The 1153433-nt window shown below is 41.3% G+C and overlaps 4 protein-coding genes and 4 long non-coding RNA genes across 18 annotated transcripts; 5 read left to right on the top strand and 3 right to left on the bottom strand.

Moving 5' to 3' along the window:
- Nucleotides 1-115241: 115241 nt before the first annotated feature.
- Nucleotides 115242-128618, bottom strand: LOC122464528. The gene is made up of 2 exons (XR_006288648.1): nt 128581-128618; nt 115242-115736 (listed from the first exon to the last, which is right to left on the bottom strand). It is a non-coding gene; the product is annotated as an uncharacterized LOC122464528 (long non-coding RNA).
- Nucleotides 128619-128675: 57 nt separating this feature from the next.
- On the top strand, nt 128676-131886 carry ID4 (inhibitor of DNA binding 4, HLH protein). Its single transcript, XM_027817236.3, has 3 exons — nt 128676-129352; nt 130464-130522; nt 131083-131886. The coding sequence occupies exons 1-2, from the start codon at nt 128924-128926 to the stop codon at nt 130506-130508; spliced, it is 474 nt and encodes a 157-aa protein (XP_027673037.2). The 5' UTR covers nt 128676-128923; the 3' UTR covers nt 130509-130522; nt 131083-131886.
- A 100155-nt stretch (nt 131887-232041) lies between these two features.
- LOC122464270 lies at nt 232042-247019 on the top strand. 2 transcript variants are annotated; one of them, XR_006288216.1, is made up of 4 exons: nt 232042-232118; nt 240029-240137; nt 241134-241250; nt 245940-247019. It is a non-coding gene; the product is annotated as an uncharacterized LOC122464270 (long non-coding RNA). The 2 variants fall into 2 exon arrangements; XR_006288217.1 differs by having other exon boundaries at nt 241111-241250.
- Nucleotides 247020-297786: 50767 nt separating this feature from the next.
- MBOAT1 (membrane bound O-acyltransferase domain containing 1) lies at nt 297787-378225 on the bottom strand. Of its 4 annotated transcripts, XM_043540058.1 has the most exons (14): nt 377853-378204; nt 345335-345480; nt 344529-344606; nt 340322-340417; nt 338403-338414; nt 325781-325836; nt 322056-322110; nt 320623-320806; nt 318761-318953; nt 310714-310817; nt 305461-305525; nt 303829-303961; nt 302177-302328; nt 297787-299946 (listed from the first exon to the last, which is right to left on the bottom strand). In XM_043540058.1, exons 1-14 carry the CDS (start codon nt 377940-377942, stop codon nt 299811-299813), a joined length of 1500 nt encoding a protein of 499 aa, XP_043395993.1. In that variant the 5' UTR covers nt 377943-378204; the 3' UTR covers nt 297787-299810. The 4 variants fall into 4 exon arrangements, with proteins under 4 accessions (XP_043395993.1, XP_007054956.1, XP_027673068.1 ...); XM_007054894.4 differs by lacking the exon at nt 338403-338414 and having other exon boundaries at nt 377853-378225; XM_027817267.3 differs by lacking the exon at nt 338403-338414 and having other exon boundaries at nt 310714-310835; nt 377853-378202.
- A 43934-nt stretch (nt 378226-422159) lies between these two features.
- E2F3 (E2F transcription factor 3) lies at nt 422160-485408 on the top strand. Of its 3 annotated transcripts, none has more exons than XM_037893060.2 (7): nt 422160-422751; nt 469955-470066; nt 476731-476950; nt 477354-477512; nt 480375-480489; nt 482141-482276; nt 483104-485408. In XM_037893060.2, the coding sequence occupies exons 1-7, from the start codon at nt 422452-422454 to the stop codon at nt 483367-483369; spliced, it is 1308 nt and encodes a 435-aa protein (XP_037748988.1). In that variant the 5' UTR covers nt 422160-422451; the 3' UTR covers nt 483370-485408. The 3 variants fall into 3 exon arrangements, with proteins under 3 accessions (XP_037748988.1, XP_037748986.1, XP_037748989.1); XM_037893058.2 differs by having other exon boundaries at nt 482138-482276; XM_037893061.2 differs by lacking the exon at nt 422160-422751 and adding an exon at nt 423308-423501 and having other exon boundaries at nt 482138-482276.
- A 9239-nt stretch (nt 485409-494647) lies between these two features.
- CDKAL1 (CDK5 regulatory subunit associated protein 1 like 1) lies at nt 494648-1147925 on the top strand. Of its 5 annotated transcripts, XM_043540054.1 has the most exons (19): nt 494685-494841; nt 496842-496884; nt 506500-506572; nt 507523-510198; nt 510603-510681; nt 511279-511445; nt 515143-515255; nt 625198-625282; nt 722292-722388; nt 732703-732751; nt 758916-759036; nt 790890-790993; nt 896533-896699; nt 951584-951729; nt 991599-991779; nt 1015333-1015395; nt 1109801-1109884; nt 1114337-1114501; nt 1147671-1147925. In XM_043540054.1, exons 5-19 carry the CDS (start codon nt 510679-510681, stop codon nt 1147863-1147865), a joined length of 1740 nt encoding a protein of 579 aa, XP_043395989.1. In that variant the 5' UTR covers nt 494685-494841; nt 496842-496884; nt 506500-506572; nt 507523-510198; nt 510603-510678; the 3' UTR covers nt 1147866-1147925. The 5 variants fall into 5 exon arrangements, with proteins under 5 accessions (XP_007054958.3, XP_043395990.1, XP_043395989.1 ...); XM_043540053.1 differs by lacking the exons at nt 506500-506572; nt 507523-510198; XM_007054896.4 differs by lacking the exons at nt 506500-506572; nt 507523-510198; nt 510603-510681 and having other exon boundaries at nt 494648-494841.
- Nucleotides 527061-531535, top strand: LOC122464527. The gene is made up of 2 exons (XR_006288647.1): nt 527061-530324; nt 531418-531535. It is a non-coding gene; the product is annotated as an uncharacterized LOC122464527 (long non-coding RNA).
- LOC119565618 lies at nt 1134854-1152789 on the bottom strand. Its single transcript, XR_005224386.2, has 4 exons — nt 1152507-1152789; nt 1138193-1138350; nt 1137389-1137432; nt 1134854-1137288 (listed from the first exon to the last, which is right to left on the bottom strand). It is a non-coding gene; the product is annotated as an uncharacterized LOC119565618 (long non-coding RNA).
- Nucleotides 1152790-1153433: the final 644 nt, after the last annotated feature.

Genomic DNA, 1153433 nt, shown 5'->3' with positions numbered 1-1153433 from the left:
AAAACCTGTTTGCACACACCCAGATAGGCATCCAAATGGTTGTGCATGCACAGACTCCTAATTTGTATGAATACATCACATTTTTATAAAAAAAGAAGATAGGAACATAGTATATGAACGTGTTTGTGTGCAGATTGAGTATATTGTAGTATACCATGGATTATGCTTAGAAAGTAATGTCAAACTGCAAATGGATGGGGCATTATTTCTGCTGCATTTTATATATATATATACTATTATGGGCTTGTTTTTAATTTTAGTCATCTTTATCAGCTGCTTCATGTCAAAATGGCAGGACAAGATTAGAAATGAAAATATTCTGAGCCAAACCAAGCAACAACTTCCATCAGCACTGTTTCAGTTTCCACTGGCTTTTTGGTATGGACACATTAGAATGGAAAACCCAAAAATTCTGAGGATTGTGCACCAAGGAATGCTGCTCCATGCCCGGCAATCACATGGCACCAAAAACTTTGGTGGCGCAGTAAGATTGACAGTGGGGACAAACTGAACAGACAGCTAAGCCACTTTAGGGGCTAGCCAGCGATCGATCCAGTTGGCGCTCACAAGGAGGCCACATCCCTTTGGGATTTGCCATGATGACTGTTATGGGCCAGTATGAATGAAATATTGTTATGTGCACTGATCAGACTGTTAAAAAATTCCAAACTCATGTTCTAGTACTCCACATGCAATCAAAAGTATTGATTTTCCATTGATTCTGAGGAGGGAAAATAAAATGATCCTTTCCATGGTTAAGTCAACTTGAAAAATTATAAATACATCAAAATATGCCTGATAAACATTATACAGCTCGCACATGCTCAGGCAGCAAGCTGGTTAATATTTTATCATTTATCTGATAAAGTTAACAAAAGAATTTAGTCAGAGTGGAGCCATATACTGAATATTTCATCACCTTCTTAATTGCAGAATACAGACAAGACAACTTTTTCCTTTGGGAAAAATAAATGTTAAAACTTATTAAGGATGGGAATCAGTTTGGCAATTAGGTTAAATCCAACTGAAACCAACCAGAATTTAAGCACAGAAAACATCACAGAGCTGAAACATTCAGCCAACCCTATTAATTTACATGATGAAGCAGAAATGTTGATAGCAAAGCTTGTGTAACTCAGCAAGCAAAGGTTACATTAACACAGAAGAAAACACTGCTTTGTGCTTTTTTCTATAGTTAATTTGCAGTCTTCAGAAGCTGTCACTCTTTTCCCCAGCACACAATATGATATACCTAAGGCTTTTCATTCTGACTTCTGATTTAAAGGTCTTCAGCTTGTGCTACAGACCTTAGCGTTGAAGCCAAGTGCAAATTAGCTTTAAATCAATGAAGCTGATTAAAGCTTCATTGTCGCTGAGCCCTTAACAGAAGAACGAGGGGAGTGGGGGAAAAAGACCCACTTGAACGCAGCAAAGGACTTGCCTCTCTTAACTTGGAACATATTAATGCTTTTCAGCTCTGCTTTACCCTGACAAAACCATGAAGGGTTTAAAACTCTCTATCTACTGACAGGATGGAGCCAAAATTCCAATTCAGTGAAAGAGACCAATAATCAAAGATATTGCTGTGCAAGCACAGAAAGTAAAAAGTTGCTTAAAAAATAAAAAAAAAGGAGAGGGGGAGGGAAATGGACATCAAAACATCTTGCCAGGATAGAATCAGGGAACAAAGTTCCCACTCTGCTAAATCAGAGGGTTTTTTTTTTCTTTTTAATATAGAAGTGCCTATTTGGAGAGAAAGGCTGTAGGCAAGTTGCAGTCCTATGAAGTAAACTACTTTTTTTCATAGTGACTCGTTATCCAGACAAGCTACTTGTCTCCAGGGTCTGTTCCCTTGGAATACAGATGACCTGCCAACGTTACCTTAAAAAAGATCTTTACACTGAGGGCTTGTCTACACTACCGCACGGGGTCGATCTAAGATATGCAACTTCAGCTATGTGAATAGCATAGCTGAAGTTGACATACTTAGTTCTACTTCACTGTGATAAGTCAACAGCTGATGTTCTCCCGTCGAATCTGCTTGTGCTTCTCATTCTGGTGGAGTACCGGAGTTGACAGGAGAGCGCTCAGAAGCTAGACGCGATAAATCGACCTCCACTGGATCGATTGCTGCCCACCCTGTCTTTACAACAGATAGCAGGTCTCCATTATAGGGATTATTCATATTGCATGAATGCTAGAATAGCTCTCTTTTAACCGCTAGTGATATTTAATACTACTTGTTTGATATGCAAAAAAACTCTAGCAAAGTGGGTTCTTTTTGATTGAGCATATGTCCTATAGGATCTTCAAAAAGGTTAAAATATTAAAATAAGAATGTAATGCAGGGGTGCCAGAACAGGGGAAGCCAGATAGCCATGGCCCCATCACTTTTTACCAGATGTAAGGGTGAGTGACAGGGGAGGGGGGCTGGAAAGAGGCAGCACGGGGGGGGGGGGGGGGGGACACTGGGGAAAGGGTAGCATGGGGGGAGGGAAGGGCCATGGTTCGGGCACCGGTGGTCTCCCCACTTTTAGGGAGCTTCCACCACAGGTGCCAACTTTCCTTGGTGCCAGAGGGCGCTTCCGCCCCCCGCCCCAGCCCCGGCCCCGCCCCTCACCAAATCCCCACCCCAGCCCCGCCTCTTCCCCGAGCGCACCGCATTCCTCCTCCTCCCCCCTCCCTCCCAGTGCTTGCTGCACAAAACAGCTGTTTCGTGGTGCAAGCACTGGGAGGGAGGGGGGAGAAGCCGGACTCAGCAGCATGCTCAGGGGAGGAGGTGGAGGTGAGCTGGGGGCGGGGTGGGGAGCTGCCGGTGGGTGCAGATTACCCACCAATTTTCCCTCGTGGGTGCTCCAGCCTCGGAGTCGGCGCCTATGGCTTCCACCACTTCTTATGTTGCATCTAGAGCTGGCAGAAATACAGAATTTCTAGTTTATAGGGATTTTTTTTTTTGATGTTTCAAAATTTGGTTTCAGTCCGATTTGGAACAAAACCAAATTTTTGGCAATTTCCTACAAACTAGAAATTGCCAAAAAAAAATTATTTCAGAAACACCAACAGGGTATTTCCACAAGGGAAAGTGCTCTCTAAGACACCTGTGAGGGGCTGACTGAAATTGACACAAGTCTTGTCAATTTCAGACAGCTACTATCTGGACTCCTAGAGTCCACTGGTCCCAGGCTGCCCTGCCATGTGGGCTGTCCTGAGACCAGGGATCCCAGCGCTTCCAAGCAGTTGGCAGTGAGCCTAGGAGCCCAAGAAGTCCCCAGTGTATCATGATCAAGTGAAATTGGAGTCAGATGACTAGGGTGATCAGATGTCCCATTTTTAAAGAGACAGTCCCATTTTTGGGGACTTTTTCTTATAAAGACGCCTATAACCCCCCAACCCAATCCCGTTTTTCCACAGTTGCTATCTGGTAATCCTACAAATGACCCTTGTTCCCTGGAGGGACTGTTATTGAGGGGACACCAGTGGAACTAAGAACACGGGGAGTCAGGCTGAAAGTAACTCAGCCATATGGACAGAGCAGTGCTGAGGTTTTAATAAAAGTTCCCCTTGTTCAACTTAACCTGTGCTCAGCTTCACGTTTTGTGAGTGAAACATAGTGGCAGCATCTGAGCTGTGATTTCTGTGCAGCAGCTGGTAGCATGAGCCGTGGAACTTGGTCTGAAGACCCCTGGAGCCTTGGATTTTGCAGACACAAACCTAGCCCAGCAAGGGACCCAGTGGAAGGAGGAGTTTGAGTTGTACACAGACCTGGCCATGCAGGAGGAAGACAGCAGAAAAGTGAAAAAAAACTGTTACTTTATCTTATTGGGGAACAAGGTAGAGAGGTCTGCAGCACTCTGAAGCTGATCCTTAACTCAAGCCTCACAACAGTGCTAGGAGCCCTGGGAACTATTGCTCCACAAAGCAGAACAAAAATGAGGAGCAACACAGGTTTTTCACTAGAGACCAACCCATAGGGGAAGGGATAGACCCCTCTGTGTTACTGCCTTACGAACAGGAAAGTCTGTGGCACTTGGGATCGACACCTGCAGAAGTGGCTACTTTGGGAACATGACTTCACGTTAGACAGGTGCTTAGACATGGCACATGTAGTGGAAGCCTCAAGAGGAAGGATGAAAGCCCTAAGAGGCAGAAAATGCCCCAAAGTACATGCAGTGAGTCAACAAGAATGGAAAGCAGGAGTTTAGGGTTCCATACCCATAGCATGACAGCACGAATGGATGAGAGAGAAGAGCCTGGCACTAGCAGAGCATAGCAAGGAATGTGGCAAGTTGAACTATTTTAGCAATGTGCAAGAGTCAAGGAAGGTCTCAGAAAGATTCAGTCACACTTGTACAGGAAGGGGATGGCACATCAGACAGCAGTGATGAGATGATGCCTCTCTTCTGGAGTCAGAGAGCACTTCAGGTTCAGGTTATCAGGACAGGAAAGCAACAAGGGACCATACCAACCTCCAGGCATCCAACAATGTTAATAGGGAAACACCCTGTGTGATTTCAGCTAGAGAGTGGGACCTTCTGCAGTGTGATTCCTCAGGATGAATGAGACTTGAACACATCCACTACAAAAAGCAGGTGCAATCTAATAAGGTATGAGAATGTAATGCAGCCCATAAGAACATGTGATGTCATAGTAACTAACCCAAAAAATAACAGATGGTGCCAACTGGAGTTTGTGGTGGTGGAACATGTGCACCACAGATCCCTCTTGGGGAATACAGCCATAAAAAGCCATTCACTGGATCACGGTACGGAGTCAGAATTTTATAGCTGCAGTACAAGATACAAAAGAGGGAGTCCCAAGGACAACAGAGACAATTTTAAAAGCATATGGGGATGTTTTCAAAAGCAACAGATGGCTGCCTTGAATGAAAGCTGTGACTGGAAGTAGACCCCACAGTGGAACCTGTGTAGTTATCATGAAGGAAAATTCCAGTGGCATTACGTAAGGAGCTTGAAAGTCTGCAGAGCTGTGGTATCATAGCCACTGCAGAGGCCACACAGCTGGATAAGCAGAATGGTGGAGGTAAAGGCAGCATCAGGCAAATCACACATCTGGATAGACCCAATGAACTGGGCATTGAAAAGATGTCACTATCTACTGCCCACAATTGATGACATCTTGCCAGAACTTTCCAAAGCCAAAATCTTTATGATCAGTGGAATGGGCTTGGTACATATGCCTGGATAAAGAGTCCAGCATGATGTCAACCTTTTCAACACTATTTGGTCACCACAGATGACTTTGCATGCCTATGGGCATAAACCCAACACCAGAGGTGTTCCAGAGAAGACTCACCTGAGTGCTGGAAGAGTTGCCTAGGGTGCAAATAATTGCAGGTGATATCTTCATCATAGGTGAAGGGAGCAATGATACAAAAGCTGAATGAGACGGACAGAAAACTACAAGCTTTTCTACAGTGATGCAGAGAGACAGACGTGATGCATGGGGGGGGGGAGACGACCATGCTGGGTCACATGCCCCCCCAAATTTGCTGCTTGGCTTAGACTGAGCATGCTCACATGGACTGAGCAGTCTCAGTAACACAGCTGAAGCCAGCTACCTTCACTCTGCCCTCCCCCCACACTACTGGCAGACATGGGTCATCTCTGCAGGGAGAAGAACATGCAACTGAACCCGGGGGGTGGGGGGAAGGGAAGGGACTCAAACAGCATGAGGTGGCATACATTAGACATCTACTCACAGCAGAGAGACTGAAAGTAGATCCCAACAAGATCAAAGCAGTCAGAGAAATGCCAGCTCCAGCGGATGTGAAAGTGGTATAGCACTTCATAGGAATGATACTTTTTCTGTCCAAATTCTGTCCACACCTGGCTGCAGTAGTCAAATCCATAGATTAGGTGACAAAACAAGATGTTGAATGGGAACAGGCGGGTCCCAACAGCAAGCATTTGACATGCTAAAACAAAGGATAACTGAAGCCCTTGAAATACCACCAGCCAGGAGAGCCACTGACACTCCAGTGCGATGCACCAAAGAAAGGATTGGGCACAGCTCTTTTGAAGGAGCAGCTGGTCGCTTATGCCAGCACAACCTTGTCAGAGACTGATAAGGGATATCCCAAATAGAAAAAGAGCTTCTGATTGTGGTACTTGGAGTGGAGTAATTCTATCAGTACACTTATGTCTACCCAGTAATAGAGCAATCAGACCACAGATCTTTAGAGACAATTGTGGCAAAGCCCCTTCTTAGTGTTCCAAAGAGATTGCAGCACATGTTGATGCGCCTCCAGTGCTACCAGGAAGAGATCAGATATTGACCAGGATGATTAATAATGTTAGCAGATGCCCTCAACAAGGCGTATATACCCAGCATCAGCGAGTACGGTGAGAAGGAGGTCCCTTTACCACCATGATAGTTCACCATGTGAATGGATTCAGTGTCCCAGCTTCAGCAGCAAAGCTGATGGAAATCAAAGCTTTCCACCCAGAAAGCTAAAGGCAATGGAAAAGGACATCCAACTCCTGGTAGTCAAGAGAGCCATGCTAGTGGGGTGGCCAAAAGACAAAAGCCAAGTAGAGATACAAAAAGAACCATATTTTCAAATTAAAGATAGGCAGGATGTAATCATTTTGAGGCTGGAGAGATGTTGTCCCGTCCTCCCACCTTCATTATGTAAGGATGTCATGGGGGGAAAAAAATAAATGCCTCACACATGGGCACTGACAGCTCAGTCGGGCTCAGAAGCATGTTTACTGTTTGGAAATGAATACACGGTTCTGCCAGTCATATGATAACCATCAGCCACATGAGCTGCCATGGGAAAAGGTGAAAGCAGACTTATTTACTTTTAAGGAAAAGCAGTACTAGGCCATTACTCAAGTTTTTGGGAAGGTAATGGCTGGCCTGATACAAGAAGCAAGTCAGTGATTGGCAAACTGAGGGCCCACTTTATGATATGGTATTCCAGACACTGTATTCATGGACAACAGACTTCAACACGCCTCAGATTTCAATGGATTTGCACATAAATGGGAGTTTGACCACCACATCTCCTTCCCAGCACACCCAGAGTAATGGCAAGGTAGAATCATCTGTGAAAACAGCCAAGAGACTGTTATAGCAGGCTGTCTCTTCTGGTTCAGACCCCTTGTAAAGCATTCTTGGCACACAGGAATACCCATCACAGGAGTGTCAAAACAGGCCATCACAGTCACTGATGAGACAAAGGACAAAAACTCTGCTACCAATGAGGGGAGACCTGTTTCAGCCAGAAGGATGGAGAGAAAGGAGGCACTAGAGTATCACAGGTCAGCCAAGGATGTACCAGCCAAGGAGATGGGCACTCCTGTGAGGATCCAGTCATTGTAGAGACCCCAGAAGGAATGGACTAAAGGAGTTGGGGATGGGGGCAGTGACATCCAGGTCATATGAGGTGACTGCAAGAGGGACAAGTCTGAAGTCAGGAGGCACCTACAAGCCAGCAGACAACACCAAGAAAGTCCACAGAGATAAAGATGTCACAACAGAACCATCTGTAGGCCAACTCCACAGGGAGAGAGAAGACTTCATAGAGAGATAATTTGCTAGACTCTGAGACAGAGGCCAGAGACAGGAGATAGACCACTCGGTATGGTCGCCTATTGAGGAGGCCAAACTGCCTCAGAGACTATGTAACCAACTGAGCCTCTGATAAAGACAAAACGGCAACTGGGCTATGTGCTAGCAACCTCTGGCCATCAATTATTTGTTTTTAATGTTACTATTAAAAATGTTTGTAAAAATAGGGAGGATGTAACATGATCAGTGGAACTGGAGTCAGAGAGCCCATGTTCTCTGGAGGGACCGTTATTGAGGGGACACCAGAAAAACAGAGAACACAGCAGTTAGGATGAAAGCAACTCAGCCACATGGACAAAGCAGATCATAGCGTTTAATAAAGTTTCACTTGTTCAACTTAAACTGCATTAAGCTTTACACATTTTGTGATTGAAACACCCAGGGCTTTCAGGTTCCCAGCTGCATGGGAAGGAACCTGGAACCCCTGATATGACACTTCTGCTCCAGAGTTGTGGAATCTGGAAGACCTTGGGTCCCCAGCCCTTAGGCAGTCTGCAAGTTTGGGATGCCCTTGTGACACAGAACCTGGAAACCTGAACCACCTAGCAGCCCTCAAGGTGAGCTGACAGGAAACCAGGCAGGTTTTTGTTAGAAATCTGTCTGTGATTCCACAAAAAAAGTTCATGGAACCCAAAACATATCTGCAATATATTTTTAGTTCAACAAATTGTTCTTCCTAATGGTTCACTGATTAACCAGCCAGACTAATTCCATTTAGTCTGGTGGGTGTTCCCCAGGTGCAAAGACTTTTGTAATTAATACATAGTTAATATTCCTAACTTCGGGTACAGAAATGATACATGCATCCAAATAGAATAATCACATTCAGTAAATCATAACCTTTCCAATGATATCTCACATGGCCCATTTTGCATAAAATACATCTTTGTTATGCCATATTCATATCATAAGCATATCTCTACGAAGAATATGGGGCATAGTGCCACAGCAATGCTTTTTAAAAATATGGGGTGGGGGGTGGAGCAGAGAATGATCTAAAGACTCAGGGATGCAGAGAAATGAGCACAAGGCTGGGAGCCTGAAATTCTTGAAAGGACTAGATTTTCAAAAGTGACTAATAATTTTAGGTTCCATACATGAGATACCTTAAAGGGACCTGATTTTCAAACGGTGCTGAGCATCTGCCCTCTGAAAATCAGGCCCAATTAAGATGCCCCAAATTGGGCATTAAAAAGTCAAAGACACTCAAAATCATTAGTCACTTTTGAAAATCTCAGCCTTGAATACTAATTCCAGCTCCGATGCTGACTTCTTCGGTGACCTGGGGCAAGTCCATCAACCTCTGTACCGCAGTTTCCCCATATATAAAATGGGAGGAGATAACTCGTACCCTACAGTATTATCTCCTCCTATTTAGAAGGGGCTGGAAGAATGGATTAGTTTGTAAAATGCTTTGAAGATTAAAAATCAATATGTACAGTATAAGTGCTTCTAGTTATTAATAAAATGTTAGGGCAGGCATGAAATTAGCTATACATTTCCATGTTTGAAATCCAGGTTTTGGAGTGGATGATATCAGAGAAGGAGGCCTGGAGAGATTTTGAGTAGCTGATTGGTTGTGGAAACATTATACTCCTATCCAGCACCATTTCACTTATATTTTCCTGACCTATTTATCGTAAAATGATTCTGCACTAAATATCAACTTATCATCTGATTGCAAAGTAGTAACTTAAAACCATAATAGATAGTGATATGCTCTTGCAGGTCATTTAGATCCTTACATGAGGATTCTCTTTGTGAGTCTCTCTCACTTGTTAGAAGACCAGGCTCACCCAGAAATAGACCTGGACATCCAAAGAGTAGAACTGGGAATTCAGCTCTCTCAGAATACATAGCCCAAGCATGGACAGTCTGCCAAATGCAGGATGCAAATTTCTGAACTTCTCACATGTACCTTGCAGGTAAAAGACTTCCTAGATGTTATGTCATTTCACATTGTCATGGGATACCAAAAAATCATGAATCTTTTGTTTCATTAACATCATTAAAACCCACCCCAAGTGATTCATAATACAAGGGCCCTCATGGGTTTGGAATGTAGGAATTCAATGACTTTAATGGAAACAACATTTTCTTGGTGGTTTTGAGCTAGAGACCTTTTCTTGTGGAATGTGAGCAGAGTCTCCATGCAGCAATGAGACAGGAAATAAGTGATACTGCCAAACTGCAGAGCAAGGAGCTAGTTGTGTATGAAGCTCATGAACATGATTAATTTAATAGCAATAATTGCAGGATCTACTTCCTTCATGATTTTTCGTACTGAAAGTTCTACACTCTGGGGAGTAAAAAAAGATTTGTTCTTCACTCCTATTCAGTGTTCTACTCAGCCTTTCTTCACATCCCTGAGAATGTGAAGAAAAAAGTCTCTTTCTCTAAACTGGCCAAAATTTAACACTTGGTAAAAAACAAAAATGGAAAAATTCTCATTGACTTGTTTTGTCTTGATCAAGCCCTTCGTATTCAAGCCACAAAAAACTGGAGGAATTGGGAAAAATAAATATTCCCAGACACTACAATGACTAAGCTTCATATGCATTTGAGGATAGAAAGAGCTATTACCTAGCTGAGGCTGGTATCAATTCTGCCTCATCCTTTTACCCATTCCAGGTGGAATTCATCTCTGTGCCAAGGGTCTGCATAAGGTCTATGTATCACTTAAATCACATTTACAAACTCTCTAAACAGAGCATAAGTGAAACTTATGTGGTGCATAATCCTTTTGTCAGTGCTGGACCCTCTCTGCAGCAAGGAATAAAATTCTGCTAAAATCCCCTGTGAAATGATCTTTTTATGTAGTACCAAAATGTGCCCTAAATAGTCTGATCAATGACTGCTGCCTCTCATGAGACAGAAAATACCCTGAGAATTCCCTTTTATTCCTTCTGGTTCCCATTTTATGGCCCAGATTCTCCCTCACGTTAGGGCCACTTTACACTGAACAGAGCAGCCCTAAAGCCAACGTAGCCAGCCATGCCCTTGACAATCAGGCCTTATGTTTAGGTGCTCATTGGTGAAGGGGTGATTTGATTGGAATTTATATTTGATTTGTAATTTAATGTAAGTGGCAAGGTGCTCAGAGGTTGTATACAGACTTCTTTTCTGGTTCTCAGCTGAAATAAAGAGAGAGAGGATGTTGTAATGTTTCTTATACCATCCACATCCATGCAGCTGGCATAGCAGGTATAGCCAAGGAAAGAGGCTGGGGCTTCCCTGTGCACTACCAATCCCTAGCTGCCATAACAGCTCCTTGGGACCCCTGGCAGCTAGTGTAAGCTGCCAGGATGTGGGAGAAGTGCAAAGATGGCTGCGTAACAGGACGGTCTGCTCCTTAAAGGGTTAGGGAGCCTGAGGCCAGCCAGCCCTGTTCAATTCTCTGACCCCACTGGGAAGGGAGCAAATGATTATAAAAGCCAGCAAGAGGCTCAGCTGAGAAATATTGCAGGTGGAAGATGGCTTCCTGCAGTAGGCCCAGGACCAGAGAAATTGAAGGCAAGGGTATGTCCTCCTTTCCAAGCTGAGAAGCACAAGGGGAAAACCCAAGGTGGACAGGGGGCTGCTTTTGATTTGATATTTTGTCTGTTTTATATTTGAAAAATAAACTTGTGTCCTGAAAAAGATTTGGTTGTGCGAGTGAGTCCTTCCTGGGCTGGGGAGATAGGCCAGCAGCTTACAGGCTCACAACTACTTTTGCACATACATTCCGTTGAGAATTGTGCAGTGTGCTCCTTGGCTGCAGCCAAGATCTGGGCCTATATCTGAGTTTGTTCATTCAAATATTTTGTTTGTTTGGTGGCAAGAGAGTGGGAAGACCAGAGGGCAGGGAGACAAGAGGGCATGCATAATCCGAAATATTTTCTTATAAAGAAGTAGTAAATACAATAATTTGGCACACATCCCTTAAGCAATACTTGCAGTATATGGGATGACCCTATTAAAATTGGGAAAATCCTAAAAAATGCAGAATGGGTAATATACCCTCATTAAAATTTCATTGTCAACTACCCATAGCCTGAGTTTTTAAAAACTTTATGTAAAAAGCCTAAGGCGAACTGAAACGTTTTCCAATTTTTTTAAAATTTCTCTGAAGACACTTCACACTTTGCCCTACAGCGTTGTAAACCCAAACACAACTATGTGCTAGCGCATCAGAACCAGAAAGTATAACTGACTAGAGAGAAAAGGGTTCGAGTGAGATGAGTGAAATGTAAAATGTAATCGGCAAATACAGCAAAAAGAAAACGAGTTTTAAAATTCTTTCCGTTTTTATGATCTGTAGTATTATTAACAACAGAGGAAAAATACATATATGTGTTTTTATTGCTTTAAAATGGTTCAAATCACTGATATCTAAAGATATGTTTCATAATGAATCTAATACATAAAGTTTTCTCTTTGCTTGTTTTATTTTGACCATCCCTTTAAGTAAGAAGGTTGAGTGCACTTTCTATGAGAGGTTTCCAAAAGATGAGATACCCTAATTTCAGCACCAACCTGGCTGGAATTTGGGCTTTCTGAATATAAGGTACCAGTACTTCAATCCACAAATATGATTCATTTGATTTTTGAATGCCTTATATTTGGGCAACTTCATCTTTTCCTCCTCTTCTCCTATCCAGACTTACAGACGAGGGATGCTGACGGTGATGCTGTGTGTGTGGATGAAGTCTGGATAGTGAGACAGAAATCACCCCCATGGAGAAGGCCAGCAGTGGATCTATGCATGACTCAAGTCCCACTTAAACCCTAAAAATAGGGTTTAAATCAGATTTAAGCAGAACATGGGCCTAGTGCTAGCCTGCTGCACATGGGTGAATTTCATTCATAGTACACAAAGCTGTAATAAAAACAAATCAGACTTGTGAAGTTTCAGCTCAAAAAGCGATTTAAGGATTAGTTTATTATGCAGTATAGGATGGTCTAAACTGTTGCCTACATACATTTATTTAAAAAGGAATAAAATAGAATAGATCAGGTGTGGCCAAACTTACTGACCCTCTGAGCCTCATAAGACAGTCTTCAGAAGTTCATGTGCTGGGACACACCTACCAGAGCTCAGGGCTTCTGTCCCCGGAGGCACTTACTGGGGCTCAGGGCACTTATTAAACACGGAAAAAGCTTCCATTTGCTTTGCAAAGTACAAATTATCAATCCTAAAACAAAACCATCAAGAAATGTCATGTTCTGTGATGGCACAGGGAATGAGAAGAAGTTGACCTTGCTGTTGGTAGCAAAATCCACCCACATACAAGAAAAGCAAAGGAATAATGGCACTTATTAAACTCATCAGGGCTTTTACTGCTGAAAACCTAAAGGGGTGATAAATATGAATTGCAAGAAAAGTGCAATAAGCCATCTATTTGAAATTTGTTTTTCACACATTTAGTGCAAAAACAACAGCTCTTGCAAGAAAGGTCAATCCACCCACCCACACATTAATCTCCAATCAAGCAGCACTCTAAGAATCAAAATGTGATTGCAAATCTATCACATGCCAAGATGACGGGTTTTTTTAAATTTCAATCTATTACTACCAGCATTTTACATTCATTATGGTCAGGAGGTGAACTGAGCTGGTACTAGCTGATACTGAATGCCAGCACTCTCTTGATTTTACTGTTATAGAATTAACACAAAAAACCTGTGTTAAAGTAATATGAAGGGGTTCACTTAAACCCACATTCATCTTTCACACCAGCCTTGCACCACACCCTAGAATGCACCACCAGGGTAATAAAAACCACACTGTACTTTCTGTGGTCTGCTGCAATCAAAGGCACAACGGGGTAGGTTAGGGCAAAAAAACATTAAATAATTTTGTCCTTGGTTTGGCCAATTTAAAGTCAGACACTAAGCATTACTTTAAAGATACGTTTTGTGTGCACTAGCTTCCTTTGTTTTTCTAAAAGTAATTTGACAGAATAAAAAGATCATAATGAAATGTATACCCTTATAACCTATGAGTCATTTACATGATAGGCTATAATGTCTCTGTCTAGTGAGTCAATGCATACAGTTACAGACTCTTAACTTAGAGATCATTGATGTGACAAACCATCATTGCTCCTAAGGAGCCATTACAATCTACAAATGCTGGAGAAAGTCCAGAAAAGAAATGCTAAATTGATCCCAGGTATAGGGGGTCTTATAACAGGATTAAGAACTTGCCTTGAGAGAAGATGAGACTAGAGGGGTTGGGATCTCATTGCAGTCACTGTAAGTACCTAAAGGAGGATCACAGACACTTAGGTATTATTATTAGTTATTTGCATTGCAGTAGCACTCAGGGACCCCAGTCAGGGACAAGGTCCCATTGTCTTTGGCACTGTACAAACAAATAACGACGATGGGTCTTGCATGAAGAGCTTAGGCGGAAGTATTTGAACTAAGCAGCAACAAGAAAACAGTGGGCTTTCATAAAAAATGAAAAAGCATTATATATATTATCACCTGCAAATATGCTTATGTTTGATTAGCCAGTTAATACTTCGGTGGAATCAATTATGTAAATATTATATTATATCACATAGAAGATAAGAACATGAACAGCAGATACATAGTTTATGTAAAATTTTGAAAAACACCTAAATGACTTGACTTAGGAGCCCAAGTCCCCTCTTCAAAAGTGATTTAGGGCCCAGATCCTTAAAGTATTTACACTGATTTCAGTGAAGTTAGGAGCCTAAATACCTTTGAATACCTGGACCTAGGAGCCTAAGTTCCATTGTCTTTCAGTGAGATTCAGGCCATGACTACACATAAAATGCTACACCAGCAAAGCTGCAGTGCTTCAGTGTCAACACTCTCTCCAGCGATGGGAGGGGCTCTCCTGTCGCTGTAGTGAATCCCCACCTCCTTGAGAGGCAGTAGCTAGATCAACAGAAGAATTCTTCCATTGACATAGCACTGTCTACACTGGGCGTTAGGTCGGCATAGCTGTGTGTCTTGGGGGATGTGGATTTTTCACACCCCTGAGAAAAGCAGCTATGCCAATGTAACTTTTCAGTGTAGACCAGCCTTTAGGCTCTTAAGCACCTAAGGGCTGATCTACATTGGGAACTTACATCAGCCTAGCTACATCTCTCAGGAGTGTGAAAAATCAACACCCCTGAGAGACATAGCTAACTCCCATTGTAGACCATGCTCTTTCCATCAACCTAGCTACTGCCTCTCGAGGAGGTAGTATCTACACGGGTAGATAGTATCTATTATCTACACGGGTAGGAGAACCCCTCCCCATGGCACAGGTAGCATCTCCACTGAAGCACTGCCGCTGTGCCACAATAGCGGTTTAAGTGCAAACACACATTTAGACTTTTTAATTAGAACTTAGGTACTTTTGACAATTTTACTCTATATCTTTTATATCATTGAAATGTAGGGCTGGAATGGACCTTGAGAGGCCACAGAGATGCAAGATTAAATAGGATTTTTTTTACCTATATATCATAATACAGTTGTAGGGCCAGATCGTGATACTCTTGCACAAGTTGTACCTTACTCCTTGAGTAGTCCAACTGAAATCAATGGTACTTGATAAATATTTGGTATTTGCAGAGTAACATATTACTGACTGTGAATAAGGTTGGCAGAATCTGGCCCTTAGTGATCTTAAAAAATTGTTTAAAGCTTCCACACACTCACCTTCCCTTTTGTTTTACCACATACAACAAAAAAAACACATTTTACTCCAACTCAGCACTTTTTTTGTACCCACTTCCCTTAGACTACAAATGAGGTTTTTTTATTGGATTGCTGCTGATCATTATACCAAATTCTTATTTGTCACACTTTTAATAAAAGAAACAAAATCTAATAAAAACACTTTGCCGTGCCACAAATAAAAGTGTACAACAATTTTCAGTGTTAGAGATTAACACTTAGCCCGTTTTATCAACTAGTTATTTTTTTCCTTGCTATAAATGGGCATATTTCTTCTATGCAAATATCAAGCTCCCACTTTGCTATATTTGCATATGAATAATGCCACACTAGCAAATGGTACAGGGAACAACAAGTGAATTACGTAAAAGAGAAACATGACTTTTTGACTGATTGCCTGTAAGTTATCCAAAGCCAAGTTAAATGGCAGATGCTACACTGGCATCTGAATACATGGATGTCATTGGTAACACATTATTAAGGGGCAATATGTTTTTCTAAAATAGTGTGTTGCTTCTTTATTTCCTGACTGGAGGAATTTTCTGATTTGCAGACAGAGCACTGCAGGGTCCAAAGTATGCTCAGAATAAAGCCCTGTGGTGAAAACTGGGAGCCAGATTGCCCCCTCCACAGAGGAACCCACAGAAGTGGGACCAAGGAAACACCATCTGGTTCTCCTTGCAGAGTCTCCTCCCAAGAATCCTTAAGCAGTTGGGAGTTTGAGGCCCCTGTCCTACCTTGAGGAAATCCCCATTTCCCCAATACCATATCCACTGAGGCAGCAGTCATCTTTGTGGACAACTCCTCCCTCCACTGACTCCACTCCCCGTAATAACATAGCTCCTCCTGGAATCATACTGCCATTGGCTGGGTCCCCCCGCCATGGCTGCTCAGTAGTAGTAGTGCCAGAGACCCTTTAGTAACATTAAATCCTGTTTAGCAATCTATGGAATTAAACAAGATGTGGTGCAATAGGCTATTTGCTCCCGAGGGCATTCTGTGCCAAAACAAACAAATAAACAAACAAACAGAAATTCTGGGCCCCCCCCCAAAAAAATTCTGCCCACTATATTTTAAAATTCTGAAAAATTTTGCAAATTATGTTGGTCAAATAAATGTGGAAGCTCCTGCATATCATTGGGGAGCACAGAGGTAAGAAATCACTGTGCAGCTCCCCCCCCCCCACAGCCCCCGTGACACATACTCGGCGGTGAGGCTGCACCCAACCCTGACACAGCACAAGGACCAGCCCTGCCCCAGAAACACCCCAGGGCCCGGCCCCTCTGTGCCAGGTGCACCAGGTGTGGGCAGGCAAGCTCAGCAAGGTGGGATCCAAGTATGGAGGGGCTTGGGGGGAGGGTCCAGGTGTGGGTTGAGAGAATTCTGTGTAGAGCAATCTGGGTGCGGGCAGCTCAGTGGGGGATCCAGATGCACAGGGGCTTGTTGTGGGGTTCTGGGTGCAATGGTAATGGGACTCTGCAGGGAGGTCCAGGTGAAGGTGGTTGGGCTCACCGGGAGGGGGGAGAATAGAGCTTGACAGGGGGGTCTAGGTGTGGGGGGCCCAGATGCTGGGGGAGTGAGGCATAGTGGGGTGGGGATCCAGGTGCAGCTGGTTGGGGTTTGATGCAATAGGGATCCGGGTGGCTCGTCAGGGTGGTCCAGGTGCAGGGGGAGTGGGGCTCATCAGCAGGAGTTCTGAGTGTGGGGAGTGTGATGGGGTATCCCTACCCCACACCAGCCTCAAAAGGATTAACTGTGCTTTGCAGGCTGAGTGTGACAAATGAAAGCTCCGGGTGTGTGGGCAGCATGGTCGCCATGCTCCCGGGCCCAGGGCTCCAGGCGGCCCCCAGCCCCGGGGGGTCAGGTGGCCATGTAGCAAGGCAGCATGGTCGCCGCGCCCCCCTAGCCCTAGGGCTCCGGCAGCCCCCAGTCCTGGTGCTCAGGCGGCCAGTCCTGGAGCGCAGGGCAGGCAGTGCGCTCAGCACCAGCCGCCCTGGAGGCCCCAGGTCCCTGCAGGAGGCACACTGGCCTGGGGGGGGGCAACAGTAGGCTGTTGGGGAGGCACAGCCTCCCCTTGTCTACGATATCCGCCGTCCATGAGTACAAGCGCTGTGTATAGACCAGGCTTTATTCAATGAGTGACCTTAGGCAACAGGGCCAAATTAAGGTTATGAGGGGTCTAAGGCTAATGGGGGGGGGGGAATTATGAAGTCAAACATTTATATACATACATATTTATTTATATAAAATTAACAAGTTTATTCTACTCTCACTACACTCAATTCTTCAAACAAAGTTTTTTTCCTAGTTTTAGCTGTGGCAAAGTCATGACTGATGTCATGGTAATTCAAAGACCTGACAATTTCATTCTCAATGCTCAAGAGGGACAAAGCACTGAGATGCTCTTGAGTCATGGTGGATCAGAGGACATTTTTGACCCTTGTTAGAAGAGAGCAGGAATGTTCTCCACTACAGCTAGTGATCAATAGTGACAAATACAGCTCTAATGCAGTTTCAATATTTGGGAAACATTCTATCACATTGGATTCAGTGATAACACAGTACATCCAAATAGATTTGCTTTCATCATCTTTTCTCTCTGTATCAGATTGATATGAATTCAACAAATGGAAGAAATTCTTTAGTAAAATCTACTGTGAGATCATCTGGGTACTTTTGACACAGACGTTTGATACCTTCACTGACTTCGGAACTTGAAATGTTGTACTGACAATTTTTTTGCCTACTAAAGGTTTTGTCAATGTTTTCGTAAGCCTCAATCCGATGTGCTAATGAACTCTTGAGTTTGTTGATGATTATGATGAAAGTATTAGCTTTGAAAGGTTCCTTGTCACCGAATGAGTGGGCAGTTGCATCATCGCATGTATTCTGTCTTTTGTGGCGTTTGGTTGACTTATACTCATAGTTATCAGTCCTTGAAGTCCCCTGAATTTCATACTCATCAAAACTATCCCGCATTTGTTGAAGAACAGTTCCAAAACTCATTCGGTTTACAGAAGTGGAAAGGTCAATTTGAGCACTTTGCAAGCTTAGACTGCACTACATCTTGTCTTTGCCATCTTTCTTTGGCCTCCTTCAATTTCTGCCATCCTCCTTTCTTCAGAATGGTTTCTATTGTCCAGTGTGGGCCTACTGTGTACAAAGTTCAATATTGCTTGGGCCTACAAACACTTACTTAGCCCACAAAGACAAAAATCACAACCACCATAAATTGAATTAACAGTCTTGATGGATTAATTTGTACAAAGCAATATCCAATATGGAATGGACGGCCTAAAGTAGGGCCTAAAAATAGGAATGCCTAAAAATAAGGGCCTAAAGTAGAGCCTAAAAGTAGGAGGGCCTAAGGCTATAGCCTTATTAGCCTATGGGTTAAACCGGCCCTGTTAGGCAAGCGAATAATGTGATGCTGGCATACCAGGTGCCAGCTCATGCCATGGCCTTCAACTGAACACTGACAAATGCATAGCTGGAAACCAGATTGGCTCACTTGTGTGTTAGTATTGTTAAAATAGGTAGTAGGTTTATGAAAATGTTTTGACTATGAAATGCTTGTAAGTTGCTGAATGCATTAATCTCACTTATAATATCTGTATCCCATGTTACAAGGTAATATTTAAGTGTTTGCTCTGTAACTGTAAGCCACCAGTCAGGAGAGATGCATTACCAAGTGTGAAATATTAGTTTGCCACAGGACGGGGCATCTCCTGCCATCAAAAGAAGGTCCATAGACACCAGACAAACTACTGTGGAACATCAGAGGACAAAAGACTTTGATTGCTCCCCCACACCCACAAAGAGGCAACATGCATTGGGACTCATCCTGTCAGCTTGAACGCTGGGGGAAGGGAATAAAAATTCCTGACCGGAAGAAACTTAGTGTTGCTTGGACTCTGAGGGCAAAGATTACTAAGCACAAGGTCCCCAGTGCTTGGCCTGAGTTACCCTTAAAAGATATATAGAGCTTGCTTATTATAGAAGCTTCTACCACCTTTTGGAACCCAAGACTAACTCATTTGAATGTGTATGTTTACCTGGTTTAACCTTGTAAATAACTCATTTTCTTTTCTCAATTAATACATCTTTAGATAGTTTATTATGGGATTGGCTACAAGTGTCTTTGGTGTAAGATCTGAAGTGCAATTTACCTGAGGCAAGTGACTGGTCCTTTGGGCCTGGGAGTAACCTGAATATTATTGTGATTTTTTTTTTTAAGCGTAAGAGACCATCTATCATAAAGGCAAGCTTGCATAGGTGGAAAGAGAGATCAGAGAACCCAAAGGGACTGTCTGTGACTCCAGGGTTAGGTTGTTATAGCACACAGATTTCACCAACTAAGTATCAGGTGTAAACTTAAGTATAGAATTCACAATCAGTTTGGGGTTTGGTGCCCTGCTGCTTAACCATCTGCCTTGAGGTTGGTACCCACACTTGAGCAACTCCAGCTTGACAAATGCCTCATTGATCCCACTCATTGTATTTACATCCCACAGAGGCATATCGTGAGGCTCAATTAATTATTATATGTAAAGCCCAATAAAAGTGCAAAATGTTATTTTCTTAAATCAAGAAATGATGGAAAGGGAGCTGTGCCACAAAATACTCATCCCGGACAGAAAAGAACAAAACATGGTGCCTTGACTGACTCTAGTGATCTCAGTTGTCAAGATGACTAGGACTTTAGTTCTTCACTGCATGGAGTAGGGCACTGATACCAGACGGCAGAAAGGACACAGAACATTATTATGAGGAGCTAGATGAAACCTCATTATGGGCTGAGTTAAAACCTTGTTCAAACTGATGTGTGAATAAGCCTCCCCCCACCCCACCCCCATTTAAGAAAGTTGTAAGACAGACTTAAGAGCCCACACATGAGAAAAGCAGAAAGCATACAGGGTGTGGAAGAAGGGAGGGATCAGCAAGGAAAGCTACCTTATTGAGGTCAGAACATGTAGGGATAAAGTGAGACAGGCTAAAAGTCAAGTAGAGTTGGACCTTGCAAAGAGAATTAAAACCAATAGTAAAAGGTTCTATAGCCATATAAATAAGAAGAAAACAAAGAAAGAAGAAGTGGGACTGCTAAACACTGAGGATGGAGTGGAGGTCAAGGATAATCTAGGCATGGCCCAATATCTAAACAAATACTTTGCCTCAGTCTTTAATAAGACTAAAGAGGATCTTAGGGATAACGGTAGCATGACAAATGGGAATGAGGATATGGAGGTAGACATTACCATATTTGAGGTAGAAGCAAAACTCAATCAGCTTAATGGGACTAAATCGGGGGGCCCAGATAATCTTCATCCAAGAATATTAAAAGAATTGGCACATGAAATTGCAAGCCCATTAGCAAGAATTTTTAATGAATCTGTAAACTCAGGGGTTGTACCGTATGATTGGAGAATTGCTAACATAGTTCCTATTTTTAAGAAAGGGAAAAAAAGTGATCCGGGTAATTATAGGCCTGTTGGTTTGACATCTGTAGTATGCAAGGTCTTGGAAAAAATCTTGAAGGAGAAGGTAGTTAAGGACATTGAAGTCAATGGTAAATGGGACAAAATACAACATGGTTTTACAAAAGGTAGACCGTGCCAAACCAACCTGATCTCCTTCTTTGAGAAAGTAACAGATTTTTTAGACAAAGGAAACGCAGTGGATCTAATTTACCTAGATTTTAGTAAGGCGTTTGATACCGTGCCACATGGGGAATTATTAGTTAAATTGGATATGATGGGGATCAATAGGAAAATTGAAAGGTGGATAAGGAATTGGTTAAAGGGGAGACTACAATGGGTCCTACTGAAAGGTGAACTGTCAGGCTGGAGGGAGGTTACCAGTGGAGTTCCTCAAGGATTGGTTTTGGGACCAATCGTATTTAATCTTTTTATTACTAACCTCGGCACAAAAAGTGGGAGTGTGCTAATAAAGTTTGCGGATGATACAAAGCTGGGAGGTATTGCCAATTTAGAGAAGGACAGGGATATCCTACAGGAGGCTCTGGATGACCTCGTAAACTGGAGTAATAGTAATAGGATGAAATTGAATAGTGAGAAGTGTAAGGTCATGCATTAGGGATTAATAACAAGAATTTTAGTTATAAGCTAGGGACACATCAATTAGAAGTAACGGAGGAGGAAAAGGACCTTGGAGTATTGGTTGATCATAGGATGACTATGAGCCGCCAATGTGATATGGCCGTGAAAAAAGCTAATGCGGTCTTGGGATGCATCAGGAGAGGTATTTCCAGTAAGGATAAGGAGGTGTTAGTACCGTTATACAAGGCACTGGTGAGACCTCACCTGGAATACTGTGTGCAGGTCTGGTCTCCCATGTTTAAGAAGGATGAATTCAAACTGGAACAGGTACAGAGAAGGGCTACTAGGATGATCCGAGGAATGGAAAACTTGTCTTCTGAAAGGAGACTCAAGGAGCTTGGCTTGTTTAGCCTAACTAAAAGAAGGTTGAGGGGAGATATGATTGCTCTCTATAAATATATCAGAGGGATAAATACCGGAGAGGGAGAGGAATTATTTAACGTCAGTACCAATGTGGACACAAAAACAAATGGATATAAACTGGCCACCAGGAAATTTAGACTAGAAATTAGACGAAGGTTTCTAACCATCAGAGGAGTGAACTTTTGGAATAGCCTTCCAAGAAAAGCAGTGGGAGCAAAAGATCTATCTGGCTTTAAGATTAAACTCGATAAGTTTATGGAGGAGATGGTATGATGGGATAACATGGTTTTGGTAATTAAACATTCATGGTAAATAGGCCCAATGGCCTGTGATGGGATATTAGATGGGGTGGGATCTGAGTTACCCAGGAAAGAATTTTCTGTAGTATCTGGCTGATGAATCTTGCCCATATGCTCAGGGTTTAGCTGATCACCATATTTCGGGTCGGGAAGGAATTTTTCTCCAGGGCAGATTGGAAGAGGCCCTGGAGGTTTTTCGCCTTCCTCTGTAGCATGGGGCACAGGTCACTTGCTGGAGGATTCTCTGCTCCTTGAAGTCTTTAAACTACGATTTGAGGACTCCAATAGCACAGACATAGGTGTGAGGTTTTTTGCAGGAGTGGTGGGTGAAATTCTGTGGCCTGCGTTGTGCAGGAGGTCGGACTAGATGATCATAATGGTCCCTTCTGACCTAAATATCTATGAATCTATGAATCTAAAAGCCTAACAGAGCTGTCTGGAAACTAGCATCCAGGGGATGGAGGGTTCGAGTGGGTACTTTGACCAAGAGCTGGGGAGATGTGGGGAGGGGAGGAAGAAAAGGGCAGGAAAGGCTAGCAATAGCTTATGAGCACAATGTGACCTTGCAAAAACCTAGAATGAGCTCTTAGAGCTGGTATTCACTGGGGAGGCTTGGAGGCTGTAAACTATAACTGCTCCTTTTGTTCTTCGGCCTTCCTTCTGTGTTCAGAGACACAGGACTTTGTACATCCTTTGTAAATAAACAAAAGTGCATCAAAGAAAATACCAGACTCCATCAACTTCTGGTTCCAGCTGGAACATCCCCATGGCCCTGTATTTTGACTAGCCACTCAGATCAAAAAGGGATATACATAGATATAGATACACACACACACACACACACACACGTCTGAGAAGAAGAGAGAGAAAAAACAAAGGGGGAAAGGTTTTTTTTAACAAGAAAAAAAAATGTAAGGTGTGTTAAAATAATTCCTTGCAATTTTCTCCAGGTCTTTAAAAAAAAAACAAAAAAACGAGGAACATGTTAGAATGTTTCTGAAGGACTTCTGGACATGCTCATCACAACAAATTCAACAACAAGCTATTCAAGACACATCTGGAAGTAGCTCCTTTATAACCCAAGTCAAAAACAAAGAGGAAAGCTACAGTTAACCTCTTCAAGCCAATGCACCACACACATTCTGTACTCAGGATTCAGCCCAATTACACATCCTAATCTAACTTCGCATCCCAACCTGCCTCAACCCTGCACCAGATAGGCACCCAGTGATCCAGCCATCATACTCTACCCCTCCACTGTCTCAGTCCTCCCATTATTCGCTGGCATACATCATCTCCCAGCTGCTTCTATTTGCATACTACTGCCTGCTCCATTACCTGACAAGGGGATGTACCTCTCCAACCTCCCAGTCAACTTAATGCTCCATGAAACTGCAATCACTACTCAGACATGAGAACGCTTCATCCAATCACCTCCCCAAAAAATTCATGTGTGAAGAAGAAAATGAGATTATAACTGCTTTAGGACGTCAATGACTGAATATATTAATTTAATCTTACCTCAGGAGTGAAGCCTGTTTACTGTACACAAAGAATTATCCCAAAGTAACTAACTCTGGGGGTAGATGGAGTAACAACAGACCAGACTTTTTAAAAATATGATCTTAAAGTTATTCTCCTAAACCTTTGTTTAGGCATCTAAATAAGTGGCTTGATTTTCAGAAGTGCTGAGTGATTTTGAAAAAAAAATCAAGCCATTTATTTACATGCCTAAATATAGGCACTTGTTCATCCTTTTAAAAATTGGCCTATACCTTTATTTATAATCATAGTAATCAGAATTGCAGTGTGACTTTACTAATCATTACACTACAACAAACTGGAGAATTTAACATTTATTTGTACCAAAGCAGTCAGTTGCAGCTTTGGAGAAATCTATCAGCATAGAAAATTCCATGAAATCCATTGATTTAGGATCTTCCTGCAGATTTTACTGTTGAGTTTTCAATGTTTTGATTTACTGTGCAGGCTTGGGACTTGCATTTAAGAGAAATTATGTCCATTCCTTCTTATTCTCAAGTACTGAAACAAAAGCACTAAGAATGGAATGAATTTCCCACAATCATTTTAATGGGTTGTTAACAGCAAAGCCTAATCATAACAACTTAAATGCTAATACTGTTGTCCCTTTCATTCCCAATTGACAAACACCCAGCAAATGCATTTATACAATTACGTGCCAGGTACCTATCACATCCAGTTGCTGAATTCATTCAAATTAAAGTGCCATAGGAATACAGCTGCAGGTTTCATATGTGCGGATACTGTATAGAAAAATCCAAATAGCCACTCCCCTGATAAATGACACATCTACTTAATTGGGATGACTGACAGATTCATTACAATGACTACAGACAGTGGATAAATGAATAAACATCAAAAAATTCAGCCCTGGGCTCATCCAAGGACAACTCACACTAAAATCAATGGGAATTGCACCTGTTTATACCAAGGCAAAATCTGGCCCCTAGTAATTTCTCTAAGCTTGTCAGTAGTTAACAGGTGTAAACTGGAACAGGTTTGCTAACAATTTTCCCATTTTGTTATTTCACTGTTCATTACATGCTGTTTCCCTGGTCTTCTATGGCTACTAAATGAATCCATCTTTTATTAATGTACTGTAGCTTCTAAGTGTTGCATTACTTTGTATATTGTTTATTTTAAAAGCAACTTATGCAAAAAAATGCCACCAAAGCTAAAGAGCAGAGTAAAAGAGGCCATTAGAGGCAAAGAGGCATCCTTAAAAATCTGAAGTCAAATCCTACTGAGGAAAATGGAAAGGACCATGAACTCTGACAAGCAAATTTGCGGATGATACTAAACTGGGAGGAGTGGTAGATACGCTGGAGGGCAGGGATAGGATACAGAGGGACCTAGACAAATTGGAGGATTGGGCCAAAAGAAACCTGATGAGGTTCAATAAGGATAAGTGCAGGGTCCTGCACTTAGGACGGAAGAACCCAATGCACAGCTACAGACTAGGGACCGAATGGCTAGGCAGCAGTTCTGCGGAAAAGGACCTAGGGGTGACAGTGGACGAGAAGCTGGATATGAGTCAGCAGTGTGCCCTTGTTGCCAAGAAGGCCAATGGCATTTTGGGATGTATAAGTAGGGGTATAGCGAGCAGATCGAGGGACGTGATCGTTCCCCTCAAATTCGACATTGGTGAGGCCTCATCTGGAGTACTGTGTCCAGTTTTGGGCCCCACACTACAAGAAGGATGTGGATAAATTGGAGAGAGTCCAGCGAAGGACAACAAAAATGATTAGGGGTCTGGAACACATGACTTATGAGGAGAGGCTGAGGGAACTGGGATTGTTTAGTCTGCGGAAGAGAAGAATGAGGGGGGATTTGATAGCTGCTTTCAACTACCTGAGAGGTGGTTCCAGAGAGGATGGTTCTAGACTATTCTCAGTGGTAGAAGAGGACAGGACAAGGAGTAATGGTCTCAAGTTGCAGTGGGGGAGGTTTAGGTTGGATATTAGGAAAAACTTTTTCACTAGGAGGGTGGTGAAACACTGGAATGCGTTACCTAGGGAGGTGGTAGAATCTCCTTCCTTGGAAGTTTTTAAGGTCAGGCTTGACAAAGCCTTGGCTGGGATGATTTGATTGGGGATTGGTCCTGCTTTGAGCAGGGGGTTGGACTAGATGACCTCCTGATTTCCCTTCCAACCCTGATATTCTATGATTCTATGATTCTAAGTCAAGTGTAAAAGTATAATTAGGCACGCCAAAAAAAGAATCTGAAAAGCAACTAGCAGAAGATACAAAACAGCAATATATTAAATATATATGGACATCAGAAGCAGGAAGCCTGCCAAACAATCAGTGGAGCCACAGGACAACTAAAGGAGCACTTAAGGAAGACAAGGTTGTTGCACAGGAGCTAAATGAATTCTTTGCATCTGTCTTCACTGTAGAGGATGTGAGAAAGTGTCCCACCCTTGAGCCATTCTTTTTAGGAGACAAATGTGAGGAATTGTCCCAGATTGAGGTGTCAATAGAGGAGGTTTGGGAACAAATAGATTAATTAAACAGTAATAAATCACTAGATGTTCACCCAAGACTTCTGAAGGAACTCAAATGTGAAATTGCAGAACTTCTAACTGTAGTATGTAACTTATCACTTAAATCAGCCTCTGTACCAGATAACTGGAGGAGAGCTATTGTAATGCAGATTTCTAAAAAAGGTTCCAGAGGTGATCCTGGCAGTTACAAGCTGGTAAGCCTAACTTCATTACAAGGTAAATTTGTTGAAACTCTAGTAAAGAATAGAATTATCAGACATACAGATGAACACAATATGTTGGGGAAGAGTCAACATGGCTTTTGTAAAGGGAAATCGTGCCTCACTATTATATTAGAATTCTTTGAGGGTGTCAACAAGCACATGAAAAAGGGTGATCCAGTTAATATAGTGTACTTGGACTTTCAGAAAGCCTTTGACAACGTCCCCCAACAAAGATTCTTACTTTGCTTAAACAGTCATGGGATAATAGATTTTGTCATGGATCATGAACTGGTTAAAAAGATAGAAAACAAAAAGTAGGAATAAAATGGTCAGTTTTTACAATGGAGAGAGGAAATAGTGGAGTCTCCCAAAGATCTGTACTGGGACCAGAGCTGCTCAATCATAAATTATCTAGAAAAGCGGGCAAACAGTGAAATGGCAAAATTTTCAGAAAATACTAAATTGCTCAAAATAGTTAAGTCCAAAGCAGACTGCAAAGAGTTACAGAGGAATCTCACAAAACTGGGTGACAAAATGGCAGATGAAATTCAATGTTGATAAATGCACAGTAATGCACATTGGAAAACTTAATCCCAACTGTATATATAAAATGGTGGGGGTCTAAAATAGGTGTTACCACTCAAGAAAGATCTTGGAATCCCATAGTGTTCTCTGAAAACACTGCTCCATATGCCGTGGAAGTCAAAAAACTAACAATGTTAGGAACCATTAGGAAAGTGATAGATAATAAGACAGAAAAATATCATAATGCCACTATATAAATCAATAGTACACCCACACCTTGAATACTGTGCGCAGTTCTGGTCATCCGATCTCAATAAGGATATATTAGAATTGGAAAAGGTACAGAGAAAGGCAACACAAATTATTAGAGATATGGCTTCCATACAAGGAGAAAGTAAGAAGACTGGTTCTTTTCATCTTAGAAAAAGAGATGACGGGGGTGGGGGGGCGCTATGCTAGAGCAGTGGCTCTCAACAAGAGGTATGCGTAACCCTAGGGGTACACAGAAGTCTTCCTGGGGGTACATCAACTCATCTAGATATTTGCTTAGTTTTACAACAGGCTACATAAAAAGCACTAGCAAAGTCAGTACAAACTAACATTTCATACAGACAATGACTTGTTTATACTGCTCTATATACTGAAATGTAAGTAAAATGTTTATATTCCAATTAATTTATTTTATAATTATATGGTAAAAATGAGAAAGTAAGCAATTTTTCACTAATAGTATGCTGTGACACTTTTGTATTTTTACATCTGATTTTGTAAACAAGTAGTTTAAGTGAGGTGTAACCTGGGGGTACACAAGACAATTCAGACTCCTGAAAGGAGTACAGTCTGGAAAGGTTGAGAGCCACTGTAATAGAGGTCTAGAAAATTATGAATGATGTGGAGAAAGTGAATAAGGAAGTGTTACCCCTTTGCATAACACAATAACCAGAAGTCACCCTATGAAATTAATAGGAAGCAGGTTTAAAACAAACATAAGGAAGTACTCCTTCACACAATACACTGTCAACCCATGGAACTGGTTGTCTGAGGATGTTGTGAAGGCCAGAAGTATAACGGTTCAAAAAAAATTAGATTCGCTCATGGAGGTTAGGCCATCAATGGCTGTTATCCAAGACTGTCAGGAATGCAACCCCATGCTCTGGATGTCCCATAATCTGTGACTGCCAGAAACCGGAACTGGGCGACAGAATGGATTACTCAATAATTGCCCTGTTCTGTTTATTCTCTCTGATGCATCTGGCACCGGCCACTGTCAGAAGAGAGGATACTGGGCTCGATGAATCATAAGAATGGCCATTCTGGGTCAAACCTATGTTCTTAATAAAAAAGTGAATCAAAGAATCATAGAATATCAGGGATGGAAGGGACCTCAGGAGGTCATCTAGTCCAAACCCCTGCTCAAAGCAGGACCAATCCCCAACTAAATCATCCCATCCAGGGCTTTGTCAAGCCTGACTTTAAAAACTTCTAAGGAAGGAGATTCCACCACCTCCCTAGGTAACCTATTCCAGTGCTTCACCACCCTCCTAGTGAAAAAGTTTTTCCTAATATCCAACCTAAACCTCCCCCACTGCAACTTGAGACCATTACTCCTTGTTCTGTCATCTGCTACCACTGAGAACAGTCTAGATCCATCCTCTTTGGACCCCCCCCCTTTCAGGTAGTTGAATACAGTTTAGGAACACATTGTATTAATAACTTCTGGTAGTCAGGGGTTGACTTATTCAACATGTGTCTACTTCCATCAGAGTGGGCAAGTCAAATCATCATTCAGGATGAGGACTGCACAGTAGTCAAATATCATTTCAGTTATTATCTGGATATCTGAGATATTTGCTACTCTCCTGATAATTTAGGAACTGTAAGCTAATAAGTGTGGGACTCCCATCCTCTGGTTTGTGGCATGAAGAACAGCATGCAGAATTTCCTACAAAATTTCATATGAGCATAAGCAGTCTCTAATTAGTAAATAAACATTTTAAAGAAAGCTTCTTGTATCTTATTACAGTGATAGTTTAAGGGGATGTCCTAGTGTCCTGAGCATAAGTTTGGAATACCTAGATTCCCTGAAACTAGTGATTCAAACCACTGCCTTTTTTCATTCTGATAAATTAATACTAAGCAAGACAAGATCTTTAAAAAAAAAACAAAACAAAAAAACACAGAGGCCCTGTCTGGTTTCTGTTGTTGAAATCCCATGGCACTTTTCATAAGAACAGCTTTTGCCTGGTTATCCTTGGCCAAAATTACACCACTCATATTACAATGCACACTGAATGGTAGTTACTGTTTTCTATCCCAGAAGTGGCTGCATTTCATTGTTGCTATATGTATGACAAAGGGCAAGATTTTCAAATTTGCCTAAGTGATTTAAGTCAATGGGAATTGTGTGTCTAAATCCCTTATCACTTTGCAGGGGAGATTTTCAAAAGCACTTAGGTGCTGAATGGTACTATGTAATGTACAATGTTAATTTGGCTTCAAGGTTGAGACGCATTGGCAGAACAGTACTGGAGAAACATGCACAGCTGCTGTCCATGGTGGACCAGTTCTAAGACTGAAATGAAATATTTCTATCTCCAGGCCTATCACTCTAACATGTTTCACCAGCACAAAATGCACTTAAATGAATTTATTTTCTCGGAGAGAGAGAGAGAGAGACATGGACAGAGAAGCAAGTAAACCAGAAAAAACAAGACAGAAAAAAAATACTTCTTTTGGGAATTCTGCTGATTTTGGGGGGTTCCCTTCTGACACACTCATACCGAGTTTGGAGGAAAATCCACACATGCCATACTAGAGCTACATTGTCTTTGTCTGTCCCTAGTTATAAAGGCCTTGCTGAATGATCAGGAAAATCAAAGAGTTCAGGAGTCTCATTAAACATCAAGATGCAATGGGGGAAAAAAAAATCACTAGTTTATTTCAGTAACACTTAAAAAACCCCACATCATTTATAGTGTACAACTCCCTCCAAAATTAGCTTACACGGTGATATAAATTGGTTTTCTTTGTGTTCTAAAATTGACTTGCAGTTCACTACTTAGAAAATAGCTCCTGAAAAGCCCTGGCCTCAGAGCTTTTGGACTGTGGACTCCTTTCATCATGTAAACAAATGCTTCAGATTTAAAGCTTTCCCATAATTGTTATGCTAACCTTGGAGCGAAACCTCTCCATTTGCATTTGAAGGAGCTAAATATTAGGCAGGAAAGAAAGTGCTCTTTTTAAAAGCATGAGAAAATGTTCCTTCCTTTTGGTCCTTAACCATCTGGGCAGGCTCTGCTTCTCTCTCTCTCTCTCTGGCAAAGGCAGAAAAAGAGGAAAAGGGGCATGGATGGCGGTAATCTTGCTGAAAGAGAATTAAGAAATTCCTTCAAAACATGAATGAATGGGACTTCCTATAGGGGAGGGAAGACTGTGTTCCAAGATGTAAGAGAACAGGGGATGAGAGAGAGGGAGTGGAGACGTAAATAAAACTGTAGGCCAGTTGAGCAATGCAAGATGCATCTATGTTTTGTTGTATTTTTCTCTCAGGATATTCTAGAGTTCAAAGCCTGATTTCTTCAGAGACTGCACACTTGAAATGGCAAGTTAAGATTTCTTCCTTGGCTGTTCTGAAGCTGAAGAGGTGTGTGGTACACACATATGCGTGTGTGTATGTGTGTACGTACACACACAAGAAGGAGCATTCATGCCCATCCACATGCTCCTGGGAAACGGGATGTTTATCTCTGAGTTATGGAAACATGAGGTTGAATCAAGTTGATCATTTCCAAAATTCTCTCTCTCCCTCTCTCTTTTTTTTAAGACACAAAATGAGGGAGAAAATTTTCATTCACATTTGCACAAAAGTTTTCAACAGCAAAAACAGGGACAAATATCCCCCCTTCCAAAATTCCCATTTTTCAACCAACTCTGCATGAGGATCAGTTCATTTATGACTGGGGTCTACTAATTTCTCAAGTACACTCATCTAAAGACAAAGCTGAGTTCAGGGAAAAAATATTTCAAATTATTATGCTAAGAATGTAACTGGAGAAAACACAAAATTGACAACCTTCCTCATAATATGGGCCAAATTTCTCTGCTGGCTGAAGTCATTGGAGTTATGCCAGTGGAGAATTTGGTGCTATGTTTTTGAGTTACTAAAGAAAGGCATCACAACACATTTCCTCACAGCCAAAATTAATAGAAGTAACTAAGTTACCAGGAAGTAATTCCAGTGAGGGTTTCTAGCTCATCATAAACCAGATGAGCAGTTTATGATGTTACCAGAATCTCAGGGTACTCATTTTCTTTAATCAATTTCCCTTTTTATTTTCAATTAAATATAAAGGTTCGAGAATAATTTTAATAAAATTACTATCACCTTCTGTAGGAGAGGATTTTTATTTTCCTATTTTACTCCAGTTTTAAATTTTCCTCATACTCCACTGCTTGGCAGTATAAATATAAAGCAAGAGAGATATTGGCCAGAAGGCCTCTGAGAAAATTCCCTGAGGCTGCTGGAAACCCCAATAGCCACAAATACTCCATTAACACACCAGGAAATCCAGAGCATCAAACAGGCTGATTTGTATTAATCATCATCATCTCTGGGTCTGGACATACAGAGTGAAAGTCATCCCTGTGCAAGGATCTACAGACCACTTAAATCCCACTTGAACTCTAATGGGAAGTTTTAAGTGGGACTTAAGTGATGCACAGAAATGGGCTGGCACTCTACATAGGGGAGAACGTTACCTACAGTGACAAGAAGGTACCTGGATCCTGCTTACCTGTGTTTATTTGGGGGGGGGAAGAGATTTTTTGACGGGGGGGACACAATTATGGCTGGGGTAGCAGCCCAAGTACAAAATTTAGCTATTTGCATTGGGACCTGAGTCAAATTCATTACGTTTCATAAAACTCTGTTCCCCCCGCCACACACACACACAAGGTAACAAAGCAAAAATGAAGGTTTCTGACCTAATCTAATTGACATACAGATTCTCCTTATTTATATGCAGAATATAGGGAATTACATGATCTGAGCCCTTTTTTGCTGGGAAATAATCCTTTCCAACAATCTCTACTGAACACACTATACTCCAGTATCAAGGTCTTTGCTTCACTGAAAATTGCATTTAACCTTTGATTCTCATGTGCATGATAAATGATATTACCCTCAAAGTATGTATATCATATTATGTCTCAGATTATGCACACTTTAAGATTATACAAATACAGAATACCAGATAGTGTCAAAATTTCCACATTACTGGTGCTTTTATCATTTGCTCATTGCCTATGGGATACTCAAAGAATTCTGGATATGACAGGATTGTAAAATGATCTCTCTTGGTCTCACTCAAGCTTTGTGAAACTATCACCAAAGGAGAGGGGAGCGGGGGGAATCCAATCATAATAGGTGGGAACTGTCATGTGCTTTACTTGCAGCTGCCAGGATCCAACTTAGACACGGCTGGATTTTAGAGTTCAAAGGATTTGAGAACCCAAAGTCTTACTGTAGCTGGCTTGTTGGTCTTAGGGAATGAGTCTCACCCAGAGTATGAGAGCTTACCTTCTCTAGAGTTGATTCAAATTCCTATGAAGACCTCCAAGAGAGTAAGTTTTCCAAAGAGATGGACTGCATGACCTAATAGACATTTTCCATTTGTAACTTTTGACTGAATAATGCATTTATAAGTCTACTCATGCTTTCACTAGAGAAGATTTTATTTGGTTAATACAGGGTTAAACCATGAGCTATTGTTAACCCCTTCTTCCTAAGAACTCACTTCTTGTCATTTGTTCTCTAGTTCTGACCCTAACTGTATAATATTGTTTCTGCCAGCTGTAGGGTGAGATGCTGCCGGTTAGCTGTCCATTTAGTTACTAATAAAGCCTTTTATTTTACTTGGTGCCTGTGTCTATTTTTTGACAAAAGGGAAATGATTTAACTTCTGAACCAAATACAGCTCAGTGTTACTTCACTGGACATAGTGTAATGGATCCATGGCTATGTCCATTGAGAAAACGTGATCGCAAGCCAAACTGCAAGGACCATCAGTCCCAGAAACACAAGCCTCTACAGTAGCTCATGCAATAAAGGAGTGTCTCTGTCACGTACAGTCCTCTTTGTGACCACCAGCTTCCCACCAGCTCCGCAGGGTACTTGCTTTAGATGAAGACCCAGTCTCCTCAATGCCATTGATGTTGTTACTTTGGGAGTCGCCTACTCCATCCTCTGTTTCCTTTAAGGCCTGAGATCAGTTTTCCCCTGATGCACTAGCCAGCTGCTTACAAACCTAACAAGTGCCCAGTTTGGTTTATCTTAACCTAAAGACATCATTATGGTAGCTTTACAGAAACACCATGAAATAAGAGATAATTAAGCACAAACATGCTTTGATGAACACGACATCATAGACTGGCACCAAACACACAGAATATTGCAAAAAGTTGGAATTACAGCATGACTCAAGCTTGTCTAATCTCTCACACAACTCAAAGTGCTCTATTTTTCTATCAACACTATAAGGAAAGTCATATCCATCAGGAGAAATGTCCTTCTCTGGGAGAGACAGAGAGAAACACTTTCGGTATAGTTCCACTCTTTAGAGAACAGGCCTTTCTCCTTTCATGAGGAGATGCTTGCCTTTATGCTACATGGTTACTTCCTTGATATGTCTGCTTGTTAACAGTGAATTAAAGAATATATCCAGTTTCTGATACCAACTTATTGCAGTGTGTCTTGCTGCTTCCAACACATGGGACTAAGGCCATCTAAATAGGCTTTATCTGGCATCACTCACTCACCCATATAGTCATTTGTATCATTAATAGTTGTAACTCAATATCTTGTACAGTATCTCATTAGCGTGCAGAGATAAGCACTTTTGTGAAGACCAGCTTAAAAACAGGCAAATTGTAGCCAAAAGTTTCAAATATGGGTGTCTAAAATTAGGCTCCTAAATCCATATTTATGTATCTAAATAAAAATCTACTGATTTTCAGAGATGCTGAGCAACCCCAGCTCCCACTGGAGTTAGTGGCATGTACAAAGGCATGTACTCACTGCCTTTGAGTGTGGATTTAGGGTCCTAACTTTAGACACCTAGCATAAAACTTTCAAAAGTGCCTGACGTAGGGCCAGGTTTTTAAAAAGTATTAATGCACCTAAAAATGTACATAGAGAAGCCACAAATTGTGTTTGTATGATTGAGGGCTCAGGCTCATGTCATGTGGTATTATATAACCTGGTCTGATTTGCCACATACATAATGTGGGTCCAAAAGGAAAATATCCGTTTCTTTACTTTGAAGAGGGAAGCACAGTATGTGCATAAGCAATATAATAGCTTTCATTATGGTGTATTTACCACAAAATCCTTCAGAGAAAAGGCAGCATGGTCCAGGGGACAGGATGCTGTACTGGATGTCACGAAACCTAGGATTCTATTCTTGACTCTGCTGCTGCCCTGTTTGTCCTTGGGCAAGTCACTTTGCCTCTGTTTCCCCTTCTACTCCTTGTATTTGTGGGCTGTAAGCTCTTTGGGACTGTTTCTCATTAGGTATATGTACACACTCCGCATAACAGGATTCTGAGGAAGGATGGTGCAGTGATTAGGGAGCTAGTCTGGGATTTGAGAGACCTGGCTTCATTCCCTGTCTGTCACAGACTTCATGTGTGACTGTAAGCATCTTTCCTAGGGCACTGAGGCACAGAGAGGCTATTTGCAAAATGGGGTAATAGCGCTTCTCTACCTCACAAGGGTGTGAGAATAAATGCACTAAAAGATTGCAAGGAGATCAGATACTATGGAAATGGAGATAAAGTACCTAAGGTTGATTGATCTTGCTGAGGTCTCTAGATGAAAATTTAATACGAGTAAAAACCTGGCCCCATTTGTTTCATATTTCACCCATTATCTCAAACACTAGCCATTTGGTAGCCCTCAAATCAGATTGTTATGGTCAGTTTCATTAGCTGGGCAGTAGATATGATAAAAATGCACAAGCAGATATCGCCGCATAAAGTAGCCATCTCTTCGGAGCAGTCAACAAACCTGGTAAGCAGGAAAATGCAATTAACTTTAATTCTAGGCCCAGAAGTTTTCCAGTTTATAATCTGTTAAGTAGAAATATTTTAGGGAGACATTCATCATCCCACCCAATGCGTGTTCTAGCCTTCCAGAGAAGGGCATCCTCTCCAGAAATCTCACTCTTTGCCAAGTTCTGAGTTGTAGGAATGATCTCTCTCACACACACACACATTCAGTATCTGTCCTATCATTTACAAAAGGAACTCTAGTTGCGGTTTCCTCCAGATTTTCCGTATGAACCATTGGTAAAATCTGGGGACAATATAGGTTTTACAGGACAGTTGCTGTTTCCTATGTTTCCCTCCTCTCTCTATCCACACTACATTCACAAATGTAGATGTATGCTGCACAAAGCAAAACCTTGCTGCGGTGATATGATGTGTATATCATTGCATTAGCCATATTTATGAGGCTATAAGCAAATTACAGTTTGCATCATAGCTGTGAAGACAAGTAGTAATGCAATCACGTACCTTTCCAACCAGATGGAAATTTGCTAATGCAATAGGAAGTTGGTTATTAAATACAATGAACTTCTGGTGTCAGGAAATGCAAACAGCCAGCACCACCAGATGAAGGGAAAATGGTAAATTCAAACACCAACCTCCTCTAAAGAAATATTTCTTCTTACTTTTGGAAAAAATGTCTGTGTTTCAGACCAGCTCCACCTGTTTTTTCGATTTGCATTTCTTAATTAAAAACAAACACTATTGTTTGTTTTTTCTTTTTACATTGTAGAACTTCATGCCAAACAGGAATACTCCACCCGGAGAGGCACAGAAAAAAGTATTGGCTTTAAACTTCCATGTATAATATGTTTAAAGTATTGAGAATTTCCTCAACAAAACCTGCACGTAAACCAACCACCCCTAAAGCAGTGACTGCTCTAGGCTTTCATACACACATACCAGGAAGCCAAAGGAAGATCATGGAGCAGCAAAATACCTACTGTCATGCTGCCCGTATTTTAAAAAGGGACTCCCAGAACAACAAGAAGAAAAATGTGCCATTGGCCTAGCACTAACCCTTATGTATTAGGGATGTATGAGCTGCAGAAAGGAGAAGGGCTGAGAGAGTGATCAATGTATTCATTTGTATTCCCACTCTCTCATACTCAAACCAAGGAGAGAAGCAGCACCTCTGAGGAAGCAAACATTTCAACTGCTCTGTTGGTTACTTTAGCCTTGAACAGAGACAATACAGCGATCATTGATTGTGAAGCAGTGTTCAAACCTGTGCCATTCAAAGTGCTTGGAGGAGTGAGAGGTAAAAATCTTAGGCCTATTTATGGCTTTTCTCCCTAGGGAAATTGCACCAAATGGCAGTTAATTTTCAAACAATCTGTTGCACTCCATCGGAAGAAAAGTTTGCTCTTTAGAAATATTTTATGAGCCCCAGGTGAGTCATCTCTGGCAGGGATGATTAAGCAGTTTAAAGAGAGGAGATGAACATAGTTGGAGGCAGGGAAATCATTTCAGTGTGTTATTCAATTTGGAGGTAAAGTTTTGACAAGGCTTTCCCCAAGTGCCCCCTCTAGTACATCAATGAAAACAACAAGCCATTACTGCATGAATATTATTTTTTAAAATAGTGAAATGAATCAGCCAAATCCTATTCAGTACAACTACTGCTGTTTCCATTCCGTTTTTCTCTTCTATTTATGTCCTTGATACCATGTTCATAGTAGCTAAAAACCTAGTACTGTACAATGTGTATTACATGCTTTATTGAATGTTACATAGTGGATAAGCATTTAGGGTGAAACCCTATCTCCATTGAAATCAATAGCCAAATATTCACTGAAGTCAATGGAACAGGATTTTAACCTTGAAAACTGGCCTCTTTAATATAGTGTATAATTTCAAGCCACTACATTTCAAAATATATTTCCATAGGCAATGTGACAGAAGTTATGGGCATTGTGTGTTCACTATCTCAGAAAAATCAGAGTATTGGGTTTTAATTTCTTTGTGCACCAATTAACTATCTGTAAAATTGTCCCAACACGTACCATATAGCGGCACTGAGAGGGTTAACTAATTCCTGTTTGGAAAGTCCCAGAGATGCCTGTATGAAAGCTACTATATATATATATATATGCACAATGTCACATGGAGGTGCCAAGAGTGGCTCCATAATTAAGGGTGCACCAGCATTTTCCCCTTAATGGAAGCTTTGCAATTTTCTAGAATGTTTTTGTCCAAACAATAATCAAGACAAGTACTGGAAATGGTAAATCTTCACATATTTGAATTTTCTGAAGGGTACATTTGGGTGGAAATGTTATGTACTTGTTAAGCTACTTCCTTTTTAACAAACAAACAAAAATCACTTTCCCCAGATTTTCAAACTGAGAGTCTTAACTCTTTTTTTGAACCCTCTCATTTATAAACTAGGGCACACAGAAACCTCAGAATTTATGTTATTCATAAATAGACAAAAGTTACCAGCAAGAGCACAGAAACATTTTTTAAAAATGACAAGACCTCTTAGCCTCATTGATTGACAGTAGAGCTGGTGGGAGTATACATGTTACAACAGAGAGCTCTCAGCTTGAAAGTTGACAGGCCAGAAGGTTTCAGGCAGACAGAAGATTTTCCAGGCTCCTTTCCTCACAGTTCATTGAAGATCATACAACAACATGTGGTTGGCATATTAGTAACTAGGGCTGTCGATTAATCGCACTTAACTCATGCGATTAACTCAAAAAAACTAAATCACAATTAGAAAAATTTATTGTGATTAATCAGTTTTAATCACACTGTTAATAGAATACCGATTTAAATTTATTAAATATTTTTGAATGTTTTTCTACATTTTCAAAAATACTGATTTCAATTACAGCACCAAATACAAAATGTACACTACTCACTATTTTTTTATTACCAACATTTACACTGTAAAAATGATAAAAGAAACAGCATTTTGCAATTCACCTCATACAAGTGCTGTAGTGCAATCTCTTTATCATGAAAGTGCAACTTACAATGTAGATTTTTTTGTTACATAACTGCACTTAAAAACAAAACTTTAGCGCCTACAAGTCCCCTCAGTCCTACTTCTTGTTCAGCCAATTGCTCAGACAAACAAGTTTGTTTACATGTGCAGGAGATAATGCTGCCCGATTCTTGTTTACAGTGTCACCGGAAAGTGAGAACAGGTGTTCCCATTGCACTGTTGTAGCCGGCATTGCAAGATATTTACATGTCAGATGCGCTAAAGATTCATATGTCCCTTCATGCTTCAATCACCATTCCAGAGGACATGCTGGTGTCGGGTTCTTCGTAATAACAATCCAAAGCAGTACGGACTAACGCATGTTCATTGTCATCATCTGAGTCAGATGCCACCTGCAGAAGGTTGATTTTCTTTTTTGGTGGTTCAGGCTTTGTAGTTTCCGCATCAGAGTGTTGTTCTTTTAAGATTTCTGAAAGCATGCTTCACACCTCGTCCCTCTCAGATTTTGGAAGGCACTTCAGATTCTTAAACCTTGGGTCAAGTGCTGTAGCTATTTTTAGAAATCTCACATTGGCACCTTCTTTGTGTTTTGTCAAATCTGCTGTGAAAGTGTTCTTAAAATGAACAACATCATCCGAGACTGCTATAACATGAAATATATGGCAGAATGCAGGTAAAACAGAGCAGAAGATATACAATTCTCCCCCAAGGAATTTACACACAAATTTAATTAACACATTTTTTTTAATGAGGGTCATCAGCATGGACGCATGTCCTCTGGATTGATGTCCGAAGCATGAAGGGACATACGAATGTTTAGCATATCTGGCACAAATGCCTTGCAGTGCCGGCTACAAAAGTGCCATGAGAATGCCTGCTCTCACTTTCAGGTGACATTGTAAACAAGAAGTAGGCAGCATTATCTCCTGCAAATGTAAACAAACTTGTTTGTCTGAGCGACTGGCTGAACAAGAAGTAGGACTGAGTGGACTTGTAGGCTCTAAAGTTTTACATTGTTTTATTTTCAAGTGCAGTTATTTTTTGTACATAATTCTACATTTGTAAATTCAACTTTCATGACAAAGACTGCACTACAGTACTTTTATTAGGTGAATTGAAAAATACTATTTCTTTTGTTTTTTTACAGTGTAAATATTTGTAATAAAAATAATAAAAAGTGAGCACTGTACACTTTGTATTCTGTATTGTAATTGAAATCAATTTATTTGAAAATGTAGAAAACATCCACAAATATTTAAATAAATGATACTCTATTATTGTTTAACAGCGCGATTAATAGCTATTAATTTTTTTAATTGCACAATTAATCATGATTACTTTTTTAATCGCTTGACAGCCCTATTAGTAACACAAGAGATTCTATAAATACAATGTGTTTAGAGACAAGAACCTATAAACAGAGCCTGTTAAGGCATAAGCACCATGTTTAGGGCTCCAGCTCATGGAGTCAGGCAATTACATCAGAATCTCAGCTTTCATTAAAGAGAGTGTCTGCTATCATGGCTGCAAAGAAAACCTAGAAAATGTGACCTAAATGTAACCAAAGCAGAGATGTCAGCCTGGGTCCACAGACAGCCTGAAACTACAGCATTGAAAGGTGGGAACTGTCCATGCATCTATGTATGTGTTTACTCCAAGGTTTGCTGCAATCTGGGGTCTTCAGCAGAGGACCAGATATGCTAGCATACTTGACCCAACTATTCAGATACACCATAGCTGCTAAGTTAAGTACTGGATGGGGCTCTAATGATGATGCTGCCCCATGTTGCTCCTGAGAAAGGGTCCTAAACTGCTGCTTCCCAACTATGGTGCACCTAGGGCCCCACATGGCCTAATTCAGCCCTGCTTGGAAGGAAGACAGGTTAGGACTGGAGCATGAGAAGGATCACAAAGATCTTCAACAGAGAGAAGCAGGCTCAGCTTGCTCCAGCCCTTACAGGTACAGCTCTTACCCTATGTATCAAAGAACAGCACATTCTCCATGAAGGCAGAGTTGTTACTCTGGATGACAATGAAAGTTATGCAATTGCAAATGGGAAAGGAGGAGGTCCATATGATTTTGAAGGAAACAGGGAATTCTCCATAGGATTGTAACTGGGGAGGGGACACACAAGAGAGTCTCTTTACTAACACTATGAAAAATAAATAAATCCATGTTTTATTTAGCAATATTTTTATTAAGCTATAGCAAAAAGAACAACACTAGTGTAGCGACAGAAAAGTACCATTTGTTTTGTTTTAAAGCTACAGTACAGTATGGCTATGACGTAATAGTGGCACTTGCAAAAAAACACATTGCGCAAAGAGCCTCTCCCTTCTGCAGAAAAATGCAGGAGGCAGCCATAAGTGGGCTTCAGGCTGTTGCACTGCCTGTCTCTCTAACAGCCCCAGAGGAGATGTGTCTGGGAGAAGAGCCATGTCACACACAGCATAGCTGAGCTACCTCGTACTGTGAAGAGCACACCTTTTCCAGGGGGACGACAAAATTCTGCTTCCCACCAAGCTGTCCCCAGCACCCGTGGGAGTCATTGTGCCTTTTAAAAGGCACAGATCCAAACTTTCAAAAAATTGCACAAAAAAGGTGCATGCATTAATTTCCTACACCTGAATCAGGTACATAATTGCCCCAATGCCCACAAATCAGGCAAAGTTGCTCACAAAACGTGTGTGTATGCATCTTTATACAACCTCCACCCAGGCAGGAGCAGTAGTCAAACGGGTGGGTGCATTGCCCCTTTAGGCCATAATGCTTCCAAAGGAACCACTGTATTGTACTTCCTTCCCCTCCTTAACATATCCATATCTGACAGGAGGCATAATTTTGCCGTTTTTTTAAACATTATTTCATTTGACTGTATGATTGTTATATTTTACTGTAACAGATGTGCTTTAACTATAATTTAAGAAATACATTTTACATGTATTCTTGAATATGCCCATAAAAAAGTCTAAAGACTATATTTTTTAAGTACAATAAAATGATTCAGTGGAGGGACTCCTCTGTTTATGCCATTTAAAGACATACCTGTATTGATTTGAGAGACGGCTGGTGAAAACACATTTTCACTAATGAAGGTCTCTTTGCTTACAGTTACAAAAGCAGCAATAGATGGAACGATAAACGAACCAGGAGCCAGTCTCTCATAGGTTAAGTTTTTCCCCGTTTTTGATTATTAACAGATGTAATTATCTAATAATAAAAAGAGTTGCTGCTAATTACTACAATACTGAAGAGATTTATTTTATCTTGTACCGCTTGAAAATTTGACATCATTCTTGGCTCCAGCATCATCCCCCCAATTATAGTCCCCTGGAAGAGTGAAAACAACGAGAGCCATTAAATATGTCACAACACAGAGTGAAGGGAAGAAGTGCTGGAAGTGGAGGGTTTTCAAAGAAAGCAGAGGAAATCGTGCAGCACAATGAGTTCAGAATATGTTTTTTCTTCTCTCCCTCCTCCCCCTCCCCATTTTATGACCTAAGAACTGGCGCAAAAGGGGTGTGTTCTTTCAGGTTTATAGCCTTGACTAATGGAATTGCTCTAAATAACATTTTGATCTTGTAAGGTCACACAGAGTGCTATACCTTTCCTTTAATGATTCAGGTCTGGACCAAGCATTTCCCAGAATTGAGATGGTAATGAAGTCATTAGTTTCTTCCTACTTGAAGCTCTAGTAAGAAAGGGGAATTCTATGGGTAAAGTCTGAGTGGGCTTTTTTCATAAAGCTCATACCCAGCTGAGCTGTAACACCTGTTACATTTTCCCAGGAGCTTGAGACACAGGGCATTTCCAATCTATTTGCTCTTCTTCTTCTACACCACATTGACAAAAGCTGGAGAACGGTTTCTAAGGCAGTGCTAATTGAAAATCTGACTGGTGCAAATGTTAACTCGAGTCCCAAATAAGACACTGATTATTATTTCCTCATTGTCTTTCATAATGCAAGAAATGCAAAACTAAATTTAATTGATACACATTTGAGCCTCTCCCCCCATCCCAATAAATTGCATTTTTATCTGTAGTCTAAAAGAGGAAGGCCCAAGAAAATCAGTTCAAAAATTATTCTTACAGAACACTTTTTGATAGTAGAAATATAGGTCACTGTTCAGTTCAGAGGCACAGAACCAAGACACAATAATTAACCAGTATAGAGTTAACAAGAATATATTATTCGAACAGGAATATATTAATCTGCAAAGGGGAAATTGTAAGAAAATAAAGTTTCCTAAGAAAACCTAATAAAGAGAAATGTTCATTGCTCAAATGAGGGTCTCTGGAAACCGGTTATAGAACAAAAGCAAATTTGGAAGATATAGTTCTAAATCTGCCACTGATTTTCTTTAATAGATATAAATGAAGCATAAACAAACATACACGCATTTTAAGAAGACTCCTCTTGTCACAAAATTACCCTAGGCCATCACACTCACAAGCGCATGTAAACAGTGCAGTAACCATAAATTCATATAAATACCACAGTAACCCATAGGCAAAAAATGGCACATATCCTGCTGTATCACCTCAGGACTGCCTCTTGCCAGATCTCCCAAAGTGAGTTGATGTGAAAACTATGTTTTATATAGAACCATCCCCAATATGCTTTGCTCTATACTTGTAATATACTACTGCAGCTGAGGTCAGAGAAAGAACCCAAGCTGGAGTACCATCAGTTCAAGCAAAAGGAAGCTGCTGGCAGGGCTCTCTCAATAGGGTCTCCTTGACTTTGGAACTTGCTCCCTCCATTAAGCCAACACTGGCCAGTCTTATTGACCTTCAAGGCATGCAGCAAAACTTAGCTTTTCACTGGGGCTTTGGGAGTGAGGGGGTGTTTATTTACCTTTTTGCTAAAGGGTTAGTTGGCTAATGTTGTAGCTGTATACAGCTTTATATCTGAATCAAAAGGCTTTTTTTTTTTTAATTACTGACTAAGTCATACCCCCATTGCCTTAAAAACAACACGTAATTCACAGAGCACCTAGAGTCAAAGCCAGAATCTCTACCACCTTGCACATTGGGGCCATCGTTTACATTGGTGCAAAGCAGTTATAAAACGCTGCTAAATCAGAATTTGGCACAGGTGAGAATGCCTAATCAAAGTACAAAACAGCTGAGAATCAGGCATTTGGAATAGAATTGAAGTTCTTGCACAACTCAGGAACCTGTAGCGAGCCTATAGATAAGAGGGAGTCTGGATAATGCAAAGAACAATCCTGCATTTGCAGGAAGATGGACTGGACAAAGTAATTTTCCATGTCTAATTTCTATAGTTCTATTTGTGTATGTATATAGAACAAAAATTCAGGGCTACACTGTCTGTTCTAGAGATATACAAAATGTTCATTGCTACAGTCTAAATTAAGGAAAACCCACACACAAATATCAAGCTAGCTTGTTATTTATACTTATCTGAGCCTGTAAGCCTTTTACTGGAACATTTTGCTCTACTAGACAGATGTAAATCATTAGAGACTGAGTACAAATCGCACAGTAATTATTCTTGATCCCTGATTGGCCAAGTCTACCCCAGGTGATTGGGAGGAGCCATCATAACAGTTGCAGGCAAGTATTCACAGAAATCAGCTAAATGCAGCCTCTCTGTGAAATTTCAGTTTCCAAAACAAAACTACATAGTGTACATTTGTAATAAATCTTCATACACAAAATCATTGGACCAAATTCTTCCATCAGTTACATCCATGTGCAACCCATGGTAGACGTTGGCCCACTGCCCTATGTAGTTAGGAAGGAAAACAATGTAGGAATTGAGACAGGATAATTTTGCTTTTGTGTTCCCAGAGTTCCCTCTGCTTCACCACTTCTGCAAGCCTTGTTCCCTCCGACCCACAACATCCTGTTTGTCTTCTCCTCCAATAACTGTCTTCATGCTTTCTTCCACACTGCCCCTCCTGCATGGAATACCCTCTATAAACTAGGACACAAAGCAGGTCACTTGTTCTAAATCCTCCCAAACAACCAAACTCTACTAGGAAGACTACACGATCTAACCAACTAACAGTGGTTCAGGAGGGGGCCAGTTGGGGATGGTTATGTATCTGTTTAAATTGTGATTGCATGTTCTATTCCTCTCCTCCACCCTTCATCCATCACTTTTCCTCTCCATCTCTAAGCTTTTGGGGCAGGGACTGTGTCTAATCACGAGCTCAACTGTGGCTTTGGCATCAGCCCCAAGTAAGGCAGAGTACATAGCTCCCAAGAGAAGACCAGGAACCAGATTTTGAATCAGGAATTCAGATCCCTTGTTTCCCAGCCTTGCTCTGGAATGGGGCAGAGATGTAATCAGTTCCAGACCTATGACTGGCACAGATTGCTTCCTTCTCTGTGCTAGCTCAGCTATGCTGGTTGGCACATTGTGAAAGATGGAAACAAATCTCCACACATTCCTTGCCCATCTGTACCAGAAGGTAAGGAGCAGTCCCACACAGGCTACTCTCCCTCCCACTCTCCTACTCCCAACATATGTTGCCAGCCCCTGCATAGGCATGTACAGCAGGTCACAAGCTGGCCCTATGTTTGAACAACATCTAGCACAATCATAATACAGAATAAGAAGAATCTTCAAATTGAAATTAGCATCATCACTGTATTTTGCCAGTCTCCTCACTGATACAGCCCAAAAATAAACAGAGGCCTAAGAATCTTTCATAGTTCATTCTGTCTGGAATGAATATGATTTCTTTGCACTTGTCCCAAAAAATAAGAAGAATGGGGTAAATAGCAATAGCATCAGTGGCCCCTCATCCCAGCCCCAACATACTATAGAAAAGTGTAAAGAGCACAAATGTCAGTGGCGTCTCCTAGTTAAGGTTTATAAAAATGTTTACAGTCTAACCTCATGTTTTCATTTTCAAAAAGTTATAAGCAACTTTTATCACTCAAGTGGATTAATTATTATTTATTATTATTTTTGTAGATTTCATGTCTGACCCAGGTTGATTTTTTCCAGAAGTATGGGCAAAAAATGGTTTAACAGATTGAGTAAGAAGAAAATAGTTTTCCCCATTATAAAAAATTATTTCAACTATTTTTTTAAACAGATTGCAGCTTTCTCAACCTGCTCTTAAAAACACAGTACATACAGTTATTAAACTCCAAACACATCCCCTCCCTAGGGTCTGGCTTTATTATAAGAAACAAAAATAGTCTTCTGCCCAAGTTTAGCTGTTCTTAGAGTCTTCCTGCGGAACTGCAGAGCCCACACCCTAAAGAACCACTTCCTCTCCTTATCTTTAATAGAGTTAATGAGTTACCTGGGGAGTTGCCATAACCTACCAAACCCTCTCCCAGCAGGATCAACATCTGCTAACTGGGTGGTGTATTTCAGGCAAGGCAAATACTACTAGCATGTTACACAGCCAGAACACCCTATTGACAAATCAAAGCATTAACATAAAATAAAAATATCATAAATCAGGCCCCCCCCCCAAATCAGATTGGATTAAAAAAAAATCAGGAGATTTTTGTTTAATAAGTTGGATGTTACTATAAACCTTCTGGTAAAGGACTTTAGGATTTGCATTTGCAAGCATTTCTCCATAACCTTGAAAGGTTAGAAATTAAAAAATGAAAGCTGAGATTCTCAAATAATCATGTGACTCCAAGCGTTGGGGATTTAAGAAAACCACCAAATCGCTATGAGACTTGTGATAAGAATCATGAGAGCTGACAAATGGCTTGAGATTGAAAACTGAAATGTTATGTGGGAATATCTCTGCGTGTACCAGACAAAATTGGTTTTGATTTGACCAAGTTATGACCCTTTGAAAATCATGTACCAAGAATATGCAACACATTTTCACAGCTCATGAAGCGTGCAGCTACGGAAGAATAAAGGGATGTGAAAGAGTTAGGTAGTGCTGCTGCCTACACTGTAAGCTGTGAAGTGCCTTAGGAGGTGCATGGATGAGGAAGACACAAAGGCGCAAATTTTCACATAGGCTGCTAATTTTAGGTGCTTCAGCTTCAGACAACCTAGACTTAAATTTCAGAGATAAGTACTTGCCATTCCCATTCACATCAGTTGGAGTTGTGGATACTCAGCACCTTAAAAAATCAGCCACAAGACTCTAAAACCGGGCACTCAGAAGTTGAGCCATCCAAAACCAACAGCCTCCTTTGAAAGTTTTGGCCAAGAGCCCGCCTTTCAGACAACTGAAGTCAGTGGGACCTGTGAGCAATCAGCACCTCTGAATATTAAGCCTTACATGGCTCAACTGGGTACATGAAAATGGAAGCACTCAAGATTAGTGGACACTTTTAAAAATATGGTGCAAAGGGAATTAGGCACCTAATGCTTAGATGTTTTTGAAAGTCCCACTAGCTGCCTAGTCTACATCTTTAAACATTTAAATCTGGTTCATAGTTACTTGCACAGCTGCTGAAGATCACAGGAGATGGGTCCTCTGCTGAGGACTTCCCGAGATATATACAGGACAGAGCCTCCCTCCTGCAGACATCAAAAGGCCAACTGAATAGGGTGGTCTGGTAGTATCTGACCATAGAGTTCCACTCTGTGATATTTACACAGACCAGAAAATTTCTGGAGTCCGAGAGGGTGAAACTCCTTTTTATGTTTTCTTCTTTCTCTCTCCTGCCTCCCCTTTATCCTTTTCTTTTAAGGAGACTTAACATAATTCTTTTGTATGAAATTTCCTAAGAGAATGTTATGGTGACATTCAAAATTCCGGAAATTCTAAAATTAATGTTGTGCACATGATATTAATTCCACTATCAACATGTAAATATATAAGGGGCAGATTTAACTGAATTTCACAATATTTTTCAAATAAAATCTCACTGTATTCAAATTCCTCTGAGGAACTCACTTCTGCTGAGTTGGCTAAGAAAAACAAGTTAAAACAAATCAAACCTCAGTTAACTGAAAGGGAACAAATTGAAGAGAGTCTACAGGACAGCAACAAAAATAGGTTTAGGGAAAAATCACTTATGAGGAAAGATTGAAAGAATTGAGGATGTTTAATCTGGAGAACAGAAGGCTGAGGAGGGCCCAGGATGAAATCCTCAAATATTAAAAAGGAAAAGGATGGTGATCAATTGTTCTCCATGTCCACTGAGAGTAGGACCAGAAGTAATCAGCTTTGTTTGTAGCAAGAGAAATTCAAGTTAGATACGAGGAAAAACTTTCTAATAGCAAAGAATAGTTAAGCACTGGAACAGGTTACCAAGGAAGGTTGTAGAATTCTTGTCATTGGAGGTTTTTAAGAACAGATTATAAAAACACCTGTCATGGATGATCTAGGTTTATTGGTCCTGTCTCAGTACAAGGGAGACAGACTAAATGACTTGAGGTCCCTTCCAGCCCTACATTTCTGTGTGATTTCTTCACTGAGATTTCCAATACTACCCAATTGGACTAGTATGATGAGGAGTGATAGCCCACTCCTCTTATGATATCTGTGGGGTGATTGTGGTGAGTGAACAAGTTGACCTTCCCAGACCTCCTCCCAATTCAAACACCTCAAGAAGGAAGAGCAGGGTCAGCCACCCTCCTCCCCAATGATGTCAGGAAGAGGAAGGAGATCAATCAACATCCCACAAAGAACAGGGGGAGAGGAGGCAAACAACCACCTGCTGTCAGAAACATCAGAAGAGGGAGGGAGTCTGCAGGCTACTACCCCTCCTAGCACATAAAACAGCAAGAGAGAGAGACGGACACACACACACAGACCAGTATAGAGAGTAGTGGGGAAATTTAGAAATTGTACATGGTCTTGACCTTAACAAGGGCAAAATGTTTTCTGTGGAGTTCATTTAAACCTGGAATCCAATGTGAATCTCATATACAAGACTGAAAAAACCTGAAGGACCCTATAAAGCAAAGTCACCGAGGGTATGTCTACACTACAAAATTAGGTCGAATTTATAGAAGTCGATTTTTTTTAAAAGCGATTTTATACAGTCGATTGTGTGTGTCCCCCACTAAGCGCATTAAGTCAGCAGAGTGCATCCACAGTACCAACGTGTGATACAGGAGGGCCAGGGAGCAGTGGGAGATTGCTAGAGGGGAAATATATAAGCTCAAGGCTAATTAAGGCATGGTCCCCTGTAGACTAGGGAAGGTGGCTGCAGGTTAATTGGAGCACCTGCAGTCAATCAAGGCCCTGTTAGGAACCTAATAAAACCCTCTGCTTCAGGCAGATAGGGGAGGAGGAGGAAGGAGAGAGGACTGGAGCTTGGAGGTGTGTTGAGAGATTCGGAAGACCTGAGTACTGAAGTAAGGGAGACCCTGCCCCAGCAGGACAGGGAGACTCCCTTCCCCACAGCTTCTAAGGACCGATGGTAACCCCACCTAAGGGGGACAAGGGTAAGAAACTCTCAGGTGTTGAGAGGGGCTGGGACTCAGAGTGAGGAGCAAACCCAGACCCCTCCTCTGCTTCCCTCCTATACCACCTTCCCGGGCTACTAGCAGGGCCCTCAGCACCCAAGAGCAGGGGCAAACGGTGGCATTTTAGCTCCCAGCCAAGAAAAGCGCAGGACCCACCAGACTAACATCGGCCATCTTGTCACACAAGACTAGTGTTGACTTTCAGAGCGTTGCACTGTGGGTAGCTATCCCACAGTTCCCGCAGTCTCCACCACCCATTGGAATTCTGGGTTAAGCTCCCAATGCCTGATGGGGCAAAAACATTGTCACGGGTGGTTTTGGTTACATGTTGTCAGTCGCCCCCCCTCTGTCTGCTGTTGCTTTCACAATCATGTCGCTCCTTTTTTCCGTGTGGGCGCCATACTGCTTTCAGCAGACGGTGCAGTAGGGCTGCAAACCATCGTCATCGAACTACCACTTCCACTCTGCTCTCCTGCTGCTATGAATCCACCTCGCAGGTCCTCTATATGACAGTCCTCATCCACCGCTTCTGCTGCCACTCTGCTCTCCTACTGGTCTCGGAGGGCTACTTCTGCTGCAACTCTGCCTGGCTGCTCTTGTCTTGCAGCGTGCAGCCCGTTCAGCTGTTGTGTCCTTGCAGCAGACGGTGCAGTAGGTCTGCAAAACTGGTCATCCAACCACCGCTTCCCCTGCAACTCTGCTCTCCTGCAGATGCCATACCATGGCAAGCATGGAGTCCGCTCAGATCACTTATGATCACAACAGTTATGAGCATTATAAATACCTTGTGCATTATCATGCAGTATATGCAGAATCAGAAACTGCAAAAGCAGGCGAGGAGGCGATGGCAGCACGGTGACGAGAGTGATGAGGACATGGACATAGACTTCTCTCAAAGCACGGGCCCCGTCAATTTGGACATCCTGATGGCAATGGGGCAGACTCATGCCATGGAACGCCAATTCTGGGCCCGGGAAACAAGCACAGACTGGTTGGACCGCATAGTGTTGCGGGTCTGGGACGTTTCCCAGTGGCTGCAAAACTTTTGCATGCGTAAGGGCACTTTCACGGAACTTTGTGACTTGCTTTCCCCTGCCCTGAAGCACAACAATACCAAGATGAGAGCAGCCCTCACAGTTCATAAGCGAGTGGTGATAGCCCTGTGGAAGCTTGCAACACCAGACAGCTACCGGTCAGTTGGGAATCGATTTGGAGTGGGCAAATCTACTGTGGGGGCTGCTGTGATCCAAGTAGCCAATGCAATCACTGAGCTGCTGCTATCAAGGGTAGTGACTCTGGGAAATGTGCAGGTCATAGTGGATGACTTTGCTGCAATGGGATTCCCTAACTGTGGTGGGGCGATAGATGGAACGCATATCCCTATCTTGGCACCGGATCACCAAGGCAGCGGGTACATAAACCGAAAGGGGTACTTTTCAATGGTGCTGCAAGCACTGGTGGATCACAAGGGACGTTTCACCAACATCAACGTGGGATGGCCGGGAAAGGTACATGACGCTCGCATCTTCAGGAACTCTGGTCTGTATGAACAGCTGCAGCAAGGGGCTTATTTTCCAGACCAGAAAATAACCACTGCGGATGTTGAAATGCCTATCCTTGGGGTCCCAACCTACCCCTTAATGCCATGGCTCATGAAGCCATACACAGGCACCCTGGACAGTAGTCAGGAGCTGCTCAACTATAGGCTGAGCAAGTGCAGAATGGTGGTAGAATGTGCATTTGGACATTTAAAAGCACGCTGGCGCAGTTTACTGTCTCGGTTAGACCTCAGCGAAACCAATATTCCCATTGTTATTACTGCTTTCTGTGTGCTCCACAATATTTGTGAGAGTAAGGGGGAGACGTTTATGGTGGGGTGGGAAGTTGAGGGAAATCGCCTGGCCACTGATTATGCACAGCCAGACACCTGGGCGGTTAGAAGAGGACTGCAGGGCATGTTGCGCATCAGAGAAGCTTTGAAAACCAGTTTCATGGCTGACCAGGCTACAGAGTGACAGTTCTGTTTGTTCCTCCTTGATGAAAAGCCGCCCCCTTGGTTCACTCTACTTCCCTGTAAGCCAACTGCCCTCCCCTCCCCCCTTCGATCACCGCTTGCTGAGGCAATAAAGTCATTGTTTCAAATTCATGCATTCTTTATTTATTTGTCACACAAATAGCAGGATAGCTGCCAAGGTAGCCTGGAAGGGGTGGGGGAGGAGGCAAGGACAAGCCTACATTGCACTTCAAAACTTATTGAATTCCAGCCTTCTGTTGCTTGGGCAGTCCTGTGGGGTGGAGTGGTTGGGTGCCCGGAGCCCTCTCCCTCCACCCCACGTTCTTGGGTGTCTGGGTAAGGAGGCTATGGAACTTGGGGAGGAGGGCGGTTGATTACACAGGGGCTGCAGTGGCGGTCTGTGCTTTTCTTGCACCTCAACCATACGCTGGAGCATATCAGTTTGATCCTCCAGTAGCCTCAGCATTGCATCCTCCCTCCTCTCATCACACTGCTGCCACCTCTCCTGTTGCTCCAGCCATCTGTCCTCACGTTCATTTTGTGCTTTCCTGGACTCTGCCATTGTCTGCCTCCACGCATTCTGCTGGGCTCTTTCAGTTTGGGTGGGCTGCATGAGCTCAGAGAACATTTCATCGCACATGCATTTTTTTCACCTTCTTATCTGCGCTAGCCTCTGGCCCGGAGATGCTAATGGCAGCGTTGAAACAGGAAAAAAAGGGAGAGTAAAATTGAAAAAGACACATTGCCATTTAAAAGGAGGGACTGATGTTTTTGCTTTAACGTGCAGCACAAACCCAACTAACCCCTGCCCCCCCACACCCAATTCTCTGGGATGATTGGTTCACCCCTCCCCCCACCGCGTGGCTAAAAGTGGGGATGATTTCTTTTCAGCCACAGGCAAACAGCCCAGCAGGAACGGCCACCTCTAAATGGCCCCTTAATAAAATTCCCCTATTTCAACCAGGTGACCATGAATGATATCACTCTCCTGAGAATAACACAGAGAGATAAAGAATGGATGTTGCTTGAATGCCAGCAAACACCGGGACCACACGCTGCCATGCTTTCTTATGCAGTGATTCCAGACTCCGTGCTACTGGCCTGCCGTGGTAAAGTGTCCTACCATGGAGGACGCAATAAGGCTGCCCTCCCCAGAAACCTTTTGCAAAGGCTTTGGGAGTACCTCCAGGAAAGCTTCATGGAGATGCCCCTGGAGGCTTTCCGCTCCATCCCCAGACACGTTAACACACTTTTCCAGTAGCTGTACTGGCCACAAATGCATCCCAAGTCTTCGGGGCAAATTAATCCTTAAACACGCTTGCATATAAACCGTGTATTATATTTACGAAAGTACACTCACCAGAGGTGCCTTCTCCACCTTCAAGGTCCGGGAGCCCGGGTTGGGAGAGTATTGGCTCCAGGGTGATGAACAGTTCCTGGCTGTCGGGGAGAATGGTTTCTCTGCTTGCCTGGTGTGCGCTATCATCTTCCTCGTCCCCAAAATCCTCATCCCTGTTGAGTGAGACTCCCTTGCAGGAGTCCACATACAGGTGTGGGGTAGTTGTAGGGGCACCCCTAGAACTGCATGCAGCTCATCATAGAAGTGGCATGTCTGGGGCTCTGAGCCCGAGTGGGCATTTGCCTCTTGGGTTTTTTGGTTGGCTTGCCTGAGCTCCTTAACTTTCATGCAGCACTGCTGCAGGTCCCTGTTATAGCCTCTGTCCTTCAAGCCCTTGGAGATTTTTTCAAATATTTTGGCATTTCGCCTTTTGGAACGGAGTTTTGATAGCACAGATTCGTCTCCCCATACAGCGATCAGATCCCATACCTCCCGTTCAGTCCATGCTGGAGCTCTTTTGCGACTCTGGGACTGCATGGTCACCTCTGCTGATGAGATCTGCACGGTCATCTGTGATGATCAGCTCGCCACGCTGGCCAAACAGGAAATTAAATTCAAAAGTTCGCGGAGCTTTTCCTGTCTACCTGGCCAGTGCATCCAAGTTGAGAGTGCTGTCCAGAGCGGTCACAATGGAGCACTCTGGGATAGCTACCGGAGTCCAATACCGTCGAATTGCATCCACACTACCTCAAATTCGACCCAGTGATGTCTATTTCAGCGCTAATCCCCTCGTCGGGGAGGAGTACAGAAATCGATTTTAAAAGCCCATTAAGTCAACAAAATGGTTTAATTGTGTGGACAAGTGCAGGTTTAAATCCATGTAATGCTGCTAAATTCGACCTAAACTCATAGTGTAGACCAGGGCTGAGTTTCTCGCATTTTTCCTCTGTATCCTCCAGTCTGTGGACCCCACTGTCTTTGAGAGTCATCCATTTTAACATTAAGGCTAATGTAAAACTAGCATTCCAGCACTGGCACTAGCAAATTTCAAGTGAGATACTGTGAGAGCATCTCCAACTCTTCAGATATTTCTACTTATTATTACCATAGAGTCTATGAACCATACTGATGGACCAGGACCCTGTTGTGCTAGATTCTTTACCAAAAAAATGGTCCCTGCCCTAAAGAACTTACAATCTAGTTAAGTGCCTATATGATTGCCATTACTATAGTATCTGAGCACCTCCCAATCTTTAATGGATTAATTTTCATGATACTCCTGTAAGGTCCAAGAGTTCTGAGGGAACTCAAATGTGAAATTGCAGAACTACTAACTGTAGTCTGTAACCTATCATTTAAAATGAGCTTCTGTACCAAATGACTGGAGGACAGCTAATGTGATGCCAATTTTTTAAAAGGGCTCCAGAGATGACCCCGGCAATTGCAGGCAGGGAAGTCTGATTTCAGTATTGGGCAAACTGGTTGAAACTATAGTGAAGAACAAAATTGTCAGACACATAGATGAACGTAATTTGTTGGGGAAGAGTCAACATGGTTTTTGGAAAGGGAAATCATACCTCACCAATCTAGTAAAATTCTTTGAGGGGGTCAACAAGCATGTGGACAAAGGGGATCCAGTGGATATAGTGTACTTAGATTTTCAGAAAGCCTTTGACAAGGTCCCTCACCAAAGGCTCTTAAGCTGTCATCGGATAAGGAAGGTAGGTCCTCACATGGATTGGTAACTGGTTAAAAGATAGGAAACAAAGGGTAGAAATAAATGGCCAATTTTCAGAATGCAGAGAGGTAAATAGTGGTGACCCCCAGGGGTCTGTACTGGGCCCAGTCCTATTCAATATATTCATAAATGATCTGGGAAAAGGGGTAAACAGTAAGGTGGCAAAATTTGCAGATGATACAAATTTGCTCAAGATAGTTAAGTCCCAGGCAGACTGCAAAGAGCTACAAACAGATCTCTCAGAACTGGGTGACTGGGCAACAAAATGGCAGATGAAATTCAATTCTGATAAATGCAAAGTAATGCACATTGGAAAACATAATCCCAACTATACGTACAAAATGATGGGGCCTAAACTAGCTGTTACTACTCAAGAAAGAGATCTTGGAGTCATTATGAATAGTTCTCTGAAAACATCCACGCAGTGTGCAGCGGCAGTCAAAAAAGCAAACAATGTTAGGAATCATTCAGAAAGGGATAGCTAAGACGACAGAAAAATATATTGCCCCTATAAATCTATGGTATGCCCACATCTTGAATATTGCATGCAGATGTGGTCACCCCATCTCAAAAAAGATATATTGGAATTGAAAAAGGTTCAGAAAAGGGCAACAAAAATGATTAGGGGTATGGAACAGCTGCCATATGAGAAGAGATTAATAAGACTGGGACTTTTCATTTTGGAAACGTGACAACTCACGGGGGATATGATGGACGTCTATAAACTCATTCCTGGTGTGGAGAAAGTAAATAAGGAAGTGTTATTTACTCCTTCTCATAACACAAGAACTAGGGGTCACCAAATGAAATTAACAGGCAGCAGGTTTAAAGCAAACAAAAGTATTTTTTCACACAACGCACAGTCAATCTGTGGAACTCCTTCCCAGATGACATTTTGAAGGCCAAGTCTATAACAGGGTTCAAATTAGAACTAGATAAGTTCATGGAGGATAGGTCCATCAATAGTTACTAGCCAGGATGGGCAGGATGTTTGCCAGAAGCTGGGAATTGGTGACAGGAGATGGATCACTTGATGATTACCTGTTCTGTTCATTCCCTCCAGGTTACATGGCATTGGCCACTGTCGGCAGACGGGATACTGGACTAGACGGACCTTTGGTCTGACCCAGTATGGCCATTTTTATGTTCTTATGAGATATGGAAGTGCTATTGTCCCTATTTTACAGATAGGAACTGAGGCTTACAACAATTAAAATTGTCCAAGGTCACACAGACAGGCTGTGGTAGGGCAGGGAATTGAAACCAGGTGCCCCAGGTTTCAAGCTTGTACCCTTATCCCAGGATAGCTTAATTATTTGTGCTTCAGGTTATTAGGAACTCTTTAATCAAGGTGAGAGGTACTGTTAGTTTGTTAAGTTAGCCATTAGCTTGTGTTTTATCTTATATTTCTTTTGTAACCAATCCTGACTTTTATGCATCATTACTTGTAACCACTTAAAATCTATCTTTCTGTAGCTAATAAACTTACATTTTTTATTTTAACCAGCATATTTGGATTAAGGTGTGTGGGAAACTCCATTTGGGATAATAAGGCTGGTGCATATGATTTTCCTTGAAATTATGAACTTTCTATGAGCTTGACTGTTCAGAATCATACTGATCAGTACAAGATGCACATTTCTGGGGGACAAGGCTGGGACTAGGAATTTGCAGATGTGGCCCTGTATGTAATTCATAAGTGATTGGTCAAAGCATTAATGTAACATACCTGGGAGTAGTTTTGCATACTGAAGGCTATGGAAACAGGCCAGGAGTGGAGGTTCTGACAACAAAACCGTGTAAAAGGCACCCCAGGCTAGAGAATTAAGGGGACACAGCTGTTCAACAGTCCAGATTGTACCCTGGGTGCAAGACCATAGTGAAAGGGTAGTTATCAGTGGTTCACAGTCAAACTGGGGGAAACTTGTCTAGTGGAGTCCCTTAGGGGTCAGTCTTGGGTTCAGTACTATTCAGTATTTTCATTAATGACTTGGGTAATACAGTGGAGAGTATGCCTATATAATTTATGGATAACACCAAGATGGTAGGTGTTGCAAGCACTTTAGAGGACAGGATTAGAATTCAAATTTACCTTAATAAATTGGAGACCTGGTCTGAAATCAACAAGATAAAATTCAATAAAGCAAAGTCCTACACTTAGGAAGGAAAAGTCAATTGTACAACTACAAAATGGGAATAACTGGCTAAGTGGTAGTACTGCTGAAAAGGATCTGGGGGTTATAGTGGATCACAAACTGAACATAAGTGAACAATGTGATGCAGTAGTGAAAACTACTACTATCATTCTGGGGTGTACTAACAGGAGTGTTGTATGTAAGACAAACAGAGGTAACTGTCCTACTCTACTCATCACTAGTGAAGCCTCAGCTAGAGTACTGTGTCCAATTCTTGGTACCACACCTTAGGAAAGATGTGGACAAATTGGAGAGAGTCTAGAGGAGAGCAACAAAAAAGATAAAAGATTTCAAAAACTTGATCTAAGAGGAAAAGTTAAAAACACTGCACATGTTTAGTCTTTAGACAAGAAGACTGAGGGGGAACCTGATAACAGTCTTCAAATATGTTAAGGGCTGTTACAAAGTGGACAGTAATCCATTGAAAGCAGGACAAGCAGTAACAGGCTTAATCTGCAGCAAGGTAGATTTTAGTTAGATATTAGGAAAAACTTTCTATCTATAAAGGTAGTTAGACTCTAGAATAGGCTTCTAAGGAGGTTGTGGAATCCCCATCATTGGATCTGTGAGATACAGTCTAAGTTTACTTGATCCTGCCTCAGAACAGGGGCTTGATGACCTCTTGTAGGTCTGGAAGGGAACTCAGTTCTATGATTCTATTCAGGAGTCAGATGAGATGAGCACAATGGTCCCTTCTGGCCTTTGACCCCATTATTCTATGGGAGTCAGTCTCTACTTTGGCTGTTTCAAAGTCCTAGGCAAGAATTATGACAGACTAAAGGGAGCAACCATATTCCACTTGAAATTTTCTAAGGCCCTGTGTGAAGATGTTCAGATTTTGGAAATGCATGTAGTGTATTTGGGCATTGGGGAAGGATCTGGAAATGCTTGGCAATATGGATGTTTTATTAGCTGGGAGGGGAATCAAAGAGCTTCTCACTGGTATCTGTGATAGGCCAGGCACCAAAGATTACAAAATGTGGAGGAGGGGAAAGTTTTGACGGCAGGCCGAAAGAATATGCCACCTTCACCTCCTCCCCCACCGCCCCCCCAAAAAGCACAGTGCCCTATAGGGACACATATTGATGTTTCATGTGTCCATGGTCAAGTCAGCGTTATAGGCAACCAAAACAAATTATAGGGAAAAAGGGAGGAGGAGAGAGAATGAATTAGTTTTGGATGTCAAAGAAAGTAAGAACAGACTTTGTTCATATACTGTTCCTATCCTCATTCAAACAGGTAAGAGGGAGGAAAAAACTCCCTAGAGAAAAAAAGTCCCTTTTTATTTTGCTATAGTGCCCCAGGGAAGGGCCTCTAGTACACAGGCCCTGCTTTTACAAATGCTTCCCTTTCCTTACATGGTTCTTTTACTAAGAGTAAAAAATCCACATTCCTCATTTGTTTAGCCTGAAATCCCCTGCACATTCCCACAAACTACTTCCTTTTCTCTCTTTTTAGCAAAACTCCCTCTCTTTTTAATGAAGAGAAGTTCAGAGAGTTTTTTCCCATGAATAGATGGCAGGCACCTGGGAGTTATGAATTTTAAAGTGATCATTTTCTTTCAGCCATTCTGGACAATGGGGATCTCCTTTTGACTCACTTTCACAGCTTTGAGAGGCTCTCAGATCAGCCACATTCCAATCAGATTGGAGTCAGATCAGAGCTGTGCTGGACTGCATCAAGGTCTCTCACAGAAAGACAAGGAGCAGATGGCCAACACTGAGCTCTCCTCCCCTTTTCAAAGTGCAATGGAAGGCAATGTGGGAAAGCGTTCCCCCAGCATTGCCTATTGATTTCTGAATAGGACCACCACATGCCACCAGCCTGTAGGTATGAACCTCTGTTAACAGATGGTGAGATCATTATAAGCAATTAATTCCTTTAATGTATCAGTGGGAACATGTTGGAAAGGATGATGCAAGCACAGAATGAATAGTGAACTTCTCATTCCTGGGGGAGAGCAGCAGCTACATCACTGAAGGATGGGAATATTTTTTCAGGAGCTTCTGTACATACTGAGAACCAGAATTAGCTGTTTGGTCCACAGAAATGAGGCATGTTTTTTATTAACTAATCATCCCTCCCTTGTTGATGCTGATTAATAACAGATTTCTAGATCATTTTTAGACACACAAAAATTCAAAACAATGGGGGGGAAAATTTAAGACTGTCTACATGTGATAGGAACGTAGGGAATTTGGTCTAAAAATTGAGGGAATAATGCTATAAATGTTTTGTTACATAAATTTCATTTATGATGGTTATAAATGAATATAGAAAAAACTAATTTTGAATACTATATAACACCACTGTTTATATATAAAAGAAATTCATACTCTCTCTTAGCACTAAAAATATATGCATGCAAAATAAACCTTGAACAGTCTTGTCTGAAAGTTTAAAAGGACTAAAGTATTTTATATAGAAATTATATTTTCTTTAAATTATGCAATCTGTATAGTAGCAATGCAGAAAAAACTACACAAACTAGTTAAAAACAAAAATACTCTATATATACACACACACAAATTGTGGTCTGGCTACATTAAAATTCACGTTGTTAAACACTGTAAAGACTGGGACATTTCTAATTTTTTCTCCTTTTTTAAATGTATACAAGAATTATTTTTCCTTTAGAGACAGAAGATGCAACATAGATGGCTAGTTAATTTTTGTCTTTAAGATGACAGGAAAATGTAAACAGGAAATACAGGCAACTATTCACTTATTCATATTTAAATTACACTTTTTGCTTGTAATTAAGACACTCGAGTAGTGGCTCTGTTCATGAAATTTACATAACTGTACAATAGCTTGCCTAAGTGAACATCAAATGGTAGTTAACCTTGAAGTGTATTATCTTAATTGAATAAATCTGGCTATCGTTCAATAAATTAAAACAGAAAGATAATATACCTTTACACTACTAAAATTATTTTTTAAAAAAATCTGGTTTTGAATGTTAATATGGTTCACGGTTGCTTTTCCTCTAGGTTTTTATTTATGCTGTAACAGTAGTCCTTTCAAAAAAGTCATAGTACCATAGAGACACATACATGTTTGCTGCCTTTTCCACATTGTTTGCAGTTTGCGTCAATGTCACATTCTGGAAAGCATTGATAAGAATATCAGAATATTGAATCAAAATGTATAATTTGCTTGTTTGAGATATTCCCTCCCCTACTTCCTCCATCCTTATTGGACTTCTGTCGCTCCCTTCCCCCACTGTGCACCAGCTGAGTATCCCATTGCACAGCAAGAAGTCTAGGTGGGAGAATATAGATTTTTGCATAGGTTAAATAGGAAAGCCACATTCCACCACATTCCCATTTAAATCAGATTTACATGGGGTGTAAATCCCCTCAGAATAGAGCCATTCACAAAGGGCTCAGAATATTTCCCTTACAATGTTGATTACATTAAATCAGTAACAATCATGTTTCGGTAATTATATAGTTAAGGCAAGAGAATTGTGCAGTGTATTTATATTTTCATGAAATAAGTTAACGAGGAGCCACCTGTGCCTTGTATCAGTTTACAAAAGAAAATAGGAGAATACAGGTGTTCCAACAGTATATCTGTAGATTTTGTATATTAATTTGCAAACACTGAAACCTAACATATTGTAACTGAATGCAGCAACACACTGTTTAAAGGACAATATTTTGGGTTTTGTTTGGGTTTTTTTAACCACAAAAGACTATAGTTCCTTGGCTATCAAAAACAGCTGTAATTTGAGCTTCTCTCATTCTCACAATGTTCACCATTGTACCTTATGCATACATTGTACATGCTCAGCCCTAACCCATATGGGTAGACAAGAAGCATTCACACTGTGAATTACCATTTTTCCCAGCATCTAGTGCTAGTCAGACAGCACAATAATAAACTAGAAGCGCCTTTGTCTGTTAAAACATTGTTCTTCATTACTACATGAAAAGCAAACGGTCTTTGTACAGAGGAAGAGTGGCACACAACTGCTCTGGAAGTAGGGGAAGGAATTTGTATCATGAGCTGACCACCTCATAGATACAGATGCCAGTCATCAATCTTTTTCTCAGTAGCCCACCCATCTATGCCTTGGAAAAGATTTTGAGCAAGCATGTGTTCATTATTAGATTTAATGGAATAAGGGATTAGAAGGACTGCTTGCTTTCAGACCCAGGGAGAACACCCCAAGCTTTCATCCACAGATGTTTTAGAAATCACTTCATCTGATTCCTTATTGATGCCTGGGTAAAGTGAAGTAAATCAGAAAGATCATTGTTTTTCTGGGACCATTTTAATAAGTATAATTATTCTAGCAATTTATCATGCAAATTTATAATAGATTACAATTGCTTAGCTGTTTTTATGGCAAAATAAATACAATTCCTAACCGGTTCTGTTTAGGTTCTTATATCATGCAATCACTGTGGTACTGAAGCATTCAAGTTATGGGACATATCACACCATGCACAAGCAACCCCTGGTTCCTCTCAGTTTTTTACATGAATTGTTCTCTATGAGAACAGAGTTTGCTCCCCTGCAGAACAGCCAGCAACACTGAAAACACATATCTTGGGGATCTGTGGAATCAGAAAGCCGCTACTTAGGGCCTTCTGCCTCTGCCCTGACTCTTTTCTGCCCCTTCTGGCTCCTTGACAGCCTGACACTTGCAGGATTTGTGCTACCAGGGGCCCCCTACAAGCTGTTGGCCTTGGAATGCTCCCATAAAGTGGGGTGTTAGGGCAGACACCTACCCTGGAGTGCCCCCTCGTGTCAAGGCTAATATGCCTCCTCACAGCCTGGTGCAGACCTGTGTGCATATCCCTGCCTCAGTTTCTCCTAGTGGGCTTTCAGTGAGATCAAGGAAGCTTTTATGTAGTGAACAATGCCCCCTGCTACCCAAAGCCTTCTACCCAATATCCTAGCTTGGGGGCAGGGAAGGAAGAAGTTAACTTTAATCCATCCTCTCCACCGGAGTCCATCCATCTCCTTCTCCTCCATCCAGGCTCCTTACCAGCAAGGTGTTCTTGATCTGGGACTGCCCTCTGACCATCACCTGGAGGAAGGGTTCCCTCTCTGGAGTTCAGGATCCCTGCAGAGGTCAAACCACTGCAGCTTTTCTCCAGATAGTATAATTCATCTGGGATCAGACATGCCTGCTGCTGTCTGGTAAGGTCCTTCCACATCTCCCTAGGCCTACGGTTTGAAACTCTTAGCCCTTCCCTTTCAGAACCTGCTCCTTCTCGGAGCAGCCTCTGTGTGTCTTCTTTCCTGGTGAGCTGCCTAATCAGCTCTCCTGAGAAGTCCCTCCCCTCAGGAGCATCCTGTTTTCTAGAACCTCCCAATTGAGATCTCATAACCCTCTATAAGGCCCAGGTGTTCCTTGGCTAATTAACTGGTGCCCAGCCACCTAGGCAATTAACTACTCACAGGTGGATCTGGATTGGCTTCTTCTTCTTAGCTAAGTCTGTCACAGACAGGTTGGGGGCCTGACCCCACCTCAGAGGGCCAGCTACCCTGAGGCATGGGGTTTCCACAGCATAAACAGAAAAGAGTAATTCACTGGAGTGACAGTGCTGCCTCTGCATCCATTCCCCAAGCCGTTCTGTCCTACTCCTGTCCACAGACAGATCCCATACCTCACAGGTTCTCTGCAGAGTCAAGGAACATTGAAAACAACGCAGCAATGGGCGCAGTGTCCCTTTTGGCATCTGGATCTGATGGACTCTTCTATCCTTTACTCACAGAAGCAGAAGGTAACATATGGCCCTGTGCCTCCAAATACAAAGATTACAATAGTCTGTTGTTACCAAGACAATTCAGCACTGGTAGATGGAAGTGGAGCTGCCTGCCAATGAACAGTTATAAATACATTCAGTGTAAATAAGTCATATTTTAGAATCTAATGAATTCTATTTACACTGTAGATTTACTAGAAAGTTATTCATTAGCTATAATAAATTAATATATGATATGTTTGCCTGTATAAATAATACTGTATCTCATAATATTAAGGTCATCGGTCAGATACGAGACCTCACTGCAGATATGGGAATTACCTTTTGAATTACATATGCCACAATCTTCAATTTTTAATAATCTAGAACAAGTTAATTTCTGATCTTTTATTGATTCAGGATGCCCATATTATAAGGAATAAGAACCAAGATTTTTCATTGATGGGTACCTAAAATTAGTCTCCTAAATCCCTGTTTAAGCACCAAAATAAATAGCCTGATTTTAAAAAATGTCTGAACACAACAACTCCCATTAAAGTCACACTGAAATCAATGGTATTTAACATACAAAATTCAGGCCACTTTTTTAGGCAGCCATATTTGAAAATCATGGACAATTTCTTACTACAAAAAGCAATTAAACCACGTGAGTCTTTCCAAGTTACATATGTTTCTCCCTTTAAAAGTTGTTTACTAAAAAAGATAAGAGCCATTTCCAAATAGTTTTATTTACCTTGTTTAATTGACAGTTATGTTTCCCATTAATATTAGGCTTAGTATTTATTATTATTAAAAATCTGCCTTGTCTATATGCACTTTTTCTGTCTTTGCCCGTTTTTCTCTTCGTACGTCACAAATGAGCTATATCTGATTGAAAAAGAAAATCAGTTCCAATCTGGAAGCAGAGAACATTTTGGCAATTACACGTTGCTAACAATACTTCAACAAGTTCAAAATCTGTTTCAGTGTTCAATCCAACGGGTGGGAGCTCTCAGGCACTAAAAGCTTGCCTGGGATCACAGGTTGATCAGGTTCCTCATTTTACCAATACTCCATAACAAAAGGGGTTTTAGGATGGAACACAATTCTCTGACATGCAGCCACCCATTTATACTCTTATATACAACTCGCTGATCTCAGAAGTGGCTGCACAACCTACACATATGGGCCATCACTGAGAAAGTGTCAAAGAAAGGGGAGCCATGCATTGAGCAATTCAGTCCAGGTCTGTTGCTTGAGTGAAATGGCAAGCTTCAGATCACATGATCTGGTTTCAAGAAAAGAATATTATGTTACTTATACTGCATCCACCATCCATTAAAAAATGCTGGGGAATGAAGTCACTCTTCACATTCACATTATTTGCTTTTAAAGAAGTTTGCAGGATCAGCTACTCTAACTTATAAGCAAAATCCATTAAAATATATATTCAGCTTGACTGGTCATACAATTCAAACCATGACAGCATTCAACCCCAAAATTCCTGGCAAATAGAATGATCCACCGCTTGTATACCATACATACATAAATACTCCAGCATTCATCACCTCCTTGCTATCTCTTTAGTTTTTGTTATTCTTTTAGAAACGTGTAAGTACTGTGCCTAACCTCTAGTCCTACCAGCAATATCCAGCTCTCAGATCAATGTTCTAAAGAATTCTGCTTTACTGAAACTTTACCAGGTTGCAGAAGACACTAGATATTTACCCAAAGAAAGTCCTCAGATCCAAATTTAAGATCTGAGTTTGCAACTCAAATTGCTAAATGGACCAAATCCAAACTCAAATTCTAGGAAAGTTGAGAGTCAAACCTGACTGATGCTCAGGTTCAAGAAAGTTTGAACACAGGGTTTTGAATCTGTGCATTACAAAGCTACAAAGTTCAGATATGGTGTTTGAATACAGAGTTTTGGTTTGATTTCACTCCTAAGAAATACACAAGGTAAATGTGGAATAGAAATCTCTCTTTCAGACTGCACACAAACAAAGGGTCAATGGAAAAAGAACTGGAAGTAAACTCTTCCTCTGTTGCTTACATGGTTTACTTGTACTCATTGGTCCACCATTGCTGTCTACAAAAAGGCCTACACAGTAGCTTTAACAGACAAATTCAAGCTCCGAATGGCTGTTACATCCAGCGCCTATCAAACCCAGGGAGAGTGAAGTAGTTATAACAGGAGTGTGTTGTATGAGAGCAAGAGTCTACAGTTAGTGAGATTCTCTTTGTAAAAACCAAACAGAAAATCCAAATCATGAATAGGATGCTTTCTATTCTGAGAGTTTGCTTAAAAGGATACAATCGACTTGAATATTTTTAGACTATTTTTGCTTTAAGAGGTCAGAACCAACTATTTAAAAAATAGTATTCTATCATTTCATCTACATACCAGGACGATGGAGGATGCACCTACTTGCACATGATTTTGAACAGGTGCATCTGAACAGAGCAGTAAATGAAACAACAGCACATCAAGAAGGAAAAAGGAAGCATTTGTCTGGAAGGCCAGCAGCTGTTGACTTACTATTATACTCTTAGAGTTGCCACCTTTCCAGGCAGGACAACAGGAAGGGCCACTGAACACGGGGTTTGGTCTCGACCTTTGAGTAGCTACCTTTTGGCAAACGTAGGACATTTTGCATAAAGAAGGAAAGAATGGAAAGAGAAAGCCAAATTACAGCCTGCCACGAATATTTCATCCCTCAGCAAATTAACAGCAGCAGTAACAATTCCAAAATAAATCACTTTCTATCCCATATCCTGCCCAGCATGGATCAGGTGCAAATGGCAACCAAACTTCCTCTCACCTTTATGCAGCCTGCATGCAGCATACATGAATATGCTTTTCTTTCAAGTTACTTCCTTTCAGAATCCCTGAAGATATTAATTTCATTTTCATCATAATCAGCTATGACTATCCACTGGTGTGCTCTGCTCACCCTCTATCTATGCTATTGTCTATCTTTCCATGCATAAGTCTGTGCTTCTCTCATGAATGTACTAGTCCTTTTAAATTTTTTAATTAGAAAGCTGCTCTGTTTACTAAAAGCCAAAATGTATGAGTACATTTCTCAATTAGACTAATTAAGGTAAAAGTGATAGTCTTGTTGACATTGTTAAATCCAATGACGCAGTCTATTAGTAATTAAAGCACGTTGGAAGTTACTTAATTTCAAGGCCCTCCACAAAAAAAAAAAAAAAAAAAAAAAAAAAAAGGGAGAATACATATCTGTATGCCTTATTGCTCTAGAATTGCGATTGCTGATATAGTGTCAGAGCCAGTGGTTGCTGCAGAAAGCAATACCTATGTAATACAGATAGCCCTGTGAGCTTAATCTTACCCATATTTCAAAATAGAATTGTCTTGTATCCCCTGACAGACACTGAAAGTTTGAATTTGGCAAGTGGCATCTTCCTCTCACTTTCATGGAAGGATGTCAAAGCGAGAACTGATGTTAAATAACATCTTTTTCTGAAATCAAAATGTACTGAAAGATTACAAAAGAGGCCCTCTTCTTCCCGAGCTGTGGCAACTTCAGACTTTTTGCCTATTAAGACTTGGGTTGAAATCCTGTCCCCACTAAAGTCGGTGGGAGTTTTGTTACTGACTTCAATTGGGCAAGGATTTCATCCTTGAAGTTTAGCTTCAGGCAGATAGATTTCTGAAGAAAGCTAAAGATTTCAGCTTCTTAACAGCCTGCAATGCATTTAAATTCCACTGCAATTAAACTGATGGGAGACAAAACTGTAAAACCACCGATGTGAGAATGGCTAATGACTGTTGGTGCATTTGTACCCAAGCATTGCTCTTATTTTTGTACAATACCAACAACATGACCAGACATGTGGGTATTTGAAATATAAACGAGCTTACTATGTAGGGACTAAGCAGGTAGCTTTGTGATAATACTATGCAATGTCAGTAAAGAATCCCCAATTTGATTTTCAGTCATTCACTCCCTGAGCAACTGGATGCTCAGAACGCTGGAGGACAATGGATTCAGCTCCTAAAAGGCGGAGATTTGCACACTTCTCATCAAGAACCATTCAGAATATCTGACAATAGCGTTGATAGTCTAAGGGAGTCCCATCCAACTCCTTAGTTGACAAGACAGTAGCTGTGATGCATGGCTTCAGAGGTAGAGGATGGTTAAAACAAAGGAGAGTAATTCACCTTCTCTCTCTACCTATCCTCTTCCAGCTGCCAATGGCCATCCATTCTTGTGTCTGGTTCTAATGAATGAAAACACTACATGGAAAAATCCACCTCTCTCACAGTGCTTGTTCCACATTGATTGTCAGCACTTCACCACAACTTACATGTGCCTCAGGGTGAGACCAGTCCATGAAGAGCTAAGACAGTCTGTCTTTGTATCACCTGGTCTGCAGCAATTATACACATTCAGAGCAAAGAAGCCAGATGCACAAACCATGCAATGAGCTGCTAGCAGGAATCTTATTTGCAAGAGTTGAACCAATGGAAAACATCTCTCCCACAACTCTGCAGGTTCACTATTACCTAACTGCCTATGATGTTCTTAGAATTAGACATTAGTCAGGGTCAGTGTAGACTGGGATATGTAGTTCTGGCTATTTTGGAATGTGTGTGGCGTATACAGTTATGAACTTAGGATGCCCTTTATTTTCTGAGTACTGCAGTTTTAAATTTCTAAGCTGTTTCCCTATGTGAAGATTTCAGCAGCCATTTTGTTTTCTGGGTTCAATGCAGACTGTCAGAAAAGACGCATTCTGTGCTCTCATGAAGACATTGCTTTTATTCTCTCTAGTTCTGGTGTTCTCCTAATCCAAAATAAAGGTTTTTCTTACTGCTGGAAAGCATACAATTAGAAACGGTTATTTAATTAAGAAGACTAAGCCTGGAAGCTGAAACACATGCAGACTTAGAATAATGTGTACATTTTATCAGTGAGGGTAGTTAACTGTTGGAACAGCTTACCTAGGGATGTGGGCCCAGATCAAAGGTATTTAGACTCCTAATTATCACTGAAGTCAATTGGAGGTAAGTGCCTAAACACCTTTGAAGATCTGGGCCACGGAGGATTCTCAGTCACTTGAATTCTTTAAAATCAAGATTGGATGCCCTTCTAAACATATGATCTAGTGAGTGAACTAGAAGTTTTAGGCTTGATGCAGTAATTAAATTATACTGTCTGTGTTATATAAAAAGGCCAGAGCTTAAAATCTGTTTGCTCTTTACATGTAAAGACATAATATCTGAATGGAGTTCTCGCTATTCTCCTGGATTCTGGTATATTAGCAATTTACTAAATCCCTACTTAACAATTCACTGACCCTTCCTAAGGAAGAAGTTACACCCCGAATGCATGTTCTGAGCCCACGTTAAGTTCCTTGGGAGACAGGCATGAGCCCATTTGAGGACTGAATTTGGCCCTCAGAGTTTACTGCAGTGATCCTGCCCTTCCTGATTCGTTGAAAAAAATAATTGATTATTTGCAATTTTTAACATTGTTTAGCGTTCCCCCAGTTCTTACAACAAACTCACTGAAACTACAAATTCAGGTTTCTGACTGTGGAACATTAGGTGTTCTTGTCTTCAGTAAGTCAAAGGCTCCATGAATGTTTGATGCATTAGGACTGTTTGTCTATTGATATATAATGCACACAAGTGCACCTGGCCCAAAGGTGAAACAGGTGCATGAGCTGCTTCACTGCTACAAAATACTATAGTAGCTCCTGTCAAAAAAAAAAAAAAAGAAAAAAATGCTCAAGTGTATTTGAAAATCAAAATCTTTTCATACAGAAAATAGTGAATTCATATTGAATGGCATCTTATTAAAATCCTGTAACATACTATTGGGAAAGGCAGATTAAAATGGTATGTTTTATTGACAACCATCTTCTATGGGGAAAAATATGAACAGATACTTTACAAATCTCCAGAGTCTCCTGCTGGTGCAGTATTTAGTGCTCTTATGTGCGTACTATGCTAGCGTGCCTGCCATTATTATGGGCACTATTATACACTCTACTAGTTAAGTTTGCCACTAAGTTTCCATAGTATATCTGAGTTTGTCCACCTCACCCCATCCCACCCTGGCATCCCTTCTAAAAAAAAAAAAAAAAAAGAAAATCTATGCACAAAAAGTCACAGTATTTCAACATTGGTAGGTTAGATTTGGGGCTAAAGTAGAATTTTTCGATAAGATTTAAAGTGCTGTTCCTGAATTATAACATCCTAAAACTAGTGTTGTTCACCAGCAAAGATGTTGCACATGGCATCAAAATTTTGTTGATTAAAATCTAGTTTCTGAAGCTATTGACTTGAATGTTAAACACTGCTGGGGATCATCTTCTCTGGCAATCTTGGTATAGCATGTCACACAACTGTTGGAAATTTTCTGTTCTATGCTACATACATTTTTATACCACGTTGATCACCGTATCTTCCAGTAGTGCAACACAAACAAGAGGCTTTTGCGGGAGATATCAGGGGATTCTTCTGGACCTATTGAAGTCTGTAGTATGGGACAACCAATAAACCGGATGAGGCTCATCACCTCCCTCATAACACACAAGTCTTAGGAGGCTCACCATGCCTCCTCCAACTCCCCACAACCTTATCAAGCTTCAGAGGGGTAGCCTTGTTAGTCTGGATTGGTAAAAGCAGCAAAGAGTCCTCTTTGCCGCTCTTATCAAGCTTGTTAGTCCTAGAGAGCCTGCTCTGGCTTGTAAGTGGACAATATGGGTTGGAGGATGGTTTAGAGGCTTTTGGTTCATTTGGAGATCTGGATTCATGCAAGGCCTTGGGTGCCCCAAGGAGTCTAACAAGGTTAGTGAGGGGGCTGGATGCCCTGATGAGCATTCTTAGACTCTTAGAAAGTTATAAGGCTCTTAAGCCTCTCAGTTGCGGGAATCAGAGGAGCAGGGAATGGAGTCTTCATTCCCTGGGACCCCATACATGGGGCCTGAAGAGCAGCAGAAATCACAAAGAGGTTCTTACCCTTGGTTCTGCTGACCCCCAATGTTTCTGCCAGACAAGTTTCTCTCTCAGACTCACACACCTCACTGCAGCTCTTAGGATCACACCCCCAATCTTTGGGACATTCGGAAGTTGACAGGACCAGAGCAGTACTTTTATTCACCTCACAAACTTTACAGAAGAGCCCTGCTTCTGAGACCTTATAGTATTTTGCAAGAGTGGGACTCCTTTTACAGACCATGGAAGTCTACAGCATCCAGGACTCCTCTTCACAGATGGGAGGTGGGAACTGTGATAAGCAGAATTTCATCATCAACAGGCCCTGGGGTATTCTCTCCCCCTTAGACCACCTTAGGTCTTCTGGATCATGGTCTCCCTCTTGTTGACCTAATGTTTGCAGAAACTGGATTCTCCAACAGAATTAACAGTTAAAAAAAAAACAACCAAGAAATCCCTCCACAAAAAACTTTTTGGCTTGAAGTTAATTATTACAGGCTCATACCAGTGGCTTAAATGCATATCACTAAATTACCCCCCTCCAAGCCACAAATCAGAAACCTGGAAAACAAAGTTAGAGCTGAACTTTGCAAACAAATCATCCAAACTATCTTAGCTATGACTCCATACCAATGCCTGGTGGAGTCAGAAGACATATTAACTTATCCATCCATAAGAAACAGTTTCATTTTTATTTGTGAGCACCAAAACAAGAATGCCTTAATCATACGGTGGTGGTATCTTTCTTAATAGACATGCCAGTGCTTAATTTGTAATAAAAGAGGTGCTGGGGCTCAAGCAATTTTTTTACATTCATAACTGATGCAGTGAGCCCAGAGGTGCCGGGGCTAAGAACTGCCAAGTGTAGAGGTGCCAGGGCTCAGCCCTGGCACAAATTAAGCCCTGGGACATTCACAATACACCTACAAGAATTTTACAAATTCCTGATTCGAAAAATAGAGTACTGAAAGTAATCATGCCTTTATTAAGGGTTCAATCCTGCAAGGTGTTGAGAGCACTAAGCTCCTATTGGAGGTGTTCAACATATCATAGGATTAGGCCCTACAATCCTATGTGGGAGTCATAGAATCTTAGAATATGAGGGTTGAAGGGACCTCAGGAAGTCATCTAGTCCAACCCCCTGCTCAAAGCAGGACCAATCCCCAACTAAATCATCCAAGCCAGGGCTTTGTCAAGCCTGACCTTAAAAACTTCTAAGGAAGGAGATTCCACCACCTCCCTAGGTAACGCATTTCAGTGTTTCACCACCCTCCTAGTGAAAAAGTTTTGCCTAATATCCAACCTAAACCTCTCCCACTGCAACTTAAGACCATTACTCCTTGTTCTGCCATCTGCTACCACTGAGAACAGTCTAGATCCATCCTCTTTGGAACCCCCTTGCAGGTAGTTGAAAGCAGCTATCAAATCCCCCCTCATTCTTCTCTTCCGCAGACTAAACAATCCCAGTTCCCTCAGCCTCTCCTCATAAGTCATGTGTTCCAATCCCCTAATCATTTTTGTTGCCCCCCGCTGGACTCTTTCCAATTTTTCCACATCCTCTTGTAGCGTGGGGCCCAAAACTGGACACAGTACTCCAGATGAGGCCTCACCACTGTCGAATAGAGGGGATCTATCCCTCGATCTGCTGGCAATGCCCCTACATATACATCCCAAAATGCCATTGGCCTTCTTGGCAACAACAGCACACTGTTGACTCATATCCAGCTTCTCGTCCACTGTAACCCCTAGGTCCTTTTCTGCAGAACTGCTGCCTAGCCATTCAGTCTCTAGTCTGTAGCGGTGCATGGGATTCTTCTGTCCTAAGTGCAGGACTCTGCACTTGTCCTTGTTAAACCTCATCAGATTTCTTTTGGCCAATCCTCTAATTTGTCTTGGTCCCTCAGTTTCCTATCCCTACCCTCCAGTGTATCTACCTCTCCTCCCAGTTTAGTGTCATCTGCAAACTTGCTGAGGGTGCAATCCACACCATCCTCCAGATCATTGATGAAGATATTGAACAAAACCGGCCCCAGGACAGACCCTTGGGGCACTCCACTTGATACCGGCTGCCAACTAGACATGGAGCCATTGATCACTACCCATTGAGCCCGACAATCTAGCCAACTTTCTATCCACCTTATAGTCCATTCATCCAGCACATACTTCTTTAACTTGCTGGCAAGAACACTGTGGGAGACCGTGTCAAAAGCTTTGCTGAAGTCAAGGAACAACATGTCCACTGCTTTCCCCTCATCCACAGAGCCAGTTATCTCGTCATAGAAGGCAATTAGATTAGTCAGGCATGACTTGCCCTTGGTGAATCCATGCTGACTGTTCCTGATCACTTTCCTCTCCTTTAAGTGCTTCAGCATTGATTCCTTGAGGACTTGCTCCATGATTTTTCCAGGGACTGAGGTGAGGCTGACTGGCCTGTAGTTCCCAGGATCCTCCTCCTTCCCTTTTTTAAAGATGGGCACTACATTAGCCTTTTTCCAGTCGTCCAGGACTTCCCCCAATTGCCATGAGTTTTCAAAGATAATGGCCAATGGCTCTGCATTCACATCCGCCAACTCCTTTAGCACTCTCGGATGCAGCGCATCCAGCCCCATGGACTTGTGCTCGTCCAGCTTTTCTAAATAGTCCCGAACCACTTCTTTCTCCACAGAGGGCTGGTCACCTCCTCCCCATGCTGTGCTGCCTAGTGCAGTAGTCTGGGAGCTGACCTTGTTTGTGAAGACAGAGGCAAAAAAAGCATTGAGTACATTAGCTTTTTCCACATCCTCTGTCACTAGGTTGCCTCCCTCGTTCAGTAAGGGGCCCACACTTTCCTTGACTTTCTTCTTGTTGCTAACATACCTGAAGAAACCCTTCTTGTTACTCTTAACATCTCTTGCTAGCTGCAACTCCAGTGTGATTTGGCCTTCCTGATTTCACTCCTGCATGCCCGAGCAATATTTTTATACTCTTCCCTGGTCATTTGTCCAATCTTCCACTTCTTGTAAGCTTCTTTTTTGTGTTTAAGATCAGCAAGGATTTCACTGTTAAGCTAAGCTGGTCGCCTGCCATATTTACTATTCTTTCTACACATCGGGATGGTTCATCCCTGTAACCTCAATAAGGATTCTTTAAAATACAGACAGCTCTCCTGGGCTCCTTTCCCCCTCATGTTATTCTCCCAGGGAATCCTGCCCATCAGTTCTCTGAGGGAGTCAAAGTCTGCTTTTCTGAAGTCCAGGGTCCGTATTCTGCTGCTCTCCTTTCTTCCCTGTGTCAGGATCCTGAACTCGACCATCTCATGGTCACTGCCTCCCAGGTTCCCATCCACTTTTGCTTCCCCTACTAGTTCTTCCCGGTTTGTGAGCAGCCGGTCAAGAAGAGCTGTGCCCCTAGTTTGTTCCTCCAGCACCTGCACCAGGAAATTGTCCCCTACACTTTCCAAAAACTTCCTGGATTGTCTGTGCACCGCCGTATTGCTCTCCCAGCAGATATCAGGGTGACTGAAGTTTCCCATGAGAAACAGGGCCTGCGATCTAGTAACTTCCATGAGTTGCCGGAAGAAAGCCTCGTCCACCTCATCTCCCTGGTCCAGTGGTCTATAGCAGACTCCCACCACAGCATCGCCCTTGTTGCTCACACTTCTAAACTTAATCCAGAGACTCTCAGGTTTTTCTGCAGTTTCATACTTGAGCTCTGAGCAGTCACACTGCTCCCTTACATACAGTGCAACTCCCCCACCTTTTCTGCCCTGCCTGTCCTTCCTGAACAGTTTATATCCATCCATGACAGTACTCCAGTCATGTGAGTTATCCCACCAAGTCTCTGTTATTCCAATCACATCGTAATTCCTTGACTGTGCCAGGACTTCCAGTTCTCCCTGCTTGTTTCCCAGGCTTCTTGCATTTGTGTCAATTAACCAAACATCACCAAACACAGAGCAAGCATGTCCCCATATACAACCCTAACAGGCCCAAATCGTTCTATTAGAGTAAAAATGTCAAGTGGCTCCATGGTTTCAGATCATGATTCTTAGTACTAGTGATATGTATGTATCAAACAAATTATAAATCCAGGTTTTGTGGTGTACATTTTCTATAATTTGTGTGCAAAGAAGGGAAAATAGTAGGTGGGCATTTCTATGGGACAGAGATAAAGTAGCTTGGATGTCTTGTTTGAAAAGTACAACCTTAACACTTCATTTTCTGTTTGTTTTTGTTTTTTTACCAGGTGTTGATGGGGGTGGGAGTGGGAAGAGATGTATTTTTTTAAATTCTAACATTTTAAAGAGTAATTTGCTTGCAAATGACTGATATGTACCAGCAGCTTAACTTTGCTCTAAGATTTTTTGTAGGGAATCAGTGCAGACCTTTGTCTGTTGCTTCTTTGTAGTTTTTGGTTAATCAGAGGGCAAATAGGACAGTTTATGAAAGATCAAGTGACCCTCAAGCTGGGTTGTCTGAGACTATCACAGGACTTGTTTTTCCAAAGTGTCTCAGCAAGGAGGTCAAATGGAGAGCTCAAGTCAGCCAGGGCATATGTTTATTCTGCCAGTGTAAATTACATAAGCTCTATACACTTGATTGCAGGCTCCAGGATTTACATACATTATGCTTATCTGTAAATTACAATATTGCCCTGTTCATGCAGAACAGGTATCTCCGGAGTATATTTCTGAAATTTTCAGGTGCACTGGTCTTCTTCTGAGCCTTAACAGCTTGCATAACCTAAAAGAATTGTAATAATAATCTGAAGGTTCCATCTCCCCCCACTAACTTGATGAAATACAGAGACTTTGAAACGTCTGAATGTGTATTTTGTAGAAGAGGCTCCTCCACTTATAGGTACTCCCTCACCTGACCCAATCCCAGATATATGATCTCTCTCCAACTCCAAAGTACAGATTTAGACATATAGACCCAAGCAAACTGGATGAAGAAAGGTTAAAGAGTATTCATAAGACTTTTACTTTCATTTAGGGTAACTGCTTTGTTCCACAATAATTTATCAGTCCTTCCTCTCCCACACATCATGAACCTGCAGCTGCCAGGAGATACTCTATGGAATGCAAAGTATACTTTCCTCCCTGGACATACAGATTAAAATCTTCAAGCTGCTACCAGCTTTGGGAAGAGCAAATGTCCTGACTCCTGAAATAGCTTAGACACTTGACTTTTCTTCATAATAATGTGTTCAATGTCTTGATCTCAGTAAGACTTTCACACAGCACCACGTGGCATTCTCATAAGCAAACTAGGGAAATGTGGTCTAGATGAAATTACTGTAAAATGGGTGCATCACTGGTTGAAAGACTGTACTCAAGGAGCAGTTATCAATGGTTCACTGTCAAACTGGGTGGGGATGTACCTAGTGGGATCCCACAGTGGTCAGTCCAGGGTCCGGTACTCTTCATTATCTAAGTCATTAATGAAAATATTGGAGTGGAGAGTGACCTTATAAAATTTTCAGCTAATTCCAGTCTGAGAGGGGGTTGCAAGCGCTATGGAGGCCAGGATTAAAATTCAAAATGAACTTGACAAATTGGAGAACTGGTCTGAATTCAACAAGATGAAATTCCATAAAGACAAGTGCAAAGTCCTACACTTAGGAAGGAAAAAAAAAAATCAAATGCACAGCTACAAAATAGGGAGTAACTGGCTGGGTAGGAGTACTGCGGAAAAGGATCTGGGGATAATAATGGATCACTCATTGAATATGAATCAACAGAGTGATTGCAGCTGAAAAAAATGCTAATATCATTCTGGGCTGTATTAACAGGAGTGTGATATTTAATACACAGAAGGTAATTGTCCCACTCCACTTAGCACTGATTAGGCCTCAGCTGGAGTATTGTGTCCAAATCTGGGCACCACATTTTAGGAAAGATGTGGACAAACTGGAGAGAGTCCAGAGGAGAGAAACAAAAATGATAAAAGGTTTAGAGAACCTGACTTCTGAAGAAAGGTTAAACCGGGCATAGTTAGCCTTGGGAAAAGGAGACTGAGTGGGGACCTGATAACAGCCTTCAAATACATTAAGGGCTACTATAAAGAAGACTGATCCATTGTTCTCCACGTCCACTGAAATAGGTAAGACAAGAAGTAATGTGCTTAATCTGAAGCCAGGGAGATGTAGGTTAGAAATTAGGAAAAAAATTCTAACTGTAAAAATAGTTAAGTTCTGGAATATGCTTCCAAGGGAGAATGTGAAAAGCCCACCACTGGAGGCTTTTGTCCAACCTGTATTTAAAAACACCTGTCAGGGATGATCTAGGTCAGTGGTGCGCAACCTGCGGCCCATCAGGGTAATCTGCTGATGGGCTGTGAGACAGTTTGTTTACATTGACCATCCGCAGGCATGGCCACCCGCAGCTCCGGTTCACTGTTCCCAGCCAATGGGAGCTGTGGGAAGCAGTGGCCAGCACATCCCTGTGGCCCACACCGCTTCCCACAGCTCCCATTGGCCGTGCCTGTGGACGGTCAATGTAAAGAAACTGTCTCACGGCCCACCAGCGGATTACCCTGATCGGCCGCATGCGGCCACAGGTTGCCCACCACTGATCTAGCTTGACTTGCTCCTGCCACAGTGCAATGGGACTGGCCGTGATGACTTTGGGTATGTCTACACACAAAGAAAAGCCCACTGGGGCTCAGGCTGCAGGGCTGTTTCAGTGCTGTGTCGGCTTCTGGGCTCGGGTTGGAGCCTGGGCTCTAGGACTCTGCAGGGTGGGAGGGTCCCAGAGCCTGGACTCCATCCGAAGCCTAGAAGTCTATACCTCAACGACATAGCCCTGCAGCCCAAGTCCTCCAAGCCTGAGCCAGCTGGCACAGGCCGGCTGTACATTTTTCTTTGCTGTGTAGACATACCCCTTGAGGTCCCTTCCAGCCCTATATTGCTATGATTCCATAAGGTGAACCTAGCTGAGCTCCTAATTTGCAATTTGTGGCCTGATTTTCAGAGGTGCTGAACAACTGAAATACCCATTGCAGTCTACTGACTTCTATCAGGTAGTCACCAACATTCAGAAAGAAATGCAATTTTTCTCCACACATTTAGTTAACATTTCCTACTGAAATTTGAATTAGTGATTTTTCTTCAGTGAACTTATTTCATATAATGGCTGAAATTTTATTTCAGATCACAGTCAGCAATTATAGAAGCATTTTTGTCTCATACGAACAAGCATTTGATATGTTTACCATTTACCAAAAGGGAGATTATCTCCAGACCTCACCTTTCAAACCAGAAATGCAATTACCAAAACTGCAGCTGATATTTGTAATTAATAAATCCCCATATCTGCTGGGAACTGTTACACAAACTGTCATAAATCCGGATGACAGATGGAAGAAGTGTTCTTGAGAATGTTTAAATAAATCCTTAAACATCAGGGGAATTGGATCTCTCAGAGGATTAGTAATGGAATATGGAGCTTTTCACCTTTAGGTCATTCAAATTCAGCCCAGCTCAATAGTTACTGAAAGTCTTTGGACAAAATGATGCTTCCATTTACACCTGTACAACTGCAGTGACATAGGAATGCAGCATTTGGGCTGTTACTACAATATCTGATGGCTATTTGGTAGCATAAGTGAAATGAACAATCCCTAGTGGACAAGGCACACGTTATAAGAACATGGACTATTGGAACCTGTGGCAGTCTCAGGAGGACTGAACAGAGATTTAAGTGTTCTCTCAACAGGGGGTACCTCAAAGAAGGGGGTTGAGACTCATGGGTGGGGAAGTCAAAGATGCTTGTGCTGCCTCCTACCATTTTGTAACTCTGTACAAACTGAAAACTTCATCGTCCAGTACTGTAGAGCAGACATGATTAATGAGCATGACATTCAGATTTCTGAAATGTAGAAGAGCGGGGAGGGAAGAAATCTTTATATATGCAGGCTGTGTTTCTGAGGAAACCTTGAAAATCCCAGTCAGAATTCAACTGGACCAGCTGGGTAAAGGCACCAAAGATCAGAAAGCCAGAAGCTGCACAACTGGAAGCTAAACTAGATTTATTACACAGCACGGGACCAGGGAGGGGCACAGCACCTTTTCTGTGTTTCACAATAGGTCTCCTCTTTTTCATCTTGCCTAATTACATGGCAACACTAGGAAACTATGAGGACAGTAACTTCTCTAAATTAATTGTCACTCAAAGCAATTCTGCAAGTATTTAGTGGTGATTTCCAAAGTAGGCTATTTGAAGAATGGGGAACGTAGTTCATGTCAGCATAATTGGCACATATACAATAGTCTGAGGAATTTTGTCTAATTCAGCTTTGCTTTTATTAAAAAAAGCTGCAACACCTGTTGGCTAAAACAACGTATGTGTGTTTTATTCATCTTCTGGATCAGCCCCTGGAAACCTGGCACTGACACTAAAACTAAGACTTTAAAAATTGCCTGAAGTTAACTCCAAGCAAGTTAACAGACTGTTTTCTTTGGGTAGGAAACAAGTTGAAAGCTGTGTTTCAGGTCTGAAACATAGGAGCCCTATGCTAAAGGATTCTAGCAGAATTAACTTAGAAGGTTGCTGGAAGTCTTTGAGACAGGGTTTAGAGAGCTAGCACAGAGTGCTGGGAGCCTATTAGTGGGGGGAATAATGGAGGAAGAGCTAGCTGTTGAGTGGGTGTGGATACTGGCAGCTGATAAAGTGTGGGTGGAAGAAGTTGCAAGATGGATCACTGAGTGGCTAGAGCTTTTGAGCAGAAAGTAGGTGAATGAAAGAACCAAAAATGTTTCAGGTTTTAGATAATCATCTGAATTTTAGGGTGACTCTGATCTGATCCAAATCTTCGGAGATTCATCCATCACTAGACATCATGTTCTTTAGCCTCTCTCCCCCCACCATCGGAAAACATTTGAGTGTTATTTAATTTTCCTTAAGATTTGTCCTTCATATTGAAGCGTTTCAGAGAAAATTTATGAGCACTATGAATATTGGCCACTCACAGTCTACCAGTTTAGTAAAAACATTATAGGACTCCCAAGTCTGATAGGACTTGTGGGCCTGATTGCCTTTACACACGCACACAAAGATTTATATGGTGCCACATATTGGATTGTATAGGCATGTACCAGTATATATACTGACTGACTCCATAATTAAGATTACACAGAGGTTTGCGCTTAACCCAGGATAAAAAACTGATTCCGTTTAAACACACTATTCACTCCAAGTTAGGCAGTATAGCTATTCAGAAGATTTAAAAAAATATGGAAAAATAAGCAAAATATTTGTAAACATTAGGCAGGAAAAACCAAAAATCCTCACTTTTCATATTTGCCCTGGTTGTCTCACACTTTGTTAGCTTCCCTTCTGCACCAATTAAAACTTCACTCTCATATTGTGGTAACATCTCAAACATAAGCCACTTTGAAATTCAACACATTCAAAGTTTATGCCCCTTTTTACAACACAACTGAATTGATCTTTGCCAAGAGACGCCGTTGGAAGAACGCATGCTGTGAGTAGTGGAAGGGAGTTAGTCAGTACAAGGAGAGGTGGCATGCATATTGTGAAGTGTAGAGGAAGGGGACCTAAACTGGCGAGTTCCTAGATTTTCAGAGATTTCCATTGATGGGATTTGTACTTTAACAATTAAAGTAACAATGTTTTTTGTTTGTAGGACTATATATACACCCATATAGTATAAATACCCATACTTATGGCCGGTTTATCTTACATCTTCCAGGTCCTATTAAGAGGATTCCTACAGTTTGCTAGTATATTGGTCCTTCCAGGCTCAGGTTTAAACATTAAAATAAAGCCTCTGTGGAAGTGTCTTGTTCCAAAATTCTCTCCTTGAAGTCTGACCTAGCTCCCCTGTGACCAGCAGGCTGATATTAACTAGCAAAACAGTGTTTAAACCTTTACATCTCAGAGCTTTGCAACATATAAATGTACAGATTTGCCTACAGCATGTGTCCATGCTCCAACACGGTTCTGGAGATGATGCAACAACATACTGGTACATCTCAGAAGGAGAGAAAATGATTCTTTTGTGGACAGGAGGACATCACAGATCCTAAAAGGGGGGGGGGCATATTTTAAGTTTACTATGTTCTGAATTTTGTTCTGATCTGAAGAAGAGCTCTGCGTAAACTCAAAAGCTTGTCTTTCTCAACAACAGAAGTTGATCCAATAAAAGATATCACCTGGGATTGACATGGCTACAGCAACACTGCAAACACTCTTACCCCTGGTTATTTGGAATATTCCAGATATAATTCTAACCTCACTGCTGTTCTTTTGCTTCCATGCCAGTCATCTGCAAATGCTTCCCTGAAAACAAAAGGGTGAAAATTCAAAATAGACAATATATTGGCAAATAAAACCAATAAGCTCCCATCGGCGCTGCTATAGCCAATAAACAATTGATAAATGAAGTTCTCAAGCTTATTGTAGCATGATCCTGCAGGTCTCACACAGGTAAAATTCTGACTGGCTTCAACAGAAGTCTAGCCTGTACGTATGGCCTGTAAGACTGGGCCCACTATACCTCACGCATAAATGTGTTGTGTAGGACAAAAAATACTGTACAGCAAATGACATAAAACTGCTGCTTTCCCTTTCCAAATAAAAGGCACATTCCCTCACTGTCTTGCTTACATGCAAAAGGAATGTGAAAATATTACCATTCTGACCTGAGAGCATTTCATGCCCACTTTGCACAGGTACAAATGACAACAGAAGGTGCAAGGTAATAAAAAAAAATTAAAAAAAAAAAAAGACCAAAAGAATATAATCTTTAGTCCTACTTTTTTTATATAACACCTTAATAGTAGAATCTCTTAGGAGATGGACTGCTAATTGCCACTCACTTCAGCCATTGTTTTCACTTATTCCGTGTTTAGGTTTTAATATTAAAAAAGCTTTCAAGTGCTGTACTGGGGCAATCACACCAACATGCAGCTGTTTTGCAGTCAGTCTTCCAGTTTGTCTTCGTAGTGGGTACCATGCTAGTGATTGCAAGTTACACAATTAATTCTCCAGTGGGAGAAAGTGCCAGAAATTCTGGTACATGCATTGCCTGGCAAAAATCCCCCTTGAAAAATAAGCAGGGGGGAGGAGGAAAGAAAAGCAGACACCTGAATCTCTTACACTTTTTCCTTGCACGGAATGAATCCTCTCCAGTGTGGAGAGGTGAAAACAAGCATCATGCAGGCGTAATGCCTCATGGCACAACAATAGAAGGGTTTAACTGTGGACACATCCTATGTTTTGATGTGATTACATCAAGATGAAACACGACATTTTTGGCTAATATTAACTTTTTAACCTTTTAAAACAAATGAGCACTAAAATTAAAATAGCTGCAAAAAAAATCAAATGCAAGGTGTTTCTCTACCAGGCATAATGGTATTTGAAAAATATTAAGTTTCACTTTAAGTTTTTTTTGTCTGGGAATTTATAAATGCAAAAACTTGCTCAGACACCACAATGTCAAGCATGGTAGAACAATCTAGGATAGATTGATTAGATCAAACAAGTTATTGTAGTGTGGCAGTAGCACTGCTGTAATTAATAAAGCCACGTTTAGTTTTATATATAACTTTCTGTAAACATTTCCTGAAATTTTGCATGCTTTCTCTAAACCCAAAATGATTTATAGGGGAGGTGTTATGGGAGGGAGCGTTTTCAGAGAATCTGTTCTGTCATTTGTGAGTTTATTTTTTTCGTGCTTTACGAAATATGTTAATATTCCCTGTGATTTAAGCATTCATTAATGAGCATGGCATATAAACTTAGATGGACAGACTTGATTCTTGTTTTGCTGCACACAACAAAAAACTTTTAATGAAATCAACAAAAGTTGCTTGTATGTACTGGAGGAGGAATTTAGTCCTCTAGTGGTCATTGATTTTGATATTTTATCACTCTTCTAATTAACAGCAATTCTAGATGACATTACAGTGAAGAAGAAAAGTAATTCTCTCTGATCTGGTTTTCTGCTTTTACACTTCATTTTGAACATGTGACCTTAGTGGTAGAGGTTCTTATGGGCTATACTCTCCTAATAACCTGATTCATCTTCACTGGATGTTCAAGGGCTCAGAACAGGTATACTAAGATGGTGTTTTTAGAGTCAATGGATGTGATTCCTCAGTGTCCCAGAACCCCTTTATGCTGGTGCTAAGGGCACAGAGCCAGCAAATCAAGTCACCTGAGAATTCCCCCAATATTGAAGGGATCCTTAGACCACAGGTTCTCACCCGTTTTCTTTCTGAGGCCTCCCCTACCGGCTATAAAAACTCCATGGCCCACCTGTGTCACAATAATGGTTTTCTGCATATAAAAGCCAGGGCCAGCATTAGGGAGTAGCAAGAAGGGCAATTGCCTGAGCCCCATGCCACAGAGGCTCCCACAAAGCTACCATGCTCAGGCTTTGGCTTCAGCTCTGAGTGGCAGAGCTCAGGGCCCCTGGCTTAAGATCCATGCGGTGGAACTTCAGTTTTCTGCCCTAGGCCTTCATGAGTCTTATGCTTGCCCTATTTGGCGGACCCCCTGAAACCTGCTTATGGACCCCTGGTTGAGAACCACTGCCTTAGAGCATAAAGGCTGTATACCACCCTTCTTGCAGCACTTGGCACAGGGGCATGTCTGGGCTGTGGCCAGAGCCAGAGGTAATCAGGTAAAAATTAGAGCAGCCCTGAGACCACTCTGATCTGCGCTTGGATCCAAAGCAGCATCCCCACAAGTCCACAAATTGGGGAGATGTACTGATGGTATGAAGTCACCTTTGCCTTTCCTCCTCCCTCAGGCAGATCTTAGACAGACTTTGGGGATTTTTAAGTCTTTGTTTTTAATTATGTTTACCTTTACACAATCATAATTACCTTTCTATGGTATCCTCTAGGACAGGGGTAGTCAATTTTATGTCATGGTCCAAATTTCTTGCTCAAGGTATAGTCAAGGTCTAGACTCCAGAGAAAAGTAAAGTAAATAAATAAAGATTTCAGGGCCTGCTCAAAAGTGTCTGGTGGTCCGGATTTGGCCCATGGACTGCCTGTTGACTACCCCTACTCTAGGGATACTGCATGGAATTTATCTTTCTTTAGGGAAGATACATTTTGATGTCTAGCAAGATTGACAGCATCCTTTAGGTTGTGTTCTCAGAGATTATACTGATCATTGGTAGAAGTGAGTAGGATCTTGGGAGTTAATAAGTGCTTGACCAGATGGTGCCTGTCCAAAGGTGCTGGCTTTTTAGACAACTGGAACTGCTCCTTGGGAATAAATCAGTGGTACAGAAGAGTCAGGCACCATTTCAGTCAAGCACAAGCAGACTATTAATAGAGATAATTACCTTGCTATTTTTTAAAATAATAGATGGAGAGAGAGGGGGAGGTTCACCAGGGCTAAAGACAACATTCTTACTAGTAAGTTTTTACAGGAAAAATTAGAATGAACAAATGAGGGAGACGGTGAAAAGCAAGTGGCGAGTAAAAAGTTCAATTCTAGCAACATATATGAAAGAGCTGCTAAATTAGATGCCTATGTTATAATTAAAATATCTGAAATTTAAGGTAGGGGTTTGTCTTCACTACAGACTTTTACCATATCTGAACGCAGTTGTGAAGAATCACATCAGCTGAGACGTTGCAAACCACTTGGCAGTGAGTGTAGCCCAGGACAACTTGCGTCCAGCAGTGTGTCAGGAGCGGGTTAACTCGCAAATGCAAAATTGTGGTCAACATTGTGTCAGCTAACTCAGTTCTTCACCATAGTGTTCAAAGATGGTCAAATGTGTTCCTATAGAGCCAGCCTAGATGATTGAACTACCCGGATACAGTGTTTACAAATGAGACCAACCTAATAAAGCAGCAGGAGAAAGTGTGGCAACATAATTGCAAAAATATCAGAGGGGTAGCTGTGTTAGTCTGGATCTGTAAAAGCGGCAAAGGGTCCTTTGGCACCTTATAGACTAACAGACGTATTGGAGCATAAGCTTTCGTGGGTGAATACCCACTTTGTCGGATGCATGTCATGTATTCACCCACAAAAGCTTATTCTCCAATACATCTGTTAGTCTATAAGGTGCCACAGGACCCTTTGCCAGAATTGCAAAAAAGACTATTATGTCCACAGAAATAATGACTCCTTTAGTTTACAGTAGAGAGAAAGGGAGGGAGAGAGATTGTGGTGCCTCAGGACATAGGCCTTGTTGCCTATTGTGGCTTTGTTATTGGGGGGGCTGGGGGGGTGGAAATCAGTGAAACCACCAACCACCCGTAGCATTTTCCTTCCTCTCAGGTAGCAAGAAGTGGCCAGGAGACTCATTACTACTTGGAAAGCCTCTGGAAGGGCAGGTTTCTGTGTAAACCATAAGAGTAGACTATCTGGGAATAGCAACTTCTGGAGACAGAAATTTCCTCCAAGTTATTCAGTACAATATTAGATTATAAAAACTCTGGCTCCAGAGTCCAGTGCATTCCATATTCACATTGCTTCCTATTGCATCATGTATTTAGATTCCCACTTGTGGAGTCTAACTGCAGTATACACATGCTTCCAGGAGAAAGCTCTCACACACTCTCTCCCCACCCTACCCTGATAACTTGACAAATATTCTAACTGCACAGACATTTGGGGGTGGGGGGGTGAAGTTCCATTTTTTTCAATGAGTATTGAAATTATATGAAATATTTTGGGCCTTTTAAGTATCAGCACTAAAAAATTCATCAATCTGAAAGCTTCATTGTACTCAGTGGGAGAAATAATGCTTCTCATATTTCTATTTTCAGGAAAGGATCTCTATCCTTATTCAGGAAACTAGAATTCAGTTCAATCTGCCTTCTGAGTTTCTCGTGCAGGATTTATATTAGGAAAACATTGAGAATATCTCATTACTTTGTACCCTCAACTGTGATCATCTATTGAAGTTATAACGGAAACATTCCTTATGTTATATGTAGGAAACACTGGTTTTGTAAAGTAAATGCTCTGTGCAGGTGATGACCTATGAGCAATGCTATTTATAAAAAACACTGACATACTTTCCATACATTCATCTCTTGACATGCCTCTCATCATACTATCCCCTTATCTTGTCTAACGGCAATCACACCAGCATAACAATTCAAATATCTAGAGATCCTCAGAGTCTGCATATCAGAAATAATGTACGACTGCATTCATACATTACAAATCTGTGGCCCTCCCAACCCTGACAAACTGGATACGTCATATGTTCATTAATGATATCTATACCATTTAAAAAGCTGCTAGCAAACTCATCTGTTCTCTCAGCTCACAGTTACTTATGAACCTTTCACATAATGTATGTCATGACCATTAAAAACCAAAATACAAGTGTCAGAAAAAGATTACCATGAGTTACCTACAGACACAAACACAAGAGGATCAAAAGAAAGGCCTTGCAACAAGGCCTATGTCCTGAGGCACCACAATCTTTCATACCCTGGGGTCCTATTCTCCCAACAAAGAATACAAGTAACTCCCTTGTCTTAATAAAATGATTTGGAAGATAATTAGCCTTGTGTCCTAGCATCTCTGAATTAGATGATGTGTTTTCTGATTCCACTTTCTCTGGAAAACCCTGCGGGTCTAAAATATCAGTGTAATAGGATGAGTTTGTGATGGGTTCAGTCATAGATACCCCCTTGGGACTGTCACCTGATGTTCTGAGACTACCTCTGAGCCCATTTTCTCTGCTAGTTTGGGCCTCCAGAACCCTGCCTTGTCAAGCCAGACATGCCAGTCTGCTCCAACACAGACCCAGGGTCTGAACCACACTCCCCAAAGCTGCAGGCTTTAACTGAAAACCACTTAGCAGGTATTCCTGTCTCCAGCACCCAGATACAAAGACATAAAGCTTATACAGGGTAAACTCATAAATTGTCTGCCCTCTATAACACTGACAGAGAGATATGGACAGCTGTTTGCTCCCCCAGGTATTAGTCACTAATTCTGGGTTCAATAATAAGCAAAAGTGATTTTATTAAATATAAAAAGTAGGATTTAAGTGGTTCCAAGTAATAACAGACAGAAAAAAGTAAGTTACCAAGCAAAATGAAACAAAACACACAAGTCTAATCCTAATACATTAAGACACTGATTGCAGATAAATCTCACCCTCAGAGATGTTCCAATAAGCTTCTTTCACAGACTAGACGCCTTTCTATTCTGGGCCCAATCCTTTCCCCAGTACAGTCCTTGTTCCAGCTCAGGTGGTAGCTAGGGGATTTCTCATGACTCCAGTCCCCTTTGTTCTGCTCCACCCCCATATATAACTTTGGCACAAGGCGGTAATCTTTTGTCTCTCTGGGTCCCCACTCCACCTTCTAAATGGAAAAGCCCCAGGTTTAAGATGGATTCCAGTACCAGGTGGCATGGTCACATGTCTTGGGAGACCCCAAGCCTTCATTCAGTTAGCCCTGTTGCTAGTACATAAAATGAAATTTAAAATAAATAAATAAATCACAGCTCAGGTCACGTGTTGTGTTGGGCACTGCGGGTGCTAACAAGAGTAAAAAGAAGTGAAATCTTATTTTTGTCACTAATATCAGCGACTGTAATTTTGAGTAAACACTGAGTAACAAGGTGCCATTTTACACACTTTTCAGAGTAGAACCACACTTTATTAATCTAGAAACCAATCCTACCTCAGAACTATAACTTCTACTGTCTTTGATTTAATTCAAAAGCATAATATTCAGGAACTTAACTCCCAGCTGCTTCAAGTGCTCCTTAGTCTTGCTGACCAGCTTTAGCAGCAATTTGTAAAGACTGGTTTTCATTATAAGCTCACCATCAGATTGGGGAACTGTTAACAACATTTTTAGATAAGTAGCGTGATTTTAGTACACTTCTGGTGGAATGTTGCTCAAGCCACAAGTGATACTTTTAGAACAAAATTAAAGTTCCTGTGGTAAGCCCACATTACTAAATCATACTGTTAAAACAGGAAGAGTTGTTCTTGTTGCCTACACTATAGTCACATGGTTCAAAAGCCACTAAAAAAGCTGTGCTGAATTTATACTCAACACAGCTTTATGGAGAGAGACAATTGTGGTTTTAAGCCAGCTTTCTGCTGCCCTGATCACGAGACTGGTTGGGGGCTGAATGCGATGTTGGCATAAGTTAGAGCAGCCCGTAGGCTGCTCTAACTTATGCCAACTGGAATATGTAACGACCTTGGGGTTCATTAAATAACAAACCAGTAAATGAGAAAGGAATAAAAACTTTAACAAAACAAACTAGAGAGCATCTCTGGTGACCTGCTTCACACAGCAATGTGGTGTTCCCAACCCCTGCCTTCAGGGCACCATCTCTAAATTCCTATGTTCATAATACTGTCCCTTATAAGGGAATGTCTCTCAATTATAGATTTATACAGAATATATAGAATAGTGCCATTCCACTGGTCCAGGATCACATTGCACTCTAGCCCCAGTTCCTTCTTGCCCTGGCACAACTCTTTCCCATACCTTCCTGCCCCGATACCTGGTGATGTAAAACTGGCAATGCTGGAGACGAAGATGTAGCCCAAAGTTGGAGCTGATACAAGAGCCCCAAATGGAAGCATTCTCCTTATATATCTATTTCAACCTGTACAAGAATATCAGTTGCTTTTCATGGTTATCTTTTACTTTGAGGTTTCAAAAGTGAGGAGCATATATTGATTTCTTATATTTCTCACAAGAAACAGTAGCATTGCCTCACAATTTAAAACAAACACCTAACTTGCATCTTGCTGAGAAAAGTTCGTGTATTGACTAAAATGTTTTGAAGATGCAAGTTCCAGTTAATAAATGGTATATGAATACATGACTTGACACCGGTCACCTAATTACATATATTTTCTAATATATATGTCTGTTGAATCTTTGATACACTGTATGGTGATTACCAAATTAGATGTCCCATGATACGCTTTATAAATGAGGTGGGTTCATCATCATCAGTGACTGGAATTTTAATTAACAAAATATATTGGTATCTTATAATATTTACAGCATTTGGGATCCAACTTTGATCTCATCTCAGTTTTACACAAGAGTAACTACTGGATTTATACTGGAGTAGGTGAGAGCTGAATCAGAAGTGAGGGCAGGCTCTGTCATCTCAGAACTATATATGGGCTCAAGTGTGCTTTTAATGCATTAACTAGTACCGGATTAGGTGAAAGCCATACCATCACCAGTAATTCTAGGAGACATTCTGCCAGAGCAAACAGACATGCAAGGAGCGCGCTCTCATTGCTACACTTTCTGGGTTGACTAGCATCATTATCCAAGAACAATCTTTCCACTTACAGGAGCTACAAAGGCTGCAATTGTCTTTAACTCCTGCTCAGGAGGTAATGCAAGAAGGCTACCTTCTTTTCTTATCTGAAAGCTATCTGCTACAATGCATACAGCAACCCTAGTTGCTCCCTTCACTCAACTGGATAAAAAAAATCAATTTAATTTCCCACAGTGCTTCACTAAGAGTTCTTCCATACTATAGGTGGATGCAGCTCATTCACATAGTTTGACCTCTATCTCCTATGCCTGAAACATTTGCAACTATACAGGTGTTGGCGCACTATTTGTTTGTATCTGATGCAAATGACACAAATTTACATCTGGACTCCTTGCAGCATTTCTGGAAGACTGGTATTTTTCACAGTTCTTATCCTGACAGACTGAGGAACCACCAGCCAACTTCACTTCCAACACAAACCAAATTCAGTTGTTCAGTGAGTTATGTCTGCTTATTCCTGCAGTGAATTTTAGCCCATCATGTTCAGTAGTCTCTTGTCTCTTAATATGTGGTGGTTTTTTAATTAGTTTTTTACTCTGGATGGGGCAAACAGGAAATATGCCTTTTCTGAGATGGGAAGAGGGCTTGCCTATGAAATGTGAGCCACACCCACACTCTATTCTCAACTCCATTCCAGTCAAACCTAACAAATATGAGGGTGGGAATCATGCACAGCTGGAAGTCCAGAAGTAACAACAACAACATTCAGATGTTATTCTGGTCTATAATAAAACAGTTGTACGTCGCTCATTGAGCTAACAATCAATCAATCATATTCTGGGAAGGACAGCCAAATAGAACACACCACTGAGGGCAAAAAAAAGTGTTCTAAACTCTGAGAAGCTCTTTGACTGGATGGAATGAAGAGTGACCTCAGAAGTACTGGAAGAGAAGTAGTAGTAGAAACATATGTACTGCAAGGATCCTGAAATACACTTATATTAATATTTAAGCTTGTCTGGAAAATGAAATATCATGCTGAAGTATTTAATCAGACAAAGACACATTGCAGGCTCCGGCCAGGAGGCGCTTACTACAGGCGGCTCCCGGCCAGTGGCGCAGCAGGGCTCAGGCAGGCTGCCTGCCTGCCATAGCCCCACGCTGCTCCCAGAAGCAGCTGGCTCCTAGCAAGTCTGTGGCCCCTGCGTGGGAGGGGGACAGTGTGTCTCCGTGCCCTGCTAGCGCTACCCTGGTAGCTCCCATTGGCCTGTTTCTCGCCAATGGGAGCTGTGAGGATGGTGCTGGGTGTGGGGCAGAGCACGGAGCCATCGTTCTGCCCACATCCCCCACCAGGGGCTGCAGAGACATGCTAGCACCCAGCTGCTTCTGGGAGCAGCATGGGGCCAAGGCATACAGGCAGCCTGCCTGAGTGCCCCCCTGCACCACAGGACTTTTAGTGGCCCGGAGTTGTAGATCGCTGCCTGTGATTTATTTTTGTGGGGCCTTCCTTGAGCCGGGGCCCTGGGCTGCAGCCCCTAAAGCCCCTGCCTTGATCCAAACCTGCCTCAGGGTAATAAATAAATTTCTGAAACATCAAACCAAGGTGAAGACTTTCTTGAATGATATAAAAAAAAAGCTGGAGCAATGGACTGGTCATGTCAAAAGATGAAGTGAAGAAAATGAACTATGCAGAATATGGGTCAATGAATGATAACTGAAGCAAAAGCTACAGCGAGATTAACTTATCTTTTTTTATGGCTTACACATATAGGGATGCTGGAGGACATCATATCTTCTGTGGAAAGAAAAAGGATGTGTTCCTCTGCTGAGCAGTATCCATGGATTTCTCACTGTCCACCTTCTCCTTCAACCCCATTGACTCCATATTATCCACTTTTAACTAGTGCATCAGAACATGTCGGCTAGATTCTGTGCAACACCTCACAGGAGACAAGTGTAGGTGGGAGGGAGCCACCTTTGCACCACTGAGCTGCTCTAATTTGCAGTGACCTCTGCGACAATCAAGATACTGCAGGGTGAGAACATGGGGTCTGAACCCCAAAAAGTAAGCAATTGAATCAAGTGGCTGTATACAGTGTTACTGTGTATAAAAAATGTTGAATAAGGTCTTTTATGAAAGAATTAGGAGATATGTAGATAGACTGGTTATGAGTTTAATATATTTGGGTATGTGTAGAGCTGTGCTCATGATTTGTGCTGCAACATTCATCTTTACCTCACAGCTGGGCAGTGAAGCAGTCAGGCGGGGAGGGGCTGCCTCGCCAACCAAATCAGACTAGCTCCAAGCACCTAGCATTATACAACCCGAGAAGAAACAAAAAAGTGAACCATTAAAGTTAATAGAAACATTAAAAGTGAGGAAAAAACCCAGTCTTAGAAAATTAAGAAAGGAGGGAGACAGTGTTCCCCATTCTGAATAACCATGAATCATCATGCCAGGAGAAAGAAAACATTTTTTTTTTTAAAGCAGACTTGTGTTTGTTATCCAAAAAACTAAGGACCAGCATCTAGGCAGGGTGCTGTCTGCAAAATGCTTAATCCCCATTATGATAGAAGGCACATTGGGAAACTGTTCAAAGGCAGTAGGTAACTTGTATTAAAAAGGGGAATTTATTATAGAATCATAGGACTGGAAGGGACCTCGAGAGGTCATCTAGTCCAGTCCCCTGTACTCAATATATGCAAGTGTAAAACCTGAAGTTGCGTCTCATGTTTGTTTTCTATGTAACTTTTGCTTGTAACAAAAGTATACATTTGCTTCCTTTGCTGTTTCATCTGAGTCTGATTTTTCTATTAAATAAATCTTTTGTTTATTTTTGCCTCCACATAGATCTCTGTTGTGCAAACTGTGTTGAGTACGTGTGGAAAGTCAACTGATAACTGGGGACAGGTTTCATTCTGTCTAGGGTGATGAACCAGAAGAGTAAGTCTGGGTGTCTGGTAGCTAAAAATGCAGAGTAGACAGTTTTGGGGAGACTCAGGACTGGAATGACTGTTGAGATCATCCTGAAGAAGAGTAACTAGTATAGCCAATTATTTTAGTTCATTGTTCATTTATTGTGTGATTTTTATAATTAACTAACATGTTATGTTTTATATACATACATACACACACACACACACATTAAGGCTGTCATGCGATTAAAAACAATCGCACGACTAAAAACATTAAATCGCATGATTAATTGCACTGTTAAACAATAACAGAATACCATTTAAATATTTTTCAATGTTTTCTACATTTTCAATTATATTGATTTCAATTACAACTCAGAATACAAAGTGTACAGTGCTCACTTTATACTTTGTGTACAAATATTTGCACTGTAAAAATGATAAACAAAAGAAACAGTATTTTTAATTCACCTCATACAAGAACTGTAGTGCAGTCTCTTTATCATGAAAGTACAACTTACAAATGTAGAGTTTTGTTTTGTTACATAACTACACTCCTGTCAAGGTTCCTTCCCCACTCTGAACTCTAGGGTACAGATGTGGGGACCTGCATGAAAACCTCCTAAGCTTACTTTCACCAGCTTAGGTTAAAACTTCCCCAAGGTACAAATTAATTTTATCCTTTGCCCCTGGATTTCCACTGCCACCACCAAACTTTAACTGGGTTTACTGGGAAACGTAGTTTGGACACGTCTTTCCCCCCAAAATCCTCCCAACCCTTGCACCCCACTTCCTGGGGAAGGTTTGGTAAATATCCTCACCAATTTGCATAGGTGACCACAGACCCAAACCCTTGGATCTTAGAACAATGAAAAAGCATTCAGTTTTCTTACAAGAAGACTTTTAATAGAAGTAAAGGAATCACCTCTCTAAAATCAGGATGGTAGATACCTTACAGGGTAATTAGATTCAAAAACATAGAGAATCCCTCTAGGCAAAACCTTAAGTCACAAAAAAGACACACAGACAGGAATTGTCATTCTATTCAGCACAGTTCTTTTCTCAGCCATTTAAAGAAATCATAATCTAACACATACCTAGCTAGATTACTTACTAAAGTTCTAAGACTCCATTCCTGTTCTATCCCCGGCAAAAGCAGCATACAGACAGACACAGACCCTTTGTTTCTCTCCCTCCTCCCAGCTTTTGAAAGTATCTTGTCTCCTCATTGGTCATTTTGGTCAGGTGCCAGCGAGGTTACCTTTAGCTTCTTAACCCTTTACAGGTGAGAGGATTTTTCCTCTGGCCAGGAGGGATTTTAAAGGAGTTTACCCTTCCCTTTATATTTATGGCATCCAAACAAAACAATGCAAAACTTTAGAGCCTACAAGTCCACCCAGTCCTACTTCTTGTTCAGCCAATCACTAAGACGAACGAGTTTGTTTACATTTACGGGAGACAATGCTGCACACTTCTTATTTACAATGTCACCAGAAAGTGAGAACAGGCGTTCTCACGGGACTTTTGCAAGGTATTTACGTGCCAGATATGCTAAACATTCATATGACCTTGAATGGTGGATGAAACATGAAGAAACATATGAATCTTTAGCACATCTGGCATGTAAATATCTTGTGATGCCAGCTGTAACAATACCATGCAAACACCTGTTCTCACTTTCAGGTGACACTGTGAACAAGAAGCAGGCAGCATTATCTCCTGCAAATGTAAACAAACTTGTTTGTCTGAGCAATTGGCTGAACAAGAAATAGGACTGAGTGGACTTTGTTTTGTTTTTTTTAATGCAGTTATTTTTTGTACATAATTCTACATTTGTAAGTTCAACTTTCATGACAAAGAGACTGCACTACAGTACTTGTATGAGGTGAATTAAAAATACTGTTTCTTTTATTTATCATTTTTACAGTGCAAATATTTGTAATCAAAGTATAAAGTGAGCACTATACACTTTGTATTCGGAGTTGTAATTGAAATCAATATATTTGAAAATGTAGAAACATTGAAAATATTTAATACATTTCAATATTTAATAATTCAATAAATTCTATTGTTTAACAATGCAATTAAAACTGATTAATCACAATTAATTTTTGAGTTAATCGCGTGAGTTAACTGCAATTAATTGACAACCCATATTTATATATAGTTGTATGCTAAATAGAGTGGAGTTGTAGGATTATAGAAGCATAAGATTGATCAGTGGGTAGAGGGAATAATCATGTTTTAGGTATCTAAGTAAGCAGAACTGAAACGCAAGGCCTACAGGTTGAGGCCTGTAAGATTTTCGCTTAGCCATACTAGGCCTTGGAGCTAAGAAATGCTAACATAAGTATGTGACCAAAGAATAACCAGATGCCCTAAGATTATGGGAGAAGAGGTTCCAAAAAATTAGCTGGAAGATTAATTTTAAATCATAAAAAAATTCTGTAAAGGTAATCTGTTCCAGCATGTGTCTTAACCAAAGGATACAGGATTCGTGTCAGTGCTAATAAGGGTAAAGAGAGCCTATGCAACCTTTACGCAAGCCGAGAAATCAGGGCCCCATAAGTTTCTAGGGAACATCAGACCAATAAGGAAAAAGAAGGTTGACATTTTTATGCATATGCGCAGAATGTAGGTATAGACGGAATCACATTATAAACGAGAGTGCCCCCAGAGCAGGAAAACTGAGCTCCCTATGGGAAACTCCAGCAGGAACCATCCTTCCATTGATGATCAATCCATGAGACGCATCAGACCCTAACACTATCGTTAAGGATGTAAGTATAATTATATTTGTAACTTGCTTGGGTAATCATAACTTCAATGGTAACTTTTATTAAAGTTATAAAACAGACTAGACCTTGTACTTGTGAATGTATGGGTGGTCACTACCCTTGGTCTTTATGTGTTCCTAGAGATTCTAAATCTAAAGCAAGTAGCAGAGGTGACTTTCACTGTTAAGCTTGAAACTGTAGCCGCCAGAGCCGAACCCAAAGTGGTGTAATACCACATTACAAAATTCACTTTAAATAAAATAAAAGGCTCCACTAGTTTGGTGGAAGCCAGGATGAGACCTTTATGTTGGTAGGCTGGCTACTGGTGTCAAGGCTGTGTGACATAACAGCATAGCATTAAGGCACCCAAAGATATAAGGTAGATGGTAAGAACCCCTTGCTGATCTGTGTAATTCCCAAAATGTCACAACTTCCCCACAGCCTTTGGTAGGCATGATCTCCAAAACCAAAAGAGAATTCTCCATATATACAAAGCTAAGGGCTGTAGGATTATTGTGGGTGTAATAGTTTTCTAGTGAAATTTTGCATGTGAACTGATATTTCAGAAACTTCACTTTTTTGCCATAAAACAGTTTATATGGCCAGAAGAACACTTATGAAAGGTTAATCCCAAGAATTACAAAAACTGCAATAAATACAAACCAGAAACAAGAAAGGTTATAGGAAATGAAGGGAAAGGCAGAGATTTTGCCTACAAATAAACCTATATACTGTAATTCTAACATGTCTCATACAAGATACCTTATACTCCAAAAACATGCTTAAAAGACTCTTTGAACTGGGTCTCACTAAGTACCCGACCATATAAAATGGGACTAGTACTGCTGACAGCTAGCGCTGAAAATGTAATGAAAGACATTGCTCCAAAGCCACTATAGCCACAATAATAAGAATGAAAAGAGAGGATGCCTGCATTCCTGCAGAAAAATAGCATCCCCAAGATGCCAGGCAACCACAAAACATTCAATAAAGTATGCTGAACTGTTCCTAAAGTAAAAATAACATTTAGCAGCTTCACAGCAGTCCAAACTGCCAACAGTGAAATACTTCTGTGTACACAAAAAGCTACTAGACTTTTTAACACTCTTGTGCGCCTTATCACACTCCTCAATCCCCCACCCGCAGTAAAGTTACCATTCCCATAGAGTTAATATGGGAGTATATTTCTTCAGCTCTAACAATAATATATTGAGGCCTAATTAAGTAATAGTTTTAAGATGCTTGGATGGTCTTAGGTGAAATGTAAACTACAGTTATTTCAATGTACTGATCCTGCAAACACATGCCTAACTTTACTCATATGAGTTGTTCTCTGAAGTCATGTAAGTATTTTCAGGACAGCGTGTGACCCAAGAACTCCTTAATTCCAACTAGCAAGGAGGTTACAAGAATATCCTGATTCCGGTATATACATTCTGGTTCACCGCAGAATGTCATGTGAGGTCTTAAATGAAATCCAGGGTCACAATGGTATTGTTATGAATGTATGTACAGATACTATATAAGGAATGATGTATGAATACTGAAAATACCTTCTTGGTTTCTGTATCTCAACAGAGATGGAGAAACTGGTTTCCTGTCAGACAAAAGATGTATATTCACCTGTCTCCCTGTCAGCATGTAAATTAAACATTGCAATCTAACACAATGGATGCACATTTACAACAGAGAGCTATAAAGTTAATAGGGAAGAGCAAAGAGTAAAAACAAGCAATGGGAGTTACACTCTCTGAGCGCAGACAATGAACTTTGAGGATATAAGTAGAAGGGTAAGAAGACACCCTCTTATCCCGTATCGAGGAAGTAAACAGGCAGAGTGTTTACATTCATGAAAACAGAATCACAACCAGCCTTAGTTGAAGACAACATTGCAAAAAGCTTTGGGTGAGACAAACTTCATTAGACAGGAAGCTTAACAGTTAAGTTTAGTCTCTAGAAAGCATATTATTATTTTGATTTACATATAACGTTTTGTTTCCATTATTCTTACTTGCTATCTCTTGAATCTTCAATCTTTGATAGTAAACTTATTGTTTTCACTATAAATATATTTAAGTGCTGTGATATTAAGCTAGGTGCTGATCCTGAGTTGACTCTCACAGGCTCATGTGTGCACTGTTCCCCTGAAGACAACAAACCTGGTATTTCTGTGAGTGTTCAGTATATAGAGGGTAGAGCACTACAGGGGAATGCGTCAAAGCAGTGTGGGGCAACCTGCGGCCCATGGGCCGCATCCGGCCAGTCAGGATAATCTGCTGGCGGGCCGTCAGACAGTTTGTTTACATTGACCGTCCACAGGCACGGCCACCCACAGCTCCCAGTGAGCGCGGTTCGCCATTCCCAGCCAACGGGAGCTGTGGGCGGCCGTGCCTGTGGACAGTCAATATAAACAAACTGTCTGACGGCCCGCCAGCAGATTACCCTGACAGGCCGGATGTGGCCCATGGGCCGCAGTTGCCCCCCATTGCTTCAAGGACTCAGGGACTGGGTGCACAGATTGTTAACTTGCAAGGAAAAGTAGGGGCTGGCATAGCCCATAAGAGAGTGCCTGGGTGGCTAACAGGTTGTTATGTCATGGAGCTCACACCCCGTTAAGCACCAGCAAGCCTTCCTCTTGCTGGAGACAGCGGAGAGAGGGCAACAAAAGGACTCTCAGTCCTGGGTAAACTGAAACCATCACACTGGAGTCTCAAGTTTGTTCATTAACCTCTTCCTCAGAGTGTATAAGAGATAGGAATTATAAATTAATATTTTTATTTTCATTTACAATATTCAGGTCAAATCTTTGGTAAAACAGGCAAATTGTATTTAGGTTTCCATGCTAAAACAGCTATGACTCTAATGGAAGTCTAGCTATCTTAGGTACACATATGTACCTCATTTCCACAACACCTGAGCACCACAGTCTTTAATGTATCTAACCTCAGGACACCCCTGTGAGGTACAGAAGTGCCTCTTATCCTCATTTTTACAGATGGGGAACTGAGGCCCAGCAGCCCAGATCCTCAAGTACTTGGGTGCTACATCAACAGGAGTTAGATGCCTAAAAACCTTTGAGGATCTGGGCCAGAGAGGTTGTGATTTTCCCCAAGTAACAGAAGAAGCTAGTGGAGGAGCTGGGGATTGAACTCAGGGCTGCTGAGTTCAAAGGTAGCATCCTCAGCACTGACCAGGCTTCATGAGAGAATCACGCCCATGTAAGGGCAGGTAGATCTGGGGCTCTCCATTTTTATTTTGTAGCAGCATCTGATGAGTCTCTGGGATTCGGGATAAATCAGCTGGAGAAAGGCTTTCAGTGACACTCACCTCCTAAGGTGACCTGTGCCCTGCAACTGCCCAAGGGAGCTCCCCAGCTAGACTAGGCGTCTTCTTGTTATTCCTGTGCTGTGGCTTGCATTGGTGCAGTCCCCACACCAGAAGGGCCAGGCAGAAGTCACACAGGGCGGGAAGCCGGGACTGCCAGAGGTACCTGGTACCCAGGGCTCAAGCCCCGCCGGAGTGCAGCAAGGTGCCCAGCACCTCACACCATCGAGCCGGTACGTGCAAGGAGGGAGCGGTGTATCTCATCAGCAGGGGGCAAGCAGGTGGGCGCGGGGAGCGGGGCTTTTCACAGCTTCCCAGTGCCTTCCAGAGACACCACGGAGCCCACGCACCTCTCCCGCGCAGCCAGCGCCCCGCCCAGGGAGCAGCACGCGCCGGGCGGGCACGCGACAGCGGCCCCTCCTAGGTTCCCCCAGGGCTGCAGCCTCTCGCTCTGGCCGGGACTAGGTAGCGGAGGCTCAAACTTCCCCCTGATCAGCGGGAGCAGCAGCCTGCCCGCCCCCTCGCCGTGCTTTTTGTAGTAGGGGCGTGACCGATCCCAGGCCGCTTTCTGGGGTTCGCTTATTCTAAATGTAACGGGGATGAGGGGATTTTTTTTTCCCCTTGCACAATTAGCCTAAGAATTTAAGGCAGGTTTCTTTGTTTAAGGCCAGCTCATCAGATTGCAAAATAATTTGCATGTGTGTGCAGCGAAACAGAGCAGACTGAAATGGGCTCTCAGCATGGTGCGACTTTAAAAGCAACGGCTTAGAGGGTCGGTTTGTTTTACTTGAGCTTTTTTTTTTTTTTTTTTAAGCAGCAGGTATTGTTTGCTTGATTTATGGGGACGGAATAAAGGTAGGGGTTAAAAAAGTTTATTAACGAAGAGTGGGGAGGAAGAGACCAGGTCAGGCATCCAAATGTGAGAGTCCCTCCCCAGAAACAGAAAACGTATTAAATTGTAATGTCCATAGTGAGAAGCAGGCTTTAAAAGGCAGTAACAGTGATTAACAGTCCCAGCCAGGTGAGAGCAGAGCGCCTGACCCTGTGATCCTTATTTACGTATTATACAAGGCTATCTGTGTAAGCATGTATGAGTGTAGATGGCAGGACTGAGTCCTAACTCCCCAGTGAACTTGTCATTCAACCCCAGTCATGTAGGAAGAGCAGTACTCCCTAGTTAAGAGGGATAGGCCCTTCCCATTTCCAACACCCTTCTTAAAATATTTGTAGTCCACCTATGCATAGTTGAGTGTCCATTTTGATGAGGTAAAGTGCTAAAATTTATTACCCTCTGTCACTGATATCATACCGACTAAATGGGTTTTCATCCTCATTATCCGGGTGGGAGGTGAGATTGTTGGTTTTGTTTTGTAAAGAGGACTATGGAAGCCAAATCCTCACATTAAAGGGCAAAACCTCAATTGACTTGACTGGACCTTCAATTATACTCAAGTCAAACCCCCAAGACTGGATTCTCCACTGCCATGTATCTTGTGTAATTATTTAAATATGTGCAAAGTGGGTAGAAAAAAAATACTATTCTGATTGGTACCGTCAGACTACACAAGGTATAAGGCAGTCGAGAATCAGATTCTCAGTGCTTTTCATTTGACCTGACCAAGGACTAAAGACTACCTTCTCTCCACAGTTTCACTATGCAAGCCCATGGGTTAATGGGGCATTGTATTGATGTAACAGGACAGAATTTGAGCCTGAGTGAAGGACTTTAGAAATTTTTTTTTTTTTTACAAAAAGTAATATTGTTAGTAGGTTCAAAGTTTTACTAAAGTAAGAGTATGCAAAAGCACAGAATCTGCAGTCTCTTTAAAAAAATTATACAAGATGTCATACCTACACAATCTGCCCAATGAGTTTACCATTAATTTGATATGTCTAGTGCAATACAGTGATGTGCATTTCTTGCATGCATCAAATCATAAACTTTTAAAACTCTTGTTCCCAACATTTACCTATATAATTGTAAAAATGACTGCAACACTTGGAATTTTGTTATATTGAAAGGACTTTGGAATTATAGATACTTTATATACCAGTTACCACAAGCCATACAGGAGTGGCTTTTGGAACTGTCTAATGAGAGAAAATACTTTATAATCTCAGAATAAAAGAGGCAGGAGAGACCTTTAAAATACATTCAGTACTGAAATACAGACAAAATTTGAGTGATACTAGTTTAAGGCCAGAAGGGGCCAAAGATGATCTAGTCCAACCTCCTATATATCACAGGCCACCACCACTAGCATCTACACACCCACACACAGTAAACCCAACAACTGAAATTAAACTGAACAATTACAGCCCACAGGAGACTAGATTAAATTTTAGCATGTTATTTGGAAGTAAATTTATTTTTGTGAACTTGAAGTAATTTAGTTTTTTTAACTCACCCCCTCTTCATTTAATTCAGTAATGGAACATCCTAAATGCTCAGTTTCTCTAGATGCTTCTTATCAGTGCCTATACAACTGCTCCTTTAATTTCTGCTTCCATTTACACATTAAGAACCAAGTCCTACAGTTCTCACTCAATTGTAATTTAGACAAATCTACCATGAATTGGAGTTCTGCCTCAGTGAGAACTATAGCACCTAATCCAAAAATTACAGTACAGGTTCCAACAGATCTAAGGAGAATAGGCAGCAGCAAAAAGGATAATTAGAGGATTGGTTTGTCCTTTGCTGTATTTGGTGAGCTGAGTTTCTGTGCTTTATAATGAGGATTAATGACCAGCTGGGGTTAATGGCCCTCAGCCACACCTCAGACCATTAACTCCTCCCTACCAGTTATTAATCCCCAGGAAATGCCATGCACCTCTATCTTTATGATTAAGCAATAAACAGTGAGGGATGATCAACCAGTTAAGTCCCTTGCATAGCTGAATATTCCTAGTTCTATATTTTTACATACAGCATTTCATGCGATAGAATAAACTGTTTAGATTTCATCACTTTAAGGTTATAGAAGGAAAAGTAAATGTATTTAAATTGAGTAGAAAAAAACAGTTTGTTCACTTTATTTATAACCCTTCTTTATAATAAAAGCATGCTCTTTATTCCCTGTGGTATCTAAACACCTTATGGTATTACAAAAATCCATCATGTAATCCAAATGCCATTGAACTTTGGATTCTTCTCTCCCTTCAACCCCTGGATGCAGGGCAAGGATGTGTAATATTTTTGTTTAATTCTTAATATTGCTCTTAATGCAGGAAAGTTTCAGACAGGAAGGAAGGCTTACGTGGTCCCCTGACGATGGTAAGATCCATGGTCATTCTACTATACTGTGGAAGGGAGATCTAAAGCCCTGGGTCAGATGTTGTTTTGCTATGTGACACCCTGATGGCAACTGTGGTCTTAATTTTTCCCTCATGAAAATCAGGATAAAACTCCCATTGAAGTCAATGGGAGAAGGATTGGGTCCAATGCTATTCTATATATAGGGCCCTACCAAATTCACAGCCATGAAAAATGTGTCACAGACTGAAATCTGGTCTCTCCCTCCCCGGTGAAATCTGGTCTTGTGTGCTTTTACCCTATACTATACATATTTCACAGGAGGAGACCAGCGTTTCTCAAACTGGGCGTCCTGACTCAAAAAGGAGTTGCAGGGAGGTCACATTTATTTGGGGGGGGGGTGGGGTGTCACGGTATTGCCACCCTTGCTTCTACGCTGCCTTCAGAGCTGGGTGGCTGGAGAATGGTGATTGCTGGCCAGCCACCCAGCTCTGAAGGCAGCGCCCCACCAGCAGCAGCACAGAAGTAAGGGTGGCAACACCATACAATACACGCCACTCTTACTTCTGTGCTGCTGCCTTCAGAGCTGGGCGAGCAGAGAGTCGTGGCTGCTGACTGAGGGCCCAGCACAGAAATAAGGGTGGCAATACCATACCGTGCCATCCTTACTTCTGTGCTGCTGCTGGTGGCAGCTCTGCCTTCAGAGCTGGGCTCCCGGCCAGCAGCTGCCACTCTCCAGCTGCTCAGCTCTGAAGGCAGCACCGCAGCCATCAGCAGCAGCACAGCAGTAAGGGTAGCATACCGCGCAGACACGCCCAATAACCTTGTGAGCCCCCCCCACCACACACACCTCCTTTTTGGGTCAGGACCCCTACAATTACAACACTGAAATTTCAGATTTAAATAGCTGAAATCATGAACTTTACGATTTTTAAAATCCTCTGACCATGAAATTGACCAAAATGACTGTGAATTTGGTAGGGCCCTATCTATATAGGTTCTTATACAGTGCTAATCAGTGTCCTCTATTCGTGTTTACAGGGTATCTGCTTTACCAGTACCCCAGCATAGAGACAGACACTTTTATCTTCACTTAGTATTTCTGTTAGTCTGGAAACAGAACTCAAGGTTCTCTCAGAATACTACATTAATTTAGAAGATGCTCTAGCTACAGAGAAACTTTCTTTGGTTAACATCTGTTATGAGTTCACCTGCTTTGTAATGTGAACTAAAAGCACTTTGAAAAGCGGACAGAAGACTGGCTAGTTTTACTGTAGCTTTCTCTCCTCTTATGCAATGCCATTTTGTAATGTTTTTACAGCAATGCTCCTCAGTACACAGTATATTAGAGGATAACTGAAGACTGCCTGTGTCACAAAAGCTGTAAGGGCCTGACTCTCTCTAAACATATTAATAAGTTATACACTTAGGTTATGATCCTGAGCAAACCCTTACCCATGTGAGAAATCCTTACTCACAAACTATAAGTAATCCCATTTACCTCAGTGGGAATAAATGTGTGAATAAGGACTACCTACATGAATAAATGTTTGTAGGACTGCAGCCTTTAGGACATGATCCTTCACCACAGACACCTATGTGAGTTTTACTATTCACTTCAATGGAAGCAAAAAATCACATTAACATGCAGACATAAAAGAAGAGGCACTTACAGGTCACTTTCCCTAGTGATGCATGACATACATAAATAAAAGCAGTAAAAGTGGCTATTTTTACTGTCCGGCTTAAACATAATTATTTCTGTGTGTACAGTATCTACCCTCTCCATACTCTCGCCTTTCTGACAGGGTTATATTTTTCTTAGCTATTGATTGAATGCTACGTAGACATAGTCAACTTTCAAAATACTGTAAAGAACATGGTTTGAAGACTCAGTGTATCACAAGTACTATTTAGCCAATGTGAAAGTTTGGTGCATCACAACTGAAAACTACAAACAATTTTTAAATCAAGATTGGATGTTTTTCTAAACAATCTGCTCTAGGAATTATTTTAGGGAGGTTCTGTGGCCTGTGTTATGCAGGTCACAATGGCACCTTCTGACCTTGGACTCTATGAATCTATGACTTAACTCAAATGTCTGCTCATTAACTTTATTCCCCAGACAGGGTCTGATTCAAAGCCCACTGAAGTTAATGGTAATATTCTGATTGACATGAGTAGGCTTTGGATCAGACCCTTAGAATATGTCTCCACTGAAATTAGAAACCTGTGGCTGTCCCATGCCAGCTGACTTGGGCTAAGAGGCTCACCCGGGCTAAGAGGCTCACCCAGGCTAAGAGGCTGTTTAATTGCAGTGTAGATGTTTGGAGTGGAGCTTGGGCTCTAGAACCCTGTGATGTGGCAGGGTCCCAGAGCTCAGGCTGCAGCCCAAGCCTGAACATCTACACTGCAATTAAACAGCCACTTGCAGGGGTATTGGAACTATTTGCATAGTGGAGGTACGGAAAACTGTTGAACCAAACTGTAAACCCTGTACATGATAGAAGCCACTTCAAGTTGGGGTGCTGCCACACCCCCAGCACCTCTAGTTCCAGCTCCACTGGCCACCTGAGCTCCTTGAACCTGAGAGCTGCAGGTGTCTAACTGCAGTGTATAATATCCTTACTGTACACATGATTTACATAGCATTAATAAGCAACAGAGAATCACCAAGCTGAAATTCGATTGAGTGGTTCTGTCACAACCATATCTATGAAAAAGTGAAAGCTGGGGTGGTTTGTTAAGTCACCAGAATGCTGACAGGGATAAGGTGTGTGTATCTGTGATAGGGTGCAACCCACCACTGCGGCACCTCCTGCTGGCTGTCCCAGGGATTAGCTCTGCTAGCCAGTGCAGCCTCTTCTGGTGGTGTTTCGCTGCCATCACTTCTGCTCCAGGACCCACATCACTCCCAGGACCACAACATCCTCTTCATGACACAGCTCTCCGGCCATGTCACACTCTGTTCTCCCCCATTCCAGGGGAACTGCAGTCCACTGTCCAGTCACTTCCTTCAGTGGCAACTGCAGCCAATTGCATAGCCACTTCCTCAATGGCAAGAAAGGTGTGGGAGGAAGAGATCCAGGCCTGCCTACTACTCCAGGACCCAGCCCAAGGACCCTGTAGATGGCAGCTATGTACTGCAACCCCTCCAACCTCTCAGTAACTATCCCTGGACCACTTCCCCACAGCCCCCTCTTTGCCCTTGCCTCAGGATCTCAGCTTGGAAATTCGTGCAGCCAACCTAGAGCCATCTTTAGCACCCCCTCTGGTCGCTGCTAGCAGCACTGCTCTGTCCAGGGTGCTAGCACTCCTTCCTCCTTCTAGGAGCCTGAGCTTCCCTCCTTAAGCTCTAGGCAGCTACTGAAGGTGCTTTACCCTGAAACTCTTCTTATATGGGCCTGCTGACCCTGATTGGCTGCTCCTCTTAGCCCTTCTCTAATTGGCTGCCTCCTGCACAGCCTCCCGGGGGCTCTATTAACCCCTTAGAGCACAGTGTGGGGCAGGTGCCCCATCACAGTATCCTTTATAGTTTTACTGTTTGTACAAGCACCTGAAGCCTTTGTAAGCATTTTTTCCAAACAAATTTGGTAAGTAAATAAATTCTAGCCCTAAACTTCAAAATCTTCATACAGAGAGATGAACATGGGACCCTGTCTCAGTCATCTGCTTCGGACTCTTCCAAAATGTCACCCACATGAATCCTGGTGAGGAACTCTCATATTAGCTATCCTAAAACAATTTAACCTTTTTCAGACTAGCTGAATCTTGTACTTTAGGGCTATATCACACATTCATTACACTGTATTTAATTCTTATTTGTAATCTTGCACAACAGACAACACTGTGATTTTAAAGATGTTTTTCACATACAAAGCAGTTTTTAATGTCACAATCTATAAATTGTTCAGAACGAACTCATCAACCAATTGTACTGTGAAGTATTTCTTCACACAATGCACAGTCAACCTGTGCAACTCCTTGCCAGAGGATGTTCTGAAGTCCAAGACTATAACAGGGCTAAAAAAGAACTAGATACATTCATGGAGGATAGGTCCATCAACAGCTATTAGCCAGGATGGGAAGGGATGGTGTCCCTAGCCTCTGTTTGCCAGAAGCTGGGAATGGGCAACCTGGGATGGATCACTTGACAATTACCTGTTCTTTTCATTCCCTCTGAAGCACCTGGCATTGGCCACTGTCAGAAGACAGGATATTGGGCTAGATGGATCACTGGTCTGACCTAGTGTGGTCGTTCTTAACCTTAATTGAGGTAACAGGCTTAATTCTCCTCCCTGCCAATAAGAGATGGAGACTTGACCCTTCAGTGTATAAAAGTTTAAATTCATTTTGACATTGAAAATATGTATTCTTATTCCTATTTAAAAATAAGTAGCTGTTTGACTCAAAGTATAAAGTGATAGATAACACTAGCTACTAAAATGTTTCCACAAAATATACACAATACAGGCAGTGGCAAGCTTCTTTATGCCACCCAATTATTGTGCCTCCATTGCGACATGGAGAGGATACATAATTTAAGAGCAAGCAAGCCCTTTAGTGTTCATGTCCCATATAGCTTTTGGTCATTATACTAAACTTGTCTTCTAAAAATTAAGCTCTTGCTCAACCATGAGATATGGGCTATGGGGTGTTGGAACAATTTGTATAGTGGGGGTGCTGCGAGCCATTGAACCAAACTGTAAACTCTGTATCTGATAGAAACCACTTCAAGCTAAGGGGTGTGGCAGCCCTAGTTCCAGGACCTCTGTATGGGCTTGATGCAGAAAGTACTGAGTGAAATTTCTTGTCTTGTGTGGTACACAGGGACAGACTAGATTATCACAATGGTCCCATCTCGCCTTAAAGCCTATAAATCGGTGAAAACACTACCCAGAATAGTGGGGAGACAATAATACAAACAACTTTGCTTTTATATAGCCTATTTATTGTTTTTTTACATTGAGTGAATTTTGTGATGCACTTATCTGTGTGTTCGACTACAGACTGAGACCATCAATTCATTGAATATAGGCTACCAAAAAGCCATCTAATATAGCATCAATATTTGGTCTCTACTGTCCATAATTCACCAAACCAAATAACTAAATTCAAATCGGTGACCTAGATGAATCATGTTCTAGAACAGTGGCTCTCAATCTTTCTAGACTACAGTACCCCTTTCAGGAGTCTAATTTGTCTTGTATACCCCCAAGTTTCACCTCATTTAAAAACTACTTGCTTACAAAATCAAACATAAAAATACAAAAGTGTCACAGCATACTGTTACTGAAAAATTGCTTACTTTCTCATTTTTATAATTATAAAATAAATCAATTGGAATATAAAGATTGTATTTACATTTCAGTGCATAGTATATGAAGCAGTATAAACAAGTCATTGTCTGTATGAAACTTTAGTTTGTACTGACTTTTTATGTAGCCTATTGTAAAACTAGACAAATCTCTAGATGAGTTGATGTAACTCGTGGAAGACTTCTATTACCCACATGGGTACACGTATCCCTGGTTGAGAACCACTGTTCTAGAAGCTATAGGAGGGAAATTTGAGGATCAGGAGCTCAAGTTTCTATTCCCGTTCATATCACTGATTTGCTATTTCACCTTGTGCAGATCACTTAACCTCTCCATATCTCAGCTTCCCCATATGTAAAATATTAATAATCTTACCTACCTCACAGGGATCTTATGCGACTTCATTCATTAATGTTTGTAAAGAATTTCAGATCCTTGGATTGAAGGCACTATAGAACTAGCGAAGGAAAGACTCCATTGCCCATTACCAATTCCCTGAACTTCACAGCCCAACATCTTAGCTTTTGTCTAGCTTTGTGTTTTTCAAGCATTTCTGTAGATGATGTTGATAAAAATGAAAAATACAGCACTAATAGAAAGCAGTATTAGAAATAAGATATAATTCCAAAAATGTGTGTACATTTTTATCACCACAGATATGGATATCTGCAGTTCTTCAGAATCTAACTTCCATTTTCAATATAAATTTGTCTTCCTTATAAACAGAGAGAAAGAAGAAAACTAATCAAATTCTTCTGAGTGTTTTCTCTGCTATAATTTAGTGGTAAAACTGGCAGGTTGCCTAACCATGTCAAAATGGGATACATTTGAAAAGCTGTAACTATAAAATAACAAGGAAGCTTTTAGCCATATTCATGTAGAGGAGACTATGAAAATGTTTACTTGAAAAGTGGTTAGCATATGAAAAGATTAATCTAACCGGAAAATACATTTTAAAGTTGTGAAATTGTCTTGCTTCATGTGTAAATATTTTATGTAAATAAAGCGGGATCCGAGACTCATATAACATTTAGATATTTTTAACACTAAAGGCATAGCAACAGAATGCACATAACATTTTTCAGTAACACTCATCTTACCCTGCTATCTACACCAATGCCTTTATGTGTTTCCAGTAGCTTTTACTCTAATGAAGATGGCACCGGTGGTTCTGGCGGGGTAAGCTGCAGACAGAATGTCGTCAACCTCAATGGAAGACACTGAGTGAGAGCAGGTGATTGTTCTTCTCAGCAGCTCTGAGTGAAGACAATGGTGAAAGGGAGCTGATGCCAATGGTTGGTATAAGCCAAGATGGCTTTGGTTGAGGGTATCGCTGGTGGTTGTTTGAGAATCTTGGGGTGACTTTTGTGTGTGGACACTTTTAATTACTTTGTAGTTTTGAGCTCAGTACCCTTGAGATTTTTTTTCTTTTTTGCCCTTTTGCTCACTAACCACCAGTTCATTAGAATGTAAAACCCTATGTTGTTGAAGATCTGGGGCCTGATTCTTATTAGAAGGACCCTTACATTGCCAGACCTGTGTAAATTGACCTTAATCTAAATGAAAATCAGGCCTTCTCTGTTTTAGTTTAGTTTTTGTAACCTAGTTACAATTTGTTTTTGTTATTTTGGGGTATTTGATATGCTGGCTCCTTAAAGAAGAAAAGCAGATGATTCCTGGGAAGGCTAATGGCCAACTGAAAGGTACCGATCTGTTTTTATGGTCAGCTGAGAGGCAAGCTGCTACTACAAGCCACGCATCTTCTGTATGGGTGGCCTGCTCGTCTTATTGGTCCTCTGTTACTTTTGTGGAAGAGTTGACCCCTACCAAATTTGAGAGGAATCTTTAAAAATTACGTTGCAAGCAATGAACATTGAGTCGAGACATGAGGCAAACACTGAGGCATTTACTACTTCAGTGGCTCAAACTGTGACTGCATAGTGTGCTGCTTTGAACTCTGATCCTGAAGTCATTCAAACAATCTTTGGGAATATTGCTAAGGAAGATGCTTATCTTCTTTTTGAAATCAGATATCCATGTGGCTTAGTGAATAAAGCCCAGGACAACTGGGCTCTATTCCCACCTCTACTACTGGGTAACCTTGGGGAAGTTACTTTGCCTTTCTGTGCCTAAGTTTCCCCATCTCTCAAATAGAGATTGGACATTAGGAAAAACTCCCATCAGTGTAGTTAAGCACTGGAACAAATTGCCTAGGGGGGTTGTAGAATGTCAGTCATTGGAGGATTTTAAGAACAGGTTAGACAGACACCTGTCAAGAATGCTCTAGTTATTACTTAGTCCTGCATTGAGTACAGAAGACTGGACCAGATGACCTATTGAGGTCCCTTCAAGTCCTACACTTCCATGATTCTATATGGTGTGATATAAAGGGTTTATGAGCAGGCTATTACCAGAGGCACCCTTCCCCTTATATAAGTATAAATATATAAATTCCCACGTGCACATTTGCATCAGTTAAACTAAAGATCATTTTATTATAAACCAGATATTGAAAGAATCTAAAATGTGGTAGTTTTTTTAAGATATCCAGTGCACTAAAACAGTTTATTGTTATGAAGGTTTTTTTGATGCTATACAGAATACCTATGATTCCACCTATGTTTCTAAAAACATAACCATTAAGAGAGTTGTTGCATATTTAATTTCATGCTCCACTCAGCATAAAGCAGTTGTGGGGCTGCCAGCCAGAGCAAATTAAGTAACCGGTTAGATAATTTCCTACTTAATTGAAAGCAGGTAGTTTTTAAAAGTAATAATTGATTTTGCTTCTAATGAACGTGTAGCTATTTCTTCCTTTTTTTTATTCCTGTTTTTAAACAAGATTGCACTCAGTCTCTGCACAAAGCTGATGACAGGCACCTGAAGAACAGAACTGGGAAAATGATGTATAGTTGGTTGCTGTTCATTATGGATTTAGAGTTGCAGTAGAACTATCACATTCGTCATGCAGAAGGAGAGCGGGGTGCTTTCACTGACAGGTCATTGCTTCAGTTCTAACCAACATCAGTAGCGATCTGAAGTTCTTGCCATCTGACCACCATTCAATGGCCGATATGAAATAAGCTAGGAGTCTCACTCCAATTGTTAGAAAACAGGTAATATCCATCACCACAACAGACAACGATTGACCTGTCTTAGGATTCTCGGCAGAAAGAATGAATTGGTTTGTAGCCTATAATACCCTCTCACCCTTACAGTATGTCTATATTGCAGTCCAAGGTGTGACTGCAGCTCAGGTACACGTACCCAACGCTAGCTTTAATCTAGCTAGTGCACCTAAAAATAGCAGTGATTGAAGATGCAGAAGCAGGGGCAATCAACACAAGTACACGTTCTGGGTTCCAGGCAGGCTTGTACAGCCCACTCTGAAGTCTGTGCCACTGTGTCTTCACTGCTATTCTTAGAAGTGCTAGATTAAAGACAGCGTGGGTATGGCTACCCAAACTGAAATCACACCTCCAATTGTAGTTTAAACTTTGAAATTGTGACTTGAGGACAGGGTTGTGATACATTAGATTGGTGCGGTGGTGTGGAGAAGCTTTGATTGCCATTTGTATCTATTTGGTGGATAAAAAGAGGGCTTCATTCTCCAAGCCTGTCAAAACAGCATCTTTCACAAGCCCTTAATTCATTTGGGGGGGAAATTAAAGAATAATTGTTCTGACAGATTTTTTTAAACAAAACATGTTCTGATTTAAAGAAACCAAAATGAGTCTGTCCATCTTTTTTAAACTTCTTTGAAAACTGACAAAAGGGAAAGCACATTCTGCACATTTAGAAAGTATTCATGCAAGCTTTGTATTAATCCCATGTTTTGACAAATGAACAGAAAACCTGTGACTACTCAAATTCCAGACTTACTCATTTTAGACTGGATCCTGCCTATTGCTGAGCACCCAGCAAGCCTGATTCACATTCATAGATGTAAATAAGGAATAACTCCAAGGTAAATGGTGTAAAACTGGTGTGAGACCAGAAGCAGGCTTATTATTTCTTAGGAACAAGCCCTTTATAAAAATCAGGAACTATAATCTCTACAGCTTTCTTAGGTAAAACGCGCATTGATTTCAATGTGAGTTTTGTCAGATTACAGACTAGCAACTTTTCTCATACTACTGCTGACAGCTGCTATAAACCACGGCTCCATGGCAAACTCCTCTAACCACCACAACTAAGTGTCTATTTTTACAATACTCTCCCCTCTTACAGGTTCTCAAAAGTCTGCTACAAAATTTAGGCTGAGAGTTTGTTGGTAGTCCATCGTTGACAATATTGTCGCAGTTCTCATCTCTGACTACACATATGACTCTGAAGGCCAAACCCTGATGGATAGTCGGCCACACTGAGGGCCTGGGAAGTCTGTATCTATGTTTGATGATGTAGCTCTGTGGCGCCTTTCACATTCAACCTGGAGATGATTTTGTCGAACCCATTCAAATATGTTACATGTTACCAGAGACTGCCAGTGAGTCCTGTTCTGAGCCATTTGCTCGAGTTCTTGGAGACTGATGCCAGCCCATTGGAGACCGCTCTTCAGGTTATCTCTGAAACCCTTATATGGATGACCATTCTTTCTTTTGCCCTGACTCAGCTTCCCATACAAGATCTGTTTTGGGGGGCAGTGGTCTTCCATTCTGATGACATGTCCAGTTCACCTAAGATGTGCTCTCAGTAGCATTTCCTCAATGCTGGTTGTTTGCTCTTTCAAGGACCTTAGTATTGGTCACTCTGCCCTGCCAGCGAATGCTCATTATTGAGCAGAGGGAGCGCATGTGAAATTGCTCAACCTGTTTAATGTGACGTCTATAAAGAGTCCACATCTCAGATCCATACAGGAGAGATGTTAGAACCACTGCACAGTAGATCTTCAATTTGGCGGAGAGATGGATGTTGCGTTGGTTAAGGACTTTTGTTCAGAGTCAGCCAAGGACCTGAATGGCTTTACTAATTCTGGAGGAAATTTTCTTATCAAGGGAACCATCACTCAAGATGGTGCTGCTCAAATACTTGAACTGATCCACATTTTTCAGCTGTGCACCTTTGATGAAGATGGCTGGCACTGGGGCATTGGAATGAGGTGCTGGTTAGAACAAGACCTCTGTCTTCCCGAGATTGATGGTGAGGCCAAAGAGCTGGGATGCTTAAGAAAATCTGTCAACGCTGACCTGAAGGTCGTTGTGTCTACGGACCATCAAGACGCAGTCAGCTACAAAAAGTGCCTCGACAAGAAACCTCTCCAGCAACTTGGTCATACATTGAGTCTTCAAAGAGCAGGAAGGGAGCCATTGGATCGGTAGCAGATGTATATCCCCTGGTCCAAGTCCCTTATGGTCTGGCTCAGGACACAAGCAAAGAACAAGTTTACTTAATCTGTAAATATCCTCTTGTGAGTAAATTTGAATTTAGAATGACTCTTTGCAAGTCCTTAACTGCAGCTATTTCCCCCACAAGCCTTAGATAGAAAAGTAGTAGTTAAAGATGACAAAAGTGTAACTATAGATTAAGATCTAATAAATCAATCACAGAGAGTAGGAACGGATATTCAACACATGTTCATAATTCCTTAGAAAAGGTTAGCTGATAAAAGTTACATGTATGAGCAAAATGAGATCTGAGGTTTAAAAGTTTTGGGGGGAAATTGGATACAAAAATTCTAATCTACGATCTTCCAAAAAAAACAAATGTGCATCACTTGTCAATTATACCAGGCTTCCAATTTCAAGACCAAACTGAAATTTAGGTGATATGACACTTTGATTAATGGGGTAACAAGAGGGCTTCTTGAAGAAAGAGAAACAACAGCACAGCCTTGATGCCGGATTCTTCACCACTCAACTCAATAGGCGTTTTGCCATTGACTCCAATGAGTGCTGGATCGAGCCTGGGTGAATATAAAGACTATCTACAGAAAATGGGATACAACCCTCTGATTTCAAAAAAGAAGAAGAAGAAGAAGAAGAAGAAGTTGTTTCAGACGACTAGCCTGATCAGATGGGGAAAAAATGTTCAGCAGAAAGAAATTCCTTAAGAATCTTGGCAAAAAGGGACACCCAATCCAATGTTATGAATAAGCTGGCCTGGATAGGAATATGTGAAACCCGGAGGAGCATAGGTTAAGAAACAACTCAAGAAAATACAAGACCTAGTAAAACTCCCACCAAGCGCAAATTCGTCAGCAAAAGATGAACATGCTTACAGCCACTATAGATGAGCCTAAGACCAGATCTACACAACAGACCTACATCAGTATAACTGTGTCACTCAGGAGAGAGAAAAATCCACACCCCTAAGCGACGTAGTTATACTGACCTAGTCCCCCCCATGTAGACAACGCTATGTCGATAGGAAAGCTTCTGCCATCAACATAACCACCACCTCTCGTGGAGGTGGATTAACTATACGGATGGGAGAAGCTGTCCCATGGGTGTAGGAGTGTCTTCACTAAAGCACTACACTGCACCAGTGCAGATGCGCCGCTGTAGCGCTGTACATGAATCATAGAACATTAGGGTTAGAAGGGATCTCAGGAGGTCATCTAGTCCAACCCCCTGCTCAAGGCAGGACTAATCCCCAACTCCCCAGATCTCTAAATGGTCCCCTCAAGGATTGAACTCACAACCCTGGGTTTAGCAGGCCAATGCTCAAACCACTGAGCTATCCCTCCCCCACAAAGACAAGCCCTAAGTGTTATCTAGGCTTTCATACCTCTCAATCTACTGATGTCGAACCAGAGCCGCTAATATGTGAAAGAATAACCAACATGTGAAAAACAGAGGGATATTACTGCTGATTTAATATAGAAATCATAGGCAGACCACCCTCAATCAAATCATTTTAAAGGGTCCAATACAATTTTTAATGGAGTGGCCACAAAATTTAAATAAAACACTACTTGTTCTGGAAGAACATGCTCCCCATGAAGGCTTTGATCCTACAAGTCCTTGAACGGTGCACGAGGCCCCACATTTAAGGACAAGTGTGAGTTAATGCTACTAAGGCAAATATAAAATTTAGCACTATGTGCAATCCTCATTGCTGGGTGGTTCTAAGTCTCACACCACCTGCACCCAACTCCTTTATGAATAAGTTCACAGGGTAAAAGAGGAGTGGGGTATGGGTGGAGAATGGGTAGATCTGCAGAGAAAGGACTTAAAACATAATATTCATCAACCAAAAAAGGGGCTTGGTTACACAATCATTGCTTATCCTTGTTTACCTTGTGCTTATTTGTGCAACTATTTGTACCTGTACTGGAAAGGATTATGCCCAAAGTGTCTTGTGCCACAAGGCTCTGCTGAAGAAAAAAGTACTGAAAGACTCTAGCTGAGCTTATACTGTCAGCTGATCCCTGATCATTTAAATAGAGGTGCAGTATGAATGTTATTTCCTTCCCTGAATGGGTGGGCCAGATCTGGTGGATGGCAGAAATGCAAGGAAAATAACCAGTGAATACATTATCCTGTGGAAGCTTTATGTTTAAAAGTCATCTGGCCCCACAAACTGCAACCTTGTTGGCAGTCTCAGCAGAGGCCAAGGATGGAATGGACACGGAAACTGAATTACCCCTTTCAGTCTTAGTCCCTTTTGAACAGGACTGAGACACACAGGCGTGTGGGTATGGGAAAGCTTATGCTGTTGCTATATCTTTTCTATGTATAACCAGAGGACTTCAGTTTTCAGGGCATCCAAGCCATTACATTTCATGGACACAAAATTCACCCACACACAAATAGAGGTAAACAAAATGACACTGTGCAACTATCTGAACAAATTCAGCTATGATTCTCCTATCAAGTATGTGAAATTTTTGTGTATGCCTGCTTGTGTTTAACTTTGATGATATAATAGGAAACAGAAAAGGTTAGAGAGGCCTTTGAAAGATCTGTATTCCTAGTTGCATACTCTTTTTGGGTCAACACTAAACATTCAAATTTTAACTATCACTGAGCCAAGGGACTAGCGTTCAGATATGGACTCAGATCTGATTAGGTTTAAGGTTAGTTTCAGGGTTTGAGGTACAGTCAGATCTAGGCTTTAGGCCAGAAAGCACTGAGATTCAGGAGCTGTTATTATGAGATTTTGGCCTCAAATTGTCCTCACAATGATCTCCCAAAAATACAGTCACATTTGAACCAGAATCCCAAAACTGACCCAAAACCAAAGCTATAGTGAAAAGTTCAGATCTTGGGACTTGCATTCAACTCCCCATGAGCCTCCAAAGTTCAAAGTCATTTGGATTTAAGGTTCTAAATTTGGCCTCTACAGTTTTCACAAGTCTATCTTGTAAGTTTATATTACTAGACATTGAGTAACTTTGAGGCCGACTCATCTTTAACTCACGATGGCACTGTATTTTCACAATGGTGCAACTATCACACTATCGTGGCTGTGAAAACTTTGTTCATGGTACCACAAGACAAAATTTAAAAGATGACAACCTAAGTGAAGAGGAATCACTCTTTAGAGCAAGGGGTAGCGGAACCCAAGGTACCTTGAGACAAAAAGAATTGCAGTTGAATTAATCACAACTAATAGCCAGACACCTTGAAATCATGAAGCTCACATGCTAGTCACTGGGGAACTCCATAAGGAAAAGATCCCCCCCATCCCTGATTGTGGATCAAACCTGAAGCTGTTGCACAACCACTACCCCAAACTAAAGTCTAGTGAAGACTTCTCAGCCATGAGCTACTCCCCGCCAACAGTGAGAAAGAACCAGAAGATCAGCATAGTGGCAGATCCTCCAGCCCTTGCCCTGTCTACCTCAATCTGCTGCACAATAGCACCCCACGAGACCATGGGGTGCCAAACTCTATTCGTCACAGTGATTGCACATCCCATGTACAGCAGACCCATATCTTTCCCTACAACCCAATAAGCAAACTCCTTGTGGATCCTACAAAATTTGGGGCAAACATATTTTGGGTGGCACTTACTAGTAAAGGGCTAGATGGCACTTTATGATCTGCCCTGAACAAGGGCAGCACCTAGCTCCACTGCCCCAGAGGCAAACTGTGGCTCAGAGTAACAATCACCTCATTACTCCTGAGAGGATATAAATTGTGATGAGTCTTTACCTGGCACGTGTAAGTTACTTGGTGTGCCAGAACAGCTATGTTGGCCAGCACACTGGGGGGGGAGGGGGGGCAAAGCCAAGGCCACGCCCCATTCTGCCCCCTCTCACCCAGCTGCATGGGGGAAAAGAGGATTTGGAGGCTTTGCAGAGCCTGCCCTGCAACCCATCATATGAAAATAAGGGAGTGCCTTACTCCCTTATATGTGGCATGTAGAGCTAGTGACAATCTAGCCCAAAATAAAAGAATAATAATTAATAATTTTTGATTTACTGGCACTCAAGACCTCGATACCTTGACAAAAATTAACTACAAACGTATATCAGGATAAGGCAACCTGCTTAATACATTCCAGTTATCAGAAGCATGAGACATGAAACCCAATGATACAAACAAATCAAAAATAAAGAGAGAAAATCTTGAGCCCAGCTCAGACATCTGCCACTAACATATAATGGTGACTGTTTGATGTTACTGATGCCTGGGATGAGTACAGAGCAGTTTACAAATCAGTAAACAAATCATTTTAAAGTCTAAGCATTCTTAAATGTAGCTATATTTTTATATTTACATTAATGACAATATCTTGCTCTTTGAAGACAACATATCCTATAGGCCATGCTGTATTATGTTAAGGAATGTGCTCACTGAATATGACACTTTCCACATTTTCTTATCTTCGTGTTGCCATAATTATAATATGGATAAGTCTGCTGTAGCAAATGTGAACTGTTTCTTAAGTGGATGTGAAGAAAAAGCATAAGAAAACCATGAACATTCCTAATAGGCATGTTTATGCACCAGACCCTTCCAGTGGAAGTGCTGAGTTCAAATGTGACTCCTGACACTGTATACGGGATATTCATCATTTCAATTCCTGGAGAATGGTCCAGATTACACTGACTCACAATTGCTGCTGCCTGGCTATAGATCACCACAGGCTGCTGTAGGCCTTAATCTTGAAAGTACTGACATAGGCACTGATCCAGCAAAGCACTTAAGCATTTAGCAGATTTCCATATGAAGCTCTCCCCTGAAGCATAAGCAACAGTAAAGGCTTGATCATGCACAGTGCAGGTGTCAAGTGTTGCGCATAAAAAAAGCGCAAGCTAAAAAGTGATGAATGGCACAGGGAGCAAGAGTGTCCCATATGGAAATCTGCTAAATGAAAACTAAGTTGTTTAGTAGGAAGGGAGGAGTAAACAATAGCACCTGCAGGCAGACCTCACCCTGAAACAGGTAAGCATGAGTTTGCTTTTGAATAAATGTTGAATCCTTGTGCTTAACAAACTCAAAATAATGTGGAGAAGATAATCAGTGATCATTATACACAGACTATTTATATCAAGATGCCAACTATGACAGACAGGCTCTTTCCAATCTAAACAATTTGGTTTCAATGTTATAAATTAAAGACACAAAAGAGCAATTATAATCCAATTTAAATAGCCCATAATTTTTTTAAAGTAACATTTTGCTGCATTCCCAATTTTATTAAAAATCAGAATGGCAGTATTTTTAAATTGTGCAAAATACTATTGTTATTAATTTTTTGAGTCCCATGGAATGCAATTATTTCTTCTTAAATAAGGTTCTCATAGCTTTGTTTAGTATTGCTGCCCATAATAAAGAATACTATTTGTAGTTGTTTTCAGTTATAAAGTGTGAATCAATAAATTGCAAGGCAACAGGTAAGTACTATTCATTAGATGAAGAGAGTAGTTTGAGCTGGCTGTCTGAGTACAGTATTAAGAGCAAGGAAACACCCTGATTTGACACAGGCTCCTAGTGGTTTGGGAAAGTCACAGTACTGCTGACTTGAACCTTTAAAAAAAGAAAAGAGTCAGGCACCAAAAATTACGGGATTATTCTTGCTAAAAGTCTCATGATTTTTAGCAACAATCAAGTAGGGATTCTTTTTATTTGGCCTCTTGATTTTTGAATCTTAGGTTACGGTCACATCAGGTTTTCAAGCTTTTCTCCACAACCACAGGGGTTAGAAAACTACCTATTTTCAAATGAAAGCTGTGGTTCTCAATCACTTGAGTTCAAGAGCTAGGGCTTCAACAGAAACACTAAGTATCACAAAAGACAATAAAACTGTGAAAGTTGGAAACACTGAGATTTTCAAAAGGGGATTTTTTCCAGTAAAGCAGAAGTAGCTACATTTGTTTCTATTTAGGTTTTACAGTTTGGACCCAAAAGTTGTAAAGATCCTGCAGTCACCTGATGCCAGCTCCAGGGGTTTTGTGCTCCTCATTCACCTGGGTGCAACAAGGTCCAAAATTTTTGGTGCAGCAGGAACAGCTACATCTGTTCTCTACTCGTGCCATGGAAATTTTGGGAGGAGAGGGCCAACAATTGGTTGGATCCAAGTGGCACAGCTGGCTTTTTTGCAGCATTCATGTTCCAGGGTCTGGATTGTCTGCGTTGCGCTTCGTCCACAAGAGCAGCTAGACTCAGTCTCTGTTTTCTTCGTACTCTTCAGTGGCTTGGGGCCAAAAGCTGGCGAGAACCCTCAGGCTCCAAGGAGATTCAAGCGTTGGCCTTTTCCCTCTGCAGCACACTTCCACAGGAACGCACTCGGCATTTCCAAAAGGCTGTGCAAAGATCAGTTAATTTGCGTTAGCATTATTATTTATTATTGCTGCAAACGCCTTTGGCCCCACTCACTCCTTTTAGCCTGACTAGGGCCACCACATTCGACGCCGCTGGGTGAGCGCGGTTCCCCCGTGCGGGGCTCATTTTGCACCGTCCCTCTGGCACGTTGCACCACCAGCTGCGGCGCAGGGCAGGCACGACCCTAGGGGATGGGCCCCAAAGCGAGCGCGCGCAGCCCCAAGCTTCCGCACGGGCAAAGCGCGCGCCAGCGGCGGCCGTGGAAGGCCGCGTCGGCGCCTGCGCTGTGGGCCCAGCGCCGCTCGCTGTGTGCAGCTGGAAGTCATTGTGCTGAGATTGGCGTCCGCGTCGCCACGGCGACCGCCCTGGCGGCGCCAGCTGGGCCGCAGTGTGAATGGATGATGTCACGCGCCCGGCGCCGGCCAGTCTGGGCAGTCACAGCCAATGAATCAGCTGGGGAGCTGGGGGGGGGACGGAGGGGTGAGCAGCGCGCGGGGAAGCCGCAGGCGCTGTGGGTCCCGCAGCGTTCTCTGGCTGTCGCTAGCCGTCCAGCATTCCCACGCGCTACCACGGCCCCTGCTTCGCCCTCGCGCAGTGTCGCTCCCTATAAGGTCCCGTCCCCTGCCTTGTAGGAGCGCGCAGCGTCCGTCAGGACATGCAATTGCAAGCTCATCGAGGTGCACCTCGAAGGACGAATCGTTCATTTGCACATCGCAAACGCGTGTCTTGGTGTTTTCTGTTGTTCTGTTAATAGTCCAGCATCGGGGGGACTTGCAAGCTAAGGGCCCGATGTTGCAAACTTTTATTTCCTTGAGTAGCCCTGACAGATGAATTCCTACTGAAGTCAATGAACTACTTTCAGAGTAGCAGCCCTGTTAGTCTGTATTCACAAAAAGAAAAGGAGTACTTGTGGCACCTTAGAGATTAACAAATTTATTTGAGTGTAAGCTTTCGTGAGCTACAGCTCACTTCATCGGATGCTGTAGCTCACAAAAGTTTATGCTCAAATAAATTTGTTAGTCTCTAAGGTGCCACAAGTCCTCCTTTTCTTTTAATGAACTACTTGACTCTGTAAAGAAATGCAGGATTGGGCACTAAGCTTTTAGCTGCACATGTAAAAGCATTACTGAGCCAAATTTTGTTTTCAGTTACAGTCACACAGCCTCAGGCTGGAACTGCACATACATAACTGCAGAATTTGGCCCCTTCACAGTTCCCCAATTGCACATATCAGACCATATCACATAGGTGTAGAATGCAAATATATGTAGTTACAACTGATTATGCACAAGTGTACACTCAGTCTTAATGTGTTTGCACATCACCTAGTCCATTTTAAACAATACAGAATAATAAATAATAATTTGCCCTTACACTCACATTGACCTCTGTTTATGAGTTGAGGAAGGAATCCCTCCCCATCCAGTAGCTAAATTGTACCCAGGTTCATTGTCTTGGCTTCTTTCCCACTGCATATTTCCCCCATGTTATTTTTTCCCCATTATAGGTTTTATTTTATTTGTGGTGAATGAAGATGAATTTGTTCCTCATGGTTTATTATATGCTTCTTAAAGTGATCACTACCATTTATCCCCCTTTAAATCTGTCGGTTGCTGGATGTTTTTGTTCCAAACCTACCAATTCTCAATCATTTGAATGTAGACTTCTTCATTTTTTATTAATTTAAAAACAATTTTCAAAGTATTTCACTCATGGGATGAAGGGTTTTTTTCACTTTTTCAATTAGATTTAAAATCTCAATATTTTTAAACTTTACTCCTTCAGATTGCCACGGTGTCAGAGCCCTGTTAGCAACAAGATGCACCCTTCACTGCAAAAGTGGGAGAAACACAAAGAAATGCTAATTGTGAAGTGATAAATCTGGTTTTCAAAATGATACTGATTATATTTATTTAGGCTGATTCTGCAAACATGCACAATAGCTTGCAATGTTCTGTTTATTTTGTTTTAGTATAACTTTCATCATGAATTCTTATTGTAATTCTTACTCTTTATCATGGGATAAATTCCTAAAGGAACAACTTGCTATCTGGTCACCTCATTAATATCAGGGGGCTTAGGCCGAGGACCATAATGCAAAATGTGTGCTAGGTGCTTCATAACCAATAAGGAGATAAAGGCCTGCCCTACACACAAAACTTCATTAGTGTTAGGCTTTGTCTACACTTTTGTTGTTCAGGGGTGTGAAAAAAATACCCCCTGAACAACAAAAATTTTAACAACAAAAAGCACTGGTGTGGACAGCACTTCGTCGGCAGGAGCCACGCTCCTGGCAACGAAGCTACTGCCCCTAGTTGGAGACGGTTTATTTTGATGCCAGGAGAACTCTTTCCTGGCAATAAAGAGCAGCTAAACTGTGCACCTTACGACGACACAACTGCAGCCATTGTAAGGTGTGCAGTGTAGACATAGCCTAAAGTAAAGAGGGATCCTAAACTGACTTAGTTAAACCAGTACAACTGTGTGTGTGGACACTCTTACATCAATTTAAATGTAGCTTATAGCAGTTAAAGTATAAGCCACTTTTAAACCAATATAAGAATGTCCACACAAAAGGAAGTATTTTTTCACACAATGCACAGTCAACCTGTGGAACTCCTTGCCAGAAGATATTGTGAAGGCCAAGACTACAACAGGATAAAGAAAAGAACTAGATAAGTTCATAGAGGATAATTCCATCAATGGCTATTAGCCAGATGGGCAGGGATGGTGTTCCTAGCCTCTGTTTGCCAGAAGCTGGGAATGGATGACAGGGGATGGATCACTTGATGATTACCTGTTCTGTTCATTCCCTCTGAGGCACCTTGCATTGGCCGCTGTTGGGACAGGATACTGGGCTGGGCTAGATGGACCTTTGGGCTGACCCAGTATGGCCGTTCTTATGTTCACACTTATGTGGACACTGATTTAACTAACTTTGTTTTTAAACTAATTTAAGTTAAACTGGTGCAACTTCTGTTTGTATATAAGGCCAAAGTTACAGACTTGAAGAGTTTGCAATCAAGGCTCAGATCCTGCAAACATTTATACATGTCCTTAATCATGAGTAGTACCAGTGGTACTACTCACATACGTAAAGCTAATCATGTGAGTATTTGTAGAATCAGGTCCTGAGGAACTAATCCTGCAAACCCTTGCTTACCTGAAACCATTCACGTGAGCAAGGCTTTGCAGGACTGAGTCTTTACATCTTTCCAGTTTGCTGCTCATTTTTGGAATTTGAGAATGGCAATTAAACAACTATGTACATATGATTTCTTTTAATGTGAGAATCAAGTTAGAATATACCAGAAGGAACTTTTTCATTAGTGATCAATTTGAAACTTAAATCTAAATGATTTGTTCATTCAATTTGTATGGTTTAAAAGTGTTTTGATATTTTAATAATGCACTTTTTAATGACTATACTTAAGAAAATTAATCAGAGCACAATCATTGACAGTCAGCTATCTCCACCAGGTAACCACAATAAATGAAATAAAGTCCTTCTAATGAAGGAGGGTGGAAATGTCCTGAAAAACTCATTTCTCAGCTCCCATTGACCATCACCTGCACTGGACTTCATACAGCAGTTTAATCCTATTCTCTCCCTCAAAAGTTTCTAGCCTCTGCAAGATCCTAACTGCTAGGGAACAAAGAGTGGTATGTGGTTCCCTCAAAGGTCAATCATTAACCTGCCCCAACAACAGTTTTAGGAAGATCAAGGCAATGAAGAAAAACTAAGAAAAAGCACTTTCATTTAGGAATGAATTGTTCAAAATGCCTTTATACATTGGATTTTATTCCTTTTCAGCACTTTTTAGTTCCTGCACGTATTTATTTCTCATCAAGAATAATGGCAAGATTTGTTCTCCCAGACCTTAAGTTAAGGTTTGACCTTAAGTTTGACCTTAAGTTTATTCTAGCCACAACACTATAGACCATTTCATCAATTATAAATGTGCTCATGTATAGAGGCACTACTAGGCCAGCACGGTAATGCTACCTTGTTCTGAAGACTTACCCTTATAAATAAATTAGTGAGATATCTTTGTGAAATGCCATTCGGGGGGGGGGGAAAACAACCACCACCACCTTGCTACTTAAAAGTCACCGTTTTTAAAAGATAAAAGGAATAACATCACAAGTCTTTTCCCTATGGTTTGCAGAGTATGTGTGTATGTGTAACAAAATATTGGCTATGCACTGTGTTGAGTATCAATAAGACATTTATTTTCATGAGTTATTGATGACCTCATAGCTCACAAGTGACAGAGCAAAGTAGAGCTACGAGCAAGTTATGAAAGGTCATCAATAATAATTGGAAATAAATGATGTAACCAGAGTCTACACCACTGTGTGTACTGTTTATGCAACCTCAGTTTAAGTTTCAAGTGGCATAAGTGAGCTTTTAAAAAATGTGTTATAGCAACATGGGTCTCTAGCTGAAGCAATCGGCTCTTTTAGCAGTGGAGGGAGAAAGAAACAGACACCCACTTTATGGGGTATATTTTGTCACAATGCAAGGAGATAAGCGTGCATCTCTCTCCACATCAAAATGAAACTGTACAGTAAAAGAGGGAAAGGAGAGACAATGTACCTTACTAAAACATCAAACACCACAGGGACTGCTAACACCACATGTGCAAGACCGTTCATGAAAAAGAAGACACTAGAGGACAAGAAGGAGGAGTAGGTGAGGTGCAAGTTTTAAATAAAACATTCTGTACTTTAAATTGAGACTGTGTATATATAATAGTCTATTAATGAACTATACTAATTTACATTATAATCTGAGGGAGATTAATATATAATATGTTTTCTTATCAGTTGGAGGCAGAAGAAAGCTCTTTGCAGCAATGTGGACTCTGTTACTGCCAATGGAAATACACTATGTGGGCACTGGGGTACAGTTAAGAGAGGACCTATAACTTGGTATTTCCTTGCTTTCTAGGGTGCTTTCTAGAGTTTGGCTTGGAGGGCTGTCAAACCTAACCAACCTTAATCCCTTTTAAATTAAGGTTTTTTGTTTTGGGAATATATATAAGAAAATTTTTAAAAACTGTTCTCAAGTGCTCTTAAGATAATTACAATTACTTGAAGTGTTTAGCTTGAAACAGGCTAATGACTTAGTACATAATTCTGCAAACCATTACTCAGATGAGCAGTCCTTACTCATAGACCCATAGTCAGATAAGAAGTAGCATTAATTTAAAGAACAACTACCCAACTAAGCGTTTGTGCTGCTTCCTCAAGACAACCTCTCCCTAGAAGCCAAACCCTCCATTGAGAGCAGGATCAGTACTTTAAAGTCTCAAAGTATCAAGTTAATAGAGTGTAGGCATTGCTGAAACAACAGTGCATTTAACACTTTAGGGTGATTTTTAGAAAATACTTATGAAGTGGAAATATTCACTGGTATTGCAAATAACTTGAAATATTTAGTTATCTAACATAGGCAGGCTGATTATTGAAATTTGCTAACTGCATACATATCATTTATAAGAAAATAAAGTCAAAGTTGTAAAATGGAGTCAGTTTGCATATGGGAGGGTTTTTTATGGGACAAGGAAATTTCAAATGTGCCCTTGAAACACATTGCAAAATCCTTCATTACAAAAGGGAAAACATTGAGACCTGCCTTACACTTAAATTAAAATAACTGAATGTTCCTTCTAATAAGTGAAATTTGGTAAATCTGGTACATACATTTAATTTATGAAGAATCTCAGTTTACTGATCCTTATATCATCCTATGTTCTCTCCACTTTCTCCTTTCTTTATTATTCCCATTCTACCACTCCTAATTTGTAATGCATCACTTGATTTTAATCCACTCACGTTTCTACCTCTGCTGCACTGCACAGAGATTTTCATTTGACAGTCCTGTTGTCACTGATTAATTAAACAGACCATTTGAATGAAACAGGATTGGCAGACATTGCAACCAATGAGGTTGACCGTACCTACATGAAAGAGTCTCTCTCTCTCTCTCTCTCTCTCTCTGTACAACCATGACCTCCACAACAGCTAACTTAAACAAATGGGGGAAGCTCATGAGCTCAGGAGGCAGCACTTTCACGTGACCTGAATCTAGACTCTGGACAATGACCAGAGAACTAACCACTATTACAATTAAATGCAACACTCATTTCTTTATTGTAGCTTTCCTTCAGTCATTTCTTCACAAGCTGTCTCTTCTACAGGAGAAACAGAACTGTAAACCCAGACCTTTGGCAGGTAGATAAAAGAGGAAATAATTGTATACTATTTTGTTTTACTTTTTGTTGTTTTAAATCTACTAATATATTTTGGTTTAGATTTACTATGGTTATCTTGTCACCAACTGTTGTAGGAGAAACAGAAGAGGCTGGTAATGTGTGAAAGTGAGTTGGTAAAACACACACATAAAGGGGCACTGAGAGCCAATTCATAACAACAGCTCAAGAACATTGTGCACTTGATTCAAATCATGGTGTGTAATATACACCCGGTATGCCTCGAGGACCCTACCTGCAGAGTCAAGTAAAGGTAGAAGCTTCCTTTCGGGGGGGGGGGGGGGGAAGCTGAGATTCTGGAGAAAACAGTAAAATACTCAAGGAGAACAGATTAATTAAAAAGTTAATGCTAACAGAGAGCTTAAAAAATGCTATATAAGTGCTAAGTATTATTTTTATTTCTGCAGATTTTTTTGCAGCTTGAACTTAGTTGCCTTTACTGACAAAGCTGTACCTTTCCCAGGAAAATAGATTCTGATACCCTTGATGTAGCTATAACATATACAGGTGAATATGTACACATCCAGATACTTATTTAATTTAGGGCTATTTGCTGATTCTCCCTGCAGGATGAATTAAGTGTGTGATAAAATGAATCTTAATACAAACCCATAACAAACATATGAAAATAAAATGAGGTCATACCATGTTATCAGTTTACAAGCAGATCTTCCTATAGGTTTGCTGTGGAGTTCTGTTTTAAAACCAGTAGCATGATATAGCACATTGGACTGGTCTAAAACTACAAGAATTAAAATCAAAGTTAAGTTTGGATCTTCAACTTCAATCTGCTACTTTGTATTAGAATTTGGCATATTATTCTTACAGAAGTTGCTAGGAATACTCAGCTATTCTCTTAAATTCCTTTCCTCTCCTCTTCAATTAATTTGAATCCCCAAAACATGCACCTTGGAATTTTATATCTGACATTTAGAAGGATTTATTTTCAGTACATTTCCTCAAAAAAGGATGTTGATGCCTCATGTTCTACAATATTTTAAGGCAATGTGTACAAAATAGTATTGTTTAAAGAAATGGACATTCTTGTGCAATTATTAGACTAGTGCTCATTCTGTCACATGGAAGGACAAAAAATGATGGGAGAAGAAAAGGAAAGGAGAAAAGAAACGAGAAGGAGGAGGAAAATATTCTACTCCCACTACAAATTTTTTCTCCTCTCCATCCCATCAACTCATAAGGAATCAACCTTTTTAGTTATTTCAATGTATATCCAAAATTTTGCTCCAAAATTCAACCCGAGGCAGACAGCCAGGATTGTAAATTTCAGCCCAAATAGTAGTAGTTTGGGTGAAGTTATAAGCAACTGAAAACAGCATCTTATACTGGGAAGTATCAGGTAACCTTAATAATAGGTGTTACTGCCAGCCCCACCTATTTAAAATAAAAAAGCAACTGTCCAAATATCATGTAGTGGAGGAAACTTCCCCTACCTCTTCTGCTCACTGAAATGGTCACCCTTATTGTACTTATTCTGTACCTATTTGCAGAAGACAGAAACTGAAGGAAAAACACATGACAAGGTATATGACTGTATATAAGTATACTGCCACCTCTGATTTGTGATGAGGAAGGATGCTTTAAATTGAACAAATACCTCATCATCCAAAAAAAATCTGTTGACTCTGAAATGTTGTAGTACTTTCAAAATGGAAATATAATGCAATATATGAAAGCAGTTATAAAGCAAGGTTATATTGTCCTTTTATTATATCTTGGGCAAGTGGAACAAGCATATTATTTTAAGTCTGTATCCATGCCACCAGTGGAATGGGTGGTTGGAAACAGTAGGTATGTGTTGCCAGTATTCTAACAACGGGTTCTCACAATTTTTTCCCTCTTTATTCTGTGATAAACTTCATGCATATGGTGGGAGATAGGGGAGGATGCTATAAAGAACAGAGGTGAAGGATTTGGAAATCTGTTTTTTGTTTAAAGGAAAAACAGCTTTTTTATTACCATAAACAGGGAAGGAGAAAACAAACTTATGTTAATTGAGTTTGTTGGCTATGTTTATATTTTGTTCCTGAAACATATATAGAATAGCAGACTTTAATTAGTGTAATTTAAAGTGGTATCTGGAGGTGAGAAACTTGCTGGAGACAGGGTGTTCCAGGGTTTTCCTCTCCTAGAACAAGTTTTTAAAACACCTGCCAGTTAATGTAACCTGGCAGATTCCAGAAGCAGAAAACTTGCTCAAAGAAGTAGTTTGAGGAGCCCACAGGATGAGTCATCTCTCTGGCAAGGATGGCAGAGCAGTATCCAGAAAAGGGATGAATTCCACCTGACTCTTAGGAATTGCAGAAGTGGTGAACAATTGTACTGTACCATGATACTTTGCCCTCCTCCTGATTCTAAGGATCTTCACTGATCCCACCTTGTGAGTCCGGGAGGCAGCATGTCATTCTTACCACCTGACATGGGGATCCAAGTGGATATATGCATATAGGAGTAATCATCCAATAATCACTTTTTTCATTTCCCCCCTTTCCCCTTTTTTTCATTTTACCTCACCTCTGCTGCCAGCAGGAGATTAGCTGTGGGGTTGGGTGGGAGAGCACAGTACACATTATTGTGTTATTATAAATGACATCACAACTAGCTAGATATTTTAATTGAAGTTAAATAACCAACATTATTGCCATTTAAGTGATAGCAATAATATACAGTAATAGCACCACTGAGGGATCAATTGCTATTATCCTGATAAACCATAAACCATTCCGAGATTTATAATGCTTTTTTAATGTTCAGTCCTGTGAGATGCTGAGTATCCTCGTCCCCCGTTGAAGTCAGTGGGCACTGGAGGTTCTCGGTACCTTGTGCAGGAGGTGCTCAGCTCCTTGCAGGACTGGGCACACATCAGGATAAAACTCATTATACCAGTTATCAGCCTTATGCAAAATAATTCTAAATAATGTTCTGGATTTCACTGAGCTGTTTAGAGACTGTGTCCAAAAAAAAATGGAGCAGTTAACTAAGCCACTTCTTAATATTCTTGTTAAGTAAGAATTGCACAATTTTCAAAAGCTATATCCCACAGCATCTTGTGTGCAGACAATACTCGCTGTGTGTCTATGCAATTCTTTTTCTGTTTAAAAAAATGTAAATGGCTTAAATTATTTAACGGTTACTGCACACTACATGCATAAATGTGGGGTTTTTAATATTTTATATATAGGGTTGCCAATTTTGGTTGGACATTGGAGGTTTCATCACATGACATAATCTTTAATTAAAGATTAATCTTTAATTCCTGGAGACTCCAGGACAATCCTGGAGGTTGGCAACCCTATTTATATATGCTGCAAATATTTTAAATAACATGTTACAATCCAATTCAGCAGTTGGTTCAACGGCATAGTATTGTATACAAAAGACCTGTGAATCAAGTATGATTTCAGTGGAAATGTCTCATTCATTCGGCTCTTGGAAGAATTGTAACTGTTCCTTGAAACTGTATGAGGTCCTGAAGAGCCATGTGACCCTGATACACTGTCAATGGAAGGATTTATTTTTCTATTGGAGTGAATCATATGTTCACATATTCAGAAATGTGTGACCAAATTCAACTTGCTTTGTTCACGAGAGAAGTCTCACTGATTTAAATGGCTCCATTCACGCAAGGAAGGTTAGCCAGTAATGATGTTTACATTTTTAACTTGTTTTGTTTTTATATTTAAAGCAAAAGAAACTGTTATATTTAATATTAATAATCTGACTTGAATTTAGATATTCTCAAATAAGATGATCACTTCAAGCACAAAATATACAGCCAGAGTTGGTAACACTGGGAATTGGGACTCTAATCCACGGAGTAACTCAGCCAACAGAGGAGAACTCCTCCAGCTAACTTGGAAGGGACCACTCATTTTAAGATATCCAGAGGAGTTTTTATAAATCCATAATTGGTATGGTTCAAAACAGGAGCAGTTAACGCCTATATATTCGAACGTTGAAAAATATTGCTATTAATAGGACTAAGGAGTGAAAAGCAGTTACTGCCCCCTCTCTTCTTGTATGGATAAAGAGTTTCACTATGCTCAACTCAATGCATGATTCCTAACAGATTAAGGTTCCCAATACACTACTAAAGCAATTTAATTAACTTCTGGGGCACATCCAATCTAAACAGAAAAAACATTGGACCCAGCCCTGTTCCCATTGAAGTCAATGGCAAAACTGCCAATGACTTCAATGAGAGCAGAAGCAGGACAATTGTTGACAGGGAACTGATGTCTGCTTGCTCATCAATGCACGGCAGACTATCATGTATCATTAGTATTATAGGGAGTTACCAGAGGGAGTTACCAGAGGAAGTCCCTGAATATTTATAGGACAAGTTTTTTTCATTTATATTGATAGGTCAGCAATGGGAACACATAACATTTTCCCATAAATTTTAGATGAGTCTGCAACAATGCACAAAAATCCATACAGTACCATTTTGCTCCTGTGTTATGGAAGTAGACTGATGAAAAAATAGATCTGTAACATATCAAGATATCGCAAATTTCCAAAAATATTGACTAATCTTTAGGACCCAAATCAGTCTCAATGGAATTTCCATGATGCCAATGGGGTTTATTTTATATATATATACACATCTGTTCACATCAGATCAGCTCCAGGAGAAATGATTACATACTAGGATTTCCCACAAATTTTCAGTGAGGTCAAATCAGCTCTGATTCTATACAAATAGACCAATTAAATTATATAGTGTACCTAGTTTCACAGAGATTTTAATTAAGATCAGATCAGCATGATTTTAGTCTACATACTTAACACTATCTACAGATTATTTTTTTTGAAAATGAAAAACCTTACGTCTGTCCATCTCATCAAGAGTCTGGGGAATAGGCAAGGCATAACTATAATTTAGGGCCTGATGTATCACACTGATGAAAATCAGGAGTAACTTCACTGAAGTTCCTGGAGTTTCACGGTGTAAAACCAGTGTAAGGTATAGTAGAGTATATAGCTGATGACAATATGCCTGTCATGACATGGTCACTGTTTAGCTCACTAATTTAGATCCCAGTGCTACAAAGATTTACACAGGTGCTTAATTTTATGCCCTGTAAGTAGCCCCATTGTACACACTACTCATAGTGTGTACAGTTAAGAATGTGCATAAGTCTTTGCAGGATTGGGGACTGATATTGCAACTTTTAGGGGGTGGAAAATATGCACTCTTTATACTGTTATGAAAAGATGACCCAACCTCTCCTCCCATTCAAGGTTCTAGGCTTAACTGTTTCCCTCTGTATCCTTTGTACATCACTCTGTGACTAGGTGTGGTGGGGGAATGCAATCATCAGTCACCATTAACTATGAATTTCTTTCCTTCTATTACATTTTACTCACCAGTCTTGCAGCCCTTGCTCATTCAAACAGCACTGTACTCAAGTAAATAGTTCTTTTGAAATAATTGAGACAGTTTACATAGATAAGGAGTAAGGACTGTTTGTATGAGTTGCAAGATTGTGCCTTTTATTTCTTACTCTAATGTTCAGTTCACCTGCATCTGTTCTGAATCCTCATGAGGAGTTAATAGAAAGTTTAAGCAAGGCATGATTAAATTAAAAGGCTGCAATCCACCACACAACGACCTAGGCAGGACTCTGGAGTATGTGCCTGTTAATTTTAATGTGCTGTCTCAAAGTACAGAACTCTGGACATTTCTAGCATCATATTTAAAACATGATACATTTACTAATACGTGATCTGATGCATTAATGGACCAAATTAATTTACAGGTATGAATTTTACATAAAATGGATTAATATTATATGTCATAGAGGAATTTTAAATACTCCATCTCCATGAATTTTTAATAATTATGTGCTCTAATTTAATATTCCACAGCAAATCGCTTTTCTTGATCTTCTACACCTCCCCCCGCACTCAAATTTGGATTATTTTTTTCTTTAAATCAACGTCCCTCAAAAGACTCTGTGTGTCTACGTGTAGGGGGAGGAAAGCAGTGAAAGGTTAAAAAAATACACTGAATGAGGCTAGAAATTGCAAACAGCATCCCCACCTCTGTTACTGGTAGAAATATTTGCTGGTGATGATTAAGCAGTCTGAAGAATAAATAGACAGCAGAAAAAAAAAAAGTGTGTACGGTAAAATGACATTAGCAATCTCCAATTGCTCCTTGCACGCTTCAAGGATAGATCAGAGGAGGGGATGCCTACTGCTGGCACAGCCAGTTGTGAGTGCCGATGGGAATGGCAGGATTCAGCAGCCTCATTCAGCAGCAGAGTGAATTCCATTCGCATTCCCGCAGTTCTTCCTTCCTAGGAACTTCTCTCTCCTCCTCCTCCTCCCTCCGCTCCCTTGGGTTCAGCACTCTCCCCAGCCCGAGACCCCACAGCATTGACGGCATGGAGCGTCCTCGCCATTGGCCAGAGCGGCGTTCCATGGAGGGAGGAGGCGGCGGTGATTGGCCAAAGCGCGGCGCTCCGCACCCCCTCCTCCCCTCTCCTTTGCACACATTTCCCCTCCCCCGCGCGCCTCTTACCTCCTCCTTTCCCCGGGCCAGGGCAGCGCGAGCCCCGCCTGTCTGTACCCCGTGCTATATATATAGGGCGGCGCTGCAAGCCGGGCTGAGCAGAGGCGGCTGGGCTGTAGTGGGAGCGAAGGGGAAGGGTAGTGAATGACTAGCCTGGGTGGGTGGCTTTTCTTCGCACGGTCTGGCATCCCCTCTGGCAAAGCCCGGAGATTGTATCCAGAGACGGGCTGCCCCTGCGTGGTTGCGTTAGGAAGGGATCGCTGCGTCGGCTGAGCGCTGCCTCTTGCTCTTGTTGCATTGCGGGCGGTGCGCGGTGTGCATCGGTGCCCGAGGGGACCTCTCCCTGTGCACCATGAAAGCGGTCAGCCCCGTCCGCCACCCCAGCAGGAAGGCACAGGCGGGCTGCTGCGGCGGCGCTGGAGGAGGCGGCGGCGGAGGAGGAGGCGGCGGAGGCGGGCAGTTGGCTCTGCGCTGCCTGGCCGAACACGGCTGCAAGGGGGCCCCGTCGGGCGAGGAGCCGGCGTCGCTGTGCCTGCAGTGCGATATGAATGACTGTTACAGCCGGCTCCGGAAGCTAGTGCCCACCATCCCGCCCAATAAGCGGGTCAGCAAAGTGGAGATCCTGCAGCATGTCATCGACTACATCCTCGACCTGCAGCTGGCTCTGGAGACGCACCCGGCTCTGCTCAGGCAGCAGCAACAGCAGCCATCCCCGCTGCACCCAGGGAGCTGTCCCGCAGCCACCCCCCGGACCCCGCTTACAGCCCTCAACACCGACCCGGTAAGCGCCGTGGCAGGGAAAACGCGAGGCGCTGCCCTGGCCGTGTTGCCCACGCTGGGCAGGGATGTGTACGTGTAGCGTTGGCCAGCCAGCTAGGGACTGCAGGGCTCATACTGGGCGCTCCGTGAAGGGTGTGTGGCCAGGGTACCCCGGACTCCGGCGTCGACAGAGGTTCCCTTTAGGCGTGTGAGTGCTACACGGACGGTATCCGTGTGTTCGTGCTACGGGCGCCCGAGACCCGATCGGGAGTCAGCGGGAGGCTTGCCATTGACTTTAGTGCGAGCAGGATCTGTCCGCAAGCATGCACCGATAGCCGCTGTTCAGCGTACTTCCGTTGTGTGATCCATTCAGTGTGTGCATCTCACACACACCTGTCTGTAGATGCACACACTTTGTGCCGGGGCATACGCTTCCCCTTAGAATGATGAGCTGTACGCTGGTGTGTCTACAGACATTCGCACACACATCTACCCTTCCTGTATAGTTATAGCCAGTCAGGGAAGTATGTCTGATGTGTGTACACACAGGAATCCGTACAATGATTCTGGACACACTTACGGGTACTATAGCTGATCTAAACACTTAAGGGGAGTGTGCACATTTAACTGTTTCAGGGTATATGTATATATGTATACACACACCCTGAAACCCTTTATAAACCCTTCTGTATATAAAAAAGTCTGTGGCTGGGAGCGGGAAGGATCTTTCTTCTCCGGGATCCACCCTTAGCAGCAGAAGGCGTTTGCTTCTGAGGGACAGAAAGGAACCTGTGACTCTCCAGCCGGCGGTGCCAGGGCGACGGGTCCGGCTGTGTGCTCGGAATGTGACACTCGGCAGCCCCTGGTGTCCCTGCCTGTGTCGGAGCCAGGAGGTGTCACGCTGAGAATCTAGCAACCTGCTGTGGGGTGCACTGATCTGTGGGCGGTAGGACTTGGCTGGCCCAGGCTGGCAGTCCTTGTGGCTTGCGCTCTCCATTGTGGAGCTTGTCATCTCTCTAGGCTGGTCTCTGCCCGTGTGCGTGATCCAGACACAAGCACAGGTATCATGGCCAAGCTAATTATTTGCACTCATTTTTATTTTTATTTTTTTTTACTGGTGTTTTGTTGTGCAGGCTGGCGCTGTTAACAAGCAGGGGGACAGTATTCTGTGCCGCTGAACTGCACTCTCAAGGTGAGTCTCAGTTAATTATTGGGCATCTAGAGAAAAGGCTGCATCTCTGCCATCTGTAGGATTGTTACACCAGTGCCCTTTGCACTGTAAATGTTTCAGCTAGCTCTTTTTTTCAAAGGGGTTGGAGTCTTGCGCATTCCTTAGGAGTTAATTTCTTCTCCATTAAATGCATGAATCATGTATTATTCTAGAAGCACTAGTGCCTCTCTGACCTGAGTGTACCTACATTCTTTTCTAAAGAAAGTCTCTTTTCCTAGCATTGAGACTGTCTTTCCTTTTTCTCTCATCTGGAGTGCAGAAATGGGGTCTGGACTGAGCAAACAAGGTTTGCTGGAAGCCTATTTTATTATTATTATTTAAACCCCCTGTGTCAAGCGCTTATCACTGGGGCTTGCAGCTGTGTATTCCTCTGTTTTGGCCTAGCATGGGAGCTGAGGTTGTTGTTTGACCTGGTTTGTTTTGGGTTGTTGATCAAGCATGTCTTGTGTTTTGTTGGTGGCGCCACTCAGTCTGGAGCAAAAACGGTTCACACACCCCCTCTATTCATTCCTCTTCCACAGGTGTGCAGCAGGCAGACCCAGAGCCAGAGGAGCAGAGAAAAACACATTAGAGAGGGAGGGGGAAAAAGAAATATCAGCCATCAGATGAGAGGAAAAAATAATTCAACCCCAGAATCGTTTCCATGCTTCCTTCTGAGAGAGAACCTTTCACCGTTTTGCACGTTCATAGCATTTTAAACATGTCTTTTTTTTCTGTGCATTTTATAGCAGATGTGAATTGTTTGTTTATTTTGGTGGGATGAGACTTAAAACTTAAGCAGAAAAGTGTGACTCTTCTGTTGGATAGAAGATGGAGAGTAAATCAAACTTTAGAACTATAACTGTAAGGGACCGAGCAGCTGAATTTTGAAGCTTTACTAATCTACCAGAGCATTGTAGATATATTTGACATCTATTGTTTAAAATAGATGATTTTATTGGGGCCCAGGGAACTTTCTTCTCCCTGCAGGAATGTTACATATTGTATAGATAAATGAGTGACATTTCATACTGTGTATATATAGAGATGTTCTATAAGTGTAAGTGAGAAAAGTATATGCTTTAATAGACTACTGTAATTATAAAATATTTTTAATTAAATATTTTTTGTAAATATTATAAAGGTGTGTATGTTTTTTTTAATGTGTGGGAATATTTCTTTAGAACATTATTTACAGCTCAGGTACAGAGCTGCTAATATGAAAATATCTTGACAGTTAAGGTTTTTGCCCAGTGTCTTTTTAGACTTGGAAGTTACAGCTATAGCTAGTGGTCCTGCATGATTGCATGAGATGTCTAATTGCAAATAAACTTGTGTTGAGTCCATACAAACGTGTTTTTCTTCAATCTAGATTAAAATGTTGATAATTGTATTATACATTTTGAAACTACACTTTTGTCAATTAGGCACACGGGTTTTTAGTGCATTATATACAAGTAATGTTAAGACAGTGTTTTTTTTTTTACTGAGATTAGAAAAACAAATTCTATCTACTTTTTTCATATTGAAGGCAATGCTTTAGGTCTTTAATCAGCTTTTATAAAATCTGCTGTTGCATCAAAATCAAGAAACTTACTGTGGAACTTCATTTAACAACAAAAGGTTTATTGTCACAAACTTTCATTCTTATTGCATATTACTTTTAAGAAGTGAAAACAGTTCTCTGCTTGCAACCAAAGGGCAAACCATTAACAAATGAACAGTTACTGTTTCGTCCAAAGAATATTGATATGGGATTGTGGAAAAGCACACAAACAAAATCATTATGATCAGTGATGTAAATCCATCTTAAAATGAACTTAAGTAGACCAAAAATCAGATAACTGCATCAAGATTATTTTTCTAATACAAAATGACTTTCATTTCATTGCAGCTATGTTACAGTTAAAATCCTGTTTAATCTCTGTGATGTGTAAATTCTACATGTGAACATTAAACTAGATTTACGTGTCTTTGTACTGTGATTCTTCTGCTTATTTCTTCAGTCCTCTAAATTTATACAATTGCTTCACTTTCTTATACGTGTTGCTTAATGGATGAGTTCATTTTATAGCAGTCTTATGTACAATAAAGTTTTACAGTCTGTAAAGTAATGTCCAAGCTATGAGAAAGTTATGCATTTTGTGTGATCAGTAGTCCACGGATCAGTGAGGTGGGATTTTCAGACAGTGGGAGAATTAAGCAGAATTTAATTGGGTGCTTTGTAAATAGTTAGCCAACTGTGTGTGTAACATGGTCTGTTTGATTTAAAAAGTGGGAGGATTTGTTTTAGATTATACAAGTGTCAAAAGTGTTAGGGCCCAAGGGACTTTTTTTATTATGTTAAATATTTATGAGGAAATCAACTGCTGTGGTGGCTAGCTAACAACTAAAGTGGTAATATGTTAACAAGATGAATATTTTCTTAAAATAATTGCATTAAGATCAAACAAGCCAAAAAAACAGCAAACACTTATCTGCAAACATGCCACTGCATATCCATTAAAATCAATGGAGTTTCATACATGTAAAACTGGTTTAAGAGACAAGAAACAGGTTCTGAAACTTCCTATAGTCCCACCTTTGAAGTTGTAATAATGTTAGTTTAATAAACAAAATATAAGTGCTTGTAATATCAAGTAATGCTTCTCTGAAGTAAAAACATTTCATGCTGTTTTCTTCAAATAATGCAATGAGAGTAAGTAATAAAAACACTAATACTAGAATTTTGTACTGAAGTCTGTTTTTCTCATGTTACAGAAATAGGAAAATTCAAAAAACCCTTTACCTGCCCCATGGAGTTGTTTAATCTATTCATTTTGTGGGACAGGCTTGTTTTGTTTGTTGGATTTTTTGTTGTTAAAATTTGGCATTTGTAGTGCCCACCTATTTTATCTTACATAGACGGACATACTATGTATGATTTTTTTTTTCCCCAGAAGTCAACAAGACTTAATTTTCAGTCATATTTTTTGTTCCCAGTTAAACACTGTTCTGCTACTTCGGGGTAGTAGGAAGGAAAAAGCAAAACGAGCTGCCTCAAAAATATGAAACCACTTTGTAATGTTTGCACAAATAAAGAGTTTACTGGGAGAGCTCCTGCTGGAACCTGTACCCCTACGTCTCTTTAACAATATAGAATGCACTCTTAAGTATCAAATTCTGGTGCCACGTTAAGGCAGATTCCCATGGAATTAAATGGGACAAGGCTTTGGCCGTAGCTTTTTAAAAAAATGGTGCTATGCAACAATTTAGATCAGTTAGAAAAATTAATTTTTTTAAATGCCATGAGAAATCTTTTGTTGTTCTATAAATGTCCTTAACGCTCCAGATTTAAAGGCTTCAATGCAACATTAAAAGGGAAAAATATTCCACACATAGGAGATGCTGTTCTTGGTTTATTTCTTATGCAATGTGTGAAACTGTAAACAAGGATAACTTAACAGTTGTTTATGGATTATTAACATCAGTACACACCTAACTACTGGGGTTTTTTTTACTTACAAAGTTTATTTGTCACCACTTTTAGCTTCTTACAAAATAACTTTTATTTAACCCTATACATAGTTTCACTTGCTCCACACCCCAATGAATATTCATAGAATTAAAAAAAATCTTTCCCAAAATGTCTGATTTATTGTTAGACAGTACCTAAATCGTTCCTTAAAGGGAGCCATTTCATTGACAAAAGTTATGGTTGATCAGTGGAGTGGCTGTCAGATTAGGAATCGGGAGAACTGTGTTCTATTCCCTGCTCTGGAGCAAGCTGCTGTCTAACTTATTTTCTGTGTTTCAGTTTTCCACTTATATGTCTTTACAAAGATAAGTACACATCATTAAAGTACATTGGGATGGATGGACAAACTCTTAGATATTATTATTTAATTAATCTTGCTGTGAGACAAAAGTTTCAGATATGGAAGGAAATTAACTTTAGGAAAATTTAGGCTGATTATCAGGATCAGTTAATTGATTCCAGAATGGATTCTTAAGGGAAGTCACGAGACACTGCTTCTCCGTTGCTTGAGACCATTTAAAACTACATTAGAAAAGGGGCTGGAAAATGCATTGGAAGGAGGGACAGATGAGGTGACTGCATAGGTCTTTTCTATCCTTAACTTATATAATATCCATTGAATGTCAATGTTTATTAGATATGTCACACTGTGTGTATTTTAGATTAGGTGCAATATTAAAGTTCTGATCACTTGCAGTCATTAAGGAGCCCTTTCCAATTTCATAAGCATGGAAGTGTTTACTGCAGTGTTCTAGTCAAATTCATCCTGTTTATTAATTATTATCTGCCATTTCAGATGGCTATGGCATTTGTTTTCACTTCCTAAATTGTCGTGTAGTGTTGTTAAACAGTTGAGGCATTTCAGTCATAGGAGAAGTGCTTGTAATATATTCCTTAGCTACCTTACAGGTGTGTTCTAATGCTAGATTAATTAAACATTTGAAAATTACTTTGATACCATAGAGTGGAAAGCATTATGTAAACATGAGATATTAGTTTACTATTTCTTTTTGAATGAATGAATAGTTGTGTGTGTTTAAATTTTACCTAAATCTTTATGGTATCAAAAAAAGTAATGGTATAAAAACAGTGATTTTAGTTGCAATACCATCTCATGGTTTGTTCTGTAGGAATGCAGACACCGTTACCTACATTATTCTCAAAGCAATATTAAAATCCTGTTTAAGACACACTGAGCTAAATTTATGCCTGATGCATATACATATAAATTAATGGAGATATTCTAGATTTACACCAGTGAACCAACACTGTTTGTCCATTTAATTGAAAAAGATTCACAAATGTATTTGTCTATATAAAATGCCTTCCTAATTTATTCTTTCATCTTACACTGAGCAGATCCACATTGTAATAAAACCACAAGACACATTAATGTTATAGATCTCTCCTAAATGCATAAAAGCAAGAAGAGTTAAGACTGTCACTTGTGGCAAACACTGCTCTTACTTAACTCTTACTGTTGCCCTTATGTTGTGCAGTACATACAGAAGTCTGTTCTTCCAACACCACAAATAGGAGTTACATACAGTTTATAATCCATGGTACTGTTCTTAGACCCTGCAGTTTCTAGGCACAAGAGGGTGATTTAAGGACAAAAGCCCCTACGCTCCAACCAACATCACCCACCCAATCTAGTGCAGAGTAGAGCAAAACCAGATAACAAGCAGTTTGGGGGAAAAAGCTGCGTTGTATGATGCTGTCCCCCACTCCCCTGTGTAACTAGCTAAATCCCTTCCACAACAGTCATGCAGTGAACAGAACATACAGAAAGGGGCATTGTCCTGGGAATGAACTCCACTAAGTGGTATGCTCCTATACGCAAAAATTATGGGCCTGATCCAAAGCGTATTGAAGTCAATGCTAGGAGTCCTATTTATCTTAATGGGCTTTGGATAGGGTCCTATGTGTTGTAAGTTAATACTTTCCCCATCAGAGATGTCAAAGAGTGCAACAGTGTGCCATTCAGCCAATGGCAGCAAAGTTAGCATGCCAGCTGTGCTGCTATGGCTAGTGGTCAATGTAGAAGATGGCATCCAGAGGGGGCCCCCTTTTTACAGCTGGCCACGATTGGCACAGTTAGGGTATTGTTGCATGGATCCTTAACCCTCAGTGGTTTTTGTAGCCCTACTCTCTGCTTATAATAAACACAGAGAGAGGATAAACACATCAGCGGGAAGAAAAACAAGTGTACGGTAACTTTTACGAAGTCCGGGGGTGGCTGGTATGAGGGTGTTCCCATTTGCACTTTTGGCTTGAAAGGGGAAAATATGGCCCATAGGGCTTGTGTACACTGAGAAATACTAGCAATTCTTCCACTGGTGGTCTAGCACCAGTCCTAACAATGGTGGAAGAACCATTGTGTAGGATAGTGTAGGCCAGGAGCAGAGCCTAGACTCTTGCCTCTGTGGCTGTGTTTACACTGTAATTAAAAACCCACGGCTGGCCTGTGCCAGCTGACTTCGGCTCACAGGGCTGTTTAGTTGCAGTGTAGATGTTCAGGCTTGGGCTGCAGCCTGAGCTGGGGGACCCTCTCACCTCAGGGTCCAACAGCCCAGGTTCCAGCCCAAGCCTGAATGTCTACACCACAGTTAAACAGCCCCTTAGGCCGAGCCACAAGAGCTGGAGTCAGCTACCACGGGCAAGCCACGGGTGCGTAATTGCACTGTAGACATACCCTAATTTTCCTTCCTTCGATGGGCTGGAAACACCCTTTGACATGTTTTTCTGATTTCACCTCCTTTTAGCCTCGGGTTTGTTTTTTTAAAAAAAGTATGTGTTTATCAGCTGACATGATACACTAATGACTGATAAAAGAAATGATTTGCTTAGACAATTTTTACACTGCATACCATTTACTTAAAGGCCATAATGGCTCCTTGTGAGCAGCATGTCATGTAAATAAGTATTTCAATGACTTCTAACATGCATATTATGTACTCCATAGATCAATGGCTCCTTTGAAGCCGTTACACTTTATCTTGTAAATTCATATTTAGACTTTTTGAAAGTGTATTATTTATTCAACAGGCTACCACTTCATTCAGAGAGTCTGCAGTCTATCATCTAAATATGTATTTACATCATTTAAAAATAAATATCACTCTATGTATTCAACAGATTGGAAGAGCTCCTCTGCAAACGTTAAAGAGGAGAAAACTTTCAAATGCAGCAGACTAACATAAACCTATTTAACTTTTCATGTCCTTTTCTTCAGAATTTTTTTTCCTTCTTGACAGTGTGTCCTGTTCTTCACTTACTGGCAGTAGAGTCATTGAGCTGCATTTGTGACATCTTGTGTAAACATGCTGACGTCAGAAATGCAGGATTACAGGCTAGAATGAATCCTATGCTTCCACAAGCAGAGGATATGGCAGATCCTGGCCTCAAGGGAGCAGAAGGGCAGAGTGCTATATTCACATCATCATCTTTCCCTTTGACCCTGCTGAAGCCCCTATGGGCTAATTGGAGGATGGGCTTCACATGTAGAAAGCTTGCTGAGGAAATGGCCATGAGGGCAGCATCACACTTCCCAGCCCTGTGTAACTTTAGTAGTTAAGGTAAATGATGACGGTATCAGTGTCAACTCACTTCCTTTCCCCAATTTATGATGGGGATGGGAAGTCAATGGGGACTGTGGGGCTAGTGGGGAAACCCACTGGACTGGATCTTTCAGGAACCATGGTGGGATGGGACTAGTTTGGGCAGAGAGGGGCCAGGAATCAGTGCACAGACACAGGGCCTCCATGTTGATGACTCTGTGCAACTTCAGATATTAAAGAATAACATTAGGGGCCACACACCCTTCTTTTTCAATTGGGTGGTTAACAGTTCCACCTAAATGGAAGAATGTGTAAGAAACTGTGAGGGAAACGTAACAGTTTCCAGTTCCTTAAACATGAGTGGCCCACATAGATAAGAGGATCCTATAACCTCAATGCAAGATCATGAAGGAGGCAAAGCTGGGCTGAGGGAGATAAAGTCCACTCAAACACAAATGGCTACAACAATAGGGATGGGAATGCTAAACATTACTGGCAGAGTAATTTTCTTGTATGAATGTTCTGCCTCGCTTACCCAGTTTAAACAGTCTGACTTCTAGGTGTACCTTGTTTGTGTTAACCTCTTCGGGACTTCGTCATTTGCTACAGATGAGCAGAATAAAAACAATGAAAAGTTGCTGTACATGCATATATCTATTTTCAAATTGGTTAAAATTCAGCTGATCCATTCAAGAGGTCCTAGACCCTCACCATCAATAAGCTGTTAGCATTCCATTTTGAAAGACAAAGTTGTTTTTGACTACAACAAAACATCTGATCATGATAAACTTTTAAATTTTGTTTTGCACTTTCACAATTTAGTATGAAATTTATTGAACATACGCAAAAAATAAAAAATTCATAAAATATACTTCCTGCCTGGATAAGAGTTTTATTATATAAGTTGCAGCCCAGAGGAAATGTTTATAGTCAATATATAAATCTCTGCCAAACTGGCAAGCATCAGTATAGTACACACTTTCCCAGAAATACAGGAACATCTTTTCATAGTCAAATATAAAGAAAATGATTCTAATTACAGTTGACCCTGGTTATAATGGACTCTGATATAGTAAGCTTCTTTTTATAGTGAAATAGAATATTTACGTCCTGCATAGTTTTCATTATTGAAATGGACAAATTGCTTATAATAATGTTTTCTGGGAAACAATTAGTTTCTAAAAAGAAAAGGAGTACTTGTGGCACCTTAGAGACTAACAAATTTATTTGAGCATAAGCTTTCGTGAGCTACAGCTCACTTCATCGGATGCATTCAGTTTTACTATTATTATTAGTTTCCAATATACCTGATTCTGCAGTTCCTTCAAGCTTTCGAATGCCTACAGACTTAGGCCCAAATCCCCAAAGGTATTTAGGTGCCTAATTCCCATTGAAATCAGTGGTACTTAAGTACCTAAATACCTTACAGAATCTGAGCTTAAAGACTATTTCAAAGCCCATTGAAGTAAGTAGGAGTCTTACCGTTGATTTCAAGGGGATTTGAAATCCTGGGGATTGGCCCTGCTTTGAGCAGGGAGTTGGACTAGATGACCTCCTGAGGTCCCTTCCAACCCTGATATTCTATGATTCTATGATTCTATGAATCCAGCCATTAAATGGGAAATCCAAACATGGAGTGATTGAATGATAGCTTCTAAAGATATGGGCAAAATCCTTCCTTCCTTCCTTGCTCAGGCCCAGATTCTGATCTCTGTTTCATCATTTAAAATGGTGTCACCCCATTAAAATTATTTGGATTTACACTGATAAATGGAGATCAGACTCTAAGTCACATTCCTTCCTCAGGCATAACTCTCAGTTGAGTCACAAACTTTTGTCTGAGTAATGATATCAGGATTTGGACTTCTATTTATTTTTATCCATTAATCTAAAACGACTATAATTCATTCTGGGTCAGATATTACATGCAGCTGTGGTGTCTCCTCTGATAGTTCTACAGCAAGAAGAAATGTAAAACAAATAGAATGGTATAATCTGAATCCTATAGACTACTTTTCTGTGCAGTTAGGCTCCCGATGACTTCAATAGGCATTTTGATTAGACCCTTTAAAAAGCCTTGCTTTTCAGATAGGCATTCACAGATATGCACCCACATTTATATGCGCCTGACTTAGATGTTCAAACACCCCAATGCACATGTGTAAGCTGGGAGTTGTGTCTGCATGCTGCTATGGATGCATGCAAACCTCAACTGAAGTGTTTGCACTTAGTATTTGTGCACCTAACTTAGATGTGTGGGAAAATATGTGTGCATTTCAACAGCACTCATTTGGAAATTTGGCCCATAACACAGATAAACATTTTTAAAGTTGTAAGATTCTGTTTCCCTTCAGAAGAGCCATTTAGGGCTTGATTTTGCTCCTATTTAAGTCAATGGGAGTTTGGCCACTAACTCAGTGATAGCAGGATCAGATGCTTGTTAAATTAGATTGTTTGGAATTGTTTTACTGTGTTAAGCTTGAATGCTAAATATAAACAGGGGTATCATTCTGTTTGTTTGGATTCACTGAAATATTACAACAAATGCTAGTGTCTATATTGCAGGGTGTAGCCAGACAGACAGCCTCCCCCCCCCCCCCCCTCAGACCAGCATTGCTGGGAACACAAGGGAGCCAAAACAACAGGGCACTTAACATAAATTCCAGCACAGCCTTTGAAGCTGTGAGAAGCACAGGTGTGCTGCTACAATGTGCCTCTGGGAACATATATGACGATTAGGCTCACAGCAGACAGAGAAGCTGTGACAGACATGGCTCTTAGCCCCTACTAAATAGCGTGATGCACACACCCCAACATCCTAGGTGGGAAAATATTTACCCTAATAAAAGGAATGTCCAGTAGTCGAAACTTATTGTTTCTCTCCCTTGCAAGTGTAAACTACTCTTGCGAGAGCTGGCGTCGCCCAGACAGACCAGCCCCAATTTGGCATAAGAAAGGAGAAAGAGAATAAAGGAGTACAGAGGTATAAGTATGGGACCTACAGCACCATGATTTTTGCGTGCTTTTCACTATCTATCTGCTGGTCAGATAAGTGACAGCCTCCCAAGGCTTCTGCAGCTAAGAGGGTCCCTAAGCCTTGTCCCTTATTCGTCTTTCCGCGGAATTGAGTGACCGATCCTGGCTTGGCACCACTGGAATCGAGAGATGCAAGGAGGGTAAGAAGCACCCACACCTGATCTCCTATCTTTAGTGTACACATATTTTGAAATAGAGCTCTATACTTTGTTTTCTTTCTTTGGGATTGTGGCTTCAGTTTTGTAACTTGTTTGTGTGTGTAACTTCTCTACATTTAAATAAGTAGGCACTAGCAATTTTGTTACCACATGATTAGAATCTAGTTTAATAAATTTTGGTAACCATTTGTGCATAAGCCTGATTTGTTTCTCTGGTTTACTGTAAAGCAGCCAACACAATTAAAGAACCTCAGCCATTTTGGCTATAAAGCCTGGCCATTAGGTGAGAGTACTAAGAGCCTAGCGTTGAGTTGTGCCGCCTCCACGGGGCAAACTCTTGGGGCGCCTGTCAGTCAATCCTGACTGCCCACTGCGAAGGAGCTCTGAGCTCTAGCAGTTAAAGTCACGGGTGTTTAGGACCTTGGGGCATCCGTCAGCCTAGCCCGGGCTGCCCGCTGCGAAGGGACAGTGCGTCCTAGCGGTTAAAGTTGCGGATGGTATAAAACGGGCCTAGCTGGCACCTCACCAAACATCCTTGGCCATCGGCTAACACAGGGTGAGGTTGTCTTTTATCCTGCTAGGGGAATATCCATATTGAGACAAACTGTATTTTGTTTTCTTTCAGACAGGTGTGATGGAACACCTGCACAATTCAAAGTTGAATAGCAACTGGTTAACTTTGGTGGGTGGGGTGGGGGACAAATCCTGCTTAACAAGGATGTCAAACTGATCTTTGTTCAACTCGTGCTAGAAGTATCTGTGTCAACAAACTAGAGACAGGTAAACAATCATCTTCTGCTACCACTAGCTTTCAATTTACAGTTCCCCACGAGCTCTTATTATATGAAAGGAAAGGGTGGACTTGGTGTCAACACAACGCAATAGTAATATTATTTGAACAGGTGTGTAGGGTGTTGCTAACATGAGAGAATGGGAAAGTGGTGGAGAGCAGTTAGTACAGAGCTGTGCATGTAACAATCAGAGCTCAACAATGTTTATTATCATAACAGTCATAGACAACTAAAGGTTTCACAATGAATGGGTCTGATTTAGCACATTTGTTAAACCAGTTTTGTTGTTTTCGTGCTTTCTACCTAGATCTCCTACAGAAAAGATCCCAAGAAAATGTGTACAATAAAAATGACATAAGCAGACTCACTGAACATGCAATTACAAAAAGCTAAGCGATCAGGGCACAATTCTCCTTCAGCTTACACCAATATCTCTCCACTGACTTTTTTTAAGTCACTCCTGATTTACCTCAGTTTAGGAAGAGCAAAATAAAAGTTGCCTGTGATAGGAGGGGACTGGGACTTGGTGACTCCTAGGTCCCTTCCAGTCATATGTCCTCAGTTCTTATAATGGCCTCAATATCTAACCTGACAGAGTCAGACAAACACCTTGGTATTAAAATCAAGGGGCCAATGGGATAAATGTGATTTTGTGCAAATCTCTGTGTGTGTGTGTGAGATTATGGGAGGGACATGTAAACCCATGTCTTTGTTTTTCGTTTTCAACAGTGATGATAGCACGTGTTAAAGCTTATACTTCATGGACATTTTGGTGGTGCTTTCCATATCTTATTATATCTGTCTCATCTGAGGGCATAGTCTACACTGACAAAACCAAATGCTGCATTCTTTGCTCTTTACAAACTCCCATTGGTATAACAACAGGACTGGAGATGTTATCATTGTTATTATTGTATTATTAATTGCTTATTCAATATGCATATAAAGTTAATATTGAATATTTTACATTTGACAGCAAGATACAGTGTAACTTTTAAACACCCCTTTGTTGTCCATAGAAAGAGTCAATATTAGTATTGTTCACTGGAATCCATTCCCAGTGTGTAGCATCTCTTAGTGTTGAAATAAATGCATCTATGATTTAAAAAAACATTATAATGGGATATATCCTTTTAGCAAGAAAATTATATGCCACCACAGGGAATGGAAGCAGTAGAAATAATCTTTTGGAGTCTGCATTTTAAGGACCTATTGGTATCATTTTAGAAAGGATTAGTATGGCACATCCTTTAGTGAAGTATGTGTGCCTCCATCATGGGAGACAAAGGGAAAATATTTCTCTAGCAGGCTTTTGCAGTAGGGTTATCTGTTATGATTCACTGAGGAGAACAGCTATAAGAGGTTACAAAATAGTATTCAGCAGAGAATATAAATTACTTGAAGATTTTACAGACAATTAGACAACCCTTCAGTGCATTTATAAAAGTGCTTGAGCTCTTATTTCAAGGAAACTCAAAGAGTAGCAAATTCTAAGCCCAGAAAGTTAGGACTCTGCCCTGTTCCCAACTGAATTCAGTAGCAAAATACTATTTAACTTCAATGAGTATCCTGAGTATTTTCATAAAAAGCATTGCAGACCTATTGGCCTTTGCAAACACTAGTTTTATTATAATTAGGAATGAATTAATCTTTCAGGCTTCCATCTGTGTGGGCTACTCGAAACTGAGGTTTATTTGCAGGGATTGACCCCAGATCCCTGCAGGTTTGTCTGGAGATGCTGTGCTAGATTCACCCCTGGCATTCAAACTGCACCTCCCTAGAGCCAGAGAGGCACTACACTGTGGATAATTTCATGCAAGGGAAGAGCAGGAATATCTATCAATGGGACCCACCAGTGAATTGCACAGATTACTTCAGAGATACTCTAGCAAGTATATACTAAAGATTATGAAGTTTCAGTTCTTTAGGCTTCAAAACCATCTGTCCAGGTTCTCTATTCTTTGGCGAATGTGGACGCACATCTGAGGTGACACAAGAATCCTATCCCACCTGATTCCAAGCACCATTGTGCACATCCCTAACTGTTATACTCATGAACAGAACTGCCAGAACACTAGTATCCCCCATGTACTGATTTGGTTCTATTCCATAGTAAATGTTTAGTGTTAAAGCTGTTATTGGTTTAGGGTGTATATTTTAGAAATCCCTTCTCAGATGCATCAGATGTGCATCTTCAGTAGCGCAACATCTGTTATTTGCTAGATGTAAACAGAACAGAAAAATGGGTATTTGCATCGTCCAAGGTTCTTTAACGTTCCAAGCAAGCTGGCTGGTTGAGTGAAGCAAATGCAATGCTTAACAAAACACTTTTTTTCTGGAGAGCAACATTTTATTAAAAATTAAATGGGGAAACTGGGTGAAATGCATTTGCCTTATGTAAACCCTAATTTTTCTATGATCCAGTGCATCCTTTAAATGTACCTGTTCCCTAATTTACTATTTCTTTGTAAACAGTATGCAATTTTTAAAAAGGCACAGTAAATATTAATCTAAACCCTACACAAATAGAAGGCAAGTGATGGCTGGTCACAAAGAACTTACTCTGCATCAAAACATTCCAGGTTTTTATTTTAATTTAGTATTTGTACTTTGTTCCCTTTTTGCACATATGATTTCTTCCCATTGAAAGTGGTACATTTCGTAGGACCATAAAGGAGAGAAGGAAAAATGAAACCAATAAATATCAAAAATAGACTCTGGCCCTGATTCAGCAAGTGTCTTAAGTTTACGCTTAACTAAGTCAATGGGACTAACTGCATGCTTTATTTAGGCATGTATTCAAGAACCTTGTTGAACTGGAGCCTTGATTTGGGAGAAGTGGATTCGATCATTTTTCTATAGAACAGTTTAACATTTCTTTCAAATATCATGTCTACTTTGTGTACCTCAGTCAGTCCCTTCTTCATGTGACTATTCCAAGGCAATGCTTGACTTGGATGCATAGTCAGTTTTATATGTGTGCAGGATAATGAGAGTTATGGTTGCACAACAAGAAGAAATTATACAGATATTCCCTTGAAAAATGAAGTGTTAAAGTTGCTAATATCAATGATCAATTAATAGCATTTGTATGTAAATCTACACTTCTAGGAACAAATTCTTTGTAGATTAAATTTAATCTTTCAGAACATGATATGTGTTTTTCATAACTGGTGATTTTTCAGTCATGACATTCTTCTACACGCTTGGATTCTTCTTTATTTCAATCAGCATAAGTAAAATGCTGCCCTCTTTTGAATTTAGGGATGCACTGCACCCATATATGGGAGAATTGTCTAAGGAGTTGACTTGTAAGAGGGTTATAGAGTCTTTTTTTGGATTTGATCAGTGACAGCAAGGGCAAAGCTATTGTTTTGAATTGCTAACTAGAACTAACATAGTTCTTACTTGGACATTAAATCTTCCAAAATATTGTTTTTTTCCATTTATTTTTTAAATTAGTTTATCTTAAAAAAATGGACCTGTTCCTCCATTCTGTAACACTGTTTTTTGTACCAATGTGCCATCTGTGATGCTGTAATGGAGTGGAGAATCAGGCCCATTTTATGTTTTTGCCAGGTCTTGATTCAATTACATATTACCCATTTATTCTGGTGAAAGAATAACTATCTCTGGCAGTTGGGGGAAACCAAATTTTTGCCTGAAAACCTTCCCTGCTGGATCCCTTTGGTGGAGTGATGAGGATCAGGCTGAGACTGGTCCTATCCTGATTCTGTTCTCCAGTGAGGAAAGAATTATGGTCCTTATTTATTCTGTATTTATATTATGGTAACTGCCAGAGAGCCCCTATTGGTATTGGGACTCCATTGTGTTAGGTGCTGTCCAAACCTATATGAAAATACAGCCCTGCCTTGAGCAGTTCAGGATGGAAAGTTTCTCCTGTCCTGAGTAGGATTCAACATATCCTTTCCCACCTCGTGTCAGTGAGAGAGTGCAGGAGAGCTGGAGGGGAAATTCCACTGGAGGTTTCCCCGGCTCACTTCTTTTCTTCAGCAATGGTGTTGAGGAAATCACACGATTCTACACCTAACCACACATACTGCTTCACTTTAAAAGAATAGATTCTAGGAGGCATCCAGCAATCTCTCTGATGGAGGCAATGGGTAAAAATGGCTACCACTTCATGTGTCACTGGGGAGTGCATGTAAAGAGGTACACAAAAGGCTAGCATTCATGGTGGTGGCATACAGAAGAGGAGAACCAACATGTGAGAACTAGCTCTCGTCTACAGAAAAATCCATGAGCAATTGGGCGTCTGGTAAGAGGAGTGTGAAAGGGGATATGTATTATGGAGGAATGTTGGGGGAGAGGAGCATACATTGGGGCAGGTGTCTCACAAGGGAGAGCAGCCTATCAGTGTTTTCCCAGTCATGACCATGCTGCCTCAGAGGGTTTCCTTTATGCATTATTATTTGTATTACAGTGGCACCCAGAATCCCCAGTCAGGACTGGGACCCCATTTTGCAGGGTATTGTACAAACACACATTCGCTGCTTCACAAACCCTACAATCTAAAAAGAGAAAGGTAGGGGTAAGGAATACAATATATACCCAAAGTGATTAGACTGATGAGGCATGCATCTTATTGTGTATACACATGTACACATATATCGAGGGAGGGGATATTTCATAGTATTTATTTATATTGCTTTACAAAGTATGAAGCAGAAAAGCAGCTCAACAGCAGCTTTCCTTCAAACATCTTCTAGAATAAGATAGTTAGATAGATTAGATAATGTACTGAACCACTATGAACTGTATATGCACACACACATATAAATACATTATATATATAATCTGACATACATGATGATTTAATAAAACAAAACTATATAATATGGTTTCAACTGCAGTTTATATAGAAATAAAAATACTATCATAATTTTCCCTTTCCTTGTTGTATGGTGACTAGAAAGACCTGTAATGCATGTAAAACTCGTCTCTTCATTCATTCCCTAAAAAATAATAGATCAGTGAGTTCTCTGATGCTGTTTTAATAATGTAATTTACAATTCCTTGGTTACCAAGCACTCCCAGTATAATTAATTTCACAGACCCTTTCTACAAATTTACATGGTCTAATACAATAAGGAAGGAAGGTAGGAAAACAATCTTTTTTCCCACCATCCCTTCAAAGTACCTGGGTCCTGAGCCAGCTGGGTGGTTTGGCAGGCAGTTGTTGTGTGTCGCTTTATGGGAGATGAGGTTTAATTTCCCAATCTTTCTCTCTCTCTCTCTCTCCCTACATAGATATATGTTACTCCGAGCCAGCCCAGACTGCAGCACTGTAGACACTGCCCTCAGTGTCCTGGGAAGAGACCTGATCACACCACATTCGTCTGGTGGCCAAATCACAGAGCTACATTAGCATCATTCTTTCAAGACACAGCTGTTCCACTCCTCCCGGATGCAAGATGTGTGTGGCCCACCCTGCTGGTCCCAAGATGTGTGTGGCAAATACTGGAGGACAAGCTGGGCTGAGGGAAGTGGAATTCTAAAGGATAAAAGGCAGGTTACAACCATTCAGTTTCCCTGACCAATTCCCTCCTTTCAGAATCTCCGCCTGGGATAGCAGAGATTCCCAGGGATACATGCCTTGCTTTGGTCAGAATCAGCTGGCCAGTGGAGAGGTGCCTAGGCCCCCATCAGAAAATCAGATCATTAAAAGGGAAGGAAAAGAATCTGGGAGCTAACAGAATAAATGCTCTTTATTTCTCAGTACAGTTAGCTTGTATATCACTTTGCAGTTATCTTTTTGCTGTGGAGGATCATTTAAATAATGTACTCTCTCTCCAGTTAGTGAAACTTCAGTCACTGTGACATCCTGTCCATAGATGAGATTTTGTAAAATCTATTTTTATATATTCAGCATGTAAAAAAAGGCTGTCAAGAATCCAGCCATTATAGAGTTCCTGGGGGCCTGCATATGCATCTGATACTCGCTTTGATTTGAGGTATATACTCCCATTCAAGTGATTGCTGTGTGTCAAGAGAGGTCACATACTCCATTTATATTGTCAACCAAGCAGATTTTTCTTTGTATGGAATGTGTAATGCTTGCCACTTTCTTTTTAAACAAAAGTGTTTCTTTATGATTAATCATTATTATTATTATTATTTAAAATTAACAATTTTATGTGAGAAAAAAGAAGAGGTTACTACTGAGGAGGAGGAAGAGAAGACCAAGGGACAGTCAGGTGCCTGAAGGATTTAGGCTCCAATTCAGGAAGGTTCAGAAGCACATGAGTTATCTCACTGAAGTCACGTGCTTAAAGTTACACACATGCTGTAGAGCCTTGGGCAATCAGGGCCTTAGTTCCTTTCATTGCCACCATTTTGTAACATCTTGCAAAAAGTAACTATTTCGCCAGTGATTGAAGATCACTGTAAATTACAGCCATGAATGTTTGGTTAGCACTGCCATAAGCTTGTGTGATTTTTTACAAGGCATTCACTGTTAGATATATCTCTTTCTCCAGTGTGCCATCGAACATTCTGCCACCTAGAGAATCAATAGGTTTCCTGGGCTGTCTCCTGATCAGTAACCTGGGGGGGCGTAGGAGGTCATGGAGCACAACACATGCCCCTTGAGCTAGAGTCACAGAAAGACTTTGGTGCCTAACTGCCTCTGTAGGCCAGAATCAGGCCCTAGTGGGAGTCTCAAAACCTCCCCTCAGCTGCCCCCGAACCTTGTAGGCACCTAAACTTGCTTGGTGCCTACATTTTTGCAGTAAAAGTTCCCTGTGTGCTTATAATTCTGCCTCTGTGCATATGCACTGCAGCCTCAGGCCTGGCATCCAGTTGCCTAAGGCCCAGAGCGATGCACAAACCAGGGGAAGAGAGGCATTCCTTCATCTATTTTGCCTGTGGGGTCCAATCCGGTAAGCAAGCTCAGACCTCGCCTACCAGATCAGGCCCCTATAGGTGAGCTTAAACAAAATGTCTGGGGGGAAGAAGGAGGACAACCTCCATTGTAACTTTTAGTCCAGTGGTTAGGGGACTTAACCGGGTTGTGGGAGACCCACAGTACAAGTCTGCCCACCCGCCGAGGGTCAGAAGGGATTTGAACACAGAGCTGCCACATCTCAGGTGCCTGGCCTAACCACTGGCTGTGCAATATTCTGATGGGAGGCTTCCTCAGTCTCTCCTGTTGAAGCTGTTTCATTGCGGATAAATAATGAAAGAATCATTGGGCCAGAGGCAAAGTGAGGGGAAAAAGCATAAGAAAGATTCTGTTGCCAGTGGCTAGAGCACTCATCTGGGAAGTGGGAGACCAGGCTCCAGTCCTGCTACTGAGTACCATAACCCCGGGCTAAAAAGTTGAAGGAAGGTCCTTCTCCTCTGCCCCACCCACTTCCAGCTCCTTGCTAAAACAGCATCGGCTCCTAATGCCAAGAGAGGGTTTGTAGCCATAGGTGCTGGAACTAGAGGTGCTGGGGGTGCTGCCTCACCCACTGGCTTGAAGTGGTTTCCATCATATACAGGGTTTACAGTTTAGTTCAATGGCTCTCAGCACCCCCACCATACAAATTGTTCCAGCACCCCTGTTTGTAGCTGAAAATCCCAAACAGAGGGAGGCACCTCCTTGCAGCCTGGACTTAGGTGCCTATCTCCAAGAGAAGGAGTGAGGTTTAGCGCACACCCATTGGCTTGCCATCTCCCATTGACTATCTTAGGCTAGGAGCCATGTAGCTGGTTTCTGTGAACCCCATTCTGAGTCACCTCTCTCTCCCCATTCATTGCATAGGGAGCCTAGACGTTGAACTCAGGCTTTGTGAATCCCAGTGGTTTTCTACGCATCTAAAAGTTAGGTGTGGCAACACGCTGTGTCACTGTGCCTCTGGTTTTTTGCAAAGCTAGCCTCCTATGACTTAATTGCCTGATTTTCAGAGGCACTGAGTACCTTCAGCTCCCATGGATTTCAGTGGAAGTTGAGGATGCTCACCACCTCTGAAAGCCGGGCCACAAGTCTATAGATAAATTGCACCCAGATACTATGGTGATGGGCACCTCCTAACTTCTTGTAATAATAAAACAAACAAATGCTATAAATATTAATTATTAATAACAATAATGATTAATACTAGAGCAGTGCACATCCTGCCAGGCTAACTTCATGATGGGGCTTGTAAACACCACTCTGCAGTTCAGTTTACAGGGGATTAAAGTGAATCAGCCCTTCCATTTCACCTTGAGGTTCATGGAATTCCAGCCTTTAAAGACAGTATCCATCTTCTCCCTAACTCCCCAGTGACTTGCGCCATCCAAAAAGACTTGAGGGCAGCCTACACTACTGTTTATGTTGATCTAACTTATGTCGCTCAAGGATGTGAAAAAGCCCACCCCTCTGAGCGATGCAAGTTACAGAGACTTAAGCACTGTCCACACCAGTGCTATGTTAGTGGGAGATGCTCTCCTGCCAATATAGCTGCCACCTTTCGTGGAGGTGGAGTCATTATGCCTATGGGAGAGCTCGCTCTTGTCGGCATAGAGCGTCGTCACCAGACGTGCTACAGCAGCTGCGCCAATGTAGTGCTTCTAGTGTAGACTAGCCCCCAGGCATTCCTGAAGAGTTCCCAGGGCTTATTGTGTGGAAGGGAGCAGGAGGGAGGTCAGGTTGGAAGTGTAGGCAGATTTCATAGCTCAGAGACTTTAAGGCCAGAAGGGATCATCATGATCTCCTGCACATTGCAGGCACAGCTGAAATATAATGACCCTTGATAAAACTGAGTAGGTTCACGGATCAAAGTAAATGTTTTGCATAACTCTAATTATCTGCTATCTTTCCTTCCCTGCCCCGGCCCTGCCCACATATGCATGTGTCTTTGCATCCTTTCTCCTTCCAGTTAAACTACATACAAGTATTTTGCTTTGAATTAACTGGTGCTCATTCAAGATACATTCTATTAACATGCTTTTATCCTCTTCATAAACTCTCTTTTACTCCCACGGATCTGATTGCAAGATCAAGGCCCTTATGTAGAATCTACATTGAATTTCCAAGATCGAATCTATCTAATTAATATGAAGGGTATTTTTAGTATAGTTATTTTTGTTTTCAGCGTGACTGGCAATGTTGAAAACAAAGCTAAATCATATTTTAGAAGAGAAGTTTCAGAGTAGCAGCCATGTTAGTCTGTATTTGCAAAAAGAAAAGGAGTACTCGTGGCACCTTAGAGACTAACAAATTTCACTGTTTCCACTGAATGCATCCGATGAAGTGAGCCGTAGCTCACGAAAGCTTATGCTCAAATAAATGTGTTAGTCTCTAAGGTGCCACAAGTCCTCCTTTTCTTTTTAGAAGAGAAGTTACAGGTGAAAATTATCAAAAACATCTTGGTTTAATAAAATTTTGGAAGTACTAGTAATGGAAATCTCATCTATCAGAAAAACACTGATCACAGTCTACTTCTTTTGGAGGACAAAATAGCTTTCCAGCAATCAAGTCTGCTGTTCTTTTGCAATAGTCTGCCAATTGTAGTGCTCTGTTAGGGCTTGTCTACATTACCCGCTGGATTGACAGGCTAGTCTAGATGTGATAAATCGACCTCCGAGCGCTCTCCTGTCGACTCTGGTACTCCACCAGGGCGAGAGGCGCAGGCGGAGTCAACAGGAGAGCATCAGCCATCGACTTACCGCGGTGAAGACACTGCGGTAAGTAGATCTAAGTATGTCGACTTCAGCTACATTATTCACGTAGCTGAAGTTGCATAACTTAGATTGATCCCAACCCCTAATGTAGACCAGGCCTTAGAGAGCTATATCCTGCACTTCCAAAGAGATGGTACCTTGAAAGCACAGGTTGGGTGATCAACAAAAATGCTTCAAAGACACCCTTAAGCAGAGAATTTCACCTCATGCAGCGTAAATACTGATAACTTCAAAGATACAGTCAAGGACAGACCTGAACGGAGAGCAACTATCAATAACGATTGTAACCACTTTGAAGACGATGCAAAAAACTGACCAAAAAAGGGCTAAAGGTCATGTCAAGTATTCAGTGGGAGCCTGCATATTCTTCTGTGACATCTGTTGCTTCTCATGAATTGGACTATAGAGTCACATGAAGAACACACACGATTCTGTGACATCATCATCATGTACAATGGGCAGCTATAATATGTACGTTTCTAATTATTAAGGCCAAGATTGTCTCCCCTAGATCTACCTGACAGGTACCTTCCACACAGGGATCTCTCCCTTTCGTGCAGAAGGGAAGGTTCAGCCAACTGTGCCCACTGCTCTTCCCCCTCCAAAAGATACAAAGGAATCTCCACAGGTTTTGGGTCCATCTTGGGCTAGGGGGAGAAACAGAGTAGGCTGTGGGGAGGAGAGTGTGGGTCAGAAACAGTCTGGGTAGCTGCATCATCCCCATCTAGCTCTGTGAGATTTCCTCCCCTGTGAAACCCATCCCAAGGGTCTAGCATATGGCTCTGTACTGTGCACAATGATCCCACTGAATGCTAATATTCCTACTCACTACAGTATTACAGTAGTATTTATATACATTATATCAGCCACTGGATCCATGCCAGCTAAAATGGTATCTTGACGTTTCAAGAACCAAATGGAGGCCTGTAGACAAAGTTTAAAGTTGAGCCAAGTAAAGCTTACCACAAGTAAGCCTGGGGGTTCTTAACTGGTTTATTTATAGTCTCCACTTGCTTTTGCACACTGAACACATCCACACACCTAGCACAAGACTCCACAGAAGGAATTCAAAGCAGCCAAACAGAGCAGGCAGCAATGGTCCTTAGGGTCAAGGAAATAGTTATCATATCATTCCAAGATATGGTAGGCGAGCTTATCTAGTTTTGATTTTTCCAATGTAACTAACTGGCACTTTCAGTGATCAAGATAACCACAGCTGTAATCTAATGTGATCTGGAGCTTATTCACTGATCACAGCTGTGTAATTTCAGGTAACGTGCTTCTCTTGTTTAGTTTTGTTTAACGTTGTTAAATATATAGTCAGACCATCTGCACAGTATTTTTTTAAATTGGAAATTACTACCATAACTTCCTTTTTATATATCAATAAACTAAACAGCAAAATTTCAAAGGGATCCTTCTCTACCAAACACTGAAGCAGAATGTTTGTCCCACGCCACACCATTGCCTAATTGCACACTAATTGGACAAAAGTGATTAAATATTTCAAGATCTTTACTAATTGCCTCTATTTTAGCTTTAAAATTTGCTTGCCACCAACAAATTTAATGACACTGGTGTCTAGTCATCAGCAAAAAGCCCAAGAGTTGCTCTTTAAAATGTACCTAGTCAGAATATTTACTGATTGTGCATTGTTGTTTCCAATGTAGCTTAATTAGAAATCCAATCAGTTCTCTAAGTCTAATTATACTTGATTTGTAGATTCAGACTATGATACGTAATGACGCTAAGCAGCCAGCGATAAACGTGCTTGAAATGTAACAATTAGAGAAATATTTTAATGCATGTCTTATCATTTTAGAAACCCTAAGAAATATATGAGATCAAACACAAAAGGAAATGCAGAGATTTATGACAATAGATTTTTTTAAAAACATGTTTTCAATATTTCATCGTGGAGCAATACAACTAATATCGGTTTGGTACTGCAAAATATTTCCCATGTTTGTTAGTTAGGGAAAGACAGAAACAGTGTGTATTTTGTGTATATTTAGAAATATAAAAAATGCTTGTCTATAATTTGAGGGCCACATATTACAGGAATGGTTCCCCATCAGTTTTAAATGGCATTATGCATTAGATAATACAGCCTGATTTAGAGAGAGTTGCAAAGATTAAAGGCAACTCCATCAGTTAGTTAAATTCCAAATTTTTACCCACTCTTAACTTGTTAAAATGTTATGAGAAATGTCCTTTAGAGTCCAAGGACCAATTGCTTCCCTCTATTCTGAGCCATGTAGGGAAGCAAACATGCATTAATGTTATTTTAGACCCCAATCCTTTGCTCACATCCATACACTCAGCAGATCAAGTTGCAGGATTAAGGCCTTCAACTATCGGTTTTTGGGGGCTGGGATAACTTTTGGTTTGTACTTTGCACAGCACTAAGCACATTGATGATGCTTAACAAATAATAACTGTAACAATCGTTTAAAATATATAATAGTAATAATCATGCTACATTGATCCAAAAAGTATAGAAGCTGGAGGAGCTGAACAGCATGCCACAGTATCGCAAAGCCCACAATATCCCATCCGCATTTGAGACTGCTAGAGTTTTCACAACTTGTCTCCCCTTCTGTCTCTCTGGAGGTAAGATAGTGGGCAGCTACGGACTTGGCACCTAAAGTATTATGATCCCAGACCTGAGGCAGAGAACAAAGCAGGAGGGCAACCGCCTCACATTGTTGCCCTGATTCCCTGCAGGATCTGAGTGAGTAGGAAGTCATGTCCACTGATTCCTCCACACAGGGCTGCTAATCCTTCCCCTCTGAAAGGAAAATGCCTTGAGTTTTCTACTGCTACTTTACCACCTCCCAACGTTTGGTTTGCTTTGGTTTTTCACTGGGGAAGAACATTTCTTGCCTAAATAAAAATCTACTACTTTGCGACAGAGAAAAAGTTCAAATAGCCAATCTCTGTTTGTGTGGGGTCTGCACAAGATAAATGTTGAACTCACCCTGCTAATTACAGCAGCTCTAGAAGCAACTCATTAATAAATCAGTACATGAATAAAAGCTATTCCCAGAGCTCTGGTGACACTGCTGAAAATAGGGGCAGGACAAACAAGGAAGTAAACAAAAAGATTCATGTTAATTTCAGTTCAGTTAGAAACACAGAGGGTAAAATTAATGGTCATCAAGAAGGAAAGAATGAAGTTGGTAGTGACATAAATACCATTTTGAGAATACTTTAAGGCAGTGTGGCACAGTGGATAAAGCACTGTGCTGAGACTGGGTTCTATTCCTAGCTCCCCCAGTGACTGACCCTGGACAAATCACTTCAATGCTCTTTGCCTCAGTTTCCACATCTGCACAATGATACTTACTGCCTTTGTAAAGCACTATCAAATCTGTGGTTGAAAAGCCCTAAATAAGAGCTGCATATTATTATTTTCAAGCTTCCAAGATGGTATTGTTCCCTAAAGAGATTAAAAGAAAATTAAAAAGCACTTTAAAAAGTAATCAATCAGTGATGAAGTGTCCTTTAAAGAATAAATGGCATGACATGGAACTGTAAAAAACAAACAGAATTTTCTTTGCTTTAACGGTTCTAATTTAAATAGAGGATTTTTTTTCCGAACTCCACCTAATCCATCTGGGTCTATTTTTTTTTCTTTCTTTCTTCCCTGCCCATAATATAGATAACTAGATAGGACAAATTATTAAAAACACAATGAAATAAAATATTTCAGATATAGCTCCCCAAACCAGCCAATATTCAATATTTGATCTTTCTTTACTTTTTCAGCTGTGTGTAATATCCTTGAACATTTATTTTGCCTTCACTTTTTTGTTCTTTGATATTATTCAAAGCATCTGCCTTGGCCCTTATTGCCACACAGTGTTCTATTTATTTGATCAAAATGCAGCATTGCTTTTCATTTTACTCTGTTCACAGGGTGTTGCTTTTATTGATTAATGTCTCAGACTCAAATAAAATGCTAATCACATTGAATAAAAAAATGTATAAACTCAATACGCTCATCTGTGGTGCTAGCATCAGAAGTAGCTTATTAACTGAGTTCTGATTTAGGTTTAAAATCCAAAGCATTCCCCCCCCACCCCCCTTTATGTATAAACTCAATACGCTCGTCTGTGTTGCTAGCATCAGAAGTAGCTTATTAACTGAGTTCTGATTTAGGTTTAAAATCCAAAGCATTCCCGCGCCCCCCCCCCCCAATGGGGGAGAATCTCTCTATTTGTAATCGGTCAAAGTAGGGCAGTGGTTTTCAACCTTTTTTCATTTGCGGACCCCTTTGGAAATCTTAGACATAGTCTGCAGACCTCCATGGGTCCACGGACCATAGGCTGAAAACCACTGGTGTAGGCTACATGTGCCCGCTATGCCTGAGCCATATAGGACGTAAAGCTGTTACACCCACCTGCTTCTTTCGCTCAAGCTGTAGAGACTCACGCTTTCAGCTCAGAAGGTTCCCCAGTTCAATGTCAGCCAAGCTAGTGCTGATCCCATACTCATTTCTGAGGACTAGCCTGGCATCTACGAGTAAGTACTGGAGGTTGAAAAGATAAAGGGTGGGTTAATTCTAAAAAGAAATTTTCTGTTTAGACAAAATCAGCTGATGAGCCAGTTCTCCCATTTTATTCAAAGACCCAGCTAGTCTGGGTTGAGGGTGGAGGTTGTCAAAGTGGGGAGGATTAAAGCCTCCGTCTTCCCAGGATTTACCTACATGCTTAACTTTATTCACTGTGAGAGGTCACACTGAAGTTAACAAGGCTTCACAGTGAGTAAAGTTAAGTACACATGTAAGTATCTGCAGGATCAGGGCCTTAATGATTAAGGCCTCAGTTAAGGAAAGCACTGAGCAGGTTCTTAAATCCATCAGGACAGCATGTCAGCATAAATTCAAATTAAAGCATGTGCTTAAATTCCATTGATTTCAGTGGAATGTAAGCATGTGCCTAAAATCAACTTCTATTTAAATACTATGCTAAACAGGAATGCTTTCCTGAACCAGGGCCTGAAAAAGAAACCACATAAACAGTGTAATAAATTTCATAGTGGAAAATGCCCTATTGGTACAGCATGATTACCAGATTTTTTAACTTGAATTCTTTTTATAAAAATCTATAAATGCAGCAAGAACTGAGCTAAGATGACTTTAGAAATAGTCAAGAGCCTGGAACAATGCATGGACCAGTTTTCTCTAAAAGGAAGCTTTAATCATTTTAAAAAGATTTTATATATGTGTATATAAGCCATTACTTCCCAGTTTTATCTTTTTCTCTTATTAATAAGGTCTGGCCCTCTTTAACATGCAACAAGAGCCTAATGAGCCATGCAGCCTTCTGTAATTTCTTCGCTGTTGAAAATGCCTGACACTAATCTATGTCATTTATACTAATAAGAGATGGATCAGCTGATATTTGGTGCAGTGAAAATATGCTAAATATACTTTATTGAATTGCATGTAGCAATTTCTCACCACGTTTACTGTATTATGGCAACAGATGCGCTATAATGTCACAGAGCTGTGTGTATTGCACAATACATTGAGAAAAATGAAAAAGAAGTCTGACATTCAATGATATATTTGCTTTATATTTTATGCAAACAGTGTGTCAAACAGATACTGCAGGAAAATCATATCCTTGGAGAGGTTTCAGTGTTCAAGTGCAGGATTTACAGTTTATATTAACAATGAAGTACTGACCTAAAATATGTCATCACATTTTATACTAAGTGGACATTAATTAACACTAAATGACAAAAGAATCAATCAGGAGTTTGTGCGTTATGTACGTCTGCATTCCAAAACAACCGAGCATTATTGATGCTAATAGCAAGGCTTTAATTATGGAATAACATATCTGGGTGGCAGTTGGAGAGGAAGCATTCCTCAGTAGTTTATTTTTACACTTGTAATGCTTTATCTGAGTTATATCACTATCTGACATAATATTTAGTTCTCATGTAGCTCCGCTTATTCAAGTGTTTTAAAAAGAAAAGGTCAGTATTCTGTCTATGTTACAGACGGGAGAACATAGGAACAGACAGGTGGAGTGACTTTCCCACGGTCTCATAAGTCAGAGGCAGAGAGGGTAAGAGAATGACGGTCTGCTGACTCCCAGGCCAGGGCCCTGTCCGTGGGACCATTGTGTTCCCTACACATGAAGACACGTAACACAAGACAGAGAACTGCGACAACTGTTTGTGTTTCTAAGCTTACACACACAAACACACACAAAGATAATTTTTGGTATTGGATATGGAAGTTCACACTCCCACTTGCACCTAATGGGAATTACATGAGTGCACTGTGGGGCGGGCTCTGGTTTTGGTGGATGTGGGCATCATTTAGGTTACCGCTGGTGGCCATGTGTAATAAGTAGAGGTAGGAGTTCTTTGCGGGCCTCAAACTCAGTCCTTGCAAAGGGGGGGAACACAAAAATCCTAAGACTATAACTTGCTCTGGAACATGGGCGTTGCAGGGGGCATGGCTAGCAGCTCTGTGCAACGTGTCAATCGAGTGGGGGGGTATAATGTGGGTGTCTCAGTGTAGATTTGCAAATGAGGTGGCAGGCTTTTGTCATTTGGCCAGGGTTTGACCCATTGTTAATAATACTAGGAGCATAGGAATTGGCACACTAGATCAGATCAGTGATCCATCTAGTCCATATCCTGTCACTGCCAATGGCCGTTACGAACTGTTTCAGAGGGAGATGCATGAAGCCATAATGGACAACTGTGGAATAATCTACCTATCTTCTGAAAACCTATCAGCTAATGCTTGGTATATGTCCTGAACCATGAGCATATATGTCCCTTTTAAATATATTTTTAGCCTAGTTAACATAACTGTGGATGTTCTCTGTCTTCATATGGGTATCCCGATTCTTTTATGAATCCTGCTAAATTCTTGGCCTCAGTGATGACCTGTGGCAGTGATTTACAAGAGCTTATGTATTGTATAAAAAGGTATTTCCTTGTATTCTTTTTTAACGTGTTGCCTTTCAATTAGATTGAATGGCCTCTTGTTCTTGATTTATGAAAGCACCCAATCTACCTTATTATTGTATGGATTTATCATATCTTCTTGCATTCATTTCCTTTCTAGACAGTCCGAATCTTTGCAATCAGTCTCACTATTTTCTTTATGTACTCAAAGAATTCTAGAAGATTAGGGAGGCACAAGCAAAAGCCATGCTCCTTCGTTTTTATACCATATTCATAGAGACGTTAAGGAATTCTACTTTTAATTATCACTTCATTCATTTATTTGGTACTGAGGTAAGTCTTACTGATCTGCAATTCCCAGGATCACGCCAGCACCATTTTTAAAGACAGCTACATCATTTGCCTCCAGTATAATAGCTGGTTTTAATGAAAGAGTGCATATTTTTGTTACCGATTCATTCTTAAATCCTCTCAGAGATCTTGGACAGGTACCATCCAGTCCTGAAGACTTGTTCTGTAATATATCAGCTTGTTCCAAAACCAGACCAATCTGCCCTGGCTCTGGTTTACCTTTACTATCTGCAAAGAGGATGTCTGGATATATATTTCCCCAATATCATGTCCCTATCCTCCTTAATATTTTATTTATTATTATTATTATTATTATTACTACTATTATTTATTCACACTCCAAAGCCATCACTCAGTTCTATTCACTTATGTGCCTTTGTATAAAAGGCTGATTACTGGAAGGGCAGATGTTGTAGGTCACCGCTGGCAGTTCCGTGAAGAAACCCTACATAACATGTGCCTCCCTGATCGTTCATTACCCAGTGCTCTTCGTGTCTCTTTACTATATTTATTATTTATTTATTTGTTTGGATTGTGGTAATGTCTAGGACCTCAGTGTGCAAGGTGCTGTACAAACACCCAACAAAAAGGTAGTCCCTTCCCTAAAGAGATTAGAGTCTAAGTATAAGACAAGAGACAAAAGGAGGATACAGAGAGAGGGGGAAACACAAGGAAACAATCAAAAATATTGGTCAGCATCACTGGCAGCAGTTTCATGATATTACATACTATGCCCCAACTTACTGAAAACCTATACCTGCAAATCTACATCTCTTAAAATAATACTAATCTCTAATGTTATGGTGCTTTCCCCTTCATTCATGTCTCTTTAACAATGCAGATATCACATTGACTCTGTATATACAGTTTTGTAACCTATTTTGAATTCTTCTTTTTGGTTGATTTGAATAGTATTTCCCAAATTCCAAGAAATGTCCCTTGATTTATCATCTCAGAGCTAGAAGCCCTAAGGGCAGATTGAATCGTGGGCTATCTCGATCTGTAATTCATCCCCTGGACAATTACTGGACATATATGTTCCAGCATCATTCTCCTCTTAACCTTCACCAGCATAAGCATGTTAACTCCCCAAGGAATTAACAATCTGTCTGAAGGCGTGATTGAAATGAGCTCGGCTTTTCCTTAGAATTCGGTGACCTATCCTACTACAGTATGACTTATAATTTTGTTGTGCAAAAACAAAATGATCTGCCAGGAAACACTAATAGTGCAATGTCATCACTGATGTCATGTGTGTTAATTGAACTATTACTTATTATTATTATTACTTAGCTTCATAAATTGAAGGAAGCTGCAGTTCTACCACTGCTGGAGACCAACATTAATCGGAAAGGATGGGTATAGATATGTGTATAAATATATATACACACACAGAGACATTATGTAGCTGTAATTTAGTTCTATATGTACACACAGCCATGTGCTTGATTACGGACTAGCTTGATTTGCAAGTGTTACTCCATATTCCTGACCTGTCAATCAAAGACATGCAGGCATATGCCCTGTAAGTGTATGTTTTATGCCCTGCATCTCGACATTTTCTGACAGATGTTAGCTAATGTGGTTGTAGAAGGTTCACTGTGGATGCAGTGAGCCCAATAAATCTTCCTCTTAAATGCAGGCACTCCACCATCCCAGCATCTTATACCTATAATACATTTTAATTACTTGGCTATTTAAATTACACTAAATTAGATTTGCACAGAGCAGCAACATGGATTTCTCAATTTACATTTAATCCACAGCAAACAAAATAAAAACGGCAAACACACTTTTATTGGAACGTGCAGCAGCTACCGAAGTCTGATACCTTTAAAATTATTAAGTGACAAAGATTACTAGCACTAAGGTTCTACTTTGCTTCCCCATTAGCCATTTAGGTGACAGCTGCTGTATTACACATAAAGATGAACCATTCCTTGAGGGATGATAGTGGTTCCGCTGTGACACTAGTGGCATAAAGCATTATCAGACCATAGCTGTGCGTAGAGCCATCACAGTCTCCTAGGCACCTATCAGTACCCTCATTATCTGCATCACAGAGTGTCTAGAAAGAACACTGCCAGGCTTCACAGCTTTGCAGCTCATTTGAGAAGCGGAAATTAAATGTCCCAGGAGAAAAAACAGGCACATTGTAACAGCACCAGTGCTATACACGAATAACATGTTGACTGCTGTTGCACTGACTTCTGTCTCATTAATTTAATAGGCTCCTGGAATGGGGATGGGAAGGTAGAGAGGCAGCCTGTACAAGCAGATTACTGAACAGTGCTCTCATTGTATTCTGCGTGAGCTCATACCAGAGCGAGAACTTGCACTATGTATTGCAGCACTTCAGATAGTCATCTGGGCTTTTGGAGCTGCTGCATGGTGAAATAAAACAGAAAGCGACCATAGAACAGACACAAAATTAGCTGATCATAAACATAATCTATGTTCATATTATGCAGAATCCCTACGTGAAGTGAAGAAAGCCGTACAAGGCTACAGACAAAATAAAAGCGTTATGTACAGCAAATGTAGCCCTATGCCTGTGATAGCATTAATTAGAAGCTTATTAAAGAGGGACTTGCTTCACTGATACCGTGTCCTTTTTGCAGGACTATCCTTTAAGAGTTTAATTTGACTCTGCTGCTTAACGGATGGTATTTTGGTTTGGTTCTCTACCAAAGGGTGAAACTCACACCTGTGCTGAGGTGAAGCAAAAGGCTTCAATAGAGCATAGCCCTTTCACAGGCCTCAGTGCAGGGGAGAATTTCTCCACAAATTAGTGCCTTTAACAGATCTCAGTCCCGCTGAAATCAATGGGAGTTTTGCCATTGATTTCAATTGGAGCCAGGCCTCTGTTCTCTGTCATTTTACATTTAGATGCGACTGAAGGACCTTTGTTTTTCTTATTTTAACACATTTAGTCCATTTCAGCTCTTTACTTACAAGGACTTCCATGGAGTCCTCTCTGTGTTGCAGTTGGTATGAAATTCCTGTGGACTTTATTGGGAGCAGGATTGATCCCAAAATGTACATGTTTTGATAGATATTCATGTAAGCGTCTTCTGCGATAATAGTCTGTGTGTGTGCGTGCATGTGTGCACATGCACAAACCTATGTGCATCTTTCTCTACACAGTATATCTAGATACAGGGTGACATCATTCCCACTGCCCCACATCCAGGAATCAAGGGGGCTCTGGCCACACAACGGCAAGTCACCCACCTTTTCAGTGTTGTCCTTCCCCCTCCAGACTCCACAGAAGCTGTTCAATAGGTCCAGAGACCATGCTGAAATATGGGGCATAAATGGGTAGGTGGAGAGGAGCTAACAGGGATGTATATCCGGCCCCATTTTGGCCCTCTAGCCCAGGGAGATTCTCTGGAGGAGAAGATATTACAGCCTGGGACCAGCTGTACTATCTTTTATCTGAAAACATACACACACAGAGACCCCTAGCAGCACTGGGAGCAGCTGGGTTCAGCAAAGTGCTGGAAGAATATTTCCCTATGGAGCACACTGCCGGGGGCTGATGGGAGCTAGAGTGCTAAGGCACAGGGCATCCACGCAGAGAGTCCTGGCTTGCTACAGATCCAAATTCCTGGGGATCTTGCAGGTTTGTGGGCAGGTCCCATGGCTTATTGTGTATGGAGGGAAAGCCTGCCCCCTTTCCCACATGATGGAATGATCAGGAAGAAACTCTGCAAGGCAGTCCTCCTGTGGGTCTTTTCTCCAGAAGAGGGTGAGAGGGATAATATATATAATTTGTACTATGATCATGGTTGAGAAGGCATTTCTATGTAAGCTTTTAAGTGCTTTTAGGAGAAGTGCCTCTAAGATTTGCATATTTATTTTCTACTACATTTACCTTTGTCGCTGAAATTTCTCAGACTTCTTCTCAGCCCAAGAGTGAATATTTTTTTTTTAACATTTTGTAAAATGATGTTTGGCTGATTTTGAGTTAACCAAGCATGGAAAAAGCACATTTCATAAATTAAGATATTTTTCAGATGCTGTTCTTGCGCTCAGACGTCTCCCTCCTGCTTGCCTGTGACTTAACCCAGGGAACGGGGACAAGGTGCATAGGACACATCAGAAGAAATGGTTTAGAAATAATTAAATTATAGAAAGTGTTTACAACTTTTGCTCTGCACAAGTGTAGTACATGACTTTCCTTTAATCATTCCCCAGTGCTTTGAAGAGATGCACTCCAGACATGCACACACAGGGCTTCTGTTTGAATGTGCAATGATGCAGTCAGTCAGATAAATACACTCAGGGCGTGATCCTGTACCACAAAAATAGATGAAAATCATATTGATTCCAATGGGACCAGAGTCAGGCCCTTAATGGGCCAAATCCACCCTGGTGTAATTATACTGAAGTTAATGGTGGTACACGCGGGATGAATATAGTTCCACTGTTTATTTGACTCTCACATCATACAAAATTAAGAGAGGAAGTATTACATGTATTTGAATTTGGGATCATTTCAATCTCCAATCCTAAGCCTGATTCCACTCTAAGAGCAGTTTCAGCTCTGTGTAACTCCACCAACTTCAGTGGAGTACTCCTAACATACACAGGTGTGAATGAGATACAAATATGTCCCCATACCTTAAATGAATACTTGTTCATGAGTGCACTCATGAATTCCTTTATTTCAATGTGAAATCAAAAGTTCTCTTCTTTTTTCCACAGTTTTCTATGGCATTTTAAATGAGGAAGTTCAACACAAAAAGCTGTGTTAATGATGCAAGGTGATGATCAAAATCTTCAAAGTACAAAAGTCAGGAAATAAATAGGAGCTATAAGTCTCCCATGTTACACATATCCACCCCAAGACATGTAAGCTTCTGCAGGGTCCTGTTTTCATACTTCTCCTATTCATTGTGTACATGGGGCAACTGTGAGCTGGAGGGAGCTGCAATTTCACTGGTATGTGGATGATTTGCAGCTCTATTACTGTTTTCGTAACAAATCTGTACAGTCTAGTGTCATTACTTTGTATTTGCCTAGCTGGGATAGAGACTGATAAAAAAAAAAAAAAGGTAACTTTCAATACAGATAAGACAGAAGTGATTCTGTTTGGTTGAGGACAGGATCTAGAAACAGTCTAGCAGGGATAGTGCCTGCCCTCATCAATGAGGAGGTATTTCTGTATCTTTGATTGCGCCTTGAGTCTCCAATGGGTTTGCTTGGCAGGAGTGTCTCTTTTCATCTACCTTGGTACAACAAGCCAAATTCATCCCTGATATAACTCCATTGACTTCCATTGAACAGGCATAAATGACTACACAAAGTGCCAGGCAGTGAAGAATCCAGCCCAGAGTCGATACATCAAAGAGATATTAAAGTCTGCCATCTCCGTAGCCAGTTTCTTCATAGCCACAATGCATCATACCAGAAAAGTTGCCCATCCTTTCTAAGACAAAGATGGGAGAATTTCCATTTGTTCACAATAGCATCTTGACAATTCTCTGGATTTTGTTATAAATTAAGGACCTGATGTATCTGTCTGGTTCTGCTGATTGAGCAAGTGCTGGATGGGGGTACAGGCTGGAGGAAGCAGTGGATCCACAGAATACTGCCCCCTTTCCTCGTCATTGGGGATTGGTCCTGCTTTGAGCAGGGGGTTGGACTAGATGATCTCCTGCTGTCCCTTCCAACCCTGACATTCTATGATTCTATGATCATGGGGAAGCCATGATGCTCCGAGACCATACAATCAGGTTTCTACAGGCATGCCAGGTACATGCTGGGGAAGGGAAGGGAAAAAGGCAAGGAATCATCCTCTCCAATCCCATGTGGATATAGTGCATAAAAATGTACATTGACCCTTTCATCATCATCTTACATTGCTTCTCCTCCACATTATAACCATTACAACCAACCCTCCAGATTATAACCTCCAATTTATCCCTTCATTCTCTCCTCTCCCCAAAAAATTTGGGGCAATGGCTGGGAGGGAACCCATGAGAATATAGCTCCTGAGGGATCTGTACTCATATGATTTTGGAGGAGCATCATGAAGAGTATGAAGTCTATGGGCCTCCGTCCAAAACCTTCAGCCTTGTCTAGCTGTCCCTAAGGCTACCAGGACTTCCCTAGGCTTGGACGGCCAACTCCCCTGCCTACTCTGTGGCAGTATGGATTCAAGTTATAGGGAATCTTTGATGATTTCAGCAAGCCCTTCATATAGGAAAGAGAACAACCACCTCTCCTTTGTATAGTTGATTTAACTAAATCAAATGCGCTGCCATTAATTTGTTCTCCCAATATTTCAAACCTTCTGGGCAGAAGGTTTGGGGATTTGAGAGATATGGAAACAAAGGTTTATTTATGTCTAGCCTTTTCCTGTTCACCCTCCAAATATGTGAGGTGGCTGGCAGTAAAGGCCAGTTTCTGATCTCAGTTACATAGTTGTAAATCTGGAACAGCTCCATTGACTTACATTGAGTTAATGCAGATTTACACCAATAACTGAGAGCAGCATTTGTGATTCTTTTTATTTTAAGATGTCTGGAGGTCAGACCACGGAATAAGACCTGAGGGCATTAATATGCACTAGTCTCACCTCCATTAGTTTCCATTGACAGTTATCTTTACCACTGTTCCAGCATGCTATTATTAATAATGCAGTAAGTTTGGAAAGCCAAGTCCACCCATCTCAGAGATAATTAAGTAACATTTTCTTAACTCTTGGTCATTTAAAGCCCCTAAAGAACTGGTTCATTGTTTTGTCCACCTTATCAAAGAATTCTTTAGGAATTTTGATAGGGAGGATATTGAAAACACTCTAGGCAACCAGGTTCTATGAAATGCACTTTGCCTGCCTAACCAACCAATATACAACCTGCTCCAAATAGGAGCTTCACTTTGCAATTTTCACAATAAAGGAAGAAAATTTGCCTCATCTAATCCCTCCATTGAATTTGTCACCTGAATCCCCAGATACTTTCTATTCTTTTCTACCCATATAAAACGACTCCGTCTTTGAAGAATTTCTTTTATATGAATTTAATCTCTACTGGGAGAAGTTCTGGGTTTTATAAATTTACTTTTTGCCAAAGCCCTCATTGAAACTATCTAATTCACTTATTTGGGTAATGATATTAGTGGGTTATAAATACACAGTAACATGCTTTTCTCATAATAGGACCAAAACCTGGACCCATCAAAGTCAACAGCAGATCCCACTGTCTTTGCTGGGACTAGATTAGGCCTGTAATGCAATAGTGTTTTTCCTTAATTGTTATGTTAATTTCTGAGATATTTTTAAAATTATTATTCCTGATTTTTTTCCCAGCTATATATTTCATTCCCCAATTAAAAGAGCCAGCCTTATCTGGACCCCTGTTTTAAATGTGCTTTCTGTAATATTTCAGTGTATTAGCACATTAGCCCCGGAAAGCCAGATTCTCCACTGTATTGCATAGTTATGTATACTTGTGCAAGAGGAGTGCTAGATACATGTAAATACTATCAGTGTTCTTCACTCTCATTGCTGGCAGCATTTTACACACATTTTACACAGGTGGAGAATCAGGCCTTGAGTCTTAATAATAATGCCTAGCTCTCATCATCCACTGGTTTCAAACTGCTTACAGAGACTATCAGTATCGATATACCCATGTTTCAGATGAGGAAACTGAGGCAGAGGGGTGTAGTGACTTGCCCAGGGTCACCCACCAGGCTAGTGACAGAGCCAGGACTAAAACTCAGGTTTCTTCAGTCACAGTTCAGTGCTTTATCCACTCGGCCATACTATCTCCTTATAGATATTATCTCCAGTCTAAATTTGGATTTGAATCCATACTTTTTTATTCATTCAAATTTGTTCTGGTTTTAATGTATTAAATCAAATGTAATAGTTCAATGTAGGTCTTTTTAAAAAAAAGTTAAAAATTCTTAAACTTTCAGAAAAGACAAAAAATGTATGAAAGTATGACAAACTTTGCAGGCTCTTTATGGATGCAGGACTCTCCCAGACTCACAGCTACTAAAATGCCTTCTGCCACTTAGCAAAGAAGTTGTGCCCTATCCTGTGTGGTGACCAGAGCACCTGCCCAGAAAAATACACTTGTTCATAACAGATCAGCCGATCTCCTCAGCACCATTGCACACCAAAAGCACATCACTCCTCTGCTGTGCTCATTCTTCTGGATCCTGAGTCAAGTTTAAGATCTTGATCCTTCCCTTCAAGGTTCTCAGTGGATTGGGACCAGACAACATCCTTTCTCTCTGGGACATTGATTCTCCTTGACAGTGCCACTGCTCAGGAACAATGGAGCCCTCTAAATCAAAATGAACCTTTTCACAGCAACTGGCCAACAGCTATGGAACTGACTTCTGCACTAACCTCTCCACATACAGGCCCAAATATAAAATTTATTCCCTCAATCTTACTTTCCCGCTTTTCATTTCACTTAGCATTTATGGGGGGGAGGGGAAGGCATCATAATTTACACCCCCTCAGGGGAGGAAAGGAGAGAGCAATATCAAAGATAAATCATTCTGCTTAGATTATTTTTACTTTGTAAAACACTCCAACTAATTCAGTGATGGCAGTAGTATATAAAGTAAGATTGAATTGACTTTTTTTTTTAAGATCTCAAAAATGACTAGCCATATTTACAAAAATTTTGAACAGCACATTTCGCCTGCCGACGGAACCTTGCATACCAAGTTTCAGCGCAGCATATGTGGAAATAGCCAAGACATTAAATTGCGAAACTCTGGGTCCTCTCCAATCCTCAGTGAACATCACTATTTCAGAACCCATGTTTGTTCCATTAAACTCCCATCAATGAGAGTTTAGCATGCAGAATGAGTGCAGAATACGCAGAAACGATTCACACTGAGGATAAGAGAGCTACTGAGTAGATTGTAAAGGAAAATTATGTCCTAATAACAGATATACTGACAGACTCTTAACTCAGTTCACAAGCCAGGATAGTCTAATATTATTAACCTGCTTCATTTCAAGGAATGGTCACTTTATGCAGAGACTATGTATAAAGTTTATATAGCTAAAAAGGCCATTAGCAAAATACAAGCTTTGGAGGAACCAGCAGAATTCAGTCTACATACACACAGTAAGCACATTTTCTACTTTTCAGTCAAGAAGTCATTGGCAGTGTCAGTGCTTGAAAACTGCATGGCTCAGACATTTCTAAACCCTTTTAATGCATTACAAAGGGCACCCTTTATTGTTGCTTTGTTTTTCTTCTGCAGCCCCTCAGTATGGCTGACAGTGTGTACTCCTGATAAGCAGTGAGCTATGCAGATGCTGTTAGGTTTCACTGCATACAGTACCACACGTTGCCAATACCCATATGTGGGACACAATGTGTCACAAACAACCAAAAAGGGTGATACTCCCTCCTCCCCTTGCAGCCCAGGAAACTTAAAAGCATACGAGATTAATTTTCTTGGGCCATATTGTACCATCTGTAGAACCCGCTATTGAAATACATGGAGAGTTCTGCTTTAAAATTGATGGTATCGTGTGGCCTCACACTATTAATCACATTTTTTATCTCCTTGGGTTCAGGATTCAGCACTGTTAATGCAAATCAATAAAAGTTAGAAAGTACCAGATCTGTACATTTGAACACATACGGAAGAGCAGGGTTCAATTCATGGTGAAGAATATGGAGAGCTATGGCACAAGTGTTTTGCAGGACTGAAAGCCCAAAATGTTCCCTCCCAGTCCAGAAAGCCACACAAAAACTTGCAAAGGGCAGATTCAAAACAGTCACTGGATTGGAGAAAAAGAAGAGAGAAGATGTCAGGTCCTTAGCACAGCAGAAAAGTACCAGCTACAGTAAAATGGCATGTGAAGTTCCATTGCTATACCACACTTGATATGAGTATATGTGCCCCAGGATTTAAAAAGCAGGGAAGCAAAGAAACAGAGCTTGTGTTGCTTATTTTATGGCCTTCCTTTAGGTTCAGGACCTTTCTCTCAAAAGCAGAATTTTGACCAACCCTCCCCCACCTTTTTTCCCCCATTGTGGTCAGTTTCTGTGTTAGAACTACAGAGCCAAATGTTGTGTTTCTGTATAATATCTCTACACCTGACCAGGTTGATACCACCTGCCTTTCAGACACAGGTGAGGAGGAATCATTTTCAGCTTTTGTCCTACATAAGGCTGGTGTTCTGTCAATATAACTTTTAGTGTTTGCTGGGCCCCCATAATGTACGTAGACCCAAAAGGTTCAGCTCGTTCAGTGAACCATCTAAATGTTGGCCTTACTCAAAGCAAATCTCTAAACCTTTCAGTCGCTTTGAAAAGAGAATGTCTCTGTACCATTCAAGAACACCTAGAATTACTCGGATACAGGGGGCAATGGAAGGGGGGAACTCAGAAAAGTATCATCAGCAGTTGAATTGGACTTGCTTGTGTTAGTATGACATATCAGCACATTTCTTGACCTAATCTGTCTTTTTCCCTTGCTCGCATATGTTTCTGCACTCCGCAGATTAGTAGAGCAAATATACAAAACTAAAGTACAGAAGAAAAATAATGGTGGCATTTCAGGAGATCTAGTTAACTTCACTTTCTTCTCCTCCACTTTCTATTCCATGCTGCTGATTGGTTTGGTACACTGTGCTTCAAAGACTTAGTTTCACAGAACATTATGTGGGATCAGGAAAGAGGCATGCGAAGGGAATACACCAGGAGTTGGGGGGATTTAGGCACATGTAAAGGGGGCATTGAATTAGACAGAAATAAATGGAAACAGAAAAGAAAAAAAATAACAAGGAGAGATAAAATATGAGATGCTGAATAATGAATGTCTTGGCCAGAAGGGAATAGGTAATGAGCACGGGTGCAGTTGTGTATGTGGGGGAGAGGGGGCGGGGGGACAGACTGAATAGCATTGTAAATAAGTATAGAGAATGAGAAACAAATGAGTATGGATTAAATTTAAATAAATTAAAGACATTTTAATTTCACTGTTTTTACACTAGATTTTATATGTCTGACATTAGGAAGGAGAAACGGCCTCTGTATCAATTTTTAATAAATACTAATGATCTCTTAAATTAAATTTTGAAATTAAAAATATTACTAACATTAAATATTAAAGAACCGCATGAAGTCTTTTAAAAATATTTATTAAGCTCTTCAGTTCAGTACTTGTGATATTGAATTTTACGTATATTACCTGTTTACTTTACTCCTTGTGCACACCGCTTTACATTGGCCTACTTCTCACCTCCCATCCCTCCCCAGAGTGCACAGCCAATTCAGCCCCAGCCTATACTTTGTTTCTCAACACATCTCGAGGACCCTGGGCTCTGCACAACGCTGCCCCGGCCTACATTTCTGTAATGACATCATGAAGCAGGGGGGAGTATTTTAAATATCTGTGTTTTTAAAAATCAGTTTTGTCTAATCCAGGATCACAAGTACTAAAATGCTTTAATCATGGCTGTGCATGACTACAGGACAGCGCTAAGTTTTTTTGTGCACCTTAATTGTACATCTCCACAACTTCACATGTGTAATTTCTTTTAAGTGTAACCTTAACTCTGAATTTCCCTGGTTTGTAATGCTTAGGATAATTAGTTTTTTACCCTTAAATTTCTGATGTGTGCTCTCAACCTTAATGCTATTTTAATGTCTTTTTTTTTTTGTCTTAGAATATCATACTGTGACTGACACTGGGTCTGATTCTTCACTGCCTTGTAATTTACATAGTCTTTTACACCTGAATCTAGTAGGTGCAAAATGCTAGCAGCATCACTATATGAGGCACAATGCTGTGGAGAATCAGGCCAGCTCTCCATTTGTTTTAACCCTTGTCCTTTCCTATCCCTATTCCTCTGTCTGTTATTTCCTGTGTTTGCTTGATTTAGCTTGCAAGCTCTCTGAGACAGGAATGATGTGGTTTTTATTTCTGCAAAACACCATGGAAATGTAGGCTGCATTATAAAGAATAAGTAATGATAATGTGAAACACAGCACGCTATATATAAATATGCAAAGTATAAGAGGACCTGACAAAGCAGAAGTGATGAAAGGAAGATGCTAGCACTTTAAGGGGGGCTTGTTGAGAAGAGGACTATACCACAATGTTTTCCACCGGCCTGACCAATGAGTATGTGCCAGAATAATTTAGTGTACTATTTCCCCTTCTCAATAATCAGACCAGTCTATGATCTTAAGAACCCTCTGGGCATATTTCTAGGCTCAAAATGAGAGTATTAAAGGAGTCATGTTGCTTTTTTATAACCTTCTAGCCATCTCTTGAGGAAAAGCTACTAATCCACTTAAACAATTACCTTTTAGAGAAGAAGAGACTAAAATCTAAGCCTGTGAAATATATGAAAACCTCCTGTAGCAAGGAAGTGGAATGCAGCCATTACCAGACATGTAATGCCAATGAATAAAATCGTCACCAGACTGAATCTGCTCTGTATTTTTATTCATGTCACTGTTGTACAGGGGATGAAGCCTAAACCTAATGAAGGGAATAATATGCAATTGATCATGGTTTAGAAAAAGAAAGAGAGAACTCTTGACTCGTGTCATATTGGTGCATTTCAAACTTCCCTGTGCCATCTCTTTCAGTGAATTGCTACACTCACTGTGCCACTTACCAGCCTTCTTTCAGCCATCTACAAAGAACAATATGCCAAAGTCCTGTTCTGATTGTGAACAGGTCAACCCCGCTTTTTATGACTCAGAGCACAAAAACAAAATTTGCCCTTTAGAAAAAGATTATCTGCAGTCATGCCCGATTTTAAATTAATGTTATTTTAAAATAGTTCTAGTAGCCAAGAGATATACATTTGTACCATGGAAGCTTTTGATGCAGGCTTCCGTCATGCCTTTTAAGAGGTAACAGCACAATGGAATGATGTTTGGACTACTGAACTGCTGTTAGCCTGTCCTGTCTGTTTCTCCTCCAGCAGTGATACTCAGACTGCAGCTCAAGAGCCGGAAGTGGCTCTTTAATGTGTCTCCTGCAGCTCTTTGCATCACATGATATTAAAACACCATGTGATTTAATTATTAACCAAACAGGGTGCTTTAATTATGCTATCAACCAATTGTAAAGGATCAGATAACAATACTCGGTCAGTCATTTTGCTGTGAGAATGAGAGAGAGAGAGAGTAAATGAAACAACAAATTCACACTATTGTGGCTCATTTCTGTAATGTTGATCACTAATTTGACTCCTGAGGTCTGAGTATCCCTGTCCTAGAGAAATGCTTTCCTCCGAGGAGCCCAGCTGTTCAATAGCCATCACAGATTTTTCATCCCTGCTAGTGAGCCCTGGCAAAATCCTTTCCTCTGATCTTCCTTGCCCAGTGTGCCACATATCAGGCACTGTATGTTATAGGAGTTATTGTTCTGGCCTAGTGGGAAAAATAAGCCCTCTATCAGGTGTCCCCCTGTGACCTGATCTTTGCTGTTCTGGACTGAGAACCCTAATTTAACCTGCCTTGTACCATCTGCTAGTGCCTGCTATGTTTCTGAAAATGATTGTGCCATCACCACCTGTATAAACAAGCAACTGCTCAGTCTTCAGCACTCCCGCTTTTATTCAGGCAGGTGCTATTCCTTATTTTCAGATCTTTTTGCATTTTGTTAATTATTGGGGGCCACAATACACCCAGCTATTTTGACCACAGTGCACTTGTCTGAAGGTACACATTTGCTCTTTGGATTTTTTCAGTTGTGATTTCATCCAAGGTTCATATTTCCGAAATGGAGCAAAAACTCATAAAGCACAGATCTAATGCATATAATACCAATTTGCTGAATGTCAGTGTACACTGACCTTCTATTACAAACACTGGCAGATGGCCATTGCTTGAGTACTCAAGAGTTGCTTGAATAGAAAATCAAGCAATGGCTTAGCCTGTATTTTTGCCTCTGCATCAGTGCCCATAGCAACACTCAGTGGTAGCTGTATGAATCTGATGCCTCTGCTGCTACCAGTTACTTTCCAGCACAGTAAAGCCATTGGTGATCCCAAGGCTACCATATTCTGTTCTGTCAAAACTACAAAATATCAAGGCTGGCCTGCTGGTGAGAAGACAGGAGCACATTGGCTGCTTGGCGGGAAGCCTAGGTTCAGCAGCAGCTGACAGCTCACAGGAGCTGGGGAGATCTTCAGAGAACAGCAGTAGTAGTAGTTATTCTCATAGATCAACCACAGCTTTGTGAGCCATGAAGAGGGAAAGAAAGTCAGCCAGCTTCATATAAATTCCATGCAAAAATGGCCATAAATGCATCATTATAACAAAGGAATCAAATGTTCAGAAGTCAGGAAAATGCAGGATCAGATGCTGATCCTGCAGTCAAATCTGTGCAGCCACCCATGGCAGCCCTGTTGACTTCACTGAGGCATTGTGAAGGCACAAAAATTAATTATTATTGTGCATACAGACTACCATTTTTGTTTTGCAGGGGTTTGCACTGAGCTGTCTTCTATGAACTGGTCTTTTTCCTGAATGTTTACAGTTATTTTTGATCCCAGTAATGTGAATGAATAGTTCAAATTATTCCCTCCAGTGTGCATTACCTGGGATAGCCACTCTTCTGTCATCTCTCTCACTTTGTGTAACAGATAATTTGGGAATTTCGGAAACTACAACTGCACATTCCGAGCACATTGTGGGTGCTACTGGAAAGCAGCAACAGTGTGGGGATGCTTCAGAGTCCAGTATTGACCTCACCTTTTCTCCTGGTCCAAGTTTCTTCTCCCATATAGCACTCATACATATAGTGCTAAATTCTGCCCAGTCCGTGCACAGGTCAGAGTATATAATGTGTATATTTTCAGTTGGGCTGAACACCCACCTCCCTGCTTGTGGGTGCAGCTTGCATTTTTGTGCCTGCAAAATAAATTGTTGGCAGAAGGGAACAAAGCTGTGTAGTTGCCCTTCTACGTAGCTGATTTGAACCTGCAACTGAACTGTGACTGCCATGATATGAGTTCAACTTTTTAAACATTCTTTTCGTAATGGTTGGTTTTTAAAAGTGGCATTTGTTTTTATATATTTTTTTTACAATTTGTGAATTTTTGGACTGCACTCCTTAGAGGTTCCTATGATGTAACACACCTGCAAGTGCCTACCTCCACAACAAACATCATTTTGGAATGGGCATCTCCCTATATAATACAAATTAATTTTAACCCTAACAACAGCCTAATGGAAAGAGCGCGCTGCGCGCTAAATGCCAAACACTCGCTGAAAGCTTTCCTTTGTTAGAGTTCCATCGTTTAGTCAGCACCAGCTTCTAAAAAGATTCCACAGAGTTAATGTTTCCATTTCTTTTAATTCGTTAGTAATGATGACACAGCCATAACACAGCTGTGTTGCAGCTCCAAGGAGTGAGTGCAAATGTTGCCCAGTGTTCCTCTAGCTCTGTTCATTCTTCGGCTCGGAAGTGGGGCTGAACAGCATGTTGCTGTTCAAAGGATATGGTGACATTTTCCTTTCTTTGGTGGAAAAGTTCTTTTAAAGGAAGTCTTTTTTTTTGAATGTGACATTTTCTCTGCAAAACGCTGACCTAATTTCCTCAGAATAATGTAAATGGTGACACACTTGAAACATTCTGCTGGCGAACGTATAGATAAAGCGGAACTATTTTATGGTTCAATTATCCCAAGGTAGTGATGGGTCCCTGTTGTGTTGCTCCTCCATGCACACAGTAGGGCTAGTTCTCCTTCGTTACCCTTTGTCGGTAGAACCTTCACTGCAGTTTTGTTACTAAGAAAGCATTTAGCATGGTTAGTTATAAGAGATACATTTAAGATATTATCCACGACTACTGTGTCTGGCCTAACTGTTCATAACAGCTACCCCCCACCCATGACTGTCTCAAGAGACCATGTTCCCTAGGAGGCAATAAACCTTTTACTCTGATGCAAGAGGATGGGATGGATCAAGGAACTGGTAGTGGGTCACCAAATTTGTCCTTTTCTTATCACTATTTCAAATCGAGCCTAGAAAAGTAGTGACCAAAACTTGTACCACCAAATGTCTGCCCCGTGGCTTGTGTGAAGTGGCTCTGTCTAGATTGGACATCTGTCCACATTACAAAATCACAAGCACAGTAGGCACCATTACTGGCAGTCTTAGAGAGGCCAAGGATTTAACAGGCAGGAAGAGTGAGCTCCATTCCCACCCTTACATGGGATCCCCTCAGACTAGGACTGAGACATGTTGCCAGGACTCTGCAAGGGAGGTTACACTGCAGCTACCTGTGCTAGGCCTATTCTGTAGATAAAGGACTTCGGGATCCAGGTTTGTCAATCCAGAACCTTCCAGTGTAATTATATTTCTTTCATTATTTACACAGGTAGCATAGCATCATTCCACCAATCTCCTTGAATACAAGCAAAGAGTAACACAATGCTTAACTTTGCATTTTATGTACCATGCAGAGGCACTAAGCCCCATGCTGGTATCCTAATCAGATTCAAGAGCCACACAGACTAAATGTGATGTGACTCATATGAATCTCACGTGGGTCTTTGACCTTCTCTAGTGATTGGACTATGTAATAGGCTTATGGGTCTGCCACTGCCTATCAACTAACAGAACTGGCCTGTTAGTTTGAGCAGTAGTAGCTTGCAATTTTAGCCCCAGAGCCTCAGGTTCATTCCCCACAAATAGCCTCAACCAGTCATGGTAGTTACAAAGTTTGTTAAAGTAGATTACACTGGGTTGAATCTGACTTCAGAATCTAAGAACCAAAGAAACCGATTGCCAGGTCTACTCTAATTATCAAGATGATGTTTGGGTGCATTTATGTGGTTATACAAACAAGCACACAATTCAGCCACTTACTATTCAGGGGAAATGAACATAAGTCAGACACAGCAACCTTTTTGATCTATGAATTCTGTTTTTCTTTTAGAGGGCCTCCTGTTACATTTTGTTATTCTGTATATTTCATGGAACAAAAAGTTCACCATTTAAAAATGACCCATTCTGAGTCTATGTTCTTTGAGGAAGGAAGAGTTTGTTGTTGTCCTGAAGATGGTGTATTTGTATGAGAATCTCCTGAGATTTCATATTTAACAGTGACAATGAGGATAACAACCTCACTGTGAAATCACATTCAGGAAAAGAACTGCAGCAAAGTCAACACAAAATGAAAAGCAGAACCCAAGCAAAAACACAGTTTTATGCAGCAAGAAAAAAAACCTGCAATGCAAATACCTTTACCTACCTAACAGGGATTGTTGTAAGGAATCATTAGTTAATTGCAGTAAAATGCTTTGAAAGTGAAAATATATAGAAGAGGTAATTATTATTATTCCCAGGGATCTGGTAGATGAAACCATCTACTTTGCTGTCTGTTTCCACAAAGCTACATAGAAGAAAAGAAAAGTTTCTAAAATAAAAGGAGAAAAACATTCCTGATGGAAAGGAAAAAGGTGTGCACCATTTCTGGAACAAAATAATAAAAAGCTACACATCAGAATAAAAAAATTAACCAACAGGAGTAGTGTGCGATTGAACAGATCCTAATGGGCCAGGGGGTTATTAGCAGTGAGTGGATGCTGCTGAGTTAACACTGAAGATATTAATTTAAATAAAAATCTCGAAATTACATTGTATAATTGCCCCTCTGGGCCATTTTGATGGGAATATGGATATGTCAACTTTCTGCACTGAATGTTTCAACTATTTTGTGGCTCCAAATACAATACAGGAAGTCTGAAATGTATCTATACTTCTGAACATGATGGGAGGTAAAATGTTCACCTTATTACAGAGTTTGATACAACCACACAATTCCAAAGTGCTCAGGCATTTCAGTAATGAGGGTCCTGAGTTATGCCTGTAAACAGAACTACTCATGTGCTTTAAAGCTAAGTGTTTGCAGGATGACGCCGGGCCCTATTTTGTTGCACCATAAAGCATACTTCCTGCTTCCTCCTGAACTTCATCAAGATTCTTGATGAGTCTTCAGGGCTGCAACATTTCACATCTGGGGCTTAACCCCTTTAGCAAACTTAATTTTTCCTTAGTTCCCCCCCCCCCAATACAACAGGTAAATTATTACTTGCCTTAACTATGAATCATTTCATAGCTCATTCTGTAAAGGAACCAAAAGTTCCCTCCAGTGTTTTGGCATAATTCCATTACATATTATTTCTGTTTAATATTAAAATCTTTTCCGGATGTTTAAATAAACTGGAAATCTCTTTGGAACTACATACTGGGGAAATAAGTACGTGCACACAAATTGTCACTGTCCTATATACATTTCATTATGAATTGTCCTTCATGCAGAACTTGACACATTATACAAAGTGACTGTAGAACTGCATGTTTCTCTCTTGGACTACAGTTTATTTCTTTACTTGTGCATTATGTTCTCTTTTTATTTGTATCATTATTATTTACAATAAAAATGATAAATGAACACCACAGCCCCTTCCCAGGAAGCAAGCAAAAAGGGATTTCTGAAGATTCTAATTAAAAGCAGCTTTTCACAGGTTAATCCAATAAACTACAGTATAAAAGAACTTGCATTTGGTTAGGCAAGTGGACGCACCAAGGTGATGGAGCTGGAGAATGTAATGGCACTCTGCTCCTACTTATTGTAATGTATGTTCCTTCATTGTTTAAAATGGGAACTTTCCTTTCTTGTTGTGGCTGCTGTTGGCTAGTCCCTCTTTGGGACTGGGCAATTCCCTGGGCTTGTTCATAGAATCATAGAATCATAGAAATATCAGGGTTGGAAGGGACCTCAGGAGGTCATCTAGTCCAACCCCCTGCTCAAAGCAGGACCAATCCCCAATTAAATCATCCCAGCCAGGGCTTTGTCAAGCCTGACCTTAAAAACTTCTAAGGAAGAAGATTCTACCACCTCCCTAGGTAACGCATTCCAGTGTTTCACCACCCTTCTAGTGAAAAAGTTTTTCCTAATATCCAACCTAAACCTCACCCACTGCAACTTGAGACCATTACTCCTTGTCCTGTCCTCTTCTACCACTGAGAATAGTCTAGAACCATCCTCTCTGGAACCACCTCTCAGGTAGTTGAAAGCAGCTAACAAATCCCCCCTCATTCTTCTCTTCTGCAGACTAAACAATCCCAGTTCCCTCAGCCTCTCCTCATAAGTCATGTGTTCCAGACCCCTAATCATTTTTGTTGCCCTTCGCTGGACTCTCTCCAATTTATCCACATCCTTCTTGTAGTGTGGGGCCCAAAACTGGACACAGTACTCCAGATGAGGCCTCACCAATGTCGAATAGAGGGGAACGTTCACGTCCCTCGATCTGCTCGCTATGCCCCTACTTATACATCCCAAAATGCCACTGGCCTTCTTGGCAACAAGGGCACACTGCTGACTCATATCCAGCTTCTCGTCCACTGTCACCCCTAGGTCCTTTTCCTCAGAACTGCTGCCTAGCCATTCGGTCCCTAGTCTGTAGCTGTGCATTGGGTTCTTCCGTCCTAAGTGCAGGACCCTGCACTTATCCTTATTGAACCTCATCAGATTTCTTTTGGCCCAATCCTCCAATTTGTCTAGGTCCCTCTGTATCCTGTCCCTGCCCTCCAGTGTATCTACCACTCCTCCCAGTTTAGTATCATCCACAAATTTGCCTAGAGTGCAATCCACACCATCCTCCAGATCATTTATGAAGATATTGAACAAAACCGGCCCCAGGACTGACCCCTGGGACACTCCACTTGACACCGGCTGCCAACTAGACATGGAGCCATTGATCACTACCCGTTGAGCCTGACAATCTAGCCAACTTTCTACCCACCTTATAGTGCATTCATCCAGCCCATACTTCTTTAACTTGCTGACAAGAATACTGTGGGAGACCATGTCAAAAGCTTTGCTAAAGTCAAGAAACAATACTTCCACTGCTTTCCCTTCATCCACAGAACCAGTAATCTCATCATAGAAGGCGATTAGATTAGTCAGGCATGACCTACCCTTGGTAAATCCATGCTGACTGTTCCTGATCACTTTCCTCTCATGTAAGTGCTTCAGGATTGATTCTTTGAGGACCTGCTCCATGATTTTTCCGGGGACTGAGGTGAGGCTGACTGGCCTGTAGTTCCCAGGATCCTCCTTCTTCCCTTTTTTAAAGATTGGCACTACATTAGCCTTTTTCCAGTCATCTGGGACTTCCAGTCATCTGGGACTTGTTCATGGGATGATGGTTCTAATTCAGACCGTGTTGGCAGTAATACAAAATCATTACCATCTGACAGCTTGTTTATTTGCCTGTGGGAAATGAGTTGATGAGCTTAGTTCAGGTCCAAGGAGACAGGCACCCGTATCACGACTGGTACGCTCAGAAAATCTCAGCAATGAATCTGCCAGGAACTGTATGTGCATGGAGACTTTAGGCCTGACTGAAAGCTCCTTACAGTTAATGGAAAACTTCGCTGGCTTCAGTGGGAGCTGGACAGGCCCTATGGGCACTATTGTCCTCAGAGGTGGTCTCCGTGGATTATGAGTGGGAGAGGTAGGGGGAAGCTTTGACCACTGCTTTGCAAATTCTGTGCCTGTATTGGGGACTACAGTACTATCAATGGCCTCACTTTCTGAGAATTATATTTCACTTTAAAAAGAAAAGAAGGACTTGTGGCACCTTAGAGACTAACACATTTATTTGAGCATAAGCTTTCATGAGCTACAGCTCACTTCATCGGACGCATGCAGTGGAAAATACAGTGGAGAGATTTTATATACACAGAGACCATGAAACAATGGGTGTTACCAAACACACTGTAAGAAGAGTGATCAGGTAAGGTGAGCTATTACCAGCGGGGGGCGGGAGGGGAACCTTTTGTAGTGATAATCAAGGTGGGCCATTTCTAGCAATTGACAAGAATGTGTGAGGAACAGTGGGGAGGAGGAGGGGAAATAAACATGCGGAAATAGTTTTACTTTGTGTAATGACCCATCCACTCCCAGTCTTTATTCAAGCTTAAGTTAATTATATCCAGTTTGCAAATTAATTCTAATTCAGCAGTCTCTCGTTGGAGTCTGTTTCTGAAGTTTTTTTGTTGAAGAATTGCCACTTTTAGGTCTGTAATCGAGTGGCCAAAGAGATTGAAGTGTTCTCCGACTGGTTTTTGAATGTTATAATTCTTGACATCTGATTTGTGTCCATTTATTCTTTTACGTAGAGACTGTCCAGTCTGGTCAATGTACATGGCAGAAGGGCATTGCTGGCACATGATGGCATATATCACATTGGTAGATGTGCAGGTGAACGAGCCTCTGATAGTGTGGCTGATGTGATTAGGCCCTATGATGGTGTCCCCTGAATAGGTATGTGGGCACAGTTGGCAACGGGCTTTGTTGCAAGGATAGGTTCCTGGGTTAGTGGTTCTATTGTGTGGTGTGTGGTTGCTGGTGAGTATTTGCTTCAGGTTGGTGGGCTGTCTGTAAGCAAGGACTGGACTGTTTCCCAAGATCTGTGAGAGTGATGGGTCGTCCTTCAGGATAGGTTGTAGAGCCTTGATGATGCATTGGAGAGGTTTTAGTTGGGGGCTGAAGGTGACGGCTAGTGGCGTTCTGTTATTTTCTTTGTTGGGCCTGTCCTGTGGTAGGTAACTTCTGGGTACTCTTCTGGCTCTGTCAAACTGTTTCTTCACTTCAGCAGGTGGGTATTGTAGTTGTAAGAATGCTTGATAGAGATCTTGTAGGTGTTTGTCTGAGGGGTTGGAGCAAATGCAGTTGTATCATAGAGCTTGGCTGTAGACAATGGATCGTGTGGTGTGGTCTGGATGAAAGCTGGAGGCATGTAGGTAAGCATAGTGGTCAGTAGGTTTCCGGTATAGAGTGGTGTTTATGTGACCATCACTTATTAGCACCGTAGTGTCCAGGAAATGGATCTCTTGTGTGGACTGGTCCAGGTTGAGGATGATGGTGGGATGATGCACATCTACAATGTGATATATGCCATCATGTGCCAGCAATGCCTCTCTTCCATGTACATTGGCCAAATTGGACAGTCTCTATATAAAAGAATAAATGGACACAAATCAGACGTCAAGAAGTATAACATTCAAAAACCAGTCGGAGAACACATCAATCTCTTTGGTCACTCAATTACAGACCTAGGAGTGGCAATTCTTCAACAAAAAAACTTCAAAAACAGACTCCAACAAGAGACTGCTGAATTGGAATTAATTTGCAAACTGGATACAATTAACTTAGGCTTGAATAAAGACTGGGAGTGGATGGGTCATTACACAAAGTAAAATTATTTCCCCATGTTTATTCCCCCACCACCACTGTTCCTCAGACGTTCTTGTCAACTGCTGGAAATGGCCCACCTTGATTATCACTACAAAAGGTTTTTTTTCTCTCCTGCTGGTAATAGCTCACCTTACCTAATCACTCCTGTTACAGTGTGTATGGTAACACCCATTGTTTCATGTTCTCTGTGTATATAAAATCTCCCCACTGTATTTTCCATTGCATGTGTCCGATGAAGTGAGCTGTAGCTCATGAAAGCTCATGCTCAAATAAATGTGTTAGTCTCTAAGGTGCCACAAGTCCTCCTTTTCTTTTTGTGGATACAGACTAACACGGCTGCTCCTCTGAAACCGGTCATTTCACTTTAAATATAATGGCTCTTACCTCTAGGCACAGCCATACTGTCGCATGCTCCCTTTGTAAGGCACATCAGGAATGCATTCTCAGGCTTATGCCAGACAGGAGGTTTGATGTCTATATTTATTATTCATTATTATTATTATTATGGTAGCTCCGAATTTTTTTTAAAGAAAGTGTTATTTTTTGAGGGTGCAGGGACAGAGGAGGAGCAGCAGCGGAGTGAGCTGATGCCATTTCAACCTTAACTCTTTTTTAATTATGTTTTTGTTTAGGATTTTCCCTCATTTTTTTGAATGGGTACAAAAATGTTTTATTGGGTTGGTGTATAAAGTCCACTGCTGACAACAATGGAGAACTGGACACAATTTAAGACAAACTGGCTACATGGACCGGACATAGGAAGGTTTGTAGGAAATGTAGGGGATGTAGGAAAAATCCTCATACAGAATCTATAAGTACTAAGTATTATCTAAAGTACTTGTAGGGCTCCCATCACTACAGTATCTAAGCACCTCACAGACTTCAGTGTATTGAACCTCACAACAGCACTGTGAGATAAAGAGGTACTTCTATCCCCATTTTACAGCTCAGAAGCGGAGGCACAGAGAAGCTAAGTGACTTGCCCAAGGTCACACAGAAAGCCTGTGACAGAACAGGGACTTGATCCCAGTTCTTCAGAGCTCTAGACTAGAGCTAGGACCATCCTTCCTCTCCTTTTCGAAAGTCAAATATCCATGTCTCGGAGAGCAAGTTCCGATGAAAGAACATCAGTTTGGCAGAGGAGCCAGAAGGCAACAAAGTAGAAGAAATGTAAAGATTCTTGGATTAAAACAACCTTCTTGTAAAAGCTTATCAGACAGTGCCTGGTGCCTTGTGCAGTCTTGTTGCATTACATAGCTGTTGGCATAAAGGAAAACTGGCATATAAATCTGAGCGCACTTCTCAGACCTCAGAAATATTATTCTAACAAGGCAGCAACCACAATCTCATTCAGAGTCCAAAGGCATCTGTCAAAGCAAGACTAAAATGGATGGCTCAGGAGTTTACATTGCTATGCACTCTTTTGGAGAAAATACAGTTGTTTATCTCTCTCCCAGGGATGCAATGCTGTATTTGGACAAGAGGGCCGCTGACAGTTTCCCAGCACTGGAAGAGATGCACTCAGAAGTTTCTCATGTTTGTATTTTCCATACCATCTTTGACTATGATATATGAACTGTCTGCTTTCAGGATTTAGTCTGTGTTGACAATATTGGACTATAAAAAAGGACTCATGTATTGACATGAAGCTTTGCAATTGTCTTCCATGAGGAGCCACCTGCCTGGAAAAATACAGTTTACATGTTGTAACTAGCAAATGAGGCTGCTCTCTCCAATTAGCTAACGCCAACGAGAGATGCTACAGAAGGAAATAATATAAACAACATGGTCAAAATAGCTTTGTAAGGCAGTTAGGGGTTAGTCTGAAATATTTTGGTGACTGGGGTCAGTCTGTACAACTTCCTTACCAGATGCAAAAATCCCTTCCAACCAAATTATTGTTTATCAGCAGTATAACACAGACCTGGTAGTCTGAACAAATGGGTTCTATTTCCATCTTCAGAACTCCCTTGCTGTGAGGCAAGAAATTAACTTCTTTTTGCCCCAGTTTATCCACCTGTAAAATGGGTATATTGTCTAAGAAGGCTATTGGGAGGCTAAATTAATGACAACCATAAAGCTCTATGAGATTCTTGGAGTTAAAGGTGTTGTGTAAGCAATATTGCTCTTTATTATCATTAGGAGCAGTACTTGACTCACAAGAGACCGTGAAGGTAGTTGCTTCCACTGGTGGTGATGACCCATATGGCAGGATTGCTGAAGAGGGGAACAATTTTAGTGACCTGTTAAAACTTAAGGGATGAAATCCTAGCTGCATTGAATTGCATGGCAAAACTCCCACTAAGTTCAATAGAGTCAGGATTTCACCCAAGGTGTGGACAAACCAAAGCCCCAACACACACACACACACACACACACACATCCCCAGGGACAAGAAGTTAGTTAACATTACCCATTCAGAAGTATTTTTATCAGAATAAACAGAAGAAGAAAAGAAACTGCTCATGGCAGTACACGGTGCAGCTGCGGGAGAAGTGGACGCAAAAATGGTTTTGGGACCTTTCCATGAGCTGAGGTTCGGCACAGTGCTCTATCCCTTCCAGTCCATGTCACACCCTGCCATAGCCAACCTCAACACACCTCCTGTGCAGGGGAGGGAAGAACACTGTATCGGCAGCTATGCCAGTTTTATGCCAGCCCAGGATTCCCTCTGCTGCTCCTTAAAGGTTGCCTTATGGTGCTAAGTGACCTTAGTGTGGCCTGGTTATCTGGTCTTTTCAACTCTTTCCCAGATGTTTCAAGATATTTTGTCAAGCCTTGTCATACCACTGAATGACAGAAAACACTACGACTGGTAAGCACAGATCTGTTCACTTTAGGCAGAAAGCAATGTCCAGCGTGCCGACAATTCCCCCCAAGTTTCCTCCATTGGATGTAACAGAGAGGGCTCTGGGGCATAAATATTTATTCTGAACATAGTCAGGAATTAGAGTTCATTATCTACAATTACACAAATATTTTAGACTCTAGGCACCATAATTCACCATAATTAAGCTGACACTTCATCTCCAAGTGCAACAAAAAAAAATATAAACCTCCTTGGTTTACCAGCAGTGTCAGTTCCCCAAGTAAACAACAAGGAGTCCGGTGGCACCTTAAAGTCTAACCGATTTATTTGGGCATAAGCTTTCGTGGGTAAAAAACCTCTAAGGCAGAGGACAAGCAGAAAGAGCCTGAGTCCATAATATTTCTGGGGAGGAAAAAGCTTGCTTACTGACTCCCCTTTGCACAAATGACCTATGTGGGTCAGTTAGCGAGAGAACTGCCTTCATGTCAGCTTTAGAATGGCCCACATATGCACCTTGCTGTCATTGGTGCAGGTGGTGACAATGACAGGTTGCCTTCGCCAAGGGGATAGAAGGAAGACTGCACAAAAATGGATGAACAAATAGCAAGATTGAAAGAGAAAAACAAAAACACTCCTGAGTGCAAAAACCCAGAGAAAAATGCATGCAGAAAGTCTGAGCCCAATGAAGCAAGGTGCTGGAGTCTTTCAGCTTCCACTGATTCCAGTAGCAGTTTTGTGTGCCCAGCACTTAGCAAGATCAAGACCTAAATCTGGAAAATACAGTCATAGGATAAAGGCAGATTATTGACCAGACAAACCAAATTCAATGATCATCTCTATGCTGCTTCTCTATTTCTGTAACTGAAAGGCTATTATTAGGCTCCCTCTCTCTCTCTCTCTCTGTTTTTAATAGCTCTTCAAGCAATGCCTCTGTAAAACATTCAAAAAAAGTAAACACTAGCTTTAGGCCATTTGATTATCCATTTCCCAGAACCCTGTGTTCTACCCTATTTTTCTCAGTATTCCTTTAATACTAAAAACAGGAGATGACTGAAACTGGTTTAATGAATCTGCACTGTGGAGATTCCCCCTTTCTGTCTCCAGTAATGACCCTGTTACTCACCCTAAGCTGCACTGTGGTGGCAGAAAAACAAGTGGCTCCAGAAAAAAAACAGGTGTGTGGAAAAGTTTCCTTGAAACACAAACACTTCCCCCACCCCATCCTAATTGTTAAAAAATTGCTTAGCAAGCCTCCCATCTGCAGCCACGTTAACAATTATTTTATTTTCCATGTGAGATTAGCATCTGAAATGGGAGGAGAACTGGCGATGAAAGTATCTTTGAACAGGTGAGGTAAACACTCTGCAGGATAAGAAGAAAGCTAGCAGACTGCATAGAGTACAGTGACAGGCAGCACCCAGGAAGTTTCTTTTGTGCTTGTGTCTTTTCTGATATAGCTTGTTTACTTCAAGGTGTGTATTCATTCCCATGGATTTTCCCTGAAGTTCCAAGAAGGTGACAGGAGTGTGACGTGTGGGTGTGTACACTAAGATGTATCAGGCCATACCTTTTGTGTGCGTGTGTGTATGCGCACGCGCGCGCTAAAGAGTATCAGGCCATACCCATGAGATCCAGGAGTTTGACAACTTATTATGATGAGCAGTGTCTATATTGTGTGGGAAGCTGCTATCTTTTTTTTTAATGTTAAACAAACACAGTGAGAAGCTTTTGCACAGGTGCTTGTCTTTACATCCTTCAAAGCAAGTGAGGAACAAAATTTGTTAGTGCTTTTTCAAATGCATTGCTGTGCTGTGCTGAAGGAAGAGGTGAATGAAAGCATTAGCAATGGATAGCTATGCTCTTCAGAGCAGGGACTGTGTCTTCCTATGTGTGTTTACAGCACCCAGCACAAGAGTGGCCCACTCCTAATTGGGGTCTTTGGGATCTACTACAAGGTAAATAAATAAGGATAATAATGCTCAATAGATTTTTTCTTGTTCTATTGCAATGGTCTTAACATTGAACTTTCCATTCCAACTTCTTCTGACTGACTCAGACTCCTCTACTTCCATACCTGACAATAAAAGAGGAAGTTCAGCAGTAATAAATAGTATGACCCATAAATAAAGATTTATGGGGTAGAATCTCATCTTGATACATGGAGCTTTAGCTAGGAAAATGGGACCAAATTCTTCTCTCAGTTACACAAGTTCAGTCCTTCTGAAGTCTACCCATCTGGGTATTTATATGGTCCCCTTTGCTGTGGAATCCGAGTTCTTGTCACAAGGTAGCTGGTCCCTGTGAATAAACTAAGCCCAGCGCCCTTGGACAAGAGCAGATGAGTCCAATGCAGCCAATTAAAGGGGGCTGGACTATGAAGTGCTGCCAGTGGGCAGGAGGGGATTGATTGAGACAGGAAGCCAGAGTAGAGTAGAATGCTAACTTCTGTGGTGTGTCCCCTGGAGCAATGGGCCAGGTGCTCAGGGAGGCAGCAGAGGTGGTCAGAACTGGCAAGCTGCCCGAGGCCCCTGAGATGGATGGTGCTGAAACCTCAAAGCAAGGACTGAGTTTTTCTGTTTGGTTACTTGCTTCTACTAAGAAAATAAACTTCCTTGCAAGAGACTGGGCGTGGCAGAGTATATTTTGGAGTGGTGGAGAAGCCCTGCCCAGGGACAGCACCTCATAGACATGAATGAATTTATCCACATTACCCCACCTACGAGGTAGGGAAGAATTATTCCTGTTTTATGGACGGGAAACTGAGGTCCAGAGACAGTAAATGACATGCCCATCGTCACACAGGAAGTGTGTGGCTTAAGCTGGATGTCCTGAGGCTCAGTCCAGTGCCTTAACCTCAAGAATGTCCCTCCTCTTCTGCTTGCACACATGTAAATTTAAAAGAATTTGGCTCATCAAATTTGCTATGATGAATCAAACCATTGATCCAACAACCATAGTAACCTGCTTCCTGCAGTGTTCATTAGCTGACGCTTCAGATAAAGGCAAATTCCACTCGCCTGCTAACAGTGTCTATCACACACACCCACACACGGGCATCGCATGCCCACATGCACCCATCTCCTGGCCATTTGTGAAGTGATACACAAGGGTAGATATTCCTTCCTGCCCCACCTGGCTACAACCTTACACCCTGAAGAATAAAAATTGTCTGCCCCTGCCTCAATATGTGTAACTACAAGTGTTTAGTCATAATACCCAGCCTCTATTAAAATCCAAAACCAGTCTTTGGGCCAGATTCTCATTTACACCAAGGTCCCTTTACACCACTCTGGCAATATAAAGTCTTTAACTAATACCTTTAACTAATACCTGCTGTGGCAGTGAATTCCAGAGGCTGACTACATGGTGTATGAAGACCTATTCCTTTTTATTTGTTTTATGGCAGTATACATATAACTCTCATATTATCTACAGCTCAATGACCTGACCCCCACATATTATATTGAAATCAGTTCTCCCTAATGTTAAATTGTTTCCACAGAAATTTTTGGTTCTCAAGTCCAAAACATATTGTATATTTTCCAGGCATATGTTAATTTATTAAAATCATGAGATTTTATTACTTTATTTCACCACCTCTGATTAAAAATTTAGTAGAAATACACAGTTTGTACCATACATCCCCTTTGAAAGCAACCTTAGCAGCAAGAGTCCTAGGAATATAGGTAGACAGTATCAGGGCTGAGACATAGGCGGACAGGCCTAATGGTTAACATGGGACCGGAGGGCAGGTCCCTATGCCAGCCAGAGTTCAGAACCAGGAGCTGAAATTAGAAACAGAGACCAGATTCCAGAATCAGTCCAAGTCAGGAAACCAGGAAATCAGGATCAGGAGACAAGAGCTGGTAGCATTGAGTGAGCAGACCAACTCCAAAACAAGGTGGAATCCAATTATACAGACAACTTCCTGTTCATCCTTCTGATTTAAGGAGGAGAAGTGGACCAATCAGGAGCTCTTGTGTTTCACCAATTGGAGCCTTCTATCCGAGCTGGGCTTCAAGGAGTTCTGGTTCTAATGTTTCAGTAAAGCATTGGGTGGAGGATTGGAGCGTGATGACCTCCCAGAAACCCTGTGGAGCCTGATTCGAGACCTACAAGTCATCACATAGTCCTTTGGAGCATATAGAGAGGTCCAGTAACCTGTAGGACAAGGCCCAGGGAAGAAACTCATGAATATCTACCATCTATAAGTGAGAGGTAGAAGGCTCTGGGAAAAGAAAGAGGGCTACATAGAAATAAAGCATTGTGAGCCAAAAAGAGGAGCAAGGAAACAACAAAGGGAGGGTCCAGAATAGGAAGATGTTTCTAAGCAAGCGACTTGTCTGGGTGAGCTTGTATATTTGTATCTCAGCTCACATGCCCTAGGTAACTGAATAGAATGAATAATGTATGCAGTGTTGTTGTAGCCATGTGGGTCCCAGGATATTAGAGAGACAAGGTGGGTGTCATAATATCTTTTATTGGACCAACTTCTGTTGAGAAGAGACACAGAGCTCTTCTTCAGAGCCTGAAGAAGAGCTCTGTGTAAGCTCAAACGGTTGTCTCTCTCTCACCAACAGAATTTGGTCCCATAAAAGATATTACCTCACCCACCTTGTCTCTAGAATTAATAATGTCCTACTTGTATTACACTTACTGAGTTTTCCCACTTACTGCACTGGCACGTATTCTTTCAAAGAACTTGGCTGTGCATTATACACGCAGCCCTGTGCTGCAGGGGGTATAGACGGCATGGAAGGGAGGAGAAGTAACTTACTGCTGCCCAGTTGAGGGGTGTAACATGCTCTTGTTGGCATGGCAAGGAAGTTGATTAATAGCTCCACCTACTCCTTGTCCTTTTCTGCTCCTCTATACCCCCTTGCTGCCAGTGTGCTCCAGGGAGTAATATTGCATCAATAACCCCCATGCTGCCTCATGCTCTGGGGAAGGGATTTGGGGCACATGTTATACAAGCAATACAAAGAGGAGGAGGGAGTGGGGAGTCCTTATTCCCCCTCCCGCCCCACCACTTCATGGCTGTGTAAGGACACAAACTAACCCAAAGTGATTTTCAGTGAAAAAGCTAAAAAAATCTCGTTCGTAAACAAACAAAATAGGCTGGATCCTCAGCTGATGTAAATCAGTTTAGCTCCGTTAAAGTCAATTGAGCTTTCCTGACTTACACTCATTAAGAATCTGGCCCCATATGTTGTATTCTGAGTAAATCCCCAATATTGTTTTCCTTTGTATCTTTGCACTATTTTCATTACACAAAACATTTGAACAACAGAAGAGCTGTAGGACCTCTGACGGTTTTCCTGTCTCAAAGTAGAGGAGATTATCCACAGCAGGAAATATGAACAAGCAAAGTCGCTTTACACAGTGACCATGATGTCACTTACACCAGTTTTACACTAGTGTAAGATCAGAATCAGACCCAACAAGCACAGGGATAAGCAATAGCTTAGATTTCAGAGTAGCAGCCATGTTAGTCTGTATTTGCGAAAAGAAAAGGAGGACTTGTGGCACCTTAGAGGCTAACAAATTTATTTGAGCATAAGCTCATCCGATAAAGTGAGCTGTAGCTCACGAAAGCTTATGCTCAAATAAATTTGTTAGTTTTGAAGGTGCCACAAGTACTCCAATAGCTTAGAGTTATTTAAAAACATGCACTAAGGTCAGAAATACTTAGCACTCTATAGACAGCGGAGCTTACTGTCTGATAAACATATGTAGCGCTTGTTACTTTGGAGAGTACAAGCTACCTGCAAATCCAAAAAGAAAAAAATATGGATTTGGTACTGTTGTTTTGCCACTGAGTTTATCATAGTCCAGCTTCCCTCCTGGGAGCGACAAGTGATCATGAAATCAACAGTTTTCAGTGGTATTTTCACAACATTTTCTGCAGAATGTAAAAGGCTCTTTTCTTGTAGGCAGATGGACAGAGCCTGCAGGACCATGTTTGCTGGAGAGAAACCAGCTTTGAAAAGTTTCGACAGCCGGCATGGTATCTGGTCCATTTCTATTGAAATGAGTTCATTATCATTAATTTTTTGCCAACTGCCAATCAATTCTTCAACTGCTCTTCAAATTAGGATGTTACAAACAATCAAAATGTCTCTGCAGAGGGTTTGCAACATTTACAGGAATATTTTAGAAGCAATGAAAAGAGCTGACACCACATAATTAATGTATATAATAAAGATGAGACGTAGTGGACTTTTGAGAAACATCCTTTTCCATGCGTTAGATGCACAAAGAATGCAGAATAAGAGCTCTATTCTTTCACCAAGTCATTTTCTAATACATTGTACTTTGTAGTACATGGCAGTTTATTCTCTTTAAAGGTTGTTTCATTATTGGCCATCTATTTACTTCAAAGAGCTACATAGTTTTTCCGCATGGGTTCCGGTTTTGTACACGGAAATTTATCCCTTTAATAGCTCTGTTTCTCTTAAACAAGCATTTGTCAATGTATGATTAAGAGACTGCTCGAGATTGTCATACCCTCTTCCCAGAATAAGGTATTTGCTTGATTTCCTGCAAATAAATCCATTGTTACAAGGGATTAATAGGAAATAAGGAAATCATTACTGAGCTCCAGAAAAATGCTTTTGTGGTTTTCAGTGCAGATTTTAGCAGGTGAGCTTGTGACCTTCACCTAATATATAATTTGTCTGCATTTGCTGATTAGTGAGTTTGTTAGTGTTAAAACAAGAACTTTTCTCACTTCCTTTCTCACTTCCATAGCAGCAGAAACACTACTAAAATACAGGTATGTTTGTCACTTTTTAGTCCTTGCCATGAAAATAACAGTGATATATAATTATACCTACTCATCTTTCTAAAGTGCACTGAGGTCCATGGAAGAAAGATACCAAAGAAGCCAAGCATAATGTTATTATCATATTGTATGATCTCACTATCTGAGCAGAAGGAAGGGATGAGAAAAAGCACAAAAAATATTTATAATCATTTGGTGCCTAATTGATGCATTACAAGTGCAGCAAAACAGCACCCCTATGGATGTATAATCTATTGCCTCATGCAATGTAGGTATTAATCATGGGCATAGTTTGGGAGTAGTAGAGCGGTATTGCCCACTGCAACTGCGAGCCTCAGGCAGGCATGTATTTTGCCCCCCACCCCCATGCACAGTCCCATTGGCCTGACTAGAGCTGCCTCCCCAGATATAGAAATCAGACTACACCTATGATATTAGTGGCCTAAACTTTAAGTGCATGTTTAGGGCTTGTTCTCTGTTTGCAAAAACGAGTAACTGAAAAATAGGTATATCACTGCATTGTCTACAGGCAGCATAACTATTTCTTTGTAGACATTTGTCATCAGTGTAGTATCGGCATGCCTTACACCGGATACTGCTCTGTTTGCTTTGGCAGATCCGTGTTTGTGTATCTGGCACTGGGCTGGGTTTGTACAACAGGTGCAGAGAGGGAGTATGCTGCCCTCGCTTCAAGGGTGGTGCAGCTCCCATGTTGATTTGCACTGCCTGGGAATCCTCTTCGGGGATTCTGGCTGTGCCAGACAGATTTCTTGTTGGGGAATTTGGATGGCTCAACATTCTAAAGTGTGGGTTGGGCACAATCTAGGATGCAGTCAGTATCTGCTTATTTCTATGTGATAGGTGGGTCAGTATCTAGTACATTGTGGAACATTGTTTCAACAAGTGAAGGTCTGAGGTTTACACGCACCCACACTTCCATATACTTCTGAGCGTCCAAGTGTCCATTCACATATGCAGATTCATTCCATAACTATGTGCATGTGCATGTGGAGGGTGATTGGTTGGTTTTTGCAGCTTCAACCTGCTGAAAATTGGACTTCTCAGGATCCCATCATCCCATTCTGGCTATCTGTTCAACATGGGATTCCTGCTCATGTTTGTGTGACAGATGGGCAGTAGTACAAGACCCTATGACAGATGGATAAGATTGAAATATGATTTTCCAACCAAGTATATTACTGAGTTTATTTTGAGAAATTAGCTATCTTTTACTGAAACTTCCAATAGCTGGCTGATGAAGTGATGATGCAGAGTTGAAATCAATTTTCTACATCTGTAGATAATAGTTACTGGTTGAAATTTTTCATTCAGTCATTTTCTTTTCTTTCTTCCTTTCTAATTAAAAAAAGCCTTTTTTAAAAAAGTGAGCATTTTTATGGAAAATTTTCATTTTGTTTGAATTTTTCCATCAACCCCCTCCTCCCATCCTTAACAACGTTTCAGGATTTTTTCATTCCCCCTTGACCCATTTCTCTCTTTTTTTTTTCCTTCCCCTCTCTTCCACCTCCTGATTCCCCTGCCCTTTTTTCCATCTTGTCTCGGGAAAAAGGGGAGGGAGAAGGAAAAGGGAAAAAAGGAAAAAGACAAAGGAAAACAGGGGAGGGGGGACTTTTTTTGGTTTTAGTTTTTTGTTTTTCTTTTTAATAAAAAAAACAACAAATTTTGTGAGAACATTTTTAAAGGTTTTTTTTAATTTCTGCAAAAAAATGTCAATCAGCTCTAACATTACACTGATTAGCAAGAACAGTTGCAGTAGTTTTAAACACATATTACAAGTTAACACTATCTCCATAGTATTATTTCCAAAGTTTAAAGTAGGGCCACAGCCTCTTTTTCCCATGTCATTTATGTAGCAATGCAAAATGGTTTCCCCTGCTTTTGTTTTTTTTCCAATTGTCACATCAGTTTCGTTTTAATACCATGTTACCTGTGTTTGCCTTGTAAAGTGTAACCTTGGTGCCATCTATAGCATTCTCTTTATTTCCTCAGTTGTGCTAAGAACAAACATTTAGAAGCTGCTCCTTCCTATACATGGCATTAGCAACATTTGTTATCAAAGATTTCACGGTTTTGAAAAGTGACTTGGTGATCACAAATGTGAGGCTGGGTTGGAGGGAACCAGTGTGCTTGAAATGTGGGAGGTGAATTATCCCTGCATTTAAAAAAAAAAAAAAAGAGCCAAGTTTGAGGAGTTCAAATTCACAGCAGAGCTTTTTAATATTTCCTGAGGTCCTAATCAAAGCAGCATCTTAACTGGTCTCCAAAGGAAATGTAAGATGAAAGAAGCTGACATTGATGCCCACTCTACCTTGCCTGGTTGCTACTTCCCCCCCGCCCGCTTTCCTTTTGCCTGTTACTAAAAACATCTCAGTGGATAAGAATTAGCGCTAGGATATTAAAGAAAAACCACAAACAAAAACCCATTGCAGAATGTACAACACCTTTAAAATTTTAACATCTATTAAATTAAAATCAAGGAAATTGACATAGATTGGATGAAAGAAGATACAGCACCTCTAGCTTATGCCAACTAAAAACAAGAATTATTAATGAAGCTAGGCTTTCTTCTGCTGTGCATATTAATTATTTATGATAATAATACTCTGCACTGCCATATTAAAGAATTTTCTGCACCCAGCTTCCCAGAAAATTCCATCTTCTGAAATTCTCAACATGTTAAAAACCACAAAAGAATGCTTTCCCTTCAGTGTATTTATTATACTGGAAGATGAATATAGTCTTGGGTTATTAAACTGGAATGAAAAACACATCTTATTAGAACTTACATGGTGATTTTTATTCTCACTAGTTTCATATAAACTTAATGATGCAGACTGCATTTTTATGCTCATCTATTTTAAAATGGTGCCTGGAGCAAAAAAAAAGCTTCCATTAATGCCAGTTTGGTATTTCAAATACAATTTGATGTAATTTACTTCAAATATATGTGAACAGAGAAGGATAATGTCGAGAGCATTTTCTGGATTCAGATGTGGATTAGCTCATGGCAGTGATTTGTTAAAACACACGTTTTCTGTCAAAAAAAAAATCTAAATTGCTTTTCATAGAACAAGGCAAAAACTGAATATCTTCATCCAAAGTTTATATATATATCTAAAACTTTGTATAACTTTGGATGAAGATATTCATTATATATTAAAATATTTAAAATATTCATTACAATATATTGTAGATTCAGCACAACATATAATAAATTAAAGTAACTGTCATTTTACCTGATATGTCAATTCTAAATTTGGCCCAATAGGAGTATTAAATGCATTTCAGAGCATTCTTGTCTTATAAATATTTTGCTTCGATTAAAACACTTTCAGGATTAAATTTGAAATTTTTTAAAAAATACTAAACTTTATATGAAGATATTAAGATTTTGCCTTGTTCTATGAAGTCATGTGTATATAAATTACAATATAAATTTCACATATAGAAATCTTGTGCTATCATAGTAATCTTTTCACAGCCTCATTTTGGCCCTGATCCTGCAAACACTGACTTTTGTGTTTCATTTTATTCACATGACCATTCCCACTGAAGTTTACTTTACTTATGCAAACAGTTTCATTGAACTGTGTGATTAATATTAAACATGTGCATAAACATTCAGAACTGGGGCCTGACATAGGACAAAGAGGTTTAGGTCAGCAAGAAGATAGTAAACGGCAGAGGAACTTGTAAGCAAAAAAGAACTTTTTATCATGAAAATATATGTATGTTGATGTGTGTGTGTAATATTAAGTGGGTACATAAACACATTCTTTGTGCATACACACAGCTTTGTTTGAAATATATGTAGATACTTCTCAAGGAATCACACTTCGAAAAATAAAATAAGTGTGTGTACAATATATCAGCTTAGCTTTTTTAGTTACACAGCTCTTGCTATTTTGAGGAATATGAGCTACTTTGTTGCTGTTATTGAATCTATATTTAGCTTCTTGTTTTGAGATCAATAAGTGATTGAGGGTGCCTGAGAGAATTATATGCCTGACTTTTATCAAACGTATATGGGAATTGAGTGCCTAAATCCCCTAAGCATATTTGAAAATCCCACCATCAATAATTCCCAGAAGTATTTTCACACATCTTTTTTCTCCAGTATGAAAGATTACTTCTACCAGAACTGGATATATTAACATGTACCAACTCAACTATCACGGCTCCTGCCTTCTTTCCATAACGTACTGTGGCCACGTACGGAAAGTTCCCTGTTACCTGAAAGCACATCACTGTAATCAGCATTACAACTGGGTGATGAAGTTTAGAAAGGTGGTCCTGCTGAAAAGTTAAATTCTGAAACAGGGATATGGTTGAGAATCGCAAATGAGCTGGGATCAAGAACATACTGAGACATCATGGAAGAACTATTTAGTTACAATTCTTCTTAGATATTTTCTGTATTTGTTGAGAGGCAGATATGGATGGTTTAACTGTTTATAACATTTGTAATTGCAGATATATAGGTTAAGTTTCATGCTGCGCCTCCAGAGGGAGCTACCAAAGCTGACCAGCATGGCTCTAGTGCACTACAGCCTCACTCCTTCTGCCTCTAACATGCTCCTATGCAGAAACTTGTAATGGGGCCTGTACTGGGCAAACTGTCCCCTGGCTGACTAAGCAACTTATCCTCTGTATGCTGCCATAGCCCTGACATGCTAGGTTTCAGGATGCAACAGTTGGACAAAACAAACCCAATAAGATAGTGATAGTTTGGGTGAATGAGCCAATGATAACAAAGTTCAGCAGACAAGAAGTAGTCAACACTCATGTTGGTGCCAAAACACAGCCTTGCTGAACTCCCGTGGAGACAGGAACCCATGCAATGTGTCTTTCATCAGACATTACCATCAAGCATCCTCCATCTTCAGATTACAACAAGTTCAATATTAACCTGTTTGGAGGGCCATCAAGATGACAAATATTTGGGCAGCGTCATAGACAGTGCTGCAAGATGCTTGAAAGAGGTGAACACTTGTATAGCAGCAGCTGCTGCCATGGTTCGAGCCCTTCAGCAGCTTCTGTGGGAACCTGGCAACATCAAACTTGCCATAAAGCTGTAGATCTGTAGAACCATAATTATCCCAACTCTACTGTACAGAAATGAAATATGGGTACAGAGGAAGGCTGAAGAACACCAGGTTGACATTTTTGATCCTCGTTGTCTTTGTCAGCTGCTCCATATGAGGTGGCAAGACTGTCATAAAAATAAAGGGAAGGGTAAACACCTTTAAATCCCTCCTGGCCAGAGGAAAAACCCTTTCACCTGTAAAGGGTTAAGAAGCTAAGACAACCTCACTGGCACCTGACCAAAATGACCAATGAGGAGACAAGATACTTTCAAAGCTGGAGGGGGGGAAAACAAAGGGTTCTCTCTCTCTCTCTCTCTGTGTTGTCTTTTGCCAGGACCAGAGCAGGAATGCAGTTCAGAACTCCTGTAAAGGGTTAATAAGCAATCTAGTTAGATATGCGTTAGAGTCTGTTTTGTTTAAATGGCTGATAAAATAAGTTGTGCTGAATGGAATGTATATTCCTGTTTTTATGTCTTTTTGTAACTTAAGGTTTTGCCTAGAGGGATTCTCTATGTTTTGAATCTGATTACCCTGTAAGGTATTTACCATCCTGATTTTACAGAGGTGATTCTTTTACTTTTTCTTCAATTAACATTCTTCTTTTAAGAACCTGATTGCTTTTTCCTTGTTCTTAAGATCCAAGGGTTTGGGTCTGTGTTCACCTATGCAAATTGGTGAGGATTTTTATCAAGCCTTCCCCCGGAAAGGGGGTGTAGGACGTGGGAGGATTTTGGGGGGAAAAGACGTTTCCAAGTGGGCTCTTTCCCTGTTATTTTGTTAGACGCTTGGTGGTGGCAGCAATAAGGTCCAGGGACAAAAGGTAAAATAGTTTGTACCTTGGGGAAGTTTTAACCTAAGCTGGTAAAAATAAGCTTAGGGAGTTTTTCATGCAGGTCCCCACATCTGTACCCTAGAGTTCAGAGTGGGGAAGGAACCTTGACAAAGACAAGATCAGAAATGAGGATATTTGAAGCCAAACCCAGAAACTGCCTCCATCAGCACTTATTTGGTTTAGGCAGCTTTCTTGGTATGGATATATTGTTAGAATGGAAGACAACAAAATTCCGAACCATGTGTATCAAAGAAAGCCACTAGCTGGCGGGCGATCACATGAGCACCAAAAGTTTCTGTGGTGCAATAAGATTGCCAGTGATGGGCATAGACTGAATATCTAGCCAGAATATTTTAAGGACCTAGCCAGAGATCAATCTGAGTAGCCCTCGATCTGCAAGGAGCCCATGTCTCTGTGAGATTTGCCATAATGATGAAGTTATAGCCTTACTAAGATTAAGCACCACTTGCCTAACCTGCTGGGGCCCTCTGGTCAGTACAGTAATATAAATATTAATGATAGTTGCTGAGGAAATGGCTGCACTCCCACAAAAGGATCATGACTGCAAGTGAGAATTAAGGAGATAGGTCCTAGAACGTGAACTGTCTGGGGCAGGGACCATCTTCTATACACTTGCTTGTACAATGCTAAGGAAGACAGGGCTTGACCCTTGATAGGGTTGCTAGTCACTATTGTATTAGAAATAAATCAATAATAATGGACCTCTACACAATATGACATCATGAAAACATCCTTAGTAATTTTAAAAATTACAGTTAAACAGGAAATACTAAGAACTCTTTCTAAAAGGAAAGTATTAGAAAATTTTCCATGAGACATCTCTGACTCACTAAGATTTGGTTCACAAATGCTGCCTACAAAACCAAACTGTTGTAACAAAGAAAGTGAACAAACATATTCATGAGCCTATTGGCTTTCTCCTAAGGGACTTGTCTTCCTCTGTGCATCGTAGAATGATGATGAAAACTCAGTGTGTGATGTTAGGTATTCTGTCTTGGTTATACAACAGATAAAAATCACCAGCCTTTCTAGTTTTCCCATTAAAAATTGTTTTAATTCTCATTTCCCCCACCTCCTCAAGCCAACCAATTCAGATACAATCCAGTTGTTTCTTTATAGATTTCTGTGAGTATCCTGTACAGCTTAGTAGATACAAAAGGCAGAGGAATCGTGAATATAGGAGAGATGTATGATGGGCCTTGCAGAGGTGAGGAGAGTCCAAAGGGAAAAAATGAAGGTTGTTGAAGCACCGGGGAATGCAGGGAGTTGAGTAAGAAGTTCAAGAGGAGAAAAAAGGGCCTTCAAGTCTTTAGAGCAGAGAAAGGAACCTTGACAATGGGGTTGGGGGTGAGTGTGGCGTAGAGACTATTTCTGTGGAAAAATTGGGCCTTGTAACTAAGGCGAAAAAAAATTACTAAGAGGCACGCTGGTTTGTTTATATATTGTAATTATAAAAACTCTTTCCCAATCTATCCAAGTCTCCCCTTAATGTGTCTCATTGTGAAAAAACACGTTGCCAAAGAGAGGGGAGACCATACTGTGTTGCATGCACACAAAAATAGCATGTACAGAAAAATGAAGTTTTATTCCCAAGTCAACAGGCAACCTAGGAACTCTGTGGACATTTCCAGCATAAGAAACTAGACTGTTTCAATAACTGCAGAGCCTTTGGAGAGTCAGGTGTAGAAAAATGTGTGGATGAAGTTGTTGGAGTCCGTCTGGCTCATGAAAGATCTTGTTTTACTGCCTCACAGCTGTTGTTGAAAATAGGTAATAAGTATGAGGGGATATTGGGCTTTTCCAATCTCGTGCTCTCTGTTTCTAATAAAAACAACCATTATGAGGCTGCAGCAGAAGCCTCCCACTTTGATATTAAATTGACATAGTTATCGCTAGAGGGGCATGTCTCCTTTGATCTTCTCCACAACAACCAATTATGATTGGCCCTTGACAACACACTCTAACATGTATCAGGTGTGTCCATCACCTCAGACTTTGATACCCTGGAAAGAGTCAATAATAAGGAGCAGATTTGCTGATCCTACAAACTGCTGAGCCCTTCAGCTCCATCTCACATTGTTGAGGTCCCAAAATTGGTACAATGTCTGTAATATGTAAATGGAGCTACTTTTTGATCAATAGGATGGGAAACTCCCAAGGTATGTAACATCACAAATAAAATCTATCATTACAAATACAGGCAACTCTGTTCCATACAAGATCAGCCATTGCTAAATTATATTGTAAACATACAGGGTCCGATTCTCAGCTGGTGTAACTCAACCTTGCTACACTGGCTTACACCAGCTGAGGAGCTGGCTCAATATCTATATTAACCCCATGAATACTGCTAGTTGCTCCAGATACATGTATGTTAAAATGCCTGCCATGCTGCAGAAGAAAAGAACCATTACCTGATACTCAACTGATTTCAGTAGAATAAATTATGACAGCGCAGGAGTGACCCAAAAGGCCAGCAGCAAAATAAATAAATGGAAATCAAGTTTGCTAACAAGAAAAAGTGTTCATAGTTGCAGGACAACTGAGTCTATAGGAATGGATGCATTTATGGGCCTGATATTCTTCCTGCACTAAATTTACACTGGTGTAACTCGTTCTTCAGGCCTTTCATGAATTATTCTGGTATAAGTAGAAAAAAAAATCTGATTCCCCTCACCATATTGCTTCCTCTTAATGTCCAGATCATTTTCCAGTCAAGCAACCTCCCAGCCTAGCAGTTTGTATTGGTTTTAACTTGTGTTGGGCCAGACCCTAAACCCTGGATCTGAACATCCCTGAGCTTTGGGAGATTCTAAATCCATACTTATATCTAAATGCGCACTTCGCAGCTTAGGATCATGTTTAGTGTCAATGCTAAGTTTTCTCTCTCAGCTTTGATGTTTGTAGAAGAACTGGAGAGCGGAAGGGAGGCATAGATCAGCTATCTCTGGCCTCTCACAAATCCCCCAATATCTACATAGATCTCAGTTGAATCCATGTGACAAGGGATGGAAACCCTGTTTTTTCCCCCAAGGGAAGAATTCCGAGGAAACTCCATGAGTTTCCTTTTCCCTTTGAGCGTTAATCCTGAGTAGTGGCCAATGGGACCCTGTGGCTGGGGGAAAAATAGAACTCTGAACTTACATCCTAGGAGATAAATTAAGAAGGAAATTTCAAATATTTTGCTCTACAGATTCATGTGTAATTTAAGGCTGCTATGTGTTGTTAATGATTTCTGGTCTAAAACAATGCTTTATTAATTTGAAAAGAAATTTCATTTCATCTTTCACCTCCAGTATTTCCTGGTAGTGCTCTTTACTGAGCGTGATCTGGTGAGAGTGAAACTCTTGCTGACATAGCCTGACAGGTTAAAAATATGGATGCTCCGTCCACTCCATTTTCCTGCTGCGGTGATTTAGTAAAAGACTAGTTGCTGTCAGATCCAGTAATTTGAGACTCATCTTACAACCAAGTATATATGCTGATGAAAAGCTGCTTTAGCAGCAGAGAGACTGCTAATTGTTTGATTATACAAGTCTTCACATTAATGAAGCACTATTCCATGGATTTGGAGCATGGCGTGCAACCAAATTACCACCCCAGCACTCAAGCTGTGAAATCTGATTATTCATTAGCCAGTCAGTGAGTGGTACAAACATCTTTTCTTTTTTCAAACCGTCAAATGAGAGTGACTGCTTTTTTCCCCCCTTCTCTTCCCTTTAAAGATATGAGGGTTTAGATTTTATCAACAATCACAGCCTACTCAAGAGTTTAAGGATTAGCATGTTATAGGAAATAGGGTTCCACAAGGACACGCATTTTTCTCCAAACTGTGCCCTTCTCATATCATTTATCCTCTGTTTGCTTAGTCTTGGCCTCCCCTGAGCCTGTCACTGACTGACAATTGTGGTGCACTCAATGAACTGAGAGTGGACTATGTCCTCCCTAATTGACAAGAGTTACTAAAAGATAAGGAATCAGTGAGGAAAGGTGATACTGCATCTGCCTTGACAAAACGGAGCAGATTTCAGATGGATAGTCCTGAAAAATTGTTTCAAGCCATTTTTAGAATTAATGTATAAATCTTGATCTTTTATAGCTGGGAAAATATCAAAAATTCCCGCTCTGCCTAAAGTAAGTGATGAGTAATTTTACTCAGTTTAATTGGCCTTCCCCCCCACCCCCCCCCCCGAGACATTTCTGTAGAGCACAGACAGTTCCAACCTAAGGGAGAATCCAGCTACAGCTGGTCTATTTATTCAGTAAATGTATCTGGGATCCGTTACAAAATGAGATGAGTGGAAATCCTTCCTCACATAGAGGAGAAATACTGACATCTCCAGCAAATGGGATTATCTGTAATGAGATTACACACAAAAAGATTAAGATGTGAACTGACACTCCTAGGAGATACAAAAGAGGCTCCTGAGACAACAGAGAAATGAGGTGTCAGAAGCAGAAGGTGGAATTGCTTCCTTGAGAAGGTTTTTCATGATAATGATAATGATCTTACAGTTATAATAGTATCTTTCATGCAGGAGGATCCCCAAAGAACCTAACAAACACTACACTGGAATCTCTTAGCCCATCACTGAAAGGCATCCACCTCTGGGTGAAATGCAGCAGCTTTTTAACAGTGCGCAACATCACCATTTAACAGTAAATTAAGACAAATACCATATTAAACTGAAACTGCAGGGAGAGTTTAGGTCATCAGAATGAAATTACCCAAATATGAATTTTGGACACACAAAAGATGCCTCTGTCATATGCCTCTGGTTGTTTGCCACATACACTGCTATATTAGAATTAGTTAAATAAAAGTTCAGGGCCAAATGCACAAATTTCCCTAAAAAGGGGTACAAAATGAGTGATGAAAAAGCAAATAAGAGAGAAGCTGTTGAATGTTCTGCTATTATGAAGCTTTAATAGTACACCTCAGCCTGGTCTACACTGGGGGGGGTGGGGGGGGTGGATGGAAATCGATCTAAGTTACGCAACTTCAGCTATGTGAATAACATAGCTGAAGTCAACGTACTTAGATCTACCACGGTGTCTTCACTGCAGTAAGTCGACAGCTGATTCTCTTCTGTTGACTCCGCCTGTGGCTCTCGCCCTGGTGGAGTACCAGAGTCAATAGGAGAGTGCTCGGCGGTCGATTTATAGCATCTAGATTAGATGTGATAAATCAACCCCCCTGGATCGATCACTGCCCGTCGATCCAGCAGGTAATGTAGACAAGCCCTCAATCACAACACAGGCTTTTCTTGAAAGCAGTGTGCATTCACTTCCATTGCAAAGCACACACACTGATACATAAGATGACATACATATACTGAGATATATAATTTTGCGTGTCTGACCTCTTATATTAATTAAGAGTCCCATGGCACTTTTCACAAGAGTAGTGGTGTGACTTGTGTAGCCACACACAATTGCCATTCCATAGTGTACACTCACTGTATGAATGTAAACCATGACTTGTACTGCAGTGGCAAACTTCTCAGTCATTTAAAAGAAAGAGGGTCATTCTAGCCATAGACTGCCAAGAATTGCCAAGCAAAGAATACACACACACACACCACAATTCTCTGAAGGAGAATGAGTAGAGCAGCAGATGACTATTCTTTGTTCATCTTCAACTTAGAGAGCAATAGTTACAGTAGGAGAGATCTTTTGTACCTTCAATCATTCAAGCTATAAAGCGAAAATGGTGTTTGAATAGCATTACAGATTGTGCAAAAAAAGGGATAAAGGAAATCTTCCTTCCGAAGATGTTGTGTGCCAAGACTGAAATAACTGTCCAGATGAAGCTTAAGGTGTAGCTGGAAGAGGTTACTGATATGGATAAAATCCTCAGATACAAATTCTGTCTCAGCACGCTAAATTACCACCGTTGTTCTCAGTAGATTTTATTAGTCGTCTTCTCAAAGTTATAAATGGAGCTGTGACGGGGTGTATCAGCCCCGCACTGGTACAGCAGGGGTTAACCCTTCTCTCTTAGCCAAGGAGGCCATGCACCCCCAGCTCTGCTGGGCATGCTCCAGCTGGAAGCAGGATATAAAAGCCAGCAGAGCAGCTCAGTCTCGACTGAGGACTGCCTGCACTCCAAAAAGGAGAGGCCAGCCATTCGGAGATGGACCCGGACACACGGGCATAGGATGTCGGAGAGGGGAGAGACTGGAGAATCCCAGAGATGGAGGACTCCAGAGACTCAGGTAGGAAGTAACCCAGGGAGGCTTTGCAGGGAAACGGTGACAGAACCGGACCAAAGCTCAGCGTGTTGTGGTCTGACCCCCACCGAGCTGGTGGTGGGCAAACCCACCACTGACAAGGCCCTGGGTCAGGACCCAGTGGAGAGGGTGGGCCCAGGTCCCCCTATCCTGGCCATCAGCCACCCCAGGGTGGTGACCCAGCTTGCCAGTTGTACTGACTCTGGCCATTGGGCCGCACTGCCCTGACAGCAGGGGCTAGAGTATTGATTCTATCCATTGGGCCGCGCTGCCCTGACAGCAAGGGCCGCATTAAAGACTGAGGCCCCTGAGCCACGCAGCCCCAAGCCCCGGGGCACCCCTTCAAACTCGATCTTGAGGTCTATGGGGTGTATCAGCCCTGTGAAAACTGGTGGAGAACACGGGGAGTGATCAGGACCTGCTAAAAAGGACCCAAAGCAGATAGATGGAGCCCAAAAAGCTTCTGAAATGGCTGCTAGACAGCCAGCAGCAACAGGCTGCAGAGCAGCAACAACAGCAGGTGCAGCTGCTCCGGCAGCTTGCCTCCCAGCAACAGCTCCAGATGGCACAGCAGCAAGAGTAGAAGCATCAGCTGATGCAGGAGTTGGCCACCCAGCAACAGGCATAGCAGGAACGACTAGTCCAACAGACGGCATCATTGTTGCGACCCCCTACAAGCCCTTCCCCTACCCTGGCAGGGTTGGAATCTGGGAGTGGCCTGAGGGGTATCTCAGTACGTCTGACAAAGATGGGACCCAGTGATGGCCCAAAGGTGTTCCTTGTGACCTTCAAGCAGGTCGCCACAGCTGCCCAGTGGCCACCTGAACACTGGGTCACACTCCTAGCCCCTTACTTAACTGGCCCAGAGCAGATGGCATACCAGAACCTCGACCCCCAGGAGGCACTAGAATAGTCTAAGGTGAAGGCAGCCATCTTGGACCAAACTGGCATCAACCCAGAAACATACCGACAGCAACTCCACCATGAGTGGTATCCGCTGGGGGCCAGACCCAGGGCCGTGGCCCAGCGAATCTGGGATTACTGTTGGCAGTGGCTGGAACTGGAACACCGGACCAGGGTTCAAGTGGCTGAAGCCATGGCCCTGGAACAATTTACCCAGATCCTGCCCACCAGGGGAAGGAATAGGTGCAACGGCATTGCCTGGCAACCCTTCGCAAAGTCGTCTCCCTGACAGAGGACTACATGGCTGCTGAGGGAGTGGAGTGAGTGAGCCATAAATTGGGGGGCCTTGGAGACCGAGAGCAACCACCTGGTCGGGGGGCCTTGCAAAACTGAAGCATACCCACCGCTATGCCAGGCCGCCAGCACCCACAGCAGTGTCCAGTGCAAGGGACCCAATCGGGGCAACCCCTATCTGGGGCAGAGACGACCCACTGGGTGGATGGAGCACACCCCAGGCCACCCCACCCACAGGGGGAAATTGTGACCGGTGTTATGAGTGTGGACAGGAATGGCACTTCTGGAGAGAGTGCCCTTACATGGACTGCACTTACGGGCAGGTCTGGGTGGCCGATCACTGCACCCGAAAGAGGGAGCTGGGTAAGATCTTGGTTCCTGTCCGGGTGGATGGGACGCCAGCAACGGCCCTGGTGGACTCAGGATGCAGCCAAACAATCATCCATGCCAGCCTGGTCAAGGCCACCAACCTGGCTGGAGGACCCATATGGCTGCAATGCATTCATGGGGACATGAAACCATACCCAACCATCTGGGTGCAACTCGGGGCCGCACACCAGGAAGGACAGTGCCTAGTTGGGGCGTCCCCGAAGCTAGCCTACCCGGTGGTCTTGGGGCACGACTGGCAGGGTTTCGTTGGTCTCCTTCAAGAGTGTAGCGCACACCTCTCGGGAGCTAGGGGGGCACACCCCATGAGGAGGGGGTTGCTGGGCCTTCCAAGGCCATACAACCCCACAGAAGGACCCTTGGGAAACCCTGGAACACTGGAGATAGGCTGCCCCCTGACTGAAGCCCCAATGAGGGAAAGGCAAGGATGGCTGGACATTGATGGAACTTCCTAGAAGAGCAAAGGGCAGACCCCACCCTCAGCCAGGCTTGAGAGCAGGTGGCAGGCTCCACCCAGAAGGAGGATCAACCTCAGCGCCTTCCCCAAGGACCCCGGTTTGAGATCCGCAATGACCTTCTCTACTGATTAGTCCAGGACCCACAGACCAAGGAAGACCTGTGTCAACTGCTAGTCCCACGGCAGTTCCGACGAGGCTTGCTCCACCTGATCCACTCATTATTCTGGGCCAGGCACCTGGGGAGGGAGAAAACACTGCAGCAGGTGGCCCAAAGATTTTTTTGGCCTAGTATACGCCAAGAAGTGCGGGACCACTGCGCCTCTTGCCTGAGTGTCAGAAGGCTGGCCCAAAGGGGGTACCAAGGGTCCCCCCGTGCCCTTACCCATGTGCATGATTCCCTTCAAGAGTATTGGCCTAGACTTGGTGGGGCCCCTGGAGAAGAGCAGCATGGGCAACAAGTATATTCTCATCGTGGTTGACTATGCAACGCAGTACCCGGAGGCTGTCCCGCTGAGGGCTGCCACTGCCCCCACTATCGCTAATGAACTCCTGCAGATCTTCTCCAGAGTGAGACTACCCTGCTAGATACTAACAGACCAAGGGACTAATGTACATTCAGGTTGATGGTGGAGCTGAGAGCAAGGATATTTAGCAGGCTGCACAAGACCTTGGTCTACCATCCCCAGATGGATGGGTTAGTGGAGTGATTTAACGGGACCCTGAAGTCAATGCTAAGAAAGTTCATGGAAGAAGATCCCCAGCACTGGGACTAGTTGCTCCCCGTGCTCCTCTTCGCCATGCAAGTGGTTCCACAGGCCTCCAGTGGATTTTCCCCATTCAAACTCCTCTATGGGAGGCAGCCCAGGGGAATCCTAGACCTCCTGAGAGAGATGTGGGAAGAACAGGAAAGCTGGATCAGGGGATCTGTCCAGTACATACTACGGTTGCAGGAACATCTCCTAGAGCTGGGTACCATGGCGTGGGAGAACCTGTTACGGGCCCAACATGCTCAAGAGAACCAGTACGACAGGGGAAAGAAGATGAGGGTCTTTGAGCCCCGAGACCGGGTCCTGTTGTTGTTACCCTACTCAGAGTCTAAGCTGCTGCCAAGTGGCAGGGCCTCTTTGAGGTGACCAGATGGGTAGGGTCCATTGACTGAGATTTGGATGCCAGGGCATTGGAGAGATGCACAGGTCTACCACATGAACCTCTTCAAGGCCTGGAAGAAACATGAGGGCCTTATGATTGCCCCGTACCCCCCAGAGCCCGAGTTGGGGCCATTGGCCAATGAACCTGTGGAGCCAGGGCCAGTGGCAATCGGCTGGGAGCTCGATCCCAATCAACAGGAACAGGTATGGCAGTTAGTATCTGCCTTTCCCACCATCTTGTCAGCCTGACCAGGGAAAAAAAATGTGATCAGCCATCACATTGCTACCATCCCCAGCCAGAAGGTGAGAGATAACCACCGCCCACACCCCAAGAAGATGTGTGGGGGTCATGCAGAAGGAACTAGAGATGATGCTAGCCCTAGGAGTGGTTGAGGAGTCCAGGACTGAGTGGTGGAGCCCCATAGTACTGGTCCCCAAGCCTGACAGATCGGTCAAGTTCTGCATTGACTTCAGAAAGGTGAATGCCATCTCCCGGTTTGACACATACCCCATGCAGCACTGCTCCCATCCCTACCTTCGAAGCATCCATCTGGAGGGTGAAGGGTTTTGTGAAGTCAGGCTGGGCCAGTACTGGCTCCCGGGTCAGCCGCTCTCAAAGGGCCTGGAAGGCGGCCTCACAGTCCTTTGACCACTGGACTTTCCATGGCTGGGAGCTCTTCGTCAAGTCCGTCAGTGGGATGGTGAGCATGGCAAAGTTGGCCACAAACCGTCCGAAATACCCTGCCAGACCTAAGAATTGTGGTACTTTCCTCTTCATCGTGGGGGTAGGGTAGTCCCATAAGGCCTGCACCTTGTCCACTAAGAGGCATAGTTTTTCCCTGCCCATGGTGTAGCCTAGGTAAGTCACCTCTCGCTGGCCCAAGTGACACTTGGCCAGGTTTGCGGTGAGGCCTGTGTTTCCCAGGGCTTGCAGCATGCTGGCAAGGTGTTGAAGATGTTCCTTCCAGCTGGCGCTATAGATGACAAAATTGTTGACGTACGCAGTGGCGTATGAATTATGGGGACTCAATATTTGGTTCCTGAGCCGCTGGAAGGTGGCTGCAGCCCCATGCAAGCCAAAAGGTATCATGGTAAATTGGTAGAGGCCAAAGGGTATAGGAAAGGCCGTCTTCTCCTGGGAGGCTGGTGTCAAAGGGATCTGCCAATATAGATTCATAGATATTTAGGTCAGAAGGGACCATTATGATCATTAAGTCCGACCTCCTGCACAACGCAGGCCACAGAATTTCACCCACCACTCCTGCAAAAAACCTCACACCTATATCTGTGCTATTGAAGTCCTCAAATCGTAGTTGAAAGACTTCAAGGAGCAGAGAATCCTCCAGCAAGTGACCCGTGCCCCATGCTACAGAGGAAGGCAAAAAACCTCCAGGGCCTCTTCCAATCTGCCCTGGAGGAAAATTCCTTCCTGACCCCAAATATGGCGATCAGCTAAACCCTGAGCATATGGGCAAGATTCATCAGCCAGATACTACAGAAAATTCTTTCCTGGGTAACTCGGATCCCACCCCATCTAATATCCCATCACAGGCCATTGCGCCTATTTACCATGAATATTTAATTACCAAAACCATGTTATCCCATCATACCATCTCCTCCATAAACTTATCGAGTTTAATCTTAAAGCCAGATAGATCTTTTGCCCCCACTGCTTCCCTTGGAAGGCTATTCCAAAACGTCACTCCTCTGATAGTTAGAAACCTTAGTCTAATTTCTAGTCTAAATTTCCTGGTGCCCAGTTTATATCCGTTTGTTCTTGTGTCCACATTGGTACTGAGCTTAAATAATTCCTCTCCCTCTCCAGTATTTATCCCTCTGATATATTTATAGAGAGCAATCATATCTCCCCTCAACCTTCTTTTAGTTAGGCTAAACAAGCCAAGCTCCTTGAGTCTCCTTTCAGAAGACAAGTTTTCCATTCCTCGGATCATCCTAGTAGCCCTTCTCTGTACCTGTTCCAGTTTGAATTCATCCTTCTTAAACATGGGAGACCAGAACTGCACACAGTATTCCAGGTGAGGTCTCACCAGCGCCTTGTATAACGGTACTAAAACCTCCTTATCCCTACTGGAAAAACCTCTCCTGATGCATCCCAAGACCGCATTAGCTTTTTTCACGGCCATATCACATTGGCGGCTCATAGTCATCCTATGATCAACCAATACTTCAAGGTCCTTTTCCTCCTCCGTTACTTCTAATTGATGTGTCCCTAGCTTATAACTAAAATTCTTGTTATTAATCCCTAAATGCATGACCTTACACTTCTCACTATTCAATTTCATCCTATTACTATTACTCCAGTTTACAAGGTCATCCAGATCCTCCTGTAGGATATCCCTGTCCTTCTCTAAATTGGCAATACCTCCCAGCTTTGTATCATCCGCAAACTTTATTAGCACACTCCCACTTTTTGTGCCGAGGTTAGTAATAAAAAGATTAAATAAGATTGGTCCCAAAACCAATCCTTGAGGAACTCCACTGGTAACTTCCCTCCAGCCTGACAGTTCACCTTTCAGTAGGACCCGTTGTAGTCTCCCCTTTAACCAATTCCTTATCCACCTTTCAATTTTCCTATTGATCCCCATCATATCCAATTTAACTAATAATTCCCTATGTGGCACGGTATCAAACGCCTTACTAAAATCTAGGTAAATTAGATCCACTGTGTTTCCTTTGTCTAAAAAAATCTGTTACTTTCTCAAAGAAGGAGATCAGGTTGGTTTGGCACGATCTACCTTTTGTAAAACCATGTTGTATTTTGTCCCATTTACCATTGACTTCAATGTCCTTAACTACCTTCTCCTTCAAAATTTTTTCCAAGACCTTGCATACTACAGATGTCAAACCAACAGGCCTATAATTACCCGGATCACTTTTTTTCCCCTTTCTTAAAAATAGGAACTATGTTAGCAATTCTCCAATCATACGGTACAACCCCTGAGTTTACAGATTCATTAAAAATTCTTGCTAATGGGCTTGCAATTTCATATGCCAATTTCTTTAATATTCTTGGGTGAAGATTATCTGGGCCCCCTGATTTAGTCCCATTAAGCTGTTTGAGTTTCGCTTCTACCTCAAATATGGTAATGTCTACCTCCATATCCTTATTCCCATTTGTCATGCTACCATTATCCCTAAGATCCTCTTTACTCTTATTAAAGACTGAGGCAAAGTATTTGTTTAGATATTGGGCCATGCCTAGATTATCCTTGGCATACTCCATCCTCAGTGTTTAGCGGTCGCACTTCTTTCTTTGTTTTCTTCTTATTTATATGGCTATAGAACCTTTTACTATTGGTTTTAATTCCCTTTGCAAGGTCCAACTCTACTTGACTTTTAGCCTGTCTCACTTTATCCCTACATGTTCTGACCTCAATAAGGTAGCTTTCCTTGTTGATCCCTCCCTTCTTCCACTCCCTGTATGCTTTCTGCTTTTTCTTAATCACCTCTCTGAGATGCTTGCTCATCCAGCTTGGTCTACAACTCCTGCCTATGAATTTTTTCCCCTTTCTTGGGATGCAGGCTTCTGATAGCTTCTGCAGCTTTGATTTAAAATAATCCCAGGCCTCCTCTACCTTTAGATCTATAAATTCTTCAGTCCAATCCATTTCCCTAACTAATTTCCTTAATTTTTGAAAGTCAGCCCTTTTGAAATCAAAAACTCTAGTTGCAGATTTATTTTTGTTAATCCTTCCGTTCAGTTTGAACTGAATTAGCTCATAATCACTTGAGCCAAGACTATCCCCTACAACCATTTCTTCTATGAGGTCCTCACTACTCACCAAAACCAAATCTAAAATGGCATCCCTTGGTTAGGTCTAAGGTGGAGATAAATTCTGTGTCGCTCAGCCGCTTGAGCGGTTCATCCACTGAAGAGGAGTTTGTCCACCGAGAGCAGCTGACCCAGGAGTCAGTACTGGCCCAGCCTGACTTCACAAAACCCTTCACCCTCCAGATGGATGTTTTGGAAGTAGGGATGGGAGCAGTGCTGTCACAAGATTTAGAGGGGGAGGAGCACCCCATCCTTTACCTCAGCTGCAAGCTGTTCCCCCAGGAGACCCGCTACTCCAGAACAGAACAGGAGGCCCTTGCTGTGAAGTGGCGGTTGACGCCTTAAGATATTACCTCTTGCGGAATCCCTTTTCTTTGGTAACTGACCACGCACCCTTCCAATGGAATAATACTATGAAGGAAACTAATGCACGAATCATGCGTTGGTACCCATCACTCCAGCCCTACTCCTTCCATGTGCTACACTGGCCAGGGAAGGCCCATGAGAATATGGACTTCTTCTCCCGGGTGGGAGGAGGAGAAGGAGAAGGGGCACCGCGCCAGGATGCCATCTTAAGGGGGAGGGTGTGTGACGGGGTGTATCAGCCCTGCACTGGTACAGCAGGGATTAACCCTTCTCTCTTAGCCAAGGAGGCCACACACCCCCAGCTCTGTTGGGCATACTCCAGCTGGAAGCAGGATATAAAAGCCAGCAAATCAGCTCAGTCTCGACTGACTGCCAGTGGGGAAGGAGGCATTGCCAGCTCCTGAGGGAGGACTGCCTGCACTCCAAGACGGAGAGGCCAGCCAGTCAGACATGGACCTGGACACGCTGGCACGGGACATCACGGAGAAGGGAGAGACCAGAGAATCCCAGAGATGGAGGACTCCAGAGCCTTGGCTAGGAAGTGACCGAGGGAGGTTTTGCAGGGAAACGGTGACAGAACCGGACCAAGGCTTGCCGTGTTTCGGTTGGACCCCTCCCGAGCTGGTGGTGGGCAAACCTGCCACCGACAGGGCCCTGCGTCGGGACTCACTGGAGAGGGCGGGCCTGGGTCCCCCTATCCTGACCACCACCCACCCCGGGCTGGTGGCCCAGCTTGCCAGTAGTACTGACTCTGGCTATTGGGCTGCACTGCCCAGACAGCAGGGGCTATATTATTGACTCTGGCCATTAGGCCACGCTGCCCTGACAGCAAGGACTGTGGTATTGATTCTGGCTAATAGGCCACACTGCCCTGCTATCAAGGGCCACATTAAAAACTAAGGCCCCTGAGCTGCACAGCCCCAAGCCCCTGGGCACCCCTTCAAACTCGATTGCGGGGCTGTGACGCACCTCTTCCCCTGCCCCGCGGGATGGCGGGGTGTATCAGACCCATGACAGGAGCTTAACAGAAAAACAAAATATATTTAGTCAATATGTCATTGCAACTAATGTCTGCAAGTCACATCCTTTGAACTTTCTGGCAATGAGGATAGTTAAACATTTTGCTCACTCCTCCACTCATCTGTTCCCTCTACCAAGCCAACTACAAGCATCAATGCCTACAGGGCAACCTGATCTCAGACTTATGTTCCTGTGGACCTGAGATTAGCATCAGATACTATTTATTTTGTTATACTGCCTTGGCCTAGAAGGCTAAGTCAAGTTCACTATATTACAGCTATTGCAATGGACTATAAAGTAGCTAACTGCCCACTGTAGACCCAAATATAATGTTCTCCAGCATCACTTTTGGATAGCTGGGTTCTAGCCATGTCTCTGTCAGTGATTCACTGTGTGACTCTGAGCAAGTTGTAAACTCTCGGTGGTTCAGTATCCCCATCTGGGGAATGGATAATGTTACATTACTTATCCTGGTAGGGGTGGATTTTATTTTTCGGGCACTCCACGGGGTGAAAAGGGAAAATACAGATCTTCCTAGCATCTCTCAGGCACTACAGGTTGTTGAAACCTCTACAAAATTAGAGCCATTTTATGTGCTGCTGCTGTTCAGCAACCCTCCTCCCAGCAATCTTTTGAGTGGCACATACCCACACTACTAGAAATTCTCTTCCTCATTTCTCTGCCATGTTTAAAACATCTGATGTCATGTAGATGCCATGTCAGCATGCTTGCTTGTTAACAGTGAAAGAAGCCCCTTTTTTCTCTTATTGAACTTATCAGCCAGTAGGACCAGCGCTACAAAATAACTTTTGCCAGCATAGGTGTGTTGATTAGGGGTGTAATTTTTTTTTTTGCGCCTCTGAGACCCGACATAACCGCAAAAGCACTTTTTTGTGTGTATAAGCTGCACCTACAGTAAGAGGGTTTTACCAGTGCAGTTATGAGGATATGGCTAGCCCTGCAAAACTTTGAAGGGGAGACTAGACTTAAGAGTGATGATTTCTGGTTCCAAACATTACCCAGTTAAATCCTGGACTGTCACTCCTGCAAGGAGCCCAACGCAGATGCCTACTTCCTCCCTTTAATATTTTTGTGGTTGTCAATGGAGGAAGTTCAATGAACTTAGATCCATATCGGATTCAGAGTTTAAGTCAGCAGAGGCAAAACAACAGCTTTAAAATGCTGATAACAGCACTTGCTATGCCATTTTCATGGATTTTCTTCACAAATTATCCTGCTGTGTTTTAACAATTCAACTTCATTGACACATGGACCTCTTTCCTTACTAAAACCAATGTTAGAAGTTCACTAAGCACCACCAACCAAATGATGACTTTAAAGCCAAAACAGGGTGTTCACCTCAGGATAAACTTTGCTGCCATCAATAATCAGCTGTCCTGAGCAAGTCCCACTGTGTCCCATTGTGGGCAAGTATCCATTTCCTATTTAAAAGAATCCTACCTATTGCCACTGCTCTGTAGCATTCAACAATTTTGATCTCTGGCTAGGCTACCAACCAGTGCTTGTAATCCAAACAGAAAGAATCCAGCAGCTTTCAATCACCCAAACAGAGGCTTTCATTTAAAAAAGTAATGCCTTTCAATGTCACCTTGGCCACCAGCTGCTTCTAGAAGATTAGAGCTTTTCTCTGCCTTCACTAGCAACTGGCATGGATTTGTTTGCCTAGTTTACATTGTAGTGCATTATTCAGCTATCTGTAAGCATGATCAGTGCTGGCTTCCAATATTTCAAAGTCTGTGGCATCATCATCTAACACTGATTATGGAAAAAAGCTTCTTCCAAGAAGCAGCAGTTGAATTTCTAAGAGGTGCATTTTGTACGTAGGCACTTCATCAGTGAGGTTCAATGTGTTAAAGCTCCTGGGACACAGTGCTTCTAAATTAAAACAGAGGCATTACTTCTGTCTTATCAATATTAGGTATTTTTCCCTTGTAAAATGGTATCTAAAATGACACCTATGTATCATGGTTATAGAGGCTCCTTAGAAATACCTAAGTTAGAGAGAAATAACATCTCATGGTTGACCTCATTCCTTGGTAGACCCATCTATTATTTCCGATATATCTAGCCATCTTCTGCTCCACAGTGGCTGCAGAAAGTAAATTATTGCAATTGGACTGCTCAAGTGGCATTTAAGAATGGAAAAATCATGCAAACAATATTAGCAACCTTAACATGCTTTAGCTTCACACTCAGATATTGCTACCACATGATCACCAGCACTTGGACCACTCCTGTCACATTCTCAGGGAGGAGAAGGCAGAACAGACTGAGGCACACAGAGTCCTAAACATTTGTGCCTAAGGTTAGGCATCTAAATCTGTATTTAGGGTCTAAGTTATCTGAACTTTGGAGCTGCTGAGTACCCATAACTCCTGTTCACTTCACACACAGCTTTCCCTGCCTGGCTTCTTTCACTAGAGCTTTTACAGTCCCATATTGCCTGGCCTACTTTCCTTAGCTTGTGTGTTAGCCTGTGAGTGTTGACATATGTACTTATATAAGGATCACTTCATCTCAAGGGTGGACCGCCAAGTCTAGGTCACCCTGGCAGAAACATGGAATATCACAAATCGCTGTCACTTTACAGTTAGACAAGATACCCACAACAATACAAGCTTCCCTTAAGTCCAGCCTGTGTCACAACAAAGCTTAACAGCAAACCATCTGGCTTACACACAGCTCATTCAAGAAAACATTCCTCAACTTGCAGAAAATGAACAAACCTGCTGAATGTGCTTCTTTTGCAGAGAATTAATGTCAGAATATCAGCTTCGTTGTGATTCTTACGGTTCATCCTCATTTTGGACAGCCATTAAAAGTGGCTAATTTGCAACTACAAGAGGAACATGTTGCACGGTAGGTATACCCCGTCATGGGGTGTCAGGTCACATGTGGTCAAAAGAAAGGGCAGAGGCGGTACCGCAGCCGGTTGGGTCCTATGCTGATGACTTTTACTATAAAATGTGGTGATATTATCTAGTGACTGGAGTCAATAAAGTCACCCTTCCCCACAGGGCAGCGTGGCCTAATGGCTGGAGTCAATAAAGGCAGATCTTCCACTCAGGGCAGCGTGGCCTAAAGGCCAGAGTCAATGCTTCTGGGGTGCCATGTGGCCTATTGGCTCATTGGGGAAGTGGGGCACCACCTAGGAGTGTCTGGCACCAAGGGTAGGGGGACTGAGGCCCTCCATGCTCCTCCGAGTCTCAGCCCAAGGCCCTGGGGGTGGTCGGGGGGCTCACCACCAAGTCAGTGGGGAGCCTCCCAAAACACTCTGACTGGTTCACCGGTTCACTCACCAAAGAAAAGTCTAAGTCCTCTGGGCTGCTTCCTACCCATTCTCTCTCAGAAATGCTCCATGGTGCCTTTGGATCTCTGGGGTCCTCAAGTAGCATAGCTCCTGCCAGTGAGGTCTCTTCTCTGGGCTCATCAGAAAGCCTGGAGCCCATCTGGAGCTCTGCATGCCATGGCTCTGTAGTTGGGGCCTGTAGCAGCTGCCGGGAGACAGCCTGCATCATCCCCCCACTTCCCTTCAGCAGCCTGCCCAGACTGAGTTGGGCTGCTTCCTTTTATACTCTACCTCCAGGCTGAGCATGCCCAGCAGAGTCGGAGGGGCGGGGCTTCCTCAGCCTGAAAAGCACAGTTAACCTTTTTGGGGCTGGTGCAAGGTAGATACATCCTGTCACGGAACATTTACATATATGTGCATACAAGGTACTATCTATTCTGCACATGCAAAGGCAAGAAGGAAGAAAACACTTCCATGCCCACATTTGAAAAATAGGCCCTATATAATGCCTGGTCCTCCAAAACAGGAATTTTCTTTTTTGGACAGAAATCAAATGACATGTTGGGGTGACATTTGTACTACCAGAAGTCATAAGGCTCGTCATTCCATTTTCCTTATGCTGTGTGGTACTATATCTGGCTCATGAAGACACCCTGTAAACTATCAGATTCGGACACAGGTGTTGGAATATTGCAAATCAGCCAAGGTCAGCATTAACCAGCTTTAAAGTTAGAATTCTAAAGCCTGTCTCCATAGCCCAAAAGGTAAGCAAGTCCCTTTTCGTATCTCCGTAATCATTTCTATGGCCAGTTGTTACCATGGTGACAGATGCCTTATCAAAAGCTGAGGTAGATGGACAGACAAAATGGAGCTCATTCAGGTAGATCTGTGCATCACTGACACTTCAGAGATCTTTCTACAGCATACAACCTCCGTTCAAAGCAGTGGGAAGAATTAGGGTCTTTTAAACACTTCCTCTAGGAGTCCTCTCCAGGAGAGTTTATTTGCATGCTGAGGCCTGTCACATGTTTTCATAACAGATAATTTTTAGGCTTTTTTTAGGTTGGTTGTTGAAAATTATCAACAGCTGACATATCAGGAAGAGGGCTGTGATGAGCCAGAATAAAATCAGTGTGAATTATCTGATCTCCACCATAACTAAGTGGAGAAACATTATTATTTCCCTAATAAAAAAAAATGATATTCCAAAACCAATCCTATTAGTTTAACAAAAGGTAGAAAAATTACCAAATAATAGCATGCAGACCGTGTCTATTTATCATCTATTTCCATGTGTTTGCAAGGCAGCTGAGATTTTTCTTGTCCTTGCAGTTACTGCATTTGGAGATGTGTCAAGAGTTTATTTAAAATCTAAAATAAGCACTGAAAAGCACAGAAGCAAATGGTGCACGGCCCTCTGTTTTGTCATGTGCTGAAGTAACTGCCAGCAATGGGAAAGAAAGGAGTAGGAATAGACTCAGGGATGGGAGAACCTGTGGCCCACACTGTTTGGTTCTATTCTATTCTGTAGGGTACATCAATTTGGTATCTAAGATTAAGTGTGCTAATCATGCAGAACCAACCAGGGCTTCTCTACGAGTAAACTGACTTGCAGATGTCCTAAATATTCAGCCAAAAGTTTATCTGACAAAGTGTGATACGCTGGCACAAAGGAAGGATACCTCCTTATAAGGATATGTTAGGATATGTTTTGCACAAAGTATGCCTTGTGAGGTATCATTCTAAAAGTTTTAATCTGCTAGACATTAATATCTCATTGGAGTATATGTGCTAATCATCGTCTGTGAAGTTATGAAGTTCAGCTATGTATATATTATGTTGTGAGGTTGAAAACACCCACAAGCAGCCTTTCAGGTACAACAGTAAAATGGCCAAACAATGTTAATGGCTTATTGAGGAAATGCACACAAGCACAAGGATTGCCCCAGAAACTGTGTACAGTAGAAACCTCTCAGAGATAGCACTACACAATGGGAGCTGTTTGACCCAGGGCACAGCAAGTGGGAAGAAGATATAAAAGGGGGAAATGACATCATGATGGTACCTCACTCTTACTACAACAACACACCTGGAAACACCTGAGAAACAACGACTGAACTGGGGGAAGTGATGGTCCCAGACTAAAGGGATTTCTAGCCTGTGTATGAAAACCTGGGAAACCCAAGCTGCAAAGCAAAGACAGCTTGTGCCTTAAGAAGAAGCCTGCCTGTTTATCACTCAGGGTAAGAATTTGTTAATCCATATCCTACCTATCTAGTATGTTAAGCTCAGTTTGCGTTTTTGTTTATTTACTAGGTAATCTGCTTTGATCTGTTTGCTATCACTTAAAATCTATCTTTTTGTAGTTAATAAACTTATTTTATGTTTTAATCCAAACCAGTGAGCTTTGACTGGAGTGCTTGTGGTAACCAAGCAGAGATTTTCCCCAAGTGTGCATTGTTCTGTTCACATTGAAGGAGAGGCAGACCGGGTATTAAACCCATATATTGGCCAGATTTGACCAGGGCAGGATGGTACCGCTCTGGGGTCCTAGGCTGGGAAGCTGGTGATTAGAGAGCCTGCATGTAATTGCAGCTACATGTGTCCCACCTGTGTGAATGCTTGTGAAAGTGCAGGCTGGAGGTTTTTGCAGCTTGTCACAGCAGCACAGTATGAGAGGGAGCCCAGGCTGGTGGGTCAGAGGGCTCAGTGGTACCCCAGTTCCAGTTAGCACCCTGGGGGGAACCCGTCACACAAGGATTTCACAAATTTGATATTCCAAAGTAAAAATGTCAACATGGCTGAGATAACACCAAGTCAAGCAACTGTCTCAGTCCTGTAGAAGCAAAGTGGTTAACCACCACTTGTTGTTCACAGAGTTACTATGAATTACTGCATGGTACTGCTGCCTCCATGTAACTAGGCTGTAAGTTTAAGGCCAACAGTGAAAAACAGTGGCAACTAACTACACAGTGCTGTATAGAAATGCTATTCAGTTGTCTCTAAATTGCTGCAAATAATAGTTTGCTAGGAGGCTTCTTCCAGGGCAGCGCACAGTAATTGCTGCCAGACTCAGTGCAGCATCAGAGAGCTCCAAAGATAAAAACAGTCAAGTGAGAGGGAGCTCATTGAAGGAGAGCCCCCAGCAATAGAATTTTAGGTGTGCTTTACGTCAGTCTTCTGCAAGTATACCCACAGTATGAAGAGAGTAAGCATGTTTGATATGCAAGACAAGGGAAAAATTACATTCTGTCCATCACAACTCCTTCTACAGCTGGGAAACAGCAGAATGTACAGTTGCAGACCTCACTTTAAGAGAGAAGGAAACTTTGAAAGACGAGTTAGTTCTTATAGCAAAAAGAGGGAAAGGTTATACTGACGATTGGGGGAAAAGTACCTTGGTAAAAATAACTCACCCTTTGCATTTATAAGTGTCAGTAGAGTTTGGATAAAGGAATGCTTGCTAAAAACAACAACTCTTAAAAGATTATAGGCCAGATTCTGAGCTGTAGCCAGCCTCAACAGCAGCCAGCTGAGGGGGTGCTCAAGGGAACTGGTTGCATCTCCCTGAACTTAATTCTATGCAGGCCCTAGAATAGATCAGACAGCCTGGAGACTGCTTTAATCTGTGCCATCTGGCGATGGCCTCCAAGGGGCCATTCGCCAACTAGTAGTGCTCTGACAACATATCCATCACAGTTAGTCATACCCCCTATGCTGTGAGCTGAAAGGAGAAGGTGTAGGAGCCATCTAGGTGTGTCCTACACCCACCCACTGGGGATCCTGCCACACACCAGTGGCAGCTTTTTACTTCCTCTGTGCCATTGAGGGAGTAGAGGTGGCTAGAAGAACTGGCTTTCAGATTCCTATGCACCTAACCAAATGCTCTGTAGCCTAGTAATGCAGGAGCATCCTCTTTGCTGAACACTAGTTGTTTAAGGAATAAACCTGCATTTCAAAATAAAACATTTTGAATTATACAGTCTTCAAAATGATAGAAGGAGCCATTGTTTCCTGCTCTCCTAAAGGGATAAGGTCCCCTTTGAAGGGATTCGGTTTTGCTGATGAGCAAATAGGCATCCCCCCCACGGTGAAATATCTTAGTATTGTAGACAAAAATCCAGTCTGGAATATATCCAAGGATTTTAAACTGTGCCTGTGAGAATACAAGGAAAAGGTTACTTGAAAAATCTTGAATATCACATGTAAAGAGTGAAAGTTGTTCTGTAGATCTAGACGTAAGAACATAGTGTTAGTCATACCATATCAGACCAATGATCCATCTAGTCCTCTGACAGTGACCAGTATCAGCTGCTTTAGAGAAAGGTGCAAGAAATCCTACAGTAGCTAGCAATGGACATAACATCTCTCCTCATTCCCCCCACCCCCCTTTCATAAGGCTAAATATTACGACTAGCCAAAAAGAAAGAAGGACTGGGGGAAGGGTATGAATCAACACAGAGTAAAAATGTAAACTTCTTTAACTTATTTAGCTTAAGTACTCTAGGAATATCTGAATAGCTGGTAACTTTACATACATTACTGTATGTGCTGCAGTACTGAGGCCAAAGGACCTACATCAACAATGGGGTTTCAACCTTCACTCAGAATTGTCCTGGCTTTTAGTGGTTTAAGACTAAAAGTGGTTATAACTTTATTGTAACAGGATTTCTGTATTTAATTTTTACTGTTTTGCAACACTTTTTTGTTAAAAAGGAAAATAAATGGTCTTATAGAAACAAATGCAATGCCTCTAGCTGAAGTTTCATGTGTTGGTTTTGTTCTCATTTGAAAGTCTTACAAAGAGTTGGACAGTTTGAATTCTGTGAGGCTGCCCAGGAACCTCTCTCCAGCTCATGTAGTTAAGTTAAGCTCTTATTAAACTCAGTTGTTATTTTTCTAACGAATTCTTAATTACTACTTTTTGAAACAACAATCATCCTACACTTCACATTCACTTTGTCTTTCCCCCCCTCTTCAGGCAGTGCATTCCTGCCACATATGGGTAAAGCGTGGGAGGCTCTGAGATCTCAAGCAACTGAAAATTTATGTCACACTTTCAAATAAAGGAATGATCCTTATTATAAAGGGGAAAACAAAGTAACACACTGAGATAAACAAAGAATCACAAAAATGCAAGGAACCTAGTATTAGCAGATGTTGAGCTAGCCATTAATTCTGTTTTTACATTTAAACCTATTGCTGTAAAGCAAGTGTTGGAGCACCAAGGAACAAGAAGGAAGCCAGGCAGCTTCTAAGCATTTTGCATCATCTCACTGTATTATAACTTTTGAAAAGGGAACATAGTGCTGGCGGAAATGCTCATTTGATGCCCCAAGAAAGCAAAAGGCTCTGTTTCCAGAACAGGTATGGCCAGGAGTACCAATTTCCCTTTAAGGTGCCACAAGTAGTCCTTTTCAATTTCAATTTCCCTTTGCGCCTCAGACTGAGGCCTGGAAGAAATGACTTGATGGAGGAGAGGGTATTTCCATCTTTGCCCTCATTCATTCCTTGGCCTTTCTACTGAGCGTGCCATGAAGAGACAGGTGGGTCTACTCTGGGGAACAGCACTGAGACCATCAATTCACAAAAATGGCCCTCTAGTGGTAACTGTTTAGTCGCTGCAGATTTGAAATGGGGCTATAGAGGTAAAATGCTCAATATCCTGGTTATAACCAATCCCAGGAACCATCTATTCTCCCCAGTTTATCATAATTTACAGAGAGAATATTTTTTGTGGGGATTTCCTGTGAAAATTCAAGTTTCTATAGTGCCTAACATATTTTTATTTGTGAGGTGTGGGGTCTGCTAGTTGCCATTTAGGCTGCACTCTACAGGTAGTGCAATATGCTGTGAGGAAACCTATACTTGTTGCTTGATCTGTGTATAGTTATTTGTTTCTCCATTTATATCTAATATCTGTAGGAGGGTAATACAGTTTTAAAAATGCTCTTGATGTTGTTACCCATTTTTCCCTGCAGAAAGACAGAATTTTCAAAACTGTGAATATGAAAATATTCAAGTAAAATGTGTGTGCCATGCACATCAGGTTCCCTACTGAACAGTGATTTTAATAATGCTGGCCTTTTCTTGGGACAAGAACCTATCAAACTTCAGAGTGTTAATCGGGAATTCTTAAGTAATCGAGACAATTAATACACAATACACAGATCATTTAACAAGAGTTCTGAAAAATCAAATCCATAGTTACTTGATACATCCTTGGCCATTGTATCTTAGGCACCAATTTTTGCAAATATCTGTGTGTGAACAGAAAGTCATGTAATGTCAAAGGAAACAGAAAGCAGATATGTGCTTTGAATATTGCATTCACCATAATGTAATAATACAGTGTCTGCAAGCCATAGTTGTGAATGTTAAAATGTGGTTGTGATAATTAGGATAATAGTGCTGTATCCACGATATATTAATTACAGATGCATTTGTACGGATCCTTTTTTTCCCCCCCACTTTTCCCCCCAATTTTAGAGATAATTAGTGAAAGTACATAAAATTAAAAAATTATACAAGTGGAAAAACCAGTAAAGGCACTTAAAATGATGCAAAAAATGATCCACGGTCTAAAAGAAAATGTAAAAATCATTGCTGTTAAAGTTTGCAGATGACACAAATTGGTGGAGTGGTAAATGATTTAGACAGAGCAATCTGGATTGCATGGTAACCTACGCTCACTTAAACATGTTTTAATATAGCTAAATCTGTCTGGGAGCAAAGAATGTAGGTCACACATTGAGAGTGGTGGACCGTATTTTGCAAAGTAGTGACTTGGAAAAGGACTTGGTAGATAATCAACTGAACATGAGCTTCCACTGTGATGCAGCAGCTGAGATAGCAAATGTACTCTTTGGATGTATAAGCAGGGGAATACTGAGCAGAAGTAGGAAGGTGTTATTACCACTGTCTACAGCATTAGCAAGACCAGAAAGCTTCAAAAACAGACTCCAATGAGAAACTGCTGAGCTTGAATTAATATGCAAACTAGATACCATTAACTTGGGTTTGAATAGAGACTGGGAGTGGCTGGGTCATTACACATATTGAATCTATTTCCCCATGTTAAGTATCCTCACACTTTCTTGTCAACTGTCTAAATGGGCCATCTTGATTATCACTACAAAATTTTTTTTTCTCCTGCTGATAATAGCTCATCTTAATTAATTAGCCTCTTACTCCACCTTTTCATATTCTCTGTATGTATATAACTTCTTACTACATGTCCCATTCTATGCATCCAATGAAGTGTAGCCCACGAAAGCTTATGCTCAAATAAATTTGTTAGTCTCTAAGGTTCCACAAGTACTCCTGTTCTTTTTGCGGATACAGGCTAACACGGCTGCTACTCTGAAATACTGGAATATAGTGTCCAATTCTGGTGTCCACACTTAAAAAATGATGTTGACAAATTGGAAAGATTTAGAAAAGAGTTACAAGAATAAGCCAAGGCCTGGAAAACATGGCTTACGTGAGACTAAAGCTCAATGTATTTTGTTTACCCAAGAGAAAGTTAAGTTGTAACTTGATCACAGTCTATAAGTACTTACACAGGGAGATTTCTATAGTAGAGAACTAGTTAATTTAGCAGAGAAAGGCTTTTCAGGATGCAATGGCTGGAAGCTGAAGCTACACAAATTCATAACGTGTAAATTGTGAACAGTGAAGGTAATGAACCAGTGGAACGGTTTACCAAGGAATGTGGTGAACTCTCTATCACCTGAAGTCTTTAAATCAAGACTGAACCGGAAGTTATGTGCTTGATGCAGAAATTACTTGGTGAAATTGGCAGAGTCCTGTGGCACCTTATAGACTAACAGATGTATTGGAGCATGAGCTTTCGTGGGTGAATACCCACTTCGTCGGATGCATGTAGTGGAAATTTCCAGAGGCAGGTATAAATATGCAAGCGAGAATCAGGCTAGGGATAACGAGGTTAGTTCAATCAGGGAGGATGAGGCCCTCTTCTAGCAGTTGAGGTGTGAACACCAAGGGAGGAGAAACTGCTTTTGTAGTTGGCTAGCCATTCACAGTCTTTGTTTAATCCTGAGCTGATGGTGTCAACTTTGCAAATGAACTGAAGCTCAGCAGTTTCTCTTTGAAGTCTGGTCCTGAAGTTTTTTTGCTGCAGGATGGCTACCTTTCAATCTGCTATTGTGTGTCCAGTGAGATTGAAGTGTTCTCCTACAGGTTTTTGTATATTGCCATTCCTAATATCTGATTTGTGTCCATTAAACCAACATCCAAAAGGAGCTCTCCAACCTGGAGACTCTCATAAATAACCAACCTTCCATACAAACGGACTTTACTAAAATAAGGCAGGAGATCTACATTACACACTTCACCTCTCTACAAAGGAAAAAGGACTGTAAGCTGTCTAAAATCCCACCTGCCACATGGGGCCACAACAGTGGTACCCCTAACTCACCCAGCAATATCGTCAATCTATCCAGCTACACACTCAGCCCGGCAGAAGAGTCCGTCCTATCTCGGGGACTCTCTTTCTGCCCTGCCACCCCCATAAATATGATACAGTTCTGCGGTGATCTTGAAGCCTACTTTCGCCGTCTCCGACTCAAAGAATACTTTCAAGATAACACTGAACAGCACACTGATACCCTCCCACCAACAGCACAAGAAGAAGAACTCCACACGGACTCCTCCTGAGGGTCGAAGTGACAGTCTGGACCTATACATAGGATGCTTCCGCCGACATGCACAGGCAGAAATTGTCGAAAAACAACATTGCTCACCTCATAACCTAAGCTGTGCAGAATGCAATGCCATCCACAGCCTCAAACAACCCTGACATTATAATCAAAGAGGCTGATAAAGGAGGTGCTGTTGTCATCATGAACAGGTCTGACTACCAAAAGGAGGCTGCCAGACAACTCTGCAATACCAAATTCTACAGGCCACTTTCCTCAGATCTCACTGAGGAATACACTAAAACTGCACCATCTACTCAGGACACTCCCTACACTAACACAGGAACAAATCAACATACCCTTAGAGCCCCGACCGGGGTTATTCTATCTACTACCCAAGATCCACAAACCTGGAAACCTTGGACGCCCCATCACCTTGGGCATTGGTACTCTCACTGAAGGACTGTCCAGATATGTGGACTCTCTACTCAGACCCTACGCCACCAGCACTCCCAGCTATCTCCGTGACACCACTGATTTCCTTAGAAAACTACAATGCATTGCTGATCTTCCAGAAAACACCATCCTAGCCACAATGGATGTAGAGGCTCTCTACACAAACATCCCACACACAGATGGAATACAAGCTGTCAGGAACAGTATACCTGATGATTCCACAGCACAACTGGTTGCTGAGCTCTGTAACTTTATCCTCACACACAATTATTTCAAATTTGGTGACAATATATACCTCCAGAGCAGTGGCACTGCTATGGGCACCCGCATGGCCCCACAATATGCCAACATTTTTATGGCTGACCTGGAACAACGCTTCCTCAGCTCTTGTCCACTCACGCTCCTTCTCTACCTACGCTACATTGATGACATCTTCATCATCTGGATCCATGGGAAGGAAACCCTGGAAGAATTCCACCATGATTTCAACAGCTTCCACCCCACCATCAACCTCAGCCTGGACCAATCTACATGGGAGATCCACTTCCTAGACACCACGGTGCAAATAAGTGACAGTCACGTTAACACCACCCTATACTGAAAACCCACTGACCCCTATGCCTACCTTCATGCCTCCAGCTTCCACCCCGGATACACCACACGATCCATTGTCTACAGCCAAGCGCTGAGGTACAACCGCATTTGCTCCAACCCCTCAGACAGAGACCAACACCTACAAGATCTTCACCAAGCATTCGCAAAACTACGATACCCACATGAGGAAATAAGGAAACAGATCAACAGAGCCAGATGTGTACCCAGAAGCCTCCTGCTGCAAGGCAAGCCCAAGAAAGAAACCAACAGAACTCCACTGGCCATCACATACAGTCCTCAGCTAAAACCTCTCCAACGCATCATCAGTGATCTTCAACGCATCCTGGACAACAGTCCCTCACTTTCACAGGGCCTTGGGAGGCAGGCCAGTCCTCGCCCACAGACAACCTGCCAACCTGAAGCATATTCTCACCAGCAACTACACACCACACCATAGTAACTCTAACTCAGGAACCAATCCATGCAACAAACCTCGATGCCAACTCTGCCCACATATCTACACCAGCGACACCATCACAGGACCTAACCAGATCAGCCACAATATCACCGGTTCATTCACCTGCACGTCCACCAATGTAATATACGCCATCATGTGCCAGCAATGCCCCTCTGCTATGTACATTGGCCAAACTGGACAGTCCCTACGTAAAAGGATAAATGGAACCAAATCAGATATTAGGAATGGCAATATACAAAAACCTGTAGGAGAACACTTCAATCTCACTGGACACACAATAGCAGATTGAAAGGTAGCCATCCTGCAGCAAAAAAACTTCAGGACCAGACTTCAAAGAGAAACTGCTGAGCTTCAGTTCATTTGCAAAGTTGACACCATCAGCTCAGGATTAAACAAAGACTGTGAATGGCTAGCCAACTACAAAAGCAGTTTCTCCTCCCTTGGTGTTCACACCTCAACTGCTAGAAGAGGGCCTCATCCTCCCTGATTGAACTAACCTCGTTATCCCTAGCCTGATTCTCGCTTGCATATTTATACCTGCCTCTGGAAATTTCCACTACATGCATCCGACGAAGTGGGTATTCACCCACGAAAGCTCATGCTCCAATACATCTGTTAGTCTATAAGGTGCCACAGGACTCTTTGCCGCTTTTACAGATCCAGACTAACACGGCTACCCCTCTGAAGCATGATGAAATTGCATGCCCTATTTTATACAGGTCAGACTAGATAATCATTATCATCCTTTCTGGCCTTAATATCTACACATTTATGACATATGTATCAGTAGAACAAGTGATATGAATTATTCTAAGACATAGGGCCTGATTTCCCTCTCACTTACAATGGTGCCAACCAAGAGGAAATCCTGGAGCTACACTAGTGTAAAACTGGTATAAGTAAGAGAAGAATCAGTCTCATATGCTGCATGAGCAAATTAGAAGCCATTCTAAAGGTCTGCAGATCTCCTTCTTACATTTCAGTGGATGGTAAAACACCTGCTAGCAAGCAGGTTTCTCACATTTGAAGGTAGAAGAGCTGTTTTATATAATTATAAAAGTCCTTTGCTTAACTCTCAACATCTTCAGAGCATTAATGTGGAATGAATGGTCAGAATGGCTAGCAATTAGCAGTGCACAGAACTCCCAATGTTGTGGAAATAATGCAAAAAGACTTTTATTTCATGAATCAGTTTAGGTACACTATCCCATGTTTCTGAGGTTAATAAAGTACAGTATTAAAAGATGGAACAACACCAACATTACTCGGAGAGATGTAATTTAACTTTCATTATAAAAATGGGCAATTGAAAGAGGAATAGATTTTTATAAAGCTCTGCTATGATAAGTATTAGCCTATTCAATCTCCCTCCTTTTCCCCAGGCCCCACGAACAAATACACATATCTATATTTCCTGCTGGATGAATCGAGGAGCTCCTGGATAAACTGCACATACTGAGGTCTTCAGATCAGTTTAATGAGGGATCATGACTAAATTTGGCAGGACTTCCTGTCTTGCTTCTTTGCTATGTCTCAAACTGTTTTGATCTATGTGTAAGAAATTCAGTTTTGGCAATTGAAAGTCCTTTATCACTGTAACTAATCTCCACATTGACACATTCATTCAACCAGGATAAATCCAATATTGACATTTGTATCTTGGAGAAAAGAGGTTAAGTACTAGATGTAAAATAAACTCCTGGACCATGCCAAACACTGTACAATATCTAAATCAGGTGCAGGCTTATTTTAGTCTTTGAGAACACAGATGTTTCTTGATCACATCTGGATTCCACTATTAGTCCACTTAATCAGCCAAATGAACGCTGTTGTTAACATCTATTAGTGTCTGTGATAGTCTAATTCAGCTGTTCCAGCTTTTTTGTGGTCCACGGAGGACTGGCAGTTCACATGCTGCTTTCTTTGTTCCTTGTTCCACGAGCTAAATGGCATTAAAAGACAGCTTGAAATACATTAAATACTGTCTTAGTGTTAATTTTCCATGTAAGCATTTACTGTTGTTGCCACAGGGATGGTTTGTAATCACCAGAGGGAGATACAATCATGAATGGGAGGGATGAGGTCCATGAGACAATCTCCTTATTAAAATGTAATCCTCATACGTGTCTCCTCCACCTCTTTTTAATCCACTTATCCAATTTCTAGAGGTGTACTAACAAAGGGCCAAATTTAATTACTGTTGCATACTGAATAGTACTTTCATCCATGGGTAGTCCCAATGACTGGGCCTATTCTGCGAGATAAGATATTATTCAACTTGAGTAAAACTGGCAGAAACTGGTGCAAAATAAGTAGAGCAAAAACTGTGGCATGTACTTACAGGCTGCTTTTGTTTGAGTTGGAAGGGCAAGGGAGGCATATAGGGAGATATACTGATGATGACACTATACTAATATCATACTGTTCTAATATAGAATAAGTTAAGACTGTGTTAAGGAATAAGTTTATGTATATCCACACAGGGATGGGAAATTTTTTAGGTGATGGTCACAATATTCAGGGCTAAGTTCCACCATTTCTACCCTTTTTGTTATATTTTACTTTGTGAGTGGTCCCACTGAAAGTACCAGGACAACTCAGAGAGTATGGTACTTCTCAACAGGAGCCAACATTGCAGAATAGGACATTCAGTTATTACCAGTATAGGCTAGATTTGAACCTATTACGAAGCGATGTAAAGGTCTTTATTTCATTTCAAAACATCTGAATGACCCACACACAAGTATTTTATGCCTTGTTTGACATTAGAAAATGAATATATCTAGGGACTTGGTACTGAAAGAACAGTCACTGCTTCAGATTTAACCAGGCATAGACAAAAAACTGAAAATAAACCAAAATTGGGGAATATGTCAAGATGCATTGTCACTGCTTGTTCTGACCATCTGATAAATAGAAACCAATCGTCTGCATACAAAGCTAATTTTGTAACATGAAAGCTACCTCTTTACCATAAATCAAGAAGCTCATCTATCATTAATAAGAACATTAGATATGCTATTATATAGACCATCTTTCCACAAGTTGAACTATCCATTCACACTGAACTTGAACTATTTGCCTAACTCCTTTTTTAAACTATTGACACCAGCTGCACTGAATACTACCTATGTTATGGTTTGTATATTGGACACAAAGGTCTTATCCTAACAGAATGCAGAAGAAAATTAAGTTAGTAATGCTGTTTTGACCACTATACTATCTTGAGTAAATAGGAAGCCGGGTTAGAGAGACAACAAAGAAAATAGTGGTGAGTATAAGAAAAGTCCTAAGATCAGATACAGAATTAATGATAACGAAAACAAACATCCTCACACCCATAAATTTGATTTCCATAATGGAGAAAATACTGGCAATATAAATTAGAGCTGGAGTAGTGGACTACATATTGAGACTGTCTGATCCAAAATAAGCAGCATATCTTTATTAAAGAAACACTGTGCCTAACAAGACTAATCAATTTGTCAAGGAAATAACACCAAGACTCAACAGGGAAAGCTGTGGGCATTATTTACCTAGCCAGCATCACATTAAAGCTTTTGATCCAGTACCACACAAAAGACTGATTTACAATAGCACATTATGACAATTTACACAAGTGAATTTTTTTAAGATTCTCATGTGAGAGTGATTTAACTGAGTGCGCAAAGCATGAGCATGGAGGCCACAGAGTGCCAGCCTTTCAAGATGGAAAGAGGTGACAAGGGGATGCTACAAGGATTTCTATTAAGACTAGTTCATTGCCGCTCATTTGAATATATCTTGGACAATAGGAATGGGGAGAAAGCTGATCACATTTGCAACACACGAAGGCAGCGGAAATCAAAATTTTAAATGATTCAGATAAAGTACCATGGAGCCAGGGCAGTTAAGTAGTTTATAGAGATTAATGCATAGGGGGTGTGAGGTAATCCTGATATTAAGGATAAAAAATAAATAGAGCACATACTTTTAAGGGTATTTTACTGCTAAACACCAGTGAGGAAATGGAATCAAGGTGAAACTGAACAGAACAATGAAACCTTGGCAAAAAGCTTTAAAAAAAATAGTAAAATGTAAAGCACCACATAATATGGTAAGTGGGAGTTATGCTCACTGAAGAACCACAGAGATTGGGCCCAAATGTCTTCTCTTCATGGACATTAACAATCCCATGACAGTTCTCATAAGAGTAGATGTCTGCCCTGGTGACAATGGCCATATTTCCCCTTGTCCCACACAGCAAATTGTGAATCAGATGATTGCCCCATCCACTGCACAGAGGGCGACTTTTCAGTTATCATTTATAAATATGTAATTGTAAAGTACTTTGTGATCTTCTGGGGTGAAAAAACCTATATAATTATTATTATAAACAGAAGGTTTGGTTTAAAGTCAAAGGAATCATGTGTGGTACTTTAATACTGGTCTCCTTTAATGTGAAGGGTATTCCAGAGATAGGGAAGGGCAGGCAGACAGAATTATTCTGAGTCCTTAGTCACTCAAGGCTACTAGAACTATACTCTTTAGAAAGGATGAGAATAAGGCCTATACTGTCCCAGAATTTCCCTTAAATCAGGATGCAACTTTAGCTTTTCTCCACCTTTGATGTACCTTTTTTGTTTGCAATGAGCATTTTCCACTAGCAGTGCCTTCAAAATTCTGGAATGGAGTCCATCTGGGCCTATTGCCTTCCCAATCTTCATTAACACTGTCATTATCACCTGTCCTGGAGTGACCCTGAGTTCTTTCAGCATGTCATTTCCCAGGGGACTTTCAGTCTCTGGTCTGCCTTTGTGATCCCAGAGGCAAAGAATTCATGTCAGTAGTGTCCCCTTTATAGGTCACCAACCTAGACACCCCACACTGTCTTAAAAGCCTGACTGACTCCTTCACTCATCTTTTTTTTTTTCCTGACATACGTTTTTAAAAGCTCTTAAATATATGTATTGCTTCTGTACTCTTCATTGTATCCCCTATGCTAGCATTTCTCAGATCTATATACTGCTTAATTTCATCCATTAAACTTCCCAGTCCTCACCCTCCTCTTTCTAAGCTGTTTAGTCTCTCTCAGATGTCTATTTGATGAATCAACAATGGATTTTCCAGTTAATTATTCAAACTCTTCTCATCTCTCTTTCCTTCAAACAAGAGCATCATTCTGATGGGCTCACAATGACAGAATATCACAAGGCAACAAAACAAACTGAACTGAGGCCGTTCCAGCTTTACAGGGGTATCTATCAAAAAGCTCAGAGGCCCTACTGGTTGGAAAGAAAAAAGTTTAAAATAAAACCAACTCCCTCTCCTGTCAGCAGTAGGGGATGTTGTCTTCTGATAACATGGCAGGGCAATAACATTTTATTTCTGTCCTGTACCTAACTAATGGGAGTATTTGGCACTAAGCAGAAACAAACGAAGAAAGAAAAGTGGGGGGGATTCTTTCTTTAGCTCTGGGTCTTTGACAAACATGTGAGGTAATAAACAGGGAGTTTTATGGGCTAATTGCATTTTAATCAATTTGAGCTCTTAACTGCATTGGAGAGGCTGCTAACTTATATTAGCATCATGTGTGGTTTTCCATGAGTCCCCACCAATCACAGGTTTATTATAATGAAGTTACCACTGCTACCATCAACATAGGCTATTACTCCTGAGGAGTGTGCAAGTGAGAAAAACTCCCCTGACCAAAAACAAAAAAATTTTTTATTGCTTAAATAAAATAGAATGATTGCGCTTCTCAACAACATGAGCTCACAGGGGAAGCACAGCTGCTGCCAGCAATCCCACACCCATAGAGCTTGGGAAAAGAGAACGTGGCAAAACACATTTAGAAAAATATTTATCTGTTAAAATGTAATTGTCCTCCTATACAGTCTTCAAGCAGACTTTCTTTCCAGGCCTTGTTCTTAAGCAGTAGATGCAGGAAACTCTCTCCTCATGGCTGTGTGTGTATGTATGTATGCATCCCTAAGAATATGTTTAGCCTTTGAATGAACAACACTTGACTGTGAAACAGCAGCTATGGCAATAGTCAGATATCTATAGATATAAATTTGTATACTGTATGTACAAGCAACATAGAAAAGCTATGCCTAAACTGGACTGGCAGCTGCTTGAAATTTTCCCTTCCACTTTCCCTAAGGTCTCAGGTGTGGGATTCATGAGCCAGGGTCTCAGCTAGAACAGGTGTCTATCGCTGTGTAAATAGCAATTAGGCCCAAATTTCAGACTTTTTTCAAATCCCTATCTGAGGAAAAGCCCAGGAATAAATAGTTGCTGTAACGGCCAGGGGTATTGTGTAGCATTATAGCCTCCAGCTGGGCTATTACATACTATAGACGGGTGAAGAATACAAGCACCTGACAGATGTGTTCTGTTAGCTTCATTAGAAAAGAAACAAAGAAACTCCTCAATTAATAGCAGTGGAGCCGAAGGGAAGGGGGGGGGAGAGGAATCATAGCCTGTTATTTAAACAGAGTTAGGGAGCCTTTCACTGGTGGCTTAATATGATTCATTAATAAAAACAGCTTTTTGAATGCCCAGTTTAAGTCAAAAGAAATCACTAGCATTTTTTTCCAGAAAAGGAAGGGCAAAATGACAAACTCCAGTTGTTAAATTCATTTCATATGGGGTTGGTCCTTCTCAAAGATCTCTTTGAACAGGAAGGCTGGGTGTTTCTCACATTAAGAGGTAGAGCCGTCCTCAGAAATTGAGTGGGTCACATCAGGCTTCCAGATGAATGGCTTGCAGGGGTAATATAGTCATTTCCCAAGTCTTGACCAGGAAGCATTTACTGTTGCTTATGTGAACAATGGATCTGGAAACCACTGAAATGGAGCTCTTAATATAATGGAAATAAATCTATCCACAGAGTCAGAGACCCCTTTTTTAAAATTATTGTTATTCCTGCTTTGAGGATTTGGAATACGGGTAAAGTCATATTTAACTGTAGTTCTGGGTATCAGCAATAGACTTCTGAAGCTCTTGTTTATTTAATACAATTTATATTAAAATACAGATAGATGTAGAATGTATTATAATCCCTCCTATACACACACACCCCCTTATATTAAGTGGAACGGAGTTCTACAGCCAGATATATAAATTGCCTCTTTTGTTCTTTCCAAACATGAAATTGGGTAAAGCAGTAAACCTGTTTTTATCATAATGGCCCCAATTTCAAAAGCAATGTAATTCAGCGAGAGTGCTTACTGCTATCAGTGAGCTACAAAGAATAATCAGTCCTCTATCCATTTGGAGGAATGCATGTGAGCACATCTTGAATCTATTCAAATGTTGTGGGTGTGAAGTTCAATGCTGACAGCACAAATGATGCTGGAGCATTTTCAATACAGAGGAGTCATCCTAGGATTTCTTTAGCTTTATGTATAACAAGAGGAAAAATGATGGTAAATAGGGGAGGAGAGGGGAAGATTTCATATCTCAGTACACATAAAAAGACCACACCCTGAAGCAAGAGAGAACACCCTGTGCAAAGAAGGTAATTTAAGCCCTGATACAGCAAGCTGATTCCACCTGCAGAGCCTCATTACATTTACTGGGACTTCATAAAGGCACGGGGGGGCTCTTCACATGAATCTCCCTACAGGAACAGGGTCTTAAAGTTTTGGGGGATACATTTAACCAAAGATGCAGCAAATGTAAGTGTGGGTTGATGGGTTATTTTAATACACAGAAATGTAACACTGGAATTATTAGGAAATAGAAAATACCTATTAAAGTAATCTTGTCCTTTTCCCTACCAATTGTTCCCTATAGTATATTTATTAATATTTTGTCAAGCCTAGCTGTAAATGTACCAAATGATGGGTCTTCCATCACTTCCCTTGGGAGACTCTTCCCACAACCTAATAGATCTTACTGTCAAGAAGATTTCCCTTTTATATTCAGCCTAAATTTTACTATTCTTAATTTCATCTCATTAGTCTTTGTTAAAACCCCTCGCATTACCTTAAATAATTCACCTCCCTCTGGAGTTTACACCCTTCACATATTTGTAGGCCTTTATTTTGTTCCTCTGAAGTCTTCACTTAGTTAAGCTTTCTATATTTAATTTTTTTAATCTTTTCTCATAAATTAGTCCCTCCAGCCAGGAGGAAAAGGACATATTGGAGATGCTAATGCTGGTTAATTAGGATGATCTGTTGGTTTCTAAAGCATGGCAAATGACTGGATAGAGTCCTAAACGTTCAGTTAAAAAACAAGGTCCCTAGCCCTTTTCTGTACTATGTAAAGGTGTCAGTGATATTTCTGAAGAAAAACAAAGAAATAAAATGCACAGCTCATCCACCTCTTTTCCTCCCCACTACTATGCTGATCCTCTGTATTTTTGCCCAATAACCGTATGACACAGAGACCCATTGGTGGTTCATTACTCTGTGTCAGCAACTCTTGTCAGGCCTGACATACTCACTACACCTAACACATGGTTGTCATAATATATATCCAAAAGGTATATATCCTCACCAATGCAATATATCATTGGAAAACTAAAAACTACTAACTAATTAGTATTCTTGCATGATGTATCTACAGTCAACCCACAAAGGATTATACAGATGTGCTGGAATTATGACTAAAATTGTTTGAACCAGCCATGTCAGGGGAGTGGATAAACAGGGTTTTTCCAGACAAAGAAATGCAGTTCTGCCTGCTTGGATGTGTCTTTCATGTAAATTGAGCAAGGTGTGGCCAAAGAAAAGCATATTTGTATGACAGGCAAACAAAGTCCTCAGAAAAGCAAGTGAGGGAAAAGTGATCACTTTGCAATCTCGAAGAGGAAAGGAAACTGCACCCCCAGGAAGCCTTCCTGCTTCTTGAAGCATGGTCAATGAACTTTGAGAGAGATACTTTTCAATGGTTTGATTATAAAGAGAGAGGCAGAAAACCCCTAAGTGATCCTTCACATGAGGAGACAAGGCAGACCAGAGCCTGGGACTCTGTGGGGACCCTGACTAAGAGTTAGTCAGTCATTGCTGGAAAAGGAAGATTGGAGAGAAAACTACCTTGTACAAAGAGTATAGCTTGTTAAATTAGCTCTTAGCCATTAGAAAGCACACTTTTACTTTTGTATGTTTGTAATCCTTTCTGTCTTTATCCCTTATACTTTAACTCGCATAAACCCTCTCTCTTTTTGATTGAATAAATGTCTTACTTTTTATCTAAACCAACCTAGTGCTTTGACTGAATTGAAGTTATTGTTAACACCAGTCAAGATAACAAGCTGCTGTTTCTATCTCTTTAAAGGAGCAGCAAATGTAATAACGTTGGAGTATTCCAGAAGAGGGCTGGACACTGCAGGGAGACAGTTTGGGGAAAATTCAGGACTAGGGAGGTGCTGTTAGGGTCATTCTCCATACTCAGTGGTGGAAACCTGTCTGTTGGCTGTTAGTATCCCAGCTGTGAATCACAGCAGCATAGCATTTAAGGCACCCAGAGTTTCAGGGCAGGCTGTGACAAAACCCCTTGCTGGTCTGGGTTGAACCCCAAAATGTCACAAAGCAGCAGCCAGAGCTCTTAACTCAGTGACCTGCTCTGCAATTTTTTCCTTCTTCCACACCTCATCAAAGTCCTGTATCAAGGATGAGAGGTAGGATGCAGATCAGTGGAGCTACTTTATACAACAGGCTACTCTAAAAAAACCCAGCACGTTATAACCCATACATGAATTGCTTGTGAAGTGTAGCTTTCCCCACCAACATGTCTCCACAATGTTGTGACACAGGCTAAAAAGATTGTTTAACTCCCATTTGTTGCCTGGCTTCTCTGTTGAAACAATTAGTGCTACCTATAAGGATAGTTTTTCTTATGTGGATAACTGCCCATGGAGCTGGACTGAGACCACTATCTCCTTTCACATAGTCTGCTGTAGAGGCATCAGAAGGTAGCAAGTCTTGGTTATCACTAGCCTGAGCCAGATGTGAAGTAATGAGTTAAAGGCAAAATCTTATGCCAGACTCAATCCCCTGAATTGTGTTTTACCCAACAGAGCCATGTCTTAGGCTCCCAACGTGCTGCTTCATTCGTACTGCCTTTTAAATGAGCCTCCTGGAAATGAGAGAAGTGCAGGTAACTGATCAGAGACTGTGTGCTCATATTAAAACTTCTAAAGGACAACGTTAACATGTCACAGCAGTCCCCAAGATGACTCGGGCCCCCTGAACAGTATCCCTATGGGGCAATATCAGCAGGAACTTTAAAAGCCTGGCAAAGTCCTGCAACAGAAAGGACTATAACTCTAGAGAAACAGATAGGCTTTTCTTTAGAAAGGAATACAGATTTGGTTCTAGTGAGCTACCTAACCAAAAAAACCAATCCACCTTCCCATGCACTAATTAGGAGCCAAATGGTCTGAAGAGCCTATTTCTAAGAGCAAACAGCTGGAGTGTGCTCAGCTAACTTTGCAACAAAACAAGGATATTATTTGTCTATATTATTGTTATTTAAACATTCCTTCCTATCAATAGGAATTTGGAGGATGGGTTAGGGGAGACTTCTCTCTTTTATAAAAACAAAGCACGCTTTTTTTTCCTTTATATTCATGTGTTGCATAGCATTGTGGGATCTGGAATGTTATAAAGCCCTGTCTCAAAGGCAACTGAAGTCATGTGAACTCCGTAGTACTGAGGAAAGAGTTTATGAACTTGGATTACTGCTTTAAAAATGTGCTGTTTATATCTTCCTCTATTTCTTCTTCATGGAAAAGCACTTTAGAAATGTTCTGTTCAGTAGGTAGTGTTTTATGCAAAAGCCACACAATTTTGAAGTAAAATGTTAGTGTTTGTCAAAGGGACTAGAAAGATGGTCCTGGAAGGTGAGGGCTTATATATATATTTTTTTCTTCCATGGAAAAAGAAATTGTTTGAAACTCATTGCTTTATATATGCCCAAGCAGCTGGAATGACTTGGTATAGGCACTAAAAGAATTTAAATAGAAAAAGGGGAAATCTAGGGTGAAATATATAAATAATAGCTGATAACTGGTTACACTTCAGTAATTTCATATTTTTCTCTTCAGATGACAAAAAGTATAAAATATATAAATTCAGTACTCACTAAAATACTTTTTTTTGTTTTGTTTTTTTAACTTCAAGCTGAAGTCATATTTAAGCCATATAAGCCTGAAAAAAAAAACAGTAAGTACTGTCTTTATCATTAGCCTATGAAAGAGAAATAGTACACACATCCTCACCTAAACCAAATCTCTCTTTAAACCAGTCACTATTTGTTATTTGCATTGTGGTAGCACATAAGAGTAACATTCATTGGCGTTGTCCCTATTGTGCCAGGTGCTGCACAAACAAGAAAAAGATGGTTCCTATCCCCAAGAGTTTACAATCTAAGTTTAAAACGTTAGGACTAGAAGGGGCATGTATGTGCAGTGGAGAGGTGAGAGGTTTTTTAGTGAGCGTGTAGGAGAATGTTTTAGCAGCTCCTTATGTTGTTTTTCTTGGCAGAGCTTACACAGGCTTTGCACTCAACTCAGCAGAATTTCTGTCTGTAATGCAATAATTTTTAATACTATATCTGATCAATTCCAAAATGTCAGGGAATGTTGTAGGCAATAATGGGCAGAACCCTAATGATTTGGGGGAAAATCAGTAAATCTGAAAGGGGAAAAATGGGAGACATAGAATATCAGGGTTGGAAGGGACCTCAGGAGGTTATCTAGTCCAACCCCCTGCTCAAAGCAGGACCAATCCCCAATTTTTGCCCCAGATCCCTAAATGGCCCCCTCAAGGATTGAACTCTCAATCCTGGATTTAGCAGGCCAATGCTCAAATCACTGAGCTATCCCTCCCTCCTTGAAGCCTCTCATCATCTGATTAGCAGAGCAAAAGCTTTCAGCATCTTTGCGATGATCTATAGATCAAAAAACTGGTGGTTGGCACCCATTAATCCCTTCCAGCACAATAATATCCCATCTCATCCCTGCTTATCCTCCCAAGAGAGTTTAACATGTTGAAACTGTGAATGACACCAAACATGGCTGTTTGCTGTTATCTCCAGAGTCCATTAACACAGAAGTTTCAGCCAGAGGACATCACTCAGGAGCTATGAAAGACATTCAGCACCCCAGGATCAAGTCCCCATTATAGTATCACACAGGATTTGAAATTTTTGTTTCAAGAGAGGGGAAAAGGGTTAAGAGGCAAATTTTCTAGAAAATGCTAATAACAGAGCCTTCGTTCACGTGTTATGTTTATGGGTCAACTTTGGTGCAAAAAGAGAATTTATATAGCCTGAAAAGTCTATTTTAATCTCTAGGTTTGTTATACTTGCCTCTTTCATCTTTTCATCTTACTGCATTGCAAATGATTCTAGTTCTATTTCTCTGGCGTATTAAACTAGAGCATTGCCAAGTCTCAGCTCTCCAGTCAGGTTCTGGCATCAAAGCCTTAGGCCAATTTTATTTCATTTGTATTTGCTGTCAGAGCAATGTCTTTATTCCAAAATGCCCTTCTCATATCACTTCTCAGGTAGCTCGATGGAAGTTGCAAGCGGGAGGAGGAAAAAACGTTTCCCCTCCCCCCTCTTTTGATATACATTATTGCTTTTATGTTTTTCTCTCTCTGACCATGGAATGCACAACACACTTAGTTAAATGGCATCCTGACCTCCATTTTACAAATGAAGACTATGGGGTTTTTTAAAACCTCCGTAACACACCTGACTTCATGTAAGCCTTTGTAAGGACTTTTTTATTTTGTGTGTGTGTGTATTCATGTTACTGCTCTGCTCTATATTTTTAAGAGCATAATTTATTTCAGACTGCCGGTTGACACTTAATGATTCAATTTTATACAAAATTCTAGCAAAATAAAAAGTGAAAATCATTTAGACAGCTGACAAACCTATAGAATTCCATTATATCAAATTAATATCTGTAGCATTAGTACAGTGAAGCTGAGGGTTTTCCTTGTGGTTTGCAAACTGTAAGATCTATACACCAGAGCATTTTTTTAGTGGATGGGTGGAGAAGAGGTGATATAAGCTTGGTAGCAGGTAGCTCAAAAAGTGTTGTCACAGTAAAGACCGCAAAGAATCCATCTAAGAATGACAGTGATCATTTCTAATATACAGAATTATAAGGAGTATGTCCAGAATTAAGCAAGCCATACTGTTAAGGACCAGAGTAAACTAGAAGTTTAAACCTAAGGATGAGGGGAGACATGGGAAAAGTTATAGTTTGACATTGTGTTTTAATCAATAAGTATGACTGATTATTTTGCTAATACTCTAGTAAAATATCAAACAGAACCAGCAATGAACATTCAAATGCTGGCATCTGTGTCTGTCAAACAAAAGAATGGAAACAAGGTTTCTCATATATACGTGTGTGTGTGTGTGTGTGTGTGTGTGTGTGTGTGTGTGTATATATATATATATATATATATATATATATATATATATATATATATATATATAAAATATCACACACATATCATCACACATTAACTATACACATGCATACACATCTGCAGTATCCGTAAATCCATGACACTATGTACAGTGAAATCTCCCTACTGTCAATGGATCAGTTTATTTCTGCTAGGAACACCTTTATTACTAATAATACAATCCGTGGTGACTTTGCACTTCTCCAAATTTACAGTTTTCTCAAGCAAGTAATTTATCCTTTTTCCTCTCTGTAATTTGAGCTGTATAGGACATGTAGTGAAACACACACTTCCCTAGAATATAATTTACAGCTTAATAAAATTCTTACTGTTGGATGGTTTAGTCTGTAGCCATTACACACCTACAGCAGACTAACGGATACCCAAAATCTGGGATGTACATATGATGGAATCAGATTAGATTTCTATGCTCTGCACTAAATCTTACCGATGGGCTAAAATTAAATCAAATATGCAGACATCACTGCTGTTCCTACATCTAGGAACCTATCGAGTTTTATGTCATATTTAACAGGACATTTCATAAAGTTACTAAACAACCACATTATACCAGCACCTTAAACCTTAAAACAAGAACTTCCACTGATTATATCAACAACTGAAGCCACAGCATGACTGCTCTTATATAAGCAATTATTCTTATTCGTAGAACTGGTCAGAAAATGGCAACAATCTTTTTGCAAATATTCTCAAAATCATTGTTCCTTTTCAAAACCTTTTTGCATGAAAATTGTTTTAAAAATTTGTACTTTGGTGGTTTGTTTGTTTTTGTTTGTTTTTTTTACTTTTTTCAACTTTGTCCTGTTTTTTCTTCTTTCTGCTTGTTTTCTTTGTTCAGTTTTGCTACTAGAAAAAGGTGGAGGGAAAGGAAAAAACAAAAATGGAAGAAAGGAAGGTTTTTTTAAGACTTCAGTCAAAAACTGAAAACTAGAAAAACAAAATTGGGGACATTTTTCATTTTCATTTTCAAAAAGACCACTTTTCAACAGAAAAATGTTTAATATAAATAACACTAAAACATAAATAATGTTAGTAACAAAAAATTTAGAAGATATAAGCAAAGTTTCCTAGAATCTGAAAAGAGTGAAGAGCAAGAACCTCTATGAAGTCTACTTGGATGTTACCATCCAGATAAAGTTTTACTGTTTATTGTTTAGATGGATATTATAGAAAAAGACAGATCTTTGCAAAGTAATTTATCTTCTGGTATCCTTAGATGGAACAAGCTTTGGAAGTGCAAATTATTTATTTAGATTTCTAGAAATACTAAAGTGGCACCTATTCCTGCTACAATTTATTTATTTAGTATATTACAAAAACTGTATTTTGCTTTGCTGCAAACTGTATGAAACTTGCAATAATAAAAAAAATCCATCCACTCATTTGTTTTCATATGTTGATGTATCAAAAAAACCCCAGACCCTTGTACATTCTGCATACTAATAGAGAAACATCCATCCCTCATTAGTCTCAAGAATTTTTCCAGTGGCCAGCAGAGAGCTTGCTTCTAGCTCTCATACCCTGCAATGTTGAGAATATGCTTCTGAAGATGCTTCTCCAGCCAGCTCCTCACAAATGTAGCACCCTTGGTCACACAGGCTCTGGGCCTGATGGTAAAATTCCTCTGTTCTGTCTCTGGAATTCTCACTTTTCATTTGGAGATATTCTTAAGAGGAAATTTGCATAATCTGAACTGTTTGTGTCCTTAGAAAGATATCACCATAAAAAATTACCTCATAAATAAAACTATTGAACACAGTCGCCATCACTTTAAATGGCTATAGCTGATACATTTTACTGGTATCATTGCATAAATTAGTGGAAACAATATATGGATAATGCAAACTTTCCGTTGTTATGCTGCCAGTCGAAAACCTCATTATGCATAGGCTCAGCTTCATGCCTAGCAAACTTTCCTGCCTCCCTAGCAGGTTAGACATAAATTTGATGTACGCAGAACTAAGCTTTGATTGAAAGCTACGTTGTTTGGAACTTTTCAAAGGCCATTTTACATAAAATTCATTGATGCCGGAACCATGGCTTTTCTAGAAGCCAATTTTTATTCAGTTCAAGTGTGACATTTCTTGATTGTAAGCATCACTGCATGCTTGTTCCCTCTCCTTCCATAGGCATTTACACAAGGCCAGATCCTGATCAAGCAAAATGCAGAAGAAATCAACTAATCAACAGCAGTCTCCACTGCTAGCTTGTCATTATCATCCTCCTGCTCCTAGTGGGGTAAGTGGGGCCCTATAACTTGCCTTAGCTCTCCATGTGCTTATTAATTAAGTGCTGCGTGGTGGCTATTCAGTGACACCTTAATGCTAAGCTTTGGAGTCTTCTGCCTCTGAAGAAATGGGAGCTACATAACCTTGGGTTCCATAGCAACTACACCTGGGCCAAGTCTACATCTATTACATTATCTGCTGTAAACAGAGCAGAGAATTGCCCCTTCAGGGCCATGGGAGCCAATATTTGGGAGATAACCTCCTCACCACACAGTGCAGATACATAGAAGGTTTTGGAGGAACCAGAATGTTAAGACCTGTTATAAAGAGCTGCACAAAGGAAGTCATTCGCAGTGCACAATTGGTCCTACAAAACCCATAAAACCAATGTGTGTATTTTCTTGAACGCCCCCTTAATTTTCTATTAAGTATTTACATGTATACAGACATAGAGCATTCTTGCAACAACAGGGAGATCCAGGGCTATTGTGGGAGGTACTCATGGGCCACTGGGGCGGGAAATTATTGTGGGGAAGGAGTCTGGCAGAGGGGTTGCCATGGGTGGCAGAGAGCCTGGAGCAATACTGGACCAATGGGAGAGCTTGGCACATGCTGGGAGAGTGGCTGAGGGCATAGGGAAGAGCTTACGAGAGTTGCTGAAGAGCAGCTTCCTTCCTTCTGCACCACTCACTATTCTGCCTCTTCCCCTACCCCTTTCCTCTGTCCTCTCACACTGTTCTCTTCCCAACATGCTGAGGCTCCATTTCGGGGAGCAGAGAGAAAGGAAGAAGGGCTGCACTACAGCAGGCCCCAGCAGCTGAGAGGGAGGGAGTGCAGCATTGTGCCTGCAGCCCAAGCAAACGTCTGTAGGAGTAACAGCGCTGCCAGATGTGTGTCACATGAGTTGCATGATACTTGGTGGGTAGAAACTGTCTTATCCACATGTCTGTCAGTGCGAAAAATCTTTCCTCTAACCTGGTGAGGTTACCATGTGCTGTGGTGACAGAACCCACTGTAATCCTACCATGGAGAAGAGACTCTGTTCTGCTCAGGCTACTTACTCTGGGTCTGACGAGACAACCGAAGGAAAAGTGTGAGAGAGAAGATGAGGTGGGAGCAGAATGTAAGTGGCAAGTCTCAGCCTTCATTCCTTCACTTGCATCTCTCTAAAAAAGTGTAGTTAATGCTGTTTATGGGATCAAAAAATTCTTCCGCGGCTGGTGTTCTACAAACCCTCAAAACACTGAGTTTCCACAGCTTTGTTTGTGGCTGCTGCATGGGCTCTCCCCAAATACCTTGATTTGGCAGGAGACAGGAGTTAACAACTTCCATCCCAATTCAAACATTATATGTGTTTTGCTGTCTGAAAATTACGGATTTTGAAGCAATTTAGTGACTGTAAATTACTATTGATCTTTTATTAGACTGTGAGCATCTGGAGATGTTTAAGATGGTTTGATACGAGATATTTTACACATTTTTTCTAAAATAAAATATATATACACAAATCTAGCATTAGATTTTTCGAGACATCTTGTGAACTTGTTTCACTCTGTGGAGTACGATGTGTGTAAACCATTAACAGACAATAATCAGTTATCAGTAAATAATCTGGTCCCTAGCCATAAACTGGGGTGGTGATGATAATTTTCTCCTTGAAGGGGGTGTTTTGAAGATTAATTAATATTTTAATTGACTATAATTAATTGAAATAATGGGAGGATCTGGGTCTCAGATATAACAGTGAGTGAAGCCATGTCAGTTCTTAGGTAAACTACACACATCATATACATAATTTTTCATCTATGACAGATATAAAAATATAGATCATTTTATTTAATTGTTTCAGATGTATTTATACTTCTAATGTGCCCTTACCAGGGTATCTGTGCATCAAATATACAGATTAATGGTATTACTAAACATAAGGGCTTGGGTTCTGAAAAATGTTTAATTTTTAATTCATATTGTTTTGTATCCCTTAAGTTTCACTATTAATTTCATTTGCTAATTAAAATGAACCAAAAACTCAAAGCAAAAATGAGCTAGAACCAACAATATTTGCCTGGTTTATTGCTGGAATGTTGCAAAAATCACACAGTTTCTCATGATTGCTACCCAAAAATCACAAATTAGTGACCAGGTTCACTTAGAACTCAACCAAGTCCCACCAAAAGGGTCATGACTCATAGAATATGTTTTGGGGAATCTTGCCCCAGTTTGGGATCATAATAAAACCTGAATTTGTTAGCTTTTCTGCTTTGTTGGAAAATTTGCACATTTCTGCTCAAGACAAAAGATGGCCAACAAAGCCTGTTGATCAACCTTACCACAGACAGCAACAGGGCTAAATGAATCGACATAGACACTGGATCTTCATCAACAAGAGATCATCAGCCAGTGAAATCGCTGTTTTATATTGGAATTGGAAAAGGTTCAGAAAAGGGCAACAAAAATGATAAGGGGTATGGAGAGGCTGCCATATGAGGAATGATTAATAAGACTGGGACTTTTCAGCTTGGAAAAGAGACAACTAAGACGGGATACGATAGAGGTTTATAAAATCATGACTGGTGTGGAGAGAGTAAATAAGGAAGTGTTATTTACTCCTCTTCATAACACGAGAACTAGGGGCCACCAAATGAAATTAATAGGCAGCAGATTTAAAACCAAAAAAAAGAAAGTATTTTTTCACACAACACACGGTCAACCAGGGGAACTCCTTGCCAGAGGATGTTGTGAAGGCCAAGACTATAACAGGGTTCAAAAAAGAACTAGATAAGTTCATGAAGGATAGGTCCATCAATGGCTATTAGCCAGGATGGACAGGGATGGTGTCTCTAGCCTCTGTTTGCCAGAAGCTGGGAATGGGTGACAAGGAATGGATCACTTGATGATTGCCTGTTCTGTTCATTCCTTCTGGGGCGCCTGACATTGGCCACAGTCGGAAGACAGGATACTGGGCTGGATGGACCTTTGGTCTGACCCAGTATGGCCATTCTTATGTTCTTATGTACTATTCCCGGACCAAACAACAAACTGACTGACTGGGTTTGTGGGCGACCGGAGGACTCCAGATATGATGGTGTTGCCTGCCCACAATAGGAAGATTAGAGACAGAGTGATAATTGGTGAGTTTGTCAGCAGCAAGAAATGATTTATTGAGAAAGGGTCTAACAATTGCTGCTTTCAAAGAAGCTGGCATCTTGCCCTCCCTAACAGTGAGGCTTACAATCAGCTCCCAAAATAGACCAAGCACATCCCTCCTGGCCTTCACCAGCCAGGAAGAGTGCAAATCTAACACATACATGTACCCTGAACGCATAATGCTTGATATAAAGTGACAATTGATAGCCGATAGTATTGACAGACCCCTCGTTGAAGATAATTACTTAACAGGAAACTTCCTGTATCAGTGAATCATTGCATAACTTTAATTTTATGCTACATCAAGGCTCAGATAAATAACTCATGTGTTTTTTTTTTTCAATGAATTAATCCGGCAAATTTGTGTCAACAATTCTGACTATTTTAGTCAAAACTGATAACCTAAAAATTCAAAACTCACAATTAAGCCATATTTGTTCTGCTACATTGGCACACTACTATGATTCAGATAAGTAATAAATAAACAAACCAGGCTTTTTTCTATCCAGGATACTCTGTGGACATACTTTGTACCTTTTAAACTTTGCTCTCATGGTTGGTATCTCCAATACCCCTTGATGAAATCTATAAGTTTTTTTCTTAAAATTTGTGATTTGCCTAACATTTGATGTACTTTTTCCCCCATGTGAAAAAGCATTGTTTCCTGTATATCAGATATATTTATCACTATAACCATTTACATACACTTCAAGTTAACTTACTTTATAGTTACTCTAGTTACCACAGAGAAAGCACAATTCATACCTAACTGGCAGATGGACTGGACAGCCCAATACACTGCTAGCCCTTTTCCTATCTAATCATCCAGAAAATGTGGCCAAGCTTGTAAAATTTCCCAGTCTTGTAAAATTTTAATCTGAGGTTACAGCACCCTATGACTCATTGCGTGCCTAAATACCAAAAATGCCTGAGAGTGTATAGAAGGTCAACGTAGTTGTTGTGGTGAGACCCAGAAAAGAGGTCACTAGATCCCATGACCACCCTGCTGCCACCAGAAGATAGGATGAACCCAACCAATTCAGTTGATGGAACTCTGATTCCATCTTCTATGCCAGCACAGTTTAAAACATCTTTGAACTGGAGGAGTTTGGCTGATGGAGCTTACATTTTCCACCACTACAGCTGTATACCAGCTCACCTTCTAAACTCTGCCAGACCTGTGGCCAAATTTATAGATTCAGCTGGGACCTGACTGAGTATTTTTAACATCAAATGTCAATAAGATACAAGTCCTAACATCTCCACCGTACCCTAGTTTCTGAAGTCCTTTGTACCAGATTTCATCTTATATTCAAGAACAATACAATTTTAAGGTTTCTAGAACAAGCCATTTTTCAGAAATGGATTGAAAATGCAGGGAACCTTTCTCAAATATGAATTGCACTTCATTTTACAAAGTCCAGTCCTATGAAATGCTTTGTCTAATCAACTTCAACCTTTCCAAAACAAATCTACCCTTGTTTGCTAGCAACCATGCTGTACATTTTCAGGTAGAAACGAGTTTTTTCCAGGAAGCTGGACATAAGGAATATCAAAAACAGGCTTAGAATAGAAAGCGACTTACAACCTCAGCTGTGGAGTTACTGCTGTGACTCCATTATACACAGTATAAATATGCTTGTAAACATTCATTTTTGCTAAGAGCTGACGCTATAAATGTTAAGACAAACTTAAATTCAAAGAAGGAGGGGCTTATTGGATTTGGATGGGACCAGATCTCTAAAGGTTAGCCTCCACTTTACCAGCCTGTTCAAAATAAATAAGAATAGTGAAACGTGATGGAATTTGTTTCCTGCTTTCAGAATTCTAGCAGCAGAACTCTGCATTAGCTACCCGGTTTGGTTCAGACTTCCCCAGATTGGCTTACAATTGTCAATACAATAGTCCAACCAAGCTGTTTTTCCAAAACCACAAATTAAAGTTTTAATGCCGTGTATTCAAAAGGAAGAGAGAGGTACAACAGAACAATATTCGTAGTATGTTTTATTAAGGAGACTGATGCCAAGGCAACGTGTTTCTGGAAATGCCACCAAAACATGGTGAGACACACAGACTTCTTGTTACAACAGTAGGTATCTTTGATCAAAAGACTTTTAAATAAATGTATTGGATCTTGAATTAGCTTCCTTATGAACCACAATAAACAAAGCTCAGCCACGTTCCTTACTTCCCCTCCATTTTCTTTTGCATGGTCCAGCATCAGCAACTAACAAAACATATGAACTGGAGAGTAATATGTATTATATAGAACTGCTGTTTTAGTCACACTATAGTTTTCAGTAATAGTGATGAAGCTATGGTACTTTATCATAATTTCAGCCTGAAAGAAAAAGGAGATATTTTCCAATACACTTCACTTCCAGAAAGTGTATTGCTCAGCATTTTGATATTGCACTTATGTTGTTACTTATTTTATAGAGGAACATCCTTCAGGTACTTTAAAGTGGTCCCAAAAAGTACAAATTAAATACAGAATAATGTCCCACCACTGATTTTTATGCAGAGTTCTTCATTATCAATTTTAATGGGGAGTGCCACATGGAGATCAGTGGCAAAATATGGCTCTAGCAAGTAAAGTGCACGGCAAGTGCATTTCAAGTGCATAAGAATGATACATTGATATACTTTTCACATATATTTACAGAACAGAGCACCATGTACCTTTTAATAAAGGTTTGTTTACTCAGAGCCCACTGAGGTTGAAGAACACAGAAACATAGGAACTGCCATGATGAATCAAACTAGTGGTCCATCTTCAGAAGAAGGTACAAGGAAAACAGTAGTGAACAGTTATAAAATGACATGCCCATTTGGAAAATTTCATCCTAACCCAGGCAGTGGGTGGTTGGGTTATGCCTTGAAGTAGAAGTGTTTATAGACTTATATATATTTATCCTATCAAATGTAATGGTGAATGTTGTTAGCCATATAAATGTCTGACCCTTTTTTGAAACCTACTGAGTTTTTGGCTTCAATGACACCATGTGGAAATTAGCTCCATACATGAATTATGTGTTGGGTAAAAAGTATTCCTTTTGTCAGTTTTCAATTGGTTGCTCTTCAGTTTCATTCAATATCCTCTTGTCCTTGGATTATGAGAAAAAGTAGACAGGAGCCCCCATCTACCTTGTCTAACCTATTCATTGTATTTTATACTGCTGATGTCCCTGTTGTTCATCTCCTCTCTAAACAAGAAGGCATGGCCTTTTCACTCTCTCTTCACATGGAAGTCTTTTCTATGCCTCTAATAATTTTCATCACCCATCTCTGGACCTCTTCATATTCTGATCTTTTTTAGAAATGTGGTGAACTGAACACTGAGGACACCAGAGATTTGTATGACTATTAAAATATTTTCAGTACTATTTTCTATCCATCCTAACATTGTTTGCCTTTTTTTTTTTTTTAACTACACAGAGTGAGCGGAGGTTTTCATTGAGCTGTCCATAATGTCTTTTTCCTGATGGTTAAAACCCAGTAGTGTGTATGAGTAATTCAAATTATTCCCTGAATTTCATCTGTTCTTGTGTAACCTATTCACTTAGCTTTGTTGGGTCCCTCTGGAGTTCCTCACGGTCTTCACTAGCCCTGAATAACCAAATAATCTGAGTTTGTGAACAGCAGAGAGTTTTCATTTCCCAAAACAAGAGGGCCTCTAAAGCACAGGAGTCTAACAAGAAGATTCCACTAGGTTAAGTGAAACAAACAGACAATCTCAGGCCAAGCAAAAACAGGCAAAATTCAAGGGAAGTCACTGGTGTTGATGTTAAGCCCTGCAAAGAGATTCAGTAGGTTGATTTTATGCTTATAGGCCCAATGATTATCCCAGGGATATCTTGTTGCGTGAATTGCTATGGTTCTTATCTGGAGAATCCACTGAATCCAACAGCTTGTAAAGTTCCTCCCCTTTCAAATTGTTCAAATCTACATAAGGGCTTGTCTGACTTACTGCTAAGTACAGAGTAATGGGGGTGACACGGACTGTTGGGCCACCCCAAATGATACCACATAAAATTCAAGGTTACAGGCTTATCTTCAAGGGTGTGGCATATTGCAAAGGTTATCGAAAGCTCCAGGACAAGGACCACAGTTGGCAGCTCTGCTCCTCAGGCACAATGGAACTGTCCAGCACAAGGGTAAAGCTCATCCGTGCGAGCGACAGAGCTTTCATAGCACCTGTCTGAGACTGTGGAATGAACACGTACAGGAACCACAAATCTCACCACCTTCCATTCCAAGTGCAAGGCACACTTCAGCCTTGCTTTTTCTGATATAAACCTAATGTAAACAGTGTGCATATCATATATTATATTTAAAATCACAGTTTCTCCTTAGGGACAGGAAGCGGGAGAGAACTAATCAGTTTACTCAAGACACTTCTGAAAGGTGCTCAGATACTTCAGTGATGAGGATAGTACAGGAAGCAGAAAAGAATAGAATAAAAGAGAGTAGAACTAACGCTCCTTCTGCCTTCCCGCTATACAATTGCTAGACATGGATAAGAGCATGCCAGACAAACAGTTATAGTGGACAGACACAGCCTTTAAAATCATGTAGAAAAGAATGGAAAGGAAATAGTGCAAATTGTCCCATCTGGACAACAAAACAAAAAAAGTACGGATAGAAGCCCTATATCCCTTCTTCTGTCTTTCACCCCATCCCGCCCAGAAAAATCATTCTATCCTCATTGATACACAGGCAGACACAAAGGGTTCAGTGTGAACTGCCTGGATATAAATGAGAGCAGAACTTCACCCACAGTATTTATAAGATCTACTGCATTGCAGGTTATTGCCTTGATTTATTATGGCCCATTACAGGTTTTAGCTTCATCCTCTAGACATTCAAATGATTTCAATGTCATTAATAAAAAATGACCACTAGTTGCACAAGTTCTGAGGAAAATGGGCAATGGAGGAAGATCAGCAAAGGGTTTCTTTTTTCCGCCCACCTATCTGTCTCAAATAGGAAAGCAGCAAAGAAGATAACCCAAAAATTGGGTCTGGAAGTTCCTTTTGAATTACAGTGTTCATAGGGATGCAAGTTAAAGCAAAATCAAAAAATACTTCCAAGCCCTTTTCGTGCAATATTCCTGAGCCCCGGCCGCAATGGGACTGCAACAGAAAGATGACAGTGAAAGAGGCCACACGCAGAGTGACAGCACAAGATCATGAAATCGAAATAGGCAGTAATAAAAGCGAGCAACACAAAACCTCTCTTAGAAAAGCAGTCAGAAGAGCCTTTCTTTCACTCTGCATCAGTAGCCGCACAATTCGGTGTTGATGTTCTCTTTTTTGTCTGGGTGCGTACGTATCCTGATTCCTTCCCCCCCCCCCACCCCACCCCGCTTCCTCCTGATAAAAGAATGGATTCAGCAGCGGTGGTAGCAGTGTCGGCACCAGCAGCCCGAGGGGCGGAATGATGAATACAGAAATGCAGTATCAGCAGCAAGATTAGGCTGTCAGCCTCCAGAGCACTTCCCTGCAAGAGAGCAGATAAGAGGGAAAAGGTGAATGAGAACACTTGTCACAGCAGATGGTGGGTTCGATTTGAAGAAGAAAGAGGAAAAAATAGGAAAGGGGAGGTGGCGGGGGGAGGATGCTGCGTTAGACTTGATCTTTGCTGCACCACTGAGTGGCTGAGTCCTTGTCCTTGACTACTTGCATGTTACCTAGGACAATGGCTCCTGACATGAAGCGTGCATGTATATTCTGTACAGGACGGGTCCTTGGAAAACGGCAGAAGCCGTTGGAAGTGGGTATGCTCTGTTGACTACTGTTTAGCACAGGCGTTGGTTCCGGGACTATAGCAGCACTGGAGACAGGTGCTCTTTTAAACCAATGGTAACCCTGCATCCGACCTCTCGCCGCTCGGCTGGTGCTTCAGAAGTATTTATTGACCTTTTCTGTTCACTTAGTAAGACAAAGTATAGGGGTTTGGTAATCCTGTCGACATTATACATTTTATTAACATTATGCTAATTAACTGAAAAGCCACCCATTGATTTTCTTGAAAGGATCAAATATCCAAGAACAGAGCTAGCAAAACCTAATCTACTAATGGATTTAACTTAAGAGAAATAAAAAGAGAAATATGATTGTTTGGGGGCTACTTAATTAGCACTTATCTTTAAAACACTTCTATAGACGCAAAAGGAAGTGTGGGTGTATTTTAAAACACACATTTGGTTAATAGCTCTGAACAATGTGTTTCTATTATTTTTTGTAAGCAGTTGATAGAGGCTATCTAACTCAAATGTTCTATTACGTGAATACTAGACCCCAAGCAGGGCCATCTTATAGTAGTTGGTATTAGCTACAGGGCATTTCTGTTACGAGTTGGGGGTCAAATTTTCTGTGTTTCCAGTATTTTAATGGTGTTTTGTCTATTTACACCAGCAGAGGATTTAGCCCTTAGTCTTTTCATGCCCAAGGGCAGCATTCAGTTTTTAGGCTACCCCTTCAAACTTAGCAATTCTATCTCAGATTATTATTATTGTTGTTTGTATTACTGTGGCAACTAGAAGAGAGCCCCGGTCATGGACCAGAACTCCATTGTGCTAGGTGCTGTACAAACACAGAATAAAAAGACCGTCCCTGCCCCACATTGCTTACCATTTAAGTATAAGACAAAGACAGAGCAAGTGGATTCAGACAGATGGCGTAGCACAAGAACATAATCAGATAATATTGGTCAGCATAATAGGCAATAGTCTTAGCACACCAGCTACCTAGACAATGCCAAATTTTTGTAGACATTACATCAAAAGAGTTTTAATGAGGGATTTGAAGGAGGATAAGGCAGTTTTGCCGATGTTTATGGGGAGCTCCTCGCAAGCATGAGGAGCAGTATAAGAGAAAGCACAAGGCACTTATTTGACAATTTAATGAGTGGGCAATGGAGTCTGGCATCACCAGCCAACTGGAGTTCGGAGCTGACATTTTGAGAGCATACAAACAATGATAGGTAGGCTGGCAATAGGCTGTGAAGGCCTTGAAAGTGAGGACAATTGGTTTACGTTTGATGCAATGGAAAAAAGAGAAGCCATTGGCAAGATGGGAAGAGAGGGCTGACATGGTCAAAACAATGAAAAACTGAAATTCTAATGATTTTCAATTCTGGGGAATCCATGCTGATGAACTGACAGGTGACGGAGGGTCCCTCTCTGAAATTCCATGAGGCTGCAGAGTCCCCAAGTTATCAGAATTCTGGGACAAAGAGTGCCAACTTTATCTTGGGAGTACCTCCACTGAAATTATTTCAGTGTAGTTACACTGGAAACAGATTTGGCCTACCAAGGTACAAAACCATGTGAGGTGTGTGTCAAGGGCACTAAATTAAAGTGAAGAGACACTTCAAGTGTGGTTCTACCATAAAAAGTGACTGTAAGCATGGCCTTGTGGAGTTCTCTCCCTGTCACTTTCTCTCATTAACTCCAAATAGAATGTGCCTAGTTTACCAGTAAAATGATAATTCTTATAACTGCCAGTCCTGCAAACTTGGCTTGGGATCAGAAAGTCACACTGAGTTCTTTCTGGTTCATGCATCATCAGCAATTAAAGTTCTGCAATTGGAAATCAATTGACAGTCCTGGGGATTATGCCTGTGCCAGGACAGAATCAGTCTCCCAGGGTGTAGAATAAATATGAAATTAAAGAATTAGAGTTATCTTAAATTTGGTTAAGGAAATATAGGTGCTGTAAAGACTAGCAAGTGAAAGAAAGGCCTTGAAAGTAATAAGTTATAAGGCCAAAAGGAATGAAGCAGGGAGGATGTCTGGTTCAAAGAATAACTAATGAGATAAGGGGAAGTTTCTAAAAGGAAGGCCTCTGACCGACTGGGGTGACTGCAGATGGTTTGAAATAAAAGAAAAGAGAATCTATCATAGAAGGAGTCAATGTGGACCTTCCCATCCCACATCCGAATACTATTTTTAAAAGTAAGGCCTATGTGAGCCTAGGTGCAATGAAAAGGCTATTGGTCAGCAGGAAGAAGACGACTTGGGGATAAAGGTGGTTGTAAACCATATCTGAATTAAGACTGGACATAAGGGTGAACCGTCTCAAATCGGTTGTTGGATATAGTAGAAATTGGCTAGGATACCATTTGTTTGTTGAAGGGTATAAAAAAAGGCATGAATTTGAGAGTTCTTTGTCAGACCCTACCTGATCATGCTGGAGAATGCCAGGATGAGACGGTTTCCCCTAGGTTTGGCCTATTTGTAAGAATACTGATCATGTGCTTATGAATACTTTGAAACTGTATTGGGTATAGTGACTGCTTATTCTTTAGGCTGTTACGCAAGTTTAGAGCAATTGTATAAAATATCATTTGGATTTTGGACTTAATAAAGGAATTTATGGTTAAATCATTATTGTGGTAATAACTCTGTATTATTAATTAATAATAATAATTAATAATTCCAAATTATTACTAATACTTCCAACACAGGGCTGTGTTGGTTTTAGATGTTCTTAGGAGTAAGCGGAGTAGACACTGAATTTTAGTCAGCAAAGTAAGCCAATATGACTGAATACTCACCAGGGAGCAGAGCAGTTGGGTAAGTGTAAGAAGGTACCGCTTTTTACATTATGGCTTTTCTACATACAACCCCCCGCCCCATGCAAAAATCCAGAGTACACATGCAAATTGGCGCGCACGCGCGCGCACACACACACACACACACGGACTACTAAGAGTTATTTCATCACTCTTTCTATCTGGACTGCACACGATGCTAATGAGGCAGATAGTATGACTGTTTGGGATACACTGCCATCAAAATGCTGAAATACTCAGCTCTACAACTCCTGTTTCATTGGACCCAAACTTTATAGTTATTTGGCTTTCCCAGTAGCTATCTGAAGTCAGGGCTTGGAATACAAGTAGCTGATTGAGGCAACCCAGGTTACAGAGAGATGATGGTAGGACAGGAAAAACTACCAGCTGAGATGGCAAATGTGATGTTGACACCCCTGTAGTTGAAGATATATCCCTGCCCTGTGTTGCCAAGATACGCAGTCCAAAGGTCCTGTTGGATTTCCAGCTGCTTTTTGGTGTCCGGGTAGCAAAAATGGCTAAGGGTGCTTTTTTCATCTCATCTGTCCTTGGTGAGGACATCACAGCCTGTCTTCTTGGACTATATCAACAATGTCTATGCTTTTATCAGCTCCAGATTGAATATTATCATATGGTCTGCTTAGCACTGTATCTGAGGACCACTCTGAAACTTCAGCTAATTGCAGAATGCAGCTGTCTGCTTTCTTAGCAGTGTTTCATGCGTAGATCACATAGTACACAGATGGCCCATAGACTGCACCAGTTTGCCATTGATTTCCAGGTGCAGTTTCAGTCTTGGGTTGGATTTCTAACTCTCCTTATGATCTGAGTCCTCCATACCTTAGAGATTGCCTCTCTCTGCATACTTTTTGTTAGGAATTAGGCAATATTGCCTAATGGTCAGAGCAGTGATGGTCAGGCCTAGCAATCAGGGCAGTGGCAGTCAGAAGCCAGGAACAGCAATGAAGCAAAGAGCCTGGAACCAGGCATCCAAGCCGGAGTCAGGAGTAGAGCCAAAAGTCAGAGCCAGACTCGGGAATCAAGCCAAGGGTCAGATGTCAGGAGTGAGGCATAAGGCAGGAACCAGAGATGAGGCAAGAATCAGGCACGGAGCAGGGCAGGAACATGGAATGAAGGCAAGAGTGAGACAGGAACCAGGAACAGGTCAGACTCAGAGCAGAAATCAGGATCAGGGTTGGATGTGATCACAGGAGCCAGGCAAAGAGCAGGGTCTGATGCAGCCGCAACAGGAAGTCTGCACGGTTGCTTGGACAGCCCACCCACATCACTTCCTGTCTTAAAAAGTAGATAAGAGGCAATCAGGTGACCCCTCCCCCCCCAAGCCAACAGGAATTCCTGTAGGGCCTGACCTTCCAGGGTTAGGGAGCTGCTGCTTCGTCTGTCTCCCTGGGAGTGTTGGACACTCAGGGCTCCACAGAGTCACACTGAAGTAATGCATAATACTAGAGTCATGTAGTGGTGAATCAGGCCCTGTTTCTTGAAGAGGTTCCTTGGGATTGCAACCTTCCCAATCTATGAGGTACAGGAGGCAACCTCGTCGTAGGCAGAAGTCAAGGATTTTGTGCACCACATATTCTTCATGCTCCTGAAGCTCAACTGGTGGAGGGGGTTGCTGAGACTGAGATGGAAAGGAATTCTCTATGTAAGGCTTGAAGAGCGATGCATGGAATAGTAGGTGGATGTGGAGGAACTGTGAACATTGCAATTTAAATAAAACTAGGCTGACCTGTTTGTAGATTTGGAAAGGACTGCGAAACTGAGGGTCCAACTTCTGAGAAGCCTGCTCATCCTAAGGTGTTTTGCAGTGAACCATACCAGGCCCACAGCAAACACTGAACTTTCTCAGTGGAAACAGGGGTAATATCCATAATTTCAAAAGAAGGGTCTCTGCCCTGGGGAGATGTGAGAGGCATTATTGTAAAAGAACTCAGCATATGGTAACAGGGAAACCCAGTTGTCTGGATGGAAGCTAATTAAGCGTCACAAGTATTGGACAATACTTGACTGATCCTTTCTGACTGCCTGTCAGTCAGGGAGTGATATGCAGTAGAGATAGACTCATGAACATTCAGTAGGTGGAGTGTCTTTCCCCCAGAAGCGAGACACAAATTGTGGGTCACAGATTGTTTGGTCTGGAAGCCTCTGGAGATGGACAATGTGCACCACCAGTAGCTGGGGCATCACTTCGGCCAAAGGCAGATGTTTTCAGGGAATGAAGTGGGCCATCTTAAGTGGGTGGGTGAAGTGGGTCTATGACTGTTAGAACTATGATGTGACCCTCAAAGCTTGGGAGCTCCACAATGAAGTCCAGAGTGAATGAGTTCCAGGGTCAGGAAGAGTATCCGGGAGTTTTAGGGTCTCAAGAGGTTTCGCGTGAGGTGTCTTAGTAAGGGTACAGGAATCTACATAGGCCCAGACTTCAGCAAGCATATGGGGCCACCAAAAAAAATGAGCAATAGTGCAAAAAGTCTTGAGGACACCAAAGTGGCCCACAAGACGGGCATCATGGCACAAACATAGCGTCTCTAATGGGGCACGCCCTGGCAGGATGTATATGTGTTGACAGTTTTGACAAGATCTGGTGTGCTCTTGGGCTGGGTTGGATGAGGTGTGAACTACCTTGGCAATGATTAAATTGTCTGCAGCCCCAGAATCAATCAGGGCCCATTTGAGGGGAATGGGCATCACCAGATCTAGGATGCGCATCTGTCTCAAAACCTGGAGCTGCGGGGAAATCCCTTGAGTCTCACGTCCCATCTGGGTGGCTGGTCAAGAGGCAGCATCAGGGTGTGGAGAGTTAGCAATACCCAAGCTGGCTCCCCTTACTATGCCTGGGCCCGTTTGTTTCCTGGTGGCTTTCTGATCAAGCAGGGGTAAGGGTGTGTCCAGGTGCCCAGCAATAGAAACACAAATTCTCACAACATCATCTCTCTCTTTCTTCCAGGATCAGATGATGGATGAGGTCAATCTGCATCAGCTCAGGGGCTGGTATGTAGGGCTTTGGTTTAATATACAATCATGTGGACCCGCACTGTTCTTCTCCTCCTTTCTTTCTCATAATCAGGCATCAATGAGGAGGACTAGGTCGACGAAAGCATCCAATCGGGAGGAGCTCTCAACACAGGTCATCAAATATAGCAGAGAATGCCAGCAAAAAGGCATCCCAGTTGGTCAAAACTAGACTGTCCTGGGCAAAATCCAGTCCAACACTTCCTCTGTAAGTAGGCTCATCACCTTCACCATCACTGGGGTACATGTGTGGATGGCATAAGAAAGGCAAAGAGCACCAATTCATAAATCCCCTAAACTGCTGGCAATCACCATCAAAGGGTACAGGTAGGGGGACTGCAGGACCCTGCTCAGAAGAGGGAGGTCCTCTCTGAGCCTGAAGTGCAGCCACTTTTCCCTGTGAGCGAGCAAGTTGATTGCGAAGGGACCACACCCCAGCTGCAAGCTGAGCCACCTGCGTCCACAGCACTTGGTTTGGTGTCTGTTAATTTATTCCTGCAGATCTCGTGCCAAGGAAGGTGGGACTGCTAGGTACTGGCAAGCCCACCTTCTCCATTCCAGCCTTGCCAGGAGGAGGTCGTAAGTGGGTCCAAGCAACTGTTAGAAACTGGGATGTAGGTGGTCTGGCCTTATGGTCCGACACCAGGAACAGCACTGAAAGTCCGAGTCAAGAGTTGAACCAAAGTTCATTACTGGAGTTGGAGTCAGGAGTCGAACCAAGGGTCAGGAGTGCGGCATAGGGCAGGAACCATATCTGAGGCAAGGATTAGGCATGGAGTGGGATTAGGACAGGAATAGGGAATGAGGGTAGGCGTGAGCCAGGAACCAGGACTGGATGCAATCACAGGAGACAGGCAGAGAGCTGGGTCTACCACAGCAGCAACAGGGAGTCTGTATGGTTGCTCAGACAGCCCATCTGGCTCACTTCCTGACTTAAGTAATGGGTGCGAGACAATCAGTGACCCCAAACTGACAGGACTTCCTGTGGAACCTGACCGTCCAGGATTAGTGAGATGTTTTGTCATCTTTCTCCATTGGTGGTGACAAAGGAGGGTCAGAGACCCGGGGCTCCTGCAGCCCTGGATTCTAGACCCACTCTGCTGGATCGTTACACCCTTGCTCAACAGTTAATATCAGCTGCGGCATTTGAGTTGACAGTTCACAGTGGAAGGCCCTAAGCTTTTGTAATATTTCTGCTCTGGTCAACCTCCAGAGCATTTTCAAAGCTTGTCTCTTGCATCAAATGTTAGCGTATGATACTATGGTAGTCTAAGTGGGGATCTTTTGAGGGGGATTCTTTTAGTTTTGTTGTCCTTGTGTGGCAATGTAATTTGATGGGCAACATAGGTCTTTAACACTGTACTTAGTTCAATCAGAGATTCTACATAGCGAATAGTCTAAATTAAATCCAATCAATAAATAAAATAACTCCTGGACACTCCTGGATACCTAAGCACGAGATATTAAAGAAGAAAAAGGGTGTTGCTACATTGGAGAGAACTGACTGTGTAGAGCAGAACTAGCAGGAATGAGCTAGGGTAACCTGCAGCGTTTCTCCTCTCTCTGTGTGCTTGCTACAGAATGTGACAGTCTCAGATTTGTTTCCATGAGAGGGAATCCCTGTGCCCTGACATGCCTTTCAAGTTTATATTGACAATGCACTGCAGGATGTGACAGCCACTAGTTTAGAGAGGAAGGAACAGAGATGCTGACCGAGACACATGTTGTCAAGAGGAAAAAAATATGGGAACGCAATGCAAACCACAACAGCATTAGATCCCAAAGACCATGTTGTCACTGAATTATCTTACCTTTCTTTCTCCTTCTCATCTTGGTTTTCCCCCTCCCTTTGTGTGGCTGTCTCAGCTCATTTTCTCAGGTTCTTTTCAACTAAGTTAGTACATTGTGGATTTGAACTCAGCAGTCAAACTGAATAATGCTTGAGGAGGGGAAGAAATGAAAACACCTAGAGAGAAGAGAGACAGATTGCTAGGAAAAAAATCCAGAATCTCAGATGATATGGAATAAGACAAATTCTCTTTAAAAGCTTAATATATATATATTAAATGGACACTAACCCAAAAAAAACCTATTCTGCCTAGGCTAGTTGGTTAAAAATACACCCACTCCTTTTGTGGGCAGTTACTTCTTCCAAGCTATAGATGTGTGTAGTTTAAAGTAGTCACTTCTCATGTCTACCCATGGGTGTTTAATGCAGGATTTAAGTGTCCAGTTTAGACACCCACATGTGAAAGGTTATAGAGCTGACTCCCTGCTTAGAGCTCACAAAGGTGTGTATGAATGAACAACAAGGCAGGCCTATTGATGAAACAGTGGTAGAAGCAGTATTATCCTCCCTCTGTGTGTATTGCACTTGGGATGCTAGGGGGTCAGTTGGTGCAGGGAGGTCTACACCTTGGGTGAATTTTGCACACATAGTGATATGGAGAGGGATTACATTTTGGAAGTTTCCTAAGCCACCGAGGGGCTTTGCAAATTTGCAAATATTTCATGTTTATTTTCCATGTGACCTGGAATTTTTTGGAGATTGTTTCCGCTTCTCTCTGTTCAGATCTGGAAGTGGAGCCAATTCAAGCTTTCCCAAATTCCAGGAGGGGTTTTTTTGGATCCCTTATATTTTGGGCATTTCGCTTATAATGAATATGTTGCATTTATACAACATCGTTCACCACCAAAGGCTCTCGAAATGCTTAACAAACATACTGCATATGGATATGTACATAGGGATATGTACATTATCACATGCCCATTTCCCTGGAATCCACCCTAATATTCCAAATCCCTCAGCATCCTCAAACAATCACCATTTTTTATAAAAAGATCTACCCATCAAATAAATGTTTGTCCCTCTATCCCCATAGACTTTTCCTGCAGGCAAGATTCAGTCTTTGGACCAGTAACAGCTTTTCTAGTCATAAAAATGTCTCAGCATTAAATTTCATTATCTCAGCCTTGCAGGGCTCTAAATGGGACTTTATATCACTGGGCAGGAGAGATTTCCAGTTTCCCAAAGGGATCTAGCACTTGCATTTAGCCCAGAAATGGCCTGAGATATCAGACTTTAAAGCTGTGACATTTTTATGTTTGGAAAGTGTTCTGGGTCCTTTGTGATTAAGTGGCACAATGGGGACTTAAAGCTGCCTTCATGGGCGGTGTGTGAACTTCCCATTGGGGGAGGCTAGCCACTGGCCCTGCCCCTTCTGCCCGAGACCCCTCCCCTCCTGGAGCCCAGAGCGCCCGACCCCCATGGCCACTTCCTGTCCACCCCAACCCCCAGGCCACCCGAGTGCCCCCAGCCCCGGACCACCAGCGGCCAGCAAGGCCCCACCCCACCTGGCCCCAGCGCCCCCAGCAGGCAGCACAGCACTGGCCCTGGCCACCCCAAGTCCCAGCTGCAGGCAGCCCTAGCCCCAGGCAGGGGGGAGAGCAGGAAGCTGGAACGGGCCTGGGGGGTGAAGCGTGGGCGGGGCCACATCAGGCTGTTTCGGAAGGCTTAGCCTCTCCCGGCCTGTGATACCTGCACCCCTGGCTGCCTCAAACAGGAAGCAGAGGTTTCCTCTAGTGTGGAGACCGGGGTAGAGCTGGCAGAACAGACTTTACACCACCCAGTTCCCACTTTGGATGAAAAGGGCGGGGAAGGAGCATAGCTAGGGCAGCGTAGGCCCAGAGCACCAGCCAGTAAAGTGGTCCCTATGAGAACACTCTAGCCATCATCATTTAGAACAAGACTTAGGGGTGGGCAAACTTTTTGGACCGAGGGCCACATCGGCATTGCAAAACTGTATGGAGGGCTGGGTGGGGAAGGCTGTACCTCCGCAAACAGCCTGGCCCCTGCCCCCTGACTGCCCCCCTTAGAACCCCTGACCCAATAGGGGAGGGGCCGGGGGCTAGCCTTCCCAGCCGGAAGCTCAAGAGCCAGGCCGGGCAGTCCTGCAGGCAGATGTGGCCCGCGGGCCAAAGTTTGCCCACCTCTGATGTAGGGGCTGGTTTGGCCCCCGGCATTCCTAGGATTGGGGGAATAGAAAATATATTGGAGCCAATGTTCCATCCCTTCCTCAGCTGTGCCAGGCATAAGCTTGGTGCAGCTGAGGATCAAGCATATTGGTTTTAGTTTTTCTCACCTTCTGATCCCCACACATTTAGAATCAGGTGGTACCGAAGACACCTGGATTTATAAGCAAAGAGATTTACGATACAGCCAAAATATAATTTTCAAACAGTCTATAAACAGTTTCTCTGTAACATATTGTGATATAGACAGAATACCTAACAGTGTGAAGGTTTTAATTGGCATTCATTTGAGATGGCCTCACCACTCCTGAGTAACGTAACTGTCTCAAACTCATACCAATAATCCTTTATGCCGCTTCAACAGGCATTCTCACTAGAACTAAAGTATAATCTGCGTGTAGATGTATCCATGTGTGTGGACATGCATGTATGTATGTATATCAATATGTTTGCTTTCACAGGGTTTCTAACATTTGTGGGTTTTGAGTAAAACCACTATATTTATTTGAAGAGATTTTTGGCTGAAGTAACTGCTCAAGTTTCAGCTTATTTCTAAGTTAACATTTTTTTGTCTGAGAATTTCCTTAGGTTTTTAAGTATTCAAAAATTTCTCAGTGGCAGTAGTCCATGTAGGTCTTGCATGATGTATGCGGACTGTGCCGGGCCTTTAAGCTATGCAGAGACTCTAACAAACCTTGCAATACACTAAGGTATGGATCTCACTTTTTTTTCAGAAAGTCTCCCATGTTCCTGTCTCGCTCTTCATTTTCCATATCTGACGGCTTCTCCCCTACATGGCATTCCCTCTGCTGCTCCTGCCAGGCCAGATCTACATGTTCCTACCTGTGTGACATTTCCTTTACCATGGCCACCTGCATCTGGGTTACGCATACTTTGAAAAGTTCCCACCAGCTCAGGCACACGTTGTAAACTGGGCATCAGACTGATGAATGTATATAATGCACAGATCAAGATATTTGCTAAGTACACAGTCAGGTTGCACTTTTGTATGCTCATGAAAATAACTTCAATTGACTCAGTATTTCCAACTGGTAACCCCCTAAAAAAACACTCAAAGGCACCTCTGCTTGTTAAGCCTAGTGAGAGAAGTGCACTTTTTTTATTTTACAGCAAAGCTGTTTTGGAGACATAAAGAGACAAATCAACATTAGAAAAATCACTCAAAAATGAACTCAGGATAAATATTTAAGCTTTTATATCGCCAAAAAGCTGTCTCTAGTTTATCCAAAACTTTGTAGATGAATTCTGCCCTGGAGTAGGGTGACCAGATGTCCCGATTTTATAGGGACAGGTTCTGATATTCAGGGCTTTGTCTTATAATAGGTGCTTATTACTCCCCACCCCCTGTCCCAGTTTTTCATGTTTGCTATCTGGTCACCCTGCCCTGGAGTGAGACGTGGTTTGTGACATTCTAGGGTGATTGATTTGAAATTGGGGTGATGGTGTTGTCAGTCAGGCCTGTTATGGCAGGCGTGGTGCAAACACTTATACAATACGGGTATTTTGTAAGCAGAAATCATATGACCTCTGCAATTCTGTGACCATGCCAGTGCAAAGCCAACAACCAAGGCAAGTGCAGGAAGCATTTACTGTGTGGAGGGAAAATCACAGCCTGCATAACACTGACTACTGCTGCTGCTGCTGGGTGGTTCTCTGTGTTCATACCTGACCACGCTGCTATGGCTGCTAGTTTAATCAAAGTGGCACACGACCAACCTAATCAGAAGTGAATGGCTGTCTCAAAATCATTTCACCATATACATAAAAGATAACAAAGAGCAAGTAAGGAAGCATAACACATAATGGAGGTCTTCCTTGATGACAAAGCAAACTGTTTCCAGCTTATATATACACTTGTGCCACCAAACTTGTCAAAGGTGTATTCTTTTGTGTTGGACCCTTACTGCCTAAATGGAGGGAGAATAAAACAAATCCCCAAGAAACAAGTGAAAATATTGCAGCTTTGGCAGCCAAGGACCTTGTCTGGAGGTTGATATGCGTCAATCAGAGTTTGGGAGTTTGTTTTGTTTCGTGTGTGTGCGTTTTAACAGAGTAGCCTGTCAACCCTCGATTTTCAATGATTCAAGTCTCCCCTAACTGATAACACTCTAAATAACAGGTGAGTGACTCCTGGCAGGAAGGAGATTGTCTGACCTCATTGTTTGCCTTTTTCCCCCCCTCTTTGTTCTTCACAAATAAAGGTTTTTTAATAAACTGAAAGGTCCTCCGCTCCTGCCTGATGATAAAATGAAAGGAACCAGTGAGGTATGGTGCAACGTGGCAGCAAAAAAAGAGAAGCTCATCAGAAAATAACAAAGGTGCAAGTTAAAGATAAGGCAGCTGTCAGAGATTAATCCTGCTGGCCTGATTGTTTTCTTTAATACCGAGGCCTGCAATAGCAAGCGATAAGTTTGCTGAGTAATTTGGTTTTTGGTGAGGAAATAAAATTCAGGTAGGCCTCATAATTGATTTCCTTTTCTTTAGGTTTCTAAACATTAAACAACCCACCCCCCCCCCCCCCCACTGACGCCCCCCAAAAAAACCTGCTTCACTACACTTTCCTTTTTTTCAGGCGGGCTCCCAAGCTGCGTGCGCACTGCTTTCCTGGCTGGGCCTGCGTGAAGGTTAGGAAGTTAGATTTGAGGGGGAAAAGCACCCTCTCTTTCAACTGCATTCACATGGGAATACTTTTGTTTGCTTCTAAAATGAATCCACAGCTTTTAAACGGAATCAATCTCCCTGAAGTCAGTTTTACTTTAGTGTCCAATATGCTCTTCATGAAATGCAAGGGTCACAAAGTAAGCATCAAAGAAGCTTTAACTTATCACATGCCATCAGTCGGCTACACATAATTACGACAATAGGCCCAATCCTGCTCCCACTGAAGTCACTAGGAGTTTGGGCATTGCCAGTAGTGGAATCGGTACTGCGCCCAGCACATACAAAGGAGCCAGTTGTGCAATCCTTATTGAGGTAGGGGAGCAATTACTCTTGCTGGCAGTCCCATTGAGATCACTAGGATTACCCAGGTGAGTAAAATTGGGATTACTCACCTGAGTAAAGCTTGCACAATCAGACCCAAAGAAACTCTCGATCTCTTCACTATGCTACAGACAGTAGACATTGACTATACAGAGAGGTAAAGTTTACTGGATGGGATTTTCAAAAGCACCCATGGGAGTAGGCACACAAGTCCCCTTGAAAGTCAATGGGACTTGTCCTCCAAACTCACTTAGGCACTTTTGAAAATCCTGCCCATTACCTGTAACTGTCCAAAAGTTATCTACAGCAGAACCTCAGAGTTATGAACACGTCGGGAATGGAGGTTGTTCGTAACTCTGAAATGTTCTGTAACTCTGAACAAAATGTTATGGTGGTTTTTTCAAAAGTTTACAACTGAACACTGATGCCATACGGCTTTGAAACTTTACTATGCAGAAGAAAAATGCTGCTTTTAACCATCTTAATCTAAATGAAACAAGCACAGACACAATTTCTTTACTTTGTCAAATCTTTTTTTAAACTTTCCCTTTTTTTTAGTAGTTTACATTTAACACAGTACTGTACTGTACAGTATTTGCTTCTTTTTTTTTTTTTTTTTTTGTCTCTACTGCCTGATGGCGTACTTCCGGTTCCAAACAAGCTATGTGCTTGACCGTTCAGTTCGTAACTCTGAGGTTCTACTGTATTTGATTGCTGGCGTAGCTACAGCAACACATATGGCCCCGGAAAGTTCAAATGGCTTTGCAATCGTCTAGCAATTAAAACTGACAGAGAAAAAGTTACACCGGGAAAACCTTTTTTTTTTCCATGAGAATCTGTAGCAATGAGGCAGAGCGACTCTCAGCTGGAAAGACTGTGTGTGTGTGTGTGTATGTGCATGCACACGCACACACACACGAGGCAGCAGCAGAGTCTTATTTATTGTGACAAAATGAACAGCCCCCAGGATGCTCATTGAGCAGCTAATTTCTCATCTTATCTATTATGTGAATGAGATGGGAAAACAGTTTCCTGTTTTTCACAGATATCGCTAACATGAAAGATACAGAATGAATTCCCTTGAAAGCCATGCAGTCAGATCCATCCTCAGACTCATTAGTTTCAGTGGGAAGAATTAATGCAGGCAGGGCTGCTCATTGATGGGAAACAAGTCTATAAACCTGTCTATAGAAGCAAACGTGTTAACACCATCTCTAAAACAGCTGAAGAGCTTGGCAGACACTTCTCTTTATATACATGCACACATATATACGTTTGTTTGTTTGGGGACTGAAAATACTGTTGCTGTTTCGCTGAGGGGAAAAAAAAGTCAGAATACAGTTACCTTGGTTGAGAAGGAGAATTTACACTGTGGGGTTTCCTCTAGTGAAGGAATCCTTTATTTCAATTTTGTCAGGGGAAGAACTAGTTAGGGGAAAGATAAGAAATTGTGGGCACAATGTTATGAGGTCTCAGCACTCTGGGTGTATAGGCGGGCTTAAAAAAGCCACATGTCAAGGGCATATTTTCATGCCATCAACTTCTGCAGAAGCTCAGCTTTCATTAAAAAATCCTTTTCTCTGGTATATATTTAAAAACAAACTTCCTACGTCTGCAGATGGGCAACTGTAATGACTCTGTGGCTGTTCACGGCTCTCCTGAGCTGCAGCAGAATGATAACTAAGTAGAGTCTTGGCAGCTTTTAGGGTATTCAGTCTATATTACTCTGCTTTGCACCTCCTTGCATTTCCCAGAAGAGGGAAGCATTATTATTTATAATTATTTGTATTACCGTACTGCCTCGGAGCCTTTGGGCATGTCTACACTTACCGGCAGACCGGCACTGCTGCAATCGAGCGAGTGTCGATTTAATGGGTCTGGTGAAGACACGCTAAATCGATGGGAGAGCACTCTGCCATCCATTTGTGTAGTCTACCTCCCCGAGAAGCGTAAGGGAAGTCGACGGGGGACGCTTTCCCATCAACACAGCGCAACGTAGCCACCACGGTAAGTTGATCTAACTACATCGACTTCAGTTACGTTATTCACGTAACTGAAGTTGCGTAAGTTAGATCGATTTACCACAGTAGTATAGACCAGCCCTTAGTAATGGACCAGGACTCCCCCTCCCCCCCCCCCACCCCCGGATGGATGCTGTGCAAACACAGAACAAAAATATGGATCTAGGGGATACATAAGAGGAGAAGACATCTGTCTCGATGCAGAGAGCAATAAACTTGGAAATATCAGTCTTATGACAACTTCTGTACAGTGACCCCTTTCCCCAAAATAGATATTTTCAGTGACTCACAGTAAATTGTGTAATATAAATGAATTTTTTTGAGTCATGCACAGCATAAGAACAATAGATCCAGAATAACCAACGGTAACAGGAGAAAAAAGGCAAAGCAGTCACTTCAGAATCATTCAGTAAACTTACATACTGACACAGTAGGCATCCTGTTTATTATTATTTTTCTTAGAGTGGATCGCTTCGGTGCCCCTATCTTATTATTACAGATCTTACATCAACCATCAGAAATAGAGAAGGCCAGATTCTCAGAGAACGCTGAGTGCCAACAGTTTCCATTGACACTACTGTAGCTGTGAATGGCTCTGAAAATCAGGCCTTTTCAGAAGTCCTTTACCCAAGATCTACAGAGGGGAAGTAAACTTTCTTTTTGCCGTCTTTCTGCCTCTAACACTGCTAGGCGATATTGGAAAAGACTTAAGGGGGAGATTTTCAAAACCACAAATGGGAGCCGGACACCCATCTCCTATTGACTTTCAATGAAAGCTGGGCACCTACCTTTCTTAAGCTCCTTTGAAAATCTCAAGCTGAAGCAGAGGCTCAATGGAGGCTGGAACTGAAGCACTGTTCATTCTTTACCATATCAGGTCAGACGTTGCAGGAAAGTGCCAAGCCAGAATACACATTTTATTTCATGCAGAAATCCACTTCGGGCTCTTTTTCTCAACTGTTTCAAGTGGATTCCTAGGGCCAGACCATGGCATCACTGGAGGAAATGGCTCTGCTCAGTGTCCACATCTAATTCCCTCATTTTAAACTTTTGACCCCCCAACTCGCATTCCTATTTATCATTTGTTATCCTATGAAATCAGTTGTTTTCTGGGCTCTGTGGCCCCTGCCTTGATTGAGGGGCAGGCCTTTTATCCTAGGTGGATACCCTCCCCAAATGCAAATAGGCTGGACGAAATGGCAAAACACCAGTGAGATTAGTATTTGACCCATACACTTGAAAAAGTTATATTCCAAAGCAACCCTACTGCAGCATACTTCCTTAGCTGATACATTTTCATCTTTGACAGTCACTGAACTAATCCCATGTTATAAACTGTATCTGGTTCTACTTGGTGTCTGGGTAAATATTAGAAACAAATGAAGAGAAGAGGAAGAAGAAAGGGGGAAATACGGTTAAGGAGATGAAATGAAAATCTCCATTCTGGTACACTAAAAACAGAAACCTCAGTACCATTGCAACAAACCACCCTGCAAATGTAGGAGAAATGAAAATAAATACATCTTCAAAGTCCAGTGAAGACAATTCCAGAGTGTGTTGAGACCTTAACTGATATAAATGAGGATCATTATTTTCACTATTCAACTCACCATAGGACAAGAAGTGTGGAAAGAGGAGGAGATCACTGGGGATGTAACTGTGTGAAGTACAGCCTTGTCACTGGGAAACTGTCCCTTGACAAAGAGACTTATTTGAATATCCAGTAATACAATCCTGCATGGACCACGAAAGCTGAGAACATCTGCACACTTCCAGCTGACCCAGTATAAGGAGAAGGCTTTCTGGATCTCACAGTAACAGAAGGAATGGTTCCTCTCTGGAGGAATTAAATTAGAATGGCTTTGTGCTGTTCTCACATACATACTTCCAGATCGCTGGCCAGCTGGACAGCATTAGAGAGCTGCTAAGGAAGCTTGTTCAGCCTCAGTAATCTTCCTCTCCTGTTCCTTACCTACTTGTGCCTTTATGGTTTGTCAGTGTCTCGGTGGAGTTTTGATTCAGCACTGGTAGCTCAGAAAAAACGAGTAAACAAGGAGCCTCAGGGCTTACAAAACAAAGCACTTATAATTTATTAAAAGTAAGGCTTTATTTATTGCTCAGACTGTGGGGGAATTTGGTGCACATGAAAGTGAAGAATCTATTATACTCCCAGGTCCTTATTTGTAAGAATGACACCACACATCCTGAAAAAGTTCCAACCAGTGCAAAATACAACAGTACATCTTCTTAGCAACAGAGGCCTTAACATCATGCCAGTGCTCCACTCTTTGCACAAGCTCCCCACTGAATACAAAAACTAGTTCAAGGTCTCTGTCATTTATGAGATTAATCCCCACCCACCTGAGAAATCACCTCTCCCTCTGTGCTTCTCACTTCCCATGACAGTACCATTCCACTGTCAGTCAACGAGGGAGGCCTGTGATTGCAGTAGACAAAACGACGTCAAACCTTACCGCATTCAGAACGAAAAGCAAACTCTTTTTTTTCTTAGCTTTCCTTCAGGAAGTTCTTTTCACACCCACTGCTAAGATGATGGCCACGGGTGTAACAGGGTGGCAGGGTTTTCCCATTGCTCGACTCTGTCAGTAGATGTTAGAACCCTTTGGCATGGTTCTTTGAGGCAGGTTTGGCTCATTAAACTCCATTCTGGCTATAAGAAGCATGTAGCCCTTGGCTAAAGAGAGCTGGGCACCAAGACAGACAGAAAAAGTATGTCTTCACTTCAGCGTTAACCTCAGCTCTTACTCGGGTGTAGCCTTTAACCCAGCTCCTGTCCACTCAAGACCTGAGTGCAGATAAAGGTGGGGGTGGCTTAGCCATGTTCCCATTTATTTTTCTTTTAATGCTGTTTTCTAGTTTAACTGTTTTACTTTGGGTTTCATTTGTGTGTGCTACTTAACGGTGTCCTGTGTCTCACTGCTCTGTTCCTTTGGCTGGGTTCCGGCTGGTCTGTTGACTGCAGTTTCTTGTCTGTGTCACGTGTTGCAGTTTGCACCATTCACTGACGCATTGTGCCCCTGGCAAAGCAGCTGCCACTTGCCTCATGCATAATGTGGTCACTTTTGACACCACATCTTGCTGTCTAACACAGCAGCCAAGAGTGTCTTCTCATTAGTATGCTGCAGCCTCTGTGCTTCAGGAACTCAGAAAGAGACCAGGGCCATAAATTTCAAACCAAAACTCTCTAGATTAGTTACATGACAAGATGGCTCCTACAGACTGTGCCGACATACTCAGGGTTTGCATGCTCAGAGTCTGTAGGAGCCATCTTGTTATGTAACTCATAACGAGAGCTATGGTTCAAATTTTATATCCTTGGTCTCATTCTGAGTTCCTGAAGCACAGAGACTGCAGCATACTCAGGAGAAGCCACTGTTGGCTGCCTGTGTTAGAAAGCATGACAGTGGAGCATTACCTGATTTAGCTGGCCCGGCCTGAAGAGTAGGCCGAAAGCCCAAGTGATGCTTACTCTTAGGCTGGTGACCCATCCACTTTGCAGTGCAGCTAAACCACTTGTGTACTGATTGTCCTCCAATGCCTTCCAACAATTCCCCTCCCGTGCCCAACAGGACAGATAAATTTCCCCATAATTCACTGGGAAAGGATCGTAGAGCAGTTCAGCGTTCTGCAGTGCTAAGGACCATACTGCAGTGCTATACCCCCAGATGTCCCAGAGACACACACATGTAAGTGCAGCACCAGCATAGATGCAGTTGAGTGGACACACTTAGCTATGGCCTTGCAGTACTGCTGTTCACACCCAAGGTAGGACAACCCGTGTGCTCACACGGTGCTGATCACCCACATTTAACTGCAGTGAAGAGTACCCTTAATCACAAGGAACAGGGTTAGGCTGGTGTTCATGTTGGATTTTGTTTTAAATACAGTTTTATCAGTAAAGTCAGAACAAAAGAGGAGTGGCTTTTTGTCTTTAGAACACACATAGAGGTTTAATTTGGAGTCTGATGGGGGCTCCTACATTTTACAGGGGTTATATAATTACCTAGACAGTCAGATAACTTGGCTAGAGCCAGGTACGGATCAGGCAAGGCCTATGCAATTTGACTTTCAATGCTACACACAATGCTACTGACTCTCCTGAGCAGTAATTGTTCACTATGCCAGGGGGGTTTAGGGAAGTGTGAACAAGTCACCTGGAGGTACTAGGATGAAACCACAAAAGCCATTTGCACTTACGATGCAATCAAGATTATGAACCCAAGTCCCGGGTGACTTGATGTGACCCAGCTTTTGAAGCAATTCAAGAAACTGCCTCGCTCGAGGGCTCACACATCTTTACTACTTGCAATAACCCTTCTGGAGCATATTTCTGAAGAGATTTTCTGTAGGTGCTTGTACAAATCCTATTTACCAGCACTCTGTGGAGCTGTTAGCAGACCTTGAAGATCAAGCCTCTAAAGATCCATGATAATCAGTGCTAAAAGATCACAATGATCCAGAAATACGAGCTTGGAGAAGGAGATCCATGTGGACAAATCCTTAGCTGGCATAAATCAGCATAGCTCCATTGAAGTCAGTGGAACTACGCTGACTCATAACAGTTTACAGTCTGACCCTACAGACTGGACCTCACAGCCAGCATGTGATGTGAGGCCCTGCAGTGGCAGGAACCAACAGGGCTGCTGAAAGCAGAAGTTCACATTCAGAACAAGGTCCCTACATTCTGACCTCTGTTTGAACGTGACTTTGGTTTAGTTTTAAATATGTGAAAGGCAAATTTGCAGCCTACTTAATGAGAGCAAACCACACTGAGAAGAAAGGAAGAAGGGAGATGTCCAGTAAAGACCAGAACACGTTATTTGATTAATTATTGATATAGTTCCATACAGGTACATGGTAATTTACAAATATAGGAAGACAGGGTTCCTGCCCTGAGGAGCTTTATGATTTAAATTGGACAGAGACAGCACAAACAGGTCTGGAGAACAAGAACATCAAGAGTTAAAATAGTAAAAATTGGAATGCGGGAACGAAAGGATACGAACACTCATGCTTCAGGGCACAAGCCAACTTTTAACTAATGGGTTAGGAAGAAATTTTCCCTGGGCTATTTCAGAATTGCCTATTGCAGAAGGTTTTGCATCTGGGACTGGCTAGTGTTGGAGGCAGGACCAGCTGTTCTGATCCGTGATGGCAATTCCTCAATAAGATTCAGGTGTGACTAGACAAGAACAGGGCACTGGACTGGGCTCAGGAGACCTGGATTCTGTTCCCAGCTCTGCCACTGACTTGATGTCTGACCTTGGACAAATCTCTTCACCTTTCTGGGCCTCTGTTTTCCTTCCCATCTTTTGTTGGTCTTGTCTGCATAGCTTATGAACTCTTCAGGCCAGGGACTGTCTCTTGCTATGTGTCTGTATAGCAACAGGGAGCTGATCTTGGTTGGATCTCTGGGGCTACCGTAATACAAAATTATAAATACTACCCAGTAAGGATTCAGAGAGAGAGAGAGAGAGAGAGGCCACTGGACTTCAGCAAAAGATTTCATCCTCAACATTGCAATCAACCAGTATCAGCAACATGTATAAAACACTCTGGGTGGGTGTTGTGTATAGACAAAAACATTGTACAGACCTTTCAAACTACCTGTAATACTTGAAGGTTTTTTAAGTTGAAAAATTGCCTTTTTCTAAAAAATTTAAGTTTTTCATTAAAAATTTTAGATTTTTATCAAAATTTTCCAATTTTTGCAAACTTTCCCACTATATTTTTACTATAATTGTTACTGTAAATTTTTGCTTACTGAACTCTGGGTTTTCAGTAAATGGAAAATTTAAAAAATGATTTTGATACAAATTTCAGTAAAAAATATTGTGGCAAATTTAAAAGAAAATGGAAAAATAGACCATTTTGAACCTCGTAAAATTGGAAATAATATCAAAATTTCAAAGTTTTTCACAAAATCATTTTCCCATTTTTGGTCCAGCTCTGTTTTTCTTGTTGTGCAGATCAGGGTTAGAGGAGAAGAAAATTCAGTTTCCATGATCCATCCAATGTCTTGTCTCTCTAAAGATTAACAAGTGTGTCACTTATAGTAGCAGGTGGTATGGACACCTGTCCAATAGAAACCGGACTGGAGACTATCAACTCATTTCACATCCAGCCAACAGGTGGTAATAACTATATAAGCATCCTGAGCTATTTTTGGACCAGTGACTTGATTGTAGAGTCTTGCAACCTGACAGGCCCTGACTACAGGTGTCGGCTTTGGGTTGGAAAACAACCTGATGCTCTCAGGCTGGGCTCGGTTTGACTTTTCTTACCTTCTCCAGCCCGTGTGGTCGACATGGCAGTGGCCGCTTGCCCCACTCCTGCCAGCCACTGCCACCTTGCTGTGCTGCAGGGTGCACGTGTCAGTGAGTCACAGTGCCTCTCGCTCTGCACCACACACACAGAGCAGCAGGGGGTGATGGACCATGGACGTGAGGCACACAGCCACCACTACGCCAACCCCAGGGGGAGGAGGCGGCAGCACTGACAGGGTTGGCGTGGAAGGATCGGGGTCGGGTCAGAAAATGTCTCACCCTCTTTGGCTTGGGTCGGTTGGGCTGGGATCCAGATAGGCCTCTGCAGACCTCTGCTTGGAGATGAAAACTTCCATAGCATTATTAAATTCTGAACCCAGTGTAGTCCCTCTGCCTTTTAAAATTGTTCTGTGTAATTTCCAGGGGATTAAGTAGGCTTCCAGGCAATGTAATACAAAGTCATTTCAGAGTGAATCCATCGCTAAGGACAATGGAATTAACCCAGGACTGAATCTGGCCCTCTCTTTCTGCAATATACTTTTTCCAGTGTAGAAAAAAGTTATGGGAGTGAAGTACAATATGTGCTACTTCATTTGTCTATCATATTTCATACAATAACATCAATACAAAAACCTTCGCACCCCATCTGAAACTACAGATGAATTTCATGTGTGTACAAATCCCACCCACATTTCCTGGCTACTATCCAGAATACAAACCTGTCTCACTGTGTAACAGAAACACAGGATAAACAAGAGTAAATAAGTATTGTGTGACGAATAAGACTAAGATACAGCCACCAATTTTAATGTATCTATGGGACTAATCCCCTCAGACAGTTTCCTCCAGTTTAGGGCTGCACCAGCAGTTGACATTGTTGACTTTGGCAGCCATTAGACACAGCATAACAATCAGGAGATTCTAATGAGAAATAAGAGCCACGTTCTTCTTCTGTTATCAGCTAGAAACAATCTGCTTGATTTAACAATCATTGCTGTTGTTCAACCAACTGCTCACCCGTCTCTGCTTCCTATCAGCAATCCCCACTTCGCTGTTCATAGGACACACAAGCTGCTGAGCAAAATATAACATGGAGAGACAGAGCCAGCTCACACCTGCTGCTTTTGCCATAGCTCAGTATGACTACCCCCAATCAAGAAATACTTTAAATCCCAAACTTCTGCATGGTAAACAAAATATTTTCTTAATTTAAATATTATATATCCCTGAGAAACATGAGCAATCATGGTAAAAGTTGAGGGGCTAAATTCAGCTTCTGAAATTCAGATGACTAAGTTTCTCAACCCAAATCAGAATTTCTTAGCATTGTTCTGATTATTTAAATTTAGATTATTTTACAAAATGTTCTAAGAGAAGACTGGAGAGTCAGGGGATTGGTAATGACTGATATGGGGAGGGAACCTTTCATCTCTGAACCTCTGATATGAGTTCAACCTACAATGCTAGTGACAAAAAGCCATTGCCTTCTGTTGGCTGGTCAGTGACCTGTATGGAAACAATGGGTGGCCTCAGTCCAGTTCATGACTCTTGTCAGGTAACCGTATCGCTAGGCCACCATTACAATGACACGAACTGGAATCCTTGTTTGTGGTCTCAGCAAAGCGGTCCAGGAATCAATGATCAGGAAGACTAAACTACTCTCTTGTCACCAGCTGTGTGCCCTCCAGGACACACATTTGCCATGCAGTGTGAGGGAGCTTCTATTGCTACTATGCTGGCTTTGAGAATAAACAGAGGGCTTTAGTCTTCAGGGCTACATTCAGCCGGGAGAAAAAAGAGACTATATTAAATGTAGGTTAGGTGGCAAGGTCCTTTCAATCTTGTCTCTCACAAATGTTTGTCATCCTCAAGAAACCTTCTGGAGCAGAATTTACCATGTTTGCGTTACCAACAGACCTGACACTAACGTAACAATCACGTAAGCTTATGCTCAAATAAATTTGTTAGTCTCTAAGGTGCCACAAGTACTCCTTTTCTTTTAATCAGAAATTAGGGCATCATCATAGGTGTGCAGAGGAGATTTGACAGCCCCCACTCACATTATGCCAGGTACCATTATCTAATGCCATCAGCATTTCACTTTCACACGTACAAGTTTCACACACACAAACACACACACACACACACAGAAAAACTGAAATGCAGGAAACTTCCAGGTAAACAATCTTAGAAAAAAATTCCGATACACTAACGTTTTCCAGTGCTGTTGAATAGGAACTCAAATATAGCCTTGGCATTCGAGTATTGCTTGAATGAAGCATTCAGATGTGTCTTGTAATCTAGACAATTTTCACTGTTCTCTTTTTTTCTGCTTCATCTTATTAAAATGCCTCTACTCTCTTTAAGCTTTCTTTTTAACCTTGACTGCACAAACAAAACAGTAAGGGACAAAAAAAGCACCCAAAATGCACCAAAAAAACCCCAAAAAACCAACCCTTTCCACAAAAAATACCATGAGGTTTACATGAAGCTAAACAATCTCTGTGACTGGAGGAATTTATAGAAACAAACACAGTAGCCCCAGTAAACTTACCAGTAAATAAGCCTAGACTTAAAGTGAAGTATTATAAATACCATTTCATAACACCCTCCAAGAAATAGATTGATTGTATTTTATCTCCCTGCCAGTTTGCAACTCTAAGACATTTAAATACATGTTATATCTAATATGTTACTGGGCTGACGTTCTGCTAAATAGAAAGATGAAAACTCTTTATTTTATCTGTCAGAACAGGAATAAGAAACAAAAAATGGGGTCCCATGCTCTGCCTTTATTATTTTTTAACTATATCTTGTCATTTTGTTTCTGAATTTTAGTACTCTTCAAAATTCTTTAGGAAGTACTGCCACCTCCTGGACTACCCGCATAGCAGCAGCATCTAGAATTGTATCAGGGAACACGTAGTCCAATTTACATTGATTAGTACAGATGCAGGTTTGCTGTGGCCTGTTTTTTAATTATGCCTGCACAACATCAATATTTTACAGATATCTTTTACCCAGACAGTATCAAAGTATTAATTAGAAAAATAATGATACTACTAATAAATAATAATAGTAATAGTATAATACGGAGTACTTTGACCCAATTACGTGAGCCCTTCATTAGGAAAATATTTAATCCCCTCTGACAAGGATGGCCAGATGTCTGGTTTTGATTTTTTTTTCTAATCTCAGACTTCCTACAGCCCAGAGTAACTGTTCCAGATTTCACAGTAATATAAGTACGTCTTCCCCTTCCTTCAAGAAGAGACATGTCTCTTCTATCTTTTGTTTTCTTCCTACATGCAATTCTGATTTTGTTAGGGCACATTTCCCCATATTTTCCTTGTGTTCTATGAAGCCTTGAATATCTTTGTAGTGCTTTCTACTGGTGAGAGTAGAACTGATCAGATACTTCTGGGATGGGGTCCTGTAAGCACCTAAATAAATATATGAGCTTGAGCATCTGCTGCTGCCGCTGAACCACATCACCTATAAAATAATATTGTATTACGCCTCCCTTCCAGTCTGTAGGTGACAGAATGGCCCTAATCCAGATTAGGCTTCAGGTTGGGGAACAAAATGTAGGATTGGAAGATTAAGGTTATGTTGGGCCCTATGAAATATAGATCAAAGCGTGTACGGCAGAGGAATGAGGATAGCTAGGAGCCTCTCTTTTACTTTTATCATCCACCTATTCAGCAACGCTCTCTGTTAGTCACACCCCAAAAAGGTACAACACCCACACTTTGAGCCTTGACTCTGTTTCCTTTCTGTTGAAACCCTGAGTGTAGGCTGGCATGCTACTGCATATGCAACTGAATACAATTTTTTTGTTGTCTTGGGGAACATTTCTTAGAGTAGCTAGCAGGTTCTCAATTCCCACCCCCGCAAATCAGCTACTCTGCTAGCTCTCCACATCACACTGTACCCACTGGAGTAGATGATGTAACATCCTGGATGTACGCAGTGTAAATGGATGAGAGAATGTTGTTGCCCTGTGGTGGCCGGCCCACAAAGAGGATACTATACCTCCTACAACTTTTAGTTCCCTTTCAGTTCAAGTGGCAGAGGCTTGCATTGGAAGAAGTAGGACAAGAGTTCTAAATCCAGCTTCACGCGTGTGTGTGTTTCAGGGTAGGTAACAGAACAGTCAGTGGCAATATACATTTTGAATTCCTAGCTTCACCGTTGATTTATAAAGCACAACGTGAAACATCAACCAGCTAGCACCAACTCAGTGGATTAAATGTAACATGATAGCTGAGATGACTGAAAATAAAATGTACACTTTTTAAAAGCTCTCTTTTTCGGAGTTGTTTAGCCTCTGGTATGGACACACACACACACACGTTCGTGCCCCATCGGCACTGCGCTAATCCAGGCCTGGAGGTGCTAAATTGATGCATAGTACTGCAGGCACCCAGGGGCAGATTATCTAAGGAAGGAATGAATTAATCATTGCTGCACCGCCATGCCGACCTGCATAAAGACTATTGCTCAGAGCAGTGATGATAACATGAACAATTCTAACCTTCCCACTGACCACACACAAAGAATCCCCCAGACACTTCGTGTCATTGTGCGCTCTCTGTCTGTGTGTGCGCGTGAGTGTGTATGCACCCACACACATGTGGGTCTTTGAAGCAATCCTGTGTTTCAAAATGGGTGTCAGATAGTTATAGGGTACGCTGAGGAAAGAAAGAGGTCTGCAAGCATTATAAACGGACGTTCTCAGCAACAACAACAAAAAAAGCTTTCAGGGAGAAACAGAAAATAATGTTTTGCAATTACAGTCCACAGCTGCTGCAGTTCCAGTTTTCTTGCTGTACACAGGTGCAGCCATTATAACAATGAATAGCACACATTAAAGGTGCCATCCATAAGGGAAATAATACGAGGGTTGAAAAGGTGTTTTCATTTGCAGCCTGATAGTAGGAGAGGAAAAAAATATCCAATAAAATAAAGCATTTCACAGCCAGCCCTACTGGCTCAGCTGCCACACACCAGACCCATGTCTCAGCCTAATCTCAGGCTCTGGTATATTAGGTGAGCAGGTAAGTGCTGGGAATGGGTCAGAGGTGATTCCTTCAGCAGCTGCGGGAAAGTGAAACCTAATGACTCACTCCCAGCCCAAGGGATGCTTGAGAGGCAATAGCCAGGCTAGACCTAGTGGAAATATTTGATGTGAAAACTTGTCCCATTTTTCATCATCAAAAATGTTGGAATTCGGAAGTTTTTCCAATCACTTCTGTGTCAGGCCCTGAGACTCCTCTACCTTGCACCGGTGTTACTTCATTCACAGCTATGGAGTTGCTCCTGGCTAACACAGGGTAACTAAGGAGAGAATCAGGCCCAAGCCCGCCTTCCTGCCTATGGAATGTGCATAGGAAAGAAGGAGGAAACTTACGGAGTGAAAGAAAGGAAAGCCAGTGTCTGAAGGGTGCCTGAGAACTCTACAGGTCTGGCTCACCATTGTGTAATCACTGACACTGGGCAAAGTGGCTGTGAAACATTGTCATTCTGGTTTTATATCCATTTGGCTCTGGTGTAAATGGTGACACCAGGGACAAAGCAATGATGAATTGAGCCTCCTACCTGCAGCTTGTTCTGATTCCTTGAATCCCTGCCTCCCAGGCAGTGGGAGAGTCCTTGATACACATACTAAGGAGGAGAAAGCCCATGGGCTTCAGCACCACTCTGTCACCAAAAAAATGATTTCCAGACCAGTTTACCTTACACATGGTGGCCTCCATTAGATGCTGGAGACATTAGTAAAGGGCTTACAAGTGTAAACACTAGAAAACGGGAAGGAAGGGGTTAATCAGCACATTCCTGAAATCTGCCCCCCTGGTGCCTTGGTCAGCAGCAGTGCAGCCTAAGCTAGATTTCACTGATGTTTTTTTTTTAATCACTTAGCATACAACAGAAGCAATTTTCACACTTCAGGATATATCCACATGTGCAGCTCCTAATAAGACATACTAGTCATGCTTGTGGAAGGGAGAAATAATCAAAGACTTTATTTAACTCCTTACAGCCTGTTTAATAAATCAATCAAGTTTTTTATTCCCCCTGTGTTAATTATATCTTTAATTTATGAGTACCTCACAAACACTGACAGGTTTCTCTGAATAACAGCCCTGTGAGGTAGGGAACTATTATTGTCCCCATTTTAGACATGCTAGCTGTCTAAAGGCACAGAAAGATTTAAGTGACTTGCTCAAGGTCATGTAGGAAGTCTGTGGCAGAGCTGAGAACAAATGCCAATCTCCTGAGTTTCAGAGTAGCAGCCGTGTTAGTCTGTATCTGCAAAAAGAAAAGGAGTACTTGTGGCACCTTAGAGACTAACAAATTTATTTGAGCATAAGCTTTCATGAGCTACAGCTCACTTCATCGGATGCATGCAGTGGAAAATACAGTGGGGAGATTTTATATACACAGAGACCATGAAACAATGGGTGTTACCATACACACTGTAACGAGAGTGATCAGGTAAGGTGAGCTATTACCAGCAGGAGAGAGGGGGAAAAAAACAAAAACCTTTTGTAGTGATAATCAAGGTGGGCCATTTCCAGCCGTTGACAAGAACGTGTGAGGAACAGTAAGGGGGGAAAATAAACATGGGGAAATAGTTTAACTTTGTGTAATGACACATCCACTCCCAGTCTTTATTCAAGCCTAATGTAATGGTGTCCAGTTTGCAAATTAATTCCAATTCAGCAGTCTCTTGTTGGAGTCTGTCTGTTAGTCCAGCGTCTGAACTGCAAGACCAACCTATTCAAGACACTGCATAAACATAATTAGGGATAGTGACTTTTGTGAAAGAGACACTTTAAAGCTAAATCTAAAAGCCTGTGGTGCATTTGATTCCCCTTGGGGTTTTGGAGGGGAAGATGGGTTTGGATTTTATTGCAGATAGTTTCAGAAACTATATAAGTAACAACTGAAAGCCCTGACGCTGGAAGCAAACGGAGGAAACAGTTAACCACACAGCATCAGCCAATCTGCAAAGCTGTATTCTGGACTCATGAACAGGCCCCAGTTCACCAAGGTAGGCAGAACCAATGCCTTTTTACAGGCCTTAAAAGTGAGGGAGGCATTAAAATTAATTTGAAACTTCGCAGGAAGCCAGCATAATGAAAACAAAAGTAGACTGATGTGCTGGCTGGCATACCCAAGCCCTGGGAAAGATCTCAGGCAGCTGAGTTCCAGATAGGCCAGTGCCTGCCGGAAAAAATACTGCTCAAGGAAACCTCACAGACAAAGCAGCAACACAGAAGAAATTATAATCATTAATATAGAGCCTGACATGTGCTAGGAACTTCACAAAAGATAGAAAAGACACAGGGCCCAATCTTCCATTGCCCTGCATCACGTGTAGTTATTTATACCAAGGTGAGCATAAAATGCTACTAAAGCAGAATTGTAGTTTTGTACACCCCCTTTCACTCACTTTGTCCTGGTGCAGATGACAACATACTGCCCAGGGCAATGGCGAATCAAGCCCACAGTCCCTGACCTCAGGAGTTCGCTATCTGTGTTTGGACGTAGACAAATGATAACAGACAAAGGTAGAGTAGGGAGAAGCATGGGACCCTCTTAGAGAAGCAACCACATTTACCTGGATGAACCAAGGTTTGGGAATAAGAGTAAATCAGGGGCACAGACCAGCTACCAAAGAAGAGATAGATAAAAGGGTTACGGAGGCTACATTTCCAAAACACATGAGTCAGCCACCCAAAAATTATGACTTAAAACAAAAAAGATTATATTGTGGGTTCTTTGGTGTGTCTTTTGATTTTTGTGCCTCCCCTTCCCTCTGCCCATCCTCAGTGTGTGTGAGAAAGAAAGAGACAAATCCAGTTCACCTCATTTTATTGGGTTAGGTGATTCTGGACCCTGCTGTAGGTGTTTTCTCTGGCTGCCTGTCGGTGCCAAGCTTCCAGTCTCCCCAAACCTCAGTATTCAAACTAATTATTTCAGTGTCCCCCAAACCCAGATCTGTCCATCCCCCTGCCCAGCAATTAATTCTGCGCCGCCAATTCCCAAATCAGTCCTGCCCCCCGCCCCTCTCAGCACTCATGTCAATTCTGCCCCCCACCCCAGCTCTCACTGCAGCTCCTTCAGCTCTTCACCACCATCTCCCAAGCCAGGGACAGATCCCTGCTGCTCCTTCCCAGATGGGGTGTTGATGGGGGATGGAAGGGGAGGAGCTGTCCTATTGTTCACAGGAGGGGAGGGAGCAGAGCTGCTGGGGTCTTCCTGATCCCCCCTCCCGTCCTGTGAGAATGGTGCCTGCTCCTAAGGGACCTCTGCTAGCCTCCTGAAGCAGCTCTGACAGGCTGCTCTACCTCAGGTGGTGGACAGATGGGCAAAGCACCCAAGCAGAGCGGGGGTTGCCCCCAGGCAGGGTTGAAACTTCCCAGAGGACTGGAGATTTGTGTCAGCCCAAGACTGGCTCCAGCCCTGGTCAAACTCAGTCACTTGTGAGAGTTGGCAACACTATCCAGTGGCTCTAGTCCTGCTTTACACTGGTGTATGTTAGAATTGGGCTCAGTGCCTGTTACTTGTTGTCTTGCTTTTATTAACTTGTTTACATGTAACAAAATGATTTGCTGGAGCTAAGTGGGATACATTTTAGGAAGCTGCTCTAGCTTGTACAAGGTGGCTTCCCAGAGCCACCTGTGTGCTGCTCTGCAGCCTACAGTACTCAGAATGCAGAGTTCGTGGGCCACAGCCCCAGCGTTCGCCCGACACCTCCCCTCTGACTGGCCTGACCTTGGTGGAAGAATCTTTGGGGAATGCCTCCCTGGGGAGCTCCAGTTACTCCAGCAGCATAAAGGGCCTGGAATGCAGCCGAGAACTGGGGCCACTGTCTCCATTACCGAGCAAAGAGAAGCGTGTGTCTTCTGCTATAGGCTGGAACTCCGAGAACAAAATAGGTTCTGTCTCTACACAGGCAGATTGCTTAGCAATGTAAAGGTGCCGTGTGCAGAAAGCTATGGCATCCATTTCATGGTTCCATACAGCGCAACAATGAAGAGTGGCATTGGCACCAAATTTGGTAAGTTGACAAAATTTCCGATATATCAGTCAATGAAGTTACCATGGTGTAAGAGAGAGCAGACTCAAGCTGAGTAGCCAATAAAGCAGCATTTGATTAGCTTGGAGCTCCTGCCCCACCAGCACAATTGATCCTGTATATGGAAAAAATTATCTAATGTTGCAAAACACTGGGAGTCTTCATGCTGCTTTTCTAACTGACCAGACTTTGCTGCCTTCTAAGATTTTTGTAACATAACATATATATAAATACATTAAATACTTACAAGTTGGATGTTTACCAGGAAGCAATCATAATTACTTTAAAACATCTACATAATCTTATAACCCTTGTCCTTCCATTCATCTACCCTCCTATTGTGTGTTCTCACATGCTAAATCTTCTCTTCTCTTCTCTTAGACACCAGAACGGCAAATGCTTTCACATCTGGTTAACTTTAACCATCTGACTGATTGGCCATTGATTTTGAATTCCTCATACGCTTAAAGTTGAGTATTGACACAGTCAAAATTTAGGTTGCAATATCTTAAGGACGTGGGCCACATTCACCATTGTCCTGTCCCTTTATGCCAGCGTACAGTGGGCCAAAAATGAGGTCCTCCCAAATGAGAATGTAAGCATTCTGTACTGGTAAATGCTTGCACAGCGGTCAGAGCAACAGTGAATTGGGATCAGTCTCTTCTATATGTTCTGTAAGGCACCTCCTATACTTCAAGTGTTGTCATTTCTCCAGAATTTAAGTTGTAACCAGCTTCCATTTTAAATATTTATTTTACACTCCCTATACATTTTTGCTTTGGAAAACTTGTTTGGCCTGGAAGTTGCCAGATTTGCATTGAATGAAGGGGAGACTTTTTCTGCAAGGTCTGATTATTGGATCTTCTTCTCAGGGTAGCGCCACTGAAGTCACAGTGTCCATTATTATATTATATACACCAGGTTAGAAAGGTCAAGCTGATTTGCTGACTTAAAACTAAGATGGGCAAATTTCCCTTAGTAAGTGTAAAATCTACTTACATTCTGATTTGTACATGATCTTTGTTTTTGTGTGAAGTCCAGAGCAGTTAAGTTTTGCATATTGAGGTTTATTACCACAACAGATAGGGTTAATCAGAAACAGATCTGGTCAATCTGTGGATGGCAAAACCTCCAAGGAAAACACAAGTGCTAGAAGAAAGTGGCAAGAGGACCTGACCTCTTCCCTCGGGGTCAGGACTCAGCCAGTGCCCAAACATCATGCTGCTGGATGCACTATTCTTTGGCTGAAATAAAAATCTAAGATCCGGATACTGTGCAATCATTAATAATCCCATGGCACTTTTCTCAAGAGGAGGGGAGCTCTGGGGTCCTAGTCAAAGTGTAGTTCTGGTAGCTACATTCTACCTATTCAGTTCTTCTGCCTATAGTTTCAGCTAGACATAAGTATTCCTCACTTCTTGTTTTTCAATTGTACTGTAACTTTGTTATGCATTGTTAAACAGATGCCATAGTTCCCTCCAGAGGTGGCTGCCTTCTAATGATGGCAAAGGAATTTCTATATATTTGAAGTCTGGGATTAAAGGTCTGATATGAATATACAGTAAAATGTGTTATCACTCTATAGTAAAGCTATGTCTGCACTTAAAATGCTACAACTGCACTTCTGTAGTGCTTCAGTGTAGCCACTCATGACAACAACGGGAGGGGGTTGTCCCATTGCCATAGTTTAATCCACTTCCTTGAGAGGCGGAAGCTAGGTCGACGGAAGAATTCTTCAGTCGACCTAGCGCGGTCTACACCAGAAGTTAGGTCAGCTTAACGACGTCGCTCAGGGGTGTGGATTTTTCACACCCTTGAACAATGTAGCTGGGTCAATTTAACTTTGGAGTTTAGACCTGGCCTAGGATACTATATTATTGCTATGCCCCCTTTGGCCAAAGGTTTATAACAAAATTTAAATGACCAGTGCCTGAGGGAACAAGGTAACCTTCATTCCACTAAAAATACCAAACGAAAAACCTACATATTGGGACAAAATATTAGACATGGAATTTTTGAAGTAGAAGCGGGAGGCTTGATATGCACATACCAGCATGCTTTTCCGGCTCAGAAGTGCCTATAGAATCACAGTAATGTAGGGCTGGAAGGGACTTTGAGAGGCCATCTAGTCCAGCCCCCCCACACTGAGGCAGGACCAAGTAAACCTCGATAATCCCTGAAGAGGTGTTTGTCTAAATTTTTCTGATTTCGTCCAATGACAGGGATTCCACAACCTCCCTTGTTAACCTATTCCAGTACTATCCGCATAGTTAGAAAGCTTTTCCCAAGAACTAACTAAATCTCATTTGCTACAGATTAAGCCAATCATTTCTTGTCCTACCTTCAGTGGACTTGGAGAACAGTTGATCACCACCATCTGCTATATAACAGCCCTAAACATATTTGAAGACAGTTATTGGGTCCCCGCTGAGTCTTCTTTTCTCAAGACTAAACATGCCCAGTTTTTTCAACCTTTTCTCATAGGTTAGGTTTTCTAAGCCTTTTAGCATTTTTGTTACTCTCTAGATACTTACATGGCTATTTAGCAAGTGTTACTAGCTAGATACGTAAATGGCTCTTGTCACCATAGCATCTGAATGCTTCACAATCATGAGTGAATTTTACCCTCCCTACATCCTTGGGAGGTAGAGAAATATTATCCCCATTTTACAGATGGCAAATTGAGGTATATAATAGACTAAGTAATTTGCCCAAGGTCACACAGCGACTCTTTGGCTATGCTAGGAATTGAACCGTCTCTTGTGTAAAGGCCACTTCCCCATCCATTCATGGCAGATAGACACCAAGTGGGATTTTCAAAAGCACCTAAGTGAGCTAGGTGCCTAACTCTCATTGAAGTTCCAATAGGAGTTAGGCACCTAACCTGTTTATGCACTTTCGTAATCCAACTGGGTGCCGATCTGCATCTTTAGGTGCCTAAATACCATTATACATCTGGCCCTATCCCACCCTTCTGTCCGCTAATTCAGCCTAATGTTAGTGTCTAAAACCAAGGAGCAACCTGAAAAGCACAAGTGTGCAAGGCTGTTCCTTTGCCCTCACAAAGATGACAAAATTCTATACTATGGCCATGGGAAGCAAATTATTTTTCCATTCTGAGGCTATTTTAACATCAAGCATTGGCAACCGGAGTTCTGGGACTGAGGGAATTAGTCTTCCTGGACCACGTGTTTACCAGAGAAGAAATTAAGCTCAAGATATGTTCCCTTTCCTTCTCCTAGCCGCCTTGCCCCCCTACCTCATATCTCTTGAATGAAGTTTTTCAAATAATTTAATAATATTCACTGGGACATTAGATTAATTGGATTTTAATTCCAAATGACCGTGAAAGCAGAGAAACGAGTCACCAGTCCATGCTAATGAGAAGATCTATTAAGGACCCTTCTCTGATAGCCACACAGAGCAGGGTTATAAATATTTCATATTCAATTAATTGAATTTTGCCCCCGTATATGATGCTGCCTTGGAACATTAATCAACTGGGACCAAAATGAGAAAGGAAGGAAAAAAATCTAAGAGAAGCTGGAAGACTCTTTAAACAATATCACACACACCCCAAAAAAGCTCCCAATTTCCACACTGCTTGTAGATTACAATGGAGGCTTTAATACTGGGTGCATCCAGTTCCACACAGTGGGTAAATTAATGTTAATTAATCAGACGGTCATTTTATGAACGGCTGTGTGCAGGTTATTTGAATCCTGCTGCAAATAGATTTATAGGAATAATTGCCATGTTGAATGACCCTGTATATATAGGCTCATTAAACTGGCCATCAGTCAAAAAGTCTAATTGAAGCAGGCCAGTAGCATGCCATTGGGACTGCGTGGCTTTCTGCAAACCAACCTACACTGCAGAAGCTCACTTCCTGCAAGGTTTAGACAGTGCTACTTTCTATCCATTAGGCAATTTGGACCACGCTTTGCTATGCCAATGTAATATCTTTTCACGAAGGAGAAAGGAAAGAAGAGCCCCCCCCTCCCCGCGGCCCATCATTTCTTTCCATCATTTACGAAAGAGAACAGGGAACTGATAGGTTACCAATTCTCATGATTTTTTTTAAAGGCTTCTAGGTCTTATGGTTGAAAAGAAAAGTCTGAAAACATGTACCCTAAAGGCAAATAAAACGAACCCAAAGTTTACTGTATTTTACATTTCAGGATTTCTAAGACAGTCTCATAATTTGGGGGGGAGGTGACTCATGTCTTTAAAAACTCTGGGTTGGAAATATTGGAACTGCACATGAGTCACTTTTATAGTGGCAGATGGATCTTTCTGTGGTCAAACAAGAGATGATCTGGTAGTTAGGGTACTGGCCTGGGACTGCATTCCATTCCTGTCTCTGCTGCAGATTTTGTGCATGACGTTGGGCAAGTCTGTCTTAAGCCTTAAACTTCTGGGTGATAGGAATTGTCTCTTACTCTGAGCATGTACAGTGCCTAGAACAATGGGTGCCTCATCTCAGTAAGGCCTCTACGAGTCAACTAACACAAATAATGGCCAGTTTTCAAAAACACCTGGGACCAAATCCTCAGATAATGTAAATCAGCACCATGAAGTCAGTGGAGACCCTGATTTACACAAGCTGAGACTCTGGCCCACAATTTTCTGAAACCACTGTACACCCAAACATGGAAACTGACATGGAAAACAGAGAGAGAGAGAGAGCAGTATTGCAAAGCTGCAGTCACTCAAAATTCATGAGTGGGGCCCCCCACTAAATCATGAGATTGTTTTAAAAATCATGAGATTTTAAAAATAATAAGTAGGAGCTCTGTTTATTTGTTTCTGGCCTTTGAACCTTAACAGGTCACATTTTCAAGCTTTTCTCCACGGCCATGAGGGCTAAAACCTTAGTATTTATTTAAATGAAAGCTGACATTCTATTGGAGTCATATGACTCCGGGGGTCTAAGGCTTTAAAAAAAAACAACACAAAATACTGCAAGACTTGTGATAAAAATCACAAGAGTTAGCAACACAGAGAGATTCATTCTCAATAATTATTTTTTAAAAGTGTCAGAAGAGCTGGGAATTAGGAGTACACTACAAAATTCCACATAGAAAGGAGAGAGAGAGAGAGAGCAAGAATGAGCAACGATATGTAGAGTAAGAGATACAGCTTTGCAATGCAAATTAACTGAGTAAGAGACCATGAACAGATGCATGGAGATCTCTCAATGCGTTTACACACACACACACACACACACACACACACACACACACACACACACACTTTGATGCCCACCAACTTCCTACTTCCTAGTTCCAGCTATAAAGAACCATTGGAGATGAAAGTACCAGGTATATTTCTCTAGAATGCCAATAAAGAATATTTCCTCATGATTTCCCCAAGGAAGCAGATGGAGTGACTGAGTGAGAAAGAAAGATTAGAAGAACTAATGCAGCGTATATAACTTGGTTAATAAGGGGAGGTCCAGCAATGCTGCCAATACTCATGAGTGTTATGATTTGGGGGAGGCCTATTGTGCTTCTGAGATAAGACAAAGGCAGCTCAGGAATTTCACTCATGTCACTTTCAGTTTTCCCTTTAGGCTGCTAGAGATCGCTGTGCAGCAGGGGGCACCCGTGTGTGCTCTGAGCAGGGCACAACACATAACATTTGGGACAGAGGTGGGCAAACTACGGCCTGCGGGCCCCATCCGGCCCCCAGGACTCTCCTGCCCGGCCCCTGAGCTCTGGCCGGGGAGGCTAGCCTCCGCTGTTCCCGCACCCGCGCAGCCACGCGGGCAGCGCTCTGGGCCCAGGGGCTGCGCGTTCCTGCAGGGCAGCGCGGCGGCGTGTCCAGCTCTGGATGGGCGGCGCGGCTGCCGGACATGCTGCTCTGAGCGGCGTGGTAAGGGGGCTGGGGCCTTGGCTAAGGGGCGGGGGATCCCGGGGGACAGTCAGGGGACAGGGGGCGGTTGGATGGGGCAGAGGTTCTCGGGGGGCAGGGCACAGGGAGGACTAGATAGGGGGTGGTGTCCTGGGGGGTGGCTAGGGGCGGGGTCCCGGGAGGGGGCAGTCAGGGGACAAGGAGCGGGGGGGGGGGGTTAGATTCTGAGGGGGGAAATCAGGGGACGGGGGCCAGGCTGTTTGGGGAGTCACAGCCTTCCCTACCCGGCCCTCCATACAGTTTTGCACCCCGACGTGGCCCTCGGGCCAAAAAGTTTGCCCATCCCTGACTGAGGAGGCACCAAAGCTATTCATGGATTTGCAAAGAGTTTCAGCCAAAAAAAAAAAAACACTATTCCGACCTTTCTTTTCAAGTTAACAGTTCCTGAAGGAAAAGTCCAGTTGATCTGGCCTTTTCAAAATGTTTCATTTTGAACCAAACAAATCTGAGGGGAGGGCGTTCATCCTGGCAAGAAAAAACAAAAAATAAAAATCAGTTTAAGTTCTAAACAAACTGATTTTTTTTGGAGGCGCCAAACCACAAAAATCAGCTGTTTGCTCAGCTCTAAATGGGATGATATTAAGGAAAGGGAAATTTCGGCTAAGTATCTAGGAAATTTCAAAAGGGTGTGATGTGCGGTAATTATTTTTTATAATTAAAGCATTTATGTGGAGCTCTAAATGTGCACTGCACTTTACAAGCACATATACCCAACCTTGAAGTACTTTTCCAAAGGAAATAGTGGGTCCTCATAACTTAAAACTATACAGGACACAATACAGCAAACCATATGGTAGGAACCAATCCTTCACTGACAGCTCAAATGGCTTCGATGTCAGTCTACCCTTTTCCATCTTGAACTTCTGCATATTCACCCTAGATGTCGCTGCTCCATACATTTGCAGAGCAAAGACTCAGTAGGATAATAAACCTGATTCACACAACATTAACGCAGTTCAGGTATCAAGAGTTCTAGTGAATCTGCCACATGTTTAGAAGTATAAAAAAGTATCTCCCATGTCAATGACTTGTCTACTGCCAGACAATGTAAATCACAATACACACAGAACAGCAGTAAAAAGCCCAGGGTCTGGCCACTGTCAGGGGAGAGTTCACTGCTGGAATGAAAGAAGTGGCGGTTAATGATGGGAGAAGGAGAAGAAAGGCTCTTGACACAGGATGTGGGATGCTGAATGAAAGTACAAAATTAAGAGAAGACAAAGGAAGCAGATGTGAGAGAAGATAAAGAGGGAACATAAGGAAAAAGGGAATCTTAGGGTGATGTGACAGCCAAGGTGTAAGTGGGGCTGGAATGCATGATTTTATTATAAATTGAGACTGTGACTATTTATTTTTTTAAAATGGCCTACAATCATTATGAAGTGCAGCGTTAATGCAGCAGGATGCAGACACAGAGTAGGAGACTGATGGAGGGCATTTTGGTGGTAGCTAGTGGCCCTCAGAAGGTGGCAGTGGCAGATCTTGGAAAAGAGATTATGCAGGCTAGATGCTGCCATGGCAGAGTGGAGACAGATGATGCTAGTTGTGAAAACTGTGGATTCCCTCGATGGGGACTGTGCTTGTGGTCCTGCACCAGAACCACCAGCATGGTAGGACTGCATTGTCATGCAGAGCTGGGCTGGACTGGGCCAGAGGATGCACCAGAATTTTTGCATGAGGAAGGCCACCTTCATGGAGCTGTCTGAAGTCCCTTCACCATCAGGACACATAGAGGAGGGAGGCCCATGCCAACCCAGAAGCAGGCTGTGATTGCAATCTGGAAGCTGCTGTAGTTCAGAGGCTAACCAATTTGACATTGACAAGTCAACTGTCAGTACTGTGGAGGTTTGTGAGGTGACTATCACTGTGTTTACCCAGGGGTGGTGGACATTGCTAATGTTTCCAAAATAATAGCTGGTTTTGGCAGAATAGTGTTTCTGAACTATGCTGGGGCCATTGATCGTATTCACATGCCCATCGCTTGCCCACCACAAGGAGCTCATTACTATGTCAACCATAAAGGATACTGCTTCTTAATTGTTATGCAGGCCTTGGTTGACCAAAAAGTTTGGTTCATGGACCTCAAATGTGGGATGCACTGGTAGCGTGCATGTTGCCGGAATGTTCAGGAGATCTGGTGTTCTCCTGTTTCACCAGGAATGGGCTGAAGACACTGTTCGTTTTCAGGCCTTGTTCAGACAATCAGAAAGTGCACCTCTGATAGCTGGGGCTGGGTCCAGGACAGCAAGAGAAGCCTTGCGTGCCCACATCCTTGGATTACAGGGGGAGACACATGGGGAAATGTCATGCTGTGATGGGGAAATGTCACGCTGTGTAGTGTTTTAGTACGCATCACCATTTGCTATTGCTTTTACATGGTTGTGTGTGACCTATTAAAAGCTTTGGATAAAATTTCATGCCTCTTCCTTTTTTCCTCAGGCACTCACACATCCATGCAGTGTACAATCACAACCTTTGTTAAAAATAAATTATCAAAGTAATAAAAAGTACTGTATTAAGAACCAATACAGGCAGCCCAGCTGCCAGGAGGTGAAGTGTGCAAATGGCAACAAAATTGAAAAGTGCTATGTGCAAGAAAAACTAACAGACGTGCCAATCAGTGCAGTCTCACTGGTAATGGAACTGTACATTGTCAGCATGCCTTGTCTCCTTATCCCACAGTGGCCCAGAAGTTAAGTGAACAAGGTACATCTGCTCAGGCACACTTCCACGTCAGGAGAGCATTGACTGACTCATAGCCCACCCTGCCCCAGGACTGTCCCATGCCTACCATGGCTGCAAGACATAATAGTGTAGAAGAAAATAGACTGATGCTAGATACTTCTATTGCTGTTGGTCATGCTCAAGGTAGTCCACCACCAGTTTTGTCTCCCTCTCCCGTTCCAGCTGTTGCGTGTGGAACTCAAGGTGCCTGGCTGGCCTACATCCAAAGTCATTATGCATTTCTTGCAGCAGGTTGTCCATGATCTTGTTTCTTTTCCCTGATAGTTCAGGGTTTTCTCCCCAGTAGGCCTTGGAGACTGAGTCACCCTAGCATAGGTGGAAGGTCCTGCCAAGATAATAAAAGAATAATTTGTGGTTTTGACCCTGGAAAGAAATAAAAAATCGCCCCTTTTACATTCTGTATCACAGCAAGGCCACAAGTTAATGTGTTTATGTACTTGGTTGCCCTTATTTTATCTCAACCCATTTGCCTAGTTAGAAGCAGCTACATGCCAGGTTACCAGTCCTCAGAGACTATGGTAGGTATTTCATATTTCATCTATTTAAAACATTTTAAGAAATGTTTTGTGGGCCTGATTGGGGGATTATGATCTTAATACTATTTCAGACAGCAGTAGCATTGGAAGGTTGCAGGAGATTCCCCCAGATTGGAAGAGGGAAGAATTTTTTCCAGGCTCTGGTTTAAAAAAATAAAATAAAATAAAAAACCCATCTAGGAGATAGTCATCACGTGGTGACTGATCAGCAAATCAATGACTGGAGTGGTCTAGTAAGCTACAGGGGCTGGCATGGGAAGTTTGCCGATCAACCACCTTGAATTTCTCCAGCATGAAAAATTCTCGAGCACCACAGCCAGGAGTGAGAAAAAATTCGGGCAAACATAAACAGAACACTGAACTAGCATGCAGAAGATTGCTAACAACGGATCTGCTTTTACACACACGAGTCAGACAGCATGCTGCTAACCAAAAGCACCAGGAGGCCAAACATAGCCAACACCAACAGACTTTTTCCACTTAATATGTACTATAGAAAATGAAAAGCAAGAAATCAGAGAGAAAAGGTAAAGAGTGATACCTAGTGCACTGGTAACTAAAACCAGACGAAGAACCACATCCAAGGAGCAGGCATGAAATGTAATCAGTAAGGCCAATGCCAAATTGCAGGATAGAGTTTAAAAAACTCCCAAGTCATAACCTCACACTAGGATCTACTCAACAAGTGTAATCTAGAAAGGTGGTCAGATCTGGCAATGGATACTTGTTTCATTTGTTGGATATTGCAAATGGAAGACTTTTTAATCTATCTATTTTCAGAATAGAATTAACTCGTTACTCTATCTGGAACATTGATATTGCTTTCCAGGGTGCCGTTTGAGACTTCACTGTTAAGGTAGCTCTAAGGAACCATTTGTACTCCAGATGCTATAGTTGAAAAAGTAGAGATGTACTCCCTCAATACAGACCTGTGCAATTAGGTGGCATATTTTGGAAGCTGAATCAGAAGAGCTGTCTATGTGACACAGCTTGAAGCATGTTGCACAGTGCTATGGGGACATCTGAGTATTTAGGATAATACAAAAATGCAGTTTTTCATCTGCAAATGTCACCATCACCATTATTGACATTAGTGGTACTAATTAGTTAATATTTGCAACATGCATTGAAGATGTGACGTGCTATATAAGTATATGCTAAATACTGTTAATGTAATTTTCCCCTCTTTATCCAGCACCATTCATTTCACGCACTAAAGCTGATTGGCTGACTGAGATTGAGTGAACTAGGACTCAAAAGGGTATGTCTAGGAGGCAGAAATTGTCTTGAAACTGATTCAGCAAAAACAAGTCAGACCACTTTAAACTGCCTAATAAATTCACTAAAACTTTCATCCATTTTACATTGCTTCACTCACAGTATTACCACGTACAAGTAACTTAAAAGTTGCTTTAAAAAAAATAGTTGGCTTAAAGCAATTACTTTGCAAGACAAGGTCAGTTTCAAAACACATTTGGTGAAAATTGGAGTCATGTTCCTGTTTTTTTTCAGTCCACCATGTTTATTGACGTACCTTCTGCTGCTGTTTTACTCAGCATATTCATTAATAGATGAGTTCAGGGAAGATGAGGGATCACAGACGAGCAGAATGAAATCACACACCCACATTGAGTGGGGAGTGTATTCTCAGCTTTCAGCCAATGGATATACAGTGTCAGTTCCTAGTTTAGACCTTTCAACTATCTGTTAGGTGCTGCTTTCTAAAATGAACCATGCCAGGATGGTACGTGAAGCAATGAAAAATGAATGGGGTTCAAGTATTATAGAATGATGAAAAACATACTGCCCACCATCACATACACTGGAAGTGAACTGCCAAGTGCCTTTTGTCTTTAAGAAGCTAAACTGCACTATCTTAATAAGAAACAAAGCACTTGGTTAGACTCCCCATTAAAGAAAATTGATCAACTGTCACAGCTGTTCACTGTGCTAAGAGCATAACAGGTTCACCCTGTGAATGAAGAAACACACTCAAATATTAGTATATTGAAGATAGACCTTTGCAACTTTGTTCCTGCTTTCTTCAGTGCATTACATGAGAAAATCATAAACATACATCTACAAGAGAAGGTTGCTTTGCAGTTTTGGGATTTATTTTAGAAATCTTCTTGAATATATATACCATCTCCAGCAATGGAAGATGTCACTTCAAAATTACATGGCAACAAAACACCTGAATCCCCAAGAAAGGTCAGATGGGCGGCGGGGTAGGGGGGAGGTTAGTAAGAAGGAAAATCAGTTATTATTGTTGTCCCTTTTTGAACCAAGCCGCTAGTCAAAGTTCAGAACCCTGTAGGTTGGTACAGTTGGGAGTAGAAAATGATGAGGGAATCTGGTATTTTCTTTGATGCAGTCTTTTTTATTAAAAAGGAACATGGTTTCTCCTGCTTCTCCAAATGCAGGAGAAACCAAAAACAGGGAAGAACTTCTTTGCTTACAGTCCGAAGGCTCTTTAGCCAGCACCAGACCAGAAGATCTTTCTGTAGCTTCTTCCAGGGTCATACATCATGCTTGGTCAGGCTGTTCCTCTGCCTGTCTCAGTCTTGTCTGCGCTATACACACTGCACTCCTGCTTTTCTCTCTCTCTCTCTCTCACACACACACAGAGTCAAAAGAATACCCAATGGAACCCTCTGCTCACCTGGTGCTATTTTCTGAGCATTTTGCCTTGTTTTAGTTTACGGCCCTTTGCTGTCTCTTACAGCTGTCTTAAATGAATGTGTTCTCGCCCATCAGTTTAACAAGGTTTAACCTAACCTCAAAACAGGCATCTCAGAACATACTGGACAACAGTGAATAGGTTCCTCTGTTGACCTGACACACACACACTATGCCATTTTTTATCTTTAATTAGCATCCACTCACATCGTTTGTTAATCAGATAACAGACAGTTGCACAGATGGTTGTCGTTTTTCTGTAGAACAAAGAAAAAACTGAATAACCAAAGCTAAAATTTTACAATATGGAATCAAGTAAACCTCACTGCTTACAGTACCTTCAGAATACCTTTTGCATATCAAAGGAAGTTTTGCCTGGATAAGGGCTGCGAGATTGGGCTCATCTCTGAGCTACCAGGTGACGAGCATTTATTATTCCAAATTCAGTGATCCTCATGAACCTTGCAAATTCAAGCTGTAGAGGGATATAGGTTAACTTGATCTCCTAACTTCAGAACTGATTAGTTTATCTGATCAAAACTGAATCCAGTGCAAAATCTGCAAGATGTTCTACATTAGCTCATGGAAGATAAGAACTAAGCTCAAAATAAACTTTTTCTTTTAAATAAAACCCAATAAATGTGTTTCAAAGTAGCAAAGTATTCAACATTCAAAAAAATTTCTGGACAAGCATGCCGCTAGACTCTTTCCCTCACAATTTGGGCCATTTTAGATGGCCCAGGCTGAGTCTCTCTCTCTCTCTCTCTCTCTCTCTCTCTCTCTCTCCCCGTCACGTCTCAGTAATGTCTGGTTCAAGCTCAAAACACTCTCAGCTCTGTCCCCGGTGCCTCAAAACACATTGGCTCCATTACCACAATGGTAGTCGAGTGAAGCAGAAAATAACCAACACCACAAGTTTCCTGTACAAACTAGACCAATGGTTTTCAACCTATTTATCATTGTGGGCTGCATATGTGGCCCACAATGCGTTATCTAGGCCGCAGGTTGAGAACCACAGCGTGCCCCCTAGAGCCTTATGCGCAGTGCCTCCCGCCCAGAGACCCCTCCACAAAGTGGGGCCAGGAGTGGAGCCCAGGGCGGGAGGGGTCCTGGACCCCACTGTGCAGGGCCAGGCAGCAGTCCCGACACTGGACTCAGCCACTTGGGTCTGGGTGGCAAGGAAGCCCCAAACCCTGCTGGACCCTGCAGGGCTGGCCAGGCAGCAGCCCTGGACCCCGCCGCACACCACCACACGGGGCCAGCCCGTGACCCCTGCCACACTGCACCCTGCCCAACCAGGCAGCCCAGACCCCGCGGCACGGGGCGGCCAGGCAGCCGTTAACCTGGCCCCGTGGCTTTTAGCACACTGCTGGGCTGCACCTGTGTGCTAATTGGGCCGCATGCGGCCTACGGGCCACAGGTTGAGAACCACTGAACTAGACAAACACACACTTCCCTTTAGATCAATGGATAAGATTGTGAACATATTCCCTTTTGTGATTACTGGAGTAGCTTTCACATCTAACTGTCCCTCATAGCAAAACATTGCAAAAATCCTTCACATAGAAAACATATGTGAAAACCACTCTGACTGCACTATTTGCTTGGCTGGATAGCTGCAAAATCATTCCTGCTTGATTTGCTGGGGTCACCCACTAACAACCAGCCAGGGTATTTGAGTTTCCACTTGTACACAAAGGCCCGTATTCACAGAGGTCACTTAGAGGCATATTTCCACTTTACGTAATTTCAGCACGAGGTTAGATGGGTAGGCAGTTTTTTCCAAGAACAAATTCAAATACTCTATATTATCATTGCCCTCTCTGGGAGGGAAGAGAGCAGTTGTCTGATGGATATATCTGAGAATTCATTTGAAACACATACTGGATTTTTATTGGACTATGACTGGGGCCGTTATTTTTAGCAATTTTTGAGTTTTATGTAGAGGTAAAAAAATTGGTGGTTTTCAGGGCTCTCTCTTTTATATACTGTAAAGACAATATACATTATATTTATTATATACATTACTCATTACAGCAGTATATACAGTAATGAGTCATCCCGTTGTAATGTTCCCTAAAGCGCTTTAACTTAATACTGTTTCAAAGAGCACTACATTAAAGTGCACGGGGAAACCTTTTGTGTGCACCAGCAGGATCTACCTGAACCAATTAATGTGAAGACATCAGCCCACTTTAGAAATCACACCCTTGTAGAGCGAATTACTGTTTCAGGTAGACAAGATACACATAACAATTTCTGGTGTTTTTCTGGGGTGTATTAGATAAACTCTGATTTGTTTTTTTTTCTTGTTGTTTTGTTTTAAAATTGGGGTGCTTTACCAGTGTTTAATGGTTAAAACTGAAAACAAAAAGCTCTAACTACGGCTGTTGAGAAAATCAGACAGGAACAGCTTTGTGTTAGGGTGGAATGGCTCTCACAACATCCTGTGTAAGTAAGTGTGAGGTGCACTGTTTCAAGTTGCCTTTGGGAAGCTTTAAATACATGCTGTACCACACTACTCAAGCAAATGCATTTCCTTTAATATTCTCTTCAATGTTAGTCAAAAAATTACCAGCAAATCAAGCCAATGTTGAATGGTGCTCACAAATATGAGATACATAGACAGGAAGGTGGTAAGTGCCTGGCCCCATGAAGTTAATGGGAATTTTTCCATTGACTAACTGGTGCCAGGATTTCACTTGATATTTCTAAAATAGAAGATGGATCCATTTCTTAGTTATAGCACCCAGACTGTCTCTGTGTTTCACAAGCACTTATCAGTAGGGTGAAATTTAAAGGATTTTAAAATCTGAAGTATGTGCAGCATACACATGCAGAAAGGAGCACTCAGAACAGGAGAGAAATAAGCATCACTTTTCTCCCACAGCATTCTGCCTTCCTGCCCTGGCATGCTACAAGAGAGCAAACACAAGTGGGGAAGGGAAAAAGGAAACATGCATTTTGAATGGTAAATGAAGTACATTTGTGCCTCTAATATAGTGAGGAAATTGTTTCAGAAGAGTTAATTTCTTCCAGAAATGCCAGTTCCACAAGATTTTTATTCATGAGGCTATTTTTTTTTAATGTTCAGTTTACTGAACTTAAATGTCAGTTTCAGCTTTTTTTCTCCCTCCCCCTCCTAAGCATATCCCAGTTCTGTGCTAGGTTTTATGTAGAAGAACATGTGCTGATGAATAGCAGTTGGAATTTGGGCTCCATCTAAGTTATTCATGAATAAGAACACTTGCTCATCCTCTAGGATCTAGTTTCTCTGTCTCCATTTCAGGGCTCCATATTTCTCTCTCTCTCCTACAAGTATCATCTGTCTCTGTCTTGAGGATCTCTTTACAATATCCATCTCTTTCTGCTTCCAGCACCAAACTGAGCCTAAAGAGTGATTACAGGCTACTAAAATATGACTTAGATCATAAACCTATTTAACAGCAGTATTTTTAAGACCACGCTCAATTTACATCCTTCTAATTAGAGACCAGCAATGCAAAGCCAATAACTAGGTTCAACAGATTTTCCAGTATTGTGCATTAATGATCTGATTCTCTACTGCCTTGCATATCATGCAGTAATTTACACTTGTGCAAATGGGGCATGAATTGCTAACTAAATGAGAATTCTCCACTTATTTATAGCAGTGGTAGCCTTTTACATTGATTTGGCACAGATGTAAATGACAACAAACTTGCAAGGCAATGGAGAATCGGATCCTAAATCTGTAACCTGAAAAGAAATTAGGGAAGACAGAACGCACTGTATTTATAAGGCTATTTCCAGGGCCAATAAAAGTTCCTTTCAGCATGTATTAAAAAGGCAGATCTTACAGAACTATAAATCCACAACTGGGTTAGCCATATCACATTGGTATGCAGAGCCAAGTGATCTGGCTAGTCTAGAGAGAATAACACAGCAGAGAAAAAGTTGTTTAAATGATTTCCAAGACATCATTCTTTTTTGCTTTGCAGCTCTTGGACAAAATTCATGCAGCAAGGTTGCTTGCTTGTAATTCAACATTTTGAAAAGAACAATACAATTTTAATTCAGGAAACATATCCGAGGTAATCTCAAACCCACATGAACATTTTTCAGTAGAAATGAAACCCCAGGGTTCAAGTTTTAGTCATGCTGCTGAATGTCTGAGGATGGACTATGACAGGAGAATGATGGTTTACGCACTAGCAAGAATACAGTGAGAAAGTAGTAGCAGATAAGCATTAGAGTTAAGCAGCTTTTGCTTCATCAAGTGCTGAAAAAACCCAATGTGGTATATAGCATGCATCGAATGCTGAGTGAGATAAGGAGTATGGAACAGAGACACAAGGCCCTGAAGAGAGAACCCATTGCAAGGAGCATCAAAGGCAAACCAGGCAGTAGGCCAGCTGTCGAACTTCTTATTTATTTTTGAAGGACTTGGGATGTTAAACTAACCTGTTTGGAAATGTTTACTCTGATCTAAGCCCAGTGCTTCCAAAAACTTTACCGGTTCTGTAAGCGTTTGCACTGATCCCGCCCCAAAGCATTTCTAGGACTTAAGTGCAGGTGACACGTAATTTACTAAAATACTTTTTCTATATTCCCGTTAGTATAAACATCTCTCAATATGAACACAAAGCTTCAAAAAGGTAGACCCTCATACCAAGTATGTACCCAGGAGGGTCAGGCACGATGGTAAACCTAGGCCACTGCCTGTGACCCTGCAGCCATGCTGCTATATTTAGCATGCTAGATCAAGCATAGAGAGCATATGTATGTCATAGAATCATAGAATATCAGGGTTGGAAGGGACCTCAGGAGGTCATCTAGTCCAACCCCCTGCTCAAAGCAGGACCAATCCCCAATATTTGCCCCAGATCCCAAATGGCCCCCTCAAGGATTGAACTCACAACCCTGGGTTTAGCAGGCCACTGCTCAAACCACCGAACTATCCCTCCCCCCCACAAAGACTGTGAATGGCCAGCCAACTACAAAAGCAGTTTCTCCTCCCTTGCTGTTCACACCTCAACTGCTAGAAGAGGGCCTCATCCTCCCTGATTGAACTAACCTCGTTATCCCTAGCCTGATTCTTGCTTGCATATTTATTCCTGCCTCTGGAAATTTCCACTACATGCATCCAGCAAAGTGGGTATTCACCCACGAAAGCTCATGCTCCAATACGTCTGTTAGTCTATAAGGTGCCACAGGACTCTTTGCCTCTCTTTAGAGATGATCCTAGATACACAGCTCACTGCGTTCTTATCACACGATTACCTGGTTAGAACCTCTTATCTATAAGGGTAATTCAGGAGTCATGGTGGCATACTACTCAAGCTCCACCCTCCCAGCAGCTGCGTGGACGTATTCAGCCCTGGATCAGCCCTATGTACTTACATCCTCCCTTTCTAGTGGGTCCTGGGCTAAACCCCCTGTAAGCTGCGTGGCCGCCTATTGGGCATCGCGCAGGCACTCAGGGCTGCAGTCCCAGACTTGTTGTGGTGCCTAAGCTCTCCCCAAACCTGCCACGGCTGAGGGACAGGCACCCCTCTCCAAGCCCCTCCCCAGCCCGGCCTGGAACTGCCGTGGTCAGGGGACAGGCGCCCCCAACCCAGCCCAGCCCCAGACCTGCTGCAGCCAGGGGACAGCCCAGGTGCTGCTGTGGGGAGAGAAAACTAGTGGGGAGGGCGTCCTTTCTCTCCCCACTGTAGCCCCGGGGAGCCCCACTGAACCCCAAACCCCTCATCCTCGGCCCCATCCCAGAGCCCACACCGAACCTCAAACCCCTCATCCTCAGCCCCACCCCAGAGCCCGCCCCCCCAGCCGGAGCCCTCACCCCCCCCGCACCCAACCCTCTGCCCCAGCCCCCTCCTATACTCCAAACCCCTCAGCCCCACCCCACATGTGAATTTTGTTATGTGCACCAATATGGAGGTGATGTGTGACACATCACCTCCATATTGGCACACATAACAAAATTCATTCCACACTTGGGTGGGAAAAATTAGAGGGAACACTGGTGGGGCCAGCTGCAGCAGCCCTGTCAGTGCAGCAAATTTGGAGTCATACTGCCAAGAAGCAGGAAGGTGAAGATCTGATGGGTATCCAGAAACCACACAAGGACATAGGGCCTCTGTAAGGATTCACCTTGTCTTCCTGCTTACTGGCTGGTTTTTGAGCTAGGACCTTTCTTACTTCCACAGATGTCACCCCCTCCCTGACAGAAGAATGCCAAGGAAACTTTGCAAGGAGAACATCCTAATTCCTGTAGGGATCTGATCTAGCTATGTAGGAATAGATTCACCAAACCACAGAAATGTCACAGCAAGTTCTTAAATAAAAAGATGTAATACTGAAAAACAGAACAAAAAAAATGACAAAAAATAAACCAATTTAGGGATGAATCCTGCTCCCATTGAAATAAATGGGAGTTTTTAGCATGGATTTCAATAGCAGCAGCATCTGAACCACGCTGTGTTTGTAAAATGCGAGACTGAGAGATGTGATTAGTTCCCACCGTATCTGTAATGATCTTTCACCTTGCTCCAGGAGATATAGGCTCATTCTCTCCAGATTTCCATACTTCCCTCCCCTTAATAAGGCCACACAGTGACAAAAAACAGTTTGTTTATTCAGACCAATCTTAGTAATCCATCTCTTCTCCAAAAGAAATCACCAAATAAACTTTCCCATGAAATAGACACTATGCTAAAAGGCTGTTGGGGATTCGGGGGATGGTGGTAGAGGGGAGAAAAGCAAAATCAGTCCATCAAGAAACATAAAGTGTAACTGTTTACATTCTTCAGTTTTGGTTTCTTACATTTTTCTCCCCAAAGAAAGGATTCTGCAGAATTTGAATTTATTCTGATACAAAAACTAAACTAAAATAAATGTGGTAGACTCTTTGTTCACTTACACTTCAGACAGATGAGGAAAATCAATGGTATGTAAGGGAACTGCTTCATTTCTAAATGATTCTGAGAAAACCAACTTAGAAAACATTTAAAAATATTTACAGAATTATTTGGTGCACATTTCATGTGTTCCTTTAAGAGGTCCTCTCTGACTATATCTAGTTTTTAAACTTACATAGCACTTTTTATCCTGATCTCTTAAAGCGCTGTGTAAACGTTAATGGAACCTCACAACACTCCTGCGAGGTAGGTAAGTATTATTATCCCCATTTTACAGATGGGGAAACTGAAACATAAAAAGGTTAAGTGACTTGCCCAAGATCACACAGTGAGTCAGAAGCAGAGCTGCTGATTCTCAGTCCCTTGATCATATCACAATCCTTCTCTTGTATAGTTCTCTTTTAATTTTATTTTTAATGGATTGTTATCCTTGTGTGAACAAAATTCCTACTTGCCAATACATAATATTATGAGGAACAAGTTGATCTATTCCCAACCCTTCCTCCAGCTTTTGATCTGTGACTGACAGTTTTAAAGCACTAAATCTGCAAGGTTTCCCTATTGCTACATTATATTGATGATAAAAGTATCACATCAAAACATATCACTCCAAAGCTGCAGGGTAGCGCTGAACATCAGTCACATCCCAATTATCCCAGGTCTCTCAGGCCTGGTCTAAACCTAAAATTTAGGTCAACCTAGCTATGTCACTCAAGGGTGTGAAAAATCCACACCCTTGAGAGACGTAATTAAGATGACCTAACCCTGCTGTAGACACCACTATGTTGACAGCAGAATTCTTCTGTCAACCTAGCTACTGCCTCCCAAGGGGCTGTATTCACTACAGCAGTGGAAAACCCCCTTCCGTCGCTGTAGCAAGTACCTACACTACAGCGCTTAGCTGCAGTGCTGTAGCTGTGCCACTGGAGCACTTGTAGTGTAGACGTAGCCTCAGCTAGAGAAGTTTTAATCTGCATATCATAGGATATGATATTTTGATTTTTCCTTTTTTTAATATATATATATATTTATTAATTATATTTTAGTTTGGCCAATCCAGTGGCTGATGTTCACAGAAATCTACTTGAATGGTTTCCAAGTCACTAATTCGCCCTCACACCAGCAGGTGTCACTGAGAGCAATTAGGAGTCTCCAAACTGCTGAACTCAGGCAGCAGGTCCCTGGTTCAGGACCACATGGGAAGCACTTGCACCCTGCGCTTTGGCCCTCCTCCTCCGCTGGAGTCAATGCCAACAGTCTCAGGAGCCAAGGGTCTGTGGTTCTACACCCCGGAGCCCCTCTGGCCATAGCCTGGATAGGAAGCCAAAGACTCAGCAGCCTAGAACACCAGTCTGCTAAGCTGCTGAGCTGACTCTTGCTAGGTTTTTTTTTAATGATTAGTTTCTTAATCTCAAAATTTTTGTTTATCAAATGTACATTTCTGTAAAAGATCAAAAACATCTGTACATGTGAAAAAAATTAAATATATAAAAACACGCCATAAAAATAGTCCCTGTATTTATAAAATCAAAAGCACTGCTCCTCAAGCCTGTAAATCTTTGTTACTGGGTCATCTGGAATACAGTCCACCAAGCTCCAGTCTGTCCTTTCCAAAGCTTTTTAAATTAAGCAATAACAATGCCATTGTCTTTTTATTTTCTCCCTTTTGTTTTTGGTATGACACTTCACTTCCCAGTATCAGTGGTTTTTCTTTGAGGTATCATTTTTCTTTCTTGTCTTTAACAGAGCTGTGTGTCACTTGATTCTGAAGCTGCCTCATGGTGTGGTCTTGAGGTTTGATTGGTAGGACCAGCAGCAGCAGGAGGCTTAGAATGTGCATGTGAAAGTACATTGACCTAGCAACGAAAAGAGAAAGAGATAACAGGCTTGTTAGTAGCATATGAATGCTACAAATTGTATTAGTTCAGCACTACAACCAGCTCCATCTGATGCAAGAAGTTTAGACATAAAACAAAGCACCTGATAGTCTTATATATGACAGGCTTTTATGCCCTGGGATTTTACAAGGATTTTACAGCAGTATGTCACACTATAATATGGCGACATCCAACCCACTGAAGTCAATGGAAGTTTGGCATGGATTTCAACAGGGCCAGTATTTTCCCGTATATTGTAACATCAGACAAGGGGCCAAACCAAGAACCCTTTTCCCAATCCCTAGCCCCAAACTTTGACAATTCAGGTGAAATGGACTCAGAGGTGAACTACCCATGATTATGGTTTGAGAAACCCAACCCTGGCCTTCTCAGCTTATCTCCCACTGTTCAAGAATATACAGGGATACATTCTCAGAAAGCCTCCCTTTTGTGCAAGTACAGCTTGTGCCTGAAAAAATGGCACCAGCAACTGAAGGACAGAAGAGTTTCCAGCCAAACTTCTGGTTGCTTATCAGAAATTAATTAAAACTCTGAACATTTTTTAGATTTGCTGATCATTAATAAAATAATAAAATATAATCATCATTATCATCAAATACATCATGATTGGAGAGACAATGGCACAATGTTAAATAAAGTAAAGACATCTTCCCTATATTTACTTCTATAACTGATAGTGTTCAGGGTCAACAGCTAGTTAAAATGGAAAATGGGACACCTATTTTGGTGGGCCCATAGCGTATGGTTGAGGAAGGCCAGGGAGCTGTGCACGGGTCCAACACCTGACCACCTAGGCATATCCTGGAATGGCCTAATTTTTCAGTGCCCCTGCTATGCTCCTTCCCTCATAGTTCTAAAATCCCTGGAAGGTGCCTGAACCCACAGACGTGTCCACAATGTCCTACTCCAAAGGCACAGTGTCACCTTGCACTCAGCTCAGTCGCCTTGTTTGAAAATCCTATGAATTCATACATTACCTTCCTATGCTCAGTCAGTGAAACACACAGAAATGTGTAGGTACCATCTATGGTCAGAGCTGTGCTAAACTTAAACTGACAGTTTTTCCTTCGCACGTATTGCATGGTAACTGCGATCTCTTTACAAGTATTTATTAATGGAATTCAGGTTAAGATGTTGGTATTTTGTCACCTCAAATGGCCTTTGGTGGCAAAAAGGGCAAAATTTTGCACTTTGAGCAAATTCATAAGTGTTCATGAGTTTGTCACATTCAATATTTTTACACTGAGATAGCCCTTATCTTTTTTTATTTATTGCTGTTGCTAAAGACAGAACAATGAGACATTAAAATGGCAGCCGGGAATGAATCTTGCCAACATTGATACAAGCTTCAGATTGGTGTTGGCATTTTTAATAGTTTTGTTTAAGTAAGGAGAAAACTTATCTAAGCATTTTCATTTTTTTTAAAAAAAGGACAGCATTCAAAACCTCTCAAACAGACTCACTCACAGCTGCTCTTTTGACTAACAGTTTTCAGTCTTTTATGATCAAGTAATGGAATGTCTCTTTTTTCAGCCAAAAACTGTTATTCTGTGTTAGACAAGGTTGACCATAAAATGGAAGAAAAGTAAAGTAATTTAGTCAAGTCTCTCTTTTCAACTCATTTTATGCTTCACTATATATAATCTTCAGAACTACCCTTTTATCTCATTTTTAAAATACTTACAGAAGTAACTGCACATAAAATAAGAGTGCAAAGCAACAAAATTATTTTAATACACAATGAATCAACCATGTATCTTTATGTCCTGCTGATCAATTCAGAATCCCTTCTCATGAGCATTTTACAACTGGAAGTTAGTTGTTTTCTCACCTAGACATTTCCCAATATAAGGTTAATTTCATTCCTACCCACCCCGTCCTTTGGTCTTGTTAATAATTGGCACTGGGATGCTCTGAACAGGGCAGCAGCCAACACATGGAAAGTCAGGTCAAATACGAATTTAAAAAAAACCCCTAAACTGAGAAAGAAAAGGAAAATTATTCTAGCATGGTTAAATGAATTCATCAAGTTATACAGATGAAATCACTCCTGATGTTATTAAATAACCTGTTGGATTCCCTCCAAATGATGGCAAAATTCTAATCAGCTCCCATCACAGGTTGGCTTATTAAACAAAGCCCCATGGCTACAGGTCTAAGGTATAAGAGTTAAAAGGAGGAAACTTACTTGTATAACTTAATCGTGGGCTCAACAGCCAGCATAACAAAAGGTGCAACAGTATAGCAGACAGCCAGTTGAGTGACAAACCATGTGACAATGTCATAGACCACCTTGAGTGATTTTGAAGACAGGAAGTAATGTCTGTAATTGTTCCTTATCTACAAATCAGGGAGAAGAGGATTAAAAAAAACCCAACCCTAGATTTCTTAGTAAACACATGCAGACTCACTTCACATCTATAAAACTCTTCATCCATTATTATTTATATTATATTATTTGTATAACAATGATACCTAGAGGCCTCAACATACCACATACTTATGCTCCAAAGAATTTACGGTTTGGATAGACAGGACAGATTAAAAGTGGGAGAGGAAATGGAGGCATACAAATGCTCAAATGACATGCCCAGGGTCCCACAGCTGGTCAGTGATAGAACTGGGAATAGATCTCAGATCTCCTGAGTTCTATAACCACTGGACCAGGCTGTCTCTCCAATGGGCATCTATGGGCAATTTTGTTCTTTTTTGGATGAATCGGACCACTGCTTATAAAATGTACAACAGAGAGGAGCTACACTCTCTAGCAGTTGCTTATGCCTGCAAGCATTTTGGATTTCTACAGATGTTGGTTTATTTGGAGAGGTTTTTTTAATGTTTTTTTTTTTTGGGGGGGGGCGGGGGGGGGGGAAGGTATTTGTTTTAATCTGTGGAATGCATCTTCACAAGGAAACGTCAAATTAAGTGCAAAGTATTATTGTGGTACAGTATTCTGGTAACTATTATTGATTGCCAGCTTTATTCACTTATGGAACTTGGTCAAACTGATATGGATATATACCCAAGGTCAGACTACAGGTAAAAGTGATGATGCTCTCCAATCTCTTCACAGTGGATGTTTCCACTAGAATGACCAGAACTGATACAGTTAGTAATGCTGTAAAATTAAATTGTCATCATTAGGATCGAAAGTTAACATTCTTCTGCAACAAATGGGACCAGTTCAAAGTTCTCAGACATACTGTTTTGTGTGATCTATCTGCAGATTTAGTCAACAATGCACTGCGGTCCCATTCAGAATTCTTTTTTTGCAACCATAAAGGGCAGAAGCTTTTCTTTTTTTAAAAAATGAAAGTACATATTCTGGAGAAACTGGTGTGGTCTACAAAGACATGCCTGTACAGCCTGCAGCCAACTGCTGGCTCAATCCAGTCTATGAGGTCTGTACTTTACACAGAATAATCACAATACACAGATGAGATGGAGGCTCTTTCTACCTGACCAGGTCAATTATGAGACAAATGAACCTATGCACAAAGTGTATGACTGACCACTAGCATTTTGCATGGCCCCTCACCCCTCACTCTATGACTGTAGCCAAGTCCAGCGTCACAGTCCCTGCTCAGCTGAATCAATAGGAACAGCGGCTGGTTGTAATTATAGGAAGCACCTACAATTATTGCAGTATAGATCAACATTTCAGTGAGGATCATCTCAACGGAAAAAGGTGTTACGTGGATTCATCCCTCGTGTACAGTCAACGGTGTTATACCAGGGATGAAAATGGCTCAGTATGTCAAAGGTACATAAACACCCAGCACTGAAAGCTTTACAGTAATCTAACATAAGTCTCTGAAGAGAACAATAAAGGCTACGTACTGCTCTGGATGCTAATGTCATAAGGAGTCCGGTAATGAATGTAAAGTAATATCCAGGATAAACACCATGCCACAGGGCTGACAGGATAAATGTTAAGGCTGTGGGGTACCATGGAGCCCTGTCATAGCAAACACTGGGAAGAAATGAAACAAACAGAAAACAGCAGATTGAACAAGTAACAAATATTCATTACACTGCAGATCTCCTTAAATCTTAAAGATACATTTCTGATCTCCTTTATGTACCAGGGGCCCAGTCCTGCAAACCTTCATTTACATGAGGGTCAACTAGATTACTTGCACGAGTAAGGCATTCTCTCGCGATTTAATTAATCATCATGGAATTTAAACTTATATATAGGCACGGTAAATGAGAACCCGCCTTATGCCACATTATTTATGCCCTCTCTATATATAAGATGGCATAAGGCGGGTTCTCATTTACCATGCCAGCATTTTCCCATCTAGAACTCTGTATGTATCCTGAGAAACTTGACCGATATTCAAGAGTGGGTGGGAGTTTGAAAGCAACATACTCACAGTTCCTTTTCTATTTCAATATTCTTTAGGCAGAATATTATCAGCCGCTGCCCGTACCCTGCATCACAGCCAGCCAGTTCCTTAGCTAGTGTAAATCAATGGACCTATGCTGACTTACACTAGCAGCTAAGGAAGACGTAGGTGAATGGTTCCGTGTGTGTAGTTCAGAAACACAGCAACAGGACCCTAAGAATCTTGCAACATCTGAGTTTTAACTCAAAATGCAATGGTCCTAAGAAATGATCATGGTAGTTTATTTATCCAAAAACATTGTTTACTTCACTCACGAAAAACAATAGAAACAGATTTTTCAGATCCATATTTTTACACCAAAAACAATTAGGACAAACTGTATATAAACTCCTGTATTTTGGAGGTCACATCAGTTGACTTGAACCAGACTTTTCACATACCAAAGCATTGTTTTCACAGCACCAGAGACAGGACTGAGCTACAAAATTTGGATTAATATTACTATTTACAGTAAGCCATAGTGATGACAGTCTGAAATCAAATTCCCTAGCATTGGACAAAATATACTTTGTGCGTCTCAAGTTGGCATATTATAAAGACAGACCTAAATTGGCACCTGAAGTATGTGGTGACTGGCGCCTGTGCAACAGATTATATTGAGGCTACGAAGTTTGAATCAGGACCCAAGGTTTCCCAAAGTTCCAACTGGAGAAGGAGTTTAGACCTAATTCAGGCCTATCTCCAATAATAATTAATCAATTTCAAGTGCAAGGGAGAGAGAGATAAAATATGATAAACTAGCAAAATAATACAGATGGGTAACGAAGACCAAATATGGACAGTGAGAGGTGCTATAAAAATGTTATTTAGGAAGACCTGTATCGCTCACTTGTGGCTTTGCTGCTCTTGAGTAAATGTGGTCATTCCAAACATGTAGCAATAAGAACTTCAGAGCACCAAAAACATTGTAGCACACAAGTTCTTACAGTCACAGGGAGAAATGAAAGAGACCGAGAGGCTGTTGTATATTTATCAGATTCACCAGTTAGAATTACTAGCCAACAGTACCACCTAAAAGTAACTGGGTCTCACGAGCAATTGACTGTTTTACTGTTCTTACCGCTTTAGCCAGGCAGCTGTCTGAATGTTCCAGTTTTCAATGTACATTTTGAAACTTGTTGCAGTCTAGGAGAGAGAAGAAAGTTAACATCTCACACTGGCTTTGGAATGTACAGGACAATGCCAGTCTCTACCTGGATTTTAAACTGAGAGGTTTACATGCAGTATGCTAGTAGTAGTAGCTAGCTACAGTCAAGGGTGTGTCAACATTTCCATTATAAACATGTTTTGGGGTTTATAACTAAGCCATAAGAACTTACTCATGGCTGACACTTGCCACTCAATTTAAAAATCTCACTTTTTATTACAAAACAAAATAACAGTGCTTGGCTATCTTTCAAATTATTGAAAAAGCCAAAAAAGGTTTTCTAATTTCAGATATTCATGCCACCCCAATCCTTCAATTTACAAACAACTGCTTTTTAATCTTTAAACCTTGCAGTCCATTAGGTGGACTGGAAATCCCTAGAGTGCTATGAAAACAAAAGATTTCTAAAATAAATGCCTTCTTGGGGGTAGGGAGACTGGTAAATGAACTTGTTCTCAAGAAAAAATGGAAAGTATTTTTAGTACATGAACTTAGGGCCAGATCTTCAGCCCAGAGTGCAGCTTGAGAAACTGAGCCGGGCTGCAGGGAGATACCAATGGGGAAAGGGGAGGCAAGCCCACAGAGCAGTTACATAACCACTCTGCAGTGACTACTTCAATCTGTTGACTCAACAAGCCCTTTATGCCCCTCTCATGGTTGGAGGACCACAGGAAATTAGTGGAAATATATAGTGGAAATTAAACAGCCAGAAACCATACTAGAATGGGTTTAAGGTAAAGAAACAAATTAGGAAAAGCCAGGATATTCAGAGTTAAGACTGAAAAAGTCCAACTGTAACTCACCTTATTGTGATTAGATGTCAGAGAGGTCTCCAAATAATGGGTGATCTAATATACCAGACAGGCTGCCATACTTTAGCAAAACTGGCTGAATTAAGCATGGCGTTTCAGTTTTGCTTTGTCGTTTAGGTTCATGTCAGAACTTGGAGGTTATTTATTTACTGTAGTTTCCTTGTGGCTTACTGTAATGAGAAGTGTACCCTTAAGGGAAACTCGCTCCAGAAACAACTCTCCAAGTGAATTTTGGATCATTTTAATGTGTGCTATATTCTCAGTCCAGTTTTTCCTTTGTAATAAGTTGATAACCTAACACCCTGAACAAATCTTGAAGGTTTGCTTTGTTAATAAAAAGCACCAGAGAAGTCTCTTTACTGCTCATTGCTTGAATGCACTCTAAAGTGCAGCCCAGACTAAAAGGAGTGAAAGTCTCCCTTAGAAGTAATCCGACAGCACCAATGAAAATGCTGTGAAGTGGTTCTCAAAATGGGCTCTCCAAGGGAACTGCTGCTTTCTAGTTGCAAACATAAATCACATGAGGAGGTGGCTTTCTGCACCAGAGCTTCATAGATTCCAAGGCCAAAAGGGACCATTGTGATCATCAAATCTGACCTCCTGTAGAACACAAGCCATAGAACTTCCCTAAAATAATTCCTAGAGCAGATCTTTTAGAAAAACATCCAGTTTTGATTTAAAAATTGTCAGTGATGGACCATGCCCCTGGTAAATTGTTCCAATGGTTAAGTATTCTCACCATTAAAAAATTATGCCTTATTTTCAGCCTCAATTTGTCTAGCTTCAATTTCCAGCCATGGAGCATATTATACCTTTCTCTGCGAGACTGAAGAGCCCATTGTTAAATATTTGTTCCCCATGTAGATAATGAAGTCACCCCTTAACCTTCGTTTTGTTAAACTAAACAGATTGAGCTCTTTGAGTCTATCACTGGAAGGTATTTTTCTAAACCTTTAATCATTCTTGTGGCTCTTCTCTGAACCCTCTCCAATTTATCAACATCCTTCGTGAATTGTGGATACCAGAAATGGACACACTATTCCAGCAGCAATTGTACCAATGCCAGTATAGGGTCAAAGGGCTCTTCCAAAGCTCACAAGGTCTTCTAAGAGAGCCAAGGGAAGTGTGAACTGGAGTAGGGCAGGAGAGGGGGCCAAAAGGAGTACTTGAGTGCTTTTGCACCTCAGTCCAAAATACTGGAGGTTAGAGCAATCTTCATCAGTGTTCTAAGAGTTAAATTAAAATAACCCTAATTGACAGACACAACTTAATTGCATTATAGTACCAGTTAGAGAAAGGAACTGTATTTCCTTCCTTCTATCAATGTTGTCCTTTTTCACTTGGCAAGCATTGATTTTTTCCCTCTGTGTTTCCAAGAGAGCAGCCAGTCAAGCTGGCTGTCAAAATGGAAAGCTCTCTGGCAGGGTTCTCCTCAAACCTTCTGTTACAGATATTGCAGCCACATGCAGTATCTTTTGGGGACTACTGTATTACCTTTGTGAAGGTTATATGGATCATTGTGAGCTAGGAAGTGTATTCCACTCCATGCAGAAAGGTTACAAAAGCTCCTCCAAAAACTAAAAACACTGGGGCATAATTACTGGAGTTCTTTGGACTAGAAATAGCTCCAGAGAAATACCACCCCCTGGAGTGGTTTGCATATACTGGATCAGGCAGATGCCAGAGGCAAAGAGACACAGAAAGGGCCTTTGATGTAAAAGGCTGAGTTTATCCTGACAGAACAGCCTTGTTTTTGATTCAACAAACAGACACGAGCCTTTTGTCCAAAAGGGACCCCGCCCTGCTGAAGGGTTGGAAGGATTCTGACCTGCCAGACTCCCCCCAGGTACCCTTAGTATGTATTAGACCTTTTTATGTTTTCATCCTTAAATGTACTCTGCTGTGAAGGATCCATCTGCAACATATAATCCCTGGCCATAGCCCTTGGAGAGAAATCAAATGCGGAGGCTGGACCTTTGGTCAGATCTGCTGAAGAGAATCACAGTGACCGCAAGGGGGCTGCTAGCCTAAATCCCTGGTCAGAAGGGAGACGGATGTGGGCTTCTGCTCAGAGAGAGGTTCTGGCTACAGCCTGAGCCCTGAGAGGGCATTCTTTGGGCAGACCATAGAGGGGATCAATGATGAAGTTACCTCAAATCTTTGATGCCTTCCACACATACTTAGTCTTTCATTGTGCCTAAAAGACTTCACAACACTTCCTAATTGACAGTCTGCTACCTGCACTGAGTGTGTTTTCACCTGGCCATGATCAAATGGTGCCAGCAGCAGCCACATTTAGCACTTGGCTCAAATGCAGAAGTGCTTTACGCACATAGGTGGCTCTTACTATGTACTGTAAAGTAGTACCTAAAAGAATCTCTCAGGAGGGGGTTTCCACGGTGACAGGTGACATACAAATATTCAGGAAAATGCTGTCCCAGCCTTGAAGAGCTCACAGTCCCATTAAAGGCAAGGTGCAACAAGTGAGCATTACAAACCAAAGGCAAGAAGGAAAAGGGAGGACTAGTAATGACAGGACACTTATTTAGACTAACATCAAGAGCAATTAGGTGTCTTCTGAATCATTTATCTCCTCCCCCACCATAACCCCCAAGTCACCAGCTTATAAAAAAATCAGCCTTTTAAAATTTCCTAATCAACCACAATCCCATGGGCCCGTTTAATATTTAACCCTGCCTGCCCCACTCTGGGGGGAAAAAAATGAGCCTGCACCTTGTGGCCTCCCGTCGTTTCAGACCTCCCTCCATCCACCAGGGCCTCCCCCCGTGGGACTCTTCCTACAGGTTGTGCTCTTAGAGGAGCCTTCTCCATAAGGACAGCCAGACCAGACAGCATCAGTTCAAAGGGAAGTTCAAAATGGAAATGAGGCTGTGGCATCACAGAGGTCCTGGGGCTGATATGGCCTCATTGCTCCTATCCTGCCAAGGGAGTCCCCTCTCCAGACCCTCCCCCATAGCCCATATGACCCAGAGAGGGGAAGGGTGCATGAGGTCTACAGGATAGGCGAATGGGTTAAAGTACTGGGGAACTCACAGCTTCTCTTGCTTAGCGACATTCCTCCCCAACTTCCCCTCCTCTCTGACTGATACAGTGAGCACTCCCATTCCTGTTTTCAATCTATTTTAGATTCCCCACTCAGGTCCTGGGGGTAAGGGGAAAGCTGAGTGCATTTCCATCTGCAGTTGGCTGCGAGTGCTTCTACGCTTGAGCTGTACATCCACTGTGGGTGCTGCAAAAAAGGAGCAAGGAAAAATACTCCAAGAGTGATGGATGCAAGCTCAGGCAAGGGCTAAGACAAGCACAAAAAAGGGAAGATGAAAGGGAGAGGGTATAGTGATGGTTTCAACTTTTCCACGGAGAATTATAGGGGTCCCTAAAATTTAGAGATGAGTTACCAGACTGTGTCTTTTGATAGATCACTAAGCTACAATGCAGTTAACTCATTGGTTTCCTCTGATTTTCCTTCTAAAATAATAAATCATGAATTGTAGATGGAGAGCTCCTGTTATTCTACGAAAATAAATCTGTAGAAGGAGAAATTGGGAATGGCCTATTCCAGACTCCTAGACATTTTCTCATGCAATTAGCACTCAGAAGATATTTATCCTAGGCGACAAACTAACAGGAAATAAGTTGGTCACACTTTATGGTAAGGGTACCTTTATAAATACTTTGTAAGGGACTAATGGATGTTAAAAGCATGCCACTGACATGAAGAATACATTACAGATGTTCTGAGAAACAGTGTGGTCTAATGGAAGGGAACAGAGGTAGGAGTAATTCTTAATTCTATTTCTGTCTCGTTCCTTGACATATTCTGTGACTTTGGGCAGGTCACCTCACCGTTCTGTATCTGTTTCCTCTTCTGCCCTTTGTCTGTCTTTTCCATTTAGAACATATGCTCTTTGGGGCCTGCCCTGTCTCTTAGAGTGTATTTGTACATCACCTAGCACAGACGAGCCCTAATCTCAGGTGCGTCCTCTACTTGCTATTGCAATACAAATACTAAAAATAGTAACAACAGATTGTTACAAGCACATAAATAGAAGATGCTATCATGGTTATGAATCATTGTTATAAGCAATCTATTGACCTGCTGAACTCTACAATAATTAATGGTTTATTAAAACATTATTAGCTCTTTAGAAACTATTTACAAATGTAACCTTCCTATGAAGTGTGACCAATACAATTTATATGTCCAAAAGATAAAATTCAAAATCACTAATTCTAGACACACCTTTGGCAGAGAAAAATGTATCCCTGTTACTAATGAACCACATCATAATCATCACTCCATAATTATACCAAGATTTTGTTTCTTTTAACTCACCTCAATGTTCCATATATTTAAGTTCGATAGCAGATCCCAATGGAAATTGCCTTGCTCATCAACACCACTGAACCCATAGCCAGCTGCATTGTTGACTGCATCAGCTGTAACATCAATGCAAACTATTCAAATTAGACTGTGGCAGGCGTCATTTATTTTTACATGTCTGTCAGACACTGAACACAATGACAATGCTCAATAAACAATAAGAAAATTCTTAGGGTGGAAAAAAAAATCTAGTAAAGAACAATGAACAGAAAGGGTTTTTCTAATTATTATGAAACTAAAACATACACATACCATGGTTGCATTAAAATTAGGGCTGTCAAGCGATTAAAAAAAATTAATCGAGATTAATCGCGCTGTTAAACAATAACAGAATACCATTTATTTAAATGTTTTTGAATGTTTCCCACATTTTCAAATATATTGATTTCAATTTCAACACAGAATACAAAGTGTACAGTGTTCACTTTATGTTTATTTTTATTATAAATATTTGCACTGTAAAAATAAAAGAAATAGTATTAAGTGAACTGAAAAATAGAAGTACTGTAGTACAATCTCTTTATCATGAAAGTTGAACTTACAAATGTAGAATTATGCACAAAAAATAACTGCACTCAAGAACAAAACAATGTCAAACTTTAGAGCCTACAAGTCCACTCAGTCCTACTTCTTGTTCAGCCAATTGCTCAGATAAACAAGTTTGTTTACATGTGCAGGAGATAATGCTGCCCGATTCTTGTTTAAAACGTCACCTGAAAGTGAGAACAGGTGCTTGCATGGCACTGTTGTAGCCGGCTTTGCAAGATATTTATGTGCCAGGTGCGCTAAAGATTCATATGTCCCTTCATGCTTCAACCACCATTCCAGAGGACATGTGTCCATGCTGATAATGGGTTCTGCTCAATAACGATCTAAAGCAGTGTGGACTGATGCATGTTCATTGTCATCATCTGAGTCAGATGCCACCAGCAGAAGGTTGATTTTCTTTTTTGGTGGTTCGGGTTCTGTAGTTTCTGCATCAGAGTGTTGCTTTTTTAAGACTTCTGAAAGCATGCTCCACACCTCATCCCTCTCAGATTTTGGAAGGCACTTTAGATTCTTAAACCTTGGGTGGAGTGCTGCAGCTATCTTTAGAAATCTCACATTGGTACCTTCTTTGCATTTTGTCACTCAGCAGTGAAAGTGTTCTTAAAACGAACAACATGCTGGGTCATCATCCGAGCCTGCTCTAACATGAAATAAATGGCAAAATGTGGGTAAAACACAGAGCAGGAGACATACTATTCTCTCCCAAGTAGTTCAGTCACAAATTTAATTAACTAATTATTTTTTAACGAGTGTCATCAGCATGGAAGCATGTCCCCTGGAATGGTGGCCAAAGCATGAAGGGGCATATGAATGTTTAGCATATCTGGCATGTAAATACCTTGTGCTGCTGGCTACAAAAGTGCCATGTGAACGCCTGTTCTCATTTTCGGGTGACATTTTAAACAAGAATCAGGTAGCATTATCTCCTGTACATGTAAACAAACTTGTTTGTCTGAGAGACTGGCTGAACAAAAAGTAGGACTGAGTGGACTTGTAGGCTCTAAAGTTTGACATTGTTTTGTTTTTGAGTGCAGTTATGTAACAAAAAAAATCTACATTTGTAAGCTGCACTTTCAGGACAAAGAGATTGCACTACAGCACTTGTATGAGGTGAACTGAAAAATACTATTTCTTTTGTTTATTATTTTTACAGTGCAAATATTTGTAATAAACATAATATAAAGTGAGCACTATACACTTTGAATTCTGTGTTATTGAAATCAATATATTTGAAAATGTATACAAACATCCAAAATATTTAATAAATTTTAATTGGTATCCCATTGTTTAACTGTGTGATTAAAATTGCGATTAATTGCGATTACTTTTTTTAACTGCGATTACTTTTTTTGAGTTAACCGTGTGAGTTAACTGCGATTAATTGACAGCCCTAATTAAAATGTATCGGTATTTGCCACATAGTGCAGTATCACAGATACAACCATTTCCTTATACTTGTGGGGAGGAACTACTGCAGTGTCTCAAATTCAGGTTTCTGGTTTTTTATTAAGATTTGGTAAACGTTAAGTTTTAGTGATGACTTTTGAACACCCCCTATACAAAGTTCTGTGTTGATCTCACAGCTCAGTGCCTCACTTAATACTAGACTGTCTCTGCACATCAAATACTGAGATGTACAAATAACCTACAGAAATGGAGGCCTGGTTCATGTCAGGTTGGACACTCACCCAGCCCATCTTCACACACTATGCTCTTCCTAGAAGACTCATTGTTCTTCCTTATTCAGGAAGCCCAGTGGAATTCCATGGGCAGCAGCTCTTGCTGCATTCTTTCCCATGGAGCAAATCAGGGTTCTGTCTTGCTCTGGAACTCCTCTGATAATTGGGTCTGGATTTCAAAGATCCTGCTTTTAATCTGCCTCTGTCAAAAGCCCTTTCTCTGTGCATACTGAGAAGACAGGAGGGACTCATAACCTCTAGGTCTCTAAATACAGCCAAGCCTATAAATATTGGAAGGAAAAAATGAAAGTATAAACACTGCTAGATTTTTCTGCCTAGTTCCATTATAAATGACAAGCCTGATCAAGAAAACTGAAGATAAAGCTGAGCTTTTCATTTTTATAAAATGAAGTCAGCATTTCTGTCTCGAGATTCAAAATTGGTCTTGGTCTCTCTTACAAAGTGTTATGAAATTAGGTACAAATTCAGGGATAACCCTGAAGTACAACTCAGGGATGCAGTCTAATCTAAAAGCAGTATTCTAACCAGAAAAATATGGACCTTTCCCCTAACCTTCCACTTCACGGACAAGCTCCTGGAAACAGAGGCTTCCAAGTCTTGGTTTCTGATCCTAACAATCTAAAAACAACTCTGCTTGTTGATTTACTTCTTTTATTGAACAAGAAAGTGTCTGCTACTAGATCAATAACAAGTGCTCACCGCTGGTGCCAGATTGCTAGAACTAAATAAGAAAACTTATATTTAGTCCCTTCTTGCCTTAATGTCTACTACTGTTCGGGCTTTCTACATGCTACAATACCTTTCGGCTGCATGCTACAATACCATAGGCCCAAATCGTGAAATGAACAGCCAGCCCAGGTTGCTGGCTAGGTGTTAAGTATGTCCGCAGGAAGGTCACAAATGTCCTTCCACAGGCTGTGGAGTTGACATGCCTGTAGACAATGGCTGAAGTAACCTCTTTGCTGCCAGTGTATGCACAGGGCCAAAAACTGGAAGATCTGTATAGCCATAAATCTTCTGGCCCCATCCTGCCCTCTACGCTGCAGCCAGGGAACCCCTTAAAGAACTGTGCTCCATGCAATAGGGAATCAACTCCCACACATACACTTCAAACTGCAATGCTACTTCTTGATCCCAACACAATGCTGAGACCTTTAGTCTCCACAGACTGCAACGCCTAATTAAAGGCAAAGGTGGATAAAACCTGCATTCCAGTGTCTAGTATTAAAACAGGTCTGTTAGCCCCAGTGCAAAAGTGGTTTGGATGCAGCATAAAGTAGTCTGGAGTGCAGAAGAATTGCCACCTTTCAGTCATCAAATTACTGGTAAAATCCTGGACCTACTGAAGTCTAATGGGAGGTTTGCCATTAACTTTAGTGGGGCCAGAATTTAACCCTATTTGGTTAGTTGCTTATGTGGGATTCACCCCGTCTATCAGATTGTGGAATTCAGGTCTAAATGGTTTTTAATAATACATATTTTAAGTCTTAGTCAAGTTTACAGCTAAGTTCCAGTGTTTAATGCTCCCAACCAGAATGCTTGAATTTTCTATCTTTTCATGAATCTGGAGGAATTCTGCAATGTTCCTCACACAATAGCATGACTGTCCTTTTCTGGAAACAGCAACTGCTTATTGGCAGTTTTAGTAAATGATTATATAATGCCCTATTCCACACAACAGACAGCTTAACTGAAAAGGGTGGGGACGAATCATGCCATTTTGTTGCTTGGATCTGCAACATAGATAATAGAAGCCTCGCTCACCACTAGACAGAGCATGCTTTCCCAAAACTCACTTACAAGATCTTTCCGCAGTCTCCAAGATTAAGTCACGTCATAAATCCAAAGGCAGTTTTTCTCTCTAATAATGTGTTTCTAGTTTATTACCCACATTTTTCCAGTTTTCTAATAATCTAAATCTATATCCAACTAAAATAAATTATTTCTCTGAATTATTTATTATCCCAAAGCCGTTTCTATTCCACATATACCAATCCCAACTATTTTCTTCCACTTATTATTTTCCTGCACTTTATCACAGCTCTAGTCTGAATGCTCACAGTCCCTTGTCTAGCTCCTTCCATGATGCTCCTCTTCCATGTCCAGGTATTTGTGCCTCTGTGTAGCAGCCTCCAAACACTGGCATGAGGTGGACAGGAATATGAGCCCCACTTTTACATATAAGGAAGCTTTTGGTGATCTTCTCTATTCAAGAAACACAGTCTTTCTCAGCCTTTCATTTCAGTATAGCCTGCCAAGGGATCGCCTCTGACACACAAATGAAGAAGATTAAAGAAAAGAAAAGTATATGTGGGGGTACGGGCAACAGAGTGTTAGTCTGAAGTTATTTTTGGACACCAATCCAATTCACTCTCAATATTAAATAAATTGATAGCCAAAGAAACACATTCCCCACCCTAAAATCCAAGCCATTTACTACTTTCTTTTCTATAGGCCTCTCTAGCCTGCTCCCTTCTGGGAATGTTTGATTCTCCCTTTCCTTGCAGAAGTGTTTTACATCCCCCTAAGATTTCATCCCTCCCTCTCCCCACACCATTATCCATCCTATGCTTCCTTTGTGTGTGTCCTGCCTCATTTCCACATATATACCTAGCAGCAACACTGAAAGGACTTGTCTGTGCTCTTCCTGTGGCCCACTAGACGCGAAGACTGAAACCCACTGACTGACATCAGTCCCACTTGGGAGCTGTTGTTCCAGTCAATGCTGTTGTTTCTATCCAACCGCGGAAAAAGGTGGTATCCATTTTTCGGGGGGAAAATAAGAACACTTGTTTCACGTTCTCACTCAGTAAGAATGGTCAGAACAGGTTTAACTATCGATACATTCGAAGAGTTGGTAGAGAGTGATCTCAGTATAATGGTGTTTGCATTGCTGCATGGGGATATGAGGGTTATTCTAATATTTTGCAACACAGGCTACTTTTCTTGGGTGAACAGTCAGAAAACCCCTTTGCTTTTACTTTGCCTGGGATCTGCCCAATAGCCCTAAAGGCTAATGTCATTTAATAGAAGGAAGTAGTCTGTGGGTTAGAACCAAAATTTAGGTTTTGTTAAAGGAAACAATTTTAGGTGTGTGAATTGGGAGGGGGGTCTTCTGTGAGCAGTTTACATAAAATTTAATAGAGCTGTTTTTTTATTTCCTTTTAAAATATCATTGGAAATATGGTTTGGTTTCAAACACGCCCTAGCTGTGTTTGCACTTCAGTAGGGTAGCACTGGAATAAGGTTGTAAAAGAACAAGCAAGAACAAATGGTCTATTTTCATTATCCAAGAGTAAAGTGGGGGGGGGGGGGGAGAAACCAGTATAGTAGTGAAATAGGAAGGATGCTTTACACTTATAAAGTTCTTTCCATCTGAGCATCTCAGTGAGCTTCACTTCACTTCACTTAATTTAGCCTCCAAACACTGGTGTGAGGAGGACAGGAATATGATCCCCACTTTTACATATAAGGAAACTTAGCCACAGTAATAAGAGCTTGATTTTAAAAGGCTGAAGCCCAAGGTCTATACAAATTCTTTGGCTGCACAAATTGCTCTAAATATGCACTAGGGCAAGCAAATGCCCAATTTATAGTAATAACTGGTGTGCACAAACACATGCAGACAATGGGTCTCAACCTTCTGAATAATCATGAGTGACTTGCTCAAGTTTATACAAGAAGTCTCAAGCAGAGCTGGGAACAGAGTCCTCCTGAGTCCAAGTCCAATGCCTGACCTACAGGATCAATCTTCCTCACCCTAATTGTTGGAAAGTAAATTGTATTAAATATTCTCCAATTCAACAACTTAAGGTGTTACTAAGTAACACAGAGAGTTTCTTAAAAGCCTTGTATGTTTAGAGTAGCTCAAGGTTTGTAAGTGTATTCAGATACTGTCTCGCACCTATTGTTTGTCCCTATTATTTCCTTCTCTCAGTGTTACCTGATATTTTCCTCTTTGCTGAATTTTCTCTCAATAAAGACAAAACTGGAAGAAATATATTGAATATAGCCTTGCAAAACTGTTACAAGTAGAACAAGTCAGAGTTACAAACACCAGAGTTACTAACTGACTGGTCAACCACACACCTCATTTGGAACTAGAAGTACACAATCAGGCAGCAGAAAAGGAAAAGAAAAAGAAAAAGAAAAAGAAAGCTAATACATACAGTACTGTGTTAAAAATAAACAAACAAAAAAAAGGGAAAGTGTAAAAAGAAGATTTTGACAATATAAGGAAACGGTTTCTGTGCTTGTTTCATTTAAATTCAGATGGTTAAAAGCAGCATTTTTCTTCTGCACAGTAAAGTTTCAGAGCTGTATTAAGTCAATGTTCAGATGTAAACTTTTGAAAGAACCACAACGTTTTGTTCAGAGTTACGAACATTTCAGAGTTATGAACAACCTCCATTTCTGAGGTGTTCGTAACTCTGCGGTTCAACTGTATTAACATTTATGACTGGCCAAAGCCCTTGACTATCCATTACCATAGCAATGGCTATCCATTATCATAGCGACAATTGTTGATAATGTAACAACTTTATTTGCCATGAAAAGTTGCTTGCTTCAGGTGAGTGGATGAGAAGAATTTTACAAGACTGATTAGCCAGGAAGTTTTACACCTGAGCAGCTGACAGTGCTACTCCTCGTCCTATGCAGGTGAGCTCTCTCTTCAGTATAGCGGACCAGACTTTTTTTCTGCCTTATGGCTGCTCTGTACCCAAGTGAATGGGGAGGGCAGGGTTAGGGGTCAATTCACCCAATCCTGACCATCCTTATCTCCGCCCACACCCTGCTTCCCTTTCTCCCTTGCAAGTAAGGGTGTAGGATTGTCATCCACAGGAGATGGGGACTGAATGTGGCTAGGTCCACATACAGATTTTGTACCAGTATAATTGGCAGTTAGGTGTGTGATTTTTTTTTTTTAACCAATATAGTCATACCAGTAATATGGATGCAGCTATACTGGTATAAGGCGCCTTAGGCTGGCATAGCATATTCCCTAGTATAATTAAAGCGGGACAACTTTGTAGTTATAGACAAGTCCATAAGCATGGCTGGACAGAGATTCCCAGCTTTGGATAGGCTGGTTCACATCTACAATGGCCTTGTAACTACCAGGGTGATCACAGGCTCCATAAGCCCCCATCTGCCCCACAAAAGTACAGGATTGGGGCCAGGGAATACAATCAGGGCACAAAGGATACAATCTTTTCCTTCTTAAAGTATTAAGAATACCAATAAAAGTAATTTAGGTACAATTAACACGGTGCAAGTGTAAGGGGGAGGTGTTACATACACACACCCATACTCACACCAATGATATTACACATCTAGATTCCAGAGGCCACATCCTCCTCACTGAGTTCAATGGAGCTATAATAATTGACATCAGCTGAGGATCTGCCCCCAGGTATGGGGGAGGAGGGACATTTGCTGCCAACTGACAACAGTTTTAAAGTAGATCAAACTTCTGGCCTACACTATTGGACAGTGTCCTTTTGAGATTTATAGTCATTATACCCATAGCACCCCAATTCTCTTTCCTTGTGCAACTAGCAGGGCACAGACGAACTGTGCACCCACACTGGTTTCAGTGGGGCTCTGCTCACATGCAGGGGTGCTATGGAAATTGCAGGATTGGGCCCAAAATTAAAAAAAAAGTAATTGTTTTATGACAATTTCATACACCCCACTGTTTATGTATTAAATTTATCGGGACACAAAATAAGCCATTTAGTGATCCTTACCTAATGTCCATGCAAAGTAATATTTTGGCTTCGATGCTTGCATAGCGATATACAGGTAGCCAAGTCTTGACAAGAAGGATGTGTTATTGATAAACTGGCTATCAACAATGTATGTAACAGGATAGGTCTTGGTAAGTGTCAAGAACAAAAGGAGAGATACAAATGTGATACACAGTTTGTATATCACAGCCCCCTGAAAAGCATAATGAATAATAAAACATTGATGTGATCATTTATCAGAATAGACTAAAAGCAAAATAATGCTTCCCACTTACAAAAATAAATTGACTAAAGACCCAATAAGACTGGTAACAGCTAATAATAGCTTCTTTTTCCTCATAATTAATTTGTAACAAGGACCAGCTGGTATAATGAATCAGCTGGTATATTTTCCTAATTAATCTTACAAATAGAAATTAAAGAATTATTCAGAACCAAAATGGGCCATGTTCTTTCACCTAAGCACCACACATGAACTGCTGGATGTGCCCTGAGGAGAACACAGAAGTAAGATGGGAAACAGAGAGTTTCCCCATCTGTGCAGTTAAGCACAGGAACTGATTACTGGATTCCTGCTGGAAGCACCAAATATTCTGATTTCCAGTACAATCAGATTGTTATAGATCTAGGTTCTTCCATCACACCCATCAAGGTGTCTGAAAGTGCCTCTCAAAATGACTTAGATAGATACTGTCCTGCTCCTAACCTAACAAATATATATTTTAAAAATGTGTAGTTAGTGCCCTAGCACTCCAGAAATCATAATTATAGGTGTAAGCTATGTGAATGCTTTGTAACTGGCTTTCACATATCCACCGTGAGTAAACAGATTCACTCATACATTCATATTGCAAACAGGTGAATCCATAAGAGTAGACTCCAGATATCAGGAGCATAAAAAATATACCATTTATTATTTAAACACTGATGTAACTAACTCACTTTTAGCTCCTAAATACTTTTTTTCACATGCACTGAATATACACAGAAAAACTTTAATGTTTAATGTCATTTTAAAGCTTAACTTTTTAAAGAAAAATACTAATTTGTCTATCCTGCATATATATATAATTTATGCAAGTGACACAATGTGGCCTGATTCTGACTTAACTTACACTGTCAGCAGATTACACCAGTGAGAGATCAGGATGAGGCCCTGTATACATACATATTCCACATTACAAAGAGAATATGCAGAACCAAATTCTGCTCTCAGTCAGTTACAAAGGTATAAATCCAGAGTCACTCCAGTGTAACAGAGGAATCTGGCCCATGCATTTTTCTGCAATACATGAATGCCACTTGTGGGAGTATCAAGTTAATATTTAATAATACAAAACAAAAATGATAAAGTCCTTGCAATGGATTTATCTTTTTCAGACTTAAAAGATAGCTTCAAAGATACCTTAAGACAGTCACCAAGTTTCCTTGAAATGCATCTGGGCAACTTACAGTATTTAATCAATTATGATTCCTGCATCTAGCATGTCCTCTACAATACAATAGTTTTTTCAGCTTTTCTCTTTTGTAAAATGTTCTCTCTCTTTTGTCTAAATCTGAATTACAATTCATAATAATCAGAATCTACAGTATGTTCCTACTGTGAACGGAGAGACTTACACATATGGTGTTCACCAACCAATGAGCCGCTATGTACTCTTCTGAACAAAGGGATGATGCCAACTCCCTCCCCCCTAGCTTTGTTATCAACACAAACAGCAGAAAACAGATATATTTGCTGGCACAATACCCCAAGCAGTTTTCCTTGTTTGGTTTTAAACTAGGTGCCGTTATAGGAGTCAGACATGCAAAGCAGTATTCTCTAACCCTTTGCAATAAATACTTGGCTTTTCACAACTTACAGTTGGAGAAGGATCAGGAAGTCTGTCATAACCCTTTTGCTTCCAGTTCACTTCTAAAAGTTTCATATGCACATGCCTCCCTTCAATGAAGGCTATATAGTCCTTGTAATTGCTGCAAGGTCCAGCTATGACACTCATAAAATTGAGGAGATAGCTCAAATACTCCAGTAAGGAAGGTCTTATTCTGTCAAAACATCCACACACAAAACAAAACAAGGTAAAATATAGCAAAAAGTTTCATGGGTACTTTTGATAAGTTTTGGAATTACACAGTGTAACATACTATTTATCCAGTTCCATCGAGTGTATTTAAAATTTTACATACAACAGAACCTCAATCATGAGTACTCTACATTTTTACAGCCAGCTGTGTACTAAATGATAAATGGAGACACAAAGCAACGGGTCACTGTAGAAATGTTATATAAACCTCTCTACAAACTTTAGTTTCTCAAGAGATGACAATCATAGTTCCATCATCTAATAATTAGGTAAATTTTCCAATGGCTCATAGTTAAACCTTGAAAACTGAGGAACTAATTATTTTGCCTCTAAGCAAAGTTTCAAATGCATTAAGCTCGAGGATCAAAGTTAGTGACTATTGTAACTTTCAGCCTATTCAAAAAAGATTTAACTTTCATTCCACAATTAGAGTGGAATTAAAACAAGATTGGGTGGGGGGGAATGCTTGTAATAGATAAGCAGCATCAGTTGTCTTTTGATAAACAGTGAAACCTGTAGTATCAAAGTTTGTACTTGGAAGATTAAGAGATGGAGGAGAAACATGCATCAGTGTCCAGAAACTGCTGGTAGAGGGTTTAAAAAAAAAAGCAGTATTTGAAGTGTCAGGGGCAAACTTCAGCCTTGCAGTTTTAACATGGATTAGTGCTTTGATGTAGTTATTGATGAGGTGCGGGGGGTGGGGGGGAGAGAAGTATTCTAATGTGAAAAATAGCAGACCACAGTGAAAGGGTAGACGAAAACCTGAAGATCCAAAGAGCACAGCTTTATTAAAGGACCTGGTTCAGCAAAACACATAAGCAGTTGCTGCACTATAGGCACCCATTAAAGTTAATGGGATTTAAGCATGTGCTTAAATACTTTGCTGAAACAGGGTCTAAACCCGGCTTTGGGGAAACGAGGGCTCTCTTGGTGTATGGTTCAGTCAGGGGGAAATGAAGAACTCATGTGTGGGTGGTTGGGATGCTAACATCAGAACAAGAATTACCTTAATAAGTATTACAGTATCCACCTTTGGCACTGGGTGGATTGCAGGCAGTACCTACATTAACAATGATTTTTTTAAAAAAGTCGCACATGACTGGGGAAAATCTGACTCCTGGTAATGACTCAGGGAGGAATTAAAAACCCCACAGACCACTATTACTTAGATGAAGTTAAAGACACACTGAGTGGGAGAAGTAAATTCTTACTTTACGGCAAGCCGATTTTGCTCAGCAGTGAGGTCCTCAGGTCGTCGGCCTATTCCTAGCAAGAATAAATAATAGGCATGACACAATAAAATCAAATTAGACTCTTCCAAAAATAACTGCAGAAAATTATCCCAAGCTCAGAGGTTATATGCTGTCGGCACTTTTTGGAGATTTTAAAGTCACAGGCCTTCCTGTGTTTCATTGTTACCAACAGTAATAATTTGATTTATTTTTCCATCCTTTAAGTCAAGCATGCTCATCCTCAGAAGACTGCACTGAAGTACTGAGAATGGGTACTTTAGGATCGGTTCCTCCCCCCTCTCCCTACAAGGCTCTCCTCCTCCTGTGGATCCATCTCCCTTCCTCATTCTCTCCTCTTCAACATGAGTTCTCCCCCATCTCACCTTCTCTGTACCTATTGAAACAGCTTTCCAAGTAGGCAGTGAGCTGCATAATACCCATCCACCAGCATACATCCCCAGTGACTATTATTATAGCTCTGTACCAGGAAATCCCTGTTCCCAGAAGATGCTGGTCCCCTTTGCCACAAGCTTCCTCCTTATTCCTGTGTGAGGAAAGGGGCAATTCACAGCAAGAAGACTGGCCAAGGGAGAGGAACTGGCTGCTGGCATGGGAAAGAAGGAGTTGCTCAGGACTCGACTATAGTTGAGAGTTCCAACTGAGTTTCCTTCTGCCCAGGCACTGCACTCTAAACACTCAACTCCCGGGCTCAGACTATACCCACCACTGTAAAACAGACACTTGACACTTGAGTAGTGTGCTTAAACTCTCTTTCTTATGTAAAAACCCTGTGTGATTAACAGAACATTAATTATGTTATTTTGAACACTCAAATGCAAAAGTTAATGTTAACTATGTAACATTGTACACCCTGTATATTTCATAGCATGCATTTAACAAAAAACACTGATATATTTAAGTGCACACCCATCATGGATGCACCAGCATATTTACCCTCTTTTTTTCCTTCTATTTTTGGAGAGGTTGGGGGCAGGGATTGGTTTCCTTTGGAAGGGAGTTGTATGTATTTTCTACAGATAAAGTCACAACTACTTGAAAATGGAAACTGCATCCATTTTATCCACTCCAGTAGTATGACAGATTTCAGAGTAGCAGCTGTGTTAGTCTGTATCCACAAAAAGAACAGGAGTACTAGTGGCACCTTAGAGACTAACGAATTTATTAGAGCATAAGCTTTATTCAAGTGACACCATCATAGGACCTAATCTCATCAGCCATGCCATCAGGGGCTCGTTCACCTGCACATCTACCAATGTGATATATGCCATCATGTGCCAGCAATGCCCCTCTGCCATGTACATTGGCCAAATCGGACAGTCTCTACGCAAAAGAATAAATGGACACAAATCTAACATCAGGAATCATAACATTCAAAAACTGGTAGGAGAACACTTCAACCTCTCTGGCCACTCAGTAAAAGACTTAAGTGGCAATTTTGCAACAGAAAAGCTTCAAAAACAGACTCCAACAATAAACTGCTGAGCTTGAATTAATATGCAAATTAGATACCATTAACTTGGGTTTGAATAGAGACTGGGAGTGGCTGGGTCATTACACATATTGAATCTACTTCTCCATGTTAAGTATCCTCACACCTTCTTGTCAACTGTGTAAATGGGTCATCTTGATTGTCACTACAAAAGGTTTTTTCTCCTGCTGATAATAGCTCATCTTAATTAATTAGCCTCTTACAGTTTGTATGGCAACTTCCACCTTCTCTGTGTATATATCTTCTTACTATATGTTCCATTCTATGCAGCCGACGAAGTGGGCTGTAGCCCACGAAAGCTTATGCTCTAATAAATTTGTTAATCTCTAAGGTGCCACAAGTACTCTGTTCTTTTTAATAGTATGAAAGCTTGTAAGGTAATAAGCACTTACCACTACAATTAATCTGTAGGACTTTTTAAAAGATTAATTTCAAATTCATCCGCCTCTGCTGTTACCAAGTCTTCCCCCATCATGTGTCTATTTACACTTGTTAGATATTACCTAAATCCTAGATTACTACTCTCCTGAAGCAGAGACTGTCTCTGTGTCATTTGTTTATACAGTGCTTAGCACAGTGGGGCTCAGATCTCTGCGTGGAGTCCCCAGGTGAGGTTGCCAGGCGTCAGGTTTTCCAACGAAATGCCCAGTCGAAAAGAGACCCTGGTGGGTCTGGTCAGCATGGCTGACCAGGCCATTAAAAATCCGGTAGGCAGTGCAGCGGAGCTAAGGCAGGCTCCCTGCCTGTCCTATCTCCATGCGGCTCCCGGAAGCAACCAGCATGTCCATGCGGCCTCTAGGTGCAGGGCCGGCTAGGTAAGCTCCATGCGCTGTCCCCGCCCCGAGCGCCGGCTCCGCAGCTCCCATTGGCCAGGAACTGCAGCCAATGGGAGCTGCATGAGCAGGGCATGCAGGCGCAGGCAGCACGCAGAGTCGCTTGGCTGTCCCTGTGCCTAGGGCCCACAGGGACATGCTGGCTGCTTCCAGGAGCTGCCTAACATAAGCGCTCCCTGGAGCCCACACCCCTCACCCCTTCCTGCACCCCAATTCCCTGCCCCAGCCCTGAGCCCCCTCCCACACCCAAACTTTCTCCCAGAGCCCCCTCCCACACCCAAACTCTCTCCCAGAGCCTGCACCCGGCACCCCCTCCCACATCCCAACCTCCTGCCCCAGCCCGGGGCACCCTCCTGCACCCCAAACCCCTCATCCCCAGCCCGGAGACCCCTCCTGCATACCACACCCCTCAACCCCAGCCCCATGCCAGAGCTCACACCCCAGCCAGAGCCCTCACCCTAACCCCTTGCCTCAGCCTTGTGAAAATGAGCAAGGGTGAGGGAGAGTGAGGGAGGGAGGGAGGCAGGAGGGAGTGGGGGGGAGCCTTGGAGAAGGGGCAGGGAAGGGCCTCGGGGCAGGGCCTCAGGGAAGGGCGGGGCAGGAGCAAGGCAAAGGTATTCGGCTTTCTGCAATCAGGAAGTTGGCAACCCTAGTCACATATGCAACTGCTATAGAAATAAATAACACTAATTACAATTGCAACATTTGAGCCTTTTATTGTACTGGAAGCAGGCATCTTTCTGGAAAATGATGCCATTTGTGACACTAGCAGTGTCAAAGAGACTTGGGCCAGGTAGGCATGGGCCCAGTTTGGGTCAGGGTCAGGCCAAAAAATTAGGCTCAAGCAGACTTCTAGTCTATGCAGATAGTTAGTCTGCAGCAGGCTAGCACAGGGTAGATGCATACCCCAGCTTGCTGCAAATTAACTGTTTGTATAGACAAGTCCTTAAACTCATGCCTTGATCTCTCAAAGATTCAGGACTGAACATATTAAGTCATTGGGCCTGATTCTGATCTCACATCAGCAAGAATCAAGAGTAACTTGAGGGAAGTCTATGGAGTTACACAGGTGTCAAACAAATATTAAATTTGATCAGACTTAGGCCCATGGACTCCAAACCAGTGTAATTTTCAATGCCCTGGAGGTAATCTTCTCTGAGGTATAAAAGCATCTTTATTATAAAAAGAAGGTTTAGAATCAGGAAAAATGCAGCAAAATCTGTCTGTTTCTCCAAGGAAGGAAGGGCAGTGCTTTGTGAAAAACACACTGAACTAAATTCATCCCTGGGGTAACTCCACTAAAGACAATGGACTGGAATGGAAATACTCCCTTTAGGATATCAGGAGGCTTGTTAGCTTACCATCATGCACTTGGAATGCAAGAGTTGTGATCTTCTGTGTAATAATCATCAGTGGGCTATAACGTAAAGATATAGAAAGCAATGAATGCCTTTTCATAATACAGTGCAAATCCTTCCTTCTTATTTTTATATGGATTATTGGATTGATTGATTGATCGATAATAATCTTACACTTATATAAGGTCTTTCATCTCAAAGGATCCCAATGCACTTAATTAGTCAATGAAATGCAACCACCTCTGGGGCAAAAGGTATTGTTGTAACAGTTTAGAACAAAAAGTGGAAAATGCCATATAAACACCAAAACTGCATGAGGAATTTAAGTAGGCAGAACATAATTATCCATGGTAGAAGCTGGGCCAAAACAGCAAAGTTAACAACCCTACAGTAGAATGCTGTGAAACCTTGAATTACCAAATGCAGTCAGAACCTTATTGTAGGTCTCATCCAAAAAACGATACCTCAACCAGTACAGCGTACACTATACTAAGGGTGTCATTCTGGAATATATAATACTTCAGTATGAAATACCATCACCCTTGCTGCAGCTCATCTGGTTTTAATCTCTTTGGAGTGGGGACTGTGTCTAGCAAACATTTTTAGGCAGAATAAAACTACCACCTAGTTCTTATATGGAGCTTTTCATCAGTAATTCTCAAAGTGATTTATAAAGGAGACAAGCATAATTATTACCATTATCCAAATGGGGAAACTGAGGCACAGAGGGGATGTGACTTTCCCAGGGTCACCCAGTAGGCCAGCGGCAGAACAGAGAACAGAACTCAGGTCTCATGAGTCCCAGTTCATTGCTCTACCCACCAGGCAACACTGCCTTCTCATATGAATGTAATTACAATAATAATCATCATGGAAGTTGTATGTGACCGTGAAAATATATAATTACTTTAACAGCATTATTTATCATGGATATATATGGTGTTAATGAGACAGAAGAAGTCTGGACTTAAGACAACATTCCTAGGTTTTATTGTAAATCAGTATTAACAAAGGACAAATGTTACAGAGGACAAGTTTCCAGCCCCATTGCAGAGTGCTTCTTTTTGCTACAAAGTGCAATCTCTCCACACAGTTTCAGACACCATTGCTATATAAATTATGGTTGATGTTAATAGGTAATTGCTATTATCAGATTTTGACTGGTATATAGAACTTTCATACATATCTCAGTCAGTACACAAACATTTTTGGAAAAGAAAAAACCTACATCAAACTAGATGACTACTCTAAACAAAGCTTTTTGCTAGTTTAAAATGTTTCACCATATTTAACTGGATGTAATGAAAGAGGGAACAGCTGAATTTCTTCAGCTCAGTCCCTGCATCTTCCAATCCAATTTCTGCCTGAGGTAGGGAAAATGTTATTTTCCGATGATATCGTTAGCTAAAATAATAAGCAAGTATTACTTTTCTCCATGAATTTTCCAAGAGATTCTGGAACGTATTGTTTCAGACTGTGCTAGTAGTTACATTACAAATTAAGTATTCAAAAATCTCCCAATTCAAAATCAGACCTGATGGTTAAGATTAACTATTTGCCTTTTGGTTGCCTCAATATAAAAGTTTGTGATTTCTAAACACTCATCGTGTTGAAAAAAGTGTCTAAGGTACAGTAGAATCCCGATTATCTGAACCACTCAAAAGATTATGTTCACATAATCAGGTTTCAATAGACCAGGGAGTCATGATGGCAGTTCAGTAGACTAAGAGGTTTAGATACTGTAGATTCAGATATCTGGAATTCAATTGTATTTTAAACCCTAAATGTATATCCATATCACTGTCATAATTTTATACACAAAGAATATGCTTTATCCTCATCCTCCTCAGACATTGACATCCAAAGGGAATCCACAAGCAGGCACAGTTATCTGCAGTTAGTGGAAATCATAGAATCATAGGACAAGATTCGAAGGGACCTCGAGAGGTCATCTAGTCTAGTCTGCTGCACTCATGGCAGAACTAAACATTATCTAGATCAGGGATCGGCAATCTTTAGCATGCCCACGCTGCTTCCCACAGCCCCCATTGGCCTGGAACGGTGAACCGCGACCAGTGGGAGCTGCGATCGGCCGAATCTGTGGACGCAGCAGGTAAACAAACCGTCCTGGCCCGCCAGCGGATTTCCCTGATGGGCCGCATGCCAAAGGTTGCCAATCCCTGATCTAGACCATCCCTGACAGGTATTTGTCTAACCTGCTCTTAAAAATCTCCAATGATGGAGATTTCCACAACCTCCCTGGGCAATTTATTCCAGTGCTTGACCACTCTGACAGTTAGAAAGTTTTTCCTAATGTCCAACCTAAACCACCCTTGCTGCAAATTAAGTCCATTGCTTCTTGTCCTAGCCTCAGAGGTTAAGAAGAAAATTCTTCTCCCTCCTCCTTGTAACAACCTTTTATGTACTTGAAAACCGTTATCATGTCCCTTCTCAGTCGTCTCTTTTCCACACTAAACAAACCCAGTTTTTTCAATCTTCCCTCATAGGTCATGTTTTCTAGACCTTTAATCATTTTTGTCACTCTTCTCTGGATCTTCTCCAATTTGTCCACATCTTTTCTGAAATGTGGCACCCAGAACTGGACACAATACTCCAACTGAGGCCTAATCAGCATGGAGTAGAGCAGAAGAATGACTTCTCGTGTCTTGCTTACAACACTCCTGCTTACACATCCCAGAATGATGTTTGCTTTTTTTGCAACAGCGTTACACTGTTGACTCATATTTAGCTTGTGGTCCACTTCCCCAGATCCCTTTCCGCAGTACTCCTTCCTAGGCAGTCATTTCCCATTTTGTATGTGTGTAACTGATTGTTCCTTCTGAGTGGAGTACTTTGCATTTGTCCTTATTGAATTTCAACCTATTTACTTCAGACCATTTCTCCAGTTTGTCCAGATCATTTTGAATTTTAATCCTATCCTCCAAAGCACTTGCAACCCCTCCTAGCTTGATATCAGTCGCAAACTTTATAAGTGTACTCTCTATGCCATTATCTAAATCACTGATGAAGATATTGAACAGAACCGGATCCATGCGGGACCCCACTGGTTATGCCCTTCCAGCATGACTGTGAGCCACTGATAACTACTCTCTGGGAACCAGTGGTGTAAGTAAAATCTATGTCTTACCGGTATTGGGGGAGGGAGGGGAGCACATGACCTCCCCATGTGACCTTCCATGTGACTCCTCACCTCCCCACCCCCAGCCCAGGGCCCCCACGCTCTCCCCGCCCCCTCCGCACATCCATCCCATGTTACCTGGGGTGGGGGGCTCTGTCCTCCTCCTGCTGCGCCAAAGACAGGGCTGGGGAGGGGGAAGTATAGCTGCCAGAGGAGCTGTCAGCATTCTGCTTCTTTCCCTACTGCTGCCCCTCCCAGCGGGGAAAGGAGCAGAACTCCCAGCCCCAGCCCCACCCCCCAGCCCTCTCCTCCAGCAGGGCTGCTGCTGTGGTACACAGACAGAGTGTACCACAGCTCCATGGAAGGGCAGGAGGCAGGGCTGGGAATTCTGCTCCTTTCCCTGCTGGGAGGGGCAGCAGGAAAAGGAGCAGAACCCCCAGCCCTGATCCCAGCCCTCTTCTCCGGTGGGGCTGCTGCTGTGTCTTTCCAGTATGCTATACCAGCTATAATTAGCTTGCTAGTATGGTGTACTGGAGCGTACCGGCCTACTTGCACTGCTGCTGGGAACGGTTTTCCAACCAGTTTTGCACCCACCTTATAGTAGCTCCATCTAGGTTGTATTTCCGTAGTTTGTTTATAAGAAGTTCATGCGAGACAGTATCAAAAGCTTTACTAAAGTCAATTTATACCATATCTACCACTTCCCCCCTATTCAGAAGGCTTGTTACCTTGTCAAAGAAAACAATCAGGTTGGTTTGACACGATTTGTACTTGACAAATCCATGCTGACTGTTACTTATCACCTTATTATCTTCTAGATGTTTGCAAATTGATTGCTTAATTATTTGCTCCATTATCTTTCCAGGTACAGAAGTTAAGATGACTGGTCTGTAATTCCCTGGGTTGTCCTCATTTCCCTTTTTATAGATTGGCACTATATTCGCCCTTTCCAGTCTTCTGGAATCTCTCCTGTCTTCTATGACTTTTCAAAGATAATTGCTAATGGCTCAGATATCTCCTCAGTCAGCTCCTTGAGTATTCTAGGATGTATTTTATCAGGCCCTGGTGACTTGAAGACATCTGATTTGTCTAAGTAATTTTTAACTTGTTCTATTCCTATATTAGCCTCTGATCCTACCTCATTTTCACTGGCATTCACTATGTTAGACATCCAATCACCACCAACCTTCTTGGTGAAAACCGAAACAAAGAAGTCATTAAGCACCTCTGCCATTTCCACAGTTTCTGTTATTATATTTTTCCCCTTATTGAGTAACGGTCCCTACCTTGTCCTTGGTCTTCCTCTTGCTTTTAATGTATTGTGGAATGTTTTCTTGTTACCCTTTATGTCGCTAGCTAGTTTAATCTCATTTTGTGCCTTGGCCTTTCTAATTTTGTCCCTACATATCTGTGTTGTTTATATTTATCTTTTATAATTTGACCTAGTTTCCACTTTTTGTAGGACTATTTTTATTTTTAGATCATTGAAGATCTCCTGGTTAAGCCAGGGTGGTCTCTTATCATACTTCCTATCTTTCCTACACAGGGGGATACTTTGCTCTTGTGCCCTTAATAATGTGTCTCTGAAAAACTGCCAACTGTCTTCAATTGTTTTTCTCTTTAGACTTGCTTTCCATGGAATCTTACCTACCAACTCCATGAGTTTTTCTATAGTCTGCCCTCTTGAAATCCATTGTCTTGATTTTGCTGTTCTCCCTCCTACCATTCCTTAGAATCATGAACTCTATCATTTCATGATCACTTTCACCCAAGTTGCCTTCCACTTTCAAATTCTCAACCAATTCCTCCCTATCTGTCAAAAGGAAATCTAGAACAGCTTCTCCCCTAGTAACTTCTCCACCTTCTGAAATAAAAAATTGTCTCCAATACATTCCAAGAACTTGCTGGATAATCTGTGCCCTGCTGTGTTATTTTCCCAGCAGATGTCTGAATAGTTGAATTCCCCTATCACCACCAAGTCCTGTGCTTTGGATGATTTTGTTGGTTGTTTAAAAAAATCCTCATTCACCTCTTCTTCCTGGTTAGGTGGTCTGTAGTAGACCCTACCATGACATCATCCTTGGTTTTTACCCCTTTTATCCTTACCCAGAGACTTTCAACAAGTCTGTCTCCTATTTCCATCTCAGCCTCAGTCCAAGTATATACATTTTTAATATATAAGGCAACACCTCCTCCCTTTTTTCCCTGCCTGTCCATCCTGAGCAAGCTGTACCCATCTATAACAATATTCCAGTCATGCCTATTATCCCACCACGTCTCTGTTAAATGTTATCAGAGTAAAAGCAAGTCAAAATGCAAAAAATAAAAATAGGAAAAAAAACAGATAATTTCTTTAAAAGTGACATCTGTTTTTAGATAATATGTGGCAGTATCTGGTGTATTTCCGAACAACACATTTAAATGTGCATAAGTGTATGGTTATCTGCATTTTTTTTTAACCAAAAAAAGTAAATGTGCAAAAACAACTGTCAACTACATCCTAGGAAGTTATCTTCAGGTATCAGCTAATTTCATTAAAACACCTACACATAAAATGCAAAATAAACCCAGAGTTGGGATCTAATCATGCTAAAGGAATCATGTAGATTTTGCATAATCACTATCATTAAAATATCTAGGCCACTGACTCTACCTAACAGATTGTCATTATGGGATTCTTTCATTTTCAGGAGAGCACTAATGGCCTGAAACACCTCTTATTAAATTTTATTCTACGAAGTTCTCAACAGTATGAAAAGTTTCTCTTCCAATAGGGAGGGGAATACGTTTTCTTGAACATCCTATGTCTTAGGGTAGTTTTTCCCCTTGTGGCAAAACTGCAGTCTTCCTTTCAAATATATATAAATCCCAGGGCTTTAAGCAGACAAAGCAGCAGACTTCTTCAAAAAAAACTCCTCAGGAGAGGCAGTGATTTGCAATGAAGAAGCAGGTCTACAATCATGTAGAATTCTGCTGTGATTGTTTGGGCCTTTCATTTTATGTGTGAACTCTACAATTGTTCATGTTGGTTCAGCAACAATTTTTCCTTTTAAAAGGCATGATTCTTGCTAATGACAAAACTGATGTGTTTTACTCTAATGTTTAAGTAAGTAACTTTAAACCAGAGAATCAAAGCCAAACTGATGTCCCTTTAATTGCCTGCAGATAGGCACCTGCATCTGAAAATTGTAAGCCAGTGAGCTGTACTGCTGTAAGCCAGTGAGCACTGATATGCAAACAATTCAGATGGACTGATTAGAAGGTCATGCACAAAAACAGCCTGAATTAGAACACTACTATGATACATGAATGTAGGGAAAAAAGAATGATTATTTATATCTATATTAGGTATTTATAGAGTACTCATCGTAATATCTAGCAACCAAGTATAATTCTTAAGTCTTGCATACCATTTAATCTGAAAAAACTAACATTCTCTCCCTTCCTTCCCAAATTTGAACTCTAAATAAGACAGAAAGATTCACAGAAATGACACTCCTGCAGACAAATACAACGTATCATACAAAGCCACTTTTGAAAAACCAGTAGGAGTCTTTATTTTCCTCCTGGGTTCAATATGCTTAATATACAATGTCAGCAAGAGTGGGAATTAAGGATGCTAGAGAGGGAAAACAGTGGCATAGAATAACAGCTCAGCTAAAGTCTCCAATATTCAAACAGACTCAAATTGTCTAGTCTATTCTGTAACCTTCCTCAGGAAGGTGGAAAGCTGTCTTGCAACGTCCCCTAAGCAGAAATCTGCCTATATCCTGTCCCAGCCAAGAAAAGAATCAGTCATTGTGGGCTCTTATGGGATATCAGCCTTTCCCATAGGCACATGTGAAAGCACATGTCCATACTTCTGTAGTGCCTGGTACTGTAATCTCTCCTCCGGCTGTAAAAGTAGAATGAACAGGTCCGTTGTCCCTCTGCCCCTCCCACCCAGCCACCGACTTCATCTTGATGTCAGCTTAGGACATTTACAGCTAATACAGAGTAACTGGAAACTTGGCATGTTTCACTTTGTGCCCTGAAATCCAAGTGCTTCACCTACATCATATGCTAAACCCTTCTGGCTTCCAACCTTTGAATCCATATGGTGCTCACACATCCTGGTGAGGGGTACCACAAAGATTGCCACTCAGTTCACAGAATGAGAAATCCTAACGAGACACCTAACTTGGTACACGGCAGCACATTATGCAACTTCTGTGTTATATGGGTCCACTATAGCACCTAGACAGACACTTCATACCTTCTTCCCACCTAAACAGTTCTCTGTTTTAAAGCTGAAATGCTGAGTCAGGAGATGCTGGTATATTGAGATTTCAAGCTTAGTAATAAAATAGACAGTACAGCAGAGATCAGCAATCTCTCACTCTTGACACATACAGAGCTCTTTCAATATGTCCTTGAAGATCAGCTTTGCAGGTAATGCCAAAACATTGTGTACAATATCTGTCAGCCTCCACTGTGTGTGATAAGTTGCCAAGTTAGATGTCTGATGTGGATATTTAAAGTATTAAAAAGAAGCGTTGCCAACTCTCAGGATTTTATTTTAGGTGTTACGATATTTGATTTTTTTTTAAACCCCAGCTCCCTGAATCATGTGATTATATGAGAACCTCAGCTTTTGTTGTTTGTTTGGTTTTTTAAATAAATTCCGAGCCCTACTGATTGTAGAGAAAAGCTTGAAAACATGAATCCTCCAAGCTCAAAAACAGAGCCAAAATAAAAAGAACCAAAAGCTTATTTTTAAAATCCCATGATTACTAAGTCAGACTCAGGATTTTTGAACACTTAGGAGTGGCAATACCGAAGGAATAAATTGCTATTTTTTTAAGCTTTCAGGGAACATCTAATTATAAATGGCACAAAAATGTTGACTAAATTAGCCTGTCAAACATGGTGCCCATGTCATGCAAGGTCAAACGTTTCTGACATATAAGTAGTAAAAATGTGGCTCAGTTTGAGAAGGCTGCAGAAGGGTGCATAAAAATTGACCTTAATAAAATATACTGTATACTCACAAGCCAAGGTCAGAACCTATTATTTTGTTCAAAATGTTGACACAGTTTATTGAAAAGGGACGAAGAAGTAGGTAGACTTTAAAAGAAAATCACAATATTCCATGGGAATAAAGCCTACAGATGATACTTACATTTACAGAGGAAACCTACAGGAAGAGATTTGAAATAAAGCCATTTATTCCCAAACCCCAGATCATTTGAGTTCTGTTTAACTGTGACTAAAAAGAGCTCCTCATGCTTTGTGGCTGCAAACTAAAGGATATTATTCCACAATGCCTAATCTGTGAATATCATACAAAATAAAACACCAACACTATCGCTAAAACCAGACCAGAGAAACAGAAACTTAATTTCCCCATGCTATGATTTATTTCTAATAATTTTGATACTTGTTGTGAATTCATTTCCTTGGTCTGGAGATCAGTGTGGAAAACCTCACATGATCAAAAGCTCTGTCATAAAAATAAAGGGAAGGGTAACCACCTTTCTGTATACAGTGCTATAAAATCCCTCCTGGCCAGAGGCAAACCCCTATCACCTGTAAAGGGTTAAGAAGCTAAGATAACCTCGCTGGCATCTGACCCAAAATGACCAATGAGGGGACAAGATACTTTCAAATCTGGAGGGGGGGCAGAACAAAGGGTTCATCTGTCTGTGTGATGCTTTTGCCCGGAACAGATCAGGAATGCAGCCTTACATCTCCTGTTAAATTAGTAAGTAATCTAGCTAGAAATGCGTTAGATTTCCTTTTGTTTAATGGCTGGTAAAATAAGCTGTGCTGGATGGAATGCATATTCCTGTTTGTGTGTCTTTTTGTAACTTAAGGTTTTGCCTAGAGGGATTCTCTATATTTTGAATCTGATTACCCTGTAAGGTATTTACCATCCTGATTTTACAGAGGTGATTCTTTTACCTTTTCTTTAATTAAAATTCTTCTTTTAAGAACCTGATTGATTTTTCATTGTTCTTAAGATCCAAGGGTTTGGGTCTGTGTTCACCCGTACAAATTGGTGAGGATCCTTATCAAGCCTTCCCCAGGAAAGGGGGTGTAGGGCTTGGGGGGTTATTTTCATAGAATCATAGAACCATAGAATATCAGGGTTGGAAGGGACCTCAGGAGGTCATCTAGTCCAACCCCCTGCTCAAAGCAGGACCGATCCCCAATTAAATCATCCCAGCCAGGGCTTTGTCAAGCCTGACCTTAAAAACTTCTAGGGAAGGAGATTCCACCACCTCCCTAGGTAACACATTCCAGCGTTTCACCACACTCCTAGTGAAAAAGTTTTTCCTAATATCCAACCTAAATCTCCCCCACTGCAACTTGAGACCATTACTCCTTGTTCTGTCATCTGCTACCACTGAGAACAGTCTAGAGCCATCCTCTTTGGAACCCCCTTGCAGGTAGTTGAAAGCAGCTATCAAATCCCCCCTCATTCTTCTCTTCCGTAGACTAAACATCCCCAGTTCCCTCAGCCTCTCCTCATAACTCATGTGTTCCAGTCCCCTAATCATTTTTGTTGCCCTCCGCTGGACTCTTTCCAATTTTTCCACATCCTTCTTGTAGTGTGGGGCCCAAAACTGGACACAGTACTCCAGATGAGGCCTCACCACTGTCGAATAGAGGGGAACGATCACGTCCCTCGATCTGCTGGCAATGCCCCTACTTATACATCCCAAAATGCCATTGGCCTTCTTGGCAACAAGGGCACACTGTTGACTCATATCCAGCTTCTCGTCCACTGTAACCCTTTGGTCCTTTTCTGCAGAATTGCTGCCGAGCCATTCGGTCCTTAGTCTGTAGCGGTGCATTGGATTCTTCCGTCCTAAGTGCAGGACTCTGCACTTGTCCTTGTTGAACTTCATCAGATTTCTTTTGGCCCAATCCTCCAATTTGTCTAGGTCCCTCTGTATCCTATCCCTACCCTCCAGCGTATTTACCTCTCCTCCCAGTTTAGTGTCATCTGCAAACTTGCTGAGGGTGCAATCCACACCATCCTCCAGATCATTTATGAAGATATTGAACAAAACCGGCCCCAGGACTGACCCTGGGGGCACTCCACTTGATACCAGCTGCCAACTAGACATGGAGCCATTGATCACTACCTGTTGAGCCCGACAATCTAGCCAGCTTTCTATCCACCTTATAGTCCATTCATCCAGCCCATACTTCTTTAACTTGCTGGTAAGAATACTGTGGGAGACCGTGTCAAAAGCTTTGCTAAAGTCAAGGAACAACATGTCCACTGCTTTCCCTTCATCCACAGAGCCAGTTATCTCGTCATAGAAGGCAATTAGATTAGTCAGGCATGACTTGCCCTTGGTGAATCCAGGCTGACTGTTCCTGATCACTTTCCTCTCCTCTAAGTGCTTCAGAATTGATTCCTTGAGGACCCGCTCCATGATTTTTCCAGGGACTGAGGTGAGGCTGACTGGCCTGTAGTTCCCAGGATCCTCCTTCTTCCCTTTTGGGGGAAGAGGTCTCCATGTGGTCTCTTTCCCTGTTCTTTGTTTAAAACGCTTGGTGGTGGCAGCATACGGTTCAAGGAAAAGGCAAAGTTTGTACCTTGGGGAAGTTTTTAACCTAAGCTGGTAAGAATAAGCTTAGGGGGTCTTTCATGCAGGTCCCCACATCTGTGCCCTAGAGTTCAGGCTGGGGAAAGAACCTTGACAGGCTCGCATAAGATTATCCAGATTGTCTAAGTTTTTTATTATTGTACTAGAAACTCCATATCTTAACTCTCTTGCTGTATTTTGTTACTTCTGTTTTCAACAGAAACCAGGAAGTGCGGCAGCACACAGAAGAAGATACAAAACTGAAATTTACACACCTCAAATCAGTTTCCAGTTTGTTTCCTGTTTAGGCAGAAATGCAAGTCACTTCCTAACTTAAAATCAGAACCACTTACCTCACCCATCCCCAATTCTAAACAATATGTTCAGTTGGTGACGTCATTACATAACTATTCTTTAGTGTTGAAAGTTTTCATTCAGAAAAATGTTTCTTTCTGAGGGAAGTGCATGGGATATTAATGGGATATCAAGCTTTTCAACTCTGATTCACTGGTTTGAATTTAAGCTGGTTGGTAGTTACCACCATGGTTCTTTATCAGCTTATGTGTAATCAGTTAGCGGTGTCCAGTTTCAAGTGGACAAATACTAAGCAGAGTAGTCAAGCAATGAATGAGTGTGTAGTGAATGAAAAGAGTGCTATCTTCACACTACAGAACAGAGGCTTATTGGCAGAGCCATGTCTTGCACTACTACTACCCATGTTGTACCTGGTCTGTGGATACACAAAGGACTTCGGTCCCCAGAACTGTCATCCCATCACTTCCATTGCCAAAAAAGAATTTCCTTAATATATTTCCAAGGAAAACAAATGTTTCCATCTAACTCTTTGGAGTGCTTAATACTTCTCTACTTTGTTCTGGTATAACAGTAAAAGAATACATCTAGGTCAGTTTCCATTGTCAAATGTATTTTCTTTTTACAAATTGGCTATTCTACCATTGTTGCTAACTTTGGGGACTGAAATAAAACCACCAGGAGGAAAGAAAACACAGCAAAGCATTAAGCATTAGAAGATAAATCACTCCCTTCAGTGATGCTCCTTGCTAAAAAAATTGCATATAAAGCTTTTCTAGATTTCACATTTGACTATGTTCATTTTTAGGGTGGTTTGCTAGAAATGCTGCCATTTTTTCCTTTGGAGTAAAGTTAGTGTTGATGAAATGTTTTAGCCCAACAGCCCTGGAGAATGAAGTGCTCCATTTATCTACAGCAGAAATATGGCACATGCAGTAAAAAGTGCAAGATTGTGTATCTGTCAGCCAAAAGGCCCCGATTTACACATGGAAAACACCACCTTTCAGGGTGAAAAGGTGGGTCAGTCTCCAAGCCAATTCAAGCATTTGCCTCTCATATGAGGCTATTAATAAGGGTGGGCAATTGGTGCCAATTTTATGATGATTTTTGTGCTGTGAATTTTTCCACTAGGAAAAGTGCAGAGGCCCCTAGCATTTCACATAAGGCATCTGTGTCACCCACAGGCCTTCAGTGAATATTCTTCAAATGGTACTGTTTTTTTGCTCATAACAAACTGGCTGAACTCAAACCCATAACCCAAAAATGAGAGGCGCCGTGGCCCCAGTCCAGCAAAGGATTTAAGCTTGTGCATAATTTAATGCACATGAGTCGTCACACTGACTTCAATCATACTGTTCACGTGCATGAAGTTAGGCACACGTTTGAGTGGTTTGCTGGATTGGGACCCATGCCCATTACCAGCCTCCTGAGCTATCACATTCCTTTGATTTTTTCTTTTCAAACTAATCCATTTCTGGTAAAAACTATAATATTACTGCACTGACAGTCTACGTATGCTATAAAAGAAGATGATGTATTATTAGTAGTGCCATTCTTATAAAGTATTAAAAAACACCAAAAATCAACTCACCAGCATAATCCTCTTAGCATCAAGAAGAAGGAAAAAAATATGTAATTGCGGAAGAAAGAATTAAAAAAAACTAAATAATCCTAAGAACAGTTTATAAATGCCAAAGCAAAGCAGTCAGAAAAGGACTTATAATAAAACATGCATGTTTCACTCTTTCAAAAATGGGATAAAACAGCTTTGCTGGTAGCTGGCCCTTTAAAGCTGGAAGAAACAACCAGCTACAGCTATTCTGGAAGCTCTCTCCCCTTCAAGGGAGAGGGGCAGATGAAGGGTGACCAGATGTCCTGATAAAATCGGGACTGTCCCGATATTGAGCAGTTTGTCCTGTATCCTGACCGAAGTACGGTTGGGACGCCATTTGTCCCGATATTTTGTTTGGGGCGTGTCTTACCCCCCCCGCCCCCTTAGGCGGCAGTGACAGGCAGGGGGCATGCCTTTTTAATTGTTACACTCACCCTGCACATCCGGGTCTTCGGCAGCAGGTCCTTCAGTTGCTGACAGACTTTGGCAGAGGGTACTTCCTTCTTCGGCAGCAAGATTTATTTCCCGCTGCCGAACGTGCCAGGTGAGTGTAACAATTGAAAAGGCGCTCCCCCTGTGGTGGTCCTGATATTTTGTATTTAGCATCTGGTCACCCTAGCCAGAAGGCTCCTCTCACATTGTTTTCCCAGCTTGGCAAGAAAGGTCTTTGGGATAATCCAAGGACCGTCTCCCCCAGAGTAGAATCAGAATGAGGAAAGAGAAGGCTTGGGGCCACTCACCAGGACTGGTCTATTGCACTATCAAGAAAGGAATAAAGAGAGCAACAGTCTACCCCACCCAACCAGACAAACTTAAGGAAGAAGCAGCTTGGGCCAACCTGGCTTGCTGCTTCCTTGGACACTGAGGGATTGGCAGATAGGAAGATAACCTTGGACCCACTCTACCACCAAAGAGTAACTTTAGAACTTACTCCCCCAACCCCACTCAAGGTGGAGAAGGAGATAAGTAGACCCTCCCCACCTCTGGCAAGATGCTGTTGTGGAAGAACACACACAGGTACTGGCTAATGGAAATACTGAGTCATTCTAACATCATGCATTATTTACTTTGAACAAGTACTTCTTGAAAGATTAAGTAAACAAGATTGCAAGACAACTCTTTGTGGCATTCTTTTAATTGTATTAAATTACAGTCCTAAAATAATTTAATAATAAATTATAATAATTGTTAGCCAATACATATATGGTAGGCTTAGTGTTAATATAAGTATTGGGAAGTTATGTCAACTGAATGTATTATACTCTCCCTACAATTCTGTCCACCCACGTCAGGTATCCCATAAGACGATGCACTAGTTGAAGTAAGCTTTGGCTTAAGGAAATAGGAAAACGGTCTGGGTTGGGACATATGAGTATTTTACCATATTAACAGGTAGGGAGTTATTCTCACAACTGAAATATCCCAAAGGAAAAGGACAAGACATATGAATATTCTACCCTAGCATAAACCTAAGAGGTTCCTTCATGCCCCTTGATACCTGGAGTGCATGCGTTCAGAACAATGAGATAAGGGGTACATCATGTTACTGAAAAAACAAGGTAGAGGGCAGATTGGTTAAATCTAGTTTCAGATGATGTGCACAGTACCTTTTACTTGTCAACGGGTAGGGGATAAAAAGATGGCTTTAGAAGTGTAAATTTGGGAAGCACACCTTCTGTGTAAAGTGAAGGTAACAATACTACATGAGGTGGCTTCCCAGAACCTGGTATCATATTGAAAGTTTTTTCCTGTTCTTTATTATTATTGGCTTATATCAATAAAACTGAGTGATATTAGTTAATTTGCCTCTTGAATATATTTCATAATGAACCAAAGTGTGATCAAACAATTGACTATACAATTTATCAACAGACATAGTATATGAGCTGGATACTCACCCAGAGAAATCTGTAGTGAGAATACCATAATTAAATATGTAAATTCGGCTAATGTGACACAATGTGAGGTATCCCATGGCTACCACAAAGGAGTACCTAAACAGAACATACAAACAAACAGAACAGTTACCCACCGAAGCAGAGTCAAGACTTTACATTCAGTTCATACAGGCAAAACAAAAAACGAGGGTAAATTTATACGTCAGGATGATAATCAAAATTGAGACACTCAAAATTACTAGTCACTTTGGAAAATTATGTCCTAGAATTCAAGTATATGAAGCCAGACAACATTTAACATTCTGCTGAGATTATCCATTCTCCTTTCTGTTTTGTGTACACACACACAGACCAGAAATACTTGAGACTCTCATATTGCAAATCTGTGGGAACCAGGGAGAGAGAGAATATAATTATGCTTTAAGAGTACACAGTAGCTGTACATTGTTTTCAGTGACATTTGGAAGACAATTTATTTTGGCTTTACATGCTCAAATAGGCTGTTATGCAAAGCTTTGCACATAGGAAGTATTCTTTAACTAGGGTTTGAAAAGTCCACTCTCTGGTTTGTGTCCTGAGTGAATGTAAAATTAGGTTAGGCAGGATGGCTAGTGGCACCCCGTATTCTGACATTCTAATGGTTTAAGGCAGTGATACTCAAACCTCAGTGGTTCAGGAGCCAGACTGGCAATCAGCAGTATCCAAAAGAGTCACAGTAGCATGAATTCATTGTTTCATTAAACATGAATAGTACTACAGTAAAACAGTATGAGAGGGGAAATATTTCACACTACTGTGGCTCTTTTGGGTACTGCTGATTCCTAATTTGGCTTCCGAACCACAGAGGTCTGCCATATCTATAATTCTTACAGCAAATAAGTTAGTAACTTAGTGCAAGTTCATAACTTATTGGTTAATAACATAGTAAAAGCATCCTGATTGGTTAACAATTAAATCACACTGTGTTTTGGTATCATGTGCTGCAAAGATATGCAGGAGACACATTAAAGAGATCATGGGCCACATGGGAATGCGGCTCATGGGCCGCAATCCGAGTATCACTGGTTTAAGGAGTGCAGTGTTGCAGATCCTTGGTGCAGCACAAGGAGGGGTGATACTCAAATCCTGTTACTTCCTGTACCTCTCCTCATTATCCCCGTCCATAACAGAACAGGAAAGAGGCTGCTGGCAGAGGTAGGTTGCCAATGAGAGCCTGGAGACAGAGAAGAGCAGGAAGGAGACCAACAGAACCAAGATTCAGCAGAGCAAAAGGGAGCAGCAGAGCACCAGGAGGCTGAAACACCAAACTGAGAAGAGAACAGCAGGTGATCCTAAGAGCCGACCTAGAACTAAGGTCTTCAGGGTCCAACACCACATCAGCAAAACCAGCCAACTGGAGACCAGGACCACAGAGCCCAAGGGGGCAGGCAGGAACCTAATGATTGGGAAATCACGGCCTTCACACCCAAACAGCAGTGGCACAAACTGTCCAGCAGAAGACCAGGCAGGCAGACTGGCAAGTGTGAGGCTGTAGCCACCAGGCCCAAGTCAGGACAAACCAGAATGGGGAACAGAACAGAAGATGATATGGCAAAAGAACTGGCAAGCTGCGGGGGGGCAGGCCTTTGTCCATTTAAGGGAGGTGCATTTAGGCTCACCAGTGACTAATTACTTACCACCCAGGTGATGGGTTTCAGGTGAGGGATTAGGTGAGAGCCTGCAGGCTCACCTGGTTCTCAGATAAAAGGTCAGCAAGTAGCTTCATTAGGGAGAGCGACCTGCATGTACCAGGACGGCTCCTGTAGGAGACCCACTGTTAGGATGAAAGTCCTGGAAGGCGATTCTCCACACCAGCTAGTTGTAAAACCTGGCTGGAGACACCTGTTGTATGAGCAGGGCAAGAAACCTTATGTGGAAGAGGCTTTAGGAGGAGCCACGCAGCAGGACCTTATTTATCGGTTTTGAGTATTGATTTTAAAAAATAAACCTATCCCTGGGTTTGACCCACTACAGCCCTCCTGGCTCAAACCAGTAGAGGAAGACAGAACACCAGCTGTGTCGGGGGTAGGCAGCCTATGCAGAGACTGGACTAATGGGGAATAGGAAGGGTGCAGATTAGATTCATTCATGTATTCATACTTTCGTTATTTCCCTTAGTCTCCTTTTTACCTCACTCCATGAGAAATCTCTTGCCTGAGAAAATATACTTTTTTATATTCCTATTATTAATATTCTTGTACATTGCTGAAGGAATGGGGCAAGGCTTGGGGACCCAATGTATTAAAACTGTATGAATAGGCTCAGTCTTTAAACCAGCCGCTGTTGGCTACATTTTTCAAGCCCGTTTTAATCCATAACATTTATCATTTAAGTTACTTTTCATGTTGCTTCAATTAATTTGAACATGCTATGTTTGAGCTACAAAACTATTGCTAAGAGTGGGGAATGGCTCTGTTCCAACTTCCCCAGCCCTGCTAAGATTTTCAGCATGTTCCATCACAATTTCAAACCAATGCAGTTCAAAGTATGACTCACTACTGCACTCCAATAGCCAACAACATTATGTAAACTGCCTTCATTTGTGCTGCAACATATGCTATTTTTTCCATCATGAATAATTGGCTAAACAGTAAGAGTGAGAGGAAAATCCTTTAACTTGAATGTATGCCAATTTCTTCTCATTCTCCTATGCAGGCATGAATAAATATTGGATTTCTAGCTGTAGATTTGGTTTCTACAACTTGGTCCACTGATCCAGAACAATAGATTGCTCCCTTCTTTCCCCAAGACACAGGCACCAGTACTGATCAAGAAAGAAACAAAGCGTATTTTAGCACCTTTTCTCTCTGGTCTCTTTTCACACAGGCAGTGTAGTGCTAGTTATCAACTACATCAGGATTTCTGGGTTCTAGTTCTGGCTCTGCCTTCTGACTGTGCTAGGTAAACCCTCAGAGAGCCCCTACCAAATTATAAGCAAGCACAGGGATTCTGTCTTCAGGTACAACTGCAGTGACCACGGGCATATGTCTAAGCCAATGAAGGTGAGTTCTAAAACTTGCACAAAGAGAGTAGACAAGAGGATATATATTACAAACCAACACTAGACCTAATGGGAGCATTAATCCAATAGTCTAAGCAATGCCCAAGTCAACCCAAAACAAAAAGGTGGAATAACTCTCAGGCTGCCAGCTGACCTGTTCCTCTGGATTACTTACATAAACCAGTTTTCCAGGTAACACTACTACCTCCATATCTTCAACTAAGAGCTCAAAAGAACAGCAGGTGAAAAGCAATTCCACATGCAGAGAAAGAAGGGATGAACACTAACAAAGAACTATCACTTGAAGAACTCTGAGACAATACATTATCTGTGATTATGTTTTGCAAAATATTGCAAAGAGAACTACTCTACTGCCCTGTAAATCTCTTCTACTGATGCTTCCTATCTTCGTACAAGAATCAGCTATGGTTTCAACACAGTTTGCCAATTCTGATCAAGGTACCATCTGCCCAATAAGGTTCAGTGAGACACTAAATATACACCTGGCTAAGGTAGTTTCAGAAACTCTAGGTACCTTTCTTTTTGACCCTAGCATAAGGAATAAATAAAATCTGACAGTCTATAACTTTTACTTTTGGGCTGGTGATGGTTCAATGCTCTCTTGTCATCAAGGCAATGGCATTTCCTGTATTTGCAGTTCTGGGAAGCTCTGTGTTCAGTACCAAAATACTGACTTGTTTCACAAAACACAGATTTTGAACTGCCTGTGATCTTATTCTGACTGCCTAACTAACTCAGGGGTAAATGGGAAACGCATAAAGGCCAAACAGCAAGAGGGAAAAATTAAAAACAGGTTTTTTTAAAACCCATCCTCCAGGACACAATACTGAAGAGAGTGTGGCCTGACAATCTCCAACAACAACTTAAAGACAAGAGGTCTCCATGTAAATTGCTGAAGCTGCAGGACGCTAAACTGGGCAAAGTACAAAACGCCCTCCCTCTCTTTGGTAGGCAGATGTGATACACTAACTAAAAATTCACAAAATTTAGACAATACAGTGGATACTCTAGTTAAATCCATAAAACTGCTGCAACTGAGTAGAGGTGGTGAGAACAGAGAGATAAGATACCAAAATGAACTTCAGTGTTGCTGCCAGCCTCTGGATGGAACAGGGTAATTGAATTCTTGTCCCCATGTAACTTTACCTGTGGATGTTGGGAATACTCGCAATGTTCATGATGCCATAGCTCATCATCACCAGTACAAAAATATGGATTGAGTACCTTGAAAACAAAAAGATAAACATTTAGATAGTCTAAAAGTAAGACTGCAGGGCTGATGGGAAAAAAAAATCCCTTTTCTGCCATGTAAGCTAACTAAATTTGAAATACAGCCAGTAAACATGGAACCACCCCACAATGCAGTTTTTACAGAGTGACTAGAACAGTGCTTCGAATAAGAATCCTGTCAACCAGTTTGGGTCTAAAATGTTCTTTTTTAAAAATAATCAAATTGAATACTCAACAATGGATGCATCTCCTCTAATGAAGATATATGTTTATGTCTTCTTAGGCGATGGTGCCTCTTTGATGCCTGCAGTAAACTTGCCATAGATAAATACAACATACATCTACAAGAGAGAAGGTGGGGGAGGGAATATCTTTTATTGGACCAGCATCTGTTGGTGAGAGAGACAAGCTTTTGAGCTACATAGAGCTCTTCTTCAGCTTGTCTCTCTCACCAACGGAAGTTGGACCAATAGCAGATATTACCTCACCCACCTTGTCTCTCTAATGTCGTGGGACCGACAGGGCTACAACAACACTGCAAATATACATCTGCAAGTCATTACAGTTTGTTCTGGGGCTTTGGGGCGGTTAGGTGGTGGTTGTTTTGCAGGACTGCAACACACAAGTTGTCTCAGGACTGAACACAAATGATCTAGGAAAACTGACATGAAATAAAACATAATTGCTAGCATAATTTGTTTATCTGAAAGTTAAATACTCACCATCCAAAACAGAAAACAGCAAAGTATATTCCAAAGAGAGTGGCAAATGCATGACGAACAACGGAACTGACATTGCTGGGGCTCAAATAAATTCGAAACCAAAAAGCAGCCAACAAGGCAAACAGCTGACAGGCTACAAAATTGACCTAAAACAAAAACAAACAAAAAAAGAAATTTGGAATGTTACTTGGCCATAGGCTTCATTGTTGGAGATCACAACAGCTTCCTCTTGTGACTCTGGAAAAAGCTATATAGAATTTCTCACCTATGATAAGAAACCAGGGTAGATCCAGGAGGAAAAAGAATAAAGGAGTTGACCTTGTTTCATGGGCAAAGCTCCCAGTAAAGTCCCTTTGAAATGGGAGCTTTGCTTGACTACGGCCAAAAGGATCAAACCCTATGGGCCAGAGCGTGGGTCATTTAACAGTCCCATCCAGGAGTAACAGCAGCCCCTGCATGGCTGTTTTTTTATCCTTCCACACAGATGGGCAGGGGTGGAAGTGGGTAGAATCTTGGTTCTTCCCACCACTCACCATAATGCACCAACCTTCTTGAGGCCTCTCCTCCCGGTGCATGCCCAAGCAGCAGTGGCTGGAAACAATAAGGCCCATAATAAGGAGTTCTGCTAATTAAAACAGAAATTAGCCACGGTAATGGGAACTGCCAACCTCAAGAGTGAGGCTTGTGAGTGCAGGAGACAGAGCCATCAAGTGGAATTCACTCTCAGAATAGCCACAAGCCTCCGTGCATTCAAAGCAAAACACAAAACTTGCTTCTTCCACTGCCCTTCCCCTCAGTTGCCCCCCAAAAACCCCACAGAGTTAAAACAAATAAAGCTCTTTTGTTCTTTCTAATAAATGCGTAAGGTGCTCAGATACCTCAGTGATGGACAGGATATGGAAACCTAGACAGATAACATTAGATTTACTTTATTTTGCTGCACTCGTTTTCTTGAACATTCACCTCAGGCTCTTTGGCAACGTACTAAGCTGTGAATCTAGACCAAGTCAGCATATCACATTGGGAAATCCTTTGAACTAAGGCTGCCTAAGCGCTGCTGGGTCTGACTTATTTTCCACATGAAAGTCACATATTAAATAAACAGTTCAGGGATGTCGTCTCTTATGGTATGTCTACACTGCAAAGTACGCCCAGGGTTAGTAGAACTCAAGTTAGTAGACCCTGGGTTTGTTAACCTAGGGCTTGAGCATCTACACTCATTTGTAACTTCAGGTTAGGAATTGTTGAACCCTGAGACCCAACGTGGGGCTCCAATATCTACACCTCATTATGCATGCCCAACTCCAATCACCCATATCCCTGCCTTCCTAGCATCTCCCAAAATGTGGCCACTCTAGTCCTTTCTTTGTGGTACAGTGTGGGGAAACTTGACTGTCCAGAGAACAAAGAAAGTTGGCCTGTGTGGTTGTGAAATAATTTTGACAAACTCCCAGACTCTGAGTCCAATAGGGCTGCATCTACGTTGCAAATTCCTGGCTCGACTCAGGCTCAGACCCTCCACCCCCTGGGGTGCCAGGATCCTGCTCCAAGCCCTGGGCTAGCACTATTTGTGTGTATACAGAAGGGGGGTTAGTCTTGAGCCTCAGTTTGAACCCTGGGCTTACACTGCAGTACAGACATATCTTTAAGGTCTTTGGCATGGCAGAGCACATTCATATTTAGCATGGTCCTGTTGCAGTGAAAGCTGTCTGTAAATATTTTTTGGTTCAGTTATTAAACAAAACTATTTATTTCAGTATTGATAAAATGGAAGTTGCTGCCGGTCTAAAGTTCAAAACATGTAGGATTTCAGCCTCAAGCTCTTTGGAGCAGAGCCCGTCTCTTCTTGTGTCTTTTGCAACCTCATAATATAGTCAACACTTAAACAATAAAAGGCATGATATGATTACGACTCAGGAGTAAATAGAGGAGCCTTCTCCCACCATGACAATACTTTAAGCCTGTCTGAATAAGGGAATTACTCCTCCCATCTGTATCAAGCATTAAAAGCAGATGTAAAGAGCATCTCAGAGAAAGCCATTTGCAGTGCACAACAAATTATTGGTCTTACAAACCCAGGAACTATTGTACAAATTCTTGAGCACAGGCTGCTGTCACATTATGTATTAACAGACTGTTTAAATTTAGAGCACCAACCTCACATAGTCAGGGTTAGCACAGTACGGGGGTCCAATGAGATCTAGAAGCAGAGGAGGACATCTATTCCACAAGTCTGCAAAGTGGCAGTATAGCCACTCCATGGCCACTGCTACAGCCCAAAGGCTCAGGTTGTGCTCAATGTATGTGGGACCACGTGGGTATGCCTACTTGGCAATGTACTTGCCCTCAAAGCCTGCCCCAATCCCTCTCGTTTGGGGCTGTACATAGGTAAGCTTTGATGGAGCTAAGCTGCATGGCAGGCTGGAATGCTGAGCCACTATGCAGGCTCCTCAAAGCCCACCCCACCTACCCACAATGGACAGAGAGGGAGAGAACGTGGACTTTGACCTGCGTATCTGTTTAAAAGACAAAACAACAACACTCCGTTTTGTGGGAGCAGTAGTCATGGAAAACTCACCAGCAAAGGCAACAACAAAAAACATAGTATTTACTTTTCCCCCACTCACTATTTCATTGACCATTCGATCCAAGATCTTGGTTGTGCCTTAGACCTTCAGAGTCACAATTCCCTCCCTGTGCTGCTTTTGGGGCAGTACAGCTACATGTTGCTCCTTACACTGGGATAAAAGTAAAAGCAAACTCCAGCCCTAACTTTCATTCTACTTTCAATGCTTAAAGGCAATTTCTTTATAAGAAGCTCCAGTGCCATAGATCTAATTTACATGGAGAGTGATAATCTTGGAACTGTAATTTTCACTTAACCCTCTTGCCCTGAATTAAACTAACAGTAGCCTCCAGCACCATGGTTACAACATGCCATTAATGCAGGAAATCTAATTTAGAAAGCTAACAATTTAGAAGTAATTTACAGTATCTGAAAAGGAAGGTTAGAGTGAGGGAATCAAAGAAGAACAAATTGAAATAGCAGCGCCTCTGAAAGTCATTTTGAAAGTAAATGACTAAGTACTACTCTAAAGGGAATGAGAAAGCAGTATAAATTGGCATGGTTTTCAAGATCAAACACTTTGTTTTCTAACTGTTTCACAGAAGCAGAAGGATGTGGTTTACAATGCTAAGAAACTGCCTCTTCACTGACTGAGGGCACACTCACCCCTACCCTGGTCATCTCCTCCTTCTTCTCATCGGCTATGACCCAAACGCTAATGCGCATTCAACATCCTTTCCTCCACATCCTTATCCAACTGATAAAGATACTCCAGCAAGACTATGCTGTATTTTTGTATATTTGTTTCATTTTGTTTAGTGCTAATGGGCATAATTATCTAAAATCTGTTCCTTACAGGTTTTCTATCAACCAAGAAACCAGTGTGCATAAATTACGCTTGAACCATTTTCTTCTTCTGCATCTTGGGCAATATGTAATGTGATGCCTTAAATATATCCATGGTTTTTCACCCCCTAACTATACCATGATAAGACATAACACTAAGCATTGTTTGCAATTTTATTAGAGAAAACACCCATGCAATTTAATACAGTAGAACCTCAGAATCACGAATGCCTCTGGAATGGAGGTTGTTTGTAACTCTGAAATGTTTGTAACTCTGAACAAAACATTATGCTTGTTCTTTCAAAAGTTTACAACTGAACATTGACTTATTACACCTTTGAAACTCTACTATACAAAGGAAAAATGCTGCTTTATCCCTCCGCTCCCTTTTTAGTAGTTTACTTTTAACACAGTACTGTACTATATTTGCTTCTCCCCTACCTCACAGCTGCCTGATTGCGTACTTCCAGTTCCAAATGAGGTGTGTAGTTTACTGGTCAGTTCATAACTCTGGTGTTTGAAACTCTGATGTTCTACTGTACCTACATGAGTATGCACAACATGGTGTGGTATAAAGGTTTTATTCACATTGCAGGATCAGGGCCTTAGTTACCATAAGACTGATTTTCAGAGGTCCTGAATGCTCACAGCTCCCACTGACTGCCAGCGGAGTTGCAGGTGCTCAACACTTCTATAAATCACTACCCATAAGTTCAGCTGTGCAAGGCTCAAAAAAATCTAAACATTTATCCACAAGTCTTTTCTAAACTTAAAATTGTCACAGATTTAAAGTCTTTTTTCACAGGATCTTCCAGGGCTTGATGCAAATGCTGGCCTCATTGGAAAGCTGGGAATCCTTTTCCCAGTGGTATAAAGTTCCCATTTCTAACCATGTAGTGTGATTTAAACCTGCAGCTTTTTATTGTCGAGAAAAATTGGTTTTCATGACAGACCAAATCTTGTCCATTCTCTGCATCAGGGAAACTAATTCTGAGGGAGGGGAGAATTCTACATCTCAGGAGAAGAGGAAAAGAAACAGTCAACAGTGCATAATAAATTATCACATGCATATCATATGTTGTGTGTGTGTGTGTGTGAGTGAGAGAGAGAGACATACATACATACAGAGAGAGTGGGGTTATAACACAATAAGCATACTGCAGTTTATTATGCAGATTCCTTTGGGACCTTTTGCTTACCATACATATTTGAGGTAGTTAAGTAAGGTTGCTATGAAGAACAAACATTTCCCCTAATTTTCAAAACTGAGCACACGTCTATGCTTTAAAGTAACTTTATATGATACAATTTGTGTGCACTCAATGCTGGATCACAAAGAAGGAAAGTTCATTCCTTCTCCCTGACCCCAAAATCCCTGGCTGTGAGAATTGCCACATTGGCAGAAGAGCATAAAACCACCCTCCTTTTGATTCATACCATTTCTGTTGTTGGTGTTGCTAACAGCACAGTGGAAATAATGAATTAGGGGATTCTGAATGTTGACTTAGGAAAATAATTATTCACTTATCTTAAAAATGATCCCTTCTGTTTCAAGCCTACAATTATTTGTATATTACATAACCCATCTTTTAACTGCTCATGCCCATTCAATGTTGCCTTCAGATCTTTTCATTTCAAACTTCTTCAGCCTTGACAACATGAAAGAAATGCATTGGCTTTCTACAAAGCCGATTTCTACTGAATAAGATACAATAAATGAGCCATCAGAGCACACAGTACGCCGCCAAGGCCAGCCTTGGAAAGATACCACCATCCCCTCAGTTTTCATTATTCAACTTGTCTCTTGGTCCATCAGTCAGCTGGTGAAGGCAGCAATATAATGCAGCAGCAAGGCACTCTGCCACTGAAGAAAGAGAGAAGTTGGGGCAACTCCAACCATGCAGTTAATAAAGGAATGGTACTGGATGGACTGCTACTGAGAGCTCCTCAACCAGAGAACAGCAGCTGCAAAGTTAAGCCTTAAGTCTGGGGAACCAGGTAGCTGACATAAGAACGGCCATTCTAGGTCAGATCAAAGGTCCATCTAGCTCAGTATCCTGTCTTCCGACAGTGGCCAATGCCAGGTGCCTCAGAGGGAATGAACAGAACAGGTAATCATCAAGTGATCCATCCCCTTTCACCCATTCCCAGCTTCTGGCAAACAGAGGCTAGGGACACCATCCCTGCCCATCCTAGTTAATAGCCACTGATGGACCTATCCTCCATGAATTTACCTAGTTCTTTTTTGAACCCTGTTATAGTCTTGGTCTTCTCAACATCCTCTGACAAGGAGTTCCATAGGTTGACTGTGCATTGTGTGAAAAAATACTTCCTTTTGTTTGTTTTAAACCTGCTGCCTATTAATTTCATTTGGTGACCCCTAATTTTTGTGCTATGAGAAGGAATAAATAACACTTCCTTATTTACTTTCTCTTTGACAGACCAATGGAATCCTCACTGCATAGTGTTGTCGGTAGCTACCGGTGTGGGGCTCTGCTCTTGTTTGATGATGATAACAGTTGCCTGCGTGCGTGTTCCCTCTGTGTGCTGCCGCAGCTCTGCGCAGATAGCTAACACAGCAGACCCCGAGAGAACCTCCCAAAACCACAGACTCTAGTAAGGTACGAAGGAACCTGAGCCAGGTTTATTGTCAAACGAAGCACAGTAATAGTTCCCTATAGACTCTACAGGGCATACTACGAATTTGTGCTCCCTGGCAATGGACACAGCTCAGTCAGTGGCGGGACACTCCACTGCCCCCTAGGCTGGACAACGCTATGTGCTCCCAGACCTATTTCTATACAGTTGCAGGACAGATTACTCATCATAGTTCAAACGAATCTACCCACCATGTTGTCCTTTTGACCCTGTCTTTAAGATGCACCTGCCTGTTGCTTGTTATGTCTGTGGAGTGTTCTGATGCCGTCTTGGCGCAAGTTCCTCTCATTAGCACTTATGTGCGTGTGCACGTGCTTCTAACAACCTTTTCTTGCCAACTTCTGTGAGTGGGACCTGCCTCTGGCTCCCAGCCCAGCTTTGCTTAACACTGCCTGGAAGTACTTTGGTTCAGGCTTCAGGCCTCAGACTGGGCCTCTGATACAAGAATTTATGTTTCAGGGCCTCCTCTTACTACACATAGCATGGATGGTGAAGAAAGGAATTAAATTTCATGTTTTTTTTCTATATTCATTCTATTTTTCCTCATGAACAATTACTTATTGCGTTTGTCATAGGGCCCTGAAATCCAAACTGCATCTGAAAACCTCCTAACCAAATCAAACCAAGCGACCAACAGTCCACTGTCTGGACTCTGTGAATGACATTATCTAAACATACTCCTATTGATTATATGATTCTCCTGTACTTACAATACTGTAGGTAGGTCATCATTACCAAAAAGAGGTCACCTTTAAAGGGCCCAGTCATCCCCACTTTATTTTTAATAAGAGGAGACAGTGATCTGGCAGATGTGGCTGATCGGCAAAAGGGGGAGAAGTGATCACTTCCAGGCATCAGCCCCCGACCCCCAGGTTTCAGAGCCCCTACGTGGGCATGTCTGAGAACAGAGAGGGCATATGACGCAAGAGGGCCACTCTCCACCTTATCATTCCCAGACACTCCGTAAGATAAAGCTGACCCCTTTTGCGCTACCCTGTATGTGTTTCCCTTACATTCAACACCCACAGCAGGACGCTTTTAGGGACAGAAGTCAATGGGCAGGGAGCCAAAAGGAGGGTCCAAGACAGCAATGTGCAGAGACCCTGGCCTCAGACAGGTGTCCCAAGATCTCTACAGACCTCAGGACATTGGAGGATGTAGTAAACGGAACCTGCTGCCTCTCCCACCAAGAAACAAACCCAGCTCGCCCAATGGAATGATGAAATTGAAACAAAGCTAGAGGGAATCCAAAGTTTCCTGTTCCCTGCACAGTTTTTTCCAAAGTAGTGGACAAACTGGCCCCATGACCAGAATAGTTAGTGATTCATCACATTCCTACAACAGGAGGAAAGCGACAGAAAGGTATGACAGCTCCACAGAGAAGTAAATAGTGTTTTGTCCTCTCTCTTGAAAACTATCGTCGAAACCACAGAAAAACCTATAAAGAAGAAGAGGGAAAATACTTTCCCTTGCTCGGAAATTCTTGGAACATTTAGAGTCAGGACACAGAAGATTTAGAGCTGGTAATTCCCTGGCTTCACCCTTATGATAAATCACTAAAAATATTCCTGGTCACTGCTTCACCCAGGTTGTATTGGATTACTCACCTCTCGCTTTAAAAAAAAAAAAAAAAGAGAGTTTCTTTCCATTGATCCTGCAATAATCCTAGCATATGCAAATCTCCCACAAGTCTGACCACAAAATACCTTGCTTTTCCTTTATTATTCTTTCCCCTTATACTTGCTCAAAAACTGACCTCACTTGCCAAAATGTAGGAGAATGGACTAGATCGACAATAATTCTCTCCAAACTCAAAATGGCAGCACATAGAGGCACGTCTGGATAGAATCTGAACTTCAGTGATCTCTGGCTGCCAAAACAGTCCCAGCTAAACAGTGGCAATTAACTTTCAGGCTGGAGTCTGCTCTGAACTGGCCCAAGATTACAGGAATGCAAAAGTGGCAGTAAGTCACTTTTACTTCTTGCCCTAAGGTCCTGTGCTGAGCAGTATTCAGCCAGACCTGAAGATCAGGCTCTAAATCTGTTTTACTTACTAAGCAGGTACAGCACGGTCAGCAGCAGAGCTGCCAGTATGCTTTCATCCTCAGGACAAGCAGGTAATCAAAGCTTCAAGACATGTTAATATTGGCCCTGCCTACAAGGGAGCTATTTAGTCCCAGGTACTATGTTGATACCTGTCAACTGGAACCAGCACTGTATCTAGCAAGTAATTTCTCATAAGCCACCAAACAGATGTTCTCAGCACTCAGGAAAGCATTAAGGATCAGTGATGGTGAATAAGACTAAAGGTTGCAGGGATTCATTCTTAACTCAAACGCCAGGCAGCATTGTTTGGTTAACATTTTAATAAGGGGCCCCCATAGAAATTTCCCCATTAGTCAGAGATGTGTATTTCTGCAGAGGAAAAGAAAGAGATTTGGAAGTGTAATCATTTGTTTTCTCCATAAGACTTATTATATACATAACCAAGGGTGCCACTTGGCAAACAAATATAATTAAGTGCACTTTGCTGAAAATGTTTATACTTTGATTCTGAAAATTAAACAGAATATTTTGATAGCATCGAACAACAGCCAAATTGTGATGTTTGAAATTGGATGTGTGTGCATGTGTCTGTGGAGTTACTATTGGGGGTGAGAGTTGGGAATATACCCAAAAGGAATTTCTTAAGTATACCTGACACTTCCTGGAATCTGGGCCATTCCAAAGGCAACATTTTTGCTCTTCTGAAGCATTTTTATGAGCTCAAAGGACAAATTCTCTCCGGCAGGGATGATTTAACTCTATCCAGAGAGAGGGTGAACTCCACCCAAAGCAGGGAAATCACCATATCTGCCCCTGCTACTGGGAGGGGAAATTTTAGGGCTGTGTGCACTAACAGGAGCTGTACAACTTATCTCCACGCACATATCTCAAGAATATTGAACTGTGATACTGTTTTCACGAGTAAATTCTGCTGATTTCCTACTTACAGGGTAAATAATCTTTGTTGTTTACACTCTAAAGTTGAAACAGATGTTCTTTCTGGATTACCTTTAAGAAGCCATTAAAGGAATAATCACTAGTAGGACATGTGATATAGCTGTGGAATAGATTAAATCTGTAGTCCTTGGAAATTTAGAAAGGAAAATAATTAAATGAAAAGTAGTCTTGAAAAATCTAACCTGTAACTTAATTCTAGGTTAGAAATCATGCAAGCCTGTATGATTACCTTTAACGGCTGATTGACCCACGGCTCTATTTTGCTCTCAACAACTCTTATACTGAACTGTAACTATTCTGTATACTGCACAGATGTTTAAATAGTGCTCAGTTATGAGCAATGATGTTCTGCCACAACCCAGTTCTCTCAATGGATAATACCAGTAACTTCCTATGATAGATACAAAGGAATTCCGAGATAGCCAGGAGTACTTAGAAAACTTCAGTAATTCAGGGGTTTTCTAATCACGACACCTTAAGAGATTAGCTATGAAGCACATTAGTAGCCCAGACTGTAATAATGCCAATGTTTTATACTGATAATAGAAACTTTCATCTTGAAAAGTGCTTTACAAATAAAATAAAGTAACAACAATAATAAAAAAATAATATTAATTCCACGCGTCTCTGAAATGCTGCCACCTCTTGTGGCAGATGTTTAAGAGCAATACTACAAGCCAATCCACAACACAGGATAGAAACTGAACAATACTTGAAGGAATAACATAAGTGACATATAATTATCCAAACTGGAACTGTGCCAGGAAAACAGGACTAACACCCTTACTTTTGCAAAAAGTGCTATAGGATTGTTATTTACCCTCCTCCCCCAAGTGATTGGGACATTGATTTCACAAATCACCTGAAACATGGCATCTCCTGCCTTCCTAACCAGGGTGCTGGAACACTGGTCCAATGCTGAATCAGAGGGAAGTGTACTACCTTCACTGGCTTTTCTCTGTCGGTCTCCTTTTAAAGTACTGATGACCAGACTTACCCTGCTTAAATGACGATGTGTAAATTGAAGTGAAATGGTTTTGGAATTGTGAAAAGGAAAAGAAAAGTGACAACTCAAGAGGATGTATTTACTTAGAAACGGCTCAAAGACTGCACCAGTGGCAGTCCTTGTTTTTCCAGAAAAGGAGAAGCTTTAATTTTACCCTCTTGGTAGTCACTTCCCCACCTTGCTAACTTAAAATTCATAAGCACCCACGCCTAGCAACCCAAACCAACAAAACACTTGTTATACAATATTTCATTTTACAACATAGTTTAGCGAGGTCATGAAAGCCCTTTCATCACTAGAAATGCATCTGAGTTGCATGAATGGAATTACAATGCCTGCTGAGATAGCCTTTCCCTGAATAACTTGAAGTACCAAATTTGAGTTTTAACCAAATTGTCCATGTTGCATTACAGAAATCCAAATCTGAGCCAAAGATTTAGAAGAATATTATAGTAACCAACATACGTCTGAGAATTAGCATTTTTATCTACATACTAGCTTACCAGTAGAGCCCAACCCATGCCTCCTGATTAACAAAGATTAAAATACTACTACCAGGAAGCAATCAAAAGAAACATTGGGAGGTTTACTTTGTGGTATATACCCTGTAAATAATTCCTTTAGGTAAAAGGGCACAGAGCTTGGGTGGTGTGACAGGGCCTCCCAGCTATGTGGATCCTTGGGATTCAGAAGCAAGAGACAGCTGCACTGCCAGCAGCCAATGTGTAGTGCTCTGTTGCCCCTCATCCCCTCCCCGCACCGCCAAGGCAGCCTGGAACCCCCTCTTACTGCTCAGTAGCAATGCAGAGGAGATTTGTTCCAAGCTCTAACTTCTAACTGGTGGAAATCTAGGGGCTCTGCAAGAGATAGTAATGCGAAGAGCAGTCAACCCTGCCTTGCCCCATCCTCAGCCTTCTCCAAAATCCCACAGAGCCCCAGAGAATCCTGTGTGCTGGACAAACAGTGCCACCTTGTTCTTTTCCATGTTGTCAGAGGCAGACTTAGGCAGCAGCTGACGCTCTGACCCTTAGGGCTTGATTACACTGGCAAGTTTCTGCACAGTAAGGCAGCTTTTTGCGCTCAAACTGCAGATGTCTACACACTGCCATGCCACTTTGTGCGCAGAAACTCCTCAGTTGCAGTACTGCAAAAAAACCCACCTTGACGAGAGTCGTAAGGCTATTCGCACAGAGGCTCCAATGCTCTATTGCCAGTGTAGACACTTGATTGCTTTCTGCGCTGTAATTGGCCTCCAGAGCTGTCCCATAATGCCTCAAGTGACCACTCTGCTCATTGTTTTGAACTCCACTGCCCTAGAGACATGCACCCCTCCCCTTTCAAAGCACCGTTTCCGACAGCCACTGAGTGCTGTTTAGAGAGATTGCTGTGCAGAGAGCCCAGGGAGGGAGGTGGGGGCTGATGTCATGGTTTCCCCCTTCCCCTGCCTCAGTTGCTTCCTGACACTGTCTGAACTTAGAAAACAGCATGTGGACACACACTGTCCCCCAAAACACACTGTCTCCCCCACATACACACTCCTGTCACACACTCTCCCCCCACCCACTTCAGTTGAAAAGCAACTGGCAATCTAGTAAGATACCCATGGAACAATGGGATTGGGAAACCTGCATCATGTGACGCTGTGCCTGCCCCATGAGGCATTGCAAACTGATCCCAAAGCACCCTGCCTCCAGTTGCACAGTGGGATAGCTACCACAATGCACTGCCGTTTCTGTCATTGCAAGAGCTGCTAATGTGGATGCGCTCCAGGGTCACAAGGAGCACAGTGTGGACACGCAACAGTGGTTTAATTGCAGCGTTTTAATAAAAGTGGTATAACTTGTGGCACAGAAACTTGCCAGTGTAGACATACCCTTAAGATTACACAGGTCCTGGCTTGTTATAAAATTAAACAGATTTACCTGTCCATTTCCTATAAGTGAATACCTGGCTGGTAAATACAGTGCCTGAGTGGTCTCTTCACACCTTATAAGGCCTCCAACAAAGCAAAGGGCTTTTATCTTCATAGGAATCCTCAAAAGTGTTTACTTAATCCTGTTCCTCCATTACCACTGCCACAGGAGCCATAGCAACCAGGCAGCATTCAGTCCTGGTCTACACTACACAGATCCAGATTCAACCCAATTATGTCAGTGTACACACTAGAGTCTTGTCCCGTTGATGTAAGTGCCGTAATGCACTGACATCATAACTCTACCTCTATGAGAGGCACAGGGCATATGTCAGTGTACTTAGGGCAATGCAGTGTCTGTGTAGACACTGTATTACTTACAGGGGCTGTTGGCTGTCTTGTCAATTTCACAGCTCCATGCTAGAAATTGACAAGGAAGCCAGGTAGCTAGAGCCCAGCTGCCCCCAGGCTCCCCACTTCAAGCTGGGCTGCTGCCTGGAGGCTCCCCACTAAGGGAGGCAAGAAGCCAGTGGGCAGCTGACCCACAGTTCCAGCTGGGAGTAGGGAGGCAAAAGCTGAAGAGACAAGGCAGCTGGGCTCCCAGCAGGGAGTGCTGGCTCTCAGCTCCCCCCCGCCTCTCTTCAGTCAGTGGAAGCGCTCGTGGTGAGGACGCACACCACCAACAGAAGAAGGGTAGTGTGGACATCAGCCATTGCAGTAATTAACGCAGTGGCTGTACTTAGGGCTGTAGTGTAGTCATGCCCTCAGTAATGAAAGGGAAACAGGCAGCCAAGCACTAGCTAGATATCTTGGACAGGTTTTGTCAGGTAAGGGCTTGACACAAGACAAACAGACTGAAGCTTCTTTAACTCCGAGAACCTAGAACTCTTGCCAGCCACACAAGTCCTTGGGAGGATTTTTATCTAAATACAGCCTCCAGAGGATTACCCTCTATGGTTTTTATTTTCTCAAGATTCTTTTATAAACCGTTATAAGTAACAATGCACTAACGTGGGTAGTGCAAAAGAGATCTGCAATGTTTGTTCAGTATTAAGGGTTTATTTCGGACAGCAAGTTGGAGTTCGGCAAGTCAAATATTTCCTTGTAATATCTGATTATGCCACTCAGTCAAGAATACAGCATACACTTCGATTTTCTTTCAGAAGTGAACAAACAACATGCATTTGCCCCTCCCAGTTGGGGCCCATTCCTTTAGTTATGACTCAAATTAAATTCCCCAGGCACCAATGGGAGATACAGGTAAGGACTGCACAATCTTCCAAGTAATATTAGACCCCAGTTCAGAAATGTGCCTAATTTTAAGCATATGTATAGTCTTATTGATTTCGATGAGATTATTCACATGCTTAAAAAGTTTAACCATAAAGTATATTCCTCAGCTGGGGCCAAAGTTGGTAAGTCTAAAGTTTTGTCTCCCATTTTCCTGTATTGCATCTGTTTTCAAAGTCAATGTAATTCTATTTGAATTTTTCTTCCTATAACAAATACTTTAATGTTCTTTAAAAAAAACCCAAAAAAACAACCACCACCGACCATCAATACCCAACACAACAACACTCATTATCCTCCCTGCAACAGCCAACATGTGCACACAGCAGAGAGATCAGTAGAAAAAGCAGCATATTCAAGAGGTTGCTCTAAATCAGAGGTGGGCAAACTATGGCCCGAAGGCCGCATTCAGCCTGCCAGCCATTTTAATCTGGCCCTTGAGCTCCTGCTGGGGAGCAGGGTCAGGGGCTGCTCCGCATGGCTCCTGGAAGCAGCGGCATGTCCCCCTTCTGGCTCTTATGCGGAGGCGCGGCCAGGGGGCTCCGCATGCTGCCCCTGCCCCAAGTGCTGCCCCTGCAGCTCCCATTGGCTGGGAGCTGCGGCCAATGGGAGCTGCAGGGGTGGCGCCTGTGAACAGGGCAGCGCGCAGCAGAGCTGCCTAGCCACGCCTCCATGTAGGAGCCAGAGGGGAGACATGCTGCTGCTTCCAGGAGTCGCTTGAGGTAAGCACTGCCTGGAGCCTGCACCCCTAATCCACCCCCCCTGAACCCCAAACCCCTACCCCAGCCCCTGATCCCCCTCCCACACTCCAAATCCCTCAGTCCCAGCCCAGAGCACCGTCCTACTCCCCAAACCCCTCATCCCCAGCCCCACCCCAGAGCCCACACCCTTAGCCAGAGCCCTCAGCACCCCGGTCCCAGCCCGGGGCCCCCTCCCGCACCCTGAACTCCTCATTTCTGGCCCCACCCTGGAGCCTGCATGCCCAGCCAGAGCCCTCAGCCCCCTCCTGCACCCCAACCCCAATTTTGTGAGTATTCATGGCCTGACATACAATTTCCATACCGAGATGTGGCCCTCGGGCCAAAAAGTTTGCCCACCCCTGCTCTAAACTGTGTAAATGACCTAAAATGATGAAGCTGTTGTCACTGTGTAAAATGTAAGCACACCATTCTGGAAAGAAAGTTATTTGATGAAAAATAAATCTCTGAGATGTGGTAAGGCTAGTAAATATGGATTTGTGAATCTAACTTTGGCTGTTGTTGTTTTCAAACCTTGGTCACAGTACATCAATCAGAAAAATGATGGCTTTTAATTACTTAAAACATCAAGGAGAACGTTGCAAGAGTTAGCTGCTTAGAACACATTTTAAAGGGCTCAAGAGGGCTACACTCAAGGAAGGTTATAACACACTGCATGTGTGTGAGCATTAACAGAAGCAAGGGAAGGAGCCACATTCTGCAGCATATTGCTTCAACTAAAGTGTGAGAGCAAAGATTTTCAGAAGTGACTGGTGATTTGGGGTGTCTCAATTTGGGGTACTCAAACTGAGATACCTTAAAGGGGCCTGATTTTTCAGAGGCTGGTACTTTGCGCTTTCTAAAAATCAGGCCCATTTAAGGTATCTAAAAGGGCACCCAAAAATTGAGGAACCAAAATCACTAGTCACTTCTGAAAATCTTATCCAAGACAGCTTTGTCATGTGTTTTAAAATGTTCTGATCTGGTGGGTGTAGTCTACATGATCAACTTCCTGCATCTGCAATGAGAAGGCTTTGGTAAACCTCTAGCCTTCCTGTTCTCTCCACCGTTTCAATAGTCTTACTCCCCCAAAGACACAAATCAACAGAGTTTATGGAAGAAGCAGAGGAGGAGAACTCTCTTAAACAATGGTTTATAATTGAATTTTAAAGGCTGATTCAGAAATATTCCACAAAGAAGAACATTCTTGAAAACAGGGATTAAAATTTTACCAAACACCTTTCTAGCCTCAGAGAGAAAGCTTCTAGCTAGAAGCAGATATGGACACAAGGGTATGGAGGAGCCTCCAGAAAGGGCCAGAGATAACATTCTAGTAAGGAATGCCGCCATCCAGCCACAGGTGTAAGAAAGGGAAGGGGTATTGGTATTTCTGCCAGGGTCTTGTGATTCTGTTCCACCCTCATAATTCTAGTACATACCTTTGCTGCTGATTAGAGCCTTCCCAAAGTAGCAATGGGAAACAAGTGAATCTTGGCAGTTTCAATGAGGCCTTCAAAATGCTGAAAAGCAGCAGTAAAACTAACGTCAGACTTATTAATTTCCCTCTGCTGCACATGGCAAAGCTAAGAGCAGAGGCACCTGACGTGTCTGGCATGCAAACTCCAAACGTCATACATCAGTTAACATTTGGAAGGTTATCTTGGCAAACATAAGGGCTAGTAACTTTTTTTAATAACGGAAGCTTAAATTATCCCTAAATTGATGGTGCAGACCCTCACGCTCACTAAAGAAAGCCGCCTGCTCACCATTGGCAAGTTAATTTTTCCAAGTCCTGAGTGCAAGCTTCTCTCTCAATAGTTTAACCCTCTTTTGAAGGGCCTCTTACATATCCTAGCAGCCATAGCTTTGTTTCATGCTTCCAATGTGATGGTGACTGTTCAGAATTAGTCAGCATCAGATGTCAGTCATAACTGCCAATGTCAAGCAAATGTCTACAGAAGTGCTGGATAGAGCATCCAGGGTCTTAAAATATTACCCTTTCCTGTTGTCCTCTGGCTTAAGGATAAAATTATCTTGCTACTGCACTTAAAATGATACATCTTTGTTTATATTTTACTTATGCACCAGAGTTTACTTATGTACCAGTTTAACTATTTTTTTTTAAACTCCTTTAGTACCATAGCAAAAAAGAAACCACTACAGAAGATGTGAACATCTGCAATATCCTGTTGTGGTTGGGGTTGTTTGGTTTTTTTTTTTCTTTCCTATTTCTGCTCATGATCTGACATTGCCAGCAGCATACCTTTCTTTTCTGGGCACACTCAGACTTTACAGCAGTTTACTCTAGATCTTGGCCCATCTTAAGGTACATCTACACTACCCGGCAGATCGGCAGGTAGCGATCGATCTATCGGGGATCAATTTATCATGTCTAGTGTAGACACGATAAATCGATCCCCAATCGCTCTGCCATCGACTCCTGTACTCCACTGCAGCGAGAGGCAGAAGCAGAATCGACGGGGGAGCAGTGGCAGTCGACCCCACGCCGTGAGGACGTGAGGTAAGTCGACCTAAGATACGTCGACTTCAGCTACACTATTCTCGCAGCTGAAGTTACGTATCTTAGGTCGATCCCTGCCCCTAGTGTAGACCAGGCCTAAGATTCCTGAGCTAAATTCAGTTAATAACTATAAACACATTTACAATCCACCATTCTACCAAAAAAATAGGACAAAAAAAGAAAGGCTTAAAAAAAAAAAATAGAAGAAAAGAATTTCAGAAGTGACTAGGGTTCCTCCACTTTTGGGTGCCCAACCTGATACACCTAAAAATAACCGGACTTTCACAGGCAGGTGCTCAGCTCTTTCTGAAAGCTAGGCCTCTTTTATGTATCTCAAGTTGCCCATCTCAGAATTATGAGTTGCTTTTGAAAAATCTTGTCTTAAATTATTTGTAGAATCTTACACAAAAAGATGTTGTTGTTGTTTAGGCAAAGAAAAAATCCACACTCTTTTCTGGTTTCAAACTTAGTAACCAAAATCATAGAGAAAAACAGGAAAACACACATCATGAGCAATAATCAGAAGCTGTTGGAGTGCAACAGCATGAAGAAAACAACTTAGAAATCCACATTTTATACTCTAAATTTGAAGGAAAGGGATTATTTTGCTTTTCATTTCTTTGACTACTTTAAAAATATGTTTGCACCTTGATTATCCATTGAATCACAATACAGCACAGGCACTGATTTATAATAAATAACAACACCACCTAGCTCTTGTCTAATATTTTCAATCGGTAGAACTCAAAGGCGGTAAGTATCATGATCCCCATTTTGCAGATAAGGAAACTGAGGCACCGGGACATGAACCAACACACAGCAGGCCAGTGGCCAAGCCAGGAATAGAATCCAGGTCTCCCAAGTCCCAGTCCAGTGCTCTACCTACTAGATCACACTGCCTCCCTAAAAACAATACTCTGTACTTTTTATTTGTAATATGGCATAGCTTGAAGGTTACAACCCAGACATTGTACTTGTCAAATTAAAAATTGCCATATCAGTAAAAAATATCAAAAACAAACAAAGGTGTAGGTCTTTGCCTTTAGTGCAGTAGTGTACTTTTTCAAGGGGGACATTATCTTTGCCATGTTTATCCAGATATAGAAGAAGCTATGCTCTCTTTTCCTTTGTATATGAACCAATCTCATTTTCTATTTCATGACTATTGAAGAGTAGAAGATAACCCTTAAGTTTTAGGAGTACTTTTAAAGTGACCACTCTTAACCATTGAATAAAAACAACCTGTCCTGCCATGAACACACCAACAACATATGTACTAAGAGAAGGGCAGTCTGAGTCTATATTTCAGAAAGAGAAAATGTTGAAGGTAGTATTAGGATTTAACATCACAAACTCAGAACTGTACCTTTCCACTTCTTTCCTCAAACTATATCAAATTTGAACATATTGGAGAGAAAAAAGTATTGGGAGAGGAGTTTGTTATGCTTTAAGTTGCATGAATGATTTTAATGTTTCCTTCAAATAAGTCTTATCCACAGTCATAAAAATATGCTTTAGAAGAGCTGGGACATCTCCTTTCTAAATACTTGGGTTGCCAACTTGAATTCTCTCTGTGTTTCCTTGTATAATAAGGCTTTAGACCAGGGATCGGCAACCTTTGGCACACGGCCTGTCAGGGAAACCCACTAGCGGGCCAGGACAGTTTGTTTACCTGCAGCATCTGCAGGTTCGGCCGACTGCAGCTCCCACTGGCCGTGGTTCGCCATTCCAGGCCAACGAAGGCTGTGGGACACAGCGGCCAGCACATCCCTCGGCCCACGCCGCTTCCTGCAGCCGTCATTGGCCTGGAACTGCGAACCGCGGTCCGTGGGAGCTGCAATTGGCCGAACCTGCGGACGCAGCAGGTAAACAAACCGGCCCGGCCTGCCGGCGGATTTCCCTGACAGGCCGCGTGCCAAAGGTTGCCAATCCCTGCTTTTGACCAATACCATCCAGTTATGACAAAAATTCCTTTTAATGGAATAATTCAGTTTTGATCTACAGTATAGGAATCTTTTAAAAGAGCCCTAAAATAACATGGACAAAAGTTTGCCATTGCTGAAAGGCTAACATAAGTATAGATTTGGGCCGCTACTTCAGTTTTTCCTACCATCCCTAAAATCAGTCTGAGCTGATTGTATAACTGGTAGAATAGGTTTTTGTCATCAGGTGGAGACAGGAATTTGAGAAGTTCCTGCTTCTAGCTCCAGGATGATAAGCCAAATTTTTGGGTTCACTCTGGCTGCTCTGGGCCATTCCAATGGCACAAAGTAGCTGAGAACTAGACTGATCTAGATGAACTTTGAACTTGAGCCGCCCATCCTGCAATCAGCAATCAATAGTCTCCCACACAGCCAGAAAGCAATATATATATATAAAAATCAGATGAAGCAGCAAAGATCATCCTACTGTGAGGGATGTGACCTTACTAGAAGGTACACAGAAATAGCCACTGTAAGAACATAAGAGCTGCCATACTGGATCGGACTCATGGTCCAATATCCTGTCTCCAACAGTGACCAGCACGAGAAGCTTCAGGGGAAGGTGCAAGAAATAATCAGCCCTTCATTAAGGTCTCAACCTAATCACCAATATGAAGTTTTATGTCCTTCCCAATACTCTTTTTTTTTTTTTTAGCATTAGCTAGTATAACTGGATGGTCTTGTTATCCCTCTTTGAATCCGGATAAGTCCTTAGCCTCAGTGACATCCTGTGGAAATGAGTTCCACATTCTAATGGAGTGTTGTGTGGAAAAAGTACTTCCTTTTACCATGATTGAATTCACAACCTTTCAATTTCATTAAATATCCCCACATTCTTGTGTTATCAGACAGGAAGAACAGAAGTTCCTGGTCTACCTTTTCTACACCATTCATTATTTTATATACTTTCATCCTGTCCCCTTTCATTAGTCCCCCTTCTAAAGTAACAATCCCAATCCTTTCAATCTTTCTTTCTATGGTTAAGTAAAAAAAAAGTTTCCCATGTAATTGTTCCTCTTTTGGTTTACGTTGATTGCCATAAAAATGAAATTTAAAAAATACAAAACAGGATATCAATTATTGTCATCTTTTAACTGACACTTCTGAAGAAAACAGTGACAGCTAGCAAAAATATCACCTTCTGAATAATAATACTGTTTTCACAGCTGACTGGAAAAAACTCTCTCAGAATGTAAAGAACAAGGATGCAAATCAAGGATCAAACCTTGTGTACCAGTTACAGCTCTGTTTGGTTTAATTATTACATCTTGACTTGCTGAACCAAATACTCCCAACTACATGAAGAAGAATTCAGCTGCTCCTTCAGAATGGAATGTCTTTCCTGAGCTGATCAGCAAAACCACCACTCTCTCCTCACCCAAAATGCTCTGGAAATCCCACATCTTTTGTGATGCCTATAAGAAATTAGCTAACAAAGGCGTTGTTATAAAGCAACTGGGGATAGTCTCCATGTGTTTAAGTGTTTTCAAATACTACATATGTATGTGTGACCATGCATGGCTAAACAGATATAAAAATAATATCATTGAGACATGCCTAATCCTCACCTTGACCAGTTTCCTTCTATGTTGGACCCATTCTTCTTACCCTTTGTCTTATGTCTGTCTGCTATTTGCATTTACTTGTTGCATGAGTGATCCTTTCAAGTGTCCTTTTTTTCCCCTGAACTACTAACCCTACTTCCTTCCTACATCACGGGTCTGCAAGCAGGAAGTAGGGCCCACAGTGGAAAAAAAGCGTAAAAAGGTTACATTTAAATAAAAACCCCACAAATTATTTAATCTCTTGGAAGCCTATTAAAGTTAACAGTGTAGGTAGGGAATATGACTAAATGTTAATATATTGCTTAGACTGTTAAAAGTACAAAGTAAACATTGAGTATAGTGTGGCCAAGTTAATGTTGTTGTACGAATATTAGGCCAGATTTTCAAATCAGTGGTCCCAATTTAGCCAGCAGAGAATTATGAGAAAAAAGCATGAATGAGTTGTAGGTGAATAATAGTGCCCCCAATTCATTGTGAGTTCAAAAACTCTGCTATCAAAAATGGAGGCTTCCCTTGAAGACTAGGCCCTTCAATTTCCAAATCACCCGACTTTTCTGCATCCAATTTTCTCATCCCTACTGCTACATTAGTGTACAGTTTTTGCATTTAATGCAGTTTGCAGAGCATTTTGAAAGACTCTTCAGAATGAAAAGTGCTATGTAAAGGTAAGATAATTTAATAAAGTGAGAAGCTGCAGTACCAATGGGAGTTGCAGGGAGGAAAAACAGTGGTGGTAACATATAATCCCGATCGATGAATCACAGCTCCTCAGACTTGGTGTGAATGCTTACTACCAGCCTCAACAGGCTAGTGATAAGAAATAGTATGTACGTGAAAGATAAAGAAAGTCAGCATTGAGCTATTCTTTAACACTCCTTGTGTCCATAATGGGGGGACACATAACAGGGGGAGGGGAACTACTCTTTAAAAGTACAGTTATCTGAGAAGATTTAAACTAATCATTAACCACATCTGTCTAAAAAAATTTTTTTTAAGTACAGTGGAAAAGATATATATGAATGTCAATTCATGGAAGTTGTATTAAAAATGGTTCTTAAAAAATGTCCACTTTCATACCTCCCTACATCTTCCACATTGCTATCCTATGTACACACCAATGCCAAACACAGCCTTGGACAAGAGAACGGAAAAAAGAGCTCAGGTCCGATTAGAGCTTTCATCATGGGTCTTGGACATGCAGCGCACGGAAAATGTACACAACCAGTGGTTGAAGTTCCTTTCTGGGCCTGAATTAGCTACTTTTAATATTTTGTGTTTAAGCCAAACACTGAAACAACTCCAAACCAGTTTTGTTAGATCATTAATCCAGATTCCTCAATTTCCATTTCAGCAATTGTATTTCTGCTCATATAAAAACACCCCCTTCACTAAGAAGCCTGCCACGCTGGCAGGCAGTACAGTGCTCAGTTTCACCGAGACCTGGAAATGCTACTGAGGCTCATTCCCAGGGGACAAGGAGCACTTTATTTCACACGTCAGAAACCCTCTCTCCCCAGCAATTAAAGCAGGTTTGACTGGCCCAAGAGGAAATCAGCAACCCTCCTCAGAAAAAGGGAGAGTGGCCTGAATGTCTGGTCTGGGATACAAAGAATACAAGAGAGTGTTTTCCGGGAAGAAAATAAAGACTCACTAGAAAAATAATCCATTATGATGTCACAAAGCTACAAGCCTTCACATATGGCTTTCAATGTAAAAAGTTTCATTCTCTCGCTAAGAATTCTTTAAAGCTGTTTAAGATCTCAGGCAACCCAGATGTAAAAATGGGCTAAACACAGGAATTCAGTGAAAAATGCAGATATGGAGGACAGGGTTACATTTAAAATGGAACTCTATAGTCAAAGCCCGCAATAGGGTTCAGGGTCTCTCTCTTTTTTCATACCACACGTAAGAACTGTAATACACAAGGGCATCGTGGGTCACGAAGCCCCTAGTAAAACTTCGGAACAAGGAGCGGAGCATTTTCAGCAGAGGTCCCTTGCTCTGGAGTTTCCAGCCACTGGAAGCTAGGATATGTCTATGGGCCCTAAAAGAGAGAAAGCCGAACGAAAGATAACTGCACAGGCCTCCCTCAAGCAGGAAGAAATAATATGGCCAGTGAGTTTCTCTCTCCACCCACCCCAAGATGTCTTCCTCCACAACAACCCACAGATCTTTGATGTAACTGAGTGAAGACTGGAGAGAACAGTCTGATTCAGAACAGCAACCATGCTTTTTATAGTTTCTATGTTTGGTGCCTAAATGTGTGGTGATGGTCACGCTATATATAGACATTCTGATCAACCAACTCAGGGCTCCTCCAGCAAATCAAGCAAACTAAGGACTAGAGCTAGTTTTTCAGCTAAATGTTTTCTAATTGGAAATTGCCAATTAGTTGAAACTGAAACTATTTAAGGAAAAGGTAACTTTCCTGATGCAAAAAATTTATGAACAAAGTTTTGAAATTGTCAAAACACCCTATATTGACATTTTCAAAATGTCAATATTTTTCTCTTTGAAATTACTTTTTATTTTGAAATTTAAGTTAGTTTATACTGAAAAAAATTTAAACAAATGTTTAAAGGTCAAAATCAAAATATTTTCTAACGTTTCTATTGACCCAACACAAAACAAAGTTTTGGATTTTTGTGTCATGTAGATGTTTGAGATCTCAAATTTTCATCCCAATTTAGGATGGAAAAAATATTTTAAAATTTTGAAAATTCTTGTAGGATAAGAAAACCATTTCCCCACCTAGCTCTAGTAAGGGCACAACATATTTCAAGTGAGGAAAAAAGTAAAAAAAAGTTTTCTTTTAAAGTTTGAGTTTGTCCTTGTAGCTCAGAAGTGGGAAATTCAGTTTTTTGTGCCTTCATTTTTGCTTCACACTTCACCTATGTGATTGCAGAGCAGTTTAAAAATGTCCTAAGCCACAAAAGCAAGGATTACAGAAACAGAATTTTTCAAACTAAGATCATCAATAGATTAGAAGAGCATGACTGGATGCCCTCTTGCTCTGGGGCAGGAAACATCTGATCAAGAGATTTCCCTGTAGTCATTTTTCAAAGTGACCCTGCAAATTGACAGTAAATTGCACAAGATGTGTGGACCAAGTGAAACAATTTACAGAAGAGAGACTGAAATCCACCAGGTTGACAGAAGTAAAGTGAAAGATCAGCCAGTGAAATATTCTGAAGAAAGAGCTAAATGAATGTCAGAGGCGTTACTGAAGGACAATGGCAGCTTTCGTGCCAGAATATAATTGAACTTCTAGAATGTTAAGCATGCTCTTACAATTTAAGTACGCTTGATAGACTAGCTGGGCAAGGAGAAAGGGATCTAGAAAGCTTTGCATGTAAATAGTTTCCAGTAATTTTAAAAGCGATTAGATCATATGGTACATTAGACATTGAATAGGCTTTCAGTTCCAAAAGAAAATCTAGTCTGTTGACATCAAGTTTGTACCTTGCAGCTGATTTTGTCATTTTAGATAAGGATGGAGGGCTAGAGTCATCGCTGCACTGGTGGAGACCCTGGCGCAGGACCAGACTTGCACCTCCTTTATCCTGGGACTACTGGGAGCCAGTTTGGCTATGCTATCCTGAGAGCTGCCCATCCATATGGGTCTTGCGGAACCTGGGGATTAGGAGCATAGAAAAGCCACAACCAGGCCTCTTCCTGCACCCAACAAGTCCCCAGTATTGGCATCTCCTGTGGAAGTGGAGTGGGGAGCAGGGAAGGTATAGACAGCACTGTGCTTGTCACAGAGGCCCCTAGACTGAAGTAGGCTGTAGAGTGGCTTTGGGGCTACTTTGCACTGGTGAATCAGTCCCACTATGATTAACGTAGAGAGAAGACTTCAGGAAATTCTATATAAAATTCCTAACGTTTATTTTTCCAGATCTTATATAATACAAATGAGAAGGAAAGGAAAGTGCACAAAGTAGGAAAATTTATGAGAGGCTGTTTCCCAACTGCAATTTTGTCCCCTGCCAAATGGAAAATTTATCAGGACAAAAACTTTGTTTTCAGTTAACAAGGAGATGTAGAAATATTTACTTGCATAATATCAAGATGCTAAGAACTCTGAGGCCGAAATCGCCATCTGAATGAGAACAATGTAGAGATGGGGCACATATTTCTAAGCCAGAGAGAAGTTTGTAACACTATTACCTTATTATTATTATTATTATTACATCCTTCTCAAACTGATATTGGTGCACAGAGTGGAAATTAGTCTCTTCCATTCCTCTCTGTCATTTGCTGCTGTTTTCATCACCTCTACGGTGTTGATATTGACTGTTATGCCCTCCCTGATAAGAGCTCTTCTGAAGGTTTCTCTTAGATGCCTTTGTTTCCTCACACCAGTTGGGTTTCCACTTGACAGCTTCATGCAGGAATCTGTTAATATGTCTACACTGCAATTAGACACCCTTGGCTGGCCTCTGCAAGCTGACGGGCTCACAGGGCTGAGGCTAAGGGGCAGTTTAATTGCTGTGTAGACAGCTGGGCTCGGACTAGAGCGCCGAGGCTCTGGGACCCCATGAGGAGGGAGGGTCCCAGAGCCCAGGCTCCAGCTCAAGCCTGAATGTTTACACCGCAATTAAAGAGCCCCTTAGCCTCAGCCCTGCAAGCGCATCAGCTGGCACAGGCCAGCCGTGGGTTTTTAATTGCATAGACATATCCTGTGTGTTGGCATACAGAATACGTAGCTCAAATAAATCCACCTTTTGTCTCTGATTCTGGTGGAAATGAGTTTCTAGCTGGTGATTTTTTGTATCTCTTTGATGATGATTAAATCTTTCCAACAAATGCCCAGAATCTTCCACAGGCATTTATTTTTAAAGGCTTCTAGTCTTCTGTATAACATTTTATAACATTACAGAGGATTATATTGGCCTGCATAGGGAATAATGCTCAGGTGGTAACCTCAGTCCATGGCAGGGAACATAGCCTCATTCTTCCTGTAAAATGTTATATACCTCTATGGCATCATATAAACAATTAAACAATACTTCCATTTTAACTACATTAAAATAGCACCAAAAGCTAGCAAAGTTAAAGTTGTCCCATGAATGCTTAGCTGTACCCCTCTGTGAATATACATGCACGATACAGTCTTTAGATTACATTAGCACACACTGTTCCTCAAATAACTGAATATCAGACAACTTTTCTATAGCCAGTTCAGTGTGAGTCTTGCAATGAGGCAATAAATCTAACAGGGTGGATTTGATTTAAATCAAATTGATTTAAATCACTAGTCAGGAAGACTCTATTTAATCATGGTTTTCTACATAAAAGTCCATTCTTGTTGGTTGTTATAACCTTAATACCTATTCTTCACAACTCAGAGATAGATGTAGGTTTCATTTTTAGAAGATACACACTATACATTTTTAAACAGTGATTTATTTTGAAAACTTTTCAGACTAGTTTTACAGCTATATCAGAAAATGAATGATTGTTTGGTTATTTCATTTACCAAATGTAAGTGAAGCAGGTATTTATGAAGTCATTGGAAGGTGAACTATCTCCAATTCAACAAGTTAATCATTAATATTAACTATCTTTAGATAGGATTTTTCCTCAAAAAGCATTTTATCAAAAAAATCCGATTTAAATTAAAAAAATCTGATTTTTTTAATCATTGATTTTTATCCTAAAATCTAACAGTGCTACTGCTATTCAAAATAACAAATCAAGTTTTCATTTTCAGAGTGCAGCACATTAAAGAATTAAATGAAATGTAACAGTTCAGGACAGACATTAACAATTATTCCTGTATTAAAAAAAACAGCATTAAAATTTGTGTGTGGGTCATCTCATTCCCACTTGCACCCATTACAAAAATTTAATTTCTAGCCACAAAATGTAGTTGTATGTTTCAGGTTAAAGTCATCTACTACCTCACTTCCTTCTCTGTCAAAAATCCTTGTCTGTTTAGGATTCTAAAGACACAAGGTGGGTGAGACAATTTTTATTGGACCAACTTTTGTTGGTGAAAGAGAGAAGCTTTCAAGCTACACAGAGCTCTTCTTCAGCTTGTCTCTTTTCTCCAACAGAAGTTGGACCAATAAAAGATATTCCCTCATCTACCTTGTCTGTCTAATATCCTGGGAACAACCCTCCTACAACAAGACTAGAGTCCTAAACTCAGTTAATTTGATCAGTAATAAATTGTTGCATTTTTCTCGATTTACTCCTTGTTATGATACACAGCATCCCAATTAAGATTATTTTAGATTCATTTAGGCAAAAAGAATCTCTAGTGGGTCATCTAGTCCATTCCATGGTATTAAGGCAGGATTCATTTCATTCTGCTCTATGCTACACAGCCTGGAAGAAAAATCTAAACAAATTAGTGACCGATGAACCTCAAAATATGGACAGTTCAGCTTGAATTTCAACAAACTTACAAAAGAATCTTACCCGGTCTCTTAGACCTGATTCTTACCTGGTCTCTTAGACCTTTTCAAAAGCTGGGCTACAAATGTCACATAAACAGGCTTGTGGATGATAATTCAGCTCACTCTCTTCTAGTCCTGGCAAGAACCAGGAAGAATAGAGGCAAAACTGAAAACAGATAGCTACAGATTTAACTGAAGTTTTCTGAGCTTCCACAAAGATTTGGTATTACATTTGAGACCAAAGTTTAGGATGATTTATACTTTATCCAAATGGAAAATCTCTAACATACATCCTCCTCACAACTGATGCCTAAGCAGTTTTAGTGGAAAAGCCATTCAAATCACTGTCAGGAAGATGTCCCCAATACATTTTGTTCAGAGACCTAGATGAAAGTGTACTTGGCCTGTAATCATTTGAGTGAATGTTCCATTTAAACTGCTGCCAAGACACAAACATGAAGTCCAGCTGCAGTGAATGAATTCAAGTAAAAAATAGGTGTGTTAATAACCATGTATAACACACATAGAAAACGTCAATCATTCATAGATACTAAGGTCAGAAGGGACCATTATGATCATCTAGTCCAACCTCCTGCACAACGCAGGCCACAGAATCTCACCACCCACTCCTGCGAAAAACCTCTCACCTATGTCTGAGCTACTGAAGTCCTCAAATCGTAGTTTAAAGACTTCAAGGAGCAGAGAATCCTCCAGCAAGTGACCCCGTGCCCCATGCTACAGAGGAAGGCGAAAAACCTCCAGGGCCTCTTCCAATCTGCCCTGGAGGAAAATTCCTTCCCTACCCCAAATATGGTGATCAACTAAACCCTGAGCATATGGGCAAGATTCACCAGCCAGATACTACAGAAAATTCTTTCCTGGGTAACTCAGATCCCACCCCATCTAACATCCCATCACAGGCCATTAGGCCTATTTACCATGAATATTTAAAGATCAATTAATTACCAAAATCATGTTATCCCAGTTTGTCCCTCGGCCCGTGCTGCTTCCCGCAGCTCCCATTGGCCTGCAGCGGCAAACCGCGGCCAGTGGGAGCCACGATCGGCCAAATCTGCAGACGCGGCAGGTAAACAAACCAGCCCTGCCTGCCAGGGGCTTTCCCTGAACAAGCGGCATCCCAAGTTTGGGAAACACTGCCATAGATAAAGGGACACAGTCAAATCCTGAAACCGTTTGAACTCTGGCTGAAAGATCATCTTGCTTCCCTTGTGATATCACAGAAATTGCAGACAATGGAGGTACTCAAGCTAAAAGGCCCCTGGTTTAAAAGGGAGGGGAAGCTGTGGGAGTGCATTCTCTCTGAAGAGGCCTTTACACTGTAACTCACTTTGCTAAAAGTCAACAAATCCAGGCACTGTCAGACTAAGTTGGGGGCATGCTAAAAGGCTCACCAGGGAGGATTAAACTGAGGTTTTGAGATGGGCATTTATGGTGGGTGGAGGGGGCTGCTGAAAAGGGAATTTGGGTTATCAAATAGACTATACTGTGAAGGAGCCTTGAGTGGTAACGTTTTTCTAATTTCAGAGTGGTAGCCGTGTTAGTCTGTATCAGCAAAAACAAGGAGTCCAAGGACTCCTCATTTTTTCTAATGAAGATATTTATCTTTTGTTTGTATTTGTAACATTTGTACATGGGTTAGGCATTGTACATGGATAAAAATACACAGTCAAGTCCTTGCAGACATACATTTAACATACTTGTACAGTGCAGTTAAGCACATCTACTTTTATAATTTAAAATTGTCTAAAAGATTTCTATTACTCCAAGTCTGCTCTTTAATTTGCTGTATCTGACTCAGATTTACACTGAGGGGCTGTGGTAGAACTGGTGACTTTGAGCATATCAGGTGGAAGTGTTCTTTTGCCTGATATTACTGGAGGTGTATATTGTGGTGATCCAATATTTTTAAAACAGAAATCAGCTATTCAAGGCTTGCTTTACTGGCTATAATGATGTCCTAAACACTGTATTATTTTTATCCCCTTTTGCATCTGGTACTCTTGCAGCTAAAGAAGTACTGCCACAGAATCATGCTCCAATTAATGAAAGGTTTGTTAAATACAAGGATATGTTATCTAATGGAAACTTACAAGTAAAAAAAGAATATATACCATTTATGTGGAGACATGGCAACTCTTTATTACGTATGTAAACCAGCAAACCTTGCTAGCATCTCATATTAATATAATGTTTGGTCAGTAATAGTTTTAGTACTGTATAATTTCTAGATGTGTTGACTAATTAGATGCTCTTTAGAACTCTGCATTATTTTGAAACATAATTCATCTTTTCATTTTTAAAAAGGAGGAAAAAAACTATGTAAAAATGTCATTCTCTTACTCTACATATATGCTCCACGCACTTGTTCAAGATGATTATTTTACCTACATACATTTTTCCCCTATTGTTGTTACAGCAGAGCCAATACAGCTACGACAGAACCTGCCAGATTCTACTCTAACTCAGGCTTCATCAACAGAATGGCCAGCTGAGGGCAGACTGCAGAATCTTTATTACGAGTCATGTGAAAGTTAGAAAACAAACACATACAGCTTGATTTTCACATCCCCAGCTCAGCTTGTGGTGCTGGCATTTATCACAGGGTGAAATTCTCCCAGAGGCAGATGGGCCAGGGAAGAGCCGCAATATAAAGAAACTATCACAATTCCATTGTGCTCTGGTGGGTGGATGCACAGCAGGCATGCAGGGTACTCCCAGAGCCCTTTTTAGTAGCAATGCTGAGCTCCAGACAGGCACTAGGGGAGCAAGATGGGTGTGGACAGATTTCAAGATCTGCACTGAACCCATAGCCACAGATGCATGTAGACTACAGGACACACAAAGTTAATTTCCCTTATAGCAGGCAAGAGCCTGATTTAGAAGCCATGGAGGGACCATGAATATTTTAATAAAGGATTCCCACAAGATGTTTCCCTTTATACGTACGATTTATAATAAACGCTATATTCTTTTAGCCAGAGAGGCAAGTTCTGCATAAAAAAGGGATTAAAAACTGAACAATCCATATTTATTTTTTCTTTTAAACAAAAACCCTCTCCCCCAGCAAAGGAAGAAGGCAACACCACCTGGCAAACAAGCTTATATTTAGCACAAAGGTTGGAAGTGTTTGCATTTTGTTCCTATCTATATTGACACTTGCACAGAGCTTAATCTATGTCATTTGAAGTGAGGCTAGGTGCGTAAAGCTCTTGTGGGGAGCTCTGGGCACGTCCTACCTCAGGGAAATCTGAAAATCTTTGACACTTGGCACAAGCTGGTGCATTCCAAAGGCAAAAAAAAAAAAAAAAAAAAAAATCAGATCTTAGAAGTATTCTTATGAGTCCCATGAATCAGTCTTCTTGCAGAAATATTTAAGCAGATTCCATAAGAGGAAGGCACGTCACCCCAATCTTTCTGAAAAATTCTGGAGGAATTATAACACAGGGCTTTCATAACTGTCACGAGCCCCTCTCATTACAGCTGATAGGGTGACCACCCAATTCCTTATTTAAAGGGACACTGACCATTTTACACATTCATTTGAAGCTTATGATAACTGCATTGTATTTTTCTGTTGCCCTAAAGTATACGCTTGAGAGACAAGTATATGATATGCTAAGGGAAATAGTGTGAAATAAAGTGATGTCCCTTATTTTTCATGTGTTTTTTCTCTTATTTCCATCCAACAATTGTGGTCACCCTACCTGCTACCCCACTCCCTCTCGTGTGTATGTGTGTTTCATTATGTCCACTACAGTCCCTATAAAGTTCCCTAAACAATGACCATTCAGGCTTTGGGCAATGAGGGGGATAAGTGGTGAATTTTGTCCATAGAGAATATAGTCTTTATGTCATCTTCACTGAAGGGAGGAATATTTTTTTGAAAGCTATTCACTTTTCAGTCAGTCTGTCTAATACTCTTTGTACTGTACACTGATGTGTGCCGACCTGGCCAATACGTAGTGTTTGTATATGGTTCCTTTAACACTGTTTTAAAATGTTTCCAGCCCATAATACCTTTAAAAATAAGAAAGGAAGAAAAAGAAAGAAACTCTTTGTCCTGCCTCTAAAGTAAGCAGACTGGACTAGCAGATATGTTCACAGATAGGTTTACAGGTAGAATTTACCTGTTTTTTTCTGTAGTTACTAAATACTAGAAATACCAATCTTTTAAAAATATTATTTTTTAGTAAAAAAAAAACCCATATTATCTGTAAGCATGCACAAATTTAAAGTTGCATGTATAGCCTTAGGAGTTTAAGTTGAGGGGGAAGGGAGCAGGGGCTGAAAATTTCTTTTTTATTATTAATTTATAAAAAACAATAGCCAAAACGGTGCATAGCTACTGAATGAGTAAAAGAGAACAAGTCAATCTTAATATCCTGGTTTTTGTTGATTTCAACACCTACTCTAAATCTTCGTTGCCTTGGTTTATCTCACAGCACAATCTCAACTACTGAACACATCAGTTTACTGATATAGCAAACTTCCAGGCTGAACTTCCTCATTGCTGAAAGAATGCAGAAAGGGCAGTAGGTGTGTGTATGCTTGAAAAATGATAAAGAGAAAAGACCAACCGATGTTTTCTCTGTTAGAGGTCAATTTCACAATGAGCCTACAAATGAACATGTGATAGCACAACCACATATATCATGCTATGAGTGTTCTGAACACTCTTGCATTCCTGTAAGATGCTTTTCTAATATTTTTTTTTATTTTGAGAATTGATTACACATCTCAGCACAGGTATTTTGGGGATCAACAGTCCCTTGTTATTACGGAAGTCCCTTTTCCTAATCTCCCTTCCAAGGAGGTATAGTCTGGAACAACAGCTGAATTAATTGGCTACAATTTTATGAGCTACAACACTCAACCCCTGTCCCCTGACACAAAATGTATTCAAATAGCTGCTTTGGTTAGCCAGCTGCTAAGTGACTATGAGGCAAATACTACCATCACCATCCCCCAAAAAAGTGTTAAACTTTCCCTTATTTAGTTCAATATCACTACTTGTAGCAGCATTAATCCCTAAAGAATACTATGACTCTGAACAGTGGAAAGAGCCATGTATAGCTACCTAAGTAATAATAGCTCAAATAAGTGTTAATAAGACAGATAACAGAATTGATTTTTAAATATAAACAAAAATTGTGGAACTAACAAGACACCTGCTAAACTTCAGTGCTTGATCACTTTGCTTTCTATTACACAGCATCCCCATCTTTCATTCGTATATATTTATTTACCCTGTAAAATCTTCAGCGCAAGGACTTTGTCTTCAGGCTGTCTGTAAAATGCCTTTAACACATTTGATGTTATATAATTATAGTTGTAATTTATAACTAATAAAGCATTCTGAGTTCCTCAAAGTCTACACGGGTTATGCCAGGGTTTTAAAAGTATGTTTCTATGCACGGTCAAGAAATATCTTTTAATATACAAACTGAATTTCAGAATCTAAAGCCATAAGTGGAGAAAAATAGTAGTGTCTGCTCTACAATCTGTACACATTTGTGCCCATTTTCCTTTTTTCTTAAAAAAAAAATCACAAAGATTCTTGACTTTCTGATCTCTTCTGGCTGCCCTTTCAAATTAACCTTATCTGTCTTTTAACATATATGTCTATTACAAGTTATCTGATCTGTGCACTTTGACCTTGCATAGGTTTGTTTCTCGAGGTACCGAGACAGACCACCTTTGCAAAATGTCATACGAAATAACTGATCTGTGGCAAACCTCCTCTCTCACATACAGAGCCCTATGTAAAATATCCCATGCAATGTATCTAATAGGTCGCAAATTACTCTTGTACGGCGTGGTCTGACACACGTACTGATACACATATAAGCTTGCAAAATAAGCCTTGTCTAGCCCAGATCTCCAGTCCCGTCGCATCATACTGAAGGTTATTAGTTCCTCCCGACGTCTTCTCCCTCCCGTTCCCCCGGCACAACCGGCCCCTTGCTGGGGCACCCCTGATCCCTGTCATCTGTGTCGGTTTTACCTGGTCCAGCGGGATGCCCAGGAGCTGGCTGAGCGGGTGCAGCAAGGTGGAGCCCGTGGTTCGGTAGGGGACGCCGGGTGCCTCTGCCATCCTGCATCCCTCCCGCCTGGGCCTCCCTCCGCTCCTAGCCACCGCAGCGCGCCGGGGCCGGCCGGAGCCCCGCTCACACACACACGTGCGCCCGGCCAATGCAGCGGCGGCGGCGCTTAGGCTCTGCCCCTCCGGCGGCCGCGGGTTGGTTGCGATGCCCGCTCCCCGCTTCCTACTCGGCGGGGGGAACTGGGCGGCGGCCGAAGCAGCATCCTCCGGGCGGAGCCTCAAGACAACCGCCCGGGGCCGGAGGGGGAGCTGGCTCGCGCCCAGACCCCGCCGCCGCCCGCCCGCCAGCCAGCCGCAGCCAGCGGGGACGTGCCCATAGGCGGAGCCGCCAGTCACTCGGCGCGCTGGGCGGAGGCCGGGCCGGGCGGGAGCCGGAGTCAGTGGAAGCGCGCGGAGGGCAGCGGGGGCCGCTGGGTGCTGCGCGGGAAGCGAGCGGAGCCCCTGGGCGCTGGACACTCGCCGGGCTCCTGCCCATTCCCCCGCCCGCTGAAACGTAACCTCCGCCGCCCCGCTTACTGCTGCGGGGCTGCGCCCGCCTCTGGGGAAGCACAGACACTCCCGCCCCCCCACACAGACGCCTTTTGAGAGCGGGGGCTGCCTGGCAGGCGTCTCTGGGCAGCTGGTCCGCACCTCGGCAAAATGATCCTGGAGCAGCGGGTGAGGGGTGAAGCGAGGGGTGCCCTTCACTTGGAAACTGGCATCTAATGCCCCCGGCCCCGCATCCAGTGTGAAACACCGAGTCATTAAAAAAAAACCAAAAACCATTTTCTAGGACTAATCATGCCCATCACAACTTTATCAAGAATAAAACACTGGGGTGTGTCCCTGCCATATAAGATTGTCTCAAGCTGTTCGTACAGTTCTCTTTTCTTCTCTTGAAGGGTAAATGCTCACCTTGCAGCTGCCCAGGTTTGTGTCTGGCAAAAATCCCTAGGGAATATGGGACCTGTAGAAACTGTCACACAATTTAGGTATATACGGCTGAAGAGTAGTCTTTCAGGATGGGAAATTGTACAAAAAATGCCAAGGGATTCCATTTTTTTGAATGGCATGGAGAGAATAACCAGGAAGAGCTATCTCCCACTTCTGCAAAAGTTAGTCGTTGTTGGTGTTTATTCATACCTACTGTCAGATTACACTTCTACTTTTTGGGAAACAGCTGACACACTATATATTTTTCTTGTTATTTCTTGTTACCCCTGACCTTATTAATGACATTAAGATTGTACTGATAAACAGCATGTGATCCACATATTCAACCCAGAATATAAATACAATTTTCAGCACATCTAGCCTATAGAAAGGTAGGGCTGGAAGGGCCCTCAAAAGGTCATCTAGTACACACGCACACGCTGAGGTAGGACCACGTACACATACACACCACCCCTGATGTGTTTTTCTAACCTGTTCTTTAAAACCTCCAGTGATGGGGATTCCACAAGCATCCCTCCCTCAATAAACTTTTCTAGTGCTTAACTATCCTTATAGTTAGTAAAAACTTTCTAAGGAATATAGTTTCCTCTTCAGCTTAAGATAAGCTTTAGTACAGAGGTTCTCAAACTGTGATCCGTGGACCACCAGTGGTCCGCAAGCTCCATTCAGGTGCTCCAGGGATAGTTCCCTCCAAGGTGCACACCTGGGCGGCCGCACACGAGAGAATGAAGGGCCACCCACCTAATTAGTGGAGCCGCACAGGAGTGGTTCCACTAATTAGGTGCCTGGACCCTGGAGAAGACGCACATGTAGGTGAGGTGGTGGCCTTGGGGGGAATAAGGGGTAGGTGTGAGGGGGCAGTAGGGTGAGAAGAGAGGTTGCAGGGGGGATTTGAGATGTTCAGGGCTGCGGCGGCCAGAGAAAGAGGCAACTTTCCCCAGCTCCGGGGCTGCGGCTGCTGGGGAGAGATGGCCCTCCTTCCCAGCCTCAGCTCTGTGGCTGCTGCGGTGGGGGAGAGAGGGAGAAACCCCCCTCCTTCCTTGCCCCAGTTCATGGACTGCTGCAGTGGGGGAGAGAGGCACATTCATCACATTAGAAAGGTAAGACTACTGATATTAAAATATGAGTTGTATGCTTTTATTTGTAGAACAAAAAACGTTAATTACTAAGGGTTTTTTTATATAGCGCTTTTATCCAAAGTGCTTTACAACAGTTAGCTAACAGTACAGACAACATTTCGAAAGATCATTAAGTGGTCTGCCGAGACCCTCAGCAATTTTCAAATTGTCTGCGGAAAAAAAAGTTTGAGAACCACTGCTTAAGTATATTTGGTCAGACATATCAATGTATATATCAAATATCTTCTAAGTGCCTGGTCTCAGCAGCTATTTCCCCAAAGAAATGGCATAGCTTTTCCTCTCAAGTATTGCCTACTCTCCAGTTCTGTTAGCTCTCTAAATCTCAAATGAATCTGTATCAGCCACACTTTAGAATTCTCAAACAGCATATTTGAGGCAAGTCCTGTTAACATGTTAAATGTGCAGTCACTCCATCTGGTTCCCTAAAACAAGAAGTAACAGCAATGCACACACACTCTAACTGTAATAATACATTATTACTATTTTATTATGTATATAGTCATCGGAAGTATGGTAGGCACATTACGGACATATGAGGAGAGTAATTGAAGGCTGCATAGTTTTGCATTGTTTTGACTGGCCAATGAACTCTTCCAGGCTGTCTCATTAATATATAAAGCTTGTCTTTATTCAGACATTTAATCACTTAAACACAATTTGTAACATTCAAGTTAGGTGATGCAATGCTGATCATAACTGACAGAGAGGCAGGATGATCCAGTCATTAGGGTGCTAGCATTGCACATAGAGGGCTTGAGCTAAATTCCCTTCTCAGTAAGTCTGTGTGACCTTGGGGAAGTCATTTACTGTCTGTGTGCCTCAGTTCTCCATTTGTAAAATAGGGATACAATAGAACCTCAGTGTTAAGAATACCAGAGTTACAAACTGACCAGTCAACCACACACCTCATCTGGAACCAGATGTATACAATCAGGCAGCAGCAGAGACACACAAAAAAATCAAATAAATACATTGTGTTAAACATAAACTACTGAAAAAAAAAAAGGGAAAGCAGCATTTTTTTCTGCATAGCAAAGTTTCAAAGCTGTGTTAAGTCAATGTTCAGTTGTAAACTTTTGAAAGAACAACCATAACGTTTTGTTCAGAGTTACGAACATTTCAGAGTTACAAACAACCTCCCTTCCAAGGTGTTGGTAACTGTAGTAGCACTTCACTACCTCACAGGGGTGTTTTGAGGATAAATACATTAAAGGTTGTGATGTGCTCAGATACTACAGCGTAGGGGGCCACATAAGTAGTTAAGATAGATAGTCAGATACTGGTCCCAGTAGGATTTACTCACAACTAAGTGATTCAACGCTGAATACAACTTATCCTTGTTAAAACTGGAAATTTTTAAAGGAATTTACCTCTCTGTAATTTTCATAAATTAATCATGATCCACTTATCTGAAAGTGCTGAAAATTCTCTTTCTTAAGACTACAAAGATGTATCTGTTTTACTAGTCTTTTGTTATAAAAAGTTCTTTCAAGTCAAGCTTGACTTTTCCTCTTTAGTACATCTTCTACAATTTTCTGATATCCTCTGCTATGGCTGAACTGGGATGAGCATTTTGTAACAAACCTGAGAATTTAGTATTTGGAATATAAGAACCATTTTCATGGACTTTTAAAATCAAATATTAATCATTCATACTGAACATTCAGTTTTGCATTTGCTCACTTTACTGTGTATTTTGTTAATGTATCAAAGTATATAATTCCATGTTGTATGTAATACAGACTACAATACATTTCAAGAATAGTAAAGCTCACAAGTAGATGTTTACCACGTGCACCCTGTTAATTTCAATTAATACTGTAAGCATGGAAGGAATCCTTCTGTAGTTTGTATGTGTATTGTTTGTGACTATCATAATTTCATTACAGATCAGGAGATCACTTTCTCAGTGGGAGGGAAAGAAAAGAGTCTGCAAAATTAACTCAGTCTCCTAGAAGACAAAAGGCCTAATGCTTTTAGAGTGAGTCACATGCTATAAAGCCTATGCTCTGCTCAGTGATTTTGGATTTCTTTACTTTGGTATTATTAAATCCTGATTCCAATTCAGTATTATTTGAGAATATTAAAGATTATTCTTTAACCAGGATAAACTGCAGGGTGCAATCCACTTTTTACACTGGGGTACAGCCTGTCTATGCTTGGGATTTATGCCAGTGCAACTACACTGATGACTGATGCAAAAAAAACAGTGTACACAAGACCTAACAATCACTTCTCTCAGTTGCTCAACTTTCAGTTTCCTGTGAAGCCACAATCACACCACTGAAGTTCTGAAGTCATCCATAGGGCTTCAGAGCCAGAATTTCTAATATTAAAAAAGAAGCAAAATTTAGAAACCAAATAAAAACACAGCTTGCTTCATGCATCATAATGAAGCCAAAAAGGGCACCGTTCTTTGCCTGGACTTGTAAATGGTAGCACTCACACATTATAAAACAGGATTTTGAACATTGCATACCACCATTTTTAGGCCATTACTGCAGTTTCAGCTACCACGAATGGTAATTATTTCAAGAGGAGAAAATGATAGCCCATCACAGAGCCTGAAACTGAGTCAGCCAGGAACCTTTGCGGTATGTCAGGTTCTGAAAATGTGTCAGCAGAACAAAAACGAACAGCAAGTTCCCCTTCCAACACAGTACTGCATTGTCTAGTTACAGTGTAAATACTTCTTGTGGCAGTAGCCGATGTTCTTGGTAGCAGTATACTCGGTTGGGTATAAGCCAAACTTACAAGCCAAACACATCAATTATTACTTTTCCTCCCCCTCATCATACTCTCTCACTTTTTCCCTAAAAAGAAAATATCTATCCCCTGGGAAGCTGTTTCCCAAAACCACATGCTATTTTGAGGTTTCCAGGAAATTAGATCTGCTGATTAATATGGCTATTTTGCATTTATCAACAGATTTGAATATTTTCCTTTAAAACAGCCTATGTACAGTGTTAATTCGGTAGCCAGATCCTCACTAGCCTGCCTGCAAATGAGAATCACTTTCTGGTGGCAGTGGTCTGCAGGTGTCCTGCTCAGGGCACAAGGTCATTTTTACAGCATGTGCCCACATTGTCCTACATCGCCATGCCCCTAGATATCATTATCCTATGCTAATGACTATTAACATATGCAAATTGTTCCCAGACTTGCAGGAGAGGAATGATGGTCTGAGACTCAGGGTCCAATGCCCCGCTCTGTCAAAGATTTCCTGTGTGACCTTGGCAAGTCACTGAATTTCTGCATGCCTCAGTTTCCCATCTGCAAAATGGGGATAATAGTACTTCCTTTCTTCTTTTTGGTCTGTCTTGTCTATTTAGATTCTGATCTCTTCAAGGCAGGGACAGTCTCTTCCTATGTGTTTTTACACATAGACACTGCTGTAACACAAATAATACTGTAGAGCAAGGGTCGGCAACCTTTGAGAAGTGGCATGCCAAGTCTTCATTAATTTAAGGTTTAGCATGCCAGTACATTTACAGGGGCCCCCCGACGGAACCCCCCACTGGCAGCGGGCTGAGCGGTGCCAGCGGCCAGGACCCCGGCTGGCAGGGGTCAGCGGCCGGAACTCCAGACCAGCAGCGCGGGCGGCAGACGGAACTCCAGACCGGCAGCAGGCTGAGTGGGGCTGGCGGCCAGGACCCCGGCTGGCAGGGACCAGCGGACGGAACCCCAGACCGGCAGCGTGCTGAGCTGCTCAGCCAAATGCCAGTCTGGGGTTCCGTCCTCCGGCCTCTGCCAGCTGGGGTCCTGGCCGCCGGCCCCACTCCGCCCGCTGCCGGCCCGGGGTTCCGTCCATCCAGGCCAGCAGTGGGCTGAGTGAGGCCAGTGGGCGGGACCCTGGCTGGCAGCAGAGTGCCACTAAAAATCAGCTCACGTGCTGCCTTTGGTATGCGTGATGCAGGTTGCCGACCCATGCTCTAGAGGTTGTTTTTTACTTCTATATCAAGCGGAGCAGATAAAAAAAACCTGACAAGATAGCCTGCGGTGATGGTGGTGCTGAAGAGAGCAGCACAGGGGGAAGTGATTTGAAGATTAAAGCCAAACTTCAGCGATGAAGAGCTGAAGTTCTTAAAAACAGACATTTTGGAGAAGGAGCCAGGGTTTTAGAAAACATCTCCCATTAACTGAATGTCCCTCAGAAGGAAAGGATACAGGAGCAATAGAGCCAAAAAAGTCATCACAGGGGGTGATCAGCTCACATATCAGTAACAGTGAAACTGAAGACATGAGAGGATGTCCACAGGCAGCTCAAGGGCCAGTAAAGGCTGCTCAGACTTGGCTATTCAGAACTGGTGAGGGAAACACACTGAGGGACAGCAAAATGCAGAGAAACTTTAAGATTGTTATTTTTTATTTCTAATTTACTCTCATGTGCACTAAACTGATGCTGGCACCTTCACCCTGGAAAAATGAATCCTGTGAAAAGTGGAATGTATTCTTACTGCATCTCCATTGACGTACACACAACTTTCAACCTCTTCGCATTGTGTTTTCATAGGTGAAAAGAAAAGGAGTACTTGTGGCACCTTAGAGACTAACCTATTTATTTGAGCATAAGCTTTCGTGAACTACAGCTCACTTCATCGGATGCATACTGTGGAAAGTGTAGAAGATCTTTTATACACACAAAGCATGAAAAAATACCTCCCCCCACCCCACTCTCCTGCTGGCAATAGCTTATCTAAAGTGATCACTCTCCTTACAATGTGAATGATAATCAAGTTGGGCCATTTCCAGCCCAAATCCAGGTTTTCTCACCCCCCGCCCCCAACACACACACACAAACCCACTCTCCTGCTGGTAATAGCTTATCTAAAGTGACCACTCTCCTTACAATGTGTATGAAAATAAAGGTGGGCCATTTCCAGCACAAATCCAGGGTTTAACAAGAACGTCTGGGTGGGGGGGTAGGAAAAAACAAGGGGAAATAGGTTACCTTGCATAATGACATAGCCACTCCCAGTCTCTATTCAAGCCTAAGTTCATTGTATCCAATTTGCAAATGAATTCCAATTCAACAGTTTCTCGCTGGAGTCTGGATTTGAAGTTTTTTTGTTGAAGAATTGCAACTTTCATGTCTGTAATCGCGTGACCAGAGAGATTGAAGTGTTCTCCGACTGGTTTATGAATGTTATAATTCTTGACATCTGATTTGTGTCCATTTATTCTTTTACGTAGAGACTGTCCAGTTTGACCAATGTACATGGCAGAGGGGGCATTGCTGGCACATGATGGCATATATCACATTGGTGGATGTGCAGGTGAACGAGCCTCTGATAGTGTGGCTGATGTTATTAGGCCCTGCGATGGTGTCCCCTGAATAGATATGTGGGCACAGTTGGCAACAGGCTTTGTTGCAAGGATAGGTTCCTGGGTTAGTGGTTCTGTTGTGTGGTATGTGGTTGCTGGTGAGTATTTGCTTCAGGTTGGGAGGCTGTCTGTAGGCAAGGACTGGCCTGTCTCCCAAGATTTGTGAGAGTGTTGGGTCATCCTTCAGGATAGGTTGTAGATCCTTAATAATGCGTTGGAGGGGTTTTAGTTGGGGGCTGAAGGTGACGGCTAGTGGCGTTCTGTTATTTTCTTTGTTAGGCCTGTCCTGTAGTAGGTGACTTCTGGGAACTCTTCTGGAAAATAACAGAACGCCACTAGCCGTCACCTTCAGCCCCCAACTAAAACCCCTCCAATGCATTATTATTTTTTCATGCTTTGTGTGTATAAAAGATCTTCTACACTTTCCACAGTATGCATCCGATGAAGTGAGCTGTAGCTCACGAAAGCTTATGCTCAAATAAATTGGTTAGTCTCTAAGGTGCCACAAGTACTCCTTTTCTTTTTGCGAATACAGACTAACACGGCTGTTACTCTGAAACCGTTCACAGGTGAAGTTATTCTTCCTCCAGCCACTATGCCATCCTTCAGAAAACGGGCACCTTAGAGTTTGTTCTCTTCTACCATCTAGAGGTGAAACTGTAAAACATGCAAGAAATAAATTTGAGCTTTGCAGGGCAAGTTTTCATCTTCAGGTAGATGAATAACTCTTGTTCTTTGTAATGTTTATTAAGGGTTTTCTCAAAATGAATGAAAAGAAAGAACTGCATTAATAGAGTTTGTATGTGTGTTTGTGTATTTCTAGTGGCTATTCAGTAGTGGGTTGCATTTTTATTTGTTTTTCTGCAATATTATTTTCCATTGATTCCTTTTGCACCAATAGCAGTGGCTAAAGGATATTGAAATGTCCAAGTTTATATTTAGCAGAAATATATCCTGGTGGTTTTTTAAAATATGTGGTCATGTGAGTTACAGTATAACTTTAGAAAGGAAAACTGAAACTTTGGAAAACCAAATAAGAACAGGGTGTAACCGATAGCCATATCTGGGGTCGGGAAGGACTTTTCCCCCAGGTCAAATTGGCAGATTCTCCTTCCTTTGCAGTTTGGGGCGTGGGTCACTTTCAGGTTTAAACTGGTGTAAATGGTGGATTCTCTGTAACTTGAAGTCTTTAAACCGTGAAGTAACTCAGCCAGAGGTTAGGTGTCTATTACAGGAGTGGGTAGGTGAGGTTCTGTGGCCTGCAATGTGCAGGAGTTCAGAATATAGATTATCACGATAATCTCTTCTGACCTTAAAGTCTATGAGTCTTATTTTCCCCCACAAGCCCTCTCTCGTATCTTCTTTCTTGATCACTGTAGACAATATCACCATCCTGTCCCTCACTCAGATCCGTAACCTGGCATCTTCGACTCAGACTTCTCATGTCTAGGTACTCACATCCAAGCTATGGATAAAATTTTCAGATTCTTTCTGCATATCCTCTCTAAAATATAGCCTTTACTACCCATCCACACAGCCAAAACTCTTGTTCAGGCTCTCATTGTATCACATCTCGATTACTGCAGCGTTCTTCACTCCGGCCTTGATAAATGCAGCCATGCCCCCACTTTGCATGCTGATGCAAAGATCATTTTCCTAGCTTGTCGCTTTGGCAATGTTCTCTCTTTGCATCCCTCCACTGACTCCCCCTTTTTAAAAATCACATCACACTCATAAGTTACTTTTCTTCTCTTTGAAGATCTTTCGCAGCCTATGCCAATCTCTCGTTCACTATTAAGATATTGATTCCCAGCCTCCATCACCTGCTTGTTAAGTTTTCAAACAAGTGGGCACCTTTGTGCTTTCTTCCGTGCTGCCCTTAACACTTGGGAGGGGCTCCTAGTAAACATCCACAAAACTAACCCATTAACCTCCTTCGTGTCCTTCCTAAAAAACTCTCATTTCACATGATGCCTTTCAAAACGCTTGGCAAAGGGTAGGCTGCTGGCATGCTGAGACCCCCAAGTACCAGAGTGACCAATACGGTCTCATTTTAATTTGTACTCCCTCATTTGTCTGTAGCCATTTGTCTCTTGTCCTATACATAGATTGTAAGCTTTTTGGGGTCTTTTTGTGATGTATTTGTACAGAACCTAGCACAGTAGGGTCCTGGTCCATGCCTGGGTCTCCTAAGCTCTCTGGAAATACAAATAAATAAATAAAAGATTTAAAGCTCCTCAGGTATACATGAGTGGTGGAAGTCTGATTTTTTGGTTCAACAAACACCATTTTGCTTTACTGGAAAGAATACAAGCACTTTAAATGAATTTAAGGCAGGACCTCAGCTGACTGATCTGTAAAATGATGATGTTGGTTTTAAAGGAAACTACTACACACTATCCTGAGCGGATCAATTGACTTTGCTATCTCAGACAGAGAGCATCAAAAGGAAGATCACAGATATTACAAGAAATAAATTGAAATCTTCATCTTCAAAGCTTCATATTAATGCTGTCTGTCAGGAGTTGCTCTGAGTTACCATACTAGCTGGCCATTTCTTGACACATCCTTGGCAGCCTCCTAATGGCATGGTTCTTCCTCCTATATGGGAAAGGATACCTGGCTCAAGAAGTAAGTTTGAAAGAAAATCAGTCAGTCCAATAGCCAGCTGGCCTAGTAGTCAGGAAGTCGCTTCACAGTTCTTTTCAGGCTGCCTGTCCTGGAGGGGGCCCTGCCAGGTTGTATATGATGGGCCTTAGTCTCTCCTGTGTCCCCCATCATTCCCCATTCAGGATTCTATCACGACAGAGAGGATAGGGAGCAGGGGAGGGGTATGCGGGCCCTCCCATTCCACCAAGTTCCAACCCAGGACCTAGGGTGACCAGATAGCAAAATCGGGATGCGGGTGGGGAGTAATAGGTGCCTCTGTAAGAAAAAGCCCCAAATATCAGGACTGTCCCTATAAAATCGGGACATGCGGTCACCCTACCAGGGGGCCCTAAAGGGGTGTTGCAGTCTCTGGACCACTTGTTGGTTCATGCCAAGAAACTTACATTCCCTTGGGTCACTTCCTACCAGGCTGTGGCTCCTCCATTTGGGGCATGGTCACAGCCTTAGTAGTATCTGCTTTGTCTGCCACAGAATTATGTACCATTCTTTGGGGCCTCTCATGGGTTCTTGGCTCCAAAGGAAGATGGGGAGAACACAGATTACTGCTCTCGGAGAAGTCTTACCATGGCTACAGTTGCTTTGCCTACAGCTCCAGGCATCAGCCTCACTTCCTGGTGCAGCCTGTAACTACTTTCCCCTCCGATTGGGCTACCAGTGTCCCTTTTAAACTGTCCATGCACCTGGAGCATGCCCTTCAGCTGATGTGGGGCGGGGCCTCTCCAGCCCAGTATGGCTCTATGGCTTGCTCTACTTTAGCGTGGAGTCTGTAAAAGACATTGTGTATGTTCTACTGCTGCTCTGAGAGAAAATGCAAAAGTTATCAGCACTACCTGCAGCAATAGGTGAGCTGCCTGTGTCCTCTCTTCTAGCAGAGAAGACATGTCATTCTTTGGTTTAATTTTTCTGGGGACTGAGCCTCTTTGTGATAGTCCACCAATAACTAGACAGCAAGGTCATCTATCTGTTCCAAGCCTAGAAGCTGCTACACCATTCATTAAACCTGCATTATACCAGCCTGTTATTCATGTAGCAGCGAATGCTTTAAACCGAAGTGTTAAGAGCTGATGCAAAGAGCTGCACAAAGGAAACCATTTGCAGTGCACAACAAGAAGTTTTATTGGTCCTGCAAAACCCAGGAACTACTCTACATATACTCGTATGCCATCTACTGGCACCTAACCTATTAACATCTATCTCTTGGAACACATTGCAGAGTAATTCATTGATCTAAGGGGAAAGCATCACAGTTTGAGATGTGGTACAGTAGGCGGGAATAATTTCATCTTCTCAGTTATCTATGATCTCATCCAAGATATTTCACATGGTAAAAACAAAGATGCTAGAAAAAGAACAGCCAAGCCGTGTATTTATGTGATAGCTATAAAAACAGCTAAGAGCTAGCTGTAAATTCCACACCAGGGAATTCTCCTTACGTAGGTAGAGCCAGTATAGACAACTTCGCCCTTCCCTGCAATACTTTCCAAAGGGGCCCTGTCCAGGGGAATGGGTGTGGCCAGAATACCATTACATGCTGGTTATTCTTGGCTGCTGCAGTGGCCCTTGGGGCCATGGGAAATCACCAAATTTCCCTAACTTATGCTGTGGGCCCAGTAAGTTGCAGAATACGGGCAAGTGCAAATGTAGCTCAAAGTCAACATCTCTCCCTGCCTCCAGAGCAGAGTTTGGCTGGAATTGCTGATTGGGGGTGTGAAAGGTTCCCCCTGGGGTGCCACCTGGAACTGGGGTACCACTGAGCCATCTGACCCACTGGTCTGGGCTCCCTCTCACACTGTGCTGCTGTGACAAGTTGCAAAGCCCTCCAAGCTTGCACCTTCACCTCACACTGGTAGGGACACATCCAGCTGCAGTCACATGCAGGCTTTCTAATCACCAGCCTCACACCCCAGAGCAGTACCATCAAATCTGGCTAGTATATGGGTTTAACACCCGATCTGCCTCTCCCTCAATGTGAAGAGGACCATGCACACTTGTGGTAACCAAGCTGAGATTTTCCCCAGACTCATTTGTCAAATGCACACTGGTTTGGATTAAAACATAAAATAAGTTTATTAACTACAAAAGTACAGATTTTAAATGATTATAAGTGATAGCAAACAGATCAAAGCAGATTACCTAGTAAATAAACAAAAACGCAAACTGAATTTAACATACTAGATAGGATATGAATTAGCAAATTCTCACCCTACCTGAGTGATAACAGGCTGGCAGATTCTTAAGGCACAAGCTGCCTTAGTTATGCAGCTTGGGTTTCCCAAGTTTTCATACACAGAAATCTCTTTAACCTGGGACCATCAATTCCCCCCTGTTCAGTCTTTATTCCTCAGGTGTTTCCAGGTGTGCTCTTGTAGGAAGAGTGAGGTCCCCCCATGATGTCATTTTCCCCCTTTTATATCTTCTGACTTGCTGGAAAGCTCTTTTGCTCTTACCTGGGTCAAACAGTTCCCATTGTGTAGCGCTATCTCTGAGAGGTTTCTATTAGCCCAGGAACTGTGTACAATCCTTGTGCTTGTGTGCATCTCCTCAATAAGCCATTAACATTGTTTGGCCTTTTTACTGTTGTACCTGAAAGGCTGCTTGTGGGTGTTTTCAACCTCACAACACGTTTCAGTAACACATACATAGCCAAACTCCATAACTTCACATACAATGATAGCACATATATTCCAACGAGATATTAATGTCTAGCAGATCAAGACTTTTAGAACGATACCTCACAAGGCATACTTTGTGCAAAACATATCCTAATTATTTGACAGTGGTGAATAAGGGCATGTCAGGGGGCCCCCCATCAGATTTGAGGGGTGACTAGTCTATCCTGCTGGTCCTCACAAAAAAGCGGTCTGTCTACTCATAACTAACTCTTATTTTATCAAAAACTAGTTCGCTCAACCTTAGCCAAAAGGGATCATCCCTCTGCCCAAGTCAGTAGGAATGCGGTGAGCTTGTCTCTGCTCTTTATTTTATAGGATCACCGGAAAAGGGATTGTTGAGTAGTGATGCAGCCTGCTGATTAGCTCCAACTTAACAAGTTTCAGCAACTATTGCTTTATTAAAGCCATAATGCTATCACATACTTTGGGAATTAGAGAAATCTAGTGCATGAGAAAAGGGGATGGAACTGTCAAAATACTGACAAAGCTGTAATACAGGTGTAGCAAATAAAGCTTTGTTCTGGAATCATTCCAACACTGTCTTTCCGTGATAGCATTTTTCACTAAACCACCTTTGGAATTAAGGTAGATTCTGAGAATGGGTGCTCCTTTTCAGTGCATGATCTTCAGCTGAGCTAGATGGTGCTACCCTTGCAGAAGAGGTAAAGTTTTGCAAAGCTTTTCAGTCTACTGTTCACATTATTTGGAAAAAACCTGCATACATATATGCACAGACCTTATATTTTTATAGCTATCACTGACAAGCTATGGAGTTTCAGCACCCAACCCTCCCCCGCCACCTCCCAACCATCATCTAGTTTCTTTCTGCAAAGATGCCAAGTTACAAAGGACATCTTAGGGAGAGCTTTCCACAGCAGAAGTTCCCAAGAAGTTCTGGGGAGCACATTCTGTTCACACAGTGATGACCCTCTTTGTTTCCAGCTGAGAAAGTCAGAACAGATTGAAGGGGAAATGAACAACAGAAGTAAACAGGCGGCCTGATTCTCTTCTCATGTAGGTGTAAATCAGGAGCTGTTCTACTGATGTCAATTGAGTTATATCTATGTAAAATTTGAGAAGAGAATCAGACCCTCTGTGTTTAACTCTTTTACCACCAGCAAGCTGTCAACAAATACACAAATTCTATCCCAATATAACTTTTCCATGTTAGCAATTGCTGGAGTTGACACAGGAATATTATGCAGCTACATACAAGGAGAGGTGGTCTGAACAGTTGTGAATAGAAGGGAGGTAGCTCACAAGACTGGCTTCCTAGAAAGATGTGGTCCATGACATGAAAGAACTTGAGACCTTGTGTCCTAGAGCTTTTCTTCATCATAATTTTTGCTCCATGATCAAAATTTGTCCATGATAAAGCTGCCCAAATGGTTGACATAATTCTGTCAATTTTAGTCAATGTAATGATAACAAAAATAAATGTCACAATTAAAAATCTTTTGCCGGAAATAGGCAGTCTTCATATAAGGTCATTGCTTTTATCACTCCAGAGGCAAAACAGCTTCTTCTGAAGTAGATGATCCCATTTCATAGTAACAGATGGCCAGTGCACAGTGCACTTGCCAGCTGACTATTATGAGACAATCTTCTGGGAGATCGGAGAGGGTCTGGCTTTCATTTACAATGTGGCTCATAGTTTGGATTGTGGCTATGCCTTACAGATCACTGCTCTGGCTCACTGTTGAGAGTGCCACTGTGGGCAAACTCCCTCTGGCTAAGTATATTTTCAAAGTGACTAGTGATTTTCGGTGTCCACCCTGAGGCACCATAAAGGTTTCAGAACATGCTATGCACCCTGTTCCCAGTTGTGTTAAGCTAAACAGTTCACAAAAGGGTTTACACCAGTTTAACTGTATCAGTATAAATCGACACATTAGATTATAACAGTGCAACTTTCCCATGTAGACAAGGTCAGACATGCCCTGCCTCCTGTGCAGAAACATGCAGAGGGTTGCTGTGACCAGGGTCGCAGTGGGGGCCAGCTGAGGTCACTCAATTAGGGTGAACTGCAAAGAATGGGGCAGATAATCCCCCAAGCTGGTGGATATTTTCAATACTTAGATTTACCAAGCCAGCAGAGAACAGCTTCTTTATTACCTCACTGGTTGTCCAGAAATCAACAACACAGTTCCCTTAAAGTAACCCAGCCTTAGGCCTCCATCCAGGTACCCAAGTCAAATATGATGAAGATCTCTGAAAATCTTATTTCATCATATAAAAGAAAGGGTTCTACCAATCCTTTGGGATTGGAGACATTACCTCCCAGGCTAATGAATATTCCAGATCTTACCCAAATACATGCTACAGCCAATTCTTATTAACGAAATTTGTTAATTTGTTAAAATTTGTTAAAAAAGAAAAGGGAGAGAGTATGATTAAAAGATCACTATACATACAGACATGAGTTCAGTTCTTGAGGGTCAGACACATAGCAGAGATGGTGAGCTTTGTAGTTGCAGAGTTCCTTTAGAATTTAGTTCATAGGTTATAGTCCAATGTCCAGTATCATATCCAGGGTGTACCAGCTTAACTGGGATCTCATCTTGTGACTCAAACTTCCCCTGATGAAGCTTAAGCAGATCTGAGATAAAAAGGATCAGGACCTAAGGATCTTTTATACAATTTCAGGTCGTCTTTGACAAGTTGGAGTCTCTCGGGGAACAGTAGGCCCTTATTTCCTAAACATTGTTGTTAATTATTCACACAGATTAACATAAGGCAATCTATCACTGGTACTTAGCTTTATGAATTAACATATGACAATAGCCTGTTTCTCCACCATTCACTGATGATTTGCTATACATTTCAAAGAGAGATGAATACAGAGATATCCCGTGCTTGCACTTCATTTAAATGTTAGCATGTTCTTTTGATCTTTGAATTATCAGAATACAGCATAGACAGGGACTGTTGATTACATTGTTAACCACTGCCCAAAGAGATGTAAATACACAAAAACACAAACATTATCTCCCCACGTGTCTTAAGGGTTGAATTTGAGTCATTTATTTTGCAGGATGTTTAACCCTTTCTGGTCATGCGTCACAGGTGCAAACTCTACAGCTCCAGTCTAGCTACTGACTTAGCACATTCTTCTCTTCCACCCAGTCTGTAGAGGACTGGGAGAATAGGGAACAGGTGGGGGCAGGACGTGAAAAACAACAATGGGCATGGATTCTAGATCCTAATTGTAGAAACTGCAGGCAACGATGCAAAGTGCAGTCCACAGCCCTCTCCCTAGCCACTGCACAACAGGATCTGTGACCATGTTGTCATTGCCTCACTGCCCCCTTGCGTACTCTGACTCCTAGGAGGGCTGTAAAAGAGCTTGCAGTGAAAAATTAGTGCTGCGCAAGGTACATTAACTCTGACTTTTCCTACTTAGCAGCCCTGGCTCTTCCCCTATCATTGGGCTTGTCCACTTTTCCCAGCAATTGTAAGCCATTCTCACAAGAAGTGTATGGGGAGGAGGGACCAGAAAGAGCCCAGCAACTCGAGGCAGCTCCGTTCCCTCCTCCTCCCAATATAAGCAATGGAATAGCTCCTCTGCTTCTCCCTGCAACACCCAGCCTGTGAAGGGAGCAGGTGGGAGGGGGGTGAAGATGCCCTGGAGCTGCCCCCTCAGCCAAGAAGGGGGGAGAACAGAACCCCTGGGAGGGTGAAGGGCTCCAGGAGGAACAGAGGTGAGGCTGGCCAGTTGAACTGATGGGAGCCTGGGGAGATAGGATTGATTAGGAGGCTGGGGGCCAGAATTAATTGGTGGACAGGGGACAGGAGATGTGGGGTGAGAGCTCCTGCAGCAGGGTCCAAAATCACCTTACCCAATATATTTTGGAACACAAGCAGCACTAGTTGTCTCTCTCACACAGGGATGGGCATGGAGAGTGTAAAACAAAAAAGACAGGCCAAAAGCCACCATTTTTTTAATCTTGTGATTTTTGCGGGGGGACTGACTCATGTTTTTTGAGCATCAGGGGTTGACAAATACTGACCTCACAATTTGGTTAGCTTGTTTTACACAGTGCAGTGTTCTGTAGCTTGGATGAGATCTTTCTGCCATGCTTAAATTGCTAAGAATGTTTAGCTGCAATCCCCTTCTTGACAATGACATAATTACTGTACTCAGTAGTTCCTGGCTTTACAGAAAAAACTACCTCACCCACATAAAATGTCACGCTCTCACACAGACTCTGGCACATGCAGTACAACGCAAAGACTGTTTATCCAAAGAAACACAGATGCCAAAGAAGTTAAGAAAAAAGAATGGGACCTCGTAGAATTATTTACTCCTTTATTTTGATTCGTACATAACATTTAAACCTGCATCTTCAACACAGTGCATCTGACACTGGCAGGCATGCAAAGGTCCCCATGTCTGGACACTGATGGATATGTAGCTGCAATCAGTCTGGCTCACTTGCAGGTTAATATAGATAAAAAGCATTAGACTTATAAGGAAGTGTTTAATGTTTAGACTTATTTGAATGCTTGTGAGTTGCTGCATGCATTAATCTTACTTATAATAGCTGTGTTCCATACTGTAATGTAATATTTGAGTGGTTGCATTGTGAGCCTCTGTATGAATTGCCATACAGGAGAGGGATGTAATTAGTAGTACAAAGAGCTACTCTTCTGCAGAAATTGCTATGCCCCTCCCTAAAGAGGAGACAGGCTATGAGGAGATCTTACAACTGGTAACTCCCTACAGTTGGATTGAGGAATTGCCAACAAAAGGACTAAAGACGCTTATTGTTGTTCTGTTTTCCTTCCTCTGAAGATGATTCACACAAGTGGACTCCTCCCAGCAGTGACTTTGCAGGTCAAAGCACATGGCAGGAGGGGGATTAAAAACAGGAATTAGGTACCTCTATGCTGCTTGGATTCTGATGGGGAGGGGAAGGCACGGCACAAGGTGTTTCCAGGCATGAGCAAGAGATCCCCAGCTGCTTAGCTTGGGTTAGCCCTAAAGGTCAAATAGCACTTGTTGATTATAAAAGCCTATAGTTTCTTTTGAAACCTAAGTCTGTAACTAATTCATTTGTCTGTTTGCTTGCTTTAACCTTGTAAATAATTCTCTAATTCCCTTTTCCTATTTAATAAGTCTTCATATAGTTTACTATATGATTAGCTGCAAGCATTGTCTTTGGTGTGAGACCTAAAGTGCACTTGCCCTGGGGTAAGGGACTGGAGCTACTTGAATACTGCTGTGATTCTTGCTGTAAGGGCCCATCTGTCACAGAGATGCACTCAGCTGGGTGGCAAGACAGGCCGGAGTACCCACCCAAGGAGACTGTCTCTCTGTGTTATGGCTGTTAAAGTGCCTGAGGAGTTTGCTCTTCATGCAGTTGGTTGGTGAAATCTAAGTTTAGAACTCACAACCAATTAGAGGTTTGTGCCCTGGCTTTTAACAGTCTGCCTTGACGTTGGTACTCACATTCTTGTGTCACTGTTGGGAGCGTCACAGCTCCAGACAAAAACTCCCCTTTCTTTTAGAAATAGCAAAAAGGGACCGATTATTTTTCTTATCTTTTTTGCTAGTGGAATTAAGATGGTATGTCTGGATTATTACCGATTAAATAAAATCTAACCAATAGATGCCACTTAATGTTTTATGTTTTCAGAAGCCTGAAAAATGCTGATTATTCCACCAAAATATAGAAAAAGCTATTTTACAGTTAAAACCCTGGGAGGGACACCCTTTACATTAATGGTACATTTATTAACAGTTTATAAAGGGTTAATTAGTCATTAGGCCTCTGTGATATTTTATAGGTCAGCATCACCACTTGCTGCTCCATCACACACTGTTGGTGCTGCCATGAGATTGTCCGTGACTGCTTACTTGACAGGTTTTCCTGTTTATAGCACAGCTGCCCTCCAGATATAGAGGGCATTCTACTATCCACAACCTGGGGATGCGCTGGAAGGCAGATGGTGCTGCTCCTGGGAAGGTGACCCAGAACCCAGAGGTAGGCTGCCATCAAATAAGCCTGCAGAGTACAGGGGCACATAATTGCCGTTCTAGAAGTAACTCCGTAAAGACAGAGGAACCATGAATGGTCAATGGCATCTGCTAGAACAAGGGACTCTGAACCTGAGTCTGAATCCATGTTTGCTACCCTACTCATTACAGTTTCTACAGCAGCATGGTACCTAGCTTGTGTGGATGAGAGAGTGGACTGGACTGCACACACCTTTCCCCACTATGATCCAGCACAGTGAAGGAGATTCAGCAACACAACACTGACTCTGCAACCTCTTAATCCAAGTTTTATGGTGAGGTGATGGGAACAGGCAGAGGATACTGGTGAAGTCCTTTGTCACAACCCTGCACACAGGAGGCCCAGGATTAATGGTCATTCAGCGTCAACTGGAGCAGATCCCACATTCATACCTGTCAGAGTAGTCCTATCTAGGAACAGTGTTCCTCTTCTCAAATGGGAAAGGGGATGGAAAAAAAAAAATCCATAAAAAATGCTTAATCCACCCATACTTCTCAGGTGTGGTACTCCGAGTGGTCATTGTGCCTGTCTGCTGTCTAAATAGAAGGAAGACCCAAATACATCTTGCAACTTGGAATTTTCTCACACTCTTCAATGGAGGCAATGGACCTGAGCATAGAACTGCTATATTCTGTAGAGCAGTGATACTCAGACTGAGGCTCAGAAGCTGCAGGTGGTTCTTTAACAGGTCTCTGGTGGCTCTGTGCAGCACATGATATTAAAGCACTTTGTGATTTAATTATTAACCAATCTAAGTTATTAAGCAATCACGATGCTTTTACTATGTTATCAACTCAAGCTAAGTTATTAACTTATTTGCTGTGATATATAAACTATTTCCTGTCATACTGTTTAAATAGGAATATATAGTACTAATGTAGAACCTCAGAGTTCCAAAATCCTCTGGAATGGAGGTTGTTTGTGATTCTGAAACGTTCATAACTCAGAACAAAGGGTTATGGTTGTTATTTTAAAAGTTTACAACTGAACAGTGACTTAATACAGCTTAGAAATTTTATGATGCAGAAGAAAAATGCTAATTTTAACCATCTTAATTTAAATGAAACAAGGACAGAAAATTTCCTTACCTAGTCAAATCTTTTTTTAAAACTTTCCCTTTATTTTTTAGTAGTTTACAATTAACATAGTACTATACTGTATTTGTTTTTTTTTTTGTCTCTGCTGCTGCCTGATTGAGTACTTCCAGTTCCAAATGAGGCGTGGGGTTGACTGGTCAGTTCGTAACTCTTGTGTTCATAACTGAGGTTCTACTGTCTAGCCAGCTACACTACTGTGGCTCTTTTGGGTAATGTTGATCACTAATTTGGCTCCTAAACCCCTGAGGTCTGAGTATCACGGTTGTAGAGTATTGGTGCGGTACAATGTAGATATTGCTGCATTCAGTGAGACAAGACTTACTGGTGAGTCACAGCTATAAGAAGTGGGTACTGGTAATACTTTACTGCAGTGATCCTCAGACCTCAATGGTTCAGAAGCCAAATTAGTAACCAACATTACCCAAAAGAAACACAGTAGTGTGAATTGTTTTGTTGACTATAATACTATCTACAGCCCTACAACAGCTCTTCATGAGCAGGAAACACGTGATCATAGTAAAAGCATCCTGATTGGTTAATAATTAAATCAGAATGTTTTAATATGTGCTGCAAAGAGCCGCAGAAGACACATCTCGAGCCTCAGTCTGGGTATCACTGCTTTAGTGGATTAGCAAATCTGAGGATGAACACAGATGCCCTGGTGTGGGGTTTGCCATGCCCTCTTTGATTTCCCACAAACTTGAGTCATGGCCAAAGGGTACCAATGACAGACTTAAGCTCTTCTGCAACCTATAGCAAGGCCAATGTTATGCTTCCGTCACCAGTGCATAGGCACTGACAATGATCCATCCAGATGAGGATAAGGAGGACTTCTATCAAACCTTCAAGAATATCATCTGGTCAGTCCCATATAATAAGCTGATCATTTTAGGTGATTTCAACGCCAGGGTTGGTTGTAACTATGCATCACGCGGCAATATAATACAGTTTCCACTACCAACTCCGTGATAGCTTAACAGCTTGCTACCACTTTCCAAATGCGCCACATACAATCTAGTCAACACCAATACAGTGTTTCAATAGGCCAACAAGTATAAGATGATTTGGATTCACCCTCATTCAAAACACTGGTACATCATCAATTATGTTATTGTATGGCAAAGAGATCTCTGCACTGTCAGGTTCAGTCATGTCAGGAGAAACATCCACTGCTGATCAGACCATAGACTTTTAAGAAGTTAAATGTCCTTCTGTATTCTTTCCAGCAGCATAGATGGTGACTCAAGACAGTGAAGAAAAAAACCCCCAATATTTAAAGCCTGGAAAACTCTGACAAAATCTGAATTCCAATAGAAACTCATTGAAGTATTTCCCTCACTTACAGAAGCCTCAGTGGATGTTCAGATAGCCTGGAAATATTTTTGGGACACAACATATAATATGGCTGTTGAAGCTCTCTGCTTTAAGAGGAAACGTCAGGACGGGTTTGAGGAGAATGACCCCAAAAATATATCAGCTCTCAAACTCACTGCATGCCATGCCTCAAGCTTACAAAGACAACAAGGATTTGGCAGTTAGGAAGGCTGCATATCATTGAGCAAAACAGATGATTCAGACCAGACTTCAGCAAATGAAAAACCAGTGGTGGGAAAAGAAAGCAGCAGCATTACAACTGGCAGCAGACCACAAAGACACCAAAAGCTTTTCTGCTAGCCTTCATGTGTTTATGACCCCAGGTGCAATAGGATAACCACTGTGTGCACACTGGACAGCAATCTGCTCGTAACTGACAAAAAAAAAAAAAAGACTTGACTGATGGACCAAACATTTCAGTTCACTTCTTAGACACCCTTCCAACATTTCTGAAGCAATTAATTCTCTTCCCCAATGCCCTTTAAAAGAAGAACTTGCACTAAACACCATCTTATGAGAGACCATAACAGCAATCAAGCAGATATCACCAGGGAAAGTACCTGGACTGGACAGCATTCCAGCACAGATCAATAAGCAGACTTGCTACCACATTGCAAGGCACCTCACATGGCTCTTCTACATCATCTGGGAGCAAGACTTGATGTCACAGGATTTTAAGTATGCCAATATTGTCCACCTCCATCAATATAAGGGTCATAGGGCAAACTGTGATAGACACTGGAGCATTTCCCTATTCTCTGTTGCTGCAAAAATGCTTGTAGTGGTCATATTGAATGGACTTGACATCTGTCTTGTGGAAGCCAACATCTCAGAGTCTCAATGTGGATTTTCGTCTGGACAGGGCACTAAGGCTGTGAGGATCATGTCTAATCAGCTTCAGGAGTAGCAAAACCATGGTCTTTATGTGGTGTTCAACTCAGCTAAAGCTTTTGACTCTGTAAATAGTGAGGGCGCTGGAAACTTGTTAGTCTTTGGATGCCCTGAAAAGTTTATTTCTGTCATTCGGTCCGTCTATGATGGGATGATGGCCCAAGTAGTGGAAAATGGCAAGGTATCAGACCCACTTTTCAGTCACCAAACAAAGTTGTGTGCTGGCTCCCATGCTCTGTTCTGCCCTTTTTCCAGCTGTACTCAACATTTCATGACATTGACAGGCATATTTATCCAGTTCTGCACTGATGGGAAGTTGTTCAATCTGCATTCCTTCTGTGCTCATAGATGTATTTACTCAAGAGCTTTTATTTGCTGAAGACTGCACACTGGTTGCTCACTCAATTGCTGACATTCAGTGTACAACTGATTGACGGCATGAGCCAAGTAATCATTTTGGTTTAACAATCAGCCTAAAGAAAACTGAAGTTCTATACCAACCTGGACATGTCTGCCCAATTATTAAGATCAACAAAACTCTTCAAGTTTGTGGAGGAGTTTTGCCAGTTAGGGATATGCTGTCACAAAATGCCACACTGGATTAGAAGATCACCCCTCACATAGCCAACGCCAGCTCTGAATTTGGAATGCTGTCACACTGCCGCTGGAATGATAGCAGCATCAAAACCAGCACTAAGCTACATGTCTGTTGGTCAGTAATCCTTGTAATACTTCTGTGTGGTTCTGAGACATGAACAACATATTGCTGCCACGTTCGGAAACTTGATCAGGTCTATATGTGCCAGCTTTGGTCTGTTTGCAGGGTCAAATCGTGGGACAAGATTCCCAATATCAAAATCTTTAATTATTGTCAGATGTACAGTACTGGCCACCATGAAAACAATATAAAGATACACTGAAATCAAACTTCAAAGCCTGTCAGGTTGACCCAAGCAACTGGGAAGCTACAGTCCATGACAGAGCTAGGTAGTGTTAGATTTATTATGTTGCTGTTAACCAACCAGAAGCAAGGCACATTAACACCTTATGCGAAAAACATGAACAGTGCAAAACAAGCCTGCAATGGTCATAGACAATCTTGTCTGTCCCATATCTCACCATATTTGTGATTTTTGCATAGGTCTGACCTCATATATATGTTTTCTCTGCATCTTCATACATGAGACTCCCTCATAAAAGGTAAATAAATTATTAATAGATGTAACTATGTTACATACAAGTAGTATATGTAATAAATGTTTATGAGCTCATCAGTAGAGAGTGTAATAGATGGCTAACAGAACCAATTGTAAGCAACTTGGATTCTATAATAACCAACAACAGTTGATTAAGTATTTATTTTAAATCTCTATTGATCATTTATTAAACCTTTATAAACTCAGTATATATACAGCCTTTATACACAGTGTGATCAGCCTGAGTTTATTACATGTTATGATTTCATATATCAGAGTGAATGAATGCAGAGTTTTATTTCTGCAGATTGTAGTGCCTTTCCAGCCAGTCATTCACCTACTGATATTTGGTGTAAAGCACTTTTGTTTTTTATCACATTGTTTATGGGTATGAGACTGGGGCATCGTTTAAAAAAAGATATCAGTTAGTTGACAGGTAAGGCAAAGCAACAGCAGGCTGTTCACATTTCCAGACTGCTCCCTCTTAAGGCCCAGTTTCATTTAGAGTGAAGCCTGTTCAGGAAGCCACTTTTATTAAGAAACTTCCTGTGTTAAGAAACTGCTTCAACCATAAAGGGGCCAGAACCTCAGCTACTGTAAATCAACTTTAGTGGAGCTACACCAATTTAAAGAAGTTGAGGATCTGGCCCATGGTGTACAATTCTGCACCAGTTGTATGACAAGACCATGTCTGTTAAGCACTGGTCCCTTGTATAGTCACTTAAGGATAAGTTTTGCTGTATAAACTTTAACTAACACATGAACAGAGTAAAAATAGCTTTGGGAGACAGTCACCCTTGAAAGACTTTTTTGGGAGGAGTGAGGAGAGGCATGAGCTGATCCATTTTTGGAATTCAGTTCCAAAAGAAATGGAGTACAGTAGCATCAAACAGATTAAAATAAAGAGTGTGAGGATGCCTTCCCCAATGGCCCTATTAAATACATGAGAATCAAAGGAGAAAATTACACAGGTGTAAATGGATTAGTGCAGCACATATGATTATCCCGCTCACAGATCCCGCTCCCCACCCTACCCTTTCTAGTATTGCCTCTAGCCAGAGACACTCATCTCTCGCCAGACAAAATTGTTTCCATCCCCAGTTCCCTCCAAGCCGCAGTTTTCCATTTGTACACCAAAGCTCCTGAGCCTGTTGAAATGCCCTGTCTGTTGATACTGGTTCCAATATACTTCAAAGGCATGTAAAATAGTTCTTATATAAGCAGAACACAAGGAACCAGCGTGCCTCAGAAAATCCAAATCAAGAGTTTGTTACCTATTATACACCCCACTTCACTGCCTGCTAACATTGGGCTTATTCCTACCATTTCCTTTATTTAAAGCTAAAGGTTGGTCTCCACTACAAAGTTAGGTCAGCTTAACTACATCACTCAAGGCTGTGAAAATGGTCACACCCTGTGTGATGTGTTTGGGGGTTACTTGCTGTGTGCTGAGCTTGTGTTTGTCTGTTTGTTTGTTTGAAGGACTGTTTGCTGTTGCTGGCAGTTGGAAGCTGTGAGCTTCCAAACAAGGTTTGAAATCTAGAAGCCTCTGTTCATTGGCTGAGCCTTAATCGGGGGAGGGGCTATCAAGAAAGCCAGGGCTTTATAAAGCAGTGAGCAAGCAACCAGGGAGCTTTGTGACCAGGGACCGCTAACAGGGAGTTTCGAGAAGGAGTTGGGAAGGGGGCGAGGTACCCTTGCCATTCTTTAAAACCTTTAAACTATAATCAAAATGTCTTGATTTAAACAAAACCCCTATCATTAACCGAGGTAACTGTAGGAGAAAAATGCAGTCAGAAGCCCAGCAGCAGAGTGGGGGACTATCCTGTTTATTGCACTCAGTGTAGCATGTATGATTACCTACCCTGTGGGCGGGTGGCGTATGTATGCATTCGGTGCAAGGAGCTCCTGGCCCTCAGAGACCGTGTACAGGCTTTGGAGGCCAGAGTGGTGGAACTGGAGCAGCTAAGGTATGTTGGTGAGGCTTTCCGGCACACTGTAGATGTGTCCCACCTCTGGTCAGACAGCCCCTGCGCCGTTAAGGAGGATGAAAGGCCCGGAGAAGGAGAGCAGTCAATGGGAGCAGAGGGAAACCTTCCCATAATTAGGATCCTCCTTCCAGATGATGTTGGAGTATCCTCTCACACTGAGGTTACCTCTCCAGGGGAGGGAACTCCAGTCATGAGGAAAAGGCAGCTGTTAGTAATGGGAGATTCGATCATTAGAAACATAGATAGCTGGGTTTGTGATGACCGGGAGAACCGTATGGTGACTTGCCTGCCTGGTGCGAAGGTTGTGGATCTCTTGAGGCATCTAGATACACTTGTATGTAGTGCTGGGCAGGAGCCGGTGGTTGTGGTACATGTAGGTACCAATGACGTAGGGAAGGGTAGGAGAGACGTCCTGGAGGCCAAATTTAGGCTGCTAGGAAACAGACTGAAATTCAGGACCTCTATGGTGGCATTCTCAGAAATGCTTCCAGTTCTACACGCAGGGCCAGGTAGGCAGGCAGAGCTTCAGAGTCTCAATGCATGGATGAGACGATGGTGTAGAGAGGAGGGGTTTAGATTTATTAGGAACTGGGGAAACTTTTCGGATGGGGGGAGCCTATAAGGGAGGATGGGCTCCACCTAAACCAGAGTGGATCCGGACTGCTGGCACTAAACATTAAAAAGGTTGCAGAGCAGTTTTTAAACTAAGAGATGGGGGAAAGCCGATTACTGCAGAGGAGCACATGGATCGGACAGAGACTTCTCTTAGAGGAGAGTCTATTGATAGAGATTCTCTAGGTTTTAGTCAGGAGGACAGGATGGAAGATGATAAAGTGTGGGCCAGATCAGATGAGAAACATTCCCATAAATAATCTGACACATCAGAAAAGAGCAGACAAAAACAGTGACAAGTTTTTAAAGTGCTCGTACACAAATGCTTGAAGTCTAAATAATAAGATGGGTGAACTAGAGTGCCTCGTGTTAAAGGAGGATATTGATATAATAGGCATCACAGAAATCTGGTGGAGGATGATCAATGGGACACAATCATTCCAGGGTACAAAATAGATCGGAAGGACAGAACAGGTAGTGCGGGGGGGCGGGGGGGGGGGGAAGAGTGGCACTATTACGTGAAAGAAAATGTAGAATCAAATGAAATAAAAATCTTAAATGAATCCACATGATCCATAGAATCTCTATGGATAGTAATTCCATGCTCTAATAAGAATATAACAGTAGGGATCTATTATCGACCACCTGACCAGGACAGTGATAGTGATGATGAAATGCTAAGGAAGATTAGAGCGGCTATCAAAATAAAAAACTCAATAATAGTGGGGGATTTCAATTATCCCCATGTTGACTGGGTACATGTCACCTCAGGACGAAATGCAGAGACAAAATTTCTCGGTACTGTAAATGACTGCTTCTTGGAGCAGCTGATACAGGAACCCTCAAGGGGAGAGGCAACTCTTGATCTAGACCTGAGTGGAGCGCAGGATCTGGTCCAAGAGGTAACTATAACAGGACCACTTGGACATAGTGACCATAATATAATAACATTTAACATTCCTGTGGTGGGAAGAACACATCAACAGCTCAACACTGTGGCATTTAATTTCAGAAAGGGGAACTATGCAAAAATGAGGAGGTTAGTTAAACAGAAATTAAAAGGTACAGTGACTAGAATGAAATCCCTGCAAGTTGCATGGACACTTTTCAAAGACACCATAATAGAGGCTCAACTTAAATGTATACCCCAAATTAAAAAACACAGTAAAGGAACTAAAAAAGAGCCACCGTGGCTTAACAACCATGTAAAAGATGCAGTGAGAGATAAAAAGGCATCTTTTTAAAAGTGGAAGTCAAATCCTAGTGAGCTAAATAGAAAGGAGCATAAACACTGCCAAATTAAATGTAAAAATGTAACAAGAAAAGCCAAAAAGGAGTCTGAAGAACAGCGAGCCAAAAACTCAAAAGGTAATAAAATGTTTTTTAAGTACATCAGAAGCCGGAAGCCTGCTAAACAACCAGTGGGGCCCCTGGACGATCAAGATACAAAAGGAGCACTTAAAGACGATAAAGTCATCACGGAGAAACTAAACGAATTCTTTGGTTCAGTCTTCATGGCTGAGGATGTTAGGGAGATTCCCGAGCCTGAGCCATCTTTTGTAGGTGACAAATCTGAAGAATTGTCACAGATTGAAGTGTCACTAGAGGAGGTTTTGGAATTAATTGATAAACTTAACAGTAACAAGTCACTGGGACCAGATGGCATTCACCCAAGAGTTCTGAAAGAACTGAAATGTGAAATTGCAGAACAATTAACTATGGTTTGTGACCTGTCCTTTAAATCAGCTACTGTACCCAATGACTGGAAGATAGCTAATGTAACGCCAATATTTAAGAAGGGCTCTAGAGGTGATCCTGGCAATTACAGACCGGTAAGTCTAACGTCAGTACTGGGCAAATTAGTTGAGACAATAGTAAATAAAATTGTCATATACATAGAAGAACATAAATTGTTGCACAAAAGTCAACATGGTTTCTGTAAAGGGAGATCGTGTTTTACTAATCTATTAGAGTTCTTTGTGGGGTTCAACAAACATGTGGATTTCCAGAAAACCTTTGACAAGGTCCTGCACCAATTACGTAAATTAAGTTGTCATGAGATAAGAGGGAAGATCCCTTCATGAATTGAGAATTGGTTAAAAGACAGGGAACAAAGGGTAGGAATAAATGGTGAATCTTCAGAATGGAGACGGATAACTAGTGGTGTTCCCCAAGGGTCAGTCCTATGACCAATCCTATTCAACTTATTCATAAATGACCTGCAGAAAGGGGTAAACAGTGAGGCAGCAAAGTTTTCAGATGTTACTAAACTGCTTAAGATAGTTAAGACCAAAGCAGACTGTGAAGAACTTCAAAAAGATCTCACAAAACTAAGCGAATGGGCAACAAAATGGCAAATGAAATTTAATGTGGATAAATGTAAAGTAATGCACATTGAAAAAAAACAACCCCAACTATACATACAATATGATGGGGGCTAATTTAGCTACAAGTAATCAGGAGAAAGATCTTGGAGTCATCGTGGATAGTTCTCTGAAGACATCCACGCAGTGTGCAGCAGCAGTCAAAAAAGCAAATGGGATGTTAGGAATCATTAAAAAAGGGATAGAGAATGAGATGGAGAATATCTTATTGCCCTTATATAAACCCATGGTATGCCCACATCTTGAATACTGCGTACAGATGTGGTCCCCTCATCTCAAAAAAAGATATACTGGCATTAAAATAGGTTCAGAAAAGGGCAACTAAAATGATTAGGAGTTTGGAACAGGTCTCATCTGAGGAGAGATTAAAGAGGCTAGGACTTTTCATCTTGGAAAAGAGGAGACTAAGGGGGGATATGATAGAGGTATATAAAATCATGAGTGGTGTGGAGAAAGTGAATAAGGAAAAGTTATTTACTTGTTCCCATAATATAAGAACTAGGGGCCACCAAATGAAATTAATGGTTAGCAGGTTTAAAACAAATAAAAGGAAGTTCTTCTTCACTCAGTGCAGAGTCAACCTGTGGAACTCCTTGCCCGAGGAGGTTGTGAAGGCTCGACTATAACAGGGTTTAAAAGAGAACTGGATACATTTATGGAGGTTAAGTCCATTAATGGCTATTAGCCAGGATGGGTAAGGAATGGTGTCCCTAGCCTCTGTTTGTCAGAGGGTGGAGATGGATGGAAGGAGAGAGATCACTGATCATTACCCGTTAGGTTCACTCCCTCTGGGGCACCTGGCATTGGCCACTGTCGGTAGACAGGATACTGGGCTGGATGGACCTTTGGTCTGACCCAGTATGGCCATTCTTATGTTCTTATGATGTAATTAAGCCTACCTAAGCCCTGGTATAGACTCTGCTTCTGTCAATTTGCCTCTCTGGACTAGTCAACACTAGAAACGCTACAGCGCAGTGGCCAGCTGTATTGATGTAGCCGCACCACTGTAGTGCTGCTCGTGTTCGCTTAGTTCGGTGTAACTTATGTCACCTGGGGGGAGGTGTACGAGACCTATGTTCAGTGTCTGCTTTTCAGTGAGATTAGTTATACTGAAAGTGAAACAGATGTAAGAAGTGAATTTGAGGGTCAAGACAAGAACACATTTATATCCAGATATGGCTAAATCAGACAACATACCTTGTTTGTTTAGAGATTTAGGGATTTAAAAGTCGCTTTAGGATAAGAGGAAAATTTCTGTTCTGTTAAGTCTGATGTACGTAAAAGAAGCATCACAAGCCATTGACAATTTTTCAGAGTTCTGCCCAATACTCCTATAATTTTGATGTCCAATTTCTATAAAAATTCACATTAATCAAACACTGTAGTTATGTAGGATATTTAATAGGATTGATTGTTATTCTAGGGACCAAATCCCAAGATCCTTTTGCAGAACCAGGGCAACCCCTACTGGGCACAGCAAACCTCTTCCCCACGCAGCAAAATTCTGTAAATCTCTGCACTAACTAAACCTCTTTCTTTGGATCATCTACCCCTGGTATCACAAAGCCACTGCTTGTCAGCCAATGTACTACTTGTCATTTTCTCCACTTGTCAATAATTCAGAGGAAAGCCTATGCAGTAGAGCAGTTCAGTTAATGTCATGATGTTGCAGTAGCTTGCTCAAGATCTTACCAAGTCTGAAATTTTGGCAGAGCTGCCTGCAATTTTCCTTCTGGCCACTGTTCTGCTTAGAAAGTAAGCAACAGCTGTTGTCTGTAGTTACTTCCCATCCATCCTTAAGCTCTGAAAGTCTGACCAATGGGGCAGAGTCCACCCAGGGCAGACAAGAGCACCAGGGGAGCTGGACCTATAGAACCACGGTAGCAGCAACTTTAAACTCACCTGTCCATTATTGTTCAGTAAAGGGGGAGTAATTCAGATATGAAAGAACAAATCACACATGACAAATGCTTGTCAAGTCATTTAATGCACTTTCTGGAAGGTGCTCATATACTACAGTGATGAAGGTGGTAAATATACCTGAATAAAATAGACTACTGGGTAGAAATTGTGAAAGGGAAAGGGGAAATATCCAAAAAAGGGTATTAAGAATAATATTCCACAACAGTGGAAGATCCCAGTCAGGTATATGGATCCTGCACCAGACCACAGTTTTAAAGCCAGCTTTTCCCAGCTGGCTCCTTTAAATTAACCTCACCCAGTGATTAAAAAAAGACTTTCACTGCCAAACAGAATTCAAACTTTTTTTTTTTTTTTAAATTAACAAAAATGTCCTTTCCTCTCGACATCTCTGCGAGGGTGCAATCTTCCTCCACTTCTGGAACGTCAGGTCAAACCATCTCAATCCTTTCTCACCTGGGCTGGGAGAGGCAATCAGTCCTTTTCCTGTTAATGTCTCTCCCCACTGTGAAGAAGAGGCAGATTATACATTGCCCTCCTTTACAGAACTTGTCCTGGTCAGCTGAAGGAGAGCGGAGCTTCGTCCCTACACTACAAGGCTTCTGGTTCCAGGCCTTTAAAGAAACAGTAGCCTGTTCCCTTACTCCTCTTACCCCAATTATTACCCCAGGATCACTTCTCTCCCAGTATCTACTTCTGCTATTTCCTAGGCCCTACTCTGCTCCAGAGTTTCTGGAATGGGATAGCCTGGCCTCTCAGACTTCCCCCTCTGCCTGGGCCAGTATAGCCCATTACAGATCCCATTTTGGTACATACTATACATGCACACAATAAAAACCCCAACCCAAAGAGCATACAATCCATTCAAATAAGTGCAACCTCTCTATCCCTTGCCTAAAACAAACCTGTTCCCCAGCAGGCTGCAGATAGGGGGCTAATGAAGCCAGCCTATTTGCTGAGGAAAGTTATCAAAAAATATTTGAAATTACTATATGTACTTTAGGTATTTCAGAGTACACCCAAAAAAAATATACCTTGCTGTTACACTATTGTTTGAGATTTGACATGCTGTCATATACAGGAGAACTAGGACTACAGTTACAAAATTGGTATTAACAAAATATATCAAACCAAAGAAAAACACTATGATATTTATATATTTAGACATAAGTAGCAAGAATATAAAGCTATGAAATACTATCACTTCAGTTTACAAACTCATTGCCACATGAAAGTTTGTGGACACAGATTATAAACAGAGTGTAGGAATGCCTATCAACAAGACTTACATGCAAAATCTTATGTGATCCAGACATGAGCCTAACAAAATTTCTTGACACAAAATAAGTTTATGAGAGGCCAGAAACACAGAAAACCAAGCAATTCCTCTCCCGAAACTGCAATGGCAACAAAAGTCAACTACAGACACTAGAAATTAAGAACTCCTTGCCCAAAAGGAAACCTGTTGTAATTGTGGTGTTACAACATACCCTCATGCAATTCAACGCCCCTCCAAAGAGCAAAACTATTGGTTGTGGTTACCAGCAATCATTAGTAAATATAACCATTTTGCCAAAGTCTGAAAAATGCAGAAGCAGCCTAAGAAGTCTATACAAAGCCTTTCAGAGCGTTATGAGAAGCAGATTCAGTGTACAGACTCCTCAAGCAATAGTGTACAAGCAACTCTCCAACACCACATTCTACAGGCCACTATCCTCTGACCACACTGAGGAGTACCAAAAGAAACTACACCATCTGCTCAAGAAACTCCCTGCTACAGCACGGGAACAAATCTACACGGACACACCCTCAGAGCCCCGACCAGGGGTATTCTATCTGCTACCCAAGATCTATAAACCTGGAAACCCTGGACACCCCATCATCTCAGGCATCGGCACTGTTACAGCAGGATCATCTGGCTATTTGGACTCTCTCTTCAGACCCTACGCTAACAGCACTCCTAGCTACCTTCGAGACACCATCGACTTTCTGAGGAAACTACAATGCATTGGTGATCTTCCTGAAAACACCATCCTGGCCACCATGGATGTAGAAGCTCTTTATACCAATATTCCACATGAGGATGGACTACAAGCTGTCAAGAACAGTATCACCTGGTGGCTGAGCTTTGGGACTTTGTCCTCACCCACAACCATTTCAGATTTGGAGACAACTTGTACCTTCAAGTCAGGGGCACTGCTATGGGTACCCACCTGGCACCACATTATGCCAACATTTTTATGGCTGAGTTAGCATAATGCTTCCTCAGCTCTCGTCCCCTAGCACTCCTCCTCTACTTGCGCTACATTGATGACATCTTCATCATACGGACCCACGGGAAGGGGACCCTTGAAGAATTCCACCTGGATTTCAACAATTTCCACCCACCATCAACCTCAGCCTGGACCAGTCCACATAAGAGATCCACTTCCTGGACACTACAGTGCAAATAAGTGACAGTCACATAAACACCACCCTATACCGGAAACTTACTGACTGCTATACCTACCTACACGCCTCCAGCTTCCATCCAGGACACATCACACAATCCATTGTCTACAGCCAAGCCCTAAGATACAACCGAATTTGCTCCAATCCCTCAGACAGAGACAAACACCTACAAAATCTTTATCAAGCATTCTTAAAACTACAATACCCACCTGGGGAAGTGAGGAAACAGATTGACAGAGCGGGTACCCAGAAATCACCTACTTCAGGACAGGCCCAACAAGGAAAATAACAGAACACCACTGGCCATGACGTACAGCCCCCAGCTAAAACCTCTCCAGCACATCATCAATGATCTACAACCTATCCTGGAAAACGATCCCTCACTCTCCCAGACCTTGGGAGGCAGGCCAGTCCTCGCTTACAGACAGCCCCCAACCTGAAGCAAATACTCACCAGCAAATACACACCATACCACAGAAACATTAACCCAGGAACCAATCTCTGTAGCAAACCTCGACGCCTACTCTGTCCCCATATCTACTCTAGCGACACCATCAGAGGACCCAACCACATCAGCCACACCATCAGAGGCTCATTCACCTGCACGTCTACTAGTGTTATATATGCCATCATGTGCCAGCAATGCCCCTCTGCCATGTACATTGGCCAAACCGGACAGTCCCTACATAGAAGAATAAATGGACACAAATTGGACATCAGGAATGGTAACATACAAAAGCCAGAAGGAGAACACTTCAATCTTCCTGGACATTCTAGAACAGATTTGAAAGTAGCTATGCTTGAAAAAAAACAAACAAAAAACTTCATAAATACACTTCAGAGAGAAACAGCAGAACTAAAATTAGTTTGCAAATTTAACACCATTAATTTGGGCTTGAATAGGGACTGGGAGTGGCTGGCTCATTACAAAAGCAGTTTTGCCTCTCCTGGAATTGACACCTCCTCATCTATTATTGGGACTTCACCCACCCTGATCGAATTGGCCCGGTCAGAACTAGTTCTCCACTTGTGAGGTAACTCCCTTCTCTTCATGTGTCATTATATTTATGTCTGCATCTGTAATTTTCACTCCATGTATCTGAAGAAGTGGGGTTTTTACCCACGAAAGCTAATGCTCAAATAAATCTTAGTCTTTAAGGTGCCACTGGATTCCTTGTTGTTTTTGTGGATACAGACTAACACGGCTATCCCCTGATACATGGTTTTGGTGTTACAGTACATACTTTATACAACAGAATAATATAAACTAGGCAAAGGGTTGTGCACTAATCCAACTGAAGTAACCAATAACATAAAACCTTCATTCCCACCTCCACTTCCAAAAAAACTACAGAAACCTCCCACCATTTCCACTGCATACAGCTCCACAACATTTCCCACAGTTTTTCGGAGAAGAGGATAGACAAATATGACCCAACACTGAATCCTTCAACTGGATCACACATACACCCTTCTTTAGACAATTGGACAGGGTTCCATCTAAACCTGGCATAAGAAGAATACCTCCCTCCCCAGTTATCGAGGAAAGGGCTAAATACGCTGCAATAGTGTGGGAAGAACTCTCTACTACAGTGGTTCCCAAACTTGTTCTATCGCTTGTGCGGGGAAAGCCCCTGGCAGGCCGGGACGGGTTGTTTACCTGCCGCATCCGCAGGTTCGGCTGATGGCGGCTCCCAGTGGCCACAGTTCGCTGCTTCAGGCCAATGGGAGCTGCTGGAAGTGGTGGCCAGTACGTCAATTTCAACATTATTAACATAAATTTTACTACAATTTACATACATTATACCCCAAACTAGCTGCTTATGAAAGTGAAGAGAACTCCTATTGTCCATGATTTCAAGTCCCAACAGTTTAAAAGAAACCTATGGTTTGAGGATGCCCAGTAATGCAAGCTGATGAAATTATATGAGCACAAGGTCTGCCTGCTCCATATTCTCACATGTATTCAAAGAGATAAATATGACATTAAATTTATAAACGTGACTTTATTTATTACCTGCACAAACAAACAAAGGAAATCTGGCCTCTCTCCTGTAGCAAGTCTGATTACATAAAGAACATCAAAAACATAATTCTTCTAGAAGAAGCTTATTACCCAGCTAGAGAAAATGAAACCCAGTTCACACAGAGATGGAAGCCCTCTAACCATACAGCAGGGACAGCATTGGTACCAGCAATGCAAACTTCCTTACACCTCTTGCCAGCATGCCACAACTGTGACAGCATGTCTAGGAGCAAGACAATAGTTTAGTCTCCATGCCCAATCTTCTGGGACAGCTAACAAGGGTCCCAGTTAGTACCCTGGTGTTCGGAGGTAGTGATTTTTGTGATATGGACATCTGCTGGACAGAGACCACCAGTTCAGTCCACCAGGAACTAAAACAAACTTACTGAATAAAACACTTGTTTTTAAAAACAACATATACTCTCTTACTAGTGTCTAACAAGTGCCACTATAGTTTTGTTGCTGTTAAACATACCATATATACCAGATTTAAGTAGGCATATCAAAGCACACCCTTTTCTGAAAGGCCATCTATCAAATAACATGCTTACTAATATATGGAGGTAACCAGGTATAGTAAGTAAATCTTTTTGAAGCTTGTATATACACTTAGTAGATTCTTATCACAGTTACGAGTAGTACAGTGATGAACTAGAGATTGCTATGTTTGACCATATAGAAATGTGAAATCTATAAAATAAGCCACATTGGAGAATAGGTGGCCATTTAAACTGTCAAGTGAAACACTACAATGCACACTTGCTCCCTAATTCAGAGCTGCATGTGTCAGTATATAAGCCTTAGGAGAAAAACCAAGTTAGCTCTCGTTTAACTGTTGATCACTGAAACAATTAACACCTTTCAAAGCATGACATTTAATAGACATCACATCTTTCAGTGATTGTGTTCCCTCCCACCTTTCATTTTATTCTCTCTTTTCCGTTAAAAAACAAACAAAACATATGAATTGTTTTGGTTCAGTTATTCTATTTTTTTATTTTAGAAATATGTTAAGAATGTATAGTCATATTGCAGGAAAGCATTAATAGAAGGGTTAATAGAACTATAACCTTACTGGGATTTAAGCTCACTAACTTTATATTATGAAGCAAACTATTCATCCTCTAGGCCAGTACTACTCAAAGTGGTGGTGCGCAGACTGGTGCCAGTCTGTGAGCCATCGGCTGCCGGTCTGCGCGCACATTGGAAAAAAAAATTGCCGGTCCCCCACATCAGATAGCTTGAGAAGCACAGCTTTAGGCTACACAGTCCTCGAGAAGGATAATCAGTGATTGCAATACAGGCAAACTGAGAGGAGAAGAGATGCCAACCAAGTGAAGCTCCACTAATTTCCCCCTCCATCCCTCCCTTCATTCAGCTCCATGTAATAGCAATGCTTCTCCCGCACTGGAAAAAGAGTTTTCTTTGAACAATGATGCATCATCATCATCTATACTTCCCCGTCCTTAATGGCCCACTCCTTTCTCTGTATCCTTTTAAGAGCTTTCCCACTGTTGCCATTTAAGTACTAATTACACATATGAAAATTTTTGACAGCAAAGTGATGACATTTCAGTTATGACAGCTTTCTGAAACAGATGTTTCCAGCATTTACAAGGTAAATATGCCCAATGACTGAAGTACACACTAAACATAGAATATACAGCTCTGTGTTCTCCAAGTACTAGGCAACATGAGTTCTCAACTATAAAATCAGAAAGTTAGTTTTTATTTGGTCTTTATCCAGGCAAAGCTCACAAGCATTTTAGCTGTCTAGAACCTGATCAAGGAATTCAGGATTTGTGTCTAAAGCCACTGTTAATTTCTAGGCATTCCCTTCATAGGGGCCCCGCTCTGTAAATCTTACATTGGCCTGTACTTCTTACACAAGTAGTCCCACTGAAAAAATAGTTCTCACTGAATAGTTCACATGCCAGTAAATGATACCCAAAAATATGCAGCATTGTTCATAAGTTTTCTGGGAGTAAAAAATTGCTGTGTACTACAAATGGCTTTCTTTGTGCAACTCTTAATGCTACATACTTACATCACTACAACCAGAGGTGAATTTCAGGATAAGAGCCCTTCCTAAAGGCAAATGAACTAGATTATCCCATAATCAGCAATGCTGAAAATTGAGCTCCATGCTTGCTACGCTAAATACAGTATCTCATTTCTTCCTACTCTGGTCTATTTGTTATCACTAAAGTTATGCTCTTGGCCTGCCATTTTAAACTATCATCACCATCCTCCTTCTCAAGCCTTTCTAGTAGTTTCCCTGATACTACCTTTAACTACATACTAACACCTCATTGACTTTTACCAAACACTGTTAGGGCATCCAGTGCATTAAAAAGAGCCTTCCATCTACAGCATCCCCTACCTTTATAACCACCTACTCCCTACTAACTCTCTTGATTACAGTGCTACCCACTTATAGGAAATTTTTTCCCAGCATGCCTCTCTGGGACTGACCCCTTAAATTTTGTAAAACTAAACACCTGTAGCTCTAAAAGGTGGTGATTTTACAAATAGCTGCTACTTAATACACTGCTTTCTCTTATAGTTGGTAAGTAGCCTTAGTTCTTATTATTTGTGAGGTAATAGTACACTTTTCTAAGTTTTCTTTCTGAATTTATTTCTAGTGCAATTGAAGTGCACCTATTCATACCTCTGAATGTAACAGGCTTTGCCTGCCTCTTGGAATCTTCTTTGAGTCTACTCTTTATGCTCAGCCTAGCCTTTTCTCTGTTTTTAGCAATCTCCAACCTTTCTTCAAATTCACTCTTTGACCATGATTCTACCACTAACTTCCCAGCCACTCCTATCATTCTGATTCAGACTTCTGATTTTGCTCATTTTATAGAGCAATAAGCTAATAAAAAACCTTGTAGCTAAGAAGCCATGTGTCCAGTTTAACTGCATAATCCCTTTGTGTTTGTTGTGTCCACCCTTTCCATTTGTTGACACTTTAACTATCCAGACTCTAGCCTTCCAACAGGGCTTCATGCAGATATACAGGGTCTGTCCATGCAGTTAAAGTATTAGTTGGTAAGCTCCTGGGGGCCAAGAGCTTTTCTCCATATGTGTCTGAAATGCCTACTACACCAAGTGTGCTTTACAAAGAATAAATAGAGTAAAACTAGGAGCCTGAAACAATCCTGTTCTTCACCTCTCTGTTGATATGTGTTGCTCTTCTTTTTTTCCATTTCATTTATCTAGGCTTTTTCTCCTTCTTACTGTTGCTCTTTTCAATTTCTCTGGGCTCCCTCTTCCCTGCCTCTGGTGCCCCTCTCTACATGTGCCAATTTTCTTTCGTTTGCATGCTTTTCTCTTGTTTGTCCCTTTACCCCACTTTCCTCTACTAACACTGTTTTAATTCTCCTGCAGAGCCAGCATTGCTTTTCCCTTCTCTCTTTTGCAGGGCTCCCCAGATCTCTGTTCCTTTTTCAAGCCCCCCATCTCCATTCCAATCCTCTGATACTGTGGCAGGGTGATACTATTGTTAATGCCTCCTCTTAGGTTTTAAAGCCACCTTCATACATGCCCATAAGGACGCTCCTGCTCCCTACCTCCACAAACACATCTCCCCTTCTAGTGCTGGACTTTCTCTTCACACACACCCCTTCCCCTCTCATCTCTCTTTGGAATCTTCATTCCTCAATTTCTGCTCCCAATTCTCTCCTCAACATACATAAGAACAGCCATACTGGGTCAGATCAACAGCCCATCTAGCCCAGTATCGTCTCTTCCAACAATGACCAATGCCAGGTGTCCCAGAGGGAATGAACAGAACAGGTAATCATCAAGTGATCCATCTCCTGTCGCCCATCCTCACACTAACCCCACAATGTCTGCCCCACCTACCCCCATTTCCTGAGCCCTCACTCTGGTCTCCCTTGTTCTCTGCTCCAGCAACTCACTTCCCTCTATTCTCCTAGTCCAAATTGTTTCTGCCCCTTCTGGAGCTCCACTTATCTGCTCCATGTGTTGTCACTTCCCTCCTAGTTCTGTTACCCTCACAATCCTCCCCCCACACCTCCTTTTGCCACCTCATGTTCTCCACCCTCTTGATTCCCTAGTTCCCTGCTCTCTTAGGAGTGCAGTTCTCCCTCCCCAATCTCTGAGGCTCCCATTTCTTTGCCTGCCTTCTGGTCCCCACACTGTACCCAAGTTCTCTGTTCCTCCATCGTAGTTCTATACTTACCCTGTTTTCTGAGCCTCATTCTCCGTGTTCCTTCTGACCCCCTTGTTTTCTGCTATTTGTTTTCCTTTCCATGCTTCTGCCCCTTTAGTTCCTTTTCCCCTCCATGTGGAACTCCAAATTGCCTACCCTTCCTCCCCAGCTTTCTAGAGAGTCTATTGCTAGTCTGTCATTGAGAGTGATGCAATTCACTGTCCTTGGGTGGGGAAACGGGAGCTTCTTGGAAGAAGCCCAAACAGCAATGTGTGAGACCAAAATGCTGCAGTGGTGAAAACAGCTGAAGTAGAGGGGCCCTATTGGTATTTGACAACTAGGTGCCCCTTAGATCTGCCCCTAAATAAAGCTATTTCATTGTAGTGCAAATAACATTCAACATTATCCACATGAAAACCTGGTTACCTAACAGTTAAGGTTGCTCAAGTGCATTTCCTTTCAATCAAATGACTAATAATCAAAGAAAGCACCAGTTCAGGCAACACTAACATGCAGATTAACCACAATTTGTATCTCCAGCCACCCACCAAATTAAAATGCTCAAAACACAATCAGACTGTTCAGCTCTACAAAATATTCCCCAATTTAAGGTGGGGGAATTGGAATTTTTTACTGTCTGTATGGTGTTTAGCACAACTGGGCCCTGATCCTTGATAGGTGCTACTGCGATGCAAAAAAAATAAATAAATTAGTATTGGATTAACTGGTCATTTCCTTTATTTTTAATAGTTGCATTGACAGGAAATGCAGCTGAGCACTGTGAGCGCTACATTAACCAAGTGTGGTTGGTTGGTTTGACTACTTTTAAAAAAAATGTTGGGGTAGTTTTGGGGTGTCTGAAGGGTGTGGAAGAGCCGGGGATACCAGGAGCTGGTGAGCAAGGCAGGGCGAGGGTAGAAGAAGAGAGACCTGTAGTAGCAGGGAGTTCTGCACAGAGGATGGTTAGCAGGTAATGTATGGTGGGGGAACATGGGGAAGGATGGCTATACAGGGGGGAGGAGAAGTAGGCTGGGGGATGGTGCATGGGTGGAATCAGTGCTCTGTGAAGCGAGGCATAGGGAGGGAGCTATGAATTGGGAGTATCAGGAGTGAGAAGCAGTCTTCTGCTGGGCAGAAGCATGACAGGAGATAGGAGGCTTATGCTGGTAGAGCCAGAAAGAACCTGGCTTTCCCCTAGTGAACCTCCTACAGCTTTCCCAAGAGGAGGTCCACTCCTATGGGGCTTTCTATCATCATCAGTCTGAGATTCCCATTGGCAAAGCTAATGAAGAGTGTGGAGGAAAGCGGGGCTGTGTGAGAGGAAGGGAAGATGTGTGAGGGTGGCAACAGGTCCCCAGTCTGCCTCCCTGGCCCCTGAAGCTTAGCCCTACTGTCTATCTGAGCCCTACTGCCTCACCCAGTCTTTTAGCCCTTGCTGGTTAAACATCCCCAGTGACTGCCTTGCTTGGTTCCCTAGTTCCATGCCCCCCCTCAACCTCCTACCTCACTGAATACAGGAAAAATGTTTACATTTGTACATCTGTGCAATAGGGCAAGGGACTGGGAGCCAGGCTGGGTACTGCAGCTGGGGAAATGGGCCAGGCAATGGGGCTCTGGGAGTTAATGAGGACAATTGCTGTCCAATCCCTGTGCATGTTGCATCCCTGGCTTCCTAATCCTGTTGCTCTCTCTGATTCCAGCCTCTGAGCATATCTCACCGTATCAGTTCCATCTCCCACTGACAAATTAACCTGGGGCACAAGGACCTCTGGTCCAACAGACCTGGAGTCTGTTTTGGCCAGGGTTTGAATTGGAACGTGGAAAAGCGGTGGATCTTTCCCAAGCACCACCCACAAAATAAGCTTTGTCCAATAGACATGGTAAAATGACATACCACTCGCAACAGATTGTGCACATGTTCAACATATTATTACATGGACTCTCCTGGCTTGGCTGTCCCTCACTGAGGTCCAGATACACCATAGTTACAATAGACTTGTGTCTAGGGCCCTGGATCCTAGAGTCAGGTATTGATATCAGAATCTCATTTGAAATAATAGTTTTGAGTCCTCATGGTTGAGGAGAAAAGCTTGAAAAGGTGAATGGGGTGTGTCAAAGCTAATTTCCCACTCTGGCACTTTGAGCGCAGAAGGTGGGGGCCCGCAAGGATTCTAAAAATGAATACTGGCCACTCCAGGCTTGTATTAAATTCCCAAGGTTACAACTTTTCTCTGACCTTGAACTGGTAAATGCTGATACCACACAGGTGTAGAACCCCTTTGGTAGTCCAGGAAGATCCCCTTGGGAATTTCTTCCTGTGGGGTACCCTCAAGCCCTTTCACCCCCTCCTCCCGGTAAGAGCCGAGAAAGAAAAAAAGGAAATCAGCTGTTGCCATCAGCTAATTAAACAACATGTGCACAAACCTCTTAAGAAACAAAAATCCAATTCTGTTCTTAAAAAAGGTAAATTTTATTTTTTTTAAAAAAGGAAGAAAATATATCTGGGAACTCAGGCTATTGCTAGATTTTAAAAGAGCAACTACAATGATTAAGCACCAAGAATAGCTTCCTTGAGGTCCAGCTTAAAGGTTACAAGCAAAACAAAAGCACCTGGGGTTAGCACAGAGGAATCCACAAGCTATAAAGAAATAAAAGGGATAAACCTAATTGCGTCTTCCTAGACGTTTCCTGATCTACTTACATATCCGGCGTTTAAAATGAGTAGTTTCTAGGTATGATACTGATGATAGTTTCATACCTGGCCCAAGCTTCTCACAGCATAGTTTCTGCCCTGTCCGCCTCTCCCCAGGAGAACAACAACAGACAGACAAAAGGGGAGTTGTTTTTCAATTTTAAAAAGTTCTAGCCTTCCCATTGGTTCTTTTGGCCAGGTGCCCACTCACTTCCCTTTTACCTAGGCATAGTAGTGAGACTTTTTAACCCTTTACAGGTAGAGCAATTAGACAACAGCTACTAAGAGGGATTTTATAGCTACTGGCTGGCTGGGTATCCATAAAAGGGAGTTACCCCACCCCCCCTTCATATGTATCTTCAGCAGAGGGAAATGCAGCAGCAGCTAAAACCAAGGAGGAAGCTCTCTGGGCTTACACCCATCACCGGACCCATCCTGCTCTTGTGGTAGAGGAGGAAACTGACTGGTTGAGGTCTTGGGTGTACCTTACTAGGCTGTGTGGGATGTGCTCCCCCTTACCAGGGCTTGAATTACCTACTGGGCTCTGAAACATTAGTTTCCCTATACAGGGACTCAAATGCCCTCAGACTCTACTCCTCTCATCAGGCCTTGTAGCTCCTCAGGTCAGGTGTGTGTATGTGGGGTGCGGTAAGAAGTGGTGCCCATCTCTTTGTGGTTCCAAAATGATGCCATTTACAATAGAATGTGGAGATCTGACAGCCTCCTTCATCACTACATCCTGTGACCGCAGTGAAATAAATAATGTTGACCTTTAACTCATCATGAGAGATCTGAGTTTCCCATTATTGGGCACTGAGAAGAATGTGGCATTCCCACCTCTGAGTTGCTGTTTCAAGCTCTGCTTCGACTTAGATTGACATTGGTTCATCGGTTTAGATTTCTTTAACATTTTCAGGGTTTTCTCCACAATCATAAGTGAAAGCTGAGATTCTGTAGAACAAGATGGCAGCCTCCTGCCTCCAAAAAAGTACTGGTTTGCAAACCCAGTCCAATTTCAGTCCCTGATTCTGATGAGCCACAAAGGTTCACCAGAGAAAGAAACTGATCTGCTCATCATACCACATCGTAATCCTAGACTTTCAACGGAGACAAACTCTTGTGTATACAGTGCCTACAACGAGGTCCTTATTGGGAATTCCAGGCACTACTGTAATATAAATAATAAGGCAATATAAATAAGGCCCCCGCTCACTGTATATGCCTATTATTGATAGGGACAAAGCATGGGGGCAAAATTACTTGACAAACCAAACTAGCAGCTTCCAAATTTATCTGATTTCCTGAGGCTGGCCAAGAGTGTGATCCCGTTCTGACAGACTTCACCAGGTCTATTTGAATGGAACTTCTGTTCTTAAAGAGTGACATGCCAGGGAACATGGTGTTTTTGTGTATGATGATTAACTCAGCAGGAAGCATAGAGGAAGATCAGATTTGGGGATGGAAAGTGCAGTAGCTAGGATCCCTGGAGGTGGCAGGGCAGAAGGTCCAGTAGTTAACATTAGACAATGGAAATAACTGCTGGACATAGTTCAACTTTTTTTAGTTAAACTAGATCATGATAAATAAAAGGAATATTTTTTGTTGTGTAAAATTTAGAATGTGGTCTGTTTCTGAGACATTAGGAGATGAGTATAGGTGTGTGAAGTTTGGAGAAAATGGGAAATGTTTCTTTAGCAACAGAGGTTTGGAAAAAATTACTGTTTGGGAAAATCTTTTAAAAGGGCTTACTTTTAAACCTCAAACGTTTAAACAGTTAACTGCACAAAGAAGGAAAGTTAGTTGGCCTCTGAAGAGCAGGTAGGTTTAAATTCAACCGCCAAATTTAATCAGTGTGAAACAAGGCAGTTTTAGTCCGTTTTCAGTGCAAACCTCAACAGTTACTAGCAATGTCTCCATCACAGGATTTTCTTACTGCTCTATAAAAGATTCGCCACCCCACTGAGCCCAGATGAGCCAGTTCCCTTCCAACCCAGTTACACTATTCTCCACAAGGATGCTTGTGGTGCCACTGTCCGCTGTGTCCTTTGCGCTCATGTATTCCTGGCTGTATTCTTTGGACGGGTCTAGCAGGATTTCTCATTCCCATCTGCTAGGTGCGCCCTGCGGTCGCCGAAGGAATGCGGCGTTCACCTGCTGTTCTTCCTTGACTTTAGCCTTCGCCCAGCCCTTTAAGCCGGCCGGACCAGAGCCGCTCCCCTGGCCGGGGTACGACCGCAGAGTCTCCCCCTGTGCCGCAGCAGCCGCACTCGCGCTGGGGCGGCGGGAGGGGAACACACCGGGAACGGAACCTCCCTGGCCCCCGGGCACGTTCGAGAACGCGCAGACGCCGGCTGTCACTGTCACCGAGCCGGCGCACCGGCATCCCGGCGGCTCGGAGGGGAATCCCCGGCCTCGCCTCCACAGCCAATGAATAGACCCTATGCAAATGAGGCAACTCCGCACCGCAGTGGGCCAATGGAAATCAGGCAGGGTGTCAACAGGGTTGGGCATTGGATGGGAGTGAGGAAGTAGCGGGCCAATGGGAGGGCCAGCCTTATGGGACGTACCTGCGGGGCGGAGCTATGCAAATGTCGTTTGAAAAGCGGGCGGGAAATCCGAGTTTCGCGGGAGGCCCTTGGCGCGTAACCCGTCTCCCTTCCCTTCATTCATTGTCAGCAGCCGCCGCTTCCTGGAGCCATTTTCCAGCCGGCCCCACACAGCGGGAGCGGCCCCGCTTCATCCGCCGCATCTGCCCGTCCCGCCGCTTTCATCCCCCCCTGGGACCCCGCATCCTGCAGCCGGATCCCCCCCGGCACCCGCCGCCCCCAGTATTTTGGGTCGGGCCTCGGCATTGAGGAGGAAAGCAGCCGGGAAGGCCGGGGGGGGAGGGAGGTAGAGACTCGGCTACGGGGACAGACCCAGAGGGAAGGATGAGAAGGGGACTCCAGCCGGCGGCCCTAGCAGCGCAGCCACCCGCACCTTCCATGGACTCCCGGGTGACCCCCGCCAGCTTCCCAGCCCACTTCGCCGCTGGCACCTTCATCCAGATCCGCAGCGGCGCGGCGGCGGCGTCCTGTGTGTCCTCCTCCTCCCAGGTTCCCGGTGCCTTTGCCCTCACTGCGGAGGGGGGTCAGCCCGCTGGCGGCTCCCTGTACTGCACCCCGCACGGACCCGCCGGCAGGACGGCGCTGCTGCAGCCAGCACTTGGAGGAGGCGGAGGCCGCCCCCCGGTAATTCCCCCCCATCCCAGCGGGAGGGCGAAGGGGACACTCGGGTTGAGCCCCGGGCAGGGCCCCGCTGTCCCATCTCCAGCCGGGGTCGGGGGGCAGGAAGGGCTGGGACAACATCGTGTTGCAATAAACTTTTGTCTCTTTTCGCCCCCCCCCGCCAACTCGGGCCCGCTCCAGGCGGTGCCTCCTCTCTGCAGCTGGGGCAGTGGTGCCCTGCCCCGGGTGCAGAGGATAAGGCGGGGGGAGGGGTGGTTGCAGCCTGTTCCCCTCTCACCGGCAGGGCCAGCGACCCCCACTGATATTTGTGGCTCCAACAAAGAGCCCGCTGAGGCCGGTGCTTGGCGCTGCAGGGAGTTCGCGGCGCTGGGGCATCCCCGCTCACTGGGGGCGTCCTCAGCGGGGGGCGGCTGTGGCGACCCCTGCTCCCGGAGCTGGGTAGATGCAGACTCCGCTGCTCCCCTGCCCGTGTCTCGGGGGAGCGGGGGGCTCTGCCCAGCTGGTGTCTCCGCTTCACCCCCGGACTCGCCGGTGACGTTTCGCACACGTGCGCGGAGGCCGCGTCTGTGACTGGGAGCCGGGCAGGAGGGAGGGGGCGCTGATCCGAGTGGGGGGAGGGGGACACCCGCTTCCTCCTCCTGCCGCTGGCCTGGGACTGTCCGTGTCCCCCCCCCAGTCACACGCGCGTGCGGCCTCCTCGCCTCCCCGAGGCTGCCCGGGGCGCTGCTGGGCTCGGAAATGCCCCTCCAGCAGGTTAGTGACCGGGCACGCAGGGGCCAGCAGCAAGAGCAACCCTCGCTTCTCCCCCGCCCCATAATGAGGAACCTGGGAGAAGCATCCCCCCACCCCCCTGCAATACCAGGGCGGTCCTCGCCTGCCCTTAGGCTCTGGCACTCCCCGAGCTGCCGTGACCCGGGGGGGGGGCACAATGGGGGAATAGTTAAGGTTTCTCCTCCCCCCCGCCCTCTTCCTGAGTTTAGCCCCCCTCTTTTATCCCCCAGTCCCTCCCCCCAATAGCTTTCTCAGCCTGGGCCTGATCTCCCAGCCCTCTGCCCGCCTCGTGATGGCCCCCTGGAAGTGATTGGTCAGGTTCCTGCTTCAGGCCACTGGGTGCCTGGCCCATTTAATTTTTAAATCACTTCATCTACTTTGGTAGTTCCAGCTTCATCCCTCCCCTGGCCTGCTCTAGAGGCAGTTTGCCTCGTTCATAGCTAACCCCCTTTCTGGAGGGAAAGCCGGACCTTGCCCTGCATTTCTAGTACTTGGAGCTGTCATTTCAGATGCGGGGGGGGAGGAGGCGGGATTTCGGGAGGACTCTGCATAATCAACTAAAAGTGTGGGAAGGTGGATGTTTTGGAATAATTAAACACGCTGCACCCTCCTTGCTGTCTTGTGAGCACTTCCTGGAGGCAAGCCTCACTTGCTTGTTACAACAAAGACTGGTGGTGTAGTTTGGGAGCCAAGATGAAGAAGTTTGGGTAACCTCATAAAGAGGGGGTCTGTAGTAAAAGAAAAACAGTCTTCTTTGTTTCCATAGATATAAAGGACTTTTGTCCTGCACTGGTTTGACCCAGGCATAAAATGGATGGGCAGGTGCGGTGGCGGTGCAAATTTAACTAACCTACATGGTTTCTCTAAGGGATTTTAATAGTCCTGGTCCTGGCCCTGCAGGCATTCCAGCGCTGGGCCTTGCTCTGGCATTGTGATGTGGGCAAATGTCCACTAGGGTCTCAATGATGAGATTACCAAACTCACTTTCTTCACATGGTCTGAAACATCAGTTCTCAAACTTCATTGCACTGTGATCTCCTCCTGACAACAAAACTTACTACAACATAACCCCAGTGCCCTGTGTTAATCTAGGATAGTTAATATTTTAAATAAAAAATTTATTGCAAGCAGGGCAATTGCCCAGTGCCCCATGCCACAGGGGGGCCCATGCGGCTTAATTGTTTGGGCTAACATAACAGTTGAGTCCAGCTCTCCAGGCATGAAATACTGGTGTTTTAAACTGCTGTGCACTACCCATGCACAAACTCCATCCCCCAGATCCATATCTTGTTTGCCCATGTTTTTAAAAGAGTTTTCTATTAAATTTAGTTACCAGCCTATGTTTAATTATGAATTTTAAAAGTACAGACTACTGTTATAATTAAAAGAAACACATTCCTTGGGTAAGTGAGCAAGTGCTTAGTGCTGAGTACTGGCTGACACTGTGAAGAATCTAGAATTTCCAGGGAGGGTGGTCTAGATTTATTTTAATGAGATTTGCAATAAAAACTGAAGGAAATATGGGTTTTAATGCCATTAACATCAAGATATTCATACTTTGCACTGTGAAATGACCTAGAAACAGTCTTAAGTGTTGGTCAAAATGTAGCAGTTTTTTAATTAATAAGCTTTCAGGTCACTGTCTTTAGTGCTACTGGCAAACCACAATGAGGACATAAGCTTCCTTTTTATACAATTGTTGCAGGTGTTCATTGCTGACATGGCGATGGAGGTTTCAGGAAGGTGCAGTATAGTCTCATCAAAAGATTATAATGAAAGTCATAGCCTCTATTAAAAAACAAACTTGATTTGCTGTTGTCATATTTGTAAATCTTACTGTACTTTTTAACCCACTAGTTAAGCGTGTGGTTTGGTACAGATTGCTCTGGAAACAGGATATCCAGTCCAGTGCTTTTGTTTTCCAGCATGACTTTGTTAAATGAATTCACTCACAGTCATATCTATAAGCATGATCGCAAGGGAACAATTGTGTGGGGATTTCTACGTTTTTGGGAGAAAGGGGCATGATGTCATGGCCAGTATTAAACTTATACTTGATTAGTATTAAAAGTATTCAAACTTCAATCTAGAGTAGCGTTTCTCAAACTGGGGTCCGTGGGCCCCACTGATCAATTCCTTCCCCCTCCCTTCCGGCGCCTCCTGCAGGCTGGGGAACAGCTGTTCAGCGGTGTGCAGGAGGCGCTGGGAGGGAGGGGGAGGAGCGGGGATGTGGCGTGCTCAGGGGAGGGGGCAGAAAGAAGTGGGGAAGAGGAGCAGGGGTGGGAAGAGGTGGGATGGGGCCTTGGGGGAAGGGGTGGAGTTGGGGGCTTGGGGAGTCCGTGAAAAATTTTAAATCAAAATGTGGGTTCTCGGGTTGCTAAAGTTTGAGAACCGCTGGTCTAGAGAGTTCTTATAGTCCCATTTATAAATTTGCCCTAAAGAGTTAACAATATACTCACCACCGTCAACAAATAGCACAGTTGGTTGTGCCCGGTGTGTCTCTTTCTTAAACCCAGCCCCTGTTACATGGACTTTCCTTCACCAGAGCCCTGTGCTCTGGGTTATAGAGTAATTGGGGGCGTACAGTATCTAAGCTATACCAGTGTCTACAGCACCACTCTATTGTAGTGAGGCCTGGCTTTTGGAGATGCTGAGCACTCAGTGTGCAAAGAAATTCAGTGGAAGCTATGGCTGCTCAGCACTTGTGCAAATCCAGGCCTAAGGACTGATTTTCAACTCCTGTGGACTGTCAGAAGACAGAAATTAACCCTTATGGTGGTTTAATTCCATAGTTCATAAAGATTTAAACCTTCAGAAGAAGCTGTTAACTAAGGCTCTTATATTAATAGGGGAGATTATGGTGGGGGAATGGGGTGAGGGGGAAGTAATTCTTTAACATGTGGTTCTGCACCCCTCTTACAGCTAACATTCTGTCTAAGACCATCTTCTATTACTTTCTATCTAAATCACAGTACTGGAGGACTGAACTACCGTTAGAGACAGATGCTCAAAATATTTCCAGTGAAAATAGTGCAAAAATTCTTAGTGCCTTTTCATTGGAATGAGAAGTCTTTAAATAGAGGGCCATTTTTTTTTTTTAGCCTTAGAAAATGTTTAAATGGAGACACCACCCACGTGGTAAGTCCCTTTTAAAAGGGGCTAAATCCTCTTAAGAATATTTTGAGAGGACTCCTGTGGCCTTTTGATGACATGAACTCTAGGGAGTCTGGTTCAGCATGCTTCAGAAGGGGGCCGGAGGATTTACATTTCCAAACTCAGTGCATACCACTTCTTTCCCCTTCTTGTAGTTAAGAACACATCTCTTCCCACCCTCAAAAAGTGAGTCTGGATTTGGAACAAAATGGGATAATTGCTTACTCTTAATAGTAGATGCTAGGTAAAGAAAAAGGCCAAATAGGACATACAGTTGATATGTTGATAGTGAGATGAGGAATAGCAGAAAATGGAAGAAATGCTTAAAAGATGGACAAGTTACAAAAAGGAACTGGCAGTAAACTAACGGGTAACTTTTTCTTATTTAAAAAAAAAACAAAAAACTTTGTTCATGGAAGCCATGTATGCAAATCAATCACCATCTTAATATTTCTCTGCTTGACTGTTACTGTTAACATGAAGAAATACTTAATAAAGCAGGTCTATCTACTTCTTGAATACTTTTTTAAAGGAATATACTCAGTTAAGTACTTCAAATATTCTCCCAGGGTAGGACTCTGGATTTAAGAGTCAGATCTTTTGCTCTTCCACCCTCAAGAACCCTTTATCTTTATCCCCAGGTTGCTTTCCAAAGAGGACTGGATGTGGTTCACTTTAGAGCCAGTCAGTGCCTTTCCTTGTTTGACCCCCGCTTGCTGATCAAGCAAAAAAAGGCACGTTCTTTCTCTTCACTGTGCCCAGGGTTGAGCATGCTTCTGCAGAACTGCTAACCTCCAGGGATCACTCATATGCTTTTTTGGGTTTAAATTAAAAAATAAAAAATAAAAAATTCTTAAAATATGAAATAAAGCTATTGTTAAAATATAGCTTTCTTTTTAAAAAATCCATTGTTGTTACCACTATATTAAAGCTTGAAAACATGTTTCACTAATAATTTTGTCTTTAACCAAAGCAACAAAAGGGGGTTGAGGGGCCTAGTAGATGATGCTTCTTTGAGAATCCATTTGCTGATGCAAAAAAGGCACCGGGCCTTTCTCACAGGGTGCTATTTTTGGTGAGGGGCTCCATTTGTCACATCTGCATTGGCTTGTAGGTGCAAAGCATGAAGCGATCCACCCTTTTCAACCCTGTGGGTTAATTCCACTTTGCATATCTGTCTGGTTGATTCAGGGACAGACATTCAGCCCTTTAGGGGGGTTAGAGACCCCATGGTGGAGGAGTCTGGCTCCCAAGGTCTTAAACCACCTCAGGGGAATCTTGGGAAAGATGGGGCAGGGGTGGTGGTTGGTTGTTCTGAAGTACTGTGCTTATAGACTCTTTAGAAATGCTTAGCAAAATGGAAAAAGAAAAGGAGTACTTGTGGCACCTTAGAGACTAACATTTATTTGAGCATAAGCTTTTGTGAGCTACAGCTCACTTCATCGGATGCATTCAGTGGAAAATACAGTGGGGAGATTTGGAGTAAGTCAAAGAAAGGCAGATAAAGTAATACTTAAGCCCTTGGAGCCTCTTGTCCCCGAGAATATGGTGGGGTGGAAGGCTTGTGACAAAAGTGAACATATAAGCCCCCTCATCTCTTCAGAGGCATCTCCTCCCTCGTAGAACCGGAAGCAGTATGCTCACAAGTATAACACTCTTCAGCTTATACATCCCACATTACCTAGGTGTCATAAATATAAAGGGAAGGGTAAACCCCTGTAAAATCCCTCCTGGCCAGAGGAAATCTCCTCTCACCTGTAAAGGGTTAAGAAGCTAAAGGTAACCTCGCTGGCACCTGACCAAAATGACCAATGAGGAGGCAAGATAATTTCAAAAGCTGGGAGGAGGGAGAGAAACAAAGGGTATGTGTGTCTGTCTATATTTTGTCTTTGCCGGGGATAGACCAGGAATGAAGCCTTAGAGCTTTTAGTAAGTAATCTAGCTAGGTACGTGTTAGATTATGATTTCTTTAAATGGCTGAGAAAAGAATTGTGCTGAATAGAATAACTATTTCTGTCTGTGTATCTTTTTTGTAACTTAAGGTTTTGCCTAGAGGGGTTCTCTATGTTTTGAATCTAATTACCCTGTAAAGTATTTACCATCCTGATTTTACAGGGGGGATTTTTTTTTTTCTATTTACTTCTATTTCTATTAAAAGTCTTCTTGTAAGAAAACTGAATGCTTTTTCATTGTTCTCAGATCCAAGGGTTTGGGTCTGTGGTCACCTATGCAAATTGGTGAGGCTTTTTATCCAACATTTCCCTGGAAAGGGGGGGTGCAAGTGTTGGGAGGATTGTTCATTGTTCTTAAGATCCAAGGGTCTGGGTCTGTAGTCACCTAGGCAAATTGGTGAGGCTTTTTACCAAACCTTGTCCAGGAAGTGGGGTGCAAGGTTTTGGGAAGTATTTTGGGGGGAAAGACGTGTCCAAACAGCTCTTCCCCAGTAACCAGTATTTGTTTGGTGGTGGTAGCGGCCAATCCAAGGACAAAGGGTGGAATATTTTGTACCTTGGGGAAGTTTTGACCTAAGCTGGTAAAGATAAGCTTAGGAGGTTTTTTTCATGCAGGTCCCCACATCTGTACCCTAGAGTTCAGAGTGGGGGAGGAACCTTGACATGGTGGCATAGTGGTGGGATTAACCTGAAATCATTTTGAGATCCAGTTGAGATTTTGTTGAACTAGAAATACAGATTTTTAAAAAAGGAAGTCCAGAAGCAGCTGAAACTGAAAGCAGCTTGTTTTTTTCTCTGCTTTGTGGCCAAGCAGAGACAAAAGGGGATTATCTTTGTGAATTGCAGGTTTTCTTTGCCTGGAGGCAGGGTACTTAACTCCTGCAGGGAAATTCACAGTCTTCCAACCCAGAGTTTTTTTTTTTTTTTCCCTAAAAGTAAATAGAAGGGGGGGTGTTCTACCCATTTGCCTGGAGACAAAAGGGGCAGGGTTTTTTTTTTTTTTTTTTTGGATTTTGAGTTTTTACAAGGAGCACAAGTTTAAAAAGGAAACTTGTTTTTTCTTTGGGCTGGGTAAACAGGTTTCAAAGTAGCTGGAAGTTTTTGCTTTGATTTGGGCCCAGAGCAGAGACAAGGGAATTGTCTTTTTCTGTAGGCTGACAATCACTATCAGAGAATAGGTATTCTATTCCAGCACAGCAAAATTTTACAGCCAAGTTTTGTTTGTTTATTTCTAAACCTCGGGTGTAAAGTTAGTTAAAAACAGAGAGGTTAGAATGACAAAATCTGCGGCTAGACTACAGCTGGAATTAGCCAGATTTCAGGCTGAGGAAAGACAAAGGGAACATGAAAGACAGATAGAACTCATGCGGCTGAAGAAGGAGGAGAAGGAACAAGAGAGGAAGCATGTGGAGGAGGAGAGGGAAAAAGAGAGGAAGCATGTGGAGGAGGAGAAGGAAAAAGAGAGGAAGCATGTGGAGGAGGTGGAGAAGATAAAGGCTCAGCAGAATATACCAACAAACCCTAGCAATCCTTCTCCAGGTACCACTTCCCATCCCAGAAAGTTCCCCACCTACAAGGCAGGTGATGATACTGAGGCCTTCTTAGAAAACTTCGAAAGGGCCTGCCTTGGGTACAACATCTCTACTGACCAATACATGGTAGAGCTGAGGCCGCAGCTCAGTGGACCCTTAGCTGAGGTGGCGGCTGAAATGCCTAAAGAACACATGAACAAGTATGAACTGTTTAAATCCAAGGCGAGAGTCAGAATGGGGATAACACCCGAGCAGTCTCGTCGGAGGTTCAGAGCCCTAAGGTGGAAACCAGACGTGTCATTTACCCGACATGCCTACCACATTGTGAAACATTGGGATGCCTGGATATCCGGAGCAAGTGTTGAATCTCCAGTAAATTTGCCCTTCCTAATGCAAATGGAACAATTCTTAGAGGGTGTTCCTGAAGAAATAGAAAGGTACATCCTAGATGGGAAGCCCAAAACTGTAATCGAGGCAGGAGAGATTGGAGCCAGATGGGTGGAGGTGGCAGAGAAGAAGAAAACTGGTCGCAGTTGGAGCGGAGACCAGAAGGGACAACCCCAGACCACACCCTATTACCGGGGGCCGTCCAAAGCCCCACCTACCTCCCAAAGAACCCTCCAGACCCCTTATCGTCCCTCCACCCCGTTCTCCAGCAACCCTCCTCGCCCCAGTGACCAGTCAGCTGGACGATGTTTTAAATGTAACGAGCTGGGGCATGTAAAGGCCAACTGCCCCAAGAACCCCAACAGATTACAGTTCATTGCACCGGAATCGCACCAGAGGTCCACAGGCCCAGATACCTCCCAGATACCCTTGGAGCGGAGGGAAACTGTGAGTGTGGGCGGGAAGAAGGTCACCGCGTGGAGGGACACCGGAGCACAAGTGTCAGCTATCCATGCTTCCTTAGTGGACCCCAATTTAATCAACCCAGAGATCCAAGTGACGATTCAACCCTTCAAGTCCAACTCTTTCGATTTGCCTACAGCCAAGTTGCCTGTCCAGTACAAGGGCTGGTCCGGAACGTGGACTTTTGCAGTCTATGATGATTATCCCATCCCCATGCTGTTGGGGGAAGACTTGGCCAATCATGTGAAGCAGGCCAAGAGGGTGGGAACGGTCACCCGCAGCCAGGCTAACCAAGCCGTGAGGCCTAGCTCTGTTCCGGAAACTTCTATCAGGACCCGGTCAGAGGTGATGGATCCGGACCCCAGACCAATGTCTGCAACAGCAGTAGTGGATCCAGTCCCAGAGACCCAGACGGAACCAGTCCCAGAACCGGAACCAGCCGAACAACCAACACCAGACCCATTGCCAGCACTGAATCCAGTACTTGCAACCTCAACACCAGAGGGCCCCACCGACCCTGAACCGACAGCAGCCGATAACCCGACACAAGAGGCTCAGCCGGAGCCTGAATCCCAACATAGTTCACCAGCGGAGAGCGGTTCACAGTCAACAGAAACAGCCCCATCCCCTATATCGCTTCCAGAGGGACCAAGCCTAGGTCCACAATCCAATAAGGAACTGATGTCTCCAGCATCAAGGGAACAGTTCCAGACCGAACAGGAAGCAGATGAAAGCCTCCAGAGAGCTTGGACGGCGGCACGGAGCCACCCACCGCCTCTCAGCTCTTCTAATCGATCCAGGTTTGTTGTAGAAAGAGGACTTTTATACAAGGAAACTCTTTCTGGTGGACACCAGGAAGACTGGCATCCTCAGAGACAGTTGGTAGTTCCAACTAAATACCGGGCCAAGCTCTTGAGCTTAGCCCATGATCACCCTAGTGGCCATGCTGGGGTGAACAGGACCAAAGACCGTTTGGGGGGGTCATTCCACTGGGAGGGAATGGGCAAGGATGTTTCTACCTATGTCCAGTCTTGTGAGGTGTGCCAAAGAGTGGGAAAGCCCCAAGACCAGGTCAAAGCCCCTCTCCAGCCACTCCCCATCATTGAAGTTCCATTTCAGCGAGTAGCTGTGGATATTCTGGGTCCTTTTCCGAAAAAGACACCCAGAGGAAAGCAGTACATACTGACTTTCATGGATTTTGCCACCCGATGGCCGGAAGCAGTAGCTCTAAGCAACACCAGGGCTAAAAGTGTGTGCCAGGCACTAGCAGACATTTTTGCCAGGGTAGGTTGGCCCTCCGACATCCTCACAGATGCAGGGACTAATTTCCTGGCAGGAACTATGAAAAACCTTTGGGAAGCTCATGGGGTAAATCACTTGGTTGCCACTCCTTACCACCATCAAACAAATGGCATGGTGGAGAAGTTTAATGGAACTTTGGGGGCCATGATACGTAAATTCGTAAATGAGCACTCCAATGATTGGGACCTAGTGTTGCAGCAGTTGCTCTTTGCCTACAGAGCTGTACCACACCCCAGTTTAGGGTTTTCCCCATTTGAACTTGTATATGGCCGTGAGGTTAAGGGGCCATTGCAGTTGGTGAAGCAGCAATGGGAGGGATTTACACCTTCTCCAGGAACTAACATTCTGGACTTTGTAACCAACCTACAAAACACCCTCCGAACCTCTTTAGCCCTTGCTAAAGAAAACTTACAGGATGCTCAAAAAGAGCAAAAAGCCTGGTATGATAAACATGCCAGAGAGCGTTCCTTCAAAGTAGGGGACCAGGTCATGGTCTTAAAGGCGCTCCAGGCCCATAAAATGGAAGCGTCGTGGGAAGGGCCATTCACGGTCCAGGAGCGCCTGGGAGCTGTTAATTATCTCATAGCATTCCCCACCTCCAACCGAAAGCCTAAGGTGTACCATATTAATTCTCTAAAGCCCTTTTATTCCAGAGAATTAAAGGTTTGTCAGTTTACAGCCCAGGGAGGAGACGACGCTGAGTGGCCTGAAGGTGTCTACTACGAAGGGAAATGTGCTGGTGGTGTGGAAGAGGTGAACCTCTCCATGACCCTTGGGCGTATGCAGCGACAGCAGATCCAGGAGCTGTGCACTAGCTACGCGCCAACGTTCTCAGCCACCCCAGGACTGACTGAACGGGCATACCACTCCATTGACACAGGTAATGCTCGCCCAATTAGAGTCCAACCTTACCGGGTGTCTCCTCAAGCTAAAACTGCTATAGAACGGGAGATCCGGGATATGTTACAGATGGGTGTAATCCGCCCCTCTGAAAGTGCATGGGCATCTCCAGTGGTTCTAGTTCCCAAACCAGATGGGGAAATACGTTTTTGCGTGGACTACCGTAAGCTAAATGCTGTAACTCGCCCAGACAACTATCCAATGCCACGCACAGATGAACTATTAGAGAAACTGGGACGGGCCCAGTTCATCTCTACCTTGGACTTAACCAAGGGGTACTGGCAGGTACCGCTAGATGAATCTGCCAAGGAAAGGTCAGCCTTCACCACACATCTCGGGCTGTATGAATTTAATGTACTCCCTTTCGGGCTGCGAAATGCACCCGCCACCTTCCAAAGACTTGTAGATGGTCTCCTAGCAGGATTAGGAGAATATGCAGTCGCCTACCTTGACGATGTGGCCATATTTTCGGATTCCTGGGCAGACCACCTGGAACATCTACAAAAAGTCCTTGAGCGCATAAGGGAGGCAGGACTAACTGTTAAGGCTAAGAAGTGTCAAATAGGCCTAAACAGAGTGACTTACCTTGGACACCAGGTGGGTCAAGGAACTATCAGCCCCCTACAGGCCAAAGTGGATGCTATCCAAAAGTGGCCTGTCCCAAAGTCAAAGAAACAGGTTCAATCCTTCTTAGGCTTGGCCGGTTATTACAGACGATTTGTACCGCACTACAGCCAAATCGCCGCCCCACTGACAGACCTAACCAAAAAGAAACAGCCAAATGCGGTTCAGTGGACCGAAAAGTGTCAGAAGGCCTTTAACAAGCTTAAAGCGACACTCATGTCTGACCCTGTACTAAGGGCCCCAGACTTTGACAAACCGTTCCTAGTAACCACAGATGCGTCCGAGCGTGGTGTGGGAGCAGTTTTAATGCAGAAAGGACCTGATCAAGAATTCCACCCTGTAGTGTTTCTCAGCAAAAAACTGTCTGAGAGGGAAAGCCACTGGTCAGTCACTGAAAAAGAATGTTACGCCATTGTCTACGCTCTGGAAAAGCTACGCCCATATGTTTGGGGACGGCGTTTCCACCTGCAAACCGACCATGCTGCACTGAAGTGGCTTCACACGGTCAAAGAAAATAGCAAAAAACTTCTTCGGTGGAGTTTAGCTCTCCAAGATTTTGATTTTGACATCCAACACATCTCAGGAGCTTCTAACAAAGTGGCTGATGCACTCTCCCGTGAAAGTTTCCCAGAATCAACTGGTTAAAATCGTCCTTGAGATGTAGAAAATATTGTTAGTCTTTATGTACTTGGTAGTATATTTAGAGATGCATGTGTCTTATTAACTCTGTTTTTCCTAGAGCTCCAGGAAGAAATCCCAGCCAGTGTTTCACCCTAGCTGAGATTTGGGGGGCGTGTCATAAATATAAAGGGAAGGGTAAACCCCTGTAAAATCCCTCCTGGCCAGAGGAAATCTCCTCTCACCTGTAAAGGGTTAAGAAGCTAAAGGTAACCTCGCTGGCACCTGACCAAAATGACCAATGAGGAGGCAAGATAATTTCAAAAGCTGGGAGGAGGGAGAGAAACAAAGGGTATGTGTGTCTGTCTATATTTTGTCTTTGCCGGGGATAGACCAGGAATGAAGCCTTAGAGCTTTTAGTAAGTAATCTAGCTAGGTACGTGTTAGATTATGATTTCTTTAAATGGCTGAGAAAAGAATTGTGCTGAATAGAATAACTATTTCTGTCTGTGTATCTTTTTTGTAACTTAAGGTTTTGCCTAGAGGGGTTCTCTATGTTTTGAATCTAATTACCCTGTAAAGTATTTACCATCCTGATTTTACAGGGGGGATTTTTTTTTTTCTATTTACTTCTATTTCTATTAAAAGTCTTCTTGTAAGAAAACTGAATGCTTTTTCATTGTTCTCAGATCCAAGGGTTTGGGTCTGTGGTCACCTATGCAAATTGGTGAGGCTTTTTATCCAACATTTCCCTGGAAAGGGGGGGTGCAAGTGTTGGGAGGATTGTTCATTGTTCTTAAGATCCAAGGGTCTGGGTCTGTAGTCACCTAGGCAAATTGGTGAGGCTTTTTACCAAACCTTGTCCAGGAAGTGGGGTGCAAGGTTTTGGGAAGTATTTTGGGGGGAAAGACGTGTCCAAACAGCTCTTCCCCAGTAACCAGTATTTGTTTGGTGGTGGTAGCGGCCAATCCAAGGACAAAGGGTGGAATATTTTGTACCTTGGGGAAGTTTTGACCTAAGCTGGTAAAGATAAGCTTAGGAGGTTTTTTTCATGCAGGTCCCCACATCTGTACCCTAGAGTTCAGAGTGGGGGAGGAACCTTGACACTAGGTCTTGTCTACAAGGGGAAATTGACTGGCATAGCTATAGCAGAAATAGCTATGCTGGTCAATTTTCCTGTGCCGCAGACAAGTCCTTACTTTACAGCAGTGCTTCTCAAGCTATCTGATGTGGGGGACCAGCAATTTTTTTTCCAATGTGTGCGCAGACTGGCAGCCGATGGCTCACGGTCTGGCACCGGTCCGCGGACCACCACTTTGAGTAGCACTGCTTTATAGTTCATGTAGGAGGAGTGGTGAGTGAAATTCTGTGGCCTGCGTTGTGCAGGTCAGACTAGATGATCATAATGGTCCTTTCTGACCTAAATATCTATGAATCTATGTACTAGAAAGCTGTCATTTCTGAATCCTGCAGTCTGAAATCTGAGGGGGAAAAACAACTCTGAAATTCGTTAAAGTAAAAGGTGAGTGAGCAGGAATTAATCATGGAAGTTGCCAGACAGTCTTGGAGACTGAAGTCTTCCCCAGAACCGTTATAACTGAGATGGCAGCACTGCATGCCTTCTCAGACATCTCTCAGGCTACTACAAGCACTACGGTGGTGTAGCTGTGGTGGTGCAGCCATGCCGTTTTTGCTGTAGCAAGTGTTTATGCGACAGAATTGGTTTTTCTGTCGCTGTAGTAAATCTATGCCCTCGAGAGGCTATCGCTAGGTCGACAGAAGAATTCTTTAGTTGACCTAGCTGTCTCTGTGGTGGGGTTAGATCAACCTACTTACCTGGCAGAGGGTGTGAAATTTTTTGTGGGACTGAGCGATGTAGTTAGGTTAACCTAAGTTTTAGGTGTAGACCAGGCCTCAGTTTTGACCTGAAAGGATTACCTCTAGGGTGAGAGGGTAGATCATGCTCTATGCCCATACAATTTTTGCCGTGGTGTTGGTGCACCTGTCTGTTGGTAACTAGACTGAGACTGCCAACTCACTTCACTTAGGCTTCTAAGCACCATCAGATGGTAACAACTCTGTTTAATACCAGTGTGGCCCAGATTGAAACCAGGACCATATTGGCAAGCAAGCTTGGAGAATAAAAAATGCTCAGCTTATCTTCAATCTTTCTGTGTAGGGTGAACAATGGTGGATTTTGTTGATTTTGTTAGAATATTGCTAATTTACAGCTATAGGTATTCACCATTCATAACTTACAAGGGCATATGAAACTCTCTAGTGACTGAGGTGGGGACTCAATCAGGGCACCTTCAGGTGTCTTTCCAAGATTTAATCTGATTTTTTGTACGACAATGTATAAGTCACTTAGGCCCATACATTTAAGTGTCCACTAGCTTTGATTGTCTCAATTTCTGGGTGCCCAACTTGACGCACCTCTGGGGCCTGATCTTCAGAGAGATGCTATGCATCCACACGCCATTAACTTCAGTTGACTAGTAGATACTTTGGCCCTTGGTGTCTTGATTTGGATATCCAAAATTAGCTAACATTTTTTGAAAATGTGGGCCTTGCTCTCTGTCTTCATTTTCACATCTGTAAAATGGGTCTTATACGCTCTTCACAAAAGTGTTGCAAGGCTTTATGTTGTGAATCTCTCTCAAATCTTGTAGAACGCAAGTGCAATATATTTTCAGCAAATGAATTACAGTTTCTGTTGGTAAGAATAGTATTAGTGGTTTGTTACGTAAGAGGGGGTCCATCTTAGTCTTGATTTTTCAGCTTTAACATTGTCTTATTGAGGAGTTACTGGATATATATATATATATATATATATATGTGTGTGTGTGTGTATCCAAAACGTTTTTTGCACCATCCTTCTTAATGTCCTATAAAGGAAAGAGTTTCTCTTGCAAGCAACAATAGGATTTGCTTCCTTGTCATACCTTTATTATTGGTTCAAAGGTCTTTTCTGGTATGTATTGCATAGTTTACAACCAGAAGGAAACAATTTTTAATTTAGCATTGGCAAGTTTCCTTTCTGCTTGATGATGTTGGTCCCAGTAAGAGGATCGCTAGAAAAGGGGGTGGTGGTGCTTGCTGCTGCTTTGTTTAGAGTTGTTGGAAGCGAGTAGTTTAAGGTTCTGATGCTTTGAGTGCCTAACTATCATCTTGCAAGAGTAAAATAATGGAACAGACAATAAGAAAAAAGTATATAGAGAGCGAGTGAGTAAGCAATAAGCTTGATTTTTATTTTTAATTTTATTTTTGCTCAAGTTAAAAATTAATAGCAATTAATGTAAGCTCTTTAGAGCAGAGACTAACTTTGTAAAGTGCCTTGCACAATGAGGTCCTTCCTAGTCTGTAGGGGCTACAACAATACAAATAATCAGGTGTCTGTCTTTTTACAATGTGTTCAACCTGAGGCAATACTGCTCCTTCATATAATCAATCAAGGAGATTATGAAGCCGCTAAACTTGAACTTTATGCAAATTATTTTTCTTTTTAATGTGTATTTCAGGTTCATCAAGTAGGTGTGTAATTTTGCAGCTTCGTGGTGGTAAGGTGACAACTAAGGCTTTGTCCATAGATTGATCAGCTATGTTTGAAGGAAGAAAGGACAGCTGTGTAAAAAATATAGGATAGTGCTTTTTATGAGGGACATCCCACTACAGTGTGGTCTCATGACATACATTCATCCCATGTTGACTCATAATGGATGCAAGGCATTAGATATTAAACAAGAAGTTCAGAAAAATACTTAACCTCTGATCGTTCTACCTTGCGTGTGTTCTAAACGGCCAAAGTGCGGATTGTTTTTGCCATTGTTGGGGAGAGGAAATATTTGAGTAAACTTAGAAGAAGCATAACAAAAAGGTGCTGCTTACTTGTTGACTCCTTCCCTTTGCATCCAGACAAGCCAGTTCTAGTGTATTTTTTGCTCAGGGGCATGTTCCCTGTTAAATTTGTATATGAGAGAGCAGATATTCTAGGAATGGCTCTTGAGTGACCAGAGAACCTTGCAGAGTTCTCTGAAACGTTCCTTGGGAATCAAAAGCTCGAAGTCATTCTTTGTGTCAGTATCATTTAGCACATCTATTAGTTGTAAAGCTATTTTTCCTAATCGGGGCACTGCAAACTTATACCTCGAGTGTTGCCTGCAGCCAAATATTCTCCTCATTTTTTTTTTTTCTGCTGTAACTTGAATGAAATCGTAACTAGCATGCGTATGTACTGGCTTTATTTTGACTTGCCACTGTTGTAGACAGCATTGATCTCCCACATTGAGAGAGTCAATTTTTATCCTGAAGCTCCAAATTTAGCATAATTAATGTTTTCACATACAGGAATTGACCTTACAGTTACAGCTCTGAATGTTAAACAAAAGTCTGCTTTATCTGAAAGTTGTCTTGGTAGAACATGCTACTATTCTTACCAGGATTATTGCAGTGGAGGCTTTTATCCTGGCTTACGGTGGACATAGTATGCTTTGTAACTTTATAATAGTGCTTTTTAAGTGTGTCGTTCTGGTAAAGAACGACAGTACTTGAATTATATGGAAATAATGCCAGAGATGGGACCCATATTTGTCATGTACTAGCAGTACTTTATTTCTTGTTACCACACTGAAGGGAAAAAACCTCTTCAAAACAGAAGGGCTAGGGCAATCAGGCTTATCAGAAACCAGGAATAGTGTCTGGGTGTAAAATCAGCAGAGGAAAGCTTCATCTTCCATGGGAAGACTTTATCAACCCATGCAAAGTAACCCAGTTACCATATACATATACTGTATAATAGTGTGATCCCTCATTTCCTTGTTTAATGCCTTTTTATGTGATGCTGGATATGGCGTGAATGCCATGTGGGGAAGTCTGAGGGTTCACAACTATAAAAGGCACTTTAAAGCAGTGTTTCTCAAATGCGGCCACAGTCTCCTGGGCAGTGACTGGAGGGGGGTGACCACACAAAGCAGTGCTTTACCCCCAGGGCCACCAGAAGGGGTTAGGCCCTACCACCCGCGCCGCCCCCCGTCTGGAGCCACAAAGGCTGGAGGAGGAGGCAGCCAGTGAGTTCCCCACCTTCCCAGGGGTGGTAAGGCTCAGGCTTCACCCCTGAGGCAGTGGGTAGCAGGTTCTGGTTGTGGGACTTTGGGCTTCAGCCCTGGACTCCAGCAACGTGGCGGCAGATGCCGGCTCTGGGCTCAGCCCCTGCCCGCATTGTCCCTGGCCCCCACAGCGTCCCCAGGCTCTGGCTGTGCAGTGGTGGGCTCCGGCCCCGAGCCACAGGGTTTCAGGCTCTGGCCCTGGGGTCACCGACCGCCCCCCATCCATCCACCCCTGGCCCCCATTGTATCCCTACCCACCTCCCCATCCAGGGCTTAATTTGTCCTCTGGCTTGTCAGGGCAGAGTAAGTCTGCTGTGAAAATTGATATTGTACAGTTGTTAATATCCCTTTTCACAGCCTCCCATTAGCTTTCCTGACTCTGCTATGAAAAGTGATATTAACAAACATACAAATATTACTTTTTGCAGCAGCAGACTTACTAGCTAGCAAGTCTTTAAAAAAAAGAACAAGCAAAAACAAAAGAAGAAACAACAACAAAGAAGAATGTGCAAAGCACCTTGTTTGTGTTTCTATTCTGTTTTAGGTCGAGTAAAGAATAGGGGAACTGTACATTATTTTTATTATTGAGTCTGCAATAAAACCCTACATAAATAAATTATAATGATTTGGACATGTATATGTGCATATTTATTTGTTTTTCCTAATGTTAATTGAGTACTTTAAGAAAAATTGTCATAGTGGCCACCAGCAAGAATTGGTGCCCACACTCAGAGGCCACCAAAAAATTTATTGTGAGAGTCCCTGCTTTAAAGTATATAGCTTCATAAACCAGTACGAAATACAGCCTGCTGACCAACATGAGGGCCATAGAGAAATCTTCATTGTCTCAGTTGTGTCAATAGTAGGCATCTCAGACTGGTGCTGAGGTACATTTCAGGGAAAGAAGGTGAAGAAAGATGAAGTAGTGGTCAGTGTTATAGAAAATCATGATGTTTCAGTTAGGAAACTTAAATACTCTTAATCGAGAGCTGCCTTGTAAGGGCAAGCTTTGAACCTAATTTTGTTCTGGTAGATGACTTCTCCCACTCACATTAGCAACATATTTATATTATGGTAGTGTCCAATGTCCCCATCAGGACCAGAGCCCTGTTAGGTTGAAGCTATGCAGACATGGAGAATCTGCACCCTAAAAGGATGCCGAGTAGCCGAGGGGATAGAGCACCAGACAGGGTCTTTGGAGTTCTGGGTTCTAGTCCCAGTTCAGGCACTGGTCTGCTGGGCAAAACTTCTCTGCCTCAGTTTCCCTGTCAGCTTTGTATAGCACTTTGAGATTGACTGATGGAAAGTGCTATATAAGAGCTAGGTATTCTTTAAAGAGCTTACACTCTAAAGATACGATGAGTGGGCAGGGGAAGTTTTTAATATTAAAAAGAAGATAAAAGTGGTGATATAAATGTTTTTATTTAGTGTTTCTTTATATAAACTCACCTGAAATTTCTCTCCAGTTCCAATTGCTAATTCTGGTTAACCTTTTTTATTTTTTAAACGTGGACATTGTCCCCATTTGGCATTCTAGCTACCCTTCTGTTCCTGGCTGGCACAATCCCAATAACAAATCTGTTGCTTCACTATCTCCCCGTCTAGGATCTTTGACTATAATTTCTTCCTTCCAAGGCCATGAGAATAATCTTTTAACAACCGTGCAGGCTTTACATTCTCTGAAGGAAGTTTCTCTCTGAGGTGGTCGGGGTATTGGGGACGCTCCTGCATGGTTACCCAGCCCTCTCCCTCAGTTTCAGTAGCTCCACCTGCCTGCTTGTGCTCTACAGAGAGTGACAATTGTGAACATCAAAAGTATTAGTATGCAGAGTAGTTTCTGATGTCAACAGGGCTGTGAGGATAAGCACCAATGTGAGGAGGTAACTCTTCTTCCCACATGCACTGCACTTGACTTGGGGCCATGCAATCTGGGGGTTTCAGTGTCTGGTGTGCAGTAGAGGTGTCCCTAGTATAATGAGACTAGTTGGAAATCCCCTAAGTCAGTGATTCTTAACCCTTTCCATACTGACCATACAAGATCTCTGTCCCACTTAGCAATGTAGGAAGGGCAGAATGGTTGTGACCCCTCAGGTGTTGAGTACCCCTGCACTGGCAGTTAATTCTGGTAGCCTCCCTCTTGGTCCATTCCATCTACCTCAGTCAATTGCTGAATGTACAGGAAGCAAGAGCAACCTTAACATGCCAGCTGCATGTGCTTTTCCAGAAACTAAACACACCAAGATCATTCCATGTTCTGAAAGCAACACCTCTCTTCAGAGCAGAACTTCCCACTGTGAGGTGGTATACAAACAGGGAGCACGTGTGGTGCTCTCTAAAATAAGCATTTTCCCTTATTTAGAAAGAGCCCTGCATGCAGGACTTACAGGATGTGTCTCCTCAGTGCTAGACAGGAAAATTGCCAGTACAGAAAGGTGTCAGCACTTCAAGAGCTGTATAAGGCAGATCACATTGACTCCCCTCCCCGCCCCGCGACATCCCAAAGAATGACAAACGGGGGGGGAGGGGAAAGAGTTGGGGTATCCCTATCAGAAGCCAGGTTCTTCCCTGGAGGGCAAACTCAAAGCAAAGCAAGAGCTCCTGCTTTGTTCTCAGGAGGTTGGGGTGGGCAGGAATGAGAATATCTTTCTGTGCCACTTTGTCTAGTTTTCTGTTGTTTTGCGCTTTCCTTAATCAACTCTTCGATGATGCTGACTCTATTTTCACACTTCTCCCTGCTCCCTGAAAGCTCTCCTTGCCTCTTTTCTGTCTCCTCCTCAAAGGGGGGAGGTTATCCGCAGACAAGGTTGTGTCCACTGTTGTACTACTTCAGACCTCTGCTGTCTCCAACCATCCTTCCCAGCTGCTGAAGAACCCACGGGCTTCAGCATTCCTTCGTTCTCCTGTTAGAGATATTGCCCCAAAATTCTGCTTGCCGTAGAACTAGCGGTTGAGAGCAAAGGAATTGCTTCAGATGCTCCAAGAATGTTTATAGAGGGAGGGCTCTAAACCTCTGTACAGTTAGTAAGTATTCAATTATTTTCAGCTAGCTTGTGGGATGAACTGTTACATCAGTGTTGGTACCTTGTTGAAATGAGGAAAATTAACAGCTCTGTGTTTCTTGAACTTTGCATCAATGGCCTTGTGAAGGTGTGTACCAGACCCTTTGAAGCCCCTTGCCGGAGGCACTGTAATCCTACCACACCTCGCCCCAGAAAAGAAGCAGTGAAGGTGGGTCTTCCAGGCTGCCTAGAATGGCTTCTTCCGTGCAGCCTATCAGAGCTCAGCCAACTCAATTAAAAGCCACTGCAGGGCCCAAGCAGATCATTTGGTGGTTGGGACTAGAAGGGTGGAATAGAGTCATTATGGTCCCTGATGCAAATCTTGTTGAGGTGTCAGGCACACAGGCATGTCCCAAGGGGGCCCGGAAGAGGAAAGAGTGCGGGATTGTACCTGGCCAACTGGAGGCACTCATGAGAGGTGAGTGCACTCTATCAGAGGCTTAGTGTAATTGAGTGAAATACAAATCATGGCGTGAAGATCCAAGAAAACATTTCTTCCCCAGCTAGTGGCAGCCTGTTGATGGCTGAGGCTGTGCAAGAGAAATGGTCCAACTAAAAAGGATTAGTGGACTAATGTGCATCCAACATACCACAGGCTTAATGGCCATGAAGTACTTTCTGTCTTAAAGGGGAGGTGCTATTAAAGACTTTCTGAAATCCCTGTTCAGATGCAAGTCTCAGACTCCTAAGCTATGTCTACACTGTCGCTTTCAGCGCTAAAACTTTTGTCATTCAGGGGTGTGGAAAAACACCCGCTCGTTCGGGGTGGTTTTTTTTAATTGCTGGAAGAGTTCTCCCCTGGCGATAAAGTGTGCCTACAACTGTGTGTGCGCTGCCACAACCGTGCTGTAATGTGGGTAGTGTAGACATACCTCTACTGCAGCGCTGCTTAACAGGTACAAATGTGTAACACCACTGGTCTGAAGCAATACCTATTTCTTCCTCATGTGTTTCCATTTCTATCAGCGTTACTCTCCTTCCACAAGTCACCATAGAGCTGCCTTTTTATGTACTTCCGGTGTCTTGTTTGAGTCTCTCTCCACTGGTTATTTCATATTCCAGGGCACTAGACTGGAGATATTTAACATCTGGAAATAAGCCTCAATCCTGAATTGAGAGGGAAAAATTTCAGGTTTCATAGCCCCCATTTTGTTCAAATTGTAAAACTAGAGCCCAGTTTAGTTTGATTAGCAGTGTGGACAGGAGCAGTGGCAGTCGTTGTAGGTGAGGGCTGATAAACTGGCAGAGTTGTGTGAGGAAGTTTTAGTTCCCACTTTCATGAATATTGAATTAATGTTTCAAGAATCTAAAAGTTCCTTTCATAAAGCATTTTCATCTGGAGATGCAAGTTGCATAACAAATTCAGTGTTAAGATCCTTCTGCATGAAGAGAGGTGTGGAAGCGAGATGGTTCTTATCAGATAATTTTAGAGTTGCAATATGGAACTTTTTTCAGAGTAGCAGCTGTGTTAGTCTGTATTCGCAAAAAGAAAAGGAGTACTTGTGGCACCTTAGAGACTAACCAATTTATTTGAGCATAAGCTTTCGTGAGCTACAGCTCACTTCATCAGAATTGTTAGTCTCTAAGGTGCCACAAGTACTCCTTTTCTTTTTGCGAATATGGAACTTGTGCTTTAAAGAGCTAGTATAGTGGTTCACATATAAACCAAATGCATTTCCATAGCTTTGATACTGCTGAACCACAGTGGAAATCTGGAACCTTAACTACGCTACTTGTAGGAAGTTTAACTCCTGCAATTAACCACACTTGTGGTCAATCTTTGGAAAGGCATTAACAAAAAGGAAGAAAGGTGGTGGTATTTGATCAGCTTTACTCCCTTCATTTGTTAGAGTCTGAGATAGGCAAAACTCTGGCTGTAATAATAGTATGATACTATTAGTGACTACCGCTTCAGTGAGGAGCTACGTATGTATGTATAACAATGAACAACTTGGAATTTAGGGTAGGAACAGTAAGGAATATTGAGGACTTGTATTTAATATTGATTAAAAAATACCAAAATACTCAAATCCAATTAATAAATAGCTAGATTAGTTGGTAAACTTCAAGATAAATATTATTGGATAAATAGACATACAAATATGAGGCTATGTCTTGGATCCACCAAATCAGAACAAGAGTCCTGTTCAAACCTGTTGATTTAAGGTAGTGCAGCTAGTCCCTCCTCAGATTATATGCCCTGACAACTAAACTTCAAAAAGGCCTCCAGTTATTGCCAGTACAGTTTTGCATGCATAATTTTTGGGCATAATTTCTGTTCATGCCTGCGCCTATTTAAGTACAAGCTACCTGATCAATCCCTCTGTTCAGGTGGTGAGGGATTTCATCTGAGGGATAAATATCACACCTAAACGTTGTGCCTGCACTTAATTACGGGCACCAAACTGCATCTAAAATAATGAAAGTTAACAGTTGTGGGGTCTTAGGAGTGCACAAGGACTGAAGTTGACTCACTAGTTAGACATTAGCAGCTGCTCATACTCAGTAACCCAAGCAGGCAACTTTTGTGCTATTGCTTGCTAGTTCTTACATGGCCATCTGTTATGTTTTTGTTACAGTGAACCCCACATGTTTCTGAGATATACTAACACCATTCAGTCAGTTGGGGTCTTTCTACTGCATTCAGAAAGTCAAACATCTTGGTCAGGGTCATGAGAGAAAAGTACCATGCAGCAACAGCCTGCATCTCTGCACTTGTAACGTAAAGCACCTGTGAAACTCTCATAATTCTGTTCCAGGAAATCCTTTCCTGCAAAGGAAATCTTATCTGGAGTACAGATCTGGTGAAACACTTGTAGCCAGCCATTTTATTCATTTCTTCTTCCTACCGCAACAAGTATTTAGTAGAGCTGGGTGAAGTTTTTCAGACTAATAGTTTATTCATCCAAAAATGTAGTTTCAGTCAACTTGAAACTATTCATGAGTTTGACATAAATTTGACCAGTTGTTTTTTTCCCCAATTTTTTTTTTCAGGACTTAAGTGCCATTCACAAAATGAGGTGACGGTAGCCTCCTAACTTTAGCCTTGTGGTTAGGACACTCCCCGGGTATGTGGGAAACCCAGGTTCAATCCTCCCCCCCTAAGTGGAGAAGGGATTTGAACTTGAGTTGCCTACCTTTCAGGAGAGTGCTCTAGTCACTGGGCTATGAGATATTTTGAGACAGGTCTATTTCTGTCTCTCCCAGTGAAGCTGTTCCACTATGTATAAAAAAATTAGACATTGAAGCAGTGATTTGAACACAGGATTTGAACACTCCTGTGAGTGTCTTAACCTCCAGGCTATAGAGACACTTTTTCCCTGGCCCGATGACCATTCATAGTCCTTCATAATTCATTAATAGTCATTTCATTCCATTATTGGATAGATTCACTCACACAAGTAGAACTTCAATCTGGTGCAAGTTTTTTTTCCTCTCTCTCCCCCTCCCCCCCCAAGAGATGGTATTAAGTGCGCAGATGGGACCATGGAGTCTGGGCCAGTGAAATAAATTAATTACACTAGGCTGTTATAAGATTGTCTCCTATTACAACGTGTAGCGGATCAAGGACTCACCGGTGCAGCGCCTCCTGCTGGTTGTCTGGGAATTAGCTGCTGCTGGCTGTCTGGGAATTAGTTGTCTGGGAATTAGCTGCTGCTGGCTGTGTCTCTCTCCCGGACCCCGGTGCCCTTTATCTTGGGGTTCTGCCCCAGCAGTACCCCCTCACTCTGGGTCTCTCCTCCCAGGGGAACCCCCAACCCTCTAAACCCACCTTGCCTCAGTGGCTACTGCCAGTCATCATCTAGCCCCCGCTCACTGGGGCAGACTGCAGTCTGTAATGGCCACTCATTCGTTATTGGCAAAGGGTTAGGACCTGCTGCCTTTGCCTGTCCTCGGGCTGCCCCTCTGCAGCCCCAGTACCTTTTAGCCTTAAACAAGGCCTGCAGTCTGGAGGTTTACCAGGCTGGAGCTCCCCAGCTCCCTTTGCCCTTCCCCAGCACTGCTCTGCCTCAGGTACCTTGTTCCCAGGCAGCTAGCCCTTTCTACTCCAGGGCTAGAGTGAGACTTCTTGTCTCCTGGCCCCACAACCCTTCTTATCTAGGCCGCCTGGGCCCTAATTGAGCTGGTGACACCAGTGGCTGCTCTTAATCCCTTTTACCCAGCCTCAGCCCTCTCCAGGACTGCTTTTAACTCCTGTTCTGTGGGAGTGGGGCAGGAGCCCCACTACACACATCAATTATGAAAATCCCTTTAAGTCTGAAAATTACCTTGTGGGGGAGGGCAGAAGGATGACAATATTTTGCAAGGAAGCCTGCGCATAAAATTACCATCATGTAAGACTAATAGAGTCTTTGCTTGTGCTTCAGTTCAGCACATCTATTCTAGATCATGCCAGATGAATCCTTTACAGGGTTCAGTTGTCAGTACTGTCCAGAAAGGGATAGAGGACTCTGTGCTATCTGCATTGTGTCTAACATTTATTGGAAATACTAGAGCAAGGGTATATCTCAGGGTGAGTCTAGATCCCTGTAGACAGTTAGCAAGTTAAACCCATAAACTGATCCTTCATTATGACCATAACTTGGTATTAAAGAGCTCCTGGAACCCCTCTTCAGACCAGTTTGGGTGTTAGTTTTCAGTCCGTTGCATATTTACTTCACCTGGAGAGTAGAGAAATAGTAAGCCCTGTTGTATAAAGGCCCTATATGTTACTTGTAAGAACACAGCATTATTTGGAACTGGGTATGAATAAAACCAGATTTTGGGGCATCAGGAATGACTTTGAGGTTCTGTCCATTGCCCAAATATTAGTGAGGGTTATTTTTTACAATTTAGGAAGCCCTACCCTTGCTGCTGCCGTTGGTGTTCAGTTGACTAGACTTTACTGAATGGCCTGTTTCTTCCCCTCCCTCAATTGCTGCCACTGCCAAGGGAAGAGGATGGCGTCTTTATACATCCTTTCTCACTGATATGCTCTGGGGGGAGCACCTTTCTCCTCTTGCCAGCTGTATCCATACTACCTCCTAATAATGGATTTTTTTTCTTGGAGTTTTCTGGAGGGACAGAACTCAGGTACTATAGGAGGAAGAGTCCTGAAGTTAAGATTGGCCTTTATATCAAAGTGTAAAACTCACTACTTCAGCTGCAGAAGTAGAAGAGGATGGGGAAATCATGACCTACAAAGAAGGTGAAAGGAAAACAGACTTGACAATGGGAAGCATAGGAGTACCTTGAATGGCCATAATGAAAGTGCCCAGTTGCCTCTTGGTCAAATCAAAGTACAGTTATTGAAGATCCATAAGGAAGCTTCTTGGCCAATTCATGAATAAGTTGCTGACTGTTAAAGTATAGAAGACTTTTCCAGTTCAGTCTTTGGCAGGTGTCCATTAAAGTGCTAGTGCCTTGTCTGAGAGAGTTCTGTACACTTTTGGAAAAATCCTATTATGCCATTTATTGCTTATACAGGTAGTTCCAGTAACATTACAGGACACAAAACAGAAAGGGGGTAAGCATGCTTTGCAAATGGCTGCTCAGAGTGATTTTTTTTTTATTTGATTTATTTTTGACTGAACTTTAGCTACAAAGAGTAAAACCTGAAATTTGCTAACAAGCCCCTCTGCTTCCCCCTCCACCACATCTTCTTCCTGAGTATTGCCTCTTTCCCCCTTCCACTGGCATTCTGCTATCGAGAGACCTCTCTGGTATCCCGAGTTTCCTGCTGCCCTGTGAAGTCCTGAAGTTCCCAAACAAGTGTTTCTAGTGGCATAGGGTTTGCAAGGCCTCAATGGGCAGCCAGAAGATAGACATTCTTTTACGCACCATGTATGGGATACTCAGACCCTTTTTTAAAGAGTTTGTGGATCGTTCTTTGCCAAGAAATGTTCAAGGACAAAGTTTTGTGATTCATATCTGGGAGTGAGAGAACAAGGACGTTTGACTTAATATCACATGACTTTCTGGATAAAACATTAGCACTACACTATCAGTAGAGCATACATTAAATAGATTCAGAACTGGAAGCTGACATTTTTCAAAGTAGTTGTCAGTAGGCACCATCACTGAATCAAGGTGTTCTGCAGGGATGGGTTGTAGGCACATGGCTATTCAATATTTTCATCAATGATCTGTAAGTAAACATAAAGTCACTGCTGATAAAATTTGTGGATGACACAAAAGTTGGCAATGCAGTAAATAATCAGGATAAGGCAGTCATACAGAGTGATTTGGATTGCTTGGTAAACTGGGCAGCCAAATGCCAAACTACACCGCTAGAAACAAGGAATGCAGGTCATACCTAAAAAATGGGGGATTGTATCTTGGAAAGCAGTGGCTCTGAGAAGGATTAAGGAGTCATAGTGGACAAGCAACTGAACATTAGCTCCCAGTGCGAAGCTGTGGCAGAACAGGATAATGCTTGGATCCGTGAATGTGTAAACGGGCAATAGGGAGTGGGGAGGTGATTTTTACCTCCGCATATTTACTCCTGGAAGAATTCTGTGCCAAAAAATTAAAAATTCTGCACACAATATTTGAAAATTCTTCATATTTTAATTGTCAAAATAACCCTATATAATCATACCAGTTTCAATTAGTGTGGTAATTTACTTCAAAATACCTGTCAGCCACTATGTCTGTAACAATACAGACACAAAAAATTCCCCCATGAATACAGAGTTAAAGAAACCCCTACAATAACGCTGTTCCTGTTTCTCTGCCCCCTCCCCTCCAGAGCCCAGCTGAGGGGCCAGACACCCACACTGCCTACCCTCCAGAGCCCAGCTGTGGGGCGCCCCCCCCAGCCCAGATACCTGCATTGCGTACCCCCCAGACTCTACCTGTGGGGCCCCCCTTCACCCCCTCCCACCCAGAGCCCAGCCACGGGGCACCCCCCAAGCCCAGACATCTGCACCCTCTACTCCCTAGAGCCCAGGGATCCAGAGGGAGAAAACAGCCAGATGCCGGGTCCCAGGCTTGTATGGTGTTTCCTGCACACTGTCTCCTTCCTTCAAGGTGTGCCAGGAACTGCTGCTGCTGGGAACGTTCCAGCTCTCTCCACCTGCCAGTGTCTTCTATCTGTGAGCTGGGGAGCTGGGCTCTGCCAGGTCTAGTGTCCCCTAGTTGCGGCCAGCAGCTCTGCAGTCCATTTGGGGGGGGGGAGGAAGGGGGAGGAAATTCTGTGCAGAACATTAATTCTGTGCAAATACATTGCACAGTGGTGCAGAATTCCCCCAGGAGTAACATATTGCATTCGTGAGACTGATACTGGAATATTTTGTGCAATTCTGGGTGTCAACATTTAAAAAAGGATGTTGAGACATTGGGGAAGATGCAGAAAGGAGCCGCAGAAATGGGCTGGAGAACATACTTTGAACTCTGAGTCTCTGACCATAATCTGTTTAGTTTAGCAAAAAGAAGATTGAGAAGTGACTAGATCACAGTATATAAGTAACTTCACAGGGAGAAAATACTGTGTACTAAATGGCTCTTTAATTTAGCGGAGAACGGTATTACAAGAACCAGTGGCTAGAAGCTGAAGCCAGACAAATTCAAATTAGAAATTAGGTATAAGAACGGCCATACTGGGGCAGACCAAAGGTCCATCTAGCTCAGTATCCTGTCTTCCGACAGTGGCCAATGCCAGGTGCCCCAGAGGGAATGAACAGAACAGGCAATCATCAAGTGATACATTCCTTGTCGCCCATTCCCAGCTTCTGGCAAATGGAGGCTAGGGACACCATCCCTGCCCATCCTGGCTCATAGCCATTGATGGATCTATCCTCCATGAATTTATCTAGTTCTTTTTTGAATCCTGCTATAGTCTTGGTCTTCACAACATCTTCTGGCAAGGAGTTCCACAGGCAAGGACTGTGCGTTGTGTGAAAAAATACTTCCTTTTGTTTGTTTTAAACCTGCTGCCTGTTAATTTGTTTTGGTGACCCCTAGTTCTTGTGTTATAACAAGTGTTATAATAACACTTCCTTATTTACTTTCTCCACACAGTCATGATTTTATAGACCTCTATCGTATGCCCCCTTAGTCGTCTTTTTTCCAAGCTGAAAAGTCCCAGTCTTATTAATCTCGCCTCATACGGCAGGCGTTCCATACCCCTAATCATTTTTGTTGCCCTTTTCTGAACCTTTTCCAATTCCAGTATAACTTTTTTGAGATGGAGTGACCATATCTGCACGCAGTATTCAAGATGTGGGTGTACCATGGATTTATATAGAGGCAATATATCTTCTGTCTTATTATTTATCCCTTTCTTAATGATTCCCAACATTCTGTTCGCTTTTTTGACTGCCGCTGCTCATTGAGTGGATGTTTTCAGAGAATTATCCACAATGACTGCAAGATCTCTTTCTTGAGTGGTCACCCAGTTTTGAGAGATCCTTTTGTAGTTCTTCGCAGTCTATTTGGGACTTAACTATTTTGAGTAGTTTTGTATCATCTGCAACAATTTTTAGTGGTGAGAATGATTAACCACTGGGGGACACGCTCAAGGGAAGTGATGGATTCTCCATGTCTTGATGTCTTCAAATCAAGACTGGATGCCTTTCTGAAAGATACGCTTTAGCCAAACACAACTTACTGGGCTCAATACATGGGTAACTGCGTGAAATGTAATGGCCTGTGAGATACAGGAAGTCCACCTAAACTCATGATGGTGGGGTGGGGGGAAAGGACAGACTCATTTCCTTGAAAAATGTAGGCTGATAGGAGTGACCCATTTTCAGGCTTACCTATGCAATGATCTGGATTCAAAGCACCAACCGTAATTGCCAAGAAAAAAAAGAATAAACATTCTTACCATTCAAGTTAGCATTTCAGAAAAGAGACACGGTGCCCAGTTTAGAAATAAGTATTAGAGAACATAGAAAGTGGGTTGATTTGATTTTTCTGGGTCTGAGTCATTTTCTGAGTTGTCCTTGCTAATTCTGATGTGAATCTAGTAAGCGTTCTGCTTCATCTTTACAGAAGGAGTAATTTTATAAGTATGCTTCATGGTTCGAAATAAAATGGCCACTTCCAGTTTTCCCCCAAAATGTATGTTCTTTTATGGTGACATCAACCACTTCTGGATATGTCCTGTGAATACGTCCATCCACATCAGTTACTGAGACAGCTCTGTCAGTAGGATGCCTGACTATACTCCAGTGTAGCACACAGTTCTCCAGTCTACCTGCACCTGCTCACTTTCCTCATAAGCTGTCCTGTTGTATTTGTCTAGTTCTTGTCTTGTTACTCTCTCTCCTTTGCTGGGACTACTATAAATCTTGCCATCTGAGCCAAAATACTTATCTTTATTTTGTCAGCATCCTAAAACAGTTCAGCTACTTGCCCTGGATGGTAGAATAAGACTATTGGTTTAGAATGTGCATCATGGTGAAAACTTGGTGTTTTATTTATTCTGTGTGACATCACAAAGGAATAAAAACATCAACAGCTTTGCTCTGTACATGTCATTACAGTGATTTAAGCCAGCTATTGCCAAACTACTCAGTAAAGTAAGGTTACATAGAACAATTACTTATTTTGAAGCAGGAAAAAAGTGTTTAGCCTCTCAAATAACTACCCAAGGGGATTAAGCACATTCTATAAGATCAAGTTAACTTTGTGGTCTAAGAAATCTTCTTATGAATAAATCTGCTGGTTAGCAACATAGTTGTTTTACTGATGACACAAGGTGGATGTGGCTGTCAGCCAAAACTGTCTTCAGGGCCAAAGGTTCTGCTCGCTAGAGTTACTTCTGGTTTTATGTGCTTTAGAGGAAAAACTTTATATTCCCTTATTCCCATCAGCATTAACTTCTAGACTGATGATAGTCAAGCCTGCTCTTAGGCTTATTTTGTGTAAGAGCTTCTCCAAGATATATAAATCATATTTCTCATTTCATAGGCACCAATAATGTATCTTTTGTTTCCCTGGGGTTGATTTTGAGTAGGAGGACTAGGATGGTTGAGTCAGCTCCTTCAAGTTTGTATAGTTTCAAATCTTCCTTAATGTAACACTGTAGTAGTTTTAATTTTTAAAATTGTACCCGCTCAATGATCCAAGAATCATACAGCTCTCTTAGCAAACCCAACTGTACAGTTATTGGAGGTGCAAATTTTGCTTCTTAGTTCTAAGTTGTAATGATATGGCTTTCTTGAGGCAAAATAACCAATTAGAAACTCTGCTATAACTTGTAAAAAACCTTTCCTACAGCAATTGTCTCAACAACCCTCCACTCTGTCCTCTCCTCTTCTCTAGCTCTGTATTTGAAGTGGGAATCACTCATCTATGCCTAGTCTCCCTCCTGTATGTTTTTGATAAATTGCCCAATGTCCTTTGGAATCTATCATCTTTTTATTACTCTAAATGGATTCAAAGTATCTTTATTACTTTTGTGGAATAGCTGTACATCTTTCTGCTCTTGTGGACGTAGCTGAAGGTGGTATCTCAAAACAAAAAAAACATACTTTTTGAGCTCTGACTTGTGACAACTATACTGGTTGCACAGGTAGTTAGATATCAGAAAAGGAATTTTTAAAAAAACTTGTCTAATTGGGAGTGCAAGGCCGTGACAAACTCACAGTCTTACCTACAAACAATCAGTGTGCCTCAGGCAATACATTCTCTGGTCACAGCTTTGACAGAGTATTGTATTTTTACTCTTGGCTTTGAGTCTGGAAGTTTGTGACTTCTCTTAAAAAAGAAAACCCCTCCAACTGAGGGCTTGTCTAGACTAAAAAAAACCTTGAACTCATGTTAACCACATCAGTGTTGCTACAATGGTTCAAACCCCTGCACCAGTGCAAAATGGAACTGGTTGCACAGTGGCTTACCCTGGCAATGTAAATTGCACTGATGCAGGCCCTGTCTTGCACCATTGTAGTGCATCTACAGTGTGTTTACCCTAGTGTAGCTACAAGAGTGCAAAAGACCCAGGTGACAGGGCCATATGTCTTGTAAGTATCAAATGTTGCTACTTCCATCTGTTTAAGTTTTCTGACTTCTACGATGTTACACCCCAGGCAATAGCCAGCAAGCTAGTGACTATCTTTCCTGAGAGTTCTGCTAATGTGGTTAAGCGAAGTCACAAAGGGACAAATTCCTGCCTTCAGACTTGAGTGCCTGACCCACCAACTGACTTCAGTAGGAGTTGTGGGTTTATATCATTGGCCAACCAGTCCTCCATGACCTCCCACCATCTTCACAGAATTCCCCTGTATCAGAGGATCGCCATCCTAGTAGAAAGTTTTGTAGGCAAGTGTGGGATGGGTTTTTAAAAAAACTACTCTTAACAGAGTTGTGCTAATTTCTATTCATTTAGATAGAAGTCACATAGTGAAACAGATGGCGTTCACAAATGCATTTTGAGTTCACAAGTCCAAGAGGTAAAAATAAACTCACAGACCACTGTTTTGAAAAGGACTACTTCATGATTACAATTATTTTCTTGGGGCAAAACTAGATTAAAATTATGAAGTTAGTTTCCCGTTATGAAAGGGTGGAAATGTCGGTTGATGATGAATTTTTAAATGAAACATTGCAAGTAGTTGTTAGCCAATTGAGGCAATAGATACCACATCCATAAAATGCGTAAATTAGTTTAACTATCACTTTCATATTCGGTTAACTTTTTATGTAATTGGGTGGGTTAAATTTAAAGCTAAACTATATCTTGCTTTGATAGTTACATATCTCTAGAGTACTCAAATAAACTGCACCCAGTTTTTTTCATCATGCCATCTAATTGAAAGTTCACGGGTAGGGCATGTTTGTTTCAGGGTTGATTCATGGTGACACATTTTTTATATTAATTACATTTGACACTCCTGAACTACTTCTGGAGGTAGCCATCTTTCTAAAGCGGTGTAATTGGGCAATTGCAGTGTGGGAGCTAAAAAAAAGATACACATTGCTTCGATATTGGCTCACCTGTTGGAAGAAAAACTTTAATGTTAGCCAATTCCAGCATGCTTTACGATTTAACAGCGTCCTAGGCTTAGCTCTGCCTACCAGTCATCTACAGGAGCTTTGTATCATACGTTATGTCTATGGTGCATTGTAAACTTGAGCTCAGACTCCGGTTTGAGCCCAACTGCCCCCCTACTGTCCACACACACACCTGTCTGGCTCAGGTCCTAGGATCCACCTGGGGCATTGGGTCTGAGCCTCAGTTCCACTGAAACTCTTGTCTAAGCCTTGTCATTTTTCAGTGTGGATCACAGGGGCTGGAACTACAGGTGTGGGGGTGCTGCTCCACCGCTTGGCTTGAAGTGGTTTCCATTATATACAGGGTTTATAGTTTGGTTCAATGGCTCTCAGAACCCCCACTATAAAAATTGTTCCAGCACCCCTGGTGCAGATGCAGCTCAAGATGTAGACCCCAGTCAGAAGGTCTGCATAGTTCTGTTTCCACTTGTTAGCACGGTTGTGAGACCTGGGTCCAGCAATTGTAAGCCCATGTTTACAATGCAGTGTAGATGCTTAACTATAGGCTTGGGAAAACTGAGTCCACAAGCCCGGGTCCCACAGATCTGGGTTTACAATGCAGTGTAGACAGACCCATACTGGCCAATGGTCTTGGCTTTGCACTAGGGAATCCTGGGATACTGATACAGGCTTCAGGGAACAGCTGACCACACAGCTTCCCTCCTCCTTCCCAAATTGTCTCCCTGCATTCTTGTTGCCCCGCCCTCAACAATGGTTCATGGGGAGTGGAAAGAGAATGAGTAGTGCTGCTTTTTCCTCTCCCACCAGTAACCCAAGGTTTCTCAGCAAGGTGCTGGTTGGTGGCGTCTCCCCTTCTTTATCAGCCTTGCTATTCTGTGTTGATCAACTTTCTGAAAGCTCTGTCTCTAAGGCTCCCACCTTAATGGTGTCAAACATGATTTCATTGTCAGCAAGATTGGCAATAGAACTAGGCTAATATAGCAATTGTAGCATTGAACCATTTTCATGATTATCCAGGATGACACCTGCTTCTCACCTTGGGCTGTTAGATAGTTGAGAACTGTGTGCAGCTTCCTGAAAACCAATTTTCAAATTTCAACACAGAGTGCTAACTGAAGTCTTTACACTTAGTACAGTGGAGTACCAGGGCTTCCTGTAAGAATTAATTGTAACCCATTCTGTGGGGAAAAAAATGCAGTAGAAAACAGACTTCAGATGATTCATTTCCCGTGCAGCATAGGGTAAGTCCTATATGTGGGCCTGAAGCATTACTAGTACTTTGGTTTATTTACTGCATAACCACAGACTGATAAGCTACATTGTCCCTCTTATTCTAGTGCTAATAATATTTTAATTGTTTATTACACACCTGCAATACAAGAAGGTACAATATACATTTTAGTAGTTACTAAGGCCTGGTGTACACTAGAAAATTAGGTCAGTTTATCTACTTCTGTCAGGGGTATGAAAAATCCACAACCCTGAGCGATGTAGTTAAGCTGATCTAACTCCCAGTGTAGACAGCTCTAGGTCAATGGAAGAACTCTTCCATCAGGTTAGCTGCCACCTCTTGGGGACATTGATTACCTATCCCGATGAGAGAAACTCTTCCATCAGCATAGGTTGTGTCTACACTGAAGCTCTGCAGCGGTGCAGCTGTGCCACTGTAGTTTTAAGTGTAGACAAGGCTTAATATAATCTAGCATGTTGGGGCAGAGCTTGCTCCCCTGGGCATCAGGAAGACCCATAAGCCAAAAAGTGGTTGACTTCCAATGAGTTTTCTGGCTACCTAAATGTTTGAGCTCTAGTAGTTGGCATGATCATGGGTGTTAAACTAAGGGAGAGAGACAGCTAAAAGAAGAGGGAGCCGTGCTGGTGCTTTGCGGGGGTGGGGAGTGTTGGTGGGGCTGGCAGGCTCCCTACCCAGTTCCATGCCTCCCCGGAAGTGGCGACATCCCTCAGCTCCTAGGTGGAGGCGTGGTCACGCAGCTCTGCGCACTGCCTTCTCCCTGAGTGCCAGCTCCACAGCTCCCATTGGCCGGGAACTGCGGCAGCGCACAGAACCCCCTGGCCACGCCTCCCCCTAGCAGCCGAGGGATGTCGCTGCTCCCGGGGAGCCCCCCTGAGATAAGCACCACCCAGAGCCTTCACCCCCTCCTGTGCCCCAGTCCTGAGCCACCCACCCAAACTCCTGCTGCTGCTGGGATGGGGGTGGGAGGTGGGGTGGAGGGGCAGTGACCGCTGCAGAAGTCATGGAAAGTCATGAAATCCGTGACTTCCATGACAAACTCGCAGCCTTACTCATGAGGCAGGAGAATTGGAAGTGAGAGAAGCTGGTATTGGGGGGGTTTCTGGAGCTCCCATCCTTTCCTGCGAGCAGCAGTGTCCCATACAGGAAAATAGTTACCCCAATAGAAACAAAGGATAGTTCTAGGTGCACATACCAGCTGACAGTACTGCAATCTAGGCAGTGCATTATGCTGGAAATCCAGGGCACATTAGTAGCCTCAGATTACAGAACTATCCAAGAAAATCACCAATTATAGGTCTAAAGTAAATGTAATCTTTTTAACATTCTTCACTACTATATTTCCATTTTAGTTTGCATACTATTCATCCATATTAAAAAAACTAAAATTCCTTTTTAGGCTGTTTTATGATGTAAAAAGTATACACTACCACATCAGGTTGAGATGCATATTGTCAATCTACAACAGAGATGATTACTGTAACTTCCTAGATATGACCAATCTCTATTGTATTGTAACAACTGTTTGACAGGTGGTCCTATCTGAAGCTAACTTGTTCACTACTTTAGCGACTATGAAATGGAATTGTGAGGTTCTATGGTTCTGGAGATAATCATACCAGACTTACTCATCTTGAAAGTATAAAGTTTTTTCGGATAGCCACCTCTGTAAATTCAACTTGGGAACCGAATGCCATTGTTGGGTTCTTCTGGCATATGCCTCGTTGCCATGAAGATTCTTTGACTGAAATTTAGGATAAAATTTTCAAACCTGTGTGCCAGAATTAGATGCCTAATTCCATATTTAGGCACCTACGGGCAGGTCTACGCTACAGCCAGGATCGATGCTCTGAGACTGATCCACCGGTGATCGATTTAGTAGGTCTAGTAAAGACCCGCCAAATCAACTGCAGATTGCTCTCCAGTCGACCCCTGTACTCAACCCCCGAAGAGAAGAGTAAGATAAGTAGACAGGAGATTTTCTCCCGTCAGTCCCCCGCGGTGTAGACTCCGCAGTAACTCGACCTAAGGTACATCGACTCCAGCTACGTCATTCACGTAGCTGGAGTCACGTAGCGTAGGTCGACTTACTGTGGTAGTGTAGACATAGCCTAAGTGGCCTCATTATCAGAGGTATTGTACAACCTTAGTTACTACTCATTTCTAAGATAATTACAGGTGTTAAAATTATGAAAATCAGGCCATTTTATCAGTGTAACTGCATGGATTTTTAGCTATATGAGGGCAACTGAAGATGGGCTGCAGCTGCTCAGTGTGGAATGTATACCAGTGTATCTTAATTTGGTAAATTACCTGTGGTGCCTGTATATGGAATTTGGAGTCTAATTTAGGCACACATGTTTGAAAACTTTGGCCTGAATTAACAGTTCCTTATACACAAGCTACAAAAGAATTCAGTTCAATCCACCACAGCTGTAGTGACTCTGCAGTGTCAAAAGTAACTGATTGTTGTGAGAAATAAGCAAACGGCTTGGTCAGTACACAAAGGAGTTGTTGGAAGAGCCATTTTTATGGAGTCATGTCTCTGACCACAGTTTTACTTTGAAACACTCAGTTTTGTTTTCTCTTATTACTGAATGTATATTACTGAATGCATCAAAAGGTCTTGACAATTTTGTAAGCTGTATCTCTCTCAAAATATTTATCTTTAAATGCCTAGTGTTTGTCATTAAAACTGTCAGGCAAAACAGGTAGTTTGACTAATGTGTAATGATTTTAGCCTGGCTAGAGATCTGCCCTGTCTTACAAGGCATTTAATTTTGAAGGCACTCATTTTCTGTGGTTACCAGAAATAACACTGACTCATAACTCATTTTCATGGCTGGACTACCTGCAAACCTTCATTATCAATATGTGATCTTTTTCCTAACTGAAGTGCCGTTTGCAGCTCCTTCCTTAAAATAACTGTATCTAGCAAATGTTTGGTAAATATTCCTTTCTCCCTATGCAATTCCTGCATAGACTCTAAATAGATATATTTCAGGACAAACAATTTAGTTTATGGAGTTTCGTGTGAAAACGATTGAGAAGTATCCCAGCCAATTACATTTTACTTTCTACTTTTCTCATGATCCGTCTTTCTTACATTATCAGAATTGAAATGAAGGATAGCATGGTACCATTTATTTGTTGTACCTGTGACTGTACCTAAACTTGTGATTGTACATGGACCATTGAGAGAAACCCTTTCTGTAGGAGAATTGAAATAAAAATGACCTCTTCCTTCCAAGAGCTTGGAGTGTGAGATTTCAAATTTATCTCATACCTACGGAACAGAGGCCAATACAAAATATGGAGCCACCACTCAAAGTTCAAAGGCAGTAACTTGGTAGTCTTCTCTTGTCTCTCCACTAGCCCCGCAATATCTTTAACTGTTTTTTCCATTGAGCTTTGCTCATATTGGTTGAACTGTATAGTTAATGGATCACCTTAACTTCTTCTGGCGAAGGCTCCTTTCTCTCTCCCACCTCCAGTGAACTCCTAAACACCCTGGGCCACTTACATATGTCACTTCTGCTTTTGTCTGTTAAATCAATTTTGCTGTCTGTGGCAGTGGTGGTCCTGCCTTTGTACAGGCTCTATTCTAGCCTGAAAGCTCTATTCTAAGCCTTCTGTTCCCTCTGTCTTTTCCGCCGCTGCATCTCTGCCCCCCATTTTATTTTCCTCTGTCCTCTTATTTGTTTTATGATGCTGTCTAGCTCCAACTTTTCTGTCTTGTCTTTCTCAGTTGCAAGGTGAGCAAGGTCATTCAGCTGTGACTGTGATAGTGTTGAAGGCATGTAGTTTTTGACATGTCTTAATGAGTTCATTGCAATTCAGCACTAGCCACCTCAATTGGTATGATAGAGAAAGAGTTGACACAACCTTCCATTTCTAATAAAACATCCTCAAAAGAACTTGACACTAAGAAATTCAAGTAGCTCTGGACTCCGAGTGGCAAACTGCCGCACCTCTATGTCCTTTGCAAAACAATACATCTTGAAAGACATAATCTCGTGAACCAAGTCTAAAGAAAATTTTTTATTTTCCAATGAGTTTAAGGACTTTCTCCTTTGGCTCTTGTAAAGTTATATTTTTAAGTTGGCTAGGATGGAGGCAACCAAATAGAGTAGATACCTCCTGGAATCCCTCTCATAAAACTGAATCTTGAAAAGTGACTAATCAGATGGGAACTTCAAACGTACTTAAGCAGGAAGACTGCTTTGACCTGCTTCATTGTTGACCTGCTCATCTAGAGGGCCTTTGGTTTTGCTCCTTTCAAATTCATCTATAGTGTCCTTGAATTTTTTTCGTTTTAAGCTCATCTTTGGCATCTCTGGCTTTCTCTTGAAATACCATCAGCTACTACTACAGGTACAACTTTAGTGGTATGCACAAATCATTTTCCTGACTTAAGTGTGAGTCTGTCATTGTTTGCTGAACCCAGGTGCAATTCTTGACTTTATGCCAGACTTCAGGATTTGATCAGGAAGTTTACAGAATGATAGCTTCTGCTGCTTAGAATCTTTGGAATAGCTTGTTAATAACAATCTTTTTCTTTTCATTTTCTAAAACCAGACTTGCATTTGTGTTTATGGTTTTCATTTTCAAATACCTTCCAGTATGAGAATAACTAAGTTGGAAGTATAGGCCTAAATAAAGTGTATTTTTGTGCTGCTGAATTTTATCCTTCAGCTGTGAGGGTAATCGTAAAAAGGTTGGGTTTTTTTTTCCTGTGCAGAATCTAGTAGAGCTAGGCAGAACTAGAGTGGGGTGGGCTGAGGAGAAGAGCAGGCAGATACCTATCTCGGTGTTCCAGAGCAAGAGGAGGCTATGGAAACAAACTACTTTTCCCAATAGCAGCCCCAGCAGTGCTGGAACATGCCCAGTGGCTATGACCCCTGCAGGATGGGGTAGGAAACTTCCATAGCTACCAGACACTGGGCTGGGCATGCTCAAATGCTGTGCGATTTTGCAAAGGCACTGCAGGACAGGTGGGTGTGGGTCCCCTGAAACTCCTACAGAAATGGGGGCTGATGGCCAAGGGTGGTGTTAGACACATGCAGCCTATGCAATTGCATCAACCCTGAGGCAGCGAGGGGACCCCTTGCCATGGTGACTGACTCAGTTACTGGCTTTCAAGGAGGCTGGGAGTGGAGAGGGGTAAGCTGGGAATAGGATTTGGTAAGGGAAATGGGGAGTGGAATAGAAACCAGTTGGTTGGGGGTAACAGATGACAGGGATTCAATGAGGTGGGGCCCCAGAATCAAGTGGGGGAGGAGATGGCAGTAGCAGAGGAATAGCTGGAGCTGCAGTCGAGGGGCCCATGAACTTTGGAGGGCCCCTGCAGGCTCGGAGCTGCTCAGACACACAATGGCTGCTGCCACCATTGTTTACAGCCTGCTGCAGTGCACTGGTCCCCCCTGTTCACATTTGAATTTGCCCGGAAGTGGGGGTCTCCAAAACAGTGGTTCTGCCATGAATTCTGATGAGTGAGACAGCCATTGGCAGAGCTTCCATTTAGGTCAGAGGCCACTTCTCCCCTCCCACTGCCCAGGCATATTCCAATGAGGGCAGCAGGAATATGCCTGGGCAGTGGGAGGGGAGAAGGGGGACGGATAGCTCAGTGGTTTGAGCATTGGCATGCTAAACCCAGGGTTGTGAGTTCAATCCTTGAGGGGGCCATTTGAGATCTGGGGCAAAAATTGGGGATTGGCCCTGCTTTGAGCAGGGGGTTGGACTAGATGACCTTCTGAGTTCCCTTCCAACCCTGATATTCTATGATCTATTCTATGAATCGGTGCCCTACTCTTCCTGGCAACTCTGACTCTAGCTTCGGTGGCAGCAGCAGAGATGGTTCGCTGCTCTGCCTCCCGCAACAGCAGTTCTGACTTCGGCGGGAACAGTGGTGATGGCTCTAGTGATAGCAGCAATCGTGCGGGGCCTGGGCCAAAGAGAGCAAAAGCCACGGCCTGGAGCTTGGCTGGGAGGAGTGAGTTTATTTGAATGTGGGGCACTCAGGGGAGCCCATAAATAAAACCTACCCAAGGGCCCATCTTTTTGTTCTTCAGCCACTGGGAGAAGATGGCAGGGCTGTGCGTGGGAACCAGAAGGAACCCAAGTCAGCATTTGCTGACCCTGGTGACTGTTAAATCTGCCACTGCCCGATAGCTCTTGTTGAATCACTGTCTTCTGTTTCTCTTCCCATCAACCAACTAGCTTCTGTTCCACTCCCCATTTCCCTTGCCAAGTCCTATTCCCAGCCTACACTCCCAACTCCCAGCCTTCTTGCCAAGCAAGTTCCAGTATCTCTCCCTGCATCTGTCTCACCACACTCCTTATCCTAGTCTACTCTTTTCCCTCTCCTTACTCTGGCTTTTGTCCCTTTTCCGATCGCATCAGACTACTAATTTGCTGTCAAACTCGGGGGATGTATCTAGTGGGGTTTCGCAGGAATCTGTCCTGAGTTCACTACTATTCAATATTTTCATTAAGGACTTGGGTAATGGAAGGGACAGTATGCTTATAAAATTTGCACATGACACCAAACTGGGAGGGGTTGCTCCACTTTAGAGGACAGGATTAGATTTAAAAATGACCTTGGCAAATTGGAGAATTGGACTGAAATCAACAAGATGAAATTCAGTAAAGACAAGTCTAAAGTGTTACACGTAGGAAGTGCACAACTACAAAATGGGGAATAACTGGCTAGGCAGTTCTACTACTGAAAAGGATGTGGGGGTTATAATGGCTCACAAAATGAGTCAGTAATGTGATGCAGTTGCTAAAAAGGCGAATAACATTCTGGGTTGAATTAACAAGACTTTCATATGTAAGACACAGGAAGTAATTGCCCCACTCTACTCAGCACTGGCAAGGCCTCTGCTGGAATATGGTTCCAGTTCTGAGCACCACACTTGGAAGACAGATTTGGACAAATTGGAGAGAATCCAGAGGAGAGCAACAAAAGTGAAAAAAGGTTCAGAAAACCTGGTCTATGAGGAAAGTTCAAAACACTTGTCATATGTAGTCTTGAGAAAAGATGCAGAGGGTAGGGACCTGATAAAGAGGATGGTGATCAGTTGTTCTCCATGTCCACTGGAGGTTGAACAAGAAATAATTTGCAGCAAGAGGGATTAAGGTTAGCCATTTGGAAAATGTTCTAAGTATAAGGATAGTTAAGCACTGGAATAGGCTTTCAGGGGAAGTTGTGGAATCCCCATCTTTGGAGGTGTTTAAGAACAGGTTGGACAAACACCTGTCACGGATGGTCTGGATATACTTGGTTCTGCCTCAGTGCAAGGGGCTGTTGTAGATGACCTCTCAAGGTCCCTTCCAGCCCTATGTCTCCATGATTCTATTCTATATGATTCTATATTTTCTTGTCCATGCTGCCTGAGTGCCAGTAGTCACTGAAAGCAAAGGAAAGACAAGCTCCCTGCTTTCCGTTCTGATGTCCAGCCTGGAGCAGCAGTTACAGGGAAAATACTTCTGAGCCCTTGTAGCCCTAGGCTGGAGTGTGCTCAGTTGCTCTGTGGGGATGGTATGTGTGCAATACAGGTATATGCAGGAACTGTGAGGGGATGGAGCATGCTCAGTGAGGGAATGTAGCTGCTAAAATCTGAAGTCTGTACTTAACGTATGTGAACTGCAGTTTTTCAGAGGTTTATAACTTGGCCAAATTTGGGTGGATTTTCAGAGGGATGGCAAAAGGCATATCCCTGACAGAAAGACCACGCCCTGCCAAATTTCATGTCCCTGCTTGAAAGCATGGGGGCATTAGAGCGTCTCTCTCTCTCTTTTTTTTTTAAATTTTTTTATTTAACATGGGCAAAACATATTTTTCCTTAGCCTAATTCTTGGTAAAGGCTAAATTGTTTTGGCTGAAATTTTCCAAAACAATCCAGCCTTAGGCAGAAATCCCACATGTAAAATTTCAGAGCAAATGGCTAAAATTTGGCAAAGTTATAAATAACTGAAAAGGGGGGCTAATAATGGAAGTGTAAGGCAATTTTAATAATAGATGGTATTTGTGGGCCTGGCTATAATCTGCAGCATGGCACTAGAAATGTATCTTTCAGCTCAGAGTGCTCCTTGTTTTTTACTTTAGATGTATTACTGTACTTGATTTCTGTCCCCAATGGATGCTGCTACTTTGTTTACTTTTTCTTAAAAAAAAGGGGGGGTAATTCCCCTTGCTCTGCCAGAGGCAGCACAGGCCCTTTCACGTATATTAATGCAGTAATATAACTATAACTAAATCCCTGTAATTCATTCTGGTGGATCTTTTTATGATAGAACTCCATGTAATTTCAGCTCCTAATGCCCTATTTCTTTCTGATTGGATCTGATGATGTTTTGGAAGGGCTCCACTGATTGTTCAGGAACCCCACAGTGTGATAAATCTCAGTACTACCATGAGCCATGGCGGGGCGGGGGGCGGGAGGGATCATTTTACTTGTTTTTGAAAAAAAAGGATACAACCTTAGTCTAGCAGCTCTTCGTGTCCGTTCCCAACCTTAAAAGACCACTATGATGATAGTAACATCTGGAGTTTCTTTACCTAGCATCTTTCATCAGTTCTTTAACATTTCTTCATGTATTTTAATAATAAAATAAAGTATTTTAAGAATATCTAATATAGCAGTACCTCTTGGTGCTTTCCATTTGACTGTCTCAAAGTACCTGCAAAGCAAGCATGAATGATTTAGGGATGTCCGCATCCCTGTGTTATCTTCATTTTACAGATTGGGGAACAAGCATAAATATTAAGTAATTGTGCAGTGTCACAAATGGAAATCTGTGGTAGAGCTGGGAATAGACCCCAGTGTAGAGATGCAAGTACTGTAGAATGAATATCTGTTGAATTTCTCTCCTGTGTGTTTGAACCACTCCTCAACAAGGACATCAGGGATCCAAATGTCTGTCTTTAACTCTATTCTCCACCACTTCCATTAATTTCCCTTGATTTAATATATGCAGTTGCATCAAGTCTTCCTTGCTTTCACTAGGATTCCTAGGGTGTTTCTTTGGGCTCCTGTACAACTTAAGTAGCACTCTATATACCTTATGTAAGCATCTATCAAAGCTGAAGACTTACTGACCAACTTTCAGAGGCTGATTCCTTTTTCCAAACAAGCAGTCTTTAGTTTATTTGCAGATGGATTAATAAGGTAATTAGAATCTACCTGGCTCTAACTGTGGCTGCAAACTGCTGCTTCAAAAAGAGAGGCCTGACTTAAAAAATAAAAATCTGTTCCCTCTATGTTTTTAGCAGGTCTATCCTATACTGGTTTCTCTGCATGCATGTCTCTTGGTAGAGTTCTCTTCAATAATACTGCTCAAAGAAGCTGACCAGGGTAGACATTTTATTGTTATCTGTGGGTGTGTTGACTGAGATCTGATAAAATTGTGGCTGCTTTTTTACGCTCTGTCAGTAGGAAAACTTCTGAGTTAAAAATTGGCCTACACTGAATTAGTAAGAAAGAAATTGGAAAAGCTATATGAAAAACAGTGCAAGAGTATGCGCTTAGTATGATCTTGAAGGAAAACTGCCTTTTTCTAATTAGTAAAATATTATCTCCTTCACTTCTAAAACAAAGGGCACAATTCTCATCCCTTGCACAAAACCCAAGTATACAAGTTTTGTATGGAGGACGGCGGAAACAGTGTGTCCTCTGCCCCACTAAAGCTGAAGCGAAGGGTAGCTCTGGCCAGCTATGTATTGCTGGTCTTTGTAGTTTGTGAAGTAATGTAACTTCTTTACCAGAACTCCCTTCAATACAGCTTGAGGGAGCACTGCCCCACAGCATGTACAATAGTGTACAGTGGGGCCAGTGTTTTGTACACATTCTCTTCTTGGCCTGTCCCTTCTTGTAGTGGAACCATAGAGGTGCCAGTGCTCTGTGGACCTTGAATGCCCATGAAAGGATGGCAGGATTTGCCTGTTAACCGGATGAGACACAAAAACAGTTAAGTTTATTTAATTACAAAAAGGAGGTTTTAAGTGAGTACAAGTATAAGGTATGAAAGTCAGAAATGGTTACAAGAAACATAAGGATAAAACACTTTGTAGCTAAAACTTAACAAACTAGACTTGGTTCAAAGTCCGATCCTTACCAAAGGTTCTCAGCAACATGGACGACCAAATTCTCAGGTCAGGATCTCCATCCAGAGTCAAAGGGCTGGTTTCTTTGTTGTCGTAGGTGAAACAGAGAGAGACTGGGGTGTTTTTGGCCCTCACTTTTGTAGTCCAGTCACCCTTTTAAATGCATTTTCCGGAGGGTTACTCCTTGATAAAGTTAATTCCAGCTGTGAAGAAGGAGGCATGGAGTCTCTCGGTGAAAGGTTCCATGTTGTTGTTTGCTAAAATGCAGATCTATCTGTGTCTGCCCCTCTTTTTTGCCAAAGATTGGCCACTTGACTAGTGATTGCCAATTAACTTTAACACCTGACTAGAGGCACCAGCTTGTCCTTTGTTGTTGAGAAATCGGTTTAACTGCTCCCCAGACTGGTCTGGTAAACACATTGTAGTCATAATTTCAGCTCATGTTCATAACTTAATACGCATTTCGTACACACACAACACAAGAATATTGATGATCCATGTGTTAGCTTTTTCATACTTTACAAACGGTATTTTGCACAAAGATTATTACAATAATACATAGGGTGTGAATATAATGGTGCTTTTGGTCACAATAGGTTTAAATTTTTTTTAGAAAAATAAACAGAAGGGAATCCCTAAATGCTTAAGAAAAATGATTTCTTTTTATATGGGAGCAGCTGAGAGGAGTGTCAGACTAATTATTAAAATTGTCTCAAGGTTTCTGATCTAGAAAAATATATGAAGAACCTGATTTTCAAAAGCAACTTCTGAATTAATCTGCCTCAATTGTTGAATGTCAATCTTGAGATTCCTCCAAAGGGCGCTTGATTTCAGAAAATGCTGAATACCTATCCTCTGAAAATTAGACTCCTTTAGGGTGTCTCAAGTTGGGGACACAAAATTGAAGGCATCCAAAATCAGTAGTCAGATGAAATGAGCAATGAAACCCTTGGCCTACAGACTTACTACAATAGAGGAAACTGAGAGAACACACTATTTCTACCACTTTTGGATCTTTATCAAATATGGGATATGCAAAAATACACTTCCCATCTGAAGTGTAATATGTCTGGCTCCCAATTAAAACAGTCTAAAAAGGATTTAGGTTTAAAAGGAAACTGCTTCTTAAAATACCTATTTACCAAGCTGTTTTACTCTTCTGAATATCCAGAAAATGTTCTTAAATGTCTTATTCCATATCCTATACAAATCTTTTGTGTTCTCCAAAATAACTCTCTGAAGTCGTATCTGTGCTAATTGCCAGAGATCCATAGTCCTGCTCTGCCTTTGTATACATACAGTCCTATACACTCAGTCTTAATGAAACTGACAAGACCATTCAGCTGTTTCAAACACCTCCTGAAAAACACAAACATGCAGTACTACCGGAAGCAGCTAAAAGATGCTGTTTGAATAATCATGGTTGGTACTTAGTCATATAAAGTTCATAGGAGAAGGTTGTAGGGTGTTAACAGGCAAGTCCTTAAAGAAAGCTCCTATTTGCTATATCTTCTTAGATATGCTTATGTAACCCTCCCGGTAGCTATGACCACTACAAATCTGTAAATTGTTTTTCCAAAAATATTTGCGAAATCTGTGGGGCTGGGGAAGGAGAGAGAGGAGGATTAGTTAGCAAATTCATTCCACACAAAACATGTGTTGATGTTTAAAACTATTCAATAATATAATTACGTTATTTCATGAAGTGTTGTCTTTAAAAAAAAAAAAAAAAAAAAAAAAAAAAATATTCTCCCCACCACATATTCCTGAGATCTTTCATTCTTCTCTTAACACAATCCCTGTGGCCTGGTTTTCCTGTATCCTGAAGTGTCTCCCTTTCTCTCCCTGCCTGCCTCCCTCCATCCCAGAGTCCTTGGATGAAGAAACAAAAATTTAAAAAAACAAGTGAGTTTTATCTCATTTCTGTGTAATATCTTTGTCAAATCAATCCAGTCACACAAGCTAAAGTCTATTAGCGAGATGTTTCTGTTAACAATGACACTTTAAATGGCCAGGCTTGCATTGCAGAGTTAATGCCCTATTGAGATGAAGAGAGGTAACTAAGGGTACGTCTTCACTACCTGCTGGAACGGTGGGCAGCGATCGATCCAGCGGGGATCGATTTATCGCGTCTAGTCTAGACATGATAAATCGACCCCCGAGCGCTCTTCCTTCGACTACTGTACTCCAGCACCGCGAGAGGCGCAGGCAGAGTTTTTGGGGCAGCGGCAGCAGTCAACTCACCACGGTGGAGACGCCCTGGTAAGTCGATCTAAGTACGTCGACTTCAGCTATGTTATTCACGTAGCTGAAGTTGCGTAACTTAGATCGACACCCCCCCCCCGCCCCCCCCCCGTGTAGACCAGGGCTAAGACTTTTTAGAGAGCTGTTGTTTCAGGATGTCTGGCTGCAGCAGCATAATTTTGTCTGTGCTTGTGAGGAAATGTAGGATAGCTCACTTGCAGTTATGTGATCTGTGAATTAGTCCCCTACCCTCTTAACTCAAAGATAAATATAACTCAGAGCAGCTTGTGAATTGTGGGTCTGTGTTGTGGGGTAAGATGAACCTCTGTGCCTTGACGCTAATGTTAATGAGCCTTAGGTTCACAAAGGGAGTCCAACACAAAAATGTCAGTTATCAAAAAGTAAATACCAATTGAATATATTTAGAGCTCTCTGAGACAAACCAGTACAGTAATAAAATGCACACATTAAAAAAAACAGAAGAAATATTTCACTGTTTACAGCTCCATACCGGACCGATGTGCTGTCCTGCTTTGGCCCAGAGCAGATCTGACTAGTTCTTTGGTGTTAGATTATTTGTCTTTCTGTTTTAAATAAATAAAATAAAGTCCTCTGAATCATAAAATCTAGTTGTATTAGCCCCATTTTTCGGAAACAGATATGCAGGCAAATTTTGTTAGAAACGGGTTTTACCTTCCCATTTGTGTGTATTCAAGTTAATGCTCCTTTTATTGTTAGGATAATGAATCAACTATCCCCAGGTCCAATTTCAGTGGCTAATGGCATGACATGGAATTGCTTCCAAAATTAATAGTTCAGGTACCTAGGAACAGGATTCACACTGATGATGATGTTTTATGTTGTCTGTCTATCTCTATATTGCTATCTAATTCAGCAGATGAGTCTTGTAAGAGTTTCCGCCATCTCTCATTTCTTGCAAAGCTGTACACAGCTTTACTTCTTCATAAGTGAACACATTGGGTAGACAGTCTTCAAACAGCCTTTTTCTGATGCTGTCACTGGTCCATTTTCTCCAGCCTGGGTTTCAGAATAAATTTTTATATGTTCTAGTTCACTTGGTAGGCTAAACTGAATGGTTCTCTTCTTGATTAAGCCAAAAATAATCCAAGATGATGGCCAGACGCTTCCAAGATGGCCAGATTTCCTTCTTTCTCCCATGCTTGGACATTATACTTCTTGGTGCCATGTTCATTGTAGCATTGCTGGAAGTTTATAAGTGTTATTTATGAACTTCTCATAGCTACCAAGTCAGATGGTGCACATAAAATCTAATTTACACAAATATAACTTGGCGCTGTCTTCTGAAGATACACAGAATCCTAAAAAAATGTTTCACTAAAAATGTAGCTGTACAAGTAAGTCATTGTGTGTATTCGAGAGCTCACCCTTAATGTTACACTGTGTGCTATAACTAGGACTCTTAATACAATGGTAGGTAGAAATGTTTTTAGATCTTTGACGTATAGTTCAAGAAAGTCAAATTTCGCTCGATATTATCCTAGAAATATGTCCCTAACTCAGTTTTCTCTTAAAATTAAAAGATCTACTTGATTATTCAAATGTAGCCATCATTGTGACTTTTAAGTAAAATATTAAAATAATGTTAAGGTGCCAGTAGACATTCATACCACAGTGATGAGTGTGGAATAAGAACCGAGATAGATAGGTTGCTGTGTAAAGTTCTCTTCTGTCTGTCCGTCCCCCACACTTCCCCAATATTCTGTAAAGTGCAATGTACTTTTATGACACTCCATCAATACAACATTTGCTTTTTAACAGGCAAAGCGAAGGCTGGAGCTAGGAGAAAGTGGTCACCAATATCTTGCTGAAGGATTAAAAACCCCAAAAGGAAAAGGAAGAGCTGCAACAAGAAGTCCAGATAGTCCAAAAAGTAAGGAAACTTTTGTTATGCTCTGTGGTGTGGGGCTTAAAGCTATTTTGGACTTTCTTTATGATGTCGTTTCCTAAAAACCCAACAGTCAAAGGCCTTGACTGTAGAGGAACATTCAGGAAAATTAATCCAAATTAACTAAAGGTGTGCCTTTAAATCAGATTTAGTTAAACCAGTGGCTCTCAACCTTTCCAGGCTATTGTACCCCTTTCAGGAGTCTGATTTGTCTTGCATACCCCTAAGTTTCACCTCACTTAAAAACTACTGGATTACAAAATCAAGACATAAAAATACAAAAATGTCATAGCACACAGTTACTGAAGAATTGCTGACTTTCTCATTTTTACCATATCACTATAAAATAAATCAATTGGAATATAAATATTGTACAGTACTTATTTCAGTGTATAGAATATAGAGCAGTATAAACAAGTAACTGCCTATGTGAAATTTTAGTTTGTACTGCCTTCACTAGTGTTTTTTATATAGCCTGTTGTAAAACTAGGCAAATATCTAGAGAGTTGATGTACTTCTGGAAGACCTCTGCATACCCCCAGTGGTATGCCTGCCCCTGGTTGAGAACCACTGAGTTAAACCACATTAAACCTGTTTAGCTTCATTTAAACCAAATGAAGGCCTCTTTAATTCTGAATGAGACTGTCCACAAAGGGGTTTAATGTGGCTTATCTAATTTGCTTTAAATCCACATCTTTAGTTAATTTGGATTAGCTCTCCTTAATGTCCCTGTGTAGACCCTGAATCTGCCAAGGGATTAGATACAAATTGCCTCCTTTTGTGAGTGGGTGGATGAGTATGTCTCCATAGGAAAGACACAATATTCTTCAAATTATTTCAGGATACTTCTAGTGCCCACTTCTAGGTTAGATTTCAGATTGACTAAGGGTTTGTCTACACTACCACTTTTGTTGGTAAAACTTCTGTTGGTCAGGGGTGTGAGAAAACACACTCCTGACCGATGTAAGTTTCACCGGAAAAAGTGCCGGTGTGGACAGTGCTACGTTGGCAGGAGAGAGTCTCCTGCAGACATAGATAATGCCGGTCGTTGGGGTTTATTTGATTATGCTGGCAGGAGAGCTCTCTCCTGCCGGCGAAGAGCGGCTACAGGAGAGACCTTACAGCAGCAGAGCTGTAGGAGTACAGCTGTTCTGCCATAAGGTCCGTAGTGTAGACACAGCCTGACTTTTACAATTAGATGTGGGAACACAGACACTGCCATACTGAATCAGGCCAGTGATCCTTCTAGTGTAGAGCCTTCTCAGAGAGTAGCTGGTACTAGAAGCTTTGAAAGAACGTGCAAAAAACCCTATAATGGACAAATGTGGTATAATCTGCCCAGAGGGGAATCTTTTTCTTAACCGTTTTTGGTTACTGGCTGGCTTATTGCCCTGATGCAAGAGTTTGAAACGTTTTGTATTCTCTGTGTCTTCAAAGATTACAAGACCAACAAAATTAGGGTGTGTAGCACCAAATATTAGAAATAGTTTGGAATACTACTTAGTAGTTCTTCAAGTGCTTGCTCATGTCAGTTCCAAAGTAGGTGTGTGCTTGTCCTGAGCATGGCCGCTGGAAAGTTTTTCTCTCAGTGGTGTCTGTCAGCTCGAGCTCTGGTGCCCCCTGGGTTAGCATGCTCATAGTGCCAGTATAAAGGGGCCCGCCAACCTGCATCCCCCTCAGTTCCTTCTTACCACCTGTGGCAGTTGCTGAAACTACCTCGTCCTTTGTATTCGCAAATATTCCTTCAGTGGACTTTATTTCTACTTGGTGTATATAGTTACCGTTATTGTAGTTGTTAAGTTTTGTTTGTTAAAACAGTTAGTTAATTAGTTAGGTTAACAAACCCCACTTTGTGGCACTGAGTACTTCAGCCTCTGTTTGGAGTGCCCTGGTGGTTCTTAGAGAGTCTCAGCACCTGTCTTCACCCCCAGCACCGAGAACGGATGTCGCTTCTGCTTCTCAGGAACCTCAGCACCCTACGTCATCTCCGGCACCAAAGAAAACCATTCCAACCAGGGAGGTTCAGGTCTCCCCTTACCTCGACTGGCTGATCGGAGGTTGGACCAAGACCCAGATGGAGACAAATGTAAAGTTAATGCAGACAATTTTCCAGGACTTAGACCTGTTGATAAATATCCAGAAGTCTACTCTCTCCCCTGTTCGAAGGACAGAATTCTTCCTGGCAATCCTTGACTTGGTCCAAGCCAGAGCCTTCCTCCTGGAAGCCCAGTTCTGAGCAATAGGGGTGCTCATAAAAGCCTCAGAAACCACCCCATCACCATGACAAAAAAACTGCCTAAAGCTCCTAGCTCATATGGCTTCATGCATCTGTGTGGTGCAACCTGTGAGGCCGCAGCTCAGACTTATTCAGGCTTGGTTGGCCTATGCACTGGGCCGACCTCACATAGACATGGTCATCACACTTCCTCCACCAGTGATCGCCTCCCTTCTTTAGTGGTTGGTTCCATGGGCAGTGTGTGCAGGGGTCCCATTCTCGAGACCCCCAACTGTGAATGTCTCTCATCACAGACATTTCGGCGATGGGCTGGGGAGTTCATGTGGGGTCCTTTAGAATTCAGGGCCTCTCGCTACACATCAACATCAGGGAGCTCAGGGAGCCTCACCTTCCAGGCGTTCCAACCACTCCTTAAGGGCAAGTGTGTTTTGGTTCTTACAGACAACACGGTAGCGATGTTTTATGTAAACAGGCAGGGTAGAGCACATTCCTCTCACCTGTGCCAGGAAGCTCTTTGCTTGTGGGAATTTTCAGTAGCCCACTTGATCCATCTCGAAGCTTCCTATCTCCTGGGGTTGCAGAACTAGCTAGTGGATCACCTCAGCAGATCCTTCTCCAATAGTCATCCGTCCAGATGTCAGGAAAGGCATCTTCCAGAAGTTGGGGACTTTACAGATAGATCTGTTCATGACGAGGCACAACAGGGCTTGGAGAGATTATACCCCCAGGTACAACCGCCACTCCCTCCCCGGACCTCAACTTGGTGTTGGCTAGGCTAATGGAACCTCTGTTTGTACCGCTGACAACATGGGTGGCGGGTATAATAGGCCAGGGGAGGTTGCAGGGTTTGGCGGGGGGAGTCCAGAGAGATTACTGATGAACCCAGGAAGCTGAGTACCAGATACCGCCTCTTCAGCCACTCTGAAACCTGTATGGGGCATAATGAAAGCACAGGTTCTTCTTTGGGAAGAGACCCTGCGGCTTTTCCCAGGCGGCTTGGGGTCTGGGGAGAAGAGAGGAGGGGAGGTGTGGCTGTGGCTGGCTCAGGGCTCCTCCAGGAAAGTAGAGGGGGCGTGCCTGGGGCTTCTCCAGGCGGGAAAGAGGCTCTTTGCTCTGGCTGCAGGGCCTTGGGGCTCCTGATGTAGGAGAGAGTGGGGGCTCAGGGCTACGGCCTGGTGTTTGTGTGTGTGTGTCGGGGGAGCATGGGCAGAAGAGGTGAGCTGGGGGCTAGTGTTCCTGCTCTACCTATCCTGGAAGGTGGCCTTCCTGGTGGCCATTACTTCTTCCCAAAGGGTCATGGAGATCTGACCTTTCGTCAGAACCACCATATACGGTCATCTCTAAGGACAAGGTTCAATTGTGGCCCCATATGGCCTTCCTTCCAAAGGGGGGTCTAACAATTCCATAGTAACCAGGATGTCTCCCTACAAGTCTCCTATCCAAAGCCACAAGCCAACAGAGAGGAACAGAGACTCCATTCGCTGGATGTCAGACATGCACTAGCTTTCTACATAGAAGGGACTAAGTCATTCTGGAAATCTACTCAGCTTTTTGCAGCTGTCGCCTTTCATTCCGTCTGCCTTCCAGTCTCAGCCCAGAGAATTTCTTTGTGAATCACTTCCTGTATCCGCACATGCTACAGCCTGGCGAAGGTCCCTGCTCCCCTTACCCTGATGGTGCATTTTACAAGGGCTCAAGCATCTTCAGCAGCATTTGTGGTTCAAGTTCCTGTGCAGGATATTTGTAGAGCAGCAGCATGGTCGTGTCAGTCCACACCTTTGCCTCTCATTACGCCATCACCCAGCAGGCTAGAGACGACTCAGGTTTCGACCGAGCGGTATTATAATCAGCATGCCAATGAACTCCGAACCCTCCACCTATGCAACTTTATCGGACCCTCGCTAGAACGTGGGATTTGGGATCCATGCCAAGTACCGTGTTATAGCTGGGACCGCGTTAAAATGAAATTATATTTTTGTGACCGAAATTTCAGTACAAGTATATGTAGTTGTGTATTTGCAGGTTATAGCGGGCTAACAATAGCATCAAATCTCGGGACTGTCGAGAAAAACGAGTCTACAAGATACAGTACTCACCACGGGCATCAGTGGAAATTGCATTTTGAAATGGAAGCGTTTTTAATTAATTCAGTTAAATGCTTTGTGTGCTTTGTTTTGATTGTCTGCTTTCAGGTGCCATGAGCTTCCATCTTCGTGTATGAAATGCCACAGAGAAACTTATATACATATGTATATAGAAATTTTTGTAGCGCTAATTACCTTCACATCCATAAAGTATAGGAAACCTTAGAAAATAAACTCCTACTTGAAGGAAACAATAAACGAGAAAAAAAGTGTTGCTTTATTAGAGATTTAAAGTAGACATTATAATAAACTAGTCTAGTTTTTCTTTAAAAAGTCGGTGAGTTGCTTTTGCTTCTTACTGCTGTGCTGCTTCCACTTAGCAAACTGCAAAAGATTACGTAGCTGCATAATTTTTATAGGCTCAACGTCTTGCGTCTCAAACCATTTCAAAGCAGTCTCTAAGTCGTCTACGGTCGCAGTTGACGTTGGAAACGACGTCCACTTCATCTTCCTCTTCTTTTTCCACGGCGAAGGCCAATTCTTCAGCTTCTGGAATGTTGTTTGGTCGTACTGCCTGAAGAATTTGGTCATCCGTTAGACTTTCAGCAACGGGACAAAATTCTTCTGCTTCATTGTCGCCTCTTATTCAGGACTTAATATTTTGTGGCAGAACAGTTATCCCGAGCCTGGACAGTTGCTGGGACAGCTCCCGCATCCATTCCATGTCTGTTCTTCCAACTTCCTCCTCTGTAAATCCCTCAAAGTTGAATTCCTCGTCAGACTGTGATATGGTATATGTGTCTTGCCTCCGACGATCTTGCATGAATGATAAGGTAATGAACACCAAGGTCACCTAAAACTCAAAAAAATTGTACTGTACTTAAATTTGGGATCCATGGCTGCGACCGCGTTATATCCGAATTCGCGTTCTATAGACGCGCATTTTAGCTAGGGTCCGGTGTGCTTGGGAATCACCTATTTAGGCATTGACATGAGCAATCACTCGAAGAAGAAAAAAGTTAATGACCTTCCCTAACTTGTTCTTCGATATATGTTGTTCAGATCCATTCCACACACACACACCCCACCCCCATGCCTGCCCCTCTGTCAGAGTTAACCGACAAGAAGGAACTAAGGGGGCTACAGGTCAGCAGGCCCCTTTGTACTGGTGCTATGAGCGCATGACCCCAGAGAGCATCAAAAGCTGACCTGACAGATACCATTGAGAGAGAAACTTTCTGGCGGCGATGCTCAGGGCGAGCACACACCTATTTTGGAATGGCCATGAGTAACACTTCTCCAAGAACAACAGTTATGGAAGGTTAGTAACACTTTTTTATTCTGGGCCACATATTTAAACTGGCCTCTGAAAACGCATCTATGAAATGAATAGATGCCGCCATTTGTTCATGGAAGAAACACTTTGTTATGTTCCTGTACAAATATAGATTTGTTTTGCAGTTACGATTGTGTGCCACTGCAAAACTTGTCAATTAATTTTCTGAGCATATAGAAAATATCCCCTCTCGTTTTCCAGTGAGAGTAAGTTAGTTGCTGATTCATTGTTTAAGACCGGTAAAGTACAGCACTCTTCCCTAGTTTGCCCTCACTACCTTAACATCATTGTGAGGGTAGTGAGGGCAAATTGGGGAAAAACTCTGTACTTTACTGGTTTTAAGGAGTTGTTATAAGGTTAAGGAGAAATAATATACAGCCTTGGATGCATGATTATTAACTGTCTGTCGTGTAAATTTGGTGTAAATCTCATTGATTCATGTGAGTCGTCTGTAAATTAGGGAAACTGTCATTTGGTACACCTACTGAAGAGCACCAAAGTTTTGGTTAACTTAAGGGTTTCACAGGCAATTATCTGTTACCTTAAAAGAGGGACGATCAACCCATGAAGAAAACTGCCTAGCAGCCTGATTTGGGGTAGGTAATTGGTGTTGCTGCCAAGACAAAAGTATACCGAAATACTGTTAAAAAAATTAGGTTGCCATACTATGCATAGTCTTAAACTTTCATCATGCATTATCCATAAAGCTAATGGGAAGTACACATGTGTGTTTTTTTTTTAAATTGAGTCCATGTGCCTTGATCTTTGGACAGATGCACTGTGAAACCATATAAATATCCAATGGTAGGTTTTGTGCTAATGCGAAAGTTTAAGAGCTTTCTGTAGTAAAATATGTAGGAAGTTTCTGCAAAACATATTTTGTTGCTTCAAATGCCCGTTTCAAAACTGAAATGGGAAAACTGATTTGAACAGCAGCTAACAAACTCATTTCTTTCCTCCTCGTTCCTTTTTTATATTCATTTTCCCTCCAAGCTCCAAAATCTCCTTCAGAAAAGACTCGATATGATACATCACTTGGTCTTCTCACAAAGAAGTTCATTCAGCTGCTGAGCCAGTCCCCAGATGGGGTCGTGGATTTGAACAGAGCAGCAGAGGTCCTCAAGGTGCAGAAACGGAGGATTTATGATATCACCAATGTACTGGAAGGCATCCATCTCATTAAGAAGAAATCCAAAAACAACATTCAATGGATGTGAGTATTCACCATCCTTCTCCAGTTGATTGCACTGTTATAAAGTGGCAGTGTTTCCCGTCTCTGCTTCCAGTCTCACACTCCTGCTTCCAGCAGTCGTCCAAAAGACTTTCCAAAAATAGAAAAGCCTTTTAATGTTATTTATTTAAGATAGTTTTTTAATATCTGATAGGCCTCTTGTAAGGAAATTCTTGTATTAAATGGTGCCACAATACAAGGTGCCTTCTCTGAGAAGCTTGGCTTATATTGGCATCCTTTAAGCTGCTTTAGGGGATGAAGGCTGCAGTAATCAATGCTTGTAACTTAAAGACATGCCTCTTTTTTTCCTTGCCCCCCTCCTCCTACAGTGTAGTTTTGAGTTGTAATAATGATTACAAACACCCTGCCTTCTTTGGATTTGTAGGGGCTGCAGTCTATCTGATGATGGGGGCACGCTGGCACAGTGTCAAGGCCTGTCAAAGGAGGTGACTGAACTCAGTCAGGAAGAGAAGAAACTGGATGAATTGATCCAAAGTTGCACCCTGGACCTCAAGTTGCTAACAGAGGATTCAGAGAATCAGAGATATCCTTTATGCCATCATTTCCAAAGGTGGTTAACCTCCCTGCTGCTAGAGTAAGAGTTAGGAAAACTCTTCAAAACAGAGATAAGTGACACACAGCACTGAACATTCATTCCAAAAAGTAACAGTTTACTGTGATTTAATGCAGATGTAGCTAAGAAAGCACTTACACCAATTATCAAATTATACATTTAACATTTCTGGAGCATATAAGAAATATTAATGTATGAAGAGGTCCCAAAATATCCATCTTTAGATAAAGTAGTAGGACCAAGAGTTCAGCAGTTTCATTACAGTGCAGCGAAGACAAAATATTTAATTAAGTTCAGGCATGTCTTTTAAAACATTGTGCTCTTGTTTTACAATTCTGAAGCCAGATCAAAACCCACTTTTTGCAAAAATAAGCTACGTTTTTGTGTACGTATTTTTATAATATTACCTAGATCTTGTATATATGCACATATTTATTGCTTAATATATGCAAATGTATGGAAATACATCAATATGTATATAAAGATTACAAAAAACCCAAATACAAGTAGTTGAACTCTAGGAAGGCAAGGGCTGAATCTGCTTTTGTTTGCAACTTACTTTATTGTTTCCTAGCCTCTAGATACTATGGGGATAAATACCCAAACTAGATATATTTAAAATATAAGTTACTAATTTTAATAACAATGGTAAGCTGCAGAAGATTAATATATTTTCCAGTATTCATATGGCTGTGAAGAACAGGTTAATCCTAAAAAGTATCGTGGCTTTTACCAGACATCTCACCCATTGATATATGATGAAAATCTTTATTGCATACTGTAGTTGATTTTTCAAAAGTCAACATTTGATATCAGCGTCATATGAAAAACTGCACTTATTTCCTATCCTTAAAAAAAGGCTATAATGTTTACTGTGTCAATGGTGACTTTTTAACCATGACCACTGTGGAAACGTCCACATTTGAATGTATTTGATCTGTGAATTGATAAGTCAGGAAATGTACCATGATATAAAATAGCAGTGCTACTGTAAACTAAATTCATTATTCCTTCCAATGGATATTGATGTGAAACCACAGAAACGCTTAACATAGGGTTGATCCTGACTTTGTCTCTGTAAAATCTGTTGCCTACCATGGTGCAGACTGACGAAGAATTACTGTTACTGTCTGCTACTGCGGCTGAGAAGCTTGTTTTATTAGGTTTTCTCTTTTTGCTCTTAATCTCAGAGAACAGATTTGTTTGTTTTTATTTTTTTTCTGTGAGGTGGTATCTGGACACCGTTCAAGTCCAGGCTGCATGGGTTCTATACTCTCGTAGTGATGGCAGTAGAATTGGAGAGTAACTTAGTGATGTTATTACCTTAGGTTTATTGGAATAAGACCAGCCTTAGTTGGTTTTGTTTCTCCAACAAAGGAAATTGCATTCTTGCTTGTCAACTGTCCAAACTGTAAGAGAATTTTCAGATCTTCTTGAAAGTATTAAGAGGGTCTAGATGGCTTAGAAAATTGGTTAATGTGTTATGTAGCCTTTCACCTGTAAGACGCCAATTCAATTCCAGTCCAAATCTATTGTGAAAGAAAGTTGATTTGGTGCTTTCATTTAAGTTTGCATCTGATACAAAACCACTATGCACTTTGCCTTTCCTGGAAATCTCAGTAGAGAGGCAAAGGATTTGAATGAGCATGATGGCTGACCTACTATCTCACTTCTACAGGTGTTCAGTCCAAGTTAGTTTTGAGATACGTTAGTGGTATGGAGTTGGGACGATTAGTACTGTTCTGCTGTGCTGCACAGTGGTAATAATTTAAGGTTCAGATCTACCAAAAAGTAACACACATTAGTAACTGTCATCATAAGACTTCACTTCTGCGGTACAAAGAGTGTGGTAGATGCTTCACAGGCAAAAATGAAGACCCTGAAGCACTTGTACGCTGACAGTAGTTATTTCCTATACTGAGCAATGAGTAATATTGAGATATCACAGTGTGGTGACTTAGAAAAACGTATTAATGTTGACCACTGTAATATTCTATATATAAACAGCGAACTTCATTTCCCAGTGCTTAAATATGACACTTTTTATGTGCACTAAATTTAAACAAGTAAAATCAATTGTTTAAGTTATTTCCTTTTTACTTTCCTCCTTTCCAAAGGGGCATTAGATGAGATTGCTCTAAGCATTTTTATGCCTGGGAACACACAAAATGATGTGCACCACTTTATTGTAACTTCCATCAACCTGGATGATTGCCTGGAAAACGCAGGATATAAAAACAAAATATATTGTCACAGTAATAAAAGAAAATTATAGATGCAACTCCTTGAGAAATAATTACCAACAAAATTAAATTAAAAAATTAACTGAAATTACAATATGGGTGATTGAATGTTATATTTAAAATTATTGGGGTGGGGAAGGGGGAGAGTGTGTGTGTGTCTGTATTTGCAAATTACCTTACATTTCTTTTGACGTTCCCAATTTTTGTAACTAGTTTGCAAGTATTTGAAACTTTCTGTGCGCGTGCATACACACACACACACACAGCTGGAAACAGCAGCACCCAGATCCAAGTGAAAATATCTTTTGTCACTCAGTAGTGGCCCCAGCTGTTTGATCGAGGCACAGTACTGACATGCTTTGCTTAGAATCTCAACTGGTCCTTATTTGCCTGAAAGTTAGTGGCTACAAAGAATGGTTTTCAGTGTCGGGGAGAATACTGAAATTAAAATAGGGGTGAGGAGGAACAATATGGAGATTAACTGGGAACAAAGCTTTGTAGAATCAATTATTTTTTGCAGAAACATTTTTTTTCTTTTAATGTGAATATGCTGCATCTTTGATTGTAAGGACTCCTTAACACTGGTTACATTAGCTTATGTTACATATCAAGATATTCGAAAAATTAATGGCCTTAAAGACCAAACTGTTATAGTTGTGAAAGCACCCCCAGAAACCAGACTTGAAGTGCCTGACCCAGTGGAGGTAAGAGCACCGTAGCGTCTTTTGTTGCATAATGTAATTTTTTAACTACAAATGGAGGATGTGTGTCTGTGCTTGCCTGTGGCACCTGAAATGCTTGTCTTAAATTGGATGATGTTGATATGTCTTGAGCACTTTGGGGACGTTGTCAAAGATGACGAGAACTATATAATCAGAAACTGCCCTTTATATAACTCAGATACTAATCTTATATTTCTCGTCCTCTCCTGCACTCTTGCAGTTGTATCCTTAGATTCTCATACTCTCAAGTCCAACTCCCTCTTCAACTAATTCATGCTACTTTTGAATGCAGAACATGATTAGCATGAGGAACATTTTGTCTAACGGTGTAGTAGGTAACTTTGAAAGAAGGATGTCGAAGTGCATGATTCTGAACGTGCTAATGCCCCTCAGCTTGCTAATAATGTACTGCAGCCTTGACCAGCTACACTTGCCTGAGGGAAGTGATTCTTTTTCTATTGTGGAATTAATATTTGTGTTTTTCATCATAATAGGAAGGGTGACTGACTAGGTACATTTTCACAAAAAAAAAAATAAAAAATCCTAGACTGATGTAATGAAAGAGAAAAATACTAACTTCTCAAGGTGTGGGAATTTTAATCTCAGAAGAAGGTTCCTACAGAATCAGTCTGGTATAAGACAGTGACATTTGCTTTGTTAAGAGGAGTAAGGGAATAGATCAATATGGAGATGAAATACAAGCTGAAAAACTTTTTTAACATGTGAAAAGGCATCTCTGCCATGTCCTTTAAGTCAGAAACTTTTTAAATAAATCAAACCATAACACACTATTTTGTGACTATTGCACTGTAAATCCCATCCTATCATAAAGCAACAGGTTATAACTATTGGGACAAAATATTAAGTGTCCAATCCCCTTTATATGTACCTCACTATAACATAACACAGAAATCGGTGAACTTCTGAGGCCTGGTCTACACTATAGAGTTAGGTTGATATAGGGCGGCTTACATCAATCTAACTCTGTAAGTGTCTACACTAAAATGTCCTTCCGCCAATATAAGTTACCCACTAAACCGACCTAATAACTCCACCTTTCGAGAGGTGTAGCATTTAAGTCGATATAGTTAGGTTGACGCAGTGTCTGTGTAGACACTGAGTTGTTTATATTGCCGGTTGCTGCCCAGGAGCTGATGGCCGGAGCGCCGCCCGGGGGCTGATGGCTCAGGCTGTCAGTGCCCAACAATTCCCCACTTAAGTCGGTGCGAGCACTCCTGGTGAGGACGTGCACCACCTACAGAAGGAGCGTAGCGTGGACCTAAAGAGCCGATTTAGTTACTGCATTGGCTGTAGGTTGATCTGACTTGAGACGATTTAAATTTGAAGTGTAGATATGCCCTAAGTTTGTTACAAAGAGGTGGGTAGGCTTAAATGCTCTCTTCCTAACTAAGGTTTGTCAGTAAAACCTTTCACATGTTACAAAAATGAGGTGACATGTAAACACAGGGATTGATGTGGAATATGTAATGCCTCTGATCATTATACCGGAATTCAAACAGTGGCAACCAAAACATACCATATCATACAACCTCCAGTGGTGACAGAAAGGTCACTATTATAGTGCTTGTTAGCACAGAACTTTGCTTAAATTTGAAATCTTTTCTGTTAGCAGAATGCGCTGATCCATTTATCTAGTACCGAAGGACCTATTGAGGTTTATCTATGTCCAGAAGAGAATGACAGCCTCAGTCCTATTAAAACATACAATCAGGACCACAACGGAAATATCTCAAAAACAATTTCCAAAGGTAAAATTCTCTTTCTGTTATGATGCACAAGGTCTTCAGAGTTTAACATGAAAGTTTAACTAAAAGAAGTAATCTGTACAGGTGCCTGTTTTTTTGGTTGGGTTTATTGTCTAAGACAGAAAGATGTAAGGTTTCTAGACTGCATATTAGAAAATGTATTTCCCCTGTTTGTCATTTGCTTATTATCAGGTTTGGTATTCACATGTGGTATGAAACGATATGTCCTAATTTATCATAAATATATATAACATTGAAAATATATCTAGTTTATTATCACTTGCTGACATACACAAAAGGCAGCAAACAAACATAATGTTTCTCATAATCGGAGGCAGAATTTTAAATTCACTTATTGTCATTTGCAGATAACCAATGTCAGACATTGATGACATTTTATATTTATTTAGAGAGCCTTAAACGTACTTAACTTTGAAATAGTCTCAGTCATTCTGTATGGCCTGCTAAGACTTTAATACATTAATAATAGGCTTACTTAGTGGGTCCTATTGACGAATCAGTGTTTTTAATTTAATTTAAATATAAATAATTGCTGACAAATACCACTTTCTGCAGCATGATTTTGGTAAATTGTTTAGTGAATCTTAAACTGCTGTGATCGACTTGTTACTGGACTTAGTGATATTTTTTTCTGACATGCTGTTTATTTTGTATAATCAGGTGGATGTAGAACAAGAGGGCCACTTTTTATTTGCTTTGTGTTTAAAGAACATGGTGAAAAACCCTCTTTGCAGTATTGAGTAACTTTATCTTATCCAGGCATAATATTTCCAATAGGATAAAATATCTTTTATTTTCACATCTTACAGATCTGGCTTCTGGTAACGCAGGACAAGGGGACTGCTCGGTAAATATGGCAAACCTCTCTCCATTGGCTTCTCCAGCCAACCTTTTGCAGCAAACAGAGGACCAAATTCCCTCTAACTTCGAAGGGCCATTTGTGAACTTGCTGCCTCCTCTGCTTCAGGAAGATTACCTGCTGAGCCTTGGGGAAGAAGAGGGCATCAGTGATCTCTTTGATGCTTATGATTTAGAAAAGCTTCCCTCATTGGTGGATGAATTTATATACAGCTGATTATATTTTGTTAATTATTTTCCATATAAACCATTTTTTTTTTAAATGGAACCAGAAATCCTGCTGTGATTCTGTGTTGTCCCCTCCCTCCTTCCTACTCCCAAGTGTAGCATTACAGAGTCAACCACAGACTCCTGAACAATGCTGACATTTTCAGGAAATACTTCCTAGAATAGTATGAACACAACTGTAGGCTCTTGCAACAAAGCCTTGTTTAACCTTAGGCTCCAGGCCTTGTGCATCAGCAAATGGCACATCATGCAGGCAGGTGATCATAAATGGTTCCTCTCTCACCCCTCCCCCAATCTCTGCTTACTGTGTACAGTGGGCTTGTGGAGAAGGGCTCAATGAACTGGTTTAGTCACAAATAGCAATTTTTTAAATTGTATTTCAAGCTGTGCCTTCTGTGGAAAACGCATGTCTTCTGAGTCTCACAATATGGATTGTACCTGCAGTAAATGTAAATAGGAAGTAATGCAAGAGTGTGTAATGGGTTTCTTGAACTCTTCCTGGGAATGTTTAAATTACTCTCATAATGCTCAGTTTGAGCAATGTATTTGTCTCAGTATGAGGTCAGATACTAATGTCCTTATAAGTTTTTAATAAAAAAATAAACTTTAAATATAGTGTATATTACAAATATGGGCAAAGATTACAGTTCTGCCACTTCTCATAGTAACCACAGATTTTTAAAATGCTTACATATGTGTGTGAAAGTGTTTCTCTTTTTAAAATGAAACAAAGATGCACAGTTCAATTTTACTGCCCCCAGTGTGCACACTAGACCTGGTACATAAATTTTTGTGGTACTAAGTGGGGCTTTGTGTTAAGTGCCTACTAGATATGCACTGTGTTATTCTCTCTATGGAAAATAATTTATACCAAGCTTTGTTTGTTCAGTATACCATATTTATAGCAGCGGGTAAGCTGCCTCTGCTTCCAGCTTTTATAATTCTCCTCGCCAGCAACGCAGAGCTTTTTTCCCCAAAGCAAGAACTACATAACTGTAAGTACCACATTAACTGAATTAAGTTTATTTTTTGAAACTCTTTGGTAGTATAGTAAAGCACCAATATTTATTTTTTGAAAGTGAGAGGAATTCTAATAAGTCTTAAATATACCTTCTGTTTTTGTTTAAAATGTTGCCACTTTATGGGCTAAATGTTGGTGTAGATGATGCCCCATATAAACTTTTTTTTGTTTGTATTACTGTCGTGATTATCTGACACACATAGTAAATTAGTACTATTTTGTATTGTAGTTTGCATATGATGTATGCAGGTTTTCTGGTACCATTGAGTTGCTGCTATAAAAGCTCACATATGAAATGACTAAAAGTAACAGTACTAGAATAAGAACTATATGACTGAGCTTTAGAATATAACAATGTATAAAGTGCAACACATTAAGAACTGTTAAACAGTGTTAAGTGTGTGTTTATATGTACAAATGTGTGCATAGTTCATTAAGTGGTTATATTTAAGTTGATATATGTTCTGTACTCACACTTTAGTTATGTAGCAGATTTGTACAATAGGAATTAATTTGTAAACACTGCCAGAATATTTTCTAGCTTGTTCGTAATTTTTTAAGAGTTTTTTTGTTAAATGATGTGGATCTGTAAATAAAATTGCAGTATTTAAATTTTAGTCTTGTGGAAGAGGAAAGTAAAAGTTGTGTAAGCATGACATTTTCTGAGAGACAAGGGGGCACTTTGTGAGAAGGATAAAATTGAGACTAATAGATTATATTATTGTCCTTTTTGTTATACTGTTTTGTATAAATTAAACACTTGTCCCAATGTGTGTGGGCAAAATACTAATCTAAATTAGCTTTGCATTGTATGCTAGTTGAGAAAAAAGAAACCCTGTAAAATAATGTTTAAAAAAAAAAAAGCTTTTATGAGTTTTGTAAATAGATTTATTAAAGGGTGACCTGTTCTCTAGCTGTGATCTTACCACTTTAAATGGATGTAATTTGAATAAATTTTGTATGGTAATGAATCAATAAAAAGGATTTTTTAAAGAGTTTAGATTTGTATACAGGTGTTTATTTTTGAATATTTTTTAAACTCTTGTTACTCTTGGTACTTTTAGATCAATATCATTTGTCTTAAAGAAGTCCTTCATCAGGTATAGATGTTACTGTTGTTTTTTTTTCCCCTCTTTTATTTAATGAGAGAAACTTCTTCTGTTTATGAAGAATTGCTTATTAATTAGTCAGGTTATACCATTCAACACCAGCAGTATTCCAATAGATTACTTGTCTGTGTAGTGCTGACAATGTGCTCAGTGCTGTACAAGACAGAAAAACAGACAGACCTTTATAATCTAAAGAAAAGGCATGCATACAAAATGTGACGCACTAGGAAATCGAGTGGTGGGATGACAATGTTTTATTTAATTTAACTTTAAGCATTAAGAATTCCTACTTATGGGCTTCACAGGAGAAATGGTTTTTAGGAGGTTGGTAACTTAAGGAACTGATGGGAAGACTCCCTGTCTGAATCAAGATTAATTACACTGAAGACATTGGGGGTATGTTTACACTACAAATGCAAACCCAGGCTTAGTAGAACTTGAGTTAGCAGACCCAGGGTTTGTTAACCTAGGGCTTGAGCATCTACAGCCATTTGTATCCCTGGTTATGAATTGTTGAACCCTGGGTTCCAATTTGGGTGTCTAGGATCCACAGAGCATGATGCAGGCTTCAGTCCAACCACCTATATCTCAGATTTCCTAGTGCCCTTCCAAAGTGTGGCCACTCTAGCTCTAGCCCTTTGTTCATAGTGCAGTGGGGAAGAACTTGACGGTTCACCAACTTGACTGTCCAGAGAACAGAAGGAAAGTTAGCCCACGGGATTGTGAAATATTTTTGGTGGACTCCCAAAGCAAAGTCCATTTGGGCTGCTTCTACACTGCACAGGAATAAGGCTTGAAGCCTGGGTCCTGGCTTGACTCAGGCTCAAACCCTCCATTCCCATGGGGTTCTAGGACCCTGGGTCCAAACCCAGGGTTAGCAAGATTTTTGGGTAGACAGAAGGGTGGTTAGGTTTGAGCCTGAGTTCAAACCCCAGGCTTACTGCAGTGTAGACATACGCTGGTGTGACACTGTCATAAAAACAAGGTAACTTAGAAGAGAATCAGGGTCTTTGCCTTACCTCCCCAGTCAAGGCAGGATCTGTCTGGATGCTAGAGCTGCACCCAGGCAGCTGATGGGCAGAATCCTGTGCTAAGTCTCTATCTGTGTAAAACAGGTATTTGTTCCTTCTGCCTTCCCCTTCTGAGACTCCAGCATGGTGGGCAAAGATGGAAAACTGAGCTTGTTGTCAGGGGAGACTGCCTACTTGACCAAAAGGGATTGCTGACAACCATGAACAGGGTTGGATATTCCTGATAATGACCTTCTGGTTTCTCCACAGTGGCAGGGAAATGGAGGAAGAATCTTTTCATTCTTTCAGTGTCTGGGTTTAGGGTACCAGCATCTTTCCCTGCCTGCAGCAGTTTATGAATACTATATCTACCAATGGTGGCAGTTTGCATGTTTTTTCCCCCTGATTCTCATAATCTCCTTTCTGGTCCAGAGATACACTATCCCGGAGAGAGGCCAGGACTACTAGCCCTTAAAGTTTTCAGAAGCACCACAAGTGACAGCAAGCAGGAGGAACTGGTTTCCGAACATCAGCACTCAAAATGAAAGGCTCCCTCCCAGTTCTCAGAGGACGCTTTGGAGAAGCCAGTAATCCAGCTAACAGTTACATCCATACTCTTTCCTACTTGAAGCTGTTAATCATCTCTTTCTCTCCTCCCTGGATTCCTAGATCTCTGTTCCTTCTATGTACTCCATGCTGGAGCTCTAGATGAGGGAGACAAAACAGGGAAAAAAGACCTCAGATTGAGGTTCTGCCTTATGTCCCTAAGTGCCATTCCTGTGACAGAAGAGCACCTGGACAAATCCTGCTTCAAGCGGGGTTGTTGGTCTGAAAATGTTAAGCAGAATCTTAATTGCGACTAGCGTTGTTCATGTTCTGGAAGCCAGATTTCTTGGTGAAACACACCCTTTAATTACTTCTGAAGAAAGTGTGCAGTGTGCACTTCAGTGTGTCTTGTGCAGCAAGATTTAAGAAATTTATGAGGCACTACAAAAATGTAGGAGGCACTTGCCTTTTTCCATCTGTTTGCAGCACCCCAATTCTGGGAAGTATACTAACAAAATTTCAAGACCAGAAAAGACCATTATGACAAGATGGCTATTGTAGTATAGATGAACCTGAACTAATCCAAAATTCAGATCCAACTTTGTAGATGGATTTGAAACCATCTCTAAAATGGCCTGAATTCATGATCTCACTGAAATTCCAGCGATAGCTACTGATGGTTTACTCCCAGAGTCAGATGAAGGTCTAGCATTTCTTTTGTGGGAGTCACTCTAGATAGTATCTGTCAAACCAATCCTTTCCAAAAAATTTACTAGGACCTTAGTAGGTTCTGAATCCAAACCTTTCAGCTTGGTTCTTTAACCAAGGTGTCCTTGTGTGCTGAAACATCCTTGGCACGGAAACCTTGGAAACTCATTCTCAAAACTCCACTGGGATATCTCTGGAACCTATTCATTCAGTGCTACCCCACCTACTGGCTCTGAAGATGGCTAAGACTTCTGATCTGAGACTAATACCTGAATTTTTAAAATACCCCGGTGTATAATTGATTTAAGTCATATAAGGTCCAAACATTGGCATTAATGCTTTGTTTCTGAAGTCTAGTCATAAAGCTTTCCTAGGGTCTGCTCCACTATCAGCTGCTAATGCTCAATCACTAGACCTGCAGTCTTGTTCTTTCTAAGTGAAGTCAATTGCACATTGACCTCCCCTGATCTACCAGGGAACAACAATAAATAACTTTTGGCAGCTGCTCCAGGTACAAAGGTCTTGGTTCTGATCAGAGTGGGCCCTTTGGTGATCTTCTCCCCCTTCCACCTCCCACCTCCCCGATGCTTTAGTCCTAGAACCTATTCTATTGCAATGCCAGGAAGACCTTGGACTTTCATCCTTCATTTGGGCATAGTAGACAATCTGCTTCAGGAGCAGATCCCTCAGGAGTTACTTACCTGAACCTGAGTACTCAGGTAGCAATAATGTCCAATGGGAAAGCACTTAACTTGTAAATATGGGATTCTCAATTGAGATAATCAGCACCAAATTCTCAAAATTGTTGGTGTGTTAGTTCTATTGCTATGCCACAGCACAGGCTAATTTTCACCTATAAGATGACATGTCCAGACTAGGCCTCTTTATTACCAGTGACAATGCCCATTCTCTCCAGTCCAGAGTCAAACAAGACTCACATTATTGACAAACTCCCTTTTCCTTAGACTGGAATTGGGAATTTCTCTCCGTTCCCTCTGATTCCATTGGTTCAGGAGAGCTGCCTGCATGTCAGTTGAGATGCAGCAAGACATTGTCATAGCCAGAATGGGTCTTGGCAGTCTGGTTCAAACATACTCTTTGTCTTCAAGTTGGGGTAAAACTCTCCACCTGATCCTGAATCATTTCAGGTTGACACCCTGACGTCTCAATTGCAACTGTGCATAATGGGGGCATTTTTCAAAAATCTTGTGGTTTCTTATAAAAAACAAAACAGGAGCTTTTGACGAAACATGCTCCTCTTACTTTAAGCATTGCCATCTGTTACACTTCAAACATTCAAAACCATGCTATTAGTTCTTCCAAGTTGCATGGGTTGTAACTTCAGCTTCTAGTCTCACATGCTTAGGGCCAACAGTCCTCACTCACCTTGCAATACTCTAGCTGTTAGAAGGATTGCTGCATGTACCATCAGGGCTACTTGAGGCAACTGCTTTGCCTTCATGGCTGCTCCAGAGGAATCTGGATTTCTTTATAACAGTATGCATGGTTGTGTTGTGAGTGCCATGGGGTCGATGTATTCACTTACCTGACCAGAGGTCAGGTATTTCCTGTAGTGCCTGTACCACTTTTGATTTAGGGTCAGAGTCTTGTTTCACAAAGCTCTTGGGATCTCTGGTCTGCTAGTTCTCAGAATATCATCTGTACTGTGGTACTGGGCTCTGTACCTTTAAGTACCTTAGGTTCAGAGATGGAAGTCTGTGGGAACGGTGCTACAGAAGCCCATGTGTAGTTATGCAGAGGCAATTGGAACTGGCAACTGAATAAAGAGTATTTCTTTCAAGCACCTTGGGCTCAGAGTGATTCCTACACCATGTGTACAATACACCCGAGAAGAGGACATTTCTCATAGCCGCAGCTGAGATACAGACTGCATGGCCAGTCCTCTATAAACTTTAGTCCAGTGGCTCTCAAACTTTTGTACTGGTGACCCCTTTCACACAGCAAGCCTCTGAGTGCTACCCCCTCCCCCGCGCCCATATAAATTAAAAACACTTTTTAATATATTTAACACCATTATAAATGCTGGAGGCAAAGTAGGGTTTGGGGTGGACGCTGACAGCTCATGACCCTCCATGTAATAACCTTGTGACCCCCTGAGGGGTCCTGACCCCCAGTTTGAGAACCCCTGCTTTAGTCCATATGAGAAATGTGATCAGGTCAGTCAGTACCTCAAATATCAATTTTCATTCTCAAATCATCTCTGTTTCCATCTCAAACAGGCCTCGAATTTACATGTATCTCCCCAACTCTCTTTTATACATTTTTCATTACCCTTAGTAAGACTTGGCAGGTGTTGAATCACCTGGCTATATCAAAAAGTTTACAACAAATTTGAAGACAACATCCATTGCAGGCCTTCTGCCTTGGTTGTAGAATTTGAAGAGCTGTTGCTTGAAGTTCTGCATTTGTACATATATAGGAAAAAAAAGAATGTCCCTCACTTAAGTTTGATGTGGGAGAGTGAAATTGTGGTCACTTCCAGTATTCTCTTGAACTGCTTTCTGCAGCTGATTGCTTGTTTTGGCAAGCCCTTTCTGGGTCTTCAGGCTTTGCAAGCACCTGATGGAGCTCAACATGAGGTCTCGGTTGGACCTGAGACCTTCCCACTCCTTGCCTCATCAACTGGAGCTGTCAAGCACTGTCCTGCAAGTACCAACAGAATACTCCAGCACACCCAAGGATATCTCTGAAAAAAGGCACGATGAGGGTAAGGAGAAACACCCTTAGAGGAAGGAGGGCAAAACGACCCTCCTAAGAAGAGGGTGGCTTTCCCCCTTCCCTTGGGATCAAGTGAGACTCCGTTCCCCTGAGATGGCTCATCTGGAACTCATGGGGATCACGGGCCAGCACTGACACTACCAAGAGCTTTTAATGCTCTGAAACCATCTGCAAAGGTGTGTCAGGACAGTATTAGCAGATTGCCTTTTGCACCAGTGGTTTCCACGCTATACCAAAACAACTGCATCCATACCAACATATCCAATTCCAAAGCCAGTTTTCCTCCTGCCTGACCTCAGTACACCCTGCTTGAGAATCTGGCAATTTACACGGATTCGGTGTCACTGATCCCGACAGACTTGGTGATAGAGACTTCCATATGTTGTCCACACGTCACTCTCTATCCTAAGCTCCAGTAGGGCCAGGGACACTCCCACATTGTTGGGATGCTATTCATAAGGCTACACTTCCAGCTGAGCTACCAAAATGTGGAGCTGGTACCAATGGCTCCACCCTTTGAGTCCAACGATCCTTACTCTGAGGAAGAGCAGGTTCCATCGATGGTCTATACCTGGGCAGGCCAAGCAGTACCAAAAGCTGCTGAGAAGGATTGCTGACATTCTCCAGAGATCCTGCTGCTGGTTTGTGAAACCATTCGATGTCCATTCTCTGCAGACCTGAAACTTATGTAAGGGGACTGTTGCCCCCTTACTAACATTCAGTGGGGGTGTTTTGGTTTTCTAGCTCCCAGTACTAAAAAGGGGAAAGGGTTGATGGGGAATCAGGACCCTGAGACTGACAGCCCCCAGGAACAATGGGGAGAGGCCAATGCTCCAGCTCATCCTGAATGACAGGGCGGGCAGGCTAATCAGGGAGTCAGGAGGCCAGGGAGGTCCCGTCCTCCGTATGAGCTGGATTTGCCTGGGTCAGACAGACAGAGTGGGGCCGAGCTAAGGAGAAAGCAGGAGCCCAAGCTAAGCTGGGGAGCAGAGCTGTGCCAGATCCAGAGAGAGCAGACCCTGTCCTGGGAGCAGAGCTGCATCCCCAATGCCAGAGGTACATCCCAGAGAGAGCAGATTTGCCCTGGGAGCAGAGCTGCAGCAACCAGAGGCAGAGGGGCCAGAAAAGCAGCCCAGGAAGCAGGTCAGTGCTGGGAGCAGAGTCACAGAAGCAACCTGCAGAGGAGACCTGTCCTGGGAGCAGAGCTGCAGCAACCAGAGGCAGAGGGGCCGGAGAAGCAGCCCAGGGAGCTGGAGGCAGAGCAGCAGCAGCAGCAGTGCAGAGACCGAGTGGTGGAGCTGGGGCTGGAGCTGGGTGCTGTGAGCAGCTGGGGAGAGCGAGGGGGACCCTGGGCAGCGGGCCCAGCACAGGGAAACGCCTCAGCCAAGGGGCTCTGCAGGCCAGGCTTGGATCATAAGCCCGACAGGGCGGGGGCGATACTGGAAAGAAGGGTCCTACCACTTAGAGCTTGAGAGCGTGTGGCCACCACCAGAGCAAGTGTCCAACCCACAGCATCCCTGCAGCAAAGCCAGGGCCTGAGAAGAAGGCCTGGGACTTACAAGGAACAGACTGTGAACTGCCCTGACATTCCAGAGACACTGTTTGTGATGTTCCCTGCCACAGAGCGGGGTGATGTGTTTCCTTTAACCTTTCCCATTTTTCCTTATTCTTTTTAAAATTAATTGTTGATTAAATAACTTGCATTTGCTTTAACTTGTATGTAATGGTCAGTGGGTCAGAGAAGTACCCAGTGCAGAGAGAGTACCATGGAGTGGGGACACTCTAGCCCCTGTCCTAGGTGACCACAGCAGGGTTGGGGGTCGAGTCCCCCAGGAATCCTGGGCCCAGCCTTGTTGGGGTGTTACGAGGACTCTGCCAGACAGTAGAGTGGAAGGGGCATCCTCAAGGGCAGGGAGGCCACTGGGTAAAGGAAGTGGGAGCGAGGACTCAGATCCTTTCGCTAGCCCACTTCACCAGGGTAGTGCAGAAGCCAGGAAAGTTCCCCACAAGAGCGGGACTATTCCCCCCGCTTACACTTAGAGAATGAGGATAGATTTTGTTTGCTTGTCCCTTGCTGAAGAGGGTGTTGAAGTATTTGGTAGCTGCGATGTGGAGCATTTGAGATATAAAACTATTGTAATGGCCAGTGTTTTGTCTTTTTGTTGCTTTTCTCCAAGCAGTGGTTGCTCCTCCTTAGTTCTCAAGCCTTTTCAGCAGGGCCGGCTCCAGGCACCAGCTTTCCAAGCAGGTGCTTGGGGCGGCACTGAGAATGGGGTGGCAGTCCGTGTCTCACGGTGGCAATTTGGCGGCAGCTCTGCCGCTCTTCCCGCTGCGGCGGCTTTTGGGCGGCAGCTCTGCCGCTCTTCCGGGCGCGGCGGCAATTTGGTGGCAGCTCCGCTGCTGTTGCGGTGGCAGCAATTCGGCGGCGACTGCTTGGGGCGGCAAAATTGGTAGAGCCGCCTCTGCTTTTCAGTCTTCCTCTTCAACAAATGCAGAGGCACTAATTGAAAGACATGCTCTATTTCATTTATCAGACATTGGGCTTGATAATGATCACACATAGTATGGAAGAATAATTTCCCCTACTACAAGAATAACTGGGTGAAATTCTATGGCCTGTGTTATGAAGGAGGTCAGTCTAGATGATGATAGATTTAAAGCCAAAAGGGACCACTACTAAACAACATCAGTTATGAGGAAGGACATTTGAGAAGAGATTAGCACCACTCACTGCTGCAAGGTAGAGATGGGAGCAGTTAAAACTGACATACTGATGAGTTACTATCATTACTTTGTTTCATGGGCAGGATCCCTGAACACTGTTTATGTGTTTACCACAGACTTTACATACAGACTCAACACAAACATATATGATATTTTAATCAACAGCAACAATGTTTCAGTGTCTGATACCAGATAATGCACGTGATACATACAAGCTCTCAGGAACCTGGCCCACACCGATTAGTTTTTAAAGACTGCTTCAACACTTCATGGTGTATTCTGTTAACTCTTGTCTCTCTTTGTCCTGTTCTAATTTTTCACATCTCTCCCATTACTTTGCTCTCACTGATATCCTATTTTCCTGTGACTGGCCTCAGATAAAAATATTGTATAATTAGTTTAAGTGTAATAATATTCATAGATGGAGGAAGAGACTGCCAGGCTTTATCTGCTGTTAGATAAAAAGCTTCTATTAGTAGACCCATGGCTTTCACAACTTTTCTACTTGCTATAGGGAGAAAATCTGTTATTTTTACAAAAAGGGATTCTAAGGCCACTGCAAAATGGATTAGCATGACATCCATAATGCAATTACAAAAAACTGTGTTTTTAATGCCCTGAAGGAGATACAGCCTGCTCCAAAATAAAACTGTGAATATATGCACTTCGAGATGTTTCAGATACATTATAATTCTCTTTTCTGCAAGTTAAAAAAATATCAGTTTTGTTGTTGTTCTTTCCATCTGGTATTAGGAGCGGGGTGGGGGTGGGGGGTTTGGATGGGTTGGGGGTTCTGAGGGGGACAGTCAGAGGTGGGAAGTGGGAGGGGGTGAGGGCCAGGCTGGTTGGAGACATGTGCACAGCCTTCCCTACCTGGCCCTCCATACAGTTTTGCACCCTAATGTGGCCCTTGGGCCAAAAAGGTTGCCCAACCCGGACCTAAGCCATGTGCTGGGCCTTGGGGCAAACTCTGGACAGATTTATCCTGGAGGCCGCATGTGAGCTGGAGCTGTTAGGCATATCCCCCATTAAAACGCAGCCTTGGCAGGGCCCCGAAGCGGGCCCTGTTATGGCGTCAGCAGCCCAAGGTGAGTGGTGCTAAGTCCGGCGCTTTCAGCGCGAGCCTCCCAGGAGCCGGTGTGGGCTCGGAGCCCAAGCCGCAGGACTCCCTGCGAAGGTGCCACGCGCAGCCGGCAGGCAGGTTGCAGCCCCTGGCGGCGGAGAAAAGCAGGGACACGTGCCCCAGCGTCAGGGAGCGGCTCGGCCACTAGGGGGCCGCGGAACAACGAACAATCTCCCCACAAACCCGGCCCCACCCTCCCGCGTGGAACGTTCGGCAGCCCCAGCCCCAGCCCCGCCTCCCTCCGCCCCGCGAGCGGAGGTGGGAGGAGCCCGGGACTCAGAAGGCTCAGCGCAGACCTGGGGGCGGGGCCAGCCTCGCTCTGGTAGGGGGTGTGTTTGTGCGGAGCTGAGGGCCCAAGGTACGGAATAGTTTGGCCGCCCTGGGAGCCTGTCGCGGCTGCGACGTTTTGACGTGTGAAGGGGCGGGGCGGGGCGGGCGGCCGGCATCATGGTGGAGTCCAGCTGAGCGCGCGGGCTGGGAGGTGAGTCGTAACTGCCACTCTTCCCCCTCCCCCTCCCCGAGTCGTTTATTCAGCGTGTAGCCCCCTCCCCCAGCGGGTCTCGCGGGGGCACAGCCTCCTCAGGCGCGTTTCTGGGGCTGCCGGGGGGCGCGGGCTGGCCCCTCAAGAGCAGCGCGGGGCGGTAACACTCCCCGGCCCCTTGTGGTGGCACATCCCCCCCTTCCCCCGCCTGCGAGCGGCGGCCCCCCGTGTTAACGGGAGGTGGGGGCGGCTTGTGCGGAGCCCCTGGGGTGGCGGTGCCCGGGGCCCTGCGCGGAGCGCGCGGCTGTGCTCTGTCCCCCAGCTTGGGCAGCCCCTTGGCAGTAACGGTAACGTCGTAGCCGGCTCCCGCCTGGCGCTGCTGGTGCGCAGCTCTCCACGTGCGTGTGTGGGAGGGGGCAGGATCATTGTCCCCATTTTACAGATGGAGGAAACCGAGGAGGCACCTGCCCGGCAGTCCTGGGGTCGTGTGGCTTGTGCGGACTCCGCGAGCGAGCGCGGAGCTGCCTGGCTGGGGTCCTGGTACCGTGGCACCGCTGGCTACCCGTGCGAGGCATCACCCAGTGTCTCCAGCAGGCTCTGCAGCTTGTGCTGTCTTGGCTTCTTTGCTGCCTATACCTGAGCCAGCTAGCTGCAGACGCGCTCTGTGATTGCAGTGTGGCATATCCTGGAGCACAGAGGTGAAATTACTTGCCTGGTCACCCAGTACGCCCGAGGCCGCTGGGAATAAACCCAAGACTCCTGAGTTCCAGTCTGTTGTTCTAGCTATTAGGCAACACTGCTGGACCCATGTTCTAAGAATATGTTGGCTAAAGCTCAGCGTCTGGTTTCTTCCTCCCATGGTGTTTCAGTGTTATGAAAGATGACAAGATCTGTTAGTTCAGTCCACCATGATGCATTCAAACCAGAATCTTTTGAATGCCAAGATTTGTCTATTCTTTCCTTTTAAAATATATATTTTTTTAATATGAAGATGAATCTGTGAGAAGGCCTGATGCAAATACTATCATCTGTGATGTGTTGGAGCAGAAGTGACTGAACAGACAGATTTCAGAGTAGCAGCTGTGTTTGTCTGTATCCGTAAAAAGAAAAGGAGTACTTGTGGCACCTTAGAGACTAACCAATTTATTAGAGCATAAGCTTTTGTGAGCTACAGCTCACTTCATCGGATGCATGAAGCTCACAGACAGAAGCTCACATTTACTAATCAGTGATACTTATGTGATCTCAGCTCAGTTCCTTCTGGGGCATATGTTGATGTCAAAAATCACCATCTAGTTAACTTTGTTAGCACTCTGCAGCAAGGACTGAATGATCAATAAGAGAAAAGTACTGACTTAATCCCGAGATGTGGTCTCTCTCAATCATTTGCTGCATTGGTAGCGCAGTGTTCAGGAACTTGCATTATTACTGCATGTACTGTATTCTGGTGGATAAATCAGGATCTTCCATTTATAGAGCTCTGAGATTAGTATCTTTCCAAAACACTAACACTAAACGCTCTTAAAGAAAATAACGCACTTCAGAGTCAATATGTAGCTCATAGTGGTCATACTGTGCAAACTCATCAGGGTGACCAGACAGCAAGTGTGAAAAATCAGGACAGGATGGGGGGGTCATAGGAGACTATATAAGAAAAAGACCCCAAAATCGGGACTGTCCCTATAAAATTGGGACATCTGGTCACCCTAAAACTCATTAGTAAACAAAACTTTTATCAATACACTTCTGCCACCTTAGACTTCTCTTTTTACTCTGAACATTTATCCTTATCTAGAATAGCTGCCTTACTTCAGGAGTCTGTAAACATGTTCCTCAGGTGCCAAATGCGGAGTTCCGGTACACAGCCAAAATTGAAGTGTTTACTAAGTTATGTATTTAAGAACACATAAATCAAATTCAATAACTGATATTCTATCTATGGCAGACTTGTGAGTATGTTTAGGTGAATCTTGTCTCTAAGAGTCTTTTCTACTTTTCAGATACTTTATTCAAGAGAACTTAAGGCACGTTGCAGAAATCAAGGTATGTTTTTAGTCTGGTCATGGTGTTTTAGTATGTTGCTTTAGAGCTATCTAATTTTTTTCACTTTATGAACCTGAAAATAGGGTTTGTCTAATTTTAAAATGCTTTGTTCCATAACTTGTCTCACGCTTCACCTAGACCTTACTTAAGAAAAGAGCAGTAGTGTCTTGGAGCAATTATTTTTTCCAAGGGCCTCTTTACCCCTCTCTTAGCATAGATTTTTGGTTTTCTAATTCATACAAGGTGGACTGGTTTAACTAAATCAGTTTAAACATTTGTTTTTAAATTTAGTTAGATTGGTGCAGACTTCTACACAGATAGTTAAATCAGTTTAACCCAGGCTTATACTGATTTAGCTAAGATGGTAAGGAATTGATTTAACAAAGTCATCGTAAGACAGGCTTAAATTGAGTTATGAGTGTTCACAGAGGGTTTTGTACCTGTTTGATTTTTAAATCACACATTTAATTAAACCATTGCAATATGGTGTGTATATTGGGCCTGTGTAGTGTTTTATTGCATGCTAGAGGAAGAAACTTCAGACTGGGGAAAATGAATAATATAAACTTAATTGATTACCTTTTATAACTTACTTCTGGAGTGTTTCATTCGTGGTTAGTTATGTTCTCAGGTTAGCAGTATAAGTCGACTGACATTATGTCCATCTTGTTTTTTTATCAATTTATTGGCTTGCCAGCTTGAAATATTCATATACATGTGTGCGTGTGTAATTTAGGTTTTAAAAGGACTGAGATATTGTTGATGAAACTTTCTCTTGCAGCTGGAAGGTCTCAAACTTGAAACTGAACTTCACATACAAAATGTTTTGTCTACTGTGTGGAACCATGGATAGTGCATATTAGAATACTGGGCTGCTTGTAAAAAGTAAATAAGATTCCTGAGACCCAGACTTAAAGGTGACTTGCAAAGGAAAAAAACAAAGATTCTGGCCCCATTTTAGCTTCTTTATAATTTAATGCATATTCATACAGTATATCTGAAAGGTTTTTGTTAGTGTTTTTTCTGTTTGATTTTGTACAGTAGCTCCTCACTTAAAGTCGTCCCAGTTAACGTTGTTTCGTTGCTACGTTGCTGATCAATTAGGGAACATGCTCGTTTAAAGTTGTGCAGTGCTCCCTTCTGATGTTGTTTGGCAGCCGCCTGCTTTGTCCACTGCTTGCAGGAAGAGCAGCCCATTGCAGCTAGCTGGTGGGGGCTTGGAACCAGGGTGGACCAGAAGCCCTGCTCAGGGGTGGCAGGTTTGTAGAAATTTTGGTGATGCTCTGAACCCGCCCCCCCAAAACTCCACCCCCCCACCTGCCCAAGGCTCTGGGAGGGAGTTTGGGTGGGGGAGGAGGTCTGGGGTGCAGGCCCTAGGCTGGGGCAGGGAATTGGGGTGCAGGCCCTGGGAGGGAGTTTGGGGATGGGAGGGGGTGCGGAGGGAGGGGGTGCAGGTTCTGGGAGGGAGTTTGGGGATGGGAGGGGGTGCAGGTTCTGGGAGGGAGTTTGGGGATGGGAAGGGCTCAGGGCAAGAGTAGCGGTGTAGGGGGTGAGGGCTCTGGGGCTGGGAATGAGGGGTTTGGGGTGTGGGAGGGGCTCAGGGTGAGAGTAGGAGTGTGGGGGGTGAGGGCTCTGTCTGGGGCTGGTGGGTTTGGGGGGTTAGAGAGGCTCAGGGCTGGGGCAGAGGGTTGGAGTGCAGGGGGATGAGGGCTCTGGCTGGGACTGGGGATAAGGTGTTGGAGGGGCTCAGGGCTGGGGTAGAGGGTTGAGGGTGCGGTGGCAGGGTAAAAGCTCTGGCTGGGGGTGTGGGCTTTAGGGTGGGGCAGGGCTGGGGATGAATTTGGGGTACAGGCAGGCTGCTCCGGGACAGGGGCCAGAGAGGAGGACTCCCCCCAGCCCTTTCCCTGCTGGCAGCAGCGAGCTCTGGGGCAGGAGCCCCCCTTTCCTGGCCCCCCAGCAGCACACTCACCCCCACCACTGTCACTGCATGTGCTCCTAGGGCCCCTCTCAGGTCCAGGAATCTCCCTCGCCTCCCCCTTGGTGGGTGCCGGGGCGTGCTGCGTGCACCTCCTCCCCTGCTGTTGCCCCTGACTGTAGCCTCACTGGGGGGTAAGGGATGGGGCTGCCTCCTTGCCCAGCATGCGGCAGGAGCAGGGACTGTGGTGGAGGGTCCCGCCGGAAAAGGGAATCTTATGGGGAAATTGGATTCACTTAACATGGTTTTGCTTAAAGTTGCATTTTTCCGGAAGATAACTACAAAGTTAAGTGAGGAGTTACTGTACCTGAGAAATTCAGGTCTTATCTATCATTGGTAACTTGGAAAATAGTGAAATTGGCATCAGGATAGATGGAAAGCTTAGCATATGAGGCTATGTCTACACTACAGCCTATGTCAGCATAACTTACATTGCTTAAGGTGGTGATTAAGCCTCTCTCGTGAGCAATATAAGTTACACTGACATAAGCACTCATGTGCACAGGGCTAAGTCGGCGGGAGAGCTTCTCCTGCCGACTTAACTTCTGCTGATCGTGCAGGTGGGGTTTTTATGCCAATGGGGTTGGCCGGCCGCCGTGGGACGGCCCGGGGTTAATGGTTAAGGCGGGTTAACTGTTGCTTACCGGTTAACCTTTTACATCCGTTGTTCACACGGGGAGGGTTGACACACACTCACTCACACAGGGCGTGACCAACCCATCTGACCCTCTCTACCTGGTGCTCTGTCCTCCATGCCTGGCTGGACCCCCAGGACGGACCCGCCTCTCCTGGTGCTGTGTCTTCCTGAGGCAAGACATTGGCTGGGAAAGAAGGGTCATATGCCCCTCCTCTCCAGATTTCTGCCAGGGTTCACACCAGAATGTGGCCAGCAGCAGCCTTTCAGCATTGTGCGGGAGGAAAGGGATGGGAGCTGCTTCCAGTGTCAGGGGAGGAGGGGGTGGAAGGGATGACCTGGCCTGTATCTTTGCAGAGCTCATCGCTTCTCCTCCCCACCCCATCCCAGGTTGGAAGCAGCTTGTTCCTTCCTGCCTGCAGTATCAAAAGGCAGCTAACACCTCCAGACTGCTGCTGGCCACTGACAAAACCCAGCCACTTCCTGGCTACAGTGTGGGCAGGAAGGGGTTAAGCCCTCAGAATGCATTGTCACCAGGAAACCTGACTGCAGGGACTTCAGCAAACTCCGCTGGAGAGGTGGCTCAGGAGGGGAGTGTGCCTAGGGGACGGAGCAACCCCTTGCTCCCTGGGGCGGGGGTGTGTGTGGAAAGGGTGCTGAGCCCCTGCTCCAGGAACTGCTGTGGAGCCTGTAGGTTTGGGGCATGAACAGGCTGAAAATCGCTTCCACCCTGCCACTTTAGAGCTTAGCTGAGAGGCAGAGAGGCTTCCCCATGCCAGCGCTGTGTGGGGCTTTGGCACAGGCAGGGCTTGGCTCCTCCTGGCCAGTGCTCTGGGCTGGAGGGTCTTGGGCTTTCCTGGGGCGCCAGCCCAGCCAGAGGCGGTGGGGCAGGAAGGAGCCTGCTGGCCAGGCTGTTCGTGAGCTGAGTGCTCCGACCAGGGGCTGGTTCTCTGGGCATGGGATGCACCCTGCCGGGGAGGACATAGAAGAACAGTGAGTTGCAGGAGGTTGAGAAGGGGCAAAGCAAGGAGAGGACAGCGAGAGGGGGAACGCTTAAAGGGCCGATTGGTGGGCAACATAGACGACATGTTAGTGGCCACCATCTGGCACCTGCCCGCACTCACCAGCCACCGCAGCTTGCAGTGCGCAGCCAGTGCTGGTTGGAAGTGGGATGGGGCTCTGCTGACTGAGAGCTGGCACACAGCAGGGGCTGTGCTGACAGACCAGCAGGGGAGTGGCTGACCCTGCCAGCTGCATCTTCACCCTGCCACCAGCCTTGCACACCCTTTCCCCATCGTTGGCCACTGGAACCTCCAACTCACCGCTGGTGGACGGGCGGCTGGCAAACAGGGGTCCAGCCAGCAGCTACAGTGGATCCATCAGTAGTGATGGGGGGAGACAGAAAATCTGGGACAGTTTGCCCGTTTTTAAGAAAATGTTGGGACACTTGCAGGAGGGCTTAAAAACAGGACATCTGGTCACCCTGCACTTATCCTGTGACACTCAGCATCCCTTTCATCAGCAACAACATTTCCCAGGGTCAAAGATTCTAGTGCCTATAACATTGCACACCAGTAGCAGATGACAGGTTAGCATACATCCTAAAACACCAAAATCCCCTCAATAGGTACTCAGCAGGATAACAAGTCTCTTGGGCCATGTATAAATATACAGTGCTGCAGCAGAGCAGCTGTGCCACTATAGTGCATCAGGTAAAGAGAGATCTATGCTGATGGGAGAGAGCTCTCCTGTCGACATAAGAAAAACCCACCTCCATGAGCAGCAGAAGCTATGTCGCAGCAGAAGCTCTCCCGCTGACATAGTGCTGTGCGCATGAATGCTAATGTTGGTATAACTTATGTTGTTCGGGGGGTGCTGCCATAGGCTGTAGTGTAGACACAACCTTACTGTATTAGCCCTGCACAACTAAAACCCTCATCTGGACAAGAAAATTTAAAAGAATATCAACTTAAACCCCACATTTCAGTTGGAATATTTTTTCATTCTCCCTATATCTTTAATGGAGAGTGCTGCTTTGCACTTCTAAAATGTCTTTCAAAGGATATCAAAGTATTTTATAAGCATTAAGCTCCATAATTCCACACACACATTAGTATTTTCGCCTCTAAAATGAAGATGTTGAGGGCAGAGTTAGCCTTTGAAAAATGGCATTGTGAGGTTCCATATTTACTGCATCCTGATGATTCCACATCAAATTTGCTCAGTCTAAAAGTAAAAATGTTTTTTCTGACACCACTGAAAACTCAACCTGGAATCTCTAGAGCCTTGTACTTAGTCTTGAGCATCATCAATAGAAATAAAAGATTCAGTTGTAGTGCTGCTGATGTATAAAAAATGATACAGAATCCAGCTTCGTGTCCCATAGCTATGTTGGTTCTACCAGTCTAGCCAGGATACAAAACATGATGTTATAATTTTTTTTTTTAATGACTGAATACACACGCAGGGAAACAGATGTCAAGAAGCACAACATTGTTTTTACTCAGTCACTTTCTTAATCATAACCATACTGACTTGCTCAAAATCAGAGTGAGTTAGAAGCAGAGGCAGGAGTAGTACTAAAAACACTGATTCACAATTCCTTGATATAACAAATTAGACACATTCCCTAACTCACTTCCAATAGTAAGGATTCACCTGTAATGTACTCTGGTACGAAGTACAGTACACTCCCGTATATCCAAATGGCCTGGGGGACAGCCTAAACTTTCAGATAATCGGGCACTCACATAAACGTGAGTGCTACCAACCAACATAGGGAACATGGGGGATGCACTCTGGATTCAGATAACCTAATTCCTTTTATCTGAAAATCCCAGTTAACTGAAATTATACTGTACTATAAGTGCCAGGTATTATTTTAAAATCATTTTATCTGACCTGCCTCCACCTCCTGATTGATGAACAATACAGGCGATGCCAGCCACGCTTAATTGGTTAACCATTTAAATGACATATTTTTTAATCGTTTAAACGGTTAACTTTTAAAATGGTATTTACATGCCTAGTGTGAACCCTGAAGTCTTAAAGATAAGAAGGTAAATATAAAGAATCCAACTATGCAGTATTTCTTCTTAAAGGGGGCTCAGTCAACTTGATGTTAATTTAACGATTGTACTGCATAGTTCTGATTGATTACCGTTGAACTCGCTTGAGTATGAGTAATTTTACCAGGTGTCCTATATTCAGCATAGGGAAATATGGTCACCCTATATAAGTGGCATTATAAAATTGTAGTTATCTTTTGAGTTTGTATATAGACTAGTTTTTTGAGGTGTTGAATCTGCTTGTCTGAATTGTATTTACCGAAGGGTTTGATTAATTTGGCAGTTACATCTTCAATGTCATGTGTTAGTATCATTGTCCTGAATAGATTAGGTTGCCAGCCACTATGAGCTCTTTCACAAAATTCTTGATGAATGTGTTATTTTCCTTTTGTACTTGTTGATAGCCCATGTGATCCTAAGTAGTGTAAAAATATGTTAAGAATCAGACATGAGCTTTAAGCCAGAAAACTAGATGTTACTTGGTATGCCCAAGTATTGAATGTATTGCTGAACTGTGGTTGACTTACATTTCTTATGTGCAATACTTAAATACAGTGGGGATAAGATAAGGGTTAGTTTTCATTCTTACCCTTACGTTTTTGGCCTTAATCTTAAACAAGCAGAAATAAAGGGAGAGAAATCATATGTAGGTTTATGAGTTGATATCATGGACCCCTTGCTGTTCAAGGGTCTGATCTTGCAAATCTTTGTATGAGTAGTTTTATGGATTCTAGTGGGACCGCTTGCAGGATAAGGTCCAAATTTGTACTTGATCTGTTCAGTTCTATACGGCTGGAATAAATAACATGCATACCACACAGTGCATTGCAGAAATCCTGTTTCCCATGGCCAGAGACTTAAGGGTTTTTTTGTTAGTTTGGTTTTTTTTGGTTGTTTTTTTTTTTTTTGACTCAATAGACCAGTGACCCCAAGACTTTTTACCTCATGCCCTCCTCAACCCCTCTTTGCATTCCCCCTGAGCTGTGGCTGGGAGTGGAGCCGTGGCTCTGGGGCGCGGGACGTGGACAGGGGTAAGGGGGCTGGCAGCCGGGACCCTGGGCTAGGAGAGGAGCTGGGTGGTGCCTCCCCCGGCGGGAGCTGGCCCGGGCCCCAGCTGCGCCCCCCTGAATATTCTGCCCCACAGTTTGGGGACCTCTGCAATAGACTGACTTATTTAGGAGCATTTATGTTCTGTATCGGTTGGTCTTTGTAAACTATATTGAAAAATCTTTATAAAATGTATTTGGAAGGTAGAAACTGGTAACCATGGACAGTTACTAAAATTACAGTTTCTTTTTAGAGGCACTTGAATACGGTGATGGGCACAGTATAAGATTTTGTATTTAAAAGAGGTAACGATTTTGAGGGTCTTCTAATTGCAGTGGTTAAAACCCATATTTCAGCAGGTGGATGGAGTGAACTTTGTGTTGCTGAACATAGAGATCTGCAATGAAAAAATTAACAGTGGACTCATAACTAGGGCTCTACCAAATTCACGGCCATGAAAAACACGTCACACACACGTCTGGTCTTTTGTGTGCTTTTACCCTAAACTATACAGATTTCACAGGGGAGACCAGCATTTCTTAAATTGGGGGGTCCTGACCCAAAAGGGAATTGTGGGGGAGGGGTGCAAGGTTATTTTATGGGGGCCATGGTATTGCCACCCTTACTTCTGCTCTGCCTTCAGAGCTGGGTGGCTGGAGAACAGCAGCCGAAGAGTGGCAGCTGCTGACTGAGGGCTCAGTTCTGTAAGTAAGGGTGGCAATACCATATCATGCCATCATTACTTCTGCACTGCTGCTGGTCGTGGCTCTGCCTTCAGAGCTGGGCGACTGGCCAGCAGCTGCCGCTCTCCAGCTGCCTAGCTCTGAATGCGGCGCCGCCGCCAGCAGGAGCAAGGGTAGCAGTACTGCCCTCCCCCACAACTCCTTTTTGGGTCAGGAGCTCTACAATTACAACACTGTGAAATTTTAGATTTAAATACCTGAAATGTCTTCTTTTTAAAATCTTATGACCGTGAAATTGACCACAATGCACCATGAATTTGGTAGGGCCCTACCCATAACCTCTTGGTGTCCCTCAACATTTCACTGCGATTTGAGAAGTAAGAGATTGTCCTTTTCTCTTGTTCTTTTGCTCCCTGGCTTGTCAGGATGGGAGAGCACCACGGGGCTGCTGCGATCGATGTGGAGTACTTTCCTGCTAAATGTGGATTGTCCGACTAGCATAATTCTGGTCGTTACTGGAGAATGCTACTATGGATCTGGTCTCATTCAGAAAGGGGTTGTAATGACCATGCTGGAACACTGCTTCCACATTTTACTTGTCAAGAATAATCCTCAATGTGTATGGGGGTGGGTGGGCAGAGAAAGGGAGAATGAAGATAGTTGTGAAGCTTCAAAGTTAAAGATTCTATGCCAAATTCAGTGCTGTAAAACTGTTCTATAGAACGGCGTCAATTTGTGTAACAGTTAAATGTTTAAATACAAAAATTCCAGGATGCTTCAAGTTGAGGCTGGTGTTGGTTGTGAGCAGGGTCAGGTTTTCTTTCTTCTCCTGCGCTATCATAAACATGGGTTAAGAATGCCACTCCATCTTTTTCTCTGGGTTTCTCTGGACTGATACTTTATGTTTAAATATACAGTAGGACTTAGTGGTTTTCTTTTGGATTCTTACATACCAAAAAACCCTGTTAAATTTTATCCTAGTAGATGATAAAACATATTTATCTATAAAGGTTCATAAATGCCAGTTCAGGATTGTTTTTTCCATTGAACGAGACTTCTGTTTTTCCAAGGAACTATGTAGAGTTTGCTTACAGTTTATGCTAACTCAGTAGATTAAATGACATTAAGCTATTACAATACTAGATTATTACTCCTTAGTTTTTTTTAAAAGATAACTGAATATTGGTATGTATGTTTGTTCAAGCCAAACTTACTTCAGGTTGAGGCCTTGTGTAACTAGATCATGACTCAGGCCTTGATCCTGAAAAAGCTCTCAAGTGCTAAATTTACATATATGAATCATCCAGTGAAGCCAATGGAACTGTGTATTTGTCTAAGGCCTGGTCTACACTACGAGTTTAGGTCAAATTTAGCAGTGTTACCTCGATTTAACCCTGCACCCATCCACATGACAAAGCCCTTTTTTTCCGACTTAAAGGGCTCTTAAAATTGATTTCTTTACTCCACCCCCGACGAGGGGATTAGTGCTGAAATCGGTCTTGCTGGGTCGAATTTGGGGTAGTGTGGACGCAATTCGACGGTATTGGTTTCCGGGAGCTATCCCAGAGTGCTCAATAGCGACCGCTCTGGACAGCGCTCTCAACTCCGATGCACTGGCCAGGTAGACAGGAAAAGGCCTGCGAACTTTTCAGTCTCATTTCCTGTTTGGCCAGCATGGCGAGCTCACCTGCACAGGTCACCATGCAGAGCCCATCAGCGTAGGAAACCATGCAGTCTCAGAATCGCCGAAGAGCTCCAGCGTGGACTGAACGGGAGGTACGGGATCTGATCGCTGTATGGGGAGACAAATCTGTGCTGGCAGAACTCAGTTCGAAAAAACAAAATGCCAAAACATTTGAAAAAATCTCCCAAGGGCATGAAGGACAGAGGCTATAACAGGGACCCTCAGCAGTGCTGCGTGAAAATTAAGGAGCTCAGGCAAGCCTACCAAAAAACCAGAGAGGCAAACGGCCGCTCCGGTTCAGAGCCCAAGACATGCTGCTTCTATGATGAGCTGCATGCCATTCTAGGGGGTTCAGTCACCACTACCCCCAACCCTGTGCTTTGACTCTGTCCAAGGAGTGGGAGTCAACACGGAAGTGGGTTTTTGTGTTGAGGAAAATGATGAGGAGGAGGTTGTAGATAGCTCACAGCAAGGAAGCGGAGAAACTGGTTTCCCCAACAGCCAGGATCTGTTTATCACCCTAGACCCTGGAGCCACTACACCCCGAACCCACCCAAGGTGTGCTCCCGGACCCTGAAGGTGGAGAAGGAACCTCTGGTGAGTGTAGCTTTGTAAATATTATACATGGTTTAAAAGCAAGCGTATTTAATGATTGATTTGACCTTGCGTTTGCGGCCAGTATAGCTACTGGAAAAGTCTGTTAACGTGTCTGGGGATGGAGTGGAAATCCTCCAGGGAACATCTCCATAAAGCTCTCCTGGATGTACTTCCAAAGCCTTTGCAAAAGGTTTCTGGGGTGGGCAGCCTTATTCCGTCCTTCAAGGGAGGACACTTTACCACGCCAGGCCAGTAGCACGTAGTCGGGAATCATTGCAGAGCAAAGCATTGCAACGTATGGTCCCGGTGTTTGCTGGCATTCAAACAACATCCGTTCTTTTTCTCTCTGTGTTACCCTCAGGAGAGTGATATCATTCATGGTCACCTGATTGAAATAGGGTGGTTTTAGTAAGCGGACATTCAGAGGTTCCTGCTGGGCTGTTTGCCTGTGGCTGAACAGAAATCTTCCCTGCTTTTAGCTATGCGGTGGAGGGAGGGGTGAAGCCATCATCCCAGAGAATTGGGTGTGTGTATGTGCGTTTGTGGTGGGGGGTTAGTTGGTTTTCTGCTGCACGTTAACCCGGAAACCACAGCCCCTCCTTTTAAATTGCCAACCCATTTTAAATGGCCAACCCAACGGCTACTTTGTATGGGAAATGAGGGCGCTGCTGTTTGAAACCATTCCCACATGTTATGAAGGTTAAAGAAGCCAAAAGAGTGTGGCTTACCATGGCTGCCTGCAAGCTGCAAGCCGAATTCTGTTGCACGGCCCTGCATGAGTGATCTCTCACACCAAACCGGCATACCCTCAATAAGAGGCAAAATGCGACCTTGTAATTAAAACACATGTTCTATGTAATGTTAACAGCAAGGTTTACCGTGAAAGAGTGTACCCATTGTTCTATAAAATGTTTTTAACTACCAGTCTCCCTTTTTTTTCCCTCCACCAGCTGCATATGTTTCTCCTTCCCAGAGGCTAGCGAAGATTAGAAGGCGAAAAAAACTCACTCGGGATGAAATGTTTTCTGACCTCATGCTGACCTCCCACACTGATCGAGCACAGCAAAATATGTGGAGGCAGACAATCTCAGAGTGCAGGAAAGCACAATATGAACTCGAGGAGAAGTGGTGGGCTGAAGATGATAGGTTGTGTCAGCTTGCTCACAGAAGGCAGGAATCAATGCTCAGGCTGCTGGAGGATCAAACTCATATGCTCCAGCGTATGGTTGAGCTGCAGGAGAGACAGCAGAACCACAGACCTCTGCTACAGCCCCTGTGTAACCAACCGCCCTCCACTCCAAGTTGCATAGCCTCCTCACCCAGACGCCCAAGAATGCGGTGGGAGGCCCTCCGGCCACCCAGCCACTCCACCCCAGAGGATTGTCCAAGCAACAGAAGACTGGCATTCAATGAGTTTTAAAGTTTTAAACTTTTAAAGTGCTGTGTGGCCTTGTCCTTCCCTCCTCCACCACCCCACCCGGTGCTTCTCTCCTCCACCACCCCTCCCGGGCTACCTTGGCAGTTATCCCCCTGTTTGTGTGATGAATAAATAAAGAATGCATAAATGTGAAGCAACAATGGCTTTACCGCTTCTGCAAGCGGTGATCGAAGGGGGGAGGGCAGGGTGCTTAGCTTACAGGAAAATAGAGTGAACCCGGGGGTGGAGGGGTTTCATCAAGGAGAAACTAATGGAACTTTCACACCGTAGCCGGGCCAGTCATGAAACTGGTTTTCAAAGCTTCTCTGATGCGCACCGCGCCCTCCTGTACTCTTCTAAACGCCCTGGTGTCTGGCTGCGCGTAATCAGTGGCCAGACGATTTGCCTCAACGTCCCACCCCGCCATAAACATCTCCCCTTTACTCTCACAGATATTGTGGAGCACACAGCAAGCAGTAATAACAATGGGAATATTGGTTTCACTGAGGTCTAAACGACTCAGTAAACTGCGCCAGTGTGCTTTTAAATGCCCAAATGCACATTCTACCACCATTCTGCACTTGCTTAGCCTACAGTTGAACAGCTCCTGACTACTGTCCAGGCTGCCTGTGTATGGCTTCATGAGCCATGGCATTAAGGGGTAGGCTGGGACCCCAAGGATAACTGTAGGCATTTCAACATCCCCAACGGTTATTTTCTGGTCTGGGAAGTAAATCACTTCCTGCAGCTGTTCAAAGAGACCAGAGTTCCTGAAGATGTGAGCGTCATGTATCTTTCCCGGCCGTCCCGCTTTGATGTCTGTGAAACGTCCCTTGTGATCCACCAGTGCTCGCAGCACCATTGAAAAGTACCCCTTTCGGTTTATGTACTCGCTGCCTTGGTGCTCCGGTGCCAAGATAGGGATATCGGTTCCGTCTATGGCCCCACCACAGTTAGGGAATCCCATTGCAGCAAAGCTAGCCGCTATGACCTGCACGTTTCCCAGAGTCACTACCCTTGATTTTAGCAGCTCAGTGATTGCGTTGGCTACTTGGATCACAGCAGTCCCCACAGTAGATTTGCCCACTCCAAATTAATTTCCGACTGACCAGTAGCTGTCTGGTGTTGCAAGCTTCCACAGGGCTCTTGCCACTTGCTTGTGAACTGTGAGGGCTGCTCTCATCTTGGTATTCTTACGCTTCAGGGCAGGGGAAAGCAAGTCACAAAATTCCATGAAAGTGCCCTTACGCATGCGAAAGTTTCTCAGCTACTGGGAATTGTCCCAGACCCACAACACTATGCGGTCCCACCAGCCTATGCTTGTTTCCCAGGCCCAAAATCGGCATTCCATGGCATGAACCTGCCCAATTGATACCATGACATGCACATTGCAGGGGCTCGTATTTTGTGAGACGTCTATGTCCATGTCCTCATCACTCTCATCACCACGCTGCAGTCGCCTCCTCGCCTGGTTTCGCTTTTGTTGCAGGTTATGGTTCTGCATATCCTACTGGATAATGCCCTCGGTGTTTATAGTGCTGATAATTGCGGCGGTGATCTCAGCGCCATGTTCCCTGTACGATGGCATCTGTGCTGAAAAAAGGCGCAAAACGATTGTCTGCCGTTGCTCTTACAGAGGGAGGGGCGACTGATGACATGGCTTTACAGGGTTGGCTTACAGGGAATTAAAATCAACAAAGGGGGTGGCTTTGCATCAAGGAGAAACAGAATGGCCCCCTCAAGAATAGAACTCAAAACCCTGGGTTTAGCAGGCCGTTGATTTCATGGAGGGAAGGAGAGAAGGGGGAGAAAATGAATACAAATGAATACAAAACAAATCTGGTCTATTTCTTGTTTTGATCCACATCATCTATCTTTATACATCTTAGGCTGGCAGCAGACGGTGCAGTACTACTGCTAGCCATTGTCATCTCTGGGGTGCTCGCCAGAAGACGGTGCAGTAGGACTGCCGGCAGGACTGAATCTTAGGAGACTAAACTTAAAAAGGGAAATGACCTGGCTGAGTCACTCCCATGTTTGCCCAGACGCCCCTGACTGATCTCACCGAGGTTAGCTAAAAGCCATCAACGCTGTACTCCTGGGTGCTCTACCAGTCATAATACACCGTCTGCTGCCAAAAGGCAATGAGCTGCTGCTGTGTAGCAGTGCACTACTGCATCTGCCAGCACTCAGGAGACATACAGTGATGGTGAGCTGAGCGGGCTCCATGCTTACCGTGGTATGGTGTCTGTACGAGTAATCCAGGAAAAAAGGCGCGAAACGATTGTCTGCTGTTGCTTTCACGGAGGGAGGGAGGGAGGGAAGGGGTGGCTTGACAATATGTACCCAGAACCACCCGTGGCAATGTTTTTGCCCCATCAGGCGTTGGGATTTCAACCCGGAATTCAAATGGGTGGCGGAGACTGTGGGATAGCTACCCATAGTGCAACGCTTCGGAAGTCGACTGTAGCCTTAGTACTGTGGACACACTCTGCCGACTAAATACACTTAGAGCATTTGTGTGGGGACACACACAATCGACTGTATAAAAAGGCTTTCTAAAAAACCGACTTCTATAAATTCGACCTAATTTTATATTTTTTGTGTTTGCAGAACTCAAGGCTGAGTTTTCACTTTCTTGAGATTGGTGCTCATAAGAAACGTGGTACTGATAGAGTGTTTATTATTCATGGTAGGTACTTTAACCAAGATAATTTTGTTTTCTTTACATGTGTATCTTTACAGTTGTAAACTCAATTAAATGGATGCAGTTAATCTATTTGAGTTAATTTTGGGCAATTTGTTTTTGTTTTGATATGCATGATAAACTCCTCAGTTTGGCATTTCAAACTTAGATATATGTGGAAGAAGAAAAATGTAAAAGTCATCATCTACTCTTTCTGCTGTCCGAAATAACTAAGTTTCATTTTGTTTATAATAGGTTATTTTCGTAATACAAATATATGATCCTGGTTCTACTTTCAGATGCCAAGTGGATCTTATTGTTAACTTAGTCCCATTCTTCAAATTCTGTCTCACCTGAGAATAGTTCCTTTGATTTAATTGGAATTATTTCATTCAGCAAGAGTTTGCAGGATCAGGTCATTAGCTTGTATATGGTCTTACACAATAGAGGATTTTTAGGTGCACCGTGAGCTCATGTATATCTTTTTCTATTGCATGTGTATCTAGAAAAGTTAGCAGACTTTTCTCCAAAGAGTGCACATGATCAACACTAATATCTGACAATAGAATCTGATTTTGTATTTAAATATTTCTGTTCTTGAAGATGCCTGCTGCTTGTGATTCACTGCTTGAAGATATTGAGGATATTGTGTCAGCACAAGATGTGAAACCACATGACCGACAGTTTGCACGAAAGAATGTTGTTCCTAAAGTGCGAAAACGCAGTTCACAAAAAAACGTTCAGGCAGATGATGATCCACCAAGCGATAGGTAAGTTCTTTTTTTCAAAAAAGCCCTAGTATGTACACACTTCCATTTTATTTTAAAAAACCGGAATGTGGCATTGCCACATAGCTTTTAAGTTGTCTTCAGATTTGGTTGTAATAAAAACGTTGCTGCTTTTGTTAAGCATGCTGATAATTTGGGGCCAGAGTTTCAAAAATACTCGGTACTCCCTATTGTGACCTAATTGCTAAAAAGCTCAGCGGCTCCCACTGAAATGCCTGAATGAAGTGACCGGATATGCAGTATTGGCCAGCACCTCGTATTATTTTCAGAGACAGTTACTGGATACTGAGAAGTTCTGACAATTTGGACTTTTCATTTAGGGTGCGTAAATGGGAGCTGAGCTCTTGAAAATCTCGCTCTTGGATTCTAGTGTTTTTTTGGAGTTTAGGGGTGGGGAAGTAGAATTTAAAATGTTAAAAGTGGTGACAGTTTACTGTTGAGTCTTTCAGATTACCTATTCAGTAATGGAAATAACTGACTGTTAAATGGCATGGAAGAGTATCAGCATCAGATAACATAAAACTGATATTCTGTAGAAAAAATGTTGGTTGCAACAGGAAAGCTGATGCATCTATGCTTCTTTCAAGAATAAAAAGAGAGGGTAGAAGTAGGTCTTTGCATTAAAGTATCCCTTCAAAGTAAATTTGAAATTGAATGTAAGTTTTTAGAAAATGCTAAAAAGACTTCAAGATATTAGATCTGCCCTCTAGTCCCACTGCCAATCTTTGTGATTGTACATCATTTTCTTATTTTGTTTTTCTTTTCCCTGTTGCTACCTGTGAAGCCCACACAAACAATAGAAACTGAACATATGCAAAGTGCTATCAAATGCACTAAGTAAACAAGAAAATAATCCATTTCCAGTCTTTAATCTTTTAATCCTGGAATTCACAGGAAACATCATTTTTGCTTTATGATTTACAGTCTATTAGAGATCTGCTGAATTTCAGAAGCATAAGAGCATTTTTTTAATCATAAAGTCTGTAGAGTTAGCCCCATTCAAAGACAGTAGACAATATGTTCTTGATATGATGGAATCAATGTATTTGTTGCCGTATCAAGGATCGGCCGCTATCCATGTTTAGTAGTTCTCTCTGTTGGCCACTCACCATTACTGTGTGGTTTTCAGTGTTTTTTACTCTGATAATTTACGTCCCTACAAAGGATGACCTTTTTGGAGCTTTATGTCTGGGATTTAGCCAGGGAGGTTTAAGGACTACACGTGTGTGTTTGATTTTATCCTAGGCCTTGACTACACTGCAGAGTTTTGTCGGGAAAACCTGCCTTTTTCCTACAAAACAGTGGAGGTATGCATACTACAAAGCTACTTTTGGCCGAAAACTCTGCTGTTTTCCTGACAAAATAAAACCACCTGGACGAGAGGCATAAAGCATTTTGCAGAAAAGTTAAAGCTACAAGGCGTCAGTGTAGATACTGCTGTTTGTTTTGTTGACATAACTGATTTCCACCAGTATCCCACAATGCCTGCCCTGACCGCTCTGCTCACTGTTTGATCTCTGCTGCCCTGCAGGCATGTGCCCCTCCCCTTTCAAAGCGCCTGGAAGTATCTGACAGCTGAGCATGCTGCTCTGTTCTGGGAACAAAGAGCAAATCATTAACTTGGAATGCTCCTGTTCTCCCCTGCACTAGGAAAACATGGACAGGCAGACTTTTGCTGTGGGGAGTGTGGGGGCAGATTGCTGTGCTGCTTTGACATTCCTCAACATGGAGAGCTCACAGAGCTGCTCAGAATGCTGTTCCCGGCAGCTGAGGAGGCTGTCGGAGAACTCAGAGAGAATCACAGAACGATAGGCAGGCAGAGCGGGCTGCTTCTGCCAGGAGTGTAGGGAGAGACTGCTGTGCGGAGCAGAGTCAGGGGCTGATGTGTGTGCGGGGTGTTCCCCTCCCCCTGCCTCAGGATAAGTTGGTCAGCCTGCTGTCTCCCTCTCCCCCCACACACACTACTCTCTTCTTCCTCCCTCCCCACACTTCAGTTGAAAAGTGGCTGACAATCTACTAGGATGCCCATGGAATGATGGGATTGAGAAACCTGCATCATGTGACACTACACCTGCCCCATGAGGCATTGCAAACCCTTCCCAAAGCATCCTGCAACTAGTTGCACAGTGGGAAAGCTACCACAGTGCACTGCTCTCTGAATCGATGCAAGAGCTGCTCATATGGATGCACTCTGCCGACACAAGGAGCATAGTGTGGACACGCAACAGCGGTTTTAATTGAAGCGGCATAACTTTTTCTGACAAAACTTTGTAGTATAGACAAGGCCCTACTAATTTTCTGCAGACGGGCATGATTCTTATCCATTGGCCATTCTTGACTCCTCAGTGTCTCTTAGGGCTTGTCTGCACTTACAGTGCTGCAGTGGCGCAGCTGCAGGGCTTTTTGAAGACACTACCTAGCCTTCTCCCATCAGTGTCGGTACTCCACCTCCCCAAGAGGTGTTAACTACGTTGACGGGAGAAGCCCACCCTCCTGAGCAATGTACAGTAGAGCCTCAGAGTTACAAACACCTTGGGAATGGAGGTTGTTTGTAACTCTGAACAAAACGTTGTGGTTCTTTCAAAAATTTACAACTGAACATTGACTTAATACAGCTCTGAAACTTTACTACACGGAAGAAAAATGCTGCAATTAGGGATCTTAATTTAAATGAAACAAGCACAGAAAGAGTTTCCTTACCTTATAAAATCTCTTTTTAAACTTTCCCTTTATTTTTTTTAGTAGTTTACGTTTAACACAGTACTGTACTGTTTGCTTTTTTATTTTATTTTTTTTCTCTTCTGCCTGATTGCATACTTCCGGTTCCAAATCGGGTGTGTGGTTGACCGGGCAGTTCGTAACTCTCAGGGTGTACTGTAGTTATACAGACGTAAATTGGTAGTGTAAGCCAAGCCTTGAGATTTCTGTTCTCTTCTTCTAGTGGGCTCTTTTGTATTATGGCTGTTCCTCTGCAGAGGCTTTACTCTGGAGCAACCTTTTTTAGCCCAATTATAAATCTTCAAATAAGCTGGCATGCTCTCTACTACAGTGGTACAAATCTGCCACAATAATAATTTTTTCAAAGTAGCAGCTTTTTAATTCTTTAATTATTTTTTTTTCTTTTTAATAATACATTTGTAGCTCATAAAGGTTGGGGTACAGAGCTTTTCATCCCTACCTCACTGGTCAGTAGCTGGTCTGGATTAGTAGTGATGTCTGATAGGTGGCCTGTGTGGAGTGAGTTGAAGGCACATAGGTGAGGCAGCATGAGAAGCTTGAATTTAGCTGTACCTATTTCATGGATAGATGACTTATTTTAGTGCTGCCAGTCTGGTAATGTGTATGAACATTGAAATCTCTATCTAAGAAAAAAAAAATCAGGTTTGGTTTTTAGGTTTTTGATTCCATGTAGCCACAGAGTATAGTCGTCTCTTTCCATATACCCTCTCTATTTTGAAGCTATCATTTCTTTCTTACCTTCCCCACCCCCCATTAAAATACTGAATCTTTTCTTCCCTCTCTACCTCATTGAGGCTGGGTGGAGGGTTTACATGTGTGAGTCATTTAACATTCCAATGTATAGGGACCAAAACCTTTTGTTCCTGAGTGCCTGAAATGACTTCATGTTTTATTTTGTTTTTATCTCTAACTTGCTTTCCTGATTCTGTTCACTCAACAGCATTATTCCCGGTGCACAAAAAATTTGGATACGCACATGGGGATGTTCTCATAATAATTCAGATGGGGAATACATGGCTGGACAGTTGGCTTCTTATGGGTACAAAATTACAGGTAATGATCTCAGTCAAACTACTTTCAGGTTTTTTGCTGATTTAAATATTTAGATTGAACCAGTCTAGTCTTCTTAAATTAGATTTTACTACACCCCCTTTCACCTCACCATGTTAGCTGGCTTGTTTGGCATGAGTAAACTGTATTTGGAAGTCCATTCAGTGATGTGAACCATATTTGTGGGCCTCATAGAATTGTAGGACAGCAAGGGACTGCAAGAGGTCATCTAGTCCAGTCCCATGCATCTTTTGAGGCAGTTCTGATCTGTTATGTCAGATTGATGTTTGTATGTGATGAGTCCTGCTAAAAATTACTGAATTTAAGTTAAAATAGATTTTGGTGCAGATTCAGTAGTTCATTTTTACATCTCACTGTCTTGGGGATTTTTAAATCTCTACTTTAGTTAAAACTTGAACTAAATCTTATGTCAGTAAACTTCTGTGTTTTTCTTATATAACTATAAACAAATTCATTGTCTGTAGTCTTCAGATATATATGTGTATGTATATATAAAACTTTGAGATTTTATATGCCAGATTTTAACCTGAACTTTTAAACCTGCTTTTTGAGGATGAATTTTACAGTAGAAACACTAAAAACCTTTAACTGCCTGTTGAGCTTTAGGAGACCTGCAGACTGCATATTATTTTGAATGCAACTGAGATCTAACTGGACAAAGAAAGATTTGGTGTGCTCAGCTGCAAATGGGGACACTAATTTGAAGCCTGTCTTTTTTTCTTTATGTGCTGGCAGATTCTGATCATGGTACAGAAGTAGCACACTTGTCCTTAGGGGCAAGAACACCATGTGACATAAAATAGTGCTCCCTCCTGACAATTTAAGTACTGCATTGATAGGACCCAAAAGGAGAGTCCTGTTTCATTACCCTCCCCTGGAAAAAAATGGTGATCACTGATAGGAAGAAAAGAGAGAGAGAGACTTTTCCTCTGATCAAACGAAAGTGAATGGCTTCAGAACAGTTATGGTTGGCTTATAGGTTTCAGAGTAGCAGCCGTGTTAGTCTGTATTCGCAAAAAGAAAAGGAGTACTTGTGGCACTTTAGAGACTAACAAATTTATTTGAGCATAAGCTTTGGTGAGCTACAGCTCACTTCATCGGGTGCATTCAGTGGAAAATACAGTGGGGAGATTTATATACATAGAGAACATGAAACAATGGGTTTTACCATACACACTGTAACCAGAGTGATCACTTAAGGTGAACTGTTATAGGGTAACATCTAACAGATAACAGCAAATTCTATGATAATCATGTGGGTTTGTTTTACTTCCAGTGGTTTCTGGTAGAGTAAGGTGTTTTGGTTTATTTTATTTTATTTTTGTTAAGGAGAACCCAACCATTGGTCTAAACATAAGGAAGCATACTGTCATTTGAACACCTGGGTGAGGAGTGACCTGGAGGGAATGTCTTTTGTCACTTAACGACTTGTCTGTCAGACTTTGGAGCAGAGTTGACCGACTTTGATGGGCACCATGTCAAGCTCTTTATTTCTGGAGGGGTAACTATTGTGATATGTAGGCGTTGGGGCAGGATCTTCTGGATTCCAAGGGATATAAGACCCTACCTATTCCTGCTTCCCCTTTGAACAAGACTGTTTTTAATGTTCTCATCTGTTTGCCCTCCTCTCCTTTGCCACAAACAAGCAGTACAACATGCCTAATACAGTGCTGAAAAGATCACTTAAGAAAACTGAAAACATCCGTAACATATTGAAATTAAAACCATAGCTCTTAACCAGTCAAAGTTGAGAATGAAGGACACAATGCAAAATAATAGCAAATGAGTTAAATTTTCATAGAGAGAGTTCCCCAGGTGATTGCTTCAGTATATATCTGGATACTTTAACGCATTTATGCCTAAGATTAGGTGCTCAAATACTACAGTAATGTGTGATATAAAAACCTATATAGAATAGAGTAGGAGTGGGTCTTAATGGATGTTAAATGATGCGTGAACTTTCCCCACTCAGCTTTAGTCTCTGCCTACACTCAGATTTGAAACTGTTAGTGACTTAGTGAAGACTATTCAAACATAGTTTTAGTTAGGAAGGTACTAATGTTTTCCCTACCTTGCGTAGATTGAGACTTTTTTGCAAAACTAAGTTAAATCTTGTTTACATAGGCTATACAGCGTTTCCCATCTAGCCAATGTGAAGTGGATCCAATTGTTCAAAAATGTGATTTAGTTCAAACAGAGCCTGCATTATTCATTTGTTGTCATAAATCTGGACTCCAAGGAAAGTGTGTGCAGTTTTGGAGTGTTGGACAGATATATTGGGCAATAAGAGGTGTCCATCATCATATTTTCTAGTATACTTTGTATGGATTGGATTAAAGAACATATCTCACAAACAATATATGCTTCATGTAGCACCAAGCTCTAACTAGCCAGAGGAGATTGGTGCCAGCTGATTCCAGAGCCTACTGTTAGAGGCAGATGTGGACAAAAATATTTTTAAATGTGCTCTAAAAGTGGCCACATTTAAAACATTTTTGACAAAATGTATTTTTTCAAAATATGCTCTTTTGACAAAGCTGGGAAGGTTTCTGGGGTCCAGGGTAGACTCTCTGGTCATTTCTGACCAGAGAAAGAACTAGAGATGTGAAAACAGCCATTTAGAGACAACTTCATTTCATGGAAATGTTTGAAAGGTGGTTTGTGTGTAGTGTGTGTGTAATAAAAACGAATGTCAAAACCTCAAAAGTTTTCGCAAAATGGAATTGTTCTCTTGCCTGCTTGAGGGCTCAAATGTATTTCCAGTGAGCAAATTCCTGAGTAGAGGACCTGCTAGAATGAATACCTTGCTTCCAATTTCCTTGAGCTTTAATATGGGTCAGATAGTCTGTATTCTCAAGATGCAATAATATGCTGTACTGTATTGCGGAATATATCATCTGTCCTTTTGTAACCACCTAACCAGTCCTGTCATTCTAAAATTAGGGCAAATGGCAATCTGCTACTCTGCATGCAGTAATGGAGTGCACTCTGTTATTTGCTAATTGATCATATTGTTTTTGTTTTAAAATTTTGTCAAATATTAAAAAGTCTGCAAACAAAAGTGTCTGAAATTTAACTCTGACTTTAAAACTCTCAGTTGATTCTTGGATTATATGTGAAATCATGAAATCAGCAAAATCAAAAATTGTCATAGAATTCATTCTAATAATCTTTTAATTTGCATGACCCATTAAGAGTGACATATTGGAATACCACGGTAGTTTCATCATGGACAATGTTTAGCTATCTGGAGGTAAGGAACCTGTGGGGTTATTTTTGGCACACAGTATGGTAATAAAATTGACAGACTTTTTCAAGAGAACATTTGGGTTTTACATACATCCTTGTTTCAGGGTAAAAAATGTAGCTTTGTGGGGAAGGCCTGAGTATTTGCAGTGGGGTCTTAGTGGGCCCCATGACTGAGTGGCTCAGAAATACCTCTGGTTACGATACAGTTCATTTATTAGACATGCAGGCTCTGGTTATGTGGTGGACATGAAATTGAGTCACGATTGCCAATACATATTTGAAAGGTAGCTGCTCCAGATGGCTTTAATTTTAAAAGATTTTATTCTTTTGTGGTCATCCCTAGCAACCTGACTTCAAGGGAAGGTGAAGGTATGTGAACCTACAGTGGGGAAAACCACTACAATGCATTTGATACCTTTGCTCATAGGAAGCATACCGTGGGATTGCTTTCCAGTACAGGACAAATGGAACTTAAATAATATGGGTCACTCCTCTGCTCAGTTTCCTTGGAAATAGTCAAATGGAGATTGCAAAGGAACAAGACTTTGTGCCCTCATCTCATTTTGCTGTTTGTTATCAAGCCTCCGCTTTCTGATGCCATTGGGGAATAACTGTATTTTCACTTTGTAATGAAAAGAGTAAATCCTGGTTATTTATGCTTGGGATATTGGTAGATTGAGAGGTAAACATTTTAAAAATGAAGGGGGAGAAATTCCTTTTTGCCTGAAATGTTTCAGGCCAGAAGTGATTTTTTTTTTTTTTTTTTTTTTTTTTAAGAAGTTTGAAATGCCAAACTGCATCTGTCATAAAGCCATAAAGATGTAACCTGCGGGACTATTTTGGGAAGCCAGGGCTCAAAGGCATTGTTTAAAACTTCTCTAACACTGAGAACTAATGCATAGACTTTTTATGTAATTATTTGTAGAGCTAGTTTTCAAGTTGAATTCGCAAACTGTTTGGTTCTGTGCCTATTTATGCAGTGATTGATAGAATTTGCATTAACCTCGTGTATAACTGAATGTCAGCAAATTTGAGGAACGGACTCTCACAATTTTCCACAACTGTCCAATTGTAGTGTATACCACACTTCGGCCCTACTGTTAGAGACATTTTCTGTCATCCTGGTGGAAAGTTCTAGAAGCCTTGTGTTAATGATTCCACTTAATGGAATTGCGGAGGCAGTGGAATAAAAGTATCTTCCAGGAAGTGAAATCTGAGCTCCTTCACTCCATCCTCAGTTTTTGCTTTTGCATGACAGAAGCAGGGAATCTTAATTTCTGCCATCCCTCATCTCAAAAGAATCACAAGGGTAAAATTTTACAAAGAGGAAGTGAGAAAAGCCTCATAAAAATGACAGAGATGCATATATTTGATATCCCTCCACCCTTGGTGCTGATTTGCAGTAATATAGGAGGCAAAAGCTGTTTCAGACAATTTGTCCTGCTGCAGCCTCCTCACCACCAAGTTTTTGATACTAGCAGGCAAAGTGAGCTTTTACCTACAGGCAGTCCTGCTTCTTTCCTTCAGGGCAGAATTCATCAATTGCTCAATTCTCAAGCTGGGACGTATTCTTATTTACAATGGGAACTAGACAAGCTTTGGATTTTTATCATAGCTAGTCCCCATACCCCTATTCCCAGTTTTTTTGTTATATGACAAAAAAATCATTGCTTTTCTAAATCAGGTGAATGTATTCCCTTGTTTTAAGTGTCTCTGGACATGGGTGAGTCTGCTTGGTTCTTAACAATTGCCCTTTTGAAGCCTATCTTAACTGGGCCTATATCTTTCTCTATTCTATATTATTTGCATAGTTGAAGTTTCTGAGACTTTGGAAGCAGGCCTGAGGGACTGAAAAATCTCACAAGCACATTATCCTCACTGACAGTTGGGTAATGCGTGTAAATCTAGGCATGCACACCTGTTTGGGGTTAATTTTTTTTTAGTAGCAGTCAGTCTGTTTCATACTCAAATGCTTGTGCACCAGACTAAATTCTGGCACTGCTGGCATTCTCAGATTACAGCATAATGGCTTTTAAGTGACACATTGTTCACAGGTCAGTTCATATTCTAAGCACCTTGCTTCCTCATCTGAAAGTAGTGCATGCAGTAAAGGGTTAGGCCACTGGTAATTGAATCTGTGGGGACTGCACCAGTATAAACTGCCAAGGTGAAATGTGTCTATGATAGCTGTCATCTTCTGGGTGATGTTCTGCTCTTATCCATGCAGAGCAAGTTAATCAGCCATTGCAGTTGGGCCTGTCTCATAGTTCCCAGCATAGTACCCTTAAGCAGTGGGTTATGAGTGATTTTGAAAAGCTTGTGGGAAAACAGACCAGTTCCCATAACTCCCAGAGAAACTCAGGACATTGCTCAGGCATATCCTCAAAATGAAGGCCTGGATTTTCTCAGACTCTTTTCACCTGGAGAGCCTGAAACTCAATCACCAAATGTTTTAAGTGATCCAAGAGAAATAGAGAAGCGTTACTGGAATTTGTGCTATAACTTGGTAACAGTTCCATTTGCTGTCTAAAGATGAAGTTCAGAAGGTGCCACTCGATGTTTAGTATGCAGTTACAGACTAATACAATGGAGTTCTTGAGACCTGCGGTGAGCAGCAGTAGCTATAGAACTTCTGAATCAGGAAGGACTCTTTTTATTAACAGTTTGGAAACAGTTGGGTGTTGGAAAGTCCAGAGTGGGTGCTTTTGTGTATGGTAGTACGATTGTTTTAGGGGCTTCTGATCAAGGTAACAGGTGCAGGAGATGATTGAGAGTTTTGAACAGTTGGCCTCTTTGAACTGTACTGAACCTATAGATGCAGCCCGCACACCCGGTCTGTGCTCGCATCATGAAGGCCGGGGTAATGGTTATGCAAACCTTCGTGGATAATTGTGTCTAGTTCCCAAATATTTACAAGTGTTGACCTGGCAAAGTGTGTAATGCTATAATTTTTTTAGGGGCGGGTACAAGTGGCATTATCTTCCCACCCAACAACTCCTTAATTTAATGGTGTGTGTGTCTCCACGATAATTCTCCATGACTACTATGCAACAGTGCGTATTCATACAAATCTGGAAACGTATTCTGTCAGCCCCTGCAAAACCAACCCAATCAGTACACAAAACAATAAAAAGCCACATATCTTGTGTAAAGGTTCCCCAGTCTCTGAAGACCGACTCTTCCTAAACTGTGTGTGTCTGCTGTCTCAAGAGTGAGAGACTTTCTTGAAGAGGTTATGGGTTCCTGGCATGGCCTCTATTGTCATCCTCGTTCTTGCCTAATTCCTTCATTTCTGACTACCCGTGCTTGCGGAACTCACATCTTGATTCCTCACTAGCCACGTCTTAGTGTTTGTACAGTAGTGTCACATAATATAATTTAAATACGGTAATATTTAAAAATATACTTTTCAAAATTGATATTTCATGCAACCCTAGTTGGCAATTAGTGATTATAAAACTGAAATCTTAATTTACAAAGTAAAGTTTTTTATCACAGTGCAATTGGTTGTTGGGTGTAGTGTGCGGATTCTGGACGGTGTTGGTGGCGTGTGACCTAGAACAGGTCAGACTAGATGCTCTGGAGGTCCCTTCTGGTTTTGAACCCTGATTGTTAAAGGGATATGTGCTGTATCTCTGGTAGCCAACAGGTGGCAGTATTGGATAACTAATACTGTACAATACTCTGTGTGTGTGTGTGTGTGTGTGTGTGTGTGTGTGTACACACGTTCAATACTGTGTGTGTGTGTGAGAGACTCGATCAGCTTGGCTACACAATTTAGTAGTGTCAGGTTTTAATCACCTGAAATTGGATTAGTTGACTCTTTTGAATAAAAATTGTAATATTTGTTGTCAGAATAGTTACAATGTAAATTTTTTGTGTTTGAGTTTCTGGATGATCAAATAAAAAAAACACATTTGCGCAAAATTAATTTGGGCTTAATTTAAATTGACAGTTACAAACTTAGTTCCTCCATTTAGAAACCCTTCCCCACTTGATTTTTACTGATTTAGGGGGAAAATATGTTAATGTTTGGTCTGAAACATTCCTGCAGGACTGTGGACATATTTCTTTTATAAGTAACCCTCCAGGTCTTTTTAATTATGAGTGAATGGATTTGAAGTTATTAAAAAACTTTTAAATCGATGTGTGTGTAAAGATGTGTGTTTTAACCATTTTAATAGTGTCTATAGTTGTAAAATATTTAAAATTGTAGAAATTGCTGAAATGCAGCTACCTGGTGTGGTGGAAATTAACAGCTGTTTGGCAGTACACAGTTGCTTAGGACATATCTTAATATTGCAAAGGGAGGTAGAGTTTAGATAGAGGAAATAATAGTCTCAGTATTTTGGATAGGTTCTTTTTATTGCAGAAAGTAGCATAGGTTCTTGAGTTAGATGGTCAGGATCATGGTTTTATGATTCACTCAGGTAAATTCCATACACCAGGGGTTCTCAAACTTCATTACACCACAACCCCCTTCTGACAACAAAAATTACTACACAGCCCCAGAAGGTGGGACTTGAGCCTGTCCAAGCCCCACCACCCTGGGCAGGGGGGGCCGAAGCCGAAGGGCTTCAGCTCCCAGCATGGGGCCTGTAGCCTGAGCCCCACCGCCCAGGGCTGAAGCCAAAGCCTGAGCCCCGTTGCCCAGGGCTTCGGCTTCGGCCACAGCAAGTCTTGACCCACAGTTTGAGAACTGCTGCCATACACCCATATTGGAGCTTTGATTTAGTGCTGATTCAGAAAGAATGCCGCCACCTACTGAATTACCAGCACCATTTCCATCATTTTCCTTTAAATAAAAAATCTATATAGTTGCGCACAATCCTGCAAATGTGAAGAGAACAGGAACTGATACAATGTTGTATTTTTGAATACAGAAGACTGTTTGAAAGAGCAGAGGTGCATAGTGTCCAAGGCCCTAGTGCAAACTTGGAGCACTAAGCCACTCTGGAGCTGGAGGGGAAGGAACTGAAGTGCAGCTGAGCCATTCTGAATCAGCTATTCCAGCCATAGCTGTAATAAACTCTTGTGCTGCTTGTACCTGCCCCCACATGGGATGGAATGACTAGTGGATTTGCAGTCCTTCCATAACTCCCTGCTAGACAGCAATGCTCAGGAGCCCATTTTGAAAGCTTATAGACAGTGCACCTCTGCACAACAGAAATAGAAGCCCACTTGTTCTGCTATGATAGCCTTCCACTGCTGCAGAGATAGGAACAGCATTTGCTCCAAAGAGATGTGAAATGTATTTGCTCTTTTCAGTGAGGTTTTTTTTAACAGCAAAGCCCTGTGTGTGTGTGTGTGTGTGTCTGTTTTATCCTTACTTACATAGCTGGAATGTTTAGGATGCTTCATCCATCTCCCTCCTAGTACCCCAAATCCAGTGCTCCTTTCAGATACTTGTGCCAACTAGCATAAATATTGTGGTTAGTGAATGACTAGACAACTTGTCAAGTGGGGATTACGGATTACAGTTGTCTTTTCAAATACAGTCCATGCTTGTTTGGAGGCTTACCTCCTAGTGGTATGCCTCCGTGGAAAATGCACATCTGTGAATCTTTTTAGCATTTATATGCTACCATTTGGAGCCATTATTAAATGTTATAGCTGAAGTGGAGGCTTCCGCTTTAAGTGGAAGACACTAACATTTGTTTTGTATGTCAAATCTCTGGCACTGAAATCTGCTTACAGAGAGAAACTAAACAGCAACTTTGTCTTGGATGACTATGAATAGGCTTTGACATAATCCAGCCAAAACTGATTTGCTGTTCATTGGTAAAATACATGGGTGTATAGAGAAGTGGTGATCTTTGGCTTGCAGTTTAATGGAAGACAGATCACTTGGCTGTTGATTTTATTAGGAATTTTGGATCTTGAGCTTCATTGGTCAGACTTTAGGGGCAAAAGCATGCGTATTACAGTTTCAGAGTAGCAGCTGTCTTAGTCTGTATCCGCAAAAAGAACAGGAGTACTTGTGGCACCTTAGAGACTAACAAATTTATTAGAGCATAAGCTTTCGTGGGCTACAGTCCACTTCATCGGATGCACAGAATGGAACATATACATATTACAGTTCTTTGCCATGCTGTTCCCTAATTTACTTTTGAAATACTGCTGCTTGTTTATGGGCTTGCATAATTCTGTTTGTGTTCTTTGTTGGGGTTTGAAAAATCCACGTGCCCACACTGAATGTAGAAATATTAAACTGTCAGTTTGTACAGAACTTAAGCTTCCAATTTTTTTAAATAGAGGTTTTAGTCTTTCTGGTTGCAAAGATAAAGGGACACTGGCAATTTTTTTTTTTTTGAGACAGTCACCATGATATATCCTGAATATTTTACAATATTACTTTACATTATTTATAAGAGTTTTGTCCCCTGTAGTTAAAAGGATCTTTTTTGTAAGGGAGGAACTGACTATACAGGGGGAAAGCTTGAAGCTTATTTTACACAATGCTGTCAAATGCAAAAAGAAAACAAAGTGGAAATCTAGGCAAATATTTTTTTAACTAACTTTCAGTTATAATTATTTTAGATGTTACTTATTAACTATGGAAGGTAAGCTGTATTCAGATAGAAATACGAATTTGCAAGTTGACTTTGGACCTATAAGTCAGTGTAAAAGTATTGTCTTCCTAAGTTGGCATACACCTCCGGTGCCTGTGCTATTGGCTGCTCCTACTTTAACAAAGCAGAAGCAGGATGAAATTAATAAGACCTGTGGCCAGTTTCACTTACGCAGTTTGTACCCCTGCGGGTAGTTTAAACCATCACGAACCATGTCAACTTGACACTGCTCTTGCTGCCTAGGGAAGGTCTGAAGAGCAGAGGCAGAAAGTGGAGTTATTCATTGGGGAAGACGTCACCAATAGAGGAGGTTTGGAGGAGGAAGTTAAAATAGCAGAGCTCCCTCCCCCTCTCAGCTCCTGGATGTAGGGATGGCTGAGCTTCACATCGGGATGTTGTACCTCACTGGTGCAGCCTCTCCATATTCATCTCATCTGCCTCTGTGTACTGGGTGTAGTTCTGCTAGTGCAGGGGTGGGGAACCTTTTTTCTATCAAGGGCCATTGACCCACAGAAAAAATCAGTCGCGGGGCACACACAGCACCATAGAGGGGGGAGGGGCACAGAGGCTCGTTCCCCTAGGCTCTGGCGTGGAGCCAGAAAGGAGATGTTCAGGGTGTGGGAGGGGCTGAGGGCTTCAGCTGGGGATGCAGGCTCTAGTGTGGGGCTGAGGATGAGGGGTTTGGGGCACAGGAGGGGGCTCTGGCCTGGGGCTAAGAGGTTTGGGGTGCAGGAGCGGACTCTGGGCTGGGGCCAAGGGGTTTGGAGTGCGGGAGCGGGCTCAGGTCTGGGGGAGGAGGTTGTGGTGCAGGCTCTGGCCAGGCAGTGCTTACCTCAGGTGGCTCCCAGTTGGCAGCCCAGCAGGGCTAAGGCAGGTTCCCTGCCTGCCCTGGCTCCGCACTGTTCCTGGAAGTGGCTGCCATGTCTGGCCCCTAGGCGGAGGGATCAGAGGGCTCTGCATGATGTGCGCTGCCCACATCCAGAGCTTCCCTGATCTCCCTTGCACCTAGGGGCTACAGGGACATGCTGATTGCTTCCGGGGGCTGGAGCTGACCCTAGCTTCCTCCTGCAGGGGGGCGAGCCAGCGCTTGCGGCTCCAGCCCCTGGGGGGGGTGCCGAGGCGTGCCCTGGGCTGGATGAAATGAAGCAGTGGGCTGGATCCGGGCTGGGGGCCGTAGGTTCCCGACCCCTGTGCTAGTGGGTAATAGGTGGATTTTTCAAGTGCCATTTCTCATACTTAATATGCAGTACACATTTGAAGTCTTTAGACTTAGGTATCAAGATAGACTAAGACTAGATTTAATTACACTACTGAATTAATTCTGTATTGTGCTTAGTCTTTCATGCTGAGGTTAAACAGTGTTTAAAATTGAGTTGGAAATGTTTGTGTGTTAACAGTGAGCTTAGTGCTGTATAAATACAGACACTGTCTATGCAGGAGAGCAGACAGTATTGATTTTTCTTCTGTGGTGTATAGCTGATGTGTAAATTGTGTTGCACCGTTTGCGTTCATAACTTGAACAACATTGATGTAGTAAAAATTAAATTAAATGTGCACTAATACCTTTAACTAGCCAATTTCAACGTGTATGACACCCAGAACTATGCAGTGCAGTTGTATTAGAAGGACTAGGTGGCTGAGGTTATATTTTTTATTGGACCAACTTCTGTTGATGAGCGAGACAAGCTTTTGAGCGACTCCAAGCTCTTCAGGTGTGGGAAAGGAACTTCCAGCATCACAGCAAAATGCAAGGTGGAACAGATTGTGTAGAATAAGGGACCGTTCAAGGTAGAGTAGCCTGTTAACACCTCTGTAGTCATAGGAGAGAAAGGCGGGGTGGGGTTTACCGATTTTTTTAATAAGCCATAAATCCAGTGTCTCTGCTTAAAAAAGGAGTACTTGTGGCACCTTAGAGACTGACAAATTTAAGCTATGCTCAAATAAATTTGTTAGTCTCTAAGGTGCCACAAGTACTCCTTTTTCTTTTTGCGGATACAGACTAACACGGCTGCTACTCTGAAACCTGTCTCTGTTTAGTCCAGGATTTTTGATGTCTAGCGGAGTAATCAATTTAAGCTCCCAGGCTTTTCTTTTGAAAGTATTGTGCAGGTTTCCTTTGATGAGGACTGATAGGTCAGGTATAGAGTGATAGCTTTGTGAAAAGTGTTCACCCACAACTAGTTAACTTTCAGTGTTTTCTTAAAAGGAGCTCCTATGGCAGAGAGGTGTTTTGGTCCCTGGTATGTGGTTTAGATGAGAACTCTTGAAAAAAAAACACAGAGAATTCGAAGTTGTATACTCAGTTCTGCCACTGACTTGTTGGAGCAAATCATCTCACCTCTCAGTGCATCCATTTTTTCCATCTCTGAAATGGAGGTAGTACTTCCCAATCTGACTCTTTGGAAGCTTAATTGTTTTTGTAAAATATTAGAAGCACGGATGAAAGGTGGAATATTAGCATTAAAAACATTTGAGGCTGGGGTAATTGACTTGTGAAGAAAGATTAGAGGAGTTAAACTTGGTCAAATGGCAACTAATAGGGATGTAAACAGTAAACAAAAAAGAGAGTGAAATAGTTCGACTTCTGTTACTCTATGGAATTATCTTCCAGTAGAAGTAGCAGAAGTCTCATTGCTTGAGTAATGTTATTTATTATTAATAAAAATAATGGTAACAAATTGAGGACAGCCAAGCTGGGGCTCCATTTTGCTGGGCACTGAAAGACATGAGGAAAATAAGTCGGTCCTGAAGAGTATACTGGAGGATATAATGTAGTGAACAATCTTGAGGCAGTGGACTGGATGTATCTCATAGAAATTGGAGATGAGACACAAGTCCTTCCAATTATTGGTACATTTTTTTCTAATTAAAATTGTTGCACATATCAAATGCCTTACACAAGGTCTTTTCAGAAGTATTTTTCTTTGAAGATAACCTCTGAGCTGAAATCACTGACAATCTAACAACCTATTAAGGTGTGGCAAATCAATTAACCATTTTGTGAAACGTTTCTTCTGTTATATCTCTTATGGAGGAATGTTACTTAGCTTCACGTTCTTTACTTAGAAAAAATAGAGTCAATATAATTTACCTTATTCTTGAAGCGGGTTTTCTGCCTTTGCATACGTATGGGTGCATTATTTCTACGTAGTAACTTAAAGATCAGTTCCTTACATGTTTGTGTTCCTTGCCTCTGTTTGTTGTTTTTTTACACTGAAAGCATCTTGGCTTCATAGTCTTTTGTACAATGATTCATGCTTTTCGTAATTTCTTTGAGTTTGTGGTGGGTGATATCCATGTAGAAGTCCTGTGACTTTATTGCTGCATCAGAGACACCAGCTTGACCATGTAGTCCTCATTGCTCAAAGAAAGCATCTTGTTACATTAGTTCTTGCATATCAGCAAGCTCAGGTGTATTAGTGAATGTTCTAGCAGATGTCCAAGCAGTTTAGGATAAGAGGCAAACAATGGAACAGATTCTCCTTTTTTATGCCCATGGAGCTCCACTGAACCCTGAAGAAGAGAATTTGGCTAAATGTTACTTAAAATTTGAGTCACTGGTAACTTAGCAAGAATAAGATCTTTTTGATTAGTGTCCTATGCAATGATATGAAATACTTGGGTATTTGATTTTAACAAAATTCGTAACTTTTAATTTGTCTAAACAGAATTCCTTAGGGTTGTAAATCAACTTTCAATAACTATAAGTACAAAAAAAACTTTGGATATTTCTACCTTGTGGTCAGAGGATGTATATACTTGGTCTGTGTTATCTGAATATCATTTAATTTTCAATTAAACTTCTCAGATTTTTAATAGCAAGCATAAAACTGCTTTAAGGTCCCAATCCTGGCACAAGCACTGCGTGAAGCTCCATTTACATCACTGAGAAAGCCATTACTGACTTTTATTTGCTGTCTCAGCAAGGGGCTAATGAAGCATAAATGACAGCAATACTAAGAACAGCCTTTCAGTTTCTTGACCTAAATCTTTTAGTCCCCATCTACCCTAAATTTTTTCAGCAGTTTTGCTGCTGCTAGTCTGACACACGTGCTTATGGTGGTGGAGGCAGTAATGTCATATGATGTGGTAAAAAGGGCTGTGCGCGATTTACACTGGTGCTTTCACCATTGCCAATGTAGATTAAGGGTAGGAGAACTGCAGATGATTTTGTGTGGGCTCAGCCTATGCATGAAAACCTTAAGAAACAATTGTAGAATCTTTAGTTTTTGAGTATCTACTCATGCCAGTAGTTCTATTGACTTAATTGGGATTACTCAAGTGAGTAAAAGTTGCAGAATTGGGCCATTAATGTTTAACATGACAGGTTTAATATTTTTTGTATTAATTTTAAAGGAGTATCTGGACAGTTCTATGACTTGCCAAAAGATGGCACTGTTTAACTATGCTTACACCAAAAATACTGTAAAGGATATTTTTCCTGAAGTCTGGTTAAATACATTAACATTTAAGCTTAAAAAAATACATTTTATTAGATTTAATTTTGTCACATAAAGGATCACACTACAAATGGCTTTGTGGCTCAGGGACTAATTTTTGCTTTCTTTGGGTTCAGAATTTCAAAGGCAACACCTATTATGTGGAAGTAAGATTCTGCTAAGTTTCCCACACAATTAATAAAACAGAAGCATTTCTATACATTACGCTTGTATAAATATCCTGGAAACTATTGTTGCTTTCTTAAAAACAACTGAACTATTGTTAGTTTAAATATAGTCACCAAGAAAACAAACCAATGATTGATATAGAAGGTCTTCCAAGAGTAGAGAAATTTGTATGACCTTGCTTAGTTACTGATCCCTGTCGATGTGTTTTCATGCTTGTACCCTGACACCTTATTTTTAAAGCCTAAATAAACACTTAAATTGCAGTGGTTGCGGCATTTTTTTTTCTTTGTGGAGCTATATACTAAAATGCGGAGAGCATGATGGCTGCCTTGCGTTACATGCAAGCTCAATAACTGTTCATTCATGAAAAAGATGATATCCAAATAAAGCTTGCTGGTGTTAAGACGTTAGCAACGCGATTCAGCTAGGGCTTTGTGTCCAATCAGCGTGGCATACGTTTTTTTTCATAATGATCAGCGTTAGCTAGTGGTTTTTCACTGGCGTACTAGAAGTAGAAAGTACTAAACTGTTCTGTTTTACAAACCATAATGGTTTGGTGTCTTTTAACGTTTTTTGGCAAGGCAAATTTTCAGAATTTTCAGGTACGTACATTGTGAAATTTGCGTCTCTGAAGGATATGGTTTCTTCCAGCCAAGACAGGAAGAAAAAGCTGTTGAGCTGCAGCTGCTGCTATTTTTACTTTTACAAATACTCTCTAAAGGGACTATGTATTGCAAAGATGGAGTTTCTGCATTTTTGTTACCAGAATGCCTGATTTTGGTGGGCGTGTTTGAATGTTTTGGCATTGTTCAGTATATTTTCTTGCTTGCCGGAAGATCCCTGCTACTGCCAAATTTATTTTCTTTCTTACTGTAATGTGTACATGTATTTGTGTAACTGTGTATCAGGCGTTCATGTTTTCCTTATTCAAATGCTGCTTGTTTGCATAGCTTTGTTCATATCTGTAATAGTGTGTATATGAGTGAAGTTGGACTCCAGGGGACTCACCACCTAGGCACTAATTGAAATGGCTTAAAGGTAACTAAATGCTGTCTCCTGAAAGATAGCTAGCATGTGTTTAAAATTTTGAATCTTTACTTAGAGCTCCAGGTAATACCCATTTGGAATGAAGAGCAAAAAGAGTTTAACACAGCATTTGATTTTCAGCAACTTAAAGTCAGTGGCAGTTGTACAGGGTGTTTTCATATAGGAAGGTGGATGGGAATTTACTCTTTCTAAAGAGGGCTCAGTCTATTACTGTAGATAAAATAACAATTGCTGCCTGTATCTTTCAGATGTAGAGGACAATAAAGAAAACTTTCTCTGTATTGAAGAACTACTTTTGCCGTCTTTACCAGTAAGAAACACAAAATGGGTGTATAGCAACAAATGATATCAGGCGTGGAATTACACTGGGCTAAATTCAGCTTTGTTACTTTACACTTGATGGCAAAAGCAAGAGGTTCAAATGTGTGAATTACGTACTAAAATTAAGGAAACTTACTGTTTAAAATCTCATTATTTACCTCTCTAAATCATAGGGTGAGGGATACAGGACATTTTCATAACTACTGCTTATATAGCCAGAAATCCTGATCCCCACACATGACAATCTAGTGAGTCTTCAAGCTTCAGTTTAAAATTTAAAAGAATTGATTTAATGCAGCACTTTTTTTTTTTTTTTTGCTTTTACAGGTTTTCACAGCCTTTGTGTTTGAAACAGAAAGGCAGCTTCTAGGACATTAATAACCTGTAGCTGATGCAAGTTAAGAATTAATTTTTTCATCGTATCTGGATTTGTACAGTTTTACAGGAAAATGGTTTAGTGTCCGGAATTGCATCTTTCCTTTGGACTGGTTTGCCAGTTTTTATTCATTCTTGGTCTACAACACTGGCCATCAAACTACAGAAATGGTGGGAGACCTGCAGGAGAACAATCTGTAGATGGGTCAACTTCTTTTTCGAGGGAAAAAAACCTGTGCTTTAAGGAAGAGTAGTGATTAAATGATTTCCATTCTCCTTAATGTGCCTGTATAATGCTAATAGGACATTAAGGGGAGGAGAATGGACTTCAGTACTGCAAATATTTAAAAAGAAAACACTTCAGTAAGAAAAAATGTTAAATTATCTGCTCTCATGGACTGAGATTGGGTTTGTTTTTTAAATATCGTAAAACATTGAAAAGTTCATGCTAACTAGCAACATCTAGTATTGCTTGTCTGTTTTCTTTCAGTTTGTATTTGATTAGTGTTTGCTGCACAAAAATGTGAGATCAGCACAGAAATGGGAACCGGAAAAAGGAACATACATTCATTGTCTTACTGAACACATGCACAAAAAAAGGAGGTTTTAAACATAAGCCTTTTGTTTAAAATCTTAATGGAAACTGGAAGATTTTCTTAACATTTTGCACTTAATACAGTTTACCTTTCTAAAAACAAGCACATCTAACAAGTAAGTTCAGTCACTTAACTCTTACTTCAGACCTCAAGGACTGAATCCCATCTGTCAGGAGAATTCTTTCTATTGCTTAAAGCCTGGAACTGTTCAGCCTCTCTCGAACATCCAGGGAGTGTTAATTTCAGAAGCATATTTCCTGTGGTACTGGGTATCAAGTTGGACTCTGTCACTTTATAGTCATAGTACTATTTCCTTGTTGCTGAAAATGGCCATAGCTTGTATAAACTTTCAGCAAGGTTGGTTCAACCCATAATTTCACTAAACAAATTCTTAAAATGAGCGAGAGAGAGAGATTTTCAGAAACATCACCGATACAAAATGGGATTCTTCTGTTTGCATTGAAGTAGAAATTGTATAAAGTATCTTTCACAAGCTACAACGTTCTCCTCAGTCCTCACAGTACAGCAGTAGGGTATATACTGATTTCATTCTTCAGCAGTGGTCTAGGACACTGTTTCCCAAATTTTGTCATAATCATCCCTTAAACATGAGAATATGAGTTTCGGGAATAAACAGTATAGTGCCTTCTTTGGCAAAGGCAACTAAATGCATTATAAACAAGGGAGAGCAGTCTGATGTTTTTTGCCTATGTCATTGTCTGCTTTGGTGCAGTAAATAAGGGACCATCTACAGAGTATTGAATATTCACTACTAAATTAGACGTTTAGTTTCTAAAACCATAAGCATAAATTGCTTTGTTACCCTGCTTTCTTGAACTTGCTTGAGTCCTCCTTAAGTTAATTAGCCTTGCAATTGTTGGGTTTTTAGTGGTTAATGGTGAGCATGTAAGATATATTTTTAACGAATGCATACAATTAATGTCTTATGTATTTAAAATCAGGCTAGCTTACCAGCGTATCAGGTATCAGCTGACCTTTCAAGTCTGTACCCGTGTTGCTTTGCTGCCTGTCGTTGGACTTGTTGGGAGGTCTTAAGGTGGCAAAACATTATTTTAGAATTAGTTCGTTGACAACACTGGTCCTTTTAACATTTGTAAAGAATCCTTCTCATCGTGGACTATACCATAAAGCCCCTCTGGCTCTTAACTATATTTTAGCACATGAAAACACTTCCTTTCCAGCACGTGCTACAATAAGAATGACACTTCAATCTTTGGATACCCAGAACCACAAAGCAGGAGTATTGTTCTTTGTTGGTGTCATACATGTATATAATTTGCTGCTGGTTCCTCCAGGTACCTCATCCTGTGCAATAATCCTCTAGTCAACTGCTGTTGCAGCATGCTGCCTATATTTGGAGAGACATAGCTTTAGGTCAGTGCTACCTGCAGACTAACTGACATATTTTCCTAAAAGGAAACACAATGAGGATTATGGGAAGCCCAAAAGGGCGTGCTGCCAGTCTCTTGTTTCCTGTCTCCAGCGTGTTAGTGCTATATGGTGGTGTTCTTAAGGTGCTTCTATGTCTGACTGTGGATGCTCTGTCATTGCCCAGTGTCGCGTTTAAATGTACCAGTGATGTCACAATCCATATGTACCTGTTTTTTGTGTCTTGTTTTAATGAAAAAACCTGTTATTCTCCCAAAAATTATATACTGCACAGACTGTAAATGACACTTGCATACTTCAGGAAGTATATTGATTTGGCACTGAACTTGGGAGGACAAGAGAAAACAGTTTTATTATAAACTTTGGTGGGTGTGAGGTGCAGACAAAACACCAGTATTACTCTCTGATTTCTCACTAGTTTCACAAAGGAGAGACTTAAACATGGACTAAAGTGCTTTTTTATCAAATAAGCTGAGATCCTGCTTTATTCAGAAAAGGTGCTCATCTAACAAATTAAATATTTGTTTAAATAATTTTGAGTGTTGAAGTTTTGTTGCGCACACACTCTGCATTGGGAACTAGATATCTGTCCTGTCTCATTCATAATGAAATAAAGCTTCATTTATATTACTGTTGCAGTGAGAGTGAGAAAAACCACAAATCAAAAGAAAACAAAATATTCAAAAATATTTTTCTCTTTTGCTTGTACTTGTCAAAACCAGTTCCTTCTGCAAGAATTGATGACTTGACAAACATCTAAAGCTGAGTAGGGAGTTACCTTACTTGTGCTATCCAAATGATTGGCGATACCATCAACCACTGCAGGAAAATGCAGAAGCTTACATTCAGATCCCAGCTGGTGGTCTTTTTTCTTCTTCTTCTAAGTCTTACTTTAAATTTATAATTTGAAAGCTGAACATGTGGTGATTATTTAACATATGCAATGGCACTGTTAATTTTGCTTTGATAACTTATGCATCTGCAGATCTTCCCTGAAAATACGTTAGTAGATTTGCTCTTAAATGGAGAAGAAATGGATGAGATGGTCTTACAAGAGGGTGGGGACAGCACTGGTGATGTCATATTTCCTGCAGGCCATTGTAAAGTGCCATGTCAACTTGTTCTTTCCTCAGTGATCAGAAATACACTGAAAAAGGTCTAGGGTACTTGCCACTGGATGGGACTGCATGTGGGGGAGGGGTGGGCCAGTCTCTTAAGTTCATATAGTGATTGTGCTGGAGCCTTCTTGTGAGTAAAGAGGAATGGATGAACTCTGGAGCAGGGAGAGAAGCCTTTAAAGATAGTCGCTCTACTTTCTTCTCTTTGTGGATAGCTCTTGAGCTTGCTGCTGCCTCACTGCTCTCTCTAGGTGAGTTCAGTGCATCTAAGGGGATGATATTAAAGAGATCCATTGCCTTCTCTCTGCTGACAATAATAGGAGGGCCCACTACTCTGTTTCCTCCCATTCCCTATCCTGTCACTCTTCTTATGAGGAGCTAACAGTTTCGCTTCAGTGGTCTTCACTGTGGCTATGCTGAACTCAGCTGTGGGTCACAATAGAGGGGCAACAGCAGCCTTGGAAGCCACTGTTACAAAGAGTGGTGTTGTAATAGTTTCTCTTACAGGCTGTCCTCTCTGTTCCAGAGAGCTGTCCATTTCCTCTTCACTCCAGCAGCCCTAGCAAATAGCCACTTGGGTGCGACAAACCTGGCCACTGATCACAACTCCTAGCACCAGCAGGGAGGAGGAACAATGGTTAATAAGCATTCTGTCTTATGTTTTAGGGCATTACTGATTTCTGGTGCTCTCCCATTGTTTTGCAAGGAATATGATAACGCTACATGGACACTTGATGATCCAAAAACTACACTGATCATTACTGGAGTCCTGTCTATTATCGATAATTTGTAAGGTTCTGTCTTTTTTTTCTTCCAAAAAAAAACCCCCCAAACATTTCCCCCATTAATAAGGACTGAATTGATTTCTTATAATAGGTGCTGACTTTTGGCCAGATTTTGAGCTTAGTGTATTGTCAGGAGCTCTAATTATGAATAAATCCTATTTTGGTACTGGCTGCTTGGTGAGCTGTATGTTAAGCCCCTTTTTGTCCCTTTCGATTCCATCTCTCAGGTGACAGACCTGGCTTTCTGCATCTCTGGAGGGAATCCTTGTGGTCCAGCCAGTCTTACACAGTATCTGCCTTTTTTCCCCCTGGGACCTGTGACAGCAACTGATTTAAAATGACTTGAAAACAGCATATTTAGGAGAGTCGCATTTAAGTGCCAAAGGGAACACAGCATTAAGGAAAATGTTTTAACACAGCAGAGTCCTCTATATATATATATATATATATATATATTTCTTTACCTTACCTAAGCTTTTTTATCTAGCTCCGGTAGGTCAAGTTTATTCCCATCTCTGGCTTGTCGGAGCCATTCAACTTGCTGCAATTCCTGTGTCTTCGGCTTGGTCTACACTAGAAAATTAAGTCTGCTTATATGTCACTTTGAGGTGTGAGAAATCCATGCTGTTGAGCGGCACACTGATGGTAGGGGTATTCAGCTATAGAGTTCTAAGTGCAGACATATCATTTGTTTGTCTCAGGCCTGGACTACACTGGGGGCAGGGGAGGTCGAACTAAGATATGCAACTTCAGCTACGCTATTTGCGTAGCTGAAGTTGAAGTATCTTAGTTCGGCTCACTTGGCTGTCCTCACGGCGGTGAGTCGACCGCAGCAGCTCCCCCATCGACTCTGCTTACTCCTTCTGCCAAGGTGGAGTACAGGCATCGATTCGGGGATCGATTTATCGCGTCTAGACAAGATCTGATAAATCGATCCCCGATAGATTGATCACTAACCGCTGATCTGGTGGGTAGTGAAGACGTACCCTCAGTGTTGGTGTCAGCCTCAGTCTGTTGACAACCCTCTCAGTCCTCCTTCCTGAAGCCAGCATTTTACAGCTTTAGGATCCCTTTCGATCCTAGGTTTTGGTTTGGGAAGAATACTCATTGACAGACTATCTGGAGCTGGACGGGTGGTGGGGGGTGGTGGTGGTATCCCCAATCAATAGCTTCTACATTGTTTCCACAAGGATCCTTATATTTGTCCATTTTATTTCCCTTTGCGTTCTCCCCTTAGCCACTTCCTTTGATTTAACTCCTGGCAGTCAGGCGGGTTAAGAACAACAAAAAGAAGAAACCTGAAAACCCTACGTATAATTCCCTCATTCTGCACAGGCACAAAATAGTTTGTGTAGCCAGTCCTTTTTGAAATGTGAAAGTTCAATCAAACATAGTATAAAGTGAGATTGGGTGAAATTGTTAATGATCTTGAGGCAATACATAAAGATTGTCTGAAGAAATGTAATGTCCCTAATGGAGAAGCAGTCTTCCTTAGAGCTTCTCAATTGAAGTGATAAGGTAAGCTGCCTTGAAAATTGCTGGTGGCAGTCAAGGCTATCTAGGAGTCAAAAGTTATGAGTCCTTCCAAGATGATGATGAAAGTTGCTAAATTAGTTTGTTCTTAGTCGGAGGCTTAGGGCAATTAAAGGTTGGTTCTAGCATATCTAATATTTAGGTTGCAAGGCTATCTCTGTTTGAGAGCTGTTTTTGAGAGATAACCCATATTGAACCTTATAACATGTACATTTTAATAAGTATATTACTTTTACCACCTGCTGAAGTAGAGTTGGAATGACTACTGACCTGAAATGAATGCATAGATTTGGTATAAATACTGCGTGTCTGGATACAGACAGCAGTCTTTCATTTTGACATGCCCATAGTCAAAGTAAATTAATGTTTAAAACCTGAATGCTTTAAGTGCAGTGAGAGAGTTCATTCATAGTAATCCTTCAGAAGCAATTTAAATAGAAATGCAGAGTGCTTTTTTATCCTTTATTTACAATATGTATAGATAGTTTTCAATATTAGTGGATAACCAGACTTATTTAAATTGGCAATATCCTTTTTTCTAGTCTTCTGAAATTTCATTGTGAACGGTATTTGGTGAGGGTCCAGTCACTAAAGGATATATGGATTTTGCATGGGACAATTTAGCATCCACTGTGTGTACATTTTTATACATCTCAAATAATTGTTGCAAGAAGTCTGAGTGTCCTCCCCTTCCTCCCCCCTTTTACCACAGTGCCTGAGGCTGCATAGTGTACAGTCACTGTAGTGGGAGATGGCACTAGGGTACCTTGCTTGCTGCTCAGCTGCCTGGAATTAATTCCCCTCCGTCCCCACCAGTTTATCCTTTCACTTGAAACACTGGATTCCTTCAGCCAGGTCCATGTATATATTACCTTTGCTTTGGAGGATGGCCAAAGCCCTGTTGTGTATGTGTTTGGGCCTCAGAGTGTAGGATGCTATGTTTTGATCTTCAACAATAAAACCAACCACACATGTAAAATTCACCCCAGTGCTCACTACTTAATGGAGATGCAGGAAGAGTTATAGGTTACCTGATGGCAGGTAATTATTTTGAGTATGTAGCTTGCAACTTTGCTGTTACCTGGCCGCTTGCATACGCTTTTCTTTTCAGAAAATAATTTATAACAGTTGACATTAAAAGAAAGTAGCCTAGGAGTCCCAATTTCTACTTCGTTATTGTGAATACTGAGGCCTATTACTGACTGAGCCCACTGCAACCTTTGTATTGTTTTTTCCGAATTGTGGAGTTTGTGTAGCATTTCATCAGGTACCTACCATTCATGAAGACTTAAGCTATGGAGAACTGTAGAGCACCTTAATACTTCATTATCATGTCATGTTTTAAGTTATGTCGTCATTGGGGGAAAAAAAGGCACGTTTTTTACATTGTTAGCTTTCTTGATGTAAAATTCTAGTGGAGACAAAGCACATGTAGTTTTTACCTTGATATAGCTAGTTGAGGTCAACCTTATATCCTTCATCAGGGATTTTCCTACATCGAGGTAAAACTACATTGCCTTGTCTCTCTACTAAGACTTTACATCTCACTATCTCAGTGTAAAAATGCACCTCTTCTGCTGTGAAGAAAAATACTTTCATAGTAGTCTTTTTGTTAAGATTGAAGACAGCTTCCTATTCTAAGATCCATTTCTAAAACACTTGCCTGTAGGGAGGGTAGAGGTTGATGGGGGGAGAAAACAGCAGGAGACCTGCAAGACATGGAGAGGGGATGAAGGAGGTGTTGCAGGGGTTGGGAGAGGTAAGGTAAAAAAGGATGGGAGTAGGGAACTGAGGTAAGGATACAGGGACTGGGGAAGGAAAAACAGTGTTTTTAATCTGTATTACACTTCAGCATTTTTTATTTGGAAAATTTCAAATGTTTAAATTCTCTTCAGATGAAAATCTGGCCCTAGTATCTTTGTTCTTTCTCTCATGCTGCCACTCAGACTTGGGAGGAGCTTCCCAAAAACATAAGCAAAGCTAACATGTTATCCTCCTTCAAATCCCTCCTTTGCTATTAAGCCTACAAAAATCTTGACCAACTAGGCCACCAGTGTGCTAAGATTACTTCTGAGGATGCCAACCAATACTGTCTTATTGTTTCCTTGTGCTCCCCTATCTGTCTGTCTGCATCAGTGTGGCTGTTGTCTTTTATTTAGATTGTAAGCTGTTTGAGGCAGGGAGTGTCTTTTGTTTTATGTTTATACAGCAACTAGCACGGTAATACAAATAAAAATATTGAAGTCAATGGAATCAAGTTTTCTGTGTGGATTAAAGCTTCTCCCCTTTTCTTTCATTCCCCTTCACTGTTCATGACTTCCACTTCCAACCTATGTAAAACTTCCTTCTCCACAACTGCTGTCATCATAATGAAGTCTGCAGTACTTCACCCTTCTTTGATATCTTTTTATAAGATGTGTTGGAGTTTATACGCTAAACTACTTTAAACTTTTGGTGCTGATTCAAAATCTGGGAAATTGACCAACTGTTAAAAAGAAAATGTTAACTGTGGGTGAGTGGATGTTCGTCATCCAGTTAACCAAAAAATCTCAATTTCTTTACCAAAAAAGTATACCTTTAAAACATATATTGGAATATCTGGAAATGAACAATTAGGGAACTGAGTTAGTTCCCCACTTCCACATAATCCTTCATCACTCATTATCATCATATCTGACTTTATGCCCATCCAATTTTAAGGTTTCCCCATAAAATTTGCAGAAATTTATTCATGGCTTAAAATAACAGATTACCTGGAGATGGTAAAATGTCATTTTTTTAATTCACAAGACCAATTTCCAATATGTTAAGTACTAACAAGGCTTGGAAATAGTTGATACTATTCACCGTACCACCACTTCTCTGAAGGTACTATTTTCTCTAGAGTCTCAGCTTTTTTAAATGAAAGTCAGTCTCTCTCTCTCATGGCTGAAAAGAAATTCTCAAAAATGTGAACTGAAACTGAAGCAGTAATGGGTTTGTAGAGAGGCTGGAATGGTAGCACTCTGGTGTGTGAACTTCCTGTTCATCTTCGTGAGGGGTTAACTCATATGACCAGCAGTGTTTTAAATGCGAACGGTATCTATTTCATTCCTCATGTAAGAAAGTAGAGAGAGAGTTGGATTAGGTGCCATTTTAGAGAGATCCCCACTTTTTTTTTTTCCCGATCAAGGAGGAGCGAAACCCAAGGAGTTTCACGGAGCCCAGTGGCAAATTCAAGCCTTATTAAGTGGAGCTGAGCTCAAGTAGCCCTTTTGAGCCACATGGCCACATAATCATATTTTTGATATCTGGACAATTGACTGTGAACAATGTCTGTTTTTGGCAACTCGCACAGGGAGAACTTATTTTGTGTGAAGAACTTGGAAGAGTACCACCACATTTTTTCCATACTGACCCCTGAATATGAATGTGTAGGAAACATTGCTCATTACAAAGGTATTCATGAGGTAGTTACTATTTAACAGGGGTGGCCAAACTGTGGCTTGCGAGCCACATGTGGCTCTTTTACAGTTAAAGTGTGGCTAGTGGCGCATCCCCCCGCCCCATTCTCCGCCTACCAGACTGGGGAGTGGAGAGCTCGGGGCTTCTGCCCTGTGGCAGGGTGGTGGGGCTAGGGGCTCTGTGGGGGAGAGGCAGCAGCAAAAGCCGTGGCTCTCCCTGAAGGTCTCACCTGTTTGCCGCTGCCTCTCCCCATGACCGCAGCTCCTAGCTTGCTGGCTCCAGCAGCTGCCGTGCGGAGAGGGGGCCTGGCAGCGCTATGTGACTAAGCAGGGCCAGCAAACCCTGGGAAAAAATCCCTCCCCCCGCCCCTCCCCCATGTCACCTTTGCTTTTGCCCAGCGGGATAGGGGCCTCGGACTTCAGCCCTGCGGGACCGGCCTGTTGAGTTGCACGGCACGCCTGCAGAGTCTCAGGGCTTTAGCCCCATGGGGTGTCCCTGTTGGGATTTGGGGCTTCAGCAGGAGCAGGGCAGAAGCCCCAAGCCCTGGCAGGCGCCTCCTTTGCAGCTGGAGCCCTGAGACCTACCTCCCCTTAGAGCTGAAGCCCGGAGCCCCAGGAGGTGTGCCCTGTGGGGCTGAAACCCCAAGCTCCGGCAGGCATGTCCCGGCTCAAACTTCTGAAGATTGTCGTATGTGGCTCAGAGGGTCAGTAAGTTTGGCCACCCATGCTATATAATGTAGCTGAATACAAACTTTAAAAGTCTACATTTACATAAACCTACTGCACCATATAAACAACATGCTTCAGAACAGATGAGTCGTTCATTAAATGTTCTTCTCCATCATTCTACATATTATTTACTCCAGATTTAATGTGCTATTTCGAATCAACAGGCTACAACCAACAGCATAGTTCCGTTCATGAACAAAACAAGGGACAGTTAAACCAGGTGGACAGTGTAAATTGGATGGTGTGTTAATGAGTGACAAGATTATATCCAAGGGAGAACTGGTTGGATCCTTTAACTTTTAATTTTCAGATGTTCTGATGCTTTATTAAAGACATGGAAGTTTTGTGAAATTGTAATAATATTTTGGGGCATGAGCTTGACTCCAAGACGCTTTTTGGGTTTTAGCTCTTCTAATGAAGTTTTGTGAGTAGGCATTATACTTGTGAGCAGGTTAGTCTGTGTTGTACAGTACTTTTGCTAGGATATTTCTTTTAAATGAAACAGCTATTTTATGTTAACATTCGATTTGATATATCAGACAGAAATAAACGTTCCATCTGTTTATGGAAAATAGGTTGCATTTAATTCAAACTGCATCATTGTCTAATTGGGGCTGATGCGCTATGTTGTGTCCTGCAGTTAGTTACACATGCACTACAGGAATTCTTGGAATGATAGAGTATTAGAGACTAGAGCAAGAAATCAGGAGCTAAGAATTCTCCTGATTTTCAGATCTGGCTCTGCCACTGACTCCATTGTGGCCTTCGGCAAGGCACTTAGTTGGAATTTGAAGTGATTTGTTATAATTATCATAAAGTTTCATTTTTAAATGTTGATTTTAAGTCCACTGTTAAATGAACTGAAAATATTGTTTTGAAAAATAAATTTTAACTTGTTTGTGTTTACATGATCTTTCCTTTCAGTGGAATCTACTTGGGCTTGAATTTTCTGAGTTCTAATTTGCTTCATGGAGCCGTCTGTCTTTCAGTTTATAAATGTTGTTTTATTTACATGTTGTAGTGACTTAATCCCTAATCAGTGGTGATCAGTTATGTCTATGGGGCTCTATTTAGGCACGGGGTCCAGGCATGCAAAGCTCATTGCAATATTGAGCTTGTACTATTTTTGTAATTAGATGAAGTGGTTAGGATATCTTGCAAACAACACTGCTGTTTTCCTTTGTGCTCTCTGTTTGTCTGTGTAAAACCAAATATAGTTGCTTGCCTCAGAGTTGTTGAGAGGATTAATTAGCTAATATTTGTATAGTGCTTTGAAAAATATATTAAGTGCTTAGTATTAAAAATGTACACAGTTTAGGTCTTTTAAATGGGATAGTTTAACATATTTTGGAAAAAATATTTTTTCAAAAACTTAACATTTTTAGCCAATTTCTCCTTTGTTCTGGACATCAAATGTGCTATGCATTTGAACAATTATTTTTCTTTTGTATAATTTTAAAAAACATTACTAAGAGGAAGAATATAAATGGCTGAACAATTGTATTTATCTCATGATAGTTATTTCTGAGTTCACTGCAACTATTTTCTGTACTTTTTTCTGAAATGCCAGATAATGGTCATTACAAATACATAATTGTTAATATCTGCCTATGGAATACAATTTCTGCACAATAGTAACTCAGAGTTCTCTGTTTAATAAATGCCACTCACTGTGTCTTTGCCATGGTCTGGCAAGCATGACCTACATTAAAAAGGCCCTGTGGGTCTGTCTGGTGCATCATTATAGGCTTAGTTTCTTGTCAGCTTCCACTTTCTTGGGAAAGTTTTGGTACCATTGTAGTTTGCAAATGAATGGTGGCCAGCTGGAGTAGAATGAGGGAATTAGCTAACCCTGGTTTAAATCCTAGTAAAAGGCTCATCAGTGGTGCATTTTTAGACACACCTCTGTCTTTAGGATTGGGAAATTGGGAGTGTATTTAATTTTATTTTATTGAGGGTTGGCATGCTATGTATTGTTTTAATAGAGTCCATGTAAATGCTCCTGTCCACAGTTCATATTCCAAATCCAGTTTAAGGAGTCGAGTGTCAGTAAATTATAAGAGCTTGTCTGCACTGGCACTTTACAGTGCTGCAACTCTCTCGCTCAGGGGAAAAAACACCCCCCCTGAATGCAGCAAGTTTCAGCCCTGTAAAGCGCCAGTGTAGACAATGCACCAGCGCTGGGAGCCATGCCCCTTGTGGAGGTGTTTTTTTTTTATAGCGCTGGGAGAGCTCTTGTGTCGCAACTACACAAGCCACATTAAAGCGCTGCCTCGGCAATGCTTTAACATTGCCAGTGTAGACTAGCCCTTGGAAACCCTCTCAAGTTCACTTCCCAAGCCAGTAAGGTGAGTGTTTTCCTGGGATTAGGTGTGACTTTCTCCCATTTTCTTCTTCAATGGGAGCAGTTTGCTGTGATTGAAAAAACTTTATTTTCAATCTAACCAATAGTCTTTGAATTTGGAATGCTGATGAAACACTGTGCAGTTTGTCCTGCATAATTCGTATTTACTTTTCTTGATATCTAACTTGCTTAGTAGTTAAAAGGTTAAGTAGTTCAAACAGTAAGAAAAAACAGTGTTGTGTCAATTTTCAACTTCTGCTATCAATAAATCATTGCTGCAGCCTCTTTATCAGTTGTTTGCACCAAAAAATAAAGCCTGTTAGAATTCTGTCTGAGAGGACCATCTGCTACAGTTCCCAGTGTTGTCAGTATGATAAGGGATAAGCTGTGTAAACACTGGTACCACAAAAAAAGGCAGGCCCCATTTAGGGAGGAAAAAGTGTGATTTGGATTTGGGTTGATAACTGCCACAGAGAAGTAGGGGACCTTTTCTCAAAGTCTGTCAGGGCAGAGGAGTAATATATTTAACTTGAAACACAAGAAGTAGGCTTATTAGCCTGACTTAGTCTTCAGACTAACTTCTACAATTATCTTGATTGTTGGAACACCTACACACAGAAAATATGCCCCTCTTTCAGTGGAATTACAAAGTATCATAGATTTTTCATATAGTGGAAACGTTTAAAACAGTGGTTCTCAAACTTTTGTACTGGTGACCCCTTTCACACAGCAAGCCTCTGAGTACAACCCCCCTTATAAGTTAAAAACACTTTTTTTATATTTAACATTATTATAAATGCTGGAGGTGAAGCGGGGTTTGGGGTTGAGGCTGATAGCTCGTGACTCCCCTATAACCTTGTGACCCCCTGAGAGGTCATGACCCCCAGTTTGAAAACCCCTGCTTTAAAACATAAAATTTGTTTCAGTTAAACTTACCTCTTTTTGCTGATTAAATACGATTTGAATGAATGATTTTATGGATGTTATATTTCAGTTTTTCCCAAATCAGTCCAGTGGTCATTTTGGCATGACTGGTAGGCCCTCGTAAACAGAAACTGCCAAGGAGACAAGTTTCCTTTCAAAATCTGTAGCTGTTCCTCCTACCCTATCTAGCCGGTGTCTTGGAACCCTTGAAAGGACCACTGATCTAGATCCCAGGGAGAAGTCCTGAACTTTTTATTATAGTGATCTGAATGAAGACATGAGTTTTATATCTGAACATGGCAGGTTTGAGCTCAGCTATGTATTTTCAGCAGGTCTGAATTCCAGATTGAGGGTCTGTCTCCACTACCCTGGCTCAGATTCCTGTAAGCTTCACCCTTGGAATGATTAGCCAGTTCCAGAGTGCATTAGTGAAGGTTGGGGAATAGGATGTCTCCAGGCTAACTGGAACACAGATCATTTAGAGCTTTAGTCTCCTGCCCCTTGACTCTCATCTGGAAGTGAACTGGCAACCAGTGCAGGGTATGGAGCACATTTGAGATACATCCTCTTTCTCTCTTCCTTGACTAAAAGAGAGACAGCTGGTGCTTTCTGTGTTAGCTGGCGTCTGAGCAGCCACCTGTTTAGCTCTAGGGAGAGCACATGGAAATAGTCCAGCTTTTGAGGTGACTGAGATATTGGGCAAGATCTGTATTGAAAAATGGTTGAAATCTCTTTACCAGCTAAATATTGATTAAGGCCATTGCTGTCATCTGTTAATCTAAGAGAGAGGAATCTACTAACGCCATGAGATTGTGTATTATTTTGACAATAGGTGGTTGAACTCATTTGTCTGAGGAAGCTGTATTTATTTTGGCCATATTTTTGAAATGTTTTCACCGAATGCCATGAAGCATTGCATCAGTCTTTTATGTAGGTACTTATTTGGCCAATATCTCTGTAGTATGAGTACTTCATGCAGATTTGGGATGTGTTGGTTATCTTTTTATTAAAATCCATATCTTCAATAGACATTTGAAGACCAGAAAACAAGGACCACTGAGGAGACAGGACTGAGCATCACTGTATTGATGATACGACAGCCTATGCTTCATACGTATATTGAACAAGAGGGCTGATGAGACTTCTCCATAACTGAGAGCTCAAAGACTGGAAGTGCTGTGGCTCAGAACTACTCTGATTTCTCAAAGAATGAATTTAGCCATCCCAAGGAGAATCAGTCTTTGCCTAGATGACTGCCAGATGCTGGGACAGGAGATGAATTATTTGAACATTGGCCTGTTTTGTTCATGCCCTTTGAATCATCTAGCACTGACCAGTGTCAGTTGACAGGATGCTAGGCTAGGAGGACCATTGGTCTGACCCACTATGGCCATTCTTATGTTCTGACTGAAGTCTAAAACATTTGGAGTGGCTGGGTCATTACACATATTGAATCTATTTCCTTAAATTAAGTATCCTCACACCTTCTTGTCAACTGTCTAAATGGGCCATCTTGATTATCACTACAAAAGTTTTTTTTCTCCTGCTGATAATCGCTCATCTTAATTAATTAGCCTCTTACAGTTTGTATGGCAAATTCCACCTTCTGTGTGTGTGTGTGTGTGTGTATATGTATATATATATATGTGTGTGTATATATATATATATATATATATATATATATATATATATATTCTTACTATATGTTCCATTCAGTGCATCCGATGAAGTGGGCTGTAGCCCACGAAAGCTTATGCTCTAATAAATTTGTTAGTCTCTAAGGTGCCACAAGTAGTCCTGTTTTTGTTTTTGTTTATTTGGAGGATGTCATGCTTCTGGAATTAGTCGATTATCACGGTTTCATTGAGTTTATGCAGAAAGGGAAGGTTACTGGTGTACTAGTTGGAAGGCCCACTGTCTCCACTGCTTCTAATAATCTTTGAGGGGTAAGGATTCATTTCACAGGTAGTTGGGGCTCAGCTTTTCCAGGGCATCCAGAATCTCTAATTGTTAAATTTGGTGACATTAGTGGTGAGTTATCCGTTCATTCCACTGTTGACACTGCTGCTTCAGATTCAGCAGAATTACTCAAAATGTGATAATCTTTTCTGAGATAATGTTGAAAGCTCTTTGCACTGGGAGACTGAAATGTAGTGTATAGGATCTGGGTTAATCAGGCTGCTCATTCAGAGTTGTTCCACTACTTTGGAGTTTCATCTACTTATAGATCCTTTGTCCTCCTTCAAAGATGTGGCATAGGGATTGCACACACTCGTTGTGATGCAGTTGATGGAATCAGTCCTTTGCCTGTGGGTTTCTGGTCTCCTCTCATTGTGCAGATCATCTGCAAATGAAGGTGCTTGAGGATTATAGGGAGGGTGAGAGTATTGTTCTTGATTACTTGTGACCTAAGTACTGGTATGATGATTGTAATAGTTCTCTAAGGCATCTATCCTGGTCTGGTTATAGTTGTAAAAGCCCTCAGATCCTTCTGGAATCCTGCTAGATAAGGTGGTGAGAGTAGACCTTCTTTACAGATTCTTTGACTAGTTGTGAGGATTGAAATGCTGTGGCCTCCTTTATCAGTAAAGGGTAATTAAGACATTGATATGGTGCATTCATTGTGCCCCCGTCTTCTTTTCCATGCCAAAGATAAGCTCCAGTGTCAGTTCACTTGAATGTGGAAGAGGCAGGAGCTATCCTTAGCTTGACTATGGATCAAGATTGCAGCAAGAAAATTTTTGACAGGGATCAGGCGGATTTGTGAGCCATACACAGGCAGACTTTTCAAGCAGGAACTTTCTATGCCAGGTTTGACTATTTTCCCCACTGCAAATTCAAATGGACTCTGCACTGTCAGTATGTGATAGGAGTGGGGCCAAAACTGGACGTGTGACTCCTTTTGGCTTACTCCTGAGGGCATTCTGCACCAAAAAATAAAAAATTATGCACACAATATTTTAAAATGCAGCAAAATTCTGCAATTTTTTTTGTCAATAAATAAATGCAGAGGCTCCAGCATGGCAGTGGGGAGCACAGGCTACTGGCTGCACAAAGGTGGGAGATCACCCTGCAGCCACCTCACCCCAGGGACACAAACTTAGTGGTGAGGCTGCACCCGACCCTGACACAACACTAGGCCTGGGCCTGCCCCAGAAACACCCGGGGCCCCTTCCCCTCTGCGCCAGGCGCAGCAGGTGTGGGTCAGGCAGGCTCAACCAGGCAGGATCCAAGTGTGGATGGGCTCAGTGTGGGGGGGGATCCAGGTGTGGGGTGAGAGGATTCCATGTGAGACAATCTGTGTACAGGCAGCTCAGTGGGGGCTCTTGGTGTGGGGGGATCTGGATGCACAGAGGCTCGTTGGGAGGTTCTATGTGCAGGGGCAATGGGACTCTGCAGGGGTTTCCAGGTAAAAGTGGTTGGGGCTCAGGGGGGTGGGGGGGTCTGGGTGTGGGAGTCTCAGCAGGGGGGTCTGGGTGCTGGGGGAGTGGTGCTTGGGGTGGGGTCTGGGTGCGGCTAGTTGGCAGTCAGTGGCCTGGAGGTCTGGATGTGCTTGGGTTGGGGTCAGTCAGGGTGGTGCAGGGGGATGGGGCTCATCAGAGTGGGAGTTTGAGTGCAGGGAGCTCAGTGGGGGGTAGTCTGGGTGCAGGGGTGGGGGTCCAGAGGCGGAGGTATGGGTGCACCGGATGCAGGGGTTAAGGTTCAGTGGGGTAGGTTTCAGGTATTGAGAGCTAAGGGGGTTCTGGATGTACAGGGTGGGGCTTGGCAGGGATGTCTGGATGTGGGAGGTCCGGATGCAAGGGGGTTGGGCGGATGTGAGAGCAGCTCCCTGCATGGTGACCCCTCCCCACGCAGCTGAGGAGCAATGGGGGCAGGCAGCAGGGGAAGATGCTGAGCTTCCTGCAGCTGGGGGAGGTTTCTGGGGGTGGGTCTGACACAGGCCGAGCCACTCCTTGCAGGGGAAGAGGAAGTCCCTTCCTTTCCTGCCTCCAGCCCAGCTGGGATTAGCAGCTGATCCCAGCTCAGGGTAGGAGCCACTGGCTGGGTTGTCCTCAGCACTGCAGTGGTTTACCTCTCTGCTGGCTGCTCCAGGTTCCTGAAATGGCTGTTCCTGTGCAACTAGGGAGTGGTACATGACTGCTCTTGCAGCTTCCCTTTGCTTCACTGTCAGAAAGTCATTTTTCTGAGGGGAAGCAAAGAAATCTGTGCATAAATTCTATGCAAGCACAGTGGCGCAGAATTCCCCCAGGAGTATTGGCTCCCTGATATTGCAGAAGATGTTCCCAGTGGAGCAGAGTAGGGCAATTGGGAGGAAAAAGAGGCAGATCAATTTGTTCAGGTGTTTCCTCGAGTAATGAAGCTCTGAACCTAGTGCTGAGACACACAAATTATTAAAACTTGCCTTTAATGTTTGTGCCTCTTTTTTCTGTCCATGGATCTGTTTGTTGCTACCACTAGTTAGTAGCCTGTCTCAAACTCTTTGGAAGGGTGTGGGGGGAAGAAGAGATTTGTTTTTTCTGAGGGTATTTCCTTGCATAGAATCCTTTTTGTGCAGCCCTTCCTTGTGAAGATGAAGGAAGTGGGCACATTAACTCAAATTTCATCATACAGAACTCCTTGAACAAAGCTGATTTCAGTCCAGTTAATGGACTATAGCAAAAACTAGGTGTGTCTGACATATTTCATGGAAACAAAAACTAAGATCAGGACCTGGAAAAAGTGACAAATCAATTGTGGAAAGCTGGATAAGAAACAAGAAAATTGCTATTCTCCCGGCTGAAATACTAATTATACACAGTATGTATCTGGGAGACAAGAAAACTTGGCAAGTGTATGTAAGTATTGTAATTATCAAGTTAGTGAACTTCTCAAGAGTTTGAGAGTGACAGTTACTGTTAGGGGGGAGTTCAATTGAAAAAAGTTTTTTTCCCCCAAATGTATGGAGATTGTTTTCTTCCCCCTATGAAGAGCTTTCCCCCCAGCCCCCCCGTCTGCTTGGAGACCTCCATGATTGATACACTTACTGTTGGGCTGGAGTAATTGGCGGAGATCTGTCATCTCTTAATGCTTTAGCAGGGTAAAAATATATATAAAACCTTTTTTTGGGGAAAGAAATTGGGACCTAGGGGAATACTGTATATGACATTAGTTTTAGTCTGAGTGGAATTGGTTAATAGGATTCTAGCTATACAGTGGAATGCACTGCTTTTTCATGGTTATTGCCAGAAGGAGATATCTAGCATATAAACAACTAGCCTTTGCTATAGTGCAAAGTATGTATGTGTCGGAAGCGATGACAAGTTCATCCTTGATCTAATTCCACTGACATGAAGGGATTTAGATCAGGTGCAGAGAAATTGACCCAGAGAATTTAAGCTCTTGTACCTTGTCAGCATCAGAATAAGAATAGTTTACTTATTCTGTTAAATGGATGCATTTTTAATTATTTTTTTTTAAATACCCATTTAGTGTATTGTCTTTAACCAACATCTGGTAAGCTAGAAGACTTGGGATATTGTGAAGATAAATATAAATATGAAAAGTTTATACTCTGGAGCTGTAAATGTAGAGCACTGTATGGTGGATAAATTGGTGATTTAGTTAATGATGAAGTCTTAACAATTCTGACAGAATCTGGTTTCATGAGCTAAAGCAGCTGCAACTGAATTATATATGGAAAATATCATAGATTATGCTTGCCTTGTCTACTACATATATTTCATAATTTAGGACTTAATGTATTTTGGTCCCATTTTCTTTCATATAGGAATTGAATTACTACTTAAATAATCTCTGGTATGATTTGGTGCAAATTGCATGTGTATGTTATGACCGAATGGGGTCTGTTTCTTATCTATAAGAGGAAAGTACCTTGAGTGGTGTATCTTTTCTCCTGTATTGCTATACTAAAACATTAAATAGTAGAAGAAAACTTTTATATGACCAATCTTTTAAGTGTAGATTTTTCAATCTGTTCTGTCATCTGAAGTACTAATGGTGAGCTTGAAAGTCTTTCTGCCTGTCACAACCTAAAATAAAAGTTTTTCTTTTGCAATATTTCTGAATGCCCTCAATATGCGGGAGCTGTGTTACCTTCTTTCTACTGCCTTTCAGGGCAATAAATAAATAAAAAGAAACAGAAGCTTGAGTGCACGTCTTGGCAGGTAAGTGAATGGTGGAGCTAATTTTTCACATATTTTGTTTTTTAAAAAGTCTGCACAGGTCTTAACAAATTGAGACCTTGTATAGTTTAAAAGCATTTCACTTCAGCTTTCCCTTCACCTTTCTCCAGGGAGGGGAAGGAGATTCTGAAATGCCTTAATGAAATTTGCAATAGTCTATATACAAAACATTGGAACTTCTTAATTTGGGGACATTCTCCACATATTCAATTTCATTCTCTTTTCAAGCTGAATCACGAAATATATTGTGTTTGGAAGTTTTCTTGGTGCAAGATGTTTTTGTAATTTCTTAAAGGCATGGTGGTGATAGGCTCTCATATAGATATCGGTAGTCATTAACTAAAACATTACTGACCAGAATATGAACACCAGAATAATCTTGGTTATGAGGGTAGAAGAGGTTCAGTAAGCCCTAAATAATATAAAACTCATAAATAGGAAGGCCACGTTGTAAGAAAATCAGTTTACTATTGATCAATTTAAGTCCCCTGGAAAATCACTTTAAAAAAAAATGAAGGTGTATAGTTTTTGTTTTTTGTTTTTAAAAAAGCCTTGCTTAAATTAAAGTTGATTTAAAACACTTAGGTTAATAATACATCATAAGAAATAGAAGTTGTCTTAAAGGTGAACTGCAAAATAAAAAAGGAAATTGATTTATGCACCATGTCTCCATTCAACTTTGCTGGAATGATTGTGTGTGTGTGGATGGAAATGCAAGTCAGTATAGAAGTAAATTTCAGCTGACCTATTTATAATTGTGTTTTCCCCTTTTGAAATATGCTTGGGACTTCCTGACTCTCAGAAGTGATCCTCCAAGTGACAGCACACATGCCAGACATCTTCTCACAAAACATGGTTATTTGTGATATCCCAGAATGCAGCATTCTGTGGCAGCTTCATTAAACCAGGCAATATCAATTGGATTTCAGAGAAGGAAGGAGGAATTTTAAACAAGTTAGTTAAAATTTATTTTTTTATTGAATGTCGTCACTGAATTTGGGTGTGAAAGGCACTGGGCACAGAAGTCTTTGCTTAACTCAGGTTTTGTTTTTGCTTGGCACTTGTCCTTTTAAAAGAAAGAGTTTCTAGGGGACTAATTTCTTTTGGTGAAAGAGACAAGCTTTGGACTTACCCAGAGTAGTTCTTCAGGTGTAGGAAAGGTACTCATAGTGTTATAGCTAAATACAAGGTGGAACAGACTTTTTGGCATAAGAGTCCATTCAAGGTGAAGTGGAAGTTAACACTTCTGCAGTAGTAGGACAAAGGAGGGTTAGTGGGTTTCAGGTTGTTCTGATAAGCCATAAATCCAGTGTCTTTGAGTCCATGAGTTTTAGTGTCTAACAACATTATGAATTTAAGCTCCCAGGCTCATCGTGTGCTGTTTTTGTCTTTTATCATTTTTCTGTGTGAGTGCCAATAGGCATTGTTTGACAGGCATTAATATATTGAGCTAAAATGATACTTTATGAAGTTACTGAAAATGAAACTGCTGTTCTAATGCAGTTTATTAGCCTTTGGTCTAAAAAGAAATTATGCTTTTAAAACACTGAGAAATGGATTGTTCTAGACACAAGTTTGAAATACTAAATATTATCCTTAGCGATAAGTTAATATATTAAGCATATGGGCACAATCAAAAAAGGATAATGAGAGCATATGAACTTAGATTTATGTATGGAGACGTGGGGGGAGCGGTGTTGAATTTCTCTTGCAAACCTGACTTTAGTGTTACTGCATAGCTGAACACACGTCATGATTTCACGTTGAAGAGGGAGAAAAGTTTTAATGGGACTTTCCTTTTCTTACAAAAGTAACAAATCAGAAATAAGTGAAATCTCTGAAAAAAGGCAAAGTGCTTAGCAACCATTATGTTAACTCCATGAAAGGAACAGATTGCACAGTGGTTGTTCTTTAGACACTTAACAAGACAGATGGGAGGACTACCAAATCTGAAAAAAAGCCTTTTCTTGAACTACAGTCTTACGTCGACCTAAGTTATTTCGACGTACAGCCACTGCAGTAATTAAATCGCTTTTGCATGTCCACGCTACGGTCCTTGTGTTGGTGGTATGTTTCTTCACTAACAGTGCTCGCATTGATGCAGAGAGCAGTGCACGTTGGGTAGCTATCCTTGCAGGCTGCCTTGTTGAGGGCCACAGAAAAAAATAATTCAAAGTTGTTGGTGGCATTCACAGAGGAGTTGCAGATGGTGGAGCGCCAGTTCTGGGCCCAAGTAATGAGCACAGAGTAGTGGGATTGCATCGTTATGCAGGTTTGGATGATGAGCAATGCTGCAGAACTTTTGGATGTACAAGGCCACATTCATGCAATTGTGTGCAGAGATTGTACCAGCCCTCCAGTGCATTAACACAAAAATGAGAGCTGCATTCACGGTGGAGAAGCAAGTGGCGATCGTTGTGTGGAAGCTGGTCACTCCAGATTTCTACCAATCAGTTGGGAATCAATTTGGAATTGGGAAATCCACCGTGGGGGTTGGTGTATGCTAGTGTGCAGGGCCATTAATTGCATCTTGCTTGGAAGGACTGTGACTCTTGGCAACGTGCAGGACACTCTGAATGGTTTTGCAGCAATGGGGCTCCTGAATTGAGTTGGGGTGATAGATGGTATGCATATTCCTGTTTTGGCACCAGACTACCTTGCGAAGGAGTACATCAACAGAAAGAGCTAGTTTTTTTGGTATTGCAAGCGCTGATGGATCACTGGGGACATTTCACCAACATCAATATGGGCTGGTCAGGGAAGGTGCATGATACACACATTTTTAAAAACACAGGCCTGTTCAGAAAGCTGTAAGCAAGGACTTACTTTCCAGACTGATGGATTACTATTCGGGATATGGAAATGTCAGAAGTGCCTTTGGCCGTTTGAAAGGGTGCTGACGCTGTCTACTCATGCGGTTAGACTTTAGTGAAAAAGATATCTGTTATAGCTGCCTGCTGTGTGCTTCATAATAACTGAAGCAAAGGGGAAAAGTTTGCTGGGGTGGAGCACAGAGGTGGAACACCTGGCTGCTGATTTTGAGCAGTCAGATACAGGGCTGTAAGAAGAGCTCAACAGAAAGCTAAACGGCTCAGGGAGGCTTTGAAAGAGCATTTCACTAGTGAGCCACAGTAAAGTGCGGTGTTTGTAGTATGCTTTGATTAGCATTGTTTTTAGCACCCCAGTATGAACCTTGTAATGTGTGCCATGTGTGGTAATATAACATTGCAAATGCACCTATTGCTATTATCTCTGAATGATGTCAGCCCCAGCCACCATATGTTTTGAACTAATAAAGATGAATTGTTTCCATGAATAGCTTTTATTCTGAACACATGCAAACAAAAATAATTGTAATTGAATGAAACTGTATAAATACAGAGAAAGGGGGCATTAGTTTCCAGTTCAAAACTAGAATGTTCTGGATAGTTCATCAACTGTGCCCTTACTACTTAAGCAGCATCTTTAGAGCTCTGACAGTACAAAGGCAGAAAATGTGAAGTGAAGAGGATGTGCAATACGAGTTTTACTTCAATAGCATTTGGAAAATCATGACCTTCTTTCAGACTTATTCATTGTGGGTAAGGAGAAGGGAGAATTTACTTCAGAACAAGGAAAATTAAAGTTTGCACTGCATTTTAAAAGCATGTGGCAGGCCCTAAGAGTTGAATGGACGAGTTTCTCTTTATTTTCATTGCTTGTATACAGTACCAGTGTAGGGAGGTCAGACAATTCTAGCAGCAGATGATAAATAGATCCCCTAATCAGTTTCACATTCTGAACATTCTGGAATTCCTCTGAGCCTGTTTGGTTTTGGGTTTGAGTGCTAGTTCTGCTAAGGCTACTTCAGCATTCTGTGGTGCTGTGGATCACTTTTTTTCTGTGGGCCTGCATGTGCTCAGCTGCCTGAAAGCTGTGGAAAAACATAAACAATTACTGAGGTAGGCTTCCCATCCATTACTAACTTGGTCCTTGGTATTTTCAGCCTCCTAAGGGAATTTCACTCTGCTTACTGTACCTCAAAGATTTATTTTTGTCCTAAAAGTTGGAGTCATTTATGCCCAATCCTGTTCAGGCGCAAAGACCACTAGGTCAAGGCTGTCCTCAGTATCATGTCTGAAGTCAGGCAGTGCCCAAACAGGAAACTTCAAAAGATTTGACTAAAGATTTGACTAGTATTGGCATAGCATTTAAAGCCCAGTCAAACAAATGAATAGGGTCTTTAGGAGAAGAAAGACCAGAGATCTCTTTGGAAATGTATAAAGTGGCCACAAGGCATCAGTGCATATCTTACCGAGATCTCTTGCACAAGCATCACTGGACACAGAAGAGCAGGGAGCTGTAGTATGCTAATCCTTTTTGAATATATTTTTGTGATGCTTTCAGAGATCCCAAACATCTAGATTGCTGCAGAAAATCAAAGTGAGTTGAGGACATTTTTCTTACCTGTTGTTTTCCTTTTTTTGAGATTTCTATGCCAGTCCAGACCCTCTTTCCTTCAAAGTGCCTTGAACTAGAAGATTACAAAGAAATTTAACGATTAAAGAGCAATTTATCATTTTCATTTGAAAGGAGGGATCCAACTGTTATCTGAAAGTATCTCAGAAATTGTGGGCTGTTTGTTTCTATTGGATTTAAACTAAAGTGCTTTTAAAAAAAAATCTAAGATTACAAATCATTAAATAGGTTTAGTTAAACCTATACAGTTACATTGCTTTACATTTTCAAAATAGCGAACAAACCTTAATTCTCTCACGCCACTGTGATACAGGTATTTGTCCTAGTTTCAGGGATGAGCACATGGTGGCATGAAGAGATTGATATCCCAATGCCATGCAGAAAGTCATTAGCATACTAGGCTTAGTATTTGAGTTCAGGTCTCCTGGCCCATTGTCAGAATACTTTACTGTTGCCTTTAAATATTTTAATAAAAAATGTCTGAAGTATTTTCAGACAGAAAGTAGAAAAGCATTTCCTCTTTCATTTACCTTCTATGAACTGATTAGTGTTCTGTTTCATCTGCTTCAGTGGATTACAGTTGAACTGGTGGGGTGTGGTGATTAACCATTCCCTAATGCAACAGTATACTGAATGACAGAAATTGTCAAGATCATGGGAAACTTTAAATAGTAGTCTTACCAAAGCAACTTAATGTATTAATAGATTTACTTAAGCACATCGATTCTTTTATTCCCTCTCCTTCTATCCAGCCCTCAGTACAAAACATGCTTAAAAATTACTCAGCTGTAGTTCTATGGTATGAAGATTAGTACTGCAACTCAATGTGTTTATTATAAAACCATTTAGTATATATGTAAATAAACATTATTAAACAAACACGAACATTTGAAGCCTTAAGAAAATACTTGCTATTCTTAACACTTTTTATGAATTGCTGTAATGTATGTAGTGTTGTACTGTGGGGAAAAATTTGCTTTACACTTGAGTTTATAGTCTAAGGCAGTGATACTCAGACTGAGGTGCGGGAGCCACAAGGACTCTTTAATGTGTCTCCTGCGGCTCTTTGCAGCACATAATATTAAAACACTACTGTGGGTCTTTTGGGTAATGTTGATAGTTAATTTGGCTCCTGAACCACTGAGGTCTACATATCACTGGCTAAGGTATTAATACAATGCAGAACACTTACTGGTTGATGTGTACCTTAAGAGTACATACCACAGCTCAAAAAAGTCTGTAGCTTGATATTTTAGTCATTATTTATTCATACTGTGAATTATATTAACTGTTCACAATAGTGATTGATATTTGTGGTCCAGACTTTTAACATATATTGTTTGTACAAGTTTCATGTCACTTTTTGTGCTCTAATTCTAAACAGTTCTTACATAATAGTTTAAAACATGAATCAAATGTCGTTTCAGCTAAAATAGTGTAAGCATACTTTTACTTCCACTTAGATCAGTGTTTAAACCAATTTGCTGGAACCACAGAATTTCAAATCTATTCAGCAGACCTCTAAAATGGGTTGAAATCACTTGACTATTTACCACATACAGAAACAAATTACATCAAGCCATGTTTCATATTCTTTAGTCTTAAATCTATGGTGTTCTATGCAGAGAGGGGTGTGTGAACAAGACACTGGATAAACATATCCAGCTTCAAAAGTGTTGCCAACATAGGCTGGTGATTAGATTGTGAGTTCCTCTGTACAGAGCATAGTAGGAGGTAATGGTCTAACTTTTTTACACTAGACTGGAAAAAGAGGCCTTTTAAAAATCAATTATGTGCTGAGTATGAATTCCCCTCTTAGGGCTGATCTATGCTGGAGGGGGGAGGGGATCGATCTAAGTTACGCAACTTCAGCTACATGAATAACTTAGCTGAAGTCAAAGTACTTAGATCTACTTACTGCGGTGTCTTCACTGTGGTAGGTCGACTGCTGGCTCTCCCCCATCGACTCTGCTTACGCATCTCGCTCTGGTGGAGTACCGGAGTCAACGGGAGAGCGCTTCTCGGTTGATTTATTGCGTCTTCACTAGACACGATAAATCGATCCCCGCTGGATCGATCGTTCCGGACGTAAGTGTAGACTTGCCCTTCATCATCTCTTTGGAGTATTCAGCGTACCACCCTATATCTAGTTGACTTGCAGGCTCCTCCTAGAAATCAACCTTGTTAATTTTAATTTAGCATTTATAGGGGAAATCCCGCTTCTTATATGCGAGTGCAAACAGTGTACTCAGTGCTGTACAAGACATGGAGGAGACATTGTCCCTTACCTAAGAGGCACAGAAGACATCATCCCACATACATGAATGGGTGTTGACAAGAAAAGAGAATCTGTATGTACAATGCAGCAGTTTTGGGCAATTTTTAAAGTACAGTCATGGGGAAGGTATAACAAATATCAAGAAGTAAAAAAGTGACAGAAGGTAGCATTGAGACACATATCTTAATATGGTTAAATGTGGAGGCTGCATCTTTTTAACAACTAATACCAAACTGGGGCAAATCACCCCAAACTGCTTTTCCCATCCAGTTGTCAGCTGGCACCAGTGACTCTAGATGTACAATAAACCTGAGAGTGGATGTGAAGGCTGCGCTCCCTCTGCACAGTCAGGCCTGCCACAGGTCCCTCAGTGAAAGCCATCTGGTGGTAGGAGAGAGATGAGATCATGAGAGCTGAAAGCTGCTCCAAATATACATGTGCCCCCTCAGCCATGCCATATGAGTGCCCATTGACAATGCCCAAGCAACACACTGGGTTTTAGTTTGTTCATTTGGACGTTCCAAACCCACCAACCACACTGGAATTTACCGAAGTTGGGACAATTATAATTTAACCCATCCCTTGTTAGCACCAGTCTTCCTGAACACTGAGTGGATGGTGAGAAAACCCACACAGCAGTTCACCAGTTTTGCCACATTTGGGGTGAGGGGTAACTCTTATCAGACCCCAAAACTTGTTGATCAGCTGAACCCCCAGCACCTAGCAGTGCAAGAATTTTGAAAGATTGAGTTGAGATGTTTGTTGGTAATCCTGCATTTTGTAAATTGTATTTTTAATTCCCAAACACATTTAGTGTTTTTTTTCTTCCAATACTAGCTCCGATAACATGTCTGTTAAAATATACCAGTTAATGGGGGGAAAGTGTTCAGAAGTGATGTTATGTTGTTCGTCTTCATGGGTGGGAATTTGGAATCTTACTGAGGACTAGCATTTTCTGTATAAACTAAATATTGTTTGGGAGTGGAGATTTCAATTTTGGAACTTGTGCTAATGTCTTTTCTATAATTCATGACAAAGGTCTTTTGAAACTACGGTTTTTATCCATTATGCGTTAAATAGATTATGCCACAGGATTTACTCCTTTCCAGTAAATGCCTTAGGCAGCTTAGTGGGGAGTCTCTCTTTAGCAATTCCACACAAAGGATTGTGTGGTTTTCATAAATATATCATAAATTAGCTTTCTTATTTGAAAAATTACATTACTTAAATAAGAAATCCGCCTTGGAGAGGTCATTTTTAGTGCAGCTTGTCTCGATAGTTCTTTAACATCTTGGAGTAACTACATTTGAACAAGGTTATAAAATCAAGTAACAATTCTCATGTTATAGTTTCTTTCTTTCTTTCTTTCTTTCTTTCTTTCTTTCTTTCTTTCTTTCTTTCTTTCTTTCTTTCTTTCTTTCTTTCTTTCTTTCTTTCTTTCTTTCTTTCTTTCTTTCTTTCTTTCTTTCTTTCTTTCTTTCTTTCTTTCTTTCTTTCTTTCTTTCTTTCTTTCTTTCTTTCTTTCTTTCTTTCTTTCTTTCTTTCTTTCTTTCTTTCTTTCTTTCTTTCTTTCTTTCTTTCTTTCTTTATGTCACTTTTGCTTTTCAGTTGAACTGTCTAAATCTTGAACTCCTTTACTTAGGAGTGGTCAGACAACGACAGCATATAAGCTACTGCTGGAAATGTTGTATTGATGTCTTTTTAACAACATGCTGTCATATTTTTGACTAATACGTTGCCAGTGCTGTTTAAAGCAGCCAAAGTTGTGAGGACTGTGAAGCAATTATAAATTTCCCCTGCACCTTTGGCAATGAGGCATTAATGGCTTTTTTGCTAGAGGGGTGCTCTCCTCCCTTGCATCACCACAGCCCAAATTGTTTTATAGATAAATAGCCAATATCCTCATTAATTTTCAGTTGAATAAATATTTATTTAAATTACTAATGTTACTGGCTGTTTGAAGGAATTGCAATGCCCTAGTGAGAAAAGACTGCCACAAAATAATTCTATTGGATTGTTGTATTAAACACAGTTTAAATATCAAAATGATTCATTGGTTTTAAAATGTAGTTTTTTAATTCCAACCAGATATAGGCTCACATACATTGAACGTCTGTGTTTAATAACCCCAAGAATTACTCAATAATATATTGCTTTAACAAGACAAACTTTTATCCCCATAGCTCAATTTCACGACAGCTCCTAGACTTACCTAAGTCTTTTTCCCCCTCAACAATCATCAAATCTTGTGGATTGTTAGGTCCATATCTTGTATGCAGCAGAGGTTGCTCTTCAAAGTTAAAACACCTGAAATACAAAATAGTAATAATGAGAGCTTTTGCCCACCACTGTCTGACAGCCAGCTGGTTGAATTGTCATGATACACTTTTGATTTAGTTTGATATGGGAAATTTAATATTTGGAATATATATCTCCAGATGTCTACAGTATGACTTGTCATCTCTCAGCAGCACATATCTTCTGATGTAGCACAAAGGGGGGTTTAGGAAAACGAATGTTTTGGTTTTTAACTTGATGTTGCTATGTACCAATGCTAGGATCCTGGGTAATAAACAAGAGGAACTGGAATTGCTCATTTATGAGCATAAATTCAATCTGTGTTCGTATTACTGAACCCTGGTGGGATGATTTACACTATTGGAATGTTAAAATCGATAGTTACAAACTATTTAGGTGGGATCAAGTGGACATATGGGGAGGCGGAGCGGCACTTTGTCAAAAATGGCATTACTTGTTTCCGAGTCACTGATAACAAGGAAGAACATTATCTTGAATGCTTATGGGTCAATGTCCTAACAAATAAAGCACAAGATGGTTTATTACTACTGACCACCAAATCATGCAAGGGAAGAGAACCATCACCTCCTTACGCACTTATCTATAATGTGTAGGAGGGACGAACTGCATGGTCATAGGAGACTTCAATTTGAGGGACAGATGCTGAAGGTCTCATGCAGCCAATATTAAAACATTCTTGGAATTTCTAAAGTTTATAGATAACAATTTCTTAACTCATAAGTGTTGAAGTCAACAAAGGAATTCTTTATTAGACTTTGCCTTCATGGATAAAGAGGAACTGATAACAGAACTAAAAATTAATGATAGCTTAGGTACAAGTGAGCATGACTTGATCACATTTATAATGTTTGTGCAAACAGAATAAAGTCCAGACCAGTAATATATATAGTTGGTGCTTTAATAGGGCCAGTTTCACAAAACTGAAAATAATTGATCAGATCAGCTGGGAGGAAGAATTTAATCAGGAAAATATGATTGGTAATTGGGAATAATTTAAGAACACCTTACTATTGTCCCCAAAAGCCGCAATCCCACAATCGAGAAAGAAGGCCATATTAGTTTAAAAAACAGACCCGGTTTAGAGAGAGAATGAAGGCAGCTAGAAAAAATAATAAAAAAATAACAAATGGAAGAAAGCGGAGGTTGATAATAATGATTATTAATTAGAAATTGGGAATTTTAGAAATTGATAAGAGAAGCAAAGGGATACAAGGAGTAATCTATGACCAGCAGAGTTAAGGAGAGTAAGAAGTTTTTTAAGTGTATTGGGAACAAAAAGAAAAGGAGTACTTGTGGCTCCTTAGAGACTAACAAATTTATTTGAGCATAAGCTTTCATGAGCTACAGCTCACTTCATTGGCTGCATGTAGTGGAAAATACAGTGGTGAGATTTTATATACACAGAGAACATGAAACAATGGGTGTTACCATACAGACTGTAACAAGAGTGATCAGGTAAGGTGAGGTATTACCAGCAGGAGAGCAGGGCCGGGAGGGGGATATTTTGTAGTGATAATCAAGGTGGGCCATTTCCAGCAGTTGACAAGAACCTGTGAAGAACAGTGGGGGGGAGGGGGGGGGAGGGGGAGAGGAGAGGAAATAAACATGGGGACATAGTTTTACTTTGTGTAATGACACATCCACTCCCAGTCTTTATTCAAGCCTAAGTTAATTGTATCTAGTTTGCAAATTAATTCCAGTTCAGCAGTCTCTCGTTGGAGTCTGGTTTTGAAGTTTTTTTGTTGAAGAATTGCCCCTTTTAGCAATCGAGTGACCAAAGAGATTGAAGTGTTCTCCGGCTGGTTTTTGAATGTTATAATTCTTGATGTCGATTTGTGTCCATTTTATTCTTTTACGTAGAGACTGTCCAGTTTGGCCAATGGACATGGCAGGGGGCATTGCTGGCACATAATGGCATATATTTCACAAAGTAAAACTATTTCCCCATGTTTATTCCCCCCCCACTGTTCCTCACATGTTCTTGTCAACTGCTAGAAATGGCCCACCTTGATTATCACTACAAAAGGTTCCCCCCACCCACTCTCCTGCTAGTAATAGCTCACCTTACCTGATCACTCTTGTGACAGTCTGTATGGTAACACCCATTGTTTCATGTTCTCTGTGTACATAAAATCTCCCCACTGTATTTTCCACTACATACCTCCGATGAAGTGAGCTGTAGCTCACGAAAGCTTATGCTCAAATAAATTTGTTAGTCTCAAAGGTGCCACAAGTACTCCTTTTCTTTTTGCGGATACAGACTAACACGGCTGCTACTCTGAAACCTGTCATTATGCAAGGCACTGAATTTAGCCGTATGGAGTGGAAATCTATCAACTTCATGAAAAAATTCGTACAGATACAGACAGACATCATCTTCCTTTCCAAATGCAAACAGATGGACATCATACCAAAAGGACAGAAGGTGGTAAATCCATTCCAATCTACATACCACACAGACTATGCTGACAGCTTGTGCCAAACACTCTGAAAGAATCTTCGGAACCACCTGATCAACGTCCTCTACAGCAAACAGGGAAAGATTAAGAATGAGCTCTTATAGATACTCTCATAAAAACCAAGCTTCCCCACAAAATTCCTCGTGACTGGACTTTACAAAAACTAGACAAGCCATTTACAACACACACTTTGCTTCTCTACAAAAGAAAAAGGACACTAAACTATCTAAACTACTACATGCCACAAGGGGCCACAACAGTGGTTCCCTTAACCCACCCAGCAATATTCTTAATCTATCCAACTATACTCTCAGCCCAGCAGAAGAATCTGTCCTATCTTGGAGCCTCTTCTTCTGCCCCTCCACCCTCACGAACATGATACAGTTCTGTGGTGACCTAGAATCCTATTTTCGATGTCTCCGACTCAAGGAATATTTCCAACATACCTCTGAACAACATACTAACCCACAGAGACCTTCCTACCAACACTACAAAAAGGAGGATTGTGGGTGGACTCCTCCTGAAGGTCGAAACAACAGACTGGACTTCTACATAGAGTGCTTCCGCCGACGTGCACAGGCTGAAATTGTGGAAAAGCAGCATCACTTGCCCCATAACCTCAGCCGTGCAGAACACAATGCCATCCACAGCGTCAGAAACAACTCTGACATCATAATCAAAAAGGCTGCCAAAGGAGATGCTGTCGTCATCATGAATAGGTTGGAATATGAACAAGAGGCTGCTAGGCAGCTCTCCAACACCTCTTTCTACAAGCCATTACCCTGTGATCCCACTGAGGGTTACCAAAAGAAACTACACCATCTGCTTAAGAAACTCCCTGAAAAAACACAAGAACAAATCTGCACAGACACCCCTAGAACCCCCGACCAGGACACCCCATCATCTCTGGTATTGGTACCTTGACAGCAGGATTGTCTGGCTATGTAGACTCCCTCCTCAGGTCCTACGCTACCAGCACTCCCAGCTATCTTCGAGACACCACTGAATTCCTGAGGAAACTACAGTCCATCGGTGATCTTCCTGAAAACGCCATCCTAGCCACTATGGATATAGAAGCCCTCTGCACCAACATTCCAAATGAAGATGGACTACAAGCCGTCAGGAACAGTAGCCCCGATAATGTCACAGCAAACCTGGTGGCTGAACTTTGTGACTTTGTCCTCACCCATAACTATTTCACATTTGGGGACAATGTATACCTTCAAATCAGCAGCACTGCTATGGGTACTCGCATGGCCCCACAGTATGCCAACATTTTTATGGCGGACTTAGAACAACGCTTCCTCAGCTTTCGTCCCCTAATGCCCCTACTCTACTTGCGCTACATTGATGACATCTTCATCATCCGGACCCATGGAAAAGAAGCCCTTGAGGAATTCCACCATGATTTCAACAATTTCCATCCCATCATCAACCTCAGCCTGGACCAGTCCACACAAGAGCGAGATCCACTTCCTGGACACGTCAGTGCTAATAAGCGATGGTCACATAAACACCACCCTATACTGGAAACCTACTGACCGCTATGCTTACCTACATGCTTTCATCCAGACCACACCACACAATCCATTGTCTACAGCCAAGCTCTACGATACAACCGCATTTGCTCCAACCCCTCAGACAGAGACAAACACCTACAAGATCTCTATCAAGTGTTCTTACAACTACAATACCCACCTGCTGAAGTGGAGAAACAGATTGACAGAGGAAGAGTACTCAGAAGTTACCTACTACAGTTGATGATGGGATGGAAATTGTTGAAATCATGGTGGAATTCCTCAAGGGCTTCTTTTCCATGGATCCGGATGATGAAGATGTCATCAATGTAGCGCAAGTAGAGTAGGGGCATTAGGGGACGAGAGCTGAGGAAGCGTTGTTCTAAGTCCGCCATAAAAATGTTGCAGCTAGCAAGAGATGTCAAGAGTAACAAGAAGGGTTTCTTCAGGTATGTTGGCAACAAGAAGAAAGCCAAGGAAAGTGTGGGCCCCTTACTGAATGAGGGAGGCAACCTAGTGACAGAGGATGTGGAAAAAGCTAATGTACTCAATGCTTTTTTTGCCTCTGTTTTCACTAACAAGGTCAGCTCCCAGACTGCTGCGCTGGGCATCACAAAATGGGGAAGAGATGGCCAGCCCTCTGTAGAGATAGAGGTGGTTAGGGACTATTTAGAAAAGCTGGACGTGCACAAGTCCATGGGGCCGGACGAGTTGCATCCGAGAGTGCTGAAGGAATTGGCGGCTGTGATTGCAGAGCCCTTGGCCATTATCTTTGAAAACTCGTGGCGAACGGGGGAAGTCCCGGATGACTGGAAAAAGGCTAATGTAGTGCCAATCTTTAAAAAAGGGAAGAAGGAGGATCCTGGGAACTACAGGCCAGTCAGCCTCACCTCAGTCCCTGGAAAAATCATGGAGCAGGTCCTCAAAGAATCAATCCTGAAGCACTTACATGAGAGGAAAGTGATCAGGAACAGTCAGCATGGATTCACCAAGGGAAGGTCATGCCTGACTAATCTAATCGCCTTTTATGATGAGATTACTGGTTCTGTGGATGAAGGGAAAGCAGTGGATGTATTGTTTCTTGACTTTAGCAAAGCTTTTGACACGGTCTCCCACAGTATTCTTGTCAGCAAGTTAAGGAAGTATGGGCTGGATGAATGCACTATAAGGTGGGTAGAAAGCTGGCTAGATTGTCGGGCTCAACGGGTAGTGATCAATGGCTCCATGTCTAGTTGGCAGCCGGTGTCAAGTGGAGTGCCCCAGGGGTCGGTCCTGGGGCCGGTTTTGTTCAATATCTTCATAAATGATCTGGAGGATGGTGTGGATTGCACTCTCAGCAAATTTGCGGATGATACTAAACTGGGAGGAGTGGTAGATACGCTGGAGGGGAGGGATAGGATACAGAAGGACCTAGACAAATTGGAGGATTGGGCCAAAAGAAATCTGATGAGGTTCAATAAGGATAAGTGCAGGGTCCTACACTTAGGATGGAAGAATCCAATGCACCGCTACAGACTAGGGACCGAATGGCTAGGCAGCAGTTCTGCGGAAAAGGACCTAGGGGTGACAGTGGACGAGAAGCTGGATATGAGTCAGCAGTGTGCCCTTGTTGCCAAGAAGGCCAATGGCATTTTGGGATGTATAAGTAGGGGCATAGCGAGCAGATCGAGGGACGTGATCGTTCCCCTCTATTCGACACTGGTGAGGCCTCATCTGGAGCACTGTGTCCAGTTTTGGGCCCCACACTACAAGAAGGATGTGGATAAATTGGAGAGAGTCCAGCGAAGGGCAACAAAAATGATTAGGGGTCTAGAGCACATGACTTATGAGGAGAGGCTGAGGGAGCTGGGATTGTTTAGTCTGCAGAAGAGAAGAATGAGGGGGGATTTGATAGCTGCTTTCAACTACCTGAAAGGGGGTTCCAAAGAGGATGGCTCTAGACTGTTCTCAATGGTAGCAGATGACAGAACGAGGAGTAATGGTCTCAAGTTGCAATGGGGGAGGTTTAGATTGGATATTAGGAAAAACTTTTTCACTAAGAGGGTGGTGAAACACTGGAATGCGTTACCTAGGGAGGTGGTAGAATCTCCTTCCTTAGAGGTTTTTAAGGTCAGGCTTGACAAAGCCCTGGCTGGGATGATTTAACTGGGAATTGGTCCTGCTTCGAGCAGGGGGTTGGACTAGATGACCTTCTGGGGTCCCTTCCAACCCTGATATTCTATGATTCTACAGGACAGGCCCAACAAAGAAAATAACAGAACGCCACTAGCCATCACCTTTAGCCCCCAACTAAAACCTCTCCAATGCATCATCAAGGATCTACAACCTATCCTGAAGGACGACCCATCACTCTCACAGATCTTGGGAGACAGATCAGTCCTTGCTTACATCCAGCCCCCCAACCTGAAGCAAATACTCACCAGCAACCACACAACAAAACCACTAACCCAGGAACCTATCCTTGCAACAAAGCCCGCTGCCAACTGTGCCCACATGTCTATTCAGGGGACACCATCATAGGGCCTAATCACATCAGCCACACTATCAGAGGCTCGTTCACCTGCGCATCTACCAGTGTGATATGTGCCAGCAGTGCCCCTCTGCCATGTACATTGGCCAAACTGGACAGTCTCTACGTAAAAGAATAAATGGAGACAAATCAGACGTAAAGAATTATAACATTCAAAAGCCAGTAGGAGAACACTTCAATCTCTTTGGTCACTCAGTTACAGACCTAAAAGTGGCAATTCTTCAACAAAAAAACTTCAAAACCAGACTCCAACGAGAGACTGCTGAATTGGAATTAATTTGCAAACTGGATACAATTAACTTAGGTTTGCATAAAGACTGGGAGTGGGTGTGGCATTACACACAGTAAAACTATTTCCCCATGTTTATTCCCCCCCCCCCCCCCCCCCCCCCGCTACTGTTCCTCAGATGTTCTTGTCAACTGCTGGAAATGGCCCACCTTGATTATCACTACAAAATGTCCCCCTCCTTTCCTCCCCCCCCCCCCCCCCGCTCTCCTGCTGGTAATAGCTCACCTTACCTGATCGCTCTTGTTAGAGTCTGTATGATAACACCCATTGTTTCATGTTTTCTGTGTATATAAAATCTCTCCACTGTATTTTCCACTACATGCATCCAAAGAAGTGAGCTGTAGCTCACGAAAGCTTATGCTCAAATAAATGTGTTAGTCTCTAAGAAGCCACAAGTACTCCTTTTCTTTTTGCGGATACAGACTAACACGGCTGCTACTCTGAAACCTGTCATTATGATGGGAACAAAAATAATCCTGAGAATGGTATTGGTCTACTACTAGAAGGAAATGGTAGAATTATCAATAATAATGCAGAAAAGGCACAATAGTTCATTAAATATCTACTCTGTGTTTGGGGAAAAAACTGATGATATTGTCTCATCATATGTTGATAATTCTTTGCATTTCACGAGTATCTCTAAAGGTTGTTAAACAGGAGCTACCTAAATTAGATAGTTTTAAATCAGCAGGTCCAGATAAATTTATTCCAAGAGTTGTAATAGAGCTGGATGAAGTGTTCGCTGGACTATTAATATTGATTTTCAAGAAGTCTTGGAACACTGTGGAAGTTCCAGAAGACTGGGAGAAAGCTAATATTATACGTTAGCGTCTGTCCCACAGAAATTGTGAGAGCTGACATTGCTAGTTCACTAACTCAAGTGGTAGAGACCTGTATTTTTGGAATAGAAGGGGACTAGTACAGGCTCTCCAAGTAGTGTGTGATTTATCTTGTAATTCTGTCTTTACAAATCATATTTATTACATCCTTGTACTGTTCTTAGTCATTTTAGCAGTATCTCGTTCTAGTTTATCAGTATATTATTTTAATACATGGGCCACAATAGTTCAGGAATTGTCAGTCATGCCTCTCTACCTTATCAAACTAAAAGGCAAATTCCTGTACCAGTTTGCTTACTGTAGGGCCCTTTGTATTCAAACAATACTTTAAAACCAGAAATTCTTCTTAAAATGGCTTTGAAAGGTCTATATTATTCTAAATTTATTTACTCCTTGTGTGCTAGTGTTGAGGCTGTAGCAAATGTTTGTGGTTGACATTGTTGAGAAATGCTTTGTAATCGAAACGCTAACACAATCTTACTGTGGCATGAATGGTATTATTAAAATAAGCATAATAAATGTTGGATTATTCTATCTAATCAGAAGCTTTTGTTCATAAAATGCAAAGAAATCAGTTTTGCATGCTTGTCGCTTGAGAAAATGCTTATGGTTTAGTTTCCTTCACAGTGTTCTAAAGGCTTCACAACAAGAAAAGATAAGTTGATCTTCATTATATATTTTTAACCAGTTTTCTGTGCTCATTATGAAACATTCAATAAGCTTGTGAGATGTTAAAATTTCATTGGAGGGAGAGAAATGGACTTTGTTCTAAGGAATAAAATATCCACCCTTATGACTCTGTCACACACACAAATATAGTATATTTTGGTTTATGATTCATAATTTTCTTTTTAGGTTGATTTCAGTTTAACTTCGCTTCTATTTTAATGATTTAGAAGGGCTCACAGCAGAGTTGTGTGGAGAATAGAAATTCCATTTCATGGAGGATTTTGAGTTTTCCAAAGTTGCTTTCATTCTGTTTAGGAATTAAACACATAATTTCTTTACTTCTCCGTAAAATTTATTTTGGGTAGATCAAAGTGTTTTGCTTTGGTTTAGACTTTAAAATATAATACACATTTTAAAAAAAAGTCATTTCTAAAGAAAAGAATCAAAATGTTTCGTTTTGAACATGTCAAAATGGAATGTTTCAACTCTTTCTTCAAAATGAAATTTCAGCAACATGAACACGATTTCACAAAGCATTTAGATCTTCACAGAACTGCATTCTCTGATAGAAAATGGTTCGGCTGAAGTTTTTCTGAACATCTCTAGTATCAAACCACATTGATATACATTGATACAGAACTTGTTAATAAAACATATAAAGAATAGAATATAGTTTGGCTTTATAAAGCACCCTTTTTCTTTAGACTTCTCCAAAGTACACTGTTTTGCAGAGCAGGTTTATAAATTAGTACTGGAGTGAGGCAAATAAAGTGGAGCTATTGCATACAGTAAATTGTATGCAGTCTTGGATCTTGATTTTGACATGTGATCCACTAATGGGACCTCTTACGCATGGATGGCATACCTTTTGAAGCTCATTGGCATGCCAAATAAGTGAACGGGTAGGTCTTAATTTTCAATTCCTGTTGCAAGATTGGGCTATAGGATATTAGAATTTGACCATTGAGGGAGACAGTTACATCGTACACTAAACTTATGTCCACTCCTTAAAAAGTGATAGGAGATTTCTAATTTCCATTTGGCCAGCCACCAGGTGCCAGAAGAAGGGTACTTCTATTTGATGCTTAATCTGAACGGCAAAACCTTCAGCAGTCGTGTCAGTCTCGTTGCTGAATGAATGGAAGTGGGATACGAATCTATGAATAGCTATTTCAGGTATTTATTGTTGTATGCAGAGCTACCTATGATCTCAAGGGGTGGGAACTTGTTTTTCTTAGCTTAGTTTTCCAAAAATGTGTGCAGTGTTTAACGTTCCTAATACAGCATCTTCTGTTTGAGGATTTTCAGATCCTCAGGGTCATCCGTTGCTAGAATGATTCACAGCAATATTGGTGATTTAGCTCCAATATGAGCCAATTTACTTAGTATTAGTCAAAGTTCTTCTGCATCTTTGTGAGGTAAAGGAAGCTGCAGTCTGCTGAGAATCTGTGAGGCAGCTGCCTACAAGTGAGTCCTTGTTCCTTTACACAGGCATAAACTTACCTTGGATCATCAACTATGCTGGGTTTGGAAGGTGGTTTGAATATAGCAGTTCACTAAATTGTAATTTCCTTCAGTCTTGGCTCTGACTTACTGCCTGTAAATCCTACAGCCTTTTAGTCCAGATTGCTGGAAGAGAATGAGCAGTGAGAGTTTTCCTACCTCTAAAATGGATTTCTGTGATTTGGCTACAGCAATCTTATTGGTAACCAAATAAATTGTTTTTAATTCTGATTCTTAATACGTTTCTAGTTTTACTACTGGGGAATGCTCTACGAGGCTTTCATACTACTCCAGGAATTTTAGTTGGGGAAATCAACTGACTTGTGTCTTCGATTGATACTGATTTTCCAGTGACCTTGGGAGAGTGGAATGCTTATTAGGGTATGTCTGCACAGCAAAGTAAGACCCATGGCAGCGAGTTTCAGACCCCGTGTCAACCGACTTGAGCTCATGCTGCGAAGCTAAAATTAGCAGCATAGACATTTGGGCTTGGGCTGGAGCCCAGGTTCTGAAACCTAGTGAGGTGGGGCTCTCAGAGCCTGGCTTTCAGCCTGAACCTGAACTTCTACGCTGATATCTTTAGCTCCATAGCATGAGCCCCAGAAGCCTGAGTCAGTTGAACTGGGCTTTTAGACTCACTGCCATGTTTTGTTTTGTTTTTTTTGTTTTGATTTTTGTATATTTTTGTTTTGTTTTTGCCTGTGTAGACGTTTCAAACCCTTAGTTTTAATTGTTGCAGCTGAATAGCAGAGAATCCATTTTAGATATATTGTAGGAATAGGCTCCTTTTGCTCTCTGTCTAGTTACAGTTCTTTTGTTCAAATCAGTCACCAAGAAGCAGTTTTTTCTGATTCCATGATTGACACAATCTGAAATCCTTAGAGGGCCTGATAGTACTAATATTACTTTAAAAGTACATTAAAGATCCTTTCTGTCATAACTTTTGATAATGCTGTTTAGATTGTAAGCTGTTCAGGATGGAGCCAACTTTCATTGTGTGTATATGTACGGTACCTAATGCAATAAGACCTCACTTCCTGTTTGGGCCCCCCGAGGTGTCACCACAATATAAATAATATGTTGAAAATTTTACAGTAATTAAGTAATTTGTACTTTAGATTGCTCTGGAATGGTGGCGTGGATTTTAAATGGAATTTTTAAATTTTTTCTGTTTAAAAAAAATCAGTAAATTTCCAGTGCAACAAATATCTGAATCCGTATCCTGGATATTGACTTAAAAAAATTGCCTGACAAGTCCTCCTCTTACAGCAATAATTAATACATCAAGTAAAACAAAAGCATGCATGTTTAGCGCACTTGAAAATAAACTCTGCTCACTTCCAGTCTATTTGGTGACACTGCAATGGTAACAGAAGGAAAAGCATTAAAAGATTGTTATATATTTGTAAATGCCAGTGCTTTTGACAATAGAAGTTCTAAAATACAACTGAAAATGACACAGGATGCAAGAGAGCCTTGGAGCTATAGGTTATAGCACAGCTCAGTATCCAGTTCTTCTTCGAATAGTGTCCCTATGGGTGGTCCACTGTAAGTGTGGTAGCGTCCCTGCACTTGGGATTGGAAATCTTTGGTAGCAGTACCCATTGGACGGCACATGCGCTTGTCCCCGTCTCTCACTATGAGCGGCAACGATATAGTACAGTGCAGTCCAGCTGCCCTCAGTTCTTTCTCAACTGCCCTTGGTCTGGGATGGAATCCTTTGCAGAGCCCTGCATATGCCTTTACTGCCCTTAGTAATACAAAGTTTTTGTTACTATTCTTAGTAGCTGTTTCCTTTCGTTTTTCTTCCCTTTACCCACTAAACAAAAACAAAACATTTTTTTCTTTTTCCTCCCTGTTACTTTTAGATTTGTTTAGGTTTTCTTTTCTACATTCTTCCCGACTGAGAAACTCCCCTTATCCGGGAATATGCCCGGATCCCCTGGGTTTGAGGTGCCTCTCCTACTGTGAAGCCATCCCAGTGAGTGATGGCCACTCACAGTGCATCTATTGCCTGGGTGTGGGGAACATATCTCAAAAGTGCACCCACTGCCTCAAATTAAAGGCATGGTCTCATAAAGATTGGGAGCTGACTAAAACTTTTACTGATGGAGAGCTCCTTGCAGCCAGCCTCTGACCCGACTCTCTCCACCGGAGTGCTCACCATTGGCATGGTAATCCGCCGACCCCCATTCGCTGTGTACCACGAAGAAGAGATGGGCCCTGAGCTCACCCACCAAGGAGTCACCTTAGAAATGGGCATCCCTTGCAATGTCGGTAGCCTTGACATCTTTGGGGCCGAGACCTGGCTCCTGTGACCATCTGGATACCTCCAGTACCTGCACTGTTGAGAGGTCCAAGGACATAAGAGGACGGGACCACACGTAAGCACATAGTCTCTTGACCGAGTCAGACAGATCAAGAGTTGCAATTTTGGTACTAACTCCCTCAACAACTTCAAGTACATCAGCGCTGACCAAGTCCTCGGCACTATCTACTGTCCGTTCGATGGAATGCACTATAACAGTAGCACCGTCGATATCCACTAGGTCCACCTCGCTATATACACAACCACCAGTACTGATGATGCTCCTACTGGTACCACAAGAGTTCTGGTACCTGAGAGACCTGATCGTCTCTGACAGCTCAGAATCGCCGCTCCTCTGTACTGACCTCCCAACGATCCATGCCTCTCCCCCAGAGACTCAACTTGTCATACAATGCTCTCTTTCACCATCAAGGACTGCTTCACCTTTCCCCAGCGAGGAAGAAGAGTATTCCACCACACGTCACACCCCATGATCCTCCCAAAGGGCTCCACACAGAGAACCATACTATCGCCCTTGATACAGAGACCAGAGGTGAATTAGGTCATTGGTAGGGGCACCCTTGGATGCAGCCCTACATGCCTGTTCCCCTCATTGGCCTTATTGGGATACTTGGGCTGCATATAGGTCACACTTTCCCAAACCGCCTGTGGAGCAGAGACAGGGACAAATACACTCTCCATCCTCATCAGTCTCTAGACGTCCCAACCGTTAGCCAGAATTGCTGGAGTAGCAGGAGGAAGAAAAGCAGGAAGAGGTTATACCATCAGCCCACATCTCCTCCTCCGATGAGGCCATCATGCCACTGCCTCCAACATTGGCGGATGACTTTAAACAGTTCTAAGAACTGTTCCACAGGATTGTGGATTCTCTCTAGATACCCCTGGAGGAAGTTAAAGAGCAACAGCACAAGTTGCTTGACATCTTGCAGGACTCCACATCAGCAAAGATTGCGCTCCCGATCAATGGGTCCATATTCGATCATGCCAAGGAGATCTGGCAGACCCCAGCATCAATACCACCTACCTGCAAGTGAGTGGACAAGAAGTACTATGTCCCCACTAGGGACATGGCATTCCTTTTTTCCCCACACTACTCCAAAGTCCCTCATAGTCAGTGTGGTGCAATGTGGTGACATCATTCCAGGACAACTCCTTATAACAGGGACTGGAAGAGGCTAGACCTCTTAGGTCGCAAAACATATTCCTCAGCTACACTCCAGTTCCGTATTGCTAATTATGAGGTACTTCTAGCCAAATAGAAACACGTGAACTATTCCAAGTTTCAGGAATTCAGCCAAAGTTTGCCAGAAAATAAAAAACAGTTCCAGGCATTGGTGACAGAAGGACAGCTTCTGGCCCATATAGTGCTACAAGCTTCTCTGGTTGTCATGGACACAGTGGCCCGCTCTATTGCAGCACAGGTGATAAGACAAACCTCATGTCTTCACCGCTCGGGATTCCTCAGGGAGGTGCAGACCACTGTGGAAGATCCGCTGTTTGAAGGCTCTAAACTCTTCGCTGAGTGCATGGATGAGTCCCTCCAGTCTTTAAAGGATTCTATGCGTTCACGCAGCATATGTACACCAGCGCTTAAAGAGAAGACAGGGTAGATATCAACCTATCCCAAGATCTTGACCTCCACATTTCACCCATCAACAGCATTATGATACACAACATAGGTGACAGACACCTCCTCCCAAGCGCAGACAGAGATCAGCGCAAGGGACCACGCTCCACCCATCCACCTCCAAACAGCAATTTTGAGAATTTGGTCAAGGCCCTGAGATGTCTCCGCCTGGCCCAGTTGCTGCAACCATCTTCAGTAATCCAGCAGTTTGTCAACCACTTGACCCCATTCTACCCGTCATGGTGACAAATCACGTCTGACAAATAAGTCTTGGATATTGTCAGCAAGAGGTATTCTAATCCGTTTCTTTCTCTTCCACCCACTCATCGCCCTCCCGCTCCCTCTTCAGGGACCCTTCTCAAGAACATCTTCTACGAGAAGAAATAAATGACCTTCTGTGACCGTGAACTGTAGAACTGAGGGAAAGGTTTTTATTCCCACTCTTTTCTTATCTAATAAAATACGGTGGGTGGAGACCTATACTAGACTTGAATGTCAATACGCTCATCAAACTACACCACTTCAACATGGTCACACTATCAACAATAATCTCAGCACTGGAACAGTGGAACGGGTTCTCTGCCCTCGAACTCCAAGACACATACTTCCATGTCACCATACACCCTCCCCAATACAAGGTACTACCCTTTGGCATCTCTAAAGCACCCAGAGTATTTTCCAAGATCCTTGTAGTGTTGGCAGCACACCTCCACAAACAAGGGATTGTAATATTCCCATACCTCAATGAGTGCCTCCTCAAGGCCCCTTCCGGAGCCAACACGTTAGAAGCTATAAAAAAAAACCAGATTTTTTTCTCAGACTTTGACTTCCAGATAAACAGACAAAAATTGGTACTGATGCCGGGACAGAATCTGGAATTTATTGCGGTCCAGCTGGATGCTATAAAGACCAGAGCCTTTCTCCCCGCTCACAGATTTTCCACAATAGTCAGTCTTGTCTCCACTGTGAGAACCAGCCCACAGATCTCTGCCAAGTCTTGTCTACAGCTGCTTGGTTATATGGCAGTAGCAACGTTTGTCGTAAAACATGCCAGATTATACTTGTGCTGGCTTCAGGGATGGCTACAAACAGTGTATGTACCCCACAGACACAGCCTAAACAAACTAAACTCCTTTTGGTACCAATTGAGATCAAGAACGTGTTAAGACTGGTGGACTCAATCCTGAAATGTCTGCATGGGGGTCCCCTTCTTCCAACCAACACTGTTGTCGATACTGACGACCAACGCCTCACTACTTGTTTGGGGAGCACATTGGTTGGCAAGAGGTCCCCCTGAGAATCAGTGTTGCACATCAACCTCTTAGAATTACGTGCAGTCCTCAACACTGCTGACACTTTCTATTAATAAAGACAGAGGACTATAAGAGTAATGACAGACAACATTGCCTGCATGTTCTATATCAACAGATGAGGAAGTGAGGTCCCAATCCCTTTGTACAGAAGCTCTGAAATTGTTAAACTGGCGTATCCAACATGGCATTGACATCTGTGCCGCATATCTATCTGAACACTGTGACAGAGTCACTGAGCAGAAGGTTCTCACAAGAACTCTACAACATAAATTCAGTTGCTGGGGATTCCCTGACATAGATCTATTCACCACTCCCCAAAACACCATGATTCTGCTCAAGAGCAGGTCTGGGTTCCCAATCTCTCTGGGGGATGCCTTCCTCATTATGTGGGATGCACCTCTCCTCTGTTTTCCCACCCTTTCCCCTAATATTCAAAGTACTCCACAAGATACAAGTGGAACGAGCCAGAGTCATCCTCACAGCACCAATATGCCACAACAGATATGGTCTCCTTATCTCTTGCTCATGACAGTCTGTCCACTGATGACCCTGCACTCAATTCCACACCTCCTCTTCAAGGAATCTGGCCAGATTCTCAATCTGAATCTAGAACTTCTCTGTCTGTAGGCTTGGCTCCTTCATGGTTCAGGGATCCAGAGATGACCCTGGAGTAAAGGAAATTCTTTTAAATAGAAGACATTGACAACAACATTCTATATGTATCTACAAAAATGGAAAAGGTTCTGAACTTGGTGCAACACCAAACATGTTACATCAATTACTGCTCCTTTACCACTCCTTCTGGATTACATCCTTGAACTCAAGAGATCCGGGCTATCCACAAGCTCTGTTCGCATACATCTAGCTGCCATTATTGCATTCCACTCCAAGATAAAGGTTCAGTCGGTATTTACCCACCCAATGACAAAAAGATTCCTTAAAGGTCTCCAAAACCTTTATTCTGAAGTACGAAATCCCTCTCCCCCTCTTGGGATCTCACCCTTGTTGTATATTGTCTCACCAGCTCCTTGTTTGAACCAATGGCAACCTGCTCCTACATGCACCTATCCATGGAAACTGCGTTTCTCGTGGTGATTGCATCCACCCGACGGGTAGGAGAAACAGGTGATCTCATAGTATACCCTCCTGTACATAATCTTTTACAAAGACTGCGACCACACCCAAAGTTCTTACCCAAGGTACCGCCCTCTTTCCATCTAAATCAAACTATCCCGCTTCCCTCCTCCTTCCTGAAACCACATGGCAGCCAACATGAGGCCACTCTACAAACCTTGGATGTTAGACAAGCACTAATCCTTTAACTTGACAGAACTAAATCATTCAGGCAGTCACCATGCTTATTCCTTTCTGTTGCTAAAAGATCAAAGGGATTGGCTGTATTCAAATATCTGTCAAAATGGAGCTCTGAATGCATACACCTTTGCTACCAATGACAGGAACTTAGACCTCCACCTGGAAATTGGACATATTCCACTCGCTATCCACCTCAATAGCCTTTTTAAACAATGTTCTGATTACTGACATTTGTAAGGCAGCCACCTGGGTTTCCACAGACACCTTCAGTCATCATTATACAATCACCCACGATGTGGAATCAGCTGCTGTCCTAGGACGCATGGTCCTATTCTCCTCAGTACTGATCACTCCTAAGCCCCAGCCTTCCAACTAGAGGCACTGCTCTAGTCACCTTCAGTGGAGCACCTATAGGGACATTATTCAAAGAAGAAGAGAAGATTACTCACCATGTTCAGTAACTGATGTTCTTCAAGATGTGTCACCTCCTCCTCCCCCCCAGCGTGGGAAGTCCGGGCACTGCTACCAACGATCTCCAATCCCAAGCACAGGAGCGCTACCACACCTACAGTGGAGCACCAATAGGGACACACTTCTCGAAGAACCTCAGTTACTGCACATGGTTAGCAAGCTTCTCTTTTGTTTAAAAACTTTACAGTCCATTGGATTTTTCCAGAGGGTAATAGTGGCTTCCGCACTGAAACTTCACGTTGCTGTACTTTACATTAGGTTTTATGATCTTTACACCAGGGACTAAAAGTAGGTCATCATTTTAAAAACAGCAGTATGCTTGCATCCTACATTATTTATAGGTTCATAGAACTGCATGCATGACACGCCTTGGCAAAACAAAAGAACACTTGAGTTAAATGTGCCTAAACTGTTCTAAATGATTTTATATAAAATATATTTTTAAATTAGTGGTTTTAGATTTTATTGATCAGCAATTTTACACCAAACTTAGTACACTTTTTCCTCCTAAACACCATCACATGCCTTCTCAATTTTTGAAATTAATTTAACATTGGGAGGCAACAGCATTATTCCTATGAAGTAGATTAAATTTTACTCATAAGTACAGAAATTCTATGCATCCGATGAAGTGAGCTGTAGCTCACGAAAGCTCATGCTCAAATAAACTGGTTAGTCTCTAAGGTGCCACAAGTACTCCTTTTCTTTTTAGAAATTCTTCAGTCTTTCTGCTTCTGACATCTTGGTAGCTATGAAATGCTACATAATGTTGCAGTAAAGTACCTCTGTTTTGAAGCTTGTACAGAACTTAACTGTCCCCATACTTCTCTCATTTTGTTACATAGAATACTGTATATTGGTTCTTCTAAAGGTAGAACACTGAAATGGGGCAGTAGGACAGCTATTTCCTAAAAAAAAAAAAACAACCCACCTTTGTATATTAAGAACAGAAGGAGGGGGAAAAAACCCAACCCTTGCTCTTTATTTGAAAATAGTCCTCCTTTCGTGGAAGGATTTTTAAATTTGACAAGAACCACCCATTCTAATTGTTTGTCTGACCCATCCCATGCAAACTTATGTTCATATGCAAACATTCAGTGCTATATACAAATATGATCTTCTGTATGTTTTATTTGATGTGTTTTTCAAAGCATTTTTATAACTTGGCTTACCTAGAATTTTCTGTTGTCAAGAGTTCAGATGTTGTGGATATGAAAAAGATTACACTGTGCACAAATTGAAAAGATTCTGTGACAGCCAGTGTTTCCAGATTAAGCTCTTTTACAGATATTTACATGCAGTTTGCATATTGAATTTATTCATACACTTATTAACCCCACACTGTATTTTCAGTTAAGAAATTTGCATTGTTTGCTTTTTCGCTTTAGTGAAAAGAGCTTTATCTATACAAAGCTCAGCATGTGAACTCCTTTTATTCCTTATCAGTGATTGGTGAGAAAGCAATTAGAAAACTGGATTAAAAATTATCAGCTTTTTTTTCTTGTATTATAACAAACCTTTAACGTTCAAAAAGGAAATAAAAGCATTAAATATTTCTGACAGTATGACCTTTCCATAACACATGTGCATGGTGGAGGGTATGTTTCTAAATTTAACATAACATCTGTATCCTACAAATGACTTTAACTTTGAAGCTTATTCTTGGTGGCAGAGGCAGAAGAGAGGCACAGAGCATGCACTTTTCCCCCATCAGTTCTTCTTCTGCAAATTATATATTTTTCATTGTGGAGGAAATGTTTTGCCTCATTGTGATGTGGTTGTGTGTGTATGTGTTGGGGAGGGTGGTTGTTTTTTTTCCCCCAAGTGCATTAATTTGTTGCTATTTACAGGGATTCTGTTTCACCATCTGGTGCCAGGGATACCATGGGCTGTTTGGATTGCTTTATTCCTGGCAATTATTTGCCAGTTCTTTCCCAACTATTTATTAGTGTATCTTTCTGAATGTTTTTCTTTTGAAAGTGCTGCATATATTCATTATTGTCTCATGTCTTTACTCAGATGATTGTTTACTTCTGTGGCTAGTTCACAAAATCCTGCACATTTTCAGAAGCTATTGTACTCAAAGCTTCACTGTTCTGTGGACACTAAGGCCTTATCTGCATTAGAGAAACTTATGGAGCTAAGAACAATGTGGCTTAACAGCATGTTTTAAAAACCTCACATCCACCTAAGGCTAAGTAAGGCCAGAGTGACTGCAAAATGTTTTGTTAGTAGCTGGACCGGAACTATGAAACTTGTTGCCAGAACTGACCTTGCCATATTCAGAGTTAAATGCAAAGCACCTCTTCACCAACAATAGTACCCTCACCCTCATACGTTACATATTTACAAACAAAAACTGTTAAGATGGTGTTAAGTCTGAGCGTATATATCAGTAATGTAGGATAAACTATACTACAGGGTTCCAAAAACAAGTGTTATAAACCCAGGAAATTCAGTTAAGATTACATTTAAATAAAAAAAATCCAAATATGTTAGGGTTTGAAAGTACACAGAGTACCCAAGCAACCTTTACTTTGCTTTGTAGTGATATCATGCAGTAAATCATATGATTATAGTATGTGAGTGTTTGTGGTTCTAGATTACATTCAGCTGTTTGTGACAGAAATTAGATTTTCAATTTTCTTTTTCTCCACATTGTTTTGCTTTCAAAATGGCCACCAACTTTTTGTTTCTAATAACTGAAGCCAGCAGTCTTCTTTAAAATAGACATGTAGTTTGTCTCATTCAGAACTATAGGGAAATAAACATTCTTCTCAAAGCAGCCACCTAACTGTGGGCAAATTGGGATCTTATTCCCACTGAGAAGGAGATAGCAGCCATTTTGAAAGAGGGAACTCTCTGTAGTAGAATGTTATGTCAATCGCTGCTGAAGGAGAAACTTTCCCTTAGGAAGAATAATAGGGAGGAAATGACCATTAATCCTCAAATAGGTCTTCAAATGTAGCCTGTACACTGGTTTTCAGTGAGTTTAAAAATAAGGTAAGTTTGAAGTGTCTGAATTTTGTTAAAATCATTCAGGAGGAAAATGTCTGAAACCAAGTGCTAAATTTCTTTAGGGATCCATTTTATAATTTTGACTGTTTGACGCATTAACAGATTAACTTGTAAATTCTCAGAAAGCTACTTCTGTGCCCAGAGAGTAAGTGCTGTACGTTTGGGAAGGTTATATTATATTCTTCCACTGTAACAGTGGTTGCAAACCTGCAAAATTCAACCTTAACTGTAGAATCTTGAACAGCGCTTCCATAATAGATGTCCAAAACAACAACAAAAACAAACTAATAAAATCCCCAAATCTTCTGTTTTTCACTAGGGTATGAAAAAGAAAGATCACACTCACTTTTTACTCATGAGAGTTACTCAGATTGTATATGTAATTAAAAACCAACCCTTGGAAAATACCATTTAGAACATAAGAATGGCCATATTGGGTCAGATTGATAGTCCCTGTAGCCCAGAATCCTGTCTTCTGACAGTGGCTGGTGCCAGATGCTTCAGAGGGAATGAACAGAACAGGGCAATTATTGAGTGATCCCTCCCCTGTGGTCTAGGGCCAGCTTCTGGCAGTCAAAAACTTAGGGGGCACATCAGAGCCTGGGGTTGCGTCCTTGACCATCTTGTCTAATAGCAATTGATGGACCTATCCTGGATGAACTTACCTACTTTATGGGGGGTGGGGGTGGGGGTGGGGGAATCTCTTTTCAACATGGGAGTTTCTACTTATGTGACTCAGTTTAGTCTCTGCTGAGGTGGTCTGTAGGGCAAGATTAGCTGCTGCTGTGCCATGAGACTGGAGCTAAAGATATACTATCGATATTATCAGTCCCTACTTAACTTGCGGTATTGTGGATTTTGCAATATCAGGCTTCCCCGGCAGTTTTGACAGCAGGAGCCCTGCCATGCACAGAGCTGACAGTGGGAGCCCTGGCCACCTGAGTGTTCAAACTGCAATTCTGCTCTGAAAAGTGATTAAGTGCTTCAGTAACTAAAGTAAGCACTATTTTCCCTCTTGTTAGTGTGAGAGAGCTAACACATCTGAGAGAATGAGCCGAATTCTGTTTGTCTTCATACATCAACAGAATTGTTGGCTCAGATCCAGAGAGTTACACCATGCAACCCAATTGAAGGCAGTCAGGTTAAACAGGTGTAATTGAAAGCAAACATTTAGGATAATGGGATGGGACAATTGTAAATCCAGAGTCTTTTTGAAGGACAGGTTTCAGAGTAGCAGCCATATTAGTCTGTATTTGCAAAAAGAAAAGGAGTACTAGTGGCACCTTAGAGACTAAAATAAATTGGTTAGTCTCTAAGGTGCCACTAGTACTCCTTTTCTTTTTTTGAAGGACAGACACCCCTGGCGGTGGGGCCGAACAGTTGCTGCCTGGCCATGGTAAGAGCCATCTTGGCAGCTGTGGGGAGCTGCGAATCCTCCATCTGTCCTAGGTGGAGGGGTCTGGGGGATCAGTGAGACGGGGTGGGGAGGTAGAGGGTCTGTGGATTCCCACAGCTGCCTGGGCTCCCCGGGCTGCTCTTACTGGGGCCAGGCTCTAGCTTCCGAGCTGGCCAAGGAGTGGGGCCTTGGGGGAAAGAGGAGGGGCTGGGCGAAAAGTGGGAAGGCCATTTTCAAAAAGTGGGATGACCGTGGCCTCTTGGCCCCACTTCTGTTCTGGCGCCCCTGACTTAGAGATATCAAGCACAAATTGGGTGTATCATTCTGTTCCATGCTCCAAACCGATCTTTATTCTCTTTGATGTTGATCAGGGGTAATGCTTCAGACAGTGGGTGAAGTGCAGTATCTTGATCTGAAATTCTTTTAGAGCTAAGTATGTTCCCAGGTCAGTGTGGTGGTTTTAGCCATCCCAGATCTGCATTCTGATTGTCCCTTACATAATACCTTGTGCTCTTCTTTTAGTGCTTTTGGTACATGAATGTGAAGGAGCACTTATGTGTAAAGTTTTAAGGTGAAAGGAACAGAGTTCTGTAGCTATAAATACTGATATCAAAGGCCTTTATTACAATCTGAAACCTGTCCACAGTTGCATGTTTTTAACCTTTCTTACCTCACCAAACATATGGATCATACATCAGATCCAGAGAGTTACACCATGCAACCCAATTGAAGGCAGTCATCCAACATATGGATCCTGTAAGATACTAAACTGGGAGGAGTGGTAGATACGCTGGAGGGGAGGGATAGGATACAGAAGGACCTAGACAAATTGGAGGTTTGGGCCAAAAGAAATCTGATGAGGTTCAATAAGGATAAGTGCAGGGTCCTACACTTAGGATGGAAGAATCCAATGCACCGCTACAGACTAGGGACCGAATGGCTAGGTAGCAGTTCTGCGGAAAAGGACCTAGGGGTGACAGTGGACGAGAAGCTGGATATGAGTCAGCAGTGTGCCCTTGTTGCCAAGAAGGCCAATGGCATTTTGGGATGTATAAGTAGGGGCATAGCGAGCAGATCGAGGGACGTGATCGTTCCCCTCTATTCGACACTGGTGAGGCCTCATCTGGAGTACTGTGTCCAGTTTCGGGCCCCACACTACAAGAAGGATGTGGATAAATTGGAGAGAGTCCAGCGAAGGGCAACAAAAATGATTAGGGGTCTAGAGCACATGACTTATGAGGAGAGGCTGAGGGAGCTGGGATTGTTTAGTCTGCAGAAGAGAAGAATGAGGGGGGATTTGATAGCTGCTTTCAACTACCTGAAAGGGGGTTCCAAAGAGGATGGCTTAGACTGTTCTCAATGGTAGCAGATGACAGAACGAGGAGTAATGGTCTCAAGTTGCAATGGGGGAGGTTTAGATTGGATATTAGGAAAAACTTTTTCACTAAGAGGGTGGTGAAACACTGGAATGCGTTACCTAGGGAGGTGGTAGAATCTCCTTCCTTAGAGGTTTTTAAGGTCAGGCTTGACAAAGCCCTGGCTGGGATGATTTAACTGGGAATTGGTCCTGCTTCGAGCAGGGGGTTGGACTAGATGACCTTCTGGGGTCCCTTCCAACCCTGATATTCTATGATTCTATGATTCTATGATTTGAGAGGAGGCCTGTGGCTTCTGGATGGAGCACTAACTGCTTTCCCACAATATATAATCAGCTTGCTGTAGCTCCTCAGCTTATTGCTCCTGTAGGAGCTGTGCTGCCAGGGACTGCCAATGGAACCCCATTCAGTGAGGATTCCAAATGATTCAGGGGGAAATCTGTAAAGTTATTACAAACCAGTCTGCAACAAGTGTTGGCTTTCCTTTTGGGTTTGGGGAGGAGAGAGTCCAGCTCAGAGATGCTGGCCCAGAAATGACTCTACTTGCAGAGCTGGAACAGTGTGGAGCCCCCTTGGAGGGATTAATGCAGTGTTAGAGGAGGATGAATAGACTTTGAAGTAACATTATCTCATAGTCTGGCCTACAAGACAGGCCACAGGTCTAAAATAAGTAATTTCCATCTTTCATATGACATCTTCAACTGCATAAAGTCTACAAAATTGTACTTCCTCTGCAGGATCTGACATGGATTTGACATATTGCCATTTCCAAAGTGGGTGTAGTAGGCTTCTTATGGGAATCCTGTAAACACCTGTGTGTGTCTCAAGTCCTCCACACAGGGCTGTAACTCTGAGGTTCATCTGATAGAATTGTAGAAGTACTAGGAAATCCTTATGTTCATTTAATTTTTAATGTGCTGCAGATTTCTTTAAGATCAGTCCAACCCCTCAACTGTTTGTTCTCTTTTGCTGTACCCTCGTTTGTATGCCTAAAGAGGAAAGAGTACTTGATCTGATTGTTTCCCAATTCTCACAATCCCCAAATAATCTCCTGCAGAAGTTAAGCAAGAAGATGATTGTCTCACACATGAAAAGTGGCACATTTTGTGCATTGCCACAGTTTAAAATCCTGCTTGTTGTTCTTACTTTCAGATTTTTTGTCTTTGGTTAGTGGTTCAAATGCTTCATTATTTGTAGACAAAAAGAATTTCAAAGGAAAGATTTATCTTTTGCTACATCCTTTAGATCCTGTCATTGCTCCTTCCTTCAATGTCTGCTACTAGGTCTAAAGAAAGCAATAGCGCTACCATAGTGGTTGCCTCTAAAGTTAAAAAGCACCATGGCATTTGACCTTGCCATGTTCCTGATAGTTGGGAGGTGTGAAAAAGACACTGCAGGAAGATGAAATACTGTGGCTTGGTAAATGTTGACTTCTCTTCTTAGTGATGACCTACTATCCTGTGTCCAACTAGATCAGTGGTCACCAACCGGTCGATTGCGATCGACTGGTCTATCCTAGAGGATCTCCTGGTTGATCACAATCTCTGGCGGTGTAGTGTGGCTGCTGCTAAGGCAGACTCCCTGCCTACCCCGGCCCCACGCCAGTCCCAGAAGTGGCCAGCGCAGGCCTGGGGGCAGGGGTCTCCCTTTGTGCGCTGCTCCTGTCTCCAAGCACCGTCCCTGCAGCTCCCATTGGCCAGGAGAGCTGCGGGGTGGCTCTTGCAGAGAGGGGCAGCGCCACGTGCCCCCGGCCCGCCCGAGGGGCTGCAGGGGCGCGTTGGCCCCTTCCGGGAGTGGTGTGGGGCCGGGGTACACAGGGAGCCTGCCTTAGCCTTGTTGCGCCTGCTGCCGACCAGGAGCTGCCAGAGGTAAGTGCTGCCTGGTGGGAGGCCGCACCCCAACCCCCATCCCTGAGTATTCTCCTGGAGCCAGCACCCCAAACCCCCTCCTGCAGCTCAAACCCCAGCCCTGACCCCCCCTCTCAGAGCCAGCACCCCATACCCCCTCCTGCACCCCAACACTGTGCCCCAGCTTGGGGCCCTCTTCCAGAGCCAGTACCCCATACTCCCTCCTGCACCCGAACCTCTTGCCCCAGCCCTGACTCCCCTCCCAGAGGCAGCACCCTATACCCCCTCCTGCACCCCAACACTCTGCCCCAGCGCGGAGCCCCCTCCTGCACCCAAACTCCATCCTAGAGCTTGTACCCCTCACCCCCTCCTGCACCCAACCCCCTGCCCCAGGCTCAGCCCAGAGCCTCCACCCACACGGCAAACCCCTCAGCCTCAGCCCAGAGCCCGCAACCCTAGACCCATCCCGGTGAAAGTGAGTGAGGGTGGAGGAGAGCGAGGGAGGGTGTGGGGGGGGGTGGAGTGAGTGGGGCAGGGCCTCGGGGAAGGGGCGGGGTAGATCCTGGGTTGCCCTTGGATTCAAAAAGTGATCTGGGGTGTAAGAAAGTTGGAGACCATTGAACTAGATTTTACACTTTAGCCCCGGAATTAGTCAATCTATTGATATATTTGGTCAAATAGTAAGGAGGGAAAAGATCTATTTTCTGTTAAATTAAGGGCTCCATCCAATTCTCAGTCCCATAGTGGATTCAAAAGTTGGATTGGAGAGAAAGTAACATCAAAACCACTCTAAAGAATCATGCTGGAGAAACAGCGTGAAAGGCTACACAGCCACTTGAGTTTACCTGTGTATCCATCATGCCTGTAGCACAATTCTTACTCATTTTATATAGGAATGGTAGATAAGGTTGCAGCTAATGGAGCCTGAAACAGAAGCATCTTGCCTCAAATCTTTGAATGTAATGACATGATTCTTCACAAGAACTTTATGAAATTTACAGTGCTTTCTGTCCTGCTTCTGTCCTTGCCAGACTGCATGTGAGTTACTACACCTGACAGTACTTCAGAAATTGCTTTAAGTATTGAGTTCATTGGCAGGTAGATGCCTGCTCTAGGTTTCATTATTTTCTGCCATGAACACTACAGTATACAGCCTTATTGAAAACCATCTATTTAGGGGGAAAATATCCACAACTGGAGCATGACTCACTGAATATGAATTATTCCTTGTGCATGTAGTGTACAACACACAGTTGCCAAATATATTGTATTGTTTGCCTGGCCTCCAGTGTTTATCTTCAGCAGGCTTTAGGCCCTTACTCACACTGAGTAATATCTTATTCATCTGAAGAAGTGAGGTTTTTACCCACGAAAGCTTATGCTCAAATAAATCTGTTAGTTTTTAAGGTGCCACTGGACTCCTTGTTGTTTTTGTGGATACAGACTAACACAGCTACCCCCTGATACTTGATATCTTATTCATGAGTAGTCATGTTTAAATTAATGATGGAGTTAGGGTACTTATCAACATGAGAAAGTATGACAAATTTTGGCTCTTCATGAAGTCTTCTCCTATTAACTTGCTACAACACCTAAAATCCAGGAGCATATGCTAAAAAGGAACCTAAACTCCATAAAAGGGTTTCTAACTTCACCTGGACACTATAGGTAATTATGTCTCCAGTATATAGACCAAATATGCACGGACCCCTTCTCATGCAAGAGGCCCATGAGATTTTCACTGATGTACATTAGTATATTCTTGGCCTGGAAGAGTGTGTAAATCTTCTTTCATTTCTTGTGATGGCTGAACATCACTGTATGAGTGTTGCAAATCACTTCTGGATATACATGGAGTATTCAAGTTTAGGCTGTCAAAAAATGTGGTTACTTTATATGGTCTTTATCTGCTTCCAGAGACTAAACCACTCTACTTCCCAATGTTAGTATCAGATTTCATCCATTTCTTTGATTTAATTAATCCAAGTAGGATTAAGTAGAAGAAGGTGATTTTCCGAAAAGTGGATTTTACAGTCCCTACACACACAGCTGGTGCTAGGTATAAGAAGACTAAGCAATTGCTAAGGGCCCGAGCAGCTTAAGGCTGCCCCATTAATTATTAGTATATGTAATGTGTGTGTGGGGCAAAATATTCCTGTTTAAGGCCCCCAATAGGGTAGCATCTGTACTGCTTACATCAGTAACTGTGAGAGAAGGAAGATCAAAGTCTCTAATTAAATATTTTAGTAAAGACTTAAGTACAGAATAACTCTGCTGAACATTTAAAAAAAAATTTATGTATGCCTAAGAAAATAGTTTTTTCCAGCAACATTTCCCAGTTCTGTTTCTCCAGCACATTTTATCTTTGAGGTTCCACATACTGAACAGATTAACCAAGTAAAAATATTTGGTACAGCAGGCTATACCTTCTGTAGTGATAGGCATTCAAAAATTGCCCCATTTTTCAACAACTGAGTTGGTTTTTAAAATGTGCATACTGCACTATTTTGGAGATGTTTGGTCATCTAGGACAAACAGCAATTACCAATCACCAACAGATGTTTGGTGCCCTGTACTAATCACTTCTTCCCTGACATTCTGTTTCTAGTTCCTTAATCCCTTACTGGTGGCTCTTTCTGCAGTGGAATGCAGTCATGTTTGTGTAACATGTCAGCTTATCTCAGGGGATGTACTTGGTTTATGGGACAGAACTGAAAGTGCCTTTTGCCCATACCAACAGTCATTTGAGGAAACAGGGAAGCTCTTACCTGTAACTGTGTGCCAGTGTTCTGCCACAGTGCAAGTGTTTGAAATCTATACTGGACTGTCAGGCCAATAAGTTTCTGCATAAGGAATGCAGTATCTCGTATTTAGCAGTTACTGTGAACAAACGAGTAAAAGCATCTGACTGGCCAGGAATACTCAGTCCACCCAGAGAGATTTGGAATTTGTTCACTATGCAAACTGGTATGAATCCAACAATTTAAAACCTTTTTTCTTGACCTCTTTTGTATTTTGTTTTAATATAGGTTAATTCTGAAGTGTGTGAAATGTTCCACTCTGTGTCTAAAAAAGCAGTTTTTAGTCATAAGTATATTTTTCTAGTCCCATCACTATCACTTTTCCCTTTCAGTGGGGGCAGAAATACAAACTTTCTTTCAGTATTCAAGAAGCTATTTACATGGCCAAAAGCTACATCAAGTCAAATTGTGATGTGCCAGGCAGTTAACAGGGCCCTAGCTTACGTGACATAACATTATATGATGTGATACAATCTGATATCATGTCAAACATTTGAAAAAAAAATTAGATTACCTAGAGTAAATGCCAAACTGTTCCTGGTGTTCATGAGCTGGTGAATACCATCGTTCATTGATCATCCCAGCTGCATTATGGTAATTCAGCTAGTCTAAAATTTATTCCAAAATGCACAGTAGTAGCACGGATAGCAATGCAGTTGTAACCTCTGTTTGCTGAGGCAGATAACCATTTTCAGGAGCATATATTGACCCTTGTTTTAACCCAGTTGTGGTTTTGTACATTTTTAAAAGACTTTTTATATGCTGTTTACCACAATGAATGATTTCCTTTGTGGTTCTACCCTCACCTCAAACTATGTTTGCCTTGTGAAGAATCAAGCAGCTAGTTACCATTTTTGTATTGGCTCTGAGCTAGGTAGTCTCTTCTAAGGTGATGCTTCTCTGTAGGTACAGTCTTTCTCATCAAAAGATTGTAACCAGTGGCAGTGATGTTTTGTTCCTCAGTAGAAAGGAAATTCTAGAAAGTTCAGGCCCTAATGGTAGGATGATATATTTTTACCTCTAACTCTGGTATTGAAGTATCTTATCTGTCTTAAGTTAATAAGCTAGTTCAGCTTAATAAGGACAGGGCTTAGAGCTTTACCTTCTTTGTTCTCCCTGATGCGTGGAAGCTTACCACCAGTTTGGCATCATTGTTCCATATTTCTTCAGGAAATTGCTGGAGGTATTATAGTTATGTGCTGGATAATCCAAGCTATAGTAGGCAATTGGTTTTAGGGGATGACTTTGACAGAATCTTCTGGTCTGTAAAGTGGCAGATTTGATAAAAGGTTGTTTTTATACTGAGACTTTTCCTGGTAATTGTATTTTTTGTTTTAAGGAACTGTACCAGTTATTTTCACGCTCCTCCTTACTCCCTCAGGATTGTTTCTGTTCACGGTATAATAAGACTAACATCTTACACAACACATGCCAGAGACTCCAGAAGCCACCGAAGCAGGGACTATTGTGCTGGGGATGGACCCTAAAAAAGTTTGAATGGTGGTATGGACCCCTTTGGAAATCTTAGACATAGTCTGTGGACCTCCAGGGGTCCATGGACCACAGGTTGAAAACCACTGCTGTAGGGCCCCAATGGCGCCGCCTCCTTCTTCCTCAACCTCCCACCCCAATTCCTGCCTCCTTCCTAAGTGGCCTTCGGGGAAAACTACACAGAGAAGCCAGCCAGAGACTCCAGCTGGTAGAGGCAGAAGCAGCCAAAGCAGGGACCTTTGGTCTTTTGGAAATCCAGAGAACTGTCTATGGGTTTGTTTAGACTTTCTTTGCCCTGTATTGTTTGGCTGTTTGCTCCAACCCTCCTCCTCTTACCCCTCCCTCACAGTTTCTTCTCCTCAGCTTCACTCCACACCTGCCCTTCTTATCCTGTTGATCTCCCCCTGCCCCCTTTCCTTCCATCTATCTTATCCCCACCTAATTCATTGCCGCCTCCCCCCCCCGCCAAAAAAAAAAAAAAAAAAAAGAAAACACACAAAACAAAAAAAGTTAAACTAACTTGATGTTTGCTGCTACCACATAGTTAACTATACCGGTGTGTTCTACCCTTCCACCACATTGTCTGCCTGATGTATTTAGGTTGTAAGCTCTTCAGGGCAGGGCTGTCTACTGTGTGTTTGTACCGGGTCTGCACAATGGGGTCTTGTTCTTGCTTGGCCCCAGGCACTAGCATAATAAACACGATTAATCATATTTGTGTATATCTTGGGTAACGGATGGCCCCCACTGCTGTCGTACCTGAATGTCAGAGTATCTTCAGTGCGTTTACCCTCACAGCAACACTCTTTGTGACGTAGCACAGTACTGTTATCTCCATTTTACAAATAGGGAAATGAGACATAAGGGCCCAGATTTTAAGGTATTTAGGCATTGCTGCACTTGGCATTGTAATGCCTAACTGATTTAGGAGTGAAAGTGATTTTAGGCACTTAGGATCCAAAATCGCTTTGATGGTATATGGAATTTAGATTTGTAAGTGCCTAAATCCCTTTTGAAAAATATGTAGGCTCCTAAATGCCAAGCACAGCAACACCTAAATGCCTTTAAATATCTGTGCCTGACAGACTAAATTTCGTGCCCGAGGTCTCCCGAAATCTGTTGCCAAGTAGGAAAGTGAACCTGAGACCCAGGCTATTGCCCAACCACTGGACCATCCTTCCGCAAGCCACTAAAACTCAGAGTTCCTAAAATGTGGATGAGATAGTAATGCATCTGGCTTATTTTTAGGCCATTTTTTCTCCTTGTCATTAAGACAGTGCTCTTTAGGGCCCTTTGATTCATCCGGTGAGCTGATGATGGCTGTAAATAAGGGGACAATGCAAGATACTCTGACATTCAGTTAAATTGGGGAAAACGGTTCTAAGTAGCAAAGAGCCCTCTGGTATGACTCTTAACTGACCTCCCTGTTTAAACAGTATGTGTGATTCTTGTCTAGTCTCTTGAGAACTCATCTTTCACTTGTTTTTTTCTGTTGTTTTTTTTTCCTGATAGTCCTACCATTTGAGGCATGTAGAAGCTTACCTTGTGAGGAATTTTTGCTTAAATGAATTGCATGTTTCACATCTAAAACAATGAAATGCAAAGAAGTGTTATTACTAAAGCTTTCTCAATCCCAGGACAATTGCATGTGAAGTGTTTTCAGATGTCCATGCATTGGATTTAAGCTGTCTTTTCTACTCATAACGTTTAGTCACTACATCTGTTCTCTTGGATATATGTGGACTTTACATGCTTAATACACTCTAAATATAGTCATTGGAAGGAGAGTGGACTTCTTGGATATTAATGATTGCACTGAATATAATATTTTGCAACATTGGTCAAAGATGAAAATAAAAGTACTTCTTGCATTTTTTAAAACAATATCAGCCCTCTGTAATATCATAAGGTAACAGATGCTTCACATAATGTGGGAACTTGAAAACTTTGTAGAACAATTGTGTGTGTTTATCCTGCCTTTGAGATTCCTAGTTTGCAAAGCAATAATTACTTCGAGTGATCATGGTTGTCTGTAAACCATCCTAACATCTGTTAAAAAAATGCATAGCATTTTATATTTTTGACAACACCATTTTTAGAAACATGATGCTGTTAATCATTAGCTGCTTTCAGAGCCCATTTTAACAATACCATCTGTTAATTTAAAACTGTGGATTGATAACAGCATAGAGGAAGGATCTCATTTGACTTCAGTGAGAATCTGCCAGTAGTTGCCAGTAGATAGGTACTTTGCAGCTAGGCAAATTGTTCATGCTAGCGTTTATATTAGAGAGAGAACAAGAATGAAATTGGTATTGCTTGTGAAACTTTATGCACTCTGAACAAGAACAGAACACTGTAAAATATATAACATAATTACTGTAAGTTATTAAAAAGATTTGCATCGTATATTGTGGATTTTTCAATATAAAAATGCTCTGTATATAGTGAATACTTCCAGTGTGGTGATATATGTATGACAGATCTTTTGGAAATCCTCTTGGTTTTTTCTTTTGCTTAAATATGGTGTCTGCTGTAGGAAACTATACGATGTTCAATTCCTCTTTAAATAACATGGTCCCATTCTGATGACTGAAAATTTCACATATTTTGTAGCTGAAGGTTACAATGATTCTGTGGGTTTCAGTTTTATTTACAAGATCTTCATATTCAAACTCTTAATTACCATATTAGTGTGAAATGGGAATTATATACTTAGGTTTTTCATATGTTGGCAAACCGATTTAACCACTTAATTTCCACCAGTTTAAATGCTTATTCCACCAAATAATGCTTGTTTTTCATCGAATAGTTCATTCTGAGGGATTTATTGAACATACAGCCTTGTAGTTTTATCAGCTTGTACATTTGTTGTACTTCATGCTAGATTGTGTAGAGATGTGTTGTTCCTGTAATTCATTTGTGCAGCTCTGACTGAAGGTAATAGAAGTGGTATGTGTGCTTTGAGAGAAAATTTTATCTTTCTGTTCTATATTGTTTGTGCTCTGTTCTCTAAAACACTGTGTTAAACTCACTAAAGTCTGCCCACTTTAGTTTCATACTTGAGAAGGGGTCACATGAAAATTCTGAATTTGTTTGGAAGACACTGTCTCTGTTGGTGACCAGCTTCACATTTGTTGCTGGTGTGCTCTGTGAGTCAGATGTATGAAACTGGTTCCTTAGTCTGAGAACTACTTGTCAAAAATTATACCTTGTTTGATGTGTCTTTTAAAATTCCTTGAGTGACAAATGCCGGTTTAAAAATTATGGAAATCCGGTGGTGTGACCTTACCTTTTAAATAAAACATAAAATAACTGTCTTGAGTTTGAATGTATAACTTCAGTCAAGAGTAGAAGTTTTGATTGAGCGTTGAGCCCCTAAAATAATGTTTAGTAGTGGAAAAGCTGGTAGAGCTGTGATGAATATTGCACAGCAGTACAACAGTACTAGTAAAAGGGCCCAGAACAGCTACCATAAAATCCCTCTTAAAACCCTCTTGCTTAACCTTTTCACAAAGTACTAGTGATTTTAGTTATTTTCTGACTTTGTGCTAGCATTGAATTAGCACTTAATTTAATAACTTATTTTTTCAGTTTAATCCTAAAGGCACCATCATCCCTGTCTAAAATGAACAGAAATCCAGGTGTAAATTATACAGTAGAACCTCAGAGTTATGAACACCAGAGTTACGAACTGACCAGTCAACCACGCACCTCATTTGGAACGAGAAGTACACAATCAGGCAGCAGCAGAGACCCCCCCCCCCAAATAAATAAATAAAAAGGCAGCAATACAGTACTGTGTTAAAGGTAAACTACTAAAAAAAATAAACGGAAAGCAGCATTTTTCTTGGCTAGAAAGTACCTTGAGGTAACCCCTCTTTGCTAGTGATTTTATTTCCTGAAGTTTCTTTACTACACAGTGCGCCTGATCAACAAGTATATTGCAAAAGAGCATATTATAGTGCTTTTGCTTTTTTCCACATCCAAGAAATGGAGGTGAAACAGAGAATTACACTGGTGTTAGTTTGTGTGAATATAAAATTCAGTGCTTTAAAGTATTAATATTTGATATGTGAAATATATAGGGAACCTTTTTTGAGTGTTGACAGTCAAAATTGACTGTAAATATGCCTCAAGGGAGGCTTCTTCACTATGCCTAATTACTTTTGAATACCGTGTGAGGTTCCTTTCTGTGCACCTTTTATTAAATGAGCATATACTGTACATAACTCTCACTCACAACTTTCATTGATCTTTTTGGGAATCCTGTTTTGTGATGGAGAGAAGCATTACCCTTAATTGTGTCTATTTGACACCATTACAATGCTCCCCAAATTAGCAGCAGTTAAGGGACAAAGGGTAATTCTGCAGTCTTAAACAGGTTTTCTTACACATGAAAGTTCTGTGAAGTCAAAATTAAATTATGATTAAGACTACGTTTATGTCACAGAGGTCATGTAAGTCATGGAATCCATGACTTCTAGAGACCTGTGACATTCTCTGCTTCAGCCCCAGGGCCCCACTGCCACCAACAGTGGCAGGGTTCCAGTGACAGACGACAGCAAGGACAAGCGACAGGAGGCCCCCTGCAAAGTTCCAGCAACAGGTGACAGACTCCTGAGGGGGCCCTCCTTAGGGTTCCAGCGATGGGCAACAGCCACATGTGGGGAGAGGGGGATGCCTCGGGCGAGTGGCTAGGGTGTCCTGTTTTCTTTTTGGGAAATATGGTCACCCTGCAGCTCCCAGCCACCGTGGGCAGAGGGGGAACCCCACAGCTCCCAGCCACCACAGTGGTGGGAGCAACCACGGAGCTGCAGCAACAAAAGTCACAGACAGGTCACCGTTTCAGTGAATTTTTGTTTACTGCCCGTGACCTGTCCGTGACTTTTACTAAAAATAACCATGACAAAATCTTAGCCTTAGTTATGATTCATGTCACCGGTTGTCTAATTGTTCTAAAACTGACTTAGAGGTTGCACAAGTCTTGCTTTTGGGTATCTGGAAGACCCACTGAAAATATTTATAATTTTTTTTGCTTTAGTAGCATCTAAGGTGCTTATTCTCCCCACAGCCCTTTAAGTAAGAGAAAGATGCCACAGTCAGTTTTTCACAGCTGGAGAATGGAGTGTTGCTGACTGTTCAAAGGCTCTATAATTTTACAATTAAGTTATTTATTTTTAATTAAATTAGAACTATTGCAAGGGCAGGCAGCCTTAACGTATCACAGTTGTATAATGTGGATTTCCAAGGAGACCTGATACTGAAAGGAGAGGTTATTGCCATAACTGCTTTCATACTATGAAAACTGAGTGCATAAAAAACAAAGTGAGAGGTGCATTGTAGCTATTTCTTCACATATAGTAAATGTTTATAAGGATCTGCTTTATAAAGATTCTGTTCTACTCGGAGACTTAGGTTAGTTAGTTTCCACACACTGTGACTTCTAACCAAGTTATCAACCTTGGTAACTAGATATGTGCATGAGACAGGGGCTCTGTGGGGAAAAAAATAGTATGTCATCATGTAATTAAAGACTGTATCATAATGTGTATAAGTTGAATTAAGTTGCATTTTCTAACTTTTGAATGGTTAACTTTGCAACCTTAATGTTCTTTTAACATACTTCTATAAGTCTCTGTGTATTTGTGTATAACATGCCTGATGTGCTCTCATTTACTCTCTATATGTTGCAGCTCTTGTGTGGGGAGATACAATATGGCAGGATACAACAAAAAAAGCCTTAATTTTATTGCTCCACTTGAAAGGGAAAGAGCAAACTAATTATGAGTAAAATGCATCAGCAATTTACGTTTCTCCCAACTTTCAGTTTAACTGAAATAACCAAGTGTAAGTCTCTGACTTAAATGTAAAGAATAATATTTGATCATTGTGGCAATGACTTGCCAGTACAGAGGACCAAAACTGGGAGCTGAAGAACCTGAAAGAGTAGATAAGGTGCTTTAAAAATGGTAATATTTATCTTTCACAATCCTGGGATAATTCAGTGATTTCACGTTCTCTGTATTTATGGAATTCGTATGTATATGATTTGTTTTCAAAGAGGTTTTATATGCTTTCACCTTGTGGTTGACATTTCATTTACAAGTCAGTGTAATTCGGATTAGCAGCTGCATCCCAATCTTTAGAAACATCCTGGCCACTTGTATTGTTCAACTAAAGAGATACATTTATATATCCCTGCTTGGATAATATCCTGACTAAGGTGTCATTCTTGGAGAAGACAGTCTTTATGTTTAGATAGCCATGCAATCGTTATCCTGGAGTGAGCTACTTCCAATATCGGCAGGCTGTGCTCCAGGCCCAGAGCATAAGAGATCAAAGGCTGTTTCTGAACCCAGTATGCCTGCTTAATGTTTTTTGTCAAAATAGCCATTTTACCCATCTGCTGTTAGTTTTTCTTGTTGCTCTTAAATTTTGTAAAGGCCAGTCCTAGCTGTAGAACTAGGAAGCAGAGAGAGGTTTTGTCTCCTCCTCTTGGAATAGCTTTGGAATAGCTAAAGCTATTATGAAATCTTAAAGGGATTTAACAAAAACAATGTTTACCATTTTATATAACAGATAAACAACTTTTTAAAAACAATTCAATCTCAGTATATTTTACATTGAAATTTCTCCACTAGGGTTCACTCAAAGCTTTCAAACAAAGAATTTCAATAGAGAACTGTTGCAAATGGACAATGTGGCGGGCTAAGTGTTGGACTTGCAAGGACTTGACGTGCTATTTTAGTATTGTTTTTGAAGGTAGAGAAATATAAATTACAGAACATATGCTAGGTGACAACAGCTGCGAAGACAGTGAAGTCATGAAAAATAAATATATACAATTAGATTGATATCATTAGATATGTGCGATTAAACTTTAGCAATCAACATCAAAAGAGGGTCTGCAGTAGGCTGTTTTTTCTCCATGGGGGATGGTTTAAAATAAGTCTTGGGTAAACAGATCTTAATAAATTCCAAAAAGTAAAATAGTATAGGTACACATTCTATTAGGAGTAAAAAGAAAGTTAAAAATGACTTCTGAAATGTCTAAGCTATTCGGAAAATATGATTTTAAAATGCTTAAAGTTGTAACAATGCATCATAAGAAAGAAGTTTTAAGCATATGATTTTAGGGAATACAGTTAAAGTATACTAGTCATAACAAACTTTAAACACGTAGATGCCATGTTATTTTTGAGCAGGGTGGATTTGATTTAAATCACAAGTCAGGAAGACTCAATTTAATCATGGATTTCTACGTAAAAGTGCATTTTTGTTGGTTGTTATAACCTTAATACATATTCTTTACAACTGAGAGATAGATTTACGTTTCATTTTTAGACGGTACACCCTATACATTTTAAAAGTGATTTATTTTGAAAACTTGTCAGACTAGTTCTGCAGCTATATCAGAAAATGAATGATTGTTTGGTTATTTCATTTACCAAAGGTAATTGAAGCAGATATTTATGAAGTCATTGGGAGGTGAACTATCTCCAATTCAACAGGTTAATCATTAATATTTGGAGGATTTTCTTGCCACGCTGTATTAGGAGGAGAGCATCACCAGACAGACATTTAAATTGTTTTATTTAACTAAAACAACAACGTTATGTATTCTGGATTTTTTTCTTCAACCCCAAACATATAATATTTTAACAAAACAAGCATATGAATTTTTGAATTTAGTTAATCCAAGTTTTTTAAAATCAGGTTTGTTTTTGTTAAAATTGTTTTTTTAGCTAAAATAGTTAAATGAAATATTTAAAAAAAAACCCCACAATTAAAGCGACTATGTCAGCCAGGTCAACATGAGAAACTTAAAATATTGGCTTCTGCAGCTAACTCAGTCGTCTTCACCTTCGTTTTCCTGTTTGTTCATAATCTGAAAAGAAAAACAACTTTCTTGCTTTTTCAGGTCCCAAACGATTTCTCAATTTGGAATGAATTAGTCTAAAGGAAGAAAATATTCTTTCTACGCTGGCAGAAGAAGCTACTGCTGTTAAAAGTGAGATTATCACTTCAGCAGTCTCTGAATCCAAGTGCTTAAGTGACTTCCACTAGTTCACTGGTGTGACTTTCTTTAAAACATCATCAGCAAACATATATTTCTTGAATGGTTTCACCCTTAGCTCTGAAGTTTATTATAGTTGGCATTATGGAGGGATGATTGCTGCATGTCCATGTCATAGCCAGCTCCTCTTCTTCAGCAGTTAAGGTTTGACCCTGGTCCCGAGTATTGAGAATATTTGCAAGAAAATGAGCTTGTGATGATGCCTGTCCCATTTGTTTTTTTACTGCTTGTAATTTAACTCTGTCATTGCATATTTCTCTTTTAAAGATGTCACTCAGTTCCTTCCAAATTTCAACATCATCAGCAATAAAACAGCCATTTCCCTGCATTTTGTTCAAGGCTACAGAAATAGGCTTCTGGGTACTCAGCATGTGTTCAGCATTTCTCTCAAGCCCAATGTTGGGGACTTTGGCTGTGACAGTGCCATCTATTTTTTCACGATTTTGTTCAAGAAACTGTCATCAGATTAGGCCAGTTCTTGATAATGTGCTCAGAATAGTGCACTACTGAGTTCCATCGCACGTCTTGTGGGAGAGTTAGCTTGGTTCCTTCCACTTTTTTCAGAGGGGCTGCTGCAAAGTGGTTGTTATGGAAGTATTTTGCAATTTCAACATTAGTCTTTATTTCTGGAACACTGAAGTCTTTGGCTAGGAGGTGCATCAAATGAGCACTGCAACCATATGTTGTTAGCTTGGGACTCTCTTCTAAATAATTTTTTCTCATCTTAGATACATTTGCAGCATTGTCTGTGATGAAGCTGCGTACTAGACATTTTAATTTTTTTTCACAGTTTGTTATAGCTTTTACTGCTGCTACTTGTGAGTATTCTGCTGTGTGTGCATTTCCTGGTGTATCAACAGTTTCTGTAAGGAAGACATTCCTTTCTTCTGTTGTCACACAAGCACATACAACAGGATCATTGTGGACATTGCTCCACCCATCAAGACTCAGGTTAACAATTTTACCCTCTCGACCTTTTGCACACTGCTCAATTTCTCTTTCATACACTTTGTCCAGCAATTTGCTTGTGACATCTGCTCTGTTGGGTGGACTGTATCCTGGTCTTAATGACTGAACCATGTTAATGAAGTGTGAGTTCTCAATCATACGGAAAGGAGAGTTTGTTGCATAAACAAACTGAGCAATTTTTTCATCAATTACCTCTTTTTGTAATCTGCTGGTTCTTACTACAAACTTATCTATGGTTGTTTCTGGATGATGATTTTTTTTCTTTTTGCTACAGGTGATATACTGTGGCTATGTGACATACATGATGTGATTGAAATACTATCATTGGCAGATAACTCAAACTATAGAAAATGATGGTGATCTTGAAGGTAGATAGTCTTCAGAATCCTGAATGTTGAGGATGGATTCTCCTAAACAAAATAAGTCAGTTCAGTTATTTAATTATTATTACCATACTGCTGATTTAGTATTACTCGTTGCATTCACTGACACTCAGTACTACTTTAAAGGTGAAATTGTAAAAGGAAGATCTGCCTATTTCAGCTATTTATTTTTTAATCACAACTGCATCTAAAATGATAGTACCATAGAGTAACAACTATATTTTTTGCTCAAACATGAGAATTCAAGAATCGTCCAGAAGGAAGACAAGCAGTCCTTAAGAAAGAAGCGTGAAATAAAAAAGTTTACCAACATTAAGATCTTGCATGTTCAGACATATTCCTTTCATCATCTTCAATGCAGCTTCCTCCTGAGAAGGAACACTTCTCATGATGATGTTTCATTCGGGCAACCAGGCCTTGCATTTCTTTATTGCACTGTTTGCATTTTGCACGCATGCCTGTCTTACCCACAGGTAGAAGAACTTCATTAAAATATTCCCACCTGGGTCTCTTTTACGGTCTGCTGCCATTATAGGTTTTCCCTTCTAGTGAGAGAATGGTATGGTGGATCTCAAATCAATGAAGGCTACATTCAGAAAGAGCTCAAGCCTTCTGGAATATGCTCAAAGAGGTTCTCTTTTGTTTCTACTGCCTGTCCCTCCCCTCTCACATTTATCTCCAGACGTCTTCTCCATGTCCAGATCTCTTCCGCCCCTAACAATCTTCTATTCATTGAAGTTTTTGAAACTTTGCACTTTTAGAGAGAGGTAAGGGATTGACTGTGTATACACAAATTTGCAGAGGGACAATAGGGTTGAGGTCTGTTATTTCTCACCTCTATATATTTATTTATTTAAAAACATTTTTGCTGTTAACAAGCGTGTTATCTTTGGAGACACAAATCCCCAGTTTGAGAACTGCAAAACTAAGCATCTCTGATGGTATCTTCTAGTCTGAACACTGAGTCCCATTGGGTAGATAGAAAGATTAACCTAAATAATCAATACAGAAGCCCCTGGAACCCCATAAGATTGGGTCCTTAATCCATGAACTATTGGAATTTATTTACAAAACTTTTCTTAAACATTACATGAATATATTGTCTCATACTATAGAATTAGAATTTATAATCCCTATTCCATGATGAGATATCTTTGAGCTATAATGTACCTTAATTAAAACTATCTTTAGATAGGTATATTTCCTCAAAAAGCATTTTATAAAAAAAAGTGATTTAAATTAAAAATCGATTTTTTAAATTATTTTTTTTAAATCATTGATTTTTATCCACCGTGCTTTTGAGAGAGTGCTTATATTGGTTAAATGTGTTTTAAAATGGTTTTTAAGGGTTTTTCTGTATATTGGCCCATGCACTGCCTGTGGAGAGACCTGTGCTCACACAGAGAGAGCCATTGAAATCATTTGGGTTCCATGCAGACAGATCAGCTTGTAGGAAAGGGTCTATAACAGAGGTTCTCAGACTGTGGTCTGTGGATCACCAGTGGTCCGTGGATAGTTCCCTCCAAGGTGTGCACCTGGGTGGCTGCACACAAGAGAATGAAGGGCCACCCACCTAATTAGTGGTGCCACACAGGCGTGGCTCCACTAATTAGGTGCCTGGACCCTGGAGAAGATGCACATGTAAGGTGAGGTGGTGGCCTTGGGGGGAATAGGGGGTAGGTGGGAGGGGGTAGTGGGGTGAGAAGAGGGGAGAGGGGGATTTTGGGATGTGCAGGGCTGCGGTGGCCAGAGAAAGAGGCAACTTTCCCCAGCTCCAGGGCTGTGGCTTCCGGGGAGAGACGGCCCTCCTTCCCAGCCTCAGCTCTGTGGCTGCTGTGGCGGGGGAGAGACCCTCCCTTCTTCCCAGCTGCAGCCCGGGGGCTGCTGCTGTGGGGGAGAGAGGGAGAGACCCTTCCTCCTTCCCAGCACCAGTTCAGGGGCTGCCGCAGCGGGGGAAAGAGGGCACATCCATTGCTTTAGAAGGGTAAGACTACTGATATTAAAATATGAGTTGTGTGCTTTTATTTGTAGAACAAATTTTTTAAAATTATTATTAAGGTTTTTTTCATATAGCACTTTTATCCAAAGCGCTTTACAATAGTTAGCTAATGCTACAAACAACATTTGGAAAGATCATTAAGTGGTCCACTGAGACCCTCAGCAATTTTCAAGTGGTCCACGAGAAGGAACGTTTGAGAACCAGTGGTCTATAATTCACTTATTGTTGTGATAGCTGTCTTGTGTGACATTAGCAAAATTCAGTCACCATATCTGTTATCAATTTAAGATTGTAGAGGCAGAAGAATGCCTTATCCTCCAAATGTCTTAATTGTTTTGATACCGAAATTCTTAGTCTTAGACATGCTGGTTCTCCCTGCCACTGCAGTCTAAAAGTGGTGGTGAAGGAAGGACCAAGCACATTTCAGGGTTCCGAGGTAACTAGGTTCTTTGCTAGTGTATCCTTGATGCATGCAGCAGTTAGTTCCTCCCCATTTGTATGCTGTGAAGCATACAGCAGCAGTCATGTTATAATTGACAGTCACGTTGCAGCTTCCTATTAAACTGCACCTCCCCTTTCCTGAGATCACTCCAGTTTGCACCAGTCTCCGATCTTCTCTACCTTCCTGGGGTCACTCTCAGTTGAGGTGCAGAGGTCTTATTCCCTACCCTGGGCTCAAGTTTTAAATTGTCCAGAATGGGGGTGAAGTCAGAGTAAGTAGGCAATGTGGCAGAAAATATTCACCCACTTCACCATCGTGGTTGTCCCCATCCCCACCACCACCACACCTGGGGCTTTCGAAAGAGTTACCATTACACTTTTGAGACTTCTTTTCCATAATTCTGAAAGATTTTTTCCAGATCCGGAAGAGTAAAGCTGGTGTCTTGTAGAGTTATATGTCTAAGTGAGAGAAGAACCAAAGCAACTTTGGTCAGATGTTTTTCCCGTGCTGAGATTTAGGAGTGGCTGCTAATCACGTGCTGTGCCTGTGGTCTTCTAGTAGTTAAACTGCAAACATCGAAGACCGAAGATGCAGTTTCTCATCCTTGGCTCTTCTTTTTCTCTTCCTCTTTGTGTACACTTAACTTTGTTAAAGACGAAAGATGGTCATATTCTAACAAAAATACCTGTGAGCTACCATATAAAATTGACTTTCTTCCAGCAAGGATATTTAGTACCATTTGGGGAACTGTTTCAAACAAGTTGCTTCCGTTTAAGAGACTTGCTATGGATTCCAGACAAAAACAAGTATTAAAGATTTATTTTCTTTCTTTGTGGTATAAAACAGGTGAAACTACACACCTGGTAACAGACTGGAACCCAGTGCCAGATTAAGGTATAATCTAACTAAACTACAGTTTAGAGCCTCGCAATATGAGGGGCCTCTAAAAAAGACAAAACTGACTCCATTTCAAATTTTATCAAAATTGGTTGATAAATAAAGGAGATATGGGAAAAAGAAGATTCTCTCTAAATGCAGACATTTTCGTTTAAATCTGACAAAAATATACACATCTGGCTACACAAATACCGTTACCCTTCACTAATCGTTCATTATTGACAGGCGCAAGACCAGGGCTGAAAGAAAAATGATAATTGCATTTGTAAAATTAGTATTTTTACAAGTAAATCTGCTATTAGTTTCCTAAGCCCTGGTCTACGCTACGAGTTTAGGTCGAATTTAGCAGCATTAGATCAATTTAACCCTGCACCCGTCTACCCAACGAAGCCATTTTTGTCGACTTAATGGGCTCTTAAAATCGATTTCTGTACTCCTCCCCGACGAGGGGATTAGCGCTGAAATCGATATCGCCGGGTCGAATTTGGGTTAGTGTGGACACAATTCGATGGTGTTGGCCTCTGGGAGCAATCCCACAGTGCTCCATTATGACTGCTCTGGGCAGCACTCTCAACTCGGATGCACTGGCCAGGTAGACAGGAAAAGCCCCACAAACTTTTGAATTTCATTTCCTTTTTGGCCACCATGGCATGACCATGCAGAGCTCATCAGCAGAGATGACCAGGGAGTCCCAGAATCGCAAAAGAGCTCCAGCATGGACCAAACTGGAGGTACTGGATCTGATCGCTGTACCGGGAGATGAATCCGTGCTATCAGAACTCAGTTCCAAAAGACAAAATGCCAAAATATTTGAAAAAATCTCCAAGGGCATGAAGGACAGAGGCTATCACAGGGACCCGCAGCAGTGCCGCGTGAAACTTAAGGAGCTCAGGCAAGTCTACCAAAAAACCCAAGAGGCAAACACCTGCGTGGGGTCAGAGCCACAGACATGCCGCTTCTATGATGAGCTGCATGCAATTCTAGGGGGTGCCCCTACAACTACCCCACACCTGTACATGGACTCTTGCAAGGGAGTCTCATGCAACAGGGATGAGGATTTTGGGGATGAGAAAGATGAGGAGGAGGGGGAGGTTGAAGATAGTGCACACCAGGCAAGCAAGAAACCATTCTTCCCGACAGCCAGGAGACAGTACCCTCCCAACCCGGGCTCCCGGACCTAGAAGGTGGAGAAGGCACCTCTGGTGAGTGTACCTTTGTAAATATAATATACGGTTTAAAAGCAAGCGCGTTTAATGATTAATTTGCCCTGAAGACTTGGGATGCATTCGCGGCCAGTACAGCTACTGGAAAAGTCTGTTAACTTGCCTGGGGATGGAGTGGAAATCCTCCAGGGACATCTCAATTAAGGTGATCTGGAGGTACTCCCAACGCCTTTGCAAAAGGTTCCTGGGGAGGGCAGCCTTATTCCGTCCTCTATGGTAGAACACTTTACCACGGCAGGCCAGTAGCACGTAGTCTGGAATCATTGCATAAGAAAGCATGGCAGCATGTGGTCCCGGTGTTTGCTGGCATTCAAGCAACATCTGTTCTTTATTTCTCTGTGTTATTCTCAAGAGAGTGATATCATTCATGGTCACCTGGTTGAAATAGGGGAATTTTATTATGGGGACATTTAGAGGTGGCCGTTCCGGCTGGGCTGTTTGCATGTGGCCGAAAAGAAATCATCCCCGCTGTTAGCCACGCGGTGGGGGGAGGGGTGAAGCGATCATCCCAGAGAGTTGGGTGTGTGTGGGGGGGGGTTTAGTTGGGTTTTTGCTGTATGTTAACTCGAAAACATTAGCCCCTCCTTTTAAATGGTCAATGTGTCTTTTTCAAGTTTAATCTCCTTTTTTCCTTCCGCAGCTGCAAACGTTTCAACGCTGCGACTAGCATCTCCATCCCAGAGGCTAGCGCAGATAAGAAGATGAAAAAAACACACTCGCGATGAAATGTTCTCTGAGCTCATGCAGTCCACCCAAACTGAAAGAGCCCAGCAGAATGCGTGGAGGCAGACAATGGCAGAGTCCAGGAAAGCACAAAATGAACGTGAGGACAAGTGGCGGGAGCTACAGGAGAGGTGGCAGAATTAAGAGGAAAGGTGGCGACACATGATGAAAGGAGGCAGGAGGCAATGCTGAGGCTACTGGACGATCAAACTGATATGCTCCGGCGTATGGTTGAGCTGCAGGAAAGGCACAGACTGCCACTGCAGCCCCTGTATAACCAACCGCCCTCCTCCCCAAGTTCCATAGCCACCTCACCCAGACGCCCAAGAACGCGCGGGGGGAGGGGGGAGGAGCGCTCCACCCCAGAGGACTGCCCAAGCAACAGAAGGCTGGCATTCAATAAGTTTTGAAGTGCAGTGTGGGCTTGTCCTTCCCTCCTCCCCCACCCCACCCTGTGCTTCCCTCCTCCCCCACCGGGAGAGCAGAGTGGCAGCGGAAGCGGTGGATGACGATGGTCATATACAGGACCTGCGAGGTGAATTCATAGCATCAGGAGAGCAGAGTTGCAGTGGTAGCAGTGGTTTGATGAAGACGGTTAGCAGTCCTACTGCACCGTCTGCTGAAAGCAGTGTGGCGCCCGCATGGAAAAAAGGCGCGAAACGATTGTCTGCCGTTGCTTTCACGGAGAGAGGGGCTACTGATGACATGTATCCAAAACCACCCACGACAATGTTTTGCCCCATCAGGCATTGGGAGCTTAACCCAGAATTCCAATGGGCAGCGAAGACTGTGGGAGCTGTGTTATAGCTACCCACAGTGCAATGCTTTGAAAGTCGACGCTGGCCTCGGTACTGTGGACACACTCTGCCTACTTAAAGCGCTTAGTAGGGACACACAGAATTGACTGTATAAAATCGGTTTCTAAAAAATCGACTTCTGTAAATTCGACTTCTGTAATTTCGTAGTGTAGACATACCCTAAGTCAGCATTTTGTTGGCCAGCTGCTACAGCTAAAATTCTGACTGTGCCTTCCTAACTTATTTAAATAGATAAATAATCTCACTGCCGACAAAATTGGGAAAAATGTGAGGTTGGAGACGACAGTGTCGTGAAGGAATCCTGCCAAGCTCATACTCTTATATTAGTGTGTTCTTTCTTCTTTTGATCTGTACATATGTACAATTGTGTATTGTAGTGTGCACATCGCTTTCTGCTTATGCGCTGTCCACGCTTCATGTGATTGAGTTTGCAGGTGATCGTCTTATGGACTTGGGTCGAGTGGATCTTAAGGACAATAAATTTGTGTTGACTTCCCTCCGTCAGTTTTGGGAACCTTCACAGTTAATATCAGTGTGTGTTGATGGTAGGATAAATAGAGGGTTTTGAGAGAAGTGAGGGAAGATGTACATATATATCAAAATATTCTGAGTATGTAGGAAGTTATTTCAAACTATGTGCACATATGATTTATAGGCTATTAAAGCTATAGAGAAGGCTGCTGAAAATGAAGATTATTATACAACTTCCCCTGTGTATATATGCAAATATAAAGTTTTCGTGTTTATATATTTAATGTTCTTTCTGTGAAAATAATAAATTCTTTTTTTTTTTTTTTTTTACACTTGACATAGTTTAAGGCCTCAGAATATCATAATCCGGCTCTGCCGGAACCTAAGCTATTGTTAAATGTTGTGGCAATGTTAATAGTTATGTGTTGGGTAACTTAAAATTGTAACATTCTAATAACCCTATCCAATTCTCACAACAGTCTTTTGGCCTGGTCTGACACTGTCATTTGTGGGGTCACTTTGACAGTTAAGGATTTTAGGTGGATGGTCCTGTACCTGTGTCTCCTCCCCTTTTAGAGCTCCATCTATGTTCCCTCTCCTGTGGTGCCCCTCCTCCTTCTGTCAATCTCTGCAACTGGGGATTTTTGGAGACCAGACAATTAAATAGCTTTGCAGCATCCAGGACAGAGCGCTCAGCACTGACTGCTGGTTTCCCCAGAGAGTTCAGTCTGCTTTTGATTGGAGCTTAGGAGTTTTTCTGGTACTGCAAAGTTCTGGATGGTTTAGTAAAACTCGAGACAGTCCCAATCAAACCGTAACAGTTCGCCACTATTAGCATTTACTGAAAGTGTTAAACATAGTCAGTTTGTCTTGTAAAACCTTATCGGTTTGGAGTATTATATTGAGAGAACTCTTCTGAAAACATTGTCTGCTTGGCTTTATCTCTCAGAGCTGCTGAGGATCCCAGTCGGACTACAGACAAAGGCTCTGGAAATATCGCCCACTCTGAGCATTAAAAAAAGCATTAGAAATTTGGTGTGTGAAAGTGGTGAGGGAGGCTGTAATGCATATCCCTGTATTTACATACCAACTACCAAGATTTCTGGTGCTAGGGATACTGTTATTTGTAGATAATAGTAGCATCCGGTTCTTTTCCTCCTGTCTTCCTGCCTTCTCATGTTTCCAGTCTGCTGTGCAAAGTAAGGTTCCAGGCAGATTACTGTAATTTGGGTAACATGTTGAGGGATGGATTTACAGGATCTGGTGGCTGCAAGGGGACTCGCGAGCTTTTTTTCAGCTGGATGAGTTGAGTTTTGGGTATTATGCAGTAGGAATTAGTGTGAAAAGATTTGGCAGCTGGGAGGGGAGGCAGATTGGGTTGTGCTGCTTGTTACTGTTTGAATATCTGAACATTTGTTGTTCATGCACTGGATAAGCTCCATTTTTCTCCACCTCTGGCCTTGCACCTTAACTCTTTCCTTTCCCATGAATTGACTGTCACCTCTCCTCACCTTGATAAATAGGAATGGAAACTGAGCAACTTTTGCCCTAGGGTGTTGAAGACCAGACATAACTAAAGCTTTTTGGTATTTATTGTGAGTATAAATAGTAAACTTTAATTTCTGGGGCTCTCAGTCTATAACTTTCACAAGCACTAAATTTGCTTAATACCCTAGATTGCGGGGTGGGAATTAACCACTGCCAAGCTTCTTGTGGCTATTGGGTATGGTACCTTAAGCTTGTATCTCTGGCTTTGCAGAAGACTGATATAGTAACAAATGGATAAAGTATGAAAGGAGTTTTGTGAAAGTCAATAAATAGCTGGAAGCTACAATTTAATAAGTATTTGGATATATCTGGGTCAGATAGTTTTTATATATTTTAGCTGTCTTAAAAGTGATAGATGGAGTTTAAATTCAGAGTCCTGGGGCAGTAGATGTCAGGAGGAATAAGTGGAAGCAAGGCATTTGAAATCAATAAATTGCTTCTGGATCCGACTTAATACAGGCAGAATTTACAGAAATAAAGATTGTGAAAAAGATATTGGAATAAAATAGTTTTAAATTACACACTACAATAAAAAAACTGTCCCGGACTCTTGTGAAAATGAATGTATGGAAATCAGCGAGAAAGCAAATCACCTTCTAACTGGTAGGCATAAAACAGTCGTATATGGAAAAAAATGTAAGTTTATCAAGAATAGCTGTACTTTGCAGTATAATATAAAATACTTTTGTATCTTAGTTATATTGACCAAGGCATTTGAAGAAAAAAATTGGGTTTATGTATTTATGATGGGAGTTAGGTAGATAGCAAATCTGAGATTCCTTTTGATTTGCATGGAATTCATACTACACTTCAGAATCTTGATACATTGTTTTTCCTTCATGCTACCAGTCAGTTTAGGGCTTATCTATGCACAAGTTTAGCTTTTATACCAGTTTAGATGTATTTTTATGTGAATATTCTTGTATTGGTTTAATCCTGTCTTCTGTTGGTTTAACTGCACAGCGAACTAAACCAGGTTTAAACTGATATGAGTGTTCACACACACACAATTGCTCCAGTTTAAGTAAATGGGAATTAAATCACACTGTCAGTTAAACCGATGCAAGTTTGTGCATGGACCAGGCCTTAGGCACCCATCTGCTGTGGGTAGGCCCTCGAGCTTTTGTATGGAATGAATGATAATTGTTTATATCTCGCCAGATTAAATTTTCTTCTAGGTGAAACAAGAATGGGAAAAACAACCAACTAAGGTCATGTTAACTGGGAAAGCAGAAGCACTGATTTGCGTGTGGCTTGTCAAGTGCATTACACAGGAGGGGCTTGAAATGATGATCTTAGATTACATTACAGGAGGGTACTCTTTCATAATTTTTAATAACTCTTCTTCGTATTTACAACTTTGTGGAAGCATGAAAATGAAATGTGCATCCTTACAAACTATATTTTTCCTTCACACTGTACGTACACTGGTGATTGTATGGTTGCTCAATACTTGGCTACTGATTGTTTGGGTTTTTTGAGAAAAATGTGTGCATATAAAATTACATGGAGTTTGCAGACAAACTGGATTTATTTGCTCGAAGGTTGGGCCTGCCAGCCTCAATAGTGTCAATTTAAAGAGTGTTTTTGATCAGCCTCTTTAGAATTCTGATGTGTAAAATGTCACACAAAAGCAGAATCATGAGCAGTTTTAAGGGGATTTTCTTAATAAGAAAAGTCCTTCTTTTGTAACCTTATGCAAATCGAGCAGGTAAGTCTGGTTATCAAGAATCAGATCCAGTTGCTGTTCAGTGAGTATGGCATTGTTAAAGTGTGGAGAGGTTTCTAGGATTATCAGCAGATATAGCACATTAACAAGTACTCCATCAAGGCTGACGGCTGTTTAGTCTGATCTATTATTATGTCAATAGGTTTTGTAAGACATACAGCTGCATTTTTCTGAGTCGCATTTGTGCATTAGTAGGGGCTTATTGGAGTTAATTTTTCACTTGTTCTGGAGAAAATGTTTGAAGTGTTTAACTTTGACTCTCATTACTGCTGAGATGGCCAGATGCCTGAAGGGCCAATTTACAATAGTGCTCTAAAATTGTATTATAAACTTTGGTAGCTATTGCATATCATTGATATGGCCTGGAAATGATTATATCAAAAATACTGTGTCCACATGGATTTAAGGAATGTCTTTGTGTTTAAGGAACAAGTTTGGGAGTTGGGAGACCAGGGTTAGAGCCTCAGCTTCTCTACACAGTGACTTCCTCTGTGACCTCTGGCTAGTCACTTCAGTGCTGTGCCACACTTTCTGCATTTATAAGATGAGGCGAAGGGGTATTGAAGATAAAATACATTAATACTTGTAAAGTACTAGCTGGAAAATGTTATACAGGATTAAAATATTATTTTAGATGTTTGGATTTCAATCTTACCCTAAACAGGAAATATAAAGGAACTTATATTGAGTACAGTAGAACCTGGAGAAAAAGAAAGCACGAAATCATATTGCATGTAATTTTCCTGGAAATATGAATAGGGGTCAGATTAGGGGAAAAAGGGGGTGGTACTTTTCCAAACTCTGCACATGAGAATTTCCAAAATTCTCATTCAATAGATTGTGCAGATATTCCCAATTAATTGTGTGGCTGCTTGGCTTTACGTGGCTCCTTAAACTTGGCTTCCATTTTGGCGTGGCTAGAACACACCCAAAGTTGGCTCCTTGATGGATGGTAAGAAAATAAATGACCCCCAAATATCACCCTCTTGTGATACCAAAACGAGACATCACTCACAGTAAATTGCATTAATCTGTGGCCTTCCCTCTCCTTTCTTACATGAAAGATGAAATGTTAACAATATTAAAGTTTAAATCCTCACTGGTCATCTGAATGAATCCGTCGCTGAGATGAATGGGGCAGTTCACTCTCTCAGACCTGTTCCAGTCTCTTTGCAGACTCATCTTTGCATTTGTTACACTTGATTCACATTTTTTAGGTTTTATTCATCGCCTTGATAGCTAGAGACTTACTTTTATTAATGAAGACTGAGATTATAGAGAACAAGTCAGTAGCTTCAGAAAATGGCATATGGGTCCCTGTTGGCTATTTCTGAGCTCTGAGTATGAGGTATTGGCACTTTTCTGGTGGTATCATTACTCTCAGCAAGTCTTCATTTTGGGGGGGACCCAAAACAACAACAAAACAAAAGCTATCTAGCTCTTATGATGGAAGAAAACCTTCTGAAGATAAATTGATGGAATAATCAGAAGTAATAGGTCTAAGATATGTGAAGTGGTTTGTTCATCTCACTGGGGTATTAACTTCAAAGTCTGACACATCAGTCATTGACATTGTTAATTTCACTGCTGCTGATTTTTAGCAGAAACACCCAGGTATTGTGGGTGAAGTTCGGGTAGAGTACCAACATTTTCCCCCACACCGTGCCTCTTAATGGTTGTTATGGTGATGCAGTATGGCACAGTGAAAATTACTATGCATGTACTACATCTTGCATCATGCTGACAAATCCGGGGGGGAAGGGAGGGAAAGCTAGATGGACAAGCTAATGATAGTGTACCATACCCAGGGTACAGTCCAGACTAATGAATAGTTATATCACCTCTGTCCTCCAACTTGGGGTGCCCTTTACAATGCTTTGCTTCCATAGCTTCCAGCAGGGCCGTCCCTAGCTATTCTGGGGCCCTACGCAGCCCCCCAGGCCTCAGGGGTGGGTGTGGGATCGGGGGGAACCGCCTCCCCAGCACTCACTGGTGGCGCGGCTGGGGCCATGTCGCTGCATTTCCTTCCACCGGTGAGTGCTGGCCCAGCCCTGCTGCAGTTCTCGGGCAGGAAGGGGCGGAGGCGGAGCAGGTCGGGGGCAGTGGGCTGGGGTGGGGCTTTTGGGAAGGGGTGGAGTGGGGGCGGGGGCCCTGGGGAAGAGGCAGGGAGGGGCTGGAGCAGCATGCAGTGGTGTACTTTGCGTATGGGTAGGAACGGCCTTGGCTTCCAGCTTGGATTGCTCACAAACAGTCTCTAGCATGCAAGTCACTCCCGGTTATATCAGCTGTGTACTACAGCCTGCAAGCCACACCTTGGCTCTTACCAGCGTGAATTATACTGCAGAGTGACCCCAACATGCTCCCAGTCTCACATTGTTTCGCCAGAAATGTATGTCCTGTATTGCTCAGCCCTCTCCTGGACAATACAAATTTATATAGGTCCATTATTTCATCAGTGGAAATAATATGCATACATTTTTTGTATCCCAAATGGAGTTTTTCAAATACTTCAGTTTAAACACTTAGATAAAACAATAAAACAAGTTTATTTAACCACAGAGAGAGATTTTAAGTGAATACAGGTAATGAAGCATAAAAATCAGAAATGGTTACAAGAAAAATAAAAATAAAACGCAACTAATGGCTAACTTAACAAACTATGCTGAATTCAAAGCATAGTTTTTCTCACCACATGCTCTCAACACTCTCGCTGGCCAGACTTCGGTTTAATGGCTGCTTCCTTTGTCCCATTTTGTCTGTGCTGTGAATCAGTGAACAGGGAGAGAGGGGAAGAGGGGTGTCTTGGGGTGTCTACCCTTTCTTTTTATAGTGCTGTCCCTCCCTTTGAGAAGCATTTTCAGCTGGGAGTAAAGGCAACAGGCAGTCTATGTGGAAGGGAATTCCATGCTGTTTCTTTGCTAATATGTAGATTATTCGCTCATGCCCCTTTTACTGCTAAAGAATGGCCACTTAGCAGGTAATGGGTTTCAGAGTAGTAGCCGTGTTAGTCTGTATCAGCAAAAAGAACGAGGAGTACTTGTGGCACCTTAAAGCTTATGCTCAAATAAATTTGTTAGTCTCGAAGGTGCCACAAGTACTCCTCGTTCTTTTAGCAGGTAATGGTTCATTGGTCTTGTTTACAACTGGCTGAAGCATCAGCCTGCCCTTTGTCTCTGAGGAACTGGTTTGGCCACTCCCCAGACTTGGACCATGTGTTAGTATTCCATACAGTGGAATCTTATAACTGTACTACAATGCTACCATGCACATTTTACCAGGACAATAATGTCCAGCTAATTGAATTTTCAAATGATACCTCACAAGGCATACTTTGTACAAAGATTATTACAATAGTGGACGTGGGTGTATTCTATCATAGAAGACATGTGAGGTGTGTGAGAAATCTTGAGGCACATTCCTTTTTCAGATAGGAGACTTGAAAGCTATGGTTAGAGCCCTGCAAATCTGCGGATATCCGCTTTCTATCCTTGGAACATTTTTGCGGATAACCGCTTGGATGTGGATAAAAATTTTGTAGCCACGCAGGGCTCTGATGGTAAGAGCCGGGCGGGCAGCTGTAAGGAACCACGGCGTGGCCTCCCCACCTGCCCTGGGCAGGGGTTTTGGGGGGCAGGGACATGCGCCAGGGGCTGCTTGGGCGGGTGGAGGGTCCACCACGGCTCCCCATGGCTGCCCGCCCGGCTCTTATCATGGCCGGGCTGCAGCTCCAAGGACCTGCCCCCAGCCAGAGCTGGATCGGGGAGAGCCGTGCTGGCAACTGTGGGGACCCTGCATCCCTTCACCTCCCTGGGCGGGAGACCTGGGGGGCAGGGACTCAGGGCTGCTCGGGCTTCCTGGCCACGTCAAGTAGAGGGTCTGCCTCAGAGGTGGTGCCTCAGTCCAGCCATGGTAAGTAGAGCCCTGCAAATGCGTTAATGTCTTCGGATCGAATGAGGATACACATTTTTATATTCACGCAGGGCTCTAGCTGTGGTTGGTGCAGTATTAGTTCATTATAAAATATCTAGGTTTATGGGCAAGTAAGGGATTCTTGCGCCATGGGTGTTTGGGATCAGGTCAGGTAATATGCTTTGATTTTTTTAGGGTGTAAGCTATAAGGAAAGGGAAGAAGTTATATAGCTAGGGGAGAGGGAGATGTGCTTTGACTTGAAATGGGCAGTAGACGATATTTGGATACCAAAAGTAAGCAAGTATAAAGGTGAATGTTCACCCTACTTTCTCTTAACTGTAGCAATTTCTTTCCAGCAGCTGCTGGTGACTCAAGTGATTCTTTCAATTGATTGCTTGTGCTGATTGATTGATTGTTATTTAGTGTCTTCAGAACCTGACTATGCCCTTATCTTGGTGGTAAGCCTTAAAAATTAAACATCAGAACTTCAGAAGTCTCCTGCAGATAACTTGGTGTGAAAAGTCTGTATACTTAATAGTGGTGAGTGTTAGGGTAAGTTCAGCTATCCACTGCAGTTTTGTATGTTAAAAGCTGTTTCCAGCAACTGCCTGTTAAACTTATTCAATTCTGTTCCTAGGTTGAGTTCTGTCACCGTTCGTAGATGATAATACCTAAGTCCAATAAGTCCGATTTTTTTCTCTTATTTGTTTTGACCAGTATTTTACTTTGAAGGAAATTTTTTAAGAAACTTACAAACATAAATGCAGAAAATGGCAATGCTTTTCAAGTATTTCATTTGATGTTAGTTTTTTTTTGTGAGGCTTATTGTCCCTAGGCACATTTCTGTGGCGTAGAAGGATAGTTGGTGCCATCAATTTGGGGAAATAAGTGAACTTATTATACTAGAGGAGTGGGGGCAAAATTCAAACGGGCCTTCTACACATGACATAGGATACTGTGGTTAGAGAAGGCTGTTGGCATTTCAATCAAAATGAAACAGCCTGGAGTGAAACCCTTTCCCAATCCTATAGGCCTCAGATGATGATTGAAGATTTCTCCAATTTGATACAGTACAGAAGAAAGATATGTAGCTAAGTGGGATGCATTGCCAGTTGAATCTATGTCTGGAAGCAGTTAGGAAAGTTACTGAAACTCTGGGTTGTAGAGAGAATCTATCACAAATCCTCAGATAATTATGATACTGTACAAAGGACAAAGGTAGGCCCTAACTAGAGTAATATTGTAGGTAATATTGGGCAGCAAAAATATTGAAGAATTTGATAGGGTACAAAAAAGGGCAATCTCTTACTGGATTGGAAGAGGTACAGGATGTAGTTACGCTAGTAGCTAGTAGGTACACTAGTAGCAAGTGTTCTTACAGCTAAGGAATTGTACACTCTTTTCTGTGGGAACTAAATGGAACTTCTTGTGACTGTTTAAAGTGCAGGAATTTTAGATTTCTATTTAATAGTAGCCCAGTTTGCATCTTTTGTGAGCAGCCATTTTATATTTTTATTATATTGTGGGATCAAAAAGCCTTGATTTTCCTTTATAAAAAGGAGTGAGGCAATAATAATCCATGCCCTTGTGGCATGTACTTTACAAAATACAACTAATAATCCATCAGTAGCTGCTGTATGTGACATTACTTATCCCTACTTACACACTCAAGCATGTGTTTTTTAAAAGCTTTTTCTTTTCTTAAAAAAAAAATCACAAAACACTTGCTTGGGCTCCTAATTCATTAATAGGAATTGAATGGTGAGTTGCACAGGAATTTTGCAAATTCACAATTTTAATTGGGGTGAAAAGATTATGGGAGAAACTAATTTAGTGCATAATAAACAGGTGTTTTATAGTCTGATTTGATAAGCCTCTATGAAGCAATTTTTTTTTTAATGTTTGCAGAGGGCAATAGGATGCTTTGTTGTTAGATTTAGATCAAGTGGTTTGTTATGAATGGAGTAACAAAAAATCAATGAGAACTGAAGTTAAGTTGACCCTCTTTTTTTTTTTTTAACGTCATATTGCTGCTGATTAGAGACAAGCGGGACTATACTGGAACATGTGCAATCTCAAATGTTGGTACTTTTGGCATAGGTTTATCTGTGCTTTCGGCATAGTCAAAATGTGTAGTACAACTTTTGAAGTGGAAGCTGACAGCAATGTTTGAAGATTACAAGAAACTGCAGCCTGGGAGTGCATGATTACTTTTATTTTTAATTTTTAAAGCTGTAGTGGGAGCACAGTACAAAGTGAGAGTGCTGTTTCCCCTCAAGTATATTTTGGTTATTTTCTACATAAAAAGTTGGTGGTTGCTGTATACTGTGTGGAATTCAATCCATCTGAAGCCCAACAAATGTCACCCGTGAAGAAATTCCTGTGCTGAACAAAACGCTATTCAGAACTTCATTTATTTAAGAAAAGTCACTACACCCTCTCTAAAACTGTGTTTGGTTTTTTAAAATCATACTCTGTTCTTTCCTCTCTGTCAGCTGAAACTTTCAGTCTGGAGAAGAGAAGACAATGTTTGGTGCTGCCACACAAGGATGAACCTTATGCCCTTCGGATGTCTCTGTCCTCTTATATAATGATGTGTGATGGAAAGAATTCTTTCTTGATGCCTGCAGAGATCAGTTTGTACCCAAAAGCATGAGTGATAATATAATTCATATTTACATATAACAATCCTGATTTAAGCAAGGGTCACTGTGACAGAGGACCTTAAAAAGTTAGTAGGCATAAAAGGTGTGAAAGCTTTGGGTACTGTTTGAGGGTCTGGCTAGCTTAGTTAATTGGCAATATGAGAAAAAACCTAGATCATCAGTTCTTCAAGTGATTGTCCATGTGGATTCTGCTCTCTTGGTGCTCATGTGTCCTGTACATGCAAGATTGGATTTTTGTGTCTAGCAGTGTCTGTTGGGGCAATGCCTGTACTCTAAGTGCCCTCATGCCTGCCCCTGCCCCTTCACCACCAAAAGCATAAATGGTGGAGGGGATACAACTGCCTGTCAGTTCCATCTTACCAGTTGTGGCAGCAAGAAGGAACCTCTACAGTGTCTGCATACTCTGTACACTATAATTCATCTTAGTCTTGTATATATTAGTTTGATAGTATAATTAGTGAATGTGTAGTTAACGTCGTTTTTCTTTTTGTGCCCTCTGGCAAAAAAAAAAAACGTAATTTTCAGTTAAACTAGACCCCACCTCCCTTGAACAGAGGTACTAGAGTGAAGGCAGAAGTTAAATCACTGGGATTTAAAACTTGTCGCTTGTGTGATGGTTTGGAGCCCATCAGTAATGGGTATCCTTTGTGCCTGCTGTGTCTTGGAGAAGAACATGTCCCAGGACAGTTGTTTTGCTTGTTTGTTTGGAGAAAGAGCAACCCAGAAAGTGAAGGGTTTCAGAGTAGCAGCCGTGTTAGTCTGTATTCGCAAAAAGAAAAGGAGTACTTGTGGCACCTTAGAGACTAACACATTTATTTGAGCATAAGCTTTCGTGAGCTACAGCTCACTTCATCGGATGCATAAAAGTGGAAAATGCAGTGAGGATGTTTTTATACACACAGATCATGAAAAAATGGGTGTTTATCACTTCAAAAGGTTTTCTCTCCCCCCACCCCACTCTCCTGCTGGTAATAGCTTATCTAAAGTGATCACTCTCCTTACAATGTGTATGATAATCAAGGTGGGCCATTTCCAGCACAAATCCAGGGTTTAACAAGAACGTCTGGGGGCGAGGGGGGGGGGGTAGGAAGGAAAAAACAAGGGGAAATAGGTTATCTTGCATAATGACTTAGCCACTCCCAGTCTCTATTCAAGCCTAAGTTAATTGTATCCAATTTGCAAATGAATTCCAATTCAGCAGTCTCTCCCTGGAGTCTGGTTTTGAAGTTTTTCTGTTGTAATATCACAACTTTCATGTCTGTAATCGCGTGACCAGAGAGATTGAAGTGTTCTCCGACTGGTTTATGAATGTTATAATTCTTGACATCTGATTTGTGTCCATTTATTCTTTTACGTAGAGACTGTCCAGTTTGACCAATGTACATGGCAGAGGGGCATTGCTTGCACATGATGGCATATATCACATTGGTAGATGTGCAGGTGAATGAGCCTCTGATAATGTGGCTGATGTTATTAGGCCCTGTGATGGTATCCTCTGAATAGATATGTGGGCACAGTTGGCAACGGGCTTTGTTGCAAGGATAGGTTCCTGGGTTAGTGGTTCTGTTGTGTGGTTGCTGGTGAGTATTTGCTTGAGGTTGGGGGGCTGTCTGTAGGCAAGGACTGGCCTGTCTCCCAATACTTGATTTCCAAGGTAACATGTGGTACCTTCTAAATTAGAGGACTGCACACCTTCCATGCTGATCCCAACACAGAGTCACTCAGTTAGTGTAGTGGTACCTTCCACATTGGTACCAACTACCTCTGTGGTGCCCATTGCCTTGTTACCAACTGTCTTCGTACCAAAACCTTATATGCTCCCAAGTGACTTATATGTGGGCCTAGTTCAAAGTCACATCTGAAAGACACCGAGGGGTGATTTGGAAAACCCCAAACTGTCAAATATCTGATGCCTCAGCCTAGAGAGATGTCCTCTGTATCGACTAAATGTAAACACACACTGGGTATACTGGACACGACATTCCCCTCTGCCCCCTCCCTCTCCCCCCCGATTATTTAGGAACACCTTCAGAATGTTGGTGGTCTTTGTTGATAGAATTAAGGGATAACCTACATCTCCACAGAGGTTATGTGAAGCAAATGGAGGAGATAAAAGCACACAAGGGAGAAGAGGCAATGTGGTGAGTAGAGCTGCTTGACTTCCATGTTCTGTTTCCTGTTCCGTTGGTCTCATGTACTGGGTCTCTGGCTCTTCTGTCAGCAGGCTGGAGGTTTTAAAGTGGTTTTGTTCCAGTGTACCTCAAGACACTGCTGGGCAGGCAGCAGGCTGAGATCTCCTTCCTTTTCCTGGCCCAGCTACTCTATGGAGAGTGAAGATGCTAGGGGCGAGTTAAAGAAAAGAATGAGCGAGCGGTTCTCAAACTGTGGATCGGGACCTCAAAGTGGTTGCGACCCTGTTTTAATGGGGTCACCATTAGACATCATTAGACTTGCTGGGGCCTGGGGCATGCTGAAGCCCAAGCCCCACCTCTGGGGCATGGGGGGGGAGGGCCTCAGGCTTTGACTTCAGCCCTGGGTGGCCGGGCTCAGGTGACAGGTCCCCTGCCCTGGGCTGAAGCCCTTGGGCCCCCTTCCTTGGGCAGCAGGGCTGGGGCTTGGACTTTTGCCTACCTACCCGGGGCAGTGGGGCTCTGGCGGGCTCAGGCTTCCGTCCCCCGTCCTGAGATCATGTAGTAATTTTTGTTGTCAAAAGGGGGTCACACTGCAATGAAGTTTGAGAACCTCTGAGCTAGTCTGAAGGCACCAGCAAGTGGATACACAGCAAGGGGTGTGTTTGTGTCTGCAGAAATGTGGGAGGAAAGTTTGCTGGGAATAGCAGAAATGTAATTAGAGAGATCAGATGTTGGAATGAGAGCTGTGGAGGAACCCATAAATGGGTGACAGCTGTAAAGGGTGGGAGCAATGAGCTAGAAGTGGGACCAAGAGTGGGTGAGATCCATACATGGAGGACAGAGAGGTCTGGAGCATGACACACCGAAGCAGGGTAATTTGAAGAGCCTCAACAGGGCAAGAAAATTAGAAATGAGCAGGACAACTGGAGAAACTTGGGAGAGTGATGGGAACAGTAAGAGGAAGAGAAGGGGAGACTCGGGGTGCCCCAGGAAAGAAAGGCAACTACCCCGGAAATTGCCACAGAAGAGTCTCCTCCTGAAACGTGGAAACTTAAAAATATGCCTATTTTCCAGCAGGCCCTAGTTATGCAGATTTGTATAAAGAGTTATAGAAATGTCATGCAGATTTGACTTCAGGATTTTTTAGTGCACAGTATAGGCAAATCTGGGGGTGAGGCCTCTGCAGAGAGGAGGTGGATTCTGAAGAGGTGAAGCAGAGCTGTTACTTCTCAGTGACAGGCCCATGCTGGTCCTTGCTTCTAGATTCTTTATAGTGATATTCATGTTTTATTTTGGTGGTCTTTTTTTAAAATACCCTTTTATATTGTGCCTGTTCGCCTCTGTAGGCCCAAGCAATTGATTTGGTATCTGCAGCTTTATTTTCACATGACACTGTATTACTGCAGGCTACTTAAGATGGTTGTGCTGATTCATAGTTTATAAAGGAACAATAATATAAACAAACGTTAGAATTTTTTTAAATTATATTTGTGCTGTTTGTTGGTATATTGATGATTCAGATTTTTACCACGTTACCCTTTTTGTGTTGCATAATCCTCTCAATTTATGTTTTCCAGAATGTCCCAATTAAGTTAGCTGTATTCAGAGGTTTCCATGACCTTTAGTATTCTTTGTACTCTGTTGTTTTGCAAAGTGTGTGATAGATGTTGTGGTTTACTTCCAGTGTAGCTTTTCTTTCATGGAAAAGATGTCACAATGCAAAAATAAATAAATAAAATAAAAATCAGTGGTTTTGAGTTATGCTTTTGAGCTTAAAAATAAAGCTCATTTGGCATTGTTGGTGGGTTATTTGTTACTATTAGAACGTAAAAAAGGCTGGTTTTAGGTAGCTGATTACCTATATCTGGTCAGCAGTGAAATATTGATGGGCTGAATTTATTAAAAAAAAAAAAAAAAGAATTAAAATGTGGAAAGGTTTGACTTCCTCCTCCCCCCAGCTTAGAGAATGTAACTTTTAAAGCAGCACTGTGTTGGAGACATGACTAGTCAAGTTACTCTGCTCAACCCTCCAAAAAAATCCATGATAGATCAACATCAGACCTGGGTGTCTTGTAATGAATCTGCAAGAAAGCATGGAATGAAAAGCCAAGGAAAGTTCCAGTTCTTTGAGTGATTATCCATATGTATTTCACTCTTGATGCACATGTGCACCTTGTACTCAAGATTGGAATTTTGGGGTCAGCAACTGGGGCTGTGCCTTGAGGATCCTCACCCATCCTCCACAGTGCATTAAGGGCAGAGCAGGGCCAACCACCCATGGCTGCGAGATGGAACTGTGAGAAGTGTCTCTATCTCTTGCCCACTTGTGATCCTAAAACTCATTTTTTGGACATGGTTATCCCTTTAGTGTAGTTTTAGTTGTAGTTAGTTAATGTAGTATAGGTTTTTACATTAAGTTTCAGTTTGGGTAATTATATCTGTTTGTTTTTTTCAGCCCTTGTGTCTAAACAAAAATCTCCAGGGTTCAAGTATCACCTCTTATATGAGATGGCTCTGTCCCTCAGTGATACTCATATAAGATGTCTGTTTTGCATTGCTGAGGAATGTTCAATTTGCTGTTTGTTTTCTAAACAAACTTAAAAAGTGAGAAGCTCATCTGAAACTTTTTCTGGAGGAAATCTGAGACCTGCTTCTGATATCTGTATAAATAAGACCCCCCCCAGATCTGAGCAGTCCTCCTCCAGAAATGCCTCAGTAAACTCAGTGGTCAGTTCCTGGGCTCCTGCTTCCACAAAGTATTCCTTAGCTGTTCCTGCTCCCAAGTCCTCATTGGCAGCTGCCGGGGTAGGACACAGCACTGCTCTTTGAAAGAGTATAAATGTAGATCACTGTCTGAGGGACTTACCAACAAAAAGAGGTAAAGATCAACTCTTTCTACCTCATCCAAGGATAGCACGAGTCCTGAGTTAGGTCTCTGGTGACAGAAAGACCCTCACTTCACTCTACGGTACTGGCTAAGGGTCAGCCTCACGCTGCCTCCAGTGTGAAGACTATAGGACTACATCCAGGGCTCTTGGTACCAGCACCAGGATTTTCTGTACTGGTACCAACTTTTCTATACCAACATAGTCTTCAAAATCTACTTCAGTGCGAATGATTTCTAACTTGTTGATCTGGGTAACGACATTTTAATCAATGTGATCCATGCTACTGGAAAATCTATCAGTATCCTCCTTCCCAGAGTCGCTGCTGTTATCTTCTGTTGTGAAGATACTCTGTTGGCACTGACCACCGGTATCTTCATGGTACCGGGTATGTCTGCACTAAAGGCAAGGGATCTCCCTATATCCTGCCCTGAGACTGGAGCAAAATCTGCTCCTCCTATGTAAGAGGAATATTTCTTCTAATCTTTTGCTTTAAATAATAATGGGGAGGGATCACCAATGTGTATCCTGAAACCCCATTCACACATCCACTTTGCCCCAGATAGGGATTCTAGGGTTTCAGATCTAGCACAATAAGCACTGGGAATATAAGGAAGGACCTCCTATCTTGTATCCCTCACTGGGGCCATATCTCACTTAACTATGGTTAACACTATTGGGGATACTGGGTATTCTGGGGTGCACAACATGCCAGAAAACTCTCCTCCTCTGTCCTGTCAAGTGTCAGATCACCCTCCCCAGTAAGATTCCTAAGAATTCGCCAGTATCAGCCTTCCCAGTTATTTCACGCTGAACGTCTATAAATGCAGGCTTTTGCTGAAGAGCAGCACCAGCCTACTGAACTACACTTAGCTGCCATTTCTTCGCTGCCATTTCTTCATCATCACCTGAAGTAGTAGTGATCCCATCTACACCATCTCATTCCAGCTATTATAAGGCCTTTCAGGACTTTCATCTGAGGATGGCAGATGAGGTAGTGAAATGCCAGTGGAGGTAGTGTAAGAAAAATCACACAGTCTGAGACCGGTAGGCCACATGACCTCTTACACATTCATAACTCAACATGACAAACTTCCCCTTTGTTGTATGCAAAGTGGTTGAAGCCCATCTACTGCCCAAGCAAGCACCACATAGACATGACAGCCCAAATTCCTCTAGAATTCCTATTGCCATTAAATTTGTGGAAGAATCCCAATCAGGTGTGCAAGGGTTCTCCATTTTCTCTACCTCTACCCATGAAAATATTAGAACAGGTGTGTCCAGCCTCAGATGGGGAACATATCTGGACCAACAGCACAACCAGGGCTTGTCCACCTTCATAGCAGTGTCCTAGAATGCAGGTGATTCGTTTGGCTTGTATTACATTTTTTTTTTTTTTTGCCCTGTGATTGAAGGCAGAACAATTTAGTTAGTACAGACAACACCAGTGTGATGTTTTTTGTGAACAAGCAAGAAAGATCCTGGTCTTCCCTTTCTGCCAGGAAGCTGTCCAACTGTGGAATTGGTCCATCCATCACCAAATTATACTCAGTTCTACATGTCTGGGTCTGCAAAACACTGTACTCATGTAACTATGCTTATCATTCCAAATGTATTTCACAAGTAGGATCACCCATACATAGACTTGCTTGCCATTGAGAAGAAGAGAAAGTGTCTCTCCCTTTGCTCCACAGAGTGTTGGAGCACTGGTTCTTAGACAGACACATTCCTTATCCCTTGGTCTCCTGCGTGGCTGTATGCTTACACTGTGAACCCTCAGATACCATTGAGGGGGATCAGATAAGAGTCTGCAGAAATTATTTGTATAGCACCAGCTGGGCCTAGGCATTACTGGTACCCGAAGCTCCATGAAACTCTTGATTCAGCCTCCAATAACATTACCTCTGAGTCCCAACATAGTTTCCTAGCACAAAAGGTAAAGTCTCCATCCAGACTGTTGCTATCTCAGAGCCTGGATTCTGGCTAGTTAACATAGAACTTGTTCAATAGATATGTGGAACATTCTGATACAAAGTAGAAAGGATTCTACCAGAACAGCTGGTGCAGCCAAGTGGAAAAGATTTTCTGTTTATGCGAAACAGTGTAACCTCTCTCCCATAGAGTCTGGAACCTTTCTCTCTTAGTTTCTCTCATATTTTGGAGTATCTTGTCATTAAAAGGCACAGTGCTTTCTATAAGCTCTATTAGAGTTCACCAAAGCAGCTCTGTCAGCACACCATCCACCCATCTAGGGTCACACTATGATTTCACACCCTACAGTGGCTAAATTCCTTGAAGGCCTAATGTATGCTTCCACTCTTACAGGAACACCCTCTGTCCTGGGATCCAGTGTCATCCTAGTTGTATTGATGGCCCTTCCCCTGTGAGCCTACAGGCTAGTTGCCAGCTAGGAAGATATTATTTATAAATATAATTTCTGAAAGTTTATTTTTTCAAGTAAATTTCAAGAGCTACTCAGTAACTTGACACAGGTGTGTACACAATGAATTTCTTCAATATGTATGCGCAGTACGATGGAGGGATGAGGGGAAAATACAAGGGCAAAAGTATCTCTAAACTAGGTGGTTGTTTTGATGAGAGAAATGGCTTCCACTATTTGTTTAGTATGTACGTATAACTTAGCCACATTGCATAACATGAGCATTAACGAGAAATAAGTGAGGGTAAGAAAAGATAGATAAAATAGCATTGTAGGGAGAGGAGAGGCCAAAAACTTTACCTCCCTAAATTAGTAGGCCGCCTCTTCACAGAGTTACCCACTGATTATGTACTGGTAGAATATGAAACCTACATAAGAACTAAGCTGAATATTTTTTAAAATATACAAATCAAACCAACACATTTCCAAAATACAAACTGCAATATTTCACTGTACAGTTAGTTGTAAACCCCAACTAGGAAGTTATAACAGTCCCAGAGTCCAAATGTCTGTCTTAGGGACTTATATGTGCCTCATGATTTTTAATGTATTTATTCTCACAACACCCCTGTGGGGCAGGGATTATTATCCCCCATTTTATAGATGGGGATCTGAGACACAGAGAGACTAAATCACTTGCTCAGTCATACAGGAATTCTGTGATTGAGAAGGGATTTGAACCCTGATCTCCCAAGTCCCAGGCAAATGCTCTAATCACTGGACTATCCTTCCTCTGAATGAAGAATTCTCAGGGTTTTTTTGCCATGAAATACGGCTATATAATAGTTCTCTTCTGACAGTATGTGTCAGTTGTCTCCCAAGTGCATTTGTACCCCAAGTGCATGATATTTATTCTGTCAACCTCTTGTTATATAATACCCAATAGTTCTCATGTTCAGAGAAAATTGTTATGCATTTGGAGATGAGTTATATTCATAGTTTGTACTATTAGACGTAAGCACATTTAAAGTATTTTGAAACAGAGTTGTGGCAACGTTTTATTGCATAAAAACCTTGAATTAATTTTTTAACACATTTGGGCAAAGCATTTTTAAATAACAAAACACTGTTTATTGGCCATTGTAGCTGATGACCTGAAAATGTGCTTGAAGTTTGTGGCGACTTCTAAATAGAAAAATATAAATTGCTGTGGAATAGTATTCAAAAGCTATTTTGTGTTTTTCAGATGCTCTCTTCAGTTGATGAGAGCCAGGAGTTTTTGTTCATCTTTTCCTTGCTTTCAAAAGCCAGTCCTCCTTTTCCTCCTCCTCCTTTTTTGTTTGTTTGTTTTTTGTTTTTGTTTGTTCAAGTTACTGGTCTTAATACAGTTGCAAATGTACTGATATTTACATTTAAGGCAAGGATAGCATGCTCATTAGCACTGAACTGTTGCTCACAGAACAAGTCTAAATGTAAATATTATGTAAACCAGAAGCATTCTGAGTTTGAAGAAAGGTCCGTTAGGGTGTCCCAATATGTTTTTACTTCAGTAATAGACTGCATTTGAGCCTAGTGCTGTTTCCAGTCTGTTAATTGACAGGGTAAATGCTTGCTGCTGGGGCATTTGATTAAGCCTTCACAGATTTCAAACAAACAAAACCCCCAACCCTTGTTGCAGTCTCTTTAGAGATGACCTTGAATGGGTTATCCTGTGGCCATTTGTTTGATTTCTTAGAATACATTGTATTTGAACCTGAAAAGGATTTTAACATCCCAGAACAACTTAACTATGGAGCCTCTATTAATAACACTGATTAAAACAAAAACCTCTCCTGAATGTTTTCACTCATTTTACACAAATAAAAAACAGTTCCTATTTTACATATCATTTGCATTTTGGCTATTTGCTGAGGTTGGATGAGTGACAGTTAACTGAAAAGTGGAATAATTCTCTGTAGAGGCAAAGGCAAGATTGCAGATGCCTACATATTTTTAGAGTTTGAGATTGTATTAAGTATAGCTAGGGGAAGGAAGCTTTTTATGTACGGACAGGTAAATACAGATATAGATATATAGACACATTCTAAAATCATTGCAGGCTTTAATTTTTTGCCCCCCCCCCCCCTTTTTTTTTTTTTTTTGCTTTTGTGAGCTGTCACTTAAATTAGGTACTCTAAAAACTACACTTTGACTTAAAACAATTTTGCTCCATTTATTAGTTGTATTGCTTTAAATCCTTTTACAGTACTTCAGTTTGGCTCAAGATTTGCTGAAAGCTAGTACCAAAGTGTGACACAAGCTTTCTGTGCCTCACTGATACAACACTAAGCAGTCCTGATTAGTGCCAGAGCATTGGGAATGTGAAATGGCTTTTCTGATGCTCCCTAGGGCTTGCTCAAGGAGTTTCTTTTAGAAAATGAAGTGTTACTCTCCTAGTGACCTCATATCATTTAGATTCTGTGGTATTTGCCAATCAGTTGAAAACCAGGCGGAGAGAAAACATTCACTGGGTAGAACCTGGAAACTAGTTTCCCAGAAATGCACAGTATTTTTTATTTCCTGCATTTGTTTTGGAAGGCTAAATTTTGTATTAGATGACAAGCTAATTCTCCTTAATTAAAGTTTGTTTAAAATCTTTATTTTAATTGCAGAGAAGAATACTGTGTTCATGCCACATGTTAGAGTGCCTCTGAGGATAACTTCATGATCCAACACAATTGATGTATTTAGCTATCACAAGGCTGTAAAGAAATGTACCAAGAAATTTAGCTCTGGGCTGAAAACTATAGGCATAACTAAGGGTATGCTCTTAAACCTTTAGTCTAAAATTTGCTGGAAGTTAATGATAAAATAACTAAAATGTAGCCAATTCTAATAATCAGTGGAGTTTTTCCTAAATAACTCACTCTGAATTTTCTCTCTACTGTAAATATTTATGCTTGCTTAAGCCTAGGTTGTTTACTTCATAGCAATGTTACACAATAAAATTGAGATGACAACTCTTGCCTCCATGCCAGTGATGCTAGTCTCCATGAGCCACTTGTTTACATTTTCAAACAATCACCTTCCTGATTTCTCTTGTGCTGCCCTCATGCATGGGAAGTGCTTCTAAAAAACTTCTGTAAAACCACCTCATTGTCTGCCTTCAACTCCCTCCTTTTAAACTCTCTTCTGCTGTGAGTCCTACCAAAAAATTGACAGTGGTTAGACAGATGGTGTATTGAAACCACTGCCTATCATAGTAACCAATGTTGTCTCATTATTTCCTTGCGTTCCCACTGTCTTTCTGTTTATACCTATGTTGTGTGTTTGGTCTTTAACTTGGATTTGTAAGCTCCTTGGGGTAGGGAATTCTTATTTTTTATATTGTATATTACAGTAGTTCATGACTGCAAGAGTAAGCAATATTTATGAAATTTCCAAAATTATATTTATGGCTTGATTATTGAAACCTTATGAGAATAGTCCACTTCTTAACAAAAGGTTAAATCCAATCTCTTTAGTGTGATATAGTTCCAAGTTTGAGCTGCAGTTCTTTAATGCACCCTTCTGTCTCTTCTGTCCTCCAGACAATGCCGCAGAAGCAGACTTGTGGCTTCTTAACAGTTGCACGGTAAAAAGCCCAGCTGAAGACCACTTCAGAAACTCAATTAAGTAAGTTGCAATCTTTTTTTTCCAAAGAAGCCCAGTAATGTTTATCAGTGAAAAGTCTGTGGTTTTAAAGGATACCTATTTTCAATCAAAAAGTAAATCCTCCCTAGTGCAGAGCAGAGGAGAAATGTGAGTTTGAGTTTAATGATGATCTGCACTCGTCCAGCTAGAATAGATTTGTGATTGGTAATGTGGTAATTTTCTAATAGCTGTTTTGGGGATTTGTAAATGTTCAATAGTGCACTCACTTGGGGGAAACAACCCTCCTGTTACTGCGTAATCCAGGAGTTTCCATATTATTTTTCTAAGAAAGATTTTACAGTGTTTTCTTAAATAATTAATTTTTTTTTAAAGTGGTATGAATGACTAACCATCTTCCTCCACCCCATTTTTTAAAAAATGACCATCAGTGCATTCCTTTAATTAAATAAAATATTTAGAACTATAAATTTTTGTAATACTTGCATGCAGAGGTATTGCATGGCGGGATATGCAGGGTCTCGTGCCCTCCCAGATTTGCTGCTTGGCTTGTACTGAGCATGCTCACATGGACTGAGCATGCTCAGTAACACTGCCGAAGCCAGCTGCCCTCACTCTGCACCATTGCTATTAGCAGGTAAGGGTTGTCTTTGCTTAAATGTATTTATTATTAAAAAGGGCGAACTGAAGGCCTGTGTTTACATACAGAGCTAGAGTGGCACTGGTGCAGCTGCATTGCTGTAGCGCTTTAGAGAAGATGCTCCTAAGCCGATGGAAGAACTTCTTCCATTGGCGTAGTTAATCCTCCTCCCCGACAGGCTGTAGCTATGTAAATGGGAGGAGCTCTCCTGTCGACACAGCAGTGTCTACGCTGGGGGTTAGGTTAGTATAAAAAATCCACACCCCTGAGTGATGTAGTTATACCTATATGGGTCTGTAGTGTAGACCTGGCCTGAGTGTACTATAGGTAACATTGAACTAGCCTTCTGAAAGTATATGGTGTTGTTGTAGATGTGTTGGTCCCAGGGTAAAGTCAAAAGACAAGCCTGAGAGCTTAAATGCCTTAACTTTGCTAGATACTTAAAACCATGGGCTGGATTTATGGTTTATTACACCAATCTATAACCCACTTAAATCCCAACCCCCAGCCTTTTTTTCCTTCCACCGTATGACTGGAGAAGTGTTAACAGATCACTTCACCTTGAATGGTTCCTTGAAATATATATTAACTACTTATGCTAAACACTCTGTTCTGCCTTGTATTTAGCTCTGTCACTGATGTTTCCCAGACCTGAAGAAGAGCTCTGTGTAAGCTCAAAACTTGTCTCTCTCACCAACAGAAGTTGATCCAATAAAAGATATTCTCTTGCCCACCTTGTGTCTCTACTCTTCTGAAAGACATTTTATTTTAATATATAGCATGTCCTGTCAGTGATGCAGAAAAGTGGCTTGTGGTAGACGACTTGTTAGCTTTTGAGTTCAGCAGAAGTATAGCTTTGATAAGAATAAATGGAAAACCTGAACAGTCACAATTGTGGTGTGTCCAGTGTAAATAAAATGTGTTGTCCTCTATTATTCATAGATTTTACCTTTACTAAACACTCACGTGGATGCTCATGGAATGATTTGTTAGGTGTGGTATGTAGCAGGCTGATGATTGTTGAAAATCTAATTGACAAGATTTCAGAGTAACAGCCGTGTTAGTCTGTATTTGCAAAAAGAAAAGGAGTACTTGTGGCACCCTAGAGACTAACCAATTTATCTGAGCATAAGCTTTCGTGAGCTACAGCTCACTTCATCATCCGATGTAGCTCACGAAAGCTTATGCTCAAATAAATTGGTTAGTCTCTAAGGTGCCACAAGTACTCCTTTTCTAATTGGCAAGAGACCCCTAATTCTTATTAAGCAGCTGGCACATTTTTGGGGAGAGACAGAGAGGGAGTTGTATTGAAACTCTCTACTAGCAGTAGCAGCTTCCCAGTGCTGTACCCTGCAAGAGAAAAAATTTGCCCATAGTAGGTGGAACAATTAAAATAAAAAGATTCCTCCTGTACCCAACAGAGAAGTTAATTTCCTGACTGCCAATGCAGCGCACTGCAATAAGATTAGCTTTTTGTGTTGCCAAGAAGAACTCTGTTTCCAGAATACCGGTAGTTAGTGTGCTTTGGGTAATAACTATACCTGAATTTCCCACCATCCCTCCCCCCTGTGGTCCAGTCCAGCAGTTACCAGTCAGGTCTCAGACCTCTAGCCATCACCTGTCTCTGAGCAGGGGCCCTGGTCCCACTCCAGTCTGACCACGGTGTTTTAAGGCTGCACGGCCCCCTTACACTGTGATATCATCAGCATGCCAGTCTGTTTAAAGGCCAGCACCTGTGCTTTGCTTTTGCTCTGGGGGCTATGAAAAGTGTATTGCCAGCAATTACAAGTTGCCACATAGCTCTTTCTAAGGAAGCACATTTATTCGTAAGGTACAAGCATTACAGAGAATACATGTTAAATAAACAAACAATAAATAGATTTAAACATACACTAAACATACTAGGAGTCACCCATCAGTCTTATGGGGCCCTAGTTGGCCAAAGTCTTTTCAATACTTCAGCAAGGGTTGGGGTCCCTTTGGACAGAAGATCTTGTCTGTTTGGTGAATCAGAAAGTGGGCACTGTCAGTTCAAGATAACCATTTTATACCAAAAGCCCTTCCTTGTCTGTTAAACTCTGAACTAGTATATGGAGACCACCCCAGGGTGTGGTACCTCTCTAGAGTTGTTTAGTCTGTGACTTGTTTTAATCACCCCTCACTGTTTTTAGGTCTTCTAGGAGCGGTGGTAACCCTCCTCTGTGGAGTAGGACACAATCATACATAAACCATTATGGTCCCTAAAGATATTGCATGTAATTGCAGTATCTGTAACATGGCAGTTAATGTGCATTGGGTAATAATCTTGTGTTGGCCAACTAAAGCTAAATAAAGATAACTGATTCTGTGGATGAAGGGAAAGCAGTGGACGTGTTGTTCCTTGACTTTAGCAAAGCTTTTGACACTGTCTCCCACGGTATTCTTGTCAGCAAGTTAAAGAAGTATGGGCTGGATGAATGCACTATAAGGTGCGTAGAAAGTTGGCTAGATTGTCGGGCTCAACGGGTAGTGATCAATGGCTCCATGTCTAGTTGGCAGCCAGCATCAAGCGGAGTGTCCCAAGGATCGGTCCTGGGGCCGGTTTTGTTCAATATCTTCATCAATGATCTGGAGGATGGTGTGGATTGCACCCTCAGTAAGTTTGCAGATGACACTAAACTGGGAGGAGTGGTAGATACGCTGGAGGGTAGGGATAGGATACAGAGGGACCTAGGCAAATTGGAGGATTGGGCCAAAAAAAATCTGATGAGGTTCAACAAGGACAAGTGCAGAGTCCTGCACTTAGGACGGAAGAATCCAATGCACCGCTACAGGCTAGGGACCGAATGGCTAGGCAGCAGTTCTGCGGAAAAGGACCTAGGGGTGACAGTGGACGAGAAGCTGGATATGAGTCAACAGTGTGCCCCTGTAGCCAAGAAGGCCAGTGGCATTTTGGGATGTATAAGTAAGGGCATTGCCAGCAGATCGAGGGCAGCATTGCCAGCAGATCGAGGGACGTGATCGTTCCCCTCTATTCGACATTGGTGAGGCCTCATCTGGAGTACTGTGTTCAGTTTTGGGCCCCACACTACAAGAAGGATGTGGAAAAATTGGAGAGAGTCCAGCAAAGGGCAACAAAAATGATTAGGGGTCTGGAACACGTGACTTATGAGTAGAAGCTGAGGGAACTGGGATTGTTTAGTCTACGGAAGAGAAGAATGAGGGGGGATTTAATAGCTGCTTTCAACTACCTGAAAGGTGGTTCCAAAGAGGATGGATCTAGACTATTCTCAGTGGTAACGGATGACAGGACAAGGAGTAATGGTCTCAAGTTGCAGTGGGGGAGATTTAGGTTGGATATTAGGAAAAAAATTTTCCCTAGGAGGGTGGTGAAACGCTGGAATGTGTTACCTAGGGAGGTGGTGGAATCTCCTTCCCTAGAAGTTTTTAAGGTCAGGCTTGACAAAGCCCTGGCTGGGATGATTTAATTGGGGATCGGCCCTGCTTTGAGCAGGGGGTTGGACTAGATGACCTCCTGAGGTCCCTTCCAACCCTGATATTCTATGATTCTATGATAAAGCAATGACAGGATCTTTTCCACTTAAGTTGTGGCTATCTTTCTATTCCAATTACCATATACCAGAATTGACGATACTGAGTGGGTGTGTTACTGAATAAGCTGGTGAAAGAAAGAGGGGCTTAACAAGGATGAACGATGAGAAACATTTCCCGTCCTTTCAGGTTTTTTCTTTGCTATATTAATGAGCTCGATTTTGTTTGTAGCAGCGGCTCCACCCCCACCTCTGATAAACAAAACTAAAAAAATGTCATTCTTAGTTGACTCTGTGCAGAGAACCATTCTTTTCTTATAGCTTGTTTTCTGCTTTCTGCTTCTCAGTTCTTGACCTTTCCTCATTCTGGGGAAGGAGAACTTCTGCTTCTACAGGATTGTTTTGTAACCACTACAGAAAGTGAGTGAGGTAGCCATGTTTGAGAATTATGATGGGGCTGTTCAATATATGTCTCAGATGCATCTCAGAAATCGTTTTATGGAACTACTTTGTATCTTATGGTGGGAGAATAAAGAAGTGGTGAGAAATTAATGTTTCTAAGCATTAGAATCTTTCACAAATAGTCTTCTGAATGTTATAGCAGCAAACTGAGTGAAATTTGGGAGGGTATTTAGACTAGCTGTTTCTCTGTCATGTCAACAATTCTGGCTTCTAGGTTGCGGTCATGGAGACCTTTGTTTTTTCAGAGTTGAGTAATGAACAGAACAATGACCAGTCTGTGCACTGCCAGCAAACAGAGCTGTAAACAGAGGCTGGTAGGGGCAGTGTGCTAGGAGAGAAGCTGATCCCTGATTAGGAGGCGGGGCTTCTCTGACTAGGGGACCTATAAAGGTAGCCAGCCAGTCAGGCAGCGGCACAGGAGCCAGCAAACAGAGCTGTAAACAGGGGAGTTTGCGTGGGAGTTCTGTTGGAGGAGAAGGTATTCTGTTGGAGGAGAAGACTAACAGGTCTTAGGTGAGAAGGCTATGACAGATACAGAGGCAGCAGTGGTAGTGACCCAAGCAGAGGAAGATACAATGAAGATGACTGGATGTGGAAGCTGCAGCATGTACATGATCCTAGAGGGGGTACCTAAAAAGAGTTTCTTCTGCATGAAGTGCCACCTGATAGAGCTGATGGAAGAAAAGATCCCGGGATTGGAGATGCAGGTGGAAACTCTGGTTGAGTTTAGAAGGGGGTTCCAGCGGATGATGGAGCAAAGACATGAAGAGGCTGAAGGGAAAAGCTCAGACTTGCAGATGGAAGCAGGATCCCAAAGAACTCTGAGGGGAGACTGCTGGGTGAGGAAAGTGTACAGTGGAAGCATGTGACTAAGAGAACCAAGCAGAGAAAAAGATGGGCTAGTGAAGGAGAAACAGAGATCAGGAACAGGTTTACGGAGTTGGAAAATGAAGAAGGGGCACAGCAGGTGATCACTGAAGGTGAGAGGGCAAGGAAGAAGAGAAGAGCAGCTAGTCCTATCTGAAGAGGGCAAGAGTCAATGGAGATAACACCAACTATGAGCCCCAGGAGGATACAGGATGAGTTGCAGAGGATTGCAAGGGACAATAGGAATCAAGAGGACTTGCAGCCAGAGGGAACAGGGGATAGATAGACTGGAGAATTGCACGATCACCAGGAAAAGGCAGGTCTACGTGACTGGGGACTCCTTACTGAGGAGACTAGACAGGCCTGAAACAAGAGCTGATCCAGAGAACAGAAGAGTGTGCTGTCTGCCGGGTGCTAAGATACGGGATGTGGACCTGAGGCTGAAGAGGATCCTAACGGGAGCGGGAAAGAATCCACTGATTGTTCTTCATGTGGGAACAAATGATATGGTTAGATTCTCGCTGGAACATATCAAGGGAGACTATGCCAGGCTGCGGAAGATGTTTAAGGAGATCGAGGCTCTGGTGATCTTCAGTGGGATTCTGCTGTTCCTAGAGAAGGGCAACAAAGGTGTGACAAGATTATGATGCTCAACAGATGGCTCAGGCACTGGTGCTATAAGGAGGGCTTTGGGATGTATGGCCATTGGGAAGCATTCATGGGCAGAGGACTGTTGTCTCGGGATGGACTTCACCTGAGTAAGGATGGAAGTAGACTTCTAGGATGGAGGCTGGCACAACTGATTAAGAGAGCTTTAAACTAGGAATTTGGGGAAGATGGTTGGGAGATGTCCAGGTAATCTCCACTCCGGATTTTAACATTGAGAGGGAAGAAAACAAAGTAGAGAGGATACAGCTGTGGGCAGGAGAATGGACACAAGGAGGAAGGGTAGTGTACATACCAGTCTAATAGGTGATACTGGCAGTAGAATGTCTGTGCCTAATTGGGTAAACAATGTGAGCGAGGCCTAACAGCAAAAATTAAGATGTTTGTACACTAATGCGAGGAGCCTAGGTAACAAAATGGAGGAACTAGAGCTACTGTGCAGGAAGTGAAACCAGATATTATAGGGATAACAGAAACATGGTGGAATAGTAGTCATGACTGGACTACAGGTATTGAAAGGCATGTGCTGTTTAGGAAAGACAGAAATAAAGGCAAAGGTAGTGGAGTAGCATTGTATATCAATGATGAGGTAGACTGTAAAGAAATAAGAAGTGATGGAATGGATAAGACAGAGTCTGTCTGGGAAAAAAATCACATTGGGGAAGAAAGCTACTAGAGCCTCCCCGGGATAGTGCTTGGGGTGTGCTGTAGACTGCTCGGATCCGATCTGGATATAGATAGAGACCTCTTTAACGTTTTTAATGAAGTAAATACGAATGGGAATTGTGTGATCATGGGAGACTTTAACTTCCCAGATATAGACTGGAGGACAAGTGCTAGTAATAATAATAGGGCTCAGATTTTCCTAGATGCGATAGCTGATGGATTCCTTCACCAAGTAGTTGCTGAACCAACAAGAGGGGATGCCATTTTAGATTTCATTTTGGTGAGTTGTGAGGACTTTGTAGAAGAAATGGTTGTAGGGGAAAACCTTGGTTCGAGCGATCATGAGCTAATTCATTTCAAACTAAATGGAAGGATAAACAAAAATAGGTCTGTGACAAGGGTTTTTGATTTCAAAAGGGCTAACTTTAAAAAATTAAGGAAATTAGTTAGGGAAGTGGATTGGACTGAAGAACTTGTGGATCTAAAGGCGGAGGAGGCCTGGAATTTCTTCAAGTGAAAGTTGTAGAAACTATCAGAAGCCTGCATCCCAAGAAAGGGGAAAAAATTCATAGGCAGGTGTTGTAGACCAAGCTGGATGAGCATGCATCTCAGAGAGGTGATAAAGAAAAAGCAGAAAGCCTACAAGGAGTGGAAGATGGGAGGGATTAGCAAGGAAAGCTACCTTATTGAGGTCAGAACATGTAGGGATAAAGTGAGACAGGCTAAAAGTCAAGTAGAGTTGGACCTTGCAAAGGGAATTAAAACCAATAGTAAAAGGTTCTATCACCATATAAATAAGAAGAAAACAAAGAAAGAAGAAGTGGGACCGCTAAACACTGAGGATGGAGTGGAGGTCAAGGATAATCTAGGCATGGCCCAATATCTAAACAAATACTTTGCCTCAGTCTTTAATGAGGCTAATGAGGAGCTTAGGGATAATGGTAGCATGACAAATGGGAATGAGGATATGGAGGTAGATATTACCACATCTGAGGTAGAAGCCAAACTTGAACAGCTTAATGGGACGAAATCAGGGGGCCCAGATAATCTTCATCCAAGAATATTAAAGGAACTGGCACATGAAATTGCAAGCCCGTTAGCAAAATTTTTTAATGAATCTGTAAACTCAGGGGTTGTACTGTATGACTGGAGATTGCTAACATAGTTCTTATTTTTAAGAAAGGAAAGAAAAGCAATCCGGGTAACTACAGGCCTGTTAGTTTGACATCTGTAGTATGCAAGGTCTTGGAAGAATTTTTGAAGGAGAAAGTAGTTAAGGACATTGAGGTAATTGGGACAAAATACAACATGGTTTTACAAAAGGTAGATCGTGTCAAACCAACCTGATCTCCTTCTTTGAGAAGGTAACAGATTTTTTAGACAAAGGAAATGCAATGGATCTAATTTACCTAGATTTCAGTAAGGCGTTTGATACCGTGCCACATGGGGAATTATTAGTTAAATTGGAAAAGATGGGGATCAATATGAAAACTGAAAGGTGAATAAGGAACTGGTTAAAGGGGAGACTAACACGGGTCACACTGAAAGGTGAACTGTCAGGCTGGAAGGAGGTTACTAGTGGAGTTCCTCAGGAATCGGTTTTGGGACCAATCTTATTTAATCTTTTTATTACTGACCTTGGCACAAAAAGCGGGAAGGTGCTAATAAAGTTTGCGGATGACACAAAGCCGGAAGGTATTGCCAATACAGAGAAGGACTGGGATATGATACAGGAAGATCTGGATGACCTTTTAAACTCGAGTAATAGGATGAAATTTAATAGTGAAAAGTGCAAAGTCATGCATTTAGGGATTAATAACAAGAATTTCTGTTATAAACTGGGGACGCATCACATGGAAGTAACAGAGGACGAGAAGGACCTCGGCGTCTTGGTCGATCACAGGATGACTATGAGCTGCCAATGTGATATGGCCGTGAAAAAAGCTAATACGGTCTTGGGATGCATCAGGCGAGGTATTTCCAGTAGAGATAAGGAGGTGTTAGTATCGTTATACAAGGCACTGGTGAGACCTCATCTGGAATATTGTGTGCAATTCTGTTCTCCCATGTTTAAGAAAGATTAATTCAAACTGGAACAGGTACAGAGAAGGGCTATTAGGATGATCCGAGGAATGGAAAACCTGTCTTATGAAAGGAGACTCAAAGAGCTTGGCTTGTTTATCCTAACCAAAAGAAGGCTGAGAGGAGAGATGATTGCTCTCTCTAAATATATCAGAGGGATAAATACCAGGGAGGGAGAAGAATTATTTAAGCTCAGTACCAGTGTGGACACAAGAAGAAATGGATATAAACTGGCCATCAGTAAGTTTAGACTTGAAATTAGACGAAGGTTTCTAACCATTAGAGGAGTGAAGTTCTGGAACAGCCTTCCAAGGGAAGCAGTGGGGACAAAAGACATATCTGGCTTCAAGACTAAGCTTGATAAGTTTATGGAAGGGATGATATGATGGGATAGCCTAATTCTGGCAATTAATTGATCTTCGACTGTTAGCGGTAGATATGCCAAATGGCCTGTGATGGGAAGTTAGATGAGGTGGGATCTGAGTTCCTCCAGAGAATTCTTTCCTGGGTGTCTGGCTGGTGAGCCATGCCTACATGATCAGGATTTAGCTGATCGCCATATTTGGGATCGGGAAGGAATTTTCTTCCAGGGCAGATTGGCAAAGTCCCTGGGGTTTTTTTCACCTTCCTCTGTAACATGGGGCATGGGTCACTTGCTGGAGGATTCTCTGCACCTTGAAGTCTTTAAACCACGATTTGAGGACTTCAGTAGCTCAGACATAGGTTAGGGGTTTGTTACAGGAGTGGGTGGGTGAGATTCTGTGGCTTGCGTTGTGCAGGAGGTCAGACTATAGACGATCATAATGGTCCCTTCTGACCTTAAAAGTCTATGATTCTATGATGATATACGTTCAGGGAAACAATCACTCCGCTTGATAAGGTTCTTCTGTCACAGGAAAGATTCATAGAATAGATTTCTCAAGATGGTATCATAGAATACCAGGGTTGGAAGGGACCTCAGGAGGTCATCTAGTCCAACCCCCTGCTCAGAGCAGGACCAATCCCCAATTTTTGCGCTGATCCCAAATGGCCCCCTCAGGGATTGAACTCACAACCCTGGGTTTAGCAGGCCAATGCTCAAACCACTGAGCTATCCCTCCCCCCAGGGAGCTTCTGCAGCTTGGAGCTGAATATTGGATGCTTGAGTTTCAACTAATACACTGAAGGTTATACAATTGCTAATTTTCATCATACACACACATGGTCAAGATTTATGGCTTCTGCAACAGTTTCTCCCATCTGTCTTGTCTTTGCATATACAGCTTATTGGGAATGTCATTGATGCTAATCAGTGGCAGCACATTCCCACTTGTGGTTAAAGGAGAAATGACTCAAAAGCAGATAACTGACTAAGATTATATGTCCAAAGAATATGATAGAAACCACCCATGGCAGTGGCAAGCTGATTACATAAAGGTATCTGTTTTTTTTCTAGGATGCTAATTTGGAGATTTTCTCTGGCAGGCCATATTATTAAGACCAGTTCACTAAGCTCTATGATAAGAGTCACAAAAGATATGTTTACAGGAAAAGGGCAAGAATTTTTTTTAAATGACTAAATGGAAAGGTTGAATGGGTTATCTGAGCCAAACAAATTATGCTTCGGAAGATGGAAATCCATCCCAAGAGAAGTCAATAGAAAGGAGCATAAAACAAAGCTGGTAAAATATAAACTGGAAATTAGGAGGGGCAAGATGGAATTTGAAGAGCAAATCGTCAGACACAGAAAAAAAACAAGTAACAAGAAATTCTTTAAATATATATAAGCAGATAGCCTGCAAGGAAATTGCTGAATCTGCTTGACGTTGACGGTTAGGGAGAAAGGGAGCAAGAAAGGAGGATAGAGACATTGCAGAGAAGATAAAACAGTTTGTGTACTTGCAGTACAATGGGACAGCATTCTGTGGCAATAACCCCTATATTCTGCTGCATTGTTAATTTATTCTGTCACCGTGAAATACCCTTCATTCCCAATCTTTAGTGCTCCCCTCGACTCATGATTGTGTGCTTGTGCACACAAAGCTGTGGCTCATAATTGAAAATACTCATTGGTTTAAAATGTATCAATAATTATTTTAGGGAAATTTCCACATTTGGGGGTAGGCGAAGGAAATGTGTATTTGCCATGTTGTTAAAAAAAAATGATGCATGTTTGAAATTGTTGAAGGATTTGGAATGGTACAGTAAGTCTGGAGGGGTGCAGTGGGGATGGATTAGTGAGCTGATGAGGTAGTCATAAGAATATATTTGTAGGATATCTGTGCAATTTATCACAGGGATATTGCTTCCACATAAACAGAAGTAAATAGAAAGGAATGATGCACCTTTGGCAGCCTCCTCTGCCCATGCTAATTTGAATACATTCAAGTATCTTTTCAAATAGGCTACAGTACTCTATAGCACAGGTACCATGAATCTTGCAAAGAAATATTGTCAATGCCATAATAATTCAATATAGTGAACTGCAGTGATATCTTCAGTTTATTTAGACGATTGTAACGTACAGTGCGCTTAGTCCTTATGACAGATGACTGTACATTCCACTTTTGTAAAGGGAAACCATGCCTCACCAATTTTTTAGAATTCTTTCAGGGGATCCACAAACATGGACAAGGGTGAGTACTTGGATTTTCAGAAAGCCGTTGACAAGGTCCATCATCAAAGGCTCTTATGCAGAGTAAGCAGTCATGGGATAAGAGGAAAGGTCCTTTCATGGATCAGTAAATGGTTAAAAAGACAGGAAGCAAAAGGTAGGAGTAAATGGTCAGTTTTCAGAATGGAGAGAGGTAAATAGTGGTGTCCCCCAGGGACCTGTACTGCGACCAGTGCTCTTCAACATATTCACAAATGATCTGGAAAAAGGGGTAAACAGTGAGGTGACAAAGTTTGCAGACAGTACTAAATTCTCAAGATAGGTAAGTCCCAGGGAGACTGCAAAGAGTTACAAAAGGATCTCACAAAACTGGATGACTGGGCAACAAAATGGCCGATGAAATTAAATGTTGTTAAATGCAAAGTAATGCAGATTGGAAAACATCCCAACTATACGTACAATGATGAGGGCTAAATTAGCTGTTACTACTCAAGAAAGAGATCTTGGAATCATTGTATATAGTTCTCTGAAAACATTTGCTCAGTGTGCAGCAGCAGTCAAAAAAGCTAGTAGACTGTTAGGAACCATTAGGAAAAGGATAGATGATAAAACAGAAAATATCATAATGCCACTGTATAAATACATGGTATGCCCACACCTGGAATACTATGTGCAGTTCTGGTTGTCCCATCTCAAAAAAGGCATATTAGAAATGGAAAAGATTCAGAAAAGGGGAAAAAAATGATTAGGAGTATGAAACAGCTTCCATATGAAGAGAGGTTAAAAAGACTGGGACTATTCAGTTTAGAAAAGAGATGACGGAGGGTTGGGGGGGAATATGATAGAGGTCTATAAAATCATGAATGGTGTGGAGAAAGTGATTAAGGAAGTGTTATTTACTCCTTCACTTAACACAAGAACCAGGGGTCACCCAATGAAATTAATATGCAGAAGGTTGAAAGCAAACAAAAGGAAGCACTTCTTTAAACAACGCACAGTCAATCTGTAGAACTTATTGTATGGGGATGTTGTGAAGGCCGAAACTATACCTGGATTCAAAAAAGAATTAGATAAGTTCCTGGAGGATAGGTTCATCAATGGTTATTAGCCAAGATAGTCAAGGATCCAGTCCCATGCTTTGAGTGACCCTAGCCTAGGCCTCTGAGGCCCGGGCTACACTTTGGGGGGGGGGGTGAGGGGGGGGAATTGATCTAAGTTACACAACTCCCATAGCTGAAGTCGACGTACTTAGATCTACTTATCGCGTTGTCTTCACTGCGGTAGGTTGACTGCTGATGCTCCCCCCGTCGACTCCGCCTATGCTTCTTGCTCCGGTGGAGTACCAGAGTCGACGGGAGAGCGCTCAGTGGTCAATTTATCGTGTCTTCACTAGACACGATAAATCTACCCCCCACTGGATCGATCGCTCCAAAGGTAAGTGTAGACATGGCGTGACTGTCAGATGCTGGACGACAAGGGATGTATCACTTGATGATTGCCCTGTTTATTTCCTTTGAAGCATCTGGCATTGGCTGCTGTTGGAAGACAGGATACTTGGCTAGATGAATCATTGGTCTGGCCCAGAATGGCCATTTTTATGTTCTTATATTCAAATATTTTCACTAAGCTTAATTTTTAATAAAATACATCTTAAAATAAAATATATTTTTTTATAATTTTTAAGGAAAAATATTTAAATCCCCCCCAGTCTGTAGTATTTTAGTTAGAAATTGGATATTAGATTTAGAATTTATTTTTTAGGCTATGGCTACGCTACGGACCTTACAGCGGCACAGCTGTACTGCTGCAGTTGTGCCACTGTAAGGTCTCCTTTGTAGCTGTTCTGTGCCGGCATAAGAGCTCTTTCCAGTTAAACTACCCCCAACGAGCGGCGGTAGCTATATGGGCAGGAGATGCCCTCCTGTCCACATCAGGGCTTTGGTAGGTGAAACTTTTATGTCTGGCAGGTTTTTTTGACTGAAAAAGATTTTGCCGACAAGTGCTAGTGTAGACAAAACCCTAGTTTGTCATTGAATAGTATACTACTATTTAGATTCACTGTATTAATTTATTCTACCATGATTGCATCATGATTACCATCAGGAAAAAAGTCATATATTAAGTTCTAGTTTGCTGAGTTTTAGTTATTCTCTAAAGACCTGATAATCATCAAAAAGCTTCCTCTTTCTGCGCTGTTAAGAAAAAGATTAATTAAATGGCATTTCTTCTTACTGCAGGAACTTTTTATCGCATACCATTATCTCAGTAGTGTTAAAATGAGTAATGAAAACCATCAGCCTCTACTAATATTTTCAAATGTCAAAACTTAATTCTGTGGAGTCATTTTCACAGTGTAGTTACTATTGAACCTCTTGACACAAGTGAAAGATTACTTTTCTGAAAGTTTAGTAAGAAACATTGCCTAGCACATCCATTAATCAGATTATATAGAAAGTAAGCCAATTATGTTGACACATTTTTGGCATTCATTCAGTTTAATGCAATCAAACTGCCTATAGATTTGCATGGCCTTTTGGACATCCAGGTCTCAGCTTGTAAAGAGCTGACCATTTTAGAGTTACTCAAATAGCATGTAGAAGATTGCATAGTAATACATTTCCAGGAAGGACCTGCAGTCCCACAAAAGGAAGTGATAACCTTTTTTTCTTTGTGAAGGACCCATCTGCCAGTCTGTAATGGTTTACCTTCCGTGCTGCAGTCTGGAGCAATTGTTGGATGTAATCAAAAGGGCAGCCTCTTGAATACTCTGTATGTTCTAACTCTCCTTCACTGGACAACCACAGTTGGACTGAACTCTTTCTGAAGTATCAAATAGATTTTGGCCACAATTTTCAAATGTGGGAGTCTTAAATTAATCCTCTAACTCTACCTTTAGGCACCTAAATAAGTGGTCTGATTTTCAGAGGTGCTAAGCATCTACAATTCCCAGTGATTTTAGAGGATATTGTGGGTGCTTAGTACATCAGAAAATCAGGGCAGTAAGTTTTGTGATGTGGATATTAATGACATAATTTTCAAGATTAGATATGCACAATTGTTCACATAATTTGTATATAAATTGGGTAAATGCTCACACAAGTGTCTTGTTATGTACTGCCTAGTCACTTGAGCATAATTTTGTGTGCTTTTTTGCATGTGCTATTTTGAAAATCAAGAGGGTCAATAGCTAGATTTCTGGGTGGTAAGCATTGTAGAAAATGCCTTACTATCTCTCGTTGGGTTTCAGTTGTCCCCCATGATGTCCTTTTTTGTCAGGATGGATATGACAGAAAGGATTTTAAAATGTAATGTTTAAAAAAGGCTTTGCAAAATGTTAATTAAAATGTATGTTTGCATTTTGTAGTTTGTTTATATATTAAATGCCTCTGAAAATGTCAATTATAATTGCTATGCTGATCAAAATGGGTACAGTTTCTTTCAAGGCTTAAGTGCCATAATGTCCCAGATGTGGTTTGGTTTTTCTTAAGTTCATTCAGGTAGGCGTGACTGAAGTAACTTCATGTTGTTTGGAGGCAGACAGTACTAAATAGGTTGTGATAGTTGATGAATACCTCATGTCTTTGTAACAACTGTCAAGGCTTTTTGCATTTTTTAAAAAGAGGGAACTTGGAAATATCTGACACTTTTTTTTATATTCTGTTTATCCTGGAAAACCAGACATTATATCTTGAATAAAGATCTGCATGTCATTCTAGGAGCTATCAAATATCATCTAAATAGGTACAGAATTTCTTCCGCCATCCCAACTGATGCTATCAGTGTTTTTTTCATCCTATAATCTGACATCTCAATTAATCATAATTGAAAGACATTTTAGGGAATGGAATTTGTTTTCCCTCACAGACCATTGCATTATTGCATGGTCTCTTGTGCCGTCTGCTGATTGGGCCTAATAAAGCGTAACTCCTGCCTGGATTAGCTTGCCAGGTTGGGACAAATCATTTTATAGACTGGAGTTTATCTGATCGCAGAGACAAACTGAGGCACTGAAAATCACTGGTCACTTTTGAAAAGGCAGGTCTTTGTTGTAGCCTGCCCTCACCCTGTCTTTCAGGAGTAGTGACCAGAATGTATCTGAAGTTGTGTGTTGGTATTGTGATAATTCTGATCCTCTTGATTTGTACTTAAATTGTGCCTATATTCACAAAATAGACTGGAATTTGTGGAAAAAATGAAATGGATGAAATGTGTGCACGTGCAACGTGAAATTAACATTAACTGTGTTACGTATGGTATATGATGTCAGTTATTTTTCTGCTGCCAATCCTAGGGGGGAAGTGTCTGGATACTCTTTCTTCTGGCTGTCATTTTGACATCTTTTTGGGGGGAAGATCGATCAGCGGTAATGTTATTTGTATTTCCTCTTTTTTCATAAAAGTTTTTACTTTTGAAAATCTTGTGTTCCTTGAAGAGCTTTCTGTTATACTGTGATGCTTCATTGCAAGTCCTTTCAGAAGGTTATTTGTATTTCTGAATCAAAACCAGAGAATAGTTTAGGATGTTTTTCATTCCTAATAGAAAGTATGTAGGGCAAGACTACCCTACATTCCCTTTTTTTCTGCTTAGACTCTCTCTTCTATTCTGGGTTGGCTGCAAGACATTACTCTTTATTTTAGTGCACTTTAGAGCAGTCTGTAATAACAATAATATTGATGTAATATGTAGGAATGACAAATGTTCAGAAGAGTATGTGATCTTACATCTTCTGAAGTCAACTTAATTTTCTTTAGAACATAAAATTAAGGGTGCCATTTAAAGGTGACCTAAAAAGGATTTTATAAAACTAAATTTGTGCCCTTGTTTGCTTCCTGTTAATATATAAAAAAGACTAGAGCCCTGTCTATGCTGTTTTTTCTGAAATGAGCTCTAATTTTTTTTTTAAAGAGAAATGCGGTACTGATTTTCTACCTTACAAATTCAAGAAGTGTCTAGTCTTTTGGTTTTGCTGAAGGATGTACTTGGTAGTCTTAGAACTTTTGTTGAGATGTTTATACAGAGGAAGAGATGGTCCAGTGGTTAGCCTGGAACTCATGAGACCTGGGTTCAATTCCCCCATTCTACCACAGACTTCCTGTGTGATCTTAGGCCTGGTCTACATGAGGGGGGCATTGATCTGAGTTATGCAACTTCAGCTACGTGAATAACATAGCTGAAGTCTACATACTTAGATCTACTCACTGTGTTGTCTTCACTGTGGTGCGTTGACTGCTGACGCTCCCCTGTCGACTCTGCCTGCGCCTCTCACTCCGGTGGAGTACAGGAGTCAACAGGAGAGCGCGTCTAGACTAGATGTGATAAATCGACCCCCTGCTGGATCAATCGCTGCCCGTCGATCCGGCAGGTAGTATAGACATACCCTTACTGACTCTGTGCCTAAGTTCCCCATCTGTAAAATGTGTATATTTGTACTCACAGGGGTGTTGTGAAGATAAATATATTGGACTCTGTAGTGCTCAGGTACTGGGAATGGTGGACATATAAGTACCGAAGACAGATATATGTCACTTTATTTGAAGGTGATGAATAATAAAAATGCTTATTAAGCATTGGTGTAAGCTTTAAAACACCATGTGCCCAATCCTGCTCAGAGGAGGTCTCGATAAAATGCTTGAAGCTGTCTGTGCCCTTACTATCCTAGAGCTCATACCGCTCCTACCACTGGTGAAGGCACCAGTGGGAAATTTTATGGAAAAGTCTAACATAAATGAAGACTCAGTTGTTCTGCTGTCCACCTCTTGACTCAAGTGATGGCATAACTCTTGTACATCATAAAGAAACAAGGGCATAAACCCATTTTTTTTAATACTTTATAGTTCACCTTTAACAATCATGCAAATGAGTTAAAATATGAATAGGAAAATGTAAGCCATATAAATTATTATTACAGTATTGTTGACGGAGAGCCATCTGATGGCTCTTACAGCTTCCACATATGCACACTTTTTCTGTACTTCCACATGAACATATAAAGTAATCGAAACAAGCCATCAGATGGTTCTCTCGGTCATATACATTTATAATGCTTATGTTTTTTTACTACACCAGCTGTGCCCTGAACTCAGTCTACAATCCAGTCAACAAATTCATAAAAGAAATAAATCTTTTCTGTACTGTCAGAGATCCTAGTGAGAGCTCTCTCCCGGCTTCCCATTATCACTGCTGTGAGGGGAAGCCAAACCTCAGTGCTCTGGATCCCTGGGGTGTCTTGAGGTTATGGAGCCTCAGCAGGCTGCAGAAATTCTATTAATCTACTGTGTAACTGTAGTTGGAGGTAGGGAGAGTAAGTATGTTTAGCATTTAAGACCCAAAAACTTGTTCAGAGATAATAGATAAGAATATACTGCTGCTGCTTAGCTTCCTTACAAGTGAAAGTAACTTTGGGAAAAGCCTTCTTTATTGTGAGTATCTTTGCATGTGTACAGTTCATCTGTATACATTTCTATATGGCTCCACCAAGAAAAAAGTGAGCCCCACGTGGAATTAGAGTAGCATTACCAATTCTTTTATTAAAAAGTTTGGTGTAATAACTATATTTTGATTTACATTTTTTTACAGTAAATTGTAAGCAGTGGAGAATTGTTAGAAGAGGAAGCATAAACCTTTCAAAGCTTGGTTCCTATTTGTTATAGTTCAGTTTAGCACAAAAGCATTATTTCCATTGCGTTTTTATGAGAAATGCCATGAGCATGCTTTTTATCATATTTCATAGGGATGCAAAATTGCCTTGAGGCTCTGTGTTCAGAGTAGAGATGAACGTTTACATTGATAGAACAGCTCCAAGGATGAGTTGTAGTAATGAGTACTTAGACTCCTCGTTCCCGTCCTCCCACCCAAGGGGAAAAAAGTTCCTCTTCAGACGTCAAAAACGCTGTTGGAGGCTCTGAAGCTGGAAAAATCTGCAGGATGAATTTTTTAGAGCAGAAGTCAACCTTAAAATGTTTGTTTTAACTGAAGTTGCTGGCAATGTCATTACTAGTTCTACCCTTTCATTATTTTAGAAGGCCTTGGTTAAAATCCTTGATCCTCCTCCCACTATTAAAGGCACAGGCAGTCCTAAATTCAGAAAGGCTTTGGTAGAACCCCACACCACATTCTTTGTGGGCCGGGGAGGGGGGGGGGAGAGACTCTTCCCCAGCATACAAGAGTTGACCTAAATCTTTTAAGAGCACCATTGGGCCAGTTCACAAGAACCCTCATAATGTGTCTGTATGCAAAGTTCAGATCACAACATATCCTAAGAAGCCCTGAGTCTTGAAACTAGAAAAGCCTGTTTGAGTCTTGCATTGTTTGACCTATGAAAAGTCTTGCTTGTAGGATATAATTTACATATAGTAGTTTCATTTTTACGGTCAGAAGAGACTGCAGAGACCTAAGCCCTTATACTTTAATTAGCTAAAATTTAGTTTGGAAATGAAATTCATAATGTAATATGATTGCATCCTTTTTTTTTTTAATTGAGATATAAGATCTTGGGTATAATCTTATACATGTATCAACTGCTTTTAAACACTTGAGTGTTTCCTTGGTTATCATATGTATCACTATGCAGTAAAGACGTTTCTTACAAACTTTCCAGAAAAAAAAAAATTGTGTTTTGCTCCTAAGTTTTCCATTCAGAATAGCTATGATTATCCATAGCACAGAATATGCTAAGGTGAATACTTTTAGGTATTTATGCTGTTTGTATACTATTTGTTTGGACAGTGAGAACAGACTAGTCAGTTTCATTGGTATGTAGTTGATTTCTAGCTCAGTTGTAAATATTGCTATGCCTGGGTTGCAAATACTGCAGGGGAAAGTTTATTTTAAAACAAATTTCCATTGGACCAAAAAACTTCATAGAAACATTTCTACTGATCTTGTAAAAATTTTGCAAAGAAAAAGTGTTCATGGGACATGAAGACTGTAGATCTTCGTGTTAAATTCAGATGAGAAGGACCTTTTAGCTTCATGCTGAAGTGAAATGTAGAGTACTTTTATGACAGATGAAGCAGGTCATTGAGAGGCCAGCAAAACTAAACAAATATCATGTGTTCTGCAGCACAGATGACAGTGGAAGGGAAAGTAGAGTGAGTTTTGATCATGTTCTCTTATTAATCCTGTATGCAGTCTTGTTACTGAATAGATAATTGTCCAAATGGAGGTCAGTTTTATCTTTTGGCTGTTGTACGAGCAATTATTCATTTTAATTTTATCACATGATCACTATATAAATGAAAAGCAAGATGTTCAGGTGATGATGAACCCTGTGGAAAATATATAGTTAAGTTCATTCGATATGTAACATACCATAAAGGACTTCGTTGCAACCTGAGGAAAAATGTTTTGGCTGGGACTGTTTGGCAGTGCCTAGAATTGTCCGGGTTGCCTTACAAGTAAATAAGAAACTCTGGTTTGCTATGATCACTATTGATGAGTATGAGGAGATTTGTGTCTTTACGTTGCATATATAAAGGAAAGGATGCTGGGGAGGAAAACCAAAGTTTATATTATATTTTGGTTAAATTAATTTGTTATCTATATCATTGTTTTCAGTGGGTATCTGAAGAGCTGTATTCATCAATAAAAGATACTATCATCCAGAAATTAAGTTTCTGGGATTTGTTAGTTTATTTTAGATTATTCCTTCTCTTACAACCATATCCAGTATATAAAAAAGTTAAAAGTTGCTTAAATGAGGTTGCAAAATGCATGCAAGTGCTTTAAGAGAAGAAAGTAAAGCGTTGAGTGGTTTTTTTCCCTTTTATCTTCTGAACACTGAAATTAAGATGATGATGAACTGCATGGTTAAATGTGCCACATGACTGCCTTTTGAAAAGGAGGTTTGAGCCTACGTTACAGACTTGTGCACTCTTGTTTAATGTTTAACAGAAAAAAAATCACTAGGTTGAGTTACAAGAATAGGGCCTTTTAAACTAGATTTTAAAGTCTGTTTTTAGATATGGTAATCTTTAACATGAACACAGTGAGTGCTGCTTTTAATAGCTAACATTATTGCTGAAGTAATAGTCTTTTGGTGGTGGTGCAATGGTCTTAAAGTTCTATTCCTCAAGCTATTGACACTTCAGAAGAACTTGGATTAACCAGTAGAGTTTTTCAAGTTTTCCTTCAGCCACCTGTCTGATATTTAATGGCTAAAGATTTTTCTGACAGATTCTTCAAGAAAAAACAAAATACAAGGACATCAGAGATCAATTCCACCCCCTGACCTTGTATGGCTCAGTCTGAACATTTGAATTGTGAGCTGAGGCGGTGGTTTCTTAGTTACACAGGCTGTTGGAGCATCAATGTGTTGCAAACATTGTTTACAGATCCTGAAAATCAGATAAGTTTATTGTGTATACAAAATATAATTTTCTTTGAAAATAAATGGAAATAAATTACAGTCCGGTAATAACTGGTGCACAGTAACTCTAAACTTTTGACCCTGAAACTTTGGGTTGTTGAGTGAGAATGACTTGTGTAATACTTGATCCTTATTCCTTTTCAGTCCAAATGAAGACAGAAATATACTAATGCTTTCTACAAAATTCTAAAACAAAAATATTGTAATAATGAACAGCTACCCTTAAATCATTCTTAAAATTGCATTTTCACAAAATAACTTACAATAAATGAAAACTAAGTAATATTTTTTCTGAATTAACTGTTAAAAGACAGAAACCCCCATGTAGAATAGCATAATTTAATTATTTATGGAATCCTTCCAATAGCAATCAATTTTAAAAAGTACAACAAAAGTAGTCAGGTTTCCTCAAAGTTTCTCAAACTGTACTCTGCCAAGCACTTACTAGCAATTTGTGGAGACCTTGGTGGTCATATATGGTGCTGGCTACTCCTTTTTCTCAGACCAGTGAGAAGGTTGACCAGAATTGTTGGCAGAGTCAGAGCCAGAAGATGCCAAAGAGGCCAGAGTTACTTCTAGGGAAAGGGGGACAGAGCTGAAAACTGGGCAGAGAGGATGTGTCAGGTGAGTTTAGAGCAGATGTGTGAATGGGAAAATAGTTGAAAGGGGATGGGGGAAAGAGAGAGGAGTGGAATTCTTTTTAAAAAAAATAAACCAATTTGATAATGTTAACTGTACCAAATACACCAGGAATTGTTGCCACCACAAATATGGTATGGGATTGAGAGTTGAAGGCTTGTGGAAAGGGTAATCAGTGAGACTCTTATTAAGAAGGGGACTATAACTATGATAAAGTTAGAGGGTCCTTGCTTTAAAAATAATAGTCCAAAAATAATTCAGATTGGTTAGTTAAACTGTGGTGAGTCTCTAAACTGCACCTTAGAATCATACAGTGTTTAAGTATAACCTTTCAGATTTGAGGTGTGGTACTTAGCCTAAGAAAGCTTCCACTTAAATTTTATTAAATAAAAGGTTTCCTAAAAGTATAAAGATGAAACAGTTAATATCGTCACTTAGTTTACAGTATTTACAAAGGATGCAAGTTAAAACCCTGGATATACATTATCACAAAATAGCTCTTAATATCTATCTTCAGTGACTTAGAAGGATTACGACTCACTCTTTTTTCACAAGAAAACAAGTGAAACATAGCAGATTCTACATTCTTGGTGCTTTTCCTTCTCAAGTAATTTTTCCAACCCTGAAGTCACTCTTCAAATAAAGAGGAAAAAGAAGAAAAAAAATATTTTTACCATTTACATATACTTGAAATCCCATCCTAATAAATTACTGTGTTGACCAGTCCATATCAGCCTGATATGTAAGAAAGACCCGAAGTAATTTCTGTTGTTTTTGCCTCCTCTGATGATGTCTCTTTAAATGTTGTTGTCCTGTTATGCCAGTTAAGAGAGGTTTACATACCATTAAACTAGACCTTTTTGTTACTCTCCATCTGTCTGTATTTTCAACTTTCTGGCAAGAGTAGGAATTTTGCCCTAGTACACTGTTCTATCCTATGCTGAAATATAATAACAGGTTTCAGAGTAGCAGCCGTGTTAGTCTATATTCGCAAAAAGAAAAGGAGTACTTGTGGCACCTTAGAGACTAACAAATTTATTTGAGCATTCAGTGGAAAATCCGATGAAGTGAGCTGTAGCTCATGAAAGCTTATGCTCAAATAAATCTGAAATATAATAGTCTCTCATACTGTTAGATTTAACTCTGTAACTCCCTATCTTCCTTCAGAGGAGCCAGAGGTGTTATTTATATGCTTTGAGGCAGCCAAGTCAGAAAATGCCAATTCTCAGATCTTGATGGACTTACAGAAAGCAATGGACTGTGCCTCACTCTGGTTTTCAGTCTTCCAGGCAGTTCCTCTAAGCTTTAGAAATCAGCTAAAGAGAGAGGCCATAATGTAGACCCTTACTCCTACAGTAGACATGACTGCAGCTGTTAAAAGAAATCTTCTTTACTACTAGAAGGTAATGCACACCCTTGAATAAACACCATTACATAAAGTTCTCAATGTCAGACACATTTGTTTGCTTCCTGCATATTTTTTTTTTTTTTTTTTTTACTTCTTATCCCCTTTTTATTATTGTGAGACCTGTGAGGAACTAGTACAGAAAATATGGGTGGGATCAGTTTTGGCACATGCTGTTACTATATCCAGATGGTAAGCATCCTAAAACTAAGAGTCAAATCATCTCAGAAAATGGTTTTGTAAAATTTTGGAACAAAATTGTACACAATGATGCTGAAATACTATGATGATGGGAATACTGGCTGCTTTACTTTGTGTCAGCATTGTTTGCACCCCTAGGTGGTTGCTAAGTTTCTGGCATAGAGCAGAGCCTTTTCTCTCAGCATTCATTGACAGCCTCAGTTTTGAGCTATCTCAGTGTGACTGTGAAGCATGTGGAGTGCCTTCTGTGGCAGGCCCCTTATGCTTCACTTGCCTCATGGAGATGTCACCCTTCACAAGAGGGAGGGGAAGGCCCCCCAAGATGTGGGCAGGCAGCCTGACTCACATGGAATGTGCCAGGGCTTAAGGAATGGGATATGGATTTCCCAGCTTAATGTTGCTCTGATGGCCTTGCCCAATTCTGAGTAGTTTTTCTGAAGGAGAACCATCTCTATCTTTCTGTGTATACTTTGATGCCATTCTAACAGTAGGCAGACACAGTGGGGGAAATAATAAAACAATGATAAAAACTAGTTCCCTCTTAAACCAAGAAAAGTTAGTCCCCAGATTGACTTCCTGAGATGTATCAACTAAATATACAAGCAACTAAAAGTCTGTGAAAGCGAAAGAGTTGTTTACAGCTAACAGATAAGCAAGACCAAAAGGGGAGATAAATCAAGTGGGGGTTAGGGAAACCATCCCTGGTAAGTGGCCAAGAGAGGCAGCAAGAGCAAGGAGAGTGGAAGGACTTCTCTTTGAGCTCCCAGATATTGCTCCCAGTGGTAGAGGTGGCCATTGTAAGGGCCTCACTAGCAGCAGAAATGTCATTTTAAATACTTTAAAATAATTTTAAAAATAATTTTATAGATTACTACCATGTAAGGGCTAGAAATACTATATCAACAATTACAGAGATTCTTATGTTTCTCTAAAGAAAAAGTGATTATACAAGAATACAGATAGCAAGTTCTATTTAGAAAGGTAATACGACTTTCAGAATGATCCTCCCCACACATCCTAGGACATGTTGTTTATGGCTGTTTTCTTAAACTGAAATGCAGCTCTGCATTTACTCAGACTTGCTTTGGTTTGTTAATATATCATTCCCATTAATGTTCAAACTCTCTACAGTTCCTTTAAAGCCATTATCCGTCTACTTTAACTGTCATCTCAGGGAATTTACCTCTTTATTGTTGATTAAATAAAACCTGATCGTGTCATGACTTTGGGCAACTACACCTGTATTTCCCCTCAGTGGTCTAGCAAGGGCACCCATTGTCAGGCTTCCAGCTCTCCAGCCATTGTTTTTTGCGTGGAGACCACATCTCTTTCCCTTCTGACCAAAGTATTTCCAGGCGCAAAGTTTCCTGCCGTCATTGTAGTGATCTCAGCACAAGGACACCAGCTTGCTTTCCCTTAGATATGGTTAACAGGTGCAATTGCTATAACTATAAATTACCACATAGTTCTTTTTATTCAAGCCTATTTTAGTCTTGCAGTAAAAGCAATACACAGAAAACATAGTAAAACCAATAAAAGAACCTACATACATGGTAATAAGCTTACCAGACATTTTCCCAATTCTGACATGAGTTCTGGCAGAAGCCGTCCTTCAGTACCCTTCAAAGGGATTTCCTTTGTGGTCACAGGTTCATCACAGTCCTAGCACAGTCTTAGAGGATCTCAGAAGCTCATGTCCTTCCAATCCTCCCCGAAGTATTGGGGACCTCCATGAACCGGGGACTGGTCTGTTTTGCTGGATCAGGAAAACCAGGCTATTGGTCGCTGGAGAATCCAGATGGAACTACTATATGTGTACCTCTGTGGGGAATGGACAAGGAGGGGTTGAGTTGCTTTCAAAGGAATTATATTTGCATCCCCCTCCTACTAAAGAAGATGCATACAATTCTACTATAACAAATACAAAATTACATTTTTAATACAATGAACCCCAAAGGTATTAAAACTAATTCAATAAAGTTTAACTTAATTCAGTAAAATTCATTCAGGATATTGTGGGACATTATCAGTCTGTCATAGTGAGATTTGTTTATTGATGCCTTCATTCTTTCTTGAGCAGTGTCTGATAACCCAGCCATACTGCTTTTCACATGGCTAAACTATTCAAATTTGTCATCATCAGGGGTGAAGTTCTGATCCTTTGGTGCTAACATGAACCTTGAGTAGTACTTCTGCTGTAGAGGCAGTGTGATCCAGTGGATAGCATGCAGGCATGTTACTCATATTACCTTGGTTCTCTTCCCAGATGACCTGCATTGTACGACTGCTGTATGATTTTCCTGTGCTTGTGCTCCACTCCCCCACCCCACTGCACTTTGCCTATCTTGTCTTTTTTAGACCATAAGCTCTCATGAGCAAGATCTTTTTCTTATTATGTGTTTGCTCAGTGTTTTGCATAATAGAACAGTGATTTTGGTTGGGCCCTCTAGGCACTACTGTGATACAAATAAAAATAATAGCAAGCCACTGTGCTCTGCATCAAAGGGAATACTGGACCTTGAATAAAGAGTCCACAATTCTAGGTTAATGTTCACCTTGATTTTAAAAAACGTAAACTGTATTTTATTGTAATGTAAAATCTTCTGTTTTACTAGTAAATGAAGTTATATTTTTAAGGTTATATTCTTTGATTGCTGACTGAAAAGTTTGCGTAGCCAGTTTTGGCACTTAACCACAAAAATCAAATAGAGAGGTAGGGGCTGTGTTCCTGGCATAGAGCCATTTGTGAAGGCATATTCCACTACCTTTAAATTAAATTTCATAAAAGGAATCAACTTTAAGAATTACATAAAAGCATTGCGGACTGTGTTTTTCCAGAAGGCAGATTATACTGAGTGTAATGATGTCACTATGGCTCCTGCAGAACACTACTGAAGGCTCACTATGAAGAAATGAGGTTAGGTTTATTTTATTGCTTAAAATGAAATTCAAACAATGGGTTCACGCTGCATTGTTTTTATAGATTATGTAAGGATAGGATTGGAATTATTTTGCTGCATTTATTGGAAGCTGTTTTATAAGGTCTTAATCCTGCTCCCTTCAATGTTAGTGGTGACATTTCCACTGAATTTAAAGGGAGGATTGAGTCCTGAATGAGTTTTCCATCATTTGTAGGTGTAACTGTCTGAGTGAAAAAGCTTAAGGTAAACAGCAAATTTGTACTGTTGTTGCTTGGAAAAATCAAGGAAAGGACACTATTATGTCTTTCCTGAAGTCCAGCTGATTCGTGGTTGATTTGTGATTGGACATGCAAGCTGAAGAGTAGAAAGGATAGGTAATTGTTAGTTCAGAAAACCATTGCTTATGTATCCTTTGTCTAAGCAATTGTCAGCTAGCTGGACTTGTAATATCTTTCAAACAAGTTTGGCAAGTGGTAGATAGCACCATTCCTCTTTTCTCCTCCTGTAGAGTGAACGTCTGGCATTGCATAAAGGAGGCAAGTGGAGGGTAGCTCACAAATTTTGGTGGTAGTGCTGTTAATTTTTTGGGCCTCTCTGGGTTTATAAGATTGTTATTGAAGTTAAACTGGCAAAAGGTGGCAAATACTCATTGTGACCCATACAACTGTTAAGTAAAATCTGTTAAAAGAAAATTCAAAAGAGACCAAAAGGCTGAGGTAGGCCAAGTGTGTCTAAACAAAGGAACTGTTGTTATGACTTCTAAGAACTTGAGGTCAGAGTGGTATGATTGTGGCTGAGGGTTACTGGAAATGGAAGGAACAGTCTTTGGAATACTAGAATTTGCTGCATTTGAAATGATAGAGCAGGCAGAAAGTAGTACAGGGCTATTACTCAGGTGATGGTATCTTTGGGATCTTGATAGGACCTATACATCCTTCCTTCATCCTAAGACATTATACTTATGTTTGTGGACACTGGAAAATACTTTGATATATGTAGGCCATAACCAGACCAATGGGAACGTTGGGCCACTGCAACTAGACTTTCTATATGCAAGTAAAAATTACTAGAAATAAGCAGGGAAGGTAAATTATTGAGGATTGTCAGAATTGTATCAAAAGAATCAAATCTACTTTTGAATCCAAGAGTACAAGGAATGTAAGTGTTAGAACAGGGTTAGAATATTGGGAGATTTGTGATTCAGTAATGTGAAGATCAAGAAAAGAATAAGAGGTTTTTAAAAGGCTGTTCTTACTTCAGTTTTAAGACTTGTAATCTTTACAGAATCAGTGTTTTTCATATTATATGGTTCTTTGTTAACTGTTAACTGTTCACTGTTAACTTAAGTCCCTTTGTTTTGACATTTGAAGACAGCTGAGTGAGCATAAGAGGTTAGTGTTTTGAGCACTGGCAACAGGTGACTTATAGCCTTCAATATTTACTTAATTAAATATGTTGGCTTTTGTCCTAGCAGCTCTGAGCTGTTGTAGGTGGAGGGCCCAAGAAAGCATGTAGAAACTTGCTCTAGCAGGATTAATGCAGAAGTCAACGTGAGCTGCCCCTACAAACTAAAGTGGTTTCTTTTTGTTTTACTGCAAAAGACAGTCTACTAATATTCAACATGAGCATTTATCCAGTAACAAAAATCCTTGTTTATTTGGGTGTGCTTTCGTACAAAAAACATCCTCTTTATTGCTTCTGAAAATGTCATGACTGTACTAAAACTTAAGTTAGCGACAGCATATAGTAACTCGGGGAATTTTATTTTAGCTTGCAGACAGTAAAGCCTTTACTTCAGTTAGCTAGCATATTTTGTGATGGTTCATCACTTTTAATTTCCAGTAAACACTTTTGAGGAGGCTTAAATGTATTAAACTAGAACCTTACAGTATCAAAGTAAGGGAAAATTGGGAGATTGCAGATTACATTCAGTAATTCAAGTTTCTCATCAACTTTCATCATATATGTGTATACTACAGTATGGGTTGTCTGATGATCTTGTAACAGACCTTTAGTGGAGGGGACATTAACCTCTTTTAATGATAATAAGAGTTTATATGGAGAACATTTTTTTAGGTAGTCACCAATTTTAAATTCTTTCATCCAAGATTTCCTTTAATTGAAAACTTCAATTATTTTCCTCAAGGAAACAATAAAAATATGAGTACTTCAGTAGGAAACAATTAGCAGTGGAAATAACTTCAGCACAGATATGTAAATGAATTTGAAGTCTTCCTTCAAAACTAGCTTTAATAAGTACTTCTAACATGATGAACTGTAAACTTTTCTCTATCTTTGTACAGCTCCCAGCACAATGGGGCCTGATCTTCATTGGTACCACTGGCCACTACCATAATAGCAGTGGCTATACATATTTATTTCTAACAGAAGCTAAGGTTTTGTTGGCTATATTGTGGTTTTATTAGTGTGGTTTCCAGGGATATTCATTATTGAAGATGCAGATGCTCTTTAAATTCCTAAAGGTACACCATCAAAGAGAACTTTTAAAATATAGAAAACAAAATATTTTGCAGAAGCACCTCATAGTCCATTAATAAATATCCCTTCTCAGACCCCATAATGTGTGTCTCACGTAAAAATCAGATACGCCCCAGCTTGCCCCTTCATCTTTGCCTATGCTTTGTTCCATGGGAAAATAGGTCTTAAGGTTTTCCAACATTTGTAAAGAAAAACATGAGCTAATTCAAAAATATCCTAGCTCATGCTTTGTCTCATCTAAGAAGCCTGTTTTACAAAAAGGTAAACAGAAAATCTCTCATTTGGAGGTGGGTAAGGGTATAATTCACCTCTGTGTCTTTTAATACTGTTTTGACTTTTTGTCCAGTTCACTCTGGGAAAAACAGTACATAGTTTTATCAGAAGCTGAATGCTTTGTGTTATATGTTCAGTTTAAAGTCTGAATTAAAACTTTTAACATGTGACTTCTCTGTACAAGTTCACAAATAAATCACCGAAAAATTAAATCCCTAGACCAGTCTGTGGCCTTCAGGGTGGCCTTCATTCCAGCTCCTGCTGCTAGAGTTTTAGTGCCTGAACCCTTCCTTAATCTTGGTCCTTGTGAGATTTCCTGTCTCTTCTGTATTAGCTCTCCCTATTCTGTGGCCACTTGCCTAACGGGTTTTTGACCACCTTCATGTTAGCTCAGCATGTTAGCTCAGCTAAGGCAGCTGGTAAGGGAAGCCATTTCAAGGTTAGGACTCTTTGTACAGTGCTAATTAAAATGGCTTAATTTTCACATTACAAATGGAGAGTTATGGTTTAAGCCTATTTTCATTTTTATGTATATAATACCTGAAGTGCATATGTGAAAGTTGTGTGGCCTTTTCTGGACCTACTGCACTTAATGGCCACTTACTACAACGTTAAAAAAAATGTGGCGAGACTGTGGTGGCAGTTAGCAGGTTTTACTATGGAACCAGAAATAAATTCATTTTTATCAATTTCTCACATACCCTATGCAAATCTAGACCCTGTTTCTTATGCTCGGTACACTATGACTAATAATTATTTATTTGCACTGTGGTGTTGCCTGGGTGCCCCATTCAGAGCTTGCAGTCTAAATAATGGATCTTGCTACTTGCCTTTGTCCTCCACTGTTATTAATGCAGGATCAGTTAAGGTGAGATTGGTGTTGGTCTGCAGTGGATGAAGGTGCATTCTCTAGTTTTGATCAGTGGAGCAAAGTGTTCTCTACAGCCATCATACATTTTCACTCTCTTTCACAGGAGAACTTGTATGCTGTGCCCTAGAGCAGCCAAGAAAAGAGAGAAGCATGTGTGCTTGCTTCTATCTGCATCTGGCCTTTATAGGGAATAGTTGGCTCTGTGGGTTGGAGTGGGTGTCCTCTCAAGCATGTGGAAACACTGTATTCTTTGGAGCTGGATTGTCAAACATATTTATACATTTTTTCCACAGGCCTTATTCGGATCTCACTTCCACGTATGTAACTTAGAAGTAACTCCGCTGGAGTCATGCAATTACAGTAGTTTAAACCAATGTGAGTTTGAATTAGGCCTTCAAACTGTAATAGCTCCTTCAGCTTTACTGTTAGTTTTAAATCTATAATCAGAATTGTATCAGTTGTAATATGGATGAGTAGAGTCTCAGTTTGGATAGTAGAAAAGTTATGAAAAGCACTGTAGTTAGGCAGTAGCTGATATTTAGAAACACTACTGCAGAAATATTGAGTTATATGAGTAGGAAGAACCCAACTGATATTGCATATTAAGGTCTTTAGAACATTAGATTTTATAGAAGTGTGATAATTCATAAACCTCAACTTAGACAGAGTGGGGATGGAGAAAAAGCTCCTGGACAGAGATGTAGCATATCAACTTTGTCTGGAGCGAAGTGTTGTTGCCATGAGGGTGGGGAAAAGGGTTTAGGATTTATTACGGAAATACTGAACAGTCATAAAACTGTGAAGGCTCTGCTATAAATTAGTTGCAGATCTTTAGGGGTTCATAAGACATACTGTAGGTCTTCCTGACCTCTGGTGGACATACAAGATCTGCTGCCAGTCTTATGTCAGAAGCCTGCATGAAATTTATTTCTGTTTTATGAATACTGCTAATTCTTATGTTGTAATGTAAAGATTGAAATGACAGCTCAGTTTTTACTGGCTTTGTTTCTGTATTCCACTGTTAAGGGCACACTGATGCATTTGTGTGAAAGGAATTTATTCTTTTTGGACTGAAGTATATTGGTATTCAGTATTTATGGCATAACATGAATTAAATACAGTGTTAAAATATCTCTTGAACATGTTTTCTAAGTCAACGGTTCTTAGTTTTATAGCAACCAGTTGCATGTTCTCCAGTTTGTAGTTTCAATTTCTTCTTCAAGAAAGACCTCAGTTAAACATGTTTGTTCCAAAACTTTAAAGTTAAGTGCTTGTGAAATGCCTCAACATTTATACTGTTACTTGAGGAAATACATTTAATTAAAGTGAGCCAAGTCTTGCATACCCATTGTCATCATCTCTGAATGAAGCTGAGGTTAAGATGCTGTATGCTTTGACTGAATTTTCTTAAGGGGTTTCTGAGCAATAATCATAATACAAAGACAGTGTTAGATTTAAGAAAATTGCTATATTCTGAGTAATTTGTTATGGAATAGACAGGCCATAACTGACTTTACCTAATATTCTAAATTATATTACTGAGGTAATAAGGTTCCACTGGAGTCCACTGCTTGGTGAATGCTTCCCATGTGAAAAGAGAAAAATAGGTCAAGTTGCCCCATTTATCTTTTCTTCCTCTAGTCTGTGCTGTAAACCTTCTGATAATGCACCTATTATGAGCTTGATCATATGCCAAAGATATTGTGTTGCTTTGTAACTTCAGAAGTAACTGACACATGGCAGGATGGAGAGTGAGGCTTCGTTTTATCTGCGCAAAATGTTTCATGCAGCCTTATTTGAGTATGATTTCATGCTACCTCCTGTCCTTACTTTCCCCAAAAGGAGCAAACTATCAGAATAATCCAGATTTTGTGCTGTTTGTTAACATGTGATGATCATCCTGGGTTTTTGAACATCTAGTTCAGCTGTTTGAGATTGAGGTAGGGAGGCCCCATGGAATGGTGTGCTGGTTGTATTTGCATTTTTGTTAAGGTGCTGTAGTGCTTTGCTTTTGTAATGTTGTCTGTAAATTTTCTGGACCCTGATTTTATTCTGTTTACTGCCAGCAGGTGAAACAGACTTTCTCAAAGTGACACGTTTTCTCTGTTCTTGCCTCAGTTATGTGACAATCAGCAGCTTCTGGATGTGTTTGAAGAATTACCTTTCCGGTGTTTAACTCTTAGAGAAGATAACAGGGTGTTTGTTACTGTTCATGTGGTAAACTTGCTTACTATGGTTATAAAGGAAATCCATGTTTATCCCTTGCAATCACTGCAGCACTCTCTGACGTTGTTTCAGTTCAGACCATCAATGGAGGCTGTCGTCCAAGCTACACAAAGCTTCAGTTCTTCAGGAACATAACCGTTTTGGAGTCTTAGTTCAGCACAGTAGACTATAAAGGGTTTATTTATTGTGGAGTCTCTCTTCACTCTTCCAGGTTGGCAAACATTTTATGATGGCTATTTTCTATGAGGAATGCAGATTACTTGATTAGTTTGTGGGTTGTTACTTGAGGGAATGAATGGATGGTGACACAATGTTTAGAGATGCATAACAAGTATTTACTTGGACAGAAAATAACTTGTGTGACTCCAAATAGCAAAAATAATAGGAAGGAAGATTACTGGAACAAGAAAAGATCTGTCACTTGTACCTGCATTCTGTTCCCTTAATCTGTAATACCAGGGCACTGAGTTTCTTATAGCCCCTAGTGTTATAAAGGAGCAAGTGCTAGCAGGCCCAAAGAAGGAATAGCTTCCTGCCAAGAACAATGTCTTTGGCACATCCTGAATATAAAAGAGCAGTCAAATGAGTTGTAGTTAATGTAGTTTATTTGTAATTTTGTAAGCTTGCTGTAAAACTTCTTCTAGTTCTCATGCTTTCAGTTGTAAAGGTTTGGAGTGGTTTAGAACAGTGACTCTCAAGCTTTGTACCCCTTTCAGGAGTCTGATTTGTCTTGCCTACCCAAGTTTCACCTCACTTAAAAACTACTTGTTTACAAAATCAGACATAAAAATACAAGTGTCACAGTACACTATTACTGAAAAATTGCTTACTTTCTCATTTTTACCATATAATTATAAAATAAAACAATGCACTATAAATATTATACTTCCATTTCAATGTATAGTATATAACGGAGTATAAACAAGTCATTGACTGTATGAAATTTTAGTTTGCACTGACTTTGCTAGTGCTTTTTATGTAGCCTGTTGTAAAACTAGGCAAATATCTAGATGAGTTGACATATCCCCTGGAAAACCTCTGCGTACCCCCAGGGATACACATACACATGGTTGAGAACAACTGATTTAGAATCATTAGAATGTAGCATTGGCTCTTAAATCTTCTGTTAGCTTTCACTTGGTCTGGAACCCATGTTTTATGATTTTAGTCTAATGCTTACAAAGTGAGAACTGTGCACTGGTACATACAACTGCAAACATATGGCAACTGATCCCTTAACATTGCAAGCTTTCATTCCTTTTTTTTTTTCACCCCCTCTCCTGGCAAATGCCTGCAATAAACTGGGTAAGCTTCTTCCTACAGTGTAAATTTCTTTATACTGAGCTAGTATAAAGAAATTTACATGTAGGAAGAAATCCACTCTTTACACATTCCTGTTTCTCTGCTGAATGATATTCTAGAAGCTGTTAGATTGTAACAAATGCATAATGTTTTGTCAGTACAAATGCAGACAGTCAGTACATTTTTGGTATTGGTCTAGAGTGATTCCGTTACCATGTACAGGGAAGCCTTATCCTTCTATCTATGATTCATTTTATGAATTAAATAAACATTTTCAATAGTGTGGATTACTGCTAATGGGAAAAGGTCCACCAATTACATAGCTCTGTCACCCATAAATCCTCTGGAAATTAAAGACTAAGACATCTGTCCACTCATTGAAGTTATCTGACTGGATTTCTGCTTGGCATTTGTGGAAAAACTCCTTTATATTAGCTTTACTGTCAATAACATCAAAACACCCTAGTTCTGAGGTGAAAAGAGAGAATGTTCTTCTATGTCAGTTCAATTTACAGCAACTGAAGGTATAATTCTCTCAGGATGAACTCCTCAGGATGAAGTCCCAATATTTTAGAAGAGGCTAGTCACCTGCAAGTCTCATAGAAGTCATTGAATGTTTCTGCTGGAGTGGAATGTAATTTTATTGGGTAGTGAGTGAATCATTGGAAATTTCATCTCAATACTCCACTCTTCTTTCTGTCCTCTTCATTACTCACACCATAATCCTATTTACCTTTCATCATAAACTTCATTTGCTGCCTTGATAGTAATTTCAGAACAACAGTGTAATATTTTTCATTCTTTCCAAAGACGCCAGCAAGCAAAACTTGTTGCTTTCATTAGAGTGTAACAAGTTATGCCTTCAAGTCCCATCACATTTGCCTTTGAGGCATATATTGTAAAGTCTCACTTTATGTGGAGGAACAAAATCTTTTGCTTTCTATATTCAGCATGTAAACTAACATTTTTACGCTTTTTTTGAACACTTAGAAACCAAAGAATTACTAGTGTAATTTTAGCTTTCTCTCCAGTTATAAAAGGAATAGTTCAGGTACCTCTTTTCTGCTTATTCAGAGTTTGTGTTTGGTGGTTAGTTATGTGGATCAGTTGGAAGTATTTGTCTAGAATCCCACAAAAAGTTTTGAAAATTTTGCAGAAAGTATTGTCGCAAAATTATTTACATACATACTCTCAGTACTAAGCACACCAACACGTTGGCTTGAATTTTAAAAAATGATTAGTGATTTTGAGTGCCTCCATTTTTTTTTGCCTGCAAATACCTTGAAAGGGGCCTTATTTCTATAAATGGATGAGCACTTACCGTCTGAGAAACAGGGCACTTTAAGCTGTCTCAAGCTGGGCACTCAGGCTCATTAGTCCCTTGAACATTAACCCTATGAGTGGCTTCCTGGAACTGGAATCATGATAAACTCAGCTAATTTCAAAACCTCATTTGGAGTGAGCAGAATTATACTGAGGAGGTTTAAATCTTTCCTGTCAGACTAATCCCAAAGGGTTGTAATGAACGGCTCCACAACTGCCTCTAGAGCTCTTAATGTGGACTTCCTCCATCCTATATAATATGTTAGTAAAGCTACAGGGAAAAGTGAGATATCATGGACTTAAATGCATCAGCAAGCACACAACATGTAAAATTACATATTCTTAACAACAAATTCAAACATCATTCCCCTGCAATGGTCCCAGTGTTTTAGTGAGTTCAGAGCCTGGGTGAGGAGCAGGAGGCTGGACTTAAATGTGGGCTGTATGGATTTGATATCTGGAAGACGACACCACAAACAAGGAAACAGAAAAAACAATTAAAAAAAATAGAACTAAGGCCTTCTTGACACACATAGTTTTTACAGTGTTTTCACACAGATTGGTTTAGTTAAACGTCATGCTGACAGTTGTGTGGACATTTTAAAAAAATCTGTTTATACCAAGATTATATCTGTTTAGTTTAGTTTGGTAGCCAGTCAGGTAAATTATCAAATCAAGCTAATTTGATATAACCCTGGTATAAACAAATTTAAGAGTGTACACACAGGGAGTTTCAGGTTAAACCAGTGCAAGTTGTGTGTGTAGTCTAGGATTAATTTTACAGATATCAGCTGTCACTTGATCACACAATGCTGATATGGTATAGTCCTTTCTCCCTCCCTTTCTTTGTTGTAAACTCTTTGGGACAGGATCTGTCTTACTATGCATGTATACAGTGGTTAGCACAAAGTGGCCCTAATCTTGGTTTGGAGCTTCAAGGTGCTACTGTAATAAAAACAATTAAAAAAATTAAACTGTAGCATCCCTCTGTAAAGAGGCCATCTACTCCCGATCGTTAAGATGGTACTGACCCTCACGATCCTCCTGCACTCCTCACTGCTGTTAGATATGCAGGTAGCTTTATGTGTAGTTGGCCAGGCAGCTTTACTTGCCCATTGCCCTTTGTTCTTTCTCCCCTGATAAGTGTGGATTGATCACAGTGATTCATTTATGACATCCAGATTTAACTACCAGACTGAACTGTGTCTAGGAAAAAAAGCTGAAGCTTTAAAAATGCTCCAGCTGGTTCATAATGGCCAGCCAATGTAGTAAACAATGCATCACTATAAATGCATCAGTCTAGTGCTTTGGACATTACAGTGGCTGCCAATATGTATCATATACTTGCTTGGAATCAAGGTCCTAATCAGTGGGCTGGGATTATGCTATCTCAGATTGTTATGCCTCTCCCTGAGATATGAAGACTTTGTAAGAAACGGTACTATCTATGGGAAGGGTTAGATTTTTAAAAACAGGGAAAGAAGCTTTTCTCCAGCTGGTTTATAGTTGAGGAGCTTCTTCCTGAGAGAAATGTATCACCATGAATCTTCTTATAATCAGCGCGAAATGTAAAATGTAGCTTTTGACAGGGCCTTCCCCTTAGTAAAGACAACAGTGTGTGTGTATGTGTGTGTGTGTGTGTGTGTATATATATATATATATATATATATATACACACATATATACATATATACACATACATACTGCCTTAAAAATTACATAAAGCGAACAAGTATCTTTGGTTCTCTTCGCACTTCCTAGAGGACGGAGGGAGTTAAAAAATCCATATATGTATAGATACATATATATATAGATTTTTTAACTCCCTCCGTCCTCTAGGAAGTGCGAAGAGAACCAAAGATACTTGTTGGCTTTATGTAATTTTTAAGGCAGTCGGATACTATGGTGATATGGGTTGTATAAAAAAAAACCCCTCCAGGGTGTTGGTTATAATTGTTATTACAGTTTGGTTATGGCAGTTTTTAAGGGGAGCCATGCAGAAAAGGGTGAATCATAAATTGAGGCTTAGTTTAATACTCAGAATATCCTTATTTTTCCATGAACATGTGCTTGTGGTGTGTTAACCATGAACAATTTTAATGATAGGAGTTGCAACACTGACTCTTGCATCCAATGAAGTGAGCTGTAGCTCACAAAAGCTTATGCTCAAATAAATTTGTTAGTCTCTAAGGTGCCACAAGTTCTCCTGTTCTTTTAACACTGAATCTGACTTTTTAAAATATATTTTAAAGAGAGCCTGGCTGTCAAAAATGGAAAAGTAGCTTTTTACTTAAAAGTGGGGTGGGAACCATTGGGAAAGTAGTTGAAATTGGAGGGAAGAGCTAAAACCATGACCCACTAGGGCAGAGGTGGCCAACCTGTGGCTCCGGAGCCACATGCAGCTCTTCAGAAGTTAATATGCAGCTCCTTGTATAGGCACCGACTCCAGGGCTGGAGCTACAGGCGCCAAATTTCCAATGTGCCCGGGGGGGGGGGGCACTCATTGCTCAACCCCTGGCTCTGCTACAGGCCCTGCCCCCACTCCACGCTCCCCCTCCCCCCCGAGCCTCCTGCATGCCACGAAACAGCTGATGGGGAGATGTGGGGAGGGCTGCCGGTGGATGGGAGGCGCAGGGAGGGAGGGAACTGAGGGGAGGGTGGGGGAGGGCTGCTGACGTATTACTGTGGCTCTTTGACAAATTCTGGCTCCTTCTCAGGCTCAGGTTTGCCACCCCTGCACTAGGGAATTGAAGCTCTGACTTTGTGTTGGTCTAGTCTTTGATATTGCTACATAGTTATCACTAGCTTCTGCTGTTCTATTAGCCAGTTCTCTGAAGCCACCTACGGTTTAATTGTTTTTTATCCTGTTCATTCACCCATGACAAAATCCCCGAATACCAATTTATGCATTTTAAAAAAAAATCCCAAAACAAACAAACAGAAACCAAGAAAAAACTAATTGAGGCAAGAATCCTGTGGAAAAAATAGAATATTATCATGTAATTAAAGACTGTATTATAATGATTATGAACAAAGGAGCTGAATTAAGGTTGCACAGGCAACCTTAATTCTGGCATTTCCTAACTTTTGAGAGCGTGACTTTTCAATCTTAATGTTCTTTTAACATAGTTTCTTTGTGTGTCACTTCCAAGATTTTAAACTGAAAAATAGATATTCCATCATGTACCATCATATATATGGACATCCTTCAGATCCTCCACCTAGCATGTTATCTAGACCTCTTCAACTTGAGCTAATGGAGAAACTAATAGCAAGAGCAGGGTGTGGATCAGCGCGAGAGGATGAGACGCAGACTTGGCCAGTGGGTTTCACAGATGTTTGCTGATACAAGAGAAATAGTGAGACTGAGAAATTTTGGATTCCATTTCAGGCTCTGAAAGGGAGTGTGCTGTAGTAGGCACAGATTCTTCTGTCCATTCCCTCCAAGTGTGATCCTGTTCTTCCCCATCCTCTCCAACTTGTCCCAGTCCTGTCTCTTTCCCACCCAGGCTCCTTGTCCCAGTTCCGTTCTCCTCACTAGCCAGTCCAAGACTCATTTCATTGAGCATCTAGTTCCCTGTCCCAGTCTCATTCTCCAGCAGTCACAGTTCCTGTCCAACCCTGGTCGCCTGTGGCTTCTAGTCACGAGCTCCTTGTCTAATCTCAGTGACCCACCCCCTTCCTTCTTATCTCTTTGCCCAACCAGTCTTAGTTCTTCCCCTGCACTCCAGCTCCTCATCAGACTGCTCTCCCCTTCCGCCACCTCCTTCTCTGGTCCCACTGGTTCTCAATCCCAGTCATTTTGCCTAGCCAGTCCCAGTCTCTCCCTCAGGATCCTCATCCAATCTCAGTCTCTCCTCCCCACCCTCAGCTTCTGGTTCCCAGTCCCCCTCTCTGTCTGTGTCTCCTGCACTTCATCTTCCAGTGTTTCCCCTCTTCCCCTCCCTTCCAGCCTCCAGTCCTAGTTTCCCAGCCTCTCCGCCTCCGCCACCCCCAGGCTCCTTGTCCCAGTCTACTTCCCCTGAATGTCTGGCTCTTGTCTCTCTCTGTTAAAATCAGGCAGCTTCCTCCTCCTCCATCATGCGTGGACCCAATAGGATCACTGAGCGCACAAGAGAGCAGGCCTTCTACTCTCAGTTCAGGTGCCCAGACCCGGCACTGCCCAAAGCTGCAATTGCCAGAGCATTCCCAATGTGGATGGACTCTTTGGGGAATGTAGGTGCTAAATCTAAAGTCTCTACTGGGGTATGTGTGAACTGCGATTTTTTAAAAGGCTTAAACTTGATCAAATTTTGGGGAGATTTTCACAGAGATTGCAAGAAGAACATCTCTGACACAAAGGTCACTGCCCTGCCAAATTTCAAGACCCTTCTTCAAAAGTTTGGATGCACTAAGCTTCTCAAAGAAAAGGTTGTCATAATTTTTAACATGGGCAAAACAACCTATTTTCCCCTATCCTCATTCTTTGATAAGCTGTTTCAGAGTAACAGCCGTGTTAGTCTGTATTCGCAAAAAGAAAAGGAGGACTTGTGGCACCTTAGAGACTAACCAATTTATTTGAGCATGAGCTTTCGTGAGCTACAGCATCCGATGAAGTGAGCTGTAGCTCACGAAAGCTCATGCTCAAATAAATTGGTTAGTCTCTAAGGTGCCACAAGTCCTCCTTTTCTTTTTGATAAGCTGTTTGACTGAATTTGGGGGGGGGATTTCCATCTGAGGCAGATACCTGATATAGGAAATTTCAGCACAAATAAATGAAGGTTGGCTGGTTTTTATAAACAACTGAAAATAAGATCTTATAATGGGAAGTGTCAGGCAACCTTAATAATAGGTCTATGAGTCCTGTCTCTTAATTACTAGAACTTTTCCCACAATAGTAGATAAGGGTGCTGAGAAGTTCAGCTGCTGAATAATACCTAATGTAACTGTTACTCTGAGAATATTTTAATCTTCTAAAAAAATGGCAAGAAAGGGAATAGTAATGCAGTTGCTGAGATATATGTTAAAGTATGAAGTCCTACCTACTCTGTTATTTTGGTAGATGAAAACAAAAAAAGTAAATATCATATTCTTAGTGATTGAGGCTCAATGGAATAACTGAAGGGGAAATTTTGGAAAATAACAGTTCCCTTATATATACTTGGTGAATCCAATGGTGTAGGCATGTCTAGTATTGTGAGCTCCAGACTTAATGGGGCAACTGTATAAGGTGTGCCTGTGAGCTAAAGGCAGAGTTAGAGATTTCAGATGCGTTTAGCCTACCACTAACTGTCTTAAGCAGATGTTATGTAGAGGATAGGGACTTAAACATTACCTCAGGCCTTTTTCTCTCTGCCTCTCACCTGCACTCTTCTGAGTGAATTTTGAAATATCTGCTTGACAGATGGTGTAGGAAGGTAATCATAGGAATCATGTGTTTTCCTGCAGATGGAGGGATAGTTACCAGATGAACTTTGTTTACCAAACGGTAGTGGTTTCTTAAAGAAATTAGTCTGTACCTTCTGGAGTGGAATTTCATAACTCAGGAGGGGAGTAGTTAAAGTTCAACAAACTGTATTTTTAAGTGGTTATTTACTGGATCAGTTATGACTAGTTGATAGTCTGACTAATTCATATTTCACAATAATGGGTACAACTTCAAGTGCTTGAAGAATACATATGTAGCTCATTTTTGTAGGTCTTTGAGTTTACAAAATAGCTTAAAAAGTCCTGATAGCTTTTGTTTATACTCTGAAATGTTCAAAATGTTAATCTGCAAAAGATTAAATTATTTTCAGAAATTGACTAATATGCAAATATGGTATTGCCACATCTTTTTAATGGAATTAGCTAATCTAGTTATGCTGTAACTAAGAAAATGGGCTCTTTTTAATAAACTTAACTCATACTAACAATAGGTGCAACCTTTAATGCATTTCAGTCTGTTTCTGCTTCATTTGGAATTTTTTATACGTAGAAAACTGACTGAATTTAAAAGAAAGAAAATCAGCCCAATTTTCTGATGTTAGTGTTTAACCTGAGAGGTATCAGAGGGTTAGCTGTCTGGATCTGTTAGTCTGGATCTGTTAAAGTGGCAAAGAGTCCTGTGGCACCTTATAGACTAACAGACGTATTGGAGCATAAGCTTTTGTGGGTGAATACCCCCTTCGTCAGATGCATGCCCACTACATGCATCTGACAAAGTGGGTATTCACCCACTAAAGCTTATGCTCCAATACGTCTGTTAGTCTATAAGGTGCCATAGGACTCTTTGCCGCTTAAACTGAGAGGGTTAACTGTCTATAAACCATGCAAACAAAGGAGGTTTTCTTAGAGTTTAGACAGGTGCAAAGCTGCAAATAATTACAATCCTAAACAAAACCATAACAGCAGTTGTACAGCAGCTGGCAGGCTTGACCTGTGACAGGTATATCCTGATAATGGGACTGAGTTTATGGCACATACAGTTTAGACTTCTTTGTAGTGTGAAAACTACTGCATATAGATGTAGGCAGTTTCCTTCACTTTAGAATAAATCTGAACAAGTTACAAAAAATATTTGGAGTGAACACTGGGTTAGGAGTAAAACTCTGTCCTCACTGCAGTAGTCTGCAATAACTGTCTAAAGGTTATAGTTGGCTCAGACTGAATAAAATGCTCTCTTACTGGTAGTAAGAAATTGACTCACCTTGTCACATAGAGCAGCTATTGAGTAGATACGTTAATGGCAGTCACTATACCAGCACAGAGGGTACCCTCAAAAGGAGCTGTAGCATCTTCAGCCTTCCAAAGGGAGAGCCCAAGGAAATTGAGCAAACAACATTTGCACAACAGTGAAGAACAAGAACGGCCATACTGTGTCAGACCAAAGGTCCAACTAGCCCAGTAGCCTGTTTTCTGACAGTGGCCAATGACAGGCGTTTCAGAGGGAATGAACAGAACAGGTAATCATGAAGTGATTCTTCCTCTGTCGCCCGTTCCCAGCTTCTGGGAAACAGAGGCTAGGGACACCAGCCCTAATAAATTGAGATACTCAGCTAAGTCTCAGGTAATATTTTCTGATGTCCCTCTCCCATTAAGACAAAAATATGTACATTGTCATAGATATCCATAAAAAGAAAAGGAGTACTTTTGGCACCTTAGAGACTAACAAATTTATTTGAACATAAGCTTTCGTGAGCTAGAGCTCACTTCATCGGATACATTCAGTAGAAAATACAGTGGGGAGATTTATATACATAGAGAACATGAAACAATGGGTGTTACCATACACACTGTAACCAGAGTGATCACTTAAGGTGAGCTATTACCAGCAGGAGAGCGGGGGGCGGGGGGGGGGCGGGGCATTTCCAGCAGTTGACAAAAACATCTGAGGAACAGTGGGGGTGGGGATAAACATGTAATAGCTCACCTTAAGTGATCATTCTGTTTAGAGTGTGTATGGTAACACCCATTGTTTCATGTTCTCTATGTATATAAATCTCCCCATTGTATTTTCCACTGAATGCATCCGATAAAGTGAGCTGTAGCTCACGAAAGCTTATGCTCAAATAAATGTGTTAGTCTCTAAGGTGCCACAAGTACTCCTTTTCTTTTTGCGAATACAGACTAACACGGCTGCTACTCTGAAACCTGTCATGTTAGGTATTCAGTAACGGTGATAACTGATTATCACAGTTAGGCCAACGTGCCCAAATAAATTCAAAGTAAGAATGAAATAAACTGGTTTACATACATCACATAGGAGATATTATAAACTGGCTTCCAATAAACATATTTCATGCCCATTCTGTTTTTCGTAGACTGTTCTTGTCTTAAATCTATCTGGTGGTTGTCGTACTGGCAAAACAGGCTGTCTCTTAGATCAGACCTTTGTTATGTAGCATTAGAGCTGTGCAAATAATTTTTTTTGTTCACTGGCTAAACAAACAAACAAACAATAATATAATAATATTTTAGTTTGGATGGACTCAAAACTAATTTTTTTTGTTTCCTTGTTAAAACAAAAACTTGTTTTGGGTTGAACAACATGTTTTGTTTTCAGACATTCACAAAGGTGAGGTTATGTTGGTGCCACACCTCCTCCATTTTACCCAATAGTCCAGTGGTTAGAGCACTCATGCACGGTTCAAGTCCCTGCCACACACCAAACTGATTAGGGATTGGAACGGAGGGCTCCCACATACTGGGTGAATGCTCTAACCACTGAACTATTGGTAAAAGGGGGACACTGGCATCATCTCCTCCTCCATTTTGTGAATGTCACCTATGTTCCCTGATGAATGTGGCCCTAAAAAAATGTTTGGGAACCAAAAACTGTTTGGCGAATTCATGCAAAATTTGCAAATAGTTTTGGGTCTACTGAAGTTGCACCTTTTGGCAAATAAACAGTTAATCCAGAAAATTTGTCCCAGCTGTACTTAACATCATATAATAACAGGAAGATTTGAAAGTGCAGTTCTTCTCTGAAAGTAATTGTAAATTGGAATTGTGGAATTAATTCCATGTTTGCGTGTCAATTAGAAATTGAACGTGATCCATTTATAAGCAGAAGTGTATTTTCTCTAATTGCTAGACCCAATATTGTAAACAGTAAGCATTCTAAAATCAAGAGTCCTGCCCCACTCTCCAAAATCATGATTATTTTAGAAATCATGAGATTTGTTTTTAAAACAAAATTAAGTTCTCTTTATTTACCTTCTTATTTTTGAGCCTTTAGATTACTCAGGTGACATTTTTCAGGCTTTTCTCCACAACCATGAGGTTTAGAAACATAACTGTTAGGTTTTTTTAAATTAAAGCTGACATTCTCAAGTAACCTGAAAGATGGGATTTTATGAAAAGCAACAAATATTGTGAGGTTTGTTGTAAAATCGCAAGGGTAGGGAACAGTACATCCCTAAAAGCTTCCTCTGACAGTTGAAAAAGAGAAGGTGCTTTCTTTCTCATGCTACATCACTAATAATAGAGTCTAGTGATCAACTTGTGCAACCCCATTGTTTTGAAATAATACATTTTTACATCTGTGCAACTGTGAATTGCCTTCAGCTGGGTTATGCAGGTATAACTGATTGGAATTATGCCAACAATTTGGTTATGCTCCAGAAGGAATAAAATCTAGCACCCTCTCTATTTTCTGTATTGGCTCTGCAGGGCTAAAGAGAAATGAAAAGAAACAAAAGCTTATTTTTGTCAATCAGCTGCATATACATGGTCATCGACTTAAAGCTTTTAATATCTTCCTTATTTTTTCAATATGGAAACTACAGTAGGCAGTTCACTTACTAAACACTTAGGCCTCAGTTCTCCCTTGCCTTGTGTCTTTTAACATCACTTATACCATTGCAAAGTGGGCATAAAACACTACTAAATCAGAATTAGAGCATTTTACATTCAAATTGCCAGGTACCTTGTATAATCATTTACATTAGCGCAACAGAGACTAAGGGACCTATTGTATAGTATTGTAAGCTATAAACTAAGCAGGACTGAGGGAGTAATTTGACTAAGATCCCCTATACATACAAATATAAGACAGACACCATATATGTTGGAATTTGTTAGTCATGTGGTACTTCCTCAGATCATATTTCAAAATACCTAAATTACTGATTAGCTTAAAATGAATGAAGAAAAAAACAAAACAGCCATAGCCCTTAATGTTCCAGAGCTTACCATGATTATTTTATGTCATCTTAACGAGTAATACATTTTTAAAAGAGAAAATCATTAAAAGTATTCAGGTTTTTATTCTTAATGGAAATATTCTCTCTTTGAAAACAAAACTGTTCAGCTTCTCTGTGTTAAAAGCAAATTTCAGTTTTGTAAGTGCAGTAACACATTCCAGGGCTGTGGTATTAGTTGGTCTACAGCCTTGTGCTTCATTATGCTTTTGAGCCATGTGACTCTCGCTCAGCCATACCTCAGTACAGTTCAGTGCTCTATGTTACTGAGGAAAAATATTGATAGGACAATATCGTTTGGTCAAATGTAGTCCCAGTCCAGATCTTGTAAAAACCAGCATGATCAGAAACTGAGGTCAATATAAACGTGTTTTGACTTTTAAAAAATTCTAGTTGATGCAGTGTAACAAATAAACATTCCCAAGCAATTTTGACGACCCAAATATTGTTGTAGTATTGTAGAGCTGAGGGACAATTTGAAACCTAAACTTGTAGCATTGGTGCTAGTTTGCTAACATATGTGTGGTGATAGCCGTGTTAATCCTGTGAGCACGGTCAGTGTTTGCAGAACTCCAACTTTACAGAAGCCTGAGCAGTGTAAGGGTATGTCTACATTTACAGAGTTTTTGAGGTGTAAGTTTCACACCTTCTGCAATGTAGTTAAACCTGGTGTCATTCTTCAGTCGATCTAGCTACTGCTGTGGAGAGGTAGATTTACTACAGCAACGGAAGTGTCTGTTGCTGTAGTAAGTGTCTATACTACAGCAGCGCAGCTGCAGTATTTCTAGTGTACATATAGGGCATGGCTACACTGGAAACTTCAAAGCGCTGTCGCAGGAGCGCTCCCACGGCAGCACTTTGAAGTGCAAGTGTGGTCGCGCGTGAGCACTGGGAGAGAGCTCTCCCAGTGCTCCTGGTAATCCACCTCCACGAGGGGATTAGCTCCGAGCGCTGGAAGCCTGTTTACCCTAGCGCTTTCAAGTGCTCTGACTTGCTGTGCTCAGGAGGGTGATTTTTCACTCCCCTGAGCCAGCAAGTTAGAGCATTATAAAATGTAAGTGTACCCAAGCCCATAGCCTTATACTTATTTATACTATTGTAGTAGAACCAGTTTAGTTAAACTGGTATAAACCCCAATGTGGACAGTACAGTTATGTTAGTCTAAAACTGAGTGTATCGGTTTAGCTTACACATGCACATTTTACAGGGTTAGGACTAAACTGACGTGGACTAGGTATAAATAGATTTAGAAGCATCCACACACAAAGATACACCAATTTAACTAAAGAAATTTTAAAATGCATCTTTAGTTAAACTAGTACAACTTCTTTGTGTAGACCAGGCCTAGGAGTACACAGAGACTTGTAGTGTAGCTAGTCTGTGTAACCATATGTTCCTATCATTACGGTTCTCCTCTCCCCCCCCCTTTTTTATATCAACTTGTTGTGTTTTATTTCAAATTATGTTGTCAATTTGCCAAAGTGCAGGGACCCTGTATTTCTATATGTCTGTATATTTTCTAGCACACTGGGGACCTGAAATAGCTAGCTTATTACAAAAAATGTATAAATATTATTATCATAGCAATGTCTCAGTGTGTAAAACCATATAACTCTGTTGTCCAACCACCATCCTTGGCTGACTTTTTCAGCATTTCAAGCACATTCACTTAACATGGGACAAAATACCGTTCTTTGTTTTTTTCCATGTCTGTAGTGTTTCTAAGTTGCTGAGTGATAAGCCATTTGACTAGGGCTTCTAAGCATTATGGTGATACAAATAAGAAATAATTTAATCTACAAAATAGATTTGTACCTTAGAATGGATAACTAGCTAATATTTAATGTTTGGCTAATGCTAGATTATTTAATGAGATAATCCCATGCCTGTATAAACCAGGCATTCTTGTTACTGTATAGGGCAGGGGTGGCCAACCTGTGGCTCCAGAGCCACATGCGGCTCTTCATAAGTTAATATGCGGCTCCATGTATACGCACCAACTCTGGGACTGGAGCTACAGGCACCAACTTTCCAATGTGCCAGGGGGTGCTCACTGCTCAACCCCTGGCTCCGCCACAGGCCCTGCCCCCACTCTACCCATTCCCGCCCCCTCCCCTGAGCCTGCCATGCCCTCGCTCCTCTCCCTCCCCCCTCCCCCCAGCCTTGCGCATGCCACGAAACAGGTGATTGGGAGGTGCAGGGAGGGAGGGAGGGGGAAGCACTGATTGGTGGGGCTGCCAGTGGGTGAGAGGGGGTGGGGAGCTGATGGGGGGCTGCTGATGTATTACCGTGGCTCTTTGGCAATGTACATTGGTAAATTCTGTCTCCTTCTCAGGCTCAGGCTTCCAACACTGTACACTTAGTTAATGATTTCAGATTATAAATACTCTCCATAGTCTGCTTTTTAATAAGTAATGCAAATAACTCAGTCTCTTCTCTGAAACTAAATTCTTCTCAGAGAAATATAAGTGACTCAAATATGCTTTTAGCCATTTACTTGAATAAGTCAAGGCCCATTTATAGTTTTGATTGCTAGTGAATGAAACCATTATGTACATGTGCGGTATTCCAATAATATAGTATTTGTTTTATCAGTTTTCGAAAGCAATTTATTTAAAGTGAGCCAAGTCTGCTGAATTGTCAGGTCTGTTAAAACCTTATGTTGTGCAGGGCAATGCTTAGACAATTTGTGTATCTAGGGTCATATAGTTTGCCTGTTAATGAAGGTTGCTTGTAAACAAATTTCATGTAAATCTATTAACCAGTCTTGTGCCAAGGATCTTTATAACAAGGGCTTGATTTTTCAGGTCAGGCAAATGTGCCCTTATTTAGCACAGTGTTCATATGTATTTCTTTAGGGGAAATTTTTGGAGGAAGTGGATTGAATGTGTGTAAGAAGTATTATGTTTTTTTTTTTTGGCTTTTGTTCTAATCAGTCTCTGTGGATGTGGGAAGGTTATACCACAGAGTTCAGTTTAAGTTTCTTTCCATTGTGTTAAGTATTGGATTGTAGATATACTGACAGCACTGGATGTGTGCATTTCTTGCAAATATAAATACAATGTTACATGATCTTGAGCTGTTTATAAGAGGTCATTGGATAGAACAGAAAACTGCAGGGGCTGCACATAGCCATAGATCCACATGAGAACAAAATTGCTAAAAACTTCATAAATGAGCACATATTTGGAAGACAGTGTCTTTATGTTCAAATTAGGGGAAAAAACTCAGAAAGAATTACCTAACAATAAGTTGGGTGAGATATTCAAAATCACTTAGTGCAGATCTGTCTCTGTTTCCATTGAAGTCAGTGATACTCTTACAATTGACTTTAATAATTAGGCCAGTGATGCCTGCTTCCGAAAATCACATCCTTTAAATAAGTTAAAAAAAAAATCCCCAAAAGTTCCCTAGGACAATCAATAGCTTACTCATGCCTCTTGTTTAAAAACAGTTGTTCCCTTTGGCATTTTACTTTGAAAAGTCATTAGAAAGACTTCACATATTCATCAGTGTTTCTATCCTATGGGGTTTATTTTTTGTAAGCACAATTTTTTAATTTTAAGTGACATAAATATGGAATAGAGGCAGTGATTATGCAATGTATTTAATGCTGTTTGGAAGGCTCACAGAGTGATTAAGTTCTGCCAAACCAAGGCACACGTTTAGAGGTATCTGTAAACAGGGTAAGTGCTACCATTCTCAGCTCTATCTATAAACAAATTATGTTTGGACATTAATCAGGTAAGGAGGGGCTTCACATAAAAATGTCACTCTTCACTCCAGGTACAATTTCTTTCCATTCCTGCCTCTTGGACATGTGCTGATTAACATGAAGTCTGGCTGTACACCTTTCAGTTTTTCAGCTCGTTTCTCCACAGCTGGGGCAGCCGCTTCCAGAAATCAGCTTTGATATCTGAGCAGGGAGGAAGGAAATTTGACCATGGTGTAGGGGAATTCTCTGATATGCAGCCCCTTGCTGCCCTTCCCAAGTCCAGGACTATGCTAACCTGTCCTTGGAATATCCGAAATGGGATTCTGAGAGGTTGCATAAGAAGTGCGTGGAACATCTTTTAGAGATCTCCTCATAATACCCCCTATTTCTCGGCACCTGTTTTGTTGCCTCTAGGTTTGTCCAGTCACTCTGTCCTTTGTTCCTCTCTAATTCCTATTTGGAAGAAGTAGAGGTTTCCTCTGAATTTGAGTCTGAAACCTGAACTCCTCAACTACCCAGAAAAGAACAAGGAATACCTGGCATGTTTTCTCTGCTGTGCAGCTTGAGGCTCCATTAGAGGGGGTAGATGGAAAAGGCTTAGCCTTTAACTGGTTTACCACCATAGGAATATGTGCTTCTCCTAATACATGCATTCAGGGTGGATAAAAATCAATTATCTTTTTTTTAAATCAGATTTTTTTATTTAAATTGGATTTTTTTTTATAAAATGCTTTTTGAGGAAAAAGCCTGTTTAAAGATCGTTTTAATTAAGATATTTTTAAGATAATTACATTATAGCTTAAAGATATCTCATCATGGAATAGGGATTATAAATTCTAATTCTTTAGTATGAGACAATATATTCATGTAATGTTTAAGAAAAGTTCTGTAAATGAGTTCCAGTAGTTCATGGATTAGGGACCCAATCTTATGGGGTTCCACAGGTTTCTGTATAGATTATTTAAATTAATCTTTCTATCTACCCCATGGGACACAGTGCTCAGTCTAGAAGATACCATCAGAGATGCTTCGTTTTGCAGTTCTCAAACTGTGGATTTGTTTCTCCAGAGAGAACATGCTTGTTAACAGCAAAAATGTTTTAAAATAAATAAATAATATGTAGACGTGAGAAATAACAGGCCTCAACTCTATTGTCTCTCTGCAAATTTGTGTACAGAGTCAATCCCTTACCTCTCTCTAAAAGTGCAAAGTTCCAAAAGGTTCAGTGAATAGAAGATTTTTGGGGGCAGAATAGATCTGGACATGGAGAAGAAGTCTGGAGATAAATGTGAGAAGCGAGGGACATATGCTTGTTTTGTTAAAATATCATATGTTTGCTATTGAAGAAAAGAAGTCCAGATTACATTGTTGTTTTAGTAAAATAAAACAATTTAAATATCTGTCTGGTGATGTTCTCCTCCTAATACAGCATGGCAAGAAAATCCTCCAAATATTAATGATTAACCTGTTGAATTGGAGATAGTTCACCTCCCAGTGACTTCATAAATATCTGCTTCAGTTACCTTTGGTAAATGAAATAACCAAACAATCATTCGTTTTCTGATATAGCTGTAAAACTAGCCTGAAAAGTTTTCAAAATAAATCACTGTTTAAAAATGTATATAGCGTGTACATTCTAAAAATGAAACCTACACCTCTCTCTGAGTTGTGAAAAATATGTATTAAGGTTATAACAACCAACAAGAATGCACTTTTATGTAGAAAACCATGATTAAATCAAATCTTCCTGACTAGTGATATAAATCATGATTTAAATCAAATTGATTTAAATCAAATTGATTTAAACCAAATCCACCCTGCATACGTTGCTTTAGTAGCTCATTGAAACTGCTTTTGCTTTCCCTCCACTGTCAAGCTGGCTTTCTCTAATGCTGCTGGAGATACTGTTCAGGAAATAAGAAAAGGAGTACTTGTGGCACCTTAGAGACTAACACATTTATTTGAGCATAAGCTTTCGTGAGCTACAGGTAACTTCATCGGATGCAGAATGCATCCGATGAAGTGATCTGCATCCGATGAAGTGAGCTGTAGCTCACGAAAGCTTGTGCTCAGATAAATTTGTTAGTCTCTAAGGTACCACAAGTACTCCTTTTCTTTTTGCGAATAAAGACTAACACGGTTGCTACTCTGAAACCTGTTCAGGAAATGTGGCAACACTTAAACACAGCCTGAAGGTCTGGGTTAAGAGGGAGAGCTAAGTCAAAGATGAAGCCAAGATTATGGTCAAAGTGATGGCAGGATCGTGATGTTATCCACAGTGAAGGAGAAAGTGGGGCTGATAGGTGAGGGATTTCAGAGAAATAAGAGCTCAGTTTTGGCCTTTATTAAGTGGCCAAAATGGAAACACTGCAACATAGATAAAATGTGAAACAGGTAAATCCTGTTTAACTGCAGGCCGGTCAGAACCCTGTGTGAATTAATGCATTAGATTGCCCCTTCATCCATTTGAAATCCAATTAACCAAATGTTTAGGATATTCCTGCAGCTTTTGGGAGATAAATGGATTGTAGTGTTGAGGATGGTTCCAGAATACTTTAAAAGCCTTTACAGAGGGCTGTTCTCAATTAGGCTCTCGTACATCTGGTATACAATGGCCTGTTTCTATCAAATTATACATACCCTGTTATGATTTGACTTTAGTCCAGGAAAATCTTTTTTGAAGGTGCTAACCTAAGAACAGCTTCATTTTAAAATTTGCTTGTCCCAATTTTTTGTAATAAAATTAATTTTAAAAATAACTCAAGTTGTACTGTATGTATGTTGTATATTCCTTCCTTAAGGGCAAGCTGTGGATCTGATTTGACATGCACTTAATGATATAGATGCATTGACTGATGGGCAAGTCTGAGCTCAGTCTGAAAAATGAAAGCTGGCCTCCCACTTCAGTTTCCTTGTAAACACTTCCAAACTGCAGCTGTGCCCCATGCTGCACTGTGGAATGAGCACATACATAATTAGCCATGCACTCTCTAAAGTGCAGCAGGGCCACAAATCACTGAGCAAAGCCAGAGAAGAAATTGAAGAAAGGTGTTAAGGTGAATTGGCAAACAGTCCTTTTCTGTTTTCCTGCCCTGACAAAACATTATTAGAGACACTATCAAATAGTTCATTTTATTTTTCAGTTTATAAAAATGCTCCACCACAAACATCTCTGTATGCACGTACAACTTCTTAAAACAAATACATGCCTCCAGCTTCCATCCAGGACACACCACATGATCCATTGTCTACAGCCAAGCTCTAAGATACAATTGTATTTGCTCCAATCCCTCAGACAGAGACAAACACCTACAAGATCTCTATCAAGCATTCTTAAAACTACAATACCCACCTGCTGAGGTGAAAAAACAGATTGACAGAGCCAGAAGAGTATAAAGTAGTCACCTACTACAGGACAAGCCCAACAAAGAAAATAACAGAATGCCACTAGCTGTCACCTTCAGCCCCCAACTAAAACCTCTCCAGCGCATCATCAAAGTTCTACAACCTATCCTGAAAAATGGTCCCTCACTCTCACAGATCTTGGGAGACAGACCAGTCCTCGCTTACAGACAGCCCCCCAAACTGAAGCAAATACTCTCCAGCAACCACACAACAAAAACACTAACCCAGGAACCTATCCCTGCAACAAAGCCCGATGCCAGCTCTGTCCACATATTTATTCAAGTGACACCATCAAAGGACCTAATCACATTAGCCATGCCATCAGGGGCTCATTCACGTGCACATCTACCAATGTGATATATGCCATCATAGAATATCAGGGATGGAAGGGACCTCAGGAGGTCATCTAGTCCAACCCCCTGCTCAAAGCAGGACCAATCCCCAATTTTTGCCCCAGATTCCTAAATGTCCCCCTCAAGGATTAAACTCACAACCCTGGATTTAGCAGGCCAATTTTCAAACCACTGAGCTATCCCTCCCCCCCAGTGTGCCAGCAGTGCCCTTCTGCCATGTGCATTGGCCAAACCAGACAGTCTCTACGCAAAAGAATAAATGGACACAAATCTGACATCAGGAATCATAACATTCAAAAACTGGTAGGAGAACACATCAACCTCTCTGGCCACTCAGTAACAGACTTAAAGGTGGCAATTTTGCAACAGACAAGCTTCAAAAACAGACTTCAACGAGAAACTGCTGAGCTTAAATTAATATGCAAAGTAGATACCATTAACTTGGGTTTGAATAGAGACTGGGAGTGGCTGGGTTATTACACGTATTGAATCTATTTCCCCATGTTAAGTATCCTCACACCTTCTTGTCAGCTGTCTAAATGGGCCATCTTGATTATCACTACAAAAGTTTTTTTCTCCTGCTGATAATAGCTTATCTTAATTAATTAGCCTCTTACTCCACCTTTTCATGCTTTCTGTTACTATATGTTCCATTCTATGCATCTGATGAAGTGGGCTGTAGCTCACGAAAGCTTATGCTCAGATAAATTTGTTAGTCTTTAAGGTGCCACCAGTACTCCTGTTCTTCTTACTCAAATATCAGTTAACTTCAGAAACAGGTGAAGATGATATCCCTGTGCCCCTCAGGCTATGGTCTTGGAAATGAGTTTCTTTCATATTTTACATGCTTCGAAAGCTTTATTTTTTTTTAATGAACAAATGTTCTGTTTTTATCTGCTTAATGCCTTTTTAGTCCTCCAGCCTTGAATAATAAAAGGCTTGATTGTGTTTATCCTGCCCAGGTGTGTAAGTGTGGGAGAAGGCTGCAGTAGTCGTCCTGTTGCCCCTTCTGCCTCACTGTAGCCAGAGTCCTAGTCCTCGCACTCCAAATATTTATTTAAACTAAAAAATTACATTGTGTTAGAACATTTGTGAATTAACATAATGTTAAACATCCCTTAATTTTCACTTTATGTCTTTGCTGAAAGAGGTGTAATAGATAATTAATTTGAAAATTAATAGATAATTAATTTGATATAAACTCCTAGTGGAGACAAGACTCAGGTAGTTTTTACCTCAGTTGGAGCTGGCAGAGGTAAACCCCAGGAGGAATTATATTGTTGACCTTAGTGAACTACATTAAAGTAAAAACTACGTGTGCCTTGTCTCCATTAGGATTTTATATCGAGTTAATTATCTTGGTGTAAAATCACCTCTTTTTGCATTGATGATTTAGCTTCAGCATTTACAAAGCCTGATGTGGTTACCCATAGGAGTCACTGCTGCCAGCTGACACCATGTTAAACAGAATAGTTTTTGTCAATACTGAATATTTAACACCTGTTCATTATATTGGAATTTCCCAGTGAAGATGAGGCTTGAGCTGAGAAATCTAGCACCAATAGAAACCACAAAAGGATTGCATGGGAGCAGAACCATCCTGTTCCTTATCACCCACATAGGCCAGTGGATTTGACATAGTATGGGAGGCTATGGAAGACTCTGGTGCTGGGTGTGCTACCCCTCATGTCCTTAAGAACATTGCTTCCAGTTTTTGCCATTAGTGCTGTGTCCATTCTGCCTCCCGTCCACTCCCCACCAATGCTGTGGATTCGAGACATAAAACGTGACAAGAGTGCTATGTCTTTAAATTTCTTATTTTCTTAGGGCTATTGTGATGGTATGTTGTGCTATAGCATTATTTTAAATTTAATGCAGAACAGACATCAAGACATACACACACAACTCGAATCATGAATGCAGCTGGTAACACAACATGCTAAATTTGGAGATATATACTATCTGTATATCCCACAGAACGATAACATAACTAATCTTCCAAAAGCTATGCTTATTCTCAACATTAGTGAATGTCAATTTACAATAGAATTCCTACGGTGTTTTCTATGATACCTGCATAAGTACCAAAGAACTCAGCATGATTATTGCAGGGCATACCAAAGTAATGATTTGCCACTTAAAATATTACCAGAAATTTGTGTGTACCAAATTATAATTGAAAGGTCAGCTAGTTTTTTTTAAAGGAAGCTAAAATGTGTTCTAGAATCACAGTAAACATGGCCTATGGGTTTGGTTTTGTCATGTGTTGCAACTCAGAGGAGCTGTGATACCATCTTAAAATAGCAAAACCCTTTTGGTATTCTGTTATTTGATTTACTTTATAACAGTGTACTATTGTCAAAAATATTGTTATAACATGAGATTTGGTACATTCATTGGTCTATAAGATTCCTATAAATCATAATAATGTCATAAAATATGTATGAAATAAAAATATTTTATTCAGGCCTCGTGTGAAGTTGAAATTATAATTTGACATTGTACAACCTTTCCTCTCAATAATGCTTGTTGTGAGTATATGTGTTTTGTGGTTTAGTCAGTTAAGTGGCCTACTTTATATTTACCAATGATAAAGACTACATTCTCCATCTGAGCTACTGTTGGTTCTGTTTAGGTGCGGAGGTGAAAAGGAAATTAATATTACAGAAGGAAACAAGTTGGAAATACCTGAAAAATGCAAAATGTTCGGGAAAAAAAGATTCTATCTATAGTTTAAACCATATTGCATTAAATAATCTCAGTGCATTTTGGTTATAAAGTCAACTTTATTGTTCCTAAATGTATTCATTCAAATTTAGCTGTATTTACATCATCTGTTTTTCCCCAAATACAGAACAAAAATATTTATTTAACACTTCTGCCTCTTCTATATTATTATTGATAATTCCACATTTCCATCTAGTAGTGGACTAATACCATTGTTAGGATTCTTTTTGTTCCTAATATCCTTTATCTTCTGTATCATATCATCCAAATTAGCGTAGGAGAAATTAGTTGATTATATTTGTAGGAGTGGAAGGAGAGTACTTTTCTTTGTCCCTGGATTTCCATCCTCTGTTCTTTGTGTCTGTTTCCTAGATTGTGAGCTCTTTAGGACAGGGTCTGTCTTTATTTTTGTGACTTGTAGAGTCATGAAGACTGACAGTGCAAACAAGTAATATCAGCACCCAGTAAAACTGTGGATCAAGAATTTTTTATTCTTTGGTATTTCCATATTAGATTTCTTCTATCACATTGAGTTGGTATTAAAGTGTTTCTGGTAGTGTCACAATGCTAACCCTTACCAAATGAGTTGACAAAATATTGAACAAGTTGTATTATTAATAGCTGGGTGGGAGGGGAGGTTGGTGTGGCATGAATAAGATATAAAAGACTTGAAATCAGAAGATGTTTGTTCTCTCATCATTCCTAAAACTTCTGTTTGAATACACCAGGAATGGTTCAGAAATAATCCCAGAATCAAAAGTGGAGGATGGCGGAGAAGGGTATCGAGGCAAAAATGTTCTCTCTTGTCCATTCTGTGCAGCCTTTTCCTTTTTCATCAGCGTATGGTCACTATCACAGCATGTAATTTTCAGATGGGAAGTTGCAGTGTTAGATTTATCTTCTGGGCTACGCTCTATGCAAGGGGTGATAAAGACGAGTGATTTTCTGTTATTCATTCAGTAACCTTTCACTCCACCTCTAGCATCTCCCCACAACAAAGATTGAAATGTAGACTTCCCGGTGTTAGAAATTATTTGGCTTTGTGATAATGCTACATCACTACTATCAGGCAGAATTCAAATGTGGTCTGCATGTGAACTCTTGTTTGAGCGCTCAGAAAAATTATCATGTTATGAGTTAAATGTAGAAATGTAGAATTTTATTCCAGTAAACTTTGCAGATTCATATCTAATTTATTTGAATTGGCCCCTTCCCCCCCGTTAATTGCTAAATGGTGAGGAGTTTACTTGTTTGTTTATTTTTATTTTATTTGATAGTGGAACTGAAAGTGTTGTGTAGTACTGAATGGATGTTTTCCTCTAACAGTAATTATTTTGCGTTAGCTTCCTAATCTTGACATTTTCAAGGGTCCTGCTTAAAACATGTACAGGAGAGAAAATTGAGGTAAGTGTCTTGAAAGTCATAAAGACAGGAAGGGTAAAGGAAAATATGCATCAATTTTCTACCTTCTGATTAAAGACTCCAGTAAAAGCAGGTATCTTGGACCTGCCTTGCCAATCCTTTTTTGGTCTTTCAAGTGACAGTTTAAAATAGTTGCTTATTGTTAGTTAGTTACTTGGAAATCATTTTAACATCATTAAATAAAATGATGTTAATAGGATGATATGGAATTCTATTTATATTTATTGCTAGCAATCAATTAATGTGCCGTTATTTCAAAGCTTTGCCATTTCCTATGTAGGTATAGTTTTGTCCTTTAGATTCTTCTGAACTATGTTTCTGCAATCTGCCTGTTTGCAACTTTCAGACAGATAAGTTGGGTGACAGTAAACATGTAAGAGTAGATATACTATATTATATTTTAATACAGGAGCTGCATGCTGACTCGCACAATTTGAGAACTTGAAATGCAAGTAACTTGATTTTCTGAAGAGTTAACATTTCCAGGCGTCCCTGTCTGAAACAGTAAGAGTTGGGTTTTCTGCCACTGGCCATATCAGTTTCTGCTGCAAGACTTGTATTTTAAAAAAATAAATTAAAAAGAGGTTAAAAAAATAATAATCCAGGAATCTGCAGCTGTCTGACCTGCTGCTGCGTTTGCTAGGTGAAGTGCTGGCTCAGGTGAGTGGTTGTGTCATGATTTTGCTAAGTATTTTGGTTGGTATATAAAGAAGTACCTGAAAGACTGTTTCACTAGTAGTAATCCTGTGTCATAAAGATGAAAAGTTTGAGCCATCTGTTGCTAGAAAAATCACCCCAGTATACCACCTGGTGTTTCATTGAGCCCAGGGATTTATTCCAGATAAGCACTGGTTTTCTTAATAAATATTGAAGGAGAAAAGGAAAGCAGGAAGAAGATAAGGGGCAAAGGCTTTTTTCTCCATTTTTTCCAGTGCTGAATAATACTATTCAGATCATTGTTGTTTCCTTTAGTGGTTCATCTGTCATTGAAAACAATTTTCTTTTCATTTTGAAAATTGGAGATTGGGAGTAACATTAAACAAAAACAACATTATACAATGATTGGTATAATGTTCTGAGCAGTATGATTCAATTTGGAGCAGTGGATGGCCACCTGCTGTACTTTTGTTCTAGTGGCAATCTGGCAAGTGACTACACTGTTTTAGTTCTTTTTCATTTGTCATGTGTATTTGGAGCCATCTGAGTGAGCCGCAAACTATTAATCTAGCACAGATTGACAGAACATTTGGCTATTGGGTGTTGAATAAAGAAAACAACCCACTTTATAAAGTCATCTTTTGAATAATCACAAAACGCTTTTACCATGTTGATAGAACATCTGAACATTTTAACTTTATCAGAGTCTAGCTTGTATTCTTATCTAAATAATTAAAATAAAGTAAAAAGGACTCTGATACTGTTTGGTATTGTGATTACTAACTGTAATCCAGCACCTGCCTCTTGTACCCATTGTGATCGTTTTAGCAGGATAATTGGTGATTGTGGGAAATTACCAACTTCAATTAATAGTTAAATCAGAAATGGCCAGATTGTGGCCTGTGGACCAGAGATGACTCACACCATTGTATAGTGTTGCCCAGTATTGCACAATTGTTCCCTTAATACGGATGATATACTCTGAAGCGAATTCACAGTACTTAGTCCGTCCATTGGGGCCAATATGAAGGATGCATATTGGGATTTGTAGTAATCCTGGACTTGATTTTCAAATTGTATTATATGACATTTGCAATCTGCTTTACTTTAAACAAATCAGGTATAGTCCGTGGGTTTCTGCCAGTTTAACAACAAGATACACATTTGGTTAAGTTTTGTGCCCCTAATAATCCAAGTTACTGTGAAAATGGGGACAATTTCAAAGTCGGTAGGCCTAAAATCTACCTACGGTTACATTTTCTCTTTTAATTCCATCAATATATATTATGTGTTGGGGACTTAGGAGAAAGGCAGGAGATGGGTGGAGTTGCCAGTTGTGTGATTTGCTGTAAAATTTGCAACAAACAACTTGTGAAATACTGTTTCATAGTACATATTGTGTATTTCCCGGTAAACTTGCTATAGGAATGAAAAAAGCCCTGCTGCAATACAAATCTTTTGGAGGAGAAAACACACACTTGAAATCCTCAAGGTGGGACAACTATCAAGATAATATGGGCCTCATTGTTTGGCTTTAAAACGTTGACAGTGTCCTTCAGTCTGTAGTTCAAATCTTGGTAGTTTAAAATGTGTGATACTCTTTATATGATTTTATATGATTATATTTTCCACTGAATGCATCCGATGAAGTGAGCTGTAGCTCTCGAAAGCTTATGCTCAAATAAGTTGGTTAGTCTCTAAGGTGCCACTAGGACTCCTTTTCTTTTTGCGAATACAGACTAACACAGCTGCTACTCTGAAACCTGTCTTTATATGATCATTCAAGTTCTGCTGAGTCTGGGAATAATCCAGTTTTTGCTTACAGAGGTTTAGGTCCCTCTCAGAAGAGCTGCAGTCACAGGTAATGAAAAGGGAAGTGTACTTACAAAAATGGAATTAAGAGAATGCCAGTTTGCTAGTTTGTATTGATCAGCATTTTCCCAGAGACCACGTTTTTTCCAATGATAACTAAGTATGCATCCACAGTAGGAAAAAAGGTGTTTTTTTACCATGCATTAGGTTAAGGTAAAATCCTTTAGTGAGCAAGACATTTGTAGTTTTAACCTGTTAGAAGGTGGAGGTAAAGAAAAAGCAACATATTCCCTAATGAAGATAAGGCCCTTAGGGTTTGGGGTTTCATTTAAATTATCAGTTGAAAGAAGGCTGCCAGTGTTAAGGACCACTCAAGTCAGACAATGAAATCTGCTAAGTGTAAATGAAGTACAATTGAAGCTGTTAAGTACAGGAGCAAATTGCACCCCTGTTGCTCACAGAGGTGAATCTAGTGGAACACCTTTAACTTTTTCAAAATTAATTGTTTATGCTAATTGATAACTGGCAAAGTGTGTGATTTCTTTAGCTTTCTGTGTCTGATTTAACAAATATATAGTTCATATTGTCTGTTTTTTCACTCAAAATGGAGGAAAAAAGTGAAAAGGAACATAGAAATACAGTATGGCTAGCATCATTTTATATCTAAGTGCAAGGTATGTTCTCAGCTTGACTTTTTTGATTTTACTATAGCTCAGTCTCCAATCAATGAGTTTTTCTGACTGAAGTCTATCCATGACCTGTGTGTTAATATTGTGCACGCATTTTCAACAAATACTGTAGAGGCATTGGTTGTGACGACCATTTTAATGACAAAATATGTTCTTATCTCAAAGATGGAGCACTGAGTTAATATATGGCTATAATTTTATTTTGAAAGGGGATTGACAGGGAATTCTTGTATGTTTATATTACCATAGTACCTAAGGATCCTCAGTAATGGACTGGAACCCCTTTGTGCTGGGCACTGTACAAACACAGAACAAAAAGATGGCCTTGCACCAAGGATCTTACAGTTATAGTACGTGGTACTCAGGATGAAAACTGAGTATACAGCAAATAATATTAATTATTATTTTCCTTTTCAATCCAACTATGTAACTATGGTATGAAGAGATTACCAAAATGATAAATTCAACTGGAAATTTTCATAGTCCAAAACTAAATTCAGATTATAACACAGTGATGTTTCTCATCACTGTGTTTTTAAAAAGTGCATGAAATAAAGTTTTAGTTTAAAAATAAGAATAGGATTTTGGAAGAAAAAAGTGTGACGACAAAATCTGTTGTATTGAAGGCATGTGTGCGCATGATGAAATTCTAGAGGGGCAGTAATTCCATTTCTAACTTTAAATATGGTCGTATTTTAAACATTTCCACTTTTTCATTTTTATATGTTGTATCTAACTTGAGGGTCCTCTGTTGAGTTAGGGCTCATATCTATCAGCACGGTGAAGATCATTTTGGTAACAGCTGTTTACTAGACATTTAATTACAAACCCCCACCCCTTATTTTCTTAAGACTGTACAAGTGTCAGCCATAGATAACATGTTCTCCATGCACAATCTTGAGATTTATGATCGATAGATAGGTATTGTGTCCATTTTGTAGCTGGAAAAAATGAGGCACAAAAAGGCTAAAGGGATTTGATTGAGATCACCCAAATCCGTGGCAGAGCCAGGATGAGAACTCTGGATTTACTGGCTACTAATTTTATGCTCGGCTCACATGTTGCATTCTTGCTTGGAGTGGCAGAAATTATTTTGGTTGAGTGGAATGAGATCACGGTGACATTTAAATGTCAGCATATGAAAGAAAGAGAGGAGTTGGAGTACTTTAACTGATGAAACATTAAAAAAGTATCCCCCTTACCTAGTTTTATGATCAAATGGTTGTATTTCTTTTTTATGCTCCCCTATGATTAACCTAAGCCAGAATTCTGTCTGCTTTCCTCCATACCAGTTAATAAAATTTCTCTGTTATACTAGGCAAAAGACAGATACTCTTATTGTCTCCTGACCTATTGTGTGGATAATGTATTGTATGCTATGTTAAACAAAAGTATTAAAATAGAAATCATTTCATACATTTTGTCTGATTTTAAACATTTTTGAGGTGTATTTTGAGGCTATAGGAAGAGGGTAATGGGTAACTGATGTTGAATAAGTAAAAGAGCTGCCTATCATGGATATTGTGATTCAAGTCAGATAAAATCATGCTACACTACCTATTCTGTAATGTATAATTTTAATTCTTTGCTTTCTTTTAGTACCACACTTAGAAAGGAAAAATCAAATGTATAAATACAAAATGGAAAATAACTGGTTGGCAGCAATACTGCAGAAAAGGATCTGTGGATTCTTCTTCAAGTGCTTGATCATGTCAATTCCATTCTAGGTGTGCGTGTGCCCACATGCACGGCTGTTGGAGATTTTTGCCTTAACAGTATCCACAGGGTCGGCTGTGGTGCCCTCTTGAGTGCCATGCTCATGGAATGGACATGAGCGACACATCTAGAAGAACAACACTTGGTTTAGAAAACATCATCTATGAGGAAAGGTTGGAAAGAGCCGGACATGTTTAGCCTAGAGAAGAAAAGGCTGAAAGAGGGGACACTATAAAAGTCTTCAGATATTTAATAGGTTGTCGTATGGTGGTCAATTGTTCTCCATGTCCAATAATGGTAGAACAAAAAGTAATCAGCTTAGTTTGCAGCAAGGGAGATTTAGTTTGGGTATTAAGAAAAAGCTTTCTAATATCTATAAGGATAGCTAAGCACTGGAACAGGTTACTTAGGGAGGTTGTGCCATCCCTGTGATGGGAGGTTTAAAGAACAGGTTAGACAACTGCTTGTCATGGCTGGTTAGGTATATTAAATCCTGCCTCAGCATGGTGTATGTGTGGACTAGATGACTTCTTTAGGTCCCTTCCAGTCCTACATTTCCTTGATTGTATTATTTTTAACTACATCTTGGTTCAGTATCTTTCATTGAAAATTACAGTCTTAACCAAATGGAAAAAATGGTTTTCTTTTCAGTGGTTGTTTGTCATTATTTACCTGTGTCTCCTTAACTGTTAGTACAAAGTGATGGATCTGCTGTCATTCAGATGGGAGAGACACATCTACTTAAGTGCAGACTTTAACATCAGGGACTGATAGCACTTTTTGTGTGTCACGGTTATATGGTGAACATAATCCCAACTATACATATAAAATGATGGGGTCTAAATTAGCTGTTACCACTGAAGAAAGAGATCTTGGAGTCATTGTGGATAGTTCTCTGAAAACATCCACTCAATGTGCAGTGGCAGTCAAAAAGGTGAACAAAACGTTGGGAGTCATTAAGAAAGGGATAGGTAATAAGACAGAAAATATTTTGAGTGCATTCCTAAGACCTTGCCTTCTTCCCTGTTCTCAAGGGTGGAACCCCTCTGTTCAGACACCATTGGAATGGAATTCTTGGTTGCAACTCCTCTGTTTCCCTAGTAGTACAGGCCTAACTATATTTGGAACCTGCAACAAAACTTCTGTCCAGGAGCTGGTGACCTGCAGTTTACTAAAGTGACCCCAACACAACATTTGCAAAATACATGTATTGTTTATTCACCTAAAGGTACATAGCAAGCAGAGAAAAGTGTTAAAAAACAGAAGTCTGTACACATCTGGTCTCACCTAAACTTTATTCTTTCTTTGCATGTTTTTTGTAAGCCCCATGTAGCCTAGCTACTTCCATCTGTGGGCTGGGAGAAAGACTGCACTTCTGCGTTCTTTGTGTATCTCTGTCAGAGTCTCACATTGTACTGGTTTCAGAGTAGCAGCCATGTGAGTCTGTATCCCCAAAAAGAAAAGGAGTACTTGTGGCACCTTAGAGACTAACAAATTTATTTGAGCATAAGCTTTCGTGAGCTTCAGCTCACTTCATCGCATACATCCGATGAAGTGAGCTGTAGCTCACGAAAGCTTATGCTCAAATAAATTTGTTAGTCTCTAAGGTGCCACAAGTACTCCTTTTCTTTTCACATTGTACTGTAGCTGGGGCTCTTAATAGTTTAGTGTCACTGATCTTAAGCTCAGGCCTTGGGAACATAAATCTGTTAACCAGGCTGGACCCAGGTAGGTAGACATTTCCTCATTAATAGTCACCTCATGGTTCTCTTAAGAACTCTTTGTATTGTCTCTGGACGTATCTTATCTCTGTCATTGTTTCATTTCCTGTGTGTTTTCCCTAATAGCCTCCTTTCGATTCACCTATGTAAAGGCAGTATAACCTCAAGCAGGAGAATTGAGATACATATAGTATTCCTGAAAAAAATTCCCCTTCATTCTCCAAACTGTATCAAACAGTGCACTTGAAAGAGAATTGGTTTATCCATTAATACGATCATTCTGTATTTGTAGTTTCTCATTTCAAAGTTGATAGTTTGCCCATGTTAACCTTCCAGCCTGGAAAGTCTGGTCATAGCTGTTCTTGAGCTAGGCAGCTTATTATTTGACCACGGTTGTTTGCTTGAGTGTTGAGACGTGCTTATTCTCCATAGGAGCATAAGGGGAACACTTCTGCTAAACTCTCCACTTCGTCCTTTGTGAAAAGATGATGAAGGTGTAGGCTGCGAAAGCAAAAACTACAAAGACAGAACATAGGCCGAGAGTCAGGTTGTGTCGGTTCTCTTTCTGGCTTTGCTGCCTGGGTGACCATCAGCAAGTCAGACTTTTTTCTCAGTTTTACAGATTCCTAAAACAGGGATACTTATCTGCCTCACTTGGGGTGATGTTGCTTACAAAAGGGAAATAATTTTGTGATCCTTGGATGAAAAATCATATATAAAATGCAAAGTATTATTATTTTGATACTCAGACTTGTTTTTACACTTGCAAAGTAACAGTAAACATTATTTTATGCATTGTGGTAGCCAGCTCTCCAATATCATGGCATATTAAAACATCTGTTGTTTTGTATATATGCTTACCAAACATACGTGCCAGAAAATGCTGTTGACAGTGAAGCAGAGCCTTCTGGGGCCCCTACCTTACCAAACTGGAATCAGATTAGTCCCTGATAAAGTGATGCCTCAAAAAATGTATCCCTTGTAAATTTTTAAAAGAAAAAGAAGACATCTGCTCTTATTTAATGTGCAGCACTAACACTTACAAACGTTGAAATTAATTGAACTTAGTAATATGCTATAGGGAGCCGAGAGATAATTATGGCTGTTTGTTTTGGAACTGGCGAAAATAGCCTTCAGAACATGGGACTTTCAGTCACTGATTTAAGTATATTTGAACTTGCCTCTGGCATAGTTTCTAGCAAATTTATCGTTTTTTATTAGTGTGCCAAGCCCCTTTGTTCTCCTCTCTCCCACAAAAAAAACCAGATCCTTTGATAAATGCAATTTTATATTAGCTTAGTAGTTTGTGGTAAGGCTTGTCCATCTGTTGTACCAACCAACACCCAATTTCAAATGTAAATTTGTGAACTCCAGTTAAATAAAAGAACACATTCCCCATGAGTTTCCACACTCTGATGGTGAAATATCAAATTGATTTAAAAAAAAAATTAAGAGAATCATCTTGAGTAAGAATTTTGTTAACTATAAATATGTATAAACTTTGTGATGGCAGTACTTCACAACCTTTATCTGTATGATGTTTCATCTGTTATAAGCGGGTAAGTTGAAGATACTTTCTTTTGACGGTAATGTCGTAGGCCAGAGGTTCTCGAACTTGAAAGTGCTTCAGGTTGTGATGACCCCGCCCCCACTCTTGGTACTGGACATAGCTTTCACAGCATCAGTGCAGATCCCTACAGAACTAAGTAACCATACAACGCCACCCATACTTCTGTGCTGCTGCTGCTGACGGCAGCACTGCTTTCAGAGTTGGGCAGCTGGAGAGCGGCAGCTGCTGGCCAGGCACCGCCATCGCTAGCAGCAGTGCAGAAGTAGTAAGAGTGACAATATCAGGGAATGCCGCCCTTACTTCTGCATCTTGGGATGCCTTGTGTTGTTACATTATGGACTTGCATAGCCCAATGGAAGAGGTGAAATAGTACCTGTCAGAGTGTGTGCATGGGGTGGGGGTAATGAATTGCGGGGTGGGGGTGGGGATTCAATACGTGGGAGGTGCAGAAGTGAATGACATGATGAATTGAAAGGTGATGAAAGAAATTATTGAAGGAATAGTGTTTACTTGGTAACATATAATTGCTCCTGATCATGATGTTTAGCTTTATTATCTCAAATGATGATTGTATGATGTGATGGATTGAAAGCAACAAACTTTCTTGATGAAAAAACCTATTTTGTCGGACATGTTCACAAAGACAAACTCTTTTGTATTGCATTTTGAAGTATATCTATATTTGTGAATCTACTGACTATACTATTTTACAGCAATAAATTTTAAACAAAGTATCCAAGATATTACTCTTTAAATGTTTAAACATGTTGAGAGTGCTTCCTGCTAACTTCATAACAACTGTCTCATATGCAAACCCTTCAGCCTCAGCTTAGTTAGCCTATGACTGCGTAAATCTATTAAATCAAGCTACGATAATGTTACTTATGACTTAATTTTAAATCTAGTTTAAAAATGTTTATCATTGTGGTTTTAATTCTGTACTGTAACATTTAAAAATGCCATATCCTAAATTTCTACCAATGTTAGATATTTTATAGGGCTGTCAATTAATCGCAGTTAACTCACACAATTAAAAAAAAAAATTAATCGCAATTACAAAAATTAAGTGCAATTAATCCGTTTTAATTGCACTGTTAAACAGTAGAATTTTATTAAATATTTATTAAATATTTTGGCTGTTTTTACACATTTTCATATATATTGTGTTCTGTTTTGTAATTGAAATCAAAGTAAATTATTTTTGATTATAAATATTAGCATTGTAAAAATGATAAACAAAAAATAATAATTTTCAATTCACTTCACACAAGTACTTTAGTTTCAGAGTAGTAGCCGTGTTAGTCTGTTTTCGCAAAAAGAAAAGGAGTACTAGTGGCATCTTAGAGACTAACCAATTTATTTGAGCATAAGCTTTTGTGAGCTACAGCTCACTTCATTGGATGCATTCAGTGGAAAATACAGTGAGGAGATTTATATACACACAGAACATGAAAAAATGGGTGTTATCATACACACTGTAAGGAGAGTGATCACTTAAGATGAGCTATTACCAGTAGGAGAGCAGAGGGGGGGGGGAGGGAAGGGGTGAGGGAAGAAAACCTTTTGTAGTGATAATCAAGGTGGGCCATTTCCAGCAGTTAACAGGAACGTCCGAGGGGAGGTGGGGGGTGCAGTTAACAGGAATGTCCGATGGCCCACTCATGTTCTGTGTGTATATAAATCTCCTCACTGTATTTTCCACTGAATGCATCTGATGAAGTGAGCTGTAGCTCACGAAAGCTTATGCTCAAACAAGTGCTTTAGTGCAATCTCTTTATGGTGGAAGTGCAATTTACAAATGTAGATTTTTATTTTTTGTTGCATAACTTCACTCAAAAACAAAACAATGTAAAACTTCAGAGCCTACAAGTCCAGTCAGTCCTAATTCTTGTTCAGCCAATCGGTAAAACAAACAAGTTTGTTTATATTTCCAGGAGATAATGCTGCCCTCTTCTTATTTACAATGTCAGCACAAAGTAAGAACAGGCATCTGCATGGCACTTTTGTAGCCGGCATTGCAAGATATTTACGTGCCAGATATGCTAAACATTTGTATGTCCCTTCATGCTTCACCCACCATTCCAGAGGACATGCTTCCATGCTGATGATGCCTGTTTAAAAAAATAATGCGTTAATCAAATTTGTGACTGAACTCTTTGGGTGGGAGAATTGTATGTCCCCTGCTCTGTTTTAACCGCCTTCTGCCATATACTTGATGTTATAGCAGTCTCAGATGATGACCCAGCACATGTTTATTTTTAAGAGCACTTTCACTGCAGATTTGACAAAACGCAAAGAAGATGCCAATGTGAGATTTCTAAAGATAGCTACAAAACTCGACCAAAGGTTTAAGAATCTGATAGGGACAAGGTGTGGAGAAGTCTTAAAAGAGCAACACTCCGATGCGGAAATTACAGAACCCGAACCACCAAAAAAGAAAATCAACTTTCTGCCAGTGGCATCTGACTCAGATAATAAAAATGAATACGTGTCAATCTGCCCTGCTTTGGATTGTTATCGAGCAGAACTTGTCATCAGCGTGGACGCATGTCCCCTGGAAAGGTGGTTGAAGCATGAAGAGACACATGAATCTTTAACGCATCTAGCACGTAAATATTATGTGACGCCGGCTACAACAGTGCCATAAGAACGCCTATTCTCACTTTCAGGTGACATTGTAAACAAGAAGCAGGCAGCATTATCTCTTGCAAATGTAAACAAACTTGTTTGTCTGAGTGATTGGCTGAACAAGAAGTAGGACTAAGTGGACTTGCAGGCTCTAAAATTTTACATTGTTTTATTTTTTAATGCAGGGTTTTTTGTATATAATTCAACATTTGTAAGTTCAACTTTCATGATAGAGATTGCACTACAGTACTTGTATTAGGTGAATTGAAAAATACTATTTCTTTTGTTTTTTACAGTGCAAATACTTGTAATCAAAAATAAATATAAAGTGAGCACTGTATACTTTGTATTCTGTGTTGTAATTGAAATTAATATGTTTGAAAATGTAGAAAACATCCAAAATATTTAAATAAATGGTATTCTGTTATTGTTTAACAGTGCAATTAATTGTGATTAATCTTTTTAATCACTTGACAGCCCTAATATTTTAGTTGGGTTTGAAAATAATATTTTTGCCATAAGTTGCACTTTGATTTTCTCAGAAGTCTAAAATTGTACAGATCATTATCATACGATTATCAAACAGCAGCCTAAATAAATATATACAGTACAACCCTATATCCAGTCTTCACACCAGAGGGTGACTAGTTAACCAGCTGCCAAGAAAGCAGTGCCATATGAAAAACTAAATACTATAGTGCTAATGCATTTTTAAATTAATTAGATAAGACACTTGACTTATTATATTTAATTAACTTTTATTATGTATTAAATTAATGTGTGTAGAATATACATTTTTAAAAAATGCTTCAGTGAGCAAAGGATTGTCATCTCTCTCTCTCTCTCTCTCTCTCTCAAAGAAGTGCACAATAGCCTCTCATTGGTCTCCTGGAGTGGGGGTTAAAACTCATGAAAGTAATCTGTAAATACCAAAAAAAAACCCAACCCCAAAATTCCTTAGAATATTATTTGGGAAATTCAATACATTAAACTAAGAATGGGAAAGACAGACAGTCAAAACATATTTTTACATTATTACTGTAATTTATAGCCATCTCAGATAATCTTTAATCTTGCCAAGATTGGGGGGAGTGGTTTCCAATAGGAATCTTGATATTCTTAGGGACAGATCCTCAGATGTTATGAATTGTTACAGCTTCTTTGAAGTTAATGGAACTATCACAGTTTTTAACAGCTAAGGATCTGCCCCTTAGTTTTGTTAGATTGTGGAAATTAATGTCATTTTATATCCTGGGTAAATGTATAGGCTACACTTTTCTCAATGCAATGATTGTCCTGAGGAAAACATTTTAGTTTGTCTTATGTAAATATTATAGGTAAGATTATGTTCCTATTTGTATTATCCCAAATCGTCCCCTATATAAAAAAATCTACAAATGAAGTAAAGTTTACTTCCCAATGTAATTTTTAAAGAGATTTAAGACGTTTAAGCATGATAACTCTACCAGCAATAAGACAGTCTAGCAAGTATTATTAATTTGAGAAAAAAATAAGCATTTCTTATTTTTCCAACTCTGAAAAATGTGATGGTAGTCTCAGTTGCTAGGAAAGAGGAAAAGGGGGAAATGTCAGCCAAGAATGACTTTTAATGTTTAATTGATTTTTAAATGTGTGTTTTCCACAGAAAATGACTGAGAAAGGGGAGCTATTGAGTTTAATATTTTGTTTTAATAAATTAGGTAGATTAACAGTCTTTGCTCGATAACAACCTCATCTTTATTGAAACAAGTACAGCAAATAAATGAGTTGAAATGTTGTCTGGTGTCATTCAAGTTCTGGAAGTACCTCTCTATCAGGTATTTTGGAATGATATTTCATAGTCTATAGAAATGATCATTTATCAGAGCAGCAGTTTCACTGGTTGGCTGGAGGGTAACAATTTACTCTTCTGTGTTTTGATGGTGGAAGCACCTCTAGAGGATAAAAACTTTAGAGTTGGGTGGAGGTCAGATATTTGAAAGGAAAAGGAGCATTGTTAAATAGTTAATTAGGGAAGTAGGAGTCAGGACTTCTGGGTTCTATTCCCTCCTCTTTACTGACTTGCTTGTAGCTCTGGACTCGCTTAACCTTTCTGTGCCTTAGTTTATCCAGTCGCAAAATGGATATAACAATAATTGTCTCATGGATGTGGTGAGATTTCATGTTTGTGAAGTGCTGAGAAATACTGGGTGAAAGACATTGTATAAGAACAAAATGTAAAGGTTCCAACCCCTATTGCTGCAGAATCAAGTCTGTAAGCAGGGGAGAATGGTTTTAGTATTGTTGTTGTGTTCCCAGTTCAAGATGGCAATGTTGTGAACTTCAATCTTCAGCGAAAAGACGGTTGATACTTAGACCAACTATCCTTTCTTGTCTTTTATAAAATGAATTGCAAACTCCTTCATGATTTATGTTGCCCACCCACTGAGTTTTCTTTTTCCTTTCCTGAGGCTACTGATGAATCCGTTAGTTTCTTTTAAAGGGAAGGAGGGGGAAGAAGCAAGGATAGATAAAACAGGGGATCCTCAATTATTGCAAGGAGAGTTCAAGGTCCCTTCAAATTATGCTAACAAAGTTCCATGAGCTGACTAATAAATCAAATCGCAGAGTGTTGAAGGGAAGAGACTTGGCTTCCTGGACACAATAGAGGAAACTGAAATAGCCCTTTTATTTTGTTTTCCCAACCAGTAGCAAGCCAAGGTTGATCTTCGAAATTTTTTCTGAGGGCCGTTAATGTACACAATGCAATGAAAACAAAGGTTATTTGTAGCTAATTCTTCCATTTATCTATAATTCACAGAAGTAGTTTTTTACTCCTAGGTGGGAGGTTTATTGTAGGTTCATTCATAGTCCAATATGTTCTAGAGTGACCCACCAGCCTGCCTTCTCTTTTACATTATGGGCCAAATACTGCCAGTAGCCAATCCTTGTAAGCACAGTTCCATAGACTGTCAGGCCTAGAGGTCAGGACATATGCCTTCTGTCTATTGTAGCTATTCAGTAGATTAGCATTTTTAATCCATTTTATTGTGGAGTGAGGGGACTTAAACTTGCAGTGTCTGTTAATGGTAATCATGCTGCTAAGATCTAATCAACTGTAGTGAAAAATTACCCCATAGAGTGTCTAAACTTTCAAAGTATTCAGTTAAAAAGAAAACTAATATACTAGTCTCTTTAATAATAAATTGTGATGTTACTATACCACAACTCCTATTACAAATTCCTGAAATTTTGAGTTTTCAAACTTACCTCACTAATATTTGAAACCTGAATTGAAATAGTCAAATAAATTGTATAAATATGTGAGACAGGTTATTTGAAAAAAAAAAAAAAAGAGATGATTCTCGTGAATTTCTGGTAACCACTGGAATATTTATTCTCTATAAGGAGTAGAGCAATCAGGAATTGAACATAATTAATTTTTACAGATTTCAAACAGCCTGTCCAATATTCAGAGAATACAGTTGTATATATAGGTGACTTTTTTGGTAGTGTTTCACATCCACATTTTCAGTAGTGGGAATAACTATACAGAGTGCCAGGCGTTTCATGAGCAAGTCAGATCTCTGTACACTTCTAAATTTGGGCATCCATGTTGTTGTTGTTTTAAGTACTACTAGGTTTCATAACCAGAACTTTAGGGAGTGATTCAAGGTAAAGGGAGTGGAATAGGTACCACATTGTTTTTATATCATTCCTGATTTTTAGCTGAAAATAAGTTGCATTTGTATTTCATAAGATTTGCCTTTTAGTGAACCGACATGTACCCCTGGTTGAGAACCACTGCTCTAAACTACAGTTTAATATTATAGAGATAAATGACTATAACAGGGCTTCCCAGTTTGGGGGTCGCTATCTGTTTCACTCTGAGTTGTTTCAGGGGAAATGTATGGGATTTTTGCTATTGTAGCCAAAGTAATTTGAAAAGCAATGGCATTGAAAAAATACCTGACACATGACTAGGGTTGCCAGCTTTCTTATTTCTGAAAACTGAACACCACCTCCCCGGCCTGTCCCGCCTCTTCCCCCCCATCACTAACTGCTTTCCCCCTCAACTCCAGCATAAGCAGCCCCAAGGGACTTGCAAACCCCAGCTCCAGCAGGCCATCTGGGAGTGCAGGTCAAAAGAATGCTGCGGCTGCATGGGAGCAGCCAGCTAGTCCGCTGGAGAACTAGGACACGGCCTTCCTGCACAACAGCCTCCTGTGTCCCTCTTCGCTGCCTGCCCAGCAGCCTACTTCCCGCTCAAGCCCTCCCCTCTCCAGAGCTGCCTGAGAGCGTGGCCAGGGGAAGTGCTGGCTGGCAAGACAACTTGTATTCCTTCCTTCCTGGGGAACATGCCATGCCCGCTGAGAGCCCCTTACCCCACTCACCATGGGCAAACTGCCGGACACCTCCAGGTCCCCTTTTCGGCTGCATTTTCCAGTTAAAAACCGACACCTGGCAACCTAAATTACATCAGACTGATGTAACCTAATGTTTCTGTTCCCCATAAAACAGCTTAATTGAAATTTGCTCTTTTTGTTAGTATGATGATGGCCACTGTACAAAACCTTTACCTGGATATATATTAGAAATAATTGGGAGAGTGTAACCTTCTGTCTCTCTCTCAATACCTGTAAGACACAAATCGGACCTTTATGATAGAGAAAAGATGCAGCCTTGTAACGTGGTCTGAGGGTTACTAAAATGGAAGTACTAAACTACTACTCATTAGTTTGTCAGTTTTGTTGTACTAATATTTACCAAGAACACATGCTTTGGTACACTGTCAGACTGTTTTCCTCAGAGTCTCAAGTCACACTGTGTAGCAGCAGGTCTAATTAAATAAAACCAAGTAGTTTGATTAGATAACTTGTTAAGCGAGCAGCCATTTGATAGTTACATAATTTTAACCTAGTCCCTTATGACCTGTTTTGACATACAAGTCTTTTTGTTTTTGTTTTTTGTTTTGTTCTCATGGCATCATAAGAAACATTGGTATTTATTGTTAGTAATACTGAGCAATGCTTTTTTGCCAACAGGTGTGGGGAGGAGTCACTGTTTATAGTAACTTTTACTCTAGTCTTCCAATAAATCTGTCTGTTTGTTTAGTGGAAAATGTGAAATAACTCCACCTAATCATAGGATTTGAAGTTTGGTACTTAACTAGGTAAGTAAACTGAATATATTATCTTGTTACTTCCCCCCTACACCCAGAAATAATTATCTTGTACTAGGAGTGTAAACGTATTGGTTTGACTATTTTCATACCAAATAGATGGGCAACTTCTGCTGCTGTTTGACAAATTGAAGTGTTGTATAACAAGGTGCGTCTCTACACAACCGACTGTCCATATGATCCACTGGGATTGTTCATCCATTTGCTAGCTGAATAGTGTTTTCTAGCATCTTTAAATTCCACATTTAAATAAAAATGTGTCTATTGAATAGTTATCTGCGTATATGAAGCTGAGGAAATAGCAACTGATATTTGACAGTAAGGAGATTCCTATGTTCCAGTCTTTTGTTATTAATTATTATTACAATAGTATTTAGAGGGCCCAGGCAAGATGGCGACCCCATTGTACCAAGCATAGTACATGCCTATATTAAGACGGTAGACAGAGAATTCAGCATGGTATGCCAGGACAAAAGGATGGTATGCCGTCTCCCTGGACTTTAAATGCACGACATAACTGCAAGATGGACAGGATTATTAATTCGTCTGGCAAGTCTCCTCTGGAGATGATACACATTAGAAGCAATGACATGGCATTATGTGCAACTATGCAGACTGTAGAGGATTTTGGGGATTTTGGAAGGGAGCTGAAGATGAAAAAAGTCCAAGTGATTTTCTTGGAGTTCCTTCTGGTCCCACAAGCGAGAGAAAAGGCAGAAAGTACTGGAGGTGAGCCGTTGGCTCCATTACTGAAGCTGAAGGTTTTGCTTTTGTGGAACATTGGACCACACTCCAGTGTGAGAGGAGGGACAGCCTGCATCTGAGAAAGGGGCTGATCTTTTTGGCTGGAGACTAGCTGGAGCAACTAGGAATGCATTAAACTTTCATTAATGAAAATAAACTTGATCCAAGTGATTTTACTGATAGCATGGCTGCTACTCTGAAACTTAGTGAGATGGTTCTCATTACTCGAATGTTAAAATCACTGGTTATAACCTGCTAAGGAAGGATAGAGATTGTCACGGGGATAGCATTCTACATTAGGCACCCTTACCTGTTTTAGAGTTCTTGATAATTCAGAATCTCAGGATTTTGAATGCCTATGGATTAATGTGCTATATAATAAAGCCTAGGAGGGAGTACTGGTGGAGGTCTTACAGACCAATGAATCAAATTAGACCACAAGATGAGTTACTCCTTAAGCACTTGTCTATAATATGTGGGAAGAAAAAATGTGTTCTGGAGTTCAGTTTGAGAGAAACGTCATAATGATGCAGAAAAGGGAGAAATGTTCAATAAATATTTCTGTTCTGTGTTTGAAAATAAAGTTGTTGTCATTCTCATATCATATGAATACAAAGTACTTTCCAGTTCATTAGTACCCAAGGAAGATGTTAAACATCTACTAGGGATATGAGAGAGACAAGGTGGGTGAGGTAGTACTGTATATTTTTAATAGACAAGCTTTTTCTCTCACCAACAGAGATAAAATAAAAGATATTACCTCACCCACCTTGTCTCTTTAATGTCCTGGGACTGACATGGCTACAACAACCCTACTAGGGGTAAACATTTTTAAATCAGCAGGTCTGGATAACTTGCATGCAAAAATCCTAAAAGAGTTGGCAGGCCTGCTGTGATTAATTTTTAATAAATCTTAGAATACTGGGGAAATTCCAGAAGACTAGAAAGGAGCTAATGTTGTGCCAATATTCAAAAAGGACAACCAGGATGACCTGGGTAATTGTAGTCTGGTTAGCCTGACATCAGTCCTGGATAAAATAATGAGAGAGCTGATTCAGGATTCAAATGATAAAGAATTAAAGGATACAAATGCCAGTCAACATGGTTTTTATTGAAAACAGAAAATTAAACATACGTGATTTCATTCTTTGAGATTACATCTTTGTTTGATAAAGGTAACTGCGTAGATGTAACCTACTTAGAGTTCTGTAAGGCATTTGACTTAGTACTGCACAACTTTCTGATTAAATAATTAGCAGTATACAATATCAGCCACGTATGTGTTAAATGAATTAGGAACTGGCTAACTCACAGATTTCAAAAAATGGTTGTCAATGGGGACATCAAAAGTGAGTGGTTAAAGTGAGGTTCCTCAGAGATCAGTACTAGATGGACTTTTCTTACGAGAAGTCTCTGGCATTTATTGGAAGCAAGCCTAGATTTCCTGAATCTCAGTGCAGTGTTTTATCCGTTCAACCTTGTCTTTCAGGTTGCATAGGGACCAGAAAAATTAGGAGAATTTAAACTCATGAGAGGACAAGTTCTGGTCTTCCCAGATTATAGACCAATAGATATTGTGACTAGATAGGTATTTATCTGATACCAGAAAGGGGGGGGGGCAAGAGGAGGATGCAGAACTGAAGTCTAAGAGCAACAGGAAGTGGTGTTACCAGTGTTCTTGGGATCTAACAAAAAGTAAGCTTAAGCTAATGCATAGGAAATTTTGATTTACACCTGCCAACGTTCCTTCCCCACTCTGAACTCTAGGGTACAGATGTGGGGACCTGCATGAAAAGCTTATTTTTACCAGCTTAGGTTAAAACTTCCCCAAGGTACAAACTATTTTACCTTTCCTCCCTGGACTTTATTGCTGCCGCCACCAAGCGTCTAACAAATATAACAGGGAAAGAGCCCACTTGGAAACGTCTTTCCCCCCAAAATCCCCCCAAGCCCTACACCCCCTTTCCTGGGGAAGGCTTGATAAAAATCCTCACCAATTTGCATAGGTGAACACGGACCCAAACCCTTGGATCTTAAGAACAAGGAAAAAGCAATCAGGTTCTTAAAAGAAGAATGTTAATTAAAGAAAAAGTAAAAGAATCACCTCTGAAAAATCAGGATGGTAAATACCTTACAGGGTAATCAGATTCAAAACATAGAGAATACCTCTAGGCTAAACCTTAAGTTACAAAAAGACACAAAAACAGGAATATACATTCCATTCAGCACCACTTATTTTATCAGCCGTTTAAACAAAACAGAATCTAACGTATATCTAACTAGATTGGTTACTGACTTTTTACAGGAGTTCTGACCTGCATTCCTGCTCTGGTCCTGGCAAAAACAACACACAGACAGAGAGAACCCTTTGTTTCCCCCCCTCCAGCTTTGAAAGTATCTTGTCTCCTCATTGGTCGTTTTGGTCAGGTGCCAGCGAGGTTGTCTTAGTTTCTTAACCCTTTACAGGTGAAAGGGTTTTTCCTCTGGCCAGGAGGGATTTAAAGGTGTTTACCCTTCCCTTTATATTTATGACAACACCCCTGCAAAAATTGTAGCCCTAAGAAAAATTAGGGAATAGGGTAAGCTGCTAGTGGAAGTTGTAGAGTCAATACCAGACTGGACTGCTACCTATCAGAGATGCTTTTGTTAACACACCACATAGGGAGTGACCAGATAACCCACTAAAAGTTAATTAAAGAATATTTTAAAATGTGCTGACTAATTTTATTATTATATCTCTGTAAAAATATCCAGAAGCATAGAAAAATTGTATAGAGCGGTGTAGTGTTTCAAAAACAGAAGAAACTGGAAAACCCTTGCTCTAGAAGTTATTGTTTTGCAGAACTAAAATTAGGGGAGTTAAATGACAGTTGTGCACTAGTTAAATAATAAGACCTGAGGTGGACTTGAATGGTTATACTGGTGTTGATTTTAGGGCTGGTTCCTTTTTTCCCCGTGAATGTTTTCCCTAGTCTTATAAATCTGAATGCTAAAACAGAACTGAAGGCAGAGTAATGCACAAACTGAATAGTGACTTGAGCAGATGCAGCCACTCTAATCACAGTCCCACTTCACAGGGTGAGTGCATTAAGTCATCTTATACTGCTTAATGCACTTTTGAGCTTCATACTTTTTAATGGCACTGTGTCCCATTGCATGCTTGAGCATCACAGTGACAATGACTAGGTCAAGGATTTTTCATGCACTGTACAAAGAAAAGCAAAATACAGCTCTCCATGCCTATCTCCTGGGAATTTCTTTCTTCTATTTCATTTTAGACAATGTAGCAAAAAAGGATTGTTTGAAAAGAAAGAAAATACACAATGAGGTTACTTTTGTTTAGAATTAGGTATTAGATTATTCTCAACAATTTTTTGTGCTACTAGACATGTAACTAGTGACTCTAAATCTTCAATATTCTAAAAAACATGAGTAGTATTGAGCTGTGTATTACTACTTTAGTTAATCTAAAAAAGTGCTGTGTAAAATAAGACAGGTTTTGCTGGAGGATTTGTCTGGTGCATTAGGGAAGTGTCTCTCAACCTTTCCAAGCTACTGTACCCCTTTCTGGAGTCTGATTCATCTTGTGTACCCCAAGTTTCACCTTACTTAAAAACTACTTGCTTACAAAATCAGATATAAAAATACAAAAGTGTCAGAGCACACTATTACTGAAAAATTGCTTACTTTCTCATTTTTACCATACAATTATAAAATAAATCAACTGGAATATAAATATTATCCCTACATTTCAGTGTATGGTATATAGAGCAGTATAAACAAGTCATTGTATAAAACTTCAGTTTGTACTGACTTAGCTAGTGCTTTTTATGTAGCCCATTTTAAAACTAGGCAAATATGTAGATATGTTGATGTACCCCCTGGAAGAACTCTTCATACTCCAAGGGGTTACACGTACCCTTGGTTGAGAACCACTGCATTAGGTAAACAGCAGGGTTGGTTAATTTTGCTTCATAATCTTCTGAGTTGAGTCATATTTTCATAAGGGCTTAGAGGTTTGGGTGGTCAGAGAATGTTGATTTGAGTGAAATTTTTGTACCCTAGCAGTAACTAAAAACACATTCAGTGCACATACCTGCTAGTTTGAAAGCTGTATAATAATTTACACAGTGTAATTTAAAAGTGTTTTCTCAAAGTATGCTTTTAAAACATAACAAAAATCTGTCAACTTGATACTTTTTTGTAATTCACATTTAGATGTTTGACATTAAAATTATTTTTGGTGAGTCTGATCATTTCCATTTGTCAAACCTATTTTTCTTTACAATTTTTAGCAGCAGCAAGGACTGGTTTAAGGTTTGTGGGGGAGCTGGTAAGACCATTCTTTGAGACCTCCTCCAAAATGACAGGAATTTTAAATAAAAAAAAGACAGACAAACAGAAGGGGGTAAGAAGTAGGTGTTCTGATATATTACCATCAAAGGTCTGTCCTCCTATTGTCTTTTAGATACCATGATGATATTTAGATTCTCCCAGGAGAGTACAACAAAGGTGATAATGGAAGTGCACTCATCTCTGTATAGGATAAATTAGCAGAACTGAGATTTGGCCTGAGGTCTGCTACCCAGTGAATAAAGGAGAGGGCTTAGGAACCCATTCCTCACCTGGGGAAGCGACAGCTACATTTTAGTTTCTGCTACATCTAAGATGTAATTTATTTCTTTGTTCCTAACTTCATGCAGTATCCTTCCTATATATTGTATATTTTCTATGAAACTTAGACTTTTGCATTTCCTCACCTGTAGCTTTCATAAAGTGAAAAATGAATGTGGCTTCCTTAGTTCTTAACCTCATCCTGCTACCTGATTAAAATGATCATTGCATCTCATTTATTTTACTTAGCCCATGTCCTTCCATTAGGTCCTGGATAACTTCTGACTATGCATATTCTTAAGGGCCTTCTATTAGAGTAATCTTTTATTACTTCCAAGAACACGTTCCTGTCTTTGGCTTTTGTCGTAGTAGTTATAGCCATTTTTGAGTAATTAAAATCTTGAATGATCAAAGTTTTGGCCCCCTTCCAGGCCTGTAAAATCACTTCCTGATTCAGTCACTCCAATCATCCCAACACCACAACTGCCCTGGAAGTTGCCAACAATCAACTGACTGTCTTGGTTATCCCCAACTTTCAGCCAACCTGTCTGTTGTGACTTGTATCCTTGTTCTCAGCAGACTTCATGTAATCTCTTAGCACTATTGACTCTGCATTGTGTGTGTATCTATTGTTCTGTAAATTCTACATCCTGTTTTTGAAACCTCCATCTTCTTACCTGGCTGGAAGAGATCTCTTTGCTGTGTTATACATGGAATCATGCAGTTTCTCTGGAGGAGTCATCATGAATATTCTAGTCTTAAAACTAATATAAAATCTATATCAGTTTGTTTCTTAGGTCTCCTTCCTTCCCTTTCTAGGAAGTCTAAAATTCAAAGGTACAGTATATAACCAATTTATTTTTTAAATTGTTCAACAATAATTTCATTTTTAAGCCTATATATTAGCAGGGTTTGATATTCCAACTGTTGACAGTGATGCAGGTAATTTGAAGCCTGCCTGGACTTTAAACCAGGGACAATGTGGTATTTCACAACAACATTAATTGGATCAATAATGTATCTTATGCTAGATTTCTTTTAGTTTCAGAAAGTGATAAACAAAACAATAGGAAAGATGGGAAGAAGAGATAGGATAAATATGAGAGAGAGATGTCAAAACATAAAGGAAAGAGAAAGTATGAAGATTAGAAGATATAAACAAAGGGGAAGATCAAAGATACAGTTGCATGCATACAAAATGGGAAGAGACTGCATAGGAAGGAGTACTACAGAAAGGTATCTGGGGGTCATAGTGGATCACAAGTGAAATATGAGTCAACAGTGTAACACTGTTGCAAAAAAAGCGAACATCATTCTGGGATGTATTAGCAGGAGCGTTGTAAGCAAGACATGAGAAATAATTCTTCCGCTGTACTCTGCGCTGATTAGGCCTCAGCTGGAGTATTGTGTGCAGTTCTGGGCGCCACATTTCAGGAAAGATGTGGACAAATTGCAGAAAGTCCAGAGAAGAGCAACAAAAATGATTAAAGGTATAGAAAACATTACCTATGAGGAAAGCTTGCGGGGTGGGGGGGGGGGGGAGGTTTGTTTAGTCTGGAGAAGAGAAGATTGAGAGGGGACACACCAGCTTTCACGTGCACAAAAAAGTTGCTACAGAGAGGAGGGCAAAAATTATTCTCCTAATACCTGACATAGGATAAGAAGCAATGGGCTAAAATTGCAGCAAGGGCGGTTTAGGTTGGACATTAGGAAAAAATTCCTAACTGTCAGGGTGGTTAAGCACTGGAATAAACTGCCTAGGGAGGTTGTGGGATCTCTATCACTGGAGATTTTTAAGAGCAAGTTAGACAAAAACTTGTCAGGGACTGTCTAGATCAGGGATCGGGAACCTTTGGCACGTGGCCTGTCAGGGAAATCCGGTGGCGGGCTGGGACGTTTACCTGCAGCATTCTCAGGTTCGGCCGATTGCAGCTCCCATTGGCCGCGGTTCGCCATTCCAGGCCAATGGGGGCTGCGGGAAGCGGCGGCCAGCACATCCCTCGCCCCACGCCGCTTTTTGCAGCCCTCATAGACCTGGAACTGCGAACCGCGGTCAGTGGGAGCTGCAATCGGCCGAACCTGCGGACACTGCAGGTAAACAAACCGTCCCGGCCCGCCAGCGGATTTCCCTGACAGGCCGCATGCTAAAGGTTGCTGATCCCTGCTCTAGATAATACTGAGTCCTGCCATGAGTGCAGGGGACTGGACTAGATGACCTCTTGAGGTCCCTTCCAGTCCTACAATTCTATGGTAGAATAGAGGTTTAAGTAACTAAAATATACAATACATATGAGAGCTATACATAATGTTTTGGCTTATTCTTCCATTAACTCTAAATCAGAATTTGTTTTCCTTCCAAAGTGAAACTTTTCTTAACTCATCAGTATGAGGAGCTTTTGTTTTGCCAACTTGGAGTGAGGTACATGTGGTTAAATAGCCCATCTACACATGCAAACATAATTTTGTATTAATTTCAGCATAGCAATAAATATATCTACATTTTTAGCATGGACCATGTAACCCAATACATAGCAATCCAAGCTAGAATGGGGGCAGATAATTCTATAGAAATCTTTTTTTTATTTAAATATTTTTGCAGAGCAAAATAAGACTTTAAAGGTGTGTGTATGTGGGGGGGGGGGGAGATAATTGACACCTACATAGGGAACCGAATTGACAATAGGTATAGAGAGGTGACTAAATAGAGTCTGTTCCTGCTCCCATTGAAGTCAGTGGCAAAGCTTTCATTGACTTCAGGGAGCAGGCTTAGGTCTTGTGAACAATCACTAATATTTAACTTCTGGAGAGAACAGCATGCTACAGATGTGCTAAGAGGCATAGTGCTTTAGAAAAATGTAGAAGTTGGCAATTTTCCCTTTTATGTCTGATCCCTGCTGCCACCACCTGAAGCACTTCACTGGTGGTGTGGTTACTCTCAGCTTTTTTTTTTCTTTTAGCAAAGCTGAATCAGCAACAGTTTAATATGCCCAGTACTGCATGCCTATAAGAAATCAAAAGCTAAGGGCATTCATGTGGCCAGCAGGAGCTGGAGAAGGTGAAGGTGGGAGATGACTGAGATTCTGAAGGGTTTGCCATCTGTGCTTTTGAAGTCTGTAATATGTGGTTTAAGAAAACAATAATGGGAGAAGGATTAACAACTATTCCCCCCTCCCCCTTTTTCCAATCTCATTTATAAACAAGATATAAATTATGGATACCAGTTATCTCACCATATCTTGTTTTCATGGTGCATTTAGACTGCAAGTAGACCAATTGCCAAAGAGATCCAATTCGTGTTCCAAACTCGATTATAATTCTGCTTTGGTCACAGATCCAGTGCATGAAAACATGTATATGGCCCTCACATGACCTCCCTGGACTAACACACATTTAACCATGAAAATCTGTGTTGAGGAAAGATCAAGACTGGAATAGTAGGGTGTTGCATATCAGGACTGAGGTGCATTGGTAAAGACTTTTGTGGGGAATCTCATTGTTAGGAAAGGTATTCCTATTCAGTACAACACATAAGCACATGCATGTGCTCAAGTGCTGTCCTGAATCAGGGCCTCAAAGATTTAAACTCAAATAATAAGTGGATATCCACAGGTTTGTTTCCAGATTTCTATTTGAAGACTAGATTGTATTTCCTTTTAATATTAAAAAAATAGTTAATTTTAACTGTATGTATTGATTTGGATAGGCTAGAGAAATTTCAGCAAGCAATAGTGTGTGTAAAATGAATTTCATTATGAAAATTCAGCATGGGAATTCAATAGCAGAACAATGTATCTTACGAATAACATAAGATATTTTAAAACAAAGTTAATACACATTTTAAATTGCAGAAAAGCAAAAGAAAACACAGGACTATCCAACCCAGAGCAGAACAAGTAGGGGCCCTCTCTATCAGCCTCTATCAGGGCTTCTCACCCAAGTAATCCCCCAAACAGATTCTTCAAATACTATAAAACAATCTACTTCCTCAGGTAAATTCAGATTCCCACAAATAGGATCTCTCACTTATGGAAGAAATATCCAATTAGTTTGTGGAAACTTGACAATATAAGACAAAACATGGAAGGCTATAATGCTCAGTTAGTGGCAAAAAAATGTAGTTATTGCTATGTATTTGCATGACCCAGAGACTTAGCAGATTTGGGTCCATTCTGCTATGTACTTTACAGACCTACAGATAGACACAGTCCCTCTCCCAAATTTCTTACAATCTAAGAGGGATGGGGAACTTACTATGACTGGGGGAAAGAGATACAACAAAATATATACAGATTATTATGTAGAAATATATGTATTTGATGATGTCTTCATCTTAAAAATCAACTTGTCTGATTTTTGTTTTACCTGGTATTGTTTGAAATATGTCATTTTGTATATAGTCAATGTCACTCTTTCCTCTGGTTTCAGAGTAACAGCCGTGTTAGTCTGTATTCGCAAAAAGAAAAGGAGTACTTGTGGCACCTTAGAGACTAACCAATTTATTTGAGCATGAGCTTTCGTGAGCTACAGCTCACTTCATCGGATGCATACTGTGGATCCGATGAAGTGAGCTGTAGCTCACGAAAGCTCATGCTCAAATAAATTGGTTAGTCTCTAAGGTGCCACAAGTACTCCTTTTCTTTTTACTCTTTCCTCTGTAAACTCAATCTGTTAGGCAGATTTCCCTGTTTATATTGATCATTCAGATACCTAATGGGAGAGAAACATTATTAAAATAGGAAAACATTATAAAACAACAAAAATGTGGAGGTTCTAGAATGGGGTAATGTCTGAAACAAAGCTGTATTTCTTCCAAGAGATTAGATTCTAATTGATTGTGTAAGTTGTAAAACGGTTTCTATTATAAGTGCCCACTGTCACACTCAAATTTCCAAAAATTTTCTTTTCAAATGAAACTTTCTAAGCTTGGCCTACATCTGAAAGTGATTTTTTTTTTTCTGGAAAGTATGAACAAAAACTGTTGAGCTTCCCTAAGACAGACAAGATGAAAACACCCTCTCTCCCACATGGTATTTCCTACTTTAAAAAAAAAACAAAAACCAAAAACCTTGAAACCACTTTTTCACAGGTCCTTGTCAAAAATAGCTGAACATGCTCTCTTTGCAAGGCCTTTCCATAGTTTTTCCTACACCTTGTGTCTCAGTCGAATTGTTGCAGTTCTACTGCTTTTGAGCTTCCATGAATGTGTATATTTTAGGTATGGGAAAAGTTTGCCCTTAAGTGCTAGTTATTTGAATGTAAGGTGAAAATGTACCATAAATGTAGATTTCCAAGGAGCTTAACTCAAATAACTCTCGGCCAAAAATTATGATTCCTAGTCAGAACACTTTTTGCATGGTTGTGTGTGAAGTGGTTGCACTTAAAATATTTCTACTAGTTCTACTGGTTCTGTTGCTACACCCCATTATATGGTAAAGGCTTTCAAACTGACAAATATTCTAAGCATAACTACCACACTAATAGTATAAATAATTATAGAAACTGTTTAGGAAGCCCTGCAGAAGTCAATTCACCTTCAGCCAGAGTGAGTAATCTTTTTTTGGATGAACAAATACAATATCAGTAATTTAACCCTTCCCACTAAAATGGTGACGAGATTTTTGTGTCCAGGTTGGTAAATTTATGTGACTGTTTTTGCAAGCTGGTTTAGGGCTAAAACATTAAATGGAGCTAAACTGAATATATTAATCTGATTGGAGAAGCAGTAGCTGGCTAGCAGTACCCCACTCTTACCTGACCCAGCCTAATGCTAGAAAGGCAGTGACGAATCTTTACTCCTGCTGAAAGTAGTACCCATTGTGCTGTTGGGGAATTCAGTCTTGCCCATAGCCACAAAAGTCATCAGCAGAGACCGGATTAAACTCAGGATTTTGACTCTTTGGCCCATGGTTTCAGTGGCTCTCAGGATTCTGCAAAATTGCCTATCTGGATTTTTTTATGTTGCAAAGTTTGTGCTCCATTATTCTTAAAGCTCTGAGGTAGGAAAGGAACATACAGTCAGATTTAACCCACCGCTGAAATTTAGCCAGGCCTCGGGTGGAACTCAGCAGCTGTTTAACAGTGCAATATTCAGCTGAAACTTCTGAGGATAATTTGGAAAGAGAGCATGTTATTATCGGAGTCAAACCTTGGCTGTATCTTTAGGTTTAACAATCCTACTCTTACAAAATGTTCCATGAGATATTCTGTAACCATATGTTTTCAGGACCTCAGTTTCATGTCTCATGAGATGGATGTTTACATGTTTGTTTTGTAATATTTTGGAAAAAGACATGCTTGCTCTTGTAAAGAAGATAAAATGTAATTTATTTTCCCAAGAGGATTTACATGTTAGCTGATGTTTTGAAAGACAAGTTCAAAGGAAGCAGTGTATTAATCTGGGGGCTGCTTTTCTAGAGATTGGTGCTCAAACGCAATTCTGTAAACTCCAGCGATGTGGGTCAGTGTTCTTAAATAAGCCATCTTCATGTATCTTAAAAGCAAACTGTATGTGAATTATTTAGAAGCAATGGAATTAGAGCAAGGCAGCTGACAAAGACACCTGAGTACAATGTAAATACAACTAAGTAGTTCCCTGACCAGGGTACTACATAGCTCCAATTTGTAATGTTGGTGGGGCTTGTGTTTGTCAGATCTTAAAGTCCTAGACTCAGGAGGTTGCAGAGAGTTCAATTGTGGCTGTCCTGTCCCCATAGAGCACAGTAAGAGTGAGCTTTCTTGCGCCCTTTTCCCCTCCTGGTTCATCCGTGCCAGAATCTGACTTTGAGTTTGCATCTGTAATTTTCTTTTGATAACCAGGCGATTTTTAAAGATTTTTTCATTTTTTGTCTTTTATTCTGGACCCCGTTGAAGATGAAGAAGTCCTATTCTTCATCTCTTCATTCCAGGGATGCATCTTTTCCCTTTGAATCCTTTCTGATTAGTTTTTGCAGACTGGTCAGTTGGAAATGTGGGGGATAGGCCAACTGTCTTTCTTTAGCACACTTTGCCCTTTTGCACAGCAGTGTTTGCTTTTTTTACAAAGACACTTCAGCACTTTTTCTATCAGTCTGGAAAGTGGAATTCCTCCTGGTTGCATCCTTTCCTTCTATAACTTTCACCAGACTGGTCTGGTGACATGTACAGGGTGTGATGCAAACCAATGACTGTAGATGCCAGCAAAGAGTTATTTCCTTGACAAATGTTTTTAAAAAATCTGGTCAGTGCTTTTCTGAATTTCCTTCATGCCACATTTCCAGTTGATTCACACTTTTGTCTAAGGTCTGTTTTTGGGGTGACATTAAAGTTTTATGTGTACTGTAGTAGGGCTTAACAGAATGACACAACTAGAGTGTATTGCAATGTCTGATTAATAACCTGAATCTCTCTTTGGTTCTTAAGCCAGGTCTACACTAGAACCTTTTGTTGCCTGAGGAGTGTGACTTTTTTTTCTTTAATGACATTTCTATACTCGCAAAAACCCCAGTGTAGAAGCAGTTATGTCATAAAAGTGCTTTCTCAGTATTGTTTATATTGCTCAGGGAACTGGTATAAACTTTGCTGTTAAAAATCACTTTTTTGGCAAATCTACATTTAGGAGGGTTTAGCAGACTTTTCCTAGTATAGAGCTGGCCTTGGTCTTCTGGGGCTACAACTTCAACATATTGTCATATGCCTGGTAATATTCACTTAACCACAACCCTCTTCCCAGCTCTTGTTCCTGAAAACAAAGATATTTCCTGACTGTATCAACAGCTGTATTCCTCTTACTCCTATTTTATAACTCCTTTTTTCTATAAAAAGGAGACATCTGACTTTTTCTGTTTTTCAAAGATTGTTTTAGCTCATCTTAGACTCATTTTTTTTTTTGATAGGCTGTTCCATAGCCTTTTCCCCAAACTTCCCCTGCTTCCTTTTAGCATGGAACCTGACTTGCTATGATTTCACTTGTGTCTACCTGCTTGTATTCCCTGTGGCTTGGCATGCTTCATGTTCATATGAGCTCCTCTTCAGCAACAATGGAGCATGAAAAAACCTTTCTTACTCATAGTGGTGTTTATATTTTTCTATATTTGTGTGATACTCATGTGAATATTCATAACTTGATAAAAGCTGTTATCTTATCAATGGCCCAGAAGTGGCAATAACCAATTCATTCATTATGTAGAATTGAGATAACATGATAGCTTAACCCTTTTCAAGTTTCAAGACTTCGTTATAACAGATCTTTTGAAGTCAGATGCCTGCTTCATGCTGAACAGTCTGTAGTTTACCAACTTCCTCCTCTCTCTGGTGCAATCTGCTTTTAATTTCAGGTGTTTGGCATGGTTGTTGTGCATCTAAAACACTCGGCATGCATACTTGGTAATAATAATGGGACTCTTTAGGGCAAAAGTTCCCAAACTTTTTTTTTGCTGTTCTGCCCTTTGGAGATTCCTATCATATGCATGTCCACTCAGCACAGGGGAAAGAGGGTACCTGGGTGATGCTGAGTTTGGAGCTACAAGGGGGAAAAAGGGAGAAATCACCATGTGACCAGCTTGTACTGGGAGGAAGCTTGCATGCCCTGTTTGAATCCAGCTGCCCTCAGTGGGAACTTGTGTGAATGCCTTAGGGGTTACACCCCCACTCCCCACTTTCCAAGCATGTGTGCATACTGGGTGCAAGGCCATTGCTGTGGGTCCAGGAAACATTAGCATTGCCAGTGCCATGTTGATTCCCAGTGCATCCATGGGGCAGGACGGTGGGCGTGTGAGGGAGAGATGTGGGGGTGGAAATAAGTTCTGGTGAGGCTGCGTGGTTCCTGTGGGAGCTGGGTGGCAGCAGGATGGTGACACAGTGCTGAGCATGCTGGGCAATGGTTAATTCTTAACCACTCAGGTCTTCATGCCCTGTGATAACCTTGTTCTCGCCCACCGGAGGGGGTGAGCCCCACAGTTTGAAAACCGGTGCTCAAGTCTGGGTTAAGAAATTGTTTACTTTAGTGCTGCACATGTTTTTAAATGCACCAATTTGTTATTTAATAACACACCATTCAGGAGAGCATGTATAGATACAAATGTCAAACTTAAGTGATTGATTGCAGTTTTTGCAGTGGTTCTCAGGCTTCCATACCAAAATGCTCATTTGTATAATCAGATCACGCCAGAGCCCCCATATAAATCTAGTTCTCATTACCAATACGTGGCCAAATCCTTTGGATTTTGCAGTGTCCCACACCTCTTTACATTCCAGAGTACTGCCAGCAGGTTCTGAATGAGGGGCCCCAATATGCTGGGTGATAAGGAAGTCACCATTACCACAGCAACTAGAAGCTCCATAGGCTTCGCTCTCGCTCTCTCTCTCTCTCTCGCTCTCTCTTTTTTTAAAGTGTCTCATTGGGCTTTAGTTGGACAGCCCTTCTTCATATCAGTGTTCAGCTATCTACAAAATCTTTGTTCGCCATACAGTTCTACTTGGATTAATGAGATATTATTTGATCTGAATGTTTCAGTAAATGTGAAAGCTGTATATATAAAAAGGTTTTTAATAAGATTTAGGAACTAGGCAAAAAAGCCCAAAGGTCCTCGGGCAAGGGACCTATTTCAGCCCGCCCGGCTACTCCGGAGCCACAAGTGTGCACCTCACCAGTTGGGGCTTTTAGCCCCTCAAAAGGTCCGTCACTGACTCAAGGGAGCAGTACAGGTCCCAAGCCGCTGCCGGCACCTGCCCAGGCCTCCCCGGCACGGAGAGAACAAAGGCTTCCACCAGTGCCGTCGATGCAGCAGGATGCGGCAAAGGCTCCCCAAGAGGGAAAGTCAGCCACCAAGACCCCTCAGGGAATAGTTGAGCGCCGACGATCCCCTGAAATGAGATAGCACTCCCCACCTCAGTGCTGCAAATCCCCAGAGCCACAGCCCAAATCCTTTGGGGCTCACTCCCAGTCACCGGGACCACGAGCGCAGTCCCCGCCACCCAGATGCGGATCGCCTAGAGAAAGGCTTCGGTCTCCGAATTATCAGAACCCCTTACCCTCCTACCGGTTGGCCTCTCATCGCAGATCCCCATCACCTGCCACGTGGGAACGCTCCCTGTCCAGGCTCCAGTCTCCCTAGCACTACTACTCTTTGCACTGGTACCGGCACCATTCATCACGCTCTGGTCATTGGTCCCTGACGCAACCATCAACAGGCACACGCAGGCCCCTCCGTGATCGCTGGAAGGGGAATCCTCTGGTATGGAAGGCCAGTTTAGTCCCTCTCCAAGGTCCCACCTACTTGACTGGGGCCCCGAGACCACGTCGATTTCGACGGCGCAGCAATGGCATCAAGGCCAGTGGCCAACCCAGTGGCCTTACTGGGGTGCTTGGGGAATGCCTGTCATGGCAATGCCCCCTTCTCAATGGTGTTCAGCTGCTGCCTTGGAGCAACAGCCGGTAGAACCAGTGGCACCGGCGGCGCCAGGCTTGGTTCATGCAGATTGTTTGGAGGTCGGGATTGAGGATGCAGCACCCACCCCTAAACCTCCCTTCCCAGTGGTGGATGAAGCCCCGGAACCTCCTCCAATAACCCAGTCATCATCATAGTCCCCGGATGAGGCAGTCACGGGACCCTCAAAGGCTAGCCACCAAATGACTTCAAGGAGCATCAGGCTGTGCTCCGAAGGGTGACAGAAAATTTGGGTTTGGAAGTGGAGGAAATGGACGAGCAGACAAACATGCTGTTTCGCATTTTCTTGGCCACCACCCGTGCCCGGGTCGTTCTACCGGTCCCCGAAGGGGTCTTAAAGATTGCCACATCCCTGTGGCAAACACCTCTTCCATCCCTCCCACTTCCAAGAGGGCAGAGAAAAATACGTTGTTCTGGCCAAAGAGTTCCAGTATCTGTATACCCACCCACTTCCTGGCTCGTTGGTCGTCTCTGTGGCCAATGAAAGAGACAAGCAGATACACTCCTCCTCCACCCCAAGAATAGAGGGGCCAAGAGGCTGGATCTCTTTGGGAAAAAAAAAATTATTTGACTGCCAGCCTGCAATTCCGGGTGGCAAACCACCAGGCCCTCCTGGGCAGGTACAATTTTAACTTGTGGGATACCCTCCACAAGTTCCAGGAGTCTCTCTCTCAAGGGTTGGCCCAGCAGTTTGGCACCCTGGTGGAGGAGGGCACCGTGGCTGCCAGGCATTCCCTACAAATGGCCTGGGTTGCGGCAGACTCTGCAGCTCGGGTAGTCGCGTCGGCGGTGGTAATGATGCACACCTCATGGCTCCAGATGGTGGGCCTGTTGCAGGAGATGCAAACCTCAGTTTAGGACCTCCCTTTTGACGGGGTTGGTCTCTTCTCTGAACAGACTGATGCCAGACTGCATGGGGGTGAAGGATACCAGGGCCACCCTTCGCTCGTTGGGCATACACATGCCACAGTCTGCTTGGAAGCCCTTCCGGCCTCCCCCTGCCGCCAAGGCCCTGGCAGCCTCGTCAGGGATCTGTGAGAAGAAGGGACACTAGTTTCAGCTGATGCTGCCCTTCTTCCCACTCGCCTGCGTAACCTGGTCCTGCCAAACACCTAGGGGGTCAGAAGTGCTCATTTTGAGGGTGCACTCAAGAGCGACGCCCTAGTCAGTTCCCCAGATCCTTCCTGTCCTTTAGTGGACCGTCTCCGCCCCTTCTGTTCGGCTTGTTGAGGGTAATCTGGGACCACTGGGTCCTGGATATAATATCCCGGGGCTATACCCTGCAATTTATGGCTGCCTCTCCTTCCCACTGCCCCTCTTTCCTGTCCCTCTTCAGGGACCCTTCTCAGGAGCAACTCCTTGTTCAGATGGTCGAAAAGCTCCTGTGCCCGGGGTCGGTGGAGACGGTTCCTCAGGACATGCAAGGAAAAGGGTTCTACTTCCGTTATTTCCTAATCCCGAAATCCAAAGGGGGCCTAAGAGCCATCCTGGACTTCTGTCGCCTCAACAAGTCTCTCAAGAAGTTGACGTTCCACGTGGTCTTCCAGGCCTCCTAGAACCGGGAGACTGGTACATCAGTCTCAACTTAAAGGACACTTACTTTCATGTCTCCATATTCCTGGCACAGGCGTTTCCTCCATTTCATGGTGGGAGGGCGCCACTTCCAGTTCACGGCACTACCCTTTGGCCTCTCTTCGGCCCCAAGGGTGTTCACCAAGTTCATGGAACCAGTGGCAGCTTTCCTCAGGCGTTGTGGTATCCACCTGGGGACCAGATGGCATTCACCCAAGAGTTCTGAAAGAACTCAAATGTGAAATTGTGGAACTATTAACTATGGTTTGTAACCTGTCCTTTAAATCAGCTACTGTACCCAATGTCTGGAAGATAGCTAATGTAACACCAATATTTAAGAAGGGCTCTAGAGGTGATCCTGGCAATTACAGACCAGTAAGTCTAAAGTCAGTACTGGGCAAATTAGTTGAAACAATAGTAAAGAATAAAATTGTCAGACACACAGAAGAGCATAAATTGTTGCACAAAAGTCAACGTGGTTTCTGTAAAGGGAGATCGTGTCTTACTAATCTATTAGAGTTCTTTGAGGGGGTCAACAAACATGTGGACGGGGGGGATCCAGTGGACATAGTGTACTTAGATTTCCAGAAAGCCTTTGACAAGGTCCCTCGCCAAAGGCTCTTATGTAAATTAAGCTGTCATGGGATAAGAGGGAAGATCCTTTCATGGATTGAGAACTGGTTAAAAGACAGAGAACAAAGGGTAGGAATAAATGGTAAATCTTCAGAATGGAGATAACTAGTGGTGTTCCCCAAGGGTCAGTCTTAGGACCAATCCTATTCAACCTATTCATAAATGATCTGGAGAAAGGGATAAACAGTGAGTGGCAAAGTTTGCAGATGATACTAAACTGCTCAAGATAGTTAAGACCAAAGCAGACTGTGAAGAACTTAAAAAAGATCTCACAAAACTAAGCGAATGGGCAACAAAATGGCAAATGAAATTTAATGTGGATAAATGTAAAGTAATGCACATTGGAAAAAATAACCCTAACCTATACATACAATATGATGGGGTCTAATTTAGCTACAGGTAATCAGGAGAAAGATCTTGGAGTCATGGTGGATAGTTCTCTGAAGACGTCCACGCAGTGTGCAGCAGCAGTCAAAAAAGCAAACGGGATGTTAGGAATCATTAAAAAAGGGATAGAGAATAAGACAGAATATCTTATTGCCCTTATATAAATCCATGGTATGCCCACAACTTGAATACTGCGTACAGATGTGGTCTCCTCATCTCAAAAAAGATATACTGCCATTAGAAAAGGTTCAGAAAAGGGCAACTAAAATGATTAGGGGGTTGGAATGGGTCCAATATGAGGAGAGATTAAAGAGGCTGGGACTTTTCATCTTAGAAAAGAGGAGACTAAGGGGGGATATGATAGAGGTATATAAAATCATGAGTGGTGTGGAGAAAGTGAATAAGGAAAAGTTATTTACTTGTTCCCATAATATAAGAACTAGGGGCCACCAAATGAAATGAATGGGCAGCAGGTTTAAAACAAATAAAAGGAAGTTCTTCACTCAGTGCAGAGTCAACCTGTGGAACTCCTTGCCTGAGGAGGTTGTGAAGGCAAGGACTATAACAGGGTTTAAAAGAAAACTGGATAAATTCATGGAGGTTAAGTCCATTAATGGTTATTAGGCAGGATGAGTAAGGAATGGTGTCCTCTGTTTGTGGGAGGGTGGAGATGGATGGCAGGAGAGAGATCACTGTTAGGTTCACTCCCTCTGGGGCACCTGACACTGGGCACTGTTGGTAGACAGGATACTGGGCTGGATGGACCTTTGGTCTGACCCAGTATGGCCATTCTTATGTTCACCTATTTCCAGACCTCGACCACTGGCTCATCAAGGGCAGGTCTCCGGATCAGGTGCAAAGCAGCCTTGACCGGGTGCGTTCCACCTGCCGCGACCTGGACCTGTTAATAAACATGGAAAAGTCCACCTTATTGCCAGTCCAAGGCATAGAGTTCATCGGAGTTGTTCTAGATTCCACCCGAGCCAGAGCCTTCCTTTCAGAAGCGTGTTTTTGGGCCACGTCGGACCTGATCTCACATCTAAGAAACCACCCGCTCACTATGGCCCATCCCTGCAGACGTCTGGTGGGTCAGATGGCTGCGTGCACCTATGTGGTCAGCCATGCTTGGTTCCACCTGCGGCCCCTACAAGTGTGGCTGGCCTTGGTCTATGTTCCTAACAGAGACACCCTGGACGGAGTGGTCAGGGTGCCGGACGATGTTCTTTCGTCCCTGAATTGGTGGCTGAATCCCCAGTTGGTGCTGCAAGGAGTTCCCTTTGTGACCCTGTCCCTGTTGCTGACCCTGGTCTCTGATGCCTCCGATGGGGAGCCCACCTGGGCGAGCTCAGCAGCCAGGCAAATGGCTGCTGGACGACCTAGTTCTCCATATCAATGTCAGGGAGCTCAGAGCAGTTCGCCTGGCCTGCAGTGTTTATACCCCAACTAAAAGGCAAGGTGGCCCAGGTCCTGACTGATAATATTGCCACGATGTATTACATCAACAGACAGGACGGGACAGGGTCTTTGGCCCTTTGTCGGGAGGCTCTCAGACTATGGACTTTTGCGTGCAGCATGCCATTCATCTGGTGGCCTCCCACCTACCTGGGACCAAGAATGTCTTGGCGGGTTGCCTCAGCAGAGCCTTCTTGTCTCGCCATCAATGGTCACTCCATCCAGAGTTGGTCAGCCTAATTTTCCACAGGTGGGGAACTCCCCAAGTGGACTGTTCGTGTCCAGGCAGAACAGAAAGTGCCACGTGTTCTGTTCCCTGCAGGGAAAGGACAAGGGATCCCCGTGAGATGCCTTGCTATTTCCGTGATCGGAAGTGCTGATGTGCGCCTTCGCACCAGTGCTACTTATCCATAAGGTCCTGATAAAGGTGAAGCAATTTAAAGCGAACATCATCTTCACAGTCCCAGTGTGGCCTTGCCAGCACTGATTCAGCATGCTACTCAGTCTTTCGGCAGCTGCCCCGCTGCAGCTGCTTCTTCAACCAGACCTACTGACCCAGAACCATGGCAATCTGCTGCATCCGAACCTGGCGGCGCTGCACCTGACAGCTTGTCTACTGTGTGGCTGAGTATGGAAGAGTGGGTGTGCTCTGCTGGTGTCCAACAGGTCTTGTTGGGCAGCAGGAAGCCATCCACCAGAGCAACCTACCTGGCGAAGTGGAAGTGGTTAATGTGCTGGGCCTCGGATCAGCAAATTCGGGCTGAGGAGGCCCCACTGCAGGACATCCTAGACTATTTGCTGCACCTCAAGCTCCAGGGCCTGTTGCTTTCTTCAGTAAGAGTTCACCTGGTGGCCATTTTGGCATTCCACTCTCCGTTTCAAGGCAGGTCGCTCTTCGCCCATCCTATAACTGCGCAGTTCTTAAAAGGTCTGGAGCGCCTCTACCCGGACGTCCGGGAGACGGTTCCCCCTTGAGACCTGAATCTTGTATTGGCAAGGCCCCTGGGTCCTCCCTTCGAACTCTTGGGTTCATGCTCCCTCCCGCTTCTCTCTTGGAAGGTTTCTTTCTTGGTTGCTGTAACTTCGGCTCTCAGGATGTCTGAGATCAGGGCACTCACCTTGGAGCTGCCCTATACAGTCTTCTACAAGGACAAGGTCCAGTTGCGTTCACACCTGGCCTTTCTGCCCAAGGTCGTCTCCTTGTTTCATACAGGTCAAGATATATACTTACTGGTCTTCTGTCCAAAACCTCATGCAACGGATGAGGAATGCAGGCTACATACCCTGGACGTCAGATGGGCTCTGGCCTTCTGCATAGATAGAATGAGGCCATTCCGTAAGTCAATGCAGTTGTTCGTTGCTGTCGTGGACAGGATGAAGGGTTGCCCAGTGTCTGCCCAGAGAATTCTGTCTTGGATTACGGCCTGCATCCGTTACTGTTATGAACTGGTGAAGGTGCCCCCGCTGGCAATTGTGACAGCCCACTCGACTAGGGCGCAGGCATCATCGACAGCCTTCCTGGCGCAGGTGCCAATCCAAGAGATCTGTCAGGCCTGATACCTGGTCCTCCGTCCACATGTTCGCATCTCATTATGCAATCACCCAGCAAGCGCGGGATGACGCTGCCTTTGGCAGAGCAGTGCTGCAAGACTGTGAACTCTGAGCCCACCTCCAACGATACTGCTTGTGAGTCAGCTAGAGTGGAATCGACGTGAGCAAGCACTTGAAGAAGAAAAAACGGTTACCTTCCTTTTGTAACTTTTGTTCTTCGAGATGTGTTGCTCATGTCCATTCCATTACCCGCCCTCCTGCCTCTCTGTTGGAGTTACTGGCAAGAAGGAACTGAGAGGGCGTAGGGCTGGTGGAACCTGATCTACCAACGCATGAGCGCGGCACTCAAGGGGGCGCCACAGCCAGCCCTATGGATACTGCTAAGGCAAAGGTCTCCAACGACTGTGCATGTGGGCACGCGCATACTTAGAATGGAATGAACATGAGCAACACATTTTGAAGAACAACAGTTACAAAAGGTAGGTAACCATTTTTTCTGTTACACTGGTACTGCAACAGTATCGGGTCGAGGCCTGTCTTCATTTGTGTCTTGTTCAGGACAGAATTTACTGGAGCCTAGCAAAAAATAATGAACTGTAAAACAATGGCTCCAGTTTGGGCAGGTTCATAGTTACATAAACAAAGTATGATTAAGACAGAATTGTTTATTGTTTCCCAAGCTAGCTATTCTTTCAGGTTTTCAACAAGAAAAAGGAGAATAAAAATATAAATATTTTTATTGTAATCTCTGGTCTTGGCAGATGATTTTTATACTTTATTTTTTAACTTGAAAGTACTGTATTGTATGAAGTACTCTGCTTTTTCCCTAGTTGGAAGAGTGTTTTCCAGGATTCCACCCTTTTAAAAGAAAATTGGACTTAATTACATGTCTACTCAGATGTATGTCTTGTAAATCATTTTCAGATAAGAGTGCACTTCTAGAAAATATGTCCTAATGCAATTAAAGTTGAAGTTTAAGGTTAAGGTTCATTTAATTGAAGAATATAAAGAATGTCTAAAGAAGATGTTTATTCATGCCACTTTTAGATTCAATGAAGTATTATTCTCATTAGCATTCATGTTTCTGAAGGATAAAAGCTTTTCTAATACTGTTCCTGTGCTAGCCAGGTTTCTGAAGAACAATTTTGGTAGGCTTTTGTTAGTCAAAACAGAGCACATTAAACAACATTTGTAGAGGTTTGGTGCATATTTTCAGCAAGCAGTTCCTGGAAAAATATAAAACACATATTTAATATACCATTCTTAGTCACATTTGTGCTGGGTTTCATGGATAGGACAATATGTTATGGCTTTTAATGAAAATAGGTTGATTGAAAATTTAGTGCAGGCATTACTGCTTAATTACATTTTGAAGCAAAAATTCTCAGAGTATAAAAAAGTCCGTAGGGATCTCTAAATAAAAAGTTATATGAAGCTAATATACTTACAATGAAATGTGTTCTATCTAACTGTTTTCCTCCTCCGTTTACATTCCAAGAACAACTGCTAAAATGCAAAAGCTGTGAAATAACATTAAAATGCTATTTAATGTGTCATGGGAAATTTTTGTTTACTATTTTCCCAAATGAAAAGACTTTAATAAAAAGCTTTTTCCACTGCAGTTCTTTAGTAGGTCATGATGGGGGCTATTTCTAGCAGTAGATTACACCAGATTTAGAGTTGCCTAGGGATATATACTCTGGTTACAGGAGACAAGTCTCATTGCCTTACCTTGAGGCATTAGGTTGAGTCAGTTAGGTCATGTGAGTAGTGATTTTTATCCTTCAGGGTTGCAGAGTTTCAAATGATGGTATGTGACATTTTTGCAGGAAGTACAAGAAACAGACATGTTTTTAACTTGGATATGGGGATATAAATGGCTTCTGCTCAAGTTTTGCAAATGGAAAACTTCCTTACAGCTGAAAGACCAAACCTTTCTGATTTCACAAGCATACTGCTGGGTATAGCACCCTTTTAAGAAATATATTTAATTACCATTTGAACAACATTTCATATTCATACGATTTTGTTAAATAAGAGACAAGAGTATGGTATTTTCATATAGATTAATCTAAAACTAAAGCAACTATTTCCCCTCTCAGGTTGAAATGAGTCCATAAGGATTGACATCTGTAGCTTTCCTGTGATGCCTGCTGCAAGTTAAATTGACTTGTATATGACTACTGAGAGCATCCACTGTTACATTAGGTAGATGAAAAATAAGCATTATAAACTCTTAGTTACTGCATAATTGGCCATTTAGGGGATCTTTAGCCCTGTGTGAAACAATTGGTGCTGGGCACTGTTTTGAGGCAAGATATCTGACTACATGGCCAGTGATCTGATTTGGTATGGCAGTTCCTATGTCATTTACAAGCCAAATGGGCTTGTTCCTAAAAGTGACCTGCAAACTAAATAAAACAAAAGTATCATTTTTCCATTATGAGGTGAATTCTCACAATTAGCCAGCAGGAAAAGGGGGAGGTAATAAGCACATTTGACTGTCAACCTAAATTTTCTTCGTTAGCAGGTTCAGAAGTCCAGACCTGTCAGGAATTTTCAGCTTCATGAATGGGTGTGCCGGTTTACACTCTTGTGGTAACATCACTTCCTCTGAAATACCCTACTGGAGCTAGCCTCCGGAGATCAAATAAGCCTGTATTTCTCCAACAGTGTGTGATTTTTGTAAATGCTACGTTATCTTAGTAAGGAGCACATTGCAAAAAAGGATGTCATGACACTAGAGTTTTATCCCCAAGGTATAAAGTAATAGCAAACACTGTACAACTCTGTACATTGTTGAAGAAAATACTGACATACTACAGGATGGCTCCAGCTTGCCATACATTTCCATAGAGGGTGTGATGGAGCCAGCTGTGTGTATTGTGGGACATAAGTCTGAGAACGGACAACCCATAGGATGTCTAGGCCAGTGGAACCCGATAAAAAGTTGAATTTCCTTCTCTCTCTGTCCATTTGGGGTATTTGAATTATTATTTTACCATTAGCAAATCATCAAATTAAGTTTACTAATTATAAACCAGGGCTTGAATCCCACTTTGTTGTTTTCAGTACAGTTGGGTATAGCAGGTGCACAGTACTTTCTTTATTTTCAAGTTTCAGGAATAGCTTAAAATTCAATGCTGTATCTAGAATTAATTAAAATATTATTTAAAAGAATGAAAGGATTTAGCTATTTGATCTTTAGTATTTCAGGTTCCCACTAGGTGGCAAGATAGTGCCTGAACTAAGGAATAATATAAATTAATATTCACATAAATATTTAATCTGGCAAAGGTAAACAGTTCAAGCTTGAAAATGTTCAATCCAGTTTTAATAATAGTTTTAAAGACTGGTGTAATTTATCATTTCAGGCTGCATTAAATAGCTGTTAAATTGTGAGCTAATGGTTCTTGTTCACATAGACTGTACCTTTTGTTTTAAATGACTTGTCACGAATTAGGTTTTAAATGTGTGCTTTAACTACATATCCCTCTGCCATAGTTGTGGTAAATAAAGCTTAGCTAAAGTTTATATTAGGACTTTCAGGATTATCCAGTGTGAACGTCACTGCCCTGTCCCTCAGATGAAGGTATAAACTTGGAATTCTGCCCTGTGTGTTGTATTCTCATTGTTGTAAATGGAAAAGGCAGCTCAAATATCGGATTTGTCAGGATTTTCTTTACCCTGTATTCAAACATAAACCTATCCCATTAACTATGGAACTGTTTGCAGCAGTGTTCACTTTTCTGTGAACAAATAAATCATTCACCTTAATTGATGATGAATGCTATTCCAGGACTCGTAGATACTAGGTGGTTACTTTACAATTCAAAGGGATCAGCTTTCAGAAATTAATTCTCACTTTTTAAAAAATCATTTTAGGAAAGCCCAAGAAGACAACAAGAAAGTGGTTCTAGCTGGATGTGTTCCACAAGCCCAGCCTCGTCAAGATTACCTCAAAGGTCTGAGCATTATAGGGGTAAGAACATTTGTCAAATAGAAAAGACCTGTTAAGATTTTCATATTCATTTTTTTGTCCATAAGGGTCATGTAGTGTTGCTGTCTGAAGTTTTATATTAACTTGTTGGCTAGATGAGCCACAGCTTTGGGCAATATCTTGTGTTAAAAAAATAGAGGCTTTTCACACAATTTTTCAATGCCAGCAACTAGACTTTCCTCCTTTCTTCTATTGAGGAAGCCTAGAGTTCAGTCCCTCTCTAAAACTTTCTCGCTTTGTAGTTACATTTCACTATGGTTCAGTGGATGCTTTGTGTCAAATACATTCTTGCACGTAATTGAAGTTTAGTCTGTTTGCAGAATTTAGTGTCAATGTCCTATATAGCCTGCAGGAAGTGAAGGCAAGGATTAACTCCCCTATTTTAAATATAATCTTCTATGTTGTTGTTAGATGGAAATACAGCTTGTAAAAGATGAAATGCAAAAGAGACAATAGCGTATAAATTATATAGCTAGCACCTGTTTTTCATCACATGTTTGAGTTTTTTTTACTTCTTGGGCAGAGTGACTAGGGAACATGACAGTTTTACTCTCTACTCAGAATAACAGAAAGGGTTAATGCATCAGCATCTGTGAGCTGTTAAACAGTTGGCATGCTTCACCCTGGTTGTAGACAGTGAGGATCCTGTGTATTGTAGTTTTTAAAGTGCTTTTGTATCCTTTGGGATGAAAAAGACTGTATAATTGCATCAGCACTGAAAAGTGGTCATGAAAATCGATAATCTCAGGATCATACAAAATCCGAAGGATTCTTAATCAATTAAGTCTTTAAATAAAGACTAGATGTCTTTCTAAAATGCTTTTGTTTGGCCCGATGCAGTAATTGCAGGGTGAAGTTCTGTGACTTGCATTATACAGGTCAGAGCAAATAGTACTACAGATTCCTTCTGGCATTGAAATATATTAAATGTATTAATTAAAATATACTTATCCTCACTTAGCTATCATGAGGATAAACCAAAACTAATCTTTTAACTTCCTTGTTTTTTTTAAAGTCATGTTGGGTGAGTAGAAAGAGTTCTTACAAAGCCAAGTAGGAAGTAGGTAGTAGCCAACTTTAGTAGGCTTTTTAATTATAATTTTCCATTAAGATAGTTTCTGTGCTTATTGCACTATTTGAGACAACTGTTTTACAGCTTCCCTCATATTACTATGTATACTCAAAACATGTTAACCAACCACCCACTCATAGAAATTTAGAGTTGAAAGGGACCTCAAGAGGTCATCTAGTTTATTCCCCCCCCCCCCCCCAACTGAGATATATATATATAGGGCTCAACTGAATCTACATACAATCCTACACAGTAGGTCAAGGGGATGTAAAGTGCCCCCTTACTCTCTTTTATAGGCAGGCTGCATTGTGGGTCACAATTTGGTGGGGAGAACTTCTCCAGGGCCACTGTTCTCATATCTGTGCAAATGGATGGGAGTGAAACAACCTTTGACTCTGTCACCCTCAGCGTAGCAGCCAGTTTGGTACAGCTTGCTTCCTCCATGCAGCCAGGGAGCAGCAAGGACTGAATTCTGACTGAGTCCCTACTCTGCCCCTGGAGTGCATAGTTGTGTGATCTTTGCCAATCTAGCCTGTAGTAAATGTACAAAAATCTGTACATAAAAATACATAGAATAGTAAGGAAAGCATATACTTGATTTAAAAAAAAAAAAAAAAAAGAATGTGCCTATATCCTCTGACCTAGATTGGGACTTGTGATATGCTGTGTTCATTTTTGAGCAGTCAGCCTGAGGAACTGATTTCCAGAGGGTGATAAGTGCTTTTCTGAAAATCAGACCTCTTCACTTCAACTTAGGTTGGGCTCCCAGAATTACTAGTTACTAATTAAAATGTTTTCCATTTTGGATTTAAAACAGACAAATGTCTATTAAAAGTTTACTAAAGAGATTAACACACTCCCTCAAATCATTGGAATTGGCCTTGGAAACATTGAAATGATGTTCAGAATAAAGATTGTAATTGTAAAGATAACAGCAGTGTGCATGAAAGTTATAGTACCATAAACATAGGACATGATAAGTACACAAAGCTCGTGTTCTGTAGACATAAATCTTCAAAAGGGAAACCCTGGGTTAGATTCTCCCTTTATCTCTGCTGTATTATGCTTTTGTTCCCCCTCTCCTCCCCCCCCCCACCCCCCATTGGGTCACACAGAAAAGTGTGGGTTTTCCCTCCAGCTAGTATACAATATTATTTAGTGTTAGGTTCCTCAAATAGAGGATTAAAAGTGGTGTAATATTTATGCAGACTAAGTAACAATATATTTTGACATAAGGTTTTAAAAAAAGTGAGACTCAGCATCCTAGCATAGTAAAATATTCTTTTAAAAAGGCAATTGTAATGAGACTGAGAAATTGGAAATGTTTTGTTGGCAACTTCATGCTGATTCAACTCTGAAAATGTAAATGTTATAAGGCAGCAGTTGTGAAACCTTTGCTTTACCACCAGGTGTTTTTGCTGGTCTCATCCATGTGTTGAGTAATAGAAATTTGATTTGTCATCAGTTACGTAAGCTGTACTATATTTTAAGCAATGTTGTCTGAGAATGTGGTTTCTTGCTAACAAATATAAGTCTCTTGGGATAAATTTGTAGAGAGACAGTGTGTCAGAGTAGAGTTCCCTTGGAAAATGTTGGTCTGGGTATGACGAAGGTTGAATGAGGAAGTTGCAGTATTTGTGTAACTACCAGTAAGACTACGGCAATTGAGAGCTTCTTTTAATCAGTGCCTTGAATATACAGTAGTAGACTTTAAATTCATTTCTTTTGGATGATATATTGTACACACATACACACGAGATTAATAGCAATTCTGATAATAGCAGTTTGTGGTTATTGGCAACATAGTAATCAGAAACAAATCCCATCCCATTAATATCAGTGTTAATGGGATTTGGATTATTAGCAACAGATGTGCTGCTTAAGAACAACTTTATTTAGAGGGGAGGTCCTGCCTGTAATCTATTTCCTGCCTCTGAGCATGCATAATTGAATGCTTCCACTGTGTGCCATGGCTTCCAAACGCAGGGACCTGTCTTTTGCTGATAAAGTTCAGGTGCTGGAGGCCCTACATGAGTCCACTGCTAAGCAAGTGAGCGTAGCCAATAGGTTGGTTTTCTCAAAGTGTGTTGTGTGACAGGGTCAGGTCAGATGGCTACAGGAGAGTGATAGAAGGTAGATATATTAGCCCCAGATTAAGCAGGTCCCTTTTCTCTGAGTAAGATAATAGGCTGTTCCAGAACAATCAGGAAGTTGCTGGAACCAATTAAGGCAGGCTAATTAGGACACCTGGAGCCAATTAGGAAGCTACTAGAATCAATTAGGACAGGCAGGCTAATCAGCGCACCTGGTTTTAAAAAGGACCTCACTTCAGTTAGTGAGGTGTGTGTGAGGAGTTGGGAGCGAGAGGCGCACAAGGAGCTGAGAGTGGAAAGGCGTACTGCTGGAGGACTGAGTAGTACAAGCGTCATCAGGAGGAAGGTCCTGGGATGAGGATAAAGAAGGTGTTGGGAGGAGGCCATGGGGAAGTAGTCCAGGGAGTTGTAGCTGTCATGCAGCTGTTACAGGAGACACTGTAGAGAGCTGCGATCCACAGGGCCCTGGGCTGGAACCCTGAGTAGAGGGCAGGCCCGTGTTCCCCCCCATCCCCCCAACTCCCTATTTGATACAAGAGGAATTGACCTGGACTCTGAGTCCCACCAGAGGGGAAGGTCCCTGGCCTGTCCCATGACCCAGTCAGTGGGTCAGCAGAGACTAAGGGGACTGTTCTCCTCCCTTTCTCCATGCTGGCTAGTGATGAGGTTAGCTGAGTGAACGGCAGCTTTGTGCCACTAACAAGAGCCAAACTGAGGTCTGCTGTGAACCTCTGAGGCGAGCAAATCCTCCAGAAAGCACAGGATCCACCAAGGCAGAGGAGGAACTTTGTCACAGTTGTTTTGTGCGTTCAGAAAAACAGCCATAATACTTTATAGGAGCACAGGAACAGCACAGAATGAAGCTGTGAGCACCAACGTGAAGGAAAGGAGGTAGATGTTGGTCAAGCCCTGTGGCTCTGGTTTCAGCATACGCTTCGCCACGGTGCTCAACTCTTCGGGCCAATGCTGAAAAAGAAAGTGAGTCACTATTGGTAGAGCCTAGAAAGGACACTAACTCTGCAGATGGCTGGTTTAGAAAGTGGAAAGCCGGGTACAACATGATTCAGCACAAAGAGCATGGCAAGAAAGATAGATGCTGACCTTTTCAGCAGCCACTGAATGGTGGGCAGACATCCTACCCAGCATTCTCGAGCAGTACCATCCATGTGACATTTTCATTGCTAATGAGACTGGTGCTTTTCTGACAGAGGCTTTGGAATGCTGAAAGAAAGGTTTGCAGGAGGAGGGGAAAAATCTATGGTCCGTATCACATTGCCATTAATTGGAAGTTGTGCAAACATGGATGGCCTGGAGAAACAGCCTCTCAGGGTGATCAGAAAGACCAAGGTCTTGTTGTTTCCCTAAGGACCACACAGAACTGTCTGTGACCTACAAAAACTCAGCCAGTGCATGAATGACTAGTTTGTTGTTTGAAGAGTAGCTTAAGAACTAGAATAGAGAGCTGTGGCTATAAGACCAACCCATGTGCCTCTTAATTGACAATTGCCTAGATCATTCAGGTCATGTAAAGCTATCACACATGGTGTTAAAATTCTTGCCTCTGAATGCAACCTCAGTTATGCAGCCAATGGGCATGGGTGTCATTAAAAACTTCAGCGGTCACTACTGTGCTCTCTTAATGCTCACTTTACTGCCTCAGTGGAAGCTGACCCACCCATAGGAGATATGGATGTTGTGAAAAAAAATCCCAAACCTGTGATTGATGCACTTCATCTTGCTAAGGAGTCATGGGTTGCTGTTCTCACACAGACTGTTCTAAACTGCTTCGGGAAGGGAGGGTTTTCATCAACAGAAATTGATGGTGTGGTGGGCATTCATATGCCGAATGACGTTTCTGTTCCTGAAAATCTTAACTGCAGAGGAATTTGAGGCCATTGTTTAGTTTGAGAGTCATTTGGAGATGAAAAATGAGCTTCGGGAGATAGTAGTGGCTGTAAAGTACCAGCAGGCTTATGAGACACAAGAGGATAGTGCAGCTGATGATAAATCTGAAGAGCTTTTCCTCACAGAGCGGCTATGTGCGGTGGACATTTTTCTCAGGATATTCCAGAGTTGGCTTTGAGAATGGTTTTGTGCCTGCACACAGAACTGAGAGGGATTTACAAGTGGAAGTGGCAAAATGAGGAAAGCAGACAACATTGAACAGATTTTGTTCTTTATTTTTTTTATTTTTATCTATTTTATTTGTAAAAATCTCATGCTGATTTAATTTGTGTGACACTAACTGTAATTACAGTACTGTTCAGCATACAAAGACTTACACTGTAAGTGCTTTATAAGTTTTCTTTGGGGGTTTTAAAAAACATTTTTTTTACACAGTATTGTAAAATTGTGTTCCACTTTACAGTATTTCTTGTGACACACAGCAAGCTGAAATGTCTTAAGAAAGAGGCATGGAAGAGGAGGGGCAGGAGTGGGTGGGAGTGAGACTTCGGGGGAAGAGGTGGAGTGGAGGTGAGACCTGGGGCTGAGCGGGAGGCTTGGGGGTCCGTGAAAATTTTAAAATCAAAATGGGGGTCCTTGGGTTGTTAACATTTGAGAACCGCTGCTATAATATGTATCCATTACTGTTCGTCATGTTTGGTTTTCTTTAGTACTGAAAGTTAATAAACAGTTTCAGAACTATTGTTCTGGGTAATGTATCATTGTTACATGCTCATTTTTATGTGTCTCCCCCTGAAAACAGTGACCTCTGCTTATTGGCAGCTTCTGGATAATAGCAGCTTTTAGCTGGAACCAAGAGGTTGCTATTAAGTGGATCTACTGTACACTGGCATCTGTAAAATAAGGATAATACTTCCTTACCTCACAGGGGTTTATAAGGCTAGAATGCATTAATGTTTGTGAGGCTCACACTCTGTACCATCCTAGATAGAAGCCTTTACAAACATGAATTCCCAATATATATTTTAGGAAGGGTATAAATTGGGTTGAATTTTATGTGGAATGATTTTAAATGGCAAATCTGGTTGGAGATCTGTAAGCCCAGCATATAGGTACAGATTTGCTTTTCAACGCTGTGGAGAAGAGTGGTTTCATGCAGAGAGCTCTCTTAACAAGTGCTGCTCAATTGATCGGCTCTGGTTTAAATATCTGTTACTGCTTATTCAGGTAGATATGCTTGAGTTTGTTAAGCCAGGCTGCAAGGTGACTCTATTTCAAACACTGAAGTGTTCAGACTGAACATTTGGCATGTAAATAGAAATCAACACTCTCAAAAGTGTCACTTCTAATAAACATTTCTATTTGTCCTATATCTAGAAGGCCACACAAAACCAGCAATATGATAGAGCAATTTATTGTTAGCGTATTTAATGGTACATCAAAATATTTCATAGACATTTCCAACCATGTTCACCTAGCAAGGGATATAAAAGACAATAAAAAAAGAGGTTCTTTAAATACATTAGGAGCAAGACAAAGATGAAGGAAAGTGTAGGTCCTTTACTTAACAGGGGAAGAGAACTAATAATGGATGACATCAAGAAGGCTGAGATGTTTAATGCCTCTTTTGCTTCAGTCTTCCCTAAAAAGGTTAATGGTGGCCAGATACTCAACACAATTAATATTACCAACCAGGGAGAGGGAATCCAAGCCAAAATAGGGAAAAAACAGGTTAAAGAATATTTAGATAAATTAGATATATTCAAGTCAGCAGGGCCTGATGGAGTTCATCCTAGGGCACTTAAGGAACTAGCTGAAGCAATGTCGGAACTGCTAGCAGTTATCTTTTAGAATTTATGGAGGATGGATGAGGTCCCAGTGGACTGGAAAAGGGCAAACTAATATCTATCTTTAAAAAGATAACCTTGCCTAGCAGCACCTATAGGGATGGCTCTTGTGCCTTGTGGCTTTTGCCCTACCTCTGGATGTTCAAGGGCAGTGCTGCTCCAAACCACCTCAGTTCCTTCTTACTGTCTGCAGCTAGAATTGGAGCATTCTGTGTAGTGATTTTCTTCACACAGTTTTTTCTCAGTTTCTCTGTAAATTTATTCTGAATGGTTCGTTGTTAGCATACTTAGTAGTACCCTTAGGTTTAGTTACAGTAGTTCGGATAGATAGTTGCCCTAGATGATGCCCTCACCAGTGTTTAAACTTTCTGTCTTGTTGTATAGCTAGCCCCAATAGTGACCCCGCACACGTGATGTTTGTTGGGCACATTAAAGGTGCTCTATATGCACGTTGTTTAAGAAGAGGACACAGTTGATGATAAATTAGCGGCTGAAACAGCATCTCTTATCGCAGGCCATGAGGTCCACTTTGGCACTGGGGACCTCAGATTATCCATCTTTTCTTCAGAGCCAACATGAAATGTGGCACCTGGCTCAAGATTCAGGGCTTTCCCTTGGAAGAAAGACGGATTGTTCTCCTCCTTCGGGTCCTCTGAGGAAAAGGTCCCATAAGACCAATTGAGTCCATTCCAGGACTCAGAGGGACTCCTGTTCGTCACCTCAGAGGAGTGCTGACTGGCACTTTGAGGCCTCTGGTATGCATGATGGAGCTGGCTCATCTAACTGCTCCCCGGTATTCTGCTCAGATCAGTTGGACTCTATAATGTTGACTGCGGTTCCCACCATGCAGTGTCCATTGAGTCCTGTAACAATGATGGCAGCATTGGCACTGACTGTCTCCACACTGTTGGCATATCTGGTGGCGTCAGACCTGCTCTGCCTTTACGGTCTTGATTCTCCTGTAGTTCAGAGGCTAAACAGTATCAACTGCTCCTTGATCCTCAGCACCAGTGACGACTTCGTATTGGTTTCCAGATGAGGCTGACCATTTGTTTCCTTCCTCGGGGGTGGCTCCTCCATTCCCACTGGATGACTCCAAGGGCTCCTTAAGATCTTGTTTGGAGACTTCTTCCTCTTCCTTCTCACTGTCAAAGCACCGTTCTCGATCCTTGGATCACCATTGGTACTGGCATCATCACCATTCTAGCAGTAGAGATAGCAGTCCCTGGCCTACTACCTACTGGCCACCAATGTCCTACCACTATTCCCAGTGGCCTCTTTGGAGTGTGACTTGGTCTGGGAGTTCCTGCTCTTGATTCAGTCCAGGGGAAGATGACCAATTACTTCTCCCTCTACTATACTTGCAGTCAAAGGTTATTCTTCCTGAGCTGGTCCAGTCTGACCCTCTTGTGCAGGTACCTTAACCTCTCCCCTCCCCCTCAGCCTCCATTGGTCCTCCTTTCTTTTCTGATGACACTGCAATACTGGACTCTTCTTCACCAGTGCCTGATGACTCTGTCATACCAAGACCTCTGAGGTATCTGTATCAGATTTCTGGATCCAGGCCGAGTACATGCAAGAGAACACACACAAGTTGCTGGATATCCACCAATCAGCCCCAGGGAGAGTAACTCTCCAGATAAATGAAGCCCTTTTGGAGCCTGCTAAATTCCTTTGGAATATCCATTTCATTACTGCTTACCAGCTAAGTGGCCTGAAAAGCAGTGTTATGTCCCCATGCAGGGCTTTGAGGCACAGGGAATGAGTACTGCCCCTGTGGGTGCTGCTAGGCAGAGTTCTCTGGCTTTGTGCCCTGGGCGTATGCACACCCAGTGGAATACATATCTGCACCCACATCACTAAGAGCAACATTTACAATATAGGTAAGTAACAATCTTATACATTCAAATTTTGAAGTATGGCTGAGGATTAAATTAGGAGAGAGTAAAGTTGTTGTTTTTTTATCTGTACATTGTGTAAAAGAGTCAGACCCCTTTTAAAAGTGCTGCATGGGATATTACTGGGAGAGAAATCTTATATCAAGAAGTACTGCGTCCTTACTATGCAGATGTCTCCTAATGGGGACTTCTGGTTTCTTTGGAGAGGTAAATCACTCAATCACACAGCAGAACATGATTGATTGATTTCTGGTGCGGAGATTGTCATTGTACATGCAAGTGAGTAGAGGAAAGAAAGCGATGTGTGAGTAATTAAAATAGTAATGATGAAAAAGGTATATAGTAGAATGAGTTGTGCTGTAATTACATATGATCATTTTATCTGTGTATTAACAAATTATTTTCTTTTCTGTGACAACTTAAAGAATATTCCAGTGTAGATATATTTTTCTAGGTTAGGTAAAATGTTTTGTTCCACAGATTTTAAAATTGGAAGTCAACAGCCTTTTCTTCCTAAATGCATGGGACTCCAGCCAAGCAACTCCCTTTAATTTCAGTTAGAGGTACTTCATATTGGAGCCACATAGTGCAATATGCACTTTCAGTCTTGCCTTCCTTGTATCTCACTTGTCATCACTGTAGTATTGAAGTTCCAGTAACTCACATAAATCCTCTGGACACATACTTTCAAGAAATATATTTCTTGACCATATCCCAAGAAAATGGAAGTGGAATGTACTGCGTTTTTTCTTTGAGCTCAATATATTGATTTTAAAGGGTTTAAGAACTTTATAAGTGAATTTCCCCATTGCACAATAAGAGAAGGGCAGTGATCACAACTATTTTAGGTTAGGAATCCAGCCAAGCTTCTTTTTTAATGCCCTCTGTTTTAAAATCAGGATTTGCTAAAACTTTTAACTCATGAGCTGAAATTTCCAATTCTTGATCAAAATTAAACAATTAATTTAAAAAAAGATTAAAATCCATTTTGGACTTTTGAGAGGTGTAGTTATGAAACCCTAATTTGAAATATGTAATCAGGGTATTCTGTAGACTATATTTAGCTTAGAGTGTGATCTTAACTTTTGGAATTTCTTGCCTTTCTCTTTTCTTGTACTTCTTATCCAACTACTGTCCAGGGCTGATCTAGCTTATCTTACTAGCGCTGACACGGTATCCCGTGTTACATTTCTGGAGACCTTAAAGATGGTGTAAAAGAAGCTCACGGATCCTTTTTTATCCTACTAAAGAGAAGTTATTTTTTCTGCTAGGAAATAGAAACCAAATGTTTCAGTATAGGTGAATAGAATCATCTGTGCTCTGCCCAAGACAAAATAATACTACACAACACTATCCTAAATGGAAATAACTAAAAACTATTTTAATTTCTTCCACACTGCTGAATGAAATGCATGTAAAACAAGAATTTTTCAGATCCATCAAAACAGCTTAGTTTATTGATCTTCTGGTCCTTTTTTCAGGTTCAGCAAATAGATCGTGTAGTAGAAGTTGTGGAGGAAACTATTAAAGGTAAGCCTTACAATTAAAATAACTGCTCTTCTGCTGAATGCTGTGAGCTTTATTTAGTAGACACACTGTGACATGTTCCCCACCATTCTGTCTTTGTTTTGATCAGATAAGTAAATGAAGGATTTTCTGTTTATGTAATTCTGCACTATGCAATGTATGTATCACAAAAGATAAAATATGATGAGGTCTGTGGGTTACTAAATTTAAAGGTGGAAGATTCTGTGGACACATTTTAAAAATCCTTTTTACCTATCTAAATAGGATAGATGGATTGTGTTTGTGTTGTTTATGATCCCTTGCTCTGTGTAGATCATTTACTTACTGATACAAACTCATTTTCATATCTTTTGAACTCTCACAGTTTCTGATTTTTTTAGATATTGCGTCTCATTTCTATAAGCTTTCTTCAACAGGGCAGCTAAACGATCTACTTGTGTAACTATGTTGGTTGTTCGCTCTTGCTGTGTTCATGTATATACACAAAATATTTTGCAGTGAAGAATTGTAAAGAGTGCAGTGTTTCCTCAGTCTGACTAGTGCACATTCATTATTTAATAAATCAATTTGTCTGGTTCTTTCTGGGCTACATGACATTGTCTCCATTACCAATCAGGTTGTAAAATTACTGTTCCATGAAGCATTCAAACTACATGGCTCAGCCTAAGTGGCTGCGCTTTTAATGTAAACAAGTGGCTGGTCCATGAGATGTTGTCTCTAACTTTTGTTCTGGAGTATGAAAAGTTTTTGGAGCAGAGCATGAAAATGCACAAACCAAACTAAGTAAAGAAGCTGCTTCTATTAAGAGATTGTGGAGTGTGGTTTAAGGGTTCAACAAAATATAATTTGAGTGGCTGAATTAGATGACACTTGTACCGCTTTCATCTTGCTTTTAAAATGAAAACTGCCCCCTTACGTACTCCCAACCAAAACACCGTACAGTTTGCTATTACTTTAATTGACGTTTGTCATAATATAAGACTGCAAAGCAGATTCCCTAAAAAAAAAAAAAGGATGAGATTCTGTCTGCCTCATTCACCTTGACCTGTACCTTAGTCTGTGAGTACTGCTACTGAAGTCAGTAAAATGACTTGGGACAGTAAAGTACTACTCAAATCAGTGCAACTACCCATGAAATAATGTACTACCCACTGGGAGTAGGGGTGGCAGAATTGGGCCCAGTATGATGGGGTAGAGTGACAGAATAAGCTTTTTATGGAGTTTTTTTGTTCCTGTTTTCTTTCTCATAAGATACTGAAAATAGAAACATTATAGTTCTCTATGGTGATCTTTTGGTACTTGTTGGCATTAAATGAGTCAGTCATTGCCTCAGGAGCATCATGCTGCTCTTGGTAACCTGTTAGGAAGTTTAGCTGCTGTGTCATCCAGAATTAGTGTCTTGCATCTTAATGAGATGATCCATCTGCTGGTATAGATAAGACCCTTAAAATGATGATAGGAAGCACCATGATTTTTGTAAAGTGCACATAGCTTCAAATCTCTGATTTTCTGTGTGTGTTTTTGTTTTTAGTTTTGCTTTTTAGGGAGTCAGAATAAGATTATCACTTAAGTCAGTGTCTCTTCTCTGTGAGAAAAGGGCTTTACAACACTGTCATTTATCCTCATAAATGACAGTGTTGCATTTTGATAACATGATCATTATGAACTATGTTACTGAATAACAGTCTGGCTTGAAAGAAAGCTAGGAGATTTGTGGCAATGGCAAAAATGATTTGATTCTAATTTATTTAAAAATTTTACTTCACTGCTGATATTGCAATTGTGAAGTGTAGTTGTTCATTAAAATAGTAGTTTTGAAGCTTCTTGTAAAAATGTCCATATTTAAAATTAAACTTTAAAAAATGAGAATTATGGAAACAGATTATAGAGAGACTGTGCATAACCTTGGGACTCAGTTCCCTTGCTGCTTATCCTAATTATGAATTGGATAGAAAGGATTAATTGGGCTGTTGAATTCAGTAGATGATGTCAGTCCCTTCTGGGTTTTCTTTCAGAAGGGTGTGGGGTTCAGAGTTTATCAAAGAGTTATTGGAGAATATAAACTGTAAAAGTAAAATGCTTAGCATAAATCTAACGTAAACTAAGGGACATTAAAAGGGACATTGTCAAGTAAATTTAGATGCCAAATATAGGTGATGTAAAAAGCTGTTTTTTGCAAAAGTCTAACATCAATAGAAGTGTTTTCATGTCATTAGAAAAAGCATTTCAAAGGGAAACTATTTTAAAGGAATAATATTCCTCTGCATATTTGAAACACAAACATTGGAGCATTCTGCTAATATATGAGAATGAATGTGTGAAACTGGTTAGATACTTGTATAAAGAGGGTGAAATTGACTAGGGCATTTTCATTTCCAAGCTAAGTGAAATACAGCAAATAAAAGCATAATTGGTGAAGAGTAACTTAGACTTTTAATAAAAATTAAAATACCTAATAAGATATAAATAATACAAGCAAATTCAAGTGAAATGTAACTCAAATGTCTTTGTAAGGCTGATGTGCCATCCATTACAACTTTTGGTGCCTTAGTCTTACAGAAAAGTATAGGGGTGGAACAAAAATGCAACAAAAGTGTGAGGTCCGATTTCTGCTCATAAATTAATGTCCCAGCCTTGGTTATTGTGATGTAATTTAGGTGGGCTTTTTTAAAAAAGAAAATGAAAAGATTTCATGGATATTGCTGAAAATTCATGGAGGAGTGCCTAAATGTTTCATTAAAAAAATCAATGTATATTTACCTGGCTGAACAGATATTTTTTTTTAATTTTATTTTGCATTTAATATATTTTGGGGAGGATGGCAAACCTCTCTAGGGTTCATTCACAATTCAGAGAACTCATTGCTAGGTAGGTCCCATCCCATCATCCATAGAGGCTATAAATACTGATGGCTTGAGAGGCCCTGGAGACAACTATATAGCTATAGCTGCAGCAACCCCATTTGAGCTGCTTCTACCTTCAAAAGTGAATGAGGGATGCTCCTGCTTCTGTCTGAGGAATTTTTTTCTTCACAAACTTGAATAATGTTTCCTCTGGCTTTCGAAATTGAATAAACTTATACAACACAGCATCAGGACTCTACATAGATTCATAGATACTAAGGTCAGAAGGGACCATTATGATCATCTGGTCCGACCTCCTGCACAACGCAGGCCACAGAATCTCACCCACCCACTCCTGCGAAAAACCTCTCATGTATGTCTGAGCTATTGAAGTCCTCAAATCGTGGTTTAAAGACTTCAAGGAGCAGAGAATCCTCCAGCAAGTGACCCATGCCCCATGCTACAGAGGAAGGTGAAAAACCTCCAGGGCCTCTTCCAATCTGCCCTGGAGGAAAATTCCTTCCCGACCCCAAATATGGCGATCAGCTAAACCCTGAGCATATGGGCAAGATTCACCAGCCAGATACCCAGGAAAGAATTTTCTGTAGTAACTCAGATCCTATCCCATCACAGGCCATTGGGCCTATTTACCATGAATATTTAAAGATCAATTAATTATCAAAATCATGTTATCCCATCATACCATCTCCTCCATAAACTTATCGAGTTTCATCTTAAAGCCAGATAGGTCTTTTGCCCCCACTGCTTCCCTTGGAAGGCTATTCCAAAAGTTCACTCCTCTGATGGTTAGAAACCTTTGTCTAATTTCAAGTCTAAACTTCCCAATGACCAGTTTATATCCATTTGTTCTTGTGTCCACATTGATACTGAGCTTAAATAATTCCTCTCCCTCTCCAGTATTTATCCCTCTGATATATTTATAGAGAGCAATCATATCTCCCCTCAACTGTCTTTTAGTTAGGCTAAACAAACCAAGCTCCTTGAGTCTCCTTTCATAAGACAGGTTTTCCATTCCTCGGATCATCCTAGTAGCCCTTCTCTGTACCTGTTCCAGTTTGAATTCATCCTTCTTAAACATGGGAGACCAGACCTGCACACAGTATTCCAGGTGAGGTCTCACCAGTGCCTTGTATAACGGAACTAAAACCTCCTTATCTCTACTGGAAATACCTCGCCTGATGCATCCCAAGACCGCATTAGCTTTTTTCACGGCCATATCACATTGACGGCTCAGAGTCATCCTATGATCAACCAATACTCCAAGGTCCTTCTCCTCCTCCATTACTTCTAATTGATGCGTCCCCAGCTTATAACTAAAATTCTTGTCATTAATCCCTAAATGCATGACCTTACACTTCTCACTATTCAATTTCATCCTTTTACTATTACTCCAGTTTACAAGGTCATCCAAACCTTCCTGTATGATATCCCGGTCCTTCTCTAAATTGGCAAGACCTCCCAGCTTTGTATCATCCGCAGACTTTATTAGCACACTCCCACTTTTTGTGCCGAGGTCAGTAATAAAAAGATTAAATAAGATTGGCTGATCCCTGAGGAACTCCACTGGTAACCTCCCTCCAGCCTGACGGTTCACCTTTCAGTAGGACCCGCTGTAGTCTCCTTGTTAATCAATTCCTTATCCACCTTTCAATTTTCATATTGATCCCCATCTTTTCCAATTTAACTAATAATTCCCCATGTGGCACGGTATCAAACGCCTTACTGAAATCTAGGTAAATTAGATCCACTGCGTTTCCTTTGTCTAAAAAATCTGTTACTTTCTCAAAGAAGGAGATCAGGTTGGTTTGACACGATCTACCTTTTGTAAAACCATGTTGTATTTTGTCCCATTTACCATTGACCTCAATGTCCTTATCTACTTTCTCCTTCAAAAATTTTTCCAAGATCTTGCATACTACAAATGTCAAACTAACAGGCCTGTAGTTACCTGGATCACCTTTTTTCCCTTTCTTAAAAATAGGAACTATGTTAGCAATTCTCCAATCATACGATGCAACCTCTGAGTTTGCAGATTCATTAAAAAAATTTGCTAACAGGCTTGCAATTTCATGTGCCAATTCCTTTAATATTCTTGGATGAAGATTATCTGGGCCCCCCCGATTTAGTCCCATTAAGCTGTTCGAATTTCGCTTCTACCTCAGATATGGTAATATCTACCTCCATATCCGTATTCCCATTTGTCATGCTACCATTATCCCTAAGATCCTCTTTAGCCTTATTAAAGACTGAGGCAAAGTATTTGTTTAGATATTGGGCCATGCCTAGATTATCCTTGACCTCCACTCCATCCTCAGTGTTTAGCGGTCCCACTTCTTCTTTCTTTGTTTTCTTCTTATTTATATGGTGATAGAACCTTTTACTATTGGTTTTAATTCCCTTTGCAAGGTCCAACTCTACTTGACTTTTAGCCTGTCTCACTTTATCCCTACATGTTCTGACCTCAATAAGGTAGCTTTCCTTGCTGATCCCTCCCATCTTCCACTCCCTGTATGCTTTCTGCTTTTTCTTAATCACGTCTCTAAGATGCTTGCTCATCCAGCTTGGTCTACAACTCCTGCCTATGAATTTTTTCCCCTTTCTTGGGATGCAGGTTTCCGTTAGCTTCTGCAGCTTTGATTTAAAGTAATCCCAGGCCTCCTCTGCCTTTAGATCCATAAGTTCTTCAGTCCAATCCACTTCCCTAACTAATTTCCTTAATTTTTGAAAGTCAGCCCTTTTGAAATCAAAAACCCTAGTTGCAGATTTATTTTTGTTAATCATTCCGTTCAGTTTGAACTGAATTAGCTCATGATCACTTGAACCAAGATTGTCCCTACAACCATTTCTTCTATGAGGTCCTCACTTCTCACCAAAACCAAATCTAAAATGGCATCCCCTCTAGTCGGTTCAGCAGCTACGTGATGAAGGAATCCATCAGCTATCGCATCTAGGAAAATCTGAGCCCTATTATTATTACTAGCACTTGTCCTCCAGTCTATATCTGGGAAGTTAAAGTCTCCCATGATCACGCAGTTTCCATTAGTATTCACTTCACTGAAAACATTGAAGAGGGTTCTATCCATATCCAAATTAGATCCCGGCTGTCTATAGCACACCCCAAGCACTATCCCAGGGGAGGCTCTAGTAGTTTTCTTCCCCAATGTAATTTTTGCCCAGACGGACTCTGTCTTATCCATTCCATCGCTTCTTATTTCTTTCCATTCTACCTCATCATTGATATACAATGCTACTCCACCACCTTTACCTTTATTTCTGTCTTTCCTAAACAGCACATACCCTTCAATACCTGTAGTCCAGTCATGACTACTATTCCACCATGTTTCTATTATCCCTATAATATCTGGTTTCACTTCCTGCACAGTAGCTCTAGTTCCTCCATTTTGTTACCTAGGCTCCTCGCGTTAGTGTACAAACATCTTAATTTTTGCTGTTTGGCCTCACTCACATTCTGTACCCTATTAGGCATGGTCATTCTACAGCCAGTATAACCTATTAGACTGGTATCCACACTGCCCTTCCTCCTTTATATACATTCTCCTACCCACAGCTGTATCCTTTCTTACTTTGTTTTCTTCCCTCTCAATGCTAAAATCCGATGTGGAGATTACCTGGACATCTCCCAAGCATCTCCCCCAAATTCCTAGTTTAAAGGTCTCTTAATCAGTTGTACCAGCCTCCATCCTAGAAGTCTATTTCCTTCCCTACTTAGATGAAGTCCATCCCGAGAGAACTGTCCTCTGTCCATGAATGCCTCCCAATGGCCATACATGCCAAAGCCCTCCTTATAGCACCACTGCCTAAGCCATCTGTTGATAGTCATAATCTTGTCACACCTTTGTTGCCCTTCTCTAGGAACAGGCAGAATCCCACTAAAGATCACCTGAGCTTCTATTTCCTTACGCGTCTTCCCCAGCCTAGCATAGTCTCCCTTAATACTTTCCAGCGAGAATCCAGCCGTATCATTTGTTCTCACATGAAGGATAATTAGGGGATTCTTTCACGCTCCCTTTAGGATCCTTTTCAACCTCAAGTCTTCATCCCGTATCTTAGCACCTGGAAGACAGCACACCTTTCTATTCTCTGGATCAGCTCTCGTTACAGGCCTGTCTATTCTTCTCAGTAAAGAGTCCCCGATCACATAGACCTGCCTTTTCCTGGTGACGGTGCTATTCTTCAGTCTATCCGCTGTTCCCTCTGGTTGCAAGTTCTTTCCATTCCTACTCTCCCTTGTAATCCTCTTCAACCCGTCCTGTATCCTCCGGGGGCTCATATTTGGTGTAGTCTCCATTAACTCTTCCCCTTTTCCTATACGACTATCCGCTCTTCTCTTCTTCCTTGTCCTTCCACCTTCAGTGACTACCTGCTGAGCCCCTTCTTCATTTTCCAACTCTGGAAACCTGTTCCTGAGCTCTGTTTCTCCTTCACTAGCCCGTCTTTTCCTCTGCCTGGTTCTTTTAGTCACATGCTTCCACTGACCACTTTCCTCACCCAGTCCCCCCTCAGAATTCCTCAGTCCTGCTTCCGTCTGCAAGTCTGAGCTTTTCCCTTCAGGTACCTCATGTCTTTGCTCCATAATCTGCTCGAACCCCTTTCTAAACTCAACCGGACTTTCCACCTGCATCTCCAAACCTTGGATCTTTCCTCCATCAGCTCTATCAGATGGCATTTCATGCAGACAAAACTCTGACCAGATACCCCCTCTAGGATCATGTACATACCACAGCTTCCACATCCAGTCATCTTCATTGTGTCTTCCACTACATGAGTCATTTCCACTGCTGCCTCTGTATCTGTCATAGCCTTCCCACCGAAATCCTGTTAATCTCGGAAACACAAACCACACCAAAACACCACCACCCACAGCAAAAACAAACCCCAAACAAGTACCACAATACAAACTCCCCTTTCTAACTCCCACTGAAACTCCCCTGTTTACAGCTCTGTTTGCTGGTTCCTGGGCCGCTGCCTGCCTGGCTGGTTACCTTTATAGGACCCATAGAGAAGCCCCGCCCCCTAATCAGGACTCAGCTTCTCTCCCAGCACAAAGCCCCTACAAGCCTCTACACATACAAATAATACAAATACAAAACCAAATACAAATACCTGCTCTTCCAACAGAACTCCCACTGAAACTCCCCTGTTTACAGCTCTGTTTGCCAGCTCCTGTGCCAGGACAACATGCCAGAACATCAGCATTCTTATGGAGTCTGAAAATATTTTTCATACAGTTCTCAGAGAGATTGTCCCAGCACCAGTTTCCAGAGTAGTACTGTTCATAGACTGAGTCCATGTTTGCTCAGGTTCCTCTCTGAAGGGGTTATTTCTGAGATTTGTCTTTGAGTTCTGAGCTAAGATAGTATAAGATACATGGATCCTGAAGGTGATATGAAAAGATAAACTAGATAAAATTTCAGCAGTCTCCCCTGACTACCAGCACAATCATGTCCTCTTCAGTTAAAGTAAAAAAAAAAGAAAGAAAGACTAGCTCTATTAGTAAGTTCAAAATCTACATGAATTAAGAGCAATCACTGTATCCCCAGAAGAGGATCATTTCTGTGGAAATTAGTCAAAATTCTTTCTACTAGACTGGAGGCTTCTATTTTCAGTCTTGTTTCTCACTGTTTAAATCACAGTCAGGAAGTCCAGGTTTAGACATTGTCTACACTACAGAGTTTTGTCAACACCAGTTTTGCTGACATACAGCCACCGCTTTAATTAAACCATTGTTGCATGTCCACGCTATACTCCTTGTGTTGGCAGAACACATCCACGTTAGCAACTCTTACATCGACACAGAGAGCAGTGCGCTGTGGGTAACTATCCCATTGTGCAACTGGCCACATGTTGCTTTGGGAAGGGTTTTCAATGCCTCACGGAGCAGGTACAGCATCACATGATGTAGGTTTCTCAATCCCATCATTCCATGGGCATCCTACTAGATTGCCAGACGCTTTTCAACTGAAATTTGGGAGGTAAAGGGGAAGTGTGTGAGACGGAGAGTGTGTGTGTGTGTGTGTTGGGGGAGAGTGAGTATGTCGGCATGCTGTCTCTTTAAGTTCAGACAGCAGCAGAAGCAACCAATCTTGAGGCAGGGGAAGGGGGACACCCCCAATATCAGTCTCCACCTCCCTCCCTGACTGTTTCCCGCCCCAGCAGCAGCCTGCCCTGCCTGCCAGCCACTGCATTTCTAGAGCCGGGGAGAGCAGGATTCCAAATTAATGTTTTGATTCTGTGATTCCTTGTGAGTTCTCCCAGAGCCTCCTCTCTCCACAGACCAATCATCCAACCCTTCCCTGTAGTCCAGGTAGGAGCTGTGTGAGCTCTCCACGTGGAGCAGTTTCAGAACTTCCTGGAGCTTAAAGGGGAGGGATGTGTGCTTGTGTAGCTGGATGCAGGACAGAAGAGTTCAAAAGAGTGAGCAGAGCAGTTACTGTGGGCATTGTGGGATACCTCCTGGAGGCCAGTTATGGCGACATAATGAATGCAGTGTCTACACTGACACTTTCTCACTGTAACTGCAGAAAAAGCTCTATGCCTCTCATCAAGCTGAATTTTTTTGTCAGCCAAACAGGAGAGTGTTGCCACCAAAGTAGCATTGCAGTGTGTACATCTCCACTGGTTTGTCGACAAATGCTGCCTTTTGCTGAAAAAATTGTGTAGTGTAGACAAGGCTCAAAGGGAAGACTTATCCTACTGATTTGAGAAATAGACCCCTAAAGATGGTCTTTGCTTCATAGACTTGACAATAATATATTTGCGTGTTCCTAACGGTCGCTTCAGCTTTCTATATTTTAGAAATAGACTCCAAACATTTCTATGATGTAGCTTTACTTTTTGGCTCACCTTCGGTCCCGTCAAGTCTCCAAGATACAAGACAAAAAATTCACATTTATCGTCATATCAACAGCCTATTGAGGAAACTATGTTGACAGAGTTGCATTCAAGAGAGAGAGTTGCCTTCAACTCTTACATCACCACGGCTTTTATCACAAATCTTAAGAGTTCCTTAATTCCTTCTATAATCTCTTTCAACTCACTGTAAAATTTCTTACTTCTCATAGTATTATTCTGTTGTGTCTGATAAATTCTAGAAACTTTGCCTTGTAAAGGACCATTTCCGAAGCATTCCATTAGTACCCTATGGCTGTATCTGCAGCTTCTTGGAATCCGCTTATCCTGTGTGGATACTGTGCAGCAGAATACACTTAAGTTTTGGCAACTTGTGGTTTTTGTATTGCAGAATTGTAATTTTTATCACCAAAGCTTGTATCAAATGATATTTGTACTCAAGCAAAAACCTCTCCCCATGGAAGAGACCAGTCACTTGAATTTATTCTGATCCCATAAGTAATAGAAAATTTCTCAGTGACTCACTTCCAGCAAGATGTAACCAAGATTCGTCAGCCTGCCAGGCACCAGAAATGGTTCCAAGAGTATGCAGATTCAATAGTGAAGGAAATAAAACTTTTTGTCTGCACCACAGCCATATCAGATCATAAGACTCTGAATACTCTCTATGCCATAGCAGTTGAACTTGGAGTACTTTTTACACTATTGACACTCCAACTTCTTTCCTAGACATTTCTCACAGCTCTGTATTCCAAGATGATCTCTGAAGATGATATACTGAAAAGGGTGGAATTACTGTAAGTGATCTAGGACAGAATACGATCATATTATGTTAATACTTTCATGAACGAAATGCCTCTGTTTGCAAGTATTCACCCTTTAGAGACATTTGAAACCCATTTGGCGTCATCAGTTTCAGCTGGTGGACCAATAAAGTAGGCCTTCCACACTGATGGGAGCCACAGGATATCTGTATCTGTGCTGGTCCCATTTTCAAGTCAACATTTTCCATATGATTGTAAAAACCTAATTTTTGTAATAGTGTGTGTGTGTGTAACGTTTTAAAAACTATATACAATGGTGGGATAAGAAATAAGCCATACTCGCATTGTAGACTCAAAAGAGAGGCCATAACTGCTAACTCTTACCATAATTTTTAATTTTTAATTTCTACTTTTCACTAATTCAAACCCTTAAAGCCATTGTAGATGTTAGAGGCTGGGGTATTTTTTTCCTTAGACGTCAGCTTACTTTTAAATTTCCTCTTGAAGTTAAATCGTTCTGTAGGGGATATTTTCTTTTCTGTAGGGGCTAGAACTGTAGTATTTGTACACACTTTATTCCACTCTTGGGACATGGTGAGACTATAAGTGCAGGTTGAGTCACATTGTGTCTGTCTGACGTTTTCACAAAATACAGTGTTATAATGGGTCACTGGACTTGATTGTTGAAAACAAGTAAAGGAAATTACTTCAGGCTTGAACCTTTCATACTTCACATAACCTCTCTAGATTTCAGTCACATTGACCTGTCTGGTGAAGTAGCCCATCCATTCCTAGTTTAAATATTAACTAGTGTTTGCCAACTGTTTAATTGACCTCATATGTTAACTAATTATGAATCGCTGATAGTATTTTAGTAGTTCACCTAAAGGTGAGCATAGAAGTGGAGTATATATTGTATGTGCTAAAATATAGTATTTTTACTTATAAGATTGTCTAAATAATAAGTGTGTGTATTTTACCAGTACATTAAATAATAATTGCATGCATTGTTTGATTTCACAGTGCTGATAATGTTGCAAGACTAAAACGGTCTCACCTTTCTACATCTTCATAATAGTTGAGGACAAGCAGCCTCACATTAAGAGAAATGCTGAAAGAATAAGAGCCAGAATAAAGAATAAAAAGTGTAGGAGTCAGGCTGAGTTAAATGTAATATGTGGTGTACTGTCTAGAAAATTGGCAATTTGTGACTGAAGTTCAGCTTGAGGAGGGATAGAAACTGTTAGAGGAAGAGAGAGAGGGTGGGAACTCTGCCAGCCCCCTAGAGAGAAATGATCATGAGGGGAGGTAAAGTTAGGGGGAATTAGAGAGGTACAGAGTAGGAAGGAAGAGGGACAGAGAAAAGGAGGCGAGGGCAGTGAGCAGTATGAAGGAAGGAATTTTGCTTAGAGCACAAACACAGATAGAGGAGACTGGAAAAATAGAGTAGTGAAGCAGACAATGGGTGAAGAGAGAGACCACATCAGGAAAAACACAGGAGAGGAGATACAACACAGGAAAGAAAAATGGAAACCAAAAGAGGGAGGGGGGAAGAGATGGAGGAAAATCCATTCTGCCAGAAATAGCACCTCTTGTCAATCACTAGCAATAGGTGCTGCTTCAAGGAGAATTGATCCAGGAATTGTTCCATGGGGAAACTTAATAAAAAATAGAGACAGATATGAAGAAGAGGGCAGGATCATGTCATATTGTTTACAATTTAAAATTTCCAGATGTAAAATAGATTTTTATGGGAAAATCCCTGCCTCTCAGATGAGGAGTTCTGAAAATGTTCACCACAATCTTCATCTTTTGGTATCTCTTTCCTCTCTTACTTTGTTTGAATGAGCAGAAATGTACAAATGCCTGATAAGAGCTTCGCTGCTGGAACCTATTGAGACCTAAGACAAGATAGCCTCTCATATTGCTTCTTTCACCATCTCCTCTTGCCTCTTATTTACTTCATAGAATGATCTGTTCTAGAGGTTCTGCACTTACACATTATCACTGTCCCTGTCTTTGTACCCAGCTGGCCAGAAGTGCAACATCTCCCATCATTCTAGTGTCTGACACAGTTCCCTCCATCTACCTCCTTTGCTTCCTTCCCTACCCTTCTGCCTGCCTCTGCAGCCAGTATGAATCCCACCATTGAGGAGCCCTTCACCTAATTTGACTCCTGAGCTTTTCTCTTTAAATCTACTTCTGCAACCTACCTTACCTCCCTGTCCGCACCAGCAGCATCACACACAAGTTGAATGGGAAGGATGATGAAATCAAAGGCCTTCAGGTCGAACGCTACCTTGTTAGTCTTTCCAGAAAGAATGGAGTCACTAGACAGAAATAGAAAGATTCACTCATCTCAGGTAGTTCTGGGATAGATTTGGAACAATGGTTTTATTTATTTATTTTGATATTATTTCTAGGACTGTCTTTCTGGAAAGCACTGTTAACTCCTTTTTTAAAATTGAGAGTGCAACAGTTACAGAAATAATCTGTGTATATATATAAAGAGATAACACAAAAATGAATAAGCAGTGAGGCCAGTGTGTGTATAGAGAAGGAGTACAGGGGATTATGGCTTGATGAGGAACTGTCTAAATGATGATATAAGTTTATAAGATTCAGAGCCATCAAGTTGTACACATTGTTTACCTGGGTAATAGCATTATTATTACTGTTAAACTCATGCCCCCTCCCATTGTTTTACATTCACTTATTATATCTTGAAACGAAATTCAAGGAGTCAGCGACAATTCCTGCTGTTGTGCCCCCTACTTCGACTCTGGATTAGACCTTTTCGGAGCTATGCCCATATAAATAATAATAATCTTTCCTGAGATTTTCTGTGAGCAGCTAGAAAACCAGTTTAGGGGTTTTTGTAACATAAATCATTTCATTCTTGCATTAATTTTGGAATTCTTGTAATTGTAAATCTTGATTTATAAGGGCGCTGATGAATATTCATCCTGTCCTTTTAAAATTTAAAATACAGACCATTACAGGTGGCTGGATATTCTTCTCACAGCAAAATGACTGACCAAGTTTTATTATTTTATCAACTGCAAGTGGTTAATAACATAGTAAAAGGATCCTGATTGGTTAATAACTTAGATTGGTTAATAATTAAATCACACAGTGTTTTAATATCATGTGCTACAAAGAGACGCATGAAGCATGCTTCATTAAAGAGCCACTTGTGACTCGCAAGCCTCAGTCTGAGTGTTGCTGCTGTAAAACGAACAATGGCTTATATTTTCCTTTGACGTCTCCAGCAGTTTAAGGGGAGAATGAAGTATTGCAAGGAGAATATTAAGAGCAGGAATTTGCACTCAGTGCTACCCGCTATCAGTGGAAGATTATTGTTTTGTCTGCACCAGTTTCAACTCTTCAGGTGGTTGTTTTTCAGTCTGGATGTGATTTAAAGAAGTGTATGCTAGCAAAAAGCAGTCGTGTCCCCTGGGGACTGGGTTGAAATTATGGAACATTTTTCGTCTAGCTGTGTCACATTTGAATTCTCCAGTTAAAGAAAACTAAGCAGCATAACTGTTCACAAGTGAGCTATATCTGCAACCTCTCTTTGTCTCTCGGTGAGCACTTCTTTCAAGTGACAAGCCTATACCTGCACTTCTCTGAGTGGAATCCTCTCCACTTTTGTCTGGACCACCACGTTACAGCACCTCTTATACCATCCATATAGGCTGACCATTTATTTAATTGATCTGTCCCTTAGTGTGACCACTTGTCCCTTATTTTAAACATCAAATTGAAGCTCATAATGATTGCATTGTATACTTGAGGGCACTAGAAACGTACACTTGAGAGAACAATACATGATATGCTAAAGGAAATGGTGTTCCCCTAAAATGGCTCTTAAAATAAAGCATTGTCCCTTAATTTTTATGTGATTTTCCCTTATTTCCATCCAACAAAAATGGTCACTCTACATCCATCTTACCTCCAGTAGGACCAACTGGTTTTGGCCCCTGTTATATAGAATCCGAGCTGGGAGCAGCTGTTAAATGCAGTGACAGAGAACAGCTTGTTCAAATCATAGCATGATTTATTTATCCACAGAAACATTGCATGCAGAAGGTTAGAAATAAATAAAGCCTAAATGCATATGGTCTTACTTCAGCTTAGCCTTTCCTTGCCAGGTTCTACTTGACCCAATCACCCCCCAAACTTTGGGGCAGGGCAAGAAAAGCTACCCCCGGCAACTGCTGACTGTCTGACAATCTGACCATCCCCAGTCAGTGTATTTCTTCATTAGGATGTAGCTGGTCTTGGAACTGTTTCAAGGTCCTTTTGTCTGAAAATTCCTGCCCAAAGATTTCCTGAGGTTTAGAGCAGGTCTGCTGACCAGATTGGTTTATGCAGTTCTCCAAAGTGGTCAAAGGTAGTCTTCATACAGGGTATTCCTTCTATTATCCATTTGAGCAACAGGCAATTAAATTCTGTCTACAACCATTGTTTTAGGTTTCTGCAGGATTTAACCATTAGTTACCTCTCATCCAGCAATGCAATAACCACAAAACCCACAGATAATTATGAATATAATATATATATAAATAAATAAAATACAGATACCCCCATATTCTTCACATAACAATGAAACTATTAAATGCTGAAAAAACAATAACCTGTTTTTGTATTTCCAGTTATCAAAAACACAATAAAATTGATGTTATGAAGTTAATTTTTTCTTAAAAATAATAGTTAGTGCCTACCTCCATCTGAAAGCCTTATGCAGACATTAATTCTCTTTCACTTTGTCCCAATGGTAAATAGGTGTCTGTAGATTACTACTGTATTCTTCCTAGCACTGAAGTGCCCCCTCCTGGCTCAGTACCCACAAAGATCATTATGATTTTTGAATGGCATGACAGAAGTACCAGAAAGGAAGAAAAACTCAACCGTCAATGGAGGAAAACAGTACAAGAGGAAAACTGACACAAGAAAATTTTGCAGAGTTATGCTTTTACCTCTGTACTCGGGTGTTAGTTCAGATATTCAGACACCTTCATGAAACTAACCCTGTCTAGCTGAGAGATTACCTTTCCTTCTATGACCTTCACCTCTCATAATAGTTAATTTCCACTGGAACTGTACAACTGTTGACCAATAGTAAGAGGGTCATGAGCACAGAAGACAGCACTTTTATGGTAGCTGGGACCTAGGTTATGGAACTCCTGCCTGGGAGAGATGGCAATAGTCATCAGCCTCACCATATTCAGAACTAAAGGCCAAAGTATTTTTATTTAGCTTTACTTTAATAAATTCTACTTGCATTGACACACAACATGCCTATATGTGCCCAGAAGATTCTGATTATTGTCAAGTAATTTCTTAGTTTTCTAACTGTATTGACACTATAGATTTTTACATCTTTTTAATGGGGAGGGGGAGTTAAATTAACTTAACATTTAAAAACCCACATTCTACCTTCAAATAAAACTAACAATAATATAAAAGCTTATTAAATGCAAACAAATTATATAGTCCTTCGGTTCAGCATAGCTGCACAGCATAAAAATTTGGAATACTAAAAACTCACTTAAATTGGCGCCCAAAATTGGTAGTAGGAGTAATAGGTGCACAGAAGTTGATTTTTATAAATGGAACAAATGAATCCTCCCCCCCCCCCAATATAATTTTGCCTTATAGTCATTTATGAAATGTACTTTTAGAAAACATTTTTTGAATTGCATGGGTACAACAAAATACACTCAAGACTGCAAGCCATTTGTTGTTCCTGTTCTGTAAGTTGAGAATGAACAAATTTAAGAGACATAGTTAGTTTAATAAATATTGCTTCTGAGCAGAAATGTTAAGACAACTGTCCATTTTGAAAGATGGTGTAAGTGCCTAAGAAGTTTAGTTACATATGTCATGCTTCAGCATTGTAAGCTACAAAGTCCCATTTTCAAGTGACAGCCCTTGCCACAGATAACACGTGTAAGGATCAGGGCCAGAAGATGAAGCCAGCGCACTACTGGTGCTTGAGGCCTGCTGCACATTCCTCTTCACTCTTAGTTTCCTCTCTCTGAACTACATCTCTTCAGTCTATTTGGCTCCCTGGTGTTGCTAGCTGTATCTTCACAGCATTGATGATGGAAGTTTTCAAGTTCCTCTTGTAAATATCCTTGTAAAATTAGGTTGACCTAATGGCCTTGGAGCATCCCCAAGTTCTCCATACAGGAGATTCTTTGGAATGCATCCATTGTCCATCCAGTGTAGATAAGCAAGCCAATAGAGATGTCTGTGTTTGAGAATAGTAATTAGACTTGGTAATTTTTCTTTCTAAAGTACTTCGATATCAGGAATTTCAGTTTCCCACATCATTTTTAGGATATGGCGAAGCAAGGAGGAGTGGAAGGTGTTTAGCCTTCTCTTATGCATGTTGTAGGTGGTTCGGGTCTTGCCATCATACAGCAGTATGCTCAAAATGCACGTCTGGTGGATCCGTACTTTGATGTTCATTGTCCTACGTGTGCCTGGTCAGTTGGCGAACTGTGGCGGTTGCCTTCCTAATGTGAGACTTTAGCATGTCTAGTCATAAATTATCCAATACAATTGATTGTAGGTAGCAGAACTTACGCACAAATTCTGGTGTGTTGCTAGTATTGATTCTTCTGGTGCAGTCAACGTGTTGAGCCATAATCACTGTTTTCTTTAGAGTGATGGTTAGTCCAAATTCATTACAAGTTAGCATAAAGCTATTGCAAAGTTGCTGATGCTCCTTTTCACTGTGTGCAGTGAACACGATCGTCAGCAAAAATAAATTCTCATGTCAGTAGTTTTGAGATTTGTTTGATTTTGCTTTTTGCGCTTAAACATGCAATCTTGAAGAGTTTTCCACTAGATATTATACAAAAATGTACATCCTCTGTACTACGTGACAAATCATAACAAAGCAGCAGAGAGGAGAATATACTGAAGAGTGCAGGTGCCAAAATGCATCCCCATTTGACACCACAGTGGATTTCAAATCTGTCAGATATCAACCATCAGATTGGATTGTAGTCTTCATGCCATCATGGAATGATTAAACCACACTGACGAAGTTTGGAGGGCAACCAATTATTTCTAGCAATTGGAAAAGACCCGTTCTGCTGATCAGATCCAAAGCCTTTGTAAGATCTGTGAAGGCCATGTAGAGAAGTTTTCCTTATTCTTGGTCCTTTTCGTTAAGTTGTCTCAGTGCAAGACCATGTTGATAGTTAATCTGACATGGAAGACATACTGACTGTGGTTATACGTGTTCTGCAAGAACTTGCAGTCCTTGAGAATGACTGATTATCAGCAACACTAAGCAGAGAGATTCCTCTATGGTTCTTACAGTCATTCCAATCTCCTTTGATTTTGTGCAGTGTTATGATGTTGGTATCCTTCATGTCTTGTGGTACCTCTCTTTCCCTCCAGCAAGCAATCAAGACATTGTGCAGATGTTTAAGCACAATCTGTCCTTGTTTCAGTACTTAAGCTGCAATTCCATCTTTTCCTATAGCCTTTCCTGAGGCTAGGGAGGTGATTGCCTTCTCAAGTTTATATAAGGTTCTATATAAAGCTATTTCTTGTGCTACTTCTGCCACCTATTCTTAAAGTTTAATCACCATTTCCTCAAAGAGGGTTTTATTTCCCCCCCAAACAGGGCTGCCAAGTCTTCCATATTTCATACAAGTGTCTCTTACCCAACTGAGGTTGTGAAAAGGCAGGTGGCTGACACTCACAGCCACCCAACCAAAAACAACTCAGAAAGACAACTGTAAACTAGAAACATTTCCAAGCTAGCATAGTTTGACACTTTTTTCTTACTTCTACCCATGCTGGTGGTAGAGAGGTGATCTCCACACTTTGTCAGAACCATGAAAATCCTTCAGTTTATTCACAGACAGAGACACACAGACTACTTAGATTAGTAGAGTAGGGAAAAGAAGTGACTCTACTAGTAGAGTAGGGAAAAGAAGTGACTTTCATTCTCTTGACACTTAACATCAAACTGGCGTTTCTGGAAGCAGGATTCCTCTCTGTGATGACAGGAGGCACTGTTCCTGGCAGAATGCAATTTCTCTGTCTTACTTCATATTTCACTCTGTACCTCTTAACCTTCGATAGCAGTTTTGTTTTCCTTTTTTGTCTCTACCCCACATCAATTTCTTCTGTCTTTCACTATATTCTTTGGTCTCACTGTTCTAGATTCTCTCCTCCATCTAATTTTTTTCATCTTTTTTTCTATTTAATTGCTTTATATCCCATAACTACTGTCTTTCTCTCCATTCAACCCGCACAGTTTTTCTCTGATTCCCACCCCCTGCGCACACATACAAACACTTTTCTTAAGCCTGTATGACAGCTTTGTGTTCTTCACCACTTTGCCTTTCTCCTTATCTACCCCTTCCTTCAGCCTTTTCTATGAGGAGATTTCTTCCTATGTCTTCAGCTTGCAGATTCTCTACATCCCCCAACTTCATTGCCTCTTTGTGCCTCTGGGCCAACATTACCATTAGAGAAAAGGAAGCTCTGCACTTAGTAGGCAGGGATGGCAGTGGAAGGCAGTGTGTATATATGCAAGAGTATGTGAGATTAGTGTGTAACGTTGGCTTTTTGAAGATGCAGAGAAAGATTAAAGCAGATGGGTAAGAGACACTTGTGTGAAATATGGAAGACTTGGCAGCCCGGTTGGGGGAAAATAAAATCCTCTTTGCGGAAATGGTGATTAAACTTTAAGAATAGGTGGTGGAAGTAGCACAAGAAAGAGCTAGTAATAAAGCAAAATGAAAACAATATGAACTAGTATTTTCAAGATTTTGGGCTTCCTGCATCTTTGAAGACTTTTCAAAGCTAGTCATGTGTTTTTCAGCTGCTGCAGATAGCTGAACTTTGGTCTATTTTATAGGTAATATCCTGAAAATATTATTGTGCCCAACCAGAAGTACTGTTTGAGTAGTCATAGGTCTAACAAATAGCGTGTGGTGATTTAGGGAATGAACTAATGGTGGACTAGCTGCTCCATCTTCCAATGAATTTATATCTCCTACAGATGCTCATTGGTTGCTCAAATTACTGATAGAATGGAGCTACTTTGGGCTGTTTTTGTAACTTAGTAGGACTGTTAATATCTATTTTATCTGGTAGCACTGATATTCACACCCTGAATTTAGATGTACATGATCCTTCAGTCAAGTTCCTCCACACAAAATCATCATAACATCTCAAACTGGCAAAAATTAGTCAGTACAGCTTGAACCCTTTGAATATAATTCCTGTGATTTAAAGGCTTAGGTTATCGTTTCTCAGCCAATGAGTCCATCCCCCAGAAGGATCATGATAGGCCACGAGGCTTTGAAAATTTTGTTACAATCTAAAGCTAAGAAAATGTCACTCCGAACACATCCTTCCCCTTCAAGCTCAAGTATTATCTGTCAGTCTTTTGAAATGAACACTCACAAATAAATTATGTGGGCTTGCCATTTTTCTTGACTTTTTTTTTTACTCTTTTATAACATAGTAATAATATAATGTGAAAATATTAACCTTGAATAAGGTGTTACCAACCTGAAAAGGTTGAGAAACTGTGGTTTAGGTAAACAGAAAAGAGATTTGGTTCCTGTTTTGTTTGTTCTAACATTGGGCTCTTTATGGCTGTTCCAGGTGGAATGAGTTGAGTTTGCTGATTTGTGTGTAAATGTGAATTATGACTGAAACCTTCATCCGTGCACTTTAGTGAACCTTGGTTGATTTTAAATTGTTTCTAACATGATCCCATTAAGACTTGGTGTGAGTGTTTCTGCCCTGCAGAACTCTTGACTGCATCTGGTTAGTATTATAATAGCATCATAATCTGCATTGATTATTCAGTAATTGTCTAGTTGCTCTGAAGCTTTAGCCAAATCTTTAGTTAAACTTCTTTCAAATATTGCATAAAGTACAGGGTTTTTTTTGTCTGCTTATATGGTAGTGCAAATAGAAATATATCTGTCTTGCCATCATTATTGTGTAAGAGATTACTACAGCTATAGATAGGTTCTGGACTCTCATACTGCTCACAGAACAAACCTATATCCAAATGTCATAGGGTAGTTTTAAAAACATGACCCTTGTGTGAATCTAGTCGTCTGATTTAAGGCCGTGAGCTGTGAACAAACTTTCGGGGGTTTTTTGTTTGATAGCTAAAATGGAAGACCATTGCTTATTGTGCTGGGTTTATTAACTCATATTTTATTCAAAATGTTTTGTGCAGAAGCATACGAAAATGCTTGTGTTTTGGTTTAGGAAGACATTCACAAAATTACCCATGGCTTCCGTGCTGTAGCGTCAGAAAGGTAGTCAAACTTACTCAGAGGAAAGGCCTTGGAAGGAAACCTAATCACAGCTTTTTCCCTTTCATAAACTGATGCTGTGTAAGGTGTTCATAAATGTGATTTTGTGCTACTGTTTTCTGCATCATGCCCGACATTAGTTTGGAACGGATATTAGTCAATTAATTTACGATAGTGTTGCTTATCTTTCCCTTTTGGGAGATAAAATATTTATTTTTAAGATTTATAACAAAAACAAAAAAAAAACACAGCGGGAGGAAAGATCTACATTATGTAAAGAGATATAGGGATCAGTTTTATAAAATTCGATTGGTTTCTTACTAGGAACAAAGTAGTAAACAAATTCTTAAGCTATTGTTTAAAACAAAACTATCTTTATTGTATTTATTGGGGGAGGGAGGTTTGAAGGTCACAAATTTGTAGCTGAGGTTGAAAAAACAAAAGTTTCAGTGTGCCAGGAATTGAGAGTGTTGTAGTTCAAAATACAGGGAGTCCTCTGACTTATGACGCTCAACTTATGTCGGACACCACTTACAACACTTTTCAATTGACTGCCTGTTTCACCCTTAGGATGCTTGTTTCGCCCTTACAATGCTCAATTTGCATAAAGTTTGCTTGAAATCACTTCCTTGTTGCGTTATACTGGTATGGAGCTGAAAGGAGTCACTTCTGATTGGCTTCAAGGCAGTAGGGTAGCTAGTTGCCGGGTAGGGTTGCCACTTGTTTTTGATTGGCTCCCAGCCCTGGGCTCAGCCAATCAGAAAGCTTGAACAGTGATTGGCTGAGGTTCAGCATTTGTGCCGTTCTCCCTGGCTTTCTGAGCCTGTATTGCTGGCATTCTGAACAGCATATGGGAGTTTTTTTGTTTATTTGAATGCTGTTTACAAAATACAGTGCACAGTAAATACATTGATGTTGCAACATTAATCATCTATAATTCATTTAGTAGAAAAATCTGGGTTATTCTGGTGAAAATAGTGTATCAAGGCTTGGTTCAGGAAACAATCCCCCCTTTATACCATTTATTCCTATGGGAAAAGCGGTTTCGATTTACAATGTTTCGACTTACAATGCAATTTTGAGGAATTAATTGTGTCATAAGTCTGAGGACTCCCTTTACAAAAGTACAGGCATTCTGTAAATACTAAATTATAGTATCAGTCTTAACACTGGTCCCCTTACCTTTGCTTATCCTGTTCTTATTGCTGGGGGACTTCTGAAAGTTGTTACATGAAAGAAGTTGCCTTCCTTCTTGCATATATGAAGCATCAAAGTGCTGTTTCTTTGACAGTGTCATGAAGGGTCATGTGGACGCTTTGCCTGTGTCATGAAGGCAAAGGAGAGTCAGGTCTTCTAACCCAGTGGTTCTCAACCAGGGGTATGTGTACACCTGAGGGTACACAGAGGTCTTCCAGGGAGTACATCAACTCATTTAGATATTTGCCTAGTTTTACAACGGACTACATAAAAAGTACTAGCGAAGTCAGTGCAAACTAAAATTTTCATACAATTACTTGTTTATACTGCTCTATATGCTATACACTGAAATGTAATTACAATATTTATATTCCAATTGATTTATTTTATAATTATGTGATAAAAATGCGAAAGTAAGCTATTCTTTGGGAATAGTGTGCTGTGACACTTTTGTATTTTTATGTCTGATTTTGTAAGCAAGTAGTTTTTAAGTGAGGTAAAACTTGGGGGGTACACAAGACAAATCAGACTCCTGAAAGGGGTATAGTAGTCTGTAAAGATTGAGAGCCACAGTTCTAACCCCTACTTAGTGAACAGGGTTGTACTTTACATGTAGCTATCTTGAGTTTTCTCTCTGATACTCATAGTGATGTGTGGCTCACATCTAAAAGATAGATGGGAAATAGTGCTAATGGGGCTGAGGTAGGATTTATATCTTAAAACAGGAATTTTCTAGACTTCCATGACATAATTTTTTTTACTTCAGAACTTTGGTTTAAACTAGGGCTGTCGATTAATCGCAGTTAACTCATGCGATTAATTCAAAAAAATTAACTGCGATCAAAAAAATTAATCATGATTAATCGCACTGTTAAACAATAGAATACCAATTGAAATTTATTAAATATTTTGGATGTTTTTCTACGTTTTCAAATATATTGATTTCTGTTACAACAAAGAATACAAAGTGTGCAGTGCTCACTTTATATTATTGTTTTTATTACAAATATTTGCACTGTAAAAATAAAAGAAATAGCATTTTTCAGTTCACCTCATACAAGTACTGTAGTGCATGCAATGTCTTTATCATGAAAGTGTAACTTACAAATGTAGATTTTTATTTGTTTGTTATGTAACTGCACTCAAAAACAAAACCAGGATAGATACAACACTCGACCCAAGGTTTAAGAATCTGAAGTGCCTTTTAAAATCTGAGAGGAATGAGGTATGGAGCATGCTTTCAGATGTCTTAACAGAGCAACACTCAGATGCAGAAACTACAGAAACTGAACCATCAAAAAAGAAAATCAGCCTTCTTCAGGTGGCATCTGACTCAGATGATGAAAATGAACATGCGTTGATCTGCTCTGCTTTGGATCGTTATTGAGCAGAACCCATCATCAGCTTGGACACATGTCTTCTGGAATGGTGGTTGAAGCATGAAGAGACATATGAATCTTTAGCGCATCTGGCATGTAAATATCTTGCGATATCGGCTACAACAGTGCCACGTGAACGCTTGTTCTCACTTCAAGTTACATTGTAAACAAGACATGGGCAGCATTAACTCCTGCAAATTGTAACCAAACTTGTTTGTCTGAGCGATTGGCTGAAGTAGGTGCTAGTAGTTTTACATTGTTTTATTTTTGAATGCAGTTATTTTTTGCACATAATTCTACATTTGTAAGTTCAACTTTCATTATAAAGAGATTGCACTACAGTACTTGTATGAGGTGAATTGAAATATACTGTTTCGTTTGTTTTTTACAGTGCAAATATTTGTAATAAAAATAAATATAAAGTGAGCACTGTACAATTTCTATTCTGTTTTGTAATTGAAATCAATATATTTGAAAATGTAGAAAACATCCAAAAATATTTAAATAAATGGTATTCTATCATTGTTTAACAGTGCATTTAATTGCAATTATTTTTTTAATCACGTGACTAATCGTGATTAATTTTTTTAATTGCTTGACAGCCCTACTTTAAACTGAACTCCTGATTTCCCATCTTTCGAATGTTATTCTGATGACATTGCAATAAATGTATGATCTACACTACTTACTGCCTTTAGTCTTAATTCGTATTTATGGTTTGGGAAGACCATTTATTGTTAATTTCTGCTTGGAAAAAATAACCCATTCCAAATAAACCACTGTAACAGTAAACTCTCTATCCTTTGTTCACACTAAGTTACTTTTTCCTTCAGTTCAGATTTTTGCAGAGATAAAGGATTTATAAGAAATAGAGAAAGGGGGTACACTGCCCACAGTTTCATTTCTATTAATGTCATACTGCTATACTTCCATTATTATTAAAAATATATAAAATGCATTTTGTAGGTTAGTGACTTCTTAATGAACCATTGGATTGGAAAATAACTAGTTGTATCATTAGACAGAGATATTGCTATTTATATGGGATAGTGGAGGTGAATAATTTAGCAAATGTTATTAGCAAAGGCAGCATATTACTGAATTCACAGCAGGATGTAATGAAATTTCTGTCGTGCTAGTACAAAAATAATATTCCTTTCTCAGGTATCATTGAACTTTTGATACCTGTTATAGTATTAATTATTATATTATCATGCTAATCCTCTCACTTCTTCATTAAATAGTTTTTGATTGAAAAATTTTACTTATATTAAGAATTAGAAAAGGAATAATATGCCAAATGCAGCTGCTTGACTGTGAGTTACTGTTGCCATATTATAGGAAGAATTCACGGTATGAATGCTACATTATTCTTAAATTTCTTAATGTCTGATGAAAACCCTTTGAGAAGAGACATCATGATTAATGGATGGATTATTTAATTTTCTAAGCGGAGCTATTGGTATAGTAAGAAGGAGCAAACTTGCTTGGACCTTGTTTTTTATTTGAGTTGAACTTGAAATCCATTTCACTGAAGCAATTTGGACTTAGTTCAGTTGCTACTTCATTGTTTATTTAATGCTTTTCTTTTTTCTCCTGAGGGTAGTTTTATATTTGTAATGGTATATTTTAAAAAAATATATTCATGCCAAGTATCATACATTATCAAAGAAGAGCTTCCCACCTTTCCCCATCTTCTACTGAAGAAGATAATTCTAATAGCCTAGAAGAATATTTGATTTTTATTTTTTTTTTACTAGTAACCTTTTCCCACCTCTATCAGATGTCCAGCCAAGCCTCTTTCTATCTCCATCAGATATCCAGCCATGAGTTTTATTTGCTTTACATTCCTGTAAGATATGGCGCTTAAGTATTCTCCTGTTTGTCACTCTGGGGTATTACACCCAACCTCTGGCTATTATAAAGACATTGTTTGTGCTCTTCATTGCAATATTTTGCTTCTGAAGGTGAGTGAACTGCTGGCATGTGCGCTTTGTAAGTCCATAGGCAGGGGATGTGGAGACAGTGGTGTAGCTGATACACATCTGCACGCAGCATGAAAATATCACTTGTAGACAGCGCTCCTTGTGCTCCACTGGCCTTAGGAAGTAAGTTATGATGAGGTTCATTCTCTGACCTGGGGGTTCTCATCTGAGAGACCGTACAACATACTGTCACCCTGCCAGTAGAGACTTAGTAAGCATTTTTGCGCAAATTGACACAACCATAATAAATTAGATCCCAAATTTAGGTTCTGTTATGTAATAAGCCAGTGGTTTTCAACCTGTGATCTGACTATGACTAAGATTCCCAAAGGGGTTCACACCTCCATTTGAAATTTTGTAGGGGTCTACAAAAGAAAAAAGGTTGAAAACCACTGTAATAAGATTTAAGAACAATTAATTAAAATTTCGTTAATTATTTTAAAAAATGAATTTCTATTCATATTTTTAAAAATGTAGAAATAGTTTAAAACCCTGCCATGCTTACAACTGAAGCGTTGCCGTGTGTTGCTAGTGCATGAGAATATGAAAGTGAAGCTATTTTCATTGAATAGGCTGCGAAAAGTAAATTAGATTTTTAATGTGATTTATTTTAACTGGTCGTGTCCCTTTATACGTTACTCTGTTGGTGAGCAAATGATTACTTTTTCTTTTCATTTTTCAGTTTTATTTTTTTAAATGCAGACCCTTGATATGTGTAGAACAATAAATTAAAGTAAAGTAATGGGATTCATATTTAATATGTACTGTATTTTTGTGCTTCATTTGAAGGTCACTCTGTGAGACTGCTGGGTCAGAAAAAAGATAATGGAAAACGGTTGGGGGGAGCTCGATTGGATTTGCCAAAGATTAGGAAGAACCCACTGATAGAAATCATTTCCATCAATACCGGGTAAGCATCTTCCAAACTTACTTATAAAATATTCAGCACTGCCTAGGGAATTCAATTTCATTTTTCTCTAGGCCTGGTGTGCACTCCTTTGAGTCTTGTAGCGAGGAGGAGGGAAAAAACATTGTAAACCATAAAGGATTTTAAATGGTTTTATTTATATAAAAAAAAAAAAAAAAAAAAAAAAAAAAAGAAATCTTCATTTGCTTGTGTACATTCCAATAACTTTTCTATCAGGAAGACTTGTGTGTTTTTATTAAAATTATTTTCTATAACTTCCCTTTATTATACTACTTAGTGGTTTCTTATACCACTCTGCCCTGAGGTAGGTATATTTAAGAAGATTGTGGTTTATTTTATGGAAATGAAACCCTCTCGTCTTGTTTTAAGTGGGCTTTTAGTACTGTATCTTTTTACTGTGTATTCCTCATGTTTTATATATTTAACTAAAAGTGCATTCTGAAAAGCTACAGTGGAGTGGAGGCCTGATTTAAACTGACAAAAGTAACTTATTAAGTTAAAAAGGGATCTGATATAAGGAAAAGATTGTTAGGAACAAAATCTGCCTTCAAGTATACACTCTTCTCATTACTCCCATTGACGTCTGAAGTTATTGTATGCATGTATCTGAGTGCCCATTGTGGGCTTTAATGATACTCCATTTTGACAGTTTTTGTATCATATCTCTGTGACTATATAGCTATTAAATGTAGCAAGGGTGACCCACTGACGGGCTTCGGCGGCACTTCAGTGGCGGGTACTTCAGACGCTGACGGGCTTCGGCGGCATTTCGGCAGTGGGTGCTTCTTCCTTCGTCGGCAAGATTTATTTCCCGCCGCCAAACCTGCCTGGTGAGCGTAACAATTGAAAAGGCGCTCCCCCTGCGATGGTCCCGATATTTTGAATTTAGCATCTGGTCACCCTAAATGTAGCAAACATACTTTACAGCCGTGAAATACTACGCACTGATCACAGACTCTGTCTAGGAATAATAGGATGAGTCAAGGACCAAATTTCAACTGAAATATTGAATTTCTTGGGTTTTGTCAGTATTTGTCACAATGCTTAGTAGCAATATAGCAGTCCATTTGCAACAACTGATAAGGCTGTAGAACCAGTTCTCCAGTAACCCCTTTTTCTCATGGTTCTGATTTCTGACTCTGACCTACAGATAGTAGAATGGATTGCTATTTCCAGTGGTAGATTATTTTTTAGGATAATTACCAACCTTACAAAAATTGTTAGCTTACTCTTAAACTAAACCTAATTAAGGCCACTTTGATTCTAAATGAGTGTGTCCACACAGGGGTTTAATTCAGTTTTTTTCATCTAGTTTAAATTCACACCTTTAGTTAATTTGGATTAATTTTCCTGCATATCCCTGTGTAGATGAGCTCTTAATCCTACTGCTCAAGTCTAAATGAAATGTGCAATTATTTTACACATGCTGGGACAATATGGTCAGTCAAATAGATCATTGCAGATAAAAATCAGACATAGGCTGACTTTTTTTGAAGGCAGAAATAAATAAATCGTTTGTATATGAGCTACAGAATTTACCAAGGTCATTTCATACCTCAGTGATAGGTGGAAGATGCTGTGTGGCACAGTCATAACCTCTGTCTTTCAAGATTTAGGTTACTACTTTTCTCGGGGTTTTTTTACTTGTCTTACCACTGGTGTACTGGTGATGACTCTCGATATTTGTCATCATTTTCAAGGGTGAAAAGTAGTTCCACAATGGCTATATACAGCAGGTTTCTCAGAATGTAAACACCATATAATCAATGAAGTGTGGAACACAATTTATCACACTTACATTTTAACTGTGTCCATTTTAGCTGTCTTGCTTTAGAATGCTGTTTGAGATTTTTTTTTTTTTTTTTTACATCAGTACCTTATTTGATCTATCTGACTTGTTCAAAAGTGGATTGGAAAAAGTGCTGAAATTTAGTTATTGGTACAGTACATTTCACTGAAAATTCAATTTGTGTCAGCTACATCGTGAAAGGAAGAAGTGTTACAGTTACAATTTTTACTGAACATTTGTGATCCTATGTATTGGAAGGAGCTTTGAGAAGGCTACAATTTCAAATGATCAATTAAATTGTTCCTATTTTTAACTTTCCTCTTTCTTCTCTCGTGTCCCATCCACCCTCCATCCCCCCGCCCAGGGCCCCACCTGGCTCCAAACTCCTGTCTATAGCATTGGTGCATGCAATCCATCTAGCCTGTCTCTACTCCTTTGGCTGCTCTACCAGATTAGGCCAGCATGCCCTGTCCAGCCACAAATTTCCCTGTATCTCCTTTTCAGATCTGTACGTATAACAGAGAATTGATTAGGTAGGGAATTCATTGAGTATGGAGAATCTGTGATGGCAGCTTCTGCTTCCACCCATTGAGAGTCAGTCCATAACACTATCATAGTAGCATATCTTCTTCTGAAGAGGTGCTGCCTTATCCTTACACAGCCCTGGATCTGGCCCCACCTCTTTTTCTAATGTTGCTTTTGGTACTAATAGCTTCACTGTGGCCCAGTGTTTCCACCTTTACAAGCCCTAAGATTGCCCCCATGTTCACCGCTGCTTTGGATCCGTAATTATTTCTTTCTTGTGATCTTATTAATTTCTGTGTTTACAGTGTAAACACTCGGTGCTTCTACTGGCAACAAACTTTAAACTCCAAAGAAAATATTTCCAGTCCAGGGTCAGGTCTTTTCAGATTCCAGAATAAGATCACAGAAACAACCCTTAGTGCATACTGCAATAAGGGCAGAAGAGGTTTCACAGGTTCTTAAGATGCCCAGAAGTAGATTAGTAAATCTAAATTTGTCTTAAGTATCAGAAACCGTGATAGGGATGGTTGGACCTAGTGGTCAGAGCTGTGGAAGTCAGGCTTTTAGGTAGGAGCCAGGGGTCAGAGCCGGAATCAGGAATTCAGAGTCGGGTTAAAATAAGGCTGGAGTAAGAACAAGGCTGGAGCAGGACTGGGAACAGGCCTGGAGCAAGAGCAAGGCTGGAGCAAGCTCAGACTTGTGGAATCTGTCACCACTATCAGGCAGGGGAGAAATGATGTTGAGCAGACTGAGCTGCTGTTTCTCCTGTGAGGCTTATATTCCTGCCCTGAGAGTCATCAGACCAACTCCTGGTTTATGGATTACCTGGAGCCTAGCACAGGAATGACTCACAACATATGTGGTTTAATAAGGCTCAGTGGGGAGGCATGAGTCGTTGGGATACACAGCGTAGTCCTCCTTTCTGTACTACTTACTCCTACTCCTATCACTTACCAGAAATTGTCACTCAGGGAGGCACTAGGGTTAGCTATTCAGACTCTTACATACAACAGGACAGCTATGAAGACCCTATGATTTCAGCAGGACTTGGGCTTTTAGTCTTGGTTCCCCATGGTATGTCTACACTGCAGTAGAACACCTGCGTCTGGCCCATGTCAGCTGACACAGGCTTATGGGACTGCAGGGCTATAAAATTGCAGTGTAAATGCCCAAACTTGGGGTGGGGTAGGGGCGGGATTTAGTGTGTTGAATCAGATTGATTTCCATGTCCTTATCCACATATCTCATTTGGTCCTCTGTTTTTATGTAGGCCTCAGACATGTGTAGTATGTGATTACCATATTTCAGCCCCTCATTTGCATTTTATATGTCTGTTGGGAAAAGGGCCATTGCGCTATTTCACTATCTGCATGATCTCCTGATCTGGTTTCTCTGCCTATCAATTTGAAGTAAGTTCAGAAAGCCATTCTGTAGCACAGCTTCATTTCCATCTAGGGAAAGATCTTATTTACCCTTTCCATGGTTTAATCCATATTGGTGCCTGTTTTCTGACCTACTTGGCCAGTCAGACTTTCCTCTGAGCGATTCAACTGGATCAAAGATGATCTGGTCCTCTTCCTTCTGGTGAAGTGTTCCTACTTCCTTAGTCTTCTGTTTCCTAGTTTGTGATGCCTCTTGGTACATTATCTAGGGAGCAGCTCTCTATTCAAGATTACAATTAGCCTCCCGGGTTATTGGCCCCTTCAAGTCTGAGACACCACAAGAATCCCATGCAGTCCCCTTTTCTGTCACTTCCATCTAGTTCATTATTAGGCCACTTACGATTGGGCAACAGGTTGAGTTGTTAGACTTTCTTTCCAAGGAACTAGGGCCGTAGGCTATTTGACTTGTAGATCTGCTGGCTTACTCACCCAGCAGGATTCTGGAAAAATTCTGCTTCTGCCATTAGAAATGATTTTGGAGGACTGATGCTTTTTCATTCACCTGCTAAAAGAGGTATAGTTAAATCTAAACTAATCTGTCCCATATAGAAATTTCTATGGCTGCCATCCTTGTGGTACTAGAACACGTAAATGAAAAGTGAATAACTGACTTGGTATTTCCAGATAGCTTTAAGACCCATTTTATTTTATTGCAGAAGGATCTGATGCCTCTTACCACTCTTTGTTGTTTTCCAAGACATTCCTTTCAGTTTTGTAGTGTTGTTTCTTCAGCCTGTTTCCATCATCAAGGAGATGAAGGGGCAGAACTCGACAGAAGAATTTCAAAATGGAGTTTCACTTGTAATACTTGGTATGTCATATGCATCAGCTGGCTTGAAACTCACTGGAAAGAAAATGTTAACCATGTGTGTGCTTCCAGTCCTGTTCTGTCCTTCTCCAAGAAGAATAAACATATTGGTTCTACAGTCTAAAGGAGAGAGTAAGAGTCTTTCATTATTTCACTCAACATTTCATAGTTTTCCATCTTAACCAGTTTTAGATTTCTATGGTAACTTTTAATTCACTCACACAGACACTTTATTCAGAGTTCTAACACATTACAGATCTTTATTTAATCATGTGAGAAATACACAGATCTATACAAAACTAATTAACCCTACACATTTCCCCTTATTCTAGCTCACCCTTCCTTTGTGAGCCCTTGGGGGACTATCTGTTTTCAAGAAGGAGGGTCATCGTATCCCTCTCCAGGTTTATCTGGCTCCTGCAGCAGCTTCCCTCATGTTAAGCTGATGGAAAATGGTTGAAGAGAGGGAGAAAATAGAGCGGCTTCTTCCCTTTATAACCTTCTAGTCTCCTCTGTCATGCAGCTTCCAGGTCAGCCTAAGCAGGTGACCACAGAGTCTTACCAGGTGACTTCATTGCTAGGTGACCTCTCCTTTTGCTAAACCAGTTCCTCTGGGTAGGGGCCAGTCTTTTGTCTAGAGTAATTAGATTTCAATGGAGGACCATCCAGAGATAACGACTCTCCTCAAACTCTTTAGTCATTGCATACCTTGGAGGACTCCAGGACCATTTTGCGATCGCTTGTCATATACACGTCTACAAGCAAACATAGATTTAGTAGATCTCAAACTGTGCAGAAATTCTTGGATTTCCAAAGACCCTCTGAGCCACCTAGAAAGAAATGTCGATTTCAAAAAAAGAAACCAGCCCCTACATCTGCTTTGACCCACGGTTCAGCATCTTTGAAGTATCAGTTTTGATAGAGTGGTTGAGAGTCAGGATCAACCCCACGTTATGATCCAGTTTACACACCTTGTCTTCCTTTGGGGACTGCTTCTCTCACTTCCAGCTGACATGGGATCAGATTATATCAGACAGTTGGGTGATGGAAACTTACTCTAGGTGTCAGAGTCCAAAACAACTTTGTGAAAGTATAGAAGTACAAGATGATGACTCTTGCAACTATAATTCCATTGTTGGATCCAGGGGATTGTTTTGTGGCCCTGAGCCTTCAGGATGTGCATTTTTATGTCATGATTCATCCATTACACAAGAGATTCCTTTGGTTTCTGGTAGGCCAGGACCACTTGCAATACTAGGTACTCTCGTTTGGATTTTCCTCTGCTTGAAGAGTATATTCACATGTTCTGGCAGTCACTGCAGGTCTTTGTCAAAAGGCAATAAATCTTTCCATACCTCAATGATTGGCTGATCAAAGGCTGGTCTTACAATGAGGTTCTTTCTGCTACACAGACAATCTTGACCCTATTACTCAGACTAGGTTTCCAGCTCAATATCAAGAAGTCCACATTGATCCCATACAGCAAATAGAATTAATAGCGGCATGCCTGAAGCAGTAACAGCCAGAGCCTGTCTCCTCATGGACACGTACATGACACTGTCAGACCTTATCACAAGAATTCAAATAAGCCCGCAGACTTAGGCAAGAAATTGTCTCCAACTTTTGGGACATATGGCAGCTTGTACCTTCATAACATGTCATGCAAAGTGTAACAAAGCAGCCTGTGGCGGGACACTACTGAGAGTATCAATTCAGGACAAATTGCTTGGAGCAGGGAAGTCACAGCCCAAGGCAGGGGGTCCTTTACTACTAAGGTACACCAAACCAGCCAAACAGAGAGGACTTCGGTTTTACTCCACTGGCTAACCAGAAATCATACAAGCAATTCCCTTAGACGCTCCAGTTTCCCAGTATCACTATCAGCGCCACTCCTTATGGGGATGAATGGTTATGAAAACCCATACCCCAGTAAATGAAAAAGCGTTCTCCTGATCCCGAAGGACCAAGCTGCAGACCCAGGTCAATATACCGGTCAGATTAGCTGTTGCCAATCCTTTAGAATCTAAAGGTTTATTCATAAAAAGAAAGAAATATAGATGAGAATTAAAATTGGTTAAATGGAAAGAATTACATACAGTAATGGCAAAGTTCTTGGTTCAGGCTTGTAGCAGTGATGGAATGAACTGCTGGCTTAAGTCAAGTCTCTGGAGTACATCCACAGCTTGGATAGGTCATTTAGTCCATTGTTCAGAGCTTCAGTTTGTATTAAAGTTCCTCCAGAGGTAAGAAGCAGGATTGAAGACAAAATGGAGGGGTTTCCATGGCCTTTTATATCCTCTGCCATGTGGAAGGACCTCTTTATTCTTACTGTGGAAAATCACAGCAGCCAAATGGAGTTTGGAATCACATGGGCAAGTCACATGGCCATGCATGACTCAGTTTGCAGGCGGCAGCCATTGCTCACATGCTACCTTGAACGTTCCCAGGAAGGCTCCTCAGATGTGGATTGGAGTCTCCCAAGGTCCATTGTCAGCTAAGTGTTTCTTGATTGGGCACTTATTCAGAATAGTCCTTTCACAAGAAGCTGACCAAATGCTTCACTGATGCTACTTAGAATCAAACACAGTGAGCTACAAGTACATAGCCAATATTCATAACTTCAAATACAAAAATGATACAAGCATACAGATAGCATGATCATAACCAGCAAAATCGTAACCTTTTCATAGTCACATTACTTGACCTCCTTCGTACAGGATTTGGTGCAACTATAGGACCTTGGTTGCAACAATGATCTATATGGTCACAGTTCATGTCAATAACTTCACACAAGGTTACACCTTTACTGCTTCCGGGGGTGGCTTGGAACAACTTATTCACTGAACAAACACTGTCTAGCCAGATTGGTGTCAGTCCGTCATCAAGTCAGAGACTCCCTTAATTGATGGAAGGACCCTCAGAACATCTGTGCAGGCATCCCCTTTGTCCAGCTGTCTCCAACCATTAGCATAACAGATGGGGCGGATGGTCTTTTCAAGAAGCTTGTTTGTACATCAAACTTCTGGAGTTGAGGGCAGTCAGGAATGCCTGTCTTCACTTTCTCCCATTAATCAGAGACAAATCTATCAAAATCATGACAGACAGCATAGCTTGCTTATTTTACATCAACAAGGAAGAGTGAGATCCCCTTCTCTTTTTGCCGAAGCAATCAAGCTATGCAACTAGCATGTAGCCAGTCACATCCTCATTTCAGCACTGTACCTTCCAGGCGTACAAAACACCAAGGCTGATGGTGTTAGCAGACGCTAGTCCCAAAATTGTGAGTGGGAATTACTCTAGGGTTCTTCATTACATGTTTCTGACCTCGGGTCTCCAGAGGTGGACTTTTTCACCAACAAGAAATGCAGACAGTTTTGTTCAAGAAGGGTGTTGGGCCTTCCCTTACTGGGAGGTGCTTTCCTCGTTCCAGGGAACTTCTGTACACTTTTCCCCATGCCTCTAATACTAAAGGTGGTGAAAAGATGAAACAAGACAAAGCAAAGGTCATACTAATTGTTCAGTGTGGTCAAGATAGGCCTGGTATCCTTACCAGATTCACGTGGTCATTTGTCAGGCTTTCCATCTATTCGTCATTTCCTATCAAGATGCCAGTTGCACTTTTCACCTCAACCTAAGAATTCTGTCCCTCAAAGATTGGCTCCTCAAGGAAGAGAGACTTTCTTTTGAACAGTAGGAAAGACTCCATGTGAAATAACTTCAAAAGTGAAAGAGATTCAACCATTGGTGTGACCAGTAGCGTCTTTCAGCTGCTCATTGTTTTTCTGGGCTACCTTCTGGAATTGAAAAAGACAGGATTATCTGTGATCTCTATCAGAGTCCTATTAGCAGCTATAATGGCCTTTCATTGTCCGGGTAAGGGCTTCTCAGTGGCTCCTTCATCCCACGAAAGTGAGGTTTATCAGGGGTTGAGGAACCTTTTCCTTCAGATTAAAGAGTCCATTCCTGTTTGGGATCTGAACTTAATACTTAAATGTTTTATGAGAACTCCCTTTGAGCTGATGGCTACCTTAACCTATCCATGAAGATGGCCTTTTTGGTGGCTATCACTGTGGGCCCCCATTTATATTTCCTCCCCTCCCCCACACTGCCGGGAACAAGATTTCATCACATCCATATCCTAAATTCTTACCTAAGGTGTCATCTGACTTTTACATCAGTCAGATCATCCATCTCCCAGTCTTCCAGAAACCACATTAGTCCAGGCAGGATGCTGCTTTACACAGTTTGGATGTTAGTTGGTTGTTAGCCTTTTATCTCGACACAACCAAGCCATTCAGGAGGTCGTTCAGACTGTTTGTATCAATTGCTGTTAGGTCCAAAAGGTCTGCAGTCTCCACCCAGGTGGATTTCTGATTGGATTAAATCTTGTTATGAATCTGCTAATATACAACCTCTCCTTATAGTGCTAAAGTCAAAGAGCTCTATCTATTTAGCTTAACTACAAATACCTTCTTGGGGAACAAGCATTTAATAATGGTCTCTTCAGTCTAGCAGAGAAAGGTTTAACATGATCCAATGGCTGGAAGTTGAAGCTAGACAAATTCAGGTTGGAAATAAGCTGTAAGCTTTTAACAGTGTCAGTAATTAACGATTGGAACAATTTCCTTGCAGAATTATTTTTGCCTGTGTTGCCAATTACTCTCTGATAAGAGAATGAAGCTATCTTGAATTGGCATAAATCCTGTCCTAGGTTACTGAATCTCTCTCTCTCTCTAATTTACTTAACTCTTGGTATTTTTTAAACAAATTATATTACAATGGGAATAAAATGACACAGGCCCAAATTTTCCAAATCAAGCACAACTAGTTTGTCTACAAAAATGAATGCACACTTTTGGTTCTTGTACATAAACATAAGAACACAAGAATGGCCATACTGGATCAGACCAATGGTCCTTCCAGCCCAGTGTCCTGTCTTCCAACAGTGGCCAATGCCAGGTACTTCAGAGGGAATGAACAGCACAGATAATCATCAAGTAATCCATCCCCTCACCCATTTCCAGATTCTGGCAAACAGACACTAGGGACACTTTAGAGCATGGTTTTGCATCACTGCCCATCCTGGCTAATAGCCATTGATGGACCTATCCTCCATGAACTTATCTAGTTCTTTTTTTGAACGCTGTTTTAGTCTTGGCCTTCACAACATCCTCTGGCAAAGAGTTCCACAGGTTGACTGTGCGTTGTGTGAAGAAATACTTCCTTTTGTTTGTTTTAAACCTGCTGCCTATTAATTTCATTTAATGACCCCCTAGTTCTTGCGTTATGTGAAGGAGTAAATGACACTTCCATATTTACTTTCTCTACACTAGTTATGATTTTATTGATCTCTATCATATCCCCCTTTTGTCATCTCTTTTCCAAGCTGAAAAATGCCAGTCTTATTAATCTCTCCTAAATGGAAGCTGTTCCATACCCCTAATCATTTTTGTTACCTTTTTCTATACCTTTTCCAATTCCTATATAGCTATTTTGTGATGGGGCGACCAGATCTGCACACAGTATTCAAGATGTGGGCGTACCATGGATTTATATAGAGGCAATATGATATGTTCTGTCTTTATTATTTATTCCTTTCCTAATGATTCTGACTGCCGCTGCACATTGAGTGGACATTTTCAGAGAAGAATCCACAATGACTCCAAGATCTTTCTTGAGTGGTAACAGCTAATTTAGACCCCATCATTATATGTATATAGTTAGGATTATGTTTTCCAATGTTCATTACTTTTCATTTATCCACAAAGTCATGCAGTTTTGTGAGATCCCTTTGTAATTCTTCCCAGTCTGCTTTGGACTTAACTATCTGGAAGCTCTTAGGGGACGTGTGCATATAAAAAGATCATTCTACTATATGATTTTATTCCTTAATCAAAAACTTTTTTATTCCTGGATGTCCTTTTGTTATCAAAGTAGACTTATTTCACTCCCTTTAATCATTGCTAGATCTGAAGAAGAGCTCTAAGTAGCTCAAAAGCTTGTCTCTTTCCCCGGTCCAATAAAAGATATCGCTTCACCAACCATGTCTCTCTAATATCCTGGGGCCAACATGGCTACAACAACACTGCTAACAGCTGGTGTTGATGTCAGATGAACAGAAGATGCTGTAGGCTTTCTACAGGAGACAGCACAAAAGCAGACGTGGGGGCATAGTGCCAGAAATCAGGGGGTTTACAAACAAATTGATGTCATGTAAGGGAAGCATGTAACCCATTCACACCTTCTCAGAATTGCTGTTTGTGGATTTTATAGAGCAATAATTATTGCTTTGGAATTATTTGATGCAATTAAACTGTATTAGTCTTGCATGATAACTATTGTGATTTTGGCAATGGTTTAGGTTCCTATTAGGGCAATCTTAATTCCTTTGCCAGCATATGATACTTCACAGAGGGATAGCAAGGTCCCAAAGAGCACTTTAAGATGCTCCAGGTTTTTTGTCAAATTAAGTATGCTATTGGTTGTTATTACAGTGGGGTCAAATTGTTGGCCTAATGTTCATCACTGCTTAAGGAAAAAGTGAAATTATTTCAGAACTAATAGATGTCACAGGAATGACATGTCAGCTCAGAAGAATGAGCACAGTTATACACTGTTTGACTTTCCTGTCTTTTGCTATGGGTTCAAGTCTCCCAGTTGTGCTTTACTTTCCTTAAGTAAAGGTATTTACCAGTTATGTATATATACATAAATACAAGGGGAAATAGATAGAAAATAAATCCATATAGCCAGATGAAAATAAAAACCCCCATAAAATCTAACTTCAGTAAAGTTTTATAACAGCTCAGAATCAATTAAACTTGTCTTACTTTGAATATTTCTCCCTCTGAGGTTTGTGCCACTGACTCTCTGTGGCCTGGTGTCACTTTTGGCTTCCTTTGTCCCCTCAGCTGGGAAAACATGTCTCCTGCAGGCTCCTGTTAGACTGTGCTTATCTTATTTGAAGGTTTTGTGTCAAGGGGAGCTGCTGCTGCCTCTTTAATATGGCTGATGAGCAGCCCAGGTTGGTTTCTGGTGCTATGGTGTGACTGCCTGGAAGTATAGCTACTGGTCTTTTTAGAGTATAAACAGGACTGAGAATTATCTGGATTCTTTCTTACTGTGGCATGGCTTCCTCTGGAGAAGAATCCAGATTATCGTTGACAGAAAGTGAATACCCTCTTTTTTCCATACAGATGAAGCTATGGCTTTTGCAGAGAATTGGAAGGCTGCCTTCTCTGCTATTCACTTAGGATTAGCAAGACATGAGGAATTATGGGGAGGTAATTCTATTGACTGTTTGGAACATATGCCATTATTAATGAGAGCAAAATCTTTGACTCTTTAAACATCACTGATTCCTGGAGTGGTACAGTAAAAGCTTTGTTATCCGGCATGTTGTCGGAGTGTGGGGGTGCTGGTTAGTCAAAAATTCTGGTTAAGAGTTACCAATGGAGGGAGGGAGTTTGGGTGCGGGAGGAGGCTTAGGGCTGGGGGTTGGGGGTGTGGGAGGGGCACGGGCTCTGGGAGGGAGTTTGGGAGTGGGAGGGGGCTCGGGGCAGGGGCTTGGACCATGGGAGGCGTTTCGGGGTGCCGGATCTGGGCGGCTCTCACCTTGGGAGGCTCCCCGCAAGTAGTGACATGTCCTTCTGGCTCCTAGGTGGAGGCGCAGCCAGGGAGCTCTATGCGCTGCCCCTGCAGCTCCCATTGGCCGCTGTTCCCAGCCAATGGGAGCTACAGAGCCAGCGCACGGAGCCCCCATGGTGGTTCCTCTGCCTAGGAGCAGTAGGGACATGTTGCTGTTTCTGGGGAGCCACGCGTAGCCAGGTAGGGAGTTTGCCAGTCCTGTGCCAAATAGATTTTTAATGGATATCAGAAATGCCGGTTTCTAGAGCTTTCCGGTTGGTAAAGTGCCGGATAACACAGTTCTTTTGTATTACATATTGTTTATACTCTGCTGGATTTGGGATCTCACTTCCTGGGTGACAGATGAAGTTTGCCAACCAGCTGTTGGCAAACATTGAATCCCTGTGTTCATCTGATCATTGATGAACCATAAGTTATAACTTGTATATTTTGTAAAAAGAGTTGATTGAATGCCTACATGATGAGTACTGTGTCTGAGAGTTGTGCCTACTTTATAGTTGTCTTACTCTTAAATGTTAAAATTAATTTTTAAGGATAAACAGTATACACAGTATACTAATACATCTCATAATTCACAGTAGACACTTGATTTTAGACCATAAGATCAATAAATATTTTTGACTGGAATATAACATTCTGTACATAGCGACCAAGTAGTACAAGGGTTGCCAAGCCTCCAGGATTGCCCTGGAGTCTCCTGTTATTGGCATTGGTCTCCCAGTGACTACTGAAAGCTATCTGGGAGATTTTAATAGTATATTTTAAGAAAATGACATTACATTATGTCGGGGGTTGGGGAGGAGGTGTGTGTGGCGGGTGAGAGGAATTCTCCCAGAATAGCTTCAGTCAGAGTTGGCATACTTATGCTGGATTTCCTCAGTTTTTACATCTAATTATAGTTCAGGATAGACACTTAGAGCTGGATCCTTAACAAATGTAAATTGATGTGTAACTACACTATCTGAGGATCTGGTCTTTGATATTAAAATACATACTTTTTATAATTACATGTTTAGTTCTAGCATGTATGACAGGCCGACAGGCTAAAAATCTTTTTGGCCTATTCTTTTCTCTTTTGTTGGTATTTTGTTATTTTCTAATTTTATGTATTTATATATACTATATATATCTGCTCCATTTTAATACAGTACTTAAAAAAATACATATATAGATGCACTAGTGTGTGTCTCTGTTGAAAGGTGTGCACATACGCATACAATCTTTGCCTTGTCATTCATTTTTTGTTGTAGCATCAGAAAAGTTAGTATTTTGAAACTTGCAGTAACCACACTGTTGTAGCAGAGAGATGGAAAAAAGTTGTTTACAGTGGAAAGTATAATGATCTATGATTGGGTTTTTGTTTTTTTGTTTTTTTGCCTGTGGTCTCTTTCCAGTGCAACTTACTGTAACTCACAACTAAGGTCAATATTTCCTAATTAGAGAATTTAAATGGAGCCTGGATTATATAGTCATTGAAAAGTGGGTATTTTTAAATTACCATACAAATCCTGTAATGATAGCTTTTCATATTTAAGTAATGGAATATTAAATAATGTTCATGATTTTATTTGCATACCATCGTCCCGCTGAGTTGCTCAAGGTGCTGCATAATGACAATCATTTTCTAAATGATTAAAAAAGCTACTCTTAAAATAAAAAAATTCTGTCGTATATCAGAAAAAAGGTGTTGGGTGAGAGTGGGACCAATAAGGGTCTTGCTGCTCCCCAAAAGAAACAAACAAGAAAACACTCTTGACTGTTGTGGGTGAATATTAAGGTGATGGTTAAAAGGAGGAGGGATATTGAAGAGAAGTGAATTCCACACCACACCTATGTACCACTGCAGCAAAGGCTTCATGACTGTGAACTTAATACCCCAATGGTGGGAATCTGTAATGAGAAGACATTTTATGCATACAGAATAAATTTGTGTTATATTTATCATGAAGACCGTGGGTCCATCTCACACATGGATGGTCTCGCATCTCCAAGCATACCTAAACCTTGGGTGAAAGAAAATCTATAAGAAAGGTATGTTTTCTCAAACCCTGCTTCAGCCATGTTTCCATGTTAACAATAATCTTAACCTATGTTTTATCAACCTTATCTGAGAAATAAGTAGGCAATGGGACACACACAGGACTCTGAGAGTATGAATGTAGTAACACTTCTAGTTTTTGTACAGTCTAGCTGCACAGTCAGCTGAGAGTGATCTGCCTAATCTTTTATCAGTTCTAAGCTTGGGAATGCATGCCTGGCTTACCAACAGGGAGAAGGTTGGTTAGTTTCTTTTCAGAATATCTGTGCTGTCTGTTCTTTATTACTCTGAGTGGAACGTATCGAGATGTACTAGTTTTGGATGTTGCTGGACCTATGGGAGACTGATCAAGCAGCTTATGTAAAAGAAAAAAGAGCACTTTAAGCAAACCGAAACTTAGTTATTAGTCAGGTTGGGTGGCTCCAGAATGTTAGTGGGAAAAGGAAGCCTATTCCAGAGCTCAACTACCCTTACAGTTAGAAAGTTTTTCCTAATGTCTAACTTCAATCTCCCTTGCTGCAGATTAAGCCCATTACTTCTTGTCATACCTTCAGTGAACGTGGAGAACAATTGATCACTGTCCTCTCTATAACAGCTCCTAACATATTTGAAGACTGTTATCAGGTCCTCCACTCAGTCATCTTTTCTTAAAACTAAACTATAATATCAGAGGCAGGGCAGCCCACTGTGGAACCCCACTAGATACGTCCTCCCAGTTTGACAGCCAGTCATTGATAACTAATGTTTGAGTATGGTCTTTCACGCAGTTGTGCACCCACTTTATAGTAACTTAATCTAGACTGCATTTTTCTAGTTTGCTTATGAGAATGTCAGGTGGGGACTGTATTAACAGCCTTACAAAATCAAGATATATCACGTCTACTGCTTTCCCCCATCCAAACACTGTCAAAGAATCAAATAGATTGGGTTGGGATGATGTGTTCTTGACAAATCCATTCTTGCTATTCCTTATAATCCTGTTATCCTCTAGGTGCTTACAAATTAATGGGCCACTTCATCTTGAATGATCCCTTAGACTACGTGCTAGCTACTTATGCTAAACTATCTCTTTGACCTTGTATTTAGCTGTGACACTATGTGCAGCTCGAAAGCTTGTCTCTCTCATCAATAGATGTTGGTCCAATAAAAATATTTCCTCACTTACATTGTCTCACTTGTGTAAGAAGTGCCAGTTTTATTTTCCCCTTTAATTAACCTCCTGTTTTCATGACAAGCTGCATATGTCCCACTGTTTCCTGTTGAGTATTACTTCTGCCTATTTTTGTGCCAAGCTGTCCCTTATTTAGGAGTTTTTCAGTCCCTAATTCAGACATGGCTGACTCTAACACATGATCTTATGACCAAACTACGTTGGCTCCCCATAGAATATTGTCCCTCCTGTTTTCATGACAAGCTGCATATGTCCTACTGTGCTGTTACCTTTTGAGCATTCTTTTGAAAGCATTTCCTTTGCAATGCTGTAAATCTGTTCATCCCCGAGGTAAGAAGAACTGAACTCCCAGTACTCTGATCCCCTGAATGGCGGAATGAAGTTACTCCCATTGGAAATCCCCTGCCCAACCCTCTGCCAGTGTAATTTGATATACTGAACTTCATCAATCTGATTTACAGGGACACTTTCATTCTTTTCTTACTATTTTCTGAATTCCTGCTGCAAGACATGAGTTTCTATTCTTCCTAATGACAGGTTTCAGAGTAACAGCCGTGTTAGTCTGTATTCGCAAAAAGAAAAGGAGTACTTGTGGCACCTTAGAGACTAACCAATTTATTTGAGCATAAGCTTTCGTGAGCTACAGCTCACTTCATCGGATGCATACTGTGGAAAGTGTAGAAGATCTTATTATATACACGTAAAGCATGAAAAAATACCTCCTCCCACCCTACTCTCCTGCTGGTAATAGCTTATCTAAAGTGATCACTCTCCTTACAATGTGTATGATAATCAAGTTGGGCGATTTCCAGCACAAATCCAGGTTTTCTCACCCCACCCCCCCCACAAACTCACTCTCCTGCTGGTAATAGTTTATCTAAAGTGACCTCTCTCCTTACAATGTGTATGATAATCAAGGTGGGCCATTTCCAACACAAATCCAGGTTTTCTCACCCCCCCCCCACCCCCATACACACACATACACAAACTCACTCTCCTGCTGGTAATAGCTTATCCAAAGTGACCACTCTCCTTACATTGTGTATGATAATCAAGGTGGGCCATTTCCAGCACAAATCCAGGGTTTAACAAGAACGTCGGGGGGGGGAGGAAAAAACAAGGGGAAATAGGCTACCTTGCATAATGACTAAGCCACTCCCAGTCTCTATTCAAGCCTAAGTTAATTGTATCCAATTTGCAAATGAATTCCAATTCAGCAGTTTCTCGCTGGAGTCTGGATTTGAAGTTTTTTTTGTTGTAAAATAGCGACTTTCATGTCTGTAATCGCGTGACCAGAGAGATTGAAGTGTTCTCCGACTGGTTTATGAATGTTATAATTCTTGACATCTGATTTGTGTCCATTTACTCTTTTACGTAGAGACTGTCCAGTTTGACCAATGTACATGGCAGAGGGGCATTGCTGGCACATGATGGCATATATCACATTGGTGGATGTGCAGGTGAACGAGCCTCTGATAGTGTGGCTGATGGTATTAGGCCCTGTGATGGTGTCCCCTGAATAGATATGTGGGCACAGTTGGCAACGGGCTTTGTTGCAAGGATAGGTTCCTGGGTTAGTGGTTCTGTTGTGTGGTTGCTGGTGAGTATTTGCTTCAGGTTGGGGGGGCTGTCTGTAGGCAAGGACTGGCCTGTGTCCCAAGATTTGTGAGAGTGTTGCGTCATCCTTCAGGATAGGTTGTAGATCCTTAATAATGCATTGGAGGGGTTTTAGTTGGGGGCTGAAGGTGACGGCTAGTGGCGTTTTGTTATTTTCTTTGTTAGGCCTGTCCTGTAGTAGGTGACTTTGTGTGACTTCCACACAAAGATGGACTACAAGCCGTCAAGAACACTATCCCCGATAATGTCACGGCTAACTTGGTGGCTGAACTTTGTGACTTTGTCCTTACCCATAACTATTTCACATTTGGGGACAATGTATACCTTCAGATCAGTGGCACTGCTATGGGTACCCGCATGGCCCCACAGTATGCCAACATTTTTATGGCTGATTTAGAGCAACGCTTCCTCAGCTCTCGTCCCCTAATACCCCTACTCTACTTGTGCTATATTGATGACATCTTCATCATCTGGACCCATGGAAAAGAAGCCCTTGGGAATTCCACCATGTTTTCAACAATTTCCATCCCACCATCAACCTCAGCCTGGTCCAGTCCACACTAGAGATCCACTTCCTGGACACTACAGCGCTAATAAACGATGGTCACATAAACACTACCCTATACCAGAAACCTACTGACCGCTATTCCTACCTACAGGCCTCCAGCTTTCACCCTGACCACACCACACGATCCATCGTCTACAGCCAAGCTCTGCGATACAACCGCATTTGCTCCAACCCTCAGACAGAGACAGACACCTACAAGATCTCTATCAAGCATTCTTACAACTACAATACCCACCTGCGGAAGTGAAGAAACAGATTGATAGAGCCAGAAGAGTTCCCAGAAGTCACCTACTACAGGACGGGGGTGGGGGGGGGTGGGGTGAGAAATCCTGGATTTGTGTTGGAAATGGCCCAACTTGATTATCATACACATTGTAAGGAGAGTGATCGCTTTAGATAAGTTATTACCAGCAGGAGAGTGGGAGGAGGTATTTTTTCATGCTTTATGTGTATATAATAAGATCTTCTATACTTTCCACAGTATGCATCCAATGAAGTGAGCTGTAGCTCACGAAAGCTTATGCTCAAATAAATTGGTTAGTCTATAAGGTGCCACAAGTACTCCTATTCTTCCTAAAACAGCTGTGCACAAATTTTGGTTTTATTAATTATTTTTAAGTCAATGGAAGCAAACTGATGTCTAGCACTTTTTTAGGCATTTTGTTGATGTGTGTGGACATTAAGAATAATTTAAGCAAAGGTCATGTATGAAAATTGTCACTCATCACATGTTTATCTAACTTATTTTTAAGCTAATATGCAAGTGTCCAACAATCACATGACTTTTGCATTGTAGATTAGTGCCAGACTTAGTGTCTTGTTTTGTTTTTAAGAAATAAACATTTTGTGGTTTTTGTTTTTGTTGCATAAGTGTGTGAGTCACGAGCATAGTGTGTTGTAGCCTTCCTTCAAAACTTTGGTTGTTCTGCAGAAAGTAGATTGTGGCTCAGCATCTAGTGCTGATATCAGACTAAAAATTGCAGCTGGGAAAGTGTTTACAACAGGATTTGTTTAGTCATCTTTATTCTTCCAGTTCTGAGTACTTCTTTGTTGGATAAACTGGCTTTGACATTGATATAGGCTGCGTTTTTGTCAAATTAGATTTTGCTTGATTATTCTGTTGCTTTCCAAAGTTAGGGAACAAATATTCATGCCTGTTCTTAATGTTGGTATCAATTTAGTATTACTCCTCATACAGAAGCCTTTGTCTTTAATTTTCTAGAGAAATATTTTTTAAAACCTAATGCTGTAAATTTAATTTACATTACTTTTTTATTTCAGCACTCAGACATGTAATCAGGAGCCAAAATGAGAGGTTTCAGAAAAGAAATAGCAGAGCAAAAATTTTAATTGTATGTGAATTAATTTATGCCATAAATAACGCTTTCTAAAACTCCAGCTTCATGATTCAACATTGCTGAGTAAGTTAACTTAGTGATGTAAATTACAGTAATATAATAACAATTCCTGGCCCTAATTCAGTCGTGATTTAAATGATTGTGGTGTGTTGGGTGTAAATGGTAATGATAACATACACTAGTATGGGCATCCAGTCAGCATGAAGGACGAGTGTAATTAATGCTGTACTGGGTTAGTTTGTGTCTGTCATTTATAAGGGAATCCTAAATTTAGAAGGGGACCTAAATTTCAACTTGGCCAGCTGAGCACGTGTGAAAGCATCTACTGCATTGTCTGCAGTAGATACTCAGAACCTATTAGCTAACATCTACCATTACTATTGTACCAAGTTGAACAAATCTGGCAATAGCAAGCTTCCTTATCTCACTCCTATGGAAAAGAATGTCTCCAACCTGCCAACTAAATTTCAAATAAGAAACTGCATAAGAATAAGGCTATTCTTGCTGAGAAATGGTGTGTAGGCAGTAGGTCCCTGGTACAGTTTATGAAAACAGTGATGAAATACAAACAACCAGATTAGGACCTGCTTTCTATGTTTTGGGGAAAAAACGTCTTTAGAAGCGAAAAAGATATGCACACAGTTTCCATCTACAAGTGCTAGGACTGAGGTTTTGGGTAGTGAACATTTTGTGACTCCAGGTATATTTGAGAGCAGTTGAATGGTGTATTTGTGCTTTTACCCACTTGTCTTTTAGGGTTTCCACCACTTTAGGTTGGTCCCACAAATAAGGATGGAGAAAGCTTTCACGCATGTTCATAAGTCCTTCAGCAAAAAACAGGGAAGGCAGGACTTGATTTTCTCCATAATTCTGATTTAAAAAGAGTGTGTGGGGCCAAAGAAGTTAACTTTGAAGATTTCTTTATAAGAAAGAAGCAAAAAACCACAAGCAAAACTTCATTTCGTTTTCTATATTTTCTTTAAACATTTAAAATCTTGTAAAGATTTTTTTTATAAGCAACGTTACTGTACCCCCTGCATTTAGAAACTTTTAGCTTCCCCCGCTTTCTAACCCACCTCCTGCTTTCATTTGCCTTTAGTAGTCTATAGGGTGATGCTAGTTATGTTTTATTTAATTATGAATTACTCTCCTGTCATGAATCCATTGGTGAGGGTGATGATGGACTGTGGAAATAAAATTGCTTTTTGTTTAAGGAGTACTACTATAAATATTTAAGGAATACAGTGGGTTAATCTTTATGAACTATATAGATCAGATGAAACTGTTTTTATGTTTATCCTCTGACTTACATTTACCTTTTGAGAAATGTATAATTTAATGGAATAGACGCTGCCTCTGTGCATTTCACTGAGATCAAAACACAAAGCTACAAGTTTTATAATCTGCCTTAGGCACTGAACCATACATTTATACCCACATAATGGCCTTTTTCTTTTGGTACTGTGACAGGTGTGATAGTTGAGTTGCTCCACATCTCTGTTGTTAGACACACTGATTTCAGTTTTTTCTCCTTTTTAATTCCTGCTTCAGTTGTGCTTGTGTCACATGGGTTTGTTTCTCTAAGGTTAGCAGTGAATTTTGGGTTCATGAGAATCTAAGTATGACCAAGGGGTAATTCATAACAGAACTTATTCATTTTGCCAGGTTCTCAGTGAGATCTGTTTGCAGTTTGGGTTCTCACAGACACAATTCCAAGGAAACCTCAAGGTGTACAAATCTGCCAAGATTGGCTGACCAAAATCTGTTTGTTTCACACAGTTCTAGTACCAGCATAACCTTGGTCTTAAACCCTTAGAGGAAAGTTAATGGTGTCTGTGAAAGTATTTTTCCTGCCCTGGGAAGGAGCCCTGCCTGATTTATTGAACAACGTGATTCCTTGCCTCATTGGCTTGTACATTCTGTAAGACATCGTGAAATTCTGGCTTCATTGAAATCAATAGCAAAACCCCCATTGACTTCAGTGTGGCCAGGATTTCCACCCAGTGGTCTAATGCTGAAAGCAATCTAGTGCTGTCTATCATGTAGTTCCATTCTATAGATTTTGTTCTGCCCCCTTTTTTTTTAAGAACAAGAACATAATGCAATACATATTTGTTAAAAAGATGTAAAAAGAACATTAAAATGACAAAGTAAACACTTTAGATATGGCAAAGGTAATTATCCTTGAGAACAACCTTATCTAGGCTCCCATTTGCTTAGTGGGAGTTGTGCTGGGCCTCAAAATAATCTAACTGCTGATCTGCTTTAGCTTGCTCTTTTTCTCCCTTTTTGGTTTTCCTTTTTTTCCACCAAAGACTCTTCATTTAGATTAGTACCTCTATTTTTCTGTGTATTCATATTCCTTAATATTCAGGAGCAGGGTATCTTCTGCATTTTCTGGACTATGATGCCTAGAATGCCTGTTAGAGCCTGAATCCCCATTGGACTTTCTGTCCTGGTTTTTTATGCTCCAGTTTGTACATGAAGCAAATGTACATTTGTGGTCTCTTTTATTTTCTTTAAATGTCTGACCCTGTCTATAGCTAATCCTGGGGAAAAAAAAGGCATTTAAAAAGAAAAAATAGTATCTATGATAACTCTAAATACATAAAAACTATGGTGTTCTTGTTTGTTTTAAAAAATAAAAAGGAAAAGAGAAAAAGAAGCAAGCAAGCCACAATTTCTCTGAGAATTGGCACTAATTGACCTGGAATAGTTTCAGACTTGCCACAGACTTGACTGGTTAAAGAGAAAATTAAAGCATAAAAAGCCGATAAGTAACTTGGAAGCAATTAGGCTATTCCAATCAACAAGACACAGGCCACTTCAGGAGAGGCACAGACAGAACTGCATGAATGTAAGACAAAAGGCAGGCTTTTTTTTAAGATGGAAAAAAGACATCTCAGTTGAGGAGTCATTAGAGCAGGAAAATCAGAGAGAAAGATGGAGCAGTTCAGGATGATCAGTTATTTAATAGCCAACACTTCAGTTTCCTTTTCCTACATGATCCTAGTGCTTTTCACCATTGCTACTGATAGAGCTTAACCAATGGTAGTAGTGGTGGGAAAGTTTTTTGGCAAAAAAACCTTGCATAGACAAAATAATTGGGAAGGGCTTCTTTTCAAGTGATAAATGTTGCATTTCTGTTTTTATTATGCAATTACTTTCGCTATTATTTTACGCAGACAATTAAGGCCCATTTTCCCACAGACATTTTACAAATGCTTTTTTGGGAAATGTGTCTGATAACTATCTCAAGTGTCTAAATTAAGCTTTCGAGTTTCAACACTGCTGAAATATAACAACACCCCCCTTCCCCCCCCCCCCCCCCCCGCCCGGATGTTTTGACCAGTGTTAAAACAATACCTTTTATCCCAAGAATCAGAGTTTGGTACCTGTTGTATGTTACAGAATGGACTCTAACCTAATGTTTCCTGTGAGATTTCATCACTCTAAAAGGTTCTGTCCCAAAAGCCATTCAGGAAGTGAAAACAATAGCTCTTATCACAGGCTGTGGTCTACTTTTTAACAGTTTTCTATATACAGTAGCTGGTTCAGTCGCTGCTAATTTTTGCTCATCCATGGTGTACTAAGTGTATTGCTTATATAAAAGTTTGACTGATTGTTTTTCCTTTGCATGTCCCTGCCATTTGCAAAGGATTGCTGAGGCTCTTTTTGTCTATTAAAATACTCAAATGCAGATCTGCCTCCCTTAGAAAGTGGTGAAATATACATTTTCTTAGTTTGTTTTATTTCCTTGAATACTGTTTTAGTTCAGTGTACACATGAATTAAAAAACAAACCATTAGTTTAATTTTAAAACTTTTTGAGTTTAATCATTAGTTATACATAATTGTAGTTGGCAGTAAAGTCAACATTTAATTATATAAAGAAATATCACTCACTGATCCTCCTTAAACACCCCCCTCCAAAAGCCTTAAACACGCTTCAATTCTTACTGTGTGCTTTTGACATGTTGTTGCAGCTCAAATTCATAATAAAATGTGTTCAAGGCAGATTTATAAAACTATGTATAGTTTGGGTTTATAAAGCTATATATAGTTGAGCACTAAACATGTTTCAATTGCCTTAAAAAGGTAAATAATATAATTTGCAGTGTTCCCTATGTATTCTTTATATACAGGGAAATACACTGAACACTGCATACTCTGAAGAAACATGGCATTTTCAGATTAGACAAGCTTTTAGTGGTCTGAGAGGCTGCATCTCTGCCTATTCACTGCTTGAGCAGTCAAGTACATATGTGATATGATAGGAGTCACTAGACTTGAATGGCTGCTGGCAGATTGAACTCAGTATGGGGAAGAAGGGTTAGTCTTCACCTTGGTTTCCCACATTCTTCCAGTAGAGCTCAATTTTTTTTTATTTTTTTTTCCCCCAGATCCCTAAATGGTCCCCTCAAGGATTGAACTCACAACCCTGTGTCTAGCAGGCCAATGCTCAAACCACTGAGCTATCCCCTCCCCTCTTGTGAATCTTCAGGGTCCTATGCAAAGCCTTTCCATTTACCAAGGCCTACGCCTGGAGTGGTGGCTGGGCCAAATTCAGAAGCTGATCAATGGCTATATCTACACTACGGATTTCCGCTAACACAGCTGTGTTGGTCAGGGTGTTGGGATATTAGACGGAGTACAAGAAGAAAAAAAATACTGATTTTGGGCAATGAGTATTGAGCAGTATTTAGCTAGAAAAAATGTGGTCACAGGTTAATTCATAATGTAGTCTCACTGCTTGTTGATATTTTAAATGGCTATGTTTAACTCTTTTAAATACTCTTTTTCCTGATTTTCAACAGTATATTGTAATGAATGTTATGGTGCAGTTTCCTTAAAAGCAGTTACTGTATAGTTAACCAAACTATTCTAGTGCATAGCTGCTTTGCTTCTGTATGGTTAACTCAGTACACTTATATAGATCTTTTATATTCAAAGTGCTTTACAATCATTATCGGATTGTCTCACAGCCTTTTGAGGTAGTTATAGATGATACACCCATTTTGCAAATAATGAATTAAAACAAAGAGGTTATGTGACTTGCCCAAGGCCAGAGTGTGGAGCTTCTGTCTGAGTTCTAGTTAAAAAATTGGAAGACCCTATTACCCGGTCCCGGTTTCAAAGTACTAGACCATGACTTTTTTCTTAATGGATGGTTGTATTTATTCTAATTTCCAAGTTGCTAAAATGTCCTATATCTCCCTTGGGAGCTCTATGACCATTTAAGTAGAAGTGCAAAGAGCCATTATTATTCAGTTGCCACTGTGACACTTACAGGTCTATGTGTGCCTGAATCACCCCCAACTTGAGTGTGAGAGTTGAGTTTCTCACAAAATATTCACACATGAAAAATACAAAATACGAATCGTATGATTATAATCTGTCAAACCAATGAAACAACCACCCCCAAATAAAATAGGAGAGTCACCTCATCATAGGTCAGATATGACCAAGTGGAAAAAGCTTGCCCTTAGGCTCTTCTGTAGAAGACAGCTGTCTTTTCAAAAGTTCATCCTGTTCCCAGGTGATGGGCAAAGGATGGATTATCTACTCCAGTAATAGCATCCTATAGTTGCATTGCAATTTGAGAGAAATGTTTGAACCATAAGCATTCCACACGGTGTGGAATTTCTCTGAAGCATGTTGACGTTTCAGTGTTATGTATTTCATTGAGAGACTCTACTTGAGATATACTTCTTTTAAGAAGTATGGTTTGCAAACTCTTTTTTTCAAAGAAGTTTCTAAAGTATTTTGGTTATTTACCTTAAATAGATATTTATATGATAGATCCTAATTTTAGAGAAGTCCTGTTTTTATCAGGTATGTTTTCCCACTTAAATAATTGGGGTGTTGCAAAATTAATGTTAGGAATACACTTTGAATACAGAGTTAAAAAACAAAGTAATCTATAAAGAAAAAAATCTTGCTTATTGTTTAATGGATTGAAATAACCTGTAGGGAAATTGCAGAAAGTTATGGGTAAGAGGACATTCATGTGTAAAATGAAATATATATATATTTAGCGCCATTGTGTGTGATTGCACAATGTGCTAAATTTGATATCCATTGAATCAACTTTAACTCAATTCACTAAAAATTAGAAAATTGTTGCAGTGCAGTGCAGCTAGGGTGACCAGATGTCCCGATTTTACAGGGACAGTCCCAATTTTTTGGAGCTTTTTCTTACATAGGCACCTATTACCCCCCACCCCCGTCCCGATTTTTCACACTTGCTATCAGGTCACCGTACATGCAGCATTTTATGGAGATGTAATTTTAGCAAACATACGTCATGTTTGACCCTATTACTGTAATAAATGTTTATAAAGAATTGCATTGTTTTGAGTATGGGATTTCACTTCCCTAGAAATCTGGCTACAAACACATGAGCTTATATTTGTGGAACATCTGTAAGTTCTTCTATTGGTAGTTAGTAGCATTTTTCCCTATTTAGAATACCTATTACTAGCATTTTTACTCAAATGTAATGTGGTTAAAGGGAAAATCTCTTTTTAAGATAACTTTGTTAGAATTTGAATGAAATATAATTTCTTTACAAAAAAATTGGAATGGGCTCAAGTCTTTTCCAGGAAGTATTAATATTATGTTTTGACACTAGTAAATGTACTTTCCTTTTTGGAAATCTACTACTTTGTTAATGCAAAGTAATTCAGGGTTGGAATTGGTGATTCCTTCCAAGGAAGACTTACAGTAGAAGTGGAAGGTAATGTTGGTAATTCAGTCAAAAGGATGGCGCTTTTTGAGTCTGTACTGTAGCAGTATTCCATTGTGATATCAAGGGAATAGTACTGAGACATAAAGTAATCGTTACAAATCCCATACCAGAAAGATAAGTATTAGTACTTGTGTTCTGACTAAATTCCAATTGAAAAATTGCGTTTTGCCTACCTGACATTTTTATATTACTTCCAAATAGATAAGAGTTTCTTCATTTTTCTCTGTTGTTAATATTGGTTGGCACTGCTAGACATGGGTGAAGTGCATTTTGTAAACTATAAGTGGTTTATAAAATTTGAGGTCTTTGGTGATCCTTGGATGAAATGCATTTTATACTTTAAATATTTTAGAGTGAAATCTTGGCTCCATAGAAGTCAATGGCAAACCTACCATTAACTTCAGTGGAACCAGGATTTCAGCTTGAATGTGTCTGTTTTCAAGGCTGGTCTACAGTAGGAATTTATATTGATATAGCTTTGTCACTTGGGTGTGAAAAATCCACGCTCCTGGGAAACGTAGCTATATTGACCTAACCCATAGTGTAGACAGTGCTAGGTTGCCTTTTGGGGAGGTAGATTACCTATGCCGATTGGAGAAGCCCTGCTGTTGGCATAGGCAATGTCTACACTGAAGCACTACAGCAGTACAGCTGTGCTGCTATAGCGTTTCAAGTATAAACATACCACTATTTTCATCTACTGCAAAAATCCACAGATTAGAGTTGTCTTTATTCTTCTGCTGTCATAAGTTTTATTCCTAATTCGTCCTTCCTGTAAGGGATATCCTTTCATTTTCAATATATTTTTCTGACAAATATTTAATTTTCAAAAATGAAAAGTCTCCTTTTACAAAATAGAGCACTTAAGCACAAATTCACTTGAGTGGGGTAAAGTCTTATGTTCCCTATCTCTCCATTTCAGAATTGCAGGGACATGAACAAAGTGTCTCATTGACTTAAGCACATTTGAAAATAGGATATAGGCTCATAAGTCACTTGAAGGTTTCACTCAAAGTAGATTTTTGATGCTCTTGCATTAAGCTAATTAATCTTCATAATTTTCCATCAATGTATGTAATATCTTTTTGTTACTTTTTACTTATATTTATACACAGCAGCATTAAGAGCAGACTTCAAATATTTAAAGTAGGTTTGTGATTCATAAACACAAATTTCTCTTGTGGCTTTAGCGTATTGTTTTTGAGTCCCATTCACTAGGTGTGTAGGTCTGGTAGTTTGCTCCAGAGTCATTTTTAAGGTGAGAGATTCACAAGTTGGTTCATTTGAACAAGAAAGGAATTTTAGGTCCTTGGCTATTTTGCTGATGGGTTTCAGTTAATAAGATACAGTGCTGGGGTGGCTTACTTGAAAGAAGCACAGATTTTTCTGTGATGCTTATGGTATGTTTTAAATTAACAGTTTCAAGGACTGATTGTTTTTGAATCTGTTGAAAAGTGTTTAGGCCAAATTCTTTCTTGTAAATATTTAATGGAAAATTGCATCTATTTCAATCAGCTGCAGCTTGAAAAAAATCGTACTAAAATTAACTTTTTTGCCAAGTGAGAGCTAAGAAATATATTTCCAGATAGTATTTTAAATTATGGTATGTAAATATTGGCCCTTTTTGTATTTCAGAATGGAATTTTAAAAGTGTATCTTCTTTTGTTTTGCTATATAATTTGATTACCAAAAGAAAGGTATAGACTAGACTACATGAATATCAAAGAATATTTTTATTCTATATTAGTAATGGGTGAATTGGTTCCGATAAAATGTGCAAAAAGTGATCCTTTCTTTCCTCTTCCTCAGAACACAGATGTTCTGTTTTTAGAACCAAACCCTGCTTAACATGAAATGTTTGGAAAGTGGTCTTTCTCTCTTCCTCCCTCCCCCGCCTCCCCATTTGCATCTTCTGGCTGGGACTTCTGAAATATCATGAAAAATGGTGCTGTTATGATATATTTCCAGATGTTCCAGGTTGTGTTGGGAGGAGTCTGTGCCCATTAAACCAAAGTTGTGGAGGGAGAATCAAGGCTATTGGTCTTGCCCTTGAAGATAGGAGGAAGCTAGTTCTTCCATTCAGTCTGTAGAGGAAAGAGGTTGTGCAGGAAGGATTGGGTACTAGCAAGGCCTTTTAGGGAAAGAGTGGTTGGGGGAGTGTCACAGGGGTCCCACCCAAGTTTGGATAATTTTAAACATGAATCATATATGTCTGAACTATTAGATGCTGATTGAAACAGACCCTAAACCTTTGGAGCTTCACCTACTACTAGTCAGGATTCCTACTAAAGTTAAGGCTTTTTCACATTCAAATATGACTGCTCAAGTGTCAGAATAAAAACATATGAACAATAATATGTATCATACTAGCATCGCCATCAATGGTACAGCAAGATGAGAGGGAGAGATTCATTGATTTGGACTTTTATGACCTGATGTGCAGACAGCTAAAAAAAAAATTGAAGTTATTTGCCCTAGTATGCTATTTGTAGTTTTGTTTTATTTTGGAGTTTGGTACATTTGGTTATACTGGATAATCTGGATGCTGCCATTCACTTTCTCACCTTTTTTATTGTTAATATCCAGTCACTTGTTTGGTTGCCTTTATGTGGAATTATTCCATTTGCTTTTTATTTTCTTGCCTCGAGAGTTAAAAATGGAAATATCCTGGTTAATGTCATTCAGGGCAAAAAAAATTATTGTAAGGAAGCTGTGAAATTTTAGGAAGATATTGTAAGGTGAGAGAGACCTCATCTTTTATTACCATAGTTGAGTCATAGTTTGGCATAGTTTAGAAATAGCTCACTAGTGGTGCGTGTGGACCCCCCAGTACAGATACTTTAAAATTTAATTCCTCTTCCTATTCACGTCTGCTCCTTTAAAAAAAAGAAAGAAAAAGAAAAAAGGGGGTCGGGCCTGAAGGTTCAACTGTAAAAATCTTTTGTTTTCACAGAGGGTGATGAAACTGGCACTCTTTCCTTTTTCAAAACAGTAATTTTATGTAATTTAAATAATTTCAGTTCTTTGTATACTTACTTCTAGTTCCTGTTTTTTATGGAAAAGTTGGCATGTCTATAAGTATTGTTCAGTGTAATTCCTGAGCGTGTGAATAGCAACTAGGGATCCTCATACAAGAGTATGATTTGTCCCTCTAGTATCAGAAGTGGGCCTTCACTGAGTCCTCCCAGAGATACAAGTGTTCTATTCCGAAGGTGTAATGGTAATCTTGATTAATATGATTAGAGCCTTAGGAGGCAAGCAACTGAAGCTGCAGTTTGTTTCAAAAGGGTGTGCAATGCAAATCAAGTTTTATTATAAATACTCTGTCTATTATCTTTGTAGCCACTTCATAGATCAGGTGGCAATTGATTTCCATTATATATTTTGCTTTCCCTCCCCCTCACTGTCACCTTAAATCCATAAGAAAGGAAATATTTGAAAAAGTATTCTAAATTTAGCCAAAAACGGAAACAGAGGAGAGAGATGAAATTATACTTATTGCATTCACCTACTTTTGCTCTGTCACACAGGAACAAAGTTTGGTTGATAAAACTGATTTTAAAAGTTAAGATTTTAAATCGGAGTGCTACTATGGTTCTGCTTTGTCAAGCTTAAAATAGGATGTTGATTGATTACTGGAGACACAAGATTTCTAAACATCTCTTTCCTTTGTGAAGTTGGACCTCAAAATGAGTGCCAATTGTAGGGAATATCAGTTGAAAGAGAAGAATTTTTCCACTAAAATTGAAGTTAATCAGGCAAATATTAAAAATGGTTGTCACCATAGTTAAAATATTATTCTAGCTCTAACCCCCACCCCAACTTTAGCTTCAGGATGCAGAGCTGTTAACATTTAAAAGTCAATGTATTGGATAAATCTATTTGATGTGAGGAAAGGGAATCCCTCCTGCACCCCCAAGTTTCCTTCTCTTTCCTGCAAACCACCTAAGATAGTCACCTCTTGTGGATCTTAGGATGTCTGCAGGAAGGGTGTACACTGGTGGATTGGAGAGCCCCTGGCATTTGGGGGGACATCAAAGGAGGGGGAAGCAGAGTGTGGGTAGGATTGCACCCCTTCTACAGATGTTTAGCATGGGAATGGAATCTTTGGGCCTCATTTATACATTGTAACAAAGCAAAAAAGGACTCAAGCCCAATATGATTTTTTGTTTTGAACTAGTCATGTCTGGCGTCTGCTCCCTGACTGCCAAGACATGTACCAGGGCCACAGCTGGTTTCAGAGCATGGCCCTCCTTCTATGCCACCTCAGGATTGCCTTGCCACTGAGACCCAGCTGTAAACCTCCAGAAGACCTGGCAGCCTTATGTGCCTGGTTTTCATTACTTTGCTTGCAGATACATGACACTCCTCACCTAACATGTTTGCTTGGTCCTGAAACTGGGGACACAGTAAAATTAGCTATTCAGAATGCCAGACTCTGATTTTCCATCTGGGATCCCATAAAAGTCCTGTATTCAATTTGAATGGTATCATTCAATTGCTTGAATTCCCTGTGTCCCTAGACCTAGTTGGGCTGCAGTTGTTGGTGCCCCAATCCTGAATAAGTGGAAACCAAAGACGTGCAGGTAGCCATGATATTGTTGGGTCCTTTTTTAAAACTGGCACTGGCAACTAGTTTCCCACTCCATGGGGTTGCAGACATCCTGACAGATGGCAACACAGTTTATGTGCCCAAGTGATAAATGAAATCATGTAGTTGTTTGATTAGTTTCTTTATCTTTATTAACATGCTTCAGAAAACTCTTCTGGGCCCTACTATATTTCATTAGTTATTGTTTAAAATGATTTCCATATTCAGACTATTATTTTTCTGGAATCCAAATGCTTTATAATATCGAAGTAGTGGTTTTGTGTTTGTGATAATGAACATTATTTATTTTTAACCAAGAACAAGAGTAACTTTCTTTCTTTCTTTCTCTTTCTTTCTTTCTTTCTTTCTTTCTACTTCTGCCTACTAAATGGCTATGGGGAAATAAGTCAGCTTTTAAAAAATCTGCTGTTAACTTTCTGCCTTACGATGTTCATGGCACTGCCAAGACTAATCCCAGAAAAGCTTGCAGTGAGCATTTTATGATCCTCCCATCCATGCTGCAGTGAACTAATCTGGCTTTAATATATTTCAGATAAATTAGACACACTGAAGTTCTTGCAGTTTCTTATGGGTGTTCTTCTTAATGCTTCCCATCCACCAATGGGTCATCAAACTCTCTTCTCATTTAATGATTCTGCCTTCACTATTTCATACATTAATATTGTTAAGCCAAATAAGACACAAGAGAGGGGAAAATGTTCTGTTTCTTTCAAGATTTTTAAAGTATACAGAATGGTTTTAAGAGAACTGTAAGATTCTGTCACATTAAATTCTTTTCTAAATTTTATGAAGGCTTATATGCGTATTTGAATATCTTAAGAGAAGATAGAGTTGTAATTCTGCCTGTGGAGTTCATGTTTAATTTCTAGACTAAAAGGCTGGAAATTTGTAGCTTAGTCCTTAGATTCTTATGCATTTTTGTTTTTTATGGTAACACTGAAGTCTGAATAAGTCTGCACTTGGATTTTTGACTAAAATTGCTCATCCAGCAATAGTGGGAGCACTAATGTAGACAGGTCTGCATAAAACAGTGCTTAAAAGCCAGAAGCAGCAGGTGCTGGGCCTTGCACTTGCATCATCCCTGCCATCACAGGAGCTGAACCTGGAGGTAGCAATGGTGGGAAATATAGCCAAAAATTCAAACTGTAAAGAGGGCTTTCATGTGAAAATCTTGTGAGCCTGTTACTTTTTAGAAAGACCTTGATTTCTGATCTGTAGTCCTTGCACAAAATTTCCACTGGCTGTAGGGTTTAACCCTTTGGCTTTTAAAGTCTGAGTAAATTACTTTGGTTTTATCTCTCTAAAATAGGGAGGAAGAATAAACCAGACCAATTTATATGGCGGATTTACTAGTGTGAAAATGTTTGTTTGTTTTTTTAAATTAAGCTGGTAGTACTCTGCACTTTTACATATAAAAGTTGTATTTTTGTTTTGCTACAATTGTGTGTATTAAAGTATTGTGAAGGGTATTTGTTGACAGTAAACTAATGTATTTTAAACTTTTAAATAGGTGTCTCAATGCATGTACCTACTGCAAAACCAAGCATGCCAGAGGAGACCTAGCAAGTTATCCAGTTGAAGAACTAGTGGACAGAGCCAAACAGTCTTTTCAAGGTAAGGTTATTCAAGTTATCTAAATCAACTTTAAGATTACAAGATCTTACTCCCACAGGTAATTTCCTTTTATAAGATAAACTTGGTGGTAGGTTAATGTATTATTTGTATTACAAAGATGTTGCAAGTGTGCTTGCTGGTGCCCGCTGCAGTTAATTCCTGCATTCATTACATTATGCACCAGTACTTCCAGGAGTTAGTATTTCCACAGAAATATTTCATTGGTCTTAGGCCTGGTCTACACTCAGGGGGAGCAAAGTCGGTCTAAGCTACGCAACTTCAGCTATGAAAATAGCGTAGTTGAAGTTGACATGCTTAGAGCTACTTACCACGGTGTATTCACTACAATAGGTCGACTGCTGCTGCTCCCCCGTCGATTCCGCCTACGCTTCTCGCTCCAGTGGAGTACCGGAGTCGACGGGAGAGCGCTTGGCAGTCGATTTATTGCGTCTTCACTAGATGGGATAAATTGATTCCCTCCCTCCCCCCCGCTGGATCGATCGCTGCGGAGGTAAGTGTAGACGTGCCCTTTATCTTGTTTATATAAAGGTCCATCTCAAGGTTTATTGAGGATGATGATTTGAATTTTTTTTTATTTCTTTTTTTTTGCCCTTCTTAAAAATAGGAGGGAAGAAAGTTTTCTGATTACAGATCCTTTTGTGTGACACAGAATAAAAATTGCTTGTGTTTTAAAAGTAATTTTAGAGGTTCTTAATCCTTTACTTTATGTATTGTAAAGTGATAAGAACAATTATTTTCCATAGAATGTACGCTTACAGTAAAAGCAAATTTAATTAAAACCTCATTAGAGTTCTTATGATGCTGTGTTTTTAGGATGCATTGCTGTTCTAAAAATGGGTCTTCTGGAGTTCCTCTAGGATGTTTCTGACTGTGATGTTGGGTTTAAGGATTCATTTTGAAGCAATTAAGATCCACAGTATCTCTTACTAGGAGCTATTATATGCTTAAAATCTAAATGGAAAAATTGTAATGACATCTTTTGATTTATTATTGGATATGTGAATGTTTAATCGGGGTGGCTACGAAGCTGCCATTTCCTAGGTTTTTATCCGCCCATAGCTCATACACTTGCTTGGGAAGCACTACAATCCTCATAGAAGAATTCTAATGTTTACAGTTTGTCCCTGGATAAATCTCTAACTTTACCCTTCCTTCAAGCAAATACAAATACAGCTATTGTGCCAATTTCATGCCTTGTGTAAACTCACTAAAGTAAATGGCATTGTTCCATGGATTAATTTGCCCACTATGTTAAAGTAGTACAAATGTTCTAATTTAAATCCAGGGAAATGAAATCGAATGGCTTCTCTCTACAGCCTTAAATCTTCTTGTTGCATCTAGATGTAGTGACAGATATGGTGTGTGATATCTCATTTCTTTTTAGACATCTGCGGTGTCTACGAACAAGAAGTATGGGTTATCCTTTACTTAACTATGAATGTTCTTGTTTCTGTGAGTTCAAGTTGGAGCTTAGATATTATTTTAATATGTTTTTAGTGTTTGACTAAAAATGTACATGGATGCTACATAAGTAATAAGGCCACAGCACTTAAGAAAGTTCTAAATCCACCCTTATTTAGGGAACCACTTAAGCACAAATCTTCAATGGGACTTAACCTTCCTTTGTGAGTAGGAATGCTTACAATCAAGGCCTAAGCTTACAAGTTTTTATTTCAACATGCACAGTATACTCCTGGGGGAATTCTGTGCCACTGGACATGCACAGAATTTATGCCCCTCCACCCCCCAGATTTCTTTGCTTCCCTGCACAAAAATGACTTTCTGATGGGGAAGCAAAGGGAAGCCACAAGAGTGGTCATGCGACCCTCCCCAGCAGTATGTTTCGGGTGCCCAGGGTAGCCAGCAGAGAGTAAATCACTGTGGGGCAGGGGACAAGACTGGGCAAGACCCGGCTGGTGGCTCCTACCCTATGCCAGGCTCAGCTGCTAGTCCCGGCTGGGCTGGGGAGGATGGGCTTCCTCTTCCCCTGAATGGTATCCAGGGCTGGGTAAGACCCACCCCCAGATTTCTCCTCCAGCTGCAGGAAGCTCTGCAAACTCCCCCCGCCCCTACTTCCTGCACCCATCACTCCTCAGCTGCAGGGGGAGGGAGCTGCACCCCCATCCATCCAACCCCCTGTGAATCCAGACCCCTTCATACCCAGACCTTCCCATTGAGCCTCACCCCCTGCACTCTGAACCCCCTGCCCTCCCAATGAGCCCCACTCCCCTTACATCTGGACCACTCTGATGAGACACCCAGATCCCCACCGCACTGAGCCCCACTCCCCCAGTATCTGGATCCCCCACTGAATGCCCCACACCCAGACCCCTCTGCCGAGCTCTATCCCCCACACTTGCAGATCTCCCCTGCTGAGCCCCAACCACCTTCATCTGGACGCCCCTGCAGAGTCTCATTACCATTGCACCCAGAACCCCCCAACAAGCCCATGTGCCTCCAGATGTCCCTCTGCACCTGGATCCCCCACTGAGCTGCCCGCACCCAGATTGCCCCACACAGAACCCTCTCAACCCACATCTGGATCTTCACACACTTGGATCCTGCCTTGCTGAGCCTGCTTGCCCACACCTGGTGTACCTGGCACAGAGAGGCAGGGCCCTGGGGTGTTTCTGGATGTTTCGGTCCTTGCACTGTGTCAAGGTTCCTTCCCCACTCTGAACTCTAGGGTACAGATGTGGGGACCTGCATGAAAAACCCCCTAAGCTTATTTTTACCAGCTTCGGTTAAAACTTCCCCAAGGTACAAACTATTTTACCTTTTGCCCTTGGACTTCATTGCTGCCACCACCAAGCGTCTAACAAATATATAACAGGGAAAGAGCCCACTTGGAAACGTCTTTCCCCCAAAAATCCTCCCAAACCCTACACCCCCTTTCCTGGGGAAGGCTTGATAAAAATCCTCACCAATTTGCATAGGTGAACACGAACCCAAACCCTTGGATCTTAAGAACAATGAAAAAGCAATCGGGTTCTTAAAAGAAGAATTTTAATAGAAGAAAAAGTAAAAGAATCACCTCTGTAAAATCAGAATGGTAAATACCTTACAGGGTAATCAGATTCAAAACATAGAGAATCCCTCTAGGCAAAATCTTAAGTTACAAAAAGATACAAAAACAGGAATATACATTCCATTCAGCACAGCTTATTTTATCAACCATTTAAACAAAACAGAATCTAATGCATATCTAGCTAGATTACTTACTAAGTTCTAAGACTCCATTCCTTTTCTGTTCCTGGCAAAAGCAGCACACAGACAGAGAGAGCCTTTGTCCCCCCCCCCCCCGCAGCTTTGAAAGTATCTTGTCTCCTCATTGGTCATTTTGGTCAGGTGCCAGCAAGGCTATCCTAGCTTCTTAATCCTTTACAGGTGAAAAGGTTTTTCCTCTGGCCAGGAGGGATTTTAAAGGTGTTTACCCTTCCCTTTATATTTATGACACACTGTGTTACAGTTGGGTACAGACTCACCGCTGAGTCCGTGTCCCATGGGTAAGGGGGAGCTGCACAGTGATCTCCCACCTCTGTGCAGCCAGTGGCTTGTGCTCCCTAATGCCATGCTGGAGCCCCTACATTTATTTGACAAATAAAAATTGCAAAATTTAAAAATATGGTGAATAGAATTTTTTTTGGCACAGAATGCCTGCCTGAGAAACATTACCAAACAAAGTATCTATCCAAGATTCTAAATGCTCTTTATATATATTAAATGTAATGCTCTTGTGGGCTAAACAACCTCCTCCTTCAAATCCTCCATAAAGCCTATCAGTAATTCACTACAAGATTTTCTCCCTTTTGTCAAGCATGTGCTATCAACTGCTAGATTTTTCCCCCCCATGACTGAACTGGATTGTAAATTCCTGGAGGCAGGAATCCAGTCATATTTTAGAATTGCCTTTTTAGTAGATCTATATGGTATAAAGGTATAGAGTAGCAGTTCTCAGACTTTATTGGTTCATGTACCACTACTTGAAAAAAATCATTGCGAAGTAAATTGATGGCACATCAAGCTCACTTGCCTCTGGAACCCGCTGTAGAGTCTGCAGTCATTCAGTGATGTTGTGTTAACTAATGTAATGCGGATGCCATCACAGGATATTGCAAGAGTTAAGTTCAGTTGCTATTTTTATCTCTTTAGTGCTAGTTGGTGGAATAAATCATGCAGCATCAAGTGTAGCTCATTACATTAAGAGAGAGAATAATTTATAACAGTGTTGTCAATCTTATGTCTATCACTATATATTCTCAGTCATGTGTATTAAAAACAGTCTTTTCAAGGGGAGGAGACCTTATCCCCAGTTACACTGTTTGACTCCAGTTGGAAGTATGTGTTTGTGGAGGTTACAAGTTTTCATCAACAATGAAGTATGAAATTGCAGTTCAGGATAATGTGTTTTAATCTTGATAAATAATTTAGATGATACAGGAACAACCATTGTTTGACATGCTTTTCATCAATGTATATGCAATAAACATTTTAAATAGCAATATATATGACATTTATTATTATTATTATTATGATTATTAATAATAATATTGTGGTATCTATATCAAATATCCATTTTGAAATTTTATCTAATTTGAAACAACATTGAATAAGTGAATGTGACAAATGAAAAATGTGGTAATGAAGATAACAGCACACTTTTACTGAGGTTAGCTATTTAGATTATCTGGATTTTTTGTCAGTTTGGTGTGGATGATTTTGTCAGGCAAATGCAACTATAGAAGTAGGAGAAGTTAGATTGAAAGAGGGTAATGTTAATATCATATTGAAGCAATTATACTTGTGATTATGCTCTCTTAAAACTTTCTTAGTTCTTATGGAAAGCTTGCTCTTACTCGGTTTTGAATTTTTTTGAAGGATAGTGCTAAGTAGCTCACAGCAGGCATGTTCTCAGAGTTGTATTAACAGTTGGCATTACATCGCTACCAGTATTAGAGTGAATTGGGAACGAAGCAAGTAATGAGATGTAATAGTGTAACCCTTCAGGATTCATATGTTAAGTAAACAATCATGAAATATGGAATCAAATATACTGTTTGCCACATATTGAGAAGTTACATTATTTTTATATTGTGGAATTATTCATGGGGGAGCCAAAGTATCGTGGAAGAACAACAATAGTATATATTGACTTTCCATAAGTACACAGTCAAACTATATGAAAGGGAAAAATTAGTATAGCTTACAATTTTTGTTAACCTATAGCTTAATATCCAATCATTTTCTTATGCTAGAGTGAAAACTGATTATTACAGAACCATAGATACTGGAGATGGGAAGTTCTAATCGTGAACCACATGGGAAGTGCTTATAAAAGTTATATGTAGGGACAGATTGTGACAGGCCCTTACCCTGAGACGGCCACAGATCCTCCTCCTTGTGCTCTAAGGGCCTGTCATATATGGAGTCCCTGTGTTGTGGAATGTAGGGTCTACTCTCTTGATGCACTGCACAAGGAGGCAGGAGGATGGTCTTGTCCTTTTTGCACCAACCTACAGACCTGGCTGTCTGCACCAAGGAGATAGGCTGCTGCCTGTACAGTATATCTGCTTGCTAGACTGCTCTGGTTGCTCCCCCTGGGATTTTGTACTGACCCTTAATGTAGTGGAAAAGCTTCAAAATACTAAACAATAGACAAAGCAGCAGTGGAATTGGCGTAGATACACACATTATTTTTTCGTGATCAACCCAGTTAGTATTATCTTGATGTTGTATGTTTTGACTCCTAATGGTTAATATGTTTGAAATTGTTTTCTAACTTTGAATTACAGGTTAGTTGTAAAACTTGTGCCCATATTTTGGAGCTGAAATTTCCTCTTTGTTTAAAGAAGTCAGTTGCAAGGTGTTGTAAAAGGAGCAAAATCTGTGAATGTCCAATACTAATTAACAATAATTACTAATTCTGAAAAACCAGCAGCAGGGCTAGAAAAGGTAGAAAAAATGAGGTTCTAAAATAGTTCATTCTTTAAATATTTCTAAATTTCTTCTGGAAACAAAGGATTTGTCATCCCATATCAGACCATTTGTCTGTCAAGTCTAGTTTCATGCAATAACTACAAATTGAGGCGCTTCAGGAGATGGTGAAATCTCTCATAATCCATCTAACCGTGTGCAATGCTGAATATGCAATGAAAAAAATTTCCAACTCATGCAAACCATCAGTTAACTTGAAGCACAGGATTACTCTCAGCTAAGCCTACTGTGACCCAGGGACCACTTTGTGCTAACTAGCAGAGGGCACGGAAGTACATAAGGATTAAAGGGATCCTTTGGGTCTGGTGTCTACATACTGGTCTGTCAAAGAATGGTGTGTAATGTCTCTAGTGAAAGCCTGTGTCACACTGTTCATCATAATCATTGTCAGATATATTTGTGGATAATATGTAAGAGGATTGGAAGTTATGTTCTTAAGGCCTTGTAGTTAAAGGCAGGTCTCTCAAAGGTGTGGCATGCCTTGAGACAAACTTCTTCAGACAGGAGGTTGGAGACACTTATCTCCCTAGCCACCATAGGAGATTGTCTGTGTTACAGTAGAAGTTTATTAGCATACCAGTCAAGTGCTAATGAAGAACTGGTAGGGAATTCAAAAGAAAACTAACAGGAAGAGATAAACAGCAGGAGGTGGGGCACCCTGTTTTCAGGGCAAAGGTCTGGCCTGATGCACCTGGGCGTGAAAAGAGATTCGCTGGATAAAAGAGATACTTCACTGGGGAAGTAAACCGAGATGGTTTTGCTTCATGAAAGGTTTGGCTGAAAACTCTGGGAAGAACTTTGAGTAAGATAAACTTCTTTAGAGAGGAAGCTAACCTGTTGGTTAAGTTTAGACCATGGGAAGGGTGTTATGGTGGTGTTGTATATGTAACCCTTTGTTTCCAATATTTTGGTTTGCTATCATATTAAGCTCTATTCTTTGTTAAATAAACAAATATTTGCTTTCCTTATAATCAAATCTAAGTGCTGTGTTAAATGGAGCTGTATTCTAAGGTGGGCTAGTAAGCTTTATATATTATTGCTTTGGGAACAGTGGGGTCTAGTATTCTGAGAGTGTCTGGTGGATGTGCTCGGGGGTTGGTGTGTGCCTATTGCTTGCCTGCAGGGGGACTGCGGAGCCCGTGGGGACTAAGAGGAGAGTACATGGTGTGCCTGTGTGCTATGTTCTGAGGCACTCCAGAAGAAGCCATCCCCAAATACAAGGAAATTGAAGCAAGACACGCAGGTAGGTGGTCAATCAAAACATGTAAGAACTATGAACCAGTTAAGTCATCAACAGTCTGAACAAAACATAATAATAGCCCAAATGGCAGCAGGCCCTGAGACACTTCCCACACTTAGTGCTATGTGTACACACATACATAGAGGTACAGACGAGGCTCTCTCATATTATGGGCAGGTGGTAACAAGGTTCCTCACAACCCTGGGTACCTCTGGGAGACCATCACACCTACATAACTGCAATTTTTTATTAATTGTCAATTATTTAGCCCTTCTTAAAATGTAAGTACAACATCAGTTATGCAGCAATAAATGTTATATGTTGGCTACATATATTTCTTTAGTTTGTTCTAAATGTACCAGCCATTAATTCGAGTACCCCTGTGATGCTGGTAAACCAGATGCCATCTCTCACCAAGTCTGTAGGCATCAGCTGAGCACTGACAAATTCATAGCTGGAAAGGAATGGGAGGGAAAAAGTAGCCCAGATAGATGGTTTGATGGGAGCTACCACTTATGTAAACCCTGTTACTCATCTCAGAATTCAGTCAATGTAGATTGGATGTCATGAGATTACTTGTCCGATTAAGACAGTGTTCACATGTTTATCTCCAGATGCTGAGTTGTGGACAAACAGACGGAATGTTCTCTGAGGTGTGCTACTCAGTCCCCAACCCCACTGGTGGTGATAATGTCAGAAGTATCCAACACAGGATCGGGAACCCATTTGGCTCAGTTTACAATTGGGATCATTAGGTTTTCCAAGAAAAGAGCTTACACATCAGTGTGTTAGAATTAAGAGCCATCCATCTGGCTCTCCAGATCTTTCTTCCCTCATAAACAAGGGAGTGTGATTCAGGTAGCAATGGACCATAAGACCACTATGTATTATGTGAACAAATGGACAACATGACGGCTGTGTATTATGTGAACAAACAATGGGGAGCTCACTCATTCGAGTTATGTGCCAAAGTGGTCAGACTATGAGATTGGCATATTTTGTACAGTATCTAGCCAGTTGCCCTGCATTTAACAGGGGAAAGCTATGTGCTAGCAGACTATTTCAGCTTGGACAGTTCTCAAATTCACAAGTGGTTCCTGAAGGATTGAGTAGCTCAAGACATCTTTTTCCATTGGTGTCAACCCTGGGTAAACCTGTTTACAGCGGAAATCAACAAAAATGTCCCGTCTTCTTTTCAAGAGCAGGGATGGCCTGTTAATTCCTGTTGGATGCTTTCCTTCTCCATAGGAGAAAGGGCGTGCTTTATTCTTTCCTCCCCTTTCCATTAATTCAGAGAGTGGTAAGAAAATTTGGCAGGACAGGACAAAATTTATTTTGATTTCTCCAGCATGGCTCAGACAGCAATGGTATGTAGACCTTCATTAACTGTCAGATGGATTGCACTTGCGTCTTCCACTGTCAATATTAGATATTTGTCACAGCAACCAGGGAGGATTCTCCAAGAAGACCCACAGTCTCTTCATCTGACAGTGTCAGCCATCAGACTTTGACAAGTCTTGAGCAATCATGTTCTTCCTTGATACAGAATGTACTGTTTGGTTCTAGAAAATTATGAATGAGAAAGTGTTACCAATTAAAATGGACTAGATTTATCACTTGGATGGAAGGAAAATCTAATTCTCTAGCGACAGCTGCTATACTCTGTATTTCTGGAGCATTTAATGTACATAAAGTCTGAAGGATAGTCTAATTCTTCTTTAAAAGTTCACTCAACTGCTATTTCAGTTTATCACGATTTGGTTGAGGTGAGATCATTATCTGTATATAACTCTGTCAAAAGGTATATGAAAGGGTTATCTAACATATATCCTCCTTTAAGAGCGCCTGTCTCATCTTGGGACCTTAATTTGGTATTATCGATGCTTTTGAGGTCAGCCTTTGAACCCATGGCAGAGTGTTCATTATTTTATATAACTTTTATTTCTTTAACTATTAAATGGTCTTCATCACCACAGCCAGAAGGGTGAGTGACTTCCACATGCTGGTGTCTGACCCACTACTAATTTTCACAAAGATAAAATGGTTCTTAGACTTAATTCCAGGTTTTTTCCAAAAATCATGTGTTTCCCATCAATGAGACATAAAACTGGTAGACTAATTTTCTCAAACCTCATGCTAGTAAAGTGGAGTCTGTTACATATTTGAGATGCTAGGAGAGCTCTTGCTTACTGCTTAGGTAGAACTAAATTTTGGGAAGTCATCTAGACTGTTTGTTTCTTATGCTAAGAATCCTATGGGTCACAGTGTGTTCCCTCAGACTTTTTCCTCAAGTTTCTGAGCCATCTGTGGTATCGTCTAATTCTGCTAGAGTTGTATCAGTATCTTTTGCTTTATTGGTTCCTATTACAGAAATCTGCAAGGCTGATACTTGGAAGTCAGTGCGCACGTTCAGTAAACATTACATGCTGGATCTTCTAGTTGCCACATTTGGCAGAGCAGAGTTAGTCATTTTTCATTTAGGAGTCTGTTCCCATCTCCAAGGTGTTCAACGCTGTTTGACAAAGTACCCATAAGTGGGAATACATAGAGACTCAAAGAAATGGATACTTACTTGTCACCGGAATTCTTTGGGATGACTTTGCATATTCGCACTTCCTTCCCATCTTCCCCTCTTTCTCAGTCCTGTCATGGTCTTCTGGGTTGGCAGTGGAATGAACTGAGGTGGTAGAGGGAAAAGAAATTTTTTCAGAATCACAGTATTTCCTATGGAACCAAAAATACAGTTCACACTCAGCTTTACTTGGAATATTGTATTCCTCTGTCTGTCTTTTCAATTCAGGGGCAATATTTTTCTAAGATAAATCTTCACCCTGGTCAGAATTATGAAAACAGTATACCCCCTTCTAATACTGTTGCAGCCTGCTTTTGAGCTGCACTCCAGTGATCTTGGATTGCTTCATTTCCAATGGACTTCAATATAAATTTTTTAAAAACTTGTCATCTTTACTTTTTTGTGCTTTTGGCTATAACTAAAGCTAAAGTAAACAGTAATTTCTTCTGTTAAGATGGTTAAAATTATCTGTGGATTGTCCTATAAAATGTTTAAGTCTTGGATGCTGCCTCTGCTAATGCAGAAAATGCTTAGGCCAAGATAAATATTTTGGTCCCAACCTGTCATTTCTCAAAGCTATATGGGGCACCATGACAAATTAGTTTTTTATGACCCTATGTAATGTTTTCTAATGGGCCTTTAAGAAAAAATGATAAATGCTACTATGCAACTGAAGTCTGAAAACACAGAACCACCAACCCAGAAAAGAAGCAGAGTGTCAGTTTAAAAGGAACAAAAAGGTGTATTTTCATTAACATAGTAAATTAATATTAAACTTAATTGTTTTTAAGATTTACCTGAGAATGCTGAGAATTTAGCTGAGAATGCTTATCTGTGCTTGTTTCTGATGTCCTAAAATGAGAGAATATCTAGCTTTTTGTTTTGTTTTTCTTTCATACAGCATAATTTTGCCAAATACTTTATAACTGTTTGCTTTTTCCAGTACATGTCGTCTTCCATAAAAACCATCTTCAGTCAGGAATTTTGTCTCTTATTTTGCTTCCAAAAATGCATGAGATGTTGTGACATTAGGGTGTTAACATTTCACTTGTTAAATTTATTGTATGCTAAACCCACATATTAGAGTAGATTAGCCAGTTGTTTGTATATATAATAATCAGAGATTTTCATATCTCTACTTTGTTGTAATACTTTTAGATGACTTTATTTCGACTTTAAATCATTTATTGTCTAAAAAATAATTAGGAGGCTTTCTATATTGGATCAAGATGATTCTTCTGGCCTGACTCAGGGTATTCTTTCTGGATTTTATTTTCCTGGAGCTGTATTTGTCTAAGAAGGGTAGTGAAATTCGTCCTTTTAAAAGTATTTTGATAGTTATACTCTCTATTTGCATCTGTTTTTCAAATTGTTTCATATTTGTGGTTGAATTACTGGGCTTCCATTCAAACATATTCCTCGGTTTCCAGTCTGCACTTAACATCAGCAGAGGGAGAATTTCCTTTGTCAGCTGTGCTATTCAATTTTGATTCAGCTTAAAATGTATTTGTGCAGTATGCATAGCTGTTTATTTTGATAGTTTAATACCAATTCTCATTACTTCTCTATCTTGTGACACAAAAAAGAAATCACACGCTAAAACAAAAGGGTTCACTAGACTTCAAAAAGATTTCCACTTTTTTTTAATTGATTTTTCTACTTAGTATCACACCAAAGAAAAGAAGACAGCCAAACAGGAGAGAAATAAAACTTAATTACTGGATTCCCTCCACTGACATTGTTACAGACCCAACTTGTATTGTTGAAAATTTAATTTCAAACTGGTGAAAATAATTTTAACATTCTGAGTGGTAGCCGTGTTAGTCCGTATCAGCAGAAACAACAAGGAGTCCTTGTGGCACCTTAGAGACTAACAAATTTATTTGGGCATAAGCTTTTGTGAGCTAAAACATCTGATAAAGTGGGTTTTAGCCCACAAAAGCTTATGCCCAAATTAATTTGTTAGTCTCTAAGGTGCCATAAGGACTCCTCATTGTTTTTGCCAATTTCAACATTGTCGACTTTGGGGATCACATCAAATGACTGCTGGAGACCTAAAGTTTCATTAGGGTGTGGGGTAAATGAATGAGATGAAACAGTGATTTGCTGACTAAATAGTTCTTTGAGTTTCACAGAAGAAACTTTCCCATCATAGGCCTGGTCTACACTGAGGGGGGGATCGATCATGAATAATGTAGCTGAAGTCAACATACTTAGATCTACTTACCGCAGTGTTCTTCACTACAGTAAATTGACTGTTGATGCTCTCCCATCGACTCCGCCTGCGCCTTTCGCTCCGGTGGAGTACTGGAGTCGACGGGAGAGTGCTCGGCTGTCTATTTATTGCGTCTTCATTAGATGCAATAAATCGACCCCTGCTGGATTGATCGCTCCAGAGATAAGTGTAGACATGCCCATAGTTTATAAAAAAACTCTTGCAAATCTGGATTTTATTTTGTTGTTGGTGAATCTTTTGCTTAATATTTTGCTTAATATATCTGTAAATGTAGCGCACAGACAGAATAGCTAACTCACAGAACTTTTATGTAACTACTGGTAGGTCTCAGATTTTTTCCACCCCTAATGAAAGTAAGTGATCTGATAGTGACAGTGTGGTATCATAAAAATGTTCACCTACTAATGATGCCAAAATTCCAGAGGCCCAGGCTTCGTCTCTGATGTTTGGTAGTGAAGTGACCATTAATGCTCTTAATGCTGCATGTGAGGCTGTTGGCTGAGCCATTCAGCACTATAAATTAAGATGTTAGTTAAGTTCACCAAAACTTAAATTTGGCAATAGTCTCACTCATTTTTTTTTAATTAATTTTATTGGCTTTCACTTATATGTAGCATTGATTGTTTTTTACTGCTATATTTTGATTATGTGAATTATTTTACTACTAAATCATCTCTTAAAATTTACTTTCCTATCTATCCACTAGTTGTTAATCTCCTTTAATAGTATGCTTGCTGGGAAATTTGGGATATACTGTTGCAATTTTTGTTTCTAGGAAGATTTTATTAAGCTATATGGGGGCACTTTCCTATATTTAAAGACTTAAGACTCTATTGCAAACCCATTAAAGTAGTCAGAAGCACACTGCTATTCAGTTACACTAAATAAAGTATTTAAAATGGTTAAGGGATGCGTTTTTCATTGTCATCAAACGAACAACAGAGTGCTATTCTACTAAAACAAAACAAACATAAGTAAAGTAATTATTAAACCATTTTTAAAACAAGACTGAAACTAGCATAAGTTCTCTTGCATTGGTCCTTCACTCAGGGGGTGCCTAGCCTGACGTGACTTTTTAATAAGTTGGTGGCTGCCGGGGTGCCATTTGCTTTGCGGCAGCCCCCAGTTTGATTTCTGCCCCCCATTCCCTTGATTTTTCATAGCTCCTCTCCGGCCAGAGTTTTACTGTCTTCCCTGGGCCTGCAAAGGCTGCTGGGGGCTGGGCAAGGTTGGGGCTCATAATTGCTACATTGTCATTGCTACCCCCTCTCTCCCTGCTGGCCAGACAGGAAGCAGCAGCAGTGGCCTGGGCTGGAGCTGAGCTCAGAGCGAGCCAGGCTGCAATCCCTGCCCCAAGCCATCAGTGAGAAAGAGAGAGAGACACACACACCACCCCCTGGATAGGATAGGCCTACCACTTCTCTGCCCTTCTTTGGGATGGGATTTTTAGGCTAAGCCCTCACAAGCAGCCACGGCCTCAGTAGGGAGGCAGAAGTGGGAATTCACCCGTCCCCGAAATTATTCTGAAATGATTCACCTGTTCAGAGATGATTAGTTTATTTACAGTTTTGCTGACATTTTTCATTATAGGTGGAGCTGGTAGCACTACCTATTATCAAGGTTGCCTGACTTTTTCATTTTAAGTCCCTGTTTTCAGTTGCTTATCAGTTGTGTGGTGTGCCATCTATGAATGCACCATGTGCATTGCATGCCCATGAAATCCTTGAATATGACTTCCTGACCAGCTGTATCCCTGGGATGATTGTCTGGCACCATATGTATGCGGTCACACAGCAAGAAGGATGCCCTTTTGCTCTACAAAATGTCCTCTACACAGCATGACCTCTCATGGACCGTACGTGTGAGGTTACTCCTTGAATGCAAGTGTGGAATTGTTTGCCTGACTAAAAATTTCATAGAACAGCACTTTGCCAAACTTTAACTATTCAGGCTGAAATTTTCCAAGCTGTGTCTCTGTCTCAGGTTGAATTTATTGTGAAAGTTTCAGTTAAAATGGTTCAGCCATTTTCAAGAACAAGATTGGGACAACTTGTGCCTTTTAAAAATAAAGTATTACAACTATTGTGTTGAGAAGCTCTAGTGCCACTATCCTTTGAAGCAGGAACATGAAATTTAGTAGGGGAGTTGTCCTGAACTCAGAAGTATGCTTTTTCCCTCTGTGGCCATGTTTTAGGTCTCTGAAAATCTGTTAGCACATGCTCAGTAGAGACTTGATAGAGTTTGGCAACTAAATTTTCTGAAGATTCTGATTGCGCTCAGCATGCGCCATCTCAGAGCTTCAGCAGCTGAGCAAGACTTGCACTGCAATTGCTTCACCCAACTGCTGTAGACTGCTGTAGTGTCAGGCACCAGAACTGAGAGCAGAGAGCCCCTCTTTGGCTTTCTGTGGTTCCCCTGCTGACACCCAGACAGTGTGAAGGACTGGACTGTAGAGGGAGTAGGGGTGAGAGAGACATGGGAAAAAGGGATTGTGGAGTAGAGGAGAAGAGGGGGACAGGAGCATTTCTCCATCTTTACTTTTTATTGTCCCATTTCTTGTTTGGAGTTTCTGTACAGGGTTTTAGTCACTTGGTAAATGACTCTGGTTTCCTATCATAGCAGCAGCTTCAGCTGCTAGGTCTCCAACATATCTCCATTTATCTTTACTTGCATCACTTTTCACTGCCTTGTCTGCTTTTGTGTACTCCTCCTTTTTTTTTTTCTAATATGTCATTGGTCTTAGCATTCAGGAGTTTTCCTTTCCACAATAAGATGCCACATCTCTCGACTTATGCAATTCTTGCTCAGTCTATGTTGATATCCAGTTGTGACTGCTGCAGCTTGAATCACATTATTTCTGAGGACAGCCCAGGTTCATGGGAGGAGGAGATCATTACCAGTTCACCATACTATCCTTTGGTGTATGGCAGTGGTAGCAGCCTATCTTTGACTTTGGGATATCCACATGTATCCTTACCTGGACAATTGATTGGTATGAAGCTGCTCCAGTCACTAGGTGGAGAACAGTGTCCATTGAACTCTCTATCTATTCAACTGCTTAGGCCTGAAAATAAAACAAAAAAATCAATCTTGTTACCACTCCAAAGGACAGAGTTCATTGGGATGGTCCTGGGAGTTTATTGGGAATAGAGTTAATTGGGACTTGATCTCTGGCTCCATGGAACCTTTGTGCATCATTCAAAGATCAAACACAAACTGCAGTGCAGAAGTACATCAGGCTCCTGAGGTGGATGGTTGCTTGTACAAATGTGAACTCTCACAACAGACTACATCTCTGCAGTGTGCAGGCGGGGCTGAATCAGGCTACCACCCTCAGGTGCATTGGTAATAAATGTTCTCAAGTTGTGTACAATATCTAGAGCACGTCAGCACGTCCTGCAGGCCAGGACCATCCAGGTACTCACTGACATGACCACAGCGGTGTTTTATGTGAAAAAGCCAGGCGCCATTAGTTCAGATTGCTTCTGTCAGGAGATTGTGGAATTTCTACATATGGAACTTGTTAACTCTCAAGACACCATACTGGGTAGGAGTCCAGAATTGCCCAGTAGGCTGCCTGAACTGGTTATTCAACATGCATCACAAATGGTCTCTCAGCACAGCTATTCTAAGATCAGTGTTTCAAGTATGAGGAGTTCCGACAGTGGATTTATTTGCAACTTACCAGAACAGGAAATGTCCCTGATGCTGTTCAAAAGTGGGTCACAGTCCCAGGGCCATCTCGGATGCTTTCCTGTTCCCGTGGGACAAAGACCTGCTGAATGCATACGCACTCGGGCCACTCATTCCCAGGGTCATTGTCTGAAGCAAGAATGAAATGGAATAATCCTCGTTGCTCCACTGTGGCCATGGCAGCCATGGTACTCAGGTCTGTGCAGGTTGTCCACTCGAGAACCCTTACTTCTCTCTGTAATCAAAGGCTTGATCTCCCAGAATCACAGGCAGGTGTTGCACTGTAATTCTCAAATGCTGCACCTTACGGAATTGTTCTTTAGTGGTTTAGCCAGATGAGGCACACTGTTCTAGGGCAGTCCAGAATGTCCCACTGAATAGCAGAAAACCACCCATGTGAGCTACTTTCCTTAGTAAATGGAAGTGTTCTTTTATCTGGGAAGCTAGCAACAGTGTGTCTCCTATGCGGTCTACAATTCTAAAGATTATGGACTACCTTTTACATCTCAAAAGTGTCAAGTCTAGCAGTCAGCTCCATTAAGGTGCACCTGGGTGCAATTTCACAGTTTAACCCCTGTATTGGTGGAAGGATTGTTTTCTCTAATCCTATAACAGTCAGGTTCCTAAAAGGTCTCGATAGACTTTTTTGTCCTTGGGACTTGAATATAGTTCTGTCAGCAATTATTGGCCCTCAAATTGAATCCTCAACCTCTTGCTCTCAGTTACACCTCTCAGTGAAGGTGGCCACCTTAGTAGCCATCACATCTGCAAGGAGGTGCAGGGTGGGGTTACGGGTCCTGAAAATGGATCCTCCTTGGTCTACATTCTACAGTGACAAGGTGCAGCTCGAGCCAGATCCTTAGGATTTTTTACAAAATAGTATCAGATTTCCACTCCATTCAGTCAATATACCTACAATTTTTTCCCAAAGCCACATGGTCACAAGGATTAACTCTTTATTTTAGTCTACACTTTAGATACGCACCAAGGCCCGAGCCTCTCACCTGTGTAGAACAAAGCGTTACTGGGTTTCTTCTCAGCTCTCTGTATCCTATGCGGAATGAATGAGAAGTCATCCTGTTCCAGCACAATGGCTCTCAAATAGATTTCACCTGCATTGTTATATACCATACTGCCAACAGTATCACATCCTCTGAGAAGGTGTCAGCACACTCAGGTATGGTGCATTTTAACTTTACTGCATTTGTGGGAAACACTGCTACCTTCAACATCTACAGAGCAGCAACGAGGTCATTGTTTCATATGTTTGCTAGGCACCATACATTTACTACAGCATCATGGGAAGACAGAAGCATGGCAAAAGTTCTCCTTCTGAAGAGAATCCTAGCCTGGCCTCCATCAAAAAGAGCTTGGGAGTCCCCTACAACATAATGGACACATGCAATTACTCAAAGAAGAAACGACGGTTACTTGCCTTCTCGTAACTGTTGTTCTTCAAGATGTTGCATATCTCTGATACATGACCCAACCTCCTTCCCCAATGCATCTGAGCCTAGCAAGCAAGGCTTGTTGGGACCAGGTCATAGAGTCAATTGGTACAATTAAGGATAGCCTAACAGTTTATGGATTATATAAATTGTATTTCCTTATGGCATTATTAGATCTCCACATATTGCTCAGCAACATGTCAAGTCTAAGATTTTGCAAGGACATGATACCTCATGCATGCTTGTAAAATCGGATACTCTCCCTACAAAGGCAACAATTGAGAGGCATTGTTATTAATCTGTGTTATTACAACGCGTGGAGGGTTCCAACATTTAACCAGGGTACCATTGTGCTAGATGTTGTGGACTAGGCCCAAAGGCTGTCTGGTGGAGGCCTCGAGGTTCTCCCACAATCATCCCAGGAAAGGAGCATTGGAGTGGTCCTCCAAGTGGCCTACAGTGGTTGCGAGGAAAGGCTGCTGGAATTGGTTGCGAGGAAGGGCTGCTGGAATGTGCAATCAGACGCTAGGCAGGTCTGATAAAAGAAGCTGTAGAACAAAGCAGTAGTTCGTTGCTGCTTGGAGCTGCAGACAAGAGGACTGCGTGCCTGGCTGGAAGAGCAGCAGGGCCATGGACAGCTCAGTATTGGCAGGGACCAGGGGAGCGAGAGACTTGGCTGCTAGGACTGAGCCAAAGACAGTTTGCTAGCGGGGGCCAGGAGAGCAATGAAAAAGCTCCTGTCTGGCTGCGGGGACTGAGTAGGGACTGAGCCCAGGGAGGGCCACCAGAAGATAATGTCTCCAGGGAGGAAGCCCAGGAGATACTGCCCCATACCAGGGTCAGGAGTACTTACTGAAAAAATGCAGACACACACAACCAAAGGGGGGCACTTGCAAGAGGTGGGTGCCGACCCCGTTGCACACTCACAATGAAAAGACAGTTCTGGCCCTGAACTGCTTACAGTCTAAGCATATGATGGCAGAAATTATATAAGGGAGAATAAGGTAACAGTGTCATTATTATATCTGGTATATTAAGCAGCAGGCCAGAATACCCACTGCCTAGCTATTGTCTGCATCACAACAGAGGTGAATTTTAGGAGAGATTTGAAGGCATTTTGAGGAGTATAGGTTATGTACCTACAAATCTAAAGTCCAGGTTTCCCTGAGGATTGAAGTCAGTGGGAGCGGAAACAGACCCATAATTGGGATAGTCAAAGTCTAGAGATGCATTGTTGTGGATTTTATAATGTGAACTTCTCTTCTGTAGAGATTGTTCTAATAGGGTTGAGTGGAGTTACATTGTCTGGATGTTTTAGATTGTGATTCATGTTTTAGATGTACATTCCAAAATATAAATCCATTTCATGCCATAATGTGAAATAAAATGCATGTATCCTGAAAATCCTAACTTTTTCAGTATGGGGTGCTAACTTTGTGCAAATTGTTGTCGCAACCAATATGCTTTGTTCAAAAGACAGCTAGCCAGATAAGTTAGTGTTGCAACTATAACATCTCTTAGCAAGAGCAGATTCATCTTCATCTTAGTCAAACCTGTTCAGTAATGGTGCCGTTGTGTAAAGTGTCATTTGGTGAATCATTACTGTACATGTATGGATACAGTGCACTATTATGGAAAGAAAATTACAAAAATGGATATGAGCCCTTGTTTTGAGGGCTTGAGCTAAGACTCCTGCAGACAAGTCTCCACTAATCTTTTAACATTGGTAGTTTAAGGGACCAGAGAGGTCTGCTTGACGAAAGCTGGTGGGGGTGGGGGTGGGGTTTGGCATTTCTCCCCCTCCCTCCCCAAAGCAAGTTGTGGTCAGATTTGTTCTTTGTAATTCAACAGTCTTCTGTAGCATAGCCAGGAATAGAATACAGTTTTCCTAAGTCCTAGTCAATTGGCTTACATGAAGAAAGACATCCTTTCTCTTCAACATTTTGCTTCATTCACAGTACATGCTGTATGTGGACTGTATGAGGCAAGGTCCTATAGAAGAAATAATATGTGATCATGCAGTGTGCATAGGGGGCATGGCTGGTCCAGATAGAATATATCGATATATCCTGCTGATCACTTGCAAAATGTAAGACCACAGGCCAAAGTGGGATTCTGCAGTTTCTCAAGGAATTTGCCACAGTGCAACAGCATTTTAATTATCTTAAAAAAAAAAAATCTCTGTTCAAATGAGTCTTATAAAGCTTCCAAAACAGCTGCAGGGTCACTCCTCAAGCTGAGGGAACACAGAAAGGGCAAACAACATGTAAATACTATATTTGAGCATTTCAAGTATTTTTTCAAAGTAAAAGCAAGACATCTAAAGTTTCCAAAACAGCTGTGATAACGTGTTCCTGGATGCCTTTGTTTTTTTATATTTCAGCTTGTCTGTACTTACAGTAGGTCAAGTACTTTTAACTGCTTGATATTAGAAAATAAATTAAAGCTTAAGGCAATTATATAACCTTTATTAGTATTTTTCATCGTTACTCACTGAGTCAAGTTTTAGTCCACTGTGCAGTGAATTAGCGTTAGCAGTGAAAATGGAATTTATAATGCAAGTGGCAGATAACCCTTAACAGCGGTACTGCTACAAGGCTCAGTTATAATTACGGGCTGCGAGATGTGTTAACAGATATTTTTCAATTGCAGAATAACTTGCATGGGTCCTTGCAATCTGTTGTTATACAGAAATCTTCAGATTAACTTTCTTGAAATAAACCTACTCATAAAAATGAGCTTTCCTTATTTAATTTGTATTTTAATATAATTGTGAGGAAGGCTTTTTGGACTGTACTGCCACATCCCTGCAAAAGCTGAAGCCAATGGAACAAACATTACTGCTAAGACTTTTTTTTTTAAATTACGTGTGCCTAGCAAAATGGGCCTTTGATCCATGATTGGGGCACCTAGATGCTGTCATAATAGAAATAATGAAAGCAAAACTGTAGTTCATATACAAGTCCCCTGGAAGACATTTATTTACATGGCAAGACCATCACACAAAGATCCTCTGGTAAAGGAGAGGCCATGTTTATCATGAGAGGAAAATGAGGTGTTTTAGATTAGGTATGATGGAAGCATCTTTCGAACACCTATCCAGAGCGTGCTTCTTTCCAGCTAGTGCTATTAAATTCCTTATTTACAAGAGTATTTACTCTAACTCATGTTTACTTTAAAATAGTGAAAATGAGTTAGGCACAGTTTTGCTTTTAGATGTAAATTTGTGGAGAAAAGATTAATAATAATAATCAGGTTTATTATTATGCCAAGTTCCGGACCCCATTGTGCCATGTACTGTACAGCGTAGTAGATAGTCTGTATGTTTGTTTATAATATCACGATTGTACGTACAAAAAAAGCAAGTTTCTTGCAGTTTTTGCCTGCCTACCTTGTACACATTTGAGACATTATATTTCTTCTGAAGTATGAAAAGTTTTATGTCAGTTTGACCTTCACTTGGATTGTAGCAACTTGAAAATGTAATTCACTGTGTAATTAGATTTATTAAGAAAAGAGGGGAAACATTTGGCACTGTGTAAAGTTGGCAACAAATCAAATGAAGATTTTTAATACTTTCTATTAGAATGTTTGGCTTGAGTGTTCCCAGAATAGCAGTTCAGAAGCTGAGCTTTGTTTTAAAGTTGTTTGAAATGCTCTTGTTTGTTTTGTGGTAAGGTATTGTGTATATACTCCTTGCCATGGATATTCAGTGAAGCAGAGGCTGAGAAGTTGTTCCACATTTCACTTGTTTGTTGCATATATTTTGTTTAGTTTGCGTTATTTGAACTAGTGTTTATACAAAAAGTTGAGAGATGCCACAGCCAGTGATTGAAGTCTTTACCATGCACATTAACCTTGGTTTGTTTTGTGTGTGTAGAGTGCTGCATTTAAAAACACTATGCCTTAATTTGAACTATTTCTTCTCAACTGGGGTTTCTTCTGGGAAAAAGAATTCTTATGAAAACAAGACTTTTGTTTTATGTGGGTTTTGTTAGCCTTAGGGAAACTTAAGTTTTTCCACTATTCCCAGACTGCTTGTAAAGGTTTTTTTAATTTTTGGAAGCTCTGTTCTTTTGTTTTGCTCCTACCATAACTGCAATTTTTTATAAAATCTTGAAATGAACAGTTTTCAAACCATTCTGAGACAGGTACTATCACTAGCAACCCTGGATTTGAAATAAATGTAGTGTTTCATACATGCTGTATTCTACACTTAGACCTTTTCATCTTTCAGTGAAAATACCACTAAGCATCTGGTAACAAATCTCATTTATAAGACAGTTAAAAATAACCAAAAAGACCAAGTAAGTTTTAGAATCAGGTGTGCTCAGTTACATTATTCACCTCCTGAGTGTACTGCAGGTCATGATTAATATATACTAAACTGATTTATATGCCTGATCATTTATATGCATTGTCTCATGTCTTGATATCAGGATCTGGTGACATCTTCCTTGAAAGCTGGTAGTCTCCCTGTTGTTGATTGGGTAGTTTAGCCTTCTAGGTATACCAAAATTTCCATCCAGTTCAAATGCCCCAAAGCCAAATCTTCCCATGCACCCTTCAGCTCTTCTTCCTTTGCTACAGGGGAGTGGAGGGAAATGCTTCTTTTTTATGGTCCAGTGTTTTCACCTGTTCCAGCATACAAGTTCACACAGCACCCTTCCAGCTTTCCCTTTGCCAGCTCTCCATGTGACTTTTTCTGACATCTGCCACTTCTGCCCCTGCTCCTTCCAACAGTGAGCAAACCATGGGTAGCTTCTGCTCCTTTCTTCCTCAAGAGGAAAAGAGAGAGACACCTCCTCCCACTTTACCAGCATTTCTTCCTGTCCTTGTCTCCAATTCTCAGGTGCCCCTCTGTCCTATAAGTCCCTGAATGCTTCTTGCTTTGGACTGAAATCCATAACTGGCTATGCATGATCTGGGCCTTGTTTCAGCCAGCACATTGTGTTTGTATTTATTCATATACAATATGTATAATATATATGTATATAAACATACATTCCCCTCACTTGCTGTAAATCTAGCACTTACACTAACACCGTATATCAAGAATATTGGTCTGATTAGCACATCTCATAGGGCTGGCTTATTGACAAGGCATCATAGGTTGATTTTTGCAAAGTTGGTGCTGCTTTTTGCATGTTACAATGTGATTTGAAGTAGCATGGCATTTTTCTTTTGTTGATGTACATCTGATGCCTTTGAGGCTCTAGCACCTTTCTTGCCTTTAACAGGTACTTGTGTAATGTGCAGGGCCCTACTAAATTCAGGGTCCATTTTGGTCAATTTCATGGTGATGAGGTTTTAAAAATTGTAAATTTCATTATTTTGGCTATTTAAATCTGAAATTTCACAGTGTTGTAATTGTAGGGGACCTGACGCAAAAAGGAGTTGGGGCGGGGGTTATGTGAGGAGGTTAATGGCGGGGGGGAGGGTGTAGCAGTACTGCTACCCTTACTTCTGCACTGCTGCTGGCGGTGGCACTGCCTTCACAGCTGGGCAGTAGGAGAGTGGCAGCTGCTGGCCGGGAGGGTCAGGACCCCCAATTTGAAGAACGCTGGTCTCCCTCATGAAATCTGTATAATATATGGTAAAAGCACACAAAAGACCAGATTTCACTGGGGGAGCCCAGATTTCATAGTCTGTGATGCATTTTTCATGGCTGTGAATTTGGTAGCACCCTCATAACGTGGAAGCATTCTTTTAAATGTTTGATTGTTTCAGACTAAGGTCACAATCTTGCAAATACCCGTGTGTTTAAATGTTTGCAAGATCAAGGTCTAAATGTTTATTACCTGGACAGTTTGGTATAAAAAGAGGAAGCCTTATCTTGCACTCCATATTCAGGAAAATCTTCAGCTGAAGTCACTGAGCAATGAATGGGTAAAGACTATGTGGTCAGGCCATGGTGCCAAGTTTTGTGTAGTAGAAAATTCAGAAATTAAACTGCATGTATCTGATGGGGGAAATAAATTAGCATGTTTTGTCCCAGAGTTTTGATAAATTGCTGTCCTGTTTAGTATTAATTTTTCCCTTATTGCAGTATTTCTTGTTGCAGTAAGACCAGCAGGAGTCTGTACATATTAAATAACTGCATTTGTGCAATGAGTCTCAGACATAATGCTAAAGTGATGTTGACTGCTTTTGAATTAATGTCAGAGATGGGTATGAGAAAAAGTTATGTAAACTAGTTCCTTGTTCTCTTGCATTATCAACAGAGTTTTATACAAAGATGGACAGTTCAGTCAATAGCATGTCTTAAAAAAAAACAAAAAAAAAACCCCTGCATTAGCAGTAATATTGTATAGAGCCACTACCACACTCTCTAGAGGGCAAGGAGTCTGTGCAGTTTTGCTGATCATAAAATACTTTCACATGCAAAAGAGCCCATTGCTAACAGCTGATCATTGTAATAAAATATTATGATGCTGCAGGCTCATCAAAGCTTTAATTAAAATGTATTTACAAGCTCTGTGGCTTCTCCTCCCAAATTCCAAGAAAAGAATCTTTTAGAAGAGCCTAATACATTCCTGTTACTCATAGTACAGGTTTTCCAGAACTGAAGAAGTCAGAAGTCCAGTCAAAGATTATTTTTTCAAAATCAGGTTATATGTGAAAATGGACACATAGTAATGATGTTGAATATGGCAGAAACACTAGTTTTGCTCCATCTACCCATTCAGATAGGACCTGGTACAGTTACTTGAAGCTCCTGATGCACATGCTAGGGTGGCATGATTGCTTAAATTGAAGCTTTTTTAAATGCTATATATTTGTATTAAATTAATTGAAAATTTTAATTTGAAATGTGATTTATAAATCAGATCCTAAAAGACTGAATACGTCTGGGTCCAGTGTGCTCAAAAAATGGACCAAAAGAGGTCTAGTTCATCTACATCTGCAGGCTGTGTCTGCTTTTAATTTACATTAATTGTAGTTATGACCTAGTCTTAGTTTGCTTTTCATTTACAGACCCAGTGCCCCAAAGAAAAAAAATAAACCCACTTTTGTTCCTAGTTTATTTGCAAACCAGGTCAGACGCCCTTGATTAGCTCTCAGCTGGAGCATAATTTGAATCTTGACAGATTGAACCTAAACAGCAGGCTTTCTCCAGCTTAGCCAAAAGATTGGGAGTGGGGGAATAAAAGCGAATTCCAGTTCACAAGCAGTACAACAGTGCTGAATAAATGTGCAACTGTTAATGAATAGCTATTTCAAATATTTACAAAAGGCAAAAGAAAAGAAGATTGGCATCCTAGGCAGCTGTTCCAGTGAAAAGCTATTAAACATAAACATGATAAATGATGTTCAAGTGCTAATATATCTGTCAAATATCAGATACACTCAAAAGAGAAAACTGTTTAGGCTCCGTCAGGTATCCGTCAGTTATGCTATTCTGGATAGGAATATTTTTTCCTCACAGTTTCACAAACCTGAGATTTAGCAGATGACAAAGGAAGTGCATATAGAAATATCCCAACTATGTTGTATGCAAATGGCTAGAATATTTTGGACTTCCTGCTATATATCTTGAATCAGGCCGTACTGTCATAAATGTCATTTTAAAGCATTTTTGGATGAAATATTGGTTTAATTTTTTGTATGATGTTGTTTGAATAAATATGCCCACATTAAAATAGAAAATGTTTCGACGGCAACCAGAAATTGTTAGCTAGATATAGAATAAACTCCCCCACTCATGGAAAGAAAAAAAGCCAATCACAGATGAAAATATTGCCATCAGACTCCAGTAAATTTGAAAATGAAAGTTAAAAAAATCCTAACATTGACATTTTATTGGTGCCAGGTAAGTGATAATGTAATATGTTGTTTTGTTATTGTTTCCTCTTGAATTCTTTAAGCGATTCAAAAATGAAGTATGTGCTAATTTCATTATTAAAGAAAGGTAAAATTGAACACATTTATTTGATTAACATGCGTAAACCCATTTAGCTATTTAAATAAAGAGATTCTTGAAACATCCTCCAAAGGTTTTAGCCAAACTGCCAGTTCTACTTCTTATCAAATTGCAGTGTGGAAAAGGTGGATGTGACGACTGGAAGAGGACTAGAAAAAAACAATAGCAATGTAGCTTCATGATGCAACCAAAAGAGTAGGTGGAAAGTATACTGGTGCCTCAACAGGGATTGTGACTACCAATTGATACAGGTGTACACATTTGCATGTTAGATCATGGGCTGCTCCTGGATGCTATGGATAAGGGTGGGGGGTTTTTTGTTTTTTTTTTTCTGCAGCTAAAGTATGATACCTTTTCTCACCTATGTGGATCTTCCACAGTTATCCAAGGTTTTATTATTGTTATGCTGTAATGTGCTCTTCATGGAACAATACCTTCAGTCATTTCAGAAACAGAAGCTAATGCAGACTATTATGGCCTTCTTATTAAATGGAGTTTTACTGTAGGAACAAATTGAATCACTGCAGGGGAATCTGCAATGCCTGTCAATAAATTTTCAAGCATTCAAGGTGTTCTATTGATGTCAAACTTTAAAAGTCTAAATTATTTGGAACCTGGTTATCTGAGAAATTGCCTCTCTCCCTGTGGTATGCTGTGCAATTGAGATAAGGGGAGGGGTTTGCACTGGAACATCCTCTTTCTAAATAGGAGGCTGCTGGCAGGACATTCTCTTTGAGAGGACTTCCTCTTTGGAACTCATTCCCCTACTGGTTCACCAGTGTCTGATGCAAAGTCAATAGTTTTTCCAAGACTTTTTGAGGAAAGGTGTGAGATGGGGTAGAAGATTTGATGGATATTTATGTATGTATGAGTTCTTATCACTTGCCACGTCACTGTAGCAGGAAGCCTGACTGTTCTTTCATGACAAAGGCTATTTTATTTCTATAACCTTTTCCATGCACTGTTAAGATGTGTGTGATATTTTTGTTTGTTTTTGCCCAAGCTCTAGCCAAAAGGCCTAATATTAAGGAAATTATATGTTAGAATCAGAGAGCTCTTTCTGGTTTTAAGATCTTCAACTGCGATGTGTTCTGGGGAAGGGGTGAACAGATATGTGTCATCCAACCTCAAGCCTTGCAGAGAAGCTGCAAAAAAATTAACGCAGAATGAGACTGTGTTAAACTTTCCACAACCCCTTTTCACAGTGTGGAACCCTCCCTTTTTGCCCATTCATGGGATATGGGTTTCCAAGGGCAACTGTGGGCAGGGGAAGCCCACGTTAGCTGTGCTGTCTAAGAGCTGGAGTGTAGGAGACAGGGGTCCCAGACCAGGTGCGGATGCACAGTAGATCCGCACAGATGGCCATGACATCCTGCAGTTCCTTTGAGATCCAGAGTTTCTGGTGGCCTTTCTGAGGTTTTTCCATGGAGAGAAAATGATCAGGCACTAACATATTTACTATAGACAGTACTATTCTTGACTTTTTTTAAAAAATTACATTTTTACTACAGTCTTATTCAGAATTTTCAAGTTTATGCATTAATAGATCCTGATCTTGACAGATTAATATTTCGGTGTCTTCAGTAGGTTCGTACTAAATGTGGGCATATAAAGTGCTAGCACAGATCTAGACTTTTTAAAAACATGCATAGGTTTTAATCCACAATAAATAGTTTTGATTTGTGGAACAGGACAATCCAGTGTTGAAACATTTTGGCTTCTTCCACCACACACCAGGAGTCCTAGGCTGAGCCTTTTTATTTGACCAGGGATGGATAGAGTGTTCTGTAATGGTTTCAGCAAAAGAATAGCATATCACATATAAGACTTTTGTGCAAGTATAATTTTCTAACTTGCAAAATCTCAATGGAATAAACAGGATCTTTGCAGTACTGATTTCAATGAATATTTGCATATTGAAAGTAATATGAGAGACAGTGCTTACTATGAATAAAGCTATGGGTTGCACATCCTATCGGAATGTAGTTAAAGCAACATTTTGTGACTAGTTTGGATAGTATTTCCACCATTTAATATTACACTACAGCATATTTCTGTTTTAACTGTGCAGGGTACTATTGAAATGAATGAATCACTTGCTGAATTAATGAAGTTTTGAATGCTATAAATATTCCATTATAGCAGGGCTTAAACAAGTTAACTAGACATCAGCTAGTCAGAGGACTACATTTTCCCTAGTCTGAAGTAAATGCAAAAGAAAGGTGGGAAGAGGAATACCAGCAAGGTCCAGGGGCAGTGCCATGAGAGTTGGGGGCGGTGAGGGCAAGCCCAGCCCCTCTCACTTCCTTAGATTGATAGAAAGACCATGCTCAAAGGCTCCATGTTTTGTATCTGCCTCTAGTCAGTTCACATCTTATGTATTTCAAGGTTCTTGTGTGCACATGCACTTTAGTATTTTTCAGTTAATTACTGAAAATAATTAAATTGTCTACTAAATTTCTCATATATGAAGTATGCTTAGGTGCTAAAAGAAAGAAGGAACTTTGTCTCTTCTTTTCCCTTTCAGTGCCTCCTGGCTGCAGCAAGTAGAAGTAGATTTATTTGCTACTTTACCCCTTCTCCAGGCGTTCCCCTACATCCCTTCCCACCCGTCTGCGTCTGAATGGGAGAAGAAGTTTCTTTTTCTCCTTATTCCTTAGATCCTCCTTAGAACTGTGAGGAGACGAAAGATAGTTGTTAATCCCTCGGTGCTTTTTGTTCTCTGTGAATGCCCCAGCACTTGCATCTTGTGCTCTTTATAGGTTTCCCAGCAGAAATAGTAAGATAGTACCTTTAGTCTTGTAAAATTCACTGCTGCTCACAGGATGCTGAACAGGGGCAGGGAAATTGACAAGAATAATGTTAATTTCTCTCTGCTGCTGTTTAGGAAATTTATGAGCAGCAGCAGAGGCAGTGGAGCAGAATATGTAGATTCAGGAAGACAAATCTTCATCAATTTGCACTTAATAACTATTTGGAAGGTTGTCTTTTAGACATTTCTCTGCAGAAATTAATGGCTCAGATGTATGTGCTTGTGAGAGAAAATTTCCTGGGCAAGAAAGAGTGGGTAAGTGGTTTTTTTCAAGCCTGATTAGAGAGCAGTGTTAAAATGAGGTTTGTTTCTTTAAAAGATGGGTAGAAAGAATATGGCTGATGTCATAAAATGTCCCATGCAAGTTATGGTGCCATAAAAAGAAATGAAATGTTTATATTTCTAGAACACTGTAAAGAATTTGCTTTAACCTCATAAAAACAAGAAGGCAAAGGAATAAGGTTCTTTAACCTAACTCTGTCTTTGGTTCATCCGGTCTTGCTTGGTTATTATAACTCATAAAATCTTCTGTAGAACCCTGATCTTATAAGCGCTTGTGCATGAGTATAACTTTGTGTACGAGTAAACTTAAACACACTTTGTTTGAAGGATTGGTGACTTAGAAAGATAGGTTATCTTACATGTCATAAGAATTCTATTAACTAGTCACAATACAGTAAGTTAGAAATGAAGTTAAAATAATCCGTTTTTCCGAGACCCTTCTAATAGACAACCTCTTCATTCTTAACTTTGATTTTCCTGCTGTAGAGGGGTTCTGTTAGACTCTTAATGTATTTTATTATTTTTTTTTTTGGTATTTAATTATTTTAATTTACATGTTGGGTTGGTATAATCGTTATGGTCTCCTCAAGATAGTTTTGTTTTATGCCTCCAGCTGCTCCCAAACAGCCATTGTGCTGAACGAGCACTTGTTTCAGTGTGTCCTTGATAAAATTAATGAAAGCATCTGTAGAAGCAGCAGCAGCAGCTGCACTGCCTTATGGAAGCCAACTTCTGCTTAACATTGTGATAAAAGAAATAGTTTTTTGCTGGAAGCTAATGTTGGCTTACTTTTAGCATAAAAAGAGTTGCACCTGCCACAGCTAGACCAAGCACTGAGGTTTGTTGATTACGTGTTCTTATTAGTGTCATTGTTGTTGGTAAAATGGGGGTTATGTCATCCTTATCAAACCCAGTTGGCACCCTGCAGAGTGAGAAATAATTTGCCCACTGCTGTTTATCAGCATGGGCCTTGTTTTAGAAGTAAAGAGAGTGCTGAGTTTTCACAGATAAATGGTGTAGAACTGCAGAGGTGTATGAAAATGAGAGGGATTGATACTTGTAATCAGCATGCATAGTAATGGCTAAGGTGTAATGAAACATAAGTGTGCATTTAGGGTAATTATACTGCTACCAGGTGGGGCCCTGGGGCTTTGCATGTATAGAAACTGTCTGAGGTGGCAGATATGCAGTAAGAAGTACTGCAGCACCATCTGCCACTTTCTCATTTTCTCATTAATTTTTGAGTCCCCTAAGCCTGGACTATATTGACTTTGAACAGCGGCACTTCATCTGTTCAGTATCTCATCTCCTCCTAGTTGGGTCTAACTCCAAACAGTGCTGTTGATGTGATGCAATACAACAGCTTTTCTAACTGGAATATATTATCGCATTGTTCCTTTTTAGTGCTCTCTGTATATTTCTTCTATTTAGTGTCTGTCTCAAATCATCTTGTCATAAGATTTTCTTTAAGGAAATAATTAGTCATGTCCTCCTTGAAAGCATCTCCTGACAATAGTTGATTTTATTTGTGGAAAGTCTCAAAAATGGTGATTTCAAAGAAAAATTCCAAGCATTTAGGACTTCAGCTCCTTGAGGTGCTGAGCAGCTTAACTTTCCATTGAAGTCTATAGAAGTTGTGGGTACTCGGGGCTTAGAATTAGGCCTTTTTAAGGGTAGAGGACTATTTAAAGTGTATCATGGGAGCAAACAATTAATATAAGCAAAATTACTATAGGTCACTTTTGCTATTCAGAATGATTATGTGAACTACAAATCAAAACTAAATTTTGAATAAATTCATTTGCATTTCTTAATAGGGACAAAATGGGGATTATGGAAACAGGAATAAGTGTCAGCTTTGCTTCTTTCCCAAACTGTAGTCAATAAGGTTGAATGTTAACACGAAATATTGTGTAAGACGCCTCTTCCAAGGTTATTTCACTCGTGGTTCTTAATGGATCATTATGGACAGATAGATCATAAATGAGGTTGTCTTGGCAAAAGGGTTTTTCATCTTCCAGGAATTTATGTCTGGGTGATATTGTATGCAGTATGTTGTACAGAAAAGGTTGCTGTAAGAATGGTACTGTAAAGTTCAATGACAGTACAAGAGTTCTTGTATAAATGATTAAACAGAATTAAAGGTTTAAACAAGATAATTTAGCTTTAGACAATTTTGTAGTGATTATTTGATTACTGTCCTCTGAACCACTACAGGTACTTTGCATGTTCATTCAGTCAAACTTTTAGGTACATTGGCAAGAGATCAATTGTATAAGATAAAAGGTAGTAACTATGTAACAGGAGCCTGTCAGTTTTTTGTTAGTGTATTCGTGGTGAGAAATCTGCCTTGCACTTTCCTACCATTCATGCTTTTGTACTAGTCGATATGAGTAATTCTCATACTAATTATTCAGAAAGATATGCAACAGTACACGTTCAAGATTTGATTTGCTCCTGCTTTTAAAATAAACCTTAAAAGCTACATTCTACATGCAGCAAGACTGACATTAGAATGAATGAAAGTGAGTTCAGTAGCAAGAGTGGAGTTTGTCCCAAGTTTAAGGTTTTCTTTTCTCTTGGGCCATTCCAAAAGTTCATACCCTAATTCGATTACAAAATTTACTTCAACTGAATGCTTCTATCATTTTTGTGCACAATGTCATTTACAAAAAAAATAAGTACATGGGAAAACTGAACAAATAGTAAGAGAATATTATGTGACTTGTAGGTATTATTAAGATAACTACTTTTTTTTTTTAAGTATTCAGAAAGGGTTAAGAGAAGCATTTAATTTCTGTAAAATGTAATATTTTTATAATATCTGCAATGCTTTCATGTTCATGATGCACCTTTTTACCAGCATTCTTGGCATTTTCATGCATCTCAGATTTTCCTCACAGACCATAATTTAGCAGATAACGTGCACTTTTTAGTCTTTATTTACCAACAAATTCCAACCCCCTACTTCCATCCCTAACCCCCTTCCCCTGTGATTCTGACTCCTGTTTGTCATGTGAGTTGGGGCCAAATTCATCCTTGGTGAACCTCATAGATTCCAAGGCCAGAAGGGACCACTGTGATCATCTAGTCTGCCCTCCTGCGTAACACAAGCCATAGAACTTTCCCAAAATAATTCCTAGACCAGATCTTTTAGAAAAACATCCAGTCTTGATTTAAAAATAGTCAGTGATGGAGAATCCACCACAACCCTTGGGACATTGTTCCGGTGGTTAATTACTCTCAGTCAAAGGAGTTACCACCATTGAAGTCAGTGGAGTTGCACCAAGATGTACTAAATAATCAAGTAGTAGTTCAAGCCTGTCACTATATTATGTCAAATAGTTTGTCTGAAATTTGCCTTAGCATAATAATAGTGATTATGCATTTAGGTCCCTGCCCGCTAGTTCTTCAGCATCAGCTACATAACAAACCCAGTTCCTAGAACTGTGTTGAGAAAAATAACAAACACAGGAAGACATGCTGTCTCAATTTCCATTGGAGACTGGATAATTTGGAGAGATACACATTAGAGAATTTAGAAAATAAATGAATAAGGAATAAATTAACCGTATTTGGGATATTAGAGAGACAAAGTGGGTGAGGTAATACCTTTTATTGGACCAATTTCTGTGCTGAAAGAGACAAGCTTTTGAATTTACACAGAGCTCTTCTTATCTGGAAAAGGTACTCAGAGTGTCACAGCTAAATATAAGGTGGACCAGATAGTTTAGCATAACTAGTTAGCGAATATTGTGAGAGATCATTCAAAGTGAAGTGGTCAGTTAACACCTCTCCAGTCATAGGACAAAAAAAGGGGGCTAGTGGATTACAGATTGTTGTAATAAGCCATAAATCCAATGTCTTTATTAATACCATGATTTTTAGTGTGTAGTAAAGTTATGAATTTAAGCTCCCAGGCTTGTCTTCTGAAGGTGTTGTGCAGGTTTCCTTTGAGCATGAGGACTGAGAGGTCAGATATGGAGTGATCATTTTGTGAAAAGTGTTTGCCTACTGGTCATATGGTGTTTTTGTCTTTTACATTTTTCTGGGAGAGTTCATTTGATAGTGTAGTGATTGACTGGTTTCACCCACATAGTCATTATTGGAGTATTTAGTGCATTGAATGAGGCATGTTGTATTGGCAAGGTCTTGTGCCACTTTGATTTAGTGGGTCCTGGTCTGTGGGGAGCTTGCTTCTGATGATGAGCTTGGCAAGGCTGGAGTGGTGTTTGACAGCCAGGAGGAGGTGGTTCAGGAAAGATTTATTTCAGAATGTGTTGTTTGTTTTTTTGAGTACAGGTTGTAATTATTTAATGATACTCTGCATGGGTATCACGTACCACCTCGGGTGGGATGGTAGGTGACAACTAGGGGTGTGTGGTTAGAGGGTTTTTTTCCTTCTGTATTGAAGCAGGTTCTCTTGGGAGTATTTGAGTGGTCCATTCCATGCTGCAATCTACTTCTCTGGTGGAGTGTCCTTGTTTGGTGAAGGTGGCTTTAAGTATATTAACGTGTATATCCCGTACTTTCTTCCCAGAGCATATTGTGTGGTTTCTGAGTGCCAAGTTGACACTTATTCCTTTTTCCATAATCCCCCTTTTGTCCCTATTAATAAGTGCAAATAAATTTATTCAAAATTTAGTTTTGATTTGTAGTTCACATAATCATTCTTGCTGTGTTTGGGGTGGTTACTGAATCTGAGAACACTATAACAATAACACTGCAAATAGCATTTGGGATGTGCGTGATAGGGATAATTTATGTATGTGGACATTGGGAGTACACGATTGTTGCGTATGTCATACAATATTTATTACCCTAAATTTGGGATGATCATATTGTTCATACATGAATTACATAGGTTATGTTCCAAGAGTGTTGCTAAGACTTTTATACAATTTGTTAAAACCTTTTTCAGACCACAGTCAGTGACAATCCATTATTAGATGAATACATCAAGGACTGTTCTCTGTCCAGAGCAATCAGAGTACTTTCCCAGCTTTCAGCTTGAAAAATTTTCAGCTTTTGGGCTCTGTTTCCTCAATAATGGAACTGGTTATTTGGATGCAGTGTGTATGCTGCCCCTTTTGTCTGAGTGGAGCTTCAAGACTAATGACATCTGAACCCAGCTTATCTGGAAGAGACTTTGATCTGTCATGGATGTCCTTCATTACACCTAAGGAAAAGAATGACTTATGACATTGTTCTCCAGCTTTTCCAGCTGATATATTTTCTCTCTCAACTCAAAGCCTTTGGTCCAGGGTAATTAAGAGTACATGCTTGAGGTTGTGCATAGATGTTTTCTAGCATTCAAGGACCACATATCCCATTACCCTGTGTTAATTTAGATGGACATCCTAGCAGGCGTATGTGCACATATACTCGAGGAAGGTATCTATCTTTTATCAGGAGAATGATTAAAGGATAGGAAACATGCCTTACAGTGAAAGACTTGAAGAGCTCAATCTACTTAGCTTGACAAAGAGAAGGTTAATGGGTGACTGGATTACAGTCTACTATTAGCTGCGTGGTGAAAAAATATTTAATAATGAGCTCTTCAATCTGGTAGTGAAAGGTATAACATGATCCAGTGGCAGGAAGTTGAAGCTAGGCAAATTCAGACTGGAAATAATGTGTACATTTTTAATGGTGAGAGCAATTCCATTGGAACAATTTACCAAGGGTTGTGGTGGATTCTCCATCACTGACGGTTTTTAAATCAAGATTGGATGTTTTTCTAAAAGATCTGCTCTGGGAATTATTTTGGGGAGGTTCTATGACCTGTGTTATACAGGAACTCAAACTAGATGATCACAATAGGCCCTTCAGGCCTTGGAATCTATGGACGACCCCTTGACGTTTTAAAAGAGTATTAAGAAGGGTTCAATACAATCCTTTTGCGCTTCTAGAGTTAATTTACCAATTTGGGTTACCATAGTATTAAAATTGTATTGCTGCTGACCATTACTTCAGCTCAGAGGGCATGGGAGATGGAGGCCCTAGCATGTACATATTCCCATATTGTCTTTTTTTTTTTTTAAAGTCACCATGTGATGGGTTAATCTGCCCTTAAGGATACTGGGGCCTAATGGTCAGCCCACCCTATCATGTTGACATGGGTCTTTAATTGTTTGAAAGGCCATATCATTTTTTTTAAAAGGACCTCGGGTATCTGGATAGAGCGGAAGTGGTCCTCAGAATGAATGGTGCTTGGGTGGAAATCCTGTCTTTGTATCTTTAAGGATCATGAGACTTGCAGAGAGAGCAGGGCAAGACTGTCTTCTCCCGCAACCAGTTGGGATGTGCTGGGAATAGGGGTCCAACATAAAGGTTGCCTCCTTTTTTATAGTATGGCAGACACAAATAGGAGAAGACAGCCAGCCTGAGGATTAATTGAAGCCCTACAGCTGGCTAGACTATAACTCGGCTCCAAGGAGGAGATCTGAGGACTCCTGTTTAAGGAGAGAGATAATGGCCTGAAGTAGCCAGCTCTCAGAAGGAGAACTGGGGCTACTGCCATAAGTGAGTGACTGTTTCATTAATATATACCCTGTCCCAGGACAAGAGATGGGAACTCCTGTTTAAAGAACTGGCCATTTGAGACCCAACCCCAGCTCCAGAAGAGGGTTGCGGGGGTATCCTGAACGGGGCAAAGAGCTCACCAAGACTGTTATAAGGACCCTCATCAGGGTGACCTAGGGCAACTAGCGAAGTAAAGTCACCTTTTGTAGAAAAACTTAATAAATCAGACACCATGAAGGTGTACGTTGTTTGAACCAACGTATGTCTGGTAATGAATTGAAAGAACCCAACAAGGTGTTGAGTGCAATGTACTGACAGGGCCACAAAAGGCTACAAGGGGCATGCTGGAGAGGCTCACCCCTTTACACACCTTTAGAATGATAACCTTTAACCTAGAGTGTGGACTCTGGGATCAGTTAGTTCATCCTCCATTTTTCTGACCATTCTTTTCCACTGAAGAAAGGGAACTGCATTCTCTATATGTAGTTAAAATGCTAAACTTCTTTACAGAACCCCGGATCTACAGTTCTGATTCTCTTTTTATCTTCTTTGAAGTCTTTGAAAACAGGAAAGGAGCATCTTGATATGCCCTAGCAAAATGGACCAAGACAATTATCAGAGATGAATAAAAGACTGCAGGTGGTAACAGCCCATAGTAGTTGAGGACACAAAGGGCATCTATCCCAGAACCAGCTTTCCTGCATTTCTCTTGGCACTACATAGTATATGTCAGTGCCTCTTTGGATGATATTTTCAGCTCCCTGATCTGAGATGAGCATATTTCAACCTCCAATTGGCCATGACATACCTTCCCTGAGGAAGACAGTTACTGCTATACAAAACCCACTAGTCCAACATAAGTCCTTGTCTTATCTGCAGTTTGCATTTCTGAGAGTCTCATCTGATCTGCAAAGTCCTGCCCAGCTTCTGATGATGAAGGCCTGACGCGTCCATTCTGTGCATAGTTCATAAGGTTTTTAGCTGTGTTGTTACAATGTAAACAGAGTTTATTGTTAGGAAAGTTTCAAGTGAAGTGTTGGTGTTATTGGGTGGGGGTGGCTTTGGAGCCAGTGGCCCCACCAGTGGGAGATTCCATTTATGTTACCTGTGGGAGAGGGGGAAAGAGAGCAGCTCAGTAGTTTCAGAAAAGAGCCTAGTATATCTTTACAGGTAATACAGATTCTTCTGTTGTCCTTGCTTTTCTTTATGCACAGTCTCTGTTCCCACTGTTCCTCACCAGTCTCTGTCATATTCACTTATATAGGTGCACACACACCACCAACTTTGGGGTAGGAGCTTATGTTCTCCTTAAGGTTGCCAGCTTTCTAATCCAGGCTGGGGCTGAGGGATTCTGAGTGTGGGAGCGGGCTCCGGGCTGGGGCAGGAGGTTGGGGTGCATGAGGTTGAGGGTTCTGACTGGGGGTGCAGGCTCTGGGGTGGGGTTAGGGATGAGGGGGTTGGGGTGCAGGAGTGGGCTGGCAGTGGGGCCGAGGGGGTCGGAGTGTGGGAGGGGGATCTGGGCTGGGGCAGAGGATTGGGGTGCGGGAGGGGTTGAGGGCTCTGGCTGCGGGGGTAGGCTCTGGGGTTCAGGAGGGGGTTCTGAGCTGGGGGTGTGGGTCAGAGGTTTGGAGTGTGGGAGGACCCCTGGCTGGGCAAGGGGTTAGGATGTGGGAGGGGGTATGGGCTCTGAGCTGGGGGTGTGGGCTCTGGACTGGGGCCAGAAATGTGGGGTTCAGGGTGCAGGAGGGAGCTCCAGGTAGGAGGTTAGAGTACAGGGGGGTGTGGGCTCTGGGGTGGGGCCGGAGATGAGAGGTTTGGAGTGTGGGAGGGGACCTCAGGGCTGGTGTGGGATGGGGTTCTGACCTGGGGCCAGCGGTTGGGGCACAGGAGGTGGTTTGGGGTGTGGGCTCTAGGTGGCGCTGACCTCAGGAAGCTCTTGGGAAGTGACCAGCATGACAAGCTCCACCCCCGCAGCTCCCATTGGCCACAGTTTCCTAAGAGCCATGTCCTAGCCGCTTCCTGGGAGCTGGGCATGGAGTCTGGCTGCCCCGCTAGCACTGCGGCCAACCAAACTTTTAGTGGCCCGGTCAGCTGTGCTGAGCGGAGCTGACAGGATCCCTTTTCGACCAGGCATTCCAGTACAAATCTGGATGCCTGGCAACCCTAGTTCTCCTTGCATCTGCTTCTGATACTCTTTCTGCTAGCCTTTCCCTAGCTAGCGACATATGAAGCAACTCTTAGAAGTAGGGCTGTTGATTAATTGCAGTTAATTCACATGGTTAACTCAAAAAAATGAATAGCACTGTTAAACAATAAAATACCAATTGAAATTTATTAAATATTTTTGGATGTTTTTCTACATTTTCAAATATATTGATTTCAATTACAACACACAATACAAAGCATACAGTGCTCACTTTATATTATTATTTTTGATTACAAATATTTGCACTGTAAAAATGATAAACAAAATAAATAGTATTTTTCAATTCACCTCATAACAAGTAGTGCAATCTCTTTATTGTGAAAGTGCAACTTACAAATGTAGATTTTATTGTTACATAACTACATTCAAAAACAAAACAGTGTAAAACTTCAGAGCTTACAAGTCCACTCAGTTCTACTTCTTGTTCAGCCAATCTCTAAGAGAAATAAGTTTGTTTACATTTAGAGGAGATAATGCTGCCCATTTCTTATTTACAATGTCACCTGAAAGTGAACAGGCCTTCGTATGGCACTTTTGTAGCAGGCATTGCAAGTTATTTAAGCGCCAGATATGCTAAACATTCATATGCCTCTTCATGCTTTGGCCACCATTCCAGAGGACATGCTTCTATGCTGACAACGCTTGTTAAAAAAAATGGATTAATTAAATCTATGACTGAACTCCTCGGGGGAGAATTGTATGTTTCCTGCTGTTTTACCCACATTCTGCCATATATATCATGTTATAGCAGTCTTGAATGATGACCCAGCACATGTTTGTTTTAAGAACACTTTCACAGCAGATTTGACAAAATGCAAAGAAGGTAGCGATGTGATATTTCTAAAGATAGCTACAGCACTCGACCCAAGGTTTAAGAGTCTGAAGTGCCTTCCAAAATCTGAGGGGGACGAAGAGTGGAGTTCAACACTCTCATGCTCAACACTCATGCGCAAAAAGCTCAACACACTCATGCGGAAACTACAGAACCCGAACCACCAAAAAGGAAAATCAACCTTCTGCTGGTGGCATCTGACTGAGATGATGAAAATGAACCTGCATGAGTCCGCACTGCTTTGGATCATTATCTAGCAGAATCTGTCATCAGCATGGACGCATGTCCTCTGGAATGGTGGTTGAAACATGAAGGGACATATGAATCTTTAGCATGTCTGGCACGTAAATATTTTGCAATGCCGGCTATAATAGTGCCATACGAATGCGTGTTCTCACTTTCAGAAGACATTGTAAGCAAGAAGCAGGCAGCATTATCTCTTGCAAATGTAAGCAAACTTGTTTGTCTGAGCATTTGGCTGTACAAGAAGTAGGACTAAGTGGACTTTCAGGGCTCTAAAGTTTTACACTGTTTTATTTTTGAATGCAGTTGTTTTTTGTACATAATTCTACATTTGTAAGTTCAACTGTCATGACAAAGAGACTGCACTACAGTATTTGTATTAGGTGAATTGAAAAATACTATTTCCTTTGTTTTTTATAATACAAATATTTTTGTAATAAAAATATAAAGTGAGCATTGTACACTTTGTATTTCGTGTTGTAATTGAAATCAAAATACTTGAAAATGTAGAAAACATCCCAAAATATTTAAATAAATGGCTTTCTATTATTGTTCTGTTTAATAGCATGATTAATCATGTGATTAATCACGATTAATTTTTTTAATCTCTTGACAACCTTACTTAGAAGGAAAGAGCTTTCTGAGGAAAATTGAAAGTAGGGCTTCTGAAATGACCAGACCCCCCCCACGCCCTCCTTAACACACACACAACTTAATTTCTTTTTAAAAGGCCAAGATTAATCATTCATTCACCCTAACAGTCACTTTTCAGAGGGTCAGCCAAAAATAAAACAAAACAAAACAAAGAAACCAACCCCAGAACAGCAACAACCAAATCCAGTTCCAGACATGCTTGTATCTGAACTGTGTGTATATATATGCGCAGGAGCTTGATCTGTTCTTGAATAAACCTGCTGTTGGAAGCTTATTCTTCACTGGTAGAAGGTGAAAGATTAGGATGTGCTTGCCAAATCAGTGAGAGGCAAAATGTGAGGGGGAGCAGGAGAAGTGGTGTCAGTGCTAGTGCATCATGAAAACAGAGCATACTGAATTGCTTGAGCCCTTGAACAGTACATGAACTTCTAATCAGTGTTTTTCTTAAAATTTAGTACTGAAATGTTTGGTGCTTTGTCAGAGGAAGGCAAGGTTGATTTTAAGCCTGCCTGTCTTACTGATTCTGTTTTACACTTGACGGTATGAAAAGTTTATTTGCTTAATTCAGAGTAAAGGCAGTACTTTTGATACATGTTTTGTTAATTATTTCTCTTATCACATGCATTTCTGAGATGTGAGAGCTGTCTGGTGAATTAATTGTAAGATTGAATCATAGAATCATAGTCTTTAAGGTCAGAAGGGACCATTATGATCATCTAGTCTGACCTCCTGCACAACGCAGGCCACAGAATCTCACCCACCCACTCCTGTAACAAACCCCTAACCTATGTCTGAGCTATTGAAGTCCTCAAATCGTGGTTTAAAGACTTCAGGGTGCAGAGAATCCTTTTATTTCCCATCCCCCTCCTGTTTGGGAGTTTTAGGGAGGAGCATTTACTTTTCAGGCTTTCTTCCTTTTTGATTCGAGCATTTTTCTTGAGTTCGACGTTTGCAGCAGCACTGCTGCTGCCTCTCCTCACTAGATCAACAGTTCTTTTTTTAATGATCACCATTATTCAGTAGATTTAATCCACATCTCTTATAGTTCTGAAAGTCATACATGTCTCTTTCCCTCTGGAAAAGTGTGTGGACTGTGCTAAAATTCCTTTAATAATTCGGAACATTTCATTATGTGGTGTGATATGATGCTTTAATGATGAATGAATTGATCCATTAGTGTATGGAGTATGGAAGATGGGAGATTTTAAACCAGAAGAGGGCAGCAACACTTAAAAATTTGTTTTAGGTTGGGTTTTTTTGTTCCCTTTTTTGCTTTGCCAATAAGTCCATGTATATTGTGACAGGGTCGGGCCAGATGGATACAGGAGAGTAATAGAAGGCAGATATATTAGCCCCAGGCTAAGTAGGTCCCTTTTCCCTGGGTAAGGTAACAGGGAAGGTTCCAGAACTATCAGGAACCTTTTGGAGACAATTAAGACAGGCTGATTAGAACACCTGCAGCCAATCAAGAAGCTGCTAGAATCAATTAAGGCAGGCTAATCAGGGCACCTGGGTTTAAAAAGGAGCTCACTTCAGTTTGTGGTGTGCGTGTGAGGAGTTGGGAGCAAGAGGCACTAAGAGCTGAGAGTGAGAACATGGACTGTTGGAGGACTGAGGAGTACAAGCATTATCAGACACGAGGAGGAAGGTCCTATGGTGAGGATAAAGCAGGTGTTGGGAGGAGGCCATGGGGAAGTAGCCCAGGGAGTTGTAGCTGTCGCACAGCTGTTCCAGGAGGCACTCTAGACAGCTGCATGCCACAGGTCCCTGGGTTCGAACCCGGAGTAGAGGGCAGGCCCGGATTCCTCCCAAACCTCCCAACTCCTGGTCAGACACAGGAGGAGTTGACCTGGACTGTGAATTCAGAAAAACGGCCAAGCTGAGGGCTGCCGTGAAGCTCCAGGGCGAGGAAATCCGCCAATAAGCACAGGACCCACCAAGGTAGAGCAGGGACTTTGTCACAATATATGCTCTGCTTGTTTCTTGGATCGACTCAAGTATCATTCACAAAGTGGCCAAAAGAGGAGGTGTCTCCCTTATAACCTTGAGCAAGGGTTGCGAACTCTTACTGAAGCTATTCCAGGAGATTTTTTTTCCCCCCCTCAACATGGCAAAATGTCATTTTCTTAAAATATCCTATTAAAATCTCCTGGGTTGCTTTCAGTAGTCACCGGGAGATCAATGCCAATTCCGGGAGACTCCAGGCCAATCCTGGAGAGTTGGCTACTCTATCCTTGAGCTCAGTAGCTAGAGCACTCTGCTGGGGTGTGGGAGGCCTAGGTTTAATTGCCCTCTCTGCGTAATATGGAGCAGGGTTTTGAACTTGGGAAGAGAGTGCCCTATTCACTGGTCTATGGGTTATTCTCGTGTGGGTCTCTCTGAATCTTTTATGTTGAAGCTGTTCTACTGTGTATAAATAACTAGTTGAAGCAGTAATATGAACTTGGCTCTCCCACTTCCAGGTGAGTGCACTAACTACTGGGCTGTTGGGTAATCTGAGGTGTGTTCCCTCAGTCTCTCCTGCTTATGCTGTTCTAATGTGTATAAAATACTTGACCAGTCGTTGGGCCAAAAACTGAGTGACTGTAGCCTGGGAGGGGGAAGACCCAAGTTCATATCCCAGCTCCTGTTTGTTTATTTATACACAGTGGAACATCTTAAACAGGAGAGATTGAGGCATATTCACCTGAATTACTCATAGCCCAGTGGCTAGGGCATATTCTGCAATGTGGAAGGCCCAAGTTCAAATATCTGCTCTACATCAGGTAAAGGGGGAGAGTGAACCCTGGTCTCTTACATCTCAGATACATGCCCTAATCACTGTGCTAAAGGTTAGGAAGGCACAACCAACTCCTCCAGTTGTTCTGTGAATCTACCCCTTTGTTTCTTTTAAAAGTGACCAGAAATTACGTTAAACTGTTCATTTCAGGTTGAATGAAATGTTTAGTTCGACATGAAACAAAAATGTTGTCCACTTTTTGTATTCACCATTAAAAAAAAAAAATCTAATTCAAGGCCGATCAAACCGGCATAAGTTTTTTTTATTATTTTTTACCCCCAGAACTGTCAGTAAACCAAATAATTACAGTAGTTATTCACTCAGCTGGGCTGTGGAGGACCTGCTGTACTAACAAATAGTTAAAAAAAAAAAATTAAAAATTGCTTTTGTCACTGAATTGGGCAGCTATGACTCTGCGTACTCATAGGGAGCAAATCTGCTGAGTTAAGAATATGACATTTTTATGTATTTCCTTTCCAATAGAACAACTCTCCTAAAAATAGTGGCAATATTCCAAAATGCTTTTGTATGTCTTGTTGCACCCTTATTAATAATAATAAAAAAAGCATGTTGCTTTTTGTGACATTGGAGGGAACGTATGAAAAATAACTGAAGTAATTTACACTTGCTGTGATGAGACATTAGTGATGAGTGGGGTCTCGAGTGCTTTCTTGTGCAATGGTCTTTATTAGATGAACCATCTTTTTCACAGAGCTGATTTCAGGCAAAGAATATCTTAACTACAACAGGGTATTAAAGGGTCCATAGTGTTCAGCAATCTAATGAAGTAAATCCAAATGTTCACATATTACAAAAGAGTTGAACTATACCGTAGGTGTTCCTTCACCATCTGTAAGTGAAGAATTGACATGTCATTTGTATTCACTGCTGTTGCTCTGGTTTTAGAAGCTGACTCACTCCCTGCACACACTAGGGGGCTTTTCCTAATATATTAGTTTAAAACTGTCAGAGCTGGATTGCTGAGTGCTATGGAAGCCACTGTAATTACATTTCAGAGTAGCAGCCATGTTAGTCTGTATTCGCAAAAAGAAAAGGAGTACTTGTGGCACCTTAGAGACTAACAAATTTATTTGAGCATAAGCTTTCGTGAGCTACAGATGAAGTGAGCTGTAGCTCACGAAAGCTTATGCTCAAATAAATTTGTTAGTCTCTAAGGTGCCACAAGTCCTCCTTTTCTTTTTGTAATTACATTAACAGTTTCCTGAACTTCAAACACAATGCAGAGGTGTAGCTTTTAAGAACAAAAGTGCTTTGAGCAATAGAATTAATTATGAGAATGGGCATATTAATGTGTCACTGGTTGGTAATGCTGGTATACTCTTAAGTACATTCTTAATCTATCCAGCTATGCTTTTAGCCCTGCAGAAGAGTCTGTCCTATCTCAGGGCCTCTCCTTCTGCCCCTCCACCCCCACGAACATGATACAGTTCTGCGGTGACCTAGAATCCTACTTTTGACTCAAGGAATATTTCCAACACACCACTGAACAGCACACTAACCTACAGAAACCTTCCTACCAATGCTACAAAAAGAAAGATTCTGTGTGGACTCCTCCTGAAGGTCAAAACAACAGACTGGACTTCTAGAGTGCTTCTGCTGACATACACAGCCTTAAATTGTGGAAAAGCAGCATCACTTGCCCTATAACCTCAGCTATGCAGAACACAATGCCATCCACAGCCTCAGAAACAACTCTGACATCGTAATCAAAAAGGCTGACAAAGGAGGTGCTGTAATCATTGTGAAAAGGTCAGAATATGAATGAGAGGCTGCTAGGCAACTCTCTGACACCACATTCTACAGGCCATTACCCTGTGATCCCAATGAGGGTTACCAGAAGAAACTATATCTGCTACAGAAACTCCCTGAAAAAGCACAGGAACAAATCTCCACAGGCACACCCCTAGAACTCCGACCGGGGGTATTCTATCTGCTACCCAAGATCCATAAACCTGGGAATCCTGGACGCCCCATCATCTCAGGCATTGGCACCCTGACAGCAGGATTGTCTGGCTATGTAGACTCTCTCTTCAGGCCTTACGCTACCAGCACTCCCAGCTTTCTTTGAGACACCACTGAATTCCTGAGGAAACTACAATCCTTTGATGATCTTCCAGAAAACACCATCCTAGCCACTATGGATGTAGAAGCTCTCTACACCAGTGTTCCACACAAGGATGGACTACAAGCCGTCAGGAACAGTATCCTTGAGAATGTCACGGCAAACCTGGTGGCTGAACTTTGTGACTTTGTCCTCATCCACAACTATTTCAGATTTGGGGACAAGTTATACCTTCAAGTCAACGGGACTGCTATGGGTACGCGCATGGCCCCACAGTATGCCAACATTTTTATGGCTGATTTAGAACAATGCTTCCTCAGCTCTCATCCCCTAATGTCCCTACTCTACTTACGCTACATTGATGACATCTTCATCATCTGGACCCATGGGAAGGAGGGCCTTGAGGAATTCCACCAGGATTTCAACAATTTCCACCCCACCATCAACCTCAGCCTGGACCAGTCCACACAAGAGATCCACTTCCTAGACACTACAGTGGAAATAAGCAATGGTCACATAAACACCACCGTATACAGGAAATCAACTGACCGCTATACGTACCTACATGCCTCCAGCTTTCATCCAGACCACATCAAACGATCTATTGTCTACAGCCAAGCTCTACGTTACAACCACATTTGCTCCAACCCCTCAGACAGAGGCAAACACCTACAGGATCTCTGTGAAGCGTTCTTAAAACTACAATATCCACCTGCTGAGGTGAAGAAACAGCTTGACAGAGCCAGAAGGGTACCCAAAAGTCACCTACTACAGGATAGGCTCAACAAAGAAAGTAAAAGAATGCCACTAGCTGTCACCTACAGCCCCCAACTAAAACCTCTCCAGCGCATCATCAAGAATCTACAACCTATCCTGAAGGACGATCCCTCACTCTCACAGACCTTGGGAGACAGGCCAGTCCTCACTCACAGACAGCCCCCCAACCTGAAGCAAATATTCACCAGCAACCACACGACAAAAACACTAACCCAGGAACCAAACCCTGCAACAAAGCCCGGTGCCAACTCTGTCCGCATATCTATTCAAGGGACACCATTATAGGACCTAACCACATCAGCCACACCATCAGGGGCTCGTTCCCTACGCAACTACCAATGTGATATATGCCACCAATGCCCCTCTGCCATGTACATTGGCCAAACCGGACAGTCTCTACGCAAAAGAATAAATGGACACAAATCAGAAGTCAAGAATTGTAACATTCAAAAACCAGTAGGAGAACACTTCAGTCTCCCTGGACACTCAATAACAGACCTAAAAGTGGCAATTCTTCAACAAAGAAACTTCAAAAACAGATTCCAACGAGAAACTGCAGAACTGGAATTAATTTTCAAACTGGACACCATCAAATTAGGCCTGAATAAAGACTGGGAGTGGATGGATCACTAGAAAAACTAATTTCCCCCTGCTGATACTCACACTTTCTTGTCAACTGTTTGAAATGGGCCATCTTGATTACGTTGGCCTCATTAGAACTACAAAAGTGATTTCCCCACCCCTTCTTGTCAACTGTTGAGAATTGATTGGATTGGCTCTTTAGCACTGACCCCCCACTTGGTAAGGCAACTCCTATCTTTTCATATGCTGTGTATTTATACCTCTCTACTGTATTTTCCACTCCATGCATCTGATGAAGTGGGTTTTAGCCCACAAAAGCTTGTGTCCAAAAAATTTTTTTTGTCTCTAAGGTGCCACAAGGACTGCTTGTTGTTTTTGCAGTGTCTGCTTATTGTGTCCTGCTGCTATTAGTTGAAGAAAGAGAAGAAAAATCTGGCCAGCTTTTGTATGGATAAACCAGATATGGCTTCTCCTGGGCTAGACTTACCTAGGAAAAGTTATATATGCAAAGCCTGACTAAGTCATGACTAAGGGAAGGGTGTAAATCTGCAAGTATTAGAAGGTTGTAAAGTTTAGATGGCAGTGTGGTTTAAAAACACCTGATCTCTGGTCTGCTACATTACAGCCATCGCTATCCCTACTACTGGTGGAGAATTACAGGTTCTAATTTTCCATGTGTAGACGAGACCTCAGAAAGGAAAAATAAGGCTTAATATGCAAGGCTTCCTGGCAAGAAAAACGTTGGTTTTTTTTAAATCCTGCTAATGATCTCCATAAGATAATTACAATAGGACAGAATGAGGGACATTTCATGAGGTTATTAATACATGTCCTGAACAGTTGAGGCTTCATATCTTATAACATGCCCAAAGTGTATAAATATAATAGTTTAGTAAGACACATCCTCATCCTGGCTTAATGTAAACCTGAAAAATCTCAACCAGACATGCACACAGGGCTTTACAAGAGTTTTACTGTTCCATGAATTTGTCTCTTCTCAGTGAGTATATTCTGAGTCTTAAGGTTCAAACTAGACTTCATGAGGTATTAAATTATCCAAAATGAAGCTGAGAGAGGAAAGTAAGTAGTATCAGGTAGATTAAGTCTCATGTTAACAGGGCCAACATTGTAAGTGCCCAGGAGCGTAAGGATTTATTGATAAGAGCTGCAGGCTACAGGTATGGTGTTGAATAACTTTTGATTTGTTTGTGTTTATGCCCTCATTTTGCATATATTTCTTTCTGATATATAGCCTTTATTCAGAAAATCATATGTTAAAATAAGAGGTTTCAAACAGTTGCTGGATTTGGGAAGAGTTCTGTAGCTTGCTTTTTTTTTTTTTCAAATAAGATACTCCCTCACTCCGAGAATGATTGGGGGAAAGGAGAATCTGTTCCTAGCTCCATTTAGCATAATTATGCGCTCAGGTTAACTGTCTAGGACACAGAATAGGCAAGAAACTTTTCTGGTATCGATTTAGAGATAAAAGAGGCAGAATAATGTTTCAGAATAAAATGTTAGTCATTGAAAGGAATGACTCCAGTTTGTTTACTCTTAACACAATTCTTTTCCCTTTATTAAGTCCTTAATGGCCTGGGATCTACTTATCTAAAAAAAAAAATCTTTCTACCCTCTACATATACTGCTGAAGTAGGGTTAAGCTGTGGCACCCAAGATGTTGCTCTGTATAAGGGAGCAGGCAGCTGAAATAAGGATGTTCTCTCTGATGTTCCTCCATGTTTTGGAACTTCTGCCCTTCCCTTGGTCTGAGAAATCCTGTTTTGTTGACCTACAGGGCAGACTGCAAACCCCATTTGTTTTCCCTAGCTGTGAGAGATTGGGAAGACGCTGGTTGGAGAGGATAAAGCTCTTGAATATGTGTTTAGCTGATGAGTTTGATATATGTTAAGTCAGTGAAAGTGGGGCTTGGGGTAGTCTATTAGAGTTGTATTTTTAAACTGTGTTAAGCAAAGGATAGACGCTCCGTATTATAGAGTGAGCGTATAAATCAAAATAAATACATGTTCCCTAAAATATCTCTCTCTCCTCTCCTCATGCCCCCCATCCCCCAAATAGTTTTCTGTTCGTATTCTGCAGTTTTAATTGTTGAGTATTCACTCTCTCTCCTGCTCTTGTTTTTTCTACGTCTTTGAGTGTGAACTAGAGGAAAAGAAAGAATAAAATCAGATTGTGAGCTCAGGAGAGCAAGAACCTTTGGATGGCTCTAAAATAAACAAATACTGCCACTACTAATACTGAACAAAAATAGATAGTGAAAGTCCAGATCAGAAAAGAGAAATGTCTTGGAGAAAGAGTTCTTTAGAGGGGGGCAAAATGAACAACAAATTTAATAATACCAAAGTGGATTAAAAATTGTAGAAAATGATGGAAGAAGAGATGAATCAGGCTATTAAAGGCAAAGTGAAAAATGGAAAGAGAAAATGGAAAGGAATAGGAAAAACAAAGGAACATTTTTTACTTTACATAAAATTTCAAATATTAATTAATAGTAGCATGGGTCTTTCTAACCAAAACAAAAAATCCCAAATGTTCTTGGCTTTGAATGAGAAGCAGCAACACCTCTTCCCAGTCTCTTTTGAATACTACAGATCACCTAATTTGTATTTTTCCTTGAAGAGTTGACAGATATGCTTCCATTGTTGTGCCCTTTTGGACATGGAAATGTCCCTTAATCTTTTTCCTGTTCCAGATTATGACTGAAGAAACTTACTCTCCAGCAACTTACTTTCCTCATTCTGTTCCAAATTCTATGTTTCATGGACAGCCACTGAAGGGATCCAGCAGTTCTCAAACTGTGGGTCGGGACCCCAAATTGGGTCACTAGGGCTGGCATTAGATTTGCTGAGGCCCCGGGGACGAAGCCCGAGCTCCACTGCCAGAGACCAAAGCTGAAGTCTGAGCCCCACTGCCCAGGACCAAGGGCTTCAGCCCTGGGTGGCAAGTCTCAGATTACATGCTCCCCACATAGGGCTGAATCCCTTGGAGTTCATTTTTGGCCCCCTTGCCCAGGGTGGTGGCGTCGGGGCTTGGGCACTGGCCACCCAACCCAGGGCGGCGGTGCTCAGGCTTTTGTCCCCGCTCATGGGGTCATGTATTAATTTTTGTTGTCAGAAGGAGGTCACAGTGCAATGAAGTTTCAGGACCCCTGGATTAGACAAGCTAAGTAATATCTGTATATCAGTTACAAATGAAAAGTGTATGCAAGTTCTGTCAGTTATGTAGTTACAGAAGTGTTCAGGTTAAGATGAGACTTGCACATTATCAGAATTCTGGTGGCAAGAATCTGCAAACTTTTGACTGACGAACTTCATCTGATTTTCATAAAGTTCTACTGCATCTCTTACATGGCAGATCTACTTTATTTGACAAGCAAATTGCATCCTACCCATTGCCTTTATGTCAGTCGGTTAAGTTTGTCTAATCAGATTGACTAAGTGGGGCAAAGATCGAGCCAAAGGCAGGTGGGTGTGACCATCTTGGTCTTCCACTGAACATCTGTTGTGGTGACAGACACAGAAAGGTCATTTCTGCTGATTTACCTGAGTAGAGTTTGAGGCAGCAGGTGCAGAGTTGTTTGATTCTTTTGTCCTGCACCTGCTGCACCTCAGGTAAGTGTAAACAGCTGTTGCAAGTAGAATAGCATTACCCTGTAGGTGGGCCTGGAATGGTCCCAAATATGCTGCTCTTTGTGCAGCTTCACTTTTAATAGCTGTTTTAGACCACAGTTCACAAAAGTAATCCATATTAGGCCCTATTGGAGGGTGGGGGAAGAGGAGTATTAAAGTCTTTTAGACTTTGATTAGAAGCTGTAATAAGATTTCTTTCAGGGTCATGCCTGGGGTGCACCTTAAACCTAATGTCATCAGGTTGGAAGATTACTAGATTTTATACTTGCCTCAGAGTAAACCAAAAAATGGTTTGCATTTCAGTTTTCTTTCGAGATAAGCAGACGGCACATTTTTTAAATTATATAGCATTAACTTCTGTCTGTAGTGTGCAGCAGCTGCATTTTAATGCATCGAAAAAGATAGAGAACAGAGAATTATAAGGTTAACATTGATTTTTGTTTCAAGGGACTATTATCACTGTACTGTCAGTACTGTCAATATTTGATTATGAAAGGAGATTTCCTTATACCTTCCTATATGTAAATGAAGAGCATTAAGAATAAACATTTGCAATGGGCAATTTACGTAAATATATAAATACCTTACTGCATACTAAGTATAGGAAATACCATGGTAATACCAGTACTATGGCCTGGTAAATATTTATTTTTAAAAGTGCCCATTTTCTATTATTTTAAAAAAAATAAATAATGGTTATGTACAATGTGTTTATATAAAAATACTGTTTTAGGGTAGAGTTGAGTGCAGAGAGCAGATGTACCACAGCACAGCTCACCTCAGCTCAGGTACACCAACTTCTTGGTTTCTTTTTTCATAATTAAATTTGGGGCATTTTATGCATCATTAATATTGTAAAGAACTAGGGTTTTCTCTTTCTAGCTCCATAGAACTTCTCAGACTACAATCTGAGAATTTTAGAGAGGCAGATTGTCCCTAAATCTAGGCTTGCTATCTGTGTAGGATCTCCTTCAAGACTTAAACAAAAGAGAACTTGCGGTACTATGTGGAATGGAGATTACCGTGGTTGCAAATTAATGAGAAAAGAAGATCCGGTCACAAATCTGGGCAGCCAAACAACTACACTGAAATTTAAAATTGAATCATTTGAAATTAGAGTACAGACATATCAAAACTTTACCACTGTTGAAGGATGACTGGAATTTGTCAAAAGATTGATCAGATCTCAGAATATCCATATGATAGCCTTAATGGCTGAAAAGGCGAGTAAAGATCCTATTCCCTTTGTTGAAAAGCTCCTTGCAAGCGCACTGAATATAGGTCTGAGGAACTAATGTATAGCAAAAAATGTATAGGAGCTCTAAGACATTCAATGACAAAAGAAACAAGTACAGCACTTCGATTTTTACTTTATCAGGGCCCATGATAGAGACAGAATCCTGAGATGGCCTGGAAAAAATGAAAGCAGGAAAATTAAGAGGCTAAACTTTCTCCCTTGGCCATTTATCTAGTTAATCAAATTAAAAAGGAGAGAACTGTCTGAAGTTAAATTGGGTTTTATGAACATAAAGGCAGGTGTGTTTTATACACCTTTTAGATCACATGAAGTCTCTGTAGAAAAGCTGTATTTTTTTTTCTAACTCAAAGAAGTTTTCATGTACACAGTCACAGATGGTCCTCCATTTGGTCAGAGAGAAAGTAAAATATTAACTACAGATGATAAATGTATATGTATGAAGAGACATAAACCTTAGGAAATGAACATTAACATTTAAAAAAAATGTTCAAATTGTGCTCATAGAAGGTTCCAGAGTGACAACCTGGAAGACTGGAGTTCTCTTCTGACCCGCAGATTAGATAGACCACAGGCAGCAGCAGTGCAGGCTTTCTCTACACTGCTCCCTATCCATATGTCTCCGTGACTTGGAAGAGTCAGAGGATAGTTCAGTCTCCATGCCCATTTAATTCTTGGTGTGTCTGCTAAAAACAACAGCAAGGGGCCAGATCTTCAACTAGTGTAAATTAATGGAGCTTTGTTGATTTACAATGCTAGGCCCAGGTTCCCAGTTAGTGCATATTGTGGTGGTGGATTTTGTGATATGAACACTTGTTGGTTATAAAGTGAATGCTTGACTGAGATCACCAGTTAAATTCACACGGACAGATGGATGGTCCTCTCAGGATAACTTCTGGTTACTCCTGACGTGGGGTGGATATGAACTAGTAACATAAAGATCTAAGTTTTTCTGTGCCCCATTGCCAACTGTTTGAGACATTCAATTCCCCACAGTTTTAATATTCAGAAGAAAATTAAGAACTGTTCAAATGAATATTCCTATACATTATTTAGAACGTAACTATATTGACACCACATGACTTTTCAGTCCTTTTCCCATGTAAAAGAGAAAAGTATTGAATTGTTAAACTAATGAGAAACTTCAGCTGAATGTTTAGAGATGAATATGCAAGTTATTTTGTTATTGGCATTACCTGCTTATTGTGCCTTCAAGTACTTAAGCATATTATACACAGTACCACTTTGGCTTCAGTTTTCTAGATCTTTTGCTTCCAGAATCTTCTGCTCTTGCTTAACTGATATAGTCTCAGACAGCACCTGTGGAACCCCCTTGTTTTCAGTGGGTCTGACTGATTGGAACTGTGCATCATCAACAGAATTGTCTTCGGAGAAGGAATAGATTTCAACTCTTTGTCTAGATTTTTTGGCTCTGCTGGGCTAACAGTACTAAAAAGCAACATCTTCACAGATGTTCCTTTAACAAACAATGTTATGTATGTGCAGAGTATTACTTGTGGTCATGAGAAAGCAAATTTTTATCAGTGTATAACAAAAATATTTAAAAAGAAATAGTATAAGATCAGCTTTCATTCCATCCAATTTAGTGTTTATTAATTTTAAGTTGTTAGAATTGCAAAAACAAAAAACAAACAAAAACAAACATTTGGTCTAAATAGCAAAGCTGATAAAAACAGTTCTTAGGTGAAGCCTCGTGATTTACTGTGACCAGAAGTATGAACTGATCACCATTACCTCATGGTTTATCATGTCTTACTGCTTTAAAATGCATATGGCAATACTGTGTGTATAATATGTTTAAGCACTTGAAGGCACAATAAGCAGGAAATTCCAATAACAAAATAACTTGCATATTTAAGTGGAGGGGGAAAAGCAGCTGTTAAATGCCCTGGTATAGTATTATGGTACTATGTGCTTACTTGAATAGTTTCTTTTCAAGCATCTGCTCCCTCACTGAAAATGTGTTTTTGAACACCTGCAGAGCACAGCCATTTCCCACTTCCTTGCCATATAATGGATTTGTACTTGCACATGGTTCAGGATCCTGCATACCCCTAGGGAGAAGGGGAAGGCACTTTTTGTTTTTTATCTTTGTCAGCAGTGCTTCTACAAGGAGAACGCTGTACTAAGCTCTATGTGCAAATGCTAAAACTCCTTTTGAGACACATGGAGGGGGGTAAATACAAGGCTTAGCATCTAAAGCATTCCATTTGTAGGTGTAAATTTATTTTTCTCCAAACCTTAAAAATAATAAAACCATCTAAGGATACTGAACAGTATGTAAGCCAACAGGGAATTTGTTGTTTGCAATATATTGAAGTTCTATTGTATTGAGCGGCAAATGTCTCCTAGAAACAAATAAGCCCACATATTGAAAGGAAAGGAATTGCTTAATTTTGTATCTGCAGCTGAATTCTGTAACCACTGGAAAGGACTTAGCTAATCAACTTGTTTCCTTTTTGTTTTAGCAGGGAATGGCAGTACCATAAAGAGATTCTGTATTTCATAAGGATAAGTTGTGAATAACTTGATGATGATTGGTATAGCTTGAGTGGCAGAACATTTTACTAGCTTGATTCATGGCTTGACAATTTTAAATTAAGCTGCTATATGTTTCAGTGTACTATAAAGTTCATAATAGGTATTTTGCCCTGGCGTATGTTTGAGCCCAGCAATAGGCTGCAGTGTAGACTACTGAACTAATGCAGCGTCGCTCTTGTATCATCTTCTGAGCCTTGATTTTACTAGTATGGAAGTTTTGCTGTGTGTCCATGGTCCTGTATTTATTATATATTGTGTTGCTTTCGGTGTTGGTAAGTTGCATCTCACAATGTGTAATTTGTTACCATTTGGGGCCTTTTCAGTTTGGTGTGGGGAGGGGGAGTGTATATATACTATGTAGTTGTCTGAGAATGAGAGAAATAGTTGAGATGCTTCTTCAAGATGTGTTTTCTAAGTGGCTGATGAATGTGGCAAAAGGAATTGCATCTTGCAGAGGTGTCTATTTACCTTACCTGTTACTATTTTTACTACAGGATGTGATTACTTACCTGGCTTAAAAAACAAAACACTAAAATTGAAATCTTTTGACTCACAAAGAGAGAGCTCCCAACTTTGATCTTAAAGCTCTTCTGAAGACATTAACCTTTGAAATGGTACATCTTTTAATCTTTCCCAAGTGTTTACAGTTGAACTCATTTCAAAGAAATACAGTTCAGAAGCTAAAAAGAAAAGGAGTACTTGTGGCACCTTAGAGACTAACCAGTTTATTTGAGCATGAGCTTTCGTGAGCTACAGCTCACTTCATCGGATGCATCGGATGCATCCGATGAAGTGAGCTGTAGCTCACGAAAGCTCATGCTCAAATAAACTGGTTAGTCTCTAAGGTGCCACAAGTACTCCTTTTCTTTTTAAGAATACAGACTAACACGGCTGTTACTCTGAAACCTGTCATTAGTTCAGAAGCTGTTCTTGGACAAGAGAAGCCTGAATTGGTAACTTACATACAGTACTTAATACGTAATGCTTCTGTTCACTATCCACTCTCTTTAACAAAATAGATTTGAGAAGCAACTAGTTTTTTCAGAATCTTCAGGGTGTCTTCCTTTACCCACCTTTAGTTTTGCAGGTTTTATGGTGTCCTGTAGACTGGTGTGATGATGCTTTTCAATCCACGTTTACCTCATTTTATTAAAACATTTGCCATGGCTATGAATGCAGTTTTGGTTTCACCATATAGGTGAGGAAGAAAAAAATGTTTAAAACGTCAAGGACATTAATTGGTTTCATGGAGGTGGCGTAATATATTTGTAAATATAACCACAAATGTATTTGTAAAATAAAAATGAGAATGTTGTGATTGCAGTAGGAACTGGACATTTTAGGGATGATGCAATAGGCTTTTAGAGAAGATAGAAATATGAGGAAACTGTAAATTATTATTGAGCACCTTAATCCTGGATGATGTGTGATTAATAAAGTACTTCGAGTTGTTCTGCAGTTGTTATAATTGACCTAAATTGTCTGACATAACAGCACTAAAGTAAAGCCAGAATAGTTTGTAATGTAATCAGTACCTTGAAATATCTAATTGTTAATTAATATAGCACTAAATATAGGCAAATAGAAGGAAAAAGTGGTTACAATGTAAATTAGATAGATCTTTCTATGACAGTTTTCCTTTGTAATCTTTGTATTTAATGAAGTTATGTAAAGATAGATACAGGCTTTAATATTACATTGTCTATTTTGTAACATTTCTTTTACCAGTAGAGGGGCAATTGCAGCTAATATGAAGCTCTTAAACTGCAAGTAGTAATCATCTTGGTTACTTACAACGGAAAGTAACCAAGCACTAGATATTTAAAAGATTTTTTTTTTTTTTTAACAGCCAGAAGGGACCATTACATTCATCTGTTATTTCCTTTTTTGTGCTTGGGCCATAGATTCACCAAGTGATTCTTCCATCAAAGCTATAACTTCTGATTGAACTAAAGTTATTTGTGATTGTCCTCAAAGGACATTTTGGAATTTTCTCCTATACAGTTTTAACAAGAGATCTTGTTTTCTCCTATATAGTTTTAACAAGAGATCTGAGATCTTGATCTCAGCCATGGGAACTACAAACCCTGCTGCAACTTCTCCTAGCCTGCAGCTTCACCCATATATCTCTCCTCCTGAAAGCAACAATTTTTCAGAGCCACCCCACCCACACATCCCTTCCAGTGCCTAGTGGAATAAAGGAACTTCAGTACAGTATACAATGTAGAAAGCAGTCACTGACACACCCTTTCAGCTATTAGGGGCAGCTTCTTTCTGTCTTTAAAGATCATCTTCTTTTTGGCCATCTTTTCTGCATGGAGAGTCAGTGAAATTCAGACTTTTTCCATCAAACAGCTTTACTTACTTTTTTTGAATAACATGTTTCTGAAGACAAACCCCAATTTCATTCCCAAGGAAAATAAATTAGTCAGAAAAACAGTTGCAGACATTAGATGTGGACAGAGTGGTAAATTCTGTTGGCTTAGGGAAAAAATTGGAGGGTTCTGTTGGTATGTTATAGGAATCCCAAAGCTCTGTTTTCTAAGTGGATTAAGTTGACTGTCTTCCATGCATGCAAGTTGTCTCATCTAGATCCTTTTAAAAGTATAATTGTTCAGTCCACTAGGAGTATAACTATATAATGAATGGAGAAACACGGAGCTTATTAGCACAAGATTCTCTGAGTGACTGCCCATTTTTGATCCATTCCATTACACTACACTGAACACTACAAAATTGATGTGCTTTCTCCATCCAATGCTGCTTTTGTATGTCCTTCAGTAAGGACCGTCTTTAAAAAAAGGTAATTGTGACTAGATTGTTAACTTTGATATGACCTTAGCATATTTCTACAGCACCTTGCAGAAAGGGGTCCTGTGACCACAGCCCATCAACGCTACAATAATACAAATAAATGTTTTTTTCATAGTTTTTTTTTCTCTTGCTTGCTACTTCCTAATCATCATGCCTGGTGGAGCCTCGGAACATAGGAATTCCCATACTGAAATAGATTAGTTGTCCATCTAGTCCAGTATCCTAGCAATGGCTACTGCTTCAGAGGAAGGTCCAATAAACCATGAAGTGGACACATAGGGGAAATTTCTTCCTAAATAGAATGTACTGCTCTATCAGGACCCTCCCTGTATGCAGTACTCTCAGCAAATCGCTAATTTGCTGCTACATATGGATGGTGACTGGTCAGTTGCATCAGGGGAATACAAATGTTAAATCATTCATTCTCACTTCTTTGATATATATGTAACTTTGATTTAGTTTAGAATAAAATAATGAAACAGTACAGAGGTTGTAATTAAAATTGTGTGTACCTGTATGTTTTGAATATAAATTTCTTGTATGTATTGAATAATTTTTTCCAAAATGTTATATTCATTCAGAATGCAAATCTTAAGAAATGAGTGATCTTACATTTACCTTCTTGCAGTTTCTGTTCTTTTTCTATACCACCAGTGCATCACAATAATTTTACATGCTCAGAAATGGTCTTAAGAAATCATTGATTGTCTCTATAAACTAATCTCTGTTATTTATACAGACCTAAAAGGGTCATTTAAATGAATAGATAGCTATTTAAATCTTTGTGTGTCTATCATACATGGTCAATTCTATAAGATTTATTATTCTTTAAAATATTGCTTCCAAATATCTTTAGTAATTGCACAATACTGAACACGTTAAATGGGGGCGTGTATTTAAAATACAGAAATTTCATTAATTAACGTTACCATCTGGGTAACTGATCAGTTTCACTGACTTCGCTTAGAATTAGGTTATTCTTTTGCTAAAATAAAACATAGTGACCTACTGTGTAAGCATGTCTGTTTTGTCTAGTTTTTTTTAAGTGGGACAGAGCGCTAACATGGGTGTGAAATCATTAATTGTGCAGTTCTAGGCGTATCAGGTCTTATAAAAACTTTGAAGTTATAACATTTGTGTTTATTTCCACATTTTGTTCATAAGCACATAAGCTGTTCGAAATCCTTAATATGGCAGAAGTAGCATTAAGGCACAGATTTTCAGAAGTGGTGTCCATTTTTTAATTTTTGGTCCCAGAAGTAACTGCACTTCCATATTTGCATTCACATTGAAGTACAGGTATACATATAGTAACTTGATTTATAGCTACCTGTTTGCATGTCGATACCCAACTACTACTATTTGCTCTTGAAATTAATTGTCGGCGTAAAATTTCAAGCTCAGTTTTTGTATCCTGGGTAGTTGCCTAGCTGAAAAGCAACCTCTAAAACTCAAGATTGACGTAATTTGCATAAAATTCCTGAGGAAGTTTGGTCTCTTAGCAGGCATCGAAAACTGCGTGCTTCTGAAAAAGCCACTTACAGGCAGGAGCAAATAAATTGCTTTTTAACATTTAGTCATGGAGATGCTGTATAGTAGTGTCTATTTACATGTCAAATTTAAGTGTTCAGCAGTTTGAATTTTCTTTTGAGAAAAGTGCAGACAGCATTTTATGGAGGAATTGTATACATTTTACTCATAATTCAGAAGCATCTGATTTTTCTTTCATCAAACTGAAAAAAATCGACATCTTTGGGCAGGGATAAAACAGAGATAAAATATCTTGACTCACTCTCAGTGCTGTGATGAATATTGGTAGGGGAGGGGCAGGTTGTCAAGCTTGAGGGAAATGGCCCTGTGGGTTGATGTCCTGACAGCAGGACAGAGCACAAAGGGGAATCAGAAAAGAGATTGAAATTTCAAACCTCTGCAGGTAAGTTGGTGTTATCGTTTTGTTTGATGTCACTTAGTGAAGACTGGAACTGAAGGAAGACCGCAGGTTTGGCAAGAAGAGTATGGTTCACCACATGCATTTCATTACTGGTGAAGGGTACTATTTAGGATGTTGAGGATATTGAGGCCCCAGTAGGGTTGGAATTTCAGAGAGACTTGGCTAAAGGGCCAAGAACATAGGAATGGTCATACTGGGTCAGACCACAGGCCTATCTAGCCTAGTATCCTGTCTTTCGACAGTGGCCAATGCCAGGTGTCCCAAAGAATGAACAGAACAGGTAATCATAAAGTGATCCATCCCCTGTCACCCATTCCCAGTTTCTGACAAACGGATGCTAGGGACACCTTTCCTGCCCATCCTGGCTAATAGCCATTGATGAACCTATCCTCCATGAACTTATCTAGTTCTTTTTTGAACCCTGTTATAGTCTTGGCCTTCACAGAATCCTCTGGCAAGGAGTTCCACAGGTTGTCTGTGCGTTGTGTGAAAAAAATTATTCCTGTTGTTTGTTTTAAACCTGCTGCCTACTCATTTCATTTGGTGACCCCTAGTTCATGCGTTATGAGAAGGAGTAAATAACACTCCCTTATTTACTTTCTGCCAGTCATGATTTTATAGACATCTATCCCCCAGGGCTCAGTCATCTCTTTTCCAAGCCAAGTACCCTGCTACATGAGACAGACAACCATGACACAAGTTTATGAAGTAGTGAATGCAAGCTATTGTAATAAAATCATTTTGCAACCTTAACTACAGTGTTCACTACCAAGTGAATGCTATTTAAATGTGTAGACCTACAGCCATGTGCAAATTAAACTTGTTATTATTTAGAAATTGGATATTACAGAGATCTAGTATATTGCTTAGTTTCTGTGATCGGAGTCCTGGTGGGCAGCCAGCTGTGGTCACTCAATTAGGGTGAACTGCAAAGAATGGGGCAGATAATCCCCCAAAAGCTGGTGGATATTCCAATTCTTAGATTTACCAAACCAGCATAAAACAGCTTCTTTATTACCTTACTGGTTATTCAGAAGTCCAAACAACACAGTTCCCTTAAAGTGATCCAGCCTCAGGCCTCCATACAGGTACCTAAGTCAAATATGATGATTTCTGAAAATCTTATTTCATCATATAAAAGAAAAGGTTCTACCAATCAAAAAGGATCGGACACATTACCTCCCAGGTTAATGAATGTTTCAGATCTTACCCAAATACACGCTAAAGCCAATTCTTATTAACTAAACTAAAATTTATTAAAAAACAACAGAGTCTGGTTAAAAATCAATATACATTATAGATATGTATATACAAATATATACATATAGACATGAGTTCAATTCATTTAGGAGCAGATTCATAGCAGAGATGGTGAGCTTTGTAGTTGCAAAGAGTCCTTTCAGAAATAGTTCATAAGTTATAGTCCAAAGTCATCCTATGTTTACAGTTCATTTAAATGATAGGATGTTCTTTTGACCTCTGAATTATCAGAATACACCATAGATAGGGACTGTTGATTACATTGTGGATCCTACTCATACATATGTAAATACACAAAAACACAACCATTATCTCCCCACATGTCTTTTGAGGGTTATTTATTTTGCAGGATGTTTAACCCTTTCTAGCCATGCGTCACAGTTTCATTATTAAAACATTTCTGTTTATTTCCTTAGTCAGACTCTATTATATCAGAGCAATGGGATTGGTTTTTTTGTTTGTTTTTACATATAGTGGTCTTGTAGTGTTTATGATCCGCATTTATCAAGTTAAAGTTCTCACTCTCTAAAAGTGAAAGTGAACATTTTTCACCAGAGATTATTTTCTAGCCTGGAAAGTTGTGTGTGTGACGTTCCCTCTCATGTTATCTAGACCAGTGACCTTCTAGGTCACTCCAATCCTTGATTCTGGGAGCCAGCCTTATCCTGCTGTGCTGTGAGAACCCACAACTCCAGGGCTGTTGACGCACAGCCTCTGGCATGTAAGCTGCTCCCAATAGAATGGCACTAGCCAATGTCTCCGGTCCCAGACACAACCTTAGGAACCTCTGTCTTGCAGTGTCCAGTTATTCCCGCTGGACGCTGCAAGCTTACATGAATTCATCAATTTAACAAAGAAATTGATATGTACCAGGCGTGTTATCCCAAGGGGAGTCTCTGACACACTTCAACCCAACGCGCTGCTTCAGGTAGGATAAAGAAACAGATTTATTAACTATAAAGATAGATTTTAAGTGATTATAAGTCAAAGCATAACGAGTCCCATTTGGTCAAATGAAATAAAAGCAAAATGCATTCTAAACCAATCGTAACACTTTCAATGTCCTTACAAACTTAGATACTTCTCACCACAGGCTGGCTGGTTGCTCTTCAGCAAGGCTCTCCCCTTTGATCAGCACTTCAGTCACTTGGTGCGGTGTCTATAGATGTAGGTCAAAGAGAGAGGAAGAGCATGGCAAATGTCTCTCCCTTTTATCATGTCCTTTCTTCCCTCTTGGCTTTGCGCCCCTCTCCCCCCTTCAGAATCAACTGAGCATGACCTCATTGCAGTTCCAAACTGACCAAAGGAAGAGGGATGACTCACTCGAGAGTCTAACAGATGCTTTTGTTGTTGCCTAGAGCAGCATCCTTTGTTCCTGTGAGGCTGGGCTGGTTTTGTCTCATACATGCCCTGATGAACTGTGAACTGCCTCTCTATTCTTGGAGAATTTTTGCCTGGGCTTGCTTTAAGCCATGAGGATACATTTTCAGCCTCATAACCATATACATGAAATTATAACCTATAACCTTACTATAACATTACTGTAACAATTACTATAACGGCACTATAACAACCATGCTCACTATAACACCCAACATGACAAACTTTGCATTCGATACCACACAACCATTTTATAAAGATGAACATGGGGGTGAGGTACAGAGCGTCAGGGTGTGGCCTTGTAATTTATTATTTTGATAGGGTGGAGAAGTTTTCATGGGCAGTTTCTGTAAAAGAGATCAAAGTAAAATTGATCTGACTTTATTCCTGTGAGAAAGACCCCCCTATAGTTGACAGGCTTTGTGTTTTTCTACTTTTTGATGCTTCTGTGATACAGTACCAGGCCTAGGATTTTTTTTAAAAAGGAAGGACAGTGCTAGTACTACATAGAATTTGAAATGACATCGACTAGTCATTTTTATTATAATTTTACTTTTATTTCTCCCATTTACAATATCCTTTTCCACCTGAACATAACCCCCCATCCCTATGGTTTTAATACAGTTTGAACAAACATGCTAGATTTTTTAGAAATATATTTCTCTAACTTTCTTTCTAAAATATTTTTCTTTGTGCTCTAGTAGGAGTATTTGTTACCTGCTCCCAATGAAGTAATCAGAGGGAGTATTTAACATACATCTAATGGACCTACGAAACTAGTGGCTGTTTTGTCTTGGAAGGGGAGTTGTGGGTTTAATATAATAAAATTAAGAAAAGTAAGTTTTGAATAACATTCTCAAAACCATCTTTTCATTACCGATGCTTCTAAATCCGATTACCAAAAATCACATAGGTGCTTCAGAACCGAAGTCACTTAGGCACTTGAAAATTTTACCGATTGTACTTGAATCTTTGGCAGTATCCCTGTAACATAAGTGCAAAGTAATATCAGGAAGTGATCAGATACTGAAAACTTAAAACAGTGAGCTGAAAATGCCCACTGCAAAGGCACAAGGTACAGATCCTTAGAATGGAATAAATTTTGCAAACATAATCATGATTCAGTTTTCAGGTGTTTTAGCTATAGCTGAAGTAGGATTTCAGTCTTAGTGCATGTTTCCATTTTATTTTAGAGTGTCATTAACTTAAGTTTCTGATAATTGAAATGTAATAGCTCTAGATAAAAGACTAGCTCTCAACTAGGAAAAATGATTTATCAGGGGAGATGCTGCCTAGAAATGAAGACTGATCAGGAATGCACCTTACATAGGAGACTGGAAGTTATAAAAGGTAGAAGCTGCTCTTTTTGCTCTCTCTTTAGCCATTTTTGACCAGCTTAACATGAGAGAAGCTGCTGCAGGAGCTAGGTGAGGCTGGAGAAGGGATTAGAAGGGAAGGGAGTGGAAGGCGAGACACTGCATACCTGAACACAGATAGTCCCCAAAGGACTCCCAGGGGGAGGGTGAACTGGAATGTGGGGAAATGCATGTATTATGTTTCTATGGATTTGTGTATTTCACATAAATTAAGACTAATAATGTGTTAGACATCTGTGCAAAGTGTCTGTGTTGTATACTACTGCATGTCTCTGGAGAGTTAAACTATAACCCACAAAGCTCACCCCTCCAGTGGGGTTCTTGTGTATTTGAAATACCGGGGTAGTTAGAAAAAGTCAGCTCTGATTCCAGGGGCTGAACACTAGGCTGCATGGTCGCAGCTCTCAGAAAGGAGAGCTATATCGAGTATCTGCACTATGAAAACCCAAGGGCCTAGGAATCCCAAACCTGGGACCGTGACTGGGCTCTATTCAGACTCTGGGAAGCTTAAAATAGCTGGGATCCAGGGGCTGGTGGACCACTGGCACAGAACTATTATTGACTCCTTTACTATAAAGTCTTTTCCTCACCCCTTCAAAATCTTGTATTCATTATAGAGGCCATCAAAACTTCACCTTAACTTTGTCATTTTTTCTTATAAGAAACTGGGACTACATACTCTCTAGAGCCACTCCCTATTGATTGGTTTCTTTAGTGATTGGGCTAGCTTCAGGAATACCATTTTTGCCTTTTTATTATTTTCTGTCTGCTTATATATAGAGCATCAACGTTCTCATAACATAAGTTGTTTTGGTTTTGATTTTTAAAATTAGAACTGGACAATAGACCTCCTCTGGTTTTGTATCCACAACACTCTGAAAATGGGTTGGAATCCAAGTATTCAAATCAGAGATCCTGTATCATCCCAAAATTCAAAGGGGCTCGGCTTCCAAATTCCTTTTTGGCCCATTTGAAAAACAAATACATAATGTTGAAATCTAAAAAATTAAAGCAAAAATAGTAATTTGAACCTGCTTCCCAGGTTATGTGATTTTAATACTGCCCTCTGTAGATTGGTGTGAGCTATGAGTCACCTTCAGAAATGTGCAAGATTGTTTTTCTTGGTATCAGATAATTCCATCTATAAATAGCATTTTTCTCTTCTCTCTTCTCATAGCTATGTTCTATTTATTCTTTTAATCACTGGTTAGGATTAAGAAATGTTTGCAAATATTTCTTGTGGCCTCTTTTTTGTGCCAGAGGCGTTCATACTGTCAAAATAAGAGATTTTATCTCTGTGTAAAGCATGTTTTCTTGGTATTTAACTATGAACCATTGTATAAAATGATAATACTTTATTATTTTTAAGTGAAAATATGTTGTGGTATTATGTACTAAAGCTTATCATTTAAAAAAATATCCTAAATGTGTAACGTATGAGAAAGTGGAAATCTAGCTGTATATATCCCTCTGTGTTTAGATTAATCAGATTTTATAAGGGTTCAAAACAGGGGGGATTTTGCTCGTGGAAAAATTATAATAAACATATCCAAAAGACATAAAGATGGGACACAAACTCTCATAATGAACTTCGTAATTTATTTTTGAATCTGGGAATTTCCTTCACTCCAGCCAAGTGCATTGTCATTAAGCCGCAGCTGTACACAGAGCTGGCATGTGAAGAAAATGTCAGAGTGTGGTGTGATGACAGATTTCTGTGCGTAATGAAATTGTCATAAGATGCATTTGTTTCATTTTGGTAACTTTTTCATTGCTAGCTTTAGAATCGCTTAGAACACCCTGCAGAGAACCTGTCATGGTTTTAGTTCTATGAGATACTTAGAACTTTTTCAAAATTGGGTCACTTATTGGGTGCCTAAATATGGGTTTAGGACCCTAGCTGTAGGTACCCATTTTAAAAAATTGGGCTATGAACTTTTTTGTTCATAACTTTATCATTGTAGCTACCTGAAGCCTACAGGGGTCTTGACTATTTTGTTAAAAAAAAATTAAAAATTACTACCTAAGAGTAAAGATTATGTGTGTGTATTCTCTACAACTGAAAAGTTTGTATGTGATACAAGCATGCGTGGTGTGTTCATGCCCCATATCAAGAGGTCCATACAGGCAAGTATATCTTTAATAGTGTCATGAGGCTGACCTTCATGTGCTTAAATTCCTTTCAGATCTTTCTAGCAGAAGAGCAGATGAAAAGTGTGTAATGCTCTGCCTATGCCTTCTCCACCATTGTTTACAATGTATTATATGGTGTAATCCGTCAGCCAACTTTAATTTCACAAGCTATTCATTGTGTTTAAACAGTGCCTTTCTAATATTAAATATTTATGGAAGTCTTTGGGAAGAATACATTAAAATGGCAGATGGGGGTCATTTCAAGCATTTTCTTGATTGAAGATTAGGGACCCCTGTGAATTTGTAGTCTGCTTTCAAGGAAAGTTCACAATGTCTGATAACCCTAGGAAGCAAGAATTCCACCAATTCCCAGCACTGTGATTTCAAAAAGCAATGGTTGCCTGCAATCTTCATGCTTCAGCACCTTTCATTTTGAAATCATTCGCAAGTGCAGTGAAGAATGGTGAACAAAAACATTTACAGTTGTATTGCTTATTAATAATTCAGCAGACTTACAAGTTTTGCACATTAAGATTACTTTACTCATTGATTTTTTAGCTAGGAAAGCTAAGTGGAAAATCAAGCCTTTGATATATGTCCAATTGAGAGGTGTACATTCAGGAGCACTCTAATGACCTGGGACTTCTGCTGTGTGGCTGTAGCATACCATGCTGGGAGGGTAGCGGGGAAGCGTGAGTTTACCAGACTGGTGGCATGTTAGATATGTCATAAATGGGGAGACATGATGAGGATGGCTGTTTCTTCTTCTCTGTTAATCTTGTTTTTCATTTTGTTGTCTTGTGTTGTGAGCTATTTTCAACAAAACTGGTGACTATACTCAACTTGGTTTACACACACAGGCACACACACACATGTACATGTTTTCAAGTGCTTGATGTAAGAGGAAAAATAATTAAGATGTTGTGTTATATACCTAAATGCAAAACATTATTGTTTTTAATCACGTTTCATGAGTGGAGCCTGTCATTGGAAAATTGGACCTTTTTACTGAGAAAGATGTAGTTACCTAAATATGTTACTATCCTCCAGAGGGGACTGTAGCGGGGTGGTCACCTGCCCCAGCCCTGAAGGGGTTAAAACAGTCCTGGGAAAGGGCTGCCCTGGGAGCCAATAGGCTAGGCTGATAGGGGAAGCAGCCACAGCTGGGGCCATGCCCCATTCAGGCCACAGCTGGCCCTATAAAAGGGCTGCTAGGCAGGAGCTAAGTCAGACTCTCTCTCTAGTGGTAGAGAGAGAAGGACCTGGCTGCCTAGGAGTTGAGCAGGGTACCTGAGTGGAGCAGGGCTGGGGAGCGGCCAAAAGAGCTGGGGAGCGCCAGCCTAGAGAACCCCCAGACTGCAGGCCTTGCTGAAGGCCCAAAGCAGGTACTGGGGATGCAGAGGGGCAGCCCAGGATTAGGCAAAGGTAGCAGGTCCAAACCCTCCTTGCCAATGATGAGTGGTTTACAGCCTGTAGTCTGCCCCAGTGAGCGGGGGCTAGATGGTGACTGGCAATAGCCACTGAGGCAAGGTGGGAAGAGAGGGTTGGGGGCTCCCCTGGGTGGGGAGACCCAGATTGTGGGTTACTGTTCGGGGCAGAACCCTGATGTAGAAGGGCACTGGGGTCCAGGAGGAACACGGGGGCCAGCAGCAGGCGAGACACCAGCCTGCAGAGGGCGCTCCGGGCTGGAAGAGCTAATTTCCAAGACGAACAGCACGAGGCGCCGCACCGGTGAGTCATCGCCTCGTTACAGGGACCTATGCTCTGTTTGTGGAATTACTCAAGGTTAATTCCCCTTGCCAGGCATATTTAGATCCCCTGTGTCATTTTTTTCCATTTAAACAACATTTTACACTTATTTAAAAATCTATGAATGATAGGTGTTTTATTCTAGATGAAGGCAATTGAATTTTCTGGCCAAAAAGTGTATTTGGTGATAGTGTTTTCAAGCTTTACATGCCATGTAATGTGCGTGAGTGGTTAGTTATTGTTTTATATATCACCGACAGGTTGTGGGCACTTCAAGAGGTAGGAAGGCAAAGCTTCTGCTCCAAAGTTCTTGCAATCTAAACGGACATCCTTAGCAAAGGGTATAGAGTGCAGAAACACAGTGTATTTAAACAGCGAAGGCTGTATAGAAGGGTGCTGAAGAATGGTGTTGCTACTAAGCTGTTAAGGCTGCTTAAGCTGTTACAATTGCTCAGTGCTTCTGTTCTTGGAGCTCTGGTGTTATGAACACTAGCAGAGAGCATAGCCTGCTAATTCAGCAGACCTCAGTTTTGCTGTAGAGAAAGACTCAGAGAGATCATCCCATAGAGAGAGGCCACAAGTGACAAAGGCACTCAGCCAGGTTTATTGCCCTCAAAGCACAGTGCTAACAACTCACACAACTTGCACAAATACATTAACATAGGAGTTCCCCATGGCAAAGAGCGGCTCAGTCAGCAGCTGGAGTTTCTGCTGTTCCCTCAGCCACACAAAGGGTTACAGTAAGGTACCCCGGCATTTATAGACTGAGACAAACAACTTTCTCACCATCTTATGTATTTCATGACATCTGTTTGTTACTTCCCCTTGTTTCTGTTATCTTGAGCACAACATCCCTATTCATTGTTCTGTTACACCCCAATCTAGTACAAGATAAAATAGTTTATCTGTACAAGCTTTCTGAAATATATTTACGTAAATACACAGTGTCTAGTATTTAGGTATGCCTGTTTTAACAACGCTAGCGGCAACTTTGACAAGTTTAAGTATTGGGCAGTGAACTTGTAAGCATCTGCTTTAACACATGCCCTAACTTTGGTTCAGAGCCTCTGGTTCAGGCCTCAGGTCTTGCACCTGGCACAGCACTTCAGGCTTTCTCTCTCTCTCTCTCTTTCTCTCTCTCTCTCCTGTATTCCCCTGTTTTTTCTGTCTTTATTGGTCATCCCAGAAAAGCATAATGCATGGACTAAAGATGACCCAGTGGGCTAAACACTGTTACTTGACCATTTTGTTTTACCCATCCATACATTCATGCCCCATGTGTCCAATGGTTTCGCATTCCCTTGTACTACCTCTGGGCAGTTTCCTACAGTAAGTTGTTCCTAGTCCCATATAGTGGGCCTGGGAATGTTAGGTTCAGGAGTTTAGCTGAGAAGTGCCGTTTTAAATTTATTTTGAAAAACTGGGATAGGCACTATTACAGTGTGCCCCACAGGGCTAAGTACATGGGGAGTTAAACAAAAATGTGGAGTAGTGACATCACAAATGAGGCCTTCATATATAATGTTTTTGTAGTTAATTACTACGCAGTACTGTTCATCCATGTTATAGGTTGCCCTTATTGCTGGTTGTCACCATCTGATAATCTTTGCTTAGCGAGAGATAGGAGTGGCTAGCTTTTCTGTTCCATTGGATTGGCCTCAATCATTGTGACCACACGCTAGAGTTGCGATGTCAACAACATTACTGGCATAACACGCCACGTGCGGTGCTCTTTAGATTTGCATTGCTCTGTGATACATCAGTAGTTGAAGTAGATTTTGTTGTTGTTTTTTTATATGCTGCCTTCCAGATAACCTACTGAATGGAAGGAACCAATTATCAAATATAACTGTCAGGATTCAGTATTGGTAATCTGGCACTGGAAAAAGTTGTTTTGAATAAAATGTGCCTTAGTTAAGATGCAGTGTCACTGACCCCAAATTATGACTAGTACTAACAGAAGATGTGTGTATACAAATGGCAGATTACATACAGCAGTGTTACACTGAGTTGATCAGACTCAAATGCAAGGGGTATGAATGCAGGGTACATTATGGCTTCAAAGTTAACACAGAAACCTTCTCTCTTTATATACATTACACATAAGGTGATCAGATGTCCCTATTAGTCCTGATATTTGGGAATTTTTCTCACATAGGTGCCTATTACCTCCCACCCCATCCTGATTTTTCACACTTGCTATTTGGTCACCCTAATTACACATCTCATTGCATTTGCTATACATTGCATCACACATTTTTGGATTCTGTCTGTCTTTTTTATATTAGTGTTGGTTTCATTTGCATTGTATTCCTGTCTTTCTGTGCTTTCTTTTTCAAGTTTATTATCCAGAAGCACATTTCCAAGACCACAGTAGTGGTAGTTATTTGAACCACCATTAATATTAGGCTTAAAGTGCAAACCAGGGGATGCAAGCTAACATGCTCTACCACAGCCCACCACAGTGTTTCCACTGCCTGAACAATGTCATTCACAATTTCTGGTTGCTCGGCTATTAGTTGGACAATGGGCACCAATTGCTCTATTTTCCATTGTACAAAATCACTGGTATTAATGGACAAGGGAGGTATGGGTGCAAAGAGATTGGTCACCAGTGACTCCTATTTGGTGTTGTCTGTCACAGCCTCTGGTTCATTCTTCATCTGCACACTTGGCCATAGGGCATGGGTCCCAATCTGAATTACAGCGGTGAGGTTCGTACAAAATCCATTCAAGATACCCTGGCATGGTGGTGACCCCACTGAAAAGTTGTGGTATTCCAGAGTGCACACTGTGTCCCCGAGCCATACCACCTTCTTCACTTTCTCTTTAATAACTAGATGGGTCCAACCTCCCTCCCTTGTGGTGAGGTTCATTCGGGCTGAGCACTCACAGAACCATCTATGCTTGATTTGTTTACAGCAGGTTGTGTTTTTCATCTCCTCCTTGTGTTGCCATCTTCACACTGAGATAATGCTGTTTATAGGTCCCATTTTCTATTGTACCCATATGGTTAACATCATACTAATTCTTTAGGATTCCCTGTCCATCTAGGAATAGCAATCATAATTGGCAGAGTCAAATTATTAATTTCATTTGGTGCTGAACATCCAGGACCTTTTAGCCTTGATTACAATAATGCAAATCTGATGAAAATCATTGTGCTTCTTCGTTTACTTTGTTCCATCTGTTAATTTTTGCTAGGGCCACCTTTTTCCATTTCTGTTTCCACAGTTCAAGTGCTATGAATGTACCCAAAGTCTGTTATTGCTTCCAAGATTTATACTGGGGGACAGCACCTGTCTTTTTTTCCAGACTTTCTACTGCTGTTTCCAGGTTCCTATTCTCTTGTTTCATTTGCTCAAGCATATCATGTGCCTGAATTGCCTACTGCCCTGCCAATTTTCTGGCACATTGTCTAAGCCACCTCACTGCCATGGCCATTAATGCAATACTCTATACTTTTTACTCTTACTGCTTTCTTAAGTCTCAGCCTCTGCCATTGCTTTACATATTCCAGTCCATGTTTTCCCACTATCCTTTTTGACCTCATATTAACCTCCTTTTCTGGCTACCCAGCGCATCTATATCTCATCAAACTCTGTGAAGATATTTAGGGAGGGAATTAGGGGATTCCCTAGCTTGGAATTTTCTACCATCACAGTTTTCGTCCCTACGAGTGGACAGCTTGTCACATACCAGATCAGTGGTCGGGGTCACCAGTGTAGAGGACACTGAAGAATGTTGTTGCAGCTAAGCTGTTAAGGCTGCTTAAGCTGTTACAGCTGCACATGCTTCTGTTCTTGGAGCTCCGGTGTTATCAGCACTAGCAGAGAGCATAGCCTGCTAATTCAGCAGACGTCGATGTTACGTACAGTAACTCCCGACTTAACGTCCTCTCACTTAACGTTGTTTTGATCTTATGTCCCTGCTCCATTAAAGAACATACTCGTTTAAAGTTGTGCAATGCTCCGCTATAACATTGTTTGGCTGCCTGCTTTGTCCACAGCTGGCAGCTCCCCTATGCCTCCTGAATGCCGCAAACCAACTGATTGCCGCAGGCAGGAGGCAGGGGAAGGAGGGGGAGGAGTGAGGACGTGGTGTGCAGAGTAAAGGGGGAGAAGGTGGGGGGGAGAAGAGGCGGGTTAAGGGTTGGGGCTTGGGGGAAGGGGTGGAGTGCGCGGGTCGAGGATTGAGCCCCGTGCTTCTGGTGCTTGCTCAGTAGTGGATGCTGCCGCTGCTGCCCCACAATGTGCTTCTCCTAGCCTATGGCACCTTCAGCCTCCTTGCCTGCCTCATTGTCTGCAGTGCCAGTGGGCTGAGCCTGTGTGGGGTAAGGCGGGGGCACCTTCCATTGCTTCATACTCAACAATGTTGATTGTAGTATTAAATTGTTTCTTTAAAATTGTTTAAAACTTATATCTGTATTAAATTGCTTGTTTAAAATTGTTTAAAATGTATATAATGCCTTTTGTCTGGCAAAATTTTTTTTTCCCTGGAACCTAACCGCCTCTATTTACATTAATTCATATGGGGAAATTGGATTCGCTTAACATCATTTCGCTTAAAGTCGCATTTTTCAGGAACATAACTGCAACATTAAGTGAGGAGTTACTATATAGAGAAAGACTATAGGCACAGTTCGGTGACAAAGGCATCAGCCAGGTTTATTGCCCTCAAGGCACAGTTCTAACAACTCACACAACTTGCACAAGTACATTAACACATGAGTGGTCCCGTGGCAAGGAGTGGCACGAAAGTTTCTGCTGTTCCTTCGGTCACACAAAGCGTCAAGGCAAGGTACCCTGACATGTATAAACTGACGATAAACAACTTTTGCACCACCTTGTGCACTTCATGACATTTGTTTAACTCCCTTTGTTCCTGATATCTTGAACGTAACATCTCTATTTGTTGTTTTGTTAAACCATCTTATCTTGTACTAGATTGGTGTGTAGCTAGTCTTCTGAAGTATGTTTACATAAATACTCAGTGCCTAGTACTTCTTACAAATGGCTATGTTTTAACAACGCTAGCAGCAACTTTGCCAAGTATATGTACTGGGCAATGAACTTGTAAGCATCTGCTTTAATACATGCCCTGTCTCTGGTTCACAGCCTCTGGTTCAGGCCTCAGTTCTTGCACCAGGACCAGCGCTCCAGGCTCTCTCTCTCTGCTACAGGCTAATATGCACATTTTGTTATTTCCACTGTTTCGTTTTGTTTTGCTTGAAATAAAAGTTCTATTTCATCTTTGTTTAATACTTCTGTAAGGGTTCAAGAAGGAATTTTTAAAGAGCGACATGAAGGGAGAAAGGAGTGGGGTTGTGCTGCACTTGGGCAGGAAATGTGTTTCAAATATAGGAGTTGCACAGAAGAAGGTTCAGAGCTGAGTAGGAGATGTGCACATGTTGAAATAAAAATCTAGATGAATGTTCAATTAATTACATTATACATTCTCTTAAAATTCTCCACACTCTAGACAGCAATACAAAATTGCAAATGCTAAGAGGTCAGCAGAAGGGCTACCAGATTTGGTTGGTCTGATACTATAGCAGGGGTGGGCAAACTACAGCCTGTGGGCCGGATCTGGCCCCTCAGGGCTTTGGATCTGGCCCGCGGCATTGCCACCCCCGTGGCGCTGTGGGCCCCGCAAGACTCCCAGAAGTAGCTGGCACCGCGTCCCTGCAGCCCCAGGGGGAGGGAGAGCAGAGAGCTCCACGCACTGCCCTTGCCTGTGAGTACCTCCCCCGAAGCCCCCATTGGCTGGGAATGGGAAACCATGGCCAATGGGAGCTTCAGGGGAAGGTACCCATAGGCGGGGGGAGGGCAGGGAGAGCCTGCCCTGGTCCCGGTGCATGCCGCTACCACCCCGGAGCCGCTCCAGGTAAGTGGACTGGGCCGGAGCCCAAACCCCTCCTGCACCCCGCACCAACTCCCTGCCCTGAGTCCCCTGCCTGCACCCCAACCTCCTGCCGCACCCCGCCTGATCCCCAACCCACTCCCACAGTCTTCACCCCTCCTGAATCCCAACCCCCTGCCCTGAGCCCCCTGATGCACCCTGCACCCCTCTGCACCCCAATCCTCTGCCCTGAGCCCCCTTCCTGCACTGTGCCCCTCGTACACCCCGCACCACTCCTCTGCCCCAACCCCTTGCCCTGAGCCCTTTCCTGCACACCACACTCCCTCCCACACCCCAACCCCCTGCCCCAGCCCTACATTCATGGCCCTCCAAGCAATTTCCCCACCCAGATGTGGCCCCCGGGCCAAAAGGTTTGCCCACCCCTGTACTATAGTGTTTAGGAGATAATTAGGGTTGGAAATGATTTGTTGGGTCCAGTGCCTGTCCTCAGAATGAAGATTTATATGCAGATATACAGGTATATGCCTAGTTGTGCATCTACATGGATTATCCATGCTTGGGGGCATATCCTGGCCCACCAGTCATTCCACATAGGTTTAGAAAAACCAACAGACAGCAAATGGGGGCAGTTTCTTTTCCACACCAAAAGAAAGGAATATGGAGGGTAGTAAAAAAGCAAAGAGTTTGTGCAGGGAGAGGAATACTTATCCCTAGTGCTCCATGGGCTTCTGTCTCCCGTAGTATGGATGGTGGGGGGGGGGGGCTGGGAGGGGTGGATTATAGTGTGCTCTGTGGATCTACTGTTGTCTAGCCAAATATTCTGACCCAAACCAGGACATACTTCCCTAAGAGAGGACTCAACTACTGCAAATCTGTGGCGTGGCTTCATTGGCATATGGCCAGAACCAGAGACTGTCCCAAGCCCAGTTACCTCCAGTTTGTGGAAACAAGGAAGAATATTTGGTCCTTGATGTGCACTTAAATTAGTTAGAGAAATAGCATACTGTATGTGAACCATAAACTATTTTTACTCATTCATAAATTCTTTATTTCTTCATGAAATTTCCCCCATAAATTTATAAAGCTCATGCATTGCTCTCTGAGGGCTCTGTTTTGAATTCAAAACTGAAGTTTTGAATGTTAACAGTTTTCTCAGTTGCCTGAATGCAGTAAAGAATCAGTAAAATGTTCTTGAATATTTAAAAAAAAAATTTACACTCAGAGAATTTTTTGAAATGGCAGATTGGATATTCTTGAAAAAACTGTGTGTGGGCTGAGATCAAGCCTCAGAAAACTCATCCTCAAAGGTAAATTTTGGAGGGAAGTTGTTCAGAATGAAGTCTTTTTTCAACCACAATTCTAGCTTTGTTGCTATAATATATTCAACTATAAAATGTAGAAGTGCTGCAAATAAGTGACTGGTAGTTGCCTCAGGCAGAAATTTTTACTGATGCAATGAGATAAAAGTAATTAAGAAACGTGCAGACTGATGGGTAATTAAATCCATTGGAAGCATTTTGTAACTAATTACAATGTTCTGATCACAGATTGCTTTCTATTTGTCAACGTAAGTGTATATAATTATACAGTTCCTATTTTCTTTCATCTAAAATCATCCCAGTTGGGTGGATATTTTCTTAAGCAAACCAAAGCTTCTGAATTTTTGGCAGTTCATTTTATTGGATAAAGTAGACAAGGTGACGGTCATCTTGTTTCATGATTCCAGGTGGCACAGCTGCCTGCATCTATTGTTCCTCTTTTCTCCTGTGCTTGTTAGTTAATTCTGTGGAACAGATCATTCTTGTTTTGTTTTTTTATCACATTTATACCTTTTAGATATCCAACTCTATTCTGATAAATGCCACCATATTGACTATCTCAATGCATGAATGTCCTTGACTGTCCGCGTATAGTCATTTTTGGAGCTGATAAGGATTTTTTTTTTTTTTTAACTAGGAAAAGTGGTTTATGATAAACGTAACCTATTTTCAACCTTTTTTCTAATGTATCACTTCAGCTTGATTTTATTTGGTTATATTTTAGCACAGGGAGGGAGCATAGTCTAGAACTTGACCAGCTAAATCAAGCTACAGAATATTACCCTGAGTCTACGATATGTAAACGTCATGTTGAGGTTGGACTTACCTCGCACGTGTTATCTAAACTCAACCAAAAATTGACCATTTTTCCATGCAGAATAGTTGCTAGCTGGTGGAAATTCTGCCTACCTATTGAATTCCTGCCACATACGTTACTATTTCATCACAAGTTCCTGAAGATTATGTAAAATGCTTCCTTATCATCCAATTACCATCATAAATTCACTGGATTTTTTTTCTAAGTGCAAAAGGATTTGGGACTTTTAAAGTAGCTTTTTCCATTTTTTTAAATAGAAAACCTGTGAGATAAGTAAGTTTTTTGTTTTTTTTTAATTTTTTCCCCTTGATGAACTGTTGAAGTGTGTTACTGAAAGCCATGTAGGTGTAAGGAGAAGTAATTCTGGTTAAGATTTTGCCAATATTATACTTATATTTTGCCCATAGTCATCCTAAATGTGGAAGTGATATTTTTTTATTAAGGATTGGTTAGTACAGTGTAGACAAGTTTTTATTCTGTAACCACTATGAAATCTGTTAGGGTTGCACTACCTATATACACCCACAATATTTTAAGATAATATTTGTATGGTATTTAAATATATACATAATTGATTACTGGCCTGTGTTTCTTTTGTTCCATATTGCATGCTATACTTGCCTATCTATTTTAGTCGTTCCATTCAGGATGCATTTGGCGTGCAGCATTATTGCAAATCTTCTTTCTAGTTGTACTTTTTTCCTTTGCATATCCCATTAAAAACACACTTTAAAAATGTTGTGATAACTGCCATTTTTGAGAAAGTGAACTGGACAGCTGCACGTTTTGTGGCCTCATTTGATCTGGTATAAAATTCTAGTTGGATTTGGTGGATATGAAAGTGAATAGACCAAGTATAAAATAGACAAAAAGGCTGTGTCTACACTGCACTTGCATCGGTAAAACTTTTGTCGCTCAGTCCGACAAAAGTTTTACCAACAAAAAGCACCACCCCTCATTGGTGGTGGTTTTATTTTATTGGCAGGAGAGCCCTCTCCTGCTGACAAAGAGCAGCTACACTGCGTACCTCAAAGCCTCGCTGCTGTAGCGGCACAGCTGTGCCGCAGTAATGTGCACAGTGTAGACATAGCCTAATTCAGTACTTTGGCTGACTAGTTATGGGAAGGAACAACAGCACTTGAAGATCATTGGGACTTCTTGGAGGAGCAAAAGGATGGGGAGAAGCATAGACTGATCTAGTACTGCAACTGCTAATTATCTGGTTTTCGTTCTGCAGTGGGGAATGGATTGTTGATAAAGAGATTTTTCTGTCAGTGGTCTAATTCCCACCTTCAGAGTGAAGTGATGCCAAGATTACTTGTCAGAATTTCGTTCTAAAAAGACAGCAAGCTAAGAGAGAAAAGACCTCATAGGGAATAACTAGTCAAGAGCAGTGTGTCTACCTGCAACTATCATGTACTGTAGTTTTTCATTTTAATGTCTAAGTCTGTGACGTAGTGGTGTGATTTAAAAAAAAATGCATAAGGCAGATGTTTTTAAAGGATGTTTTATAAGACAGAATGACCAAATGCCCTCCTCCTAGGTCACAAGCAGATATGGAAAGGAGAAATCTGTCTATTGTGTTTTCAGTAATAGAAATAGAAACAGGGTAAAGTCAATCTATTTTGTAATTCAGTTTGCTGTTCGATCTCTTTATGAATGGAGAAAATTGGTTGAAAAACTTACATTATTGTTTTTAAAATGTGTATGTATTTGATATGTTGTAAAGTGTATCTCCCATAGATGATGTAGCTATTAAATATTTTTAATTTGGAACAAAGCTAATTAAATGCTTTTTCTAGCATGTGACAGAGTATATTTATTCTGATCATTCAAGCATCAACAAGTAATATTAGTGCAGCACAGAGTGACTTGACTCATCTCAGTGTGGCACAGATGTTGGGTGGGATTTTCAAAAGTGCCTTAATGACTTCAGAGCACAAGCCCTGTTGAGTTTCACTGAGACTTGTGCTCCGAAATCAGTCAGTTGAGCGCATTTGAAAATCCTACTGGTGATGGATAGAAAGAGGAATATATATATATATATATATATATATATCAATCATAGGCCTGCACAGACATGTAGTGGCTGGCCAGAAATTAGTTTTTAGTTCCACCGGTACCTGTGACAGGTATTCTAAATGCATAAGTACCAGGAAAAAACAGAGTTTAAATCTGTTGTTTTGGCATAAATATAATCTTGTTTTTAAAAATTTTAGGTAGAAGGTTCCAGATAAACTTCATTCTCCAGAATTGGCAGTTTTGCCATAGAATAGATATAGTGGGATCGCAGCAGTGCAAACTTCCTCTCACTGTTGCATCACCATGCCACAACAGTCTTCTGCAACAACCGAAGAGAGAGTAGCTTAACCTCCATTTAGCCTTTAGTGTCTCTTCCAACAAGTTTGTCCATTCAGAACTTGATGCAGACTGCCAGGTGGTTTTATGTAGACCACCAAAAACATTCTTAGATACATATAGTCATTTATATACTGCACTGAATTCAGGTTGTTGATTTTGAGGTCAAAGGCACAATTTACCAATGCCCTGAGCCAACCAGTCCCCCAGTTGTAGCACTGCCTACAATAAAAATGTTCACATTTTTTCCCATTGATTTAATTCAGACTGAAATTCCTCTTTTTGACTGTGGCACAGTCTTGTGCAAGTAAAGTGCTGTTTGAACATTTTTTCAATATAAATATTTTAAGCTCTCATGCCAGGATTTTCAAAAATGGGTGGCTGCAATTAGACTCCTAAATCCTTATTTAGGCATCTAAAAAGTCCTCAGTTCCCTGCAACTCCCATTGAAGCCAGAGAGATATCTTTGAAGACCAATGGCTTGCTATAGGGTCTATAGGCTGTACAGTATGTTGGTGATATATAGAGCTTTTTGTGTGTTGAAATATATTTTTTTTAACATTCTTCCAGGGTATTTTTGCTGGATGGTTGAATAATATTAACACCCTATAACCCATTTGAAGTGATTGGTGTTAAAAGTAGGAAATGTCACTGATATTGTTAGGTTTCCTCTGTAAACTGCAGTATTAACTTTTTAATTTTTTCTTTTACAAAATTGGCTTGCAGTGCAAGAAACTTTTATGTCCTTTATTGGAAGAAAGATCTTAAAAGCCTTTCAAATGTCAAAATGTATCATTTGTTTATTATGAGGTTTAAGTTAAGCTATATAGAAAGGTGTCTGTACTAGCTGGTCAGTGCTATTTGTCACATTGACAACATAGGTGGTCCTAAATGTTTCCATTATCGCCATAAATAAATATTAACAGCAGAAAATACTCTGCTGATGGTCAGCACCATGACTAATTGGTGCTGAGGATGGCAAAGGTTAGGTCAGAGCAGCATCCCATTACTGGTTTCCCAATTACAAACCAGTATTAAAGACTCGCAGCCAGCCAAATAAGTTTAGGCAATGTGTAGTAGTAAGGCACCAAGTCTGTAAGACACCCAAGCATTTCTGAGGATCTTGTAAGCCAAGCCAGATGGTGCTCAGCTATAAAGATGATATTCTAAGAAAAAATATTTATAAAATAATGCTTTTCTTACAGATTCTCTTGCATTTATATGTATCTGATGTGGCTGGCAACATTTCAGCAACTGGGCTCTTGCTGAGACTTGACACTTTGGTAACACACAGTGCAGTTTGTGTCTAGCATCCCAGACCTTTCTGTTTTGGGATCCTATTTTTAAAAAGGCAAACACTTTAATATGAATTCTCCTTCTCTGAATCAATAGCAATTTTTCATTTTTCTTAGTGGGCAGTGTTACATTGTTTATCCAAACTAGAGTGGAGTGGGTTTTTTGCATCAGAGTTTCAGTCCATCCTATTGTAAGCTCACGTTGCTCACCAGTATTCACCTGAAAAGCCACCAGAAGTTCTTGTGTAAATAGACAAGAATTAAAATAACCATTTCTTGATGCAAAAATAAATGTGCATTCGCTCCAACCTGTCATCAGGTTTCTGTATGCAAGTCTGGCAGATAAACACATAATCCTCTGGAGCTAGTTTACACTAGCAGCATTACATTGGCGCAGCTGCACTGATGCTGCGGCACCGCTGTGGTGTGTCTGGTGAAGATGCTCTATGCCAAGAGGAGACAGCTCTCCCATTGGCATAATAAATCCACCTCTGTGAGAAGTAGTAGCTATGTCAATGGAAGGAGCTCTCTTGTTGACAAAGCACTGTCCACACCGGTGCCTAGGTTGGTGTAACTTACGTCACTTGATGGGTGGTTTATTCACACCCCTGAGCAATTTAAGTTATGCTGAAGTGAGTAGTAGTGTAGACCTGGCATTAGGGGTACCATAGAAATTTTGGTTTTCAAGGATAGCTGTTCAAACTATTGACTAACAGACTTCTAAAGCAGGGTATTTACAGATGAATTTCATGCATTTTAATTTTATCTGTACTGCTAACTCCACACTGTGTAGCTGACTTTATACTGGGGAGAGAGTTGTTTGGGGGGGAAGGGAGGGGGAGAGAACATGAATATACAGTGGTGCTGATTAATGAATAAACTTTTTTTCTGAGTTTGGGAAAACTACACAACTCAGTCACTCACACTGCAGTTTAGGAATTATTTGTTTGAGCTATGGTGATACAGTAAACTGGGATTTCACTTTCAATCTTTTGATTTAAATCCAACTTCCCTGAGGTTGCTAGTGAGCAATTTTCCAAATCCAAGGTCCTCTGCACAGTTGTTCAGCACAATTTAAAAAGCTTGTGTGGCTTCTCTCATGAGAGAAGCAGAGGCTGAATTATTTCTCAGCTCTAGAAAAGGTGGCTCCTGTAAATGAGACTGAAGGTTATTGACAAGGCAGGGGGTTTTGGGGTGGAGTGGGGGAGAGGATGAGTATGTGTTGTGGCTAAATTAATTGAAACAGACATGAAAATAAAATGAGGACCATCAAATATTCCTGACTATTTATTCTCTCATGCATGGAAACAAACTCACACAGAATCTATAGAAAAACTAGTACTCTGGAGGTATGCATTCAAGCATAATGAATTGTTTGGGGCCTTAGTAATTAAGAATATTAACAGGTTTTAGAAAGTTATGTAACTGTCCATTAATATTGATTATTGTAGCATACTATTTAGATTTAGGAATAATCAAACTAAAATACAGTTTTATAAATAATTATAAAAAGCAAATTGCTAAGGTCTGTAGTTTAAAATAGTTATTGCATACATTTCATAAGCAAACAAGTTTTATTTAAATAAAAATTAGGTTAAAGACATCTGATTCCATATAGATGTAGACAGGAGGACCCAATTAACCTTATCAGGATCTAACAGCCCGATTCCTAGTGAGTGTCCATCCTATGCTGTTTAAAAAACAAATGAACAAGTAGGTTTACAGTCTATTCAATAGTTCTCTCCTCTTTCAGAACAAAATGTGACTAATTCAAGTTATTAATACATCGTAACTAAGATTGGTGTTGGAATAATACTTCTAAATCTAAATATATGAGGGGAACCTCATTGTAATCCCAGATTAATTATTGATAATTTGTACAGCATTAGAAAAGAAATGCACTTCTTTTGAAAGAGGTTTTAAAAGGTTTTGGTATATTTTTCTGTGACAGTCTCAGGTTAGTACTGAGTGATTTTACATACTACAGTCACTTACATCATTTTTCTAATTTCTGTTTGAATTCATGTGTTCCAATAGATATTTTTAAAGGCTTTTTCATTCCTGCACCCAAGACTGAAACATGCAGTACATGGGTTGAGGTGCTGTAGTTAATTCCAGAGGTTTGTAGATTCCAGGGAAGTATTTTCATCCATTCGGTCATAAAAATTTTCACAACAATGCACGATCAGATCCAGTTCATACTTAGTGCATCCCATTTGTTTCTCCTTGGGGGAAAAAGTAGTTAAAAACAACATATAATTGAACTTTTTTATTCTTGTACAAGTTAAAAGAGACATCCCTGTGGACTGTGAGGGCTCAACAGAATCTAATTGCATTTTGATCATGATGTAGCTGGCTGATGGGTCATTCAGTGCTCTAAATACAGTTAGGAGGAGATGATTACCTTAACTTGGTTCTGAGTGTGCTTAAACTAAAAATCCAATAGCATATTTTACTAACACATGTTTATGATTTGGAATTAGAGAATGAAATTAGTAAGACTACATGACTTTTTGCCAAGTTAAGGCCCACTTAGAGTTGCATTGGTTCCTCTAATCATTTTAGAACATATTGTAAAACCTTCAACACTCCTTCTTTAAGAGATTTTCTCTGCCTCCAACATGCCACCTGCTTATTTCTTTCATGACTTCAGCATCTTCTCTTAAGTGTTTCTTTAAACTGAAGGTGAAAAATATTTTCAAAAGATGTGCTTTGCAGTTTCCCTTTAAAGCCACTTATTCCTTCCAGTGTTATCGCCTTACCCAAAATCATCTACACCATTTAAGGTTATTTAGGTTTCAGATATATCTCCTCTAAGTTTTGCGTTTCAGGTGTTATCCTTGATTTAGGTCTGTACTGTGCATATTAAGCATAACATTAGGGCTGTTTTCTGTTGTTTTCCACTGTGTATCACAGCAGTTAGATATTCTTTTTCTTCTCACTTCATCTTTACAACGTTTCCCCAATTTATAACAACATGGTCTCTCTTTGTAGCCTTCCTTTGTTAGTGCAGAAGAGAAGTCAAGGGGAACTGGTATGATAATGGGGCTCTTCACCCAACGTAGAACCCCATTTTCTGTTTTTCTTGGAGGCAACCCTCCAGTGCTTTGCACCTTCCTTACAGAGCATCCTAACAACCAGATGTGGTTCTTCAGAGGAGGAATTATAGAGGGTTCCTCCACTAGTTAAGGTACGATAGAAGTTTATTTCATGATTGTCTTGTTCTCCTTCAAATTCTTTACACCTGGATCAAGAGGAGGAGCTACTTACCCAAGGCTCAACAGTTACTAGTTAAATACTTGCGCTGGTACAGTGTCTGCGTTATAGTTCACGCTGCTGTCCTTCTGGAGTTTTAACTTGTATAGGACTAAATCAAATTACCGTATCTCTGTTTTTCTAGGCTAACAATCTTTTTCTGTAGTGGTTTCCTACAAGGCCATATTAGCCTAGAGCCTGATGCAGCACTAATACAAATTGCATATGCAGGACAAGATGCCCATAATTGAGTCAAGAATGTTGTGATCAAAGTAGTGAGGAGGTTGCCTTATACAAGGTTTTCAGGGATTATCTTCTCCTGAATCTGTTTTTCCAGATTAGTCAACAATACCCAGGATTTATGTAATTGTGGTGCCTGGGAATATGTTCTGTTTCTAGACTAGCATTTCTTCTATTCAACAACCTTCTTGGTAACTGTTACCTAAGAACTCAAGCATTGCCTCTCTTTCTCAGACCTGATGATTCTGCTGTCCCCCTCTCATTTTGGTTCCCTTACCTTTGCCTTAACTGTTTCGCAGTATACCAGTCTCTTGGCTTCTCATGCTTTTCTTTCCCTATATGTTGTAGATAGATAGTCATGGAAATTCAGTGATTAGACCCTCTGCCTCAGCCCCTTCCCACATACTCTTACACAAACAATACTGAAAGGATCCTCTGAAATTTCCATTTCTTGCTCCCTTTTCTTCCTCCAAATACTCACCTTCCTTTTCGTCATCGGAAATACTGATTGCTGTGGTCTTCTCCTTTCCCAGTGTTTCCTGAAAATGGACTGTGGGACCACCGAGGGTGTCAGAATATTTCAGGATGCTGTGTGGGGTCAAGGGAGAGGATTAATTTGGATGAGATAAAATGCAGGATCCTTGATTTCCCTGCCCATACCACGCATACACATACTACAAATGTACACACCATGTTTATACCTAGAGACTCCTCAAAAGCCACCCGTCTTTCCTCCCTGCTCCTGCTCTACCCCCTGATGCACACACGTACAGGGCTTTGAACCAGCCCAGGTTTGTCCTCAGGGCTCCAGTAGGACTTGGCTTGACCTTGTTTGAATAAATGGATGTCTTCCACCCACAGTTGAGTATAGCTTTCTTGTGCATGGGGAAAGTGGGAGTGAGAGAGGAGCTACCAGAGAGGAGATATGGGGAGTGAGAGTGTCAGCAAAACGAGGTGAGAGAGCAAGCCACTATAATGAATAAAAAAAAGAGAACCCCCCACAAAAATATAGGCAAAAAAGGCGTGAATGAGCAAATGGACAGGAAAAAGGAGAGAGATCAGGTTTCAGGGAAAGGAATGAGGAGGGATGAGATGGTCGTACTCCAGTACTCACCCTCCAGTCCACTCCAGCAAAGAAGACTGGGAATTGTCTTTCTGTTCAGTCAGAGAAGGGCAGCAAGCCCCAACACCTGTGTCTTGTTGGGTGGAACATATGGCCAGGATGCTTTAGCAGGCAGCTGTCAGGCGCAATTGTCTAGTTGAATCTACTAAACTTAGCATCCCCTATACTTTAGGTCTATGCCATGTTCTCTTATTGTCTCTCCCTGTTACCTTGGTCTGTCATAAACTCCTACTTCTCTATCTCTATCTATAAGGAATTTCCTGGCTTGAGGAATTTCCCAGTCTTCATTTGGGAGACAGAGTTCCTTTCTCCCCCACTCTCCAATCCTCTTTTATATTGTCATCAGCATCTAAGTGCTCTTACCACCTCAAAGTTGTGAGAAAGGATGCTATTGTAGCTTTAACAGGCCCTTTATGAGAACAATCAGTAGGGGAATTCCCCCAGTTTTCTTGACTGAGATGAAGGGGGCAGGCTGATCCCTTTACTTGGCCACACTTGCTTCCTGGGAGAAGGAGCCATAACTCCTATCATAAAGTACTTTGCCTTCTAGTATGGGAGAAGAACAGCTATGACATACAGAAGAATTGATAAGAAACTTTCTCTTATTACAAGTACTTTTTCATGCTGCATTGTTTGTATTATTGTACCATACCATGTTGCTGTTTGAGTTAAAAGCCATTTACCATTTTCATAGCGCACTAAAATAGTGCATACAAACCCCTTGATATTTTTCATACTATGTCTTTATTATTTTCACCTTTTGGTTGTTATCAGCACATTTAACAAGATCATAATGATTTTTTTTCCTAAGTCAGTTACAAATAATAGATCAGAAATTGAGCCTGATTAATTATTCTTATATACTCAAAAAAGTCTCTGTAATCTGTTTTTTTTTTATTTGATCAAATTTGTCCATTTCGATGGTTTACCCTGACCCAGATTCTTTCAATATAACCAGTCATGGTTTTTAAAAAGAAGTGTTTAAAAATACAAATGTGTCATGTCATTTATATTGTCATTATGATCCTCTCATTTATATTTAAGAAATGTCAGAGGTATTGAGAACTTCGTCCTGCCCCATTCAAGTTAATCAGAATTTTGCCATTAACTTCCGTGGGAAATGGATCACATTCTGAAACAGCATCTTCCTTTTAAAATCTGTTAACCCTTTTCTCTAGCTTGTAGTAATAGAAATGTACTTCAAGCCACTATAATAGTTAAAAGAATGAGGAGTAAATATTGTGACAAAGTTCCTCCTCTATCTTGGTGGGTCTTGCGCTTATTGGCGGATTTGCTCGCCTTGGAGCTTCACGGCAGTCCTCGGTTTGGCCGTTTTTGTGAACCCACAGTCCAGGTCAACTCCTCCTGTGTCTGACCAGGAGTTGGGAGGTTTGGGGGGAACCCGGGCCCGCCTTCTACTCCGGGTTCCAGCCCAGGGCCCTGTGGAATGCAGCTGTCTAGAGTGCCTTCTGGAACAGCTGTGCAACAGCTACAACTCCCAGGGCTACTTCCCCATGGCCTCCTCCCAACACCTTCTTTATCCTCACCATAGGACCTTCCTCCTCGTGTCTGATAATGCTTGTACTCCTCAGTCCTCCAACAGTCCGCGTTCTCACTCTCAGCTCCTAGTGCTTCTTGTTCCCAGCTCCTTACACGCACACCACAAACTGAAGTGAGCTCCTTTTTAAACCCAGGTGCCCTGATTAGCCTGCCTTAATTGATTCTAGCAGCAGCTTGATTGGCTGCAGGTGTTCTAATCAGCCTATCTGTCTTAATTGTCTCCAAAAGGTTCCTGATTGTTCTGGAACCTTCCCTGTTACCTTACTCAGGGAAAAGGGACCTACTTAGCCTGGGGCTAATATATCTGCCTTCTATTACTCTCCTGTAGCCATCTGGCCCGACCCTGTCACAATATATACATAGAACATGAAAAAATGGGGATTGCCGTAGCAACTCAAATGAGACTAATCAATTAAGGTGGCCTATTATCAGCAGGAGAAAAAAAACTTTTGTTAATCTATCCAGCTATATTCTGATTCTTCTGCTGGGCTATCTTGGGGCCTCTCCTTCTGCCCCTTCACCCCCACGAACATGATACAGTTCTGTGTTGACCTAGAATCCTACTTTTGATGTCTCCGACTCAAGGAATATTTCCAACACACCTCTGAACAGCATACTAACCCACAGAAACCTTCCTACCAACACTACAAAAAAGGGATACTGCATGGACTCCTCCTGAAGGTCAAAACAACAGACTGGACTTCTACATAGAGTGCGTCTGCCGACGTGCATGGGCTGAAATTGTGGAAAAGCAGCATCATTTGCCCCATAACCTCAGCCATGCAGAACACAATGCCTCCACAGCCTCAGGAACAACTCTGGCATCATAATCAAAAAGGCTGACAAAGGAGGTGCTGTCGTCATCATGAATAGGTCGGGATATGAACAAGGGACTGCTAGGCAGCTCTCCAGCACCACTTTCTACAAGCCATTACCCTCTGATCCCACTGAGGGTTACCAAAAGAAACTACACCATGTTCAAGAAACTCCCTGAAAAAGCACAGGAACAAATCTCCACAGGCACACCCCTAAAACCCTGACCGGGGTATTCTATCCGCTACCCAAGATCTATAAACCTCGGAATCCTGGATGCCCCATTGGCACCCTGGCTATGTTGACTGTCTCCTCAGGACCTACGCTACCAGCACTCCTAGCTGTCTTCGAGACACCACTGACTTCCTGAGGAAACTACAATCCATTGGTGATCTTCCAGAAAAAAAACATCCTAGCCACTATGGATGTAGAAGCCCTCTACACCAACGTTCCACACAAAGATGGACTACAAGCTGTCAGGAACAGTATCCCCGATAATGTCACAGCAAACCTGGTGGCTGAACTTTGTGACTTTGTCCTCACCCACAACTCTTTCAGATTTGGGGACAATGTATACACTACAGTGCTAATAAGCAATGGTCAGATAAACACCACCTTGTACCAGAAACCTACTGACCGCTGTACTTATCGACATGCCTCCAGCTTTCATACAGACCAATTCACACGATCCATTGTCTACAGCCAAGCTGTAAGATACAACCGCATTTGCTCCAATCCCTCAGACAGAGACTAACACCTACAAGATCTCTATCAAGCATTCTTAAAACTACAATACTCACCTGCTGAAGTGAAGAAACAGATTGACAGAGCCAGAGGAGTACCCAGAAGTCACCTACTAGAGGACAGGCCCAACAAAGAAAGTAACAGAACGTCACTAGCCATCACCTTCAGTCCCCAACTAAAACCTCTCCAGCGCATCATCAAGGATCTACAACCTATCCTGAAGGATGATCCCTCACTCTCACATGTCTTGGGAGACAGCCCAGTCCTCGCTTACAGACAGCCCCCCAACCTGAAGCAAATACTCTCCAGCAACCACACAACAAAAACACTGACCCAGGAAACTATCCTTGCAACAAAGCCCGTTGCCAACTGTGCCCACATATCTTTTCAGGGGACACCATCATAGGACCTAACCACATCAGCCACACCATCACGGGCTTGTTCACCTGCACATCTGCCAATGTGATATATGCCATGATGTGCCAGCAATGCCCCTCTGCCATGTACATTGGCCAAACCAGACAGTCTCTACACAAAAGAATAAATGGACACAAATCAGACATCAAGAATTATAACATTCAAAAACCAGTCAGAGAACACTTCAACCTCTCTGGACACTAAATTATAGACCTAAAAGTTGCAATTCTTCAACAAGAAAACTTCAAAAACAGACTCCAATGAGAAACTGCAGAACTGGAATTAATTTGCAAACTGGACACCATTAAATTACAAAGACTGGGGGTGGATGGGTCATTACAAAAACTAAAATCTATTTCCCCTTGCTAATTTTTCCCCTACTGTTACTCACACCTTCTTATAAACTGTTTGAAATAGGCCATCCTGATTATCACTACAAAAGTTTTTTTTCTTCTGCTGATAATAGCCCACCTTAATTGATTAGTGTCATTAGGGTTGGTATAGCAACCCCCATTTTTTCATGTTCTCCGTGTGTGTGTGTGTATCTTTCTACTGTATTTTCCACTTCATGCATCTGATGAAGTGGGTTTTAGCCCAAGAAAGCTTATGCCCAAATAAATTTCTTAGTCTCTAAGGTGCCACAAGTACTCCTCATTCTTTTTGCTGATACAGACTAACACTGCTACCACTCTGAAACCTGTCACCATAATAGTTAAGGTGTATAAGTTTTTCTCCTCATAAACCAAGATTCTGAGGATTGTTTAACTCAGCTACAAACATTTGCAGTAGATTGAATCTTTGTATACAATGTTACATCCTAGGAATTATTCAGGTAGTTTCCATAAAAACATGTTTTTTTTAAATTCACACTCATTAGTTCTACAGTGACGGACATTCAATACAAAACCTTGGTTAATTATCACTGTATCCTGTAATGTGTATACAGCCCATGAACACTTCCTTGAATTCTTTACAGAACATGACCCATTGCACCTGATATTTCACCTACAACAGAACTGTCAGGCCATGGTTTGGTTTTTAAACAGACAGCATACATAATGAACAATGAATATATTACTCAACTTCACTTATGAATTGTTAAATCATAAACCTGGGATTTCTCACCACCCACACTTGAATTCACAGTTTTAAAGCTGCTGTCTTTAATGTTTGTTTGGTAAGTACCGGTAGTTAATAGAAATAATAAATGATAGTTCAATTAGTTTTAAATTTGCTTGTGATTTTGAAGACAGCTGTTAAACAGCTGTCTTGTCCTCCATGCTCTGGAACAAAATTCACATATGTTACATGAATGTAATCAGTTACCTTTTTTTTTATTTTACTTTCCTTGCAAACATCACCAGCTACCTATAACAGGTGTCAAATCTACAAAAAGATATGCAGTTTCTGGAAGTTGTTTCCTTATGAATTATTAAAGGATGTCTGTGCTTAAAATTTTAAACAACATAGTATGGGATTACAGCTAATGGACCCAAACCAAAACATCCCATCAACATTATGGGGATGTTGCAAATCTGACCCTAAATCTGAATGTTACAAGTGGGCCCCCAAAAATTGTAGATCCAAATTCAGGAGTGTTCAAAACTTGATCTGAACTCTGCTGCTTTTGCCCATAGTGTGCAATGTTGTTATGGTAGTATCCACAATAATCCATAGTTGGGGTGGGGGTGGGGCGGAACAGAGGGTTTTTATGGTAAAGAAAGTTTTCTTTCTATAATTCTCTACTTAGTTTTATTCTGGGAGGTAATAGGTTCCGGTTAAATAGGCCTTTAAAAATATGCTGTGACTAAGCTGGATCCAATTCAATAACCATGTAGAGCTACTTACTTAATTTTAATTCATTTAATTGGCAAGTTAATTCTGTTCCCCATGAGAGTTCTTTGCACTTTAAAAAAAACAAAAAACAAAAAACCTATGTGCAGTAAACCAAATGAAATATTGGGACTTTATGTCACCTAGGCTTAAATCATAATGGTGCCAACATAATATATATATATGCGAGTGTGTATGTATATGAGTTGTAGGTTATGTATTTACGCAGGTGTTGCAATTAACTTACAACAGACGTAATTGCGTACTTACCACAGCTGAAAACGTGATATTTTTGTCTGTTCTTTCTCTCTCGCTCTCTCTTTTTTTTCCATAAACAATACATGCATTATGCCTAATTGATAGCCTTGTAGGTTCAGATCCTCTCTTCACAGGAACAGCAAGGGCAATGACAGCATAGTCTACCCCACGTTGCCCCCAGGGCATCATTGGTAATGGAGGATTTGTGGACAGTAGCATCATCTTGTTAGGAACAGGATTGATGTCAACCAACACATTTCATATAGACTATGGAAGAACTATGTATAAATTAATGACTTCCATTGTTGACCTAGAAGGGGTTTAAACCAGTGAAAGAAAGTTAAGTCTGCATATCCCATTACCTGTAGCTATCCAGTCCCCTGTGTATCATCATTAAACTAGCTTCTTGAATGATGGTTTCGATTTAGCAACTGTAGAGAGAACTGTAAGCACATGCTTCATTATCAGCACATGAGTAATCTCTAGTCTACAAGGCACTTACAAATGTATTTGAATCCCCATGAATTCAGTGAGAACTGCGGGTAGTCAGCACCTTTTGAGAATCAGACCACTTCATTTAGGCTGTCTAAATATGCATTTAGAAGTCTACATTCAGGTACCCAGACTTGACAATTTTGGCATTTGTCAGTATAATGATAGAGTTGAATCATTTCCTATATGTTAGAAGAGAGTGGACTTTGAAAAAGGGCTACTGGCTATGTGTGTCCCATACCCTGCAACAACAGGGTCATAGGCAGGTAGTCAAAGAACAAGCAGAGCCCTGTCATCTTCCTCTATCCTCAGTTTTTGAGATACCAAAACCAACTCACGAAACTCAGACACATGTCTCCTCTACTCTTCCTGAAATCTTTCTCTGCTGTCTTTTTAGGCTGGCTACAAAACCCAATTCATCATTATAATATATGGTGTTATTAATCCTCCTTGACAGCATGATGCTTAATGCTGCAATGTTGGTACTGAGCAGACTTGTGTAACCTGACTGTCTTTCTTGGTTCCCTTTTGGATCTTCTCTTGTTTTAGCAGAGCGAAGCTGGACTCATAATGAGTAAAGGAATCATGCTGTTTGCAGCTAGCAAGCGACTAGTTGTAGTGTTCTCTTCTCGCCTCTGTTAATGTACTGTAGCTCCAAACTGTGCAGGACAGGGCATTTAGTTTATGCTCTAGCATTAGTCTATAGAAGCGGAGGTCCCCCTAGGAGTAGAATGACCTCCTTTTAAAGCAAGTACAAGGGTTTTGCATTGTGGGGGACAGAAAGCTGTTATGCTCCATTTGGCATTTAATGATCTCCCAGGCCTAACTGCTACACAAATGGAAAATATAGCAAACTTTTTAAAGGGCTTTGTGTAGTTTTTTAAACATTCCCATATTGTTAGTCTCTTAGAAACGTGAAAATAGTTTTTACTGATTTTGATCTTCTCTGTTTAGCAACATGTTTTTCTCCTGCTTGAATGAAAGTGGATTTAATATCTTGGTTTTTATTATTTCTGTCTAAGACCAACAGCTTAAAATGATAAATTTATCATGCCAAAACATTTTGTTTTGTTCACCAGTATAGCCGCAGATGCCAGCATAGCTCTAAAAACAGTAGAGCTATCTGTAAAGTGAGCATATAAAAATGTTATATTTATAAATTCAACAAAAATAGCAAATTTTCTTTTTTTAAATCTGGTGGTAGAGCAATTGGCTTGCAAAACAGTCATATATTAAATATTAGTTCTTCTTCAAGTGCTTGTTCACGTCTATTCCACATGAGATGTGCGTGTGCTGCGTGCATGAGTGTCGGAAACTTTTTCCCTTAGCGGCTCCTGGCAGGCCCCCCGAGTGGCGCCACTGTGCCGTGCATATATACCCCTGCCAGCCCGACCCCCGCCAGTTCCTTCTTACCGTCCGTGGCGGCGTTGGAACAATCTCTCTCTCTCTCTCTCTCTCTCTCTCTCTCTCTCATAGAAGAGCAGTCCCTTAGCCTTTAGAATAGCTGTTATCAGTTCGTTTACATACAGATTGTGGACACTTTAGTCATTAGGTGCTTGGAGGCCTCCAGCACCTGCCCCGGGCCGCGGGGCATGCCGCAGGGCCACGGCCTCAATGCTTGCGCCATGTGCCGCAAACCTATGCCAGTTAGTGACCCCCGTGACTCATGTCTACGTTGCCTGTGGGACGGACATCAAACTGAACGGTGTAGGATTTGCAAGGCGTTTAAGCCAAGGACAAGGAAAGAGAGACTTTCGCCTAAAGCAGCTGTTGATGGAAGTTGCAATGCAGCCACCGGGCCCGGAGCACCGATGGACTTCCATCCTGGCCTGAGCCGGAGGCCCATACCACAGGAGATGGGGAGCAGGAGGACCAACCAGAGAGGGTCGAGCAGCAGCTAACCGCCTCGTCTTCCCCCAGTGAGGCGGTGGCGGGTACAGAGGTGTCCGGTCCTCCGCCAATAGACCATAGAGCCCACCAGGAATTGCTGCGCAGGGTCGCCCAAAATTTGGGGTTGCAGGCCAAGGAGACGGTTGAGCAGGAGGACCATGGTGGACATTTTGAGCCACGAAGGTCCATCCAGAATAGCGCTCCTGCTCATTAAGACCATTCAGTCCAACTATAAGACTATATGGCAGACCCCGGCCTCCAGCGATCCAACGGCTAAAGGAGTGGAGCATAAATACTTTGCCCCATCTAAGGGCTATGAGTACCTGTTCTGCCACCCGAGTCCATGCTCTCTGTGGTTTCAGCGGTAAACGAAAGGGAGCGCCATAGACAGCAGGCCCCAGCCCTTAAGGCCAAGGAGGCGAAATGCCTGGACCTTTTTGGCAGAAAGGTGTACTCATCTGGGGGCCTTCAGTTGAGGATTGCAAACCAGCAGGCCATCCTCAACAGGCACAATTTCAACTCCTGGGCGGCGGTGGGGAAGTTTAAGGACAACCTTCCGCAAGGTTCCCAACATGAGTTCATGGCCCTGGTGGACAAGGGCAAGGCAGTAGCCAAGACCTCTCTCCAGGCCTCCCTGGATTTGGCAGATGCAGCGGCTAGAACAATTGTGTCAGGGGTGGTCATGAGGCGCTCGGCATGGCTCCAGGAGTCAGGCCTGCCCCCTGAGGTTGAGAATACACTCCAGGACCTCCTCTTCGAAGGATCTGGGCTCTTCTTGGACCAGACAGACGCGAGGCTGCATAGCCTCAAGGACTCGCGAGCTACGCTCAAGTCGCTGGGTATGCACACCCCGGCGACCCAGAGGAAGCCCTTTAAGCCTCAGCCTCCCCCTCAATGCCAGTACCATCCTCACCATAGGCATGAGCCTTACCATAGGCGAGGCAGGGATAACAGGCAACGACGCAACAACAATAATAACAATAACGTACCGGGCCAGAACCAAGGCCAGCACAAACCCCAGCTGGGCACTAAGCCAGGCTTTTGAAGGTGCGCTCAAGGACAGCGTACCAGACCAGTCACTGGATCTGTCCCTTTGTTTCCTGAACCGCTTGTCCCGTTTCTCCCATGCATGGTCCACCATTACATCAGATCGTTGGGTCTTACGCACGGTGCGGAACCGGTACTCGCTGCAGTTTGCCTCCCTCCCTCCTTCCCTGCCCCTTCACCATCCCTCTTCAGGGACTCCTCTCATGAGCATCTCCTAGAGAAGGAAGTCCGCTCGCTGCTAGAGGCGGGGGGGGGGGCTCAACAAATTCCTGGTCAAGGCCTGGTTCCGTATGGTCTCTCTGGGCACCATCATCCCTTCCCTGGATCCGGGGGACTGGTACGCCGCCCTCTACATGAAGGACGCGTACTTCCATTTCGCCATCTTCCCAGCACATTGGCGGTTCCTGTGCTTCACCGTGGGCCCAGAACATTACCAGTTTGCGGTTCTCCCGTTTGGTATAGCCGTGGCCCCAAGGATATTCACGAAGTGCATGGCAGTGGTGGTGGCCTTCTTACCGAGGCAGAGAATCCGGGTGTACCTGTACCTCAGCGACTGGCTCCTGGTGGGCCGATCCGAGGCGGAGGTGTGGCGCCATGTGGAGGTGGCCCTGAGATTGTTCCGCGAGCTGGGGCTCCTGGTCAACATCCCCAAGTCCACGCTCAGACCCATGCAGAGAGTGGAATTCATCAGGGCGGTCCTGGACGCGGTGCAGGCCAGGGCAAGCCTTCCGGTATCCCGATTCCGGGCTATCCAACAAGCGATGGCCTCTCTGCACCAGTTTCCAAAGACAACGGCCAGGTGCTGCCTGCGGCTCCTGGGCCACATGGCAGCATGCACGCACGTGGTCAGGCATGCCAGACTGAGACTCAGGACTCTGCAGGCATCCCCAGGTAGATCTGTTTGCCACCAGGGCCAACGCCCAGCGCCCGCGGTTCTGCTCGTTCCAGGGCCTCAGCCTGGGTTCGCTCCTGGACGCATTTGCGATCCCGTGGAGAGGGGGCTTGATGTATGCCTTCCCCCCGCTCCCCTTGATGCACAATGTCCTGCTCAAGGTGCGCAGGGACAGGGCGGCGGTGATCCTCATCGCCGCAGCCTGGGCCTGCCAGCACTGGTATACATCGCTCCTAGAGCTGTCAGTGGAGGCCCCAGTAGTCCTGCCCCTACACCGGGACCTGATTACACAGGATGGCGGATGGCTTCTCCACCCCGACCTACAGTCACTGCACCTGACAGCGTGGAGGCTCTGTGGCTAAACGCCCTGGAGAGCCAGTGGTCCCTTCCTGTGCAGCAGATTCTGCTTGGCAGTAGAAAGCCCTCTACCAGGGCGGCCTATATGGCCAAGTGCAAAAGGTTCTTGTGTTGGTGTGAACCCCGACAGGTGCGGCCAGGCCAGGCCCTGGTGCAGGCCATTCTGGAGTACCTCTTGCACCTCAAGCAGCAAGGGCTAGTCCTGTCCTCACTCGGAGTGCACCTGGTGGCCATCTCTGCCTTCCATCCGGGGTTCTTGGGGGGCTCGGTGTTTTCCCACCCAATGGTGGGACGGTTCCTTAAAGGGTTGGAGAGGGTGTTCCCGTACTTCTGCCCCCCAGTCCCTCCGTGAAACATTAACCTGGTCCTTTCTAAACTCATGGGACCCCCTTTCGAGCCTCTCGCTACCTGTTCTCTCCTCCACCTTTCCTGGAAGGTGGCATTTCTGGTTCCCATTACCTCAGCCAGAAGTGTGTCCGAACTGAGGGCCCTCACCTCTGAGCCACCATATACAGTATTTCACAAGGACAAGGTGCAGCTCTGGCCACACCCCAAGTTCCTCCCTAAGGTGGTCTCCCAATTCCGTTTGGGCCAGGACATTTGTCGGCCGGTGTTCTTCCCGAAACCCTATACGGACCCAAGTCACCGCAGCTTGCACCCTCTAGATGTGCATCGAGCGCTGGCGTTCTATTTGGAGCGCACAAAGCCCTTTTGCAAATCCGCTCAGCTGTTTGTGGCTGTAGCCGAGAGGATAAAAGGCCTCCCTGGGTCGGCACAGCGGATTTCATCTTGGATTACAAGCTGCATCCAGGCGTGCTATGAGCTCGCAGGTGTTCCGGCCCTGGCGGTCATGGCCCGCTCGACCAGGGCGCAGGTGACTTCCACGGAGTTCCTGTCACAGGTCACGATCCAGGAGATCTGCAGAGCAGCCACCTGGTGCTCAATGCACACCTTCACGACCCACTATACGGTCAACCAGCAGGCCAGAGAGGACGCAGCAGTTGGCAGAGCGGTCCTCCGAGCAGTTGTTCCGTGACTCCTACCCTCCTCCAGAAGTAAGCTTGTAATTCACCTAATGTGGAATGGACGTGAACAAGCACTCGAAGAAGAAAAAACAGTTACTTACTTTCTCGTAACTGTTCTTTGAAATGTGTTGTTCACGTCCATTCCACCACCCACCCTCCTACCCCTCTGTCGGAGTCGCCGGCAAAAAGGAACTGGAGGGGGTCGGGCTGGGAGGGGTATATATGCACGGTGCAGTGGCGTCACTCGGGGGGCCCACCAGCCCGACAGGAGCCACTAAGGGAAAAAGTTTCCGACCCTCGTGCACGCAGCGCATGAATACCTAATGTGGAATGGACGTGAACACATCTCGAAGAACAACAGTTATGAGAAAGTAAGTAACCGTTTTTTTCCCCAAATCTTGAAACACTTGTAACTATGATACTCAATGTAAAAATAAAGTAGTTACATAATGTATTTAAGTAAGTGGATGAGTTCAAATGACCTGGTTTCTGAATTAGGTTTTTTTGTCTAAGATGATAACTCTCAAATAAGAAGAAAAGGAGTACTTGTGGCACCTTGGAGACTAACACCTTTAGTCTCTAAGATGCCACAAGTACTCCTTTTCTTTTTGCGGATACAGATTAACACGGCTGCTACTCTGAAACCTCTCAAATAAGAAGGCTCCCGTTGCTCATTTTCAAAAAAATAAACAAAAAGTATTTGCTGAAGTTTTTGTTTTTCACTTTGGGGGAAGACGAATTAAAAATCGAACCAGAAGTTGAAGGGCATGCCTTGCCATTTGCAAAAGCAATTACTGGTGCAGTTAAAGGGGCAGAAGCTGTGATTAATGTTTCTGTTTGGAGCCTCTATTAATGGTGTATTTCTCAACCTACCAAAGAGTAAAAAGGTGGGACGCTGTCACTCTGAACTTTTAAAATATATAAGAAATAATCAGGCTAATTGTCAGAATAGTTGTTAATCAGAAACTGTGAATGATAAATCTGAATTTTCTCAATCTGTTTTTGAATTCTGAATTTAAAGATGCTGTTACGTGCAGTGGCATAACTGTGGGTCTTGAGTCAGATAAAATAGGAATTGGACCAAACAACCATTTCCCAAACTGAACTGGAATCCAGTAGGTACAAAAGTTGTTTCATAAAATTGTGAGGAAAAACTACTTTCTCTCGCAAATTCAAATGTATTATTAATTCTCACATAAAAATGTAAATGTCATGTAAATATCAGTATTGTGTTCCAATAATATTTTGACAAATACAGCATTAGATGTAGGAAGCCAATGAGTGATGTGACTTTCATTTATCTTCAATAACAAAATCACTTAAAGTAAATACCCAGACAAACCAGTCTGTACAAGAAATCCTAAGGTTAAAGTCTAAAGTATGCCTTTTTATGAGGAAAGTATGCCTTAGAACAAACTATAGGTTCTTCTGCGTGGTGAAGGAAACTCACAAATGCTGTCCAAACCTTTCAGATATGTTGTCAATAGTCTGGTGCAAGTGCTAACTCATGTCCCATAGTAAAAGGGTATTAATCCTACCTCTGAATAGCAGTTTAAAATATCTGACATTTGGATACCATAAATAGATGATATATCCAATAATTAATTCACACTATAAAATGTAAATCACTTCTTTGGACAAGTACTACATATAAAGTAGTCATCTCAGCAAAAAAATACAAAACAGTTTCAGAGTATTTTGTTATTAAGAAATTGAGCGAAATAGATCCTTCTAGGATATCAAATTGCACTGAGTCTGTGTCAGTATCTTCCACAGTAATATTTTTGAACATCTGTTGAGACTTCTACTTTCAGTATAATAAATGATTCTTGGATGTCCAGAGAATGTGATTTGGGCCAGTGTAATCTATTCTTAGTTTAGTAAGGTGAATGATACCCAAAAAAATTCTGAATTCATGTACTTTTAGTCACTTTTTAAAAAAATGGTGCCATTCTTATATGTTCAGTTACACGTTTCCAACACTGTTCTTATGTTAGGAGGCAAATCACTTCTTTCTTTCTGCTACCTTTCTTCTGTAATCTTCTAATGAGTTTCACTTACATTAGTTCCGAAAATGATTGAACTAAAAAAAAGTTTGTAGACCAGAAAAATATTAGTGTTTCTCCATTTCCTGAAGTCTCTGATGCACGTGTAATCCTTCTGAGAAACTTGTCCTCCTTTAGAGACTCTCTTAATCTATCCAAATGCTACCTAAGGCTTTTGAATTTCAGTTTTAACCTATAATCACAGATTAAAATACCCCCGATTTTTTTTTTAATTAAATTGGTGTTTATCCAACACTGGAAATGGTTACTTATGCTTAAGGGCTTATCTACATGAAGCAGTAATGTGGATTATGGGGTTGTGAGTCTAAAGCACAGTTGTGCTTTGCACATTAAGTGGTCCGTATAGACCCTGCTGGTGCACACTAAAGGTTCCCTAGTGTGCTTTAACATAGTGCTCTTTGAAGTAAGGTACCATTACTGAGAGATTACTCATTACAGTAGATGAGTAATGGATATAACATACATTACTCTTTACACCATGTACAAAGAGAGAGCCCTGTTTTTTGGACAGCTACATAAATCTTAAAAAATGCTAAAAATAAATCCCCAAAAATGAAATTAATAAATACCAGAGAACAGTAGCCTTAAACATATCCAGACTTCTTGTAACCCAACATTAACATTCAGAAATAATGACCTCTAAAGTGAAAGTTCCAGCCTTTGATCCAGATATACTAGTGTTCCTGCTGTCCTCACTAACTGCTGGATGAAAGGAAGCTTCTTTAGGAATTTTACCAAATTCACTGTCTTTAGTCAGGGCTTTATGTAGTACTAGCTAAACCTTCAAAGAAGTGTATGTGCTTAAAAGATATTTAAACTGCTGTTGATTACGGTCCTGGTAGTGGCGCTTCAGAGAGACTTCTATATTAACACCCTAATTTTCCTCAATCCATTTTGAGGTTTAATAACAATAGTTCACCCAGCTGTCCATCCAACCACGACTCCTTCCTGTGTGTAGAGGATCTTTATGGATGAATCGCTGTCTTCTCATTCCTGTCTTCTCATTCCTGGTTCTCTTCAGGAGAAAGGACCTGATGACCCCTTTCAGCATCAGGTTTCTTTCAAGAAGCTGCCTACGCACCTGTGATGGGATCTAAAACCCCATATTGGACAGGGCGGAACTGCTAAACCTGCGAGGCATGCACAGGGTGGAGGAGGAGCTTAAAAGGGGAGTAGAGCAGCTCACTTATTGGCAGACCAGGGAAGAGATCAGACCTTCAGCCCTCAATTTCTGAGGAAAGGGCTGACTGAAGGCGGGAGCTTTGCAGATGACCGCTGCCTGGTGGCCCCTCCCTGAGGGAAGGGAGGGCTAGATTCTGATACACCTTGAGAGGGAATCATTCCCCTCTATTTCCTGTTAACTGAGTTTATTTGCATTATTTGCATTAATGCCTGTTGCTTTTTGTTCACGGGCTCCCCAAGAAGGGGAAAGGGAAGGCCAGGTCTCAGGAAGAGGCAGACCACCACAGAGGCAGAGTGATATCAACAAGAGGCACCCTGTGGTGATAGAGCTGCCACACCATGCCTGGCCACAAGGAGGCAGCAGTGGTGAGGCAATCCCTTCACAACTGGTGGAGAATGTGGGCATTCTTCTCACCCTGGACTGACGGACCCAAGTGGTCAAACACTCTAGACCTAAGGGTGTGGTTTGGTAGAATGGACAGCAGGGATCTAAAGTGTTTTCTCAAATGGATGACTGCAACTCCTGCAGCAGATGGGTGCCCAGCAGCAACAGCTGGCCTGAGACTTAGGAGCACAACAGCAGGGACAGCAGCAAAGGCTGGTCCAATGGGTAATGACCCTTATGCAGCCTCAGTGTCTCCCCTCCAGGGGCTGTAGGCTCAGGCCTGGTGCCTCACTCCCTTGTGCCAGTGACACTTAAAAAGATGGGCACCGAGAACAACCCTGAGGCTTTCCTGGTAACATTTGAGTGAGTGGCGATGCCATCCAAGTGGCCATTCAACCAGTGGGACATCCTGTTGGCACCTTAACTGAGGGGGGCCAGCACAGGCTGTATACTGGAAGCTGGACACAGCATCTGACTAAGACTACGCCCAGGTGAAAGTGATTATACTCGACCACCTTGACACCACAGAGGAAACCTTCCAATAGAGGTTCCTGAGGGAGAAATAGCCCTGGGGAGCCTAGCCCTGTGTAGAGGCCCAAAAATTGAGACCTATGCTGTAGGTGGTTAAAGCAGGAGACTTGGATTGGAGTCAAGCTGGCTGAGCTTATTGTGGTGGACCAGTTTACCCATATACTCCCAGCTGGGATAGGAACTGGGTGCTCAAACACCAACCAGAGTACCTAGCCAGTGCCATCCAATGATGGAAAACTATCAGGCTGCTGAAACAGCTTTGGGCATCACACAAGTGACCACCTGAGGCCAACGGTGACCCTTGATACAAGGGAGAACCCACAGAATGGAATCGGCAATCAGATGGCATGGTTGCATGGCCAGCTTCTGAGGGGACCAAGCAGGTCACCAGGCCCTGCACTAGCTGCTGTTGGGAAACACTGGCATCTTAGACCCCAGTCTGACAAAGGCCCCTAGGACTCCTGCAATCTCCTCTGCAGGAAAGCCAAGGGTTAGGAACAGATGAGCAACATAGGGAAGGGCTGTCTCACACTTTTGGCTCAGGGCTGGTACCCGCTCAGCCAGCAGTGGAGTTTACTGTTCATGTGGCTGTCCAGGTCACCAGTATCATGAGTGCACCTATATGGAGTGTGGGTATGGACAGGTATGGATGGCAGAAGCCCATGCCCATAAGTGAGTCCTGGCTAAAGTAACAGTCCCCGTTTGGATAAACGGAGTAGAGATGACAGGCCTGGTGGATTCTGGGTGTGGGCAGACCCTGGTCCGGGGCTACTTGGTCCTAACCATGAGATCCCTGGGGAAATTATTTTTTCTACATTGTATTCACATAGATATTAAATCCTATCCCAGTACACGTGTGCAATTGACTATAGGGTAAAACACGGCCAAAGGGAAGCTCTCTCAGAAGATCCACCTAGCAATGAAATTATGTTGCCCCCCCCCCCCCCACAGGAGGGGGATAGCCTAACTAGAGGGACTGAGTTCATGAAGGATTAGAGGGAATACAAAACCTTGAGCCAGGCCTGTAAGCAACTGTAGGTGGTTAAAAAGAAGGTAATAAACCCACAGTGAGCAGTGCCCCCCTCATCCCCCCCCCCTCCCCGCCCCATTTCAGCTCCTGGCAGAGTGACTGTACTGGATGGAGAAAGACTGACTTGGTGAAGTTCTCATTCCCTGGTCTCATAGGCATAAGGTCATGTTATTCCATCTGCAGGCCTCAGTCACAAAAAGACCCTGGCCAGGATTCCGAATCACTTGTATTGGCTTGGGATTCATCAAGAGGTTAAAGATGTCCACTGCTCCTATCCAAAATGCCAACTCATAGGAGCTAAAGGAGTAAGAAAAGCCATTCTGGTCCCACTCCCCATAATAGGCATCCCATTGGAAAGGACAGGGATGGAAAAAAGTGCAACTAGGTATAAACATATATTAGTTATAGTTTATTATGCCATCCACGATCCCAAAGCAATCCCACTGCGCACCCCCAATGCCAAGACTATTGCAGCAGAACTGCTAAAAGTCTTTGCCAGAGTTGGGGTATCTAAGGAGATCTTCACTGATCAAGTCACTAGCTTTGTTTCTGCTGTAGAAGGAGGTGTGTGATCTACTAAAAATAAAATCTGTGTATGTCTATTATGTGCAAACAGGTGGTCTGGTTGAACAATTCAGAAAAGGATGTTAAAAAGTTTATTGCTAAGGACCTCTATCACTGGAGTCAGCTGATTCTTCCTCTGTTATGTGCTGTTAAAGAAGTTCCCGAATCATGTACTGGATTCTTCCCATTTGAACTCTTATGCCTGAGACAGCCATGGAGGATTCTTGACCTGGTCCATGAAATCTCAGAGGAACAGGCTCCTAAGACTGAGAATGTTGTACAGTATGTACTGAAGCCCTGGGAGAGGCTTGAAACCCTAGGAACCTTTGCCAGAGTAAAACCTCCTTGGTGCTCAAAAGGCCCAGGAACAAGCCTAGAACAAAGGTGTGCATATCCACGTATTTAAGCCAAGCAGTCGTGTACTACTTCTGCTCCTGAGTGCAGAGTCTAAGTTATTCACTAAATGGTAAGAACCATATGAAATAGTCCACCTAGTCTCTCTGGTAAACTATGAGATCAGGCAGCCTGACAAAAGGAAGCTAACTCAGATCTACCATATTAACTTTCTAAAGCCCTGGAAGGAATGGAGAGCTTATTTATCACTCTTTATCGCCATGAGCCAGAGCTGGGGTCCCAAGTGCCCACCTCACTGGACACAGACCCTATACAGCTGGATGTAAACCTCCACCCATAGCAGAGGGCCTAAGTGAGAAGCCTAGTAAAAGCCTTCTCAATGGTGTTTGTCTTCTGGCCAAAGCAGATTCCTCTCATGCAATACTGTATTCAAACAGAGCCTGGGCAACTTGTCTGAGTGAACCCACAGGCACTCCCCAAAAAAATTCAGGATGCCATGAGGTAAAAGATCCATGCCATGTTTGAAGCAGGAAGAATCCTGCAGTGGCTGGCAAAGTCTGGTTGTGTTGCTCCCAAAACCGAACAGTACTATCTGGTTTTGCATAGTTTTTGGAAAGGTCAGTGCTTTCAAAGTCAAAGCAAATTCGATGCTTACCCCATGCCCAGAGTGGATGAACTACTAGACCAGCTGGATAAAGCCTGATATATCACCGATTCCACTAATGCCAGAATCACAGGAGAAAACTGCCTTTACTACACCACTTGTCGTATATCATTTTAGGACTATGTCCTTTGGCCTCCATGGTGCCCCAGTGGATTCCAACAGCTCATGGATCAAGTTCTTCAACCACTTGGCTCATATGCGGCAGCCTATGTAGATGTCATGGTCATTGACAGCTGAGATTGGGAAGAACACCTAGTACAAACTGTTACTGAACTTTGGCCCTGCAGATGGCTGGGCTAACTGCATACGCAGCAAGGTGTAAGATGAGAAAAGAAGAGGCCACCTACCAGGGATATACTTTGTGGAAGGGCCAGGTGTGGCTCTTCGTGGATGAAATCCAGGCCCTCGAAATGTGCTCTACCCAACCACAAAAGAAACAGAGGTTCAAAGATTCTTGGTGCTCATGTGTTACTACCGATGATTCATGTCAAATAGCAGCTGCCCTCCCTGACCTAATTAAGGACAATAACCCCAAGAAGGTTCATGAGTCAAAAGCCCGCAAAAAGGTTTGTTAGAAGTTGAAAGATCACCTTTCAAAGACCCTGTCCTATTCAATCCGGACTATTCAAAAGGATTCACTTTACAAACTGATTCCTCAGAAGTGGGACTAAGCATAATGTTGTCCCAGGAAGCAAACACAGTGTAACAATCCGTACTCTGTGTGAGCGGCAAACTATTCCCTCAGGAATGGGCATATTCTGTGATAGGAAAGGAATGACTGGCTGTGAAATGGGCTGTTGAGTCTCTCTGATATTACCTAATGGGAAATCTGTTTAAGCTTTTCATTGATCATGTCCTTTTGGGATGGTTAAACACTATGAAAGACATGAACCCCTAGCTTATGCACTGGTTATGTGTCCCTCCAGCATATGCCTTCCAAATTCAGCTTAAAGTGGGAAAAGCTCACCGAATGCTAATTATTCCCTGCAACTTCTTCCCAGAAAAAAAATCTTCTGGCCCTAGTTCCCTAAGTTCCATCCCCCATACATGACAACAAGGCATTGAGGAGCTCCTCTTGGCTCAAGCAGCTGTGTCCTGCCACACCTGCAAGTCATGTATAGGCTGGAGGAGGAGCTTAAAAGGGGAGCAGACCAGCTCACTTGTTGGCAGACCAGGGAAGAGAACAGACCTTCAGCCCTCAGCATCTGAGGAAAGGGCTTCGCAGACATGGACTGCCCTGGAGTGACCTGACCAGAGGGCCAGGTCGAAGGAAAAGGCAGACCACAGAGGTGGGGTGACTGTCAGCAGGAGACTCCCAGTGGGAAGAGAGCTGCCACGCCATCCTAGGCACAAGGAGGAGGCAGCGGTGAGTCAACCCCTTCATATCTCCCCAGTACAATCTAGATCACCCTCATCTCCAGGAGGTGTAGGCCAGTAGAAGGTGAGAGCAGGCCACTGTGCTCCTCTTCGACAACAGTACAGATAGGTGAAAACACACAGCTGTTGAAGATAAGAGCTGCTGTTGGGCCTGGTAAGAAGCCATAAAATGTTTGGCTATTATTTACCGTGAGTCTCATCGTTTTATAGAAAAAATGGATTGTGATTGTTACTTTGACACTATTCTGTAATACATTATGAGCAGGCCTGCAATAATTTGAAATGCATAGAGGTGTCTTTACATTTTCTACATTAAGGTCTTGATTCAGCAAGGTACTTTAGCACATGCATAGCCTTATACACGAGTAGTCCCACTGAACTCCAGGCTGAATGAGTGCCTACAATGGGTATGTTGGAAGTAAACTAATGATCCCTCCCCCCCACCCCCTCAGCATTGTCAATGAGTGGGGAGGGAAGAGGGGTGTTTCAGATAATTGAAAAGAATAAGGAATCTATGTGGTGTAAAATCAACCTGAACAATGAACACATTTAATGTGAATTTCATTTCACAAGGCTTTCTGTCAATATCTGGCTATAAAAAGGCTGAAGTTCAGCCAATGATGAATTCTAAATGTGTGAGCAGGAATGGCAGCTTCAGATTGATTGATTGTGCTTGAGTCTGCAGACAATTTTTAACAAACATTTAAGTCAGGCCTCTTCTTGGCAAATGGTCTTTGAGATTTCTGTGGTACAGTGAAAGAGGTATTTCTGTGGTCTGGACAGCACTGCAGGCTGCTAAAAGAATTCTCTGTTGGAAAAGGAAGAGCAAGGTCAGGCAGTTATTGAGAAGAGTATGAGGGCTACTGAGAAGGTCAGTGCTAGGGGTCTCCCACTGTGACAACCTGCTGAGGATCACACTGCTGGAAAAACCACTATGGTTCACATTAGAAAAATCTCACAGGAAAGCTTTTAAAAAGAGAGAGATAAGAAAAGTGAGTGCTTTTTGGTACTCTATCGCTTTTCTTACCAGATAACAGTGTAAATCACTGTGAGATTCATTGAAGAATTGTTAACTGATAGCTACAGTTTTACAGATCTAATTTTAAGAATGTATCTTTTCAGTTTGAATCTATGGTGTTTTGGGGAGTGGGGGGAGCTTTGCTAACTATGTCTAATTAAACTAATAATTGGATATCATCCTTACATGACAGAAGAAGTAGATAGTGATGAGTGAATAGAAGAATTTCAAAAAAATTATTAGCAGGAATTTTTCCAGTTTAGGCAGATTAGTACAGTGGGAGCAGATGCATTCATTCCACCCCACAATAAAGAGAGAGAGAGAGAGACTTAGGTATAATTTCTTCAAACTGATAATGCTATATATAACAATCAGCACAAAAAGCAAAGTGATGTTTTTAGATCTGGAAAATATGCTGAAGACAGTTCAACTTGTATTATTGGGGAAAGAAGATTTCTGTAAATAAATATATTAAATGGAAAGATATGGCTCATAACAATAACATCATTAGCTATGACAGAGTTCATTTGGACTACTCTAGAGAAAGCAAAGTCAAAACTTATGGCAGACATTTTTGCAGTGCCTATTTTTTATAGTGAAATGTTCTGTTGGGCACAAAACATCTTTCATTTGGTATTCACCTTTTTATGTCCTCATACATTTTCCATTCTCAGTCATCTTCACTTACAGGAGACAGAGCTATGAATCCAGCTGTTAAGGTTAATGTTTGTGCTAGGTGCGAGTGGTGGGGCATGGAGGGGGAGGGGGGAAAGAGCTGTGACCGAAGACTGATTTTTAATTATTTGGGTATAACGATAATGGAGTTTAAGATCTGTAATGTGTTCAAAGAATTTTTTTCTGTGCCCTTTGGATCACATTTCTTTCTTAGAGGTCAGTTTGCTTCTACTAGCACTAAAATTACCCAGATAACGGCATGATGGATGACCTAATGAAGTGAGCATTCAGAAGAGAAAAAAATAAATAATGCACAAGATGAGGCAATGTGTTTAAAAAGAGATCCTGAGCAGCACTGGGGAATGTTGCTTTCACAGAAGATTTATTTTTTGTGGAAAAAAAATAAAGTGTAAGAAACTAATAAATGAGAAGGGACCATATTCTCCACTCCCCCTGTTTGCCTTAAGCTGGGGGACCTGGGAGGAACTTCTGTGTCTTTTTTGAAACAGAGTCCTAGCCTCTGAGTCCAGAGGGTTATAATGAACATTTTAACAGAGAGATCGTTTTAGTATTCACTCCAAAGCTGTGACATAGGAGCTGAGCTTTAAGTTGATTTACCCAGGTTGTATAGATTTCAAGGCTTAGGACTAATAATAGCCTTCAGGATTTGCTTATCCCTTTTGCAAGGCTGAAATTGGGGAAAAAAGGTTTTCCTGTAGTATTTTTTCTACATTATATACATGTTTTTGCCGTCTGAGCATGGATTATACCCATTGCCTTTTATTCAGCATCCTGATCGCAGAGCAGTCAAGACAGTTATTCCTGTTGTTGCTGATTTACTGATACAGCTGCTTCCTTTTCATGTGATTTAATTTGAAGTTTCAGCCCACCAGGGGGCTAATAGTCCCACCTATGCAGCTTTAAGAGCTAGTTGTTGTTTTCCACCTGAATGTTGTTTCCATTCCTATTCATAGACATTCTTTCTTCACATTCATCTGGCAACAGCAAGGCAGTGTTCCAGCAATCCTCTTCAGAGGGTAAAAACATGGAACAATTTGGATGGAAAAATTATAAATTAAAATCAGTCTGATCACTTTAAAGTGTCCACGTTATTGTTTTGGTGAATGCCAGCAACTGGAAAATAATGGCTAATGTCCTGTTTTTGTATCTCGTTTAAGATTTTTATTTATTTATTTAATGTTACATTATTCATTTTTTCCATTGATTGCACCATACATATTTTTTTTAAACCTTTGCAATAGCTTAGCATTGCTTGATGTGAAGTATGTTGCTAAAAATATTAGCAACTTCTGTAAAACCAATAGTGAGTGTGTATAATATATTTACTCACACTGTAAAACTCTTGAGACATTTGACTGTAAGGTTATGCTTGAAAGTGTGATAACATGACTGTGCTATGTAGGTACATGTAATGGAATGTTAGTGGATGATGGCTACATAGCAGTGGAGAAACAGCTGCAAATTAATCAAACTTTTCAATATCTGATATCAGACTTTTAAAGGTGGGCTGTGAACATGTGCAGATGCTATTCTGAAGGATGTTTTACAGGATTTTTTGTAAGTGCCTAACTGCATATTTGCATAGAGGACTGTGTTCCAAAGGACATTTCAGTATCGTTGTCTGATCATTTTGACTGTGTCCTGCATTATAAAGCATTGTTTATGTTGAACTGAAGTATGCTGGAGAGAACCATCTCAATACTGCTTCCACCAGGACTCTCACAAAAACAAGAAGTCCATCTCATGAAGCTATCCCAGTGGGCAAAATTTTAAATAAAACATTTTTGGTTTATATTGTAAATTGTTTTCATTTTAAATAATAAATAGTTCTAAAACCTTTTTAAACAATCGGAGTTCAGTTTGACACTCAACACAGACTGTTGTACCTCCCTTTCAACATAGCGTGAGTTAGAGAGCAGTATTTTGCTTTTTTTGTTTGCATCATAGTCTTAACATTATTTAAACCAATGTTTTTGTTTGTATTTTCCAAATTAAAATGATTAAAAACATTTAAATTTTATGAGGCTGAGCTTCCTCTGCCAGTCCAGTTGGAGCCACTTTGAAACCACAGTCATGTGGCTTCTAATGGATGGAACTGTAGATGTGACTTCTTTTTCTTTTCTTTGTTTCATTTCCTGTAGTAGAAACTTAACTTTGTGCTGAGTTAATCCTAGTCATCTAATTGACTCAAAAGAAAATCTCCCCCCTTTTTAATTGGCTTATTTCTTCAGCAGCTTCATTTCTGCATTATGAAAAGGTTGAGGTCAGGGGCAGACTTATAGTAGTGGCCCATCTGAAATCAACTGTTGTTAAAGAGTGGCACAATCTTTACTGCCTTTGGGCAGGAAAATGTTGTTAACAGATTTCAGTGTTCAAGGGTAAGATTTTTTTACAACACAAATTGACTACACTACTTCCGAAGATCTGATTGATGGAAAATAGAATATTAACTGCCAGGAAACAGGTTTTCCAACACTACTATTTAGCCATCCTGCACTGACTACCCTTTTAATGGAATGATTTAATATGTCATTGCTAACAGTATAATTTAAAGAATGCAGCTTGTAATAGTTATTGCAGGTTACATGATAATCACCGCATTCGGCAGTTGGTTTGTTAGAGCCTTAACTACCCTTGGCCTTTGCAGGCTGCTAACTGCTGGTAATGGTCATTAGCGTGGACTGATTGCTTGAGCAGTATTGCTTGCTCTGTTTAATAAACTAGATAGCCTCAAAGATGGGAGTGCAGTAAAAGTCCAAATTGAGTTGCTTTAGAGGCAGCACAGTATTAATCATTGGTTGTGAATGTTAATCACTCCACAGCAGTGATAATTTACAGCATTGTTGTAGCACACTGGTGCTCATAAAATGAACTTAATAACCCACCACTACCCATGGGATAAGCCTCTTTTTTTCTGCGATTGAATACTCAGCCTGGCTGCATAATAGTCTTGTGAAATACTGCATTAAAAAGGGTGAGCAGCTGTATGATAAAATAAACAGCTCTAAAACAGATTTGTTAATTATCTCTTTCTTTTATTCACAGAGGGTGTTTGTGAGATATGGCTGACCAGCGAAGACACAGGGGCTTATGGCAGAGACATTGGCACAGACCTTCCTACACTTCTGTGGAAGCTGGTTGAAGTTATTCCTGAGGGAGCTATGCTGAGACTTGGCATGACAAATCCTCCCTATATTTTAGAGCATCTGGAGGTAAGTAAAAAGAGAATCATTTACATACTGACATAGATGTTAAGAAATCAAGTCAGTGTGGTATCCTGTGTAGAATAAGTGTTTTCATTTAAGGCTGTTAGTAAATTTTTGTAGCCACAGATTATAAAAAGTAAATTTGTAGAATTAGGCTTTAGATGTTAAGCCATTTGTCTGTCATATGAGATTGTCCAATTAATCAAATATCCAAATCTTCTTGAGTGTGATGATAATATTGTGGAGCCTAACCTGAGCAACTTGAGGGTAGTGATGTTTGGATTTTACTTTCATAATCAGCCCTTTCAATAGCTAGTAGAAGAGGTCATAGCAAACTATGGATCATGAGTCAAAATCTTCCTCCAATTTGTACCTCTCAGAAATGCACCCAGAAAACTTTGTATCGCTCTTAGACTCAACATTGTGTTCTTAAGGTGACACACATCAAGATGAAGAATAAAAGTGAAAATCTTGCCCTGTGAGTGTGCAGGGTTCCCACAGAGACCATTGGGAACTTTAAAGGTTTAGTTAGAAAAGAACATTTTGTAACAAAATAAATCAATGAAGGCAGAGACAATATGTTGGAGAACGGATGTGAACTACAAATATACAAGTAGCAGGAATTGAGAGAATTCTCGAAAGAATTGTACCTGGTAGCAAAATGAATTTCCTGAATCTCTTATGAATTGATGATGGGAAAAATCTAACATAAGGGAGCAAAAGCAGTGACTTAGAAGTCTTCTGCAGTCTGTATCTCTTCAATACCCAGGTACAGCTACACATATATGAAAATAAATAGCAGGTGAACATCCGGCGCTATATCAAATATTATAAATGAAGTATTTCCACTTGTGGTTCCTTAAAGCATTGAAGTCCATGTTTATTTAACATTGTGCCTAGTCAGCTCTTCAAAGTCTTGAGGAATAGAAAGTGAGCCTAACTGCCTTGATTTCTAAAGAAACTGTATACTAGTATGCAGGATCTTTCAAGAAGTGTCTGTTGCCACTAGAATACAAAGGAATAGCTTTGTGTTCTAGGAACAATGGTGACTATTGATGCATGAAGGTCGATAGACATAACTGACAGATAAAAGTGCACTCAGTTTAAAATAATGAGTAAAGATGCTCCGGTATCACTCAAAACAGGATAATGCCTGTCCTGAGGAGCCTCAGCTGTCTAAGCATCATTTTGGGAATACACAGAAACTCTAGAAATACAAGTTTCATCCTTCTTATGTGTACCATGCAAGTGTGGGATAAGACCCTAAAATGAGTCTGATTTGCTGGGCACCTCAAAGATCTGTTGTCAGTTTTAATAGGAGCTGAGATTTGCATTGTTGTTTCTGGCCTAAATCCCTTCTGCCCGTAGTCACTTTTGTGTAGTTATGTGTATGCTGGTGATTGCCACCCTCTCCAGAGGTAGCTGTATTTAAGTGCTGATGTATGTATGGTATATTCCAGTTATCTGAATTTCATTTATCCAAAAATCCTCATTATTTGAATCCACATTGTGTCCTCCATGTAGCTCTACAAATCACAAGCAATACATTCACATGAACTTCATGGTACACTACATTTACAAAAAATTCATGATACACCAGTGGAGCTGTGTACTCACTCAATGACTACAACACTATGTCAAGTTCAAAGTGCATCTTGCGTATTAGTTGTATTCATAGCAACATGATAAGTGTTCCACTCCCATCATGGAGACTGGGACATGGCTTCCCAGTGACCAGCGGGGAAGGGATCTCACTGACACCACAGTCAGCACTGAGGGGCCACATCCAGCCACAGCCCGAGACAGGCAACCTGGGCACCAGGACAGTCACAGGGCAGCGAGGTCCATAGGTGAGGGGCTGACACACACACACTGCCATCATTCCCAGCTGTACTGGAAGCTTTACTGCCTCCCAGCTTGCAGCTAGAACCCAGATCAAAATAGCACTTCTGTTTATCCGAACACCTAGTTATCTGAAGGATATTTGGCCATTTGGATAAATGAGGGTGTAAAGTATAAGATTTCTGAAAAACTTTAGAATCCTCCAAGATGAAATATTTCCATAAACATTTACATTAACATTACTTATGATATTATTATTTTATCTTTATTACAGTGTTTCATATTTATTAAATCAGTTGATTGCATTTGCAGAAGGTATGGTCAACATGCCATAGATTTAGAACATCAGAGCTAATAATAAAAGCAATATATTTGATCGAAATAGTTAACAAAGTTAACAAGGAGTCCTGGTGGCACCTTCAAGACTAACAGATTTATTTGGGCAGAAGCTTTCATGAGTGGTTTTTTACCCACAAAAGCTTATGCCCAAATAAATCTGTTAGTCTTGAAGGTGCCACCAGGACTCCTTGTTGTTTTTGTGGATACAGACTAACACGGCTACCCCCTGATACTTGACACAGATCAAAGTTATAATACTTCATATTTGTTTTTGGAACGAGCACAGTTTCTAAGAGTACACATTTAGCATTTATCAGGCACACTGAAAACTTGTGGTTTGCACATTCAACTTCTAATCTGTTATGGGTATGTAACTAGAAATAACTAAATGGTAGCAGGTCACTGTAGGTCAAATGCAGCTTTAGGCAGCATGTTAAGGCAGCTTTGAACACTCGTCAGCTTTACCCCAGGTATCCCTGGCAGGACGGTTAATTGTACATATCAAAGCTGGTAATTATAAAATATATAAATAAATGTTGATAAATGCGAAGTAAAAGACATTGGCGGGAAACATTTAAATACTCATAAGCTTTACAGGTTCTAAATTAACTGTATCACATCAGGAAAGGTGACCTGAATGTCACTGTGGACAGCTCAATGAAGACTTATAAACAATGTATCAGAAAAGTAAATAAGATGTTCAAATAAATAAGGGATGGGATGGAGAAAAAATCAGAAAATAATATATTGCCATTTTATAAATTAGCAGTATGACCTTAGTGCTGGTCACCCCAGCTCAGAAAGGATATTGCAGAATTGCAGCTGGATCAGAGAAAGGCTACAAAAATTATTAGGGGCATGGAAAAAATCTTATATTAAGAGAAATTGAATAAGAGGGCATGTGATTAAAGTATATAAAATAATGAATGCTATAAAGAAGGTAGGTTGGCAGTTTGTGTTCTCCCTATCCCAAAAAAACAACAACAAGGGATGCAAAAAAATTAAAAGGTGGCAAATTCAAAACTGATGAAAGGAAGTACTTTTTCACAAAACACATAATTAAACTGGAATTTATTATCTCAAGATATTGAGACCAAAAACTTAGCAAGGTTCAAAAAGGAATCTGACATTTATGTGTATAACAGGATATTCCAAGTTATCATAGTTAATTCTAGAGATTTTTGGAAGAGATATTAAACCTCATGCTGCCAGATTTAAGCCAATCTCTAACTACTGTGGAGAAGCGGATGATTTTCTGACATCTACCTATGCAAGGTTTCTTGAACCGTCCTTTGAAGCATGTGAAGTTGGCTGCTTTTGGAGGTGGGATACCGAACTATCGAGACCACAGTTCTGATCTAGTATGGCAATTCCTATCTCCCTGTGACATACTTTCAAGTACTTTTGGGCAGGTGGCAAAGGAGGGATTAAAAGTGCTTGCACTTTTTCTGAGGAAAAATATTGGTCTTAATGGAGAGATCCTTCCATGTATATATTTCTCATGTGCTGAATTACCACAAATAATGGGTATATAATTACCTAGATAGAATAAAAATAAAAACACACACTTGGTTTGTATTTCAATTAAAGCTTGCATTCTTTTGTGTAAAATACGTTGACTTCTAATCCGTATGATTCAGTTTAGCACTGACAAGTACTACTGTGAAGCATCTCGTGACTGTGTGTTTTGGAGGGATTTTGCTTGGGTTTTTTTGTGACTTCTGGTATTGGTTCAGGTAACGCAGCTTCCAGTCCATCCTGATACAATTCCCTATAGTTTATATGGGTCAGTTAACACTGCTGCCAGGATACTTACCTTAATATTGGTATCTCAATCTATCAGCGTCACGTAGCACATTGTTCACTTCCTGTTAAGCACTGTATTGATTATACAATTGCTTTATTGATTTATAAGACATCACACAGCTTGGCATTGTTTAGCTAGTGAATTTCTTTTGTTCATGAGATTCATGGATGTGGTATTGCTTATGATCCATAAGCATTATTTGAGGCTACAGAGTTAGAGATCCCGTAGTCACTTTGTTCCCTGTCTTTTGAATTCACTCTCAGACCTCACCAAAAAATGTGCTTATTGCTGAAGCTTTAAATGCCCTACAGTAATTATTTGTTTTTATTTGGTATTTTAAATCGTGGATTTTGTGACCTTATTTGTTTTAGCATTAGGTGATGGGACTTTCATGTGGTGTTTTTTTTGTGACACAGAACCTTACTCAAAAACCTCCAGTTGGTTGCTGTGGCAATGGAGGTGCTTGAAGATGGAAGAGAATACAAGATTCTTACCCATTACCCAAATTGTATATTCATACTGGCTGAAAGAGCTGAATGTTTGCTAATCCTGTGGCCTTGTCTTGACTAGGAAATAAGATGTTTTTTTCCCAAGCCAATTAGTTTGAGAATAAGAATATGTAAATGTGTACACTTTACATAGTCAAAATACTAAGAAGTGATAGATTTTATTATTATTCTTTATTCAATGTGGACAAATGAAAGCTCGTATCCCTGAAAGAAAATAAACTGGAAAGCAGATCTTCAGTAAGAGGTAGAGAATAGGACATCACTGAATTAATTTCTGTTTGAACTAGAAAAACATCCAGTCTTGATTTAAAAAAATGGCCAGTGATGGAAAATCTATCACAACTCTTGGTGAGTTGTTCCAATAGCTCTATTACACTCGGTGTTAAAAAAATTGTCTTATTTCTAGTCTGAAGTTGTCTATCCTCAAATTACAGCAATTCAGTCTTACTATACTGTTGTCTGCTAGATGGAAGAGCTCGTTCTCAAGTTTTGTTCCTTAGGTAAGTATTTAGATTGTGACCAACTCACTCCTTAACCTTCTCTTTGTTAAGCCAAACAGATTGAGCTCCTGAAGTCTATTACAATAACGCATGTTAGTAGTACGGAGCCTCTAGCAAATGTCACAAAGATTGATGAATGAGATAAGGATGACATGACAAGAAGTCCCATCTTAACCGAAGTGACAGTCCTATAGCAAAGGGCATTATGCACTAAACTTTTGCCCTTCTGGGGATGGCCTAATCCCTTTTGACCCCTGAGCCCCCAATAGAAAGGTCCTCCTAACCTAGGTCTGGGGAACCAAGGAGATTTGCCTGGGGAAACCATTGGTTCAGTAAGCAGCATTGCAACCATTTTATAAACATGCACTGGTGGAAGCAGCCGTGTCACAAACATTGTTAAAGAAAACTTATTATTCACCTAACAAGGTTGGAAGGTTTGAGGATGTGACCTCTTTTTTCAGTTGGCTAAGCAGCATCACAAATCTTTGAACTGAAGGCAGGTAGCTAGCTGGCTTACTGAGCAAGATACTTACGCATTCCACAAACCAACCAGGATTCAGTTTAACAGAAATAAAGTAGTTGTCTCAGATGTGGATGCACAATGGCAGGCTGATTGGATTGATGTGAGTGCCTTTGCAAAATACAACAGAGGTAATAAGTACATAACTATGCCTCTAAAGTGTGAGATTGAAAGACAAGATTGGTGGGGAGGTAACTAAAGCTTTTAAAATAATATTCATTAATGGGAAAGTGCCTCAAAAGCTACAGATGAATTGGAATAAAAGAATTTTAAACAACCCTGAGGCCTATAAAGGCAGCCAACTAGTCTGCCAGCAGCACAGTGCCCAGGGGAGTTTGAGTGGTGATCTGCTGGAGGAGAAGGGAGGCAACCCCTGTTCCTTAGGGGCAGTAAGTAAGTTCTTGAGGGTGTGTATGTTTGTTTACTTGTTGGTTTGTTGTTGTTGTATTTTTAATTTGCAAAGTCTGGTAGTGTGCTGTGAGAGAAGCAGAGCACTTGATCACAACTAAACCTTGATTAAGGGGGTGGAGCTTCCCTCATCAGCAAGCCTATAAAGACAGCTAGCCAGCCAGCAGCCAACAAACAGATCTGAAAACAGGGGAGTATGTAAGGAGAGTTTGGGGGAGGAGTTTTTTTATGGTTTGTTTTGTTTTGTTCTGTTTTTCTTTCTTGAAAGGAACCTAGGAGTGAAGGCTATGACAATTACACAGTCAGCAGTGGTAGTGACCTGAGGAACAGACGAGACAATGAAGATGTTGGATGTGGATGCTGTAGGATATATGTTATATTGGAGAGAAGGTAGCTGAAAGATGCTTCATTTGTATGAAGTGCCGCCTGAGAAATCTGGTGGAAGATGAGATCCAAGGTTTGCAGATGCAGCTAAAAATTATGGTTGAATTTCAAAGGGGAGGGAAGGAGAGAGGAAGCCAAAATGAAACCTCAAGACACTCAGATGCAAGATGGACCAGAGAACTGTGTGGCTAGACTCCTGAATGCAGAAAGTGGCCAGTGGAAGCATGTGACTACAAGAATAAGGCAGAGGAAAAGGCCAACTAGCAAAGAAGAAGCATTAGAGCCAAGGAATGGGTTTGATGAGTTGGAAAATGAAGGGAAGAGGCAGGCGGTAACAGATGATGGGAGAGTGATGGAGAAAAGAGTGACTAGTCCTACAAGAGGAGAGGAAGAGACAGTGGAGATGGCCAGAGTTTGGCGCCCCAGGAGCACAGAGGATGGCTTGCAGAAGATTGCAAGTGAGAACAGAAGACAAGAAGACCTGCAGCCAGAAAGAATAGAAGGAGAAAGGCCAGATACTTGCACCAGCACCAGGAAGAGGCAGGTCTTTGTGGAAGGCTTTGGAATGTTCAACTCGTTGGAGTCTGTTTTTGAAGTCTGGTCACTCGATTTCAGACCTAAAGGTCGCAATATTACAACAAAAAAACTTCAAAAACAGACTCCAACGAGAGACTGCCGAATTGGAATTAGTTTGCAAACTGGATACAATTAACTTAGGCTTGAATAGAGACTGGGAGTGGATGTGTCATTACACAAAGTAAAACTATTTCCCCATGTTTATTCACCCCCCCGACCCCCCACTGCTCCTCGGACGTTCCTGTTAACTGCTGGAAATGGCCCACCTTGATTATCACTACAAAAGGTTTTCTCCCCCCAGCTCTCCTGCTGGTAATAGCTCATCTTAAGTGATCACTCTCCTTACAGTTTCAGAGTAACAGCCATGTTAGTCTGTATTCGCAAAAAGAAAAGGAGTACTTGTGGCACCTTAGAGACTAACCAATTTATTTGAGCATAAGCTTTCGTGAGCTACAGCTCACTTCATCCGATGAACATTTATATACACACAGAACATTTTTTCATGTTCTGTGTGTATATAAATCTCCTCCCTGTATTTTCCACTGAATGCATCCAATGAAGTGAGCTGTAGCTCACGAAAGCTTATGCTCAAATAAATTGGTTAGTCTCTGAGGTGCCACTAGTACTCCTTTTTTTTTTTTTAACAAGAGGAAAGATAGTACCAAAACCACAGCAACAGTCAGGTAGGTAATATTGGGAGGAGAATGAATGTACCTAATTGGGTGAGAAATCTGGTGAAGCCAAGCAGAAACAACTAAGGTTTTATATACCAATACAAGGAGACTGGATAACAGAATGGAGGAACTAGAACTACTGGTGCAGGAAGGGACCTAGATATTATAGGGATAACAGAAACATGCTGTAATAGTAGTCATGACTGGAATACAGATATTGAAAGTTATGTGGTATTCAGGAAAGACAACTAAAGGTAAAGGTGATGAAGTAGCATTGAATATTAATGACGAGGTTGACTAAAGAGATTAGAAGTGATGGGATGGATAAAACAGAATCTATTTGGGTCAGAATCACTTTGGGGAAGAAAGGTATCAGAGGCTACACTGGGATAGTGCTTGGGGTCTGCTACAGATCCCCAGGATCAAATTTGGACATGGACAGAGATCTCTCTATTTTTAATTAAATAAATACTACTGAGAATCATGTGGTTATGGGAGACTTTGATTTCCGAGATATAGATTAGAGGACAAATGCAATAATAATGGTTGGGCACAGATATTCCAGGGTATGATAGGTGACAGATTTCTTCACCAAATAGTCACCAAACCAACAAGAGGTGAAGCCATTTTAGATTTAGTATTGGAGAGTAGTGAGGACCTTATAGATGAACTGGTTGTAGGGGACAAGCTTGGTTTGAGTGACCATGAGCTAATTCAGTTTAAACTAAATGGAAGGATAAACAAAAATAGTTCTGCAACTAGAATCCTTGATTTCAAAAGGGCAAACTTTAAAAAAATAAGCATGTTAGTTAGAGAAGTTGACAGGACTGAAGAAGTCAAGGATCTGAATGTGGGGGAGGCTTGGAATTAGTTTCTGAAGCTTTAACTAAAGTTTCTGAAGCCTGCATCCCAAGCAAAATTCATGGGGAAGGGTTGCAGATCAAACTGGATGCACAAGCATCTCAAACAGGGTATTAAGAGAAAGCAGAAAGCTTTCTTGGAGGTCGCATAGTGTAGGGGAAAAGTGACAACTGCCAAAAGCCAAACAGAGTTGGACCTTGCAAAGGAAATTAAAATAGCCATATAAATAAAAAAGAAAACATGGAAAGAAGAACTGGAGCAACTAAGCATTAGTGATATGGGGGAGATTAAAGATAATCGAAGTATTGCCCAACACCTAAACGAATACTTTGCTCAGCTTTTGAAAAGGATAATGAAGATCTTGGGGTCAGTGGCATGGTGGCTAATGGGAACAAGGATATGAAAGTAAAAGTTACCACATCTGAAGTGGAGCCAAACTCATGCAGCTTAATGGATCAAATCAGGGGGTCCAGGTGATCTTCATACAATAAACTCAGGGGTCATACCTTATGATGGGAGAGTTGTAAATATAGTACCTGTATTTAAGAAAGGAAAAAAGGTGTTCCGGGAAACTACAGGTCCATTAGTTTGACCTCAATTTTATGCAAGGTCTTAGAATAAATTGTGAACGCAAAAGTAAAGGACATAGAGGTAAATGATAATTGGGATGAAATACAACATGGTTTGGGGGTTGATTGTGCAGATCAGCCTGATTTTTCTTTGAGAAGATAACCAGTTTTCTAGATAAAGGAAATTCAGTAGATCTAATCTACCTGGATTTCCGTAAGGCATTTGATACAGTTCCACATGGGAAAATTATTAGTTAAATTAGAGAAGATGGGGAGTAATATGAGAATTGAAAGATGGATAAGGAACTGGTTAAAGGGGAGACTACAGTTGGGGTCATGCTGCAAAATGAACTGTCAGGCTGGAGGGAGGTTATTAATGGAGTTCCTCAAAGATCAGACTTGGGACCTTATTTAACATTTTCATTAATGACCTTGGCACCAAAAGTGGGAGTGTGCGGATAAAATTTGTGGATATAACAAAGTTGGGAGATACTGCCAATATGAGGGAGGACCAGAATATCGTACAAGAAGATTTGGATGACTTTGAAAACTGGAGTAATAGAAACGTAATAGTGCAAAGTCCTGCACTTCGGGACTAATATGAAGAATTTTTGGTATAATGTGGGGACATGTCAGTTGGAATTGATGGAGGAGGAGAAAGACCTGGATGTATTGGTTGGTCATAGAATGACTGAGCTGCCAATGTGATGTGGCTTTGAAAAAGTGTAATGCAATCTTAGGATGCATCAGGCAAGGTATTGCCAGTAGAGGTAAGGAAGTGTTATTACCATAATACAAAGACACTGGTGAGACCTCTTCTGGAATACTGTGTGCAATTCTGGTCTCCCATGTTTAAGAAAGATTAATTCAAACTGGAATAGGTACAGAGAAAGACTACTCGGATGGTTAGAGGAATGGAGAAACCTACCTTACAAGAGGAGACTTAAGGATCTTGGCTGATTTAGCCTAACATAACAAAGGCTGATGGGGGAGATATGATTACTGTAGATACATCAGAGGGATGAATACCAAGAAGGGAGAGGAGGAGTTTAAGTTATGGGCCAATGTTGGCCCAAGAACATGTGCACTGGCCATCAACAAGTTTAGGCTTGAAATTAGATAAAGGTTTCTAACCATCAGAGGGGTGAAGTTCTGAAACAGTCTTCCAATGGGAGTCGGGGGGGGGGGGGGGGACTTAACTTGTTTTAAGACTGAGCTTGATAAATTTATGGAGAGGATGGTGTAATGAGATTGCCCAAAATGGCATATGGCTCATCTGTAACTGCTATTAATCAGTATCTCTAACGGCTGGACATGGGACGCTAAATGGGGAGGGCTCTGTGTTACTACCAAGAATTCTCTCCCAGGTGTCTGGGCGGTGGGTCTTGCCCACATGTTCAGGATCTAAGTGATCACCATATTTGGGATCAACAAGGAGTTTTCTTTTACAGGATAGGTCTGTTTTCTTTTTAGAATAGCCTCTGTCCTTTTCATCATAGATTGCCCACCCCAGCCATCTTTTGTAAATCAGCTGCAAAATATTAGGACATATATTAATAAAAAGTTCACAGCTAAGTATTTGGCATTTATGTGATGTAAAATAAACTTCTTTCTCGTGGACTTTACATTTAAGAGGGTTCCATGATATCTGCTCTGCTCTGTGCTGAAGGATAACATAGTAAAAACAGGTAAAAGCACTCCTCAACACGATTATAAAACCTTTGTGAGTGAACCTAAAAAAAGTATTTAAAGAAAGTTGACATACCTTCTCTGCCTGCTGGATTTCCAAGCATCTCAAAGATTTCAAGAAATCTTGCATCCTACATCTCCTCTAATATGTATCCACTGTAATGACATATTCATATGAACAATAACTAAAGTTTACCGTACAAACATCTAAAAAAGCAATATTGAATTTTAGAAAAGTGTATTTATGACTTCAGGCCGAGGTCCCCAATCTGTTGGGGGGCCACGGCAGGGCACCACCCAGCTCGGCCCCAACTCCTGGTCCCTGCCCCCAACTTCGGCCCCTAGCCATGACTCCAGACCTGCCCCCAGCTGCAGCCCCAGCCTTGACCCCCTTACCTCTGTCCATGTGCCCCTTCTCCCCTCCTGAGCCGGGGCCCTGCTCCTGGCTGGGGTGGCATGGACAGGGGCAAGTGGGGGCATGGCCCTGAAAAGTTTTGGGACCACTGATTTAGAGAATATTCCAGCCTTTCAGCAGGAATCTCAAAATAGTCTTACGTGCTGCATATCTCCCCATAATTTAGGCTCCAATTTAGGGCATATAAACTCTTTCTCTTCATTGTAATGAAACATTTAAAATATGTCTCTTAGCCTCTCTTAAAGTCAAACCTTAACTCCAGAACATAAGCCATGTTAAAACAACTCTTTTCAAAATATCATTTTACACAGACTTCTGCCTATGTCTTATAATAAGTCTAAATGTTTCTAAAAGATAGCAAATTAAAAATAAAACATTCTAGGCAATGGTTAACCTTTAGTCTTTAAAGAGTCTCTACTGACCTTTTCATAAATTACACCTTGACTCACTTTGTAACCAGCCATAATATACAGTGTAAAAGAACAAAATAATATTTGCAAAAGCAGCTGACCTCCATAGCTTAAAGCATCTACACCACGCCCATTTGCAGTCTTGTCATTATTGAGCAGAGCATCTGCAGTCTGTGAAATGAAAAGGAAAACATGTATGTATTAGGGCCTGTGATGTCTAATACAAGGACATTGCTTTCATGTAGAAAACGTCAGAAAAAGTTTTCTTATTTGGGAAATTCCATTGGATTTCTTCATTCTTTTTCGAGTCCTGGTCCTTACTGTATTCCACTGCGGCTTATATGCACACGCCATGTGACCAGAGCCGGAGCTTAAGAAAGTAGTAGTATTGGTTGGTCCGTGCATGCACCCTTACTCTGCTTCTTGGTTTTGGTCCAAGATGATAGAGGGTGGGGCAGCCAAGTGAGCCCTCAGTTCTTTCTCGCCACTGCTACATGGTCCCAGTTGGAGCCTCTTCTGTTCTCTCGTCTCTTGTGATGCAATTCTTCAAACTGAGAAAAAAAGACTCTTATTCTTGTACATAGTGAATATTTTTGTAGTAGTTTTAGTGTTAGTAATGGTAGTTTTTAGGATTTTAAGGACTTCGGAACACCTTTTCATCGACCCCTTGCTAGGGTACTAGATTATGCCGAAGAAGCTGGAGTTCAAGATCTGCACTTCCTGTCCTTGCTTGATCTCTATCAATGACAAGTACTAATGCTGACTTTACTGTTTGGGGGAAGCCCATGTTGCATCCAGGTGCAGTATCTGCTTCTCCTTTCCTGCCCATACCCAGGGAGGCTGTGCTCTCCCCCTCAAGAAGCACCTCGTGGAGGTTCCTGTGAGGCTGCAGTCAGATCCAGGCTGGGGAACTCCCCCATCCATCAGCCTGACCAATCTAGGAGTGCGCCTCCTACTGTGGAGCCCCAGTCTGGTTATGCTGGTACCAGCACTATGCACCCCGTGTCGGGGCCTACCTGTGAAACAAGGAAGAATGCATGTAAGCGTGACAGTGAGTCTTCCTCCAGGCCCAAAAAGGATACTGCTCCATCCAAAAGTTCATGGAGAAGTGGTGCGTTCCAAGGTGCACAAGCATTATAAGAAGCTGCACAGACTGTTGGATCCATCTGTTCTCTCCATCGAACCTTGTACTCCCTCCATGTCGGCACCACAGAGGTCAGGGCAGTCGGTTCCAATACAGTTTTCCACTCTGGCTCATGTTCTGCCTTCAGTTCCGACTGAAGAGGTATACCACTGGTGCCGGAGAGACTCTGGTCAGTCCCCGAGCCTCATACACTGTTTGTCTTGGCTGAGGAAAGATCCCCACACCCTCATGTACCGTTGCCTCCTTGGAAGATGCGTTACACCCCCCTTCCCTCCTCCCGCTAAACTTGCCTCATTTAGAACATGTTCTCACCCATGCCAATGAGGCTCCTGTGATACCATCGGTTCCAAAGGCACCACCATTCAAACTGGCCTCTTTTCTCAGGCCTGGAGGACTTGGATGGGGCTCAGGGCCTGTCTCTCTCATACTGCCTGTGTGACTACCCCAAAGCCCTGCTGGCTCAATGGCAATATCTTCCCTTTACACAGCACTGGGGTCATTGGTACCCTGCTCCATAGGGCCCTCCTCAGCATCCGACAGAACCACCAAGGTGGCCGTACTGAGGATCATGGCTGCAGTATCCACCATCAGAACCTTCCTGCTTTGCTTATGAAGAATCTCCCATTTTTCCCCTTAAGCCGTCATCCAGCCAGCAATTTTAGAAGATGCACCACTTAGTCCTACTCTGACGCTACCACCAGAACCTGAGCGCTTCCCTTCGTCATCCCTGGATATCGTGGTGTCTTCAACTCCCTCCTCACCTCTGGATGACTACCAACAATTCCAGGGTCTGCTTCGTAGGCTGGCTGGTGCCCTCGACATCCCACCAGAAGAAGTGCAAAATAAGCAACACCAACTACTTGATATCCTGCATGCCTTGGTACCAGCCCGAGTGGCCCTACTAATTATCGAGGCCATCCTTCAACTGGCCCAAACTGTCTGGCACACACCAGCCATCTGCACCCCCACCCCCAAAGGGGCAAGGAAGAGGTACTACGTCCCTCCAAAGGGATCTGAGTTTCTCTTCTCTCATCCTCCACCCAAATTCCTCATCATCCAGGCAGCAACAGCATGGACCCATTGACAGCACCCACATTCCACCCCGGCAGATAAAGAGGGCAAACACCTGGACCTTCTGGGCTCCATTTTTCCTCTACCAGTCTCCAGTTTTGTATTTCAAATTACTTGGCTCTGTTCGCAAAATACAACTTCCTTATGTACAGCAAGCTAATGGATTTCACACACAAAAACTGCCCCAGCAACATGAAGCCCGATTCCAGACTATCCTAGAGGAAAGGAAGCTGGTTGTGAGGACAATACTACAGTCCTTGTTGGACTCAGCAGACACTTTTTCACATACAATGGCTACAGGATTGTCATGCGAAGAGAGTCCTGGCTACATTTGTTAGGTTTCCCAAGGGAGGTCCAGACCACCACAGAAGACCTTCCTTTCTATGAGTGTCTTCAATCAGAAGACTGATGACTCGCTTCACTCCCTCAGGGACTCTAGAGCTACCTTCCAATCGCTGGGCATTTGCACACTGGCATCCAAGTGCAAGTTCTACCACCCACTGCTGACTCAGTGATTCAAAGTTCCCCAATTCTTTCAACAGCAGTCCTATGAGCCTCCTCGCAAATGGTAGAGGACCCAGCAATCCCATCCCTCAGGTCCTTCATCCTCTCTACCTTCTGTATCTCATGCTCTGACTTCACAGAAACGTTATTTCTGAGTACACTTGGAAAGCTGTCAACCACCGTACCTTATACCGTTCACCCAATCCACTCCCCTTTTGAGGGCACCTAGCACTCTTCTTACCACTTGGAGTGCAATAACAATGGACAAGTGGGTCCTGGATGTCATTCTGTGTGACTATACAATGGAGTTAAAAATGCTACCTCATCCTGCACCCTGACCCTCCCTCAGGGATTGCTTTGACAACAGTTTCCTTGCCCTTGAAATGGACTCCTTGCTGCAAAAGGGGAGTGATAGAACCTGTTCCCACAACCTATCAGGGTTCTACTCCAGGGTTCTACTACTTCCCAGTCCCCAAGGAGGACAGGTGATGACTAATCCTAGACCTCTGCCATCTGAACTACTTCATATGAAAGCCGAAGTTTCATATCGTCACCCGTGCAGCCATCATTTCTTCCTTAGAAAGATGCATGTGGTTTACGGATATGCAGGACGCTTACTTTTATGTGGATATCCATCCTATTCTCAGATGTTCTCTGAGATTCATGGCAGGTCTTCTTCACTTCCAGTACAGGGTTCTTCCATTTTGACACACCACTTTTCCATGAATCTTCACCAAAGTCGTCTTGGTAGTGGCGGCCCACCTCCGGCATCAAGGGGTCCTTATATTTCCTTATCTTGATGACTGACTGCTGGCCGTCCCATCAAGAAAAGAAGCTTGAGCCTCGTCTTCTATGCTGCTCACACTCCTTTCCTTCCTAGGAGTAAATGTAAACATTTAAAAATCGACTTTGGACCCCACTCAATCCCTAGAATTCATTGGGGGGCACACATTGACGCAATCTCGGCTCATGCATACCTACCAGAGGACAGGTTGCATACCCTGCAGGAGCTAATTTCCAGGGTGATATCTAGCAAGATATCATTCTGTCCCAGCCAAAACCTGCCTTTCTCTTCTTGGCCAGATGGCAGCTTGCACTTACATGCCTGCCTTCATGCATCTATGCTTTCGCTGCCTACAACTATGGCTCCAGAGGGTCTACTCACCCATGCAACACTCTATGGACTTTCTACTCTCTGTTCCCCCTCCAGTTGTGGACAGATCCAAGTCAGGTCTGTAATGGGATACCATTCCTTCCATCTTCCCCCTTCACAACAATTATCATTGGAAGGGGGATCCACATTGGCGAGCACATGACTCAAGGGACTTCAACTGCTCAAGAGTCCCAAATGAACATCACCATTCTGGAGCTTCGAGCTGTGTGGAGAGCAAGCCACTTGTTTCTCCCATCCATCCGTTCCTGTCATGTTGGACAACACCACCACCATCTACTACATCAATAAGCAAGGGGACATGAGATCTCCTGCACTCTGTGGAGAAGCAATTTACCTTTGGGGATTGGTGCATTGTCCACAAGTTCCTGTTGTCTGCAGCATACCTTCCTGGGATTCAGAACGTGATTACAGACTCTTTCAGCAAGAAGTTTGTGAACGACCATGAATGGGAACTTCATGATGCTGTGGTCACCAGCATTTTCAAGCAAGCAGGGACCTCTTCACCTGCCACACCAACAGCAAATGCTCCCAGTACTGCTCTGGGGAGGGCTCTGCACCCTTTCCCAGGGCGATGCCATAGTCCTCCACTGGTAGGATCAGTTCAATTACACCTTTCCCCTCTTCTGCTTCTGCCACAAGTCCTGCATAAGGTCAGGCAGGAGAGAGTACCAGTCATTCTGATAGCCCCATTCTGATTTCTCCTTTTTCACCGCATGTCAGCACACTCCTCACTTCTACTGCCACCTCTCCCGGAACAGAGTGGGTGGATCTGGCATCCCAGTCCCCAGACTCTTCACCTCCAGGCTTGGTTTTTGGATGGGCATCTTCATTAGAATGGGAATGTTTGTCAGCAGTACAGAACATCCTCGCAAGTAGGAGGAAGGAGTCCACAAGGTGATCCTATGAGGCCAAATGGAAGCGTTTCACTTCTTGGGCCCAACAAAAGGGTCCTGCCCTTGAGGATATGGCTTTTCTTGTAGACTACCTCCTCTCCTTAAAGATGTCTGGCCTTGCTCTCAACTACATCAAGGTCCACATGGCCACTCTCAGTGCCTTCCACTCTCCAGTGGAGGGGCACTTTGTCTTTAGTCACCCATTGACATCCAGGTTTTGGAAGGGCCTCCTTTGAACCTTCCATCTCATTCACCCCATTGCTCCACAATGAGAAGTCAGCCTTGTCCTCAAGACACTGACGAAGTCACCCTTTGAACCGCTGGCTTAGTTCTCTCTCTCGCGCGCTATCTCTTATGCAAGACTGGTTAGCAAGCTGGGGGCCATGGTGGAAGACCCCCCCCCTTTACTACATTTCATAAAGACAGAGTTTCCCTATGCTTGCATCCCAGGTTCCTCCCTAAAGTTGTGTCTCGTTTTCACCTCAACCAACCTATACACTTATCTTCTTTCTTTCCGAAGCCTCATACTTCAGTGGAGGAAAGGCGCCTTCACTCCCTTGACATCCGCAGGGCCCTGGCCTTCTACCTGCAGAGGATGAAACCCTTCAGAAAGTCCCCTAGACTGTTTGTTGCTAAAGCTGAACACATTAAGGGGCAAGCCATTTCCACTCAGAGGATTTTGAATTGGGTGTCAGGGTACATTACACTATGCTACCAGTTATCAGGGCTGTTTCTGCCCCATGGGATATGGGCCCACTCCACAAGAGCGCAAGCATCAACTGCAACTGTGCTTCATAACCTGCCTCATACAGACATATGGAAGGTGGCCACGTGGAGCCTGGTACATACCTTCATTTCCCATTATGCCTTGGTGCAAGACTCTTCTACAGATGTCTCATTGAGAGTGGCTTTTTTCCATTCCACAGTTCTATCTTCCTCACATCCTCCTCCTACCTAGGCACTGCTTGTTAATCACCCTCAGTGGAATACAATAGGAGTCATCAATTGAAGAGGAGGAGGTTACTTCCCTGTAATTGGAGTTTCTTCAAGTGTGTGGTCTCTATTTGTATTCCAAACTTGCCCTCCTTTCCTCTGCTGTGAATCTCTGGTTTGTGGTGGAGAAGGAACTGTGGGCACAGTTGGTCTGTCCTGCCCTTTATTGCCTCGGGCGAAACCATGAGGCAGAGCAAGGGTGCATGAGCAGACCAACGGATACTACTACTTTCAAAAGCTCCGGCTCTGGACGTATGGCACATGTCTATAACCCTCAGTGGAATACAGATAGGAACCATACATCTCAAAGAACCACCAGTTACAGGTAAGTAACCTCCTCTTACAGCAGCAGAAACAGCAAATACAGTAAATGGCCTCTCCAGATCTTTTGTGATCTGTGTTTATTTCTCCAACTGTCTGTTGTTTATACCCAAAAATGTTATTTTGTTGACTGAGTCAATGTTTTAACCTTAATCTGAGTAGACAATGCTTTTTAATCACACTATGCAAAGAAGTTTTGGTTAATATCATTCAGGATTGTGAAAGCCACAGTTTGTCAAATATCCTGTTCGCAGTCTGAGCACCTTTGCTTGACAAGTAATTTGATCAGTTTTATTTCTCTTGCTCTCAAACATTTATTTTTGTTAGGTTTTCTATAAAGGCCTTCAAAATCAAGTTTAAATGTATATCTGGCTATTTTCCCATGCACACACCCATGTGTTTATGCTTTAAAAAGTAAGAGAACCATATGAAAACCTCTTTAAGTGGAGACCAGACTGAGAGCTTGTGTATACCTAGAGCCGTTTTCTCTACACTTTTATATTAACAGAACTGTCGTGCTTCTTTGTTTGACTGTCAAAATAAAATACAGTTTCTAGACTCTTACCTTTAATCTTCATCAAATTAAACTAGAGGGTTGCATGCTTGGTTGCTTCTTTAGACCAAGCACATTACACCCACGAGGGGCTCCTTGCATCTCTCAATTCCTATAAGCTCCCCTGTGTGCCATCTCTTGTGTTTCAGGGACTCAGGCTATGTCTACACTGCAGCCTATGTTGGCAAAACTTACGTTGCTTTGCAGTGTGAATATTCCACTCCCCGGAGTGACATAAGTTACACTGACATATGTGCCTGTGTGCGCAGCGCTATGTCAGTGAGAGAGCTTATCCCACCGACATAGCTTCTGCTGCTGGCAGAGGTGGGTTTTAATGCCAACAGGAGAGTTTTCTCCCATTGGCATAGAGTGTCTTCGTCAGACATGCTGCAACGGTGCAGCTATATCCATGCAGCTGTGCCATTGGAGTGTTGTACGTATAGACATACCCTCACTGCAACCCCCACTCTTCTCTAATGCCAGGGCCTCCATATGCCCTGTCCCCCACACCATGTTCCCTGTTCTCCCTCTGTGTGCCAGGGCCTTCGTGTGCTGTCTCCCCAATGCCACCATTCTCCTTGATACAAAGGTCCCTCATTCCCCACATCCCCCTCCAGGGACTCCCTGTATGCCCACATTCTCCCTTCCACCTATTCCAACGGTTGTGTGTATGCCAGTGAAAATGAGGTAGGATCAGAGTTTAAAATAGAGAAAGAACAAGTCAAAAATTACTTAGGCAAGTTAGATGTCTTCAAATCACCAGGGCCTGATGAAATGCATCCTAGGATACTCAAGGAGCTGACTGAGGAGAATTCTGAGCCATTATCTTTGAAAAATCATGGAAGCTGGGAGACATTCCAGAAGACTGGAAAAGGGCAAATATAGTGACCATCTATAAAAAGGGAAATAAGGACAACCCGGGAAATTACAGACCAGTCAGCTTAACTGCTGTACCCAGAAAGAAAATGGAGCAAATAATTAAGCAATAAATTTGCAAACACCTAGAAGATAATAAGGTGATAAATAACAGTCAGCATGGATTTGTCAAGAACAAATCGTGTCAAACCAACCTGATAGCATTCTTTGACAGGTTAATAAGCTTTGTGGATCAGGGGGAAGTGGTAGATGTGGTATATCTTGACTTTAGTAAGGCTTTTGATACTGTCTTGCATGATCTTCTCATAAACAACTAGGGAAATACAACCTAGATGGAGCTACTATAAGGTGGGTGCATAACTGGTTGGAAAATCATTCTCAGAGAGTAGTTATCAGTGGTTCACAGTCTTGCTAGAAAGGCATAAGAAGTGAGGTCCCGCAGGGATCAGTTCTAGGTCCAGTTCTGTTCAATATCTTCATCAGTGATTTAGATAATGGCATAGAGAGTACACTTATAAAGTTTGTGGACGATACCTAGCTTAGAGGGGTTGCAAGTGCTTTGGAGGACAGGATTAAAATTCAAAATGATCTGGACAAACTGGAGAAATGGTCTGAAGTAAATAGGATGAAATTCAATAATGGCAAATGCAAAGTGCTCCACTTAGGAAGGAACAATCAGTTGCACACGTACAAAATGGGAAATGACTACCCAGGAAGGAGTACTAAAGAAAGGGATCTGGGGGTCATAGTGGATCACAAGCTAAATATGAGTCAACAGTGTAATGCTGTTGCAAAAAAAGTAAACCTCATTGTGGCATGTTTTAGCAGGAGTGTTGTAAGCAAGACTCGAGAAATAATTCTTCTGCTCTACTCCATGCTGATTAGGCCTCAACTGGAGTATTGTGTCCATTTCTGGGCGCCACATTTCAGGAAGGATGTGGACAAATTGCAGAAAGTCCAGAGAAAAGCAACAAAAATGATAAACGGTCTAGAAAACATGACCTATGAGGGAAGATTGAAAAAATTGGGTTTGTTTAGTCTGGAAAAGAAGACTGAGAGGGGACATAACAGTTTTCAAGTACATAAAAGGTTCTTACAAGGAGGAGGGAGAAAAATTATTGTTCTTAACCTCTGAGGATAGGACAAGAAGCAATGGGCTTAAATTGCAGCAATGGAGGTTTAGGTTGGACATTAGGAAAAACTTTCTAACTGTCAGGGTGGTTAAGCACTGGAATAAACTGCTTGGGGAGGTTGTGGAATCTCCATCATTGGGGATTTTTAAGAGCAGGTTGGACAAACACCTGTCAGGGATGGTCTAGATAATACTTAGTCCTGCCTTGAGTGCAGGGGGCTGGACTAGATGACCTCTTGAGATCCCTTCCAGTTCTATGATTCTATCTCCTGGCCGCTCATTATCTCTCCCCTCATGCCAGGAGCTTGGTGTGTGTCTCACTTCCTCCATGGCTCCCCATTCCTCCCCTCCCCCCCCCCCCCCATTCTCATATTTCTTTTCCCTTCAGGATGTCTGCATTTTAAAACTATACTGGGAAGATAGGCAGAGCTAAAATAAGAGGTATTGTTATGCTGGAATGTATTAATGGCCGCCATCAGATGGTTCACTGATCTATAGACAATTACAGAGGTGGCTGACCGCATGCCAGGGGTTTCATGTGTCCTTCATTTTCCCCTTTCGGTTTTTCTGATTTTCATCAAAATCAATAGGATCAATAGGATTCTGGCCATTGATGCCTAAAATATTCCCTGAAATGTTTCAATTGATTGGATACGGCATTCAAAAGTAATTGCAGACAAATAGAGAAATGCTATTGAGTTGACTGTTACGCCTCACTTAGTTTGTGCAGTTAGGATCACAGTAGCGTGGAAAACAGACAGAGAGTGTTGTATATGTAACACCTTAGCTAAGTGTTGTGTTCCCTTCCGATGACTGCCCCACAGAGCGGGTAATAATGTATTACCGCTACCAGCAGTAATGGAGTTACTCCTTTTAGCTTTTGTGGTAAAGGCCTATGCTTTTGGTGCTGAGGTTTAAGGTGGGAAGTCTGTATCATTACAGATAGTATCTATTTCAGAAGGTTGTTCTTTGGTCTTAACTGGAATCTAGCTATTTAAAATATTTCCTAAGAAATGTTGCTAGGTTTCTTGCTGTTAGAATCTGTTGAACAGAATTAGTTATGATAATCTAATTCTGTGTCAGACAGGAACATCAGGCAACTTAGCAACACAGACTAAAAGGCTTTAAATTAGCAAACTGTATTTAATTCTGCAGCAATACATTTGTAAGCAATTAGTATAGGTAATCTTTACTTATTTATTTATTTATTATACATGATATAGCAGTGAAATAATTGGCTTTGTGTGACCACAGGTGTGCTGTCCAAACACAACAAAAACGTATTGGAACATTTTGTTGGGAAATGGCAGCTTGATTCCGGGAGACTCTGGCAAGAATGCTCTTTTAAAATAATTTTAACAGCATTTTGTTTGTAGGCTATGGTATGAGTAATACTGGATTTCATATTTGCAAGCAGATGTAGGCCTAATTAATTAAGTTACTTAATTTAGGAAGCCTCATAAAAGAATTCTGCAAACCCTTCCACAATATTTCAGGGTCCCTTACTCAGAAGCGCCTTTAGATTGTATGGTTGAATGTGAATTTTGTGGGGAAGGAATTATTGATAGTTTTTAGAAGTTCATCCTTGAATCTCTTGAGGGATTGGCAAAACCCAGTATAACTTATCATAATATGGAATCAGTGTTACTGGATTGTCCCTTACCCTAAATACTAAGTATAAGGAATATCATGGTAATGTTAATTAAGCAAAATTTAAAATTGTTCACTATCAGGAGTGAAATAGTTAGGTCTTGTCTACATGGGGAAATTTACAGATATAATTATACTGGTATAGTTATGCTGGTGTAACTTCCTGTGTAGGCACTTTTATTCTGAAAAAAGAGTGTGCAGATGGGGAGTACACCAGTATAATTTTATCAGAAAATTTCCCACTGTAGACAAGCCCTTAATCTCATTTCAGTTATCATCAGATTTTCAAGTTAACATTCCACTGAAATAAATATTTCATTTCAAATCTCTTAGAGCTACTGTTTCAGGCTGTCAGTTTGCACACTTAGGAAGACAATAATATATCTGTTCACACTCCGGTCTTATGTTGAAACCATAAAGGATAGAAACTTTATTTGTTTTGGTTTTTGAGTCTGTGGTTATTTTTTATGAAAACATAAATTATGGTGCACAATTTTGCAGCAAATTCTTTAGCTGTCGTAATCAGAAGGGGCCGTAGCAATAGTTCCAGATTCAATTTTTTCCAATTTTTCTGAATTAAAATAGGCATGTGTGGGTGTGTATTTGAAATAATAATGATTTTAGTTTCTATCCTCCTCAAATAAAAGTTGGTTGCCCCAATATTGAGATGTCACCTTTGAAATTGTGTACTGTACGTTTATTATACCTCACTTTCCCAGTGTGTGGTATAGGGATATGAACACCGGCCTCACAGGAGTGTTGAGGCTTAATAAATTAAATATAAACAATGTTGAGATCTTCTGGCAAAAGACATTATAAAAGTATTATTTTTCATAGTGGCTATTTTGGTTGCAACCTTAGCCATAACTATACATCTTGATGTACCTCTTGTCTGCTGAAAACAGAGGAATTCCTCATTTCTTTTCATGGCCCTCTTATTTCCTTAATGTTTCAGTGACCTTTGGTATAAGATGAAGTTTATCTGTGCTTTCCATCATGCCTCCTGTCTTGCCAATGGGTATACCAAAGGCACAGTGCTGGCAGATTTTCTGTGAGTGGTGTAAATGGAATTGAATGTAATCGAATCACTGTTTCCTCTGAGGTCATGGCTTCACCTAACTTCAAGAAAAATGTATATGCATACACGAGAGAGAAAAAGAGGGAGAGAATTCAGTCTTAAATGATCATTCAAGATTCCAACAAACAATGGCAGTTTAACAGAGAGAGTCTGTTAATAAAGTTGGAACAGTAATGAGATTAATAGTTTTTACCTTCACTATATTGTCCAAGAGGTTCCACTGACTTCAACCAGAATGACTTGAGTGGGGCCTTTTTTGATAAACATTCTGGCTCGTCAGAGATGCTTCAATACATGACCTGTGACAGAAACTGTCAAATTTATTCATAAATTTCTGTCAAAAAAAAAAAAAGAGGCTCAGAGTGGAAAGAAAAGGAGTACTTGTGGCACCTTAGAGACTAACCAATTTATTTGAGCATAAGCTTTCGTGAGCTACAGCTCACTTCATCGGATGCATACTGAGGAAAATACAGAAGATGTTTTTATACACACAAACCATGAAAAAAATGGGTGTTTATCACTACAAAAGGTTTTCCCTCCCCCCACCCCACTGTCCTGCTGGTAATAGCTTATCTAAAGTGATCACTCTCCTTACAACGTGTGTGATGATCAGGGTGGGCCATTTCCATTACAAATCCAGGGTTTAACAAGAACGTCTGGATTTGTGCTGGAAATGGCCCACCTTGATTATCACACACATTGTAAGGAGAGTGATCACTTTAGAAAAGCTACTACCAACAGGAGAGTGGGTTTGTTGGGGAGGGTGGGGAGAAAACCTGGATTTGTGCTGGAAATGGCCCACCTTGATTATCATACACATTGTAAGGAGAGTGATCACTTTAGATAAGCTATTACCAGCAGGAGAGTGGGGTGGGAGGAGAGAAAACCTTTTGTAGTGATAAACACCCATTTTTTCATGGTTTGTGTGTATAAAAACATCTGTATTTTCCTCAGTATGCATCCGATGAAGTGAGCTGTAGCTCACGAAAGCTTATGCTCAAATAAATTGGTTAGTCTCTAAGGTGCCACAAGTACTCCTTTTCTTTTTGCGAATACAGACTAACACGGCTGTTACTCTGAAACCGCTCAGAGTAGAGAAATTTCCTAATAAACATTCTCTTTTTTTGGACGTAGAGCTAACCCAGATAGATTCCTAATACCATACTTTATTAAGAGCCTTACCAAACAAATTGGTTACATTTCATAGTAATTTCCATTCCATTTTGAACTCTAATATTTGCTTGTCATTAATCCTCTCTCTCTCCTGTTTGGCATTTTAACTCGCTCAGCATTCTTATCCATAGCAAATCGGATTTCTGTCAATTTTATAGTTGTTTTCTTTGCTTTCATTATCAGGCTTCAGTGTACACTTTTGAACATAGGTTGTTGCTTTTATCACTTCTGTACACCTTATGAATTGCTCCCAAAGGGATTTTATCAGTTCCTGGAAATCAACACATCCCAGCTAAAGGGCACCTTAGTCTTTTCAAACTGATGTGATCTGAGAAATGGTGAAAGCTCTGAGGAATGGTGAAATCATCTTTACCTTCTTTCAATCAGAAGCAGTCTTAGCAGGCATGAGCATGTCAACTCTGCCTTTTTAATTATTTTAATTTATGTCTGTAATCTTCCTGTTCTCACATTTTCTTCTGCTGCTGTAGGTAATATTATACTTGAAATAATGTCTACAACTGGTTCATTTGCAGGAATATAGTGCTGCCTTTTCTTTTTATATACTCCTCTCTACTTAGAAAAAAATCCTCATGATGTCATGATAAGGCCAATTCTCCATGAATTCATGACATATTCTGTAAAGGCCTGGTTTTCATCAGCATGTGCACATTCTTTGTGCTGTTAACAGTACATGAAGAAAATAGACTTCTTCATGCACAAAACCCATCAACTGTGCATGTAAGTGAAGAATTACATCAATGATAGTTTGCAAAAAGTGCTCACACAGGTTGGAGGCTGAGTTGTCCCCTATTGAAAAATGGTCTCTAAGTTGCCATGTTGGTCTCTAGTTGGCCCCCGATGACTGTTCTTTTCAGAGATGCATGTGCCTCTGTTTTAAACAAATAGTTGAAGTTGTTGCTGTATTTTCCTATTCAGTATTTCACAGAATTTCCAGTTTATAGATGATCTTTCCATTGACAACTGAATCGTATTTGTAGCAGTGTTACAGTTTGCGTCTGAATGAGAATTTTCCAACATGTCTTTCAGTGGTTTGGGAAAGAATTCTAGTGAATTGTCAAACAGGGTTGTCAAACTCTTTTCCTGTCTTTTCCTGCCCTTCTGTCCAACACTTTCATCTATAAAAGACCACTGGGTATATTGACAGTCTTCAATATAGGCTTTCATCAGATAAAAGTGCATACCTCATCTTAAATTTAAATCTTTAAATTTGGGGGCTGAAGTCACAGAGAAACTTAGGTGCCTAGAAAATCACTGGGATTGACAAAAAGCCTGAATCTGGTGCCTCGGTTCCCTATATAATGACTGGGGAGAGATAGGTGGCTCAAAATGGGATTCACAAAAAGCCAGCATGCTAGGCAGCTGAATGCATAACATAACCAATGGGAGATGCCAAGCTGAGGAGTGTGTGCTAAGTCCCGCCCCTCTTGGAGATAGGCATCTGAGTCTGGGCTGCAGGGAGGAGGCTCCCTCCACTTGCGATCCTCAGCTGCAAACTCTGTCTTGGTGTTAGGTGAATTTTAGCAAGAAACACTGGGTGGAAGGAGAGAAAGACATCCCTCGTAACTTTTAGCTCAGTGGTTAGATACTCACCTGAGAGGTGGAAACCAGAATTCATTCCCCCTACTCCAATAACTATTTTAAATTATTTATCCACAGTGGAACAACTACAACAGGAGAGACTGAGGGAGCCCCACTTCAGAATATCCCATAGTCCAGTGGCAAGGATACTCACCGGAAATGGAGCAGATCCCAGTTCAGATCCCTTCTTAAGAGGGGAACCTTGAACCAGGGATCTTCCACATCCCATCTTAAGGTTAAATCCAATCGCTAAGCTAAAAGTTATGAGGAAGGTCCTACTCCCCATCCCCACCCCCAATTTTGTGTAGGCTTCTTTACAGTGGCTCAGTTGGTGATATCTGAGCATGCTTTCCAGATCATGCCCCTCAGGTGAGTTAGGCAAAAGGAACAATTATCTTCACTCCATATGTGCATCACTGTGGGTCTTAGTCATCCAGACAGCCGGCATGGAGCTGCAGCGCGCATGCTTAGAGGCAGAAACATAGGCACTAGGGAAATTTTACTGCAAAAATTTAGATGCCAAGTGAGTTTAGGCACTTACAGGGTGAAGTGGGGACTTTGTGAATCCTATTGGAGTCTGATTTAAGTACCTAAAGTGGCAGTTAGGCACCTGAGTCCTATTGTGAATCTAGTCCTTGGTGGAGTACAAATAAGATTCAGTTCCAAAAATTAACAAAAATAATTACTTAATTTCTCTGCATGTACAATTTTTGCACTATAACTGTATAGATATGTCCACATTATTTAAAAGAATAATAGCTATAAAGTCTACCAAGCTTTTGTATACATTTTGTGTTCTTGTATAATGATGCATTTGATTAATTTCTTTGATTAGATGGCACGGGGGTTGATAATTGTGAAGACTTCCTGAAATGCTATGGCTTTCTATGAAGAATTATGATCAGATGAAAACTTCTCTGATCTTGTCATTAATCATTTCAACTTTAAAATAAAAAATTGAAACCAATTTTTATATTACTTTAAAGTAAAAAACCGACAGTGGTTAGAGCCAAATATACATACATGGTTGCTGGACAAGTTTATTTATTTCAGCTTGTAGATGCACCTGTTTCTCATAAGCATCAGAGAGAATCAATCATACAAAATTGTGGATTTGTTTTATGATGTGGACAAAGGTTCCCTAGAGTCAGAGACTGTGAGCAACAAATTTATTTCTTTTGTCATTTTGGCCATATTTTAACATAGCTTGTGAAAATCTGATGCACGTAAATTCTTTATGTATTTACTGGCTCCCTCAACACAGTTTTTGCCACTTCTGTGGTTGTTTAATTTAGTGTCATCCTTAATGGTAATACCGAATGAACTCATATGAACTTTGCACTTCAGTTTGCTTTCCTTGATAACGTGCTAATGCATCATTATAAGGTTGGATTTTTAAAAAGTCAAATGCTGTTAAAATGTCATCTTCTAGCACATTATTTCTTTATTTTAAAAATCAAATTTCTTTAATCTTAATTTGCTGTTATGTCAATTCCTCTATTAGTAGGCCCAGGTGCATAAACACTTGCAAAGATAAGTTTTTTAATATATTTTTAAAAACGTAGTCATTTTTTCATACAGTGGTTTTAATCCGTGTTTGATAGATAATGGCATAGGCCAAGTGATTGGAATCTTGCTCCTTGAGAGCTTTCATGTTTTTTTTCTGGTCTGTACTGCATTTCATTCCCTCACACAGGCCATGAGGGGCAGCACTACTCAGCTTTCTCTGCAAGAGTTTTCTGCTTTGGCAAAAACGAATTGCAGGAGATGAGATTGAAAAGAAGAAGAATAGGAACATATAGACTGATATTGAGACTTTGTTTAGGCCATGTCTACGCTACAGATGCTACAGTGGCATAGCTCCGGGGCCTGAAATGAAGACAGGGACTACAGTGACAGAAAGGGTTTTCTATTGACCTAGTTTTGCCTATACCAGGAGTTAGGTTGACATAGCTATGGCTCTGAAGGGTGTGGATTCTTCATACTCCTGAGCACTGTAGCTATGTTGACCTATGTTTTAAATAGGTAGACCAGGTCTGCATTAATGGTCGACATGAATAGTATCCGAGGAAAAAATTATCACTCTGCATGATCCAAACTAATGACTTAATAAGACTTTAAACCCCCCTAAATAAGTGATTTTATTTACAGCTGTAACAATAAGGTATGAATACAGCTCTCTTGTCATAAATGGTTGGGTTTTTTCTTCCCTGGCCCTTTGGAATATGCACAATTCATACTGAACATGTTGGTCATATAGGTCATTAAAACTTAAACATTGAGGCACTCATGATAAATATGATTTGACTGCATTTTAATGAGTATTGTGATGGTTCTAAAGAGCGTGCATTCTCTCAAGCATCTGGCAATGTGTGGTGCTTTGGTTTATACAGCTCGAACAGCTGATTCCTTCACTGAAAGATTTTAAGCCTCTTTGTGCTATTTAGCAAGTTTGGAAAACCCAACTTTAACTCCTGAAAAATACTCAAACTCTCTATGAGAGTGAGATTTCTGTGCTACATCTAAAGCATAGCGAATAGATTCTTCAGTTTGACAAAGAGATCATCGTAAAAATCATTTTTAGGGATGTTTTATGCTTCGAAAATGTGGTTTAGATGTGATCTTGATTAAAGGTCCATCAAAGATCTATGTCCAGCTGGGTGCTTGTGAGAGTTTCACTCTCTCCCTGTCTCTCCCTCCCTCCTAAGAAAATCTCTTCAAACATTATTTTATGGTGAATGTGACTCTCTCTGCCTCAGAAAATGTTTCTCATTGCACAAAGGCATGAATGTATTGAATGAAATGTATCATTTTAATCTGGGAGCATAATGTAGTAAAATCTCATTCTGGGGGCAAGTTAGTGATAGAAAGGGAAGGGATGTCAGTTGATTCATAAGAATCTACAAAATCATAATTTCCATGGTGTCACCCTCTGTGGTGTGACATGGGGGACTTCCTCCCCCTACCTCCAGATCTTTCAGTGGTGAAAAGTTTGATAATACAGTGTCATTGGCAATAGATTGAACTGGGTATCATATGAAAGCCCTTTCTCTCACAGACAGAATGGTAACAAACATGGCAAACCTAGAACAATTATGTGTATGTATTCAAGAAGATGTTTAAAAATCAACTTCTGTAAAAATTATACTTTAACACAAGGGTGCATTGCTTAAATAAAAAAGATATTGATCTTTGGTAGTCCTAGGGAAGTTAGCCTTGATGAGTAGGGCTGAAAATATTTATTCATCAAAGTCATCATCAGTGTTGTCTCTGTCTAAGGAAGCAGTCCCCAAACTTTTGAGGGCCATGCGCCCCCTTACCCCTGTCTGCCCCCCCGCCCCTTCCCCAGAGTCAAGCCGGGAGCAGGACTGTGGCCGTGGGGGAATGTGGACTGCGGTAAAGGGGCCACAGCTTGGGGTGGGAGCAGAGCCCCAGCTGGGCTGTGGTGGGGGTCGGCAGGCAGGTGCAGCTCCTCTCCCAGCCTTGCCCCCAGCCTCCGCTCCGGGCCGGGAATGGGGCCACAGCCAGGGGCTGGCATGGGGCCAGGAGCCATGCCAAGGCTGGAGATGGGGCCAGATGCAGGACTGGGAACCAGGGACATGGCTGGGGGCGGGACTGTAGTAAAAATGGGGCTGGGATGGGGCTGGGTGGCACTTCCTCCCCGCTCATGGTGGGGGCTGGCCTGGCCCTGCAGCAGCCCCCCTGGTGTTCCTGCATGCCCCCCAGGGGGGCAAGTCCCACAGTTTGGGAACCTCTAGTCTAGGGCATCACTGCGAGACACGTTGTCACACTGATCCTCGTTTGTGCCACACTTGCACATCTCGGTACAAACCAGGCTGCCAGCCAAATATTTGCAGGGTGGTGATCATCTGATTTTTGCACACAAGCATTTGATTAGCTGAAAGATTGATTCTGGATTCACACAAAACTGGTATGGTCAGTCCCTCCTCCAAAACCCGTTCATGCCTTATAGGGAAGGGTAGTTTTGGATGCTCTTGATCATCCTGGAGCCATTTCATTGCTTGATAATTTGCCCTCTTTTCACTGACAGTTTTTCTCCACTTGCCTGCTTCCTGGAAAACGTCCACCAGTGTAGCTCTGCAAGTGTTGTAATGTTGGTCTTCAAATGGTAAACTCAGCAGATGAATGCCTCCAGTACACTTATGACCTCATCAGTGACTGTCTCAGCCAGTGTTCCCTCTAATTTTTCAGACCCATGTGTGGAATAAATTTTGTTATGTGCGCCAATATGGAGGTGGAGGGGGCTCAGGGCTGGGACAGAAGGTTGGGGTGAAGAGGTGTGAGGGCTCCAGCTGGAGGTGCGAGCTCTGCAATGGGCCGGGGAGGAGGGGCTCAGGGCTGGGGCAGAGGGTTGGGGTGAAGAGGTGTGAGGGCTCCAGCTGGAGGTGCGAGCTCTGCAATGGGCCGGGGAGGAGGGGCTCAGGGCTGGGGCAGAGGGTTGGGGTGCAGGGGTATTAGGACTTCGGCCTGGGACTAGGCCGGGCCATTCCAGCCGTGCCACCCCAGCCGCAGCTGGGGTCAGGCTGCTCCAGCTGCGCCTGGGGCCTGGCCGCGCCGCCCCAACCGCAGCCGGGCCCGATCTGGCCACACCACCCCAGCAGGTCCGAGCGACCTAGCCATGGCTGGGTCCAGGCCACTCCAGCCGCACTTGGGGCCAGCCCAGCCCGGGCTGCAGGAGAGTTGGGGCCGGGGAAGGGGCATCCCGTGTCACGGCCGCAGCAGGGTGGGAGCTGGGGAAGGCACCCCTCCTCCGGCCACGGCAGGTCCCCAGGCAGGTTCTTTGTGTGCCTGCACAGTACTAAATAGGCTGCTGCGCAGCTGCGCAGCGTACAGGGAACTTAGGTCTCAGCTGTTATGAGCACCTTCAGAGAGAGAGAGTCTCGTTGGTGCCTGAATCAAATGCCTTCCAGTATGATAATTTGGTTTTTTCAGCTAACCTTCCAGTAGTGTGACACCCTGCAAGGGCATGGAAACCTGGCAGTGCAGCAGCTTTTAATGGTCTGAGTGACAGTAATACATCTCTGAGGGGTTTATAGCAATTCTGTGCCCCAGTAGCAGGCACAAAAACAGAATCTTGAGGCAGTCTTGGGTAGCGTCTCACAGAGAGCACTAGGACATCTGTGTATTGTGCAAAAATCCAGAGATTAATAGTACTTCTCATTGATGGCATGCAAGATCATTTCAGTGTCAGCTTCCTCGTGGAAACTACAAAGACACTCCACTGAACAGTGCAGCTTCATGATGTCATGCAATGATGAAATTCTTTGAGCAATTCTTCATATGCTGGAGTATTTTTTCCTGCAAGGGTGTGCGGTTAATTCATCCTTCATAAGAATATGAAACAATAGCTTCTTCATTGTAACATTGGATATGTACATGGAGTCAAAGATTTTTGTATTGGACAGGTGCACTACCATGGAGTCATCTTTTTGGTTAAATTTTCTTGATTTTAAAACACAAGCAAAAACTTGCAGATGCTTAACTCTTAGAGAATCCTCTGCTGTCTAATAAATGTAGTATTACACATGGTAGGCCACAAGGAGGGCTGTATTCTATTCTTTCAAATAGGTGACTGTTTCATGGGATTTTATAATTAGATATGGTTGAGGAGATGTGTGAAGCAGAAGCAACCCCATTTAAAAAAAATCACAACTACAGTAGTTGAGTATTGGGTGACTGGCGGTCAGCCAAAAAACTTTCCTTACTCTTTTTCCTGATACCACAAATAAATGTGAAACGTGCACTAAATGCCTGCATACTTTAAAAGATTAAGGACTGAATTTATCTGTGATTTAACTTAATCAAAGTCACTGGAGTTACAATAGACATGAATTTGGTCCTATAAGCTTAAATATTTCACTTGTGGTTCAGAAATTATTTACTTGTTAAATGTTTGTTATGCATTACAATTTATCAAGCTTTACAGGACAGCACATTTTGAGTGTGAAGGGGTACTTCCAAATCTGTATTTAAAGAAGGCAGATCACACCTGCCATTCCCTTAAATGCTTAATTTCACATGACTAGATGAGTAGTGTTCCTTGTCACCTGTCAAAATGAGTCTATTTCAAACTCCACTATATACCATCTGTGGGTCTTTGTTATTAATTCAGAACATTCCAAAGACACATCAACCATTGAGAAGCACCTGCATGGTGTTGTTGCCTTTGAATGCATAGGGAATGCCAAGCGTGCTACAAGTCACAATAGTATTTCCTTGCTTTTTCACTTCAATTCTTTATGGCAGCTCAGTGTTTGTGTTCTTTACCCTTATTGAAGCTGATATGCTACAAATGGCTTCCCCAGACATACCATGACACACCACATGACAATGTACCACAGTACAACTGCTAATTTACTTTCCTTTATTTCGCATTGTTTTTCTACTTGCGGTTCATTAAATATTTTTGAACACTGTGCATATATTGAAGTTTTCAATAAACTCTGATGTTGATCGTTTTGAAATGCATTATTAAAGAATTAATACACATCTCCTCAGAAACAATGGAAAAGGGAGCAGGATTTCAGGAACTGAACGCTGTTAGGGCATTTACTCACTCTGTTTCTAGTATTATTTTTGTCATTTCTGTAGATGAACTGTTATTTTCTAATGCAGCAAAATCTGTTGATGTGACCAGAAAAATGAAAACCTTAATATATTTAATTAAATGACTACGTAAGCCTCTAAACTTTTAGTGCCATGAATTTTGTAATCAGTGGGTGTCCCTTACAGGAATCACAAATTTGTCTTTCTTAAATTGATGTTTTTTTCTGGTTACAGTTAATTGAAAGAACTCTCAGATATTTTAAAAATAAAATGATCAGAGAATATAGCAATGGGTATTTGAATCTGGGCTTGTGGAAAACAAACATAAGCATCTTAAAAAATTAACTATGACATTTCTTGCCGTCGATGTGGTGATCAAACACTTGTTTTCATCTTCATACTCTATATCAGGTGTGGGCAAACTTTTTGGCCCGAGGGCCACATCTGGGTATGGAAATTGTATGGTGGGCCATGAATGCTCACAAAATTGGGCTTGGGGTGCAGGAGGGGGTGAGGGCTCTGGCTGGAGGTGCGGGCTTTGGGGTGGGGCCAGAAATGAGGAGTTTAGGGTGAGGGAGGGAGCTCTGGGCTGGGGCAGGGAGTTTGGATGCTGGGGGGGGTCGGGGGGAGTGAGGGCTCTGGCTCGAGGTGCAGGCTCTGGGGTGAACATAAGAACAGCCATACTGGTTCAGACCAAAGGTCCATCAAGCCCAGTATCCTGTCCTCTGACAGTGGCCAATGGCAGGTGCCCGAAAGGGAATGAACAGACAGGTTATCATCAAGTGATCCATGCCCTGTCACCCAATCCCAGCTTCTGGCAAACAGAGGCTAGGGACACCATTCCTGCCCTTCCTGGCTAATAGCCATTGATGGACCTATCTTCCATGAGTCTCTCTAGCTCCCCTTTGAACCCCGTTATAGTATTGGCCTTCATAACACCCTCTGGCAAGGAGTTCCAGAGGTTGACAGTGTGTTGCATGAAAAAATACTTTCTTGTGTTTGTTTTAAACCTGCTACCTATTAATTTCATTTGGTGGCCCTTTGTTCTTGTATTATGAGGAGGAGTAAATAACACTTCCTTATTTACTTTCTCTATACCACTCATGATTTTATAGACTTCTATCATATCCCCCCTTAGTCGCCTCTTTTTCAAGCTGAAAAGTCCCAGTCTTATTAATTTCTCCTCATACGGAAGCCGTTCTATACCCCTAATCATTTTTGTTGTCCTTTTCTGAACCTGAACCTGAACCTTTTCCAATTCCAGTATGTCTTTTTTGAGATGGGGTGACCACATCTGCACGCAGTATTCATGGTGTGAGTGTACCATGGATTTATATAGAGGCAATATGATATTTTCTGTCTTATTATCTATCCCTTTCTTGATGATTCCCAACATTCTATTCGCTTCTTTGACTGCTGCTGCACATTGAGTGGATGATTTCAAAGAACAATCCACAATGACTCCAAGATCTCTTTCTTGAGTGGTAACAGCTAATTTAGACCCCATCATTGTATGTGTATAGTTAGGATTATGTTTTCCAACGTGCATTACTTTGCATTTATCAACATTAAATTTCATCTGCCATTTTGTTGCCCAGTCACCCAGTTTTGTGAGATCCTTTTGTAGCTCTTCGCAGGCGGAGATTGGGATGAGGGATTTGGTGTGTAGGAGGGTGCTCCAGGCTGGGATGGAGGGGTTCGGATGCGGGAAGGGGATCAGGGCTGGGGCAGGGGGGAGGGGAAGGGGGAGGGCTCTGGCTGAGGGGGCGGGCTCTGGGGTGGGGCCAGAAATGTGGAGTTCAGGGTGCAGGAGGTGGCTCCGGGCTGGGGCAGGGGGTTGGGATGAGGGCTTCGGATGGGGGTGCAGGCTCTGGGGTGGGGCTGGGGAGGAGGGGTTCAGGGTTCAAGGGGGTGCTCTGGGCTGAGACTGAGGGTTCAAAGGGCGGGGGGGATCAGGGCTGAGGCAGGGGTTGGGGTGTGGGAGGGGCTTGGTTGCAAGCTCTGGGTGGCGCTTACCTCAAGCAGCTCCTGGAAGCAGCAGCATGTGCCACTCCGGCTCCTATGCAGAGGCGTGGCCAGGCGCCTCCGTGCACTGCCCCGTCCGCAGGCACCGCCCCTGTAGCTCCTATTGGCCTCAGTTCCCTGCCAATGGGAGCTGTGGGGGTGGAACTTGGGGCGGGGGCAGCGCACGGAGCCCCCTGGCTGCCCCTAAATGTAGGAGCCGGAGAGGGGACTTGCTGCTGCTTTCAGGAGCTGCATGGAGCGGTGGCATGCATGCGCCAAATGGTCCCTGCCCCCGCCCCCAGGTGGGGCGTGGGAGCGGAAGCCCCAGACTCTTATCCCCAACAGGAGCTTGAGGGCTGGATTAAATAGGCTGGTGGGCCAGATGTGGCCCACAGGCCGTAGTTTGCCTACTTCTCTATATACACCTTCACACTCACTCCCTTTTCTCTAGCCAGTTATCCTTTGTCTGCACCACCCTTTGTATACTCTGATTTGATGCCTTGTCTCTTGCTGCCCCTTTTTCTTCAAACAGTTTTTCTCTTTGAGTCCAAAACAAATCACTCTTCATTTAAACCACTCCTTAGGTTCCACGGAAACTGTGTGTTTTATTATTGTTGATCCACCAGAATTGCTGTGGGTGGGGGTGACTTTTCTTCAGTGCTTTGAAATAGATCTTTCTCTGGTTGCCTCATGTACTGTCTATCTAATCTAAACTGTAAACACCTTCTGGAAGGGGGCAATGTCAGCAGTTCTCAAACTGCGGTATATGTAGCATGGGTGGTTTACAGGCAGCAATCAGTGATACATAAGTTAGTTTAATGTATCAGAATAAGACTCCATTATAACTATACTGATTAAAATTATGAAGGTGGTGTGCCAAGTACTTTAGATGTTCCTAAAGTCTGACTGCTGTTACAGCATCTAGCAGTTTAATAGAGCTAAATAAATATATGTCTAGGGATAATATACAAACGTAATTTCTGGGGTGGCGAGAGAGGAGCTTTTACATTTATTTTTTAAAATGCCAGAACGTAATTCTTATTTGTAAATAACACTATACAGAAAATTCATTGGTTTCAAATCTCATCTCTTCTATAAGGCAGAAGACAAGGTGTATTTTATTCATAAATCTAGGGACTATCCAGTACTGTGATGTGTTCAAAAAGCTGTGAATAAAAATTCTTACCACAGAGAAAGCGTTAGAATGAAATAGCACTTTTCTTGATATTAACTTCAGTTTAAGTGATGAATTTGCTAGTATGCGTTATTTTCCCCTCCTTGTTAGATGGCTGGAGAGTGATGCATATTTGAATGCAGACAGATCCACTCATAATCTTGTGTTCAGTGTCAAGTCCTCTGTCAATCACTTGTAATACCATCTGCCCACAGCAAACCTTTTGAGATGGGGCTATTTCATTAGTCGATTACTAGCAGGGGAAAAATGGCAGCATTAATTGAGTCTTTTGGGTGTCTATTATAAGTCTTGCCACCCCAAGAAAATACAGTTTTGCTAAATAAAATGCATATTTTAATACTTGTTGGCTTCAGGACACAGGGCAGAAGAATATCAATAACACACAGCAACTCTGAACATGATAAACTGACTGCCCTTTTTCTTTTAATATTTGCACTTTCATTAATAGCCAAATGAGATATCACTTTCCTGGTTATCTATATTCTAAAAGGTAATTAAAGTTCTACCAGCCACCATACATGCTGTTCCAAAAGCCTCTATTTGGTTTAGATGCATAAAATCCTTTGTTTTCTTTGATAGATGGGCTGTCACATTCTCACTGTGCTTTGCAACCATCATCTGCATAATCTTCAGTAAGACTGCTTGCTTCATTAGAGTTTGGCATTTGTTTGAAAAAAAGGTTTGCTTTTTGGTGATCATGCTTTAATTTAGAAAATGAGAAGGAGGAAATTCGAGAAACTTCAATAAAACTACACAGGAATATTGATTTTTGGACATCTGCAATATTGTGAATTGAGGAAAAATGTGTAAAGCCTTCAGTCCTACACATTAAATAAGTTCCTTTGTATTAAATTTGGGAAAGTGAAGCATTGAAGTTACATGGATTATGTTACATAAGCCTGTGCCATTATAGCTTAGAAGAATGTTTTTTATTTTGTGAACTTTGGGTCAGTTCAGTGGATTGAGATGCTCATGGAAGTAAGACACAGCACTTATGTACTCCACTGTAGCTCTGCTGCAGTGAAAGTTACTTTTTCACACTAATATGAAATCAAAATTAGATCCTTATACTGTGGAGGTGTCCTGGCATGATCTGCTAGTGCGGCTGAATTCTGATGAGGTGTTCCATTCCTGACCATCTTCAGAGCAGACATCATCAATTCTGCTGTAATGTGCCAGACTCTCTGGAGTTTTATGTAGTGGTGATATAGCCATGTTGGTCCTAGGATGTTAGACCTGAAGAAGAGGTGTGTGTAAGCTTGAAAGCTTGTCTCTCTCACCAACAGCAATTGGTCCAATAAAAGACATTACCTCACCCTCCTTGTCTCTCTGGAGTTTTATAATTGTGAAGAAATGTAGGGTATAGACTAGGTTAGGACTACCAAACTAATTTCATTTGTGACCTGATCCATGTTTCTGAAGACAAAAAGGTATTGTATTAAGCCTCTTTGTGCCATCTAGTCCTTGTTACTAAAGTACTTTTCTGTAGAAACTGTTTAATGTTAAATTAAACATTCTTAATTCCTGTGTGTAGACTTTCTTGTTGCAAGAGTTGCTATTGTACATTAGCCAACCTATTTTTTAACAGATGTAGATCATGGCAAGATTTTTTTTTTTTTTTATAGAAAAGGTAGGTGTGAAGCTTGGTATTCATTACTAAATGTGTCTTTCTCATTGTATATATTTTATTCACAAAGCCTTTTTTGGGTCATGTAAAATATGATAAAGACATGTTAGTTTATTTTAGAGCAGCACTGTACTCTCACGGTAAATGGCCTTTTCGGAAACTTCATTATATTGTTAATTATATTTGTGTTTCTAATATACTCTGTAAATGAGGTGTATTGATTCAGATATGGGAGGATTGCTTTTCTGTATTTCAGTGTTTAAAGATGAAAGTGAGATTTGCTTGAAATAGACTAATAATTTTTATAGCAAAGCAATAACCTCTGCGCAAGGCATTTCATAGAGATTGATGACAGGTTGGGAGTAGCTGATTATTCAAGGTGCAGATGAGGGACTGCAGCAATCAGTAGTTCCCATGGAATGCTCTGCACCCAGCTACTATTACTGTTTAAAAGGGGCATTTTGAAAAACAAATTGAAAAGTGTGTGTGCTTGACATAGACATCAGGATAAGCCATTTAACAGAGAATCTTTACCTAGTGTGGTGACTATTCAGATTGCTGGATATAGTCTATTCACGTTATCTTACTTCCAGCCATGCTACAAAATTCATACTATACCATAAAGTGGTCCAGTTAATAAATCTGGGCAAATATATCTCTGAGGTTTTACAAAGAAAGCTCTTCACCACAGCAATGATGGCTTGTCACAGGGTGGCACAAGTTTCCTTCCCCTTGTCCCTGCGCCCTATGCTTGGGCTGGCAAAAGAAAGGGTCTCAGACACCTTGCAGGTGCTTCACCCGTGTTCTTTTATTTACAGTGGCTGTACAGTCCCAATTTCCCCACACCGGTCCCCACTCCGACCCCTCACTGGGTCCTCTGGCCTTTGAGGCTTGTGTCAGTCAGCAGAGACAGAGTCACAATCCTCCTCTCCTCCTGCCTGTCTAGCTGCCCCCCACTGAGCTCTTCCCCGGGGTTTGTATTTCTTCCCAGTCATCAGCCCAGCTGGTTCCACGTGGCTCAGCAGATTACACTGAGCCTGCCCTCATTAGGGCCTGCAGCTGGGCTTTCAGCTAAGGGTCTTGGCCCATGTACCCGGCCACCCCACGGGGAAGCAGGGGGAAGTCAGGTCTTTAGCAGGGCATCCAAAGGTTTTATACCTTTGCCCTGCGACATGGCTCCAGTGGTAACAAAAATGGGTTATGTCTTCCAAGGTGATAAGCACATCCTGTGTGGTTTTAGGCATACTAAACTTCCATTGGTTTCCATGAAAGTTTAAGATGCTTAGTATGTCACAGGAATGGAATTAGTCGTATGTTGCCAGTATTGAATGTCTCCCCAAGATAGCTGGATTTAGGTGACACAGTACTGACACTGGAATGTTGTATTTATAGTAATGAATCCCAGACCCTGTTCAAATGATAGGACCCTCCCAACTTAAACATTTAAGTAAGTGAATGTTATTTCATTTTTGGCTGAGGGGGAAGGGGATTTTTTCCATTTTTGAAGTATTTCAGAAATCCTTGTTAAGATATCTGCAAATAGGAGTTACTTGTATAAAAAACCCCAAAACTCAGATAGCTACCATATTTGCTCCTTTGGCTTGTGGAAAGAAGTGCAGCTAGCTTCAATAGTAGCTTTTAGTTGAGAACTTTAGTGAGAAACTGTTCTTATGTATAGACAAGCTTGTTGCGAGAATCACTGTTATACATTAGCAAACCTAATTTTTTAATCAGAGTAGATCATGACAAGATTTTTTAATTAAAAAGAAAAAAAAGAGAGTCAGGTGTAAAGCTTAATATGCAGCTAGCTGAAGAACAAATGCTCACCTTACTATCCAGGGTCAGGGTGCATCTTTGATGGGGCCAGGAGCAGTGGAAACACTACTCCGGGGTAGCAGGAGATCTCAACCGGAAGCAGCTAGGGCAGTGCTACACACGCTTCCCCTGGTTCCCCCTTCTCCCACTAAAAGTAAACAGTGAGCGTCTATGGGGGATGGGAAGGTATGGCTTCCTTTTTTTTTTTTTTTTTTTCAAATTATTATTATTTTTTAGAGAAAGAGGGTTAGGATGATCAGCAGTCTTTTGGTTGGGGCATGCAAGGGGTTTTTCCCATATGGCAAAATTGACAAACTGTGTGTTGTTTTTCACCTTATATGTGGCATCTTGGAGGTCTGTTTTTGTTTAAATAACATTTGCCATAGTGCAGTTGGGGTTAAAAAATGTCTCTGTAACCAAATAGGCTGCTTGGGCATGTGTCCAAAGCATGACATTGCATGGTGAGGGGTATGCCTCAATGTCTCATACAGCATGTTGCTCCCCCATCTCCTTCTGCATGGAGGAGGGAAACACGCTGGGACTTTGGTTTCCAGCCTGAGTCCCTGGGCAGGCCTGAGGGTGTAGAGGAGACGTTGCCCTCATACCTGCCCTCAGATTTGTAGAACCTGGGCCACTAGTGCCCGGCTCCATTCTGAACTAGAACAGCCCTGCTAGATAGCATTGCAGGGGGAGGTCCCTATTGGTTAATAAGTTTAGTAAAGTTGTAGCCTCTGTATTTAACCATACTATGGTCTACATGTCTCATTGTTTCTGTGTCTGCATCAGTGGATCACATTTGTTCCTAGACTGCATTACAGCAGCAATACTTAAATAATAGACCACAGCCTCTTGATTCTCATTCAGATTCTGCTGGTGTTGCTGTTCACCAGCTACTTTAATGTGCATCTGAAAGGCAACTGTCAGCAAAGACCCTTCATTATATGACCCAATCTAACATGTGTCAGAAGGGAAAAAACTGAAAGATTGTCCATATGGGAACATGACAAATAAAACAGCAAGTGTTTCTTTAGATCTGAGTGTTTGAGGAGACGCTATATAGGTGGCAGTTATTAATATCAGTGTTCCTTACATATGACACAAGACCAGAGTAATTGATTGTTTCCAGGCTAGGATAGTAGGAAAAAAGTCTGTGGATTGCCATATAGGCATTTGTACAGAAGCATGAATATTGATATTTCATTGTGTGATGTAGTTCTAATATGCAAGCTCTTATTACAGATTGACTGGTTGATTTCCTTCTTAGGTGATTAGTTTAGTGAAATGTGTGTGTTGTAATTGTTATGACAAAATATACTGACTTGAAAAAAATCTTTGTCAGTGTCCATTTAATGTGCTGCATCTGTTAAGAACTGAATAAAAACGGAAGGACATCTCATGCCCGAAGGAGTCTCCCGTGACTGTGGGGCCTATTTCCGATCCTCGGTCCGTTCACGTATCCGGGCAGAGTTCCTCTGGGCGGCGTCCACTGACTCCTTTGATACCTTTGAGGAGTCATGGGTACTGTCCGGGGTTCTCTGCTCGGTGTCCCCGTCTGGTTCCCTTTGTTTGACCCTTTGACCACACTCCTGTCCCTGTTATTTCATTAGTTGTCCCCCGTATTTATTTGGTGTCCAGGTCCTGTGGATCCCCTCTTAGGCTGGCGGGGAATCCTTTAGCAGTGGACGGGCTTTGCCCACCCACTTCCCGGATCCCAGTAGGATCACTCTCCTGTAGCCATCTGGCCTGGAGGGAGAGAGCTGCTGCTCCTGCTGCTGATACTGCTGCTGTTAGGCCCTGGGCTCTCCCTGCTGCTACTGCTGCTCCAGCCACTCCCATGGCTGGGCCAGACTCACACCCCCACCCCCTTCTCTGCTACCTGGTTGTTGCCCGGCTGCTGGACCCCCACCCTTGGGTGCTGCTACTGCTCCAACTGCAGCCCCTTGGGGGGGGGGCTTGCTACCCCACTCCCCAGAGGGGGGGAGGGGAGGAACCCCAGCCATTGCTGCTGTGGACACCACCACCACCACCTGAGAGGGGTCCTTTCTGCCGACCCGGGCCACCACCTGGAGTTCCTGGAGGTGCTGCTGCGGAGTCTGCTGCCTGGAGCTGCTGAAGCCCCGAGGAGGGGAAGAAGAGGACCATCTACTAGTGCGGGAGCACTGGGAGACTTTGCAGACCACCATGGAGGGGGCCTTTGGAATTGAGTAACTTTCAAACTGTGCTCTTGTGGTGGGGGTCTTGACTGTGTTTGTGGGGACACAGGGGGTGTGGTGCGGAGCTGCCCCCTGATCCATCTGTGTCCCCCCAACCCCCACCACTACCACCACCGCTGCCCCCTCCACCACCCCCACTGGCCGTTTACCATCTGCCTCAGCTCTTGCCTCTGGACTCAGCTGCTTGCTTCGCTTGCCATGCTCTATTCCCACCATTTGGGCCAGAAGCAGCAGCCAGCCCAAACTGACTTTGTGCAAGCACACGTGGGCACACATGCCGCCGCCCCACCCCCACCCCCGGGACTGCCCACCTCACAGCTTTGCCCCTTGCTACCTGCCCATTTGCCCCTTACAGTCCTTTGCCCCCCCTTTTGCCCCAGCCCTCCTTACTAGTTTGGTTTGTTTGCCTGCCCCGCCCATTTCCCTCTGCAGCCGTTGTTTGTTTGCCCCGCCCCAGCCTCTGAAGCTAGCCCCTTGGTTTCCCTGCCCTAACTCCAGCCCGCTTAGCCCCTTGCTCCATGTACCCATGCCCCCTCCCATGCGCTTGTGCCACTCCCCATTTTAGTTTAAACCCTTTTCACTGCACCCCCAGTGCTGTTGTATCCCCCCCCTCCCCAGTGCAGCTAGAGGAGCCGGAATTCTACCCCGGGTCGGCAACTGACCCCTAACCCCTGTTTTGTCTCCCCTTCCAGCCCACCCCTTTTGGCGTCTTTCTCCCCTGCCTACAGCCTAGTGGGGAGGAGTGGTTGACTTGCTTCCCCTTTCCCCTCCTCCTTCTGGTGTCTCTCCTTCCCTCCCTGCTCATGATGGTGGGGGACAAGACAGGTAGGGCCCCTCCAGCAGCCCCAGCCCCTCCCCCCATCTCTAGCACCCCCCCAAGCCTCTACCTCCGCTGCCGCTGCCAAACCACCTGCCACCACCCACGTTGGGGCGCCAGCAGCGGCAGGCACCGGGGTGACCTCCGCTGCTGCCACGTTCCTCATCTCCTCAGATTCCGGGGGAGCCTCCCCAGCCGGCGGGAAGGGCCAGGGTAAGAAGAAGGGGAAAGGCCCTGCTAAAAAGACCAGGCCCTCCATGGCAGGGGCTGCCCGCACTGCCGCGGCCCCACCACTGGCTGCAGAGTCCCTCCCCGCTGTTCCCTCCACAAGCTCTGCGGGTGTCCTTCCCCCGGCCCCCAGGGTGTATGCCCAGGTGGCGGCAGCCCCGCCGCCTTCCGCTACATCATCTCTCCCGCCCACCACCTCCGCTACCATCTAAAGCGGCTGGGGCCCCTCTCCACCATGACCAGGAAGCACGGCGTCCGTTGCCTCCTGGTGCCCACCTCACGCCACGTGGAGACGTACGTGCGGGTGTTGGCAAGGGTGGTGGGGCCCACGGCCATTGTGGCGGCCTCCAAAATGTATGGCGAGGTCGTCGTCTTCTTAGCATCGGAGGCCGCCGCCCAGGAGGTGGTGGAGAAGGGCCTGGCAGTGGGGGGGTGTTCGTCCCCCTAGAGTTGCTAGAGGACCTGGGCGTCTGCCTGGTCCTGACCTCTGTCCCTTCCTTTCTTCCCAATGCCGCCCTGTTACCCACCCTCTCCACCCTGGGAAACCCATCTTTGTCATCAGCCCTCTCCCGTTGGGCTGCAAAGACCCTGCCCTCCGTCACGTCCTCTTGTTCCGCCGGCAAGTGCAGCTTCAACTGCCGCCAGTGGCGCATGACGGAGAGGCGCTCGAGGGGTCCTTCCTGGTCCCCTACCAGGGGGCCCATTACCGGGTGCATTATTCCACAGGGGAGGCCCGGTGCTACCTCTGCCAGGCGATGGGGCACGTCCGGAGGGACTGCCCCCTGGCCCGGCAAGGGGGGGCATCTGGGACCCCCGAGCCCTGGCAGGGTGCCGGCCCCATCATCGCCGGTGCCCCTAGCTGCCCGGCACCCGGAGCCACCCCTCCTCCTCCTCAGTCCATCAGTGCTCCCGCTCGGGCCCAAGGGGTACTTCCCCCAGCGCGCCCAGACGAGCGGGAGAGCCCCGCCTCTGCTGCCTGCAATCCAGCGGGGCCCCAAGAGGAGAGTACGGCAGGGATACCGCCAAGCATGGGAGAGGGCCTGCCCCAGGGGGAATCTTCCCTCCCTCATGCCACCCCACCGCTGTCTCCCACAGTTCCTGAGCCATCGCCCCTGCCCCCCGACCCGACCCCTGTTAGCCAGCCCCGAGATGATGCCATTGAGGGCTGGGCCCTAGTCCAGGGGAAGCGGGGCAAGTGGAAGACTCGAGCTCCGCTCCTTTCCACCGATGCGGAAGCCCCCCGGAAGACAAGAAAGGGGGGCACCGATGCCAAGCCCTCTGCCTTGCCCGCGGGCGCATGCTATGCCCCGGTACCAGCTGGGGAAGACGTGGCAGCACGGGAGGGCAGTACCACCCCTCCATTGGAGTCCCTTCCTTCCAAGGCCCCCAATGGAGCCCCTCCTGCCCTGTTACCATCTGGAGCCCCTGTGAGCCCCGAGGTGAGCGTCACTTCGGGCACTGGCGAGGAGAACTCCAGGGTGGTGGAAGGGAGAGCTCCCTTCCATCTATGAGGAGATCGAGGCCCTGGGTCTGACCCCGATCACCCAGGGGGAGGAGGACCCTCTACCAGTGGGCCTCGATCTGAGTGATCTCACCCTGGCCCCCCCTTTCTCCATGCTCCCTCTCCCTAACCGCTGTTTCCGCTGCCGCCTCCGAGGGTTCCCTGGGCTCCTCCATCTGCCCGGCCGCTGGTGGCACCCTGCTGACGGCCGCCGAGCCTACTGAGGCGACGGCCGGTGCCATGCGGCTGGGACCCGAGCCCTATGGGATGTCCCTCGTAGGCGTGGGACAACTGACCTCTTTCCCGGGCGGAGACCCCACTGAAGGCTGTCCACCTTTCAATGCTGTGGCTACTACGCCGGCCACGGAGCCAGAGCCCGGCATCACGGAGGGCCCCCTTCCCACCCCCCAGATTCCTGAGCTTGACTGAGAGGGGCCATTTCCCAGCAGCCTAGCTACTGGGGCCCAGGATCCTGTCTTTGCCCATCTCCCTGATTCTGCTCCTGATCCCTGCCCTGCTCCTACTCTAGATCCCTGGCCTGCCCCTGATGCCAACCCCGACCCTGTCCCCTCCACTTCCCGAGATACCATTGCCGCCCCTTGGGCCGTCATCTCCTCACTCTCCTCACATCCCCGACTCACCAGGGGCTGCTATCTTCCCTCCGCCGCCCCCAATTGAGCTGGGGTTTGAAGGGGGTCGCGTGGCGCCAGCCCATCGGGCACCATGTCGGGGGTCCGCCCCTTGCCTGCCTGTCTCGGTGGGCCACGGGGCTGTGTCAGTGGTCCCTCCGGAGGAAAGCCGGGGGCTAGTGACCCCGGCCCCCCACGCTGCGAGAGGAGCTGCCGGAGTTCCTTGAGGAGGTCCGTGGCTCCCATAACAAGGTGCAGCTCGCTCTCCAGCAATGGCGGGATTTCCATCAAATCCTCCGGGCCATGAGGGCCCTCATAGGGGAGGGTAAAAGGACTGGGAAGCAGGCCGCCGTGGCCTACCAGTGGGTCCGCCTCTTCCTTGACTCCTTACTCACCTGCGGGGTAGGTCACAGACTTTTGCGCGGCCCGTTGGGAGCCGCGAGCGTCCCTGCCAGTGAGGATCCCCCCCAGCCCTCCTTATGGCACCTCTCACCATCGCAACATTGAACACCTGAGGCTGTAGGATGGGTCTCCGCAGGTACCAGGCGCTCTCCTTCCTTCGGGATGGGGGTACTCTGTGGTCTTCCTGCAGGAGACCCATATGGATCTGGCCGCCGAAGACAGTTGGCAGCTGGACTCAGGGGACAGGGTCTACTTTAGCCATCTCACAGTTCGTATGGCTGGAGTGGCAACCCTGTTCTCCTCCGACCTACGGCCCGAGGAGCTGGGGGTCGCCGAGTCTGTGCCGGGCCGCCTGCTGCACCTCCAGGTCCGTATGGAGGGGCTCATGGTCAACCTCGTTAACGTCTATGCCCCGACATCAGGCCCGGAGCGGCTGCAATTCTATCAGCAGGCGTCCGCCTTCCTCGGCACCGTGGATCCTCACGAGTGCCTGGTCCTGGGCGGAGACTTTAACACCACCCTCGAGAAGCGGGATCGCTCGGGGACCGAGCAGTGCCCGGCCTCCGCAGACGTCCTACAGGAGATAGTAGAACACCACTCCCTGGTGGACGTCGAACACCACTCCCTGGCGCGACCACCACCCAGTTGACATTTCCACGTTCACCTTTGTCCGGGTGGAGGACCATCGGTCGTGCCACTCCCGGTTGGACCACATTTATTTATCATGCTTCCACCTTTCACGAGCCCACTCCTCCAGCATCCGGCCGGCCCCATTTTCTGACCATCATTTAGCCACCGTGACGGCCTCCCTCTACGCGGAGAGGCCGGGGCCGGCCTATTGGCATTTCAACAACAGCTTGTTGGAGGATGTGGGCTTTGTGACGTCCTTCCGGGAGTTCTGGCTGGCCTGGCAAGGGCAGCGGCTTGCCTTTCCCTTGGTGCAGCGGTGCTGGGATCTAGGGAAGGTGCGCGCCAAGCTCTTCTGCCATGACTACACTCGGGGCACTGGCCGACGGAGGGATGCGGGGATAGAGCAGTTGGAATGGGAGGTCTTAGAGCTGGAGAGCCGTCTGTCCGCCAGCCCCGAGGATCCGCCCCTCTGCGGAGCATGCTGGGAAAAGCGGGAGGAGCTCCGGGCCCTCGAGGACCATCGGGCCTAGGGTGCCTTTGTTCGATCCCGCATCCATCTCCTTCGGGAGATGGATCGTGGCTCCCACTTCTTCTGTGCCCTGGACAAAAGGAGGGGGGCCAAGAACATGTCACCTGCCTTCTGGCAGAAGACGGCACCCCCGTCACGGATCCGGTGGAGATGTGTGGGAGGGGAGAGCCTTCTATGCAAACCCTTTCTCCCCGGATCCGACCGATACTAATGCTTGCAGAGTGCTCTACGGTCAGCACGGGCGACCGAGACCGGCTAGAGCTGCCTCTCACTCTAGCCGAGTTCTCGGAAGCCCTCAGTCGCATGCCCACCAATAAATCTCCCTGCATGGACGGGCTGACCATGGAGTTCTACTGCGTGTTCTGGGACATCCTCGGCCCAGACCTAGTCACTGTCTGGGCCAAGTCTTTGCAGAGCGGGGTCCTCCCTCTTCCGTGCAGGCGAGCTGTGCTCACCTTATTGCCGAAGAAGGGACCTCCGCGATTTACGAAATTGGCATCCCGTCTCCTCAGCACGGACTACAAAGTCGTGGCAAAAGCAATCTCGCTGTGGCTAGGGTCTGTGCTGGCGGACGTGGTCCACCCAGACCAGACCTACGCTGTCCCGGGCCACAGCATCTTTGACAACCTATATCTGGTCCGGGACCTTTTGGAACTCGGGTGTAGGGATGGTATGTCGTTCGCCCTCCTGTCCTTGGATCAGGAGAAGGCGTTCGACAGGGTGGACCCACGGGTATCTCCTAAGCACACTGCAAGCGTTTGGCTTCAGACCCCAGTTTGTCTGTTTTCTCCGGGTGCTGTACGCCTCCGCAGAGTGTCTGGCCAGGCTCAACTGGACCCTGACCGAATCGGTCAGCTTCAGGCGAGGAGTACGGCAGGGGTGCCCCCTCTCAGGCCAGCTGTCTCCTCTGGCGATCGAGCCCTTCCTCTGTCTCCTCTGCAGGAGGTTGTCGGGGTTGGTGCTGCGGGAGCCTGCGCTGTGGCTGGTCCTGTCGGCGTACTCCGATGACGTGGTCCAGGACCCGGGCGACTTGGCGTGGGTAAAGGCCTGCCAGGCCATCTATTCGGCAGCCTCCTCCGCCTGGGTCAACTGGGTCAAGAGCTCTGGCCTGGTGGTCGGGGACGGCTGGCAGGCGAGCTCCCTCCCACCCGCGCTTCAAACCATCCGGTGGAGCGTGGGTCCGCTGCTCTATCTCGGCATTTACCTTTCTGCCACGCATCCCTCTCCGCCGGAGAACTGGCACAATTTAGAGGGCGGGGTGATAGAGCGGCTCCGGAAATGGACAGGACTACTCCGGTGTCTCTCCCTTTGAGGGAGAGCGCTGGTGCTTAATCGACTAGTCCTGTCCATGCTCTGGTACCGGCTCAACACCCTGGTCCTGGCCCCGGGTTTCCTGGCCAACCTCCAGACATCGATTCTGGAGTTCTTTTGGTCAGGACTGCACTGGGTCCCTGCAGGGGTTCTCCATCTACCCCTGGAGGAGGGAGGGCAGGGCCTGAAGTGTGTGCACACTCAGGTCCATGTCTTCCGCCTCCAGGCCCTGCAGAGGCTCCTTTATGGTGCAGGTAGTCCGGCATGGAGCATACTGGCGCATGCCTTCCTGCACTGCTTCCAAGGGCTCCGATACGACGGCAGCTCCTTTATCTCCATCCAAGAGGTCTTCCACAAGACCTCTCTGGGCTGCCGGTCTTCTACCAGGACCTCCTCCAGACTTGGAAACTGCTTTCAATGACCAGGTCCATGGCGGCCACCGAGGGGGCAGATCTCCTCGCGGAGCCCCTGCTACACAACCCCCAGCTTCGCGTGCAGGTTGCGGAGTCTCCCTCGGTGCACCAGAGGTTGGTCCTGGCAGAAGTCATAAGAGTCAGAGACCTTCTGGACTACAACTGGGGAGAGTGGCTGGATCCCCTACCGCTCGCTCAGCTCATGGGGCTCTCCAGACCTCGTACTCCCCGGCGCGTACTTCAGTAGGTGAAGGCTGCTTTGCTGCCCGCTGCTCAAGTTTACCTCGACCAGGTCCTACACGAGGGTGCGCCCTGCCCACCCTCCACCCAGGCCCGCCGGACCTTTTCATTGGGCCGCTGCCCTGTGGAGCCATCCGACCCCCCACCCCTTCACCGTGAGCCGGCTGCACGAGCTGCAGCCGGTCTGCTTCCAGACTGCGCCAAGGAGACATCTATACATGCTCATGCTCCACACCCTTGACACCCTCACCCTCGTGTCCTGCCCTGATACAAAATGGCGGGACCTCCTGCCACCTTTGGAGGGTGAGGAGCCCCCAGTGGGCCAGCCTATATTCCACCTTGGTCCCGAGGCCCACTGGGGATATCAGTTGGCGGCTCCTTCACGGAGCCGTGAGCACGGGCGTGTACTTGGCGCGGTTCACCCCTATCCCGGATACCTGCCCCTTTTGCGGCGTGAGGGAAACCCTGGCACACACATATTTGGAGTGTGCCAAGCTGCAGCCCCTATTCCGGCTCCTCACCAATATTTTATTACGTTTTTGGTTGCACTTTTCCCCTCACCTTCTTATTTATGCATTCCCTATCCGCGGCCCCACAAAGTTACAGGATCTCCTGGTCAGCCTCCTCCTGGCCCTAGCTAAAATGGCCGTCTATAAAACCAGAGTGAGGAGGTTGGCTGATGGAGTCTCCTGTGACTGTGGGGCCTATTTCCAATCCTCGGTCCGTTCACGTATCCGGGCAGAGTTCTTCTGGGCGGCGTCCACTGACTCCCTTGACGCCTTTGAGGAGCCGTGGGCGCTGTCCGGGGTTCTCTGCTAGGTGTCCCCATATGGTTCCCTTCTTTTGACCCTTTGACCACACTCCTGTCCCTGTTATTTCATTAGTTGTCCCCCGTATTTATTTGGTGTCCAGGTCCTGTGGATCCCCCTCTTAGGCCGGGGGGAGATCCTTTAGCAGTGGGTGGGCAAAGCCCGGATCCCAATAGGATCACTCTCCTGTAGCCATCTGGCCCAGCCCTGTCACAGCAGTTATTAGTAGATGCCACACTAGAGGGAAAATTGGCAGTCAGCTGTTTCTTTTATGATTAAAGACAGAAGTTTCCAAATGTGGTTCCTTTACTACGTCCGGATAGGAATCAAATAAGTTGTATATTACTTTTTTTTTTTTTTTACTGGCAGAAATATACAACTAAATCTAGTAATGCAAAATGCTGTGTGAAAATATAAACAGGAAACAGATGTAGAGATGCTGTGAAGTAGAACTCTGTTAGTCCATGGTGTCCTTTTACATCGTCTCTGGGCTACTAGCTAATAGTTTTAATAAGTGATGAAATCTAATATTTTGTATTCAGTGTGTGCTGTGGGAATATCTGTAAGGATTAGCTAAGTATGACTGTTCAATGCAAAGCTGTATTTGAATAAAGCCTGTATTGTAAAGTACCTGGTTGAGTTTTAAGTACATGAAAGATGAGACTTGATAAGACTGGGAAATCTTGTTTATCTTGAAGTTTTGAGGCAGCAATTTCAAGTAACAGGTGAGCTCATATAGGCTTTGAAACCTGACATCCAGGTTTTTTAAGTAATCAAACAAAACATTCTTTTTGTGCATCTGTTCCAGCTCCTTATGGACAACTGCAGACTCCCGGTTTCCTATCTTAATGGACAAATTAAGGAAGTAGCACTAGTGGCACTTATAAGACAAGTGACATAGCTGCTGTGTAAACATAGCTTCTGAGAGGATGCTTCCCAGTGCAGATAGACACGCACTTGCTCTGTTTGGGCTAGCACTCTAAAAATAGCAGTATGGCCATGCCAGCATGGGCAGTGGCTCAGACTAGACACTTGAGTACGTACTCAGGGGGTTGGGCAGGTTTGTACTCAGATAGCTAGTCCCTCCATCCATAGCCACACTGCTATTTTTAGCACACCCGCATGAGCAGAGCTAGCGCATATCTGCCTACCTGCGCTGAGAAGCACGCTCTCAGTTGCTGTGTAGGCATACCCGGAGAAATGCCTGACTGGCCAGTATTTCTCTTTTACCTGTTAAGTCCACAATTGTTTTTTAAATGCACTGAAGTTAAGAGTTATGACTTCTGTTATGGGAAATCACAATATCAGGGAAGATTTGACATCTGAAACTGATGTATAAGCAAGCCCAACAGTGTTGTTGGTATTTTCTTTGGATATGATCTCTTTTTTTCACTTGCTTTCTTTTTTGTCTCTCTGAGTTTTGTGCAGATCACTGAAAAACAGGGAAGGGCACAGTCTAACTGTCTCTGGAGAGTGTGTAAACATTTAGTAGTGCAGTAAGAAGACAGACAGACCCAGGAAATCAGACATTCACCTTTATATATATAGTGGTTAATGAGCAGTCTGAAAGCCTAAATTGGAATTTAGCATTTTGACTTCGCTGGCTCAGCTATAGGCTATTCAGTGATTTAATATTGCAGGCTGCAATCATTGTTCCATTTAAAGTGGATACAAATGCATTATACTTGCACAGCTTTTAGAAAGATAATCACATACGCAGATTGGTACCACTACCTAAAACTCATCATTAGTTTGTCTCATCAGTAAAACAATGTAGCTCGTATGCCTGTTTGCAAGACACAAATAATATTTTACCTATATGCTGTTTGATGGGACAACACTCACTCCAAAATCAAAGTCAAGTCCTTTTATCTTATCACCATTTCTGATAGCTCATTTTTCTTGATAGCTAGTGAAATAGAATAGCATGGGGAATAATACTTTTAAATCAGATTACTTTCCATACCTGGAGTCAAAACCTTGAGGAAATCATGTCTGTCTTTACTAGTTAGATACCATGGAGCTTTGGATATTAAAGCTGGAAGTCTTTGATTTTTATGAGAATTAATAAACCCTTTCAAGAAACATATTTCAAACAATTTGCACAGGACTCCTTAAAACCTTTCAACATTGAAAGTTAACCCTGTGGTGGATGGCCCCAGAGGAAACTGCATCAATACACTATGACCAGTGTATGGATGCAGTTACAAGTTACCACACAGCTCTTTCTAAACCAGCACATACATTCATTCATTCATTCATTCATTCATTTATTAAGGTAAAAGCATTACAGAGAATACATTAAAACAATCGAAGAACTTGAACGCACACTTTAAAGGTTACTGGAGATCACTCCCAGCTTCCGCCTATGGCTCTGGTAGGTTTTAGTTTTTCAGAACCCACAGCTGGGTTTTCCACCGGTTGTAATTTATCTGTCTTAGATGCAAAATGAAAACCCCGAATCAGTGTAAGCTTGTGCTATTTATTCAAAAGTCCATTCTTTGTCTGTTGGTCTCTGGAGAATCCAGTTTGAACAGAGAATCCACTGATACCTTTTGTGGGAGGAGGGGTGCAGGGAGAGGAAGAGGGTTACAGCCTGGCTGGTTTGTCTTAATCACCATCCACTGTTTTTAGTTCCTGGAGGAGCTGTGGTAGCCCTCTCTCATGGAGTAGAACAATTACACATAAACCATTCATTTAAAACAATGGACACTAAGAATACTTCATGGGATTGCAGTATCTGACACTATAGTATCACTGTCTGCTCTCCTCATAGCGAATCCATATGACGTGCAATTTGTATGCCTGCTCTGAACCTGGCCTTCTTTGTGTATAGAATATGTACATCTGTCTCTCACACACATTTCTCTCTCTCTCTCTCAGACACACACATACACACACACACAAAATTAGCTTTTTGAAAGATACATTTGGTTTGATATTGAGACCCCCCTGTGTCTTTTCCAAATATAAACCAGTACTGTGAAAATGTCAGTGACATTTATCAACACATAGGTGACCATCTCATGCATTCCCTCAGGATTTTTTGGCTTCTTGATCTTACACTTGTGGTTCTTTCTGTGAAAATTCAGGGGCCCATAATGACAGTTGAGGAGCAGTTCAGTTAATTAAAGCTGGGAATCCTCTGACATATTGGCACAGAATTGAGCAAAACGAGTTTATTAACTGAACAAAGTCATGTTCTTGTTCCTGATACAAATCTGCAACTCTGATTGCAAGGATCATAGAAGCCCCTGTGTGGTTTCCATGAAAGCTAATTGAAACAAGCAGTTTTGACCAGGGACTTTTTTAATATAGCTGCTGAATGTATTTCATGTTAAGTCTTCCTCTCTTATAATGAACAGAGTTAAGTTTCCTGTTAGTACACTGTACTGCAGTAGGTCAAATGCAAATTGCATTGATATGCTGCAAGTTACTGTGAGTTAATAGTTATTAGGTTATTCTTGTTTGGAGTAGTCATTGCAGAAAAGATGTCTTCTAGTTTTGGAGCCTTTGAAGTTCACATTTTCATACTTTTCTCTGCAATCATGACAGCTGGAATCTTTCTTTAAAAAAGCAAGCAAGCAAGCTGAGTTTCTCTTGTAATCACAGGACTCCAGGAGCAGTAAGAAACACAATAAATATTGAGCAACTCGTGATAAAATCATAAGAGTTGGCAACACTGCAGTGTAGTCTTCTATACTGTCCAGTATTCAGTATAACCTTACCAAATGAAGTTACACCTCCTATTCTTTTAATATTTATTCATTTATTTATTTTTATAGAACCTCTCAAGCTATTCAAAAGTTAAAAACAGCATTTGATATAAAGCTGGGCTCTGTGTCTCAAAGAGAAGCAGGCACTATGCCAAAAAAAGGGGGATGGGGGCAAAGAAAAGATAACTTCAGAAATGGATGAGTTAAAGAGGGAACACAAAGGACCAAGTCTACCCTTATATATTGCTTAACACAGTAAGGCCCGAATTTTGATTGGGGTCTATGGGTGGTATCATACTGGAAATATAAAATAACAATTAAATAATTTACAAAGAAGAATCGAGTCAAATATAAGAGCCTTACACTGAGCCTTAGAACAACTAGATGAAAAATGTTTTCTTTTATATGTGAGAGCTAGAGAATATAAGTGGGAGCTTAAATCCTTATTTTTTTTATTTTATTCAGTGGTCAGCACAAAAAGATGCAAGTATTCATAGAATCATAGAATATCAGGGTTGGAAGGGACCTCAGGAGGTCATCTAGTCCAACCCCCTGCTCAAAGCAGGACCAATCCCCAACTAAATCATCCCAGCCAGGGCTTTGTCAAGCCTGACCTTGAAAACTTCTAAGGAAGTATTGTACAAAGGAAGCTGAATAGGAGAATAGCAAAACAAAGCTAACGAATGTCACTAGCTGTGTGTGAGGGGATTGATTGGTTGATTTAAAAACTGGACAGGGACACATTTTAAGAAAGCTTCAAAAAATGCTGAGGCAAATTAGTGATTTCTGCCTTACTCCTTATTCCTTACTTACTTGTATCATAAATGCAGTATAGTTTTGAAGGATAATTCAGAGTAAACTGTTTTGAATTAGGAGTAGAGCTGGCTAAAGAGGAAGAGTCTGCTGTGCAAAGGAATTCTATACTGGAACAGTATTCAGTTAATCACTCATACTGGAGCTCTTGCCTTGTTTCCCTTATTTGATAAAGGAAAACTAATAATTTTATTAGTGATGGGCAAAATAAGGTATTTGGTTTTGAAAACTGGGGTGGTTCATAGCAAATGTTTTTATGGAAATCCCCAAAGTTTGTGGGGAAGAGGTAAGGAGAGATTGGCAAAACTGGGAGTCATTTTATTTGGCAAAATTGGGAGTGATTTTATTTGGCAAAACTTTGTGTGTTGGGGTGGGAGGGTTGGATGCAAGTTTTATGTTATTTGAATACCTAAAGTTTAGATAAAAGATTCTTTTTTTTTTTTTTTTTTCCAGAAATGTTTCAAAAAAATACAGGTCCACTGTGGCACTTTTCTGCCATCAGTGAATGCGCTTGATGTACCTTGAGTTAATCTGTTAGCTTGGTTTAGCTGTGTATACCTTGTTGTGCATAAATTGCATTATTTGTGTATTTATTAATATTTGTACTAATGTAATGTTTTAAATTTGGTTTATCTAGTTAAGGTAGTCAAGATGTTTTCACCAAAGAATATAACTACTTCTCTCCTTCATTTATACACTGTTTTTAGGCCAAGATTTCCAAAAGTAACTAGTGAGTTTTGGGGTATTTCAGTTCTTGAGTGCCCAATTTGTGACACATTAAATATGTCTGTTTTTGGAGGATGGTGAGGGGGGTTAGCTTAGCACTTTCTAAAAATCAGACCCCTTTAAGGCACATCAACTTGGGCAGCCAAAAACTTTAACTTAGATTGCATATTCTGCCAATGCAGGCTGTAAAAAGCAAGGAAATAAGCAGTTAAATCATTCATCTTCCCATATGCTCTCCATTACATTCCAACCACGACCCTACATGGCGCCCATCCTAAAAAAAAGAACGAGGAGTACTTGTGGCACCTTAGAGGCTAACAGGCCCCCATCCTGTTTCCCCACGGTCACGTCCTCTGCTCATCCCATTACATCTTCCATCACTCTTCAAGCCCACCCTTGTGCTTCAAAGTACTCAATAAATGTATTTCCTTTTGAAACTGTCACCTTTTAATTTCCAGTTTCTTTTTGCACTTGAATTACAGGCTGAAATCTGCTACATAGTAGAGGAGCAAGTCTGCAACTCATTGGCTCTTCCTTAATTAGCAAATGGCCAATCTTAAAGATGCTCAAAATAGAAACTAAAGAGGATGCACTTAGATGCAAATGTGTGTGGGCTGGTTTGTCTCCCACAGAAAAAGACTATTCATTGCTCCCTCATGAAAATCAAAACAGGCGCTCTCTGAGAGCACTGCTAAAGATTTTAATCAGACTAAGTCAGAGTTCTAGAATTCTGTGCTTCCAGTGTTTGCTTTTAAATTATATTCATGTCTCTACCAAACTATACTAGTTAGAGGACAACACTCTCTTGATACATTCTATTTGAAGTGAAGTATAATCCTAAATTTTTCATCTTATTGCTTAAAAATCCTTGCTAACCTCTCCTCCTGTCCTTGCTGACTCATGGATAGGCAATAAAATTGAGTTTTATTTGGGCATCAGAAGCCCCATTACTGACCCTCATTAGCATGTGTGATTTTTATGGGATTTCTGTGCATTGTTTTAACGATTGGCTAAACATATTTTCTTCTGACTACTTTTTAGGAAATGGCAAAGATTCTCAATCATCCAAGAGTATATGCTTTTCTTCACATACCAGTCCAATCTGCTTCTGACAGCATACTCATGGACATGAAAAGAGAATACTGTGTGGAAGACTTCAAACGGGTAGTGGATTTCCTTAAAGAAAAGTAAGTCTGTTAATACTCAAGAAAATACCACTGTTCTTTTTTTTGCAATGTTAAGAACATGTGGCTGAAAATGCAGTTACTTGCAACCTCATAACTAAGGTATGAAAAAGCTTTCAAAGTCTGAGTTTTCTGTAAACTTCTTGATGTCATTTGCTCATTTGCCTGAGTTTCATAAATACTGTCCATCTCTGCGTGACATGCTTTTAATTTGTCAATAGATTCCTAATCTTTTTCAAATAATAGAATTTTAGATAATTTTTGTGCCTAAACTACTATATATAGGTTGCTTGAAGTTCACTTTGCTGAAGTCTTTAACTTTAATGTGGCTTTTCGGCATTGTATAATCTGCATACTGGAGATGGTCCAACTCATGATAACATAAATTGACATTTTTTTTACTAAGTAGTATTTTATGTTTTCTAACTGGAATAAATTTACTTTTGTATGTTAATCCCCTGAGTTGGCTTTAAAGAATTGCAACGATTTATGGAAAGACTTTTTTCCTATAAGGACAGAATATATGTTGACATAAGTAAAAGTGTGTCTAAACATGTTGTATTTTCCCTAACAAAAAGACAAATGATGTTATGTTAAGCAGGAAAACATTTTTAACAGCCAGTAATAGTACGTTTAGCATTTGATTAACTAAGTTGGGGTTTTTTAGTTGTTGGGTTTTTTTATCTATGACATCAAGTACTAAAAATATCTTACTTACAATTACTTTGTAACTTCTTGGCCTATTTTGAATTAATATTCCCATGTGGAATGACAGAAAACTCATAGGTTTCAGAGAAGCATCTGTGTTAGTCTGTATCTGCAAAAAGAACAAGAGTACTTGTGGCACCTTAGAGACTAACAAATTTATTAGCCCACGAAAGCTTATGCTCTGATAAATGTGTTAGTCTCTAAGGTGCCACAAGTACTCCTATTCTTTTTGAGAAAACTCATAGAAATCTGAAAGAATTATTTCTCACTTTCTTTCTTTGGCTTTCTATCTATCTATCAAATATGGGTATTTGTGTGTTAGTTTGTGTTTGACTTAGCTTGGGTGTAGTTTGTCGTTTTGTTTTTGAATGAGTAAAGGTTCTTCACTTTACACCCTGGGTCTGGGATTTCACTCCTTTGTACACACTTAATTTAGAGTGTCAATTTTTCTTATCCAATCACTGTAAAATACAGTGGTTTAACTACATAAAGCATGAAATGCGAAAAACTGCATGGCAGGTGGGAGGCATAACAAAGAGTAACTATTAAAAAATGGAAGGACCTTCTCCTGCAAACTTTACTGAGGTGAGTGGATATTCTTATGCGCTCAGGGAAATTGATTGCAGTGGGGTTACTTGCAAGAGCAAAGGTTGCATCCATTATTTTTTATTATCATCATCATCATTATATTTACTCGTTCTGAGAAGTTTGATTTTTTTCAAACAATGGATGGTAATGCCTTTGTTGTTGTTGTTTTTTTAATTAAGAGGTTATGTTGGCACATATCTTAGCTAGGAACTATGTCAATTTATATCTGAACTGACTTGAAGCTGATGCATTATTCTCTTCAGTAGTTTGAAACTTGGCAGCTATTATCATAACAGCAACTGGATTTCAGATAACCTAGTAGAGCTGGCACATATTGGAGCATATGAAAATTTTTTAAAAACATGCAGCCCTTGCACACAAAAAAGAGTGAATTACTTAATATCCAAATTCATAGCAGCTGCTCATATCTATGACATAAGTCATTTTCCACAAACTATTATTACTTATGTAGTAAATTTAGTTTAAAAAAAGTAATTGATTTGATGTCTTAATTTAAAAAAACAGTAAAAATAATATTTTATTAGAAATCTAACAGATTATCTAGTGGTTCCTATTAGGGAACAGTCTCCATTTAGCATGATGGAAAATTCTTTGCAACACCTGGCAGCAGAGTGAGGTAGCTATGCAAGACACAGATATTTTGGATATTTGAACATGTGCACATCTGTTAAACTCATTTGGTTTTTCTTTTGTGCTCAAGAGCATGTGGTCTTTATTTGTAGTCTTTTCTCTCCTGGTAGCAGCCAGCTATGACGTTGCCATGTAGACATTCCCATACAGATTTCTCAAAGCAAGAATTGCTGAGACATAACATTGCCACAGACTTCTCCAGAGTCTATACCTCGAATAGCTGGTATTAACTATGTGTGTGCTGAAGTATTTTAGCAGTATAAGGAAGGAGTGATGGCCCTCTTCCATGTCACAAAACAGATCAACCACAGCTGTAAAGTTTGAACCCACTTACTGCAAACACTAGCACAGGGCCCAGCCAGTAGATTCAGAATGGCACATGCTCCATAAAATCAGGCATCTGCCAAGTAAGCATTTACTCTTAGAATGACATTGGACCCATAACACCATAGGTTGACTCAGTGAAGGAGATTCTCCAATACTTGAGATATTCCATTTAGCACTCAGATACCTTGATGAAAAAAACTCAGACAAATAGAAAGAAAGAAATTCTGAAATCGATAGGAGTGGAATGAGAGAAAGTGAACCACGTGGTACCTGATCTGTTCATGCTGGGGCACTAGGCACAGAATGACCAAGGAACCCCTCCATTCTCAGAGAGCCAGGGGAAAGAAACATGGGGCCACCTTCTTCACAACCCAAGAGAAGCACCATGAGTCATCTCTTCCCTTTGGAGAGGCAGGAGTGGCAGCAGGGGGAACTCCCTGTACTGTTGGAGTATTTGCTTGGGTGCATGCAGAAGTACTTTTCTCCTTCCAAACCTACAGTCCTCTACTGAGGTGGTGTTGGTGTAGTCCTACAGAGTGCAGTGGTTTTGGTGTTAAAACTCCATTGAGATGAATGGAGCTGTTCACATCCCTCAGAGCTATTGTTTCAGGCTATTTGGGGACTCAGGCAGACATGCATTGTTTATTCACAGTTTGTTTTCAAGGTTTTCTTCGCATGCTAGAAACTCTTTTCAAAAATGAAAGCTGATACTCTGGTGCCATCATGTGATTCCAGAGGTTGGTCTACCAGGCATAGGCCTTCCGTGCATCTGTCTAAATCTGGTCCTGTCTGTAACTACTCAACTGAATGACACTGCTGTTAGCCTGGGATGAGGCTTTGCAGCAGTGTTTGCAATAAAAAGAAACCACAAACAAATACTATGGACATGAGAAACTGGATTAAAGAACTCATATTTCCTAGTTTATGCATTGTAAAAATGTCTGTCTTATACGACCTTGATACTTTTCAGATGCATTCCTTTAACTCTTAGCACACAGACATTTTCTTTAATACAGTATCCAGAAAATGAGTGCTGTGGAGGACATACTGTTACTGTATCTGCTATGAAGTGATCATCTGTCAATACAGAGTTATCAGACTTACTCTTTAAACAGAATTTATTTGTAAGTGGCTTCAGTTTCACAGAATTGAACATCAGCATAAAGGAGATGAGAATATGTTGATTCCTTTAGGATTAAACTTTTGAAGGATGTTGTTTGTAGCTCTAAAAATAGAGGAAGTCTGCTTTAATTATGTCAAAAACTTTTTCAGTTTAATCCCTTGAAATTTACTTTTCGCAATAAAAGCAAATAATTGGAATATATTTTAGTTAAAGAATATTCGAGATCTGAATGTCACATTTTGCAATTACTTCAATAACGAGCAACATGATCATATATTGATGAAAGAACCTTTAAAATGGTGATTCTCTTTTGAAATTCTTGTTTGTTGACTGAGTTTAATTGTGCTACACCCTAATACGTTTCTCCTGTGTGATGAGATTATGTTGTTAATGAAAAGATAAATGACTCTTTCTCTCTCACTTTCTCTATGCAAGCTAAGAGAATTTCAAACCAAAAACTTGACTGATAAAAGAAGGAAAATTCAGAGTTAAAGCTGACAACTTCCAGCCTTAAATCTTGAGAAGGAGCAAAGGAACAACCTTTTCAGAGATGGATTTAATATTTCTCATTAACTTTTTTTGTTCTCGTGAGATTGTGTCACTATTTTAATGTGATTGCCTGCTCCCATCCACTCCAGATTCTTCCCCAGCCCTCAAAACTTAGAAATATAGATAACTTTTGCAATATACTCTGAAGAACAACAAATTTGTGCTGTCAGACCAAGAGGAAGCAACTTTCAAAGTCAAAGATGTCTCATTAAAAATACCTTGTCATCAGCCCTCTTCGGCCCTATTTCTCCCTACCCTCACTTCCCCATTAATATCTGGAGACTTAGCTGGAGCACCTGAACTGATCACAGTTGCTTACAAAAGGTAGCCAAAACTTATATATCTTTTAGCAGTAGAGTGAAAAGCAATTAAGTGAATTAATATTAATATAACGGAAAATGAATTAAAATGTTAGAGGGTGACTAATACTTTATGAAGAATAAACGAGGATCTTAGTTGCCCAGTGATTAGAGTCTTCGGGGCAATGATATGAAAGAAAACTAGCTACATTTATAAAAAGGTGCAGAGATACCTTTAAAGTCTGCTGAGGTCAGAAAAGGTTTTGGTTTTTACAGTTGAAATTGCCAAACTTGACTAGATCAGTGAATCATTTAATCTCCAGCCACTTCCTCTGACAGTGGCCAGTACCAGATGTCTCAGGGGAAGGAGTAAGAAATCCTGTAGCCCAGGGATTCTCAACCTTTTTCTTTCTGAGGGCCTCTCAACATGCTATAAAAACTCCAGGGCCCCGTGGCAAGGGGCGCCGGGGCTTGGCGTTTCAGCCCCAGGGACCCACAGTTGAGAACTGCTGCTGTAGTCAACAATAATAGAATAACCTGGCCATAAGGGAAGTATCATCTTAGCCCCATCTGTTAGTGATTGACTTATGCCCTGAAGCATGAGAGTTTATATCTCCCGTTGTCAAACCTCTCAATTGTCCCTCAGTCAAGGGACATCATTTATTTTAGCCTCTGAGTTGATTGTTCCATGTAAATTCGTTGTCAATCTTATTGTTGAAAATGATTTACATCAGAAAGAATGTAAAACTGAATTTATAGACAATTATTTACTCTCAATTAATGGATCTCACATCATTTTAATTTTCCTGTATAAAAGACTTGGGTCCATCATTATGTGCAATAGTCATACATTACACTCCACATTTGCACCTTGGCAGAGTGGGAGGCATGATTAGTTGTGTGTGTGTGTGGATGTTACATTGAGGGAACGGGGCTTGTTTAGTCTGCAGAAGAGAAGAGTGAGGGGGAATTTGATAGCAGCCTTCAACTACCTGAAGGGGGGTTCCACTGAGGATGGAGCTTGGCTGTTCTTATGCTGATAGATGACAGAACAAGGAGCAATGGTCTCAAGTTGCAGTGGGGGAGGTCTAGGTTGGATATTAGGAAACACTATTTCACTAGGAGGGTGATGAAGCACTGGAATGGGTTGCCTAGGGAGGTGGTGAAATCTCCATCCTTAGAAGTTTCTAAGGCCCATCTTGAGAAAGCCCGGGCTGGGATGATTAGTTGGTGGTGTTCCTGCTTTGAGCAGGGAATTGGACTAGATGACCTCCTGAGGTCTCTTCCAACCCTAATCTTCAATGATTAGATATATAAATTTCTGTACATACATATATATATAGGCATAGTTACATACTGGAACAGATTACCAACGGAGATTGTGGAATCCCCATCACTGGAGATTTTAAAGAACCAGTTAGAGTAACATCTGTCAGGGATGTATGTTTTTATTATCCATATAAGTGTTTTTGAACTCTACTGTGACAAAGTGGGAATGTTAATGTTTTGTCTGAATAGTGTGTGCGCGCCTCAGTTTCCCTATGTGTTACTCAAGTATCTAGGTGGTGGGACAATGTGTGTGTTCGTTGCAAAGACCCCTAAAGGGCAGGCGTGACTACCATCTGGCTGCCTGGGCACAGACAATGCCTGACACCCTGTATCCTAGCAACTGATGGCCAGGGCCCATCTCCTGCAATAGCCAGTTGGAGGTGTTGGAGAACAAAGCAGAAGATGGAGACCAGTTTGATGTTTGCCCAGTAAAGAGACAAAGGACGGAGGAGGGACATCTGAGCATGAGTGAGGGTGGGCTGCTGGAAGTGAGTCAGTCTCATGGTTGGGGACTGAGGGGAGAGAGCCCAAGGCTCTCGGTTCTGGATCCCCCCAAGATGGACATTGCGGAATGCCCCTAATTTCCGTGCTAACAAGATCTGCTCTACACTGTGATCCCGATGACTAATAAACCCTTCTTTACTTTGTTGGCTGATAGTCACTGCTGACTGCAAAGTTGGTGTGCATGGTCCCTTTGGGGGATGTAAGGCTTCCCCAGGTGTCCCATTCAGAGCTCACAGTGTGAACAGGGCTGCTGAACACTCTGAGGTCAGACCCAGGCAGGCGCTGAAGCCAATGAGGCTTGCCCTAGTGAGAATGTGCCCTGAGGAGTTGTCACACTGCACCAGGGTCATGTTTGAACTTCATTCAGTTCCAGAGCACCAAGCCTGTGCACTCCGTGGCATCCACTAAATTCTTGGTGTCAATATCATCTCATGGTAATAAGTTCCACAGGTTAATCATTGTGTAAAGAACAGTTTCATCTGAAAGATTTCAACACAGCAAACGGCCAGATATTCAATTAGTCTTCACTGAAAAGATGAAGGTCAGAGTCAATCCCGCTACAATTTGCACCTATGCGTCCAGGAAGTCTGGTATTACAAACATGAGGCTTCTCCAGCTTGGCAATGTTAATACAAACTTTCCCATACTACTACTGAGCTAAGGTTTACATAAAGAATTGTCAGAGAGTTTTTCTAAACACACATTTTTCAGTTTAAATAAACATGATTTTTTGGGACATCCACTCACTTTCAAAATGCCTATTACAGTATTTACTCAATACATTGTAACAGCTCCCTCACAACCCTTACACCCTATCACATAAATGTGTCTTTTAGATATCTTTCTAAAAAATGTTTTTGAAACACAGAAGAGACTTCTTAGGATTCATTAGATTGTATCTTGTAGGTCCTACTAAGTTTAAAGATCACTGATCCATAGACTGTAACAGCTATTACAGATTTTATTTTTAAGTAGATTTTTAATTTTTAACAATTTTTAAATAATTTTTAATAATTGCCCTCCTTTTGGAGATTGCTCGTGCTTGCTAAGCTCCTGTAATTGACATCTGCAGAGGAAATTTCATGAGTTAAAAAGAGGATATTTACAGGTAGCTGCAGTTTTTTCAAATGTATTACCTCTGTAGAGCCACACTGATCCTTTCCTCTCTCCTTCTCTTCAGATAGTTTAGACAGACTTCAGTCAGGTCTTGGAAAAGAACTGAAAATAGTTTTGTGGACAAGGCCTTTTGTAAACCAGGGTATGAGCATTTGAATACTTTGTCAATTTGTCAGTTTGGTTGTGTCCCCTTGTGTGTGAGAGATGCACAAGGGATATGGGAATTGGGTATTGTCCATCTCTCAGCTTGAGAGGTCTCTTAGCTCAAGCTATAGGGACTTGGGTTTTAGCTCTGCAGGACCTTGGATCATTCCCTGTTCTGTAATCCAAGATGGAACTGTCACAAATGTACACTGTAATTTACTTTTGTACTGCTGCTCTAATTAGTTGTATGGCTTATTAGGTGTGATTCTGGCCTCCCTGTGGTGTGACTCTGCATAGGGAGTAGATTCAGAAAAACACAAATTAATGGTAGAAACCCCACCTTTGTTAGGTCCAAGTCATGTGTTGCTGTGAGAGGAGTTGGGTTGAGTGCGGAAGCTACACTGGATTTGTTGCTTTAGTCATTATTTTATGGAGTTAACAAATTTAACAAGGCAGACTTTTTTTAGTGTTTCAAAATATAATTGTTACCAAAATGTTTAGCTATAGCTTGTCTGTATTAAATGATATTCATCATATCTGTATCATGTCCATCTGTTTCTATTTAGGTATGTAGGTAGATGAAGAAATAATTACTGTCTATGACAGTATGAGTGAGTAACTGGTTCAACCTCATCTACAGTAACTGCAGGTGTACATGATGAGCTTTGTGAAAATAAGTATGATGCAGACAATCTTCTAATGTTAAAGCAGTGATTTAACATGAAGGACATGTTTTTGCTCTCTAAATTCTTAAAGAATAACAGAAAACATATTACCTTAAAAGCCAACTCTTCATTAGATTATTAGTTTGCAGTGGCTTACTAAGCTGGGGGTTCTTTACAACCGAAGGAGGGGTGTTGAATACAATTAAATAATTTAAAAAACACCACTGTTTACATTTATTCCTTGTCATCCCCACCCTTCAATATCACCCCTCACAAATAAGAGTGCCCAGAAGAGGCATCACTTTATTATTCTTTGGGGCTAAAGCTTACAAACAGTGGTATTTTAAGGGGTAGATTCTGCCACCTTTAATTTTGTTTAGCAAATTAAAATATAATAGAACAAGTATTTGTTCTTCAATAATTATTCTTTCTAAAAGCTGGTCTTTGTAACTATATCATGCTATCACTATTATCCTTATGCTTTGTTTCCCTTTCCTTCTGTTTGTTTGTTATATCCACTCAATGAGTTTTTTCTTGAATTAGATTGTAAGATCTTTGGAACAGGGACTATCTCTTTGCAGAGTGCTCAGAAAAAGGTACTGTAATCTGACTTTGGGGCCTCTTAGTGCTACTGTAGTGTAAACAATAATTAGTGTGCAGAATTATAGTGAGGGCAGAAATGCTTCTTGATGTGGTAAGAGTGTAATTAATGCCCATGTGAGCTTCATCTAGATAGTCTCAGGAGCTGTCATGGTGTTCTCTTTTTGAGGAGTCATCTTTCTAAAACCAGATCATGTATTGTTTGAGCAGGTGAAAAGGGGCTTTCATGTATGACTTCGTAACAGTCCACTCGCCAGTAAAATTACCTTTCTCTTCCCTGTACGCATACTACAGCTGTGTTATGACATCCAACTTCACACTAAGAGTATTGGCTGTTATCCCCATCTCTTTATGTCCAAGAGTATTACTGTTACACCTGCCAGCGAGTTATTTTCATGTGCCTATCACATGGTATGTGGGGGCATATGCTGTCATGTTAATTTAAAACAATCCTTCAATCTGAGACTGCTTTTGAAGGTTAAATGGTACTGTAGAAAATTGTCACGTTAACTTTCCACACCACCTACATTTCCATACCACCTATAGATGACTTTAGCCTCCTGATTTTTAGGAATAAAAACTACTTCAGCCTGTGTAATAGCTCAGTTCTACGGCAGTGCGTAACAGCCATCCAGTTATGCAAGAGTTGTGCATTCCTGTGATTTTAGGGAACTTTCTTCTACCCACATTACATTTTCCTGAAAGTCAGAGAGTATCAGTTGAAACTGTAAAATGAGAAATGAAAGCTAGCTCGTTGGAGCAGGACAGTCTTTTTGTTCTGTGTTCATGCAGCGCCTTGCACAGTCCATGACTAGTTTCAGAGTAGCAGCCGTGTTAGTCTGTATTCGCAAAAAGAAAAGGAGTACTTGTGGCACCTTAGAGACTAACCAATTTATTTGAGCATAGGCTTTCGTGAGCTACAGCATCAGATGAAGCGAGCTGTAGCTCACGAAAGCTTATGCTCAAATAAATTGGTTAGTCTCTAAGGTGCCACAAGTCCATGACTAGAGTGTCTATGTGTTACAGTAATACAAATAATAAGCAACACTCATGCCACACTCCCATAGAAGTTCTAGGAAGTTATGCCTGGAATTGTAAGAGGGATAGAACAATCCACAGGCCTAGCAGTCTTTGCAAACTGCTGTATGTGGACACAGTGCATTGGAGAACTCAAAAAAGGATAGCTGTTGTTGGCAAAGTAACACTCTATTATAAACAGGGCCTTGGTCAAGAGATTTTTTTCAATGGTTCCTAAAATGGAAAGCATGTTTTCAGTGCCATGTTTTCAGGAACAAAAGTATTTCTCATTTCCCTTTCTTTTAGTTTAAACATGGTATGGAACCTGATTACTTTTTACCAACCATAATTAATAAAGTTGTTTGGAGTGGTGCCTTCTGTTTCTGGAAATTCTATACTTAAAGCTTCCACTAGATCAGAAGTGGGCAAACTACAGCCCGTGGGTAACATCCGGCCCATGTGACAGTCCTGCACGGCCCTTGAGCTTCCGGCTAGGGAGGCTACCCCTGGCCCTTCCCCTGCTGTCCCCCCTCCCTGCAGCCTCAGCTTACCGTGCCACCAGCGCTCTGGGCAGCGTGGCTGCAAGCTCCTGTCAGGCAGCGCGGCGGCGTGGCTGGCTCTGGCCTAGTGGCACGGCTGCCAGTCCTGCTGCTCTGAGTGGCATGGTAAGGGGGGGGAACAGGGGGGTTGGATAAGGGGCAGGGAGTCCTGGGGGTCAGTCAGAGGACAGGGGGCGATTGGATGGGGAGGAGGTTTGGGGGGGGGCAGTCAGGGGACAGGGAACGGGGCGGTTGGATAGGCGTGGAAGTCTCAGGGGGCGGGGGTGTGGATGGGGTCAGGGCAGTCAGGGGACAGGGAGCAGGGGGATTTGGATAGCGGATGGGGCCCCAGGGGGACGGTTAGGGCAGGGGGTCCCAGAAAGAGGCGGTCGGGGAGGTTGGATGGGGCGGAGGTTCTGAGGGGGGCAGTCAGGGAGCAGGATGTGGGAGGGGGCAGATAGGGGGCGGGGGCCAGGCTGTTTGGAGAGGCACAGCCTTCCCTACCAGGCCCTCCATAGAGTTTTGGCTCTCAGGCCAAAACGTTTGCCCACCCCTGCACTAGATAGTCTTATCTTCAATTTCCTTCTTCTGTATCCAAATAAAGCTATTGTTTTGATAGTAGAATGGGAATAAGTTATGTGAATTTGATGTGTCCAGTTCCCAATTTCTTAAATACAGAAAAATTGATCTCTCCCTCCCCCCGGGTTGTGTTTTTCAGCTGTTTTTGGCTGAGGTAGACGTTGTAAACATCATGTAATATTTGCTGTATCAATATCTATTTAATACCAGTGGTTATACATTTCTGCAGTTCAGCTTTTTAATGTTATTTTAAAGTAATCATTATCATAATATTTTATACAGTATTTTAAAACGAAGTAATAATTATAACAAATGTCCTCCTACTCTTTATAAGTAAGTTTCCGCTTGTTTTGTTGGCATTCTTCTCTGCTGACCAGGGGAGAGCTTTAGATCCATGTTAGAATGAGATGTTAGTTTTCCTATCCTAGATTGATTTTAAAATATTGACAGTTGTTTAAGTGATAGTTGCTATGATTACATTTAGTTCTTAGTTCTCAAGTTTATTATGTGCATCCAAATATATGTTGATATATTTAAATATTTAACTGCATTTGTATGTCCATTAATTTACAGTAACAGTAGGCATGTCACATATCCCTTACACTGTTTATACATAAATATTGAATATAGCAATTTTTAATAAAAAGGAAATATGTTGATTATATGTAATGGAGTGATCAGCTGCCAAAAGCTGAAGAACCAGTTCCTTCAGTTACTCCGGGTCTTCAGTGGCTCTGGAGGACCCGCCGCCAAAGTGCAGTCGAAGACCCAGAGCGCCACTGGGTGAGTAAAAATTGCCTACAGTTAACCATGTGCTTAAGTGTTTTCTTGTTACAGCATTCAAAAGCTTTCTAGTTGCCTCACAGCACACTGTCTGGTTCCTTGAATTCTTTAACAACCGGTTCTAAACCAGCTTCAAAATTTAACAACTGGTTCGCGCGAACTGGTGCGAACCGGCTCCAGATCACCACTGTATATATGTGTGTGCACGTGTTTTTTTCACATATTTGTTTCATTGTGTAGGTGATAAATCAGCTAGATAAGCCATGTTATTTTTCAGAGTATGAACCAATAGTCTCTCTCACATAATGTTTTTAATAAAAAATAACAGTTGTCTTGCAAATAGCATAAATAGTAGTTGAAGACACATTTACATTAGTAGAGTCCTTGGAAAATAAATTGGAATGAATAATTTTAAAAATTAGAAATGTAATATTTCTATAGCTAATCATTTTTAAAGAGAACGTCTTGAATCAAACTATTTAACATAAGAGAAAAACTAATAATAGGAGAGTATGTAGAGGTTGTTAAACCTCATTCACATTATCCATACAATTAAAACATCATTACTCACAAGACAGATAATGGTTATGTCACTAGTGTGGAAATTTTCTGTATATATTCACTTGGGGACTGTAATATAGGTTACCTGCGGCAGGGGGAGGGCCTCGAGGTTCATTTTGTAACCCACATATATTTTATATTGGTTGTAAATTGTGTGTGCTATTCTTTAGTTGATGTTCTCTCCATCTTATAATAGAAATTAAATTTACAATGATGAATGTTTCATTTATTACATTTTATGATATTAAGAAGAATACAATTTTAAAAGGTTTCTGCACAGGGTTTGAGTGACTGCAGGAGTAGAAGATTCAATAATATGTTTCCCATGCCTGTACTGCTTTTCTCTTGTATTTTAAAACATTCTTTGTTTTAAATTCTTTCCACCTTTTTGTTGTCTTTATATTTTGTTTGCCTTAATGATCAGAGGCTTAGAGCTCTCACATTGGTTGGGGAGAAAATGGCTAAATGCTATTACTATATGACCCTCATTTACAGCATCTCTGTACTGATTTAAAAATGAAGACAGCAATACTATAAAGAAGCAGGGAGTAATATAAACTCTGTTCTTGATTCACTTAGCTGAAAATTGCAATTCAGGTGCAACCTCAAGGTAAAGTTCAAATACCTTGCTGGTTACATACATGAGGATGTGGAGCCAGAGCTCCTCCCATTCTTCAAAAATCTGGAGAAAATATTCATCAGTAAACCCCAGAAATCAGAGATGTTAATTTTCTTCTGGGTTATCTGTGTCAGAAGCATCCCGACATTGCCCCTTTAGTGAGCCTTCTCTCTATTCAGGAGGGAGAATCTCTAAGGACTGTGGCAGATTTGAATTAGTGGCCTAGTAGTAAAAGATTGTGTATCACAATATCAATGCTCTGAGCCACTTATTCTCCCCCCTGTATGATTTTTGTCAACTATAATTTCAGCACAACTACTTCAGCTTATAAAGAAAGCTGTCTTGTTTAGGGGAAAAAATGAACTGTTCGGTTGGTTGTAACTGTGTTGCAGGGCCACTTGTGTGTGTGCCCAATCTTAGTTATTTGTTAGCATTAGTTGCTGTGGGTCTGTTGTCTTTAAAGACTTTCAGTGATTGTCTGTTTTCCAAGAGAGTCTTGACAGATGCAATCAGTTTCATTTGTTCTGAACAATAGATTGTGGTGGGAATTCTGTGCAGTGGCGGGAGGGCTGCACCCACTTTGTTGATTTAAGCTGTCAAGAGAAATTGACTCATGTACCTAATACTAACAACTGCTGGGGCCAGACAGTTCAGCCATAAACTGTGGCCCGCAAACTATTATGTCCACTTAGCCTATTCTCCTAAAGTACCTCTCCCATTTTCATTGGTCCCTATACCCAGAAACACTGGACTATGACTCCATGTATTATTTTGAAAGCCATTAGACTTCTACTTCTTCATTCCATTCATGCCTGTCATTTATTATCTAGCCACCTGTTTGGGGGGAACTGTTAGTGACTCCATGGAAAATACAATCTGTGTTTTACTGTTAATTTCAAGCACATAGTTGCTCATCTCAGTTGGCATTGTTTGTGAAGAAATGTACCTACTTGAGATTCTTGTTTTTCTTTCTATTGTACTGTCCAATATTATTTAGTTGTGAAACTACTTCCCTTATACCAGACATCTAGCAAATAGATAAATAAATAACACTGGAAGAAACTGCTCTTTTTTATGGTATAATTTTTAAAACTGTTCATTATTGAAAACCTGGGCAAATAAATGCACCCCCAAAATCACTTTTAAGAGAGATGATTAATCTGTACTTCCTCATAGTTTCTTATCTATTTAATTTCTTCCTTGAACTATTTCCTTCAGTAATAGAGTATAACCTCAGTATTCTGCTGTTACCTACTTACATTTCATTAAGAATTCTGGCTTGGGAGTTTTGCCACAACCTTGCTTTAACCACGACTGCAGAGTAGGGAGAGTCTGTGAGGCTTATTTTCACATGGCATTTATTAAGATCATCTGCTGATGGTTAGACCAGCTGACAGAATATAGGCAAAGTAAAACTGGAATCTAAATAAAATGTGTAAAGGCAACGTGAAGATGATGGAATGTCTATCCAACTGCAATTTAGCAGGCAAAATAAATATATTATTCACAATTATTTAATACAAAGTATACATAATTAAATGAATGACGCATAGATTAAGTGCAGCATTAAACTGTAGTTTAAATGTTGCTGTTTTTGCATGTTATAAATGTCACCAGAAAGATGTTTTAATTGTTAAATATGGCATTCTGGAGTAATGCTTTAAGGAAAAAAACTAAGTTATGGACATGATTTTGAGAGTGGTTTGAATCTGGCCTTCAGCACCTGCAATTTTGTGGGTTCAGTTAAGGTAGTTTAAACATATAAATCAGTGGTGGGCAAACTGCGGCCCATCAGGGTAATCCGCTGGCGGGCGTCAAGACCGTTTGTTTACATTGACCATCCGCAGGCATGGCTGCCCGCAGCTGCCAGTGGCTGCGGTTCACCATTCCCAGCCAATGGGAGCTGCCGGAAGCAGCATGGGCTGGCCTCCACTTTCTGCAGCTCCCATTGGCTGGGAACGGTGAACCACGGCCACTGGGAGATGCGGGCAGTCGTGCCTGTGGACGGTCAATGTAAACAAACGGTCTTGACGCCCGCCAGCGGATTACCCTGATGGGCCGCAGTTTGCCCACCACTGATTTATATGTTTAAACTACCTTAACTGAACCCACAAAATTGCAGGTGCTGAAGGCAGGTTGCCCACCACTGATCTAAATACTTTCCTGTGGTCACAAATTGAGAACTTAAACATCCAAATAATCTTAAGTGTGCCTGCATTTTTTTGCAAGCTAGTAGAGGGAGGACAACTTGTATAAATCTGGTCCAATATGTTTAATTTATGGCCTGTTTCATAACAAACAGCAAAACTTGATAAACTACGTTGAATTGTTGTCAAATTTCAGAGTGATATTAAATCAATGAAGTAGATCCAGTACCTAAAGTGATTTGTTGTAGTTTTCTAATAGGGTTGCCAGGCGTCCGGTTTTTGACCGGAACACCCGGTCGAAAAGGGACCCTGGCGGCTCTGGTCAGCACAGCGGACCAGGCTGCTAAAAATCTGTTTGGCCGCAGCACCAGTGGGGCAGGCAGGCTCTGTGCCTGGCTCCACACAGCTCCTGGGAAGTGGCTGGCATATCCCTCTGCTCTTAGGCGGAGGGGTGGCCAGGGCGCTCCGCACACTGCCCCTGCCCACAGGTGCTGCCCTTGCAGCTCCCATTGGTCGGGAACCTCCCGGAGCCCTTACCTCTTCTGCACTCCGAACCCCTTGGCCCCAGCCTGGAGGCCCCTCCTACACCCTGAAACCTTCATTTCTGGCCCCAACCTGGAACCCGTACCCCCTCCCACACGCCAGCCCCCGTCCCATTCTGGAGCCCCCTCCTGTACTCCAAACCCCGGAGCCCCGTCCTGCACCCCATATCCCTCATCCCCAGCCCCACCCCAGAGCCTGCATTCCCAGCTGGAGCTCTCACACCCTGCACTCCAACCCCTTCCCCTGATCGGAGCTCTCTCCTGCACCATGAACCCCTCGTTTCTGGCCCCATCCCGGAGCTCACACTCCCAGCTCAGAGCCCATACCCCCTCCCACACTCCAACCACCTGCCACAGCCTGGTGAAAATGAACGAGGGTGGGAGAGGGCAAGCGACAGAGGGAGGGGGGATGGAGTGAGCAGGGGTGGAGCAGGGTCAGGGCCTCAGAGAAGGGCACAGCCTGGGCGGGACCTCAGGGAAGGGGGCGGGGCAAGGGTGTTCAGTTTTCTGCAATTAGAAAGTTGGCAGCCCTATTCTCTAATGAGCAAATATGCTTTGTCACCCATTGCATGATTTCAGTTACAGTATTGCCAACCCCAAATGTACAAAAATAACGAGTCAGGCCCCAAAATATCACAATTTGGCTTAAAAATCAAGAGATTAAAAAAAATTGAAGTTCTTTGAGCCTTCAGAGTACACTTGGGTCAAACTTTTTGCCAGAACCATGCAGGCTAGAAACTAACTTTAACAAGAAAGAAAGAAAGCTGAGATTCTCATGCAATCACTTGTTCTCAAAACTGGGCTTTGCATAAAACGTTAAATATTGTGAAATTCATAATAAAATCATGAGAGTTGGCAGCACTGTACTTGCATATCTATTCCTTCCTCCAAAGCAGCTTTATTCATGTACACTACAGCATAAGGGAAAAACAAAATTTTAAATATTCAAATATTTGTTTTATTTATTTATTTGCTCTTTAACTGAATATTAGTGTGCACTAATTGATATTGATTTCATTTTGCTCTGCCTTTGATCTGTGTATCTAAGTGAGTTGTGTGTGTTCGTAGGACAGAATAAAAAGCTGCAGGACTATACACATCAGGTAAGACATGTATGTCACATGACAGAGGGTAACTTTAACCTTTCACTTCTCATCAGTACAAGTGTGTAGTGATCTTCAGGAAATCTTGCATTAATCTCAGAGGTTAATGGATAGCAATTGCTTGCCTTAGGGATCATTTTGGCACATAATATTTCAGTGGTTGCTTCCTCTCTCTCACATAATTTTTTTCCTCCAAACACTTGTCTAACTCTTACCCAAAACTATTTGTATAAGCAGTTTCATTGATACATTTTGCAGCTTATTCTCTATATTACTCTTTAAAAATTAAAACAGTCCAACCATCACTACATGATTTACTCATTGGTCATAGATTATTTTATTTTCATACTGGCTACTCTAGACAAATATGAGCTACAGTGTGTGTGCTTTAAAAAGCACCACTGATCTAACGACAAAGTCATGCTAGAATCCAAATGGACCTCAGAGAATCTCAGATCATAATGAGACCTCCTAGGAGGTCTTTCTCTTCAGTCAAACAATTGAAGGTTCATTGCTTTAGTAATTTAAGGAAGGAGGAGACTGTCCCTTCCCTGCATACTGCGGAGTTCAGGAAATTCACCTTGCAGCTCTTTTTGAAGCCTGCATATACGAAGTTCTGGATATGTTGTAGGGAGAATGACTGACTGCACTGCCACTTTTTTCTCCAGTATATGCAAGATAAAGATGTTCCAATTTGAGTATCTGTGGTTGTGGCCATTTTTGGATGTGGGGGGAGGAGTGTTTTTTTTATTTTATTTCGTGAAGGGCATTCAGCAACGTCCCTTGTGAAACACACAATTCAATACCATCTCTTCTCAAACCCCTTCTCCCTGACCATCAAGGCTGAAGAAGCTTACAGGACTTGGGATATAAGTCTCAGCCTAAAATCAGAGAACGAGAGATGATGAGGCTATCCAAGAGCCAGAAGACTCATTTACATACTGCTTAATTTTTCTCAGAACTCTACCAAACAGAGATGAGGAAACCATATCCCAGTTGCCTGCCTATATCCCAAGCCAAATGCATCAGTCCCCAGAGGTATGAGTCTGAAGTGCCTGCCAGAGCCTGGTTAGCTAGGCCGTCTTTTTAGAAGTGAACCAATTGACTATTGGAGACCTAAGCAGCTCATATGCTTCCTGGCAAATACCCTTCCTGGCATCTCTGCTTTATCATCATTTTCTATGATACTAGAAAGAAGAAGATAGGATTGAAAGGAATAGAGAGCAGGTAAGGCAACTGGTGCAGAAGACAAAGAACTGATAGGAAGTAGGCAGACTTAGGGCTTACATGCTATCTGTGATTTACAGTTTTTTGCCTTGTGCTTCCTGATTGGTAGAGCCAAAATGGTCTATGTAAGATCAATTACCGAGTAGCATATAATTAGGTTTCAGTTAAAACTATGTTTTTCTGATAATTTTGTTTTCTACAACCAACATCCTCAGCTGGTTACTAAATCAAGTGCACTAACATCCCTCTATTTTGACACTGACATCAGATTATTCTACCTTGATTTGCTTTTTATTAATTAATTCCAGCCCTCAATAGATGTGTGCCCATAAATCAGTTATGTTGGCTAAGATAAGATGAGCAGCTCTCTGCTTGAACAAAAGGGTGAACTAATCTTGTCCATTTAAACAAGCCTTTTATATGCTGAACTCATAAGCTGCTTGTGTTGGTCTGATGATAAAACAGATGTTTTCCTTAGTGACTCTGCTAATTGAGCTTCCATATCACAGGTGCTCGTTTTTCATTTCTTCTCCCCTAACTTTTTTTCATATTTGGTACACAAAAACACCACAGATCAGTCTATTTACAAAATAATGTATTGATATTTGGCATTTTACAAGAGTATCTGTAGACATTTTCTTTTTATTCCTATAAAACTCTGGCATTTCCCCCTCACAGTTATTATTCACATTATAATAAAGTGAATAATTTAGGCCTATCAGAAATATGTTTGACATCATGACTGAAATCACTGGAAGCCAGCTTAATGTTAAAATTAAAAGAAGTACATGATACAACATTAGCATAAGGATGAATGTAATGATTTCCTTTCAAAACAATAATATATGTTACAGTACATTTATTTTTATATTATGGAGTAATATCTTAAACTAAATGACAGTTATTAAAAAAATGAACAAGGGATATGTAGTGATACATTATCCTTTTTTATGTTTGTTTCCCTTACTCAGTAATTTCCAAAATTCAGTAATTTGCAATGGGTTACCCATATTTACAAGGACTGGACTTCTAGTACTATTTCTTTTGTTTCTCTTTCTTCCTCTCTCCCTCCCACTGCACCACAACCCCTCCCTTCCTATCTCTGTCTCCTTTTCTCTTTCCTTTCAGGACCAGCCTCTCACTTGCTTAGGAAGAACAGCACCAAACTTTTACACAGATGTATTTTATTCACAGGACTGCTGAAATTTTACACACAATGTAAGCCAAGGAAAGCTCAAAAGTCTGTGAAAGTAGCTTGCCTCTGTCTCCTAACAAATATATGGCAGACATTTAATCTAGCCACGCATTACTGAATATAATTTATTTTACAGAACTTTCAATCTGACACTGGCCATTGTCATCCGGTCTTTATCAAACAAAATGTCAATTTCCATTGCGGAGTCCCTGTGAAAAGCAACATTGAGGCAATTTTAATAACTTGAAAGCTATAGCAATATTGCTCCTCTGTTGGGGGGTTGTGGTGTCCTAGCTAAGGTACACAGTTTCTACATGCCATAGAAATTCTTTTGGAAATGAACTAGCCTGAGGAGGTGTAATACTTTTTTACATACTGCACACCTGCAACAAAAACTGAAATTAGTCCTCAGATAGTACCCAACAAGGTGAAAAATGCTGGAGAATGCTGCTATCCTTTTGCTTCAAGACAGTAATAAAACTAAACCAAGGTTGCATTATTGTACAGTTTGTACTTCTAAACCAAGACATTCAGTACAATATTCAGGACCACTGATAAGACAGATCCGAGGGTGGAAGAAATGAATGCCATGTTTACTCACCACTGGCTTGGATTTAGATTTGTCATTATTGTTTAGGGGCACTGCTTCACCTTTCCCCTGGGACTGGTGCCTAAAGTTTCAGAAACTTACCAAGTGATTGAGCCATGACACTATAAGAGCTATTGCCTGGTGGGACAGGAGAAAAGAGACCTGTAACACAGAATTACCCTTCTTTCTAGTAAATGGAAGTGCCCCTGTTGGGGGAAATTCTATGAATTTCGGCCTTTTTATCAATAATAATTCTAGGCAGTCACAAGAACATATAGTTAAATGTTACTCCAGTATTTGAATTCTAAATATGTTTAGAGTCTAACAAAATACTTTAAAAAAGCAGAATTTACAGTTACATCAGACATTTGTCCTATGTTTATAACAAAGTCCAAATGTCACTATAAAAAAAGATTGAAGAACATCAGCATACAAAACCCCCTTCACTTAATACTGAAGAATGGATTTGATGGATTTTTAAATTTTGTTAAAAGTTTGAAAAAGAAATTTTTTAAAAAATTATACTATTACCTCTCTGGTAGATGGTCTGTTGTTTATAACAATATCTGAATTATTGATTTCTTCAGTATGCATTGATTTTAAAACAAATTACAGAAATAATCATTTTTTTAAAATGTGTGTTACATCGATTTCTGTTTGCTGAGATCACTCTTCTGTTCTTCGCTTTCTCCATTTTATATATATATAAACTTTTTTGTTTGTATTTTATAACATAATACAATACCTGATATTTAATGAAATTCATAAAAAACAGAAAATGCTTACAAACTTAGAATTCTGCAAACACTTACACCCATACTTATGTATGTGAATAATCCCTTTGAAGTTGAACTTGTGCTTAAATGTTTTCAGGATTGAGGCATTAGGTTTTTCTGCTTTTTTTAAACTAAATTGAAGTACTTATAAAAACATGTTTTATATATATAGGTTGATATATAAATAGATATATTCATAGATTTAATAGAATCATAGAACTGGAAGGGACCTTGAGAGGTCATCTATTCCAGTCTCCTGCACTCATGCCAGGACTAGACCATCTAGACCATCCCTGACAGGTGTTTGTCTAACCTGCTCTTAAAAATCTCCAATGATGGAGATTTTACAACCTCCCTAGGCAATTTATTCCAGTGCTTAACCACCCTGATAGTAAGGAACTTTTTCCTAATGTCCAGCCTAAACCTCCCTTGCTGCAATTTAAGCCCATTGCTTCTTGTTCTATCCTCAGAGATTAAGAAAAACAATTTTTCTCCCTCCTCCTTGTAACAACCTTTTACGTACTTGAAAACTGTTCTCATGTCCCCTTTCAGTCTTCTCTTTTCCAGACTAAACAAACCCAATTTTTTCAATCTTCCCTCACAGGTCATGTTTTCTAGACCTTTAATCATTTTTGTCACTCTTTTATGGATTCTCTCCAGTTTGTCCACATCCTTCCTGAAATGTGACGCCCAGAACTGGACACAATACTCCAGTTGAGGCTTAATCAGCACGTAGTAGAGCGGAAGAATTACTTAACCATATCTTGCTTACATCAGTCCTGCTAATACATGCCAAAATGATGTTCGCTTTTTTTGCAGCAGCATTACACTCTTGACTCATATTTAGCTTGTGGTCCGCTATGACCTCCAGATCCCTTTCCACAGTACTCCTTCCAAGGCAGTCATTTCCCATTTTGTATGTGTATATATAAAATGACTTAATGGGATCTAAAGCAATTATACATTTCCCTCAAGTCTTCTGTGGCAAAAGCTGTATTACACTAATTACAGAATGAGGAAGAAGAGGTGGCACACAGCAAAGTGTATATATGTAGCTCGTGGAAAGGGTTCATATCAATATCGCCAGGCCTCCAGATCAATATCCTTAAGAAACTTACAGTATCTGTGAAAGCAAATACTGGTAAGTATATTTAATGGGGTTGCGTGCTTTAATTGCCACATCTCTGAGGTGAGCTGAAATTCTTCACAGCAATATTGACAATGGTACGAGAGAAAAGTTTGAAATCTAACAAAACACTCTTTTCCCCCTCCCCCTGATATACTGTGACCTTATTTAGTGGTGGGGAAGGGGGAGAATTAAGAATACACTGTTTTCTGCTGCAGAATGAGGAGGTCTATAGTAGGTGGGGTTTTTTAGAATTTGGCTATGTTTTTGGTAGCTTCAACATGTATATTATGTGCCTGCAGTAACTGATTTCACTATTTCCTTCCTCAATAGAAGCATTTTGCAAATTATTGAAACAGTTATTGTATTTGATGCAGGGGTCTTTTTCATATTACTTCAAATGATTGTTGGTTTATTTCACCAAAGGTGTATCATATAAGAGATAAAGGAAATACTTCCTTTGTTTATATTACGTTTAAGTTCACAGAGTGCTTTGAAATCTGTCAGGATGAAATGAGATGTATAAAGGTATGATACAGGTATCTTGACCGTAAGAAGATCTTTGTTAACCATTCATTTTTATTTCGAAACAATCTCAACATGCTAAACTGAACACAACTGATCTGAAAAAATGCTGGGAATACTGTTACTTTGCCCTTCATTTTTGTTTATTTATTGTCTCATGGTATTAACCAAGACTGCAAACTTTTGGTACTATATGTTTGTACAGCATCTAGCACAAAGGTGGCTAATCTCTGATTGGGACCTCTAAGCATTACTGTAATATTCAAAATGTGTTATAAAATAATTTCTCTTATTCTGTTAATTTTATTATTAAAATCTAGTCTCTGCTTTTAGCCAAAATTGATTTTAAGTTTTAAAGACCTAAGATTAAAATTTTCAAAAGCACCCAAGCCTATGTGACTTAGGAGCCCAAAGTTCCCCCCCCCCAAAAGTGATTTAGGGTATTTCTACACTGAAGCAGGAGATGTAATCTCCAGCTTGGATAGACAAACCCACGCTATCCCCTTAGACAGACTCACAAGTATTTAGGTGCCTAATTCCCACTGAAATCAGTAGGAGCTAGGTACCTAAATACATTTGAGGATGTGGGCCTAAGCCACTTTTGAAATTGGGATTTTAACAGAAAGTTCCTTTTGCCTAAACTGGGTCTAAATTTAGACATTCAGGAACCTAATGATACTTGCACACTTTTATGATGCACTTTAAGAGTTTAATGGATGAAAAACAATGTTTACGTATAAATTATTATTAATTTATTAAAACTATATCAAGTTCCAAAAGGGTATGCAAAAAGTGGTTTATATATGATTCATTACCAGTGCCTCCAGAACTGTAGACTCTAGTCAATCTTGGGAGTTTGGTGATCCTACTTAGCTATCTGTAGTTTAAAATTACTTGAGAACAAACCTTGTGCTGTTTTCTATTGGAGGCATGCATGGAAAATACTTTGACCTCTTCTTTAGGTGTAAATATGTCAATATGTATTTAAAACAAGTATGACTAATTAACTATTTTTTAAAATGCACTCATTTCTGCAATTAATTTTAACAATCTCGATCCAGAACAGTGGTCTAAATCTCAGTTAGATATAGCTATTTTTTAACAAAAAGGTGTCTTGTTCAGTTGTTTCATTTTTGCCATAGTTATTTATGGCATGTCTATAAAATGGGGTTTACTGATAGCTGATTTTGCTCATATTGTTAGGCTTATGGTTTGTAAAAATGAAAGTATCAACTTTCTAGTGTTTTTGAGGGATTACATTTGTCAAAAAGCAGATGGAGGGATTACATGAAGCTCACAGAATACAGTACTTGAAATAGTTTGAGTTTGGCTGTGGAATATTGCTGCCAGTATATGTGAATAAGGAGAATAAAAAAAAATAATTAAAATGAACTTTAATTTGAAATAATAAGATATACATCTCAGTATTTATCAAGAAGACAACTCTCTAAAGAAAAATAAAGTGAATCAGTTCTTTTTTCCAACTCTTTACTTAGCCATTTTCTTCTCTTTCTTTTCCCTTCTTTTTCTGCTTAGTACTCTTAATTAATCTGTAAGTAAGTAATGCACCAAAGAGCAGCAATGAACACAAAGTCAGTAGTGTGATGTGTGCTCAAGTTGGGTGCATAATTCAAAAAATGCTCAGGGTTGGCCTGAATATTTAAATGGGAGCGGAGTTAAGCCAACACTGAGTACTTTTGAAAATCTCATCGCTTCCCTAATGCATTAATCTGAGTTACCTCTTGCTTGTATGCATGACCTATTTTATCCTTCCACTATTTTAAAAATGAAATTTTCTTGCTATTAAACATTACTACTGTGTCTGTAACTTCTTAAAATTGAATTTAAAATCAAGAAAAATTCCTATGATAATACTAGGTTATGATAAAAACACATTCATGAAGAAGGTAAGATAGAGGAGTTGAGGGTTGATTTTTGTTGTGTAATGTTTCTAAATTGGCCTGATGATAAATAGAGCTCCAATGGTATGAATGAATTTAAAAATGAGGTGCTTGGAAAACTCAGCAAAGCACTCCATTCATTGTTCACACGGGCAGAATTGCAGATTCCTTGCACACGCTCACTCCTGACAATTTACCCCTTAGTTTCTTAAATGAATGTTATCAAGGTGAGTTCTCAGTCTCTCTGTGATCTGAGTTTTATTCCATTGTTTTCTTTGGGGACATAATTTATATCATTTTACTGTTCACACGATCATTAATAAAAACACACATTGGGTTTCACTGAAGTTAAACTCATGGGCTTTGGCTTAATGCGGAAATAGCCTTGTTACTGAATCTGAAATGATCTGTTTGAAAATTTAATCCCTAAAACATAAAACTGTGCTTCAGGCATATCACCATGCTCTTGTGCGACATTTTGTCCTAAAGATTTAGAGCCATATTCTCCTTTGCCCTTATGTAGCCTAGAGGGGAGCTAAGCACCTCAGTCGTAGAATACGGGGCAGGAGAGGCAGTTATGTGGTTCACTCAGAACACATTATTTCCCATCTGACTGGCCAGACTTCTATTATGATTTTTGCCTTAGCTGAACATTGTCATCTTGAGATGTTGTCTCTTTGGCAAGTAAACAAGTCTACAAAGTTAGTGTCTTTGAAATACTCTTGACCATGTTTTCATCATCATCTATAATAATAATAATTATTATTATTTATTTTATTAAACTGCTTCTTCGCCCAGTCAGTGTGCTTCAATCCTGACCTGTCTGCCAAGGTTATTCATGTACGCTGGCCACTTACAGATAAAGTTAAAAGTACCTATGCATATGAATTTTATTTTATGTGCATACCATGAGTACATACCATGTAACTAAAAAGTTTATTCCAGTAAGTGGCCTTGTATAATTATCTGGCATGTTTAAAAATCCTTGAGGTTTGTCTCTTGAGGATTATTTAAAACATATCTTGATTTTTTTCATACAGTTTTGTTTCCCTTCTGGCTTCCCTAATTCAAGCTGCGAAAACTGCATTATGCTAGTATAAAAAGAAGTTTAAAAGTGAAGATAAACCTCTTGACTTACTTTCTCATCACATACTTCAGTTGAATCTATGTACGGAATAATGTTTTTAACATTGTGGTTTCATTAAATGTAGAGCTTTAAGAAGAATGTTGAAGAGTTGAAAGGTAGTATGATCAGGTTTTTATCACCGTAATTTGTGGCTTTCCTCAGGTTCTACATTCTCCTTCCTTTGTTTTCACAACAGTGACTTTATCTTAATAGGTGCAAACATGGAGTGGAGGAGGTGCGGGAGGGAAAGAGGATCCTGAGTCTTCTGTTTTTACTCATCTGTTGATGTCAGCTGTAGGACTTGTACAATTTTTTCACCCAGAGTACTAACTCATTTTATTGTTTTGTGGTTACACATTCACTTTCAATAGAAACTATAGCTTTCTCAATTTGTATTGATAAAGTGCAGTGCTGATATCGGTTTGAGGAAAATGTATAGACATAGTTATAATTCCAGTTGCTGTATGTCATTTATATATCACCTTTTAACTAGAGAGTTCATAGATGCTGACTAGAACAGTATGAAGTTTTCAGTACAGGTTCTGACCCGTTTAGTATTCTGTTCCTGAATGTAGCATAAATACAGTCAGAGTAACTAAAATCGATGCTCAGCGCATTGATGTGTCACAATAGAGCAGAAAATGTAGACTCTCAAGACTTCTATTTAGTAATTCATGTTTTTTCTGTAGTGTCCAACAGTAATACAAGTGTTTTTACTGATATCTAATATTGATCAAATTGATTAGCGATTTTTACAGGTCAACATATTTTGCGTAATTGTGAGTCTGTGCTCTCTGTTGTAAATGTATTTCAAACAATTTCAAAGCATAGCAATTTAAAAGTAGCATATTTTAACAACCCTATGGCTGTTGAATTTGTGTAGTTGTGGTATATTTTTCAGACCATTCTTTGCATTGCTTCTACAGACTCTCAACTTTCAGTGACACTTCTCTATTGTCCCTTACATTTGCTTGAGAAATTCATTCTGAAAACACTGGGTTCCCTTGCTTGCTAGTAAGGCCACAGCAGTGGCATTAGTTATAGAGATAATTACTGAGATAATTACAGACTTGTCTTTCTCGCTGGTTGAATCCCCCCCCGAAATATTAACAATGAATAAGTCATAGCAAAAACAAAAGCAAACACATCAAATGGTTAAAAAAAAATTCTATTTCTGTCTTACTGAACACTGACAAACCGCTAAATGTTACCTACTGAACCTGACAAAATGCTAAATGTTAAAATAGATATTTATTCTATTAACAAGAGAACTTCTTGAAGTTCATCAATGAACTTCATCACCATAGAAAACACACGTATTAATTATTCCTTTTTTATGTGATTCCCCTGACTTTGATGTCAATGTGAAGAAGTAAATGACTGTTATTGAAGCAAGAGTCAGAGGTTGGACATTAGAGCCAAGACACTTAGTCTTTGGGATCAGCATAAAAACCATATATTGTTCACAGCTGCTGATAACTGAGATCCTATTATTTCTGATCATACTTGACAGTTTTAATGTTAAATACTGAGGGGTTATAGAAAATTAATGTAGTTTCAATGGCTGTTTTAGTGCTACAATCATTAAGTCAGTTCTCATGAACTGTTCCCTGGTGCAACCCTTAATAAATGCAAACTTTATTTTTAGTGATGACCTTTAATAATGCAAGCCTTGATCCGTTGAGATGCTGTTCACTTTTGATGCATCTCCAAATCCCTTTTTTATGCATTTTAAATCAATACGCACTTGCTCTGAATTTATGCATGTGGATAGACGGAGATGTAATTTAAACACATCTGTTCAAATACGCATTTCAGATCAACTTGGTGCTGGTTCTCATAATCTGGCTGAGTTTTTGACGGGTATTATATCCCTAAAGTACACACCAGATGGTATTTATTAGAGACTGAATAGAAATGAAGTGTAAGGATGTTGAGCTTTTTGTCTTAAGTCACTCATTTTTAAGTCATAAAACAATAATGATTTGAAGTTATAAATCTCTAATGAAGTTCTGTAAAATGTTTCACTTGTATGGGAAGTGTATGGGAAGTGCATGGTACCTTAAAGATGAATAAGTTTAGTGGGAGTCCAAGCCTAAACGGTTCCTTCTAGGTAATTGATGATGAAAATTAGACCAGGAAACATTCAGATTACAGCTGATAGGAGGGAAATGTGCATCAAACAACCTATGCTGTAATTGTTAAAACATAATACCATTATTCTTTTATCTATGGCAATTTCAGGTAGAGAATTACATTAATTATAAAGTGCACCTGTTTTACAAGATCAGTATCTAAAAAGGAGATTCCAAATCAAAATGGCCAATCCCAGTCCCCATTAAAATAAAATTCTACCCAACCCAATCTCAGTCTGCACCATCAGTTTGTCTTCGTAGATAGGTTTGGAAATCAGGCCTTGTAGCTCCATCTGAATATCAGCCAATCCAGGTTCTGAAAATTCAAATTGGGAACAAGTTGCAGACCCTTCATGGAAAATATTCAGCTGCCGACCCTTCTCGTTTAAACTTAGAGGGCTGTTAGCTCAAGCACCTCAGCTAATCACAACTTCTGCAATAAGAAAAGGAGGACTTGTGGCACCTTAGAGACTAACAAATTTATTTGAGCATAAGCTCATGAAAGCTTATGCTCAAATAAATTTGTTAGTCTTTCAGGTGCCACAAGTCCTCCTTTTCTTTTTGCGGATACAGACTAACACGGCTGCTACTCTGAGACTTCTTCAATGTCACCTTTCTAAGGTAACTTGTTTCAAAACTATTTATGACTCTAAAGGTCAAAACCAGCACTTGAAACTGCAGTCACAAATCAGATGGAAGCTAGTGCAGAGCACAGGTGTAATGTGTTTCCTATGAGACTCACTATCAAACATGTAGCTGGCAGAATTCAAGTGAAATGTATAATTCGCTATACAACTCATATAGTGATTCTGTAGTTCTGAGACATAGAATTAACGTAGTTTCTGCTGCCCTTGAAGTCTGAAGTGTTTGACAGTGAACCACTACCAAATTAAACAGTAGGATTTAAGGTTTTGCAAGTTATTCTCCCATCCATATAAACACACCACTCCTGGCGATAACTCAGGGAAACACAGAAGAGTGTATATGTGAATATTGTGAGAATTGCAATGCAGTCACCTCTGTAAAATGCATAGGATAGTATGTCATTACTATCTCCCCCTCTTCCTTATGTGGGGTTTTGAGAATCAGTTCTGAAGAGTCAGGCTAGTGAAAAGAAGGGAAAATCTGCATATAAAAACATATTTTATTTAGATTTTTTTTTAAATGACCTATTAAAAAGTCTTCTAGTGTTCAGTGTTTCAGTAGTCAAGTGAAGGTTAACACTGGTGAGCCTACTTGTAAATGAAACCATCGTAGACTTTTACAATCTCATGCTGGTGTATTTATTGGAAATATGCACACCATCAGCAGATTTAAATTTGCTAAAAGTAATCAAAATAGAAGATTTGAATAATGGCCATGTAACACAGCTTGAAACAATGAGGTCTAAGAATTATAGTTTCCATAAATTGAATTTCTAATTTACCTTGCTATTGAATGTTAGTTAATAGTTTGTTTTTTTCTCTCCAAGTTACCTTTAATTTGTCACACTGTCTGAAGCTACTTTGCAACTGGATATAGTGCTCACTTTATTTTGTCAGATTTAGTTTTTAGTTACAGATTTAATAAAAATTCAGTTAAAGACAGTGTATCTCTTACTTGCCTGTTCTGATGGACAGTTTGATAAGAGGTACACGTAGCATTCCTCATTGAGGTTGGTATGATGAATGATTCCTTGGACCAAATATATTAAATTTCAAACAGTTTAATTGCTTATAATATAGATCATTTTCATAATTAAGATACCTTATTTGGATGCTACTCTTCAGCTTTGTTTATTTTCACGACTGGTCCTTGGAATGTTGTGTTGCAATTATTTAGTCTTATTTTGTGTTGCCTTAGCAAATCTTGAATATGGATCATGCACTGCCACATCCATTCCTAGGTGTTTAGCTACTTGGGGGCTTGCTGGAACATGTTCAAATATTCTAGGACAGAAGGTACAAAAGAACCCCATGCACCAGCTGTCCCTCAGTTCTTGTTTTTCTCTCTGTATTGTAAGCTACAGAACTTCTGTCTCTTCTTGTCACATTTATTTACAAGTTTGTGGGGGGGTTTCTCTTTTTTCTTATTTATTTTTCAATTATTTAATAATTTTAATTTTTTTAATACCTTTTCCTCTGGAGTATAGGTGCTGATTATCTCCACTTGCCTCCCATGCTTCCTGGTTACCAAAAGCCCCAGCCACCACCTACCTGGCTGTAAAATCTTCCTGTTGTCTCTCCTGTCAACCTCTAATTAAGTTGTCAGTGCAAAAATCTGTAACACACTGAAGGGGTAGGGCAACAATAAAAATACTTAGCCTATGTATAACTCTTTTCATCTGTACATTTCAAAGTACCTTACATAAAGGTAAGTATTATTATCTCCATTTTATAGATGTGGAAACTGAGACACAGTGACTCCCAACGTCACCTCACAGTCCAGTGGCAGAGCTAGGAATTGATCCTAGATGCAATTCAGTATAGAAATAAATAATCAAAGGATTGCTATCGTGGTTGTATTATTAATTTTCTTACATTTATTCCTTCAACCTTCTGTTCTTATTTTACACATAGCTGCCTCTGGCTTTCCTGTGTGCTGCTCAAATGGCTGCAGAATTTAGGTCGGGGTTGCCAAAGAAATCTTTGTTGTTCTCTGAGCCAAGTGTTTGTCAGTTCCATTCATTTTATAAACTAGTTGCATAGCTGATCCTGACAGTCTAAAAGATCTTTTTCCTCTGGAGAATACTCAAATATACTTATCTGGTTCACAGGCTATATGTGGTTTATGTTTGTGCTTCATCAACTTGTAGGAAAAATGTTGGTGCAACAGCTCTACCTGCTTGGCGTTTCCTTGTGTGGCCTGAGTGACTGAGTCAGTCTTCAGGTTTATACGTGTTTGGTGATGAGACTTGCTTGTACTCAAAACCAAGGAAGTCTGAATCAGTCCTGAAAATGCAGTGATCTCCCTACTGTGTTCTCCACCAAAGAAATCTCCAATAATAATTTCTCTTGAGATAACATTTGGAGCTGAAAGAGGAGAGGAACCCGTAATTGAGGAGACCCACTTCCCTTCCCCTGAGGATATTTACATTTTGAATAATACTGTAGCATTTCAGAACATGGTCTAGTGCCTGTCTGAAGTCTTGGACATACCACTGTCAGTTCTTCATGTAAAAAACCACAAGTTATTTGACATCATACAATTTGAAGAGGAAGGGTAGGTAGCACCACTCCCCTTTGAAGTTTTGCAAAGGAGTTTTGATAACTTGCACGAGATAACTTGTATTATTAAAGCCTGAGAGCATATAGCAGATTACACAAAAGGAGTTTGGGGTGCTTTTTGTTTGTTTGATTCCTTTCTTTAACCAGGTTTTTGGTCACAGTAGCCAAAGGAGGGAAGTTCTTCAGATCCCCTCATCTGAACCAGAGGTCCAGAAATCTGGACCAAAGTGCTGGAAAATTGTATGCAATTTTAACGCCTGTATCTGAAAATTGCCAGTGAATGGATTATTTTGGCAGATTATGACTTGCAGAATTGGTTCAATGTACTTCAGTGTGCAAGAGACCAAGATTACTGATCTGAAGCCATCACTTGGGAATGACTGGGAGTGACTAAAGACACTCTGGGGCAGGTTTTTGTGTGTCATAGGATATACATCCAGGCGCTTTGCTCTCAAAAGTAATAATATTGAGAAGGTGCTTGTGGCTCCCAGGATTTCTGATGGGCCCCCAAGTTCGAAGAAAAAGTTCAAGACCTTTCCCTTTGAGGACCCTGATGACACACTGGGAATTTTAAAGGAGAGCTACCGTCTACTCATGGTATTTCTCTCAATTATCCTTTAAGACAAAGACTGCCATGCAGATGCCTTCAAATGATTTCATCTATGATACCAATCTCATTTGGAGGTTTGCTGGACACATTGGTTACCAGACTACTAGAGTGAAGATTTCAGAATGCAAAGACATAAATGAGATTGAAGTCTTGACGGTTAAAAATATTTCTCAGAAGAAGTGTTGCACCTCCACCAGTGTAATCTACACCATCATGTGCCAGCAATGCCCCTCTGCTATGTACATCGGCCAAACTGGACAGTCCCTACCTGAAAGGAAAAATGGACACAAATCAGACATTAGGAATGGCAATATACAATAATGTAGGAGAACATTTCAACCTCCCTGGACACACAATAACAGATTGAAAGGTAGCCATCCTGCAGCAAAAAAAAACTTCAGGACCAGACTTCAAGGAGAAACTGTTGAGCTTCAGTTCATTTGCAAATTTGACACCATCAGCTCAGGATTAAACAAAGACTGTGAATGGCTAGCCAACTACAAAAGCAGTTTCTCCTCCCTTGGTGTTCACACCTCAACTGCTAGAAGAGGGCCTCATCCTCCCTGATTGAACTAACCTCGTTATCCCTAGCCTGATTCTTGCTTGCATATTTATATCTGCCTCTGGAAATTTCCACTACATGCATCCGACGAAGTGGGTATTCATCCATGAAAGCTCATGCTCCAATACGTCTTTTAGTCTATAAGGTGCCATAGGACTCTTTGCCGCTTTTACAGAACCAGACTAACACGGCTACCCCTCTGATACTCTCAGAAGATTATTTTTCATAAGCTTAACATTTTTCTGTCCTGGCAACAAGTATCTGTGTGAATTTTTACATTGTGCAATTCTCCTTTTTGCATTTAACTTTGGTACGATACATCTCAGAAAAAAGTCCTATAACCCATCCTCATTGGGAGCACTGATCTGTACTCCCAGGCCATCTTTATAGTCTGACGCTAAGAACAGGTGTGTTACTGTTCATATTGTTGCTTCTAGAGTTGATTTAAAAAAACAGTATTTTCCTGTTATTGGAAAAAATCTTGTTTAAAACTCTTGGAGAACGTTAAATCATTGGTAGATTTAGCACATTAAATATGAGGTGCTGAATAGGACATGCAGAAGCAACTTTGTTGTGTAAAGTAGTTTCAGGGAATCAAAGGAAATGGTGATGAAGCTGTTAATAAATTGCATTTTATCTCCTAATTTCTCTTCATTTAATTTCTTGATTGGATGTGGATTTTGTGAAAACTGTTTACTGAAGGCAATGTTTGCTGTAATTAAAGCTGCATGAAATGATTCGTGTGGAATCTGAACCTGGACAAATTTCACGCATTTGCTGATGATTTACCGTAGATATTGTGCTTCGTGAAAATTGGTTTGTTTTTCAGGAACCTAAAGTTACATGTGGTCCGTCTTCTCCCCAGTCAAATTACTCATGGGCCTTTCTTCCTTCTGGATATCTCTTTCTAGGTATTTTTTTTTTTACAGTGCCCCTCACTGTAGCATCTAAATGCCTACTATGTTTTTTGGTTGTTGTCCCCCAGAAAGGTGAAGCATTCACCTCTCTCTAAGCAGTCAATTATGAAAAAGACAGAGCTGACCATACAGGTGTCAGAACTGGACAGGCATCAGGAAACCCAACTTCCCAATAAAGGGTCTAATCAGCCCCTGAAATCAATTTCACCACATTGTCTGAGGTGTTAGAAATATACCCCAATAGTTATGAGCACAAAAGGCCCAATCCACTTTTTGTGATGCTTTTATCTTAGACTATAATGTTAACAATGTAGAATTATTACAGATTTTCAAGTGCAGATGCATTCATTTGTTAAGTGAACCCTTGCCTTCGATAACAGTAAGTGTTAAAATAAATGGTCAAAAGGAGTTAATCTGTGATATTTAGAGATCCCCCAAAGGTCCCTTCTTCAATCCTCCTTTTCACAGGTAAACTCACCCATCCTGTGCTCATGTAGAATCTTAGCACCAATAGGAATCTGATCAGAATTAACAGCAGCTCCTGCCTTAAGAAAACACCTCAAGGAAAAGGAAGGAAAGCACCTGTACCCCCAAAGAATCTTTGAGCAGTCTTGCTGGAGGCTAAAACAAAACTGTTACCTAAAAATAGAAGGAGAAGGAGTAAACCCCCCCAAAATCTTTGGCAAGGATAGAGAAAACACCCCATCCTTACGAAGACAAAGGAGAGAATTAGTAGGGTTTGGGAGGATGAGTATGGGTCCAAGGAATGTGCCACAGAGATGCTCAGTGGGCTTGTTACAGTGACACGTAGGTAGTGTAGAGCACCCTCTGCTGCTGCTGCTTGAGAGCCCAAGCAGCCCATCTCTCCTCCTCTTTCAGCAGTCTTTTGACCTGCTGCTGGGAAGGAGAAGAAAGCAACACATCCTGTTTTCTTATCTCCCAAGTTATTTGTGATTGGGCCCTTCCTTCACACCACTTGGGGTTAGGAGACAGACGATCAAGCAGGTCCAGTTTCTTTTTTGTTTTCCTCCGTCCTGGCTGCAACTTGCAACAAGGCAAACAGAAGCAGTTGTCTGGATCTCTCAGGCAAACAGGAGTGGGGAGCTCAGAGCTTGGAGTCAGTTTCATTGTAATTGGCCTGTTGCAGGATTTACCCACGCCCTGTTCCTATTCCCCCCCTTCCCCTCCCCCCAAGCTCTTTCCTCCACCTTTGGGAGGTGGAAGGCATTTCTGTCTCTGTCCCTGCAGTCTGAAAGGGTTTCTTTCCAGATGAAGGATAAGACACTTGTATTTCTTCCCTGCCCTCGCTCTCCCAAACGTCCCTCCACCTCCTTCTCTCTCCCATCTTTAGATGGATGTTCTCCTTGGCTCCGTCGTGACTGCTTCCAGATTCTTCAGTAACCGGAGGTGCTATCACATCAATACAATGGTCTTTGGACTCCTGCTCATTAAAGCAGCAACAGTAACTTCTACCCTTTGGGCAGACATGGATGTCCCAGGTGGTGCTTGTGTTGCTGGCCCCAACTCCTCCTCAAACCTACATGAGCAGGAGGAAGAGGTTTAGCTATAGGGAAGAAAGGAGAGAGTTAGGGCTTGTCTCCGCTACCTGGAGATAGACGCTGCTGCAATAGATGTAGCAGGGGTTGATTTAGTGGGTCTAGAGAAGATGGCAGAATGCTCTCTGATCGACCCCGCTCCACCTCTCTGAGAACAGTAAGGTAAGTCGACCGGAGAGTGTCTCCCTTTGACGCAGCGCAGTGAAGACACCGGGGTAAGTCGACCTAAGGTACATCGACTCCAGCTACGTTATTCACATAGCTGGAGTAGCGTAACTTAGCTCGACAAGCCCTTAGTTCAGAAACCCCAAATTAGCAAATTCCCATAGACACAAATATATTTTTCTGTAGATAAAGTGTGCCATTCTTCAACTTCTCCTGATTTCTGTAAAAAGTACATTTTCGATATAAAAGGCTCCAGCAGAGATTCTTTTGTAAATAAAAAGAAAAGGAGTACTTGTGGCACCTTAGAGACGTGCCACAAGTACTCCTTTTCTTTTTGCAGATACAGACTAACACGGCCGCTACTCTGAAACCTTTTGTAAATAACTATTCTTCCTTTGTTTCTTGAGTCATAGCTGAGTGGGTAGAGATAATAGCACACCCTCTTCACAGCCAAAATATTTACTCCTGGGGAAATTCTGCAGTACTGCGTGTGTGCATAATTAACGAGCCACACATATTTTTAATTTTTTGCACAGAAAAAAGCTTCTGCTGAAATGTTGCTGCAGTTCTGCCCTTTGCCAACCGGAAGGCACTGTGGTGATAGAACAAAGCAGCAGCTCCAGGCCAGCTAGGGAAGAGAAGGAACCTACCTTCTTCACAGCACCTGTCAGGCCATGTCAGGAGACAGGAGCCATGGGGATACAGACAGCGTGGGGTGCTGGGGGGATCAGATAGGAGCTCAAAAGGGCTAATGGGGGATGACAGACTGGGGCAGGGGCTGAATAGGAGTGGAGCACACGGGAATGGGGGGAGGGAGGTGCAGGGCCACATGGTGATGGGGAAGGGTGTGCAGAGCTACATAGGGACAGAGGGTGGCTGAGTGGGGCTACAGAGACACATGGGGACAGGGGGAGGGGGACAGGGACACATATGGGGATGGGGGAAGTGGGTGTCTGGGTGGAGGGACACATGGACAGAGGGTACAAGGGCACATTGGGGTTAGGAACACATGGGTACAGGGGGCAAATGTGCCTGCCTGAATGGGGGAGGCTAGGGGTCAGCCAGGGTCTGCATGGGGGATGCTCTCTAACAATTCCACTCCACCCTCCCAGAAAACCTGTTCCATACTTTTCCCACCCATACCCAACAACCCAGGCTCCTTCCCAGCAATTTATTTCCCTCTCCCTCAGCAACTCCATTGCCCCAGCTCCCGCAAGCCTTTGCACTGCTTCTGAGAAGTGTAGGAAAAACTGTTCTGTATTGTAGTTTAAATGAAATATTACTCAGAGTTCTGTATTAATATGCCTAGTAAGGAATCCATTTGTCAAAAAACATTTCCTGAATCTTTTTTGTTTTCTGTATTGTTACAGACATACTTGCTGATAGGGTATTTTGAAATAAATGACCAAAATCATTGAAACTGGTGTGATTATATTGTGTTATTTTAAAAAATAAAATATGTAGAATTTTGCAGAATTTTAAAATATTTATGTGCAGAATTTTAAATTTTTTGGTGCAGAATTCCCTTAGGAGTAAATATTGCAGTGCTTTAAAGGTTTATGATTGCAAGATGTAACTGTTGCATTGTGTCTTTTGAGGAATTTGTCAGGATTAAAACTTCCTTTAAATGAACTGGAAAGTCTTTCATCGGTTTGAGAACAGCACAGAAGTAATGGTATATGCCAAGTCCCCCCAATAACCAATCTGCAGGTCGCATTCAGTGCATAAATACATTTGCAAGTGGTCTTATATATGTTAAAAAATTATTTTTATCCTTCATAAAGTCCACTGTGTATTCTGGATTCACCAATGATGCATTCTGGAGCATCTCTACTGACTCTAGAAAGACCCAGCAGATATCAGACTATAAAGAATTTTTAGAACGTTACTAAAAACTCACATATGTATTAAATACCTATTACCACAGAATGATTAGTAGTAACATCCAGCACTTAATTCTGTTTAACTTAAAACACCATATCTTTATAGTTCATCTTTAAAAGCAGCTTATTTATTTGGCTGATACATTTGTGAAGAAAAACTGATCTTTGTTGCTTAATTTTATATTTTATTTCATAGTCGGATCTTTACTTCCGAGTAAAGAACCTTTCGTTGCTTTGTTTCAGTCTCTCAGACACCAAGATACCTTAGTTTTCAAATTCAAATGTTTTTAACCATACCCTCATTGTTGTTCTTCCCTTCTGCTCTGTCATTATGAAAATGATTCTGTGTATGTGGAATAAACTCCATTTATGTGTATTTGTGTGTGTTTGAGAAGCACAGGTAGTTTGATTGTTTCAGGATTGGATTTTCTCTTGAATGGAGTTTACACACACTGTTCCTTTTCTCCCTTTTAAAAAACATTTTTCCTTAACATTTTAGTTTGTAGTCAAAAGTGATATAAAAACAGCACAGAGCAATGTCGTATTTTAGACAGGCATATTGGATTGGGCTATAATTAATTGCTGTTGCTGAATAGACTCTCTGATCTTTACTCCATTTCCCAAACCTAGTTTTTCCATTGTGTGTAGCATAATCCCATCCAGGCAGAAATCTAATTACTAAGATAATTAACACCTTATCACCAAACAGAATTCAGACATTTGTGCAGTTTATGAATTTAAAAAATGTTTAATTTCCTTTTCACTCAGGGAGGGGGGGAAGAACACATTTTACTGAATCTAGCTTGATTGAACCTTATAATTCATGTTGCCTTAGAAACAGGCCAGCTGAGATAAAGGATGGTATCACCAGTACTTTAGTCAATAAATGCTTACACTGCTGCCAACAATATCATTAAAATGGCTAAAATAACTAACTTATAATGGTCTTGTCAAACTTAATGAGTGTTTTATTAATGTTACGAGAAATGTCAGCTGGTGTTATTTGATATTAATTTTGAAGTAATATATTTTGTCTCATGTAAGCCTGCCATTATGTGCTGTATGAGCAGGGGAAGTGTCATAGAATGCAAAATTCCTCTATGTTTATTCAGTTCTTAGCTACCGTGGATGTTTACATTACTTCATTTCAAGTAGAACTGTATATCCTGCCGCTTATGTCAGGCTTAGTTAACCAGTGGGAGCCACTCCAGGCCCTTTGGCCCACAGCAGCAGATTGTTTCACATTATACTTACATTTCAGCTATTGGTTCCCACTTAACTTTATTTAGCAAGAGAAAAGTCCTTCCCATCTATTGGGACAAATCTCTCAAAAAATACCTATTTTATGTGTTAGGTCAAATAAATGTTGGGGTTTTTTTAATCTGCCATGGTTTGACTTCAGTCTTAAACCTTAGGTTCTGAACTCATAAATGTAATAAAGAATGGAGGAAAAGATTTTTATGTTTTTATTTAAACCTAAGGAGGAGGAATATTGTGACAGTATCTAGATGACTTCCATGCAGCTAACTACACTAAAAAATAATGGCATTTGAAAAAGAGAGAGCAAGCAGCATGGCTCACATATGCAAGATTTAAACAAAAATCCTGTCATCCTAAGTGAAAGGGAAACAACCACGTGTTTTCCCATTTTATACCTCCCACTCTGCAAGTCTTGCAGCAGTCTGAGAAATATAAATTAATTTTCTTTCTTTTTCTTATTCATTGGCTTTTTTGTAATTATCATACTATCACCTCTCAAGCATTAATTAATTTAGTCTTTCAAACAAACCTGTCAGAAAGTAGTTGTCCCCATTTTATAGATGGTGGATGAAGACACAGAAAGACTAAGTGACTTTTCGAAGGTAACACAGGAAGTCTGTAGAAGTGCTGGCATTAGAAATCAGATCTCCTGACTCCCAGTTCTGTGTTCTAACTACAAGATCAAACTGACCTTCCTGTCTTGAACTGACCCTTACTTCTGTGGCACATTAGTGCAGCTACTTAATTTGCTGGAGAGATGCCTCTTGATTCAGTGTGTGACATTTTTTGTCAAAGGGTCACTGTCTCTGAATTACTACCAGCAAATGCCATGGTGGAACAGACAGGGAATCAAACCAAGGTCTTGTGAAAGACAACACAGAATAGTCCCATTAGTGGTTTCATTAAGCGCATATCCCTTTTTATTGTCCTAGAACAAATAATAGTTCTCTTTGTACATCTAAATATTACACAGATGGTATTCAGATGATAAGTATTTGTTTGTTCATCTATGTTACTAGATACCTGGATAGGGAAAATAAGAGAACCCAGCACCACCAGTGTCCTGTCTGGGGAATCCATCCCAGGTTTTGGGAGGAAGCAGTCAGAAAGGAGGAAGATGAGTGTGGGGCAGGGAGCAGATCTGCATCTGCATGCTTGGGGGCCACCATAGAGCTGCAGAGTGGCTCAGGGACCAACTGTTCAACTCAGGACCAGATATCCTTTCTTTTTCTTGGCCTGAGGGAATCAGATAGGACCAGTCTCTACACTACAGCATTCACACACGTAGAGTTTGGGTTTTTTTTACATTCCAACCCTTGCTTTGGTATAAAGAAGTCAACCTATTATATACTTATTTAGCTCTTACATTTCCTTAAAAGTCATATTCCTTCCAGTTTGTCAATATGTTTGGTACTGGGGTGCCAAGAAACAACTTAGTATTGTAAGTACCATATTGATGCTTATATAGCACTTTTCATCAGTAGATCTCAAACGGAGATCAGCATTCTTATCTCCATTTTACAGATGGGGAAACCCAGGCGCAGAAAGGTGAAGTGACTTGCCCAAGGTCATCCAGCAGGCCAGTGGCAAAGCTGGGAATAGAATCTAAATCTCCTGAGTCCTAGGTCAAGTTCTCTATCCACTAGCAACACTGCTTGAGAAGGGACATTCATTTCTCTTAATTATGAGATGTATCTAGCTGAGGTAAAAAGTTAAGAAAAGTTGCTGTTGCTAAATAAAAGGGTAGTTTTGTGCTAGTGCCTTAGAATAGTGAATTTTTGTAGTGAGACAGAGTGGGTGCGATAAAACCTTTTTTGGACCAACTTCTGTTGGTGACAGAGGCAAACTTTCAAGCTTGCACAGAGTTCTTCTCAAAAGCTTCATTTCTCGTAAGCTTGTCTCAGTCACCAACAGAAGTCGGTCTAATAAAAGATATTACCTCACACACCTTGTCTCTCTAATATGCTAGGACCAACACAGCTACTACAACACCGCAAACAACAATTTATTTGTTTTTGTCTTTTTTATGGGGAGAGTGGATGAATAGACTTATTTTAAGGAGTAATGAGTTAGAAGGTTGGTTCTGACTAAAGGAAGCTTTTGTTAACTACAAAAGCCAAATTGGACTGGAATTCCTAAACTCTTCAGGATGTCAGGTCCACATCTTTGCCCTACCCTTTCTGCAGCGTTACAGCAGTGCAAGCGATTAACTAATTCTAGTAATAAAGCCCTGGAGCTTATAAACTTTGCAGACTGAGTAACTACAATTAATGAATTTACAAGTTCTGCTGGTAACCTGTGGTTTCAAGTGCCTGAGGAATTAATCCAGGAGGTTTTCATTCTTGTTCTTTTTCAGTTATGGGTCAAATATTTACTGCAACTTCTCTCTTCTTTTCCATTCTTTGGGTTCTCACCCCTGTACCACGTTTTTTATTGTCAAAGAAATGGCCATTAAAAATCCCACTGTACTTTTTCTAGAACTGGTGTTAGGTCTTAGTTCTCTAGCCAAAGGCAAGTTGAGTAATTATTCCTTTCATTTTCAAGGGAATGAGATTTTTATGTAGGGTGAGACTTCGTGTACCAGTTCGCTGTTTAACATTTTTTTCCACTTCCATTGCAGAGTGCCTGGAATAACAATTGCTACAGACATCATCTGTGGTTTTCCAGGGGAGACAGATGAGGATTTTCAAGACACCATGAAACTTGTAGAAGAGTACAGGTTTCCAAGCCTCTTTATTAATCAGTTTTACCCACGTCCAGGGACTCCTGCTGCAAAAATGCATCAAGTTCCAGCCCTAGTGGTAAGATCTATTTTCTTGAACCATTGTACTGGATAGCTCATTTTATGTGGCTTTCATGTTGTGCCAAATGTGAATGTACAGTATGCAGTGTACTGAATTAAAACATAAATGCTTATTGGAGAATATGGTTTTGCAGCAGAATTATGCCATAATTAAAATGCAGTTTTATATATTTCTATACAATAAACTGATAGCCTTTAAGAGCTTAGCTAGAACATGGGATGCCTTGCCAGATTTGAAGTTTAAATTACTGCTCATATTATTATTTGGGTAAAATAGCATCAATAACATGTTCAGGTGGTTCTTTTCACTTTGACTTAATAGTCATATATTCTTCCTAACGTGTTTTCTGGGTGAGTCTCTTGTTACCAAGAAAAGGACAAAGTTACATTTCATATTTTCTTCCAATTTTTGAAGACATGTGTATCCAGTGATGTGATATACACATTGAAGTGAGTCTATGCAAAATAGTATGAACTGAATGATAGTTATCTTTGAATTATATACTAAAGGTCAGATTTGCATGTGACTACTTCCATTCCGTTAACTACTACTTCATAAATATCTTCCATGATTCTGTACAGTTTTAAAATCTAGTTTCTGCCTTTAGCCTATATGGTAAATGTCACTGGTGAAATTTGTGTATGTAATTATAGTTAATCTTCTATATTTGGCCATTGTGGTTATATAACTCTTTCCAATTATCAAACCAGCTCATCTCAAAATCCCCAAGAGAATAAAAGCCACGTTTTAATATGAGGTAGTTGGCTATCAACTGTATTCTAATTGATATAGATACTTTATATTCCCTTTTTGTCATAAGTGATAATAATGACAATTATGTTTAAAGGTTTAGTTTGATAAATAATCTGTTTTGAATATGCAACCATGTAAATGTGCATACTTGTCTAACCTGAATCTCTGAACAAGAGAATATACCATTCTGATGCTTATAAAACCATTTAAACTTTTCATTGGTGTTTGTACTAGTGTAAATAACATTTGTATGCACTGCATTTCCAATCAGGATAAAATCACAGCCAGCTAATGTTGTAGGCAGATAAGAATATATCATACTTCCTTTTGTGAGGTCATCATGACTCACCACTCTTTGAAGAGAAATCAATATATTTATTGTTGTATCTCTTCCTCAATAATGTCAAAACCTATGCAAATATAGTCTCTACTTACTGTCAATATATACCATACCTTTAATGAAAATGGAGAATTGGGTTAAATTTGATTCCTTTTATTTTATTGTTCAAAGAAGTAAGCTTTGAGCCATTCATTATTAATCCTTTTTTTTTTTTAAGAGCAACTTATATAGGAAAGTGTAGAGGATTTGGGCACAAAAGATGTTATTGTGGTGTGGTATGATAGTTTAAGTAAGTAAGCTCACACAGTTGACTGAATTTTTTCTTTCTAAAATGCCCATCACATTGTCATTGCGGATGCCTATATTTAAAATACAGCAGAGGAATTTTGACAGTCCAGGCAGGTTAAAAATGTCAACATTTCGGATAATTTCTGGTTTTGGTCACACAGATACAACCCCATTATCCTCTGTGGATTGCACTGCAGTAGAGGAATTTGGCTTCTTGGTTTTTTCCTGCAGAAGTGTAGTTAAATACAATTATACTGACACTAAATATTAATCACATATGAACTAACTCATTTTTTTAAAAGTTAGATTTAAACTTAGGGGGCGATGACATAATTTTAGTGAAGCGTGACATTTTCACTTTGCTCTTTTTTGTATAATTTGCTACTTTTGGGAAATTAGAACCTTCAAAAAAGCCATTTCTGATTATGTTCTGTTGCTGATGAAAAACTGTAATTAACAGGTATTCTTTTTCTCTCCCACCTTGTTTCTTTTTTGTAATCTTCAGCAACTCTGAGTTATATATTCTTTCATCTCGTTCCGGAAATACAGGATAAACTATCAACTGGAGCAGGAATAGTTTATAGTAATGTCTTGCCTTTTATATTCACAATGCTTCTGGATAGTAGCTAATGGCCCTCCTTGCAGTGTCAAGAATTCCCAGGCATTTCGTTTTTCATTCCTTGTCCAGAGCACCTTATAATTACATATCTTTCTCAGTTGAGAGAAGAGACTATTATCTAACCATGTACTCCTACCCCTTTCCCATTTTTTACAGTACACGTCATCTTATTGTTAATGAACTGACTTCATTCTGTTCACATAGAAACAAGCAACACACGAACCTATTACAGTAAAAGAAGATATTGTATATAGTACATCATATCTCCGATCTAATCTCATAAGCTAATTCCTTGACAGGAAGCTCATATGCTATTAGCTATGAGGCGTATAGGTTTCTTTCAGCAGTATTTCTTCTTATAAAGAATTTTTGGACACATTATTTAACTAGGGGCACCAAACCAGTGACTAACAATGATATTACGTTACAGTTGCCAACCTTCTCTTATTGCGCAATATTGACTATGTTGGCTGTTCGTTTTAGTATTGCAGATATCTGCAGTGGGAAAGACAAATTGCTGTTTGCAATCTGCTCCCAGCCTGTACATTGTGTTTCAAGACAACCTCATTGGTCCTAATCAAGTGGTATATATGGTGGCAACATATTTGCCCTGTCAAATCCTTTAAGTTCACTCTTTTCCAGGGGACCACCTTTCCTCCAGGCACAGTCCCTGAAGTAGGCATAGTAATGTTAACATTAAGTTATTTTTGGAGGAAAATCTCACTTGGGAAAATCTCATTTGGACTTGACATAATAGAGTATTCAATAAATTCTACTTGGAATCTTTCTTCCACATAAAATGATATGTTATTGTTGAAATCCATACTGGCACTGATCTGTGTCCAGAAGGGAAGGTGACACTAATCCACTACTTTTTATGATCACAGCAGGCTGATCAGGCAGAGAGGCTGTAGTTTTTCCTTATTCTGTTGGAAATCTACCATCCTTGGAAAGTCAAATATATCTAAATGACTCCATCGCCTCACAACCATTAATTTTTCTTCACAAAACACTTGTGAGGCAGGGAAGTGTTGTTATTCCCAGTTTACAGAACTGAAGCATTGTAAGATTGAGTTGCCCTGTGTCACACAAGGCAGAGCCACAAATTGAATCCAGAGCTCCCGAGTCCCAGTCCAGTGCCCTAACCATAAGAGGATCCCTCCTCCCACATCCTCTAACAAAAAGCTAAATAGTTATTTGTTATTTTATTTTATTATTTTTATTGAAGAAGCACCAACTGAGATCTAGGCAGAACTAGGCACCATATAAACACTGAGGCAATTATTTTTTGTATATCTTCACACATCCACATTGGTGAGGCCTCATCTGGAGTACTGTGTCCAGTTTTGGGCCCCACACTACAAGAAGGATGTGGAAAAATTGGAAAGAATCCAGTGGAGGGCAACAAAAATGATTAGGGGACTGGAACACATGACTTATGAGGAGAGTTAAGGGAACTGGGGATGTTTAGTCTTCAGAAGAGAAGAATGAGTGGGGATTTGATAGCTGCTTTCAACTACCTGAAAGGGGGTTCCAAAGAGGATGGCTCTAGACTGTTCTCAAGTAGTAGCAGATGACAGAACAAGGAGTAATGGTCTCAAGTTGCAGTGGGGGAGATTTAGGTTGGATATTAGGAAAACCTTTTTCACTGTGAGGGTGGTGAAACACTGGAATGCGTTACCTAGGGAGGGAGAGGAATCTCCTTCCCTAGAAGTTTTTAAGGTCAGGCTTAACAAAGCACTGGCTGGGATGATTTAGTCGGGGATCGGTCCTGCTTTGAGCAGGGGGTTGGACTAGATGACCTCCTGAGGTCCCTTCCAACCCTGATATTCTATGATTCTATGATCCTTTTATTCCCAGAGGTTTAGTCAAAATATGGCACAAAAATCCCTATTGATACTGTGACTTTCAGTCCTTTTTGGCAATCCCTCTGATTTACCTGAAAGAGTCTCTGGCTATGCTGAACAGGTATGTACTCTGATTGGAAACCTGCAAAGAAAACCATTATGTTGATATACTGAGGACGTACCTGGTAGAAATTCATACTTACAGGTACATTTTAAAGTGGCTTTAAAATATGGCATAAATTCCTGTTTTTCCTAAAAGCTAGTGGTCTATCAATGTGAAATTTTACACATGCACCTTGTATTTTCTATGTAGGTTTTCTTTGGATTCTCTATATAATTTTTTAATAAATCGTTGAAATTGGTCTCTGACTGAAATTTGGGCTTGTCGCTGACAACATAAGGAATCACCATCTTCTTAGGGGCATCTTAGCTGTATTCCCACTGGGAACAAGGTGAGGGAATGGCCATCTTTGCTAAGGCTCTATTAGCCTCACTTCCATTAAGAATCATAGGAGATGGCAGCCATTTTGAGATGTCAGGTTTTCATGTAATTCTCTGTAGAAAAACATCACTCATCATCCTCTGTTGAAGAAGAAATTTTCAGTTATGAAGAACAGTGCAAAAAAAAAATTACTAGTAAGCCTAAAAGTATGTTTTCAAAACATAGGTACCAGTTCTACTCAAAGGGATGCTGGATCAGGAAACTCACGTGTGGGGCATGTGCCAGTGAGCATGCTCAAAGTCACATAAGTCCTGACACTGCTGAGCTGCGTGGAGCCTAAACATTGTTGGGACTCTCAAACTAACAACACCCCAGCCTCCGCCTATTTCACGACCACCACTACCTTCTCTCTTTTTTGTGGGAAAGGGCTGGCCTGACTAGGCATCTAACTCCAGGAAAGGATTCATGGTTGTGAATTCCAGGTGGTGATACGCACCTCCCTTTGGCCTGGATTAGATGCCTATATCCCTTTGAAGGGTGGGGCTTGTGACCCACTCCCTCCTCAGTATTTCCTATTGATTAGCCTAGGTAGCTACCCTCTTCTGCGTGCTGGCTTTCATGGATCCCTTAACTCTCCCCATGCATTGTATAAGGAAGCCTGGACACCTAACTTGGGGGTGTGAATCCCACTGGGTGGTAGGGTGCCTAAAGTTAGGCATTACAGTACCGAGCTTAAGTCCCCTTTGTGGATCTAGCCCCTTGTGACTAAAATAAACAGAATTTGTTGTAATACATAGAGGGGTATTGCTGTAATATACAACTCTGTACACCTATATTCTCTCTAATGGTAAAATTTGCCAGCTCCAAATCTTAGAAAGGATAAAGTAAATTTTACTTGCTGATAACTAAAGTTCTTTTGCTCAAATCCCATATATAAGTATGCATTCATTCCTATTATTCCCATTTAGAACTGAACTGGAGTTGCAGAAGGCTTGTGTCTCAGTGCAAAAAGCTGCTTATGCAGTGTTTATGGTTAATTTTTAAATCTATTAAAACAACTCCAGGGTACTCACAGCTCAGCATGCAACCAAAGATACTGACTCGTGTGATAAAATCAAAGAAGTTAGTTACGTGTGGGTAACCTCAGTCTGCAGTTAAAATGTTATTATTGAACTCTACCCAAGCTTTCAAAAGGTAGTTATTTTAAAGCCAGTACCAGCTTCAGGTCATATCACTTTCGTTTGTTTGACCAGGTGCTGAAGTGAAAAACTTGTGTTTGTTGTGGAGACAGTCAAGCTGGTGTGTTGTAAAGCCAGTTTTATTCTATCTGAAAGCAATGAATGGTCTGGCTCTGAAAGTTTCTGAGAGCTCAGTTCAGGCTGAATCTGTGGAATGAGTTAAATTCCACAGTCGCAGCTGGACTTTGCAGAGTCAGACGCATAGGAAGGGAGAAGAATATTTTGACTCTGGCTTGGAGCCATATCTTGTGAAATTCTTGCAGTGGTGTAGTTCAGACCAACAGGCAGAATGTGAGTCTCTGACTTCTAAAGAGTGTGCCTTGTGACTGTCCTGCTGAAAAAGCAAGTCAGAGTTCAAAGCCAGAGTAGAAATTCACCTGGGAAACCCCGGCTGGCGCTATACTCCTTTGAATTCAACTTTGTTCTTACAGCAGCAGTCTTCAGAGCACTGACTAGAATGAAAATTACTGGCTTCATATTACTTTTACACAAAATATGGTTTAAAGGTTTTAGCTTCCCAAAGAAAATGTACAGTTGCAGATTTAGAGTGAGCTGTACTATCAGTAATAGTACACAGCAAAATAAAACAGTTGTGGAAAATACACAACTTCTTTGTTTCTTGCTGATTTTTAAACTTCCCTGTAGTGCCAAAAACACTCATCTGTACTACATGTAACATTACTGACATAATTGCTGATGCAACTATTGGTTTTAGCCGCACAATTATTGTCCCATAAGAATGAAAAAGAAACAAAACCAGGAACTTAACTTTATCCTTTGACAATTCTTTTGTACATGCCACTACAGGTCTGTTGTACGCTTCTGCCACACCTCCCTCCCCTTTGTGATAGGTATACAAATTACTGAAATGGATCAAAGAAAGAGTTATCCAAACAGGAGTTTATAAGAAGAGGCCTACATTACTATTCTGTATATCTTATCTAACTTTCATTCATTTCAGTTTGCAAGATTATAGTGATATTTTTCAAACTAAAGTTATGCCTGAGACAGATGTACAACTAGAAAAGGAATTGAAGGGGGCAGGCAGTTCCTAAAAGATGTAATACTGGAGGCTCAACATCAAGCTATTCTGACGCAGAGGAAAGATAAGAAGAGCCACAAGCGGCCAATGTAGCTGCACAAAGAGATTTTTAGCTATCTAAAAACCAAAAGTGACACATACAGGAAATTGAAGGAGGGGCATGTCACCAAGGAAGTATACGTGGGAATAGCGCGAGCGTGTAGGGACAAAATCAGGAAATCCAAGGCAGAGAATGATTTACAGCTGGCAAGGAATGTTAGAGACAACAAGAAGGAGTTTTTCAAATACATCAGATAAAAAAGGAAGATCGAGGAAGGTGTGAGTCCACTGCTCAATGGAGAAGGTGAGCTGCTAATGGAAGATGATAGGAAGGCAGAGCTGTTAAATGCCTGCTTTGTTTCGGTCTTCCAAAAAAAATTACATGTGACCAGAAGACTAGCAAAGTTACTACAGACAATAAAACGGAAAGGATGCAGATAGGGATAACTAAAGAACACGTCAGAGATCTTCTGAGCAATTTGAATTAATTCATATCAGTGGGGCCAGATGCTATTCATCCCAGGGTACTGAAGGAATTAGCTGAATAAATCTCGAAACTACTGGCAATAATATTTACAAACTCATAGGTAACAGGAGAGGCTACAGGAGACTGGAGAAGGGCTAACGTATGGCCCGTCTTTTTAAAAAGGGGAAAAAGGAGGAGCCAGGGAACTATAGAACAATCAGCCTGACTTTGATACCTGGGAATCTACTGGAACAACATATAAAGAATTCAGTTTGCAAGTACCTGGAGGATGGGGTAATCATTAGCAGCCAACATGGATTTATTAAGAACAAATCATGCCAAACCAGCTTGATTTCCTTCTTTGACAGGGTAACTGGTTTGGTGGATAGGAGGAATACGGTGGACATAATATACCTGGACTTCAGCAAGACTTTTGACGCAGTCCCACATGACATTCTGATAGGTGAACTGGAGAAATGTGGGCTTGGTGGACCTACTATTAAGTAGATACATAATTGGTGAAACAACCACAAATAAAGAGTAAATAATGGAATGATGTCAGAGTTGAGAGAGGTCTCAAGTGGGGTTCCACAGGGATCTGTCCTGGGTCCGGTGTTGTTTAACATCTTTATTAATGACCTGGTTGTAGAAATCCAGAGAGCATACTGATGAGAGTTTCAGATAACACAAGGCTGTGGGAAGGGGGGAGGTTGCCTACACTTTGGAGGATAGAGGTAAAATTCATAGGGATTTTGATAAATTGGAGAACTGGGCTAGAGACAACAACTTGAAATTCAACAAAGACAAATGTAAGGTGCTACACTTAGGAAGGAAAAACCAAATGCACAAATACAGAATGGGGGATAACTGGCTTGGCAGCAGCACTTTTGAGAAGGTTCTGGGAGTTGTGGTGAATCACAGCCTCAACATGAGTCAGCAATGCGATCTGTTGCAAAAAAAATCAAATGCAGTGTTAGATTGCATTAACAGGCATAGCATGCCAGTCATGGGAGGTGATAGTACCACTCTACTCAGCTTGGGTTAGGCCTCTGCTTGCAGAACTGTATCTAATTTTGGTCACCAGTGTATAGAAAGGATGTAAACTGGAAAGGTCCAGAGGTGAGCGCCAAAGATGATCAAAGGGATGGAATGCAAGCCATATGAGCAAAGGCTGAAGGAACTGGGTATATTTAGTTTGGAAAAGAGGAGACTGAAGGGGGACATGTTAGCAGTCTTCAAATACTTGAACAGGCGCCATAAAAAAGATGGAGAAAAATTGTTCTCTCTTGTTACAGAGGGCAGGACAAGAGGCAATGGGTTCAAACTACAGCACAGCAAATTTAGATTAAATCTCAGGAAACCTAACTGAAAAAAGAGTAGGACAATGGAACAGACTGCCTAAGGGAGTTGTGGAAGCTCCTTCACTGAAGGTTTTTAAAAGGAGGGTAGATTGCCATCTGTCTCGGATGGTTTAGACACGACAAATCCTGCATCTTGGGCGGGGGTTAGACTAGATGACACTTGTGGTACCTTCTAACCCTCTGATTTAAATAAAATGGGGGGTGGGGGAGGGAGTAGGCCCTGTACTGGTTATGAGCTGCATACACAAATACATATCACAGTGCCTGCATGGAGCCCCTTTCAAGTAAATGCAATGAGCTCCTTGCTGGATTGAGGCTTTATAGGAGACATCAACAAGACAGTATAAAGTTGAGGGTTGTGTGTTCCTCTCATCCCACTGTGGTTGTACTTATGGCCTTGTGTATGTCAATGTGTTCAGATATGGGGGTTTCAGTTCACACCATAATAAGATTTGAGTCCAGGTGTTAAACTTGGATCTTGATTGAGATTATGAAACCTCCCACTCTTACACAAGAAAGACACGGGTTTCATTTGGGCCCATCTCTGTCTTTTACTCACTTTAATTACAGATAACAAACTGCCATAGTAAACAGGACACTGTTTCAGACTGCTAAAATTAATGAAGCAAATAAATATCTTCTCTATTAGTTTTTTTTATTATTATTATTCTTGGTCTTATGTTTGATGTAAGGCATTAGTCTGATTAGAACTGGTTCATTGATAAGGCTCAGCACCACATTGCAGACTGGTTATAAACTACAGAAGATTTAGGAGTATTGTCCTTAATGTAATTTCTGAAATCAGATGTGTGCATCAGAACAGTAAAACCTGTTTGTTGAGGATTTGGCACTCCTGGAATTCCCATGATAAACCTGAAATACGCTGGCAACTCAAAACAGTCCGTGAAACAAGGCTCCACTCAGGTCTAATATTAAAAATGTTGCTCAAATTGGTAAAGGTGTACTAATTTAATACCTGGCTGCCTAGAGATTTGGAGTTTTTAATTCAGGTTGAGTATGTTGGTTCTGTGTCTATGTATACTGTTACTGATAGTCATTCCTTTAGATATAGTATGGATAAAATCCACTGATGCTTGAATATATTTCTAAAAAGTTAAAACCTTGATAAATTTAGGCAGAAAAATCCCAAGAATAATTGATTAGTATCTGTAAAAATGGATATTCCCTGTATTTTAACTGATGATTATTTCCAGACAGTGAAATCGCCAGTGCCAGAAGTCTTCCTATAGCTCCTGCAATGTACTTTTTTAAACACTGCAGAACTTTGGATTTAACTCAGGTTTAATTGTTGCTTAACAGATCAATTTTAAAGTGCAGTATTTGCTTTTGGATTTGGTTTTATTTGTTTTTTGTATCTCATGGAAGAGAGCGAAGGTATACTATTTGCGTATCATGTTACTGGTCTGATCGTCCTCAAGGGCTCCTTTTGGAAGAAAAAGATGACACTAACACAGCCTGATGTGGGCTCTGAATGACACCACCTGCACTTGAACTGTCTTTAGAGCTCCAAGTGCACCCCCTTCAGAGCCATCACAGTTGATCGGGTCACTGGGTGCTTTGGAACTCATATCTTCCACTGTTTTGGTTGCTGAACATGCACGTCAAGTCAACATGCTAAAAATCCATGTGGAATTTGGAATTGATGAAAAACTGGGAGGAGAGAGAGGACGGAATAATAGAGCAGATCATTTGCGATAAAGCAGCAAGACTAGGCAATCCCTTAGGCGCAAGACTTTTTTTATTTTTCCATAGCTCTCTGAAACCTGGCAAACATGGACATTAGCTATTGCCTTCCTCCTTCATTTGGTGTGATATTATACCCCCTTGAACCCTCTTTCTCCTTCATGGTGACCACTGTTGTGCCAATCCTTCATCTTTTCAGGATGATAGAAAGCATCCAAGCCCACTGTCAGACAGCTGAACAGATCAGTTTGGGAGCACACCATGAAGAGAGCAAAAGAGAGTATTGTAGCCAAATTGATCCTGGGCCTGGATACTCTGTATAGCAGATAACTGCTTAATTAACACAACAATATTTAGTTTACTATTCGTTATAGTCCCATACAGATATATGTCCCAGTATGATAGATTGGTAGTCTGAAGAGCAGTTGCTTTATCTGTTACCCCGATGTCATGCTAATCTGCGATAGTCCTGGCGCACACAAAAAAACCCCCTCATACTAGTCAAATACTTTTCACTCAATGAAACACTAAATGAGACAAGTTTTCTGATCAGTTACAGCATCATGCTTAGAAAATGCCCTCTTCCAGCAGCCTGAGGTATTCTAGCTGCTTTTTGTATTGAATTCATTTGGGAAAAAAATCCCATGTACACCAGGCATATTACACAAAAAGAAGTGCAAAAATTGCCATACTAGATGTGGCGGGTTGGGTCACAGAAACCCCCTTGGGAACTGCCACCTGCTGTGCTGGGACTACCTCTAAGCCCGTGTCAAGGTTTCTTCGCCACTCTGAACTCTAGGGTACAGATGTGGGGACCTGCATGAAAACCTTCTAAGCTTACTTTTACCAGCTTAGGTTAAAACTTCCCAAGGTACAAACTATTTTACCCTTTTGCCCCTGGACTTCCACTGCCACCACCAAACTTTATCTGGGTTCTGAAAAAACGTAGTTTGGAAACATCTTTCCCCCCAAAATCCTCCCAACCCTTGCACCCCACTTCCTGGGGAAGGTTTGGTAAAAATCCTCACCAATTTGCATAGGTGACCACAGACCCAAACCCTTGGATCTTAGAACAATGAAAATGCATTCAGTTTCCTTACAAGTTTCAGAGTAACAGCCGTGTTAGTCTGTATTCGCAAAAAGAAAAGGAGTACTTGTGGCATCTTAGAGACGAACCAATTTATATGAGCATAAGCTTTCATGAGCTACAGCTCACTTCATCGGATACATACTGTGGAAAATACAGAATATGTTTTTATACACACAAACCATGAAAAAATCGGTGTTTATCACTACAAAAGGTTTTCTCTCCCCCCACCCCACTCTCCTGCTGGGAATAGCTTATGTAAGGTGATCACTCTCCTTACAATGTGTATGATAATCAAGGTGGGCCATTTCCAGCACAAATCCGGGGGGGGGGGGGGGGAGAACCTGGATTTGTGCTGGAAATGGCCCATTTCAGGAGGGGGCTCAGGGCTGGGATAGGAGGTTGGGGTGCAGGAAGAGGTGTGGGGTGCAAGCTTCAGGAGGGGGCTCAGGGCTGAGGTAGGGGGGCAGGGTCTGGGAGGGAGTTAGGGTGCAGGAGGGGGGGCAGGGCTAGGGCAGACAGTTCAGGGCACGGGCTCCATCCGAGTGGCACTTACCTCAGGCGGCTCCTGGGTGGCGGTGCAGCAGTACTAAGGCAGGCTCCCTGCCTGCCCTGGCTCCGCACAGCTCCCGGAAGCAGCTGTCATGTCCCTGCGGCCCTTAGGCGGAGAGGTCAGGGGGCTCTGCCCAAGCCTGCAAGTGCCACCCCTGCAGCTCCCATTGGTCATGGTTCCCGGCCAGTGGGAGCTGCGGAGCCAGCGCTGGAGGCAAGAGCTGTGCGCAGAGCTTCCCTGATCACCCCTGTGCCTCGGGGCCACAGGGTCCCGCCGGTCACTTCCGGGAGCTGCGCAGAGCCAGAGCAGGCAGGGAGCCTACCTTAGCCCCGCTGCGCCACCAACCGGACTTTTAACGGCCTGGTCAGCGGTGTTGATCGGAGCTGCCATGATCCCTTTTCGACTGGGTGTTCCGGTCGAAAACCAGACGCCTGGCCTATGAGAGGTTTGAAGAGCATGTTCTGTTCCTGAGATTATTGTGCGGGGGAGGAAATCTGATACTGGGTGCTAAATTTCTTAACAGACCCATTTTTAATTAATTCTGCTTCATGAACTGATAAATTTATTTGTAAATTTTCAGAAAATTAATTCTGTACTCAAAGAGTAAGTACTGTAATTTTGGGGAGTAAATGCTGTAATTTTAAATAAAGAGGTTAAATCCCTGTTTTAAGTTCAAATCTCAACTTTAACTGTGGAGTCACCGATGTTACCGTAATCATGAATACATTTTAGTATTTGTGATCTCAAATTAGATCAATGTGATTTTTTTAAAGACACATTGGAGTTTTTTTATCTCCCCCCCCCCACCCCCTCCCATGGTGTCACTACATTACATGGGTCCTTGTTTAAACAGTAAACTTAAACTTATTGAGAAAAAAATTAGTGTTTGTAAAAGTATGGCACTGAAAGAACACAGGAAGCATAACATGCAGCTGTGTAGCTTTACACTTATGTTGTGAGTTGAAAAAAATGCAGTCTGATATATGAATAAGTAATGCTGAAAATATCGAATTATACATTGTTGTCTGTCTTGTTATCAGACAAAAACTTTAAAACCGTGTTCTCAGAAAAGCAAAGATGAATAATGAAATGTATGTATATCAATAAATAAACCAGAACAGCGAGTCTATTTTTGACGTAGTAATTCAGAAGTAGATAGGTTAGGTCAAAAACCGTAGCCACCCGCTGAAATGAATTTTAGTCTGTTTCGTTATAGGTGTGATCGGCAAGGCAGGAATAATACCACTGGTGGTAGCAATGCTGATAAAAATGATTTATTGCAGTGGTGTCAGAATTGGGTGTAGAAAGTTAGTTGCATTATCACTTCTGCCCTTTCAGACCTTGCAGGGAACAGTCATAGGATCATGGTAAAAATAAATTACAAGCTTATCAAAAACTTCTGTGATCTGACTGGGGTGGAACAGTTTTCTAACCTCTTTTCTACTAGGATGACATATAGAATAATTCAGGGTCAGAAAGGGTAGTTCATTGGTTTTGATCAAATTTCTTGTTCTGTTCTTCACAACAACAGATTATCTGCAGGCCATAGTAACTTGGTTGTTTCGGTGATTTGGTGCATATTTATGGCAAAATATAAGTACAGAATTTGAAGGAATAAACATTCGACTCTGCGTACAAATTATTAAAAATATGTCCTGGTGAGAGTTGCCAACTTCCTAATCACAAAAAAAACACTGTAGGCTCGCCCCATGCCCCACCCCTTCCCTAAGGTCCCGCCCACCACTCACTACATTCCCCCTCCCTCGGTGGCTCGCTCTCCCCCACCCTCACGCACTTTCACTGTGCTGGGGCGGAAGGTTGGAGTGTCAGGGGGGTGAGGGCTCTAACTGGGGGTGTGGGCTCCAGGGTGGGGCCAGAAATGGGTTCAGGATGTGTGAGGGGACTCTAGGCAGGGGCAGGGAGTTGGGGTGCGGGAGGGGGTGAGGACTCCAGCTGGGGGTGCGGGCTCTGGGGTGGGACCTGGGAGGGGGTTTTGTGGTGCAGGAAGGTGCTCCAGGATAGGGGGTGGGGATGAGGGATTCGGATTTCAGGAGGGGGCTGTGGGTTGAGGCAGAGGGTTGGAGTGCAGGAGGGGGTGTGGACTCAGGGGTGGGGCCAGGGATGAGGGGTTTGGAGTGCAGGAGGGGGCTCCAGGCTGGGGGATGGGGCTGAGGGATTCGGAGTGCAGGAGGGGGCTGCGGGTTGAGGCAAGGGACTGGGATGCAGGAGTAGGTATGGGCTCTGGGCTGGGGGTGTGCGGGGTCTAGGGTGGGGCCAAGGATGAGTGGTTCAGGGTGTGGGAGGGGGCTCTGGGCTGGGGCAGGGGGTAGGGCTGCAGAGGGGCTGAGGACTCTGGCCTGGGGGTGCGGGCTCTGGCCTGGGGTCAGGGATGAGAGGTTTGGGGTGCAGGAGGGGGCTCTGGGTTTGGGGAGGGCTTAGGGCTGGCGTTGGGGGTTGGGGCATGGGCTTACCTCGGGTGGCTCCTGGTCAGCAGCACAGCAGGGCGAAGGCAGGCTATCCCTACCTGTCCTGGCTCCGTGCTCTGCCCTGGAAGCAGCCAGCAGGTCCAGCTCCTAGGCAGGGGGTGCTAGGAGGCTCCACATGCTGCTCTCGCCCGCAAGCACCATTCACCTTCTTCCCCACGCCTCACCCCCCATTCCCATTGGTCACAGTTTCCGAACGATGGGAGTGCGGAACCGGTGCTCGGGGCGGGGCAGCGCATGGAGCCTAGGAGTCGGACTTGCTGGCTGCTTCTGGGGCGCAGCTCGGAGGAAGGAGAGGTAGGGACTAGCCTGCCTTAGCCCTGCAACACCGCCGATTGGACTTTTAATGGCCCAGTCGGCGGTGCTGAGAGGAGTCGTTAGGGTCCCTTTTCGACTGGGCATTCCGGTTGAAAACTGGACACCTGGCAACTCTAGTCCTGGCTATAGTGGTTCCAAAGCCTTTCTGAGTTATTTTGTCAATTTACCATACTATGATTTTGCTTGGAATGTCAGCACCTGTGAGCAATTTAACTTGCAGTGGATCTCAGGCTGCTCCAAACTCCCCTCTCTCAGTTGTTAGGCTGGAGTTTGGAACTGTAGAAGGTCCCTTGCAGGTCTGAGCACACAGGGTAAAATAGGAGGTGGAGCAGCAGCAATACTGCATCACGTCCAAACACAGACTACTTATTAAGGTAAGAGTATACCAATTATGAGTAGAGCTGAGAGAATAATTATTTTGTTTTGAACCATAACTGATTTTTTTAATACAATGATCCAAATGGGAACCTGTAATGGGATTCAAAATGGGGAGTGACCTACTCTTATCATTATTATTTATTCCTAGACAAAAAACTATGTAAAATGAAGTTAAGGTTGAGAGTACTTAAAAGAAACTGTGGGTGAAAACATCCGAAGAATGTTGCAGTTATCCCCAAACAAGCATTATAAACCCAGGAAATTGAATTAAGGTTATACCGTAAAGAAATCCAAACGTGTTTTGGTATGGAAATGCATTGCTAAGGCATCTGTAATGGGGTACTGGCCCTTTACGGCCAGAGGCAGTAGTTGAGAGGTCAGCTACTCAGTTCCATGTGTCCAGAAAACCAAATGAAATGTCATTGGGAGAAAGTAAGTTGGTCCCAGGGAACAGTTAATGTCTGGGAGAGGGGAGGTACGGAAAAACCCAGACAACTGTTCCTCCGAGGCCCTGAAACCAGGAGCCTTGTAAAGTAGGTGAGGCAAGGCTTCCCTCTCACCCAGCCAGCACAGGTGGGTGTTTGGAGTTATTAGACATACCTGTGGATGATTAGTTGATTATTTTATTATTATTATTTTATATTATTATAGTGCAGCTGTGGTTGTGTACATATTATTTCAATCCACAGTGAATTGGGCCTAAAAGAATCTATATATTGGTTTAGATTTGTATAGATATTTCTCTCTCAAAATTTTAATAATCTGTTTCGCAAATATTTTACTCATACAGCCAGCATCCATAGTATAGCATTGATATTATTAATTTACTGCTTTAAAAATAAAGGCATGCTTTCAAAGAATTATCCAGGATCTTCAGTACATTTTTTAGTACTGTATCTGTTTTGTTCTATAATAATGTGGTGTTTCTGTAAAAAAGAGATAAAGTATACAGGTTTCAATCCCTTCTGATCTAAGCATTACAAAGTGTTTCACTACTGCTCAAAAATGAATATGTGGGGAAAAGTAAAACAAATTAGGATGAAGTAGTTCCCTGTATCTTGGCACTATTGTTTTGGATTTCTGGATGGAATCACAAGGATCTTTCCTTTAATATTAAACTTACTGTGTGCTGGCTACCGATGCTGTCTATAGTCATCATTGCAAAAATATTAAACAGTTCAGGTTGCTTTGTAGTTCATGTCAGTTCTGTAGGATCATTGTTGAAAACTGCTATTCTTTCTGGAAGCTACTAATTCCTTCAACTAGCATGGGATATTTTAGTGAGAAGGTTGCAGTGGTAATTGCACTACTTGGTCTTCGTGTGGAACAACCACTCCTTCGCTACCACATGCATGCACACACAGTTTTACAGTACATACATCAGGGGTGCAGCAACGTTTTAATCCATTTCACAGCAGATGCTTGCATGTTTTTCCCAGCTAAAGAGGGCAATGGAAAATACCTCAGTTGCCGCTGCCAAATAACATGATGTTTATAGCTGGTAGTAACAGAAAGAAGTGAAGAATTACTCCCCCTCCACCTAGATTTAAAATGGCCCTCATCACCATTGTATCTGAATGCCGCTGTATCTGTACTTTGAAAAGGCATATTGAGTTTACCTTATCACTTCCATAAAACTTGGTCCTTTGAGTACTGTAGACTAAGGACTATAGGATTAAAATTAAATTTGTCCAGGATTCATCAGAATTTCACAGCATACCAAAACCACTCCTTCCCCAGTGGAGAGTACCGCCTTTCATCATGCTTGATTGTCTCGGCAGTCTCATGAGCCTCCAAAGTGCTAACCGTTTCGTACGGCACTGAGGCAAAAAGCTCCATAGGGTGAGCTGTTGCTTCCATAGAGAAGGAGACATATTTCCTCTGTGTTCCCCAGGGGGGCCATATATCCTGTTCCACCACTGTTTGTGTATCTTTCCGATAGAATATAGCATTAGGTTTGTATTTAGTACGTATTTTTATTTGATGAAAATAGATTTTGAGAACTTATGGAAGGAAGAAGACTGCTCAAAATATGGATTTTTATGAGGCAGAGCAGTGTTTAATATAGTATAATTAGTGTCTAGATGTTTTAATAACATAGCATCCAATGACAGAAGATATATAAGGAGAGTACAGATTTCTTCATGTTAAATGTAAATGTGCTCCTTGATCTCAAACAATTGCAATTCTACCTTAAACTCACATATTGAAGAGAGCTGTAAACTATACTGTTTAACAGCATTTGGGCAATGGTATTGTTTAACCCTCATAATATCAGGTCATAGGAGATGTATTATTATTCCCTACTGTGCTGATTCATCTACCACAGCTGTTACACTGCTGGGGTAACCTGAATAAATATGCATTAGTGGGATTAAACCAAAAATATGGTTTCATCTAGAGCATCAGTGATGCCTTGAAGGGAGGGGGGAGAGGATATTAGTTAAATATGTTCTAATTGCATTTTGAATTATCAAAAAGCCCACATTAAAATGAAGTTTCATATCTAATTTCTGTAATAAATGGATACTTTCAGAAGCTGCAGAAATATCTCTGAGAGCTGCCTGCTGTGTTTTTCATTTGGTTTGGGGGGAAGCAAAAAACAACCAGAGTTTTACTTTGAATAATACAGTCTGCTTTAGATCTGCCTAACATCAGCTATATATATTAGGAAAAATATTCACACAGCCATTGAGTATCTCTGAGAATGTGTAGTCACTTGAGTGCATGTTTGGGAAATATTTAAAAGCTGCAATATTTAATTAATTCTTTCATTTAAAAATATATGCTATAGGAATTTGTGGTTGTCTGAAAATGTTTCTGCTTAAGTGTATAAGGCCCACTGAGCACTGATGAAATATGATTGAGACCATTAAGTATTTTGTGAATATTCTTTTCTGTTCTGGTTTTTACACTGTCTTCATCACCAAAGTATCTGAGCACTTTCCAGAAGTGCATTGAGCAATGTGAATAGCATCTGCCATGTGTGGTTTGTTCTCTCTCTCTCTCTCTCTCTCTCTCTCCTTTTCCCCAAGGAGAAATTGTGGTTATTTAAATATATAGGTGGGCTTGATAGAGCTGCCTATTAGTATGGTTGCCCAACACTTCCCATTATAAGACCCTCTGTTTGGTGGCTTATAACTTTGCCAATCTTTCACCGTTTGGGCCAAAAATGTATATTGTGGGTTTCTCAGTCATGCAGATATTTTGCGGGAGTCATGGAGGGGAGAATTTCAACTAAAACAGTTCAGCTGTTTTCCAGAACGAGGCTAGGGAAAAAATATGTTGTTTTGCCCATATTACAAAACTCTGGCAACCTTTTTTTTGAATTGCTCTAGTGCCCCCAGACTTTGGAGCAGGATCTTAAAATGTAGCAAGGGGATGGCATTTTTGTTAGAATTGTGCCTTTTGCTGTCCCTGTGGAAATCTGCCGAAATTTGGCCAAATTATGAGGCTTTAAAATATTACTGTTTGCACATGCTCAGTAGAGACGTCTTAGATTTTAGCAGCTAAAAATCTCTGAAGATTCTGTCCTCACTGAGCATGCTCAAGACCCTGGCAGTTCCTAGTCCTGACCAAACAGTGCATGTGCCATCCCCACAGAGTGACGGAGCCACAGGAGTAAAGCTGGATTTACCCTGTAATAGCTGCTGAGCAGGAGTTTTGAGAATCTCAGTGGGACATAAATTTACGGTTTAGGTGCCAAAGATGGGAGCTGAGTACCTAAATTACTGTGCATCTGGGCCATGCTACTGAGACTGTGGGGAGGAGTTGAGAACAGGAATTCTAGATGCCTAGCACAGGCTCATAAGCACTGACATGGGGCGGTGCGGGGGGAGGGGAATAACCACTGTGGAGCAGTTTACACCTCTCAGAGCTATTGTTTTAGGCTGTATTCCTCTCCTTGGCATGTTCTTATTCTGCTGAGAATATTTCATTGAGATGCATGGGCCACTTCTCACCTCTCTGAACCTCCTATACTGCAGTTGGGTGTGTAGAACCCCTTTCCTGTACACTAAACCCAGATCTGGGTAGCATCTCCACTCTCCTGTCCCTTCTTGCCTCCACCTGGTACATGCATGCTGCACAGCCCCACGAAGGTAGCTCTTCTTGGCCTTCCCAGGGGCATGGAGTGACACAGAAGAGGGTGGATCCAGGGCAAGGACACCCAAAGCAGCAGGGATGTATGTGTAGAGGGCTTGGAGCAGCAGGGCTGTGTGAAAGGCGACTCAGAACAAGTGTGATGGCAGGAGCACTGGAAGAGCTGGAGCAGTGCTAAGGGAGTCTGAGGAGTTGGGGGATGGAATATGAGGATCAGAGCATTGAGGGGGAGTGTTGGAATAGTGCAAGGAAGAGCTATGCAGTGGACAATGTTAGGGTGGCTTCAGCTTTGCCCCCTAAAATCCCAACATCAATCAGTCAATGACGGGTACTTATATGGTCACTATCACTGTCGTAGCTGAGTGCCTCACAGTCTTTAATTTATTTATTCTCAAAGCACCTCTGTGGGTAGGGAAGTAACAATTATTCCCATTTTTACAGATGGGGAAACTGAGACACAGAGAGGCAGTCTTGCACAAGGTCACACAGTCTGTGCTTAAGGTCAAACAGAAAATCTGTTGCAGAGCAGGGGATTGAACCCAAGTGTAGGGAGCCAGGGTGGCTTCCCTCCAAACCAGAGGGCAAAGAGCCACTCTCTCAGCCTGCATGGGCGGGGCCAGACCAAGCTTACTCCATCCCTTGGAAGGGGAGGGCCCTTAGCCCAGTGACGGCAGCACCAGGGAGGGAGGGAGACTCAGGCTGCTGGCTGTTCCCTCCAGACCCTGCTGTCGAGCCAGGGGAGGCCCTGGACCAGGAGAAACCTGACCTGAAGGAACGACTGGGGCTACCAGGACTGCCAGCTGCCGAGTACCCAGAGGAACTGGAGGAGCCAGGCAGTAACCCGGGCCAGCGTGAGCCTGATGCAGAGGGGAGCTGGAGCTGCCATCAGCTGAATACCCTGACGAGCTGGAGGGACCAGAGGGACCCGCTCGAGAGACCGGTTAGGAAGTAGCCCCGGGGCAGAACTGCACAATGCGGTGGGTCTATTTGGTCAGCGGGGCGAGATGGTTCCCTGCTGACCCAGTGGCAGGACCCTCTCCTCCCGCCACTGTCAGGGCCCTGGGCTGGAACACAGAGGAGTTGGGTGGGCCTGCGTTCCCCGACCCTGGCCAACCTGCCTCGGGTAGCAGAATCCCGACAACGCCACTGACTCTTGCCGGCGCTCCCCCGGCCTGAGGGGCGCGCCACTGACTCTGGCCGGCGCACCTCCCTCTGCTAATTCCCTAGTTACAGAAAGGTGTGACCAAGGCCTGCCAGTGAGGCAGTAGCTCCCCCTCCTCCCCCAGCGGCTCGGTGGATCAATTGAAACCTGTCACACCAAGTATCTCAAGTTCCAGTCCCGAACCACTGGACCATTTGTCCTTTTATGTCCCCCCATATCTGTGACCTCCCTTCAGAAAATGCCCTCACTGTCTCAGTGCTCATCCCTGCATTGTTCCTACATTCTCTCCCCAGATCCTCAGCCTGTGGATCTCATTCTGATGCCTGCCTCTCCATGGAAAGGACAGGTGGGAAGGGAGAACCAGGCTATGCTGGACAGGCAAAGAGACTGGAGACAAGGAGATGATGCAGAGTCAACAAAGGGACTAACATGCAGCCAGTTCATTCTGTGGCCAGGGTAATCATTGCCCAGGTGTCAGAGGTAGTGGAGTGGGACAGCTGAGCTCTAATAAATAGGCCTGTGGAGAAATTATTTTTTAAAAAAAAACAAGGAAATTAAATACCCCAAAACTTTGATAATGCAGAGTTAAGGTTGCCCGGTGGCTTTCTAGAATGTGAAGAATGGCTAAACGTAAACTTTGAAAATCAGGAAACAAAGAGTTATGGTGACACAAATGTAAACCTCTGAAAAACCAAAAATGCAGAATTAAGTTATTTATTACCCCGTCTGGAGTGGAGGGGACGGTGGTCCAGGGACATAGTTTGGGAGGCGTACCTTAACTCTTTATTCCTTGTTTTTCAGACATTTGAGTTTTGCTGAACTTGATGTTCTGGAAGGGCATGAGATACCATTGAGCAACCGTAACTGCATGAATTAAGTTTTTTGTCAGTGAACCAAGAGCTATCACTACAGGGTAGCACACACCATACTTCTGTAGGCCAAGCACATTTCACACACCAGGATCTTGTTTCATTCCTCCATCCTCTAACCCCCAAACCTCTGTGAGCCATCCTCCCTTGCCTCTCTCGTTTAGTGAGTGTACAGCTCCCTCCACCCTCTTTGTAATAGCCATTTTGTTTTCCTTAGAGGAAAAAAAAAATGTCCGCGTTTTGTGAGTGAGGAAAGAAACTTATATATCCTTTAATGAAAGAGTGCTAGATGGCATGCGTACAGGGTATAAGAAAGGGCATCCATGCTTTGCCTGACTGAGGGACACATGGCAGTTTGCCAGGAGTCAAAGGGCTGCAGCTGGCTTTTCTGTCATATAATGTTATTGGTTTTCTTAAAGCAATTACAATAATATAATAAAAAGAACATCATGAGCATTAGAAAAACGGGCTAAGAAGAGAGGAGGGACGAGCTGTCACAAATATGGGCAAATAAGAATTATATCTTCTCCAGATATTTCAGTGAAATCTGATAGAAGTTTCCAAGTTTGACTAATCTTTTTGTTTGTTTGTTTACTTTTTGCATACTTATGTATTAATATTTTACTAAGGAGCTTAGTAAATTATAATGTACCTATAGTTTTCCAATTTATCATGATATTTCTCTGAATAACTGACATGGAAGACATTTGGAATGCCTGGTAATCCAGACTGGTGGAGCTGACGAGTTGAAATACCTGAGATAGCCAATGTTTTTTTTTTTTTTTTCATAGATATTTAGGTCAGAAGGGACCATTATGATCATCTAGTCTGACCTCCTGCACAACGCAGGCCACATTTATTTCATAATTTGGAAAAAAACACTTTGGCATACCTGATGCTAAAGATCCCATGCTAAGGAGATCTTTTCTTTGGCGAAGACATACTGTATTGCTGTGCAGCTGGAAGAAGAAACTACAACTAGAAAAATTTATCTTAGAGATCACTAATCTTAGTGACAGAGAAACCAATTAGCTCATTCGCAGTCTCAGAAGAACAACTCTTCTTATTAGGTATTACTTATGCTAATCAGTATCAGCTACACGTATGCCCCTTTTTTATACTGAAAACCATCATTTACCCTGCTTGTTTAAAGAGGGAGAGATTATTATTCACTTGACTCTTTAGTGCTGGTAACTAAAACAGAATTACTGACCTCACAGAAAAATAATTATTCGTCTGATAACTTTAGTGTCCCTAATTATCCTAGCTGCAGGTACCTTCATAAGATTGTATTGGCCTGGCAACTAGAATTACCACATGCAATATGAAGCCATTGTATTTGCACTGTTAAAAGAAAATAAAAGTGGTGCCAAGATGGGAAATAATTAGGGATTTTCCTTTTGCATCATCAAAGATAACCTAAATTGCCTACTACATTCCGGCTGCTTAAAATAAACATTGCAGTCATGCAGCCACCTGTTTAGAGTCCAAAGTGCTATAAACATCAATAGATCCATCTAATTAGATGGTGAACTTGCCTGACTTAAGTGCAGCCTACAGGCCAAAATACAACCTAAGAGTTCAAGAACATAGCATGTAGATGCCCCTGGTTTACTTAAGTTTAGCGCACACAACGATCCATCTTTTTCTAAGCAGCAAGTTTTCTCCTTTAGTCAAAATGGAACTTGTATGGGATTTGTAGCCTCTGTGAGGCACATTTTTATATTAAATATAAAGGCAGCTGCAGTCAGCACTATTTTGTCAAGTTAGATGCAGCTGAAAGGTTGTATTTAATTTTCCCTACAGATGGTCTGATTAACTTCCATTAAACTTAGTGGAAAGTCTTTCATTGATTTCAGTCTAAGTTGGATTCAGCTCACAGTGACTGTTTTCTTCCCATCTCTCTCTGCACCATATCTTCAGTTACAGAAGAATTTGTTAGGGGCGTTAAATATCATAGCATTTATTAATTGTCCAGAATCAGGGTTACAGCAGTGTTAACACCAAAAGAATAATAAAAATAATAAATGAGGCAACTTTAAACTGCCATTAAATCTATTCTACTGTAAGACTAGACTATGAAAAAATGCTTGAATTATAAGTAAATCTTTCCAAATTTTCAGTACGGTATGTTCCAAAACATAGATGATTTCTTCTAAATAACTTAATATGCATCTCAGATATTCACAGATTCCTATGATATTACAGATGTATATACACGTGCCTTATTTTTATTAAGGTAACGTCTTTAAAATGATTATTTAATAATATGTTAGCTCTTTCTTGTGATATTAAATATCCTTACCATGCATAATCTATACTTCGCACCTGCAGTTCCACTAACAAGTCTGCAGATCATACATGTGTATACTTGTATAAAGCATTTTAAAATCTGCTGTTCCTTTCTTTTGCCCTTTAATTTCTCTAATACATTTATTTATTTTTATTATTATTCTGCAGAAAAAGCAAAGAACAAAGGATCTATCCCAACTGTTTCATTCATACAATCCTTATGATCCTAAGGTAAGAAAAAAATACACTAGCAGTATGTTTTGTTTAGAACAATTTAAAACATTTAAGATAACTATCTTGTGTGATCAATATAAAGGTGAAAGAGAATGATGAAGCTCTTGAAGTGTCTCTAAGGCATCTTAACTTTCTTTTAATTGTAATATGTTAAATGTATAAGTGATACATTTGTTCATGCCTAAGCCTGAAACTGTATTTCTGGATTTGATATTTGTGAAACATACAGCTCTCACTGACCTTCCAGAAATATAATTTATGGATTGACAATGAATCTTATAAAATCAACACATGTGGTATTTGATACATTTTTAAAGTTTGTTGCTCTTGAATACATTGGTTAGTTTGTTATGCCCATTAAGCCTTGAAATATGTGACCCTAATGGATTACCTGTTGATTCTGGAGGTATGATTGGAGGGGTTGCTTTGTTAACAGAAATCCTGCTGGGCATTCTAAGGAAGAAAATACACCCAGTCATTCATGAGTTTAAGCATGCACAGCTGATTTGTAACTATTTGTCAGCAATATGTGATCTACTTTTGTGGTGTTGCTGTTTTGAGAAGAGCTAAGTATTTGTGCAATTTGGAAAATATTGGAATTTTTAAAAAGTACTAGTGAGACATCTATCTGTCTTGTCATTCTTACTAGTAAGTTATGCCCCTGTGTGGAGCAAATAAGTGTGTGTTGGAAATAGAGAATTGTCCTGTCCTGAATAACTTCATGCAGTTTGTTACTATGATATTTCCATACCAACCAATTATCTCGAGCATTGACAAATTTTCAAAAGCATTAACAGCAGATATATAATTGTTAAAATTATTTTCAAGTTACATCCTTCACTTTAAAATGTCTTTTTTGTAGAGAGACTTGGATCATTTGTATAGTCTGATAGTGCAGATGTTAAGGGCTGGTGGCAATTGACAAATGTTATGAGTAAAAGAAATTAGTGACAGGATTTCTGATGGGAATATTGCATTTTGAAGCTGGAGCAGTGTAAGATAAATGTAATAATAGATCAGTTAAGATCTAATAAAGAGAAGCAACTGAAGAGCCAAAAGCTTTGATACTCTTCTTCTTGTCTAAATTCTCCTGTACTAAACACTTTTTTAAATTCATCGCACAAGGAAATTCCATTATTCTTTTATTAGCACTCTTAATGGAGCTTGGCCATTTGTAATTCCTGTTGCCTTCCTGTTCATATCCTTTGTGGCATTATATCAAAGTATCCTCAAATGATTTTGGCTTCAGTTGTGAAGACTTATACACTCCTTTACAAATTAGTCATGAAGCGATGTGGAACTGAATATAAATGCTTAGATATATTTTCTTTTGATCTTTGTTTTAGGACCTTTAATAAATTATTAAAAGTAATAGAATTGCTTGATGAGTGATTTTTAAAGCTAACAAGGTTTTCTCTTTTGGCACTTTCATTCTTGCTACATGTATGCATGTGTGTGTCTGAAAGAGTAAAAGGAACAAGAGAAGAAATGTAAGTGTAAGGGGAGACTCCTCCTTCCCCATTTTTTAAAAATTCTGCCTATGAAGGTTTTCCTCAGTGCAATTCTCTCCCCATTGGCAGTGAGCCTAGAGAACCAGCTGCAAGTGTTCTGGCTGCATGCACTTAGTTTCCAATTTAACCCTTCATTCTAATATTTACAACTGATAAAATTCCTAGTTTTTAATTTTAATCACATTAATCCAAATTGTATGGATTTTGTATGGAAATTTATCTGAAAAAAATTCATGTCCGCAAGCAGGCCCTTAGCCAACCACATAACAAGAGATGTCTGTGTGCAGTAAGTGGTCCCTCCTTCTGATCCTGCATGCCTAGTCTTATGTGTGCCATTTTTTAGGCTTGATCAGTATGGAAAATCTGTATCAATAATAAAGAAAAAAGTTAAAACAGCTGTTCCAGGAGATTTTCCCTCTCAAAATGTGTACATATTCATGCAATTTCCTGCACTGTAAAAGATTTACAGGCATTTCAAAGTCTGTTTGTATATTAACTATCTTTCTCCCTAGAGGGAGAGGCAGTGAAATTGGGGTGCTTGTCTTTTGCAGATGAGAGGAGTCAGTTCTCATTTAGAAAAAATAATAAGAGAATTCGCAGTTCGGACATGTCATCTTTCCCAAACAATTGCCATCTCTGCTCTCATTCTCCTCAGATAACAAGGTGGAATGTAGAGAGACGGGAGATTCCCCCATGCCAATCCTGCCTCTTACTTTAGCAAAGGAAGGGGTTTGTGTTCTTTCCCTCTTTAAGCTGTTACTATTCATAGGGAACAATTTGATTAATTTTGCTCCCTCTGATTGTTTAACTGAATCCAGATAGTGGTGGATCTCAAGAACTGTTGTCTGGGACTTGCTCCTGCTCTATTTTATTCAGTGGCACTTTCATGCTTACAGTGCCTGCAGCGCTGTGGCTCTTGTAACTACTGTACCACCAAGAGCCAGGTTGTAGCAGCCGTCCTGAAGACGTGAGAAATCTATCAAAAACCTGAAATCAGATGCTTGTGAAGTGTTCCCAGCTTTCAAGTGAAAAAATTAATTTCTAAAATGCATCATTTTGTAAAAAAAATCAAATAATTTTACGTGGTGGACTCCCCAAATACTTTGTTTATTAAAAGGCAACTGTGAATGATCCTATTATTTACATGTGCTTAACCTTCTTCCAGAATTTACAACTTTACATAGCTTTTCTAGAAACAGATTTAATCAAACTCTCTTTGTAAAGCTTCAGAGTAGCAGCCGTGTTAGTCTGTATCTGCAAAAAGAACAGGAGTACTTGTGGCACCTTAGAGACTAACAAATTTATTAGAGCATAAGCTTTCATGGATGCATAGAATGGAACATATAGTAAGATATATACATACAGATAAGTTGGAAGTTACCATACAAATTGTGAGAGGCTAATTAGTTAAGATGAGCTATTATCAGCAGGAGGAAAATAAAAACTTTTGTAGTGATAATCAAGATGGCCCATTTAGGTGCTTTTTAAAGTGTTTTTATAGTCCTCTGTGGAGAAATACAGAGGTCCATTTCTGGGCAATTTATTCCTATTTCTGAAATACTTGCCTTTGTGCCTGTGTTTATATAGGGCATTGGTCTTAAAGATTTTAAATCCAGCATTCTTGGTGGCTGAACACTGACTGTTATGTCATCTTTTTGTTTTAGGTGCATTATCTTGTTACAGCACTACTATTTCTGCAATAAGATATATGGAAATAAATAGATATAGATAGATATTCTCCTGAGACCTTCATAAACATGAGATGTGTTTCTCAGAAGGCTATCACAGTAAGCAAAGCTTTAAATAAATTAAACTTAAATATTAGGGATTTTTCTTTGTTCTTCAGCTACACCATTCTCACTTATCATTTTTTATTGAATTTAAAATCATGTATTGACACAAAAAAATGCCATTGAAGCCTTTACACTCTGCATTTTAGTGATTCAGTTTTGTACTGAGAGAAATCTTTGCCTTTCCTATCTGTAGAGAATGCTTAGCTTTTCTAATGTTTTTCTCCCAAATCATACTTGTCCTTTAAAGCCAGTAATCTTGTTGTTAAAAGATGTTAATGCAGTTGTGATAATAGTTTGATGGGTCAAAACTACTTCAATTTGGCGAGCTTTGTATGTTCTTCAGAGCCCAATACACACAGTGTGTCCAGGTTCAGCACAACAGAACCTGGTATAGTCAGTGTCCTTTTTTGTTGTTGCAGGGTAAGCCCAAGTTTCATAGGTCACACTAGCAGTGATTATCCCCTCATTAGAAAAAGGCATGTGGTTTACAGCTCTTGATAGGCAGGACGCCTATTTTCACATCGACATTCATCCAGCCCACAGACATTTCTTGAGGTTCACAGTTGGCTCGCAACATTTCCAATACAGAGTTCTTCCCTTTGGAGTTGCTACTCCTCTCAGAGTTTTCACCAAGGTTTTCTCCATTGTGGCAGCCCACATCAGGCATTATGGCATGCTCGTGTTCCCATATCTTGACGACTAGCTCCTGGCGGCACAGTCCAGACATGAGGTCCAAGTTTCAACCTCCATGTTGCTCAGCCTCCTTTCTTCCTTCAGAGTCAGTATCAATGCCAAAAAAATCATCTTTAAACCCCACACAATGCCTAGACTTTATAGGGGCCGCTATCAGCTCCATCATGGCATGAGCCTACCTACCACGAGACAGGTTCCAGAGTCTGCAAAACTCATAACTCGCGTAGTCAACAATCCTTTGGTCATGGCTAGGACTTGCCTATCCCTCCGGGGCCACATGGCCTTGTGCACACATACATCACTACCTTTGCTCGACTTCACCCTGGCTTCTTCGAAATGTGGCTCCAGACAGTTTACTCGCCCAATCATCACACCATGGACCTCAAGCTAACAGTTCCCCCCAAGGTAATCTCATCCCTCCACTGGTGGAGGGACCCAGGTCAGATCTGCATAGAGATTCCCTTCCTACCCTCCTCCCCGAACAAGACTATTATCACCAACACCTCCCTCCTACGATGGGGAGCGCACATGGCCAAACACATGCCAGAGGGAACATGGACTCCTTGGGAGTCCAGAATACAATTACCATTTTGGAGCTCCCCCTAACTTTGGAGCAGTAAGGAAGGCATGCCTAGCTTTTCTCCCACTCATCTGTTCCCATCATATTCTCATCATGTCAGACAATACCATGACTGGTGTGCTACATCAACAGGCGTGACGAGACTGTGCTCAAAAGCTTTGGAACTGGTGCATCCCCTACCAGATTACCATATTTGGCACTTATCTTCCAGAGACCCACAATGTTATTGCAGATTCGGTCAGCAGATAGTTCGTGATAGACAACAAGTGGGAACTCCATGACACCATGCTACAGGACACCTTCAGGAAATGGGGAACTCTGACCAGAGATGTCTTTGCCTCCCCATTCAACAGAAAATGCAGCACCTGGGACACCACTCTCAGGGCGACGCTCTTATCCTCCCCTGGTCGGACCAACTCTATTACACCTTTCCTCCTCTCCCGCTCCTACCACAAGTGCATCACAAGATCAGATGAGACAAAACGACAGTCATCCTGATCACCCCCTACTAGCCCAGACAGTTTTGGTTTTCCAGCCTCCTTTGTATGTCTCTGTCCCCCAATCCCTATTCCTACTCTCTTCGATCTCCTCACACAACACAACAGCAACATCATCCATCCCAATCCTCAGGTGCTTCACCTCAGAACCTTGTATTTGGATGGGCATAGTCATCAGACATGCAGAACATCCTCTCCAGCAGCAGAAAGGACTCCATTAGGCACTATTTCCGAGCCAAGTGGAAATGCCTGGGCAAAACACAATGGACTTTCCCTAGAAGCAGTGGGGATTCCCCTCCTCCTGGATTACCTCCTATCTTTAAAGGCATCGGGTCTTGCCCTCAGCTCTCTCAAGGTCCACCTACTGGCAATTAGTGCCTTTCGCCCCCTGGTGGAAGGATACTCCATCTTTACCTATTCATTGGCTGCTAGGTTTTGGAAGAGCCTCATCAGAACCTTCCCATCTGTACAACCCATTGCTCCCCAACGGGATCTCAACCTGGTTCTATCTGTACTAATCAAACCTTCCTTCAAACCGCTGGCATCATATTCTATGTCACTCCTTTCCATGAAGGTTGCTTTCCTTGTTTCTCTCACATTGGCGAGAAGGGTTGGTGAACTCAGGGCCATGACGTCAGACCTTCCTTCCATGACTTTCTATAAAGATAAAGTATTCATGAGCCTGCATCCCAAATTTTTGCCAAAGGTCATCTCCCAGTTTCATGTTAATCAATCTATTCACTTACCTGCTTTCTTCCCGAAGCCCCATGCCTCGGAAGAGGAGCAACGACTCCATTCTCTCTATAGGTTTCAGAGTAGCAGCCGCGTTAGTCTGTATTCGCAAAAAGAAAAGGAGTACTTGTGGCACCTTAGAGACTAACCAATTTATTTGAGCATAAGCTTTCGTGAGCTACAGCTCACTTCATCGGATGCATACTGTGAAGTGAGCTGTAGCTCACGAAAGCTTATGCTCAAATAAATTGGTTAGTCTCTAAGGTGCAACATTCTCTCTCTGACCATCGGGCCTTGGCCTTCTGCCTGCAGAGGACAAACTGATCAGGAGATTCCCCCAGACTGTTTGTCGCAATAGCTGAACGGTTTAAAGGACAGGCAGTCGCCACACAACATATCTCTTAAGTTGATTTCTGGGTGCATTATCCAGCCGCCATAAGGGTGCTATACATTCAACGAGAGCCCAGCCTTTGACCATGGCCTCACTCCGTGACGTACCACTTCAGGATATTTGTAGAGTGGCCATGTGGAGTTAAGTACACACCTTTGCTACACGTTGCACTTTAATGCATGACTCGGCAATGGATGCCTCTTTGGGCATGGCTCTCCACCGCTAATCTCTCCCATCTGCATCCTCGCACTCTCCTCCAACTTAGGTAAAGCTTGTTAGTCACCCTCAGTGGAATATAATGGGGACCATCACTCGAAGAAGAAGAAGAAGAGGAAGTTACTTACCTCTAACTGAAGGTTCTTTGAGATGTGTGATTTCCATTGGTATTCTACTTCTCGCCCTCCTTCCGCCTCTGCTGCAGATCTGTTGGATTTGCAGTGGAGAAGGAACTGGAGGTGTGATCAGTCTGCCCACCCTTTATCACCTTGGACAAAACCATGATGCGTGGACCAAAGGACACTGCTTTCAAATTCTCTTGTCTCTAGGCACATGGAGTACATGCATAAACCCCTCAGTGGAATACAGATAGGGGCCACATATCTTTAAGAACCTCCTGTTATGCATAAGTAACCTCCTCTTACACACACATATGCTGTAGCACAGGGTATCTATCTAATCTATCTCACCTAATCATGTCTCTAATAATACCCCAAATGGTTGACCAGTTAGCTAGGCATATAACTAAGCCATTTTAACTCACATGATCCTTTCTCATTAGTTCGTTTAGCTATCTATGGGTCTGATACGGAACCTCTTGAAATCAATGAGAAAACTTCCCTGGATGTAAGTGGACTCTGGATCAGTTCCTATGGCTGGGATCCTGCAAACATTTAATGCCTCATGTAATAGTGATGACAACAGTTATAATAAAATGATGTGTATTGCTATGCTGGAAGGTGTAAATGGCTATTATCAACACAGACCTAGTAGAATTCCATGGATGTACTAAGCACCCTTCATTTGGACTAAATGGAGGGACCAGTTAAGACCCTTTTTGTGTTGTAATAGCTGAAACAATAGAAGCGACCACCCAAAGCAGGGCCCATCATGGCAAGGCCTGAATAGAAGCTAAGCCGTGTGGCCCTGTGGGTTTCCCCTGGGACTGATTGCACACACAGGGGCTGGGGCATTGATTGGTGGTAATGATATGTATCTGTGCATCAGTGAGAAGCAGAAAGCCAGCAGACAGTGAGAGAAGTTGTACTGAGTATGGCCCTAAGAGCAAGCCAAGAGAGAGGAAGCCAAGTAAACTGTCTCCTGTTGTTTGGTTCTACTGTGTTCAGGGAAACAGGATTTGTGTACTACTTTATACATAAACAGGGTTGCACCAAAGGAACACCTAACTCCATCATCAGTTTCTCCTCCTAACAGAAACAACCCAGCAAGGCCCCAATACTGGCTTACCACTGAGGCTGCAAGGAGCCACACTATCATACTATGATACTACATACTATCATACTACTTTTTAAAATGTGTGGTTCAGAATCCTGTAATTTTGATTTGTCTACTCTTTTGTATAACTTTGATTGCATGAGAAAATGCCTAAATACTAAAAGAATAACTTAATCTAAGAAAACATTTTCACAAGCATCTTACTGAGAAAGTAACCTCCATATAGTTTCCTTACAAACTGATACCCAAAGTACCAAGATTGTTTCTATGATCTATCTTTTTATTTGGGGGGGGGATGTTACATCTGGCATAATTAAAAATATTAACACCAGACTTCATTTTTGAAAGAAGCTTGTGAAAAATAGGAACATAGAGTTGCAGCGTTATATATAGCTAACAAGTGAGGCTTGCATCTTTCAATAATCCATGCAGTGCTACAGTTCTAGCATTCCCTGATTCCCCAAGGTTCTATGTCTTCTCCCTCATTGTTAATTACAGACAATGTTAGGAGTTTCACAGCTTACTAGTCTTAAAGCGTCCTCTGTTTTACATATCAATGCTAGGAGCTGTCTTGTAAAAGAAATGGTAGTCATAGTTTGAGTACCCCAAATCAGATGCTTAGGGCTTATCTACACTGACAGTTTACAGCACTGCAACTTTCTCGCTCGGGGGGGGTGTCAAAAAACACCCCCCTGAGCGCAGCAAGTTGCAGAGCTGTAAAGTGCCAGCGTAGACAGTGCCCTAGCGCTGGGAGCTATGCCCCTCTTTTAGGTGTTTTTTTTAGAGCACTGGGAGAGCTCTCTCTCAGGGCTGCGCAGCGACCACACAAGGCATGTTAAAGCGCAGCCGCGGCAGCACTTTAGCATTACCAGTGTAGACTAGCCCTGCCATTTTTTTAAATGTTAGAAAAGCCCCCTTTCAGAATCGCTATAAAACAGTAGGCAATAATCCTGTCACATTTAATATTTTTTTCTGATGAGAGAATTGATTTTTCAATGTTAATTGTTTGTTTGTCTGTGAGTATGCATATACAGCACCACTTCCATGTGGATGTGCAGATTGCATTTCTGAGGCAGAATTTTAAAAAGGCAGTTTCTTTTGAGAGACTTTCTCTTGCTTCAGATTTCTCAGATAATGATTTGGATTGATGACTTTTGAAAACAAAAATCACTGTCCCTGGCTTCCATTAATTCCGAGAACAAGCACTGTACTATATCAGAAGGCTACCACAATTTGTCAGGCCTACATTACAAGCCGTAGTTCAAGTTTCCTAATGCAGGAAAGCAGGTGCTTTGAAGTGTTCTGGAAAATGAGACACGTGGGTTATTGTCAACTGGCTTGCACAGAGCTTTGTACTGATGCTTGCACAGAGCTTTGTACTGATGCTTGCACAGAGCTTTGTACGGATGCCTGAAAAGACATTTCAGATTTAATTTAATTTATCATATGTCAAATATGACCAAATATTTGTGGAAAACATGCTCATTGTAACCTCAGAAACAAGGCACTGGATTGGTTCATTTTATTATTTGTTTGTTTTTCATGCTCCGCCCTGAAGCAGATTACATAAGTCTGTTTGTGCACTTGTGGTATGTTGTGAGGCTTGAAAGAAGAAGACTGAAAGAGAAACCCTTGAAAGGTCTTGTGCTAATGGCACACTTGAACACTGCTTGATGGAAAAGAAAATCTTAAGGTCTGAAAAGCTGCTACTTTTTCTTCACTTAACTATCAGCTGTATCCAAGTTCATTCTCTCTTACCATCTGAAACCAAAAACAGCAGGCAAATATTTGGGGTTTTAGAAAGAGCTGTTCAGTTTCTAGGAACATACAGAGTTTGGAGGCAGTAAAAAAGGTAATAAAATATTACAATGGAGAGACTTGCTTGTTTATTGAAAGGCTTGCTTAGAAAGAAGAGGACACGTAATGTCCTTAATTCAGTAATTGAAATTTCAATAAATGAACACTTACATAATCCACTCACAGATATGTCTTGCATCCTAAGTTAATGGGGAAAAAATTTGGTTTGCTGTTGCTTTTGTTTTGCCACACTGATGAATACAAATATATTAAAATATGCAGTATATTGCTGTTTAAAGTTTAAGTCTTTGCTGTAACAATTGTTAGCACTTAATCAGAAAACATGAAAAAAAAAAAGACTTCACTACCTCCTGATAACCGAGTTGTTTGGGATTACTGCCTCAGTTTTCAGAGTGAAAAGTGGTTGCATTTTGTTCAAGTATGACAGATTTTCATTACAGAAACAATGAAACCTTACTAAAAACTGTCTTGTCACCAGACATGCATTAAAAACAGGCAAGACGGTAACCAAAGGTAATAAAGTAACAGAGAAATATTGACTTTGAAGGTGTCTAGTGAGCCACACAGTTAATTATGTCTTATTTAAATATCTTAATGATTTTGAAGAGATAATTCACAGATTTTAGTAAATTGGGACTTACCCCAAACCAACCCCTACAGCATGAGAAATAATATAGCGAAATCTAAAAACGATAATAATAATGTGCAAAATGTTCATTAAAGAGTTCAGTACATAAAAATATGTGGAAAAATAACCCAGGACACACATTCTTATGGGGTGGGAAAACCTGAAAGGTAGTAATGCTACAAGAGATCTTTGTGGTAATAGTGGAAAGCAAATTATTAGACATGAATTTGCAGTGTGATACTGTAGCAAAATTATCCTATGCAACTTTTGCTTGCATATTCACAAGTATAATTTTATATAGCACAGAAGTAATAGTGTTCCTCAACATGGTCTTGGTGCAGTTGCTTCCAAAATATTGTCTTCAAATTTGGACAGCCTGTTACCAGAAAGATGTCGACAAATGGGACATCCATCTTCTTGCCTTTCGGTTGTTACCATCAGAAACATCTGATCTCATTTGAGTTTTGTGACCATTATTGCTCTGATGTGCCTTGACATGGCAGTACCATGGCTGTTGGCCACGGCACCACCTAGAGGAGGAAAGGAAGCACTGTATAGGGAATCAACACAAAACAACTTGCTCTCTCAAGAGAACAGCGCAAATGTAACTTCTATGCCACGTGTCAGAGACTAGCAGAAAGACATGGGGATAATAGTGGTTGTAATGGCCCTGATCTTGCACCATTAAAGTCAATAGGAACTTTGCCATTGACTTCAGTGAGTGTGTGATCAAGCACTAAGGTTTTTTTATACTGGCTTTTTATGTAGATCACCCACCCTAAAAGCCAGCTGTGGGATGTGATAGGCTAATGTTTTATCCATCCCACCCATTTCACTGGAGACTGCAAGCTGACTTTGTTCACAAAATCACTATAAATCTCCCAGTGTTCTTGTGGCAGGTTAAATAACATGTCAAGTTCACTGACATTAGCCAGGTTTTGTATTCCTTTATTGCCAAAGCATTTTGGATAGTCATTTTACGTCTTACACTGAAGCCACATACTCCATTAACTTTCTAGTTGTCCTGTTTACTCCTTGTTTTTAACGTTTTATCACTTTTTCTTACGTGCGCGTCAAAAAAACTGGTGTTTTTCCTCTGACTTTGTGTCTCAGTAATAGGAGTGCTAGAATGGTGATCTCCTCACCTCTCTCAAAGCTCTTCAGCAAACCAGGCCTTTTTCAATAAACCTTGGCTGATATCAAGTAGCAGCACAGAAGATGTCTTGCGGGGCCCTGTGGTGTTTGCAAAATAAGACAAATTTTTGTGCCACGTAGGTTAGCTCAAGCTCCAGAAGCATATTATAAACCCTGTGGAGAACCAGATGTCATAGTTTAACAAATGATTAAACCTTGTGGGGCTTGTTTAAACATTTAAAGTCTTTCCATATGAAATCAAAAACCTTTATACTGTATTGACAATTTTCTTCAGTGTGCTGCTGTTGCTATAGGACTTCATCCAAAAAAAAAAAGGGTCAAACATATTTTAGTTGAAGGCCCTGATCAGATTTTCCTGAGTTTCAAAAAAATCAAAATTGGGTTTAATTACATCTTCCACTTTTATAGTTTGCATTTTTATAATTTACATTTTTGTCTTAACTTCCACTGTGTGATATATTCCATTATGGACATGAGGAGAGGGTAGAAGAAAGTGTTCATTATCATATAGTAAAACAACAAAAGCCATAATGATTATGAGAAACTATTGGTTTAGTCTTTTTCAGTTAGAATGCAGATAAAACTGTTCTACACAGTAAATAAAGTTGTATTACACCCTTTTCTACGCTTCCCTTAGTCCACTATCTTAATATGAGCTCAAATGCTAGACTTTAAAACAAGCAGAGGATGTAGAGTCTGAATAGTCCAGCCAGGAAGAGACCTCAAAAAGTCATCTAGTCCATCTACCTGTGCTGAAACAGGATTATGCACACCTAGATTGTCCCTGACAGGTGTTTGTTTAATCTCTTCTTAAAAAGCTCTAGTGATGAGGATTCCACAGCCTCCCGTGGTAACTTGTTCCATTATTTATCTGTCCTTGTAGTTAGAAAGTTTTCCCTACTGTCCAGTCTAAATCTCCCTTACTGCAAACTAAACTGATTTTTTTTTTTGTCCTATCCTTGGTGAACATGGAGAGCAATTGACCACCCTCCTCTTTGTAACAACCTTTTACGTATTTGAAGACTGCTATGTCCTCCCTCAGCCTTCTTTTCTCTAGACTAAACACGTTCAGTTCTTTCAACCTTTCTTTCTGGGTCATGTATTCTAAACCTCTTATCATTTTTGTTGCTCTCCTTTGGACTATTTCATATTTGTTCACATCGGTCTCAAAGTGTGGTGCCCAGAATTGGACACAGTACTCTAGCTGAGGCTTCACTAGTTAACAGACACTCCCTGTTAATACATCCTAGAATGACATTTGTCTTTTTCTCAATAGCATCACACCGTTGACTCGTTCAATTTATGATCCACTATAAACCCCAGTTCCTTTTCTACAGTACTGATGCCTAGCCAGTTATTCCCTATTTTGTATTTGTGCATTTGATTTTACCTAATTGTTGTACTTTAAACTTATCTTTATTAAATTTCATCTTATTGATTTCAGACCAATTCTCCAATTTATCAGTATCATTGAATTCTCCAAAGTGCTAGCAACCCCTTCCAGTCTGGTGTCTTCTACACATTGTATAGACATTCTCTACACTCCATCATCCAAGTCATAAATAAAATAGTTGAACACATGCTTAAATTCTTTGCTGAACTGAGGCCTCAGATTGTGACTAGGATGAACAGATTTTATTGACACTTGCTAAGAGATACAAAACCGATATGTGTTTTAATTTAAACATAAGCTGATGAAACCCAGTTTTTCAGATGCATATGCCATCCATTATTTTCTAATTTAATTTCAACCACCACTGAAATGCATCCTCTGGAATGGAAGGTAACAGCTGAAAAAGAGCACACAGCAGCTATTCAGGAGAGGAATTTAGGAATACTATATCGATTTGAAACTGCACGGGGATTTCAGATATATACAGTGCAATTACCCAGCTTGACCAGGGCTAATGCCCCTATGCCTCTGAAAAATAACATGGGATCTTTAACAATCGTGACTGGTCAGTGTGTCATTTAAAACATGAAAAGTCCACACAGTCCCTTCATGTGCCTCAGCATGACTGATCCAGTGTGGCTTCAGAAGGAAGCATGTTACTCATTGAAACCACTTCCTGCAGCAGGCTTGTTGTTCCTGGGAAGTCTTCTGTTCAAGCAATGACCAAGCCTGGCCCTGCTTTGTTTTTTAATCTGATAAAATAGATGAGGTGGGTGAGGTAATATCTTTTGTTGAACCAAATTCTGGTAGTGAAAGAGACAAGCTTTCGAGCTAACACAGAACTCTTCTTCAGGTCCACGTTCAAAAGCGTAACTGTTTCACCAACAGAAGTTGGTCCAAGAAAAGATATTATGTCACCCACCTTGTCTCTCTAATATCCTGGGACCAACACAGCTACAACAACACTGTAAACAATAAATCTGATAACAGTTCCAAAGTACTTCAGTTCTGTTTTGAATGAAACATTAGCAATTCCGGATACGAGAGTCTATTAAAGAACAGGTATAATGTACTACAGAAACTAAGTTAGTAATCTGTCTTTCCATCTTGCTTTCATTAGAAGTCAGAACTATATTTGTCACCATTTTAATACTGTATATTCAAAGATCTTATTTATGTCTTACCCTAGCCTGGGTTTAAACCTGTGTCTTAGAGACCAAAATTATCTGCTCTGCTTGTTAATTTATTAATTTCTATTTTAAATCTTACATCAGTAATAAGGGCAGCAAAATTCTGTTTTGCTGCCAGAGGAAGTTGAGGAATAGGATTGGGGGAGGCAACACAGGAAGCCCAGCTCTGGTCAGGGCCAGAGAATTTATTGCTACATGATTTCTCTGATCCTGTTTTTCTCCAGCCCACCCCACAGCTAACTGTCTATGAAGTATAGCCTATAGAGGATCCTCTGGCCATTAGGCGGGATTAGTGGCTTTAGAACAAGCTTTTCTCTTTCTCCAGGATCTGTCCTTCCCAGTTACTTCTGCTGGGCCTGGGGAGAAGATTTCACCTATTAGAGGAGGATTATAGTTATTTCATGAACTGTCAGGGCATGACGGGACTAATGTAATACAATTATTTTCTTTGTTGTTGTTGTTTTTGTAAGGATTTTTAGACCATTTATAGAAATACTGCATTGCTCCACCATGTGCTCAGAGAGATAGACACATTTAAATTAGTTGAAGGTGCTTGGTCTTCAACCTCTAGTCTTGTGTCTCACAACACACTGCAGGTGTAATATCATGTTGTAGTACATTCTGGGGTATCCTATTGCTTAATTGTGTGCTTGTGGTATTGATATCCAGACATTCATTCTCAAATCTGGGAACTCCCTTAGGTACCAGCTGTGGAGAGTATCACCCTGTAGCTAAAAGTATATACAACCTTAAAGTAAAATATGAATATCATACTGTTACCAGCAATTTGAGGAGCTTGATTTTTATCATCTGAATGTGAATTTAGAACAATCTCTGTTAATGTGGGGAACAAGTTTGTGTGTATTCGCTTTACAATGCAGATCTGAAAAGCATTTGCTCTTGCTTTTTAAATGTAGTGCTTGTTTACATATGTTTATTTTTTGTTTACATATCTCTTCTCTAGTTTTGGATTGCAGCTAATCCTGCACAATTACTATAGTGTATGCATAGGACATGTGAGGTATGTGGTTGTTTGTATAAAGTGTCTGTGTAGGTGATGCGCACTATACATAATGTAGAGCATATATTATGTATTCCAGTTGTTGGCCTCGCCTGCACTCTGCCCGCTAATCTGTCCTCTCCTGGACTTATTCTAACATTTCAAATGTCTGAACAGTTTACAGTTTTAAAATATTAGTCTGCCAAAAATGTATTCTTCAATCTAAATGTAGATTGTGTCTCCCAAAATTACACTGTAGTGAGGTGCACAATGGGAGTTCTGGACTTGTGGCAGGTTTAAATCCAATATTTTCTGTGACCCGTCAGGACTAGAAATGGAAGCACTGTATCACTTTAAAGAAGAGAAAGGAAGGTTACCAGCTTCTCAGTGGCAGACATGCATTTTCTAATATCTCGTGAAGGCCCTGAGATATTGGTCTTTAAAGATGTCATTTTAATGTACAGAAGTGCTATTTCAGGTCACCTTTTCAAGTATTTTAAATGTATTAGTTTTAATTTTTCTCCCCCTCTTACTCTGGTTTTACAGGGGAAGAAAGCTAGGAAAATAGATTAGTACGATGTTTTTAAAACTCTTGGAAGCATTTTTCTAAAACAGTTTTTCTATAAAATATGATATATGCAGAATGCAAAATAGTTGTGTGATGTGAAATTTTAGTTAGCACGCATGAATAACTCAGCCATGCTAAACTCCTGCTGACAAAACCTTAAAACCTTTATTTCATACCATCATGCATTTTTGCGAAAGTGTGTGTGTGTATGTGTCGAGGGCTGTTGTACATTTTCACACAAACTGCATCATCTAAGAAGCTTACTTATGTTAAATTATTCTATTTAAGTGCCTTTTATTTTCACAGGATTACTTTTTATTATAAAGCTTGCTTACTACAAAAACTCATCAGATATAAGCCATCCTTATTGTATGTAGCAGGCCCCAAACTTGTTTTCCTTGGAATGCTTACATAAAGTGTTTATTATAAAATCAAAGATTTGGGGTTATTCATAAAACCTGTTAAGGTGAATTCAGGTGTCAGAGAGACAGTGGCAGCTGCTTTGTAAATGTACTGCAGTATTCCATATTAAATCAAATGGGAAATGGACAGTTTGACAGATACTGTCATCAGAGCAAACATTATTAAAATCATTAAAGAGCCCACTTTAATTTTTTTTATTGAACATACATAAGGTTTGCCCTGCACAGTCTTCCCCAATCAGAGCCCACGGCAATGAATATTATTTCTCCAGCTTTTTGTCTAACAAAGCATGAGCCGTGTCTTCCAGTTCCTTGGGGACAGTACAGCTATGTTTATGGCTTCCTTTACATATTATGGGCTAGGATCTGTGAACAGAATTTCCATTTGTGAGTACATCATTGTAGATAGCACTCAGCGGTCTTTTCATTTTGATTGATGGTTCTGGTTTTGCACCATCTGGCTTCTGATAGGCTGCATTAATCATATCCTGAACTAAGAAAGGGTGGGCATAATTGTTTAGTGTGTATGTATTGTAACAACTGTTATTCACACGTCCTGCAATAGAGAACAGTGATCCATACATGATTTTTTGTGTATACATGTGTGTGTATTTCAGTATTTATTATTCTTAAAATCCCATTGTTTTAATTTTCTTTTGCTTTCTAATAGATTTTTATAGTAGTTACCTTTCTGCAGCCCAACATCGCCACAATTTTAGACATCTGGGCTGCTCTCCTCTCTCTGTAGCTCACAGAGGTGGATCAGTGTTTTGGCACTACATGGTCTGGCCACACCCTGCTTGCTGCTAGATTCTCTGCAGCAGCAGACAGTGGTGGTGCAGTGGTGCAAGCAAGCAAGCTGAGTAAATTTTCCCCCTCAAAATCCTCCCCTCCGGCTGCAATACCCCTGCACTCCTCTTTGGATAAGAGGACAAGCATATTAACAAGAGTGACCTTTAGCTCTATAACTTTCAGAACCAAAGGGCTCTATTACTGAGACACTGAAGGTTGATGCTGATCTTCACCAGAGATATGGTTATCCTCTGAGAAAGGATACCTTAAGGAACCCACAGATAGAAAGACGAAAGCCACTCTCAAAAAGGGCTTTTACAGCCTCCTTTGCCACCCTTCAAGCATACTTGACAGCTACCTGCTTTCCAGAAGCGACTCTTTCCTGTCTGGAAGATCTCAACGCCCTTAACGACAGAGATCACCCTGACTTTGGCTCCCCCTTTTTGAAGAAAGTCTCCCTAGCAATAGCATTTGTAGTTGATGCCTCAGTGGAAGCAGTGAGCCCAAGCCATGGCTTCCAGCTCTATAGCCAGGTGTCACCTATGACTCCGACCCTGGAAGGTGGATACTCAATCTAAGAAGGTCCGATGTGTGCCCAAATTTACAGACTCCCTCCTTTTTGGAGAAAAGCTGGATAAGGTGGTACCTGACAGTGCAGAAAATCTCCTTTCCCCAATAAAGGCCCTCAAGGGAATATAGACTGGCCTTCAGAGAGAGGTGCGCCTTTCACTTCTTGTTCTCCCAGCAGTACCAGCAAAGGGATAAGAGATTTCTGAAGGGAAAAGAGTATAATTGAGACCCAGGGGGAGGGCCCCGAGGGATCTCAGCTTCTCTTACCCCTAACCCACTTTATGACAAAGATTGCATAGGTCTCCACCCAGATCTGAAACTAGGGGGAAGGGCTTCTTATTTCCTAGAGGAATGGTTTTCACCTCAGACAAGTGGGTCTGGGAAATAGTGAGCCAGGGATACTCTTGAGCTGCATGCTCTACTCCATCTATTCTTCATCCTGTCACCCAGCTCCAATGACCCCATAAAAGACAATCTGATCCAGAATGAAATAATTCATCTTCTGGATATAGGAGTGATGGAAAACTTTCCCTCAGAAGAAAGGTTATCTGAGTTCTACTCCATCTTCTTCATTGTATAGAAGGGCACAGAGAGTATCAAGTCAATCTTAACCTCAAAAGGCTCAACAAGTGGATAAAGAAAATGAAGTTTTGAATGGAGACCCTGTCCTTTGTGGTGTCATCCCTCCCTATCCTGGGGAGTCTCCTTGACTTCAATCGATCTAAGGGATGCACATCTGTATATCCCCATCTGGTCCAGCAACTGATGTTAAGAACTCAATGCAATTCCCAGAAATCCTGGAATTCCAACCATTCTGGACTGTCTCTAAGAAGACGTAGACAGAGGCCTTCAGCCCAGTATAACTGTGTGTCAGGTGTCTGTTCTTGGTAGCATGTGATTTGCAGGATCCTCTGGCTCCCAGGTAGACAATCCACAGGTAGTAGTGGATTCCTTTGAGCAGTTCAATTAGCCAGATCAAAATGGGACCTTCTACTAGTTTTGAGGACCTTGACAAGCCATCCCGTCGGGCCTCTGACTTCAGTGTCAGCCTTTCATTTATTCACTGAGATTTGTTTCTGAGTGGTAGTCACATCTACCAGGCCAGTGTTGAAGTTTGCAACCTTATCTCTACCACAGTCTTACTGCATGTTCCACAAGAGCAAGGTGGTGCTCAGGACACCAGAATCCTTTCTTCCAAAGGTAAATTCTTCCTTCCATTCTTCCCAAGAGAGGTTGTGCTTCCTTCATTCTGTCCAAAACCACAACATCCATCCGAAAAGGTATGGCACACTTTAGATGTCAGAAAAACATTGAAAATCTATATCAAGCATATAGAATCCATGAGAATATCAGGCTCCTTAATTTGTGTGCTTCTACCCAAAATGCCAGGGACTTAAAACTTCCTAGTCCTCTATTGCTAGGCGATGTATCATGGAAGCCTACAAATCATCAGAGCTTCCTGTCTTAGAAAGGATCAAGGTGCACTCCATGAGATCTTTATCAGCCTCATTGGAGGAATAAGCAAGTACATCCACTTTGGAAATTTGCAAAGTGGCCACTCGGTCTACAGCAAACACCTTAATTAAGCACTGCAAATTGGGCCTTCTATCTTCTGCAGAGGCTTCCCTTGGCAGGAAGATGCTGGAGGTGGTGGCGCAGAAATAATACACACACTTGACAAAAAGGGGGTACTATTTTCCTACCGAACTTCTGTTTCAGAACCCTCCCAACATCTGTTCACTGTTCGATACTTTCCAGACATCCAGAATTGTGGGAGACGCTTCGCTGCAGAATGGAAAATTTCTTATCAATAATTTCCTTTCTGCTATCAGCGTCTCCCACAATTCTACCCACCCTGGATGGCTCATGAGCCAAGGATCAGATATTAGTGGAATTATTGCCATTTGACTGTCTTCCTTGGTCTAATGTTCATAATTATTTTGTTATCTCTGGAATATTTGTTAATAATAATGTTATGCAAATGTTACAGCCTGGGAGTAACTCATCTGGCAGCAAGAAGGAGCAGAGTGGGCATGGCAGACCATGTGGCTCCAAAACACTAATCCGTCTCTGTGAGCTGCAGAGAGAGGAAAGCAGCCCAGATGTCCAGAATTGTGGGAGACACTGCTAGCAGAAAGGAAATTATGGGTAAGAAATTTTCCATTTGTAGTCACAAATGTCTATTAGCAACTCTGCACTAAACTAAACTTTAAAAAAAAAAATCTCAGTACATTTTATATGCCTTAGAATCTCTATTTCTGCTGCTTTAGTAACTTGCTGAAGGCACTGTAAAGCAAAGTACTAGCCTTTGCTCTTGGTAAATCTATTCACTTTGTTGCCAAATATTATGGTTTAAGAGACAATAGTTTCTGAAATAGTGTTCACTCGGTGGTTGTTACAATATTTTCAATTTGTGTTGCATTCTAGAATGTGTTTGAAATTATTACATGTAAACTCACATTTTGGGAAGCATGGAAGTCTGAATTATATACAGGGATGTACAAAAGTGAGCAATACATCGTGTTCAGGATTTCTGGTTTGTGTCTGACGATAGCACAGTTCAAATATTATAATTATTTGACAAGCAAAAAAACCTCTGCTTTTGTTAAAGCTAATAATAACTGATGTAATGCTCAAAATTAACTTTACAAATATGTGGTTTTAACATTACAATCTATAAATAGCTACAGGGCTAAAAGACGTGTCTTCAGTATAGAGGTATGAAGCAGGTAGCCATCAAGCCATTGTTGGAAGTTTGTGCCCCATCACATATGAAGTTACACAGTGCAAATAATTTATGTTCAGGATTTGTAATATACTAATAAGCTGTCTCCTGCATCCCTTCCAACTTGGTCTCCTCTCTGGTCTTTGCAAAAAGAAAAGGAGTACTTTTGGCACCTTAGAGACTAACAAATTTATTAGTCTCTAAGGTGCCACAAGTACTCCTTTTCTTTTTGCGGATACAGACTAACACGGCTGCTACTCTGAAACCTGTCATTATCTCTGGTCTTTGGCTTCTCTACAGTGCTTGCCTGCTGCAGCCCTTTTCAATACACATTAATGAGAGACGACATCCCTTTCCATGCCCTGGCTACCGGAGACCATGAGTTGGGGGTTAGGCTTCAGAAACTCCTTACTCCAGAATACTTCCTTAGAGGCTGAGGGAGTCTCCCCTCTCTGAGGCCACCTGCATGTAGTTTTGCATTCATGTCTTTTTAAAACAAGATTTATATAAATAGAGAAAGGACAAAAGAAAATATCTGCATGATATACCTCATCTGAATACTTTTCCAAGCCTAGTGAGATAGGCTTTCCTTTGCTTGGTTACAGAGAATAGATTATCTGAATAGATATCAGTTACCTGTGATTTTTTCCCTGATCATCCCAGACACAACCTCCTCTTGCTTGTCCAAAAAAGTCTGTCTCTGTCCACCACCTGGCATGTTTATCATGTCCCAAGTGTTAGAGACCATTTTATCATATCAGGATGAGGTTACATCAACATTTCCAAAAAGGAGTGGTACTCCTGACCCAACAATCTTGAGAGAAAATTTTTGTCCCTCATGAAAGACCTACCATCTCCCTGTTGTTATTGTTTTGTATTCCTGTAGCACCCAAGAGCGCTAGACATGGACCAGGGAAATAAGCAGAAAGCTTTTCTGAGTTCCCTGTAAACTAAAATGAAGGTAGCATACCCATACTATTTGTAAATGACTGCTGTATGTTTAGACATTCGCTGTAGCTTTTAAATGTTGCCACTCCAAGATGTGGATAGCAGCAGTGATCAGAGCAGTCTTCATTTGCAATCATTTCTCTGTAGTTTTCTTTGTTGTTTTTCTAGGGAAGTATATATAGGCATTTTTTTTGCCCCAGTTTCTTATACATTTCCTCAAACTACACTCCCTTATGTAGAATTTTAGATATTTTGAGGATCTTTGCATTGTCCTTCTACTCTGCCTTCTTTTGAAAAGACAAAATGTTGAAGTATGTAAGAATCCTCTTTGGAACATAGCAGACAAGTAGACTGGAAACAAACAAGTGGACTCAAAGGAGGGGCAATATGCACATGTGTCCCCGCCAACCAAAACAAAACCGCCTGTTCTAATTTTAGTTCTACCAGCCTTGACAGTGTCTCTTCAGAGTAAATATTTATGAGGTTTATTTTGAGACATTTGGCATGGGTTCCTTATAATTAAATACTGTAGTTGGGGACAAAATTAATGCTATACTAGGAAGTAGTCTGGCATTAAATTGCAAGAACCAGTTCCTGAGGCAGCAAAACTCAACTCAGATGTTTTAATCATTAACACAACAACAACAACAACAAAAACCAAACCCACACCGCAACACCACTTCTAGCACTGCATTGATGTTAAAAGACTTCCCCCAATCTTGCATTTGTCTGTTTTAATTGTTTACCTCAAGCACTTTCTAATGATATCTTCATTTAACATATTGAAGGTCTCCTTATTTTCTTATTTTGAAGACATGCTTTGTTCAGTGTCATAATGCTGTTTGTGGGTGAGGGGAGCAGGATTCATTCACAGTCTATGTTAAATTAAGTGTATGGGTTGAACTTTAGAATGCCTGTGGAGCAAAACTCACTTAATTCAGTGCAAACAGCTGCTCCCACCCCTGTATGCAGATGTATGTAATAGCCATGGTAGGTGCTAAAAAACAACTTCTTGGCCACAACACTATCCACTAAGAAAGTCATGCCCAGTGTTGAGTGTTCTGGTTAGTGAACCAGCTCTGACTGATCCTGAATGCTTTCATCCTTCCATCTTCTCAGGCCCTGGCTGTGCTGCAGGGATGCTGTGGGTTGCACACTTGCTCGGGTGGTGGTCTCAGGCTCTAAGTGGTAGGACCCTTCTTCCCAGCGTTGTCCCCGCCCTGTCAGGGTTATGATCCAAGCCTGGCCTGCAAAGCCTCTTGGCTGAGGTGTCTCCCTGTGCTGGGCCTGCTGCCCAGGGTCCCCCTCACTCTTCCCAGCTGCTCACCACACCCAGCTCCGGACTGCTCCAGCCCCAGCTCCACCACTCGGTCTCAGCACTGCTGCTGCTCTGCCTCCAGCTCCCTGGGCTGCTTCTTTGGCCCCTCTGCCTCTGGTTGCTAGAGCTCTGCTCTCAGGACAGGTCTGCTCTGCAGGCCGCTTCTGTGACTCTGCTCCCAGCACTGACCTACTTTGTGGGCTGCTTTTCTGGCCCCTCTGCCTCTGGTTGCTGCAGCTCTCCTCCCAGGGCAAGTCTGCTCTCTCTGGGCTGTGCCTCTGGCTTTGGGGCTGCAGCTCTGCTGCCAGGACAGGATCTGCTCTCTGTGGATCTGGCATAGCTTTGCTCCCCAGCTCAGCTAGGGCCCCTGCTTTCTCCTTAGCTCGGCCCCTCTCTGTCTGACCCAGGCAATTCCAGCTCACAGGGAGGACGGGACGTCCCTGGCCTCCTGACTCCCTGATTAGCCTGCCCGCCCTGTCATTCAGGCTGACTTGGACCATTGGCCTCTCCCCATTGTTCCTGGGGACTATCGTCTCAGGGTCCTGATTTCCATAGACCCTTCCCCTTTTAGTACTGGGAGCTAGCCAACCAAAACACCCCCACTGAATGTTAGTAAGGGGGCAACAGTCCCCTGACATTAGCACTAAATTCATGTTGCAAAGGGGGATACTTGAAGGAGCTTTGAAAACCTGGACAATCAAATGCACCTACTATCCTGAATGTCTGTCGTGAAAGTAGAAGACTATCAATTATAATGACTGGATGAAGAAGATTCTCCTATCTTTTGTAAAGGCATATATAGAAAATACCTTATTACACTTAAAAGAAACTATCAGCACATGATCTTCTGTTTTACCTTTGATTGAAAAAAACCCAAGGATTGTGTAGCCTTTACCTTTCTGTAATTTAACATAGAACATTGCACAATAACTAGAGATGAGTCTGAGCTACAAAATTTGGATACTAATATTAAAAAGTTCAAAAGTTCAGTTTTGGCTCATTCTACAGTGCTAAGCATTAGTCACAGATTGGGATCTGGATTCAGACGTGTTTTGCAGTTGGTTAGCATTTTAACTATAATATTCCTTAAATCAATTGGCTTGGCCCATTTTAACTAAATATTCCTTAAATCAGTGTTATGGAATCCTTTGATTCCTTTTTAGTACATACAGACTCCCACCTTTTCACACCATGCCCTCTTTCACCATACTTTCATTTATGCAGGAAGAGGGCGTGGTGTGAAGAGTTAGGAGTCTGTATATGCTGAATAGGAACCAGAGGAGACCATAACATATGTACATATACAACCTAGCATATACTATTGGCCTCTATTCAGAGAATACTGTGCTCCATTTATTCTGGGTTTTGCGTGGACTTTACTGAACTCGTGATGTTGCGGGGAGAGGTGAGGGATAATGAATGTAATGAAACAGAGCAAGACTTGATTTTGTTCATGTGTCAACAAGCTCCTAGGTGTGTACAGAAATAATACAATATTTATTTTTAACCATTGAGAATAAATAGCACAGGAATAAAAGTTGTGTATTCCAAAAGGCACAATAAAATTAAATTTATAATGGGATCCCAAAATATTCAATCACAAATTTTCTCTTAAAACAAATAACAGAAAGAAATATAAATGTTGAAGACGTTTTCCTAGGAATTAAGTAATTATTACATTTCCAGCACTTAGGCTGTACTGTTAACAGGTTTAACTAGGTGTGCATAGAACAGACAATAGCAGTAGAAACAACCTAATACCTGCAGGATACAAAACGTATTTGTATCACAGTTCCCTATTCACCTCTTTTTTTCGGTACATAAAATAGCGAACTTCCATACACCATGAAACACACAAAGTGCTTTTTAACCAATAGGTGGAGTGGTTGAATCCTTTTACTTCCTCTACCTACAACAGCATTACTTCTCCTGTTCAGAAGAATAAGCTGCAACCAAGACTCATCTTCATTCTGTAGATTCACTTGTTCTAATTTGGCATTAAAAAAAAAAGTTTTAGACAAACAAGTTTTCTGTGGGCCTTGTTAAAATATATTCACATCTGTATTTTCACTAGTGGAAAAGACCTACATACTCAGAAGTTCCAGTAGTGTACTTGCATTTTAACTAAAGTGGTCTAACTAAGTAGTTTAATATCTTGGTAGATCCTGTCTTCGACTATCTTTTTTTCTTCCCTTATCTTTTCTTCCCCAATCTTTCCTCATTCATTCTGCAGAACTTTACAGCAATGTAGCCTACGTAGCGTATGGTTCCTCCTCACATCAGCACTCTTTTTGGTTCATCCTTTTTACATTTCATTATCACTCTCTGTCTTAAGGGAGTTGTAAGAAGCCAGTCTCTCTCAATTCTTGAAGGACTGCCTGTTTCTGCATGCCTATTTTGTTCTCTGCCAGGCCTTTGTTTACCCTATAACAAACCTGGACCCTATAGAGGAGCTCCTCTTGGACTGAGTAATCATTTAATGGACTCTTGCTTTTCAGCACAATTTCAATAACTGGCATCTTTATTAAATGGCAGTTAATATTAGCATTGCAATTGAGGATGATACTGATTTGTTGTCAGTTTGTTTGAAGGATAGCTGAAGATATTTTGCAAATTCTTTTAAATTCATTTTTAAAAATCCACATAATTTAATGTCTAATTCATACTCCAAAGGTGATTATGGTCTGTTGTTAGCTGAGATAGAGAAGAACTTATAAAAAATTATTTAAAATATTCAAATTATAAAAGTATATAAAAAACCACCACCAACAAAAAACCTGCATTGTATTTCATGCACATCGTAGACAGGTTTTTGTAATAACTACATTGTGAATATTGCTTGCTAGTCGGTTCTCTTGTCAAGTGCATTTTAAAAAAAAAAAACCTTCACAAAATGTGAAGTATTATCCTGTATGTGGACCTCCATTGAGTGTATTCTCTGAAGGCAAAACTCATATATTGCTATTTTATTGGTTTACAATGATCTATATATTATACAGGGTCTATATACCCAGTGATATAAAAGAAATTATCCAGAAGATGATCAAAATATCACATAGGAGTGGGGGGCTTTCATTGTGGAAGCTTTATAATTCTTCATTTCATTGTTAAAGCAACATAATTATTCAGATTTGAATACAGGACATTGTTATTGCTGAGAAACTCTTTTGTCTTTACTAGTAGCTGACGCACCAGTATATTACTACGCTTATGAGTTATTTCTATTGAGAGTACTCTCCACTCTCATTCATTGCCTGAGGCAAAATTATCTTTAGAAAGAAAAAGATCTGCTGTTTTTAATTTGTTTTCCTTTCTCCGAACCTAATGTAGTTCTGAAAATTGTTACATGAAGAAACCGAGGAACAATGAAGGGAATGAAACTCATAATAAATGTACAGGGTGTTTATCTTGTGGAACAGTCTCTCCTCTTGTGACCTTGCAAAAATCCTACTTCTAAGAAATCATTTTAAAGAAAATGTCAATTAGTTTTCTTTTCCAAAAGTGGGATGTTTATTGGGATGTAAATGAAAGTTTTCAAATTATTGGAAGAGAAAAATGATGGGCAAATCATTTCTAAAAAGTGGGGTGCTCACTCCAAAAGAAAAATGTCAGACTTATGTGACTGTGTACAGACATGTGGATAAGAATTAGCTGACATAGATTTGTGTGTCTAAGTCAAATATATATATCAGTCAAAAATCATTGTTCTGCTGTATTTCCCCAGCAGTGAACAACTAAGTGACAACTGCTGTGGCACACACGTGCACCATCTGTCTCCTGAACTCTGCCATGCTGCTTCTCTTTTGAAATTAATAATTTCTCCCCTTTTTTCCGTTTTAACTAAAAATAGTATTTAATGTGCAATGCCAAGGCTGGTAGAAATCCAAGTCAAACTAGCATCTTTGCAGGCTGTTAGTGTTACTGATCTCTGAGGAGATGAATACATGCTAACAGCTAAATGTGTGTGTATAAATATTACACATTTATAGCTATGCATGCTATGTAGATACAAATACAGCATATGTATGTACTGATCTATCTGAATATTACAAATAGCTTTCTCAGCAATAGAAATTATTTGCATCCAAAATTAAAGTTATTTTCACTTCATATATATAAATTGAGGATAAAATAATGAAATCTGTTATTTATTGGATAATTATGAACTTGTATTTGTTATTATATTTATTATTTTGAACTGTTCCTCCCTGATTTTGTGACATGTTCTGTATATACAGGTAGCTTATGGTTTTGATTTCAAATTAAAATGTCTGGAGAGATTTGAAGCCGCAAAGTAATTTCTTAAATGTACTGCTAAGTTACATTTTTCTCAGTGCATAAGAATTCATACAAAATAGATTTTTCTGTTTCCATAAAGTTTCAGTTAACTACTTGCTTTTCTGACTCTAACATGGACTCCCCTGGTGCTGCCACCCATTCTTCATGCGCTTTTCCCATCTTCAGTTTCCTTATTCTTAAATATAATTATTTGTAGACTCAGCCCCTGAATTAATCTTGTACTCCATCTCTTTCACAATAAAACATTGGACTACAACAAAAGTTAGCTGCACAGCAGCTGGCTCTGTGCAGTGCTTTGTTTTTTGAAGAGTCTAATGAATAGGCATGTAAAAATTGTAACCCAAAGGCCCATGTCACAGCGAAAGCTTGATGCACCCGCATTTTAAACAATTTTAGCATTTTTTTAAACCTTATATATTCATAGTCGTTATCCAGCCCAGAAACATAACACATACAATATTAATTTTGGGTTGTGTTGTATCCTGACAAAAAGTGACCCCACGTGAAAGATTTAATTATTTTTAAACACTTTAAGTGATATCCACACTAAAGCTGTTTGCAGTGAGCATGCATAATGAAAGCACAGAGTGTGAAATCATGAATCCCAATTATATGGTGCTTGGCTTTATGCACAGAATAAGAGCAAACTGTAACTAAAAACTTAACACAAACCATCACAAGAAATTAGATACCCTCCATAACCATGGCAAAGGCAGCTTTCGTAATGTCACGCATTTCCAAGATACAGCATTTTTTGCCTTGTCAACCATTCAGAATATTTTCTTTGTCATCATTTTGCAGATAGTGTTTCATCTTTAAAATGTCCAGTACTTCAGTCCAGTTAACCAAATATTTTGCCAAAATGTATCTAAAAATTAAATGAATTAAATCTCTTGTTAATTGTTTTGAGGATTTGCCAGAAGAAGGGTTTCTTTCTGGTTTGCACAATAAATTATGAAACATAAAATTATTATTAGTGTATAGACAGAACGAAAAGAGAGTTCCTACACCAATAGTTATGTACCTGAATTGCGTGGGGAGAGAGGGTTTGAAAAGAAAAGAGAGCAAGTCTTTTGAATTTATTTGCTTGAATGCTCATTTTGATTATTGCTACATTATATTGGTGACAGCATTAAGGGTTTTAAAGATGAAGCTTCTCTAAAATCTACTAGATCCCACTTAAAGACACTATGGTGGTGATGTGGTACCGGTACTACTGCTTTTCCCTGAAAATATTCTACAAGCTGTGATCATTTATGAAAAATGCTATCTGTGCAGGGTAATGGAACCTGAAAAATAGCAATAGGGGTAACGAAGAGAGTTCTACGTTAAAGGCTAAAAGGAGGCTTTTAAGAATAGTAACAGTAGCACACAATAAACATTTATTTATTTTAATGTCTGACCCTTCTCCCAGAAAAGGGGTGCAAGTGGGGAGTGATAGTCAGTTTATGTTGCCCTTTCAAAACAAGAAGTTTGGTGACCCCTGTGAACATCGTTTATGTATACCAGGGTGGAGGTGCCACCAGATATAACTCAAGAGATGTATTTAGAAGAAAACCAGTGTGTGAGGGGTGAAAAAAATCCTGCCAGACATCGTGTCTGCTTCATTTGGAGGAGAGACATAAATATTCAATTTGCCACATAACACAGAAGAATGTGTGATGTATGTAGCAACTGTAAAACATTTCTCATTGTTTCTCCCTCTAAAACAAATAGAAAGTGTAACTTCTGCCTAATCCTAAATCTAAAAAGATTAAATACTTTTATGAATAAGGCTTCAAGAAAGTCTTGATATTTTTGGTTCAAAAATTGAGGCCACAATGTGTTAAAGTTGTGGTTCATAAGCATGGCACTCAGCAGACTCTCCCCAGAGGTTCTAGTGTCAGGCTTCCCCTCACCTTGTTTCCTGATGAGGAATGAACTCTTTTGGGTTCCCCTACAAGGAGTACCAGTCTAGTGCAGCCACACATAAGCTCCAGCACTTTTGTCTAAGGTATACAATCTGCTTTCCAAAGCAGGGCAGCAGCACAGAAGATGTGCCATGTTTCCTGCTTGGCTCTTGAAGGCAAGCATGATGGAGAGGAGGCCGGGCTGTATTTGTGTGGCATTATGACCCTGTGCACCAGGCTGCAATGCCACTCACTCATATTGGGTGGCCAGGCCAAATTTGAATGAGTGGCATTGTGATGTGTACAGCATCGCAAAACCACTCAAATTTGCCGCAACTATAAAAAGTTCTATGTATTAAAAGTTGCAATTCTCATGACAAAATTGTGGTTTTTGATTTTATGACAGCCTTAATGATGAATATAGTTTCTACCAGTTGTTTGGTTCAGATACTTACATAGACATATTTCATTTATTCTCAACTATCTACTTGCATGTTCACATACAACCAAAGCTGCATTCAGAGACAGAAAACAGTTACATTAGCGCAACATGCTGCATTAAGATAGTTAAAGGGAGACTCCTGTTTTACTTGGATTTGGCTAGCATAAAGAATATATGAGCTGTAACAGTGAATTTCCGAACTTTTATAGGTTTTTGTCACACCCTTTAACTTTCTCTTAATGCAGGTTTTTTATGGACGAGCTTCCTTGTTAATTTTGTTTTTCTTTCGTGTTTAAGTTGGAAGTTGTTCTAAAGTAATTTGTATCCTGTGAAATAAAATGCAACCAAAGTAAACTAGCGTTCAGGGTAAAATTATATGGCTGTCACATAAGCAAGGTGAGACCTTGTAATTAAAAAGCCATTTTGTGGCTACACAGTAACTATCTTTTAAAACAGAGTTACTCAACGTGTGTGTGTGTATGTGTCAGACAGACAGACAGGAATTGCATTAAGCACTAATATCCTATACAGTTTTGTTGAAAAAAAGGAAAGGTTCTTGTGCAGAGAAGAATTTTGAAAATGTCTTAATTTTTTCTCATTCTAGAACATTTCTACAAAAATTCCTTTTTTATAATTAAAAATAAATGAATACACAGAACTTTATAGCATCAAAAATGCCAAGGGATGACTTATTGACTTCAATAGAGTCACTTTTGCTTTTCTGATATTATACAAAGTGTGCAGTATGAACAGAGTGGTCCTGATTTTACTCTTAGTAACGCCAGTGTAAAGAAGGATTAATGCCACTGAAGTCAATGATCTGAGACCATTGTGGTGATCCTGTGTACTTTATACAGTGCTGGAAAATGGCTTTTCCAAGTGCAAAACAATTTTAAAGACAATATGAAATTTAATCATATTACTGGACACAGCATTCCAGGAAATCTTGAGCCTCATGAGCCAGGTTGTCTCTGAGGAAGATACAGTTGTAGCTGAGGAGGAGGACGACGACAATATATGTGTCCTTTCCTAACATCCTGCTCATGGAATACTATGCTACCATCAGTATTTTAAACTTCAGAATGTTTCATTTGCCCATTCTACTAGTGGACGGATGAACCAATGCATTTGTGGCTGACTAGAAAGAAGCATTGGAAGGTTTAAAGGTTTGGGTACACCAGAGCTGGTATAGTGGTCCAGATGCTTAAGAAATGGAGGGTAGGGCAGGGTGAAACAACCAGAAGAAAATATTTGGGAAATAAATTTAGGCAGCAACACCATACACAAAAAAGGGGGAAATGGTTATTTGATAGTTTTATTAGATGTTTTGTTTTGCAGACTTAGGGGACAAAAAGCTGTTCCTGTTCAATTTAAATAAAAGCAAACTTAGCTATGAGCCCTACATGTAATAAATAAAATTAAAATATTCTCATTACCGTGTGCTGCAAAGTTGTTTAAGCTTATTTAAGTATACAAATAAATTCTCTGTTTTGCTAGGCTAGCGTACTATATGACCATATTTCCTGAGCCATGCTAGATTGATGAGTATGTTAATATGTCCTTAGGTAGGGTGACCAGGTGTCTGGTTTTTGACCAGAACACCCGGTTGAAAAGGGACTCTGGCGGCTCCAGTTGGCTTGGGGCAGAGGTAGGGTGTTTGGTTTTGTGGGATTAGAAAGGTGGCAACCCTGTCTGTAGGGTTCCTGGCAGCTGGGTGGCATGGTGTAACTTAGCGGCATGATTCACAGCCTGTGTTTCTATGCAATCACATTTTCCTTTTGAAATGGATGAATGCAGGCTTCATTCAATTAAAATCCAGGTTTTCTGTTTACTGCTGCACTAGTGTCATTAGTTCTTTATAGCAAAGATCAAAGGATATATGAATGTTTTAAACTAAAATGAGAACCACACATCTTAACTCATTAAAATGCATTTTTCCCCTTCTTAATCTTAAACCTGTACTATTGTTCAGTTTTTATTGTGTAATATAGATGTCACTGAGAGCACTTACCTTGATTCAATATGGCCATTCATATACATTTTCAGAAGTACAAATGATTGCATTTAATTAAAGTCCATATATTAGACCAGATGCTTTCCAACATGAGAAAAACCTATATATGGATCAGGAACCTTCCCAGCTTTCAATTTGTGGTATTTTCCTCTCTGTTGTCCCATTTGTGGAGTGGATGGGGCAGTGGCCCTGCAAAGCACACATAGGGAGAGACTTACCAAACCCACTAGTATTCTGAGATCTATTGGGAAATCCCAAGGAAATTGCTTTGGTGCTATGGTCTCCCATCAGTGCCTCCCATGAAATGCCTTCCTGCCCCTTGCAGTGGGTTTCACTGTGCAGAGGGAACACCCACTGGAGCTTATGCTATCTTTGGAGGCAGCATTGTCTCCTGTGAGGAAATTCTCACACATTGTAGGGCAATAACACTGTGGACAGTAGCTATCCCCCAGTTCCTGTCTCCTCTGCAACTGTGATGGTATGGATCCCACAGAGTCCACTTTCTGTGGAGATCTGATTCATCCTTTTGCCCACTTAAAAGTCAGCTTCCACTACATATTGCTCCTTCCACACTTAAAGGATCTGAGTCTATATCACCATGCAGTTGAATTTGGTGGTCTTTGCCTTCTGCCTGGCTGATACTTATCAGTCTCACAAAACCACCTCACAATTCGGTACCCAGTGGCAGTCACTGCCCCTGTGAGTTTCTGAACTGGAATAAATAGGTGACTAGCACATTAGGATAGAAGTGTATTGTCCAAGTAGATTGAAGCATTAGCCCTTTTTGACCTTGGCTCTCACCTATTCAGTCTGTCCTTTACTTTCATGAAAATCAAAGTCTCACCATCCACACAAAGGAAGGATATATTTTCTAGATCTCTTTGGCCCATCTTTAACTAAGTTGTTAATTTTAACTAAGGGAAAACAAGAACTAATCACCCATTATCCCCCTAGAAACATATTGGATTGTGAGAGATTTTGGTGGACTAGAACAGAAATGCTTAATAAAAAGGGACTGTTCCTAACTTCCCTCTAAGCTGCGCAATCGCGCAGCAGCCTATTAAGCGGCGCTCAGGGCTGCGATGGGGAGAGACACCTCTTCTCCAGCCCCGGACCTGCCATGGCCGGGGGAGAGGCACTTACCCTGCAGCCCCAGCCCCGGAGCTGCCGCAGGAGGGAGAAGCGTCTCTCCCCACCAGCCCAGGTGCTGCTGCGGGGAGAGAGAGCTGGGGGGAGTCCTCTCTCCCCGCTGTAGCCCCGGGGCAGCCTGCACCCCAAACTCCTCATCCCTGGCCCCACCAGAGAACCTGCAGACCCAGCCAGGGCCCTCACCCCCACACACACACAACCCTCAGCCCCAGCCGTGAGTCTCCTCCCACACTCCAAACCCCTCAGCCCCACCCCTGCCACATGAATTTTGTTTTGTGCACCAAAATGGAGGTGAAATGTCACACACCACCTCCATTTTGGTGCATATCACAAAATTCATTCCGCACATGTGTGGGAAAAAAATAGAGGGAACGCTGTTCTTATGTTTATACAGTTTGCATGTAACCCTATAGTCCCCACCCTTTTGTTTCAGAACATTGTGAGCATGTTTCTCCAAAGCGTTCTGTTGTTATGGCTCTGCTTGTAGTCCCTTGCCTTTTAATCCAGAAAGAATTATAGGGGTAGAGTTCCACCCATGCCTTGGCCTGTGAGATGACACCATTGATATGATCCTTTCTGCCTGTCTCTTTCACCTAACAAACCTACGAAGAGAAAGTTAAACGATCCCATGGTGCCTTTTGTGTGGGAGAAAAGGGGATAACTGTGGATTCCTAGCCAAAATTCAGTATCTGTAAAACTGCTTCAGTGAAAGTATTGCTGAGCTTTCAGTTATTTCTGAATCTCACTACATTAGCAGTATCTAAAAGTATACAAAAAGGTTAAGTAAAATCAGATTCCAAATGCCTAGAGTACTTCTGTGGTGATCTCACCAAGCCTGGTAAGCTTCCCACTGTGTTCCCTCAGAAGTTCAGAAGTCACAGAATGGCCTCTTGTAGGCTAATATCACCACCCTGCAAATGAGATGTCTTATTCCATATTTTGTCAGAACTTTTCTCACTACACTAGCTACATATTGTTTGTGACCATATTCCTCTATACTGAAACTAAACCCTACATTGTGGCTGTCTGATATACATTTTACCTTGTTGCTTGCTTTAGCCTTAGGCTCTCTTCAATCTTACCCTCATTACCGTGGTATGATAAATAGCAGCAGTGAAAGAGATGGAGAAGAGCTAACAAGGAGTGTCCTTCATGGGGGAGAGTTCTAGGAAGGGGAAGAAATGAGAGGGAGGAGGATAACAGGAATGTGAATAAGCAGAAAGCAAAAGTGAAGTCCCAGACGTCAGTACTGGGAGTTTGAGAGGAGTACCCTAATTAGGTTGGCACCAGCTGCAGAGAAGGAATAGGAAGCATTGTGGTGTGCACAGAGGCATTTTATACAGAGTATGCTGTAAAATAAAGCTGACTGTACCCAGCTCTACATAGAAAGTGCTTAGTATGACACTATCACTTCCATACTACAACTGAAAGAGGGAAAGGGTGACAAGTCAGGAATGGAGGATTTGTCAGACAGAGAAAAGAAAATAGGAAGAAAAGAAATAACAGTGATCCCACTGGGCTATGTTGGCACCTTGCAATCTGCTCTGAGCATGGGACACTGCTTCAGGAGCAGTACAAGGACAGAGTCTCACAATCTGATCCCTGCTTCTCTCCTGCTTCATGGAAGAATGTTCACTGGCCCTTTTCCAAGTTAGCGTACTGAATCAGCTGGACTGCCCAGCGTATTGGATAGATACAAGAGTCCACCTATGCCTACCGCCTCTTGTGTACTTCCTGTCCACCTGCAAAGGAGGGGGAGTAGCAATCCTGCGACAGCTACTGTTCTATCATGTTGTGTCCCGTAATGTTGGTAACCCAGGCAGGTGAGTTAGGGGAGCCTGACACTCCTTTACACCTTTGGATGGATGTATATGTTGACTCACAATTGAGCCCAGCATTGGTTTTCCACCGAGTTTCTCTGTCAAAGATGATGTGAGCCACCAAATTTGGTGCATTCCTATATATTATTGCACTTTCCAATTTGTTTACCATTGGGCTATTAGGAGTAGAGCTATTTATTATTATTATACAATCGTGTTTTAAAACTTCATGAGAGATATTCCACACCTTCTAAAAAAGATGCTTCCTTGGTACTCTGGTGATGTAGAACTAACCTGACCCTTGTGTAAAATGGGGGCAGGGGCGGGTCTGGGCAGCTAAAATTCTCTTACCAACCAATTGGTTAATCAGTCCAAGTCAGTTGGCACTTCCTGCTAATGCACTAACTCAGCCATGTTTCTAGTTGAGAGAAGACCTTTGTGGCAACAAGCAAAATCATGATTTACAGCATAAAGAATTTGCTTTGAAAAGTGAGTGTCAGGGTGCGAGAGAGACTGCTGTACAATAATTGTTTTTCTTCGAACCACAAAGGGCCCCCTGTGTTAAACTCATAAATAATCTGTGATGCTGCAGCAGGCAAAGTCAGGCTTGCCACGTTGAGGCCAGGTTCAAAAAATGTTCCCAAAGGAAGGGATCTTAACAGTTCTGGGAAATCTAATATTTTCTTTGGTGTAAATCAGGAGTATAATTCTTTTAAAGTCAATTTTATTCCATTAGCGTGAAACTAGTGAGAGAGAGAGCAGAATCAGGCTCTCTGAACTGAAGGCAAGTACACTGTAATACTGTGATGCCTAGCATAGTTGTTTGCATTTGTATGATGTAAAGGTTTCTTTAATATGGCTTTCTTTATTTGCAACATCAGCAGGGACACTTCTTTAAGATGGGAAATTCATAGCTCTGTAAAAACAGGGATTTTTTGTTGTCTTTTTATTGTTACTTCTTTGTTTCTGTGAAATTATAGGGTTGACAGCACAGGAAACTGGAACTCTCAATTAACCTTGAGGTCAGGCATCCAGGGGAAGAAACTCGACACACTCTTCTGTCATTTCACCTCAGTTGTAAAAGGGTAGTTCATGTTTCACCTGTATTTATTCCCTTGTTTCTTTATAAGAACATGTCGAGATAGTCTTACTAAAAGACACGATCAGATTGGTTTTAAGACCTGGTGTATTGTAAAGTCTAGACCCCTAAAAGACCCTATTCCTTTTGGGAATGAAGCATCTTTTTATTACAATGTGTCGGAGAAGGCTGAAACTGTAGCTGTATTAAACCATTGTCAGCAGCCATTTTACTTACGCACTGTGGGCAAAATTACCATTCTGGAACAAATTTCAAAGTGTAATTCATGGTGTTAGAAGATGGTGGCAACTTGAGGCTACTGGAGACTGAAGTCCTTTGCAGGTGTGACACAGGCAGGGATATCACATATTTCTTCTGAGTGCCAACCAGTGTGCCTGTGGAGTCCCCATAATAAAGCTTCTAATCACCCACTTGCCTGGGGCAAGTATTTTGTTGTTGTTGTTTTAACAAATTAGGTAAAATGTCAGTGTATTTTTTCATTATTACTCTCGCGATAAGAGTGTGTGTGTGAGAAGTTGTGCCTATGCTAGTACCGTTTTTGATACTTTAGCAAGGATCTAATAAATGATTAACACAAACATTTTTGTAAGGTAACAAAATATGAATTAAAATTATGTACAGAATAGGACAAAGATGACATTTTGCAAGGCCTGGTTCTAAACTAATTATCTTTCCTTTTTAACTTCATTACTGAACATTGATGATACTTTTTACATTTGAAGATTAAAACATTAGGCACAGTGTTTCAATTTGCTAACCGAGCTTCTCAATTCTGTAGTGTATTAAGATGGTTCCCTAGTTCTTCTGTCACAACTTAACCATTCTTTCACAGAGGAAAAGCATTCAAATATACAAACTGTACCTAAGAAAGAGGAGTGGCATATCTTTAAATGCCATTTTACATTTCAGCATGTGCAACACATATATACTTAACTCTAATATGATTGATTTGTAGACCTCACAGTGCTTTGAAAAGATAGGTAGGCATCATTATCCCCATTGTTTGCAGCTGGAGAAACTGAAGCACAGAGACTTGAAATGACTTACCAAAGGTCACACAGTGCGTTAATGGCAAAGGAATAGAACCCAGGTGTCCTGACTCCCAATAGACATCACACTCATGCACGTACACAGATTTAAATGTCCAGTCTGCTATGCCGTGATTAGAGTATGAGTCCCAAGCTGGTAGGGGATAACTTGTCTTGCTGAATTTGTGCTTTCAGTTCTGGCAAGGTGAGGAGAAGTAAAAACTCATCCCTTGTAACATCATGGGATGACTGAAAAAAAATAACATGGATGGACTCTGGAGGGGGCCATGTTCAACCCTCCTCACTGGAATGAAGATAGCTGTGATACATGGGATCTTTGGGGAAGCACAGGGATTATGGAGGATATCCTCTCCCAGAAGCTTCAGTGGAGCCACCCTGAGGAATTTTTCCTGTGTGTCTTGTTGTATAACCATGCCCATGTCTTCTAGAGTTTGTCCTAATCCTACTATGTTAATTATTTGCTATTCAATTTTTAGTTAAATACTAAGCTTCATAGATTCCTTACTCTCTCCCTTGCTAGTTTTCTTATTTTTCTGGAGGGTGAGGAGAATGAATTGAAAAGTAAGCCCCTTGTATTCTGTGGAAGTGAATCTGATTATTCAGTACAATGGGCTCATGCCATTACAAAATGCTCTTTTTTGAGCAAATGGAACTACATTATATGTAGTATTTGAAAAATGACATGTGCGGAATAGTCTCAATACACTCCAAAATCTACAAGGATTAGAAAGACAGTTGCATCCTGGTCTGATTATTTTAATAAAATCATACTAGTTTTGTTAATATTAATGTTTAACTAATTTATTCTTCATCATAGGGTTGTCCAGAAAGGTCTGTTAAATTTAATGACTCTTTCATCAGTAAGAGGGAGTGAGGGGTTCTTTTTAATTGAAAGATAAAAAGCAAACGAATTAACCCAAAATGTGTTTCCTTAGAGTCATCCAACTAGCCATTTCCAAGGTGAACTTGGGTTACTCAGCTTTTGAGTTTTTAATCATATTTTCAGATTGCAGTTTTACACCATCTGTACAACAGAAATGACACCAATTTCTGTCTCAGTTGGAAGCACTAGTTAATAAATGTTTTCTATTTTGGTTGCGGGGGAGAAATATTCTTAAACTAATTGGGCTAATTTACAGCATCTTGAGGCATAGTGCAGCAGGGACTGGTTTACTTCTCTCCCCATCCCCTCTTTTCCTGACCCTCGTTCAATTCTTTCTTTTCAGTCTTCTTTAAAATGAAGGATTTGATCCTGTCCTCCGATATTCAGTCTAAATAACTGCATGCACGCAAAAATCAACAACCGTGCACCCCTGCTTTTTAGCTGATTTTATAAGATACACAGCAATGCAATGCAGACCATTTATTGGAAGGCAGATTCAAATAATAAATTAGCATAATAGCATTGGGTACAGGTGTGTTAAGGATCAGTGTGTAAGACTGGATATTGCATGTGCGTTCTATGTTAGCAGTTCATGTTAGGATGAGGAATGAAAATGTTGCAGATAGCTGCATTACAGCACACTATTAACCCTCTGCCAAACAAACTGCGCAAATCACTTCCATATGGGAAATACACGTCAAATAAAATATATGCATGTATTCAAATAAAAATATCACCACAGATCTATAGAGAGAGTGTGTATATATATGCTATAGTATGTACACTGTATATGTTACAAACAATACAGTATAGGGGTAGATGATTGTATAGGTTTTTTTTGTTTTTTCATGTAAAAGACATCTCAGGGATGCTACGTATGCTCAGGGACAGACTTATTTTCCGTAATAGAAATAAAAAATGTGGGTCCTCAGCAGGTTGACAACATTAAGTTAAGATCAGTGCTTTAATATTTTATTATAATAGAATAATATTTAAATATTTAAACTGTTTAAATGATGTAGACCTATTTTAATTTGTTTGAGTCCTCCGACAAGATACTATCTCATGGCTGTTAATGAACTTACACTTTTCATATATTCGTCACCAGTATATGCGCACATCGTTTATTTTCATATATGCATTTATTACTTTTATTTTCTATAGAATTCAGTGAGTGGCTAAGTCCTTTTCTATTGTCATACAGTTTTCTTGTGGAATTCAAATCTTTCCTTTGTTTAAAATCCCTTGTTTCTATCCATATAATAGATGTAGCACAAGTATTTTCTTAGTCTGAAGTTCACACTTTCGCTGAGGGTTGTGTGTGTGTGTGTGTGTGTGTTTTGGAGAGCTATTATGTAAAGAATTCAGCAATAGGTCAGCTGGACAATTTGCGTATATTTGCAATTTATCATGACATAATAGCCAAACCCTCTCTTGCTATCTGATAGAGGGGCAAATCTACTGATTTTATAATACTAATAAGATTGAAAGAGAAATAGGATTAGTTTGTCAGCCTCTGCTAATGCACTTGATAGCAGCTGGTCAACACTGCAGACGAGAAGGAGAGAGAGAAAAAAGTAGGCCTAAAAAGAAGTAATTTACTATTGTAAAATATAACTATACCTGCACATCTGTACAGAGCTCTTCTGTCTTTTTCGTATTGATGATTATGAAGATCATCTATGACTTGAATTATTTAAATATATTTTATTCTCATTTGAGTGACCTAGATGGGACGTACTCTTCATTAGAAGAAAAGACCAGAATTAATAAGGACTTTTTTAAAGAAAGAAAAGAATGAAGAAACAGCAGCCAAAGAAGCATTAAAGTCCATGTTGTATAGATTTATCTAAGGAACATACCTTCAGAAATAAAATTGGATGGTTGCCATTAAATAAGTCAAATTATACAACAGTGCAATTAAATCAGAAGAAATAATTTTGATGAGTGTTTCACAATTGCAATTTTTAACCATTTCTATTGATTAGAACAGTGGCTCTGACATTTTTTATACTACAGGGCATTTAGGTGCTGATCCCATTAAAGTCAATGCAAGGATTTGTGATGATTTCAGAGGCTTTGGATTAGGCCTTTAGTGAAAAGCAGCCTTTAATGTCCATCTCCCTTTCAGTGCCACAAGCACCCACTCTTGGTTCCCAAAAGATTTTTTTCTGGGGACTACCGGAAAGGCTTTGCAGATCATTGATGGCCTCTGGACAACACTCAGAGAACCACTGGCTTAGAAGATGGATAGAAGATTAACAGTGTGAGTTGACGTCCCGGTGCCCCGGCCAAAGTGATCCACATTAGTCAGTGGCACTTAGGGGTTTCTAATTAAGGACACAGAATAACTGAAATATAACAGTGCATATTTATATCTCTTTTATAGAGCACCTTTTTATTTTGACTGGGCAACAAAATGGCAGTTGAAATTCAGTGTTGATAAATGCAAAGTAATGCACATTGGAAATCATAATCTTAACTATACATATAAAATGATGGGCTCTAAATTAACTGTTACCACTCAAGAGAGAGATCTTGGGGTCATTGTGGATAGTTCTCTGAAAACATCCACTCAGTGTGCAGCAGCAGTAAAAAAAAAAAAAACGGAATGTTGGGAATCATTAAGACAGGGATAAATAATAAGACAGAAAATATCATATTGCCTCATCTCAAAAAAGATATATTGGACTTGGAAAAGGTTCAACAAAAAGGGCAACAAAAATTATTGGGTGTATGGAACGGATGCCATACGAGGAGCGATTAATAAGACTGGGACTTTTCAGCTCAGAAAACAGACAACTACGGCGGGATATGATAGAGGTCTATAAAATCATGACTGGTGTGGAGGAAGTAAATAAGGAAGTGTTATTTACTCCTTCTAATAAGAGAAGAACTAGGGGTCACCAAATTAAATTAATAGGCAGCAGGTTTAAAACAAACAAAAAGAAGTATTTTTTCATATAACGCAGTCAACCTGTGGAACTCCTTGCCAGAGGATGTTGTGAAGGCCAAGATTATAATAGGGTTCAAAAAAGAACTAGGTAAGTTCATGGAGGATATGTCCATCAATGGCTATTAGCCAGGTTGGATAGGGATGGTGTCCCTAGCCTCTGTTTGCCAGAATCTTGGAATGGGCGATGGGATGGATCACTTGATGATTATCTGTTCTGTTAATTCCCTCTGGGGCACCTGGCATTGGCCACTGTTGGAAGACAGGATACTAGGCTAGATGGACCTTTGGTCTGACCTAGCATGGCCGTTCTTATTTTCTGGACACAATACAAATATCTCCTATTTTCTTGTATTCTACATATAAAGAAGTATACTGGGTTGTTCTCCTTAACTTTGGTTGGCAAATCAGTTGATTCTGGAAATATATCTTCTCCTTCATGGATGCATCTGTAATCTGATTCCTGTTGTTACTATAAAAATCATGGTTAATGCACCTCCAGAAGTGGATTTTGCATTTAAAGTTCCTTTCTCTTTATGGTTAACTAGCTTTCCTTACCCGAAAGCATGCAATCATGGACAACTTACCACCCCTTAATAGCGTAATAGTGTCATCTCTGAATGCTGAGTTGGTATTAGTATGTTTGCTAGTGTCTTTTTGTAATGTTCAGTTTAGTTATTGTACATCAGTATAAGATTATTTAATACCATATGTTTTATTTATATAAATGAAAAGGCAAATGTTAATGCAATGCTAAAGATGAGAAATAAAGCCCACAAAAGACAGGAAATTTCAGAAGTCAGATTCTGCTGCCGTGTAAACTAGGTCACATTGAATAGCCTATGTTTTTTATGGTATAAATTAAGTAACAAACAGGAATATTTTAAGATATGCAATTAAGGAGGAAAACAACAATGGATAAGTATCCCTCTGATAGACCCATGTTCCTGGAATGCACGCATATGTTGGGCATCCAGTCAAACTACGTAGAAAGCACTGGGCAAGATACCAAAGGTTTTGGAATCCTTGTCATTGGAGGTTTTTAGGAACAGGTTAGACAAACACCTGTCCTGAACTGTCTAGGTATATTTAATCCTGCCTCAGCATAGGGGGAAGGACTAGATGACCTCTAGAGGACCCTTCCAGCCGTATACTACTTTGATTCTGTGAAAGCAGTGATCACTGAGATGCAGTTTTGCACCTTCACAAGCCTGAGGGAATAGGGGGACCATAGCCCCAACCGCCCCCCCTGTTCTTTCTCATGACTCAACTGTATGTTGAACCTCCAGTCTTTCTGTTTTTCCTTTCATTTATACTTTAAATTATGGCTGAAAAATATTAATGTGCAAATCTCCAAATCATATGCACAAATGCTTGAGGTTGGCTGGAAAATTGGACTTTTTTATTTTTTCAGATGAGCATACGTTTCACTTTTTCTTACATGTTCAACTATAGAATAAAGCAGGGAAACTATATATACACACAGTGGTACTATCACTGTGTTCCTTACATATACTGTACATGTGCTAATGGAGAAAGAAAAGATCCTGTTCTGCATAAATGGATGTGACTCTGTGGTCTTTCAGCTTGCTACCTTTGAGTTGACACACCCCAGTGCCACTGAATGCAATGTCGTGTATCTGTGCTGCTAAAGAACTGTTGAAATGGATGTCTGCTTCTCTAGGCTAATAAAAAGACAAAATAGGTTATACTTGCCAGTTAGCTCACAGTGGAATAATAAATCCTGGAAGATTTTGAAGTGCATTTCCTAGCCACCTGATTCATTTGTGATTTTGTGGAGACACCGGTTAAGCTTTTTAAGTCAGTTTTGGAAAACTTTGGTTAGATATAAAGCCACAATTCTGGAGCAGGTTTGGTACAATTAAATCTCTTTAGAAACCTCCTGGATATTGAACTGAAAAAGTTAATCACCAAGCTATAGATCCGACAAAACAATCACTGTAGTTCTGAACTCAATGTGGGTCAAGGAGATGGGAGTTTGAATTCAGTTCATGTTAGTTACCTCATCCTTTGCTTTTCTGAAGCATTCCTAAAACTGTTTCAAACCATGAAGTTGACAGAATGGATTTCTGTTGAAGAAATACGGTGACATTTGTTAGAACTGTCACATTTCTCCCGCGTAGTCTAAAACTGCTATGTCTCCAAACCCCCACCTCAGATAAAACTGTTGATTGGTAAATGACACCCACATAGTCACCTTTTCTCCCCCCTTTTTCTGAAAAGTTTTATTTATCCCCAAGTAACATTGGCGTCTCTAGCAAAATAAGATTAAAGGGACAAATCAGTAAATTTTAGTACAGAAGCAGTCTAACAATAAGGCATTTCATTTTTTCAGAAGCGTGTTTGCCTGGTGTTGCTATCGTTTCAACAGCAATCCTCTGACTGACTGTATACTATCTGGGAAATGATGTGCAGTCTGATAGTAATGTGACATTTTATGAGCAGTTTGACTGTTTTCATTACTTGGATTTATACTTTGATTTCTGTGTGGTGAAGAATAAGTGAGCAAGGCAGTAGTGGGAAATAGGAAAGCTGTCAGGATAAAGTTGATAGGACAACCTTGAAATTGTGCCATTGTGTGTAGTAAGATATAGTGACAATTACCCTCCCACACACCTTTTACATACAAAGTCTAATAGGAAGGTCAGTTTGTTTCAAGTATAGGGGTTCTGCAGGGAGAAAAATTAGGTTAATCTGAGATGTTCAGGAAAGACTGGAGCAAAGTTTCAGGAGTCTTGTAATTAAGATACCCATTATGGTTATCTACACTACTTCATAATTAGTGCTATTTTATTTATAGCAGCAGTGGGAGGTAGGATTTCTGCATTTGCTTGCCAACTGTGCATCCCCAGCAGCAGGTTTCATGGGAAATCCAGTTTTTTATCTCTGGAAGGGAAGCATTTGGAAGCAGATAGTTGTGTTTCTAATTATGAAGAGTGCTATGGTTCATTTACAGCTGAACACTAGTACATTGTTTCTGTTGCTTCCAGTGTTTCATATTACTGTTAAAAACTTGACTTGTCCTTTCAGTTCAACAATTCTCATTTTGTGTGTCTAAAAATAGAAGTGTTTTGCATGCCTTTCAGCCATTCCTGATTTTGGTTCCTCTTCCCTGATTTTTAAGTGAGACTTCTATGTTGAAAATTCAAGGGTTCAAATGCTAGGCATTCAAAAACTGGGATCCTTTGTCATGCTGACAAAGTCTGCAGTAGTGCAAAATTCAGTCATTCTGCAGTTTTCATTACTTGTGAGGTTAAAAATATGAAATGATAAACTTCCAGACTTCTTACTGTAAAGTATTATAATCCGATAAGGCCATTCCCCTAGAGTCTAAGGCTGAGATTTTCAGAAGCATTCAGCACTGGCTTAACTGCTCTCCCATTGATATCAATGATAAAACTCCATTGACTTCAATGGGAGCAGGTAGAATGAATCTGAGCACTTTTGAAAATTCCATCCCACCTTGGTCCTACAAAGATTTACACACATGCTTAACTCTGTACACTGCATGTGCATTGAGGCATTTAGTAACATAAGGTTAAAATTCAGGGCTCAGTAAGAGAATGCAACTCCTCTGAAAGGCTCTTGGACAAATTCTGCAGTGAGGTAAATGGAGATGCCAGTTAAACTTGGGGTGTAAATTGGTGATGAAGTGGTAAATAATGTAACTTGCATTGGTTTGGCTTTCAGGGAGTAAATTAGACACAGAGGAGACATGAAGACGTGGCAGGAAATGCTACTACTTCAAAAGGGAAAACTTGAAGTATGAGAGGAAATCTATACTCTTGTTCCTAACCCGTTCAGTCAAATGAGCGCAAGTTGCACTGCTTAACGAATTACAACAAACTTTGCATCTCCATTTAGATATCAAATTTGACCCATGATTTTTAACCTGATAACATCACTTTATAATATGCTAATTTTGATACACAGTGGTTTGTGAACCTCCGCCTGCAATTATCAGTCCTGTATCCAAAGCTGTGAGACATCCATGTTAATATTATGCACAAATAAACAGGTTTTAGCAAGTTACAGTGCTGTATAGATTAAATATTTTATAACAGAGTGAGCTGTCCTAATTTCAGGATAAAGTAAGAAAGCACAGTGCTCTGTGATGGAAAAGGACCAAACATCCCTTGCTTGTAACATCTGGGGAATGCCAGTGTTTCCCCTTCTTTGTACCATCTTTTTTAACATGGGAGGCAGGAAGGCTGTGACCCAAGGACCTCTTGATGCAAACTGGCAGAGAGCACAAGATATATATGGTTTACAGTAATCCCCCTGGGTCTGACATCTATCTTCTAGTCTGCCAAAGGATGTCATGTCAGGTCTCTAATGAGAGCTTGTGTCACACTGGTCATCATAGTTATTGTGAGATGTATGGATGGAAAATATGTGAAGAGTTATGTATATACTAAAAATTACGTTCTTTAGGTCTATGAGTTAAGGCAGGTCATTGAAAGGTGATTCACGTCTCTCAGGCAGTTGAGGGGAAGGCTTCTTTCACTCTGGTCATGTGAAAATTAAATATTGTATGGTTCACAGTCTGAGCAAAATGCTAATGAATAGATTGCAGAGGTTGCACAGAAAAACAGAACAGCAGTGTTTAGGGGTAACACAATGAACTTTTGAAATAATATCTGGGGTGCAAATGAACCCCTATTACTCATTCAGTCTGTGAGGACAAGCCACCAGCAGGCTTGATCTTATGAGAAGGGATCTGAGCCAAACTGGTTGAAAACGCTGGGAAACGGACTTTAGGGTAAGCTGTCTTCTAGGAGATAGGGAAATGCCTTGTTAGCTCTGTTTAAGCTCTAGAAAGCATGTTATGATTTTGGTTTATATGTAAACATTTGTTTCCAATATTCTCACTCTGTCCCTTGAATCTCTGTTCTCTGATAATAAACTTGTTCTTGTTTTCACTACAAATATATGTGCTGCGTGTTACGTAGAGTAGTGATCCTGAGTGGAATCTTACAAGCTGGGGCATATTATTCCTGTGGGAATAGTGGATCTGAGGGTTCAGTGAGGGTTCAGTGGAACAGGGGTTGCGCGCTCCAGGAGAATGCTTGGAGGACTCAGCAATTGGTGAATGCCTATTGTCACCCTGTACAGAGAGAGCGGGGCCTGCAGAGCTTTGGAAGGTAGTGCTTCTGTTGCCAGAGGCTGGTGCATTTAGGGAGCTGATCCGCAGCAGGCACAGACAAGACTTCCTCATGGTAAGGCCAGGTTGTGGCGAGGTGCTTCACAACCCTTAATACACCTGGGAAGAGTCACAGAGGCAAGGCACAGTGTGAAATTCCCTTTGCTCCTTCCTCTATACCACAGGGAAGACAAATGTGGGGTGGTTGGATATTACTTAGTCCTTGGCCAAAAGACCAAAAGTCTAAAGTAGGAATTGAACCCTGCCCTCCATACACGCTGGCCCATAGTAGCCTTTTAAGCATCAACATGACAAGGCTTGCTGGAAACCCTTTTCCTTTCCAAAAGCCCTGTGGCATGGGGGCAGGAGTTGATAATACAGAACTGCAGAGGTTCATGCTAGCAACAGGGAGAACTGCTAATATGAAACTCCCACGATAAATCAGTCTCAATATGTAATCCTAAAATAGCTTACAATGTAACTACTTTTATCTTTTTATCAGTTACTGTTAATGTATCACCTAGCGTCCCAAATCACCATTACTGCTTAACAGTTTTCTCTTCTGCTTTTTTATAACATTGTTGAATATGATATTTCAGGTAAAAGATACAAGATCCAGCAGGTGATTAAGAGATTTGTTGCTGCCTGGCAAAGACAGACAAAAATTGTTTGTATTATGATGGCTAACAGCAGATCTCCCAGGGAGCTGTTAGAGGATATTTTAAACTTTGTACTGGTAAATTAACTCTCCCCTTCTTATCATGTGGCTGTACTAGCTAGGCACTGTACAAAATGGGGAGAAAACTCCTTCCTAGTGCAATATGAAATGCAATTCCTCACAATCCATATTTGTCATGGAGACACAGACACTCCAGATCTATTCAGAGAGATCAAACAACAGTGTAAACCTCTTAGCAAGGTTTTTTTTTTCATTCTTATCTAGGTCAGTAGTGAGGCACATCAGGGACCAGCATGGCTAATATCTCCTTGGGTGTGGAAAAAGCTTCATAACCTTTGGAGGATAGATTTATGTAAAACTGACAGATTAATCCAAGGAGAGCAACAAGTAATTACAATGGCAGTAGTTACAAATCTAGTGAAAGACAAAAAGGTAGCTAAAGTGAGGTTCACACAGGATTGGTGTAGTATGCTGATATCAACCGTAATTGACTGAGTTTGTGAGGCTTTATACTCAACTTGATGGCATTTCTCTGTTTGGTGGTAATGTGATAACTTTGAAATGCTGCATCTGATCGCTTCCAAAATTTCAAGGAATGTTCTAGGCACCAATGGACAGACCCCTATTGATGTTGATGAAAATTGGCAATGGGGACAAACAGAGTGCCTTGTACCTTGTTAGCCAAGTAAGCAGTTTCAACCCACTCTGTAACTGTCTCTAGATGAAAGAACGTGTTGACTGGAAGCCATTAGCACGTTCCAACATAACAACATCCCTCATTTTAGTTCTGCCCATCCTCCCACTATAGTTAAAAATGATGACACCCTGAAGGAAGAAGAATTGGGGGGAGGGGGTGTGCATACAGAATTCCTGGCAGGGCGAGAAATGGGGGTGCATAAAGAGCCCCTGGAATGGGCAGCACACAGAGCCCTTGGCATGGGGGGAAAGAGAGCATTAGGGGCACATGGAAACCATGGGGGGGGGATATGAGATCTTAGCATGGGGGGCGCAAAGCTGCTGGCAGGGGAAAATATGGTGGCATACAGAAACCATGGCAGCAGGGAGAGTAGAGGACCTTCATGTGCAACAGACAGGGGAAAGGTGACATGGGGAAAAAGTGGGGAATGGGGTCACCAAGGGCCCCCATGGCATGTGGGGGGACGGTTGGAGTGGGGAGCCCAAAGAGCCCCTGGCATGGGAGGGGAGAGGGGGGACCCTCCTATGCGAAGGGGAGGGGTTAGTGGGCATGCATAGAGGCCCTGGCATTAGGGAGGGTTGGGGGTTTCAGCAAGTCCCTGAAATAGAGGAATGGGAGGGTGGCACACAGGGATCTTGTAGAGAGGGAATGGAAGGATGCAAGGAGCACTTGGTTGACAATGAGCCCAGCCTATGCAAGAAAAAAATGTGCGACCCCCTGGTGTATGTATGTTATTACTGAGAGTAAACTTAGATTGAAAGAGTGTTTTAGGGTTGCAAAGTCAAGCACTCCAAAATTAGAAAATGCCAGATTTATGGTTCCCTGTACAAGTTTAATTCTGCTTACTTGTACATATGCATTTGATACAGTGTTTAAGTACATCATCTCATACTATGCCTTCAGTGTACAGGATGAGCATTGAATGAGGCAGCTGTTCTATGTTTCTTTTTGTCCTCATCGTTCAATATATGGCTCCATACCTAATTTTATTAAACACCATCCAAATCCTGTACTGAGTACAGAATTACTAATTTCATGATAGGTTTTTCCATAGTGCTTAGCTCCATAATATTTGAGTACCTTACAAACAGGAATTTATCTTCACTATTCCCCTGTGAGATGGGAAAGTAGTAGTATTCTGATTTTAGATATAGGGTTCTGAGGCACTGAGAGATGAAGGCCAAAATTTGTATGTGTTGATTGATTTTGGTTGGCTCAGGGTATGTCTACACTTTGAGCTGGGTGGTGTGATTTCGAGCCTGAGGAGACATATTCGCACTAGCTTTGATCAAGCTAGTATGCTAAAAATAGAATGTAGCCACAGTGGTGCAAGCAGCTGGATGGGCTAACTGTCCCAAGTAGGGACTCGGATGGGTAAATATTTGGGGCGGCTTCTATCTCCCACAGCTAGCTCTTCTGCAGCTACATTCTGTTTCTAGTGAGTTAACGCAAACACGAATATGAATCACATCCCCAGATTGAAATGTACGCATACCCTAGTGAATGGGTACTCCACTTGAGACATCTAGGGCCTGATTTTTTATAGGATTTTTTAGCACTTTATATGTTCAGAGATACTGTATAGACATTACCAAGCCTTACAACCGCTCCAGGAGATGGATAGTATTGTCCCCACTTTACAAATGCAACGGAGACTTAAAGGCAAAGTGACAGTGAGTCATTGTAACAACAATTTTGGCATTTCCTCACTTTTGAGTGTTTGACTTTGCAACCGTAATAACATTTTTTTTATTGGTTGGCTGGGAGACTTTTTGGTCTAATTTCCTAGTTTAGGCAAAAATAAATTATTTTTTGTGCAACTGTCAGCTAACTCCCTGAGTGATCCTTTGGACCACGGTAGGGAGAAATGGTAGATGGTCTAAAAGGGCTTTTCCATCTCTCTCTCTCTCTCTCACTTTACTCGTAGATATGTTGTTTTTTATGTTGCTATTTTGTAAGGAGGTGTGGAAGATAGAGATATTTCCTTACTCTGATGTACATCCTTCTAATTTTTCATACAAAAATACAGCATTCAGCAAGCATTTGGCACCTCGGAATGGTCTGTGCATCTTCAAAAATCTTTTTTTAGTGTTTGTCAGACAGAGGCTGACAGCACTAACCCAAATCTTGCAGATTTCCATTGGACCATGGAAGTGGAATATCACCTCTTGTGAGACAAAATCTTATTGTATTGTTTCAGTCATAACATGGCAACTTCATCAGTGTATTTGGCTGGAAGTAGCTTTGAGAGGTATTTTTAATGTTTCAAAAGACAACAGGGCAGACCTATAAAAACTGTGATAGTTCTGCAAAAGGACACTAAGATCTCCTATCTACTAGAAGTCAATGGGGAAAGATGTCTGATAGTGTAAGGTGATCTGCTCTCTCACTGGATAATTTGTATTAATGGGACATGGCCTTGGCTAGAATGTTCTTCCTCTGAGTAGTTTTTCCAGCCATGGAATTTTATACTGAGGTGATGAAAGAAATGTATCCAGAAAATTATTCCTCCTGTGTAGATGAAATCTCAAGATTTTTCTGACAAATGAGGTGTAAAATGTATTGTCAAATAGTACACTGCTCGGAGTGCTATCTCCCTGTCAATGTTAACTCACTGTTAACACATCTGGAAATACAGATTGTGGATGGATTTCTGATGACACTGCCCTAATGTCAGTTATATAGTTTAATATTTGCTTTATTGCCATCATGCTGCACAGCATGAAAAATATGGATTCTGTCCAGCCTGCAGCCACATACCAGTTTGTGTTTTGATTCCACCAGTTCTCCCATTGTACATCGGGTTGGGCTTTGATGTATTTGGATGGTGGGTCTCTCAGGAGTACCAGGGTGTTACTACCACAGGTGACACTATTTCTTTTGTGTCAATACTGAACTAATACCTAACAAGAGTGTGGGGTTAGAGATCATTGTGCTGCTAGTTTTGCTGTATTTTGGGTGAAAAATAAAACAGTGGTCCTGACCACTTGTGATGATTAATGATTGCATTATACTCTCGAAAAGAATGAGTGATGTTAACTACGGTATTCTGGCCAAACTGGAATTTAGGTAATTACGTTTTTCCTACTTAAAGTCAATTTAAACTGGATCTGGTATGCTCCACTTCCTCTCCTAAACTTCTCTGTAGCGTGGCTATGTACATTGAACATCTGACACATTTCATTCCAGAGGCAGCTGTATTTAAGAGAAGAATAAAATTATCTTTGTGCACAGTTTGTATTTCAGTTTCTTGTAATGTGCTTAGAGAGTCTTTAGAATGTAGGTTGCTGTAGAAGATGAATATGGTACTGTTGGTGCTAGATTATTGACAAAGGGAAAGAACATCTTTTATGATACCAATCACCAGGGAAAGATACAGTCAACACCAGCTAGCAGAGTGCAGGGAGTAAGTCAGGGCTGTTCCATCCATGCACAAGACCAGAGAGTCCTGACCAGTCCACATGGGTAACAGCAAGAGCTTAGGAAAAGCTTCCAGGGCTACAGAAATCCCAGGCTACCAGGGTTCATCCCTGAAAGCAGCCAACACAGCGTACACTGGAGAGCACAAGGGGTAAGTCAGAGACTTCCAACTCACCCTCCCATTGGACCCAGAAAATGTGCTTATGGCACTGGGATCAGTGGCTTCCATCACAGGGAGTAGTATATTGTAGTATCAGAAAATAGCCTTTTAGAAAGGAAATACTTTACACACAATGTAAGCATGTTATTTTACCTCTGGAGAGCAAACTGGAAAAGCTCTTGCATAATCCTTGAGTTCTGTCTTCACACCACTAAACTGTATATTGTACTTCTCTTGTTACTTAAAGGAGCAAATTTTCAAAGCAGCCTCAATTAGCCCTTTAAAATTATGTTTATGATATTATGACTGTGTAGACAGATGCCTGACTACCACATTGACACACACTAATGTAAGGTTTTGCAAAAGTTCAAAAATGCACATAGTCTAAGAGGCCACTTTTGATAATCTCACCTTCAGAGGAAAGTAAAAGGAAGAAACATGGTTACAAGTACATTTAGTACATTTGTAGATCATTTTATTTTTTCATTATCAGGCCAGTCACATAACAATACGTGAGTAGAAACTGATTAGAACCATTGATTTCAATCTTCAGGATATCTTACTATTACATGAATTGCCATTAGAGCTGCTGATTAGGAAGGTGTAAAAAAGCACGTTTTATGGAGCAGGTGGATTATTTTTTCTATGTGCATAGAGAGGTTCCTTTTTCTTGGTTTCACAGGACCACACTCTGTTCAGTGAAATAAATGCTCTCCCCTTATCTCAAATTCCAAGCTGAGTTCAGCATCTGGAGAAGCTTAAGAACTCAATGCATCAAATTACCCTGCTCAAACTGTTGTTTATTGCAGGCCATTTTGTCCTGTCATCTCCATGACAGAATGTCAAAGCTTTTCTTTCCGTTGCCTTCAGCTTGCAGCATCTGCAGGGATCTGATATGCTACCTCTGCATTACACAGGGGAGAAACGTCAAACAGTCGCGATTAAGGCAGCAAACCAGACAACTTGCAGGCATTGGTAACTTCTGCTACTGCACTGCAGAGATGCTTTGTTAGAAACAGGATTTTGCTCCCCATTCTTTCGTTCACTTCTTTTGGATCTTAAACCATTTGATTTCCCATTGGAATGAATTAGTTTTAATGCATGTTTTTCCCATTTTACTAAAATGTTCCAAAGTAAGTTCAGTTGCATGTGAACAAAATTAAGATTATCCTAAAAATATTAAAATGTGCCTGTCAATAACAGTGCAGTGCATATGTTTGTGCACAGTGATTTTATTTAGATAATATAAACTTTTCTCAACTGTTAGGAATGCTGTAGAGCAGTGGTTCTCAAAGCCAGTCCACCGCTTGTTCAGGGAAAGCCCCTGACAGGTCAAGCCGGTTTGTTTACCTGCCGCGTCCGCAGGTTTGGCCGATCGCGGCTCCCACTGGCCGCGGTTCGCCACTCCGGGCCAATGGGGGCTGCGGGAAGCAGCGCGGGCCAAGGGACGTGCTGGCCGCCCTTCCTGCAGCCCCCATTGGCCTGGAGCGGCGAACTGCAGCCAGTGGGAGCCGCGATTGGTCGAACCTGCGGACGTGGCAGGCAAACAAACCGGTCCAGCCCGCCAGGGGCTTTCCCTGCACAAGTGGCGGACTGGCTTTGAGAACCACTGCTGTAGAGAACCTTTTGGAAAAAATTGAATGTAAAATTAAACTCTCCAGGAACAAAATACGTATTTGGGCATAAATTTTATTTTATTCTCCTGTTCCTCCTTTTTGTATTTTTTAAGGGACAAATCTTTAAAACTGAAAAGGAATTGAAAGATAAATCAAATGTATTTCTCTCAAGATACCACCTGCACAGGATTCCCACTGCTGGGTCTCAGCTTTAGGACAGTGCTAGGCATTCTTTCCAGTTGCCTTGTCTTTTGCTTGAAGCTGAGACCCAGCAGAATAATCATCACAGGTGAGTAACTTCCTTTTCTCTGTTTATGAGCTGGTGCATTTTTATTTTATCCTATAAATAAAAACATATTTTTATTTAAGTCACAGCTTACCCTGACATCTCTTTTTATAAAGTTTTTAACCTAAATAAAAATATTTTGTGTACACATGCCTTGTAGTTATAAACCATGTCTCTACCTATATGCATCTCTCTCTCATTAAATAGCCCTGTGTTATAGTAAGGTGTCAAGACATAAAAATTATAAGCCCTTCATATTCATTCTAATATCATATTCACACCATGTGCATCTGGTTTGGGTTATGAAGATACTTTAAGCTGATGAATTTCTGAGTGTCCTCACTTAACTGAGGTCCTATTTAAATTCCTCTTTTCAATAGTCTGTAGCTCTTCAGAGTATCAAATTGCCTTGGTTCTACAGATATAGGCAGAATTACCAAACTCAGAAGTTTTTCGGATATGTTGCCATCTTTGTCAGACTGATATGGACTTAGTTGTAGATGAATAAGAGAGAACTACATTTTGAAGGAACTATATGTGTGTTTGATAATACATGCACCAAGAGACATTGCTTTGGGGTAAAAATAAAACTGAAGACCTTCAGAGCCTCATTAAATTTGTCCCTAAATATCCATAGATATTTGGATGGGTTTTGTCATATAACCATGTTTAGTTTCCTGGTCAGTCTTGGTTTAGTTGTGAAAAGGCATGCAGTGCTCATTAAGGTTGTTAAATGGACTATTTCTGAGAGGTAGAGTGGTATCTCTAAACAGTTCTGTCTCTATGCCCTTTACTGCAATGTGACAATCCTTTCATTTATGAAACAGAGTGGAACTACAGTGTGACAGGTAGTATGGGCAATATTTGCAATAAATATTTCACATTTTATACAGCTGGGGTGTATTAATTTTGTGCTCCAAAAAGTTCAAGGCTTGGATATGAGATCATAGAATGAGATTGCGTTTCATAATAATGAATATTTTGGCTCCAAAATTAAATGTGACTCATTCATTTTTGCTTTTAATTTCTACAGTCATTAGAGGGTGTCTTATCTTCCTCTCTTAACAACATTTGTTGGTTATCAAATATTGCTACATAGAGTAAATACCTATTATAGCACCGATTATCCTGTGAATTTCAATTATTAATATCTAAAAATCAATGTTCTGATTAACGTACAAGATTCTGGTGTCTGTCTCTAATGCAACACAGAGCCTTTGGCTAGATTTACCTTCTCTGCTCAATTTTAAAAGCAAGATTACTCTAGCCATTCTCCATCAATTAAGTAATTAGCTTTTGGGAACTTCAGTATTTCAAATGAACACATAATATTTCTGGATTAACAGGCAGTAAGATTGTCTTGCCTGCTGCTGGTGAAGAAATGGCAAGGAAGCCTATTTTGTAATTGAGAGCCAAAGCAAGGCACATTGAAAGGACGAAGACATGCAAGCATAGAGCCATATAAGAGCAATGGGTGAAATTCACGTTATGTAAAGGTAGGGTGACCAGGTGTCCGGTTTTCGATTGGAACGCCCGGTCGAAAAGGGTTCCTGGAGTCTCCAGTCAGTACCGCCGACCAGGCCGTTAAAAGTCCAGTCGGTGGAGCTACGGCAGGCTAGCCCCTACCTGTGCTGGCTCCGCGCTGCTCCCCGGAAGCGGCCAGCAGGTCTGGCTTCTAGGTGGTGGTGGGGCCACGGGGTTCAATGCGCTGCCCCCGCCCTGAGCACCGACTCTGCACTCTCATTGGCTGGGGACTGCGGCCAATGGGACCTGCGGTGGCGGTGCCTGCAGATGAGAGGCAGACAGTGCACAGAGCTGCCTGCTGCACCTCCGCCTAGGAGCCAGACCTGCTGGCCGCTTCTGGGCTGCAGCACGGAGTCAGGACAGGCAGGAAGCCTGCCTTAGCTCCCCCGCTGCTCTGCTAACCGGGAACTGCTGGAGGTAAGTCCGCGCCCCAACCCGCTGCCCCAGGCCTGAGTCCCTCCCACACCCTGAACCTCTCTGCCCCACCCCTCAGCCTGAAGTCCCCTCCTCCACCCCAAACCCCTCATCCCTGGCCCGAACCCAGAGCCCTCACCCCCTCCCTGTAGTGAGCAGGGGGCAGGGCCTCAGGGAAGGGGCAGGGCTAGGGTGTTCGGTTTTGTGCGATTAAAAAGTTGGCAACCCTATGTAAAGGGCCAGTATGAGATTTAAGTAATGTATAGTCCTTGTGTGAGGAGCAAGATGCAGCATTGCTACCTTATTCATCAATACTGGTCTTTTTCTAAATAGAAATGGAAACACAGAAGTTGTGTTTTCACCAACAATCATGACCTTTCCACAAGAATTGAAAGCCATGTTACATGTCTGTGCATGAACAAATTCACATTTTAAACTTAAATATGTTTTCTTCAGCAATCTGCAGTGGAAAAATCTTCATTATTCTGCATATGACACTTTTGGAAGACAAAGAAAAGCCTAACGAGATGCTGACTTATACGTTTGGATAGAATTTTAAATTAAGCCTGTGTGTATCTGTGTGTGTGTGTGTATATATACATAGATATTATGAATATCTTATATTCACTCTGGAGAGAAGACAGTCTTCAAACAAACAAACTTGTGTATATCTAGCTTAAAAATGCTGATCTTACATTGCTTTCTTTATGTGCCTACAGTAATTAAGCAGACATAATGTAACACACAAAAGCATTTTAGACTTTTATTAAGGCTTGATCATTTGATTTTCACATTTTAAATCTCAAATGGCTCATGACTATTGTCATTCTATAGTAAAAGCAACTTTTAGAGAAAAAACGCTAAATGTAGGGCTGAGAAAAAAAAAGAAAAGAAAGAAAAGGCAGGTATGAAATGCCTTTTTGACTAATCAAGCACATGAATGCAAGTGTCTATCCTGCCTAACATGAAGCTTTTAATAAGTCAGACAAGCACTGCTTGCACAGATTAATTTATGATGATGTTTTCTTGAAGTACTGTTAATTGTATATTTTTTGCTTCATACTCTAAATGGCTCTAATTTAATAGACTACTTCAAGTCCCTGCAGTCATGCTTTTGGTTTGTTACATTGCGATCAAAACAGATATTAAGTGTTTTTTATTGAATTGTGACCTGGTGATTAGAGAAAGCCTTGCAGTGTATTAGTTATAACTAAACACTTTGCCGAAAGGTTGCATGATAAATAGCATCTGGCTCAGACTGATTTTAAGATTGCATTTAAGATTGCATAGAAGAAAGTTTGAGGGTAGAGGAGGGAAACCTTGTCAAATCATAATACATGGCTGATGCCAACATGTCAGTTTCTTGTCAACTAAAAGATGATTTAGAACAACAAAGAACAATGAATGTATGTACATACAGCCTGAACGTAATAATCCAGGATATCGCATTATCCTGGAGAGCCACATGCCCTATATGTAAACCATTAGTAGTAATTAATTTCCAGCAATCTAACCTGGGACAAATCCAATAATCTTGCAGACCCTGACAAATCAAGTTGTTGTCAGGATGACTGTACATCTTTGCCTGCTGGGGAACTCACTCACACTCTCCCCCCCCCCCCCACACACACACACACACACATTGAAAACGCTTACTTTACCATTCTAAACATCAAAAAAAAATTGACACTGTTTACTGAGAACCAAATTTCTGTTGGTTTCAGATGTTTTCAGGGATTGAGTTTAAGGGGATTATAGCCTTCAAATATTTTAACACTTTTGGAGGATGATGTGGGGGGTGGGGTCTGTCCATCTCTGAGCCTCAGGGATTGCAGAGTTTTGATACCATCTGCTGTTGGATTCTAGTGAGGAAAAAGGGATCAGACAAGCCACCAAAAAGATATTACATGGAAAAGAGAAAGCCCTGGCTATTCAAATCTAGTCAGATTTTGGGAGTTAGAGGTGAGGCATATTTTGGAAAGATTGAAGATAACACTGATCCCTCTGTGTCAGCCACAAGTTGGAGGAACCTTAGTTGTTGTTAATATTTGTATTATCATAGCACCTAGAAGCCCAAATCATGAACCGGGAGCCTGTTGTGTTAGTCACTGTTCAAACACAGAACAAAAAGATGGTCCCTGCACAAAAGACCTTCTAAGTATAAGACAATAGACAACAGGCAGATACAGACAGATGGAGTGTACAAGGAAATAAGACAGCATAGGTCATCATGATATGCCGTGATCTCAGCACACCAGCAGCCTAGCTGTTGTCATGGTTTTTTGATGCAACACTGCACAGGAGAATTTTAAGGAGGGATTTGAAGGAGAACAATGAAGTGACTTGGAAGATGTTTAGGGGGAGCTTTTCCCAAATGTGAGGAGCAGCATGGGAGAGGCATGAAGATGCGTGTTTGGGAATTTTACAAGTGGGTGATGGAAGCTGGTATCCTGGGCCGATCGGAGACTGGAGTTGACTTCTCAATACTGATGAGAGATTATATGTAGGCTGGAGATAGGGCATGAAGGGCCTGGAAAGTGAAGACAAGTATCTTATGTGGAAGGATGTAAAGAGAGTGATGATATGGTGGAAAAGTTAAGCTAGAAAATGATCTTTGCAGCAGCATTCTGAGGGGTTATGAAGTGGGCATGATTGCGTTTGTCAAGGCTGGAGAAAAGGATGCTGCAGTTGGCATTCAAATTAACCCTTATAATTGACCTTTAAAGTTATATGTTGGCTGCAGGCCTGGTCACTCAAAAACAAAATAGAGAGAGAGATGTGCAACATTGGGTGATGTCTTTTTCTGTCACCTACCACTCCCTGTTTTCTAAATTATGGTTTGTACAATCCAGGACTTACTCACAAAAGGCTGTTGTTAAAGGTAGAACATTTACTACAGCTTCAATTAGGTACTGGGGTAGTTTTCACTGTTGTAGTACAGGGGCTGGATTTGTGTGGGATTGGATAGACTAAAAGGATTGGTGTTACAAGATGCTCAGGAAAGATTTTCTTTATTTTTCAGGAGTTTCGATGGGACACTGATTTGAGTCTTTTGGCCCAGCAGTAAGCCATTATTTAAGGATGGCAAATTGCCATTACAGTTCCATATGTTCAGTATGTGACATATCTCCTCTGATAAAGTGGTGGAAGGAGTCCCTGTGATTAAGGCACATGAGTGGGAGCCAGCTGACTTGGGTTGTATTCATGGATCTTCTGCAAACTTCCTCTGTAATTTTAGGCATATCTCTGAAATTGTGTGCCTCAGTTTTTCCACCAATAAAAGGGGAATAATAGCAATTTCCTCACAGAGGTGTTGAGAGTCTCAATATTTGCTAGGTGCTTTGGGATCTTCTGAATGGAAAATGCAGTATATGGAAGGGACAGTATTTATTTATAATCTGGGCCAGTAATCAACTCCTGAATGTTAAGATGGGAAGCACAAACACAGCCAAATGTGTCTTTAGTGACTGCTCAAGGGACCCCTAAAGTAGAACCAAAATTGTACATTGTGGAACACTTTAAGGTTGTGACTTTAGACAGGCGACTTCTTACTGGAGGTGGCTCTTATGACATTTTTCATTGTATTTTCAAGTGTGACCTGTATTTTCAAGTGTGACCACTCACTTTCTGCTCCCGACACCCCCTGTTGGCTGTTAACGTCGTCAGGTGGGTCTTCAGTGGCTCAGCCCTCTGGCTAAGTCACACAGATTCTAAAATGGATGAACCCCTTCCGAGTTAACAAAGGTCCTACAAGGACTACCGCTCTGCCTTTGTTGGAGTCTGTAGCCGTGTCTCTTGGCTCAATTCTCAGCCTCTTCTGGGCTAGCTTTAAGTCCATCCCTACCCTGTTATAGAGCAGTGCCTCCAGGGCGTCCTCCCTGGAGAGACTTTGTCCTCAGCGGTTCTCACTGACCCAGCACTCCAGCCAGGTCACCTCACACATTCAGTCCCCTTCTGGGGGGGTCATCTAACAAAGTTGAATAAATGGTTGGCCATCTCTTGGGTCTTCAGACCTGTCCTTGAGCCCTTTAAATTCTAGCCCCTTTCTTGGGTTTCTAAACAACACTTGTTCTTGGGGCTTTGACCACTCTTCCAGTAGTGGGATCCGGGCCCACCCATGGCGACCCTACAAATAGCAGTCATGTGCTGTTTTCTTTAGTAATTACTAGTGCTGTTCCCTGGGCCACTTCCAGGAAGCCCCCTTTGCTTCACCGTAACCTTACGGCTGAAGTTTTCTCTCTTCCCTGCTTGAGCAGGGTCTCTCGCAGGGTTCCTCGCCGTGAGAGTTTCCCAGTCTTCCTCACCCTTCTGGTCTCAGCCAGCAACTGACCTGCTGAGGCCCACCAGCTCCTTTTAACTGAGCCTGCTGTGCTCTGATTGGCTGATTCCATGCAGCCTTTCTATGCAGGCCTGGAGGGACCCACCTTCACTGCTCCTTTCTTGGGGTGGGGTATGGTAGGACCCCACAGCCTTCAGCAGAGGGCCCCATCAGGTAGAGCAATTTTTTTCTTTCTACTTTTTAATATTTATTTTCCTACATCCCAGTATTTGTGTAGGATAACAAAGTGAATGCATATATGGTTTAAAAGTGGGAACAGTTTGGTTAATCTACATCTTAAATAGTTCTGGGCCCCAGTAGTGTATTCGTAATATAGCATAGAATACAAAGCAGCTCTGGCTATGGAGCTACATGGAGAGGGCAAACTTAGGACGTGCCTAGCCTATTTATGTCAAAGCACTGATTAAATGAGAGTAGGAGAAATACTAAGATAAAGACCTTCCTTCTCACTTGCTGTCATGTGCTCATGTATCTTCAGCTTTTTATTGAAGCCCAAAAGTTTATTGCTTATTATTTTAACATAATGACCTAATATATTTTTAGGTTGTTTTGCTCAACAAAAATTGTGATGATGAACAAGATGGGTCAAGTCCTAAGAAGTGCTGAACACCAGTGGCTCACATAATAGTTAGCACATGTTAGAAATTTGCCCAGTGCATTTTGTTGTTTTTGATGTAGATTTTTGAAGACAAAATAAACCTTCAAAATTAGTGCTGTGTGAATATTTGTAAATGTTCTTTGGCAAGCTTTCTCTTTGACAGAGAGTTCCAGGCTGTAGTCCTGATCTCTTGCACTCACATAAATATGCCAGATACCACACAGATCCAATGGCACTCTGGCACACACTGATCAATATACACTAAAATGTAACAACAGATTGAAAGTTGGTTGAAGAATATTTCACCCAAATCTAATCTTAAAAGTGGGAAAGAATGATCACTTGAGTCATGTCAGAACTCTGTGGTACACTGTTCCAACATATTTTGGGGGGAGCAGGGATGACTTTCTGGTATTTCTGATCATTGGAAATCTAAAAATATGGGAATTTTCATTAAATCCCTTTTTGAAAAATCTTCCACCCCAGCTAATTCTAGGATTCCGGTACTTCTCTTTTGAGGACTCAAGCACCAGAAAAAAAAAGTTACTTTGCCTTGAAAAACACATATTGAAAACAAAACAAATAATAAATGTCTAGATACCAGTGTGATAGGTGGATCATAAATAAAACAGGTAGATAGATTTCTGCCTTTCAGTTACCCTGGTTGTGGCTAAAGTTGAAGGTTACAGAGAGAGAAGAGAAGCTTGTGGAATTACTGGGGGGTTTTTTGTTTTGTTTTTTAAAGGGACTTTTAAGTCTATTTGTAACCTTCGGGCTGAAATCAAAGGTGCTCTATAAAAACATCCATTTTTTCTTTGCTGGAAGTAGCTCCCACACAGAATCTAAGGACAAAGAGGGGCTGCAGTGAGCCAAAGCTGGGAACCATAACTGCCGGCATCACATGGCACCAGGCACTTGCAGACCTACAGGTTCCAGAAGCCTCCAGAGCTTTTTGATTCATAATTAATTGTACATTAAAAAGTTATTTATTTTTTGAAATATACAGCTAACGGGCCTCTTTTACTTTAAAGGTATCATTCTATTCCAAATTAAAAAGAAAAATCTTAGATTGATGGAAGATAGAGATGGAAGAGACCAGTGCATCTCACTGACAATGCAGGATTGTTCCATGCAATAAGTTTTCTAGTTTTTTGCCCAGCCTAGTTTTAAATGTCCCAAATAATGAGACTCCCTTCATTTTCTTTGAGACAGTTCTACAGCTAAATATCTCGTTCTAAAGGAGCTACTCCTAATATCAGCCTACATTTTCACTTATTTAATTACTCCTAGATGTACTTCCCTGTTCCATTCTAATTAATTCTTTTCCATCTTTAAGAGAGTGAAATTTGCTTTGGGATACTCCTTCGAGCTGAGCGTGCTGTTTAAGTGTAAGATATTGTTATTAGCCACACACCTCAACATCAGAAGGAATGTTTAGATTCCAGGGCTGTGTGGCATTCTTTTATGTGATGCCACTGCAAATTCAGCCCAAAATCAGGTTAGTCTTTTTTCTATATCACTTTGCAAATTCGCAGCTAATCTGCTGTCCACCCACCAGGTTTCTTCAGCATTGCTGCTTTACAGATTTCCCAGGGAGCATCTGTGTTTCAGATTATTTTTTTCTATATAGATCAGCCTGGCATTTTGAGGAAGTGAATCCTATTTTTATTACTTTCTGTTCATATTTCTAATCTTTACAGGTTACACTGATTTACTTCATTAGTATTTGCATCTCCTCCTAATTAATCTGGAGATTTCTTTGACATGTTGTTTACACCCTTTTTCAGATTGTGTGTGAAAATGTTGAATAAAACTGGTTTTAACACTGATACCTGCAGTTTTCCAACTGACACCTCCATACAGCTCAAAATATTGTAGTTCATCATTTTTCTTTCTTAACAGCCCTTCAGCCAGTTTTCAGTTTAAGTCAGTGTTCTTGTCCAAGTCTACTTAAAGTATCATGGAATAAGATTTTGTGGTATACTATTGCAAATCATCATCATTTTCTCCTTTTTCCAATGCCAAGATTGAGTGAGGCCAATTTCTGTTGGTTTCTTGGTTTAAGTAAGTATCTGGACTCCCAAATCTAGGCCCATTTTACAGATGCGGAATTGAGACACAGAGAGGCTAAGTGACTTCTCCAAAGTCACACAGAAAGTCTGAGGCTGAGCAGGGACAAGCTATCACATGCTTTTCCAAAATGTAGTTATTACATCTGTCGCCTTCCCCTCATTTTGTAAAGTTGTCCAAAAAAAAAAAAAAAGAGAAAAAAAGAATCAGATTTGCCTTGCAAGATGTATTCATCTAAATGTATGCTGCTTATTGCTCATACCTCCATAATATTATAATCTTAGCAATTATCTCTCAATAAATTTTCAGTTATTTTATTTCAGATTGAAGTTTGACTTCCAAGAAAATAATTGAGAGGATCACAGTTCTTTAGAATTTTGTGTGGCAAATTGCCAGCACTACCATGATGGGTCTTCCGCTTTCTCTTCTTGGAGGGGGTTCAGGGCACCATTTCTTGCCCCTGAACTGGGGTATTAACTGCCCCACTAGTGTCCTAGTGGAGAGGGAGGGACCCGGGCCCACCCTCTACTCCGGGTCCCAGCCCAGGGGCCCTAGGGATAGCGGTAAACCACTTGAACTAGTGGTTCCTTCCCCTGGGCTACTTCCCTCTCCTGCCCTTCAGCTTGTGGGGCTTCCTGCCCTCCCTCTGCACAAACCAGGTGTCTCTTTACCTAGGGTCTTGGTGGTCTTAGCCCACCGCAGGACTTCTTCAAACTCTTCTCTGCTTCCCTCCAAACGGTTCTCTGCTCCAACACCAATCCACTCTGCTTCAACTCCTCCAAACTGCTCTCTGCTCCAACACCAATCCACTCTGCTTCAACTCCTCCACTTGTCTGATTGAAGCAGGGGGGTTTTATCAGGTGATTGGCTTCAGGTGCTCTAATTGGCTTCAGATGCTTTAATTAATCTATAGCAAACTTTCTTCCTTCTAACACTCTCTTGCTGCCCTCTGGCCATCCTGTATCACATATTTCCCACCGCTCAACAACATGGGGTTGGGCTACTTGGGATGTGAGGCAGTGCTGTCGTAATAGGCCATCAGCGTTGCCGTGTTGGCTTCTGGCCCTATTCTGTACCCGGAAATGGAAGGGCTGCAGTCCACCTAGTCACACTTGCATTCTTCTCCTTGTTTCTGTGCATCCACTGGAGTGGGGCATGGTCTGTCACAAGGGTAAACCGCCAACCCAGTAGGTAGTAGCGGAGAGTCTCCATAGCCCATTTTACCGCCAGACATTCCTTTTCAACGACGGCATACTTTTGTTCCCTGGGGAGGAGTTTCCGGCTAAGGTACAAGATCGGATGTTCCTCCTCCCCTACCATCTGCAAAAGGACGTCTCCTAGCCCTGCCTCCGAGGCATCTGTTTGTAGGATGAATTCCTTCTCGAAGTCTGGGGCTATGAGTACTGGATGGCAGCAAAGGGCTGTCCTTAAATCTGCAAATGCTCCTTCTGCCGCATCAGTCCACTTTACTATCTCGGGGCCCCGAGCCTTTATCAAATCCGTCAATGGCCCTGCTCTTGTGGCAAAATGAGGGATGAATCTCCGATAGTATCCTACTATACTTAGAAATGCTCTGACCTGCTTTTTGCGGACAGGTCGAGGCCAACCTTGTATGGCCTCCACTTTGTTCCATTGGGGTTTCACCAAACCTCTCCCTACTACATACCCGAGGTATCTGGCCTCAGCTAGTCCTATCACACATTTGAGAGGGTTGGCAGTGAGGCCGGCCTTTCGCAGGGCATTGAGCACCGCTTCTACTTTTCCTAGGTCCGTTTGCCAGTCAGGGCTATTGATAACTATGTCATCTTGATAGGCGGCGGCATAGTTGGCATGGGGTTGCAGCAATTTGTCCATAAGTTATTGGAATGTTGCAGGGGCCCCCTGGAGTCCAAAAGGGAGCATAGTGTATTGGAACAGGCCATCGGGTGTAGAGAAGGCAGTCTTTTCCTTGGCATTCTTGGCCAGGGGAATTTGCAAATATCCTTTGGTCAGGTCCAGAGTGATTAGGTATCGGGCCTTGCCAAACTGATCAACTAGCTTGTCAGTGCGTGGTATCAGATAGGCATCAAACTGGGATACTTCATTCAACTTCCGGAAGTCGTTGCAATACCTCAGGGTGCCGTCAGGCTTAGGGACTAGGACGATAGGGCTGGGCCACTGGCTGTGAGATTCTTCAATAACCAGCATCTTCTTCACTTCTGTCGTAATTTCTTCCCTTTTAGCTTCCAGTATTCAGTATGGTCTTATCATCACCCTTACTCCGGGACTGGTGACAATATGATGTTGGACCAGTGTCGTACAGCCTGGCGGTGTACAGAACACGTCCTGGTTCCGTTGGATCATATCAATGACCTCTGTTCATTGTTCTGGAGTTAACTCAGGAGATATCTTCACCTGTCCCTGTGGGTCATCTGTCTGGGGTGGAGCTCCCTGAATGACCACGTCTCTCGGTCATGCCAGGGCTTCAGTAAGTTGATGTGGTAGATTTGCTCTGGCCTTAGGCGGTCTGGTTGTCTGACCTTATAGTCCACCTCCCCAATGGCTTCCACTATCTCATATGGTCCATGCCAGTTGGCTAGGAGTTTGCTTTCTGCTGTTGGCACTAGCACCATCACCCGTTCCCCCGGCTGAAATCTCCGTACTTTTGCCCAATGGACAAGAGGCCTCTTGTGCTTTTTCCAAATGTTCTCATACTATAGGGGTTACTCGAGTTATTCGCTCTCTCATCTGTGTCATGTGCTCAGTGACATTCTTTCCTGGGTTGGGTTGTTCTTCCCAATCTTCCTTGGCAATATGTAATTTTCCACGTGGGTGGCATCCGTATAGTAGTTCAAAGGGAGAGAAACCAGTGGACGCCTGGGGGACTTCCCATATAGTAAACATTAGATATGGTAGAAGGGTATCCCAGTCTTTTCCATTCTGTCCTACCACCTTCTGGATCATACTTTTAAGGGTACGGTTAAACCGCTCGACCAGTCCATTTGTTTGTGAATGGTAGATTGAGGTCCATATGGCCTGGATGCGGAGTAGGGTACAAAAGACTTTCATTAATTTTGACATGAAAGGGGTTCCTTGGTCTGTCAGATCTCCTTAGGGATGCCCACTCTGGCAAAAACCTGGAGTAGATCTTTTGCTATTGCCTTGGATGTGGGGTTTCTTAAAGGAATGGCTTCTGGATACCACATGACATAGTCAAGGATGACTAGTACATTTCGGTGGCCCCGTGTCGATCTTTCCAGTGGGCCCACTATGTCATAGAATCATAGAATCATAGAATATCAGGGTTGGAAGGGACCCCAGAAGGTCATCTAGTCCAACCCCCTGCTCGAAGCAGGACCAATTCTCAGTTAAATCATCCCAGCCAGGGCTTTGTCAAGCCTGACCTTAAAAACCTCTAAGGAAGGAGATTCTACCACCTCCCTAGGTAACGCATTCCAGTGTTTCACCACCCTCTTAGTGAAAAAGTTTTTCCTAATATCCAATCTAAACCTCCCATGTCCATTGCTATCCTCTCGAAAGGGACTTCAATAATAAGCAAATGTTCTAATGGGGCGCGCAAGGTCGGGGGCTATGCAACTGGCATTCAGGGCAGGAGGCACAATAGCGCTGGACCTCTGCACATATTCCTGGCCAATAAAACCTTCTTAGGACTCTATCCAGTGTCTTGTCTACTCCTAGATGTCCCCCAAATAGATGACTGTGAGCTAACTCTAGTACTGCCCTTGTGTGTTTCCGTGGGACTAAGAGTTGCTCTACTTCTTCCCCTCGTATTTGCGCTACCTGTACAACAGATCACGTTTGAGCACATAATATGGCCTTGGGCCTTTGGTCTTTCCTTCCACGGGTACGCCATTTGCTTCCACTACCTCCTCCCTCACATTCGCATATAGCAGGTCATTGGCTTGGTCCTGCCCGAAATTCTCACATGCGGTACCAATCTGACCTAATTCCAGGGGGCATGTTTCTACTCCCCATCCTGGGTTGCCCCTACTTGGGCTAGGAACCGCCTCTGAGTCTTCACTGGTCTGAATTGTCTCCTGGCCTCCTGAACGGGTTCGCCTGCCAACAAGGGACGTTTTCTGGTTCTCTGCTAGAATCCTGGTTCCTAATCTTTTATCTGCCCTCCTTTCCCTCCTAGACTTTCGGGGTTTTCCCAGGGAAGAGAATAACTCTGGCGCAAACTCGGCAAACATTGGGGTGAGGCTATCTGTAGGTGCCTCCGTCTCAGCCCGGAGGTTGCTACCCTCCCTTGGCTCTAATGCGGGGAGTAAGCTCTCAAACCCAGGGAAGTCCCTACCAATTAAGACAGGGTAGGGGAGCCTGGGGACCACCCCTGCAGTCACCCTGGTAGTATTTCCCTGGATCTCAATCCATACTGGGATTGTGAGATAGAAATTTACGGTGCCATGAACGCACGTTACCCCTGTGTTTTTGGCGCAGGTTAGTTGGTTTTGCCCCAACTTCCCTGAGATAAGCGTGACAGCACTCCCGGAATCTACTAATGTTATGGTCTCAATACCATTCGTTTTTACTGATCTTGTATACCCATGCAAGGTCATTGCGACCCCTACCAGGCCGATTAGGCCACATTGCTCCCCGTGATCCCCCGGATTACATTGCATAGGCTGTTTCCTGTTGGGGCATTGGGCTGCTATATGTCCCAATTCCCCACATTCGTAACACTGCCCCCTAATTCCAGTTGCCACCCTCTGTCTGGGGCTGTTTGGCTGGCCCCCTAGCCCTCTCTTCCCAAACCCCCAGGTCCCTTCTTGGCCTCGGGCCATTCCTTGGTGTCTTTCCTCCCAGTTAGGGTCCTCCTGGAGTTCTTGACAGTCCGGGGCCTTGGGTTTTGGACTGGCTTCCTGGTTTGCCGTGTCTCACCCCCTGGGGTCTGGAAGAGTTTGCAGGCTGCCAGCTGTCTTTCCACGAGGGAGACCAACTCATCATAGGTGGAGGGATCATTGTGGCCAACCCAAGCCCGGAGGCTTGGTGGTAGCCCCCCCATATACCGGTCCAGTACCAGGAGCTCCATCAGTTCTCAGAGCTGAGGGCCTCAGGGTGCAGCCATTTCCGGGTCAAGTGTATCAGGTCAAACAATTGTGATCAGGGTGTCTTGTCCTCTGTATACCGCCACTCATGGAACCTCTGGGCTCACAATGCCATCGTTACTCCGGATCTGGCCAGGATCTCTGCCTTCAGCTCCGCAGCCATATTGTAGTAGACCTTCTAGGCCCCCCCCCACAGGAATGGGGTGAGGATACCAGACCACTGACCTTGGGACCAGGCCTCCTGCAGGCCTGCTTTTTCAAAAGCCAGGAGGAATGCCTCCACATCATCCTCCCGTGTCATTTTCTGTTGGCAGTGACTGACCCGTATGGTCCGGGTCCCGTCTTAGTTGCGGTTCAGCTCCGTACTGAGGGCTCCATAAGGGTCTTCATCTGGTTCACCAGCTCTTGCTGCAGGACTTGGTGCTGGGCAGTCTGACTCATCAACAGACGATTAGTCTCCTGCTGCATCCGAGTCGCCTCCTGTTGGGCGGTTGCTTGGACCCGGGTAGACTCCTGCTGGGCTGCGGTGGCTTGTATTAGGACCTTGACCACGTTGTTCATCTTAGGGACGGGAGGGTTTTGGCTAACCCTGGTTTAAGGCCCCAGTGCGTATATCCCACTTTTAACACCACGTGTGGCAAATTGCCGGCACTACTATGATGGGTCTTGTGCTTTCTCTTCTTGGAGGGTGTTCAGGGCACTGTTTCTTGCCCCTGAACTGGGGTATTAACTGCCTCACTAGTGACCTAGAGGAGGGGAGTGGAGAAGGAAGGACCCGGGTCCGCCCTCTACTCCGGGTCCCAGCCCAGGGGCCCTAGGGATAGCGGTAAACCACTTGAACTAGTGCTTCCTTCCCCTGGGCTATTTCCCTCTCCTGCCCTTCAGCTTGTGGGGCTTCCTGCCCTCCCTCTGCACAAACCAGGTGTCCCTTTACCTAGGGTCTTGGTCTTCTTAGCCCACTGTAGCACTTCTCCAAACTCTCCTCTGCTTCCCTCCAAACTGTTCTCTGCTCCAACACCAATCCACTCTGCTTCAACTCCTCCAAACTGCTCTCTGCTCCAATGCCAATCCACTCTGCTTCAACTCCTCCAAACTGCTCTCTATTCCAACATCGATCTACTCTGCTTCAACTCCTCCACTTGTCTGATTGAAGCAGGGGGGGTTTATCAGGTGACTGGCTTCTGGTGCTTTAATTGGCTTCAGGTGCTTTAATTAATCTATAGCAAACTTTCTTCCCTCTTCAGGGAATAAGGCTCCCTTCTAACACTCTCCTGCTGCCCACTGGCCATGCTGTATCACACTTGTTTTAAAAATTGAGTCATTAGGTAGAAAGCTTCTGCTTTAGTATCCTAGGGAGTGTGTCATTGCGACTAGCTGTTTTACACTTTTGAATTTTCCAAGTTGAAATGTTTCAGGTACTTCCTTATGGACTATGTATCTATAGCTGTTTTTGCAAAGCCTTCATTTCTTCCTAATTGCCCAATCTTCTTTTCTTTATTTTTTAAAATTAACTATTTTGAACTGCATAACAGGTTGTGTGCACACTGGGATGCTGGCATAGTCTGAGTGCTGAAGACATTTTCCACCTTCATTTGTGTTTTTTGCTGCTCACCCAAGGTTTGCAAATACATCAGGAACCATGTATTCTGTCTTGTGATATATGTAATAACCACATGACATATATAATCCAAAGGGCTGGTCAGACCCATCCCTGGAGAGCTTGAAATGAAGAAAAAGACTACACAAAATCACAAAGTCACAAAATCACTTGTTGTCCTGAAAATGCCAAATACTGAGACTAGAAAGGGAAAATTAAGAAAAGGAAAAGAGAAGGAAGACTGGAGAAAATGCAACAGTAGTGAGGAAAACTATGCTGCTGCTGTTGATTCCTTCATTCCACTCAAATTCCAGAGATCGTTACTAGAGAGTGTTGCTGCTTATGCTTGTGGCTGAAGAAGACATAGAAATGGTGATGAAGTGCCATAAATGTTTTCGATTTGTCATTTAAACAAATAAGGGACTCATAAGCAACCACCTCATTCTTTCTCCACATTAGCTGCCATTCCTCAATATGAAAGATTTTTGCAATTTTTCCAGTGTGGTTGTATGCTTCACATTGTGCAGCGCGAACCTGGTATCCCCTTTAAGTAAAAAGGAGGCTTTTCAAGCATCAAATACGTGTAATTTGATATTTGGAGAAAGCTTAATCAAATCAATAGTAGTTATCACATTAGTTGTTTCAAACATGTCTGTGAAAGGGTGCCTTTTCACATAGGATCAGAGCATATTTCACCACTCAACGCTACCAGAGCTATCTCAGGTAAATTAAGACCAATATTATTCAGTCATGAAGAGCATCTGAAATAGTCTGTTGTGTTTTCCACTGTATGGATATCATGTTGTCTACCCAATTTACCTGGCAAATTTCTCCATATTAGCACCAAATTATAAATAAAAAGAGAATACCAGATTAGTGACATCTCAATGAGAGAGACCCCATTTCTGGGCAAATTGTATGAAAATGCAAGAACTGTGTTTGAGATCTTAATTGAGCTGGTAACTCATTTCTGTCCAATTACTCCCAGAGCCAAATTAACATCTGAAATGAATCCTCCTACAGATTTTATAACCCACCATGGTTTGTCACTTCATAGTGAGTAGTTCTTTTTAAATTACCAAAAACTATTAATTACCTGGAAAAATAACTTCTAGCAAAATACGGATGGCTTCTATTCCATATGACTGTTCTTGCAATAATCGGCTCTACTGGTCAATTAAACGCTTTGAGATTTACTCACCAAGCAGGGGACACATCATTGCTGCATGAAGGTATTGCTTAATTATTCCATTTAAGACTGGATGGAAGAGGGGTCATTAAGGGTTTAAAGCTTTCATTTAGATTTATATGGCTTGCAAGTATACTTATGAAAGACAAGAGCTTTTCTCTTTGCATAAATTAGTTTAAAATCATAGATTTTTGAGTGCTCTTCAGAAGGTAAATGAGATCCTGATTAATTTTAGTTCTCCATTTGCAGGACATAATAGTGAACTAAATGTAGACTGAAATCATGAGTAAGTTGAGAGAACCATCATTTGAGAGTTATGTGAATATATCAGATGAATCTGCTGAACATGTGTTTCTTTCATGAGATACAGCCAAATGTTTAGGTTTCCAGTCCATATCATAAACTGTGTACATTGTCCATTCTGCCTTCTGCAGAATGTCCTCAGCGTGTGAAAACCATCATTTTAAAAGCTTTAAGTGGTCAGTGAAATTCCAAGAAAGCAGGGAAATATGTGGTGGTGTTTTTTATACAGAGATAATCTATCACTTTAAAAGTCACATTTTTATGTCTGATTTATTACCATTACATTAATGTGTGGAGCTCTTGTGGGATTCCAAAGCAGTTGCATTTACAGACTTAGAGTTCCTCAAATCAATGCACCCTGCAGAATTTCCTTTTTTAGGTATAAAGCTCATCTAACCTTTCGTTATAATACTGCTCTTTTCAGATAACTTAAGAAAATCTAAATTAAAATTATGAATGTTAGGTCCGTCAGGTATAAAATTAATGAATGACAGGGTTTTCTGACCTTAATACAAGTGTTTTCCATCTCTTCTTGTTAAGTGCACGGGCTGAAATTGTGGAAAAGCAGCATCACTTGCCCCATAACCTCAGCCGTGCAGAACACAATGCCATCCACAGCCTCAGAAACAACTCTGACATCATAATCAAAAAGGCTGACAAAGGAGGTGCTGTTGTCATCATGAATAGGTTGGAATATGAACAAGAGGCTGCTCGGCAGCTCTCCAACACCACTTTCTACAAGCCATTACCCTCTGATCCCACTGAGAGTTACCAAAAGAAACTACAGCATTTGCTCAAGAAACTCCCCGAAAAAGCACAAGATCAAATCCGCACAGATACACCCCTGGAACCCCGACCTGGGATATTCTATCTACTACCCAAGATCCATAAACCTGGAAATCCTGGGCGCCCCATCATCTCAGGCATTGGCACCCTGACAGCAGGATTGTCTGGCTATGTAGACTCCCTCCTCAGGCCCTACGCTACCAGCACTCCCAGCTACCTTCGAGACACCACTGACTTCCTGAGGAAACTACAATCCATCGGTGATCTTCCTGATAACACCATCCTGGCCACTATGGATGTAGAAGCCCTCTACACCAACATTCCACACAAAGATGGACTACAAGCCATCAAGAACACTATCCCCGATAATGTCACGGCTAACCTGGTGGCTGAACTTTGTGACTTTGTCCTTACCCATAACTATTTTACATTTGGGGGCAATGTATACCTTCAAATCAGCTGCACTGCTATGGGTACCCGCATGGCCCCACAATATGCCAACATTTTTATGGCTGATTTAGAACAACGCTTCCTCAGCTCTCGTCCCCTAACGCCCCTACTCTACTTGCGCTATATTGATGACATCTTCATCATCTGGACCCATGGAAAAGAAGCCCTTGAGGAATTCCACCATGATTTCAACAATTTCCATCCCACCATCAACCTCAGTCTGGTCCAGTCCACACAAGAGATCCACTTCCTAGACACTATAGTGCTAATAAACGATGGTCACATAAACGCCACCCTATACCGGAAACCTACTGACCGCTATTCCTACCTACATGCCTCCAGCTTTCACCCTGACCACACCACACGATCCATTGTCTACAGCCAAGCTCTGCGATACAACCACATTTGCTCCAACCCCTCAGACAGAGACAAACACCTACAAGATCTCTATCAAGCATTCTTACAGCTACAGTACCCACCTGCGGAAGTGAAGAAACAGATTGATAGAGCCAGAAGAGTTCCCAGAAGTCACCTACAGGACAGGCCTAACAAAGAAAATAACAGAACGCCACTAGCCGTCACCTTCAGCCCCCAACTAAAACCCCTCCAACGCATTATCAAGGATCTACAACCTATCCTGAAGGATGACCCAACACTCTCACAAATCTTGGGAGACAGGCCAGTCCTTGCCTACAGACAGCCCCCCAACCTGAAGCAAATACTCACCAGTATTGTACTTTATGCAAGAATCATCCAGATAGTCCATTCCCACTCCCAGAACTGGGACCATCCCCACCCCCTTTTCCTACAGGGTTTTGATCTGTTCTCTCTGGGCTAAGATTGCATTTGCAGCCAGTTGCACCTTTTCCCAGCAGCTCTCCCTTAACTGTTTTCTGTGTCTTGCCAGCCTGGGGGAAGACCCCCTCTGCTCTGCCAGTTGGGTCATTTGCATTTTCACAGACAACCATTTCCTCAGTGTGGAATGCATCCTGTCTTAAAGAGAGACAGTTAATTTCCAGAAGCATATCCGTACTGGTGTCTTGAAAAACTGGGACCTGGATTGGGGTACCCTCTGTCACCCCTCTCTCTATCCCCGAGAGGTCAGCTGTGTGACTGCTCCCCTCCAGGAGGTCAGTCACATAGTTCCCTCTCTGGACCTGTGTTTCAGGCTGAGTGCCTGTGTGTACAGATGCTGAATCAGCCACTTTGTCGTGGGCATCTGCTCCCAATTGACCAGTGAGGAGACATTCATGTACTCCCACTATTCTTTCCCCAGCTTCTTTCTCTGGGCCCCCTCTAAGACATGTTTCTCTTTGCTCTCTAGAGTGGGAACTGCCCCTTGTTCAGCTGCAACATGCTGGCAGCTAACAACCTGGACAGTTTTCTCACTGACAGGCACTACACCTCCTTCCCTCCCTCCCTGTTGCACCCAGCTGCAGAGCAGGAGCTGGTCTCAACCACCCCCCACACCTGGAACAATGCTGCTTCCCCCTGCTGCAGAGGAAAATAGGTGATTAGTAACTGCTGATAGTAAGGGGGCACAATGTAAAGGTTATGGTGAGGCAAATTGGACAATAGAATGGGGACTTAGAAGCAAATTAGCAAGGTCTTGCTCAGATGGTGCACAAAAATGTGTCATTGATTTGCAATCTAGCTGGCTTTGAACCCTACTAAAGTAAATGAGAATTTTATGCCCTTGAACTGCTATATGAGACAGCTGATCTATCTTTACTTCTGTATTACCTATTTAAAAAGACCAGTCATGGGCTAAAATGTAAGAGACCGTTTTCCTGTAACAGCTATATAAATGGGGATACCAGGCCAAGATGCTTATTTCAGTAATCCATTACTTTATTTGGGCTTAATTCTCCACTCTGCCCAAGTGGAAGGATCCCCCAAAGACTTTAAGCCAGCTGAGAACTGGGTATATCAGAGCTTAGCTCTGCCTCCTCCCCTTCCCTCACATGCTGTGTTTCCTCCTTGCCTCCAATAAGCCCTTGCTTTCCCTTATGCCACGCAGTGGGTTCCAGTGCAGTAGATGATAGATGCAGAAGGCAGCAGAAACATCACTGCCACTGGGGAGATTCCTTTGTCTGTTTCAAGTTCACTCTCTGCTGCATAAGCAGACAGCTGTCCCTTCGGTCTGTAATACCAGGGACGGATAATGGTGTGATCATCTTAGACCAGGTTTACCTCCTCTGTCACCACTGACCTGCTACTTTCTGTTTGGCTTTGGGAGCAGAGCAGATCTATTGCATCTCTCCACCAGACACCTCAGCAGCCCAGCTTTTCTCCTTAGCAGCCCAGCTTTTGGAAACCTATTGCATTGCTCAGTCACTTCAGTTATACATTTGACCTGCTTGCTTTATGGCTGAAGCCTTAAATTTCTCTTTTCATTTTAGTTTTTGTTACACTAAAGTGCAGGGAACAAACAATAACTAACTGTATGTTTGCTGAGGATTTCTGGAACAACGTAAGCCATAAGATATTTTTGCAGCAGTACAGAAAAAGAATTACATCTACTAGGCCAATTTTACACCTGATGTAATTTCACTGCAGTCAGTGGAATTACAACAGATTAATTATACCCCTAGCTTTCAACGTGCAACAATATGCCATACCTTTCAGTACCCCACTGCACAAAAATATGCCATACTTTCCAACCCAACACTCTATACAATACAGCACACCTTCTAATATCCCACTCTGTATACAGTATTTTCAGAGCTTGTAATTTATAAGCCCCTATTAGGTATCCATGTATTGTTATAGAAATAATACTGAAGTATGTATCCATGTAACACTCAGCCACTGCAGGGATGGGTGCAGTAAGGTGACACTCAGGATTACTGCACACCTGTTGTGTACTTTGCACCTGGTGGGAGAGAGCAGCTAATAACACTTTGTCCTTATCCTTTCTTGGCAAACTCTTTGCAGTGAAAACATTGCCATCAGTGCTATTTTCTGAATTTCCAATGTGAGCTGGAAGTGGCTCTATTGTTACATAGCAAGACCACCAAAATGCTACTCTGGGAATAGGGCGCTTATGCTGTAGACCTACAGAAACCAGAGTGCTAATGAAAACAAACCACCTGACCTGTCCAAACTTCTTCAATCAAAAGACTTTACATATGAAATGAGGCGCCACCTCCGAATGTGCTGCTACGGGCATAGCGTGAAAGGAGACATCAGCTAAACATGCTGTACAGCTCTTCCAGCATTAGATACAAATCACACTCCCAGCAAAAACGGGAGAGGGCTCCCTGTGGCTCTCTGAGGAGCCGAGGCTCTCAAGGCTGTGAGAGAGGGTGAATAATGAAAGCCAAAAGACACGTTGCTGGAAAATACACCCACAGCTTTGCTTACTGTACAATAGAGCAATTTCCCTCTTTAAAGCCTATACCTGAGGGAAGAATGGAATGTGGGGATATGACATTGACCCACCCTCTCTAGACTAGGAAATAGGTTGTATTGAAAAACGTGATAGTTCAAGCATGTTAGCAAACGCATTTTTAAACACTGCCTATTTTCCCAGTTTAGACCTGCCCATTCAGAAGAGGGGCAAGGAAACAAGGAAGGGGCACTGGGCATGTTGGAAAGTCCCAGTTCAAATCACTTGAACATCCAACCAGAGAGCTCAAGCAGATACACCCCAGCCTAGAGAACTCAGCTGGCCTGGAGCTGCTCTTGTCAACCCCAGTAGTAGGAGCCTTAGCAAGGTGAAGTTCACTTGTCTGCGGACATGATGGCATGAACAGAAAATCCCTGGGAATTGTGGTCCTACCATAATTAATTCTAAGGGATTCATCATGTGAGGGAGGAAAGCCAGGGTATTTTAATTCTGACCTGGGATTCTGGGTAGGAGGACAATGGAGTGAGTGAGCATTCACCCCTGGGTTACCACTACATACAAAGACTCTATCCCACTCTCTTCCTACAAGCCAGAGAGGTACTCAGTGCTTCTCTTTGTTTCAATCTTTAAAAAGAAAAACAGACGCCCAGCCAGCCAGCCACATGGCTGTTTCCTTGCTGTGGCCACCAGACTCCCAGCGCTGGCCTATGCTGCCCCCTCACATCCCTCCATGATCCCCCAGATCATCCCCAGTGTCCCCAGCAGCCCCTCCTTCCTCCCTACTCCCTCCCTCCCCTGAGTCCTCCCATTTTGCCCTGTCACTGCAAGAAAGAAGCTTACCAGGGCAGGGCAAGCAAATGCAGAGCAAAGGCAAGGTGGTACTCCTCCTGACCTGAGCCATGTACCTGAGCACAGCTGTAACTCCTCGCCCCCTCTGGAATGTGCCCACCCAGGCGCCTGGGGAGGGGCACATGACCATTCCTGCCCCTCCCTAGCGTCCCCCATGAGGGGAATTAAAGAGACCCTCTCACATTCTTAGGACTTTACTCTTTTCCTCAGGGGTCCCAGCATAATACTCCTTCTTGCTGTGGGCAAATATCTTAACAACCTCAGCTACATGGAAAAAATCATTTCCAAGAAGCATATCAACCAGGAAGCGTTCAATGTTCCCCACAGTCAGAACACTTTCCAAATCTTCCCACGCTACCTGAGTTCTAGCTAATGGTACAGGGTATCTGGTTCTGTGCATATCTACAGTTTCAGCCATTTGACCAGGTAATATGCTGGCAGCTGGGGTCATGCTCTACTTAACCAGAGAAATAGGAGCCCCTGTATCCTTCCGTCCTAAGTATTCCCTGCCATTAATCCTGACAAACCTACTGTGTTCCATATCTGGTTCTGTAGAGCTAATCTCACAAAATCAATATGATAAGTGATAAGCACCCAAGGAGCTTCTGTGCTCAGCAACAGCATTAATATTGGCTATTTGCTGCCTGCTTCCTCCCAGCACAGGATATTTATTGCTCAGGTGATCAGTAGAATTACAGTGATAACACCTTTTGGATTCTTCTGTTTTCACAGGAGATTTGGGATGAGGATTAGAGGAATGGTTTTGGGGAGGTGAGTCCCCAGCCTCCCAGTCACTCTTTCTTTTTCCCTCAGCGGTAAAACCCTCACCCACTTTCCCATCAAATCTTTCATCTTGTTTACATATCTCCATTACTCATACCAGCACCCCTCTTAAGATCTCTAAATTTCACTCAATATGTTTCAGGAGTAATCTGAAATTATTTCAAAACTATTTTTTTGAATTTACAATAATCTAAAGCATCCTGAATTGGCATTTCATTTAATATATTCAGAGCTTTACGAGTTAACTTTGCAACCAAAGTGGGGATTCTCTTGCCATCAGGAATCTGATGAATCACACACAGCCTAGCAAAAGTAGTGAAATATTCTGCAACGTCATCTCTCTTTGTATGCAGGGCACAATTGTTCCCATTTGTGGATTTTTGGAGAGGTGGGAATCAGTGGTGTGGGCGGGGTTTGGTTCTGCTTCTCTAGCAAGTCCAACTGGTGCTTTCATTCTCTCTCTTTTTCCTCAGCTTCCTGGACTTTTAGCTCCAGGGCCTGCTGATGTGCTAACTTCTGGGCTTCAGCTTCTCTCTCTTTCTCTCTTATCTCTAGATGCTTTAGTTCCAAGATTCTCTGATGTTCTTTCTATTTTTCTGCCACCTGCAGTCTGTACAGTTCCAGCTTTGCAACTGCATTACTCTCACTCATCTTTCTGCTTTTTCTGTCCCTACTTCCCTTTCCTTAAATAAGCAAATAGAAAATAACAAACTTGTAACCTTCTCTTTAACTGTTGTCAGCCACCACACTTAAAGTCTCCCTTAAAATCTCTACACCAGTGGGTGAAGTTCAAATCTCTCTCAGAACAACAAGCTGTGCATTTGACCCTGCTTGCTGCACTACTGTGATGGAGTTCCCGGGGTGCAACCTGGACTGTGGGACTGCTGAGCCCTCTGTCCCACCAACCCGGCGTATTGCTCTCACAGTGTGATGCTGTTGCTAAGCCACAAAGCTCTGACAGGTACTCCACTTACAGACATCCATAGGCAGGGACACATCCAACTGAGTTACATGAATGCTTTGCCAGCCACTCATGAACCAACAATAGAGATGCTCCAGCCAATTTCCCCCAGCCTTGAACCCCAGAACTATACTGTTTTGCACTGGTTAGAAGCCTGAACAATGTAAATTCATTACCCAGTTCGCCCTCAATCTAGAGAGGACGCATGCTAGCCTTTGTAAACTGAGCTGAGATTTCTCAAGCACTTCAACCAAAACACACTCTTTAGGTAAAATATAAAACAAATGTATTAACTACAGAAAGAGAGATTTTAAGTGATTCTAAGTAGTACGTGTAGAGATCAAAATTGCTTACTTAAGAACAAAAATAAATTTGCAGTCTGAGTTCTACAAACTAAACAGGATTTGAATCAAGCAGATGATACAAGCAGGTTACAGATCCTCAGCACACAGGTTGGGACTCATTTCCAGCCTGTGACTATCCTCCCCAGTTCAGTCTTTGTCGTCCAGACAGTTCTTCCAGGTGTTGCATTGGGATGGGGAGAGATCAAGTGATTATGTCACTTCCCCTCTTTTATAGTTTCTTCCAGCTTGCTGGAAAGATCTATGCCTGTGATGTGGGGGTCCATCCCCATTGGTCAAGCAGTGTCCATTGTCTACGTCAGGGGTCTCAAACTCCCGGCCCGTGGGCCATCTGCAGCCCGTGAATCTCCCCAATGTGTCCCATGGGGCTCCAGCAGTTTTGGGGCCGGGCATCTCCCTGCAGGGGCCCCGGCAGCGCAGCTCCAGTGGCTGCTGGCCCCTCCCTGCGGCCCCAGGGCAGGCCGGGGCTGTGCCTCTGCACACTGCCCCCACCCCGAGTGCCCTGGCAGCCAATAAAAAGCTGCGGGACCGGTGCCTGGGGGCAGCAGGGCGCATAGGCCCCCCAACACACCCCGCCTTGGAGCCCAGGTAAGTGCCGCACCCCCCAACCCCTCCCAGAGCCTGCACCCTCACCCCCTCCGCACATACCTCCTTCTGCCCCCAAACTCCCTCCCAGAGCCTGCACCCCCTCCCCCTCCCCACACACACCCCTGCCCCCAAACTCCCTCCCAAAGCCCGCACCCCAATCCCCTACCCCAGACTTCCTCTCCCACCCAAACTCCCTCCCAGACCCTTAGGCAGATGGGGGGCGGAGTTTTGGGGAGCGGGTTCTGGGCGGCATGAGTGACATTATGGGAGGATTTGACAACTGGCACTGGCCTTAAGGTAAATTGAGTTTGAGACCCCTGGTCTACGTGCTCTCTCTGAGACGTATTCTGGGATGGCTGCTGGGAGAGTGGATCCCCTTTAATTGGCCATCAGAATGTCTGGCTACTCCATTATTGTACCTGAAAAGGCTGGTTGTGGGTGTTCCCAATCTCACAACATATTTCAGTAACGCACACACAGCAAAACGTCATAACTTCACATACAATGATAGCACATACAATCCAACAGGATATTAATGTTCAACAGATCAAGACTTTTAGAAAGATACCTCAGAGGGCATACTTTGTACAAAGCATATCATAATTATATGTCAGTGGTGAATATGGGGATTCCAGGGTGCTACTCTGAGGTACAGAATATCACAGTAGATTTTCTTTTCTTTTAAGTTGGCTTTTCTTCCTCACTCAATCCTCTTCCTCAAAAAAAAAAAAAAAAAAGGTGGGGGGGGGAAGACAGCTGAAAATGGGCTGCTTTCCTTGTATGAAAGAAACAGCACACTCTCCCTTCCAAGTTCATCATTTGTTTAAAACACAGTGGGTTTTTTTCACATGGCTTTGTGTCCTGGCTTCTCTAAAAATTCAGTCTCTTTCTCTAGTGAAGCTGAGCCATGCGTATTTTGTAACAGTTAACGAAGGGGAATGTAGCCCATCTTGCCAGGACCAACCATCACAGATGCTATCCTGTGACTGAACAATAAATTGTATATTAACATAGCAACAGCAGTCACTTCAAATTGCAGTGATATGGAGGGCAGAACAAGAAGAGACATGTTTCTACCTATCACTGCCTTTTATGGATATTCCATTTGCCTTACCACCAGCCTGTTGGGTGGGCCTCTGAAGCTGTTTTACTTTGTATGAATAATTAAATATTGATTAGAGCAGGAATGAGACTCCCATGTCATAGATGAATGCCATAACCACTGGGCCATAGGGTATTCTGGGATAGGTGTGTCTCATTCTTTCCTGTTGAAGCTATTCCACTTTGTATAAAATAGTTGAATAATCATTGGGCCATGGAGAGTGAGTGAGCGAGAGAGAATAACTCTATAGCCTGGTAGTTAGGGAACTCACATGTCATGTGGAACACCCAAGTTCAGGTTCCTGCTCCAGTGAATTAATTATCCATACAAAGTGGCAGAGCTTCTACAGGAGAGATTGAGAGAGGTCTACCCCACAATAGCCGATAGTTTGGTGGTTAGGGCACTCACACAGGAGGAGGGAGACCTGGCTAGAAGTCCCTGCTCCAGAGCAGGAATCTGAACCTGGGTCTCCTACATCCCGGTGAGCTTTCTAACTGTGGGACTACTGGGTATAAGGTGTGAAGGAAGGGGTGGCAGCATTGCCAGCACGAGCACCACGACCACCTTCTCCTTCCAGCCATTTTTTGTTTGTTTGTTTGTTTTTGTTTTGGTTTTTTTTAAGATTTAAAATGCCTGGAAATGAAATGTTTAGTTTCAAGTTGAATGAAATAAAATTTGTGTTGACTTTTTCAATTCACTTTGGGTCGAACCAATTTTTTTCCTCCAGAATTACCAGTGAATCAAAAAATCTGTTATTCACCCAGCACTACTCTGTCAATCTGCCTAACTTCTGGGAGCAGCGCTGCCTCCTTTCTTGTTACCATCCTATCTGGATCATCTGAGAGAAATCCATGGTTGTTAGAAATGCTGTAAATTTCACATAGTTGGTGACATTACTTCTGATGGAATTGAAATTAAGGACTGAACTTTGGTATTCAAAAGAATGGATTTATCACATGGCTAACAACTTTTGCTTGGCACATATTATTGTTTCTTTAAATACACTGCATCCTTTAATCAGGGCCACTTAGGCTTAAGATTTATCTCTATGGCTGGCATTGTTTTGGTTTGCCAATCCTTAAGCACCTGGGCTGACTTTACTGTGGTGACTGATATTAGGATTTGCCCTAAAACCCCACAAAGCTAATATGAGGACTTTTTGTTGTATAATTCTGTTAGCAATCTTGTATGCACTCTCTCACTCCCTTGTTGGTGATGGGAACTGGACGTAATGTCTTTGCTATCAAGTTGTATCCCAAAAGCTTGGAATTCAGATCTGAGGACCTTTGGATTATGGTTAGCGGCTTTCATCTGGAAAGAACAAACAATAAAAGATGTTTTTTAACTTTTTCTGCTGATCTGTGGAACTAGAGAAAATTTCTAGAAATCTAGAGAAATAGTAAAAGATTGGTCTAATGCTATCAGATTGGTCTAATGCTGTTAATTTCAAAAGCTAGTGCTGTGGTTAAGGGAGGTACTTTCAACTGTCTAGTCATTCCGAGGCAATTTGCATGATTCCATCTTAAATTCCACCTTCTACCATGTCTTTTTGTGCCACCAAACAGGCATTTGAATTTTGTGAAACTCTAGCGTCCTTCATATGTATCCTTTTCAATCTGTCTGCCTAGAAAGCTTCAATACCATTGTCTGGAGGCCCTACCCTGATAAAATTGCATGTGAAAAATACTGAATTTCACTAGCTGCTATCACTGGACATAGCAGCAACTGAAGATTTTACATAGTTGAAACTGATCAAGGTAATCAGTAAACAAAAAATAGGTGACATCATCATATGATTTATCACATGACACTAGCTGAGACGCCACTTACACTTCAGCCTTCGTGAAGAGAGTTAGTTCTGGTGAAGAGCCTTAAAACAATTGAACCGCGATTTGGGAGTTGATAATCCAGTGAATCCAATGGATGAACCCTCCTCTAGAGCAGAAGATGATCTAATCTGCAGGAGTTTCCTCAGGGCTCAGGAGCTTGAGGGCCTGCTGCTTTGGGCTTCATTCTCATCTCTTCTTAGTAGAGCTTTGATAGAGCCTCTGTTCGCGTGCCCCATGCTGCTTTTCTGTGGTGACTTACTGATCTCTGCTGCTGCTGCCTTAAGTGAAACACTGTAATGTTCTAAGTAGACTCACAGCAGCACAGACCTGCACCACAAACATCAGTATAAATTAAAATGGACTTTTAGAGCAACTGAAACTCCTCTCTCACACACTTAAAATTATTTTGACAACAATTTTGCTTTATTTACCCATTTCATAGGGATATGGTGGGAATTAATGAATATACAGTATTTGCAGACAGGAAATGCTGTGTAAAAGCTACATATTTATTATTTCTTTCCTGTCTCCTGCTTGCAATGCTGTAATTGTTTTGGAGTGAAGTAGAGAACACCTCTTCCAAAAAAATTACATTGTGTACTTTGTGTTACTCATATAAAAATAAGAAATATATTTTGTGGGGTTTGGCAAATGCCTGATTATGTGGTAATCTGGTCCAGAATTGTATTGCTTTGGAATATTAATATTGTGTTGCTAAACTATAAGATGACCAAAGGAAACTTTGGAGTGGCCCATTTTGTGCCTCACAACAAATGATTTAAAAAGGTCAACGATTAGATTCCTGTTAACAATTACTTAGCCACCAGCATAGCTTTTTTTTTTTTTTTTTTTTTTTTTGAAGTGATTTCTCTCACTCAGCTTTGCTGGTTGTACATGAGATCAGTGCAAAAGAGTGCTATAGTGTTTGAATGTCAAAGCGGAAACCAAAAAACTTCATTTCTTAAATATGAATTTAGCTTTTTTTCCTAATAATCAAAACATCTGAATAAGGTAAAACTGACACTTCAGATTTGTACTGAACTGATTACTCAGCAATGGGAGCAATTGGCTTCTCCCCCATGCAAAGAAGGCTCACAAAGCAGATCCATAGTCCTGTCTCAGGAGTTTGCCCTTTGGAAAAAGTCTGTTTATTATTGATCAAGTTTTCCTTTTCTCAGTTTTTTACCAAAAACTAAAAGAAAAATAAGGCTCTGAAGAAAGGAAAAGTGAGAGAAAAAAGGAAAAAGATTAAACAAGTAGTAAAATACTATTTAGCACTGAACTACTGATATTGGGCAAAATCTTCAAGACTGAATTATTACAAACACCAGATATATATGCATAAATCAGGTATTTGCATGCACTTCTGGTATGTGTGCATATCTGACTTTGAGCATCTGACACATGATATAGTAGGATAAAAATATTGAAAGTAGATTTGGAAATATATCAGCATCATCTCCCAGGCATACCATATCAATTAATTTATTAAGAGTGTGAGGTGTTTTCATTTGTGTTTTAATTATTCTATATTGCACTTTTTCTTAGTACACATGAATTAAAATTAATGACAAAAAGACTTTGCATGAATAGAATTGATGTTACATGTAATGACGTAATGTTTTCTATGATATTTCTTTCTTCTGGGTGTGTGTATGTGGTATTTCTGTCACAGACATAAAAATAAACAACGCCCACTCATGAGTCCCTGTTTCACAGCAAACATCCTTCCGACTGAGGATGATTGGGTAAGACTTAAAGATAGGACTGCTCCTTTATTGGCTAAAAGGAGCATGTTGAATAACACAAGGCACTCATCAAATTCCCACTTCTGCCCACCAAACTGAGACACTCGAATCTAGAATCTAATCAGCTCCTCCCAACATGGCATTGCAGAACACTACAAATGGATTAGCCCCATTCCATAATTTTATGAAGAGGCATTTTTCTTCTACTATGTATTTTCTGATATTTGGGACTTTCTTCCCCGCTAAAACAAAGACCTGTCTTAGATACTGTGATTTTAATCTATATTTATAACATTGAAATATTTCTGGCAAATAAAATTTTTAGTTGATTATTTATCCAACATTTTAAATACTGGATTTGAAACCTTTCATAAACATTAAGGTCATATGAGACCACTAGGATCAGCTAGACTGATTTCCTACATAACACAGGCCATAGAATTTTCACTCACTAATTCCTGAATCAAGTCCAATGACTTGTGGTTGAAGTAGCACATCTTTTACAAAGACATCTAGTTTTGTTTGAAAGACTTCATATGATGAAGAATCTCCCATATCCTTTGAAGGGGTGTTCCAGCAGATAATTATACTCACTGTTAAATATTTCTTTTTTATTCATATAATTTCAGCCTTCAGCCATTGGATCTTATGTCTTTGTCCACTAGATTACAAAGACCTCTAATATCAGATATTATCTTCCTGTGCATCCGATGAAGTGAGCTGTAGCTCACGAAAGCTTATGCTCAAATAAATTGGTTAGTCTCTAAGGTGCCACAAATACTCCTTTTCTTCTTCCTGTGTTAATTATTTATAGATCTTATTGAACTACTGACGATTTTTTTCTGGTAGGGAATGTGTACTATGAAGATGGTATACGATGAAGCAGGCACTGTGGGTAAATGTTGTACATAGTAATCATTTTGATATATTCAATACTGAGAGTATAACAATGTGAGCAAAGTTCTAAATAATTCTATTTAACATATGCAAAATGCTTAATGTACTTAAGGACTGATGACGGTCCATAAATGAGATTTGTATGATAACTATGCACACATTGTATGAGTTTTGGTCTGCTGGTATCTCAGCTTTATCTTAAAATAGAGTTTTATAAGCACCAACAATTAATTATTAGGTAAATATGTACTACGGTGCATTGTTTTTCTTTTTAAAATAGTGACATACTATTTATCATTTTTTTTTCAACTTTAGCCAATCCATGATTAACATATTTTGTTTGGTAAAACAGAATTGTTCAGAATTATTATTCTGGTATGTTAATGAAGAAGTGCTCACTTGCAAATAACTATTTAGTCAACAACTACAATCTGCAATTTTAAAAAAGATGTTAAAATGCATAGCCACTGGTCTGGTATATTGAATGTGCTATTGCAAAAAACATTAAGCAGTCATATCACATTTATCACTTTTATGAATCTTTCGCTTTGGTCCCCCTGTAAACCCTTGATGATATTCCTTTCATTCAACCATATGCCTCCAAAAGCATCAACTGTTCTAAGGTTTTAACATACCTGAGGAAATGGGGGGGAAAAACCAAACCCTCCAGTGTCTAATTTTTGATCATCTATAAGCTGCCTTTAAAATAAAATAAAATCATATTACCATATCTTCATTAACATTATCACCCTCTGACCATGTTCTGATGTTTGTATTAGCAGTCTTGGATTCATGTATTCAAAGGCAGTTCTACTTATCCTTTTGAAAAGAGGGCTGATAAATATTTATACATTTTAACTCTTTCAGGCAGTGTTGCAATTTTCTATTTTTAAAGCCATTAAAATACTTACTGGAGAAATTAGTTGATAATTTTTTAGTGGTATTTTCCAGCTTCTAATATGCTGAATAAGTGGATTCTCGGCAAATTTTGCCTTTAAAAAAAAGTTTTTCTTTCCATGTTATCCATTTTGCTCTGTTCCTCTCTTCTCCATGGGCAGGTAGGAATTTTCACCTAAAATGGAGATATAATTTTTCTACCCTTTCATCACATCAAACTATTGTTTACCGGTTCCTGGTGCCTCTTTTCTTAAGTCAATAGAAATGAAGGTGCTCCATTATTGTGGTCTGTGCATTCTATCTAGCCTCCCCGACCTTTGCACTTTCCCTGCTTTCCATCATCTGAAAGTTAATGAGCTTGTTTTCCTGTCTCTGATGCACTGAAGCTGTGTCTACATTAAGGCTGGCTATGTCTACACTTGAAACGTGACAACGGCACAGCTGTAGGGCTTCACTGTAGACATTGGTTTATTTACATAGTATAAACAAGACTTCAGTATGAGAACCTTGCTCCTGATGCAAAACATGGAATTTGCTAAAATGAAGATACCTAAGTTCTTGTCTACCAACTTTTTTATGTGTTGTGAAGCTGTTAACAAAAGAATTCAATAAAAGAAGACTGAGTATAGTTGCTTTAGCAACTGCCACATCATATAGGACTTACATCACCTCTAGAATATGTAGCACATCTTAAAGAATTGCATTCACTAATACTAGCCATGAATGTGAATAGTTTAAAATATTTTAATAAGGGAAAGTTAAAGGGATATAGTGTTTTAAAGACTGGAAATATCTCTAAGCTTGGTAGGCTCATTTCACCAGAGGTCGGAGGTTTTTTAAAAAAAGATTGAAAGAACCCACAAAATAAAATCTGTGTTCACCATACAGCTGGAATGCATGTGAAGTTGGAGTATGGGTGTAATTTGCTAATAGTTTACAAGGATTTGTTTAAAACTCCATATTATGTCCGTGGAAATCACCAGAAATGGAAGGTTTCCTATACTTATTTTTGATCGCAAAACTGACATTTCCCCAAAGGCAACCCATTTACCAATGCACACCTTTTTCATGTCTGATGTTTCGGTTTGTGAATCTTGCATCCAAATTTCAAGCATGAAGGGAGGTGGGGAAGAAATGCAGGACCACATAACACCTACTTAAGTTCCTTCCCTTTTCTTTCATGTATACTTCCTCTGCAGAGATTTGTACATAGTTTGGTGTCTTTTGTCAGATGACATGAAGAAATTAGGTAGTGGTTTTAATCAGAATTACATTAAAGTAATGGCTGAGGAGTCAGAGAGTAGATGTTCTAAACATAATACTTTGTATTTCTGTAACAACTTTCATGAGTTAGTATTCACTATAGTCTCTGAGCTGTAGAAATATTATGATCCACCTTTACACATGTGGAAACTGAGGTGTGGAGAGGATATCTAATCTACCCAAAGTCCATAGCAAGTCAGTGGCAGAGCTAGGAACAGAACCCAGATCTCCTGCCTCCCAGTCCTGACCTTTAACCACACAGGTCAGGCTTACAACAGAGCGAGCCGAACAAGACAGACCAGAGTAAATTCTACATCTCTGAGGACTTTTTTTCATATGATAATTTCTTATAAGGTTAATCAGACTTGAAAATGTAATTTGACAGAAATGATAAAAAAATAAACTAAAATTCTGATTCCCTTTTAGAACAGAGGAGCAATGAAAAGGAAAGAGAGCAAAACATAAATTTACAGAATTTAAAAGGAAGCAGTTACTTTGAGGACCGGTTGTCGTTTTTAGGTCACTGCTGACATCTCTGAATATAATTTTCATGTGAAGTGCATGGCAGGGCTTGTATGTGCTTGAAGAATCTACATTTTCACAGCAGGAGACCAAATCAGAATGAAGAAGTCAGATGCAGGTGCACAGTAATAGAAGCAGGCTATTTACCCTGAAGCTGGAGTACTGGGCCAAGAAAGCAGACGCACTCTAGCTCCATCTCTCTCTCTCTCTCTCTCTCTGGTAGCTGTGCCAAAAGTATTCATAAGGGGACCAAATAATTCTTGTTGACTTGTGTTTAATGAGATGCATTGCCCACTGCTGAACAACTGAGGCACTTTCTTTTGTTGTGCTAATTAGATACTATTAGAGCTGTCTGTCTTTAACTTATACCTAATCCTTCCTGCTTGCTCATCCTCAAGCCAGGCTGGCAAAGGGTTGAAAGATGGAGGTTTATACTGCGTGCATCTGTTGCATAGACCTGTTTTAAACTCTTAAATAGTGTAGTGGTAAGAGGCATAGTATGTGTAGCATGTGTGTAAAGTGTATATACACATCACAGAAAATAAAATCATTGCAATTTAACATTTAGAGGCTGATCAGTCTAATAAAGCTAGTCTAAAAGTGCCTTATTTTTCAATCCTAAGCATGTCAATTTTGTTCATTTGAATTTACAATGAAATAAAATGTGAAAGCTTGGTAAAGTTTGACTGCTTTGTGCTTGGGATTCGAGCTTGTCCTAATGAGAGCTGGTACCTTGATTATGCCCAAAGCTCTTATCAAAATAGCAAACAACCTGAAAAATGTAAGTAAGGAAAAATCACTGACTGATGTAAAGCATAAAATGGCACTATTTAGCACTGCTGGGGCTAACCTGCCAAAATGATCTAATTAGTTTGGTGAGCTCAATAGTGTCCAGTGTCTCTGTTTTGTTTTTTAAATGCACGTAATAGCTGTATTTGAAATTTGCTTCAAAATACAGCTTTCATTCTCTGTGTAAAAGATTGGTAGTCTGTTTTCCTCAATAATTAAATTGTTGGTTTAGTACATAAGGCAGCATGGTCTGGAGGACTATGTATGGCAGGGGTGGTCAACCTGAGCCTGAGAAGGAGCCAGAATTTACCAAGGTACATTGCCAAAGAGCCACAGTAATACATCAGCAGCCCCACATCAGCTCCGCGCACCCGCCCCCGCTCCCAGCACCTCCCGTCCACTGGCAACCCCTTCCCCTCCCTCCCTGTATCTCCCGATCAGCTGTTTGGTGGCGTGCAGGAGGCTCAGAGAGGGAGGAGCAAGGGCATAGCAGGCTCAGGGGAAGGGGCGGGAAGGGGTGGAGTGGAGTGGAGTGGGGGCAGGGCCCATTGCAGAGTCAGGGGTTGAGCAGTGAGCACTCCCTGGCCCATTGGAAAGTTGGCGCCTGTAGCTCCAGCCCCGGAGTTGGTGCCTATACAAGGAGCCGCATATTAACTTCTGAAGAGCCGCATGTGGCTCCGGAGCCACAGGTTGGCCACCCCTGATGTATGGGACTAGGAAACTCCTGAGTTCTGGTCTTGATTCTAACACTTATTCACTGTGAAGCCTTGGAAGTTTCACTTAATCTCTCTCTGTTTCTTCAGTTATAAAATGGATCATAGAGGTATTGCTAGAATTAACAGGTTAATGTTTGCATGATTCTGAAGATGCAAAGCCCTATGTGGGGTTAATATTTTGGTGTTATGCAAATATAATTTATAATACAAATATAATGTAGAAAACAGCAACGGGGAAATCCATCCATTCTGCCACCTGGAAGTGGCCAGCATTGATAACACCTCCCCCACACCCTCATTCCAGCAAGATGGAGGTCATCTTATAAGAGTTCTGAAAGGGAGGAAGTAGACACTTGTTGTTCATGTCAGATTTATACACAGTTTTTGTACTAATTTAACTATGTTGGTGAGGGGTGTGATTTTCTCAAAATAGTCACATTTGTACAGCCCCCACAGTTATATTGATAAAAAGGTGCCTTATACTTGTATAGTTTATTTCCCTTCCCATATGGTATTAGTTATACTGCTATAAAGCATCTTTATACTGATATAATCTTTATACTAATATAAGTGCATCCACGCTAGGGGATTGCACCACTTGACCTATTCCACTTTCAAACTTCGATAGTTAAAGCAGTACAAAAATTGTGTGTTGACAAGCCCTAGGAAAAACACTGATGGTCTCTGTTGGAGGTTCTGGTACCAGCTTTATAAATGGAGATGTTGATATCGTACAAACTGGAGAAGCAGCACTGGATTGCAGAAAACAGAGGACGGCAGTAGAGAGAGTGTGGGGGAAACATGGACTGAAGGAAAAAGGAACTTAATATGTTTGGTCGCATATTTCTATGGAGAGAAATTGTTAAGAAATCTTTGACATGTTGCCTTCATTCCTCAGAGCTCTGTGTACACACTTGCGCTCTCTCTTGTCACGCTACCCTCCACCCGCTGTAATGCGAAGAGTGAGCATGTAAGTTGCTTAAATGATTGCCACAAAATGCTTAATTATAGTTCCTGAGAAATTTGGTCTCTGATGGCTAAAGATAATCTTGGCCCCTAAGAAGTAGATATAGTAATTTGAAAAACGATTTAGGGGATGGGACGTAAGAATGCTCTTTTTCATGCACATCATTATTAAAATGTTTATTAATTATTTAAATATTGAGACGTTAGAACAATTTATACTAAAAAGAAGGGGCATTCTAAACTATCAGTTGCTTAAATTAGGGCATGTCTACACTCACCTACAGAGCGATCGATCCAGCGGGGGTCGATTTATCACGTCTAGTGAAGATGCAATAAATCGACCGCCAAGCACTCTCCCGTCGACTCTGGTACTCCACCGGAGCGAGAAGCATAGGCAGAGTTGACGGGACAGCGTCAGCAGTCGACCTACCGCAGTGAAGATACCGTGGTAAGTAGATCTAAGTACGTCAACTTCAGCTACGTTATTCACGTAGCTGAAGTTACGTAACTTAGATACACCCTCGCCCCCCATGTATACCGGGCCTTAGTTTAGGCTTTCTGGTAAAGAGGGCTAAAAATATTCATGCATCTATTTATCAGAATACTCGGTTAGCGCAATAAAAGCTTGCGGTAGAATTTCTGTTGACCGTTAGTATTTCAAAATACCATATAGAAAGGAAACTGTTTTTTTCTGTCGGCTCTAAACTCTGTCAAAACCATTGCTCTGTAATTTTTGGGATCAAAGGGCCTGATCCAACCTCCACTGAAGTCAACAGAGAGACATTCACTGACTTCAGCGGAAATTGGATTGAATCCTACCAAGATTTTGTCAGTATAAGTCACTGGAGACGGCTATCGATAACGTACTTTGCAGTATATTATAAGGCCTTGTTTTATGACAGCATTGTAAAACGTACAGAAATGCAGGTGTTCTTAAAACCTTTCTAAAAACTATTTTTAGCCCAGAGAAGCTGTTTAAACATCCCCACCCCCAAAGAAGCGCAGCTTTCCGTGAGCCTGAGAAAAGAAGAATGCATAAACAGTCAGGAAAATTACTGTATTCCCTGAAGAGCGTAGATCACATGCTCTGGCTGTTGAGTGATTAATCAAAATAGAAAGGTTATAATTTTCATTAACTAAATAAGAATAGGACCATACTTTTTTTCCCAAGGGTAATTACAATGGTTCATTGGTGACATTACACTGCAGTAATTAGTCTAAAGGGGTATATGGGGTCAGTCTTTTGCAGTGACACTAGAAGTATGTTTTCATCGTTTAAGGTCAGAACCTTGTATTTAACATATTCTGAGCAGCTTTGATAAAAACTAATCTGACTAAAGCCAAAAAAGATGTTTGACATTTCCCACCATTTATTCGTTTTAGAAAATCTGTCAGCTGAAAAAATTGCATTTTATAATATTCCAAAAAGGAAAAGCTGAGTTACAAAATTATTGTGTCATAATTTATTGTAGGATGAACAAAAATGATACATAAGTTTATTGAAATAATTTGGTTACCTGTTATGAGATTTATACACTGCCTGGCAACTGTTGTGTGTAGGAGGGGATTGGAGCAGTAGTGCTTGTTGAACTCTCATTGCATACAGTGTAACTGAGAAATTAGCATTTGTCTCACACAAGATGTGTGGCAAGTCTGCTGCTGCTGCTGTTGCTATTTTTCAAACTGTCTACAGGAAACAGTGAAATCCTGCTCCAGTAAGATTCCTGGAGTCTTTCTAAGCCAAAACTCCAGGGCAGATTTCCATTTAGTTCCAAATATTGGGTAAGAATTGTTCCTGAGTAAGTTGCAGAGTCATTTTCTAGACTTCAGAAGTCAGCTTTCACATATACTTTTGAAAATAGACAAGAGGAGAAAAACAATAATAAAAATACTAGTTTTCGTTTATGGGTACATATGTGAAAAGACAGCAAAGATGACTATTATGACTTCTGACTTGTTATCCACATATTTAACTCTTTCAAAGGAGGGGTAAAACTGAGTATTCGCAGTATGATGGACAAGTTTCAGTTTTGCTAGCTACACTCTGCCTACTTATATTTCTCCTTTATTATAATTGGAATACACTGTGCTCATTTTCTGTCTTAATGTTGTAGTTCCCATATGCCCAGTAACATAATTGATTAAATACAACTTTGTATTTTCTCCTCTTTTCCCCATGTTCGCTAGAATTTTGAATGTATTAAGTCTGTGACTACCCAGTGGATCAAAGGGGCCTATGTTCATTGTGCCCATGTATCCTCCTGAAGGCCTTGGTCAGAACAGCTGGCAATGCATGTATGAAAAGGCCACGGCTTATTTCAAATTACCAAAACCATTGTGTTCTCTACTTAAATGAAAAAATTTTGTGTTCTCTACAATTATTTTTCACATATGAATGGTGATGCTTTTGTCCCCTCCAACTAACAATGTCTAATGTTTAAGTTGATTTATCTGTTAACATAGCCATTTTTAATTACAGCAACAAAGATGACTTTCAGTTCCTCCATTCCTCTGCATTTATTCCCAAGAAATCGCCCACTCAAACAACAGCTGCCATCCTGAAGGCTTTGGCTTTTTGGGGGGCTGATGTTATTCACATATGTTATCTTTTGACAGCAGTCTCTTGTCCAGTTTCTCTTCTGCTGCTGTCCTTTTTACACTGCACCTGTCCACCCCACTGTCTCGAGGTAGGATAAGAGGGTCCCAGAAGCAGCATTCATATGGCTCCAGCTGGAACTCCTCCAGTTCAGCCTTGTCTTGGACCTAAAGAAGCAGAATGCTTACTAAACCACCTGACATATGTGAGACAGTACAGAGAACGTTGAGCGATTGGACTAGAACTCCCAATATCCAGCTGAAGTTGGAGTAGGTTGATGTTGCTGTGGTGATGTATCAGTATATTTTGACAGTAAATTACAGTGTTGGTAAACATTGCAGTACAATGTCAGGACATGAGTGATTGGTCATTTTTGACCTTCTTCAGAGCCATACAATGGCAAAGTGTTGCCCCAAAAATGAGTAGTGCTGGTCTGAAGCTTCCTCCCACTCTTTGCAAAAAGATGCACCATGGGCCCACTTCCTGCTGTAGTACTGCAAACCCATTCTGAATTCCCCTGGGATCTTAAAATTCATTGCCAGAAATTTCATGGAAACAACAGCTTATGTACCAAATGACTGGAGGATAGCTAATGTGACGCCAATTTTTAAAAAGGGTGCCAGAGGTGATCCCGGCAATTACAGGCCGGTAAGCCTAACTTCAGTACTGGGCAAACTGGTTGAAATAATAGTAAAGAACAGAATTGTCAGACACATAGGTGAATATTATTTGTTGGGAAAGAGTCAACATGGTTTTTGTAAAGGGAAATCATGCCTCACCAATCTACTAGAATTCTTTGAGGGGGTCAACAAGCATGTGGACAAGGGGGATACAGTGGATATAGTGTACTGAGATTTTCAGAAAGCCTTTGACAAGGTCCCTCACCAAAGGCTCTTAAGCAAAGTAAGCTGTCGTGGGATAAGAGGGAAGGTCCTCTGATGGATCAGCAACTGCTTAAAAGATAGGAAACAAAGGGTAGGAATAAATGATCAGTTTTCAGAATGGAGAGAGGTAAATAGTAGTGTCCGCCACGGGGTCTGTTCGTACTATTCAACATATTCATAATGATCTGGAGAAAGGGGTAAACATTGAGGTGGCAAAATTTGCAGATGATACAAAACTACTCAAGATAGTTGAGTGCAAAGTAGACTGCGAAGAGCTATGAAGGGATCTCAAAAACTGGGTGAGTGGGCAACAAAATGGCAGATGAAATTCAGCGTTGATAATGGCAAAGTAAAACACACTGGAAACCATAATCCGAACTGCACATATAAAATGATGGGATCTAAATTAGTGGTTACCAAGAGATCTTGGAGTCATTGTGGATAGTTCTCTGAAAACATCCACTCAATGTGCAGCAGCAGTCAAAAAAGCAAACAGAATGTGGGAATCATTAAGAAAGGGATAGATAAATAAGACAGCAAATATTGTATTGCCTCTATATAAACCCATGGTACATCCACATCTTGAATACTGTGTGCAGATGTGGTCTCCCTATCTCAAAAAAGATATATTCAAATTGGAAAAAGTACAGAAAAGGGCAAGAAAAATGATTCGGGGTATGGAGCAGCTTCTGTATGAGGAGAGATTAATAAGACTGGGACTTTTCAGAGACGACTAAGGGGGGATTTGATAGAGGTCTATAAAATCATGACTGGTGTGGAGAAAGTAAATAAGGAAGTGTTATTTACTCCTTCTCATAACACAAGAACTAGGGGTCACCCAATTAAATTAATAGGCAGCAGGTTTAAAACAAACAAAAGGAAGTATTTCTTCACAGAGCTTTGGAGCTGTGCTCCAACTCCGCTCCAGCTCCAGGCAAAAACCTGCAGCTCCACTGCTCCGGGGCTGCTCCGGGCTCCACTCCAAAGCCCTGTTTCTTCATACAATGCAGAGTCATCCTGTGGAACTCTTTGCCAGAGGATGTTGTGAAGGCCAAGACTATAACAGGGTTCAAGAAAGAACTAGATACATTCATGGAGGATAGGTCCATCAATGGCTATTAGCCAGGATGGGCAGGGATGTTGTCCCTAGCCTCTGTTTGCCAGAAGCTGGGAATGGGCGACAGGATGGATCACTTGAGGATTGCCTGGTTCTGTTCATTCCCTCTGGGGCGCCTGGCATTGCTCACCGTCGGAAGACAGGATACTGGGCTAGATGGACCTTTGATCTGATCCAGTATGACCGTTCTTAAGTTCTTATGTAAGTAGAAAGCTCTCTGTTCAGGGGAAGTGTTCCCTATAATCTTATTATATGACAGTTGTTTCTAGTGGCCTTTAGACATGCTCTTGCAAAACCCCTCTGAGGATTTGAATTGGATGATTGTTATACTGAGAGGAAAAATAGCATGGAAAATTTGGGGACATAGCATTGTTACATTAGATCTGTTTTACTAAAACTTTAATTCTATCATTATTTGTAATTACAGAATTCCCTGAGAACCATTGATAGATACTTAAACTGTGTTATAAATAACTCTCCAACATTAAAATGTGTGCAAACAAGCACAGTTTTCTCCCTGTAGGAGTCTCTCTATCCTAGTCTCTACCAGCTCTTAATCCATGGTTATTTCTACTAATTTTTAAAGAAGATCCAAACATTATGGTTAGTGCTGTTTTTCCTTCACTACTTACTACTTGAACTGTGTAAATGCAATCAGTTCATCTGGGTCTTCCTAGCTTTCTCAGAGTGATTGTTTCATAGGACCTCACAGTTTCTGTGTAACAGCCATGTCTCAGATGTGGTGGAAGTGATTTTTCTTTCTTTAAGTGACAGGTGGTCTTTAATGGAGTTTTGTTTACGTATACTAAATGCTTAAAAGCTAGGACATGTTGATGAGTCTCTAAATGGGGGATAAGAATAAAAGCAATAAACAAATTCAGTTTGCTGAGAAGCTGTAATTTGAAGAATGCATTTGTCAAACAAGTCAGAAAAAATCCAGTCTACGTTCAGATAAAATGTTCAGCTACAATTGGCCCAAGCTAAAAACATGGATATGAATATCCCCGAGCTAGGGAAAAGTCCAGATCTAAACTTCTTAAGGTAGCATACGAATGTATCAAACCAAAACCACTCATTCAAACATCTCTGAACTTTGAGAAAATTCAGGTCTTGATCTGTACTTGATAACTCAGGCCTATCTCTAAATACACTTGACTCTCCATGCTCAACTTTTTGGCAATGTCATAAAATATGATAGGTGCCTTTTAAAAGATATTCTTCACAATGGGCCATGTTTGGAGATAATAAATATGTTATAGCTTTTTTGTCCCATGTTCGTACTCCCTTGAACGTTATTGAATCTGTGTGTGTTGTTAAAAGATTTCCTCCTCACAGTCAGTCGTCTTAATCCAGGAGTGAAAATCTGTGATGACTACACCTATTGCCATGGGAACAAATGTGATGTCACAAATACAGCATTGTGATATCGCTGAGGAGGAAGATGGGCTGTAAAGGAATAAACCATTTTTGTTTACACACTGTCTTGTGTAGAAAATGTGGTTAAAGAATTCTGAAAAATGTGAAAGGTGAATGGACTTGTTTTATCCTTCTATATCTGGAGGTTTTCCACAGTATCACAGTTCCTCATCACTCACAGATGGTTATTACTATTTCATTGTGTCATTATGAAATTTCTACAAATTGGGATCTGACAGCAGCCTGTGCCTAGCTCATTTTTAAAAATTATTGCAAATAATACAGAAAGATGCTGGGGCTTTGTTTGATTTTGTGGGGTTATGGACAAAGGTGTATGTCTAAAATATTTTAATTTCTGACAACCCTATTCATAATGAGTGGAAAAAATCAGATTGACTTTTTGCATTGAAGATTCACATTTGAACAACACGTATATTACACCATGCAATTTCAAACTATGTTAATTTCATGTAATCAAATGGTCAATATTATCTTACAGGCAGTTTAATTCATTTAATTTTCTTGTTTTAGCTGCTAAATTAGCCAAAGGCACTCTGTTAATTTCAAGAGGAAGTTTCTGGAGCATCCTCCTTCAAGGAGTATTTTATGGGTTTTACTCTCAGACTCACTTCTTTACCTTTCTATTTTCCAGGTTGGCGAGAGACAGAGAGTTCTAGTAACAGAAGAATCTTTTGATTCCCAGTTTTATGTTGCTCACAATCAGTTCTACGAGCAGGTACTGTAAATAATAAACCAAATTAAAATCTCAATAATTTTCTCTTTACTTTCTGGTAATATCCCTGAACCAGTCCAACAGTAAAAGTGCTACAGTTCAAAAGACAGGCAAAGGAAAAAATGCTGCCTGCCAAGAGGAGTACAACTATCTAGATTGGGGTCTCAAACACACGGCCAATGGGAGCTTCGGGGGAGATACCTGGAGGAGCGGCTAGGGCAACACTCAGAGGCCCGTGCACCTCTCCCCACCCCCAGTCCCGGCCGCTTCCCGGAGCGACGCGGGAGAGGGCAGGCAGGGACCCGCCCCCCCAAACCCCTCCTGCAGCCGAACCCCCTCCTCTGAGCCCCCTGCTGCATCCCAACCCCCTGCCCTGAGCCACCTGCCACACCCCACACCCCTCCTGCACCCCGAACCCCTGCCCTGAGCCCCCTGCTGCACCCTGACCCCCTGCCCCTTCCTGCACCCCAACCCCCTGCCCTGAGTTCCCTGCTGCACCCTGCACCTCTCCTGCAGCCCCTGGGGGCAGGGAGGGGGCAGAGTTGGGGTGGGGATTTCAGGAAAGGGGTTGGAATGAGAGCTGGGAAGAGGTGGGGCAGTGGCAGGGTCTCACGGAAGGGGTGGAGTGGGGGCAGGGCCGGGGCAGCGGCAGGGGGGTGGTCAGTGGTGCGGCCCTTGGGCCAATGTACTAGTCCTCATGTGGCCCTTGTGGTCATTTGAGTTTGAGACCCCGATCTAGATTCATTAATGGGGATTCTGCATTGTGGTGTGTTGTAGCTGTCAAAATACCATAAATGAATTTAAAAATATCTAATGGATATTTGTGTACATGGATACACACAAAAACTGATGATTTCCAGTAATCTTTCAGATAGCACTTCTGGACAATGCAATTTGGCAGAGTCTTTGTTAAAAAAGAATAGAAAAAAGGCAAGAAAGATCTTGATTCAGAAGGAGCTTTTGCCTCTCATGTTTAGACTCATAGCACTTCAATCTTAAATATATGCAGTTTGTTTATGCAATTTGTTTTTAAGTATTTGCTTGCAAATGAAATCCTTCCACGTAGAACACAACCCTTCTGAACTACAATATCTGCCTCACAAAATTATCAGCGTTACTTAAATGCAGATAATTTGCCCCCAGACAATAAGGGTTAAATTAGTTTTCTTGCAATTGTCTGTGTTTCACTTAGTTTTTGAAAAAAAAAAAATGTTAAGCAGTATTCCTGAGTATGGTGTCTCAACTGCCATGAGAGAGAAACTATTGGTGATGACTGTGTATGCTGCACATAATTTAATTTACTTTCTTTTACTGCCATATAACATTGCAAGCACCCGTCTGATTTTCTGCATAGTGTATGGTAGATCTCTTTCAGCATTGTGTCACCACTTGACCTGCAACCTTGGGTGCCTTACAGTGCTTTGCTGCTGTAGCTCCCAGCCTGGGATGCTCACAGCAAGCCTACAAGCAAGCAGTTCACAACCTGAGTGTCTGTGTGCTAGATAGCCCTGCCTCACCAAAGACTCTTAAGTAAAGAAAAGAATCATGGGATAAGAGCCAAGGTTCTCGTGGATAAGTTAGTGGTTAAAGGGTAGGAATAAATGGTCAGTTTTCACAGTAGAGAGAGCTAAGTAGCAGTGTTCCCCAAGAATCTTTACTGGAACCAGAAATGATCTGGAAAAAGGGGTAAACAGTGAGTTGGCAAAGCTTGCAGACAATACTAAATTACTCAAAATAAGTCCAAAAGCAGATTGCGAAGAGTTACAAAGGGATCTCTCAAAACTGGGTAACTGGCTCACACGATGGGAGATGAAATTCAGTGTTGATAAATGCAAAGGTAATGCAGATTGCAAAACATAATCCCAACTATGCATACAAAATGATGGAATCTGAATTAGCTGTTACCACTTGTGAAAGAGATCTTGGAGTCATCATGGATAGTTGTCTGAAAACATCTGGGCAATATGCAGAGGCAGTCAAAAAAAAGCTAACAATGTTAGGCACCATTAGGAAAAGGATAGATAAGACAGAAAATATCATAATGCCACTATATAAATCCATGGTACGCCCACCCTTTGAATACTGCATGCAGTTCTGGTCACCCAATCTCAAAAAAAGGTATATTAGAATGGGAAAAGTACAGAGAAGGACAACAAAAATAATTAGGGGTATGGAACAGGTTTCATATGAGGAGAGATTAAAAAGATTGGGACTTTTCATCTTGGAGAAGAGATGACTGAGGGGAGATATGATAGAGGGCTATAAAATCATGAATGATGTGGAGAATGTGAATAATAAGTATTATTTTTCCCTTCATGTAACACATGAACCAGGGATCACCCAATGTAATTAATAGGCAGCAGGTTTAAAACTAACAAAGGGAAGTACTTCTTCACACAACACACAGCCAACCTGTGAAACTCATTGTCAGAGGATGGTAGAAAGGCTAAAAGTATAACTGGGTTCACAAAAGAATTAGATAAGTTCATGGAGGATAGATCCATCAATGGCTATTAGCCAAGATGGTCAGGGACGCAATCCATGCTAGAAGCTGGGACTTGACAATGGAGTAGATCATTCGATAAATTGCCCTGTTCTGTTCACTCCCTCTGAAGCATCTGGCCCAGTGCTGTTGGAAGACAGGATACTGGGCTAGATGGACCCAGTGTGGCCATTGTTCTGTTCTAACTTTTATGCAAGAATATTAATGATCAGTGAGTTACTGGTTTTTCAATGACACATTACATGACACCATTTAGATACAGCTTATACAAAAATGTGTTGGAGTAGTGAGTATGTCAGGCCTTAGAAGAGTTGCTGACACAGAGTAGTAAACCACAAATAGGCCTCTCTGTCAAAAACACTTTGGGAAATTAGGGCCATGTGTTTAGCAATTTGGATTTAAGTGCTTAAGTAAATACACTTTTCTTCCTGGTTGTTCCTGATACACTTTAGCTCAATTATAGGTTCCCTGTTGTTAAAGTCTTTGCTGTGCCATTTGTTCTTGAAGCAAGAAAAACTGTTCCAATGTATTTAGAAAGATCTCATTTCTCTTGCTTTACCAGCAATAGTATAAATTGAGCAGAAGAGTTGGAAGAGTTTATAGCATGTGGTCCATGTTCTGTGTCATTCTCAGGGAATTATAAGATCCTGGAGTTTTGTAAGATCAGGAAAGTGTGGCTTTGGCCTCTGTCCTCGGGGCATGCCTATCTCTTCTCAAATGTGCTTGCTATGTGTCAGGCACCTCAGCTGCAAAGGCCTTTATGATTATTTTTCATGTTCTCAGTATATTTTTATGATAATTGGTTATATTGAAAGAATCTGCTTTACAAAGAGAGTGAGGATGATGTTATTGTTTTAATATTTATTCTATCATAACACCAATGGTATGTCTACACTGCAGTGTAAGCCCAAGGTTAGTAGAACTCAAATTAGCAGGCCCTGGGTTTCTTAACATAGGGTTTCTTAACCTAGGACTTGAGTGTCTACACACATTTGTAACCCAGGTTAGGAGTTGTTGAACCCCGGATCCCAGCCTGGAGCTCCAGAGTCTACACTGAATTATGTGGGCCCAAATCCAACCACCCATAGCCCAAACTTTCTAGCACCCTCCCAAAATGTGGCTGCTCTAGCCGTTTGTTCATGGTGCAGTGTGGGAAAACTTGATTGTCCACCAAACTTGACTGTCCAGAGGACAAAGAAGGTTGACCCATGAGATTGTGGAATTATTTTGGCAGACTTGCAGAGCATGAGTCCAGTGGGGCTACACCTACACTGCAAAGCAACAGGGCTTGACTGCTGTGTCCTGGCTTGACTCAAGCTCAGACCCTCCACCTCCATGGGGTCCTGGGACCCTGGGTCTGAGCCCTGAGTTACTGCAATTTGTGTAGATGGAGGGGGGGTTAAGCCTGAGCCTGAGTGCAACCCCTGGGCTTACGTTGAAATGTAGACGTAACCCAAGAGGCCACAATAAAGATAACGGTGAGGCTCTCTATAAACACCTATGGACATTGTTTATGCCATGAAAATCTTACAGCTGAAGAACCAATAGGTTATCATGTAATAAAGAGATGAAAACAGAAAGATTTAGAGACATCTAGTAGAGTTATCTTCAGCAAGTAACCTTCAGAGGTGTTTGGATCTGATTCCTGATGTAAATTTTGCACCTCACACCCACCTCTTTTGTCTGCCAAAGGTATTACTCAGGCAATTAAGCATAGTTAAAAAGAGCAGACTTAATGCTGAATAGCTCTTTGGGAGTACAAATGGGAGATATTACCCAACAGAGACTTTTAGGAGGAGGTAGAGCATGCAGGTGAATGAGATTTGAGTTTTTCAGGTTTCACACTGACGTTTCACCAAAACTCTGGTTTCTGAATGAAATCTGTGGTGATTTGAGTCCTAAGACATTCAACATAGGAAATGTCTGTACCATCTGAACAATTTCTTTTAAAGGTTCTCGTGCCAAAGAACCCTGAATTCATGGGTAAAATGGTAGAAGTGGACATTTATGAAGCAGGGAAACATTTTATGAAGGGGCGGCCAGTGTCAGATGCCAATGTGTTCACTCCATCCATCACCAGACCGCTAGCAAAAGGACAGGTTTCCGGTATAACAGAGGTGAGTAAAAGACATTTTCTCCTTTACTACACTAGTAAAACAGCAGCTGTTCAAGAATAAGGATTCCAGGCTATGTTTCTGTTTTCATTTATAGTTCCCTTTTTATGTATGCATGAAGTTTTAATCTTCTGACAGTTTGAAATCTGAATTTAAAAGATGTTTTTGCTAATGCCCATAGCTTTATTTTTTTGCTCGTAAAGACCATAATAAACTTGTTTCTTGTTCCAGGATGTAACATGGAGAAAGAAATTATTAGCAGGGAAAAGATTCAACACTGGTGATTTATATAGTCTAGTATATCTCTAACCTAGTAAACTTTAGGAAAGAATTGTGTATTTTTCTTTATCAAAATATTTGTAATATAGAATACATTAATTTTAGTCCTGTATTAAAATACCTCAATGTACATCATTCCAGAGGTTCAGATTTTACCAGTAGAGAGAAGTATTCTATACTTCTAACATATTTGGTCAAAGCTAGACAGCTGATTTAGTCATGCAGAGAACATAAAACTTTTTTTCTTTTTTTAAAGGTAACTTTATCCTGTATTTTATACCTTGGCAAATATGGCAGTTTGCCAAGTGTTCTCTTACATGTCATGGAGCTCCTGTTGTAAAAGCTGATGGAGTGTGAAATGAAAATGTGTATCACATTTCTAGGCATCATTTGATGTCCTTTCTCCAGCAGAATTGTTCGGAGCTCCAAAAATATATGTAGCAGTAGTTTAGTGTATCGAAGAAAGATACCTGACAATTTATTTAGTCACCTTGCTGCTTTTTCCTTTTTACAGTAAATTGTAGACAAATATGAACAAGAAAAAACATTTCAGTCATTGTTACAGTTTGAGATGGTTGTTTTAAAATGGACACTTATGGACTAATACTCATAAGTTAGAATGGTATCTTGAAGGGGTTTGGCTGTGGAAAAACAGTACAACAGTGTAATAAATCTGTACATGCAGTAATGTGTTTGACACATCATAAAACATAAGTAACAACTTCATTGTGTGTGCGTGTGTGTGTGTATTGGGTTTTTGGTTTTTGGCCTGGCATAGGACTCTTAAGGGAGTAAGCAGCCAAAATCTCAAAGTGTCTGATTGGACTTTATAACTACTTAAACACGGCTGGTTTTTTCATCATGTTTTTTTAAAATAATCCACTGGAACAGAACCAGAGCTGTCATTAAGCTGAGTATGTGCTGCCAAAAGCTTGTAGCATGGGAATGAGCAGACTGAAGCTGACTGATAGTTTATATATTAAAAGAGAAAGAAAAAATTATTAGAACCAACATGATTCAAGTGATTTCAAAACAACTATGGAGATACAGGCAAGGTGCACAGTTCTCAGGTGATGTGCTACTGCCATTTGACCAGCTCCTGTACTGTCCAGATGCAAGGCAACAACAGGGACATGAAACACTAAATGGCTTTCAAAACTTTTTTGGCTGATTGAGTTTGTTCCTTAAGGAGTTGTATTACGTATATTTTCTTTATTGGACATGTTAAGAAAAGACTGCATGACCTAGAACTGTAGCTACCTGTGTCATCTTCAATAGTGGGAAGCTAAATCTGACAGTTTTGAACCATGCTTCAGTCATTTTATACTTCCTGCAGTTAGTTTCAGCATTTCCCACTAACAGATGTTTCTCTAATACTCAGGAGATGATTCTGGTACATACCCTGCTAGGAAATACATAGGATAGCACTCTGGTGGGTGTTTTTCTTTATTGCTTTTACTTGGAAGAAAAGATACTCTTAATATTTATTATTAGGGTTGGGCGTTTGGCAAAATTTTGAGGGACAGTTTTTTGTCCCCCACGGATCCGCTTGAGAAAACCAATTCTAGCTCAGAATTTTTGTGCAAAAACTGCATGACAGCCATCTTTGATGTCTTTGGCTTATGGAAAGAAAACAGGGAGATGTATGTGTGACTGTATGTTGCTCTTTACATTTATAATATGTTATATTCATATGTATGCACACAACAGATTGGGGGAATGGAGACATCTTGGAAAATATATATTCTATTCTGCCTCTAGAAGTGGAACAGGGCTCTGCAATATTGCCAACCTCAAGAGATCAAAAATCATGAGATTGGCCCCCAAAATCATGAGGGTTTTTTGTTTTGTTTTTTAAATCAGGTCATGTTTTTAGTGCATCTTTTGTCTCAACTCTCCTCTACTTTTCTGCCAAAGTCTGTGATAATTTCTGGTTGAAAAGTCATCCTTTAATGCACACAGATATGGACACCTCTCTCTGGCTGCTGACATAGAGACTCCACTTACCCTTTCCTCGACCCTAAGATAGAGGAACAGCCATTCATTTCTTATTATTGTTTTGATTCTCTCCCCTTCTAGTTTATTTTCTTTGATAAAAGAAAGATTGGATGGCAAATAGCTTGAGAACCACTGACCTACTTAATGAATCATGACTCTCACTCACATATAGAACTTATAATACTTTTTAGGGTTGATGAGTTACAGATATATATATTAAAAAACTTTACATTAATTCCTTCTTTCTGAATTTAGCTGAACAGTGTGTGGATGAGTATGTCAGGAAGGGGTCTTAGAAAAAATGAACATTGTACATTGTATGCAACAGCAGAAGAGAAATATGCTTCTGCTTATGTTTATGTAGTACTTCAATAAAAGAATAAATGACATTCACAAGTAAGTATGAAATAACTAATCAGTGTTAGCTAACGGGCAGTTGACCAGTAACCAGCCTCCTTGGGGAGCACAGTGTTATGTAATGTCTCTTCATTAAATATTTTTTAAAAATAAGTGTTGTAAGTACTTGTAATATTCCAAAATTGACAGTGTTTCAATGCAAAGACGTATTCATATAAGCGATAATGTCACAGTAAAAACAATGTGGGCTTGGTTTAGCCTTCTGCAAGAAGCAGCACTTCCCACCCAAACTCTTCTGCCCCTGAGACTGGGCCTCGCACCCCACCCGTGCTGCCTCTGCTCCCCTCTGCTCCAGACCCCCCTGCCACAACCCTTTCTTCATGCCTTCCCACATCCCACTTTACCCTATTCCCCCAAATCTGCCTCCCCACTGCCCTTCCTCCCCCTCATCCTCTCCATCCTTTCAGTGTCTCTACTGCTCCTCACAATTCCCTGTGTCGCCTCCTGAACCATACAGTGGCAGTCATTTTGCCTGTGGCCTGGCTTCAGTCTCAATCAAAAGAGTGGGAGGTAGCAGCTCACTTTATTAAGGACAGCCTCACTTTCACATGCAGCAACACTGTGGGGACCTGGCAGCCATCTTGCTGGCTTTAGCCCCATTGACAGTAATATTGAATAAGAGAAAATTCATGAGTGGACAGCTTTTCATCATGTGTTCATCAGACACATTAAAAACACCTCAGAGTTTCTACAGTTGCAATAAAATTATGTGAGTTGGCAATACTAGACTGTACCAGTTTTTGAAAGAGGAAATGCAAAACTCATGCATTTTGATTATTTGTTGTAACTATGGAAAAGCTAAACAGGTTTCAGAGTAACAGCCGTGTTAGTCTGTATTCGCAAAAAGAAAAGGAGTACTTGTGGCACCTTAGAGACTAACCAATTTATTTGAGCATAAGCTTTCGTGAGCTACAGCTCACTTCATCGGATGCATACTGTGGAAAATACAGAAGATGTTTTTATACACACAGACCATGAAAAAATGGGTGTTTATCACTACAAAAGGTTTTCTCTCTCCCCCCCCCCCCCCCTGCTGTTGGTTAGTCTCTAAGGTGCCACAAGTACTCCTTTTCTTTTAACAAATAAACAGTATGTGGGATGGAGGAGAAATTTTAAATGATGCTTGTACAAAAATTCAAACGTACAGCCCTCTTCCCTCCTGCCTGCCCAACCCCTTCCACATACAAACAGGCTGAGCCAGTTTTGAGGTTCCAAGGAGTTGGCAGCTGTAAGATGGTAACCAGCTGCCAGATGGTTCTTTTATGAGCCATCAGATGTCTGTCACTCAGCATAACTGTCCCTTAGACAGCTAGAAGCTCTTGTACTTAGAAGCCTGTATCTTGCAGCTGGCAATGCAAGCAGCTGAGATACCTAGGGGATTTGAGATAGATTGACATACAGTGTCACCAGTATTGGTCCCTCTTCTGCTTCTGTCAGTGGTCCTCTCATTGCAAATTTCTGTTCTCATCCTTTCGCTGTCCGTTGGGATGGAACAGGTTTTCAAAATGGCAGCCATTTGAAGAGGCATCTGAATTTAAATATAGGCAGTCTGGAGCAAGAGGAGTGAATAAGAAGGATATAGGTCCCATCTCAGTGAAGCACTTAAGCATATGCTTATGTCCATTCCTATTCAGCAAAGCACTTAAGCATGTGCTTAACTCCCAATTAAGTCAGTGAGACTTCAGTACATGCCTTAAAGTTAGGTACATGCATAGTGCTTTGATGAATAGGATGGAGTGTTGACTTAGGGCCATGACAGTGGTGATTGATGGCTACAGATATTACAGTACAGCAGCAAAGTAAATATGTTCTCCATAGTGTACCATAAGCATTATTTAGTGTTACAGTGTATGTTTCAGTGGACTCACCAAAAATATGTACTGTTTGAAAGAGTTTACTGTTTAAAGCAATACTCCCTCTTTCTGCTAGAAACAGAAGAATATTTCAAAATTGTACACATTAAGAGCAAACAATATGACAAAGAATAATTTTTTACAGTTGAAAACCTCAGAATGCACAGTTACATGTAAAGCAAGCTGCAAACCAGCGTGAACACAGAAAAACTGCATATAAATTGCATGATGGGAGAAACCTCAAACGGTGCAGAGTGTAGATGACTGTGAAATTGTGTGGAGTGGAGCTGGACTACTCTCATTGGAAAAAGAAATTGAAGCCCATTCCCTGCCTGTTGCATAACCTCCAGCAGTTTTCCATGATTAGCTCACAGAGAGCACTCAAACTACAATTCAAAATTAGCCAGAATGGCTTCTGCTGCCCCACTTGACAAACATGGGTGAGACTCAGGCAATCAGGGAACCAGAGTCAGTGTCATGTAAGTTGTGACCAGTCACCGTTGACCATACTTGAACTTCAAAGAGGTAATGCAAAAATTTCACACAATCTTTCATAAAGATTTTACTGATATCATAAAATCTTCCTAATTTAGTAAATATTTTTGCCAACTCATAAGCAGACAAAGTTTGAAGGAATATTTCACGCAGCTGTTTTTGTTGCTTTTTTAAAAAACGTTTAAAAGTACATCTGATGTATACATAAGTTGAATACATGTTGGTTAAGGATAATAAAAGCTTCTTCTCACAGCTACCCTCCCCATCAAATCCCACCCTCTTAGAAAAAGCCTGAGTAAATAGATGGGCCTGGCAAAATGCCCTGATGTTCAACCACCTCTGGCTCTGTTGGAAAAAGGGAGGAAGTGAGCCTCAGAATCAAGGGCTCTGAACTTAAGAAAGCCCAACCTTCAAGTGAACAGATCTAGGGACTGTAGTAGATGTGTTATATTCTAAAGCACTGCACTGCACAGCTGTTGTTTATCTGGACCAAAATTTTGCCTTAAAAGTAGAATTTTCAGTAAGAGCCACTGACAAGTGTACAGTTATAGTGATTCATAGGAAGATTAGTTTCAAACAAGTAAGCTATGATGATTACATTCTTCCCAGAAAAAAGAAAAGGAGTACTTGTGGCACCTTAGAGACTAACAAATTTATTAGAGCATAAGCTATAAGGTGGATAGAAAGTTGGCTAGATTGTCAGGCTCAACGGGTAGCGATCAATGGCTCCATGTCTAGTTGGCAGCCGGTATCAAGTGGAGTGCCCCAAGGGTCGTTAGTTACTTCCTTTTCTTCAAGGTGAGAAGGAAGTCTGGGAAGTGCTGCTTCTTGCAGAAGGCTAAACCAAGCCCACATTGTTTTTACTGCATTGCCAACAGATCGAGGGACGTGATCGTTCCCCTCTATTCGACATTGGTGAGGCCTCATCTGGAGTACTGTGTCCAGTTTTGGGCCCCACACTACAGGAAGGATGTGGAAAAATTGGAAAACGTCCAGCGGAGGGCAACAAAAATGATTAGGGGACTGGAACACATGACTTATGAGGAGAGGCTGAGGGAACTGGGATTGTTTAGTCTGCAGAAGAGAAGAATATGGGGGGATTTGATACCTGCTTTCAACTACCTGCAAGGGGGTTCCAAAGAGGATGCCTCTAGACTGTTCTCAGTGGTAGCAGATAACAGAACCAGGAGTAATGGTCTCAAGTTACAGTGGGGGAGGTTTAGGTTGGATATTAGGAAAAACTTTTTCACTAGGAGGGTGGTGAAACACTGGAATGCGTTACCTAGGGAGGTGGCGGAATCTCCTTCCTTAGAAGTTTTTAAGGTCAGGCTTGACAAAGCCCTGGCTGGGACGATTTAATTGGGGATTGGTCCTGCTTTGAGCAGGGGGTTGGACTAGATGACCCTGACATTCCAACCCTGACATTCTATGATTCTCACTAAAGCTTATGCTCTAATAAATTTGTTAGTCTCTAAGGTGCTACAAGTACTCCTTTTCTTTTTACCGACACAGACTAACACGGCTGCTACTCTGAAACCATTCTGCCCAGATTTCTCCTGGTTTAGACTGGTGTAAACTCTGCTCCAGCAGTAGAAAGTTGGCCAGTGGGGGATATAGCCATGGTGGGAATTTACATCCCATTGTGCCAGATTATGTGCCATTTCAGCAAAGGCCATAAGCAAGTGCCTAAATCCAGTTAAAATCAATGGGACTTAAGCATATGCTTAAGGGCTTTGCTGAATCACGGTCCTAATGAATCTAGCAAAATGTCTACACGCTTTGGGCATTTAAAAAAAATTGTTGATTATTTTCTAGTTCCAAGCAAACTTGTCATGAATTATTGCCTGCAATCTTTTTTTTTTTAAGCAGATAATGCAAATGTGTATCTTAATTCTACAATTAATTATTAGGTCTGTTTAGTTTCATAAAAGATAAAAATATGAAGTAAAGCTATAGACATGATATCCCTACATGTATGTACATAGGACCTGATTCAGCAAAACACTTAATGTGCATCCCTATTCAAAAGAGCACTTAAGCAAGCATAACCATGTGCTTAAATGATGTGACGAATAGATATTGACTTAACCATGTCCTTAAATGCTTTGCTCAATTGTTGTTCATGTTATTGCTGTGCATACTGAGTTTACTGTCAATGCTTAATAAATAAAATAACTATCAGGAATAAGCATCATAACTGTATGACAATGGTCCGAATGTTATTTACCTTTTAAGTAGCATTTCATGTGCTTCATTAAATTGCATTAAGTAAGTATGGGTTAAATCTTGTCATAGATCTGTGGGCCTGCTTAAACTCTCTAAGGGCTTTTCAGCATAAAAAAACCAAAGGAACGCACAAGTTTCCTACTTAAGGATTAACCTAAATCAGAGCACCCGTAAGAAAGCAAGTACCTGCAAGAGAACTGCTCTGTTGTTAGAAATTCAAACAGGAGGAGTTAAAACTTATGCACTACAAAAAATGATTCCACTTGTTTACTCAAGCTCTGTGTCACGAGGAGGACAAGTGAAACAGTTAAGCTGCAAGCTGAGGAATTTATAATAGTAAAGAACAGTGTTAATGGTCTCAGGGAGAAGCTAGGGGCAAAGCTGTCAGTCATAATTGAATATATCACCATATACAGATCCGCTGAGTCTGAGATCCCTTTGGTGGGAAATTTTCACCATATGACAAAATGGTAGAAAGGAAAAAATATTCTTTACAGAAAAAGACTATATGAATGTATAGGCATGCTGATTTTGGGTTTATCATAACTCTGGTTTTCTTAATATGCCTCAGTTCCCCTTCCTCTTGATACAAATTTAGATATCTCTTCAGTCAGCTGATTTATACACTGTTTCAATTGCTGTCCATGGTAACTTGTTCCACATGTTTTATTACCCTTTGTGTGAACTAGTTCTGCCAGAGTTCCATATTTATAATGTTTCTCATTTCATAATTCTTAGCTTGTTCCCTAGGTTAAGACTTTTAAAAATAAAAAAGGATCTTTGGGAGAAGTGAGCAGCAGCCAGAAGAGAAACCGGGGGAATGAGCCTCCCCAGTGGTTGGTCAGTCAATCTGTCTTTGTCTGTTTATTTCATGGGATCTGGTGACATTTCACCTCAGGATGTCTCTCTAAACTCTAGAAGAGCTTCACTCTCACAGTCAGCAGAGATGTTTTTTCTAGTCACTTAGCAAAAGGTGACCCTTAAACTTAACCAAATCTGATCTCTGCTGTCAGCAAACAGAAAAGCCTTGTTTATAGGCTGCCAAAAAGAACAGTCAACAAAGTATGGCTTAAAGGGGAGTCTCTGATTTTAGGGAGAAAGTGCTCCCTCACGGGCAAAATAATATGGAGATGGGAAAAAATACACTCTCTACTAAAGCAGGAATGAAATAAATAGATCTCTAAAATCTGAAGAGGAGACTTCCTTCAAGGACTTAGGGTTGGTCTATACTAAAAGTTTTACTGGCATAGCTATGTAGGTTGGGGGGGGAATCACACTGACATTGCTATGCCGGCAAAAGCCCTGGTGTAGATGCAGTTATACCAGCAAAAAAGTCCTTTTGCTGGAATAACATATTTCACTTAAGGAACTGATATAAGCTATTCTTGAAAAAGAACTGTTTTGATACCATGAGCTGCACCTCTATTGAGGGTGTATAATTCTGTGAGTATGTCTATACTGACAAACCTTTTTAAATGTACACAAGGCCTTGGAAAGAGACACGCAAGATCTGTCTGACCAGGAAACTGAAATAGAATCTGGTCAGATACCATTTTTGTAACAGAGAAAAGTTCTGAAACAGTTGAAAATGGGAAACAGTATCTAGAACTAAATATTGATGAATTAAAGTGAAAAAAGAACAAGAAAACAAATTAAGGATCAAAGGAGTCCCAGAGAACAATGAGATGGAGAACCTAAAATCATCTGTAGAAACCCTATTTAGAGACTTACTTAGAAAGGATGAGAATTCTCTTATATTAATCAATAGAGCTCACAAAACTCTACCTCCACTGAAGATTATCAGAAACAGAGTGGACCCATTTCACTGTCCTGGGGCAAACATATAAAATTTTATAAGGGCCTCTCTTCCCTCACCTTGAAGAAAAGGAAGGAACTAAGTTAGGACCGTAGGGCTACTGTAGAAAATCATTGGGGGGGGGGGAGAGGGGCTTCCCCTTTATGCTATATTTAAAAAAAAAAACCACAGCATTTTCTTATGTAGGAGACATAGATCTCTGAAGGACCTGAGGATAGAATTTGATCAGGAAGATTTGGAAGAAAATAGCCATGGTGAGAGATGGAAGCCTAAGAGCACATAGAACCTGGTAAAACTGAAGCTTACCTGAATAAATAGAGAGTGCATCCAAAAGAAATCCTACAGCAAAGAACTTTCTGTTATATGTGTCAGTGTAACAGGGTTGGCACCCATGTCTCGCAAGTGCCCCCTTCTGGTTGGGCATGTCTGCGGTCTTTAGTTCTGGTGTCCCCTTTTGGTAGTTCTCAGGCAAGTTTGTCAGACACAGCATTCCAGCCGAATCACTCTGTATGTTAACCAGCACAACCCCATTCCGAGGTATACAGTCCACCAGGGCCTGTCTCTCTCTAGCCCCTCCCCCGGCTTTGGCCTTTAAGTAGTCCAGCTCTGGTATGGGGTTGTATCCCCAGAGCTTCCTCCCTGGAGACACTATCTTCCTACAGCCCTCCCCAGACTCATTGCCTACTCCGTCCCAGCAACCAGCCAGGAGCTCCCTCAGTGCTACCACAGTCCCTGCTAGGAAACTGTCTGTGGCCCTGCTGCTCTTCTAGGCAGCCAGGCCTGCAGTCCTTTCTGCTCCAAGCAGCAACTAACCAGTGCTCGGCAGCCTTTTATATGGCCCTCTTGGGCCCTGACTGGCTGCTTCGCCAACAGCCACTCTAGCCTGCTTGCAGGATCTCTCCACTGCTCCTTCCCTGGAATGGGTGTGGCAGAACCCTGAGGCCTTCAGCAGGGGGCCTTTGAGCCTAGTCCACCCCATCACAGTCAAATTATAAATCAGAAAAGTGTGGTGTAGGGGGTAGGGAGATCCATTTCTATATTGTCTTTGATTTGTTTATTTATGAGTAAATAAATAAAATAATAAATAAAGCAGATTAAGTTGCTTTCCTTTTTTTGTGGCAGGAGAGGACCCCTCAGCTAATAGCTGGAGAGAGGGATAGGAAGGTGAGGGAGATGGATAAAAGGAAAACAGAAAAGACAAATCAGACACAATACTCCTTAGCCCTAAGTGGAGGAATACAATATGTAGAAAGGAAAGACAGCTTAGTTTTAAAAATAGTTGAAAAGGTATAAATCTTACCAACCATAAATAGATTTTTAAGATTGTAGTCTAACATGGGTTATAATCTTGCAGAGAAGATGGGTGGGTAATTTATCCCTGTGAGGGTTTTGGTTTTTTTAACTTTCTGTTCTTCATTTTCTCTCCTTTATGGATGCAAACTGAGGTCTATTAATTTGGTCTGATTGTTCCCAGTAATTGGTAACATTTTAAATTGGACAAGCAGCCAGGCATGTAGTCCTGGAAACCAAATAATTATCTGTTCACAGGATCTATGATGGATACATAATATTATCTTTAAATTTCTGGTTGTGCACAAGCTAGTACTACAAATGTAGCATTAAAGGTTGTGGGTCAACCAACTGTGTGCTTATATTTCATTATGTTGTGAGAATTTTTTTATAAAGCGGAACATTTGTTTGGAATATGCAGGCTTTCAAAAGTTTGTTTTATGAGAAAATATCACCTTCTCTGAATAGATTATTGGAAACTTAACTCCACGTTAATGATGTTTGCTTGTGACTATGGTCGAATAGGTTGTTCAAAAAGCTGATGAGGAGTTTGATAGATCCCATTGCTATAGAGCTGAGCAAAGCTGCTCACCTGTAATGAATGAGGAGCTTCATTTCCCACTCATCTCTACTGATTCTGAACTTCTTTTCTCCATTCCCTTTTCCCTCCAAGTCTGATGTTCTTTGGCTGCAACTAGCACTCAAATCCGTTAATTTTATCAGCTTGGATAGGTTACAAACTGCTGGTTTGGACTCCAAGAAAAATATATCACTGTTGCTGCATTAGACTTAAATTTGGCAAAATATCTTAACATGTCTCACTACCCAAGAATGGATGGTTTTCAGCACAACTTAAAAAAATAAATAAAAGGGAAATTTTTTTTCTTGCTGTATAAAATGCTTATTCAGTGAGTTGCATTATATTTAATAAAAATCGGTACAGTATTCAAAAATGTTTGCATTGAGTGGTGTCGAACATGTCATTCTTCTGCTCTTGTGCTATCTCCCTCTTTCTGCACTACAGTCTAGTGCAGTGCAAGGCGTCCAGCTGGTTACTGCTTTTACATGTATTCATCCGCTTTATTTAATGTGTTACTCTTGTTCCCTACTGATTATAAATAGAGGTCATGTTCTATAGTGTTAAATCCCTATTAATTAATCTTTTTTTCTTCTTGTCTTCCAAATACTGGAACAAAGCCATCTGTGGGTATTTAGAAAAAATATATTGCCTCAGAATGTCAAAGTGTGGGTCTACTCTGAAAAGTGACTTTGTAAAAATGGCATCATGGTGCTCTCTATATATCGATTTTCAGTGACCTATAGATTACCTGCTCTTGAGTAGGAGGAAAGGAGGATGAGGTTGGTGTGTTTTGGGTTTTGCTTTTTCTTATTTGTTTTTTTTTGGAATTGGAAGTCCAGCAAAGCTCAATCTGGGCTCTGAAAGTCAAGATGGATTCTTACTGGCTAATTTATCACCAGCAGAATAGTTTTTGCCATCAGAATTTAGCTAACAATTCTCTTGATCATGCAGAAGATGGAATAGAATATGTCTCACTGCCTCAGAACTGGACAGGTCCTGCTATGCTAAAAGGAATAAAAGATGGTAGCAGGTTCATATAGTTAAGGGGCCATTTTTATATAATCATTTTCAGAGTAGAACTGTGCTTTGAAGTACGAGGCAAGAACTTTTCTTTCTCGTGTAGTGCCCTGAGCCTACATGTTTTATTCATTCAGAACTCCTAGTGCAGTGGTCCCCAAACTTTTCAGTGTCCCGTCCCCCCCTTACCCCTGTCTGCACACCTCCCCTGGGCTGGGAGCAGGGATGTGGCTTGGGGGGTGGGGACGCGGACCAGGGCAAGGGGACTGAGGCTGGGGCCAGCAGCCCAGGCCACAGCCACACCCTCCTCTGTGTCCCCCTGGGGTGGCATGCCCCACAGTTTGGGGACCTCTGTCCTAGTGGCTTCACTAGAGGAAGCCCTGTAGCCTCAGGATCTGAGATTGTAACTTTACTGAAGGAAAGTCAGTTTCAGATGAAAGTGGGTATATTTTGGTTGGTTTCCTCTTTATTTCCAGAAGGATAATGTTATTTTGCTGGATGTCAGCATGTAATCCATTCAGATTACGCAATTATTTTAATCCTATGCTGCCCGTGTAGTTAATAGGAATAGAATATGAGTTTAAGGTGATGATTCAGCTGTGGATCAATTTACAGAATATGGAAGGATATGAACACACCAGTCATTTTTTCCTCCCACCTCAAGGGAAGACGTTAGGGCTAAATGTCACTTCTAATTTTGCATTTTATTTCTGTTGCCTGAGTGTATGTCTCATTTTTAGCTTTGTAGCCTACACAAATTCAGTGCCAATTGTATTTTCACATTTCATAGCTGCCTTGTGCCTGCTGCAGCACAGCACTGGGGGCCAGAGGGTGGGGCCTGTCCTTTTCTTCACACGTACAAAATTAAAAATTACCTAGCAGTGTATTATCAGTTTCACAAAACACTCTTCAGTTCTCCTACTGACATGCAAGGATGATTTTTAGGATTTTTTTCCAGTATGAATTTTAACTGGAAGGCTCTTTAGATAGAATGTAAAAGGTCTTTTTTTTCCTAATTTTCCTAATATTTTACTAAATATTCCATTTTATACATTCACCGAGTGTTAATTAGCTTTTAGCATTAAAAATAAAAAGGCAACAGCCGCTAATTTTCTCACTCTGACTGCTCCTTTTGGAGGTCGGTTATTTCCAACCAGCTGTGCCAGAGAAAGGCAGTATGGATTTGACATGTATACCTCTTCTAAGAATGGGAATTGGTTCTTGGAAAAGACAAAGATTGACCAAGGACATTGAGCAGATGTTTATATTACAGTGCTGCTCATAGTGCACATTCATATCCTCTCCTTTCTCTCTACTGGTTGGTGCTCCAAAATAAGATCTTATAACTAGTATTGCGCTTTTTAAAATACTTCTATATGTTGATTGCATATGTAATGGGAACTACAAATGTGAATCGTGTTTCCACCTTGTCCTCGTCCATCCAGGGCTTTGATCCTAGTAATGGCTTCACATGTATACTTAAGCACTGCAGCACAAAAAAAGCATATTGACCTTTTGAAAGGAAACAGAGGTTTAAAAGGGTTACATAACTTTCTCTCTTAACAGACAAAATGTCAGCAGGAGATTCAGGTGTTCTGGGTATTTTATACACACTGCTGATCAGTTGAAGTTCTGCCCCTTAAAAAGTACTTTAAGAATTTTTCCTCTCCATTTATTATTAATTTCAAAAACCATTGAAGTAAAAGGGTTTATTACTGTGGCAGCCAGTTTTGAAAGCAAGTGAAAATTGCATTCATGAGGTTAAGAAACAGCTTAATTTAAAACTGTTGAAAGTAGGTCTAATTTCAGACAGGTCTGCAAACCATGTTAGGAGCAAATTAGGGTGTTCCTCAATTCTATTACACCCTGAAGTCATTTGATGAAATGATCAATAGACTGCTAACTGATACTGTAATACTCTATTTTTATAACATTGTGGACTCTTGCTGCCTGTTTTTGAAAGGTAACAATGAGAATTATAAATGCAACACTGCATTTATACTGACAGGTTTCAGAGTAACAGCCGTGTTAGTCTGTATTCGCAAAAAGAAAAGGAGGACTTGTGGCACCTTAGAGACTAAATTGGTTAGTCTCTAAGGTGCCACAAGTCCTCCTTTTCTTTTTGCATTTATACTTTTTATTTAATATGTATATTATTCTTGTAAATCCGATATAATTTTACTAGGACAAATCTATTGAAGTAGTTCTGATCTAAGATTATAATTACCTTCGTTTTATAGGGATTCTTTATACTTTAGGTTTCATAATTTTTCTTGTTACAGTGATGGAACAATTTAGCTCTTACATGCTGAATGATGTTCCCATAATACTTTACTGTGTCTGTGGCCCTTTGATGGTGACTTATCCAAGTACAAACTAGAATATAATTAGTGTGATCTGATTGTTGGATATTAGTTTTTGTTTTAACGGCATCATTAATTTTACAATGACTTTCATATCCTAATTATTTCAGATGGTGTATTAATTTACATAGCCCAAAGGGCTTCACGGTGACAATGACATTTTCAGAACAGCATCCCTTCTTTCACATTCTCTCCATCATTATACTGTATCTTCATAACTAATTCATTGAATGGTCGCCTTATCCCATAATGAGTAATCAAACGGTCACATCATTGTATCCTTGTAAGTCAAGATGGAAAAGCAGGTTAACCCAAAAGGTTAGCCCTAATTGAGAACTGTGACAGAGAATTCAGCCCTGACCAATGCAATTTCAGAAGCATAAAGTTCCTCTTCAAGTCTTTTGGTTTGGGTGGTCTGGATCTGGGTTTTGAATTTTGTTACCAGCAGCTTTAGACAGGAAATCTTTTGTTGTGCCAGGGATGAGAAGGAGGCTGGATGAAAAGAAAGAGCCTTTTCAGTAGAAGATAGAGATGGATTTCTAAGCAACAGTAGTATTTGCTTTAATTTGAGTGATTAAGTACCTTATATTTCCATGTCATCAAAATGCCATCCTTTGGGGTGGCTCTCTGAAAACTAGAGACTTAATTCTATTGTCTGAGACATATACTCCTAAATGCAGTAGGAACATTCAAAAAACTAGATATGGCCTAATTGAACATATTAGTTATCTATTAATATTAGACATTTCCAAAGTAATGAAGCAAACTTACTGAACCAGGACTCACATCAAGAGGTTATTTTTACATATAGTAACCATGTATACTTGAAGTATATAATGTAATATTAGGCTTTCATGCAGCATCCTCTATCATGTATTCAAACAGATCAAACCATTGCTGTTTCAGGTGAATCAGAATTATAAAAAGACTTGTTTCCCTTCTTAAAACCAAACAATCTCTCCCTAAATCTGAGATCTCTGGAAAGTATTTCTATCAAATTACAGAACGAGAGAATTACTTTTAAAACTTGTGTTTTATCTCTGAGAACCTAAGGGTGTTCCTGAGGCCTGACACTTGGATTTATTTGACTTTATATTCAGTTCTCTTCTCTACTTTTGTTTCCAACACAAACTGTTCCTGTGAGGGTTTTTTTGGAGAACTGTAAAAGAAAAGAGAGATTAATGCGCAGTACACCAATCTTGATCTCTTACTCCTAACTTTTCCTCATTAATTGTCTGTAAATGCATCACGTGGCAGGATTTCTTTCCCACTGATTCACTCCTTCAGGTGCTAAAACACTGCATAGAGATGCAGAAATATTTTTGCTGACACACACTGATGCCAGGCCAGGTGGCTCCTATTAGCTCCAATCCAAGAGTATAACTGGAGTTGAAGTGGCCTGTAAGCAGAAGGAACTGAAGAAGGAAAACTCTAGGAACAGTCAAACTTCAGAGAAAACTTAGGCTGAAACTTTCTTGGTGGTGGTGGTGGTTGTTAACAATAAGGGGGTGTATTTGGACCATATCAAGTGTGCAGATACACTGGAGCAGGGTGGGAACTCCATCTGCTTACTGGGTCTTTTAGATAATTGTACCATGGTTGATCTTTCATCGCAAAGGATCTCAAAGCACTTTATAAATGATCACAGTTAGAGCTTGCGATACCTTCTGGGATCAGTTCAAAACAGGTTCTCGGGTTTTTATGTCATAACCAATGTGTGAGTTTGTAGGCCCTGATCTTCAGAAGGGGTTGGCTCAAAATTAACATGGTTTTCCTGTGTTTGAATATTGGACTTCTCTAAGATTCCATTCTATTCTAAGTCAACAGACAAGCTCCGAGTTCAGTGGGTTCATGCATCTTTGCTTTGGTTCACTGGAAATGGGACTAAGCCTCAGTTTTGATGAACAACAAAACTATGACCTTGGAAAAATATATTTTTCCATATAAAAGTAAATATAAAATGTGAGTCAAAATACAAAATCAGACAATATCCAGTAACAGGGAATTACAGAGGGTATTATTTTATTAGGCTGTAGCCTGCCAGAGTCCGATAGACACTCGGGCTAAGAGAAAAGGATTTTGTGTGTGCGTTTTTGCTAGATCATGAGAGCTCACCTAAAATGCAGCTCCTCTGTCTGAGAAACCAAGTGAAAATGGCTTATATCAGACTGACCCACCCGATGACGTGATGAACAGCAGACAACAGGAATATAAAAGGTTATATCGTTTGACTTGCTTTATGACCTCAGTGTAAACAAACTCAGCTCGGACTCTAACTCCTCCTTGAACCATCATCTTGAACAGTTCACAGATAGAGTAAAAAAGCTTTGCTGAATACTTTGTAGTCAAAAAATGTTCTAAGAAATCAGTGCTTTTAAGTAAACACATGTCAATCTCAAACTGAAGTAGTGAGTACTTTTGGAGTTACCCAAATGCTCTATACTGCGTTACAATACAATATATATTAGTAAAAATTAGGGCTGTCAAGCAATTAAAAAAATTAATTGTGCGATTAATCACACTGTTAAACAATAATAGAATACCATTTATTTAAATATTTTTGGGTGTTTTCTATATTTTGAAATATATTGATTTCAATTACAACACAGAATACAAAGTGTATAGTGATCACTTTTTATTTATTTTTATTACAAGTATTTGCACTGTAAAAAAACAAAAGAAATAGTATTTTACAATTCACCTAATACAAGTACTGTAGTGCAGTCTCTTAATCATGAAAGTTAACTTGTTTGTTTGAGCGATTGGCTGAACAAGATGTAGGACCAAGTGGACTTGTAGGCTCTGAAGTTTTATATTGATTTGTTTTTGATTGCAGTTATGTAAGAAAAAAAGTCTACATTTGTAAGTTTCACTTTCACGACAAAGAGATCGCACTACAGTACTTGTATGAGATGAATTGAAAAATACTATTTCTCTTGTTTACCATTTTTACAGTGCAAATATTTATAATAAAAAAGTCCATTTTGATTTCAATTAAAACACAGAATACAGTATATATGAAAATGTAGAAAAACATCCAAAATATTTAATAAATTTCGATTGTATTCTGTTCTTTGACAGTGCGATTAAAACGGCGATGACTCATGATTAATTTTTTGAAGTTAATCGCGAGTTAACTGCGATGAATCGACAGCCCTGGTAAAAATAGTTGGAAGTGTAAACAAATCTAAAAGTGCCTGTACCTAAAAATGAAATTTTGTAACATGAAAAATCCATGTACTTTTTTGTCTAATGCCTCCGATGTTCAGGTTACAGGAACAGCAATATTAATGCTATTTAGTATTTGTATTGATGTGCGTCATCCCTGCTAGTGGAGTTATGTCAGCCCACTATGTACCAGAAAACTGACTAAGTCCCTCGCTACTCTCCCAAGCATAATTAAAAACCTGAGTTTTTGGAATTACAGAGGTGAGAGCTATAAACCTCCCAGCTAAATCTTGTTATTCTGAGAGAGTATAAAGGATGTAAATAAAACAACAGTCTGTGCACATAGGTACTTCTTCCCAAAATTAATAAAGTGTGTGAATTTCACCAATTACTGTATTTGTTTTATTAAGAACAAGCTGAAATTGTCACAACTTTTTCTAATGCTACTAGGTTATATGACAGCTTTAATCTATCCTGTTCCTTAGCTAACATTACTGAATGTGCACTCAGTACGTTCTTCAACTTTTTATTATTACTGAGGTCACAAGTGGCCAGTAGAAAGTCATTTTTTAATTAAATACATTAATGCAAAGGCAGATTAAAGGCCACCCAGTTCACAACTATCTTAAGATATAAAGATGCTGAGTGAGAATATAGAACAGGCTTTAAATGCTAAAAGCACTTTAAGGGCTTGTCTACATAGACATTTAGTTCTTCTTTGAGTAAGGTCCTGATGAGTGCTCCACTTCAGGCTCACACCCTTTGTGCCTTTAATTGGAGATTTTTGGTAAAGTAGAACCTCAGAGTTATGAACACCTCAGAAATGGAGGTTATTTGTAATTCTGAAATGTAACGTTATGGTTGTTCTTTCGAAAGTTTACAGCTGAACACTGGCTTAATACAGCTTTGTAACTTTACTATGCAGAAGAAAAATGCTGCTTTCCCTTTAGTTTTTAGTAGTTTAGTAGTTTAGGCCCACACATGAGCGCTGCACTTCCTTGTGCCATGCCCCAAGCCTAAATATGGTTAAATGGGCAAACCACCCTCAGTTTCTTCTGCCTTGGCTTCAAGATGTGCATTAGCCTGCTTTATTAAAACTGAGACTCTCCAGCAGACCTCAGATCCGAGCCAGAAGACCCATCCCTGCACATCAGTCTCTGAGTGAACACAAAAAGAAAAGGAGTACTAGTGGCACCTTAGAGACTAACCAATTTATTTATTAGTCTCTGAGATGCCACTAGTACTCTTTTTCTTTTTGCGAATACAGGCTAACATGGCTGCCACTCTGAAATCTGAGTGAACACAGAGCTCCATCAACTTTAGCACGTTCATGTGGGTCTACGTGAGGCAAATCCAGAGAAGACCCATAGAAAGTGGAGCCATTCTCCGCAGGAGACTACCTCAAAAAGACTCAGCCCCCACAAAGCAAGACCACTGCAGAGACCTCTCGATCCACTCTGGGTACAGTTGAGGCTCCAGACACTCTTGGTACCGATCCTATGTCTAGAGCTCTGGACTCATCTGAGAAAAAGAGCAACAAGCATGCGTTGGTACCAAGACATTTGGTACTGCAGAAGCAGGACACTGCATCAATGAAGCATTCCGTCTCTAAGAAAACAGTACCCACAGCTCCTTCACTTCTATCTGCATCAAAATCAACCACTAAGAAGGCCTCGGTACTAGGAAGACACACTTTTCATATGGTCTTGGTGCCTCTCCAGGCATCCTCATCAGTACCAACTACTTTAGCAAGAAGGGACTTTTCAGAATGACATATCCTCAATACCAAAAATGGAATGGTGCCCTGTCCTTCAAACCTCCCCCCAGTACACAGAAGTTCAGATTCTCCCAGAACTTGCTTGTTTTGGAGGAATCAGTGACTCCCATTTTAGTGGTTACCAAAAGGTTATCAGTATCAAGACAGGCACAGTTTCAGAGATGGGATATTTCCCTAGTACTGCTTGATTCTCAAACACCTTCAGAGAGTTCTGGGGCTCCCTCTCTTCCAATTCACATGTCTCAATCTAAGATTCACCTGCTCTTCAGACAAGGGATTTCCCACCTGAGACTTTTGAAAAGAGGGGAGCGTTACACCAATGATGAACCTGTGTTCCACTGAACTGGTTTGAGCACCAGTGGATGCCACTCCCGGTTACTTTTGGACCACCCGCCCCCCGTAGTAGCCATACTGGGATTCTTTGGCTGCATATCAACAGTAACTTTCCCCATACTCCTAATCTTTCTTCTGGGGACTATTGGGAAAGATGCTCCCATACTCAAACTATCCCTCCTCCTCTACCTCAGGCACGAGAATCCTTTGAGGAGCAGAAGGCCAGGGAAGATAAAGAGGCTACTCTTGAAACAAATACTTCTTCGTCTTCCCCAGATGGATCAGTTATGCCTCCCACACCAACTATGGCAGATGACCTCAGCTATTTCCAGGAATTAATGAAGCACATTGCAGATTCCCTTGGAAGATGTCAGGGAGTTGCAACATAAGTTGCTCAATATCCTTCAGTGCACTCCCTCTACCTGAGTTGCCCTGCTTATTAATAAGCCCCTGTTGGATCCTGCCAAATCCATCTGGCAGACCCCTGTGATAATACCACCACCGTGTAAAAGGTCCTGGCTAAGAACCCTAAATTTTTGTTCAATACTCATCCAGCACTGAACGCCCTGTTTATGAAGGCAGTGAATGAGTGTGGCAGACAACACCATATGAAGGCCACACCATATGTTAAGAACCAAATATGCCTTGATCTGTTCGGCAGAAAAACCTATTAATCTGTGACTCTTTAATTTAGGATTGTGAACTATTGAGCTGTCGTGGCAACGTACAATCACTCAAATTATGCCAAATTTACCACCTTTATTGAGCATCAGCTGACTGATCAGTGTGACCAGTTTCAGGCTATTATTAACAAAGGTCAACTGTTAGAACATCTCTGCAGGCCTTGTTGGATGCAGCTGTCACTGTCACTTGATCTGTCTCTACAGTAGTGGTCATGCAGAGGGCATCCTGGCCCCAGCTGTCTGGATTCCTAAGGGAGGTTTCCAAAACACGGTTGAGGACCTTCCGTTTGATGGCCTCAGGCTATTTGCTGAATCCTTGCGTACCCTTAAGGATCCAGAGCCACGTTCAGATCCCTGGGGATTTACACACCTATAAACAAATGGAAGTTTAGTAGATCCGAAACGGCTCAAAAATCCCACACCACTTAATTCTCAGGATTCCAGAGACCTTATTAACCACCCAGGAAGAAGTCAAGGTTCCGGAAGAAGAGACCACCTGCTTCCTCTACATCTACTACTGAGCCCTTATCATCTGAGTATCAGTTTAGATGGGCTGGCTGAGGGCATGGAACAACTCCACAAAAACAAACTGCATCTACACCAATCTATCCACCTTCCACCTTTTGGAGACCATCTCTCCCACTTTCTATCTGCTTGGAAGAGAATAACATCAAATAAATGAGATTGGGGTACACTATCCATTTTACCTCTCTCCCATATACCCATCCACCCCTTTTCCTGTCCCTTTTCAGGGACCCCTCTCATGAGTACCTCTTACTGCAAGAAATTGACTCCCTTGTGTCAATAGGGGCTGTAGAACCACGTCCATATGAGCATAGAGGGCGGGGTTTTTATTCCAGCTATTTTTTGTCCTGGAGAACAATGGAATGGTGGAGACTGATTTAGATCTGAGACTCCGTAACTGTTTTGTGAAGTCACAAAAATTCAGGATTGTGTCTCTTGCAGCTATAATTCCATCATTAGAAGCAGAGGATTAGTTTTTGGGTCTTTACCTTCAGGATGACTGTTTTCATATTGCAATTAATTCATCTCATAAACAGTCCCTTCTTTTTTAAGTAGGTCAGGATCACTTTCAGTATTGAGTTCTCGAGTTCGGCCTTTTGCCTGCCCCAAGAGTGTTCTCAGAAGTGCTGGAGCAGCTTACCTTTGACATCTGGGGATAATCATTTTTTCATAACTCAGCGACTGTCTTCTCAACAACCAGTCTTACAATGTAGCTTTTGATGCCATAAAGATGATGAGATCTCTGTTCTGCGAGCTGTTTGCAGCTCAACATTAAAGAAATCCACTTTGAGCATGGTACGAAGAATAGAGTTAATATTAATGCTATATCAGACAGGGCTTATCTTCCCTACAACAGATTCTTAGTGTTAGCAAATCTCGCCTCAAAGATTTAAATCAGCCCACAAACATCAGTAAGTTGTCTTCATTTACTTAGACACATGGCAACCTGCACCTTTGTGGAACTATATGCCAGGCTCTGCCTTGGATGTTTCCAAGGCTGACTCAGGACTGTTTATACACGAAACAAGCACCGCCTGAGCAAGTTGGTGTCGATCCCAGGTCAGGTATGAGACAGTCTCAATCAGTGGAAGGACCCAGACATTGTATGTGTGGGTATTCTGTTTGTTCAGCCTCCTCCCTTATCACTGTAATTACAGATGCATTCCTGATAGGCTGGAGAGGGCATTTGAGGATCCACACCTCTCAGGGCAAATGGTCTGCCCAGGTGACACACCTGCACATCAGCCGTCTCGAGCTGAGGGCAGTCAGGAATGTCTGTATCCTCTTTTTGCCTATAATCAGAAGCAGGTGCATAAAGATCCTGACAGACAACATAGCTTTCACGTTCTATATCAACGAATAAGGAGGGCCCTCATCTCCTTCCCTTTGTGCTGAAGTATTAAAGCTCTGGAACTGGTGAATAGCCCCTTGCATCCATATTTCAACAGCGTACCTTCCAGGGATATAAAACAGGTTAGCAGACAAACTCAGCAGGTACTTCTCCCAGGACTGCAAATGGGAGTTGGATTATCAGATTCTCAGTCTCTCAGTTTAATCTTTGTGATTTGGGGAATTCCAAAAGTAGACCTCTTTGCCACTGTGACCAGCAGGAAATGCAAACATTTTTGCTCAAGGAGGAATTGAGTTTTCCCTTTTGAAAAGACATCTTCCTTGTTCCATGGACAAGAGGCCTTTTATATGTGTTTCCCCCAACGCCCAGATTCTGAAAGTGATAAACAAGATCAAGCACCACAAAGCCCAGGACAATATTCATAGTCCCAACGTGGTCCAGACAAATATAGTGTCCTTACCTGATTCACATAGCTGTTTGTCAGGCATTCAGCTTTCCATTCATTCCTCATTTTCTTTGCCAAGATACCATTTGAACTCTTCACTCCAACCCGAAGATTCTTTGTCTCAAACTGGCTCCTTGATGGTTCACAGGACTAGCATCTATTCGTTCTAAGGAGCTACAACAGGATTATTGAACAATAGGAAGAGTCCATGAGATGCACTTTCCTTCACAAGTAGAAAAGGTTAAGACTTTGGTGTGTCCAGAGAAATGTTCACCTGCTCACTCTTCCCTCTTGCTTGTCCTTGATTACCTCCTGGAGCTAAAAAAAAAACAGGATTGTCTATAAGCTCAATCAGTGTTCACCTGGTGGTTTTAACAGCCTTTCATTCTCAAGTCTTCATCTTACAACTGTAAGGGTTCTCAGAGGATTGGGGAACCTATTTCCCCAAGTTAAGGAACCCACTCCTATCTAGGATTTGTATATACTATTTAGATGCCTTATGGTGTGTCCCGTCCCCACCCGCCCTCCTTTTGAGTCAATGGCCACCTTTTTCCTCATAAATTTATCTCAGAAGACAATTGTTTTGGTAACTAGCACCTCTGCTCACAGGGTGGGGAAATAGGGATTCTAATGGCAGACCCTCCATTTACAGTATTTTTAAAGGACAATGTCTCATTATGCTCATACCCTAAATTTTTGTCGAAGATGTCCAAGTTTCACATCAACCAAGTTATCCATCTTTGGTTTTTTCCCCAAAGCCACATCAGTCCATAGAGGAACCCATTTTACAGACTGCGGATGTTAGGAAGGTGTTAGCCTTTTATTTGGACAGAACTAAGGCTTAGGAAATCACCCAGCTGGTTTGCTACTGTTGCAGATAGGTGTAAAGGTTCAGTGATTTCTACCCAGAGACTTTCCAGGTAGATTTCTGATTATGTTATATTGTGTATGACACTGCAGACATACAGCCTCCTCCTAGGATGTTGGCCCATTTCAAAGGATCTACATCAGTGGCATTACTCAAGAGTGTTCCTATTGTAGAAATTTGTAAGGCTCTCACTCAGACTTCCATACACACCTTTCCAAGCACAATGTAGCAGTCCAGACTTGTAGTTCAGGTGCTGCCATTGGAAATGCACCATTGTCTTCAGTCTTGGACTTGGCTCCGAAGCCCCCGTCTCCAGGTGAGGGATACTGCTAGTAGCCACCGGAAGTGGAGCACCTATAGGGACAGTACTAGAAGAAGAAGGAGAGGTTATTCACCTTGTGCAGTAACTTGAGTTCTTCGAGATGTGTCCCCCTATGAGTGCTCCACTACTTGCCCTCCTTCCCATCTGCTCCAGAGTTTCCTCTAAGGACTTCATGGTAGAGAAGGAACTGAGGGTGGTTCACCTGTGCATCCCTATGTATCCTTGGAGCAGGGCACAAAGAACCATAGAGAGAATGTGTGAGCCAAAAGGGCATTACTACCAAAAATTTCCAATTAAAGGCGCAAGGGGCATGAGCTCATCTGAAGTGGAGCACCCATAGAGGGACACATCTCAGACAACTCCAGTTATTGCATAAGGTGAATAACCTCTCCTTTGCAGCCAGCTGGAGTCTGACTCTACCCTGCACTAACCTGTGGAACACTAAGTGTCCCTGTGGACCATGCTCACCAACTTCCTTCATGGGCTTTGATCTGCTTCTGTTTCAAAGTGGGATAGATCAAAGTGCACCAAGGAACTGTTAGAGTGCGTAAGGAACAGTGTGGCAGGTTAATGCAGGCTAGATTCATATCCCAGCTTACTGCAAACTAGATGTTCATGTAGACAAGCCATTGGATTGTACAAGAATCAAAACATGGAGAACCTGATCAAATTGTAAACACACTTTTGCAGCATCTGGGGTAAAACATGCAGATGAGCCATTTCCAGAGGTGCGCCTTGGTCCCTCCTGTTCTTTCCCTGTGACGCACAATACTTTAGTCTCCTGAGGGCTTTAATACTTCGGTCTAATTCCAGTTGTTGGGTTTTGGATGGCGTTGGTGGCCTATGATATACAGGAGGACAGACTAGATGATCTGGTGATCCCTTCTGGCCTTAAACCCTGTCATTCCATATTTCATACCAGACCTGGAAGAGTTCCCCACCCCGTACGATACAATGCTCTTTCTATTTCCTTTTCCAGATGAAGTGTCTTCATTTGTACTTAATCTTCTCTTAAGGACACATTCACAATACTCACGGTAAATAGATAAAACTGAAGCATAAATGCTAAATCAAAACATAGCACAATACAGGAAAACTGGGTACCTGTGTATGACACCTACTGGACAGATTATTGGTCACCAGGAAAGGAGCTTTGTCTAGTGGTTAAACTGCAAGACTAGGAGTTAGGTAATCTGGGTCTTCTTCTTGGTTCTGACAATGACTTGCTGTGTGATCATGGGCAAGTCACTTAACCTTTCTGTGCATTGATTTACTTATATTTAAGATAACAAGGGTGTTGTGAGACTTAATTTATTCCTGTTTGTAAAATGCTTTGAAATCCTCAAATATAAATTTTCAGATAGGTGCAAAGTAGTAGTAGTATCATGTAGCAAGATCATTTTACAAAAAGGATCTTTATGAATGTATATCTATCAAACTGATAATTCTTTCAAAGTCTGTAATCTGTTCCTTGGAAAGGTGGTAAAAGTGATGCCTTGATTGTCAGGAATTCTTTAACCTTCTGAACCAGTCAACAAGACATTTACCTCATTTTTCTCACAGGAAGGGGCACTGAGGATGCTGTAACACAATCAGCGGTTCTGTCATAGGACAATGGGGGGGAAGGGCCAGATGTATAATTCTCAGTAGCCTAAAAGGAACAGATTATACCGCTTCTTCTCAGAAAGTGCCTTTGTGAAGTGAAAAGAGAAGTGGCTACTGTGATGCCTTTTTAATTTTAATGAAATAACACGAAGGGGTATTTAATCCAAAAATACCAATTTCTGAAAGATTAAATCAGCCAAGGTCACGAGGTTGTAATTTCCTTTTCCCTAAAAACACCTCATATGTTTGTCATTTTCAGTATCTCTCCTGTGTTTTTCTCTTACTTTCTTCTTTTCTACTCCTGATGAGAAGCTTCAGTATTAACTAATTTCAGTAATATTTCTTCAGAGGGTTTCAAAAAGGTGGGAGAAATGGGTTGAAATGAGTAAGCCCCAGAATCCCTGCTAAATTGTAAAACAACAGAAGAGACTCGCATTGATCCAGCTTCTCTGATTTTACAAGGAATTATGTTGCCTAGAACCAGTGAGATTATATGTGTTTGACAGGAACTGATTATGTTTGCACATGAACATTTTTTAAAAGGTCTAATGTGGCCAGCCAACAGAGTGGAAGAATTACCTGTGTCAGTCTTAGCAACATATTGATACTAAAAAGCATTTTTGCTGAGCTTATTAAGTCTAATCACTGACTGCTACATAATGATAGACTGTGCCACTGTGAGCAGATTCTTCTGCAGTACAGGAGGCTGGGAGGAATGGGACATAGCTTTTTCACAATGGCAGTTTGTTTGTTGGGAGCACTGGTTTCTGTGGCAACCAATATCATCACACTGTTTTCTTACGCTTCTCCCAATTGTGCTTTATCCATCTCTAGGTTATAGTCTTACACTTAGATAGTAAACTCTATAGTGCAGGAACCATATCTTTGGGTGTGTCTGCACATCACCCTGGAGGGGCAAATTCCAGCATAAGGAGATTTACCCATGCTAGCTGTGATTGAGCCAGTGCACTAAAAATAGTGTAGCCATGGTGCTGTGAGTGGGGTTAGCTGCCCTAAGCAAATACCCATCCAAGACGCTAGGTACATACTTGGGGCAGCTAGTCCCTCCTGCCACTCTTGCCACTATGGCTACACTCTATTTTTAACAGTAGCTTGATCAGAATTGAGACAGGTATGTCTCCTCAAGCTGGAATTTATACCTCCATCTAGAAGTGAAGACAGACCCTTTGTTACGTTTGTAAAGTGAAACTGCAGCCTCTAGGCACTATCATAATACAAAGAAGAGTAGGATATCAGAAAGGTAGCTTTAGTATTTTAGATTTTGCCGTTTCAGTGTCTATATTCACAGGAAGTTCAGGATTGAGATGAAAAGATTTAAGGTCTGTCCTACCTTGTGAACTCTGGTATGTGTAAAGAAAAAATAAAAATCTAAGAATTTAAAATCCTAACTATATGTACTATAAAAGAATATCTGAGTGAAAAAGTGAATATGGGCGATCACATAAAGGTCAGCACAGGAATAAAAGTGCATATGGGGAAAGAAAAGATGTGGGTGTGGGTGAAAAACTCCCATGCTCTGTGAGAGTAAGTAAAACTGGAGTCATAATTTAATTGACATAATTAGGTCTTTAAAGACAAATTATCCTGGAATGACATTTATATGATCCAAAGGAAGCCATGGCACATCCAAGATGAGGAAGTGATGAAAGATCTCTGTGCACTGTGAAAGTAAACAGATGGCTCCCATCACCATTTAATGACAGCAGTTAGGTCTTTAAAGATCAATAATGCTGGAGTAACACTCATGATCCAGAGGAGCCAGTGTCAGATGGGAGATCTTTGATGGAGACACAAGGTGGGGGCCTGGAAAAGCCAGTGCAGAGCAAAAGCAGCAGAGAAACCAAAGAGATTCTAGAGCAAATGAAGTGAAATGGAAACCCTTACATCAGGAATCAGTGGGTCAGGATAACTTTTGTTAAAGGTCAATTCCTGAAGTGAAGAGTAAACACCAGAATGAAAGATTGTATAATATCTGACTGACTTCAGTTATACACACACACACCGACATCCTGTTCCATATGCAGAAAAGTCTGCAGATCTTGCTAAATACTAAAGAACTATTCTGTATGAAACTCAAAGGCTACAGGAAAACTAAAGACATCTCTCTGTCAAACCACATAAGGTTGCAAAGTTAAGCACTCAAAAGTTAGGAAGTGCCAGAGTTAAGGCTGCCTGGGCAAGCTCATTTCAGCCCCCTAGTGTGTGTACATTATCAAAACAGAAAAATTGAACAGCTCCTCATTAATTGAGCACCATACGTTCTGTGCACTGAATGAGTTAGAGTTCATGTGGAAAAAAATTATGTGATCATATAATTAAAAACTGTATCATATCATGCATACATACATACAAGGAGTCCAAAATTAATTCTGGCATTTCCTAACTAGCAAAGCTCCCCGCCAACATATTCCACATCCCAGTCCCATTCTGCTCACCTTGCCAGTCCCAGTGTTCACCGCTCTGACTTCTCATTCCAGTCCCAGTCTCTTTGCCCAGTCTTACTCCTCCAGACTCCCCATTCCAGTCTCCTTGTCCAGCCAATCCCAATTCCTCCCCTTCCGGCTCCTTATCAAATATGTATTTCTGACCCACTCCCCCCCCATCCACATTCCTGTTTCCACCAGCTGCTAGTCCCAATTTACCTACTGGGCTCCTTATTCAGTTTCCCACTCTCTTTATCCAGCATGTCCCAGTTCTCTCCTAGCTCCTTATCAGATCTTTTCATTTATTCATATAAATTCAGCCTGAGGCAGACACACAGCATGGACAATTTCAGAGAGGAGTAGGTTGATGGGAGTTGAGGGCTTAGGAGTGTGGCAGCTATATTGACAGAAAGAAAAGGCCAGATCTTGGAAATGTTATGGAAGAAGAAGCATCAAGATGTGGCTGCAGTCTTGATGTGTGGGGCTAGGGCAGGGCAGAACAAAAATTGATCTTCATAATGGACAATGAATCTCAGAGAAACTGTTAGATCTGAGAGAAACTGACACACTGTAGCTTAAAGTCAGTCTCTGCATGACCCCTCATTATCAAATAAACATTTTGTTTGTGTTTGTCCACAGGCAAGCTTCTAGTGGTAGTCATGACCTGAGTTGACCGGGTCAGATTCAGTGATTTGGATGTTATCTATGGATAATAAGACAGGTTTACAGATTGCAGTCTATTTGTACGATGCTTTCATGAATTTATTTTCCTTCTGGAATTGAGTAAGAATCAAAGCATATTACCAAAACGTGGTGAGGCTCCCTCTGTTCCTTCTACTGAGAACAAATATATATTAATTATATATTTTACCCTGTGTCCAATTCTCTCCCCCTGCCCTTCTTACGTACGTAATGAAAAGAATAAACAAAGTGAAATTTCTCTTTCAAAAGGGCCTTGCTGTTTTGGTTATTTTTCAAGACTTCCCATTTCTTGTAATGAATAGGCAAACTTTAACCTAGCTTTGAACGGGCATCTGGAATCAGTCAGTTCTTAGGTTAGAGGATGGTGAGATTTTACAGATGAAAACATATGGCACATCAGCTGCCCCAAACACACTTAAGTTAGGGAACTGAAAAGTTGCAACAGAAACTACTTTTTTTGCATTCATTTTTTTCTGTTTCCAACTAGATAGCACTGCATGTTAGTTGAGATGCACAATGGCAAGGATGCCACATGTTGTTAGCATTGTGAGGATTATGTAATGACATTTGGAAAAAGATAATTCATTTATATGCAGATTATTTTCAACTCCTAAGATCATATCCTGCCCTTATGGAAAAAGCCTATAGAATTTGGTAGAGATTAAACATGTGGGGCTCTATAAAAATGTGTAATGGGGTTGTATAGAAATTACTTCTATAAATCTATAGAATCAAATAAGAAATGTTAACCTTTTTATCATTTTTATAACTATCCAGTAGAATTTGATAGCAGGGATATGATTTTCTAATATATTCTGTAGGACCTTTTTGTAATTGTTTGCTGTGAAAATCATGAAAATGCTTCCAAAATATAAGAGCCGCAAGTGTTTGTGGTTCAAATAGCATATGATGCATAATGCATATTTTAACATTTTTTCTTTTAATTTTTCACATATGCTTGTTGTGCATATGATAAGATAAGATAAGATCTCTGTTTTTTGACAAAGTGGTGCAAGTGTGTATGTAGTACAGCAGCGGTTCTCAAACTGTGGGTTGGGTCCCCAAAGTGAGTCGTGAACCCCTGGCATTAGACTTGATGGGAGTCAGGGCTGAAGCCGAACTCTGAGCCCCACTTCCCAGGGGTGAAGCCCTCAAGCTATGGTGCCCCCCAGGGAAGCGGGACTTGGGCTTTGGCCCCCTTGCCTGGGGTGCTGGGGCTCAGGCTTCGGTCCCCCTTCCCGGGGTCGTGTAGTAATTTTGGTTGTCAGAAGAGGGTCGCGGTGCAATAAAGTTTAAGAAACCCTATAGTACTGCATGGTTGGAATAAAAAATTCAGCAGTCTAATTTATCTTGAGATATATTCAGTCAAATAATTTTTTACTGTAGTTAGCTAACACTTCAAGCTCTAACAATGCCCTGAACCATAAAAGAAATTTGCATATAAGAAATGTTTTGAATCCGTTAAAACCTCAGCTCACAGCTGAAGAGTAGCTATCAGGTCTTTGTTGACAAACATGAAGTGAGATCTTACCCCAAAAAAAAAAAAAAAAAAAAAAAAGCTAGGCTGTGACTGACAGATGTCAAACCTTCGGTTTTGATGTATGTATTTCAGTCAGGGACTAGAGCATCAGAAAGACAGCAATCAATGTGGCTGTACAAGAGCATGCAAAATATATTACTCCTGGCAGTTGTCAGGGCAGAATTATTCAGAAAATAATCTGAAATGCATTTGATCATATGCTAGATGGTTTAATAATTTATATTATACCTTATTAGCAAAGTCTTGTGTTTACTTTGCTGTTGCCAAAATAAGATGAAAGACTTAATTCAGTGGAAATACAAGATGCTGGACTCACAGTGGCTGTTTTTGCATTTGTGTTTGATAATTTCTTCCCACTTTTTTCCCCTTCTCTCTCTCATTAGTGGGAGCAATATTTCTATTAATTATGAGCTTACCAACAGTTTTAATTCTGAACTGCTTATGTCTGGAAAATAATATCAAGACTCAGTTATGGCACACAACTTTTTATACATGTGCTACGTGATTTTAAAAGCATAATAAAGTTACCTGTGTATTTGATCCAAATGTTTTTCAGATGAAAAACAGGCTCTTGTCTAGCTTTATTCCTATTGAATTTCACTTGATTGCATTATACAGTACTTTTTTGCAATTCCTGCAGTTTATGAAAATCCATTCAAACTAGATTTAAGGAAATGTTATACTTCCACTGGATGCAGATTATGTATGGTGAAAGTTAGACCAACTCAGAATCTTACATATGTGCCTTGAAGATTTTCTTGGAAGTAAATACATGTTTGATCAAGACTCTCACAAACAAGACACTATGGTATATCCCACCATATAAACTTAATGCAGTGCAGGATTGTAAGTGAGCTCAGTAATCAGACTTATTGGAATGGTGCTGTCAAATACAAGTGAGATTCTTATCCCCTTTGAGTCCATTCATGCGAGATAAAAGGGCCAGAGTGGCAGGCCTAAAAGGACCCTAATAACCTGGGTTTTGATTGGGGGAGATTTCCCCTTGGGAGTGTGTGAGGGTTGGGAATAGGAGGGATGTGTCTGCGGCCGGCCATGATACACAGCAATGCAGATCATAAGTTGTTTTGATTGTTTGCACAATCTACCTAACCGACAGTGTGAAAAACACCTAATATTTTATGTGGCCATGAAAAGAAATGATCTGCCTCAGATGAGTAGAATTTTGAAGACATGCAGTCTGAGGCGAAGAGAGATTTTCCTCCAACTTTGACCAGTCTTAAAAACGAGTATATTACTGGGTAGCTTGTTTCAGATAAATAAAAACCTTAATAATTGGTTTTCTGTGGTTTCCAGTTTATTTTGCATGTAAAGGTTAAGTAGCTTTGACTCTTGAAATAAAATATCTGTAGCCAATTATTAGTTTTTTAGATTCCTTAAGAATAGATTTTAATTACTCTACCTATCAGTACAGAGCAATATCCGTCAACACATGCAATATTTTGTGGTGAAAAGCAAACACATTCTTCACAATGTAGTGATGCAGTCCTGGAATCCTTTAGTTTTCATGCTTTAACTGGAAAGCACTATGTCCCAATATACTTGCCGACTTACTTCTGCTTCCTTCCTGACAATCTTTTACCTACTGTACATGTAGTAAGTCATCTTCATTTCCCAGGTTACATGGTCAGTAATCCTCCAACTAGCATTGCGTGCACTCTGAATTAACAACACCTCAGATTTAAAGCACTTACCTGAGGCTGTCATTTTGCCCCTTTCATATTTGTTTATCTAAGCAGTTATAATAATTTTCATTCCACAAATACTATAACAGTATTTAATCCTGGAGTGGATAAAGGAAGCAGGCTGCAAGTCAACTGTTTAGGTTGTGCTGTCCCACTTAGATGTGGGCAGGCACCTTCAGTGGTAATATTTGTTGTATTGAGTCAGGAGCTACATTAGCCATGGACAAACATACACACAATCTTGTTACAGCTGCTTAGGAATGTACTGTATGATTGTTCAGGCAGGCACTTGGTAGTACAAGTGGAAAGCAAAGGTAATGATGCCCAGGTAGAAAAAGTGAGGGGCAAAAGGTGACTCTCCAAAAATATTTTAAAATGGGAGATTTCAAGAAGTTAAAATCCGAGTGGTTCATTCCAATTTATTAAAGAAATTCTTGAAAGAAAGAAAATGAGTCTAGGAAAAAATGTAACATAAACCAAGCATAAGCCAAAATAAACAGAATGAAAAAATTAAATGTTATGACAACATATTAGTAAACCTTTTTTGTTTTATACTGTTTTCCATCATTTACACCTTCTTGCTGATGTATTCTGATGGCATTTAAACAGACACTGATTTTTAACCATAAAACTCTGTTGAACTAGATATGTGTTGCAGTAGGAACACTTCCGTTAGCTTTACATCTGAATGGTAAAATTAAGCCTGAAATGGCGACTCAGCGTGCCTAACCATGCTACAGTATAGATCCTGCCGCTAGTGAGGACTGTTGGTGCTTTTAATCACGTTGACAGTGGTAATAGCAGCCCTAGCAGGGGACCTTGAGACTCAATATGAACAAGAAGGTGAGTGTTTTAGCACAGCTGCCTCGTGAGGGTCAGGGGGAAAGTGCTGGGGGAGGACTTTGGAACATCACTGAGCTAGCACACCAGGGATAAACACAATGATTGACATTTGCAGGGCCCTGCTGTGGAAAAAATGGCAATGTTGTTGTTTCCCTGTATTGCTAGCTATACAGTCCCATTTGAAGGAACCAAAGAGTGGGAGGGTAGCAAAACAAAAATAGACACCCTCCCAAACAACTTCTCTTTGACATTGTTGCCAAGCAATTTGTCTGTGCTGTTAACAGTTTTATTGATTTGGAAATTAATTTCACTGAAGAGACTGACTCGGTATGGCATCAGCACAAATTCTTCACCATATCTGAGAAATGAACGAGATAAACAAGAAGAATTCAAGATGCAGTACAGACTGAAGTATTGTTTGACTTTAAAACGGACATTATTACTAAGGGGAGATTTCCTTTGTACTTGATATACATCATCAAATGTAATTAGCATGCAAGCTTAATCTAATTCCTGCATTTCTCCACAGGAGTTCAGATATGTGCTGGAAAATGGCTTGAATTTGAAAGCATGCCCTTCTGCTGGAATCCGAGAAAAAGCATCATTGAGTTCCAGGAAGGTGATGCAACTTCCTTGGCAGCAAGAAGGAGGTGGACTGAAGATGCTGTCTGTCAGCCTGGCTTTACTGGCAATTCTTGTTACTTTTTATTACGGAGGTGTTTAAATAGAACACTGAACTGAATGAAGCTTTTGTGAACAAAAATAAAGTGCTGATTAAAATCTTCAGAGGAAATTTATTTAAAAAACAGATGTAAACTGAGCAATAATTTGTACTCACCCTAAGCCTTCCCTTTCATCCACAGTTTAAGTGAGATGCATCCTGCCCCTATTTGCATGCTGTGGTTATTTTATCAAGAGCAGGAAAATGGGTTGTCACATCAGACTTTTTCTCCTGTAGATTTTTGTTTCTTTTTAAAGAAAAAGCAGGTGTTTGCTTATTTGTCTTTTATGTAGCTGCAGGTAAATGCATATGTAGGAAACCCATTAAATTGTTAAGGAATGTTTTCTTCCTGAAGAAGTATTGATCTTGGGATGCTGAGCATTTGAAGCTGCCTTAAACCTTTTTCTTGATGCTTGTCTTTGTATATTAAAATCAAATATTAAGTAGTAGAACTGTTCGACCATTGCAATTTGTCATCTGTCACCGCTGGTGTGTCAGCCATGTCTGAAGTAATTTTTGGCCTACAACAAAGAAACATCGGTAGCTCAGCCTCCTAACTAGGAACATTAAAGAACATACTCACTTTGTTCTAAATATATGAAAAAAGAATTGTTACACAGAAATAATTTGAAACTTTTGTTTGTTATTGTTGAGTGGGAAATTCATGAATTTCTGTAAAAGGCAAATTTAGTGTGATCAGCATAGGCCTGACCCAACGCCCATTTAAATCAGTGTGAATCTTCCCGTTCTCTTCAGCGGGCATTAGATCAGGCCTTATATAAGTAATGTGAGAATACTTTGTTATTGGGGAAATAACATTTCACATACACCACAAATTATTGTTTGTTCTTTTTAACTCTATTCTTTTCAAGGAGGTAGCATTATCTAGTGGATAGAGCACTGGATGGTTTCAGGAAGTCTCCGCTCCATTCCCAGCTCTGCCAGTGAACCTGCTGCATGACCTAGTTCAAGTCAGTTCCCTTCTCCGTGGCCTCACCCAAGCTGTCTGTCTTGTTTAAGCTCCTTGGGTCAGGGACAGTCTCTGATTATATATTTGTACAGTGCCTAGCACACGGGCCCCAGTCCTGGTTGAGTTCCTAGATATTAATGTAGTACAAATAAATAATAACTTGAGTAAAAATGTTGTGTACCTTTCAAAGAAACATAATTAAAGCGAGGATTCATAATAGTTACAGATAATTAAACAGGAAGATCCATCATTAGTCTTTCAGTAAGAAACATGCTTATCTTCAGAAAATATGAATTTGTAATGAGTACAAACAAGATCCAAGATTGCCAATTTCAAGGGCTTTAAAATTGTGAGAGGTTTTTTTATAAGTTGGATTGTTATTTGCTTTGCAGACTTGAGCCTCTTGAAATTTTGAGCAGATTTTGAGGTTTTGTTTCAGTGAAACGAGCTCTGTTCACCTTTTGAGGGTTTTCTCCACAACTATGAGGGTTAGAAACTTACTTTAAAAAAATGAAAGCTGAAATTCTCACTGAAACACTTGATTCCAGGAGCTGAGGCATGCAGAAAAACACCAGATATTATGAGAGTCACAATAAAATTGCAAGAGTATTGCTATCATCAATAAATCAGGAAAAATGTCATCTTGTAGAAATAAGATATACAAATAAATTCTACCCTCTACCCACTTTTAAGAGTCCATTGTATCCATATCTTCTCTCCAGCTCTCCACCAGAGTACCTTGTAAATAAACAGTTATCTTTGTACAGATTTCCAAAAATGCATACCCATAGTTCATGCTGTTTATCCTTAATATGCTTGTGGATAAATTAACAGGGTGGATTCCTGGCCCCATTGACTTAGTTGCAGCCAGAATTTCATCTACAACTTTTTGTAATCTCAGAATTTTTGCAAAAAGAAATGCATCTCAGCAGAAGGTAGAAGAAAATGGCTGCATATACTGTGGTTCTCAAATCAAGTCTTCCAAAGGTATTTGGAAGTCCTTAAATAATCAGTATGTTTCCATCTTCCTTTTGACTTTGAGGGGTTTCTCTTACACATTCTATTATAGAACATTCTTTATTTGCCTGATTTGTGGCTGGTAAACTTTGGGTATAGATCAAGATAGATAAACCAATTCTAATCAAATAAGAACTCAACTGGGCCTTCCGGCAAAACACAAACTGAATCCCAACTGTTTGCTCCTTGAGGCTACCATTGTAGATTAATGATAAACTTCAACTAGTGCAACTCTATTTTATGGAGCAGGTCAGTGTGAGTATGTTATATCTGTTATGTGCTCCCAGTGGCTTCCCAGCTGCTTCTGAGTGCCATTCAAGGTGTTAATTTTTAAATTGTACAGCATCATTATGGTTTGAGACCTAGTTAAACAAAAGAGCATCCCTCTATGCACCATCACAGTGCTTGAGAAATCTGATATATTGAGTCTACTCTGAATTTGTATCACCATAGTATCTAGGAGCCCCAGTCATAGATCAGGATCCTGTTTTGCTGTCCTAGATGTTGTAGAAACACAGAAATAAAAGGTAGCCTTTGCCCCATGAAGCACACTGCAAAAAAAAAAAAAAATATATATATATATATATATATATATATAAATATATAAATATATATATATATATCCCTAAAGCCTATGCATCCTCACTCTCTCACACATATATTCATTCACAGTAACCACTTAAGTATGTCTTTGGCTAGTTAGTAATCAACCCCCTTTTTTTTTTAGGGCTGTCAAGAGATTAAAAAATTATCTCGATTAATTGTGCAATTAGAAAAATTAATCGTGCGATTAATCTCACTGTTAATAATAGAATACCATTTATATATTTTGGATGTTTTCTACATTTTGAAATATATTGATTTCAATTACAACACAGAATTCAAAATGTACAATGCTTACTTTATATTTACTTTTGATTACAAGTTTGCTCTGTAAAAAAAACCAAAAGAAATAGTATTTTACAATTCACCTAATACAAGTACTGTAGTGCAATCTCTATCATGAAAGTTGAACTTACAAATATAGAATTATGTACAAAAAACCCTGCATTCAAAATAAAACAATGTAAAAGTTTAGAGCCTGCAAGTCCACTCAGTCCTACTTCTTGTTCAGCCAATCGCTCAGACAAACAAGTTTGTTTACTTTTGTAGGAGATAATGCCCGCTTCTTGTTTACAATGTCACCTGAAGGTGAAAACAGGTGTTCTCATGACACTGTTTTAGCTGGCGTCCCAAGATATTTACGTGCCAGATGCACTAGAGATTCATATGTCCCTTCATGCTTCAACCACCATTCCAGGGGATATGCGTCCATGCTGATGACGGATTCTGCTTGATAACAATCCAAAGCAGTGCGGGCTGATGCATTTTCATTATCTGAGTCAGATTCCACTGGCAGAAAGTTGATTTTCTTTTTTGGTGGTTCAGGTTCTGTAGTTTCCGCATTATAGTGTTGCTCTTTCAAGACTTCTGAAAGTATGCTCCACACCTCATCCCTCTCAGAGTTTGGAAGGCACTTCAGATTCTTAACCCTGGGGCAAGTGCTGTAGCTATCTTTAGAAATTTCACATTGGTACCTTCTTTGCGTTGTGAAATCTGTAGTGAAATGAATTACATATGCTGGGTCATCATCCGAGACTGATATAATGAAATATATGGCAGAATGTGGGTAAAACAGAGCAGGGGACATACAATTCTCCCCCCAAGGTGTTCAGTCACAAATTTAATTAACACATTATTTTTTTAAAGAGCATCATCAGCACGGAAGCATGTCCTATGACATGGTGGCCGAAGCATGAAGGGGCATACAAATGTTTAACACATCTGGGCCGTAAATACCTTGCAATGCTGGCTACAAAAGTGCCATGCAAATGCCTATTCTCACTTTCCGGTGACTTTGTAAATAAGAAGAGGGCAGCATTATCTCCTGGAAATGTAAACAAACTTGTATGTCTTAGTGATTGGCTGAACAAAAGTAGGACTGAGTGGACTTGTAGGCGCTGAAGATTTACATTTTTTTTTGAGTGCAGTTATGTTTAACAAAAAAAAAATCTACATTTGTAAGTTTCACTTTCACGACAGTACTTGTATGAGGTTCATTTAAAAATACTATTTATTTTGTTTATCATTTTTACAGTGCAAATATTTGTAATAAAAAATAATGTCTTTGATTTCAGTTACAACACAGAATACAGTATATCTGAAAATGTAGAAAAACATCCAAAATATTTAATAAATTTCAATTGGTATTCTATTGTTTAACAGTGTGATTAAAACTGCGATCAATTTTTTAATCATAATTAATTATGAGTTAACTGCGATTAATTGACAACCCTACTTTTTTCCCCAAACAAAAAGGAGCCTCAACTGTGCTTGTTTTTAGATGACTGTGTTAGCTTTGTGCTCTCTACTTCAAACTCTTTTCAGTGAGGAATCTATCACACTACAAAACTTGAATGGCAAGGGCATGTTAAATCAGCTCTAAACACCAACCTGATAACGTTTTTTTCCTGCTGTTTGGGCAGGATTGACATTTAATCCTTCCATTAAATGGCATTCTTTTACTGATGACATCCTCATTTAACAATGAGCATAAAACACAAATTGTCTTTTTGCATAAGCCTTATTTTTAAGAAAGCGAGAAAGAGAAAAGGTACCTTTTGAGGAGAGTTCCTACACCTCTGTCACATCGCTGCCTGCATATTTCTGAACATCTGACAGCTTCTGTTAATTTAGTTTCACTCCCTAGTTCAACTTCCCATATGGAAAGCTGGAATGATTTTTGAATAACAGCCAGCAATATCTGAAGTGGCAGCAACTGGCAACTCTGACACTGATCTTGGCTCTGGCCATTACCCAGAATCCCTCTGTTCTTCTTGAGAAGCAATTACAATTTCACAGGTTGGAATTAAAATTCCCTGTGGTATGCAATAGAGTAACTGAAACTGTCAAACTGATTTCAAGCTGCTAATCTTTCACTGTGATATGAGTGAAAATAGAGTCTCTCTTACCCATACACAGGTCTGACAGCTTAAAAGCTCCAATCTTCCAGTTCATTGGAACACATACGGAGGGTGGCTTGCTCTGCCCACACACAGGATGTCTATAAATATGTCTATGAAAATGTGTGTTAATACTAAGCTTATATTTTAAAATAGCTTGTCATAAGTGTTATTTCAGGGACTGACTAAGACAAAGATAAAGTAGTAACATGGAAGAGTTCTGGGGACGTGGAAGGATGGGTATTGTTTTGCTACATATATATAATATATAAAAACAATTTTTTTCTGAATACATGATATATTTCAGGGGACAAGGGGATAGTTTGCAAGTGTTCTAAACAGTTTTATTTTAACTGCATTTGTTATATTTATAAACATTAATAAACACTTAACTTTTTAATTTAAAAATTAAAATTATTCTTCGTGCTCAAGAATAGGAAAAAGTGAGGAAACTTTTGTAAAGCTGTGGCATTGATGTGAGCAGGACAGAAGAGGTCTATGGGAAAGCTAGGGAATACCTATAAAACTGCAGTGCAGGTCTGGGCTGAGGAATAGACTCATGGGTGTTAGTGCCCACTTGCA

This window comes from Chelonia mydas, chromosome 2 (genome assembly GCF_015237465.2).
Source record: "Chelonia mydas isolate rCheMyd1 chromosome 2, rCheMyd1.pri.v2, whole genome shotgun sequence".
NCBI classification, from domain to species: Eukaryota; Metazoa; Chordata; order Testudines; family Cheloniidae; genus Chelonia; species Chelonia mydas.
Note: the sequence above shows the minus strand (reverse complement) of the source record. Positions and strands in the feature narration are given on the sequence as shown.

What these genes read in the sequence shown, in the direction of transcription:
- ID4 (XM_027817236.3), top strand. Translation starts at nt 128,924, where the DNA reads ATGAAAGCGGTCAGCCCCGTCCGCCACCCCAGCAGGAAGGCACAGGCG. An exon ending in CAGCCCTCAACACCGACCCG is followed by an intron (nt 129,353 to 130,463) that starts GTAAGCGCCGTG and finishes TTTGTTGTGCAG; the next exon opens with GCTGGCGCTGTTAACAAGCA.
- MBOAT1 (XM_027817267.3), bottom strand. Translation starts at nt 377,942, where the DNA reads ATGGCAGAGGCACCCGGCGTCCCCTACCGAACCACGGGCTCCACCTTG. An exon ending in TTCCTGATCCTTCTCCAACT is followed by an intron (nt 318,954 to 320,622) that starts GTAAGTTGTGAA and finishes TATGCTTTTCAG; the next exon opens with GGGGCTGTGATATACAAACT. An exon ending in CCCACGATTAAGTTATACAA is followed by an intron (nt 299,947 to 302,176) that starts GTAAGTTTCCTC and finishes TTTCGTTGCTAG; the next exon opens with GTCAATGTACTTTCACATGC.
- E2F3 (XM_037893058.2), top strand. Translation starts at nt 422,452, where the DNA reads ATGAGAAGGGGACTCCAGCCGGCGGCCCTAGCAGCGCAGCCACCCGCA. An exon ending in GAGGCGGAGGCCGCCCCCCG is followed by an intron (nt 422,752 to 469,954) that starts GTAATTCCCCCC and finishes GCTTTTTAACAG; the next exon opens with GCAAAGCGAAGGCTGGAGCT. An exon ending in AAGTGCCTGACCCAGTGGAG is followed by an intron (nt 480,490 to 482,137) that starts GTAAGAGCACCG and finishes CTTTTCTGTTAG; the next exon opens with CAGAATGCGCTGATCCATTT.
- CDKAL1 (XM_043540053.1), top strand. An exon ending in ACAATCCTTATGATCCTAAG is followed by an intron (nt 1,015,396 to 1,109,800) that starts GTAAGAAAAAAA and finishes TCTATTTTCCAG; the next exon opens with GTTGGCGAGAGACAGAGAGT. An exon ending in AGGTTTCCGGTATAACAGAG is followed by an intron (nt 1,114,502 to 1,147,670) that starts GTGAGTAAAAGA and finishes ATTTCTCCACAG; the next exon opens with GAGTTCAGATATGTGCTGGA.